General features: G+C 39.8%; 7 protein-coding genes, 2 long non-coding RNA genes and 3 other non-coding genes across 16 annotated transcripts; 7 read left to right on the top strand and 5 right to left on the bottom strand.

Moving 5' to 3' along the window:
* Positions 1–5852: 5852 nt before the first annotated feature.
* On the top strand, positions 5853–48676 carry Katnbl1 (katanin regulatory subunit B1 like 1). Of its 2 annotated transcripts, XM_063250331.1 has the most exons (11): positions 5877–6027; positions 26483–26795; positions 34298–34428; positions 34926–34966; positions 36679–36958; positions 38499–38617; positions 39677–39727; positions 39817–39906; positions 40692–40781; positions 41661–41754; positions 44959–48676. In XM_063250331.1, the coding sequence occupies exons 3-11, from the start codon at positions 34312–34314 to the stop codon at positions 44989–44991; spliced, it is 915 nt and encodes a 304-aa protein (XP_063106401.1). In that variant the 5' UTR covers positions 5877–6027; positions 26483–26795; positions 34298–34311; the 3' UTR covers positions 44992–48676. The 2 variants fall into 2 exon arrangements, with proteins under 2 accessions (XP_003475705.1, XP_063106401.1); XM_003475657.5 differs by lacking the exon at positions 26483–26795 and having other exon boundaries at positions 5853–6027.
* Positions 48677–83995: 35319 nt separating this feature from the next.
* Positions 83996–88703, bottom strand: LOC106028839 (uncharacterized). Its single transcript, XR_010048030.1, has 2 exons — positions 85427–88703; positions 83996–84593 (listed from the first exon to the last, which is right to left on the bottom strand). It is a non-coding gene; the product is annotated as an uncharacterized LOC106028839 (long non-coding RNA).
* Positions 88704–88821: 118 nt separating this feature from the next.
* Positions 88822–109993, top strand: Emc7 (ER membrane protein complex subunit 7). Of its 2 annotated transcripts, XM_003475658.5 has the most exons (5): positions 88829–89106; positions 94257–94376; positions 105667–105805; positions 107609–107689; positions 109526–109993. In XM_003475658.5, exons 1-5 carry the CDS (start codon positions 88874–88876, stop codon positions 109676–109678), a joined length of 726 nt encoding a protein of 241 aa, XP_003475706.1. In that variant the 5' UTR covers positions 88829–88873; the 3' UTR covers positions 109679–109993. The 2 variants fall into 2 exon arrangements, with proteins under 2 accessions (XP_063106400.1, XP_003475706.1); XM_063250330.1 differs by lacking the exon at positions 94257–94376 and having other exon boundaries at positions 88822–89106.
* Positions 109994–123903: 13910 nt separating this feature from the next.
* Chrm5 (cholinergic receptor muscarinic 5) lies at positions 123904–202156 on the bottom strand. 2 transcript variants are annotated; one of them, XM_023567369.2, is made up of 2 exons: positions 201269–202156; positions 123904–128585 (listed from the first exon to the last, which is right to left on the bottom strand). In XM_023567369.2, the coding sequence occupies exon 2, from the start codon at positions 128505–128507 to the stop codon at positions 126915–126917; it is 1593 nt and encodes a 530-aa protein (XP_023423137.1). In that variant the 5' UTR covers positions 128508–128585; positions 201269–202156; the 3' UTR covers positions 123904–126914.
* On the top strand, positions 138954–347328 carry Aven (apoptosis and caspase activation inhibitor). 2 transcript variants are annotated; one of them, XM_063250327.1, is made up of 6 exons: positions 138954–139630; positions 173982–174159; positions 330937–331007; positions 344003–344098; positions 345837–346197; positions 347042–347328. In XM_063250327.1, the coding sequence occupies exons 1-6, from the start codon at positions 139367–139369 to the stop codon at positions 347155–347157; spliced, it is 1086 nt and encodes a 361-aa protein (XP_063106397.1). In that variant the 5' UTR covers positions 138954–139366; the 3' UTR covers positions 347158–347328. The 2 variants fall into 2 exon arrangements, with proteins under 2 accessions (XP_063106397.1, XP_063106398.1); XM_063250328.1 differs by lacking the exons at positions 138954–139630; positions 173982–174159 and adding an exon at positions 183971–184043.
* On the top strand, positions 150776–150901 carry LOC111758503 (small nucleolar RNA SNORA11). Its single transcript, XR_002792688.1, has one exon. It is a non-coding gene; the product is annotated as a small nucleolar RNA SNORA11 (small nucleolar RNA).
* Positions 164075–166429, bottom strand: LOC100730290 (endoplasmic reticulum chaperone BiP-like). Its single transcript, XM_063250326.1, is given in 4 exon segments — positions 164075–165146; positions 165148–165852; positions 165854–165879; positions 165881–166429. Coding segments are annotated over 4 exon segments (1947 nt in total). The 5' UTR covers positions 166388–166429; the 3' UTR covers positions 164075–164437.
* LOC134476416 (uncharacterized) lies at positions 305947–310189 on the bottom strand. Its single transcript, XR_010048028.1, has 2 exons — positions 309645–310189; positions 305947–306915 (listed from the first exon to the last, which is right to left on the bottom strand). It is a non-coding gene; the product is annotated as an uncharacterized LOC134476416 (long non-coding RNA).
* LOC111758551 (small nucleolar RNA SNORA2/SNORA34 family) lies at positions 336709–336845 on the top strand. Its single transcript, XR_002792724.1, has one exon. It is a non-coding gene; the product is annotated as a small nucleolar RNA SNORA2/SNORA34 family (small nucleolar RNA).
* A 400-nt stretch (positions 347329–347728) lies between the features above and the next one.
* Ryr3 (ryanodine receptor 3) lies at positions 347729–904604 on the bottom strand. The gene is given in 106 exon segments (XM_063250329.1): positions 347729–348689; positions 349623–349674; positions 352519–352619; positions 352977–353041; positions 353948–354104; positions 355890–356024; positions 357420–357566; positions 357888–357948; positions 358347–358474; positions 358939–358981; positions 363299–363429; positions 367193–367393; positions 368750–368836; positions 369815–369986; positions 370628–370686; positions 372508–373835; positions 374483–374564; positions 376289–376393; positions 379067–379195; positions 380865–380953; positions 381347–381427; positions 381859–381876; positions 382131–382204; positions 384354–384430; positions 386103–386182; positions 386333–386432; positions 386809–386862; positions 387778–387829; positions 388579–388685; positions 390210–390306; positions 393368–393480; positions 394369–394500; positions 396104–396163; positions 396482–396652; positions 399206–399220; positions 403818–403910; positions 407063–407150; positions 417350–417590; positions 420207–420527; positions 424111–424241; positions 439846–439927; positions 441228–441466; positions 443786–443846; positions 444243–444292; positions 447984–448105; positions 449027–449094; positions 449553–449668; positions 451927–452050; positions 452175–452250; positions 453383–453445; positions 453641–453787; positions 454776–454865; positions 458537–458615; positions 460627–460790; positions 461880–462020; positions 463887–463977; positions 466208–466428; positions 468711–468880; positions 470826–470946; positions 472783–472891; positions 474014–474194; positions 490190–490325; positions 495821–495924; positions 497012–497141; positions 498589–498703; positions 500220–500493; positions 523982–524119; positions 524884–524986; positions 528448–528648; positions 530462–531257; positions 533212–533438; positions 533824–533910; positions 540094–540259; positions 543010–543173; positions 544938–544974; positions 546455–546630; positions 548195–548403; positions 555778–555915; positions 555918–555952; positions 556497–556528; positions 556530–556702; positions 557681–557828; positions 559158–559317; positions 560987–561070; positions 562239–562342; positions 563717–563821; positions 569528–569744; positions 581531–581723; positions 592127–592368; positions 593695–593828; positions 600603–600721; positions 602028–602123; positions 607603–607738; positions 609604–609772; positions 631787–631908; positions 635270–635443; positions 644808–644964; positions 647009–647083; positions 650535–650628; positions 653395–653494; positions 654371–654483; positions 660125–660203; positions 662359–662433; positions 694540–694647; positions 730732–730851; positions 904409–904604. Coding segments are annotated over 106 exon segments (14604 nt in total). The 5' UTR covers positions 904460–904604; the 3' UTR covers positions 347729–348593.
* On the top strand, positions 639606–639734 carry LOC111758500 (small nucleolar RNA SNORA33). The gene has a single exon (XR_002792686.1). It is a non-coding gene; the product is annotated as a small nucleolar RNA SNORA33 (small nucleolar RNA).
* LOC100725140 (transmembrane and coiled-coil domain-containing protein 5B-like) lies at positions 904458–973874 on the top strand. The gene is made up of 11 exons (XM_063249728.1): positions 904458–904524; positions 904686–904868; positions 967633–967766; positions 968008–968058; positions 968701–968769; positions 969860–969916; positions 970486–970545; positions 971039–971103; positions 972160–972223; positions 972459–972502; positions 973407–973874. Exons 1-11 carry the CDS (start codon positions 904458–904460, stop codon positions 973603–973605), a joined length of 993 nt encoding a protein of 330 aa, XP_063105798.1. The 3' UTR covers positions 973606–973874.
* Positions 973875–1000494: the final 26620 nt, after the last annotated feature.

Here is a 1000494-nt window from a genome sequence, read left to right as displayed (position 1 = left end):
GTAAAGCACTGTCTTTTAACCTCAGACTTTTGAAGAAGGATTGTTCTGAAGTAAATGTCTGAGTTCCCCCAGAACTCATATGTTGAAACCCTAATCTCCTGTGTGATGGAATTTAGTGATGGGGCCTTTGGAATTAATTACACTGGGATGCAGTCATGCATGTGGAGTGCTCATGATAGCACTAGTGCTCTTTTAATAGGAGATATCGAAGAACTCTCTGCCTGTCCCCTACCTCACCCTACCTACCACGTGAAAACACAGCAAGAAAGCATCTCTCAAAGCTCCAAAGAGAGCCTGAATCAGCAAACCAAACTACCAATCCTTCGATCTTGGACTTTCCTCCTCCAGAAATAAGTAAATGCAGAAGTAAATTTCTCTTATTTAAGCCACTCAGTATTTTGCTATGACAGCCCAAGCAGACTCATAAGGGATGAAATGGGAGTCAAAAAGAGTTAAAGGGGGAACAATAGATACTCTAATATGGGAAAGATGGGGCCAGGAAGTTAGCTTAGCAGCATAAGCACCTGCCTGGGAAGCACAAGGTTGTGAGCTCGATCCCCAGTACAAAAAAAAAAAAAAATAGAGAGAGAAAGAAGAAGTCACTACTTACACATGTAGATGAATGTTGAATTGTTGGGCTGGAGATATTGCTCAGGGACACAAGCACTTGCCTGGCAAGCGCAAGGTCCTGAGTTTCATTCCAGTCTCCCCCCCACCCAAAAAGAGTTGGGATTGTTTAAACTGCTTATTGCATAAATAAGTGCATACCAAATACTGCACATTACATTGTTTTTTCACTTAGCCTACTGTGGATGTCTTCTATATCTGTCATATAGATACGATCTCTGTTATTCTTTTTCAAGGCTAAATAGTCTATTCGACATTAGCCCACAACTGATGGGCATTTAGCTTGTACCCATTTTTCACTGTTGTGGAAAGTTGCTGTGAATATCCTTAGGTACGTATCAACAGAGTTCTGTGGGGAAGTCATACAATCAGGGTAACATACCACAAAACTGATGCAGTTTAAGACATTGAGAGGTCCAAAGTAGGCCCTTTGAAATGCAATCAGTCATTTATACGTCCTTGGATTTACTTTAGTAAACTTTTAAGTTTTCAGTTCACCTTCTCCCCAGCTGTTGAAGTATGGCAGAGACCTGCAGATGTATCAGAAATAAACTGCTTTCACAACAGAATCCCCAATAATTCAACACACCTCTACCACTTCCATCCCCACCCCAGAAAAATTCAAATAAAATTGCTGCTACAGCCACCAAGCAGTGCATCAGTATTGCGATAGTGTTTAAAACCAATCATGGATCTTGTAAACCAGGAGCAAGATTCGCTCATTTCCCCTGTTCTTGCCTTATCTGAAACTGCATTACTTCCTTCCACAGACCGCACAGGAAGCTGGGGATTGACTTCGCCAAAATCAGCTGCCTGGCATTTTCCTAAGATGCTGAGGCTGGATAGTGGAGGGACGGACAATGTGTGGTTAGGTCTGCTAAAGCGTTATCCTTTAGTAGACCCAGCATCATCTGAGTTGCGCATCGTGCAAATGGCAAATGCTGCAGTAAATGCAGTGGTTCCCTGAACCTCTGGTCCGAGCGCTCACACCTGTGGTTCCTGTCCGCAACTCTCCCATCTTTCCCTTAGCCACTGTGCACTCTGGTGACATCAGTCCTTTCAGTATCTGACTTAAGCATCACTCTCCTGACCACTGGTCTCTTTTGTCCCCCTCGTTGCCTCTGAACACTGCCACTTGATAATTCTGGGTCTTTACTACCTGCCAGATACCCACACATAATTTCAGTCTTTGTCTGTACCCTCCAAAGCTCTCTTAACGTCACTTAGATCAGATGATCCATGATCATGAGGCTTACTCTCCACTTCCCCGCCTTGTCTGAAACACCAGGTCACATAATCGTGTCCAGCTTGTCAGACCAGCTCCTGATGATCAATCACTAGATGACTTTCTGAATGAGTTCCTGTTCTCAAGGGATCCCAGCACCCTGACACACTGTCCTGGAGTGAATCTGCTTTGGAGAGTGGGCGTAAAGCTAGCAGGCTCATTCAGCTGCCTGTTTGCTCAGGAGGAAAAGAGGAGGCTTAGGCTCCCTTGGCGACTGTTCTGTGTGAAGGTCCCTGGTACACACACTTTGTACATAGGCACTCATTTAGAGATTTTAAATATATGTTAGGGCTACATCTTAAAAATATTTGTATATGTTTATGATACATAAAAAATATTCATCCTGGGCAACTGGCACATATCACACTTTGATCCTTTACACCTCCCCATTTCTCCCTCCTGTCTCTCACAATCCACACATCCCCTTCCTATCTCCACAGCATCTTTCTCCCTCTTTTGTATCGTCTTTCTTTTATTCTGCTCTTGAAATTATTTATACTTTGGATTTCTCTTACAAGAGTAGCCATGTGATATTTAATCCTCTGGCTCTGATTTATTTCACTTAGCATTATGGACTCAAAGTCCATCTGTTTTCCTACAAATGACTCAAATTTATCCTTCATTATGGCTGAGCAGTAATCCATTGTTATATATATATATACCATAAGTGAGGTTGCACTTTTTTAATAAGAAAAATCAAATTTTAGCCAGGCATGGTGGTGTATGCCTGTAATTTTAGCATTTGGGAGGCTGAGACAGGAGGACTGCCATTAACTGCAAGGCCAGCCTGAACTCAAGGCCATCCTAAACTACATAGTGAGATCTTATCTCAAAAAACAATTAAACCTTAAAGTATCAGTGGATTTTTCCTTGCTAAAGTGGTAATATATATATTTTTTCAAAACAAGATGATAGGAATTTAACAATGGTTGTTATATTGCATACTATTATCTTCAGAAGAGTTGTGCAGGTTAATAGATACAGGAATAAAACAAAACAATAAAACACTGGATTTCAAAAACAAGACAGAAGGAAATTTCCCACAGTTGCTACAATGCATATTGTTATCCTCCAAAGAGATGCTCAGACTATCAGCTTTAGGTCTGCAAAGTCAATCAAACAATACAAACATTAAAAAAGTTATTTCTTTTTACTTTAGTTGCTATCATTTCTGCCTCATTTCCTCTGAGTCAGCCTGTTACTTGGCGAGGGTGGTGACAGAGGGGCACTGTTCTTCTTGTCCCCCAGCCTGTGCACCAGCTGGCTCACAGGAAGGTGTAGATTTGGCTTCTTGATTCTCCTCCTGGCCTGCATGGCTTGGTAATAGTTTTATGTATTTCAAAATTAGTAATACAGAGGTAGCTTGCTTTTTTTATGTTAAAGTACCTTTTAAATTATCCTTATTATCTTAAATTATCTTTTGGTACTAGGAATCAAGCTCATGACCTTATGCTTGCCAGGCAGGTACAATGTCACTGAGTTATTTCCCTGGCCTCTTTTATGTTAAATTATGAGATCTGAGAAGCCTGGCTCCACTCATCACACCAGTAGTGAATCTCAGAACCTGAGTCTGGAAAAGAAGCTTTCTGAGATTCTGTGTGCTAACATGCTCCAGAAATGAAAACTTTTGAGGTTCCTTCCTGACCTGCAGGCAACCGGAAGCCATGATTTAGCTGAGAGTCTTCTATGTCGACACACTGGATACCCTAAGTCCTGGGACTCCGTTACTTGCCTTACTATATCACCCATCCTCCTTTGTAATAAGGACCATGGCTTGCTATTTTTACTGTCTTGTTCCGATGAGAGCCCAGCATTGTTTTTCATAATAGTGGGAAATCAATAAAATCCTGTTCCTGACAATGAAGAATAGCTTAAGAGAAAGTGATTTCATTGTATAAACTTTTATTTTCTTTAAAATAACACAGCTACATAATGGAGGTCATACTCGGGAAACAGTCTTTGCTGTACAGCCCTGGGAGCCAGGGCTGCACCCACTTTGCTCACTTCCCCAGCTGGAGCTGCTATGTGACCCCACATGTAGGCAGTGTCTGCTCATGCTTGCTGCAGTTTAAGAAGCTCCCAAAGGCACCGCTCACACAAAATATCCTAAAAATTTCCCCACGGCCCTAAAGTGCTGCCTTAATTTTCACTATTAATTAATTTTTTGGATTAATTAGGGATCCTGTTACTATACTCACCTAATGACAGGTTGGCTCTGATTAGTTTGTCTGGCAGATACTCCATTTGATTGAACTTCCACAGCACTTAAGAAATGCTTTTAATAACTTTATAGCTGTAATGTGTGGGAATGACTTCTTCTGTTTCTTCAAGACATGGTAAACTATTTTCAGCTGTCTCCAACACCTGGAAAAATATCTGCCTGGACTTGGTGGAGGATGGGTCCTCAAACTGTGTCCCTGGTACATAGGGGCTGTCGAAAATACTGTTGAAGTGAAGCAACCACTTAGGCAAGCCCCAGGGAGTTCTGAAAGGACCTAAAAAAAGGGCCACTAATACATAGTCTGTCATCGAGGAAGTTTTTGGTCAAAGACCTTTATCAGGGACCCAGCCAAGAGCCCTACCTGCCTGTGTTAAGGGTACAGCAAGAAGATAGAATAAAAAACAGAGACAAATTACTAATAAGTGACAAGTGACTGGGAAGTCATCTCCAAATAGGCTAAAAGAGTGACACTCCTAGACAGCTACAGTGATGGGCGGGGGTAGTGAAAGATTCAAAGGCGGCAGAAGACTCATAGGTTGATGATTCAATGGGCAGGTATTATCCTGGAATGACAAGAAGGCAGAGATGATCTTGTGTTAAGAAGGATTTGCCCTGGAGTGCTTTTTTCTAAATTTAGTGGAAAGTTTATTTAATTTCTTAATTTTAGTCTTAGTGGGAGGAAGAGGATGGCTCATTCCTAAAGAGTCAAGGGGAATCTCAACTGGGTGATACTGATAATCCCAAGCCTCCATTTTATCCCTTAGGGAAGTATGCAAAATTAGCCATTGTGAATTTGTGATCCACAACAGGTCTTGTTTGATCAACTTCTGCAAACAGGGAGATAAACTTGCTTCTGTTACAGTTTGTTCAACCATAACCAGTGACTTACATAAAAGCTGAGTAGGCTCTGGCTCCCACAAAATGAAGAGAACTGTCTTCAGTAGTTGTATCAGGAACAACGCAATAGTCATCTAATCTCAATACTCTAGTGTTCCCATCCCAAAGAGACTGAATGCAGTTCCTGAGAACAGATCCTGCATCATATGCATTTCTTGTGTTCTTAAAAAGAGTCTAACCTGGGGGGTTGGGGATTTAGCTCAGCGGCATAAGTTCCTGCCTTGCAAGCAGGCAGTCGTGAGTTCGATCCCCGGTACCCATAAAAATGGGGAAAAGACCAAAAAAAAAAAGAGGCTAACCTGGTACACAATAGAAACTAAACAGCTAATGACTGATGACAGCTAATGACTGATGATGCAGTACTTAGCACACGCCACGTGCTCCACTAAGCATTTTATATGTACTACTTCATTTAATACCCACAACTACACCAAGAGGCAGATGTACGATTCCATTTTATAGATGGGGAAATTAGAGCTCACAGGAATTCTTGTGACTTGCCCAACGTCACAGAGTTTCAGAATCCACGCTTTAACGTATTATGCCCAAGTGCATTAAAATGGAGTGAATGAATAGATCTCCTCCAGCACCATATTTTTGCATTAGACTGTTTAGCTGATACACCGTGGCACAGGCTCCTATTTGACAAGATTTTTCCTTCTACATACACAACTCACCCTCACTTCCTTACTGGTGTTACTCGAGGCGCAGCAGTTAACTGCTGGGCGGCCCTTGGCCAGCAGAGGGCTCTGTGACCACACTCTCTCTTCCTCCCCCCGCCTCCGTGCTACGCAACCCGTGAGAGGGAGATGCGGAGCCTGCGTAGGGCGGGGCCTGCAGGACGCCGGGGACGCTATCCCGGCGGGCTGCGCGCGCCGCTGTGTTTGAATGGCTCTGAGTGCAGTCAGGCCCGGGAGCAGAGGGACGCTCTAGGCTGCCGGGTGCGGCTGGTCAGCGCCCGGGCTGGGCTGAGGCGGCGCGGTACAATGAGGCGCCGGTAAGTGACGGCGAGGCGGAACAGGCCCTTGCCTGCCGCTGCTTCGGCGGGCAGGGCTCCCGCGGCCAGGCCGGCGCCGCCCTGGGCCACCTGCAGGCCCCGCGCCGGCCCGTCCCGTTGCCTGCCCGGCCGACTGCGGGCTTCCAGGCTGCGGGCTGCTGGCGGCGGCCCGGGCCGGGTCTGGGGCCCAGCGTCCGGGCGGGGAGGGCGAGGAGGGCGGGGACCGAACCGGCTGTCACTGCGCTCTCCGGCCCGGAGTCGGCGTCTCTGCCCAGGGGACGAGCGCCGGAGATGGGCTGGCAGGGACGGGTTTCCCGAAGGCCGCCGGGCCGGCCCGTCCCGGCTCTTCCTATTTCCCGACGGGTCCTGGGCTCTCTGACAGATGAGCTTTTGTTTCGCCGGACAAAAACTTGACATAACTGCCTAAGAATTGTTTATTGCAACTTAAAAGCCCTCATTGTCCCGAAGGGTTGTCTGTAATACACCTACGCTCTTAAATGAGATATTCGGAGATCACAGAGTTGATTCGTTTCCTTTTTGCTTATAAAGTTGCTTGAAAACAGAGGTGTGTCATTTCCTTTACAAATTTGAAGAAATAAAATGGAAGGCAAATTCTGTAATAATTACCAGGTTAGCGCTTGCAAAAAATCTGAGGACCGAGGCTACCTAATAGCTTAAATTTGTGTAAAAGAATCATCCGACTTTTTTTAAAAGCTAGTTTCAGACTTGAATCAGAATTGGGGCTTTTGCTTCACTATCTACTGGTATAATAATGAGTAATGTTTTGTTTTCTTTTTTATGGTCATAAATTTGGGGTTTTTTTAACTTACAGAAAATTCTCCAAGTTCATATTGCCAATGGTAGGACTGTTGAATCTGAATAGATATGATAATGAGATAATTATTCTTAACTTTATTGTAGTTCCTGTGCAGTATTGTTTTAAGAGCTTTCCTTTTGCAGATAGTGTTGCCCAGAGGAAACGGAGGCATGGGGAAGTGAGGCAAACTTGTACAAGGTTATGCGAGTAATAAGTTGGGAACCCAAGAGGCCGCTCAGTTTTAACTTCTACTTTGTTACCTCTCTTACATGTAGTTCTTAGCTTTCATTTCACCTCTGGAAATATGTGAGTGTGCTTTTGCTTACATATAAATTCATACACCCTTCAATTGAGTTCTTTGCCCATGTTGATTGTACTTGTATTGTGGGGGAAATCTATTGAATATTTTAAGATAAATGAAGTTTATAAGATTCTTTGTGTATGATGTTCATAATTTTAATTCTTTTGTATCATTTCCTGTCACGGTAGGAACAGTCATTAACCTATGTATTTAAAATATATAAGTATGTGATTATACCTTAACGTTTTCTTTTTTAAAATTTGTATCTGGAATGAATATATTTAGCTACAGCTTCAGACGGGAAATGTAGTTCAAAAGCAAAATCATAGGAAATCACCAGTTTATACTTATTGATGGCAGAACTTTTAAACTTTGGTCATTAGTTATGAAAGTTTTGATTGCCTCTATGTCCAGTACAGTACTAGTTAGACCCAATTGGCTCTACAAAAGAAATGTAGGCAAATCTTGGGAAGGTTTAGTTTGGGATATGAGATTAACCACCGAAAATGTATGTGACATTGCATAATTAATACAGTTAATATATGCTGAACTAAGTAATGTTTCTGCAAACAGCCAACAAAAGATTTATGAAGGACATTGAATAGGTAGATGGAGAATTTTAGTGAGAAAGCTGTTAAAAGAGTTGGAATTAAGAATAAAAATAATGTTCCTTGGGAACAGCAAATCTGGCCTGTTTTGAAAGCTCCAGTTGAGTAAGACCATGTGAGGCAAGGCTGAGGAGTGCTGGATAAGATCCATGTGTTAGCTCTGAGTAGAAAGCAAGATATGGTTTTGGAACTTTTAAAACTTTAAGTCAGTGCTTCTCAATTGAGAGCATTAGTCCCCTGAAGGGGACATTTGGCAGTGTCTCACGGGGAGTACAGGGGTGCTCCTGGCAATCTCCTGGGGAAGAGTGAAACCACTGAAATATGTTGGAATGCTTATGATAATTTTTATTTTATGGATGTAAACTGAAATAGACACATATTGAGATGTTAAGAGTTCTGTGTCTGTCATCTTACACTTTCCCTAAAACTCATACTATTCTTTTAAATTTTTTACATTTATTTTTTATGCTAAACTTATTTTCCCAAAAGGTTTAATTGTTTGCCTTTTAAAATAGTAATATTTAGATTTGTTAGTTATGAATCTACATAAGAATGGGAGGGCTAGTGTGATTTTTTTTTTTTAATGTACCCATTGCTACAATTTTACAAACAAGGTGAATGTAACTTACTCTTTTTTCAGGGGAGTACAAATTACCTTTAAAATAATGCTTGACTAGTAACAGAATGTGTCATAACATATACTCATCAATGTTTTATCAATATTAGACTTGATTGCTATTCTTTGACTCCTCCAAGGTTAATTTAATTGCTGTTGTGACAGTATTATAAAGCACAGCCTGAAGGGCCATGGAACCATATTTAGGTCACAAGGACTGCATCCTTATGCAGGAATAGGTTGGTGGTTATATATGATAAGGTTAGATCGCAGCTGTCTTGCTGGCTCTTTCCAGTATATATATTTTCTTCCTCTGTGTTGTGATATAGCAAGAAAGCCAGGTGTGGTTCTTTGATCTTCCCAGTTTCCAAAACTTTAAGGAATAACTTTCTTTGTAAATTACCCAGTAACTAATATTCTGTAATTGCAGTGGAAAATGGGCTAAGATATCGATTATATGAGTTTCATTTGGTGCTTTGTGGAAAATATTTTTAGGAAAGCTTTAAAAAAACCACCTTGAGTCTATTACAAATTTTAAAAATCAGATAGAATAAATTTGACTTTTATTTACCACTTTCAGATATTGTACTAAAAATTTCTTGCTCATCTCGCCAAAGTATTTTCTCACTAACAACTTTGATATCCATGAGCCTAGGAAAAGTTACTATTAAATTTACCGTCTTGTTTTTGAGGCCTGATGAATGTAGAGATAGGCTGAAGAGTGTTCTGAAAGGTCTCCCTAGTTGATTCCCTTTCCTTGTGACCACCTCTTCTCTTCAGTTTTCTGTGCCTGAAATTCATTTTGTCTGAAATAGGACACCTAGAAAACTGCCGCACACGAATGAGTCAGGAGATGTCCACTTAGCAGCCCCTCTTCTGCCTGGTGTGTTAAAGACTCTCTAGACTTTGTCTGACAATGGGAAAATCTCTGTTACTCAAGTCATAGCTTTGAAGCCTGACTCTTCTACCAGTAACTGAGTATGCTTGGGCAGCTGACCTGCATTTTCTTGGGTGAGGTGCTTAATCTCATCTGTAAATTGATTTTGTCTCCAGGGTTCTTTCCAACTCTGAGAACCTGAAATTCTCAAGGAGAGATTGCTGGTGAGGGATATATTGCTCTTTCACATTTAGTGTGAATTAATTGCAGATGCTTTCTTCTAAAGGCATTTATAAAAGCTATTCCAGTGTTGTAGGACTGGGGAAGAAATCAGAATGGAATGTAAATGTACTGGAATAGAATCAGGAGGACAGGGAGGGACTTTGTTTTGTCTAGGGATGTTTCCCCAGTGCCTAAATGGTAATTAACCCATGATACGCATTTAATATTTGCTATGTGAATGGATAAATGGGTTGTTTTTGGGTTAAGACAAGTTTGCTGAAGTAGTGCACAAACACTCTTAAGTACCTGGAAAGAATTGAGAATGTAAGCCATAGTACAACCTAGGCCTGTGTTATAAAAATATTAATCTTGTAGTGAAGTATTCATCGTTCACTTGGTTCCCTTTCAAAACTATTAAGCAATTTCTGCCCTGTCTGCTTGTCCCAATCACAGAGTGCAGTTTTGTCCGTCACCAGATATTAGTGCCTATTTGGCATTTCTTTTTTTTTTTTTTTTTTTTTTTTATCGGTACCAGGGATCAAACTCACGACTGCCTGCTTGCAATGCTTATGCCCCTGAGCTAAATCCCCAGCCCCTTCTGTTTGGTATTTCAATTTGCCTTTTATTCATATATACAGAAATCTATGTTCTGCCCATTCCTTATACTGCTTAATATTGTCATTAACAGTTTATTAGTGTACTTGATTATATGGATTATAATTTGGCCTTTCCTCCATGGAAGATTCATGGCACAATAGTTGAAAACTAGCACTCTTGGCCTTTCTGTTTCAGCCATGCCAGCTTCACAACTGGTATATAAATAATTGCCAAGGGTAGCTTTTCATTGTATGATTCCTGTACATAGCTGCTCATAGTCTATTTTGCCTGCAGATAAAGTTCAGATTCCTGACCCAGTATCAGGGACTTCCACATTTAATCCAGTCTGCTTTTCTGGTCTGTTCCCCAACAGTGACTTGTACTAATAATTATTAATTACTGAATAATTGATGCAGAAAATAAGGAAACAAAAAGTAGTGAGTGAAGGGGATTAAAGAAAAAAACAGCTGTTATATACTTGTACCTACTCCACAAGATGAATGTAAACTTTGTAAACTACAAATCTGTACTAATAAAATTAAAATAAAAAAAAGAACAGTGAGAAAGTATGTTTCCAGTTGAAGAGAGGCTGGTGGACTAATTCTTGAGAAGCATTTGTAGTGTGGCATTCATTATTTGAGTGAATTATCAGTTCACTAAAAAATAGCATTATGGACATGAGTCCTTTAAACTTCGTAAAAACTTTTTTTAACTCCTTGTTAACGAATCTGTGTGGAAACTAAATAATCAGAAGGAAATTAAACGTGTATTTAGTGGCATGCATTTATATTTATTTAAATAACTACCTAATGGGACTAAATCATTTTGTGCTCACAACATTGTTTGAATGGTTTATCAGTCCGGATGGACTACCTTATTTTGCAGTAACAAATAACCCCCAAATCTCAGTGACTAAAAGTAACAAAGATTCATTTCTGCTACCTTCATGTTGCAAAGCAGTTGTCTGGGAGGGAGCTCTTTGTTGTCCTTGTACAGGAATGGAGCCTTCACCTTCTGCCCTGTTACCCTAATAGAGGTAAGATGGTGAGAGTTAAACAGATAGACTATTAAAGACTTTTGTTTGTAGTTCATTGGCCAAATCAAGTCAGGTGACCATGCCTAACTTTAAGATGATCTGTAAATATAAACCTATCACGTCTGAAAAGATAACGCAAATATCATGGCACAGTTTTAATGTTTTGCTATACTTGGTAACCCACATTACCATTTTTAACTAGTTTTGAGTTCTCTTAGTATTCTTTCCTGGCTAACAGTTATCTCCTGTGGTTGACAGTGCTTAACTGTGTTCTGAGTACCTGAGTTGGTTACCCTTTTACAGCAGCCACCTCTGCATCCACACTCCCACCAACTTTTGACCAAATGTACCTAAGAAAAAAGTGTCATATTTAAGGAAATCATTTCCTTTACTTTGAATCTGCTTGCTAATAAATTATAGGTTTGTTTTATTTATTTATTTATTTTGTCTTTTTGAGACAGGGTCTTGCTGTGCAGTTCAGGCTGACCTTGAACGCACTTTGTAGCCCAGACTCTGGTCATTTGCAACAGTCCTGCCTCAGCTTCCAGTTTCCTGAGTGTTGGGATTATGGGCATGTTCCTCCATACCTAGCTATAGATTTCAAACAATTTTTATTTAGTATAAATTCTACTTCCTCTGAGTCATTGATCGGCTCAGTCCAACATATGTTTTGAATACTCTTTACTTTTGTAAGTAAACATTTAGTGAACTCATTATTAAAGAGTCACTGGGCAAGTTTTATTGCATTAGAAGCTATTACCCTCTCTAAGTAACTTTGCTTTAAACCTCTGTCTTCTGTTTAATGGTTTAATCTAAACAACCATATTCCCCCTAAATTTTTAGATAAATTCTCAGGGACATTAACTATGTTTAACATACTGTATTATTATTGCTTATTTGTCTCTTCCTACTGTCAGTATTGGGAAGATATTAGAGCATTTCATGTAGGGCTGGGGATTTAGCTCAGTGGCATAAGTGGCTGCTTAGCAAGTTTGAGGTCTTGAGTTCAATCCCTGGTATCAAAAAAGAGGGAGGGGCTTTTGGCGACTGCGGACACGGAAAGATCCAGCCATGCCAAGGATGTCCCTTCTCCTTGTCTAAAGCGTGTTTTGAGCTGTTTCTCCTCACTCCAAATCCCTCAATAAAATGATTTGGACCCCCCCCCCCAAAAAAAAGAGAGAGAGAGAGGGAGGGAGGGAGGGAGAGAGAATTTCATAACAGGAAAGCTTAGGAAATTTGAGAGTATGAGCAGGAATATGTAGGAAACTACTAATGGCTATGACATAGCTGTATATAACACCAGTTTTTCTTTTACTTTAGAGCAGTTGCTGTTTTGAATTTTAAAGTTTTCTAGGTATTTTGTATTTTATATCATTAAGAATTTTATTATTTACTGTAACAGAATCTACAAATCTAACAACTCACTATAGTTTATTAATACAATGAATTGTGTCAACCAACTTCATTAATGATCTTTGTGTACCACTGAATAATGGCTAACATTTACAGGATATTAAACCATTTTCCAGATGTAGCAAGTGAATTATTTAATCTTCATAGCAGTACTATACATATAGGTTAAACTGGGCATGGTGGCACACGCCTGTAATTCCAGCACTTCCCAGGAGGCCGAGGCAGGAGAATCATTTCAAGTTTGAAGCCAGCCCGAAGTGCATAGCAAGACCCCTCTCAAAAAAAAAAAAAAGGTTAAGTCACTACACTAAAGTCACTTAACTAATGTATGATTACAATAGCAATGAGTGCAATCAAACTCAGTGAATTTGACTGAGATTTGGGTATGTCATTGCTACTATGTAACGTTGGAAGTGGGAAATATTGAGATGTTAAAAACAGAATTTCAGCCTGGGTCTATTGAACCTAATCTTTAAGATACACCAGCCTTTGAGGTAGTGTTTAGAAATTGGACAACACTAAATGAGTCTTTAGTTTTTTAGCTGCATCTGTAATTCCAGCACTCAGGAGACTGAAGCAGGGCAATCAAGGAAAATTTAAGGCCAGCCTGGGCTACATAGTGAACTTAAAGCCAACCTGAACTACAAAGTATGAACCTATCTCAAAAAAAGCCAAAAAAATTTTTTGACCAGTTTGTAAGTTTTGGTATCTACTAAATAGTGAGCCTGAAACTTTCCAGAAGGCTAAGACGGCAGGAGGAGCCTGACAGCTTGTATAAATTAAGCTCTTAACTCCCATAAGCCTCCTGTTGAGAACACTCACACATACACCATTGCATACAAAGGGCATCAGACACCACCACCCTGGTCTGCATAGCCAGACACACACAGCCTTAGTAGGCACGGTTGAAATAATACATGTTCCAGAAGTTTTGAGAAATGTTTCTGGAGCATCCAGGACTGAAGAGTGGATGGATTTCCTGGAGGGAAAAGAGTGGAGCCAGGCATGGTGGTGCTGACCTATAAGCCCAGCTTTCTGGAAGGTTGGGCAGGAGGAGCACAAGTTTGAGCATAGCCAGAGCAATTTAATGATTTAGGAAGGCATTGTCTCAAAATTTTAAAAAATTGTAAAATACTGAAGATTTAGTTCAGTGCAAAGGCCCTGTGCTCAATCCCCAGTATTTAAAAAAGGAATGTGGGGCCAGGGAGGACATATTTTCTTGGTTTTGTCAAGCAGGTACCTAGTGCTCATGGACTCATGTGAAAAACCATAGATGACACTGGCCTAGCCCTCACCTCCCCTTTTTTTGAGGTATACTGGAGAATGAACCCAGAACCTTTAACTCTGGGCTGTATACCCAGCCCTTATTTTTTTTTGAGATAGGGTCTTGCTAAGTTGCCCAGGCTAAGTTCCTTTTCAGTCCTCCTGCCTCAGCTTCCTAGATGCTGAAATTGCAGGTATGTACCACTGTGCTTGCAGCTAAATTTATTTTAATCAGGTTTGCGAGGTATTATTTCTCTGAGTTTTGACATGCACACAGTTTGTGTAATCACCTCCAAGATCAAGGTACAGAACATGTCCATTTATCTGAAGAGTTTCCTCTTATGCCTTTGTAATTAACCTGTCCCTGCCTCTAGACCCAGACAACCATTGCTATTTTTCATACTTACATTTTTGATGTTTTAGAATGCTTCAAAAGAGAAGTTGTTTAACCTAAAGCCTTTTGAGTCTGGCTTCTTTCTTCTTTCGCTTAGCATAACATACTTGAGATTTGTTCACGTTGTTGTATCTGTAGTTTGTTTCTTTTATTGCTGATAACTTTAATAGAAAAACAGAAAATTGATTTAGGAAAACAGACATTTTAACTGAGGTGAGGTGACCACATGTCTTGATTTCTTGGGACAAACCTGGTTTGTGCCTATTGTCCCAGCATAATTTTTAATAGCACTTCTTTTATCCTCAGAAATGTTCTGGTTTAAATGATAAATTTAGTCTAAATTGAGAGCATAACAAGATGTGGCCATCGTTGACTTGCTTGTTCAGTTTGCTTTCCAGAATTCTACAGTCATATATATTTATAGTTTTATGTGAATGTCATGAGAAGTAATAACTGTAATAACATATATAATGTCATTTTGATTTTTCAGCACAGTATTCACATTTTGCATTTGAGAAAACACTGAGAATAGAATAAATGACTGACCCACTTTGACTTTCTATTATCTCGATTTGAAGCCCTGTATTACTCTCACCATCTTGTTTTTGACTGAGGTTCCTCTATTCTGTTTTGCTGGATAGTATCAGGTTTGAAAGTTTAGGCATCAGCTGAGAAGATAATGAGATTCATTATAACGCCCATTCTCGTTGACTTTTATCTACTTTTGAAGACCTACAATGTCTCCAATGTTTTGGTTTTGTTGGTTTTGTTCTTTACTGTTTTGTTCAATTGTATTATAACTAATGATATAGGCAATTCTATTAGAGATAGCGGGAGGCATTATGGTAACCATTGTTGACCATCTTGTATTATGTTTTTACATTATCTATTATTTCCACCCTTTTGACTTGACCGATTCTGTTCTGTTATGTCACATTTGGTTTTACTCTCTTCCAAAAAAGCAATAAGAACTGTGGAAGCAATGAAACCCAAACTGTGTAATAGTCATTGTACAAAAGAGAGGAAAAGAAAGTGCTCAAACTATATAACTGCATGTATATTTAAGTGTATAAGATAGAAAATGATATCACAGAGTTTTATTGGATCATTGAACAGAACTGTTTGCAGTATCATTGTTGGAATGTCCACTCCACAAGCTTTAATTTTGTGACTTGAACAATTATTTCTAAGATGGCAATATGTAATCCATTAACTAGTGATTTCCTACTGTTCATTTTTTTTTCTGTAAATCTGTATAACTTGTACCCTTTCACTGTTTTTTTTCCTCCTTAAATAAAATTAAAAAAAAAAAGAATAAATGACTGCCAAAAATCATGAATTACACATTCGAGTTGTCTGTGCAGCTTCTTTCTATAGTCAGTACTCAATCTGTCATGTTAATTAGAAGGCAGCATGGCGAATTGGTTCAGAATGTAGGTAATGAAAACAAAATGCCTGGAATTCAACCCTGAATCTTACCACTCTGTGGTGGTTGTTGTTGACCTCAGGGTCAGTTAATCTCTTTATGCTTGCTTTGTTTTCTTCACCTGAAAAAAGGAGAAGAGTATGCCTGATACTTGATAAATTTTTGATGAAGGTTATTATTTTAACAGTAATGTTATTATTTAACTCTGTTGCTGTGAGGCCCCTCCCCCAATAAAGCCTCTCAGCCTATCAAAACAAAAAACCAGCTAGGGCTATTTTGTATGCTCTCCCTTCTGATATTTAAAAGACAAATTGCCAGGCATCGTGGTAGATGCCTGTAATCCCAGCACATAGGAGGCTCACACAGGAAGATCACTATGAGTTCAAAGCCAATCTGCACTACATAGTAAGATTCCCATCTCAAAAAAAAAAAAAATTGCTTTTAGGACTCAGGAGAGAAGTCAGTAGTAGAACTCTTTGCCTAGCTTGTACAAAGTCCTAGGTTTAATCCTTAGGCATTGCCAAAATAATAATAGTTTTAGCCTTCATAATAGTTTTAGCCTTCAATAGTATGGTACCCAGTTATGAAGGTCTTCAATGTTTAGTTTAGTTTTGGTATAGTAGATCAATTCCAAAAACTATGGTGGGCAAGTTTGGGAATTGTAGAGTTAAATAAAATTATGTTGCATTTCTTAGTGCCTTTTTCAGTGTATTTAATTTCCAAGAAATAGTTTAACTTGCATCATACAATTATTTGAGTAAAGCATTCATTAAAATGTATGTGTATTCTGTAAACAATTGAGGAATTTTGTAGTACATAAATATTGTAAGCTGATGGATGATTTATAGGGATCAGGTGACTATACCTCAGAAAAATCAAATAATTCCTACAGTAATATAGGCTTGAGGTAATGGAGCTGTAGTTCTGACAGTGGAAAAAGAAAGATCAGAGTGGATATATGAAATGCTCTAAAGGAAGATTTAGGAAGACTTGGTGAAGAAAAAAGAAAGAAGAAGAAGACCTGGTGATTTGTCTGAAGAAGGAAGGGGGAATGAAATAACTCGCAGGCTTCATCCGAGAGGATTTTGATGTCAGCGATCTCAAATGAAGTAGTTAGGAAAGGGGACTGGTTGATGTTGAAGAAAATTGAGCAGGTGGTTTTGGACTGGTAACAAGGATCTAGCAGTGGCAGACCAGAAAGCCAAATACAATGATGTTAGGGAAGAGCCTGGGTCTAAAGAAGTAGCTGAAGATGTGAGAGCATATTTCTTCAGTTTTGAATGTGCAGAGTAGAGTTGCTAAGGGAAACAGGATTGGGAATGGTAACGAGAGTCAGCATTGCTGTGAGTGAACAGTCCAGGAAGAGCAGTTAGGTCAGGAGGGAGCTCACTGGTCGGAGAGGCCTAACTGCCCTTGAATGTCATCAGCAGTGCTATAAAGGCTCCCATGTAGTGTTAAATTACATTGTATGTGCAGCTTTTTCAGATTAGAAGACAAAGTAAAAGCAAGATTGTCAAGGGTTAAAGACAAATTGGAAGCTAAAAAGCACTTATTGTAGAAATTTGGCAGGGAAGGAAAATAGAAAGAGTATAGGATGTGATAGAGGAAACCTGAGTGTGTTTGAAAGCAGATGGGAAGGAATCAGTTCAAAGGGAGAAATAAATGCAAGATAAAACAAAATGCTTGAGAGCAAAATCTAAATTGAAGTGAGAAAGCTAGAATTAAAGTTGTCCTAATTTAGAAAAAGTCAAAATAAGTTGTTCTTATGAAGCATTATCTCTATATGCCACCATTTCCATCTTTTTTTTTTACTTTTTTGTTATAAGGGAGTCATATCCTTAAGCTACTTTATAAAATAATGATCTCATTAAGTTAAAGTGTTTATATCTTCAGACTATAAAGGTAATTCATTTTCATGGTAGAAAATATGGAGGGCCCTGTAAATGACTGAAAAAAATCACCCATAATTCCACCAGCAGTACATAATTACAGTTAATATTTTGTTAGATTTTTAAATTTCTAAATTAGATTTATTTTAATAGATACATAAAAGTATAAAAATATACCTATTAATATTGACATTTTGCTACATATAAACATTGTGTAATGTTGAAGCTGGGTTAAACATATATGTCTCGTCGGGCATTTATGTTTTCTTTTTGGGAAGAAAACCATTCAAAATTCTTTCATTTAACTATTGAGATATATAGTATATAATTGTGGGTAGGTGTTTTTTTGGTTTTGGTTTTGGTTTTTTTAGTCTTTTTGAGATGGAGTCTTGCTGTGCAGTTCAGGCTGACCTTAAACTTATTTTGTAGGTCAGGCTGTCTTGAATTCACAGTGACCCTCCTGCATCAGCCTCCCAAGTGCTGGGATTACAGGCGTGTGTCACCACATCCAATTTGTAATATATGCTTGTTAAATATAGATATCCTGCTGTGCAGTGACACACCAGAATTTCTTACTCATCCCTAACTCAGTACCCACTGATGAACCTTTTGCTACTCCTCTGTAGCTAGCCTCTGTTACCTACCATTCTACTCTCAATTTTTATGAGATCAGTTTTTTAGATTCCACATATGAAGGATGCCATGTAATACTTTTCTTTCTGTGCGTGGCTTATTTTATATACTGATCTCTAGGTCCATCCATGTTATCACAAATACAGAATTTCATTTTTATGGCTGCCTAGTATTCCAATATGTATATGTACCACTTATCCATCAGCTAATAGATGCAAGTTGTTTCTATTTCTTAGCTATTATTGAATGATAAATGCAGGACTACAGATATCTCTTTCATATAATAATTTCATTTTCTTTATATACCCAGTAGTGGGGATAACTGAATCATATGGTAGTTCTATTTTTAATTTTTTGAAAAATCTCTATACTGTTTTCCATAGCAGCTATACTAATTTACCTTCCCATTAGTTTATGGTCTTCAGTTGTCATTTTATCAGATATTTGGCTTGAATACGCTTTTTAAAGTTTGGTTATTCAGGACTGAAATGTTGAACAGTTGAAAATGAATGGATTTAGTTAATGAAGACAAAGACTTGGCAGAATGGCACAGGTTGTGTGTTAGGCTGTGGCACTAACTGGCTAAATGTCATTGTAAATGAGTTACCTGAGCTCCCCAGGTTAAATTTAAAAATTAGCTGAAGCTTTAAGTTTGAAAACCTCTTTATTTCTTACTTGTATATTTTATTATTATAGTAGTGATTTTTTTATTGTTTTCATCTTTAAGGCCCTTAAGAGATAGCCATGTACACCCTCTGTGATAAGGAGTGACTGGTGGTGACTTGAGAATGAGTTTTCATAGACAACCATGTTGCTTTTCAAGAAGAAATTGCCTAATGAAATCGCAAGATTAAATACAGTGTAGTTAGCTACCATTTACTGTAGAAAGTTAATGTAAAAGGAAAGTTTAAGTTAAATGATCTTGTGATATAACTCAAGACAGAAGTCTAAACATGTTTCATTCCTGTATGATGACTTTTTTATGCTGTTATGAGTAGGTAGGAAATGTCGGAACACTTACAGCTCTTTAAGTTCTTGAGTTGGCAAGGATTGGATTGGAATAAAGCCTTATTAGTCACGCAGTAGAAAATGGCTACTATATAAAAAGAAAATGCCTTTCCAGATCCTTCTCTCAGGGAAATACCCATACAGTGCTATCCTCAAGAAAATGTACACAATATCTCATGTTTGGAATATTTATAAGTAAGTATATTGATTCCCTTCTCAGTCTCCTAGTTCTTGTTTTTATTCTCTTAGGATCTTATTTCTTATGTTCTTTATTCATTAAAAGATTATCTTTTCCAGTATCTATAATCACTGTCTTCAACTCCTTTTTAATAACATTTCAAATTATTCTTCTTGTAAATTATCAAATAGAATTTCAAGGTACATTAAGCTTTATTTTTTCTTTTTATTTTATTGGTAACTTTTTATATATACATAATGATAACATTCATCACAGGGAATTTGTACCTATACACAGTATGTCTTGATCTTCCATCTGCCCATTCCCTTGCCCTCCCTTAGACCCCTCTTCCCCTGTTTATATACAAAAGTTTTGTTTCCATTTTGTCCTTAGGTTCTTTTTTTCTTGTCTCTTCTTTCTTTTCCCTCTTCCCCTTTCTTATTCCCCTTCTCATTTTCTTCCCATTTCCTAGTATCTTTTTTTCTTTTTGAGACAGAGTCTCGCTGTGTAGTTCATGCTGGCTTTGAGCTCACTTTATAGCCTAGGCTGGTCTCGAACTCGCAACAAGCCTCCTGCCTCAGCCTCCCAAGTACTAGGATTATAGGTGTGAGCCACCATACCTGACTCCCAGTATCTATTGTACACTTTGGTCCTTATTTATATTTTTGGTTTCTCATGCCAGAGAAACATGGTATTTATTTATTTATATTTTATTTTTGTCTTTTTTGAGACAGGGTCTTGCTATGCAATTCAGGCTGGCCGTGAGCTCACTTTGTAGCCCAGACTGGTCTCAAATTTGTAACAATCCTTCTGCCTCAGCCTCCCAAGTGCTGGGATTACAGATGTGTGCCACCACACCTGAATAACAATATGGTATTTAAACATGCATTACTGATTCATTTTATTTAAGAATGTAATCTCACGGTACATCCATTAACCCAGAAATGTCTCAGGATTATCCTTTCTGGCAGAATAGTACTCCATTGCATAAAAAAAAATCTTTATTCATTCATCAGTTGATGGGCTGTTTCCAAGATTTAGATGTTAAAAACTGTGCTCCTTACAGATATGGGTAGGCATATATCACTGTGGTAGGATGCTTTTAATTCTTTGGGGAAGATAGCAAGAAAGGGAATAGCTAGGTTGAATAGAAACTCCGATTTTAGTTTTTAAGAACTCTATACTGATTTCCACAGTGGTTACACAGTCTACACTTTCACCAGTAATGGGGAAGGTTTCCTTTTTCTCATCGTCCCCATCAGCATTTGTTACTGGTTGATTTGTTGGTAGCAATCATTCGTTCTGGAGTGAGAAGAAATCTCAGTGCTTTAATTTGCATATTGACTGACCAGATATGTTGAACATTTTTTCATATATTTATGGTTTCTACTTCTTAATCTGAGAAGTGTCTGTTCATTTCCAATGCCCATTTTTGGACTGGGTCTTTAACCTGGGAGAGAGTCTGACTTTTTAAAGTTGTTTAGGTAGGTATTAGGTATTGTAGGTATTAGTTTTTGTCTGAGGAGTAGCTGTCAGAATTTTTTCCCACACTGTGGGTTGTATCTTCACTCTTGTAGTTTCTTTTAAGATGTGATCCCACTGTTGATTCTTTATGATAGTTTTGTGTGGTTCATAAAGTCTTTGCCTACACACCAGTGTCTTTTAAGAGTTCTACCTAGTCTATCTTCTGGTAGATTTAGTGTTTTTGTCTTAATATTTAGATTTTTGACCCACTTTTATTTTGGTTTAGCACATGATGAAAGATAATTGGTCTAATTTTAATCTTCAGCATGTGGAAAGCGAGTTTTTCTAGTACCAAATTATTAAAAAGACTATCCTTCCGGTGAATGTTTGGTCCCTTTGTCAAAGATAAGATGGCTGAATGTTTTGGAGTTGTTTCTGTATTCTCTAATCTGTTTCACTGAACCTCAGATCCCCCCTCCCCCCCAGTACTATGCTGTTTTTGTCCTAGTAGTTTTGTAGAATAATTTCAAGTGAGGAATTTTGCCTGTCTTGCCTTTGTTGCTAAGAATTGCTTTTACTATTCTAGGTTCCTTCTGGCTCCATATGAATTTTAGGATTGTTTTCTCTAATTTTATAAGATATACTGTTGGAATTTTGATTAGAATTGTATTAAATCAGTGTAATAATTTTGGATGTTTGGCCATTTTCACTATTTTGGTTCTGCTTACCAAGAACAAAGGATATCTTTCTATTTTCTGATGTTCACTATGATATCCTTTTTTAGAGTACTGTTGTTTTCAATATGAAGGTCTTTTACTTCCTTCCTTAGATTGATTCCTAAAATTTCATTTTTTTTTATGCTATTAGAAAAGCTATGGTTTCCTTAATTAAGAGCTTTAGTTTCAGTAACACTGTTAAGTGCTCTTGGGGGGAAAGAATAATTCTTTATTATTGCCCAAGACAGATACTACCAAATTCTTATGTATAAGAATAAAATAGAACTTGTAGTACAGCAGAGTTTTATCATTACAATTTTGATAACTTCCTTTTTAAAAACATTGTTGAAGCACAGTATACATGCCATAAAATTTATAATTTATGCTGGGCATGATGGTAAATGCCTGTAATCCTAGCACTTAGGAGGCTGAGGTAGGAGGATCGTTGTGAGTTTTGAGGCTAGTCTGGGCTACAAACTGAGCTCAAGGCCAGCCTGAACTGCATAGTGAGACCTTGTCTCAAAAAAAAAGAAAATTCACAATTTATGGACTATGTGAATATATAGACTTGTATAATCATCTTCAGTATAATTTTAGAACATTTTCTCCACCCCACAAGAAAACACTGTATAAACAGGCACTTATTCTCACCCCAATCTGTGGCAAACACTAATCTACTGTCTATAAATTTCACCTTTATAACATTTCGTATCAGTGGAATCATGTGATAATGTATAGTCTTTTGTGTCTGGCATCTTTGACTTACCATGATTTTAATACATCTTCTAGATTTATCAGTACTTAGTTATTTCTGTTATTGTGTAGTGAGTGTTCCTTACTGTATATCTCATTTTATCTGTTCACCAGTTGATGGACATGTAGGGTATTTATACTTTTTTCATTGTTCTGAATGGTGTTGTGAAAACTTGCGTGCAAGTCTTTGTATGAACATGTTTTCTTTTCTTTTGCATAAATATATAGAAATGGAATTGCTAGTAATATGACAAATTTATATTCAACATTTTTTGGTCATTTTCCTTTTTATTGGTACCAGGGATCGAACTCACGACTGCCTGCTTGCAAGGCAGGTGCTTATGCCCCTGAGCTAAATCCCCAGCCCCTATATTCAACATTTTTAAAAACTGCCAAACTTTTCCAGAGTTAGCTGTACCATTTTACACCTCCATAGCAATATATGAGTGTTCTAATTTCTCTGCATCATTCTCAACACTTTTGTCTGTCTTTTACAGTATAGCCATTCTCGTTGTGAAGTAGTATTTTATATGGTTTTTAATTTTATTTTATTTTGGTTTTTTTGGTACTGGGGCTCGAACTCATGACCTTGAGCTTGCCAGGCAGGTGCTGTACCATGGAGCTATATCCTCAGCCCCTTTTATTTGGTTTTGACTTGGATTTTTCTAATAATTAATGATAATGATGTCATTCATAAAAAGTCACATTGTTGTCCTGCAAACTGGGGCCATGTGCAGGCTGCTGAAGGGATAGTCAGATGCCAGCCTTTTCTTGCCAGTCAGTGCCATTCACAGACTGCAGGGGAAGAGAACACGAAGTCAACAAGAAGCAAGCCCTCCTTGAGAATCAGCACCTTGCACAGGCCATTGTGGGGACAGCCAGATGTCAGCCCCTTCTGGTGTGCAGGCTGAGAAAGGAGAAGAGCCAAAACACAGACACACACACACACATACACACACACACACACACCCTCTGCCATAAGCCACCAGCTGATCTAGAGAAACACTGGCTGTGATGGTGGCTATTGAGGTGCCATACAATTTAAGGCTTGCAGTGTTTAGTGTTTCACTGACTTTGTAGGTCAAAAGCCAGTGGGTCTGATCATCTATTCAGAGATTGGCAATAGACAATTTAGCACCTATTGGGGGATCTCCTGAGGGTGGTGGCCACTGTTGATTCCCTTTTATCTTGCTTTGAAGTTCTGTATCATTTTTTTGTTTAGTTGGGTTGGGTTTTGTTCTGTTTTGTTTCATTTGATTTTATTGTATCCGATGGCATGCACAGGTATTTCAAAGATAACAAGATATATTATGGTAGCCATTTTGGATTTGCTGTTATTTTACTCTGAAGGCCTGTATTGCAGTCATTGTTTTGTTTTTATTGGTTGTATTCTGTTCTGTTTTGTCTGATTTTTTACTATGTCTGATGGTATCCATAGCTATTTTGAAGACAGCAGGAGGCATTATGGTAACCATTGTTGATTTCATATTGGTTTGAAGTCCTGTGTCACTTACACTGTTTTGTTTTGATTGGCTTTGCTCTGTTTGGTTTTGCTCGGTTTTATTCTCTTTAAAAATTAAAAAACTTTAAAAAGTTACATTCTTTAGAAAATTGATATAGCCGTGAAGAAAGTTTTTCCTATATGAAAGGCAAACAGACTTATCAGTAAGTAATTAAATATTATCTTTTAGAGGGAAATATGTTCGGTAGACTTAAAAGTTGGGCATGGTACCAGCCTGTAGCACATCACAGATGAATGAAGGAGGATCATGAGTTCAAGGCCATCCTAATCTGTGTAACAAGAACTTGTCTCCAAAACAAAACAAAAAATGTATAGTATTTATGTACACGTGCACATGCATGTATGTATCCATTCATTTTCTCTGCTATAATATAATAAAATATTTGAGGCTAGTAATTATAAAAAAAGGAGATCTATTTAACTCACAGTTCTAGAAGATGAAAGTCCAAGATTGGGTGGCCCCTTTGGTTCAGCCTCTGATGAGGGTCTTGTAGCGGTTTCACAGTGACAGGTAGCTTCACAGTGGCTGAAGCAAATGTACAAGAGTCACATGGCATGACAAAACCAGAGGAATTTAAGGACCAGATTTCCTCTTTTTCTAGCAACTCATTCTCATGAGAAGTAACTCACTGTATGAGGTCAACATTAATCCCTTTTGAGGATAGTGTCCCCATGGCCTAATTACCTTATACAAGGATTTCCACCCCCTCAACAATGCTGCACAAAAGACCAAGCTTCCAGCACATGAACCTTTGGTAGATATATCCAAATCATATAAGTGTGTGTATGTCTGTGTAAAATAAGCAGAATTGATCTATGGATAAAGGATTCGAGTAGTCTAGTAGTTTATACCTAAAAACGGTAAAATGTATCTCAACTAATAATTGTTTATGCATAGTATGGAATGGATTTTTTATTAGTTCACCCAACAAATATGTAATATTTAGTAGGCTTTGTATTTTGTATCTTTTTAAATATGTAGAATTCAAAACTGGATAATACTGCCATTTTAAAGAATACTATATTAGGGGCTGGGGATTTAGCTCAGCGGCATAAGTGCCTGCCTTGCAAGCAGGCAGTCATGAGTTCGATCCCCAATACCTATAAAAAGGAAAATGACAAAAAAAAAAAAAAAAGAATACTATATTAATTGTAATAGGGTTGTTAACTTCAGTTTCAAACTAATATGCCTTTGTTTATTATCTTTATTTTAAAATAATATTGTCTATATCTTACTCTTTCAAATCGACTGAGTTCACATCTGGATCAACAGCCAAGGCTGGGTGTTTTCACAGGCTCTTGGCTGGGACGTGTGTTCCTTCCTATGGTCCGTTGTCCTCCAGTACACTAGCCACATGTATCTAGAGGTCCAAGAGAGGAAATGGATAGTGTAAGGCTCTTGAAGTCTAGACTTGGAACTAACTGACATAGTGTCACTTCTGTCACATTTTATTGGCCAAATCAGTGCCTGTCCAGATTCCGATTGTAAGAAACATACTTCACTTTCACTGTTGTTTTTGAGACAGTCTTGCCATGTAGATCAGAATGGCCTTGTACTCACTGTGTAGCCCAGGTTGGCCTCATAGTGATCTTACCTCAGACTCTTCAGTGCTGGGACTCCAAGGAACCACCAGGCCTGGCTGAAATTCCACTGCTCAACAGAAGGAGCTATAAGCTTACATTGCCAGGAGATATGGACACAAGAGATCATTTATCAGAAATTTTGAGTCAGAGATGTACACTTTGTGTTTCTCTTGGCTTTTTGTCTAGGACTTCTTGCTTCAGGTTTTCTCAAGCTGTCAGTAAAGACAGTTTCTCTAGGATTTCATCCACAGAGGGCCTCCCAGAGGGCTCATAGGTCCGGCACTCATCAATGACCTGCAGCTGGGGAGAGCAGTCTTTACCCAGTAACTCCTCCCAGCTGGTAGAGCTTCTTAGAAATACAGCTTTCAAATGTGATCTTCCCAGTGGCGGTTTCCCAGAGAATGACTCCAAAGCTGCATATTTCTAGCTATAATGTACTATTCACAAAGCAAATTTGCCAGCTTCTGAGGTGAAAGGTATGTTGTAGATTTGACTGTTTTATTCCCCTTAGTTTTCTTACTGGTGAAAGTCTGTTTCTCTTAAATCCTGTAAGCTTCACTCTGAGATAGCCTCCAGTGACCAGGAAGCTGGGGCTCCTGAGTTCTGTGAAGGTGCAGGATTCTGAAACGGTGTAGCCTATACAAGCCTTTGACTGCTCCCAACACCAGGAAGACACACAAAAAACACAGTCTGAGGGCCTTTTCCTTGTCCAACACTTCCTCAGGGTACTGTACTCACAGTACACTGCGACCATGGAAAAGTGAGGGGAACTCCCTGTTACAACAATGCAGATCCCAAATTTAGGTAGGAGATTGTTGGAGGAATCAGATTTTGTCATGGCACTGATGTTGTGGAAATGCTGTCTCACTAATTCAATGCTTTTGACCTGGAACTGATTGAACACTTCTATGTCCTCTGGACACATGTGATACTGTCCTTTATAGTTTGTTGAATTTGCTCTGACTCAGTAGGGTCTTTGGGAACACCAAAACTCTTTCTCTTTAATCTTGATTTGTGCCTGGGCTGTCTCCCAAGTGGGTTTTGGCAGGTACTGCTTCATAGATAGCATCCTTGATTTCTTTCAAGTCCACTTCTAACCACCTTAACTTCTATGTTTTTATATAATGGTTGCCCACAGAGTGAGATGTGGAAAATGCAAAAGACCTGTGTCTCTGCACTGGAGATTCAAAAGGATCCAGTCGAAGGCCTAGCACTCATCAGTGACCTGCAGCTGGGGAGGTCCCTGTGTAGTGTCCCTTAGTGAGTCTGTGGCAAGAGGCAGAAGTGTCTGCAACAGGAGGCTGAAGAGTGTGCTGGAAGACAGGAGAAGACATCCAAGCTGATGGTGAAATTGGAGTCCTCTAAAGAAATGGAAGCAGGCCTTCCGTCTTTGTTTCTCTTTTATTCCATTCAGGCAGCAAGCCTATTGGTTGCTGTTACTCACACCCAGGGTGAGTCTTTTGTCTTAGTAAGTCCCTTCAGCCATACCCAGAACCCAATTTAATTGGACATTTCTTACTCAAGTTTTACACAATCAATTAACTATCCCTATCTGGAAGGACTAAACTAGAATTCCAGGTAGCATATCAAAGAGAGAATGGATGCGTTGTACACCTGCAGTCCCAGCATTGTAGTGGGTTGAAGCAGGAGACTCCCATGTCAGTCCAGCTTTGTGACTCAGCAAGACCTTGAAGGTGGAGGTTCCTGCCAGAATTTTAGATTTTGCTGTATTTGCACAGTTACCTCTGCTTGAACTCTGAACCCTGACACATACTTAGTTTTTTAAAAATTGAGTGTAGAAGGGGCTGGGGATTTAGCTCAGCGGCATAAGTGCCTGCCTTGCAAGCAGGCAGTCGTGAGTTTGATCCCTGGTACTGATAAAAATGAAAAAGACAAAAAAAAAAAAAAAAATTGAGTGTAGAAAATTCTCTGTTTATATTTTTCTAAAGTATTTAGCTTGAATGGGTATTTAATTTTGTCAAATGATTTTTTTTGCATGAAGCCATACAATCATGTAGTTTTTATTTATTAATAATAGCATATTTTCAAGTGTGTAGAATCACAGTTGCATCCTTGGAATACATCCTACTTCGTCATGGTATATGATCATGGTTGGTCCTTTTTTGTATTGACTTTCATTTGCTAATATTTGAGGAGTTTCTTGATTTTTTTTTTTTTAAAAAAAATTTTTTTTTTTTGAGTCGGGATTTCACTCAGTAGTCCAGGCTGATGTTTATATTAGTGGCAGTCCTCCTGCCTCAGCCTCTGGATGTGTACCACTGTGCCCAGCTGATTTATATCTTTGATAATACTCTCTAGTTTTATCTCTTTCATGTGTTTTTTATCAGGATAATATTAACTTTATAAGAAAACCTGGGAAATCTTCCCTGCTCTTCTATTTTCTTTCCCTCCCTTTCTTTTTTTCCCTCCTCCTTTCTTTCCTTCATTCCTTTTTTTCTTTTTTTTGAAGACAGGATCTCACCATGTTCAGCCAGGCCTTGAACTCACAGCTATCCTCCTTCCTCAGCCTCCCAAGTGCTGGAACTACAAGACATGTGCCACCCCACCCAGTAAATGTTTGATGTAATTCTCCACAGAAATTATGTCAGCTTGGAGATTTCTGTTAGGTGGTTTTAAAAGTATAAATGCAGGGCTTGGGATTAGTGGACTAGCAATGCCTATCCCTGGATTCATTCTCTAGCATTGAAAATTTAAAATTAAATAAAATCCACTTCCTCAATAGTTTTAGGACTATTTAAATAATCTGGATTTAGTTGTTTGTGGTGGATTTTAGAGCAATTAGCCCACTTCCTTTAGCTTGCTAAACTTAGATTTGTATAGGAGTTGTATTACCTTCTCAGTGCCTACAGGGTCTGTAGTGATATCTCTTGTGCATTCCTCATGCCAGGAATTTGTATTTTCTCATTTTTCTTGGTCAGTTTCCCTGGAGCTTGGTCAATCTTTTTATCTTTCAATGAACTGGCTTTTTGTTTTGTTGATACTTTTCTGCTGTTCTTCAGTTTCCTTGATTTCTGTTCTCATTTCCTTCCTTCTGCTTTTGATTTACTTTGCTCTTCTTTTTTATGAGTTACTTTCTTATCACTGGAACAAAATAATTGGCATCCACAATTTAAAGGAGAAGTATTCTTGGTTCAGTTCTTTGTATGCTGGTTGCAAGGCAGAAGCAGCATAGTGAAAGGGCCTAGCAGAAGAGAGATGTTTACCTTATCATAGCAAATGAAAGCAGAGAGAGAGGGGAGAGAGAGAGAGAGAGAGAGAGAGAGAGAGAGAGAGAGAGAGAGAGAGAGAGAAGGGCCTGAGTAAGATACACCCTCCCAAGGGCCCCCCCCATCACCTCCAACTGGGTTGCGCTGTCTGATAACTCATTCAGCTGTGAACATATCAGTGGATTAATCAGCTGATGAGTATAGCACCCCTATGATTTGATCGTCTTTTGAAAGCCCCACCTCTGAACGTATGAGACTTTTGGGGGACCTTTTGAATCTTAAATCGCAACATTTTTTTCTGGGTTCTTGAGCTGAGAGCCTGGCCTGTTAAGAATTACCCTCTTTTCTAATACATACATTTTAGTGTTGTCAGTTTTCTCAATGTTTTATCTGTGTTCCACAGAAATAAATATGTCATGATTTGTTTTATAGCCCAGGATATACCCTATCTTGTTACACATTCTGTGGTATTTCAAAGTCATATGTACTCTGTTGTTGAGGGGAGTGTTCTTCCTATAAACAGTGATTTAATCTTACCGATAGATATGATGATATGACATTCTCTAACCTTGCTGAATTTCTTTTGGGTTGTCATGTCAGTTTTTGTGAAAGTAATAGTTATGTCTCCATGTATTGTGAATATTTTTATTCTTTTTTAAGACAGGGTTTTTCTCTGTAATTCAGGCTGGCCTTGAACTTACTGCAGTCTTTCTGCCTCTGCCTTCTGAGTGCTGGGATTACAGGCATGTACTGCCATGCCTGGCTCTAATTTTTCTTTTAGTCGTGTCTGGTTTTGTGTTATTTCTTGTGTTACTTGGTGCAAATACTTCCTCTATATGTATTCTTGTTTTGGGGTGGGTTTTTTTGGTTTCATTTTTTTGAGGTAGGGTCTCTCTGTAATCCAGCCTGGCCTTGAACTCACTAAATAGTTCAGGTGATTCTCCTGTCTCAGCCACCTGAGCGCTGAAATTACAGGTGTGTACCACCATACCTCGCATAAATATATTTTCGAGTCGTCATAAACTGTGCATCAGTCATCAAAAATAATTTAGAAAACTTGAGAATGAAAGTCCATTGCATTTACTTATATTTTCACTTAACCATTTTCTTTGTGTCTCAAATATTCTAAAATACTTTAGTTTATAATTTTTGTGTGTCATTGTTGGACTAAACGGGTTTCTGCTTTCCATTGTTTCAGAGTAGGTCTGGTGACAAAGAATATTAATTTTCTTTTATTTGAGAATGTCTTGGTTTTCCCTTCATTCCTAAGGACTTATTTTCGCTGCACATAGGATTATGGGTCAGCAACTTTTTTTTTCCCTTTAAATTTTAGTGCTTGAAAAATGTGCCACATTTTTCTCTCTCCTGTTGTCTCTGTCTCTGCTCTAATGAGCACCAGGTGTTCATTATAAATCAGTTTCATTTTTGAACTGCTGCTGTGTAGAATGGCTGCTGTCTACTGGTGCACAGCTTGTTTTGAGCCCTTTCTTTATAGCCACCCATTTCTCCTTTTGGAGCTCCAGTTCTTACCTGACTATGTTTTCCCTTCTTTTAGTGGCATACTGGGAAGAAATTTTTTTGAACTTCAAATTTCTGCCTATATTCTTATCCTGTCCTTACTTCTGATTGTTAATTTGACTAGATAAAAATTTTAAGTTGACTTTTTTTTGTATTTTTTTGTTTTTTTGTAGTTTTGGCAAGGCCTTGAACTCATTAGGGATCCTCCTGCCTCAGCCTACAAGTGCTAGGATTACAAGTATGTTGTACCATGTCTGGCAAGTTGACTGAGAATTTGAAGGGATTGCACTGTATATTTATCATTTGTGTAAGACCAGATTTAAATGTTAGGATTTATTGTCTGTTTTATTTATATAGTCTCTTCTCTTTTTCTAGTGCTCTGAAATTTGACAATAATATGCCTTGTAGATCTGTTTTTATCCATTATGTGGCCAGTAGTATATTCCTTTCATCTGGAAATTCGTGTCCTTCAACTGTGTATGATTTTCTTGAATTTTGTCTTGAACATCCCCCCCTTTTTTTTATGTATTTTCAAAATCCTTGTATATGAATGTTGGTCCATCTAAGCCAGTCTTCTGATTTTTTTCCTTTTATTCTGAGCAATATACTCAAGTTTCTCTTACAACTTACTTTTTTAAAAAAATCTTAGTTATAGTCTTTTTTTTCTTCTTCTTATTGTATTTTGGTACCAGGGATTGAAATCATGACCTTGTGCTCGCCAGGCAGGCACTTACATTGTTGACCTATTCTTAATTTCCAACAATTTTGGAGGGTCTCATTTCTGTGTTATAGTTTGATTTTCTCTCTTGAGTTTTTTTAAAAACTCAGATTTATCAAGATATAATTTAGATACAATGGAAATTCATTCCTCTTCAGTGTTTAGTTCTAGAAGTTTTGGCAGGTAACCACCACAATTAAGACAGGATAGTTCTTTGGGAATTTTGACCACAATACTGTCAATATTTTAGGGTTGGGGTGCATGTGTGTGTGTGCAGTGGTGATGGTCGTTTCTTCAGTGGAGATGGTCAGAGTTACAAAAAGCGCTCTGAAAAGAGTATTTAGGAAAAGGGCTAAGATATAGCTCAGTGGCATAGCGCCTGCCTGGCAAGCACAAGGTCCTGAGTTCAATCCCTGGTGCCAGGGTGGAAAAAAGCACAGGAAAAAAGGTTTTTCCTAGAATGTATGATCCTGGTTGAAAGCCTTTGTAAGTGGTAGAAAAAAGGTAAGAGAAACTCAAAATTTGGCATGTAAACTTTTACTTGGTCCCCATTTTAGAATATATTTCTCACATCCTTATTTATACCTAGTGATTCTCAATCCAAAGGACTCTAATTTACGTTTTCCACTGGAGTAGGGAAGATAGGAAAGGAAAAATTTTTTGGCAGTGGGGTTTGAACTTGCGATCTTGTGCTTGAGAAAGGAGGGTTTTTTTTTTTTTTGGTCTTTTTGAGATAGGGTTTCTCTATGCAATTCAGGCTGGCTTTGAGCTCACTTTGTAGTCCAGGCTGGTCTCAAACTCACAGCAGTCCTCCTGCCTCAGCCTCCCAAGTGCTGGGATTACAAGCATGAGCCACCATGCTCGGCAAGAAAAGGAGATCTTAACTGTATTTTAAATGGGTAGTCAGTAACTTTTTTTTGTTGTTGTTGTTGTCTTTTTCCTTTTTATCGGTACCGGGGATCAAACTCACGACTGTCTGCTTGCAAGGCAGGCCCTTATGCCACTGAGCTAAATCCCCAGCCCCAGTAACTTGTTTTTTAAGATCATTTTTTTCTTTGCTTCTTTAGTATTACTAAAGAAGTGTTCCTATGCCTTTTGAGGATTCTGTTTATCTTTCCTCATTACTGTTTTAGGGCTTGAGTTTCTCAGATCCATTAAGTCGGTTACTACTTTTGCTTTGCAATTTCTAAAATGTTACTATCATCTCCTCTTTATCTGAATGGATTTTATGCCTCTAGGAACCCTTTACTATCATTTTAATGGACTTTGAGGGAAGGATAGTAGTAACTGTGCATGTTCAGCCCGTCATCTTTAGGTGAAAACTGTTTTTTTCCTTCAGTGCTTACATGTGGCGTTGTGGACAAGACCCTTTATGATCTACCTTCTGCCTATTCTCCAGCCTCATTTCTTACTCTACTGCAGCTGGCTTGTAGCCTAAACTCCAGCCACGTGTATCTACCTAAGAGATTTCCAAACTGTGTTGCTGCTGCTGCACATACAGTTTGTTCTTTAAGACTCCGTTAAGCCTTGTTGGTTGTTTGGGTGTCTCTTGGTCAGGGTGCTTATGGTGTTATTGAAATTATCTGTTTACCTTTAAGAACTTGTCCTACAGGACTTTTAACCTGGGAGGTGGAAGGGCTGCCCATGAGTTAACTGCAGGAATCTTAAAATTCTCTAAAATTATTTGCATAGTTTTACATATGTGTATTTTTGGGGAATGTGGAATATGCATCAGAAATACCAGTAAAGATTTTTTTAAAAATGCAGTTGCTTTGAGTTCTAACTCACAGATCTACTGAGTAGTTTCTAAACTTGGGTCTCATTAAAATGCATTTTCAAACTTCCTAAATGGTTCTTTAGAATAGGATCTCTGAATATCATCTACATTAACTCCAGGGCCTCATATATAACAGGTACTTTAATTAATTAATTAATTTACTTATCTTTTTGAGACAGGGTGTCACTGTGCAGTTCAGGCTGGCCTTGAGTTCATTTTGTAGTCGAGGCTGGTCTGAAACTTGCAGTGATCCTCCTGCCTCAGCCTCCTGAGTGCTGGGATTATAGGCATGTCCCACCACACCTGGCTTAGCAGATACTTTTTAATGTATAAGGAAAGAATGCGGGAGGACTCCATCACCTAAAATAACTTAGCTCTGTGAAACCAGAGTACAAGGTGAGAAGTGACCGATTTCCTCTGTGTATAATAGAATGTCACAGCATCTATTTCTACCAGTATTTCTGCCTTTGGATATTACTAAGGAAAGGGAGAGAATAGATTCTCTGCCCCCCAAAAGAAGAGGACAGCTTTGTACAGCTAGCTATAAAAACAAAAGAAAAATTTAAAGATCAGGTTTAAGGTTAGTCAGATGTATATAGTCTGGTTGAGGGTGGTGGCTCACGCCTATAATCCCAGCACTTGATTGTTGGGAGTTCAAGACCAGCCTGGGCTACAAGGTGAGCTCAAGGCCAGCCTGAATTACATAGAGAGACCCTGTTTCCAAAAGGAAAAAAAAAAAAAAGGATGTATATAGTCTGCTTTTGCTTTTTTTTTTTCTTTAGCTGAAGCATGTTCCAAAACTTTTAGGCTTGTGTACTACTCTGGACCTGGTTTCTGATTTTATTAAAATGGCTGATAATGTGGAAAACATGGGATATAATATATCAACTTTGGCAAAAACATACAATAATATTGTAACTGTTGTGATCAAAGAACAAGAACATAATTTCCTATGGTACTCTGCCTCATGCTTAACAGTTTTTATGATGTGTAAAATACAACTGTATTGTCTGTTTTACTTGTAAGTCTCTGTTGGGGACCACAAATTCACTATAACTAATTTTCCATACTTCCCTAAGGGATAAAATGGAGGTTTGAGATTATTGGTATCACCCATTTGAGATTTCCCATTGATTCTTGAGAGATGAGCCATCCTCTCCCACCTACTTAGACTAAAACTAAGACCATTAAGATTTTTAAAAAACACGCCAAGGCAAGATCCTTCTTACCATAAGATCGACTCTGCCTCTTGTCATCCCAGGATTATTCTTCCCATTGAGTCACTGATTTCACCAACTTCAAATCTTTTGCTACACTCGTCTATCACTGTGTAGATACCCAATAAATAGTGGCTGTCTTGGAGTTAACATTCCAAGACTCTCTTGGCCCATCTGGAGACGTCAACTTTCCAGTCACATGTCATGTATTACTAAATTTGTCTCTGCTTTTTCATTTTATCCTCTCACTGTACCCTTAACAATGACAATTGGGGCTCTTGGCCAGGTCACTGATGAGTCTCTTTTATACAGAGTGGAGCTTTTGATACGTGTTTATGTATGCGTTAAAGAAATAACATTTTGGGGGGCTGGGGATGTAGCTTAGCGGCATAAGCACCTGCCTTGTGAACAGGCGATCGTGAGTTCGATCCCTGGTACCGGTAAAAAAAAAAAAAAGAAGTAACATTTTTGTATTTTCCACTTACTCTTTTTTTAGGTAGTTAAGAGATTATGGCATCTGAAAACCACAATGTTAAAAAACGGAACTTTTGTAATAATATTGAGGATCATTCCATTGATCTTCCCAGAAAAAGGATTTCTAATTTCACTAATAAGAACATGAAGGAGGTAAGTTTATGGTTCCTAGGAGATAGATGAGATCATTGAAACTTTTGTTTTGTTTTGCTTAATCCTTTAAAATTAAATATAATTAATGAAGTGTAATCATTATACAGTTGAAGCTCTAAAGCAATTTTGGCAAGTATACTGTTCTGACGTGCTGTAATTTGAGTGGTTTAAAATGAAGCTCAGAGGTGTTTTTTTAATCACCATTGCAAGGTTCATTAGCACTGATATGATTTCTCTTAAACCACATTAATGCTTAGGCTCACTTATTAAAAACCCTGTATATGTGACTAATGGTGTGAAGAATAAGGAGATGGATATGTTGCTTTGCCAAACATGCCTACATATAATGTGCCTAGTGCCTAGATCATACCAGTAGGGTAGAGAAAGTGTCATTTGAAAACGTACTTGTTAGGTTTTAAATTTATGGACATCAATCATAAAGTTTCCATAACTCTTTAATGAACTTAATACTACAACTGTTTACTTTCATTATTTAGGTTAAGAGATCTCCAAAACAGTTGGCTGCTTACATAAACAGGTAAGACTTTCTTCTCTCCTGCAAGTGTTGTACAGTAGTTTTCCAGAAATAATATGACATTTGGTATCATAAGAGACAAATTCAGAAGCAGAAAGGAGAAACCACATGTCTTCTGTTAAACCAAGTATTAGGATTTACAAAAATTAAGATTAAATTAAAAATTTTTTATTGTTAAGGAAAATGCTTTTTAGGTGGTAGAAAATGATGTGTTAGTATGTATGTTAGTGTACTTTCATCACTGTGACAGAATATATAAGAAAAACAACAGGAAAAACAAAACATTTTCATGGTTTGAGAGATTTCAGTTCATTCTCCCTGGCCTCTTGCTTTTGGGCCCGTGGGCCTGTGATGAGGCACTGCATCATGGTAGAGAGCATCAGAAGAAGGGAACTGGTGAGCTCATGGCTGCTGTGAAGAGAGAAAAGAAGGTGGAGCTAGAGACGGGAGCTGTTTTAATTTCCCTCAGCTGGCCCCACTACCCAGAATAGTGCCACTGACTGACTGACAGTTAGCCAGCCTCTTATGCATGGCCTTCTTAGGACATTTCAGGTCCATATTATGACATTTTATGAATCTATTATTTTTAAAATTAATTAACCAGCATTTTAAAATTTCCACTGCTTTAGTTTCTGATACAGAAATATCAATAAATATTACCCATAAAAAATTCTGAGTTCTCAAAATTTTGAAGAATGTAAAGAAAGCATCCTAACACCAAAACATTTGAAAATCTCTATATTCTATGAGATTTGTTTTGTTCTCTCCCACTTAAAATTAAAAATACTTCAGCATAATCATAATAAACCTTAAAATAGTCAAGCTTGCAGTTTGTTACTTTGTTTTTTTAAAAAAGCCTCAGAATTTTAATTTTCTTATTTTCATGGTAGCCTTTTTTGGCGGGGAAGGTATTAGGATTCAAATTCACGACCTCACACTTAGCAGGCAAGTGCTTGAGGTGCTGAGCTAAATCCCTGGCCCTATGGTATTTACATGTGTGTCCAATTTACTTAAGAATATTGTCTCAAGGTGCATCCATTTACCCAGAAATGTCTCAAGTTTCTCCTTCTTTATGACTGAGTAGTACTCCATTATATTAAAAAACACATCTTCTTTATCTGTTTATTGCTGATAGACATTTGGGTTGTTTCCAAGATTTAGCTATTATAAACTGTATTACCATAAACACAGGTGTGTATATATCACTGTGGCAGGATACTTTTAATTGTTTTGGGAAGATACCAAGAAGGAATAGCTGGGTGAAATGGAACCTCTAGTTTTGGTTTTTGAAGAATCTTCACATTTAATTTCCACAGTGGTTGCACCAGGGTACACTCTCACTAACAAGCATGGTATGGATTCTTCCCACTATACCCCCCTCATCCCCACCAGCATTTGTTTTTGTTTTTACTTTTTTTTTTTTTTGGTACCGGGGATCAAACTCACAACCTAGCGCTTCCCAGGCAGGTGTTTGTGCCGCTGAGCTAAACCCTGGCTCCACCAGCATTTATTATTGGTCGATTTCTTGATGATGACCACTTTGTAGAGTGAGATGGAATCTCAGCGATATTTTAATTTGCATCTCAAGAGTTAACATTTATTATTCTACTTCTAATTTCAGTAGATTACAATCACAAAATGTGGCTTGTTAAATCTGTTTAAAAACAAATGTTTTCTCTTTTTTTTTCACTTAAGAAAATAAATTCTTTTTACAGAACAGTTGGACAAGCTGTGAAAAGCCCAGGTATACTACACAAAGTGATCAATCGCAGAAAGAAAGTTCATCATCCCTTTCCAAATCCTTGTTACAGAAAAAAAGAGTCCCCTAGAAGTGGGGGCTGTGACATGGCAAATAAAGAAAATGAACTGGCTTGTGCAGGCCACCTCCCTGAAAAATTACACCATGATAGTCGAACATATGTGGTTAACTCTAGTGACTCTAGTTCTTCACAGACAGAAAGCCCGTCATCAAAATATAGTGGTTTTTTCTCTGAGGTAAGTTATTTTAAGTCATTTTTAGCTTATTTATTTCTGTTATGCTATTACTCTTTTCTTTGCCTTAGTGTACCTGAATCATCACCCATTGAATACACTTACTTGAATGATAATAACTTCTTGAAACAGAAGCAAATTTGAGCCAGTACTTTATCTCCTTTCTCTTAAGTTAGCAATATCTTAAGACGAAATGAAATGCTTTACAGGCTGCTATAAACACCAACAATGACAGTTCCGCCGTTAGAGATTTAAATGAAGTTTTGGAAAGGGAGAAATCTCACCTACAATGAGGATCCCTGAAGGCATTTTCCAGGAAAACCCACTAGCTGCTCTAAAACTGATCTTAACAAAAGTATTTGTACAAATGCATATGTTTATATACATACATCAGGATGTTTACTGACACACAGTATTAATAATGACCAGAATCAATCCAAACAAGGTTTATAAAGACTAGCGTTTATGCTTTGGTTTTTTTAAAATGAGGTTGATCTGTTTTGACTTTGAAAATTGTTTATATGACCTAGGTAAAAAAGCAGTTTTTTGTTTTTTTTTTAATGTGTGGAAAATTTTAAATTTTTCTGAGTATTAGTATATACTTGTTTTTCTAGATTTTTTTTTCTTAATGTGATACTGAGGGATCAAACTCACAACCCCATGCTTACCAGGCAGGCACTTGAGCTGCTGAACTAAACCCCTGCCCTAGAAAATGGTTTGGAAAGAAAAATACAAGTCTGTTAACTTAATTACATCTAGAGAGAGATATTGAATATTTTTGAGGGCCAGTAGAGTATGTTCCCTTTTTATATAGTCACACCTTGGTGCTCAAATGCTTTGAAATTCTTCAGATTTGATATTCAGTGCATTTTGACTTGAAAATGCTTGTGCTTGTCATTTTTTTGTGCTTTTATGCTTTTTTATGCTTGTGCTTGTCATTTTTTTGGTACTTAACTCAAAAAGTAGAATTTGTCAGTGATGATTTTCTCCTGGCTTACTCCCCTTTCTAGCCAAAGTAATTTGATTGGTACTCATCATTTTTATATTTGTGCCTCCTAGAACCAATTAACAGTGAATACTGAGATACCATATTCAGTGAGTACTGAGATACCATAAAACTTTGTTTTAACTTTCATACAACTGAAGTATATTATTTTATATAAAAAAGATACACGTAAATAACACAATAACACTTGTCACAGAGATGAGTTTTGTGATACATTTCTCATGCGATTCAATTGGTAATGATTAGCCTGTATGTTTATCTTTTCCTTTTATCCATATTTACAGATTTAATGCTAGGTGTGTGGGTCAGCTAAAAATAATTATTGGGATTTTTAAAAATTGTAGCAGGAAAGAAAAAAAGTCATAAATTTATTCAATCATTTGTTGATTATGTTCAGCTGCAAAGCTTCTTTTGAAAGCCAATATAAGAAATTACCTTTGCATAATTTAAAACTATGTCAAATTATTTTCATTGAAAAGAATAATTTCATATCATGTTGCATTGTGCTTTTTATCAGATTAGTTTATTGCCTTTCAGGTTTCTCAGGACCATGAAACAATGGCCCAAGTTTTGTTCAGCAGGAATTTGAGATTGAATGTAGCTTTAACTTTCTGGAGAAAGAGAAGTATAAGTGAACTTGTAGCTTATTTGGTGAGGTAAGAGTGGGCCTTTTATGTACTCTATTCAATAAAGTAATTTTCAATGTGATAGTAAAAGTGCTTCTTCTATGTTTTTAGTGGCTAAAAATTTAACTTCCTTTGTTTAGCTTCCATAGAGACAACAGTGTGGTTTAAATTACATTCCTCACCAATGTAAAAGTAACCAGCATGCAGGAACCATCTGTTTATCAGATTGAGCAAAGCTGTTACTTTTTCTGATTATTTTTCTTTTCTATAACTATTAGCTTGTTTTGAAGCTCCATATTTCTCTCATTGTTTTGTTTTGACTGATTTGATTCTATTTTGTTTTGTTTGATTGTATCGTGTTTGATGGTATAGGCAGCTACTTTGAAGATAACAAGATGCATTATGGGTACCCACTGTGGTTTTACTATTATTTGTTTAGAAGTCCTGTACTGCTTCAGAAAATAAAAAAATAAAAAATAAATGATGTCATGAGGGAAAATTTAACCTTTTAAAATAAAAATCCCCCTTTTGCATGGAAACTTTAAAGCATTGCTTTCCTCGTTATATTTGAGTCTCTCCCCCCTACCTTAGTGAGCCCTTCCTTGTTTACATTACTTAAAACAGTGCTCCATAATTCTTCAGTCCTTATCTTCCTTTGTTGTGTTCTGTATAGTATTTATCATTTTCAGCCTACTCTGTATATCTAACTTGTTTATTGTCTGTTTCCTAACTACCTCCACCTCCTGTACTCACAGTAGAATGCAAGTCTTGTTCTTTACTGTATTCGCAGCACCTGATTTATCATAGTCACTGAAATAACTTAGTAAATAACGAATTTCTCAAAAACAAGGGCTCAAGGCTGGGGATACAGCTCAGTAGCACAAGTACCTACCTGGCAGATGTGAGGCCATGAATTTGATCCCAGTACCAAAAAAAAAAAAAAAGCAAGGACTCAATGCAGAAGCCCTTGGCTCAATCCCTAGTCCTGAGAAGAGGGAGGAAACAAGAAGGAAAAGGAAAGGAGGGACAGAAAGACAGGCAGGTAATGAACCAGCAGTCTAAGGTATATGATTTTTCTTGTACCCACAGAATAGAAGACCTTGGAGTTGTGGTAGATTGCCTTCCTGTGCTCACCAATAGGTAAAGACAATATTGCTCACAAAAAAAGAAAGTTTAAATTAAAACAAATTGTGTCTGTTTATATTTTTATAACTTAATGTTTCTTTTAGTTTACAGGAAGAAAAACAGTATATCTCACTTGGCTGCTGTGTAGATTTATTGCCTCTAGTAAAGTCGTTACTTAAAAGCAAATTTGAAGAGTAAGTTCTAATTTAAATTTCAACTCATTTTTCTCCTTCAGAATTTTGATTTTGTGCTTTGTACATACATATATACTAGATCGGGCTCCATGAGATACACATTTAATGGGCCTATTGTATGATTAGGAAAAGAAGATGAAATTACTAAAGAATAATTACAAAAATATTTATAAGCAAGTACATAAAGTACAGTTTGTGAAATAACTCATGAAACTAGTAAATGTATTTCAGAGAAAAATCTATGTATGTATGTATGTATGTATGTATGTGGGAGGTTTTTTTGTTTTATTTTGTTTTTAAAAGAATGACCAATGAAAAAAAAGAATAGGGTCAATCCAAACAAAAGGATGAACATGGTACATGACTTAAAAACAGAACACAAGATCAGCAATGGCTACCATAATGCCTCTTGTTATCTTCAAAAGAATTGCATATACCATCAAGCATAATAAAATCAAACAACATAGTACAAAATAAAACCAATAAAAACACAACAAGGGAAACAGTATAGGACTTCAAAAAAACGTAATAGTAAAATTACATTGGGTATCATAATGCATCTTACTGTCTTCAGAGTATCTGCCTGTATCATCAGATATGATACAATCAAACAAAATAAAATCAGTCAAAACAAAACAATGAAAGCAGTACAGGGCTTCCAATCAAGCTAATAAAAAATGGTTACCATAATGTGGGAATTTTTTTTTTTTTGGTGGGGAGGATCAGTTTTGTAAAAGGCTTCTTAGAGGATGACACTTGCACTTTGTAACAAAATGTCATTTCAGATATGTAATAGTTGGTTTAAATTGGCTTCAAGCAGTAATAAAAAGGTGGTGGTCAGAGCTCTCATCCAAAACAGAAATTATAAATGATACGTAAGTATACCTTCTAAGGTAAATTCATACTGAAATTTCTTTAGAAAAGCAGCTAAAAGGGATAATTTTATTCTATGATCATCAATGTGTAATATTTAGGATGTTCATTTTCTGAGAAATATTGTTTTGATACTGTTCATTTGTGAAAATCATATAGAAGTTGAATTTAAGAGCCTAGTACCCCCTTGTAAGTCGTCTTCTTGTAGAGCAATACCCTTCATTTTAATAAAAGATCACATAGTAGTTACTTCTATGTCTATTGTATGAATAAGGGAGAAGGAAAGAAATGCTCTTTGTGGGGGCTGGGGATTTAGCTCAGCTGCATAAGTGCCTGCCTTGTAAGCAGGCAGTTATGAGTTCGATCTCTGGTACCAATAAAAACGAAAAAGACAAAAAAAAAAAAAAAAAAAAAGAAATGCTCTTTGTGAAATAAGAAACGAAGGCATCCTGCAGCACCCTTTGGCTATCTGGATGTTAATCTGAGGGCCAGTGCTATCATAATTGTAAAAACTATACTGAGTAGGTTTGAAATGCTTATTTTATCACATGAGCCATATTTTCATGAAGTCACAAAGAAAGTATCTCTCAAGAATGTCTTTAAAGTCTGTAATTTTTTCTTAGCTCTCAGAATTTTCCACTTCATAGCTAAGAAGAGGTTGTGAAAATGCCTAGCTTTCTTATCTGCTTTGGCCACTGAATAACCTTGAGTTTCTGTGATTGATATGTACCCTTTTAAACACTTGCTAGACTTTAAATAGTATGTGGTTCTCTTCTGATAAAACTTGGGAAAATTTAAAACTGTTTTCATTAAGTGTATTTATTACCAAAGTCCATATTCTACTATTTGTTTTCTCATTTTTTGTCTTTTTTTTTCCCTAGAAATATCCAGATTTTAAAACAACAATTAAGTAGATTATGGGAGCAGGCAAACCATCTTACTTTGGTTCCAGGATATACTGGTAACATAGCTAAGGTAATCTATATTTAAGCTTGAAAGTTACGCATTGAAAATTAGATATAATAATGTATATTTATAAATAAATGTTTCATATCTCTAGGCAAACTAATAGTATTCTAATAAGTTCTAAAAGCAGGCAGGCGTGGTAGCACACACCTGTAATACCAGCACTTTGGGAAGTTGAAGCAGGAGGATCTCAGGTTCAAGCCCAGCCTGCACCACTTAGCGAGACCTTTCCTCAAAAAAAGGGTTCAGTGCCCCAGTACAAGACAAAGGCTAAAGGCAGTTTCATTTTTGAGACTGCTTAGTCTCCTGGTTGTGAATATGGATGTGATCTACGCAGGAAACAGGGATTAGTTGTTGAATGCGTTTCGCATACAGTTACAGAAATGTGATGAGAGTAATGACCTAGTTCCAGTCAGAGAAAAATATTTGAAATAAAAGTACAGATGACGACTGATAGAATTTTCGGCGTGGCTAAAAAGATAAGAAATATGAAATAAAAGTGGCCTTTATTTTAAGAATGCTGAGAGAGACCCCATGACCTCCGGGGTCTGGCATTCTCTCTGCCCGACTCATCGTGTGGGGGCATACATATAGTTTAGGTTTGGGGTGGAGCCTAAGGGGCATTACTGATGCACAGGTAGCCCATTGGAATTCATTTCGTGCCACAGGTAAATTGCTTAGGGGCGGGGAAGATGACCTCAAGATAGAGCCTCTTGGTTCTGCCTCCCAGCCTCCCACTGCTGCAGCTTCCCATCCAGGGCAAAATCCTTTCAACATCCTTTCTGACAGCATCAGAAAAGGCAGTGACACTCAGGAATCAAGAAATGAATACAATCAAATGGTTTTGGAATATTAATGTTTACTTTGATTTTGCTAATATTAAGCTTCTTGAAAAAGAATTATTTGAATCACAGAATAAATTTAATGTTGCCCTTGATTGGTTTGTCTCTTAAAAGGTACAATGCTGGTTTGGATTGTAATCCAGACAACATTTGTAGTTACAATTCGTAGTTACAATTGCAGAAAAAATTAACTGTTGCCTTGTAGTGTTGCATGCCTGTAATTCCAGCACTTGGGAGACTGATGAGGGAAGATCACTGAGAGTTGAGGGGTGTCCTAGACCACACAGCAAGACCCTGTCTCAAAAGACAAAAAAAAAATTAAGAAGTATTTTCAATCTGGGGATGCAGTTCAGTGGTATAGCACCTGCTAGCAAGTCCAAGGCTCTAGGTTCAGTTCCCAGTGCCAACAAATTAAAAAACAAACCTTTCCTCCAAAAAGCCAGATGTGTACACGCCTGTAATCCAAGCACTGGGAGGGAGGAGGTTCACCACAAGTTCAAGGATGTCCACGGTACATAGTGAGTTCAAGGCCAGCCTGAACCACATAATGAAACCCTGTTTCAAAAAATTAATAAAAAAATATTTCCATTGCATTACTGGGCTTAAATGTTAGCTTAAGTGAACATTAGTCATTAGCCAAGAATAGGAAAATGTTCTTTGGTTTAAGAAAAAATATTTTGACAAATGGGATTTATATTACGGATTTACAAAATTTTTATTAGTTACCTTCCAAAAAAGAAAATGCCATCAAGCAAGATGTTATCACTCTGTGATTTTATTCTATAGAATTCTTAATGAAGTCTCATAAACATGAATTTACTGGAAGTTTTTGTTTCATTTTTTTTTTAAAAGAGCAGAATATTTATTGAGAAAACTTCTGTCTGAGAGACGGAAGGGGTACTGAGTGGGTTGCTGAGGACTCTGCCTCTTCTAGGGATTTTTATACAGCAGAACCGCAAGGCAAGGCAGGTACATAGTGGGAAAAAATGGGAACTTGCAAGGTGGGCATGAGGTGGGACAGAACTATGGTCAACCAGTAAGATTACAAGTGTAATTGCTCAGGTTCAATTGATTAAATCGAGATCAAATCAGAAAGTGAGTCATGAATACAGAACTGGGTCTTTGAGGGGGTGGTTAGTGGCTTTTTCTGACTTCCACTGGGGAATCTGATAACTATTTAGCATATCAATCCCTGATGTTTATACTTAGGGCAGGGGTGCATTTGTTTTTCCTTTTGTCTTGAGGTCTGGCCCACAGCGGGAGGTATCTTTCCACGTGGTTGCAAAGCATCTAGTTTCTGCACTGGCTTCTTTGAACGCCTGGCCCTATCTGACTGCCTGTAAAATTCTATCTAATTTAGCTGCCTATAGCATCCCCTCCATTCTGAAGAGGTACCCTGAACTGCTGTGAGGTATAATGGGCAATGACCGATCAGTCTTTTTAGGCTAAAAGGGGTCATGGTTTCTGATCAGCAGTCAGTTACTCTATAGAGGGTCTGTCTAAAAACCCTTGATAGACACTAGGCGTTTGCATCTTTAAGACTGCATTCCGTGATCTCAGTGGAAGACCTCCAAACGATATAGCGAAAGAAACTCCCAACCTACTAGATGTCCAGTATGAGTTTGTGTTCAGTAAAATCAAAGAATGAATTTTAGAAACATCAGAAGTTAAGAGCAGAATATTTATTGAGAGAAAGAAAGCTTCTGTCAGAGAGAGAAAGCAACAGAGACAGAAGGGATTCTGAGTGGCTTGCCCTGTTTCAGTGTTTTAAGTATGCATAAAATATTAGCATTAGAGGGAGAGGTCTCGTTCTGAATATAAACTGAGAAGTAATTGTTTTCTTGGAAATACGTTTTCATGAAAAAAAGAAATGTTTTAAATTTTTATAAAAGAGAAGCTTTATTGCAAATAGGACTTTATTATTGAAGACTGTTGAGTGATTAAAAGTTCAGTGTGAAGTTTCCTAAGCCTATAATAAAACCTGTTATAAAATTAAACCCTCAGTTAAATGTTAGTGTTTGAGAGTAGAAACTGGAAAGAGTCTTTCATTAAGTTAGCCTTGAATTTATATAGCATTGGTAAGACTGCTGTGTATTCTAAGGAGATCAGAATCATTTGAGCACAGAAACCAAAATATTCACTCATTTAGCTTACATTTTTAAGTATGTGTAAGGTATCAGGCCCTGTGCTAAACAAAAGCAGATTAAAAGAGGTTGAGTAAGATTAAAAGAGGTTGCTTGTCTTCTACCTTAAGGTGACAAAGGGAATCTAAGGCAAATCAAGCAACAAAAAATGCAAAATAAAATGGATTGTGTGTGTGTATATTTATCATATTGGCTAATGAAATTTTTTTTTTGCTTTATATTCTAAGGATGTAGATGCTTATTTATTGCAGTTGCATTGAGAGATTTCCTCTACTGAAGAACATTTGGTTATTTAAAAACATACGTGGACTGTATGATTTCCAGCTCTGAACTGTGGAAGAAATCAAAGCCACCCTTTTCTTTTAAAAATCCACAAAATGAAACCACTAATAAAACCCTAACAATCTACTTCACATTGAAGTGGAAAATATCCAGAAGGAGCAGCTTCAACTTCAATGAGGTGAAAGTGCACTATGAAGATCATTCACTGCGGGGCTTATGGTTATTTAGTAACATTGTTTAAGAACTACTGGATCTTAATGCAATCCTACATTAAAATATAATTTATACTATGTGAAAAAATAAGACAGGACTTACTGCTGGGAACCACAGAGACCAATCATGGATTGTGTGTGTGTGTGTTTTATAAAAAAAAAAGAAAGAAAGAAAGAAAAACACCTAAATGTGTGCAGCTATTTTCCTATGTTGAAGAGACTTTCAAAGTTTAAAATATCATAGTAAATAATCGATATTAAAATTTTTGTGCACACTAAGATACTGTGTATAAAAAAATGCCTTAATTATTAATAAGCCAATGTGTTATGATACCAGTATCATCTTGCTTTTAAAAAGTTAAAACCAACAATGTTTCTGGCATGATACAGTTGTGGAATTAAATCAGGGGTTTACATTCATGTGGAATGTTTTTGTTAAAACATATTCCACACCATTTTTGATATGTGAGAATATTGTTAATATCTCTGATTTTTTTTTGCCAGAATTTTCATGTAATGTATGTATGTGATATTGCTGTATAAAGAAAAAGGTGAATATGTATTTGTATGAATGTTTAACTGGAAATATCCATGGAGTTGGGTAATTTATATTCACTTTTTACTGTGTATAGCTCTTAAGATTTTTCATTTCTGTGTCATTTAAACTTTGAGTAAATTCACTAAATATTTCTATTTTTTGCTTTTTTACTTCTGATTTTTATATGAATTCTAATCCTTTTTCACTGCATATGTTTTTAAAGAGTTACAGTGCTTTAGAATTGTTTACAGCTAATGCTGACCTTGTATTTTAAATTCTAACACTAAGCATTGCTACCTCCTCCAGTGGTTAGTATGAAATGCCAGCTGACAATGTATGATTATTTTGATGTCTTTTTTAAAAATGCCATTGTAATGTGTCTTTTTAAAAATACTATTTGTAATATCAGTGATCCCAATTCTGTAAAGTCTTAATTAATAGCTCTAAATCTTGCCTGTCTTGAAAGTGATTGGAATTTAATACCATTACTGGTAGTTCATGCATCATCTTATTTTTAATAAACTTGTGACAGGCATCTAAGGGAAGATAAAATGAAATTCCCACACAGTATTCCTAAAGAATACAAATCTTTAGTATTTATGTGGTTAGTAACTACTGATATGGATCTCCAGCATCTTTCTTCCTGTAAAAATATTATCTTTAACTCAATTCTATTTTCGCATAGCTATAGCTATATATTCCTCACAGAATCAATTATAGTAATCAGTTATTAAGTCTTTAGAGTATTTTGGATTGCTACACTAGTAATTCAAGAGGTGAGGTATTTAAGAAATCATTTCTCAATATATGGGAATTTGAAACATAAACCCACGCCAACTCTGTGAAATCTTAGGATGATGAAATACAGCCTTTTGTTGTTCCTATTCTTTTAATTAGCACCTTATTTAACATTTTCCATGAGTTCGCTTGGTTGGAGTATGGTGCTAATAACACTGAGGACAGCAGTAGGGTGCCTAGAAGTTCACTAACTCTGCATGCACAAAGTGGTTTCATGACTACAGATAGCGCCTGCCCCAGGTATCCATGGTGTGTATGGTTTATCATAAACCATTATCCTCAAATGGAAAGATAAGCAAAATGGTTGTATAGTTACATAGTCTTTTGATATTTAAGAATATATATACAAAATAAACCTGAGATACTGTATAATTTTTAGTTTCACAGTATTAATACTGGGTCATATCACTGGCTAAATAGTATCTATAAAAATCAAATTTCAATAAACATAATTAAAAAATACAATTACAAATGAAATAAAATAAGAAAAAAATATTGTCCTTTTAACACTAAGGGTTTTTTTTTTTTTTGCCTAAATTTAAGTTTGTTGAAGGCAAGTAAAATAATACTCCATTTTATATATTCAGCTATCTAAGGAAGTAGTCTTTAGCTCACAAAGATTATTCAGAAGGTTATTCACAAAGATTACTCACTCCAAATTTTTTTTCTTGGTCTTTGCAGTTTTCTGTAGTACCTACCTCTCTCAGTTACAGAATTGTGATGAGCATAGGTGATTTTAAGATTCCTGGAAAAAAGTTATTAAGTAAATAAGCATTGGTAAATATTTCTGTTGCTATTAAGTGCTTATGCTACTGCATTTTAATTAGAGCATTCTTGATATCTAAAAGAAAAAGCCAAAGCAAGTGTTTACAAAATGTTCAGACTTTTTTTTTTTTTTTTTTTGTATTGACCTAGTTTGGGACAATTGCTATTTGTAGTTCATTTCTTTCATAATAGTAAGCAGTATATAGAACAGAGGAACTGTTGAAGGTAGCCTTTTTAGCTTTTTTATCTTAAGTTTTCTATACTTGACTTTGCTAACTTTGCAGCTATATGGACAGAGTTTATTGAGGTAATAACAGGGTTATAATCAGATAATTTGCATTTACTAGGAGTAACAAGTGGATTTTGTATAATGATTATGAGCAGAATAATGGTTAAGAGTTGGGAAGCAAGAATTAGGTGACTTAAATTTTTCACAATAATCTCAAAGATAATTGGCACTAATTATTTACATGAATCCTGAGATACGAGGATTTGGATATAAGTATCCGTGTTCACTTTGGGGAGTCAAAAATATCAGAGCTAAACTAATGGTTTCAGGGAATTATATCCCAGTGCCTCTAAAGCATACTTGGTACATGTTATTTATGTGAGTTTAATGCTATATTTTCGACCTTTGAAACAGTTATTTTCTCACTTAGATCATTTCTGTATTTTTCAATGTTTTTATAAGCAATGAGTAATTAATTGGAGTGATGATTATTAGCTATTGAATGCTGATAAAGGAAACCATTTAAGAGCTTAGTTCAATTAGTCAAGGAGTCTGAAAAAGCAAGTCTGCAATAATTCATTTTATTTCCACTTCCTGTTTAAGAGGGAAATTATGTCAGTTGCTTTTGTTGGTTTAAAAAAAAAAACCACAGTTACCACTTGGAGCAATCTTTTGGATATACTTGCTTCTTATCTTTGATTTTTATTTTCTGATTACCTCAGAAATAATGTTGCATATTGGTAATTATTTATTCCTATTTTCTTTCTCCTTTAATTTCTTTTTTTTTCTCCTTTAATTTCTAACCTTGAAAATTGTCCATACATATTGCAATACACTGTTCCTCTTCATTTATAATTCTGTAACAAGAGTAAAGAAAAACTCACTCCTAAACACTGTAAATTTCTAATTTGTAATATAACTTTATGAGTAATAGAACCAACTATAACAATAAAAGTAAGTACATATTATATATTTACTATTCTGAATACATTTTTCAATGCTGTACCTAACAATATTTGAAATACTATAGTCATAATTTTCTCTGGATCAAATTATTGATTTATCAGTATCTTCTAAAATCAATGCTCAATAAAAATTAAGTACAACTACAAATATAATAATATATACCATGGTATTTTTCTTTACAGACTAAATAGTTGTAAAACAAAAGCTTTTTACTAGTAATTCCATACAAGGATAACACCACAGCTGCTAGTGAATTTTTCTTAGCAAAATTTGTTATATATTATTCCTTTAACATTTATGTATTTATTTATTTATTTATATTGGTGCCAGGGGTCAAACTCAAGACCTCCCACTTGTGAGGCAAGCGCTTATGCCACTGAGCTAAATCCCCAGCCTTCCATTAATATTTAGAGTTATTAATCTCTGAATTTAGTATTGGTGGAGGTTTTTTGTTTGTTCTTTTCTTTCTTTTTTCATTTAAACCAGATGATGATTATTACTATTTTAATATTTTAGACCTGGCTAAGACTATGTGATGCTAGATTTCAAAAAAACCTCATCTGATCCTTATTGCTCCTCAAAGGCCCCATTTCCAAATGCTGTTAACTATGAATTTGAAGACTGTTTCAAACACAAACTTTGGCAGTCTCTTGATACCTCCCCATTGACCAGATTGAGCTTGTGTCAATGTGTGGGATCATTAAAATGATTTGAACACTCCACAAATCCAACAATCATTTCCTTCATCATCAGGTCTCAGCTTGACAGGGTCACTGAGAAATCTCTGTAGCGCCTCTGTTACAAGGCCTTGCCAATCACGCTCCAGAGCTGTTCCTACCCTACTTAGCTGCATTTGGTACTCTACCTGCTTATTTGCTCTCGGGCTGTTCTCACTATCTCTCTGTACCTAGCGCACAGTGGCAATGCTATGAATATTGAATCAAGATAGAATTAAGAGTTGGCTGTAAGATTCAGCCTTTTCTAAAATAAATACAAGATATCCTTACTCTTAAAATATTTTCTAGAGTTTAACAAGGTGCTTGTGTGTGTATTTATGTGTCTTTTTGAGACAGAGACTCACTATGCTGCTCAGGGTTGCCTTGAACTCACAGTCTCACAGTGATCCTCCTGCCTCGGGCTCTAAATACTGGTATTCCAGGCATGTGGTCACCGGGCCTGGCAAGGTGCTTTTAATTGAATGGTTTTCTCTCAACCTGAATAGTGTTCATTAGATTCTGTGTTTTTTGTTTTGACTTTTGGTCTTTTTGAGACAGCGTTTCATATGCAGTTCAGGCTGACCTTGAGCTTACTTTGTAGTCCAGACTGATCTCCAACTTGTAGTGATTCCTCCTGCCTCAACCTCCCAAGTGCTGGAATGTGGCATGTGCCACCATACCTGGAAAGATTCTGTGTTCTTAATTAAAAAGTAATCATTGCATTCTGCTGTTGAAGAAATGCAAATTGTGCTAGTAATGGATAAAAATTAATGGTGGAACATAGGAACTGAGGTAGATAAATATACATATGTGTATCTGAATATTATCTTGTGCTTTCATAAGCACATTACTACAGTCAGCTGTAAAGATTATTTATCTCCCCCCAATTGAACCCAGTCTCATGCGTGCTGGACAAGCCTTGTGCTGTTGAACTACGTCCCCACCCCTTTTTGAAGTTTTATTTTGAGACGGGATTTCACTAAGTTTCCCAGGCTAATCTCAAATTTGTAATCGCTTGACTTAGCCTCCTGTGCAGCTAAGGATGAAAGGCATGTACTGCCATAACCAGCAGGAAATCATTTTCTTGAGCACTGAATACAAAATTCTGATGAGGTTAGAAAAAGATTATCACAGTTAAACATTATCAGGTATACCCTTATGTGGAGTAAGGAACTAGATGATGTGATTCTTGCAAATAAGTACACTGCTAACTCAGCATTTTAATGTTTTACACCACTACCTAGGTGACATTTCTCAGCTTTTATCAAACTCTTAAAAGTTGCTTTGTAGCCATGTGTGGTGGCACATTCCTATAATCTTGGGAGGCTAAGGCAAGTGAATTGTTGCAAGTTCGCTTGCAACTTGCAACAAGGTTCAAGTTCAAAACCAGACTGGGCTGCAAAGTGAGCACAAGGCAGTGAGACCCTGTCTCAAAAAGAAAAAAAAAAGTTTGTATTAGCTTCAACGAAGCATTTTAAAATTTTGTTTTAAAGAACAATAATGTTCTCCATGTTATTTATATATTTTTATTAAGCCAATTAATAGCAAAACATCAAAATAAAATTGTTAGTACCTTATTAATTTTTAAAAATTAAAATATTTTGGGCCAGGGAGAGTTAGCTCAGCAGCACAAGTGCCTGCCTAGCAAGCATGAGATTGTGAGATTGAGCCCTGGTACCAAAAAAAGTGGCTTTTTTTTTTTTTGGATTTGTCATTTATTGGGCTTGTATGTATGTATTTACTTATTTATTTATTGTCTTTGAGACAGGGTTTCACTATGCAGTTCAGATGCCTTGAACTCACTGATAGCCGAGGCTGGCCTTGAACTCATGACAGGCTTCCTGCTCAGTCTTCTGAATGCTGGGATTACAGGAGAGTGCTGGGCCCCTTTATGGACTTTTTAAAGTAAAGATATAATTAATTTGTTAAAGGTAACTAAATGCATGCAACTATAGCAGTTGAAACAAAATATACCTTAATGTTAGGATTTTGATAGTAATGATTTAGGTATTTGCTGGTTTAATCTAATAAGTGTTTCTGCTTTGTCAGACTCCATATAGTTAATGAGTCTAATGACTTCATTCTAAAAAATCTTTGAAATATGAAAGGTCAGAAGTTCACTTTAAAAGTTTCTGATGAGCTAAGCATGGTGGTGCATGCCTATAGTCCCAGCACTCAGAACACTGAGGCAGGAGGATCACTGTGAGGCCAAACTGGGAATACAAAGTGAGCTCAAGGCCAGCCTGAACCATATAATGAAACCCTGCCTCAAAAAGACCAAAAAAAAAAAAAAAAAAAAGTTTCTGATAGCTTTCTATATAATAATTAGAAATTACATTTTAATAAAATTATAGTTTTCTGTAAATTTCATTAGGTTTTTCAGTACATTTGAAATTAAAATGAAATGTGATTGTAGTAACTAACATGTTTACTCTTCATGTAGCTAATATTTTAGAATAGTGATATACCATATATTTTCCTCAGATTTGCTTGGACAGATAGAGTCTTGTTGTTTGAACTAAATGGAAGTGGCATGACTATCTTTTTCTATATTTTTTAGGTAATAAAACCTAATAATTTCTTTAAAATATGATTTTTTTTTTTTTTTGGTACTGGGAATCGAACTCGTGACCTTGCACTTGCCAGGCAGGTATTTGTGCTGCTGAGCTAAACCCCTGGCCCTACAATACAATTTAAAATATTTTTTAACAAATATATAGTAACTAGTTTTGTGTTAAATTACATGAAACTTTGTGCTTTTCTTTAAATGTTAATGCAGCTGTTGACTACTATGTGTGAGAACTGCATTATATCTTTGAAATCAGATACTTTAATTAGAAGATATTTATAAAAACACACAGCTTCCAAGATCTCCCTGTAGCAGCTGGCACCTCCCAGCTGTCATGTGAGTTTCCAGCCTGCTACTTTTATCTCTTAATCTTCTTTGTTCCATCTTTCAAGAAAAAAGCAACAGCTGATCATATAGTAAGAAAAGCTTGCAAAAGTACATTCCTGTTGCAGTGATCTGAGTAACTTGTAACTGAAGGTTTAAAAATATATGTACACAGCCATTATAAGCCAAATGCTAAAGATACCAAAGAAACATTTGGTTCAACATTCATTAATTAAGTTGCAATGGCTATAGCTTCACTGTACAATAATTAAGTTGCAAGTAAGAAGAACAAACCCTCAAAATTCAAATTCAATCCTTGAAATATTTTTTTTCATGTTAGACTAAAATTCCTTTCCGCCTGTAAAATGATTATACAACCCTCTAAAGTCATAATTCCAATTACCTAAAACTCATTGAAAAATTCAGAAGATGGCTTTACACCCCCAATAAATGTTCACAGGTAGGATTAAAAGTGTATTTGAACTTGTCTGTGTTGCACGCCATTGTTTCTGAATATTGCTCTACACACAGGCACTTAACTGTGCGATGACCTAATGGGTAATGAGATGCCCTCTACTTGTAGTGAGGCCACCTCTAATCAGACATTACTTGCTGTGTGTTGATGTTAGACCCCAAGGTTAGGTGGCGTCTGCCCTCAAAGTGTTGTTCTGAAGTGTTAAATATGTTGTAGTTCTAAAACCATACTTTTGGAAGAGAATTTGGAAACTAGTTCTTACTTAACTATGCTTTTATAGGACACAGATCTAAGTAATTGCACACTCAAGTGTAAAAGATATAATAGTACATATTTTAAAGTCAGTTTTTGCACTACATGACTAGCTGCAGGAGGAAGCTGTTCTAGTGTCAGTAGGTCCATAAAACTGTTATAATCAATTCAAGTGATAATTGGGTTTAACAGGGAGTGTTTTGTTTTGAGGCAAGGTCTCACCAAGTAGCCCAGGCTGACCTTGAACTTGCAGTAGTCCTCCTGCTTTAGCCTCTGCAGTGGTGGGATTACAAGCATGCACCCCTATGCCCAGCTAAAGTACAATTTTGAAAGACATTTTATCTTAGGTTCTTTATTCTCTAAATACTGTGATGTGTAAGGACAGCTGCTGAGCAGGTTTTCTTTCTGCTGACCCAGAAGAATTCTGATGATACAATTTTTTTTTCTTGGTATTGGGGATTGAACTCAGGATCTCACGCTTGCTAGGCAGGCTCTTATGCCACTGAGCTAAATCAGCAGCCCCCTGAGGATACCATTTTCTTTTTTTTTTAATTTTATTTAAGGAGAAAAAAAAAAAGGGTACAAGTTATACAGAATTTCAGAAAAAGTAAACAGTAGGAAATCACCAGTTAATTACATATTGTCATCTTAGAAATAATTGTTGAAGTTATAAAATTAAAGCATATAGTGGGGACTTTCAAACAGTGAGACTGCAAACAGTTTTGTTCAATGATCCAACAAAACTCAGTAATATGGTTATCTATCTTATACACTTAAATATATATGCAGTTATATCTTTTAGAGAACTTTCTTTTCCTTTCTTTTGTACAATGACAATTACACATTTTGGGTTTTATTACTCCCACAGTTATTACTACTTTTTTTTTTTTTTTTAAAGAAAGTAAAACCAAATTGACATACCAGGACAGAGTCAGTCAAATCAAAAGGATGGACATAATACATATTGTAAAAACAAAATACAAGGTGATCAACAATGGTTACCATAATGCCTCTTGTTATCTTAAAAAGGATTGTCTATATCATCAGTTATAATAAAATTGTACAAAACAGTAAAGAATAAGGCCAATAAAACCAAAACATTGGAGACATTAGAGGACTTCAAAAGAAGATAATAGTCAACCAGAATGGGCGTCGTAATGAATCTTATTGTCTTCATAGTTGTTGTCTATACTTTCAAACTTGGTACTATCAAGCATAACAGAATAGAGGAAAATCAGTCAAAACAAGATGGGGAGAGCAATACAGAGTTTCAAATCAAGTTAATAGGAAAACAAAGTGGGTTACTATAATATATCCTGCTATTTTTAATTTATTTTTCCCTTAAAAGGATAAAGATGAAAAAGTAGATAATAAAAGGGAGATTGAGATAAAAAAAAAAAAGAGGGCATAACAACAAAACAGCATGGGTCAAAACATAGCCATTTAAGCAAAATAGAGTTTCACCACAAGATAATCTCGACATAGTAGTAGTTACCATAGTGTCTCTTCCCTTAAGATCTTTGGGTATAACTTCGTATACTGCAGCATCAAACATATCAAGACAATATAAAACCGTTCAAGAGAATGACAGTATTACAGGGTATTTAGAGTCAACTAACAGAAAATGAACAATGGTTTCGGTATAATCTCCTTGTCTATAAAAGTTTTGGTTTATATTATCACATATAATAAAATCCAATAAGATACAACACGTTAAAACTGATGGAGACAGAAGAACAAAAGCTTGATGGGACTTCAAAACAAGATGATATTAAATCAGCACTACCTATTATGATGTCTTGTTTTCTCCAAAATGGCTGTTCCTACCATCCAACCTTCTCTGCCTCATTTCTGTTGAGCTCTTTTTCTGTCATTAGTTGTCAGTTTGTCCTCTTCATTTCGCTTTCTGCTCCATTCATTGTGGCTGCTCTGCCACTGTTTCTGGAATCTTGGTATTTTTCATTTTTAGAATATCCTGCAGTAATCTCTGTAGAGTTGAATTGGTGGTTGCAAATTCCCCTAGTTCCTCTTTATCCTGGAAGCACCTTGTTTTTCCATCAATTTCTAGGGACAGTTGTGCAGGATATATCAATCTTGGCTGGAGGTTATTATCTTTCAAAGCTTGAATTATTTCCCCCCGTGCTCTTCGTGATTTGATGGTTTGTGCCGAGAAGTCTGCTGTAATTCTGATGGATGTTCCCTTGTAAGTGATCTGTTTCTTGTCTCTGACGGCTTTTAATATTCTGTTCTTATATTGGATTTCTGGAATTTTGATTATTATATGCCTGGGTGTAGCTCTGTTTGGGTTGTAGGTGGCTGGGGTCCTGTATGCCTCATACTTCTGAGTATCTTTATCTTTTGCTAAATTAGGGAAATTCTCCTGGATTATTTCTGTGAATAGCTTTTGTAGTCCATTTGTTTGAGTCCCTACTTCTTCTTTTATGTTCTTAATTCTTAAATTATAGATCCTCTTATCATCTTCTAGTCTTTGTATTATTGCTGTTTGTTTTCTTGTTATTTTTAAGAAGTTTTTCATTTCGGGCTCCCACATTACAAATCTGTCCTCTAGTTCAGGTAATCTATCCTTAGTTTCTTTCAAGCTGTTATGCTAGCTTTCAATAGAGTTTTTAGTTTCCTGGTAATCTCTTTGAACCTGCTTCACATATTCTATGTTTTCTCTATTTTCTCCATCAAACAATTCTCCCCTTTTTTTCTGTCCCATTCCACCATCTGTTTTTTCTTGGGCGGTGCTTAGCATTTCTCTAACTATTCTACTTATTTCTTGCTTTATTTCATTAAATACTTCATTTTTGAACTCATCTATGAGGCTCCGGAGATACCACTTTATGTCTGTAGGTGCCGTGTCGGATATTGCATGTTTTCTGTCTTCATTCTCTTTTGCATTTCCCTTTCCTGGATCAGTGTTCTCAGGATTGGGGACTGAGGACCCTTTCTTGTTGCTCCCTCTTCCCATACTTTTTGTTCCTTCCATACAAGTGTCCGTAGGAGGCCCAGTTTTTTTTTTTTTTTTCTCTTTGTCTGTTACAGTTTGTTTGAATTCGCTGGCTAGGTGTTCCCGCCCACTGCAGTGTACTAGGGAGATAGACCTGGGCAGCCTCTGCTGGGCCCGCCCCTCCAGGCCAACCTACTGAATGCTTCAATGCTAGGGTGCACCACCAGGCGCAGGGACCTGATTTGGGCTAGCCTACTGGATCTTAGTCCGCGGCGTCACCAGGGTAAGTGCTCCCCACCACTCCCACTTGAGAGGGGAATATGCGACTAAAGTCACTGCAGGGCCCTGTTCGGGCTAGTCTGCTCATTCCCAGAATGTCCTCTGTTGGAGCCTCCTAGCCTATGAAAGGGTCCCCATTTCTCTCTCTCACCGCAGGTTGGTGCAGGGCTCCCCGCCAGTCCCACTCTCAACGCCGACGTTTGGTTCACTGATTCCAGCTCTCAGAGCTTTCACGCGTCTCTCTCCCTGCCGTGCGGATTGGGACGTAGTAGCAGCAGCAGGAAATTCAAATCACGGCTTCCAGTGATGTGGGATGCAGCTTCTGCACTGAGATTTTATCTGTTCCTGTTATAGCATCAGGATTGCATTTCCAGTTGGTTTCTCTCAGCTTAGTTCATTCCTGGGTCGGCAGGGTACATCTCCCCTCAAGTAGGACTCCTCACACGGCACCGCTCCTGGATTCTAAGCTGGTAATCTCAGAGAGCCTCCGTGGCTGCTGTTATTTGTCCACCATGTTCTCCCTGAAGAGGATGATACCATTTTCAGACCATCTTTTTTCTTCTTTGAGTTAAAAAATTTAAAATTATCAAATTTCCTATTCTTTGGTTGTTACATGGTTAGTTACATATGAAATAATGACTATATTGTTTAGCCATTGATACCTTTTAAGCTAGGGTTAAATATTCTATTAAAGAAGCTAATACAGATTTTTGCTAAAAGTAAACTTCCATTATGATACTTTATTCTTTCACATACCGTATAAAATCCTCATTCCTGTTTAGTTTAGTTTAGTTTTTTTTAGACAAGGTCTCACCATGTAGTTCTGGCCTGCCTGAACTTACTACATGGTTCAGGCTGGCCTCAAACTCTCAGCCTTCATCCTGCCTCAGCTTCCCAAGTACTGGAATTACAAGCATGTGCCACCATGCCCAGCAATTCCTATTTAAACAGTTATGATACAGCCTCCAGTATATGTACCTTAAATTATACTAAGTGGCTGCTTGGTAAATTCCTAGTATTGGTTTCCACTTTTTCTTTTCTAAATTATTGCAGCCCCAGTAGTATTTTTTTTTTTTTTTTTTTTTTTTTTTGGGCACCAGGAATCAAACTCATGGCCTCACATTTGCCAGGCAGGTCCTTATGCCACCAAGCTAGATTCCCAGCCCCAGCAGTATTCTTTGTAAAGTGGTGATTTGACCTCTTAGGGGGAATTCATATTTCAATTATAAATTGCATGCAAAATAAAAACTAGAGCTCCTTTGGATACATGATATCTTTTATGGAAAAATATATGTAAATTATATTAAAATGTCTTTTTTTTTTTTTTTTTTTTGGCCTTTTTGAGATAGAGTCTCAATATGCAGTTTGGGTTGGCCTTGAGCTCAGTTTGTAGCCCAGGCTGGTCTCGAACTCACAGTGATCCTCCTCCCTCAGCCTCCCTAGTGCTGGGACTCAGGTGTGTGCCACCACACCCAGCTAGTCTTTGTCTTTAAATGCATGTCAACTCCTCAAGAAATACCATTACTTGGTGACATTGGCATTTCCCAGTGGGTATGCAGTGACCACTGAGTGTGTTCTTAACACAAAGGTGTGTGCCAAATAACCTTCTTAATATGGTTAGCCTAGAAGAAATAAATTCCCTGAACTGTCTGAAGTGCAGTTATTACACTGTTAGCTCCAGACAAGTTGTGTATGTCCTGGACGATTTGAATTTTGTCCTTTCTTTTCTGTTCCTTTTCCACTTTAGTTCTGGAGATTCAACTAGGACCCCACACATATTCTGCTGCTGAGCTACATGTCCAGGCCTAACTTCTTCCTTTTAAGGATTCAGAAAGAAGTGTTCCTTCCTTATAAGTGCAGAGTCATGCAAGGATATTATCGGCAAAGAGCAGTGGGCTAGGATCAGGGAACACTTAGAACTGAAGAACAGACTATCAGGTGAAGTGGGTTTAATTTGTTTGGACTGTCAGAAATGAGTCTTACTTCAGCTCAACATCCCAAAATAATAATTAGCTCTTGTCCCTGGCAAGTCCTCCATGTAATGTACAACCTTTGCCTCGGTACAACAGTGGAAGATTATCCTGATAAAACTATGCCAAATGTGGCTTGACATATTTAGTCAACATTTCATATTGACTGAATGTTTTTATATTCCTGAAGACTGGGCCAGAAGCCAAACTAAATCCTTATTCCTTAATAGGCTTAAACTCCTTCTTTATACCCTGATGTGTCCCTTTTTTGTATACTTAAGATACTGGAGAGCTCAGTAAATATATAATAATAGTTAATTGTAAGCTCTGCTCTGAATTCCTTTATGGAAACATTGCAACACTTTATTTGGATGAGTATTCAATAAATGCTCTGCCTTCTAACCAGATTTGCTGAGTCACTTGATTGTGTGCCATTTAGCACTCTGAAAACGCTTAAACATTATTTGAGTGAAGCACCATTATTTGTGTGAAACTAATTGTGTCCTCATAGCACATTTTTTACTCCTGCATTCAGATCTGAACTTTCACTCAGGAGTTCACCCATCATTTTGTATCCACTTATCCAAGCAGCTTGTCTAAGTCAGGCCTCTACAGTAATTAAGTCATTTACCTCTGCCTCCTTTATTTTTTTTTCCAGAGTTGTCTGTGCATGATTGCATTTATGTTACTACATTGCATTTTTCTAATTATATGGCTTCTTGATAATGAATGTGCATGTGTTATTACTGCAGATCAAAGACAATACTAAAGACCACAAACAATTCACCTTTTTTAGAAAGAAGACCCTTATAATTGAGACCCTTAAAAGAAAAAGCTCTGTCACAAAATAGCTAACACTACTGGGCATGCATGCCTATAATCCCAGCACTCAGGAGGCTGAGGTAGGAGGATCGTAGCAAGTTCAAGACCTGCCTGGGCTACAAAGTGAGCTTAAGACCAGCCTGAAATATATAGCGAGACCCTGGCTCAAAAATACCCCAAAATAAATAAATAAATAAATAAATGCAGGCTAGCTAACACTGAATACTAACTGTGCCAGTTAGTAATCTGAGCACTTTCTTTGTATAAACCGTTCCTCCTCACAGCATCCATACGTGATTGTACCTGTGAGAAGGTGGGAGAATGGAGAATTTAACTTATTTGTCCAAGGCTCCACAGTTAAGTGACAGAACAGCGGTGGCCTGACTCCACCATCTGTTCTTCATTGTTAAACTAGTCCTCATTCAGATTAGTAAGAAAAAGGGAGGAAGGGAAAGTGGAGTAGGGTAGTTGTGACAAAATTTCACTTTTGAATACGATAAGTGATTACGGTCATCCTGACATATGTACATTTTTGGGATTCTTCCGAGAATCTTTTGTTCTCCTAGAAAGTATCTAATTTTTTGGTTTTGTTTTATATGAAACATTAGATCTTAGTTGCCCAACTGGGCTCAGACTGGGATTCTTTCTGTCTCAACCTCCCAGAGTGATGGGATCACAGGCATCTGCCACCCTGCCAGCCTAGCACTAACTCCTATGTAGATACTTTTATCCGTGTCTGCAAAGTCCTGTTTGATAGAGATCTAAAATATATCTTACATGCTCATGCCTGTTATAAAAATCCTTTTAACCATGTATCTTTGCTACAACAGTACTGATAGGATTATTTCCAAAAGATGAAAAGTATTTCCAAAAGATAAGAAGTATAAAATAAAAAGAGGCCTTTATTCTGAGAACATGGGAGAGAGATGACTGGCACCCCTGCCACTGAAGTTCGGCGATCTCTCTCGCGGACATCAGGCGTCAGGCGTGGGGGGATATAAGTAGCCTAAGCTTAGGGCAATGCCCTAAGGCCATTAGATTTCACTGACACACGTTTGGTGTCAGGGGCAGATTCCGAAGGGTAGGGGGATATAGAGTTACAGGTAAATCTCTAGGGGCGGGCGAGACAGGAGCTCCCTGATTCTAGCTGAGGTCTTTTCTGGCTACAGTATGCCCTCTGGGCCAAAACCCTTTCATATCCTGTCTTATGATTATTATGAAAAGAGTTGAAGATTTCTCTCTTAACTATTTCCTGCTGGCAGGGGGCTTTGTACTGGAGCCTAGGGGAGTCGACGGGATGATGGTTGATGCCCAGGTAGATGCTGATGCCAGGTGTTTTAGCCAGGACAACTTCACTGGTGAATGCACATATGTCAGACTGGAAAAACAAAGAGACATGAGGTTATGAGGAGACATGGCACTGTCACATTTAAGGACCCAGGTGAGTAGAGGGAAAGGTGCCTTTGATTTAGACATGTTATTTTATCAGGATGACGTTGAGGTAGGATCATTATCACAGTGAGGTAGAATTCTGAAAAATAAGTGTGAGGTTAGAAGGAGTGAAATTAAGAGAGGTGATTACTCCCCCATCTGAAAGCATAAAACTTAGGAGGGTAGGCGTGTAAAACTTGTCTCCAGTCCAGGAGTTGAACTGGAAAAAATAGGGGGAGTAGGGGAGGTGGTGGCTGTACCAGTATAGGGAAGGTAAGGGCTTAGGCTTTCAGGGATGTCACATTTAACCAGACAGCTGAGGGTAGAAAAAACCACAACAGTTATCACATAGAACATTATGAAGATGATCTTACACATGATGTGGGAGTTTCTAGGAAAGACTGTCAAGAGTCCTGCTGTAAAATGATCATTAATAGAATGTAAGACATTAGGAACCAAATTGGATAACAAAACATGACTTAGCCTGTTAACTGTGGCTGTGAGGCCTTCGTGAAACGGAGACGGGTGGGCAACAGAAGATGAGATGACCACTCAGAATGATCAGATTTAGGCCTGGGAGGGCACCTCTTAGCGTGAGTGATGTGAAACCAGGATGAAGTCCAGCAACTTTAACCGCTGTAGGGGTAGCCAAGTAGACCAGGTAAGGGCCACTCCACCTCGGTTGTAGTCCTGTGGATTTAGAACATTTGAAATAAATTAGATCTCCTGGGGATATGGGAGGATCTGGTTTGGCCTTTCCAGAGGGTTATGGAAGGCAGAGATCAGCATGTTGTCGCAACAGGTGTCGGAGGAAGGAGAGGACTGGGACATAGTCAGCCAGGGGAGGGAGATTTTGGGGAACAGGAAGATTGTGGAGTAAAAATGGTCTGCCATACATAAGTTCAAAAGGACTTAAGAAAGTAGGAGCCCGGGGAAGTGCCCTGAGCTTGGCTAAGGCTAAGGGCAAAAGTTGAGGCCAAGGTTGGTGTAGTTCTAAAGTGAGTTTTGTAAGGTGTGTCTTTATGAGGCCATTTGCCTTTTCTACTTTTCCTGAGGATTGTGGATGGTATGGGATGTGTAGGTGCCAGGTGATGTGTAAGCTGGAGGATACCTATTGAGTGATCTGAGAAATAAAGGTAGGACCATTATCTGACTGAATACTCTGAGGTAGACCAAACCGCGGAATGATTTCTTGTAATATGATTTTGGTAACTACATCAGCAGTTTCCCTGGTTGTGGGAAAGGCTTCTATCCATCCTGAAAAGGTACAAACAAAGGTGAGAAGATATTTGAGAGTCTTGTGGCAGGGCATGTGTGTAAAATCTATCTGCCAGTCCTGACCAGGGGTGTGTCCCCGAAACTGATGGGTAGGAAAGGAAGGGGGTGTCATGTGTCCCTGAGGAGAGGTCCTGGCACAGAGATCACAGGTGTGAGTAATCTTAAGAATGATAGCTTTTAGAGAAGGGTGTGTGACTATTGGGGCTAAGAGTTTGTATAGGGCCTCTGATCCTATATGAAAACAGTTGTGTAAGTCAGTGATGATGTCTAAGGCCTGTTGATGTGGGAGAACAAGTTTAGATCCTTGAAAAATCCATCCCTGAGTGTGTAACCTGGTTTATGAAGTAACTATAACTGCTCTGGTGAATAATTGGCTGAGGTAGACTGTTTGGGACTAACGGGAGAAGATGAGAAGGGCAGGGCCCTTGTGCAGCTAGCTTGGCTTATGAATCTGCAAAGGCATTGCCTTGAGCAGTAGGATCTGTAGAGTTTTGGTGTCCTCTACAATGAATAACTTCTGCCTGCTTTGGAAGTTGGGCTGCCTCTAGAAGTTTAAGGATAAGGGGAGCATTAATGATGGGGGTTCCCCGTTCTTGCCAAATAGAGGCATGAGAGTGTAAAGTGCTAAATGTATACTTTGAGTTGGTGTATATATTTATAATCTTGTCTGTTGCTAGTGTAAGAGCCCTTGTAAGGGCAATAAGTTCTGCCCTCTGGGAAGAGGTCCCAGGTGGCAGTGGATTTGTCTCTATAACTTTTGACTGGTTAACTATTGCGTATCCTGCCTTTTTTTGGTTGTCTGTATTTGTTGAACTGCCATCTATGAACCATGTGTCAAAGGCCAAAGAGAGAGGTGTGCTACTGATGTGAGGGAAAGGGGTGGGAGTCATCTGTAAAAACTCAATACAGTCATGGTGAGGATGGCCCTCTGAGGTGGGAAGTAAGGTGGCTATATTAAGAGGACCACTAGTTGCAATAGAGATGTAAGGGTCTTGAGAGAGAGCTAAGTGTACCTGTTGAAGGCAAGAAAGGGTCATTAGGGCAGGGAGCACCTTATGGGAGATAAGGTCACGTAGGTGATGAGGTGAGTGCACTATAATAGATTGTCCTAATGTAAACTTTTTAGCTTCCTTGTCAGGAGGGCTGCAGCTGCAAGAGCTTGGAGACAAGGAGCCCATCCTTTTACTGTGTGATCTAACTGTTTTGACAAGTAAGCTATTGCTTGAAAAGAATGTCCCTTTTTGTGTCCTAGTACACCTATAGTATTGTGGCCCTGAGAAGTAGTGTATAGGATGAAAGGTTGGGTGGGATCAGGAAGGGTAAGAGCTGCAGCTTTTAGGAGAGCCCCTTTTAATTTTTGAAAGGAGGCATGTATGGGCCTAGTAGGGTCCAGGGCTTCTGATAAGAGACCCTTAGCAGCCTTGTAGAAGGGTTGAGCTAGGGCTGCAAAGTTAGGAATCCAGAGATGAAAGAAATTAGCTAGACCTAGGAAAGATGTAACCTACTGTTTAGTCGTGGGCACCTGGAGATCATGAAGAATTGCCTTACGATCTGAGGTGATGGAGGAGTGGTGGGGGTGAGAGCAAGACTGAGGTATTTGACTTTTGGGGAGGCTATCTGGGCTTTAGCAGGAGAGACCCTGTATCCACGACTAGCAAGTAAATTAAGAAGACTGGCTGAGTGGCGTATGGCTAACATATGGAATGGAGAACATAATAGGAGGTCGTCTATGTATTGAAGAAGAACACTAGGTTTGAGATCAAGTTTTGTGAGGTCAGTAGTGAGAGCCTGACCAACGAAGTGGGGACTGGGGCTGGGGATTTAGCTCAGCAGCATAAGCGCCTGCCTTGCAAGCAGGCAGTCATGAGCTCGATCCCTGGTACCAATAAAAAGGGGGAAAAAAAAAAGAAGTGGGGACCATCTCTGAACCCTTGGGGGAGCACTGTCCAAGTAAGTTGTTGAGACCTGAGAGTGTCTGGGTCAGTCCATGTAAACGCAAAGAGGTTTTGACAATCAGGGTGTAGGGGGATAGTAAAGAAGGCATCTTTAAGATCTATAACTGTAAAGTGAGTGGTGGAGGGAGGGATATGAGAGAGCATGGTATAAGAATTTGGCACCACTGGGTGAGTGGGGGTAACAGCACTGTTAATTACCCTAAGGTTCTATACCAGGCAATAAGACCCATCAGGCTTGAGTACCGGGAGAATGGGAGTATTGTGGGGTGAATGGGTAGGTTTAAAAAAACCATTGTCTAAAAGCCGTTTAATTATGGGTTTAAGTCCCCTTAAATGTTGGGGAGCTATGGGGTATTAGGGAACACAGGGAAAAATTGAGGGATCCTTGAGACGTATTAAAACAGGCATGGCATATGTGGCCAGAGTGGGATTGGTTGTGTCCCAAACCATGGTGTCAGCCAGAGAAGGAGGAATAGAGGGGAATGGCTTTGCGATGCATTGTGAGGCTGCTTGGAGGATTAGGGCTGTGGGGAGAGAGAAAGTGAAGGAAAAATTAAGCTTTTGAAGAAGGTCTCTACCTAAAAGGGGTGTGGGACATGTTGAGATTACTAGGAAGCTATGAATAAAGAAAAGAGTCTGGAATCTACATAGGATAGACCCAGTCTACAAAGGTTGATTCGGCTGGCCATCAACGCCCACAACAGAAATCAAGGACTTACTACAGGGTCCTGAAAATTCAGGAAGTACAATATAAGTGGCCCCCGTATCCACAAGCAGAGATATTATTTTGCCTGAGATCTCAGAGAGACTCAGGGCTCTGACAAGATTACCAGAGTGGGGGCTGTGAGCCTCAAGCCCCATCAATCTTCCGCAGCAAGTCCGAGCAGGTCAGTCACCGACGAATCTGGCATTAACGATGTCTCCTGTGAGGGCGAGGGATTAGAGGATGGCCTAGCCGCTCACTGGCGTTTAGGACAGTTGCTCTTCCAATGCCCTTTAACGTTGCAGTATGGACAGGGCCCAAGAGGAATGCCAGTGTTAGGGCAGTTTTTTGCCCAATGTCCTTGTTTGCTGCATTTGAAGCACGGTCCGGGTGGGACTCGGGCAGCCACACCTTGTGGATTTTTGTCTTGGGAGCTCCGAGTGCCACTGCTAAGAGGTCAGACTGATATTTAGCAAACTTTAATTTTTGGGCTTGCTTCTCTTTATGAATCTTATCTCTATTGTTGAAGATACGGAAGGCTAATTTAAGTAGATCCCCTTGTAGAGTTTGAGGGCCATGTTCAACCTTTTGTAATTTTGCACAAATATCAGGAGCAGACTATGAAATAAAATGAGAGTTAACAACTGTTGGTGTCGCTCCCGTCCGGCAGGAAAAACACACGACAGATTCTGACGGTGTGCAACCTTGTCTTTATTTGTCTCCGCGTGGGCCCCGCGAGGCCTCTGCTCTGCCACCAGCCCTTTCTTGCCGGTGGACTTTCTCTATCTCTCTCTGTGCTTCTCTCTCGTGGCGGGAGAGGCATTTACTTTTATAGGGTAACAGTGGCCAATCAGTTCAAAGCGCGCGATGCGGGCTGATTGGCTAACATCAGTTGTTGCTAGGCAGACTATCTTACAGAGCGGGTTGTTTAAGTCGCCAGGGCAATCAGGGGGCAGGAAGCAGGCGCCAACTTGGCTCACTCGATGGGAGGGGTAACTTAGCTCAGGCTTTGCTCTTTTCTACAGGCCTCACGTCCGCCAAGTAAAGCGACGGGTGTCGGCCGCGGCTCCCAACAAACAACAATCATCCCTTCATGAGAGTCTGGGGTTACATTAGTATATTTAATTAAGGTTTCCCGAAGCTGATTTAAAAACACAGCCGGGTTTTCGTTAGCCTCCTGGACCTGTTCTAAAAGCTTGTTATAGTTAGTATGTTTGTGAGCAATCTTGTTAAGGCCCACAATCAGACACTCAATCATCTTATGTAATTTTTTTGAACCTTGTACATTCTGATAGTTCCAGTCAGGATCTTGGTCTGGCACAGCTACAGGCCCAGGGTCATTTTCAGTGGTGTTTGCCCTATGCCTGCGGTCAGTTTCTTCTCGAGCTGCCTGCCACAGCTGATTTTGCTCTTGCGAGCTAAGGGTGGTATTTAAAATCACATAAACATCTTTAAAATGTAAATCATAACAATTAGTAATAAATTCAAATTGCCTGATATAATTCTGTGGGTCAACAGAGAAGCTACCTAGTTTATGGGTAATCTGAGACAGATCAGAAAGGGAAAATGGCACATGTATATTAACAAGTCCCTCAGGGCCAGCTTGCTCCCAAAGTGGAGAAGAATATGGAGGAGAGTGCCATTGGGCAGCTATTTGCCCGGTAGGCGCGTGTGAGCAATTATCTGTAGCGCGGCTATAGATCGGCTGCCGCTCACCCTGGGATGAGGAAACACAGGCAGATGACATCTCACCGTGTGCCTAGTAGCAAGAGGATTGTTGGCGGCAACCGTCATGTGGACCGCAACAAGGTGGCTGCTGCTGTTCACAAGAGGAGCCACAAGGGGGTGCCCATTGACCGCAGGACCTGAACGAACATGGCAGTGCCCTGTCGCCATGTGACCCGCCAGAACATGGTGGCGTTCCATTGCCACAGCAACCCCCTGGACATGGTGGTGCCCTGTCACGTAGTGGAGGGCTGCCACATGGCAACTGTTCCCAGCACAAGCTGGAAAAATCACACTGCTTGCTGGAAGGGCACAACGAACGCGATCTAGTGTGGTGGGCGGGTGGCGAGAAAGTGTTAGAGGGCAGAGCAGAGCTGTTGGGAGAGGCCTATATCACGGAAGGCAGAGGGAGAGAGGATCGCGCAGTGAGAGGTAATTTCGGTGCAGAGGGACCAGGGGTGGGGGTGGGGGAATGGCAGTGGGGAGTGAGATAAGGATGAGGAATCAATTTTGGGATATGTGGGGGGCTGTGGGGACCAAGAAGAAAAAATCGGAGGGACATCTTCACACATATCCTGGGGACAGGGTGAAACAGATTGGGTCGTGATGGAGCTAGCCAAGAGTATTTGCGTGGGATTACAGGACTTAATGAGAGAGGGGCGTGTTCTCAGAACTAGGAATGCCTCTATGTATGGCAGCTCTATCACCCTGTCACTGCCTCGGCAAAAATTATACAGTGTTTGGAGGATGGAGACATCAAAATGTTCTTTCCCTGGGCCAACGCTTGCCGAGGAGTGGGTACGTGGGCCAAACTTCCTGGCAGTCAAAAGTTAATAGTTTAGTTTTTATGGTACTTTTAATTTTTAGAGTACATAAATTGGAAATTAAGCATTGTAGAAGTGTTTTTTAGGAGTTAGGAAATATGTTTCCCATGACTGCTTCAGGCAAGAAAAAAACCGTGGTCTAGAGAATAAGCCGTCACTGATTCTCTGGCACCACACGGCGGGGCTAAGGTTCCAAAAACTCATATATTCTAGTCGTCACTGAGAAATTTACAAGTGGAGTTTGTGTGAGGTCAGTAGCAGTTTTGCCGGTGAAAGCGCGAGGCTTGTAAGGGAAGCGAGGGATTTTTCAGTGTGGGTGGTCCAAAAATCTCTGCTTTGGGCTATCAGAACCCAAAGAACATGAAAGATTTTAGCGGGGACACAGGCTAGCCCAGAAAAAAACCCTGCTCAGGGCTGTCCTAAGGACGTGAAAATGCCAGAGACCCACGCAAACGGGGGAGAACAGTCCACTGGGGCCTGGCCCAGTGCCACGAGTTTCCTGGAGCGTGCTCACCTGAAATCAATCTGTTTGGTGGTGCGTGGAGGTGGCTGGTGGAAAGTGAAATGCATCTCAGGAGAAGAAAAAGTGCAGAATTAAGCCAGGATATTATCCAGTTCGTGACTCGGCTGGGGACTCAACTTGGTGTGTGTCCCAGGAGTCAGTCGCCTGCCAATCGAGTCACGGCACCAAATGATAGGATTATTTCCAAAGGATGAAAAGTATTTCCAAAAGATGTGAAGTATTAAACAAAAAGAGGCCTTTATTCTGAGAACACGGAGAGAGATGACTGGCACCCCGGCCGCTGAAGTCCAGCGATCTCTCTCGCGGACACGTGGCGTGGGGGGATATAAGTAGCCTAAGTTTAGGGGAGTAAAACATCTGTAAAACAGTAAACTGGTCTCAGTATTGGAGGAAAAACAGTACTTTGTAAACTCAAAAAGAATGAATTCAAACTGGGAAGAGTGCAGAAGGAGAAGATCCACAGAACTGAAGGAGAAGATCCCAAAACTGAAGGTGTTTGTTGGGGAAATGGAGCACCAGCAAAATACTAGTGTGCCTGCAGGGTGGCAGTATGAAGCAGAAGGCACACGGAAAGGTGATGGGCAAAGAAAATGGGCCACAAGGTAAATGTTTTCCTGAGATTTGACATTAGTATTCCAAGTCTTTAGATTTAACTTTCAGTAATTGAAAGCAAGTAAATTCATGCAGATTTGTATTGCATAAAAACTTATTATGCAACTTATTATAGTGTGGAAGAGAAAGTGCAGGGTACTCAGTGGCAACAGGACACTCAGTTAAAATGGTATGGGTTTTGGGGGCATGATGGCATATGCCTGTAGTCCCAGCACTCTGGAAGGCTGAGTGAGACCAGCACAAGTGTGAGCCTGGCCTGGGCACTTTGTCACTTAGCAAGACCCTATCTCAAAAAAGTTTTGGAAGTGCTCAGGATGTAGTGCAGGGAAAAGGATCAGAGTTTATCCCCAATATCACTGTCATTCCAAAGGTAAAAAGACTATAATGGGGGAAGGTGGCTCAGTGAATTCCCTAGGTTGTTCACTGAAAAGAGTGGGGATTTAGCTCAGCGGCATAAATCCTTGCAAGTGTGCAGTCGTGAGTTCAATCCCTGGAAGAAAGAAAAAGACAAAAAAAAAAAAAAAAAAAAAAAAGGAGTCAGCCTGTGGGTTGAGTCTTTACACCACCATAAAAAGTGAAGATGACCAAGGCTATTAACGGTGACCACCTAAACCAAATCAGAGGCAACAGAGTAAGGCAAGACAGAGACTGAAGGTGGACATGGTGGGAGCAAGTGAGTGCCTGGGGTTCTAGTTTCCTATTTTCATGCCAATAAAGTTGCAGGATACAAGATCAATGCACAAAATTGGTTGTATGTAGCCTATACAATAATAAAAAGATGACTATTTTTTAATGGCATCAAGAGGAATAAAGTCCCTAGAATAAACAACAGAAGTATAAAATATCCTTTGAAAAGTGACATATTTTCAAAAGAAACTGAAAAAGTCATAAATAGATGCTCTATGTTCAGTAGCTTTGAGCACTTAAGATGGTAGTAGTCTCCAAACTGATCTTCAAATTCAGTGTAATCGGGGCTGGGGATTTAGCTCAGCGGCATAAGCACCTGCCTTGCAAGCAGGCAGTCGTGAGTTCGATCCCTGGTACTGATAAAAACGAAAAAGACAAAAAAAACCAAAAAACAAATTCAATGTAATCCCTATCAGAATCCCTGCTGACTTTGTAGAAATTGATAAATGCTAAAATTCATACATTATATAATTTCGAGTATATGTAAGCCTCAGTCAAACTCATGTGTTAAAGGCTTTCCTCCCCAAGATGATGCTATTCTGATGTGGTGGGAACATTAAGAGATTGGGCCTAATGAGACAGCAGTCTTTGTGTCATTGGAGGTACAACCTTGAGGCAGACTACAGGATCCCTGTTTCTTTCACTCGCTGACTCATGATAAAGTGAGTGATCTTGCTCTGCCATGTACTCTACCATGATGGGCTGCTTCACCGTGGGCCCATAGCAATGACTGGGGCTAAACAATCATAAACTGGAACTCCTGAAGTGGTTAGTCAGAATAAACCCTTTTTCTTTATAGGCTGATCTTCTCAGGTATTTTGTTATAGTGATGAAAATTGACTCGCACAATATGGAAATACCAAGGAACTGGAAGAGCCAAAACACTGTTTTGTTTTTGTTTATTGTGTCAAAACAATCTTGAAAAAATAACAAAGCAGGAGAACTTGCACTTCTTGATTTCACAACTCACTATAAAACTACAATTAAGACAATGTTGTAGCTAAAATTAGGAACAGGATAAGGATGCCCATCGTTGCCACTCTTGTTCCAATGTAGTTCTGGAAACATTAGCCAGACCAATCAGACAAGAGAAAGAAATAAAAGGAATATGGTTAGGAAAAGAAGTTGTTAAATTATTATTTGTGGGTGACATGATACTCTACATAAAAGACCCCAAAAACTACCAAAAGACCCCTAGATTCGATAAGCAAATTCAGTAGCATAGCAGGATACAAAATCAACACTTAAAAATCAATACACAAATAAACTGACTGAGAGAAATGAGGGAAGAAACACTTCACAATTGCCCAAGAAAAATTAAATATTTAGGGGTCAATCTAACCAAGGAAGTGAAAGACTTATACATTGTAAGTTATAGTCCTCTGAAAAACATTGAAGAGGATATAAAAAAATGGAAAGATATACCCTGTTCCTGCATAGGCAGAACCAATAAGTGAAAATGGCCATAATTCCAAAACTGTTGTACAGATTTAATATAATCCTGATCAAAATACAGTAGCATATGTCACAGAACTAGAGAAAACAATCCTAAAATTCACATGGAACTAGAAGAGACCTAGAACAGCAAAAGCAGCTCTAGACAATGAGACCAAGGCAGGAGACATCACAACTCCCAGTTTGAAGTTATACTACAGAGCTACTGTGGAAAACAAAAACAAACAAAAAAACCTAGTTTATAGTACTGGCAGACCACAGACCCAATGATAAAAGGGTACAGCAGCCACCCCAAGGACCTTTAACTACCTTATTTTTGCCAGAATGTCAAACATCTTCACTGGAAGAAAGATCACCTCTTTAATAAATGTTGCTAGAAAAAGTGACTTTTAATGTGCCAAAGATTAAACCTAAACCCATATGTCTCACAAGCACTAAAATAAAAATGGGTTAAAATCTAACTATAAAACCAGAAACAATATGCTAAAAGATAGAACAGGCAAAACTCTGTGAGACATAACTGTGGGCAAAAACGTTATGAACAAAGCCCCAGTTGCAAGAAAATATTACAAAGAAGCACGTGGGATCCCATCAAATTAAAGAGCTTTCACACAGCAGAAGAAACTAGTGTGTGAAGAGGCATTCCAGTGTAGAAACGCATTTTTAGCAGCTACTCATTAGACAAAGGTTTAACATATAAGTAATTCAAAAAAACCCCCTAAATTTAAAGATCCAGAATGAAAAATGGGTATCTGAAATGAATAGGCATTCCTCAGATGAAGAAGCACAAACAAATAAATACATTTAAAAATGTTCCACATCACTGGTCATTCAAGAAATGCGAATTCAAACAACACCGAGATTCCATCTACAAAAAGAATGACTATCATCAAGAAATCCACCAGTAACAAATGCTAGAGATGCTGCAGGGGAAAAGGAACCCTTCTCCATTGTTAGTGGGAATATAAATTGGTACAACCACTATGGAAATTAGTATACAGATACGTCAAAAAGCTAGAGGTTCCATTTGATCAAGCTATCCCCATTTTGGGTGTTTTCCCAAGAGTTAAAAGTATCATACCCCAGTGATATATGCTTACCATGTTTGTAGGAGCACAATTTATAGTAACTAAATCTGAAACAGTCCATATGCCTTTCAAATGATAAATAGATAACGTGAATGTCATATTTATATACCACTGAGTACTATTTTACCATACAGAAGGATAAACAAGTCATGTTTAGGTAAATGGATGCACCTCAAGATCATGATCTTAATAAATGTGAAATAAGATATATGAGTCCAAATATTGCACTTTTTCTCTTGTGTGAGAAACCCAAAGGACTGCAAATTTGAAGCCACTCTTGGGCAAATTAATGAGACCCTGTCTCAAAATAAAAATTTTAAAAGGGTTGGTGATGTAGCTCAGTGGTAGAGCACCCTTTGGGCTCAATCTCCGGCATCACAAAAACAAATCAACCAACCAACCAGAAAACTCACAATGAGATTTCACTTAAGATTCACCAGCATGGCCATAATCAAAGCACTGGCAAAAATATAGAGAATTGTAATCCTCGTATATTGCTAGTGGGAATGTAAAATACTGCAGTCACTTTAAAACACAGTCTTACAGTTTCTCAAATAGTTACCATGGGATTTAACAATTCCATTCCCAATATGCATCCAAGAGAATATTACAAATAAAAACATACCCACACAAAAAGTTGTACATGAATATCCATAACAAGGGAAATCCTTTGGATTGATTTGATTTAGAATTTATCCCTATACTGTACTGTTTTATGTTTCAACATGAAAGTTTGGGAAAGTATGGATTCTGAATTAATCAATTTTTAAACGTATTGCTGCAAATAGATTGTTATACACATAAATATGAAGATTTAAAACTATTGTACACATTTGAAAAAAAATTTTTTTAAAGTGAAAATAAATGTTATAAATGAAGGGGAAGGATGTGTTCATGTTTTTTTCCCTATGTTTTTCTTTTTGGTGGGTACAGCAATACCAAATTCATTCAATAACTCTAAGGCCACAGTAGATAGGATTCCTATACCATTGCCTTTTAATCAGAATAACTTTATTACTGATGTAGAGACACTGCTATGTGCCTCTTATTTTGTAGGGAGCTGGGGATGGCTGGGCCTCCTCAGAGAAATGCAAAGCAGTTAAATTACTGGAGTCTACAGTCCAAACCACAGAGCCTGAGCCCTTCCATCCTGGACCAGAACGCACTCAGATTTAATGACCTCTGTTTACTGCTGCTGGTGACCTAACTGGAATTCCTGACATCTTAAGATAGCGTTAGTAAATTTGGAAAATATTATTTTGATGATAAAACTTTATGAACTGGTTTCACAAACTATCTTTGAGGCAATAATTGAAAAGAATTACTGTTTGTAATAGACAACTGGAGACATTTTTCCAGTGTGAAAGATAATCACATCTCAGGATAAAAATTATGACTTCCTAGCCCCTGCAGTTCTTAGCTGTGCATCCTCTCCAGCCTCATCTAGACACACACATTGGTACCGGAGTACTCTTCAGTCAGTTCATCTGACCCACCTAAAATTTTGTTCCCAGTCTTCAAACTTACTGTTCCCTCTGCTGAGAATATTTATTTCTTCTCAAGTTCTGCTTTTTTTTTTTTACTTCAGTTATCCTCTTACTTCGTCCCAAAATAACACTCCCTTAAAGTTTTGAATCAGCTTATTCTTCCCTTCCAATTTTTGTGTTGCGTACTCCTGTTTGTGCTATGAGGGTACCTTTCACCTCCCTTATCATGCTGCAGTGTAATTAGCTGCATTAAATTTATATTCATCTTAGCAGCCACTTAAATACAATCAGGCTTTGTCTAACTCATCACAGTATCTCTGGTTTATATCTCTGTGCAGCCTAAATAAGAAATGTTCAATATGCAATTGTTGAATAAATGAATAAACAAAAGAAACTGTATACTAAGCCAGAATTTGCAGACAAGAACCAGGTACCTGTTCCTACCAATCTTTTATCCTCCTTGGCTGTAACCATAAACAAGCACCTGTTTTTCTCTTAAGAAGAGATTCATTGAGTAACACAGCTTCTATAACAGGACCCTGCCATGCTGTCAATGAACTTATCTACAAACCCTCGTTATTCTCACTGGGATTCATTACCTTCTTCATGGATCACTGATTGTAGGACTGTATATTTTGTTGCAGAGTTAATGTAAGATACTTGTTTAATATGGGCGTATAGCACAGTACATTTTTTAATTTCATTGTTTGGTAGATGTGTGCTGATAATTGTAATGACATCAGGAGATTTCTGCCAGTAGATCTGGCATGTAAGTCATTGTTCCCACCATACTGTTTGCTCCCTGACCAGTGTGAAGAGGTACAGGAGTAGGAGCACACTGATTCCCTCGTCAGCACTGTCCACCTCTGTTCAGGGACTTTACTGATTTCTGCTCTCACTTCCTTTTTCTCTTACTTATTTGAAGCCATCAAGTATTTGGGAAATGAAAGTTTGGTCTTATAGAGAAAGTTTAGGGACCTTTGAGAAACACAGTTGATCTGGGATAGAAGAATTTCTGTGCAGGAAATTTATTTGACACGGCCTGCTTTGTTTTTGATACTGGCGATTGAATGCAGGGCCTTGTGCATGCTAGACAAGCACTCTATCATTGAGTACATTTATAGCCCTTTTTAAATTCTTTATTTTAAGGCAGGGTCTCGTTAAACTGTCCAGGATAACCTCAGTTTTACAATCCTCCTGTCTCAGTCTCCTGAGGAGGCAGATTCCAGGTGTGGACCACGATTCTTGGCTGGAGATTGTCTGACAAATTGTACACGTTCAGTTTAATCTGTTGGATTATGGCTAAATGAACTGAAAAGTGTTGATTACTGTTATCACTTTCCTTGTGTCTGCTAGTAAGACACATTCCCTCACCACTGTAATACTAATTTTTCATTACTATTTTAGAAAAGTATTCTGGTTTTGAGAAACAAATTTGGCCTGGGTTATAAAATCCGTTCAACTTTCCAAGTCTTGAATTTCCATATGTTGTAACTGCTATGTAGCCTATAATATGACACAAGTGATGGTCTCAAGCCATTATTTTTTTTCTGTAAAATGATCTCCCTATATGATTATAGGAGAGTTTATTTCTGAATAAGTGATAGAAACAAATGAAGGCTGGAAGAGCCTAGATAAAAGTGCTTACTTGAAATTAGATAAAACACTTGATTGTAACGTGCATAATGGAAATACTTGTATGTTTTACTCACTCCTGGAATAAAGCTCATTAGATCAATCTTATTTCTAAGCCTGCACTAAACATAGCAAAGTCAGGCTAAAATTGTCCAGCAACTAGTTACCATGGTAACAACAGTGTTTCCATTTATTGTTTTCCATATGCCTGTAGCTGTGCCAACTGCCTCATTTCCACTGTCTCGCTGAACCCTCATAACAACTCTAGGATATAAGTAAACACTTGACTTCCTTTTCCACATGAGGAAACTGAGACTTAGCAATGTGAAGACACTCAGCCAAAATCCCACTGTACATCCAGGATTCAAACCCAAGTTAGACTCCCAAAATCCTGTGTGCATGCTTTTAACCCTACACAGTTTGAAATGCTGAGTCACACTGGACATACACTTGTGAGTATCTTGATGTGTGGACATACAATTTCTACTTTTTTTTTTTTTTTGGTAATGGGGCTCAAACTCAGCACCTTGTCCTTGCCAGGCAGGCACTTTTGCTACTAAGCTAAACCCCTGACCCTACAATTTCTACTTCTGGGAAGTTTCTGATGACTAATAGCTACCCTGAAAGTGGGATGCTGAAAAATAGCAGCTCAAGCACTTGCCTGGTAAGCGTAAGTTTGTGAGTTCAATCCCCAGTACCCAAAACAAAACAAAAAGAGTCAGCTTTTATGCTTCATTTTCTATGTTTAAGTGGACTAGTTATTATTATTTAATGTAAATGCTACTACTTTCCTTAAACAGGTCACGATCTGGCAGCATGAGGCACATCCGAGAGGAGCTTGTAACCAAGGAGGTGCCCAGGGCTCCGTCCCAAACCCATGAGTCAGAGACCCATGAGTCAGAGTATCTTTGGGGCAGGACCTGGAACCTGGTGTTCCATAGGCTCCCCATGTGATTCTCTCTCTCTCTCTCTCTCTCTCACACACACACACACACACACACACACACACACACACACACACAGACACTTGTCTAAAAATCACTGAGATCTGAGAATGATAACCTTTTAAAAATTTTTTAAGAATGATAATTCTCAGAGTTGCAGATTTCTTAGAGCCTCACAGGAAGTTTGGGTCCAGATAAATTATAACTCATAAATTCCAAATCACCATCCTGTCCACATTTATAGTACAATTGTCAGTTTTGAAACCTGTAGTATGATCTATTGTAATAGAACTGCTCGGCGTCTGGTTTTCCTTTCCTGTTGAAGGTTATGTGTAAATGATAATAGTGGATACTCTGTTGTTTCATATGTGTTTAGCCTTTTTCACTTGGTATGTGAGAGATGATGACTGCTTTTCCTATAGCCACTATTAATAAAATCTCAAACAGTTGAAAACAACAGTTGTTCAGATTCTAAATACAGAATCACAAAATCTCGAGATTAAAATGACCTTGTATAGCCATATATCACTTCAGTTCTCTTTCACAGCATCTCCGCCAAGTGGTGTTGGGTGTCCTCTTCTTGGTTAATAGGTTGCATTCCCCCGGGAGCAGTTTATTCTCTTTAATTTTGAAAGTTCTTCCTTATAAGGAGAGATCCATTTCTCTAGAACTCCCACAGATGAGCCCTTTTTCTTTCTTTCTTTGTTTTTTTGTTTCTTTGTTTGTTTGTTTGTTTGTTTCTTTCTTTCTTTCTTTCTTCTTTCTTTGTTTCTTTCCTTTTTTTTTTTTTTTGAGACAGCATCTCACTATACAGTTCAGGCTGGTCTCAAACTCACAGCAATTCTCAGGTGTGAGCTACCATGTCCAGTTTGAGTCCTTTTTTTCTAATCTCCTTATAATAATCTCTTACACAAATCAGTTAAAACTTTTGCTCAAGAAAATGTCTCTCTGCCAGGCATGGTGGCTCAAGTATGTCTTCCCAGCTACTCAGGAGGCTGAGGTAGGAGGGCTGGAAATTTGAGGCTAGCCTGGGCAGTTTAGTGAGATCGTGTCTCAAAATAAAAGAGCTGAGGATGTAGCACACCACTTCATTAAATCCCCAGTAAAACACACACACACACACACACACACACACACAAAGGAAAAAAGAGAAGAATGGAGAAAAGAAGGAAACGGAGGGAAGAAGGGAAAGAGAAAGAATGAACTTGATTGCTGTTTTCTGGAAGCTGAGAAGATGCCTCAGTTTGATATGAGCGGTGCTTATCGGGGACTATGTTTTCTATACAATCATACATATAATTATAGAACTTAATGCATGATTAAAGAACTATGAACTAAATTCATGATTCATATTCTTCTTTATAAATTTTAGCAACACAATATAAAGAAATGTGTTTTGGAATATTGAAATACTGACAGCCAAGTGACAGAAAAAGGAATGTGATCTTCTATTTGGTTAAAGTATTCTAGATTTTTTTTTCTTTTGCAGCATAGAGGATTGAACTCACGGCCTTGTGCTTACCAGGCAGGTATTTATGCCACTGAGCTAAGTCCCTGGCTCTTCTTTTTTTTTTTTTGATATAAGATCTTGCTATGTAGCACAGGCTGACCTTAAACTCGGCAATCTTCCTGCCTCAGTCTCCTAAGTGCTAGGATTAGAAACATGCACCACCACAGCCTGCTTCTAAGTGCTTTATTTATATTGATATCATTAAGATGATATAATGTTAACTTTAGCAACCACATTTAAGATGTAAACAACTGTTATTGCTGTGAGATGTTTAGAGCCTTCTAGAAACCTTATGGTTATGTCAAGTTTTAGTGGTTCATTTACTTTTTGAAAACAAAAAGGGAAAGAACATTTTTGCCCCCATTAATCAAGTGATTCTGTTTCTAACTGTTTTCTAGGGGCACATACTTTCTTTTAACTAACCTTTCCCACAGACAAACCTTGATGTAGAACCCAAAATAAAGTAAAGGTATCATTGAATAGTAGCCCAGCAGAGTTCCACCAAGGTTAACCTTCAAAGCCCGAGATCCAATAAAGTACATGCAGATAGGATGATTGGGTTAGTATTTGGAAGAGGCATTTTTCTGGTAAATTTTCATTGCTGTAGGTATCTTTCAGTGGAAAGTCCAAATATTAGAGAAAAATCCAGGCAAGTGTCAGTTGCTACTGAGACCATTTAGATAGACCAACCAGGGTAAGTCTGTAATACACTAATTACAGATGGGAATATCATATAGTAGTATACAGGAGAATTTGATGTTGAGTTACAATTTAAAGTCACACTCAATCATAAATTCAGAAGATAGTCCTTCCTCCAGTACCCTTTTCCCTGGGGCAGAATGAAAACCAGCAGCCTCTCCTTTTTCCCTTATGCTTTTAGAATGTTGTCCTATCAGGAATCTTGTTTTCTGAAATTATTATAGTAACTTCTTTCTGCCACTCTCAGCCAACCTATACAAGGAATTTTTCTGCCACTCCTTATCAGGGAACTGGTCAGTATCCCCAACTGCCTGGAGGAGGGAAACGGTGAAAGGATGAAATAAAAAATAGACAAATCTAGTAATGCATGATAGGGACCTGGGCCATCAGTGCCTCAGGACTGGGCAGGTGCCAAGACACTCCACACCAGCCACTGTGTGTTGGGTGTACACAGTGTCGGAGAGCTAGCAGAAGATTCAAGGTTGGCGGAAGATTCAGAGGTTGCTGACTCAGTGGGCAAGTATAATCCTGAGGAGACGCACGAAGGACTTTACCCTGCAGCGTTCTTTTTAATTGTTGTAGTAGAGTTAACAGGAAGTCTCAAAAGGGTGATACCAGCCAGTGATTTAGGTAGGCGGCATAAGCGCCTGCCTAACAAGTGGAAGGTCATGAGTTTGATTCCTGTAACCAAAAAAAAAAAAAAAAAAAAAAAAAAAGGTGTGATACCATAATCCCAAATCTCCATTCATCCCTTAGGGAAGTGTGCAAAATTGACTGTTGTGAATTTGTGGATCCCAACAACCCCTTTCTGCTGCTGGTTCTACTTAGTCTCCTACCATCATTGATGATATCTTCAATATTCAAATTAATTCGAAGACGAGAAACATGTAAGTCTTGATTCTATAAGAAGATTTTGAACTTACTATACATATAGTAAATAAGAAACGGCCTTATTAGCAATACAGAACTGAATAACTTACATTTAAACTGCAACACTATTTGTTTTAAATTCTTATTTGGAAAATTATAGGCAATAATATATTGAATTAAAGTTTCTAGGGTTAACACTGTTCAAATTAGTAGAAGGGATCTTTTTAAACATTAAAACAATTTTTGTCTTTTTGAGACAAGATTTCACTATGCAGTTTAGGCTGGCCTTGAAATCACTTTGTAGTATAAGCTGGCTTCAAACTCACAGCAATCCTCCTGCCTCAGCCTACAGAGTACTGAGGTTACAGGCATACACCACCATGCCCTAGGTAAAGTATATCAACACTATTTTATAAATAAAAAGCAAGATTAGCTATTGAAAAGTATGACTAACTCAGAACAGCATTGCGATTCACTGTTTCAGACAGCATCCTAAGATCTGTAGGAATTCTAACCATCTGCCTCTGCCCTTTAATTGTGGGAGCAGCAATCTTCCAACTATTGTATGGCTGCCAGTCTTACTTGTGGGATTTTGAATCAGTGTTTGGTATGCCAAGGCCAACTCATCTATTAAGACAGTGAGTACAGTACCCAGGCCCATTATATTTTTATAGGCCCACAAAAACACTGAGTAAAACTCAAATCAAGGGAAGAAGGAGATGCAGCTTCTGCATATATGCACCTGTGTGGGCAGAGGGCCACTGAGTTATAAGGCCTGGCAGGTAAAGCGGATGACACAGGGACTGTGCAGCACGCTGGGGATGTCTGTGTAAAGCTGGGGCTCAGCTACCGCACTGTCGGTCTCAGGTTCTATGACTGGGCTCAGAGGTACTCCACTCACTGAGGTCCTGAACTGCAGGACTCCGGATCCGTGCAAGCAGTACGAGCCTCAAAGCACAAAAGACAGCAGCATAACATAACTGTGGCTTATCAGTCACTGTTCTTCACATACAGTAACTAATAATATTTAAATTATTAGCTGGACAAAGCACTTTAGCTGGAATATTCCAAGGAATTTAGTATTTTGTATTATTTTTCGTATCAGAGACAATTATTTCCTCTTCATGTTTTAAAGTTAGAGTAATTTCACACTTCCCCAATTTATTTTACTTTTATTTTTCACAGTTTGGTGAAAGAGATGAGAACTTAGAGTCACATGAAGAAAAGTAAAATATTTGTATTGTAATTGTTTTTTTTTTGCAGACATTGAGGCAAGTTAGGATGTTTTTTGTCTTCTCTCTGAGGAAGGGGGGGTGTCATGGTTTATGTTGTGTCCCCCAGGCCTCATGAGTTTGCATCGTTCATTTGTGATGGTTCATTATATAGTGCTTGGATTGATGGTGTCAGTGCTCCACCCACATAGGGGTGGAGCCAGGATGTGATGTAATGGCAGGAAGAAGGTGTGTCTCTTTGCTGGTTCAAGCTTGCGGTGGATGGCTGCCATGAACTGCGGTCCAGCCATGCCCGCCTGCCTTGGAGCCAACTGAGTGTGGACTGAAACCTCCAAAAACTGTAAGAAATAAACCTTTCCTTTCCCAACTTGAGCATCAGGTATTTTGTCTCAGCGACGATCATAAAGTAACTAAGACAGGGGGTGACACATTGTATTACAGAGGACTTCTATAGGAAACTTCAGAAATTCATACCCAAGGACTTGTGGATGATCAATATGTTAAAATATTAAGATAATTTGACTACAGTTTACTGGAATGAAAAAAATCACCCAGTCTACATGAAGTGAATCAGATTTGAAAACCCAAATGGGTTAAAAAAAATCACTTAAAAGAATGGCAGGGTGGCTGGGGATTTAGCTCAGCGGCATAAGCGCCTGCCTTGGAAGCAGGCAGTCGTGAGTTCGATCTCTGGTACCGATGAAAAGGAAAAAGACAAAGAAAAGAAAAGAAATGGCAGGATATTTGGGGATTAACAGCTAAAGTTTCCCAAACATTTTATTAGTGTTACTCTCTTTTAAAAATAAACTTACATATAAAAGAGAAGTAGCTAGAGCTGTGATTCTTTTTTTTTTTTTTTTTTTTTTTTTGTCTTTTTCAGTTTTTATCAGTACCAGGGATCAAACTCACAACCACCTGCTTCAAGGCAGGCGCTTATGCCGCTGAGCTAAACCCCCAGCCCCTAGAGCTGTGATTCTCATTTCTTGGTTGTCATACTTTATAACCTGCCATCCCTTCTGTTTAATAGATAGCCAGTGTGTTAGAATGGGGTGATTAGCGTGGTGACACCACGAGATGCTGACAAGTGGAAGAGCAAGATGAGGGCCAGACTGGAATTACCCCTGAAGAGGTCACTGTAAGTGATCTAAAGATTCAGACAGGAGGACTATTGTTTTCCAGCTGATTGAAATTTTAAGAGTTTGAAATAAAATCTGTTGTACATTTTTAGTCATTTTAGCTTGTTCTTTTATTTCAAAAAAAGTTTTATATTGTTCTAATTAGAAAACTTTTGCAAAAAAATCAGAACCTTAACACTTACAAAATGAAGAAATGTTACCTATGAACTCCAGAGTTAACTTCTGTTGGTATAATCCAATAGTAACACAGATTCTTAAGGCATGGGTTTTGTGTGTGTTCTTATCCTTGTTCACCCCCTTGTGGCCATGATGCAAAGAAGCTAAGATGCAGCCTACAATCAAGGACAAAAGAGAAAAGTGAAGACCTTGATTGATAAACTGACCACTTCTCACTTTAACACTGTTCTCGATAATCAAGCTAAGTAAGTCGCTGGAAATCTGTGTGTCAGGGTCTTTGTAAGAAACTGAGAGAACACTTGGAAGGTGTTACTGTAAATGATCCCAGTTGAAAAAGGTGTCCTGCTGATACTGCCCACTGGTTAAGCCTAATTGGAAGCTAGAAGGGAAAGGACTGAGTTTTTGCAGTCCTTAGATGGCCAGTCTTCCAGGTACAAAGCAAGGTGATGAATGCAAAGTATATCTGGCTGGATAAGCATAATTAGTTTTTACAAGACCCCAGTCCAAGGGCATTATAGACTAGGCCTCTTATCTAATGTGGAGTTGGGTATCTGTGCAAATCCCGTGGCCTGCCTGCAAAACAGCAGAGATAACACAGAACATTTCTTGTCCTTTTTTACTCCATCTAATGCTTGAAGAGGCATAAACATAGCATTTGAGGGATTTAAGATTTTGGATACTTTGGTACAATTAACAGTGGATAAGAGAAGAAAGGGAGGCAGACATGGATACACAGAGAACCCACTTCATGTTTGCAGCTGGCCTTCTTTCACCCTTTGGCTACAAAAGAAGCCAACCCTCTGGCTCCTGGCTGCAGTATCAGGGTCAACAGTAACCCATTAGTCAAACTGAATATGGGTCTGAGATACTGGAAAAGAAAGCTCACCAAAAATATATATAAAGAAAAAAACTGGAATGAAGTTATTTTTATTTTAGTATAATTTTTTTACCACCTTAGAAAAGTAAATTTTTATTTCATGGTTTAGAATAAGTAATGCTTATTGTTGTCCTAATTGGGTGATAAACAAGACTGAAACTGTTTCAGGGCTCACTTCAACATGTCCTTGAATGAAAATATTGAGCAGAGTCTTGTGTTTTCAAATCGGCAGTTTGAAGCTTGTATCTCTGGCTGAACAAGTGGGTTTTCAGTTGCTTTCCACTAATCCTACAACATAACAGGTTCAACTTGCTGGATGGCAAAGGATGGGTAAGTCCAGAGGGAAGGTCTTCTATAGTGGGTCAGCCATTACACACAGATGAAGATGCCAGAGAACAGGTCAGCGATGTTACATGACTTTGCTAGGGCTGACATAGGAAAACATCATAGATTTGGTTGCTTAAACAATGAAGATTCATTTTCTCTCTGTTCTGGAAGGTGAGTCCTAAGTGAAGGTGATGTCAGGATTGATTTCTACTGAGGCCTTTCTTTATTTGCAGATGGCCTTTTCTCTGTATATGTACATTCTCTTTTTATACAGAAACCAGTCTGTTATGACTTGTGTCTAGATGTACCCCAAAGCCCGAGTTCTCATGTGTGGGACTTTTGGGAATTGGCTGGACCTAGGGTTGTGATACTGGATTAAGGTGTGTGAAACTGGGATTAAAGGTGGTGTGGATAATCAAAACCCATCTGGGTATGGGTGCACTCATCAATAGGGTTGTAGCCTGGAAGGACATAAAGAAGGCAGGCTTACCACTTTGATGGCTTCTGCTTGTCATATCAGGAACTGTTTCTCCTGTGATACCCCTCTGCCTTGCCACCCTGCCTTAGAGCTGTCTGACTACAGACAGAAACCTCTACAGACTGTCAACTAAACAAATTGGTGGATGTCAGGTATTTTGTCCCAGCAACAAGAAAGTAACTAAGACATAATCCTATTGAGTAAGTGCCTCACCCTTATGATCACATTTAAATTTAACCAATTTCTGTAAAGACCCAAAGGGCTTGAAGCTCAAAACTTGCCACAAATTGCCCCCATGATACACATGGAACTACAGGATTTACTATTTGCCCTGATGGTTTGGTCCCAATCCTTTGTATCCTCCTGTTTGTAACTTTTAGAATAAATGTTTATTTCATGCCACTGAATATTGTAAGTGTTTAACTTTTCATTTGTACAGGGGCTTGCAGCTAAAAGTTTGTCTTTCATTTCAGAGGAAACTTGGGACTTGGACTTTTCAGCAATGCAAAAACTGTTGGGACTTTGGCAACTTTCACTCATGGACTAAATGCCTTTTATGTAACAGTATGTGCATGAATCTTTGGGCAGCCAGGGGTGGAATTTGTGTCTGGATGTCCCAAGCCTCATGTGGCTGAACCTGATGTGGGGTGGGTACCTTGCATACAACCTAAGGGAAGGACAATGGCTGGCTCCCCTCCTTTGTCCTTTTATCTCTTTACTCTTTTTGTGTTTTTGGTATCTACTGCAGCCACCATGAATGGTTGCCTTCCTGCACGCCATCCTGCCTTCGAGCCAGGTGAGTATGGATTGACACCTCCACAAACACTAAGTTAAACAAGCCTTTGCTTCCTTCATTTTGGGCATCAGGTATTTTGTCTCAGCAACAAGAATAACCAAGACAAGAGGCACTCTACCATGGAGATATATTTCCCTCATCTTTTTTTTTTTTAAATTTGAGACAAAGTCTTGCTAAGTTGCTCAAGGTGGCCTCAAACTTGCCATCCTTGTCTTGGCCTCCCCAGTAGCTGGAATTATAGGTATGTACCACAGGAATCAGATAATCACCTACTTTTTATTTTGGGTTATTACCATAAAGACAGACTATTTTTCCCAGCTTATGTTTATTTGTTTTTTGTTTTTGGACAGAGTTCAGCCTGGCCTTGAATTTATGGCAATCTTCCTGCCTCAGCATCCTGAATGCTGGAATTACAGGTGTAAGCCACCATACTTGACCATTATTATGTTTTCTATTAATGATTTTATAACTGTTAGAAAAAATATGAAAAGGGATTATGAAAATTGGACAGCAGAAATGAAAATGCAAAGAAGTACAGAAAACATATTTATATCAGAAAGATATAATTTCCCTAATGGTAGAGTTCCTCCAGATCAGTAAGAGCATCAATTCAATAGAAAACAGCCAAAAATGCAAATTACACAAGTACCAAAAAGGAAACTAAATGACTCTTAAAAACGTTTTTTAAATTTATTATTACTAGCACATTTGCATTCCTTGTATAGATTTAATGCATGTATATAACACATCTTAATTCTTTTTACTTCCCCCTCCCTCTCCCTCCATCTCTTGGTGACACATTATTCTACCTCACTTATAATAAGAAAAACAAACATCAAAACTGAGACACTATTTGTATCCTACACACTTGACAAAGGTAACATGTGACGGCCACTGTTGTTGGTAAGGATATGGATGGTAAAGACATCGATGGTGAGATCAAAAGTTGAAGCAACTTCTATAGAAGCAGACTCTGCAACAGCTGTCAGTCACACAGGCACATACTCAGATCCAGCAACTCTAATTATTATTTTAGTAGTTTTAATTATACCACATACAGTAGTCCTCCCTTATCTGTAGGTTCACTTTTCAGGATTTTGATTATCTGTGGTCAACTGTGGCCCAAAAATTGTTACCTAGAAAATTGCAGAAATAACTCATAATTGAGAACTGTGTGCTACTTTCTGTACCATGATGAAATCTTGTGTTGTCCTGCTCCATCCTTTGGGGACATGAGCCATCTCTTTGTCCAGGATATCAACCCTGTATAAAATACCTGTGCATTAGTCATCTAATGGCCCTCTTGGTTCTCAGACCTATTTTTGCAGTATTGCCATGCTGATGTTCAAAGAACCCTTATTGTATTTACTCATGGCTTCAAAGAACAAAAATAATGATGCTGGCAATTCAGATACACAAGAAAACCTATAAAGTGCTTTCTTTAAGGGTCATCATTAGTACAACATAATATTAAGAGGGAAGAAAAGAGAAGATACATTCAAATAACTATTATAATATAGTTATGAATATTGTTCTAGTTTATATGGTCATTGTTAATTTTTTTGAGGAAAGGTTTTAGTTCACAAGTTATTATTATTTTCTTGTCTATTTTGAGACGAGGTCTCGCTATGCAGTTCAGGCTGGCCTTGAGCTCACTTTGTAGCCCAGGCTGGTCTTGAACTCATAAGGATCCTCCCACCTCAGCCTCCTGAGTGCTGGGATTACAGGCGTGAGCCACCACACCCAGCTAGTTCACATGTTATTAATCTCTTGCTGTGGTTAATTTATATACTTTTTGCGGGGCAGGGCATTTAGCTCAGCAGCATAAGCGCCTGCCTTGCAAGTGTGTGGTCATGAGTTTGATCCTTGGTATCGATAAAAAAGAAAGACAAAAAAATGTATATACTTTTTTATAGGTATATATATGTAAACATATTTGGGTTCAGTGGTATCTGTGGCTACAGGCATTCACTTGGAAAACATTCTCATGAGGAAGAGGGTAATACTGTATACATAGCTATGGAAATCACATGGAAAAAACTGCTTTCAGGAAGCAATCTTTATGTACCTAATCAAGAATCAGTACATCTACATACTGTGACACTCTGAAGAAATATGAAGAAGCTCTTTATGTACTGATTGAAGATGGTTCCCAAGTTCTATTAAGTAAAAAGGACAGAGCAAGAGTTCCATTTGTTATATGCATATAAAAGATAGGGAAATACATATATATGTGTGTACAACATAATACATATGTACTTGTATATAATCCTGTCTTACTTTTCTCATTGCTTAGACAAAATATGTACCTGTATATATGTACCTGTCTCATTGCTTAGACATATATGTACCTGTATATAATCCTGTCTTACTTTTCTCATTGCTTAAACAAAACACCTAGCACCTAGCACCCAAAGTTAAACGGGGCAGTGCGGGGAGGCTTATTTGGCTCAGTTTGTGGAGGTTTCAGTCCATAATTGGCTGGCTCCAAGGCAGGGTGGCTTGCAAAGGGCCATCACAGAGAAGAGTTCATGGCACCCATAAGACAGCAAAAGCAAGCAAGCAAGGGGGAGACAAGATTCTTTCTGTCCCTTACACTTTACACAGGCTACCTGCCCTAGTCCTAGCCAGAATTATGGCAAACCAATCAATGGACTGATTTACTAATCATGTACTCTTAATCCCCACATCACACACTCTGGATTTGTCCACCTCTGAAAAAACCCTATGAGCACACTAGGCTTTGGGAGGACATCTAGATACAAACTGTAACTAATGATATTGTGCATTACTCTATAACATGTTAACATGCATATATTTTAAACAATGTTTCAATTCAAATTATAGAATGTTAATTTACATATTAATATTATGCCACATACATATGTATTTTTGCCTCTTTGTGCAATTGGTAATATATTTTAATGTATGAATTTTCTTATAGATTATTAACTGTCTGGGCGAACATTCAGGAAAATGTTAACACTAATTGCCTCCTGAGGACTGGGTGATTGTGCAGAAGTCTTTTCACCAAACTTGTACCTTTTGAATATTGTATCATGTGTCAAAGTCCTTCAGGAAAAAGAGTACCAGGAGCACACCTGTGTCACACAGGTCATATCTCTGGATTGGCTATTTTATTTTTTATTTTTCCAAATCCATTTTATTTCAAGGAGAAAGTCTGGGTATTTTAGCAATCTGTAAAGGGTTATGAGGAAAAAGCAGGGCTGGGGAAGTCATTAGTAAGAAAGCATTAATGACTAAAAAGAAAAAGGTTTTAGTCTGAGAATAAGGAGAGGAATTCTGGCAGGAAATATAATCTACCAGGTCATATCCCCAGCAGCCCACCTCTTCCAGCCAGGCCCACCTTCCACAACCACTGCCTGGGAATGCAGGAGGCTCTTGAAGACATCCCATATCTAAACTATAACAAAAAATAAAGAATTCAAGAGTCAAAAATAAAAAGTAATCTATAACAATACCCACACAGGTGTGGTGTTGCCTTTGGAAAAATATTGTTTCTAATGGTCTTTCCACTGGCCTTCTATTAGGTACACCGCATACCACTAATAATAGGGGTTGATATTTAGTTTCTCAGTCCCGATTTTTACTTTCTAACCCTTGAGTGTATTACCTGCTTAAAAGCTACACAGATTTTAAAACAAGCAAGATGAAAATAAACCTTTTTCCAAAGACTTCCCAATCCTAGATTATCGTTTCCTTGCAAATAAAGGATTTATCTGGCAAACAAAAAGTCACTTTTGTTCTTCTAAGCAGCCCTGTTCCTTCCAAAACTCAACTGTGAAGAAGCAATCATTTTCAAAAAAACAAGAGAAAGTGCCCTAGCATAGCAATTGCTGATGCCACAAGTGTAGAGGTGGCCCCAGTATCTGTGTTCTTGCCCTGTACGTGGGTCTTGTACTGTACCTCCAGAAGCTCTAAGAGTGCATAGGGCAAAAGCATGCATTGCCCTCAATAATCTTTGATGGGTATGGGAGGGAGAAAGAGCAATATTTCGGGCTAACAAAAACTTTGAGCAAGTCATTTCCCTTCCAATCAAGAAACTGAAAGGACTGGAGCAGCTGATCTGCTCTCTGAAGTGTTAGGTATAGCTTCAGCGATCAACACTGGTTGTTATGCTTATTAAAAAGCACTCATAGCAGGATAAAGGCTGCAAAATAAAAGGAAGAATCATGATGAAAACAACATTAAGCTTTAAAATGGAGTTGGTAAGTCATTAGATAGCAAGACTTAAATAATAAATACTTTTGGGGGTGGTCAACTATGGACTGAAAACATGAGCCAAAATAAACCTCTTCCTTTAAGTTGCCTGAGTTGTGTATTCTGTCTCAGTGATGAAAAAGTGATGAAGTCACGGGTACCTTCACCCCTTCACTGCAGGCTCTTGCACGAAGATAAATGATCTTATACCTGAGACTCATGATACTTTCAAGAAGTTACAAGATTTAGGGGCTGGGGATTTAGCTCAGCGGCAGAAGTGTCTGCCTTGCAAGCAGGCAGTCGTGAGTTCGAACCCCAGTACCCATAAAAACGAAAAAGACAAAAAAAAAAAAAAAGTTGCAAGATTCTAGTTTTATGTACGTTTTTTACTATGTACATGCATCCTTTTCTTTACCTTCCATTGGTTACACACCTACACATCATACAGCACCTATTCTTTTTCAAATTTAATAGTTTTTTACAAAGGCATTTTACTGCTTTTCCATTTAAACTCCCAGTGCATTTTCTGAAACACCAATTTAGAGCTAACGGACCCTGTCTCCCTAATTGCAATTCCGAAGGCCCGACTTTTTACTTCTGCAGTTGATGAGTTTGTGCAGATTGATAACGTAGTCAGTTGTCTATCACCAAAGGCACCCCTGGTAGGCAGTATGTATTTTTCCAGCTACTTTCTATGCAGAGACCGCATCTCATAAACGAAAGCCTTGTCAACTCTTGGGGAGTCACTCGAAGTCCGCTCCTCCCTTCCAGGGTATTCACTATGCACTACATCCCCAGCCTCCTCTCTGTTATGCATTTTGAAACAGGGTCTCCCTAAGTTACTAAGTTGCCGAGGCTGGAATCGAAATCTCTTATCTTTCTGCCTCAGCTTCCCAGAAGCGCTGGGGTCACAGCAGTTCCCCCACGACACCGGGCTAGGGAAGTCTTTAAAGTCTTTTCTGGACCTGTTTTCTCATGAAGCCGAGTCTCCTTTTGCAGACACTACTTCTGACCCTCACCCCTCGCGGCCTTACCGCCCTTTACTCCTGCACAAGGTCTCCGACCTCTGCCGCTACCACCAGAACAACACCGCTTTCACTCACTCTCCTCTCCTCTTTCCAATCCAGAACTCCGGGAAGTTTGGGGCGGTACTTCCGCCTCACTTCCGCCTCGTTGATCGATTGGTCTGGGTTGATTGGACTCCACAGCTCGCTCCCTGGATTGGGCGCACTGATGACGACATTGGCAGCCGCCGGCGGCAGCGGCAGCTGGGAGAGGGAGGGCTTCCGGGGCTACGGTACTGACTGGTGTGAGCTGCTGTCATGGCGGGCGCTCTGTGGGGCTTCTTTGCCGTCCTGCTGCTGCTGCTATCAGGGGATGCCCAGAGCTCGGAGGTGCCCGGGGCTGCTGCTGAGGGATCGGGAGGGAGTGGGGTCGGCCTGGGAGATCGTTTCAAGATTGAGGGGCGTGCGGTTGTTCCAGGGGTGAAGCCTCAGGACTGGATCTCCGCGGCCCGAGTGCTTGTAGACGGAGAAGAGCACGTCGGCTTTCTTAAGTGAGCATCCTCAGGGCAGCAGGAAAGCGGTTGGGATGGAGGTCGGAGCGAGTTGCAGTAAGAGGGCTGAGTGTCACAAGGGTCAGCGTCGCTGGCGCAGGTGCTGCTAAAGGTCTGCACTGGAAGAACTTGGGAGCTGTTGGACCTTTCTCCTTCGCCGCCGAAGTCTTAGAAATGAGGATGACAGACGCTTGCCCCAAGGCCCAAGTCCTGGGTTCAATTATTTCAACACTATATTGGCCCTTCTATGGCGCCGACCACTCTTGGGCCCTTGGGACAAGTTGACTTTTGTCTCTTGCTGCATTTTTTTCCTTTGCAACCCGTGTGGTTTCTTTAGAATCCTGACGTCTTTTTTGCCTTCAGTTGAGTCCTTTGGTAACTTCGTGTTGTGTGGAAAGATGCTAAACATGTGGGAATTCTCAAAGCCCAAAGGACTTTCAGTGATGACAGAGACCGGGAGGCTAGTATTACTGTTTCTAAAATTAACTTGCCTAAAGTCCCTAATCAAAGCACTTGGTTTTTTTTTTTTTTGTCCTGGGGTTGGGATTATTGTTCTTTTTACACTTGAATTCATCTAGGGATTTGCATAATCACACATGTCACTTATGTGAACCTGTAGTCTACATTGGTTACGTTTTTTGTTTCTAGCTATTACTAGAAATGGGATTTCTGTCTATTTTAAAAGAAGGGATGTCAGCCCTCCAGGCAGCAGCTTGCTTTTCATATGTCTAGGCACAAGTGTGAAGTTTTAAATTTTTCCACCACTGCTTGGAAAGTGAAATAGTGAAAGATTAGGAAAGGACAATTTAGGGGGCTGGGGATTTAGCTCAGCGGCATAAGCACCTGCCTTGCAAGCAGGCGGTCGTGAGTTCGATCCCCGGTACCGGTAAAAAGAAGAAAAAAAAAGTGTTAAAAAAAAAAAAAAAGGAAAGGAGAATTTGGTTTTGGTTGGTTTGCACACCAGCAAGTGATGTAGACCACTTAACTGTGAATATTTAATTTTGGTATCCATATTTGTACAGATCAGCCAAGTACCCTCCTGAGCAGTTCAACCTCAGGTTAATAAAATCAACAAATTTACCACTGGTATTTTCAGGATGTTTGGCATTAATAATCTGGCACTGGAACAGTCTTTAGAGTTTACCTTAATTATAGATGTTTTAATGATGAAACTTAATTAAGCTTTGGAAAACTAGCCCTAATTGTCCATTTGACTTCTCTGCTGCAGTATGCAGTTCTGAAAAGCTTTTTTTGTCTTTTTGAGACAGGTTCTCATTACACACTTCAGGCTAGCCTTGAGCTCACTTTGTAGCCCAGGCTGCTCTTGAACTCGCAAGGATCTTTCTGCCTTAGCCTCTTGAGTGCTAGGATTATAGGCATGAGCCACCATGCCTGATTTGAAAAGCATTTTTTAATTTTTTATTTAATTTTTTATTTTTTTGTTACCAGGGATAGAATTCACGATGTCGCTATTGCCAGGCAGATGCTTACTCTGCTGAGCTAAATCCCCGGCCCTAATTTCTTTTTTTGAGATAGGAGCCTGTGGTTCAGGCTGGTTTTAAACTTGCTTTGTACCCAGGCTGGCCTAGAAGTCGCAGTGATCCTCTTGCTTCAGCCTGCCAACTGCTGGCAATACAGGCCTTCGCCACCACACACAGCTAAAAAGTATTTATTTGGTACCAGGGAATGAACTCAGGACCTCATGCTTGACAGTTAGGCGCTTTAAAAAGCATTTATTAGCCAGATGTGGTGGCTCACGCCTGTAATCCCAGCACTCAGGAGGCTGAGGCAGGAGAATCGTTGCAAGTTCGAGACCAGCCTGGGCTACAAAGTGAGCTCAAGGCCAGCCTGCATAGTGAGACCCTGTCTCAAAAAGACAAAAAAAAAAAGCATTTATTTTTAATGTAAAATAATGTATTAGTAATATGTTTATTAAAGAAAATAAGAAACTTTGTTTTTGAAAGTTATAACATGGCAACAGTGCTTCTTAATATTCTGTACCTTTTTGGGGATTTTATAAGACACATTTGACCTGTTCTTTTTTTTTTTTTTTTTTTTTGTATAGGGACTGAACTCACAACCTTACACTTGCCAGGCAGGCACATACACCACTGAGCTAAATTTCTGGCATTTGACTTGTACTTAATACTAAAACACACAGTGCTTTATATCCTGTCCTTTTCACTTAATATCTGTTTTTAATATAATTGATGGTCTTAGTACACTGCTACCCTATATGCAGAAAAGTTGATTGAGAATTAATAGTTTATGATGACAGTTTTGTTGGAAGAGGGATATATAATTTGACTTGTAGCTGTTTTGAATAACACACAATTTTGACTTACATTTATGCTTTTTTGGCTATTGAAGATGAAGGGATACGGCACTGAAGACTATTCATGCCACTTCGTACCATCATCACTGTGTATATAAGCCATAGTTTATTTAACGACTCCAGTTGCTTTTTCTTTTTGAGTAACACTCGCAGACTTCCAAACTACGTTTCAAACCATGCAGGAAGTGTAGTACCCGTGAGTGTAGGCCAGGAGCATAGCAGGGACACAGGATAGGTGGATGACAGAGAACCAAAAGGAAGAAGTAATCACGTACTGTTGAGTAGTGAGGTGGGAAGGGCATTGTACAAGCAGCTGGTAGAAGCTGGGGTGCTATCAAAGAAGACTCCCCAGCGAGAAGTCTGCACCAGCCCTGCTGTCACATGCAGAGCCTTCTCCTTCTGGATCATGAGCTCCTTTTCTTTTTTCTTTTGCAGTAAGTCCTCAATTTTTGAATTTGAAATTGTTTGCAGGTTTTTTTTTTTTTTTGACATAGGGATATATACTATAATTATATACTACATTTTTGGGGAAATTTTTATAATGGAAAATCTCAGATATATACAAAAGTATGAGTCCTTGCATACTCACCACAATCTGCTGTTTCACTTCTTATGTCTCTGAAGCTCATGTACTTTTTTTTCTGGAATAAGCATACATAGTTTCACTTGTAAAAGCATTTATTATATATCTCTAAAAGATAAGGACTTAAACAAAAACCATATTGCTATTACAGATTCTGCAAAATAAATAATCCCTTAGGTACCCTAATATACCTAGTCCATTTTTATGTTTCTCCAGTTATATAAAAAGGGATTTTATATATTTGTTCTTTCAAATCAAGATCTAGTAGAACCTCCACAGTGAAGAATACCTTTTTGTTGTTTGTTTGTTTTGGTTATTTTTGGGCCAGGGTTTTGCTACCTAGTTCAGGCTGACCTTGAACTGACTAGCCAAGGTTGGCCTTGAACTCATGGCAGTCTTCCTGTCTCAGCCTCCTGAGTGCTGGGATTATTGGTATGTGTCACCTGATTGACTGGAGTACATCTTAAAGCTAAGTTTTAAAAACATTATAAAAAACTTGTCTCTTTAAGTAAAATGTTTACTTTAGAATAAAATGCATATTTGCTTTTTCTTTAATTAGACCTGTGCAGTTATCTGCTTGGTTTTTTTTTCTTTTTTTTTCCTGGATCTAGTCTTTTTTTTTTTGGTGCCAGAGATCGAACTTGTGACCTCGAGCTTGCCAGGCAGGCCCTTACACTGCTGAGTTAAATCCCCAGACCCCCCCCCCTCCTTTTTTTTATACTGAAGATTGCACTAAGTTATGTCCTCCCTCCTTTTTTAATTTTTAATTTTTTCATTGTGAGATAGGATTTCACTAAGTCACTAAACTGTCCAGGTTGGGCTCAAAGTTGTATTCCTCCTGCTTCGGCCCCTTAGTGTGTTGGGATTACAGGCCTCCTCTATGCCAGGCTGAGGAAAATGTTTTGAAATTGGCTCAGTGGGTTCCCATCAGTAAGCAGATACAGCATTGAAATACTTCAAAGAGAGATGAATGCAAGCGCTGTCATGGTGTAGGTTGTGCAGTGCCTTGGGAGCTTACAACCCCGTGACTGTTGCCATCTCTAAGCATCAGGGAAGAGGGACCTGCAGGTTTCTGGAAACCCGAAGGGAGAGAAAGGCTGCCTTTAGAGGAGCTGTTGCCTGAACACAGCCAGTCAGAGGCGCCCACTCAGTGAGAAAGCTGAGGCGAAAACATGCTCGGCTTGTTTGCTTCCTTCTTGTGTTCTGTGGAGTTAAGGTTGGGAGTGGGTCAGAAGGAAGATGGAAGATGTCCCTCCCTGGAGTGCGTTAACTTGATGAACATGTACATTGTGATTCTGTTTTAGTTTAATGTGTTCTTTAAGAAGGAACACTCTTTCTTTTTACCTTTTGGTGACTATTGTGGATGTAATAAGGAAATGAATTGTTTTTTTTTTGTTGTTGTTGATTTTGTTTTTGTTTTTTTTGAGTCAAACTCAGGCCCGTGTGCTTGCCAGGTTGGCGCTTGTGCCACTGAGCTATATCCCCAACCCCAATGAATTATTTCTTTAACTGTCAAAGATCCTAAAGCTGTAAGCAAAATTATTTTAACGTTACTATGATAGTGGGGATTTTCTGACATAGTTGATGCTTTTCAAAGCATTTGTTACCCTGAGACAGACTTTTCCTTTGGAATAGCTGTTTCTCATTTTCCAAAGACATTGATTTTTACCTGCTAAATTATATCAGTTCTTAATAGGTAGATTTTCTAAATTCTTCAGGTTTACCCTGATTGATGTGTTTTGAAATTTTGTTTTAGTTTTTTTTTCTTGAAATAAAATGGATTTTAAAAATTAAGTTCATCAGGTTTAGAAGAAATCAATAAGGAAGAAAAGATGGTTTTAAATACATAAATATTTTGTACTTGTACACATCCCCCAAAAAAGTAACTAAAGTAAATGTAACTGTCTCTAATAAGTGGAATAAATACTATGTAAATCCTTTTATTGTTTGTAAAGAAGAAAAAATCCAGCAAAACATAAAATAGAATCCTCCTCCCCCCATCCCTGATATTGAGGATTGAATCCAGAACTACTCACTGAGCTACATTCCCAGCTCTCAATCCTTTTTAAATTTTGAAATAAGGTCTCACTGAGTTGCTCAAGTTGCCCAGTTGGTTTTAATGTCATGGGGATGGGGTTGCTTTAAGAATTAACAGAGGGTTTAAACCTAAGGGAAGACCACAGTGTTGATCAGAGTGACTAAGGCACTTTTCTCCCCTCCCTGCCTCCCCAGGACAGACGGGAGTTTTGTGGTTCATGATATACCTTCTGGATCTTACGTAGTAGAAGTTATTTCTCCAGCTTACAAGTTTGATCCCGTCCGAGTAGATATTACTTCAAAAGGAAAAATGAGGTGAGGGCATCTTACTTAACTTTTACTGAAAGCAAAACTCTTGAATATTTCACTGTATATTCCTTTTAAAACTTACAGTTAAGGTTAAAATGTTTTCTTATTTGAATTGCAATTACACCTTAAACTATTTAAAATGTCCTGGTTATTTTAATATGAACATTGATAACATCATGAAATTGAATTTCTTCCTGTTCTGGCTTAAAATTTATTTTAAAGCTCTTGTATGATTATATAAAGAAAGGTAAGATTACTATAGGAACAAAAGCACTGTGAAAGTTACAATAGAAATGTGATTTTTAATTAATTAATTAGTTAACATTTATTTTTGTCTTTTTGAGACAAGGTCTCACTATGCCGTTCAGGCTGCCCCTGAACTCACTTTGTAGCCCAGGCTGGCCTCTAACTCACAATGATCCTCCTGCCTCAGCCTCTCAAGTGCTGGGATTACAGGCTTGCGCCACCACACCCGACAGAAATATGATTCTTAAAGGTGGAAATAATTTAACTTTTCAAGTTGAAAACAGTCATCATCCATTTTTCATTTTAGTATTTTGATAATACCTTATTATTTACGTGATACTACTTTGATCTAGACAGTTCCATAGTTCTTTCTGGCATGCTTAATATGGAATGGAAATTTAATATTTCTAGAGAGAGCTATAGGTTACATTGTGGAGTTTATTTCAAAGTGAGGATCATGATAAAGGGAAATGATGAAAGCAACAGTACTTGAGGTTAGCAGAGAAGGAAAGTATGGCAGTTTTTCCTATCATTCTAGCCAACTGTTTCTGTGTTAATATTTAAATCTTTGATTTTTTTTGACATATATGATCCATTTAATTTAGTGCATGGGGAAACATATGAGTCTAATTTCAATCTTCTGCGTGTGGATAGGGAGTTTTCCCAGAACTGTTTGTTAAAGAGGCCCCTTTTCCTCCAGTATGTTTTTGGGCACTTTGTCAAAGATCAGGTGGTTTAATGTGCTTGAAGTTGTTTCTGCAACTTCTGTTCTGTTCCACTGAGCCATATGTCTGGTTTTCTGGTTTTTTTGGTTTTTTTTTTTTCCTTTTTTTTTTGGTTAGTATTATGTTGTTTTTATCAATATAGTTTTGGTAGCATAATTTAAAATCTGTGATTATGATGCTTCTTACCTTGTTCTTTTTTGGGGGTGGGACTGGGCTGAAAAGTTTTCTTTTTTGTTTGTTTTTTGAGACAGGGTCTCACTGTGTAATTCAGGCTGGCCTTGAACTCACTATGTAGCCCAGGCTGGCCTCAAACTCATGTTGATCCTCCTGCCTCAGTTGCCCAAATGCTAGATTTACAGGTGTGTACTACTACACCCAGCCAAGATAGGTAAAAATTCTTGAAGACATGGGTGTAAGCAAGGAGTTTATAAACAAAACCCTGAGAAAGAATATCAAGGATCATATCAAAATCAAAAGCTTCTGTGCAGCAAAGGAAACAACCGAGTGAAGAGACCATCTACTGAATGAGAAAGAATTTCTTCCTGCTATTCTTTAGAGAATATTTAGGATTTATGAAGAAATCAAAAAAATTAAACCTCATAAAGTATCTAAAAATGGGTAATTTAAATGAACAGACACTTCTCAGAAGAAATGCAAATGGCCAGTAAATACATGAAAAATTGTTCAGCGTGCTATTTTTATCGCTGTCGTTTTGTAGTATAACTTCAGATTGGAGACTGACATGCACCTTGCCTTGCCTTTGTTGCCCAGAATTACTTTTGCTGTTGTGGGTCTCTTCTGGTTCCATATATATGTTAGGATTGTTTTCTGTGAAGTATGCTGTTGTTAATTGATTGGGATTGTATTATATCTGTGTACAGTTTTAGAAGTATGGCCGTTTTCACTTATTGGTTCCTTCTACCCAAGAACAGGAGAATATCCTTCCATTTTCTTACATCCTCTTCCATCTCCTTTTTCAGAGTATTATAGTTTTCAGTGTAGAGGTCTTTCACTTTGTTAGATTGATTTCTAAGTATTTCCTTTTTCTTGATGCTATTGTAAAAGGTGTTGTTTCCCTAGTTTCTCTGTTATTTGTATAAAAGAATGCTACTGATTTTTGAGTGTTGACTTTGGAGTTTTTGGGGTCTTTTGGTAACATATCATGTCATCAGCAAATAATGATAATTTAATTTATTTCCTATCCATACTCATTTTATTTATTTCTCTTGTCCAGTTGGTCTGGCTACTGTTTGCAGAGCTATATTGAACAGAAGTGATAGTGGACATCCTTGTTTTGTTCCTGATTTTAGAGTGAAAGCTTTCATTTTTTGACCAGTTAATATGAAGTTGGTTGTTAGTCATACATAACTTTTATCAGCTTGAGATAAAGACTTTCTGTTCCAATTTTCTGTATTTTTTTTAATGAATGGGTGTTTGACTTTGTCAGATGTTTTTCTGCATCTACTTGGATATATGTGCTTTTTGTCCTTGGTTCTGTTAGTGGAGTATATTACATTTATTGATTTGTATATATTAAACCACCACTGCATCCCTAGGGTGAATCCTACTTGGTTATGGTGTATAATCTTCTTGATGATCTGCTGCATTCCGTTTGCCAGTATCTTATTGAGGATTTTTTATATCTGTACTCATTTAGGGAGATTGACCTATAGTTCTCTTTTTTAGTTGGATCCTTCCCTGGTTTTGGTATCAGGGTAATACTTACTTACAGGAATGAGTTTGTGAATACTGCTTCCCTTTCATTAATGAGAATGAGGAGTAGGGCATTAGATTTTCTTTAAATTTCTTGTGTCTCTCAGCAGTGAATCCATCAAGATCTGGACTTTTCTTTGTTGGTAGTTTTTAAATTACTTCTTCAGTTTTATTGACTGTTACTGGATTGTGTAGCGTTTTTATATGTGTTTGATTTAGCTTTGGTAACTCATACATATCTGGAAACCTGTCCGTTTCACCTTTTCCATCTGGGGCGGGTTCTGGTACTTTTCAAACCCACAGAAGTTTAAACTGATCCTGGCCTCTGGTAGTGGAGCTGGGGCCTGTCTTTCCACCTGCAGACTCTGGATGTTTCTTGCTGGCCTGACCATGCCTCCCTGACCCTGAATTTCTCCCACAGTTGTCTGCCCGAGCGATCACTGTGGTGTTTCAGCACTGGCAGCCCTGAGATGAAACACCTGCCTGCTGCTCAGCTGGCCCTCCCTAGAATGGTGTCCCAGGGACTCTCTCCAGGGGACGCAGCAGTTGCTTGGACTGAGACACTCACTGGCTGCTGTAGCGCACAGCATCCACTGCTCTGTTCCACTGGTGCTGTTCTCCCTGGAGGTCTCTTGAGTCACTGCCCACACTGTGCCCGTGCAGATTCCATCTCTCTGTAAATCCCCAGATGAGGGGCAGGGAGAAGGCAGAGTGCCCCCTCTTTTCCCTACGTGGGACTCTGTCTCTGCACTTACCCTGGGGGCTCCAGTTTTCCCTTCAGATCCGTCCCATGTCTTGGGGATCCTCCTCCTTCCTTTTCTGCCCCAAACTGTTATTTTCGGTGTCTGGATTCCAGATCTGCCATTTTCATTCCTAGTTGCACTGATGTTTGTTTCCTTTTTTGTAAGTTGGATAAGGGTTTGCCTATGTTGTTTATTCTTTGAAAGAACCAGTTCTTTTATTCACTGATGCTTTGTACCTTAAGTCTCAATTTCATTAATTTCTGCACAGATCTCTACGATTTCTTTCCTATGGTAGGTTTGTGTTTGGACTGTTGTTGGTTTTCTGAGACCCTGAGGTGGGTCATTAGGTTGTTTATCTGAGCTTGTTATATTTTTCTAATGTGAGCATTGACTGCAGTAAAATTTCTTCGGGCTGGCGATTTAGCTCAGCAGCATAAGCACCTGCCTTGCAAGCAGGCAGTCGTGAGTTCGATCCCCTGTACCGATAAAAAGTTAAAAAGAAAAAAAATTTCTTCTTAGGATAGTTTGCTGTTTCATAGGTTCTAGTATGTTGTATTGGTGTTATCATTTGATTGTATAAATTGTTTAATTTCTTCCTTTATTTCTTTTGTGACTCATTGAGTGTTCAGGAATGTGTTCTTTAACATTTATGTGTCTGTGCAAGTTCTGTGGTTTCTTTTGTGGTTGATTTCTAGTTTATGTACTATGATTTGATATTGCAGTGTTTTTACATTTAATCTGGTTTTATAGACCAGTATGCGGTCTATTTTGGAGAATGTTCTGTGTCCTGCTGAGAACAATGTAGTAGGGTAGGACATTGTAGCTATGTAGTAGTCAGTCCATTTGTTCAAAGATATGGTTCAGTTGTGATATTTCTGACTTCATTTTTGGTTTGTTGATGAAAGTTGCGTATTGAGGACACCACCGTGCTTGTGTTTGTGTTTACTTGACTTTTTATGTCCTGTAGTGTTTTTTTTATGAAGTTGAGTATGCTGGGTTTGGTACAAATACATTTATAAAATGTTATCTCTTCATGTTAAAGTGTTTCTTTAACTAATATGTAGTGGCCCTCTTTGCCTCTTCTGTTTAGTTTTATGTTAATGTTGACTTTGAGAATAAAATTGCTACTTTTTCTAGCTTTTGGGGTTCTGGTACTTGGACTATTGTTTTCCATTTTTTGATTTTTTAGTTTATAAATTTGTTTTGACTTAGATGACTTTCTTGCTTGCAACATATTGGCTTCTTTTGGTAGTCTACCAGTCTATGTCTTTCATTTAAGGAGTTGAGGCCATTTACATTAAGAATTATAACCAAAAGGTATTGTGTTGGTCCTGTAGTCACAATTTTTTTTCTGTCTTTTTAAATTTTTCCTCGTACAGGGGATCGGACTCACAACCTCTTGCTTCCCAAGGAGGCACTTATGCTACTGAGCTAAACCCCCTGCCTCTTTTTTTCTGTTCTTGACTGCTTTCTCTTTCCCTTTTTGTTTAATTACTCACATGGTTTGTTGTGTTCATTCCATTCAACATTTTGGTTTTGTTGGCTTGGCTGTCTCTGTCTAGGATATTCTTGAGTGGTTTTTTTGGAGTGCTGGTTTGGTGTTCATGAACTTTTCAAGATGAACTGCATGTGTGTGTTGTCTTTGTTCCTCCATCAACTTTTTTTGGTGGGAGGTACTAGGGACTGAACTCACAACCTTACGCTTGCCATGCAGGCGCTTATGCCACTGAGCTAAATCCCCGGCCCCTCCATCAACTTGTTTTTTTTTTTTTTTGGTCTTTTTTGGTTTTTATTGGTACCAGGGATCGAACTCATGACTGCCTACTTGCAAGGCAGGCACTTATGCTGCTGAGCTAAATCCCCAGCCCCCACTCCATCAACTTTTAAAGATAATTTTGCAGGAGATATTGGCTTGGGTTGCAAGTTGTTTTCTTACTTTTTTTTTTTTTTTTAACATCAGGAATCAAACTCAGGGCCTCGTGCTGGCCAGGCAGGCACTATGCTGCTGCTGAGCTACATCCTGGCCCTGGAAGTTGTGTTCTTTAGGGCTTAAAGCATTTCAAGGTCTCCTGGATTTTAAAATTCATGTTTGAAATGCGTGGTGTGTGTGCCATTGTTGCCACAATTGACGTGTTTTGAAATTTTTTTAGTTTTTTTTCCTTGAAATAAAGTGGATTTGGAAAGAAAATAAAATTTGTGTTGAAAAGTGTGACTCTAATGGGTTTATCTTTATAAGTGATTCATTACTTTTCTCTAGCAGATTTTAAGAATCTGTGTTTGGGATTCTAGGACTTTGACCATGATGTGTCATGGTGAGCTTCTTTTTTTATTGGAGTTACTGGCATTCTGTGAGGCTTACTTACCTGTATGTTGAACTTGAACCCTTTTTTTCGATGATTTCTGTAAACAGGTTTTTTTTTTCCCATGTGTGCTATCTTGTAAGTTTTCTCCTACCTCCAATTAGCCTTAGGTTAGTCCTCTCAGTGTCACGCAGTGGTGGTTGGATGGGTTTCCTTGCTCTGTATTGTTTTTAAGATTTTCTCTGAGTGTGGTAGCATTTTGTGCTTCATTACTGAAACTTATCTTCACATTTGTCATTTCCACAGTGTATGAATTCAATAGAATCTTATCTCTAGGATTTCTTTTCAGGGCATCTGTTTTTTCAGTGAATTTGTCATTCATATCTTGAACAGATTTGGTCAGCGCTTACACTTTATTTGACTCTTCTATAATCACATCTGTCACTTTGTTTACTAGTTTTGCATTTCCTGTTATGTCATTTTTGAGCTTGTTTGTTTGTTTTCCTTCTTCACTATAATCATTTCATAGAGCTCAGTTATCTGGTATTGATTTTGTTTCCATAGGTGCCCACTTGATGTGCTTTGGGAGACTTGGTATTCTTTGGAGGCATGCTGTTGTTTTTGCATGTTTTTGGGTGTGTGTGTGGTATGGTTGTGTTGCAGAAATTCCAAGAGACTGGAGAGGCCAATGGATTGAATCAGGAGGATTGTATTAGGTGCACTGGCCCAGCCAGTGTAATAATGTTGGAAACCAGGAATGAGCCCTAACCAAAAGGAAAGGTCTCCGTTTATACAGTTAGTGGCACAAAGTAGGTAGAGGTGCAGAAGTGAGGCAAAGGTCTTCAGTGAGCCCTGACAGTCTTATCTTAACTATGAAACACTGGAGATGTCAGGATGTGGTGAAGCTTGTTACAGCCCCTGTTTGTTAGTTTTATTGGTGATGCTGCACAGTCTAGCTCCTCTAAAAGAGGAGATTCCCCTGAGATTGCTGCTTGAAGTGTCTGTCTTATCGGTGAGGCAGCCCAGGGCCACATTCCTGAGGGAGGGGTTGCCTGCAGAGTTGCTTTTCTGGAGCTGGAAGCTTTTTGCAGAGGCTAGTTTCTCTCAGTTCTGCTTTAGCTAGAGGTCAGGTAGAATGAAAGGTATATGTTGGTGGTATGGTCTCTTTAGTTAGCTTCAACCTATTCAGTTTTATTGGGTTCAGCCCTATTGCCATGTTGTTAGAAAAGCATTTCTACTGATTGAATACTTTCACCCTCTTATCAGTGCTCCTTATAGTCTTTTACCAGTGATGGTGAACCTTTTTGAACTTTCAGTGATACAAACAGCCCACTGTGGCACGCGTGCCACAGGTTCTGCACCGCTGGTCTGCACTATACTGTTTGTGCGAGTGAGTCTACAGTATTGAGGAAGGGGAAAAAGAGGGCTGTAAATCAGTAGGAGAAGGAGGTCAGAGAAGTATTAATATGTTAAAAAATGGGGTAGAGGGACTGGGGATTTAGCTCCGTGGCATAAGCACCTGCCTTGCAAGTGTGTGGTCATGAGTTCGATCCCTGGTGCTGGTAAAAAAAAAAGACAAAAAACAAAACAAAACCAAAAAAAAAAAGGTAGACTCTGTTGGAGGTATTTTATAGATGGAGTAAAGGGTAACATTGAGGGGTTTAAGAGAATGTTTGTAGGGGCGGGGAGAGTGAGGTTCATATATTTATGATTAGTTTTTTGAATACTCTAAGCATAATTCTGTTAAGGGTTACCCTGATATGCCCATGAATAATACTATTCAAGTTAAAGTACTGTTCTAGTTATATATATCTATATCTATATCTATATATATATCTATATCTATATATATACACACACACATACACAGAGGCATCTGCTGTATATATGTTGCGTGGTAAGTGGAGAAGGAAAGGAAGACAGGAGATAGATAAAATAAGGAAGAGCAAAGAATGAAATAGAGATGAAAGAAGTTTAAAAGGAATCTGGCGTGGTGGCTCACGCCTGTAATCCTAGGCGTGGGGCGCCGAGGCAGGAGGATCATTGCTAGTTCAAGACCAGCTGGGGCTACAAAGTGAGCTCAAGGCCAGCCTGAACTGCATAGAGAGACCCTGTCTCAAAAAAAGAAAATAAAATGAAGGTTAAAAGGAAAAACTGAGAGCAATGTAAAGGAGAAAACTTAGGGAAAAAACTTATATAGAAGCAAGAATTGAAAAAACAAAAAAAGAGGAGTAGAGAAAACCCAAAACAGACACACAAGCAGGAAAACAGAAGCCCTACAGCCAGAGTGCACACAGTCCCTTCCACCTGTGGTTGTCCTCTGCTTGCAGGCACGTCTGCTTTCCTCCCTGGTACCCTCCCCCTTGCCTGCCAGCCAGGAGTGGTGAGGGCGTCAGTTTTTCTGAACCCACTGCTACAGGCTGTGCTTTGAACATAGCTAACTGCAGTCCTTTGTTTTCTGTCCCAAGATCAGTCACCTTAATCTGGGAAGAGGAATTTGGGAAGAAGTTCTCTTGACACATGGCTTCATCACCCCATTGCAGTGACCTATTAGTCTTGTTGCTGGCCAAATCCCGTGCTCATCTCAGTATTGTCCCTCCCCAGGCTGTGTGCCCAGTATACTGCCAAGTTCTCTGGCCCACTCAACCCCTTCTTTTTTCCTACACTCAGATCCCAACCTGCTGCTGACTGAATTCTGCTTTCTAGGCTGCAGAGGTAGACAGAGTCCATGGACTTGGCTGAGGGTCTCCTTGTCCCTTGTGAGATGGTGGGCATGGGTTAGGGTTTCCCATGCAGACTTGGCTATCTTTCCAGGCTTTGCAGAGACAATAGGAAAGTGCCCACTGTGGACCAACTGTTTAGTCTCTCTTCCTCCCTGAGTCTCTGAGGAGGCGATATGTGGGCCCGCACACCAGGGCTGAGCACAGCCTTTAGTTCATGGCATTCAGCCTCTCCCTGGCTAGGTCAGGGGCAGTGGCAGTGGATAGGATGCCACTGCGATGCAGTGCTCCCTGGCTTTGGGAGGATGGTGTGGAGGAAGGACAGCCTGTTTCTGTGCTACTGTCTCTCTTTTCTTCTTTATGGTTAGTGGTTTCCCCGGGGATCTGCAGTTTATTCCCGGGGTTTTCTCTTCCAGATGGAAGGGAGGGTATGTGGGGAGTCCACCCCAGGAATTTGGCTCTACCTTGCTGCTGGCTCCTCCCCTCAGGCTGTTAGGACCACTCCTAAAATGGTAAGCTCTCTAGGTGAACCTGGTGCAGCGGGGAGGCACCTCTTCCCCTTTTCAAGGTCCTAGATATTGGTTTAATCTAGAGGATCTGGCTTTCAGATTGATTTTCCATTTCTGGGTGTCAGTCCCTGCCCCATTTCAGAGAGCCTGTATTTCTAGTGACTTTCCTGAGTAGCTCCAAGGTACCTCTTTCTTTAATTAGCCATGTTGGAATCTTATTTTAAAAATTAGGGATAGGACAGAGTAGTGAACAGTTCAGGATTCATATAAGGTTTTTTTTTTTTTTTTTTTTGATAATGCTGGGGATCAAATCTAGAGCCTAGGGATGCCAGGCAAGTGCTCTACCATTGAGCTGTATCCCCAGCTCTAAGCTCCTAATATTTTAACTGATACTTTGTAAATATGCTTGGTAAATTAGCCTCAAGTGTATATGAAAATTCCACTTGTGTAGTTTGAATAGAAAATCTTAGACATATTGGATAAAATATGACCAACATTTGTTTTTAAATGTATAGATGTGGGGCCGGGGATTTAGCTCCGTGGCATAAGCGCCTGCCTGGCAAGCATGAGGTCATGAGTTTGATCCCTGGTACCACAAAAACAAAAACAAAAAACCACTAACAAATAAATGTATAGATGCTCTTGGTATGGAGACAAACAGCTGTCCTTGCTACTTAGGTCTCTGAGGCAGGGGGATTACCAGTTTGAGGCCAATCTGGGTAACAAGTAAGACCTTGTCTCAAAACAAAACATTTTAAAAAGACTGGGGATACAGCACCTGCCTAGCACACATAAGGCCCTGGGGCTCAATGCCCAGTACTGGGGGGAAAACAACCTTGCCCCGAAGTAAGGAAAGTTTGTAGGAGGTAAATTCCCTAGTTGGGGATTTTGATAGTCCCTAATTGGAAGACTTAAATTTTATTAGCAGTGTACAGGCAGGAAGCAAACCTTGATTAGAATTAAATCTTTGGTGGTTTTTTTTTTTTTTTTGTTACTGGTGATCGAACTCAGGACCGTGTGCTTGTAAGGCAGGCGCTTATGCCATTGAGCTAAATTCCCCAGCCAAGAATTAAATAAGGCTCTGCCTTTTGAGCCTTAGTACTAAAATCCAGAAGGCCAGACTCCCAATCTGATGTTGGCTGTTAGGGAAAAATCTTTCACATGAAAAGTGATAGTACAAAATCCAGAAACTTCCAAGCTGAGCAGTTTATAAGATGGTCTCTGGTTATGACCTCTGGATTTCTAGCAGAGACAAATACATAAGCTCTCTGGAATGAAATATTGCAGTATCTATTTACTTAAGTAGATGAAGTCTACTTACTTAAAAAATACCCAAAGGGGAAAAATAGGTACAATGAGTCAGCAAAGAATCAGATCTCCTAGAAGTTAAGATTAAACCTATAGGCTATAGACTATAAAATAGTTTAAAGAGTATAGGGCTTAGAGAAGTAAGACTTACTGCTGTGAAAAATGATACACCAAGGGGCTGGGGATTTAGCTCAGCGGCATAAGCGCCTGCCTTGCAAGCAGGCAGTCGTGAGTTCGATCCCTGGTACCGATAAAAAATGAAAAAGACAAAAAAAAAAAAAAAAAAAAAAGAAAAATGATACACCAAAATAAGCAACAAATATTTGAAAAGACAATAAGCCAGAACTAAATGAACACAGACATTGTAATACAAAACACATTGGATATGTTAAGCAGCTTAACAAAAGTTTGATGAAGTGGAAGGTAGATCAGAAAAAATTGCCTAGAATATATAACTCCCTCTGTAGGTTTATTTGGATAATGTAAGCAGGAGACACAGTTTGCACAAGTAAGTGGATTGTGTGTGAACCTGAATGAGGATTTGGTTTTATTGGCACATTTTCTGAAGATGAGGTGTTATCTACCAGTGCACAATTGTAGGGATTTCTTGAATCATATAGTTTCTTAAAAGTTGGGTATCCAATATCATAGGTCTTTAGGCATCAAAAAAAATCTAGCAGTTTTGTATGTATGTAATAAATTTGTTACTAAATATAAGCAAAGAATTATAGAACTAAAAGAATTGTAAATGAACTTTTCATATAAATAGAACTTAAGGAATTTATCTAACCCCATAGGTACAGGTAGCGATAGTCACAGCTAGAAGATTCCAAGTCTGATGTTCTTTTTCAACACATTTTAAACATGCAGATAAAGCTACTTTGATCAGATTTTTAAGATCAAAGTTTAGATGCCAAAGCATTTTTGAAAACACAAAAGATAAATGTAAGGCACCACTAATATATTATGTGGAGTTATATTTGACTGTATTTGTAACAGATTTATTAACATTTTTTCATCTTTCTTTATCAGAGCAAGATATGTGAATTACATCAAAACATCCGAAGTAGTGAGACTGCCCTATCCTCTCCACATGAAATCCTCAGGCCCACCTTCTTACTTCATTAAGAGGGAGTCCTGGGGCTGGACGGACTTCCTGATGAACCCAATGGTGTGTGTTAAATTAAGACAGAGCATCGCCTAATCCCTCATTTGTGTTCAGGCTGTTAAAGACTTCAAACCCCTGTGAAATGGAAAGCTGGGCTCAGACTTTTGGAGGAAAGGATTATTGTGCAAAACCTGTGAATTTCAGGAATGCTGTGGCTTTGGGATGAAAACCATACAGTGATAATGGCACTGGAGATTTGACATTGAAATACACAACAGCAGTTGAGTTAATTCTTATGGTAAAGGGGCCAGGAATTTAGCTCAGAGGTACACACTCTTGCCTGGCAGTGTGAGGTCCTGAGTTTGATCCGTGGCACAAAAAAAAAAACTTACGGCGTGGTACAAAAAAAAAACTTACGGTAAAATGTTTTAAAATGTAAATAGAATGAAAGAATGTAGTAAGTCACATACAGAATTATCCTATCCTATCTTATGTTTTAGTCCACTGATAAACATACATTTATTTATTTATTTTTTGAGACAGGGTCTTGCTATACAGTTTAGATGGGCCTTAAACTCACTTTGTAGCTCAGACTGGTCTCAAACTTGCAATATCCTCCTGCCTCAGACTTCCCAAGTGCTGGGATTATAGGCCTCAGCCACCACGCCTGGCTGTACCGTTATTTATTAACTAGTCCCTGTTGATGATATAAATAAAGTTTTCTTTCTACTTTCTTAGTATGTGTAATGAGCAGAGAAATTATTCTGTGGTAAATTAAGTAGTCGGTATTATCAAAAAGTGACATGATTCTAATAATAAAAGGAGTAGGACATATTTATTAGAAGCAAGTTAATCTTCTTTGAAAGTTGAATTCTTCCTTTTTCTTTGTTTGTTTTTTGCACGGGGTCTTGCTATTTAGTTCAGGCTGCGCTTGGACTCTGAGCAGTCCTCCTGCCTCACAGTGCTGGCATTATATTCATGTGCCATTATACCTGGCTTGAAAGTTGAATTATTATTTTTAAAACGTCTAATAAGTTTTTTTATGTGGGGGGATCCTGGGAATCAAACCCACAAGGGCTTTACCACTGGGCTACAGCCATTGCCCTTGTTATTTTTTTATTTTGAGATAGATCTCAATAAGTTGCCCAGGCAAGACACGAACTTTGAATCCTCCTGCTTCAGCTTCCTGAAGTGCTGGGATTACAACTATGCACCACTGTGCCTGCTTACAATTCTCTTAAGTTTTAGCTGGTTGTAGTGGCACCCAGCTGTCATGACAACATTTGGATGTCCAAGCCAGGAAGACTGCCATAAGCTCAAAACCAATCTCGGCTACATAATGAGAACCTGTCTCAAAAACCAAAACAAACAGAAAGCATTGTCTAGGATTTGATCATATTCCTTGCTGATAGATATTTAGATGACAGATATGTAGGGGACTGTGCAGGGGGTTGTGCATCCTAAACTGGTTGTCTAGTACTGTACGCAGGTTCTAGGGAATGTGTGTTAATGAGAGGTGTCTTCTCTTGGGTCCACATGGTCATTTGGAAAGAGCAGCTCAGCTGGCCATTGCAAGCTATTTGTGTTAAATACAACCGTAAATTGTACAGAGATAGGTGGGGAGCATGAATAAGAAATGAGATGCCAGGAAAGCCCAGCACACTTGGGTTAGCCTCTCTCACTCTGTCGTGCTCCACAACAGCTAGCCAGATGGCAGCTTGCTGCCATCAGAACCAGCTCAGAACTGAGGTGACTGCTGCAAGTTCTGTGTGCACATTTGAGATTTTAATTTCACTGTTATGTGCAGTTTTTGTTTTATAAACTATAAAATAGAGGGAAAGATTTCTGATTTTTTTTCTTATACAGGTTATGATGATGGTTCTTCCATTATTGATATTTGTGCTTCTGCCCAAAGTGGTTAACACAAGTGATCCTGACATGAGACGGGTAAGATGATTGCCCAACTGAGGGCTTTTGATCCATATTCTGGTGACTGATCTTTTCCATTGTGGCTGGATGGCTTGTTTTTTCACCTCAACGAGTTCCAAACAAAATTCATTAAGGGCTGTGTTATGTTCCTGCATTTAATTACTTGTTCCCACTGGACAAAGTAAACTCATCTGGTTTTGGCTGGGAAAGGGCTGTGTCTTTGTGTAGCTGTAACATTCTACTTAGTCATAGGCTCTTTGTATGCCTCATTTGTTAAGTAGTTGAAATACATAACCCTGGTATATCTAATTAAAGTGTTTTGCAAATTATTGTTCCTTTAATGTAACTACTTAATAAAATCTTCTTCAGAATACATACTCTGTTTATGTGTTCAGACACAAATTCAGGTAGACCAAGAGAGGATAAATAGAATAGTAGCAGTCGAACTCTTACACATCTGATTCTACAAAGGAAAAGGAGCTTCAAGTTTAGTGATACCACTTTGTCTCTTTGAATATTGGCATCTATACAAAAACATTTTTTAAAAATCCATTGTCCATTCTTGTATCTAGCAAATATCTGTTTGAAGACAGTGTCCTCTACTACTTTCAGTATTTTGATGTATTGTTGTCTTACTCATTCCTGGCTCCATGCTGGACACTGGGATACAAAAATGAATTATAGGGGTCCAGGGAGGTAGCTCAGTAGCATAGTTGATGCCTGGTAAGTGCAGTGTCCTGAGTTCATTATTTCCTGGTACAAAAGAGAAAAAAAAAAAAAAAATCACAGGCTGTCTCAAGCTCATAAGCTAGTTAAATATAAGATGTAGAATTGATTCACAAAATACTCCCTTGCATCAGGGGATTTTTTTTTTCTTCTTCGTTTTTAATGGAAAAAATAAAAAATAAAATGAATAAAAATGTTTTTGCTGTGTATCCTAGGCAGACCTCAAACTCATGGTGCTTCAGCCTCCTGCTTCAGCCTCTGAAGTGCTAGGATTACAGGTGTAAGCCACTATGCCTGGCCTGCCTTTTCATTTCTGAACTAAAATAAAATTTAAGCATTTTTAGAAAGTCACATAAAATTTAAATGAAACAGGCATTATACTAATGTTGCATTAATATTGAGAATTGCTTTATAATTATTAGTTTAGTAAGAAGGAAAAACACTCAGAAGTGCTAAGTCCTTGTCCACTTGTGCCTTTGACTTGTTTGTAACACTTGCATTGCTTACTTTAGATGCTGTTACTTAGTCACCCAAGTCATGGAGTACTTAAGGATTTACAACAGAAACTTAGGAATCAAGTCTTGCAAATACCGAAGTATCTTCCAAGCCGTTCTGATACTTTGATGTATTTAGTTAAAGGTTGATTTTCTGATTGTATGCATCTAAAGAAACATGACCTTAAAAAATACACATTAAGATAGTAAGAAAGCATAATAATCAGAAAACAAGATAAAATAGAAAGTCCTTTATTAAAATATAAGCTTAAACAAGTAAAATATAAGCTAAAACAGACACTAGGTCAGCATTTATTAGATTTTTGCTAAGGATGTATATTTATACGATTTTTGCTTAGTGATGTAAAGGAGCTGTGGAACATGGTTACTAATGATGTTTGTAATTGATTTATTTATTTATTTTGAGGTAGAACTCAAACCCAGAACCTCACACATGCTAGCTCCACACTGACCCCACCACCAGCTCCAATCAAACAATTCTGAGGATGACATTTTGTCATTACTCAGAATCACAGAGTATTCTGTTCCTTTTCTTCCTTAGTGAGAAGTGTTACGGTTAAGGGACTGGGAGGGTTCTGGTGCCTTTCACACCTTGTGCTTTTTCTCTCTGCAGGAGATGGAGCAGTCAATGAACATGCTGAATTCCAACCATGAATTGCCTGATGTTTCTGAGTTTATGACAAGACTCTTCTCTTCAAAATCATCTGGCAAATCTAGCAGTGGCAGCAGTAAAACAGGCAAAAGTGGGGCTGGCAAGAGAAGGTAGTCAGGCATTTCACCTCTGGCATTTGCACAAACGTGGCAACACTGGGTGGCATCCAAGTCCTGAGGAAAAGCTATGTGAAGTAACTACTGTAAACTTGAGTCATCCTGAAGCTGATCTCTTACAACTGTTGTATATGTTAACTTTTTAACACATTTTGTACTTGGTACATAAGAAAACCCGGGTTTCAACCTTTGTCTGTATGAGGTCAATATTGATGTCACTGAATTAATTACAGTGTCCTATAGAAAATGACATAAATTATATGAAGTACTATACATTATGTATATTAAAAGAAGTCTTAATCCAGAGATCAAATTATCGTGTCATTTTTTAACTTTTTTTAGAGGAAAAACGCAAAACAAAAAAATGATAGAAATAATGCAGAATTTGAAAAAAATAATAAAAAGTCACTAGTTGATTAATTACATATTGTTATTTTAGAAGTAGTTGTTCAGGTTACAAAATCAAAGCATAAAAGGTAGACAATCTGAGAAAACAATGACAGTATAAACCATTCTGTTTGATGAACTAAGAAAAACTTAAACATACATACAGTTATGTCTCTTAGAGTACTTTATTTCCCTTTCATTATTACAATACCTATTATACATTTTGGGTCTTATTACTCGTTCAGTTTTTTATTATTTTTGTACTAGACAATACGATATTTGTAAGTGTGAGTCTGATTTATTTCACTTATGAGGATAATCTCATGTTGCCTCCATTTACCTATAAAAGCCTCAAGACCAAAAAAAAAAAAAAAAGCCTCAAGGCCATCCTTTTCTATAATTGAGTAATATTCCATTGTATAAAAATGTATCTTTTTTATCCATTCTGTGGTTGATGGGCATTTCGGTTGTTTCCAAAATTTAGCTATTACAAGTTGCACTGCCATAAACATGGGTGCACATATATCACTGTGATGTGACCTTTTCAGTTTTTCTGGGAAAATACCCAAGAAAGGAATAGCTGGATTGAATGGAACTTCCAGTCCTAGTTTTTTGAGGAATCTCTATACTGATTTCTGCAGTGACTGCACCACTCTGTACTCCCAGTCTACACCAATAGTGGAGAAGCGTTCCTTTTTCCCTGCAGCCTTGCCAACATCTGTCATCAGTTGGTTTCTTTTTTTTTTTTTTTTTGTCTTTTTCCTTTTTATTGGTACCAGGGATTGAACTCACAACTGCCTGCTTGCAAGGCAGGTGCTTATGCCGCTGAGCTAAATCCCCAGCCCCTCAGTTGGTTTCTTAATGGCAGCCATTCTTTTCAGAGTAAGATGAAATCTCAATGCTGTTTTAATTTGCATTTCTCCAATAACTGGTGATGGTGAACATTTCCTCATGTATTCATTTGCCATTTGTATATCTTCATCTGAGAACTGTCAGTTCATCTCAGATGCCCATTTTTGGAGAGGGTCTTTGAGTTTGGGGGGCTTGATGGTTTTTAATTCTTTTTTATGTTCTGGATATAAGCCCTTTGAGGGACTGCTGGCTAAAATTCTTTCCCATTCTATGGGTTTTCTTTTCACCTTGTTGGTGATTTCTTTTGAAGTGCAAAAACTTTTTAGTAATATGAGATACCAGTTGTTGATGCTTTGAAGTACCTCCCATGCAGTTTGCATTTTGTTCATGAATTCTTTGCCTACCCCTATTTCTCCAGGATTTCTACCTACCTTTCCTTCCAGTACATTTATTGTTTCTGTTTTAATATTTTGGTCTTTGACCTATTTTGACTTTAGTATGTGGTAATACACATGGGTCTAGTGTCAGTCTTCAGCATGTGGAGAGCCAATTTTTCCAACACCATTTATTAAAGAGGCTATTCTTTTTTTTTTTTTTTTTGTCTTCCTTTTTATCGGTTCCGGGGATCGAACTCATGACTGCCTGCTTCAAGGCAGGCGCTTATGCCGCTGAGCTAAATCCCCAGCCCCCCAGAGGCTATCCTTCCAGCGAACGTGTTTAGCCTCTTTGTCAAATGTAAGGTGGCTGAGTGTCTTTGTAGTTGTGTTTGCATCTTGTATTCTCTTCCATTGATTCTCAGGTCTATTTCTTTGCCAGAATCATGCTGATTTTATCACTGTAGCTTTGTAGTATATTTTCAAGTCAGGAATTGAGATGCTTCCTACCTTGCCTTTGTTGTCCAGAGTTGCCTTTGCTATTGTAGGTTTCTTCTGTTTCCGAATGAATTTTAGGAAGGTTTTCTTTAAATCTGTAAAGTATGTTAATGGTGTTTTGATTGGGATTGCGTTAAATCTGTATAACAGTTTTAGGAGTATGGCCATTTTCACAATGTTGGTTCTTTCTAACCAAGACGGAGGAATATCCTTCCATTTTCTAATATCCTCTTCAGTCTGCTTTTTTTAGAGTAGTATAATTTTCAGCATATAAGTCTTTTACATTCTTGGTTAGGTTGATTGCTAAGTATTTCATTTTTTTAGATGCTGTTGTGAAAGGCGATATATCCATAATTTCTCTCTCATGGAGTTTTTTGTTTGTGTACTTGATTTTTGAGTGTTGACTTTGTATCTAGCTATGCTGCTGAATTTGTTTATTAACTCTAGTAGTCTTTTAATGAAGTTTTTTGAGTCTTCTATGTAGAATATCATGTCATCGGCAAATAATGATAATTTAACTTCTTCCTTTCCTATCTTAATTCCTTTTATTTCTCTTGTCTGATTGCTCTGGCTAATATTTCCAGAACTATATTGAATATGAATTGTGATAGTGGACATCGTTTGTCTTGTTCCTGATTTTAGAGTGAAAGGTTTCAGTTCTTATCCATGTAGTATAATGTTGGCTGTTGGTTTGTCATAGATGATCTCTATTCCAATTTTCTGTAGGGTTTTTATCATGAACAGGTGTTGAACTTTATCAAAAGCTTTTTCTGTGTCTGTTGGGTTGATCATGTGATTTTTGTCTTTGGCTGTATTGATGTATATTACATTTATTGATTTGCATATGTTAAACCATCCCTGCATTCCAGAGAGAAATCTCACTTGGTCGTGATAGATAGTCTTCTTGATGATTTGCTATATTCTGTTTGCCAGTATTTTATTGAAAATCTTTGCATCCGTGTTCATTAGTGAGATTGGCCTGTAGTTCTCCTTTTTGGTTGGGTCTTTCTCTGGTTTTGGTATCAGTGTAATACTTGCCTCCAAGAATGAGTTAGGGAAGATTGCTTCCCTTTGAATTTCATTGAAGAGTTTGAGGAGTATTGGCATTGAGTCTTTAAATTTCTTGTAGAAGTCAGCCATGAATACATCTGGACTTTTTTTATGGTATGTTTTTAACCACATTTTCAATTTCAATAGCTAATATTGGGTGATTCAAAATTGTTGTATTTTCTTGATTGAGCTTTGATAGTTCATATGTTTCTAGAAATCTGTCCTTTTTTTCTGTGTTTTCCACTCTATGTGAGTAAAGATTTCTAAAGTAGGTATTTATTTATGATCTTTGGAATTTCCATGGGATCTGTAGTAATTTCTCTTTTCAGTGCTTATTGTGTGAATTTTAGTTTTCTCTTGCTTTTTTTTGGTAAGGTTGGCTAGAGATTTATCAATTTTGTTTATTCTGTCAAAAAACCAGCTCTTTGATTTGTTAATTCTTTGTATTTTTTTTAGTCTCTTCTTAGTCTCTGTTAGTCTCTTTCTTAGCATTTTTTAGTCTCAGTTGCATTAATTTCTGCTCTAATTTTTATAATTTCCTCTCTTCTATGAGCTTTGTGTTTCACTTGCTCTTCTTTTTCTAGAAACTTGAGATGTAAAGGGCTGGGGATTTAGCTCAGCGACATAAGCGCCTGCCTTGCAAGCAGGCAGTCGTGAGTTCGATCCCTGGTACCGATAAAAATGAAAAAGACAAAATAAAAAAAAATGAGATGTAGCATTAGGTTGTTTATTTGTGCTCATTCTGTTTTCTTTATGTGACAATTCATTGCTATGTATTCCCCTGTTAGGACCACTTTCATTGTGTCCCACAAGTTTTGGTATGTCTATATCTGCATTTTCACTGAACTGTAGGTGTTGCTTAATTTCTTCTGTAATTTCACCTGTTAACAGCTATTACTATTCTGCTTTTATGCTGTATGTCTGGGATCTTAATTATTATATGTCTGGGTGTAGATTTATGTTGGTTATGACTATTTGACATTGTATATGCCTCACTTATCTGCATATCAGATTTTTTCCCCATATTTGGGAAATTTTCTGTGGTTACTTCTGTGAATAGTTTATGAATATCATTTGTGTTGACTCCTGTATCTTCATTGATGCCTATTAGTCTTACATTGTTTCTCTTGGCATCATCTTGAAGCTATTGATTGTCATTTCATGCTGCTTTGTTATTTTTAAAAGTTCTATCCTCCCATGATCACTAGCTGTGATCCTGTCCTCAAGGTCCAAAATTCTATCCTCAGCTTCATTTAAATCATTTTGCCACCTTTCAATTGAATTTTTATTTCTTAGATATCTCTTTGAATTTGTTTCATGCATTCTGCTTGTTTTCTATATTGCTCATTCAAGGTTTCAATCAGTTTCCCATGCTCCTGGTTTTTTTTTTGAAATCTATATCTTCTCTAGCTGTGCTGAGCAGCTCCTTTATTGTCAATTTTGTCTTTAGGAGAGAAACTATTTCTAATTTGATTTCTTCTATAGCCTCATGGGTTTTTTCTTTATTTCACTTGCTATCTTTTCAGAGATTTCAGGTATATGACTTTTAATTTTTTTTTTTTTTTTTTTTTTTTTTGCCTTTTTCCTTTATATTGGTACCGGGATCAAACTCATGACTGCCTGCTTACAAGGCAGGCGCTAATGCCGCTGAGCTAAATCTCCAGCCCAGGTATATGACTTTTAAAGTACTCTGGTTCAGTGTCTCCTGTACTTGTTCCAGATGGACTAGATGTTTAAGATGGCATTTTGCCTTTTTGTTTTATCATTTTCACCTTTCAAGCTAATATTTGGTCTTTCAATCCCACTAGTCTTAACTGTCGGTAGTGCATATCTTAGGTTCCTCCTGTGTAGTTGATGTCTGTCTAGTTGCTGGGTACCACAATGAAGAGGTGGGCCAGTCCCCTGAGAATTCCTCCTGCGGGGCCTATTAGGAGAGCCCTATATTCTTCCTAGACTGACTAGCCTAGGCATATTGATGTAAGTCAAGCCTTAGTATCTGCCCTTACTATGTCTTAGGTTCTTCCAGGCCACGAGATTTACCTGTCTATAGTGTTTGTCTCAGCTGGGACCCTACTGTGTCACTGGGTGTCTCATAAGCCTCTTTGATTTCCTCCAGGTTGAGGAAGTCCTTATTGGCCTTCTCCTCAACCCACCTGATGTTCTCTGTATGAAGGAAGGACTCACCCCCACTCTTGCCAGGCTCACCAAGGTACTAGAGCTGGAGGGGACTTTGCTACTGCTCCTGTTTACCCACTGAAGTCCTCTTATTTTAGGGGCAAACTCACCACACTGATGGAAGCCTGCTGAGGTCCTGTGTTTGGATGAGGGGTTACTGAGTCTCCCACCAACAAAGCAGTTAATCTACTTCAGTCCAAGGTTCTGGGGCAGCCGAAGATCCACAGCAATACTATATCCAGGAAGTGGGGGGCGGGGGGTCTCCTGAGAGTAGGAGGGCAGGCACAGAGTGGCCGCCTTCCGAGGTGGAGAGGGTGGGAGGGTATCTTGTCATTTTTTTACATGTTTCTTTTTCCCTGACAGTTCTCATCTATCTTTCATTATCTGAAGCTTTTTTTTTTTTTTTATCGGTACCGGGGATCAAACTTACGACTGCCTGCTTGCAAGGCAGGCGCTTATGCTGCTGAGCTAAATCCCCAGCCCCCAGAACTATCTTATTTCTTCATTAATTTTGAAAGATAGTTTTTCAGGGTACATCAATTTGGGCTGGAAGTTGTTTTCTTTAAGAACTTGAAATACTTCAAGCTCTTCTTGACTTGATGGTTTGTGTTGAAAAGTTTGTCATGGTTCTTACAGGTTTTCCTTTTTAAATGATCTGTTTTTTTTTTTTTTTTCTCTTTTTTTTTTTTTTCTCTAACAACCTTTCATGTCAGAGCACCTATTTCTGCTTTTTTTAAAATCAGTACTGGAGATTGAACTCACAACTATGGGCGTGCAAAACGTGCTCATGCTGCTGAGCTAAATCCTCGGCCCCTTCTCTAACAACTTTTAATATTCTGCTGTTGTGATGAATTTCTGAGATCTTGATTATTATATGTCTGGGTGTAGATTTATTTTGGTTATGGCTAGGTGGAGTTCTATATCCCTCACTTACCTGAATGTCAGGTCCTTTTCTGCTTAGGTGATTCTCTGCTCTTGCTTCTTTAAATCATCTCTTTGTCATTTGTGTTGACTCCTGCTTTTTTTTTTTTTGCTGACATTCCTTCTTTTCTTTTTCCTGTCTTCAGTATCTGAGATCATGTTCTTGCACTGGCCTAATCTGCTTCAAATGCTTTCAGTGGAATTTTTATTCTCCTGGATGTCTGTCTACTTGAATATGCTTTTTGGATTTCACTTCTTTCCTATATTGATTAAGCTTCCATAATTTTCTTAAGCTTGTTTATTTTTAGTCTGTGTCTGCTTTGGCATCACTAAACATGGTCTTTATTTTGGACACCATCTCTGTAGTTACCTGAGCGGTTATCTATCTCTGAGTTCATTTTTTCCAGAGCCTCATTCGGTTGCTTTGTTGGTTTCACTGCAGAGAGGCCTGGTGAGGGGCTTTCAGATTGTCCTACCCCATTGCCTGGATTTGCCTTTGGTTAACTGGATGTCTGGGGCTGCATTTTTATTAAATGTCTTGTCATTTTGTTTTATTTTCTTTTTTTAGTTTGATTCCTGGAAGGATGCTTGTAAATTGCCTATGTGGATTGCTTTATTGCTAGTGTTTAGGACCCTTAGGTGATGACTACTTCTCTGAGATATCTTCCATGTGTAACCAGTTTTTGGCTTTTGAGTCTGTTGGAAGATCTTAGTTCTTCAGTTTGTTGGAAATGAGAAGTTGTTGCTTGTTTGACCCAGTCTCTGATTCTTTGGCACTGTGCCACAGTATTTTTTTTGTCACAGTATTTTCTGTGACCTTTAGTCAATCTCAGTCATAGAATACCAGGACCAACAACTGTTTAGAACAATTATGCAAAAAAAAGAACAGTTATGTCAACTTGGCTATAGTGGTACCAACAGCATCAAACAGCCTAGAAAGTGACAAACTAAGCTAACTCCTAATTTGCCATTTTAACCATATGAAATAGATTTGTGGTTATATAACAAAATCTTAAACAAATCAGCAAAGTTATATGAGTACATGAGTCCTTAATATGTCAACTTTGCCCTTGGGGTTTAACATTTAAAATAGATTAAGTAGAAAATAGAGGATTGGGGGGGGGCGGGAGGGGGAGGAGGAGGAGGAGTAAGAGTGGAGGACAGGGGGATCATGCCAACTTTGAGAAACTGGTGCAGATGACTGAAGGAAAAGGAGTAATGGAAGAGATGAAAGGAAGAGCAGAACAGAACCACAACCACTAAGAGGCTTAGTCTGTGTTCACACCCATATAAAGACAAGATCAAGGGGCTGGGGATTTAGCTCAGCGGCATAAGCGCCTGCCTTGTAAGCAGGCAGTCATGAGTTCGATCCCCGGTACCAATAAAAAAAAAGAAAAAGACAAAAAAAAAAAAAGACAGGATCGAACAATGAAGGAAAAAGAAAGAAAAAGAAAATGTCCACTTCCAGGGTTCTCTTTGATTATAGTAGTCAACCTGTGGAAACAGAGTCCCAATTCATGCAGATCTATCCCAGCAAGCCAGCACTAGCTTTTTAGAGGGGTAGCTACCATCCAAGAATTGGGCATCTGAGCCCAATTGGGAGCTGCTAGGTGGAGTCGACTGCAGTTCTGGGTTCTGTGCTTAGCCAGCCCGTTTCCAAGACGGCTTCTGTCTAATCACTCTCTCCTGTGAAAGGACCAGGTCCTCTGCACTCACTGTCAGCCAGTGCAGTCCTTGAAATCTGCTGCTCCCTCCACTGCTGCCTTTCTCTGCAGAGGCTTCCGGAGTCACCAGCCATCACTGTCACTGTGTGTCCACAGGCTTGAACCACTCCCCGTATGCAGCGAGTCCTGTCTCAGGAAAAAGGTGCTGCCAGCTACCTTCTTCTTCATTAAAATTTCTCTCTCCACTCACTCCGTGAGTTTCAATTTGTGCTTCAGAGTTTTCCTGGGCCCAGTGGAGCCACTGTCTTCCTCACAGTGCTGTATTCTAGTATCTAGATGGTGACCCTCAGTGAGGCTGTTTTCTCTGCTGCTTACCTCTCTGCCATCTTGGTCTCTCTCCTCTGATATGTTGGAGTCTTTACTCCCAGGACCTCAGAATGTGACATTATTTGGAAATAGGGTCTAGAGAGGTAATAGAGATGAAATTTAGGTGTGCCCCAATGCTGTTCTTATAAAAGAGGAAAATTTGGACACAGAAATAAACATGCATGGAAAGAAGGCAATGTGAGAGATGGCCAAAAACCACAGAACACTGGAGGTCACCAGTGGCGGGAGAGCGGCCTCTCATGGAGCCTTCCTGATGCTTGGTCCACGGCTCTGCTGACATCCCAGTTTGAGACTTCTGGCCTCCAGAACAGTGAGACAGTAAGTTTTTGTTCTCAGGTCCTTCGTTCGTGGAATTGTGTTATCATGGGTCTAGGAAACTATAATACAGTTATTTTTAAAAGAAGATTTTATAAGTATCTAAAAAAATGTTCTTGTGGATAGTAATTTCTTATTCTCAAAAAGTCCTGAGGACAATACTCCTTGTAAACTAAGCTGCACTGAGTTCATCTAATAGATGGAAGGTAGATACAATTTCTAATTTACATTTAGTTTCGGAGAGGAGCTCTCCACGTTACTTGAAGGTGTATGATGTTTTTTACCTTGAAGAGTTTGCAAGATATTATCTGTGTGAGGATTGCCAAAGGGCACTGGGCAGCTCTGTGAATTTTAAAAAAATGTGTATTTATACATAGAAAAGAAGACTACAAGGATAGATGCTAAGATATTTGGTAGTATCTCTGGTGGAAATACAGGTAATTTTTTGATATTTGCACATTTGTTTTACAAGCAAATATATATTATCGGAGGCTGGGGATTTAGCTCAGTGGCATAAGCACCTGCCTTGCAAGTGTGTGGGTCATGAGTTCGATCCCTGGTACCGATAAAAAAGGAAAAAGACATATATATATATATATATATATATATATATATATATATGACTACATTATTATAAAATATATTTTAGTGAATAAACCTAGTATCCCATGGTAATCATTTTTGTTTGTTGAAGCAGGGTATTGTGGGCACAAACTTCTGGGCTAAAGTAATACCCCTGCCTCAGCCTTCAGAGTGGGGCTGGAACCATAGGTGCATGGTAGTACTAGTAGCCTTTGTTGTTGATGTTAAAGACTTTATTTTTTCCTGACTTTTCTAAACAGATAGGACAATGGTCCTTTCAAAAAACTGGTTAAATCTGTGTTACTTTTTCCCTGCCATGACTGTTAATCATGACATGTAAATTTGAATGAATTAAAAAATACCTAGCAGTTGGGTGTGGTCGTGCAGACCCATAATCCCAGTGCTTAGGAGGTTGAGGCAGGAGGATTGCTGAGAGTTCAAGGCCATCCTGGACTACAGAGTAAAACCCTGTCTCAAAAAAACAACAAAACAAAAAAAGCCTAGCAGATTAGTAAAGCACAACTTTGGGTGTGTCTGTGGATGACTGATATGTAGGCCAGCAAATTTGTGTGGGGGAGGGAAGACTCTCCCAAGATGTGGCTGGCCGCAGTCGTAGGCCCATAGCCTAGCTGGAATTCAGAGGGAAAGAAGGAAGCACCCCCATTTTGGAAGACCTCCGGTTTTCACCATTTGGACATTAGTCTCCAGTCTTCTACTGCAGACTCTGGTGATTCTGCAGTGAGCTTCCAGGTCTTCCACCCCAGACTGGTGCTATGTGCTTGGTCTCTTCTGCTTTGTGGCTCCCATCTTCTCAGGCTGAGCAGCTACTGGATCCTCCAGCTTCGCAGCACACAGATGACCATTGTGGATTCTTTGCTTCAGGTCTAACAGGCAGCCACAGGACTCTTCCACCTCTGCTCTTGTAAGTACACCTAATACATTCCCTTGCATAATTATATATGTATATATTCAAAGTCAATTCTGTTCCACTGCAGCGCACTAGTGGAACGGAATTGCCATCTTCTGACCTATGCTGTTTTCTTCTGTGCTCTACTGTATGGATCTGAAGGAGAATGGGGCTGTAGTTAGCAGTGCATGATTAATAACACCATAGATTTTTATTGAAAGTAACTGGACTATGAGTCACTTTTAGATACACAGGAGACTATCAAAGCAAACACCACTCCCCAGCTTGTGATATTGGGGGTGTTAGTTGTGTGTAGGACATTCTTTGTTGAAGGTAAGGGTCCCCATTCCTTTACTAGGATGCCAACACAAATGCATCTATTCAAGAAAACCTCCAGAAAATCCCTGCCAACAACTAGTAAAAGGACACTTTTTGGGAAACTGCTCTAATTGAGAGCATAAGGGCATCCTTGGGGTTCCTGGGGTAAAGGGCTTCCTCAGAAGAACACATAAAATTCCTCATTAGTATAGTGGTGAGAAAAAAAAAAAAAGAAGAACACATAAAGTAAGAAATTAGGAATTTTTGGCAGATAGCTTGGCATAAGCACACTGACACAGACAATGTGAATGGCAGTTAAATGCAATGGTTAGAACGAGGGCTTAGCTTTCTCTGCCTAATGACAGATCATAGATAAATTCAAGGTTGCACCCACCCATGTACATTAATTCATGAGTCATGAGGGGAGATGAGGGACAGAGCAGTCCCTTGGAGAATAGTGCTGATTGTGCCCTCCCTGAATTCCATATGAACACAAAACAGAGTCAGTCTTTTGCCTGTTACCACTTAATGTCTCCAGAGTGGTTCACCTTGTTCTACTTGATGTTTTTACAGTTCTCAGTAACAGTACATGCTGCAAGAAGAGACTGTGCCTTCTTTTCTAGGGCCCATGTCTTTAGCTTGATGGAAAGCTCCAGCCTGTAATAGCCAACAAGAGCTCACTTTGTAGAGGTGCTCATGGGTACATAGCTCTGTAGGCTGACAGTCAGCGAGACGGGTACTTGGGAAGTGCATGTCACTGTGTAAGAGCCAACTCTTCATCATACTGGTTGGGAAATCCATAGCTACTCTCTGTAATTTAAAAACAACTAGATAAATGTTTGTGAGTTGTTTTTTGTTTTTGTCTTTTTGAGACAGGGTTTCACTATGCAGTTCAGGCTGACCTTGAACTCATGTGCATTATATTTTATAATACAGATGTAAATACCTAAAAAAAAAACCTCAAAAAGAATTTGTTAGAAAAGAAACAAGGGAAAAACTGAGACTGAAGACAATGGGAAGGTAGGAAATCGATGAGAGAAATAAATGACTTCTTTGAGTTTATCTTTTTGTATAGTTTTGACTTTTACAAGCACATTAATATTGTTCTTACTAAAAAGTAATTATGGAGGAAAACTCTTAAGATTCAATATGAAAAGAAACATACAGAAGTGATTACTGAAAGGTTTTGGCCCAGACAGGGCACTGTAGCCAGGAAAGCCACAACCGGAAGCAGGAAGCCCCATCTTGCCCTGCCCCTAGGAAGTTACCTGTGACGCCATCTTCCCGCCCCTGGGAATTTACATATGGCGCCAAACCTAGGACCAATGGGCTACCTGTGTATCCGTAATGCCCGCCTTAGGTTCCACCCCAAACCGAGGCTATTTACAGGCCCCTACGCCACGAGTCCGACGGAGAGATGGCCGGACGCCAGCGGTGGGGGTACCGGTCATCTCTCTCCTTGTTCTCAGAATAAAGGCCGCTTTTTAGTTTATATTTCTCATCTTTTGTTAATATTTTTCATCTTTTGGAAATAACTCTATCAATTACCAATGAACAGAATAACTACACCGAAGGAAAAAAAGAATTAACAAAAGCAGCTGTTGAACACTCATCTGATTTCAGCTCGTTAGTCTAAAATGAAAGAAGTGTAAACAAATCCTGGAATGCTGAGGGCGACTGACGATGATGCCACCAATAGCTGACAGAATATCACATGCCTCTCGTTGAGATGCCCTGAGGACACAGTGCCCTATTTGGAATATTCTTGCCCCAAACAAAAGAAACAGAATCTAATGAGCTGGCCCAACCCCAAACTGATGGGATTTTTTTAAAGAATAGAATTGTAGGGTGTGGCTCGGCAGTAGAGCACTTACCTACCACATGCAAAGTCAGAGGTTCCATTCCAACACTGAAAAAACTTCAACAGTTGGTATTCATTAAAAATTGACCATGTTTATGAGCAGCTATTTTGAAGAAAATGAGACATTATGGTAGCCATTGCTGATTTCCTGTCATCTTGCTTTGAAGTCCTATCGAGCTTTTGTTCTTCTGTTTTGATTGGTTCTGTTGTGTTTTATTTGATTTTATTATGTGCGATGGTGTGGACAACTTTTTTGAGAAAAATGAGATATTACTGTAGCCATTGTTCATTTTCTGTGTTCTGGCTTTGGAACCCTGTAATGCTTCCATTCTTTTGAATGGTTTTATGCTATCTTGTTATGTTTGCTGTTATTGTGTGTGAAGGTATGGCCAACTATTTCAAAGAAAACAAGAGACATTATGGTAGACAACAGGACTGTTGATTCCTGTTGTCTTGTGAAGTTCTGTGTTGCTTACATTGTTCTGTTCTGATTTGCTTTGGGTTTTTTTTGTTGTTGTTGTTCTCTTTAAAATAAAAAACATTTTTTAAAAAACTGACCACGTTATTAAAGACAAACTGAATCTCTTCAGATTAATGGGTTTAAACATAACCTGCCAGCCAAATGCAATATCTAATCTAATCCCAGATTAGATCCTAAACTGGAAAAGAAGTTCTTCTAATGAACATTATTTGAAAGTCTAGTAAAATTAGACTATGAGCAAGCCATGGTGGTGCAGGTCTATAATTCCAGCACCTTGGGAGGCTGAGGCAGGAAGATCACAAGCTTGAGCCCAGCCCAGGCAGTTTAACAGTTTAGTGAAACCCTTTCTCAAAATAAAAAAATGAAAAACAGCTGGGGATGTAGCATAGTGGGAAAGCCTGAGTTCAACCTGCAACACCCAAAAATAAATAAATGAATAAAAATTATAAAAAATAGATAAGGAAACTGAGTATGGCCTATAAAATACATAATATAATATTGTAATAATATCAAATTTCTTAATTTTTATATTTATATTGTGATTATGTAGTATAACTTGTTCTTAAGAAGTATACACTGAAATATTTAGAGGTTAAGAAAAACCATGTCTGTCACTTAACTCTCAAATGACTAAGAAAAAAGTGTAAAATTTGTGAGCACACACATGCACACACAGTATACACAAATGTGGCAAAATGTTAATAAGTGCATAGTACGGTGAAGGTTATGAGTTATTTGCACAATTCTCTTTTTTGAAAGTTCAAAATTATTTTTAAAAAGTTTGTTTTTTTAAAAAAAAAATGTAGGGGCTTGGGATATAGTTCAGTAGTATAGCACCTGCCTGGCAAACGCAAAGTTGTGAGTTTGATCCCAGTACCAATAAATAAATAATTCATGAATGTTCTCTTGTTGGGCATGGTGGTGCAAGGCTATATTCCCAATCCTTCAGAAAGCTGAGGCAGAGGATCATTGTGAGTTTGAGGTCAGCTTGGGATACATAGTGAGTTTAAGGCCAGCCTGAACTACATAGCAAGACCCTACCTCAAATAACTAATAAAAATTTGCTCTAGCTCCTTCCCCTACACGCTTATTTCCCTTTTCCTGCTTATTCTCAGCCTAGAGTTTTTATCGGTGGAGAGTTTATGTAACCTGGAACTTTACTGGTGAAGTGAGTGACAGAATGAAATGACAGAAGAGGGACAGGACTTTCCTTTTGGTCTAGTCACTGCCTGATAAAGCCTGCGGCTCCAGATTTGTCACACCTCCTCTAAAGAAAGGGGAGTAGTTTAGTCCCCTCCAGTCATCACTCTTGGTCACTGGTAACTGGAAGGAAAGGCAGAATAATAAAAGGTAGCAAGAGAGAAGTGCATCCATATTGCATATCCCTTTCTCAAAAAAGGCCAGGCTGTGCAAAGGTGCCTGAGACTCTAGTGTAAATGGATCTGATGTGATAGCCTGAGATGAGACCTTTATTTAAGTGCTTCGCTTTGGACCGCTGCATGGTTACATTTCTTTAATATCCAGAATAATGCTAGTACAATACAAATTCTTTGCTGTAATACCAATATTTACAAGTAGACAAGCGGGTATTCCAATGCAGAGGTTTAGGTTCAGCTCTCACAATTACAAAGAGGTGATATCAGCCTCATCCTAACAGACATTCACTCAGAGGAGAACTGACAAAACACTTTGCATAACCAAAGGCTGGGGGTATTGACAAAATGCTTCGTGTAACCAAAAATTATTCAGAAAATAAAGATTCCATGACAAGCCATTAAATGCACAGCCATTGTTAGCAGCATGACAGCATCCACTAGGAAATAAGCCACAGCTGTACATAGTGACCACTGGCAGCGCCTGGGAGACGGGGAGCACAGGAGGCCTAAGACCTGAAGTCAGCTTCGCCCCACACACCACTCCCTCATCTCTGTAGTTTACAGTTTCATTCTGTTTATTCCGAGGCTCCCACTCAAGACCCTACTGTAGAAAAGTCTCGTTTTCCCTAGTGCTTTGGGATATTTGTTTGCCCATGTCAAGGGCGTTGGATAGTCCACAAAACTGCCTGCCTTCCCAAGGCAGTGATAAAAAGGAACACAGTTCCATTTGTTAATTTCACAAACGATGAAGGGAAGCTGCAGAGTGTGAAGTGTGCCTCAGCAGCTTCCCATCCCCATTCTAGATGTGTGGATTCTTTTGTCTGAAAGGGAAAATCTCTTTACTGTGAGCGATGAGTGGCCAACATTACAGTGAGATTCTCGCGGAGGGATTTTCATTGTCAGGAGCCACGCCCAGCTGAGTCCACTGTTCACTTAGAGCTGGTGGAGCAGGTCTGCCCATGAGCTCTCACCTGGGTGATACCACACAGGCTGGAGCGCCTCTCTGTCTTGGCAGGTGTCAACTTGCCCTTCCCAAAGGTGCAGCAGCTGCGGTGCATCCTACAGGGTTCACCCCAATGTGGGTCTCTATCGGGCTGGAAGAGAGGTTGAAGGTTGAGCTTCTGACAGGAGTGTCCATCTTTCAACCCCTCAGCTTGTACCATTTCACAGCATCAATTTTTTGCACCTTGGTTTATTTCAGAATCATCAAAGAGGCATCTCCAGCCTGGAATGGTGGCACACACTTATAATCGCAGCACTCAGGAGACCAAAGCAGGAGGATCACTGTGAGGCCAACCCGTGCTACAAAGGGAGTTTAAGGCCAGGCTGAACTGCATAGTGAAACCCTGTCTAAAAAAAAAAAAAAAAAAAAAAAAGCATCTTGGATTTGGTTTATTTATATATACTCAAATACTCAAAAGATTTTATAATCCCAGTGTCCTAACATATATTGATAACTTTTAATTGGATGCATTATCATGAGTTAAATTTTCTTTTTAAAGAGGGAGGGTGTCTTGGTTACTTTTTGCCTAAAATGAAGGAAGGAAAGGTTTATTTAGTTCACAATTTGTGGAGGTTTCAGTCCATACCTGGCTGGCTCCAAGGCAGGATGGCTCTTGGCAGAGTGCAACAGTTCATGGCAGTGGCAGACACCAAAAGCAGCAAGAGCAGAAAGGGAGGAGTGTGGAGAGAAGACACTGTCCCTTATATTGTACGTAGGCCACATCCACTTGGATGTAGCTTCATCCTCATCACCCCAGGACTGGGCCATGCATCATTCACAAATTCCAGAAGCCTGCCCCCATGAGTGCATGAAGCTTTGGGGGGACATCCAGACATACACCACACCAGAGGGGATTTTTTGTTCATTTGGTTTTGTGGTACTGGGCGCTGGACGTGGGAGGGAACAGTGCTCACCACTCAGCTCCCTCCCTGGCTGAAGTGCTAAAGACCACAGCCCTCAATGGTGCTTTCCTGGGCTGCTCTTCTTTTTGACTGAATTCGGACAGAAATGAAAAAGTCAGTCATTTAAGTTCTTTGAAGAACCTATTTTAAAAAGACAGAAATCCTTTCTCTTCTGTTTGCCTCAGGCAGTACTTCTGCCGCAGGGAGTGCAGCGACCTGCTTGCGCAGGTGTGAACTGGGGGTTTGGAAGAGAGAAACTGAGGACTTTCAAAAGGGCGCCTAAAGAAATTCAAAAGTCTGGACTGAAACTAAATTTGTTCTTCACATTTTGCCTCAGGTTTGGTTTGTGAAGAGATTAAAAAGCAGGCTATTCAACAAGGTCAGAGATCTTTACCAGCGGAGGGCGGTTACACAGCGAGGCCTCCTGAAAGCAGCGTACAAAAGGGCTTCAAAAGAGCATGATGTAGACCGCACGCAGTGTGTTTCGTTAGAAGGGGGGAAATTCCCACTGGTGAAAACAAAAATAACTGACTGTGGGGACTCGGTCATCTTTATCAGCAGAAAAAGCCCTGTTGGAGGACGGAGTGTGGTCCAGGGTCCTGGGAGGAGGGATGGTTCTGTGGAGATCCACATGGTTTTCCTGGGTGCGGGAATCAGCACAAATATAAATGAAAAGAGTGAGGGCTTCACTTAGACTAGGGACAGGGGACATACAGCCCACATAGTAGCTCCATGATGGACACTCATCAATCAGGGAAGAAGGGTATTCTTAGAAGCTAGTTAAATATCACTCTTGCTAATGGGTGATACTGATGTAGATTTTTCCTGGTTCTCACTGGTACCAGTCAACAGAAAAACCCTAGGCCTGGCTTCCACCGGGCAAGATTTCCACCCAGTCCCTGCGGTTCCCCACAGAAGGTCTGACAAAAGTCTCCTAAGTTATGTTGCACTCTAACAAGTGTGCGTCTGATGAGGGCTGGGAGTCAGACTCCAAGGTCACTGGGTGGCCTTCACCATAGATGGGAATCGTTAGACAGGGCAGCACTTATTGCAGACGTGAATTCTTCCTTTTGGCAGCAGACCTTGAGCCCCTACAACACTTCAGGGCCTAAAAAGTACAGATGATGTTTTAAAACAGGCAAACTAGACATAGCCAATTTTCTTGGAAGGTCCTTAACTCCTCAGGGCAGCTTGCTGTTGGCCTGCCAGTACTTCTCCTCCACCTTCTTCTTCCATCGGCAGAGAAGCAGCATCTTAAAGGTCTTCCTGAAGGTTCTGTTGCAGAGGGCGTAGCAGATGGGGTTGACTGTACTGTTGACATAGCACAGCCAGTAGCCCAAGTGCCACAGGGTGACGGGGATACACGTGTCACAGAAGGTGGAAACCAGAACCATGATGTTATAGGGCGTCCACGTGAGGATGAAGGCCAGCAGAATGGCACTCAGGGTCTGGGCTGCTTTCCTCTCTTTGACAAGGACCATTCGCTTCCGTTTGGTCATTTGGTGGCTGAGGTTGGGCTCGAGGCCTTTCGAGGGAGTGCCCTTGGACACTGGGAAGGAGCAGGGCATGATTTTCACTTTGCGACAGCCGTTATTGGTTTCCTGGGTCCCGTCAGCTTTAACTACCAGTCGGAACTTATAGGCCACACATTTTTGACTCTTGAGTCTGTGAGCAGCAGCTGGAGACAGGAAGTATTTTGGGATGTCGTAGTCAGTTTTTTCCCTTTGAGCTTTGACAGCCTTCTCCTTGGCCTCCTTAGCACTGAGTTCTTCCCTCGGACTTTCCTTGGCCTGACTGTTGTAGACCGCTTGGAAGACAGGGTCAGCGGGGGGCTGGGCCTCATCCTCAGGGACGGGGTATCTGCTGCCAGTGGCCAGTTGCCCTACTTTGGCCCAGTGGGCGCTGTGGCCGGTGGCTTGGGATGGCGTCCCTGACGTGGAGGTGCTCTTGCGGGAGGAGGACCAGGAGGCCTGGCTCCTTTCCCTCTGCACCAAGGTGGGGTGAGGACAGCTGAAGCAGGACCTTAGCAGAGCCCTGGGAGCTGGCCTTCTCTTCGCAGCCTCAGCCACGGAGTCAGAGCCCTGGAGCTCAGCCAGATCTTTGGTTCGCTTCTCTGTTTCCCGGTAGATTCGGCAATAAAGAATAGTCATGACAGACACAGGGACATAGAAGGCAGCAATGGCTGTGCCGAAAGTGATGGTGGGCTCAGAGAGGAACTGGATCTGACACTCGTCTGGGGGCACTGTCCGCTTCCCAACCAGGTACTGCCAGCAGAGGATTGCGGGTGCCCAGAGGATGAAGGAGACCAACCAGGCCAAGCCAATCAGGATGCCTGCCCTCTTTGGAGTCCGCTTGGCCCTATATGTAAGCGGTCTGGTGATGGAGAAGTAACGGTCAAAACTGATCACCAGGAGGTTCATGACAGATGCATTGCTGGCCACGTAGTCCAGAGCAAGCCAGAGGTCGCAAGCCAGACTCCCAAGAGCCCAGCGGCCCATGAGGATGTAGGTAGTGTAGAGGTTCATGGAGAAGACCCCAATGATGAGATCCGCACAGGCTAGGCTGAGCAGGTAATAATTGTTAACTGTCTTGAGCTGACTGTTGACTTTGAAGGAGATCATGACCAGAACATTGCCCACGATGGTGATCAGGCTGACCACTGCAGACACAGCTGCAATGGTGACGACCTCCCACACCTGATGGTATTCCAAAGGCTGGTGATTTCCTGGGGTGCCATTGACAGTGGTTGCATTGGGGTACGCTTCCCCTTCCATCCTGGTGTAAGAACTACATTAAAAGTTAAGTCTGAGGTTGCAGTTCTCTGTTCTTCCTCACCTCTTCTTGGCCAGTATCTGAAAGAGAGGGAAACATTAAGCCCATTTACCTGCATGCGTTTCTTTTGCATACACTCTTTACATCTAACAGAATATTAAATGTGGCCACACATGTAGTTAGAAAAAGATGCAGAAATCTCTAAACCTTTGATGACATTTTAATAACAGCATTTACCTTTTTGCGCAACTGCTGCCCTCTTGTGGTGACTTTGCATCAGTTTCTGACGATAATCCCTCTATTTGCAGGCCACTTGCAATGTTATGGAGCAGTGTTAAGTTACAGTGCATTTCTTTCCCCTGATGATTATAGAGTGTGTGTCTTTCATAAAAGTTCAATCAGTATCAAAATGTAAATTTAGAAAACAGGAGTCTTTGCTAATTCCATCCTGCTGTTAGGTAATAAATGCATCCGTTGAGTGTGTATTTGGCACATTAAAAGTAACTAATAACTATTTATCTTGGTTTTCAGAGAATTTGATGATATGTAACAAACAGCATTTTAATTACAAAATTCCAGCACATTGTCACGATGAGTGTGAAGCATCTTTTTAATGACCCTGAAAGCATGTCGTGTGGGCAGTACCAGCTCTGCTGACCAGTCAGCCTAAGTAGGAATGGACAAAAGGATGACAAACTTTTGAAGGGCTATCAATTTGCTCTGCTTTGTTTTGTATTTCATTGTAATTCTGGAAGTTGAAGTGATGATATTGCCTTATACCAGAAGCCAAATTTTCCCAGCTTTCTGATCTTGCACCCTTTTTGCATCCCAAGTGGATGGAGTCCAATTTACCTATGAATTTTCCTTTTTGTCAGTCTCTTTACAGCTCACTGTTACCACTCTAGTTCCATGCCACATCTCCCTAGGACTTCACAGTGTTATTAGCATCCTGCAAGCCATGGGAGCAAATCCCAAGTGCACCAGGTCAGTAGGCAGAGACTTTCCAGTGCCTGGAACGGTCAAAGTTACTCTGTCTTAGAATTCTGTTGGCACTGCCAATGCAGATTGCTTCCCAGTTATCACAGCTAAGCTGTCAGTGCAAGAAAGATCCTGTAGAAGTCCCCTCCTCGTTTCCTCCTTCCTTGCTTCCCCCCGTACTGACCTACTGAGTGTTTGTTATGTGGCGGGCACCAATGGTGGGGGTGCTGTAGCAGAGGAGGTGGACTGCCCCGGGACCCTGCTTGGGAGATAAAGGGTGGGAGGAAGGCGGGGGCCCAGGTGAGGAACTCAGTGCAGTGGGGTAGGGAGGCACTCCTGGGAAAAGAGCTAAGTCTCGCTGGGACTTGAAGAATGAACAGGCATCAGGTGGACAAAAGGTGAGTGCGCATGAGGGTGAGAGTGAAAGAGGTCAGACCCAAGGGGAAGAGCTGTTAGTAAAGCAAAGCAAAAGAGGAAGAAACACTGTGTGGAGTGGAGCGAGACACGGACGGGAACCTGCAGGGGGAGCTGTGACCTGGGGAAGCTGAGGAGGCAAGGCTGGAGATGGGATGCCTTGGGCAGCGAGGCAGCGGCCTAGGAGAGCTGTGGGAGCCATTTCCATTTCCAGTTCCTCATCTACTCTGAAGGTAACCCCCAAATCTGGATGGTAGGGAATGTTAGTCTGCAGAAATATAGTAAAGTGATCTGGCTGCTTGCTGCATTTTCTTGTCAGATCTTCAAAGAAGAAATGGTGTTTTGGAAGGATTTAGTTTTTCTAATTAATTTTGGGAACTTTGGATATGTGCATACTGTTGTGATTACATACATCTAACTGGGGTACTTCTCCTCTTTCGTCTGTTTCCTCATATGAAAAAATAAGAAAATCAGACCAAGGAATCCCAGATACCTTTATTTTCATGAATTGGTATTGTAGACATTAGTATAAAAATGTAATGGTTCATTTTGGGTGTCAACTTATGCAGGCTGCAGTACCCAGTTGTTCGGCTGAAGTAATCCAGCATTGCTGTGAAGGTACTTTTTAGGAATGTTCACCACTGAAATGAGCAGACTGAAAAAGCAGGTTGGTTATTCCCCAGAGTACGGGAGGGCTTTACCCAAGCCTGTGAAAGCCTCATGGGAGAAGACAGGCTCCCCCAGGAGAGGCAGGGGTTTTATCTCTAGACTGCCTTAGCACTGAAGATGACAACAGCAACTGTTGCTGGGGTTTGCAGTCTGGCTTCTGGTTTGCCAGAGCTCCCTGACACATGAGCCGATTCCTTAAAATCTTCCTTTTCTATTGAAGTCAACACGTTACAATGGAATGTACTTAGTCATATTTATAACAGTGCGGGTCACAATAGCTAAATTATGAAAACAGTTTAGATGCTCATCAACAGATGGATTAAAATTGTAGAATGTATACACAATGAAGCACTGTTCAGTCATAAAGGCTAAGTTTTAGTCATGTGTAGGAAAATGGATGGATTTGAAACTATAAGGTTAACAGAAATAAATCAGCAACAAAAGCTTAAATATTGCATGGTTTCTTTTATATGAAAAATCCAAAATGTAAGTAAATTAAAGAGCAGAATAAAGGGGAGTGGATAGGAAATGGGGAGCTAGGACATGTTGAAGAAGGACATCTAAAGAAGGGAGGGAGGAAAGTGAGGAAAGAGGATTTGAAAATGACCTAGAGACTGGTTGTGGTGGCTCATGCCTATAATCCCAGCACTCCGGAGGCTGAGGCAGGAGGATTGCTGCGAGTTTGAGGCCAGCCTGGGCTACAAAGTGAAATCCTGTCGCAAAAAGACAAAAAACAAAACAAAAATGACCAAGATCTGTATGTATACTGGTCATTTGGGGGCTATATCTAGCTTTGGGATATACACATATATATCGAAAAACTAATGCAATTATGTATTGCAAACATATGTTAATAAATTTTAAAAAGAGAACAATGTTTTCCCTCTCTGTGTGTCATAAATGGAGTGAATATTTTGTAGGGAAATTACCAAATCATATTTCAACGTCAGTTCAAGGGTAGGGTTTAATTTTATAATGAAGTGTTGGCCTATAGGTTAGTGGATCTCCTCAAGCATTGCTCATTAAAGCCACAAGGGAGCTTTTGAAAAGTTTTAATATCTGAGCTGCACCCAGGCCTGTGAACTCAGAACCCATGTGGGAGAAATCTGGGTGCCATTTCACTTTCAGATTCCTCAGGTGATTCTCCTGTGTATTCAGAATGGAAAACCTGTGACACTCAGCTCCCTGCTGCCCAAGGCCAAGTTAATACCGGGAACTTCCTGCAAGCTTGTAGGTGTGACTAGAACCAGTGTTTCTCAAAATGCAACGTCCACACAATGCAGACTAGTTAAACTGCAGAAAGGTGTGGCTTGAAATTCCACATTTCTAAAATGTTCAGTACTCTCACTGCTGCTAATGTTTTTCTTTTTGAGGCAGTGTTCTGTTATGTATAATTCAGGCCAGCTTCAAACTCTCTATGCAGCTCAGGTTGGCCTTGAACTCAAGGTAATCCTCTTGCCTCAGCCTCCTGAGTGCTGGGATTACAGGTGTGTAAATTGGATTGCACGTTCACTATGCTGGGCTAAACCACACTTTTACACTGTGAACTTCCAGAAAAAGGCTTACCAACATGCTGTTAAATTGGAATTTCCCAATCAAAGCGCAAGTAACATCTGGCTCCTTCTCTGCCTTCCAAAGTCATTTGAGTTTTTAAAAATTTCTCTCCTTGAGGCTGGGCATATAGCTCACTGACACAAGTGCCTGCCTGGCAAGCATGAAGTCAAGAGTTTGTTTCTTGGTGTAAATAAATAAATAAATAAATAAATATTTTAAAAGAATTTTAAAATTCTCTACTGTTGAGAGCTAATGAAACTTTCCAACTTATTGCTATTCTTTTTGCTTTTTTATGCATTTTTGGGGGTGGGGTGGGAATGATTTTTTTCCCTGATTTCTAGACTTCTGTGAGTGAACAGATCTTTCCACAGACAAATCATCTGGGACATGAGGCTGACCCTAGGGCTGAAGGAGTGATTTCTTTATTTGGATCAGTTCAGTGTGCAAACTGAGTTTCAAGCATGACAGTGTCTTGAATCATTAGCAAATTTTCATTTTTTGCATAAAGTATTGTGTTTCTGGGGACACAGTCCTTATTTTGGTGGGGACACAGAAACATAAGTGATGTCAGGGTATGGAATCCTTCTGAGCTCTGACTTGGTTACTTTCTCATGTTGTGCTAAAAAAAGCTAAAATGAAAGGTTAAAAAGATTGTTATTAGCACAGAGAGCCTTGTCATTCTGTGCTATGCTTATCACCTTAGTAACCATATACCTGGAGCACCAACCACCTAGTTATACGGTAACTGAGGCATTGCCATACTGTTCTGTATGTATCATCACCTTCGTAACCTGTTTGCTGTTGTCAACCTTTGTTCCTTTTGTGAGAGACAAATGTTCCTTGAATTAGCAGACCAAGGGCTGTAAATTAAGGGGGGAAAAAAGGGCTAACTGCCAGCTGCAAAATGTCTCTGACCCCAAGCAAAGGGGAACAAAGGCCTTCCCCATTCTTGCTCTTGTCATGTCAGCGGTTTAATTGCTATAAAAGTATGTCAAAATTCTAACCCAGCTGCACAACTTTGCAAACTCCATCTGCACTGTGTCGCTGGTGCCAGCTAAAATAAAAGTGCTCTTTTTCTTTTAAAAAGATGTCTTGCTCTGTTTTCTTGAATAACATCTTGAGGCCTTGTTTTTGGGGTACAACACCTCACATATTACAAGTTTTCACTCTTCCCCACTAATGAGAAGATGTTTATTACTAGGGTGATGGCTTTAGCACAGTACAAAAAACATCCCTGGTTTATTATTCCCATCCCTGAACAGAAGAATCCCAGGGTAACAAAAGCCTCCATGTCCTCAGCCTTGTCAGTTTGTGTCCTTGTTCTTTGTTGTCAGTAAATTATAAATGAAGCAAAACGACATCAAAATAAAAAGCGTAACACTATGTGCCAAATATATTTTTCCTTGTTGAGTATCCTTGAATTCTGAGGCTTTGCATAAAGTGGAATTTGACCTTGCTTTTCTGAATTCCTTTTTCTCTAAGCTTCTTGCCTGAACCTGTCCTTGCTGCAGTTCTCTGTTTCTATAGCAACCACAGCAGAACTTTGGTTTCTCTTTAATAGTGTCAACATGCCACGGATACTGAGGCATCATCATAACCAGCTCATGTTGCTATGGTGAAGAATATTGATAAACTCTATTCCTCTCTTCCTTTTCAAGGGCAAATCAAGAACAAGCAGGCTTAAAATCTATGTAACAACAACAGGTTAGAAGTTAGAAAGATCTCTCAGTGGAGTAATGTATGAAGTTATACATTCACCTTTTTTGATGACTATTTGTGTGAGTGTGTGGTGCTAGAGATTGAACCCAGAGCCTTGCGCATGCAACATAAGAGCTCCATCACTGAGCCACATTCCCAGACCTTGGTGACTATTTTAAAATAGCACATATCTAAACTCGTTTGATTGCTAGAGTAGAAATGCTACCCAAAGGTATATGGTGATTAAGAGACGATTTCTTAGCCCCAAGTGGTACCACATACCTGTACTCCTAGCTTTCTGGAATTTTGAAGCAGGATTGCAAGTTCCCATTCCGCCTGGGTGACTTAGCAAGCCCCTGTCTCAAAATAAAATATGAAAAGCTGGAGATGGAACTGTGTGTGAAGGCCTTGGGTTCTACACACACACACACACACACACACACACACACACACACACGATTCTTCAGTGTCTCCAAAGTGATAACAGGGTTTAATGTGAGCAGGGTTCTAATGTGACATGCTTTTAAAACATCCTGCATTCACCAGTGTTCTAGAGAGAGCTTATGGAAGAGACAGTAGTCCTGCAACTGAAGGAGTTCATCTTTTAGTTCTCAGAAAATGCAGAAATAAAGTTGAGCCTTTAAGATCTAATTTATGTGACAAAGGTCTATTACTGAGGACATTAAACACGTGAGGTTGCTTTTTTACATGCAGGCATACCCTGGGGCCATTCAGTATATGTCCTGCATCCCTCAGTACTTTGGGGGGTTTAAGAGGATCCTTTCCACTGGGAACAGTTTTATTTTTTCAGAATATTGGGCAAATGTTATCATTTTCTACCTGTGCCATGATGTGAAAAAGTCTAGGAAGCACTGCCACAAGTAGATTTACGGGATAGTCTAAAAGCCCAGAAGTCCCTGACTATTATCCAAGCAGTCCCAGCAGAGTTTAGGGCGAGGATTATATATTACCCTTTGGATTCCCAAGAATAGCATGTTGCTCTGAAAGCAATAAAAATAAAAAGGTCTGGAGAAGAAGAAGAAGTGGTTAACTGTAACAGTTATGGTTGATAAGTTTAGGACTGAGGCCAGATCACTGGATTTAGCTACATGGAGAACATAGTGAATCTTTATCAGTTTGGTGAGATAGTGCACACAAAAGCCTTGTGAAGTAGATGACTGAGAGGAGAAGTATAAACAGTACTACAGAATACTTCTGTAGAAATGGAGCAGAAGCTGCACGTGGAATGCTGCATGTTTTTATGCTATGGCAATGAGTTGGGAATGTTAACTTGATTGACTTTGGGATTTGACCAAAGGTGCTGGAGCACACGTCCATCCAAAGGGTGGAGCACACATTTGGGTAGCCTGGGTCACTGAGGTATGAGGTTGGGGTCAATATCTCACCCTTCGCCCCTTCTTCTCTGGCACTCTTCTCAGCCACCATGAACCAAGCAGCTTTGCTGTACCGCACCCTTCTACCATGATGTTTCTGCACTGGAGCAGCTGACCATGGACTGAATCCTGTGAAGTCTTAAGCCAAACCGAACTGCTCCTTCTTTAAGTTGTAGGTGTTGAGTATTGTGTTCCAGTAATGGAGACTCTAATATAAAATTGTCCTAGGAGTGAAACTGTTGCCATGACCCTCACCAGGATGCCCCAAAGTCCTTGGAACTGGTCTGTGGGAAGAGTTTGGAAAAGTTTGGAGATGCAGGCTTGAGAAGCCCTAAAATGTTGTAAGCAGAACTTGATAGGTGAGTCCGTCCAGAGCTCAAAGAACTATAATGCTAATAGGAATGCTAAGAGTAAAGACCAACCTTAAAAGATTTCATCGGGAGTAAGGACTCCATTGGCAGTTGGACTAGAGCTATGTATGTTATACTCTGGCAAAAAAATTTGTCTACATTCTGTCCATGTCCTGAGATTTTTCCAGGGTCTGAGATGAAAGGCAATGGACTTATCTGGCAGAGTAAATTTGAAGAGAACCTAACGTTTGGTCCTTAGTATGGGTACTTCTGGCTGCTTTCAACCAGGTTTATAGTGAGAACTGGAGGCAAATGGCAGAGCAGAAAAACATAAATTTTGGCTCAAAAGGAAATAAAGTTGAGGCCAAAAGATGTACGGTTACTGAAAAGAGTAACAGCTTTAAAAAGAAACCAAGTGCCAGGGATTTAGCTCAGTGGCACAAGCTCCTGCCTGGTAAGTACAAGGTCCTAAGTTTGATCCTTAGTACAAAAAAAAAAACCCCTCAAAAACAAACAAACAAACAAACAAACACCCAATTACTTCATATTAGAATATAAGAAGGAAGATGTTTTGAGGGGATCTCAGGAATCAGAAAGACATCATCTATCATAGACTCAAGGGTGCCAAAGTATAAACTTTTCATTGGAGAGGATAGGTCCTAGTCCCTACTGTTTTGTAGTTTCCTGGAATTCACTTTTTTGTGCTCAGCCATCTGAACACTAAGAAGCTACCGCAGCCATGATCCAAGGGGGTCTGGCTGTTGCTTCTGCTGGCAACAGACCCTTCCATTATACATGTAATGTTGGTTTTGCTGGCAGGTAGAATGCAAGAATTGTGGAATCTGAAAGGCTTCCATTGCAGATTTCAAAGAAATGCCTGGGAAGTCAGGAAACTGCCTCCTGAGCAGGCAGTGAGTGAAGCTGTGGGAATGATGCCAAAGGTACAGTCGACACCTTAGGATGCTGGGGTTGCTAGGCACATAGACAGTCAACTGAGCAAATCTGCAGGCTGTGAGTGGTGTCAGCCTGAGGGGGGAGATTGTGTGGACTGCAACTGACAAGGCCTTAGCAGTGGGGCCTATGGCACTCACATTTCACCACTACGTTCTCTTGATGCCGTTAAGGGAGTTATAGGACTTGCTGTTTGCCCTGGTGGATTTTGCTATTCTCTATCCTCCTATTCCCCGCTTTTAGAATGGGAATGTCATTCTGCCATTGTACCTTGGGGTTTTATAACTTGTTTTTATTTTTTACAGAGTCTCACAGGTAGGAGTTTGCTTTGAGTTTCAGGCTTTGATTCAGACATCTGAAAAGTACTGGAATTGTTGAGACTTTGAGGGAAGGGGCTGTCGTGTTGCCAGCTGTACAGAGGATAGCTGTATGATGTAAAGTGAAATTATTAAGTTGCTGCTGTCTTTATTTGGAGGTTAGGTATGGTTTAAGCAGGTTCATGTGGGTATAAAGTTGACAAAGGATAGGAAGTGGCAACTAGGGTATAGTGACAACTTTATTGGCTTTGGGATCCACTCAGAATTGGGGGAACACATTTTGGGGATGTCTAGGTGGGTCACGGAGACCTGGCCTGAGGTGTAAATCAAGCTCTTGGCCCTTTCTCTCTGGCACTGTTCCCTTGGTCTGCTTCCCAGCATCATAAGCTAAGTCCCTTTTGCCATGATGTTTATGCTGTGCAGTCAGCTGACTTGAATCTTCTCAAATAGTGAGCCAAGGTAAACCTCTCCTCCTTTACATTGTGGGGGTCTGGTATTTTCTGTCCCAGCAATAGGAAAGCTAATATATATGCTAATGTGAACCAGCCATCAAAAGGTAAAAACTGGAGTGTAAGGAGAGAGTGCAGAAAGTTGCTGGTGAGATGGACCCAGGCAGGTGAGCAGGGATAAAAAATAGTTGCAATAGGAGAAATGTTAGCCTTGTGCTGGAGCCAGGACCCTACTGTAGTAACTGGAAGGAGGCAGTGGGTTAGTGCAGACACAGGTATGCCGAGAGTTGCTGTAATGGTAGAAAAGTTTTTCTGATTACTTCTATTTCTCTATGAAATAAAAATGGTCAACAGCTCAGAGTAGCAGGGATTATTTTAGTGGTTTCCTACTGTCTCTGCTTAGAATTTTAATCTTCCTCTACGGAATGATTCCCTGAGTGTAGTGGTAAAGGGTGTAGACTTTGAGGCCAGACTTTCCAGTCTCCAATTATTCATTATTCATTAACTGTGTGATCTTAAGTCGTTTAGTGTCTACTTAGATGCCTGATCTCTAAACAGGGATAACACTACCTTTCAGAGCTGCTGTGAGGTTCAGGTGAAAGAAGGTATGAGACATATGAAAAGTGCTTAGGGATGAATCTGGTGCATCTGAAGTGTTCAGCCAGCCTGAGGGAGAGATTGTGTGGACTGCAACCGTCTAAAAAATGTTTTACTTGGTCTGGGGATTTAGCTTAGCGGCATAAGTGCCTGCCTTGCAATCGCGTGGTCGTGAGTTTGATCCCCCATAAAAAAGTTCTATTTAGTTGTCAATCCTTTCTGGGATTCCCAGTCTAGAAAGGCCACCCCAGCCCCTCTTTACCAACCAGGTCAACTCTCACACAGCCATCAGGCTTTGGTTCATGCAACCTTGGGTGTACTTCACTGGGTCTTGACCTTGAAGCCCTCACTGAACTCAGCACACTGTACTCTATAAATATTTGTTTATAGGATTATCTTCCTGTGGAGTGAGCCACTTCAGGACAGACTTTCATTCAAGACATAGCACTATCCCTGCCCGTGAAAACAGAAGCAATGAACACTTACTAACTACATAAGGATATAAGAAAGGGCCAGAAGGGACTGGGAAGAATAACCTCTTTTGCTAGACTTTTAGCTCCTGCTTTCATTATTTTCACGCTGTAAGACATTTAAAGTGGCTCCCAAATTATGTGTGCAGCTGTTTTGCTTCCTTTCTTGGAGCCATTCCAAGGTAGAACGCCAGGCCCATCACTATTTAGTCTTTAGGCAGGCGATGTAACTCTCTATGACCTTCACCTCCTTTGCAAAGTAAGACTAACAGCATCTGTTATCAGCATGCGGAGAGAAGTGCTCCTGTGCTTAGCGTGAGCTACAGCAGCTTCTATCAGACTAGTCTGCTCCCACTATACACAGTCTGCACCCAGCACTTGGTTCCTATATCCCTACCTCCTCCAGAGGCTGGCTTCAGTTTCCAATGCAACTTACATGCGCATTCCTGACAAGTAGGTGATTAACCAGAAGAAAAATAACTCATTGGAAGTCTCAACACAGTTAACCCGCGTCAACATTTTGGTATAAATTTGTATAACCCTTTTCTGATTCAAACACGTTTGACATTTTTCTAAACATAAACTCGTAGCTGGACACAGTGGCACAGGTCTGTCATCCCAGCTACTCCAGAGACAGGAGGATCACGAGGTAATGGTCAGGCTGGGAGTGTAGAGACCCTTCTCGAGGTGAGGAGGGTGTGGGACTTAGCTCAGAGGGTTACACTGCGCCTGGGTTCCACCTCCAGTACTGCAGAGGAAAAAACACAAACAAAAGCCCAGGCTGCACGACAGCGCTTTTACTTTACGCCGCCTGCCGCCCCCCATGCCCAGGCCCTAATCGGCCGGCCCAGCCGCTTTCGGCTCCCGCGGCCCAGGCCCTCGGCCCGCCGCCACCGCGCGCCCGCGCCGCCCCGCCCCGCCCGCACCTCGCCGCCCCGGCCGGTCGCTCCCGGCTCCTGCGCCACCGCTTCCGGTGGGCCCGGGCGTCTCCCGCGAGCGCTGCACGGCCGGCGGCGCCAGATGCAGGCGGAGCGAGGAGCTCGGGGCGGCCACGGGCGGAGGCCCGGGCGCGGGCGGCCCGGTGGGGATCGAGACCGCGACCGCGACCGGGCCGGCGCCGCCGCGGCGGTGGCGAGAGGCGGCGGCGGGGACGTAGCCGGCCGCCGAGGTCGCGGCCGTGGCTTCCGCGGCCACCGCGGAGGCCGGGGAGGAGGAGGAGGAGGAAGAGGCCCGCGAGGCGGCCGCAGGGAGCCGGGGCGCCGCGACGCCTGGTCCAGCTCGCCGGTAAGCGCGGCGGAGGCGGCGGGGCGCGAGCGCGGGGCTGGGGCCGGCCGGGCGCCTGCGCGGCGGGGCGGGGCGGGCGGCGCGGGCGCGCGCGAGGAGGGCACGTGGCGGCCGCGGCGCGGCTCGGTGTCGGGGCTGCGCGGCCCGGCAGGAGCCTCCGCGACCGGGCCAGGCCGGGCCGGTGCCCCAGGCGCCCGGTGTCGTCGGCAGGAAGCGGGGCCTGGCCCCGGCGCGCGGCCTGGCGCACAGCGGTCTCCGTGCACCCTGCGGCCGGGGAGGGGACCCGCGGACCGGCCGGTCCATCCCCTGTGCACGCTGAGTTCTCTTGGAGCGGGCGTGAAATCAGGGGCGCTGGCGCGTGTCTCTGTACTGAATTTTCAGGGTGTAAATGCGTCAGTAGTCAGGCTTGAGGTTTAATATAATCGGTCTTTTTCACACAGTCGGAAAGTTTTTACAGACATGAGTGCTGGGAATGATACACACAGGCTGAACTCTACCAGCAAAGGTAGTCAGTGTTTTTTATGAGCGTATCTGTTGCAATTGTAACATTGAGTGCAAAATTTATATTTTGAATTTTCATGCACCTAGATTAAAAAAAATTTGAGACAATGTCTTGTTATAATTGACCCCTCCCTGCCTCCATGCTGGAAATCAAAGGCCTCAATAGCTTTGGTCTGAACAATTTTTATAAAGGTATTAGCAGTGTATTAAAGCAGGTATTAAAAAGCAGATTGTTTTCACTTAGGAGTGGGCTTTATTAAAGGATGCTGAAAAAAATACAAATTTTGGTGTGTTTGTTTATCCTGATGCTGATGCTAGGTTGTGGTTGTAATTTGGTCTATTTTGTCACCCTAAATTGTTGAAAAGACAGTTTCTGTGAAACTTCCAAGGGATGCTGTTTCTCTTCATCTGTTTCACATCACGGGGATGTGCGAAAGCCTGAAAACTTAAAAATATGGACATTAATAGAATACATTCCCTGTTAAAAAATTAATTCTACTTTTGGTTCCTCTTGCTATTGAGTGAATATGAAATATGTCTAATCCATATTTTTTCTCCTTTTTTCCTTCCTTCCTTGTCCTCTTCTCTTCCTTCTCTTTTTTTTTCTTCTTCGTTGGTCTTGCGCTGGTCTTGAATGTGCGGCAGTCGTCCTGATTGCTGGAATTACAGGTGTGTGCCACCAGGGCCAGCTGATTCTGATAGTTTGAGTATACCAATTCAAACTATGTTGAGGACTAGTAGACATGCTAATATTAACCTAAATGAAGCGTAATTGATTGGAATGACAAAATTGTTATATAAAATTTCATTTTTAAATTACCAGTTCTATGATTCTTCTATTTTTATACTTAGCTGTATACCAACTTACTAACAATGAGACTTTATTAATGAATGTGTTTTATGATTCAAGCATGTGGCCACCTTATCCAGATATCAATAATCCCTCACATGAAAGGATCATTAACAGTTGTAATTTGGAAACATTAAAAATATTCAGCTAGTATTCACTCTCATAGTAAGTTTCATCGATGTAGTAGATTGAGAATTTATATTTCTATTGTGAGTTTAGAGTTCAAATTTTAGTGAGCAGAATTCCTAATATTGAAGGCTAGAATATTTTGCCATCAATTTTTCCTATTATTACAAGGCTGATAATAAAATCTTTGTTTAATACTTGGTCTGATTAAAGACTAGTTTTAAGTGTCAAAGCTTAATCACTATTATAACTATACAAATTTAGTCAGGTGAGGTAGTGTACACCTCTAATTCCAGCACTCAGGAGGCTGAGGCAGGAGGATCACCTGAAAACTATATTAGTGAATTCAGGGCCAGCATGAACTACATAGCAAGTCCCTGTCTCAAAAATACAAAACAAAAACAAATCAACAACAGAAAGTGGCTGTGAATGTAGTTTAGTGAGAAGGTCTTGGGTTTTAATCCTAAACCCTGCTGAAGTTGTTACAATTATCCTGGTGGTTTAACTTGATGAAAACAACTACAGTAGTAGTATTGTAAAGCTTGGCTTCTTGTTTTCTCTTACTGGTGTTTACTTCGCAACTCGTTTTATGGCTCCTTCCTCTTCTATTCATTGATTTCTTTTTTTTTTGGTATCTGGGATCGAACTCACAACTTCGTGCTTGCAAGGCAGGCACCTATGCTGCTGAGCTAAATCCCGGGCCCTCTATTCAATGATTTCATGGAAAAAGTCTAAGCTTTAATACAACTTACCCCCCTTTTTCCTAGTGGGCAGCCAAGGTATCATTGAAGTAAGAGGTGCCGAACACGTTTTTTTGGTACCGGGGATTGAACTCATGACCTTGCACTTGCCAGGCAGGCACTTATGCTGCTGAGCTATATCCCCAGCCCAGCACATGTTATTTTAACAGCACATATTTTGCCTACATTGGAAGGAAAAATGAGACAGACAAGCTGATTTTTCGTTTTTTACAACACAGAAGTAAACTTCAAGCCGAGAGTTTCTAGACAAGAGCTGGGGTCAGAGGTGAGAGGAGGACTCAGGTTTGAGCTTGGCTGTCTTTGGCATGTGGGGGAGTGGTAACGATTGGGGTGAGGGGTGGCCTTGATGCCCAAAGATGAGTGTGCAGAGTGAGATCTCCAAGGGCTTAGAGATGAAAGTTGAAAAATTCCAAACAGACAGCAATTATTATGTCAAAGAAGTACATAATACAAATTTATAGACAAATGACTAGACTATAACCTCCCAACACCTACTAACGAACTGATTTTTGCTTGTCACCCTTTTTATTTATCTAGTGTTTTCTTTTTCTTTGAGAAGGAAGTATAACATGGTAGTAATAATGTTTGTCTTGCAGTGAAATAAGTAGGCTAGACTCTTACCTTCAAGCTTCCAGTTGTCAGTTGTAGAAACACAGAAGAGTTACTAAAGCGTTTTTTTTTTTTTTTGTCTTTTTCATTTTTATCGGTACCAGGGATCGAACTCACGACCGCCTGCTTGCAAGGCAGGTGCTTATGCCGCTGAGCTAAATCCCCAGCCCCTATACTAAAGCGTTTTGAACCTTAAAGGTGATTGTTTGTTTACAGTTTTGCACAGATTGAAATTAGTTGCCCACAGTAAGGAGTAGCTGTCATTTTTAATTGAGACCGAATCTTGCCAGTGTTGTTCAGGCTGGTCTTGAACTCTCTAGGTAGCCCAGGCTGCCTCAGGTGTGCAGTGATCCTCCTGCCTGTGCCCTCCCAGGCTGAGGTTGTGGGCTTGTGCTGCCGTCCCTGGCTAAAAAGCAGCAAAGCAGTTCTTATAGTTACCTTGTTATTCTACTGATTTTCCCATGCTAGGCCTTCTCCTCTCAGATGTGTTAGATGCAAAATTGGGCTGGAGATTTAGCTCAGCGGCATAAGTGCCTGCCTTGCAAGTGTGTGGTTGTGAGTTCAATTCCTGGTACAAAAAAAAAAAAAAACAAAAAAAAAAAAACCAGAGCTGGGGATTTATCTCAGTGGCATAAGTGCCTGCCTGGCAAGGTTGTGTGTTCGATCTCCAGTATCGCAAAAAAAAAAAAAAAAAATTACTTGAGTATTCTTATTTAAAGTTTCCTTAAATGCCTTGGTTCAGTAAGTCTCTCAGCCTCTGTGGAGAGATTTCCTGTGTGTGTGTTGGGGTGAGCTCCCAGAGCTCTGGTACCGTATTTACTTTAGTCTTTACTGCATTCCTGCATAGAGCTTCAGTGGCAGCCAGAAGTAAAAGTTTATAGTTTTCTTAGATCTTTCTGAGCATGACCATAGCCTTACACATTTGAATAGCCTTTTAGTTTCTAAGAATATGTCAAAATTTTATTTGAATGTCTTGTTTCCCAGTTTTTCCTTTTTGGGGGCTCAATTTGTGCCCCATTTGGTATCGCTGTTTTAGGCCCCTGTGATTATATACCTTTGTTGCTGATTGCTTTTTTTTTTTTTTTTTATAATTTTTTTTTTTTTTTGTCTTTTTCATTTTTACCGGTACCAGGGATCGAACTCACGACCTCCTGCTTGCAAGGCAGGTGCTTATGCCGCTGAGCTAAATCCCCAGCCCCGCTGATTGCTTTTTTAAAAAAAGAATTAAAAAAAAACCCCAATGAAAATGATACAGAATTTCAAAAGTAAGATGATAGGAAATTAACAATGGGTATTATATTGCATATTGTTGGCTTCAAAATATTTGCTCAGATTACCAGATACAGGCATGCAAATCTGATTAAACAATATAAGCATTAACTGTTGCTTTCAATTAACTAACAGAATGAGTAGTAATTATCTTAGCTATCTTTGTGTGTATGTGTGTGTCTCTATATATTTATAAATACAAATTTTTCTCCCTTCTTTTCTCCTTTCCCTCATCCCAGTTGTTCCTTCCTTTTGAGCAGTTTCTTTCTCTTTGACAATATCTGTTGTACTTTTTGGATCTTATTTACTCTTTTAGTTTCTTACATTAGGGAGACTATGATTTATTTCACTTATGCATATGGTCTCCAGTTGCATCCATTTACTTATAAAAGCCTCGGGTTTATATTTATAGCTGAGTAGTACTCCACTGGATAAAAATACCACATCTTTTTTATTCATTCCTCAGTTAGGCTCCCTGGTAATAGGACTGTTTGCACAGAGTGAGCTCTGTGTCTGGTGGAATAAAAACAAAACTTGAGCTTTTCACAGAGCTGCAGAAAGGTCAAACAGTGACAGCCTTCTGGGGACTGGCTTTTGGCAAGCTTTTCTGCTCTCCTAAGTGTTACAAGGCTGCTGGTTTTCAAAGCTGCTGCAGAGCCAGGTAGGTGGGAAGGGGCTGGGGAAAATGGAGTCTCCTGCTGGGACTCCGCAGTTCTGCCTGTGCAAGTGCTCATTGGGCTGTTACAGCCTGTGCTTGCTTTGCACTTCTAGAAGTACTGACCGTGCCAGTTTTGTCAGCATTGCCTTCAGGCAGGGTGATTTTCACAGGTCTTCATTCTGTCTTTGTGGCAGTACTTCTGTTCTGTTTTGAAGCAGCCGTCACCATTCTTGGCATCTCTAATAGTTAGAGACTTATCCACTCATTTGAGACAAAACTTATCAGACCCTAATATTATTCTGTTTGAGCCAGAGTTCTAGTCTGTGGAGCCACAGTTTTTGGATTAGGCCATATCACACAGAATGAGGACCTGGCCAAGAGCCCCGATGGTCTGTGTTAAAGGGTATGGGGAGAGGAAGAAATAAGAAAAGTATACAAAGTTACTAATGCATGATGATGCTGGGAAGTCAGTGTCTCCAGATGGGCTAAGAGAGTGGCTCTCCAAGACGGGCACAGTTTGTTGGGTGTATACAATGATAGGCGGGCTAGTGAAAGATCCAAATTTGGCAGAAGAGTCAGAGGCCTGTGACTCTGAGGGCAGGTACACTCTTGGGGTGACTTGAGGGCGGAGTTGGTCATATGCTAAGAAGGATCTTGCCTTGGAGTGCTTTTTAGACTTAGTGGTTTTACTTTTAGTCTTAGTGAGTAAGAGAGAGGGTGGCTCATCCCTCACGAGTCAATGGGAAATCTCAAATGGGTGATAATGATCATCCCACACCTCCATGTTATCCCTTAGGGAAGTATGGGAAATTAGCCATTATAAATTTGTGGTCCCCAACACATCCCCCTTTTTGTTTTTGTAATTGCAGCAGTTGAACAACATACAGGATAACATAAGATTCTGGGGAAACTGTTTAACAATATGGGAAAAATTTCCCCCTGAAATTGTCAATTTGATCCTGTGTGGTTAGACTATATCAAGAAGGCAAAACCTGGTAATGTAGTTAATCAACTGAACTGGGACAGTGTGCCATTTCATAGGACTGTTTTCATCATTTCTCTGAAGATTTTGGCAGTCTGTCAGACTCTAGATGCATACATATATCTCGTCATTTTCACATCAATACTACATCCTTTTTTACTTAAGGTCTTTTCACTTTTGTGAGGAAAAAACATCAAAAACGTGATTATTTCTGGATAATGATATTAAAGGTAATGTAGCTTATGTATATTTTTTACTACATCCTGCATGATGTCTGCTTATATATGATTATATATACACCGTCTCATTATCAGATTTCGTCAGTTCCAAAACTCATCTCAATTGGGCCCTCTCAACTTGCCTCCTCTTGCTATCACAATTAATGTTTCTTTTTTCAAAATGATATCTAAAGTTATAAGTTGTATTTTGAGTTTAAAAATTTCATCTGTTCTGGTGTTAACAGCAAAATAACAATGCTAACATTACTTTGAATATCATTATCCAAAATAATCACGTTTTTGATGTTTTTTCCTCACAAAAGTGAAAAGACCTTAAGTAAAAAAGGATGTAGTATTGATGTGACAATGACGAGATATATATATATATATATATATATATATATATATATATATATATGCATCTAGAGCTCTGACATAAGAACACATGCCAAACTGTTAATCTGTGGAGGGGGAAAAATACAGGGGTTACATGGAATCTTCTTTTTGTCTTTATTCAGTTTTTAAAAATCTTTGTATTATCAGATGGAGGAGTTTCTTCAGTGAGACTGTGATTATAAAGTGTGGGAAGGCAGGAGGATTACTGCTGGGAGGTGGGGCTCTGGGGAGCCAGGCAGGCCCGAGGAGCAGACCCTGGCCGGCTTCCTGGGGGGATGGTGATGGACAGACTGAGTGCTGGACAGACTGAGCGCTGGACTCCTTTCCTGCTCTTGCTCTCTGTACAAATACAAACTGTCTTTTGTCTCCCTGAGTCTTTTTTTTTTTTTTTCCCCTTTTCTTTTTTAGAAGTACCAGGGATCGAACTCACGACTGCCTGCTTGCAAGGCAGGCGCTTATGCCACTGAGCTAAATCCCCAGCCCCTCTCCCTGAGTCTTTAGGATTAAGTGGTGGACGTGGTGATGCTCTTTTAGTCCTAACCACTTTGGTGTGTAATTTCTAAAGGCAAGGACCTTCCCATAACTATAGCACCGTTATGAAAACCAGGAAATCGACCTTGTGACAATACTGTTAGCTAACGTGATAGAGATTTCATCAGGTGTCTTGATGCTGGTTATGAGGCTCTGGATCTTGAGGCAGTGACATGCAGATGCAGGACAGTTAGGGATTATTCACTGTGGCAGTTACCATGGTACCCTAACCAATCTATTTCTCTTCTGCTACTGCCTGAGTTTTCAGTCCTCTGCTTTTTGCTTGTTTTTCTGTTCAGCTTGGTTTTCTACACTTCTTTCAATCTTAGGAGCTAACTGAAATTCTTCTAGTAAAAATCCCTTCTCCGCTTAAACAGGCCAGAATTGATTTCTGTAGTCTGTGGCTAAATTTTGGTACATTTCCCTCCATGTTTTTTATATTTTAAATTCTTACCTTCAGAGGCTCAGCTCAGATGCCACCTCCCTTTGCAAAGCTTCTAGTTTTCCTCAGCAATTTTGTGCTTTGTAAATATATCATTTATTTTCATTTTATTGTAATTACTTGTGTGTTTCCTTTGTTGATTGTAAGCTTCTTGAAAGCCTGTACTTGATACAGTACTGCTGCTTGGTTCAAGAAATGCTAAGTGAGTGATAGCATTTCAAAGGCGGTTTAGAAGTGGGGCAAGCTAGAGAAAACGTGTGTTTTAGCAGTATTATTTTGGGAGTACAGGTACAGGAACCCTGTATATTTTATCAGCCTTCATCGTACTATTTGAAGTAAGCTTTGGTGGTTGATTGACTCGGTAACTAAAAAAAAATTTATCTCCCAAAGTTCAGATTTATCTAAGAGCTCTAAATTGTCTTGGGTTTACTATTTTCCTCACTCTAAGACTTAATAGTCATAAATCTCAAAAAATCTTAACTTTTAATAGACTTACTTAATAGACTTAACAGACTTTCCAATTTAATGGAAACAACAGATTTTTAAAACTCCTTAGAATAAAACAAATTATAACGTCTAGAGGTCTTATATTGGCTGAATCCCCTCTTACTACTTTGTCCTCTTTTTACTCAGTTTTGAACTGATTTTATATATCTGTAAGCTCTGGCCTTACTTTGTGCTTTGGATTCCTTTGCCATTTTTGAAGTCAGTAAAGTCTTTTTAATTATCTAAGTACATAATTCTGTATTAAAGTTTGAAATGTAGAAATTTTACTGTTTTTTTGTTTTTCTTAAGTTTTCTAAATAGTTTATTAAATTTTGACTGGAACTTATTTTTTAGTGTGTGTGTGTTTCTATCTATAATGGAGTTACGTAAATACTTTTCTTGTTTCTAAGGCAGAGAATTAAAACACACCAGCATTTTATTAGTGTTCTGTATGGCTGTAACATTAGGTCAGTACTAAGTTTCTTCTTGTATTTCAGTGTTATTGTCAATAAGTTTTTTCTTTTGCCAAGTAGAAATTGTAGGTTCTTTGTTTCAGAGAGACGATGGAAAGTTAAGTTAGCTTGTTTAAAATATTTACACATTTATGTTAATTTCTTCAAGATAGACTTTCTTATGGAGGAAAAACCTTCTGACCATGCTTTTTAAAACTTCAGGGAGGGGAGGCAAGGATATACTCAGCGGCATAAGTGCCTGCCTGGCAAGCATAAGGTACTGAGTTTGATCCCCAGTACAAACAAAACAAAACAAAACAAAACAAAACAAAACAAAACAAAACAAAACAAAAAAACGGGTGGGGCATGGTGGCAACAACTGTCGACTCAGTACAATCCACGCCATGTTGGAACTGAGGACGCAGTGAAAACAAATGACCATTGTGCCTCTCTGCTTAGCAATAGTGGACCTACTGCTACATAGCCTAGAGTCAAATATCCCACTTCCCCTATCCTCCTTCTCCTCCCCTCCCCGTTCATTAGCAAGTGGGAACCAGAAATCTGAGCATCTCCTGGGAGCTTGACCATAGCAAATAAGGGGGACTTCCTTCTACCATTTCTTTGAAGGCAAATATTTTTATTACTGTTATGTTCTTTTCTTATTAGTGGTACTGCTCTATTCAATATTCTGTTTTGATAAGTTCTATAGTGTTCTATATTTCATCTCATTTTGATATACGGGATTGAAAGAACAACTATTATAAAGATAACAAAATATACTGTGATACCTATTACTGTTATCCCGGTAACCTGCTGTGAAGTTTTGTACCAATTTCACTGTATGATCTTAGTTGGCTTTATTCTGACTTATTCTGTTGTATACTTTCAAAATAAAAATTAAAAAAAAAAAACAAAAAACAACTGTCGACTCAGTACTCTCACAGGCTGAGGCGGGAGGATTGCAACTTTGAGCCCACTCTGGGCAACTTGGTGACACCCTGGCCTGCAAAAAACACCACCATCACTAGTGATCATATGCAATATATGCTGACCTTATTCTTCTGCTCTCTTGATGAGAATTCCAAAATCCATAAGTGAAACAGGCTGACATCAAAATTTAGCTTGTGACCCACTTATTCTATAGCTGGCGTTTATCTCACAGATCTGTCTGAACAAGTTAGCAGAGAGTATGTGATTGTCCATTGCAACATTCTTTACCATACGGAAAGCCTGGAAACTGGAATACTGAGCAGTGGTTGTAGAATGGGACAGTTACGGGAAGTGTCCAATCCAGAGGAGAAGTTACTTCAGAAGAGTTATTCTAGTGTCACTCCAGTTCCATGGAGAGACTCGCATACTGCTGGGTAGCCAAGACTGTGAGGTAAAACAGTTTTCTTGACAGATGAGGGACTTTTTCTTTTTTTCTTTCCATCTCTGTGAAGTATTTGACTTGAATTTTGTTGCTATAAGCAGGCATTACGCTCACGATTAAAGAGAAATAAGTGAAACTAATTGAAACCAAGTGCTGCTTCAGAGTAGACCCTTGAAAGTTATCCTCATATTTAAGTGATTATCAGAACCTACTTGTGAAGGAGGTGAGAGGTGTTAAATGGAGTTTGTAGGTGAAGAAATAATAGTTGGGTGGATTTAGGGCCTTTTAAGGATACAACTCAACAGTTAGGGTGGGGTTGATATTTGAACATGAGGTTTCTAATTTTTAGTGTGAGATTTAGTTTATCATTAATGAGTGATTAAAGTGACTAATCATAATTTTTCCTTCCTACAACTATTATGAACTACTTTTCATGCTTTCTCATTAAGAATATATATCGTTTCTAATATATAGCAACATGGGCTGTACTGAATTTTAGTTCACCCTTTAGATCTGTTGATTTAAGCTTTTCTGGTTTATTCAACATGGATTTTTTTGCCTTTGGAGATGGTAAAAAGTGCAGTAAAAGGCAGATATGCACATTTAAGGTTTCTACCAAATAACTTAGCAATCAAAGTTGCTGCTGAGGACCCTGAAGTCCAGGGATGTGACTTCACTGTATCATTCCACTCCCAGAGACGTTACAACCTGCCTTCCCTTCTCAGCGCTCCGTAAGCATCCAGGTTGCTAAGCTGCTGTGACACGTGACATTTGCCTTCCTTTCTCAATTTCTTTTTTCCTTCTAAATTCAGAACATTTTTAGCAGACAATTGTAAATTCATTATCTCTTTCAATACTAATATGAAAAATGCTTAAGTGACCACTCAGTTTTAGAAGTTTAGAAATACAAATACTGTTAGACTTTCAGAGTGTTTTTTTAAAAAAATATTTATTTATTTATTTAGAGGCAGGGTTTTGATAGAGTGGTTTACAATAATTAAAGGTACTCTGTGGTGGTTTTTTCTTTTCTTTTTTTGCATTAGAATCAGTGTACTGGGAGTGTACATTCTGAAAGTGAAGGTTTCTTAAAAGTGACTCAAATGGTAATAATGCTTCATTTCTCTTCAAGTTCTGACTGAAAGATTTAAAAAATCAATTAATTTTTTTTAGGACCTTGCTATGTAGTTTTGGCTGGCCTTGAACTCACTATGTAGCCTAGGCTGGCCTCAAACTCCTGGTGATCTTCCTGCCTGAGCCTTCTGTGCTGAATTACAGGCAGGCAGTACTATGCTGGCTCTTTTCGCCTTCTTCTTTTTTTTGAGACAGTGTTGCTGTACAGTTAAGGCTGACCATGAACTCTCTATGTAGCCTTGCAGTGATACTCTTGCTTCAGCTTCCTGAGAACTGGGATTACAGGCATGTGCCACCATACCCAGCTCAAGATTTCGTTTTTAAAGAAATGAGTATTAGCGTTAAAAGCATCTGTGTAAGTTGGGTGTGCTCAGAGCTGGGGCCTGAAGAATGGCTCTTCGGTTTAAAACACTCCCAATAGGAACCTGAGGTCACTGTGAAGAGGGCATAAAATGTGTGTCCTACTATCAACAGACACCTTACAGACAGCAGGCCAGGCTGGGGTGTGGGGAGGTGGTGTATGCCTGCAGTGCCAATGTTCTGGGCACTGAGGCTGGAGGATTGCAAGTTCAAGTGCAGACTGGGCCACTGTGTGACTTAATGAGACACTATCTCAAAATTAAAAACAAATTATGTATATATGTGTACGTCGGGGCATGTAGATCAGTATGAAAACCCTTACATTCAATGCCCAGTTCTGCAAATAAAACAATGCAAAGTGAACCAAACCAAACCAAACCAAACGAAACCTGATATCCCAGCACTCAGTGGGCTGAGGTAGGAGCATTTTGAGATTGAGGCTAGCCTGGGCAATTTGTAAATTCAGGGCTGGCCTGCACTATACAACAAGACTTTGTCTAGAAACAAAACCAAAACCAAACCAGGGACAAGAAAATTGTATAATTTGGCATAATCAGACAAAGCACTATTGTCTTTGTGTCAAACGAAGGACGAATCAGGTGTATTAATTCCCAAGCCCTTTTCTAACTACAAAACAAAAGAAAATTTTAGGCCACGGTCCCAGAGTGTGGCTTACTGTTACAGGACCTGCTAAGCAGAAGCTGTGGTTCGATTCCCTTACCATGAAAAATAAAATGAAAAAGAAATTCAGACCACCCTTGGATGTTATCTCCTTTATCGAACCTGTGTTCTGTGATGAACCAGCAACCAGAGCAATTTTAGCTGTGAACAGCAGGTGGGGCAAGTAGCCCAGCATTTTCCGGGTGGGGAAATACTCATTTCATACTTCAGTTGTTGACTGAACAACCTGTTTTCCTGGAGGAGCCATCCAGAGAATGAGATTGCTTCTTAACCTCTTAAACCTGGGCCCTCTTAAAAAAGAGGGCTTTTCTTATGGTCAATAAGAAACATATTCACTTTACTCCTTAAAATATTCACATATCTAAGCGCTTTTAACCCGTTGCCCAAATATCTGAGCTGAATAAGGTCGATCATGTCTAAGTTCAGCCTACAGCTGGGCCATTGTTATAGAATTATGGGTTATTTTAAGCTCTGGGCATATAGCATTCACTTTTGTTCAGATTTAAAATCTGAAATCTAGGGGCTGGGGATTTAGCTCAGCGGCATAAGCACCTGCCTTGCAAGAATGTGGTTGTCAGTTCAATCCCTGGTACCGACAAAAAAAAAAAAAAAAAAAAAAATCTGAAATCTACATAATACTTATTCTTGTCATCAGACCCATTTCTCTCATAAGAGTAACTATACTGCTATGATGAACTTAGTTGAAGAGATAAGCATGTCTAACAGGTACTTTCTATTTATTTTTATCTTTCTGAGACAGGGTTTTGCTATATAGTTTAGGCAGGCCTTGAACTCACTTTGTAGCCCAGGCTGGCCTTGAACTTGTAGCAATCCTCCTGCCTCAGCCTCCCGAGTGCTGGGATTACAAGCATATGCCACCATGTCTGAGATGCTAGGATAGAGTTCTTATAATCCTGCACCTAGTTCCTCCCATTGTTAGCATCTCACATTTGTGTGTCACACTTGTTGCAATTACTGAACCCACTGGCACATTATTATTAATTAAGTCACCTTTTGTTCAGATTTCCTTAGATTCTACCTAATGTTTTTCTGTCCAGATTCCTGTCCAGGGAACCACACTACATTTAGTTGTCACGTCTCCTCAGGTTCTTCTTGGGCTGTGACCTTGTTTCAGCTTTCCTTAGTTTTGCTACCTGGGTAGCTTTGAGGAGCACTAATCTGGTATGCTGCAGGCTGACGCCCCTCCATCTGCATCAACATTGTTCCTCACAGCTGATATGAACCCTGGTCAGCTGACTGAAGCGTTTACCGGGTTTCTCCACCGTCCCCCTTCCATGCTGCAGTCTGCACGACACCCTCCTGTAGTGTGTTTACATAAACTATTTAAAATTCTTCTGTGTGGGAGATTTGTCTGCCTCATTGGTTTATTGACTTAGTCACTTAGGTTAGCATGCACTCATGAATATTTATTTTGTACAGTGTACTATAATCCAATACTATTTTACTTTCTTGGCCAAGTCATTCCTGCTTTGGCCATTGGAAGGACACTTTCAGTTGGCCCTGTGTTCCTTTGACATAGTGGTCACTCAGTGTGTGTCTATGAGGGGCAGGAGGAGAGAGAATAAAAATGAGATGGGCAGATTCTTCGTAATCATTGAAGGAGGCTGTGGGTATCTGGGATTCATTGCAGCGTGTTTGGTGACTTTTTTATAATGCAGATACTAGCTCAGGCTCAGCTCCCAATAAAACACACAAAGGCTAAACACTGATAGGGAAGGAATAAATAACTTAGCATCTAGGAGTATTATTTATAAAATTATAAAATGTAAGTAATATTATTTTGGAGATGGATTAAAGCTGCTCTAAATTTATAATTTGGCTTTGTGTTGATTTCTCCTCAAATAGGGCCAAGAATGAAGTAGATCTGAGCACTAGATTTTGTTCTGAATTTGAAGGCAGGGTTTTAAAAAATCTTTTAATTTATTCTGTGCCGAACATACAAACCACAGCTTTAGATCTAGTGCTGAATGATCACTTGTGCAATGCGTGTCTCTCATTTTACATCTTATTATACTGAGGCAACCTTAACACACGTGTGGTTTTAATTCCTTACACAGCTATTTGTCACGCAGCAAGGTGCAGCACAGAATGTTTCCTTTGAGAAACTACACCGGCAGTGTTTACTAAATGGCTGTGTATAGAACTAACTTGCAGAGTAATATTAAACATTTCTCATAAAACATGTAGCACATGTACACTAACAAATGGGAAATGTAACTTGAATATGAGATAAAATATTACTCTATGCTTTAAAACTCTGAGTAACTTTAAAAGCACACAATACAAGGTGCTTTAATTCTAGATTCTGTAATAGTATGCTATTCTGTTAGTTGCCTAAGAATTTATAAACTTTGAGGAATACTCACTGGCTTGAAAAGTCAATTCCAAGAATTAATTTTTTTTTGTACTGGGGATGAACTCATGAGTTTGCACTTACCAGGCTTGAACTGCTGAGCTAAAATCACCTCCAATATAAAAGCACTTAGTCTATCAGGCAACATCTACTCAACTGATTATATGATATATAAAATATATCTTTTAAGAAAAACTGACTTTAAAAAGGATTGCATCATTGATATATAATAAGTTCGAAGTTTGTTACTAGTAAGAGCAAAAATGTACTGCTTTAATATCTTTCAACCTGTTTCAGGATGCCAGATTTTATGAATTCATTATTTTATGCATTCTAAACTTTCAGCAAAATATTTTGAAATGGTTTGGAAACCTAATAAATCTAAAGAGATGGTTTAGTGTGTCTGTGAAGTGGCGAACACACATTTATTTCCACTATGAATATCCATTAAAAGAGTTCTATATGTAATTTGATGTAAATACTTATATCCTCATTTAAACGTACTATACAAATATTTAGTGTTTTGGGCATTAAAAACCTGAATACTGCCACCATACAGGCACTTTTTACAAAAAGTTTGAGTCAAAATGAAGAGAGTTCTTTCAGTTGGGATCAAGGATGAGAAAGATGGCCAGATCAAACCTCTCATTTTTCATGTCTCCATAGTTTTGCCTTCTTATCACAGAATACAGTTGAGAGCCAGGCGCAGTGTCATATGCCGTTCCCAGCTACTCTGGAAGCAGAAACAGGAAGGAGGATTCCTTGAGACTAGGATCCTGGGCAGCATAGTGAGACCCTGTTTCTTAAAAAAAAACCCCAAAGTCTAAAATTCAAATTCCTTACCATGCCCTGTGGGATCCCTTAAAAAAAAAAAACAAAACAAAAAACAAAGACTAAAGTTCAATTTCTTTACTATGCTCTGTGGGATCCCTTGTGGCCTGTTTACTTCTGGGAGTTCATTTCCTTGCTGTTTGCTCCTGGTTAATACAGCCTTAAGACAGACTGGAGTTCTGATTCTTGAATGTGGTAGAGTGCTGCTTGTGAGGGTTGCAGAACTTGCTCCCTGATCAATTTGCTTTTCCGTCTTCAGACCCTTGCACAGCATGTTCCCATGTTCCATGTGATTCTCTGCGTAACCATCACGTCCTTAGGGCTGGGAATGTAGCTCAGCACCATAAGTGCCTGCCTGGCAAGCACAAGGTTGTGAGTTCAATCCCCAGTACCCCCAAAACAAACCAAAACCATCATGTCCTTACAGATTTCTTCAGCAGGGTGGCCCCCACTGTCTCCATTTTGTTACCTTCTTTATTTTGATGGCATTAATCACCACCTGAAGTTATTGTGTCTTGTGTGCTTACACCAACACTGTATATTTGTTCATGTATTCCTTGTTTGACTTCCCGAGGAAGTGCAAGCCCTTTGGGGGTCAGGAGTCTGGTTAACTGCTCTTTCCCTTCCTGAGATAGTAAAGGCTCTCAGCGGTTACTATGTGATGGAGTCACAATTTCATTGTTAAGCACAGGGCCACTTCCAATGTTCCCGCTGGATTTCTGGGGCAGGTTTTATGCTTTTCTTATTTTCAGTGAAGGAGGAGAGGTTCGGCTGTGCCCTTGTTATCTGAGTGCTTGTTTGAATATATTTTTCTATTTTACCACTAGTGAAAGGAGCCAGCATGAGTATAAACAACTTTGCCAAAGACATTGCCATAAGAATTTCAGATACGGGGTTTCTCTGATGCCCTCAGCAGCCTGCACGGCAGAGCAGGTCATCTTTTTTTTGGGACCGCGTCTTGCTCTGTAGTTCATGCTGGTCTTGAACTCGCTGTGTGTCCCAGGCTGTGTATCCTCAACTCACGATGACCCTGCGATGTCAGCCTCCCCAGTGCTAGGGTTACAGGGTGCACCCCACACCGGGCTGGAATGGGCCTTGGCGGCAGTGACCTTACCGAGCACAGCTGTTTCCAGCTGACCCTGCCTGTGGCATCTGGTTGAGAGAAGGGCCTCGAGGGAGAGAAGCCCCCGGGCGGGCGACGCCGTGGAGGGGGACAGACTGGCGGCCAGCGCCCATCCATCGTGCCCGCGACTGAAGCCTGCGGACCAGTTACTTGAGGGTCACAGGCGGGCAGGAAAGCGGGCAGGCTGGCAGGGCTGGCGGCCGCGTGGTAGTCAGGCCTGGTCTCCTCTCCGGCCCGGGGCGGAGCGGGGCTGCCAGCAGAGCTGTCGCCGCAGCCTGGAGGCGGCTGAGGTCCAGGAGAGCCCAGCTGTCCGTCCAGAAGGCCGCCGAGATGCGAGCGGGAGGGTGTGGGTGTGGAGAGACCCCCTGGGCTCATCCCGGGAGCTCTCGGGGTGGGGTTAGTCCAGAGTCCAGAGGGGCAGAAAGCCTCATCCGAGCCTCATCCTCAGTGAGGGCCTCTGAGCCAGCCCCCACTGCCCCAATGAGGGCAAGTAGGACGGCCGAGGAAGTCCGGTCTTTGGGACAGGCTTGCAGAGCCCTGGAGAGGGAAAGCTGCAGGGACCATCCACCGCATTCTGTGAGTGGACAGGTCCAAGACTCAGGCTCACTTTGAGCTTCTGGGCGGGAGACCCAAAGCAGTCACAGGAGCCCCCAGAATTAATGTTGGGACCCTTATATGCAAAACTTGCTGTTTGGACCTAACCAGGTCCGTGGCTTGATAGAATGGACAGTAATCTCAAGACTGTGGAGGAAGTGGTCCAGTATTTTATCTAATTTGGAATGAGCATTCTCTGAGAATAACTGTTTACATGTACTAGTAAACTACTGTATTTTTAGCTGTTCAGAACTGTCTTTAATAAGACCCAGAATCTAAGCAAGTTAATATCAGAATAGTATTTAAAATCATCACAATACACCAGGGAAATGTAACCAGTTTTCAGGCCAAAGACAATCAATTCCAACTGCAAGATGACCCAGATATTAGAATTATCAGTTATTTTAAAGCACCTATTATACTGTGCTACATGACCTAAACTGTTTTATTTATTGGGTCTTTTTCATTTTTATTGGTACCAGGGATCGAACTCACAACTGCCTGCTTGCAAAGCAGGCGCTTATGCCGTTGAGCTAAATCCCCAGCCCCCCTAAACTGTTTTAGAATGAATAGAAGAATAAATCTTCTTTTAGAAAAGAATGTAGGAGAAAATATTTATGACCTTGGGTTAGGTGAAGTTTTTTAGATATGGAAGTAGATATGGAACTTATTCTATTAGCTATATCCCTGTCCCTTTTTATTTTTTGAGACAGTGTCTTGCTAAATTGCCCAGGCTGGGCTTGAACTTGTGATCCTCATGCTTCAGTCTCCCTGAGTGCTGGGATCACAGGTATGCACTATCATTCCTATTCACAAAAGAAAAGACAAATTTGACTTGGTATTTAAACACAGATGGAGTATTATTCTGCCACAAAGAAGGATAAACTTGCCACAAAGAAGGATAAAATGTAGGCACCTCAAGATCATAATGTTTGGTGAAATAAATCAGACTCACAAGCTTAAATATCCCATGGTTTCTCTTATATGAAAAACCTCAAGTCTAAATAAAGAGCAAAATGAAAGATGGTTAAGAGGAAACAGGTAGACAGGACTTTGCAAAAGCTAAGGGGACTAGTGGATGGTGGGGGGAGGGAGGTCAAAGGTTATAAAAGAATTAAGATGTGTTTTATATATATACCATCTACTCAGGATGAATGTAATTATTATGTGCTACAATCGTGTACTAATAAAATAAAAATTAAAATTCTCTATGATGAATGTAATCATCTAAAATGTACTAAAATAAAATCTGATTAAAAATATTTGAAGAAAAAACCCTGACAATATTAAATCCTTGGGGCCAGGGATATAGTTTAGTGGCACAGTGCCTGTCTGGCAAGTGTGAGGTCATGGGTTTGATCCCTGTTGGTCCCCGCCCCCCCAAAAACCCCTTACAGTTGCTTGTCAGGTTAAACATAAACTACTCAAGGTATGTACATACCTAAAGAAAAACTTACATGTGTGTTAATAATGGCTTTTCTCATCATTGCCAAAAGCCAGAGACACAGAGATGGTTTAACTGGTAAATGGATGCACATATAATGGAATAAACCTTAGCAATAACATGGGCAAAGAACATGGGCAAATCTCAGATGGACTCTACTGAGAGAAGAGTTTCAAAGGCTGCTCCTTGTATGATTTTATTTATGTGACATTCTGGAAAAAAAGTGACAGTTTGGCCATGGTTGGAGAGGAGAGGCAAGGTTAATCGCAAAGGGGTGGCTGGTGGAAGTTTGTGGGTGAAGGCACTGTTCTGTGCTTTGATTGCAGTGATGACTGAAATAATTTATCTGAACTCAGAACTTTGTGTTTTACTGTTGTATAAATACAAATTGTTGGGAGCCTTCTGGTTGTCATTTTTATCGGATTCTAAATGGGAAATAGTTCTAGAAGACTGCTGCTTTTCTTACGAACAGTCTTAGCACTTGGGTGGAAGTCATCAGCCACTGAGGGGAGACAGAGGAGGGTGCACTTTGGCAGGCAGGTAAACCTGTAGTGCTTCAGTTGGGTGCTGCAGCTAAGTTCCTGGGTGTGGCTAGCTTTTGAAAGTGGCCACTCTGGTTGGACTAGAATCTCACTACTTTCCCTCTCTCCTTCTGTTTCATTCTTTGCAATAATCTTTTTATTTTTTGAGACAGTAATTTGCTAAATTGCACAGGCTGGGCTTGAGCTTGGGATCCTTCTGCTTCAGCCTCCCAGAGTGCTGGACTCACAGACATGCACTGTCATTCCAGGCTCTTCCTGATTTTGAGTGGCTTCAGGGTCACCAGATATAAGATGAGGAACAATCACAATCAGTCACAATCATCTGTCTCCAATTATAATGTGTCTCCCTATCCCTCTTTAATACACTAAATCCTGTGGCTAATGATTGGGCACTTGTCTTGGGGATTGTGTAGAAGGAAGGAAAGTTTATTTTGCTAGTGATTGTGGCATTTTTGGGGGGGAGATATTCTGTTTTCCACAAGCTTTTCCTGTTCTTTCATTCTCTAGGGTTACCACTGTGATGACTCATTTAGAGCTATCTTTGTATCATACTCCAGATGTTTTCTTCTCTTCTCCATGCCAAAATTTTGATAACAGTGTTTTGCTTTACATTTCAAGTCACTCCAATCTAGTCATTATTGTCTCTCTAGCAGTCTCGGTGGAGTGCATTTTGGAGTCAGATGAGCTTTGTTTGGTATGTACATTACAGTACGATGCATTTTTTATTCTGCCTAACTTAGAGCTTGTAACCTGACAGGAGTTTGCCTTTTCCAATCCATTCCAAATGAAATTTAGGTTACGGTTTTATTTATTTATTTATTTTTGTAGTACTGGGGATCAAACACATGACCTTGTGCTTGCCAGGCAGGCACTTATGCCACTGAGCTAAAACCCCAGCCCTAGGTTACAGTTTTAAATCCACAGACTTTCTTGTGAGAGGACAACATTACTAGAATTTGATTGTACATTTTCCCCCCCAAAGAGTAGACACTTAAGTAGAGAGCTAGAGAAGGTGGAATTAAATGTTACTTTAAATTTCTATGAAGCGGAGATAGATAACCTCATATGTATGCAAAAGGTAAGACACATATTATGTTGGTACAGCTAACTCCAAGGGAATCTTGGAAACACACAGATATTCATGCTTACAGTTCCCACAGCCCAGCTTCAAGGTCCTTAGCTTGCCTGCCCTACCATATAATCTTGATCCTGGGATTTGCATTTTGTCCTTATGGATCAGAAGCTTTGAGAAAATCCACCTTTCTCTAATGCAAGGTAAAAGCTTTCTCCCTTCCTCAGGCGTCTTTGCTGCCCTTTCTTTTAATTAAAAAATTTTCCTTCCTAATGTTGGAAGAGCTTCCTAAAGGTCACACTTGAAAAGAGCTGCAGAAGGGAAATATAGATTATAGTATTCTGTCCTGATGTGGGGGAAATGCTCTCTTGAATCACTGTGAAAAGTACATTTTCTTTTTTATTCTGATTGAAATAGGTATGAGAAGAAAGGAGTTTTTGCTAATATGTACCCATTATGTTATTCAGCTAATGGCTGGGGAACTAGAGTAAACAGTTCTTCAGGAAGACTTGCTAGCCAAATCCTTTCAAATATCACACATGTGCGGCAAAAGTAGGTTTCAGGTTTAGTGCATGCACTTGTCTTCATTGCAGACAGTGCTGTCTCACTCTGTTTACAAAATACTTGTGGCAGGAATGACAATAAATTTTACAGTAGTTGCCATTTGATTCCTATTGCCTTGCAGGGGAACCACTGACAAGAATATTGTGATTGACACTTTCTTTTCATGTTGATGTCGTGTGTAAATGTTCACAAAGATGAGGGAAAGATCCTACTATAAAATAAACTTGGCTAGCCCACAAAAGAGAAAAGATACATGTTTTTGATATGGGCAGAAAAATGACAGACTCCAAAAATTAAAAAGGACGCACTTTACTAGCTGAGCTCAGTGGAAACACTGTCCCAGCAAGCAGCCAGGGAAGTGTGCACCGAGCCAGGGGCTACAGGGAGGTATAAAGTAGCAAGCCACAAGGGGAGGGTTCAGGGTCTCCATAAAAGGTAATTTGGAAAAAAAAAAAAAAAAAAAAGTAATTTGGTTTAGTTTTACAGGAACCAGGGAGGCAGGAGGGGGTTACATGGTGAGTGAGTATGTTCCAAGATTGTAACTTAACTGGCAATTCCACAAGCTTCACAGAAAGAGAACAAGTTATAAAGGAACATTCAGTAATAAGTACAGCACATTTTGGGGTTCTGAGCTTATAACCGTTTTATACATGCTCTCTGTTGGGGGAAGAAATGTAAAGGAGAAATTCAGAGAAGGGGTTTTAACTGCTGGAATGCCAGAGATGGTGGAAGCATGGATGGTGTGTAATTATTTTCCAGATGTTGGCTGGAATCTGCACAGAGGAGGACTTTTCAAATGATTCATCTATGGACTCATCCCGTTGTGTTTGATCAGGGTGTATATATGGGCTGTCCTCATATAAAGCAGGCACTTAAAAGAAAGAGAATTCTGGTAGGCCCCTTTTTTTATGTGAAGTGGCAGATCTAACACCTTTTCCTGGTTAGGGCATGAGTTTGGGCCTTGTTTTGTGTAGGTGCCCCTTCTCCACCAGTTTATTAGCAGCTGATTGCCTTTTGTTTGCTCTGAGTTGTTTTTTTGAATCTTGCTGTAAGTGATTTCCTATCAAGCCATTATCTCATCCCATGGCCCTGCTGTTTCCAGTGGTTAAAATAAGTTTCAGTAGGATTTTGTTCACTTGTGTGGTTGACAGGTTTTGGAGTGGGTGTTTGAACTGTTTGGAATACATTTCACCTATAAGCACATACTTGATTGTTGTAAGGTCTTGCTTATCTTCCAGGGCTTTAGTGAAATGAATAAGATAATTGAGTGAGGAAGCTTTGAAGGATGTCTTTCTTTCAGTAGGAAAGTTGTTTCACATATAGAAGATAGTTCTTGGCTTGGAATTTTTCTCAGTGGCAGAGCTCTTGTCTAGCATGCATGAGGCTCTGGTTATTTGAGTCCGTGTGTGTGTGTGTGTGTGTGTGTGTGTGTGTGTGTATGTGTGTGTTTTGATTCTTAGATCCATAGTCTGTGGCTTGTACTTCTTTCCTGCCAATTAAATAATTTCATTATTTTTCTCCATTGATAATTGTGGGTTTGGAGCAGAACCTCCACAAAGATGTTAGACTTAAGATATCTTATGCAGAGAATTATTTTATTTTTACCATAATTTATCCCAGTAAAGAGACACATTTGTAAAAATCTTGGATATATTTTTAAGAGATTTTCATTCTGGCTGGGCATGATGGTGCACACATAATCCCAGCACTCGGGAAGCTGATACCCAGGGGGATCACCTCAAGTTTGAGGCCAGCGTGGACTGCAAAGTGAGACCCTGTGTAAAAAAAAGAAACAAAACTCTTTCTGGTTTTAAGCCCTTAAGCAAGGCTTCCCTGAACCTCATTCTTCGCCTCTGAAGCCTAGCTGGGGTGGGAGGCCCTAGCCTACTGTGGCTCTGTGGCCAGGCAGTTGGGCTGACCTGTCCATTGTGGAGAGTTGTTAACCACGGCAGCAGCTCCCCAGCCTGGAACCTGATACCTTTCTGTACAAGAACAAGTGGAGCCTGGCACCTGATACCAGTCTCACACAAGCTCAAGCCCAGCCCTGTACCGACGCTCATCTCCCAACACGAGATGAGTGGGTTTTTGATGGGGCAGCCTGGATCTACGGTCAGAAGACACAAGAGATGGCCGCCGCTGACCTTGCTGCTGCTGCCCTCTTGTTTTTGCAGGGACCCTTCTCTCTTCTCCTTGAGCACTGCGCTTGCACTTTTTATTGCCCTAAAATGTGAGCATTCACATTCACTAATTCTGACCAATTCTTTGTGAGGGACAGTGCGAATTTGAAAGCACTGTGAGACTGGGGCGTCAGCCAGAGCAAGGATGCCCTTGGGGAAGTGGTAATTTCCATATTGCCTCCCTGGATTTATATTGTGAAGCAAAAAAAGTCATCAGCAAGAATGTCTATTATAAAAGTAGAAAAGGGTGTTACAGCCTGTCCAATTTACGAACATTTGAGTTGCAAACTTTCTGGTCTGCTGTATCAGATTCACTGATGTGTTGTGTAAGGCTCATTTTGTCAGTTTACAGTGACTTTTTTGTTTGTTTGTTTGTACTAGGGATTGAATTTAGGAGCTAAATCCTCGGCCCCAGTTTGCCAGTTTACAGATGAACCCAACTGTCTCTGAACAGAACTCATTTGTAAGTTGGGGATTTACTGTAATAATAAGACCTTTAAGGCATTTATGAAATCAAGAATCTATTGAACTTGTTGTCTGCATTAGATAAAGGACAGTAACATACAGAAGAACTGTGATAAGACACTAGTGCTTGTTCATAACTTTTGCTAGAAGAAATAGAAGTTACTTATTTTGGTCCTTAGTTTCTTAGAGAATTGATAGCTACATGGCAACAGGACATTATATGAGAAATCTTAAGTGGCAGACCTTTCTCAGGAACAGATAAGGAGAAAGTTCACAGTGGAAATGGCTTACCTTTATTAGAACAAGGCGAGATCTTCATTGTGTGCAGACAGCATGTGTGGGTGCTTTACTTTGGTTCACTCTACCAGAGAATTGAGCCACCTCAATCACCCAGACTGAGTGGGTGATTGAGGGGGATTGAGTGAATGCAGGTGAGAAGATTTGGGTGAATATCTTATTATAAGTAGGAAATTTAGAGGCAGTGTTTTTGAACTCAGTGCTAAGAAACCTGTCATTTTTTTTTTTTTTTAAATGAAGGGTTTCACTGTGTTGCCAAGGATAACTTTGAATTCCCGGCTACACAGTCCTGCCTCAGCCTCTCCAATATCTTGGGGCTATAGTTCAGAAACAGCCTAGTTTAGAAACCTTTTGTCTTTTACAAAGGTTTACCTTATGTCTTTATTACATACCCATGTCATATGTCCAGAGATGGATTTAGCCAATACAGTTTCACAGGCTTGATGGAAAAGCTTGTGGACTGGATCAAAAACATCCTTTAGAAATACTTTACAGAAGATACAGGTTTTTGTAGCTCAGATAGTATTGCTGAGATGCTTTGTGAAAGGGAAAAGGGAAACTTGGGAGCCAAGACACTGCCTTTGCTCAGAGTGGAGAGGCAGGCAGGGGACAGCGGACAGCAGGAGATAAACAGATGCCATCAGAGGCCGCCTCCCTGGCTAGTGCTATTCTAGAGGTTTACTGTGTACTGCATATTTAAAATTTGTTTTGTTGATCTGATGGTGCTGTGCACGTCATTATGATAAAGAACCTAGGAAATACATTCCTTCTCAGCCACATAATGGTTACTGTTCACATCAGAGGGACTCTTGTTTGATAGACAACAAAAAGTGAGGTGCTGGGAATGGAGAAGAGGGGTGTACTGTCTCCATTTCTTGACTAACAGTCCTTACTCTTTTATGTCTCTCATTTTTATCTACTACTGAGACAGAGTAGCCCCTATAAGAAGGTAGAACTAGGAGAGGAGTGAGTAACTGCTGTGAATGTCTGTGTACAGCAGCTTCTCAAGGCCAGGTGACCTTGGCCTTGGTTCTAAGATTGTCTTTCCTGCTTGTCCTGTGCTGATGTTTCTGAGCAAGATGAGCCTTTATAACCGTTCTTTTTTAGATTTAGCCTGTAAAGGTTGAGGGTGGACTTTTAGGGGGGGAATCTTTTTTTTTAAATAACAAACATTTATTGGTGTCATTTATGGTTAAAAAAAGTTCCTACAACAGATGTACACGACCCAAATGTTAAATAGAACATTTCTGAGGTGAACACACACCCTTGACCCAACTTTTTTTACCCAGTTTTTTTTAGAATGGCCAATTTGTCCCCTCTTCCCCCCAAGACATGTGAGCAGCTGCTAATAAAAAGCAGGAAACAGCCACTTGGGCTGTAGCATCTTCAACTCCACTCCAAGGGGAAGATTCCAATTACATTCGAGACTTAAGTTCTCTCAATTTTCTCCTAATGAAAGTTCCAGTATTTACAATATTACAACGCTAGCAGATCAGTGTCTACAACTCCTCTTCTGCTGTATCCTCTTCACCAGTCGGGAGAGGGCCTGCACTTCCATAGAGCTTACTGATAATTGGCTGAACAATTTCTTCTAATTCCTTTTTCTTTCCTTTGAAGGCTTCAATGTCAGCATCTTGGTTCTTGGTAGCTTTCCAGCATTCAATCTTGTCCTTTATGGCTTTTTCTGTAGTCTCCTTGTCTTTTGAGGAAAGTTTGCCTCCCAGCTTTTCTTTATCTCCAATCTGGTACTTTAGAGAGTGAGCATAGTTTTCCAGCTCATTCCAAGAGTCGATGTGCTCCTTGAGCTTCTTGTCCTCCTCAGCAAACTTCTCAGCATCATTGAGCATCCTTTTGATCTCTTCCGGTGTTAGGTGATTTTGATCATTGGTGTTTGTGATCTTATTTTTGTTCCCTGTACCCTTGTCTTCAGCTGTCACATGAAGAATGCCATTCACATCTGTCTCAAAAGTGACTTCTATCTGGGAGACCCCATGGGGAGCAGGAGGAATTCCAGTAAGGTCAAACATACCCAGGAGGTGGTTGTCTTTTGTCAGAGGTTGCTTATCTTCATAGACTTTGATTGTAATAGTTGGTTGATTATCAGAAGCTGTGGAAAAGATTTGAGACTTCTTGGTAGGGACTACAGTGTTTCTTGGAATCAGTTTGGTCATGACACCTCCCACAGTTTCAATGCCAAGTGTAAAGACGTACATTAAGCAGTACCAGGTCTCCTGTATCTTGATCACTGGAGAGTACACCTACCTGGACAGCAGCACCATAGGCTACAGCCTCATCTGGGTTTATGCCACCAGATGGCTCCTTGCCATTGAAGAACTCTTTAACCAGTTGCTGGATCTTGGGAATTCGAGTGGAGCCACCAACAAGAACAATCTCATCAATATCAGACTTCTTCAAGTCAGAGTCTTCCAACAGTTTCTGGACAGGCTTCATGGTTGAGCGGAACGGTCCATGTTCTTCAAGTTTGGCCTGCGTCAGAGTCTCAGAAAAGTCTTCTTCATAGAAAGATTCAATTTCAGTTCCTGCTGGATGCTAAGAAGACAGGGCCCTCTTGGCCTTTTCTACCCCATGCCAGAGATTCTGCACAGCTCTGTTTTCCGTCCTCACATCTTTGCCAGTCTTCTTTTTGTACAGCTGGATGAAGTGTTCCATGACACGCTGGCCAAAGTCCTCTCCACTCAGGTGAGTATCTCCATTAGTGGCCACGACTTTGAAGACACCATTGTCGATGGTGAGAAGAGCTATATTGAAGGCTCCACCACATAGGTCAAATACCAGGATGTTCTTCTCTCCCTCCCTCTCATCCAGGCCATAAGCGATGGCAGCTGCTGTCGGCTCATTGATGATCCTCATAACGTTGCGTTTAGCACTTGTTCCAGCATCTTTGGTTGCTTGCATCATTAAAGTAGGCAGGTACAGTAAAAGACTGCATGAGTAACCTTCTTTCCCAAATACGCCTCCACACTTTCTTTCATTTTAGTGAGAACCATGGCAGAAATTTCTTCTGGAGCAAATGTCTTGGTTTGCCCACCTCCAGTGTCAACTTGAATGTATGGTTTAGTTTTCTTTTCAACCACCTTGAAAGGCAAGGGCTTGATGTCTTGCTGCATGGAGGGGTCGTTCCAAGTGTGCCCGATGAGCCGCTTGGTGTTGAAGACAGTGTCCTCGGGGTTGGAGATGAGTTGGTTTTTGGCTGTATCACTGGTCAGCTGCCCCCCTTCGGGGGTGAAGGCCACATCCGATGGCATGATGTGGTTGCCCTGATGGTTGGCAATGATCTCCACGCGGCCATTCTTGAACTCCCTGACGCAGGAATAGGTGGCCCCCAGGTCGATGCCAAACACTGTGCCCATATCCTCCTTCTTGTCCTCCTCCTTGGCCCATTCCATGCCAAGCAGCAGGAGCACTGCAGCCACTAGACACAGCTTCATCTCAGCGGTGCTGTCTGCCAGTCCATCAGCAGGAGTCGCAGACAGTCCAGCAACAGGCTGCAGAAACGGGGTGCAGAGTGGTCACTGATTGCTCCCAATGGTGCACACCCAACTGAAGATTCCTGTGTTGTCTCCACCAGTGATCAGTGGGAAGTCTTTTTGAGACTAGGTTTCAGGTTGGCCTTGAACTCACTTTGTAGCCCAGGCTGGCCTCAAACTCACGAGGATTCTTCTGCTTCAGCCTCCTGAGTGCTGGAATTACAGGCATGCACCACCACGCCTGGCTATGGGGTATAATTTTTAAATTCTTTATGAAATTGTATTGTAATAAAACATTTTTGCAAACTTGGTGGAACTTACAAAATGATTCTATTCTCTTGTTTTTAGAGGTATAAGGCTTACTTATTTATTTTTTAGAGGTATAAGTTTTATTTATTTATTTTTGGTACTGGGAATCAAACTTAGGATCTTGTGCTTGCAAAGCAGGTGCTTGTGCCACTGAGCTATATCCCATGGTCCATAAAGAGCATTATTAGCATTTTGGAAGTATATACTCAGGGCTGGGGGAATATAGCTCAGTGGCACAGCGTCTGTCTGGCAAAGTGTGTGTATATATATATATATATATTTTGAATTTATTTATTCCAGGAGAATAGAGAGAGGTGTGGGCCAGAAAGGGAGAGAGATGCGTACCTTATGGTCTGGAGCTGATGATAATATATGAGCTTACTCTTACTATCTTTTTCCTTGTAATAACATTTTGGTGTGGGGTTTGATTAGGATCCTCTGGTGTTGCTCGTCTTCATGTGAAATCAGTTTGCTTATCTTTTAGAAGGTGGTCCCCAGGTTTTAGAAGGGAGATGCTGTGTAGTACCTTTCACAGCTATGGCTCTGAAGCCCCTTCTTTTGTTCTGAGGTGTATAAAAATTGGGACTCTACCTCTCCAGACAGATGAACTCCTCGCTTCATAGTTGACCTTTCTTTTTCCTTTGTCTGTATTATTTGTGTTCTGCTTCTGGGTGGGGTTTTGGTCGGTTCTTTCCTTTTCAGTCCAGAGGACCCAGGCAGTCCCTTGAGCTCCTCTGTGAGCTCCTGAGAGGTCCCTGACTGGTGGAGTGAGACCCGCTCCCTGCACTGCCATGCACTGCGGAGACGCCCCTGTGTGTACCAGGAGCTCAGCCTGCCAGCCGCCCACTGTCTCCCTTGGCGTCTCACCAATGGTGGCAGCAGCCTTGCAGGTATTGAGACAGGTGTGAAGAACATTATCTCCTCAGATCCTGTGGCTGCTTTCTCTAGATGTTTGATTTTGCCACCCTAACTTGCTTTCATGATTTTTATGGGAGGATACAGGGAGGCTAAAAACCATTGCTGCTGTCTTTCTCGAAGCCTCAGACATGTTTTTCAAATTTCTGACTTGCCCGCTGTTGGCCTTCCTGGGTTTGTCTTGACCAGCTATCATACCTTGGTCCGCTGCTGGGGCAGCCAGGGGTCCTTCTGTCTGCCTTGACTGTGGAACTGCCTTCCAGCAGGCGCTGTGGTCCCTTCCTCCCCTACACCAACCCCACCCAGGAGTTGTCCCCGTCCTTCCTTGCCTCAGCCTGAGACGCCTTCCTCTCGTTTCTCTCTGGCTCACAGAACTGGTCCCAACGATGTCCCCCATCCTCTTCCCTCTTGTGGATGGTACTTTTGATATTCTTGTAATGTGAATGTCTTATAGTGGCACGTATCATGTTACACATGAGTTCTTAAGCCTGGGGATCATGTCTGTCTTGATGGTCATCCCAGAGCCTGAGTCCGTGCCAGCATTCAGTAACTACTCAAGAAATGCTTGTTGACTGACTGTTGACAGTTATGTAGTGCAAAGAGCAAATGGAAAGGTAAGGGCCATTTAAGAGTTTTAATTAAAGAAAGATGTCTTGAACTATCATGATTGTATTTTACTTTTTAAGTTAAAAGGGAGAAGAACTGGTCAAGTCCTTAGTATACTGAGTCTGTTGTGAGGAATTTAAGAAACTCAGAACCAGTAATGCTAATGATTAACAAACAAGAAGGTGGTGGAGGAGCAGCATAATTTGGAGGGGTGCACATCCCCAGCTCACTACCTTGTGAAGTTTTATCTTTTAAAGAATCAGAGAGAAGAATGGGAAGTAGGCATATCCCGTTTCTTCCTGACCAGCGAGCCCGTTCGCAGTCACTTCGTTGTCTAGTGTTGTGCCACTCACCTCCTGTGTGCTGGCTGGCAGGTCTATTTCTGGGTGCTGCAGACCCAGCAGTACAGTTATATGCGAATTGTTCTATGAAGTTGCTTTTAAGTCTGTTCAGGGAAGAGAGCAGAAGGGGTGCATCCTTTACAGGTATATAATACCTTTACTGGTGCCTTTTTTCCCCCATGTGGATTAGAATGACTGTTCAGAGTTACTTTTGTTCCCCAGCCTAAAGAATTTAGATTAGTGTGTTTCTTAAGACACATTAAGTTTTCTTAGTTTCTGTTTATCTCTGAATGCATTTTGCTTTTTGAAAGTTTTTCTGGATATCGGGTTCTGGTTAACAGTTTTCTCTTCAAGCACTTTGAATGTTACCTGCTGTTGTTTCTGCTGAGGAGTTAGCCCCTCACCTTGTGTGGTTGCCTTGGGATGAGGACTCATTTTCTCTTGATACTTTCATGATTTTCTCTTTGGCTTTCAGCATTTTTATTATGAATCTGTAGATTGCTGAGTGTTTATACTACTTGGAGTTCATTGAGCTTCTGGGATGTATAGTTTTCCGCTATTTTTCACCAACTTTTCTCCTCCTGTTGTGGGATGAATTGTGTCCTTCAGAAGCTGTGATATGTGGAAGCTGTGATATATGTGGAAGCGCTAACCTCCGTTATCTATGAGAGTGGCCTTCAGAAATAGGTTCTTTGGCAGTGTTCAAGGTAAAGTGAAGTCATACATGGTTAAGATGGACCCTAATCCAGTGTGATTGGTGTTCTCATGAGAGAAGAACAAGAGGGGTTCCTGTGTGCCCATGCGGCCACCTTCCTGTGCCTGAGCGAGGGCTTTGTGAAGACAGGTGGAGGTGACAGTGGTGTCTGTAAGCCAAAAAATGCCAAGAATTGCCTCGGTTGCCAAGAACCAGGTCAAATTCATGGAACACGTTCTCCCCAGAACTTTGACAAGGAAGCAGCCTTGCTGAGACCTGGATTCCAGACTTCTAGCCTCCATAAATATAAGGGAATATTTCTCTTGTTTTCAGCTGCCTAGTTTGGGTTCTTTGTTACTGAAGCCCCCCAAAACAAATACTAAACAGATTTTGGTACCAGATTGATGGGCACTACTGTGACAAACACCTTAAAGTGTGAAATGGCACTGGGATTGTTTAGTGGACAGCGGCTGGAAGAACGGAGGCACATGCTAACAGTAGCCCGGATTGCCTTGAAGGGACAGTTGGCGGTTTTGGGAGGTTGCCACATGGAAATGAGGAATGTGGTAATGGCTACTAAGGGGAAGATAAGCTTGTTAGAAAGTGGAGAAACTTGGTTGAATTATGTCTTAATATGTTTTGTGTGTGTGTATGTGTAAAGGATTATTGGTTTTGGTTTTGAGAGCGAAATAGAGTCGATATGTTATTTTTGGAATATGGATTATTTACTCATCATTTTTTGCTGTTTTCTTGAATATCTAATAATTTTAATGCTGTTACTTGAAGTGAATTAAGTAGTAAGACACAAAAATTCTGTACTCTGCTAGCTGTGCTGATAAATAGATAAGGAAGGAGGTTGTAATTACTGATTATAGTGACATTTTAAGATATTTATGAGTTTAATGAGTTTGAGTCTCATTTACCTAACTGAATGTAGCCTGTAGTTCCTTATGGTGATACAGTGTTCTGTTTAGCAGGGTAGTAGAGAAGCTTTTTATTTTTTGGAACATGGGTTAGAAATTTGTTAACATGGGCTGGACATGGTGGTACTTTGCTGTAATCCCAGCACTTGTAGACTGAGGCAGGAGGATTGCTTTTGTTTTGGTACCAGGAATTGAACTTGGGACCTTGCTTTTTCCAGGCAGATGCTGTGCCACTGAGCTATAGCCCCAGCCCAAGCTGCCATGTTTTTTGTCCTAGCTTTTTCTCCCTGAGAGTCTTAGATTATTGTCAGGTTTGAGTAGTCATTTGTGGAATAACTTTTTCCATGTCCATTCTGTAGGGAGGGTGAAGTCAAATTGACCGTTGGCTGTTAGGAGACCTTCTGAAGCATCAAACTACTTTTCTAGTTGAGAATCTCAACTTGTTCTAAGTATGAGGTGGGTGGTGTGTGTGTGTGTGTGTGTATGGGTGGTCATGGGGCATAGAATGACTCGGTAGTAGTTTGATCAAATAATATATCTTAGATTGTTACTCTGTTGGTAACCTATGCCTTATTACTTTATGAACCTTGCAACCCGTGACCAGAATTTTGTCCTGGAATGTTACAGGAAAATTACTCTACTGGTTTAGAACTGATGTTAACATAAAATGGTGCTTTATTTTCACATTGATTGAATCAGTCTTTTCTCATTTGCTCTGTCTGTTCTGTCTGTCTCTTGAGGCTTTGACTATTTTTTCTTTTTGTCCTGGATCTGTCCACAGTGAGCCTTTGTGGAAGTGAAACCTCTGGAGTTTTTAAGGCACACTGTACTCTACACCATGTCTTCTAAACTTTATTCTTACTACTCTCTTGTGATGCTGGCTTAATGACTTCCTTGTTTCTACTTGTGTTTGTATTGAGGTAGGAGCGATGGGTTCTTGCTTGGTGATTCTTCCAATTTGGGGTTAGTGAGTTACTCATCTGTGCGTGACCAACCTATTATATGCACTTAGCAAGTATTAATGATTGTATTGGTGAGGCCATTTATTCTCTCTAGATCCCCTGCCTGCCATTTTAGTGCTTATTTTAGTGCACTAATAGTTCCTCAGGTGTTTCAGATCATAATCATCTTTTGGCTCAAATGATTATTTTGCCCAGGTTTACATTTTTGCCATGTGTTACAGCTATGTTGAAAGGTTTTGGACTGAATGAAGAAGGCTCTCTGAACTTTATTTACCCAGTGGGATGACAAAAGAATATTGAATTTTCCAGACCAAACCCTACTAGTATTTTTAGCACTAATTGTTTCCCCTAATTTTCCACCAATTGCAAATCTGTACCTTTACAATGTTCCTAGTAATTTGTATAGCAGATCTCCTTTAATCACATACCTTTAATCTGCGAGTATCTTTTGGTTCTCAGAAATAGCAGGAATGATGGAAACCTCTAGGTTTCAGGCAGTTTTATAATCCCTAGGTTATCATGTAGGTTGCCAAAACAAGACAAGGAGGGTTATGATGAATATTTCGATGCTGAAAGTGATCTTGAAAGAGCCATTAGTCCATGGTTTCACAAAAGCTTGTAGAATTTGAGTGAGGCTTATTGACTAATGTTAAATTTGTTGGGTGAATGGTTGATGGGAAATGAAATCTGCAGTGAAACAAAATAGTAACAAATAGACGAATTCTTAGATGGGAGGAGAAGACATATCTGTTCACTGGTGGGTCAGCTACATGGGTCCATCCATTTATGCATTACCTGATGTGACACAGTGTAAGTTTCAGAGTACTATCTATGATATATTTTAGCCAAAAAATATTAAATTGGATTCAATTGGGTATCTCAGTTTTTTAGAGATTAGTTTATAGCTAGTATTAGACTTTAAAAAAATACTGTAAAATACCATGAAGAAAGGAGACAAATGAAGTTGGACTCTGTTCTCTTCCTGACTGCTTTGTCAACAGATCAGCATTATAGAGATATGGATTGGGGCCAGGGATTTGGCTCAGTGGTATAAGTGCCTGCCTAGCAAGTGTGAGGTTGTGAGTTTGATCCCTGGTACAAAAACAAAAACAAAAACAAAAACAAAAACAAAAACAAAAACAAAGAGGATTGTGCTAGATTCAAGGGGATTTATAATGAGTTCAAGGGGATTTAAGGAACCATCAACTAGTTTAGTGTGTAATCTTAGATCAGGTACTCATTTGGAAAAATAGCCCATTAAGGAAAGTTTTTGAGGGTTTAGAAATAGTTTGGGTATTATATGAAGTGAAATTTATCGAAATGGAGAGGTGGAGAATATTGATTTTTTAAAAAAATGTACAAGTCTAGTTTTGCATGCTTGTAATCCCAGCACTTGGGAGACTGAGGCAGGAGTATTGCCCAGAGTTCAGGATCAGCCTGGGATACAAAGTGAGTTCAAGGCCAGCCTGAACTACGTGGCAAGACCTTGTCTCAAAACAACAACAAAGTCACCCAATGGGACAGTAATGCATGTACCTCCAGTGGTTCAAGCTGATGAGAGTGTGTTCATGTTGTATCATGAAAACTTTCAAGCATGCCAGAGTATATAAAAGAACAGTACAGTGTAATGAACTTCTTTATAGCCATCATCCAGCTTCAGTAATGATCAGTTGTGCAGTTTCTTTCTACCTACTGTTCCTCTCCACTTGCTTTTTGAAGCACAGCCTTTATGTCCTTTTTTGGGGTGTATGTGTGTATGTTCACTGGGGGATCGGACCCATGGGCTGTCTCATGCATGCTAGGCACATCCACTGAGCTACATTCCAGGTACCCAGCCCTTTTTTATTTTGGTGCTTACTCATAAGTTGCCCAGGCTATCTCAAGCCTCTGTGCTAGCTGGGATTATGGGCACGTGCCATCACACCTGGCCCAAGTGTCATTTCTTTCCATCAGTTGTTTAATGTTTGCATTTTATAGGTAAGAACACATGTGGAAATCATGATGCCAGTATCATATCAAACAAAATAAACTGTGTACCTTTAATATAATCAGGTAGTCATTGCTCATATTTCCCTAGTTATCTCAGTGTGATTATTTTCTCCAGTTACAGTGTTTGAATTGGGTTTCAAAATATTTTCTGCACGTTCCAGACATGGAAGCTAGGGCCTTTTGTAGTCCTGTACATTTGCACAAGGAATGGTGCTGCATCCCTCGCCCATTAAGCTGTTTCCATCTATGGATTTCTCTCTTCTCCCCTGCCATTTTTCCCTTTTCAGTTTATTTGTTGTTGAATCTAGGATTTTTATCTTTTCACAGTCTGCATTTTTCTACGTGCTCTCTTAATCTCTCTCTTATAATGTCCAAGACCGTAACATTTCTAGTATCCATCTGCTTAAAGCTTATAAAGCGTGTTTGTAAAACGTGTAAAATTTATAAATTGAAAGGGTTGATTTTCATTCTAAAGTCCTTTGAATTTAATACTCTTACAACCTTGATTATTTTGGCAAGACAAAACAGTTATTTGAAATAGTAAACACAGGGAAGGATTTACAGAGGTCAGGTGCATGAATGTTCAGGCGGGCACTTGTCAATTTTGTTTTCAATGCTCACTGAAAAATTTACCCTAAAAGAAGACGCTGATATAATGGGATTCTTTGGAAATATTTAATATCCAAAGACAGTGTAGTTTACAGATTTATTCTTCATTGTGAGACCTGTGTATTGGTTTTGTTTTCTTTTCCCAAGAAGGCTACCAAGATCAAGATTTCTACTGCCTGCTTATTGATTTGTCTCTAATGATTACAGGTTGAAGATGACAGTGATACAGAAATCCAAAGAGAAGAGAATGATGAACAGGGAAATTATTCTAAAAGAAAAATCATCTCTAACTGGGATCGATACCAAGATACTGAAAAAGAGGCCAATAATGAGAGTGGAGAATCACAGAGAGGGACAGATTTCAGCGTCCTCCTGAGCTCTGCAGGTATGAATTCCACCTGTGTTCTTACTGCCTAGTGTTGTGAAATGTGCTCAGACCTTTTATTTTACTTTCAAAATTGAATTTTTATAACTAGCACTTCATTCTTTGGGTTTTAAATTCAAGTAAAGGATGGTGTTTCTAATGGTTTACAAGGAGAAAACATTTCTTTCTTTCTTTTTTTTTTTTTTTTTGTGATACTGAGGATTGATTCACAACCTTGTGCTTGCCAGGCAGGCCTTAATGCTGCTGAGCTAAATTCCCAGCCTGGGAAATATTTCTTGAAGTAAATGGGTTTCCATGTCCTGATGTAGGATGACTAAAGTCTCTTGAGGTGGATAACAAATTTTTTGTAAATGGGAGATGCTGAACCTTGTCATTCTAAATTTGCTGGTCTTAGAAACGTAAGAAACATTTCCTTTGCTTTTACAGGAGTCAACATTTATGTTTAATGAAGCTTTATAAAATTCCCAGAATTCCCCATCCGTGGATATGCATGCATTAGAGCTGTGTGCACCCAAACCCCCGAACTCTGTGTTTTTGCTTTCCGATAGTTTGCTCAATCAGTAATATAACCCAGTCCTTCTTGACTGGCAGTTTCCAAAGATCAACTCCATTTTAGGTGACGTGAAGCTAGAGTAGTAACAGGAAGTAGGGGAGGAGGACTAGGATGCAGATAGGTGCTACAAGGGTGAGGCATAACAATTCGAAGGCTAAATGAGGATGGACTAGTGGTTGACAGGGTGAACATGGGAGGGCGGGATGTGGGTGTGGTTACAGCGGGCAGCATGCTGAATCCTGGTACCGGTGGTACTGGTACTATTCAGGTCTTGACTCTCTCAGCAGATACATGGGCCTACAAGACTGATAAAAATGTGCAGAACTTAATATACAAATGCACACAAATGAGTATAAATAACACTGGAGCAGTCTGAGTGAGTTTGGGTTCTGTCAGTGTCACTGTCCTGGTCGTGATATTATACTGTAGCACTGGGGAAGACTGGGCAAAATGTTTAAGTGACTTCTATTGTTCCCTTACAGTGAGAATTACCTGGATATAGATATCAAGGTTAAAAGGATGAATATGTGGGAAATAGAGAAATAAAATGAAAATAATTCAGTTGTTTGTTTTGAATTCTCTCTTTCTCACAACTTTTATGTTGCTACTGAGTTCTGTATTTCCTGGTTTTCATATTCCTGTATTTTTGATTGCCTGCGCTGGACTTGAAAATCAAAATGTGATGCACTCACTTCCAACTTGGTTGAATGAACTTTCTGGAGTTGGAAATAAGTGGGAGACTCCTAAACTGCAAGTGAAAAAAAGCACAGTCAGTCTGTTCTCATTGGTAGGTGGTACACACAGCATATACATAGATGCACAGATGGCATTCAACTCACGGACTGTCCAAGGACTGAACACTGTAAAATTTCACTGGTCAAATGAGCACTTCGCTCATATTACCTGCATTTTGACCAGTTATGGGTTTATAAGTACTTCATTGAAGGTGGAAGGAAGGTGAAAGAGATAAAATGTGACTTTGTTTCAATTCTTAACAGTTGTTTGGCTAAAAGACACAGGAGGAAAAAATGAAAGTAATGCAGTGAAATTATTATGTGCACTACATGTGTCCCTAATGCAGTCAGTTGAGTAGCTGGTATTTGGAGAGTATTTGGCAATAAAAGGTACATTGTTTGAAGTCAGTTAAAAATTCTAGTCTAATCCGTCAGCATGTTCCATTGGCTATGATTTTGATTATTTACTTTAGCATTTTAAAAATGCAGTTTAAAATGTGTACTCCGCCATTGTCTTCTGGTTTCTTCCCAGTTGGTGTGTTTATCTGTGATTAACTTCTTGGAAAACTACACTAGTTATTTCTATTGCTGTGTCCTTACATTTCTTTTCTACTCTGCTGCTGATTTATCAGTTTCTTCTCACTGTAGCAGAATCCTGAGAAGAGCTGCTGTGCTATCTGATGTGTGGCAGTGTCACTTTATTGGTTTCTTTAGAGAGGTAGAGTTCATTCTGTCATCACAATAATGTATTAAGGGTCCTGTAGACAGGCAGAGGATATTCTTTAGAATAACTTTTATTATACCATCCTTACTTGTATAAATAAATACACAACAAGTGTATACATCCTAAACTTTTTTAGGTATGCCAAGTCAATCTCCAAACTTGAGATGAACTAGAGTTCCTAGTGTTTCCATTCCTACCACAAAATGCGAACTGTTAAGCTTTTCAAATTGTGATCAGTTGATTGAATAATACATAGTTGTGGCTTACTCAACAAACATTAAGTACTTAGTATTTCTGGATCCTGTCTTAGAAGCTGGGGTTGTAACAGTGAGCAGAACAGACAAAACTGCCTGCTTTGTGGAGTAGATATTTTAGAAGTTGGAGACAATAAAGAAAAGTATATAAAAAGGTAAATGCTGATAATGGTTTAGTATGGAAATACAGTGAATAGAGGCTGTCACAGTTTTATAAGACAGTACCCAGAGAAGGTCTTAATCTACCAGGTAATATCTGAGTAAGAACCTGAGGCAGATGAGGGAGGAAGCATCGAGGACATCTGCAGGAAGAAGGATTCGTCAGAGGCAGCAGGTACAGAAGCTGTCAGATTGTGTGTGGGGAACAGCAGGCTCAGCCAGCATGGTAGAAACAGGGTGCACAGTACGCAAGAAGGTCAGACAGCATCATGTGAGACCACATCACGTGGAGATGTGGAGATGGTGCTTTTACACAGAATGGAATGAGAAGCAACTGTGGGTTTTTTTTTAAAAATAGGACCACCCTGCTGTTTTAGAATGACTGGAAGACAGGCAAAATGTGTGCCTGTGGAGGGGACAGGTAGACCATTTAGGAGGCTATTGAGATAATCTAGACAAGCAGTGACAGTGTCTGGGGCCAGGATGGTAGCAGGGGACATGAAACAGATAGGTTCTGGGTCTATGTTGAAGGAAGAATACAGAGAGCTTGGAATGGGGGGATAAGGGGAAAGATATGTGAAGGTGAGGCCAGGTGTTTGCCCTGGCAGCCAAATGGGTGTTGCCATTAACTGAGATGGGTAAATGGTGGAAAGTATTCAGTGTTGTGTGTGTTAAGACTGAGATGCTAGTTAGACATCTGCATCAGAGTTCCTGTGGAAGTACACAGCCCCTCAATACAGTTAGAAGGAGTTCTGAAAGAAACCAGGTCCTCAGGTCGGGGTAGGATATCAGGGAAGGAAAGACACTGGTATTCTGCAGCTAGCAGAAGAGACTCGTATTGAGTTTGCCTTAGTCACCTTTTGGTTAGGGGATGTGGCCAGTGAAGACAGTCTCACAATAGGTCACAAGCTAAGCTATCTGGCTTTATGGTCTATTTCTCGTCCAGTCTTCTGCTAATGCTTCTATCAGCCTGCCCTGCTGGAAGCCCGGAGACAAGGGAAACATGTTGCTGTAATAAATACAGGTTAACTTCCTAGGAAAGAGCAGGGAGGGGGTAAATCTGAAGAGACCCGGTGCAACATCCAGTTAGACAAAGAATAGGCTGTTGGGTAAAGACTCAGGGTCCGTGACTGAGGTTAAGGCCGAAAATAGGCATTTGACTGATACCAGCCTGAAGTGGATAACTGAAGTCCATGAGAAGGGCAACCAAGAGAATTACGAGTGTCCCTTAGCTGAAATGTTGGGATCGCAAGTATTTTGGATTGTGGAATATTTGCGTATGTGTAATGATGTTGGTTATTAGACTCAAATCTAAAAATGAAATTCATTTGTTTCCTGTCAATCTTACATTCATAGCCTGAAAGTAATTTTATACACTGTTGTAGTGCACCGGCGCTTTGCTGTGACCCATCACATGCCATTTGTGGTGAAGCTGGGGAAATGATAAGAAGTTGGCAAAGGAAACTGAGCAGGAATGATGGAAGGAGACATAGTGTAGTGTCCGTAAGTGGCTGAGGAGGAGAGATGGTCCTCAAATACAGCTGATGACAGCCAAGAATTGGCCGTTGAGTTTAACATGATTTTACTGCTTATCTTCACAGGTGCAGTTTTGTTGATGTGATGGGCATTTTTGAGTATGAGAGGAGTGACATTTGAGATAGCAAGTAAAAGCTTGTCATTTTAAGGGGCTTTGTTGTCAAGAAAGAGCATACATTATAGGCTGGTGGGAGAAACAGTTTAAGACGTATTTTAAAGACTGGAGAAATAACCACATCTCTCCTCAGTGATCTAGAAAAGAGGAGGGGACGATAATGTAGGGAGTGTGCCAGGTACCAGGTCTCTATTCTTCAGTGGATGGGGGGACAGGCTCTGCTGCACAGGGGGAAGAACTGCTCATTGCTAGTGGCGTGGCAGTTTCGCCACAGTCGTCGTAGGAACAGCAGGCTGTGGACATGGGTAGTGGCCGGTGGGTAGGTGTGGTGGGGGCTTGAGAAAGTTCTCTTCTAATTCTGTTTTCTTAGTGAAATAGAAAGCTGTGCGTGAGGGCCAAGGGAGATATTGGAAGTTGGGGAGAGAGCAGAAGGTAAGAAGTGGTGGTCCTGGGCGTGGAAGAGTGAATGGAGGAGGAAAATAGGGTTTGGCTGTTGGGTGGTAACAGGAGCCCAGCCCACCTGAGACTGGTGATGATGAAGTCAAGATGACAACTGGTGTATCCTGCCATTCGTGTTCTGCTGTGTGGTGCAGGGAGAGATGGGCGGGAGAGGAGGATTTAGTCAGGGCTGAACTTGAGCTGAGAAAGTGCAGTGAAGGGAGAGGAGGGAAAGATTAGAATGACTGACCCTGGATAAGAGGGAGGTGAAGGGAGGACGGGTGAAGGACTGCAAAGAGGCGCTCATCCATGCACGGGGAGCCTTGTGCGAGAGAGGGGTGCTTCTTCTCCTCGCGGAGGATGAGTTGGAGAGGGAGGCAGGGGTGGTTTTAGACTGCAGGGCCTGAGTGTGAGCTTTGCTGGGGGCAAGGGTTAGAGATGCTCATAATGATACAGTTAAGTGTAAAGGAATCCGTGACGGCGCTGAGGTAGCTTGGAGGACCTGGTCACTGTAGATTTTAACTTGAGTTTCCTGAGTTGCTGCCGAGGTTGAACGTCTTTGTATTTGCTGTTGTTGTTTTCTTTTCTGAACTGCTTGCTCACATTCTTTGATCGTTTGACTCATTTATTGATCTGTTGATTTAAAAAAATATTTATTTTCTGATCTGTCTTTAATGTTGGTGTTTGCAAATATCTTCTTCCAGTTTGAAGTACACTTCTACTTTTATAGTATTTTTCAGAGCACATTTGAATTTTTTTTTCCTGAACAGTAACTGGGGCTTGAACTCAGAAACTTCACGCTGAGCTACACCCCCAATCCCTTTTAATTTTTGACATAGGATATCACTAGGTTTGTAAGTTGCCAGGTTTGAATTTGTAGTCTTATTGCCATGGTGCTCTAAAGTGTTAGATTATAACTTTTAAATTTTAATGGAGTTGAATTTATTTTCTAACTTAGAGTTTATGCCTTGTGACATCCATCTTTCCTCTAAGATTATAAAGATGTTCTCATAATTTTATTCCAAAGGTTCAAATTTTGCTTTGTTTTCTAAATGTTAAGGTATAGGTAGAGTAGCATAGTTTCTCTTCTTTATATTTTCATCTTCTAATGAGTGTATAATCTTTTGTTTCTTTTTCTGCTTTTTCAAATTAGTATATAATTTGAGTACTAAAATACCTGTAGTTAGACATAGACTGTCTACTTTTGAAATTATGATTTTAATATTAGACCTCTAAGTTTGGCCTCTGATTGGTCTTTCTTTGGGCAATATGGTTTAACATAAGGAGCACAGGCTTCTAAAGCCAAACAGATCTGGATTTGAATTCTGCTGTCATGTTTTGGTCAAACATGAGGCAATACTGTAGGGAAGCAAGAACAGAAGTACCAGTACTTGATTTGAGGCTACCAGCTGGTTTACCGTTGATTTTAATTCTTTATCTGGAAGGTGAAACCTAGATTTGGTATTTATCTGAAAACTGTTGTTGGTAGCAACTTAGTTAATTTGTATTCAATAAAATCAGGGTCTAATCTCATTTTTCCTTGACTACTACATTTGAATAGCATTAGCTGTCAACAGAATTCGCATGTTGCAATTTTTCTAAAGAAAAGAGAGTTCTTGGTCTAATCACTGAGTCTGTTGATTGTCAGTGTTGTCCCAAGTCTCTAAGTACTTAAAAACTGGAGGTCTTAGGTTGACAAATGTGTTTCCCCTTTTCTTCACTGTTGTTATTCCCGCTTGTGACTGCTCACTCTTTTCCCTCATCTCGGTGTCTGCAATGTGCCCTGACTGATGCTCCTTGTTGTCACTATGAGTAACAGATTTAGTTTTTAAGATGAAGACTGTATGCTTTCGACTATTCTGTATATGTTGTTTTTTCTTCCAGAGTTAGCTGGGTTGTGGTTCCATCTCTGTTTCAGTTCTCAAATGCTGTTTTGAAGTTTGAAGACAAGATCTTTTGCTAGGAGTACACTTAATTTATTGTGTGGTCTGTAAATAGGATTTCAAGTGTAACAGTAAATTTCTTCTTTTTTCTTTTTTGATGATTTGAGACAAGGTCTCACTCACTATACAGTTCAGGTTGACCTCAGATACTTTTAATCTTCCTACCTCAGCCTCCCAAGTGCTGGGGTTACAGATGTGTACCTCCACACTTGGCTGTAACGGTAAATTTCGAAGACTGATCATTAAGGATCATATTTCTATGTCTTCCAATGAGTGTTTCTGTATATTGACATATTCATTTTGTGAGGTAGCTTGCAATTTTTCAGTAATACAGAGAATCCAATACTCTGACCTGACTATTGGTGAATCTCTAAAGAAATTCTAGCACATGTTTATCAGTGTTCAGAATAGCCCTAAGTAGAACCAACTCGAAAATGCATCAGTAGATGCGATGAATTTCCAAGTAACTGGATGGATCTCTCAAACATACTACTCAATGAAAGAAACAATATATACCCACAGAATATCTTGGTAGGGTTCCACTTAGAAAAAGTTCAAACACAGGAAAGATGTAAGCTGTGTCATTTAACAATGCTTATTTAAATGCTAAAAATGGAAAGCAAGGAAGTGATTATCACAAAGCAGGAGAACCCTAGTGTGGGTGGGGGGTGGTTAATGAGTGTGTGTGAGGGATTTAGTGGTGGTAGGGGCAGGGACTTCTGTGATATTGGCAGCAATCTATAACTTGTTCAATAATTAGTCTTTAAATTCTTCATATGGATTATACATTCACAATTTTACAGATCTTTCTATAAGACATTTCTTTGTAGCACTCATTAGCTTGAGCCATGCAGGTACCATGCTTTGAATGTCTAGCATGAGGCATTGGCATCTTCATTGTTATTTATGGAGGCTGTGGGGAGAGGAATAGTTTGAAATCATACTCTTTCTGGAGGGTTGGGATTTTTAAAGACTCTGAAACAGACAGTTATACCCTCAGCTTTTCTTTTGTGAACAGTAGTCTCACAATTCTAAGGTATATCTCAGGAGTTTTGAGACTCTCACTTGCAGGCATAAATTCTGAGTGTTATGTTTTAATGTCATCTTTGAGCAATTTTTTTCTGCCCTGACTTTATTGCCTCCTAAAGAGGGGCTCACTGAATTCATGTTGTGCATGTTGTCTGTATATTACAGATAGCCAGAGTTAGGAAAATGTTTGCAGTGCGATGGGAGTACTGAAGGTAAAATACTTAAGATAAAAATGGGGGAAAATCTGTGTGAATCTGTAAGTTCTGTTTGTTTTTAAGTGGAACAAGCAGACGTGAAGTTCAGACTGGTTTGTTCAAAAGAGTTGTGTGTATATTTTCAGTTCAAGCTATCCTCCTTAGTGCATTTTTATGAAAAGTTAATGGTAAAGGGGGATTTTAATTGTAATAGTATTTGATTTTTTTCTCCTTCTGTGTCCTTCTGCCAGTTTCTCCTGAAAAGGAGAAACAAGGGTATCACTCCTGAATATTCTTTAATCTTGAGTTAGTTTTTTCCATGAGCACAAGACAGTTTTATTTGTTATATATTTTGCATGAATACAGTCTCACTTTACAATGATGGTTCTTAAAGTGAGGGAACCTTCCACTGGATGTATGGATCATCTGAAATAAGTGAACCACAGAATATACATTTAACAAAATTTAAATTTGAATAACCAAACAAATTCATCTATCAAAACAGTCATAGCTGAAGACTGAAGTGGGTCAAATTTGATGTATGCTTTCAAAACCTCAGATAAGAGCAGCTGAATAAAAGGATTTGTTTGCCAGTCTGCAGGTCTCCAGCACCTGTTGTGGTTTCCCCCGGCTTTGAGGCAGGTTCTTGGTCTCCTGCTGGTCCAGCAGCCTCGTTTTTGTTGTGCTCGTCACTGTCAACTTTCATCTTCTTACCCTGAATCCGTGTTTGTCCCTATGCAGATGCAGCCTGGGTAGCTTTATTTTCCTTCCCTTTTCTTTTAAATCTATGACCTTTGCTTCCTATTTGTTTAGGGATTTTTGATTTCCTGTGAGTTTCTTCAGTGCTTGGTTTTCTACCTCTCTTATACTTCCCAGGTCTCTGCTCATTACTTGCGAGCTACATTAAAGGACTGTTTGGCTTTATTTAGTGTTGCTGTAACTTTTTTCTTAAGTAGAGTTATTTCCACTTTGGTTCCTGTAATAATAAGGTCTGTGCATTTTATTTCCCCATGACTTTGGAACTGACGTGTGGCTCTTTTCTGCAAGTCTGGTCATCTAACAGTTTCGGCACCTAACAGTTTCGGCAGCTGTCCTGTTGAGAGTTTTCATTTCAGTCCTCTCCTGCTCTCCCTCTCCATTTGCAGTAGTGAGTGCTGAGCCCAGGGCATTCACATTTGAGGCGCTTCTCCAGCCCTTTTTATTTTTGACCCAGGATTTCCCTGAATCACTAAATTGCCCAGGCTGAGCTCAAACCTGTGATTCTCCTGCCCCAACCTCCCAGAGTGATAGATTATAGGCCTCGGCCACATTCAGGTCTGTAACACTTCTGTTTTTCTTCTTGCTGGTGGTTAGGTTTGTGATTTTTTTTTTGAGATAGCGTTTAGCTTTTAATTTTGCTTTCACTTTATTTTCCTTTCTTCATTCTTTTTTTTTTTTTTCCGCAAAGTAATCTTCCTTGAAGAGTATTAAGTATGTGTCTTATAATCAGGGACCCGGGCCAGAACTGTTTACAGCCTGGTTAGCAGATTCAGTACTGTCAAATGCTGTGTATTGATTCCTTACATGCTTTGTTTAATGTCTTTCACATTTGAATATTTGACCTTTATGTTCTAAAATTTTTATGTCACCAAGGCTTGTATTACCATTTCATACAATGGATCTGTGTTTATATCATTTTTAATATTCATCAGCTGACAGACATTTTATAGTCAGAGGTTTGTATGGAGATCTTGTTTTTATCTTTATCGTATGAGTTCTGCCTTTGATTTGCTCAGTAGTACTACTGTTTAATATTAAAGTATGTTCTGTAATTTAACCTGTTAATTTTTTTATTATTATCTCTAAAAGTAGCCCAGCTTTCATCTAGTTTGATATGTTTGTCCAAAGATTTGTCCCTTTGCAAACTAAAGTCACCACAATAGTATGTGATTGATGATCCATTTTGATCTGCTGAGCAGCCACTCTTGGAATGTTTTGCTTTTGTGCTCTTTCTCTTCCCAACCCTTGAGTGGTGGTGGTGGTTGTGTGTGTGGGGTCCCAAGGGTCGCTAGCAGTGATGGCACTCTTCAAGTTCATTTTAAGGACCGAATGTTTATCTAGATAATTAGCTATTTTAAATTATTCGTACTGCGTATAAGAGAACATTAATGAATCTTTTTGTGTTCAACTTGTGTTTCAGATGCTCTTCGGCTGATAATGTCAAATGTAAGTGCTGTGTTTTCAGAGTGTCTAGCCTGTCCCCTCAGTGCTGTCCTCTCCTCGCTGCCTGGCTATCTGTCTCACAGACTCCCACTTCACTTTTCAACCTTTACCGTAATTTTAGAGCAATTGGGCAGGAGAGCAAGTAAATGCTTAGGTCAGTGCCATACTGAAATGGAAATCGACAATTTCTCTTGCTTAAAAAGGGAAAAAGTCTTTATGATAAAGTCTTTAATGAAGACTAGTATAAAATCTCATAATACAAAAAATGTGAAATACTTGAATTCAGGCCAGGGATGTAGCTTACTAGCACAGCACCTGCCTGGCAAGTGCAAGGTCATAGGTTTGATTCCTGGTACCAAAACAAAACAAAACAAAACAAGAAAGATTTGGATTCAGAGGTTCTGAAAGGGCAACTATGATTTTAGGAATGTGAGACAAGGTCATCAATCTCCGCCAGTAAACTGAAGTTTAGAGGTGAAGGTCAAATAAAAGGAGCCCCTAGCTTTGCAGTTGGTTCCCCCTTGGTATTCATGAGAATCTGTGTGTGGCATATATGCAAAAGTTCGTTTCATTGTTTACACTTGTTCTGCAGCTTAGCTTAGAAGAGTGCTTTATGATAGGTTAAGAAGCCTACTTTGGGTTGGAGGCAGAAAAGGGCAGGCCTAGCCCTGAGCTAGAGGGGGTAGTGTGCCAGGAAGCTCTTAGTCCTAGCGTTTAGGGTGAGCCTTCTGAGGAGCTTTGCCTGGTTTCCCGGGGCGCTGGCCTATGTGTGGGCCAGCCGTTGTCCTCCTGTCTAGGAAGTGTTTTATGGTGTGCATGTCCCAGCCAGCTGTTGGTTACCACTGAAAGCTCTAAAAGGTTCTCATCACTGCTTTAGAAATATAGATATGGGGCTATGTGGGGGCAAGACCCAGGGCACACATCCAACAGCACCTGGTCCAGGATTTCTCTGGGGCAGGGCAATTTCTAGGCAGCTAGGGTGTGATGCCACTCATTTAGGGTAGCTCTGGCATGCAGAACTGGCTTTGAATCTTTAGGTAGTCTTGAGACTCTTGTGCTTATTCACCAACTGATGAAAGAAGTAGTCCTGTTTTCTGGGGCCACGCTGTTGCAGTTCAAGTAGAAGTGGAGAGGGAGGGGCTGGGGATTTAGCTCAGTGGCATAAGCGCCTGCCTTGCAAGCAGGCAGTCGTGAGTTCAATCCCCGGTACCGATAAAAAGGAAAAAGACCAAAAAAAAAAAAAAGAAGTGGAGAGGGAGAGACCCCAGACACAGGTTGACTGCACAGGCAGCAGAGACCTCACATAATGCTGGTGGAGCTCAGCTTAGGGTTGGTTGGAAATAAAGTGATGAACACATGCACAAGTAGGAGCATGTGTGGCATTGGCTGGTCTAACTGAAGGGGCAGAAGCAGGATGGTCACAGAGGTTCTGCCAGCGAGGAGGTAGAAGGGGGTTCAGAGGTTGGGAGTGGGGACATCCTGGGGTCTGCAGGTCTGTCTGTTCCATCCAAACTCTGTTGAATCAAGGGATTCCCTGATGGATGTCCATTCTTTTGGGTAAAAAAAAAAAACCCGAAAAACAAAAAACAAAACAATTCGCAAACTATTATTATTGTGTCAAACAAAAAAGACTTCAAATGTACCTGAGTAACATACTCAAAGGAAGAAACTGTGTGTAAGGCACGACTTGAATGCGTCTAGTGGCATGTCAGACCTGAAATGGAACGCAAACAATACCTTTTGATGATTTGCTGTGAGAATACTGCAAAGGTCCTTGAATTCTCAGTGGCTTAAGAACAGAATTAGTACAAATAAAATGGCAATACATACTATTTAGTTTAGTGACAGAGTATATATTGTATATCTCTAAAAGGATAGTGAGGATGTCAACATACCGGTTTTCATAATCTCTTGGAAAGTTAGAACTGTACCTTACTTGTCTACTTGACCCTTATGAAATGGCCTCAAATGCTGTATCCTTGGGCCAGGGATTTAGCTCAGTGGCACAAGTGCCTGCTTAGCAAGCATGAGGTCATGAATTCGAACCTTGGTACCAAAACAAAAACAAACAAAAACCCCAAAAAACTGTATCCTAGGTCTTGCATGTGTAGAGAAATATACAATCTTCAATAATGATAAAGCCAGTCTTTTAAAATCATAGTTTTAGAAACTGTTTTCTTCATCTATTATGTTGGCTAAGTAGATGATTAATATGATTTTAGTATTTACCTTTAAAATTCTGTACAGAGCCTCCTGCCTTTTGTTTTTGTAATCTTTATGAACATTTACAGTGAAATGAGATTATGGATAATCTTGGATAACTTAATAGTTCTAAATTTGTCATGATGAATTTCTGTTTCCATGGTGGGAATACTATGTGAGTCACATCTGAGAGAAGTGATCAGGCACCTGGCTCTCTGGCATGCTGCTGTTCAGAGAATTGTGGAAACATTCAGATTGAGGGAGAGAAGAATCCTTACAGATACTCATTCATTGAACATTCTTGAGCTTTGGTTATTGGACAATTCCTAGAAATTAAGAAAATGAAGCTTAAAGAGGTTAAGTGAATGTGTACATGATTGCAAGACTGGGAACAGTAAGTTCTAATAGAGTTTCTGGCTCATAGTCAGTGAGGAAATGTTTAAGGAGCAGGATGTACTGTGCATCATGCCAGGTGCACAGGGTACAGCAGTGCCTACAGCATGTTCCCTGCCTGCTGGAGAGCTGATCTGCTGTGAGTCCTGTATTGAGCAAAAACGTGCATGAAGAACACCAGGCTCTGGCTGCTCTTTGTCCGGGTTGTTTCTCACTGTTGTGTTTCAAGCCAGCAGCCAAGAGGGATGGTGGTGTGATAGCTCTGCCAGACAAAGATCAACTTGCTTCCCTTCCCTTTAAGAGCAGTGAGTCAAGTCTGTGCTCACTGTTTCATTTTCTGTGACGTTACCCACAGCATGTACAGTATCCCCAGCGAACTCACCGAGTTATCCCTTTGGGCATGAGGGGCCGTCAGGCACCACTGCAAATGAACACCAAGTGTTCACTACTGCTTTTGCCATGAATGTGAAATTCTTTGTCTCTGCTCCAAGTCAGTCATGTTTTCTGCAGCATCCATGAGACAGTACAGCTAATTTATGATTTCATGGATGAAGAAAATCCCAGACCCAGCATGATTCTTAGATATAAACTCTTGTGAGGTGATGCAGGTGATGAAGCCAACACAGTTCCATGTGGCAGGTGCAGAGTGTTGGGGGACACCTGAGGCCAGGCCTGCAGTTCTACTCGTAAAAGTCAGAGGCTTTTCTGAGTCCACTGCTTGTGAACTAATGATCCTAGACTGTGTCTATTGGGGGTGGAGCTTTTTAGCTTAAGTTTATGGTAAAGTATTTAGTTCATGGTTCATAACTCCAGTGGCTGGTTGCTGAATGAATTATTTGTGGCTATCATGTACTGAATCAAAAGTCCATGTAAACTAGTACTGCGGTGTGCACCTAGAGGCTCAGCTGCTTGGGAGGTCGAGATTGCTTGAGGCCAGTTTAGTGAAACCCTCTAGAAAAATGAACAAATGCAAAGGTCTATACATTTGCTACTAAAGTTCATCTTTTTTTAAAAACCTTAAGTTTCAGGAAGATGGTCTTCAATGAGAAGCAGCTCATGTAGCCTAGCACGAATCTTTTCAAAGAGGCAAGAAAGTGATGGGGTTTGTAGAACTGTATTGGAGGTAGATTAATACCAAGGCTCAATTACTTATTTTGAACCTTTTTCTTTTTGAATACTTTTTAGATTTTTTTCAGTAGGGTTGCAAAGATAGTACTGAGAGTTTCCATGTATCAATGTTTTATGTAACCATATCACACTTAGGACAACTAAGAAATTAAGTTTGGCACACTACAGACTTCATTTGAATTTCTCCCTCTTTTTTCCGTTGATGTGCTTTTTGTCTTCCACCTCAAATTACCCCTTTTGATCTCACCTTTTTAGTGTCCTCTAATTTGTGAGTTTCTTGGTTCTTTCCGAACTTGATTCTGTTGAAGTACAGTAGTCGGTTATATCCTAGAATGTCCCTCAATTTAGGATATTCTGATGCTTTCTCATGATTAAGTTGGTTCTGGATTTTTGAGGAGAATATCACCATGAAGATGACCCTTCTCGGTTGGACCATATCAGTGAATTTATGGTATTTTCACGACTTACTGATGGTGTTAACTTTGATCACCTAGTTAATACAGTATTTGTCATTGTAAGGTTTCTGCCTTTTCTCTTTCTATTCTTTGTTCATTAGCAATGAATCAGTAAAGTCCCATTCACACTCAAGGAGACAGAAATGAAGCTTCATTTACTAAAGGACTAATGTAGGACGTTTGTAGTGTACGTTAACAGTAAGAAAATACTCAGGGTAAAATATTTTGAGGCTGTGCAGGTGTTCTTTTTTTCTTTATGATTGAGGGAAGCCAGTTCTTTTGGAATGAGGTCAAGAATTCTAGGCAAGAGATCATGGCTATAAGGACTAAATATTTGATCTTTTCATTTATGCCTTTTTTTGGTACTGGGGATTGAACTCATGACCTTGCACTTGCCAGGCAGGCACTTGTGTCACTGAGCTAAATCCCCGGCTCTATTTATGCTTTATTGTAGAACTATTTAGGTTATAAATGGTACTATTTTTACATCGCTTACTCTTCTGTCAATTTTTTTGAAGAAGTCTTCACATTAAGTGAATGAAATTATGCTATCATGCCCGTAATTATACCTCTTGGGAGGCTGAGGCAGGAGAATTGTCATGGTTCAAGGCCAGCCTGAACTACAGTAAGGTCCTGTCTCAAAAAAAGAAAAAACATAAAGCAATAATGAATTGGACTTTTTCCTTTTTAATCAGTTTTATTAGTTGTAAGAAACTTATTGGGTTATTGTACTAAGTAAGTATGCACAAATGATGTATGGTTAAATATGTTTCAAGTGATTTCTGTTTACATGTGTAAAATCTGCTGCCTGAAAAATCCTGCCTTAGTGTTGTCTCTCTCATGCTGGAGGTATTCATGACGTCTGTGCAGTTAGGAAGTGCACTTTTCAACAGTGTGAGCCAGTAGGAATTGATGGGTGAGAAATGGGCAGCTTCCAGGATTCCAGCCGCCAACCCACCACGTGCCCACCCCTTTGGTTGATCTCCCTGGGGAGCTGGAATGATTCTAGGATGGCCATTGTTGCTTCAGGGCTATGTCCAAATGAATTGGTTCAGAGAGATACTAAGGTTAGTATGCTTTAGATTCATAAGGGGAGAACATTGTGACATTCTGGTGTCATAACCATTTATTTCTTACTACCATTCTCAGAAACTCTGTAATCTAAATTGACTTTTCTTTATACATTTGAATTAGTAATAAAAAGTAGGAGTGGTAGTGTTTGTCTTAGTGCTAGGTGTGGGTAAAGATTTGTAGCAGTTTCTGAAATTTATAAAGTATTTTTTAGAAAATCAAAATTTGGGACTGGGGTTTTAGCTCAATGGCATAAGTGGCTGTCTGGCAAGTGCAAGGTTATGAGTTTGATGCCCAGTAAAAAAAAAAAAAAAAAAAAAAAATCAAAATTAGGCAGTGGTGTGGTAATAGCTGTCAGGCAAACTGAATTTGACCATTGCCTTGTTAACCATGTATTGTTTTGTTTCAGGATACATTTGTTGTTTGTTTGCTTGTTGTCAGAACTGTTTCCATTTATTCCCTTGTTTTTTTGCAGGGCACAGCATTTCTCATTTTTAGGCTCCTTATAGTAGAGTTTGGGTGGGGCAGGCATTGGGGTTAATAGGACAGAGGCGATCTCACAGGGAAGGCCGAATTGTGTGAACACTTTGGGGCTGATCTCAGAGTTAGGCTGACAAATAACTACCTCTGTTTGCAGGGAAGAAGACAGAAGAGGTGTAGGTGAAAACAAGTGTGTTTCATGGCTGGGTTATTCATGTAATCCTGCAGGAATATATTATATTAGAGCATTTGGTAGATGAGGTAATTAGGTCAAGCAGGTTGTTTGGTCACACAACTAATGTGTGATAGAATGTCAATATGAATTCGTCTCAGTGCGATTTCAGAACTGACCATTATTCTTTATATTGCACAGCTGCTTTTTGCGGAGGGCATACAGTTGTCTGTACAGTGAAAGGATCTCTTGAAATATAGAAAGTGAGTCCTTTTGTTGTTTGGGACATTTTTTTCTAGATTTTAGTATCTGCTGAAAGTCTTTTGGCTATTTTTACATGGTTGCTGCTATTATTATTCTTATTATTCTTAAAGACATGAGCTTGCTTTATACTTCAGGCTGGCTTTGAACTTACTGTGTAGCCCAAGTTGGCCTCGAATTCATGGCAGTCTCCTGCTTCAGCCTCCTGAGTGCAGGTATTAATGGTGTGCTCTTCTAATCTAATAGTTTGTGGCTATTTCTGAAAAATTGGAAATGTTTTTTGGTTTGATGTCTTTTGATCTGGTCATCACAATGGAACATTTTTCTTATTACTTGCTGCTTGTTTCATTTAAACTGAAAAGTCTGGGAAATGAAATAATGGATTTATTTCAACTATCTGACTTGTTATAACAGAGGTACTCAGGAGCTCTATCATGGAAATGAGGTTTTCTTGACTGCTGATAATTATTAACTCAAGCAAAAAGATAATTATGTGTTATAAGCTGTGTATGCTGCAAGTTAAATGAAATTCATGTTTCATTTTTTAAGGAAAATTGATAAGGCCCCATTGTTCTTAATGTTTTTTGTATTTTCTTAATTAGGGATCTTCCCTGTACCATGTTGAGAGAAAATCGAGAGGAATTGCTTCCAAGGCTGTGGGAGCCTGGAAAAATTTGGCATTGTATATTATACATAAACTCAGTATGGGCACAGCAGATTTTCCACCTCGTGATTGCTGCTTTTAAAACAAAAAATGTATTTATGAAGAATTTCTGAATCTTAGGTTGGAATCCTTTTGACTGGAGATTCTAGTGGTCCCAATTTTTTTTTTTATTTTAAAGTTAGGCTAGTTAAACTATAAGAGAACTGTGTTTTTCCCATTATATTTTGAAGTCAGATTGGTATTATGAGCTAATAATTTTCCTAAGAAATTAAGGGAAATGTAAATGGGATTTGGGAACTGGTAAGCCTTGCATCGCTACTTAGAGTGGAAAGTAATTTTGGGCTTTCTGTATATACCTAATGAAAAATGGGCCAAATTGAAGGGGAACTATATCATTAGATCTAGCCTTTCTTTTCCTAGTACTCTTTTCTTTCCTATTTGGATATATGAGTACTATTTCAAGGTTTTATGTACTCATCAATGCTTTGTGTTCTTGGGTACCGCTCTCAGGAAGCAGCTCCTGTACTGAATATTCCTAGTTTGTGCTCACTTTGGGTACAGCTGGCAGCCCACAACTGGAGCAGTCAGGGGAAGCGTTGCCAGGGAGGCAGTACACTGGGCGCATGCGCGAGCGCAACTGTGCGTGGACATCTTCCCACAAGCGAAGCAGGGATTCCATGAAACCATCTTAGAGCTCTCTGTCTCGGTGATGTCAAGTGACAGCATTCTAGTGCCTGGTTCTAGAAGGGTTTGCTGCTAACAAAAGGCATTGAATCCAGTCTGTGTGGGAGTGTGCCTGTCTTGTTAGGTATACAGTATAACTTCTAAATGAAAACTTGCTGTGTTGATGTAACTTGAAAACAGTGTATCTTTAGCTGCCTGTGTCTGATTTCCTTCTTCCTCATCTCTGCCCTGCCTTGGTGCTATGAGCCATACTAGGTTACTATGAGATTATTTGGAAAAGCAGCACTGACTGAACCAAGGTATTTTCAATCTTTTCCTATTATCCTTATGCTTTTGTTTTCCTTTGAAATCCAAAGTCATAGTGAAAAACTGAGTTGATATTTGTTTGGAAACCCAGAGAATGGAGAATCAAAAAATACCATCACATATTGAGTTTATGGCTAGAACAAGGTAGGGTTTTCTTGAATGGTTTCTTCTAATATCGATCTTCAGTCTCTTGCATTACTCCTGGTAGTCTAATGATCAGCAATTGATAAAGAGAAGAAAAATGTACAGCCACACATGTTTGTTTTGAATTTTTTTTTTTTTTTTTTTTTTTTTTTTTGAGACAAGATCTGGCTATGAACTCACTTCTGTAGCCCAGGATGGCCTCGAAGTCATGGCAATTCTCGCCTCAGCCTCCTGAGGGCGGGCTACAAGTGCGCACCACCATACTGGACATGTTTGCTTTTTCTCTTGGTCACTGGAGACACCTGTTGCTTCTTTGCAGGTGCTGTTTAAGATTTATGAGGGTGTCAACCTGCTCTGCGTTGAGTGAGATTGCTGTGTTTTGAATTCTTGGTGGTGTTTTCCTCATTCATTAGGACATCACAGTATGTTCTCCTTGGAAAGTCTTGGATATCATTTGATCTGTATTTTCACTTTTCAGATGGAGAAGCTGAAGCTAAACATGTAGGTTACTTGTAGCTTAACGTAAGGCCATATAGGTACTTGAATGACTCAAATAAGAATATTTTCTATAGGTTCATAGCACAGTCTCTAAATCAAGCAGTAGACACCCATTTGGATTTCAGTGATTTTTCTTTTTAGATTTAATATTTGGGTTGTTCTTGGGTACATGGATCTTCTAAATAGGTCTGCACCAGATGAGGAAGCCTAGAGTGCCGTGTACCAGCAGATACTGTCTCTTGTTTTGGTTTATCTTGTTCTGCTACCCTTGCTCCTTACTCTTGCTTGTCACAGGAAGGTATCTTTTTGTGTTCATTTTTCATGTTTGTTCTTGTTAGGACTTGGAACTTCAGGATAAAAGTAAGCATTCTGTATGACTTACTACTGACATTTGTGATTTATACATCTTTCTAATATTCTAGTATCCATGGGAATACGAAAAACAGGCTGAATTTTGCTTTTCTCAAACTCCTTAGGGATCATTTGTACAATACAATTTTCATTTTTACTGTGTAATGTAATTTTCCTTCCTAAAAATCTCCTGAGGAGCCCTTCCTTGTCTGCGGTAGGTTTGCCATAGTCTGAACCATCACATGTTCAGAGGGTACTTAGGAAATGCTGGTAAACAAGTACCCCCTTGTTCAGATGGTCAGTCTGTGTGGGGTCCTTGGCTGAAGAGAGGTTTTCTTCTGTATTTTGATCTGTTTCTGGGCTCATTAATTTTAGTTCTACATGGGGATAGTGAATCTAAGTCCTTTAAAACTTAGATTTGGCTGCTTTAACAGGGAGGATTAACTTGCTCCAAGAAACTTCTGTGTAAGAGTCCATGATTTCCCACTTGTGGTAACAGACAAAGAATTTTGAGGTGCAAAATTTCACAGACATAAGTATATGGTCTTAATGAGAACAAATATGTGCATTGACCATCTTGTCATTCTGGGCGTTCTGGAAAGAGAAGGAATGTATGTGGCTTGTGGACAGTAGGCCGGTGGGCTGGAGTGTAGCAGCTTGAGTCGGGGGATGCTGTCAGAGCCTCCTAAGAAGACTGTGTGAATGCACAAAACTAGAATTTGGTGGGATGTGTGCAGTGTTTCATGTGCTTGTGAATTAGGGATAAAGGAGAGTAGGTGGAGGTGATGAGACCAGGAGGGTTGTTTGAATCTGTCTCATCTTCTCATGATCTTGCTGTGGTAGCGATGTGTGAGGAAAAGTCCGTCCTTGGGGGAGGGTGCTGGAGCCAGTTCTGCATAGGTGTCCTGAAGACTGCTCCTGTCAGCTGTGTGGAGTGTGGCAGCAGTAGTTGTGCCCTCTGTTTGCGTTGTTTCTAAAAAGGGCAGTGGGTGGATTTTCTGTTATTACAGTGAGGAGACAGAGCTACCTTGCTAGCTCTTTGGTACCAACTTGAGCCAAAAAAGATTTTCTTGTACAAGGTATTAGTTTATGTTGTTGTGACCATGAGTTTAGCTCTCTCACTGCCTCTAGGAACCTAATCATTGTTGGGAGCTGGTTTCTTACTCAAAAGTCCCTGTAATATTAATTTTACACCTATCCAGGATCACTGCACCACAGAGGCAGGAGACAGTACGGAAACAGAAAGTAACTTGTCATTCTGTTGTTCAAGATGCCTCTGAAACTGGCAAGACAATGGAATGCGTTTATTTAAAAAAATTCTGAGTCTTGGTCTTGGTACCTGTATTTATTTAAAATATTGGTAATGAAAAAAGTTGCACAGTTATGGCTACCAAAGGTCCTTCTGATCCTTAAAAATTACAGCAGAGTATAAATATAAATTATAGCCTGCTAGCAATATACTAGTAGAATAAAGTATGTCATCTACTGAGTTTTTCTTTTTCCCTCTATGGGCTTTAAAAATTTATGGAAAGGGCTTTAAAAAAATTCTGATGTGCTGGGCCTGCATTTGTGGTTCTGGCATTCTGCAGGCTGAGGGAGGAGGATTGCAAGTCTGAACCCAGCCTGGGCACCGTATCTCAAAATAAAGGAGTGGGGATAAAGCTCAGTGCAAAGGCCCTGGGTTCAGTCTTCAGTCCTAGGAAAAAGATCTGATGCAGTAGAGTGTGCTGACTAAGGCAGGCGCAGGAGGCTGAGGCAGGAGGACCACAGACTTGAGGCCAGGCTAAGTTACATAACTAGACTCTGTGTCAGACAAAAAACAATTCTAATGCAAGAATGGCAAAATCTGATACTTGTTAAGGCTAAAGATGGATGTTGGTTTTCTGTTCAAAATAGTACATAATAAAATAAATGCAGTCTCAAAAACTTCAAAAAAAGACATTTTCACTTAAGAGATTGACTTCAAAATAGGAATCATTCGAGTTTTTGGAGTAATAGTTAAGAGAATCCTTATTGGGTAGGACAGTGCTGGAGTGTACTGGTTTTATCCAATTTGCCACAATATAGTAATTGAAGCATGTCTTTTCTTGTGTTTTTGAATGGATCACATTTCCTCTTTTAGAACTGGCATTATCCATGTACTCTGTTGTAACAGTCAGTGATGCTTGAGCTCTGATTCACTCTAAGTCATAACATACTGCAGGGTGTGTGGCTCTGGAACCAGCTGAAGAGAATTAAAATGTGGGACACAATTCTGTTAAGTGGAGAAATAATAAAAAGGGGTCCTGCCTGTTGGTATTTTCAACAATTAAATTCTGTTGATTTCTTCACATTATATTTGAGTCCTATTATGACACATTGTTTTATTTCTGTGTCTCATGTCTTGATTACAGATCATACAATTTTCTGAGATTTCATTCATTTTGGTTATTTGTAGTATATTGTGACCCAAATTATAGATGTTTAACCCTTTAAAAATGTAACTGGTGATATATTTGAACCTTAGGTCTTAGTGAAGCAACAGAGTAATGATGAGATATGCCACCTGTCTGCTCAGTGCTGTTTGCAGCCTGTGCTGTTGGACTAGAAAGTACTGCCTGCTATGACTTACACTGAGCACTTTAGAGCAGTGTTTGGTGGGGAGTGTGTGCAATGAGAAGGCAAGAATACCTCTGTACCTGTACCTGGCAGAAGAGTCACCACAGATAAATGGTAGTCAGCATCCAGAAAAGGAAGAAGGAAGTCTAGGAGGTGTCCAGAGATCACAGGGGAAATGGGGCCGAGGCTGAGAAGGGGCCTGCGGCTGCTGGCTGTCTTCACCTGGCCAGGGAAGGTCTGCTTTTCTGTGCTTTTATACCTTGACATTTAAACTAAGACCTTGTTTGAAGGAATGTCACATTCCAACAGGATGTCAGAGCTCAAAAGGTTTGAACTGTGCACACCAGCAGTCTGCGCAGTCCAGGACCGGGGCTCATCAGTTGGTCCCAGCTCACATTCATCCGGGTGGACTCTGGAGCAGTGCCAGCCTTCTGAAACATTGAATTTACTTAATTTCTACCCTAGAGAACAAGGAACAGTTTATGTTTTTGCCCTTGTCTCTACTTTTGAACAGATCACCGTAGTTGGCATAAATTTAACTAATAAGGCTTGAAGATCATGGGTGGTAATGTGATTCTCAGACTTTGAGGGGATATATTTTATTTTAAAAAAGGAAAAAAATCTGGACATGGTGGCTCACGCCTGTAATCCCAGCATTCGGGAGGCTGAGGCAGTATTGTTGTGAGTTTGAGACCAACCTAGGCTACAAAGTGAGTTCAAGGCCAGCCTGAATTGCCTATCGAGACTCTGTCTCAAAAAACAAAACAAAACGCCACACAAAATTTCAAAACAAGATAATAGAAGAGTAGCAATAGTTAATACATTGTGTATTGTTATCTTCAGAGTAGTTAGTCAGAGTACAAGATGTAGGCATGAGATATTATCCAAACAGTATTACTACAAACTTTTCTTGTCAATGAACTAAAAGAAACTAGCAGTATCTTTACATCTTGTGTGTGTGTATATATATATATATATATATATATATATATATATATATATATATTTTCCCCCTTTCCCCTGCCCCCCCCCCCCCATTATAGTTCAAAAGGAGATTTGACTTAGATACTGGCAAAGGTTCTAGCGGGGAGAAGGGACAGGGAGAAATAATGTGTCACTTTCCCGACTCTCATCTTTCACTAGAAAGCTCCTCAATTTCTTTCGCAAAGTATCCAAATTCTCCTGTAATCACTTTTTAATAGGAAGACCAATTTGAATCCTACTGGACATGGCACGGCAAATGAGATTTTCATATATCAACTACAGCAAAAACATAAGGGATAAATTTGCTGTCCTGTGTTTGCACAACTCAAAATACAGTGCCCTTAACAGGGGCAGTCTGTTAGTGCACTAACAGCTGTTAGTGCAGTATGACTGCTCCAGGCCCCCACTTTGAGACCTTCCTGTGGTTGACCTACTTGCCCATTAGCCACTGAAGTGAAACTGAGGTATATGCTAGGATCAGTGTTCTTTTGCCTGTTGAATTGTACTTGAGAATGTATTTTAGGATACATTTTCATATTCATTTAATACACCCTAGATGAGTTCTGACTTACCTTTATATTTTATTTGATTTATATTATGGTAGCTAAACTGATTTATATTGGGGAAGCTGAGCAGTTTTGGTTCTCGAAGAGGACGATATTCCCTGCTATATCTGTCTGTCTGTGTGTCTGTGGTGTATCTTTCTTTCCTTTTCTCCTCCTTCCCTTTTTTCTTCCTCCCTTCATTCCGTCTTTTTGAGGCAAGGTCTTGCTGTGTAGTTCGGACCGGCCTTGAACTCACTGTGTAGCCCAGGTTGGTCTTGTCCTTGCAATGACCCTCTTGCCTCAGCCTCCCGAGTGCTGGGATTATAGTTGTTTGCCACCTTGCCCGGCCCTGCTGAATTTCTGTATGATAACTAAATAGGAACACTCACATACTTTGACAGAAATGTGACACTACATGATAAAGCTATACGAAGTGTTTTCTCATTGGCCCTGATTCTTGGGTAATTTTGCTGGTATTTCCAGCACCATGTGAACAATGGAGGATGCTGACGTCTTTCAACAACTGCTAAGTAATACAGTGGTTATAATTAACTAGTACATAGGAGTGGATAAGTGCTTTGAGCAATCCGACATACTATCATCTCAAGCAAATTGTATAACTATAGATAATGAAATTCCAGCTTGGCTTATAATTATGTTTGGTGGTGGTGGTATTTTGTATATATAATATTTACATATGCTCTGGGTCTAAAAGACTGTCATAGATGACTGGTATTTTGAACTGGAGTAATTGCAGTAGTGTAAGGGTAAACTGCATCTGTGTCCAAAAGGATTGGTGGATCTGCTTTGTCCTTTGTCTATAGACAGAAGGTATAGAAAGAAGATGATAAAAAGGAAAAATCATCAGTATGTGTGTATGTGTTTGTAAGAGGAGTTTTCATTTCTGTTTCCTTTGTTGAATCTTAAATACTAAGTAAGTATTTTTTGTAAATTTTTGTGAAAATTTACAGAGCATGCTTTTGCTAATTAATATTCTTTTATGAATTTATGATTCCTTAGAGTGTTAACAGCTTCCTCCTAGCCCTCATATTACAGTGCTTATGTGTCACATACTAATTAATCCTGTTACGGAGTCACTTTGTAATCTATACTTGAGAGTCTCTTTCTTGCTGAGAGACATTGTCACTCCCATTTGGGGTGTAGTTGTCATTTTTCTCAATTTCCTTACTGTCACCATTTTTACTGTATTTGAATCAAGGTGGCATTTTGTACCTGTTCTTTGGTTCTCTAGCTTTCTGTTCCGTTATTGTCTGCTGAGTGATATTTTCTTAGTTCCATTTTATCCTCATCTGGGAATTTAACATGTTTATTTTTTTTCAAATTATTAATGAAATGAACTGTGAGCTTATACCTTTATCTTTAAAAGGTGATACTGTACAAGCGGCAAATGCAGTACGGGCATCCTTCACTAAATCAGCTGCTGTCATGCATCTCAGTGTCTGTGCTGGGCTCTGGGTGAAACGATAGTGCTCACGCCTCCTCTGCAGCCAGTTCCCTGCAGCCAGGATGCTGTCATCTGTTTGATACCAGAGCCCCTTTCCCAGACACACACTGTGATGTCACAACCAAAGGTGATTCTCTCCCAGCAGGGAGAAACCGGAGAGGTGAATCTTCACGATGAGAACTATGTCCTTATTCAAATTTGGTCACTTAATAAAGAAAATTAACCATAATAAGCAACAGTTATACTGGCTATGTAAAATATCCTGTTGAATTAGGCTTAAAGCACTTTATCACTATACTGGAATGAAAAATTCTTTCAAAAAATTTAAATATTTGAAAGTTGTGACTACATAAATGTAAATAAATACCCACTTAAGGTGACTGACACTACATGTTTTAAATACATTGTTAATACACAAGAATGAATTTTAGGTAGAATTCTCTAATTCTAAAATTTTAATGCTTATTTCAGATGGAATGACTTTTTAAAGATTGCTTTGTCAACAAAGATGCTAAGTGGACATGCTCTATGTTGACCTATGTATCTATTTTTATTTTCTTATAGTTTAAATAAAAAATTTAACGTTTTTGGATGATTTCAAGTGACCAAAATTTAAGGGTATGTGGTAATAATTTCATTAGAAGGATATAGTTACCAAAACATTGCTATGAAGGAAATCAATGCATAATCATATTACTTTTATAGTATAATACTTTCATATGATATATGAGAATCCATTCTAAATCATAGAAATAATTAATCATTGAAAGGTTTCCCAAGAACTTTCAGAGTCTTATTAAATCAACAGATGCGGGGGGGGGGAACTACCGTAAGTAAACCATATCTTTAGATCCTGGCATAAAATGCTCTCTCAGTTTACCCACAAGTTGCTGAAGTGAAAGGAATTTTCAGCTTTTTAGCACATTGATAAATAATGTGTTAACTGCTAGCTACTGTGTTTCTTTTTTCACCAAAATGAAGAACATGTAGATTATTCCAAATTACTCTGAGATATTTTTTGAAAACTGTTGTTGAAACAGTAATAGTCATTTTTCAGAATGGATTATTAGTAGAGAAAAGGCTTAATTTTGACAGGAAAGAAAAGGAAGGCTGAAGCAGCAGGTCTCAGGTGGGGTGGGATGGTGTCCCTTTGGTTGTCACTGGAGGAGCTGGGGAAGCAGAGGCCTCAGGGAGTGCAGCAGGACTCTGTTTACAGACGGGGCAGTAACAGCCAGAGGACTGCAGCAGTGCTATACGATGTTCCCTTTAATTCTGGTTACTAGAACCAACTGGAACACAATGTTGTACATCTCCTTTTGGCTGAAGTTGAATAAAATATCTCTAATTATGATTTGAGATATCAGTTGGTAATTTTTGCTTTGATTATATGCATATTTTTAGAATACGTATATGGCTAAAACATCACAATAAGGAGGAACACATGAAAGAACTGTTAAAGGTTCAAATAAGTCTCAGAGGTAAGAGAAATTAACAGTTATGGTTGGTACATAAATGAAATACCTTTGAAATCTCTAAATTTCTTTTTTCTCTGAAACAAATTGGTGTAATATGTAGCCACTATTTGTACTTAAATTACTGCTTTCTTGTTGTAGTAGAGAATGACAGGTGAATTTCTGTAATGACTTCTGAGGCAAAGGGTTTATGGTATTTAAGGTTACTTATAGACTGCCTTGAAAAGAGTGAAGGGATCCTGTATTTCATTGTTTTAACTAAAATTTGAAAAAAGGAAAGCATTCAGTGAAATGGAAGAAAAGAATCAGAAATATGACTTTTTAGGACAACTTGAAATAATCTTGATAATTTTCCTTGTATGGAAGATCTCTGTAATTAGGTGTGACTCTTTGTTTTCTTCTTTCTAAGATAATGGAAACGTGATTATTTATTGTTGGCTTCTTTATGAACACTATAATACGAACCTCACTTTTTCAACTTTTATAAATTATTGCATTTTATGTAGGGAATTAAGACCACTGGGTAAAGGAGGTCTGGCCCTCCACCCTTTCCCCCCCATCTTCTTTCTTTTTTGTCTTATCTCCTCCCCGCCTTTTCTTATGTGACTTTCTCTCAGGAAGGCACACTATGAAGTGATTTCTAGGGAATTTCTAAAAGGCACTGTATCCTTTAAAATCGTTTGATGTTTTCCCTAGTTCTTTCATTGTACAGTTTGAGCTATTGATCTGTATCAGAACTTTTGAGGTCTAATATACCACATACCTCTCGTTGTGTTGTTAAATCAGAAAAGGATCGTTATTTTATGTTAAAAAATAAGCCCAGTATCTTGAGGGTAAATTAGTGCTGGTAGTGTTAGTTTACTAGAGACTTTTCCCCTAAGTGTGAATGAGAGTGACATCATGGCTTTTTTTTCCTCTAAAAATAAAAATCAGCCCTTGAACTTGGTTCTTTTACATTAACCATCATGTTAAAAGTGCTCATTAATTTTCCTTTGTTTTATCAAGTGCCCTGGGAAACGAAGTTCTTTTGAATACTTGCTAAAAAGCATCTGTGAGTGGCGCTCTCAGGCACCATGTCTGTCTCCCTGCATTTTTTTGGATTGGGATTTAAAAACATGAAGATGATGATGGGATTAATGCAGTGCAAGCTGAATAGGGTTTTGGGATGCTTTATATCTCACTCATGAGTGATTTGTTTATGCAATAGAAATAAGTATTTACTTCAGAAGACTTAAATCTTCATACAGTTTAAGGAAGAAACACATGAAATTCACATCTTCTGGCTCATTCATAGCAACAGCAGATTTAATTTCAGTAGTCAGGTCATAAATTAGTGTTGCAAAATTAAATCTTACCTGGCAGTGGCTGCTTTGAAGCTCAGTAAGTTGAACTCTGGCTGGAAACGGGCAGCTTCGATCCCTGAAATGCCTCCTCTAGTCTCCTTTGGTGTTCGCTTCTACCAGTGCATCTCATTTCTTGCAGGGTGTCTGTCTCTAGTCCTGATAACCCCATAGCATTAGCTAGGACAACACGTGACAGATGAAGACTCCATTTGGATAGGATTATAGAAATCGAGGGCTGAATTTTCCTTTATCGGATAACAGCAGTTGATCTGACCACAGTATTTAGAACTTATTAAAAATTCATTGAATGTTTCAGCAAAGAGAAATCCTGGTTGTTTCTATAGATGTTTTACCCTCTGGAAAAGTTATGCTTGTCCATATTTCAGAATAACACATGCTCCCAAATTATGCTGCTTTAAAATTCTTACCTGAACCACAAGCATAGATGTTCTTGTGCACCCTCTTGATTCCCTTGGTTGTCTCTTTACCAACTTTTCAGTCCATGAGTTTCCTTTCTGCAGAAGGCGAAGGGATTTCTTTTGTCCTCCTTGTGCTCCGGTGACACATAGTTCTAGTGCACTGGTGTTTGAACAGGGAGGGAAAAATCCAAAAGGAAGTGCGGCTGCATCGTATCTCTGGACAGGGAGTGCACTTGGCATGAAAGAAGAGCTGATAGGAGCTGTTCAGATCAGAGAGCAAAAACTGATGCCATGATGCTTTCATACATGATAAACCCATTAATTATGTCTCCTGATGGACAGCAGTACACCCTGAAAGGAGGAGAGAAGAGAGCAGCAGATGATCGTGCTCGGCAATAGGTGCTCTCTGAGCAGCTTGTCACTGAGAAGTGAATCCAGGCACAGCTGCAGCTTGCGAGTGTGATCAGGTAGCATGGGCAAGAGTGGTTCTGACAGACAGTTAAGTGACGTATTTTGGGAGGAAAAAAGAGAGCTTAGCACAGAGGTAGCTGGAAATAAGGTTCCAAAATGCTTTTGAAAATACTCATTTTTTTCCTTGCAGGTCTTTTTGGCTGGAAGCTGGCATTTTGTTTTCCTCATCTTTTTGTGTATTATTTGCAGAAATTTTACCGAGTTTTCTCACCATAGTTTTCCCTAAAGAAGGAAAATGATTTTTAAAAAGTCTGAGATGGAAAGGCTATACTGTGAGTTTTAAAATTTGAGAGAAAGCCCTTAAAAAAAAAAACAAGAAAAGAAAACTACACCTGTTTTTGTATATCTTTTGGGAAAATGCATTTTGTTACTTTGGAATGAAGCATTATGAGTCATACTTTGGTATAAAATTTTAACAGGGTCTTCGTTGCAATTTTCCCTTAGTTGGTGTTCTGATTTGTGTAAAAATTGTAGATCTAAAATGTCAATTTCATAATTTTTGGTTTGAGTTTTAAGAACTGGCACAGATATAAAGCCTAGGCACAAAGCCACAGCTGAGGACTGTGTTCCCATTTCTATGAAGAGCTGTAAAATGCCCCTTCCCAAGGGGCTCTTAGCTCAGACTACAGCCGTGCTTGCAGGGAATGCTCTCCCGAGGTGCTCATGCCTGGCTGTGTCTCCTGTCATATGTCATGCTATGGCACTGATGCCTGGAAACTTCAGGTAGTATTTTTTATGTGTTCTCAAATTATGCCTTGTCACAATCTTGCTAAACAAGAAACATAATGTGTTTATTACTCACACATATGCCAGTCAAGTATTGAAAGCTCAGTAAATTGCCTATGATACTATGTGTAGAGAAATGCTAAAAGGTGATCCAGGCTTCTTGTCTTTTTGAAGTTCCTCTAATTTTTCTGCCTAATCATTTATAATGTTGACATCCGGAGTGTATTGGTAAATGTGCAACTTCTGCTGAGAACTTCATGTGGTTGGTGAAAGAGCAGTGACAAGGGAAATAGAGTTATAGATTGTGAGTGTGTTCTGGGTGTAAGTCTCAATCTAGTTTAAACCATTATCTCCCAGTGGTCTGGCTACAAAAGGAGTCAGTAGCAAAACATTGATTCAGTTGATGACCTAGACAGTTCATCTTTTTCAGACCAAAAGAAGTGCACCTCAGCACTGTAACTACTGTGCGTGCGCTGAGACAGTCCTCTTGGGATTCTTAACGTTGATTGATCCTGTTTACTGAAAGCCGTGGTTACGTATTTCCTCTCTGTGGGACTGAGTTTTGCTTAGAAGCAAAGAGTTGCTTGTGTAAACAGTGTGCTCAGTGATCTTATTGGTTTTGTAGATATTTGAGTGAATGATCTCCCTCCTAAATTTGAGAATAAGGAGAGAGAATGTGAAGGAAATGAAGTTTTATGTTCTCTTTGGCACATAATGAAGCACATTTTTCTTTTTTGTGTCTAAATTTTCATCTTCCAGTTTTTGTAGTTTATTCTCTTATTTAGTGTCAGCTTTCCCTTTTATACCGTGAAGTTGGCCAAACAGCTTCAACACTTTCCTAGGTTTTGTATGTTTTTAAATAGCTTCAAATATAACATTAAAAATGATACCCTTCCATACAAGGGATTTTCTTGGTGGAACCTTTGGTCTATACCTACAAGAATGTGCACAACTGTATTTGGGTCTGTAAAATTGTAACTTTTTATAATGAAAAAAATCCCTCTGTTCTCTGCTTCTTGTTAGATGAACAGGAATTAGAGTTTAATGATTTCTTTAGTGATAACTACTTTTTAAAAGAGATTTAAACTGTTCATAATCTGAATTGAGCATGATAGCCTTTCAGTTAATAAACAGAAAAATTGTATTTAAGAGCAGTATAGAGTCATGTAAGCTTCTAAAATAAATACTGCTTCTTATTCTTGTTAAGGACATCGGGTCTTTTTTTTTTGGCTTACTCACATCATGCTAGGTAATTTTTAGCACATTAATTGCAGTAACATTTATTGATTCTTTACTACTGACAACCCTCTGTGCTCTCTTCTTTGGGTGTACTGTACAATACATTTGCTTTTAACAGCTCTGAGGCAGAGATACTTACTTTATAAAGAAAGAAAAGAAGTGCCTAGAGTTGTAACTTGCTCAGTTAGTAAATGCTGAACTGTGGTGGGAATCCCAGCATGGCAGTTCCAGGGACCAGTTCTGTACCTTACTGAGACTAAATATTATTTTATTTAAATACAGGGCTCCCAATATAGTTTTGAAAAAGTGGGTCTTCTGGAGCAAAATCAGCATCCTACCAAAATGATACTCAGAGTTTCTGTGAGATTTCAGATGGCCTACACATGACTGTAGAGTTGACTATCTTTGAGAGGTTCCAGTGAACCTGTCACAGAGGGAATGTTTGCTCCCTGTCTTCCATGTGTTAAGTTTTATAAAGGAGTTTTTTTCTTTAGTTTCTCAAAGTGTACTTTTTATTATCATAGTCTTCAATTAACAATGCTTTAAATGTCCATCATTATATTTATGTTACTTTTAAATGAAATTATTAAATGAAACTTTTTGTAGGTATCACATTCAGGTAAGTTAATTAAAATTTTATATTTTAATTCAGACTTTGAGATGAACTTTCACTTTATTTTCTGCCACGGCATTGCCCGTCTTTCTGATGTGGGCCTTGATCTGTATAGCCTCTAGGTTTTCAGACTTCTAGTGAACTGCAGAGGGCCACTAGAGGTCTCCAGACCACAATGCAGTTTTATGCTCATACCCTGGTAAATGGACGACTGATTTCCAGAGGAGATTGCTTCCTAATATTTCTCATTAAAGGTTTTTCAATGTTCCTGTGTTCCAAGTTCAAAACTATGTTTTGTCCTAAGTGTAGACCGAAAAATAAGTGAAGGTCTCTGTCCCTAAGAATCCCATGTTGAGTGAGGACGGTGCTGCTTTTCTTTTTTCTTTTTGAGACAGGCCTCACTGTGTGGTTCACGGGGCCTTCAGCTTGCTGTGTAGCCCAGCCTGACCTCAAACGCACAGCAGTCCTCCTTCTCAGCCTCCTGAGTACTGGGATTGTAGATGTGAGCCGCCATGCCTGGCTCGAGGGAGACAGGTTACAGGATGGTGTGCTGGGCCCACCCACATCACATGCTCGCAGACTAGGATCCTTGGACTTCTAGGTTTCCTGGAGCTCCCCTGGTATATCTGTAGCTCTTTAACTATAGCAAGATCGCTCCGTTTTGCCCGGAGCCCCGGCACTGTATCCTTCGTGGTCTAGCAGGAGACTGTTCTTGGTGACACATAGATTATTTGGATGATCTCTGGTTTTTGTTTAATGATGACTTTTCTCAGCAGTGATAGGCATCTAATCTAACAAAAAAGTCATCTTTTTTAGAACCTTGTATTTCCATTTTTCTTTTATTCTAGAGAATTTTTTTCTTTTAAAATCAGGAGTCTATGTTTCATTTGCATCTCTTGTCTGGTAGGGGTATTTATTGAAAAGTGTCTCAGGTAGTGTGTGTTTAGGTATATTCTGAGTGTTCGTGGAAAGCACTGAGCCCCGTGTCTGGCTTGTGGAGGGCCAGGGCTCAACAGGTGTCAGCAGTTGTTGTTATAGAACTTGACTTAATGTTACTTCTGGATGGGACTGCAGACAGAATTTTGTGTAACTACTCATTTATTTATTTAGTTTTATTTTAAAGAGAAAAACAAGAAAAACAATAATACAAAATTTCAAAACAGGATAGGACAATAGCAATGGTTAATACATTGTGTATTGTTATCTTCAAACTACAAGATATAGGCTTGAAAACTTGATCAAGCAACATAGACACAAACCTTTCTTTTCAATGAACTAATAGAAATTAGTGATATAATTATCTTAAAAAACACTGTCGTGAGTGTATGTAATTTTTCCTTTTCCCTTCTTTTTTCCTTTCCATCCCTTTCCCTCTTTCCTTTTGAATAGTTTTTCCCATTTCACAATATCTGTTGTACATTTTGAATCTTATTTACTGCTTCAGTTTCTTATACAAAGACAGTATGATGTTTATACATGTGGGTCTGATTTATTTCACTTATAATATGGTCTTGAATTGTGTCCATTTACCTATAAAAGTCTCTTTTTCTTTATGGCTGAGTGACAGTATTTTCGGTGTGATTAAAGAGAGAGAATATAAAGTAAAAATGGCCTTTATTCTAAGGATGTGGAGAGAAACTCCATGACCGCCGGGGCTTGGCTTTCTCTGCTGGACACGTGTTATGGGGTGGTACCTAAATGGGGCATTGCTGATACACAAGCAGCCTGATACTGGATTTCTTTTCGCGCCACAGGTCAATTGCCTAGGGGTGGAGAAAATGACCTCAAGGTAAACGTCCCTTGGTCCCAGCCTCTCACTGCTGTAGTGTCCTATCTAGGGCAAGATCCTTTCACTGAATACTATTCTATTATATATATATAAAAAAATCACATCTTTTTTATCCATTCCTCAGTTGATGGGCATTTGAGTTGTGTCCAAGATTTATCTGTTACAAATTGTGCTGCTATATACATGGGTGCTCATATATAGCGGTGGTGTGATGTTTTTAAGGGAAAGGAAATAGCCAGGTTGAATAGGACCTCTAATCCTAGTTTTTAAGGAATCTGTACACTGATTGCACACTCCTACCGAGAGTGGAGGATTCCTTTTTCCCCAGATCCCCTCCAGCATTTGTTATTGGTTAATTTCTTGATAATAGCCATTCTTTCCAGGTTGAGGTGGAATTTCAGTGCTGTTTTAATTTGCATCTCTTGAATGACCGATGATGTTGAACATTTTGTCATATGTTTATTTGTCATTTGTATTTCTTCATCTGAGAACTGTGTATTCCTCTCAGATGCCCATCTTTGGACTGGGTCTTTGAATTTTGGGGAGACTGATTTTTTTCAACATTTTATATGTTGTAGATTTAAGTTGTTTGTCTGAGGGTCGGTTGACTAAATTTCTTCCTACTCTATGGGTTTGCTTTTCACTTTGTTGATGATTTTTTTCGATGTACAAAAGCTTTTTAATAAAATGAGATCCCAGTTGATGATTCTTTGAAGTTTTTCCCATGCAAGTTTGGGTTTTGTTAACAAAGTCTCTGCATATACCTATGTCTTCAAGATTTTTACCTACTTTCCCTTTCAGCATATTTAGTGTTTCTGCTTTAGTATTTAGATCTTTGGTGCGTTTTGACTTCATTACATGGTGATAGACTTGGGTCTAGTTTCAGTCTTTGGCGTATGGAAATCAGTTTTTTCACCACCATTTATTAAAGAGACTAACTTTCTTCTGGTGAACATTTGGCTCCTTTGTTGAAGATAAGGTGGCTGAGTGTGTTTGTAGTTGTGGCTGTAACTTCTAATCTGTTCCACTGATTTCAGGTCTGTGTTTTTGCTAGTACCATGCTGATTTTATCATAGTAGCTTTGTAGTATACTTTCAAGTCAGGGATTTTGATGCCTCCTGCCTTGTGTTTGTTGCCCAGAATTGTGTTTGCTATTCTAGGTCTCTTCTGTTTCCAAATGAATTGTAGGAATGTTTTTTCTAATTTTGTGAGTTATGCTAATGGAATTTTGATTGGGCATTAAATATGTATAACAATTTTGGGAGTGTGGTCATTTTAATATGTTCTTCCTATCCATGAGCTAGGAATATCTTTTCATTTTCTGATATCTTCTTTAATCTCCTTTTTCAGAGCACTGTAGTTTTCAATGTATAGGATTCTTACAGCCTTTGTTAGATTGATTCATAAGTATTTCGTTTTTTGGGGGATGCTATTATAAAGACTGTGGTTTCCTTAGTTCGTTTCTCAGTGAGTTTGTTCATGTACAGGAATATTACTGATCTTTTGAGTGTTGACTTTGTATCCAGCCACACTACTGAATTTCATTATTAAACCTAGAAGTCTTTTGGTAGAGTTTTTGGAGTCTTCTATGTGGAGCAAGATGTCATCTGCAAATGATGATAATTTAACTTTTTTTTCTATCCTTATTTTTATTTCTCTCTCATCTAATTGCTCTGACTGTTTCCAGAACTATATATGCCTAAGTAAATTCAAAAGAGCTCAGAGTATTCCATTCATATTAACTGACCATTTCCACATTCTTGTTTAATTGTAGATATTGTTTAATTTATTCCTTAATTTTATTTGTGATCCATTGGTTGTTTAGGAGGATGTTATTCAATAGCTATGTGGTTATGGAGTATTTGCAATTTCTTTTGCTATTATTTTGCAATTTCATTGCTCTATGGTCAGTTAATATGAATGGAATACTTTCAGCTCTTGAATTTACTTAGGCATATTCTGTGGGCTAGTTTTTGGTATATTTTAGAGAATGCCCTATGTACATCTGAGAAAAATGTGTATTCTGATGATGTTGAGTGGGACACTCTGAAAACATCTAAGTCCATGTGTTCACAGATTTAGTTCAGTTCTGATATATTTTTGCTGATTTTTTTTTTTGGTTGATCTATCTTTGTGATACTGGGATATTAAGGCTTAAACAATAAAAGCAATAAAGCAATTATAGTTTTTTTATTGCTTATTTGATTTTTCATGTCTAGGAATAATTGTCTTATGTAAGTAGGTATTCCTGTGTTTGGTGCATATATTTTTTTGATTGTTACTTCTTCCACTTGAATTTTTTTTACCTAATGAGTATGTAGTGACCTTCTTTATCTCTTTTGGTCATTCTTGGTTTGAAGTCCACATTGTCTGCAAGCAGAAAGCTCCCCCTGCTTTTTTCTAGGGTTCTAGTTTTCATAGAATATTGTTTTCTGTCCATTGACTTTCAGTCTATGAATTTCTTTTGAGTTGTATGCAGCGTATTGCTGGATCTTATTTCTTGATCCATCCTGCCATTCTTTCCTTTTGATTGGTGAATTGAGGCCATTTACATTGATGACTATAACTGATTTGTATCGGCTTATCTTTGCCATGTTATTTTCCTGCCATTGGTTTCCTGTTTTCCTCCTTTATGTAATTGCTTTCTCTGCTTGATGGTTTGTTTGTTTCTTTCTTGGAATTGTCATTTTTATCTCTGTTTACAATATCTTTCAGTACTTTTAGTAAGGTTGGTTTGGTGGTCATGAATTTCTTCAATTGTTCTTTGTCATGGAAGTATCTTATTTCTTTTTTTTTTTTTTTTGTCTTTTTCGTTTTTATTGGTACCAGAGATCGAACTCACGACTGCCTGCTTACAAGGCAGGTGCTTATGTCGCTGAGCTAAATCCCCAGCCCCGAAAGTATCTTATTTCTCCATTAATTTTGTTTTGTTTTTTAATTTTAAAGAGGGTAAAACAAAACAGAACAAAGCAGACCAGAAGAAAACAATGTAAGTGGCACAGATTTCAAAGCCAGACAGCAGGAGATCCACAGTGACTACCGTAACATCTCCTGTTTTCTTCTAAATAGTTGTCTATATGTTCACATATAGTGAATTCATACAAAGTAAAATAATATAAAACTGATCAGAGTAGTGTAATGAAGGCATTACAGGCCTTCAAAACCAGACAATAGGAAAATCAACAATGGCTGCCATAATGTCTCTTGTTCTCTTTAAAATAGCTACCATATCTTCATGTATGTTGAAATTAAATAATGCAAAACAGAATAAAACTACTCTGAACCAAGAATAAAAGCATTACTGGATTTCACAACATGATGATACAGAATCATTAGTGGATACCATCATGTCTCTTTTTGTTCAACATAGCTGTACATTTCATCACACATAATATAATTGATTCTCATAAACTGTTTAGGAGAAGTTCTAGGCATTATAAGCCTCTACATGTATACCTATCATTTCTGTATTAAAGGGAAAAACAAAACAAAACAAAACAAATTACTAGAAAAACAAGATACAAAAAAGACAAATAAGTAACAATAGCAAAGAGCCCAAAACAAGGAACATAACTGAGGTTGTTATGTTATATAGTGATCTTCAGAAGAATTCCTCAGCTCACCGGACACAAACATGCAAAGTTGTTCCAGTCCTATGAATTTTAACTGTTTTGTTCGAAGAACTTATGGAATTTGTAGCACAATCATCTTAGCCATCTAAGTGTGTTTATACAAATTTAGATATTTCTCCTTTTCCCTCCTTTTTTCATTTTCCTCTTTTTCCCTGAGATATTATTTGTTTCCCTTTAGAACAGATTCCTACCTTTTTACTGTATTTATAGAGGATTTTGAATCTTATGTGCTCTTATGGTTTCTTATACTAGGGAGACAATATGGTATTTTCACATGTGAGTTTGATTTGAGTATGGTCTCAAGTTGCATCTCTTTATTTATAAATATGTCAGTGTGATCATTCTTTAGCTGAGCAGTACTTTATTGTATAAAAATATCACATCTTTTTTATTCGTTCCTCAGTTGATAGGCATTTAGGTTGTTTCCAAGATCTAGCTATTACAAATTGTGCTGCTATAAACATGGATGCACATCACAGTTTTCAGTTCTTCTGGGAATATGTTCAGAAGTAGAATAGCTGGTTCGCATGGGACATCCAATCCCAGCTTTTGAGGAACCTCTAGACTGACCTCCACATGGTTGCATCAGTCTGCACTACCACCAACAGTGCAGAAGACTTGCTTTCTCCCTGCAGCCTCTCCAGCATTTGTTGTCGATAGTTTTCTTTATCCTGATTATTCTTTCAGGAGTGAGATGGAATCTCAAGTGTGGTTTTAATTTGCATTTCTCTAATGACCAATGATGATGAACATTTTTTCATGTATTTATTTGCCACTTGTATATTTTTATCTGAGAACTGTGGATTCATTTCAGACGCACATTTTTGGATTGGGTCTTTGAATTTTTGGGGTCTGATTTTTAAAAAATTCTTTATATATTCTAGACAGAATTGTCTGAATTGTCCCTTTGTCTGAGGGACAGTTGACTAAGATTTTTTTCAGAATTCGTGGGTTTTCTTTTTACTCGGTTTCTCCATTACTTTTGAAAGATAGTTTTTCAGGGTATGTAGGTCTGGGTTGGAAGTTGTTTTCTTTCAGGACTTGAAATACTTTAAGCTCTTCTTGACTTGAAGGTTTGGCTGAGAAGTCTGCTGTGATTCTTATGGGCTTTTTTGTATAGGTAATCAGTTTCTTTTTTCTAATAGCTTTTGATGTTCTGTTCTTGTGCTGAATTTTTGGAATCTTGATTATTATATGTCCCAGTGTAATTTTATTTTGGTCATGGCTATTTGGAGTTCTTGTGCTTCATTTATTTGTATGTCAAAATCTTTATCTGCACTTGGGAAGTTTTCTTTTATTATTCCTGTGAAGTTTTTAAAATTAATTTTAATGGCATTTACATTGTCTCCAGCCTTCTCACTGACAGCAGTCAATCTTATATTGTTGTTTTTTGCTTTATCTTGTAGCTGTTGGGGTGATTTTTTTTTAATGGTTTCTTGCTGTTTTAGATATCTTGCTTTTCATGATCACTAGCTGAAATTCTGTCTTCAGGATCTGTAGTTCTGTCCTCTCCTTCATTCAGCATGTTGTATATACTTTTAATGGAGGTTTTTTTCTTATTTGGTTCCAGAGATTGAACTCACGACCTTGCACATACCATGCATGTGCTTGTGCCACTGAGCTAAATCCTCGGTCTCAGTGGAGGTTTTAATCTCTTGGATTTCTGTTTGGATCTGTTTCATGGATTCTATTTCTTTCCTCTGTTGGGCATTTTTTGTTTCTATTATTTTTCTAAGCTCATCTGCTCCTTTATCTTCCCTAGTATCTTTGATTTTAAGCATCATTTCTCTTTTTACCTGAGATTATTTTCTCTAGCTTTTTCAACTTGTTTTTTCACTTTTGTTTCTACCATTTCAGAAAGTTCCAGTGTCTGATTTCCAATTTCATCTCTCTCACTGAATGCTGGGCTCGTCCTGGGTGGGCTGGGGTCTGAGGCTGCATTTAACTTCTGCATCTTGTCATTTTCTATTTTCTCCTTTTTTTCCCCCTATGTTGGTGTTTGCTGATTTCTTATCATAGTTAACTTTATAACTAGGAGATGTCTGTTCTTCAGGAGTGTCCTCTAGATGTAGATGGCTCTTTATAGCTATCTGAAGAACCTACTGTCCCACTTTGTAAAGGATGGAAGGTTACTGTTTGGCTCAGTAATCCTTTGGTACTGGGTTGTGGTGTTGATTACGTTTCCACACGATCACAGTGCTACCACACAGGAGAGAGAAACCTGGATAAAGTAGTATAGTTAGAAAGGATGTAATTTCAAGTACAGGTCACTTACAAACTCAGGTAACCATTAACCTGCTACCCCTGACTACAGGAACAAACTGTAAAGTCATATAACAAAATCAAACATATACCATGTAATCATATGCAGTGATTTTACCTTGTGCAGTGTGTGGAGCTAGGGGTTAAGGTTGGAAGGGGACGGATAAAGTGATGATTGAAGTCAAATATAGTAACGTCTAGACTGGAGGTCAAAGGATGATCACCTGAGTTTTGGAAAACAAAGACACAAGAGAGAAACAATGAAATAGAATATGAAGGAGTAATCAGAAAGAGAAGAGACAATGTTTACTTGCTTGAAAGTTTAAATTCAAGAAGTTGTTGAGGAAAAAGAGAAAGAGAATCATAGAAAAAAATCAAAAGAGGAAGGTAAGAAACCCAAAAAGTGAAAAAAGATGAAAGAACGAGGGGAACAGAAAATAAAAGAAGAAAGAAAGAGGAAAAAAGGAGACCTGAGAAGGAGAGGAGGGAAAAAAAATAAAGCCCTGAATTAAAAATAACCACAATATACAAAACAAAGTAAGTCAACATTCAACCAGACAGCTAAGAGATAGCCAATCAAACAAACATGAGAGAATAAAAGTAGCAAAACAGGTCTGGGAAGATGGCGGAACAGTAAGCAGCAGAGTTAATAGCCTCTCTGAGAGAAACAGTCCAGATGCTGGAATATAACATTCTGGGGAAGACAAGAAGGAAAGAAGTGGGCCCCCTCAACCCAGGAAGAAGCTGAAATGAGAATTGAGAATAAAGAAAGAAAAACTTAAACAGAAGAAGGCAGTAGCTGGTAGCACTTTCACTGGAGCCGGAACCACCATGCCAAAAGTGCTGTTGGAACCTGGAGATGCATGGGCACAATGAAGCTGGTGGTTAGTAAGACCGAAGGCCTTGGTGGGGAGACGTGGGGTGGAAATGAGCAGCAGACTAGAGAACTGCACTGGCTGGCAGTGAGTGTGCGGGACTCAGTTCTCCCATGGAGGTGGGCAATTGGTAGGGCACCATTATGGAGTTGGGCAGGATAAGCCTGGAGACAGAACTGCAGCTGGCTTCGTTCAGGCACTCTTAGCTCAGAGCAGACTGGTGGAAATTGCTTGGACTGAGTCCCACCCCTCTGCGCAGTCCAGTAGCCACCGCCAAGGTTTCCCTAAAACTATCCCTAACCAACTCCACTTGCCCGGCACACACTAACCAGATGAAGACTCCCTGTGATTAACCAGCTCAGAAGGGAGGGGCCAGCCTGCCCTGGCCCTGCTTATATTCCAATAACCACCAGCAGACTGGAAAAAGCAGCAAGCAGCAGAAATACCTAGCCAACACACTTCAGAGTAATTACAACCAATAGAGGAAGTTCTGGGGACCCCACTCTGTGCTTGTCCAGAAGAAACCAGAAACATGACAAGAGGAAGAAGCAAAAGGCAGTCTCTGGCCTCCAACCCAAGTAGTACTGGTCCAGGAGATGTAAACACAGAAGAGATAGGGAGTTGCACACTTGCAGTTTTTGAAGCAACAACAGCTGAAATAAAGACTCCATGAAGCTATAAAAGAACCTAGTACAGAAATACTATTACAGGTAAAAGAAGATATGAGAAACATAATAAAAGAATTGCTAAGCATGTCTAAAGAAGACACAGATGAAAGAATAGAGAAGCATAGAAAAAGGAGGGAAACCTTTAATGAAGAATATAAAAAAATTTAGAATACATGAAACAGATTCAAAGAGATTACCAGGACATTAAAAACTCCATTGAAAGCTGTCAAAACTGCTTGAAGGAAAAACTAAAGACAGACTATCAAACCTTGAAGACAGGTATGCAGCTTGTGATCATGAAAGGAAAGATCTCTTAAAAATCACAAGGAACCAGGAAGTAACAATACGGAGGCTAGAAGATGACAAGAGGATCTATAACTTAAGAATAAAAAATGTGAGTGAAGAAGCAAGGGTAAACACAAATGAGATACAAAAGCTATTTACAGAAATAATTAAAGAGAACTTTCCAACATAAGAAAAGGAAATGATATCCAGATAAATGAGGCATACAGAACTCCAGCCAGCTATAACCAAAATAGATCTATACCCAGACATACAATAATCAAGATCCCAGAAATTTCAACACAAGAACAGAATATTAAAAGCTGTCAGAAAAAAACCCCAGATCACCTATAAAGGAAAAACCCATCAAAATCACAGCAGACTCCTCGACACAAATCATTAAATCAAGTAGAGCTTGGAGTGAAGTATTCCAAGTCCTGAAAGAAAATAACCTCCAATCCAGATTGATGTATCCTGCAAAAGTATCTCTCAAAATTAATGGAGAAACAAGATACTTCCATGACAAAGAGGAACTGGGGGAGTTCATGACCATCAAACTAACCCTATAAAAAATACTGAAGGACATTATAGAGAGACAGAAAGAAAAAAGACCATGGTTTCAGGAACAGTGGCAGAGGGTGCTCACTGAACAGGGCAGACAGTGGAATGAAGGGAAAAAAGTAAACAACCATTGGTAGAAAAATAGCATGGCAGAGATGAGGCAGAGGAGGTTGGCCATAATCGCTAACATGGTTAGCCTCAATACACTAATAAAAAGAAACACAGAGTGGATCAGGAGATAGGGTCCATCAGTATGCTCTATATAAGAAATATAATTAACCTGAAAGAAGGTTTATAGACTGAAAGTCAAAGATGAGAAAACAATGCTCTGTGTGACAGGGAACCAGATAAAAGTGGAGGTAGCTTGCCCATCAGCTGCAGATTGGCTAGAAAGCCATAACACTTTTATACAATGGAAAACTTACTCAGCTATAAAGAAAGAAAACTTTGAGGCTTTTGTAGGTAAATGGATACAACTTGAGATCATGCTCGGGGGTAAAAAGGTTCAGAATCACTTAGGTGAATAGTGGGCTGCCTCCGTAATCTAAAAGCTAAAGTAGTTAGTGGGATGCAAAATGTACAATGTACCCTGTGAAAGTGAAAAGGGAGGAATTGTCTAAAAAGGGAAGGCTATTGTTAATCTATTATCATGATTTGAAACCCATATTGTTTTCATCATTCTGTTTAGTTTGGTTTTATTCTGTTTCAGTTTGTCTTCTTGTATTAGATTTGATGGCATGGACAGCTATTCCAAAGATAGCAGGATATACTGTGGTAACAATTTTTGATTTCCTATTAACTTGATTTGAAGCCCTGTATTGCTTTCACTGTCTTGGTTTGACAGATTTTACTCTATTCTCTTTTGTTTGACAGTATCAAGTCTGAGGGTATAGGTAACTACTTTGAAGACAGTAAGATTCACTATGATACCCATTCTGGTTTGACTATTATCTTCTTTTGAAGTCCTGTAATGTCTCCAATGTTTCATTTTTATTGGTTTTGTTCTGTACTGTTTTGTTCAATTTTATTATACCTGATAATATGGGCAATTGTTTGAAGATAGCAAGAGGCATTATGGTAACCATTGTTGGTCACCTTGTATTTTGTTTTTAAGTCATGTACTATGTTCATAATTTTTTTTTTATTTAAGGAGAAAATGGAAAAAAAAAACAGAAAAAGGGTACAAGTAATATAAAATTTAAAAAATAAACAGTAAGAAATCAATAGTTAATAGATTACATATTCTCATCTTAGAAATAGTTGTTCAAGTTACAAAATTGAAGCACATAAAGTGGACTTTCAAACAGTGAGAGTGCAAACAGTTTTGTTCAATGATCCAAAAAACACTCAGTAATATGGTTATCTGTCTTATACACCTAAACATATATGCAGTTATGACCTTTAGAGCACTTTCTTTTCTTTTTTTTTGTAGAATGACTTTTACACATTTTGGGTTTTATTACTCCCACAGTTCTTATTACTTTTTTTGAAGAGAGTAAAACCAAATGCGACATATCAGAACAGAGTCAGTCAAATCAAAAGGATGGACATAATAGATAATGTAAAAAACAAAATATAAGGTGATCAACAATGGTTACCATACTGCCTCTTGCTATTTTAAGAAGAATTGGCAGTTATAATAAAATTGATCTAAACAGGAAAGAATAAAACCAAAGCATTGGAGACATTACAGGATTTTAAAAGAAAATAATAGTCAACCGGAATGGGCGTCATAATGATTCTTATTGTCTTCACAGTTATGCCTATACTTTTGATCTTGGTACTATCAAGCAAAGCAGAATAGGGGAAAATCAGTCAAAACAAGATGATGAGGGCAATACAGGATTTCAAATCAAGTTAATAGGAAATCAAAGTAGGTTACTATAATGTATCTTGCTATTTTTTATTTATTTTTCCCTTAATTAAAAAAATAAAAAGAAAAAAGTAAATAATTAAAAAAAGGGGGGATTGAGATAAAAGAGGGCATAACAACAGAACAGTGCAGGTCAAATCATAACCATTTAAGCAAAACAGTGTTTCACCACAAGATATCCTGACATAAAAATAGTTACCATAGTGTCTCTTTCCTTGAAATCTTTGAGTATAGCTTCTTATACTGTAGCACCAAACATATCAAGACACTATAAAACCATTCAAGAGAATGACATTATTACAGGGTATTTAGAACCAACTGACAGAAAATGAACAATGGTTTTTATATAAACTCCTTGTCTATAAAAGTTTTTGCTTATATTATCATGTATAATAAAATCCAATAAGATACAACCTTTTAAGACCAATGGAGACTGAAGAATACAAGTTTGATGGGACTTCAAAACAAGATGATACTAAATCAGCACTAGCTATTATGATGTCTTGTTTTCTCCAAAATTGCTGTTCCTACCTTCCAGTCTTCTCTGCCTCATTTCTGTTGAGCTCTTTTTCTGTCATTTGTTGTCAGTTTGTCATTCTTCATTTCGTTTTCTGCTCCATTCATTGTGGCCTCTATGTCACTATTTCTGGAATCTTGGTATTTTCTTTTTTTAGACTATCCTGTAGTATTCTCTGTAGAGTTGAATTAGTGGTTGCAAATTCCCCTAGTTCCTCTTTATCTTGGCAGCACCTTGTTTTTCCATCAATTTCTAGGGACAGTTGTGCAGGATATATCAATCTTGGCTGGAGGTTATTATCTTTCAAAGCTTGAATTATTTTCCCCCACACTGTTCGTGATTTGATGGTTTGTGCCGAGAAGTCTGCTGTAATTCTGATGGGTGTTCCCTTGTAAGTGATCTGTTTCTTGTCTCTGATGGCTTTTAATATTCTGTTCTTATATTGGATTTCTGGAATTTTGATTATTATATGCCTGGGTGTAGCTCTGTTTGGGTTATAAGTGGCTGGTGTCCTGTATGCCTCATATATCTGAGATCTTTACCTTTTGCCAAATTAGAGAAATTCTCTTGGATTATTTCTGTGAATAGCTTTTGTAGTCCATTTGTTTGTGTCCCCACTTCTTCTCTTATGTTCTTAATTCTTAAGTTATAGATCCTCTTATCATCTTCTCGTTTTTGTATTGTTGCTGTTTGTTTTTTTGTTATTTTAAGAAGTTTTTCATTTCATGCTCCCATATTATAAATCTGCCCTCAAGTTCAAATAATCTATCCTTAGTTTCTTTTAAGCTGTTATGCCAGTTTTTGATAGAGTTTTTAGTTTCCTGGTAATCTCTTTGAACCTGCTTCATGTATTCTATGTTTTTTCTATCTTCTCCATCAAACAATTCTCCCCTTTTTTTCTGTTCTTCTATTCCACCATCTGTTTTTTCTTGGGCAGTGCTTAGCATTTCTCTAACTATTCTGCTTATGTCTTGCTTCAGGTCATTAATAACTTCATTCCTGAGCTTGTCTGTGAAGCTCTGGAGATAGCGCTTTATATCTGTTGGTGCCGTGTCTGCTATTGCGTGTTTCTCAGGATTGGGGGCTAAGGACCCTTTCTTGTTGCACCCTCTTCCCATATTCTTTGTTCCTTATATATAAGCATGTATAGGAGGCCCGGCTTCCTTCCCTGTCGGCCACAGTCTGTTTGAATTTCACCAGCTAGGTGTTCCCGCCTACCACATCGCATCAGGGAGTCACAGACCTGGGCAGTCTTGCTGGGCCTGCCCCTCCAGGTCAACCTACCAAAGGCTTCACCGCTAGGGTGCACCTCCAGGCGCTGGGACCTGAGTTGGGCTAGCCTATTGGGTCTCAGCCAGCGGCATCTCACAAGCCAGGCACTCCCCACCAATCCCGCTTGAGAGGGGGATATGTGACTGAAGTCACTGCAGCTTCTCATTCCGGGAAGTCTGCCCAGTCCGAGTATGTCCTCTGCTGAAGCCTCCTTCTCTACATAAAGGTCCCGATTCGCTCACTCACCGCAGGTTGATGTAGGGCACCCGGCCAGTCCTGCTCCCAACTCCTTTCAACGCTTCCCACTCTCCTAGCTTTCGTGCCTCTCTCCCTGCTGTGCCTACTGGGATGCAACAGCGGCTGTAGGTAATTCAAATCACAGTTTCCAGTGGCGCAGGTCCAGCTTCCGTGCTGAGACCTTATCTGTGCCTACTGTCTCACCAGGATTGCGTTTCCAGACGGTTTATCTTAATTTAGTTCGTTCCCGGGTCAGGAAAGCATATCCCCCCTTGCCTGGGACTTCCTGCCCGGCACCATTCCTAGATTTCAAGTGCAGTTTCTCCGAGAGCCTCAGAGGCTGCTGCTAATCTATCCACCATGTTCTTCCGGAATCCCCATAATTTTGTTTTGACTGACTCTATTTTGTTTTGTCACATTTGGTTTTATTCTCTTCAAAATAAAAAAAGTAATAAAAACTGTGGGAGTAATAAAACCCAAAATGTGTAATTGTTATTGTAAAAAAGAGGAAAAGAAAGTGCTCTAAAGGATATAACTGCATGTATGTTTAACTGTGTAAGATAGAAAACCATATTACTAAGTTTTTGTTGGATTGTTGAACAGAACTGTTTGCAGTCTTACTGTCTGAATGTTCACTTTGTATGCTTTAATTTTTTTTTTTGTCTTTTTCATTTTTATCGGTACCAGGGATCAAACTCACAACTGCCTGCTTGCAAGGCAGGCGCTTATGCCGCTGAGCTAAATCCCCAGCACCCCCCCTTTTAATGCTTTAATTTTTTAACCTGAACGACTATGTCTAAAATGACAATATGTAATCTATCAATTATTTATTACTATTTATTTTTTTGAAATTCTGTATTACTTCTACCCTTTTTTCTGTTTTGCTTTTTTTTTTTTCTCTCTTTAAATAAAATAAAAGTGGTGCTTCAGTTCTGTGGTAGTGTTCATACTAAATTCAGAAATGCACTGGATATGGAGCTCATCTTGGCCTCTGAATGTGGAGCCTGGGACTGGTCTTCTGTTAGCAGAGTTCTCCAGTGCCCAACTGATGGCTTCTCACTGCTGCTTCAAACGTGTCCATGTTGCTGGTCTCTCTGATTATTCTGCCCTCCAAAGGCATATGTACGTTCAGGGCCCAGCTGTCCTGGATCTCAGGGGAGTTTTCTGGTTGGCCCATCTGCCAAAGGCATGTGCCTACCTACCCATTTTATTTTATGTTTTTGTCTTTTGAAATAGGGTTTCACTATGCAGGTCAGGCTGGCCTTGAGCTCACTTTGTAGCCCAGGCTGGTCTTGAGCTTGCAATCATCCTCCTGCCTCAGCCTCCCAAGTACTGAGATTACAGATGTGCACCACCATGCCCAGCATTAGCCACCCATTTTAAGCATTACATTTTAATATTCTTTCTGTCACAGACTGTATAGTTGCTTGGAGTGTTTTGTTTGTTTTTGTTTTGAGATAAGTTCTCACTATTTGTCCAGGCTGGCCTTGAACTCATTGTGTAGCCTAGGCTGGCCTCAGATTTGTGATACTCTTCTGCCTCAGCCTCCTGAGTCCTGGAATTACAGGCATGTTCCACCATGTCTAACTGCGAGTTGTTTTCTTTAGTGCTATCTCTTCCATATTAGGTGGACTAAAATTTTGGCATAGTCATGGTCACCTTAATGATTATACCATTGTATAAACATTTCATGTGGATAAATATTTTGAACTCAATAGCAGTTGTCAATTTCAAAAGAATTTAGGGAAACTTCGGAAAATGATAAGGCAATCAGCGATGATATTACAGCCTGTCTTAGTGTATTATCTGTAACAGAAGTTCTGTAGGGAATTCTGAAAATTATAGACTTAGTGACTGCACAGAAGCCCTATTTTTAAGGCTGTATGTATATCGAGTGGAATAGCCTTCAGCCATAAAAAATGATGAAATTGTAATCATTTGCTTCAATATGGGTAGAACAGAAGAGCATTATACTAAGTGAAATAAACCAGGCATTAGAAGTTAAGTGCTCATACAGCTGGGTTCAGTGGGGCAGGCCTCTAATCCCAGCTCTATGGGAGACTGAGGCAGGCGATTATAAATTTAAGGACAGCCTGCGTAACTTAGTGAGAGCCTGTCTCTTAATACAGATTAATGGTAGAGTGCTAGTGTGACATGTGCAAGGCCCTGGGACTGATCCAGAATACTATACATATGTGTACACACACATATACACAGTACCGCATGAATTCACGTGTGGTGTATGAAAAAATTGATTTCATAGAAACCGAGTGTAAAATGGTTTTTGGCAGAGGCTGGGGAGAATGGAGGGGGACTGGGCAGGGACAGGGAAATGTGGGGTCACTGGATACTTGTAGTTGGATAAGAGCAAGGATCTCTGCTGTGCTGTTGCACAGTAGGGTAATTTACGAACAATAATTATGTTTCAAAAAGCTAGCAGAAAGGATTGTAAAGGTTTTGCCATAAAGAAGTGTTATATATTTGAAGAGATAAAGGTTACTCAAACATATGTAACATGTATATGTGTCAGACATTATGTGGGCCCCACTAATATATACATTTTTATGTACCAGTTAAAAGAATAAATAATAGCTTTTTGATGTCATATAGAAGTTAAGTAGTTAGCCTGTTCTATGCTCTTGACTCTCGTTTAGTGATATGTAGCTAATGATAGTAGTTGTCACATTACTTTTGAGTGTAAATACTCTGAACACCAGGAGGGACTGAGGTATATAAATAAAGTGGAATAGTTTCTCTTTCTGTCTGTCTGTCTCTGTCTCTGTTTCTTTCTGTCTCTCTCTCTCACACACACAGACACAGACACACATATGAAGTGTGGAATTCTTGACTACTTAGGTGAATATTCAAGGAAAAAAAGCATGGTTTCAGAAATAACTGTATGGATATTAGAAATAACCGTTATATTTTAAACTAAAAGATATTTCAGCAAAATTAATACTTTGTGGTCCATTTAAAAACGTAATAAATATGTAAACATCCTGGGAACCTTTACTAGTCACTTGTCTGAGCCAATGAGAGAACTGTAGGAGAGACATCAGCTCTTAGAAATAGCACTGAGGATTCTCTAAGAGCAGGAACACTTTTCATTTTATACGTACATGAATTATTTGAAAGACAAAAGTAAAAGGAAAGCTTTAATAAGTGATATATACATAAAGACATTAGGGGTAACGCCTATAAAGCCCTTGGGGATTCATGAATAATCTCAGTCATAATTACATAATAATGTGCCGTAGAATAAAGGAAGCATTATAGAATGTTTTCAAGCAAGGGAATCCTGTGCTAATGGTTTTTAAGAACCTTCACTGCATCTCCCAACAGAGGGCCTAACGCTGTGTTCTCCACCTAATCGTCTCACACACTTCTAAGCTACATCTATTCTAATTTTCTATAGAGTTTTTATCATGAATAGGTGTTGGCTTTTGTCAAATGCCTTTTCTGTTTCTATTGAGATGATAATGTGGTTTTTGTTAGTTTGTTAATATGGTGTATTACATTTATTGATTTGCATGTGTTGAACCATCCCTGCATTCCTGAGATGAATCCCACTTAGTCATGGTGTGTAATCTTCTTGATGACATGTTGCATTCCGTTGCCAGTATCTTATTGAGCATATTTGTACCTACTTTCATGATAGTGATTGGCCTGTAGTTCTTTTTGGTTGGATCCTTGTCTGGTTTTGGTATCAGGGTAATGCTAGCTTCTAGGAATGAATTTGGGAGTATTGTTTTCTTTTTGATTTCATGAAAGAGTTTGAGGTGTAATAGAATTAGATCTTCTCCAAATTTCTTGTAGAATTCAGCAGTGATTCTATCAGGGTTTTCTTTGGTGGTAGGTTTTTAATTCTTTAATTTCATTGATTGACATTGGTTATTTAGAATCTTGTATCTCTTCTTGATTCAGCTTTGGTAATTCATGTATATTTAGGAATCTGTCCTTTAATTCTGTTTCCCATTTTATTTGTATATAGGTTCTTGAAGTAGGTATGGAAGATCCTTGGAATTTCTGTAGGATCTGTTGTGATCTTGCCCTTTTCATTCCTAAGTGCATGAACTTGAGTCTTTCCTTTTTTTGATAAGTTTGGCTAAAGGTTTGTCAATTTTATTTAACCTTTCAAGGAAACAACTCTTCAATTCATTGATTATTTATATTTTCATATAAACTTTGTGCTTGACTCTTTTTCTCAAAGCTTGAGGTCCAAAATTAGGTTCTTTATTTGAGCTCACTCTAGTTTTCAGACATGGCATTCACTGCTATAAATTTCCCTCATAGGACTACTTTCATTGTGTCCTATAAATTCTGCAAATGGTATTATTGTTTAATTGTAGAAACTATCTATTTTTTAAAAAATTTCACCAGTCATTCATTAGTTGTTTAGGAAGGTATTATTTAATTTCACATGGTCATGATTCTTGTGGTTTATTTTGCCATTGATTTCCAGTTTCCTTGCACTGTGATCTGATAATATGCATGTGATCATTTCATTTCCTTTGCATTTATTTAACTATGTTCTATGAATTAGTATGTGATTTATTTTGGAGAATGTCCCATGTGCTGCTAAGAATATGTATTCTGATGTTGCTGGGTAGAATACTCTGTAGACATCTAAGTCCATTTGTTCCAAGTTTTGGTTCAGTTGTGATATTTCTCTGTTGATTTTTCTGTCTAGTTAATTTGTGACAGAGAGGTATTGAGGTCCCTCATTACAATTGTATTCGTGCTTGCCTGATTTTTTTCATGTCCACTAACATTTGTTTTATATATTTGAATATATTGGCATTTGGTGCATATGTATTTATGATTGTTATCTCTTCATCTTGGATTGTTCCTTAACAAGCGTGGAGTGACCTTCTTTATCTCTTGGCTTGAAATTCACTTGTCTACAAACAGAATAGCTACCCCTGCTTTTTTCCAGGTGCCTGTCACATGAAGTATTATTTTTCATCCTTTGACTTTTAGTCTGCATTTATTTTTATTTTTTTAATTTTTTTTTTTTTATCGGTACCAGGGATTGAACTCACAACGGTATGCTTGCAAGGCAGGTGCTTATGCCGCTGAGCTAAATCCCCAGCCCCTTGTGCATTTATTTTTGAATTAAATGTGTTTCTTGGATGCAGCATTTTGTTAAATCTTGTTTCCTGACTCATTCTGCCACTTTTTCTTTTGCTTAATAATTGATAATAATTATTTGATAATAATAATTTGCTTAATAATTCATATCTCACATGTATTGATTTACCTTGTCATGTTATTTTCCTGTTGTTGATTCTTTCTCTTTCGTCTTTTTAATTGTATGCTTTGCCCAGTGGATTCATTCCACTGGGGCTCATGAAGTTGTAGTCTTTATTATCTCTTTCTAGAATGTCCTTGTGAACATTTTGGAGTGCTTGTTTATTGGTTATGAATTTCTTCAGGTGTTCTTGGTTGTGGAAGTATCTTATTTTTCCATCAATTTAGAAAGAGAGTTTTTCAAGGCATTCCAATCTGTTTTGAAGTTTATTTTGTTTTAGGAGTTGAAATATTTCACTCCAAGCTTTCCTTGATTTAAGGGTTTATGTTGAGAAGTTTGCTGTGATTCTGATTGGTTTTACTTATAGCTGATTTTTCTTTAAGAGCTTTTAATGTTTTCTTCTTGTGTTGAATTTCTGGAATCTTGACTGTGCCATGGTATAGAATTTTTTTTTCTTCAATCATGGCTAATTGGAGTTCCATATGCCTCATGTATCTATGTGAAATTCTTTTTTCCATGCCAGGCATATTTTCTGCCATTATTTCTGTGAACAGGTTTTGTTTTTTTTAAATATCATTTGTGCTATCTTCTGCTTTTTCATTGGCTCCTGTCAACTTACGATATTCTTCTTTGTATCATCAAACAGCTTGTTGGAGTAGTTTTTTATGGTCTTTTGCTATTTTTAAGAAATGTTTCATGATTGCTAATTGCAAACTTGTCTTGAAGATCTGATAATCTATCCTCAGACTGGCTGATTTTGCTGTGTATATTTCAGAATTTTTAATCTCCGGGATGTCTATTCAGATCTGTTTCATGGATTCCATTTCTTTTCTATGTTGGGCATTTACGATTTTCATCATTTTCCTAAGCCTTTCTATTTTTATCTGTATCTATTCTAGATTCACTAACTATATCCTTTAGTGTGGTCGTTGTCTCTTTAGTTATCTGAGAAATTTCTAATTTGACTTTTTTCCTTGAGCCTCATTCATCTGCTTTGTTACTTCTGCTGTTAACACTTCAGAGAGTCCAGGTGGGTGGTGTTTGAGTTTTTTCATCTCATTACCCCCTTGGGTTGCCTTTGGTGAGCTGAAAGTCTGGGGCTGTGTCTGTCTTGATTCCTGTGTTTTTCATTTTTTTTTAAGTTTAATTACTGTGTTGATTCTTGTAAATTGCTTATGGTAGGTAGCTTTATTGCTAGTAATGAGAACCCTTAGGAAATGATTACTTCTCAGAGATATCTTATAGGTGTTGTTGGCTTTTGACTTTTGAGTCTGTTGCTAGATCCTCCCTCTTCAATTTACTGAGCATGAAAAGTTGCTGCCTGTCTAGCCCCTGGTTCTTTGGCACCGGCCTATAATATTATGACCCTCTAGGAATCTTAGATTTGCCCTACAAGGTAGAACAATTTACTAGAACAACTGGGTCACTGTCTTAGTTACTTTTTACTCGTAGCTGAGACAAAATACCTGAAGCCCAAGTTGGGAAAGGAAAGGTTTATTTCTTACAGTTTTTGGAGGTTTCAGTCCACACTCAGTTGGCTCCAAGACAGGCGGGCATGGCTGAGCTGCAGTTCACAGCGGCTACAAACAGTAACTGGCAAAGAGCAAGACACACCTTCTTCTTGCCATTACATCACATCCTGGCTCCACCCCTTTGTGGGTGGAGCACTGACACCATCAATCCAAGCACTAGACAGTGAACGAATAACAAATGCACAATTCAAACTCATGAGGCCTGGGGGACACAGACATAAACCATGACATTCCACCCCTGGCCCCCAGGACTCATGTACATCCTTTATACAAAAGACATTTAGTCCACCTCCAAGAGTTGCCAAAGTCCTAACAGCTTCAGCATTGCTGAAAAGTCCAAGTCCAAAGTCTCCTCCAAGATCTATGGCAAACTCTTAACTGTAACCCCCTGTACAAATGAAACAAGATTAAACATTTCTGACATGCAAAGGCACAAGATAAACGTTACCATTCCAAAAGTTACAAACAGGGGAATTATAAAGCATTGGAAACAAAGCAAGTCCAACATCCAGCAGGACAAACGTTAAGTCTTAGAGTTCCATGCTCAGCATCTGAAACAGTCTGGTTGCAAGCTCCAAAAGGCTTGGGTAATTCCACCCCCAGGGCACTTCCAGTGATTTCAACTCCTGCAGCTTTTCTCTTAAATCTTCTCTGCTCGCTTTTGCAGCTTCCCTTGGATCATCCACATTCCTGGCTTTTCCAAACTTTTGGGGTCTCCACTGCACCTTTGGCTTCACACTTACCTCTTCATAAATTGCCCTCTCAGGGGCACACTGGTTGGCCTCCCAGGCCCTTTGCAATCGAGGTGGAACCGTCTTACCCTCAGAATTTGTGCATTTTTCTTGCACCTAAAATCAGCACCTTGTGGATGCCCCCAAGGTTTGCTGCTAGCTGAAGCAGTAGCCAGGCTTTTCTCTCTCTTGGCTGTAGGGGTCAGTGGCCTGGATCGCAGGGCTCTGTTTACCTAATTGTGAGAAAAAGCTTCTCTACGTTGCTGCCATTCTGGAACCTCATGTGGCCACTGTCGCCATTCTGGAACATGGTGCTCTGCAGCTTTTCCCTCTGAGCAAATTTTTTCACCTTTGCTGTGAGGCTGCACAGGGTGGGGACCCGACTCCTGGGATGCCCGGGGGCCATCTTTTTTATCTCTCTGTTTCTCCTCAAGAATCAAAATTTCAACTCTTTCTTTACAATCCACAGCCTTCCTGGAATTTTCCTTTGGGCCAAACTCATAGCATTGTACATTATCCTGCTGGGCTCTTTGCTCTCCATTTGAAACATAAAGCTGGCTGAAAGCCCCCAACGATAGCCATGCCACAGCCTTAATGTTTGATTGCTTTTTAATTTCTTTTTCAAGATTAATCAGTCCATTGCCCTTTGTCTCAGTCTTAGGCAAACTCTCTGGGCAGGAGCAAAATGCAGACAAACTTTCTGCCAAGCCATAACACATCATGTGGAGTCCAACGACCAATGCAGAAACCTCCCAAGCCTGGTCTTTACCATCTGGCTTTCTATCAGCCTTCTGGTCTCTTGAGCTCTGACCAGAATCTCCTCTACAGAACAGCCTAAACTGCTCCAGCTCTATGCATCCAGGCGACATGTCTGAACCTTTCCACACTCCACCCACAAGCCATTTCCAAAGCCTCTTGAAAAACATGGCTAGGTATAGTCACAGCAAATGACCCCACTCTCGGTACCAAATTCTGTCTTAGTTACTTTTTACTCGTCGCTGAGACAAAATACCTGAAAGCCCAAGTTGGGAAAGGAAAGGTTTATTTCTTACAGCTTTTGGAGGTTTCAGTCCACACTCAGTTGGCTCCAAGACAGGCAAGCATGGCTGGGCTGCAGTTCACGGCAGCTACAAACAGAAACTGGCAAAGAGCAAGACACACCTTCTTCCTGCCGTTACATCACATCCTGGCTCCACCCCTTTGTGGGTGGAGCACTGACACCATCAATCCAAGCACTAGACAATGAACGAATAACAAATGAACAATTCAAACTCATGAGGCCTGGGGGACACAGACATAAACCATGACAGTCACGTTGGTGAAAGTAGTATAATCAGTAATAACAGTATCATCAAGCACAGCCTAGAGAATGACAAACTGGTTACTATTAATTTGACATTTCTAACTGTATGAACAAATTTCTAGTTATATAGAAAAATCTAAAACCAGAAAGTTCCGTAGTGTATGTGTCCCTTTAATATGGCAGTTTTACCCTCGGGAGAAAATTTAAAAGGAGCTGGGAAAAATACAGAGAAATAAATTAGAAGGAAATGTGAAGGCCCAAGGAAGACAAGCTTTGGGAAACTGATGAAAAAGATGGGAAACAAGGAAGAAACAGAAGCAAGTACAGAATAAAACATCAAAAAAAAAAAAATCCCTGGAAACAGTGTGCGCATGCATGAAACCAAGAGGAAACAATCAAGAAAAAGAATAAAGCAAAGAAAGGAAGAAAAGGAAAAAAAAAGTCCACTTCATGGTGGACTGTCTGCCTGCTGTCACTGGTAGACAGAGGGGGGACTAGAGCCCAGATCTGTGTTGATTGATCCCGGTGTGGTGGGTAGAAGATAATCCTAGGGAAACTGTCCTCTCAGCTCCACTGAAGCTCAGGCTGCTCTTTGTTTCCGGCTGTGAGGCTGGGGCACAAGCTGTTCACCTCACAACACTCTGGGTGCCTTTCCTGACCCTGGGTGTCTGCCACAGCTGTGCCTCACCCTGATGACAGCAGCCACTAGATGGAGCCAGCCTGCAGCTGCCCTGAGTTCTGAATTCAGTTGTTCCCCTTCCACAGTGGCCACCAGCCAAGCGCCCCCTCCCAGAGATGCTCAAACCAGACTGGAATCATTCGCCAGCCGCTGCAGTCTGCAGCCTCCCTGCTTGGTCTCACTGGTGTGTCTCCCTGTGGAGGCCTCTCGTGTCACCAGTAGTCACTGTGCTTTTGCAATTTGGAGTTGCTGCTTCCACATTGCAAGCCTGGGCTCAGGGAGAAAGCGCTGCTTGGCACTGACACTTTGCATTGAGCTCCCTGTCTTTGCTGTCTCTGTGGGCTCCAGTTCTCCCTTCAGATCCTTCCGGGGTCCCAGGAACCCGTTTCCCTCCTCTTTCTCTTCCCCACATTGCTCTATTACAGCAGCTGGCTCTAAATCTCGGAGAGGCCGTTTCTCTGTAGCTATCTATCACTCTTTCATCTTTCTGGAGGCTCTTACCTAATGACAGCTTCTAACCTCACTTTTTTCCTTGTCTCCACCATTTTCATGTAGCTCATACTAATCATATGTTCCCTCCTTGCAGATATTCCAAGAAGGTAGGAAAGGAATGATAAATCAATCCCCTAGTATGCAATGCTAGGAGAGAAAATATGCTAGGCCCTAGGCCTTGTCTAAACCTGATCGAGAATCATTTCTTTAACATATTTTGTGAGTGACTTTTCAGGTACCTTTTTCCTTAAAATGTTTTTTCACAGACAAGATTTTTAAAAATTGTGTCTGGACCATAGGCAGGAAGGACACTTCAGATAGACATGATTGGGCACCTCATTCTCTAGATTAGAATGCTAAGTTTCTGAGAGGTTGGCCTTCACCCAGATGTTACATTTCATTCATAGGTTTGTGGAACCCCCAAAATTAGAATCTCGTTCTTATGAGACATACCATTTACTTCTGTTTCTTTCTTAACATGATCCTTATGCATAATAACAAATATGTTTTATAGAGATATACTTGTTAAGCTAAAAGAGTCATTTCTGTGGAGCAATTTCATATTTATAATATGATTTAAGATGTCCTCAACTGAACAGTACCTGATAGCACCTGATACACCTGGCATTGCTCTAGCCAGGGGATATATGAAGGTGACTAGGGACGTACTGTGTCCCTAATGCTGATAATGGAGCAGAGGTGACAGACATTTAAAGGAACAATATTATAGTTAGTGCAGCAGGCACCTGGGCATCTCTGAAATGTGTGGCAAGGTGGGCCTGTGCAAGGGTAAGAGCTAGTTTGACCTGGGGAAGCCAGAAGTCAAAAGCAAGATGAGCCATGCTTAAGGTGGTGCAAACCTTCATTTTTGACTCAAACCCATTTTGTTTTTATTTACACTAAATGGATAGTTCCAAGGTTTTTTCTAAACATTTTTTAATATTTTAATGTTTTTAATGGAAGTGGCAACAAGACCCGACACACACAGATTCTCCCTTTCTCTTAACCCAAGTGTTGCAGTTGCCATAACAACCTGGTTTGGGTGCTGTGTCTGCTGCTGCGGTTGAGATTGTGTCAGCAGATCCATTATAAGCTGCAGTTTGCAGAGTTTTAAAATTCAACATCACATTCACAGACATGACTTAAAAAATTTCATCTACCTGTTGATGTATTTTTTTCCCCATGTAGTTGGGTATCCAAAGTCCCTCTTCCACACACATGTGTGTTGAAAAGTTCATACATTTGATATCTAGGATTATGCTTTTGTTAATTTCTGAATGTTTTATTGCTAAAGAAACCTCTGATTCTAAACAAGGTCCCTATTATAATGAGGAAATTGAAGCTTTGAAGATGTATTAAATGACTGACCTAAGGGCAAATCATTCAACAGAAATTTAGTAGGTAAGACACTAGAGCACTGATGTTGGAATTTAGCAGAATTCTTTGCCTAGTGATCTCTTTAATCTTTGGTTAAGTCTTACACTGGCATACTTTTTTTTTTTTGGGTACCAGAGATCAAACTCAAGATCTTGCGATTTCCAGGCAGGCACTGTGCTGCTGAGCTGTGTCCCTGGCATGCTTTTAATTTGTTTGAATATATGCTTCTGTATTTGATGTATATCTGTATTCTGTATTTGGTGTATATGTGGGCTTAATGTGTGTGTATAGTGGTGTCACACACAGTGTCGCTGAAATGTTTTTGTCTGTTAGCCATCACATTAAGCTTCTCCAGGAAGAACACTGTCTTAATCACGGTAGCTTCTCCAGTATTTGCCGAGAGACCATTTCTACTGCTTCTTGCTCTCATTCCACTTTCCCTGGCTTTTCACCTTCTTTGTTGCATATTCCTTGTTCTTGGGCATGGTGACCGTTATTAGTGGGTCGCTGATTAGTATGCTTGACTCAGCACTCTCAACTTAAAGCATGAGGAGAAAAAAGAGGAGCATGGAGGGGGAAAAGGAGGGTGTCCCAGGCTGGGGGCACACAGAAAATGCCTCTGAGGCTCTGGTTAAGGCCCATGGAGAGCCCTGGTAGTGAGCGGGTTTGGAGGTAGTAAGGTGTAACTGTACTGAACTGCCTGCCAAGGAACTTGATCTTTATGTAGTAGGTAACAAGGTGCTATAGGAAGGTCACAAGCAAGAGAGTGATATTTAGAGACTCCCTGTGACTATTAAGTGTTCAGGTCCTTCAAGACAGCAATCTGCATGAAAGAAGAGCAGTTTAGATAGCTGAGCATTTACTTAGTTGTAGGAAAATGTAATCACGGTGGGGAGGCTTTCATTCTCCTTGTGAAAGAAGTAATAAAAACAATAGTTAGGGTTCCACTGGCAGGGAGGTGTGTTGGGGTTAGCATATTAGGAAAACCTTGACTCTACCAGTGTCAGTGCAGTCTGAGAGTAAGGGACTGGATATGAAGGGCCAAAGGGTTTTGGTGCCCACTAGGGAGAGAAGACTTTATACTCTATCTGGAAGGGAGTCATGAGGTTTAAAAAAAGAAGCAAAAGAATCAGGCATGGTGACATGTGCCTATTGCTTCAGAACTCAGAATTGGAGGTAGGAGGATGGCCTGTTTGTCTCAGAAGTAAAAAGAACTGGGTTCTAGATGCGAGCTCCCTAGGTTCAATGGCCAGAAAAAGCAGAAAGGGTGTGAGCAGGGAGGGCAGCAAAAGACCCTGAATTGACCTGTGACATGGAGAAGCAGCTGTGGCAATTTACAAAAGGAATATTGGAGGTGGAGTGATGGAGTCTGTGATTTAGACTAGGTTAAAAAAAAAAACAAAACAAGCATCTGTTGAACTGAAGAAGTGGGGTAAGTAAGGTTAGATGTGGAGAGAAAGGGTTAACGAGGAGAGGTGCTTCCGGAGTAAGTATGCTAGGGGTCTAGAACAAAGGAGGGAGGGTTTGGAGGAGGACATGTTTTTACTCAAGTTTTGGGTATATTATTTTACCATTTACCAAGGTAAGGAAACAGGTGGAAAAGACAGATTTGGCTTAAAGATAATATTTAAAACTTATATCCAGATTGTTAGAAACTGAGGTGTTAATTTCTGCATGAAATGCTCAGATCTAAAGCAAATAGTCCGATAAGCTTTAACAGTTTGGATACACCTGTGTAATCACCTCTACAGACAAGCTATAGAATAGCGGTTCTCAGTCTTGAGCATGTGCCACATATACTTGGGTGGCACAGATGGCTGTGCCCACTGCCAGATTTCAGATCGAGTGAATCTAGGGTACAGACTGATAATTTTCATATCTAGCAGTGTGCAGCTGCTGCTCATTCAGGGGCCACATTCTGAAAACTGATATAAAATGTCACCAGCATTCTAGAAAGGCTTCCTTCTCCCCTTTACTCCATCCCCAGGCAGCCTCGATTCTGACTTCTGTCATAGTTAGTTTGCCTATACCTGGGTTGCATACAAATCAAATTACACAATATTCATTTGTGTATTTTCTTTTATAATACAGTGATTTTGAAATTCACCTGTGTTATTGCATATGTTTTTATTCCTTATTGCTGACCAATGTTCTTTCATATAACCATAGCACAGTGTTTATATCTGTACTCTAGACAGACATTTGTTTTAGTTGCATTTATCAAACAGAATACAAGTTCCTGAGAACATTTATGTACAAGTGTTTACGTGCAGTACTTTCATTTCTCTTGGATAAACAGGAGTAGAATTGCTCAATTTTATAATTGATGCTTAATTTTGTAATTGTCAGGTCATTTTCCATGGTGGTTATGAATATTTAAATTGTGATTCAGTTTTCATTGACTCTAGTAAGGCTCCTCCATGTGGACTAAACTGAAGGACTTTTGCCAGAAAAGGAAGGGCTGTGGTGTGTTGGGAAGCCAGGCAAAATTGTTCTTAGAAATCCTAAGGGAACCGAAATCTGTACTTAGGGCTTAGGCTGAAATAAATGTAGCTCATTATTTATTCAGAGGATATTTACTAAGTGCTCAGTGTACTACACGTGGTTCCCAGTATTGCTCTTGCAGAGGTCATAAGTAACACAAATTCTTATAATTTAGGGAAGCAGAAGACAGTGCCTTAAATTTAAATGCTCTTAATTCTAGTTTATCTGAATGGCATTTGCTAGAAATTCTGAGCATCACAGGATCAAGGCATAAGAAAGAAAACACAAATGCAAAAAACCTTCCAGAGCATTTCAGATCACTGGGAGAAAAGATGGATTTTTAAGTAAAATAATATTTGTCCAAGTTGTCATCTGGGGGAAAAAAGTGGGATTCAAACCTTATACTGTACAGTAAGTCTGTGTCAAAAAGTTTGATGTGAATACAAATGAACCCAAAGCTGGGTGTGTTTGTGCAAACCTGTAATCACAGCTGCTGGGGAGGCTGAGGCAAGTTTGTGGTCAGTCTGGGCGATATGGTGAGCCTCATCTCAAGAAATATAAAGGGCTGGAGATGTAGCTCAGCATTCCTGGGTTTTAATCCCCAGTACCCCCCCCCCCCAAGTATTAGAATAAATCACAGATGAACTTTTTTCTAATAGCAGGATAGGGAATATACTTTTATTTCTAAGTTTTTTTTACTTTATGGAAAAAAGGTAAAACAAAATTTGGTAACAGAGTAAGAGTAACTAGTACATTATATGTTGTTTAGTTGCTCAGAGTACAAGATATAGGCATAAAAATTCCTGCAGTAGATATTAGCACAAACCTTTAGGAAGGGTGCTTTTAAATATGATCCAGAATCTAGAAATTATAAAAGACTTAAATTTGGTTGTATAAAAATTAAGAATTTCTACATAGAAAACTTGTCATAACTAGAGCCAAAAACCAAGTGTGTGCTGGGTAGATGGATGAGGTGAGAAATGTAGTTTATACCAAGACTGATTCGTAACCTAGATAATTAGCTTTAGTTTTATTTAAAAAATGGGCAACCATTGTTCGTTTTCTGTTAACTGGTTCTAAATACCCTGTAATTTCTTCATTCTCTTGAATAGCTTCAGACTGATTTGATCTGCTTGATGCTATAGTATATGAAGTTATACTCAAATAATTCAAGGAAGGAGGCACTATGGTGACTACTATGTTAGATTATCTGGGGGGTGAAACACAATGATGCTTAAATTGTTCGGTTTTGACCTGTGTTGTTCTAATACAATGTCCTTTTACTTTAATCCCACCCTTTTAAAAAATTAATCTATTTTTTTCTTACATTTTTTTTTCAATTAAGGAAAAACTAAATTAAAAAATAGCGGGATATATTATAGTACCTTTTTTGTTTTCCTATTAACCTGATATGATCCCCAGTATTGCTCTCCCCATCTTGTTCTGTCAGATTTTACTATATTCTATTTTGTTTGATAGTATCAAGTTTGAGGGTATAGGCAACCACTTTTTTTTTTTTTGGTCTTTTTCATTTTTATCGGTACCAGGGATCGAACTCATGACTGCCTGCTTGCAAGGCAGGTGCTTATGCCGCTGAGCTAAATCCCCAGCCCCTAGGCAACCACTTTGAAGGCAATAAGATTCACTAAGATGCCCATTATGGTTTGATTATCTTCTTTTGAAGTCCTGTAAGGTCTCCAGTGTAGGTTTTATTGGTCTTGTTCTGTACTGTTTTGATCAATTCTATTATACCTGACGATATAGGCAACTTTTTAAAAAAATAGGAAGAGGCACAATGGTAACCATTTTAGATCACGTGATATTTTATTTTTACATCATGTACTAGGCCAATCCTTTTGTTCTAACCGACTCTGTTTTGTTTAGCCACGTTAGATTTTACTCTCTCCAAAAAAAATAATAAGAATTGTGGGAGTAAAAAAAACCCAAAAAGTATAATTGTTATTAAAAAGAGAGGAAAGGAAGGTGGTCTAAGGGATATAATTGCATGTATGTTTGAGTGTGTAGGATGGAAATCCATATTACTGAACTTTTGTTGGATCATTGATCGGCACTGTCTGCAATCTCATTATATGAATGTTCACTTTACATGCTTTAATTTTATAATTTGGACAACTATTTTTTTTTTTTTTTATTTAAGAGGAAAAAGAGAAAAACACAAAACAAACCAAAGCGGCGTAAGGGTACACGCAATACAGAACTACAAAACAAAACAAAACAAAACAAAACAAAACAAAACAAAACAAAACAAAACAAAAAAACATAACAGTAAGAAATTACCTGCTAGTAGATTACACATTATTTTCTCGAAAATAGTTCCTCAAATCACAGTATCAAAGAACACAAGGTGGACATTCAAACAGGGAGACTGCAAACAGCTGTGTTCAATGTTCCAAAAACATTGATAAAGTCAGCTATTTAACACCCCCAAACACTCTTGCTGTTATATCCGTTAGAGCTCTTTTTCTTTTTTCTTTTTTTTTTCCCCTCTCTTTTTTACAACAAAATTTACACATCTTGGATTTCATTACTCCTTAGTGCTTATTACTTTCTTTGGGGGGGGGAAGAAGACAGTCAAATATGGCAAAACAAAGCTGTCAGTCAATACCAAGGATAGACATAGCACATGGTGTAGAACAGAGTACATGTTTATCAACAATGGTTATCAACGTTGTCCCTTGTTTCCTTAAAAAGAATTGTCTATCTTATTAGATATTATAAAGTTGGACAAAACAGTAGAGAACAAGACCAATAAAACTTAGGCGTTGTAAACATTACAGGACTTCCAAAGAAGACAATAGTCAAACCAGAATGGGTATCTTAGTGAATCTTATTGTCTTCAAAGTAGTTGCCTATGTCTTCAAACTTGATACTATCATATAGAATGGAACAGAGTCTAATCAGTCAAAACAAGATCGTGGGAGTACTACAGGACTTCAAAACAAGTTAATAGGAAATCAAAAAGAGTTACTATTTATATATCCTAATTTTTTTGAATTTTTTCTTTAATTAAGACAAACATAAGAAATGACTAAATAATTTTTTTTTGAAACAATAAGGGGGAGATTGAGATAAAACAGGATATAACAATATAACAATAGAGGTCACAGCATGACTGTTTCAACAACCTAGTACTTCACCACCTTATAACCTGACTTAATAGTAGTTACCATAGTGTCTTTTTCCTTGAAATATTTGGGTAAAACTTCATATACTCTAGCTTCAAATATTTTCATATCAAGAAGCCCAGAATAAAGCCTTTCTAATTAATGAGTGAAAACTTTATAAGGCTTCAAGGCCACCTAATGGGGAATCATGATTACCACATATTTTTATATATTTGAATCATTATTTACATTAGGGAAACTATTCGGTATTCACACATGCGAGATTGATTTATTTCACTAATGAGTATGGTCTCAAGCTGCGCCCATTTATTGATAAATATCTCAATGTGATCCTTCTTTATAGCTGAATAATACTCCATTGTATAGAAATACCACAACTTTTTTATCCATTCCTCAGTTGATGGGCACTTGGGTTGTTTCCAAGATCTGGCGATTACAAATTGTGCTGCTATAAACATAGGTGCACATATATCACTGTGGTATGATGCTTTCAGTTCTTCTGGGAATATGCCTAGAAGTGGAATAGCTGGAATAAATGGGATTTCCAGTCCCAACTTTTTGAGAAATCTCCAGACAGATCTCCCCAAAGGCTGTACCAGTCTACACTCCCACCAGCAGTGCAGGAGAGTTCCTTTTTCCCCACAGCCTCTCCAGCATTTGTTGTCGGTTTTCTTGATCCTCGCCATTCTTTCAGGAGTGAGATGGTATCTCAGTGTGGTTTTAATTTGCATTTCTCTAATGACCAATGATGATGAGCATTTTTTCATGTATTTATTTGCCATTTGCATTTCTTCATCTGAGAATTGCATATTCATCTCAGATGCCCATTTTTGGATTGGATCTTTGAATTTCGGAGGTCTGAGTTTCTTTAATTCTTTATATGTTTTAGACAAGAGGCCCTTGTCCGAGAGAGAGTTCACTAAAATCTTTTCCCAGTTTGTGGGTTTTCTTTTCACTATGCTGGAGATTTCTTTTGACATGCAGAAACTTTTTAATAAGAAGTGGTCCCAGTTATTGATTCTGGGAAGTATTTCCCGTGCGGTTTTAGTCCTGTTCATGAATTCTTTACCTACTCCTATGTCTCCAAGGTTTCTACCTATTTTGTCTTCCAATAGATTTAGTGTTTCTGTTTTAATATTCAGATCTTTGACCCATTTAGATTTTAATTTAGTACATGGTGATAGACATGGGTCTAGCTTTAGTTTTCGGCAAATGGAGAGCCAGTTTTTCCAGCACCATTTATTAAAGAGACTGTCGTTCTTCCAGTGAACCTGCTTGGCTCCTTTATCAAAAATAAGGTGGTTGAGTGTGTTCGTAGTTGTGGTTGTATCTTCTAATCTATTCCACTGATCTTCAGCTCTGTTTTGATTCCAATACCATGTTGATTTTACTACTGTTGCTTTGTAGTATAACTTCAAGTCAGGGATTGTGATGCCTCCTGCTTTGTCTTTGCTGCTTAGAATTGCCTTTGCGATTCTAGGTCTCTTCTGGTTCCAGATGAAATTTAGGAGTGATTTCTCTAGATCTATAAGGTATGTTGATGGTATTTCTATTGGGATTGCATTGAATCTGTGTAACAGTTTTGGGAGAATGGCCATTTTCACAATGTTTGTTCTTCCTATCCATGAGCAAGGGATGTCTTTCCATTTTCTGAGATCATCTTCAATTTCCTTTTTCAGTGTATTATAATTTTCACTGTATAAGTCTTTCACTTCTTTCGTAAGAGTAATTCCTAAATATTTCATTTTTTTGCTTGCTAATGTGAATAGTCCAGTTTCTCTTATTTCCCTCTCTGTAATTTTGTTGTTCATGTATAGGAATGCTATTGATTTCTGAGTATTGATTTTGTATCCAGCCACATTGGACAACTATTTCAAAGATGACAATATGTAACCTATTAACTAGTGATATCTTACTGTATTTTTTCCTTGAAATTCTGTATTATTTGTACCCTTTTACTGCTTTGTTTTTTAAAATTTTATTTCCTTTTTTTTTCCTCTTTAAATAAAAAAAAAATGGGCAAAAGCTATGATCAGACTATTCACGAAGTGTGAAATGCATTGGCTCTTAAACTTGTTAAAAAGGTGGTTGGCCCATTTGTAAGAGAACTGCAAATTACATCTAAGTATGTATTTCCAGCTACCAGACTGAAAGATCAGAGTGCTTGGTGACAGGCTGAGTTGGCAAGGGTAGGATGTGTGGTGGGGACAGAAAGGGGGTTTCGGGTTGAGGGAGGAGTGGCAGGTAAGAGCCAAGGAAGCTGAAATCAGGGCAGCCTTCAGGGCAGGGCAGGCAGGGCAGGCAGGGCAGGTAGGGTGCCGTGTTGACAGTGGAGGAGCAACAGCTGGCAAAACAGTGTCAAGGGAGAAGCAGGGAAAGGTAATGATCCAAAACAAGAGTAAAGTACGAGTCACCTGGGGCAGACGGCCTACAGGTGCCAGCAGTCATTTGATACTGCGCAGAGCCACCATGGAAGGTTACTTCACTCCCAGCATTTTCTGCTTCAGAAAGCATTAAAATACAATTTTAAATCAAATGAAAGTTTAGTGCATATTTAATAAAAGTGTAATTTAAAGTTATATTTTCACTTTTGTGAAGTACATCTCTACTGGCTTTATTGCTTACTGCTGTGGTTAGCTCTCTTACAGAGAGTTGTATTGCCGAGTGTTCCTAGAAACCAGTGACCAGACATCCTTCTGTCTTCCTTTGCTTACAAAGAAATAAACAGCACAATTTGTTGAAGAGAGACGACTATTAGTGGTTAGTTTGGAAAGGCAAGCAGTATGTGTAACTTCGCATGCTCTTTTATTTTTTGTTTCAATCCCTCCACCCTCCTATATTTCTTATCCTCCTTTATTACTTCTGCTTAATTGTTCACTTTGCTCTCAGAGCTGTAAATGTAATAATGTTCGTTAAAATGAAGTCATTATCCTTTTCTGACTAGTTTAATGTTGGATGCAGAAGGTTAGATCAGATAAACTGCTTAAGATACATTTTGCTGTGGGACATTATCATTTTCTGCAGTGTTCTGTGGTTTTAAATATTGCATATTGTGGATTATGGCATCAGAGTCATCTATCTCAGGGCCAAATAGGGCAGCAAATATTTAATGAGATTCTTGTCTGCCTACATTCCTAACAAAGAATGTAATTATATGCGCAAATCAAAACAATTAACTTCATTTACATTTTCCTTCCCATAATTTGGTTGCGCTCTAGATTAAAAAAAAAGTGCCTAAGTGTATTTTAGTAGTCCCTTCGAGTCACTAAGGCAAAAGTGTAAGCACAAAGGTGTACCTAGTACAGTATCTTGAATACTGACCAGAATAGATTCTCTAGTGTTTTCTCACAGGTAGGACTGTAGATTCTGTACAAAATAATAATACAGATAAAAGTACGGCACTATGGCTGAGGAACGAGCATTCTCTGTGGTATCTAAAAAGCAGACCTATGTTGTGTCAGATTCTGTATAGGCAGTCGCTGTCTAAGGTGCTTTGAACCACGTGGCACTTTGCTGCCGCCCTTTTCAGTGTCAGATGAGAACATGGCGACGCTTGATGGCTCAGGCATCATTTTTTAAAAGAATCGAGTTTGTGGGATTAGATACAGAGAGAAACATTTTGTTTTTTAATACTAATACTGTGACACATAGGAATCTGTGTCCTTGAATTATTTTTTTTTTCCTCTGTAGCCTCTGATGAGACAAGAGTCGTATCAGAATTGGTCCATGTAGAGGCATCTTATCAGACATTTAAATAATATTAGTTGACAGATTCTCATCTGCATTTTTTCCCTTAGTTGGAAAGTTTCATTTCCATATCTAGCTCAGCTATGTTGGAAAATTGGTAAAAATGTGGCATTATTAAAAAAAGTGAATGCCTGTTTAATCTCCATTTTACCCTTTATGCTGTTTTGGGAGTTTTTAAAAAAAAGTTATCTTAATACTCTTGTCATTTCTGCAATTTTTGTATATTTTCAAAAAACTGAAATGGCAGTGAATAACCCTTAGTTTTACATTTCCTTCCAGTTAGTGATTATAATGCAATTAAAGACAAGCATCTGTCTAGGTAGGCAAAGTAGGACAGACTTAGGAGTCCCCTTCTATGAGCTGAAACAATAATAGTTCCAGGGTATGTTACTGTTTTCTCTGGGGCTTTGCCCATTTCCACTCCTTCCATCTGTACCTCTGAAACCTACGGTGATTTCTCTGCCTTTTTGTTTTGTTTTGTACTGGGGATCAAACTCAGGGCCTTGCACTTGCCAGTCAAGTGCTTATGCCACTGAGCTAAATCCTCAGCGTGACTTCTCTCCTTAATTAAAACATTTCACATTAACAGGCAAGGTTTCACTATGTTTCCCTGGGCTGGTCCCTAGCTTAGGGCTCAAGTGCTTTTCCTGCCTCAGCCTCCTAAGCAACTGAGAGTAGAACTTCACATCACTTGTTCCCTGTATGTTTCTTCCTTTTTTGATAGAGAACATTGACTTATTTTATTAATTGAGAATTTATTATTCCCATCCCCATTTGTAAGCTGCTGTTAGCTACATATCCATATTTTTAAAAGACTTATTTCTAAAGCTGAGCTAGGGAGAGAGATTTGCTTTTTTATTTTTATTTTTTATTTTAAAGAGGATAAAACCAAGGAAAATGAAATAATAAAACCAATCAAAAATAAGCCAGTATAAGTGATATAGGATTTCAAAGCCATATGAAATCAACAATAGTTACCTTAATGCCTTTTGTTGCCTTCAAAATGGCTGCAGATACTTTCGGACACAGTAAAAATTAAACAGAACAGAATAGAAACGAAACAAAAGCAAAACAATGAATACAATAAAGGATTTCAAAACAAGCCACAAGTAAATCCAAAATGGCTACCATACTGTGTCTTGTTGTCTTTCAAATAGCTGCTCCTGCCATCACATTTAACATAATCCAACGCAACAAAAGAGAATAAAACCCAACCCAACAAAGCAATGAAGATGATATGGTTTCCGGCCAGGGTCTCTCCTCCAGGCAGTCCAGAAATGGCACTGACTGTGGAGAGAGGCTTGGATATGGCTGTCCCCATTCCTGCAGCAGCCAGCGAGTGGCCCTGCTTGCTTTCCAGGCCGCACTGCCTCCTGCTGAGGCCCCTGGTTCTCTCCTCCCGCAGGAGAACTTTGCCTTGGAAATAGTCTTTTGTTACTGCAGCTCTGTGAACCTTGGGTGCCGTAGAGATCCTGCCATCAGAATTGAGAGGATTTCTGAGTTCTAGAACTTTGTGTACTTAGAGAAGGTGAACTGTGTGTGATAGGTGTTTGGGAAAGGAATGTGTGGCTTTGGTCATACCCAGCTTTGTATGTGGAGTTAAGACCAATTTCTCTAAGGAATAGAGTGTCCATCTTGGTTAGGATCCCTCCCCATGCCCTTCTCCTCCCCTTTCCCTCCATGATTTTTTTTTCTTTTACTTTATCAAACTTTTTTCCTATACTAGTATGGTCTTCATCAAATAATGTCTTCTCATGTATATATTTGAAAATACAAACAATTCCTATCAATCTTGGTTACTGACTGATCATCATTCATTGTGGAATGACGTGGGAACATCTATTGAACAGCATTGTGTTGCAGCATTGTGCTGGTATCTGGGGGACAACAGTGAGGATGCAAAGAGGAAAATGGGGCTCCCACCTGGGAGCCCCTTTCCAGGCTTCTGGGATGGGAGGGTTTGTAGGTAGGTAACTGACACTCACAGTGTCACACAGGATGTGTGTGAGGACAAAGAGGATGTAAATGTTGTCTTCAGGACATCTGTGCAGAGAGCTTCTCCTACAGAGTGTGTTCGCATTGGAGCAAGCCTGAGACAGGAGGATCACAAGCCCATGCCCAGCCTGGGCAACTTAGTGACTTAGTTAAGACCCTGGCTAAAAAGAAAGGAAAGGATGAGCAGGGCAGGTGGCCTGGGAGGGAGAGCAGGAAACAGGGGACACTGAGAAGATCCAGGGCCTTTTACTGAGATACATCACTAGCCTTTAAGAAACTTTAAAAATGGGGAGATGGGGAGAACGTGGCAGATAGATAACAGCAGCTACGGAGACTGTCTGAGATAGCCAGCTTAGAATCCAGGAATGGTGTGGTGTGGGGAGTCCTAAGCAGAGGGAGATATACCCTGCTGACCCAGGAACGAACTAAGCTGAGAGAAACCAACTGGAAATGCAAACCCGGTGCTATGACTGGAACAGATAAAGTCTCTGCGCTGAAGCTGCAACCTGCGCCTCTGGAAACCACGATTTGAATTCCTGCCACCGCCACTGCATCTGAATCCACACAGCAGGGATAGAGATGCGAAAGCTCTGAGAGTGGGAATCGGCAAGCCGAATTGAGAGCAGAACTGGCAGGGAGCCCTGCATCGACCTGTGGTGAGTGAGAGGAACGGGGACCCTTCCATAGAGTAGGAGGCTCCAACAGAGGACATTCTGGGCCGGGCAGACTAGCCGGAACAGGATGCTGCAGTGACTTCAGTTGTATATTCCCCTCTCAAGTGGGACTGGTAGGGAGCGCCTGACCTGGGTGACGCCATGGACTAAGACCCAGTAGGCTAGCCCAAACCAGGTCCCTGCGCCTGGTGGTGCACCCTAGCAGTGAAGCCTTCAGTAGGTTGACCTGGAGGGGCGGGCCCAACATACGCTGCCCGGGTCTATGTCTCCCTAGTACACTGCAGTGGACGGGAACATCTAGCCGCTGCGATTCAAACAAACTGTAACCGACAAAGAAAGAAACTGGGCCTCCTATATACGCCTGTATGGAAGGAACAAAAAATATGAGAAGAGGAGGCAACAAGAAAGGGTCCTCAATCCCCAATCCTGAGAACACTGATCCAGGAAGGTAAATGCAAAGGAGAATGAGGACAGAAAACATGCAATATCAGACACGGCACCAATAGACATAAAGTGACATCTCTGGAGCCTCACGGATGAGTTCAAAAGTGAAGTATTTAACCAAGTAAAGCAAGATATAAGTAGAATAGTTAAAGAAATGCTAAGCACCTCCCAGGAAAAAACAGATGGTGGAATAGAAAAACAGAAAAAAAGGGGAGAATTGTTTGATGGAGAAAATAGAGAAAACATAGAATACATGAAGCAGGTTCAAAGAGATTACCAGGAAACTAAAAACTCTATTGAAAGCTGGCATAACAGCTTGAAAGAAACTAAGGATAGATTATCTGAACTCGAGGTCAGATTTGTAATGTAGGAGCATGAAAGGAAAAACTTCTTAAAAATAAGGAAACAAACAGAAATAATACAAAGGCTAGAAGATGATAAGAGGATCTATAACTTAAGAATGAAGAATGTAAAGGAAGAAGCAGGGACACAAACAAATGAACTATAAAGGCTACTCACAGAAATAATCTAGGAGAATTTCCTTAATTTAAGAAAAGGTAAAGATACTCAGATGTATGAGGCATACAAGACCCCAGCCACCTACAACCCAAATAGAACCAAACCCAGGCATATAATAATCAAAATTCCAGAAATCCAATGTAAGAACAGAATATTAAAAGTCGTCAGAGACAAGAAGCAGATCACTTAGAAGGAAACACTCATCAGAATTACAGCAGGCTTCTCGGCACAAACCATCAAATCATGAAGAGTGTGGGGTGAAATAATTCAAGCTTTGAAAGACAGTAATCTCCAGCCAAGATTGATATATCTTGCACAACTGTCCCTAGAAATTAATGGAGAAACAAGGTGCTTCCAGGATAAAGAGGAACTAGGGGAATTTGCAACCACCAATTCAACTCTACAGAGAATACTGCAGGACATTCTAAAAGACAAAAATAACAAGATTCCAAAACAGTAGCAGAGAGACCACAATGAATGGAGCAGAAAGCGAAATGAGGAAGACAAACTGACAACTAATGACAGAAAAAGAGCTCAACAGAAATGAGGCAGAGAAGGTTGGATATAATTTCTAATATAGATGGCCTAGATACACTAACTTAAGGGAAAAAATAGAGAATAGCAGGCAGACTGGATCAAGAGATAGAGTTCACTGAGAGGCTCTTTATAGGAAATATAATTAGCATGAAGAAGGTTATATGGACCAAAATCAAACATGAGAAAGTGGAACTCGATGTGATATGGAGTCAGAGAGTAATAGGGGTAACTAGACCAGTATATATGGATAGGTTGAACAGACAGGCTTTAAGAAATGAAGAAATATAACTAGAAATACAGCCCAGGAGTGAGAAAGTTCAGAAACACTTAGGTAAATAGCAGGTTGCCCCCCAGTATAAAACTCTTGAGTGTTGGGGAGACCCAAAAATACACAGTTCATTCTGGGGGAGTAAAAGGAATTAGTCCTCAAAAAAAAAAAAAAAAAAAAAAAAAAAAAAGCAGAAGGTATAGCTAATAGTGTGTCAGGAATTTAAACCCCTATTACTCGCACCACTCTGCTTGGTTGGAACTCGTTCTGTCCTAGTTTGTATACAAGCATTGGATCTGAGGCTGTCCATAGCATAGGGGACATCTTTAATTCCCTATTAACTCAATCAGTATCCATGTGTGACTTATACTAATATCATGACTGATCTTACTTAAATCTGACTTGTTTGACTGCTACTTATTATTGACAGATTTTATTCAAAACCTGTAAGGTTGATGGCAACAAGTTGAGGAGTACAGACAACTATACTGAAAATGACAGTGATTCACCACGATATCCTTTCTGATTTGATTACTACCTGTTTTTGTAGTTCTACACTATAAAGTTGTATTTTTGTTAACCCTGTTATGTACTGATATGTTCAGTTATACTTTATCTGATGATATAGCCAATTCTGTTGATGATAACAAGAAACAGCACAGTGACTATGGTAGAACTCCTTATACAGCAGATTTATATGTCTTTTTAGTTTTATGTGTCTATAGGAAAAAGTTTAGTTCTCTCCTGCTTTGTTATGTTTTTCTTTCTAACATAGGATAGAAATACATGTTAAGACTCAAGCTTATGTAAAACCTATAAACAGGTTACGAGCACTGATCTGATGACACATGATGAAATGAACAAAAACTTTGAAAGAAAGAAAGTGGCACTGCAGTACCCACTCCTGATTCCGGAGTGTTATGATGTGAAATCCAGCAATATTATTAATCTTGTTCAGAAGGATTTTAATCTAATATACTGTGTTAGGTCTCAATATAAATGAAGATATGGATAAATGCGTACATGTCTAAGTGTATAGAATTGATAGCCATAATACTTAGTTTTTGTTGGATAGTAGAACAGAACTGTTTGCAGTCTCCCTGGTTGAAATCCTATTTATATGTTCCACTTGTGTACCTTGAACAACTATTCATAGGGGGACAATATATATATATATATATATATATATCAGCTAGTGATTTATTACTGTTTATTTTTTTCTTTGAATGTATGTACTATTTCTGCCTGTTTTCTATTTTGTTTTGTCTTTCTTTAAATAAAAAAAAAAAAAACTTTAAAAATGTTTTGGGACGAGTTCTTTGAGTTTCCTAGGCTATGCTCTGATTTGGGATTGTCCTTCCTGTCCCAGAGAGCTGGGATTCTAGGCATTGCCCCCATGCCCGGCCTATGCAATGACTTTGGAAAGGTTTTGGTCTGCAGGTGGGATGCCATACAGACTCTTTGGGATCTGGCCTTGGCTGAGGTCTCCTGCTTTTCTCACAAGTTCACCCCTAGTTTAATGATAGCAAACTATTTGACTTTCTGAGCTTCCTTCAAGGATCTCTGTATCCTCTCTCTTTATTGGTGGTGCTGGGGATGGAACCTAGGGCCTCATGCATGTTTGGTAGACACTGTACCATTGAGCTATATTCTAGTCCTTTAAAAACTTTTATTTTAAAACAAAGTCTCAATAAATTGCCTAGGCTAGTCTTGAATTTGTGATCCTCCTACCTCAGCCTCTTAAATAACTGGAGTTATAGGCATATGACCCCACACTTGGCTGGTCTCTGCCCTCTGACTTGTTTTATGCGTTTTTCCCCTTAATCAGCTTCTACCTTTTCCGTTAGAGTCTTCATCAACCCTCATTTCTGTTCTAAGAGTTTCCCCGTTGCCCCAGAGAAGTTAGTTGGTTTTTCCCTGTGTTGTCTCTCTGCCTTAGACCCACGTTGTTGCGGGATATAACTTGCTCAGAGCCGGCCTCCTTTACAACTCCTGAGCTCTCCAGGGGAAGTAGGAATGGTGCTCAACTTGAAAGTCCTGGAATGTGTCAGGATACTTAGCACAACAGTCCAATAAATCTGTTGAAATGAGTTCAGTAGAATTGTCATATTTAAGCTTTGAATAGTCATGATTAAAAAAATTTTTTTAAAATTACAGTAGCACATATTAAGTATACAAAATAATGGATTTTACTGTGACCCTTTTCATACATGTGTATAGTGTACTTTGGTTGTATCCAACCTCCTGCTACCTTTCTCTTCCCACTCCTGTCCACTTTCCTTTTCCTAATAGTCCCTGTTTTATTTTCATGTGGTCTTTTTCTTCCCCTCCCCTCCCCTTACTCCCTCTCCCCTTTTCGTCTCCCCTCTCCTTCCTCCCTTTTCTTCCTTCATTTCTGCTTTTCTGGTCATATGGTTGTTGTATATTTTAGTCTTTTAAGCAGCCTCAATACTGATTTCCTTAGTGGTTGTGCTAATGTACATTCTCATCAATGGTGTTTAAGGGTCTCACACCCTGTATCCTTGCCAGCATTGTTGTTTTGTTGGTAATTGCCATTCTGACTAGAGTTAGATAGAATCTCAGTGCAGTTTAGATTTGCATTTCCCTGAGCAAAAGCAATTTTTTTTTCTGTTTTGTTTTGTTTTGTTTTGTTTTTGGCATTAGTTTTTTAAGGCACATTCTTGAGTTCTAAGACTACTATCAGAGTCACTCTAAATGATGTGGTAGTAGCTTTTTTGTTTACGTTTTTAGTTACAGTGAACTCTCAAGTGTTGGCCAACCACACATATGAATAACTTGAGTTGTGGCTGGAATTTTAGTTTTAACTTAAGATCACAGTCTTTTTTTTTTTTAATTTTATTTAAGGAGAAAAAACAGAAAACGGGTATAGTAATACAAAATTTAAAAAATAAACAGTAAGAAATCACTAGGTTTTTTTGTCTTTTTCCTTTTTATCGGTACCGGGGATCGAACTCGCGACTTACCTGTTTGCAAGGCAGGTGCTTATGCCGCTGAGCTAAATCCCCAGCCCCGAAATCACTAGTTAATAGATTATATATTCTCATCTTAGAAATAGTTGTTCAAATTACAAAATTAAAGCATATAAAGTGAACTTTCAAACAGTGAGACTGCAAACAGTTTTGTTCAGTGATCCAACAAAACTCAGTAATATGGTTATCTATCTTATACACTTAAACATATATGCAGTTATAACCTTTAGAGCACTTTCTTTTCTTTTGTACAATGTCAATTACACATTTTGGGTTTTATTACTCCCACAGTTCTTATTACTTTTTTTTGAAGAGAATAAAACCAAATGCGACATATCAGAACAGAGTCAGTCAAATCAAAAGGATGGACATAATAAATAATGTAAAAACAAAATACAAGGTGATCAACAATGGTTACCATACTGCCTCTTGCTATCTTAAGAAGAATTGCCTATATCATCAGTTATAATAAAATTGAACAAAACCAGTAAAGAATAAAACCAAAACATTGGAGACATTACAGGACTTTAAAAGAAGATAATAGTCAATCGGAATGGGCATCATAATGAATCTTATTGTCTTCACAGTTGTTGCCTATACTTTTGAACTTGGTACTATCAAGGAAAGCAGAATAGGGGAAAATCAGTCAAAACAAGATGGTGAGGGCAATACAGGGTTTCAAATCAAGTTAATAGGAAATCAAAGTAGGTTACTATAATGTATCCTGCTATTTTTTATTTATTTATTTTTCCCTTAATTAAAAAGATAAAAATAAAAAAGTAAATAATTAAAAAAAGGAGATTGAGATAAAAGAGGGCATAACAACAAAACAGCACAGGTCAAAACATAACCATTTAAGCAAAATAGTGTTTTACCACAAGATATCCTGACATAAAAGTGGTTACCATAGTGTCTCTTTCCTTGAAATCTTTGAGTATAACTTCATATACTATAGCACCAAACATATCCAGACAATGTAAAACCATTCAAGAGAATGACATTATTACAGGATATTTAAGATCACAGTCTTTGAGTTATGACCTGAATGTCAGCTGCTTGTGCAGTTGTAAACAAAGACTTACAATGTCAGAAAACCCATGTTGTAAGGGTACATAAATGTCAGTCTGAGCCAAGATGTGTGTGTTTGTGGATGTGACTGTGCTTTATATAATTGTTGTAATTACTGCTATTAAAATGGCCCCACAAAAGCTAGATAAGAAGCAAAAGAAGGAAAAGAAGGTAAAGAAACCAATCACAATTGAAAAGAAGGAGATTGTGGAAAAATATGAGAGTAGTGCTCTCAAACTAATCTTGTCAATTTGTACAGCGTCTCAAAATCCACTGTCTCAACAATGTTATAGGGGAAAGATTTGTATAAGGAAGCTAATGTCGCTAACGGTGTTACTCAGAAAGTCACGATCAGCAGTGTTAGATGAGGTAGAAAGGCTGTTACTAGTGTGATAAATGAAAGGCAGATGGCAGGTTATAGCTTGAGTCGGTAATTTATGAAAAAGCTAGGTTTATAAATACAGATCTCATGAAGGAGAATCCATTCATCAGTGATAATGGTGAAGGATTTTGTGCCAATAAGGGCTGGTTTCACAATTTTAATGCAAGAACTGGGATTTGTAGTGTAACTAGGCGAAGTAGCCAGTGCTAGGTGAAGTAGCCAGTGCTGGTAAAAGGGCTGCTGAAAATTGTACATGCCACTTGGAAATGATGACATAAAAAAATGGCTTTTGCTTTCATCACGTTTTCAACTGTGATGAAACTGTCCAGGAGAAACATACATCACTCAAGAAAAGAAGAAAATGCCGGACCACAAGCCTGTGAAAATAGGCTCACCTTACTGCTATGTGCCAATGGAAGTGATGACCTCCAGATAAAGCCTCTCTTGGTTTATCACTGAGACCCCTAGAGGGTTTAGAAAACATCAAGTCATGAAGAATGGGCTAGGGGCCATGTGGAGATCTCACGCAAAGCCTGGGTAGCAACAGTTCTTTTTCTTGAGTGGATCAGGGAAGCTTTCTGTCCTACTGTTAAGATCTAGAGGACAAAGGTTTCAAGACGCTCCTGCTCACCCAGGAGATTTGAAGGAAGAATTGGCTGAGGAATTTCTGTGGCTTTTCGGTGAGTTCCTCCCACCTGATACAACTTCTGTGCTGCAGCCTGTGGACCAACAGGTTATAGCTAACTTTAAGATGCTGTACACCAAAGAACTATTCCAGAAATGCTTCCAGATGGTTTCAGATACAGATTTAATCCTTAAAGAGTTCTGGAAGGAACATTATAATGTCCTTTCCTTTATGAGATTAGGAAATTCTGGGCTTCTGTCTCTCAAAGGGCACTGACATCTGCGTGGAAGATAGTGTGGCCTAGAACTGCTTAATGACAGTGTCATGCCACCTGTAGAACAGTGATAAAAGGCAGACTACCTGCAACTAGTGTTTTAGTTCTGAAAAGTTTGAAACCGGTGAGCAGGAAGCAGATCTTAGTCGGCTACACATATTCCCAGGGAGACAAAGGAGACCAGAGAGCCACATTCCTGATGTATGCACGCACGGAAGGGGACTCTCCTTCCACACAGTAATCACCTTCCTGTCATCCTCCTTGCCAGCCAAAGAGGTCAACCTGAATGGCAAGACCAGTATAAACTTGTTATTTGTGGTAAAGTAGGCACATTTACAACTTTCTGGTGAATACACTAGAAAAATTATTGGTGTTTCTGGTAAATTATGCACATTATATAACCATTTTTTATTTTGAAAAGGTTAGCTAAGGGGTGCTTTGGGGAGATTTGTTGGATATTCCCATTATTTCTTTTTCTTTTTGGTACTGGGAATCAACTTAGGACCTCGCGCTTGCCAGGCAGGTGCTGTGCCACTGAGCTATGTCCCTGGCCCTTTCCATTGGTTTTTAGGGGGAAAAATAGTCCTGGCTTACAACCAACTTTACTTATAATCAGCCCTTGTGATCTGAGTTTGTAAGGCAAGGGTCCATGTACTTTATTTAGATATTTAAATATCTGTGTATTCAGATCTTTGCTAAAGGGTACTGAAAGTATCAGAAAGTATCATTATTTTCTTGTTCTGTTTCTGCATTAATTTTGAAAACATTGGTGTCTTTTGACACTTAGGTATTTAAAGATTACTCTTAGGGTCTGAAGATGTAGCTCAGTGATAGAGCCTTTTCACACCTTGTGAAAGACTCAGGATTTAATTCCTAGTTCTGACCTAAACAAATAAATAAAATTTATTTTAAAATATAAAAAGTCATAGTGCAATCTGAATCCCTGTATCAGTTGAGCAGCTAGGACATCTGATAAGGCAGGAAAACGTCTGGTATTCTAATGAGTATATTGAATGTTTTTAGAGATAGCCTGTGATCTTGTATGTTCTCTAATGGGTGTGTTTTTACTTAGTTTTAATGAATTTCTTTGTCATTCTTGAAAATTAAAACCTTGAATATAGTGTAATTGTTATTTTCTACTTATAAAATCCCATTTGCTGGAGTGTTTTTCATCTATCACAGATATAGCATAACTATCATTTTTTATTTTAAGTAATTGTTTTTGAGAGTCTTACGTGATTATACCTCTTGGTTATTTAATTACAAAGCCCCTGAATACATCTATGTGTTACAGTACAAGTATTTCTGTTTTCCTTGTCTTTCATCCTCTTCTGATTTTGGCTTTTCTGTGTCATGGGATGGATTTTACCCCTCAGGAAACAAAGGATCAAGAGTACTCAGCTCTTTGGCCCTTCCCTTCCACCTGTTGGGAATACTCAGCATTTTTGCCTGTATCTACCACTGAGACCAGTAAGTCAGGATGCCAGTGGTTTAGCAAACTGGATGGGAAATGAGATTGGAGGGCAGGTGCGGTGACCCATGCAGCTCTTGAGGTTCTTGGGATGAGAGGATGAGAAAATAAAGAAAATAGAGAAGACACAAAGTTGAGATCAGGTGAAGCTGGGAGAGAGGAGCTGCTCAACCAGTGCAGCACGTTTATTTATACATTCAAGAAGAGGATTTATATATTCAATCTTACTGCCAGGCAACTTGTTTGCCTGGCTGGTCTGGGCCTCTGCCTTCTTGGTGGAGAATAGCTTGTTTATGGCTCTCTGTGTTTTGAGCCTAGCTTTAGCCCCACACATGTGATCAATCTCCAGGCTCTCCCTGCAGGCAGGGGTCACACTGAAGTTCTCACCCTTTATTTTCCTATTTTCAGTATTCACGTCATCTGCAGCTGTGCCCAGGATTTGGTTCCTGAGTACTGAGTTCCTCTACTTGCATGTTTATAAGTCAAGGAAAGTTTGAAAGTACTTATAACCAGCTCCTCCCACACCAATCAAAATTCAAATTAGAAACTCTGAGTAACAGTAAGGTGTGAGTTTTGTGAAACTCTCTGGTTGAGTCTAGTGTGCACATAGATCAGTGACCAGGTTGCTGTTCTGTGCTTCTGTGACCTGGCTCCATCCATGGCTCAGACATCCTCCTATCCCCGCCCCTGTGTCCCACAGCCCCTATCTCCACTGAGGACATGTCTGTCCTTGATTTGGAATGCTCTTCCCTTGGGATACACTTGCTTTTTTCTCCTTGCTTTTGTACCCTGCTCCTCTGCACCAGTCTCTGTGTCTGAGCCATCAGAGACCTCCTGCTTGTGGCTGTTGGTCGTCTTGGAGATTTGGGGGCATATAGGACTAAACCTGGCCCCCACACATTGCTCAAGGGCATGTGTTAAATGTTCTGGAGTATTTTTCTCTTGCAGTTGGGCAGATTAGAAGGATGGGCTGTCTGTGTGTTCTGAGAGATGCCCATGTCTCCTGTTGGTAAACTTTTCTTCTGGGCTTATCTTCTAAGGCTCACATGCTAGAACTCCTAGGTCGGTTGCCTTCCTAACTTAACCTTCGTTAATTCCTCCAGATTTCTTCCTTGGGATTTACTGAATACCAAAGATGTCCCTGACACTATAAAAATGAAACACAGTTTCTGCTTTGGAATAGTGATTGGTTAGCAAGTAGTGAATCAGGATGAAAAGGATCCAGAGTGCTTTGTTTTGTGTTTGCTTTTTGAGACAGAGTCTCAGTATGCAGGCTGGCCTTGAATTCCTAACAATCCTCCCACCTCAGCCTCCTGAGTGTAGGGATTCCAGGCATGGACCACCATGCCTGGCTGAGTTCTTTTTATTATTCTTACAGTATTTCTGTAAGTTTGAAATTATTTAAACATAAAATTTTTCTAAGGATGTGTCCTGCAGGGGCTGAATTATAGAGCCTCCCATTAACAGGCCTGAGATCCAAAGACTTTGTGAACTGTTGAGGAATTTTCAGGGAGTGCCATGGTAAGCTTTGAAATTTAGAAAGATTAAGTCTGAGTATCAACTAGGGTGGTTCTGAGGCAGGCTGAGACTAGAAGGCAGACCAGGTACTAAGAGGCTTTTACAATAATCCCAAAGTGATAAAGGCCTAAGACTAGAATGCGGATGGAGAAAAGCAGCTTTCCCTGCAATGCCTGTTTTATCAGATTCCTGGGAGGTAAAGCTGTTCCTGTGGCAGCACTGGCCCTTATTTAGGACAGTGAGCATGTTCTTGTAGACTATCCCGTGTTGTTTCATCCAGAGAAAGAGTCCTGGGATTTATGACAAATTTCATACTGCAGAATACAAAAGGACCCACCAGACCCACTGGAAGGAAGCATGTATCGTTACAGCTGTGTGCCAGGGCTCCAGACACTGGTCAGAATGGTCTAATGGATAAGATGCTGGACTCTGTAATAACAGTCTCTTTATTTTGTGTATATTTCTTTCATCAGACAGCTGTGTTCCCTGTGGTTGCTATGGAGAGTCCCCCTGATGTGACAGGCTAATGTGTGCCATGAAGATTCTCTGTGTATCTGCTTTATTGGACATTTCTATCATGCCGATTTAGCTTTCTCTTCTTACATGAGAATTTTTGATTTATTGGAGGTTTGAAAAGTTTACATTGATTTCTATTTGACTTGCAAATATTTTTCTTTTTGTTTATCTGTATGGAAACTTTGTCCAGAGGAATTTGAGACCAAAGAAATCTTACCCCCAACAATTTAGCAGGTAATTAAAGAGACATCCAGAATTGTTTGTTTACCGCACACGTAATCAGTTGTCAGCACCAAGCTAGGTTTCTGTGATCTTTCTAGGGGCGGGATCATAACCCTAATTAGTCTGTGTCCTCCTTATTTACCACAGTGTGGTTGCTTGATAAATGTTCACTGAATTGAGCAGTGGAGTGAACTTTGTTCTGTGAGCCATATTCAGTCCTGTGTAGAGTTTTTAGTTAAGATCATTCAGTAAGTTCTTGTTTTGTGTTAAATTCCAGTCCTCTAGTAATATTAATGTAATTTGTAACATATGGAGTAAATAAAACATTTATTAAAGCCATTGTTAAAAATCCACACAATTTGATTGGGTGTGGTGGCATACACCTGTAATCTCAGCATTCGAAGGTTGAGGCAGGAGGATTGCTGTGAGTTTGAGGCCAGCCTGGGCTACAAAGTGAGTTCAAGACCAACCTGAACTAAATAGTGAAACCTTATTTCAAAAAGATCAAAAACAAATAAAAAACCCCCCATAAAAACACAACAACAAACTGCATACAACATAAAAGTTGCCATTGTAACTTCTGTTTTTTTTTTTTTTTTCTGAATAACGTTTGTTGATGAGGAGATTCCCCCCTCCCCACAGAATGCTCTTCGTACTTTATTTATTGGTCTTGGTACTTTATTCCTTTTTAATTTTTTGTTAAATTTATTCTTTAAAATTTTTTTTTTGTTATTTTCAAGGTAGTAAATACAACAGAACAAGACAGAACAAAGCCAATTGAGACTGTACAGTGAAATTGGTATAAAACGTCACAGCAGGTTACTGGGATAACAGTAATAGGTACCATAGTATATCTCGTTATCTTCAGAATAGTCGTTCCTTCACACACCATCCTGAGCTCCGGGAGAGTTTAAGATCATCTTTAAGATCATTGCTCCCAGTGGTCAAGGACACACCCAGCTTCTAGCCACACTAGACTGGGCTCTGCAGGTTTTGGGCCTGCCTGGGCCACGCTCAGTAACCTTTCAATCTGAGGACTGGGCTGCCAGAGGAGGTGAGTTCCTGCACATTGGCGGGGGTCCTGAGAGAGTTTAAAATCATCACTCTCACTGGTCAAGAACCCGCTCAGCTTCCAGTCACACTAGACTAGCCTTGGGAGGTTTGGTGGCTCGACTAGATTACACCCAGCGACCTTCTTCAACCAGGGGGGTTGAGGGCATACGAAGTAAGTTCCAGTGCATTGGTCCTTACCCAAGGAGAGCTCTGGATCGTCATCCACAGTGGTTAGGTGCCTGGAACACTGAAGGTGGCACGGGAGGGCCTGAGGGCCTGACTGGACAACACTCAGCAACTTCTATTCAGTCCCAGGAGCCAAGGGCAAAAGAGACGATTTCCAACGCACCCAGGGGAACCTTAGAAAACACTTGAAACATGGAAATATAGGAAAATGACAAAATGAAAGACCAAAATTCAACCTCAAACCTCCAGCCCATCCCAAAAAAGCCTAAGAGCCATGTACGTAGAAGGAAATACATGCCATACACCTGAAATACCTGAAATAATAGCAACTGAAATAAGAAGCAACTATGGGAAGCTTTAAAGGAATTCAAATTAGAAATAATCTCTCAGGTAAAAGAAGAAATGATAAAAGTAATGAAAGAGATGCTGAACACATCTAAAGAAGACACAGTTAAAAAATTAGAGGAACAAAACAAAAAGATAGAATCCCTGGATGAACAATACAAGAAACAAACAGAATACATGAAGCAGATTCAAAGAGAGATATAGGAAATCAAAAATTCCATTGAAAGTTGTCAAAACTGCCTCAACAAAAATGAAGATAGAATATCAGACCTCGAAAACAAGATTGCAGCTAGTGAACAGGAAAGGAAAGATCTTTTAAAAATAACAAGCAATCAGGAAATAGCAATACAACAGCTGCAAGATGATGCAAAGAAAAACAACATAAGATTGATAGGGATAAATGAAAAAGAAGGGGACAACACAAACGATATCAAGAGGCTATTTATAGAAGTAATAGCTGAAAACTTCCCAAACATGAGAGTGGAAACTGACATTAAGATTAGTGAAGCATATAGAACTCTAAATAACCATAACCAAAATAAAACTATACCCAGACATGTAATAATCACCATCCCAGAAATCCAACATAAGAATAGAATATTAAAAGCTGTAGAGAGAAAAGACCGATCACCTATAAAGGAAAACCTATCAGAATCATAGCAGACTTCTCAGCACAAATAATGAAGTCAAGAAGAGCGTGGAGTAAAGTATTTCAGATCTTAAAGGAAAATGATTTTCAACCTAGGCTGATGTACCCTGCAAAACTGTCCTTCAAAATGGATGGAGAAATAAGAAACTTCCATGACAAAGAATAGTTGAAGAACTTCATGATCACTAAGTCAATCCTGCAAAGAATATTGAAAGACAGTTTAGATACACATAGGAGAAAACCACTAAGCAAGGCAGACAATTAAACAGAATGGAAAGATAAAGATGCAACAGCAGAAACATAGCATGTCAACAATAAACCAATATATAACAGTTATAACCATTAATGTAAATGGTCTCAATTCACCAATTAAAAGAAACAAACTGGCAGAATGAATCAAGAAACAACATCCAACCATATGCTGTCTACAAAGAACCCATCTAACCCAAAGGAAACTCACAGACTGAAAGTCAAAGGATGGAAAACAATACTTCATGCAACAGGAACTGAAAGAAAAGTGGGGTACCTATTCTGTTTGCAGACAATGTGAACTTCACACCAAGAATGATCCTAAGAGGTAAAGAAGGTCACTACATACTGGTTAGGGGAAAACTTAAAGAGGAAGAGATAACAATCTTAAATATATATGCACCAAATTCCAGAGTACCCAGTTATACAAAGCTAATATTAATAGAAATGAAAAACCAAATTAGCAATAATACAATTATAACAGGAGACCTTAACACACCATTGACACTAAGGGACAGATCAACCAGGCAGAAAATCAGCAAAGAAATAGTAGAACTGAATCACACCTGTGAACAAATGGAATTGATAGCCATATATAGAGTGTTCCATCCAACAACATCAGAATATAAATTCTTTTTTTTTTTTTTTTTGAGACAGGGTCTCGCTGTGCAGTTCAGGCTGGCCTTGAGCTTACTTTGTAGCCTAGGCTGGTCTCTAACTTGCAAGGATCCTCCTGCGTCAACCTCACCAGTGCTGGGTTTACAGGCGTGAGTCATCACACCCGGCTGAATATACACTCTTATCAGCAGCACGTGGAACATTCTCTAAAATATCAGCCAGGTATGACTGCACATATGTGTGATCCCAGCACTCAGGATGCTGAGGCAGGAGGCTTTCTGTGAGTTTAAGGCCAGCCTAGTCTACATAGTGAGTTCAAGACAAGCCTGAACTACACAATGAGACCCTGTCTCAAAAAACCAAAAAAGAAAAAATAAAATACCTGAGATGGAGAGACTTAAAAGTAAAGAGATTTGGCCAGGGATATAGCTCCGAGGCACTGTGCCTGTCTGACAAGTACAAAATCATGAGTTTGACTCCTGGTCCTAAACAAACCAAACCCAAGAAACAAACGAACAAACAAAAAAGTGAAGAGGTATCTTTGGTTCATGATTCTGATGGCTGGAGGGTGGAGAAGCGAAAGGGTGGCCAGCTGCCTGTACTCGGGGAGGGCCTGCTTCAAAGTAACTTGCTGGCAAGAAGTGACCGCTCTGCTGGACTGCCTTAATCCGTTCGTCAGCTGGAGACTGCTTGACCTAAAACCGGATGCTAAGTGCCACTGCTACAAGTTTGTTCCTCTCAACATGGAACATCACGGCCAACCCGACACAGACCTTTGTGGGAGAGCAAACCTTGCTTAAACCACCATGCAGGGTGTATTTCAAAACTTGTTTCTGGTTTCTTTGTGTGTGTTTTTGTATCTGCTGGTAATTTTTCTCAAGTTGTACTTCAATAACTTATGGCTAAAAAAATTCTTTTTTTTTTTTTGAGTCAGGCTCTTACTCTGTAATTCAGGCTGGCCTCAAACTCATGGCGATTCTCTTGCCTCAGCCTCCTGAGGGCTGGAATTATAGGTGTGTACTACCATGCCAGGAAGTTTTATTTTTAAGTAAATTGTGCAGCTGCCAAAGCAAAAACCAAAAGAATCAAATAAGAATGGATGTATGAAGCATTGTGATAGCGATTCCCATACTTGGGCAGGATTTGGGCAGCTATGGATTTCTGTAACGCTTGACCATGTCCTTTAGTTGGTGGCTTAGTTCTGTGTGCTAGGCAAGAGGAAGCCTTCAGTTTGTTTAGCTTTGAACAGTTGGGTGTTGGGAAATTAGTACTGAAACATTAGTAGATGATTTCTTGGCAGAAAATGTCAGAAGCAAAAAGCAAAATCACCACCAAAATACAAGGCAGTTTCAGTTTGGCTATGTGTGAATTAAATCTCTTCACATTTTGAGTAAATGCATTTAAGCTTCCAAAGTGAGTTTTTGGAGTACTTTTTTTTTGATCTATAACTATGCTTATTACAACTCTATAAATATTGTTTGCTGAATATGTTCTATAGTACTATGTAGTAAAATCTAAATACTTTGCCAAGTTCTCTGTAACTGTTTTATTTCATTGGTACATTTCAGATATAGGTAATAGCATTCATCACTGGGAGTTTGTGTCTGGACCTGATATGTCTCTTGTTGCTTTTTCTCCCATTCCTCTCCCACCTCAGCCCTTCTTTCCTTCCTTATTGACAAAAGCTTTGTGTCCATCTTTTCCTTGTTCTTTTTTTCTTGTCTGTTCCTTCCTTTCCTTCTTCCCCCTCTCTCGTTCCCCTTCCCATTTAAACATTTTTCCCCCATTTTTCTACATCCATTATGCACTTTGGTCCTTATGTACACTTTGGGTTTGGAGTACTAGTTTTATAAGATGCTAATGGATATTCTGTGAAAAAAAGACTTACAGTCATATAGGTCAAGGAACCTTGGATTAGGCAGCGTCAGATGTCTTAACTCTAAGACTTCTCAGTTAATTTTTGGACATTGGTTGTGGCTTGATTAGGGCTAGACTAGCGTGTAATATTTCTTAGACATTTGTGGAATTTTATTTTCTTTTTTTCTTGGAGTGTCTTGTAGGTTTAATGCTCTGTAACCAAACTGTGGAACAGTAGATGTGGAATTATTAGAGCCAGTGTTTTACTGGAGGTCCCAGGAGGTGTGTATGGGTCCAAGGAGGTTGAATCTCCTAAAGTCAGTCCAAGAGGTAAGGCTCTCTCAGGCTTTGGACATTTTATCTGGATTTATGGGTGGCTGCTGTACCCCAGTTTTGAAGATGTGATAAATTTTATGTTGGTGACAGAGTAGTCAGAAAAGCTCTCCTGCCCAATAGTAACTAGTAACACTGTCCTGTGTGCACACTTCAGAACATAGGAATGAGCAGAAAGATTGATCTGTGAGGAATAACAAATTCTTGTAGAAATACTTAGTATTACTTAATTTTGAAAAAAATTAAGTGCTTTTGCGGGGTTTCAAGGTTGTTGAAAGGAAATGGATGTTGATTTATATTACATATTCAGTTCAGATGGTTATTTCTAGCTGACAGTCCCACTTTTTCCCTATAGTGCAAATAGGTATCTTAGTTTGGGCTGTTTTTTTTTTTTTTTTTTTGGTACCTGGGATCGAACTCATGACCTCTTGTTTGCCAGACAGGTGCTTTCACCACTGAGCTAAATCCCTAGCCCTTAGTTTGGGCTGTTTTAACAAACTACCTTAAAGTGAGTGGCTTAGGTGACAAACATTTGTATCTCCCAGCTCTGGAGATTTGGGAATTTCAAAAAGAAAGTCTTAGCAGATTCCACCTGAGTGAGAGATTCTTCCTGGGTCTTTGCTGAGGCAGGCTGTCTCAGGGCTTGTGAGGACCCAGTCTCATAAGCTCATCTCATCCTCACCCAACCCCAAGTCTCACTTTCCGATGCCATCACAGGAGAGGGGAGGATTTTGTCTGTAACAGAGGGTGTATAGCATTTTAGAATTTTAAGGACTTTTAGTAAGCATTTGATCCTATTTTTAAGGATGAAAAAATTAAAAGCTAGGATGTTTTGTAATTTGTTTAATTTACAACCATTTTATGGCAGGAGTTAGTTTAGAATCTAGGCCTTCTGATTCCTTATTTTTCCACTGAATTTTGTAACTTTCTTGTGTGGCAATGAGGTATCTCTTTCTATATACCTATAAATATATAAAATGTTGCTTTTTTCACATTTATTGGTGTAAGAGATTTTGTCTTTAGCATATTTTATTCAGTTTTATGCATTATACCATAAATAACAGTTGATACTGATTTCTAACCTCTGCTCCTGTCTCCTAAAATGGTGTTATTTTACACTCAGGCAATTTTAAAAAAATTCTATTTTACAGAGAACAAAACAAAACAAAAAAAATCAGAATAGAACAATGCAAGCAACACAGGACTTCAAAACAAGATAACAAGAAATCAACAATGGCTACTGCAGTGTCTCTCATTTTCTTCAAAATAGCTGTCCATACCATCACATACAATAAAATCAAACAAAACAAAACCAATCAAAACAAAAAGAATGAGAGCATTGCATGACTTCAAAACAAAACAACAGAATGTCAACAATGGTTGACATGTCTGTTTTCTTCAAAATAGCTGTCCATACTTTCATACACAGTAAAGTCAAACAAAACAAAATAGAATAAAAGCAATCAAAACAAAAGAATGAAAGTATTATAGGACTTCAAAACAAGATAATAGGAAACCAGCCATAGTTACCATAATACATGCCATTATTTGTAAAATAGCTGCCCATACCATCAGACACAGCAAAATCTAACAAAACAACAAAACCAAGCCTAACAAAATTATGAAAATGATACAAGAATTCAAGACAAGACAATAAGAAATTAGCAGTGGTTCCTACCTTCCCGTCTTAGGAATTTCCTCCCCTATCACTTTCATAGTATTTGCTGTGCTTTTTGGATTCCACTAACTCCTTCAGTTTTTTATGCTAGGGAGATAACTAGGTGTTTATCCATATGCGTTCAAACCATTTCACCCATGAACATGATTTCCAGTTGCATCCATTTACCTACAAGAACCTTGAGATTATCCTACTTTATAGCTGGGAAACTTTCCAATGTATGAAAATATCACGTCTTTCTTATCAATTTCATGTTTGTTGGGCAAGTTGCACTTGTTTTTTTCTGGTCTCTTGTCACGTGGAATAATGATTTTCTCTGCTTTAATTTTCAGTCTATGAATTTCCTTTTGAGTTAGATGTGTTTCTTATACAAGGTACATTGGTGGATCTTGTTTCTTGATCCAATCTCTGTGTGTTTTTTTTTATGGGTGAATTGAGGCCATCTACATTAATAGTCACAATCAGCATGCATTGGTTTATCTCTGCCCTGCCATCCTCCTGCTTTTGGCTCCCCACTTTCCCCCTTCATTCAGTTGCTTGCCTTGTTTGGTGATTTTTCTCTGCTGCTGTTCCTGAAACTGTGGTCATCTTTATCTCTCTGTAGAATATCCTTTAGCACTGTCTGTAGGATTGGTTTGGTGGTCATGAATTCCTTCAGTTGTTCTTTATTATGAAAGTATCTTATTTTTCCATCAATTTTGGAAGATATTTTTGCAGGGTATATTGGTCTCGGTTGGAAGTTGTTTTCTTTCACGATTTGAAACACTTCACTCCAAACTCTTCTTGACTTGATGGTTTGTGTTGAGAAGTCTGCGATGGTTCTGATTGGTTTTCCTTTATATGTGATCTGTCTCTTTTCTCTAACAGCTTTTAATATTCTGTTTTGTGCTGAATTTCTGGGATCTTGATCATTATATGTCTGGCTGTAGATTTACTTTGGTTATGGCTAGATGGAGTCTTGTATGCCTCACTTATTAACTGCATGCCAGATCCATTTCCCATGTTTGGGAAGTTTTCTGCTATTACTTTTGTAAATAGCCTTTTATTTCATGTGTGTTGACCCCTGCTTCTTCACTGATACCTATCTTTGTGTTGTCTTGTAGCTGTTGAATTGTTATTTCTTGGTTCCTTGTCTTTCAAGAGATTTTTCCTTCATTATTGCTGGCTCCGACCCTGTCTTCAAGGTCTGAAAGTTTACCTTTAGTCTCTTTCAAGTGGTTTTGCCAGCTCTCGATTGACTTTTTAATTTCTTGGATATCTCTTTGAATCTATTTCTTGCATTGTAATTCTTTCCTATGTTGTTCATTCAAGTTTTCCATCATTTTGCTATGCTCTTCTTTTTTATCTATATCTTCTTTAGATATGCTCAGCAAATACTGCATTATGTTTGTGATTCGTTCTTTTCCCTCAGACATTATTTCTGATCTGAATACTTTTACAATCTCATGAAGTTGTTTCTTTACTTTAGTTGCTATCCTCTCGGAGATTTCAAGTATTTGACTTCCATTTTCTTCCATGATGTTATCTTCCAGACTTGTTCTGTGTGGGCTGGAGGTCTGAGGTTGCTTTTTGTTCCTTTGTCTTGACATTGTCTGGGTTCTTCCCAACAAGCTGGTTTTGGGGTGCCAGGTACTTCCCACATTGGCTGCCCCTCCGTGGTGTAGGGTGATTGGTTGGGCATCTGGGTTTCTGTGACACAGGTCCCCAGGGAGGTAGCAGGGTCTGGGGTGGGCTTCTCTAGACCTGTGCAGCTTCCCTTATGGCCATGGTAGTAGGGCTGCTGATTTCCTCCAATGACAGCAGACACACAGAGGTGTGTTTTTCTGATTTTCCCAGTGAGTGCTGGCTGCTGAAAGGAAGCAAGGGTGCCCAATAGTGGCCTGCAGGTACATGGGGCTTATAGGCTATCTCCCTCCCTATGCTGGCTGCCCACAGAAAGCAAGCCTTCTGATCACTCAGCCAATTTTAATTATAATTATTAAAATTTGACTCAATGCTGATGACCACATTGTAAATTCAGTTTACTTTTCATAGACACGAGGAAGGAAGAGTGAAAGCTTCCTGAGATTGTGAGGGGGAGCAATGGTGCCATTAAAGTTGTGGGAATTGTATTTGTTGGAGGACTTGTTGAAGCTCATATGTGTGGTTAGACGTCTAATGTTTAAGTTGTAACTGTTGTTTATTCTGATTATATAGTTGATACATGTGTGATTACATGTGTGATTTAAAGATACTGATGTGTTTTTTATGTATGATGTCTTATTAGACATTCCTGAGAGATTAGGTTGGCATACTTTGCAAGGAGTTCAGATTTGTAGTTTTCAGTGTATTCACAACCCCTTTTACGTTTTGGTTGGTTATATGTGTGCAGGTACTTTCTTCCAAGCAGTGGCTTGGTTTTTACTTTGTTACAATGTCTTTTGATGAACACAAGCTTTATATTTTATATAGTCATTAAATTTACTGTATTAGCCATTCTCTTTGTTGTTTTAGACCTGTTGCTTCAAGAAATCCTGTGGATGGGCTGAGAGTGTGTAGCTCAGTGGTAGAGTAAGGGCTTAGCATGCATAGAGGCTGTGGGGTTTTTTGTTTTGTTTTGTTTTGTTTTTTTGAGATGGAGTCTCGCTGTGCCATTCAGGCTGGCCTTGAGCTCACTTTGTAGCCCTGGTCTTGAACTCACAATGATCCTCCTGCCTTAGCCTCCCGAGTGCTGCGATTACAGGCATGTGCCACCATGCCCGACAGGGCTATGGTTTTTGACCTTAGGACTATAAAGAGATCCTGCTGGATTCCAGGATATTATGAATATAAATTCTTTCATTTGCATACATTTATTTTCATATTTGGCATAAAACTGTAATAAACTTGGAATTCCTTTTCTTCTCTTCCTTTTCTTTGCCTTCCTCCCTAGGTTCTTTTTAGGATGCTATAGACTGAATAGTTTAAACAACAGAAATTTATTTCTTAAATTTTGGAGATCGGAAGTCCAAGGATGAGGTGCCAGCATGGTCAGTGTCTGGTGAAGGCTCTTTTATGGATTGTAGATGACTGCCTTCTTGCTGTGTCATCCGAAGGCAGAGGGAGGAAGTTCCCTAATGTTTCTTCTTAGTGGATATTCATCCATCTTAAAGGCCTTGACTTTATGACTTCATCTAAACCTATTGTTTGGATTATGGGTACAAATATGAATTTTGGGATGGGGGATACTATTAAGTACATAGTAGGTTTTAATTTAATTTTTAAAAAATGTTATGGTTTATATTTAGATGTCCCCCCAAAGTCTTATATGCTCATAAGTGGGGCTTTAAGGAAGTGACTGGGCTCATGGGGCATGATACTCATCAGTAGATTACTCCACTGATAAATTCATAGCTAAATGTGATGCTCATCATTGGATTAGTGCCCTGATGAGTTTATTGCTAAATATACTGGAGGTGAAGCCTGATTGGAGAAGGAGGGATGCTGGGGTTTGGCCTTCTTCCCTTCTTCCTCCCTTGATCTCCCTTGGACCAGCCATGCCACGAGCTGTTTCTCCTCTGCTGTGCTCCCCTGCCTTGGAACAACCAACCATGAGCTGAAACCTCTACAAATCTTTCTTCTTTAAGTTGAGGTATTAGCACATCATTATTAATTGAATCATCCGTATTTCCTCACTTATTTGAATATTTTTATCCTACCCTTTTTCTCTGTATACAGAAAAAAAATAGATTGATGACTTGTCAATGAACAAATAAAGCCTTCTGCGTGACAGAACTTGTGTTCTTTTCACTAAGTTATTTCCTTTTTGAGAAGCTGTAACCAGAATACCAGGTGAATACATTACATTCAGGTTGTTTCTGAGGATATTGATTTCACAGTGCGCAGTTCAGCACAGTCCTCACGTACTTAGTCTCCTTCCTTAGTGAGGACCTCCAGTGTGCATGGAGAGGGCCTCTGGAGGGAGCCAGCTGACACTGTGTTGCTCAGAATGCTGGGTCATGGTTATTCTGAGCCAGATCAATATGAAGCCAGCAGAGCAGACTGGGAATAAATGAGAGCAGCACTACACATACCTCTCTTCTCTTTCTTTGGATATAAAAAAATATGACTTAGACTCTGGCTTCTAGAGATTTTTTAAATCATGTCTTATTTCATTAGGTATTTGTGCTAAGCAATAGATGAACCAGCTAAAGAATGGAGAAATTTCACAAAGAAATTTCCTCTTCCAAAGAAAATTTAATGTGCCATCAGATTTGACATAATCAAATAAAACCCAACCCAACAAAACAATGGAAATGATATAGGACCTCAAAACAAGACCAAAGGGAATCAGCAATAGCTACAACCCTCAGAAGGAGATTCCCTGCTATGTACCACATTGCGTACCGCTATCCTCTGGAACCATGGTCAGACCACTGTCCCTAGATCTGCAATGTTTGTGGAGCACCAAAGCACCCCAGGCATCCATTGCATTTAACCTCCATAGCTATCATCACAGCCTGTGTTTCTCTGGATAAGCTGGTGGATTACGAGTGTGTGAGGGGTGGGGGCCTTGGGTTGGGGGTTGGTATTTCTTGTTTGTCAGCCCATGTGCTGGACCGGGCTGGGGCCTGGCTGTTCCCAATCTGGCGGTAGCCTACGCATGGTACTGGTTCCCAGACTGTGTTTGCTTGCTGGTATGGCCTTGTTCTCTCTACCCTTGGTCCACGAATGGTGCTGACTCATGGGGTGAGGCTGGGGTCTGTCTGTTCTCGGTCTGGCAGCAGCTCCGCTTGTGGCACTGGTCTCCAGATGGGGTTTGCTTGCTGATGCAGCTTTGTTTTCTCTACCCCGGTCTGCAAATAACCATTTAACAGTAATTGTAAGTACCTCATTTCAGCACAATAGAAATAAATAGGAAAAGAGCTATCTCAAAATATTTATGCCTATGATAAAAATCAAAGGAACTTTACATTTAAAAAGGATTCTGTTACTGAAGAACCACGTGGCAGATGACACAAAATAGTACAGTCCTTTCCAATCACCTTTCCTGTTCACCACCACACCTTTTCGTATGACCTTTCCATTACTCAAGTGAAAAATTCCTCTGTCTCCTCCTCCTTTAAAAGGGATCAAGAGAAATCAAACATCAAACTCAAAGTTGATTTCACCATACACCTCAAATATGCTTGCCTGAGAACAGAGAAACTCAACATTTGTATATAGTATCCCTTAACACAAAACAGAAACGTTAAACATCAGAAAGGGTGTCTTCATGGATTGTGTACATTGGTTGAATAAGAATTACTGTATTTGAGAAGGCACATATCTGTGATTTAAGGCTTAAATGATATTATTACATATGGAAGTCAAGGAAAGTGCTCCAGAAATACACTCTGTCAAAGTGGAATTTACCCAAAAACTGGCTCTCTAAGTTCAGATTTCTGCTATAGAAACCATTGAGAATTTCCATTCTCAAGACTATGTGTTTAAAAAACAAAACAAAACAAATATTCTTAGGTAGATTTCATTATAAGTCAAAAGAAAAAATTGCAGACATAATGGTCCAGTGACTTTGGGTGATATAAATTCATAAGCTTAAAAGCCTCATAAAATAACAGTGTAATTCCTGTGTCTTAAAAAAATCTGAACAAAATTATAATGGTACAGATTCATTTTTAAAAAGATATCTGCCACAACCCCATGAGTCAATCAATGGTTCATTATCACAGCCCTTTGTGTGAATGCTGCAGAACCCAGATAATTTACTCTGCAAAGGTTTTTCTCTTTAAAATACATAAAAGTGACTCATAAAGATGTTTAACATTTTCATATATAAAAATCTGATGTTAATACAAATCACATAACCCTTCCTTTAGAAAAGTTATAACTGACCCTCATTTCTAGTACTCAGAAACCCTTAAATTTTTATCATCAGTGCAAATCCATATTAGATTTCTGTTTTCAAACAATAGAAATAGCCATCAGCACTCACAGTATAAAAGAATTTCTCAAAAAGGAAATTTATTGTGTTAAAATTATAGAAGTAATGTTTACATTAAAAAACCCACTTTCTCATCAGATCTAACAGTTCATTTGTTAAGGTACAAAAAAGGGAAAAATTAAAGCTGTTTGTGGCTGAGTCACTACAATGGCTGTCACCCTGCACTGCTTCCTGCAGCCCCATTTAATTCTTATTAGGTTTGTTTGGAAATATAACAATATAGCTTTGTTTCTTTTCCGGGTGAGACTTTACTATTCTTCAAGCCAAGATGAGAAATCCCCTCCAGAGGTTTTCAGTTTGATGTGGAACTGTTTAAGGGTCTGTTCAAGCTGCTTCTGATTCCCAGGAAAGTAGGTAGCAATGGCTTTGTGGAAAAGGACCAGCTGACTGTACAATACTTTACTCTTATTTTTTTCTAGAAATTTCAATTTGATGGGAACATCAGTGTGCATTTTATCGTATTTTTCTTATATACTTGGAACAGATGTTGTGACTACTCAATTTTTTGGCAAAGTGCTGGAATCATGTGGTCCAAGATTCAGTTCTTCCAGATCAGTGTGATGTAATTTGTCAAGTACTCTTGTGTGTGCTCAGACTCCATTTTCTCACAAGTTCCAGCTTTTCCATTCTATGATTTCTAATTTCATCTGGTAGAATAACTGGTCCACTTTTTGTGCTCTCTGACCCCTTGATGTGCTTCTATGAAATGTAATCTGAGTCTCTCAGAGACAAAGTCCAGATAGTAAAGAACACTTCAAGTCCCTATTAAAGGTATGTTCCTGAGCATCATTAGCTTCTCCATTATTCATCGCTGGAATTTCTGCTGCTGAAATTTTGGGAGTCTCCTGACTATGGGGACCTCTGATTGCAGGCAACCTGCCAGCTCTCAAGTCGAGCATTATCCCTGCCGGTGCTCTCTGGGGTCGATCCAACCTGGGAAAATGGAACTCCACCACTTGAGTAATCCACACTGGTGCCTGCAGGTGCTCTAAGGCTTTTGACTTAGAAATCCTTCAGTATGTTGATCCAGAACTGTGTTTTCTTCATTCATGACCTGACTGGTCTCTTCCTTGTTGTTTTCTGAACAGCTCAGGTTTTTCCTTTTTCAGCTGATCAAGGAGCTGTTCTCCTGGTTCAGTTCTCACCAGTGCTGACGGGTATAAATACTGTTTCCTCTGTGGTGTTATACTATCTGTTGGGATACCCAGTTTAAGATTCTGTTACAGAAAGCGGTAAGCTTAGTCAAACCCAGGTTTGAAGTTTCATTAAGTTCTAGGCTTTGTGCTAAGAAATTTTCTTCACTAGTTTTTATGTGGCTAAGAAAAATATGCTGGTTTTCATTTTCTTCTGTCTCAGTTACTTTTCTTGTTGCTGAGACAAAATACCTGACATCCAAAATTAAAGGAGGAGAAGTTTAGTTAGCTCACAGTTTGTAGAGGTTTCAGTCCATAATTGGTAGGCTATAAGGAAGGGTGGCACAGCAGAAGGGCAACTGTTCATGGCAGCAGAAGACAGCAAAACCAATGAGAGAGAAGGGGAGAGCAAGCCTCTTTCCATCCCTTATATTGTAAGCAGGCACCCCTCTTCCCCAGAGTGGGTGTAGCACTCTTACCCTTAATCCCAGCATTGGACCATCAATCAGTCACAAGCTCTAGATTCAGCCACCTCCAAAAAGCTGGCCCACCTGAGTGCATGAGGCTTTGGGAGGAATTCAGCTACCATCCATAACGTGTCCATTTAATTTTTCAGTGATTTTTAACTTTGAAGCCTCCTAGTTTCTGTTTATACTTTGTACGGGCTCATCAGTTCTGACCTCAGCCCTTTGGAATGGTTCCTTTTATTCCTGTTTTCAAATGAGGGAATTTTGGGTTAGTGGCGTTATGTAAGTTGAGCAAGGCACACTGAAGAACCACAGAGCACCCCTGTGACCACCCTTACAGACTCGGAGTCTAATGATTATTATTATTACTGACCCTCATGTAGTTGTGGTGTACCCTGGCCTGCAGTGAGACAAGTTTTTATTAACTGTATAGGCCCTCGCATATCCATCAGCCTAAAGAAGAAATTGGAAAAATAATTGTTTTGTAGAGGTAGCATTTGAACCATTGGCTTTCAGACTAGCTGAATAGGGTCCAAGTAAGAATTATGGTTTCAATTGCTACTTCTTCCTCATATATACTAAAAACAAAAGATTGATGAAATAATTTTCTTCAGTATTTTTCTTGTATCCTGTTATTTCAATACACTGATACTACGTTGATTTTAGTAAACTATTACCATGTTAAAACCTGTAATTTAAATATAACTTGAATTTAGAGAGCATTTATGATTTTTTAAAAAATTTTATTTAAAAGGAAAAAGAGAAAAACACAAAACAAAACAAAGCGGTGTAAGGGTACACGTAATACAGAACTACAAAAAAAAAAAAAAAACAGTAAGAAATCACCAGTTAATAGATTACATATTATCATCTTAGAAATAGTTGTTCAAAGAGCATTTATGATTTTTCTTCACCATTGTGTTTTATTCATATTGCAGCTTAACTTACTTTCCTAAGTTATCTTTCCAAAAATATACACATAGTAATATCAACGTACAAGATTGTCCTGGGAACTGTGTCTGTGTTCCTGGTTTTTCCTAAGTTTAAGTGCATCTGCAGAACTGACATGATTACTGTATGACTTCATATGATGTGTGTTCACAGGAAGAAGTAGAGAACCCCAAACTATTTTGTTGATTTGGAGATGGTAATATGATCCTGTCAAATTTGGCATGTGTTAAGTGTTATGTTACAAAAAGGACCAAAAATTCTCACAACTTACTGTATTCATCAGATCTCACTCACTTCCATTAGTAGTTGTAACTTGTTTCTGCCATCTGATGCTACTTTAGTGTTTGCATCTTGACTTCATAAGATACTTTAAATTCTCTAATTTTTCATGCTAGGAATCTGTTTGAACTAACCCTGTGGGATTCTGGATAATACTTAATTACGATTACCATCATGGAAGTCAGTGTCTTCTTAGAATCAGGCCTTCCCAAGTGAGTTTGGAGGCTGATATTTTACTCTGAAAGTTTTATTCTTTCTGCGATCCCAGTCTGTCTCCTGTCAGGAGGACCCATTCCCACTCATATCGTCTCTTGTCTCTTTCTCTTTCTCTCTCACCCACAAGTAGGATGGGCTGTTTTCTCTGTTGCAGTTCAGCTGCACCTCCAGCCATGAGAGTCTTTTTGTTCTGTTGGATCTTATGTTTTGCTCATTGTGTGAATTATAAAAAATAGCTCTTTATTAAGAAAAAACAGATGAAATAAGATGATTTAAAATTACTTGGTTTTGCTGTAACACTTTTGATGAATTTAAGAAGAATTTTAAAAAAATTTAAGGTTTTTATTACAAAATGATAAAAAGATTTTAAAAGATCATTTAACTTGAACTTTTATGCCCTAGCTGAAATATGTGCAAAATAAACTTGGATAAATGATCCTATAAATGGACTTAAATCTTTAAATTGCAATTGACAGTCAGCTTTCTTAAATAGGGGTAATGTTCAGATGACAGATAATTTCTTCATTGTTAGCATCATGCCTGTCATTGGTAATCATTCTGAAAGAAGAAAGAAAACCACCTACAGGGAATTGTAAATTCTATTTTTTCCCCCTTAGGAGTAGGAGGTATATGCAAATAATACATAGGCTCTGCTCAGAAAAAGAAAGGATGTTTAAAAATTATGGTTACTTAGCAATAACCCCTTTGAATTCTTTTTTCTTCTTTTCCTAAAATTGCAATACTTTTTTTCTTTTGTCACATTCTTTTGTTTTTTAAAGGAAATTTTGAAAAAGTTTGTTTTGCTTTGTGTTTTTGAGACAAGGGCTTGCTATGCAGTTTAGGCTGGCCTTGAACTCATATGTAGCCTAGGCTGGTCTCAAACTCACACCAGTCCTCCTCCTGCCTCAGCTTCCCAAGTGCTCAGATTATAGATGTGTGCTACCATGCCTGACTTTTAATGTTTTGAGACTGTGTCTCACCATGCAGTCCCAGCTGCCTCAAACTCCTGATCCTTTTGCCTCAGCTTCCCCAGTTCTGGGATTACAGGCATGCATCATTTTATCATGCTTTCTCTTAAATTACAACAGATTATTTTTTGTTCTGAATATCATGTTTAATGGCTAATTTTCGGATTTGCAGTAGCTCTTCCACAGCTTTATTCAGTAAGAAAGTACGTACTGTGTAGGTTATTTCACCTGAAATGAAGAGGGGCTATTTAACCTCCAGTTTTCAAGAAGAGTTTTTATTTTAAAGAGGATAAAACAGAATAAAACCAATCAAAACAAACCAGTGTAAGTGATCTAGGACTTCAAAACATTACAAAATCAGCAATAGTTACCATAATGCTTTTTATTATCTTCAGTATAGCTCCAGATAACTTTGGACATAGTAAAAATCAAACAGAACAGATAGAATAGAAATGATAGAAACAAAATAATGAATGCAATAAAGGATTTCAAAACAAGCCAATAGTAAATCCAAAATTGTTATCATACTATATCTTGCTATCTTTGAAATAGCTGCTCCTGCCATTGGATTTAACATAATCAAACAAAACAAAAGTAAGTAAAACTCAACCCAGCAAAACAATGGAAATGAATAGGACTTCAAAACAAGAGCATAGGGAATCAACAGTGCCTAAAACCCTCAGAAGGAGAATCCTCCTAGATGTCACACTGTGTACCACTATCCTCTGAATCTGTGATCAGATCACTGGCCCTAGACCTGCAATGTTAGTGAAACACCAACGCACCCCAGGCATCCAATGCATTTCACCTCCATAGCTATCACTGCAGCCTGTGTTTCTCTGGATAAGCTGGTCACTTATGGGGGGTGTTAGGGGGGCTGGTACTTCTTGTTTTACCAGCCCGCTTGCTGGGGTCTGGCTGTTCACAATCTGGTGGCAGACCATGCATGGAGCTGGTTCCCAGACTGGGCTTGCTTGCTGGTGTGGCCTTGTTCTCTCTACCACTGGTCCAAGAATGGTACTGACTCACAGGAAGAGGGTGGGGTCTGGCTGTTCCCAGTCTGATGGTGGCCGTGCATGGCGCTGGTTCCCAGATTGGGCTTGCTTCCTCTATAGATTATAGTTTTACACATACTTTATTCATGTTTATGCTCTTTTGTAGTTAGTCTGTATGTTAGGGCCTGATTTTTTTTTTAACTTGGCTTTAATTCTACTTGAAATTAGTATTTAGTTAGTAAACCCTCTTAGAGGGATTACTGAAGTAGTTTTTGTTACAGTGGGCTCCTGGAATAAATGCATTACTTCTTGTCTTGGGTGACTGAATGTCAAGATGGTGTTATGAATAAAATCTAAAAATCTGAACTTTGGGACATAATTCTACTCATACTAAAAGATTAGGAAATTATAGGCAAAGGGCAGAGGAAGATGGTAGATGGTAAAATGCTTGGAAAGTATGATAATTTTTTTCTACTATTTTGAAGATTTACCGTGTGGTGTGAGAACACTTTCCTAATCTATACACTTGGATACTGGTGTCTGAAGCAGAAGACTGGTTTGCAGTACTTGGAAAGAAAGCACTATTGGATTTTTTTTTAGTATCAGTTATGCCATTTATAGTTGAGCATATGTATATTTTATTAGGGTATCATATACTTTTTGTTCATTCTCCTAGTAGTTTAATATCTTATGTACTTATTTGTTCTGAATTAATTTCCTTGCTTAGATATGTGAAGATTAAGCTGATCTGCCTCACTGTGTTTAGGGACACTGCATTTCCCATTTATCACCTGCTGCTAATCTTTAGCAGTAAAATTAAATTGACATTTGTTAAAGGATGTTTTGATCTATCTTTGAAAAGGGTAGTAAAGAGTAATTAGTTACAGTAATATTTCATTTTGTGCACAAATTTAGGTTGCTCGCTGAAACATTTTAATTTTGTGACTGTGGTAGAGAATTTTTGCTTTAGTTTCATGGTAAGTTTAAACAGGTGAAAGTCTATATCCTTGAAGCATAAGTGAGCTTAGCAGCCTGGAGAACTGGCCTTGTTTTGGGGCGCTCATGAGGATGGCATCAGCACCTGCTCTACAGTGTGTCTTGTATTTTTTGTGGACTCAAAGGTCAGCCCAGTCCTGTCAGCTGAAATACCTTTTATAGCTATGAATTATGGGCACCTTGCTCGAAATTTTGATTCATTGTGTGGTGTTAGCACATTGGCATTATGACTTGAGACTTCCTGGGTGCACTAGGGTTAGCATTCTTAGTCACTGACAGTCCATTTAAAGGTTAAGGACAAGGTGGAGGCAAGGAGGTCAGTGATGTGTGTAGAACGCAGAATGTGTTCAAAGAGCAAACTAATAGAGGAACCAAAGAGCTAAACCACGCACACCTTGTATACTAACTGTAACTCATTATTCTAGCTCAGGCACCCATATTTTCAGCTCCTTAGTTCTAAGACCTTGCCAAAAGTGTGTTTTCAATAAGCAGGGAGTGGGGGATGCTGCTCTCGTGAACTTTGTAATAATCTTGATTCTGTTCCATGTCATTGTCATTTTGAGTTTTCTGAGGCCACTACAATCAGATTGTTACTACCAAAGTGAGGTGCGCCTCTCTAGATTAGCACATCTTGGGTCGTACCTTTCAGGAGTTACTATCACTAAATTCCATATCAGGGAAGGAGAGAAAGGGAGTTTGCTTTACTGATTACTGTTTTGCTCCTTGGCTATGCCCTTTGAAGACCCTTCTAGATATACTGTTGGGCCTGTGGAAAGGATGTATCACTTTCAGGTTCACATAGTATCTGGTCAGCATGGCATACTGTCCCCGACCTGGCCTTTCCTTACACTAAGTTAGCACAGTGGGCAGTGGGAATACTCCTGAGCACTTACAGAAGCCACTTAAATACAACCCCATTGAAACTCCTCTTATTCAGATCTTCCAGAGTGCCAGGGTCATGTCGAAACTGCTTCAGAAAAGGGCATATGTGAAGTTGGAGCACAGAGGAAGAATGCTGCTACAGATTGCATTTAAAATCTTTGGCAAAATCTCACCCCAAAAGAATGACTATCATCAAGAAAATAAATGGATAACAAATGCTGGAGGGGCTGTGAGGAAAAAGAACCCTACTCCACTCTTGGTGGGAGTGTAGACTGGTGCAACCATTGTGGAAATCAGTGTGGAGATCCCTTTAAAAACTAGGATTAGAGGTCCCATTTGAATCAGCTAGTCCCATTCTGAGTATTTTCTAGACATAATTAAAAGCATCATACCACAGCAATGTATGTGCACCCATGTTCATGGCAGCACAATTTGTAACAACTAAATATTGGAAACAACCCAGGTGCCCATCACCTGAGTAGATAAGAAAAGATATGTGTTTTTTTTTTTAAATATAATGGAGTACTGCCTAGCCATAAAGAAAGATAAACTTGAGACTTTGATAGGTAAATGGATGCAACTTGAGACCACACTCACAAGTAAAATTAATCAGCTCGATATGTAAAACATCATATTGTTTCACTAGTGTGAAAAAAATTGAACAAGTAAATAGGATGAAAATGTATAATAGATATTGTGAATTGGGAAGAGGCTATTCCAAAGAAAAGACAAACTGATGGGGGAAAGGAAGAAAGGGAAAAGGAAAAAATATATGTATACACAAGATGGTTAAGATACACAGCTAACTTCCTTTAGTTCCTGGAAAAGAAGGTTTTATGCTAATATTATTTGCACAAGATGTCATGCCTAGCTCCTGAGATCTGGCCATGGTGGAACTTGGGCAGCTTATTCATCTGCCCTCTTGGTAAGCACCCCTGGTGCAGGCCAGGAGGAGAACCAGCGCTCCTGTGCTGAGAATCACACACCCTCACCCGCTCTGCCCCATAGCAATATGGGGATTTCCTTTTATCTTCTGTTTGAAGGCAAAGGTTGTTTTCACTGTTTTGTTATGTTTGTTTTGCTCTATTCAATACTCTTTCAGTTGGTTTTAAAGTGTTCTGTTTTTGGTTTGATTTCGCTATACCTAATTGATGGGGCAACTATTGTGAAGATGAATGAGATATACTATAGTACCTATTACTATATATAGTATCTGCCTGTGAAGTTCTGTACCAATTTCACTGCATTGTCTCAATTGGCTTTGTTTTGTCTCATTCTGTTGTATTTTTACTACTTTCAAAATAAAATTACAAAAATATATGATGCCTATATCTTATTCTCTGAACAACTTTAAAGACAGTACACAATGAATCAATTATTATAATGGCCCAACTAATCTGTTATGAAACTTGGTTTCATTGTTATGGTTGTCTTTTATTTTTTTTCTTTAAAATAAAATCTTTTGCAAACTCTGCAAAAGCATATGACCATATGACTATATTGCTAGGACCTCCCAAGGCCTTGGAATGGGCCTGTGCAAGTGGGGAACTGTGAAGTTTGTTTTGTTAGTTTTGTGTGAAATGCTTCGAGTCAGGCTTTGTCTTCTACTGTAGAAGGTGGATCAGAGTGTCATGTCAGAGTTTGGTTAGGAGCAACACTTTTGTGTTTGTATTTTGAGACAGGGTTTTGCTACATCCTGTAGGCTGGCTTGGAGCTCACTATGTAGCCCTAAACTTGTAATCTTGCCTCAGCCTTCCAAGTTCTAGGTTTATAGGTGTGTACTGCCATGTCCAGACAGGAGCAGCACTTTTAAAGTGTCATATGTATAGTGAGCATTGGAGAATTCACTGAAAATGAATCACTGTCTTTATTTATGATAATGGAAGAGTTTTAGTTAGCGCTTTCCATATGCCAGGCATACTAGTCCTTAGGACAGCCCTAGGAATTAGGCCATTGTTTTCATTTTAAAGAGGAGTCTGTAGCACAGAGACGTTGAATAACCTGTCTTAGTCAGTAAGTAGCAGAGCTGGGATTGAAGCTCAGGCAAAAATAGTCTGTATCCCCAAGCCTGCTTCCCTGCCCCTCACTTATGATGGAGCCGCCACAGCCCCAACCTGCTGCATGATACTGGGGAGTGGCCTTTGCTTTTTCCTGCTTTAGGGAAGCCGTGACAGAGTATAAGATTCATAGCAGGAAAGCTATGATAGAGAAAGAAATTAAAGAAATGATAGAGTTCCTGAGAAATACATGTGCAGACTGGTGAGCCAAGTAAGAGGGTTGTAACTAATTAATTGTACTGTGTTGTCTAGATTCCAAGAAATACTCCTCACATTTTAAAAGACAATACATGCTTTACAGATATGTATATAAAGATGATGTAATAGTGTCTTCCCCCTTTGTATCTGAAAAGCTGTGTTGGAACTGATTGTGCATATTAAAATATCTTGGAAAAACAGCACATGGAGATTTGCTGCAAGAATAATATTGTCTATTCATTTACTGAGAAGGAATAATTATGAGGAAAAGTATAGATATGATAAACCATGAATAATTCATAGAACAGAGCCCTAAAAGAGATGGCAAATTTTAGTCTTTCAAGGTATGTACATAAAATATAGTTGAATTTTTTCATCTCATATAAGTTTGGGGTTGACTTCTAAATATGATTTGGAATTCTTTTTCTCACTAAAAGAAATGTAGGCTATGTTAACCTTACTGTGGTATACTGTTGGATAAAAATCTCAGAAATCATATATGTCATTATTAGTTAAAAATATTTGGTTCTAACCCTTGCTTATTGGCAGAAAGTACTTGTAAATACCTCACACAGTTAGCAGCCATTAACCATGTGTCATCTTAAAGCGCTGCCTGGTGACTCTCCAGGCTTGCATGGCTGCAGCGCTGCTGCACTGCAGTAACTGGTGTGCAGGGGAAGAATAGTGAGCATCTCTTCTGTCCCACCCATTTCTCCAAGTGAAGTTTCCTCTCCAAAGCCTTCAACCAAGTGGTTCCCTCTTTGGTTGTCAGTTATGCCTTTGTCTTATTGGAAGTGGGTGAACAGTCCTGGTTTTCTGTTAAGTGAACAGGTAACTATCAGAAGAAATTTTTCTGCATCCATGGCTAACACTCACTATCTCTGGGACTTTACAAGAATGTTAGGTTAGGCTGGGCATGGTGGTGCATGCTTGTAATCCCAGCACTCAGAGGGGTGAGGTAGGATTCCTGGGAGTTGGAGGCCAGCTTGAGCTACAATAGTGAGTTCCACACTAGCCTGAACTACAAAATGAGATAGATCCTTGTCTCAAAAAAAAAAAAAAAAAAAAAAAAAAAAAAAAAAAAGTGTTACGTTATGAGACTAGTGGTACTTTTTCCTATAACTATTTTGAAGTGTCATAGGGAAGAAGATACAGGGGAAAAGAGGGAGGTTCACAGAAAAAGAATTTGTACTTTATTTTTGATGCAAATATTTATTAAAGCAGAAATTTATGACATAGGAATATCTAAAGCAAAAGGAATGCTAAAACCACATTTAACTAAGTTGTATAATTTATATTATAAACATTCATAGTATTAAGACATAGATAAGTCTCACATTCTATATGGTTCAGAATAGAAACCATATTTTCTCATTTATTACCAGTGTCTATCTCCAAATAATACCAATAATTATCCATGATAAAAAAAGAGATAGTCTACAAGAGAAGCAGGAATGTGTTCTGAATCCTTGTATCGATATAACTTTAATATATCAAAAGCTTTGAAAAATTATGTGAACATATTAGATAAAATAGTATAAGACAAAGCATTTAAAATGCTAGCATGCATAATTTGAGGTATGATTAATGTAAGTGAGTATATATGAATAACTGAGTCTTGAGTGATTCTCAAGAAATCTGCCATGTTTGCCAACTGGGTTCTGTTATGCAGGTACAGCACTGTTGTAGTCAGGGTTCACAAAGGAAACAATTTAATACAGGACACAATTTATAGACTTATTTCATAATATTCATTTAAGGAGTCAAACACAAAAAGTGCAGGAAATCTGTCTACATACTGAAGACCCCAAAGGATTCAGCTGAGGACCTGGATCCCATGGCCATGTCCTGCACGAGTCCAGCTGAAGATCTAGAGCCCATGACAATGTCTCATGCAAATCTGTTTGATGGATCTGTGCTGGGAATGCCCAGTGGAAGCTAGAAAGCCTGTGCCAGAGGGAGAAGGATCTGCAATGGAACCACGAAGCAATGCTCAGAATAAGGACCAAGGCTTCCCCAAAAAGTACCATAGCCATCCTCAGTGACAGTGAGGTCCCAGCTCCTCTGATGATGAGGACCGCTGAGTTCATATCAGGGAGCATGGCAAGCTCCTCTAGGAGATTGAACAGCACACCATCTTCCCCTCTGGAGCCAGGAAGTGATGCTTAAAGTAAGGATCAGAGCTCCCCCAAATTAACTACAGCCCTTCTTAGTGATGGCAAGGTCCTGAGCTCCTGAGCTCCTTTGACAATGTGAACAGCTAAATTCATATCAGGAAAGAATCTTAACAAGCTCCTCCTGAAGAACCAATGGCATCAGGAGAACCAGGAATACCACTTCTTCCTTTCCGGTTCTCCTTTTTATAGTGTTGACAACAACTCTCAGGTCGTTCACCCACACCCAGAACCATGCTGATTCAGTTCAGCAGGGTGTTACAAGTTGACCACCAGCTGTCCATCCACCAAAGGCACATTTCCACCACAGTGTGGAGCTCACTGGTCCCCACGGCTTAGAGTGGTTATTATTGTGAAAGGCTCTCTTACTGTACCCAGTAATCACAGGTGTCTAGGATCTTGCAAGTGACCTTTCCTTCTTATCTTGTGGATCTGGCATCTAACTGCATTTCCTCACCTGGGTTCCTTTTAACTCTGGAGCCTTCATGCCCACCTGAATTTTTACTCTGACTCCCCTTTCACACCTTTTTGGAGTCCTTGTCTTGCATCTTCTCTCTCCTCTGTTTGCATTCTCCTTGAAGCCTTAGCTGTACCATTTCTTTAGCTGATTGCTTGCATTAGCATTGTGAATTCTACTTCTATGAATGCAGTGTGTCATACATATGTACCTGGAAAATGTATTCTATACTTGTTCTATTTTCTAGTACATTCAGTAAAAATAGTAAATGGAAATGGAGATATTGTCTGTGGTGGTGGCATACTACATCTTGAAGGCCACATCTGGCTCTTGCTAGCTTTTGTAAATAATGTCTTATTAGAACCCAGTCAGCCCAGTTTATTTACTTATTGCCAGTGGGAGTGATAAGTGTGGAAGGAAACAGACATGTGGATAATGGAGTTCGTATTCACTTAGATTAGTGGATTGTTAAAGAGTATGGACTCAGCTTATTAAATGTAATTGTCATTTTGAAGGCGTTAAAGTATTTAATAATAAAAACTAAAATTCAGAGCATGGTAAAGGTAAGAAAAGAGAATGGTGCTATTAGATCAATTAATTCAATGAGATTCTTCTGATTAGTTTTTTTCAGAAACAGATTTTAACACATTCGTGATGGGGCCAAAATTCACATGTGTCATTGCCAGGTGGTTTGAACCAGCAGTGGTACATGGGTGAGTATCCCATCTGGTGGCTTGTACCATTGGTGGTACAAACTGTTCTAATCACTTTTATTGGCCTTTTTACTAATAAAAGTAATATATGGATTAAGATGGTTAAAATAAAACATTCCCCATCAAACTAACAAATACAAAGATGGCTTTTCTTATTGATAATGTATAGAATTAGTGCCATCATGTTCTTAATGACTACATAAATTGATAGAGCCTTTCAAGAAAGCATGTTAGCGGTGTGTTTCCAGACAAAAGTTTTTAAAAATTTTTTTATGTATTTATAGGATATAGCATGACATACTAATCCATGTATGCAATGTGCTATCTGTGCTTCCTTCTTATGACTGTGTGGAGCCTTCAGACGTACAGAGGATCAGATAAAGATTAATTACCATCCCATTTATAGTGGAAAATTGGTAACTATCTAAATTTTTATCAGCATTAGATTGATTAAAATGTATATAATAAGAATATTAAAGAGCCATTAAATTTGTGTCTTGGAAGAATATTGGGTGATACTGGACCATATTGTGATTTAATATTAAGGTTAAATAAAGTACCTAGAATCTGTATAATTTATATAAAATGATAAGCACAGAACTTGGCTGTGTGAAAATAAAATTAGTTTCTCTCTCAGGATGGTTGAATAATGGATAATTTTAAGTTTCTAAATGTAATTATCTGTCCTATAGTGTGAGCCCATCCATTATTGGGAAGTCCAATGGCCCAGTCAATGTTAACAAAGGTTCAGCCTATCCCAAAATAGATGCTCAATGAAATTTTTAAAATGTGAGATTAACATCTAGGAGGTTTAACCCAATTACTTGGCTTTTCCCTGTTTTCTAATAAATATGGGACTCTTAATGTAGAAAATGTCACTTAACAAGGCAGGGGCTATGCCTTAGTGGTAGAGCACTTGCCTAGCATGCGCAAGGTTCTGCGTTCAAGCCCAGTACAGGAAAATCCATTTGAAAACACAACTAAAATTCATGAAATTCAACTGGGGAAATTATGATCACAATAAGTAGTTGAGCTGTTTAGTATTTTGTAGCATTGTAATGCTTCTTACAAAACATTATCAAGAGAAAATATAGTTTAGTTACTGAAAATTGAAAAATGAAGCAATATAATTTAAAACTATTGAACGCTTGAGTACCTTTCCTGACTTACCACTGTTCTAGAGATCAAAGTTGAACCAGATACGTGCCCTTGCTGTCTAGAGCAGTGGTCTTCAAGCTTTTTGGCACAGGGACCAGTTTCATAGAAGATAGGTTTTTTTCTGTGGATCAGGTAGTGGTGGTAAGGGGATAGTTTTAGGATAACTAAAACACGTTACATTTTTTGTATATTCTACTTTATTATTTTCTGTTGTAATATATAGTGAAATAATCATAAAACTTACCATAATGCAGCGCTAGTGGGAGCTCTGAGCTTCTTTTCCTACAAGTAGGATGTCCCATCTGGGATGATAGGAGACAGTGACACCTGAAGTGTGTTTCTTATGTCTAGCTCACTCCATAGTCTCATTTTAGTGGTTGTCATTGTGGAAAATGACACAAAGACAGGGTGGTTCACAAAGATAGGGTGTTGTAAACAGAAGCAGAGTTTTCAATGCTTTTGTTGCAATCTCAGTATGTTATACTTTGCCCTTAATCCAGAAACTATGGAGATTGAAGTTGTCTCAAATAGATTTCTGAGGCCATTGCCATTTGCAATCTCAAGGAGCTGATTTTCTAATATGAACAAAATTAATTCACCTGGCTTATTTCAAATGGGTCACAGATCCATTTCTTCCAATGTGGAGGTCTTTTGTGATTGAGTAAGGCTCAGGTTTTGTGTGAAAGATGAGATAGGTAGTCATGCACCACTAGGCAAATCATTTTAGGCCTTGCTTGAAATGTGAAAATCCTGATACTTACTCATCTCCCCCATAATTCCATTTTGGCTTTGAATGCAGCCATATTAACTATTAACTTGAACAAGGTGTCTTTCTTCCCTAAAGTGACAGGTTGAATTCATTGAGGAGGTTGAATATGTCACAGGAGTGAACATGTTTTGTAACCCATTCTGTGCCAGTGAAATGTGCTACTTTTGGTGACTGTAGTGACTTTTATATCTCAAAAGCTCTGGCCACCAGTCTGCCTTTAGAAAGCCATTTTACTTTTGTGTATAAGAGAAGGCATGTGTGCTTTGTGTCCATCTCCTCACAGAGCTGCGTGAACAGACATGAGTTAAGGGCACATATTTTAATCACATTCTGCAGGACATAGTCAAATTCAGGTGACATTTTTCAGCTAGCCAGTGTTTTCTGTGGATGACAAATGAGCAGATCAATCATGAATATAGGGTTTCCTGGCCACTATAGAATAAAGGGCTGCTAGTGAAGATAAACACATGGATTTTGATATCCAAGGTTGATCCTAGAACCAGTTTCCCAGGGAGAGCAACTTGCTCTGTGAACCTGTCCTAATCTCTTATTCCTTCCTTACCCGACTCCCACCACAGAGATAATCACGTGTGCTTATCTCCGCTTGTTTGTTTGTTTCTTTTTGAGACTGGGTCTCACTATGCAGTTCAGGCCGGCCTTGGGTTCACAGTTTGTAGCCCAAGCTGTTCTCATACTTGCAGTGATCCTCCTGCCTCAGCCTCCCAAGTGCTGGGATTACAAGAGTGCACCATCATGCCCAGCTATATTTTCATTTTTAATTGACACAGCAGTTGTGCATACTTCAATAGTGTGACATTTCAGTATTTGTGTACCATGATCAGATCAGGGTCCATCACTTGAAATGTTCAATTAATTGTTGTCTACTTTAGTTATCCTACTATGCTACAGGACATGAGAAGGCATTCTTTTCATCCAGCTGCATCTCTGTAGCTGTTAAACTCTTCTATCCTCCTCCTACCTACATTCTTCTCAGGCTGTGGTGTGGGTGTTGCTGTTTTTAATAAGCCCATTAAATGATTCCAATATACACCAAAATTGCATGACTACTGTTTGAGAAATACCCATTGTGCCAAAGGTTAGAATTACCTTGTGTTGCCTTTGCTGTACATGTAGCATTGTTACCTACTGTTTCTAGACATTACTTGAAGTAGATTTAAGATTTATTTTCCTTTTTTATTTTTAAAATTTACATTAGCATGATACTACTTTGGATCTCTTTATGAAAAGTGCAGACAAGAAGATAGGGTATTTCATGTGCTTGATAATGAGAAGTCAACAGCATTAACCTCTCTTTACAAGGTAGATTAATTTTCTCCACAGTGAGGAAATTGTTTATTCAAAACCAATAATTTTAGGAGAAAAAAGCTTAATTATAAAATGCAGTTGTAGTTGAAGACTGAGAAGATATAAAATGCTGTTTTTCTTTAAGCAATCATAATGAGCTGGGCGTGGTAGTGCATATCTATAATCGCAGCTACTTCAGAGACTGAGAAGGATTGCCAGTTTGCAGCCAGCTTGGCCAATTTAGCAAGACTCTTGTCTCAATTTAAAAATACAAAAAGGCCTGGGAGTGTAACTCAGAAGTAGAGTGTTTGTCTAGCATGCACAAGGCGTAGGGTTCAATCCCTGGTACTGCAAAAAACAAAAAGGCAACATCCAAGTCTGCTTTCTAAGTTGTTCAAAACACACGGTTTGGTAAAGGGTCGCTAGGTTTGTAGTATCAGTTTGATTTTAACAGTATAAGGCAGAAAATGAATGCATTTAAATCTTACGATCATTGAAAAGAATCTTCATACAATTGTTAGAAGTTGATTAATTTTTTCCTTGCCCTGCCAGTAGCATTTGCCTTGCTTTTTATAGATATATGTAAGAATCTACTTTTACGTTGGAAAGTTTAAATGACACACTTTTTTTGTTTTTGTTGTATAGTTTTACTATAAAACACAAGTACAGGAAATGACAGAACAAATAGCCTAAGAAAGGCAGATGTTCTTGTAATCACAGCCTGGATCAAGAAATACAACTTTTTCTGAAAGTTTTCTTGCCTTTTCAATTTTATTAGTATAGTTTTGCAGTCCATAATTACTTTCTCTGTGGGAGACTGGCACATATATATGATATACCTTAATTCTTTTTTCTTGCTTCTCCCTTTTTCTCAGTCTCTTGGTGTCGCCTTCATGTTTGCAAAAGATCTGTCTCCCTATTTCCAATTATCTTTTCTTTGAAATTTAAGAGGTATTATTATTATTATTACACATTTAGCATATTTATCATAGGGAATTTGTACCAAACATAATATGTCTTAATTCCTTTTTTCCCCATTTCCTTCTCCTCCCTTCAACCCTTCATCTCCCCATTTACAAAAGCTTTGTTTCTATTTTTTCCCTTCCACTCTTTTTACAATCCTGTTTTCCTTCCTTCCCTTCCGTCCCCTCTCCTTTGTTCCCCTTCCCATCTAAACATATTCTTCATACTTGCTCACATTCATCCTCTCTTTGGCTCCTTAAACAATACAATATTTAAATTTGTGTGTCTGATTTGTTTTACATAACATTATGGTCTCAAGGTGCATCCATTTACTTAAAAATGACTCAAGTTTATGGGTCATTCTTTATGGCAGAGCAGTGCTCCCTTGTGTAAAAATGCCACATTTTCTTTATCCACTTGTCTGTTGATGAGCTGACAGACTATTTCCAAGATTTAGCTATCATGATATTGATGTGATATATCACTATGATATGATGCTTTTAAGTCTTTTGGGAAGAGACCTAGAAGTGGATTAGCTGGTTTATATACAACCTCTAGTTTTAATGTTTTGATGGATTTCCATGTTGGTTCTACCAATTTATACTCCCACCAACAATAGAGAAGGACTACTTCTCCCACAACTTCTCCAGCATTTGTTATTCACTGATTTCTTGATGATAGCCATTCTTTTTTGGAGATGGAATCTCAGTGTTTTAATTTGCATAACTGGTGATGTTAGTGTTTTTCATTTATGCACTGTTTGTATTTCATCTGAGAACTGTATTTTTATTCCTAATTGGATGGATTTCGGTCTTACCTTTCCTTCTTTTGACTAGGTTGGCTAAAGGATTATGAGTTTGATCTTTGAAAGAAGCAATTCTTTGATTAATTGATTATTTTCTTAGTCTCAGTTGCATTAAGTTCTGCTCTCATCATTACAGTTTCCTTCCTTGTATGAACTTTAGGTTTAACTTACTCTTTTTTGTTTTTCTAGAAGCTTGAGGTTCACCATTAGGTTACTGATTTGAGCTTGGTCTGTTTTTTTGATGTGGAAATTTCCCTAGGGACTGTTTTCATTGCATCCTGTAATTCCAGTATGTCATATGAGACTTTTGTTTAACTGTAGAAACTATTTAATTTCTTCTCTAATTATTTTCCAGTTCAGTTAAATACAGGATGACCAAAAATTGCATTTTTTGGCTAATTTTTGTAAGATAACAAAAAAGTATTAAAATGACAATTTTATCAAATTATTCAATACAAAAATTGACTGGTTAAAATGACACCTGCATGAGCAGTGCTCAGGATAGTCAGTACGTGTCCAGATCTGAGGTGATTAATCCCAGCGGGTGAGCTGTAGCTTTACAGTGGGGTAGCAGATAATCCCAACAGTACTGACTATCCCAGGCACTGCTCAGGCAGGTGTCATTTTAACCAGTTGATTCTTGTATTGCATAATTTGAAAAAAATTGTCATTTTTATACTTCCTATTTTTTTGTCATCTGTTGATGGACATGTAGGCTGAGTCCAAGATTTAGCTTTATGAGTTGTGCTGTAGGAGTGGATATGCATGCACTACTGTAATATGATGTCCTTAACTCTTGGTTAGAAGGAGAATAGCTGGGCCAAATGGGAGCTCCACATATTGATTTCCATAATGGTTGTATTGTTTACATCCCCACCAACAATGCAGGAAGGGTTCCTTTTCCGCTGCGGTCTCACCGGCAGTTGGTATTTGATTTCTTGATGAAAGTCATTCTTTCTAAAGTAAGATGGAATCCTAGTGTTGTTTTCAGTTGTGCTTTTCTAATGGCCAGAGATGCTGACATTTTTTCATGTGTTTATTGCCCATTTGTACTTTGAGAAGTGTCTTCATTTCATTTGCTTACTTTTTATGTTTTTTTCTTTTTGTGGTATCAGGAGTCAAATTTGGGGCTTTGTACTTACTAGACAGGAACTGAACTACTGAGCATTATCTTTGGCCCCCTTGCTCATTTTTTGATTGGGTCTTTTATTCTGGGAGCTTTGATTTTTTGAGTTCTTTATATTTATATTTTGAGTTCTTTATATTTAATTCTTTGAGTTCTAGATATTAGACCTCATGTGTTGTGTCTTCATTCATTCTGTTGGGTTTTGTTTTCCTCTGCAGAAACTTTAATTTGCTGTGATCCCACTTGTTGATTCTTGATGTTATTTCTTGTGCAGCTGGGATTCTGTTTAGAAAGTTCTTGCCTACACTGACATACTCAAGAGTTTTACCTATTGGATGTGAGGGCAATCTGTCTGTGACATGTGTCACCCCACTGATGGCCAGGGTTGCTTTGGCTGATCTGGGTGGGGAGGTGGGTATTCCCTTCCTCCCTCACTGTTCTGTGTGCGTCCCTCCCAAAGCTACACACTCTTTCAAAGAGGACGACACTCCCGATAGAGAAGGACCATGTCCTTGATCAAGAGTGTATGAGCAGCTGTGCTCCCCTACTAGAACCTCCAAATAAGCTCTCAAGAGTTTTGCCTATTTTATTTTCCAGCAGATTGTTTCTATTTTTAACATTTAGGTCTTTTGGTTTTAGTTTAGTATGTGGTGAGATATCTGGGTCTAGAGTCAGTCTTCTGCATGTGGACAGCCAGTTTTCCAAGCACTGTTTCCTAAAGAGGCTACTTTCCTCATGAGTTGCTCAGAATTGCTTTTGATATTGTAGGCCTTTTCTGGTTCCAAAAGAATCTTTTGCTAAATGGTTCTATATGAATTTGAGGATATTTTCCCTAGTTCCATGAAGAATGCTGGTGGTATTTTGATTGGGATTGCTTTAACTACTTAAGGATTTACTTGAAGTATCACTTGGACAGTCTGTTTATATACTGATTATCCTGTTTATATACTGATTACATTTAAACCAATGTAATGGTTGATACATTGTGTCTTGAGAGGTTTAGAAGTTTAAGCAACTCAGCAGGTGACTAGGGGCCTCACTTTGTAAACATCCTCATCCTGGGCAAGATGAGAACAGGAGGGTGCTACACCAGCCCTAGGTTGGGGGTTTGCCTGCTTATAATGGAAGAAAAGAGGCTTGGTCTCCTCTTTTGCTGTCTTCTGCTGCTTTGAAGGGTTGCCCCTGTACCATGCCACCCTGCCTTGGAGTCAACTGATTATGGATTGAAACTTCCACAATCTCTGAGCTAAATAAATCTTTCCTTCCTTAATTTTGGGTGTTGGATATTTTATCTCAGCAATGAGAGAAAAGTAACCAAGACAGCCAGGAAATTCTTGTATTGAAAAAATTTGATAAAATTGTCATTTTTATATTCCATATTACCATATAAGAACATATTACCATATTCCTTATTACCATATAAGAACTAATGACAAAATATGCAAGTTTTGGTCCTACTGTATTTAAATAATTGGACTGGTAGTCTGTATATCAATTTTGGAAGTATGACCATTTTGACTATATTGGTTCTGCCTGGACAAGGGGTATTTTTCCATATTCTGATGTTCTCTTCATGAATTTCTTGAGGTGTTCTTTGTCATGGAAATACTTTATTTCTCTAGTAATTTTGGAAGAAAAATTTGTAAGATATTTAAGTGCGTTTGGGGGTTGTTATCTTTTAGATCTTGAAAAGTTGACTTCCATCTCTCCTGATCTCTAAGGTTTGTGTTGAGAAGTCTGCTGATATTCCAACAGGTTTTATAATTGAGTATTCCTTTTCTCTAGTAGTTTTTAATAATTGGTCTTTCTATTATACTTCTGAGATTTTGGCTAGGATGTGTTGTGGAGAAGTTCTTTCCTGATGTGGCTATTTGAGGTTCTCTGTTCCTCATTTATCTTTGTGCTAGGTTCTTTTCTCCTAAGAAATGCAACTTTGGACCCCTGAAGTCTGCGTATGTTGCATCCCAATCCAGGTCCATTCACTTTCCCTGTTAGCAACCACTGTCCTGATTTTGTGATCATTGTTGCATTTTTATAAATTGTTTTATTATCAAACATGGCTATAACCACTGTAACTTAACTCATTTTTAGAAAAAATTGGTCTATTTAAAAATCTTTAATTCATAACAGCAGTGTTTAATAATGAGAGTCATAATTTAAAATTTTTTAATAGTAATATAAAATTTGAAAGGAAAAAGTGAAGTTAATATTTTTAGTGTATTTTATTTAACTGATTGTATCTAAAGTACTATGTACCATATAAACAATAGCAAATTTCAGATATTTTACATTATTTTTGTGTAATATGTTTGAAATCTGGTAGGTATTTTATGGTCATAGCACATTTCAAGTTACCTTGAATTTGCCTCTATGGAAGTCACCTGTCTCTAGCTCCTGTATTCTTTTGACCTGCTACATGTATTTTTAAAAAAATTTTATTTAAAGAAAGACTAAGCAAAACAGAAAATAGGTAGAAATAATACATACGTTCAGAGAAAAAAATAAACAGTAAGAAATCACTAGTTGATATTTACATATTGTCGTTCTACAAATAGTTGTTCAAGGTACAAGAGTAGAATATGTAAAGTGGGAATTCAAACAGCGAGACTGCAAACAGTTCTGTTCAACTGTCCAACAAAAACTTAGCAACATGGTTGGCAATACTATACACTTAAACATACATGCAGTTATCCATATCTTCATTTATGTTTAGATTAAACAAACTAGAGCAGGTTAAAATCATTCTGAACAAAGAATAATAGTATTGCTGGATTTCACATCATGACACTCTGTGATCAACACTGAGTACTGTAGTGCCTTTTTAAAAAAATTTAATTTAAAGAAAGACTAAACAAAACAGAAAACAGGTAGAAATAATACATAATTTCAAAGAAAAAATAAACAGTAAGAAATCACTAGTTGATGGTTACAGATTGTCTTCTTACAAATAGTTATTCAAGATACTAAAGTGGAGCTTATAAATTGGGGATTCAAACAGTGAGATTGCAACCAGTTCTGTTCAGCTGTCCAACAAAAACTTAGAAATATAGTTATCAATCCTATACACTTAAACATACATGCAGTTATCCATCTCTTCAATTATGTTGAGATTGAATAAACCCAAGCAGGCTAATATCACTCTGAACAAAGAATAATACTATTGCTGGGTGTCACATTATGACACTCCAGGATCAGCACTGGGTATTTTAGTGTCTCTTTTTTCTTCAAAGTATCTGTTCATTTCATCATGTGTCTTTACATGGTATTTTGAAAACTCATGTTGTTCCTGCCTCATTCCAAGTATGTTATTGGCCATTTCTCGGAGGAGCCCTGGCTCCTAGGTACAAATATATTTCTTTCTTTCTTTCTTTCTTTTTTTTTTTTTTTTGTCTTTTTCATTTTTTATCGGTACCAGGGATCGAACTCACGACTGCCTGCTTGCAAGGCAGGTGCTTATGCCGCTGAGCTAAATCCCCCGCCCACAAATATATTTCTTATTTTTGAAGGAAGTGAGATTTAATTTAGTTTCTAAGTAAAATGACTTTAAAAATTAAGATATGAACCAGGCATAGCCTTCTAGCTTTTGTTTAAATGTGAATGTGGCTATGGTGTTTAAATGAAAGCATTTTTACATGATACAGTTTTTCAGAATTCTTTTTTCTATCATGTAGCAATAGAGCCATTCTGCAAGTGTTGATTTTTACTGAGGAAGGTTTATGGATTTTGTCACTGACCTATAGTGTTTTCTTTTTGCCAATGGATGGGAATATGGTGCACATGAGTATTATACGTCACCAGGCTGGTTATGATGATTGATTTGTTCTATTAGCAGCAGAAAGACAAGCTTGTTCCTGAAAGGAGAATATGCTAGAGTGAAGATTAGAATAGTCTAGCATTTCAAAGAATCAGACATTAACTCATGTTGATGGAAATCTCTTCTTGGTGATATTGTATATTATATTTTTTCAATATAAAATCTTTTATATTTAGCAAAGATTGTCTTAACATTATATAGATACTAACTTGGCAAAGAATCTCATTTAGATGCCCATATTTAAATACATTTTCTACGAATGTTTTGCATAACTGTGATCATTTCATACTCATTCCTCTTATAACATTTCTCCATGTTTAAAGAAAAACTCTCCATAAACCTAATTTTAATGACTATTGTTCCATAACTGATTTGTTTAAAAAATTAAGCAGATACTACCATAGGGCATAGCATGCCTTCTGAGATGGTCTGTTGTCTTTGAAAATGGTGAACAGGAAATCCTGTAGGGAGCACTAATGTTCATGCCAGTTCTAAAGGACATATGTGTTCTATCACTTAATAATTGATGGTATTAAATCTTATTTTACAGAGGAGACAAGAGATTATTTAACTTTACTGGGTTATAGAGCTAATTAATCATAGAGTTCTAAATATATCTCTTTGATTTCCATTACCTTAATTCTGCTTCCAAAGAGCCCCAGATGAGTAACCCACTACAGATACTAGGTAGGTGACACAAATCTCTCTTGATTCCTGGGTTCCCTCCCCTCATCAAGTCCAATTACTAGGAGATCAAACATAAATTTGTGAACTGACTTGGATTTCCTCTCTTTTCTCATCGCACGTTTTTCTGTCTCTGAAAGTTCTTGAGTGCATCAAGCTCACACCACCTTCTGTGTGTGGAAGTGTGTAAGCTAGTTGTCAGCCTCGAAGTGATAGGAAGTTTGCAAAGATGATTCTTAATTGCTATTCCAATTTCCTGTTTAATTTATAACAAAATAAATTTTTGTGTTTATATTGCCAACCAGATATCTATACAATTACTTTTTAATGTTTTACTGATATATTAATTTAGTTTTATAGTTCTGTGTTATTACCCATTGTGTTTAGCTTTTTCACGATCTTAGTTCAGAAATTCCTACTCCTCTTGCCCTAACAACGCCTATATTTCAAACATAACTTGTCCTTTTAACAAAAGGTTAGTTCTCAATTTGGTCTCGCTGTACTGAATGAGACGTGTACCTCTTTTTCTAGGCTTTGTATCTCAGCTAGTCACCTTGAAAGGAAGGTATGCCGAGACATGTGAAAAGGCAACCTGGGAAATGTTATCATTTAAAAACTTCTCCTTAACCCAAAAAGAAAACACAAAGCCAAACCCAGATGGTCTTGGTTTTATTTGTGTGATGTGAGTGTCTTCCTTGTTCCTTAACGTGTGTTCTGCAGGCCTCACTGGGTCACTGGCGTCTGGCCCAGGGCTGGTTTTCATACTAGTGGTGAGGAGAAAAGATGGGGTGCTGGGATGCTGGAGTTTTTCCTAAGAGGTGGGGGACGTTTATTCTGCTTTCATTACTGTACTGTATTGGGGTCCTAGTCTAAGGGGTTGGGTTCCTGCAGGTTAGCTGTAGAAACTGTCCTCATGGTTTAGCCTCCTCCCTCACTTACTATAACTTCTCTTCCAAAGAGCTCTAAACACTTAGTAAGGCTTTTTGGATCTTTGTTTTCTAAAATGCCGTCTGTACCATGTTATGCGTGGAGCAGTGGTGAGCGGTGAGTTGAAGTGGTAGCCAGTCAGCAGTGGCTGCAGCACGGTGTGCTGCGTGCTCCTTGGCTAGCGCTGCCCGTAGTGCTGCTTCAGCTGCACCCACTTCTTTCCAGGTCTGCCCTGGAAAGGGAACTGCCTCAGCCCATCTGGAGAACGTCTGTTATTTACCCTCACCGGAGCGTCCCGTTAGACGATCTTCTCCTGGCATAGTTAGTAAGATCTTAATTAATGAGTTGGACATTTTATGAGGTGCATTGTCTCTGTAATTTTGAAGCCCTAGCAGACATTTCTTCTTGTGCTCTGGGACACTGAAAGATGTGTATGTCTGTATGTAGGTGTCCATCTGTCTATCTGCTTCAGCTGTGGGTCACCTAAGTACCTACAGATCCCAACACAACTCTCCTTCGGTCCCAGGTTTTTCTACCCACTTCTCTGCCTTTGTTCCTAGTGCTCTTACTGCACTAGAACAATGCTTTGCAAATATTGGCTATATAGTAAAAACAGTTGCTTTGTATTTTTTTTTCTCTATTTTGCTTTGTTGCTAATGATTTCTAAACATTTTATAGTTTTTAGGCAAAGCTCATAGACACCTCACAGGTTCCTTCCTTGTCTATTTTTTTTAACACTTTCTGTTGCTCCCCACTGATAGATTTCGGAAAAATTAATGAAATGTGTTCTTTATGCAGATGCCAAGGGAACCTAGAAAAAACAGGCTCATTTTTAGCAGACTTTGCTTACTAATAAATAGATATTTTTAACGCTTAAAATATTCTCTAAGTGCTAATTGTGATGTTTATAATTGAACTAATAGATTATCGTAAGTCTGGCCATTATAACATTGTTTTGATTTTAAGCACTTGAATGAGATACTCAGGTGGTTTTAATTGTGGCTTTGTGTGGGGAGGAATGTAACTGATGTATCTAACCAGGATTTTAAAATTTCTCATGCTGAATTAGTAATTCTGAGCAATGGACAGTGCTGTGTTTTGGAAAGCCTCACCTTTAGTGTATTACAGTTTTATTCCTTACAGTAAACACTGTTGTTAACTGGAAGAGAAGTGTCCCGTTTTCTTGTTCATACCTTGAGCTAGTAATGTGCATATTTATGTGTTGCAGATAGCCCATCAGTAGAATATAAACTCACTTTACAACTGTGAATGGGCAAATAAGTTATTCACCTGAGAGCACTTACATTTTTTGCTTTTCCTTCTGTTTATCTGTGTCTTTTCTATCATTTAACAGGCTATTACTTGATTTTTCTCCCTCATTTCTTTAAGGTAGCCAAAAAATGCCTGCTTTGTACTTGGGTATGGAAGTAAACATGTTGTTTTTGTTCTATGCCTGTCTAAGAAACCTAGGGTTCTTTAAAACTTCGCACTGCAGTAACAAGGCTTAAGGAAGAAACCAGAGCAGGATCCAGCCCCTCAGAGCTTGCACAGCCCCATCACCAGCAAACCCAAACACACACCCACTGATCAAACCAAAAACTAGTATTTGGGGAGATAATCGGAGAGACAGTTTGGGCGGGCAGCTTAGAGGTTTGAAGACAACTGCAGGGAATGTTAGAAGTGTACTAGACACTACAAATCATTTCCAAAGAAGCTTTATTTTTTAAAAAATATTTTATTTAAAAGGAAAAAGAGAAAAAAAAGCAGAATAAAACAAAACAGTGTAAGGGTACAAGTCAAACATATCAAGACTGTGTAACACCATTCAAGTGGATGAAAGCATTAGAGTATTTAGAACCAGCTAACAGAAAAAATGATCAATGGTTTCTATATTATCTCTTTGCCTATAACAATTTTTGTTTATACTACCACATACGATAAAATCCAGCAAGTTACAACGTGATAAAATCAATGGAGACAGAAGAGCCATAGTTTAGGGCGGCTTTAAGACAAGATGGTATTAAATCAGCACTAGCTATTATTATGTCTTATTTTCTTCAAAGTAGCTGTTCATTGCATCACAGGCCATAATATCAAACAGCCCAGAATAAAGCCATTCCAATTAATGAGTGAAAATTTCATAAGGCTTCAAGGCCACATAATGGGGAATCATGGTTATCACGTGCTTTTATATATTTGAATCATTTCCTACACTAGGGAAACTATTCGGTGTTCACAGATGCGATTTTGATTTAGTTCACTTGTGAGTATGGTTTCAAGCTGCACCCATTTATTGATAAATACCTCAATATGATCCTTCTTTATAGCTGAGTAGTACTCCATTGTATAGAAATACCACAGCTTTTTTATCCATTCCTCAGTTGATGGACATTTGGGTTGTTTCCAAGATCTGGCAATTACAAATTGTGCTGCTACAAACATAGGTGCACATATATCACTGTGGTATGATGAAAGCAAATTTTTTTTTTTTTTTGTCTTTTTGAGACAGGGTTTCGCTATGCAGTTCAGGCTGGCCTTGAGCTCATGTTGTAGCCCAGGCTGGTCTCGAACTCGCAGTGATCCTGCTGCCTCAGCCTCCTGAGTGCTGGGATTACAGGCATGAGCCACCACGCCCAGCCAAAGCAGCTTTAGAATGCAGCAAAAATCACATGTGGAAAACTGGTCACATCCTTTATGCCTGCAATTCTGTCCCCCTGAACCTGTGTGACTGCTGTCATCATTGCTGGCTTATCTTTTGTCTTATGGTAGCCTTCTGTGTGGACTAAGCCCCAGACTTCCTGTGGTTTTGACTATTAAATGAATTGTCTTTTGAAACATTGATTTGTACACAGTAACAAAGGTGGCAACAACAAAAATACCTGTTGACAGATACATGGATAAACAAATGTAGTACATACAAAGGAATGTTACTCAGTTATTGTTTGAGTCTAGAAAATCAGTTTGAGAACATAAGATTTTGGAAGTGAATGTTGTTGGTGGTTGCACAATGATATGTACACTTCAAATGATTAAAATTATAAATGTTATGTACATTTTACCACAGTTTTAGGAAATGTATTGAAAGAGACACAGAAACAAACAGAGACACACCTAAATTCATTGGCTTTCCAATGTCAGTAGTGGGACAGGAGTTTAAGACTGTATGTTGTTCAAATAATGGTCCATACCCTTTTCCACCAGACTACTAATGAGCAGAAAGATAATTATGATTTGGAAGGCCTGTCCATATAGCAGCATCTGAACTGCCTCTGATACAGCATGACAATATTCCAAATACCACCAGGAAATGTTTACAGAATTCCTTGGTTATTTTTTGCTGTCAGCTACTAGTCACTGATTTCCTGGGCTTTTCATTGCTGCATTGAGTTCAAATGACAGAAACGGAGGCTGTCCCCTTTCTGTCTTTCCTCTTTGCTGTCATTAAGTACTCCATGAACTTTAAGGGCCATGTTGGAGGTGTGTCTGGGGTATTGCTTGAAAACTGCATTGAGCTTCTAAGTGAGGCACTGCTTCTTAAAGAACATTGGCTTCTTCTCTGTTTTTCACACATTTGAAAAAGTACAAGTCTTGTCATCAAGAAGGAAGGAAGTATAACCTTACTTATGGTGAACTTGTTGCAAAGTCCTTATAACTTATCAGGTAGTTGCCCTGGAATCGTGGATTTCATGTGGCTTTCTGCCTTCCGTTCCCCTCAGCTCTCTTTTCTGCCAATTGTAGACAAGTTAAAATTCAGTGTGTATAGATCAGAGAGCAGAGGTTTTTTCCCTAAAGTCCTAATAATCCTCAAAAGAACGGAGCACTACAAACAGCACTGCTGTACAGTCCTGAATCATGGCCTTCGAGACTGAAGGCAGGTAGATATGCAGCAAAGCTTTACGCATAAAGACAAAATCAAAATGCTGGTTAATTTTATTATATTTCATAATCTTGGAGTAAAGACATTTCTGAATACCATACAAAATATATCAGGAGAGAAGTGTAAAGCATCTATATAGCTAAAATTAAAATAAAAAGATAAAGACAATGTAAGAAATAGTTTGCACATAACAGATAAGAGGCTGTTTTAGATAACTCATGAATTATGAGTAGAACACGTATAAATAGAATATTTTGTGAGGGGCCTCATTTAGGATATTGTGTTTAAGGTTTGAAAACATTCAAAGTAGAATTTCATTTGATTGAGAAATTCTGCTTGTTAGTACAGTATATTGAAAGCAGAGATTTTAACTGCTGCTTCTGCACCCAGCTTATGAGCAGTGTTATTCACAGAAGCCCAAAGGTTGGAGCAAACCAAGTCTTCTGGGTAGATAAATGGATAAACACCATATAGCATAGATATACAGTGGAGTATCATTCAGTCTTTACAAGGTTGAGTCTCACATTTTTATGTCTGTAATACAAGGTGGCTAACTCAGGTAATCTAAAACTTCTTTATCTCTCATGTCCATGTTCTGTGTAACCCGTGAGCACAAAGGGCTCCATCTCCCTTTGAGGTGGCTTCCAGTTCCTTTTCAGCTTGGGCCTCATATACCAACCTCACATGTGCAAAGAGTCGAGGGAAACTTGGGCTTATTGTTAGATAATTGAGCAGCTTTAAACTTGATTTTTGTGTTAGTGCAGTATAGTATTAATGAAGTTAAATTCAACAACCTAATGTATGGCTTCCAGATCTATGGATAGCAATTCACATTTAGGAGATGCTGAGAAAATCTAGAAACACAAGAAAGACACTGTATTTGAGATTCAGGAAAGGTGGTGTGTGTTTTAGTTTGGATCTAAAACTGTCCCCACAGCCTCCTGTGCTGGAAGTTGATTGGATCAAGGGGGTGCTGTGCTGGCAGGTTCCTGGGGAATGACCTGGACAATATGCTCCTGCCTCCTCTCTCTGCTTCCTGGCCTCCGTGATGTGAGCAACTTCCCTCTTCTGCAGGTCCTTCTATCATGCGGTCAGGTTCTGGGCCAGGAGTTTTGTGTCTGAGTAGTTTTCCTCTTAGAAATAACCCTATAGAATGAGTGTTACCCTCATGTTTTTCTAATGAGAAAATTTTAAGGCCGAGAGAATTTAATTAACATCCCTCGTGTTTCATAGCAAGTGAGCAGTGGATAGCAGTTCAGATTCTGTTCTTTCTGCTCTTAAAGCTCTTTTTTTGATGATGCCTAATTTATTTTGAAACAAATATAATTGTTTTCTCTGAACTGGCTTTATATGACTGAAAATAATCAACCTCCATTATAAACAGACATATTATGTACACATACTTAGTTAATAATATTCACTTGTAACAATGTATATTCATATGTTTGTAAATATCTTTTATGTATACTATGCTGTTTTTTAGGCTTTTAGATTTAATGAAGATCTATACAATCTAAAGCATTAATATTATGTATATTCTCTTTGAATATGCCTTTTTACCTGGGATCTCATATGCTTTGGGAGAACTTATAGTTAATTGTATAATACCCAAAGTGTGTTAAATTAGTCTAAGTAGACCACGATGCTGTATTGGTCATTATCTTAGTTGCAAGCAGCGGAAACTGACTTTGTCAAATTTAAGCTGAGGAGAAATTTATTAAAAGTGTGTTGGGTGTCCTGGGGAGGCTGTCCTGGGGAGGCCAGAGAGCCAGGCTGGGGCCTCCAGTTACAGTGCAGAGCTGAAGAGTGCGGGCTTGCTGCTGTTGCTTCTGCTGTGCTGTTCATGAACACTGCAGAGCCATCTGCACTAGGGCCGGCTAAGGCCCTGTCCTGGAAACTGTCTGCAGCTGCTTCTACCTAATGCCGAGAGTGGGTTCTCTTGGCTCCTCCTTCTCAGCACTAGTTTTTGTCTCCACTACTAGGGATGCATGTTTATGATCAGCATGGCCTCATGTATGTACACAGGTACATTGAAAGAAGAGAGACATTGAAAACAAGTGTCTGTGTTTTCTGCTTGATGATAGAAAGACTCTGTTCCATTAGGCACAAGACTAAGAATTAGGAAATGGATTCAGATCCTAGGGGCCCAAAGGATGATAAATGTCTCGAGTAGGTAATGATTGCTCTTGTAGGTGGAAAATGGAAGCAAATTGATCAACTGTAGGAGAGACTGCTAAAGATAAACATGATTAAAGCAGAAATTGGTATAATTAAGCTATAAACTTTAGTCATAAGTATTCTTTATGGATAATGTAAATTAGGTTGCTTTGTTGATTTCTTTTTTAGCAAGTTTGTTATTTGTGTGTGTATACTTATTTTTGTATTTTATCATGAAACTTTTTTTTACCAGAATATCACATAAGTTTATTTCAAATATAAAAGCAATGCTAAAATTGAAAAGGTTAATTTTTAACTGCACCAAGTAAATTTAATCATTTAAGTATTTTTTAAAGTTTTTCCCTCCAAAAACTGAGGGAGCTTTTCTTTTCCAGAGCCACAAACTGATTTTTCAATAGTTCTTTTTTTGAAGGACTTTTCAATTAATGAGAAAACTGCTTTGGAGATTTTAGAATTGTCTTCCTCAAATGAAATCTAATTTGGACAAATTATGTGTCTCATAGATTTCATAACAGATTCTCTTTTTTTAGACCTAATTGTAATTTATCATATAGCATAATTTTAACCTGTTTGCCACACAGTAAAATCCACTGTCTTGAAAAGTATGATGGATATAGCCTATGATCATTTAGTTAGTAAGGTTACTGATTGATCACAAAGATTGTTTTACCATTTGTCAAAATAACTAGTCTAACACTGGATGTTAGTCTTTATTGACTCAAAGACAAATGAACTATTAGTGCCCAGTTTCTGTCTCTTCCACATCTTCCTGTCTGTAAGTGGATGGGATTATTTAGGATGAGCTTGGTAGAGGGCAGTTCAACCTTTCCAAACAGTAAGAATTTAGATTAAGTCATTGAGTAGCATAGAAAAAGAAACTATAATGACAGGAAACCTGTACACTCCATTCAAACTTAACTGTTTTTCTTCTGCCTTTAAATAACATACATAATTATGAGGCAGCTATTTGGTTTTCAGTAACCACATTTAGGAATGCATTCATAGATTGGTTAGACAGTCCAATTGAAAGTTATAGAACCAGTGTCATGCCAGAAAATTCATTATATATCAAAATCTGTTTTGAATCTGGAAGTTTACAGAAAGGCTGAATTCTTCATGCTAATTATGTGTTCAGTAACTCGAGCACTCTTCTCTTGGCAAGAGGAAGCTGAAACTTATCCATGAATGTAAAAATGCTTAATGTTAAACATTTATTCTAAGCTTGGATTTAGATTAAGAAACTGAAACCAAAGTAACGAGCATGATCTTTTTACATTTTCACTAAGATTAGACAGACTCATTCGTCAACCATCTTTCTTTAAAAATTTTTTCTTGGCAGCACTTGGCAGCACTGCTGAATTGGATTTTACTTTGTACTTTCACATTTCCAAATGAAAGCTTAAGGTTACAAAGTGTGTACATTCTGTAAGGTAATTTCCTCATGTGACTTATTTGGAGATGAGATTTTTACATATGAGAATAAATATTACAAATCAAACTTTCTGTTAAAGTCACATGACAGAAAACTGAACCTTTGCAGACTGCTTTCGGTTTCTTAAACCACTAGCACTGACAATCTAAAAAATTGCAAATGTCAGAGATTGGACAGTGAGAGGAAAACATGAATATTTCAGATGTTTCATCTGATAAAAACTTACCAAGCTGTTAGAACCACCACTTGCCAGATCTAGCATGGACCACACCTGACATAGAGGAGATCACAGTGACATTTGTACTATTAACACTGTGCTATTACCTTTCCAAGAATAGAAGCAACTTGTTTCAATAATTCCTCTTATTCCCAAATCTTTAAACTCAATATTTTATGCACAGAGCATAAGCAAATTCAGGTTATTCTCCAACAGTTAAGTAGAATAGCTATGTAATTCTCAAAAATACTGTCTAGATATTTTTCCTATATAATTGCTCACTCATTGGCAACATTTTAAATAGCCTGTATTAGTTGACATTAAATGGATTTATTGTGCCACAAGTTCATTTAAGCTTTCTTTTAGGTATTTTAAAATGTATGCAAGAGAAAACCACCTGCTTCAGGTTTTTAAAGGATATCAACTTTTTTTTTTTTTGTCTTTTTGAGATAGGATCCCACTATGTAGCTGAGGCTGTCCTTGCATACATTTTGTAGCTCATGCTGGCCTCAAACTCAAAGTGATGGCCTGCTTCAGCTTCCTGAGTGCTGGGATTACAGTGTGTGCTACCATGCCCAGCCTTCAACTCCAGTTTGAAGGTAGTTTAACTGTGATATTGCTGGGGTTACTGAAGAACAATGACAAGAGAAAAAAATAACTCTCAGTGAACTTTAGGTTAGTTAGAGCTATTACGTCTAATTGGGATATTAAAACAAATTTAATCTCACCAGCTCACACTAATTGTTAATGCCTCTAGTAGTGGCAGGAAAAGCAAAACTGCTGGCACCCAGTCCACTCATTAACAGAACAGTGTAACGCAAATCCTCAGACGGCGGCTTAATATACCTATCAAGCTACCTTACCCATCAACAGGAAAAGAAAAGTCAATTGCTTTAAGAACCTAAACAAGCTTAGTATTGCTTACTAGGATGACAGTGGTCCAGCTTCTGAGAGAGTGCTCAGGTCTAAAGGAGGAGGGAAGGCCATGTTTAGGGTAAGCATGCCAAGGATAGTCTTTCAAAACCCAAAGTACTGCAAATTCATCAACCTTGCTGTGAATCAGAGAAAAGATATCACTGCTGCTGCTTTTTATCTTTTGAAATAAACAATATGTGTAGGCTCTGCCCTTCAATGGGAAAGCAGGACATTAAAAAAAAAAAGCTAAGAAATTTGAAATCATCTGATGCCCCAAATATTTGGGTTATGAAGAATCTTAACTATGGATCTGAACATCTTCCTTCAATCTGACCATTTATTTCTGTCTCAAAAAAGGACAGAAATAAATCAGTACAAACATGATTATTTCTAAAAGTTGTTGAAATTATTAAAGCTTTTAAAGGAAAGCGCGCGGGGGGGGGGCGGAATAATAACAGGAGGAAGAGCTTAACAAAGAGGGCAGAGGATTAATGGATGTCTCTTTTTATTTGGTGACTAGTAAGTGCCAGAAAGTTCATTTGTAATTTATTTGTTTGTTTGTTTTTGTACTGGGAATCGAATGCAAGACCTTGTGCTTGCAGGCAGCTGCTGTGCCACCGAGCTTGTTTTTTAGTTGTCTGGTCTTTTGCACATCCACAACTAACCAGATGCACATGAGCACCGGCAGGCTCTACTCCCATGTAGTAGTTCTTTGTCTCAGTAATCTCAAAGTCAAATTTCCTGCAGAAGTTAATTGCTGGCTCCTTGTTGATCTGGACAATCAGATAGTGTTCAAAAGTACCATCTTTTTCACATATGTTTAAGATGTGATTTGACATTTTAGTTCCAATTCTTAGCCTTCAGTAAGGTATAACACATCCTAGTGTCTTGATGTACAGGCTTTTCTGATTCTGTGGATGATCTATCCTGCAGCATACTGCACCTCTAATAATGTCATTGAAATAGGCAAGTTTTGCTAGCTCGCCAACCTTCAGCACATCCTTGTAAAACTTGTCATTATAGCTTACTGGAAAGATGCCCTGGCTTACCCCTGCAGCTGTTTGATACTGTGTGTTGTTACATGTCCAGTCTTTTAATCTTCCCTGCCTGCTGGGGCCATTGTTACCACCACTCTCAACACCACAGTTCTCACAGCTCTGTGCTCTCCATGCTCCAAACTAACATAATTCCTATCAAAATTGGAATTCTTTTTTTTTTTTTTTGTACTAGGAATTGAACTCAGGACCTTGTACTTACCAGGCATGTGCTTATGCCACTGAGCTATATCCCTGGCCCTTCAAAATTTGAATTCTGAAATTCATATAAAACCAGGAAAAAATGCTTAAGTAGCCAAATAACAGTATTGAAAGCAATACTGAAAAAGAAACATTTGGAGCTTCACAATTCTCAATTTAAATTATATTTCAGAGCTATAATAATAAAACACTGATACATAAAAAGAGAAACATAAGTCAGTCAAATAGTATAGTGTCCAGAAGTAAATGTACATAATTTTCAACAAAGAGCACCAAGAAGATGCAGTAGGATGAGGGGAAAAGGATAGTTTTAAGTAGTTCTAGGAAAACTGGATTTCTCCACGCAAAAGCACGAATGGGATTCTTATCTTACATTGTACACAAAAAATCAACTCAAAGTAAATAAAAGTCTTGGAGTCATAAAACTCTCAAAAAAGCACATATTGGTAAAGAGTTCTGACATTGGCCTTGGCTGTGTGTGTGTGTGTGTGTGAAACTAAAAGCTCGGGGAACAAAAGCAAAAATAAATAAATAGATGAAGTTGCTTCAAATTAAAAACTTCTGTGTAGCAAAGAAGCGGTCAACAAAATGTAAAAGCAGGCTACAGATTAGGAAAATACATTTGTAAACCACAGATCTGATAGCGGTTAATGCTCAGAATTTATATTTACAACTCAATGACAACAAAATTGTTTTTTAAAAATGGGCAAAGGCCTTGAACAGATGTTTCTCCAAAAAAGACATAAAAATGGGCAAGGAAATACAAACTGTAACCATTATGAGATGTCAGTTCATACGTTAGAATGGTATTATCAAAAAGATGAGAGACAAAAAATGTTGGCTAAGGTGTGGTGAAAAAGGAGCCTTAGAATGTACAATATTGGTGGAGGTGAAGATTGTTACAGCCATTATGAGGAACTGTTTGGAGGTTCCTAAAGAAATTAGAAATAGAACCGGGCGTGGTGGTGCATGCCTGTAATCCCAGCACTTGGGAGGCTGAGGCAGGAGAATTTCTGTGAGTTCAAGGCCAGCCTGAACTGCAGAATGTGACCCTGCTTCACACAAAACAAAAAACCAAAATAAAGCAAAGAGATTAGAAATGGAATTGCCATATGACCCAGCAATCCTTGTTTTAGATATTTTAGATACTACCTGGACTTTTCAAAAACCACCATTCTAATCTCAGTTTTTATGAGATCAACTTTTTTTAGTTTCCATGTATGAGATTCCTTCAGAACAATATTTTAAGTGAAAGAAACTAGATATAAAGAAGTATATATCTCACATAATTACAAGAATATGCCCATGAAAATAGGTAAAGCTCACAAAATCAGAGCTGTATTTTATCTTGGGTGACATTGGAAGCTTTTGAGTGTTCTAAGGATCAGTTTCTTGATCTAGGTGCTGGGTTTGTGTAGTTATGGTATATTAGTTTTAATATATATATTTCAATAAAAATGAGAAGGAAGTGGAAAAAAGAAAAATCCTGTCATTTTTCACAGCATGGAAAGAACTTGAGGACAGTGTGTTAAGGGAAATGAACCAGGTATAGAGAGAAAAATATTGCGTGATCTCACTTAAATGTGTAGTTTAAATTTTTCTGAAAAGATCAAATATGTATGGGGAACAAAATAGTGTTACTAGAGGCAAGAGGAATTGAGATGTAGATCAAAGCACACAAAATATGAAAGAGATCAAATGTACAACAGGAGGACTGCAGTTAATAAAATTGTATAAGGAGTTTTTGTTAGGTAGATTTAGCTGCTTTTAGGAATACACAAAACCTGTGTGAGATGATGGGTATGTTCGCCTGCTTCACTGTGGCAGCAGTTTTTTTAGTCTACATCCTGTGTCAGTGATGGCGAACCTTCAGAGCTCTCAGTGATGACGGGTAACTGGCTGTGGCCCCTGTGCCACGGGTTTACACCATTGCCCTACAGTATCATGTTGTAAACCTCAAATACACGTGATAAAATTGATTTTTAAAAATCTGCAAAAACAATTTGAGCTTTAGGATAGTAAGGGTATGTCTTGTGCTGAACAGCTAAGTAAAGTGCCGCTTCTGCACATGCTGCAGTCTAAATGCTGGGAGCCGCCCCAGCCCCGAGGCTGAAGTCCTGACCCCAAGGTGGCGGTCTCAGGAGGGAGGGCTCTTTGGGAGGTGACCAGATCAGGAGGCCCGATCCCCGCAGTGGGGTTCATGCCTTTATAAACGAGGCTCAAGGAGCTGGTTTGTTTGTTCCTTTCACCACACAGGTGAACCTGCTCTGCGAACCAGGAAACGGGCTCGCATCAGAGAGTAAATTTGCCAGTGCTTTCATTTGCAGACTTTATGGCCATTTCTGTCAGAATGTCAATTTTTTATAAGCTGCCCCGTGTATGGTGCTTTGTTTTAGCAAATAAAGTGGACTAAAACACCATACAAATCGTATTATCAATTGATGAAGTGCAAGAACTCAGTGCAACGTGGATGGACCTTGAAAACGTTGTGCCAAGTGATAGGAGCCAGTCACAAAAGACCCACACATATTTTATTATTCCATTTATGTGAAAATTCCAGAAGAAGCATATTTATAGAGACAAAAATAAATTGATGATGTTGTAAGGATTGGAAAGTGTAGGTGACAAGTGAACAATGGCTGCTAATAGGACCCAGGCTTCCTTTTGGGGCGATAAGGATATTCCAGGATTGTGCCCATGGTAGCAGAACCTGTAAAGGTACTACAGACTTTGAAAGACACATGAATTGATGACTTGTGTGATAAGTAAACCGCATCCTGTTATTGTTATAACTTAATGGTGAGATGTAACTTAGCAGAGGGTGTGTATGTAGCGTGTGCAAATGCCCTCAGTTCAGATCCTACACACTAAACAAAAGCAAAACCAAAAGAACCGAACACTCTCAAGCCAGTAAACTAAAAACATTAGAGAGACAATGGCAAGAAAGGGATAAAATACTAAGTAGGTTAGCCGGACATTGTATTTGCTTTTGAAACATAGAGGGACACTGCTCAGGCTGGCTGTTAGTACCACTTTGTTCTTTCTCCAGTCTGGAAATTGCTGTGGGAAATTCAGTGAGAGTCTCGTGGTAACTGCTGAGAGAAAAAAATGACAAGCTAGTCATTAGTGATTAATAGTTGACTGACTGTTAGCATTTGTCAAATTAAATAGGTAGGACTTAAAAATATAATTTGGTGCTGGGTGTATTGGTTCACAGCTGTAATTCCAGCGCTTGGGAGGCTGAGGCAAGAGGATCGTTGTGAGTTCAAGGCCAGCCTGGACTGCATAGTGAGAAACCTGTCTCAGAAAGACAAAAAAAAAAAAAAAAAATTAAACTTGTTACCTCAAGCTAAATGTCAAATTTTAAACCTCAAAAGTTGTTATGATGTGGTCAAAAAGAAATGTGGCACCGGTGTGGTATTGTGCTTGACCTATGTGGTTGTGCAGTCAGACTTTTTGTATTTAAAAATTTTGTTTTTTTAAAAACTCTATCCAATTTTTTTTTTTTTTTTTTTTTTTTTTGTCTTTTTCATTTTTTATCGGTACCGGGGATCGAACTCACGACCGCCTGCTTGCAAGGCAGGTGCTTATGCCGCTGAGCTAAACCCCCAGCCCCTCTATCCAATTTTTTTACACTAAATAGAATGACTGTTATCTCAGATAACTGAAAACATTTCAGTGTAGTATAGCTTTGTGAGAAATGTGACCTTCTAGATTCCAAAGGGTTTCAAGGACTCATTTCCATAGGAACAATTATAATTACAAGTCATAGAAAAGAGCTTAGAGGAAAAATAGTGGGGAAATGTCATTCTTTATATACATGTAAGATGCTCGGACAAGAATGCATGCTGTAGCTGTGGCCTTGGCATTCTCCCGTGGGTTCAGCACAAATGCTGTCTTTGGATTCTCTGTTCTCTGTCCTTATTTGCACAGGACTTTGCACTTGTAATAGACAACAACCCAACTATGATCGAAGGATCTTTAGCCTTTAATCTAAAAGAATGAGTGGTTGCATACTTTTGGAACACTTTTGCGGAGAGGAATTATGTAGGCGAATAGTTTCTTTGAAAGTAAGTTTTACTAACTTTTGAATGCCAGCTTAGAAGTTAATAGAAAAGGCTTTCACTGAAGCAGATAAATATACTTTTGAATTAGTGTTGCATTTTCAAGAGGGAACTTTTCAGCAGATGAATGGAACAGATTAAACACAAGGACAGAGTCTAGGGGGCTCCCCAGGGGTTTCTTGTTCTTGCAGCCCGTGTAGCTGGCTCTATATCTGGTGCAGTGAGGCCCACACAGTTGGTCACCAGTAACTTCTGTGTGGCTGATATGCACAGTCCCCTCTTACTATAGGGGCAAGGGTGAGGAAAGGGATCCATTTCTTTTTTTATTTAAAGAAAGAAATAAAAAATAATTTTAAAAGATTGAAGTAGGAAAAAAGAGAAAAAAGTAGAATACAGAATTGAAAAAAAATAACATCATAAAATTGCTAGTTGATAGAGTACATATTGTCATCTTAACAATAGTTAAAGTTACAAAATCAAAGCATAAAAAGTGGCTAGATACTCAAACATTGACACTCAAACAGCGCACTCTTCTATTCAATGATCTAACAGAAATTTAGTAATATGGCCATCTATCTTACACACTATACAGACCGTTATATCCTTTAAAGCACTTGCCTTCCCTTTCACTTTTACAATATCTATTATTCTTTTGGATCGCATTATTCTGTCAGTTCTTATTATTTTTTTACACTCGAGAGATGATGTGATATTTACTAATGTGAGTCTTGTTTATTTCACTAATGAGGATATTCTCAAGTTGCCTCCATTTACCTATAAAGGCCTCAAGACCATCATTTTTTATAGTTGAATAGTATTCCAAAATATAAAAATACCACATGTTTTTCATCCACTCTGCGGTTGATGGTCATTTTGGGGGTTTCCAAGATTTAGCTATCACGAATTATGCTGCTATGAACATGGGTGCGCATACATTACTGTGACATGACCTTTTTAATTTTTCTGGGAAAATACCCAGGAGGGAAATAGCCAGATTAAATGGAACTTCCAATCCTAGTTTTTTGAGGAATCGCCATACTGATTTCCACAGTGGTTGCACCAGTCTGCACTCCCACCAACAGTGGAGAAGGGTTCCTTTTCCCCCACATCCTTACCAACATTTGTTATCAGTTGTTTTCTTGATGAGAGCCATTCTTTTGGAGTGAGATGAAATCTCGGTGCTGTTTTAATTTGCATTTCTCGAATGACCAGTGATGGTGAACATTTCTTTATATATTTATTTGCCATTTGTATTTCTTCATCTGAGAACTGTGTGTTCTTCTCCGATGCCCGTTTTTGGAGGGTCTTTGAATGTGAAGGACTTGATGTTTTTCAGTTCTTTATATGTTCTGGATATAAGTCCTTTGTCTGAGGGGTTGCTGGCTATAATTCTTTCCCATTCTGTGGGTTGTCTTTTCACCTTGTTGGTGATTTCTTTTGAAGTGCAAAAACTTTTTAGTAATATGAGCTCCCAGTTGTTGATGCTTTGAAGTACTTCCCATGCAGTTTGCATTTTGTTCATGAATTCTTTGCCTACCCCTATGTCTCCAGGATTTCTACCTACCTTTCCTTCCAGTCGATTTATTGTTTCTGTTTTAATATTTTGGTCTTTGACCTATTTTGACTTTAGTAGGTGGTAATACACATGGGTCTAGTGTCAGTCTTCAGCATGTGGAGAGCCAATTTTTCCAACACCATTTATTAAAGAGGCTGTCCTTCTTCCAGCAAACGTGTTTAGCCCCTTTGTCAAATGTAAGGTGGCTGAGTGTCTTTGTAGTTGTGTTTGCATCTTGTATTCTCTTCCATTGATTCTCAGGTCTATTTCTTTGCCAGTATCATACTGATTTTATCACTGTAGCTTTGTAGTATATTTTCAAGTCAGGGATTGAGATGCTTCCTACCTTGCCTTTGTTGTCCAGAGTTGCCTTTGCTATTCTAGGTTTCTTCTGTTTCCAAATGAATTTTAGGAATGTTTTCTTTAGATCTGTAAAGTATGTTAATGGTGTCTTGATCCGGCCTGCAGATCAACAAGTTCGGAACTCCTGGAGGGGAAACGGGGATTAAATAAAAGACATAGGGGAGACAAAAAGAGACGAAGGCAAGTTGATGTTAACCCAATCAAGCCTCCGGTTTATTGAGAAAATAATCACACCTTTTATAGGCTAAGGGCGGGAGCTGGGACAGGAAGAGGTTAAACAGATGAATACAACAGGGTTACCATCACATCCGGATAAGTGACGTAAGCAGAAGAGGATTATGGTTAATGTAGGCAGACACAGCGCCCATAGGAGAGAGAGAGAGAGACATATAGGCAGCAATGCCTGTCACTCGGCTCCCTACATCTCCTCCCTTTTTATATTATTTAATTAAGAGTATGGCAGGCCCTGTGAGGACAGCGTCTGTCTTAGGTCAAGGACCTCATTGCATGAACCCAACCAGGCCTTACCCGTCATGGGCTTGCAGAACAGCAACTGGTCCTGTGCCTGTCTTAGGCGGCCGTTGGAATTAACATGCATGTCCTAGTTGCCCGTCTCTGACTGCCTGTCCATTGCCCCAGGGCAGTCAGGCCGCATCATCATATGGGCCACTCGTGGGAATTCCTTCCCTGTAGGTTTGTTGATCTGCCAACTCCAGCTGATGATAGTGTACCTGAATGGGCTTTGCCATAAATGCATCTATCCGGTTAATAATGAACATCATAATCCTCTGAAAAATACAAGACTCACAGAAATGAGAAACAATAGGTCAGCTAGGGGACCCAAAAGGGGGACTAGGTAAGGGAAAAACTCCCCCCCCCAAAATCAAGGAGAAGGGGTTGACAGTCATTTGTTGGTGTCTCTGTATGAAGTCATTCTCCTGTGTCTTGGAGCATGCCTTGTATAACACTGGATGCAGTCTATTTGGCTGGCGTATGTTCCTCCAGACCGAGAAGAGCCTCTTCCGCAGTCATGGGGTTCTGTGCATGGCTGTCAGCAGTTGTAGTCTGTTTGGCAGGGGTCAAAATCCACCATGGGTGTGGTGTGGCTCAAGAAGGCTGGTTAAGCAGCATAAGGCTCCAGGGAGATGTGTCACCTGTAAGAGAACACAGGGGATTGTGCCTCAGGAAATAACATTATTCCTGGGCGTTACATGGGGTCTTTGAAGAACTGTCTACTTGCTTTACGAGGCGTTCAGGTAGCCATCTAGCTTCTCTATCTTGTTGAGAGTAAACATACACTGAGCCTCGTCCCCAGATAAGGACTGGATCAGGGCCATTCCACACATTGGTTAGTGGATCTCTCCATAAAACAGATGCAAACTGTGTTTGAGTCTGAGTATGCCAAAACCGAGATGCTGCGGAGCAGCCTGAAGCATCCAGGGTCAGAAAATTTAAAATAAAAAGAGCATGTGAAAGGACATTTCTAGGGGACCCCCGGGTGGGGTACCATGTCTCCCTTTTTATTTTATCTATGGTGAATTTAAGAGAACGATGCGCACGTTCAACAATGCCTTGTCCCTGAGGATTATAAGGTATACCTGTAGTGTGGAGGATATTAAGGCTTTTACAAAATTGAGCAAAGGAGGTACTGGTATAGCCAGGGCCATTATCGGTCTTGAGCTGTTGAGGACATCCCAGAACTGAGAAGGCTGACAGCATATGGGCTATAATGTGTTTAGCAGCTTCTCCAGTCTGGAGAGTGGCAAAAATGAAGCCACTATAAGTGTCAATAATGACATGTACATATTTTAGATTGCTAAACTCATTGAAATGGGTAACATCCATTTGCCATAAGGCGTTAGGAATTAAACCTCTAGGGTTGACTCCTAGGTGTTGAACAGGTGAGTGGATAGCACAAGATGGGCAATTTTTTACAATTTGTCTGGCTTGCTCACGGGTAATTTTGTAGAGAAGGCGGAGGGTGTGAGCATTGAGGTGATGTAGCTGGTGGGCTTGTTGGGCCTCAGACACCTTGGAGTCCTGAGCCATAAAAACCTGTGCTCGTACAGCAACATCAGCCAAATGATTTCCTTGGGCAAGAGGCCCTGGGAGGTTGGAATGAGCTCGCAGATGACCGATAAAGAACTTATGACTGCGAAGCCGTATGAAGCATTGTAATTGTTTGAACAGATTTGCAGCTGGGGAAGCATGACATATAGTAGCAACAGTCTCTAATAATGGAACAGACTGAGCAAGGTAAGCACTGTCAGTATACAAATTAAATGGTTGGTCAGAGTAAGCAGCAAAAGCTGCAAGAATAGCTTCTAACTCTGCTAATTGTGCAGAGGAAGTATCTGCCTGGAGGGTAGAAACATTGTCTTGAGATACATAAGCAGCCCTTCCGGAGGATGAGCCATCAGTGAATAAAACCAGGGCACCCGGAAGGGGTTGTGAAGCTGTGACTTTAGGGAATATAAATGAGTGACGATTAGCAAAGTCAACTAGCTTATTTGGAGGGTAATGATTGTCAGTAGTCCCTGAATAGGAAGCTAAGGCAATAGGCCACACTTCAGTACTCTGAAGTAGCCAATCTATTTGGTCTTTTGTAAAAGGTTGAATGATAATATCTGGTTCTTTGCCAAAGTAACATTTTCCCAGCTTTCTACCCTGGATTATTAGGTCTGAGACAGCTTGGAAATAAGGCAAAAGTGTTCTTTTTGGAGAGACTGGTAAATGGACCCACATGAGGGGAGCTTGTTGCCAGAACACTGCTGTAGGGCAAAGCTTTGTATTAAAAATGAGAAACTGTAAAGGCTCATTGTAGTCCATAAAGGAAACAGTTTGTTGAGCAATAGCCTCTTCTACTTTACTGAGTGCTCTCCTGGCATCAGGTGTAAGCTCTCAGGGGGAAGTTGGATCTATGTCTCCCCGAAGCAGCGCATAAAGGGGCTGTAAATCATGTTTAGTTAGTTTTAAAAATGGTATGAGCCAATTAATATCTCCCAATAGTTTTTGGAAGTCATGAAGTGTAAAGGAATAGAGAAAAGCAATCTTTAAGATCTATGACAATTTTAAAAAATCCTAAAGGAATGGCACTGAGGGGAGGCCAGGCTGTAGAGGCCCCTTTAAGACCATTGTCTTATTTATCGCCCTAAGGTCTTGTAGCAGCCTCCACTTTCCTGACCTTTTCCGGATAACAAAGATAGGTGTGTTCCAAGGGGAATTACTAGGAACAATGTGGCCTGCATCTAACTGGTCCTGCACCAGCTGCCTTGCGGCTGCAAGCTTTTCAGAGTTAAGGTTGTTTCTAAAGGCTTATATGAATCCCCAATTTGCCATGGAGGCACAGGGAGTAGCGGGCTGCCATCCTGGGACCTGCTGATCATGTCAACAGGTGGAAGTGGTGGCAGATCACCATGTATGAGGACCTCTAACAGGCCATCATTCTCTGCATCTGAGAAATCAGAGGCTTCAGATTTTTCTGAGGATGGTTTTGAGGTAGATTTAATGGAGTTGCGCAAGGCAGCCTCACCCAGTGCAACTGTCTCCTCAACCTGAGGGTCTGCATGCCTCTGGGCAAGCAGCTCAGAAATTAAATTCCAATATGTAAAGGTGGTCACAGGAACCTTTTCTGGACCGAAAACTCTATAATAATCTTTTAAAACATCTCTTACTGTATTCCACCTCTTGGTATCTATAGAACCCTCTAGGGGGAACCAAGGGCAAACCTTATGAATAAACTGAAAATACTGTAATAATTCTTGTTTTTCAACCCTTATCTCTCTTGTCTTTAATGCCTTTATAAGGCCTCCGACGAACACTTCGTGTTCGCTCAATACTTGACCCATGTCGGGAAAGGGAAATGGGGTTGCCGTTCACTCACCGTGACTCGGGCAGGACGTCGGGTAGTCGTCTGCGCAGGTCTCGGCACTTGGATTTAATGTCCTGTTGCTTTAAGCTTTAATCCTTGATTCAGTTTACTCATTCCTCGGCCGAGGTCTCTGGTTCAATTTGCTTTCACTTTCGGTTTAAGCCGGCTGTCTCTCGAACGGCTCCCTCGTTAACTTCTCCGTGCCAGGAGCTCCCACGCTGAGCGCCACTTGATCCGGCCTGCAGATCAACAAGTTCGGAACTCCTGGAGGGGAAACGGGGATTAAATAAAAGACATAGGGGAGACAAAAAGAGACGAAGGCAAGTTGATGTTAACCCAATCAAGCCTCCGGTTTATTGAGAAAATAATCACACCTTTTATAGGCTAAGGGCGGGAGCTGGGACAGGAAGAGGTTAAACAGATGAATACAACAGGGTTACCATCACATCCGGATAAGTGACGTAAGCAGAAGAGGATTATGGTTAATGTAGGCAGACACAGTGCCCATAGGAGAGAGAGAGAGAGACATCTAGGCAGCAATGCCTGTCACTCGGCTCCCTACAGTGTTTTGATTGGGATTGCATTAAATCTGTGTAACAGTTTTAGGAGTATGGCCATTTTCACAATGTTGGTTCTTTCTAACCAAGACCAAGGAATATCCTTCCATTTTCTAATATCCTCTTCAGTCTCCTTTTTTAGAGTAGTATAATTTTCAGCATATAGGTCTTTTACATTCTTGGTTAGGTTGGTTGCTAAGTATTTCATTTTTTTAGATGCTGTTGTAAAAGGCGATATGTCCATAATTTCTTTCTCATGGAGTTTTTTGTTTGTGTACAGGAATGCTATTGATTTTTGAGTATTGACTTTGTATCCAGCTACACTGCTGAGTTTATTAGCTCTAGTATTCTTTAATGGAGTTTTTGGGGGTCTTCTGTGTAGAGTATGTCATCTGCAAATAATGATAATTTAACTTCTTTTCCTATTATTATTCCTTTTATTTCTCTCTTTTGTCGATTGCTCTGGTTAATATTTCCAGAACTATATTGAATAGGAGTGGTGATAGTGGACATCCTTGTCTTGTTCCTGATTTTAGAGTGAAGGCTTTCAGTTTTTGTCCATTTAGTATAATGTTGGCTGTTGGATTGTCATAGATGGCGTTTATGAGATTGAGGTACATACCGTCTATTTCGAATTTCTGTGTAAGCTTTTTATCATGAAAAGGTGTTGGACTTTATCAAAAGCTTTTTCTGCATCTATTGAGATGATCATGTGATTTTTATTTTTGCCTCTCTTGATGTGGTATATTACATTTATTGACTTGTATATGTTGAACCATCCTGCATTCCTGGAATAAATCTCACTTGGTTGTGGTGTATAATCTTCTTGATGACTTGCTGCATTCTATTTGCCAGTATTTTATTGAGAATCTTCAATGTTCATTAATGAGATTGGTCTATAGTTCTTCTTTTTGGTTGAGTCTTTCTCTGATTTTGATATCAGAGTGATACTTGCTTCCAAGAAAAATTAGGAAGGACTGCTTCTCTTTCAATTGCATTGAAGAGTTTTTTAAAGAGTATTGGTGTTAACTCTTCTCTAAATTTCTTATAGAATTCAGCAGTGAATCCATCCGGACCTGGGCTTTTCTTTGTTTCTAAGTTAATCACGTTTTTGATTTCAATGGCTGATATTGGGCTATTCAAAATTGTTAAATATTCTTGATTGAGCTTTGATAGTTCATATGTTCCTAGAAATTTGTCCATTTCCTCTGCGTTTTCCACTCTATGTGAGTAGAGATTTTCAAAACAGGTGTTCATGATCTTTTGAATTTTCATGGGATCTGTGGTAGTATCCTTCTTTTCATTCCTTATTGCATGGATTTGAGTTTTTTCTTTCTTTTTCTTGATAAGGTTGGCCTGGAGTATCAATTTTGTTTATTCTCTCAAAAAACTAGCTGTTTGATTCATTAATTCTTTGTATTTTTTTTGTTTCAATTGCATTAATTTCTGCTCTAATCCTTACAGTTTCCTTTTTTCTGTGAGCTTTGGGTTTGACTTACTCTTCCTTTTCTAGAAGCTTGAGATGTGGCATTGGGTTATTTATTTGTGCTCATTCTGTTTTCTTGATGTGACTATTTATCGCTATAGATTTTCCTTTTAGGACTGCTTTGTGTCCCATAGGTTACGGTATGTTGTATCTGCATTTTCATTGTATTGTAGGTATTGTTTTATTTCTTCTTTAATTTCAACTGTAACCCACTGGTTATTCAGAAGATTGTTATTTAATTTTCATGTATTTATGCTGGTTATGCAGTTTTGCCATTGATTTCCAATTTTAGTGTGCTATAATGAGATATTATGCATGGGATAATTTTGCTCCCTTTGCATTTAGTTAAGAATGCTTTACGGGTTAATATATGGTCTATTTTGGAGAATGTCCCATGTGCAGCTGAGAAGAATGCATATTCTGATGTGGTTGGGTGGAACACTCTGTAAACATCCATTAAGTCCATTCACTCACAGGTATGATTCAATTCTGTTGTTTCTTTGCTGACTTCTTGTCTAACTGATCTATCACTTTGTGACAGTAGGGCATTAAGGTCACCTATTACAATTGTGTTCTTGTGTATTTGTTTTTTCATGTCCATAAGTATTTATCTTATATAGTTGGGTGCGCCTATATTTGGTGCATATATATTTATAATTGTTAGTTCTTCCTCTTGTAGTTTTCCATTTACAGGTATGTAGTCGCCTTCTTTATCTCTTTTAATCCTTTTAGGTTTGACGTTCACTTTGTCTGCAAAGAGAATAGCTACCCTTGCTTTTTTCTGGGTTCCTGTTCCATGGAATACTGTTTTCCATCCTTTGACTTTTAATCTATGAGTTTCTTTTTGAGTCAGATGTGTTTCTTGTGTACAGCATTCTGTGGGATCCTGTTTCTTGCTCCATTCTGTCAACCTGTTTATTTTGATAGGTGAGTTGACCCATTTACATTTATGGATATCACTGATATGTACTGGCTTTACTTTGCCATGTTGTATTCCTATTGCTGGTTTCCTGCTTTTCTCCCTTGTTTTATTTCTTGAGGGACCCATTTTTTGTAACTACTATTTTCTCAGAGGTCCCCCAAACATCTGCTGAATTAAGTAAAAACTCTTTATAGACATTTGACTACCTGATCCTCACTTACCTTCTACTATGTCACACTGAAGAGCTGATGCTTTCACCAAATGAGACCCCTTCTCTGGTTCTTGTTCACCCTTTTTTGTGTCCATCCTATAATATTGTGATGTATTTCACTCCTTACTTTTTTTTTTATTTTAAAGAGAAACCTAACAAAACAAAGTAAAGCCAATCAAAACAAAGCAGTGAAAGTGATGCAAAATTTCGAAGCAGGACAATAGAATATCAAAAATGGCTACCGTAATATATTTTGTTATCTTCACAATGGTTATCCATTCCATCAGATACAGTAAAACTGAACAAAGCCAAAACAGAACATTGAATAAAACTGAACAACAAATTGGAACAAAGCAAAACAGAACAATATTGGATTTCAAAAGCAAAACAGAAGGAAATCTCCTGTATTTTGCTATATTGCATACTGTTATCCTCCTAATAGATGCTCAGACTACTGGCCTTAGGCCTGCAAAGTCAAGAAAACAACACAAGCAGTTAGGTTTGTTTTTGGTACCTCGGTTGCTATCAACTCAGCCTGTCCTCTGAACCAGCCAGTTACTTATTGGGGGAGAGGGGGAGTTCTTGATTCTCAGCCTGTGTGCCAGTTGGTTCACAGGGAGGATGAACTGGCTTCTCTCTTCCTGGGTCCCACATGGTTTGCACAGCTCATCAGAAGGGCAAACTAGCTTCTTGAAGTGCTCCTCCAGACCCAGCATGGCTTTTGCTGATTCACAGGAGAAGCCATCTGGCTTCTCTTTTCCTGGGCCCTGCATGGTTTGCCTCCCGCCCCCATCCCTTACTTGAAATATCTTATTCTCCTTCATTTCTTTTGAACCCAGTAATATTCATCTCTTCAGGAAAATTTCAGATACAATTTTTGAACTACTATGAAGTCATCTCTTGATTCTTGCAGAGTTTCTGATCTATCCGCTTTATATGTCTTTTTGTAATATTTATTATATTTTCGCCTTGTTTCACAGCTATTTGTGTGTGCAGTGGGTTAAATAGTTTCTTCTCAATAGACATGTTGAAACTCTAGTTTCCAGTTTTCATAAATGTGAAGTTTTTTGAAGTATGGTCTGTAGAGATGTTACAAAATTAAAACGAGCCCTACAGGGTAAGATGGGCTTCACTGCAGTAACTAGAGTCCTTCAAAGAAGAGGGAATTTTGTACTGAGAGACAGAGACATGGGTAAGGAGGCCATTTGCCCATAGAAGCAGAGCTAAAAGTAATTCTGCCAAAAACCATGGGATGTCAAGAATTTGGGGCAATGCCAGATGCTAAAAACATTCACACATGCGGTCTCAACTTGGAGCCTTCAGATAAAGTACGAAGCCTGAAGTCCTGGTGTTGCTGGGGCCATACTCTCTCTCAAGGCTCTAGGAAGACTGTCCTCACTTTGGATTTCCAGTCTCCAGAACCATGAGAGTTAGTGTATTGTTTTTAGCTACTTAATTTTTGGTACTTTTTCAAGGCAGCCCTGGGACAGTGGTGGTGAAAGAATGACATGTGTCCGCAGCAGGCACGTAGAACACTGTCTGTTAGTGTGAGAGCCAAGTTACCTCAGCAGCTGAGCATTGGATCACAGCTGTTTTTCTAAATTAAAATCTCAGTTTTCAGGTTTAATTGTAGTGTTGGGATTTGGAAATAAATAATTCTCTTTTGGGTTGCAATTTGGGCACTTGGCCTCTGAAAGTTTTGCCATCACTGTCCTAAGATATGTGGAAACCTAATATTTACTTTTCCCCTGACATGATACTGTAAATTGATTCAGAGTTTGAACTGTGTTTCTCTCATCACTCTCTTCTGTTTTTTTATTTAAAGTGAAAAAAAACCAGAAAAAAAGGGTAGAAATAATACAGAATTTCAGAAAAAATAAACAGTAAGAAATCAGTAGTTGATGTTACATATTGTCATCTTAGAAACAGTAGTTCAAGTTACAAAATTAAAGCATGCAAAGTGACATTCAAATAATGACACTGCAAACAGTTCTGCTCAATGATGGAACAAAACTTAGTAATATGGTTATCAGTCCTACACACTTGTTTTTTAGCTTAAAGAGGGTACGATGAAACATGTCAAAACAGAACAAAACATTTCATAAGGTAACAATTTAAAGAAATACAGATTTCATAGCAAGTCCACTGGAGATCTTCACTGTCTATCTTATTGTCTCTAGTTTTCTTCCAAAATAGTTGTCCCCATCTTCACATACATTGAATATATACTGAACATTATAGAACTAATCAAATCATTACAGGATGATGAAGACTTTTTAGGTCTTTAAGACCTGATTTTGGAGAAGTCAATAATGACTACCGTAATGTCTCTAATTCTCTTCAAAGTAGCTGTCTTTATCTTTACATATACTGAAACTGAACATAAGAGACTAGACTAATATCACTCTGAACAGTGAATAATAGAATTGCTAGATTTTATATCATAATGCTACAGAATTAGCATTGGGTTTCTTAGTGTCTCTTCTTCAGAGTATCTGTTCATTACATCATGTGTTGTATAATCTGCTTCTGTAAATAGTTTAGAAATTCTTCCCATGTATGAATCTCTATGTGTATATCTATCCTCTCTGTATTTTAGGGAACAACAGATCAAAACAAACAACAAAACAAATTCCTAGAAAAACTTGAAATGAAAAAGACGTACAAGACCACAATATTAGGTGATCTACAGTAGTTACTATGCTTTCTCTTCTTTTCAGTAGAATTGTCCACATCATCAGGCATTGTATAGTTAAGCATAGCATTACATAGCTATTTTTTTATTTTTTTAAAATTTTATTTAAGGAGAAAAAGAAAAACAGAAAAAGGGTACAAGTTATACAAAATTTCAGAAAAAATAAACAGTAGGAAATCACTAGTTAATAGATTACATATTATCATCTTAGAAATAGTTGTTCAAGTTACAAAATTAAAACATATAAAGTGGACATTCAAACAATGAGACTGCAAACAGTTCTGTTCAATGATCCAACAAAACTCAGTAATATGGTTATCTATCTTTTTTTTGTTGTTGATTTTTTTTTTTTTGGCTTTTTCGTTTTTAATGGTACCAGGGATCGAACTCACAACTGCCTGCTTGCAAGGCAGGTGCTTATGCTGCTGAGCTAAATCCCCAGCTCCGGTTATCTGTCTTATACATTTAAATATATATGCAGTTATATCCTTTAGAGCACTTCTGTTCCTCTCTTTTGTACAATGACTATTACACATTTTGGGTTTTATTACTCCCACAGTTCTTATTACTTTTTTTGAAGAGAATAATACCAAATGTGACATAACAAAACAAAGTCAGTCAAATCAAAAGGATGGACATAATACGTACTGTAAAAACAAAATACAAGGTGATGAACAGTGGTTACCATACTGCCTCTTGTTATCTTAAAAAGAATTGCCTATGTCATCAGTTATAATAAAATTGAACAAAACAGTAAAGAACAAAACCAATAAAACCAAAACATTGGAGACATTACGGGACTTCAAAAGAAGATAATAGTCAAACCAGAATGGGCATCCTAATGAATCTTATTGTCTTCACAGTTGTTGCCTATACTCTTGGAACTTGGTAGTATCAAGCAAACCAGGATAGAGGAAAATCAGTCAAAACAAGATGGTGAGAGCAATACAGGGTTTCAAATCAAGTTAATAGGAAATCAAAGTGGGTTACTATAATATATCTTGCTTTTTAAAATTTTTTCCCTTAATTAAAAAGATAAAAATAAAAAAGTAATAAAAAAAGGAGATTGAGATAAAAGAGGACATAACAACAAAACAGTACAGATCAAAACACAACCATTTAAGCAAAATAGTGTTTCACCACCAGATATCCCAACATAAAAGTAGTTACCATAGTGTCTTTTTCCTTGAAATCTTTGAGTATAACTTCGTGTACTGTAGCATCAAACATATCGAGACAATGTAAAACCATTCAAGAGAATGATAGTATTGCAGGGTACTTAAAACCAACTAACAGAAAATGAATGATGGTTTCTGTATGATCTCCTTGTCTATAAAAGTTTTTGTTTATATTATCACATATAATAAAATCCAATAAGATACAACATGTTAAGACTGATGGAGACAGAAGAACAAAAGCTTGATGGGACTTCAAAACAAGATATTAAATCAGCACTAGCTATTATGATGTCTTGTTTTCTCCAAAATAGCTGTTCCTACCATTCAACTTTCTCTGCCTCATTTCTCTTGAGCTCTTTTTCTGTCATTAGTTGTCAGTTTGTCTTGTTCATTTTGCTTTCTGCTCTATTCATTTTGGCTTCTCTGCCACTGTTTCTGGAATCTTGGTAATTTTCTTTTTAAAGAATGTCCTGCAGTATTCTTTGTAGAGTTGAATTGGTGATTGCAAATTCCCCTAGTTCCTCTTTATCCTGGAAGCACCTTGTTTTTCCATCAATTTCTAGGCACAGTTGTGCAGGATATATCAATCTTGGCTGGAAGTTATTATCTTTCAAAGCTTGAATTATTTCCCCCCACGCTCTTTGTGATTTAATGGTTTGTGTCGAGAAGTCTGCTGTAATTCTGATGGGTGTGTTCCCTTGTAAGTGATCTGTTTCTTGTCTCTGATGGCTTTTAATATTCTGTTCTTATATTGGATTTCTGGAATTTTGATTATTATATGCCTGGGTGTAGCTCTGTTTGGGTTGTAGGTGGCTGGGGTCCTTTATGCCTCATACATCTGAGTATCTTTACCTTTTGCTAAATTAGGGAAATTCTCCAGGATTATTTCTGTGAGTAGCCTCTGTAGTTCATTTGTTTGTGTCCCTACTTCTTCTTTTATGTTCTTAATTCTTAAGTTATAGATCCTCTTATCATCTTCTAGCCTTTGTATTATTGCTGTTTGTTTTCTTGTTATTTTTGAGAAGTTTTTCATTTCGTGCTCCCACATTACAAATCTGTCCTCCAGTTCAGATAATCTATCCTTAGTTTCTTTCAAGCTGTCATGCCAGCTTTCAATAGAGTTTTTAGTTTCCTGGTAATCTCTTTGAACCTGCTTCATGTATTCTATGTTTTCTCTATTTTCTCCATCAAACAATTCTCCCTTATTTTCTGTTCTTCCAATCTACCATCTGTTTTTCCTTGGGTGGTGCTTAGCATTTCTCTAGGTATTCTACTTGTATCTTGCTTTAGATTGTTAAATACTTCATTTTTGGACTCATCTATGAGGCTCCTGAGATATCAGTTTATGTCTATTGGTGCTATGTCTGATATTGCATGTTTTTGTCCTCATTCTCCTTTGCATTCACCTTTCCTGGATCAGTGTTCTCAGGATTGGGGCCTGAAGATCCCTTCTTGTCACTCCTTCTTCCCATACTTTTTGTTCCTTCCATATAAGCGTATATAGGAGGCCCAGTTTTTTTTCTTTGTCGGTTACAGTTTGTTTGAATTGTGCTGGCTAGGTGTTCCTGCCCACTGCATTGTACTAGGGAGACACAGACCTGGGCAGCCTCTGCTGGGCCCGCCCCTCCAGGTCAACCTACTGAAGGCTTCACTGCTAGGGTGTACCACCAGGTGCTGGGACTTGGTTTGGGCTAGCCTACTAGGTCTCTGAGGCGTCACCCAGGCCAAATGTTCCCCACCAATCCCGCTTGAGAAGGGAATATGTGACTAAAGTTACTGCAGCATCCTGTTTTGGCTAGTCTGCCTGGTTCCAGAATGTCTTCTGTTTGAGCCTCCTAGTCTATGGAAGGTCCCCATTCCTCTCACTCACCGCAGGTCAATGCAGGGCTCCCTGCCAGTCCCGCTCTCAACTCCGTTCACGGATTCCCACTCTCAGAAGTTTCGGCTCTGTCCCTGCTTTGCCGATTCAGACCCAGCAGTGGCAGCAGGAAATTCAAAACGCGGTTTCCAGTGGCGCAGGTTCCAGCTTCAGAGCTGAGATTTTATCTGTTCTGGTTATAGCACCCAGATTACATTTCCAGTTTGTTTCTCTCAGCTTAGTTCATTCCTGAGTCAGCAGGGTATACGTCCCCTTGCTTAGGGCTCCTCACCCCACACCATTCCTGAATTCTAAGCTGGCTAACTAGAGAGCCTCCATAGCTGCTGTTATCTACCCGCCATGTTCTCCCAGAAGTTGATTCTACATAGCTATTTTTATAAAAACTCAACTTTGAAGACATTTGTAGGACTTGAAAGCAGTTAATAATCAAAACCGGAGTGGGTATCTTTTATATCTTCTCATCTTCAGAGTAGTTGTGTCTACTCTTAGACTTGATACTATCAAACATACTAAATTTGAATGAAATCAGTCGAGGCAAAATAGTGGTCTAACAAACCAGCTTCAAATAAGATCAATCATAGTAAGACAATGTAAGTAATACAGGGTTTCAGTTTAAGTTAATAGGAAATTAAGGATAGTTACCGTGGTATAACCTGTTATTTTTGGGTTAGCTGTCTGTGCCCTCAAATCTCATATAAGTAGACTGACTAGAACAAAATATAATCAAACTAAACAGAGTGATAAGACTACTGTGGCTTTTAAATTCTGATACACTGTTAGCAATGTCCTCTGCCTTCCTTTTTGAGGCAGTTCCTCACCTTTCCCCTTCTCAGGATGCTTTGTATATTTTGGGCCCCACTAGCTTCTTTAATTTTTATACTAGGGGATCAACCTGTTATCTATCTGAATGTTGCTGAACCTTTTTACCCCTGAGCTTAATTTTGAGCTAACAAACCTGTACTCCTTTACTTACTAAAGCCACAAGGTTTTCCCTCCTTCCAGCTGTGTAGTTCTATGCTGCACAAAAGTGTCATAATTTTCCAACCTATCTGTGGCTGCTGGATGAGTTGTCCCTATTTCTGTCTGGTTTCCTATCACATATAGCATTGTTTTCTCTTCTTTGACTCTCAGTTTATTAACCCTCTTTCAGGTTGAGTGTGTTTCCTATTCAGAGCCTCTCAATGGATCCTGCTTCCTAATCTATTCTGTCTGGGTTTCTTTTTTGTTAGTGTTTCAAGGCTAACTATATTAAAGATTGTAGCTTACCATCTCTGCCTCATCTCTGCTATTCTGTTCTTCTGCTACTAATTGTCCACTTTACTCCTTCATTACACTGTCTGCCCCATTCATTGAAGTCTCTCAGCCACTATTGCTGGAATCTTGGTATTTTTTCCTCTCTCTCTCTGGAGTGTCCTTTAGTATTTTTTGTAGGGTTGGGTTGGTAGTCATGAACTCCCACAGTTCCTCCTTGTCTTGGATATACCTTGTTTCTCCATTAATTTTGAGAGAGAATTTTTCTGGGTACATCAGTCTTGATTGGAAGTTATTTTCTTTCAGGGCTGGGACTATTTCCCCTCAGGCTCTTCTTGATTTGAAAGTTTGTGTTGATAAATCTGTCGTTATTTTGATGACTTGTCCTTTGTAGGTGATCTGCTTCTTTTCTCTGCCTGCTTTTAATATTCTGTTCTTGTGGTGCATTTCTGGAATCTTGATTATTATATGTCTGGGTGTAGATCTGTTTTGCTTGAAAGTGGCTGGAGTTCTGTGTGCCTCTTTTATCTGGATATCATTTCTTTTTCTTATGCTTAGAAAGTTTTCCTTAATTATATCTGTAAATAGTCTTTGTAGTTCATTTGTGGTTATTTCTGCTTCTTCGTTCACATTTTTTATTCTTAAATTATAAATCATCTTTTTGTCTTCTAGCCTTTGAATTGTTTCTTCCTGATTCCTTGTTATTTTTAAGAGACCTTTTCTTTCATGATCACACATCATAAATCTCTCTTAACGTTTCAAAAGGCTAAGTTTAGTGTCTGTCAAGGCATTTTGCCCGCTTTCCATGGAGTTTTTAGTTTAGTAGTAATCTTTGAATGTTTCATATATTCTAGATTTTGTTTATATTCTTCATCAAAGGTTTCTCTTCCTTTTCTGAGTTCCTCCATTCTTCCATCTGTATTCTCTTGGGAGGGGCTTATGATGTTTAATTAATGTTTTTATATCTTGCATCACTTGATTCAGAAGTAGAGATTTAAATTCATCTATGAGGTCACAAAGGTATTTCTTTATGGCTGCTGATGCTGTGTCTAATATTGCATAATAACTGCACTGGTTCTCTTCTGTATTTACCTCTCCTGGGCTTATTTTCCCAGGGTCAGCAGCTGGAGAGTTTTTTTTTGTTGTTGTTTCTATCTCTTGTCATGTTTCTGGTTTCTTTCAGACAGGTGTCCTCCAACCAGCAACAGCAGCCTTGGGACCCAATCCCCAGCACTCACCGGGAATCTATGTAGTTTTTCTTCTTGACTCCACTCCATGGTGTGCTGCTTCCTCCTGCCAAGGGCTCAGGACTCAATAATTCCCATTATTAGCGGCCATGGCTTCAGCTTGACCTTGAATCACCTGACTCCATGGTGTTCCCCGTACAGTGCAGTACAGGTCTCAGTTAGCACGCAGCACTCCAGCCCTCCACTCGTGTTTTTCCTTCCTCTGCAGAGGTAGATTCTAGGTTGATATGGTTTTTCCATGTCTAGATGAGCATCCTTCCTCTTCAGAAAATTGCATGGGGCCTGGTTTAGGCACCCAGACACATGTTCCTCTCCGTGGCCTCCTCCAGCAGGGGCCCTGACACCCAATTTCCAGTACTGACGGAGAGCCAATAAAGCTCTCCCCCTTGGCACCACTCTGGACCGCGCCATATCTTCCCCTCAAGGGCCGGGGACTCATCGATTCCTGTTATCGGCAGCTGCAACTCCAGGGCCGGCCCAGCACAGTGTGGAATGGGTCTCCTCACTTTCTTCTCATCATTGATTGATTCATTCAGGTGTTGCTTAAAAAAAAGTTCATGGTTATTGAAGTATAATTTATGTTGAGTAAAACTTTGTTGGCATGCAGTTTTTGCAAATGTATAGTTTGTGACTGCTACCACAATCAAGACAGTATTTTCATCCACCCAGCAAGTTCTCTGCATACCTTTGCAGGCTTTTCCTAGCAACTATGGATTTGTGAGTTTGTTCACTTTCAGGATGTCACGTAAATGAAATCATATAGTATATGCCTTGCTTCTTTCACATTGCTTAATATATTTAACATTCATCTGTGTTGGCGCCTGTCAGTGGTGGTCCCTTTCTCTCTCCCATCAAGTTTTTTTTTTTTTGATTTTATGGTGTCCTTGTGATTTTGCTAATAGATTGATGTGTAGCTCCCTTGTGTTAGCAGTTTTCTCCTGTGTTTTAGCTTTTATGATTTTCCTGGATTCTTAGTTCCGTCTCATTTGTGGGGTTCTGCTGGATTCTGTCTTGTTCTTCCATATTTACACTACAGGAAAAATATTCTTTAGCTAATAAACTGGAGCAGTCCTTAGCTATCTGATGTGTGGTATTTTAAAAGCCATCATTTCCCATGTTTTGTCAGACTTACGGTGAGTATTGTTTGAGGTAGGAAGATAAGTTTCATTCCTGTTACTCTTATCCTGGATTCAAGTAGGAATTGCTAGCTTATTTAAAATCACCAGAGTATAACAGAAGAAAGTTTACATAAGGGACCAGTGAGATTACATTTGCATTTTTAAAAGATCATTTGGAATATAATATAGGTACTGAATTCTGCTTAACAGAAGTTGCTGGAGAACTAAGGACGATGTGTCGGTGGAAAAAAGTCACTTAGGCTATAACTACAAGAGTTCAATGAAGAATTAATGTTAAGGAATGCCAGAAAATCATCAATATGAATTGGAAACTGTGAGATATGAAAAAAATAACAAGAAAAAAAAACTCTAGTAGGTTAAGCTTTAAAAAAAAGAAAATTTATCAAAATCCAGGTCTAATTTTTAGAAGCTATTGTTATCTGACAAATAAAAGTAAGCTAGTTTTGAAATCATGTAAGCTTTCCACCAAAGGCAGGACCCCAAAACCTGAGGGTGGCTGGGAAAGAGCTGACAATGGAGGAAAGCAGAAGAAATGCTTTGAAGAAAGGAGTATTCTGGGATCCTACTGTGCTATAGAAATAGAGCATCCAAAATGTGGCTTAAAGTTTAATATTCAGACATCACTTTTTAATCCCAGATTACACACAAGAATTCCTTTCTAAGGAAATCCAAGTTAGGAAAAGGTTATTTGGAAAAATGGAGAGCTTTATAAACAAATAATTAAACATTATTAAGAATTATATTGCTTTAATAAAGCTTATGTTTCTCAGTATGCATAATAACAAAATGTATGCTTTGCTGAACTCACATAGGAAAGTTACTAATTTCAAGAAATAAGTGAAATTAACTATCTTTCTTCCTTTAGTAAACATTTAAGAAATAGAATGTAAATTCTATGAGAGCATGGACTTTACCTAACATTCTGATCTCTAGCTTTTGGTTTCTTACATAGTGGTCAATTAATGCATATATGTGTAAAAGTGAATGAACACATGGTAAGTAGAATTGGAAATAAATGAATAGAACAAAACGCAAAAATAGTGCCAATGTATATTTTAATCTTTCAACCCAGCAATTGCAGTTTGGGGAATGCATAGCAAGAATAAGAAATGCCCAAGTCTTAGCTTAATATTTACATGTAGATCTTGGAGATCAGTTTAGCAGGGAAGAGGAAAAATGTGCATTTGACAGATTTGTTTTTGTTGTTATTTTTAAGACAGAAAGACACAAATCTTTTTATCTTATGTATATTCAGTTTGTTACGCCTTTAGATTTTTGGAATTAGCTGTCAGTGCTTTCAGTTCTCTTTCACCAATAGGCAGCAAGATCTTGATTAATCAGCAGCAAGATCATGATTCAGGTGTCTCCAGTGTTCTGAACCACTGTGCAGAACAAATTCCTGTCGGAGATTTGATAAGTTTCCATAGCTGCTTCCTCATTCTCCATTACTAGGAGATGCTCACGAGCTATTTAAAATTCCTGGTACCAGAATTGTTTCTTCCCATTCCTTTCTATGTGAGCAACTTCAAGGAGGACCTTAGTATCATCAGTGGAAAACTGACCATCCCACCTTGTACCCACTTTGATTTGTTGCACATTCGATATGAACCAGCAGCAGCTGATGAGTTCCACGGTAGACAGTTAGGAACCTGTAAAGCACATGCCCTTTCCTGTTGTTTTCCTAATCCTTTCCATGGACTTAATCTTAATCTTAATATTTTTAATAGTGAGATCAGGTCTTTTTCAGGAAGGATAAAATACAGAAAGAACAAATGTGAGTTTCTAAAGAATTTATATTAGGTCATTAAGCATTACAAACAGTAATTCAAAACTTGGCAGTGCTCAGGAAAATACTGCTTTCTGATATAAGCAAGACTGATGTTTGCATAAATCTTTTCATATATGTAAAATTTCCCTAAAACATATTTATATAACTTACTTGAAATATTTGCAAACCATGTTTTTTGTAAATATTTTAGGACTTTCCTCCCTTTTAACTATGATGTGTATAGCTTACCAGGTTATAATTGGTACTGTTCACTGAGCCAGTGGTAATTATTAGAATAGTTACACTTTAAAATTCATTTGTAGTCTCTTTTCTCATTTCTCTGTTTTTGAGAACAGCTTAACAATCATTCCAGTTAAAGATCTTTACAGTCTTCCCTTCCTTTCCAATTGTTTTTGAGGTCCCTGCTTTACTAGAAAGTTCTGATTACAAACATAATTTCGTATTTTATCTTTCTAAATTACATATTTGGCAAACTTTATGAAAATGTCCCCCGCCCCCCAATTCTCTGTCCCTTAGTCTTTGGGGCAAAAATAACTATTTGTGTTGATTTTTTGGTTTAGGCTCACATTTGTTCTTTCTTTCTTTCTTGCATGCACAAATGCACACATTATTCATACATTAAACATGCCGTTACCTATGTCTTATTCTGTGTCAACTACTGCACTAATCTCAGGAGCATGTGATGAAAACTGAAGTGAGTATAAAGGACAGAATTCATCCTGGGTTAGTGTGAAGCTAGGTGTGGGGTCCCCACCAAGGTCAGATCATTACACACTGTAGTCACGGCAAGCTACTGAACAAATAACCAGCATTGCCCCTTTACCCTTGAGTATAAAAAAACAATTCTTAGTGTCAAGGAGCAAAAACCAAGACACCACAAACAGTGCACAGATATCACCATAGTATGACCAGCTTGGTGAGAGGAACTTGCTTTGACACCCTGTGGCAAATTGGCTTTATGTGAACTTTGTTATTACGGAACTGGATTGGGCTTCTTTGCTGTGCCCCTGCCCTATTGGTGGAAACCACGTTTGATTGACTCCTCCCCCCAACTGTACATAATATTTTCCATGTATTCTCATATTTTGGGACAAGGAACCATAACTGCTTTGTTAGTTTTAAAGGACATGGCCTGATGAAGTTTATAAAAATACATTGTGAACATATTTTGAGAGAAAGCCTAAACAAAAAAAACATTTTTAAAGATTCAAATTACTCTATATATCATTTGCCCATTTGAATCACTGCTTAGTAGACTAGTGTTTTTCAACATCAAAAATAAAATATTTAATGGGATGAGGAAGCTAGTTGGATACTGATTTTTACCCCCTACAGAAATACATTTTACACTCAGTAGGTTGAATGGGAGAGGAAAGAGGCAGAAAAGTCAGTAACTTATGTTTCATATTAGTATGTGACACAGAATTCGGGGAACAATATGGACTTTTTAGTATAATATTATTTTGATGTTTTCATATAAAGTCACAGTGCATACATGAGCAAATGCAAAACAAAATAGCCTTTTAAGCCAACAACAAGGAAAACCATAAAATATAGTTATCTGGTCTTTGTTTCAGACCTAATCCTAAAATTTTAGGACTCCAGTGCCCATCTAAGATTGGTCTTTATATTCTCTTTCTTACCCTTTTCAGATTGTGTACTCTCATCTTGGAATTCAGTGGCACAATTTGTACTTCTGAAAATGATCTGAGAAATTTTACAATTTCTAGATTGTCTACAATTGTATAGGGTTACAGAATAATCAATTATTTTGGGAAAGACAGCAAAATTCTAAATTCCAGAATGTCAGCATCATTCTTTTATCATAAATTCTGGAACCCTCCTTATGGTCTGTGAGTACATTTGGTTTTTTCCAAGAAGCAGTCTTCTAGGGGTTTTGGGAAGATAGGCACATCCTGCTATGTAGAGCTCAATGTGAATATTGGATGCTCAGGGGCTTTTTGGGTCCCACAGCTGGTGAGAAAACTAACTGTATTATTACTGTTGAACAGGATAAAAGATCTTTATTATCTCTCTTATCCTTTTACTTCAACCTGACTTTTAAAATAATCATTGTAGTGGCTTGTATGGTCTTCCTCATAAATATGGCATTAGATGTTGCTTCGTTTTAGACTCAACCTCTATTTTTAAAGACTCCTCTCTGGACTCTTGAATTTGGGAGTGGTGAGGATTTTTATGTGCTATAGCTCATGTTGGATCTACCCTGGATTGATCTGGTCAGCCAATACTGCTTTTTCATAGATGACAAAAGGGAACTTAAAAGAGAGAAATACTGTGGTAGCATCCAGTGTGGTGACTGTTTGGGCAACTTCTGTGTTAACTTGGTCGCCTCTAAAGTTGATTGGACTTTTCACACACTAGTGTTCTGGTTAAGCGTGTAGTCTGAAGATTGTAGGGCAAAGGAAGGTCATTATGATAACAGCCAGAAAAATAGAGCTTAACATGAAATAGGCATTCACGACTAGTGATACATCCTTTTTGCTTTCTAGAGGTGGTTTCCTAAAGAGGAACTGCAGGGATCTGTATTGATTTTATGACTAAAAGGTCAAGCAGACAGGAAGGATATGTCAAAAGAATTATCACTACCAAATTATAGGAACTGGTTATTAGTCATAGACAGATTTTTCATATTTCGCAGTTATTCTTCCTGCACACCTGATTTGTGTCGTCCAAACAGTCTTTACAGGTCCCTTTCTACAAACATAGAGATTGTTCTATTTAATGTCTCTTGTACACCCGCCAGAGGCTTTATGTTTCTGTTACGTACTTTTTTGACTGAAAGCTTATTTTGCTGATGGGTCTGAAGGGGTAAGCATAACACTAGAAGCAGTGTTGTTTGTGACTAGATGGTGTGTATTTTGAAAGCATGTTGGTAACTGAAATTCTAGCAAGTCTAGTGTCCACTTTGCCTCTAGCCATAGGACATGGGTTAGATGACTTTGAGTATTTAGGCAGAGTAAGATCCCTGACTGCTATAAATACAGTGACAGGTTTGGCGTGTCTCTTTAGTTTACCAATGCTGTCATTATCAGAATAAAGTTCTGTTTAAAAAATACTGGTTTTAAAAGTACCACAATATATAGGCACTATCTAAGAAACCTCTAAAATGAATAATTCTTTATTGTTTAGCTTAGATATTCATATATCATATATGTATTGACAATTCAACATATGAAATATTAGAGTACCAAACATGAAATATTGGGTATTTGTTTTTGTTCTGGGGAACTCAAGGAATCCTAGTGGAAGTAATGGAGATAGCTTTATTAATAAGAAGTAACGAACATAACCAAGTACAGTAATAAATGCTAGGAGCCAGGAGAGCTTGGTGTCCAGCCCTGAGCATGGCACTTCCAACAAATGGTAGAATCTTAAAGGAATGGAGAGACCCTGGACACACATGATTGGCAAACTGAACCAAGAAGACATTAAAACTCTGAAAAATCCAGTAACAGGCAATGAAATGGAAACAGTAATTTAAAAAAACCTACCAACTAAGAAAAGCCCAAGTCCAGACCAATTTACTGTTAAATTATACAAGAACTTCAAAGGATGATCTAGAATCAATAATCCTCCAATCTCTTTAATGAAATTGAAAGGGAAGGAATACTCTCAAAATCAATCCTGGAAGCTATTAATCCAGAACCAGATAAGGATCCAAACAAGAGACAGAACTGTAGGCCATTCTCTTTAATGAATATAGATGTGGAAATCCTCAGCAAGATACTGGTAAGCAATACAACCAATCATCAAAAAGATCATACATCATGACCAAGTAGGCTTCACCACAGGGATGCAAGGATGGCTCAACATATGTAAATTCATAAACTTAACACCTCACAAACAGAAGCAGGGCCAAGAATCGTATGATCATCTCAATAAATGTACAGAATGCCTTTGGCAAAATCCAGCACCTATTTGTGATTTTAAAAAAACACTGAAGAAAATAAATATGGAAACTCTTATCTCAATCTGATAAAAGCTGTGACCGGTATTAAATGGGGAAATATATTAAAAAGGAGGGGTCATATCTTTGTCTTGTTCCTGATTTAGAGGGAAAGCTTTCAGTTTTTGTCTGTTTAATATGATCTTGGCTGATGGTTTGTCACAGGTGATTTTTATCAGATTAGGTAAAGAACATCTATTCTGATTTTCTGTAGGGTTTTTATCCTGCATTAGTATAGTCTGTCAAAAGCCTTTTCTGCATCTATTGAGATGATCATGTGATCTTTGTCTTGGCTCTGTTGATGATGGTGTATTGCATTTATTTATCTTGCAGACGTTGAGCCATCCGTGCATTCCTAGGATGAAGCCTACTTGCTCACAGTGTATTATCTCCTTGATGATTTGCTGAATTCTGTTTGCCAGTATCTTATTGAGTATTTTTGCGTTCGTTAGGGAGACTGGCCTGTCGTTTTCCTTTCTGGTTGGGTTCTGCTCTGGTTTTGGAATCACAGTAATAATAACTGCCTTCAGAAATGATTTTGGAAGTATTGCTTCCCTTTCAGTTTCCTTAAATAATTTCAGTATTAGTGGCATTAGTTCTCTAAATTTCTTGTAGAATTCAACAGCATATCTGTCAAGGCCTGGGCTTTTCTTTGTTGGTATATATTTGACTACATTTTCAATTTCTTTGGCTGATATCAATTATTTAGAATTTTTATATTTTCATGATTTAGTTTGATTGGCAATTTGATTGTGTCTAGGAATCTGTACATGTCTTCTGTGTTTTTCATCTTATTAGAATATAGATTTCTGTAGGATCTGTTGTGATTTTCCTCTTTTGATTCCTACTTGCTTGAATTTGTGTTCTTTCCTCTTTTTGATGATGTTGGCTAATGGTTTATCAATTTTATTCTTTCAAAGAACTAACTTTCAACATTGATTCTTTGTATTGTTTTCTTAGCCTCCGCTGTATTAATTTCTGCTCTTATATTTTCCTCTCTAGTATGAGCTTTGGATTTGATTTGTTCTTTTTTTCTAGAAATCGAGGTTCAACATTAGGTTATTTAAGCTTGTTCTATTTTCCTAAAGTGAGAGTTTATTGCTATAAATAGCTAGATTTTTATAAGGGAACTGGTTTTTTAAAATATAAATTGGAACAGTGCCACCTTTCTGAATCCTTTTTCACTGATCCTTTTGAGTTTTCCAGGCACATGAATATATTTTTTAAATTACTTTGTTTTTGTTTCCCTTTTCCAGTATGATACCATTTAGTTCATTCTCTTCTGTAATTGCACTGGTTGCTCTTTTGAAGAAAGTTAGACTGTAGTAGTATTAATTTATCCTCCTGGCTTTCATTTATTTGAAAATAGAAGAAAATTGATGTGTTTTTTTAAATTAAAAACAACTGTCTATTCTTTATTTTTTACCAGCTTCTTCTTGTTTTGCTTTTTCACCATTAATTTTGTAAAACAATTGACAGCTTTTTACAAATTCATTCTTTACTTAGTTATAGAAATATTTAACACTTCATCTTTTTCTCTGAGAAGGGCTTTACTGGTATCTTATGGGTATACTTGTATTAATTACTCTTTTCTATAATCTAATTCTACAACTTGTTTTCTTCTGAAAACTCATGTGGGAGAACATTTTCAAATTTCTAAATTTTTTGGAAATTAATTTCTTTTCATGTGCTATTGCCAGGTTTATGTGACTACTACATTTAAAGTGTATTGAAATTTTGGTGGTCTATTTACAATAGTCCTTTAAAAAATTAGTGTTGCACAGGTAATTTCACATACAATCATGATACATACATGCACACACACTTACAAGACCGTACTTATTAGTTAGAGCCTTTGTATTGTGGATTCTGTTGGATGAAACAACTTGTTAGTGGCTAAGAATAGTGATTTTTACTCTTTTTCCTTGGTTCTTTTTCTTTGCCTTTGGTATTGAGATACGTTAATGTTGTGATATGTGTACTTTGGACATCGTGGAGTAAGTGGTCAGTTTTAATTTCAGCTTTGTTCATCTCTTGAGTTCTGAGTCTCCCCTCCTTGTTGCTAATTAAATAAATTCTGGGTTGGATCACTTGGGGAGGAATCATAGAAGAAACAAGTGAGCCTATATTTGAGTCTTGAAATATACATAAGTAGAACCGGCAAGTCTTCCAGACACCAGGAGCGAAAAAAAAAAAAAAAGAAAAAAGAAAAAGAAAGAAAGAAAAAGAGTGGGGCAGCATATGAGACATAAGTGGAATGTGAAGAGTCTGACTTTATAACAGAAAGCCTGAAAAAATAGAAAGTAAGTGAGGGTAAAGGAAGTAGGACTAAATTATAGAGGATTTTAAAAGCAAGGCAGGACTGTTTACCATGCAAGCAATCAGATATGCACACATTCACAAAGTAAGTGTAGGACAGAGGGTTATGTATATTGAGCTTGTGTGTTCATATTTCCTTATTCTAAGATGTTAGATTAATGCACTGTGATTTACCTTATGTTCCTACAGGCACTCTTTGGGCCGTATTTTGTATATGACATTCCATCCACATGATTTTTGGAATGAGAGTGGAAGTTGGTGGCTTCTCAGATAGTTTGCCCATTATGTTGTGAATCTGTCTAGTATTGCTTTCTACTCACCCCCATTCTTCCTTTTTCTGCCTTGTCTACTCCCTAAGTTGCTTTGCAAACATTGAACAGAAGAGAGAAATCTGCTGGATGTGGGTAGGTGACCACATCTGCAGGCCTGACTGTTGACTTATTCCCCCAGTGAACAGTGAGTGCAGTTGCCAATTGTGTTTTCACGTGACCGCCATGCACAGATGTGTTTAAAAGCTGGGGGGTCAGGCCCTGGCAGAGTTGTATCCCTGAATCTGGGAAGGTTAGATCTGCAGAAATGGTACTTACGCTGTGAGAGTGAAGGTTGGAGACACTGAGATTTTCCTTGAATTTTGCATAAAGTTGTATTTTTTTTCTATTCCTAGGGGACTCCTTTTCACAATTCCGGTTTGCAGAGGAGAAAGAGTGGGATGGTGAAGTTTCATGTTCCAAACAGGTGAGACAAGTTTGTCTTGAATGTGGATTGAGTCCTCACAAGACTGAGGGACCCATTATTTTTGAGACAGAGTTGGCAAATGGAAAAGAATTGTAAGTTATCTAGTGTCTTCCCAGTTACCTAAACTGTCAGAAAAATTTCATGGAGCTGAAATGATGTAGGTGCTTCAAGCGTGAGGTCAGCCTTCTTCCTGCCATCTGTAAGAATTACTCATAGGCTGAGTTGTAAGGCAGAAAGTACAGTTATGATTTTGACAGTAGATTATTTTGCTGCTTTTTTTGGTCAATATGTGACAATTCCCTTTAGAGCTAAAAATTAACATTTCTCCTATACTGTGCCCTAATTCTTACAGTTCTAACTAACTCTTTTGTATCATTAGGAGAATAAGTGTAGAAAATAGCAACAAATATTACAGAAGTCCTTCAGTGACCCCATAAACTCCAAACGCTTTTATTTGCTGTATGTGTGTTTGTCCAGTAGTTTCTTCCCAAGGGTTCTGATTTTTTCTCAAACAGGAATTCACAGATTCTTTCCGTATAAGTGATAATGGATACCCACCTCCTTTAAAAATGCACAGAATTACTGGTACCTGAAGTACAGCTTAGGATTTTGTATAGTTTAGTTGAAAGTAGACAAACCGAGCTTGCTGAAGAATACAGTGAAAGCTAAACCATTCATATATCATTGTTTTCTAGTCCATACTGGATAGCAGGGACTATTTCAGATTATCTTCAGCGTTTCATGTGGTTCTTGATTTCATCATCAAAACATGAGGTGTTTGTTATTTACTAGGTAGTTATTAGATGCAGCTTCCCTGAGTCTGTGGCTGGCCCATATTAGATGTTCAGCAATATTTACACAATACATAAAAAAGCAGCATTAAATAAGCGCTGTGACAAATGGATCAACATAATACTGTTAGGGACAGCTCCTTTGGACAGAGAGTGATTAAGAACAGTACTGTGGGGAAAAGATCATTAGAATGGGCCTTGGTGGGTGGATGTGGTTCTGGGATGCAGCTTCTGTCTCCCTGAGAGCAGTGAGGAGGGAGGGAAAACTAGACTGTGTCCAGTCTTGGAGTGTGGTCAGCGTGTAGTTTTGCCCAGAAGAGAAGGCTTCAGGAGCAGTTGTGGGCCGGTTGGTACTAATTCATTGTCTTTAGGGGTTCCTTAGTGTGTGGGTTAAGAAATGCAGACCTAAGTGTGAATCCTAGTTCTATGACATGATATGTACTGCTAATGCTCATCTGTAACTTGCAGTTGTAGTGAGAATTAAATTAGTCAGGCCCCTTTAGTGCAGCTTCTGACAGTTTTGAAACACCAAAATAAGTTCTTATTACTAGCATTATTTAATAAACTTTGTTTAGCAAGAACATGAAGATGGTGAGATTTAACTTTAGGAGTACTGTGAAGACTGAACAGATGAGAGGCTGGAGGGAGGTAAACCAATTAGGAGACATTACACTGAGCAACGAGGTGAGAGTGGAAGAGCAGAAGATGTTAGACTGCAGTCACTGACCAGCTGTGACACGGGAGACAAAGATTTGTGATGGTGCTAGTTTTTCTAGTTTGAGCAACTGAGCAGTGATGCCAGCAAACAGTAGAAAAGAAGAGTATAAAAAAGTTTTGACCATTTTGAATTGGAGATGTTGGCAGGGTCCTTCTAAAACTGAATTAATCATTTCCGCATCAAGACAATTTGTAGTTTTACTAGTTTTGTTCCTTTTTGCTTACTTGAGAGAAAAAGATGTGAATATCTATATGGTTTGGTTTTTAGTTTATTATAACGTGTTTCTAGTGGTTGTTGAATGCCTTCCTACACATGGGGCCAATGTGCCCAATGATAGAAGACAATAAGGAGGGGGTAGAAATATGTTTTGCCTTTGCAGTTTAAAGAAAACAGGAATTTCATAGTGAGACACATTGGGAATTCTCACTGGAACCTTCAAGGAGAGGAACACAGTGTGTTACAGCTTCAACTGGCATTCATTTCCCTGGGGCTGACTTGCAGGGTGAAGGGGCAGCACCTGGCAGTCAGGGTGTTCCACATGAGTCATGCCTGGCCCATTACCTAGGGAGCCCTTGCTTGGTACAAGCGTGGTCCATTCACATTTTTGCTTTGCCCAGTGTGTGGGGATCATGTGAGGAAGAAATAGGTGAAAAGAGAATTCATGAAAAAGTAATTTTAGTATTTTTTAATCACCTGAATTTTTTAAATCTACTTTAATTTTGTGTTGATGTACTGCTTTATTTGTTCAGTAAAGCCTCCATATTGGGTGATGTACAGTGGTTGCCAGGTACCCCACTTTTAAAGGCATGGACCACACCTCCACCAGAGTCTAATTCTGTGAGTGAAGTCTGAGAATCTGTTATCTTTAAAGGCTCCCTAGGCTAGGTTCTTCCATTTTTCGGTGCATACATGATCCCTGAGCTCCAAATGCATCTAGGCAGTAAATGCTACAGAGTCTGCTGGAAGTGTCTGTTACTTTATTTTTCAAGTGAGGTCTACAGCAGCTCTTTTCTCTGAAGAATGTACTTTTTACATAAGACTAAGACCCATAGTCGAAGGGTCTTGACTGGAAAAGAACCTTTAGGGCTATAGGTTCCCACCATCTGCACCAGGCTCCATGAACACTGCCAGGGGAAGAATGGGGTGCAGAGACACTACTCTAATGGCAAGGGTGCTCCTGTGGCCCAGTCTCGGTCACAGATGAGGAGGCATTAGGATGTACCCTCTTCTCTTTGTGCCTTCCCTCACAAGATCTTCTGGGTGTATTGTTCTCTTGTTAGTGGCCAGGCCACTGCCAGGGATTTTCAGGGTCAGCCAGGTGGATATGGGGGCTGGGCCCCTAGGCAAAAATAACTGTGTACTGTAAATACGTTTTGTTTTGCTGTAGGAAAATATTTGACACCTGTAGAGTGAAAGAAGGAAAGTTTGCTTTGGCTCATGGTGTCAGAGGGTTCAGTCAATCCTTGACTGGCTCCAAGGCAGAGATGGCATGGCAGATAAAGCTTTTTAACCAGAGGCAGCCAGAGAGCAGTGGGAGAAAGGAGAATAGCATATCCTTACAGGTCGTGCCTCCAGGGAGCCTCCTCTTTTTACCAGTCATACCACCTGTAGTTAGGAATTTACTGATGAGTCTACCAGTGAGTCTAGCAACCCCCAATAATGCTTCAGAAACCCCCCTTTAGAACACTTTTGGGGATGTTTTAGGTCTAAACCATAGCATCCCACTCTGGGTCTCTAAAAGGTTCATGTTTATTATACAGTGTAAAATGTATTTAATTGATCTCTAAAAGTGACCAAAGTTTTGAACATTCCAGTTTTGAACCAGAGTTTGAGGTTTTACAGGGCTGTGTACTCCTGTAAAAATAAAAATGAAAGTCAAAATTTTAATATACAATAGCACAAGGTAAATACTTACTTTACAAGGGACAAATGGGGACATGGAAAAGAATGAGAACAAAGCAAGACTGAACATTAAATCCTGTAACTTTGTGTCTAAAGCTCAGGCAAGTTGTGGTGAGATTTGAATTCTGAAGTGCTTGGGCAGCCTTGCCTCTGTGGCCTTGTCAGTTCCAGCCCATGCGGCCACTGTGTGAGGCAGGCTTTCTTTATTGTCCATAGCTGTTTGGCGGATGGTTAATATTTTTGCCATCTTGGGCGGGGAAGTGGGGGTTCTCTGGTGTACCTTTAGATTTATTTTTATGGCTTTATGCATTGCCTTTTTAGAGGAATATTGTTTGGCCTCCCAGGACTTTTTTTTTTCTTTGAAATCTGTGTAAAGCTTTTGGGAAAAAATGGCAGCGTGATAGGAAACTGGATAGAGGCCTCTGTACGGGAAAACAGCTCAGATGCTAGAACTTGACAACATGGAGAGGGCTGGATGATTGGAGAATGATTTTTATTAAGCCAGTAGGAAACCAAAAGGAAAAATACAAATAGGAAAAGCCCAGGTGGAGGGCTGAAGCCTGACATGCTCACTGAGACCTGTTCTGTGCTGTGCTGGGTGCACCCTGAGTTGGACGATCCAGAGTTGCGCTGAAGCCGCAGCTGCCAATAATGGGAGTGGATGAGTCCCGGGCCCTTGACAGGAGGACGCAGCGCAGTGTGAAGTAGAGCCAAGATGGAGAGCTTTATTGGCTCTCGGTGAGTACTGGAATTTAGGTCCTGGGGCCCTGCAGGGCAGCTGGAAGCACCTGGCCACACCAGAGGAGGCCATGGAGAGGACCATGCACCTGGGTGCCTAAGCCAGGCCCCATGCAGTTTTCTGAAAAAGGCAGGAGGCTGATTTAGACGCAGAAAAACTACATCAAGCTAAAATATACCTCTGCGAAGGAAGGAAAAACATGAGTGGAGGGCTGGAAACCTACGTGCTCACTGAGACCAGGCTGTGCTGTACTGGGAGCACCATGGAGTCAGGTGATTCAAGGTTGAGCTGAAGCCACGGCCACTGATAACAGGAATTGTTGAGTTCCGAGCCCTTGGTGGGAAGATGTGGTGCAGCGTGGACTGGAGCCAAGATGGAGAACTGCATTGATTCCTGGTGAGTGCTGTGGATTGGGTCCCGAGGCTGCTGTCCCTGGCTGGAGGATATCTTGGAGTTGGGCAGAGCCTGGCTGCGCAGTGGTGTCAGTCAGCCGTACCTAGCGCAGAGAGGACTGGTGGGCTCTGCTGGGGCTGAGCTATGCCTCTGGTTGGGACCCAGTCACCAGGGACAAAAAGGTTACAACCCTGTGATATCTACAAGGTACAATCTAAGTCCCTGAAGGAAATTGCAGGTCGACTGGCTCAGAGGCTCGAGGCTAGCCTGCACTGTCCCTGCATCCCTGTGTCCCTGCATGTACCTCAGATAACAGCAAATTGGGGAGGACAGCAAAACCCCAGTCAACATGCTTCGGGAAGAACCTAAGCAATATGGAGAGGGCCAGAGATCCTCAGGACACACCTGTCTGAGAGAATCCAGAAACATGACAAGAGATAGAAATAAAAAAAAACCTCCAGCCACTGACCCTGGGAAAATAAGCCCAGGAAAGGTAAATACAGAAGAGAACCAGTGCAGTAATCATACAATATAGACACAGCACCAGCAGACATAAATACCTTTGTGACCCCATAGATGAATTTAAATCTGTACTTCTAAGCCAAGTGATGCAAGATATAAAAAGATTAATTAAAGAAATCATAAGCCCCTCCCAAGAGAATACAGATGGAAGAATGGAGGAACTCAGAAAAGGAAAAGAAACCTTTGATGAAGAATATAAATAAAATCTAGAATACATGAAACAGATGCAAAGAGATTACCAGGAAACTAAAAACTCCATGAAAAGCAGGCAAAATGCCTTGTCAGAAACTAAAGTTAGCCTTTTGAAACTTTAAGAGAGATTTATGATGTGTGACTGTGAAAGAAAAGATCTCTTAAAAATAACAAGGAACCAGGAAGAAACAATTCAAAGGCTAGAAGAGGACAAGAGGCTTTATAACTTAAGAATAAAAAATGTGAGCAAAGTAGCAGGAGTAACTACAAATGAACTACAAAGACTAATCACAGATATAATTAAGGAAAACTTCCTAAGCATAGGAAAAAGAAATGATATCCAGATAAATGAGGCATACAGAACTCCAGCCACCTACAACCAAAACAGATCTACACCCAGACATATTATATTATTCCAGAAATCCACCATAAGAACAGAATATTCTGGCCCTGAATTAAATCCAGCAGCTTCCTGATGCTGTTGGTTTCAAGCAGGAGCCTAAAGAGATGTCTTTCTATGGTCTGTTGGCCATTTCAGGACTTGGGCAGTGAAATGGTCAATTCATTAGAAAGAAACATCTTGAAGCAACCCCTCCCCCACTGGTGAGCCGCTGTGAGTGTGGCAGGCTCAGGCAGCCCAGGACAGGAGCCACCAGTGTTTAGTGGGACTTGAGCCATGCTGGATTGTGGAGCGCTGAGAAAGCAAGTAACCCCTCCACCCCCTAGTGAGCAGCTGTGAGCATGGCAGGCTTTGGTGGCCCAGGCCGGGAGCCTCTGGTGTGAACTGGGACCCATGCCATGCTGGGACATGGAGCCCGGGAAACCAAGGAACTCCTCACCACTTGTCTGTTTTGTTGTGTTGAGCTTCAGTATATATAAAGGTGTGGACAGCTATTTTGAAGAGAATGGCAGACTCTATGACAGCCATTAGTGACTTCCCTATTGTTGTTTTTGAGGACCGTCTTCATTCAGTTCAGATCAGTTTTATACTATGTTGTTTTGTATGAATTCTCTGTATGTAAAGACATGGATAACTGTTTGGAAGAAAACATGAGACAGTATGATGGACAGTGAAGATCTCAGGTTGTCTAGCTTTGAAATTTATATCTCTTAATTCCTTTTTTATGTCCTATTTTGTTGTTTTGTTGTGTTTAATTTTACCCCCTTTAAAATAAAATTTAAAAAAAAGAACAGAATGTTAAAAGCAGCCAGAGAAAAGAAGCAGATCACCTACAAAGGACAAATGATCAAAATAAAGACAGATTTATCAACACAAACTCTCAAATCGAGAAGAAATAGTCTAAGCCCTGAAAGAAAGTAACCTCTGACCAAGACTGATGTATCCAGAAAAACTCTTGCTCAAAATTAATGGAGAAATAAGATATTTCCAAGACGAGGAGGAACTGTGGGAGTTCATGGCTACCAACCTAACCTTACAAAAAATACTGAAGGGTATTCCAGAGAGAAAGAGGAAAAAATACCAAGATTCCAACAACAGTGGTAGAGGCCTCAATGAATGGGGCAGACATTGGAATGAAGGAGTAAAGTGGACAAATAATAGCAGAAGACTAGAATAGCAGAGATGAGGCAGAGATGGTAAGCTACAATCTTTAATTTAGATAGCCTTGATACACTAACAAAAAAGAAACACAGGCAGAGTAGATTAGGAGGCAGGATCCATCAAGATGCTCTGAATAGAAAATACACTCAACCTGAAAGAGGGTTAATATATTGAGAGTCAAAGATGAGAAAACAATGCTATATGTGATAGGAAACCAGAGAGAAATAGGGACAACTTGTCCAGCAGTCCATAGATTGGAAAGTTATGATACTTTTGTGCAGTGTAGAACTACACAGCTGGAAGGAAGGAAAACCTTGTGGCTTTAGTAAGTAGAGGAGTACAGCTCAAGATTAAGCTCAGGGGTAAAAAGGTTCAGCAACACTCAGATAGATAACAGGTTGATCCCCTAGTCTAAAAACTAAAGGAGCTAATGGGACCCAAAATATACAAAGCATTTTGAGAAGGGGAAAGGTGAAGAATTGCCTCAGAAAGGAAGGCAGAGGACATTGTATCAGGATTTAAAAGCCACAGTAGTCTTATCGCTCTGTTTAGTTTGATTATATTTTGTTCTGGTCTGTCTACTCATATGAGATTTGAGGGCACAAACAACTAACCCAAAATAGCAGGTTATACCACAGTAACTATCCTTAATTTCCTATTAACTTAAACTGAAACCCTGTATTACTTACATTGTCTTTCTATGACTGATCTTATTTGAAGCTGGTTTGTTAGACCACTATTTTTCTTTGACTGATTTTATTCGAATTTGGTATGCTTGATAGTGTCAAGTCTAGGAGTAGAGACAACTACTCTGAAGATGACAAGATGTAAAAGATATCCATTCTGGTTTTGATTATTAACTGCTTTCAAGTCCTACAATGTCTTCAAAGTTGAGTTTTTATAAAAATAGCTATGTAATGCTAGGCTTAACTATAAAATGCCTGATGATGTGGACAATTCTATTGAAAATAACAAGAGAAAGCATAGTAACTACTATAGATCACCTAATATTGTGGTCTTATATATCTTTTTCCTTTCATGTTTTTCTAGGAATTTGTTTTGTTGTCTTGTTTTGATCTGTTTTTCTCTAAAATACAGAAGGGATAGATATACATGTAGAGATTCATACATGGGAAGAATTTCTAAATTATTTATGGGAACAGATTATATAGTACACAATGTAATGACCAGATACTCTGAAGAAGAGACACTAAGATACCCAGTGCTAATTCTGTAGCACTATGATATAAAATCTAGCAATACTATTATTCACTGTTCAGAGTGATATTAGTCTAGTCTCTTATGTTCAATTTTGGCATACGTAAAGATAAAGACAGCTACTATGAAGAGAATGAGAGACATTATGGTAGCCATTATTGACTTCCCCAGAATTAGGTCTTGAAGACCTAAAAAGCCTTCATCATCCTGTAATGATTTGATTAGTTCTGTATGTGAAGATGGGGACATCTATTTGGAAGAAAACTAGAGACAATAAGATAGATAGTGAAGATCTCCAGTGGACTTGCTATGAAGTCTGCGTTTCTTTAAATTGTTACCTTATGAAATGTTTTGTTCTATTTTGACATGTTTCATCTTACTCTCTTTAAGCTAAAAAACAAGTGTGTATGACTGATAATCATATTACTAAGTTTTTGTTGGATCATTGGACAGAACTGCTTGTAGTGTCATTATTTGAATGTCACTTTGTATGCTTTAACTTTGTAACTTGAGCAACTATTTCTAAGATGACAATATGTAACTTATCAACTAGTGATTTCTTACTGTTTTTTTTTGAAATTCTGTATTATTTCTACCTCTTTTTTTCTGTTGTTTTTTTTTATCTCTTTAAATTAAAAAAAAAAATCTGTGTGAAAGCCTCCACGATCCCATGACTCTTGTGTGCTCCACGTCAGCAGAACTAGTACCACACGGATGATGCTTAAGCAGTAGTCAGGCTCCCTTGGACTAAGGCTGCAGTTATCCCTAGTGCCTCGATGACTGAATTTGGAGACACACTTTTCTAGTGGCTTTGTATGAGCAAAGTACCTTTCTTTTAAGCAGTCTTTTAATGGAGTTTTACACCCTTGAACCTATGATGAGTGTAGTCTGACTAACTTTTGAGATTCCCCCTAAGACATTTTTATTTGACTTTTTTTTTTTTTTAATTGGTACCGGGGATCGAACTCACGACTGCCTGCTTTCAAGGCAGGTGCTTATGCCGCTGAGCTAAACCCCCATCCCCCTCATTTGACTTTTTAAACTGACTGTATTTTTTTGGTAGCCATATTTTTCTTGGCCTCAACTTTATATGGTGGTTTCCCCCCTGCCATTTGGGGTAGCTTTTTTTCCCAAGGTGCAAAATTCTTACTGCTTTTGACGCTGTATTTTGTACTCATTTTCATTGTAGATCTGGGTAAAAATAGCCACTACTGTCCATGTCACATTCTAAATGTTGGGCTGTCTTGAAATTTTTTTCTGTCAGGATTAATTTGTCTGCCACCTTTAGACTTTGTCTCCTATAAAGTTTTAGGACATGGATAAAAGAGACAAATTACTTCTCAAAATGAAACATGGATTGCTTCTAGTTCCGTTTTTAATAGAGTCCTAGTTTTAACTGAAACCTCATGAGCCTGGCTTTTACAGTTTGCATTTTGGTTTTTTGATTTTGAAAGAGAATCATCAGTAAAGCTCTGCTTGTGGCATCTTAGGGCTTTTTAAGCCTACAGTTCCAAACCTTTTAAAACTTTTTCTGCATACCAGTTTTAAAGGCATTTGAACCACATGATGAGGTACAGTTGTAAGTATCATAGTCCTGGTACCAATCTTGCATTAGTCACTTTTCTGTCACTGGAACAAAATGTATAGTACCTTTAAAGAAGGAGAAATTTACTTTGGCTCACAATTTAGATGGCTTTGGTCCATGGTTGGCTTGAAGGCAGGGGATGGTATGGCAGAAGGGCATGGTGGAGGAAAACTGTTTAACCTATAGCAGCCAAGAAGCAGAGAAAAAAATAGATAATCTGGGGACAAGAAAACAGCCTTTTAGGTTACGCCCCTAGTGATCTGCCTCTAAGCAGGCCCCACCTCCTAGTAGTACACTGAGCTGTGAGCTCATTGGTGGGTTGGTGCACCACTGAGTATAGTACTCCTGTGATTCAGTTAACTTTCAAAAGCTTCACCTCTGAACAAGAAACGGGGTGGGGAGGAGTGCATTTTAGATCTAAACCATAACAATAATTTTATTTTTATTGTTTTTTAAAATTGGTATTTATTTTTAATCAGATTTTATTGGTGCATTTTAGATATACATAATGATCACATTCATCATAGAGAATTTGTACCTGTTTATGATATAACTTGATATTTTCCTATTACGGTTGTTTTAAGGCATATAACAAAAACCAGTTTATGGTGGTTATTCCAATTAAACCAATTTTTAAAATTACATGTTAGTATTACAAATCAATTCATGGCAGCTTACTTTATATCCACGGTCTTGAGCTTTAGCTGTTATGGGATAGATTAGTGATAAACTATAGATGGTCTTAGCAATATTTGGTGGGTTGTGGCCCCAGAATTCCAGCAAGGAGACAGGAGAAACCCTGTGATTTGAAGTGTCTTGAAGGCACTGTGGGGGTGGTATGGTCACTGGGGAGTTTGGCCTGTTGCTGTGAAGCACTGTTCTTCACTCCTTGGTTTTTTGCGCCCTTGATGAAAGAATTCAGTCAAGACACATAAATGGTCATGTGGGCTATAGATTGAATCTGCAGTAAGCCTCTTTCTGTCCCTCATGTTTTATTCAGGCTGTCTACCCTTAGAGCAAACAGTACTCACACCCTTAGTCCTAGCATTATACCATGAATCAGTCACACACTGTAGATCCAGCCCCTCTGGAAAAGCCCCACCTCTTACCACATGAGGTTTAGGGGGACATCTAGATAATAAGCCATAACAAATGCCTTTGATGAGAAGGTGGCCAGTGACATCTATGTTGAGTGCAAGTTTGGATGTCTGTTTACGCACAGGAAACAATGGTGGTTTATGGTGCTTATCAATAGGTTTCTTAAAGCTTGCTTTCCAATTGCCAGATGTCTGCCTTGTTCTTGTCAGAGGGCCTGTATTCTCTCAATGGCCCTTACTTATGTTGGAAACTTAGAACTTCTTGTGTATGAATTTCTTTCCTAACAAAATCAGGTCTCAGCCCAAGCATTTCCTTTTGTGATACCCATGGGCTATACCCAAGAATGCAATATGCCTTATTATAGAAGTAGAAGCCCTGTGGTTTTTTTTTTGCAAAACTTAATAAGTGATTCTTAATATGTTGTACGTTGAGGTGTTTATTTCTTTAGCTGGAAAAGCATGCTGTTTTGGGCCTCTGTCAGGTCTGCTAAAGTCTGTAACAGTATGAAGTTGCATGGGCACTGGGTGAAGGAGGGAATTAGCAGCGTGGGGGAAGACATCCCAGTGGGGGACTATAGCCACCGGGGATTGGCCCATAAACACAGTCAGGGGACTCCCTGGTTCCCTGTTCAGTCATACCAACTTGCTTGTTCACAGGGTACCATGTTATCATGTTGCGTATGATGGAAAAGAGGTCAGAGGAAATTTGGATGTTTGTAGCTGAAACTTAACATGTCACAAAAGTCCCCATTGGTTTATAGAAGGGTTTCTACATATTGTGACTTTGCAGGCATGTTGCTATGGGCAGTGTGGGGTTTCCAGTTTGTTATATGGCAGCTTCCCCATGGGTTAAGTATTTAGGATCCCAGCATTCCATTGTGTCAGGAGGGATTTTCCAGCCTTGCAAACAGAGACTTGCCCATGTTGGTTTTGGTCACAGGACTTGCTGTGGTGAATGCAGGATAAAAGAATAGGCTGGTCATGTCTGGACTGCCTTTTGTTCTTAACAGGGCTTAATTATTTTTCATTCTGTTCCTTAAGTAAACTACTTTTTAAACTTAAATTTCCTTTTCTAAGGTAGAGAGTCTCATTTGGCACTGCCAAGGTTGCTTACCTAAGAGTTGTCTCGGGACAACTGAAAATGGGCAATGAGAAGCCAGATTACTTGTTTTGATTCTCCTGTGATTGGTGGCTACTGTGGGTCTGGATTTAGGGGCAGGGCTTTGCTGAAGCTTACCAGCAATGTGTCAGCATCTCTTGTCAGTGTAAACTCATTGACTTGAGACATTCTTACAGTACAAATTAAACTAGGTGACCCTGGGTTTTCCTCAACTTGAAGTTAGGGACTATAGGATAAGACATGGTGCTAACTGGACCTTTGACAGAGTGGCCAGCCACAGGTGATGGATGATGTATGCCTTTCTGTGCGATCATTGTGATCACCTTTTAGGTTTTCGCTTCTCTTTGGTGCCCAGGACCCCCTTACAGGTAGCTGTTAGGGACCAGGAGATTATCTGGAATGTGTTCTCACACAGTCAATTAGAGAGGTCAGTCCATCAATACCACTTTCCTTTATGAGTAAGAAAGGAGTTAAAAGAAGCTTTTAGTGATGGCACCATACAGAGTGCTGGTGGCTAGAGAGGAAAGTCCATTCTCTGCTTCCTGATTGAAAGAGGCTTAATTTGTACAGCTCCTTCAGGAATCCTTTGAGCCCCATCTCACTGTCTGACCTGCTCTTTCCTCCTCCTCCCAGGGCCATCGATCTGAACATAAGGGAGGTGTCCAGTTAAACTTCATGAAATGTTTAGTTTTCTTTCAGCTTTCCAGTAATTGCAAAAGCTTCCACAGTTTGTAGCTTCCTGTGACATCTTGATGTCAAGGTGCTCACTGCTCTGCTAGTGTGAGTTGGAGCTTCTAGAAGGTTGTTCTGGTTTTGATTTTTTGGGGGTGGTGGTGCTAGGGATTACTGGGATTGAACCAAGGTGTTTGTACTGAGCTGTATTCTGGCCCTACTTTTTGTTTTAATTTTAAGGCAGAGTCTCATTAAGTTACCAATTTGCCCAGGCTGTGGTCAAGCCTGCCCTCCTCCAGCCTCAGCTTCCTAGAGTGCTCAGATTACAGAGTGAAATTGCTGTCCTCCAAGTGTGATTTATGATCCCATTTAGTCCCAGCCAAAATGAATGTTAGTAAATAGTGTACAGTTTTTTTTTTATTTTCAAAAGATCATACTTAATCATCACCTGCTATTTTCTTTCTTTTAAAAACACATGGATTTAGAACTCAGCACTTTATGTGGATAGTATGTCACTGGTCCAAGCTCTTCAAGAACTGCCTCTCTCACTCCGACTCAATGTGGCTGCTGAGTTGATCCAGGTAAAAACCCCCAAAGGTACCTATCAACTACTTTGTGTTGCAACCCAAGAATTAGAGGGAAGACACCCCTCTGTAGGATGTCTCAAAAAAAAAGGAATGTCTGTTTCCTAAACTGAAGGTTTTATATTAAGAAATCATCTTGCAAAGTTTGAAGGTTTCTTTTTAAAGTCACTTTTATGTTTTACATTTGAAACATTTTAAAAGATCAAGTGTAATGAAAGTGAATCAAATGTTTAGTCTCTCATTCTACTCAAAATAGGGCAGGCTCTATGTCAGGCACTAGGAACACAGTGGTGAGCAGACGGGGGGTTCCTGCCTTCCTGGAATGTGATTAGCCAGGGTGGATGTTAGTTAAGTTACTAGTGGTAGTCATCGTGTGTATACCAACTTTAGCAGGTCCTGTGAAGTACAGTGCGCTCTGAGAGGGTGTGGTAGTGAGCCTGATATGCTGGGGAATGACTGGGCACAGCTTTCCCCCAGAGGTGACTGAGGAGCTGCAGACCTCCGCTTAAGAACATGTAAGCTGAAATTTGAAGGAGAGGCATCAGTCAGGTCCGCTTTAACAAGGACAGTGATGACAGCCCACATTCTGGCAGCAGAACAGGGGGCTGGAAATGTGCATGACTGCCTGAGAGGGGACAGAGAAGGGGCCCAGCGTGGGACTGGCGTGGGGCCAGGTGAGCAGCAGACAAGTGGATTTACCAAGAGGGATTTCAGAGGTGATATTAACAGGATTAGAAATGGAGAAAATAACAGGAAGACTCTCGCCTCTCTCACCATGCCCTGGAGGAATTTTCTCAGTCTGCTTACATGATAGAATCAGCTAGGAAGCGCAAAATGAAACAAAGCAGCCAGACACCCCAGGTTAAAGGACGCTAGGACTAGAAGAGGGCCATGTCCCATCTTCGTCCTGGGCAGTGCTCAGTGCTGGACATTTAGTCGTTTGTGTATATAGGGCCAAGTGACAAGGGATCAGTTCCCTGTAGAGGCTGAACCTCATTCTAGCCCTGCAGCCTTCTCTTCCAAGCGGGATTCTGGTCTTTAGATTGCAGCCCGGGAAGTGTTTTAACTTTCTTTAGAGTGTAACACAGCTGTGGAGAAGTACACACTCGCATATTTACCACCATGTACTCAGCACCCCAGAAGGCACTGCTCACACCCTCTCTGGGTCCCCGTCTGTCTGAAAGACAGCCATTGTCCTGGCTTCCAATACTATAAGTTTGCCTTTTTTTCCCAAACAAATCAAATAGTATGTTTTTTTTCCTTGTCTGGCACATTTTATTCAAATAATGTTGCTGAGAGTCATTACTTACTTCTTGGGGAATTTTTCTGCTCCTTTTATGTTAACACATTTAAATATAATGAACTGGCCTGCATTCCTAGTTACTTCTTGGTGACTTTTACAGATGTCTATGTTATTACAGATTGAAATACACATTCAAATAGACCTATGTATGGTTAGCCTTCACTCCAGTGCTAGGAAGACATGGGCCCGTGGATTCCAACTCTGAGCCAGCTAGCAGAAGCTGAGGAGGAAAAGTGACACAGGCCTATGTGGTCCTGAGTTCCCTCTTTGCCTCTGAGTTCAGGAAGGCTGCTACGCCAGGGTCCCGCTGGCAGACATTCTGGGAAGTCTGAATGGAGTTTCCCTCATGCAAAGTTGGATGGCCTGTGTTTCCATCTAAGCCAATATGGTAAGACTCGAACTTTTAACGTGACTGTTGTACTTCTCTTTCAGAGTGTGGTTCCTTTAGAGCTTCCTCAGGTGAAACCAAAGAGAAAGGATGATGGCAAGGGACTAGGAATGCAGTTAAAGGGGCCCCTGGCGCCTGGAGGAAGGGGCCCCATTTCGGAGCTGAGATCTTCCACTTCTGGGTGCCCTGGGTCCCTGGGCAAAGACAGCCCAAGACCTGCCCCTTCAGGGGCTTCTCAGAAACCGAATTCTCTGCTGCAGTCAGCAGCAGACCATTTGGAAGAAGAACTGGATCTGCTGCTTAATTTAGATGCATCTGTAAAAGAGGGAGACGACATCTTACCAGAAGAGATGTCTCAGGACCTGAAATCTGAGAAAGATGGACAGGTGGCGCAAGAGGAACAAGGTATGGCTTTCCACTGTTCCCATGCATTTTCTCCATTCGGGTGTTTTTGTAGAAGTCTGCCTCCACCTCCTTGATAGGCACCCCTCGCTGTCTGACATGGATCCATCGTTGTTATCCCTGGCATCTGTTTCTGTGCTCACTGCCCCCCTGCCCCGTCCGCTGACTTCCTCACTGCTCCCCCCTCCCCCACTGACCTTCCTCACCGCATCCCTCAGCCCCCTTTGTGACGCCATCCCTCTCACTGGATACACGCAGCTTCCAAGGTGCTACCTGGCTGACTGCAGTTTTAAGCCTGAAGCTGCCAATTGGACTTCTGCTGTAGAAAGACATTTAGCTCATTGTAGCCCTCAGCTCTTCAGCAGCAGACCTTTTAATTGACTGTCTGAACAGTGTTGTAAACCAATTCTTCCTACTTGTTTCTTGCTATTTTGATCTGATTTGAAACAAAAGAACAACTCTAATTTGTGTTGTGTTTGGTGAGATGGCGATGAGGTCTAAGGCCACTGCTATGTCCACAAACTCACCTGAAAAGCATCAGTGATCTTACAAAAATGCTACAATATGAAAAAGAATGCTGAGCTATTGGTCTGTAAAAAATAAAAAACTAGGGAAAAGTGACATTCAACTTCAGAATAAATAGGAGACCAAATCTCTACCCCATTAATTAATGTGTCTTGCTGTGACTGTATCATCCTTAGGGGAGTAACAAAAACCAGAATGTGCCTGTTGTTACCGGGAAGGTAATAACCAGGGCTGAATTATATTGTGGAACCAACGCTGGGGAAGGTTCAGCCCTCGATGTTGGTATTAATGTCGGTTGTTAACACTGCTTTTATTTCCCTAGCTCCCACAAAGCCGTCTGTGACTGAAGAAAAGAAGGCAGAATCTGAGCAACCAAGTACATCTAAAAGTGTTACCGAGGAAGAGCTGGAAGACTGGTTGGACAGCATGATTTCCTAAAGACAACAACGCCCGAGCAAACTTGGGTTGCCTGCGCCGTGCAGGTGGGCGTCGGGCTGTCCTTAGGGCCAGCTGCTGTACCGGCATGCCCCCAGCTGGTGTGCTGCATCGTGCTCTCAGCATCAGCCTGCCTGTCTGACAGCATCTAGAATAATACCTGTACAAAACCTGTTTGGGGCCTGTTGTGTTTGCTTTCTGGCTTAATAACCTGATAGATTTCCTGAAGGCAGGTGTCACCATGACATTTCCCTCCTCCTTCCTCTTGATGTTTACAGCATAGCAGGAGCTTCCTACTGTAAGAACACATGCAGGCGGGGTGGGGATGTAGCTCAGCAGCACAAGCACCTGCCTGGCAAGCGTGAGGTCAGGAGTTCAATCACTGGTACCCAAAGTGGGGGAGAAATATGCAAGCAACAAGGCTCGCATTTGACCAAATTAAGATTCTCTGGCCTAGATTTCTGGTTTCCTCATGTGAAACCTTAGGCTGCTGTCTCATGTCCTTTTCCCCAGCAGTCACTGAGGCTGCAGAATCACTCAGAAGAGGCACATTATAAAAGACCAAACCACAGACTGGTATGTACTACTTTTTATTGCCGTGGGCACTTCATTTTATTTGAGAAATTCACCTAAAACATAGCAGCTCCACTACTTACAAGGGACCCTAAAGCATTATTCAATTTTGGCATAAGATTGAGATTTTTCTGAATTTTCAGTACAGTACTTTTCTAATAACAGCAATTGGCAAGCTGTTACTGAAAAAATTATGAATAACCTTCAAGTGCAGTTTCAGAAAGTAAGACTGAACACAACTATTTAATGGAACTGTCCTTCTGGAGCACAAACATAAAAAACTTGCATAGCTATATCTAAAGAGGTTTTAAGGCACTTAATCAATGTTTCAGTGTCAACAAAGTATTGGTTTGTTTTCTATTTCATTAACTGCTTAAAGCTTTTCAAGCTGATTCTGGTTACAGTCACTAGCAAGTACCATGGGAAAAAATTAGGCTGCAGTTAACATGATTTTATGTAGTTCAGACCATGAGCCACTAGTGAAAGACTGTTGTATGACATTCAGATGTTTAAAATTTTAGGTCTTAGACATTCAAGACTTTTCTGGCCCTTTCATCAGTGCTGCCATTGCAACAGATTAGTTACATTAGAGCTGAAAAACTTTGAAGGCATTCAAGCAGAGATTCCTCCCCATCTCCCCCTTTTCTCCGTTGTTCACGTCTTGATGGGTCGTCACCCACACTATATGTCCATTAGGCACAAAAAGCCAAATCAACTTCCAAGTCTCACAAAAGTAACAAATTTCTTCGTGTAGAGAAGACATTTAGAAAGTGTCACTTATCAAATATGTTGCAGAGCTGTAAAAGGAGGGTTTTATTTCACCGAAAGCTGACGATCCAGGATCGTGGCACATCCTTTGTTCAGATTTAGCCAAGCTGGTCTTCATATTGCTTACGAAAGCAGTCCCCAGCTGGAAAGAAATCCCAGCACCTTTCTTGGTACATCTTCCACACATAAGATTCCTGAAATGATGTGAACAGAGGGCACTTTTTACACCACCGTAAGTGCAAACCAAGTTGGGCTTCCCATAGGACAGTGCACAAGAAGACACACGAGGACAGCAGGCACACTCGTTTTTGCTCTCTTCCTGGTCCCCTCATTTTGGGAATGAGAATTCTCATCTTCCTCACAGTGCTGTCAGAGAGGAGGAAGATCCACCCTTTGTGTTCCGCCCTCCCTCTTGCCAAAGCCTGATTGGGGGACCACACGAGAATGGATGTTGAGAGGATGCCTTGTGCTGGCTTGGAGAGCTACAGTGAGACACAGGGACTCCTTGCCTCCCCCTTGACTCAGTGCTGGAGTTGAGAAGGTTTCCTACAGATCCTGGGTTGAAGAACTGCTACTTTCCTTCATTGTCTCTGCCTGTGTGTTTCTTTTTCATTCCTCGTCACAGGCTCTTTGACACATCTCCTCACTCATCCTCTCTCGCACACCTCCACATGCCTGTCCATACCCACACACAAAGTCGCTGTGTGCCTCACGCTGTCTCTCACACCGTCTCACTCTCATTTTCCTGCTCTTTACACAGCCACCCACTCCACTTCTTGCTGTCTTCTGGTAATGTTCTTCCCACTCCAGCTATTCTCCTCTGAAGCAATAACCACAGGAGCTTGGAAAATAATCAGTGTATGGTGGGAAGGTGAGGACTTTGGAATACCAGTGATGGCGAACCTTTTCTGGCTTTCAGTGATACAAACAGCCACTACAGCATGCATGCCATAGGTTCGCCACCTCTGGAACAGAGCAGGGTCGCCTTGGAATCACAGGTGATGGAAGAAGCATGCAGGACCCTAATAGGTGGGAGTCATTAGGTCGCTATTTATGCACTAAGACTTCAGGATGCGAAGATGTACTCCAAGTGTGTGGTATTGAATTAAAGTAGTTTTATTTCTCACCTGACCCGTGTGCTCTGTTTCATCTTTGTTAATCAGATACATTAGAAAAAACCTGGAACAAAGGAAAAAGCCATACGGAGAAAATATTAGACATTTTAATAAGAAACCTAAGTTCATTTTGAATTTAGTTGAACTGGGCACAAGGTTAAAAAATTATGCCTTAAAAACAGGAAGTGTGGCAAAGTCTTGTGAGGTGAGATTCTTCTTATCACAAACCTTGAGCTGATACTAGGCTGGCAAGGTAGTGTTTTATCCACCATTTTATTAAAAATCGTATTAAAATGATAGCCCAACCTTTCTAAAAATTAATAAGCCAATTTATCATCTCCTAAAAATGGAGGCTTAAAATCACATGTGTACCTCAAGGATATCAGTCATGAACAATGGAGAAAGGAGTTCACCTTATTAAATGCTTTGCATTCTTACAGAAGTATTTTTTTAAAGCTTTTAGACAAGTGCAAAATGCTAGAGTAGTTTTACTTTCTCTAACCATGGTTTGTCTGTAACACAGTTTCTCGCAGGGCTAAGCTCTAGACTCACATTACATGGACAGTACATAGTCTCAGACAGTTTTCAAAGATCCTGTTAGAAAAGTGAGCTATCTCGGGATAGTGCTGTGTGTGTGTATATTTCAGATCCTGGCCCACAGAAACAGCTCCTAAAATGCTGGTTTTCTCCTGTTTTCTCTATCATGACTAAGAAAAGGTAGGGTCAGTATTCTTTATAATATTTGAGACCCAGGTCAGTAGGACATTATTCCCTCCCTAACAGATTTATTTAACTAAAGCAGCATTTCCTATGAGGCAGACACAGAAAATAGACCACAAAATGCTACAAGGAGTCATGGAAAGGAGTCTCAACTTAGATGACTAAGGCCCTTCCTCCTCTGTAATCCTCTGGTGCTGACACAAGGCTGTGTGTACACTTACTGGCATGTACACTTTATTACCTGCACTAAAATGTGAATTCTCTTCCTGAGAATGAAGTGACTAACAGGATATGAGGGTGTTCAAATTCTGTTTTTTAAAACCTATCTTTCCTACTACTTTTTGATAATGCTATTTGATACAAAGGCTGTTGCTGTGCTATCCTAAAGACAGGTTAGGGCTTTCTAAATAATACAGTGTAGTGGGGTGGGGAAGATCAGTTGGGAGCAGAGCATTTTTTTCCTCCTGAAAATGATCAGTTACAGAATCCGAAATACATAATCTGTGATGTCATACATCCTCTTAAGTTGTTTCATAGGAATCAATCCATGGCACGTAAGCTCCAATACCTTGTTCTTGAGCAAATGCTTTACCTTAGGAGTACAGTACAGTGGACCCTTGAGTTAGAATTGGCCTCCTTGTAAACAACTTGAGTTACAATTGGAACTTTGGGTCTAACTTAACGATGAGAGTCGCGTTACAACTCGAATGCCAGCTGCTAATGCAGTTGTAAATAAAGACTCACGATGCCAAAACATACGTTAGTGTACATGTGTCTGTCAGTCCAGATGCACATGCTCAGATACGTGATTTTGGTCAGTGCTTTATATAACATTTTGATTACTACTATCAAAATGGTCCCAGAAAAGCCAGAAAAGAAGCTTAGGAAGGGGAGATAGAATAAGCACTCATAGTGGAAAAGAACAGTGTTAAAAGAAACAGACCACCTTGGACCAGTTTTTAGCTCTGAAAAGGTTGCATCCTAGTGAGCTAAAAGCAGGACCTAGTGGGCTGTAAACTCTCCCAAGCAGAGAAAGGACACCTTAGAGCCAGATTCTGAAGTTGTAAGGAAGGGGACTCCCTTTCTAAGCAGTCCCCTTTCATTTCATCCTCTCTCCCTGTAAGCCAGAGACATCAGCATGAATGGTGAGCACATAGGGAATTGTTTCTGGTAAACAGCACATTTTGTACTCTTCAGTGAATACACTAGGAAAATTACTGATTTTTCTGTTAACTTATGCACATCATACAACTTTATTATGAAAAGGTTGCAGAGTGCTTTGGGAGGTTCAGAACATGTTATGGGTATTTCCATTATTTCTTTTGGTGCTTGAAATCAAACTCAGGACCTTGAGTTGCTTGTGCCTCTGAGCTCTATCCCTGGCCCTCCATTATTTATTATGGGAAAAAGTTTTGAGTTAACAACCAGCCCTCATCAAAGAAGTGAGTTCATAAGTCAAGGGCCCACTGTACTCACTTCTGCTTGCCACTGCTGCCAGGTATTTCTCTAGATCGGTGGTAGCAGACCTATGGTATGTTGCTGTTTGCATCATTGAAAGCTCTAAAAGATTCACCACCAGTGTTCTAGACTTGAAATAATGCAGGGTAGAGCATTCACACACCAAAATAGCCCACTCTTACAGAGTTTGTTTATCCACGGGAGCTGTGCACAGATGTGATGGCCTGAAAATTAGCCACAGAAGTTGGCCGTGTACGAGTCACTGGCCTCTTGATATGACCAAGTCTTGTGACAGGATGGGGAGGGAACTCATGGCAAAATGGGAAGCAAAATAGAGATGGAGCCCAGGTGGCTTTCAGGTTTCGCAGATGGGGAAAAAGAAGTGGGCAATAGCTGGAAGTAAAAATGGACTTTCTTGAGGATTAGATAAAGCATGTTTGTGTCAACAAGACAACTTGAGATGAGAAAGACGTGGCCAGGGGTGTGTGTCCCTGAGAAGAGATGGTCCAGGCACGGCTGAGAGGCGCCCAGCTGGGAGGGAGAACAGCTTGTGATGCACATCTGACCGAGGCTCCTAACGACACCTGGGGGTTCCTAATCACTGCTACTTTATCCAGAGAAAAGGGAAGAGATGGCATCAACAGAGATGGAGCCATGGGACATAATTTTTTTTTTTAAATTCTTAACAGTTTCCCTGCCCGCATCATCTCGGGTAACCAAGAATACTCACAAGTAGTTGGCCAAGTTGTGCTCTTGCAGTGTGTGTGTTTCAAAACCATGAGGGGTTGTGTCGAAGTAGTCATTGCCAATGCCACAGATGAAGCATTTAGTCTACAGAAAATAACAGGAGTATTTCAGAAAAGGTAACAGTCTATGTTGAACTGGGGAATAATGAAGTTCTCTGAAGGGCTCTTGGCTATTAGTTGTTGACTGCACGGAGCCTCCTACCTCACTCCTGGTTACCTGAGCAGTGGGCTCCCTTCTGTCTTGGCTTGGGGGTGGTGGGGCGAGGGCAGCAGCAGGGGGCACAGCTGGTAGATGGGCACAGAGCAGGGGGAGGACAGGCATGGCAAAGGAGCGCCGCTTGTAGTTTTGCCTAGGGGCAACTAATTAACCACACCTATTGCTGAAAAAAATCTCTTTCTGCTATCAGGATGTAAAAGGAGGGCAGAGTTACTGGACAATTACCTCCATATCTTCTCGCACTTGTTCCTGCTGGTCTCTCAGCTCTCCAAAAGCATCAATAATAAGACCTAGAATTTTAAATACAGACTGTATTTTAAACATACTCTGTGTAGGGGGCCCGGGGATAGGAGAGATGAGGTAGAAGAAGGCACTTCATTTTGTCCAGAAAGTGAGTTACAAACTGAACTATTTAAAGCCAAATTAGGAAAAATATCCTGCTTTTCAAAAGCTGTATCTTGACTGCTTCTTATTTTTCCACTTGCGTGCTGTTTCTGGTTCCTCCTCAGAATCCTGTCCTCTCCACCATTCTTTCGTTCTTCTGTTTTGCTCAACAGTATGCTTTCAGACTTCACAGTGGGCTCTTCCTGGTCTCCTGACCCCAGGGTCCTCCTGTCACTGCTTCTAGCTAATAACGGCTGCGTATGGTGCAGGTTCCCCAGCTCAGCCTGACTCAAACCCACCTCGTCATCTTCCTTTCACCAGTTCTGAGAAGCTGCTGACTAAGATATCAGTACCCCTTCCTGTCCCCCCAAAAGATGATAAAATACGACATTTGCATAGTTTCTCTCTCTGCTTCCTCCTCATTTTACTGCCTGGGAGGACAAAGACTGTGCAAGATGAGCCACAGGACCTTGCTAGGAAGGCGAAGTGTGGGTGATTCACATAGAGAACAGGAAGAAGGAAGTCCTTGGTGTGGATTCTTAAGTTTCTTGTATCAATGCCTTGGCATATCTTTGGCTTTTTTTTTTGGTACCAGGAATGGACCTCACAACCTCGCACTTGCCAGCCAGGTGCTGTACTGCTGAACTATATCCCTGACCTTGGCTTTTTATGTATAGCCACGGCCTCATATATAGTATGCTCAGTAAATGCTAAATTAACAAGTAAATGAATTTACAAATCAGGTCATTGATACAGAAGAAAAGTCCTGATTAAACCTTATTCATACTTAGACAATTGACAACCAACCGTACCTTGAATGATGGCCAGAAGGATGACAATGACAAAGAAGAAAAAGGTGATGTCAAAGACAATGCGGTACATTTCATAGGGGTCACCAGCAGGGTCTTCAATCTCGTCGCCAATGCCGCCTCCCGCTCTCACTCCCACGTACATATGGAAAAGGTAACACTAGGAGAAGAACAGTGGCGATTCAGGTCGAAGAGAGTTGAGTTTGTTTCCAGCGAGATGGCCCTGTCATTCATAAGATGAGGTCAGATGGTGACAGCCCTCGACAAGCAGCAGGGGACTCCTCAGTCAGGCTGGTTTTCATGCTGCTGTCACTGTTCCCCTGCTAGGTTTGGTGTTCACAACAGTGGAAAGATTGTTATACTTAAGTGTATTTTGGTCCATTTTTTTAAAAAGATCGTTTTGAACTATTTGATACAACAGGATTCATTTAAGGTGCATAAGTTGAAAGACTTTTAAGGGTTGGTGAGTATGGCTTATACTAGATTAGTTTCAGGGGTGTCAGTGTAGTTCTTTAGCTGTGCTATAAACTCTTATAAAATGTTCCAACTGCTTCTTCATACCCTATAAAACTAGAGGGGCAGGATTTCTGCAGCATCTTAGACAGAAATTGAATACCTTTAATCTGTATTTTAAAATGCTCTAAAATGTAAAATTCTTTTGAGAGCTGACTACAACCACAAATGGAAAATCCCACACTTGACCTAGTGTGATGGGTTGCAGTCATCAAAATATACTGTATAAACTTACCTTCAGACTATGTGCATAAGATGTATGTGAAACACAAATTTCACAGGCTTGGGTTCCACCCCCAAGACACCTCATTAACTATATGTAAATATTGCAAAATCAAAAGAAAAAATCAAGCCAGGTGTGGTGGTGCACATATAATGTCCCAGCACTAGGGAGGCTGAGACAGGAGGATCAGTGTGAGTTCGAGACTAGCCTGGACTATAAAGTGAGCTCAAGGCCAGCCTGAACTGCATAGGGAGACTCTGTCAGAAAAAAAAAAAATCCAGACATTTTTGATTCCAAGCATTTTGGATAAGGGTCCTATGTTAGACTTTCTGCCGCATATTTGATCCAATGTAGGCAACTGGGCACTGGCTCACTGGAGGGCACCCTCATCTCCCCATCTAACTGCATGGGTTAGACTCAGCAGGAAAGGGTGTTTGCTTGAAAGACAAAGGAAGAGCCTATGGAGCCTGAAGCTAGGTGTGAGTCATATGCGCGCCCTGCAACCTAGTACTGCTGTCTTGTAGGTGTTTGTCCCAAGGAGGAATAAGGAAAGCACAGTCAGTGTCCTTTTTGTATAGAGGCATGCTCACATGGAGCAGTTTGCTGCCACCTGTCCCAGACACCACACACACACACACACACACACACACACACACACACACACAGAGTTTTCCTAAAATCACGTCACAATAAATTTTAGCAATGCTACTGCAGCAGTGCTGGGTCACCCTGAGCTGTTCTTGATCTCCAGTTGGAGCCTTGCCTGCTGGGACCTCCCCTAAAGTGACCCTGTAGTCAGATCCTTTAACTTTGGTGGTGCTTTGAAAGAATCTACTGGCTGGATAAAATCAAGTACTTTATTCATGGACATTATTGTCATTTTTTAAAGAAGAGAGTAAGTTTTCTTCCAGGAAATCTAGATGTGGGTCATTCACAAGGGCATCTCTTATCCCAGGTAAAGTGAGCTGAATGATGACCCCACTGCAGTGTGCTTCCCTCTCCAGGAGGCTTCGACCCCACAAAGGAAACCTATTTCTATCAGCCCTCTTGCCTGTACACTTTCCCCTTTGGACAAGCCATCTTTTGCTCCAGCCTCTATGTGACTGTAACTAAGGGTTCTGGCACATAGTTTTCCAAGCCTACATCTATGGCTCATCTCTCCTGGGGAGGCAGAGTGACATGGTGGCCTCGTAGTATAGGGACTCTCACCGTCATCATGTCATCACACTTCATGTCGGGATCATCGTCGTCTTCACTTTTGTTGTAGAACTTGCGGAAGAAGTTGAAAGCCACCACCGTGTAGAGGTAAACCACCACCGCCAGGAGACCCACAGTCAGAACCAGCTGGGGGAGGGGAGAAGCGAAGAGGAAAGGGAAGGAAGTAGGGTCTCCATTGTGGAGGCTCATGAATGACTTGAAACAGAGGGACTGGGAGGCCCACGAAGAGTGAAGGGAGGTGGGCAGGGTGGTGATGGAGGCTGTCACACAGTGGGCAGACAGGGACAGATACTGGTTGAACAAAGTAATGATGGAGTGTTGGGCTGAATCGTGTTCTCTCCAGTGCATATGCTGAACCCCTAAGGCCACGCCTCAGGAATAAGATGGTGTTTGGAGGCACAGCCTTTAAAGAAATGATTAAGTTAGAAATGGACTGGGTCTGAATCTGACTTCACTAGCATCCTTTTAAGAAAAGACTGGGACACCAGATGCATGCGCACAGAGGAACAGTTGTGTAAAAAGGTCTCCACCAGAGGGCAGCTGTTCACAAATCAAGGAGAGAGGCCTTGAAGGTAAGCTAACTGTCAGTACCTTGATACTAGATGCCCTGCCTGCAGGAGGAAACATAAACTTCCATCCCATGGGTGACAGTTTGTTATGACAGCCCAGCAGAGTAACCGTGGCTTGGATATCTGTAAACTACAAAAATACTCAAGGATTGAGGAATGAGGATGTAATGAGAAGATCGTGTTGTTTTTACAGAGCTAGCAGTTCTCAGGGATGCACAACACAGCTCCCACTCTAATGCATGAGTCCAATCTCTGCCACTGAGTTGCATGATCTTAAATAAAATGCTTAGCTTCTCTGAGCCTGAGTTCTATTACCTGTCAAGTGAGTATAACATCAATCTCACAAGGTGGTCATGAGACTGTCATAGCATCTAAGACATGGCATATTTTAATTTCCTCCTTTTCTTCCTCTCCTACAACTAAGTCTCATATATAAAGAACTGTACTTTGGAGGAATGAAATGCTAAGCAGTTTGAATTAGTAGACAAGAAGAAGCCATTAGTGGACTTTAGTATTGCTATATCCAGTAATTTATTTTATATTTTTATTTTACAAACTAAATATTAAAGTATGTGTTTTAACTCATTGTTTAAGGACACGTGACAAAAGTATTTGGAGAGTGTTCTAATTATACATGGCTACTTTGTAACTTTCAGGGAGTATATCAGAGCTGCAGAGACAGATCTAATGAAGGTCTCCAAATCGATTTGGAGATGCCCATCACTTTGTGCATCATCTATCTGCTCCCCTGATTTGATTTTAGTGTTAATAGTCTCTAAGCCAAGCTCTTATGACTCTTACATGACAACTACAGTTATATTTTTAATTGTCTAACATTTTACACAACAATTACTGTTCATTCAAGTGTCTGGCCAAAAGGCACATTATGCACTATTCCTTCCTGTCATAGTCTACCTGTTGTCATATTTCCAAATTGGTAGAAATCCGGTACCTGTTTGCCATTGTGAGTTACAGATGACAGAATCGTCCTCAAGGTCTTGAAGCCCATTGCGATATCCAACAAATGAGCAGCAAAGAAGAAGTTGTTGTAGTGGCCCAGGATCGACATGGTTGTATACCAGGCGAGGTAGAGAAAGGACTAGAAATGGAAAATGAATCAACAACTTCTCAAGCATTTGTGCAGCATGATGTGCTCATTAAGCCACCCTCCTCCATTTCCAGGAACAAAGTGAGAACAAAGGGATGTGAGTGCTGACCAGCTACGAGCATCCGAGGGCTGCCAGGAGAAGCCCACCAGCCTCACACTGCTGCACAAGGGAGAAGTGTGCCTCAGCACCCTAAGGCTCTTGGTCTCTGAAAAGCAGTCCCTGGAGCTTTCTGGGCTTTCCCCTGGCTTGTTTCCCTGTAGAATCAGTCCACTTATACCTCTGAATTTTGCTTTTCCAAGTGAGACACTTACGTTGTCAGTGAAAACAACTCCCAGCTTCCAGATATGGTATTTCATGTCGATGGAACTCAGCCTAAAGGGGAGCAAATAATTTCATAACTTATAAATGTCAAGATTTAGTTAAGTGTTTAATAAGGGGGAAATCAAGCTTTTTTTCTTCTCAGGTTTAATAAGCCAAATACAGCTGTGAACTTTATCAAGTAATATGGGTTCCCCAGAGACAAAGACAAAGAACCACACATCCTGAAATCTTAATTAGTCTCTCTCTTCTAGCTCTACTGGGTATGAAAATACCTTACTGGTCTTGAAGTTTTGAAAAGCCATTGTTTCCCAGTGTTAGAAGCTAGATGAATAATTGCCTGTGGCAGGCCTGGCCATGGCTGCAATCTCCTCCTCTAGCATACCTGAGAGGAATGGGAAGACCAAGGACCCACTCTAGCCACTTTGAATCAAAACTCCTAAATGCTGTACCATGACACCAGAGAAGCAGCCTCTGCTTTGATCTCTTCCACTGGGCTAAAGTCAAGGGCATTTTTGTCCAAACCCAGGAGTTCAGCAATGCGCTCTGCTCCGTAGAGATCTCCATACTTGTTGATCACCTAAAGTGGAGAGATGACAGGGTGAACTGGGCCACACGTCATTATCCACATTCTTTTGGCTCTGTGACCTTCTAAACTTTGCTATCCATTAGGCTTTTCCAAAGGATTGAAGAAGATAGGATTCAAAATGGAACAGGAAAAGAGAAAAAAATAATCCCCAGTGAAAAGTGAAGTGGTAAAGGCAAGGAAGTGGGTACTGCTTTGTAAGATGGCATCATTTTGGAGGGGAGAAAAATCCTAATGTGTAGAGAAGCAGCACTGTGTTAAGCTGCTGGAGGCAGACTGAGAATGCAGTCAGAAATCTACAGACTGTCATGTGCTGCCACTTCTGTGACTTCCTTTTCTCAGGATAGTAAGTTAGAGCTAATACCCTGTTTGTGCATATCTGCATGTGGAATACTTGATAATGAGTATGTATTGAGTTCATTTGGGATCACTGTGCTCACCCCACTGACAAGGCATACCTTTCTCTTCACAAACTTGTCCCAGTAGTTATTGGGAAAGGATCTGAAACGAAGATGAAAAAGGCAGGTCCTTAATTCTTAAAACATCAAGGCAAGCACATCAAGAAATTTTCTAGATTGAACGTCTGAACCTGTGATTTTTTTTTTTTTTTTTTTGGGTTTCTGTCCTGCTCACTGAAGAATTCAAGATGTGATTGAAGTTCAGAGTCATCACAGATTGACTGATGTATGGTTTTACTACTTTGTCTTGGCTTCTGAAACATTTGGAAGCCACTCTTCATTTTTTATTTCAACGTTGTGATTAAGGACCAGAAATTCAAAGGACAGAGTAGCCCAAAGCAGCTACTGCACATGTTTGTCATTTTTTGAAAGGTGCCAGCTTGCATCGCCTACCTGTCATCCTGCACACCCAGCTCCTGGGTGCAACTGTGTTTACAACCCTGTTTACACGACTCTGTGCCTGGCAGCCTTCCTGTACCACTGCATCTGCCGTGGTCCAGTTATATGCTTCTTTATCCTTTTCCTCATCACAGCTCAGCTGAAACTAAGCCTAGATTTACAGTTCCATTCAGTGAGCAGTGTCCCTCCGGTATCCAGGGAGATATTGGAGATACAGGATGCGATAAAGTGTATATGTAAGGTCACTAATTTTATGGTTTCCCAACTTGGAGTTACATTAGTTATTTTACATATGGTTTGTCTTAACATGAATGCTTTTCTCTTTTTTCATTCCCACTAAATTCTGTGACGAGTGCTTTCTTCCGGGAGTTACAGCCCTGTTTTCTCTGGAAGTGGTTTCTTGTTCAGTCCTCCTCCCTAGTATCCCCAGGGAGACGGCTTTCCTCTGCCTGTAGCCCATCCCAGCTTCACTGCAAATAATTTCTTAGTGTTAAAAGGGAGAAAGAATTGTCACCTGCAGATGTGTTGGCAAAACCTCTTTAAAATACATCAATTCTATCTAGAATGGCTGGATCTCACCTGGGAGGCTTGTGTGCTAGGCTTGATTACAGCCAAAACTCTGGCCCTTAGTGTGGGCATTCTTAACTTTCCTTTATTCAGGCTATTGTTTCAGGATCTGAAATATAACAGTCTCCTATTCTAGAGAGATCTGCTGGAGAAGAGGAGGTGGGGGACTTCTTAATAGGCTATGACTTTGAGTGAAGGCCTCCTCGCCTATAACAGGGTTTTAGTTTCTAAAAAGAAAAACACAACAAAACAAATATATATACATATACATATATATGTGGACTCATTAAAATAGTTTCTTTTAATAATCTAACAATTAAAATTTTAAAAAATGCTGATGTTACCGAATAAATTGCTAATAGGATTATTTCTGGAAGATAAAAATAATTGTTTTTTACTTTCTTCTCTGTACACTCTCTGCTGCTTGAGTTTTTCTTATGTATTGCATTTAGAATCTAATAAAAAACAAGCAGAGACCAAGCCATGCTTCCTCTGCCACACTGATATCTCTTTCCTCTAAAATTCATTATGGGATGATTTGTAACATACTCAGCTTTGTTCACAGTTTGTCCCTAGTAGAAGATTCTACAAGTGATGCTGAGGGCAGAGACTTTGAAAGTTGTGACCTTACTGTGCTCTGAGCATTTTCAATTTCTTATCACCTCACTAGGATCAGAAGCTCCTTGAAGGTAGAACATATGTTTTCATCTGGCAATATTCCTTAAAATATGGTGTAGAGAATAGGTGTTTAGGAATAAAATGCATAAATAAAGAATATATTTACATATAAATATTCAGAAAAAAATTGTAAGATGCTCAATCTCTTTAATCAGGGAAGTAAAATTTTCTGACAATAGCAAGTGCTGACAATCAAGGAAAGAAATAGAAACTTTCAGTAATGTACTTTTAGGATGTATTATATTGGAAAAATATTTTATATATTCTACTCTTCAGCAAATGCCTCTCCTGGTCTACTCTAGAGAAACTCTTTGACTTCTGTACTAGATATAGGGATGTTTACAAAGGACTTTTTTTAATACTCAGAAACTAGAAACCATTGAAATGTCCACTTTCATGAAAAGGTAAATATATGTTAATATATGAACACATTAAAACATGCTACAGTTCTAAAAATGAGCAAACTATAGGAATATGCATTAATATAAGGTGAGACTCAAACTTAAAGCCTAACAAAAGATTCAAGTGACAATATAATTCACACAGCATTACAATCCCAGTTGTATATAGCTCAAAATAGTTAGAATGAAGGGTTATATTTAGAGATAAATAAGTGGTAAAACTATAATTTAAAGCAGGAGAATGAATATCACAAATATCACTAACTCATTGAGAATTAATATGAATATTAGAAAATACATTGGCTGGTGTATGAAGGATGATCAAGGAGGATAGCTTTCAAATTTTTAGCACTATTCTATTTTTTAATCTTTGTAGTTTATTTTTAAAAATGCATATGTACATTTTGCATGTGGTTGTATATGTGTAAGAAAATAAAAATAAGAAATTAGCATAAACAGTAGGAATTAAAAAACATCTTAAGAGGGTTAGTTCTAAGCTATACAGCACAACGGGCCAGTGACAGTCTATAATTAATTACACATTTCAAAATAGCTGGAGGAGAGAGTTTGAAGGCTCCTAAAACTAGAAATGATAATGTTTGAGGAGATGGAAATGTTAATTACCTTGATTTGATCGTTAGACACTGTGTACATATATTGAATTATAATACTGAATTCCACAACTAAATATAAATATGTGCCAATTAAAATTATATTTAATTAAAAATAGTTCTTCCTGATATAAAAATAATTGAAAAAAATCAAGTTACAAAGTACTCCATGTACTATGATGCCATTAGTGTACAAAAAATTAAAGATTAGACTGTAGAAATTTTAAATCCACTACTCATTCTATGTATGCATTTCCCTATTTGGGGAGATTTAAGCTACTTGAAATAAAAAGTATTAGCAAATATTCTTATTGGGACATTTTAATACATTTGTTTCATTATCTCCTTAGAATAAATTTCTGGAAAATGAGCTGCATTTTTACTGGGATTTTTTAGGCCACACCACCACATGTTACTGATAACTACAGAAAGCTTCCTGAAGAATTAAATTATTTCATAGTGTCAAAACTTCCCCAATGTAATGGCAAACTATAAAAAACAATGTTTAGTTGTTTCCTTGTTTCTCACGTGTAACCAGCAGGGATTTACACCAGGGGCCGACTTTGGATCTGCACTGCTCACAGTTTTGATGTCCCTAAGAAAAAGGCCTTTCCTTTTTAGAGACTGCTAAAGAAACTTTCGCAGCCGTCTCTCAGTTTATTTGGTCATCTTTGGATAAGAAGCAGTTTCTTTCTGCTGAGTCTAGGGAGTTGTTTATAAATGTGTACATCTTGATTGGCATGGCTGAGTTTCCGTGCAGTCAACCTTAATTTACATAGTTAATCCCATTACTTTCACCACAATAATTCACCTTCTACCTCTCATTTTTATTACCATGATGTTCTGGTATTAGAGAACATTGTTAATAGTGATGGCCATTTTTCAAACAGTTAAAGGAAAGACAGTGCATAACTGTAAAAAAACACACACAGTTATCTATTTTATGGTGCTGGGGCTCAAACCCAGGGCTTGCTAGTTAAGTGCTCTGCCACTGAACTATACTCCTAGCTCATGAGTAACCGCTTGATGTGCACTGTGTGCCAGGCATGTGACATACATTCATTATTCCTCGAGTTATGTCCACAGGTTCCAGGCTTGATTTCCTCGCCCAAGGCAACAAACAGTCCCCTGAGCAGTCCCCCTCGGCTGACTTGGTGCCTTGCCTGTCTGCTTCAGGAATCGGTGCTGTTTCCCTGACAGCACCACATGCACACTAGCAAAGACGGTTCCCCCACATCCCTTAATATCTCTAACCCAAGCCATCCTCTCTTAACTGCCCCTTCATGCTCTTTTGGGAGGAGGTCTGTCACCATCTGACTGTTTATTTAAGGAGAAGCCTTCGGTGATGGTCACAGAAATGCCACTGCATTGGGGGAGAAGCAGCTCTGTGGGATCTCTAAACCTCTAGGCCAGTTAAGTCCTGGAAACACTGTATGACACAAAGAGGGGAATCTAGTTTAAATTATGTTCTACAGGACATTATATATTAATTAAATATGCTTAGTCCCTCCTGATGACATCCTATCCTTCATTCAGTCCACAGAGATACATATAAGAATTTGAAGGGCGATAGGCACATTTTTGAATGAGAAAAAGTAAAAAGTCCTGAAAATCTAAGGAAAGCTTATGTTAATCAGTCTACAAGGCCAGGGAAGAGTTATTCTACTTATAAAAGAAACTCCTTTGGGATGGAGGGACACTTACGGTGTGTTAATGACTAAGCGGTCCCACTGCCCCTTGATGTCGTCCTCAGATGGCTGCTCAGTGATGTACAGGCCATCAAACTCCAGCTTCCTGGCAATTTCTTTCTCCCTTTTGAACACCACCAAAGGGACCTAGGAGTGGGAAGACGTAAGGTTTTATGGTTAAAGCACCTGCTGCCAGGCATTTGTCCCAAATTCACCTTCCAACTTCAGAGTAGGAATCTCCTTATACTGAGATTTTGGGGTGCCTAGTTGTGGGATCAAGGCCAAATAAATCTCCTTTCACTCCTTTGGCTAATATTCCTTCAAGAGCTGATCTCATGTGAGTCCCCTTTAAGGCTTCAGCCCAGTAGCTGATACTTATACAAGCTGGACTTTTGAGAAAGCCTTGTGTAGACATGTGCCAGGGTGAATGGTTAGGTTTCCTAACACTCCTAGGCTTGGAATGGAACAAAGACTTAGAAAGCACACTTGTTATGGTTTTGATCTAAAGTGTCCCCGCAAAGACCCATGTTTGAAGAGGGGCCTGGCTGGAGGGAGTGGGTCACCAGGGGTGTGACTGGAAGGGGTTATTTTTGTGCCTGGCTCCTCCCTTCTCTCTGTTTCCTGGCTACCATGTGGGACTGAGCAGTTTTCCTTTAACATTCCCTTTTGCTATGCTGTTTCTGATTTGGGGTCCATTGAGCATGGACTGCATCCTCTGAAAATTCTGAGCCAAAATAAACATCAAATTGTGGGTGCTGGGTATTGTGTTCAGCAATAGGAAAGTGACTGATGCAATATTCTCCTCCCCTTCCTCCCTCCCCTAGAGTACAGAGTGCACCCATAGGAACATGTTGAGATGGTCTAACTCTCTTCTAAGACTAGGGACATATTCAGCTGATGGTTTCATGAAGCACTCACTGTCTGAGAGAATATGAGGATTCAGAAGACTCTATATACTGCCTTTTGGTTGAAGTTTTTTTTTCTGTAAAGAGCTTCTGCCAGGCAGTAGCAGACCTATCTGGTATGACTGTGACTCCCTTACACAGAGAGCTAACTTATCGGTGTGGGATACATTCCAAGACCTTCAAGGAATGCCTGAAACCACAGATAGGACAAAGCCTTTCATACACTGTCTGTTCCTATATGTAAAAACACAAATCTGATGTCTTTCTCCTCTTAACTAAGCATCTATCATACAGTGCAACCATTACTTTGGCAGTGTGAAGTGTAACAGCAAAGTAAGCACACATTTCTTTACCTTTCTTCACAGTTTCATCGACAGAAGATTTATTCTATAGATCTTAGCAACCTTAGCATAGGATTTTTCTTTTCTTATTAAGAACTGCTACCTTTTTACTTAAAGGAAGACCATTATGGCATCATTTGAGCAAATCCAAATAGCTAGCATCACCACTCTTGCTCTTTGGGAGCATCATTAAATAAAATAAGGGTTACTTGGATTGCTCTGTGATATTTTGAAATTCAGCCTGATAACTGCGACGGTTTCTAAGTGACTGACAGGGAAGTGGTATATGCAGTGGGAACACACTGGGTAAGGGGTGATGACCCATACTCCACGTGGGACAGATGTGATGATGTGGTGCTATGCTAGTTCTATGCATCGCCTAGATTGGACAGATAGAATAGTGTAACTCATCATGCTGCTCAGAGTGGCATGCAATTTAAAACTTACTTTGTTTCATTTATGTAATTTTCAATGTGATATTTTTGGACTGCAGTTGACTAAAGGTACCTGAAACCATGGGAAGTGAAGCCATGAATAAGGAGGGACTGTCATAATTTTAACTATAATTTTAGATCACAAATGCTAACATGGCTCTAAAAACCTACCACCAAAGGGGAACCCAGAAATGTATAGGAAAGTAATTTACTCGCTTCAACTAAGCACATATGTACTTCAACAGGGGGCAGAATAGGTCAGGGATACTGTCCAAATCCCAGGGAAAAGTCAGGATAGCCAGAGCTTCTCTAGCCAGAAAAGTTTAATTCAGACAGAGGCCCAACTTCTCACTCCCAGAGAACTTAATCTCCAAACTGTGTTTTAATAATTCTTTCTCAAAATTCATTATATACATTTATCCCACATAGCTATTTTATTTTTGAAACAAAGCTACAAAATATGGGCAATGATCTGTAAAGAGTTATCTTTTGTCCCTTTTTTCATTAAGGTCACAAATTACACTGGAGACATAAAAGACTAAAGGGAGTGGCAAAGGCCAATCATGGGTATTGAGAACTGTGAGGAACCAATGATTGCTCTTACCCAGTGGATGATGTGGCAGAGAAAACAAAGCCAAAGCCACTCTGACTAACGTCTGCTCTTTTAAACAATGGCCACACCAAGATTTAGATTAATCCTGATCTCTGGGACTTTTAAGTGTTCCCCTTCAGTCTTCTTGGAATTTGTATGCCCCAGGAGAATTTTCACAGTTTTATCCACTATATAACATTATTTTGGGTCATCTCTAGTCTGTATGTAGATGTATCCAGTAAGCTGAGCTCTAGGATTGTGAGCCAAGGATTAGTAGCTAGCATGCTGGGGTGAACTATGGACACATATGAATTTGTTTAGCCCCTAGAACTTCAGGCATTGTTATTATGCTACTCATTTTTACAGAGGAGGAGATACAGGGCTTGGGAGTTTATCATACTGGTTCTATAATCCTTGCTTTTCTAATTTCAACAGTCCTTAGTATGACTGGGGTAAACAGTCTCTTCGATAGGGTAGCTGGACTTCCTAGTGACACTGCAGTCTACTAGGGGAAGAAATGGCCACAAGGATAAGAATAAGTTTTCCAGACTCTTCTCGGGAAGAAAGTGGCTTGAAGTCAAGGAGACTTGTTACTTAAGAAAAGTAAGGGAAAAATGTAATAAAAATAAGTCATGAGAAAAATATGGTATACGGAAATAAAAATGGAATTAAAACATCAGACATTGAACTTGGGAAGACTGACACACCAGTAGCAGTGCCCTTGGTGCTCCTGTGCTCCTGTAGCCACCCATCAACACTGGCTCTGAGCTGGCCACTAACAGCTCTGCTGCTGTTAGCAACAGAATGTAGTAGGAACCACACTAACACGGGGGCTAATTCTGGGCCCCAGAAGGGATAGAGCTACTCGTGTGCCCTTTTTGGAACCCTAAGCAATCCATGCAGGACTTCCAGCCAATCTATAGGAGAGAGCACAAGGACAGGCCATGCGAAGAGGGGATAACCTGCGTCTACATGGAGAGGAAAGAGATATTCCAGCTATGCCAAGTGAACCCAGCCTGCCCATTCCCTGATAGAGATGCCAGGCACAGGAAGGTGCCCCTGTGGCCACTCCCCCTGAGCTGAGCTCCCAGACAGTTGCTCACAGTGCTTTCTCAGGGAGCAGAGGAACTGCCCGAATGCCGCAGTCAGTGAGGGTCCTCAAGATAAGATGATTGCTCTTTGAAAAACCACTAGGTCTGTGGTGACTTATTATGCAGTGCTAGGACATTGAAACCACTGTTTTACACCAATGAAGTTTTTTCTCTTACATGAATGGATAGAATCTAATAAAATGGCATACTCATAAAAATTCCAGAAAGATCAGGAGAGCCTATACTAGTCTGTGACGTAGCCCAGTGATCCTAAATGGTACGAAACAATGAGGTATCTGAAATGGGACTCCTAGAACAATATTTCTCAAATTTGGATAAGCAAAATCCTGGTAAATTCTGACTGGTTTTGATTTAAAAGCCAGGGTGGGGCTCAGATTCTCCAACTGGAGCATCTAGGTGACTGCAATATTAATGCTTCACAAAATTTACTGTATCAGCAAAGTGTTGGAGAATAAAAGTTTATCTGGGGTTAAAATAGGACACTTCCTCCTCCAGGAGGCAAAACCCAGTATGCCTGGCAGCTCACCTTCAGGCAGTAATAGCCTATGACACAGACGAATGAGATGATGGTATGGACAACAGCCAGGGCCCGCAGTGTCGGTGCCATGTACCCGGTGCTCTCCTGTAGGACAAAGAACACCATCGCTTCTTCCTCTTCTTCATCATTAAATGAATTCCATAGGTTTGCAGCATCCTCAGTCTCTTCTTCTAGAGGTTCTTCAGTGACCTGGCCCAAGACACATGCTCACTTAGCAACCTCAGAAGTAGCCTCCGCATTGGGCTCTTATCACATATTTTATATCGTGCAAAAAGTACTGGCTCAACACTATTTGCTGAATAAATGAGGCTTTCAGTGTAACTTATGAATAGGAATCCCCTAGTATCTGTAATAACTGTAAAAAAAATTAAGTCAATTGATTTTACTTTCTTTTCAATCTACCTCTTGGAAAGAAAGCAAAACATTAAAATTAGGGGCCTTTTACTATACCTACCATGACCTCAGTGCCCTAAGAGGTAATCTATGAAATGTGGCCTGAGAAGAGGCTGAACTAACATGGATGTGCACAAGCACACATGTGCACACACACTTAGCATTTCCCTTTCTTCCTGAGATTCCATTTACATCCCTGGCTTCCACTGCCATTTGGACAGGTGTAACTCTCACATCTACTCATGTGGGGCTTTTGTCCTGCAGCTTTCGGCTGCCTGTTGGCTGTCTCTGCCTGGAGGATGATCTGGAGCCATCCCAACCTCAGTATTTTTGCAGGCAAGCTATTCACCTTGCTATAGACTTCCATGTTTCCTTTATGGGCAATAGAAAGTCATTAGTTTGGCAAGTGGAAGGTTAGTGTAGATGAAACAGTGCTTCATAAAAATCAGGTTGGTGCTTTGAAATAGGAAAGAGAGAGGCAAGAGACAGAAAAGCTAGTTATAGACTATGTCAAGAACCTGAGGAAGGAGGAAACTGTGTGTGTGACATAAAAGATCAAAATGAAATATGTATACATACCCATTTTCCAGGTTAAATGTAATTGTTACAAAACATATACTAACAAAAACTCATAAAAGAAATTAAAAAAGAAGCTAGAACCATTCTTTAATAAGCAGTTATTACATGCTTATGACATGCAAGACCTACTCACCAATGCTCAAAATTTTTATTTATCTTGACCAGCACCTCTCTTCCCAGTATCCATTAATTCTTCCTTCATGATGGTTCTAACATATGACCCAACTCCAATGGCCCCAATTATCTTATTCCCCAAGGAAATAACTGTATTTAATATTTTGAAATACCCCTTAGTTACCAAAGTAAGTACTACAGAGTGGGTCCTCAGTAAATATTTAAAGATTCAATTAAATAGCGACTAAATAAGCTTCAATTCCTCAGTGTTGCCCTAACTCGCTTCCCTTCTCAGCCGTATCTCCACTTGCCCATTGCTAAAGATTATATACTTTTTAGAAGCCAATGTTTTATGAAACATTTCTTCAGATAATAGAATTTTTGCTGTAATTGAGTGTTAAATTCTCTTATTCTATTTTCTCTCATGTGTTTAGTATGCAACCCCCAAAGAAGTATCACCTTATAAAAAAGCAGGATGAAGTTGATAGCGAAGGCTACAAACAGAGCAAGGAACCTCAGGTTGTAGAAATTTCTGGCCAGATAATGCTGAAAAGACAAGGGCAGGCAGAAGTAGCTTTGAGAGGTGCAGAACTTCCCTGTCTCCCAAGGGATCTGCTCTGGTTAGAAGTTTACACATGTAATTACCATGTTTGTAGTGCAATCTTCCATTTCTTAATGAAGGTATGAATTATTTGGGGGACCCATATATTCTGAGCCTCAGGGGACCCAATGCCTACATGTGCTACCAGCGGAGGATCACCCGCTATGCGGGTGCTATGTGTACGTGTTTTCATGATCACTTCATATAGGAAGTAGTCTGTTCAGAAATGATAAATAATCTAGGCTCACAGAATACCCAACATCCCTGCTTCCCGCCCTACCCCCACAGCCAAGCCATGGCTACAGTCCTCGTGCCTTTGGACCTCCTTCATCCCTTTCTTGGGGGCACAGTTCCCACTTCCACAGCCATATTCCTGGGAAAAATCAGCATGAGGCCTGTAAGAGCAGGAGCGTTGAAAGTTCCAGGCTTTTTGTAGAGGGAGACTTTGCTTACTGTGCCAAGAAAGGTGGAGTCCTGGCTATTGGCAACCGTATCCCAGTGGTCAGTTTATCAGAGATAAAATAGTACCAGCTCAGCTGAGGTCGAGAACTAGTTGGGAACCAAACCTAACATAGGAAACTTCTTTTTGTTGCCCAGAGGATTAAACTAGTTTTGAACTTTTGGACAAGCCCCCACACAGCAAATGTGAACAGCTCCCTAGAAAGAGATTCCTACTGCAGGGGAAAAAGGGCACAGGACACCTTGATTCTGTCATGGGGCAGAGGCCTGGAGGGCTGTGGCTTTTCCCAGGTAAACCTCCTTTTCTTCTCCTCTAAAACAGGAGGAGGGAGAAGAAGGAAAGAGCAGGAGCGGGAAAGGGGAGGAAGCATAGCTAACCTAATGGTAAGACACCAGTGGCTGACTTTCTGAGGTCAGTTTGGCCAATAGCTGCACCAGGAAGAGGCCAAGGCTGCAGCACTTACCAGTAACTTGGTCTGATAGATTTCTAGCCCTTTAAAGAAATTGGCCATGAAGGCTTCAGGTTTCTCAACCTTCTGACCACGCCGTCGCTTCTTTCTCTTCGTCACTTCTGCCCACAGGTACTCTGCTTGCTCTTCCTCTTTGGCTCTGTCCCCCTTTTCTCCGTCTTCCATGCTGTAGGGATGAGAAATCCACTCAGCAGGGGAGGAGAGAGGAAGGTTTGGCCCAGAAAGAGAGGCTAAACGTTAGAGAGAAATTTGGATTTAGAGAGGTGACAGGTGGAATTGTTGCTCAAATGTGGAGTCCTCAGGGCTTTGTCAACCCACAGTGGCTGGACATCAAATTTATATTCTACAGGAAGTGACCATTCTCTTCTCAAATTAGGCTGCATAATATATTTTCATAAAAGTTTTTCTTTCTTTTTCGAGTTTTCTTAGCAGTTAGCAATAGTTCTGACTCTTCTAAGTTTATGGCAGGAATTAAATGAGATACTTATAAAAGAGCCAAGCACAGGCATGGAAGATAACAGGTATTTAATAAATAGAAGGTATTATGAAGTTGGTAAGCTAGGTATTTTTGATAATTTATTTGTTCAAACAATGAGACTCTTGATCCATCACTGGAGTTATAAAGTTAGAAATAGCACGTATGTATTATAGAGCTGAGGTGAAAACAAATGTGCCTAGGATTTGCATAGTTTATTGCTTGCATTGACAGAAGTCAGGTTTTCTATTTACCCCAGCAATAGAATAGCAGGTGCTACTGAGAACTGTCAGCCCCAGCAATCAGCATCGTCCATGCTACCAAGAACTTACTCAGCCTTCTCAGATTCTGCTTTTCCTCCCACTTCATGTGCCACCTTCATCTCTGCTGCCTAGGTAAAAGCGACAATTAGTTAAGGTTTCCTCTAGGGAGGGAGCTCATCATGAGCCATGTCATTGCCATATTCTTCTTGGTTTCAAGCAACAGGACTTTTTCCTCCTTGTGTTTCAGCTTCTCTCGGAATCACAGAATGTACATCTCCTGCTATGGCTTAAGCTTCTCTGGAAAGATGTCAAGACAGACATTTCAGGCTTTCATAGATGTCACTTGTCCCGCTATTACTCAGTCAGGAAACCTGTGCTTGAACCTCATAAGAGCCCTGTAGTAGCAATGCTATCACCCCAAGGGATAAGAGAGATATGATTCAGAACAAAACCAAGTCCAGAGCAGAGCCCACATCCACCCGACATGCTGTCTGCTTTCCCTTCATCTTCCTGCCCTCACCCTGATCTCCCTAATGATGATCATCATCCTTGGAATAAAGCCAGATTCCTCCCCAAAGCCTCCACACCCTACATGATTCTGGCCTTTTCATCCTCATTTTGTACTGCCTCTTTTATTGTTTCCTATATCTAAGTGCTCAGCCCTTTCTTCTCCTGAGCACTGCAGGCCCTTTTGTGTGTTGGGGTCTTTGCACCAGCCATCGGCTTTGCCTAGAGTAGGTCCTCCCTAGCTGTCCATGTGCTTGTCATCCTTTAGCACCTGGCTCAGGTGACTTACTGTCAGAAGCCTCCTAATATCCTATTTATAGTAGGAGCAACATTCACCCTATTAACTTGTTCATTTACTTTACCATTCATGTTAAATGGTAATTATTTATTTGTTGCTTTCTCTAGTAGAGTTTAAGTTTCATAAGAACAAAAATGTTGTCTTTTCTATTAACCAAGATATTCTTATATTGTAGGACACAGCTGGGTACATGGACTCCCTAAATGAATCTCTATTAGGTATCAAATTGTTTTGAGTTGTAGGCTCCATCAAGGAGCAAAGCAGAATGAATGAATGAAGTACTAAGAGCATCTGTGGTCTGATACTTTCTTCCCTGGCTCTCCACACTGGGTAAGCGTTCTCACCTACACATTTCCATTTCTCCTTTTAAGCAGACTTTATGCTTACATTGACTTGTCCATGTCTGTTTTCCTCATTAAACTATAAGGACAAATGTTTCTCAACTGACCACTGTACTCTCAGAGTCTAAAACATTTCACAAATAATAAATAATAATGGATGACTAAATACAAGTAATCATTGACTAAATACAAGTCTCACGCTCCACACTTCTCTATTCTCTTGGCTTCAGGAATGAAACTGTTTTTAGATATTGCAAGAGGAGGGACATCTAGAACCTCCCATGGCCAATGGGCTTGGAACAACCGCTATCTCATTCATTTGGATCTGAAGTCCTGCATAAATAGTAAGAGCATCACAAGGATGAAAATATTCCAGGCATGATTAATCTCACCAGGAAGCTATGCCAAAGCATAGGACATCACGTGGACCTTTGAGTACACTTGTAGAAGTGTGTCTCATAAGAAAGCACTCCTCTTACATTATAGCTTGTGTTCTATGCTCTTGATTCACTGAATAAATCTGATGACAGGACAAAATCCTGAAGGAAGGGGAAGGTCTCAAATCTCTTGTTTGAATTCTACAATGCAAAACTGGAAGACCACTAATTAACTAAACACTGAAATATCCAGCTAATTTTGATACCCTCAGATATACAAAAATTGTAAGATTGGGGAGTAATCATGGTAGAGCCACTGTGTGATGCAGGGTTGGCTCCGAGGCAAACCGTGTCTGTATTAATTACAAGCTAAAGTGACAAATCTTTTTCTGGTGATGAAGAAAGATAGAAACAAGGCATGCTTACCTGTGCTTTCCTTTTCTTTTGCACAGTACTCTCTAACGTAGGGGGCTCATCCTTGCTGATGATTTCAGAGAGGTCGCCCAAACCCACTTCAGGCCCGTGCTTTGAGCCCCCTTCTTTCTTTGGATGGAGTCCAAACAGGTCTGACATGATGTCCGGGTCTCCCTTCTCATCTCTCACGCAGTGCACTAGCTCAGCGGTGAGATCTGGCTCACCCACATCCACCCTCTCAGCCTCCATGGCATCGTCGTGGATTCCAAACTGGGTTGGATCTGGCATGTCACCCAGGATCTTGGTCACTCTGATGTTTTTTGCCCCTTCTACAAGTCCCCCTCCGAATACTGTACTCCAGAGGACCTGAAAGATTCCTCCCAATATGGTAAAGCACATCTGGAACAGCCCCACGAAAACCATCCAATAAAAGGAGAAGAACACCTTCACCAGCTCCCTCGCGCTCATCTTCTTCACATTCCGGCACTGCCTCCTGAGGTTTCTCAGGGTTGCCTTCCTCAGAAGGCTGGAAACATTTCTCTTCACCGAGACACAGGCCAGGGCAAATGCAGAGGCGGGCTCGAGCGGCTTGTCTTCCTCCTTCTCACCCTCCACTTCTAACACACATGGAGAATCGTTTTCTTCTTCCTCCTCTTCTGGTCTGTCAGCTGAATCAGATTCAGAGATCTGAGATGCCAGCTGCATCTCAAAGATCGTGTCCTCACAGAAGTTCACAAAGAGCTCCATCTTCTCTTGCTCTCCACCTTCGTTGACAACATCGAAAATGAACTGCCGCTTAGATTCCTTCACTTGAGGCTTCTCCCATTGAGTGCGACTGGATTCACTGATCTCAAAATAAACACGCTCGATTTTCTTGGCACCACCCATGATCTCAATTCGTCCTAGGTATGGTTCAAAGTAATTCAGCACACTCTCTGCGGGGTCCAAGAGACACTTTAGGCGAGAATCGTTAGGCATGTGCTCAGAAAGATTTGTCAATAACACTGCCACATTAAACCCTATGTCTTTGGCAGGCTCATGGAACCGGTTCACAAAATCAATGTAATTAAACATGTCATTTTCATCCGCTTCTGCGCATGATAGGAGAAAATCAATCTCCGACTGCGTGTACTGCTTTTGCCCTTCCATGGCCTTCTGGAATTCTTTTTTGGAGATGATCCCTTTACCATCTGGGTCATATTCCTTGAACGTGTCTGAGCTGGTTAAGTCTTTAAGTTTCAAGAACATGTCAAAGAATTTCAAGATCATCTCTACATTAGTAGATGATTCTACCAGTGTGTCAACCATTTGCTTGCCAATAGTTCCATTTACCACATTCCCTGTGAGGCAGGTTCAAAAAGACATACCAACATATAAATAAACCCAAACCAATGGGTAACTGGTCAAGTAGCTAGCTTAAGAAGACTTCTGTGCCAAATTAGTCAGTTCTTTTCTGACCATGGTGATTTGGAAGTGGGCAGGAGGGAGCAGCAAACCATAAAGACTACACTACTGGGAGCCAAGGGAGAAGAAACTGGGAAGATAGAGATGGCCACCCTGTGGCCTTTTATTCTGGCCTGGAGCCTGGGAAGTGGTATTACTATTAGATTATTTGGAACATATTGGGATTTGTGGTGTCCCTCTTATCCCCTTAGACCTAGGAAAGGTGCCCAATGGCTGGCATACACACGGGCAGCCAGATGTATTGAAAAGCAATGGGGAGAGGAGGAGAATAGGGAAGAGCAAAGCTTGGAGGTTTTCCCCAGTTCATTCTGGCTTTCCTACTGATATAAAATGAGTTGGTTTCAGGCTCTGTCCGTCAGACCATGTGCCCCTCACTCATTTTGTTCTTTCTGAAAATTTGGCATTCTAACCAATAGCACATGGCATCAATGACCTTCCAGAAGGATCATCTGCATGATTAGTAAGGTTAGTGCTTAGACCAAGTACAGTTGTGTGAATGCCTAGTTATACCAAACAGCCCAACCTTCCAGGAGGGACAGAAGCATCACCACCATGTCCTGAAGGAGATCCAAGAGTTCCTTCAGCAGCTCGATCTGACTGGAATCCTAGAACAGAAACAGGAGATACCCCTGAGCTATCTGATCCCTCGGCAAAGTACGGGGCAGTGAGCAAGAAGAGCCTGCTCTGGAAAAGTTAGATGAAGGCTGCGTCAAGGTCAAGAATGCGCTCCCTTCTCATTGTGACCAAGGGTGTCTGAGCCTCCAGCTCTGGAGGTTTGCTGTAGCAGGACTCAACCAACAGAACTTTACCTTTGTCCTTTGAATGCATAATGTGGTAGATATGCCAATCGTCCAAAGCTACTGAACAGCCTGATCCACCAGACAGCTGTTAGATGTTCTCTAGTAGTTTATTTTGTCGTTTTCTACAGTGGAGATTACTGATGACATTCATTTGTCATAATTAATACAGGTATGAAGTTTATAGTTAACAGGTTGGTTCTCCTTTCTCTCTGAACTAGATTATGCTGATTCTTTCGAGGGGTGTTCTAGGAGCCATTAGTTCCTTAAAATGACATATAATTGAGGCTATTCCTCCAGGTGGCTTGGATACCAGTCTGTTTTAGAGTACTGCTATGTTAGCTCTGTGCTTTATACCTATGACACAGAAGGAAATGATCCTCAGAGGATTAATCTGAGGGTGAAATTCAAATTAGGAAATGATTTTGGAAAACTGATCTGATGGTAAGATTTAAACAGTATTTTCTGGGTTTCACTTCTTTTATATATGTCTCTTTCTTTTTAAATAAAGACATAACTCTTTGCCTAGCCCTTCAAATTTTTTGAAGAAATTTCTCCCATATGGTGTGCACATGTATGTGGGTGTGTATGTGCAGTACCTACACAGGAAGTGGCACAGAAGCAGAGAATATTAGAGCTGAGAAGGGACCTCAGAGATCATCCATTCTAACTCTGAATATTTAATGAAAGCAAAAACCAGAAATGGGAAGTGATTTGCACAAGTCACTGGTGAGAAGGTAGCAGGGCCAGCGCTCCTGTCTTTAGGAGCCTCAGTAGCACAGTGTCCTTGTCAACAAACAAGTGAGCATATAATGCCAAATTACTAGACCTCCCAAGAACTCTCTCCTCCCGTAAGGCCAGAGTCAAAAGGGGAAAAATGAAAGGGTTAAACAGCACATTCCAGAACAGAAGAGGCAGATGTGACAGCCTTGAAAAGTTTAGATACACATTATTTAAATTAATGCTGCAAATGTTATTCTAATCAGCCTGAAACACATCCTAAAGTTCTCCCTCATGTGTTGCCATGGAGAGAGGTGATCACTACTACATATGCTACATTTATTTGTTCATAATAAATGCTCTGAGTGACTCCGATTCATCTTGCCAGAGAGATGGGGAGTGAGGAGAGGCAGAGATGAGAGGGTGGAGGAAGCAAAGGTGGGAAAGAAAGTATATGCGGAGGACAAAGACATGCAACATTTGACCAATCAGAAAGGACGGACATAGTGTCAAACACTGACACAACAGTGACAAGAAAGGTTAGCACCATACGAAGCAAGTGTTGAGGTGATTTCAAAGAGAGGAGGTCAGTGGGACACAAGGAAGGAAGCTGCGTTCATGCACATGCCTCTCTGGGAACCCCCTTGAAGGCATTCAACCCACTACGGCCCTCAGCTTCAAAAGTGACATCTAATCTGCATGGTTTTTTCCTGCCTTAGATCAAGCAGCCACATCCACAAGGGAAAAACCAAGGGCTGAAGACCTCTGAGCATCTCATCCCAACAGAATGTGTGGGAAACAGGTCACAGTACCTGAGAGAGTTTCATCTGCATGTTAGCAAATACATGGAGGAAGCCGACCACTGCGTCCCACAGCCTGCTGTGAGCCAGGCTCTGCTGGTTCCCAATGCAAGGGCCCTATGGAGAGAAGGACATCCTGATTTTCATCAGCATCGCAGAGCATGCTGAAAGCTGTTGCAGTAACGGCAACTGATGCCTACTTATCCGAGCAGGTAGCACTTTCCAAAAGTCACTTTTCAAAAGTGTTTCAGAGCTCAATGTTTTCACAAGTTATTACTTCTTCCCCCTTTCTGATCATAGGATCTATGTCTATGGGAAAAACCACTAAGGCTCTAGCAATGTTCAGTGGTTTTGTTTTAGCTTCCCAAAGCATCTTTTAAATAAAATCCTACACTGATGAACAATGTTTAAAATAGTTACATGGGGTTCTGTGGGCACAGTTTGAAAACCAGGCTCTAGTCCATCTACTATTTTCAAGCAAAAATACATACAATGCCATGACCATGTGACCATTTAGTTACATTAAACATGCATATTGGTAATGGCTTAGTGTTTAATCACTTCTAGGTTTTTATTATCATTTACCCAACTTCAGAAATAATCTCATGTCTTAGATGTAGTTTCTGAATTCAGATATAGAGGGATGATTTAATTATGTTTGCATTTAGCGTGATATTAACCTTCCTACTTCTGCAGATCTTCACCAAAGCAGCACTGTTTCTTAATTCTTCCTTAGAGCCATTTTTTCATATCCTTTTACTAATCTTGACGCATTCTTCAATGAGAAGGTTCTGATAAAGAACAGAGATGCTACCTCAAGTTCTGGAAGAGTCTTGGCAGGTTTCCCAAGCAAGCAGTGTACAGAAGAAACACTGCCTGCATCTTCAACACATAAACTTGTTTAAAAATCACTGTCAATGTACATGCAGTTTCTGATACCTAGAAACTACTATATTCTTTTAGAACAAAACTGGCTGTTGAAAACAGTCATAAAACATGAGGTTCTTCTTTTGGATTAAGTGCTCCAGGGACAACTTCTGAAAATAAGGATGGCTTTTGCCCAGATCAAATCAGATACAAGTCAAATATATCTAATGGTCTCCTCAGTATTTCGAATTCTGTGGAGCTTTAGAGATAGGTATAGAACTTGATGAGCCTAGGATTCTCTCTTCCTGTCTTTTCAGTATTTGTGTGAGACAAGGGTTACTCTTCCCCTTAAATCCTCCTTTTAAAGTTGGTTTAGTTTAATGAGCAATATATCCTGAGTGAACTAATTAGCTCATCATGTAGATATTTATCTGATAAAAATCTAATGTTTTTCATAGAACAGATTTCAGTACAATCAAATAGCTCATAAAAAGAGCCACTATAACTCCCAGTCTCTTGGCTTAAGAATGTTTCTAGAGGAAGAATTAAAGGTGCACAAGAACCTGTATAAGGCATTCCCCATTTCTTTCTTGTCTCAGCGAGACTGATAAATTGGTGACACTATTTCTCATGAGACTGCACAATTCTGTCTCTGCAGCTTTTCTCAAAGCTGGGATATCCTGGGATATCCTTCCTTCTCCCCACCCATCCACATCCCACACAGACTTGTAAACACTGAGCTCAGTGGCTATATGGACCTCCTCATCCTTCAAACTCACAGTTACAGTTCCTAACCATAGTGTGTGATTATTTCAAACCATGTGTGATCATCATATCAAATAGTTTTCATTGTGCATATGAATTTTCTTATCTTTTTTTAAATGACAGTGGCCAATTAATTAAACTTTTTTTTTCATGAACCAGAGGATATGGCACAAATTAAGTGATCTTTTAGTGAATAAATGAATGAAAATTTTATTCATAAGTCTTCTGGTTCTGATATTATGAAGAAGAGGTATTAATTTTGTTAAAATCTTATGTCACAGAGGGCTATGACATGACTGCTGATTTTATAACAAATTATGCCTGAAAACATACTCTTTTCCTTTTCATAGTAGATAGACCACTGCAGGAAATAAATAAATTTTAAGAATAGAGAAAGACCACTCAAAGATCTAGATGTTCAACTTGAAATTCACTTGTAGATTTGGCCGCCACTGCACATAGTTCATGTGCTTCTGAAATTACTTCCCATAGAGTTAATTTCTAAAATAATTGGTAGGAGCTCATGGATTTTGTTTTTAATCTCTTCTTGAGGTGTACCACTTATCCCTTCATTTCACCATTTTATCAATAATTTTCTAGTTCACTCTCCATGCTTATTAAAACCAGATATTTAGTTGGCACAGTGGAGCACATCTGTCGGTAATTCCAGTACTTGGGAGGCTGAGGCAGAAAGATTACCACAAGTTTGAGGTCAGAATGGGCTACATTGTGAGTTTAAGGCCAACCTGGACTACATAATGAGGCCCTATTTAAAAAAAATAAATAAAGCAACTAAAATTTAAAATAAAATAGAATCGGATATTGATGGGTAAGTATGCTAGACATGAAGAATTTTAAGTTGAATAAAAAATTTCTGTTCATGAAAGGTTTTCAGTCCAGGAGGGAAAGCAAGATATAACTATACAAATGCAAATCAAGTGTGACAACACCAGAGTAGGTGCCACCAGGGGATCACAAACTACAGGTCCTCAGAAAGTGCAGGTCCTATTGATAAATATCTCTAGATAAGAAGTACTGTCAGCAATAGGGCGGCATGCACAGTCCACTGTGTGCATCCAGATATCCTGAAGGGACTATAAAAATGGGATCAATAAAAGCAACCTCTTTGTTTTCTAATCTGTACTCACTAGCACATACCTGGATATACTCCGTAAGAGAATTAAAAATCTGCTTGGTGACTGCTAGAGCTTTAGAAAAATTGTGCTGTCCAGATTCATCGATGATGTCCTTCCCCGAATAGTACCAGTAGAAATCACTGATTGATTCCTAAAAGCAAACAAGGAGAGTTTAGTGTTTCTCAGACTTCAGTTGGTGAAGCTTGACTCCATGAGCATGAAGAGAATCCTCCAGCTCAATCAGTGCCTTGCTCTGAGGGGAGCCAGGGCCTCTGTGAAGAAGGACGGAAATATCTGAGTCCTTGCATCTTTCAAGCACAAATACTTCTTAGGGAAGCATGCAGGAGAGAGGACAGCACCCGGCAGCCAGGAGACCATCACACAGGATGATTTATCCAACATGAATAAATATAGTGAAGGTAATGATTATCATGCAGATAACCATTACAGCAGCAGCCTGACAGCTAACATCTGAAGTGATGTGAGCATTTGTTGTGAGCATGTTACACCTATCAAACCTCTCCATCTTACTGTGCCTCTGCCAGGCAGAGTCTACCCACTTTATAGATGAGGAAAGTAGAACACAGGGAAGGTACACAGATCAGCCCTGGTTCCTTGTAAGTGGCAAAATCAGGATGAGGACTCAGCTAAGAGAAGAAAAAAACCATTTTTTACATTGTAGATTTTTTCAATATACTTTGGATTTTTATTCAAATAATTCAGCCAAGTACTTTCCAACACTAATAATTTGAAAACTCATTCTTCTTTTCTTTTTTTTTTTTTTTTGTACTAGAGGTTGAACCCAGCATCTTCACACTGAGTACATCTCCAACTCTTTTTAAAAGCTGTAAAATTTTGAGACGGGATCTCACTAGTCTCTAAGCTGCCCAGGCTGGGCTTGAATTTGTGATCCTCCTGCCTTGGTCTCCAGGAGTTCTGGGATTAGAGTCATGCAATGCACCTTTGTTACTTTGCATAATTTTTTTCTATGAAAATTTCTGTCCTTATTTACAGTTGTTTATAGCTCTTGAGTACTAGAGCTAATTTTCACTGATAAAACTAAAGTAAATCAGCATTTTATAACAGATAATCAGGCGTTTAACCCTTTTCTCCCACTTTAATTTTTTTTTAAATTTTCAGTACTAACGGTTGGTCCCAGGGCATTTTCACTGAGCTATCACTCCAGCCCTTTTAAAAAGATTTTGTGTTCAGACAGGCCCTCCTTCACGGTCCAGGCTGGGCTTGAACTTTCAATCCTCCTGCCTCAGCTTCTCAGAGTGCCGGAATTACAGGTGGTGTCACCACAGCCGGCTGCCCCTCATTAGTCTTTAAATACAGTTTTTAGGCATGAAGAGAACTTGTAATGTATGGACAGTGACTATTAATGTTCTTCTTACTGGGCCTTGATTGTACAGATAGCCCGTTTATGCGGCTTCAATGTAGGATTTTTTTCAACTTTTCTGTGGTGTGAAAGTGGCAGGCATCCAGCAGAAACTGTACTCAGAATGTGAATTTTGGTTTTCTTCTGGATTAACATGTGGAATGACATCTTGTCCTGATGCTGGGCAGGGCCACAAGCCACGGCTCCCAACCAGCCAGGAAACACGAAGGAAACAACTGCCCCTCTATGGTGTGTTCTATTTGCTAAGCTGCGGTGCTGAGCAGGCTAAATCACTGCCAGCTTACCATGAGCTTCTCAAGACATGAGCTCACGGTAAGCAGAGCAGCACCTGTGTCCCAGGCCTCCTCGACCTGGTGGCACTGTCTGTACCTTCTGGAAGCACAACTGTGCACGGCTTTTCTCAAGGTCTCCTCCTCACCTGCAGACGCAGCAGGTAGTCCACGGTGCTGATGATGATGTTCACGGTGGTGGTGTTGCCCATCTGAGTCCGAAGGAAGTTCTGGAAGTCTGCGAATAACAGTGCTGGGTCAGGGCCTGTCCTTGTCACCCCTCTCAGCCGAGGGCAGGAGAGGAACGCTGTGCAGTGTCTTATAAAGACACCACATTTGAGGCCCGTCAGTCTTGCAGGTCAGAGATCTGTTCTGAGCCCTCTCAGCCTGGAGACACTTGAAACAGGACTTAATAAGACGAAAGGACTGAGGATTCTGGAAACAGTTTAGCCTTGGAGGCACTAAATAGTATTAGCCATGAAGTTGTTTTATGTAGAGCTTCTTATGGAAGAAAGAATTAACAGACGTCCTTGGGTTAGCAACCTATTTCGTCAAGTGGAACACGCTGAACTGAATTCTAGTCTTCCATTCAAATGTTATTTTCTCTTGACAAAGCAATAGTTCCACTCACCGCTGTTATGTCCTTCACAAAGTAACTGTAGGAATCTGAAGAGATCTCGTGTGAACTCGTCATTCTGGAGTACTTTTTCACCTTGAAAAACATAACATACTGGTGAGCATTTGTTTGGCTTCTCAACAGGGAACACCTTCTAATTCAAACGACTGCAAAAGTGATAAAGGAGGTGTGCCACAACAGGTTGGGAAAAAGAACTTTGGACAAATCATGATCAATCCAATTAATGTGGAGCCGAGAGTGCAGAGCATAGGATTCAGCAAAGGTGCCTTGTTTATTCTCAAGGCTCATTTGTAATGAGAACGGCTAGGGTAAAGGCAGAACGTGGCTCACGGTCCATAACCCATGCTCTACAGATGGAATACACCTCTGTAATTAAGCATCAAACAACTGTGTTAGACTCGACATGCGACCACAAAACCGAAGCCAGGCGTGTGCTGAGGTAATTAAGTTAGATCTCTTAGAACTCACACACGGCGTAGGAACTTGGGCCAGAAACACAAACTTACCACGTTCTCGAACAATGACTGGCAATAAGAGAAAAATAGAAGAGAACAAAGTAAGAAAGCCATGAACTGTCAGTAAACTGTCTTGAGGTAAAATTTGCTCTACAAACACACCCAGCCTGCATACTGGCTTTATCAAAGCAACTGATGGAAGTCTTTTGCTCAAATGGAGCGAAGCTTGACAGATTCCCAGGCGGTAAGTGAGGACTCTAACCAGGAAGAGTTAAGATTGAAATCAGGAAGACAATGGCCTGGGGAGCCCATCAGTTACTCACGTGTTCCTTCTTCAGTGACCATCCCCAAGCCTTCGGCTTTGTTCTGCCTCTCAAATGCGTTCAAATCAAGGACACTTTTAACAGACAGATGAAAACAAGGCTCAGGCTATTGAACACTGGGAAAATGGATTTCGAACGCCAATGTCTCTACTGACTAACGGTATCTTGTCTCTGTATTATTGTAAATGATGGTTCAAAGTCTAACAGTTCCTTTTTTTTTTTTGCGGCAGGCAGTCTTGTTAAGAAAGTTATAAACTTCCTGATTTCAGAGGCTGCATTCTTTCAACGTTTCATTATCGTTCAGGAGTCAATAGAAGCCAAGATTTCTACATATAACTTTGCTAGCTTTCTAAAGGCAGAGATGTCCCACCGTGTTCCTCAACTTGTGACAAGTTAGCCGGCTTGATTTTGTCCCTACTTTCCCATCCTTCCCAGTTACAGCTACAGCCAAATTTTATTTAAGCAAGGAAGCCCTCTTCACAATGACAGCACTGCATGATCACGTTATTTTCAAGTAGGGATCTTTCTATTCTACCAACACAACCTAAGTCTTTTCCATTATAGACGCTCTTTATAGAACCAAGGTCTTATAAGAATATACCTCTGAGGGAACCTTACAGCTGCATCTATTAAGACCGCAAAACGTGACCTTCCTGGAACCACTAGGCAAAGGAAGTGACTGTCAGCCTAGAAAGATACTGGCATCGCTTTCTCTTTTATCACGTACGTTCTGCAATGTACATGCATTTTACACAGAAAGCAGTGATATTTCTATTGCTGTCTCTGTTGCTTTGTTCCTGGATTCTGCTATAAAAAGGGCCACTCAACAACACAGTACTAATCTTCTTATCCTGGTTTTGCTATCAGGGGAGGGAAACATGGGAAAGACCTCTGGATTTAGTTGCTTTGAAGCAGTTTTGAGTCTGAACCACATATCTGCTCCTTACTTCATCCCCAAACACCCATGCTGAATGTTTCAATTTCTTTACTGCTTAATATTTTACAAACATGTATTCTTTTTCTAATCATCAAAACCCATTAAGATAGCTGAAAACTTCTGTTACAAGTCCTTCTGTTACAAGTTAGCATCGAAGGACATGTCACCTGTCCCTCCACACCATTGTTATTAGCAAATTTAGCAATATTAAGTACTACAGAATTCTTGAAGAGCTCTTAGAAATTTCGTGGAGAATTTGATGAGCAATGTGGAACTAAATTGCCTTGATTTTTGCCATCTGTGAGTCCACACGTACTACTTTACCCTTTGTGAGTTAGGACTGGCAATATTACATTTTCTTTTCCTGAGAGAGATACTAAACTAATAGATTGCTGGGGAAAAAATATAGACATGAGAATAAGGGATCACATTGCATGCTCCTTATTAGCCAAGGGTGCAATATTTAGCCTATCAAATAAGGTTAGCAAAATTATGAACTTTGGTAAAATAAAGGAAGTTCATTTCGAAATTTTCAAATGGAAAACATAATGTTCCATTTTAAATCACATTACTTGGAGGAAAATGAGCTAACTTATTACAACTTTGATTTTTTTTAGAATGCGTTGCAGACTGTTCAAAATAAACCTGCATTTTAGAGAGTAAGGTGGTACTTCAGAGAGTAAAACTGCTATGTCATTTCTGAAATGAGCAAATATGGTGACCTTACAACTTTGGGTTACATGTTATTTAGTTGTCAGAAGGTTCAGCCATGAGGGGTGCCTTACAGAATTTAGTAATATAAACTGACAGCTCAATGCTTTGTTTTCAGGCTATGTCAAAATGTTCCCATGTCAGGATAAATCACTGTCAAAACGGATGTGTCAAAATACGTACCCACTAACCACGTATTCAAGCTGAAAGAATCATTAACGTTAGAGATGAAAGGATCTGCTGAAACTATAGCCATGAGTCATAGCGAGGAGTTTCTCCTCTTTTCCATTCTTTTTTGGTGTGACACTTATGGGCACACACGTTGGAGAAGAAACTAGATACTGTCTGTAGGTAGTGGAGATTATGTATTTCCTTCTGACTGTAATCCTGTTTGGATGTAACCCAGAAGTATAGAGGAACAATACCTGCCCTCTTGGCTTTCTAGAGTAGGTGACTCCTGAGGTCTCTCTCAATAATTCCACATAAGCCAGTAATTTTGTATATCCTCTTCTGCTTCCCTTTCTATTGAGTAGTGAAGAGTTTTCAAAAATGCTGAATGATTGCCTCATATTTACCTGCAAGACTGCATAAGACCAGAAAGGCTTTGAAAGAATCCAGCATCTTTTTTTTCCTTTAAGTAATCTAGCATTTTCTGCAAGAGAGACACATTTAAGACTATAAAAACTATGCCACACATGCTGATCCTCCTTATCCTCTGGTATAAAAGGCAAATCCCCAGCCATACATCCCGTGCTTAAGTGTTAGAATCACCCATGGACTTAAAAATCCAAACAAAAACATTACACGTATCTGAGCCATACTCTACTTATAGAATCAGAATCTCTTGGGGGCAGATCATGTTTATTTCATGAAGTCTCACTGGTATTTCTAAAGTAGAATAAACCTTTCACATTCATATCTAGTGCTTAGAGTCTCTTCTACTTGGGGACAGACCATGTCTAAGACCATGACAGAGTGATGCTTAATGTCACTGATGCAGAGGTCTGAAGTGCTCGCAGTACGAATCTGACAGACAGGAGCATGGATTTTACCAGTGATGGATCTAGTTGGAAGGTAAGTATTTCTTTCACAAGCATTTCTGGTTTTTGTGTTCTCTGCTTTTTTGGGAAAGAAAAAATTTTGTGTGATATAATATTTTTTTAATAAAAAAAATTCTGCAGGATAGTCAACTAATAGGTGCTGGTAGAAAGCCATAGAAAATGACTAAGAAAAAAGTTTGTTTCAGGTGAGCTAAAGGCTGGGGAAAATGACATGCAATATTGTAGTTATAACTCTGAAGACTCTCCAAGCACCTGGAATGTAACATCAGGAACAGTGAAGGTCTGTTTGACCCACCCCTTTTCTGTGCACACAGATTCTTTTTCTTCTTTTTGTTGTATTTGATACATAATATTTACATTCGTGCTGGGGGGTCCTGGTACAGATATATATCATTTCCTAATCATTTTTAACCCCATAAATCCCCTCGTTGGTCTTTCCCCCATCTTGGAGAAGTGTCTTGGAGACCATACTGTTAAATGAAATAAATCACAGGTAGTTACAAATTGCATGGCTCCTCTTATATAAGAAACCCAAAATATAAACAAACACAAAGTAAAATAGGTGTTTTCAGCCATAGCCCAGCGTTCCCAGGAGACGCTGGTACATCTCTGTCTTTGGCAGCCAGATCTGATTCAGACAATGAAACGAGACTGAGGAACGATCCACGCGCAGGTGCCCCACTCCGTGCTGCCTCACGTGGCTGCGTTCAATACTCAACTAGAATGAAAGCTGAGTGGCGGCAGAGGTTTTTATTTTTATGATCTGCTGCTACATTTCAGCGCTTACAGTGGAGCCTGGCATGACCAGCAGTCAGGGAAGAATTGAATGAAATGAATGAAAAAGGCCTAATGAATGTGTAGTGTTATCAACCCCTCCTCCCCAAGTTAGGGATGGGCTCTTGCCCACAGTAAGGCGACTAATAAGTGAAGGGGCTGAAATAAATACCTAATGCTTACCAAACTTCTGCTAGAATGAGTATATATATATATATATATATATATATATATATATTCTTTCATAAAATCATCTTATAAAACAAATCATTCTCTTTTTTAACCCTATAAAATCTCTTTGCTAAGGGCACATTTGTCAGTGAACCCCCAGGCTTGGTTTTATGTGTTCCCAACTACGGAGGACAGACAGCAGCAGTGATTCTGGGAGGCCCCTCTCTGCAGTGGTCAACACCTCTTCTCTGCAGCCTGACAGCTGTCAAATGGGAGCCCTCCAGGAACTCTGCACAGCTCCCCCTGAGGCCCTATTACCTGTTGCACCCCAGTGTTGCCTCCATTCAGAATGGCGATCCCCAGCTTCAGAGTCTCCACCACCATGGGGCTCATCTCACCTGTCGGGGTGAAGATGAGCTTGAATCACCAAGGTAACAGGTAGCAAATCGCGCCTACTGGGCTTTATCAGGACTTGTTAATAATGCCTATGCCATGTGTGATATCTCTGTGGTAGTCACACTGGCCCACGCAGATGTGAGGAACATCACCTTTGCTGGCACTTATCATCTGCAGGACCATCTCTGCGGCGCCACGCTCGTGCAGCCGAGCCTGCTGATACAAGGTTTTCTGCTTCTCCATCTCTTTTTCCTGGGGAGAAAAATCACAGGAAAAGATCTGTTCTCTACTCCTTCAAATATCTCACGTCCACCTGTATGCTCCTTCTCCTGTACCTGTTCCCTTTAAAGGAATTCACTGGGGTAAACTGAGAATCTTTAGCTGTTCCTGAAAGGCTGTATAAGTAATATCAAATAAAGCAAATCTTTGAAGTTTATTTATGGCTACTACCCAGCTTTCCAAAAAGTCTGCTCCTAATTCACTCATACTTTGGTGCTGAAATCCACTCTCTGTACTTCCTGGTAGGTAACACAGACACTTTCCCTTTGGTGAAGATTGGCATCCATGGCTGTAAACCCAGCCTGTTGTCTTGGGTGGCTGGCCCTGTTTATAAACTGTGCAAACTTACTTCAAATGTCTTTTCCTTGTCCTCCTCTTCTTCATCCTCAGCACTCTGACAGCTCTGGATTCCATGGAGCAGAGAAAGGAGGAGAGAGATCATAAAATTAAAAGTGAGTACATCTGACTAACAAAACCCTGTTGTACTTTTCAAGGACGGGGACGGACTGTAATTCTCAGCCTCCAAGGGACCTGGCCACTTCATAAAACCAGGAACACATTGATTACTACAGGGCCACATGCTGCTTCAAATGCCATCTTTGCAGTCATTAAAAGGTTCAGAAATGAGAAGTGGGAATGCTGAGTCACACACTCACTGTGGCCTTGGCTGGCTTACCCAGAGACCTGAACTCTCTTCTAGGGAAGCTTTGGTGCCTGTGGGCAACTGGAATCCAAGGATCTATTCCCTTTTAAAGCCACAGTTCCAGGCCATGGCAAAAAGAATGTGACACATAGGATTTGAATCCAAAAGTTCTGCCTTTCCCTTGTGTTCTCATGACACATTTGAACAAAGGACTACGTGCTCTGGGGCCCTGAACACACCGCCTTCCTACTTGGCACCAAAGTCTTCCCTTTGAGAAGAAGCAATTTTCTTATCTTCCAGGTATACCAGAGTTCACCACCCTTCTAGGCGGCATCCCTCTGATCATTGCCTCTTCCAGAACACTGGAATCTCCCTCTGGTTTCGTTCGCTTGTAGATGGGTTTTAACTATGTCCCGAACACTGACTAAAGTGCCAAAAGTAGTCTACATGGACCCCATTTAGCTGGCTTTAGAACCCAGCTACCAGAACCTTTGCTGAGGAGAATTCAAGCTTCCTTAGTAATTTACGGAAGTTACTCCGACAGCACATGGATATACAGTGCCTAGAACCTATGGCGTGAGCAAGCCCAGTCCTTTCCTTCACTTCAGTCTCCATCTGCCTAACAAGGTCTAAGGAAAGACAGACCAAAGTAATGTGCAGAAAATCCTGGTGTACCTTGGCCATCATGCTGGAGTAGGAGGTATATAAAGGGTCGTCTTCCAGTTTGCTGGAAAGAATAAAGGAAATATTTAGCAGGTTACCTTTGGACCCCACAGAAAAGACTAAGAATCATAAAAATTCAAATTATATGAATTTGTGAAGTTCTTAGAACATTCCCACTCCGCTTCCTAGAAAGCACTCTGAAAACTCCGAATCTTCATTTAGGATATATTTACAGTTTTGGGGTGTTTTGTCTTCAGATTCAGTGTCTGGCATTAAATCAAGGGGGGGGGTGTAGCTTGATGGAAGCGTCTCTAGATGTTTCTTTTTTATTAACACATGTTTGTGACATATAGTGGATATGTTCATCATGGGGAAGTGGATAACACATGTCATACCTTACTCTTTCTTATGTTCTCTTCCCTTCTACCTCCTGTCTCCTCCATCTCTAGGTCCCCTCCCCATCTTCATGACCCCTACCTCTCTGTTTCCTGCCATCTCTCTTATATTTTGTTCATTCTCTAAATTATTAACAACTTCGGGTTTCTTATATAAAAGGAACTATGTGACATTTAAATCCTGTATCTGATCTATTTCACTTAGTATTCTGGTCTCAACATGTATACATTTTTTTCTACAAATGACACAAATTTATCCTTTATGACTGAGGAGAATTCAGTAAAGTCTTGGTGGACAATTCTGAGGGCAGCTCAGATCCAACATCCTTTCCACTTAGTGCTGCCTACATGAGGAGGGTGTAGGGTTGACAGTCATGGCTGGTGCCTGGGACAAAGTGGGCCCCCTGGTGACGCTGACCTCCTCTCCGTGAGCGCGTTGCGACTAAAATGCAGAATGATCTGATGAAGTGGGTCAGGCTGCTTTTCCATCTCCTCCTCCTCCTCCTCTTCCACCTTGGGAGATTTCTACACAAACAACACAGACAAGTCTCAGGCGTGGGTTTCAGCACGTGCCAAGCAACCACACGTGAACAGAGAGAAGGCAAAGCGCAAGGCACAGAGGGCATTGGACTGAAGCAGAAGAAAGGAGCTGCGATACCACGTATTTCTTCTTGGAGGATGCAAGGTGGGGTACACATACGTCTATATATTTTTTCCAGCCAATCAAAGAAACATTCCAATTTTAGGTTAAATGAAATAAAAGAAAAAGCACAAGGCTGACCGTAGGGAAAGTGCTACAGATCCCAATCAGCAGAACTCTCATGCAAGCTCTGGGCATCCAATTTCAGGAGGGAAATGCTGCAGTTACCTGAGGGACAGTCTCTCTGAGCAACACCTGAAATTTATCTTGGAGACTGGGATGAAGACAGGGTTGGGAAAGCACCACAAAGCTCTGGGGCCAGTTTGGGTTTAAGAGGATTCTAGATTCAACACAGCAAAACATGTCTCTTTCTTAACCTCAGACTCTATTCTAAAATTCTCATTGTTTCTCAAGCTTCTACTCAAGAGCTGCAGGCCTTGTGCTTCTCTTTTCAAGTCTTTTCTCCATCTCCTTTTATAGACAGGGGAATAAGGCAATGGTGAGTTTTCTAGTGGTCACAGACTCAGCATGATGGACCAAATTTGGTAAATTGGTGGGAACCGCATGCGTGGTGTGAAATGGTTCAGAAGAAGCAGACAGCTGACATGATGTCAGCTTCACACTGACTAAGAAAGTGGAATCCAAGGGAGTGTCTTTCTTACAGGAACAGAAAACAAGAATAAAGGACATAAACACAAACAGAAGGAAAATGGTGGAGAAAGGCTGAAAAGAACAAGAAGGAAAAGAAATCAAGGTGATGTAGAAACAAATGTGGAAAAGAGTGAATACGAGAAACAGTGCAAGACTAAGTGAAAGAGGAAAAAATAAATGGGAAAAGTAAGGAGAAGAGAAAAGAGCCATGGAGTGGCTACAAAAGAGGCAGGTTTCTTTTTTTGTAAACCAGGATGAGGCTGTGTGGTACCTCTGCGGCACACTTCCCCCTCTGTGTGTCGCTTTAAGCTATTTCAGAGCATGAAGGCTGCTAATGAGAAGGCACACAAAATTTTCTAAAGGACCAACACAGACAATCAGGAAGGTGTTTAGATGTGTTTCCTCAAAGCAGAGCTCCACATTAGGAATGTGGACTTCGGTCTGAGGTGGCCTCCTGCAACCAATGGTGCTCAAAACTTAGCGGGAATTCCCCACCACACGGCTACACATCTCAAGAAGTGTTAGTTGCCAAGGACGATGAGGGTGAGGGTGAAGTTAGTGTTAGCACCTCCAAGTGAAAATTCATCCTCTGGCTCTAATGACCATTAGCCTGGTCTCCCCTGAGAATTTACAGTTAGTTCCTTCCAAATTTATAGCAGCTCTTTGTGAATGTTCATTTGTTATAACACACACACGCCTGAATACAAAAGTCAAATTCATTCATACCCAAGTCTGCTTCCCGTTGGGTCAGTACTTACAGCCAAATCCTGCACTAGTTTCTCTTCAAAGGAATACGCCTCTGTTTCTATCCAGAATCTCTGATAGCCATGGAGGAAGAGGTTAATAGAGCGGTGCCTGAGCGGAAGGGGTGAGAGGGAGGTCAAGAGGGGTCCATGGACTCACTGTTTTAGTTTTGGTGGTTAACAGTTAGTAAGCAGGACGGACTTTTGTACAATTTTGGTCTTCTGATTGGTCAGGGTAGCCAGCAGCACACCATAAACATTTGTTTCAAAGAACCCTATAATCAGCTCCCAAATATCTGTGCGCCTTCTGAAAGTAACCATGGTTAGAATGAGATGTGGCAGTGACTGTAATCTTAATTTGGTCTCCCCTCTAGGGAGGAAGAAGGAATCAGTTTAAGTGAGAGTCCACAAGTATTTGCTTCAGATGGTGATTTAGTCATTCCCATAGGCTGGCCACTTGCCCAGATAATCCAATGTAATCCACCATAATGGTGAGCGGTTTAGTCTCCGCTGTACTGAGAACATTTCCTTCTGTAAGGAACCACACCAGCAAGGAGCTCTGACTTTTCTTTAGGAAGGTGGAACATGGGTCTCTGCTTCATGAGCACATCTTCTAGGTACCTCAGGGCCTCTGACTCTGGCTCTGGTGTCTGGGAACCCTGAGGAATATGCATATGGCATTGCCTACCAGCCAGGATGGACTTTTGGGAATATTTACAAGCCACTGAACATTAGCCCAGTGTTTGTCAAATGTGAGGGGAGTGGGAAGGAAGGATGGAGAGAAAGAAAGAAAAAGATCAAGACTAGAATTATTAAAATGTGGTCATAGTTTTGGTAAAATATAGCCTTTGCTGTTTTTCTTTAAAAATCTGACCAATCAGAGTCCTTTTAAAATTGTACAAATTTGTGTTTTCATGGTAACATTAAATCATGGTTAAGAAGATAGGAATGTGCAGAAAATGAGCAGTCTCTCCACAGGTTACATTACCATTAAAATGGGTATAAGCCTGTCATACTGAGTTTTTTCATTAACCTTTTCCAGCCAAACCCGTTGAAAGGTGCTCAGGAAGAAATTGTTAATTTTGTGTCTGGAGAAAAGCATACAGGTTTTCTTTTAAAAACTAACACCAGAGAAACAGTTTCTGCATAATATAATAAATATTTTTAGTTTTTTAATTTGGGAGACTACACACAGTTCATGTCATTGCAAGGTGGGGAAGCAGCTATTTCTATCTGAGATGTATTCAGCCTCTTAGTTGCTGTGTTATGAAGCCTACTTAGAATCCTCCATGCTAAAGTGAAAGCCCAGAACACCTGGGTTAGGCAAGGCCATGTTTTCCTGAAGACATAGTGAATTCTTGGATTTATTCTTACACCTGAAGGAACAGCTCAGTTATGACAGTATAATGTTAACATTTTCAATAGACTTAGAAAAATTGCTTTTTTTGGAGACAAGTGAGTTCTGCTTCACTAGCCTGCCCCTGGAGACCTGTATTTGGAGTCAAGCTCTTCTGAAATCCACATTTGAAAAGTATATGATTTCTAATGTTTCATTACTTCTGGATAGCAAACAAAATTTCTCCATATATTTTAAAATTTTTTACAGGGATATGAATTTCACTTTTCTACCAGAACTTCAGCAGCTTTCATGTCTATTATTGTTTAACTTAATTTGTCAGCTTTGTACTCATGAACTCTACTTGATTTAGTGATGTCTTGTTCCCTTTTAAAGATATTAATCTGTTTTAAGAAAGTGCTGTCCCAGCAGGTGTATCTCAGTTACCATGATTCTCCACCATCTTTGAAGCCCCTCACCAGGAAAGCTCAGCTGTGTCCAGATAGGGTTATAGGCCATTCTGGGTAAATGATGGCCAAGATTCACACTTTGATGAAAACAAAGGCCATACATAGGTTTTTCTCTTATCTCATTTTCCAAAGAAACACACTTATTTATATGGGATTCAGGATAAGCTTGTTTCAAGTCAATTTATTTTCTCTAACCAGATAAAGCTATTCCCAGTGATCTGGAGATTGAAACAGAGGTTGCTATTTAATCACCAGTATTGCTTTCTGATCACAGGCCTGATCACTGTAATCAGTCTGAGAATGAGGGTGTTATAGCACCACAGATGCCCTGTCAGTCTTAGTGGTTGATGCTGGGCCACTCTGTCACTGACACTGCTATGATACCGATCCTAAGTGTCTCCCAAAGGCTATAAGTTTAAGGCTTGATCACCAACCAGTGGCAAAACCGGAAGGTGGTGGAAACTTGAGGAAGTGAGACTAGCAGAAAGACGTGAGGTTGTGTGGGGTGCACCCTTGAAGGTGGCCCTGGGGCCCTGGGCCCTCCTCGTCTCTGGCTCTCTTTTCACTGCCTTGGTACTATGAGGTAAGCATCTGTGCTGTGCACACAGTCCCTGCTGTGATCTTTGGCCTGGCCTCAGGCCCAAAGCAATGGGGCCAAGCAATTCTGGACTGAAACTTCAGAAACCATGAATTAAATAAACATTTCTTCCTTTTAAATTGATGCATCTCAAGCATCTCGTCACGGTGACAGAAAGCTGACATTCTTCCATATGTTGACACAGGATGTTTCATACACTTTCCAGAAAAATCTTCACAACCTGTTTTCTTCAAAGTGTGGACTAAAATACTGAGATAAAAGCACTGCCACTGACTGGCCTCTTGGAGGGCATCCTAGACCTTCTTCATCTTGTTGATAAGTATACTGCACTACTGGATTTGCAAGTTACATTTCTCTACCGGATGGTGTCGAATGCCAGAACAGAGAAATGTTGCTTGACCTGTCAATGGAATTTGGAGTAAGACATTTTAGAAAGCCTCTCCTTTTTTAAAGAAGCCTTTCTATCCTCTTAAAGAATCCTACCTTGGCACACAGAGAGTCTCCATGCTCTTCCTTGGCTGACTCTACGGTACACACCGTAGGCTGAACAGGCATGGCACTCTGGGGAAGTTCACCTGGTCTCAGTTTTTCATTCCTTGACTGTGTCACAGGCATGTATACTCTGAGGGGATAATAGCTCCAGGGCTAAGGAGTCTAATTTTAGTCCTTGGCGTGATGAGTGTAAGGGCCATAGAGAGCACAGCTGTGAAAAGATTCCTTCATTCTCATCACTGGCTCACACGGCAGAAGAAAATGACCAAATCCATACCTGGGCAGGTTGTAGAGCGGTGCCATCCTGAAACAGGCCACCACTGCCCGTTTCCGTTGCTTGGACAGTAGTTTGTGCCAGACGGCCTTCTTGGATCTCAGAGGCTGTTCCACCTGAGAAGAAATCATACTCATAGGTTCACCCTAGGCCACTCTGAGTGACAGAAGATAGCCCAAACTTGTGAACCCTGAAGAATCAGCACAGTGTACTCAGTATTAGAGGATGCCATTTGTGAAAGCCTTCAATTGTCTTTCTTTTCCCAAAAGCAATCAGTCAATCACTGCTGAACAGCAGCTTTGCTATGGGAGGGTACTTAAGACATGTGAGCTAATGGCAAGAGTTTTTAAAATTAATTTATCATTTTATTACTGCAGTGGTATCCCAGTTCATGAACTAAATTTGTTTGATGATTTTGGAGGAGATGACTGTGTTTGTGTCTGTGTGGGGAAGGTGGTTGCTGCTGTGTTTGTCACCCAATGTGGAGTTTGTGAATAGAAGCAAAACTTTATGGAGCACTTTTGTTTGAGAACCACCTTGTTTGCACACAGAAGTGTTTGTGAACTAAGGTATTACTGTGTTTGTTTATCATACATAATGACCACATTCAGAGGAATTCGTACCTGTACATAATATACCTTCATTTTTTTCTCATTTCCTTTTCCTCTGTCAGCCCTTCTTCCCCTCTGCATTTACAGAAGTGCTGTCTCCATTTTCCCCCTTCAATTCCCTTTTAAAATTCCTTTGTCTTTCCTCCCCTCTCTCCCTCCCTTGTTCCTCTTTTCACTGATATTAGGAAGCAGGAAGAACTTGTTTAAAAGAATGTTTAAAACAGCAGGAGGGGGAAGAATTGAGGGGCCTGCTATGACCTGGGAGTGATGTGGGGTGACCTCTGCCTCCTGTCCTCTGTCCTGCAAAGGCATCTGTAACTGACGGCTGACAATTTTGCGTTTATTTTCCAGGGCAGTCTTTCCGTTTCACTCCTCTGAGCAGACACCCTTTACCTGCTCCAGGTGGAAGACGGCTGCTGAGATTCTCTGCACACGCTCCACCGTCCTCTCGGGAGTAGCGGGCTCTTCGTTCCTCAGAACGTCCTTATAGAGGTTCAGCTGCCATTTTACAGCTGGGTCATCGGACTGGGAAGTGAAACACACCCATAAAATAAGCGATTTCTGATATCTCTTATGCTGAAAAAGCCTTTGACTCCCACAAGGGTTCCACGGTAATCACGAGTCTCTCTTGCCTCTCCCTCATCTTCTCCAGCACTTGTGTCATATTTTCTCTAGCTTTATCTCTCTGTGCTGCATTTTGGATAATTTCCTTAAAGCAAATTTTCAGTTTATAAATTGTCTTTTTAGTAATGTCTATCTTATTGCTTTAACTCATGTATTGATTTTAAAATTTCAGTGACTGTAATTGCTATGAGTTTTTTGTTTGTTTGTTTCAAACCTATCTCCCACTCTCCTTTTTGAAAAATGTGCTACTATTGCTTCATGGGTTCTATTGCTTTATGCTTCCTTTGTCTTTAAATATTTTAACTATATTTATTTTATATAGTTCTTCATTGCATGAATTATTCTTCTGTATTTCTTAACTCTCTGATTGTGGCACATTTCCCTAACTTGATTATTTTCAAATATATTTTTATTTGTTCTCATTAATTTGACAAATACTCGGATTCAATACAGTATTTTCATATGTGACATATTATGATTGTATTAATACCTCTATTATATTTCATTATGTCCTTCCCCCATTCCCTTCCTCTTGTCCAGTAACAGTTTCCTTCCTACTTTCTATGAGTTTATTTTCAAGAGTAGTTTTATTAATTGGCATCTTAGCCGATATTTTATTTAGGAAGCAGAGATGCTTCAAGTGCTTTCATGGTTGCTCTGCAGGAGACCCATGAGTTCCACTGGTTCCCTGCTAATCTTAGGTAAGTTTCCCATGCTGTGTTTATGCAGGTCCCACAACCCTCTTTCAGGTCATTAAACACTCCAGCCTCTATGGTGTATATGTAGCCTGGAGCACTCTGGGAGTTCTCCAAATAGCAATGACTTCTCTTAATTACTAGGGTTTAGGGCCAGGGATTTAGCTCAGAGGTATAAGTGCCTGCCTGCAAGTGCAAGGTCATGAGTGATCCTCAGTACCACACACACACAAATATTACTAAGATTTAGAATGTTGTTTTTCCTAGTCCTTGGGATTTCTTGTTATTGCCTTTACTCCCCATTCATATATGTTTGGGGTGGAGAGGTAAGCCATTTTTGGGTTGATTTAGTTCTCCATTTTAGGGCACAATGTATGTGAGGAAAGAGTTGTTCAGATTCACAGGACTGAAGAAATCACAAATAACCCTTAAAATAAAAATTCTATCTCTTTTTTGAATATTTCAACTCAGATACAAAATTATTTTGTTTCAAGATCTCTCTCAAGCGGGAGGTGCTGAAAGCATCCCCAGGTGTGTGGGTCACACTTAGTGCGACGCATAGTACTTTTGAGACACAGTGCTTCCCTCTCCTCCCCACGGTGTGACATTCATGTGGCAGGAAGACCTGCTTTACTGCACACCTCTTGCAAAAGCAAAGAGCACAAACTGAAGGTGGAAAGCTAGTTCTCCCAGTTCCACACTGTTTTTAGGACATACTTAAAACCACAAGTACATTAAGTAGAGGGTGGGCCCCTGAGTGGGAAGGAGAGGCAGCCTGTGTGATTCTCCCGGTCTTCCCGCAGTATCACCTTCTCTTGCAAATGCAAGTTATTCCGCAGATGTTCCTTGACCTCTTCATCTGTATCCCTCTGTGGAAAGAGATGTTAAACTTTATTCCTAGACATCAGGGTGAAAATACAAAGTAGGATACAGATATGTGTGAACAGCCAATGAAATTTTTCTGGGCTATTAGAACAAAAGAGTAAAAATTTCATAGGCTGTGTCCAACTACTGAGTCCTCATCAGTTGTGATAATGAAGGTGTGTTGCCTCTGTGCCCCTAGGTACCTGCTCACTTACTCCAGCCCCACTGCACTCCAGGAGGAGGAGGATCAGCCCTTCCAAGGCCAAGTGGCCACCATAATGTCACCTTGCTGCAACCCCAGCCCAATCAGTCAGGCAGCTTACACAGCTGTATCGTGATTTTGCAAGGGAGATCAGCTCCTGGTCTCCCGGGGTGCACATATTCAGACCAATGGGCAGCATTTTCTTGAGTGCAGCCACGATGAGAGAGGTCTGGATAGAATACAAGTCTCCCCTCCGCTTTGTCTTCTTCCGTTCTTGGTCCTGTCCTCCAGACTAGGAGATGATGTAGAAATAAAGAGAAGGGTCAGTGACTGTCTGAAGAAGACTGTCTCATCTCAGAGGCAACCTGCCTCCTGGTGGCCCTGCCAGTTCAGGGTTGGCCTTACTACATTTCAAAGACAGCAAAAAGACTATTGAGCATTGGCAAACCAAATGGCCCTAAAAGACCAGCCCTAGCCCTAAGCCTTTTCTTTTGCACATGCACACAGAACCACGTAACTGGACACATACCACAGACACTACAGTCTTTGCTCACTCGCTTCTGGACCAGGTGAACAAAGAAGTGGGTGTTCTGTAAAAAGAACAATTTGATAACTGATGAAATGACTCCAGGAAATAACTGAGGACCCTTACAGGAGAATCAGGAAGAATGTGAAAAGCATCAACCACAGTGCAGTTGGTCTGAAGCTAGTGTTTGGAGCACTGGAACCCCATTTAGACTCCCCACCACAGGGCTATGCAACTTCTCCAAAAAAGGACATTATAGAGAAGGGATGCCTTGGGATAAGGATGGGAGAATGTTAGAAGAGGAATTGCACATATAAAATGAATTCCTCAAGTCCATGGGAGTTTGCACCTATTGGTCATAGTTCTTGTCCCTTCCTGAGAAAGTTCATTCAGTGAAGCCAGAGGCATGAGAGACATATTCAGCACATGGCGCTATGGACATGGGCAGCCCATGGCAACAACCAAGACTCCCAGGACCCACAACACATGTGATTGGGTTCAAGGAAACAGGGTGCTGCGGTGACCCAATTTTTGTGACATATTTTCAGAAAGGGCAGTGCTAGCCATGTGTCATCTGCTTGCTGGACTCCACTTCAGCTGAATGAACACCTTTTGGGAGTTGGGAGGGCTAGGTGGCCAGAAATCAGTCAGAGACTATGCCGGAAAGAGCTGGTGGTCACCAGAACTTTTCTTTATGGCAATATCTGAAGCAAAAAGGTGGCAGCTCTTTGGTTAACAGGTCTCGGAGTAGGAGAGGTAACTGGTACTTAAGACTGGGGGCTAAAAGACTGTGTCAGAATTTACTTAGTAACCTTCAGGTAGTTATATTTCAGAAATCATAAAAAATCTCTTGACTTGAAAAACCTAGGCTGGCTAAACACAGCCAGGCAATTTGCAGGGACTCCCCGCCCGCCCCCCCGCCCCAATGCTCCAAAAGACCAGATCAGCCCCAGGGAAGCAGTGGAAGGAACAGTGAAAAATATGCATGGAGACAGAAACAAAGCTAAGGAAAGGAGGATTCCTGTGTTCTGGGGCATAGTGGGTGCTGAAGACTGGTGTGTACCAAGACTGCAGTTTCTGCCATTTACGGAGAACTTGCTAGGTTCCTTCTCTATTCCACCATCAAAGGTCAAATGTAATAGAGTGTCTAAATCTCAGATTCACTTAGAGCTGATTACCCTTGAAATTGTTCCGATCATCCTTTAAGGAAAGAATGCGGTTATATATATAGATAAACTATATGGTATCATGTAACTATAAAACATAAAATGTAAATGGGGATATAAGGTATATAATGAAGTAAGTATGCTAAAAAGTAATTATGGATTTGATTACATAATTTATTTCCTGATCACTATCTATTTGATTTGGCCAATTGTATATTCTAGTCAGAATTGCTACATATATGATTTCAATGACCCTGAAATATTAGCAAGTCAGTTTTATAAATGAAAACATGCTGCCCATGGAAGATACATAATTTTCCCAAAGTCATACAACACGTAAGCATCAAGATGTAAGTCTGTCTTGAGAAGACTCCATTTTTCTTTTTGTAACTAAGAATTGCACGTGCCCTGACCCCAACATATCTCCAGCACATACTGAAGGGTAGAGTGATTAAACAGCCATGGTGAACTTTTTAGAGTTCTCAATGATACAAACAGGCCACTGCAGCATACAAGTTTCTCCACCACTGGTTTAGGACAATAGCAGTGTATACACATTAATGAATGCAAAGAAAGGAACTTCCACATAGTATGTTTTAAGGACAATCGGAAAACTGTCCCAGTTCTATTCAAAACAGTTTGTACACAAACTTGGTGTTATCTACTGATTTCAAACCCTTGAGTTCAGACCTTGGAAGACTTTCTTTGCCTCAGGGAACCCTTGAACAAAGAGACAGAATGCATACCATGTGAAAGGGCTAGGGTCACCAACGAAAAAATAGAATTATGACTGGGGTACCACCACAGAAGAGGTGGTCTCCCAGGCTCTCAAGCCCTGTCAATCATCTCTCTCTCTCTGTGAGCATGGTGGCTGCCAAACTAACAGAGAAGACAGCTGGGGAAGGGAGCAGAGACAGCAAGGAGACCTCGGTTAGGGCGAGGCTTGGCTGGCTTCCCCGGCTTCCCCATTCCAAGGGTAGCAGGCCTACATTCACTCTGATAGGCAGTTGTCTTCCCTGAAGCAGGCCTGGGGACCTCCAGGTGGGTAAATCCATTCTGTACCACCCCCATGATGATCACAGTGCAGAACGGGCCAGAGCCTGGCACCTCTACTACTAGGACAGAAAAGACACGTCATGCATTTGACCTGTACCTTTACTTGCATGGCCTGTGTGGAAAGACAAAAGAAGAGAAACAAGTAGAAGAGTCAGTCAGTAAAAGCAGGAGTCCAAGGCACATGGTACCACATGTTATTCCTATCTTCTCAGTCCCAGTTCATCAGTCAACACAATAGAAGCTGTTCTTGGAGCCAATGTACACAGAATGAAGAGCAAGGAGGTTAGAATGGAGGTTAATGTGGTCATAAAGACTTACACCCAGACTAAGCAATTTACCCTTGCTGGGAGGTCATTCAGCTCAAAGATCAGCTTTCCAGAGTGTGTGGTCCTCAGATCCAAGCCAGGGTGGCCTTCAGATTTGGCACACATACAACTCTGGAGATGTAAAGCTTTTCCCCTTCCCCCTTCCTTCTGTTCACTATGGCAGGCAAGAGACAATCCACAATGCAAACCAAGGTCCCTGTTGTTCTTCCTTTCACCCACCATATTATTGACTCCAGCAAATCTGTGGCCATAAAAAGGAGAACTGAGTCAAGGAAAAATGCTTGTGTTTCTGCTCAAAAGACTGCTTTAAAAACAGTACTCTAAGAATATCTAAAGAGGGTCAGGATCATCCCCCAACCTGAAGGGTAGAGCATCCTCCTTCTTAGACTGTAACCTTTAAAAGTGTCTCAGGTCAAAGGTTCCTACATCTAATGGATTCTACTTTTATTCTTTTTTTTCACATATTTCTAAGATTAGTTGACTCATTGAAATTCTCTAATTTCAATACTTTCAAAGTAATTTTATTTCCCACACTTAGATCGTAAACTATCAGCAGAAATTTGTAATCACACAGATGATATTATGTGTGGACCTTAAGGGAAAAAAATTAGGCCTTTCCGAGATAAGAGAGTCTGCTGAAGACACATCACTTGGTGATATTCTGCACCAAGACAGCGCAGGGAGTTTGCATCGGCTCTAACAAAGGCAAACTGCACCATGGTAAGTCTTTACCTCACTGTGAGGATAAGTGAAGACTAGTGAACTCAACAGGAGGTATTAGAGGAAAAGGAGAATTTCTGGAAATTGGGGAGAGAAAGAGAGACAAATAGAGATAGAGATAGAGATAGAGATAGAGATAGAGATAGAGATAGAGATAGAGAGACAGACAGAAAAACAGAGACAGAGACAGAGACAGAGAGAGAGAGAGAGAGAGAGAGAGAGAATAGGGAGGGGGAGGAAGAAAGGAAGGAAGGTCACTAGAGAGTGGGAGGGGAGCAAGAGAATGTGCCAGAAAGCAAGCACACAGAACGAGACCAGAAGAGGTGAAGGAGGAGATGAGAGATGGAGAGAGAGAAAATATGAGAACAGTAAGCGAGGATGCTGGAGCAAGAAGGAAGCTCACATAACTGACTGCCCTGATTGAAAACTGATTGAAAAATTAAAAGAAATCTTCTAAAATAATCCCTATCCCTTTTCAATCCACTGTAATCATGCTTGGAAGAGGGGCGGGGTTAGCTTTAGACACAAGGTACCCACATTCCTGCTTTAACTTTTAAAAAATTTTGTTTTAAAGTTTTAAATCTTGGTCATGGAACTGGCATTTCTTGTGCTAAACACATTCTAACTTACCATTCCCCTCTAAGGACGCTGTTGCCATTTTTCCAGAAAACAACACAAGTTTAAAAATAAAACAAAAACAAAACACTTGCTCAGCTTAGTTACATTTGGCTTACCCTATTTGCAAACTGGTGTCATATAAACAAAATATACAATGAGCTCTGAAAACATCATTTGTATGAGCTGCTTCCCAAAATGACGTATCTGTCAAGTAAGCTTCAGTTAGTCAAGTATGAGAGTATGGCCTGGTGTGTATTTTCTCCACTTCCTGTCTACTTGCACTGGCATATGTAGGTGTGTGTGGCACGCGGCATTCATGTATGTGATCCCACCAAGGCTGCCAGATGCTGATTTCATTTATACAACACCAGAATTCAGGTAGGAGCAGAGATAAAAGCAAGCAAAGGAGATAGGTGCCCATTCAGACCAGGGGGCAGAGAGAACGTCTAATCCAGGGAATCAAAGGCAATTGAGATTCCACTGATGATACAGAAGAATACCTACCCTCTCCCCAGCTCCTCAGTACATATCTCCACATCTAAAGAAATCCCAGAAGTGGCTCTGAGTTGCTGCTTATTGAAGGCATAGTATCTCTCTGTTTTAAATAATGCACTATATTTATCAAACATTATTGTGTCCTAGAGATACTGCTGAAAGCTGACTTTTGCCCTGAATGTCTTGGTGGAGTTAGGAAAATCTATAGTAAGCTTAACACTACTGTACAGATTGGTAAGTTGGCAGCCGAAGAATTAAGTTAAGGATGCAACTGAGATCAGAAGCCGGACCAAGGGTAGAACTTAGCTTCCTTTTTTACTTTCAATTTACTTTCTACTACACTCTGTTTCAACTGATATATTTGGGTGCTTGTCACCCTGGGGAGTAAGGCAAATACTATTTAAGATCTACGGACAGAGTCTCTTAGTCCAGTTACACTATAGCTTTGACCCTCTCTTATTTGGCTCAGAAATAATGGGTGCATGATGTCAATGGAAATGAAATAAGTTTGCTCTTGCATTTTTCCAGCAGAGAAAATGCCTAGATTTAGAACCATCCTCTGATAAAACAAATATCCCAATTCCTCGCTCAGTGATGAGAGCAAACAGAAGCAGGTTAGTTTATTAGTAGGTGAATTCTGAAGTGTCATTTTCTGTCACCTCATCTTTCTCCAAATGTAAACCAAGGGCCCTGAGTATCCATTAATCATCAGGGTGTTGAGATGTCTTTGTCATTTGCTCCCTGGAAATCCACATCCTTCTATTAGTGTCATTTCCTTGCTGCCATTGTTGCCTGTCATCAGAGATCCTAGCTGGTTCAGTCCTCAGCCAGCAGGTCTACACTGCCTGAAGAAAGCATGGAATTTGCCTGGGGTTTATTGATTTTCTGTGGGAAGACAGGATTAAAGGAGAGCACATGCTGGCTGTAACAGCCTGCAGAGCCAACCTCACACAAGTTACATATTTTGGGGAGCTGGACTCCAAGAAATCCTATCTGATCTGAACAGCAGATATATTTACCAAAACATGAATGGTAAAATGAATTTTTGGAAAATCAAATTAAATTATCGAAAGCACAAAAGGATCCATGAAAAGTTTTTTTTGCAGTTCAGATTCCTCTTGAATGTAATTTCTGTTTTGTATGTGCACAATTTTGTTAGCCTGACTCTATTAAATGGTGCATATACTGAAAGTGAATACTAGTGTATGCTTGAGTGGATTCTAAACTCCAACAGTTGATTTCTGGATGCTGGAAGAAGTGCTGGGGTCAACATAGCTAAAACATAGAAGAAACAAAGTTTAGAATGATTGCAGACAACCATGCTGGCTTAAAACCTGGTGGAGCACTAGTTGCTGGCCTTCATTTTTGATGTCTCACCTGCCCTTCGGCTGCAGTTATATAAACATGGCCTTTCATCCCAAAAGGCTATGTCAAGGTCTTTGCTACAAACTGATGATTCCCTTCTTTGCAGCACTGAACCTTATTTCTGAAGGTCCCCATGCACACGCCACCTTCACATTCCTCAAAGGTGGCACTGTCCTGCCAATGAGAGAGACGTATATCTCAAGTATGACATATACAACCCATCCTCTCTGAGGCCCAGTTCTTGGGGAAACAGGGTCAAGGGCAAGCCACAACAGCTGATAACAAGACATCACATTAAAGGGGGCTTTGCTTTTGCGCGTGCACCAGAAGAACTGTGTCTGGGAAGTCTCTCCAATCTAAACAATGCAGCCCTGACTCAGGAAGAGCCAGGAAACCAGTTGCTCCTTCACAGACCCCAGCTGTTCTCCTCCCTAGGTTTTTTACCCCCCAGACAGATGTCTGGTACGCCCTCTTCCAAACCTTTCCTGCAGGGAGATGGACAAATGCTTGGCTTTCTGAGTGGAAAATAAATGGAAGGCATTAAAAGGTTAGCACATCTGCAAAAAAAATTAGGCATTTGATGTTCTGAACAGGAGGAAAACAAGCAAAATATAGGAGCATTTGCTATTGAAATCTTCGAAGCAAGCTAATTTCTTTCTTGATAATTGAAAGGTGGCTCTAAGTATGTGTATTTCTTTTTCATTTTTATATTTTGTGGCACAAGGTATTGAATCTAGAGTCTTTGCACTGAGTTATATTCCCAGTTCTTTTTGATTTTTGAGAAAGGGTCTTGTGAAGTTGAGCTTCAAACTTGGGATCATCCTGCCTCTGCTTCCCAGAGTTCTGGAATTACAGGCAGCCACCATAGCACCCAGCTACATCCATCAAATGAAGTTTTCTTTTTTTAAATGAAGTTTGTTTTAGAGGCCTCTTGAATGCCTTAGGTAAATTTTGAGTCTTAAACTCTTTGACACATGAGCAGTTATTAATTCATAAAACATGATGACCATGCTTATTTAAGAGCCGTTTCTTCTAGTTCATTCTCTAAGAAACAACAGGAGAGACTGTTGCTAACGGAATTTGATCTAAATGAGGTAGAGTTCTAATCCCCCCAAAACCTGGATAGATCCTAGGCATGGCTAAGGTCAGGTCAAGAGTCTTCAGAACTGATTTGTAAGGACTTACTTTTGACATCTTGCTTTTGCTGTCTCCAGTTAAAAATGCCAAATTGTTAATTTCGTTTTGAATCACAAAATTTTGCTCTTCTCTCTTGAAGTTCTAAATGAAGGAAATAAAAAGTAATCATTACAAGAAAGTCTTTTAAGCTTTCATAAAATCTAGAGCTCAAAAGTGTTCTTATGACGGACTTCTGGGAGAACATGGCAGACAGATAGCAGTAGCTTCGGAGGCTCTCTGAGAAACCACACTTAAAATCAAGGAATGGTGCCGGGCGAGAAATCCTAAGCAAGGGGAGATATACTTTGCCGACCCAGGAATGAACTAAGCTAAGAAGAAACCAACTGGAAACCCCATCCTGGTGATATAACAGGGACAGATAAGGTCTCAGTGTGGAAGCTGGACCCCGTACCAACTGGAAGCTGTGATTTGAATTTCCTGCAGCCACTACTACGTCCCAATCAGCACGGCAAGGAGAGAGGCACGAAAGCTCTGAGAGTGGAAAGTGGTGAATGGAGTTGAGAATGGGACTGGCCGGGAGCCTTGCATCGACTTGCGGTGAGTGAGCAGATTGGGGACCCTTCCATTAGAGTTGGAGGCTTCAGCAAAGGACATATTGGGACCGGGAAGACTAGCCGGAACAGGTTGTTGCAGTGACTTCAGTCACATATTCCCCTCTCAAGTGGGATTGGTGGGCAGTTCCTGGCCTGGGTGACGCCGCTGACTAAGACCCAGTAGGCTAGCCCAAACCAGATCCCAGCACCTGGAGGTGCACCCTAGCAGTGAAGCCTTCCGGCGCAATTCAAACAAACTGCAACCGACAAAGAAAGAAACTGGGCCTCTTATATTTGCTTGTATAAAAGGAACAAAAAACGTGGGAAGAGGGAGCAACAAAAAAGGGTCCTCGACCCCCAATCCTGAGAAACACGCAATATCAGACACGGCACCAATAGACATAAAGCGCTATCTCCAGAGCCTCATAGACGAGTTCAGGAATGAAGTTATTAATGACCTGAAGCAAGATATAAATAGAATAGTTAGAGAAATGCTAAACACTGCCCAAGAAAAAACAGATGGTAGAATGGAAGAACAGAAAAAAAGGGGAGAATTGTTTGATGGAGAAAATAGAGAAGACATAGAACACGTGAAACAGGTTCAAAGAGATTATCAGGAAACTAAAAACTCTATCGAAAACTGGCATAACAGCTTGAAAGAAACTAAGGATAGATTATCTGAACTGGAGGGCAGATTTGTAATATGGGAGCATGAAATGAAAAACTTCTTAAAAATACCAAAAATCAAACAGCAACAATACAAAGGCTAGAAGATAATAAGAGGATCTATAACTTAAGAATTAAGAACATAAAAGAAGAAGTAGGGACACAAACAAAAGGACTACAAAAGCTATTCACAGAAACAATCCAAGAGAATTTCCCTAATTTAGCAAATGGTAAAGATACTCAGATGTATGAGGCATACAGGACCCCAGCCATCTACAACCCAAACAGAGCTACACCCAGGCATATAATAATCAAAATTCTAGAAATGCAATATAAGAACAGAATATTAAAAGCCTTCAGAGACAAGAAACAGATCACTTACAAGGGAACACACCCATCAGAATTACAGCAGACTTCTCGGCACAAACCATCAAATCACAAAGAGCGTGGGGAGAAATAATTCAAGCTTTGAAAGATAATAACCTCCAGCCAAGATTGATATATCCTGCACAACTGTGCCTAGAAATTGATGGAAAAACAAGGTGCTTCCAGGATAAAGAGGAACTAGGGGAATTTGCAACCACCAATTCAACTTTACAGAGAATACTGCAGGATATTCTAAAAAAGGAAAATACCAAGATTCCAGAAATAGTGGCAGGGAGGCCACAATGAATGGAGCAGAAAGCAAAATGAAGAAGACAAACTGACAACAAATGACAGAAAAAGAGCTCAACAGAAATGAGGCAGAGAAGGTTGAATAGTAGGAACAGCTATTTTGGAGAAAACAAGACATCATAATAGCTAGTGCTGATTTAGTATCATTTTGTTTTGAAGTCCCATCAAACTTGTATTCTGTCTCCATCGGTCTTAAAAGGTTGTATCTTATTGGATTTTATTATATATGATAATGTAAGTAAAAACTTTTATAGACAAGGAGGTTATACAGAAACCATTGTTCATTTTCTGTTAATTGGTTCTAAATACCCTGTAATAATGTCATTCTCTTGAATGGTTTTATAGTGTCTTGATATGTTTGGTGCTACAGTATATGAAGTTATACTCAAAGATTTCAAGGAAAGAGACACTATGGTAACTATTTTTATGTCAGGATATCTTGTGGTGAAACACTATTCTGCTTAAATGGTTATGCTTTGACCTGCGCTGTCCTGTTGTTATGCCCTCTTTTATCTCAATCCCCCCCCCTTTTAAAAAATTATTTACTTTTTTCCTTTTTATCTTATTAATTAAGGGCAAAATAAATAAAAAATAGCAGGATACATTATAGTAACCTACTTTGATTTCCTATTAACTTGATTTGAAATCCTGTACTGCCCTCACCATCTTGTTTTGACTGATTTTCCCCTATTCTGCTTTGCTTGATAGTACCACGTTCGAAAGTATAGGCAAAACTGTGAAGACAATAGGATTCATTATGATGCCCATTCCGGTTGTCTATTATCTTCTTTTAAAGTCCTGTAATGTCTCCAATGCTCTGGTTTTATTCTTTACTGTTTTGTTCAATTTTATTATAACTGGCAATTCTTCTTAAAAATAGCAAGAGGCAGTATGGTAACCATTGTTGATCACCTTGTATTTTGTTTTTACATTATCTATTATGTCCATCCTTTTGATTTGACTGACTCTGATATGTTGCATTTGGTTTTACTCTCTTCAAAAAAAGTAATAAGAACTGTGGGAGTAATAAAACCCAAAATGTGTAATTGTCTTTGTACAAAAGAAAAGAAAAGAAAGTGCTCTAAAGGTTATAACTGCATATATGTTTAAGTGTATAAGATAGATAACCATATTACTGAGTTTTTTGGATCACTGAACAAAACTGTTTGCACTCTCACTGTTTGAAAGTCCACTTTATAGGCTTCAATTTTGTAACTTGAACAACTATTTCTAAGATGAGAATATATAATCTATTAACTAGTGATTTCTTACTGTCTATTTTTTTAAATTTTGTATTACTTGTACCCTTTTTCTGTTTTTTTCTTTTTCTCCTTAAATTTAAAAAAAAAGTGTTCTTACATGAGATTTACACCACAGGATGAAGACCTCTGCCACCATGCGAAACAGCTGGTCAGAATCATCATCTGGACTTTTGAGCCAGTTAGATCTGGGTTGAGAATAAACAAACAGGTGCATTAAATTCAAAAAATTCAAAATATTTATACCCTAAAAAGTATACCAACATACCTTTATTTTAAAAATCCCTGATTTCCCTTAGAAAGGCATCTAGGGACACTCATTGTCAATATTTTTCTTATACATGTACATAGTATATAATTGGGGTAGATGTTTTTGAAGAACCTACAATAATCTTTTTTTATAACTAAAGGATTCAAAGACTATCTTAGCAAATAAATGTCACAAGTCAACATTTTAGAACTGTCACATGTAGATTTTCTTTCTTCTTGAAACAGATGGTTAAAGTTAAGCTGTAAGTTTGGGTATATCGGGCTAGTGAGACTAGGACAGCTTTGTTTACTATGACATCTAGTCTTGTTCTTGATACTCTGTCACTGTCAAACTTCTGAAATTCTGAGCACTATTAACAGGTCAAATCCAACCTTTTTTTTCAAAACCAGTTTTATGAAATAAATACATAGAACTGTATGTTTACACTGTTATTTGAAGTATATGAGCAGAGAACACAAATCTCCTATGACCTTGAAAACATTTTGGAAATTCCCTATAAGTAGGAACTTAAAATTAAAGCTAGGCTAAGAAATTTCACTACAGTAATAAGAAGTTTAAACCGAGTAGAACTTGTGATAGTGCTTATTCTCCCTAAGGTGACGTGTGACAGTGGAGAAGGCCCTGACACCTTCCAACAGGTACTTTCCGTCCATGTAAACACCTTGCAGGCAACCTGGGCTACTTCAGGCACCCCGTAGTCTTTTGGAGAGATGTCTGCTTTAGCTGTGGCAGGTATTAAGGGTGGAAACTACTCTGCAGCCACCTCATCAAGGTCCCCCATGGGTCCCTCAGCTACCCAAGAGCATGTACAGAGTCTGACACTGTGCATGGGCAAGCAGCTTTTTTATTTTCTTTATAAACCAGTTTCCTCTACCCTTGACAGGTTCAGCCTATGCACTGCTCCTCCTTATGCTACAGCACAAGTCCTAATGAAACCCTCTAGATCTTCTAGACAGCATTGTCTTGCCTATGTGTGATTTCTGTCATGCACAGAGCATGTTGGACTGCTATACTAGGTGCTGGTGACACCAAAGGCCACCGATGTGAAAGCTGCCAACAGCCAGAGCTGGTAACACTAAGAGTGGCCAGTAGCAGGGAATGCCAGACAGTAACAAGAATAGCCAGCTGCTACCTTTTCCCATGGCCAGAAGAGCTCCTGAGTCCAAGGAGGGTAACTAACACCAAAAGAAGTAACAACTAGCGTTCAGAGCCCAGGGATGTTAGCAGAGCTATACTTTACCACTATACAAATGGAGCAGACATCCCCAGCTGATTGGTAATGTCTTGCAAGCTGGTTCAGGGACCTTCCCTTAAGTGGACTGAGAAGAGGGGAGCAGCAGCAGCTCAAGAGCCAGTGCATATTTGACTTTCATCATAGAGCCAAAACTCACTCTAGCGGGTGACAATCTCACCCCTAAGCATCTTACACATATGAAATAAATTCTATTACGAAGGAGCTGGGTGCCTTGCCATTTTCAAATATCTGCATAGAGTAACTAAAAAGAACATTGTTCTTCAACACCAAATTCTTGGCTTTTTCTTTTTTCCCCAGTAAGCAACTCTTTAGCTTTCCAAACACCAACTGCATGTCCTACAAAAAACCAAACTAGCACAGGTTAAAGATTCCACTGGTTAAAGATTCACTCCCACAAAGCTGTCCTTGTTTGAAATACCATTTGCAAGTGTCTGGTTGTGTGACCTGTGCTTTTCACCAACTGGCTGTAAATGAAAGGTTTGGATGGCTCCCCCATTGGGGTCAGTATTTGCCAAAAAACAGCTCACAGAATTTAGGAAACCACCGTACTTACTATGATTAGCTTTTTATAAAGTAAAGGCTACAACTTAGGAACAACCAAATGGAAGAGATGCACAGGGTAAGGTGTGGAGGAGGGGCACAAAGCTTTCTAAGCAAGTGTGCCACCTCCTTCCTGGAAGGCAGGGGGCAGAGAGCAGTGGGCAGGGAGCGGGGATGAAATTTCCAGCCATCTAATCACAGAGTTGATTTCTCTGGCAACCAACCTACATCCTCTAAGAGTTACTCCATTAGCATAAATGCAAATATGACTCTTTATGATGAATAATACAAGATACTTAAACAGAAAATTCCAAGGGTTTTAGGAGCTCTTTGCTGAGAACTAAAGGTGAAGGCCAAACACATATTTCTTGTTACATCACAATACCACAATAAATTGTCTATTGTCTTCCTTAGGTTAAAGACACATTTTCACAAGTGATCTGAAAAACCTGAAGCTTCTTGTTCCATGCAGGATAATGGCTATCAAAAGCCAGTTCCTTTTGCCCTAGGATATCAGATTGAATTTCCGTAGACAGTCCGTACTTCCGGCCCACTCAAGGAAAGGACCAGGTTAGGGAAGAAATGTAGACCTAAGAGGCCAAAGAGGATGCTCAGACTCTCTTTCAACTCTTAAATTCTTTACTGCCCAGGGATAGTCTTACCTAATCTATTTTGTTTTCCAATTCAACCAGACTTTGCTTTATGTGGTATACACTACGGGTTGGCTACACAATATTCATTCTCCATTTTTTTCAGAGTAAAAAATCCCATTTTGTTAAGTGTTGCATCCTTCCCTGAAAGGTCATGATACCCAGCCTTCCCTGAGCTATCGTCATGTAACTATGCCTCTTCAATGAGACAAATGTGGAGGTTGTTGGATTGGCCTTTTGGAAAACTCTATCAGATAATAGAAGGTGTCTTTTTGCTTTTTCTTGTTGTTTCCTTATTGTCTAAATGGAATGATGACATGATGGCTGGAAAGCTGGCATATTATACCATAAATAATTTTGTAGATGAAGTCAAAGCTAAGGATGTGAAGACAAAGGTGTGACGGTCTCTACCGAGGAGCAACAATATTGGCTCTGATTTTTTATGTGTGAGATCAGTCTGCTCATCTAGTTTTAGCACTTCACTCCATTACTAGCAGCCAAAGGCAATTCGAACTTGAATACGAGTTTCATAATGCTCTTTGATTTCCTCCACATTGATTTTTTGAAAGTGCTTTTTTAGATCAAGTGTCTAGTTTTATCGGAACTGCCAGCGGCTCATTCCTTGGTGTTTGGGTTTAAATAAGCTTTGCATGTTTGCACTATGCCTTGAGTGGGAAAGGACAAGGTTCACATCCTGCCCCACCAAGGAACAGTACAGCCACAGGCAGTGTCAGTGGCAGCAAGAGCACCAAAAAGAAATCTGTGTGAAGTAACTTTTCCCAGTGGGAAAAGGAAAAGCATTTTGTCCTTTTTGCCTTTGTGTGTATCTTTGTCACTTTCTTGTCACTGGGACAAAATATCCACCTCCCACAATGTAAAAGGGGGAGAGGTTTATTTGGCTCACATTTTCAGTCCACGGTTGTTAGGTTTGGATGCAGACACAGCACAGGTGGAAGCACCCAGGGAAGAGGAAAGCTGGTCTCATCACGGTGGTCAGGACACAGAGGCTAGGATTGAGCTGTGCCTTTCCAGATCAAGCCTCAAGGGATCTGCTCCAGCCAGCCCCACCTCCTAACAGAGCTCAATCAGTTACTGAGCTCATTGGTGGTGGATGAACCCACGAATGAGTACTGAGCACGGCAGTCCAATACCCAGTCCCCTTTTGTACACATAAGAATTCTGGGAGCTGTTTCAGATCTAAACCATAACAGTGTGGAAATGTAATTGGGGCTAAACGAATTTTGCTTTGGCTACTCTTCCTCTTCTAAGAAGCAAGTCTTTACTTTTACCTTTAATAAAATTCTTTCTTCAAGTCTGGAAGGGAGAGTGTGAAGGAACGACTAGTTAAATGTTTTCTCCCAGGCGCACAAATTCTCCGCACCTCTCCCCCTCCCTCAAGCCAGACCAAGATGCTGTGTGGAGGAGTACGGAAGATCCTGCCCCATTTCTATCCCTCAGGCCAGGCTGCCTCCAGTTGCAGTCTATGTTGATAGACTGAGGCCTTTTGATCCCTTTGCAGACAGTAGGCTGCCTGTGAGTCTCTTTGGTCATCTGCACTATCTGCTGTGAAAGGCAGTGAGAAAATGTAATGCCTTCGGTGGGGAAGAAGCTTAGCTTTAGAGGTTCCAGCCCAGGAACACCCGATACACAGATGATGATAGAAGCAACCCAGGTGGGCATATTGACAAAGAAAGTAGGAACCGTTAAGAATAGAATTTCAGGTTACTCTTACATTTTCAAACTGCCAAGTTTTGAAAGAAAATGAAGTCACATTCCTATGTTCACAGTCAATTTGAGCAGAAGTTAAGAGCTTTTCACAATTTTATCCTAAAACTTCTTTTCATACAAGCTGCTGTCTGAGATCATCACCATACAGGATTCACTCTGATTCCCTCCATAGTTTGGGAAATGGGTCTTTACCCCAGATCAGACTGTGGAGAGTTCATTTCTCTGTTTTAAGTGATTTTGATTCCCAGAAAGGAAGTTAGATAGCTGCTGCTCTGATAGATACTGTTTAATCCATTTTGATTCAGTTTCCTGCAGGAGGAGGTAGACAGTCAATCTGCCACTCTTTCTGCTCATAGGGGCCAACTTCAACTGGACACTGACTGATGGAAGCTGGTCTTCAGAAGGCTGTTCTAGTTACCAAAGAAACCTTAAATCCATTGGTCAGGGCTGAAACTAGAAAGATTGAACAGGATGAGAAAAACAAGGGAGGAAAGGACAGGGGCTGTCTTCCATATGTAAAGAGCTGCCACAAGAAAGATTACTTTTGTGTGGTTCTGGAGAGCAATGAGTAGGAGGGTTACAGATTTGAGCTCATCATGGTGTGAACTATTTAAAACTATAATGGGATTAATGTTTTTGGTTGGATCATTGAACACAACTGTTTGCAGTCTCACTGTTTGAATGTCCAATTTGTATGCTTTGATCCTGTGACTTGAGCAACCATCTCTAAGATGATAATGTATAATCTATTAACTGGTGATTTCTTACTGTTTTTTTTTTGTAGTTCTGTATGACTTGTACCGTTACACTGTTTTGTTTTATCTCTTTTTCCTTTTAAATAAAATAAAATAAAATAAAATAAAACTAAAATGGGACTACATGCAGAACAAGGCTGTCTTTGTCATTGTCTGTCTTCCATGATCATGGGGACAAGGAGAACCAGGAAAGCCTCTGCTAGGAAAAAGGAAGGGGCAGTTAGCCATCCATTTGAAGGTAAGATGGGGTGACTACGATCTCCCTGCCAATGCCACAATCCCATCATTCCACGCTAGCTCATTCTTTTGGCTAAAGAAAGGACTCCAAGAAGACACTCAGAAATGCTGGAAAGATGTTTTTCTAAACAGGGCTTATGTGACTTCATGCTCAGGGAATAACAGGTTGAAAAGTGGGGATGAATGAATTAATGATGATCTCAAAGACTCTCTGGCATTGCCATTTTCAGCAGCTGTCAAACCCTGTGTAAGTGAAATACCCTCTGTCTTCAGTCTTGCTCATCAATAGTCACAAATGCAATTAAAGAGCTATTCCAGGAGCGATCTTTCTCTACTTTTATTTTCGTTTGCACCTCAAATGCCGACAAATTCCTTCTTTAAACTGCTAACATAATTATGTTGTCGGAAGTGACTAAATGATGCTTTTTACTTTCATGGAATTGAGTACAATTTGCTGAAGATAAAGAAACTTTTATTCTTAATTATGAGTGTGTGTGTGTGTGTGTGTGTGTGTGTGTGTGTATATATATATATATATGGCAAGGAATAAGTGTATAAACTGTTTACCTTAAAATGCCAAATATAAGCAATCTTGATGAAATTATTTTAAATAATTTAAAAGATGCTTAATTATTTTAAATAATTTAAATAGATGCTAAAATGAGAATAGCCAGAACTGTCACTGGGTCATGGCAAAATGGGCTACAACTCCAAATATTCCTCCAAATATTCCTGCATCCCTTTAATATCTATAATGAATATTTTGAAATTAAAAACATTCTCAAATGTCTATTTTAGGCCCTTAAATTTTATCACAGTGTGGAAATGCATATATATATATTCTCGCTCTGGATACAGAGCTCCTAAACTGACAGTCTCTTGAGTAATAGTAACACTTTCTTGTTTTTTATAATGAGCCCATTTCACTGCATCTGGGTGTATGCTAATGATGACCCTTGGTTGAAAGGCTAGGTAACTTCAAGAGTGGGCTGAGCACCAGAAAGATGAGAATCTTTTGGTTCTACGTGGTATTGGATTAGAAGCTTGGAACTCTCACCTTACTCCTTACCTCTGGGGACAGTCACCAACAGTCAATGGTATAATAATCATATCTACACAATGAACTTACACAAAGTCTCTTGAAAGATGAGGTCTGAGGATGTAGCTCAGTGGTAGTGCACCTGACCAGCGTAAGTGTGGTCTGTGTTCTGTGTCTGGCATTGTAAAACCCAAGCCAACAACAAAACCTCTTGAATAATGAGATGCAGAGCTTCCAGCATGATAGACACACTGACGTGCTGGGTGGACTGTGCACATAGGGTGGGGGAGGCATCTCTGTGTCCCCTGCACTCGCATATTTCCTTATGCTGCTTGTACATTTGGAGTTCTTGAGTTCTTTCTATAAGAAAGAACTTTCTTTCTATAAAAAAGAACTCAAGAACTCCAAATGTACAATAATCATAACTAAAAATAACTAAATAATCATAACTAACCAATAATCATAACTAAAATGCTTTCCTGACTCCTATGACTCATCTTGAAGAGGGTGTCATGAGCATCTCTGCATTTGTCATGGCTCAGCAAGTGTCAGTAGCTTAGGATTGAGCTTCAAGCTGGGGGGTCTGCACTAATATAGGGTAACTAGTGTCAGAATTAACATAAGTTTAGGATACACCATTGGTATTGAAATGGAGAACCAGTGTGGAAAAAATAAGATATATTCAGTTATGGAGGAAAACAAACACCAAAACCTATGTGGAGAATAAGGGGTTTTTTTCCCCCTAATTCATATTCTAAGATTGAATGGAAATAGCTGTGCTCATCCTGTAAACATCCTTTATGATTTTATAGACTTTTAGTACTAAAGCCTTTATCATTTCTCAGATAATTATTTAACTGTTTATTACGGTTGATTATGGTTTAGATCTAAAGTGCCCTCCCAATGTCCCATGTGTTTAGAAGATGACTGGGTCATGGGAGTAACCTGCTGTTAGAAGGCTGAGCCTCGGTGGAGTGGTCACTGGGTATGTGACCCAGAAGGGAGGGTTTTGTCTCTGATTTCTCCCTCTGCTTCCTAGATACCATGCTTCTCATTCTGCTTCCTAGATACCATGGGTGAACGACCTTTTCCTCCTCTATGCCGCTCTACCATCCTATTTCTGCCTTGGAGCCAGCTGACTGGACTAAAACTGTGAGCTACCATAAACCTCTCTTCTTTAAAGACATGATTGAAAAAAAAAAAAAGTCATGATTGCTGGCCATTTGTCCCAGTGACAAGAAAATGACTAAGACATGGCTGAATTAAACTTCAACAACAAATGAACATATTGGGCTTGGCCAAAATGAATTATACAGACAATTCATGACGCTACATAAATTCACTTAATTTTAACATTTGAGCCTTTCAACTTTTGAAGTTCTATGGCCCAGGAGGGTCTGCTGGTGAACCGGGACATGCAACTATGTCCAGACAGGGTATGAACAGAACCTCAGGGAAGTGACTGACAGGAGAAAGGAGAGGTGCACGGAGCCCGTGTGAAGGGCTGAAGAGCAAGAGGGGGGACTTGGGCTAACCATTCTGAAGCACTGAAGTTGGGGAACAGGCTTGAGGGAAGGGAGAGCAACTTGGGTAAGCTCATTACACCGTGTTCTTTGCCACCTCTTCTTCCTGACCGATGCCCATGTGTTAGAACAGAGACAGACACCACGAGGTGTCTCAGTGCCAAATCTCCACTCCTCAGGCTGTACCAGCTGCCCACTAATCTCAGCCACTCTTCACCGTCCGAGTAACTTTTGTCTCATGAGTATCTCCCCAACATATTACCAGTCTCGGTCTTAGTGATTTCAGCGTATGTGTTCATGATTTTCCCGACACCATAGCTTTTAAGGTCACTGTTGTTTTTCTCCATCTGCCTTGGTATAAAAATCACATGGTCATTGTCAATAACTGTGATCTCCCTCAATCTTATAATATTCAATTCATGTATCTCACTCTTTGACCACCATCCCCTATCTGTATTGTGGCACTACTTAGACCAACAATCTTTTGGTCTGTTGCCTGTCCATGGACATTAGCCCTTATCTCCTCATTGCCCTTAGCATCTTGCTTAAGTTGCATGGTTATTAATGTAGAATAGTGATTAATAGAGGTGGGGAAGGGTTGAGAGGAGGAAGATGGATAAAGGGAGGCTGGATTTAATCAGTGTATTCTTTATATGTGTGTTGAAATATAGAACTGAACTCAATATGTATAATTAGTGCAAGAAAAAAGGAAATAAAAATATTACACAGTCAATCTTTATAACTATTCTATTACACCTCAACTCCCTAACCCATTTGTGTTGTACTCACTTTGCAAAATTCCCTGGTCAAAATCACCCTCTTCCTACTCTGTTCTTATACATGGCAGCTGAATATGGCTGGAGAAAAGACAACCCGTGGATGGGTCTCATTTTAAATTCATGGCACAGGACTCAAGCAGGGCTCTAAAGATAAAACACACTGCATTTCCTTATTCCATCTACTCTTCCATTCTCACTGGCAACTGCCTCATACCTTCCCATGTATCTTCTCTCCCAGGTAAGAAAATAGAAGCAATCAGAAAAAGACTTACAGATCACCCTTCCTTTCTGTCTCAATACAGGTATGTATTTATACCCACAATCTTCTCCAACACAACTGCTGAAAACCTCATTCTTCTACTTGTTCAGTCCCAAACTCCTAGAACTGTCTTGATTTTCCTTTTTCTGTCATTCCCAATCTGGAAGGCTTTACCTTCAAAATAGAATCACAATCTGACAACATCTGTTAACCTTTAATGCTATCACCATGGCTTTTGCCACTATCAACACTTTTTAAAAAAATGATGGTAAAATAATATAACATAAAATTTACCACTACTAACATTTAGTACTTTCACACTGTTGTACAACTGCTCTCAGTTTCCAGTTTCAGAAGATTTTTATCACTCCACTCCTCAATCCCATTAAGCAGTCATTTCTCCTTTGTCCCTCCTCCCTCCAGCACAGGCACAGCTAACATTGCTTCCTGTCTCTATGGATCACCACTGCCTCATAAACAGAGACACTGTGAATTTCTCAGCTGGACTTTTTGCTTCTGCATCCACACTCACCCTTACTAACATTTCTCGAGTGAGTTGGGCCAGGGCACAGATATACTTTACCCTCCACTGGTTTGTCTCACTCACAGTAAAGCCAGAGTCCTCACGGTGGCCTCCAAGTCCTCGGGTTCCTTACCCCCTTTTCCTTTCCTGGATCCCCTACTACTGTCCTGTCCCTTATTCTATTCTGGCATCCTTATGACTCCCTTGAGCATCTCAAAGACATCCCCTCCTTAGGACTTACCCCACCAGGTCACTCTTCCTGTGACATCGTTGCCCCAGACCTTTGGGCTCCCAATTCTACTTCTCCCAGGTCTTTGCTCAGATGTTACTTTCTCAGTAACACCCTCGTTACAAAAGCATGACCCTATCCTACCTCAGCGCTGCTAATTCCCCTTACCCTCTTCTATATGATTTACTCACATGTTCCGCTAATCCCAGAAGAAAAGCTCCTCAGGTCAGAGAGCTAATCTATCCTGCCCGTTCCTGTTCTCCAACGGTGCCTGACACACAGTCAAGCCATGTCCCTTGCATAAATGTGAGAATGAACAACAGAAGGCAGAAGCAGGTCACCACTACCCTCATCTGACCAGCTTTCTCTGTCTCATGGCAGCCTACGATCTTGACTGCCACAGTCACATGGAATCACTGGCCAGAGAAAGCACTGTCCATATAGGTCCTGTCCCGAAGACTAATGGAGGACTGGTAGTGACAACTGTAACTTCCCTTCATCTCACCATTCCTATAGTCCAGCACAACCTTTCCATTCATTTCTGTTGCCCAAATTTGCCTTGGGCAGGGGCTGGTGGGTTTGCTGAGGTCTCCCTGTACCTGTTGTTGTCCACATAGCGGATGAGCATAGGGTAGAAGGCATAGAGATCTCTGCAGAGCACTGCGAACTCATCCAGGATGAGCAGCTCTGCCTCCTGGGTGTCCCCCTTGCCGTCGGCTTTCAGTTGCTCCTCCTCCTGCACCGTCTTGACGGCCTTCTTTTTCAGCTTCTCCAGAGTGGGGATGAAGTGGCTTCGCAGCAGGTCGGGTCTGGCTTTGCTGATGATTGGCTGGGCGAACACTGCATTTGCAGACAAAGGGTTTCCCCTCAGTTATGTCTCACAGCTAGGTTTGGGCCCTGTAGCTCCATGTGATGTCCCTAGAGGAAGCCTCTCATTCCCTGGAGCCAGTACCACATTGGACCACAGCAGGTGCTCAGTCCATGTTTCCTGTTGAGGTGACAGACAGGCCAGCACCCTGTTCAGACCTGCCACACTGCACCCCGTAAATATGCAGTTATCATGTGCCACTTAATGAAATCAGTGTTAGTGTATATGCGTGCACACGCGCGTGCACACACACACACACGTTCTGGTTAGTTTATGGAACAATTTGGTAAACATGCAACAATCCCATCATAGTTCTCAGTCTTCAACAAGCAAGACCTGCCAGGCCACTGCTTCTGGGCTCCTGTGGTAATGCTGATCTCAGCTAAAATTAACAGAGAGAGGCTGAGGGGTCTCCATAAGGTGAAAAGCAGAAACAAGTGATCAGTGGGGCTACAGTGTTTGCCTTTCTCAAAGAGAAAGATGAAACATGTATGTCTTCCATTCTTCTTTTTTATGTCCTATTGATCAGGCAGTGATCACATTATTATGAAACAGACCAATGTGGTAGGATATTTTGAAGGTAAAATTAAGAGGAATTAGAAGAAAAAAGTGAACTAAATTGAATCATAGTCAAGCATGGTGGTACACACCATATAATCCCAGTACTCTGAGGCTAAGACCTAGCAACTTAGCTAGGTCTGGAAATGCAGCACAGGGTGAAGGACCTGGACCCTCCCCAGTACCACTCGCTCATCCCTGCCCCTACCCCATTCCACCAAGAGAAAGAAGTCACGAAGCACTGAGAGCGAACACTTTAATACATCTTGTGTATTTCCAAATTTCTACAGATTTGGGCATTTTGACTGGAAACAGCCTACATTCCAGCAACTTTTCTTTATAATTTTCCCCTTCTTTTCACTTTTTTTTTAAATAGGAAGTTTTAGAAAGAGGTTGAAGAAGCTTTCTAAGAGATGCGTTACCTGAGTTGCGATTGGTTGGCCCTCACTGAGCTGCAGTCAGAATGTCTGTGCCTGATAAAGGTGGTCTGAGCTTAGATGACTATTTAAAATTGGCTTAGTAGAGTCCCAGAAATTAAGTGGTCCAACTGAGTGAGACCCAGATTTGCCTCTAGAATAAGAGGCACAGCTGTATTTCAGTGCTGCTCATGGTGACAGGTCTCCTTTGCAGAGACAGGAGCTGGGTTTGACTCTCTGCTTTCTCTTGATTCACCTACACAGTGGATCTCCTCCAAAGGGCTGCCTTATGGTAACAATGTTATTTAAAGCTAATGGATAGGAAGGGACATTCTTCTAGCCCCTCTTCTGCCCACAAAGGCCCACATTACCTTGCAGCCACCAGAACCAAAGATATGTACAATTTTGGTTTTAATTCCTTCCTAATGAAAGAGGTAAAAGTCTTTTTCCTTGGTTGTACAGAAGCATTCATTTGTCCAGGAAGGTAATTACCTAATGTTGGGCTAACAACTACCTTTAGCTGTGTTATTTCATGGTCCGGGAGAGACTATGGAGGAAGCTGCTGCTAGCGAGCTTCACTAGTTAAATTGAAGGTGTGTGAAACACAGTAACTTTCCTTTAGATCTGTCTCCTTTGGCTCCTGTTTGACATAGAAGGTTTCAACTAATACTTGTCCTCATCCCTTTCCCCTCTTGTTACCTTCCCCCTCTCTGTTTTTCTGTACTGGGGACTGAACCCCCGGGCCTTGCACATGATAGCCGTGTGCTCTATCACTGAGACACAGCCCCTGTCCTTTTAAAATATTTATTATTATTATTTTGGTACATCGGATCGAACTTACGACCTTGCGCTTCCCAGGCAGGTGCTGTGCTGCTGACCTACATCCCCAGCCCTAAAATGTTTAGTTTTTGAGACTAGATCTCTCTAAGATGCTCAGACTGGCCTTGAAGCTGCGACCCTCCTGCCTCGGGTGGGATTATACACATGTTCCACCATGTTTGGAAACTCATGGCTTTTTGGTAGTGAGAAGTAGGTTCTTTTCCAAAGCTTGCCCTTTTTTGAGGTTGCTTCAGGAACAGAAGAATGGCTAACAGGATCCATTAAAAGTGTGATGCATGCAGGGAGTTATCGAGGGACAAAAAAAAACATGAATGAAAACCCCAATAAACAAATCACTGCTACTGTGAGCCCACATTAGTTTCAAAATGCATAAAGTGAAATGCAAATTCAGAGTGACATTAAGGGACTTCAGTGCAGTCCAGATGGGAATGAGTTTTGCACACGTGGAAAGTGCACAGGAATGATGATTACTAGGAGGGGAAGGGGCTCTTATGAACCCAAATCAAATTAAGCAATGACCACTCTAATGGAGGGAAGTGGATCGAAGTCTTCCTGGAAATGCTAGGGGGCGGGGTTGGCAGGGAAGTGGGGCAAGAGCACTGGCTTCAGAACCTCTTCAGGGGAGAGGTCACTTCCAGTTACTACATGTCACAAGCAATTGGAGGTTTGAAGATAGAACAGAGCTTGCAGGAAAGCATCATGGGATTAACAAGGGATGAAAAGAATCTGGCTGCTCAGCCTGGGACAGGACCTGGGGAGAAAAGGCTCCAGTACCTGCAATCCGCTTCATCCAGGAGGCCTCATCAATGCCTAGGTTGTTGTTGATTATTTTCAAGATGTTGCCCAGGATGAGGCTGAGGTGTTCAGAGGTGACCTGAGTGCAGCAGGGCCCGGTGCTGGGAGGCAGGTTCTCCGGCCCTCGCTCCCACCAGTAGGACAGGTAGTTGCAGAGCATGGGCAAGATCACCTCGATGACGTGGGGCATCTCTGTGTACCGGGCCCCAGACTCGGCCAGCTCATTGATCTCCTTCATGAGGATGTCCAGATGGGGGATATCAGGACACATCTTCTCTACCGTGTCTGGCATCCCTAGAACTGACCAAGAGGCACAGGGAGAAGAATGGCACAATGGGAGACCTCCTCTCCCTCTGCCCCACCCTTCCTTTGGACTTCAGATGTGTACAAATTTCCGCCCCAGAGCCTCAGAGGAGGATCTTGGTTGCGGAGAAGCACTGGTCTTCTGGTAGTTTGTGCAGACTGAAGATGCCAGAGGCTGTGTATATTCCTAGGTGTCAGACTGAGTCTTACATGTCACAAACAAAATATACCCTCGGAGTACACAGGTAAAGTGGAGAAGTCAATCTCTCTACCCAGAGGCTGGAGGCTACGTACACAGAACAATGGAACTGAATAATTATGTGCTGTCTGATTTTGAATGAGAGGACTCAGGTGTATGTGTATGTTTAAATGTCACATGGACAGTATGTATTGTCATAGACACTATTTTTTTCTGCCTAAGACAAACACAGATTTGCTTGAGATTGGTACACAGGAGTCATTATATTGACCTTTATATGTGCAGTAATTGGTCCTTGAGTGGAATAAACATTTGGGATTCAGAAGGTGTTCTGTACTTCAAATGCCACATATTAACCCATAGAATGAACCTTGCTGAGTTGGCTGCCTGAAAAGCAGTCTCAGCAGCATCTGGTTAGAATGAGACACAGGGAATCATTCAAAAACACTGTCCTCTCATCAGCTAGAATACATCAGTGGTTCTCAGTTGGGATCCTGTCACCACCAGCAGCAGCAGCAGCATCACATAAACAACATTGGCAAACTTACAGTATGTGTGCCACAGTGAGCTGTTAAAAGTTTGCCATCCTGAATCCTAGAAATTTGTTTCTCAGGACTTACTCCAAGTCTAATGAACTAGAAACTCAGTAACGTGTTAAATAGCTGACTATATTAATGTTTTTGGATCATTGAACACAGCTGTTTGCAGTCTCTCTGTTTGAATGTCTACTTTGTATTCTTTGATACTGTGATGTGAGCAACTATTTCCAAGATGATAATATGTAATCTATTAATAGGTGATTTCTTACTGTTATTTTTTTTTATAGTTCTGTATTATGTGTAACCTTACACCACTTTGTTTTGTTTTGTGTTTTTCTCTTTTTCCTCTTAAATAAAATAAAAAAAAAAAAGAAACTCAGTAACAGGGCTCAGCAATATTTAACAAAACTTGTCAGTGATTCTGACGTGCATTAGCATTTAAGAACCACTGAGTTAGATTCTAAAGTTCTGTAGCTCTTTTCTCAAGAAGACAGCACCAGAGAGCATCACCTCTTTGCAGTACAGGCAGATGGTTTACACTGAAGGAAATGAACCTCTTTTCCCTGTGGTTGATTATTCTGATTGGGCATGTTAGGAAAGTACACTGGTTGGTGGTAGGATGATTTCATCGATTCCATATTCTGATTAATGCACATAACCAAGGATTTAATCTAGTTTCAACTCACTGGTGGCCCATAACCGTATTAAACCTTTTCTCGGCAATCTTAATTTATAGATGAGTCAGATGATGCTCCAGGGTTTTTGCAGGGCATTGGAAATAAAAATACGAGTAACTGCTGGCAAAGCACAGAGTCGATTAACAAAGATGTCCAGCTGCCTGAAGGTTTGTTAAGCCAGATCATATAGTTCTAAAACATAACACCACTTGTCACCCTCTCCCTCCTTCCCCTGTATTCCTCAGGCTATGCGCTCTGTAATGAATGGAGCTTACCTACTTAAGGCCCACTAAGCCTTCAGTCTCCTCCTGGGAAGCCTGGTTATAACAGCACACATATTCAAGCTTATACCACTTTTCAGGATGCATGCACATGGTCAGCATTCTTTGCTTATTAAATCAATATAAAAATGGGGCTCAGAGAACCTGGATACTGAGTCCCACAGGGTGTTCCTGACGAATAAGGGGCTGTGTCATCTCTAATCACAATCTAACCTCTATTCCTCCTTCAGAATATGCAACGATTGATACTTCCTTATTTATGAATGTGTCTTATTAAATCAAATTCAGAGGTACATGGAATATGAAATAAGAAGAAACTTTTTGTTTTCAAATAACCTTTAGAATAGCTCTGTGGCACAAGCGTCTGCCTGGCAAGTGTGAGGTCGTGAATTTGATCACTGGTGCAAAAAAACAAAAAACAAAACAAAACAAAAACCAAAAAGCAAAAAACAGAAGAACAACCCTTAGGAAAGAGTGCAAGAGCAGAGAGGCATTTCTCTCACTGCCTCCCCAGGCGAGTTCTTTGTCACCTCTTCATGTTGCCTTCAAGAGATGAGAAGCTGTGCAGGTTTCTCCCTCTCCAGAGGCGGGAAGAGGATGTGGCTGAGGCTGAGGGGGTGGAGAAAAGTTAGCCACCACATTTCACATGGAACTTTGGAAAGCTGAGCCATCTTGGCAACGCTTCTCTCTTGGTCCCTCTGAGAACACTAGTTTCCTGTTTTCTAGCTCAGAAGGAATTTCATCAGCATCCCTATCTAAATTGTCCTGGCAATCATTTCTGGGGGCAATGTTCTCCCTCTGTGGGAAGCAGCATGCTGCAAGTGAGAAAAATGGGCTGGCACTCTTCATTAGCAGATGAAAACACCAGCAGTGACAAAAAGTGTGGAAGGAATCTTTTTGTCTTGAAGTCTTCTCCCTTAGGACTCGTGACAGTCTGAATAAGGGGACTTGAAATAAATAGAATTGCAAAAATGTCCAGCCATCTACTGGTCTGTTGTCTCCTGAGTAGGACAAATGTTAGTTTAAAATGGCTGACTATGGTGATTTTTTTCTTAGTATTCATGAGTCCACCAATTTACTAATTTTTGATCAACATTCCATCAAGTCATTGTAATTACTTCTAATTGGGGCCTAAGTTTTATTAAATTAGACTCCTACTGAAGATTTTCTATTCAATTCCATTGCCCTTAAATGGGATTAGGGTAATTTAGAGATGAGGATTTTCTTTTCCACCATTCACAAACAGGCTTACAACGTGTCTTGTAGTACTACTGTTTATTGGTGTATATTCCAGTAAAACCTTACAAAAATAGGCTGGGGCCATATTTGCCCTGTGCTATAGTTTGTCAAACCCTATTCCAACTTAGTGTGATAATGTTCTTGTTAAGAAATTTTCTTTCTTATTTAATTTCAGTTCCTTTTGGTGTTTTTCTGTCTGTTCTCTCATAAAGAAAAGAATATGGTCTGAGTCATTAGAAGCCAGCCTCTCCCTACATACTACAATTAGGTTATTCCTGTGGACACTCTTCTTCTGATGACACTCTGGAGAGGGGCTGAGAAAAAGGATTCCCATTTTCAGGTGCAGAAGAGAAACTGAGACCAGGGCAGACAAGAGACCCCAGAAAAATAGGCTGGAAGGGGGTTAGAAGTCAACTATTGCTGCCTCCTCATTTTACCGGTGAGGGAACCAAGCCTAATGAGAACAAAATCTTGTATGTGCTCATTTTTCCAAGTGGAAGACGTGATCTACAAACCTGGGCCTCCTGGCCCCTCTTGTGTAGAACAACAGAGCTGCAGGGGAGCTTCTCTGTGCCTGCGTCACCTTCATGGCCAACTGTCCCCCAGCACGTGGAATGGGCAGGTGAGCTCTCTGAGAATACTTACTAGATCTCTCCCTGGAGGTTTTGGTGTTGAAGACTGAGAGAGGATTATAGCGGTTAAGGGTGGGCTCCAGGAATGCCACTGGTATGGCAGCTGCCAGTGAAGCCAGACATTCTCCAAGGGCAGGGCGTTGCCTGGAAGCAAAGAAATTCATTTAGAGGTGGTGCCGCTCACATGCTGGCCCCATATACTGGTGGGCCAGGGCCTCTTCCCAGAATGTCTCAGCTCACTCACTATATCTTAAGTCACTGGACATCCTCAGGTTCACTAAAGCTGCATGCACTTTTCCTCCCCCTCAACTTTCTCCTGACATGAGTCGTTTACAATGCTTGTGGTCCTTGGGACCTTGATCTTAATTGGTGAGACTGACTGAATACATTGTGTAGCTTTGTCCTTTTCTCCCAGGGCATATGAGAGCAAATTCTACTGGTATCCAGCTTGAATCTGGTTCATCCTGTTCTCCAAAGACATTAAAACTTTCTGTACAATTTCTCTGTGCCCATTCTCTGCTATGGATGGAACCTGTAAGCACTAGTGGGAATAGTAGAAAATAGACCAAAGCACCCATAAAACACAGACACAAAATAAATGACTTGCTTTACAGTAGAAATAACAGGTCCTAAAGCACTGTGTGAGATTTAAAGGAGCAGCCACTAATACATTTACTCCTCTTTCACAGATGATACAGCCTGTACAGTATACAAAGCTCTGGTTTTTAGGTCTTTCTGAGAATTAAGCCAACAAACAAAACCAACCTGGATTCCAGGTTAAGATTCTAAGTTCTCTATCTTAGGAACCTGTCTTTGCAGAGTAACCAACCATAGTGAGGGGAACAAGCTGCAGGCTAGGTAAGCAGCCTGGACTAAGAGAATACTTCTGTTTCTCAGATCTGGGGTTGGCTGAGATTGGCTTTGAGGAGTAGTCATCTACTACCCGGAAGACAATCCAGTAACAGTGAGTGCTGACTCAAGGGGTCCTCATGGGGCTGACATCTGCTGGTTATTCATGAATGAGAAACTAGAATCACCTGTCCCCGTCCATTACCATGTTTGACAGCTGTACTCATTGGCATTCAATCACAGACAGATTAGATACCTGTCCTGTGAGTAACTCATGTGATACCGGGTCTCAAATACAGGGATTTTTTTGGGGGGGGGGTAAAAGAAATCAATCACGTGAATCCCTTTTTAAACCAGGATACCAAGATAGTAAGTGAAAATACAGACAAAAAGTCTCTAATTTTTATGATTTCGATCTTACATGTTTCCCCAGAAGTTCATACATTAAAGTCACGGCCACTAATGTGAGGCGCCATTAGGAAGAGGTGGCACTTTTAAGAGGTGGAGTCAGTGGAGGGAGAGTGTGCCTTGAAGATGAGGCCTTGGCCTCTTTCTCTGTCTCTGCTTCCCAGCTGCCATGAGGAAGTAGTTTCCTGTGCCATATGCCCTGCCAGAATGACATGCCAGTGCCATGGCCATGGACTGAAGTCTCTGAAACCATGAGCCAGAATAACCCTTTTCTCCGTCTATGTTGTTTGATTTGGGTGTTTTTTCACAGTGACAGAAAGCTGATGAGCACAATGATAGAGAGTCAGATGGGGTTTCAGTGTTCAAGGCCTGCTCATACCTCTGTGCTTTTCTATGACTTATCACTTCAAATGGAGCACTGGTGACATCTACTATCTTAGTCCCTTGTAGCTGAGCGATGTTTGTTATAGGACCAGCATGGAGACAACTGTCAGCTGGGGAAGGTGCCTTGTGCCCTGGTAGCCAAGAGTCAGTGCTTACCCTACCACTACAGTCTGGGGAAACATAAAGACTCTCAACAGTAAGTCAATTTCCACCAAGACCTGTACCCAAGACTCTGTGAATTACACTTCACTGCGATAAGAGCAAACCGTTGGCAACACCTAAAAGCCAGAATTTCAAAGCATACGTTTTCTGAAAGCAGATAACAAGCATTTACTTTGGTGGGAATTAGGGAAGCTGTTTCTTTTCACTGAGGAGTAAGCCACATAGTCCTAACCTTAACCTCATCCTCCAGGTAAGTAAAATCCTCTTCCATCAAATGCAGAGCAAAGGTCACACTGTGTTCTACACAGAACACAGAAACGGTGTGATTAAAGGGATCCACATTTTTTGGTATGATAACCATAAGGATTAGCTTTAACCTGTAACTTTATTAAACAGAGAAACAGACTCGAGTTGAATTTTAAAAAATATGATCTGAACTGATCTTGAACAAAATAAGCAGATAAGATAATCTGGAGTAGAATCAGAATCTGCAGTGCCTGGAGGGTTCATGAAACTGCTTGAGATGCAAGACTAACCAGCTGGATGGGAGGCAGAGGGCAGCTGAGTTGACAGAAAGTGGTGTATTCCTTGGAAAGCCTGTCCAAGCTTCATTCAAGTTACTAAATTTATGTAAAATGTGATCTTCTAAATTGCTTTACAGGAGAATTAATATAGGTGGCTTTGTTCTTCATCTTCTTACACTTGACTTTCAGAGAAACAGCCAACAGATTCACTGGCCATGTAGCATCTGATCAGATTACTTTAAAATCAGTCCCCAGCAGGCACAGTGGGTGAACACATCCTCAGTTGGGTCACTCCCTCCTAGCTGATGGTACAGTCTAGTCCTTTCCAAGAATGTTTGATTATTAAAGTCCAAATATCTATGTCAGACCAACAGGCAGAGACACACCCCTGGACCAAACAAATCCTGCTGTGCCTTGTGTATTAACACTACCTGGGGGCCCGCTGGTAGTGCACGTGTGGTGAAGGGGAGGGAAGGGGGCTGCAGGCTGCTGAGACCCTGGCTCACCTCGCAGTAGGCCTGGTGTGCGCCTGACTATGCTGCTTTTATCCTCATTCCCTTCCCTGGTTCTTCTCTATTTTCCTTCTTTTTGCGAAGCACAAGGCCGAGGGCGTGCCTTTAATTTCAGACCTGGATAGCCAATACCTCAGAGACCACAGGCCAGCAAAGGCCTCCATATATCAGACACAAGGACCGTAAGGGACTGTGATTTCTGGATAACAAATTCCCTATTTATACCAACCACAGAGGCCAACGAGGAGAAATAGTGTTTTTTCTCTTCAGTATTTTCTTTAGAAAGGGAAAATAAAGGGATAAATTTTGATGGATAAAGAAATACCACAGGGAGAACATTGATGAAAAAAATCTAAGGGAAAATAGGATCTCCAGTTGCTTCATCCGTCTCTTTCTTTCTCTTCCTCGTCCACCAAAATTAAATGCACAGTCTTGTGAAAAAGGTTTTCTGGAGGCTGGAGGTTTAGCTCAGCGGCATAAGCACCTGCCTTGCAAGCAGGCAGTCGTGAGTTCGATCCCCGGTACCGATAAAAAGGAAAAAGGCAAAAAAAACAAAAAAACAAAAAACAAAACAAAAAAAAAAAACAAAAAAAAAAAAAAAAAAAAGAAAAAGGTTTTCTGGAACGTCAGTCAGCTACAAAGGCAAGGCTTCGGGACAGAAGACAGTCTGTAAGCCTCGCTGCTCCAGTGCTGCCCTGACAGGGGCATGGCCCTGTCCTCTCTGATATTAATTACTGACAAATCTGAGTCTCACCAGCTCAACGGGACATTTTCTAGTCCAGAGCACACGATGATGCTAATTAGCTGTTTGGCCAAGAAAGATAACAACAGCTCTAATGGCCCAGTTGCTAAAACTTTTCTGCAAAATTAAAGCCCAGAAGTCTGTCACTTAATTCTCCCGAGTGTGAAATACCAGAGTGGGTGGTCTTGGCCTCCATGCCTAAGAAGGGAATGAGTTAGGCGCTTGTTAATATGATGCTCGTCTGGTTCCTCAGAGGGCAGTGTGGGGTCAGCCAGACTTCTAGGCAGGCAGGGGCTACAGGGCGACCCTGCAGCAACCAGATCTATTCAGTGTATCACTGATAGGGAAACTGGTTTTCTTTAGTTCTTATTATCTAGTTCAGCATTTTTCACATCAAAGATGCTTGATCAGTGGTGATAGACTGAAGAGGTTTCAGTTTGTATTTCAGTATTTACTTCTTTCTAATTTATCAACTAGTAGGTTTTCCTGATCAATTTCTCAATTTTATTTCCATAGATCTCAATGGAAAAGGATCTCTCAAATGTCTACTGTCAGGAACACTGGCAAAGAAAGTCATCGCAGTAATAACACTAGCACCTTAGACACACACAGTGCTTTACAACTTTGAAAGTTTTACTGTGGTATCCCTCCCCCACACGTTGGGGCAGGAACTTTTTACAATGCAGTGATAGCAACCTCTGTGTACACATGTGTAGTTCTGATGTAACTCCGTAACATAAACCACACCCAAGCAGAGTGCAGAATGTTCAAGTAACTAGACTGTAAAATGTTAGTGTGTGCCCATTCAAGGGAAACAAAGACATGGCATCTACGCCATGCTCCACTCTCAGCCTTTGGATAAGAATCTGCCAAGTCAGTAACGGCAGGAAGAAAGCTCCTTCCTGGGAGAAAGGCCTTGGTAGCACAACTGTCTGTATTCAGAGGATTCTAAAGATGGTAAGTAACATGCGACAGAGAAGTAGAAAATATAGTGGGGTATGGATGATGTGATCCTAGATATCGGTATTAGTAACCTTAGAGGTTCATGGAACATTACAATGGCTCATCAGAGATGATTGGTCAAAGCGGAGCATTAAAAATCGTGGATCAGCAAACCAGAGATCTGGAATCGAGATACCTGGAAAACGACTCGTGAAGAGAACAAAAGAAGTAGATCTCCAGGAACTGGGAGGGAGCTGGCAGGAAAAACAGATACTACAGAGAAGCCTGAGGAACACAGCACAGGCAGCAAAAAGAATGAAGCAGTTGGAAAAGGAATCTTGGCTCTCAGGGAGGGGACCTGTCTTTGCTAACACCAGCTAAACCCGAGACGTGACAGTCACAGGCAGAAATAATGGACCAGGCTGTCAGACCCAGATCTATGAGAAGCCCAGTGGTTACTGTGAACTGCAAGATAGTGCAGGGTTTTACGGTGAAGGTGAATCCTTCCCTGTGGCAGGCTGGTATTGGAGAACAAAAATGCAGTGTGGCACTTACCGTATTCAAGATTGTTTAACTAGGGGCCATTTGGGGAAAGAGTTGTTTTGAATTGAGTTACAGAATAACTGCACTTCAGGGTTTTGCTGTTACCCTACCACAGTGACCAGGTTGGAGAGGCTCTGGGGCCTACATGCATCCCAGAACTCACTGGTCTGTTTGCTTTCCCCACCCACCAATGGGATCAGGGGATGCCAGGCTTGGATGGTTGCCACAGACTGCGAGGCCTCTGGAGGAGGGAGCATGCGTCAGGAGGCCGCAGGCTGTTACAGCCAGGCAGAGAAGGCCGTGAGTGGGCAGGCCCAGGAGGACATGGAAAACGGGAGTGAGTGCTGTGATCGGAGTGTAGGATGGACACCACCAGTCAACCACAGCCAGCATACAGGCAGGGGCAGGGTTAAGGATTCACACGCAAAACGGAAGCACGGAAACAAAACAGGACTGAGCAGTGACTGCGGTACCAAACCCTGGGAAGGAAGTGTTCATTCACAAGGATGGAGGAAATGTTTAGATTGATTCCCTTTTTTACTTCATTAGTTTTTGGGGGGCTTTGAGGTTTTTTTCTTCTCTTTTATTTTTGCCTGGTTTTCTCGTCTTTTCTCATTTGTTCTTTTTCTGTTACCTTTAACTAATTCTATAAATTTTCATTTACCCCTTAGTAGCATCCTTTATCTCACTTTTCTCTTCCTTCTTTATTTTTCAAGCTTTATTTCTTTCATTCTTCTGTTCTCTACTCTCTCATTTTAGTAGCTTTATTATAAGCTTTTATAATAATCTTGAGGTATTTAATCAACTCTATGCTATAACTGTTGAGTTTCATTGTTAATGGTGGCATAGTTGTTGAATTTATTAGATATTAACTGTATTTCAGTATGTGGTTTATTTTAATCTCTTTTCTATGGTTAAGGATGGTACAGTGATAGCTTTTATTGGTTTTTATGGTATTTTAATATCCAGTTGTCTTTGATTCTGTTATCAGTGCTTTTAATTGGCTTTTATTGTTGTCAATATCTGCTTTGTCTTTGTACCATAACAATACTGAAGTTCATTTTTGAAGAATGAGGCACTGGGCCAATCACTCTGTAACCTTTCCCTCCCAAATTAATGGAGGTGCTTGGACCTTGGCACAGAGGAAAGGCCTATATTAAGCCACACCCAGAGTGCACCACCAAAAAGCAAACACTAACTATACTGTTCTCCATAATAGCAACAAAGTCTTTCCATGTAATCAACTCATGAATCTCAGCATTCATATACACACATGTGCACAAAGACACACAGACAGACAGACAGACAGACAGACACACACACACACACACACACACGAGGACAAGTAACAAAATGCTTCCCGAAACCTCCAATTCCTCCAGAGCTGATCAATGGGGCATTGATGGTGTGAAAGTCAAAAGTTGAATGCAGAATTATACAAAATGATAAAGAGACAAATAGCAGATCAATAAAGCATTTAGCATACTCAAAGATGATATAACTAAAGGACAATAAACAAAATGATCAATGAGTTTATAGAAAACACTAATAAAAAGGTTGTTTTAAACTAAACAACATAATACAAAATGTAAATGACCAGTTTAGAAAAAAAAAAACCAAAAAAAAAACCAGTCCAAAGTGGGTGTGGTGGCTCACGCCTGTAATCACAGCACTCAGAAACTCAGAAGGCTGAGGCAGGAGGATTGTTGTGAGTTCGAGACCAGCCTGGGCTACAAAGTGAGCTCAAGGCCAGCCTGAACTGCATAAAGAGACCTTGTCTCAAAAAAACAAAAAAACAAAAAAACAAAACAGCTTATAAAAGTTACCAAATAGAAATCTGAGTGATTAGAAATTCTATTACAAATATGGGCAGCATAAATGACTAATGTGAGGACACAGTGCCAGAATAAGAAGACAGGGCTGACACAAGTGACTATATGCTAGAGAACACAGAAAATTGACCTGACAGTTGTTAGACGATGCAATGAAAACTAACTTCAGATTAATTGGAATGCGGACAATAAAATCAGAGGACAGCATAAATGACATAAAAGATGCGTTCACATAAATAATAATGGAAAATGTCCCAAAAAGGGAGAAATTTTCAACATACAGTCAAATGAAGCAGAAAAAATCTCAAATAGCCATGCAGAAAAGAAGTTCTCCATGATACAACATAGTCAAAACCCCAGAAATCCAACACAAGGACAGACTCTTAAGAGTTATTAGTGAAAAGCGCCATCACTTATAAAGGCAAATTCATTAGGATTCCAATAGATTTCTCAATACAAATCTTAAAAGTCAGGATAGTTTGAAGTGAAGTGTTTCAAGCTCTAAAAGAAAACAGCTTCCAACCCAGACTGCTATATCTTGCAAAATTATCTTCCAAAATTGGTGGAGAAATAAGGTCTTTCCAAGACAAAGAATACCCAAGAAATTCATGACTACTCAACCAATATTCCAAAAAATTCTCAAAGATACTCTAGAAAGGGCCAGTGAAGATGGTAATGCCAAAAAACCTAACAGAATGAACATATCAGGCAGGGTGGGCAGTTAAGCAGAAGAGAGGAAATAGAATCAGCAAGAGGAAAAATGACAAGAATAAATCTAGGGCTGGGGATTTAGCTCAGTGGCACAAGTGATGAGGTTGTGAGTTCAATCCCCAGTACCACAAAAAAAAAAAAAAAAAAAAAAGAATAAATCTATACCTTTCAGTAAGAACTCTCAGTGTATACAATCTAAATTCCCCAGTCAAAAGACAGATTCACAGATTGGATCAAAAAGTAAAATCAAATGGTATGCTGTATACAAGGAACACATCTGACTAGAATTGAACCATGCTTTTGAACAAATGAACTTAACAGATATCTTCAGAGTGTTTGACCAAACAATAACAGAATATACATTCTTTTTAGTAGCACATGAAACTTTCTCCAAAATAATGTAATATATCACATAAAGAGAACTATAAAAGTCACGTGTTCATTTCAGTAAATGTAAAAGAGCCTTCCACGAAATCCAGCTGCCATCCATGATTAAAAAACTCTGAAGAAATTATATGATCTCAAACTGCTAAAAGCCATATATAACAAACTTATCTAAAACTGCTAAAAGCCAGTTACGAAAAACCTACTGCCAATGTCATATTAGATAGAGAGATGCTGACAACTCTTTTTCTAAAATCAGAAACAAGACAAAGATGCCCACAATCACTGCTGGCTCAACATAGTACTCAAAAATATTAGTATTAGCCAAAGCAAACAGGTAAGAGAAAGAAAGATACATATAAGAAAGGAAGAAGTCAGATCATCATTATTTGCAGAAGACATGATCATCTATATGGAAGACCCAAACAATTCTACCAAAACACTTCTAGAATTAATAAATTCAGCAAAATATAAGGATACAAAATCACTACACACAGAATTCAATAGTGTTCCTCTATACTAACAATGAACTCACTGAAAGAAATTAGGAAAGGTCTGGGGGTTTAGCTCAGTAGCATAAATGCCTGCCTGGCAAGCACAAGGTCATGAGATTGATCCCTGGTTTAAAAAAAAAGAAATTAGGAAAAATACCCTTCACAATAGCATCATGAAAAATTAGGAATTCATAGGAATTCATCTAACAAGGAAGGGGAAGGACTGTACAACAAAAATTTCATTATTCATAAAAGATTGAAGAGGAACTCATAAAATGGAAAGATGTTTCTGGATAGACAGAGCCCATATTGGCAAAATGGTCACTTCTCTAAATGACACTTCTCCAATTTAATCATCAACAGCATTTTCTCAGACAACTAGAGAAAACAATTCTAAAATTAATAGGGAACCAGAAAAGGTACAGAAGAGCAAAGCAGGAGATATCAAAATTCTAGTTTTCAACTTATATTACAAAGCTACAGTCACAAAAACAGTATCACACTGGCACAAAACAGACACGTGGACCAATGGAACAGAATAAAGGATACAGAAACAATCCTGGGTACATGAAGCCATCTGAAGAACAAAAATTATACACTGGAGAAAAGATAGTCTCTTTAGTAAATAAGTTACAAAAACTGACTACATACATGCAGAAGATTGAAGCTACATCCATATCTCATCATATGATAAAAAAAGCAAATAAAAGTGGATTAAAGATCTAATCATTAAAATAGAAGCAATCTGCTGGAACATGAAACAGGTAAAAACTTTTAAAGTCACTGGCAAGGAATTTCTGAACAGAATATCAATTGCACAAGAAATAACACCAAGAATCACTAAGGATTATGTTAAATCAAAAGACTTTTGCACAGAAAAGAAAAAAATCAACAGAGTGAAAAGAAAACCTACATAATGAGAATTTTTTTTGCCAACAATTACTTGGACAGAGGACCAATATCTATAATACATAAAGAATGAAAACAATTAGATGTGCTCTAATAAAAACCTCAATGAAAAAGTGACCAACTGAAATGTTTAGACACTTTGCAGAATTATACATGGCCAATAAAAATGTTCAGTCTCTTCAGCCATTAGAGAAATGAAAATGCAAACAACCCTGGGATTTCATATTACTCCAGAAAAATGGCTTTCATCAAGAAATCAAATAATAATGAATGCTGAGGAGGCTGCAAAGAAAAATAAAGGATTGTAAACTAGTGCAACCACTATGAAAATCATCATGAAGATTCTTCAGAAAACTAAAACTAGAACTTCTGTTTAAGCAAGCTATTCTTCCCCCAGGTCTCTCTTGAAAGAGTTAAAGACTTCATATTAGAGTGTTACATATGTTCCCAGGTTTAATATAGCACAATTCACAATAGTTAGATCTTGGAAGTGATGTAAATGTTCATCAAAGGATGAAAAGATTTTTTAGAATGTGCTATTTATGCACAATTGAGTACTACCCTACTATAAAGAAGTATAAATCTGAGTCATCTGTAGGAAAATGGATACACTTTGAGACCATGTTAAGTAAAATAAATCAGAAACACAAACTGATATAGCATATGGTTTTTCTTATATGAGAAACCCCAAGTATAAATACATTAAAGAGCAAAATAAAAGTCAGGTAATAAGAAACAAGGAGATAGATCTTTTGCAAATGGGAAGAGGCCAGGAGATCGAGGGAGAGGTGGGGCAGGAGGCAAAGGAGACATTAAAGGAATTATGATGTGTTATGCACATGTACCAACTTCTCACAATGAATGTAATTAGTACATACTGAAAACATGTACTAATACAAGTTAAAATAAATTTTATAATTGGTCAAAGGGAGGCAGGCACAATGTAAGGAACAAATATCTTTAAGAAGTAAAAAACAACACATAGTTTTCTTACAATAAAACAGATTAAATGATTAAGAAAATCAACTGAAATGTAGTTTTCTCAATGAATTCCTATGAAATACTCCCTAAATTAATCAAAGAAACTCCATGTTAAAGAATGCAAGTATCCTGCATGATTAAATATGCAAAAGCCTTTAACTTTCCCAGGAATTTTGTATATGAAAATCTCATTAATCAATGACATTCTCAGTACTGTGAGTAAAATTGTCAGTAAAAACATTTGAAAAGAAATGTTTCTACTCTGTTTCAGTACTTTTCTCCCTCACAGTCTAGAATGTGTCTAGAATCTTCTTAATCACAAACTACATCCTGGGTATAATTATAACAAATATTTGTGATTCCTTTACAGGAAGGTTCAGTAAAAGGTGGTAGGGAAATTGTACTTTCTTCCCTCAACCTCACAAGAAAAGAGGGTGAAGAAATCTCCATCTTTACTTCAACCGGATTATGTGTGATCATATGGACTGAATCAAGCATGGATACAGAAGTGGAGCCATGCTTACATGGACTGAATCAAGCATGGATACAGAAGTGGAGCCTACTGTGTAGGCTTAGAAGAATGTGAAAGGGTCTCTGGAGGTCATAAGGGAGATTTGAGGGGCTAAAAGGTAAGTATTTGCTTGAAACAATGAGCATAAGAGGCTGGGTGTCATGGTGCACACCTGTGATTCCAGCACTGAGGAGTCTGAGGCCAGCGTGGGCTACAACGTAGGCTCAAAGCTAGCCTGAACTGCATGCTGGAAGCCTGTCTCTAAAAGACAAAACAAGCTGAGCATAGTGGCACACACCTGTAATTCAGCACTTGAGAGGTTGAGGCAGGAAGACATAGCGAGTTCAAGGCCAGCCTTGATGGCATAGCAAGATGGTGAGAGAGAGAGAGAGAGAGAGAGAGAGAGAGAGAGAGAGAGAGAGAGAGAGATTGAGAGAGAGAACAAAACATAACAGTGAGGATGAGGACTCAGGGTACGAGCAGGCCATGAGTCCTAGCAGACAACATGTGCATAGGGCTAGCTTCTATGCTACAGAGTGGCAGATTGGGTAGAGAAGGGAAGACATACCATTTGTCACTCCTGTGATGTAGATTTCTACCCTGGAGAAACCACAGGATATGTACCAGCGTGGAAGAGTAAGAAATAACTTGTGTTATAGCTATCGACCTATGTTCTCTAAGCAGAGGATAAACATACATTAAACCACTAAGCAAAACTCCTACCACTGTGAGTTGTACCAAGAGTTACACCCACCTGTCTTGCAGGACAGCTGTTTACTTCTGTTGGGAGAGAACATGAAACACCGAGCATAGATGCATTGCTAAGGCTACAGATACCGCTGAGGAAGTGAGAAAAGAGTCAGTTCTGAGTCAGATTCTCAGATTGGAAGCTGTTCTTTCTTTCCAGTTCAACTGCCTTCACTTATTCATTCAGACTGTCTGTCTGTCTCATATCTCCATCCTCGAGTATTATCAGTGGAACTAACAACCACAAAATAGATGAAAAGCACAGGTTAGAAAAATAATTATCCAGGAAAAGTGCATAACAAAATGTTTTCTATATGCATCTAGAAAATAAGCAAAGAGAATCAGTAATATGAGAAGTTTGAGAAAAAAAATCATTCAAATGCAAGACAGAAAAGAACAACTAGCCAAAAGTTACTACAGAGTGACTAAGAGATTTAGGGGATTAAGGAAAAGACTGACACATAATTGCTTTTCTGAACAAGAGAGAAGAAAAAACTTCTCCCCTCCTCCCAAAAACCCCACAGCTGTGGTAAAGTTTGGATTTGAAACATCTTGCAAAGGTCTGTATGTTAAAGGTGTGGTACCCAGCTATTGGGAATTCGTGGGATCTTTAAGAGGCGGGGAGCTTTTAGGTTATTGGGTGTGTGCTGTTGCGTGGGGATTTGGGGAAATAGGTCTCTTCTTCTCCCTCTCCCTCTCCATTTCCCAGTCAGTACGAGGTAAGCCCCTTCCTCCACCTCATTCTTCCCACCATGATGTCCTACCTCACCACAGATTCTAATGCAGTCAGGCCAAGTGCGCCCACAGACTGAAACCTACAAAACTGAGCCAAAACAAACCTTTCCTAGTTTTAGGCTAATTGTCTCAGATATTTTATTACTGCAACAAAAAGCAGACTAACACAAACTGTATAATAAAATGAAAATTTTCTGAATAAAGGAAGATTGAACTCTGAGTAGCAGCAGGACATAAGAAGTTCTGAACAGAAGCAGAGGTGGCTGGTACAGAATAATCAGCCCCGGGATATATCATAGTATAGTCAACAAGCTTCGAGACTAAAGCAGTTCCTCTCCTCCCACTGCAAAGTCATGTGTAGTGTAATAAATCCTGTGGTCCAGAGAGTGCACCTTGTCAAACTACAAAGATACATTGGGGGAGAGAAAATGGTAAGTCAAGGATTTTATACCATGGATATTATACATACATAAAAGTCAAAGGATGATATTCCGAAATATCCCAGGATTTAAAAGTATCTAAGAGCTTCTGTAGAAATAACTACTGAATGATGACTCCAGCCAAATGATAAAAGAAAATAAATAGGATCAGGAAAGTTTTGGTTCAAAAGTATGGGTGATGTGTGGAACCATTTAAATATAAATTAAAATCAATGCCTCAGGGAACACTGGTTCTAGAATAGAATGTAAGTGTTATAATGAATTTTATAAAAAAATGCAAGGACAGGAGGTGGCTAGGTTTACCAGTATAACGAAATAATTCATCATTTTAAGTATGGAATTAAAGCATATTGGATTTAAATGTTAATTTTTAAAACTATGATGTTACAATAAATTCAGTTTTTGGCTTTATCTAATAGGACAAAGTTGCAAAACTGTCTGGATATAAGCTCACATGTGTAAAAATACACATACGTAGCAAACACCTAAACAGGTATACATCAAACTGCTGCTGGTGGCTTCTTTTGGGAACTGGATACAGGTAGGGGGTGATCTGGGATGAGGAAAATGCTAGTTTTAACTATGTATTTCTGTATAGCTTTATTTCATTTTTTGTTTGTTTTGACTAAACTTGTTTCTCAGAATTAAAAAAAGAAATGAAAACCATTAACAGTGGTAGAAACACAAGTTTAGGGCTTTAGTTCTCCAATTCTTTAGTTGTTTAGTCCACTGACAAAAACATTGGGGGCAGCCTGGACCGAGGGCTTCTCCAAGCATTAACTTCTGCCAGTAAAGGAGAAAACATAAACACTAATATTTATAGTGCAGGACACACACAATAAACTTTCAGTGAACACATAAATAAAATATGCAAGGTTATATGAGGAGCAGTCTTTTTGTGCTCTGACATTTCAGAGATGATCTTGACTTTTTTTTCTAAGAGAAGGATGTCTAAGATTTAGATAAAATTGTATAGAGAATACACACACTTATGGGTGAATACACACCCAGAATACTCTGAGAGAATAAAAAACATACTGAAAAATGTTTACAAATAATCAATGGAAGACATGAACTCAAAAAACCTTCCCTCAGTGAAATTTTGTATTAATTGAAAAAAAGGAATTTGCCTGTTAAATTGGTACAAAATATGTTTAAAACTTTTGTCTGCCTATGACAAAATTATTCATATTCTGTATAAAACTAGGGAAAACTAAGCAATTGCAAGGACTTAAAACAGTAATCAAAATATAGTTACTTTTTTCAACTAATTTCTTGAACTTTGGAAGCTAGTTACAATTGTGATTATTATGAACCAAAGACATTTCTTCAACAATTTTTACCACAGGATTTTAATTCAACTGGTTTAGTTCTTAGAGGAAAGAAATGCAAGTCTTTTTTTTTTCAGTTTGCTAAAAAATTGCAATTTGAATTTCTGTAAGTTTTGTCATCAAATGGCCCTTTACCATTTGCTTGATGAAAGCATCATAAATAGAGTTAGTGAGATAGAAGAAATAAAAAGATAGATAGAAAGTAGACAAGGAAATCATAACCAAAAATAGTTCTTTAAAGAAGACTACGAACTCTGGGCCTCACTCAAAGTTACGCAAGGTCCATTTATCAATTTTGCTTTGGTTGAAGTTAGGGTCCTCTCCTACCCGACTCATCACACTAAAATTACTCAAGAACAACAGAAGTCCATAAATTGACTCAATTGAGAAAGTAAAGAGCAAGAACTTGATGCTGAGATAAAGAAGCAGGTTCAGAAATCCAAAGATTCTTTAAATTAGCTATTCAAGACCAACCAACCAACCAATCAACCAAAAGCCACAAATGCCCATGCCTGCAGAATGCACTGGTAGCCTTCTAGGGGTGAGCTCCCTTATCTTAGGGTTTTGACCCCTTCAAGAGCAGCATAATTGTTCCCTGTCCCAGGAAATAATGAATCTCATTTCTCTGAGCATCCATACTCTACCCTTGAGTGCATGCTAAAATTTCTGCCTATTAAACTCTTCTCATGTCTCTTACTGGCATCCTGAAAACATTCTTTTGTGTGTGTGTGTGTGATGGGAATTGGCGAACCTACAAACTTATTCTACAAGAGGGTGGGCTAAATTCCATAGTTCAGACTCAGGGACCTCCTCAGCTCTAGCCCACTGACAGTAATGCATGACAAGTAGGTACCAAGGGATGCTGAGGTCGAGTAATTTAAACTACAGGTTGAATTTCTTCAAACATGCTTGTTTGAAAGGGCAAATGAAGAAAATAAAACCTTCCAATGATAACACTAAGTCTAGAGCTTGGCTAGCACTGTTTTTATCCTTCTAATCTCTCCCTGGATTTAAATAGAACACCACAACACAGGGCACTTGATGCTGAAAATGAGGGGTCATCAAGGTCTCCACTGCAAGAGGCAGATTAGAGAGCCAAAACTGAAACCCTAAAACCTCTGAAAATAAGCTTTTCAGACTTGAGATTATTGCATAGTATTCGTGCACTCATTTAAACCATAGCTAATCTGACAGCCACGAGCGGCAAAGGACCAGGGTGTATCACACTGAAAGTCATCAGACATGAAAGCGACTGCCTCCTGTCCCTTGGGTACCTCAGCAAGCTCTAACCACGGCATCTGGAAGCAATTTGGAAGCTGTGATTATGAAGAGATTGGCAAATCTTCAACATTTTTTTGGTTACCAGCATATGAACTAACTTGGCTATATGCATTTACCAGCTCTGTTCACAAAAGCCACCAGTCTGAAAAGCTTCTTTCCGCTTCTTCATATTGCCATGAACGTTTTATAACCTGCCTCACAAGCAGTGCTCCAGATCAGCTATCGTTTTGGTTTTGCAGAACTGAAAAGATGTTAGTGGTTTTTTTTTTTTTTTTAAAGTAGGTAACCTTTTCTCAGCCTGTGTTAACTTTTTATTCACTAATTACCTCTCAACATAGATGTTTTTTCCTGTCCCAAGGGAGTAAAGGCTGCACAGTATGTGGTAGCAGGAGATCTGCACGTCACCCACTGAAACGAAGAAGAGACGCTGTTACCACACACCAGTCCAGGTTCCTTTTGCACACAGAAAGGTCTGTGAAGAGGAAAAACATACAGGCACCAGCCAAGAGCAGAATCTTCCCCTGACCTCGCTCTCCTTTCTACTCCCCTCTTGCCTTTTTCTCCTCCCTCTTCTTTGTAGCCCCTTTTTCCCAGGTCCTAGTTTGCTATGGTAGCTGCTGAACTACATACAAGGGAAAATACTGATAGCAAAACACCCATCATCCAGCCATTTCAGTGGCAGTATCAGGTTTTTAATGTGGACCACAGTGCTTCACTGGGCAAGGCATCATTTGACCAAAGAAGTCTTTCTTGATAGGGTTTTCTCTTCGAGGGACACATTGTAGTCAAATTTTATCAAGTGCAGTATTTTCTTCCTTTGGAAGGAAGAACACAGAAAACCTGAAGTTCCCATGAGCCTTCTGCTGATTTCCTAGAGAAATATGTACAACAACCGTACGTTCTTCAGAGGTAGAACAACATTCCTCAAATTCGCCTGGGTGTTCTGCAAAAGGCAGTTCAACTGTACCATGATTTTATCATGCTCCCGAGGGAAGCACACATTCTGCTTAGGAACTTGTAAGCAATTAATCTGCAGGCTGTAGGTCCCTAACCATTTAAAGCTCATACCAAGGTGAGGACTGTTTTAACACAATAAAGCCAAATTAATGTTTTAATTTTCAATCAAGGAATTGTTTCCATGTCAGAAAACTTATACCAGCAAGTGTAACTGCTTTTCAGCTGTTCAGGGATGTCAGTAACATAGCCTTAGCAATTGCCAACTGGCAAATTAAATCACATACCAACATTTGAAGTGCAAAACTGAAGCTTGGTGATAGAACATCTGTGTGGCAGGAGGGGCTGGGGCTGCATGTGGGGCTAAAGGCAAACTAGAGTAAAACCAATTGTCTTTAGTCTTCCTTTGAAGCCGCAGATAAAGAAATTCTAGCATTTTCCTTCGCTCCTGGTACTAGTGAATAAATTAAGGCTTCTTAACAGGAAAATTGGTGTCTGAAAAACCCAGGGAGCAAATGTACATCTCATGTTGTCTTGCCCAGATAACCTTATCAACATGAAGAGAATGTGTAGGAGCTGAGAGATATGCTAGTGGATGGGAAGTTCTGGTTGGGAATAGAAGTGGAAATAGATCAAATATTATACAAATAATCATGTCCCTACTTTGACCTCCAGAGCAACAGAAGTGAATAGGTCCCATACTTCCTGTCTGTGACACAAACAGCAGTGTAGGACAAACAGCAGAAGGACTCACGGAGCAGATCCACCCCAAACTGATGCTGAGCCACATGTTCAAAGATGGATGTCAGGATGGGGAGCAGAGCCACTGTGGTATAATTGATATTCTGGGAAACCCCTCTGATCTGTGTTCTGGAGTGGGTAAACTTCCCAAGCTTCAGGTTTTCCGAAGTCTTCTCTAAGTCTTCTGCAGCATTTTCAAAGAATCCTCGCAACCCAGCCTTCACCAGCTCTGAGCCTGACTTCATGACTGTCCTGCAAACAAACAGTGCTCAGAAGCAGAAGCATAATCTGCACTGCTGGTGATGTGCAGTGCAACTGGGGTAGGCTTTAATACTCAGTCCCCGACAACATTAAGTCAGGAAGAATGGAGAGAATGTGGTCACTTAGAGAGAGACCTGGACCACACAGCCCCAGGAGCTTGGCAACTGGACGGTGCACTTATCTGAGGGATGATTCCTTGCTCAACTCATCAAAACATGGAGAGAACAATGCTACCACCTGCTAGCTATACAAGGTCACAGCTGGTGTCTGTGAATACCTAAGAGAAAGGGGTAAGAGAAAGCTTTTCTTGCAGCAATTATGATAAACACAAATGGAAACATGATCACTTCTAATTCAAAACCTGAGAGAGAGGAGAGAGTAAGGGAATAAACTGACTGCAGCTTAGACTGCTTTTCCATGTGTGGAGTGGTCCTAGATTGGATGAGGAGAAACAAAAGAGATAAATAGTTGTTTTAAAACAAACAACTTTAAAAAATAGCTTAATTAGGCTGGGGGACGGGGAAGGATGCTGAAAGGTGCCCTGTGAGAATGGAGATTAGGTATGAGTATCTGAATCCATCCTTCAAAACTTATTTTGAAAAATTTAGGATTGGAACAAAAATCTACAAGTGATCTACAGTTTTCCATGTTTCTGCATCTTACTCAGAAGGTCGGATACTTTTTATCTATCCTTGGTAATCTTCCAACTAGTTAGGACAACAAAAGCAAGGGAAACAGCCGGTGAAGCTTGCTCCTGTTTTGTAAGCACTAGGGGCTCTCTTCCTAACTTTGTGGTCAGAGGTTTTAGCAGGAATTATATTTAAAGACTACTTTTAGAAAAAATAACTTGGGCCCCTTCTAAGCCTTTCTGCATGTTTCCTGGAGTAATAAAGTCCTCATCCCAATTGTAAGGGTCTTTGGTTGCTTGGGATGACTCAGTCCTGTGGTGGTGAGCCTGTGGCACGCACGCTGAAGCAGGTATGCTGATCTCTCTTTGCTGGCATACATGCCAAGTTGCCCCAGAAACCAAGCATCAGATACTCACCTTTAATTGCAGTGTTCGCACTTTGCAATAAGTAAGTGAGTTTTGGGTTGCAGTTTGGGCACTCAGTCTCTGAAAGGTTCACCATCACTGACTCGGTCTATCTTTATGTCAACACAGCATGTTTGTATTTCTCAAAAACCATAACGAGCCCGTTGATTAACCTTATACCCTTTCAGAAAATATCCTGTCTTAGGTTGGTGGCTCTTTTATGTATTGGGGATCAGAGCTCATCTCCCAATATTTTGGGAGAGATGTTTTGAAAAGAACATTTCTTAATGAGAGTGTTAGAGGTGTCTGTCAATACATATGGAAGTTTCTCAAAAAACTAAGAACAGATTTACCATGTGACCCAGTTATAGCACTCTTTGATACACATTCAAAGGAATCAAAATCAGCACATAATAGGGATATCTGAATAGCTATGTTTAATGCAGCACTATTCACCATAGCTAAGATATGGAAAACTAGCCCTGTGGCCAGGAGAAGGGATAAAAACAAACAAACAAAAAAAAACTGTGCACATATACAATAGAGTATCACTCAGCCGTAAAAAGAACAAATCATGTCATTTGCAGGCAAATGGATGGAGCCAGAGATCATGATGCTAAGTGAAATAAATCAAGCGTCTCATGTTTTCCCTAAACACGATGGCTCTCTAACATGGCATGATGGACTCTAAAATGATGCAAGTGATGCATGAAGTGAAAGGGAGACAGTTACTAGACAAGAGGAAGAAAGTCAAGGGGAGGGAGGAGAGGAGGACAGTGGGGGTGGCTAAGATCGAAGTATGTGCATGCATAAAAATACACTGAAACCACACATTTTGTTAAATTCATAGGAATTAGTGACACATAATTTATATACTGTATATTTCTATGTGTAAAAGAAAGCTGCCTATAAATTCTTTTCACCACTTCCTTTAAAATCTTATCATTTGTGCTACTGTTATCAGAATTTGCATCTGATTATAAGACTTCCTTCCCTGTTCACCTTCCCCGTGCCCCTGACCTTTTGACACCAGCTCTCCCTGTATCACCTTCCTGGGCATACTGAATCCAGAGTGATAACTGCTCCTCTCTCTCAGGGAAGGTAAGAGTGGGTTACATGCTTAACCCTTAGTATTCAGTATTTGCCTCAATTGCTGTTCTACATCATGGGGATGAGAAAGATACAGTGCTAACTCCTAGGGTCAATTCATCTTTGCCCCAAGGAGGGGGTCAGAGAGGGCGTCTGGAGAAGCTATACAAGTGAACTGGCAGACTTACCTTGTGTCAAGGGTCTGAGCTAAGATGTGAAGACAGCTCACCATTGTAGCAGAATCACTCCCTAGAATAAAAAATATCACCTGTGACTCCCCAAGCCACTCAGCCTGTCTCCCGAGCAAGGTCTTCTCAGTATGCATAAGCCATAGCCCAGCGTAATTAATTACCACACACAGTGCCAGGCCTGTGTTCAGAGGCATTTATCTCCAGCCTGACACAGCCCCTACCTCATGATGGATGTCAGAGGCAAAGCTTAAAACATTCATTGGTGTGGAAAATTTAAGCTGTTAGCAGGGTAGAGAGGTCATTTATCATGCTTCAGACCAATTTTCTATGGTGAATTTAGGTGACACCTTAGTCTCAAGGCTCAAGTCCTTTGAAGGGGGCACAAATATGGCAAAATACAGGTTCAGGATCACTCTAGGAAGGAGTGCAGCCTTTAGCAACATTTCTCACTTACCGAAGAGGGAAATCCTGTGTCTAACAAGAGCAGCAAGTTTGCAGAACAGGCTGAAGCAGAAAATAACACAATTCAGCAAGTCTCAGAGAGTCAAAGACTAACTCTAGCCCTCCTCCCAATCTCCACACTGTAAGTCACGGAGCACAGATTGGCACCCCAGGACGATGCACTGTGTTCTCCTTGAAGAGTCCTTTGGACCATGCTCAGGAGAATATGTGGTTCAGACAGTTACTGGAGTGTCACCAACGGTAACTCGTAGGCAGCTCTGAGCTCACTGAAAACAACCCCTCTGCAGTGGTTACAGCATTTTTCAGTGAGCCTGAGAAAACTATCCTCTACTATAGACACCACATGTTTAAATATTTATTTGCTTGACATTCAAGAATAAATGAGGATTCTGAAAGAAAGCATGACTTTTCCAAGTTGCAATGGACTGCAAACCATTTTGCAACCAGCTATCTTCAGTTAGGATATGAGCAGCATATTGAGACTGGAAAAATGTTAATGGTTAGGGTAGGCAGTGCAATTGTGTTAAACAAAATTTTTTTTTAAGAAATGTATTTTCACTATTATCTCTTATTAGTCTATGGGCCTGATTGGGTTGCTTTCCGATTTGTTCCTTGGAAACTTGGGACCCTAAGATGCTTTTGGGTTTGTGATCCTTCTCTATGATTTTACTCTTATTTCTCACCATAAAACCACTTGAAGGCGGCACACTAGCTTATTGCTTGACTTTCCACAGTGCCTGAGAGAAGGCCTTGTGCAGTTGGGAATGAATCCTGTAAATGTTTCTGTACACGCTGCTGAGGGACCCCATCTGGGGCACTGTGGCCATTATGTCATCTGTGCTGCCAGTGCTCTCAGAGGGCAGTGTATGGGCTCAGTGTACGGGCAGACAAGAACTTCACAAACCTTTCAGGAAGCAGTGGAATGGAAAGTGAGAAGGCAGGGAAAACAAGAACAAAAACCACCTGTACAGCCATCGGGTTCCACCAGGAGACTGAGCTGAAGTTGAAGCCAGTCTCTTCATCACAACTGGCATAAGACCCCTTGCCTCAAACAGGTCAGAAGTCTTCTACAGGACACTCAAATGGAGGCAAACCCCAAGTGTTGATAGGGATGAAATTTGTTTACCTTTTCATGGTGCTTTGGGTTTTTCTGGGCTGTCTACTGAAAAATTACAGTCAAAGTCTCCCGTGGTTAATTATTATTATTATTATTTTTTTTTGCAGTGGAAATAAGTGGGAACCCCTGGCCTAGGGCATCAAGAGGACTCATAACAACTTAACAAAAATTTAGCAACCAGCTGTCATGGAATTAAATATGTGCTGCTCTTTATTTGATGTATATTCATGAAGCTGGAGGAGGGAGAACAAAGAGCACTCAAGACTATGACCTGTGTTGTTGATGCTCTGGGTTCTGTGTTCTGCCTTGAATAACCGGGCTTTCTCAAGGAAAGCCCTTTGCTTTCCAGCCTTGATATAGTGCTCATGTGCTGACTAAAGCTGTATCAACTTTCTTATCTATAATAAATGCCTCTCCTGGTTTTCTGAATAAACTCAGTTCTGATTCAGAGTGGATGGACATGTACTCTGTGTAAAGTTTTACAGAAGCTTTTCTAACTGAAGCAGATGATTTGGTTATTTGATTCCAGTGCTGACACGGTTCTTCTCACTGTCAGAAGAGCTTTCTCAGGTATGCCAAGGCCAGGAGCTACAGTTTCCTGAGGCTCCTGCTTGTCCCCTGTGGCACATCTGAGTTAAGTAGAAGCCTGCGTGTGGCCATAGCTACAAGGAGTCAAGATTCCCTGGCACCTGTAGGTTTCCAAGATGAATAAATAACAGAATTCTAAGAGAGACAGACTGGGATCCCAAGCTGAATGGCATCAGAGGCAAAAGAGGTGTGGCAAGCATAAAACAGGTGAGAAGAGCCTGCCAATGCAAACACATCCCGTGCAAACAGCTCTGCCTGGGAGGATAGCAAGCACACTGATGAATCTCGTTGCTATTTGCAAGGCTGATGAGCTTCAGGTTGTATTCCAGCCATGACAAATGATGCGCAGTTGAACAAATGTTACATTTCCATGAATTAACAGTCTAAGAGAAATAGACGAAGGGAACAAAGACCCCTGCCCTGGGCTGGATTATCTGATCAAATCACCTTGCCCTCCTTTCCCTACCTTCTTACAGAACACACACTGGCATCTAAAAATGTTAGATTGCTGGTCAGTACACGATTCTAAGGGTATTATAACTTGATAATATAGGGTTTCTCTTACCTTAAGTGAGAATAAGTAACTATGGTAAGGAATAAATAGCACGTCACACGGACAGAGAGGACAATGTTTTTATTCTTGTCCTCACTTAGCTTTATTACTTTCAACACTGGAATGAACCTGATTGAACCAGTTTCATCATTTGCAAAATGAAAATTAGAACATGCAAGTCGTAGTTTGAAGGTAAAATGTGAGGTTTCACACATGGGTAGTATCTCTTGCATTTGAAAATTAAGCTCAGTGCCTAGGCATACTGTTTAGTAAATGTTAGCCAAATATTAAATTTGCATATCTCTCCCAAAATGGTGAGGCTGAATGGTTGTTGTATGCTTGGGAGAGTGTTTTTAGACTTTCATTTCAGTCTTAATGCTTTGTTATTTAGCAATATCTTCCACGGATCCAGCACGAAGGGAAGCACCTCTCAACTTGATCATGAAGTTTCCCAGCTGCTCTTTTCCCTGGGAAGGTGTGCACACATTATGCCTTGAGCAATGAATGCAGAACATGATTTTTTTTTCTTGGTACTGGGGATTGAACTCATGATCTTACACTTGCCAGGTAAGCACTTAGGCCGCTGAGCAATATCCCTGGCCTGAAGATGATATTTTTGAAGAAAACATTCTTTTGTTAGAAACTTCAATTGATTTATGTTGTTGTACATTTCAAATCTCAGGTCCTCTATGCTAGGTCTTGTAAAATCGATCATTTTGAAAAATTTTAATCTTAAAACTTGATAAGAATGAAGTGATAGCAGAGTCTGCCCATTTCATCTCATTGTGCATTCACTTTTCCCAGGCTTCAGAATGATCTCTGCCATCTTCTGAATATTATTCAGAATGCAGGTTGACTTGAGTATGCAAATCTTTCCCTTTCTACTGATACCCACAACAGTGTGCTTCTCTTAGCTGCTGAAATTATACAGGTAGGTCTGAACACAATTTCTTTCAAAATCAAGATGATAACCAAACTTCTGAGTGACCAATCATCAGGTTACGCTTTATTTCTTTTGAGAGCTGCCATTCAGTCCCCAGATACCTGGTGTCGTAAATAAACCCTGTCAAGCACTGTGACGGCACTATTTTGGTTACATGTTCTGCAAAAGTCTCTTTGTTACAGGCTTTGTCTCCAGAGTGTGGCTGGGAGGTGGTGAAACTTTTAGGAGGTTGGGTGTAGTGGGAGGCGGTTGGGCCAAGGGAGCGTGCCCTTGCAGGGGATGCTAGCACTGCAGTGCTCCCTTCTTTCTCCTCTGCCTCCTGTCCAAGAGGTAAGCAGTTTGCTCCCTGTCACTGCCATCCAACTCTTCCCCTAGAGGTCCACAGCAATGAGTCTTACACCAGAAATTCCAGAACTGTGACTCAAAAAACTTGTTCTCTCACATATTGGTTATCTCAGGTCTGATTATTGTGCTGATTATCTCAGTAACTGATAGCTAATGCACTGAGCTTCTCTCTGTGTTGTAGACTCACCTGGCCACCATTTCTTTCTCCTTATGGGAGGCATAACCGCTGCTACTGAGGGGCTTCAGAGGAGATGATAGAAAGTAGAGGCGGTGATTGGTGAAGTACTGGTCAACTAGTGGGAGGAGAACCTGAAAAACCCACCATATATCAACTTTTAGGAAGCTGCCCCAAATCCTGCTATGGTACCTGCTAAAGAGTTCACTCCAAGTTAGCAAAGTTCCTCTCAGCACTGGCTCTATAATTTACAGGAAAGTCTGTTTTTTGAATGCCAGTTTTTATTATAATTTTTTTCTACTATGCTTTAAACCAGAGGCCCTGGGGATATCTGAAAGGACAGCACTACCGTCTCAAGGTCCTCTGAGATCTGAGAAAGTATTTGCAGGGGAGGTTGAGGGGACACCTGCAAGCAGATGTGACTTTTTAAGTCTGGCATTGACAAGTACACTCCATGTGTAGCCTAGCACTGCTACATTCAAGTGTCTGTGTTTCTCAGAGCAAGGCTACTCCAGACCTTCTAAGGCATTAGTCCTTTGAGCAAGATTGTATGGAAGAAAAGACTCACTTGTACCCACATCCATTCTCTCTCTTTTCCTTTTAGCAATAGAACTGCCTGGGTTTTTGGGTGGGCAGAGGGCCACACAAATAAATGCACTATGCAGTCTCCATTTCAGGTAGATGAAGCTAAAATAACTATGTTCTAGCAACTGTGGTAAAGTTTTAGCAAAGCTGCAGGTCCCCAACCCTTCTTCTCTTTTTCCTCTATATGGAGCACAGGTAAGCTTGCTGGAGAACACTGACATGCACTACACCTCTGGAGGTGGGAGAGAAAAGGAGGAAGGAGCTGGGTCTTTGGATGATGGAATAGAACCAAGATGCCAGTCTCCTTGGAAGGACCCACGTGAGATCTCTCATACAACAGAGAAATGCACAACTGCCTTACTAAAGCCATCAGAGTGTTAGACGTCTTTGCGGGGTCAGTTTAACTCATACTCTAAGTAGTAGAAACCCTAAGAAGACGTTCATTAGGTTAAATGCAGAAAATCACTTACTTTGGCAAAGAATTTGATCTCTTGGTCATGTGGAGACTTCTCAGTTTTCCCACTGCTGACAATGGCTTCTACAAAGACACAGGTAACACAAGGTTGGTCAGAGTTAGAAAACAGAACAAAAATCACAGCACTTTAGAAACAGTAACTTTTCTGCAGGCCATATCTGATTTCATGAAATATATTTTACAGATGTGCAGGTTGGTCATTTCCTGTGTTAATTCTCTCAGATGTTCCACTGTCTTCTCTATCAATGAGGAGCAGCTTCAGAGAGGCTGAGTCCATAGTCACACAGTGAAGCAATGGGAAAATTATAGGGTAAGTTGTATTAACAAATGGCTGATCAAGTCCAATAGAAAGTCAAAGGCTAAACTGACTTTTTGTAAGCGGAGGAAAAAGTCTCAGCCACTGTCCCCACTACCCCTTGCAAAATAATGTCTGCAAAAATTACAAATAGCTTTAGCATGAAGATCATTCTTTGATAAAGGAATATCAAATTCTTTTAAAAATATTTCTTAGTGATACTTACCCAAGTGAGCAATGAATTCTTGAGCAGAATCAACATATTTCAGGATCTTCTTCAAAAATTTGTAGGCAAACCTCTTTTCCATGGAGGAGGCATCCAGCTCCATACCCTTCATACCTCTAAGTTGGAAATGGGGGACCCCAGGAAGTAACAGAGATAATCACGTGACTCTGGTGCATCATACCTCCTACCCCATTTATGGTCATTTTGGCTTAATGACATGACTTGGTATGTGACTGATTTCCCTTGGCATGGGAAACTGCTCTCTAAGCATGCAATATCTATATCACTGCTGGATAGATTTTTCAGGAAGAACTTTGTCATTCTTGTAACAAACACTGAGCTAAGGGTAAATCAGAGAAGAAAACATAAATCACTATTTCCCTGGTACTTAGTCACACGCTAGTTATCATCAGAGATGAACCCAATATACCTTATGTGGATGGCAGATGTCAGTAAGCTACATGAACAAAAGTAAAGACAACAGCAGGATGAAAAGGCCGGGGAGTAGATGAGTGAAGGTACACAGACTGGTGTTAAGAGCATGTTAAGGATTGGTTCACTGGGAAACTGACATTGCAATAAAGACTTAAAGGATGTGAGCCATATGGACGTCTGGGAAAGAGCTTTCCAGGCCCAGGGAGCAGGTAGTGCAAAGTTCCTGCAAAGCATGTGAGGGGTGTGGGAGGACCGTGGCATAAAAGCCAGTATGGGCGAAGTGCAAGTGTGAAGTGGTCAGAGTGGTGTGGGGCAGACAGTGGGACCAATCATTTCAAGCCCAGCAGGCCTTCTGCAGAATGTGCTTTTTCATCGATGGAGATGAAAAACTGAATCGAGGAGTGACATGATGGGACTTATTATAACAGAATCATTCTGGTTGCTATGTTTTAAGACTGACCATGTCAGGGCCGCAGGAAGGTCAGGGAGCATAGGTGGTTGCCACAGTAACGATGGTGATGGCTTGAAGGGAATGAGAACTAGTCAAGTTCTAGGCCTATCTGAAAGGTAGAACTGCTAAGATTTCCTGAAGGATTGGATGTAGGTTGGGAGAAGAGGAGTGAAGGGTTTGGCTTAAAGGTTTGGCAAATGAAGATGGGTTGTTATCAAGAGATAGGAAGTTAAACCAGGGGAACCTGCGCGTGGGGAAGGGCCTCCTCGGGTCTCCTCAGTGATGGACGAACCTCACTCGACCATTTGCACATCTAGGTCCTCCCATGGGACCTGGCAATGCTAAATAACTGTTCCGGAAAAGCTTGCTGAATTCAATTATCTTCCTTCTTTATTCCCCTGCTTCCTTGACTTTCTTTATAGTTTCAGAAAGGAGAAGTTTTCATCTTTGTGAGCAAGGTATTTATCCGCAAATCACACTGCACATTCATCTTGGCGTTAAGAAAAGGATTAGGTTGACCATGGGAGCCTTTCATGAATGCTTCCCTGGAGGCTGTCTCCTGCTGTCTGACCTTTTCTGCTAGACAACATGGCAAATAAGTTGTATACTTTTTTATATGAGATACAATAGAAATATTTGTATAGCTATTTATTTATTTATTTGTTGACATTCACTGGCAAGAATTTTATGAAGAAAAAAAAAAAAAAACCCTGGAAGCAGAAACAGCAGCTTTTTCATCAAACATTTCAGGAGGAATGGCCATATCAGAATAAGAACTTGCTTGTTTTTTGTTCTGTAAAGGAATCAGCAAGTATGAGACACGGCAGCGCCTATCCTTAATATTTGGCCAGTAAGAAAACTCACCCTGTCTGTAAGACTCAAGGAGTCAAGGTTATTTTAATATGAAACATTTATCTATATAATTTTGATTTAAAGATTTTGAAATAAAATGTCTTAGGAAATTACCATATATACAATCTTCCCAATGGATCTGTAACTTCATGAGAATTTTTTTTGTGCAAAGACTGTTTCTGTCAGTTATATTTGTTATTGTTTTATAATTTAATAAAATAAAAACACTTTCAACTGAAAATTTCCAGATAGATTTTGAGCTAGATTTGAGTGAGACCGCTATCTAAGACAAGGAAGAAGAAATAAAAGAAAAATGTTTAGCAAAGCATATTTACATTGTTTTGTAGGTGTCTCAAATTGTCACTGACCTGTAAAGAAGCCCAAATTCCAAAGCTTTGAGGATTCATTATGGATGTGGTTTGTAATTTAAACTGCTTGATTAATATACAAAGAGGTGCTGGCCAGTAGCACAATATTTATTAATGCAAGCATGCATTCATTATAACTTTCTTCAAGAGTCAGCTACAATCCTGACTGGGATGGGTTTTGTAAGTGGGTGACTAAGCAGCTGGAAAAGGAGAGACCACCCTGGGCCCCCACTCCTGTCCCACTAACAACATTTTAAAGATGACTCACCTAGAAACTATAATGCCATTCACTTGGAGGAATTTAAACAGGTCTTGTGCCTTCTCTCGGTCCCTGAATTTTTCCTTTGCAGTCAAGGTATCATATGGTACCAAAAGAGGGTGACTGCCACCACCTGGAGTCATTAGGTGATAGATGACAACACAATCGGCTCTTTGCACTTCTGGGAGAAGACAATTCCCACCCCATGCCCACCCCTCTGCTCATCCTCCTCCAGGGAGTCTGTAAACCAGGCTCACCTTTGCTCTCGAGTTCCAGCTTCTTCTTTTTGGCCCAGATATTGTGGTAGTTCTCAGCCACTACCTCCACCATTCCCTGTGCCCCACCGAGGAGATGCAAGTTAAAGAGAAAGCAAGCAAGCAAAACAGCTTCCTATCTGCCAGGCTGTTTCAGGCAGCCCTGGGAAAAGGAGCACCACCAAATGCTAACAACAGACTGTCGAAGGTCTCCCATCATTAACCAGCCTGTGCCTGTGCACCTCATTAGCTTTATAGCTTCCCATACACACAGCAAACAAGTTCTAATTCTGTCCTTCCCTGTAACTTATTATCTCGGCAGTTTAATGCATTCACGAGAGAGATACATTTCCAGCTGAAGCTGTGTGCTAGGGGCTTTCCATCTATCACAGAGGTTCAGGATCATACTCCTGACCTGAGATGGGATGGTAGCGGTGGGACCTTGAGGGCAAATGGAAATCAAGAATCCCTAAAGACCTTTAACTTAGCAAACTAAAAATAACCACATTCTGGTGGAAACTGCCATATACGAATAAGATTTCTCAAATTTCCTAAAGCTCATATGGCAGTGACCTCGGGTGTGTACTTTGGAAAGAAAGTTTCTCTGAGGTCCAGTGGGGTTGGTCTGATGGCCTCCCAGAGGAGTAAGTGCCCCAGACTAGAGAGGCCAAGCCATCAATGCCTGCAGGAGGGGAGGAATAGGAGAAATCATCTCAGGGCTTCCAGTTTTACTATCTTGGTTTTTAAATCTCTGGGTCTTGCAATGATAGCTTGTCTACCACATTATGGGGGAACTGATGTCATCCACTGTGGGATATGCAAGAGCTTATAGTTGAGGGGACTTACAAGGACCAAGAGAGCACCTCTCTCCAGGGGCCAAATTTCACAGTTTTTTTTCTAGTTATTTATTTATTTCTGAGTTTAAACATAGTACTTCTCTGATTTTGTTCCTTTCACAGTTACCCCCTGCTACAGAAGAAGCATACAGCCCCCTTACTGGGTGACTGGTTAGGTCTGGTAAGGCTGAGGCTTTCCCTGGGCTTCTGCACAGTACCGCCCTCTCCAGGTTTGATATCCTGGTAGTGACCTGCGTGCTGCGGACATCCTCTCCCCTCCCTCCTCTTCTCTTTAACTCTTGGTGAGGTAACATGCTCCTCACTCAAAGGGTTGTAGAAAGCAAGTTATGTTGTTCTGCAAGTACCAACACTGACCTGGAGCTCCCTGGAGAGTACAACATTCGAGAGGTCCAGGGGAGCAGGGCTGTAGCTGTTGCCCTAGGAGAGTACAGTCGAGTCATTTCATTTGCCATTTTCTGTTTTTATTCCTATCTGCACCCCGATTTCAGCTGTATCTCTCCAAATACCCAAGGCTCATGGTAGCTGGTCCCCCACAGCACCCCATGGAAAGCCCTCCTGGATTCTCTGTGCATGTGATGCAGCCATATTGGCTTCTGTGCACAGCCGTCATACCTGGCTGGTCTGGGACACACTGCGAAGTTTCTCATTTTCTCGTTGTTGAACCAAAGCTTCTCCCTCCTTGGTCCTCTCCACAGTCCAGCCCACGGCCAGCATGGTTTTCAGAGACTCTCTGGCAGGCCAACGATAAATTTCTTTCTCCTGGAAGAAAATTGGCACAGGAGAGCTTTGTAGAACGCGTCCCATATTCTGAATGGCCTATTTCTTTGTGGAAGTTGGAGCTGACAGTGGACAGGATGCTAGTTAGATCTGGTTAGATCTAGTTAGATCTAGTTAGATCCAGCCTTCTTTCACAAATTCAAAATGCCAGCTGCAGTATCTCGCCTGCAATACTCAATTGGTGTCTGCTGTTCGGCACAAAGATCCCAGGCCTGCAGTCTTTTTGCTCTCAGAGGAATGTCCCACCACTGCTGATAACATTATCCCCATTTTGTAGAGAGGAGCAAGAATAAGACAGTGACCCCTTGTGTTTTAATATCTATATGAAGGAGGCATTGTTAAAATACCCCTGCACAAAGGTCTTCTTTCATCTTGGGAAATAGAATTCCTTACATTGAACATTTTCTTTTGATCTATACACAACTGCACAAGTATAATCTTTAAGAAAAGACATATATGATATTCCTTACATGTGATACTAGGCCTAAAGCGTACACAGGACCTTGCCTGCAAGCCAGCAATGCAAAGCTGAGAAGAATCAAACTACTTAATTTTTAAAATGCAACAGACTTATTTATGTTTCCATGGGGACTTTTTACTCTCTGTACCTCCAATGTGTTGGCAATCATCCTTATCTGAGTTTTCCCCAGTAATCCCCTGCTCCATCTCCTCATTTTGCCCCAACAAACGAATGAACTCCAGGAGAATTACAGGTGTGTTTTGGTCCAAGGCCGAATAGTGCTACTGCTTTTACCAGGAGTTCTCAGAGCCAAAGAGTAGACTACAGGGCTGTGTTCCTGGAGACTGCAGCAGTGACTGCTGGCAATCTCAGGAGCAGTGTCCTCAGTCCTACGAAGTCTCTAAGGAACAGGAAGGGGACTGCCCTGAACTCCTCCAAGCACCTGGTACAATTCCCCAGGATGGAGCCAGCATGGCCACATCACCGTTACCATGGGCTGCCTCCTCTTACCTTTTCTGTTAGTGTCTTGAAAGGCCTTATCAGTGGGTGGGTCTTCACATTTTCATCCAGGGAAATTCCATATTTCCATCCATTCTGACTCTGTAGGAATGTTCTCAATTCAAATATCCTTGGTGTTCAAAGAACCCAAATTCCCACTTCTACTTCATGAGTGGAGTAATGGATCATGACAGAGCTTGGAAATTTCCCCTTGAGAATGTCTGATGGTTTCTTTAATGCTGTCAGGCCCTCTACACCCTGCATTCTGACCCCTGCTTCTCTATTGCTTCTTGTTTCAGGTGCTGTCCTTCCTGTTTTCTCACTTGTGTTTCAGGGCCACTTAAAATCTAAGGATGTTTCAAAAGATTCTGAAAACAGTATGCCTTGGGTCAGTGTGTCACACTCAGAGAAGACACAGGACAGGGCAGAACGGCATGTGGGGTGTGCACATACTGCCCTATGCACAGTGGGCTGCTGGGCTTGTATTCTTGTCCACTTGTCCCAGAGCAGAACTGAAGCAATGCTTGCTTCCCAGAGGCACAGAAGTTTAAGAATTTTAAAAGTTACCAAGAAGATACTGGTTGGGTGACTCTATAGCATGTGCAATGGATCCTACACACTGTGTGTGCAAAGATAGGAGTCCCAGATCTCTGGAACCTCACAGCTCACAGACTCCTGGTTGCTTTTTTTCTCTAACTCTGCTACTCATTTGTTAAGTGAGCATATTTTCCAAGTTTCTGTCTCCTTTTCCTTCTCAGGAGACACCCAACTCCTGATGTAGGCCCACAGTTTCAGTTCAGTTATTGACAAACATCAAATCAGTATTTCTAGACCAGAGCTCTGTCCTCATTTCCAGACTTAATTCAACTCTGCTTAGAGATCCTACAGGAACCTCCTAATGTGTTGAAAAAGAACCTGGCAGTTCTTGATGATCTTAATCCCCTCTGGTTTCTGCCTCCTAGGAACTGACATATTTTGATTAAGAAGATTACTTTTAAATAAACTAACTTCAATTACACATCCAACAGTGTTTTTTCTGAAGAAAGCTATTTCACCAGTGGGCATGCTTATGTTAGGGTCACATGGTCCTTATATAATTGTGAATCTCATTTCTAGGAGGTAAGATTGAAAGCTCTCTTGGGTAACTTTTTAATCTTTTTTTTACATAAAAGAAAGGGCTCTGACAGATGATTTTAAGCTATGATAGATGAAAATAAGGTTGAAATCAGTGAGAAAATGGGAATGGAAAGCTCTTAAACACATGACAGGCAGGATGTCCACGGAATCACTGCCAGCCATCTCATGCATACCATGGTATGGTCTTTCCAAAGTTCCTGCTGCCGTGTAAGAAGATGACTGGCTTTCTGTGCCCCACAGAACTGTGTCCTACTCTAGACTTATGGATTTTTTGGGTTGATTCTCCAAGAAAAATAAAGCTGTCCTTTATTTCTTTCCACTAAAAAAAACATGGTCTTGTTTTTCCAGACTCCGTGTTGTTCTTCCTCAGCCCCATTCCGTGTTCTTGCTCCATGAACTTTGTTCCCTTAAGCCACCAAACTCTCTCTTGCCCTTCTAGGTCTGTCCCTGCTGACCCCATAAAGCCTTTGGTGGTCTTGCTTCCCAACAACTTTTGCTCATTCCTTTGCACGTACTGTAGATATCACCAGCTCCGGAAAGTGTCCCTGCTGCCCAGGGATGGATTAGGGGCTCCTCTGTGTCCTAGCCCTGTGCTCATTCATGACTTTCCCAGCACTGAACACCGATCCTGCTGTGGCTGGTTTGCTTTGTTTTTTGCATAAGACAGTGAGGCTCTTGAGGGCAAGGAAAATAGTCTTTCCTTCATTCAGTAATGATGCCTGCTTGGCAATGGTGAGCAAACATATAGCCTTGCTCTTGTGAAGCTTAAAGTTTAGTGTCAAAAAGCTGACAACTGGGACAAATGCCTAACCATCTGTAGTAAAATACTATGAAGGAAAAGAGTAAAAGGGTTCATATCTGAGAAATCTGGGGAAGTACCATTTCAGGAATAAAGGCTTGGGTTGGTGTTTGCAGGACGAGATGAGCTAGTGAGTGGCATAAACCCCTGCTCAGACAGTGGAGGGTTTCAAGCACATGTTGGGGAGGGGTACAGGGGATGAGGGGATGTGGCTGGAGTGCAGAGTGTGAGGAGTGAGATGATATCAGAGGTCAGATTAAGCAGTGCCTATAAGGTCATTTTAAGGAATCTGACTTTTGTTAAGAAGTGTTAGAAGCTGTTAAGGGATTTTATAAGGAGAATACACTGAACAAGAGCAGCAGTAGAAAGGTGACCAACTTTGCATATTGAAGCTATGGCTCTTTATAGTGATCTGAGGGACAGAGGAGACAGTGCACGTGACACTAGTCAAGAGGTTATCACAAAGCTCAGCACAAAAGATGATGGTGGCTTGCGCTGACATCAAGGCACGGTGATGGAAAAATCCACACAAATTCCAGAGAGACACAGGAGGTCAACTCTACACAGTTCAGTGACAGATTAGCTACTGTGGGGGTACACAGAGACAGCTATCTTCTTAATTACTGGGTTAGCCAGGGCCACAGGTAAAAAGAGCCTTAGAACACCCAGAAGCTAGAGGGAGGGTCAGGAAACTATGGCCCTTGACTACCAACTTGGCTACCTCTTTTCTCATTGCTGAAGTTTTATGGGAACATAGACCTCCTTTTTTGTTTATATTTTGTCTATGGCTATTTTTGTGTTACAAGAATGAAAATGAACGGTTGTCACAGAGACTATCTGGCCTTTTACAAAAAAGCTTTGCCAGTCTCTACTCTAGAATCACAAGGTATTAGCTATTCTATAGTTCAGTGATTATTGTTACCTTTGGCCCCCACAAGGAACTCATGAGAGGAGCACGGCTAAACTCAGATCCACACAGAGACAGAACTAGGGGCTCACAGTGTCCGCTGGCTATGGGCATGCGGTGGGAAGATGGTTTTCTGTGAACTTGCTGGGGAGACAGGTCTGTACTTACAAGCTGTGAGCTGCAGCTTAACAAGGACCCCAATCTTTCCCTGGCTGCCCACAGAAATCCTGGGTGTCTCTGGCCATCTTCCCACTTTGCCTACCAGCATTAGAGAGCTGACGAAGCAATTAAACTTAGTGAGAAGCCTGACTTTGTGTGGTGAGGAATTTTAAACACCAGATGGACATGCTTACTAATAAGGGAGTGTCTGGAAATTTTAGAGGTGCCTATCATAGGGAGATGCTTTCTGAGTCCTTCCTGTTAAAAAAATTAGCTTCTTAGCAAATTTTAATTTCATTTCCTTTTTATTATCTTTTTTTATCGGTACCGGGGATCGAACTCATGACCTCCTGCTTGCAAAGCAGGTGCTTACGCCGCTGAGCTAAATTCCCAGCCCTCATTTCCCTTTTTTTCAATGCTATATTTAAAGGAAAAAAAGCCTCTCCATCCTCACTAAGCATTTATATTAAACACACTTGAGTGCAAACTTGAGCCTAAACTCAAGGAAACACAATGTTAAAAAACAAGTTATCATTTTCAGCATTGATCGTTTTCTTGAGAAATACAAAAGCAGTACCAGCAGCTGCAAGCCGCCTATTTCTCCAACCTCCACCAACCCCAGGGAAACTGCTGCTCAGAAATAATGAATGCTCTTGGCATGGCGAGTCTGTCACTTAGACAAATTGGGCAGATTTCCAGAATTGGACCCCTTAATGTTCCTGGGCTAGATTTTTTCCCCCTGACAATTGTCAACTGGACGATAATCCTTACCTTGTCACAGGCCCATTTATCATGTGAATGCTCAGCATACTTGGTGACAATGTATTCCAATTTTTCAGGCAAGGAAAAACTGCAAAACAAGAGAAAAAATTACAACTTCTCCAAACATGGCCAAGTTTTGGTCAGATGTGGTAAAAGATGAGTAGAACTAGCAATCAGCTGTCACAAGTTGGATTCAATCCACCAGCTAACCGTGAGCTGAAGCCACCCGAGACATAGTGACATTGCTGAGCAGGAGTAGCATTCACAGGATTATGTCACAGACACACACCTGTCCCTAATCACAGGCTGTCTTCATAGAGCCTCCACTGCACAGGTGGTCTTCTCCAGCTGCTCTGGCTTTTGCTGGATCCTAAAGAACCATACTGGTTCCATGCCCAGATCAGTGCAGTTTAGAAAATGAGAATTCTTTCATCCAAAGAAACTGGACTGTCATCGTAGGACTCTAACTGGGGAGTGGCCAACATGGATAGCTAGAGGGGAGAAAACAGCGCTTGTCTACCACTGAGGATTCAGTGACTCACTACTACTAGTTTTGGAAGCACAGCAGTCATCTATCACTCCTGGTTGTCCAGCAACACTCATGCCTTCTAATGGTGACACAGCCTCAACTTCCTTCTGCAATGCATGGTCTTCCGGTATCACGTGCAGCGCTATGTGAATACTCAGCAAAGGCAGGCCAGTGAACAGGCAAATCAGACTCACTCTCCTCGGAATTTGAACCTTAAGTTGGGTGAGGGACAAGGGCAATAAATTCTTCAAGGTCATGATTCATCTATAGGGATGCCCGAGGATCACCCATTTTCTCACTGTGCTTTGGTGAGAGCTGTCTGGTCAGCCTTTCACTAGGTTTTCAGAATGACTATGTCTTGGCAATAAGGAAAAGGTCCCCATTTTTTTTTAGGTCAGCCAGACTCAGTCTCTATTCCGCACATCATTCAAAGATTTATACTATGTCAAAGATATATGTCAAGGAATCAGAACTCTCAAAGTAAGCACACAACTGCCAGAGTATGATGTGTTTCTTATAATGTTTATAAAAATATCCAAAGTGTTATGTCATTTACTTTAGCATCCTTGGAAACACTTATTTTTATAGGGCAAAATTCTCTAACCCTATACCTGTCTTCTTTTTCACTTAGGTAGAATTTGGTCATACCTTTTACTACTCCCTTAGAGCTGTTTCAATTCTGTTTCTCATCATTCCCCCAGTAGGGCTCTGTTCAATGGACTGTTAACTCACGGACAAACTTCACACATTATCAAAGCTGACCCCTGCTGGGAAGGGGTCAGGGTCTCATCTGAGAATTGGCGCCAAACACAACCAAGGGGCTTCTAGAGGAGCAGTCTTACTCTCCCTGCACCTGCAGCAGGGTGGAGCTCTTTCAAATGCCCCTGAAGATGAAGACGTTACCTCCCATGACTCAGGAGGAACTGCCACAAACCAAAACTAAGCACCTTTTCGTCCCAGAGTAAACACACCTCCAGAGTCTAATGGACTTCAGCGAGAAATTCTGGGTCACCATAGGGAGAAACTAAAAGGCGTTATCATAGGATTACTCCAGAGTTCTGGCATCCCTCAACATGACAAAGAGCAGGTTCAGCCTGTCAAATAAGGACTACGACTCTTGGGCCATCATGTTCAAGGCCATGCCAGAGCTCAGCCGAATGTCAGTTATGGAAGTGATTTTTATGTGTATGCTATTAGAACTGTAAAGGTCTCATTCACAAAGAGCAAAGATTCTGTGAAAAAAACCTCATTAATAAATGAATTGCATCATTAGTCAGGGTGATTCTTTCAACGCCTTAGGCAACACTTAGTTAATGGTACATCTATCTCATATAAGACACCAACACCACCCCCCCCCAAAAAAAGCGCAATGCCTAACTAATGCGGTGTAAAATCAGATATGGGGGGATTGAATCTTGGGCCGATGTGCCTCACAGAGTCAAGGGACATGACAAACAGTGTTAGCAGGAGGGAAAGAGAGGAAGTTTAAATTTCTTGTTATATCCTGAAAGAAAGAACATGGGGTACTGGGTAAAGCATAGGACCCGCTTAGAGATTATTCTGGACTCACTTCATCGTGTTGATGGGTTTGGGGTCAAAGTTTCCATCTGCATCCACAGAGACCTGTTTCTCCAGTGTGCCTGTGATTCTGGTATCTAAATAATCTGGTGGCAAGGCCCCAGCGATAGCACTGAGGCAAGGCAAGGCCATTCGGAATAGATCTGGGTCGTACCTCTGAAAGGGAAAATAATATACTTCCTTAATAAAGAAACTGGATTCACTCATTGATTAGCTGGAAATGAAGACATAGTATATGCATTTGTCCAGGCTGGTCAAAATAGGAAATCTGCAACCCCTTGAATACTCTGTGGTGGAAACTGAGGCATTCTTGTAGGATGAGATGACCATCTGTGAAACCCTCTAGGTTTAAACCCACATCTCTCAAATAGTTAATGCCAAGTATATATTAAGGGTCAGTAAGGGTTAACAGAAAGGTCTATATAAATTTTTCTCCCATGGGTGATTATAGAAACTGACCCACACTAGCAGACGTGGGTCACAGGTAGATGTCACAGGCATTCTGCTCAGCATCACATACATTCTCTCCTGAACCTGGCCATGAATGTATTTCTAACACCTAACACAGATTTAGAACGTTTCTGGTCTGCTTATAGTAAACCAAAAGAATCCAGAAGTAAAGAAAATTTAAGTACAGGTGAACAAGATATGCAGATGCTCTGGACTTCTCTCAGAAAAGAAGATCCACTCATTTTCTATCATTAAATCTGGTGACCTGATGAATTGAAATATATTGGACAGCAGAGTCTGAGAATCAGAGCCCTGTTTCTATCAGGTTGTCCTGCAAGGTTTGGAGGTCGAGGCTCTGAGTTCCCCCTCAACCTCTTCTTTAAATGAAGCACCTCCATAGACTGGCTTCAAGTCTCCTTCATCTCCCTTTGGCTACAGCCGACCAGATGTCAGGACTTGAGAGAAGACTGGCTAACAGGAGTCATGCCAAGTCTGAGGGAAAGAATAGGGAGGTAAGTCACCAAGACTGGAAGCAATACTGCTGTCATTTCCTCTGGGGCTAGCTCTCTCTTGCATTAGCTTTGCGAGTCTGGTAAGTTATTCTACTCTAAGACCTGTAAAGTAAGGATTGATGGTGGCTCCTTTTTAGACAGTTGGGGTAAGGATTAATGTAATACACGTGTGAAGTACTTAGCCCAGTTTCTAGCATATGGCAAAGCTTCATAGATGCTAATCATTGTTGTGGTCTGGGGTCACTGAGGTTCTTCCTTTTTGTTCAGGAAGCACCGTAATTACCTTATGGGAGAGGGAGTCAAAAATTCCCCAGAAGAGCTTCTCTGTGAGGTGCAACTCCTCCTCCACGGCCAACCCATAGCTCCCCCATCCTGAAGGCAGACAGTAATACTTCCAGCACTGCTCATAGTGATTCGTCAGAAGCTGGGAGATTTGCAGCAGGATTGCACCAGTGGGGTAGGACACAGGAATCCACAGGCATCAAAAACATGCAGGGCAGAATAAAACAGGATTTGGAGATCATGAGAATGAAATCGACATCGTAAACAGCTGTGTTGTCTGCAAAGCGACCTTTTGGGGCTCCCTCAGAGGGGTTTGCTCTCCAGCCTAATGAGGTCTAGCTTGAGCTGCCTGTTCCTGATTAATTCTCAAGTCTCCCAACGGGCCTCTAGTAGTGGCTAGAAGACAGAGAAGAGCTGTTTCCACTGCAAATGAGAAACTGCTACCCTCTGAAAGTAGTCATTGTGTGTTGTTTTAACCAGTTGGCTGTGAGAATTTCTTCTAAGACATTTGCTTGATTCTGGAAGGTTCTGAGGGACTGATTTGAGAAGGGTATGTTGGGTGGCAAGCTGTGGGTCTGGAGATTTTCGCTACATTGATTATATTCCTCAAGGTTTCCTGGCCTCTCTCTAGTCTTCTGGTGTTATAGCAGTTTCACATCTGGCCAGTAGAGGGAAGAAACACTGAAGTAATGCTCTGTTCCCAACTGGTGGGATCCACGTTCTCTAAGAAAGTTTCCATTGATGAGAGATGTTAAAGCAAATTTATTGAGTGGCAGCAACGATCCCTCCTAGAAGCCAGCATCTTGCTGGCAGCAGAAGCCTATAGAAGGAACAAAACCATGCAAACTGTGATTCTCAGCTAAAGTACCTTTCGAGATTAAAACTGGGACTGTTGGGGGCTGGGGGTTTAGCTCAGCGGCATAAGCGCCTGCCTTGCAAGCAGGCGGTCCTGAGTTCTATCCCTGGTACCGATAAAAATGAAAAAGACAAAACAAAACAAAACAAACAAACAAACAAAAAACCTGGGACTGTTATGGTGAGAGAGAAGAAATAGGTTGCTGAGGACTATGGACCCGCCGATGGTCACACAGCCCGCCTTCGTCCTGGCTAGACACAGGATTGAATGATAGACTTACTGGAAGTTCTGTTATTCCAACAAAATGCTTTCTAAATCTCTGCATGAACTATTTCTGAGTAGAAAACATTCTATTAAGGTCACTAGACAGGATTTTCAGGACATTTTTGGGTATGCGAGTATGATAAAGCCTCAGAGTAAAAGAAAATAAAAATAAAAACAAACATTGCCCATCTGGTGGACCGCTGACTCTGCCACTGCTTGGATAGATGTTCCTGGTGCTATGATAAAATATTTATGAATTATGGGGCAACCAGGAATGAGTAAATAAAAAAATAGAGTCCTGTGCTCTTTTCCTTAATAAAGAAAGAAAAAAATGGAATGTAAAAAGGATTTTTACAAAGCAAAAAAGAAAAACACAAAACAATATAGGAATGAGACATTTTATCCTCTTTGAATGATAAATCACAGGGCTTTCAAAGATTTTCTGATACTTTTAGTTTTTTTTATATGCCCTCATAGGTAGTGCAGGCTGGCCTCAAATTCATGGTGATCCTTCTGCCTCAGTCTCCCCAGTGCAGGGATTACAGATATATACCACCACACCCAACTGGGACCAAAAAATCTTCTGAAAACCTAATTAAGTGAGAAAGGTGCAAAATCCACTTTCTCCCCCTCACCAACTTCTGCTAATAAATTAGTAGCCAATGAAAAGCAACGAGCAAACATTACAGCATTGAGTGAATGTAACACATCTCTCTTGAAACTGAACCTTCAAGAATGGTTTTGATTTTGTAGATTGCATCAAGCTGTCAATTTAAAGGAGTAGAGCTCATTTAGTCTGATTTTTGCTCCCCAAATTGTGAAGACACGTCAGACAGAGCACACTGCCTGTGTCAGGGACTGTGTTCCTGTGAGGAGAGCGAGGTTTACCTTCAGAGGCATTTTGCAGTATTCGTTGAGTAGTGGTACATCAAAAACCAGACGTCGCAGGAGTTGTTGTAACATAGAAGGCCTCAAGTGACTGCCGTGTGCATTAAGAAAAAGAACAAAAGGAAAAAATAATAAATAAATGATACAGAGCAGAGGAAGGAAGAATGCAAGACTAACGCTATATTAGGGCTAACTGCTCCAAATAATTAGCTCCTAGATACAAGGTCATGGATGATGGTTTGTAAAATACTTTCAAAAGTGAGTGTAGTTAAAATTCAGAAAGGACTTTCTGCTGATGAGTTGGGATGCCTAAGGTTAAATTCCAATCAACATTTACGGCAGATGTTCTAAACTCCATACATGCTTACAATACATTTTGTGATTATTTGCAAAGGATACTACAGAAAGAAGGTGTGGCTAATTATACAGCCATCTTAAGGATGAACAGTCCTGAATTCTGCAAGAGGAGCTGGGGCTGTCAAACATATTGGTGGAGTCTGAGGCCATCTACTGGTATGGAGTTTGATGTGACCCTTAAAGCTTTTCAGGGTACAACCTGGTTCAGAAAACTCCGCTTTTAGAATTAATTCTTTGGATTATGGCTTTGTTCTCACAATAATTAATAAAAGAATACTTGACTAAATTACAGACATCATGGCTGTTGTATTTGGTGCAGCTCAATTCTGGAATAAAGGAGGAGAGAGAAGCAACATTCATTAGCTTGTGTTTTTAGGGTGCCACATCTTTTTAAAGCCTCATGGAGCCTACAGATTCTCTCCAGAGAAAAGTGCACACACCCCTCCACTCACACGATGTTCTATGTAAGTTTAGCTTTTGAAGCCCTGGATTTCCTCCACAGATGCCTAGGACATCATGGAGCAAGGTAATAACTCCAACATTAAGGAATGATGCTAGTGAGCAAATCCTACATCTATAACAATGAAGATGGATATTGATGAAGATGAGAAACAAAGCTCATCTGTTTCACAGCTTTTCCCAGAGTGGCCTTGGGATAAAAAGCCCTGGGTTGAGTTAAGATGCCTCATAATTTGTCCCACGTAGCCTGACTCCTGAATCTAGTGATTATGATACAAAATCATTCAGTGCCTCACATTTCTGTTCAGATATTTAGCAGATATCACCTAAGACTAATTTCAATAAAATCACAGAGTGCAAAAATCTGTACTCTAATGATTCCTGACTTATTAAAAATAGATAACACAAAGTCCAGGTAAGCATCAGTTTGTCTGTTGTATCTACAGAACAGCTGTGAAGGTGTGTGCCAGGCCAGAAATATACAGGCTTACGGGCTATATATTAAGTTTCAACATAAACTTCTAATTTCCTCAAAGTCTGATTTCTTTGAAAATATTTACAGGTCAGATCCACATGATTTTGGACTGGGAAATAGCTCTCGTAGGGAAGCGGGGCTCCCTGGTTTGTATCGCTGCTAAGAAACCACTGAGTCTGTGTCTAACGAAGGTAGAACATCACAGTCTGCAGCTGTTCCTGAAGCAGTTACCAGTGAGTACAGAACTGATGTGGATAGCGAGGGCTGCCTGTGGGTAAACTGCCACAGTGAGGAAGAAATGGAAAGGCCCATATAATAAATAAGCAATGGGGTCATTAGCCAAGGAGAAAACATATTTCCTTGTAATTCCTAGAGGTGTCAGTGTGTCTACAAGCTTTATCTCCCTTGCAAGACCAAAAATTATCTAGTTAACTTAATTCTCTATCGGTTATTCTAGTAATCCTGAAATGAATAAAACAGCCAGAGTACAGGCTCTGATTTTGGAAAGGGATCTGCAGCCTCTGGGGTTAGAAGATGCAAAATCAGCAGACACAGGTTCATTTTTAATAAAGTACCTTGCACGTAGGAACCACTATTACATTTGAAATGTATGAGATTGACCTTTTAAACAATTTTTTAAAACCTCATTTTTTGGGCAGTTTTATACTCAGAAAAAAAATTGAGAGGAAGGTATAGAGAGTGTTCTCTTGTGGAGAACGAATGAATGTGCTCTGGCTTTATCTTGGGCACTAAACAATTATCTCATAATCGAGAGTACGTTTGAAGCATAGTCCCTTCCCCTGTTCTGTCATTTCTCACTGCTAAAGCCTGATCTCACCCCGCCCCATTCCATAGGAAGAGTTTGTGCCAAAACGATACCACGCGTCTCTGAAGAAGAGGTGTTTGGAGAGGACTGATGGGTGTGGAAGGACTGGCAGCGTCCTCAGACTGCATCAGTAGTGTAGATTATACGATTAACTACACGTGGCATGGATGCGTGCATGGAACTCAAAGACAGACGGGTACTCACTTGCAAATGGCCAGCAGACATTCCTCTATGGTATCCCTCTGTGCTTTGGTGAGGGACCGCCCCTTGGAGAGCCTGTAAATGGTCTGCAGCGTGGAATCAATCAGGGAGGTGCAGTGCTCCGTCCCGGCAAACAGTGGGGCGCACCTCGTAAGCAGCGGGAGCACCGCAGAGCATATATACCTGTTGAGCGCCAGTGCAGCCTCTGTGGTGCTGAGGGACACCTAGGGGAGGGAATCATGAGGTTTATTAACCTCTCAGAGAGTGGTCAGACTGCCCCGTGTCTGAATTCCCAAGCTGGAGCTCGAGAAGCCTAACACGGTTCAGGCTGGTTTATGTTTCAGAGCAACAGTATGAACAACTTCCCACTTGGTCGGCAGGCCTTTTTTCTTTTGCATTTTAAGTAACATTTTAAAAATGTAAAGGAAAAAATAAAAACCATAAAAAAGTAAAGAGTGAAAGCTGGCTGAATCCCAAATGATCCTACAAACATGCTTCCCACAAAGGCAAACTGTAAACCATTACTAAACTCAGGCCACGCTCAATTTAACCTTACACCCTTGATGCTTGCAAGACCAGCTGCTGGGCTGTAACAGTTATTATTCCAGTTTTAGCTCTCATTTCTCAACTTCTGGAGACTGAAGATTATTAAGTGTTTACAGGTTAAGTAGTTTTCCAAATACACCGGTTTGGTGATAGCTTTACAATGAGAAAGTAGAGCTGTGCCCTCATCTGGTAATTTATAAATATTTGAGCAGTTCACTGCCTGATGAATGTCTTGCGGGTGGATGCTTCTCAGTAAAAGAAACCTAACTCCACATGGGACAAGTCTAAAAGGAATAGAACTCAATGGCCTTTTCTAAAACTATGCCCTAAATCTTGTTCACAATGCTCTCTTTTGTTTATTTTGATGGACAGACTGAATTCAAGGGAAGACCCGTTTAGTGACACTAAATATAGCCAGAGCATGATTAGCTACCGTCTTGAAAACTGTGGAACTTCAAAAAAGATCTTGAGAACCACGGAGATAAAATATTATCATTATTTCCTGTGATTACCACAGCCATTGTATCTGTAACACATTTTCTACAACTTGTGATTTGAAAAGCTGTTTTCTTTGAACTGTACACATTTCTGGGTGCTCCTATTAATTATCAAGTTTGTCTTCTGGACACTTTGTTAATCATTCTGAAAGAAATAGCTCATGTTTTACATTTATCACTTTCATAGACAATGTTGCTAAAACAAGGAAAGCAGAACTTTGATTCTAGTGGCCTGAAAGTTTGTAGATGAGAATGCCTGAATATCTGCATGCTGGGGAACTGAATAGAAAATCTTTTTGTTGCAGATGGTGCTTGGACAAGCATGTGATTGAATGCCAGATGCTGAAATAGCACTTGCTATTTATTTGATCTGTAAAAAATTAAATGCCTGAAGAGGAAACTTGGAGACATCCCATAAATTAAAAATATTATTTTTTAGATCAAGTAATTTTTGTAGAAAAGTTCCTAACAAAAGCAGTGGTAGGTGCATTGTTTTAAAAATCCAGACGGATCATGTGCCCCTCATACTCTGGTAATTTGTGGATGCACTGTTTCTCACCTACATGCCACAGAAAGGTCTCCATTTCTGAGTAGAGAATCCAATAGGGCTGGGGGTCAGACTGGTTTCTATTTCTGGGTAACTCTTTTGGTGGAATCCATCTCAGTTAAGGTCCAGCTGCTGACCAACCCCACGGGCTCACACTTCAGAGGCTGGACACCAGGTATACCCTCTGATAAACTTTTTAACCAAAATCCTGAGCTGCAAGGACATTTTTGAGATCTAAGGAGATCTCGCTTGCCTTTACCTCTCAGGCTCAGAACTTTTGGCACACTATTTTTCTGCACAGCCCTAATATGTGGCAGATGTCTTTTTTAACTCCTGGAATCTCCTGTCTTGATCCCTGTTGATGTTGGATTACTGTATTTTCCCTCAACCTCAATGTCCACTGGACTCTTGGACTGAACTTTGTCATGCCCCTGGGTTCACACCTGACCTTTCTGATGCTCAGTGCATGAACCCCAGAGATGAACCCGCAACGCTGACAGTCATCAATTTTCAGAAGCAACACAGCCCAGTGTTCACCGGACATCTGGTGATATCTGGATTGGTTTTGGTTTGGGCGGGGGGAGTAGGACATTAGATATCCAGATATCTAGATATCTAGTGGGTAGAGGCCAGGGATGCTGCGAAACATTCTGCAATGAGCAGGAATCTTCTCTCTGCAAACATTAGCAAGACTTAAAAACTGTGATTGAAGGAGCCAGGTTGAATATTGGAAGTCAGATATCCTGTACTTATATGGCAATTTCTGTTCATGACAAATATCTTCCATTTCTTGGTGACACTGCTTTTTCCACTGTTAAAATATAGTCAGTGAGTATGTAGAAAAGATTTGATTTTAAAGTCCAGACTACTAATTTTACAACGTGGGGAGAGAACTTTTTTCCACTTAGGTACTTACTGTATCTAGAGAGGCAGAGGCTCTCAAATCAGGCAAAAACCCAACCTCCAGTAAATGGAGCAGAAAAGTTTGATCTTTAATGCCATAAACGCGGTCCAAGAACAGTACCATGGGTGCCTTGTGGTCAGGGCAAAAGTTGGCTGCCATGTTGGGCTCGCTGACTGACCCATCTGAAAGGCAGAAAAGGTTTTTCCTTTTTATTACCTCCACAATCTTAAAATGCAACACACCAAACTTTGCCTGTTTGTTCTAATAAGCAATAGGAATTCCGAAGACAACGGTGTTCTGCTGAAGTCAGCTTATTCTGGGTTCAGGAGCCAACTGCCAAAATTCCAGGAATGCTGTCAGTCAGTTATTAAATGTATCCCTTATTCAAAAATTTAACTTCACAATTTGAATGAGTTACACTTAAAAAGGTGACAAATACTTATCACTCATCACTTCCTACGACACTTTCTGTACACTCTATTGAGGTTCTCTCCACTGCATTTCTATGTAAGAACACACTGTGATGCTGTGCTATACACAGTCTCATTTCAACTCCACGTTCAGTGGTGTAACATTGGTAGCTTCGGCCATGATGAAAATATTTACATCACAGAAACAGGCAAGTGCTGAGAATTCAGGCTGGATTTATTACTTTGTTAACGGAAGACAGAAGTAAGTGGTAAGATATTAAAGAAGAAGGCTTGCATTGAATATTATTCCTGCCTTCTGAAACCAATACATCATAAAGAGCATAAAAAACACTTGCTGTGTTTGGAAGCAATGATCTGATTTAGGAGGTGCTTACATTAGATCAGCACTGGGGAGTCCTATGTTCCACAGTGGGCTGTTTGCATCACTAAAAGCGCTAAAAAGTTTGCTACTGCTGTTATCAGACCATGCAAAAATTCTAAACTTATTTTAATAAACAGGTTCAAAATGAAGTTTTTTTTTCTTTTTTGAAACAAGAGTTTTGCTACATAGTGCAAGCTGGCCTTGAACTTGCTTATGTGGCCCAGGCTGGACTTGAATTCATGGTGCTCTTCCTGTCTCAGTTGCCCCAGTGCTGGGATTCCCGGCATGCACGACCATGCCAGCACGAAGTGGGGAATCCCATGGAGAAAATAAGAACAGTTTGGAGAAAAAAGGATTTTGAAAGAGCGTTTAAAATCTTCTCCCTCCCGTTTTGTTTGCTCTAAAAATTTAGAAAAGAGAGCCCTCAAATGACCAAGTGCAGTGATATAATATGTAAATACTGTAACTAGAAAGGTGTGGGACCTTATAAAGCATGGCAGGGATGAAAGGAACAGCAGCTGGCATCTCCCTCACTAACCACGAGAGGGCACTAGAGCTGAGTGGTGGAGGCTGATGTGATCGCTCAACCTCGCTTGGAGTTTGGAACACCAAGGAACATATTTTTGTGGGAGATGCATGAGTGTTTTGTGCTTAAAAAATCCATCAAATATTCAGAAAATATTGAGTTCAACATCTTTTTAGGTTATTACTAGTTTTCTCGAGGAAATTATAATTTTACTATGCTTTATGAGGTTATAAAAATGCAGTGCATCCCCAAACCTATTTGACCCCAAACCTCTTATTAATAAATGTACAAAAATATTTCATTGAATATCAGTTGGGGGAAACACTGCAACAGACAGAGTCACTCCATCTTTCTAATTCTTCCATCTGCCCAGAGAGCAGGTAGAATAACTTGGAGAAACAATACTGTACTTTGGGGAGAGTTTTTCAAAGATGACTGTCAAATGTCACATGTACCTTCCATGAACCTCAGCTGCGAGGTTTTGGACTGTGGCAGATACAGTCTGCCTGACTGTTACCCAAGCTGCCACTACCATGATACCGGCAGAGGCAAAAGAAGAAGAAAGACCACAGTGAGATGTTTCATTTTCCCCATTCTGTCCACTGCTGCACAGGGTTAGATGGAGAAGGCACGTGTCCCTGTTTAGTCATTCTGGCACAGGTATGATACAGATGAGAGGGAAGCCGGCTAGAATATAGAGGAGAAAGCTACTCATCATTGGAGAAAGAGAAAGATTTTCCCTGGGCAGCCTGCCCTACAAGTGGGCACTCAGGGGTGCCATCTTGGGGGGTCTGAGGGAGCTTTCCTACCTTTATTGAGGCAGGGCAGTTTCAGTGGGATGCTGATGATCCCAACCAGGTCCTCCGTGGGGACCAGGGAGCGCAAGATGGACCGGATGCGGATGGCTTCCCCTTTTCCCGTCTGGATAAGCTGTAATGCAGGATTGCAGAAAGGGATTAGATAGATGATGTCCTACACCTCCACTCCACCCCATCTCCAATCCTCTGGCAAGAAAGTGGTGCTCTTTCAGGGCAGAGGTCCACCTCTGTATTCCTCTAGCTGCCAGAGACACCTGTGCCCAGAGAAAGACAGAAGCTTTCTCTTTGTTTTCCAGAAGGTCTTTACTGAGGGAATAACTGTGGAGGGGCTGTTTCATTTCATTGCTGTGGTTGAAACAGCCATCAGTTAAAGGACCAAGCAGAAAATACACTGCCTGTGGATGGTTTTCTTTCTCAGTGTGACTGCACCACTGGGAGTGCTCATGGTTGTGGTGACAAAAGTGTTGACAATGTGACCACAGTGCCAGATTCCAGAATTCTAGTAAATGTAGAAATGGCTTAGGATTTTCAGTTTCCTGAGAATTTGACAAATGCTGGCTGGCAACAGGGGTGTCAAGAATGAGGCAGAACCTGAGCCTGTAGGTGGAGGCACCCTGGGGCGAATAACCGGGTCTGTGCAGACCCTCATGTGCCGAGCAGCATGTACGTGGTGCACCACATCTTCCCACAGGTGTGCTCTCTGCAGTGCAGATGGGGGCCCTCTGCTGGGTCTGAGCTGCCAGGGATTCAGTCTATGCCACGTGGACTGGTGACGTCCTGGACTATGGTGCTGGGAGGCACCAGAGAAAGGAGAACCCTATGTGTCCACACTGGCTGCACCTCCTTTTTCTGTGAGTGCATGGGCAGCTGTCAGTGAGGACGGCATCTTCCTTTCTCTCCTACTGCTGACACAGTAGGGGTCACAGAGAGGCGTGAGAGTGCATGAGTTTGTGTGTGCATGTGTGTGTGCATGTAAAGTGTCGGGGACAGAGTGGCAAGCAGGCAGGAGCCCCTTCCCTTGTGAACCCTGTGACTTAGCCATCCCACATTGCCTTTCTGAGAATAAGCCAGGAAGTGCAGAGAGCTGATCAGAACTGCAGTAGGAACACATGGTGGTCTCTGACTCTACTTCTCCCAAGCCTGCTGCTCACCCTGCTGCTTCCCTGACTGTTTCTAGGAGACACTGGAGTGGAAAGCCAGGTCCAAGGGGACGGGCTGGTTTACTACCCTAAGAAACAGAATCCTAAGAATTCCATGCAGCCCCCTTTCCTAAGATTTAGATTTTCTTTGCACATGAACAGCAATTATTTCCTCTCTCACTTATGATACAAGGCTTTATACAAAACAAGGCAACTTCTAAGCCCTCAGCAGGGATGAAAATGAGAGGGAATGAACACACTTTTTAGGCAAAACTGGAAGCCCGAGATGGTGCCCCATGAAACAGGATCAGTCATTCCTGTGCATCTATGAAAACTTCATTTTTCAGGAAACTGATTAGACATGAACCTGGTGAGAGGCTGCTTTCTTGGATCTGAACACCACAGTCATCAAGACAAGGGGATTTTCCACATTAGAGTATCCTCATGATGCTCGTGGAGTCTATGAGGTCACTCAGGATGGCCTCGAATGAGATGCAAATTGGTCACATTGTGACCCAACTGAAGGACATAAAACATAATCTTGGGAAGTGATGGAAATTAAGTGTGTCGAGTGTATGTCCAACTAATACTAACTAATGCCACAGAGAAACCCCACGTATAATCACCCCAGCAGAAGTCCTTCCTTGGAAAGCTGCCCCACTGGGTATTATGCTTCGATGTTATATAACCAAGAGAAAGGCATGCTAGCAAACGCCAGGCACAGAGGAAGAAAACTGTGTTCAGGACACTGACAGTGTTTCTTGGCTCAGGTTTCTCAAAAGATGCCCTCTGGGAACTCTATCACTTACATGCATTTCAGGAGCACAGCGGCCCAGGAGATCTATCAGGGCAGAATAAAACGACATAATTGCGTTGCCCATATACACAATCTCTTCTTCCTCTTCACGGTCTTCTGTGCTGCAGAGAGAGAATGAACACAAGCAGGTGTGAGATTAGCAGGCTCGCCATGTTATTAGAGAACTGGGGCTCAAGATAGAAACACTGTTCTCCTTGAGCATCACACCAGCATTTCCTGGGAATCTCTCCTTTCAGCAGGCAATGAGGTGGTTTTATTCATCAAACTCAAAGGATTCAAGTATTTGTTTTGACATCTCCAGAATCCTATGAACTGTAATGCATGAGTGTGGACACTTCTTACTGTCTTCCCTCTCTGAGTCTGTGTGGAAACCACAGTGGGCAAGGAGTTGAGAGGGCTACGTCTGTGCCCGGCTGTGCTGCCAATAGGCTGTAACCATGGGTCTCAGTTTTTTCTCATGTTACGTGAGGAAGTTGGAACAGTGTACGCTTTGGGTCTATTGAGTCGCCTACCATAACTGAAGACAAAGAAAAAGCCAATAGCCTTCAAAGCTACCTGTTCTGGGTAGTTCACATTCTGTAGATTCTAATCTAGAGGACGGGATAAAGGGTACTAATCACAAGGTGTGACAAGGGGGCACGCAGGTAACAAGACAGTCAGATCATCTACAAACTATGTCTCTAACTTTTAAATACCAAGATTATTAAAGCCATGACTTTTTGGAATCCACAATTCTTTTTTTCTCTATTAAGGAATCAAACCCCAACATTTTCCTGAGAACTTTTAGAAGAGAAAGTGGAGAACATTACTTGTTTTAAAAGTGAGGTGCAGGATGAGACACTACAGATTAATGATCTGGAGATGACAAGGACTGTACCCTTGCTCTGGTCTTTTAGCCTCCAGATGGCCTCCTCCAGAGATACAGAGTGGCGATGCCTTGGGAAACTGCCATAGAGGCCAAGAGGGTTCAGTGCCCTGTACCCTGGTACCCGGGCTGAGTGGAGCAAGGGAATGAAGAAGGCAAAGACACTGTCACTCAGATTTCCTGAAGAGCAAAGACACTACTGTGCTTGGCAAAGTGATTTTAAATATTTAATAACCATAAAAATTCTATGCTTTTACTACTGGGGGAAGTTATTGATACCTCCTTACCAGCCACATACTGACACTATCCAGAAACTCACCAAGTACATCCATCCTAGAAGGCAACTCCTTGCACTTACACTGCTCTCTTATATCCCTGAGAAGGGAGGTCGAGAGCTGGGTTCTCCGAGATCTTGATGGCTCCTTGCATGGCTGCCAACAGGCCATTTCCTCCTTCACCCCGCAGGGCGGGGCCAAAGCACTCGGGGCGTCTGATGAGCAGCTTGACCACAACACTAGCATTTTCTTCCACACTCTCACCTGAGGAGAGGAGGAAAGAGACACTGTTTCCTTCTCACTGGAAAGGATGACCCAAGAAGTCACTCCCATTGATGAGTGGGCAGAAGAGTTGCCTGTGCTTAAGGGTTATGAGGAAATACCAATGGAAGAAAGGTGATCTCTGACGAATTAAACCAGCATCTGTTTATTATACGGTAAAATATTATGGAATAGAGTTTTACTCTTCCTCTCAGGCTTCTGGTGGATAATATGCTACTGAGTCTGCTATGGATGACTGATTCATGCACAGGTGGCTTAGAGAATGTAAGAACTTTATCTTTATCAATGCAACAAGGAGGTACTAATTTGCTTTCTCTCTTGAAAAGAAATAATGTGATAGATTAGGTTGATGTACTTGGCTAACACCTGGGAAACACCATGCTAGCGTGGGATTCAGTGACTGTCACTGGGTCTAATAAATCCCCTAGAACAGTGATGTGAACCTATCACAGACTGAGTACCCCAACTGCAACCCAAAATCCACTGACATATTACAGAATGCCAACACTGCAGTTAAAGCTGAGCACTGAGGTTTTAGTTTAGGAAAATCATTCCTACACTTGGTGTCTGTACCAACAGAGAGAGCTCTGCTGATTGGTACATGCCATCGGTTCACCATCACTGCTCTAGAACCACCAGAGCCGTGCATATGGACTAAACTCATTTCTGAAATCTTTCATCCAGATGAGGAGTCTCGTGGGTAAAGTTCTATTGGTTATTCCTACAGTAGCTCTGAGGGAACATAAAAATTGGGGAACTGTATCCTGTACTCTCGTGGGATGAATCAGACAGCTAAGACAGGGCTGTGATTTCCTGACGCTGTGATTAAGTAGTGGAAACACTTACAGAGAGAAGCCATTGCTTCTCAGATCCAACACTTACATTCCAAAGCAGTTCCATAGCATACTCAAACTTCATAAAATATGTTTTTTTCTTGAGTAAAATTCCAATTTTTGTCTGAGAATTTGATCCCTGAGACAAGTCTCACAGGAAAGACTTTTTGATATTGTATATTAAATGAAGCCTGAAGAAATAAGGCATTTCTTGAAGGACTGAGTGTGCATTGTGATAAGCTGTTTTATTATTTATCCTGTGTAAAAAGTACCTCAAATCTTAGCTGGCTAAACCTGTAAGTATTTATTATCTCACAGTTTCTGTAGATGAGGAATTTGGGAGACCAGACTCGGTGGTCTTGTCTTGGGATCTCCCCTTTGACCACAGTCACAGGGCTGGCCTGGGTTGTAGTCTTCTGAAGGCTTATCTGGGCCTGTAGTGTCAGGTTCCCAGTTCACTTGCATGGCTGCTGGTAGAGGCCTCAGCTGCTTGCTGAAGGTTGGATGCAGGCCATGGTTCCGTACCAGACTGACCTTTTTGTAGGGCTGCTTGAATATTCTCCCATCATGGCAGCTGGCTTTCCACAAAGCAAGGAATCCAGAAGAGAGTAAGGCAGAGACTGTGATGCCTTTAATAACCTGGAATCCCATTACTAACTATTCTTCCACGCACTACTCTTTAGAAGTGATTCACTAAGTCTAGCCTGTACTTAGAGGGAGAATTGTTAGGCTCCATCTTTTTGGAGGGAGGAGTATCAAATAACTTGCAAATGCATTTTACAAACACCCTACATGTTTAAATTCTGGTTAATAAAAATGTTCAAGAATCAACTTAGAAATGTTGTGATTAGAATATGAGAATGGGAATCCCCCAAACTTGACTTTTTGCCCAGCTTTTTAGCAAATCCCTGTGTGAATAGACACACTTCTCCCTCCCACTGGTCTCACTGGTCCTGCTGAGATATTCACGACTTTCATTTTTGGAGGGAATGTGTTAGTCTAATTCACATGATGAGATTCCTCCCACCATGTCCAGCTGAATGCAGGAGCTGAGCTTGCTTGAAATTAACCTAGGCTCATCTTTCTTGTGAACTCATACTTGAATATACCTGATGTTTCTCCCAGACCTGAAGAGGTGGTCTTAGCTGTCATGTCTTAAGAACTTGGCTTGCCGACATCCTGTTTACCACCCAACCTTCTGTACTTCAGCTTACATTTAAGACCATAAACACGTATCACTGTATGTTCTGGAGTTATGCAACTTGGCCCAGAAAAGTTTTTATTAAACTGAATTTCAATAGGTCATCAGACTCAGCTCTTGGAGACTGAGGCAAGAGGATCTCTGTGAGTTCAAGGCCAGCCAGGGCTACATTGTGAGCTCAAGGCCAGTCTGAACTACACTACAAGAACTTGTCTCAAAAAATAGCTCATTAGTACGCATTCACTGTTTCATAGCTCAATACTTCAAGAAGAGTCACATTTTTGGAAAAAACTTTGTCTTCAAGTGTCATCCAATGTACGATATCAGCAAGAAGTAGTTTGTATTAAATCAGAACCAGTAAGAAAAGAATCCTCAGGATATGTTGTAAGAGTAAAACTATCACAATAGTGGTATGGTGGAAAGAATAAACTATTTCTGAAAGACAGAAGCCAAGGAAATTTTAGTGACGCTGGGCAATCTGTTAGAGAGCTTAGACAATGTGACAAGGTGAAGTGATGCTCCTGTTGTGTTGATACAGTTCACTCACAGGGAGGACACCTCAATAAAAGTACCAAGATAATTAACACAGTCAACAACAGAGACTCCCTGCTAGATGTAATAATGAAGTGAACATTTGAAAAAATTAGGAGTCAAAGATGGAGTAAAAATCCGACTCTCTTCATTAAACTCTTGTAAACACCTACTCTGATTCTTTCAGGTACCCAGTGGGTGTGTACATGGGCAGTCACTTTTCATCACCATGCTGAATTCAACTAGACTCTTCCCATAGTGATCAGCAAGATGGAGCTGGATGGTGTTTGAAGCCAGAAGGTGTAACAGACATTGAAAAATCAGGTAAGTTTGCCACTGAAGATCATTTGTCCAATTAGCCATATTTTATCTGAGTCTCAAGTCTTCAAAGTTCAGGTAATGGCTCCCACAAGTAGCCTGGGAAGCCCCTCCATGCTGACTTGCACTTGGACATCTAAGGGGTGTAAAGAGCACACCCTGCAACAGCAAGAAACTCAAGTACAACACTGATGCTAACCATATAGAGGACCAAAACAAAAATTTTTTAAAAAAACTTCACAAGATCAGACAGACACCATGATTAGAACAGGAAGAATATTCTCTTTCTAATGACCTGTAGCTCAACAAGCCTGCTCACCAGCCAAATGTGCTCTAGCAAAGCTGAATACTGACCTTGAGGGCATCAAGAGAGACAGAGAGAGAGAGAGAGAGAAAGAGAGAGAGGCAGACAGACAGACAGACAAGAGAGAGAGAAGAGAGAGAGACAGAGAGACAGAGACAGAAAGAGACAGAGAGAGACAGAAACAGAGAGACAGAGACAGAGAGAGGGAGGGAGAGGGAGAGGGAGAGGGAGACAGAGAGAGAAAAAGACTGGAGGTAAACCAGCTTTGCCCAAGGGCTTACAGTGATGCTTTGGCTTGGATTCTAAAATGAATAATGAGATTAATAGCAGTGTAAATGCTCACGGCTCCTTTTTTCGAAGATTCATAGGACTGTGTTCATATTATTATTGTCTTGCCAACATTCCTAAGCATTTGGATGGAAATGGTAATGACTTTCCCCATTTTACATGGCTAAACTAATCATATCCACCACAGGGATAATTAACAGAAATGGTGATTTTTACCATCACTTTTTCTTATCTCTGTGCTTGAGCTACAGTTTCCGTTTTGAAGTTCCTTTGCTGGGAACGTTCCCTTGAACCTAAGTAATTCGACTTCATCATCAGAACAGCAAAAACATCGGAGCCCTAGAAATCTGTTCTTAAATGCCCTGGATTCTTTCTTTCGTCTGTTGCTTTTTTTTCTCTAGGCTACAATTTCATAATAGGACCTTATGTCTGAATCATCTAATGCTGAGTACTTAACATATAAGTGACATGTAATAGGCATTAAAAGATATTTGTGGAATGAACAGAATTCACCGAGACTCAAGTAGGGACTGGAAATGATGCAGGAAAGATCCGCCAGTGTGTTCCTAGAGCAACTGTCTGTGCCATTTCCCCAGACTTTAAATAGTCCTAAAGAAAAGAAGAGATCCCTGGTGAAGTATTAGTGCAGAGGAAGAATGCAGGAGGCCCAGCATAGATGAGGCTAGAGATGCTCTTGTCTAGTTAATTTAGAACAGTGCTGGCGACTCTTTCAGAGTTTTCAGTGATAACCAGCAGTCTGCTGTGGCATGTGTCTGTGTCATAGGCTTGCCTCCCCTGACTCAGCACAATAATGCAGAGGTGATGGCCAGGACCCAAACTCACTATTTTTGTAAATGTCAACTTTTGTTATGCAGGAGTCTTGTATGAATCAAATCATTACAAGTAGTGAGGACACGGTATCTTCTTCTGAGGGCCTTTAAAGCAGCCTGGGAAGGGAAGAAGTGAGAAGCCTCCGTAAACCAGTGTGATAGTGCACAGAATGAATCAGGGGTTGTTTGTCCATTTGTTAATTAATTTTCCCATTCATTGAGTCTGTTACATTCTAGTCCCTGATCTAGAAACACTAGGCAAACAGTAGACAAGGTGGTGACCTCAGGGTGAGACAGTCAGAATAGAACTATTATAGATCTGTAGAAGTGCTTCCCAACTACCTTGAAGATACACATGACATTATTGCTTACCTTCCAATGCCAGTGAAGTTTTGATGTTATATATTATGAAGCAGAGGTACCCTAACCCTGAACATGAGTGAGAGGAGAAAGAGGGAGTTCAGTTATCACGCCAGTGCAGTAGTGGCCCCAATGGAAGATGACAACAGCTTGGAGTGGGATGTGGCCAGTGGAAATGGAGAGGAGCAGATACATTTCAGAAATCTTATAAACACTGTACCAATAGAATTCATGGATGGATTTGATATGAAGATAAGCAGAAACATTGAATAAAAGAAGCCACCTAAGCTTTGTTTGAATACTGAAAAGTTGGCAGTCCTAGTTAAAGAGGCAGTGAATCCTTGGGGAAAAAATTTGGAATGCTAAGTAAGAATTATTCATCAGTTGTAGAATACTTGAGATGCCTTTTAGACCTCAAGTGAGCATATACAACTCCAGGGCTCAGGGAAGATGACAAAGCAGAGATTCTTTACTTAGGCATCATGAACTTATACGTAGACTATAAAGCCAAGGGAATGAAGGAAATCACTCACGGTGGGTTGGCACAGTAGCCTAAGCATTTTTAAGACCAGCATTGAAATATAGAATCATGCCCAGGTTTTGCCCGTGTGTCTACAGTTTGTGTCCACATAGATTTTTCAAAATAAAAATTGAAATAAAATTTGAATAAGATGGAAACGTACAGGTAGAAATGAAGTGTCTCTGATACAATAGCACCCACCTCTTATTAATGGATATTCTGAGTTATGAAATGAACTTGTGATGAGTACCAGGCATATAATATTACCATTTGGTGTAAATAATGTTGGTGATTGGTGTTTGTTTTTTATTTTGGCTTATTTATAGTTTTCTTTATACATCAGCTTCATATATTACTCTTATCAATAAAATAATCTACGAAGCCCATAAAGTGCAGATTCTAGGCCTTTAGGTCCAAGGCTAAAAGGCTTGGTTGGCATCATTGCCACAGGGGACTGGAGGAGAACTGCAGAGGCAGTGTGCTTGGTGAAAAAGCAGCAGAATCAAACTTACTTTCACCCCAGTCAGATTTTCTGATTTTTGTATTCCGGGGATTGACTTCCATTAGCATATTGGTTAGAAAATTTTCTTCTCTATTATGTATCTTATTTTGACTATGCACTTATTTTTGGGCTTCGATGATGTTTTATTTTGAGTTTTCACAAATTGAGTCCTATTTCCTTGTCTTTTTCTCTGTGGGAGCTATAGCTGTCTCCATGTACCTCTTTCCCTTCCAGGAGCTCCAGTGGGAATATGAGTAAGGTGGCTGGAGAGACTGCACACACCATGTAACCAGCAGGAAAGTGGAACACAGATGGTAAGTGCCCAAGTCCCATGAGATGCACTTCAAATGTAATTTCTGTTCTACCTTCTTCTACCTTAGACTGAAGTTCCTCATCAGTACAACACTGGGCTGTCCAGAATTGTCTGTTAAACTCTTTAAAACGATTCAGCATTGTTACTTTCTGAAGCAGTTATGAAAGTCCTCTTTTAAGAATGTTTTTAGTGGCACTGCTGGGACCGGCTCCATAATCCGAATTGACTCACAAATGTTTACCTTTGGTCATTGTGGCTTTGAGGAAGGGCCAGAAGTCAAATGCTGTCAGATATGGTGAAAAAGTAGAAGACACACTGCAGTGGTTTTTAATGAGCCCATCTTTTCATTGGATGGCACTAGATAGCAGCATTCACCATATTCTTTTTATCACACTTCGTAAAGACTCTTAAAAGAGGACTCCAAAGATGACTCTGGAAGGTGGTGACAGTGATGGGATATTTTGAGGGAGATTTATGACAATATATCTTTCAGTGTAATTTTAATTTAAACATTCTATGTAAATCTGTTATATCTCACATGGGTAGAAATGAACTGGGTGATTCTGAAACATGCACACATTAGATGCCCTTCACTAATGCCCCTTTGTACTCTTCACTCTAACTGATGAAGTGTGTTCTCCCTGTGCAACTCTAAGCTATGTGCATTTCCTTTTTTAAGATGTCATTCAACACCGTCTTTCCTGCTATGCAAGCCCGCACTAGCTTTACCAGATTTGAATAACCGTCATTGTTCTTGGCATGCCAAAGGTCACATGCATCATTATGCAGGCAGAGGTGATCAGTCATCGAGTGCTTAGTAATTACACCAGGCATGTCCCTGACAAATCTACTTGGGTTTGCTGTTTCCTGTTTTGAGTTGCAAGTGTCTTCAGAACAGAACTTTAAAGCAGAGCTTGTCACTTGTCAGCATCCCTTATGTGCTCTTCACATGAAGACTCAGTGAAAGATCCCCAAACAATGGCCATGGTTAATTTGCCTGGGAAAGCATTGCAGCAGAGCTGGGAGATACTGTGTTCTATACACGTAAGTTTATAGCCTGGGGAAGACATCTCTAAAACACTCTTCATTTTAAGAAAGCGCAGGGTAATGTTTGCCTCTTTGAGGACTAGTAGAAAATATTTGTTTCTCTGAACCTCCATTAGGAAGGGATTAATTGTAGGCTAAAAGACACATTTGTGTTTAGCCTGGCTACTGACTTTGTCATTGGTGCATAAGTGAGAGCTTTTTGACAGCCAAAGGCTTTTCAGCGGGCCAATAAAAATAAAGTAGAGAAAATGATATGTTTTAAGAAGTTGTTTTAAAGATAAATCTTAAGAATATTTAACAAAAACATTAGGAGATACTAGCAAAATAATATTAGAAAAAATTTGCTAATTCTATTATTTTGATATAGCAAAAACTTTTGATTTAAGTTTTAAAATGTTTTTAAAAAGTAGCACTGAAAAATAAGTGTGCCACAATTTTTGACAAGCTCAAAGGAGAAAGTGCTATTTCTCTTTGTGCATCATAGAGACTGTTAGGAAGGTCCTGACTCCAACTCGTTTGGCTCAAATCCTGACTTCATTTCCTCCTACCTTTATGACTCTGGGCAAGATATTTAATTTTTCTAGCTTCAGGATCTGTCTGTAAAAAGAGAGAGACAACTCTGCTTACCTAACATGGTGTGGACATTTGTGTCCCTGCAATTTGTATGTTGAATTCCTAACACCCAAAGTGATGGTGTTTAGAGATAGGGCCTTTGGGTGACAGGACATGAGAGTGGAGCCCTCATGAATGGGATTAATGTCCTTATAAAAGAAGCCCAGATGTCTGGGGAGATGGCAAAGTGGCGAGCAGCAGAAAATCAGTCTCTCCAAGATTTGGGGTCCAGATGCTGGAGTATAGCAATTTGGGGAACAGAAAGAGAAGAAAGGTGGATCCCTGGGGCCCAGGAAACATCTTTAGGGAGAACTGGTGCTGATAGAAGGAGTAATGAGAGGCACTTCAATGTAGAAGAGGGAGGTGGCAAACAGTGTTTTTTTCCCTCACCTCCTGGTTCATAGTGTGAGAGAGGCAGCTCGAACCTACAGAGACACAGTGAACACAGGAGACTCCAGAGTCCTCACAGAGAAATGCACCCGTAGAATGCAGCAGTGGATGTTGTGGGCTACAGTGGCTAGTGAGTGACTCCAGTCAAACGTCCCCAGAAGAGGGCATTTGGCCAGACACCATTTTGGGAAAGGGCCAGCTGAACCTGGGACTCAGGGTTTGCTTCACCTCAGTCTCCCAGTGTTTGGTTGAGTGTAGCCTTGGGAGACTTCAAGGTCAAATTGAAGCCAGCAAGTGCTGTGGGATGAACAGTTTTGATCAGCCTCACAACCAGAAACCAGAATCAGCCTGAACATCATGGAATCGAAAGTGAAGGCTTGCAGGGATTATCCACCACCCCACCCTAATTCTGCCGCAGGCTTGCTGGGATCCTTCAACACAGATCTGGGCTCAGTCTGCTTCTTTGTCTACTAATGACAGCAGAGACACACCCTAAAGTGGACACTTTTTCTTTTGATTGTTTGTTCCTGCTTTTTCATTAGTACGAACATTGTTTTTAGTTTTTTGTTTGTTTGTTTTGCTCTGGTTTTTGTTTTTTCCCTCTTATCTTGTTTACTAGTTTCCAAAGCGTGGGTAATTCTTTTTTGTTCTGAGCCTTGCTTCTAATTTGTTTCTCTTCCATTTCTCTATTTTATCCCCACTCTTTCCCTCTTAAATTTTTCCCCTGAGGGTAAAGTCACTATTGTGAGGATATTTACTATACATAATTTTCTGGTTTGTTTTAGAGTTTTGTTGTGTAATTATAAGATCTTATTCCTATGGTTAAAAGTGACAAGTTAAGTTACTACAGTTTGTCATTTTCCCGGCTGTATCTGATTCTATTGTAATTACTAATTATACTACTTTCAGCAAGATGACACAGTTGTTGTGATTGGTTGTTATTCCTTGTATGACAATACTGAGATTATCTGATGGTCATAAAAAATACCATAGTCCAGTACCAAAGAAATAAGTGCTTGGCCAAATAGTGGCAGCTTCTCAACCCTAATAAGTTGAAGAGGTATGACACCGAGAGAGACTCAAGGCCAAAGTAAGTGACACCTAGAAGACATCTGAAAAGTATTCATTTTCTAAGGTCTTTACACTTGTAATAAAGCTACCTACCATAAGCAAATTTAAAGCATCAACACAGAAAACAAATTTTTAATCAATGGAAAATGAGAAGACACAGAAGCAAGATGGAACTCCAGATCTCCCAGCTAGCCAAGGCAAATCCAGGGGACAGTGAGGTAGAAGGATCAAACATCACCTATCTAAACTTTCTGAAATGGTAGCAATAAAAGTCACAAAGCAGATGAATGAGGTTCTAGAAAAAACTGAATCAGAAATAATTTCTCACTAAAGATATGATGACCATAATTAAGGACATGGCTAGTGAATCTAGAGTACATACAGATAAAAAGTGCTTATTAGGAAAATGATGGAAACCATGAATGCCTCACATAGGAAAGAAATGGATTCCACGAAACAGATTCAAACAGATATCCATAAGACTCAACGCTCTATTGAAAGTATATGCAGCAGGATAAATCAATGTGAGGACAGTATATCATAGCTAGAAAACAGGTTTGCTATTAATGATAAAAAACTTCTTAAAGATAGCGAGAGACTACAAAAAATCAATCCAACAGTTGCTAGACAATGCAAAGAAGAATACTGTAAGATTTATCAGAATCAATAAAATTCAGAAGGCAGTACAAGGGACATAAAATAAAAAACTCTGTTCACTGTAGTAATGGCAGAAAACTTCTGAAGTATGGAATCAGAATTTGACACACAGATAAGTGAGGCATACACATGACAATTAGCCATGATCAAAAAATATCCAACAAGCCATACAATAGTCAAGATTCCAGAAATTCAACACAATAACAGAATATTAAAAGCTGTTAGAGAAAAGAAACAAGTCACCTATAAAGGAAAGCCCATAAGAATCACAGGAGACTTCTCAACACAAAGCCCTAAGTCAAAGAGAACTTGGAATGAAATATTCCAAGCCGTAAAAGAAAATCACCTTCAATTCAGATTGAGAGATTCTGCAAAATAATCTTTCAAAATTGATGGAGAAATAAGATACTTCCATGATGAAGAATGCCTGTAGAAATTCATGACCATCGAACCAGCACTCCAAAAAATTCTGAAGGATATTCTAGAGTGACAATGGAGGCAAGAATTTCATGAGCAAACCAAATTTATTAAACAAAGGGGATATAAAGAAGTAGGATTTATTTCAGGGATGTAAGGATGGAATAAGAAGAGACCTAGAATAGCAAAAGCAATTTTGGCAACAAAGGCAAGGCATAGGCATTATAATTCCTAACTTGAAATTATACTCTATGCTACCATGATAAAAAAAAACAGACCTGAGGATCAAAGGGGACAGAATAAAAGTTGCAGCAATAACTTTAAACAATTCAGCCAACTGATCTTTCACAAAGAGGCCAAATATCTTCACTGGAAGAAAGATAGCCTCTTTAGTAAATGGTGATGTGACAACTGGCTTTCCACATGCCAAAGATCTGAATCTTTCACCATGCACTAAACTAAAACTGAAATGGATCCAACATATAAATATTGAAATAGAAACACTAAATCTGATGGAAGTCAGAATAGGTTGAACTTTTGAAGACATAGATATAGGCAAAAACTTTATGAAAAAAATCACAAAAAAATAACATGGATCTCATCTTATTAAAAAACTTTTTGTACAGCAAAAGAAAAAACCAACAGAGTGAAAAGAAAACCCACAGTGTGGGATAAAACTTTTGCTAGCTGTTCCTTAGATGAAGAACTAACATCTAGAATATACAAAAACTCAAAAAAAAAATCAGGTCCTCTCACCGATTTGAAGACCCACTCCAAAATGGGCATCTCAAATGAATAGATGCTTCCCAGATGAAGTAAAAACAGGAAACAAGTGTATGAAACAAATGTTCAACATCACTGGCAATTCAAGAGATGCAAATTCAAAGGTGAGATTTCATCTCACTCGAGGAAGAATTGTGTTTATCCAGAAATCAACCAATAACAAATGCTGGCGGGATTGTGAGGGATAAAAGAGCACTTCTTCACTGTTGGTGTGGGCATAAATTGGTACAATCAATGTGGAAATCAGTTCTTCAAAAAACTAAGAGATTCTTCAATGTGGAAATCAGTTCTTCAAAAAACTAAGAGATTCTTCAAAAAACTAAGACTAGACTTTCCATTTGACCCAGCTATTCCCATTCTTGGTATCATCCTGAATGAATTAAAAGGATCATAATTAATATCTATAGCAGCACAATTTATAATAGCTAAATCTTGGTAACTGCTCAAATACATAGCAGTGATGAATGTATAAAGATGTGGTTTTATATACAATGAAGTTCTTCATCTACTATGAAGAGGAATAAACTTGAAATATTTCTAGGTAAATAAATGCACTTTGAGACCATCCTTTTAAGTGAAATAAATTGGACACCCATGTTTGAATATCATATATATTCCTCTTTTTTGAGAACCTGAAAGGGTAAATAAGGATCAAAATGGTTGGCAAATACTAGGAAGTAGGAAGAAAATATTCAAATAGGGGCTGGGGATTTTGCTCAGTGGCAGAAGTGCCTGCCTGGCAAGCGTGAGGTCATGAGTTTGATCCCCAGTACTGAAAAAAAAAAAAAAAAACTCAAATGGGAAGGGAAACAATGTGGGAGTGTTTGAAAGTAAATAAAGGGAGAATAGAAGAAAAAAAATGAAAACAAAACTTTGTAAATAGGGGGATAAGAGAGAGGGGAACTGAATGGAGAAAAAAGAACAATCTGGATATGCTATATAAAGGTGCAAATTCCCTATGATGAATATGATCATTATGTAAATCAAAAGTGTACCAATAAAATAATTAAAGAATGTGATGGAAGAATGGAGAAAAGAAAAAAGGGAGAAGGAAAAAACATATATACACATAAGATAGTGAAGATAGTTACACAGCTAATATCTCTTAGTTCATTGTAAAGAAAAGTTTGTGCTAATATTGTCTGGACAATATTTTATGTCGGCATCTTGTACTCTAAACAACTATCATGAATATAAGAATATGCAACACATTAATTATTGTTACTCTGCTATTAGCCTGTTTTGAAACTGTTTTATTGTTATTTTTATTTTTTCCTCTTTAAAATGAAAAAAAGATAAAAGAGGCCCAGAGTGCTACCTCTTATTAGTACTATGGAAGGGCACAGAAACAGGCAAGCTCACCCAGTGCTTTGATCTTCAATTTCTCAATCTCTAAAACGGAGAATCTATTTTTTCTGTTTATGGCAGTCAGTCAATGGCATTTTCTGATAGCAGACTAAGATACCATGCCACTGGATTGCTGTATAATTTAAGTAAATTAATATATGTAAATGTGCTTGAACAGTTCCTGGCACATGGTAAATGCTTATTGTCAGCTGCCATTATTCTCACTACCATCCTTACAAAAAATTATCACTATTCCCCCATCACTCATTACCACCTATAACCCATTAGCACATCTACCATTATTAACCACTGCTGCCCTTGATGACTCCAATCCCACTATGACTAATACCCATCTGTCATATTTAACTATAATTATATCTATCATTTAGTACCCACTATCACAACACTCATGACCACTCACCACTACCTACCACAAACACATTCACTATCCATCATCACTTACCACCACCATTATCCACCATCACCCCAGGGAACATCTCATCAACTGCTACCAGTAGCTAACACTGCCCACTGTCATTCACTATCACCCACCATGGACACCCTCTTCACCTGCCATGATGTGCTTAGCAGCTTCATCTTTCACCAGTGAGCGAGGAGCTGTTCTGCTGAGCAGAGGCCATGAAAATAGCCAGAATATCTTAATTATCTTCCGGACACAGGATGTATGCAGAGCTTCTTTAAGATACCAAGAATCTATTTATTAGAGTCTCCCCATTTCAAAAGCTCTAACGCTTATAAAGATTGTCTAACATAACTGCAGGCATATGTCTCTAGCTCTAAATTTTCCATGGGTTATTTAAGCCTTACAGCCATTCTTCCAGGTATATATTATTAATGTTATTGATTTACATATAAAAATGAAACAAAGCTCAGAAAATATTATTAACTTTCTTACATGAAAGCCAATTTTGAACGCAAGATACTTCACTTTCCAGCTGAAACTCCTAAATCACGTGATTAAGCCACACTGTCTTTCTCTGTAGGTAATCAAAAATACTTTTTGCTACTCTGCTTTATCTTCTTCATGTTCTTCTCTGTGACAATCTATAAGCAACCATTTCAGCTACAAAAGGTCTGAACATCTATTCAGTTTCCATCTGTTGACTGATCTCTACCTTAGTAACCACATTAGAGGCATCTCTGGATATTGTACCTTGTAAAAGCAATATGACTTGCTGCAAACAAAGCTAACTGTAATTCATTCCAAGCTATGTTACTTTTCTTGTTGAGACAAGATACCCAACACTTAAGGTGAAAGAAGGAAAGGTTTATTTAGTTTACATTTTGTAGAGGTTCCAGTCCATAATCAACTGACTCTAAGGCAGAGTGATAGGGCAGAGGGGCAACTGTTCATGGCAGCTAATGATATCAAAAGCAACAAGAGAAGAGGGACAAGACTCTTTCTGTCTTTTATGTTGTACACAGGCTACACAAACTAAGGCAGATGTAGCACTCATACCCTTAATCCCAGCATTGCATTATGAATCAATCACACACTCTAGATTTAGCTACCTCCAAAGGCTATGGAGGAACATCCAGACACAGACCATAACACAAGTCACTTTCTCCTTATTATATACTTATTTCTTTTTTTCTTATCCTCAACTGTGAATGTGAGCTAGAATGTGAACTTTGCTTCTTTTTTTCGTCAACTTACCCAGGCTCAGTCATCTCATCATGGCTCCTGTGGTCCTATAAATTCTGCCTCTGTAATTTCATTCAAATGTATGTCCTCTGGTCCTTTGTACCATTACCATTATAATTCATCCCAACCTAAGCACAGAGGAACCTTTTTTGTACTCCTCAGTCCCCCTCTTGTTATAAAGTCTTCCCAGTACTCTCCACACCAGATCAGCACTAACCTCAGCTTCAGGTGTATGTCCTCCTGATTATAGTCATCTACCAAACTTTTCAACTTCTTTTACTGCTGCCATCCAAATAACCACCTGATAGACTGACAAATCACTGTTTCCTGGGACAGCACAATCTAGCTATCAGATCACTGACCTTGCTGTATAAGTGTGTCACCTCTCTGGAAACGACTCTTCAAAGCTTATCTGTGACATACCTCCTCCGTGGAGCCTTTCCTGATCTTTATAGGATGTGAGTTTCCCTTTTTTCCTCCCTGCCTTATTTTACTCACTTAAAAAAGGAAAAATGGTGATTTCTTTCTGTGCATATTTCTTTGACAGACAATACATTTTTTGAAAGCAGCAGCCAACATTCTCCGTCAAAACACAAAAATGACCTTTATATTTTAGAGATAAAATAAACTTTAAGTTAAAATGGATGTTCCCATTAATGGGCTAATTTGTTAGTTTGCTGTATTATAAAATTGTACTATAGGGAATGTGTCTCATAAAAGACAAAATAACTTGAAAATAGTGGAGGTAGACTAACATTTTAGCCTAAAGTTTAGTTCAACAAGATTGTGCCCAGCCAACAAAAGTAAGTGGGTACTTATGTGCATTTTCATTGAAATTTAGATGATCCAGGTAGGACCATACCTAGACTCTTTTATCTTCAAACCTATGTCAACTTACAAAGCTACTGACCGTCCTTGACTGTGAAGGTGGACAAGAGGAATAAATCTCATTCTGCTTTGATCTGGTTTGCCGGTTACACAGTCTATTTACAAAAGAACTATGAATTCTTCAAATTCATTCCACACACAAAATATCCTCTGTTTACAGCTATAATAATTTTGTCTTAATTCTGGAATATGATTATTTGAGTAGGAAGTGAAACGAACCATTAAAGGACACTCTGAAACTGGCTTGAGAGAAGAAAATGGAGTTTAGCAAAACTGATAAATGTACAGGCGGCTACAATAAAAAAGGCACAGAAAAAAAGCAAAAAAGAGTTATATATGTATTTTATATATATATACATATACATATATATACAGCTTACTCTCCTGTTTCATACTAGAGAGGGTAATATTTGAATGATTTCTGTTCTCTTGAATTTTCCCTTGTCCTCACTGGATAATAGACCTTAAAATGACTGTGTTTGCCTGGGACTCACCCAGGGAACTTCTTAATCAACTCTTTTTTTAAAGGGAATAAAAAAAATACAGAATTTCAAAAACAATAGGAAATTAACACTAGTTAATATATTACATATTGTTAGCTTAAAACTAGTTGTTTGGATTGTAAGATTTAGGCATGAAAAATGATCAAACAATCAAATGATGAAAACTGAAACTATTCTTTTTGATGAACTAACAGAAATTAGTAATCTAGTTATCTAGCTCATATATATATGGGAATACTTTCTTACCAAGATAGACATGATCCTATGTCTATCAAGAATTTGTTGTAATCCTGACTCACTCATATTTGTATTACAGTTATGATCCTTCTCTCTTTTTTCAGGTTGGGATTCTAAGATAATAAATTCAATTGTACTGATTAAGTGAGCTCTAAAGGGATTGTAGCTAATATAAGATCATGTCAGTTATTTAAAGTCTAAGAATTTATCTCAGCATAGTCACATACCATTATTATATTTCCATGACCTTTTCTTCTATTACCCACTGATGGGAAACAATGAAATAATTCATTTTTCCTTGCATGTATCCATGAGTATGCCATCCTGGACATTAAAGGCATGGAAAATGTGGGACTCACTGTTCACAAAGACGGCAAACCTCAGGAAGGACAGGTAGCGCTCCCCTTCAATGGGATTCCAGCCAACGTCTGGGTATCCTTTGGCCAGAAGCATAGGGCAGCTCTGTAGGCCACAGCCTGCCAAGTAGGTCACCACCTGCCAAGAACAGTACAAATGTCCATACAGACCCATTAGGACGGCCACTATACAACAAATAGAGAAAGAGCAAAGTGCTAGTGTGGACATGGACAAGCTGGAAGCTTGGGCACAGTTAACGGGAATGTAAAATGGTGCAGCCACTGTGGAAAGCAATATGGTGGATCCTCAAAAAATAAAAATGGAATTGCTAAGTATTTCAGTAATTCCATTTCTGGGGATACACTCCAAAGATGAAAAGCAGAGTTTCAGAGACTTGCTACAAATATGCTGCCATATTAATAGCAGCATTAGTTACAATACCTAAAATGTGCAAGCATCCTGAGTGTCTGTCAATGGGAGAATGGGTAAGTAAAATGTGGTACATACATAAAATTAAATACTATTCAGGCTTTAAAAGGAAATTCTGACATATATTACACCATGGGTGCACCTTGAAGACATATCCTAAGTAAAATAAACCAGTCATAAAAAAGACAGATACTATATGATTCTACTTTTATGAGGTAATTAAGAGTAGTCATATTCATAAAGACAGAAAGTAAAATGAAGTTTCCAGGGGTTCAGACAATTTTATAAGGTGGAAAGGATTTTGGAGTTTTACAAAATGCAAAGTGCTATGAGGATGGATGGTGACATGGTTGCATGATATTATAAAAACGTTTAGTAGCACTGAATTGTACACTTAAAATGACCAAGATGGTAGATTTTGTGTTGTGCATTTTATCACTAGAACTGTAACAAACTGTTGATAGGCATCTTGATAGACATCTCTGTAAAAAGTGGTTCCCTTATTCTACGTAATATTCAATACATTGTTGTGGGAAAACTATAGAATTTTGATAGAGCAGAAATTTATTTATTTTAGAAAAAATAAACCACACATACATTTGTTTTTTTTTTGTCTTTTTCGGTACCAGGGATCGAACTCACGACTGCCTGCTTGCAAGGCAGGCGCTTACGCTGCTGAGCTAAATCCCCAGCCCTGCCATACATACATTTTTAAGGCAAGAAAACACCCAAAATTTTAACACAACAGCTACAAAGACATACTTCTGGGAAATACAGGGCTTTCACTCCTCTGAAGGTAGGGAAAGCCTAAGACTTCTAATAAAATTAATTCAGTAGATCTGTAATCAGAACCTCCAAATCATTTTTGTTACCAACTAATCAACAAAATTGATTTTTATTGTTATGTAGGAGTAACCTGACAGTTTCCAGGCTTTTCTGGCTCAGGAAACGGGTTAAAAATCAGCCTCAGCAGGGTACATACATGGGAGCATAATGGTGAGGAGAAGAACCCTTTATGGGACCGAGACTGGCCCTGCTCATTCGGTGACACCATCGTGAGGCCAAGGTGTTAGGAGGCTGACTGAGTGAGGGCTTGTGTTATCAGGGTCCTCACTCTGCTTTGCATTAGTAAGACCTGTCCAAAGTCCAAAGTCCAAAGTCAAGGTGTTTAGGCTGGGTGGCTGAAAAATAAGCCAGTTATAAAGGGAAATTGATAGTCTTCTTTTTGCTTCCAGGTTACCAGATATTGTTACAAGACCCCAGCCTCAGATCCCATAAGGATTTTAGATTCTCCCTACTTTTCACAGGAGTTAAGCAAAAACACTTGCAAAATACCTTTGTTAAAAAGTAAGTGATATTTGGATTTGTATACAGACAGAAGAGAAGAATTCACTGTATTCAAAACTCTCCCAAATTAGGAAAGGTGTCTTTTTTTTTCTTTTTTTGGTGCTAGGGACCAAATCCAGGGCCTCATGCATACTGGGAATTGCTCTACCCTGAGCCACATCCCTTTGGTAGCTCTGTCTCTTTTATTTCTTAATCCCAAGGGTCTTGCACACAGAAGGTGCTCAGTAAGTTTAAGTGAGTGACATATTTGCTGATGTCAAACACTGTTATTTCACAGGAAAAATAAACAAAGGAAAAATTCAATAAGAATCTATCATCACACATCTTCCTTCATAAACCAGTAAAGGACACTATTCTGCTTAAAGCTCAGATTTGCATATGTCATAAAAATGTCAGGGAAATGTCAGGAGGAGCCACGATTAGGTAGAATTTTTCATGGTTCCAAGTACAGAGAATTTCACTGGGCAGGAAAATAAATGTGCACATGTGTGTTGTGTCTGGAATAGGGTGGCTGTTCAATCCTAACAGTCGTAATTTCTCCTTTGATCAATAGAGGGAAGAACTCTAGAATCTACCAATTCTTTGCATATTAACCTGGATTTCCCAACACCAGAACAAGTAAGTTGTGTGGTACTGCGCTGAGCCAGCTCCACCCTTGCAAAGTCATGCCCCTTTCCAGATGTCCCTGCCAGCCCTGCCTGTCCCACTCTTTGCTTGCTTGCCTCCACTCACCATGAATTTACACCCTCCAACTGAGGCTCAGCATCTTCATTTCAGAAGATGAACTGAGGCTGAGTACTGGTTCTGCCTTGTCGTAGGGACCCATTAGCTGCTTTTCACAAAACACTGAGTTTTTCCTTGTCATTTCAAAGCAAGAATAATACAATTTGACTGTAGTCTGTTCCCCAAGAAGCAGAGATTATGTGAAGACATAGCATTAGCATTTAGGAAACAGCTGTCACGCCAGAAGCCACTCTAGTGTGTGTCTCAGTCCTGAGTTGTGTGTCAGGGCCAGGTGGTGCCCCTTCAGCGCTGGCCTATGGGGTCTAGAGGGGCAACTTCTAAAATTTCCCTCTTGTAATATCACTGACTACTCTCGCAGCCCTTTAGAGTTAACCTTTAGTTACACTGCACTGGGATTTGGCAGAACTTTAAACAGAGGCTTACTTCATTTTGCCTTTGTTTGATAAAATCATACTTTACAAGCTCAATAAATAAAATTTCCCCTCATTTCAACTTTTAACTTAATGGTTTATTAGAGACTCAATTAGCTTCAACAGTAATGTTTACTTGATCTGACAAAATAAATGCTTTACCTACATTGTGTCTCCCTATTACCATTTTAAAAATATGTCTTTAATATTACAAAAAAGACTAAAAAAGCAAAATAAAATGGCCGGCTCAAAGACAAAAACCCTCTTTTACGTACTGAATTATGTCCTCTTCAATTTATATCCTATGCACTAATTCCTAGTACTTCATTTCCAGTGCTCCTTTGAGATGAGGCCTTTATAGAGGTGATTACGTGAAGCTGATGAGGGGCGTCCTTACAGGAAGAGGAAGCTTGGGTACACAAAGACACCCCAGAGAGGCTTACACACAAAGACCGGTGAGGACCCAGAAATCAGCACCCTCTGCAAGCCAAGAAAGGAGGCTTCAGAAGACACTGAACCTTCTTAATCTTCAATTTCCTTATCTTGGATTTCCAGTTTCTGGAACTGTGAGAAAATAAATTTCTGGTGTGTAAGTCACCTGGTATGTAGAGCTTTTTACAGCTTCATAAATGTAGGCAATTTTTTGCTTCAAAATGGGGGTCTCAGTAATTACTAGTTAAATGCATTTCTGACAAAATTTACTATCTCAAAAACTTCAACTGGGGGGGGGGATTGTTTCATCTTACAGATCTGACAAGCTCTGCAGTGTGGCCAGGGGTTCTCTGCCAGGTGAGCCCAACAGGATGCTCCTGAGTGGGACCGCGTTGCCTGTGTGTCTGTCTCAGCTAGATGAGGCAGCCCACTATGGGAATTGTTTAGTCAAGAGACTTTGACTTCTCCCTCTTCTGTCTCCTCAGCTTATCTTCTCTATGCTGCCTCACAGACACGATTCAGAAGGAAGAAAACAAACTATATAAAGTTCTCTCTTAGCTCCTCATACACATTTTCTGTAACTTTCTCATCTCTCTCTGGCTTCTCCTCCTCCTGTGTTTTTGTGGGTGCACCTTCCTGTGATTCGCTTGTGTGCTCTGGTCTTCAAGATTCTCACCTAGCTGCTTCCCTTCTTGCCCCAGCTTGGCCGCCTGAGTGATCCCATCTGCACCCAGAGCCTCCACCACCATGGAGTCAACTTCCCCCTTGACACTGCCAGTTTAGCCTTCCAACATGATGCAACCAAAAGACAGCCCATCCACCTGCCTCAACTCTGCTCCAGAGAAAAAATGAGCCACCCCAGTAACTGAGTCCCTAGAGAAAAAAATGAGCCAGCCCAGTAACTGATTAATGGTTTCTGTTTGTCCTCTTGGAGGCCCTGTGAATTCAAATGCTTCCCACAATCACTGGGTCAATATGAACTGAAGCCAGCAGCGTCCTGTGCTTCTCATACTGCAGATAACTCTTAGTTCTTCTTGATGGAAGTCTTCTCTTTCAGTAACTTTTTCTTACTGAGGCTAGGTGTGTCCTCTAAAGCACAAATTATATTGTTGCTCATCTGCCTGAAGCCCTCTGACAGTCTCCATTGCCCTTGGCTCTCTAGTGTGGTCCTACAGTATAATGGGCATGTGTATGCCCCCTGCAGCTAAGCTCGTTCTATTATGGACTCTGTCACTCACTCCCTGACACTGAGCATGTCACCTACTGCCTGTGACTCTATTTCCTTGCCCATAACTAGGGGCAATAAAAATAAAAAAGTGACTCATTCTGACAGTCACAGGAGTCAACCCACGGGACACATTCAGTGCAGCCTGGTATGCAGTGGTTCTTCTAGGTGAGTGTGAACTTCTCTTATTAATAAAGTCAACTCCCTACCACTCCTTCTCCTTTCCCACCATTCTCTCAGGCATCATGTGCTTTGGTCAAACTCAGTTTTCTGGTTCTTCACTATGCAGCAGTCTCCTTGCTGAGCCCAAACATTTTTGGTCCTTTCCCAGAAATATGCAACCTCACCTCGTCTACATCATCACTTCTTCTGAGTGGTCTTCCTGAACACCTTCCTGAACACAGTGTTAGGTGTCTTTCTTTTTCCTGCTCCCCCATGCACGACGGATAGGGCCTGGATGGCCTTTGACTTGTACAGCTTCCCTTCCCCTGTCCCAGCTTGTGCTCCTCCGCACTTAGAAAGTGCATTGGTAATCCTGCCAGCCACCTAGATAAGGAAATGCCTCTCTGGGAAGGATGGGGAGGGACAGATGGATCTGCCCCCAGTTACCACCACCATGAGAAGCTCTATTCATCACCCTGAGAGAAGGCAGCTCAGTTTGTCTCATTCATTCATGGCAAGGATATTGATTATACAATTTCTTTCAGGTCTTTTCTTTCATAAGAGACATTATGAATGACATGATCAAGAACTTTATTAGGAGCCACAGAGATCTGGTGATGTTTGTGCAGCCTAGCGAGGCTGGAACTCCACATAAAGAGAACCCTGGTATCCACACACTCACTTCTATGCACTGGCTAACCTTGCCTCCAGGAGATCCTTTGGTCCTCATGATCTTACTGCTGACAATGAGTCGCATTCTATCACATTTTTGCTGAGAGCCCACCAAGATGAAGATGAAAACTCAGAATCTGGCCTGCTTTTTCCCTGGTCAGCCACACTGCAGGCAGACGAGAATAGCACATTGCCTCCCCAAGGCTGGTTACCTTCTCAAGGTCGGGTTCTTCTAGTCCCAGTGCTAATTCGTTGTTGTCCATGACAGAGGAGGCAGCCACGTCCAATGGGGTGGACCCCCTCATCGATGGGGAGGCTAGAGGAGGAGAGAAGGAACAGAAGCCACAGAGAAAAAAGCCACACCGGTCCGAACTGGGATTGATGTGCACAAGAGTGGTCAGGAGAGGGCAGCAAATCCACTGCAACTGGGTCCACACAGCAGTCCTCCAATTTGCTATCCGTGCTCCCTACACTCGTAACTGATTGTGAATGTGGATTAATAGGAAATCAGTCCACAAGGTGAGCTGTAAATATGTATTGCCAAGAGCCCAACAAAATTTGGGGACTCTTTCATCTGATGATTCACTCAAGAGATTAATTTTTCTCCAACAGGTAAATCCAAAATAGCTTCAAATAGTCCTATTTTATATAGTTACCTTAGGTCATTGATGCAGCCTTTGAGTTTTTTTTAAATAAGTTTAATTTGGCTCATAGGCTAGAAGCAAGAAGTATTTTGGGTGGAATTTCACAAAAACATTGGTTACATTTGATCAATAAAAAAGAGATTTTGGATTTCAAGAGCATGTACTTGTGTATTCTACAGATTCATTGCTTTTCATCTGGAACAGCAAAAGATTCATTGCTTTTCATCTGGAACAGCAAGAGAGACGGGTTAAGCTGCTTTCTTCCTGGTGCTGATGGATTCACTCAGTTTATCTCTAGTTGCTATTGGCCAGGTTGCCTTGCAGCTAAGGAATGCAGTTGCTGGTTGGATGACGGGACAGGTATGAACTTTGGAGCCATCCTGCCAAGAGGGACCAGATCAATGATGCTGGCCTTACTTGCTGTGTACCCTGGTCAGCTGTCCTGGGAGAAATATGTCTCCGGAATGCATCACCTAACCCAGTCAGCATTTCATAAACCACAGGCCACTCATCCCAAAGGAGAGGAGAGAAAACTGTATGACTAGGCCAATACAATCTGTCACTGATGTGATGAGCAACATCTCTATTTGGGCTGGAGAGTAAAGACATGTTTTTATGCACTGATATTTAAAACAGGCAGCATTTTTTTAAAATTTAAAAATGCAATAAGCACACAGGTGGATTCTTTTTCTTTAGCTCTTAAACGATCAGTAGGGGGCATGTAACCCCTGAGTCACATGGAAATTATAACATACATACCTAGGCCCACACTGCTGTTCTCTAGCAGGTAACTCAGATGCTCAAACATCGCCTTCTGATTTTGCCGGCTAATTCGACAGAAATAACAAAGGAAGCGGCAACAGCTAGCAACCATCTTTGGGAAAGCAATCTGCCGAGAGAAAGAGGAGGTGTCAGAGAAGAGGATGTACAGACTTCTGAAAAGTCTGATCTTAGAGTCTTAGGTGGAACTCTTGCAAACTATAAAGTTTGGAAAATGGATTTTCTCCTCACCTCCTGTTTTCTGCAGGATTTATTCACAGGACGGACAGAGAGTGGAAGACATTTAAGAAAAGGCTTCCAAAAATGCTGACAGCTAGCTATAGCTCTTAAAATATTTTTTCTTCAAAGGAAAACAGACATCACTCATGAATCCCAGTGTGCATGTGTCATCCTATATTAGGGTATCACATGAAATCATATGACCTTGTGTCAAACTACTGTTATTCTTAGCAAGGATAGGAGCAGACAGAACTTGGATGGGAAATATCAGAGAGATGGGTGAACACAGAAAATGAGGCCCATCAGTATATTAAAACCAGGGTTTCCTGGGTCATGCCTGGCCTCTGCAGCCTGAGGGCCATCAGGATGTCTCTGTGAGCACCCCCATTACTCTGTCCTTCATAGTTACTCCCCTGTGGGACCCTATAGCACTCATGAGTGCAGGTGTATGATTCACTATGGGAATATCATCCTATATTAGTATTGATTATGCTTGATTTTTCTACTTAGCAAAAAAATTAGCATCTCTAGCCTAGGCCATGTCTTATTTTTTCAGCCAATAATGTTCAATAAAGTGTGTCAGTGTTAACTTTACCCAGGATCCTAGAAAAACCTTGATTTTCCTCTTTAGAATCATAGCGGATGCCCTAAGAAATATGATTCTGAAACCTATTGTCATCTGCTTGCTAAAGGATACAGACATGTGCTCAGGGATATTCCTTCAAGAGACCAGAGGAAGCCAGTGAAAAGGAATGAGAGCTGGTGAAAGTGCACGGGAATAACTCATTCCTAAGCTGTGGCATGTTGGAATTTCTAACATCTAACCAGCTAGCCATCTAACTCCAGTGCCTCAGACAAGTTGAGATAAATGCCTAGCTGTGTTCTGTGCACATTCCTTTCCCCTTGCCAATGGACACAACCCCCGTCTTTATGGGGGAGCTAGTAAGAAAACCTGGTTATGTCAGTGGGTTGGCTGACCGAGGAAACGTGAACATTCTTGAGGAACACTGCTACGGTCACTATTGAGATTTTGTTCTGTAGAATAGTATGTTCCTGACCAGTGCAAAGCATACTGGGTTCCTAAGTAGAATCCTGAGTTCTTCCCTCTAGGAAAGAGCAGGGTTGCAGGATACAGGAAGTAAAATCAGTAGCTGAACAGAAAAGAGAGATAAGTGGGCTTTCAGAATCAGAGCTCTGACATACCTGGACTTCACTCAACAACACTGTCCTTTCCTTGTGAAAAAGGACAATGGACACCAAACCTAAGGTTCTGACCAAGTCACTTTATGTGCCTCCCCCAGAGTCAAGTTCTGGCCAAGTCCTCTTTATAGTCTTACCTGTGATTTTTCTGTACCCAGCACGTTCACCATCACCTCCATCACTGTCTCATGCATGCCCAGAACTCTCATGAGGTTGGGGTGCTGGTAAAACACCTTGTTGTTCATGATGTCCCTAGGATAACAGACAGAGACTTTAGTACCCACTATAAAAATTCAAAGATGAGAACATACAAACACTTTGGGGAGGAAGTAATGTAAAAGTGGAAACTAAGAAGTTAATAAGAAGGCGTTAAGTCAGTTGGAATACATGTGGACTACCTTTTTAGCTCATAGGAATATACCTATGCTCCTTTACCCCTAACTACTTGTTTTCTCTTTTTTAAATGTTAATAACGTTTAAACAGTTGCCTTTTAGTTTACTTGTAATGTTTTTTTTTTTTTTCTTTTTTTATCAGTACCGGGGATCGAACTCATGACTGTCTGCTTGCAAGGCAGGCGCTTATGCTGCTGAGCTAAATCCCTAGCCCCTACTTGTAATGTTTTTTGAGCTGGTCCAAATCACTGGTTTGTTCTTCCTCCATTTACTAAGGTTTTTTTTTTTTTTTTTTTTACTTCTCCTTTTGTCCTTATAGTGATGTCTCTCTGTACTTCTATTCTTAATGACAGAGCTGTGTTCTTTTACTTAAAGCATTTTTATATTTGGTACCATGAAGATTGTAGACACCCGTATTACAATGCCGAAGATGTTAACATATAAGAACAGTTAGGTCTTTGGGTCATTCAGTATACATTCACATAATGAAGCTGCAGACACAGATTTTAAGACTTAAGAACCTCCTGTTAAATGGCCAGGTCACCTTTCCTGGGCAGTCATCTTCGCTGAGGGGCTGAACAGACACCACCTGCAACCACCAGGTTTTACTGTTGCCGTTTTACTGCACAGGCTTGAGTGGGATTTATTCTGAATTTTTTTCCTGTAAAAGTGTTTTCATTTCTAAGATTTCTCTTTAGAAACTAGGTGGAGAATGTACATATCCAAACCCCCTTTCATGCTTCAGGGTCTTCAAAATACCTTTCCTGAGGCTTGGCGAGGCTCCTGTGGATTTTTGGCTTAAGGGCAGTAAGGATGAAATATTGCTTTTGATTTTAGTTGTGTAGATTTGTGGACTGGTAAGTGAACCTTTTTAGGTCTTGATTTTTTCATCCACAGAATGGAGTTCTGTACCTCAAGATTAAAGAAAATATTTCTGATGTCTAAAATGCTATGCATTGTTTTGATTACATAGTTTCTAAGACAGAGCCAGATATCACACAGACTAACAAAAATTATTCTATAAGAAAAAAGAAAGAATATATGAAGAAAGGACTAGGAAGCAATTTTTCAGAGAGAACTCCCAGAAGATAGCTGGTCAAATCTCAAATAGTCAATTGCTTCTGCCATGGTTTGCATATCCTATTCCTTTCTCTAGATTTTTTCATGGCCTCTCTTGGGCTCTCTTCATAAGACTCAAAATAATGCCTCTCTTTTCCAAGACTTCTCCACATTCCTTTGGGCAATACTCTCTAATCATGAGTAAGCTGGTGCCTCAGCTTACAAATACTCCTTTGGTGGTAAGATTTCTCACAAGAGGGGATTGCAGGCTCAGTCTTCTACTGGAAGCTTTCTGCGTCTCCTATGAAGGACCTACCCCAGCCCATTGATCATGAGCAGCTCCTCTTCCTTGCCCATCCTGACACTGAGCAGCGACCGGATCTGGCCCAGGGCAGCCAGCAGGTTAATGGTGTCGCTCACAGAGGCCTGGCTGATGGTGTAGGTCTTCCGCAACGCCTGCAGGAGCTCCCCAATGCTGTCATACTGCCTCCGGAGCAAGTTGAACATCATGCGGACCAGCTCTGCATCCTGGATCTGGTCTTCCTGGGCCCAGTGGATCATTGTCTGTGACACCAGTTCCTTCAGTGTTGCTGAAAAGAGAAAAGGTGGGACTGTTGATGTGGCTGTCATGACTCAGAACTGGGTGTCACAAACATATCATAGTCCACTATCAAACACATCACAAGGTGAATAGGGTTAAAAAATTCTTGAGGGGGGTGTGACATGCACAGAAGCAGAACACGTCATCGAAAGATGGATACGACAGCCACACTACTCAACATGAATATTCCTAGTATAATTTGAGAGTGCTTAGATTTCTATTTTGATTAAACAATGTTTGAATTGACGTTGGAAAGAGAATAATAAATAAGACTGTCTCTGCCTTTAGGGAGTTCACAAGTCAGTTCTTTACATTTTTACTTGATAATAAAATTTTATCTTTATTCTATAATACAGTAAAATAAATACTGCAATGCAGGTACTTGTAAGTGCCATGAAGCAGAGTAGGGAGTGATTGATTTCTGGTGGGTGAATGAATGAAAGAAAAACATTGACTGTGCTTCCTTAAGAGTACAAATTAACCACTGGAATTTCTCACCACAGGTAGTAACGCCAAGTATTTTAGAAATATCACTGATTAAAGAAAGCCATTGGCTCAAGGATTACAAAAGATTTTTTAACTGACTTGAACATAAAAATACATTAGGAGATGGATAGAAGTGTATTACAGAGCTCTCTGTCAAGTGTGAAAGCTTGGATTTGACATCTGACCATCACTTGTGCGATTGATTTCTTTGCCTGGATCTTTGACAGAAGTTAGCTACTTTAGTAAGCACAGAGAGAAAGAAAGTATTCTGACTTTGAATTCAGAAGTTACCTGGGTTCATACTGGCTACAATGAAACATGGCGAGCTACACAAGAAAGGATCACAGAAGCGAGACTCAAAACAGCTATGGGACCTTCAGAGACTGCATTAAAAGGCTCTGAGCATTGCTGCCTGGCCTTGGAGTGGGAAGATGATTCAAGGAGAGGCACATCTGAGCAGGAGAACACAGTGGAAGGGAACCCTGCTGGAACAGCTGGGAAGGCAGTGCTCACCCCACCATGCCACACACACTTCCAGAATGTGCAATGACAGGGGCAGGAAGTGCTGCTCTCAAAGCACGACTGTGTTCAGGTCTGGAGCTATCACCTTCCTGAAAAGGAGGAATGGTGCTGTCAGCTTCATTCAGACCAGTGATTAAACTAGTGATAAGGGGCCAATTACATTGCTGAGTCCATCAGTAAAAGAACCAGGGAAAAACCCTCAGACTGGTGCTTGTGCCAAGGTTTCTACTCTACATTACTATATATGGCAGATGTCTGCTCTACATAGTCTTGGCTCATTATAAGGATATAAAAATAGAACTCAGTCACTAACGCTCTGGAAGAGATTGACATGTAAAGGATTCATTTAGCTTACTGCTGTGTCTATCAACTCTGTGAGTGTTGGAGGATCAGAAGGGACACATAAGTTGAAAAGCTAAAAAAAAAAAAAAAAAAAAAGATACCCAAGTCAGCTAGAGGCACAGTAAGATGTTCCTAGGAGATCTCTCTAGGCAGGGACTGCTGACTAGTACGTAGGTAATATCTGTACCCTCTGGGGGTGAAGTAAACCCGGTTCCTCTCAGCAAACTTGTTCTTTCAGATATAAAAGTTCTTATTTCTCCAAATTAATACAATAAGAATAAAAATGAGATGGTAGCCACACATTCCAGTACTCCAAGCAAGCTTTACTAGCCCTGTAAATACAAGTTCCCTTAAAAGTTAGGTTTTCACCAAGAATGACCAAATCTTCCACAGAGCTAATACACCTCACTGCAATCACTAGAACTTGGGAGAACCCGTGATTATTAATCATTTCCAGGACCACTGTCTCTTCAGCAGGGAATTTTGTGAAGTCACAATGAAATTAAATATTAGCCTTCCCTTAGCCTAGTTTTCAGATTAATCCAGGATTTGAGTGAACTCTTAGCTTTGCACAAACTCAGAAATCCAAGCCAAAATCTGTGGCCTAAAGGGATGGGTTCTGTACAGAAAACCCCTGACTGGATGGAAGGCAAATGCCAAGACGCCTTTTAGCTGAAGTGCAGAGCAAGACCTGCGATCCCCACATCGGTTCCCCAGTTCTTTGTCCATGCTAGCCTTGGTGGTGAGAAGGAGATAAAGGGCTAAACAATACACCTTTGTGGCCAAACTCATGATTGGCTAAAAATAAAATGGAGCCCCCAGGGTTTGGCAGAAAAGGAGAAAGCATCTCTGATGCACAGGCGGGTGTAACTCAGTGAAAAGCAGCACATTTAATACCATTCATGTTGGACAGTTTTAACTGTGAGAAAGCAAGGTCTGGTGAGGGAAACAATAGCAACAAGAAGAAAGAAAACTACAGGGGAAAGAAAGAACATTCTTAAGATCCCTGAAAAGCACAGCATATTGTGCGGTCTGACATATGCTAGAGACAGCAAACACAAGCAAACCTGGGCTGAATCAATGAATTGTAGTCTAAATACTTTGGGATTGAAAACAAGCCAGCCAGCCAGCCAGTCCACCTGCCATCCATCCATCCTTCCATCCATCCGTTCATCCAGAGATGTTGGGGACTAAATCCAGAGAACCACAGATGCTAGGCAAATACTCGACCACTGAGTTATATTCCTAGACCATAAATGGAGCTCTATACCCCTGCTCTTGGAAATGCTTTAGATTTTACTTAGTGTCCATGTACTGGTAGCACAGTAGCCAAAATATACTAGGGTTGAGAGATTAAAGAGAGTATGTTTCTTTGGAATGTGTTAGGCTCTCCATGTATCTGTATGTTGAGAATTAATTAATACAGGTAACAATGTATGGCATGTATTGTAGGCTTAAAATGAAAGTTAACTATAGATACCAATAGTTATAAAAGTATAATCTACACACTCAGGAGGCTCATGGTTCTTTAGGTAGTTTGCAAGGTCAAGTTGTATCTTCATAATAATCTGAAGATGTTATGTGCCTTTCTCACTGTGCTGAATTTTCTTGGATGGCACAAAAGCAATGGCTGATAAGACTGCTGTGCCTTAGTGTGAACCAAGGTAGCAGCACTCAACTGTGTCCTTTGCTGCCACATTTTTGGAAAGATGCTCAGCTTCAAATAGGGAAGCCCTGAGTAAAGCAGTGAAAAATATTAATAATAAACTTTTGAGCTTGCAATTGTTAGAGTATGCTCGGATGGCCCCCACTTAAGCCTCATGTAATCACAGATGGGGCTGAGTCTGGCGCTCGTGATTGGTTTGTTGTCTGGCACTGGGATTGGTGGTGTGAGTGCTACACTCACCAGGGGTGGAGCTGGGATACAGGGTAAGGGTGGGGGTGGCGTGGGGTGGGGGAAGACGTGGCTTCTCTCTCTTCCTAGTAGGTGCTTGCTGTTTTGCAGCAGATGAATGGCTGCCCCCCCAGCCATGGCATCCCACCTTGCAACCAGCTGAGTATGGATTGAAACCTTCAAGAACTGCAAGAAATAAATCTTTCCTCCCCTAATTTTGGGTGTCAGGTATTTTGTCTCAGCAATGAGAAAAAGTAACCAAAACAGTAACTTTTAAATGTCCTGTGTGACAGAACAGCGAGTATGCATAAGGTACCTCAGCTGCCTATCAACACACAGGGGCTTTTCCTTAGAAAAAACACTACTGTGACTGAGTTGTGAGCTAAACTAGCCTCTTGTTTCATGGAATGCAATTTTTTACTAAAAGCATGCCAAGCTGTGATGAATCAGACTCATGTAACTACCATTTCCTCATAATGGAAAAACAGCCCCAAGTCTTTTATTGCATATGACAGTATTTATTGCCAATAATGAGATTTGAGCTTTCCAATAAAACCTAAAATTTTGGAATTTATTTGCTACTGTGAGCATTGATAGCTTAACAGAAAGACTCTTCTGATTAAATTGTTACTATTAAGAGGTCTAACTGAAATATTTTGTAATGAAATGTGTCAACATTTAGAGCCTCTGCATAATCATTGAACTAATAATTTTCCAATGATCAATGCATGTTTGCAACTGCAATATGCAACATGTAGATAAAAGAGCCAATCAATATGTAAAGTCATGGGTTTTTATGTAACAAACATTTCTTTAATACAATTTTAGATTCTCCATTCCAACCAACTTTTGAGAATCCATTACTTACTCGATTTTAATATAGCAGAAAGCATAGCTGCTGTTGCATTAGATAGGCTAAGAAAGTCCTCCTCATCCATCACTATGGATTTTAAGGCCAAGTTTCTTTCTATTCTTTGACCAAATATAAACATTGTTGCCTTCTATTTAGTCAGACACTGAAGAGATATATAAAAATGTAAAACAATATCACTATTCCAGTTTGGGTGAAAATTCAGTTGTTTCTCATAAAAGTACCTTGTTTAAATGGATCAACAAAAATTCACAGTGCATCATTTTAAATTTCTAATTTGGTAAACACTGGTGGATATAACTATACAAATTAAAGCTTTTGGGGTTCTTCAGTGAATTTTAAGAGTGAAAAGAGACAAAACACTGAGAGCCACTGATCTATACACAAGGTCCATGCTAAGATGAGGTCTTGACTGGCAAGCAAAGCTTTCCCTCCTGCTAAGGTGAGCCTTTCCACTAAGTGTGTGATACTAATCAAGTCACCGAGACCTGAACCCAGAAGGTACAGTTAGAAAGCTGACTGTGTTTGTCTCTGGATGTGAGGTGGATTAAAAGGAAGTGTAAGAAGGGTAAGGTGTCTCACACTGAGAAATAGAGTGAGGATTAAAGAGTCAATTTAAAAACTGAATTCTGGTAGTCAAGGGCTCTGGCCACTATTCCTTTGGCACTGAAGGGCTCTCTGCTAGCCTGCAGGGTTCCAAGTGGTTCCCTCTTGTTTAATTTGGGCTCAAGATCACTGTCATAAGAGAATTGAGGCAGTGAGCATTTTATTGAGGTGACTTGGCCCCCTCTAGCCTGCATTGAGCCAGCACAGGACCCACTGAGAACACCATGGCTGCAGGTGGAGAGGGAAGTCCGTAATCCTTTGCTCCTGATAGCAGCTGACTTTTCAGCAATGACTTTGCCCTCATTAATACTGGGAAGGAGGGCTGTCATCTCAGAGGGCTTTGCCCTAGAGTCAATATGTGTCTACGATTGAGGACACATTTCATCTAAAAGTTCCTCCCTGTCTTCAGCAGAACATTGAGATACCTCCTGTGGTGTCACTGCTAAATTAGCTTTTTAATCAAATGGTGTTTTCTGGGTATCTGTTAAATGCCCAAGGTTGAGTTAAGCACTCTCCATGAAGCTATTTCAAACACAATTATTACCCGAAGCAGCCTACTTGGGGAAACTAAATAATACATGTGAGACTATTAATGAGATATAGAGTGTAGAATAATGAAAACAATTATGTTGTCTAAGGCATTCAGGAAACAGGCAATTTATAAGAAAGTACAACTTCTACTGTAATACATGCATTCAATAGAAGAGGAACAGGATTTTCATTTTTTACTTTTATTCCAAAGACCTCTTCATCTGAAGTTCCTCCTATTTCTTTATTTTATTGAAAAAGGTAAAACAGGATTTCATAACAAAATTATAGCAGAACAACAGTAGTTAATACATTGCATAATGTCATCTTCAAAGTAGTTACTCAGAGTATGAGATATGGACATAAAAATGCTCCAACTGATATTAGCACAAACCTTCCTTTTCAATGAACTAAAAGACATTCATAGTACAGCTACTTTGCATTTTTCTCCCCTTTCCCTTCTGTTTCTAAAGTAGGCCCCCTTAGGTAGAGGCCAAAGGAGCTGGAAGACGCGGCTGTCTCCCTAGAGGTCTTCCAAGGGACACAGGCACTGCGCACATGGAAATGGATTGCTCTTTTCTGTGGTTATGTGGGAATGCTACCCTCCCTCCAGACATGATTCACACAGGTACTTTCTATACTGAGCTTTTTTTCTATTCTTGTATACTGAGCTTTTTTTTTTTCTTGTATCCATGGGGAATGTTGACAATAGATGACAGCATTTTCAAATGGAAAAGGAGATCATTTCTTGCAAAATATGTCCATCTCTTTTGTAACCAGAGAGACAAATACATTAAACATAGCTACAGATACACATTGACTTCATGTCTCTTACTTTGCCAAGTTCATCTTTGGAAATGCTTCTCTTTAATAACTGAAAGTCCACTTTATTGTTGATAAGAAACAGGACACAGTTAGGTAGCCTTGCTAGAGGCAAGGTAAAGATTAGGTGGAGAGGTTAAATCTACCACTTGCCAGGACATATGGTACTGTCTTTCTGTCACACACAGGTGTCATATTATGTCAGTCACGGACTTCCACATATTAGTCAAAATGCATCTGCAAAATTGTTCCAATTCTCAGATTTTCATTCTCAGACCGAGTGGAGCTTTAAGAGAACCCTGTTAAGTACTATAGATAGGTCGTGCCATTAGATTTTCAGAAAGCTGTAATGTTCACTTGAAAAGAGGGGAAATAAAAATATGCAGTAAGTACTTGTTTTGTGATGAAAAACTAAGCAAATTCTCCAACAAAACGTTTCAGGGAAGCTAATCATGTATGTGAGGTTTCCTTGATGATTATAAATGACTTCATTTATGAGGTTATTATTAGCATTCTCACTCTATTTTCACAATTAGTGTAATTAGAAGTAGTCATATTTAGGCAATTATATCAAATATATGATCTATTAGCCACATTTGAAATGATTATTCACGCTAACTCAGAATGGAAATTATTTCTAAGGCTCTGTATTGTTTAGGAAGACTTGATGAGTGAGGGACACTTTAAAAAGAAAACTAGCTACTCCACTACCCGAGCTTTGGATTCATGAGATATTCTGAACAATAACAAAACATTGGGGTCTTTCCATTAGACGTAGCTTTAGGACATCAATTTGGGAGCCCAAGTGTTACTTCTTGTGCAGGTGCTTAATTCTTATTTATCAGTTTTATAATTTGACCTCTGACTGTAGGCCCTAAGTCTGCCATGTGTGAGCACTAGAGGAAAATACAGTCACCTACAGTAGTTGCTATCACTGTCTTTTAACTGGTCAAGTTACTAGCTTTCCAATGCCAACTATACTAAAAGGATCATTTACTCTCATGGTGCAGACTTACATTTTTAAACAGCAGGGGTCCAAAAAGAATTCCTTTTTCTCTCCTTTAAATGTATTCCACAAGCCAAACGGCCACCACATAATGAAGTACATGTTTATCATAAAAAGTACCTATTGCCCACTAGCAAAACACATCCCTGCAGTTTACAGATCCCACATTTATATTCGTGTTTATTTCTGCAAGTGCCCTTAAATCTGGGTTATTTTGGAAGAAAAAGTCTTCCAATTACACTGACAAGAGAAAGCAAACAAAATTGCACTGTACTTATGTTAAACTCAGAAGGTAATTTATAATGCTCATGGTACAATGGGAAAAGAAAAATATGTGTATCTAAATCATGTTCACTTATTTGTAAATTCTAGGTGATTAAAAAGTCAGCTTGCAGTGTGCTATAAATGTGCTGGAGGCATGAACAAGTGGTGGATCATTTCTTGTGTAAAGAACAAATAAATGTATTTTGACCTCTGCTTTATTCCTTCTTGTAATACAGAACAATGGCCCTGAAGAGTTGGAGTCCTAATTCTCAGAATGTATATTATCTTACATGGGAAGAGGGATTATAAAGGTGTAATTAAGTAAAGGATCTTGAGATGAGATTATCCAGGGTTATCAATGGGACTCAATGTAGTCACAGAATCCTTGTAGGAGGAATGAAGAACATCAGATTCAGTGGTCAGAGTGGTACCATCAAGAACAGGCCACTCACTAGCCAAGCAACCAGGAGTACTCTAAAAGCTGGAAAGGGCAAAAATGGACTGCTCCCTCATGAATCCAGAATGACAACCCTGCTCACTCACTGTAGACTTGTGACCTCCTAAAGATAGTAAATTACAAGGCAGTAGATACAAGATATTTACTGTACCAGGGCCTTTGTGTTAATTTGTTGCAGCAGTAATTAGGAAGTTCATATACTCCGACTGGTAGAAAGTTCTCGGTGGAAAGTATGTGACTTTTTGCTGAAACTAACACTCTGATATGACTGCTGATACAACTGGATTCTGCCTCCTAGTGGCCTGGAGGTTAGGTCAAGGCATATTCGACATTAATCACAGCAAACAACTGCTGTAGAGAGACGCTGGACCATTAGTGATCACATACAATGCCATCCCCAGTTCCTTAACAGAGCTTGCTTTGCCTCTTGTCTCTGAACAGCAAAGGCTATCATCAGCTATATCTCAAAATGAAATGTTGAACGAAGCAAAGATGAAGACGACGCCCTCACCCACATATGGAGAGCAATACTGACCACATGCCCAGCACTCGTGGTCCCTTCTTCCTTCACAACACCCTAGTTTGGTGCAGGGCTCCTCTCCCTCAGGGTCATGGTCTTCAGGGACTGACTACATTTCAAAGGTGGGCTTTGTTGATTTCGGGGTCAACCAAGACATTCTATTTTCTAGGTCACCCTAACTAATGAGTGCATGGGTTGGCCTGTCACTAACTTCTTCAATCAACAGTGATCTCAGGATTCCCGTCTGGCAGACCAGACAAGGGAGACATTCTCACAGTTCTCTTGGACACTGTTACGCGTGGATATGAGGCCCAGAAATGCAGCTACTCTCGTGCCGCCAGCCCAAGGGCAAACTGGGCACACGGAACAAGGAGACTGGGAAGAGAGTGAGCACGGCCATGGGATCAACTCTTTCCAGCGGCTGGATCCATCGTGAACCTCACTGTAGGTCAGCTACTAAAGCCCATTCTTGGCTACTCTGCATGGTTTTCTGTTGCTTGTTTGCTGAAAGCATCAATGATAAATGTGGACATGAAATTCTTGTGATGTTTACTTTTGTATATTCACTGCAGAGCACTAGTTTACTGAATTCTCATATTCCCTTCACTTATCCAGTGAGGTAGAAACTATTATCTATTGTTAGAGGAAAACTGAAAAATATAGAGGTTAAGACACTTGCCTAACATTGCAATTAGTACACAGCGATCTAAGTTTCAAATGTATCTTCAAATACTCTAAACCACATACTTTACCATCTTAGAGCTGCTTACGTTCATAAAATGCAGAAAAGTAGTTATTTTATGCTTTAAATTTATACTATGCATACTGTCTAGACGCTTTTAATAAACTATGAAACGGTTTCAGAAATAAAACCCTGAAGAATCATAAAGCTTTAATTCTTCTCTCATGCTTAGCTACTCAGACTACTCACTTTCCCAGAGACTCAATTTTTTACCAATAAAGTGAAATTAGCCTATAAAATTCCTCTTGAAAGAGTGAACGTAAGTGTGGCGTAGTAACAAATACTGAGCAGGGTACAAGAGCACTTTCTTTTAACTCTGGTTGTGTGACCTTGGACAAGTAATTGTATGTGGCTATTTACTTTTCTGAAGCCATGTTTCTTGTATTTTAATATTCTAAGATTCTGTGGTTGCAGGCATAGTTCAGTGGTAAAGCATTTGCCTAGCATATATAAGGCCTAGCATGGGTTTAATCTCCAGCACTGAAAAAAAAAAGTTAAGATTCTATGACTCTCTGAGTTCTTAAAAGAGTTGAACCAAGTTGTCCAAGTAACAAATGAAAGCATACATTTTCATTGTGTTGAACTGATAAGCACCAAACATTTTAATACTGCATTTTAATGCCGTATTTTTACATTACTTGGCTTGTTTTTCCTAAGAGTAAACTGTCATATTTAAGAAATGAAATGAAATCTCAAAATTCCACTGGCTCCTTATTGCAGTGAGTGAGAGGCTATTATCCAAGCATCACCACACTACTGATCATTTATGTGGAAGAGATGAGCTTGGAAACCTGATGGCCTTTGTCACGACCATCTTGCTCGATGGTGGAGGTAGGAAATATCCTTTATCAAGGTCATGTGTACAATAACACCCTGCAGATTTAGTGGGCAAATTTATCAGGGAAGCTCTTATACCTTTCGTGCTCCGTACCCTAGTGCTTCCTCCAGGCCAAAATTACAAAGGGGCCAAAATCTATTTGCAGAGAAGGTCAGGGAAGCAGTTAAAGCCTTTGATTCGAAGGAGACTTTTGGAAAGATCATCAAAGCTAATTTCTCTACGGTTCTCCAGTGCCTCTTTGGCCCTGCAGTAGGGACCAATCTGCCTCATTTCATTGGAAGAAAAACACTGTAGTGATCATTGAGGACAAACTCACAAGCATCTGTAAAATAAAATGAAACGCTTGTCAGTACAACCTGGACCAATGTTTTTCAGCTCCGTTTACCATGTTTCACTGGCGACTGGGCCTTCAGAGGTGTGATGCCATGAGGCTGGCCCCAAGCTGTGCCAGGACTTGCAGATCACATCCTGCTCTTTGCTCAAGTTTTGGACACATGTCCGCTGGTTTCTTCTGTATTTGCTTCCCTAGCTAAGGGAGCAGCCGTTTAAAACAGCTTGTAGAAATATCCTACTTTTTGCTACAATAACAGTAGCCAATCTTTACAAATAGCTTCCCGTATGAGGATTAAAAAGATAGATGCCCCAGAGTGTTGTGGTTTAGATCTAAAACATTCTCCAAAATTCTTGTGTGTGTGTGGAAGGTGATTGGATCACAGGGTGTTACACTCATCCATGGATTCATCACTGATAAGTTCAGTAGCTGAATGTGCTGTTGGGAGGTGAGGCCTGCTTGGAGGTGGTCATGGGGGTGTCGCCTGGAAGGGTGCATTCTTATCCATGGCTCCTCCTTTCTCTCTCTGCTTTTTGGCCACCGCAGTGTAAACACTTTCCCTTCGCTGTGCCTCTCTGCCATGTTGTTTCTTCCTTGGAGCCAGCTGAGCATGGACTGAAACTGTGAGCCAAAACAAGCCTCTCTTCCTTGCCGTTGTGGGCGTCAGGTATCCTGTCTCAGAGGTGGAAAAGTGGCTGAGATGCTCCAGAACCGACTTCCCTCACAGCACGGTCCTTAATGCAGCATCATAATTCTCACTTCATTCTTTACTTAAGCAAAGAAACACTTCAATTTAATGAAAATATTTTGTAAATAAGTGTTCTGCTGAGGTGCAATTGAAAGCAGGACAGGAAAAAGTGCAGGAGATACAGCATCTCTTGACTGTCCATTATGTGTCATGGAGCCTTGAAACTAGCCTGGTTTTCAGGTCAAATCATTAATTTGCATAACAATAGTGAGGTAGTTACGAGCACAGGGCTTTGAGACCGAGTCCATGACCTCTGCTGTGGTCTCAGTTTTCTTATCCTTAAATGGGCATTGGGTTGATGTAAACATTAAATTAGTGAATGCATGTGCAGTGCTTAAAAGTGTGCCTGGCACATAGTGAGGAACTAACTTTGACTATTTTTGGCTATTGGGATATTTGTTGACTGCCTTTATTTCTGGCACTGTATTAATTAGTGAAATCTGCTCTAGCAAAATAATCTGTGTGCATACAGTTTTGTGGTAGTTTTGTATTTCTGTTAAATTTGTTTCATCATTTCCTTCCTTTACCTGGGCTAGGGCCTATCTCTGTAAGGTATGGGGCGGGGGATACAAATATGCAAGCAGAGCTGCACCCCAAGACTGTTTTCCTAGCTTGAGGACACTTCCTAGTCTTTAGAGGCAATCAGCAAAGCCTCACTTGAGTGCTTGTAGCAGAATTCAGTGAGTCTCGCTCCACAGTTACCCTGGTTTCATCCATCATAAGATAATCCTGTTCTTTACAAAATCAGTGAACCAGCCCCTCAGAATCACTGTTGTACATCCAGGCAGGTGGATGACTGATGATGATGACAATGACGATGATGATGGGAAAAAGAACACAGAGAGACAGAGGATGCTCACTGATGTGTAAGCAGAAAGACAGATGAAGAGAAGACAGGCGGAGATGAAACCAGGGGGCCCAGGGACCAGAAGCCTTTGTGTCTTTATCCTGCTGGAAAGCAATCAAATGGCTTTTAGTTGGGTTTCTATGTCTTTTATGGAGAGCAAACTGATGATGCAGGTGCCATGAGCCATGTATCCTTCATATCTGTGCTTCTTGCCCTGTCCTCTAACCTATTTGGGCTCTGCCCCAGCTTTCTCACACAGATCCTGCAAACAGCATGGGCCCTGCTGCTTTGAATCACAAAGCGTGATTCAAATTTTGGCCAGTTTCTTATCTGCTGCCAAGAACTTGTCCAAAGTACTATGCTTCTCTTAGGTTTAGCTGCCCGTGTGTATAAAGGGAATCTAGAGGTGACTACCCATGGTTTCTTGGGAGGATAAAGTCAGAAGAGGTGATAGAGAATGCCTAGCAGAATACCTGATATGGGGGAAGTGGTCCATAAACCTAAGTGTCTCAGTCCTGAGAATCAAACTCTTCTCCATCTCTAAAGCACAGGCTGCCAAAAGAGTGGGCCCATCATTGAATAAACAGACTTCAGAACACCTGCTATGCTTCTCTTCCTGTGAGGTGTCTGACTGGGAGCCAATGCCGTGAGTTATGGGCCTAGCTTTGTCATCCATGAGAAGGGCAAGTTGCTTAATGCCTTGAGTCTCCATTCCTCCACCTGGAGGCTGGAACTAGTGATACCTGTTTTGCCTACTATGCAGTTATCAGGGCAAATGAAACTGCACGAAGAATCTTTTTATCTCTATAGAAATAAATAAAAATAAGACTTTGCTCCCTACCCAGGCCTCCATAGTTCGTTAGTGCAATCACTATGTCTTAGGAATCCACAAAGGTTCTCTTTCATGCCCTCACTTTCTTCACATGTTTAACTGGCTGTGAAAAAGTGCTACCCCTGCCTTTATGACGGATCTGACATCTTGCTTCCACTTCTTGTTGCCACTATCTCTGTTAGTTTTCTATTACTGTGGTGACAAATTATCACAGATGTCCTGTCCTACAAGACCACCAATTTACTATCCTATCATTCTGTAAAACAGGATCTGTCCTGTTTACAGGCTAAAGTCACGGTGTGGCAGTGTGAATTCCTTTCAGAAGATTCTGAGGGACAATCTACTCCTCACTTTCCTGCCTTTTAGATGCTGCGCACATTCCTTGGCTCACAGCCCCTTCCTCCGGTAAATGTGCACCATATTCTTCTGTCTTGCACCTCCCTCCCTCTCCCCCGTTATCTTCCTTTACTTTCAAGGTGGTTACTTGGGTCCTGTCCAATAATCCGGGAAATTTCCACATTGTAAGATTTCCACATTATAATAGCAACCTCAATTCCATCTGCAACCTAAGTTTTCCCTCTTTACCACATTAGCCAGCACAGTCAAAGGTTCTAGGAATTAGGATGTGGACACAGTTAGAGGTCACACACCTTTGTTCATGTCAGTATCTTTCACCTGGTGTGCTGCTGACCTCCCTGCCTTCCTGCTGCAGGCAATGGCTGGCAAAGCTTCTAAAGGACTAAGTTCTTTTTTTTTTTTTTAATTTTATTTAAAGAAAGACTAAGCAAAACAGAAAATGGGTAGAAGTAATACATATGTTCAAAGAAAAAATAAACAGTAAGAAATCACTAGTTAATGTTTACATACTGTCCTTTTACAAATAGTTGTTCAAGATACAAAAGTGGAACATATAAAGTGGGAATTAAAACAGTGAGACTGCAAACAGTTCTGTTCAACTATCCAACAAAAACTTAGTAATATGGTTGTCAATCCTATACACTTAAACATACATGCAGTTATCCATATCTTCATTTATGTTGAGATTAAACAAACTAAAGCAGGCTAAAATCATTCTGAATAAAGAATAATAGTATTGCTGGATTTCACATCATGACACTATGGGATCAGCTTGGTACTGTAGTGTCTTTCTTTAAATTTTAATTTAAGGAAAGACTAAACAAAACAGAAAACAGGTAGAAATAATACATACTTTCAAAGAAAAAAATAAACAATATGAAATAACTAGTTGATGATTACAGATTGTCCTCTTACAAATAGTTATTCAAGATACTAAGGTGGAGCATGTAAAGTGGGGATTCAAACAGTGAGACTGCAACCAGTTCTGTTCAACTATCTAACAAAAACTTAGAAATATAGTTATCAATCCTATACAATTAAACATCCATGCAGTTATCCATATCTTCAATTATGTTGAGATTGAACAAACCCAAGCAGGCTAATATCACTCTGAACAAAGAATAATACTATTGCTGGGTGTCACATTATGACACTCCAGGATCAGCACGGCGTAGTTTAGTGTCTCTTTTCCTTCAAAGTATCTGTTCATTTCATCATGTGTCATAAGATCAGTTCTCGTAAACTGTTATAGATTCTACACATGCATGAGTCTTAACATGTATTTCTATCCTTTCTACATTAGAGGGAGAAACAAAACAAAGCAAGACAAAACAAAACATATTCCTATAAACACATGAAATGACAAAGACATTTAAGACCATTGTACAAAGAGTTCTACCATAGTTCCTGTGTTGTCTCTTGTTATATTCAATAAAATTGGCTATATCATCAGACATAGTATAATTGAATATATCAGTGCATAACAGTATTAATAAAAACAGAACTTTGTATACAGTATAAAACTTCAAAAGCAGGTAGTTATCAAACCAGCATATGTATCGTAGAGTCTTGTCATCTTCAGTGTAGTTGTCTATACTCTCAGACTTGATACTATCAATCATATCAGCTTTGAATAAAATCTGTCAGTACCAAACAGCAATAAAAAAACCATATTTAACTAAGATCAGTCATGATAAAACAGTATAAGTCATACAGGGCCTCAGATTAAAATAATAGGAAATTAAAGGTGATTACTGTGCTATATCCTGATGTTTTTGGGATAGCTCTCTGTGCTCTCAAATCTCATGTAAGTAGACAAACTGGGACAGAATAAAATCTATCAAAAAAGGAGAATAAAATCTATCTAAGCAGAGTGGTGTGAGTAATGTGGGTTTTAAATCCTGATACACTATTAACAATATCTTCTGCCATCTTTTTTAAGACTCTCCCTCCCCTTTCACTTCCCAGGGTACACTGTGCATTTTTGGGTCTGACCAAGACCTTTGGTTTTAAATTGGGGGAGGGGCAACCTGCTATTTACCTAAGTGGTTCTGGACCTTCTCCCTCCTGGACTTGATCTCTAATTGTATTTCTTTACCTATTAAAGTCTGTCTTTCCAACATACCCATAAATGCTAGTCTAGTTGCCCCTATTACTCTCTGGTTCTCTGTCACATAGAGCATTATTTTCTCATATTTAATTTTCAGCCCATGTACTCTTTTTCATGTTAATTATATTTCCTAAAAATAGCATCTTGGTGGACCTGGCCTCCTGATCTACTCCACATGTGGTTCTTTTTTTTAAATTTAATGTATCAAAGTCTTCTATATTGGAGATTATAACCAATAATCTGCCTCATTTCTGTTATGCTCTTTGTTTGCCATCAGTTGTCTGCTTATCTTCTTCATTCTGTTTTCTGCTCCATTCATTGAGGCTTCCCTGCCACCTTTCCCGGAATCCTAATACTTTTCTCTCTCTAGAATGCCCTGCAGTATCCTCTGTAGAGTTGGATTGGTGGTTGAGAATTTCCCAAGTTCCTCTTTGTCTTGGAAGTATCTTATTTCTCCATTAATTTCTAGAGACAGTTTAGCAGGATATATCAATCTGGGCTGGAGGTTATTTTCTTTCAGGGCTTGGAATATTTCACTCCAGGCTCTTCTTGACTTGATGGTTTGTGTCGAGAAGTCTGCTGTTATTCTGATGGGCCTTCCTTTATAGGTTATCTGTTTCTTGTCTCTAACAGCTTTTAATATTCTGTTTATATTGAATTTCAGGGATCTTGATTTGTTTTGGTTGTAGGTGGCTGGAGTTCTGTATGCCTCATACATCAGAATATCATTTCCTTTTCCTATGTTTGGGAAGTTTTCCTTATTTCTGTGAATAGCCTTTGTAGTTCTTTTGTTTTTACCCCTTGCTTCTTCATTCACATTCTTTATTCTCAAGTTCTAGATCCTCTTGTTGTCTTCTAGCCTTTGTATTGTTACAGCTTGTTTGCTTGTTATTTTAAAAAAAGGTTTTCCTTTCATAATCACACATTGCAAAACTGTCCTTCAGTTTGGATAATCTATCCTTAGTTTCTTTTAAGCAGATTTGCCATCTTTCCATAGAATTTTTAATTTCCTGGTAATCTCTTTGAATCTGCTTCATGTATTCTATATTTTGTTTATATTCTTTCTCAAATGGTTCTCTCCTTTGTTTGAGTTCCTCCCTCTTCCATATGTGTCTGCTTGGGGGGTACTTAATATCTGTTTTATTAATCTTCTTATATCTTGCTTTACTTGGCTAAATATTTCACTTTTGAACTCATCTATGAGGTCCTGAAGATATCTGTTTATGTCCACTGGTGCCATGTCTGATACTGCACGTTTGCTGTTCTCATTCTCCTTTGTATTTACCTGTCCTGGGTCAATGTTCTCGGGGTTGGGACCTGGGGACTTTTTGTTGCTGCTTCCTCTTCCCATCTTTTTTGTTTCTTGCAGGAGGCCTCAGTTTCTTTCTTTGTTGGTTACAATTCTTTTGAAGCACACTGGCTAGGTGACCCTTCTCACTGCAGTGTATTAGTGAGTTGCAGACAGGGGCAGTGTATGCTGGCCTCTCCCCTCCAGATCAGTCAAGCTGCTGAGGCTTTCACTGTACTACTGTGTGCTGCCTCTCTTCCAGGTCAGCCAAACTTCTGAGGCGTCACTGCGTTAGTGTGGTTAGTGTGCACCGCCGCTGTAGGGAATTGATTTCGGATAACTTATCGGGTCTCAGCCAGGTCATATGACCCAGGCCTCTTTCACTCCACCAATCCCATTTGGGAAGGGAACAACTGACTGAAATCACTGCTGCCCCTTGTACTTGCCAGTCCTGCCTGGTCCCTGAATGTCATCTGCTGGAGCCCCCTTTCTGTGGAATGGCTTCACTTCCATCACTCACCACAGGTCGATGCAGGCTCCCCGCCAGCTCAGCTCTCCGTTTGGCTGGCCAACCCCCAACCTCAGTGTGACTGCACCAAAGTGGTGGGACCTCAGATGACTCAACAAGTTGCCTGCTGCTGAGGGAGCACTGAACCTTTATCTGTTTGAATAGTAACACTGGGACTGTATGTTTGATTGGTTCTTCTCTCCTTATTTTCTTCTTGCAATAAGAGAATTCATCTCCCTCTGTTAGGGACTCCCCACTCTGTATTTTGTTGACTTCTAAGTTGACTATCTCAGGGAACCTCTGTAGCCAGCTGTTATGTATCCACCCTCTTTGCTCTGACTCCCAGGACTAAGTTCTTAAAAGATTGTTTTGCGAAAACAGATTTCACTCATACCTAACACAGTACCTAACACAGTTGGCAACTGACAAATATTTTAATAGCCTGAAATAATTTAACTTAAGCATTCAGTATATGTAGAAATACTTTGAAGAACATCACACATATTTATTTAATGCTTATGTCAACAAATGACATCAGAATTTATGCCATGTCCATTTTATGCATGACAAAACTGAGGTACAATGAAGTTGTCATGTGCTGAGTCCTGAATATATGTGACAGAGCAAAGATTTAGAACCAGGAAGCCTAACTCCAAAACACTGTGCTTGTAGCTGCCTCACTATTATTGTATACATTAATGGTATCTCTAAGAACCCTTTTTGGTCATCGCACAGAGGAATCTGAATTCTGTGAAGTAGGTGATTTAACATGAGAATTGGGCTCAGGTTGACATGGGTTTGAATTTTCATGCCACCACAGGTTCAATTTTTGGAAAGTTACTTAATCTGCCTTTGCTTCAATTTATTTAATTGTAAAAAAAATACAATTGTCTACTTCATATTGTTCTTGTGTGAGAATTGAATGAAGTACTATTTACAGAAGTCCATAAGACAATGCCCAGGGCAACGTGGTACTATGTAAATATTAACACTTCCTTCCAAGGGATTTGCAAGGCCAACTATTATTACACAGGTCTGGGAAGCCTGTAATTGGCTGCCACCTTATATCTGCAGGCAGCAGCCACCTTAACCTTCTCTAGGAGTTAAGTACCCATTTGATAGTTAAACTTCTCTCCTTGCTTAGCCTATTTTTCCTTAGGTCACAGGTCCCTGTGGTTTAGCCCATTCAGGGATTATGCTAATCTGTCCACTTTATGAGCCCCTGCATGGGAGATTTGAGTTACCCTATAACCCCTGGTCTTGCCACTGTTGCTAAATTACCCACTGACGTCTCAGAACCCAACTCCCTCCTCCCCCAATACCCTATATATTCATTACTCTTCCTTTGAATAAACAAGACTTGATCAGAGCACTGTCTTGTCTCTTCTCATCCCCACTCCCCCTCTAGCGTCTACATTGACCGTGGGCCAGGACACACAGGTACAACAAACAGCAAAAATAACACAAGAAAGTCTAACTTGTGGGAAGTGTACTGTGGTAACCATCTTGCTTGTCCATCATGTGCCACCCTATCCATCTCAGAATTCAGCCAACCTCAACTTGTTGTCAGTATTTCATTACAATGTGAACTTTTCTGCCTCATGATCTTTGTATAGCAGCTTTTGTCAATAAAAATGACTTTTTTTAACCTATCCATTTATACTTTTTTTTGAGATAAGGTCTTGCTGTGTTACTCAGGATGGACTTGAACTTGGGATCTTCCTTCCTCATGCCCCAAGTAACTTGAGTCTGCAGTCATGAGCCATCATGCCTGACTTCCATTCACAGTTTTTATGGATACTTTTCCAACCTCTTCAACCTCTCCTCTGGCACCTACTGAATACTGTGTGTGCTATTACCATAGCACATTCAATCTCATCGTTATATTGAGTTGCTCGTCTACACCCAATTTCTCCTTTTCCTGTGTGTGTGTAGGTCCTCATTTCTCCATCAGTGTAAGCCTCAAGCTACTAACATACAGTTGTAAGTCAGACAGAGTTGTGTCAATGAGTCGACAGAAACAAGACATAGTCCCTCTACTAAAAATCAGTTGAGCAAACAACTGGTGTATTAAAACCTCACATGAGGAGAAAAGTCAGATATCCCTATTAGAAATTACATGCTGTGCTTGAGTGGGTAGAAAAAAAATAAAATTGAAAGAAAGGCTTCATGAAGGAGGTCTCTGTGTGTGTCTTGGGAAGGGTTGTTTGGAGAGAATGTAGAGATTAGAAATACATGCTGAGTTCCACAGACCTACTCACTACCAAGTTATCTTACTTTGCCTGCTGTCTTAGTTACTTTTTACTTGTTGTTGAGACAAAATACCTGACGCCCGAAGTTAGGGAAGGAAAGGTTTATTTCTTACAGTTCTTGGGGATTTCAGTCCATACTCAGTTGGTTCCAAGCAGCGTAGCATGGAGGGACAGCCATTCAGGGGCCTGTAAACAGCAAAAATGAAAGCAAAAGAGAAACACCCACCTTCTTCCACCATTACACTGACTCCACCCCTGGGTGGGTGAAACACTCACACCACCAATCCGAGCGCTGGACAATGAACCAATCACAAATGCTAGATTTAGTCATCTCCATGACTCAATGAGGCTTTGGGGAGAGATTTAAATAAGCCACAACCCCTGCATTTGCATCAGGGAACCAGAACTTACTTTCAGTGGTAAACAATACACACCTGTCTCCTCCTCCGAGTACACACATGCTGCAGCAATTGACTGGGAAACAATTTTGGCTTAAAACTCTTAGACCATTCAGGGACAGGTAGACAGCTAGACAAGTAGCAGCTCTGAGCCTTGATGGGCTCAAGATTACCTCTGGAGTCATCTTTGGTTCTGGTCTTCATCAATAAAGTGACCAGGCAAATAGGTGCTACTCAAGGTTAACTTAGCTCTGTGAAAGGTAGTTCTCTTGTAAATGGCACAGGCCAAAGACAGAAGAGAGATGTTCATTTCCTTTAGACTCAACCATGCTCACCTACAACCCAATTCTTAACCAATATACCCATAGCTGGGTCATCACAAGGGAATAGCGACCAGATGTCAGTAAGGAGCTTCCTTCTCCTCTCCTCACACTACTTCAGAGAATAATTCCTTTGGGACATTTCTTCACAGCGAGCACCTCTTGTGGGGAAAGGATTTCATTTACCAAGATTTAGTTGTAAACTTTGATAGGTGACTTTCATACTGTTAATTTTAGAATTTAGGAGAAATAGTGGGTTGATCTCTTCTAGAAGAATAACTCAACTGCTGTATATTTAAGGAAACCCTGCATAAACTGCAGTGTACATTCAAAAAGCACTGGCCTAGACTCAACAGGCAAAGTATTTCATAGGGAATTTATTGGACTGAGATATAAAAAAAGGTGACTTAATATGGTGGGCTGCTACTGTAAGATTTTTACTTCTTCATTATTGTATGGTGCTTTTATAATATTATAAAGCTTTCATTGACAACATGTCACATCTCTTCAACAGTGAACCACCTAGCAGAATTCTGATGAGGCTTAAAGCACTGTTGTACCCCATTTCTTAGAAAAATTGAGGTATCTGTCATGGAGATCAACTGCTTATAGAGGAGAAAATATAGGTTGGACCCATTACCACTTTCATTGACTACTGAGTCAAAATATTGGGCTTGAGACCAGAGATATAGCTCAGCAGTACAAGTGCCTACCTGGCAAGTGCAAGGTCCTGAGTTTGATTCCTGGTACAAAAAAATCTTAGGCTCGGATAAATTTTAAATGTTATAGCTCTGAGTTCTGTTCCAAGTATCTTCATAAGCAATGAGTCACTGTAGTGATTTATCTCACAGATGTCATAAGCAAGATAAGAAGATAGAGATGTTTAAAACCATTCTGTGAGTATTAGTGTTGGGGATCATGATATATATGTTCTTATGGTCTTTAGCAAGCTCAGTGGCACAGAGGAAGAGCATGTCACAGAGGAAAGAGTCAGAAAATCCCAGTTTGAGCCACAGCTTTACTTGCTTCTAGTTACCTTGACTATTAGTACCCTTTGATTTTTCTCAGTCCTATTTCCCTCAACTACACTATGAAGAAATAAAGACAATTATCCTCTGTTAGTTAAATGATACATATAGAGGTATTTGTTAAATTGTCAATTCATTGTAGAATGATGTATCATTATAGAACATAATTTTAAATGGAGCAAATTTGACACCCATATCTAAGTATCACATGTATTTCTTTTGTGTGAGAAACCCTAAGGGTAAATAAGGTCCAAAATTGTAGTTAGATATTGGAAAGTAGAAAGAAAATATTCAATGGGAAGAAGAACAAGGGAAGGGTAAGGAGGAAGGAGAAGAAGGAATAAGGCTCAAAAAGAAAAGAAAATAAGAATGAATGGAAGGAAAACAATAGGAGCAAAGTTTTGTAAATGAGGAGAAGAAGGATTGAAGGAGAAGGAAGGGAAGGGGAGAAAAGAATTAAGATATATATGTGTACAGGTACAAATTTCCTTTGATGAATGTATTCAATAAATATGTAAAAAATGCACCAATAAAATTAATTTAGAAAGAGGGTCATATCAGTTCAGTCACCATTTTTTTTTTCAAATGCAAGGGTAAGAGAAATCAGAAGCAGTAACACAGAAAAATTTACCAATAATTCACAAGAAATTTAGATCCTTTTTTGCAACACCCTATATGCTTGAAAACATTGTTTCCATCTGATCAAATTGGAAATATTTTGGGGGTGAGGATGAAACCATTCTTAGTAATTTATCTTAAATGTAGTAATTTATCTTAAAATGTCAGCCTTAAGTGAGGGCACTGATGTCTCTGTAACATTCAGTAGTGACTCCATATATTGATAGCTAGACGTCTTTGGCCACCTTGACCAATTCTTCTATCTCTGGGATTCTAGGACAGATCACTCACAGGCATGAACCTCCCACGTTCTGTTTAAAATTTTTTTATTAGAACATGTTTGTGTAAATAGTGATTATATTCATCAGAGCTTCTTATAAATTCCACTGGTGGTAGGGAGGTGGCATAGGGTGAAATCAACAGTCCCATCTGGGTTGATATCTGCAGTGTGCACACACTACCAAAACAGATGGGACACGGTCTATTTGCCCAAGGCTGAGGTGCAGGGTGGAAGGCTGCAATCCTTGGTGCCAAACGACTTGAGATCTGAGAGTTCAAGGGGGAAGGTGGTGAGTGACTGTGTCTCAGTGACTCTGTTCACCAACCATGAAATGGTCACTTGGTGGCACCTTGGGATTGACATGTCTTAGAAAGACAGAAAGGAGCATCACTTTAAGGACAGATCTCAGCAGGTGATAGAGGAGTGATGTGGGTCAGTCTAATTATTTCCAGTTTTGCTTTGGCAGTCATCACAAAGGGAGTCTCAACTCCTTAGAGTTGGCCTTAGATTTCTGTTGGCATATCCTCAGCAGAAGATCCATTCTTTCCAAGGTGACTGATAGACTGATAAAGGGTTGCTAGTGCCAAATTCCCTATGGACTCATCTAGAGGCTTCAACACTCTGCTGATAAATAAGGAGGTTTGTTCCCGGAGATATTTTGACACAGATGAAAGATCAGTATGAAGGGCAATAAGATGTATGAACCCTCAAAGTAGTGTTTTTGGACAAACCGATCATATCTTGACAGTCTATTGCTGTAGTCTCTGATGTGAAAGTGTATTCAAAGATGGATGGGAACAGGGAACAAGATAAAAGGTAACTATATTAAACCTGGGAAATTCCTTCTTTAGACAAATGATAAATCTTCTGAATCAGTAGTAAAGAGCAGAATGATTATATATAATATTCAGACAATCTTCCTCTTGAAATGTTAATGGTTTAGAGTCAGTCAACTGCCCTATAGGACAAATTACAATCTTGTTTCAACATGGGTTAAAATGGTAGGAGTTATCTGTAGTAACTGAAGAAATGAAGAAAATGAATTTAGACAAAACCGGAAATGGTGGAAAAATAGCCATTAAAGTCTTCCAGGATGCTTCAATTTAGATATCATAGTCAACAAACAAAACTGCCTCCTATTTCCATTACCAACTCTATTTTCATATTATTTTATTCTCTTATTAGGGCAACTCTCCATGATACGGAACCACAGACAGAAGTGACAAGAAAATGACAATGGTTAAAAGAAGAAGGCTGTATAAACATGAAACAAAGGACAGATTAGGGACCTGGCACATGTCTGACATTATAGGGTAGCCTAGAAAACACAGTGAGATCCACTCCCCAAAACAAAACAAAACAAAACAAAACAAATGAAAACAAAACCCAGAGGTCTATTTGCAGGCATTTCTGGTGGATGAAGTGAACACCAAGCAATTGATTCCCTAAGTTTCAGAAGTGTTGAGTTAGTCTCTTCAGAGGAAAGGTAAAGGTCTTAAAACATAGTCACAATTACCATCCATAGCAACATAATACCCAGACAGTTCTTTGGAAGTTAGTGGTCCAAGTTTCTCTCACAGTTTTTATTAGCTGGTCAATTACCTTTGTTGTGTAGGAGAGTCCAGAGTTGAGAATCCTGTGATTGAAAGTCAGGTCACTTACCAGGGCATCTCTCCTCTTCCTCTGCTGGTTGCTCCTTCTCTGGCTTGGATGGAGCTTTGATTTTGTGCACCAAGGCACACAGCTTTCCTGTCCAGGAGGTGTCCTCCTCCTCCTCCTTCTCTTCCTCCAAAGGAACCCCTAGCAATTCACAGACAGAGTAAAACCCAAACAGTACACAAAACTTCCTGGGGTTAGGAGAAAAAAAGTCTGCTTTCTATTTTTCTGAAAATCTCTAAAAAAACTACAGGCAGCCCTTCCATTGAATATTTAACTACATCATGCCTTTGGGGGCAGTTTTTATTTTAAAGAAAACATGATTTCCTGTGTATCAGTAATTATAATCCTTGAACTTTGTTTTCTTTCTATTCAAAAAGGGTTCTAGAATACCTAGAGTTTAACATTGTGCTACCTTAAATGTAAATCTCAGCTACTTCTCATGTATTACTCAATCCACAAGGTATACATATATATATATCATCAGATATAAGCCAGCAGCTATAGATCACAGTGGGGTTACTGTCTTGGAATCCATAAGGACAGAAGTCACTCTTCCGTCTCCATAAACTCTGTAAGACCTAACATGTGGTAGGCGAAAGTTTCCACCAAATCACTTTAAATAGACTGGGTGTACAGAAAGATCACCTCTTTTCCTTCCTTCTCCAGGGACCTGTCCCCTCTGTCTCCACCAAGCTTCTTCTATGTAGAAGGAATTTCAGCCACATTTTCTTCCAGGCTTATTTCCCACATCTTCTCTGACTCTTAGGGTAGAGTCACATCTCAAACAATGATTGGAGCACTGTAATGTCCAGTGCAAGGATCACTTCCCAAACCCTTCCACTGTCTTCCCAAAGGAGGAATAGGGAACAGACTCTGTGGCCCACGCTTATCTCTTAACAGCTCACCGCAGTGAAGGAGCAGGTCCTCATGGAAGTCGTACAGCTCCTCTCGGATCTCCTCTGGGCAGGGGCAGTTCTCTCCCAGTTGAAAGTTGAGAAGCATGTTGATCTTTGAGGGCAAAAGAAGAATGGCTTCTTGGTTCTCAATGGCAGTCAAGGGAATGCAATTTGTGTCTTAGACCTACGCCTAACATTCTTTGCAAAATTTTATTTAACTAGCTTTTTAGAGAAAAGTGGCCTATATTTAAAAATAGCTTTCACATTTTTTATTTTTTCAAGTTATTAATTATGCAAAATGTGGAGAATATCAAAGAAGAAAATTTGCTATGATCCCATCAGCCAAAGATAACCACTGTTAGTATTGTAGTTAGTATCTTCCATACCTTCTGTTTATCCACATACATTAGGAACACACTCTAGTTATATTTTTTTTTAAACCTGCATTTTTCTATTTGTTTTACCTTGACCATTTTCTTGACCTGATTTTTAATTGGTGTGTTACATTTTATTCTAAGGATAATGATTTATATATTATCAATTCTGTCATATATTAATTATTTACATTTTGTGTCCTTATAGCTAAGTTTTTTCTGAACTTCCTTTCCTATAATTTTTGATCATATAGCTGATCATTTTCTTGAGATAAAGAAAATGAGCAAAATGACTACAGCAACAGGTTTCTACATTTTAGTGAAAGTTAAACTGCTATTTATTTCTCACCCAGCTTCCTAGATGTCAGAATTCTTTCTACAAAGGCCAACGACCCTACGTTGGTGACCACCTGGAGGGACTTCAGAAGTTAAGTAGAGGCAATCTTGTCCCTTTTGTTTTTTCAACTATAATCCAACACCCTTTTGCTTTTTCAGCTGTGATAATCCCTCTGTTAAAATCTTCAATCTCTTATTAAACTATGAGTTCTACTTAATATTACTAGGAAGAATCTTGTTCAAAGCTTCTACTGCAATCATTTTTCAGAAGTGGGTAGAGGTTTTGTAGTAAAATAATATCTCTAAAATAGGTTGGCAAGTCATTTTTGTGATTTTCTCAGGTTGTTAAATGATGATAATTAAATCGATAACATATAAGTTGTTTTTTAGGTAAATGTAAGATACTAAAATCTGGGGGCCAGGGTTTGGCTCAGTGGCACAAGCGCCTGCCTGGCAAGCATGGGGTCATAAGTTTGGTCTCCAATACAAAAAAAAAAAAATTGATTTCACAGTCACAGAGCTAATTTCTTTGCTGATAGGTCTTTCCTTTGGTGAAATACTCCAAAAGCAGCAGCCTCCCTGCCTGCAGGGTATCAAAGTGAAGGACAGAGAGATGAACTGAGCAGAACTTTCTGCTATAGCTACCATCTTTTAATGAAGCCCTTTGGAAGTGAAGCTAGCTGACTACGGATGGGAAAATATATGGGGAAAGAGGAGACAGGGGGCAGAGGGCAAGGAAGAGGTACTAAAAATGAATCAGATATGGTATGCATATGAACCAATTCCCCCAAATGAATGTGATTATGTATAGCAAATATATACTACTAATAAAATGTTTTCTTAAAAATTTACACTGAAAAACTCAAATTTTCAGACATACTATTTCATAAGTGATTCTGCATTGTTGACCTTTGAAACTGGTCTAAATTTTCCATGTCTTTCAAAATGTGAAATGCTTTCTTACACTGAGAACTGTATGGATTGGCTCCCTCTAGAAGCAAATCCTCTGGGAGGGGTGGCAGATGGGGCAGCTGAGTGTCCTTTCTTTCATTTTATTCTTAGACCAGCAGTATCAGCATTACCAGAAAACTTGCTAAAAATGCAAATTCCCGATCTTCACTTTAGACTGTTAAATTAGGGACTTTGTTTTATTAATTAAGCTCTTCAAGTGATTAGACTCAAGAATCAACAGTCTAATACACTAGGGAAGAGCTTGAGTCATGGACTGCCATAACTTCCATAGTGGTGTGTCAGAGGATGGATAGATACCTAAGAGAGGAGGTGACAGGGACCTGAAGAGGGTAGAGAACAGGTCTGGAAGCAGAATGGGGTCCTGTGGGGAGCTAGCCCCTGAGTACAGGGTTGGATGTGTAACCCTGGCACTGGCTGGGATAAAGAGATGCCAGAAAAATGTGTGGACTCCACTCACTGGCCTCTGACCAAAGGTCACCCAGCAAGCCATGAAGCAGATGCCAATACTTTGAACATTATATTTATAGTAGTGCAGGTAGTACATACAGGGAGCTTATACTATGGCAGGCATCATTGTAAGTAATCTAAATAAATTATCTCATGAGTCCTCACAAGAGCCCTGGGAGGGAGATTTAGACATAACCTATATATTGAACTGAAAAAACAGGACACAGAGAAGTCATGTGTTCAAGACCACAAGGCAAGGGAAGACTGGGGTCTGAGGTCAATACTGGGATGCAATCGCCCTGTTATTCCCCTTCTCATGATTCCTAAACCTATGAAAGAGCCAGCATTTGCCTCGTAACATGAGAAACATCCATGCCTGTTGCCAGCCTAAAAGCAGATTGTTGCATCTGTAAAATCTTCAAGAATAATTCTCGGGAGTGACTGGGGAAATGGCATAGCAATCTGTTCCAATAAATTTAAAGGATCTTTTCATTTTGCATCCAGGAGAGGGTAATGAGCTTTGCCTTCTCTTTAGCAAGGCCAGTATCATTCAAGTGCATCTTTTAAAAGCCCCATATATGGTTCATTTTTAAGCCAGTATAAATACATATGTTCTATAAAATAGGTTAGGAAAGTAATTGGATAAAAAAAATCTTGTTTCAGAGACAAAACTAACTTCTTTATTGAAATATCTACCTTTTCGTTTGACACTTCAAGAGCAGAGGCCAGCCAGCCTGCAGGGCATAAGAGCACTGCTGAGAAGTAGGATGCATGGAAGTTATTCTTCTTAAAGATGTGTCTCCCTCATCTGGAAGTTTCTCACCAGAATTTTGACTATTCTCAAAGAACCCTTCTCACCTGGGTAAGGCTAGCTATAGGTGGAGTGATGCAAAGAATTAATACAACACACTGAAAAGCATACTTCATTGGTTGAGTCCCACTCTCCAGATTACATGGGCCGGCATGGCTTTGTTAGAGAGCCATGGCTAATGGGTGAGTGGACTGGACACACTGCATGAGGAGGACTATGTACCAACTCTTACATCAGGGCCTCCTGACCATATTTTGTGGGTCTTTCATAGGGAGGTGGTGACTTCTGGGAGGGATGGCAGAAATTCTTCGGAGTGTGGAGTCTTTCTGAGGTGATAGGTGGGCTGGTTTTTAAGCTCACTCAAGAAGGTGTAGGTATGACAAGGGAAGGGGAGGAGAAAGCCTTGTCCTATGTGTGGCTTAGCAAGGGTTCTTCTCCTAACCAAGATAACTGGTACATACTTCTCTGTTCTCATCTCCACAGGCAAGGGCTGTCTCCTTGTGCCATGATGGGTCTTACAGTCTTCTCAGCTCTTGCTGCTGCCCTAGACACCACGAAGATAACATGGGCCTGCTCTGTGGGTTTTAAGTACTTCCATGAAAACAGGAAGGCAGAATGGGAAGGGGCTCTCACCTGCTCCTGTGGGGGTGAGCGGAACTCCCTGGTCTTCCGGGCAGTGAGGGCTGCAGACATGTTCAGAGCCTGCATGAGCTCATTGTAGCGGAACTTCTGATTTGCCTGCAGCTTGGAGACATAAATGTCACCAAATGCCACGATGGCCTCCACTCGGTGCTGCAGCTCACAGTCACACAGATAGCTGAGGAGCTCACACATCTGCAAAAACGTATGTATGTATACATGCTACTTAGTATCACTTTATGCATACTGGTGAACCTTCCAGTGACCCCATTTTAAAGATTATGATACCAACACTTACACAACTGAAAAAATTTGTCTGCTGTCACATGGTAAGTAACCACAAAGCTATCACTTGAATCCGAGTCAGCCTGAACTCAGATACCAGCTATTCACCATTAGGCCAGGGGAATAAGACAGAAAGGGCTCCCCAGAGCAAAGTCTATCTGTTTGCAGAGAGAAAGAACAGTGTTTCCAAGAAACATTTTCAATGAGCTGAGGACAGCTGCCTGCCTTTCTGATGCCGTCCAGTCCTGGAGGATGGAAAACTGGGACGTCTCCTGTCCTCTTGGCTTTCACAGTTGTCACTGATCTGCACTCTTTGTGATTAGTTCTTTGGTAGTATCACTAATACTATTATTATTATTAACACTGCAAAAAGAACTTTAAAACTTTTAAAGTTGCTATTTTAAAAGATACTAAAACTGGGTGTCAGATAACTATGAGAAGTTGTGGGGAATAAAACACCTCGGGGAGTTTTCCATTCAGGCTGTTTTCCAATTATGTGCTTCACTTAATGACAGGAATACACCCTTAGAAGTCCATCAGAGTGAGCTTCCTGGGAGCATAACAGTGTTTTCACATAAACTAACGTGGTCCACCACCATCTAGGGTCCACTGTTCCCCGAAATGTCATTATGGAGCATGTGCCTGTGCCTCAAAATGGAACTTACTTTAAAAACTCCTGATCACAGATACTGTTTTCCAGTCGTCATGGATGCAAAAAGAACTTCATTTGCCAATCAAGGGACTTATGCTAAATGAAAGTCTTGGCCCTACATCAGAGTAGTAGGGTATTTATATGTTTCAATAAAGTACCTAGGGCACGTATGTATAAAAATTTTTATTTCTCTACTGTATTCAATGTTTCAATTAACTGACCACCCACAAATCTTATCTCATTAGGTAAGAGAGCTTTACTGTAGATTACTTCCCCAAATTTTATGATAAAATTTATTTCATATTCTACTGCATGAAATATATTTTAATATTTTATATCATCCACATTTTACAAATAATAAAGCTAAGGGTCTAGCTGGTTGTTAATCTGGCCGGTTCACAGAGCCAGTAAGCAGCCAGGGGGGCAGAGTCTGAATCCCAGGATTCCTATGAATGGTTGACCGAGGTACTGGGATAGATCTTCTATTCATCTTTCTCTTTTCCCTGTGCCCATTTTAAAAACTGTCCTTGGCCTATCACTGAGATTAGCTGATTTCTGGGAAAACTGTGTTTTCAGTAGTATTGAACATTCCTGCATCGTGCTGAGGATGCCTCCAAAAGTATGGCTGTCCTCTGTAGCTCGAGTGGCAGTTACACCAATGCTGGGCTAACAGGGCTGTGTCAGTGTGGCTGCGTGAAGGTGGCACCTGATGAGAGCAGATGGGAGTACATTTGCCATACAAGGCAGTGCCTTGGATTCCTCCACAGTCAAAGGCGTCTCCTTCTTTCTAGACACATGGCTTATAAGTAGGCCTTGGAGCACTAAAGGTTAAGAAATAGGGACAGACCTATCACTGGAGAGCATTTCAGAAGCATATGTCTTATTGCAAAGGGTTGCTCTCTTTGGCTAGGGGAACATTCCATGTCAGAAACGAGCATCAGCCATGAGCGCTCCTCCTGTGCTCTTTCAGCTGCAGTCAGGAGCCGTGCCCATAGCCCCTCTTGGCTACTCGGTGTGCCCTTCTTGCTTCTGGCCCTTTCCCAGGGAATGAGCTTTCCTGCTAGGAGTTACCTGCAGCTTGACAGACTCAGGTAGTCGGGTCTGCAGCAAGCCTTTGACCGGAGCCTCCTTGCTGGCTTTTTCCCCAGCCTCCACTGCCTTTTCCTCCACTTGGGTCACTTCCTCCTTCTCTGCTCCCTCTTCTGTCTCCCCTCCATGCTCCCCAAACACAGAGGGATCAATCAGGAGCAGGATCTGGCGAACGTCATCATCATCAAAAACGCCTATGACCAGCAGGGTTCCAATGAGCTTCAGTACAGGCACGAACTGGAACTCGATGGATCCCCCAACAGGGTCTCGGATGTGGGCCCCACTACAGTGCACTGCTTCAGTCAGCATGCTCAGTGCCTTCGTCTTGAGAATCTCCAAGGGGATCTCAGGGCTCTGTTTCTGGTGCTCCTCACTGGTCACGACGAAGCACGGGGTAGAGAACCTGAAGCCTGGCTTCAGACACGTTCTCAGACCCACTCCAGGCAGCCCATGCCTTTTGGACTCATCTGGGTATAAGCAGATATTCCTGGTGGTGCTGTTGATGGGGATGATGTACTCATTCTTCATCATCAGCTTCCTCTCCTTAGCATTGGCTAAGTGGATGCTGATGAGCAGGTCAAAGAAACCAGACCGCAGGAGGCCTGGGAGATACTTGTTGTCAATGGCATAGAAGAGCTGAGAGAGATCCACGTGGCTGCACAGAGCATAGGCAACGCGACTGTTTCCCAGGGCACACACGGCGCTGTACAGCCTCAGTGTGTGATAGTGGAATCGCATCAGGTCTTCCTGCTCACAGAGCTCCAGGATGTCCACACATCTGAGGATGCACAAGCAGTGAATCACAAAATAGGAGGAGAAGGCACCAGAATCCAGCCTAGCCTTGTTTTCTGCATCCCCAGGATTTCAACCTGCCTAGCAAAACCAGAAGGGGTAAAAAGATGCGGGAATCTCTGCCACACTCTCTTTAATGGGTCATCACTCTCGCCTCTGCTCCACTTTCTAGCTCCTGATAATCTACCACATCTAACTACAGGGCTGTCAAAAGCTTAGAAACTTAAAATTTACTGGCTTACTAAATCCGAAAGCTCTTTCAATTACAAAAATTCCAAAGCTCCCCAAAAGAAAAACATTTAGAGCAGGTGACTTGGTCTTATGTGTAAGTCAAGTGAATCCTCCATTTTCCTGATGCTCATAAGACATAGCCGAGGCTTCTGTCAGTCTACCACCAATATCATCTGTGTCATCCTGACTGTCACTGGGGAAAAAACCTACCACACTTTTTTCCTCCAGAAGTGGTTTGATGATTCTATTTCCAAACACAGTATTTCTCATCAGGTTTTAAAAGCTTTTACAAAAAGTATTATTCTACTACTTTTACTCTTGTTTTTGTTTTTGGTAACATTTACTTTTACATATGACCAGCATGGATAAATATGTAGAATTAGATTTTATATAAAACTTGTCCATTATGCATACAGCACTAGCATACAACTGCATATGCAGCAATGGTTATAATCTGAGGTCTCTTTTGTATATGATCATTTTGTCCTTGAACCCTTTTTTACTTCTTTCTCTCTGGCCTTCCAGCCAGTGGACAAAAAAAAAAAAAAAAAAAGCATATGTAATGCTTAGAGATGGCCAAATCCAAACTTCAATTACAGAGTGCAAGCTTTTCCATGAACTTCAACACAAAGTGTACAAAATGTGCTAACTTTACTAATAACTGTGTTATACACTGGCAATCTCCAATACTTAGGGGCTAAGTATTGTAAAATTTGGACTTCTTTGCTCATTATATATACCATGTATACACAAGAGCAAAACCCACAATACGTGCAGAAAAATGATGTCTGAAAATGTTCAACATATGAACACCACTTAATTCAGAGAAGCTAGAAAATCCTGCTTCCTTCTTCCTTCCAGACTGAGAGGTTTATTTGCCTGTGTGTGGCTTGCTTGTTAGTGTGGGTGCCAGGCTCAGGCTTTGAGGTCTGCATAGACTCTTCCCCTTAGTCCTCATTCTGGACCTGGTGACCTGCCCTTCCCTGCACTTGCTTGCCCTACTGCCCTTGGTCTGAGGGGAGATTTAAGTGGCAGCTGTGGGGTGGCACACACTGGCTCTTTCCACATCATTCTACTCTTTAGTAAAGAACTCAAGGAATAAGCATATCCACAATAATAAAATTTAGTTAATCTTCATTATGTCCAGAAACTGTACCAGATTTTCTCTATACAATCTCATTTTATCTTCTCCCAGCAACACCTCGGGAGGGCCTTTCTTACAGTGTGGCAGAGGACAGGTTTGGAGGAGAGAGGTTTGGAGGGCAGTTTACCCACCGGCATGCAGTCACAAAGTGTTGGTGCTGGGATTGAACCCAGGCTATCATATAAGATCCCTCTTAACTAAGGGACACCAGGAGCCTGATTCCTGGTTCTGTTAGTTAAGCCAGGCATGTCTCACTGTTTCTCTCTTTATCACCTATAATGTATATTTCAGGGTCACTAAGTTTTCAATGAAGTGTTTCTTGATCTCAAGCCCTAGGAGCTACAATGAAGGCCTCACAGCAGGCGCATCATGGAGTATCCCCTGAAGTTTCTAAGTAACAGAAATGAGAAAGGGGAAGAATGGACACTGAAATGCTGGGGAAATCAACAATCATCTTGGGACTGAGCAGGGTCCAATGAGATGCGCCCAGCTCTCTTCTGGGCTTGCCCGGCTCCACCTCCCTGCCTCCCTCACCTTCCCCTTCCTCTGCGGGTCTGGGCAGTACCTGTTCTCCTCTGGGATGTGCAGCGCCATCATTTGCAGGGGCTCCAGGCACTGGACTGCCCAGCCGTGGCGCTCGCTTACCCGCTCTATCTCCACCTTCAGGAAGCTGTTGGGCATGCGGCTCCAGAGCACCGGCTGGATGGTTTGGACGTCCAGCCGAGGAGGACACTGGGGGACTGGGTTTTTCTCCTCACTCTTAAATATGGCCGCAGACAAAGGCATTGCATTCTGGGACAAGGTGAAAAAGCATTTGAGAAGAAAACAGATGTGCAAATACATACAGTCCAGGTGGTGGGATCATGCACCTGGCCCATGATTATCAATATGATTATCATAAACTAAAGGGAGACATATTAATGGCCTTGCTAGCATTAGGGCCTTGCACAATGGGTTTTATGAGGATTGGTTTTTTCCAGCACCTATCAGAGGTTGGGGGAGGAGAAAAGGAGAACACATGATTTGTTATCTGAATTTCACAGGAACCTGTACAGACTGGGGGAAAAGACAGAGAGACGGTGAGAAGTGAGAGATTTCCCTGTCTTCTGAGACCCGAAATTCACCCCTCAATGGTCAGTGCTACCTTTTCTTGTTAGATGAGGGGACAGGTAGGTACCTTTAGCTTCCCAAGTTCAAACTGAAACAGAGAAGTGCTTGTAGGCTGCAAGAAGACAGCTGGAAACACTTTGGTGTTGGGTTCCACCTGGGAAGCAAAACAAATTGAGACATTTTCCCAGAGCAATAAAATCACAGTTTGTTAAGCTGTGGGGTATTTTAGTCAATACTCTCATTTTACTCTGAGCCACAAGAGGACAGCTAGCTGGCTGCTCAGAAATGTGGTCTTTCAATGTGCTCCCAACTTTAAACACTCTCTATTTGGACTAAACAATCAAATATCCTTCCGCTTCCTTTCTCAGTAGCTACAACCTGCAGCAGCGGGACAGTCCAAGGTTAAGAGCTACTCACTTGTCACCAGAGGCAAGGCCTGTTGCTGACTGCTCAACAGCGTGATGTGCTCAGTATTCCCAGCAGAGACACCTGGCAACTGGAAACACCATCACTTACCAGGCCTGCCCAGAGGAGATGATGACTCGGCCAGGGACACTCAAGGGCAGGGTTCTTAACCTCGGTACTCCTGACATTTTGGGCCAGGTGACTTTTTATTGAGAGACCTGACCCATCATCACCCTCTCCTTAATACCTGTTTGTAGCACTTCTCTACCCTCCCACAGTCGTGACAACCAATATGGTCTCCTGACACTGCCACTTGCCCAGTTGGGGAAGAAGCATTCCCAGTTGAGGACTGCTGCTCCACATCACAACCCAGGAGCTGTTTCACTGTAATAACGTGGAACGCTTTCTGCAGAGCGCATCCATCCCTCAACCCTCTGAGTTCCTTGGTGCTTTTCTTCACTCTTTTCTCCTTTCAGTTTTAGCTTTTATGTTAAAGGGCTTGATAGTCACTCATTTTCTTTTAGCTTCATCTAAGATGATGCACGTGGGTTTACTGATGGCATCAGGGCTGCTATCATTTGCTCACTTGTTGCTGTAGGAGAAAACTCACAGCAGATCAATTCTATGTGTTTCTAATATCAGGGAGGACCATGAAGATATGAATTCTACTCTCATATTGAGATTTTATTTCTACACCTGAAGCCTTTTGCTTTTAAGCAAATAAAGACACTGAGAAATTCCCGCTGTTCTCCTTGCCTACAAATGGCAGATGTGTTGAACAAATGTTAACAGGACTTAATTGTACAATCTCCAGTAGAATCTGTTTGTTTCTAGCACATAAATGTGGTAAAAGTGTGAGGATAATCACTTCCAAGATTAAGTTATGTTGTATAACAGTGCACATCAGCAAAGCGGGGAGAGCTCCAGCTGGCTGTAGAGATATAAGCTGGCCGTAGAAAGCAGGCCCACAAGAGGGTCACATACAAAAGAATTCCAAAGGGACTCAAAATGGACTCCAGCTGTGGCCAGCATGAAAATGGGATCCCAGTTCTACAAATGCAGGCACCTGGATTCTGCAAACAGCCACATGGAAGAGGACTCTGAACATTGCAGCCTGGCTGACAGCTGGACTGTATCCTTGCATGACCCAAGCAGAGGACTAAGCTAAATTGTAAAAGGCCACGGAAACTATAAGTCAATAAGTGCATGTTATTTTAAGCCACTAAGTCTGTGATCATTTTTAATGTGGCAATGGAAAGTGCATCCACTGGGTATGAAAGCAGTGAGTATTTGGTACAGGCTCCATCTAAATAATGATCTTCTTCAATATATTTAGAAATAAGATTGATGAAATCAAATGTTGTTGCTGTGACATTACAAGATTTTACATAGTTTCATGCTATCATTTGTTCATGACAAAATAGGTTAGAGTCATTAAACTGAGGTTTAATGACTTCGGCTTGGAAGTATCATTTTTGTTACAGGATGATAGACTAACACTTCAGGTGCTCTTGCTTGGTTTATAACTCATATTTCAGTACTTCTAGGTGGAATGAAGAGATAGATGCCTATAAAGCCAAAGTATAAAGGTGAATTTCTAAAACTCTGTGTCTGCAATAAGCCTAGTGAAGGACACTGACCAAATGGTTTAGTATCAATTATGTATCTGCTTTTGGCAGGCCCTGAGTTTACAGTAGTCAAGGATCTAAATAGGAAACTGTCATATGATGCTCTTCTGGGTTGTCTCTGGGCTGGCCTCTAGATTTTTCAAATACCCAAAGTGTAATATTCAGAATAACTTTGTACCCTCAAGTCATTATAACCTTCAGAGCTCTGGTGGCTGACAAGACTTCATCTGGACCAGAAGGTAACCCATGAATCTGTGCTAATGAGGCAAGAGAAATGAACTCACTAGAAGGCTTTTTATGCTGACCTGAATCACACCAACTTAGCAGCTATCGGCTAAATGAATAGAATCTTCTCAGGCTCTTTAGCATTGGTTCCTGAAAACTTCCTAAACTTCTCAGCCAAATCCCTGAAGGACGTTTGAAAGCATGTAGGATGTCCTGGATAAACTTATTTCTAACATACAAAGCACACATCTACCACAAGGAACAGTGCAATTTCTCTTCAGTAACAAAAATAAGAAAATATGAATGTAGACTCAGGAGGGTGAACATGAGGATAAAACCAATACAATATTGCTGGTATAGGACACACAATTCTAGAAGTTTCTCAGGATCACTGGGGTTTCTTGTGCGTGATGTTATGTTACTTGGCCAAAGAGGTACTGCTGATGTGAATAAAGCTATTAAATAGTGAATTTAAGGCGGAAAATGGCCTGGCTTGTAAGGACACAGGACCTCAGAACATGAGAGACACAGGCAATAGCTGGGTACTGCCAACACCTCCAACAAGCTCAGAAATAGATTCTTCCCAGAGCCCACAAGGAAGAGGAGCCTGGAACAGCCTACCAGACACCTTGATTTTGGCCTTATGAGAACCTGAGGGCTCAGGCAAGACTGCAGAACTGTGAAATAATAAGCACAGGTTGTTTTAAGCTGCTAATTTTATGGCAACTTATCAGACAGCAATAAAAAAGTGCATACAAGTGGTTTCCCAGCCAAGTCAGTTTGTCCAACAACAGATCCTAGCAAGCGCTCACTAGGGGCCAGGTGCTGCTTGAGACACAGTGAACAGCTTCTACCTGCGGGACTGCACCTACTGGGGTAGGGGTGTCCATTCTGATGGAAGGAGCAGCGAGCCTGGACTCAGAGCTGCCACCACACTTCATATAGTCTTGTCCTTTCATAGTTAAGTCTCCTTTTATCACCAGCTGATCTGTTTTGTCCTTGTGTTAACAGACATTCTGTATCTAATCATGCATGAAGGTCAGGGTACAGGACCTGGGCAGATTCAAAAGCTACACTGTCGTGTAAATATGAATCTTCCGGCTGATTCTGTCCTCTGTCAGGGGTGGGAGCTGGCACGGCAATCACTGGGGAGTATTTCTTGAACATACATTCTAGTTCTCATTTCTCCACTGATTGCATTAGGTGGGACAGAAAAAGCTTTCCAAATTGCATAGCACTATTTAATGGGGAGGTCTAGAAACACTGTTTGAGAGAATTCTCATTATTTTGTGACTTTTCCTTTCTGAATTGAAAGCCAGTGTGTAAATATTGCTAGCCAGCTCCTCTTGAGATAATTGAAAAATCAAAATGACTACAGCTGCAGAATAACAAAGATCTGACTGCCGGGGACAGACATATGGCAGAACATGGTACTATCTTGCTGGCTGTGGAAGGGGCTGGCCGGGTGTGGCTTTCCTGAGGCTCTGAATGGAGCCTGATCCTCTGCTACTCCTCATAGCACTGCTTTGAGCAGGCAGCAAAACCGGAGCCACTGGGCAGAGTGAGCAGTATTTATGTGCATGTAGTAAAGAAGGTCAGTCGAGGAGAAGTGCTGACACTCAGCTCAGCGAGGACAACTGTCCAGCCTAATGTCACCCAGGAACCACTGTGATAAGATGGAATGAAGCTGTCCCAATGTCACTTCTCAACATCCTTGGTTGTTCCTTGAGGCAGATGAGCCATTGCTGCTTGTAAATGCCATCTTTTTATTGTTGTTTTTAATTCATTAATATTTGTGGACCTCTGAAATCTAACTCGCTTTAAAAGTGATTAGAAACTCTCAGTTTTCTGCAGCTGAGGGAGGACCCTTGAGTTCAACTCATTTCAAAAGTTAATGGGAGAAAGCTAATGGATTCTGAAGGATGATGGCAATGTATATAAGACACTTTCTCAGAGGATTTGGAGCTGGGAGAGGTAGAACTATGCAAACCACTAGAATCCCTGCTTCCTCAAAGCTTGGCTTCACAAATGCCTCTTTCTGGAAATGGCTGGTTGGCCCCAGCTTGCCAAGAGTCGATTCAATTGTTTCCCACAGGATTTCAGGTACAGAGAGAGTTGTGCAATGTAGGAGACACTGCCGAGATAAGGTAGCTGCCTTTGTGCCAGTGTGCTGCCCTTGACCCCCAGCAAGAGTTTGGTCTATCCTTTCTCAGTCAATGAACCTTTCAGGTTTGGGATGCTGCTCTGACTGTTCTCTATCTGATCCAATCTCTCCAACCACAGACCAGATAGCTGGGAGCTAAGAAGCTTTTTAGTCCAGAGGCTATGGTCTAGGGCTGACTGAGAAAACAGGGCTTTCATCCATTGTGTAATAACCATGGTGACCCTGGAAGACTGCTGACTTCACTTTCTTAAATACCGCATGTCACTGTCCTGCTCAGAAGCCTTCGGTAGCTCCCTACTTTCTATCTAAACTTACTTTTTTTTTTTTTGTCTTTTTCTTTTTTATAGGTACTGGGGATCGAACTCACGACTGCCTGCTTGCAAGGCAGGTACTTATGCCTCTGAGCTAAATCCCCAGCCCCCTAAACTTACTTTTCCAAATGAATTTCTCACCACTAATCATAAAAGCTTCAAGTCACTCTGTCCAGTGATCCTCAGACACACCGTATTGTTCCCTACCTCTGTGATGCTTCTTGTGACATTTTTTCAATCAAGGCCATGCCTCTCTCTATTCCACAGTCAAGATTTCTCCTTAATGAATGTTCTCAATGGGTTCCTGAATGTTCTCAATGGGTGAAATCTTTTTCCCTTGTGTGATACTTTCTGTCCACACTACATGTGACTTTTTGTTCTGTCCTTGGAATGGTGAAAATGTTTAACATATAAATTTAATTTCACAACCTAGAATTTTCCATGATATATTCTGTAGAACTCTAGGTTCATAGAATATTTACTATTATTTTAACAAAATCTTTTTCTTGGTGAAATAACTTTAGGAATGCTTGTTTAAACAGATTTCTTTCTGAAGTATGTCTCTAAGTTTCTATTGTGCTGACATTCACAGCAAAACTTCAAGAGAAGGATTTTCCCAGGCGTATTTGGCCATCAAGAATGAAGAAATCAGGATTTCAGGATTAATCACATGTAAACTTATATTTGTATACCTGAGGGGCTTCCTGAGTATTTCCTTGGAGTTCACAGTTCATGAAACAGGGAAACACATTATTTGCATAAATACATTTTCAGAAGAATCAGATAAGGCAGTATTCCTAAACTTTCTGCCACAGGCATTGGTTTTGTGGAAGACAATTTTTCCCATGAACAGGGATGGTAGTGGTACTTTTGGGATGATTAAAATCCATTACATTTTCTGTGCACTTTATTTTTATTAGTATTACATTGTATACTTTATTTCTATTATTATTACATGAGATTTTCATAAGGAGTGCATACCTAGATCCCTCATACATACAGTTCACAGTAGGGTACCACTCCTATGAGAATCTAAGGGTGCTGTTGATCTGACAGCAGGTGGAGCTCAGGCAGTGATGTGAGCAATGGGGAGCAGCTGTGAATACATACAAAGCTTTGCATTTTCCCACAGCTCACCTCCTGCTATGCAGACTGGTTCCTAACAGGTTGTAAACCATCACCTCTGAAAGTATCCAAAGGAAATATGAGTAACCTTTTTGCAAAGGGAATACATAGCAACTTAATAGTTTCTATAGGCTTCAATTTCTTAAAGTGAAAAGTATTTCTGTTTACCTCTTAAATTTTACCTTTTGTATAGTATAGGTAACATAAAGATGGCAGAGAAATGCTTAAAAAATAAATTTTGAGGGCTCATCAACGAAGAAAAGCCTTTTATTCCTCTAGAAAGATAGTCAGCATAACTGGTCAACCAACAAAGTCAGTTTGCTTTTATTTATTTGTTATCCTTAGTCCCTCATGTACCACATGACTTTATCAACTAAGAACATTGTGGTAGATATGAGGGATACTGACAAGAGCAAGGAACACAGGCATAAGTGGCAGGCCTTAGACACCATTGTCTCTACCCCAGCAGCTGTCCCTACCTGGTAGCAGGTTCCAAGTTCTTTCCCATTAGCTGAGAAGGACAACATGCCCATTGCCAGATCCACAAGGCAGCCGATCTCCAGGTCCACGTTGCTTCGACTTGATCTTTGAGAACTAGCCACAATGTCTCCACCCCACACCATGTAGCAGTTGCTGCGTTTCACACTAGGGGCCAGAAAGGTACGGAAGAGAAGGCACAGAATCTGTACTGGGTGGTTTGTATTCAAGCCTCGAGAATGAAATGCCCACCAAACTTCTCTATGAACCTTTCTGACCAGCCCCAGTTAATTTTTCTTAAATCAATTTGTTTGGGTTCATCTTAATTTACTTGGGCATAAGCTACTCTGTTTAGGATGTGGCTATAAAGCAGGCTTTCTCCTACAAAAAAAATGTTCAGATAACTTTCCTCACTCACCTTTGTGAAACAGATGAGAAAGGTAGTAGTGGGAAATTAAGGTACAGAGAGGGGGACTGTTTACCTTGGGCAAAGTTATAAAGGGATTAGGTATAAGAAGCAGACACACAAATCTGATGTCAGCATCTCGGTCTTGTATTTAGGGCAAAGCTACACAACATATGAGAAATGGTTTATATTTCTTAGGATGGCAGGCCTGGGACCAGGGATGCTGTCTCTTATGCCCTCCCACTACCCACACCTGTCTTACCTTGACTTTACAGTTCTTTGGAAGTCAGCTTCCTCCATTCCTGTATAAGTAACAACTTAGGTACCTTTATTTCCAACCATCTACCAATTCCTAGAATACTGAACTCCATTATAGACCTTTACACTTAAAAGCAAACTATAATATCCAAAAAGCCTTTACGTCTCCAATGTCTGATTCCTTAGCTGTTGGTTTCATGCCTTTGGTGAGCTTTAGAGAAGAGGCTCAGTGGCCAAGGTAGTCCTCAGCTCTCAGAGTGGGCTGTGATAAGAGACAGCCAACTCTATTTCCTAAGCCCATCCTTGGGTTGAACATCAGAGGGACCCTGCCCCTTGATGAAACACGATGTGACTTCCCTCAGATTGAAGGAGAGAGATGTCATGGGGGGTTCCCGCTGAGGTCCTTAGCTGTGGGCAGAGTTTGTAGCTCCATGTGACGAACAGATCCAGGTTCTTTACTTCTCTGGACGGGGTCTAATTGTTTGGATTAGGATTTGTCAAGGGTTCATCCAGCTCTAGAAGTCTATCACTTTCCCATGAGCATAGAATCCCTTTTGCAAATAAACGTTTGTACACGTCTCCTTTCCTCTGGGGCACTGATGTGGTTTTTTTCAGTACTCAGGCAGAGGCAAGTGCAAACTGCCTCTTCCAAAGAGTTACAGCCATCATTAGATTTCCATAAAGGCAAGCAACAGCCATATTACTACTACTTCTCAGTGTTTAAATTACTAAATAGATCAATGATGCACATAGAATTCAATTAATAATACATTGTGGCTATAGGGATGTGAAGTGGCAGGCTTTGGGTGTATTTTTAAAAGCCCAAATTAAAAATGCGCTGAAATATCAGAAAATCGATCCTGTGTTTATTGCTTATTATGTAGGACAAAGAACTAGGAATTACTGAGCACACTACTATACATTGGGTCTTGCTCTAGGTGTCAGTATGTTAGATATTTAGACAGTAACTGTGGTCAGTGAGGCTCAGATACAGCAAGCATTTGTCTTGTGTGGCAGAGCCAGAAAATAGAAGCAATAACCTGAAAGGTGATAAATATTTCTGGCTTTTTTCCTTGCTCAGAAACAAAACTTGAATTGGCTGATTGTTTTCACAGACTTTCCAGCTCACACTGTACTTTATCACACTTGTTTTGATTTTCATAACATGATGAACGTCAGTAATGGCAGTGGTAATAATGGTACTTAGTGTTTGAAGTGAGGCACTGTCTTTAGAATTTTTTGCATGAATCACTCATTTACCCCTCACAACATTTTACGGGATCAGAAATATTATTCTCATTTTCTAGACGAGGCAATAAAGAGCCAAGGAGATTAAATGATCTGAGGCCACACTTCTGGTAAGAATTGGGACAGAGTTATAAATCTAGCGAGGACATCTGTTGTTTTCAGGGCCTGTGTCCTTAACCACTTGCCAGCACAGGTCCTGCAGAATGGTGACTATTGCTTTGCCTCTGGCCATGAGCCTCTGATGAATCAGTACTAATTAAAGAACAAAGGTACAAAATACTCCTGACCTTGTAGGGTGAAAGGCCAGCTTGAGAAGCAATTATTACATCTTCACATGCAGCTGTACAGGAAAGGATGCTCTTGTACCCCATGTAAGTGGGAGATGTATATTTTTGCATACAGTGCCTTGGGCCACATCTGGCTAAGATGGCTCAGGAGCCACATCTGGCTAAGCAGTAACAGTGGAGTTCTGGGAGGATACAAAGTTTGCCTAAAGCATGTCTTCCCTATGTGCTACATTTTCCTTATTTTTTTATGCTTTTAGCAATTAAAAACTCTTGGGATGAGATGATCTGAGTGTGTCAGTGGCTGTCTGATGTGGTGCATCTTTTTATTTCTTCTGAACTGACTGTTCTCAAAAATACAGTTTTGCTGTTTTGTTCTGATGAGAAACCTGAGGCTAGCCTGAAAACCATGGGAAAAAACTGAAAGAAATCTCAGATCCAGTTGTCCATTCCCATCTTCCATCCCTGCACCATGATTTATAAGTGTGATGAAATTATCCTTAATTTTCACTAACATTCCTCATAGTAAGACACCCCTCCAACTCCCCAGCCCTTGTTTTAGGGTACTCAAAAATTGTGAGACCAAATTTCAGCCTTTCCTTCTAAGTGAGGTTGAGAGGCTTTCTTCTTTGTTTGGAGGGGAATGGGAAGACTGTGAGGGATAAGGAGGAGATAGCAAGGAGCCTGATGGCTGATCCTGCCTCCTGGGCACCCCCTCTTACCTTTCATGGACCCGACCTCTCTCGTCCCCGAGGGTGACAGTCACTGTACAGTTTTTATTCAGGTCAAACTTTTTACTGTACAAGTGATAGTCTGGAGTCACCCATCCAACCCAGACGCAGGAGGGGTCCTGTCCTGCGAAGATGCGGATGGCATAGTAGCATTGCTGTGGAGAGACCACAGAGCACAGATGAGAGTGAGTGGCTCCCGGCGGGGAGGGGACTCGAGAGGCAGAGAACATGCAGCAGCCTGACAGCCCCATCTTAAGAAGAAGCATGCGCTATTGAAGAGGTGAGGTGTACTCTTAGCCTGCAGGGATGGTGAGACAGAGACTCTGGCTTTCTAATTTTCCCCTTTCCTGCTTTGCTTTAAAACCCAGTACAGTAAACATTTTACCACCTTGTTGGCAGGAAGATGCTGGAGATGAGAGTAGGCGATGCTGTTGATGTAACTCATGGTGACCTCCAGAATGGTGCGCAAAGGGCCCTAACCACTCCCAGGTACCAGGCAGACCTGGGCTGGAAGCAGGGCAGGCAGTCCCTATCCTCAGAGGGACAAGAGTAGCTCCTGCTACTCTACACTTCCACAGACAGGGCCAGTTTTTGTTGTTGATGAAAAAAGAGGCTGCAAGCTGAGCTGGGTGGCACATGCTTTAACCCCAGGAGTCTGACAGGTTAAGGCAGGAGGATCACAAGTTTGAGCCAATCCTGGGTACTTCAGTGAGACCCTGTCTCAAAATTAAATGCCTGGGGCCAGAGCTCAGTGCAAGGCCCTGGTTTCAATCTCAGTATTGTCTATAAAAAAGATGTTGTGAGAGAAAAGTTCAGGGTGTAGCTAAACCCACTTGGCAAGGCTGTCTCACTCACCCACAGGCAGGTTGAGAGGGACAGTGGTTCTGGTGAGGAAGGCCACATGGCTTGCGAGGTGCATCACTATGTCACAGTAGTAGCTACTGTGGTGAGGCAGGGACTGCTTCATCATTTTCTTTATACCACTGAGTACATTTATTCTTAATGAAGTAAGTCCTATTTGGAGTCTGTCAAATTTTCTTGGCTGGCAGTAACAAAAGGTCAGCCAGACAAAATCTACGCTTGAGTTTTGGCACTGTAATTTCTCCTGTGAACTTGGACAAGTCATTTGTCTTCACTCTGCATAACATGGTGCACACTATCACCCATTTCACAGGCTACAGATTACTTTTCAAGTGCAATAAGTGGAGACTACATGGGAAGGTGAAGCAATGTACCCAACACAGAATCCAGCCATCGTGAGTGACCTGCTGCAGCAGGTCCTACTCCTAATGACGCTTCACCTGTGCACTCAGGACTACAGGCTGACTTCACAGAAGGGGAGCCATGCATCTCCCCCATACACATGCTTTTCCTTTCCTTCTTCTCTATTCTTTTCTCCCCAAATGGTAAACGAGAGTTAGAGAAAGGAAGAAATTAGGAAATATTGGTTTCTGACCAGCGTCTAGCTATGGGAAAGGGACCACAAGTAGCTTCGGCCTTCTGGGAGAGTTTCCTGTCTTTTCTGCTCATTTAAATGCCATCAGCATTATTTCTGGCACCCCAGGGGCACATGAGGGAGAAAACCAGGAAGCTCACACAGAAGAGCAAACACAAGGATTAATCTGAGACCTCCTTGAACTGATGCTTTGAGTCAGAAAGTCAGTGTTGGGTCCCTGGTAGCATACATATATGAAACACAGAGAGATGCCCAGTTAGGCCCAGGTAGAGCTTCTGCTTGGCACTGGATAAGTCTCTCTCTTCCTTGCACTTGAGAAATACCATAGGTGCATTCCAAAGCATCAAGATGAATATTAAAAGATAGAGTATCTGGCAATTAGAGAGGATTTTGCTATATGGGGCATATTCTAGGCACAGCAAAGAATCAGATGATCACAACCCTAATGAGCATATTTACTTACTGTTGTTGTAGGAGAGAGTATTTCTTGCATCTGTTTCCTGGAGGGAAGATAATCCATGTTTTACTTTATGCAGTTGTATAGAGAATTCTGTACTTCTTCTTTTAATTTAAGTTTATTGGTACAATTTAGGTATACATAATGACTACATTCATTATAGGGAATTTGTATGGGTACATAATGTATCTTGATTCCTCTTTGTTTTTCCCATTCCCGTCCCCTCTTCAAACTCCCTCCCCTCCCCATTCACAAAGCTTTTCTCATTTTTTTCTTTCCTTTCCTTCCTTCTTCCCTCCCTCTCATTTCCCTTTTCCTTTTGGAGAGTTTTTTTTTCTTCTTCACAATATTTATTGTACATTTACGTTCTTATTTACATTTTTAGTTTCTCATACTAGAGAGATAATGTGGTATTTATACATGTGTATCCAACTTATTTCACTTATGATTATGGCCTCAGGCTCCATCCAGTTAGATATAAATGTCTCAATTTTATCTTTCTTTATGGCTGAGTAGTATTTCATCATATAAAAACGACATCTTTTTTATTCATTCATTAGTTGATGGGCATTTGTGAAAATTAGTGTGGAAATTCCTCAAAAAACTAAGATTAGTGGTCCCATTTGATCCAGCTATTCCTCTTCTGGGTCTCTTCCCAGAAGAATTAAAAGAAAAAACACCACAGCCATATATGTGTACCCATGTTTATAATGGCACAGTTTGTAGTTGCTAAATCTTGGAGGCAACCCAAGAACCCCACACTTTTGACAAGCACTTGATATACCTTTAATGATCAAGGCAAATTTAGGCAACTGGTTGCTTTATGTGCACAAGTGATTGCAGTTGGCCTTGGGAATTGCCAGGTAGGGCTGTGACTTCTAACTTTGTCCCTTAGCACAGAGGGTAAGTTAGAGCTGGAGATGAGGATGGGGAAGCTGTAATAACATCAGTAGAGACATCTTTGCATGGTTTATTCTGTTCTCTCAAATAGCTGTGCTTGTTTAAAGTTTAGTAGATAGTGAAATACTATAAGAGACCTGAACAAGATAGCTCCAGATGGCAGACATAGATCAATGAATAAAAACAGACATCAAAGGAAAGATAACAAATAATGTATTACTTATTGGGAAGGAAGAAGTCACATTACTCAAGAATGGTGGAACTGCAGGAATGGACATTGTCCACAGGATGGAAAAAAGGCAGTTTGTGCCTCCAAAAATGTATGTCCCTTTCATTTCTAAAATAGGAGGTGGGAGCAAGCGGACTGGTACCCAGACAGCTCTAGAAGTGGATACACTTCTGCATGCGACTCTGGTTAGCTTTCCTGGTCCCTTTAATTGTGCAGGACACACAACTTTCTACGTACCTGTGTGCCCACAAGACACGTAATTCTTTACCTGACTAAAGCAGAGAGAACCCCACATGCTGAGTTTTTCTTGTGCCAAGGAGGAGTAAAAAGTGAGCAGAAGCCAATGTTAGAGCAAATGCGATGTGCAGCTGAGAGCCACAGGCCTCACCCTCACCTTTTCTGGAAAGCATCGCTGTCCAGACAGGGACTGTGGCTGAAGGAGGAGTAGCACTCAACAGGCATGCTCAGACGGCAGTAGATCATGTTGGCATTGCTGTTCTGGGTACCAAACGTCTTGTGGGTCACCTTGAGGCATGGAGGGCTGTCCATGGTGCCATCGATCCTTGCGACCTGGAAACACCATGAGTCCTCACCTTGACATACCAAAAGGCCTGCTGTGACCTTGGTCCTCCTCCTCTTGCTGACAAGAATAATACACAGCAGGGTGTTCTACACACTGTAAACACTGGTCTGATGAACACCAAACCATGGTTCTCATCATCACTGAGGCTCTATCTGATAAAAAGGAGCATACTTGTTGCTGGCTAGGGAAATTAAGGATTAAGACACAACCACAGGGTTCTCTGCAAGGTCAAGTGTGGAGAACAAAAGCCAGAGAGAGGGCAGTATGTGGGTGATGTGGCATGGTGTCTATAAAAACTTACCTTGTACGCCAAAGGGTACGTGGCTAAAAGGAAAACCTTTCCAGTGATTTCTCTTGTCACTGGGTATAAGAACAACTAAAGGAGAGGGCAGCAGAAATTCTGAAGCTCAAGTACAGACACCCACGCTTCTGCAGAGGGCATCCTCTGCTATGCAGTCCACTCATTCTGCCTGAGAGCTGAAGCTCTCACAGCCTGCCTCAAATCCTGCTGGCAACTCACAGTCCTGGGAACTGCGGCTGGCAGGGTGGGGAGGAAATGTGTGCTGGGGAGAGAGGCAGAAGTGAACTGAGACAATAGAAATAACTTTTAAAACATAAACTGAGCCTCTGCTCTCTAGGGAACAACTCTCACTCTGAGTTCACAGTGCGCTTCTGTAATTGAGTATGCTTTGTATATTTTTGTAAATGGAGGCATCTAGGTCTATCAGTTTGTCAAAGATGTTCCAAGACTTCCCAAAGCTTAAGAGCCACCATTCAAAGGTAACAGCTGGAGAAGAACCAGAGAAACAATGGCCTGTGTTATTTAACACTGTGAAGGGCAGCTCAGGGCAAGAGCCATTGCTTCCTGAATCCAGAAGGGGGTGAGTTAAGGGAACATGAGAGTTGGGTTAAAGCACGGCACAGAGTTGGGCACAGGAACACAGCAAGAAGCTGGTCTGCCTGCCTTTCCATCAGCATTTTCCTCCCCACACTCACCACAAGAAACCAGTGGTGGGCATGAGCAAAGCAGAGGTAAACAGATGTAAAATCAGAACCCAAATTATGTTCTTTATAATTTTCGGCTACTCCACCTCCCCTAAAAAAGTAGGAGTACCATAATCAACTATCATACCTGAATTTCAGTGTTGGAAATGGCACCACAGAAATTAAACAAGGCCTAAAGGGTACTAAGTTATGAGCATCTAGGAACACGTTATGTTCAGGACATACAACCTTCAGTACAGATATTGGGCTTTTCAAACAAAACAATGCTTAAAATATAGAGATACCGTGATTCTACAATAATATCAGTGTTAGGATGTCCGGAGAAAATCCAGGCTCTCAAAGGCTTGAGACCCAATCTGCAAGGTCTCTTGTAAGATTCCACCACGCTGTCCTCATTAAAGTGCCTGCAACTATGGCTTTGAGAGCCAGGGGCAGGTACTGGATGGCTGCAGGAAAGGCACGTAGGTGACAACCTGCCTGCCGACAGAAGGATCACAGGGAGCTCAGTGCCTGCCCTGCCATGGCACCCACAGTGTTTACCGTTACCTCTATGTGTGGATGATCCTCCGGCACATTGACGAATGTCGGCAGGCGCTTGCTGAACCACATGGCAACATCTCGGTTCATGTTGACGGCAAAAGGCTCAAAGCCCTCTTGGAGGCCACACATGGTATAAAACTTGAAGGTACTGGCATCTGTCCCAAGATTCATGCGGCCAATTTGAGACAGCCCCAGGCAGCAGATGGGCACAAACCCTGCAGAATAGGAGATGCCTGCTTCAGCCCACAGCTACCATCCTGGTGTTTCCTTAAGGGCTATTAGTCCCAGCAAGAAAGATGGGACTAAGTTTTTGTCTTTTTCCTGGCATATAAAACCAGCAAAAGGAAGCCATCTGAAGACTACCACTGTCCTTGGTAGATGAGAAAGAAAAGCAAGTTTTGTTCAAACTGATTTGGAGAAAACACTCATCCTTTTCAGATTATTCTTAGTATGCAAATAAATATCAACTAGAAGAGTTAAACCTGTAAGAGAAAAAAGTGGAATTCTTTCTTGATGCTTTATTTAAAAATTGATCTTAGGCCCTCTGAAATGTTAAATACTACCCAAATCAAAACAATATAACAAACTTAAGGCATGATTTAGCAGATTTTGCCACAAAAACATGTAACTATGTGAGATAATGGATATGTTAATTTTTATAGTATTTTTTTATGTCTCATGACATGATATCATATACCATAAATATATAGTAGAGTTTAGTTTTAAAAAAGATTTTTGCAAATTGCTTAAATTTTTCAGGTTTTAGCATCCTTGACAATGAGATAAGAGTTCCAAAGGTATTTCACATTCAGAGCCTGGAATGCTAGCACTATAATTCTGCTGGTTTATGTCCTCCCATCTTCCTGGCTCACTGTCTTCACCTTCACAGGGAAGCAAAATTTCAATCAAAGGCTAAAGAAAACTCCTGTCTCCTTTCCTAAAGCTGCTATCATCTCTCTTAGCTCATGTCAATACCCTGATCCCATTTAAAAATCACCACTCAGCACAGTCCAAAGCAGTTGAAATTGTTTGGCATTTTTGCTTGTGGGCTATTTATAAATCATAATTGTGGACCAACAAATCAGCAAAGCAGCGAAAGCACCAATTATCCTGGATTTGGGAGGACACAGGCGATAAATGGCTGGAGGACAGCTGGGCTGCACAAGGGAACAATTCTTAGGCCACTGGCAGAAGCAGAAGTTGGACGCCACAAAGGAAGCTAGCATCATTCTGGGACAGAGTGCTTCTGTCAGGGGGAATTTAAAGGTTACTCACAGGAATGATTCCATTCAACAGTGAGGACATTCATCCACAGACACCAAGGCCAAAACACACTCTTCCTAGTGGGAGTACTCCTGCACTATTATCTAAGCCATGAAGTTCCGCACGTAAATAATACGTATTTAGAGAGTAAATCTCTCCTGAGCTAGTTAGTTTTATAAATTGTGGACTTAGGACACATGTCTAATACCATTTCTAAATAAGAGAGAATCCTAATATAATGACAGTGACTTCTGTACAAAGAACTTCCTTCGGGAACAACTGGACTAGACCACTAGCTTTGCCCCTCCAGAGAGATGAACTGGTCCATTGATCAGGCCCATTCACACTGCATTCTAAAAGGTGATGCCTTTGGACTTTCTGTGCCAGCGCCTGTGATAGATTAGGCTGTCACCTGTCTATAAGCAGAGATTTTTATAAGTAATATGACTATTGTATAGAATAAAGATCTAATTAATGTTAGCAAAATTCCTTGGGTCCTCATTGGAACAAAGTGCCATATGACAAGATGTGAAAGAAGAAATTCTTTCATTCACAAGCAGCTTAGAGAAATGGTATAAGAAAGGAAACAAAAAGTGTTATGGGCTGTGTCTAGATGTCTTTCCCAAAGCCTCGTGTGGCCACAGGTGGGGCTTTTCAGAAGTGGATGGATCTAGAGTGTATAATGCTGGAATTAAGCATGTGATGCTGGTGTGTAATCAGAAAATTAGTTCCCTGATTGTTTTGGCATCGTTCTGGGAGTAGCTGATAGGGAAGCACTCCCTCGACAGAATGTAAGACAGAAAAAGTGCTGTCTTTTCACTGCTTGGTGCTTGGTGCTTGGCTGCTTTTCTACCTTAGCCTGCCATGAACTGCTTTTGCTCTGCAGTGCCCCTGTGTCAGGCCACCCTGCCTTGGAGCCAGCTACCTAAGAACTGAAACCTCTATAAACTGTGAGACAATTACAATCTTTCTTCCTTTAGCTTTGGGGATCAGGTATTTTGTCTCAGCAATGAGAAAAATAACTAAAAAAGAATAAAATTTCCCTTGTAAACTATCCCTACTTCTAAGACAGTATTTTGATCATTCTGCTAAGGAACACCATGATTCTAGTAGTTTTATCTTGGAGCTACCATCATGAAACTGTCCAGTCTTGCCATGAACAGACTGCAGATTGTCTTAAGAAAATATCTGTCCTTTTTGCTTTTCCATGAACCCAAAAGGTAGGATAAGAGAACAGCAGGTATAAAAGCCTGAGTGGAAAACAGCAACAAGAACTAGCCTTAGGACATCTAAATAACTTCCTAGTGCACACCCATTGACAATGCAAGGGGAGAAAAATAATATTTGTGTGAAGAAACTTGGGCCCCTCATCATTACTAAGTGTTGGTAGAAGGGACACATTTTCCTGACGATAAAATTGAAGATTTGAAGAGTTAACAGACTCGATCCTGGTCATGAGGAGCAAGTGACAAAAAAGGATGAGTCCCAGGTCAGCTGCCAGACATCGCGCAAGAGAGAAAGGGACGTTAGAGGGGATAAACGCCTCAGATTTAAACAACAGCTTTGTCTCAGGGCAGAGGACTGTACTCATCACAGAGCTAAGTGCTGTCCCTGTGGGGCAGGAGCCATCTCTGCAGAGAGCTGAACACAGTAGGGAACAGCCAGGGATTCAAGGGCAACGGGAGGCAAGAACGTTGGTGATCTCCTGGGCGTTATGTGGGTGCAGCTCTGGGAAGCAAGAGAAGGACGGCTAAATCCAAGGTTACAGCCAGAAAAGAGAAACACTATCCGAAAGGCACAGGAAAGATGACTTTCCACAAGGCACAACGTGTTCTTCTGGGAAGATTTGATAACTGGATACACTTAGTCAGTTCTCTTCCCCTGGCCAAGAGGCTCCAGCTACTGATCTCCCTACTTCTTTACTCAAGGTATTCATATTTCAGGGAACTTCATAACTTCACATGATAGATCACAGGGGCTATAATGACATAATAAGCCACTAATAAGTGTGATTACGCTAATATCTTTGAAGAGGTTTGAGAAGAAAATGTGCAAACGGCATTATCTTGAGGCAAGACATGTACAAAATTCTCCCCCTTAGGAAAGGAAGAGCACATGTGTTTAAGTTTTGCAGAGTTTGTCAGGTTCTGCTAAACTCGGTGTCATAAACCCTCCTGGTTTTGTGATTAGAAGGGGCAAGGCAGGGTTGCACCCTTTTTGTAATCCAGGAGCCTGGAAAGAAAGGGGTGGCCTAGAAATCCGAATGACAGGTATACTTTCATTCTGTTTCAAACTGAAGAAGGCATGAAGGGGAATCATTCATAGCAGGAAAGACACCCAGGTCTTAGAGAAGTGGTTGGACAATTCGTGAGGTGTTTTTCAGAGTCCTGAAATGGTAGCATGTGTTTTATTCCTTTTCATTTCCTAAGCCTCAATCAAATGGAGTTCAAAGATACTTCCATAGTGGCCAGAGCCTGGTGGGAAACACAGTAAACCAGGGGCCAGGCTGTCTTGCCACAGGCACTTTCTGACGTGTACCCTCAATTTGGAGAGAGATGCGTGGGGCCCTTTGGCACCTGTGTGTGTGTGTGTGTGTGTGTGTGTGTGTGTGTGTGTGTGTGTGCACGCACACGCATACACAGATAGATGGCTGGTGGCAGATACACTTCGTGTAAATACTCCTCATTTTCTGCCTTCTGAAGAGCTTCCAACAGAGCTGGGGGAGCTGTTAAACTGGACTGGCTGGACCAGAGCAGCTGTAACTGAGGAGAGGTCCCCTGCCAGTATCAAAGCTGGAGTGGGAGAAAGCCTCCCCCAAATGTTACCACTCAGAGGTCAGCAGGCTGTTGAGGATCATATCGCCTTTCCTCTAAATGGAGGAAAAGAGAAGGCTGTTAGAAAAGCTTTCATTTTGGAAGGTCTTAAACTTTGAGACACCTTCGGGTGACAACACAGAGAGCTGTGATGGTCCAGGCCAGGGACCAAGGCAAATCAACATGATTAAAAAAATATCTAAGGACACATATACAAGGATATTATCTAGGATGCAGAAGAAGATGGAGATGACAACTTACAAAACAACCCAGGGAGTAAAACAGCCACATTCGTAAAGTCTGTCTCCCTCTTTCCCCCCAAGGGCCAAAGACTTCCTGCTGAGATAATGGCCTGAAACAAGGCTGACAAGATGGTGACCAGAAGAGCACAAGTATAAATGGCATTATGCCGTATGGGTGAGTTACAATGCGTAAAATGTTTATTGACATTTCTAACAAACTCAAGGCAAGAACTGTTGTTTCTGCTTTTTGCAGGGAGCAGGAGATAATATGTGGTTAGTCTAGGCCTCTGGGCTATTGCCATCACAGAATGGCACAGCAACCTCCTTTCAGTTGTCCTTCGCCAACTCCTGAGCTATCAGAGAATCAAACGACCCTTCCAACTACTTTGTCTCTGTGTTACTAAATTGTGATGCAGTGCTATGGTATAATGTGTGAACATCCTGTAGTACAATGCTATTTTGGGATAGTTTCCTAATAATAGAATTTGTTATTCTGAAGGTCAAATCATGTTTCTATATACACAAGGACTGCAAGGCATCTCTTTCTATCATGGATGATCCCTGAAAACAGAGCTCCCCAAAATCAGCTCTCTGCTCAAATCCTGTCATAGTCCCTGTTTCCCGAAGAGTGAAAACTAAGGGTGTTTATCTCTGAGTAGGCAAGTTTCTTTGATTTTAAAAAAGCAAAACAGAAAAAAGGATAGAAATAATACAGAATTTTAAGAAAAACAGTGAGAAATCAACACTAGTTAATATATTGCATATTGCTGCCTTAGAAGTAGTTGTTCAGGTTACAAGATCTAGGCATAAAAAATAACCAAACAATCAATGACAACACAAATGTGTGCAAGACACGTAACTACACTACTTACTAATCTCTGTTAGTTCATCAAAAAGGCAACAGTCCTGATTAAGACGACTGAGACTTGGTATTTGAGATTCCTGACTGTATCAGTGATGGTGAAGTTTTTAGAGATTTCAACAACAGCTGGCTGGGCGTGTGTGCCATAGGTTTGCCACCGCCGGCCTCTGTTGTGTCTACCTCTCTGGCTCTATCATGCACTCATTCTAAACCCAAACCTACCATCTTTTTGCTGTGCCACTTTCTCTTGAATTTCCCTGATGTCACGCCATTGGCATCATTTCATGGAAACACACTTTTCAGACGCAGACATTCTGTATCTTTAATTTAACAATCAAGTCAAATGCTATTCTTATAGTAATTCTGCCTTAGTCATTTGCCATTTATAATTCTCTGGCTTCTCTTACTGATTAGTCACCTTTTCATACTTTCATCTTATTTATTCTAAAACTACAAAACTAGCCTCTTAACCCTGCTCCTCCTTGCATGAGCACATGCTTTAGAACACTGCTCCTCAGATTAAAGGTGCACATGAATCAGGGGAGTCTCTTCTCAGGATGCAGATTCTGGTTTTTTTTGTTTTTGTTTTTTTGGTACCAGGGATTGAACTCATGACTTTGTGCTTGCCAGCAGACACTTACACCACTGAGCTAAATCCCCAGCGCAGATTCTGATTCTAGTCTGCTGCAGGGCCATACGCTGCATTTCTTACAAAGCACTACACTTTTGAGCATCAAGGTTTTGGACCTTATAAAGTTCTCATCACTCTGCACAGCATATGCGATTTTGATTTACTCTTTATAACTGAAGACTAATAGATGTATGATCTTGTTTGGTTCATACAACAGTAAAGCCAGAAAAAAGTATTGAGACTTTCTACACCAAGATGACTTTCCTTGGGGAGGAGCCGGATCTTCTAGTTCTTCATTAGTCTCTGGCTTCAAGAGCCAGGGCTGCATACGGTGGAAGCGGCTGCTAGTTGCCCACACTGCTCTGATGTCCTCCTCCAGCTCTCTCTCATTTACCTCTGACCAGCACAGAAGCTGATCCTTATGCTGGCAAACTCTTCCAATCTCTTCAAAGAGAATTTTACTTAAACTTTAATTTTCAATTTCTGCAGAAGGCATAAAAATTTGACCCCACCTGGTTTTAATAATTCTGTCTCTTTAGGAAAATGAGTTGCAGCTTTCCCTTTTCCCCATATCTTTGGTACTTATAAAAATCATTGAAGCTCCTAGATGGTGCATTTATATATGCACACTGCAGACAACAGGTGGGTGTAAACACTGCATAAGCCATTTATAAAACTAAAAGCATTACAAATAAACAACATTTCTATCATGTATATACAGTTCCATGTATATATGTTCACTTGCCTATGAAGAAGTTACATATTTTTAGCTTTTTAGACAGGGGCTGCTTATTTCTGTAAGGACTCAGGAATTCAGAGTTAAAGGATCTCTAATCATTTCCAGAGGGGGAAATGAGACCAAAGAGGTTAAAGTCAACTAAGATGTCCCAGGGGAAAAGGCAGAATGATAGTCCTGGACCCCTGCCGGGCGGGGGGCAACAACTCCTCCTGCACTAGGCAGACAATGTGCCCACAACAGGTATTCAGCCATCATCACTGAACCTTATGTCTTGGGAGAACTTGGAATTTACTGCATCTGTCCTCCACTGTGGTGGAGATGATGAGAGGAAAACCTAGGCAGGCAAACAGAGGTACCCTGGAGTTTAGGGCTGACAGGAACATGTGTGCTGACGTGTTGTCCAGTGCCCTTTCCCCTACCTGCCAACAATCTTGTGTTCTTCTTGGGTATCATACAGACAGAAGAAATGAGCTTTAGCTGCTTTTTCATTCAGCTGGAAGCACTGGTCTGAGTTTAGACTATGCATGGTCATTTGGTTCCACAGCATTGTGGAATTTCAAAATAAATTATATTTCATCCAAGGGAACAGTTAGGTCTAATTTTATATTTCAGGTATTCTCATCAAAGTATCAAGCTCAAGGACACACACACTTCAGACTGGCAATTTAAAGCAGAGTAAAAGGCTAATTCTTTAATTTACTGATTTGCTCTACTGCCAAGGACATTAGTCCTTATATGATTTGCATTTCCTTTATAATACTGGGAAACTTGGGAAGCCTAAAGATGACAAGGTGCAGGGCAGGGAACTAGAGGAGAGCTTCTTGGTTAATTTTGGAAGCTGAGAATTTATTTTTATGCTATGTACACTAGCTATCACTATTATTGACTCATCAAAAATGTTAACTATAAGGTCTAGTCTTGGGCATTTGTGTTTCAAATTTGCAAAGGACAGTGTACCCTGAATACGGATGCGCTCAGCTTTCCCTGGGGCTCTCTTCAAACCCATGGAGTTGGAATGCAGGCAGGATGGCAGATTTACCATTCTCAATCTCATAGTCAGCGAAGGCAAGTTCAGAGCCTTTGTTGGTGATCAGCAGCTCCCCATTCAGTGTGAAGATCATTGAGGCATCATCCAGGTTAATCATGCATCCGACCACATCGCCTGGCTGCCAGGTTCTCCCAAAATACCCACTCCCTTGATGCCAGCGCTGGCCCTACAAAACAAGATGCCAGGGCTTAGAGAACTGGAGGCTCTGTAGGCCCTGAAAGTGGAGAGAGAACATTATACATTATCAACTGGCAGGGGCACATGCCTTCTACAAGGACTCACCTCTTTCCCATGGATAAACTTACAGGGAAGAGGTCTGTCTTACAGGTGGATCCAACCAAGAGACACAGGCCGAGCAGGATAGCCTGAGTCTTCAGATTCTCAGTCAGCTATCATAACCAACTAGATTTTCTCTAAGACAAGTTGGTAAGTTTCCCTGGCTACATAGAGATCAATGAATTGCCTGTGGAATGGGTTTGGATAGAGGAATAGATAGAGAGATGTTTACCCAAGGACTTGGGTCTATATAACACAAAGGATTTGGGTCTACAGTTCTTTCCTCTACCAGAGCAACTTGAAGTTTACTTAATGTCTATTACCTAATGACTGTGGTCACTTGTTTTGAAGCCTGAGATCCAGGCTTCCAACCTCTGGGAAATGTATGCAGAGGGCACACTTGGAATGAAGATGAGTGAGCACTATACACTTACCCTGCTGCCTTCAAACACAAAGGCCTGGTCATCAGCCCCCAGCTCAATGTCCGGCCGGCAGCCTGGCCTGGCCCAGCCAACTCGCATGTCTCCTCCAGTCACTGCTTCAAACTCGAAATACCACTTTCCAGATCTCACTGCGTAAGACCGCTCTACCCGGAAAAACCGAATCTTGTCTACACTGACTTTCTCTACAGTTGGATCCGCTGTTATGAGCAGGAAGGTGAGTTGAAGGTGGAGTGGGGAAGAAAAAACACAGACTTTTAATAATTAGGTAGCATTCTCTAAAAGATCTTAATGATAACAACAAAGATGGTCATACGTCTCCCACCACCCAATGAGCAATAACTTGGTAGTAGATACTTCAGGGGTTTTATGTCACAACAGTCTTACGGGATTGGGATGGAAAAGGCTCAGAAAGGTTAAATCACTTATTCAAAGTCCATAAATTGAGTTTAAAAGATCTTAAACCAGGTCTCATTCTAAAGCTTTCCCATGAAAAACTTACATTGCACCTGTGGCCTAGTATCCTTCTTGAGGTAAGGGACAACATGTTTATGGGATGCCATGTTTATTGATTATAACCTGGTGATGTTTTTCAAGTTATGTATACTATAGTATATGACTTTAGCTATAAAATTCAGCATATTGCTTATTATTGCCTGCATCCATTTAAGTGGTCCTTGGTTATGGTACTTGATTTTGAAAGATCTTTGGATATGTACTCAGGCAAAATATTACTAAAGATTTAAATTGTTATCCAGTGGCCATTGGTAGTCAATTATGGATAGAGGGTTAACAAACTGGTGATTTTAATCAATCTCAGAATTAAACTTGGGCCGTGATTACCTGATCCAAAAGTAAGCCAGTGTTTCCATTCAAGGAGTATAAAGGAAATAAAGATGACTTGGTTTTATAGCCAGCTATCCTGAAAAACTAAGCCTCCCTAGAAGATAATGAGTTTGCAGTGGCACTGGGTCACAGACATACTCACCGCAGAAACACGTGCAAATGGGCCCTGCTTTATAGCACGTGTGGCCCCTTTCCTCTTTAAAACACATACATTTTTAAAAAGTACCATCTCTAAATGCACAAGTTAGACCTATTTAAAATTAGCATTTCACAAGAATAGGGTCTCTTTAGTAAATTGGGGCCACAGAGAGTGAGCCCTCTTGGCTCATTACCAAGCTCTTGGTCTGATGGCTCAATGTTGTACCCATAACCGACAAACGTCCGGATGGCCTCACGCAGGCTGTCCCTGTTTGACTTCTTTGTACGCTCATCCAGCAATGCATATGGCACCAGACGGGGATTTCTTTTGTTCTTCAAGTCCTATGTAAAGCCCAAGGAGAAAGGTGCCAAGAAAACATATTTCAATTTTACAAGTAGCTCGTCCTACTCACATGTTCCTGGCTGCTTCCTGCTCTTCCCTGAGTGCCTTCATAGTTAGTAATGTATGTGTTTACTGTTCCTCTTCAGAATGAGAAGAGTATAAAGGAAAAAATTTTTACTAATGCTCAAAGCTGGCATTAAGAAAGACATACATTTTAATTGTCAGAATGCAAATGAAAAGTGTCATGAAACTGGTTAGAAGCATCCCTTCCCAAGGCAAGGCAGATGGGATTTCCATAACTATTCTCTCATGGAAACTCACACCACCACTTAAACAATGAGCGCCTCTTCCATACAACAGTCCCTTAAGAAGTCTTCACAGAGAAAGATCAGAAAAGGTAGCAGAGCCAGAATAGGTCTGTTTCACTGAAAAAGGCACACATCTGAAGTAGTCCTTCTCAGTTCCTTTAAAGAAGGCACAACTGCAGAAGAAATCACCTGACCCTCTATGCATGATGTGCTGTTTGAATCACCCTCCGTGGTTTCCACACCTGCACTCTTCTTGGCTTCCAAATACATGCTGGTTTAGAGGATCAGATATGAAGCAACACATGCCCACATAGCCACCCCTGAAACTTTCCTGGTACTACTTCCACCACTGATGATAACTAAGTGGAGGGAAGTCTTTTAAGGAAAAGAGGTATATCAGAAGCTTGGGACTGACTCTTGGCTCCAATCTCTGCCTGATTCCTTGCCTTTGCTTGGCTGCCAGGTTGCTTTCTGTGAAGCCAAGAGCTAGGCCTAGGAATTCTAGGCTTGATAGACTGAAGTAAGGGAGCACAGACTTGTGGGCAGTATGGTTTGCTCCCCACCTAGGTCAGTTTTCCCATCTTTTCTCCATGACAGGAGATATGTGGGATCATTCTGCAAAACCTGCTGATATATGACATTAATTTGTGTGAACCTGCTATTGACCTTGGAGAGTGACATGAAAGCTCGACTCTCTATAATGTGCCACATCAGAGAATGAACTAAGATGCAGCTGGTGGATGCATACACAGAGAGGTACAGATTGCGAGTGAACCCAAAGGGAAAGGTAAACATCCATTTCTACAAAACTGGATTCATGCCCAGAGTCTCTGTCACTGTGACCATGACCAATTCCATTCAGCTCATGATTCTATAAATAATAAAAGCACTGCAGAGTGAGGGATAGAGTGCAAGGGCAACTTTTATCTTTCAAAATAACACCCTCCAAAGCAAAATGGCATTTTGATGGATGATCACATTTCCTAACTTTTCCAGCATGTCTGGTCCAGTACCTCTTACCTGCTGAATGCCATAGGTCCATCCTTGTTTTATTCTGTCTTTTGCCCAAACATTGTGTGCATTTTCTGCCAGCTTGTCCACTAAAATTTCTTGAGGCGGTAACAGTTTCACATCAGACAAATCCAAAGGGGCTGGCTTATAGCCATTGGTCATCATGTAGCTACAAGTACATGCAAAGGGATACATGCATTTTAACAGATCTGTGTGATGTTCAAGGTCACATAGTCCTCTGTATAACTAAGGCCACTGTCAGAATTTCCTGTCCTTGGTGGTGGACAGTTAAACTCTATTTCAAGCCCACAGAGGAATCTTCTAATCCACCATTGATCTGGCCAGTGTATTGTACAGATTTCACACATGCTTGGTAAGTGCTTTACCATGAGCTAAAACTCCAGGCCCAATGGAATAGACTTTGAGGGAAACTGTTGGAGAAAACAGATGATCATTACAGCTCCATCTTTATTTCTAAGAGAACTACATATACACCCTATGAATGACAGGCACATTCCCATTTTATGCCATTATTGGTAGTACCTTCATCCTACTGCAAAAACACAAAATGTTAAAACCATATCAGTGAAAACTAGACCTCGAGTCATTTTTTTTTAAAGTCAGCAAAGAAAGGTCACTCAGTCTTAAAAAGCTGAAGCTTTACTTTAGAGGTTGAAACAAAAACCATGACAACACAGAATTTGTGAGCGTGAAGTGACCATAGTGCTAGTTAACTGTCCAGTTCGGAGTCACAGTCCCAGATGTCTGTCACCTGACGGGTACTGTAAGGATGTGAAAGAGCTTAGTATGAGTCCAAGCAGATGGGCCATATACATGGAGAAGGCAGGACCACACCGTGAAGTGACTCTAGGGTGCAGCTGATAGCAGCCATGTGGGAAGGCGAGTCCAGAGATGTCTATAGCCTCAGGGCAACTGTCACCCAGACCTTGGCCAGAACTGAATGTGACAGTCCAGGAATCAGTCTATTCAGCAGTCTGAGCACCATGAAAGACAGGGTGTACTGTAGGCAGAAGATAGTGTTCTGCACCTGCCTTCTCAGAATGCCTGCTCCTGGGTGACATCCGCACATACTCGCCATCTCCCAAATCCACTCTCCTTCGCAACAAAAGTTGTGTGTAAGAGTGGAGATTGGCAACTGGGAACTTAAGAGGAAAGACAGAGAAGATAAACATTTGATTTCATGAAGGCTGACACTGTCTTGGTTCCAAAGTAACTATGACTCTGTGTGTGTGTGTGTGTGTGTGTGTGTGTGTGAGTACATGTGTACACTCAAGCTTGGCACACACAAGAGTGAGGGAGGAGGGAGCTGGAGGAGGCCCCAGCGGGCAACTGTCAGAATGTGGGAGAATGCGTGATTCTGTCTGAGTACAGGGGGCGGGAAGAATGGAGATGTAGGGGGCCGAATGAAATCTTGGCAGAGAAATCTATTTCCGCAAAAGATTTATAAGGTTGGTCCAATGCCAGAGGAGTGAATTGTTATGTCTATGAACCATTTTCACGGTTCTTTGCCAACTGAATACCAAATACAACCAAGCACAACACACCCATCTGAGGTCTCCACACCCTCTAGCTCAAAACTAACAATGATAGTGTTAGGTCTAGACAGAAGGAACACAAAGGAGAGAGATGTTGAAATATTTCCCTTTCAGCCGGCTCTGTCTGAGGGCTTCATTGCTGTGTATGTAAATGGAGACCTCCTCAGCTGGTGCCAACATATATTTAGGCTACCACTTGGCTTTCAACAGGGGCCTCCCACTCTCTCAGCTTAGACACTCAAGGTGAAGCATGATGCTTTGAGCTATTAAAATGGTACCTACTTTTTGGGCAGTTTGACCTTCTTGAGGTCCTCCTCAGCAGCTGGGTTAACATGAGCGATGTGGCAGCCCAGAGCCAGGAGAGTTCTGTGACATAACAGAGGAAGAAGACTAGTGTCAACTGTAAGAAAAAGGACAAGAGCCCTAACCTGCAGATGAGCTGATAAACATGGGCAACAGCCATCCACTCACACCAGGGCTTGGCAACTGTTTTAGTAAAGGACCAGAAAGTGCATGTTTTAGACCTTGTAAGCCTTATGTCTTTGTCACAACTACTCAACTCTGCCATTATAGAGCCCAAACACCATAATATCTGTGGCTACAGACAGCATACCCATCAACCAATGAGCTTGGCTTTGTTACAATAAAATTTATTTATAGAAACAGGTAACTGCTCTGACTGTCTCACAGCCGAAAGTTGCCAGCTTGTGACTGGATGATAGCAAGCACAAGAACACAAAAGAGAATTTTCTTAATTATTCCTCTTGGGAACATTTGCCAGTTTATAAATTCACTTTGAAGTATATTTGGCTTCTAACTTCATAGAGCAGACAGGATCTAATTTCAAATCCACAGGTCAGCAAATATCTCTTGTGTATTGTCCATTTAGTGCCTTAAGCTGGGCTTGACACCATGATATACAAAGCTCGCCCCTCAAGGAGCACCCGTGTAACTGAAGATGTCACCTTGGTGAGCCTGGGAGACAGCACCTTTCACACACGGTTACATCAACAGATGCTTGAATGCTCTGCATCGTCAGAGAACAGGAAATTGCCAAGACAGGACAGGTAACAAACACAAAAGGAATTCAAGGAAAGACTCCAACTTGGAAGAGTAAGATCTGACTCTTACAGAGTTGGGGTCATAGGGCTGCTTTAAAATGGAATTGTAGTGAATCAGACCATACTTCCGGTTGGCTTTAGTAATGGCTTATCTTTTTTGTTACTTGATTTAATGTGAATTTCAAGTGGCTTTTGGTCTTCTGATTCTGTTTTTTACATCTCTTACACTTTTCCCTGTCCCTAGAAAACAGCAAATGGGCTCGACAGAAATATGTATGCTAAATATCAATGGTACCCTTGTAATATATTCACTTTACTAGATCCTCTCATGACATGAATAGTCATCATCCCCTCTAATTTATCAGCATGTGTCCTGTTTTCAGGCAAGAGCGAAGTATCTTTGCAGTTTAGTTATAATGCATTAAACCATCCACTCACTGTTTAGTCCAACTTCATTTCAATTAAACACTCACTTTAAGGTTTCAGTTGACATCTGCAGGTTATAATTCTTCTCAGTTTCAGGGAGCTTTGAAAACTCGACGAGGCAGGGGTGTTGTCTTTTATTGTCATCTCGTATCTAGGTGACAAGATAACAAAGACTATAAATGAAGTTTTGACAGCTGGTATTGCACTGGAAAACAGCAATGAACACACTTTGAAAGATGGCCTGGGCAACACATATCAGGTAAGACAAAGGTAGCAACTTGCTGATGGGTGGACAGATGATCTCTCAAGGAACTGCTGCACAGTCCCTGAGTCACCAACGGCTTCTGCTCTGCAGCTGTAATCAGACCAGACATCTGCACTTAGAACACACTTCCCAGGGAAGCGGCTCTACACATGGTAGCCATGCTTCCACCGAAGTCATTATGATGTTACTTAAGGGCTGCATTCTTCATTACGTAAGGGACCACAGAAGCCTACCCAGAGTCCAATAGAAAGGAAAAATTGGCCACAGATGTGAACAGTATTTGTAACTTCAAATTTTCTAGTTAGCCACATTAGAAAAGCAAAAAGAAATAGGTGATACTAACAATGTATTTTATTTTACCATACATATGCAAATTACTATCTTAGTAATCAATATAAGAAAACTTAGCAGACATTCTATATTATGATTTCACATTAAATGTGTGAAGTCCAGAGTGTATTTTCCAGGTACAGCAAATCTCAATCCAGACTAGCAACTTTTCAAGGCTCAGGAGCCACATGTAGCTTGGGGCTATTGTCCTGAACAGGGTGGAGCCAAACATGGACTCATTCATTCATTCATTCATTCGTTCGTTCATCATTCATTCGAGTAAATGAACTCCATGATGGGCACTGAACCAGACATTAGGAGTTTACTGACGAGCACAGACAGTATTGGGCTCATAAACAGGACAGTTTAACAGGGACAGAAGCAGAATGAAATATCCATAGAAGTACATGTAAAATTCCAGTTGTGCTTGTGCCGAGTTCTCTGAAGGAGTGCTCTGTGCTTTTACACAAGCACAGAGCAGAGAGGTGGTCATATAGAAAGAAAATCTTTTATGGTAGCTATATTCACACATAAGTGTTAGAGTGCAGGGACATTTTTAGTAACTAAGTGGGGTATGTATCCTTTGAGAGAGTCAGGGTCACAGGAAGATTGAGAACTCACCTGTCCTTCTGCCTTCAGACATGACCTTATACTTACCACAGAACAAAGTCAATTTACATTCCATTTAAAAACACTTTCTAGTGAAAGACATTCCTACTCTGGGTATCCATTAATCTTAGTGATACATCTGAAAGCCACAGGTCCCTGACTGCAGATAAATAACAGGGTGCTGCCGACCGGAGGAAAAGGCAGGCAGGTGGCAGGGGAAGGGCTCGTGAAGCTCCCATGCCTGTCCAAGTGACTGGAGCACCCTTCCCAGTGACAAGGAAACCCAACCCGCGGCCTTGGGCTGGTCACTGAACCACACACCTTGCCAAAAGTCCAGCCGAGCTCTATTTTATTCATTCCCCAAAGCTCATGGATGTTCTCAGCCAATCTGTCTCGGATCTTCTCTAGGTGAGGTGGCAAAACAACCTAAAAGAAAAAAAAAATAGCAAGCAAAAAGTCAAAACTAGAAGGATTTGTTACACTGAGCTCCATCACAGACTCTGTAGAGGTCAGATGTCCCACTGGAGTCCTCTGGCGTGTCACCGAGCAGGACCTGCTTCCTGCCACATTCTGCCAGTCCTATGCCTCTCTGCTCCTGGTGCCTCTGTGATCACACCTTCTTGCAGACGTCTGTGTTGCATGTGATTTACATGTGGGTGCCCCCCTTACTTTCTCACTCTGTCGTCTCGCCTTGAAAGACCTCCACCCCTCGGTGGTCGGTCACTCTAAGTCAGTGCACTCTGCCCATGGTCTCCTCCAAGTTCAGATCCACATTTTCATCAAAGTGACCTCAGTAAGTACTGAAAGCTGGAATCATCAACCTTCCTTCAAAATACTTCTCTCTTCTTGATTTTATTTTTCATTTTGCTAAATGGTCTATTACTTTCTTAAGCCTGGAAACTAGGAGGAAGCCTAGTTTCTTTCTCCCTCATTGACATTACCTTCTCTTTCAATCTGTCATGACATCTATGATGCTTATTCCTGAGTCTTTCTGAAGGATCTCCTCTGCTATATCGCATTATTTTCTCCCTGGACCATTGCAAAAGTCTTCTAATTGCTCTTCCCAACTCCCCACCAATCTATTCTCCTCTGTGACCAGATAGACAAGTGCACTACAACAAAAACAAGAAATCAATAAAAAGATCGCATTAAAACACTGCTCCGGTGTGTTTTCCCAAAGTGCTCCATAGCACTCCTAAGAAAAGACTAGATGTATCAACCAGTTATATAATGTTCCTTTTTCACTGAGGTCTCCACTAACTCATGCTTTCCAAATGTCTGAAACTTTCCTCAAAGACCACACTGTTCTGCAGTTCTGCCCCCTTACATGTGAACTTTGAGCTTACTGGTACTTTGCACACATGTTTAGTACACGCTAGCACGTATTTGCATTCCATAATGATTACATTCCTGGTGGGTAGTTGGTACATGTACATAACACATTGATTCTTTTTTCATCCCTTTCCCCATTTCTACCCCTTAAAATGTTTATCTTTCTACTTCTTATCTTTTATGTTTCTTTATTTGTATTTTGGATTTCTTACATCAGAGAAATGTCTGTAACATTAAGGCTTCTGTGTCTGATTCATTTTACTTAACATTATGGTCTCCAGGTGTATCCATTTTCCTACAAATGGTTCAGGCTTATCTTTCTTTATGGCAGAGTAGTACTCCAATGTGTTTAAAAACTGCATTTTCTTTATCCATTTATCTGTTGGTGGGCTTATAGGCTGCTTTCAAGAGTTAGCTACCATAAGTTGTGCTGCTATAAACATGGGTAAGCATGCATCACTATAATACAATGTCTTTAACTCTTTTGAGAAAGCATCTAGAAGGGGAAGATCTGGGTCAAGTGGATTTTCTCATTTTGAGAAATCCTCATACTGATTCCCATTGTGGTTGTGTTAGTTTATATTCCCAGGAGTAATGCAGAAGAGCTTCTTTCCCCTACAGCCTTGCCAAAATTGGTTACTATTTGATTTCTTGATGATTGGCATTTTTTTTGGTATAAAATACAATCTCAGTGTTGTTCTAATGACTCATGAACAATTTTTCATGTATTTGTTGGCTATTTGTACTTTTTCTGAGAAGTAGCTACTCATTTTAGTTGTCATTTCTGATTGGGCATTTTATTTGAGGGGCTTTAATTTTTTTGAATTCTTTACATATTCCGGATTATTAATTGTTTGAGGGATAACTAGCAATTTTCCCCCAGTCTGCAGGTTTGTTCATTACTATGTTGGTTATTTCCTTTGTTGTGCAGAAACCGTAGTTTGATGTTATTCCATTTATTGAGTTTTGGTATTATTCCAGTGAAGTTACATTCAGAAGGTCCTTGCCTACAACTATGTCTTTCATAGTGTTTCTGTTTTAATATTTAGATCTTTGACCCACTGTTATTTGAGTTTCATACATGGTGAGAGATATGGGTCTAGATTCAATCTTCTGCATGTGGGTGCTGAGTTTTCCCAGAACCATTTGTTAAAGAGGCTACCTTTCCTCCAGTGTGTTTTTGGCTCCTTTGGCAAACAGGTGGGGTTATTTCTGCACCCTATATTCTGATTTATTGATCTACACATCTGTTTTTGTATGTATCATACTTTTTTATTGCTGTAGCTTTGTAATATAATTTTAGATTTGGGATTGTGATACTTCCTGGTTTAGCTCTTGTTCCCAGGATTGTTTTTGCTATTCTGCATTTCTTTTGAGTCTTCAACCATTTGTCCTTCTGAATTTAGCTCCAGTGTCATTGCTTTTGTGAAGCCTCCCTGATAACCTCTAGAGAGAATCCCTCTGTGTTTTCCTGCAACTTTATTCCTATCATTTATAGAGATGATAAACTGAAGGTCCACTTTCTTTTCTGTTTTCTTTAATTTGCTATTGTTACTATTATTTCCATGTTTATTGGCTGACAGTCCCTAAGAAATGGGACATTTTGTATAAAAATTGAGATTTCTCATTTCTTTTGGTGCTTGGTGGATGGCTAACACTGGACCCGCACTTGCTTGGTAGCTATCAGGTAAAGCCAGGCACCAGTTGTCATTTCAGGGGGACCCTGCATCCTCTTCCTTTTCATCTGCGCATCATCCACCTGGCCTTTGAACTCTCACCTTCACTACAATGAGCACTGATGTTTCATTGTTAAAAGTTCTGCTCTTAAACTAACCCTAGTTTGCGTGGGTTAGAGTGATGCGCACAGAGAAAACACTGTCTTGCAAAAAACAAAAAAACCAAATAAACAAAAAAGTACCAACTCAGTAAAGTCTAAAAATCAAAGGGAAAATGTCTACGTGTTATAATTACTATTTGCCTTTTAATTAAAAGTTTTTTAAAAAAAATTCAACTTAATCTAATTATAGAAATTCAAAGTAAGTGGCATGATATTTGCATAAGGAGCACAAAGGGAAAAATATTAGCAAACAAGTTATAACTGTTAAATTTTCTTACTAATTAAGGTTACCTGTTTAAACTAAAAGCACCATAGTTGATGACATACTGAAGGTGAATTACATGTCACAGGAACACTTCAGTGAAAGAGAAAAATGGAGCTGACTACTGTGGAAAGAGGCCACCACAAATAACCCCTAATCATAAATTCAGGGACCTCAAGGGCAAACGCCTACTACAAAATAACACTGGCTGGCTCATTGCTTCCTGGCTGTCTCCAGTCCCCAGGGAAAGGTGCTGTGAGTTGGGTGCTCCTTCTGGTGCTCAGCAAGGAAGAAGGTGGCATCCAAGCAGAACTCTAGTGAAGCCAGGCATTAAGTGCTCTAGTTAACAGTACTTAGCCTGCAGAAAAGGGTTAATGTGCCCAGGTAGGCTTGACACTGTGCCTTATATTGAACTTCTCCTTTGACAGTAATTTCAAAGAATGGTAGGTTCTAAAAAATTACAAGGTCTTATTGAAGGGAACAAATTGTTCCGTTCCCACAAGAACTCTATGAATTGATTAGTCTGCCACATGTCCATCATTACAAGGTCCATATGCATTCAGCTCTGAGCCTCGATGTCAAAGTTATTCTGGACTGTGGGTATATCTCTGTTGTTTGATGACCAAATCTTCAATGCTGTATGTTCAGATAATTCTTTTTATTTTGGGATCAAGCCCTCTTCTCTCCCCTCATCAAAAATTTTTCTCACTCTTTTGAACTTTTTCTGGGTCACCTTCCTCCAGGAAGCCTTGTCTGAGTATCACACACATTTCTGATGACCCAGTAGGCGAAGGCCACCCACTGGGGACCCAGTGCATGCTCGTTTTTCCCCAAACGGGCACAGCAGCCCTGGGCCCACAGGGAAGCTACTCTGGTTCTCGGCCTTCAGGTTTCTTGTCTTCAAATATGCTATAGTGGCATGAGGATTATCCTGAGGTTCAGACATTTGGAAAACAAATGAGGTAGGAAAGAGCATTTTGAAAATTCCCACTATCTGCTTAAAAGAAGAGCGTCTCAAAAGATTTCAATGGTTCCTTCCAGGAAACAGACTCTTGTTACCAAGAAATATCAGCACCATACCCAAGCACTGTCACACATGATCACATCTCCCATCTGATCTTCTAAAGGCCCACACAACTTTTCTTAAGGTCAGCTACTTTCTCAGAAGTGTTTGTATCCTCCTCACTTTCCCTTGTCAGATGGTACGCGAGCTTCAAATACTTACCTCCTCCTTGAGTCCTGTATCTCTGTAAACTCTGTATGAGATGATTGAAATCTGTTTTTCTCTTGTTAATGTGTCAAACTGAGTTTAATTCACGAGCATACAGTTACAGAACATGGGACAGTAAAAGACAAGTTTTTTTCTTTGCAATATCTAGAGAACACAGGAACATGACTATCCAAATCCTAGGACCAGCTCTTGGTCACGAACGTCTCCCAGATCCCTACCGACCCTTTTCTCTGCATTTAAGGAGCTCCAGGAGGCTCTAAACCAGGAAGAGAAATGCTTCAGTTCCTGTATCACAGGGACTCAGTATCACTAACCATATGAATATATACACAAGATTGCATGTAACAGGATTGATGAGAGGGGGAAGAAGGGAAGGGAAAGAGGATGTAAAAAGGTTTAAGATGCATGATGTACATGTACCAAATACCCATGATGGCTGTAAACATTTTATGTCAGAAACATGAACTAAAAAGTAACAATAATAATGAACATGGGGAAAGAGGGTCTAGAGACTAAAGGAGAGAGTGAGGAGGGGAGAGGAAGGTGAATTAAAATAATTGAGAAGTGTTAAGTACCTATATCTACTCCCTAAAATAAATGTAAACTTCATGTATTATGGAAGATGCATGCTAGAGATACTCTACGGGGTAAAGGAGCTATTATTTCTATAAGTCATTAACCCCACGTGACTTAGAGTGAGCTCCTATTGCATGCGTTTTCTATAACACTTTAGAATAGAGAAATGCTGAGTGCTACTGCATGTATCTTGTCATAAGTATGTGAATGTGTCTCTCGCAAAATACACACCCTGGAAGGGGAAAGACACTGGCTATTTATCAGCACCTTTTATCTCACACCTTCTATACTATTTCATTTCTTTTACTTTTATTTTCCAGCTTGCCTCCTGTGCTGTTCTCCTCCTCCAATTGTTCTGCTATGAGAAGATCTTCATTGCCCCCTAGCTCTGCTGTTTCTACTCCCAGGCCCTTATTTTTCTCATCACTATTCCAGTGCCCTTGGAGGCCCCTTCACGTTGCAGCTTAGCAAAGGTCTTGACTGAATCCATCTGCTCTACACAGACTCCTAGAAATACTCTGGCCTCAAGGACATCTTTAGCACTGACTTGTGCATGTTGTTCATTTTGCATCTATTACATTTGGCCTTTCCAGCAGAATACATTTGCTTCTGTATCTTCAATTTGATTGTGAATTTTCAGAGAATAATAGAACATCTCTGCCTGCTTTTCATAGAGTACAGCACACTGCATGTAGCAGGTGCTCAATATGTTCATTGAGAAGTCCTCAAAAAACTGAGTCTCTACATATGGAACAACACGGAGAATATTTGTTCACATTCACAAATCTATAGAATGTATAGTAAGCATGGTTCAAACACAACATGGTAAAAATAAGGATTTAACTTTCCTATTTCATCCATGGTGGTTGCCTCTCATTGGCAATCTGAACCTACCTGACTGGTGTCAATGGGGCACGGGATAAAAGAAGCTTGGGAAAGGAACTGTGTGGTACCCAGCAGGTCTCTCACGCCATCAGAATCACGTTTGTATTCCTTGACAGGCTCCAATCGCATCTTCTCTTTTGGAAGTAAGGCTTCATAGCAAGGGGCATAGCCAGAGGGAGGCAGGAACTTAAATTCTCCATGGCGTCCACCCATAAGGAAACGTACTCTGTCATTTGAAGAAAGCAAGAATAGAGAGATCAAAAAAACATCCTAGTCTAGGTAAAAGAAAAAAATTGAAAATCAGTTCCCCTTGATCACAAAATCATTTCTTTGGGATGTTATTAAATTCGAGTTTATCTCAGCAAGTATTTTAAAGTTTGTCAGAAGCAGTGGAGAGCTAACTGTGTGTGTATGGTGTGACCTTCCATTGACTGTACTGCGTATGTTTTAACTTTTGTATTTGTACATAAAATCACTAGGTTTTAAAACCAAAACTAATGTTGGGTCAGGGATAGAGCTCAGCAGCACTGTGCCAGCCCAGCAAACATGAGATCCTGTTTGATTCTCATATATATATATATGTGTGTGTGTGTGTGTGTATGTATATGTATGTATGTATTTTTTTCCTCATGGTATAAATTCAATATGCTCTTTTTTTTTTTTTGACTTTTTCATTTTTATCGGTACCAGGGATCGAACTCACGACCGCCTGCTTGCAAGGTAGGTGCTTATGCCGCTGAGCTAAATCCCCAGCCCCTTCAATATGATCTTTAAAGAGAATAATGTCCTCATCATTTCTTTCAATATTATAGTCATACCCATAGTAATTACATACCAGAATAATTCAGAGAAAATCATATATGCATCAATTAAACTGAATGTAATACAACTATCTAGAGAAAACACAAAATACTTATCTTTAATATTAGGCAAAATATTAAGTGTTAACCACAAATGGCATATGATATTTAATAAGATACATTGGAGGGCCTCTAGGTCCACAAAATAGCTATAGGAGGGGACTTCACGTGGCAGGTGCAGGGGTAGATGGGCAAGCATTTGCTTGCTAGGATGCCAGTGGCTGGCTCAGGGGCAGCACCTCTGCTGGGACTCAGGCCTGGTCCCCTGGCCCACCCTGTACCTCTCCTGGGACTTCTCGAGAAAAGGGAAAGGGCTCTCAGTGGCTCACAGTACTGACAGGCAGGCGCTAACTGCCAGCACACAGAAATATTTCAGGATTTTAGTTCAGCCTAGCAAATATGCTAAAGAATTTCACCTCCACATGCACAGGGTAGTTAGCATTACACCTCGGGATGAGGCATAAGGAGCAGGGCTGTCTATGAGCCATGGCAAGAAGTTACGACTTTTTCCCAGGTGGGAATCTGCTCATGAGCTTTAAGATGAGAATATAAGATTCTTTCAGCAGCCCTAGGTTGGTAGGTGTGGGGTATCATGAGGAATCCTTGGAAGTTGTTACAGCGAGATGAGTGTGACCAAGGAGATCAAGGTGACCGTAGCAGCCAGATCTCAGTTTTGTTTAGAATTAGGGTTGTTGGAATTAGGGTTGTTAGGTGATGCTGAAGAATGGGGTGTAGATGCAGTGGTGGTGGTAGGTGATGTATGTGGAGGAAGTTATTATTTAGCAAAGCTCTCACAGTGGAAGACTTTTCAAAAGATCTAATTTCCTTAAATGAGAACACTCTGTTAAGGCAGGCTTGTAGAAATCTTAGTGCTGGCTGCATAATTAAGATGTGGGAAATAGCTTAATTATGAAACAAGAAAATAAAAACTGCTCCAAGTGAAAAGTGTTTTCTTTTTTCCTAATAGGAACAAATACTTTATCTCAAACATCCTTGAATAAAATGCTACTTTAAAATTAATCATAGAAATCACCCAAAACCTCCCACTTTCCCATTTTAAAAAGTCCTAAAAGACGACAATATAGATTCAGAACCACAATTGCCCCTTGTGATTGCACCTACATTAAGTGCATGGTCTATGTGTATTAAGCATATGAACAAATGACATTAAAATGAAATTGAATCATTAGCCTGCAGTGTTACTAACTTAGTAAAGCTTTAGGAAATAATGATTAAACCTGGAAATTATTTGTTGAGCACTTGCCAATTCAATTGCACCGTAACAGATTGTGTTACTGGCATAGGATAAAAATTGGACCTTTTCAAAGAATTAGTGTGGGAAGTTTTCTACCTTTTGCTTCTCATTAAGCATCCTCCCTGTGAGAAGCTGAATGCCTGGGAGCTTATACAGCAAGTATGTTCTGTTACCCACTAGCGTATGGGTTCTAAGAGCATATAAATGGTCTCATAAAAGGACCTCAGATGGACATCATTATTCATGAGCTTTCTTACCAGTTCTGTTTCAAAATTTCTCTAACATTTTAAAATGGAGTGAAGTTTCACATATCGTTTAAAGAGAATAATGTTGTCTCTTTTTATATTTACTTCTTAAAAATGGAGTGGTAATTTGGTTATAAATCTTATCTTCTCTAATGACCACAAAAACTGTAAAATGAAAAATTAATGTAGACAGAAATCCATGTTTACTGCTTACTGAAGCGCCCTTCTTGTCATTACACTGTGCTTCACTGGGTGGAAGACAAGATTTTGGACTGCTTCAGAAGTCCTGCCAGGCAAGGGCGCTCGAACCCAGCAGGTGGGACCGAATGGGAGCTGCCCCACCCTCCACAACTTCCTCCATCCGTGGCTCCATTCCTCATGGAAGCGAGGACCTGGCCCGAGCCCCTGAGGGGATCTGACAATCAACTGCCAGTACTGGGGGTCCCCATCAGTACCCTGGGACCCTGGGATTATCCAGACTGAGAAATAAAATGTTAAGTTTGAAGGAATAATGAAAAGAAGGAAATAAATGCCTGCAAATCACTTTTTAATTATTGGAGTATGGCATTATGTGGGCTCTCAGTTTTAGCAGGGCCAAAGGCAGACTTAAAAATCCACAGTTTAGAGGATTCCCAATATGTTCATGTTATAAAGAGAGGTGCTGGGTCATCTGCAGAGGACATATCAACAAAGGAGAGCAGAGCAGAGCAGAACAAAACAGCCTTCCAAAGACGTTTTCTAGCCTTGATCCACAGTTTCCTCTAGAATGAAGAAGGAAAGGATTCCCTGGGGAGACCCAATCTGGAGAAAAAGAGGGGTGCCGGCTTCCACCAGAAGTCAGCTGATAAGGGCCACAAGGAGATATGACACGCAGAAGTCCCCGGAACTCGGTGAGGGACCTATTTACCTGGCAGCAAAACAGAAAGGCCAAGAAAAGCTCCACGGTAGAGAAATCCAGGGTGACAGCAGGAACCGGTTGAATGAAGGAGACTGATGCCAGCCACCTAGAGGCTCGGGTAAATGACTGGGGAGAGGGGATACACATGGAGGGAGACGTGGGGTCAGTGGAGGAAGCAGCCAGCAGCAGTGGCAGGGCTGTACAGTAAGGTCGATGGTAGTAGCTCCCCTCTAAGACTAAGAACACCTCACAAGGGCCCCCAAAACAGAAAGCCACAGCAATTGTAATAGCCACGCAAAGGTCCAATGCTACACGGCTACCGGCCCACCTTCACAGGGTGTGCCCATTCCCACTCAGGTCTCCCTGGCTCCACTCTAGAGGGGTGCAGCACATGAGCTGGGTACAGGGCAGATCCACAGGAGGAGATGGTAAACTTCACACCGCAGGGCTGCATTGGGTGAAAGCTCAAACTTCATTTAGTTACAGCTCTGAATCTTATTATCAAATGGATGGAACTTTGAAATTACTGACAAGATTGTTTTGTTCCTAACAGGAGCAATAAAAGCTATAGAACCCACCCAAAAACTCACTGAGGGTCAGAAGCCCAGGGCATCAATTTACCAATGAGGTGAGGGTTCTTATGCTAGATGCAGGTACAGATTATCAATCAGCAAAGTGCAGCTCTGCTAGCCACACTGGGCCTTGAGTGCCGATGGCTCTCAGCTGTTAGTGTTACAGCTCTGATCCTACCAGGCAGCGTCAGTGGTTGACACGGATAGGTGCTGGCTGCCACAACTCTGCTAGTTGGTCTCTGCTGCTTATCTTCATTGACTGCTGGTCTCTGGAGCTCTTTAGAGCCAATAACCCAAGAGTATATTGCTCTTTTTAAAGCAACCCTTCTATCCATATTACTCAGGCTAGGAATTCCAGATAGACTTACAGGACCTCCTAAGCCCACACTACCCAAGAAATAAACTATGATTAGATTTACAAGACAACTGGAGCTAGGCTTTATTTGAGCACTCCTGTGTTGTAGCACAGGGAAAGCTGGTCAGTGTGACCCATTGCAGAAGGGAGAGAGGGGTGCTGCTTACACAGCAGCTGCAGGTCTGCGTTGGGTCCAAATTCAAGCCTTCGGATTTAGTCCAAAGTTGATCTAAATTCAAGCCTTCTTATTTGAGCCTACTAATTGGTCCAACACTAACACTACTACTTAGCACAAATTCAAGCCCGCTGTGTATGGTCAGCGTAGATACTTGCCACAGTGAGCGCAGCAGGGCATCTGGTTTAGCTGCAGCCACCTTGGCTTCAGCTCCTCAAGACATCAGGCTATTTGACTGACATTTGTCACATCTCTGTGAAAAATATCGGTGCCAAAAACAGGGAATGTTCGCAAGGGCTAGCTGTGTCCATCACAGCTTCCCAGGGTTTGGAGATGTGAGGTATATTAATAATGGGCCCAGATCCAACCCGCCTGAGAGTGAACATTTCCCCACCACTTTTTCAGAGCAGTGGCAGAAGCTTGGAGAAGGGGTGTGGAAGGAAGAGCAAGGGGCCCCACAGCAGACAGCCAGGTTACATCTCCCGTCAAGGTGGCCTAGAGATTGGCTGTGAAGTAATCTGAAAGTGTTGGGAGGACACAGCGGCAAGGTGTCCCGGTTGATGCTCTGGGGACTGAAGGAGAGGGACGGGGGAAGAGGGGTAGGGGTTATGACAGCTGAAGGCTGAACCATGCCCCAGTCAGGCTTTTATAGGAAATGGGAGATGTAGGCGCTTTTGGACAGTCTCACAAAGAGAAAAGGTAGCCATACCTGTCTTTCTCCAGTAAATCCTGTAGTTGGTACTTACTGTTTATTCTAAAAACCTTTTGCTCCATTCACAAATGAAACTGTATAACTGGAATGTAAATTTCTCTCTTCTGTGTGTTTTCTTTCTTGCTGCTTGGGTTCTACAGAATCATCCTGCTCTCTCCAAATGTTAAATTCAAAATAAAAATCAATTTAAGAGTCCAGGTTAGAATCAGTTGGTGGATTTGTCTTTGAGATATGGTCTTACTACGTGGTCCAGGCTGGTGTCTGCCTCTCAATCCTCCTGCCTCAGTCTCCTGAGGGTCGAAGATTTCAGGTGTGTACTACCACACCTGCCTTAAATCTAGTGTTCTCAGATTCCCTCCCCCTGTATTAATGGACTTTAACACTTCATTACTCAACTTCATCTCTTCCACTAAACACTATATCATCTTGGGGCTACAACTCAGAGGATCTATTTTAGGAAGGTGAGTTTTTTCTTCCTAAGGTGTTTACAGTAAGCGGTGATGTCCTCAGATTCCTTTGCTTCAGAAATGAGCAATTACTTCAATAAATACTCCTAGGATCAGAGAAATTGTGGGACATAGAGAATATTTTTATTTAGCTGACTAATTTTGGAAACACAGGGCAAGTTACACTGAAAAACCTCTGTGAGCATCTTGAGTGTTCTTTTGGTATTTGTGTATCTTTGCTTGTTAATTTGCAGAAGAGATGAGAATAATTATTACAAATACCCAAATTTGAAAGACTGGCCCATAAATTTAAAAATACAATAAAAACAAAGACAGATTTTCTGTGCTCAAAATGGGTGACTAGTTTTCTTTTCATTGGTCTACAATATTGTTCACAACTTCCTAGCAAACCTGGAGTCACTTTAGTTTTATTAATCATCTCATTATTTTTATCTACTATCAAATCCTTCCTAGAGGGCTAGAATAGCATTCTAAAGAAGAGGAGAATAGACATTATGGCTAAGAGAAGAAGAATTACCAAGTTTTGCTAACCTGAATTTAACTAGTAAGTCAAGATTCACAATGGCCACTTATTCCATTTCACTGAAACTGGAGAAAAATCTAAGTTATGGACATTCTTGCATTGACATTTCTTTCTGGCTAGGATTTGAAGAAAGCCCAGAACAATTCAGTACTCATCACATTCTCCGCAGAAGTATACTTATCTCAGTAATTATTTCCACACATTGACCATAGTAAGCTGGAAACAGCCAAGCTGTTGGTTACCTGAATCTTAGCCAAGTCTGGTATGGAAAGCAATGAAAACAGACAGCAACCACACATACCAAATGATTTTAGATATTGCTGTTTTATAAATCAGAAACGGCTATTAACAGGGTTACGGAAAATGATTAAGTAGATCTATAGGCAGCCGTATATTCTACTATAGTAAATAATTCATCAATTTTTTTGTAAAACAAAAAATAGCATCCAGTTGCCAGTATACACTACAGTTTTTGAATAATGTTGTCTGTGTGATTCATGCTCTAATTCCATTTACAGAAGGGGCTGGGTGAGATCACTTTTTCATAAGAGCTTCCCGGTATCTATAGAACTGAACCTTTCAGTAGAATCCAAGGTCGATGTGCCTTATAGTCAAATCTGTTTTATACTGAATAGGGCTGTTAGTTTAGGGCCCTCTGCACTAGCACATTAGTAATGCTGCCTAGAGATAGGCCATATAGAGAATAAATGACCAAAGCATGTCCATAATAGTTAGAAAAGAGAATGCCTATTGATTTGTGGATTTTGTTAGTAAGTACTCATGCTGCCTTTGATATCACTGTGGGTAAATCTAATTGAAAATGATTTTTCCTCTTCATGTGTCTCTGCTGTTCATTGACTGCTAGCAGGGATGTCCTAATCGGGTATTATTAACAACACAACTTGTGATGATAAAAATAATTATTAAAAATTCAGGACTGTAACTTCATTAAGGACCATTAAACAGAAGGAAATGGGACTGGAAAAAATCTAATTTAGAAGCCATGCAAAAGTTTAAGGTGAATATGAGAAACAATTCCAAATGCTTCTGTGATGGGGAAACAGGAATCTCCCTCTGGTTTGGCAGTCTTGTACCTCACTGGGAGAGATGCCATAAACCCAGCAAGTGTTCTACAGTGTTCAGTGAAACAATAACTTTGAAAAAAATTTTATTAATAAATGCACTTTGTTTCAGTAAATATTTTAATTAACCTAGGATTAATATTCTCATTTTCCTTTCTAGCTCTTTGTGTAACTGAACTAAAGGAGTGCAGAAAACTGCTGGGTTCAGTTACTTTACCAGCTGATGTAAGAAAAAGTGCTGGTTTATTGATCCCATTTGTTTATTAGTGAAAATAAGTCAGTTGTTAATTTTCCAGTACAGGATTATCACCAGTCAGATGAAGGACGTCTCGTAAAGGACGAGATGCATTTCAGGAATATGTGTTTCCTAACTATGTGTGGACTGTGCCTCTGCCTTTCTTTGAACCATATCATATTTTGAGACCCAGAGACGGGAATGTTTTGCAGATGATAGTTTCCTGGGCAGACGACTGAAGTGACATTAAGCCCCCTGGCGTGGCTCCATAGCAAGACAACTATAAGCAGTGAGTGGCTGGATAAAGTTGCTGACTCTTTGAGTAAACACATCTAGACCCCTCCAATTTTTAAGTTCTTGTAGTAGTTATGCCTTTTAATTGGTTAGGTATCTATTTTATTTATTTTATTTCCTTATTTTACAACTTTGCTTCTGTTACCTGTGCACTTGGAAGGTTGCTGACCTAGACGTGAGAAACTAGGAATGTCTTACACACACGGATTCTAGTCAGTTCCTGCATCTTTTCCTGCAATCTAAAGTTCTTTATCAAGAGAAGATTAAGGAAAAGGTCTCATCCAAAATAATTACAACACAAAAATCCTATTTCATTGTCTCAAGGGAGAGCGAAAGGTTGACCTGATGGTTAAGAATTATTATGTAACCTGCAAGGCTGATGTACTGTTGTTGAAACTCAAAATATGCAGGAAAGTCCACTAGCCAGCAGCTGATTGAATTAAGAGCCTTTCTGCAAAGATCTGGATCCCTGTAGGTACTATTCTAAAATAAGCTGCTTGGGAAATAAGTGTATGGGTCTAGATGTGATATGTATATGTACCAACCCTCCATGATTAACTTCTTTACCATGTATTGTAAAAACCACTGTACTAATAAAAATTCCCACTAGGAAAAAAATAAATAATAAGTTAAAATCAGTGAGGAGAAGCTGAGCATGGTGGCTCATGCCTGTGATGTCAGCTCTCGGGAGGCTAAGTCAGGAGGATGCTGTGAGTTTGAGGCCAGCTTGGGCTACACAGTTGCATTCAGGGGTAGCCTGAGCTATGGAGAGACCCTGTCTCAAACAAACAAACAAACAAACAAACAAACAAACCTACCAAGAACAGTGAGGAGGAAGTAATTAAACAAAACAAAAACGAGGTCGTCAGTATTGTTAGGCACATGGAGTCCTACACACTGACCAATTAGGGCGACCTTGTTTCTCAGAGAAGTCTCTGAGCGAAGGTCAGTGGCTTCAACACTGCCGCACTGTTCTGCTCTTTCTCTTTATTCTCAGGGAACAGATTATGGAAAATGGGTAAGGGGACTTATAGTGGGGTGCTTGATAGCCAGAGGAGCTTGAGGAGCTTGTCCTCAGCCCCTTTTTCTGTGCTTATGGAGGATCTGTTTTTCAACAACACTTGATGTTTTCTACATGCTCATTATGACCCTATGTTCAACCACACTTAACACTTCCATGACAGGGCCATACATGCACGACTGTCCCGTCAGGCGGTCTGTGCCATCCAGGGGGACTGTCCATCCTGCTCCGTGGGACAGCTATGATGTAGCTCAGTAGCAGTGGATCAAATGGAAGGTGGCTGAAGCCAGTGGGAACGTGTTAGACAGATGGGGAGGGAACATAGTCAGCAGAGAGCACCCAGGTGAAGAACTTAAACTCTTTAGAAGGCTGTATCTGAAGCTCATGTAAGATTCTTTGCCTGGAATCTATGAGTAGATTTCAAATCTTATTAAGTCTTCATTATAGTTGTTTTCTATTTGTCACAAGAATCTCAAACAATATTAATGATATTTCAGTATTACAAAACCTGTTTACATATTTATACACACACACATCTCAAATTCCAAACGTTATTATTTACAAAAGATAATTTTTATTCCTAGATAGTTTGATTGAAGAAGAGCCAAAATTTGACCCTGCTTTGGAGAAGACATGAATGTGTCTAGTTTACTAATCCACGTGAGGTGCAAAGGCCTCTGGCAGTGGCTCTACTCTGACAGCTGTATTGCCTGGATTCCTGGGACTCTGAGACGGTTTTTCTCTGGTCCCAGCTTTAAAGTCCTGTCTCCACAACTCTCCCCTCCTTCCACAGCCTGCCCAGCAGCTCCCAGGAATATCAGTACAATTCTAATCGTGATGACTCCAATGTCCTGTTTACTCAGTTACCATCTCTGTAAACTACAGTGGTGAAAAATGGCTAAGACTCTTGAGGAAGAATTATTGTTGAGTCTGCCATACAGTCATTAAAATGCAAAATAATGGCTGAAGTAATTAAAGACACATTCAACCTGCATAATGAGAGAGGGGAGAGCAATGACTAATAATTAGTAATAGTATACAGAAAAGCAGCAAGCATAATACAAGCCAAACTCAATGTAAAACATTTAAATACATATCAAAAAAAGACAGTATGGTTGATTATCTTTTGGTGATACTATTATAGTTTCTCTGTATTTTCTTTGACTTAAATTACTTTTGTGGAAGAGAAAAAGAGAACAACTAAAGGAAAGAAGGTAAGCAACAAACCAGAATATCTGAAATCAATAGAAAATAGTACAACAGCCTCAATTTATAAAAATTATCCAAAATTAGTACTTGAAAGGCCAAAACTAGAAAATTAGCAAAAATATTTATTGTTAATATTGGGTTAAAATCTACTTAAGAAAAATTAGTATTAAATGCTTTATTATATTGATAATTAAAGAAATAGAAATTCAAATTCTAAGGAACAATTTTCTCAAATTGGGGTGATTAAAAATAACCAATAACAGTAAGAGTCAATGAAGATTCAGTTGGCCATGCCTCTGTGTTGCTTTGTATATTACTATAGGTCAAATTTTTTATCTGAAATTTTTGGAGATGTGTTTCAGTCTCTGGAATTCCACAGGATTTAATAAAGGAAGAAGATACATGCAGCATATGCCTATGTGAAGCAGAACCTCCAAATGGGAGGGGCAGGGCCCACGATTACAAAAAACCAGTATTTCTGTAGTTATGCATGCATTTTACAAAGAGTAGAATAAATAAAAGAAGGAGGAGAGTCCCATTTTTGTTGATGATAATTTTTCCACAAAAAGAGATCAGTTTAGATTTGCTACAAAATGAATTTATGAACTATTCTGTGGCTTTTAGAGTCTCTTAGATTTTGAAATTGTTGACAAGAAACTCTAAATTGTTCATAAGGTTTCCCTGAGAATCAATCTAACCATGTAGCTACACTCTCATACACTTAAAAGTTCACAGTTTATTTTTCTTTCTTCTAGGAGAATAAAATAGAAATACAGGAAACTAGTTATATACCAGGAAATTCATAGTGCTGATAGTTTATAACAATACAAATAGAATTGTCATGAAAATACAATATCAAAGCAATGTGATATAATGACTATATTAAGTACAGATTGTTATGCGACCATAAGATAATTTTGAGGCTATATAAAATAAAAGACTCCTTATTTTTTGTTAAGTGGAAAAAAGACAGATATAAAACTTCATATTCAATGTGATTGCAATTTAAAAAGTATACATCTATTTGTAGAAAAAAAGACTTGAAGAAAATACATCAAACTATTAATAGAGATTAGAGCTAAGCATTGGGATCAGAGGTGATTTTTATGCATTATTTATGTCTTTCAAGGTTTTTATATGATGTGATGTATAGAAGACCACATGGAGGGTTCTCCTTAAATATAGAGCAATTACCTCCACATTAGCAGACCTGGCCTTATCTCTATGCACTGATATATGCAGAGCTGGCTAAGCTATTTCCTTTTCCCTTTAGTTGACTCTAAGAAATGTAAACAGGGCTGGCTGCATAATCTGTAAAACCAAGCAACAGCCCTGTTTGCTCAACCTCAGTGTGTCCTGCAAATGGCTGAGCACAGTGGGATGCCACAGCCAATGCTTCAGGACCATCAATAGGGTGAATCTCAAGATAAGAAGCTATGACTTCTCAGGACAAAAATAAGTTTACACATCAAAACTAAAGCACCAACACCCTAGCTCAATGCTACCGCAGTTGTGTTATGCAGATTGGTCTTGCTGCAGATCCTTCTCAGCATGTTGTAGAGGTGCTTTCTGATCTCCTAGTAAGCTTAGTTCACAATACTTAGATAATTCCCACCATTTTCAGTCACTCATCCTTAGTCACACCCCTCTTCACGAACTAATCACATTAGTTCGTGATTAGGCCCTGAGTTGCGGGCTTTGTTTGGTGAACTCTCATCTGGACTGCCCTTAACTGTAAATACAGCACAGTGCCTTTATTCTTGCCATGGGTTACACTGGAAGTGGTAGATTAAAATTAACTCATCAGAATTCCAATAACGTTTCCAATAACGTTACAAATACAAATTTCCCAAACTGTAATAAAGATGAAAAATGGGCCTCAATGGTGATGTTGTATGATTTTTAACCCTTTTCACAGAACTTATCTTACTATTTAGCTGAGAACATAACCTAAACCTTGTAAGAGGTCTCCGTTGATGCTTTCCATCCTTACACCACCCCTTCCTTGGGCAATCTGCAGCCCAAGAGGATATTACTGGCTTGTCAGGCTATGGGGGTAACAGGGACGTGGGTCACAACTACTTCCAGAAAATCACAGCCTTAACTTACTTGACACCTGCTGAAAAGCTCATCACAGGGAAGAAGAGGCCGTCGGTGTTGAAGTTCTCAAACATGCCTTGCACAGGCTGCCCATTGATGCGGAAAGAGATGCTAGGAACGCCCAGGTCCAGACAGCAGCTCACCACATCATCTGATCGCAGCAGGTGCTGGTTGATGGAGGCCACAGCCCTGGGTATCCTGCCTGGCGAGCAAAGAACAGGGAGAAGGCTGTGACTACAGGGACACACAGAGGTCATCCTGGGAAGTCCGGCATGCAATTGTGCTTGCTTTTCCTGCACGAGGTGAGCAATGAGGAGTGGATTTCTAGGCTGGCGAGTGGACAAGACACCATGTGCAAGATAAGTCTGAGGAAGCTCTCTGAAGCTGCCACGGGAAAGAACGCAAGCACTGACTATGTGCTTGGACTCCGGTCTGGTGTCAAAAGTACTGAGCAGAATGTGCAGGTCCTCAGAGGCAGGTAGGCTGTGCGTGTGTGTGTGTGTGTGTGTGTGTGTGTGTGTGTGTGTGTGTGTCTTAGGTTCTCAAAGACTTTTTTACTTCTTCCTCAGAAAGATCCAGCCGCTCTAGTGTTGATAGAAAGACCAGTGAAGAGAAGGATGACAAGGTTATCTAGCCAATGAAATGTGCACCGCACTTTCTTGTTTGTTTTAAAAACTTTATTGTTTCAGATAAACAGAGAAATACATTGTCAGTTTTACTCTGAGTTAGTGACTTTAAAACTTTTTTGTGTGTCACATAGAGGACTTATTTCCTAATCTATACTGGAAATTATAAAAGCAAATGATCATACCCATTTCACTCATCTGCCTATCAGGCTTATGTTTCTATTGGAAAGAGAGCATTAGAGAGGCAGAAATTAGGTATTACAATGGGATTTCAGGTGAAAAATAATAAGAAGCTGTCTTATTTCTTGAAGTCATATATAAAAAAGGAAAAATATTAATTCCATAATGCTTCCAGTAAATCAAAATCAATCTCTCTCTCTCTCTCTCTCTCTCTCTCTCTCTCTCTCTCTCTCTCTCACACACACACACACACACACACACACATTTTTTCCAAAGTAGAATATGGTAGGTTTTGTAGCTTGCCTTTAGTAGTGACCATATCACAAACATTTTGTTTTATAGTAGAATATACATTTAAAACTGGATTTTAGTGGTTTCATTATATGCAACAAAAAGATAAGTTTTGAAAAATCTATTCGTGATGGGTCTATGAGTTATTTACAAGTTTTGTACAAATTTCTGCTTGGTAATACTTCTAATCTCAATTTAAAATTAATGTTTTCAGTAGATATTGCTATTGTAATAATAGATTCCAAGTGGTAGATTTTAAAACAGTGAAGCTACCATACCATACCATAATAATAAAAACTGGGCGTCCCCTTCTAATCATTTTGGGTGACTGACAAAGCTGTACTGTGTTCCCTTCTCAACCTCCCATGATTGTAATGCTTCTGTAGTGTGTGCCAGATGCTCACGCCTGAGGCTGGGTACCAAAATCAGAGTACCCAGTTCTTGCCATTAAGAAGTGCATAGTCTGGTGGAAAATGGACAATCAAATTTTAAAAAGTCACTACAGAGTACGATAAATATAGAAATGAAGGTATACAGAAAGGTGCTAATTCTGTCTAGGAATACAGGATAGGTAGATATTTAGAGAACAAAAGGCCAGTTGGATCCATGAGGGAAAAAAGAACAAAGTGGCACAGGACATATTTGCAGAACGGCCAGTCTGTGAAGGATGGACAGTGGCGCAGGGAGATAAGGGAGACAGGCTTTACTTCTTGCATGCTAGAAGCACCAGAGCACACAGTGTTGGAGGCATACCGACCAATCAGTCTGGCGTGGACATAAACTCTGTTTTTGTAACCTTAGTACCTTGCACCACTACTGAGAATGAGGACTGATTTCCTCACCAACAGGCCCACAGTAAAAATCACTTAAAGGCAAAACAAAATGGAGCCAAACTTGCAGAATGTGAAATCTGACATCTTTCTAATTTCCTTCTTTGAAGAGACTGAGTTTCCATGTTTCTTATATGGAGTTTTGATATCCCAAGTCCAAGAATGCTTTCTTCATTTATTCAAGTCTATTATGAAGGGAACGTATGATATTAAAGCTAAGCAAAACTTGATGTTTTTCTCAGTCTTAAAAAGTTCTGATTTTCCCATTAAAAGTAATTCTTATTGCATAAAATTTTCATATTTTTCATTAAGTTAAGTTCTAGAAAATATTGCCATAATCATTTGAATAAATCCTAACAGACCTGTGAAATAACTGAAATGCTAGCTTGCATGGTTACCTTTGAACATATCCATATCCTTGATAGATAAAATTGCCGATCATAAAGCCTTTTACCTTTCAGAAGAATGACATTAATCATGGCAAAACTGCCAGCGTTGAACTGTGATTCCATCATCCTTTCTCCATTCCCCTTCAGAATCCTCTAGTTTCTACGCAGCCCCTAATGATTAGGACCCCACTTACTTGCTGGCTGTCCTTTATCCACACCAGTGATTCCCTGGCTGGGTTCTGAGCTTTATTTAGTTTTAACACACCTCAACTGTCAAGTGTCTTTTAGAGGAAGAGTGGAGAATGACACTGTCTTCTACTTCCCTTGTTTTATGAGGCTTGGACTCCCAAATGAAGTTTCCTTTGGACCACTCTCTAAAATGATTTATAGGCAAAATGAAGTCACAGACGGAGCCTGTGTTTCAAGTACAAACAGTGGAGAATACCGAGTTGGAACCAATACTGCCTGACACGAAAAAGAGACTGCTAATTCATCCCTGGATCTGACGCTTATACTTAGCAAACATGCTGAGCAAAGCAATGGAGAATTATTTGAATAAAGCCCATTTCAAAGGATATTTGTGTTGTAAAAGGTCATCTGATGAGGTCCATCTGGTCTTTAAATGTAATCAACTTGGAGCTTAAAACTGGAAAATGAAGCAGTTTGGGGATTATTTTTCACAGTATCCAAGGCTCTAAATAATTTGGAAGGGTTCTGCCACCAATATTTAATAAGATGCAGATGCTTTCAATTGCCCTGTAGTGGAATGGTATGGGGGTGAGGGATGGAAGAAGCCTGTGAGTTACACAGGAGTGAGTTTAACCTCAACTTGATACTGGTAGGTGAACTTGAACCTGTGATTCTTTTAGGCTTCAGTTTTCCCATCTGTAAAATGGGCATAATCATGCCCACAATGAACTTGTGAAGACAGCTTGTTTGTGGGGATGATTATTACTCCTTTGATGTTGATGAAACATGACAACGTCCTTTGAAAACTCATAATTCAGGACAGTGAGGTGGTTTGGAGGAATTTCTGGAACAAGTCTTTTGGGCCTTGAGTTCTGGCTCTGTCCCTAACTGTGTGATTTTGAGCAATCACCTTACATTTATATACTCTAGTTTCCTTATCTGTCCAGAGGGGATAAGAATAATGTTTATCTTATAGCATCGCTGTGTTCTGAATGAATTCCTCTATCCAGAGTCATTAGAATAGGGTTCGTCACATAACCCAAAGCAAATGCTATTTTTGTTTTTATTAACTCCAAGTCAGAATTGCTAGGCTAAGAGAAGGGAAGCTTGTCAGAACAAAGTAGAGTTATTATCTTTCTTAAGATTTGGAGGAATAAAACATGGAAAACTGTTGGACTGAGAGTTAAATCTAAATAGTGATTTAAAATTTACTCCCTTTATTGAATGACAGTGGTAAAAACTATACTCTCATTGATGTTGAATATCTCTGATCTTTTCAGAGTGACCATCAGAAATGTGATCCTGTACAACGAAAAGAAGACACGTGAGAAAAACTTCCTGACACAGGAAGTTATAGCAGCCTCAATTATTTTTTAAGGAACTCTGAATAACCTTACAGATCATAAACTGGGAGAGGCTGAGAACTTGCATCATCTCTGTCAGGCTGAAGAAGAAATATCCCCTGGTTTAAAGTCTCAAGTTAATCTGAAGGGCCCCCAAAGCTTGGAAAAGCCATTCCAGGCCTGATGCTACAGTTTACATCTTAAGATCTCCCCGAAGTCTGTGTGTTAAAGACTTGGTGCTCAGTGTGGCCGAAATGGGGGGTGGTGGTACCTTTAAGAGGTGGGGCCTGTTGTGAGGTTAGCTCACTGGGGGCGTGCCCTTGCAGGGGATTGTGGGAGCCTGGTCTTTTCTTCTCTCCCACTTTTCTTTACTGGAGATGAGCTGAGCAGCTTTTCCTCTGACAGATGCTCTCACCATGAGGTACTGCCTTGCCACAGCCAAGGTAACAGGGTCCATCAATCAGACTAAAGCTTCTAAATCTCTGAGCCAAACTAAACCTCTTTATAAGTTGATTAGCTCAGATATTTTCTTATAGCTGACTAACACATCTAGCATTTTAAAATAAAGGAAAAAGCCACTGATATGCTGTATATCTTCAAGTTGACCCAAGGATATATGACTGTGGGATTTAATCTCACTTGCTGAGTAACACAGCCAACTGGAAAACCGTGAGGCTCAGCATTTCCATAGCCCCGGGCACTGCAGAGTCTGGCATTAAAACATACACACATTTAGGAACTGGAAAAGAGAAGAGATGAAAACATAAAATACTATTTTACAACTATTCCTTGGATTGCTACACAGCACTGGTGTGGGAAGGTCCAAGTTTGTGGCTGGATTTGACCAGTGAAACAATAGCCAGGGTCTCCCTTTAATAGAATTCCTCACATTTTACTGCAGACTTAGACTATCTTGCTCAGTCAGTTGTCTTGTTAAATTAAGAAACACACAGTTCTATTTATTTGTTCATTTCCATATCACTTATTTCTTGGAAAGAAGCATTCCTTTGCTTCTTCTAATTCTGCAGGGAAAAAGTGGTTAAAAGGGAAGGAGAGGTATGGCTCCTTCTGTGATACTGTCCTAATGCCAGCAGCAGACTACAGCCTGCTCTGAGCTGAATTCACTCCAGCTGCGGTCCTGAAGGCCACAGGGGCCCAGGTCAGAAGGGAAATGTGATGCGTTTCCCAAAAGAATCGTTCCTCCCAAGCAAAGTCAAAGGACCAAGCTGCCCTATTACCCTCTTAGGAGGTACGAAGAGGGTTCATTTCCATAGCTATGATGGAAAGTGACTTCACAGGCTGCCATGGCTCAAATGAAAGAAAAATGTTAAGGATGTTTACCTGCCTATAGAGAAAAGGTCATTGATACTTTCAGGATGTCAATTAAAACTTCTTTTGTCATTTAGCTTGGGACTTGGGGCTTGGATTCTTTTTTTTTTTTAAATTTTATTTAAAGAAAGACTAAATAAAACAGAAAATAGGTAGAAATAATACATACGTTCAGAGAAAAAAATAAACAGTAAGAAATCACTAGTTGGTGTTTACATATTGTCGTTTTACAAATAGTTGTTCGAGATACAAAAATGGAACTTGTAAAGTGGGAATTCAAACAGCAAGACTGCAAACAGTTCTGTTCAACTGTCCAACAAAAACTTAGTATCACTGTTGTCAATCCTATACACTTAAACATATATGCAGTTATCCATATCTTCATTTATGTTTAGATTAAACAAACTAAAGCAGGTTAAAATCATTCTGAACAAAGAATAATAGTATTGCTAGATTTCATATCATGACACTCTGTGATCAGCACTAGGTCCTATAGTGTCTTTTTTAAAAATTTAAAGAAAGACTAAACAAAACAGAAAACAGGTAGAAATAATACACACTTTCAAAGAAAAAATAAACAATAAGAAATAAATAGTTGATGATTATAGATTTTCTTACAAATAGTTATTCAAAGTACTAAAGTAGAGCATATAAAGTGCAGATTCAAACAGTGAGACTGCAACCAGTTCTGTTCAACTATCCAACAAAAACTTAGAAATATGGTTATCAATCATATACACTTAAACATCCATGCAGTTATCCATATCTTCAATTATGTTGAGACTGAACAAACCCAAGCAGGCTAATATCACTCTGAACAAAGAATAATACTATTGCTGGGTGTCACATTATGACACTCCAGGATCAGCACGGGGTATTTCAGTGTCTCTTTTCCTTCAAAGTATCTGTTCATGTCATCATGTGTCAAAGATCAGTTCTCATAAACTGTTTATAGATTCTATACATGCAGGAGTCTTAACATGTATTTCTATCCTTTCTATATTAGAGGGAGAAATAAAACAAAGCAAGACAAAATAAAACATTCCTAAAAACACATGAAATGAAAAAAACATATAAAACCATTGTACAGAGTTCTACCATGGTTCCTATATTGTCTCTTGTTATTTCCAATAGAATTGGCTATATCATCAGACGTAGTATAATTGAATATATCAGTACATAATAGTATTAATAAAAATACAACATTGTGTATAGTATAGAACTTCAAAAACCAGCAGTTATCAAACCAGAATGTGTATCATAGAGTCTTGTCATCTTCAGTGTAGTTACCTATACTCTCAGACTTGATAGTATCAATCACATCAGTTTTGAATAAAATCTTCTCTACCTCATTTCTCTTATGCCCCTTTTTTGCCATCAGTTGTCTGCTTATCTTTATTCTGTTTTCTGCTCCATTCATTGAGGCCTCTCTGCCACTGTTCCTGGAATTCTAGTACTTTTCTCTCTCTCTAGAATGCCCTGCAGTATTCTCTGTAGAGCTGGATGATGGTTGCGAATTTCCTCTTTGTCTTGGAAGCATCTTGTTTCTCCATTAATTTCTAGAGACAGTTTAGCAGGGTATATCAACCTGGGATGGAGGTTATTTTCTTTCAGGGTTTAGAATATTTTGCTCCAGGCTTTTCTTGACTTGATGGTTTGTGTTAAGAAATTTGCCGTTATTCTGATGGGCCTTCCTTTATAGGTTATCTGTTTCTTGTTTCTAACAGCTTTTAATATTCTATTCTTATATTGAATTTCTGGGATCTTGATTATTATATGCCTGGGTGTAGCTCTGTTTTGGTTGTAGGTGGCTGGAGTTCTGTATGCCTCATATATCAGAATATCATTTCCTTTTCCTATGTTTGGGAAATTTCCTTAATTATTTCTGTCCATAGCCTTTGTAGTTCCTTTGTTTGTACCCCTGCTTCTTCATTCACATTCTTTATTCTCAAGTTATAGATCCTCTTGTCGTCTTCTAGCCTTTGTATTGTTACTGCTTGTTTCCGTGTTATTTTTAAAAAGTTTTCCTTTTCATAATCCCACATTGCAAAACTGACCTCTCCAGTTTGAATAATCTATCCTTAGTTTCTTTCAAGCTGATTTGCCATCTTTCCATAGAGTTTTTAATTTCCTGGTAATCTCTTTGAATCTGCTTCATGTATTCTATATTTTGTTTATATTCTTTCTCAAATGGTTCTCTCCTTTGTTTGAGTTCCTCCCTTCTTCCATATGTGTCTGCTTGGGGGGTACTTAGTATCTGTTTTATTAATCTTCTTATATCTTGCTTTACTTGGCTAAATATTTCACTTTTGAACTCATCTATGAGATCCTGAAGATATCTCTTTATGTCCACTGGTGCCATGTCTGATATTGCATGTTTGCTGTTCTCATTCTCCTTTGTATTTACCTGTTCTGGGTCAATGTTCTCAGGGTTGGGGCCTGGGGACTTTTGTTGTTGCTTCCTCTTCCCATCTTTTTTGCTTCTTCCAGGAGGCCTCAGTTTCTTTCTTTGTTGGTTACAATTCTTCTAAAGCACGCTGGCTAGATGACCCCTTCCACTCGTGAGTTGCAGACAGGGACAGCATATACTCGCCCCTCCCTCTGGGTCAGTCAAGCTGCTGTGCCCTGCACTGTTATTACTTTCCACCACCTCCCTTTTGGATCAGTCAAACTTCTGGGGCTTCCCTGGGTTGGTGTGGTTAGTGTGCACCACCGCTGTAGGGACTTGATTTTGGATAACCTATTGGGTCTCAGCCAGGTCACATGACCCAGGCCTATGTCACTCCACCAATCCCATTTGGGAAGGGAACAACTGGCTGAAGTCACGGCTGCCCCTTGTACTTGCCAGTCCTGCCCAGTCTCAGAATGTCGTCCACCAGGAGCCCCACTTCCTGTGGAATTGCTCCACTCCCATCACTCACCACAGGTCAATGTGGGCTCCCCACCAGCTCAGCTCTCCATTCAGCTAGCTGACCCCTGACCTCAGTGTGACTGTGCTTCCAGTGAGCTGAAACGGCGGGACCTCAGATGGTCGGCAAGTGGCCCACTGTGGCGGGAGCACTGAACCTTTAGCTGTTCCAATAATAGCACTCCCGGGACTTGGATTCTTTATCCCACTGGGTATCACTAATGCAGTGTGAAGTACCCAGGGTTTGGGGCTTTGCAGTTAAAATGTACTTCACAGACAATAAGGGCTGGAAAATCACATTACCGGGTATATCTAATATGTATCACAGTCATATTCCTTATTTCATTTAAGCTTTATTACACATTTGTGGATAACATAGACACATATATTTTTACTCATATTTTTATTTTTTGAGGTGAGATCTCACTATGTTGCCTAGCTTGATCTCAAACTCCTGGGTTTAATTGACATCCTGTCTTAGACTCTGGAGTAGCTGAGGCTACAGGTGCATATAATGTCTGGGTATATTTTCATTTTTTTCTGAAAAAACTGAGTCTCCGGAGGTTGAGCAATTTGACCAATATCAAAAAATCAGAAAGTGGCAGACTGAGGATTCAAACCCATGCAGAGCCATAAAGTGACACTGGTTTTTTTCTTGATTCCACTAACAAAATGTTAGGAACATTGCAATTGTTTCCAACTACTGCTACCTCTGTTCTAATTCCAAAGTATATTAAAGACCAATTCAAGTCAGTGGCTTAATTTATGCACAGAAATAACTTTAAAGTTAATGGACCTGGGCATTTGACTCTCAAGGAAAAGAAGAAAAATTGTTATAACCAATTTCTAATATTTCTTCCTAATTGCCTTCCATTCTTTCCTATTGCAAGTCGTAGTGTCATTTCCATTCCATTTCCTCATCAGACAATTACCCTTTCATCAGGTAGTCTGAAATTCATTGCTGTCCTGATGGCAGTCATTATGGGAATCTGTTTTTTTCCAGCTGGACCACATGCTGACATATTTACCTGCAGTGCCGTCTGCAAGATATATGCTTCTTGTGTGTTGGCTGGAGAAGTCAAAGAGTTGCCCAGATATAAGGAAATTTTGGGCTTTCATGAGAAGGAAAGGTATAAATCTAGACTCTGTTTTCTCCACATCTTACCAGATGCTGGAGGATGATGTCTCTGAATGCATCTCTATGCCATTATATCAGTGAGTTTGGGTAGTGTTCAGAGTCACAGTTGAAAAGCAGAAATACCAGCCCTCTTCCCCTTCCTCCAACTGCAAAATGTCATTGCTAGTGCTGGTCAGGTTGGAAGTGGAGCAGTGGCCTTCAGAGGAGACAGGGCAGGAGGGATAGGGGCCAGAGTGGAGCCATGCTATACTTTCAGAATGATATGCAGTTAGGATGCTCAGGTCCTGAAATCAGCAGACAGTAACTCTTTAGTGATCACCAAGAATGAGTTTTCTGCCTTCTGAGTCACTGATGTATTCTTTTCCCAAATGTCTACAAATGGATCCAGGGACTCAGTAAGTACCTGAGACACTGCTATAGAAAAAGTCTAACTGTCTTCCTCTGAGAATGATTATTCCCTCTTTGAAACAGAGACCACTTTGATTCATATTTCCTTAATCATCGCACATGCAGAGTACTCTTCAAGTATTGCCTGGGTGCTAGAAAACATACCTGGGTTATGGTGATGAGATGGCTGGAGCTGGGGAGTCATGGGGAGGTGATGTGGAAATGATTTTCCTAAGTCAAGCATATTTGTTCTGTCACAGATTTAACGCCACCATGCTTAACAACTGCTGATGTATACAGGTACATGAGGTCCTGTTTCCTAATTCACTTGCTCAGAGACAGTTCTGAGAACTGTATGGTACCTAGTAACCTAAGCTGACAGTTTCTATGATATAGCCACAGACTCAATAGCTCATGACAAGTCCATGAGAACCAAGAAGGGGAAATCCAGCTGTCCTGAATAACCAGGATGGAAGGCCAGCCTTCCTCTTCTGCCTAACCTCCATTCTCGCTCTGCTTTTATCTGTATCATGCTGTCCCTGGGAATGCAGAACACAGAGAGATGTGTTCATTCATTCTGTCTCCCAAATGATACAAGGTAAATATACAGATAAATAAGTTTAGTATATTCCTTAAAGTTTTAAAATCTTTAAACTGAATATTACGATTGTGAAAACAATCCCAATTGAAAACAAAGACCAGCTGCAAGAAACTTGTCATCAGGGCTGGAGGTGACATAAAACTGCTGACATCAGGCACTTAGGTGTTAGCTAAAAGCTAAAAGATGAAGGAACACATGATGAGCTACATCGTTCTCACAAAAGAAAACACAGTGTATAGATTTGTCTTTGGAAGATGAAATCTTCCTTCACACTGGGCTTCAGGAAGAACGTGTATTCTATCCAAGACTTGGCAGCCTGTATCATTTCAACTGAAAGTGGCAACTTCAGCTTAAAGTAAGAGAGGCAGGGCTGATGCCCTTGCAAGGTACTCACCTGACCAGAGATGAAGCCCGTCGAACCCGTAGGAATACAGGTCGTCACCAACACCATTGCCTCCCCATCCTTCTCCTCCTCCTGGGTAAGGTGCATAGCCTGAGGAGGAGGCCCAGCCCACCCGCAGGTGTGTGGGCTCTGCTGTCAGGAAGGGGTCCACTTGGTCGATAATTAGCTCATAGTACCATTTCTTGTACTGGGCTGAGCCTTCAGCAACTCCCAGGAAGATGTTTGGTCGAATACTGTGAATTAAAAATGGGACATGTAGGATCTTCAGATGCTCAACATTTGAAAAAGCAACCTGAACTAGACCCAAAGAAGCACTGGCCCGATTAGACCTGGAGAAAGAGAAATTTCTTGTTCTTGTTATTGCTCAAGAGTAGGACACAGTTTTCAACATTTGGTCAAATTCTTAATGGAAGGTGTCAGGACAACTTTAATTCCATTATAAAACACAAAGGATTTTTCTGTAAATGTTTCTTTCAAGGTAATACAGTTATTGAGCAGCGACAATGGGTGACAATGCTCAAAATGTTGTATAAAGTTGTATGATTACAAACCTTTGTGTCTCTCTGTAGGTGAAAGAAATTACTTACTGGACTTCCATCTTCCGGCAAATTGGTTTTAAGCATCCTCATTTTCAAAACAGTAGCTTTGTCCTCTATGCCTTATTAACACTAACAGCATCTTAAAAGCACTAAAAAGTCACTATTAAGCAACTTGTTAAAGCAAGAGGCTTTAATATGCTCAGTAAAGTGGCTAAAAGCTTGGGACAGATCACTTACAAAAAGTATGCAGTTCACTGCCCAGTACATAAAGGCAAGTCAGTCCTTCGTTTCGTGAACCTACCGATCCTTAGTTTTACTTGGAGTCAATTCTCAGCGATGTGCTCCTCCTGGGCTGGGATTTTGGGTCATCTGGGATGGATAAAGACAAACCAGCTGTGCTAAGGAGGAGGTGGTCTGCATGGTGGCTCAGGTCTGCAGCCCATGCTGTGCTCAGATGGAAGTTCCTCCCTCGCGCTTGTGGGGTAGGGTGCAGGCTCAGGTGGAAAGTGAGAACCTAAGGCCTGCTCACTCCAGGCCCCGTACGTGTACATGATTCACATCTACAGGAAGGTCATCTGGCAGGGTCTTATCCTGCCCTCACAGACAGCAGCCATATGTCTGAGGTCATGTGTCAGAGGACACAAGTACCCAGCACTCACCTGGGACATCCATTCTATTAAGGAATCTTAAAAGGCATTTGCATATCAAAATAAATATACTATGAAGAAGGTACAAGATGTGTGCTTGTTTAAAGTAAAGCACGGAAAGTCACTTAAGTTTGCCTCTTCAGCCGCTAGGTAGTACAAATCCTTCATCTTCAGCAACTTCAAGGCAACACCTTGAGAAACTGCTCTGTGGATGGAGTACAAAACCCTAGTGATAAAATATGCATATTTGCCTGATCTTTTCTTACAGGATTGCACCTCCATGGAAGCTGTAGTTCTGATCAGTTCTATGTTTACTGCCAGGAGACAAGATAAACAGAATCATGCTTGGCATCTGGACTGATGGTGGCCTTACCTGGTCACATCATTAATTAGCCGTGTCTGCAGGAGCAGGTTTCTCCGGGGCAGTAAGTTGTCACAGATCAGGTTTTGGTTGGCTCTTACTGCAACCCCATTGCAAAGACAGAGTGAGCACAGGACATCCAGAACCTAGAGCAGGAGACAGTCATCAAATATCAGGACCACCAGGAGGACACAGAGAGCAGGATGGATCTATCGGCACCGCAAGGGAAGGAAGCCAGAGGCGTGAAGTGTTGGGGCTGGCAATAGGTGGAGAACCAGCTCAGAGAAAGGGGGCCTCTGCCCCTTCTCCAGAATAAATGAGCAAAGCCCAGAGCATGCTGCCTCCTCAGGAGAGTGGGTTCAGCTTCTTTCTAGATGTCCTGCCCTGGTCTTCTGTCCTGTACCTCCCAAACCACATGCCACTTGTGGTCCCATTCTGACAGTGGGTAAGAGCCTGAACTACAAAGCCCTGTCAAGGTCACAACTAGGGTATGATCAAAGATACAAAATTCAGATCCCACTCGCTGAGTCATGTAATGTAGAAAGAGGCATAAAGGACCCTCCAGAGGCCTCAAACTGAAGCTTCAGGCTCTTCCCAGCTTTGAATCCTTCCCACAGTTTTGCACTGAGAGCTCAGATAGTTCTCAATGAAAAACCACTTAATACTTAAATCTTTGATCTAATGTGATTTTTCTATACAATGGAGTACTACTCAGTCATAAAGAAGGATAAACTTGAAACATTTCTAGACAAATGGAGGCACCTTGAGACCATACTCTTAAGTGAAATAAATCAGATTCACATGTAAATATTACATTGTTTCTCTGATGTGAGAAACTAAAAGTGTAAATGAGGACCAAAATGTATATCACATATTGTGAAATTGGAAGAGATTGTTCAAAAGGAAAGAGGAATTAGGGAGGGGAAAGGGAGAAAGGAAAAGAAAAAGGAAGAAAAGGAGAATAAAATGGAAACAAAGCTTTTGTAAATAAGGAGGTGAAAAGAGGTTGAAGGTAGGGGAAGGGAATGAAAAAAAGGAGGAATCAAAATATGTCATGTACAGGTACAAATTCCCTACGATGGATGTGATATATATATATCTAAATTGCTTTTTTAAAAGCTTAAAAAAGGAGAGAAGTCACTTAGACTGTCATTGAGTGAAGTTCTTTGTGGAAGCAGGCTTGGGAACTTCAGCTGCAAGCTCAGATTCTGGTTTTTGGGTCTCCTACTGTGATATCAGCAATGCTTCTTAGGATAACCTTAAATTCCTAGAAATTAGCATTCAGAATATTTCACATGCCATCTTCATTCCACCTGGAAGGATCGCAGACCTGCAAGAGTCCAGGAGGTCCGTGAATCTGACAGATCATGGTGGCGCTGCTCCTGCTCTTGATTCCAGCTGCCTGTGAAGCTAGAGTGGACCCTGCCTCTTCCTCCTGTGGGCTTCTGCTCTTATGCTCTATCTCACTGGGCCCTGTACTCTTTTATTCAGACTCTGTATTCGGAGTATGGCAGAGCAAACTGCTGGGTCAGGCACGGTCCTTCCCTCTCCCTCACAGCAGGCTGTGCAAACAGCAGCTGAGGAACCAGCCGCGGAGTGGCAGGCTGCACTGGCAGGGAGGTGTGCAACCACGTCAGCCGCCAAAGTGGCCACTAAGACTCGGTGCTTAGTGCAGCTGGATCACTTCAGTTTGTTAATAGAATTTGCGTCCTTAACTCTCACAAATCTATTTTCCACCTGTCTCCTTGAATGTCAATTTTGTTCTGATAAATACAAAGCACGTTTATGGAACAAGGAGAAAAGAATGCCAAAGGCAGTTTTATAGAGGACCTTCACTCCACAAAAAACATCAACTTGGGAAACTGAAATCCAAATGATAACTTCTCATTCTAAGAACCATTGATGAACGTGAAATTAAATGCTTTTCATCCAGCCGATCACAGACTTTCATCTGTTTTGCCTTGGAGTGATGCCTGCAGGAATCTAGCTGTTACAGCCAGGGGAAAAGCAAGCTTAATGCACACACAGTAGAAACAACAAAGAGAGAAACAGGCTCTTTGAAAAGCTCCCAGCCTAACAGCAATGCCTCACCGATAAATAAATGATGTCACAAAAAAGAGCAGGGGTATTGATTAGCTTTTAGAAGGCATTTCTTAGTGTAAAACTGGACAGGGACAGACTTGCTTTTCTTTGAACAGAAAAGGGAGTGTAGCCTACTTTACCACAGAGGCACAGGCATTGTGCCTAGAGGTATCCATACTTTCTGAGGGCAGCATCTCCCAGGCCTCTGGAAAGCTTGGCTGATGAGGCAAGTGCTGCTGAGTGCTTGCCAGACCTGTTTCCTTCTCATCCAGAGCCCAAGATGAGGCTGCATGTCCCAGGCTCCCTTGCAAGCCTGTGGGGCTGAGTTCTGACTCATGGGAAGTGGCTGGATCTGGTGTCCCAGAAATGCTCATGTAGAGCCCTTTGTGTATGTGCTCTCTCCTGTGCTCCAACAAAGGGTTTTGCGGGGTTTGGTAGCACATGCCTACAATCACAGCACTCTGACAAGCTGAGGCAGAAGGACTGCAAGTTTAAACTTCAAGTTGACATGGGCAATTTAGTGACTTGGTGAGACACTGTCACAAAATAAGTAATCAAAAAAATGTAAATGGGCTGGGAATGTAGCTCAGGGCAAAGGCCTGGTTTCATCCCTAGTACTACTAAAACAATAAGAACTACAACAAAGATTCATGCCTACGGGCTCCTGTAACAGTGATGGTGAACCTTTCAGAGCTTTTAATGATACTAACAGCCTGCTATGGCACTGTGCATAGGTGTCACTGCTATAGACCAACAGGGCTGGCATCTCTTTGAACCTGCTAGCAATACAGATGCTCAGAACCCCATCTTTACCAAATCAGAGCCTTCCTGTGAGCAGAAACTCAAGCTCTATAGGTGATTCCCCAGCTCATCATGGACTGTGAAGCTCTGTGCATAGAGGACATGTATCTTTAAAGGAGGAAGAAGAATGCAGTCCTGCCACTGACTGGCCTCAGACTGAGACAAGCAAAATACATCTCTGCACGAAGTCACTGAGCAGCTGAGGCTGTCCTCTGGAAGCAGGCTTCCTGATCAGCACCCTTCCCTGGAGCTCACTGGCTCCTGGTTGTTACTGCTTTCATTACCGAAGCCACAGTTCCTTGGACAGCTTTCCTTTTGCTTTGCTCTCTCTAGCCTCTACCCTAAACTCTGGAGTAGCTGGGACTTCTACTTTAAAGACCAGAAGGACATGATGAATATGAATGTAAACAGTGTTGGGCTGTTGCTTTTTGTCATTAACTTTTGTTTGTGAAAAGTAGTTGTTACAAAAAATGCAAACTCAGTTTTTATATCAAAGTTTTTATATCAAGTCCAATATTTTAAAAACCAAGTGCTTTACACCTCTGGAGAACAGATTTCCTTCTCCCTTTGAATGAGAACTGAGTGGCTGGGTGCTTCTGGTCTTGCCATGGCTTCCAGGAGACTCAACTGGTTTTATGCAGCTGTGTGGGCGCCAACACTCTGAGTTTGTTTATATTCTGTCCTCCTTTAACCTAAGTTATACCTGAGACTCTGCTTTACACTTTTTGAGACCCAACGCCATTATTATTTTACATACAGTTTTCTCACAGGTAGCTCCAAATCTTTATGGAACAAAGAAGATAATAAAAATTATTTTGTCTGTGGTAACTTTGACCAGATTTGGAGTAAGGTCAGTCGTGGGCAAGTAGATGGGTATATTTTATTAATAAAAGCTTACTCTACATAAAACCACGGGTTGATTCCTGTAGGCTTTAGCAATTATTCTTTCCACCAAACAATATCAGTGTAAGGCACTTATTCTGTGGCACGAGGTCTGCATCCCTCAATTCGAGGTGAGACTGGAGTGGGTTCTGGCTTTGCTCATGTATTCCTTTTACTCATTCATTAAACCTGTAGCAGACATATATGATCACCGCACTGAGAAACATTCAAGTTTGTCACCCTGAGCGTTACAAAAATCACGCTACTATGAAAGAACTTCCACAGGTGTGAGAAACATACGTGTGAAAATTCCTAGCATGAAAGGCAGCTTGGAATACCATTAAAACACAGAACACATTATTTAAGGCTAGAGGAGAAGGCAATTTTAACTGGGATCAGAAAAAGCTTCATGGAGACAGTGGCATTTGAACTAAGTCTGGAAGGGCAGATGAAATTCCAGTTTAGCTTTTAATTGACCAGAGAAGAATTTTGATGGGACCTGGAGAAGTGGTAAAGGGTCGGAAAAGATGGGCACCAGTCAAGTCACTGAGAGGTCAAAGGGCAGAGGGCACTCAGGAAACAGAGTGGGCCCTGCAGCCTATTCCTGTCCCCTTCTCTCCAAACGCTGTGTTCTTCCTCTGCAGCCTTTTGAACTCAAATTTGATTACACTTCAGATGGACTGTGATGCTTTGCATTTCTGTGACAGGCTGGCAACTTAAGTATTTTAGAGAGGAAGGAGAGGCACAATAATGGCCAGGCACATATAATTTTGATTCTAAATGTGATTGGAGGTGCATGGGACAGAAAGGGATTCTTAAACCCACAAGATGCACAAATTTTTTAAAAGCATGATTTAACTCTAAAGACTATCTTGGATGACAGAGGCCCTTAAACTTCAGTCTGAGAAACAGTAACGCAACATATGAAAATGCCTTCTAACTGTGGATTTTCCACTGCCAAGAGTTTTGTATGGAGATAATTATAAAAATAAAAACAGAGGACTGAACATGCTCTGTTAGAATATTTAAATTTTGAAGAATATGGTCATAGACATCCGCTTGAGAAACACTGGAAAGAACCTTAAACTTTTGGTCCTAGACAGTCATTGTTGAGCTGTGTGACCCTTGGAAAATTGCTTGACATCTCAGGGACTAGTCCTGGCCTTTTTTCTGCCTTTGTGGGTAAAAATAACAATGATGCTACTTCAGAGAGTATAACAAGGCTGAAATGAAAGCACATGATCACTGGGCCTGGTTCCCAGCATTAGTTAAGTATAAAATAAATGTTAGTTCTCATCATCATTATTGTTGTTCAGAGGATTTTTGAGGTTTCCATGATTCTAGAAATCTGCATATTTTGAGTCGCTGTCTTAATGGAAAAATAAGAGAAGGGATAAGAAACTTCTGAAAACTCACTACTGGAGTAAACATCAAACTGAACAGCAAGACATTTGCTGGCATTTTCCAACATGACAGACACTGTGTTATGATGGAGGTTTAGCCTACATTTAGCATGTTCTTCATGAAACTACTATAAAGACACTGCTGATGACTTGAGCCTGGGTTTGGAAATAAAAGTGATCAAACTGAATAATCTCTGCAGAAGGATCTGAGTTCATGGCAAAGTACCTTTGTCCAAAAACTCATCAAAAGATAAAAAGGAGACATTATCATATACTGAGATCACATGGCTCACTGTGACAACATTGTCAGAAGCTCTCAAGCACTGCCTTGGCTCTTGGGAGGCTGGTATACCAGGTAACTCATCAGATCAGGGGCTGATTTCTAGCAAACTACACTGGTTTTCTAGTTCTCTGTTTTCTCAATTGTGGGATGCACAGAGCTGTGGTCAACTTGCCCCTAACTGACAGCACAGAGTGCGTCGTGGCCTTTGGCGGAAAGAAGTCATAAGACAGATGATTATTTATGAAGTATATCATGTGGTATCATCATCCAGAAGCCCTTGGGGCAAGAACATGGGAACCACTTTCCTCCTCTTACATTGATACGTGGATCATGGCTCATGCCATGTGTTCCTCATGAGCTTTCTGGTAATTCTTACTATGCTTTTCAGACAGGAAGGAGTATGTTGGAATGTGGAAAATCTGTAATGAGGCTGGAGCTTTATGCCTGAGTTTGATTTATCACACGTGAGAAAGCAGTTACAGACCCCACATATTTCTTTCTGCTCTTTGCCAAGCAATTTCACAGATACTGAGAACCACGGGTTTTCTGCTCCCCAAGGATGTGAATCATGCAGTCAATACTGCCGGGGCTCATTCTCCAGGAATCAGTGAGACATGTCTCAAATATTTGGTTCCCCCAAATGATGGCAAGAAAGAAAACCAGGGTTCGTGCTGCACTCTCTAGTCTGCATAGGCACAACTGGTTATGCCACTGCACTAGAAATATCCTTCTCAGCTGGCCCACTAATCATTTAGCACACTAGCCCCCACATATGGCATATGTGAGAGGGATCAAGAGAAAACTCACCGTATTTTTAATGGACTTTGCCTCATAGGTCTTTGTGTCTTAGAGATTTAATTTTTAAAAAATAGATAATTACAATTATAAAGGACCTCAAAGATCAATATAGCATTCCACCATGAAAAGGGGGCAAAGTTTTCATTTTACAGATGAAATAACTGAAGCCCAAAGTCACAAAGTTGTTTTATATCAAGAAGAGGACTCAGCATCTTTGGTTTTTTAATTTGGTTTGAGTCGTTAAATCTGATTTCATTTAATAACCAGCTGAGTTACTACTTTAAATCTAAGGTCTGTATATCTTAGTTATGTAACTTGACATTGGAGGTTTTCCTAGCAATCTCTACGTTTTAGGGTGGGGAGCTTCTTGTGCTACCAGCCTTGAACATGGCCCAGCAGAGGGCCATGGGCTGTTTTAAGTGAGCTATGTTTTAAGAGTCAGTGCTGATGGGCAGGGTCTAGGAAGCTGTAGGATACTAATGAGGTCACCCACATTCAAGTGGCTGGCTGGCTTGGAGGGTGCTTGGAGGAAAGGGAGCTCTTTTCAAGGTTCTTATCAAAGTTCAGAAAGACTGTCAGCATGCTCTTAGGAACCCACAACGTGATGAAGCACACAGGAGGGAAAAGTGGGTAAAAGCAATCATGTCTTGTGTTCTTTTTACCAAACTCACCTTGTGATTCCGTCCATGTTTATCCAGCAGAGAGATGATGGACTTGATGTGACCTTCTGCTATCAGGTTTAAGGCTTCTGGACTTTCAATCAAGATACAGTGCAAAACCTCTAAGATACCTACATGAACACCACAAAAGTCATTTGGACATTAGGTCAACTGTGGAACTGACCATAATTTAGAACTCTCATAGTGAAAAGATCATCTTGAGGGAGAGAATATCATCAGTTATTTGAATCTATGAAATATTCCCAGCCAGAAGAGATGCAGTCATCTTGGGTGATTTCCCAAGGGCCAAGCATCTGTAATACACTGGTGAGCTCAAGTCAGCACTAACCTCATCTCCCTCTTCCCAGACAAACACATGATCTTTGTATTCAAAATACAAGAAACAGTTGTAAAATGGAATTTTTGATTTGGTCAAACCAAGTAATACTTCATTTAAATGTCTATATTATAATATAGATGCTTTACTAAAATTCTAAAGGTCATTCAAGCAATTTATTAAATATTCTGGATTTATTCTCAGAATAAGAATTTTTCTAGGAACCACCTCAGAATTGATTGTTATTTTAGGTGCACTAGTGTATCACGCAAAGAATAAGGGGTTTTGACCCTTTCTCTTGGTGCTTTATGGTCTTCTATATGGAGTAAAAGCCTAAGGGAGACTAAGTGGCCTGATGTCCACAAATGTAAGGTCACAGTGAAGCATAAAGGAAGTAGCTAACAGTTTTATTAGGAAAATTTCTCATTTCTTTTTTCTCTCAATGTTTTCATAACTTATCCTGAAATAGAATCTAACTCATGATAGGAGATGCTGAAGAGAAGCAAGGTTTAGGAACACGGTGACTGGCCCTTGGAGGGGCCCTTCCTTGGCTGGTGTGTTAGAGCAGGACACCTGCAGGCCATGAGAAAACCATCCAACCTCTCCGCTTGGGGGTGGGGGGGAGGTACACTTGCCAGGTGCAAGTGTCCTGTTAGAAACTGAGTGCGGACAGCCATGACGGCTGGCTTCTCGGAGGGCCTCAAGCAGGGCTAGAGGTATGACACAAGGGTGATTCTGGGGATGGTGAAGATTATTTTACCTTATTTCATGGTAACCCTTCAATTCTGCTTCTAACCAAAGTATGACAGCATTGAAAGGAGGTTTAGAAACCCAGAGGATAGGAGTAAATGGATTTGGGGGACAAAGATCTTTAGGTGACAGCTGCCTGGGGTGACTAAAAGACCTAGAGAGTGAAGAAGTATTACCCCCAAAAAGGAAGGACTGCAGAAATCTGGGTTAAATAAAGCCAAATGGTTGTCAGGGTGTTTTAGGGATTGACTCTTTTTGTTGAAACAATTACTTGAGTATTTGGCTTTGTTTTCAGTTTTACAGAAAAAAAAATTCAGCTTCTCCACTAAAAGGTTTCTGTAAATACGTACCTGAGGAAGATTCTAGCCTGTCCAATTTACTGATTAACCAGTCAAGGTTATTGGAGAATTGTGCGCAGTTGTTTCTGTTTCCACGAATGAGAGCAGCTGCAAACAAGGAAAGAGGATCGCGAAGGTTAAAGGGCATAACGATGCACATAAGCCCTGAGCTGTTGATTACATCATCTGCTTAGCAAATACAGGGAATGGAACATTGAGATTACTATGCTTAGCCCTTTGATATGATTTGATTTCTATATTAAGAAGAGTAAAATCTAACATTTGCTAACTCAATGAGCGGTCCCAGAGAATCTGCTATGTCCTGAGACATTTCCTGCATTGCAGGAAACAGAACAATGAAGCAGAAGAGGCAGATTCTCTGCTCTCATCAAATAAGGGTTAGACAACATAGACACATAGATTAATTACTTTAGGTAATGATAAGCAGGGATTTAATACTTGGTTGGTTACTGACTTTGGAACTCAACCTCCTAAAACATTTTCTTAAATCTAGCCAGACACTTGCTACCTTTCATGCTAAAAGAAAGCATTTCAGTGAATAGGTAAACTAATAGATAAATACTAACAACATCTACGGGTAAAATATCTGAAATCATAGTGGTCCTCAAAGCATGGGCCCTGGACCAGGAAATCACATCACTAAGAACTTATTGGGAATGCTAGGCCTCAGAACTCCTCTAGATCTACTGAGTTGGAAACTCTCAAGATGGAGCCTAACATTGTCACTTTAACCAGCTCTCCAGATGATTTCTATGCCTGTTTATCCTTGAAAACCACTGGTAGGTGATACTGCGCAGAGAGGAAAAGAGTGTGTTACGATTAGAGTATGAATCTAGACTACCTAACCTTTCCTGCATAGGACCAAATTAGTAGATGGCAATCTGGAATAATTCCAGGGAGATGGATAAACTCAGGTGAGTTGGCTTCACATGGTTGGTTTGTTGGGCTTAGGACTTCATTAAAGCTGAAAAGTGATAAATTTAGGATAAGGAAAGTCCTCCTCCAGAGCATCTGCTCTTGATCTTTAGAGTCCGTGAGGATGACATTCAGTTTGATCTCCTATGCTGTGTTTCATGTAGAAGTAAGCAGCTTTAGTAAGCAGGACAAGTACACGAATTCTAGTCAGGCTCTGGGGCCTCGAGCCATAGTGCCATCACTAAGTAGATAGGCAGTCTTGAGCATCTCTAATCAGCTTCCTTGTCAGTAAAATACAGATAATAGCAATAACTACCCTCAAAGCATTTCTCTAAGAATCAAAAAGATATTTCACAGATGGCACACAAAGATCAACAAATGTTAGCCACTATTCTTACAACTACCAAGTTTAAATCACACCCTTGCAAAGTACTAGAGTGTGAAGAGACCTTAGGAATCACAGCACAGTGATGATTCCACCAATCTGACCACAACATGAAGAACAGGTCCAGGCTGATCTTTCTGGGCTTTCTTCAGGCTTCCTGGAATGTCTAAGGCCTTTGCTCAGTGGGATACACACCTCAGAGCCAAAACCTACAGTGCTGCATTGTCATCCCAGCCAGTGTCTGAAGGGCTCCTGGGGCCACCTTCTTGCCTATGCTGATGTCTTCCTGCCCGCTCTCCACAACTGGCCGGTGGGATAGAGCCTCTCTAGCAGGTACCAAAGCATCACCACACTGGGCTTGGGAGGCACAAAGGTAGGTGCTAGGACATCTTAGGAGCCATCTTTTCCATTCCACCAAAATGAAATAAGTAACAGGTCAAAGCAGTGGGAGCCAGGATTGACTAACATGTAAACAAGTGAAAGAGCACAGAATTTAAAAGAGCTGTTTAAGTGTGCGAGATAGATAACCATACTACTAAGTTTTTGTTAGTTCATCAAACGGAATGGTTTGTGCTGTCATTGTTTGACTGTCTGTTTATCTTTTATGCTTTGATTTTGTAACTTGAACAACTACTTCTAAGGTAACAATATGTAATTTATCAACTAATGATTTCTTACTGTTATTTTTTTGAGTTTCTGTATTATGTCTACTCTTTTTTTCTGTTTTGCTTTTTTCCTTTAAATTAAAAAAATAAAAGTAACAATCCTCAAAGTACAGGTTGCAAAGTTTAGAAATGAAATACACTATAAATGTGTTCTATCTAGCCTTAGTTCCTCATTTTAAACATATAGAACTGAGGTTTGAAAAAAAATGGTGGCTTGCTAGGAAGCTGGATAGAGAACCTCCAGCTGCTAGAATTTGACAACATGGAGAGGGCCAGACAATTGGGGAATGATTTTTATTAACCCAGGAGGAAACCAAAGGGAAAAATAAAATTAGGAAGAGGAAGGAAAAGCATGGGTGGAGGGCTGAAGCCCAACAGGCTCACTGAGACTGTTCTGCTCTGTGCTGGGCACACCCTAGAGTCGGGTGTTCCAAAGTTGTGCTGAAGCCCCAGCTGTGGATAACGGGAGTCCATGAGTCCTGGGGCCTTGACGGGAGGACATGGCACAGTGTGGAGTAGAGCCAAGGTGGAGAGCTTTATTGGCTCTCGGTGAGTACTGGAAATTGGGTCCTGGGACCCTGTGGAGCAGCTAGAGCTGCATGGCCACGCCAGAGGAGGCCGCGGAGAGGACCATGCACCTGGGCACCAAAGCTGGATGCTGCACAGTTTTCTGAAGAGGCAGGATGCTGATCCAGACATAGAAAAACCACATCAAGCTAGAATTTACCTCTACGGAGGAAGAAAAAACACAAGTGGAAGGCTGGAGCCCTACGCACTAACTGAGACTGGTCCGCACTGTGCTGGGAGTGCTGGGAGTGGTGATTCAAGGTCGAGCTGAAGCCACAGCCACCAATAACAGGAATTGTTAAGTCCCGAGCCCTTGGCAGGAGGACGTGGCACAGCATGGACTGGAGCCAAGATGGAGAACTGCATTGATTCTTGGTGAGTGCTGAGGATTGGGTCCTGTGGCTGCTGTCACTAGCTGGAGGACATCTTGGAGTTGAGCAGAGCCTGGCACCATGGCGGTGTCAGTCGGCTGCCCCTGGGGACTGGTGGAATCTTCTGGGGCTAGCTACGCCTCTGGTTGGAACCCAGTAGCCAGGGACAAAACTGTCATGACTCTGTGACATCCACAAGGTACAGCCTAAGTTGCTAAAGGAATTTGCAGGTCAACTGGCTCAGAAGGTCGAGCTAGCCTACACCGTCCCTGAGCCCCTGCGTGTACTCAGATAACAGCAAATTGGGGAAGACAGCAAAACCCCAGTTAGCACGCTTCAGAAAGACCCTAAGCAACATGGAGAAGGCCAGAGACTCCCAGGACACACCTGTCTGAAAGAAACCAGAAACATGACAAGAGATAGAAATAAAAAAAAAAAAAAACCTCCAGCCACTGACCCTGGGAAAATAAGCCCAGGAGAGGTAAATACAGAAGAGAACCAGTGCAATAATCATGCAATATTAGACACAGCATCAGCGGACATAAAGAAATACCTTCGTGACCTCATAGACGAATTTAAAACTGTACTTCTGATCCAAGTGAGGCAAGATATAAAAAGATTAATTAAAGAAATGATAAGCCCCTCCCAAGAGAATACAGATGGAAGAATGGAGGAACTCAGAAAAAGAAGAGAAATCTTTGATGAAGAATATAAACAAAATCTAGAATACATAAAACAGATACAAAGAAATTACCAGGAAACTAAAAACTCCATTGAAAGTTGGCAAAATGCCTTGACAGAAACTAAAGTTTCTGTCATAGAACTACACAGCTGGAAGAAAGGAAAACTTTGTGACTTTAGCAAGTAAAGAAGTACAGCTCAAGATCAAGCTCAGGGGTAAAAAAGTTCAGCAACACTCAGATAGATAATACATTGGCCCCCTAATCTAAAAACTAAAGGAACTAGTGGGACCCAAAATATATAAAGTACCCTGAGAAAGGGAAAGGGGAGGTATTGTCTAAAAAAGGAAGGCGGAGGACATTGTTAATAGTGTATCAGGATTTAAAAGTCACAGTAGTCTTATTGTTCTGTTTAGTTTGATTATATTTTGTTCTGGTCTGTCTACTCATATTAGATTTGAGGGCACAGACAGCTAGCCCCAAAATAGCAGGTTATACCATGGTAACTATCCTTAATTTCCTATTAACTTAAACTTAAACCCTGTATTACTTACATTGTCTTATTATGACTGATCTTATTTGAAGCTGGTTTGTTAGACCACTGTTTTGCCTTGACTGATTTTATTCGAATTTGGTATGCTTGATAGTATCAAGTCTAAGAGTAGAGGCAACTACTCTGAAGATGACAAGATGTAAAAGATATCCATTCCAGTTTTGATTATGAACTGCTTTCAAGTCCTACAATGTCTTCAAAGTAGTGTTTTTATAAAAATAGCTATGTAATGCTACGCTTAACTATATAATGCTGGATGATGTGGACAAATCTATTGAAAATAACAAGAGAAAGTGTAAATAACTACTGTAGATCACCTAATATCGTGGTCTTATATGTCTTTTTTCATTTCATGTTTTTCTAGGAATTTGTTTTGTTGTCTTGTTTTGATCTGTTTTTTCCTATAATACAGAAAGGATAGATATACATGTAGATATTCACACATGGGAAGAATTTCTAAACTATTTACGGGAACAGATTATATAATGCATGCTGTAATGAACAGATACTCTGAAGAAGAAGAAACACTAAGAAACCCAATGCTAATTCTGTAGCATTATGATATAAAATCTAGCAATACTATTATTCAGGGTTCAGAGTGATATTAGTCTAGTCTCTGATGTTCAATTTCAGCATATGTAAAGATAAAGACAGCTACTATATAAAGAATGAGAGACATTATGGTAGCCATTATTAACTTCCCCAAAATCAGGTCTTGAAGACCTAAAAACCTTCATCATCCTGTAATGATTTGGTTAGTTCTATAATGTTCAGTATCTTGGGGGTATATTCAATGTGTGTGAAGATGGGGACAACTATTTGGAAGAAAACTAGAGACAATAAGATAGACAGTGAAGATCTCCAGTGGACTTGCTTTGAAATCTGTATTTCTTTAAACTGTTTCCTTATGAACTATTTTGTTCTGTTTTGACATGTTTAACCTTAACATCTAAGATAAAAAACAAGTGTGTAGGACTGATAACCATATTACTAAGTTTTTGTTGGATCATTGAGCAGAACTGTTTGCAGTGTCATTATTTGAATGTCACTTTGCATGCTTTAATTTTGTAACTTGAACAACTATTTCTAAGATGACAATATGTAACTTATCAACTAGTGATTTCTTACTGTTTATTTTTCTGAAATTCTGTATTATTTCTATCCTTTTTTTTTTTTTCTTTTTAAATAATAATAAAAAAAAAGAACCGCTGTTCAGAGAAGCTGAGGGTTGAGGTTTCACAGGTAGTTTTGGCTTCTCTGACTTTGGAAGGTACAAGAAGCTGCTCGCTAACAGTGACTGGCTGTTTTAGAATCAAATGGTTCAAAAAACAGTTTCTGAGAAAATGGCTCCATGGCAATGGTGGACTCTCCTGTGCCAACCCTGAAGAGCCCTGGGGCCTCCCCAGGAAAGGCGCTGCCTGCATACTCACCCAGCAGCTTGTACAGGAGGTTCAGAATTTCTTTCCAGGCCATTCCACTCTCTTCCCTGGCAATCCCTGTCAAGTGGGCTACACTGTTGTAGATATTCAAGCGATCAATGCAGTTTAACACAAGAGCCAACATGCCCTGAGGAGAGTGGAGGAAAAAGTAAACATTCTTGGAGAAGAAACACCCCACCTCCTGTTTCCTTGTCCCCTCCCGATCAGTCTCCTTGTAAAGTTGATAATGCTTATATGCAAATAGGCTTCACTGGGTCAGCTGAATATTTTTTTTCCTCTAGAAACAAAATGTGCATCTTTATTCCTCAGATACCTAAATAGCATCCATTCAGATAGTGAGTCAGCAGCCCCTTGTGATGGTTTGGCCCCATGTGTTGTGTTTCATTTACTCCAAGGACATATTGAAGAAGAGGAAGCATGAACGCATCTCACCAAAGCTTGCTCTGTGCCTGGTGGGAAGTGACTCTGAATCACTCAGAAGCAGCTCTGGATATAGTACCTATTTTTCTCTTAAATCTCAAATAAGCTCAAGACATTCCATTCAGATGCATATGACAACTACATGTGCTCCTTCCTGCCACCTCTCCTCACCAAAAGGTGGGATTTAGAGAAAATAAAACCAAAGAGCATTTTCAACTACTTTTCCACCTAATCTATAGTACTGTTGCACCTAGTAAAAACATCTGTGCCTAGCCACTCTTAAAGAGCAGCAGAGAGAGGGTAAACATAATCTCAATAGCATAAAGGTACATAGATTATCTCTACACTCAATTCCACTCATATCAAAGGCCTGAACCAGGATAGCTGTGTGTCCCACACCACTAACTTTGAAAATGATTAGCCCTGTCTGCAGGATATGGAGGGCCACAGAAGTCAGCCACCACCTATTACCACCAGATCCTCATGTCCATGTGTGGAGAGTGAAAGAGTTGCTGGCCCAGACCGGACACTGTAACCAGGAAAGGCTGCAGCTAAGTTAGAAAACTCCTGCCTCCCCCCGCCCCCTATAGACTTGACTGTAACCCTATACCCCTTCCCTAGGAACCTGCTTTCTGGCACTAAACGTGTGCCCACCGGTGCATCTCTAATGGCCTTAGGGCACTGCCCTAAGCTTAGGCTATTTAGATTCCCCCACACCACGTGTCCGAGAGAGAGATCGCCAGAGAGAGAGATCGCCAGAAAGAGAGATCGCCAGATTCCAGCGGCCAGTCTCCTCTCCCTGGAATAACCACGGCCCTGGGTGCAGTGGAGAGGCTGCGCCCGGGGCCGGCGGGGGGGCCTCTCCCTGCATTCCCGAAATAAAGCCACCGCTGCCCACTACTTTCACGGCTGTCCACTCTACTCCTTCCACGGACCTCGGACCTCCACCTCTACCTCCACCTCTCTTCTCTCTCCTCTCCCCCTTCTCTCAGACCTAACAGAGAGGGCGTATGACTTATCTAAGGTTACACAGTCAGGAAGAGAGCCAGAATGAGGGTCTGGGTCTCATAAGCACCCATAGGGTGTTTCTGCCATGGCCAGGGCCCTCCCCACTGACTCAGATGCTCAGGTTGTAACATCAGACCATGGAACATCTCACTCTTTTTAGCCAGTTTTTTAGACATTTCTGATGTAGAATCTAGGCAATTGCATTTTTTAAAGTAGGTTTCCTAGGTAACTCCGATAGCACTCAAAATTTGGGCTCTCTGCCTATGCCACACTGCAACAGCTGAGATGTTTTGCAAATGGATTTTATGTTCACACGTAGCATTGAAAGTTAAGACTTAACTGGTTAGGATGTGTCAGCCATCGCTAATGTAACCAGGCACGGTGAAAGGGAAGGCCAGCTCCCAGGAAATCCTTGCCTTTCCAGCTGTTTCATATTCTCCTTTGTCTCCACTGTGTTCATAAACGTGTACATATGGAGAACAAGCTAAATTGCATAGTACTCAATGGGATACTTCAGCTCTGGAATCACACAGAGACTGTAACTTTTGCATGTTTTGGACTTACCTCTTCCTTGAAAAGATTCTGCCGGTTTTTGAGGGAGCGCAGCTTGTTCTGCTTGTCTTCATGCTTCATCTCTTCCTCCGGAGGCTGGAAGTAGGCGATCAAGTCCTGTAAGGTCTGCAGGACTTCTTCTGTCGGCAGAGCGATGGGGGCAGCTGTGCGATTGTTTCCACTAAAAACAATGAGATGACAGCACAATGAGATGACAGGACTCAGGCAAGGGCTGGCAGGTCTGGTCCCTAAAGGGCCACTCTGGAAACAGTGAACTGCCCCCTGGGGACAGTCCCTGTAGCAACCACTGCAAAATGAAATGTGCCTACCAACAGAGCAATGGAAGAGAATATTCGATTTTAAAGCTATTCTGTAAACAAAGGGAAATGCCTCCTTTTAGCATATTTCTTTTCAAGTAACATAACTTAACCTGTTAAAATGGGTGTAATACTTCAGCACTCAGCATCAAACAGGTCTTAATGTGTAGTGATGATTTTTATGTAATGGGGATGATTATTAAGATTGTGACTTCTGTGTGATCCTCTCCCATTTATCCTTCATTATTTGCCATATTTTCTCTTTAAAAACACCTTAAAATAAGCTTATTAACCTGTATTTCTTTAAAACTTTGATAGTTTCTTCTTGGAATAGAACCACAATGCTGGAAGGATTTCTGTCACTGGTTCTCTCTGTATATCTCTACCTTCTGTGTCTCTCCCTGTGTCTGATAAATTCACATGTTTTTCTCTTCATGTTTTCATGTATCCTGTACATGCCTGCTTTTATCACTACACATATGCATGTCTTCTTTGCAGACCATAGCTGTTTCTCTTCCTTCCTGTCCTCTCCCTGAATTCCCTTCCTCCGCAGATTTCCCCTTTCTCAGGGTCCCTCATCCTTCCCTCGGACCCCATGGCTGCCGGTCTTGGTTTCTGGGGTCTTCCACCCCATTTAACCTGCTCTTCTCCCTCCCCACTCTCGTGCTGCTCTTGTCCTCAATGTGTATGCCTGTCTCAGATTTTAAATTCCTCAGAACTATTTTGTAATTAAGTCATTTCAACACAGAGAAGCCACCCCATCACCCTGTAACAAAATGCGCCTTCATTTTGAGATTCCCTGAGGGGCATACCCATGAGCCTCACAGAGGGCAAAGGGAAGGTAGGGGAAGAGAAAAGGGACCCAGTCCCTGAGGAATCATATTATTAGAGCTCAAGTGACTGAGAATTGGCTGAACATGCAAGTGACATCAGAGCTCCTTGCTTCTTTCTAATGACTTTCTTTTGCATTTATAATGCATTTGACTAGCTAAGTGCTGTTATATATTAATCTGGACACATGCTAAGAAAGTATTGTTTCTAGGCCTAAAGCAAAGAGTTGACAAGCTCTGAAAACATTAAGGGTGCAAAGTGATGAAAGTTTCAGTTTTGGGTTGAGGAGCCAAGTGCCTTACAGGAGCTGAAACGCCAGTGCCCTGTGAGCTCATTCCAGCCTGGAAGATGCCGATTGTCAGTGTGCACAGCTCCTGGTGAGACCTGCATGTGGCAGGTTCTTGGTAAAGTGCCTGCAGATGACCTCCTGGGATGTTACTGCTCACAAAGTGAGTGAGGGAAGAGAGGGTCAGAATGACACCAGACATAGGGGACTGGATAGAAAGCTCATCCCAGTATGGCTCCCTATTTCTAGGCTCAGTGAAGGCAGAGATACATTTTCCTCAAGATTTTGACTGAGTTCTAGGGCTTATTTGTTTTGTTCTCTAAATATTGGATTTACTAAAGACACTTAAGCCTATTAAGAATAATTTCTTATGTGAGAGGAAATAATGAAAACAGCAGGTTTATAGGCATTTTTGTAGCTTAGTGAAATCTCAAGATTTTAGTTCTGTTACTGCCATTAACCATGTATTTTGACTGCTTTTAACCCTCTTATGCTTCAGTTTTACATCTGGGAAACAGGAATGGCATACTCTTATTATTAGCAGGGTCCTCTCAATGGGCTCTCAATACTGAACACTTAATTTTACCCCTAGAGGAAACATCACTGTGACAGTCCTCCTCGGGACTGGCGCACAGGCCCTGCTCCTTTAAAGAACAGCAAAGGCCTTTTGCATGTCAATTAGGACAGTGACAAAAATGGGCATGCCCTCTTCATGGCCTTCAGTGCTCACATTCTAATCTAAAGCCCCAGAGATCAAAGGCACAGGGACAGGGACAAGGACAAGTGACACCTCAAAACAGAACTGCAGTTGGCATAGGTCTCACCCCAGCCCTCCTCAGCTCCCGGAGTCTGCTGTCCCACTGTATCCTTAGATCTCTGGCAATGAATTCTTCTTCCAAGCTCTGAGAGATTAGGTGATTCTGAATATTTATTTATCATGATCTTACTGTGATTATTTAGACCTTGTTTCCTTTCTGATATTAAATGTGAGGGCAGCTGACAGTACCATTTCTCTAACCAAGGTTTTGGCCACTCTTTAACTGATCACATTGTTCATTCCTCTACTGGATGGTTCCCAAAGGATGATGTGCAAATATGAAGGAATGTTAACTTTTAGAGTGCTTTCCCTATTCTTCTAATCTAGTTTTCTCCCCCAGGAGGCCGCTTCCCCTCGTGGTTTCCATTTATATGCAGCATGTACCTGTTGGTTTCTCAAAAGAAACAAGACAAGAGAATCTACTCCCAAATTATTTTTCCTTCCTTCATTTCCCAGCTCTTTAAAACACAACGTGAGGACTGTTGCAGCTCTGATACCTGTAGAACTGATTTTTTAATTAGTCATTCTTTCTTCTAAGACATCCGATGGCTGGAAGAGTTAAGAATTGTCCCATTGTGGGTAGGATTCCAAAATAGCTGTGGAAGTAATTCAGTAAATAATCTCACATACAGCTAGGATACAATTGGACAAAACAGTCAAACTATTTCAAGAGCCTGGAAACTGACCAAGGGCATACAACAAATCAAGAAATGTTCACTTAAAAAAAAAAGCTTGATGAACCTTGGTAAGGATAGTGTAAGTCTGTGATATTTCAGTCTGAGAATATTTCCATCTCCTCTTCAAGCAAACTGCATGACAAAAGAGTTCTGAAAGGGTGGAGTGGGAGGCCACATGGAAGGCCACATACGTGTTCAGGAATGACTACAAAGGGTCCTTACCATTTATTCATTTCTAACTGAATATGAGACCCCAGGCAAGTAGAAAGTAAACTCAAGATGGAACCATGAATTGCCTACACTTTAAATGTGGTATCCAGTGCCAACACAGGTCCACCAGCAAATGTTTGGAGGCTACCTTATGAGAAACACTCAGGCTGAGAAAAACTGATACCAGACAGTAACTAGGATCCACATAAAAAATAAGGAGCCCCAGTAAAGGGGATTTTGTAGGTAAATTTTAAAAAGAAAGGTTAAATATATAGTTTTCCTCCTTTGTTTTAATGGATTCAAAAATAATTTTATAGAAAAATTATAAAACTGTGCTGTTGAACTTATATGAAGACATACATGGCTGTATTATAATAAAGAAAGAAAAAGAGAATAGACCAATATTGAACCTAAGTTGCTTTACACCATTTGTTAAATTAGGATTAATTTGAAGTAGATTATTTCAAATTAAATACATATTGAATGCCTAGAGCTGTGATTAAGAAAAAGGTAGCAAATAAATCACCCAAAGTAATTAAAATGGTACATCAGAAAAAAAATTTTTTTTTTTTGTCTTTTTCCTTTTTATCGGTACCAGGGATCGAACTCACGACTGCCTGCTTGCAAGGCAGGCGCTTATGTTGCTGAGCTAAATCCCCAGCCCCAGAAAATATTTTTTAACTCAGAAGCAGCAATAAAAAATGCACAGAGAAATGATAACAATCTGATACGTACTAAACAAAACAAAACAAAACAAAACAAAACATCCCTACAGCAAAACAGTTGATATAAATCCAACCATTTGAAAAGACTAAATTTAAATGGATTAAACATACTAACCAAATGGAAAGATTGTCATACTATATTTTTTTTAAAAGACTCAGTATAAGACACACACTTTCAAAGACACAAGTTCAAATTGTACCATGCAAACAGTAGCCATAATCTACATGTGCTAGTGGAGGATAATTCTACAAAGTGGATTAAAAAATTCATAGAGAAAAAGGGAGACAGTTTAGAATTATGGAAGTCAGTTTTTCAAGAGGCGTCTGTTACTATTATAAACATACAAGCATCCAACAACCACGTCCAAAATATGTGAAATTAAAAGTTGTGAGAGAATTGAAGGGGAAGACACAGTTCAGCAATAGAAACATCAGCTCCCTATTCTCAATTGTTAAAGTAATAAATCACATTAACAAAGGGCAAAACCAAGTGACTTGCTCAACAAAGAAAGTCATTTGACAACTACACCACTCAATCAAGATAAAATCTCTCACCAAACTGGAAGCAGAAGGGAACTTTGTCAACTGTTAACAGTTAACATTATAGTTAAAGATGAAAACCTGAATGGTTTCCCCCTAAAATCACAAGCAAGACAATGTCTATTTACAACACATTCCACATGCTATGCATGTTCTAACCAGTGCAATTATGTAATTAGAACAAATAAAAGAAATCCCTATTGGGAGGACAAAACAAAAACACAAAACTATTCACATATGGAGTGATCTTGCACATAGAAAACTCTAAAGAATCAGAACCAAATTAAAGCAAAAGGTTCCCACTAGAATTAATAAAAAATTTCAATGAGATAATAGGATAAAGATCAATATTTTGAAAAGCTCAATTTCTACATAGCAGTATCTCAATAGACTAGTAATAAATAAGGATGAAATAAAAAATAGTTTGATTTGTACTAGCACCATAAAGAATCAAAAATATAGAAAGAAATTTCACAAATGGAATACATGGCATATTAAAAATATAATAGCTTGCTGAGAAGAATTACAGAAAAATAGGGAAGTCATTTCATGTTTGTGAATTAGAAGATATAATATTACTAAAAACAAGTCTTCCAAAACTGATTTAATGCAATATTTATGAAGATTCCACAAACATTTTATGACAGAAATGAACAAATTTACCCTCAAATTTATACAAAAATCCCCTAAAAGACCTAGAAGAATAAATACAATTTTTGAAAAGAAGCATGAAATTGGAGGACTTACTCTACAAGAATTCAACACTTACTCTAAAGTGACATAAATCAAGGAAGTGCTATTTTGGAATACTGAAAGCAAAAAGATTAATGAAACAGTTAATATTACATAAATAAACTACATTTATGGTCATCTGTCTTTTGACAAAGATGCCAAAACAATGTAGTGGTAAAAGGGAATTTTTCAGCAAATTGTGCAGAGGAAATTTGATCACATGTAAAAGGCCATTTGAAGCTCTTATATCACACCAGTTTATCTACACTTTAGATAGATAAGTGTCACCCAGAAGTCCACAGGTTAAAGCCATGGTGCCTAGATATATGGCACTCCCAGGCGGTGATGGACCCTTTAAGGGGTGGAGCCTAGTGAGAGGTCTTTAGGTAATTAGGTGCTCACTCTTGGAGAGGACTATGGCACTCTAGCCCCATATTTTCTCACCTTCTTTCTCTCCCTTTTTGTGTCTGTCTGTCTCTGTTTGCCTCTGTCTCTCTCTGCTTTGCATGAGGTGAGTAGTTTTGCTCTGGCCTGCTCTACTGTGATGATGTGCTATCTTTGCATAGGTAGAAAGTAAGGGGAGTTAATTAGTAATGAACTACAAAAGGTTTAGAGCTAGAACATTTAAAACCATGAGCCAAAATTACCCTTCTCTCTTTGTAAGTTGATCATCATAAGAATTTGTTACAATGACAGTTGACTAAAGCAGAAAATTGATACTGAGCAGTGGGATCTTTGCTGTTAACTATATACCTTACAGTGTAGAAAAGCCTTTGAAATTGGTTTGTAGGCAGAATCAGAAAAGTTTGGAGAAGTAGGCTAGAAAAAACCTCATGTGCTGTAAGAAGTGTTTAATGGACAGTCCTTATGAGGGCTCAAAGATAAGAACACTAATAGACAATATTAAATGTAGACAATAAAGGCTATACTGACAAATTTTCAGACAGAAATATGGAATATTCACCATTGTTAGACTGTGGCAAAGAATTTGGATGCATTTTTTCCATGTCTTAATATTTCATGAGGCTAAACAAACACAATGGATTAATATACCTGAGGAAGGAAATTTCGAAGAAAGTAATCAGGGAGAAACATGTGTATTACTATCAATTTTAACCAAATTGATAGTGAGAACTGAGAGAAAAAAGGAGTAGAAAGGTTTGAAAAATATCTACATGACCAGTAAAAGGATATGCAAGACTCTAAACACAGTAAATCAAGGATTTTGCAAGGGGACCCGAGGAAAAATAATTTGGACATATCAGGAATTGGCAAGCCCATAGCCATCACATCTCATTGTGAAATGCCAATTTGTTTCCAAGACTTTCCAGGGCACAGTTACTTCAAGAGTCCCAGGTGCCCTGCTCCCTCAAGACTGCCAAGGGAATTGCCACTTTGGGATCTATTTCTGGTGTTCAGCCTACAAAGCACACAGAATCTGCTGCAGCAAGTCAGTCCAGGTATAGCTTGCAGTGGCAGCGGACCTTGGTGTTATCCACCTGATATTGGTTTTAAAGGCATGGAAAATCGAAGAGTTACTGGATCATGGCGTATTCCACTATCTCAAAGTGAAGCCTGGGAAATTAGGTAATGTGTCCAGAATCAGAGTTCCTGCAGAAATCCTTGGATACAGTAATGTATGGTATTATGAGGGTACAGCTGAAGGGGCCCTAGAGACCTCAGGAAAACAGAGGTCCTAGTGTTGCAGGCAGCTGAGTTAGTTAGAAATATTATAGGCAGTGAGACAGGGCTGGGTCCTCCAAGGAGTCAATGCAGAAGCCCAGACACTTTGCAACTGTGGGGGAGACAGACACCTCCTCCTATGGGCCAGGCCTTCAGATAAAAGATCAAACAAATGCATCCATATCCTAAGGACTGACATTCTAAATAGTTCCCTATCACCCTGAGGAAGTCTGGAGTCACCACTCCATACCCCTAAGGAAGAGTCACAGCTCTCTAAAAATGCCCACTTTCTATGTAACTCACTTCCTCATTTGTCCTCAATCTAATCAGTTTTATCTGAACCATTAATCTTATTGGCTAACTATAGTTATGTCTCACTTTATGCCCATCTGCCTTGTGAGTTCCCAGTTTTCCCTCACCTTGAATCTGTCTCGCCCCATGATTTTGCTCTATAAAAGTCCCTGGAAAAGACAGAGTCCTTGGCAACCTGCTTGGGACCCCTTCTTGTCCCTCTCTCAGACAGAAGCTTTCTTTCTTTCAATAAATATATTCTACTCTAAACTCCATTGTTCCTAAAATTCATTCTTCGATTTTAGAGAACATGAACTAGTGGACATAGTAGGTTGGGAGTTCCATTCCCCTACATGACTAGCAAAGTGCAATATTCATCAAGAAAAGCTATAGCAGTGACCAGAGCTAGCTTGAAATGGTGTCTATGTGGACTGCAATCAGCAATGCAATAGGGGCAGGCTTCCCAGGTCCTTGGGCACCTAGATTCTAGCACGTGTGTGCCCTGAATACAACACACTGGGTTGCAGGATTTAATGTTTACCTTGATGGGGTTTGGTTCTGCTTTGTTTCGATCTCTCATTCCTGTCCCTTTTAAAATAGGAGAGTTTACCTTGTACCTAACTTACCGCTGTATCCAAAAAGTATGTAACTTGGCTTTTGGGGTGGTTTTGGATATTCTTTGTTTTATTTTTGGCTCTTGATTTTTATAGGGGCTTATAGATACGAGTTTGGCTAGAACAGTGGTGGTAGACCTATGGCATATGTGTTACAGTGGGCTGTTTGTATTATTGAAAGTTCTAAAAGGTTCACCATCACTGGGGTAGAGCCTCAGAGTTGAGATTGGATTTGAAATTTTGAACCAAACTGGAATACTTAAAGACTCTGGAAACAACTCTTGGGGATGAAATAAATGGATTTTGTATTGTGAGGTGAACGAACCCTCTTGACCACTAAGGGTGGAATACTATGGTTTGGATAAGTATCATCCAAAAGTCCATATGCTTAAGGCTTAGTTCCAAGCCTGTGGCACTCTTGGGGGGCAGTGAAAAGTATTAGAAAATGGAGTCTAGTAAGAGATCTTTAGGTCATTTGGAGCATGAAATCGAAGGGGGTTTTGGAAGTGTGGTTTCCTCTTTGCTCCTTTTTCTTTGTTTCCTGACCATACAGTGAATGATTATACTTTGCAGCACATAACCATCATGATGCATAGCTCAGCTATAGGCCCCAAAACAATTCGACCAATTGATCATGGGGTAAAGTCTTTAAAATCAATCTTTTCCAAATTGCTTATCTCAGGTATTTGTTATAGAGATGAAAAACACAATACACAAAAATTGACTGAAAATGGTAATAAACAAAATACAAGATTCTGCACTCTGGCCACAGTTACTCAATAACTTTAAGCCATATCTGTGTTTTGCTTCCTGTTGGTACAGGATAACGTAAGTGCCAAACAACTGATTTACCTGATCGTGGATAAGGCCAGTGTCTGGAGAGAGAAGGTAAACCCAGACAGCAAATCAGGGCTAAATTATCCTAGCTGGTGGCACCAGCACAAAGAAAAGGCCACAACTATTGTAAACTACAAAAACAACACACAATTTTACTCCAAAGATGATTGTGTCGTGACAGGCTAGAGTTGGAGAAGAAACCCAGTGAGTACTTGCCGTATTGTCAAAGAGTTTTTAATCAGGGGCCATTTTGTGAAGGGGTTAATTGATGAAGAGTGAACCACAGAACAACTGCAGAAGGACTCCGGTTCAGAGTTTCCTGTGTTAATTTTCACATTGACTGGGTGACAGAACCACAAGGGACAGTGTTGCCGTAGACTCCTGAAAAGTTTAAGGTCAAGTTTAGAAGGACACAAGCCTACTTACCCTCCATAATGGGAAACCAGGCCTGTTAAGTTCGGCTTTCAGAGGTGGCTGGATCTGTAATTGTGGACATTAACTCCAGCAGTCTAAATGGACACCCACGGCCTATATTCAGTCACGACCAGGGGTGTGATTGCTTTCCTCATCTAGCAACCCGAGCAGGGACATACTTGGGCTGTGACAGTTGCCATAGTCTGGGTGCATGGACAGAGGGGCCTCTGGGGCAGAGAGACCTGTATCTTATAAAGCGACCATATATAAAACTGGAGAGAGAGAATTTTAACTCACTGGATCCTGGAAAGACACCATTTATTCAAAAATACAGAGGAATTGCTTTTTGTTCCTTTTTTAGAATTCATTTATTGGTTTTTCTGGGGCCAGGGGTAATTCTTTTTCATTTTTGTTTTATCTTTTCCTAGTTTTGCTTTTTCCTTCATTTAGTTGTATTTTCTTGTTTTTTTCTGTTACTTTTTCAAATACTATCAAATTTTTTTCAACACTAGCTAATATACTGCAAATTATCGTAGAAGTAGTTGTTCAGGTTGCAAGATCTAGCATAAAAATGATCAAATGATCAAACAATGACAGCACAAAAGGAAAGAACAACTGGGATATGGGAAAGGAAAAGAGGAAGAGAGGAAAAGACTGTATGTATGCAGCCATATGCATATACCTGTATGTATGTATATGTATGCAAGAAGTAGCTAACCATACTACTAATCTCTGTTAGATTATCTACTTTTTCCTCCTCAAAAGATACTGTTTCACTCTTCTCTCCTCCATCTCATGTTCTATTATTTTTCAAATTTAATTTTTTTCATTCTCCAGTTTCCCAAGTCCTCTGCCTTTGTTAGTACAGTGATACCTTGACTGTCAAATTCAGTTTGTCCCAAATTCATGTTCAAATGCTGAAAAGTTTGAGAACGGAATGTATCTTTCCCATAAGAAATAATGGAAAACCAAATAATTGTTTCGAGGCCCAAAAATTACACCTATAAAATCACCTTCATTTTAACAAATTTCACAATGATTTCTTTAATGCTGTTGTGGTTCTCAGAGTTGTCCTTTTAGTTTTACTGCTGGAATCACTAAATTTCTTTGGTACCATGGTTACGATTTTTTATTCAAGTACAGCACACAAAGATGGCACAGTGACAAATGCTTTAATACACTAAGACAAGCGCTATATGTTGTCGGGTATTTAGATAGAAGTGATATTTAGATGGAAGCTTCATCTTCTTGTGTCTGCAGCGAGATATGATGTATGACTCATTCTTGGCATGTACAAGGTTTTCCAAGTCAGATTTTCAGTTAGACTGTCAAGCAATGTTATAAATTTCAAGTAGATTTTTTTAATGTTACTGTTCAAATAGTGCAAAGTTTGGGCTTGGAGCCACTTGATGATCAAGGTATCAGTATATAACTGTTAAGCTTTATGAGATTTTAGTTAATTCTACACTAGCTTTACTGTTGATACTGTACCACTGCCAATGTAGATATAGTTGTTGCATTTGATAGATAATTACTGTACGTGAATATATGGTTAATCTTGGTCTTCACACTGTAATTACAGATCTTTTTGTATATTATTGGCTCTTAGGGCACATCAGCATCCAATTTGTCTTTGGCACTATTATTGCTGCTGACTTTACTGATATTGTAAAGTTTACATAGTTGTTGTTATCCACTGGTATCTTTGTATGCCAATACCTGGATTGCATCTTGATCATTAAAATACTGTGGTCCATTCTTGGAAAACGGGGTCCTGTACCAAATACACTGCAGCATTCCCTCCCAAATAAAGGAGGTGGTTGGATCTTGGGACAGAGGCAAAGGCCTACTGTTAGATATATCCTGAGTGCATCACCAAAAAGCAGACTTTAACAAAAGAGGATTCCATAATAGCAAAAACCTCTTCATTATAATCAACCTACAAACCTCAATACAAAGACACCACTACCACTGTCAACACACACACACACACACACACACACACACACACACAGTTCTACTGAAACATGAGAAAACAAGGCAACAAAATGCCTCCAAAACTTCCAATTCCCTCAAAGCTAATCAGGGGGGCATCAAGTGTAAGGAAGTAAAAACCACACAATCAAATTATTTGAAAGACTAACAAGAGATAAATTCATCAGATGCTCAGCAAGATGAAAAAGATTAAAACTAAACAGGTAACAAATTTAATAACATCATCAGTGAATTTATGGAAAATACTAATTAAAGACTAGCTGATCTAAAAAAAGTAAAAATTATAAACTCCCAGGTTAGCTAAGAACTAGAGTCCATAAAAAGGTAGCAAACAGACATTTGAAAGAGTAGAAATTCTCTTGAAAGTATCTGCTGCAGAAGTGACAAATGTGGAGACAGTGTCAGAACTAGAAATCCGGTTACTGTCAGAGATTGATGACACAGGAATACTTTAAAAACTTTAAGGTAATGTGATGAATGAATCCAGCAGCTGTTAGAACATGAAAAGACTAAAATTAATTGGAATTACTGAAAAATCAGAAATCAGCAAATAGTATTAAACAATCTGTTTACAGAAATAGTAGTAGAAAACTTTCCAAATATGGAGAAAGAATTTAACATACAGATAAATGAGGAATACAGAACTACAATTAGTACAAATAACCACAAAAAACCATGGCAGGAAATGAACCTCTTCCTGATATATCATAGTTAAAGTTCCAAAAGTCCAACACAAGAACAGACTTCTAAAATCTGTTAGAGAAAAGCAATAAATCACTTATAAAGGTAAACCCTTTAGAATTATGGCAGACTCTGCAATGCATATATTTAAATGCATACATTTAAGCCCTCAAAAAAAAAAAAAAACAAACTTTCAACCTAACTTCTATATCTTGCAAAAATGTCTTTGAAAGTTGATGGAAAAATAAGGTATTTCCATGACAAATTTCACTTCAAAAAATTTATAATCACTGAAGCAGCATCTCCCCCAACATATTTTCAAGGATATCCTCAAAAGTGACAGAGTAGCTACCAATGCCAAATGTCTAACAGAATGACAACATCATGCAAGATGAGCAGTTAAATAGGAGGGAAAAAGGGGGAGTCAGTAACAGGGAAACAATGCAATGACAAAAATAAGTCAATGTCTTTCTATAATAATTTTCAACGTTAATGGTGTCAATTACCTAACCAAAAGGCGTGGCTTGGAAGAATAGATTAAGAAAGAAAATCCACTGCTATATACAAGAAACCCAAGACCAAGGACCCATGTCAACACAATCAGAAATGAGAATGGTGAAACCACAGTGGATGATACTGAAATCCAGAAGATTATTCGCAACTGCTTAAAAAATCTGTACTCCAAAATGGAGATTCATAGATACATATACATATGCACTTCCATAATTGAACCAAGAAGACATAAAAACTGTGAGTAACCCAAACCATGCATAAAAATGAGACAGTAATAAAAACATTCTATCAACTACAAAAAGCCCAGAACCCAATAGATTTACTGCTAACTTCTAAAAGAACTTTAGAGAAGATCTAATGCCAATACTCGGCAAACTATCAGTGAAATTAAAAGGGAAGGATTTCTCTCAAAGTTATTTTTAGAAACCAACCCTGATTCCAAAATCAGATAAGAATTTAATAAAAAAGAGAAATACAGGACAATTTCTTTAATGAACACAGATGCAAAAATCCCAACAAGACACTGCCAAACAGAATGCAACAAATCATCAAAATCATACATCATGACCAAATAGGATTCATCCCAGGGATGCAAGGATAGTTCAATATATGCAAATCAGAAAATGTCAAACACCATAAGTAAGCACAAACATCATACAAACATATCAAATGATGCAAAAAAGCCTTTGACAAAACATAATATCAGTCCATGATAAAATTCAATCTGATAAATGCCATTTATGACAAAGTCACTGACAATACAGTATCAAATGGTAAAACGTTGAAAGCTTTTTCTCTAAAATCAGGAAGTCCAAGGCTATAACTTCTGTTCAATAAAATACTTGAAACATCAGCCAGAACAATCAAGTAAGAGAAATAAATGAGTCCCAATCTGAAAGTGGCCAAATGAAATCAATAGACACTTCTCAGAAGAAGTACAAATGGCCAATAAAGACATGAAAAAATATTCAATGTTTCTGGTCATTAGGGAAATTAAAACAACACTGTATTCCATCTTACTCTGGAGAGAATGATGATCATCAAGAAATCAGATACTAACAAATGCTGGCAAGGTTGCAGGTAAAAAGGAACTCTTCTGTATTGTTGGTGGTAGTATAAGCCAATGAAAACACTGTGAAAATCAGTACTGAGATTCCTCAGAAAACCGAAGGTAGGAATTCCATTTGACCCAGCTATTTCCCTTCTAGTCATTTCCCCAGAAGAGTTAGAGACATCATATTACAGTGGTATATGCTTGTGTATGTTTATAGCAGTACAATTTACAATAGCTAAGTCTTGGAAGCAGCCTACATGTCCATTAGCAGATAAAAAAATTAAAAAAATGTATTTATCCACAATGGAGTGCTATTTTGTCATAAAGAAGAATAGACTTGAATTATTTGTAGAAAAATGGATGCTCCTTGAGATCAAAATGTTAAGCAAAACAAATCAGACACATACAAGCTTAAATATTACATAGTTTCTCTTATGCTAGAAAGGTAAAATATAAAGTACAAAATAAAAGATAGATAATAGGATATAGGGAGTTAGCTCTTTTGTAAATGTAAGCAAGAGCTGGAGGGAGGAGAGAGGAATAGGGGAATGGAATGAAAAAAAGAATCGAGATGTGTTATGTGCTTGTTCTGATGAGGAATGTAATCATTTTGTACTGTAAACATGCACTAATAAGAAGTAAAAATTGCAGAAAAGAACTGATCTTACAAAAAGTAAGAAATACAAATGGTCAGTAAGAATTTGAAAAGATGTTCAATATCATCCTTCATTCCAGACATACAAATATATCAATTAAACCAATAGGATATCAATTCATAATGCTATAGTGACTAAAATTTACCAAAAAACAAATGTGAGGAAAAGAGAACTTCATACATTTCTAAGTGGAATATAAAATTCTATATCCATTTATGAAGACAGCCTTCAGTTTCATAAAAAGTTAGACATGTCCGTCAATAGGTGAATACATAGAGATGGTGTTTACATCCAATGAAATACTATTCACCTTTAAAAAGGAAAGATTATGACACATGCTCATCATGGTTTAGATCTAAAGTGTCCCCCAGAAGTATCAAGTGTTCCGTGTGTATACTACACTCATCACAGATTTCACTCATTGATGAGTGCATAGCTGAATGTCTTTTAAGCAGGTGGGGCCTGGTCAGAGGAGGATTACTGACTTAGTCACTTTATTGTTGCTGTGACACAATACCTAGCATCTACAATTTACAGGATAGACATTTTGACTCATGCATTTTTAGAAGCACAGTCCACAATTGCCAGGCTCCAGGGCACAAGGGAACGGCCTGCTCTAGAAAAATTCTGCTCACCTTATGGCAGCTAGGAAGTGTACAGCAAGGGAGGAACCAGGAAGGGAGACAACCCTGTCAGGTCACACACTTAGTGATCCACCTCTTATGATGGGACACTTGCTCCTAACAGCAAGTCAGCTATACCACCAGCAAGATGCCATCACTTCCTAAACTCTGACGCATGAGTACAAAGGTGCTGTGCTGTTGTTGGTCATGTAGATACAAGCCACAACAATCACTGTGAGCACAGCCTGGAAGGACGTATTCTTGACTCTGGCTTCCCCTTCTATGCTAGTTTCCTGGTTGCCAGGGGTGACCAGCTTTCCTCCTTTCTTCCATCCCAGTTTTACCTCGGCACCAATCAGTCATAGATTGAATATTCTTAAAAACCTGTGAGCCAAAGTAAGTCTCTTCTTCTTTAAGTTGTTGGTGTTGGATATTTTGTCTCAGTGACAGGAAAGTGACTAATGCACTTTGGTACTATGAAAGGGGCCATTGCTGTTACTATTGATGGCCATATGGCTTAGAAGCCTTTGGGACTGCTCTGTGACATGAGTTTGGACAAATCTGGAGAGACTGGTTAGAGATGGCTTAGAAGAATATCGTAAGCCAAACTTGACAGGTGATATTTGGTTTTACAAGCATGTAGAATGCTAATAGAAAAGCAGACAGTAAAGTCAGGCTCAAAAAGTGTCAGATAGTAACTGGACTAGAAGCTATGTGTCTTTCATTCTATCAAACAAATGTGTCATCATTTCCCCTATGTCCTGAGGCTTTGCAAGTCACTGAGACAAAGGATCATGGGCTAATTTATCTGGTGGAGGAAATTTCAAGGCACACTAATATTTAGACTATGACATGAGCACTTCTGGCCACTTTTAGACATACCTTTAGTGGAAATAAGGAGTAAATAACTGAGCTAAAAGATACAAAAGGTTTCTGGTTCTTCCAGAAAGGACTACCTGTAAAGTCGGGATAATGAGATATAGCTACACTGAAAAGAAGCCAAGTACTTTGCATCAGGAAAATAGAAAAGCTAACTTGAAGGTATTTCAGGAATCAGCAAAATCACAGCCGTCACAGGTTCAAAAGTATGAAAGTGTAAACCTTTCATCTGAGAAGAGAGCCCCCAGTCTCCTGCTGGAGAAGGGTGGTATTTTAGATACCTTTCTTGTTGCTGAAACAAAATACCCATCACTCACAAGTTAAAAGAAGAAAGGTTTATTTTGGCTCACAATTTGTGGTGGTTTCAGTTTATAATTGGCTAGTCCTAAGGCAGGATGTCAGAGAAGCATCACAGAGTATAACAGTCCATGGCAGGGCAGGAAGAAAACAGCAAGGCGTGTTGCTTTCTTTCTGTTCCTTTATATCCCAGTCAGGTTACAAGCCTAATGACTGGTGCCACCCACACCCAGGGTGGGACTTTCCTCTTCAGTAAATCTGTTCAGCCACACTCAGAACCTGGCTAACCCAACTAGAAGACTAACCCAGACATCACACATCCTTAATACCTATTCAGTCACTTTAAATCCAGCCACCTCTGAAAAGCTCCATCTTCGAGAACTTTGGAGGGGGACATCTAGATACGAACTACAACAGGATTTCCTAGGGAATTGTTTTCTAGGATTATTCACCACGTTCAGCCATCCAGGCCCTCAGAGGCCGTGGTATCACCAGCAGTGTGGCTACTGCTGAAGCTGAAGGTAAAAATCTTAGTATCACCCATATGGCACTGGTTTTACAGGCATGCATAGTGTAAGGGTTATGGTGCAATGGAGACTTCTACCCAGGTTTCAAATGAAGGCCGAGACAGCCAATCAGGAAGCCCCTGTGAGGACACTGTACCAAGCCAGAAGCATGAAGTCAGGGATGGAGTGGAAATGCCAGGAGGTTGGAGATCCCAGCAATGTGCAATCTCCTGAGAAAAACTCTGGAAAGTAAGCAGAGCCAGAAAGGCGTATGGTCTGTCACTGGCAATACCATAAAGGCAGGGACGCCTTAGGCCTTTGGAGCTCACATCTTGCCATGTTTCCAAGTGCTGGACATGGAGCTACAGGGTTTATTATTTGCCCTAATGGTTTCTGGTGTTGCTTTGGTCTGATTCTTTTCTATGCCCCATGCCTACCTTTTTGAATGGGAATGTTTACTCTATGTCATTATATGTAGGAAGTGTGGAACTTTTTGGTTTGAACTTAGGCTGTCTTGAATCTTAGAGGATACTTTGTACTTAGGATTTTCAGCAATGCTGAACTGTTAAGAATTTGGTGACTCTTAGAGATGAACTAAATGCTATTTGTACAATGAGACAGGTACAAGCTTTCTGGTAGGCAGGGGCAGAATGTTATGGTTTAGACCTAAAGTGTCTAAAATTTCATGGGGATGCTATAATCATCAGCGGTTTCATCCATTGATGAATTCAGTAGCTGAATGTACTGTTAGGAGTTAGAGCATCCTCAGAGGTTCACAGAAACATGACTTGGAAAGGTGTACTCTTATTCCTGGTTTTGCCCTTATCTCTCTGCTTCCTGGCTGTTGCAAGGGGAGCAGTGTTCCCCCATCTTGCCATGTCACCATGACGGTCATGCCTTAGAGCCAGCCAACCACGGAGTGAACTCACTAAAAGCATAAACCAAATTAAACTTGTCCTTTAAATGGTGGGTGTCAGGAATTCTGTCCTAGACTGAAAATCTTACTAATGCAATTATACAAAATAGATAAAATACTGAAGACTATTTTTTCTAATTAAAGAAGCCTGACATACGTGGCTTTGGTACCCTAGCACAATGAAATTCAGAGATAGAAAGTAGAAGTTACTAAAGGCTACAGGAGAGAAAGAATAGGAATTTTTGTTTAAAGCGTACAGTTTTAAGTTTGGTAACTCTGGAGGTAGATAATGATGATCATTATACAGCAATTTTAATATACTTAATGCTACTGGACTGTACACATAAAAATGGCTAAAATTATGAACATAACACTATGCACATTTTAACATTACCAAAGTATATTTAAAAGTAAAACATTGTATAATCAGTCAGCAGTTCCATTCTTAGGCATTTGCTCAAGAGAAAGGAAAGCACAGCTCTGAAAATTTAAAATATTGATGGAAGCATTAGTTCATAAGAACTATAAATGGAACAAGAAATTGCTCAACTTACAAGCAAAATGTGCTGTGTTTATTTCTACATAAATCTGTCTCTCCACACACATATATCTCACACACACAGAGGCTTCACATACATATGTAAATACCGTCAGTGATGAAAAAGGGGTTATGCAGTATGGGCAGACCTTATGAATATACTGCTAAGTAAAGGGAAAATTTTATGTAACTTGATGTTTTAAATTTCAAAAGAAAGCAAAACCTAGGTTAGTGGTTTCCTAGGCCTGGGGTTACCAAGCAATGGCTAAAATTTATATTTTGGAGAAGATGGGAGTATTCTAAAACTTAGCTGTGATGATGGTTGTATGGTACTGTAAACATTATAACAAACCATACACTTAAAAGGATAAGTTTTATGTCATGTAAAACTGCTTGGAGCCATCCAACTATGGATCGAATCTTCTAAATCTGTGAACAAGAAATTTAAGAGTTAGGTCCACCTCCTGATCTGGTGGAGAAAATTTCAAGACAGCCCAACATCAGGCTATGGCATGGGTACTACTGACTGCTTTAAGCCAGATGTATTAGCGAGAAATGAAACAAAAAGCAGATCAGAAGTATCTGAATCCTTAAATTTTGGCTGGAAAGGATCTTCTTGTAAAAGTTGAAGCCAAAGGAAGTGTGGCTGCTGAGCAGACTAGCATCATTGAAAAGAAATCAAGTACTTTGTACAGGCTCAAGAACAAAGATACTTCAAAAGCATCTCAGGAATCAGCAAAACCTCACTTATCACATGCTCAAAGGAAGACAAATGTAAACTTTTCACTTGAAAAGACAGGTACTGAGGACCCTGCTTGAGAAGGGCTTCCTAGTGAACTGGCTTCCTGGGATTTATTTTACCATGATAAGCCATCCAGACAGTCAAAGTCTGCTACAATCGTAGCCTAAGGGTGCCTGGCTACTGTCCACACTAGCAACAGACCTCGGTCTCATGATACTAATTTTATAGGCCTACAGACACCAACAAGGCCAGGCAATATATCCCTGATAGAAGCTGTGAAATGAAACTCAAAATACAGCCTCCCCTGGAAGTTGGAGATGCCAGTGACAAGGGATATCTTCAGAAGAAAGATACAGATAACAGGCAAAGCCAGGCCAAGAGAAGCCACGGGGCTATCACGGGCAAGGCCACAAGGCGGGGACACCCAAGCCTTTTGGAGCTCTTTATCACCACCAAGCGTCTCAGATATTGGATATGGAGTTATAGATGTTTGCCCTACTGGGTTTTGGTCTTGTTTCATTCTTTTCTGTCTCCCTATTTCTTCCTTTTGTAATAGAAATGTTAATCCTGTAGCATTATATTAGAGGATTACCTTGCTTCTTAAATTTTAAAATGGTTCACAAGGAAGAGTTTTTATTGTCTTTGAGACTTTTGGGAAAGAATTACTGCATTTTTGGTTGTACACAGAATAGCTGTATCTTTTTAAGTATAATTATGAGCTTGTCATTGTCTTTATTCAGAGATTAAGTATGGCCTAAGGAGATATGTGTGAGCATCAGATTGATGAAGGGCAGAATGTGATGTTAGTTTAACTGTCAACCTGATTGATTGGCTTGGATGGGGGGGTTAGTAAAGCACACTTCTGGGTGTGTTTGGGTGGGCAGAGGTGTGACCTTGAGAACTGTGTCTGATCCCTGGCGTCTTCCTCTCGAGTTATTCCCTGCTGTGCTTCCTAGCCACCAAGAATGTAGCAGGTTCTGCCATGCCTTTCCTGACTTGGGGCCAGCTGACATGGACTGAAACCAGGACCAAAAATAAACCTCTCTTAAGTTGTACATATCAGGAATTTGGTCCCAGTGATGAAAAGCTGACCAATATAATGGTCCAATAGTATTTTATGGTTATGTACATTTTATTCTTTCATTAATGAGCTGATAAACATGTGGATTGTTTCTACATTTTCACCATTATAAAGAGTGCTGCTGTAAATATTTGTGTATGAATTGTTGTGAGAACATGCTTTTATTTCTGTTATGCAATATACCTAGAGGTAAAATTGATAGGTCACATGCTGACTGTATGTTTAACCATTTGAGGAACCTGCTGACTATGCTAAAAACGACTGCCAATATTTTACTCTCCCATCATTGATGTATGAGGGTTTCAGTTATTCCACAGTCTCTCGCACACTTGTTATAAATAACCATTCTGATTACAGTGATCCAAGTAAGCATAAAGTAATATCTCATTATGGGGTTGGTTGGTATTTTTCTGACTGATACCGAGCATCATTCAATGTGCTTATTTGTCATTCTTGTGTCTTCCGTGGTGATAGGTCTATTTAGATTCTTTATTCACTTTTAAATTGTCTCATTTGCCTTTTTTATTGCTGAGTATAAAAGTTCTTTATCTTGGACATAAATTTATTATCAGATGTGTGATTTGCAAGTACTTCCTTCCACTATACAGGTGGTCTTCACTTCATAGTGTCCCTTATAGCATGAAATTTTTTGTTTGGGAAAGTCCAATCTATTTATTTAGCTGATTTTTGCCTCCGATATATTTTAAGAAACCACAGCCTAATCCAAGACCATGAATATTTATACCTGTACCTTTTTCTACATATTTTATAGTTTCAATTGTTACATTCAGATCTTTGATGCGTTTTGTGAATGTGTGAGTTGAAGTTCACAGACTTTTATGAAAGATTAAGGGCAAGGGTTGAGGAACTGGGGACCTAATGAATAAAGCTGTATCTCTTAAGGGTAATGATTTTGGCATTAGTTGAGGCTACATGGATAGCTCAGGTATTGCATGCAGCTATTTTTTTTTTTCTGCTGATATAAAACCATTTATTTCTGTAGTCTTTCTTTAAGAAAAGGAGCAGGTTGTGGAATTAATGAGACATGGAAAACAGGATGCATTTTGCTCAGAGATCACGGGACACCACTGCAAAGCCAAAAGTAAACAAAGGATTATGGACTTGCAGGTCTCAGTTCCTTCACTTGGCAGAAATGTCTCTTTATTATTCTCCTTTCTGCAATTTATAGTAACAAAATCTCTGAGTTACCCTGAGTACACAGCTGGCTGGCTAGAGAAATATTTCTCAGCCTCCCTCAAACTAGACGTGTTTACATGACTATGCTTTAGCCAAAGGCACCAAGATAAAATTTACCTACTTTTGAATTACACTCTTTATAAAGCGAACTGCTTGCAGTTCACCCTCAGCTCTCCTCTTTGCAGGATGGAGAGTGGTCACACTGTCGCTTGCAAGCTCATTTTGGGCATGTAGGTGAAGAAAGTACACCAGGACAGTGGTTCTCAACTGGGAATAAATATAAGAATCGCCTACAGAGCTTTAGAGCTTTAATCAGTCTCCAGAATTTATGTCTCCCCTCCTGAGATTCTGATGCAACTGGACTGCAATCCAGACATCAGGGTGTTAAAAGCTGCCCGGATGAACCTGATATGGTGCCAAGGTTAAGATCTTTATACCACGGCAATGATTCCTTTTTCTTAATTTCTTTTTTATGGTACTGGGGATTGGACCCAGAGCCTCTGAGCTGAGCTACAGCCCCAGCCCTTAACATTTTTTATTTTGAGAACAGGACTTGCTACATAGCCCAGCCTGAAGGTAGACTTGCGTTCCTTCTGCCTCAGCCATTTAGAATCAGGACAGTGGTTTCTTCAACTTCTGTGTGCATCAGCATCACCTGGAGGGCCTAGAAAAATATGATTTGCTAGATCTTATTCCCAGGGAGTCTGATTCAGTGCTAGGAGGAGAAACCTGAGAATTTGCATTTTTAACAAGTTTGCAGATGCTGCTGCTGTGCTGGTCTAGCAATGTACTTTCAGAACCTGTAAAAGATGTCGAACCAGCAAGATAGACACAAACTGAGCCCTTGGTTGCTTTCCAAAAACCACCTGTCCATTCTGCATTCTTACCTAAAAGAGAAGCGAAAATTTATTCTGAGCTGCAAGGGCAGCTTAGCCCTGTCCTAACCCACATTCCTCAGATTCAGTGTTTTAAATATTCTATTTCATGCAAATTCACACGCATAATCTACACATTTCTTGCCTTTGGAGTATTTCCTACAATAGAAGAATGGCTGGGAATACTGCACTGTTGCCACTAGAATCGGCTCCTTCCAGTAATTGGTGCAAACAGTCCGAGTTCTGTTTTGGCAGGGATTCAAGCAGCCAGTTCAGTTACTTCTCCCACTTCAGCCCAGCCACAGTTGGGCAGCCCAAGGCTTTCACTGCTAATCTGCTTTGATCCACACAGTTCTGAGTGATGTAGAAACCTTTCTAAATAGATGGGAGTTCTCCTCTCTCCTTCCCTCTGTACACACTAATACAAAAGGGGAAAAATATTCCAATTCTTTTCATTTTATTTTCATGCAAAATTTAGCCCTTCATCACAGTGATCCTGAGAACAAATGAGACTTGGCCATTACATTTTAGGCTCAAGCTGTCTTTGGTAAGACTCTTTGTAGGTATCGGTTATTTCCTGAAAACACTCCAGTATCACAAGGAGGTAGGTGGGCAGGGTTAGAAGGCTGCAGAATAAATTCTGCCAGAAAAGGAAGGAGCTTGTGTACCTGACAAACCGGCTGAATAAGGCTGTCGTGTTCCTGATGATCCGAGCAGCCTGGGACTCCTCGCGCTGGCATCTCTGCAGTGTTAATCCATCATCCATGTGGCCTTCCTGGTGGAGAATGACCTACCCAAGGACGAGGGAGGCAGGGCCAGGTTACACATGACTCCGTAACCAGGCAGTCAACAGTTTCTGTAGTGTTTTCTTCTCATTTCCTTTCCCAACCAAGCTCCTTTGGGTCCATTTTCAAAACAAGACATTAGCAAAATTATTTCACTCACATGCCTTATTACTGATGCATGAATCATTCCTGAGACATGGTGCTTTTGATGAAAGTAAAATTTTATGTGCCAAAATGGCATGAGTTACAATAAATTCCTTGGGCCTAGATGGCCAATTTGAAGTGCTGAAAATACACTGTATAGTATATTTTGAACACAAACCCTTACCACTGGAGATTAGAAAAGTCACTTTGGTCAGAGCTTTTTCCTCTAGAGATAATTTGGGAGGGAACAAAGATAATTTAAAGCAAAGCTCTCTCCTAGGATCAGGCTTATATTTCTCTACTGAAAGGCAGCTACACTGGGTTAGATAACTGTCGGACTGGGAATAGCAGCTCAGGATGGTGGCTTGCTTCTCATGGAGGCTGAAGAGGAAATTTCAAAGTATGGCCTTCAATATCAACCAACTTAGGCTTAGTCCCATTATGCCACTTGTCGGCTGTGTGATTTTTAAGAAAACATTTAACCTCTCATTGCTTAGTTTTGCCATTCACAAATAGAAGGTTAGAAGGTTGTTTTGAGGCTTAGATGATTAACATAGAAAACATTTGGCATAACCTGCCCCAGCCTCCTGAGTGCTGGGATAAGAGGTGTGGACCACCATACCCAACCTTAGTTTTATTCTTTTGAGTGTATGTCCTGATACGATGAATTTACCCAGAAAGTAGAATACAGGCTTACAGACATCTGTGTTCATTGGGAAAGGCATTCCAGCCATCTCCATAAAGCTGCTTAACCATTAGCAAAGGATGTCTTTGCACTGAACTCACCAGCTCTTAGGGAACCTTCCAGAACTTCCAATAACCAGCGAACAGTGCTGCACTTTGCCTTACTAATACACTGGCTGTGTGTGTACTTTCCCTACAGACCAATTTCTTAGGGTTTGATTGCTCAGGTAATATGTAAACCAGCCAGCCAAACAAGAAAGTAATGAAAACTAGAGGAAACACAGTTGTCAGAATACTGTTTTTATGCCGTTCTCAGGTCTTCTTTTCTCACAGAGGCCCCAAAAATTCAATGTGGGAACCACAAAGGGGGGCAATTCCTTTCAAATTAGCTACCACCATCAGCTTTGCTACTGTGTGTGTTCTCCCTTGGCTTTTCCAGGTTTCTGATTTGTTCATTTCATAGAATGCTCAACACAGACACGGACATTCTTTATATTTTCAGAGGGATTTTTTTTTGCCTTATTCTAATGAAATGGAGCAGTGTGTCCCTACCAAACAAGGGCCAAGTATTAGATCATCATAGACAGAGTTTCTCCCCAAGTCACAGGCATGTTTTAGCAGTTATGTGGCTCTAACGACAGGGGCAGGCATAATAAATCAGCAATACAGCCTGGGATCTCTCCCCATGGACAGTGCTTGGAAAATCCCCTCTCACCAAGAGTCACAGCCAAGATCCTCAAACTCCACTCTCTTTAAATGTTATCATCATCTAGTGGAGCTGAAAAATTACAGAGGCTGCTGGTGATAATATTCTCTGGAGTCTCTGCTAGCCAGGTAAGAGGATGAGTTTCAGCATCTTTACTCAGCTTGCCCTGATTCCAAGGATGTCGTCCTCAGTCCTAGGCTGCACCCCTTTAGGACTCAGCTGAAGACCTTCTGTGTTTTCCAGGCCTGTCCTAACTTGGGAGTCCCTGGGTCCCAGCAACAGTGTCCTGGTGCTGCTACACTCTCAGCACTTCTGCTGGGCTCGTCACTGCCCTTGCTGCAGCCTCCTGTTTGCTGTCTTGAATTCACACCTCCCACCCATGGTCGAATGGATCCTCGAGAAAACTGCACGGAGAATTTGAGGCCGATGTTTCTAGAGTTCTCTCCACTTACGAAATATTGGTTCTGTAAATCCTTAGACCTAAAATAACCCTCCAGCGTAGTGGAGCTAACGCAAGGCCCCGTTATTCTGTTGGAGAAATTAGTCAATGTTTGGGGAGAAAAAACAAAGGCGAAGTGTGTTCACCTTAGTGTGATAACATTCTGCATGTGATCATCAGTAATCGTACTCTGAGTGTCTTGCTAACTGGAAGCTGCAGCCAGTTTCCTTGTTTTTGTATTTCAGCCAGCCTTTGAAGCTGTTTTCAGAAGAAAGGCTGAGATCATGCAAGCTATTTATGTGGCCTCTTATTTATTCTGTTTTTTAATATCCTTTTGACAACCTTATTCTTTTTTAAATTGGAATGTTTTCTGGTAAATCTGTGTTAAGCTCCATACGTCAACATTTCCCTGGTCTTTCCCTCTTCGTCCCTTCTTTCTCCCTCCCTCTCTCCTTACCCAGGGCCTTCACACCGAGTTACATCTCCAGCCCTTCTCCGTCACTAAGTTGCCCAGGCTGGCCTCAAATCCTTCTGTCTCAGCCTCTCAGAATGCAGGGATCACAGGTGTGCACCACTATGCCTGACTGTGTGCTTTACTTTGCACAAAGTTAAGATACTGCATTGTGCTATTTCCAGTACCCTTTCTCACAACACCCAGCAATCTTGAGAAATCTGTCATTACCACACTAGGCCGACACATCCAAACTACACTATAGCAATGTGGCCTAGAACCTTATTTTGGGACTTGACTGTTGAAATCTGTGGTTTGAAGTGGTATTCCATGAAAAAAAAAGTACCACTCGCTTGGCATTCATTCTCTGGCTCCTATCAAAGAAATGCTATTACGGCAACTGACTTTCTGGTAAAAAGACGCCTCATATATCCAGGAAGGCTTCCTGTGGCAGCATCCAGTGGCATCTCTGAGGATACGGAATCGTTTCACAGCTTTTTTTTTCCCTGCACATTAGTTTCCGAGGCTTTGTTAATATGCAATCTGCATTTTCTCTATAGAGGTTCTATTCAGTTTCCATATTGTTAAAAGTGTGTAATAACTCCATTATCCTCAAATGGAGGGAGCAATGATGTGGGTAATCCCAAAACAGGGACACTGCTAAAAATCATTGAGATCAGATTTTGGAATAAACTAAACTAAACAAATCCCACTCCCTCCTCACAGATTTGCATATACGGAACGGTTTTGTTTTCTTATTATTGAATTATATTACTGAGTTAGACTGTGGGGCTGGCCTGGAGAGACCATGTACAACTGTCTCAGAGTCACTGGGACAGCAGGAAATAAATCATGTCCGTCTGATGCTCAGCATCACTTCCACTGTTTAGATGCTCCCAACCCAGTGCAAAACAACTGTAGGCCGGGTCTCTGACCCTTCACCTTTCTTTTCAGAGGTCCCAGGCGGGATGTTTTGGCATCTTGTGCTTTGTAGGTGACCCAGAGCCCACTGGCTACATGCTGGACAAAGCAGACCGAGTCTCCATACTTGATTTCTGGAACCCCCATGCCTTCCATATCTCGCTTGTGACTCGAATCCAATTTCTCCTTGATTTCCTATTTCGTATGAAAAAGAAACAAACATAAGCATGCCTGATTACACAGAAACTCAATATACAAGGCACATCATTTGTGCAGAATTTGTAAGCCAGAAAAGTGATTACCAAAATAATTATGATCTGCCCATCCAAGCCAGGATTTTATAAAGGCTTGTTTCTTTTTCTGCTGTTAGCTGTAACATCAGTGCATTTCAAGTTTTGGCTACTTGAATGATTACCTAAAACCACGGAAAATTAGGCAATTGGTAGTTTCTTGCTTCTGTTCTATGTTATTTAATTCTTTATTATATTTTCTACTTTGTGCATCTTGACTTACGTAAGTCAAGTAAATAACCTTTTCTGGTCAATTAACTTATTTTAAGCAATTGGTATCTTCCAAAATTTTAGTGATTATCTTGCATAAATGTCCCAATTCAGGACTTCACACATATCTGTTAACATCTTATCTATCCACTGCTCTATCAGTCTATCAAACATTTATCTGTCTTTCCATCCATTCAAAAGAGAGCCGACGGGGTGGTACTGTGTCTAGGCTGACGCAGTAGCTCTTAGGGACACTCCGGTTGTGAGACTCAGTCAACGGATTTCATTTGTCAGATGCTACTATTTCACCAATTATCCATTTAACACTATGGAAAAGGGACTCACCTCGCCTTAGGTAACCACTGGGTGACAACCGGAAGCACCTGCCGGGGAGCACGTCATGAGGGAGGGCCCTTCGGTGTGGTATCTTTCCCCCTCCTCTTCAATCAGGGTCTCTGTGTCTCTGTTCTGAATGGCTCCACCTTATTTCCATTTTTTATCTATACTTTGTGTTAAATCACTAATCTGTAAAAGCCATTACCTAGGCAGCATTTTGAATATTTTACAGAATAAAAAATGTGTCACACTGTTCCCTCTTCTTGCAATGTTTCTCTCATTTTAATGATGGAACAACAGCGGCTCATGTATTAAGCACTTACTATGCTCCATGCAGTGTTCTAAGCTCTTTTCATATACAGATATTAATAACAAAACCTCCAGTGCAGCTACAAATACTGTCCCAGTTCTACTGCCAAGAAAATGAATAAACTTATTTGCCCAGCATCACTCAAGGAAGTAATGCCAGGATCTAAATCAAGAGGTCCAGTTTCAGGGTCTGTGATTTTTCTACTAGTATAAACTTCTACACATCTTTCAAAACCCTGTACACATGACACTTTCTCTGTGAAAACAGAGTTAAATTTGTCTTCCTACATTTTCTCAGGAAAATCCATTCTTTGTATTGAACATTTAGCACATCAGAGTGTACATGGGTTGTTTACATGCCACTGTTTTTGGATGGGTCAAATTTTGAAAGAATCAGTTCGATTACTTTTAGATTCTTAATACGGAGAACTCAAATCTCTCTCTATATATATGTATATATTTAATATTTTCTTTCACATGTATTTGTTTTACATTTCAGCTCATTTCTTCTTCAGACTTTCATAAAAGCAAAATTAGTTATTTCACACACAATTAGTGATTTAAGGGGCCATTTTGAGCAGTATTAACTTTGTAAGAAAAATATTTGTTTTAAATACATGAGCTGAAAGAGTGACTAGACTTTTAAATATGAGTTTTTGTTTCTCAGAATGAACATATCCAAAGGGAGAGATTTAGGACTTCGTGTACACGTTGACTGTCAAGAGCACATCTACTGTACAAAACAATGGATACTTGATTTCATCTCAGAAATATGCACAGTTCCAGAGACACCTAGGACTTAGAAGATGCTCAGAATTTTATCTTTAGACTGTTTTTAAACCTCAGCCCATGCAGTGAAATAAAAAGAAAATGCACTACATGTGTTAAATACAAAGAATCACCTTACCTCTCTCTTTAAATTTTTTTTGTCTTTTTTCTGACGGAGTTTCACTATAGGGTTCAGGGTAGCCTTGAACTCACTTTGCAGTCCAGGCTGGCCTCACATTCGCAGCAACCCTCCTGCCTCAGCCTCCAGTGCTGGGATTACAGGCGCGCATCACCACACCCAGTTTACCTTATCCCTAGTAGCGCCTGGCACACTCCTAAACTAGCAGGGAATACGGTTACTTCATCTATTTTCTCCCGTTTATTTACTTACGATTTTCCCCAAAGGATATAAATGCTAGAGTGGCTTAAATAAATGAGTCATGGTTCTGAATGGAACTGAGTGTCTCTCTGTGTCTGTGGTTTTATAAATCAACACTATTTTCTAAAGTTCTGTGGTAGACACCAAAGCAATCATTTCTAATTTAAAAGGAAATTAGCAACAACAAAAACTAAGAAGCGAGGCAAAATCAACATTAACAACAACCCAATTCTGCGTGACAATCATGATAAACCAGTGAGGAAACAAAAGAGGTTAGAGACGCAGAAGCCTGTCAAAGGCAGACAGATGCTGCTGGTTTCCTTCCGACTTGAGCTAAGTGAAAGCTCCTCTCAGCTTCCACTAGAGTCTGACCCCTCAGGAGCCACCTTCTTGCGGAAACCCTGCACAGATGTGACTTTCTCTGTGAAAGTAGAGTTAAATTTCTCTTGCTACATTTCCCCGAACTCCCTTTCAACAACTTCCAACTTTCTGTAAACTGAAACTCTCTAAGTTCTTATATGTGTTTTAATCAAATTGGACTATGCATACTTTATTACGTTTCACTGTTGAACATAGATGCACAGGGTTTCCGATAAAAATGCTATTTCCCAGTGGCACACATCTGTAATCCCACATCCTAGGAGGCAGGACAATCAAAAGTTTGAGTCCAGCCTGGGCTACTTAGTGATGCAGCAAAACCTTGCCTTAAAATAAATACAAAAGTGCTAGGGGTGTAGCTCAGTATCAAGGTCCTGGGGTCAATTCCCAGTCCTGGAAAAAGAATAGACTGATTTCCGCTGACTGACTGATCTGGTGCTGCCCTCTGTGGTTCTGTGTGGTACAGTGTGTGCCCTCCTTCTGGGAACTGTGAGTAAAGAGTTCTCCCTTCAATGCCAGTCACTTCCTGAGTAATAATAAAACATACTTCTCAAAACACATAAGAAACCTTTGCCATCACCCTTGCCAAAAGAAAGACTCCTGAAGAGCAGAAGTAGAATTTGCCTTTGTGTTTCGCATAGTGCTCTGCTGGAAATAGGCTGCAAATCATCGTGTTTATTTGATTGCTTTGCAGGCGCTGAATCTGTATATCAGTTAATCTGCACCGGTATTGCCTATGTCAGAGGATGAGCTGCCTCTGAGAAGGCCTGTGTCACATGGTCTAATACGTATGAAAGGATAATAATCATATCTTGGCCTCCACCGATGGCTTATTAAGGAAATGCTCATGAGCTCATCATAACCATCATCTCAGCATTTGGCGTCGGTGACCAAGTTGCTACTCTTAGGGTTGATTTAGAGTTTCTTAAAGGACAAATGGGAACAAATGCTGGTATTATCCTGTGCCTAGCTTGAGTCAAGCATTGTGATAACTTTAAAATGACAATATCATATCCATAAATTTACCAGTGGCCCAAAACTGACACATATTATCCACAGTATTCTGCAAACATTTTCCCTAAACTTCTCAATGGATCTACTCTTTTTATTATTTTACTTTATAGATGATAAAATTGAAGATTTAGCAACTAGCTCAAACTAGACAGCCAGCAAATAGTGAAATAATTCAAAATCAGCCTATTTATATTTTAATAGAATTTAAAAAAAATTTATTTTAAAGAGAATAAAACAAAAGAGGGCAGGACAAAACAGATCAGAACAGAACAATGTAAGCAACACAGCACTTCACAACAATACAACTGGATATTAACAGTAGCTACCATGATGTCTCTTTCTTTGAAATAGTTGAGCATACCTTCACATACAATAGTATCAAACATAACAAAATAGTATAAAACCATTCAAGAGAATGAAAGCATTACAGGGCATTCAGAACCAAATAACAGAAAATGAAGACTGGCTACTATAATATCTCATTTACATTAACAGAATTATATAAATGATTATTATATCATTAGTGCAGTTAAATAATTAACTGTGTCAGTGTTTTAGCTGTTTAGAAGCCATAGTGAAGCAAAAGTTAAACATGTATTCAAGTCATGAAGAAATAGCTCTGAGTCCGCTAACACTTTACGAGTTGGACACACTGGTCAGTAATTGCAAGGAGAGGCCAGCCACTGAATCTGTTTATCTGCATGTGTTTCTGCAGAAATTGAGAGGACTCTGGTAACAATATCGCCACTATTACAAGCCTTGCAGACATCAGTCATTAAGGTCCCTGCAAATAGCTACACATTTGATGATGGAAAGCACTTTTATAAGACACTAAAACATGGTAACAACCAGTGCTAAGAACTAGGGAGGCTGGTGGGCGCAGGTGCTTAATGATATTGAAGAACAAGTCCCACCCCACTAAGTATGAGCTAGGAGCTCCTCTTTCACAGAAAATCACCCTACTCACATTATTTAGAACTCAGCCATCTCTTGCCATGTTTCTTTTTAGTCCTCCGGTTAGTCCTTACATGATGTTAGGCTAATTATTTTAATAGGCAGAGCCTTCAAGAAAAGTTGTAGCTAGTGCATTCCTCGGGTGTTTTTTGAGAAACCTTGAAGAATTGCATTTAGGTTCATTTTCGTATAACTTTCTCATCTGGAATCTGTTTCCCTCCTGAACAAACCCAGAACCATGGTTCACATAGCGTCACCGTCTGCAGGGAGCTGGGAGAGCAGAGTCACCAGCCCCGTTAGGCAAGGTACATGCTGCAACAGATCTCCTGGGATTCGTCTCCATACCTGGCAGCTAATTCCTATAACACCATCTCGAGGGCACAGGAAAGGCAGGTGGAGGAGTCACGCCTAACCAAAGCATAGCACATGTAGCGATCTGACAAATGTCTCCTAAATTAAATGTAATGTTTTTGTCACAGAGGAAAAATTTTCTCTAGCAGGGAACAGTGATAACTCTATGCCCTTATGCAATGAAATAGGCAAAAATTTGAGATTCTAGCTCAATCATTTCAAGACTTATGATATGGTCATTTAAAGTGGATTTTCAAAGCACTTTTAGAGTGGCTATAAAATAAATGGCTATGTGTAAGGCAGCCTGCTTTAACATTTATTAATTCACCCTGTCCTGAAAGGAATTCAGTGCTGTAAACTGACATTGAGACATGACATCTAAATAGCACTGCCATGCCACGGTAAATATTAAACCACATTATCTGACAATCCTTAGGGAATGGGCTTGCAATGTTAAGACCATGGAAAAATGATGTGAAATCAAATTCATAGAAATTTGACTTAGATATCCAACATAAAATGAGTCTTGTTCATTGAATGTATGGGATTATTATAGCAAAATGATTATATAGGAATGACAGAACATTTCTATAAAGATGATGAAGGTTGACATGAAATGGATTTCACTCCATATTCCGGTGGATAGTTACACATTTATGTATTCTTTAAGTAAGGAATTTTTAAGCTTAATAAATGGTAAATAATGGGCAGGGTACTGGAATGAAGAAAAATAACTGGGCATAGTGGCACATGACCGTCATCCCAGAACTCTGAGAGCCTGAGGGGTGGGAAGATCACAAGTTCAAACTCAGCCTGGGAAACTTAGAAACTTAGTGAGATTTTGTTTCAAAATAAAACAATGAATGGCTGGGGAGGTAGCTCAATGCAAAGGTCCTGCATTCAACCCTCAGTATAGAAATGAATGAATGCGTGCAGAGGTGGGGTGGGGTATGTGTGGTCCTTTTTAATTCAGGGTTCCTGCTTGATGGGTAATAACTGCAATGGAAGCAAGAACAAGGTTCTCTTCTCTGAGTGGCACTTGACATTTGTCAGGACATGTGAGAAGGAGCTCACACATCAGTGCTGGAGTCCTGAGAGGTTAAGACACATTATGGGAACAGGTGTGCTGGTGAGAAAACACAGTTCAGATACTGAGAAATACCGAGTGTGCTGGTTCTCAAGGCAACCTCAAGCAAGTGATGAGAAACACATGGAAGTGCAGGCTGGGGTCAGATAGGGAAGAATCTTTCATATGGGACTTCAAGAAAGTGCAAATAGATTAAAAACTACGTTCCAGATCTCACGAAGAACAATTGGGGATTGAGCCAGATTTAGGCAAGTCTGAAGCCATGTGGTGGGTTGGAGTGGGTCTCCTCTCACACCAGTTTGAGAAAAGATTTAGGTGCTATATTTTACAGGCAATGATATCTCTCAGACCAGGGTCATCCTGCTAAAGAGGGGGATGAGAGGCTTTGACCAGGACCACATTCTGGCCATTACTCTGCATGGTTCACATAGCTTCCTCAAACACCCAAAGTCTGATTCCATCTGAGCCAAGCCCGGGCTGACACTTGCAGCTGGTGCTTGCATGTGGCCACCTTTCGGCAGGGCTCAGCCACATCCCTTCTCATTATACACATGATCCCCAGGGACACCTGCCACTACCCTTGTAAGGGCAGGTGTGTGAGGATCTACATGTGCATTTGCAGCTGTCAATGGCCCTCAATTTAGTAGTCACAGCTGCCACAGGCGAATGCAAGTCAACAGAGAATGCAGCAAGATGGAAAGCCCATTGCAAATGCTTCATGCTTTAGCATCCTCTAAAACATGTGACTGCCACCAAAAAGTGCTCCTCGCAGGAACGGTCTTCTGCTTACATGCCTTTCTACCATACCAAGTGAATAGATGAACACACCACTTCCTCCCCAACCCCATTCACGTAGGACACAGTTTACTTTCTCTCTCAGCCTTTCCACAGAGTGACCCCAACTCCCTACCACCATTTATATTCTGAAACGATGTCTTTGGTTATGTCACCTAACCCCTTAAGAGGCAGGAGCAGCAAGATGACTCAATGCCCTTACACTGTTGAAAAACGGGCCTTGAACTTCTGTCTATTGCGGGTCTTCTCTATCTCCCAGGGAGGCGAAGCACAGCAGTGTGCAGCTAGCAAAGATCACACTGCAGTTAGCAAAGTAAGAGGCCAGTGCATTGCCACGTTCTCTCCCCACAACTGTTTGGATTATGTGTGGCAGAGCTGTGGGCTTCCACATGGTCTTTCTTCCTTGCCTGATCTAAAATGTCAAATGCTCCACTCACAAAACAGTCCAAGGACGCTCCAACCTCCTGTATGAACAAAGCCATAGATAACCTGTCACAGAGCCTAGGCAATTTTAGTTTTGATTCCTTTCAAATGGAAATGAAAGAAATTGAGTTGAGTGCTACTGCACTGAGTTATTTAAAACTGGTAGCACACTGACTTCAATGAAATGTAAATACATTGCCAAATGCACAGGACAGCATGACAGGGTGACTCATGGGTGACTTTCACCTCTACCTCGGCTGTGCCAATCGTCTCCATGGTACTGCAATAGCTTTCCACCCTCAGCTGCTTGCCTGTATATGAATGCAAATAGAGGGACTTTTTGGGCTTTCTGAGGATAAAATGTACACAGAAGCCAAGCATGGTATGAAGTACAAGGAGTTTACAAGGACCCCAGGGTGCTCTGAGCTTTTCTGGCTTCTCTGCAGACCAAGGCACAGTGCTGAGCCATGCTCGCCAGGAACAGCCAAGAAAGGAATGAGATGGAAGGCTTCCCTAGGAACAGGACCCTGCCGGCTCCATGGGAGGCTGCCCAGTTCCTCTGCTATAAGAGACGTGGTAAGACCCTGGATTATAGTTCTCTCCCAGCCCCTCTCAAGTGGGCTGGGAAAAAGGGGTTGAGCATGCAGGTAAGGAAAAGGACAAACGTGCAGTCTCCCCAGCAGGCACTAACTGTCATCAGCCATGCGGAGGCATTTCTCACTTTCTGTCTCCTCTTGTCTGCCTCATTTGTTCCTGCCTCCTACTCTGTGTCCCAATTGTCCTTAGAGGAGAATGAGACCTGGCCTGTCTCTCGTGTTACACTGTTGCTTTTTTTTCCCCTTTGATTCTTTGAACATGTTGTATTACCATAAACCACTTCCTGGAGATCAAAATGACTTTGCTAGACATAAATTTGAATTTAAGATCCCTCTTGTCCTGGAAATCTAAAAAAAACCCCCAAGTATTGATGGTAACATGAAGAGATCTTCTCAGAACACTAGAGTGAGGTCAACTAGGCAACTTGTTATTGGGTGATGAGGGGACAGAAGGTGGCATCTGAGGGGAGTTCTGGAGGATAAAAAAAACCTCTAATTTTAAAAAAATATTTAAAGGATAGGGGTTAGAAAAGCTGGATTCTAAAGTAGGGAAGTTCTGGGGCAAAACACCTCCTATGTGCCAGAGATGTTCTTGGCCAAACAAGACCAGAAGGACATAAGAAGAAGGAGAAAAAGATGAAGCCCTAGTTTCAGAGAAAGGCAGGGCAGGGAGACTGCCCTCTCCTGATGCACTAGGACTCAGCATTGCCCTAAAGAAAAAGCAGCTGTCAGCTTCACACCTCTTCCTGCACAAACAGAGTCATCAATAACCCTTACTGAAACTGTGTGGGAACACAAGTCACATCTATTTCTGGGAAGGAGCAGAGGAATGAAGTCAGGAATGGAACTCCTACTGGAGATGGCGAATTGTCCTCTCAGAAGTGAAAACTCTGCATACATCTGGGGACTTTTGTATGCTTGGATGCTCTTTCTAGAACAATCACCAGGTGGAAGAAAAGTCAGCTGTCCAGCACAAGTTAGCACAGTATGCAGTCCTCGCTGTCCACTATGTCCAGCTCTGACTGACACAGAAGCAAAACTGGGCTGAAAGTCTAAGTTAGACTTTGGACAAAGTGGTGGTTTACAGACACATCAAATGGCAGAGCTTTTCACATGGGGTCACCTGGACACCACGGGATCTAATGTCAATGAAAACTGGACGGACAGCACAAAGCTAAGAGATGTGAACAGCGGGGGCAGCAAAAGGGGAAAAAAGGATGAAGAAGACACCAGTAACTCTGAATATTGTAAATAATGAAAGACAATATATCCAGCATTACGCAGTCTCTGCATCTACCTGAAGTAATTTTCTAAATTTAAATACATGTAGTTCTTATATCCCCATTGCTTTACAGGAGTGAAGCATAAAACTCACAAGTACTGTAAACAACTCAGACAGTACTAAACAGTGACAATATATTCCATCAGTCTCTGCGCAACAATATCTACTCCGGTGATCCCTGTGTTTTCCAGGGCTTTCCAGTCTTACCCAAGACTTTGTCCTTCACTGAAGGTATCTTTGCTTCCAAGAACTCAATTGAAAAGATAATACGAGAGGTCTAAATACCAGTCTTTGTTTCAGACCACCCCTTTGCTATCATAGTTCTCCCCGGAGGTTTCACAGCTTTCACTTCTAGAATGGGGTCAAAGGCCACTCATCACACCTTACCTTTGATGCTCGAAAAGAGAAGGCTGTGGACTTGGTGTCTGACTTTCCCCGGTCTTGCAGCAGAAGGCCTTGGTCCTCCGTCAAAGCTAGGTAGTGGCCTGTGGTAAGATGTCGGAGTCGGAAAGCTTGGCCCCATCTGATGTTACTGCCACTCCAGCTGGGAGAGAGATGCAGACAAAAAGCAAAACAAACAAACACAAAAGACAGAAAAACAAGTCCTTTTCAATGTTCGCCATGTGCTGTCTTACACACACCCGCAGATGTGAACCAGTCCCTCGACTTGGCCTAGGACTTGGCCTTGTCTGTGTAGGGCTCAGTAAGGTGCTCTCTTTTGATCCTTTTGAAAGATTCAACAAACATCATGAACCTGAGGCTATGACAATCGTGTACTATAATTGGAATTCCCAAGTTTCTGATTTTTCCTTTACTCTGCTAAAACATCTTGATACAAATAATCACAAAATGGACAGGAAGATTATCTTGTTTATTTGTCTATTTTTTGAGACAGGGTCTCACTGCCTAGTCTGGATTGGCCCTAGAATTCTCATGGCTCAGCCTCTTGAGTGCTGTGATTACAGCCACGCATTATCATGCCCAGCAGGAAGACTGCCTTTTAAGGAAAACTCATTTTTTGGTGGTGGTGGGGAAGTGCATAATTCCCAAATGTCTTATCTAAACAGAAACATTTTATTACTGCAAAGAGTCCTATTTTCAAGAGAAATACCAAAAATGACCTGTGCAGTTTATCTTCCCCAGGGAAAGGCAAGTAATAAGCAAGTGTGATAAGTAAGCAAATATTGTGTTATGTGAGGAGATAAAACCTATGAAAAAAATAAAAGAGGATAAGAAGATCAAGATAAGAGAATCTCATGTTGAATATTAATATTTTCAAGGTCCCCACCAAAAAGTTAGCATTACACAAAAGTTATAGCATATATTATCCACAGAATAACCAGTATCTCAAAATTTATCTTTTAATTTAGAAGAGTCTAAAAGATATTTGCATCAAATTCTAACATTACCACTTTGAGGCATCAATGAATCCAACTCATGTTGACTAAAGGCTTTAATTCTTTACATTAAGGTCTCTGGGGCAATGAGCTAACAATCATAACTAGAACTATATGTATATACCCATTCTGACTTAAAAAGTCCACCAAGCAGAAACAAGGTTTAATATCCCGAGAAAAAGGTTTAACATCATTTTAATTTTAACAAGATCAGGTTGAGAATATAAATACCCCAATCCAGTTAACAAATGGGTGCTCCTTATAAACAGTATTCATTTCATACTCTAAATATATATAGCTTTTGTCAATTACACCAAAACCAGCATTATTTAAATCAGCAGTCTCCAAATAATGTTTCAGTTAAAAAAATTTAAATGAGGTGATCTATGTGTGGAGGTGTGCAGGTGTAATAAATGAAGTTCTAATATTTTCCACTCATCTCTGGTGGATTATCTCAAAGACCCTCACAGGAGCATAAACCCCTCATGAAAAAGACCTTGAACATGTGTTCAGGGAGGCACTGAACTGAATGCTAAAGAGAAAGGCAGAGATGAAAAACCAGACAGTGGTACTAAACCTTTCTCATCCCAAGCAGGTAAGCTTTGGCATAACTTCCCCATGCACTCAGCAAAATAAAGGTGCTGTACATAGCTGGGCAATCCTTCAGTAGTTTGAAGTTTAAGCAACATGTTACTTAAGCTTTTGTGAGATATTCTTCTAGTCAGCTTCCTGTCCCTTCCACCTAGAAATATTACCATCTCTGAAAAGTTCTGATAAATGCCACTTTTAATAGGTGCACTTGCAAATTAGTTTTACTTCTCTTAGTCAATGCCATCATGTTACTTATCTGTCTCTGTCACTTAAAGCTAACTTTGCATTGCAGCCAACATATCTATTGAGAAGAAGGTGAAAGCTATTTGGGATCCAGAAAATTTGACTTAAAAAGACAAAAAAACAAAAGAAATTCGATAGCTTCCAGTGGCCACGTATGAGTCTTGCTTTTATTCCTCAGGCACTGAAGGTACAGCTGAGCCATTAGCCTCAGAGTCAAAGCAGTCCTCTCGGAAATCATGCACCAAGGACTTGTGAGAGTTTGTCAAGAGATGGAGAGCAAATGAAATATTTAGGAGAGTGGATTATCCTGGAAGAGCAAGCCATCGGGAAAAAAGCAACACATGGGCCTTCCATTACCTTATCCGAAGGGGTTCCACTCTCCACAGGGACCTGGCTCTCCTCCCGGCTCCCCCGGCTTCATAGAATACTCTCCTGTGGGTAGAGTTGGAAATCAGCACTAGGTGACGGACAGCTCCCTGCACAGCGGGCAAAGATCGGCCTCGCTGACCTCAGAAGTCAAACAAATCAGACTCACAGGAAAGCCCAGTTCCAGTGGGTCAAAATAGTCTAGTCACACACACGCCATGACACCAACACAGAATGCTCCAAGTATTTCAGGTTTAGCTCCTTGATGTGCTTTGTGTCTTTTGTCAATGCTTCATACTTTTGAAACACATCTGCAGATTAGTGTGATTCACTACCATTGTTTCTGTAAGCTGGGGACACAGCTGTATGCATGGTCGGTTATTGCAGTGCTCGTGGTTTTATTATTGAACTGCTGTCTTTTCTCTTGCATTAAGAGTTATCCTTTACTGCATTTATAAATATTTTTAAAATTTTCTAATAGCTTTATATTTGCAAAAACTGCAAAGATAGTCCTCACAGTCCTTTAAAGTCTTGATAAGTTTTCCCTGAGGTCATTTATCTTGTACTATTCACATCATATTTGTCAAAACTGAGAAAACAACTTTGGGATGTCATTACTAGCTAAACTCAAGATGTTATTTATATTTCACCTAAATTTGTCTCTTAATTTTTTCCCACTCCAGAAACACATTTAGGATGGCATACTGCATTTAATTGTCATGTCTATTCTATGTCCTCTAATCTGTTATAGTTTTCAGCCTTTCCTTGTTTTATGTAACTGAAAGTTTTTAGAATTATTGGTTGGATATTTAATAAAATGTTACTCAAGTTGGGTTTGCCTCACATTCTTCTAGTGATTAGCAAAGCCTGTTTTTAAATCTGTGTACTGGGGCGCAGCCAATACATACCTCAGTGTCTACTGAAGTGGACTTTCATAGTTTAGGGACATATCTCAAAAACAATAGTCCACATTAACTGGATTCCTGAATCTAGCCCCTTTTTATAATTTGAGACTTTTGATCAAGATGGATCATTTAACTGTGTTTCAATTCACTAGTTTAAAATCCTATCTCCACCAGAAAGTATTTGTTTATATCACTACTGAGTCACTCAAGCCCCAGGATAAATGGGATCCAGATTTTGGAAACAATAAGTAAACATTAGAGGTAAATAGGAACTGTATTTTCCCCTTCAGAGTAGTCCTGTGAATTGGTTCAAAATAAGAGATAAGATCTGAATTTGGATCTGTTATATGTGTGATTTGGGGAAGGCTCTCTTCAACTTCCCATGCCTCAGCTTTCTCATCTGTAAAATGGATTCAATAAAGGCACTTACATACTAGAATGATTGTAAAGGCTCAATGTGTTTTTTAAAAGTAATTAGGGCCAGGGACATTGCTCAGTGGCACAGCGCCTGTCTGACAAGTGCAAAGTCAAGAGTTCGATTCCCAGTACAGATAAATAAATAAGTGTAACTAATGTGTAGAAGTATGTTCCTGGATGTACAAACTACTACAAATTATAGATTTATCCAGATTTTATATGAAAATGACATTTATGTGAAAATGACAGAAAAACACATTAGTGGCACAAAAATATAATGAAAATTATGTTAAGAGTGCTTACTTCTAGAAGGTGGCATTATAGAGCACACTTCTAAATGTGTTTCTGAATGCACATGTAATCAGGAAGTACTTAGTCATTATGAAGACAGAAAATCCTTTAAATCTGTAGAGTTCTGACACCCCAGCCATTTCTGTGTCTGGCCCAGGATGAAAATGATTCTACAATGACTGGGCCACTTGGAGGCATCTGCTGAGATTTTCCTGGTGCTTCTCCCCTATCAGGGCAGGACAGAAAGAGGCCTCAGGTGGAGGTGAACTAGTTCAGCCCAGGTCAAAGCAAGGCTGCGTGCTGCTGGCCCAGAGGACCCTTTCCCCCTCACATCTGAAGGAGTCTTACACCTTCATTCTTCCTTCCTGGGACATTTTCACAGTTTGATCTATTTAATCTCACAAGGTGACTAAGGTCAAAATGATTTGTTCCTGTTCCTTAAAATAATCCGAGGCGAGGAGCAGAGTGGGAGGGAAGCTGAGGTGCTTTTGAAGGCTTGGCTGACAGATCAGCCTTAGCTTCAGTAGGTGAAGTGATTACACCAGGGTGTTTGACAAGGCGGAGGCACAGGCAAGGATCAGAGCTCAGAATGTGAGCACGCCGATTTCGAGTTTCCATTCAGGGACAGCCTGTCTATCAAGCCTGGCCGCTTGCATGATGCAGAGGGAATAAAAACAGTGTCCTCTGGAAAGTGGACCTCCTGCTATGTTCTCCATTGCTGGTTCCCTCATCCGTTCCATAATGTCAGTGTTTCCAATGATCCTGTCCAGTTCGGAGGATTTTTTTCTGACACTGGAAGACAACGAAGAGGCTTTTCATTCACCTCCAGCTGATGTGAAACAGTCAGGTTCCAATGGGCCCAAACATAGCTATTTACCCACCTCAGTCATAACTCCTGCTTGATTACTTAAAAATAAAACTCTGCTATTTCTTTTTAGTTTCATTTTCTAAAACACAAATGAGAGCCTCAGGCATCCTAAGCATGGGCCGGCCCCTTTCTCTTATCTCAGTGATGGCACCTGCACCCTCCTGTGAGCCTACTTGGGAACTTCTGTCTGCTCCACTCACTCTGCTCCTCTACACAAAAGCTCATGTTACCTTTCCTGTCAAGCAGGAGCTTGCTGAATTCCTTAAAAAGAAGCCCACCAAATGACGAGCTTCCCCAAACTGCGCGGTTGCTGTCCAGGCTGTTCCTAAAGTGCTTTTAATTTTAATGACAGGGATGTGTGTGTGTGTGTGTGTGTGTGTGTGTGTGTGTGTGTGTGTGTCCCCGGCAGGGCCCTCTTACTGTTGCCCTTTGCTCCTATCAGACATCCACATTTGGCTTCTTCAGTGCTCGCTGGTAATAAACTAAGTCAGCAAACTTCACCTCAATTACTTGGGACTAGCAATGGGAAGAAAAATGATTTGCCTTGAAGAACCTGCTCAAAAATTTATGAAGATTCCCTACCCCATTAGCCTGATTTCCATTAATACAATAGGTGCTTCAGCCTGGTGAATGCTACTCAAAACTTACAGTCAGGAGCAAACCAAAGAAATGGGCTTGTGAGGCATTACAGACTTTCTGGGCGTTCTGCCCCTCCCGTGTGTTTGTCTCTCTCTGTCTCACACACACACACACACACACACACACACACACATACATACACACACTCTCCCTCTCCTTCTTCCTGTCTCCCTAGAAGGAGGGGCAGAGGGAAAGAGAGAAGGAAAAACCCTCACAAACAAATGTTACTGGCCTTCTTTTCCTGTTTTATGTGCTGGAACTCAAGGTTGAAGCAATGTTTTTCAATTGGTCAAAACCTACAGAATTAATCTGTGGTCAAAATTGCACAAATATTTGCAAACTAGTATGAGTTTGTCTTGGTGAGATAGCTGGGAGACAGATGAAGCAATTGGCCTACCTGTGCTGGGGATCATTCTGGTCTGTGGATGGTATTGTCAAACACTCATCATGACCATGAAAAAGACGTACCACATGCCCACCGAGTAGATATCCTACAAAAAAATTATATTCTACCATGAATTAATGGGGAGTTTAAAGATCACATCATACTATAAAATGTGCACCATATTATAAAATGTGTAACTGGTCTGGGCCAGTACAGGAAATGTGAAGAGGGAGACATTTGGGGAATTATGAATTCCATGAGCTCAGGCATTAGGCAGAAAACAAAGTTAAAATGAGTTTAACCCTGAAAGTTAAATAGACAAGCTTGCAGAGGTGAGCAAGTCCAACATCAAAAGGTAAGGTGAAAATAGTGTGTCAACTGGTACCATTTTCTTTAAAAAAAAAAAAAAAAAGGATAATTAAATTACTGTTAGGAAAATAAAGAGTTTCTAATTGCTTAGTATGTAAGTATATCCACCACCACATTTCCAGGGAAGTTCCTATACCTCACTACAGTGATATAATCTATACTCTGTGATAAAAATCTAAATTGAATTACAGTCATGAGAGAGAAAAAAGGGGCTGGGAAAGTTGGTAGCAAACTGTTCCTCAGAGCTGTCTTGAGAGAGCTAGCTTTCAAATGCATCTCACAAATGCAGATCACATCTGCACGGTATTCTGACAACACGAAAGCAGAGGCAGAATTACTCTCCAGCAGCTCTAACTGGACAAGCATAGAGGCTGCTTTCAAGAAGCGCTAGGCTCTCAGAATAGAGCAATCTTTATAATCACGGAGTCTCGATTTTGAAAAGAAACAATGAATATCAAGGACATGATGACCTATTACTGCTCAAATAAATTCTGAGCCTTAATTTCAAAAACACTGTAGCTGCAAAGAGGACCAGTCTGAATTTGCTTTACACAAAGAAATGAGATTTATTATTCCTCTATATTAAAAAAATTCTGCTGACTACTGTGCTCTCAGGAGGCATGGATTTAATATGTTTAATTTCTCTATCAGGATTTTTAAAAAATCACATAATTAGATCACTTAAACTATTTGGGGTGCTGAGTTAAAACAGTAATAATAAGAAGTCATGTCAGAGGGAAAAGGGTTTTATTAGTGAATCTTGGGCAGTAACAGTCAGATATTCCTTCTCCCTCTTTCTCCTCCCATACGCTTTTGTCAGGTACGCAAGGAAGGACATAATTAAACTTCTCCCAAACATTTCCCCCTAATTTTCTATCTTCTTTTGCTAATGTATTTAGATACATATTTTTGCTTTAAAATAATTCACGAGATACTGTGGGAAAATTCTCAGGAACCAATTTATTTAGAAAATTAAATCCTTCAGCCTCCGGTTCCTGAACCAACCAACAGTCTTCCTCTTGGGATGGTCCCCATGCTGAGCCCCTCATGTACGGTTAGCAGCCTTTTCACCTGGGATGTCCTCCTCACACAGAGAAAGCTGCCAAGTTCTGGTGCATGGGGACTATTTGGGATGAAATAGAGGCCACAGTCAGTGAAGAAGCATCACGATGAGGATGCCAAGGTCCCTGAAAGCAGAAGCAGGTCTCTCACCAGAGAATGCTGAGAGGGAATTTGCTACAGCCAGAGATGACTCAAGGGAAGAGCTGCTCAACCTACATCACCACAAGGACATTCAACACTTCCATGAGGTCCTTTTGATGTGATTTGCAAACACTGCTTAATTAATCTCCACAAGTCCTCTGCTGGGAACAAGAGATAATTTTATCCTACAGTGAAAATGAAAAGTTTCCTGTGGAGAGTGAGGCAAAACTTTCTAGGAAAAATTTAAATTCGGAGCTTCTTAATCCTGATGTGGGGAAGACGGAGACTCCAGTTCAGGTTGGTGGGTTAACTGAGACGTCTCCGAAGGCCGACTACATTACGCTGTATTACAGCTTTCCATGAAGGGCTGAAAGAATTAAAGGCTTGGCATTCCCAGCTGTTCACTTTACTCAGGATGCCTTCTGAAAGTGAAACAGCACCTTGCCAACTCTTACTTTTCCCTTTATTTTCAAACATCAGAGCACAGAAGGGCATCGCTCAGTTTGAAACAACTGGACTCGGGGAAAAAAATAGGGTTCAAGCCTATTTTTATATTTGATATGACTATTTTTAAAAATTCTGGCTTTGCTTTAAAGTGCTAGAATGGAGTGTAACAATGCATAGGTCACTGACATTTTATTATTCTGCTCGGTTGTGGTGTTGTCTATGAGCAAGACAAGGCCAGTCTGTTTATTACACAACCTGCAAGGTCCACTGACTGCCTGGTTGCAAGAAACAGGGCATGAGCACCAAGGTGGAAGATATTATTTCCGAGGAAAAAATACAATGCAGGGAAAATTTCACTTACTATTTTTAAATGGTCTTTCATAAAGACAAGAAAAAGTAAATGACTAAATACACTTTCATTATAGAGGAAATTCTTCAGTGTGGAGAGAGGCCTACGGAAAATACAAAAATGGTAAACTATCTCTTCTAAGATGGAGTGCTGAGGTCTATGCACTTGTAACTATAAATAACAATGAAAGAGAGAGAGAGACAGAGAGACAGACAGACTGATGGACTTAGAGAAAGAGAAAGTGCATACCCAAATTCTGAATTCATCTGATGCTAAACAATGGGCTCTAAATGATTAAAAAGCGTCAGGAATATTCATGTACCTGCAGGTTTCAGGGCAGAAAATAATCCATGCTGACATCAGAGAAAAACTTAGGCAAACTAAAATCATGCAACCTGCATACCAAGATACTCAAGTGGGAGCTGAGAAATACAGAAAATGTCAATTTATGCAGCACAAGAGAGACTGGCTGGCTCCGGGCTGACTGCATACAAAAGAGCCCACCTTCTTCGATGCTGCTTCCCGAGCACGTAGGGTGTACATTCCAGAGGGTTTGCATGAAGGAGGCATCCACTTGTATGTTCCCATTGGATATCGAGAGATGCTGCAGCAGAAACAAAAGAAACATCCTTTAAATCACCAGCTCAGTCCCAACACAGCAGTTCGCCTACAATTTCAAGAATTGAATTCAACAGTCTTTCTGCCGCCTGGCTCTACATAGCCGATGGGAGATTCTCCACCCGATCTAGAAGCAGCTTCAAAGTGGGACATTTTATTCTGGTAAGAGGAAGTATTCAGCTACAGAGGTGGCAGACAAATGTTGACTTTATCCCTCAAGTGGATCCCTGGTTCAATAGCAATTCATAAAATTTTTAATCTTTGTAGGATAAAGAAAACTCACAAATGGAAAAAACTACTACAGCATTTGTACAAACCAAAGTAAACCCCGCAGCCAAGTTTGACTCTGTGGGAAACTACTGTAAAGCATAAAAATTTATCTTTGACATTTCTCATATGCTCTCAGTGTTTTCTGCCTTGTACACAACCTCGCCTATAAGATACTGCCTGTTTTCCCAACCTCTGCACCACCCATGCACTAACGTGTCAAATTCTCCTACTTTCTCCAACAAAAGTTTATTATTCTGTATTCCATTCTCTATGGATTGTTCTCCACTGGGAAAAGGCCAAACTGTGATAAATTCATAGTAATGTCAGCTAATGCATAAACAGTGCCTAGGGTATTTCCGCAGAATTTGCTGGATCCAGCGCCACAACCCAAATGAGTAACTAACAAGTTCCAGGGTCCACTATCACCTAGGCAGGGAAGAGACTGTAACCATCTTCCAAGTATACTGTGCAAAGGTGTCTGATTCTGGCTGACCTGTTGGGGGTCAGTTCTCCTGCCCAACCTGTGGGGGCCACCTATTTGTAGGAGGAAAAGTTTCAAAAACAAAAGGCACCTGTGTTAGAAGATACTTACAAGGTATCTCTCAGAGGACACACTGACGAGGATAAGGTCATCGCCGATGCGCACCTTCTCCCCCTCAGATCTCTGTTTGGAAGCAGGATGTATGGTCCACCAGCAGGCTTCTCCTACACAAAGGCTTCCTGTGTTAGTCACTGTTTCCTGGAAGGCAGTGTCCCTGATTTTGTTCTTCATTTTGTTTTTCCTGATGACAACACTTCAAACACACACACATTTTCCCCTGCTCTTTTGCTTCAAATTTCAATTTCTCTTTACCTATCACCAGCTCAGCTGGCCTCATGTATGTTCCTGAATTCAACTACCATTTTCATTTTCCCTAAAGACAAAAAGATGGGGTCCAGGCAGGAGTATTGAAGTCAGAGGTTATAAAACCTTTTGAGTACTTTTAATGCATATAGAAAAATGCTTTCTTTACATTCCTTGTCAAATCCTTAGGAACTGATTTTACTAGTATACTGAACTCTTACACTTTTTATCTTTGCTCCTTTATGCCCTTTATGAAATAACACTAAAACTAAAATAAATATTAAAATACTTCACGAACTATTAAAGGGATTTACAGCATTTATCTATTTACGTACTGGGACTTAACCTAGTGATTTACACAGTTCTACCCTTCAGATACATATCCAGACCTTTATTAAAATGTTGAGATGGAGTCTTGCTAAGTTGCCCAAGCTGGCTTCAAGTTTTGATCCTCCTGCTTCAGCCTCCAGAATGAGATTCTAGGCATTTGTCGTGGCATCTAGGAAAGGGGGTTTTTAAGGGCCTAAATGAATAAGGACTAGGACAACAAGTAAGATATTCTTAGCAAGGAAGAGAAATTTACATTTTGGAAAACAAAACTCATAGATGCTTTTAGTCCAAGAGAAAACAAAATCAAACTTCTTGAGTAAGAAAATGAAGTCACCAATGAAGCCAATCTCTACAGATTCTTTAGAAAGATCTCTGAGACTGGAGGTGAAAAAAGTGGGAGAAGATGGACTGCAAACAGGAGGGCTAGATGAAAGCTTAGAAGACAATGAGCCTCAGATCCCCTCCCTTTCTTCTGCAGACAGATGCTTCTTCCTCCACGCTGCAGTAGAATGCTAATTCGCAGAACAGCAGATCGCTGAGTCTGGTCTTAGAAACACCAGGCACTGTCAAATAATGAAGTAAAGAATCCTACTGAGAACAGAACAAATGGTTTACACTTGATTACTAACACCCAGCTCCTCTCCCTCTGTTTCCACCTCAGTTTCTCAATTCCCATTCCCCAAAATAAAAGATAGTTTGTATGGAGGGTCACCTGTGAAATGCACAGGTTCCTGTCAGATTACCTTAAATTGAGGCTTAGCAGATGCCAGGCCATTACCAGCTTCTAGTCAGCTTCTACTGACTCAATATGAGCGAAAGTCAAGGGTCTCCTGAAATCCAGGGTACGTCTCTAACAAGGACCAGAACAGAGCCAAAAAGAGGGGTAAAGAAATTAGAGAAAACAAAGAATTCAGAGAAAAAATAACTTTAAAAAAGTTACACTTGATAATTTCAGAGAGGAAAGAGAAAAAGCTACATTCATGAAATAGGTGTGAAAGTATCTCTGAATTATTCCTTCAGAGGAAAAAATACGTGAGTCTGTAAAAAAATCCATAAACAAAAAGATTATTGGGTAAGTTTCAAAATTCTTCCAGAAAGAACACAAATATAGTAGAAGTAGGAGCAAAATAGAGAATTAGAAAACTAATCCAGAGGAATTTCAGAAAGCAAGACCAGAGAAAATTAGCAGAAATTATCATTAAAATTACTCCAATACTAAAACACAAGCATTTCCAGGTTGAAGGCCCTATAGAGCTTCCAGTACGGTGAAGAACAAGGACCTGCCCCAGTTTGTCCAAGCGAAACTTCAGAACGTAAAAGAATCCTCAAAGACACATATTATGGAATTTCAAACTCTAGGGTGAAAAGGATATGAGGAGTTTTCAGAAAGAAAAACAGTTACACAGAAAGCATCAGGGAGCAGACCATCATCTCCTGAGAGAAAGAATTCCGAGGCAGAATTAAGCTAAGCCATGAATTACTGTGAGCCAGAATCCAGAAACTTTCGTACAATCATTTCCTTCCCAGATGCTTCTTTCCCAAAAGTTACCAAGTGGTGTGCTTCAACAAGATGAAGCCCTGAACTTAAAAGGGAAACAAAATAAGCAAACACAATAGCCATGATTCCAGTAAGCAGGAAATCTAGGAGAGAGCAAAAGGGATTCCCTGCAGGACGGTGGGCATTTGGAACATGAAAATGACAGAACAGTTCATACGATTAAATCTAATCAAAAGAGACTTTCAGCCCTATGGGAATATTTAGAAATGATTGTGTCACAGAAAACTAAACCAACAAGGACATTTTTAACAACTGAAAACCAAAGAGTAAAACTGACCATAGTATATTACATGATTTATTTGTAAATAAAATTTAGAGTTACACCAGTGTAAATGTTAATTATTGAGGGGCAGTTATCTAAAAATAGATGTAAATACATTGAAAGTGTGGAAAGAGATGACAGAAAAGTCTGAAATGAATGCAAGAACTGAATTTTTAATCAGGACAGTAACAGATAATACCTAATATAAAAGAATACCAAAGCAGCAATATATGCATTTCATTCATAAATAATGGGAAACGGTATCAGGAAAGCTGAAAGTAGATACCCCAGAGAGGCAGGAAACCACAGCAGGGAGTATAGTAGGCAGGAGAGTAATACAGCTTCAGGGTACTATTTATCTCATTAAATTATGTGTATTATTCTCATTAAATTTAAAATTATGTAACAAAGGAAGCTGACCTCTGCATTTGAAGAACAATGGTGTGTATTCCTTATGAACTCTGTGGCCCACCCAGGGGTATCTGGTGGGAAGAGGGTCCTAAAAAAGCCCATGTGGATTTTCTTGCCCTCGCCTGTGTCCTGTGGTCCAGAGGGGGCGCTGTTCCCTGAATTAACAGTATGGTCCAGTTACAGGCCCCAAAATCTAGCACAATTATTAGCGTGTGATTTTTACAAGTTGCTTTCCCTCTAAGTCTACATTCTAAAGTTTTTCTAATTGTCAAAAACAGGAGTCATCTTGGTCACCACACTCCTTAAAACTCTCCACTGGCCTTACAGGACAACAGGAAGAAAAAAGCAACCAAAATCAAAGGTGAAATAATCATCAGCTCTGTTAGGGCTGAGAATTATTATCCCATGTGCAGGAGAAATAACCCTCCAGAGCTGTTTAACAAACCTCTCCTCTCACCTCCTCCCGCACATTCAACTCAGCTCATGAGTAACTGACTTGTTCACAAATATGAAGAATTTTCTTTGCCAAAAGTACATTCGTGGAATTGTCTGTCCAGGACAGATGGTCTTACGTTGGATTCTGCTATGTCCCCTTGCTGTAAGAAGACACTCAGTTAACAGGGAGCCTTATCTGAGCTGTGTGTGAGATCTAGCTCACCCTATTTAAGGAGAATATGAAATGGGTTAAGGCCAAGAAAGGTGAAATAAAATAATAATTTTTAGGCCACAGGTTTTTCATGAAGACTCAGTCAGACCTTTTCTACTTGACCGTGCCACAGACAGCTTCTTATCAGCCAGCGTCAACGTGAGCTGCTAACGTGGTTTCCCGGTTTGTCAGCTGAATTCATACCAAGTCAGAATTCAGGAATTTGGAAAAAATCACTGAAAAGAGTAATAGTCTCTGCTGCTATTTCCCTCTCCTTATTTATTGGAGGTTCTAACACTTGAATAAAATAGATTCCCTGAACACTTGACTAGAAAGTGGTATTTCTCAATTTTCTTTCAACTTTCCGAAAGTATAAAGTCATTTCACTGATATAAATAGATTGATCACACACGTATGACTTTTCTGATTACATGCTTAAAGACTGACAGGTGCTTTATATAGAGAGGCCAGCTTACATTCGGAGACTGTGACATTTCACTTATTTGGTAATTTTCAGCAAAGGTGACAACACCTTAGAGGAAATTTTATTTTAAGAAAAACACTTTAGCTGAAAACAAAGAAACTTCAGATCAAATTAGGTGTAATCTTATTTTGGAAAAATAACTCACAGTGGGAAAAGGCAGGCCCAGTCATCTGCTTTGTGTGAAGATAAGAACAGGAATTATAGACAGTCTCTGCTTGGGCGCCCCTAGGATTCTACCATGCAAGGTACAGAAAGGTGCTCTGGCTAGCAGCTGGATTTCTTTTCTAGATCACCTACAAAATCAAGCGATTTGATCCTTTCCTTATAAACTGACCTAACTTTAGAATAAGAACATAGACTTTTGTCCGTTAGATGTGCAACATTGAAGCTCCCTTCTTATCTGGGGGAAAATGACCTGGTATTAAAGGCTGCGTTCAAATTAGTCTTTTCTGGAGCATGCCCCAGGCCATTTGTCTAGCTTCTCTTTCCCTTGCTGGCCAATTCCAAGTCTGGGACTCCAGTTTTGGTGTAGATTCTACCCAATATCCTTCCAGTAAATTCCTAATTCATTTGAGTTAACCTGAATCTGTTTGTTTGCAGCCAAGAAGCCTGACTGAGGATTAGGACCAACCTCCAGAGCAGAGATTTCATACGCAATGCCCTTGCTAGATTCTCATGAGTGCTTTCAGTGGTAGGGAAGATGTTACATCCTCATGTAACATCTCATGTGGTTACTTGCAGATTGACAGAGTGTGTCCCTTCAGTGAGGTGAAATATTCCTTCTTTCAACTTCTATGCAATGCTCTGTTGGTCTTTGGAATAACCCATAGGGTGCTGATACCTTCTTTGATGCTGCAACTTACTGAACATGTTATCTCAGTCCTCTGTTCTGGTTTCCAGTGAGAACATACATCCCTGGTCACCACACTTCTTAAGACCCATCTCTTGACTGTCATTACCTCTTAAATACACACACACACACACACACACACACACACACACACACACACAGAGCCAGTGGTTCTCAAAGTATAAGACATACCATTGGTAATATATGACAAATGACACTGAATCATATGGTGTCAATTTTATATTTTGACTAATATTATGCTAATTCTATCACAGAAGATTTTAAGCTGATATAACTAACACTTTTTTAAACATTTACTTACATCTTCTCAATTATCTAATAATATGCTTTTGTCCCCATAGAGTTTACTCATACGGTGAGCACTACCGGTTCTATATATACAGGAAGGACATAAGCTTTGTTTGTGAAAGTTTAGGCACAGAAATAAAAAATTAAGAAAAAACATGAAATAAATGATATTAAAAGGAATATGACAGAATGGCAAAAATGGTGGATGTCGTGGCCTAGTATTTGGAATAATCTTTAGAACATCCTGTTCACTGCAGTGTAAGTAGGGTCTTTAGTTTGGACACTGCACTGCATTACTGGTCTCTTGTTATGCTACCTTTCTTTCATAGCAGTTATTTAGTATCATTGATTCTCATCAAGAATGATCTATTTTCAGTACACCAAATGCTAAAAAAATAGTTTTTCTTTGAGACGCTAGCAGTTGTGGTTAAAACATCACATTCCCCTTCACTTTTAGTTCTCATGTTTCCATATCCACATTTCTATGCATTTCACACATTCTTTATATAGTTCTTCATTCTGTAAAATTTTACCAAACCTCTTTCTTGACCTGCTTGGCCTGAAATCCCCAATGGGTAACATATTGAGTGTTCTTCTCAAAATTTCTAGTACAGGGGTCCAGCGGGCAGGAGCTCTGGGAATGCTGACTTACCTGTGGCATGTTCCCGGAGACCTACATCAAAGGCAAGTTTATCTGTCTGGGATCTTGACGTGGTCAAACATGTTAGATACTGTAAACAAAAGCAGATCCTAGTGAAGTCACCCTCTTCCACCAGGCTTGGATTCCCCACACTGGTCAGCTTCCCATTAATTTCAACAATGCACTAGTGGGAAAGGGACTCACTTATCCTGCTCATTAGAAAATTAATTGGTACAAGCTTTTGGAAAACATATGGCAGAATAAATTTAAAACTTTATTGGATGACCTAGTGATTTAATTTACAGGACTGTACATTATAGAAATAAATTTAAAATGCTAAAGATGCCTTAGTTCGAAGGTCCTCTGCAACACTGTTAAACTGGGGACAATTATAAATGCAACATAAATGACAAACAATAATAGAAAGTAAACATTGGCATTTCCAATGTATGGAATATTATATTATTATTTATTAAGTGTATGTAACAGCATGGAATTCTGTTTATCATCCATTGAGTTAATAGGTCATATACAAAATAGTACATTTGCATAGTTTACATGTGCATGAAATTAAATGCCTAGCAACCAATCTAAAAAGAATTATACTAGAATGATAAACAATAGTTGTATTTGGGGTGGGGCAGAGGAGGTGGGAAACCACAGTTGATTTTATTTTTTGTTTTTAAAATGCTTTTTCTCTGATGATAAAACAAAAAGTGGTTTTAAAGCAGCTTAATAGAGGAACGCACCCCCGCACACTCCCTGCCTCTCTCATGGACCAGCCAGTGGAATGTCGGAGCTGAAGGCGGGGCCTTCTGGGGAACACGCTGTTTGAGCTGTACTTCTGGTTCTCTGCAGGAAGCTGGGAAATCATGGAAAGTTACACTGCACTGCCTGTATTCCCAGTGCAGCTCTTAAAAGGCACGGACCAGTGCAGAGTTTTGCTAACGGGAATTTTATGAAGAGAAGTAAAAATAATGGTACACAATAGGACTCTTCCTCCTTGTCTACCAGCATCTACCCGAGTTTTCCAAGCCACGAGAAGGGCACCTTTAGGAGCTTTACTTATTTTAGTTAGGTAGAAAAAGGGAGACATGAGAGTTTTATTGCCTTATGGACAAGAAATAGATTTTGAAAGATAAATAATCACCTCACAGTTCCAGAGACTGGCAATGTGTGCCCACTCTCTGAAAGTCCCAATCTCCTACTCAAAGACAGTTGGCCATTTTTTTGTTCCCTGTCTTTTACCAGGAAGGAATAAAACATATAAGTGTTCATGCTGAAAGGTCAGCTTCTTACCAGTACTTGGAAAAAATGCTGCAATAAATTAATTATTTAGGAGGCAGCTGCTGATCCTGCTGGTAATCTAATAGTTCAGGTTTTTGAGATGAACTTTACATGATGTTGTGGGTATGAATGCGTGAAAATAAAGCCTTGAAGGAATGTATCAGGTTCCCATGTGGGCTACGTCTTCCTAAACTGCTACCAAATGAGGATAATATACTTAGGAACTGAGGGTAAATCTTCTTGGAGTTGGCACACATACTTGATTGAGATCATTAATATTTTTGTTAATATTCTCTGTAGAAGATCTTTAATATATGCTTTTTACAAGTTATATTTGTTAAAACTTTGCAATGTATTCAAGTTACACTGAGTTATCACCATTCTGGTTCCTTAGGCTGTAAATTCCTAATTAGTTATGGCCTGATCATCTTTCTGTCACTGCGTTATCCCTCATCTTCCTTCTGACTCCATATTAACACAATACCTTCAAATTCTCCCAGTTGAAGGCCTTGGACATCATTTCATTTCATTTCATTTAGCTACATAAAGGAGAAAACATGTGGCAAAAATTCCATTTGGCTGCTTCTCCTTCTATGCTGGTTATCCTTGTATACCATTGAAAGCATTTATTCTAGGGTTCATTTGACCCATCATGAACTGAATAAAAATTTATTGAGCATCTGGTATGTCTAAGAACTGTGCCTGGTGGGATTAGACTTAGTGAAGTTGAATAAAATGACATGATCTTTTCCCTAACTAGAGTTGATCCATACCACACATTAGGCAAATAGAGACATATTATTGAAAATGAAGGCACATGATAGGAAGGCCATGCTAGGACAGTCATGAGCCATAAATATTTACATCCTAAATCACTCCTAGTGCTAATGTGGAGTTGCTATTTCCTGGACCGCTCCCCCCTTTATCTCTTGCCCCTCCTTGATTAAAGTCATGCTTACCATTCCACTGAAAGAGTGCCGCAGGAGAATTGCATGGCCATATAACAAGGTCCTGTGGCCACCCCCTTGTGCTGCCTGTGGGAATGAGGAAAAGGATCAGTGGGTACCAGCTGTGGCTTCTTGAACTCCAAAGCAGCACAGAGATTCTGGGAGACAGACTCTGAGATAAAGACTCATTGCAAAGCCTCCAAGGAAATCATTCCAGCAGCGAGCGAGGGTCTGGCCGATGGGCAGGAGACTCGTGACCACAGCCATGCAATAGCCTTGGCAGAGGACATGGAGGCCACACCTCAGAACTGACCCTGCCGTAAGTCAGCAGGAACCCAGTGCTGTTCAACCAGAGAAGCATGTCAATGACACAGGTGTCACTTACCTTTGTTTGAAACTTCTCAGAAGCATTCAGAGTGAGAGAGAGAAATAAGCATGATGAAACTACAGCCCAGCAACAGGAGGGCAGCTTGGTAAGCAGCTGTGCACGCACATCCTGCCTCCTGTGTCTCGGGTCTTTCCCCTTCCACCCCTCCCTGACCTGGCTCCTCCTATGCTGTCTCTCTAACAAAGGATGGCTTTGCAATCTGGGACTCTGGCAGGTTCTCAGTGGGGAGACCGCCTGCTGTCTCCTCACCTGGCCTGAAGCTGTACTTTGGCCATTGCTTCTGTGGCTGCCCAAATGGCTAATGTGAGATGCAGGAGGGGGAGATGGCCACACACTGCTGTGCTGAGTGGTCTACATGAGAGCAAACTATAGTTTATTCCATCCATAAGTGAGAGGTAGAATGGAAACACCGAATCCTGCATAAAATTTTAGAATTTTTGGCATCAGACTATCCACTCTATTACCTAAATCTCTCGCCACCACACTAACCTGTCCCCACACTGTCAAAAAATCGTGATCACACAGCCATGCTTTGCCCCACCCACCAAACTTGCACAAAAGGGAACCCAAAGCCTGAGATAATATTTACTGAGAACTTCTAATGCTGTTCTTCTGCTGCCAGCACCCTTTATTGAGAAAAGTGGTCCTACGTGGACAGGGCTGACTGAGCCTCTGTCCTGCCCCGGGGCTCCCCTCCAACCGCAGGGAGACCACAGTCGAAGAGAAGCCCGGTGGCAGGAGGAAGGCAGAGGTCTGGATAATACAGCCTTGAGTAATTTCACTCAGACTCTATTTGAATTAAAGAGAACCACTCCATCAAAGAGATGATTTTTCATGTCACACAATGAGCCTAAAGAAGAGGAAGAAAGATAAGTGTGGTATCATGTTCCAAAAAAGCTGATAACTGAATATAAATGCGGCTGTACTCCTTCTTACTGCTTTGGAGATATTTAAGCACTCTCCAGACTTCGGTAGCATGTAGGAATTACAGTGCTCTTCACAATATTTCCAAAATTTGTGAAATCATTTGCACGAACTTCAGTTTCTATATTTACAAATGTGTCAACACCTTACATTAAAATTAAACACACTAAATAATTTTCACATCTTGTCAGTCTAACTAAAACTGTCCCTAAACATTTATATTCTCGCAAGTTAACCAGCAGCTCCCAAAGGCTCATTTTGTGGGCACATACGCCCAAGCTGGGCTATGTCTCAAGCAGAATGACTGACTAACTTACATCTTGTGTGTTAACTGTGGGTCTCACCTTCTTCCAGCTCCTCTGAATCCCTATCAGCTCTGGAATCCTTCAAAGTCAAAAGTCCAGAGATACCAAGCCCAGAAAGCAGCCCTAAAGAGCCTGACCTCCTCTACTTCTCTGACACTTTAAGAAACATCTCTCAATCCTCATGGCCCTCATTACAGGGCAGAAAAACAGTGGCATGTAAGGATCCCACTAAGATATATTGGGAAGGCAGAAGCCAGGAGACTTCCCATTCCAAATGGTCCCTTCTGTAATGTGGTAGCCCTTGGATTCTGGCGAATGTCAGAATCACACAACCCCTACTCCATGTGTGCCATCCCCTAAGCCAGGAGTGTGGCCTGTGAATCTGCATTTCCAACAAGTGCTAGGCCACACTGATGCTGCGGGTCCAGGGACATTCTAAGAACCATTTTTTAAGGGAATGGTTGGTTGCACTTTGGAATGGCAGAGGGATTTTCTGGGCAGAGCCCTTGGCAGTTCTCATCATGGGGTTGTGACACACCATACGCCACCAAATCACAGCAATTCTCGAGGTAGAGATGACTTCCTCAAGTTTGTATGTGAGGAACATGGGACTCAGGGAGGACGGGTGTCACATCTCATCACAGCGGATGTAGGGTAGGGCGCTGCGGACTTAGAGTCAGATTCTGAGCTTGTTCAGCTCTTTATACCCCCACTTGGCTGCTGTGTGTAAAGCAGGGACACAAGACAACAGTAAGAAGAGGGGGCGAACAGACTTTTCAGTGCCTTCCTAGAGCTGGTACAGCTCGAGCCTAATGGTGTTGAACCTTATAATAGGCACAGAACTGTGCTGTCATACACATGAATCCTCTCATTCTCTCTTAATTAACACTACAAAATGACTATGGTAGGGATCCCATTGTAAAGCTGTGCAAACTGAGGCTTAAAGCAATTAAGCAACTTGTTCAAAATCTAAACACAGAGTTGGGCCTTAACAAAGACAAGGGTATTTAATCACATGTCATACTATCTCTTTTTCTGTAGCTGGGTGGAGGATATAAGTCAAGTTACAAATAGAAACATCATGCCGTTAAAAATGGTGAAGCAGAGTTCTGGGCTAGACTAGGAAAGACAGGAGGATGCTTTAAGGACAGCTTTATTGTGACAGCAGATTAGCCACAGGCTGTGACTGCTGATGCTGAGAGAGAGGAAGCTACAGGGCCCAAGACCAGGGAATGGAAGCGGCAATACACTTAGGGACCTGCAGTTGTTCCCAGTGCCTGGGCTGGAGAATGGGACACCTAGAGACTAGCAGGCTAAGACTGAAAAGCCCAGGGGGTGGACTCTGCCCCCAGCTCACAGGCCCCGAGGGTACGTTCTTGGAAAGACTTCCCCTTCATGATCAAAACTGTGCTTTAGGAACTCTGACTGCGCAATGGTGGCTGAATGGAGGGATCAGGCCTTGGGGTTAGAAAGGACAGTTCTGTCACTCAGTTCCACAGCATTAGGAGGGGTGCGTAGAGCAAATCCCTCAGGGGCATCCTTGACTCCCTTTTAATTCTCACATTCTAACCCTAACCCTAACCCTTTTAATTCTCACATTCCATAGTCAGTCAACAGCTACTTTGGTGCCACCTTCAAAATACTGCATCCAATTACTCAGCAACCTGCTGCTGCCCGGCTGGTCCATTCTGCAGCTCCGTGTCTTGCCTGGACTATGAGTGGTGTCCTAACTAAGCTCCTCCTCTGTCTTGTTCTCCTACTGTGTGGGAGCCACCACAAGCAGAGCCATTCCTTTTGGTACTGGGACTCGAACTCAGGACCTCATGTTTGCCAGGCAGGTGTTGGGCCGCTGAACCATATCCCCGACCCCAGAGTCATTCTTTCAAAACTGTAAATCACAGCATGGGCCTCTGTTCTCAACCCTCTCCCACCCCAGAGGCTTCCAATCCCAGTTACAGGTGCAAAGTCCTTGCTGGACCTCTAAGATCCTGCATCAGGAATTGGAAAATTTTATCTGTAAGATATCAAATAGCAAAGTTTCTTAGGCTTTGTGGATGACATATGACATGTGTCGTATCCTGCCCTCTTATTAAAAGCAAATTTCTTGAGATTGAAAAACCATTCTTGGCCTAGACAGTTGTTTTGACTTGGCCAGCTGAGTGTTGTTTTTGAACTCTGCTGCACATGAGTCCTCATGCCTCTCTGCACTCACCCTCCAGTAGCATGCTCCCCATGAGTCCCACTGCTCCAGTCACACTGGCCAGCTTTACTTTTCAGATAAGCATGCTTCTGCCTCAGGACCTTTGTAAAGGCTGGGATGCTCTTCCTCCACTGTTCTCAAAGCTAATTTTCCCTTTTACTCATTTCTGTGGTGAAGCAGCCTTAGAAAAATTTCTGATCATCCTTTTCAAAATCACTTTATCACATTTTCATTATTATTTCTAATGGCCTTCTTATTAATGGACATGAAATCATGTGTTGCTTCTGAATCTGTGTTTACCCTGCTTCCCTTAAGCACAGCCCCATGAGTCCTGGGTCTTTGTATGCCATTTGTTATACTATGTCATTTTTATCAGAACCAAACACATGGAAGTTATGCCTCAAATAAATGAACATAGCTCCATTTTGCAGTTGGAAACAACAGGTAAGTCAAAAATGAGAGAATTTAAGAAACTTTCCAGAACTGGCTTATAAGCGGAGAGTTTGGGTTTGAACTTGGGGCTAAAAACAAGTTCTGCAAAGTGCTTGCCCCATTTCATATTCACTGTGGACTAATGCTTCAAAAAAGGTATGATATGATACATGGAAGACTGGAGACATCTATTCATTAAGAGGGGTCTAGACCTTCACACTGGGAAGCTTTATCAGAATGGCAGTCTTGTCTCTGCCACAAATGTCCTTGGCTGTCATCACTAACAGAAGGAAAATATTTGGTACCACTTTACAGGATGAGGGTGGGTCAGGGAAAAGTCCCTGATGCCATGTCCAGAGGAGAAAAAAATGCTCCCTGGATCATTAATTCAATCATTTCACTTGTAGTTTCAAAATTAATTTCCATCACTGACATTTCTTTTTGTAGTTCCCAGGGGACTCTGCCTCCCAGTAAGGTAAACCAGATATTGTAACTAAGGAGAGGGTGGACTCACCATCTATCCAGCACATACAAATGTCTCAAGACCGCTAGATCTCCAAGCCATCATGTTTTATAATCTGGAACCCTAAATTCTACTTTGGGATCCTGGGTCCTTTGAAGTTCAATTAGTAGATTAATGCCCTAGGAAGACTTCTTGAAAAGTCTAACATAACCCCCCACTCAGCTTTGTTGCCATGTCCCTGGGAACTCTTACAGCATGTGAAGTCACTTTCTCGATATACAAATAATGTTTTAAAACTCTCTTCACCTCATGTCATCAAAGTATGAAAGAGCTCTTTCTAGAAGATCACAGAACACCTCTTAAATATGATAGAGTCCTTATGTTAACTAAGGGCTTTGCACTTCTTTTTATATAAGTGACAATGAAAAAAATGCTATTGCTTTTCTATCTAAAAACAGTAATACTTAACATTAGAAATAAATGAAGGCAAGTATCCCAAAAAGTTCAGTAAGAAATCATCATGAAAAATTCTACTAAAGATCACTACAAAATACTAAATTTTTAAAAATTTACTTGGGTGAGTGGAACATTTAGAGTGAAATAAAAAACACTGTCTAAAATTTGATTGATAAAATAAAATGAAAATGTGTGCTTTGTTACAGAATGAAACTACTAGTTTTTGTAAATGCTATTCTCTTAAATTTATAGATGTATTGGAATTTAATTAGAATTCTAATATATTTTGGAATTCAATAAAATTGCTATTATATTTATCTGGAAATGTGTAACAAGAAATTTTTATTCTGAAAAGGAATTGAATTTTAGGAGATACCATGAAGCAAAATTCATTTACTCACTCTGGCATGAATTGGAAAAGAATAAGGCAGTACAATATAAGTGGTACATAAACAGAGAGGACTGTGTGAAAATACAGAACATAATGAAGCAGATTTTAAACAATAGAAAGGCAGGATTATTAAGCACGTGTCTCTGTGCTTATGTAGATTGCCAATTAGAAAAGCATTCAGGAAGAGACAAAGGAAACATCTGAAGATAAGAACATAGATTCTGGATGGGTAACGGAGCTGAATATTTTATTTTAAAATTAAATTGTAGACTAGCATGTGATAAAATAGTCTACATCCTTTATAGACATCATTCCTACCCATGCTTTGAAGTAACAGATATGTTCAAAGGAAATAAAAGGCAAATATTATTATATCCAAATGCCTGGACATCAGAATAATAGAAAAGCAGCATTTAATAGATTGTAGAAAATTTGTATCACTATGACAAAAGGGTTAATAGTTCATAGGAAAGGCAGAAATAGGCAAAGGATATGAATGAATGATTCATATCAGGTTAAAATGAAAACATGGAAGAAATTTTATCTCTTTTAGCAATGAAAAGAATGATAATTAAAGGAACTTGGATATATCATTTTACAGCTACAGAGTTTGCAAAAGTGGAGAATAAATGCTGTCAGAGTTGCATTTCAGCTGATAACACTGAAAGGTGGCACTGGGTACAACCTTTTCATAAGGTGATATGACAATATATAAAACCTCCTTTGTACTGATTCTTCTTCTGAGAATAATGCAAGAGATGCAAAAATGTTCCCATGCAATTGTGATAAAAACATTATAAATGTTTGCAACAAAATAAAAAACCTAGGAAAAACCTAAATATACACAGAAAATGCTACCTAGTAAATCCTGATAAATTCTTCCGGATGTTACACCCTGAAGCCATTAAAGGAGGCATTTACAGAGGCTATGTGTAATCAGAAAAGTGTTTATGATATGCCACTGTGGAAAAAAAGCAGACTACAAAATGCCTGAACGATTATATGTGTATACACAAGAATGAGAAGGAAACCTATAAAAATGAAATAACCACTTGGCTGGTTACAGAACCATTGGCCTTTATCCTTCTCTACAGTTGTCATTAATGCTACTACATCCTCATTTCAATAAAAAGTGTAGTTGTGTGCGCATGCACACGTGTGTGTGTGTGTGTGTGTGTGTGTGTGTGTGTGTTGAGGAAGATGTTGCACGTGTTGAAAGAAATGGAGCACCAAAAAGTATTTTGTCTGCACATTAAATCTTTGTGGTGGTTAATTTGCCAGCATCCTTGCTTGGTACCTGAGGCTGCAGGCCTGAAAGGCACATCAGGATACATTTGTAGCCTGCTGACTTTTAGATGCTGGCTCCTGAGGGTAGTCTGACCCATGTCACATGCACCCCCAGAGAGGCAGCTGGTACTCAGAGCAGCTCTGCACCCCTCCTCACAGTTCCCTTATGCTCAGCTCCAGACTCCACGGGAAAAGTCTCTTGCCACAGCGATTCATCCTTCCTTGAGGCCCAAATCCTGGCTGCTGTGACTGCTGCATTGACCCCTCACTTTTGATCATGGTTTCCTCACCCAGTTGGCAGATACCAGGACCAGTTTTCCCTGGGCCTCAGACCAGAGGACCACCTGCTTCTCATTGAATGCCTAAGACTTCACTCAACGAGCTACTTTTTAAAGGAGGGGAGGATAGACAGAGCTGAACATTATCTCTCTAGCTCAGATGACAACAAAGCAACTCAAGGTCATTTTTCAAACAGTTCTTGGATTGTAACTACCTGGTAACAGGAACCATTATTTCTTCTGTAATTGTAAAAGAAGGAGTCTGTCTGTAGTACACTGGAATCAGAAAGCATAGTTGAGAGAGAGCAGGGCCACATGCGCACATTAGTATGGCTCGTGATTAAAACAGGAATAGCACAATGGATGACAAGAATTCCATAGGTTCATTATGGGCTCTGCAATCCCCTGAAATAAGGTGAGACGCCAAAAAGCCCAAAGCAGGATGCTTAACCTACCCCCTCATCACATTTTTTTTCTTTTTGATCAGATACCCTGTCTCTCAAGTAAAGTAATTGTCTGGGTTGGAAAGAGAGCCAATTTCTCTGCTGAGTCTCTCTTCTGTCAACAGCAATAGGGCATCTTTCTTTCAATTGGTCCCCTTGATTTTCTTGTTCTAATAGGTTGGCTAATAGGATTCTAAAACTAACAGTGAGAGGTGTCAGAGCCACTGACTATGGAAAGCTTTGTGCTGAAACCCCAAGGGAGCGCCCCTTGAAGAAATCCTTCAAGTGACAGACAACTCAACCAGGCCAGCCCGGCCCCTACACACTTGAAAGAGGGCTGTTGCATTCTTGGAATCTTCTCTGAACCTCTTAGAATACTACTGTTAAAGACCAAAATCATGAAACAGTTTTTTTTTTTTTTTTTGTCCTGGGGATCAAGCTTACGAGGTCACGCTTGCCAGGCAGGCACTTGGGCCATTAAACTAAATCCCCAGCCCATGAAACAGTATTTTAATGAAGTTCAGGAAAGAGGAGAAGATGTAGCATCTGGTAGCCCTCCTCCCCAAATTCAGTGGTCCCAGTTCTCTTACTGAGGCATCAGTTACCTTCCTGAAAAAGAGAGGTCCAATGTCAGAGGTTATAAAGTACAACAGGACACCTGTCCCCGCCCCCATCCTGAGGCAAGGGCCGCTTACGGGGCAGAAGGATGCATGGAAGTCCCTGCTCCAACTGATGCTGCGCTTGTAGGGTAAGGGCAGAAAGACAAGCGGATTCAGCGAGCCCCACTTCCCACAATGCTGCATGGTCCCCTCTCTCCTCATGCACATCACAGGACAGCAGACACTCAGAACAACGCACATAGAGGCTTTTCTTCTGTCTCTACTTTTTAAAGTATGTACTCTTTGCCTCTAAATGGAGAAAGTACATGGAAACCTAACAACCCATCCTGACCCCTGCATGCCAAATTTACCATCCCTGCAGTTTATAATTTAGGAAACCCAGTCAACCTTCTCTGTGGGAAGTACCTGGAAGGATTGATCTTGGGTGAGAAGCCTATGCTGTCCCTTTCTGTTTGCATCAGCAATCTCACAGCCATGTGGAAGCATTTTAGGACAACAGGAGGTAGGCCAGAGACTGATTTAGGAGCCCACAAATTCTGGGCTGGAGGAAGTATTAGCAGCAGGAGCTCCCCGACAGCAAGCCAGGGAGTCTGCCAGGAAAAGGCCTACCTGGATTCTGCTCCACACAGGCTTGACCCACGTGGGAAGGAGAGTCTGAGGTGGCTCAGGTGAGCTGGGGACTGCAAAGGAGCCCTGTGGTTACTCAGGGCTGGCACTTAAATCCCTTGAGAAGGAGGCCTAGGCTGCTGTGGACCTCAGCCTTGATTGCACTGCTAAATACAGCTCTGCTTTTTAAAATGTATTTTAAAGAGATAAATACAGCCAGGAAAGTGCATGCCTGGCAAGCAAGAGATTGTGAGTTCAATCCCTGGTATGAGAGAGAGAGAGAGAGAGAGAGAGAGAGAGAGAGAGAGAGAGAGAGACAGAGAGAGAGAGACAGAGAGAGAGAGACAGAAAGAGAGAGAGAGAGAGAGAGAGAGAGAGAGAGAGAGAGAGAGAGAGAGAGAGACATAGAAGGAGAGAGGGACAAAGAGAAAGAGAAATACAACTCTTTCAAGGTTGGCCTAGCTATGGTAAAAGTGTACCCTCAATGTTAACGCAAGAGCCTGGGTTTAATCCCCAGAATCAAGCAAAGAAATGAAAAACAATAACAATAATAATGAAAAAACTCAACAAAAATGTTTTTGACCTATAAGGCTCTAGATAATCTGTGTGGTTATATTCCTACCCTCTGTCTCAATGCATTGTGGGTAGGGAAAAATTAAATGATCCTATGAGGTTCCCACTGAGCTGGGGATTTTGCAACACTGCTTTGGAATCAGAAGGATGAGCATTCTCCATGGAGAGGAAGCAAGCAGCTATTAGGGTGCCTAGACAGTAGACTTGGATTCAAGGGGATGCACATTGTCTTCTCTTTGGACTGCAGGGAAACTAGAGAGCCAAAATGGCAGCCCTGGCATATATTTCTGATATGGAACCTTTTAAAAGATAAAATCAACCCAACGTATTTGTCAGGGCATCAGTGATATTTAGACTGATGACAAGCCTACTTTGGAAAGAGGTAAGACTGTAATTTTTCTCTCTGAATTAATTTTCCCCCGTTTCTTCATTGCTAACAGATTTCTAAGAATCAGAATTGCCAAGTTCATTCTTTACATAATAGGACCCTCTGAGACAAATCTGTTTTGAGGTTATTGCTGTTTTTTTTTTTTTTTTTTTTTTTTTTTTTTTTTTGAGCCAGTCATTCTCTTCCTTTGTTCATTCGATCTCTGATGACATGGGGGAGGTCAGTGCCACATAGATGAAAGACCAAGAACTCTGGCCAATTATTTCTTTTCACCAAAAGTAGTGTATAATGAATGTTTTCTAGAGTTTAATGTTTGAAAGGTCAGATTACCTTGACATAAAAAATTGAACACTGTCTCTCACCTCGTTCTTTCTGTACAATATAATCATTTTGTTTATCCAGGTGATTTAAAGATAACCAAACAGGAGTAAGTTTTAATCATAAACTGCATGGTGAGTTCTGTGTACAAACACCTTTACACATGTGGGCTAGAACACTTAAGGTGGAATTGATTACAGTTTGCTGTCTTACCTTTCTTCTTTTCTTCCTGTCTTCTGAACTTAAGTCTATTGCTTTATTTTTCCACTTCAATGTCCTGTATCAACCAGTCTCTCTCCATTTTCTTCATCCATCTGGCCCTAGTGTACTGGTCCTAACTATGATCTTATTTTATGGAGACTGACGCATCTTTTTTCTTTATATCTATATAATAAACTTGGGGCCAAGTTTATTTTCTTAAGGGAAAGGTAAAGCTTGATTTCTTTTGCAGCATATGTCATGGCCTTGAATAAAGAATCTGATTCTCAAGGGCTCTGACTTGTAGGTGGAAAGGAGGACGGGCATACCTGACACTTTAGACCTCGCTCTGGACCAAATGCGGTTCTTAGGGAAATGGCATGATTAAACAACCCACAGATTCATTCCAGAGAAATGGTCCTCAGTCCCATCTATATGCCAGAATCACTAGTTGAGCCTTAAATATGAAAATAAAACAATAAGAAATACAAAAGGCTGCACATTTTCCTAAAATTCTGATTTGGAAGCTCTCTGCTCTCTGGATAATTCTGATATACAGTCACATCAGACCCTGTGCCTCAGAAGTCAGTATGAAGCTTGTGGTCGGCAAGAACTTCTCTGCTCTCAGTACCTTGTGATTCACCTTGTGATTCACCTTTCTCTTCAGATTTCTCCAGAATTCCACAGAAGCAAAGAACAAACATGACTCATTGCCCCTTCCCTTGAGAACTTTATGACTGATGATGTCCCACCCGCTCACTCTGCCACTTTTCTCTTAATTCTGTTGCCATACATGGGACAGATGGAAAGACACAAATCCTTACCTTAAAGTCTGTGTATAGAAAGGACTTTAGACAGCTCAGATTGGACAGAGGATGGTTCTGAGGCCCAGCATTGTTACCCTTGATCTACCCAGCCTCACAGCACTGCAGGTGTGCTGGACTCTCCCTCAACCACCCCACACATCTGGACCTCCCTCCACCCAGCTGTGTGCTACAGGGGTGAGAAGAGATAGGTTTAATGGTGAAGAATAGAGCATATTAGGGGAAAGGAACTGGCCCCATTTCTCCTCTTAATGCTCAGTTACCTCCACCTTGAATCCGTCACCTCTAATCTTACATTCTCACTGTAGTTTCTATTTCTTGCAGGTCTCTGGCCCTGCAGGTGCACGCTGGCCTTCTGCATGCTTATTTACACCGTTCCACTTTTCTCTCTGTGTCTGCAGGCTTCATATGTCTCAGAACTGTTCTGAATCACCTAACACCTGGGCCATGCTTTCCCATGGCTGTTTTCAAAAGCCCACTCTTCAGAGGCCTGGCATAGGTCCCAGTGTCCTCCCACCAACCAGCTCTTCTGTCAGATGGAAAAATTAATGGAAAAAATTTTAATGTCATCTCTGCTGATCTGTGAATGGAAGTGGGAACTCAAATAGAGCAAGTGTCACCTGATCTATTTTCTCCCCATTGTGCAGAGAGCAAATTTATCACAGTGACTTTGGGAGGACAACCTACTGGCCTGACAGCAACACCCAACTTCTCCCAAGCCACAAGAGACCATGGCAAGTTTCATAGCAAGGCAAGAGTGCATATTAAAATAACACCTAGAGAATTCCAATGTGAGTGCAAGAGGCTAATTCAAAATCACCAAGCACAGTTCACAACTTTTAAGGAAAAATCCACAAAAGTCTAATAAAACTAAAGCTCAGTTGCAGTCATGTTTACCTTCTTCAATAGATGGGAAAAAATGAGTCAATCATTCTCAGTGGGCTTTGTGGTTACCATAAAGGCAATATAAGCTCATAAAGGCAGACAAGCTCATTGCAGCAGATGGGTCTCAGCTCTTTCCACTGGGAGGGATCACTACTAACTGGAAATGATCTTCAGGGATCTGAAGAAGCAAACACATCATCTAAGCAAGGCACTTTGTGATGGCACTCAGTGAGGACAGCTGGAAGGACAGACTGACCTGAATCAGGTCAGGGTGTACAAATATGGTCATGGCATCACTGCCCACTAACCAGTATGTGTCCACAGCCTGGACACATACTGGAAAAAAATCTTGACACTCCAGAAACTGTGCCATGAAACCAGAACTTGGAAAGGACACACAGTAGGCATTGTATAAGTGCTTTTTAAAGTAAATATATGGAGGAAGGACAGCATAGTACAGTATAATTATGGATCACAGGAATTCTGTTAGCTCAGAGAAACAAAAACAGTTTAATAAGCTTTCATATTTAAAGTAGGAAGGGATAAAGGGAGGTTGGAAGTATGTTTAGAGGCTTCTCCTGTCACTAAGGTGATTTAAATAGCCTCCTTTCTGCTATCCTACAAGTTTATCACCAGTTTCAGGTAAGGTGGGTTTTGCCTGAGATCATTGATGGAAGAGGCAATGAGATACACATCCCTTAGGCCAGTCTGGTCTGCAATGTCATTCTCTTTGAGATGGAACCAGGGATGTTAAAGAGTTGTCTGACAGAGAGGTTAAGAAAGACATCTTATTGCATATAAGATGTCAGTGGTAGTGCAAAAACAAAACAAAAAAGCATGTTCTCCCTTGGTTTAAGCAGTAAGAGTCTGAATATTCAAGAGAAAATGATTCTAGAACATATTTCAAGAAATACGTGAGTCTTGAGATAGTACTTAAGCAGGAGAGGGATGATACACTATAAAATTGTCACTAGCATGCCTGCATGTGATGTTTACTGTCAACTTGATGGGTGTTGGACCTACGTAGGGGCCTGGTAAACCACATTCTGTATGTCCAGATTGGCCATGGCACATGAATTTGGGCACTGTGTATGGTCTCTGAGCTCTTCCTCTTCAGCACTGTCTGTCTGTTTGGTTTTCCGACTGCCACGAATTGAGTGACTTTGACTTAACGCAACCTTCCATCAGGATGTTCCTACCATGGAGCCAGCTTACTGTGGACTGAATTCTAGGAAACTGTGGGCCAAATAAACTTCTCTCCCTTTAAGTAGTGGATACTAATTTGTCAGAGCAATGGGAAAGCTAATATAACGTGTCAGTTTCCAATGTTATGATACAGCAGTGATTCTTCATTCAAATTATGGTAGACCTATACTGAATATGTTTTGCAGTCCTTAGGTTATAAGACAAGAATATGAATTAGAAAAGACAGCATAGTACAATATAGTTATGGATCTAGAAGAGAGGATTTAGAAGACAGGAGAACACAGGAAAAATCTGTTTAGCTCTTGACACTGATTTTGTTGACATGATGACCCGGGTGTTTATTATTGTTTTCGCTTATTAAAAACCTGGTCAGTAAAACTGCAGGAACTCCATCTGGCATAGAACAAGGTATATGTTCTTGCAGAATATAAACTGGTTGGTCTGAAGCCAGCTGAGTCTAGCTTCAGGAAGGTTTGCAAACACTAGGAAAAGCATATATTTGACTCAGTATTCTTCTTAGGAGCCCACTGAGATTTGCAAGAGAAAAGTGGATTTGGCCTGAGTCTTTCCCAGATCAAGCTTGTGCATATAAAGCAGATCTTACATGGAAGTCTTTTTTGCTTTGGAGGGATTCTCTCTCTCTCTCTCTCTCTCTCTCTCTATATATATATATATATATATATATATATATATATATGTGTGTGTGTGTGTGTGTGTGTGGATCCTCTAGGGGTGGGTGTATGTACCTCAGTCTTGAGTTAGAATTTGCAGATAAAGCAGCTCATTGAATGAAACATGGGGGAATATGAAATACAGAAATCTCTGATTGTTTTGGCACATTTTATAAGATAAAGCAACTGGGACATTGCTCTTCAGAAGAGACTGAAGAAACTGATATTTTTAAAACATAGGTCAGTACAAGAAACCAAATAAGAGAACTTTTTTCTCCTGTTAGAATTACATTTTAGTAACAGAGAGCCACAAATAAAATAAAAAGGATGGACATAAATAGATCTCTTTTATATTGGGGAATCTGCTTGGAAACACTATCTTTTCAAACATTGAGTACTCTCTGTTATGCATAAGAAAGAAAAAATATCAAGGCAAGAGCATTAAAATAAAGTTAATATGTTTAGAAAACAGTGCATGTCAATGAATTCATAATTATGCATCAAGAGGCAAATTGGGAAAAGGGATGGGAAACTAAAGAATGTTTAAATCCCTACAAGCACAAAAATTAGATAAAACAAGAAACCAGTTGGTATTGGATTTGTTAGGACCAGGGATTTAGCACTGTGAATCTACCAGTTCCTGTTGCCCTGGGAAGTTTAATGTGATAAAAATGAATAAAAATTGAATAAAAAAATATCAGAGTTAGAGGTAAGGCACACAGTCTAGGTACTTCCTTGGAGAGGGAGAGATACTGAGGTTGTCACAAGGGATTTGTGCCACCAGAAAACACAGGCTAGAAGAGAAGGAACTGGATTTCTAGGTAACTTAGATCATATTTTGGGGGCTAATTTTATGTTTTAGTGAAAAACATCTGAGTTGCATATAACACAAATAGCCTCAAGTTTCTGTACTAACTCCTTCAATAGTCAAATACTGCAACTAAACCCTGATGTGTCTCTTTAAATATGAAAAGTTTTATGCAGTTAGTTTACAAAAACATATCTATTCAGTCTGTAGTTGACATTTACTATACATTAGTCAAAAGCTGGAGCTAAAATCAGATTTCTATTTATACAGATTCAGCATTGTTAACAGTATGGACAAATGATCACATGCAAGCAATAAAATTTCTTTAAAAATTTAAAGCAATATGAAAAAGCAGGCCTAGGTATTCAGCAGAACATTTTGGCTTACAACAGTAGTTCAAACTTCCTAGCTGATTGAAGGAAAACAGATTCTAATAATTCAAAATAAGATTGTTTCTATCACTTGGTTCAGGGTGTTTGAGTTTCGGAATCATTTCTAAGGCTTGTTTGTGTCTCTAATACATACAACGTGATGAATGTCACTGCTGTTGGGCCATATTTCCTATATGAAAATGATGCTACTTGACAAATAAGTCAGAATTCACAAAGTCCATGGCTCTTCAGGAAGCTGCCTTCTCCAGAGTCCCATTAACCAATCAACTAGCTTAGCCAGAATGCCTCAGGGCAGCTGCTGACCAGATTCCTGTGTGTGGGGAAGAGCTTCATTTGAAAGTTGCCCTGGGTCCCAGAAAGCCTACTCTGGCAATCTTAGAGGGAAGCGTCCGCGACAGGTCCTTGAATATTGCCAACACTGAGAGGAACCCAGGGACGCTGTTCCCCACTGATCTGGACTGAAATCAGCTACTAAATCATGGGTTATATCCTCCCTGCTTCACCTGCTCTGTGCACCGTGTGGTTGCCCTGAAGGAAAACGTACTCAGAAATAGCAGCTGCTGGTTCTCCTGGTGAGCAGGTCAGCTATCTCAGCCCAGAGAACTGTGACTCTTGGTCTTTCTGTTACTCCCAGGTTCTCAGCATGTTTCAGTTTTCAACTGGCCTGCGTAGGATGCTAGAAATGAACATGGCAGGGGCTGGGGATTTAGCTCAGCGGCATAAGCACCTGCCTTGCAAGCAGGCGGTCATGAGTTCGATCCCCGGTACCGATAAAAAGAGAAAAAAAAATGAATATGGCATCAAGGTCCCCACAAAATCGATAACCCTGAGAAGAGTATGCTGTCTTATTAAACAGTTGCCTTCTACTTGTCCTAGTGCTGGAATCCACAGGTTACACTGGTGTAGAAAAACATGTTAGGGTCCATTTTAAGGCAGAGAGATTATGAATTTGAGACACGATATTGTATCAGATCATTATTTCAAAAATTTTTGGAATTTTAAAATTAGAACAAGATTTGCAGACAATCCGTTTACCAAGGTACATGGAAAAATTCCCATGCCAGAGAGGTGGGGGCAACATCAGGTAAGCTGCCAGGGAGGTGACACATGGAAGCACCATCCACAGACTATGGGGGAAACACCTTATTCTCTCTGTGGTTGAGTTCTGAACTGGAAACGAGACAGCAGCTTTTAGTATTAGAGAATCAGCACAATCGCTCACCCTCTGAATGACTGGTAAAAAATGCTTCAGTAATTATCAGTTATCTCTACCCACTGAAAAAATACAGAGATTTCTGCACCTTAGCGGTAATCTTGAAAACTTTTTAAAAAAAAATTGTTAGTACATTTTAGATACAATGACAATATTCATCATAGAGAATTTGTACCTGTACACAGCGCATTTTCCTGCTTTTTCCCCATTTCCTTCCCTTCCCTCCAATCCCTCCTCCCCTCATTTATAGATTTGTTTTTTTGCTTCTAGTCTCTTTTTCCCTTACTTCTTCTTTCCTTTCCCTTTACCCCTTCCCTTGCTCACTTACAATTTGAACATTTTTTCCCATTTCTAAATATTAATTATACATTTTGATTCTTATTTATACTTGCAGTTTCTTACACCTGAGAAGCAATGCTGCACTTAAACGTGTGTCTGATTAATTTCTCTGAGGAGTATGTTCTCAAGAGGCACCCATTTACCTAACAATGCCTCAAGTTTATCCTTCTTTATAGCACAGCAGTACTCCATTGTTTAAATACTATATCATCTTTCTCCATTCACAAGTTATAGACATTCAGGCTATTTCCACGGTTTAGCTATTACAACCTGCTTCTTCTGCCAGATGTGTGGGCACACACACCAGGATACATGAGTCTCTCCTTCAGGTCTTTCTCATACAAGTTGTACTTAGCAGCAAGGTAGCTGAGGATGGTTCTGGTTGTGTCAACACCAACCCATCAATTTTAACCGGAGGCATTTGGCCAAAAACCAAACCCATCTGTGGCCAGAGCAAAGGGAGGGTGAGACACATTTTAGTGGTTGCAACAAGTTTGTGGGATATGCTACTTCTAATTTCACTGAGTGAATTTTAATTTTCACCAGAATAACAAGTTACAGGACTATGAAATTGAGAAAATACTGCCAGGTAAAATTTGAGACTTGTTTTATTCATTTGTGCATTTTTGCATACTAGTTAATTTTTTTTAAAAAGTTCCATGTTTAAAAAAATGTGTTACTATAAACAGGGGGTGCACAGCTTTCTGTGATACAGTGCTTTTAATTCTTTCAGGAAGATAAGAAGAAGGGGAATAACTGGGTCAAATTGAACCTCTAGTTTTAGTTTTTGGAGGAATTTCCATAGTGGCTTCCACAGGGGTTATACCAGTCTGCATTCCCGCCAGCAGTGGAGAAGGGTAACCCCACAGCCTTGCCAGCATTAGTTACTGGTTGATTTCCTGATGGTAGCCATTCTTCCTGGGGTGAGATGGAATCTCAGTGTTGTTTTAATTTGCATCTCTCAAGTGACCAGCGAGGCTGAACATTTTTTCATATATTTGCCATTTCTACTTCTCCACCTGAGAAGTGTCTATTCATCTCAGAGGGCCATTTCTGGATTGGGTCTTTAAATTTGGAGGAGGAGGAGGTCTAATTTTTTGAGGAACAGCTGGCAAAAAATTCTTCCCACACAATAGGTTGTCTCTTCACTCTGTTGGTGGTTTCTTTGGTTGTGCAAAAACTTTTAAATAAAATGAGATTCCAGTAGTTGAGTCTTTGGGACAGTTCCTGTGCAAATGGGATTTTCTTTATAAAGTCTTTTCCTATACCTATGTCTTCAAGAGTTCTACCTATTCTATCTCCCAGCAGATTTAGTATTTTTGTTTTAATATTTGGATCTTTGATCTATTTTAATTTTAGTTTAGTGCACAGTGAAAGATCTGGGCCTAGTTTTACTCTTTCCCTTGTGGAAAGCCAGTGTTTTTAGAACCATTTATTAAAGAGGCTATCTTTCTTCCAGTAAAGAAGTCTGGTCTCTTTGTCAAAGAGAAGGTGGATGAGTGTGTGAGTTATTTCTGCTCCACTGGTCCTCAGGCCTGTTTCTGTGCCAGGAATGTGCTGGTTTGTTCGCTTGTCTTTAATCACAGTACCTTTGCAGTATTACTTCAAGTCAGGATTGTGATGCCTCCTGCCTTGCCTTTGTTGCCCAGAATTCCTTTTGATACTCTAGGTTTCTTCTGGTTCCAAATGAATGTTAGGACTGTTTTTTTTTTTCTAATTTGATGAGGTACATTACAGGTATTTTGATCAGGATTGCACTAAGTATGTATGACAATTTTAGAAGTATGGCCATTCTCACTATGTTGGTTCTTTCTACCTAAAAACAAGGAATATCTTTCCATTTCCTGATGTCCTCTTTGATCCTTTTCGTGATACTATAGTTTTAATTTTTAATTTTATTTTAAAGAGAAAAAAACAATAAAAACAATGAAATCAAATTTCAAAACAAAATAACATGAGAGTAACAACCATTAATACAATGTGTGTTATCTTCAAAGCAGTTGCTCAGAGTGCAAATATAGGTATACAATTGACCAAACAATACAAGAACAAACCTTTCTTTTTAATGAACTAAAATTAGCAGTATAGTTAATCTTAAGTTTCATATATATATTTTTTCTTTTCCCTCTCTTCTTTTATCCTTTCTCCCATCCAACTTTCCCTTTTCTTTTGAACAGTTTCTTCCCATTTCACAATATACATTGTGCATCTTGCATCTTATTTACTTTCAGTTTTTCAAACTAATGAGATAATATGATGATCACACATGGAAGTCTGATTTATTTCACTTATAAGTCTCAACTTGTATCCATTTATCTATAAAGGTCTTAATCCTTCTTTATGAATGAGTAGTATTCTATTGTATAAACATACTACATCTTTTTTATGCATTCCTTGCTTAATAGGCATATAGGTTATTTCCAAGACTTAGTTATTACCAGTTGTGCTGTTATAATAAACATGGGTGCACATATATTGCTATTGTATCATGTTTTAAATTATTCCGGGAAAATGCCCAGAGAGGGAATAGCTGGGTTGAATGGGACCTTCATTCCTAGTTTTTTGAGGAATTTCCACACTGGCTTCCCCAGTGCTTGCACCAGTCTGCATTCCTGCCAGCAGTGGAGCAGGGTTCTTTTCCCCACAGCCCTGCCCTGTAGTCACTCTTTCTCGGATGAGGTAGAATCTCAGGGCTGTTTTAATTTGCATTTGAATAACCAGTAATGTTGAAATTTTTTCATATATTTACTTTCCATTTGTATTTCTTCATCTGAGAGGTACTTATTCATCTCAAATACCCAATTTTGGATTGGGTCTTTGAATTTGTGAGGAGGACATGATTTTTTTGAATTCTTTAACATTCTAGTTCAAAGTCCTTTGTCTGAAGGACATTTGGCTAGAAGTTTTTCCTATTTTGTGGGTTGTCTTTGCACTCTGTTGATTTCTTTTGATGTGCAAACACTTTCTAATAAGATTAGATCTGAGTCGCTGATTGTTTGGAGTGCTTCCTTTGCAGTTTGTGTTTTGTTCATCAACTCTTTGCCCACCCCTATGTCTTTAAGAGTTTTACATTCCTTGCCTTCCAGTATATTTAGTGTTTTTAAAATGGATTTACATATATGAACCATTTTGACTTTAGTGCATGGTGATACACATGCATTAATTTTAGTCTTCAGAATAAGGAAATCCAATTTTCCAGCACCATTTATTAAAGAGGCTATCTTTTCTTCCAGTGAACATGTTTGACACCTTTGTCAAAGATAAGATAGCTGAGTATGCTTGTTTCTGTGTGCAGCTTTTGTTTTGTTCTGTTTTATTTTTGCAAGTATCATGCTGATTTTATCACAGTAGCTTTGTAGTATAATTTCAAGTTGTGACGCTCCCTGCCTTGCTTTTGTTGACGAAGATTGCCTTTGCTACCCTAGATCTCTTATGTTTGCAAATGAATTTGAGGAATATTCACTCTAGGTATGTGGGATAGGAAGAACCAACATTGTGAAAATGGCCGTATTTCCAAAATTATTATACAGATTTAATGCAATCCTGATCAAAATGCCTTTGGCATGCCTCACAGGTTTGTGTTGAGAAGTCAGCCATTATTCTAATGGGCTTTCATTGATAGGTGATTTGTTTCCTTTTTTCTAACAGCTTTTAATGTTCTGTTTTTGGAATGAATTTCTGGGATCCTGATTATTGTATGTCTGAGTATAGATTTATTTTGGTTATGGCTGTTTGGAGTTCTATGTGCTTCACTTATGTGTATATTAGATTCTGTTTCCATTCTTGGGAATTTTCTGCTATTACTTTACAAATAGTTTTTTTTTTAAATGTCATTTGCATTGAGTACTGCTTTTTCATTGACACCTATCTGTCTTATATTGTTTTTCTTTTCATGGGGCTGTTGAATTGTTACTTCATGGTCCCTTGTTATTTTTAAGAGATCTTTCTTTTCATGATCACTAGCCATGCTTTTATCTTCAGGGTCTGAAAGTCTAATTTCAGTTTCATCCAAGCAGTTTTGCTGGCTTTCAGTGGAATTTTTAATTTCCTGAATCTCTCTTTAAATGTTTCATGTGTTCTATTTCTCTCCTATATTCTTCATTCAAGGTTTGTATCATTTTCCTACACTTCTGTGGTTTTTATCTATCTTCTTCAGCTATGCTGAGCAATCCCTTCATTAATGTTGTCTTTGTTTTTACCTGAAGGATTATTTCTGATCTGATTTATTCTATAGCCTCATCAATTTGTTTCTTTAATTCACTTGCTATCTTTTCAGAAAATTCAGGTGTTTGTCTTCTAATGTGTTCTATGTTGATGTCTCCTATATTTGTTCCAGATAGGCTGTGGGTTCTGAGATTGCATTTTGCTTTTTGTCTTGTCAATTTTACTTCTTGGTTCATATTTTGGTCTTTTCACTCCTGCTACTCTTGTCTGTGCATCATGTGTGTCTCAGTCATGGTCCTACTGCGTGTTTGTTGCTCACCCAGTTGCCAGGTTCTACAGTGCAGGAGAAGGCCCAGTCACCCATATTCCTCCTGCAGGACCAGTTGGGTTAGTACTGGATTCTTCCTGGATTGACTAGCCTAGGAGTATTGATGAGAGTAAACTTTTAATTGTATCGTTACTGTAGCTTCAGACTTTACCAGGCTGCCATACTACCTGTCTATGGTATGCCCCCTAGCTGGAGCCCTCCTGTGTCAGTGTGGATCTCCCAGGCCCACCCGGGTTTCCTCCAAGTCAAAGGAAGCTTCACCAGTGCTCTTCTGGACCCATCTGGAGTCTTCTATGTGGAGAGAGGATTCATCCACACTCTTATCTGCCAAGATCCTCTGGGTGGGGGAAGGTGTTGCTGAGGCTCCCACAAACCTGCCAAGGTACTGAGGATCTCCAGCACTATTTACTAAAACAGTTACCTTTCTTCCGGTGAATGTTTGACTCTTTGTTAAAAATAAGGTGGCCGAGTGTATAGTTGCACTTGCATCTTTTACTCTGTTCCACACTGATCCTCAGATTTGTTTTTTGCCAGTACCATATTGATTTCATCACAAGAGCTTTGTAATGTAATTTAAAGTCAGGAATTGTGGTGCTCCCCAACTTGCCTTTCCCACAATTGCTTGTAATATTCTAGGCCAATTCTATTTCCAAATGAATGTTAGGAATGTTTTCTCTATTTCTGTGAGGTATACTAATGGTATTTTGATTGGAATTGCATTAAATCTTGAGCACTGTAGTTTTCAATGTAAAGATCTTTTACTTCCTTCATCATCCCGTTTGACTCAATGGGAATTTGAATTCTTTGGATGCTATTGTAAAAGGCACTGTTTCTCTAATTTCTTTCCTTGTGAGTTTTTAATTTGTATCCATAAATATTATTGATTTTTAAGTGTTGACCGAAATTGTTAAAAGCAAGCCATAACTTTAGAAAAAAAAACCTCCAGAGATACATAGAAAAAGAATAATACATTAAACTTAACTTTCTGTTATCTCCTCAAAGATATGAAAACAGGAAACACAGAAAAAATTCCACCATGAATTTCCAAGCTGGCCCTACCCTACCCATGGGAGTGAACCAAAGAGAAGCATCTTCTAAAATAAATTCCCAAAGTCTGTTCTGCCTAAGAAACCTCAGTGGCACTGGTTTCATTCACACAAAATATCTCTCGGTCACCTCCTCTGGAATCAACTGCATCTGGGATCTTCTGTTCATGCCCTTCACTTTCTCAAAGAAGATGTACAAGAGAAGAATTGGTGAGGAGCACCTAGCCCTTGGTGGCTGGTCATTAATGAGGTGGGAGCAAGTGACTGTTGTTTATCTAGTGCAGGCTCTCTTGATAACACAAGCAAGGGATGCACTAGCATCTGTGAACTCACAGCACCTCTCCCCTCCTATTCACATCCATCATAAAGAAAGACGTGGATATCAGCAACCAGAAATGGCATCAACTATCCAGCTTCCACAATGAAAAATCTTTTAAATAAAACTCCTGTCTGGTTATGAACCCAAGTACTCAGAACATGCAATCTGCGATCTATGTACAAGAAAAGGCTAAAAGTTTTACAAGTTCAAGAACCATTTCAATGTTAACAACAGTGGCAAACCTAATAAATGGAGTGAGGGAATTAAAGTAACAAAAGCTGTCATCCACACTATCACAATAATTTCTAAAAATAATCCATTTTATAAATATGATACTGTAACAGCACTAAAAAGGACACAATCAGAACACTTTCTATAAATGTAACCTAATGAATCAGTTTTCTTCATTTTTTGATGAAGTCCTCCATCCTGGGAAGACATAATGCTTAATGGTGCTAATTTAGTTCATAGTCTACACTTTGTAAATGGAGGCAGCAAGGCCTGGAGTGCAGCTGTATCAAGGCCAGGAGAACGGTTCTGGCTACTGGGGTCTTGTGTACTATTGTGGAAGGATGGCCACTTTCACTATGCTAATTTTTCCTACCTAAGAACAAGGTCATTCCAAATCAACATTTCACGGTGCTCCTTCCCTGTCTTGCCCCTCAGTACTAGCTGAAGGATGAGCCACAGGACAAGGCATCAGGTAAAACAAGTATCTGCCTTTAGCTTTTCTTGCACACTGAAGGTGAACTTTCTAGTCCTCTGCAGAGCAGGAGTCATGCCTACACCATAAATATCCTAAACCTTCCTGTCCTTGTTCCTTTATTTCCATCAATTCCACTTCAGATCCTTATATTCTGAATCGAGAGAGTGGTGATTATTGGGTGGGGAGGTTGCTGGTTACAGTGTTTTTACTCAATGAGGATTAAAACGACAGTTGAGATCAAGGATTTTCTGGTGCCAATCTTTCTTTTATATGGTGTCGAAATTGGTGCTTCTATTAATCTTTCATGAAATGGAAATAAGTTAGAGTTTTCTTTAGTTCATTTAATTCTCCCTAGAAATATATAATTTAAACTCTGGTAGCTATTAAAAGTGAATTACATGATCAAAGAAAAAGTCTAATAAATAAACTGAAGGGTCTTTATTCTCCTAGGAGCTTTTGAATTCCAAATATATTTCACTGGTAATAAGTAAGCAAGTTTCTTAAAAATAAAAGATTTCTTTTAAATTTAAGTATTTTATAATTTAAGATAAAAATATGTTCCTAAGAATTCAGCTGAAATCTGAAGCCATATCTGCTCTTGCCCCCCAACCAGTTAATTTTTCTAAGCAATATCTATTATCAAAACATTCACCCTCAAAAATATATAACTATTTTCCTATATATTATGTACTGGAGAAATTTTAGAGACCCAGACTGTTCCTCATCCCTCTCAGGACCTTAATAAAGCTAACAAAACATTTTGCAACTGAAATATAGAAAACAAAACAAACGAAAACACATTTAGTCCACCATGGGGAAGACAGTGAGGTTAAGATTATGGCAGCTGCTGTGACAAAACTATTCTAACAGCATTTCAGGGTCCACGAGAAGAATGAAAAGGACCCAGGGTTTGTGTAACATTAGCTCATCTGCAAAACCACATCAGGCTCACACGGGCTGACTGGTCTTAAACATGAGGCGCCAACTTGAGGGTAAGGCAGATCCACCAAAGGAAAGGCAATTACATGAAAGTTGCAGCATGATATTCAAGAAGTGGAAGGTTTGGGAGGGTCTGGGGCTTTAAAAATTCATCCTATGGGTTCCTGCATCTGAAAATGCTTCCATAGGGATATGAAGAAATGTAAAAAGCTAGTTAACCTTAATGGCTATTCTTAATTTTTGATATTAACATTTGATTGTTCTGGTGTCTCACTCTGTGGATATTTCATGAGGAATAAGAAAGTATCAAACTAGCTTTTTCCATTTTATTATGAATTCCAGCCTTAGGGAGAGAGAGAGAGACGGCGAGCTGGAGTTGCATAATAGCACCAAAAAGGGCTGAAGCGTCGAGAAGCTTGGGTGAAGGCAAAGCTGCACACTCTGTCCTCTCACGAAGGTGATGTCAAGGGCCACAGGACATCGATACCAAACCAGGAGGAGAAGAAGAGAAGCTTTGAAAACAAGTGCCAATGTCTTGAAGGAAAAAACAAAACAAAACAAGTCCACGGGCAAGCCATTCTCCTGACTGCAGAGCAGTGGTGACACAAGCTGCCTGGCAACATACTTCTCAGTGTGCAGCCACCTCTGATTCTGAAGAATCGGAGTGTGAGGCGCAGGAGTGGTGTTTTGTTTTAATTGCGTAGGCAGAGAGAATGGAAACGGCCCGGATGCTCACAAGTGAAAGGCCAAGTTCTTCACAAATACTGCTGGGGTCAGTTGTCCATGCAAAGTACACACATATTAAAGTAGTAACATACCCATTCCGAGAGGTCACTGAGCTAGCAAAATCAAAACAGAACAGTAAGTAGGTATTTTAGTGTATGTAAGTAGGCCTTGCTTAAAGCTTTCAATTCATTTGAGGAATCTACTGATGCTTACTACAGAAAAAAGAAACACTGACAATAAAAGGGGTGGATTTCCTATCTGGAGAATATTTTTTCTTAGCTAGAATTGGATAGTGGCATAAACTGCAAAAGTTTGTTTTCATTTTCTTAGCAAAGTGCTGAAATCATCAAGAAATTAGAAGTAAGTAATGTGCTGCAACTTAAATCTCACTGCAGCACATTTTTGTAATTATATTTTTGTACTAGGAAATCCACTCACAGCAATTTAGGATCTCTCTTTCTTAGAAATAATGTAATCAAGCAGTTGATCGATCAATTGATCAGATTTTTCTAATATCAAAGAGGCACTTTTTTATTCACCATGAAGAAAGTTCAAGACGGCATATGTTAATTAAAAACCACGTCGTCAAAGGGCTAGTCCAAAAAATGATATATGAGTTAATTGCACACATTTTCATAAACATCACAAAGCATTAATATTCATTAAGTTAGCTTTAAATCATGGTGTAATTTGAGAAAGAACAGTAAACATGGGAAAACAAAGGGGCACGAGAAAAGATACGTTTAATAAAAATTTGGTCTAGGAAAAAAATGATGAAACTTGAGTTTATAATAACATTCAGCTTCTCAAATAATAGCTGGTTTTTAAAGGAAGGAATACCTTTCCCCTCTACACGATACTGTGGTTTACAGGACATCAGGCCTCAGAAAATTAAAATTATACATGACCAACACAATGTTTTAGCATTGCTATCCTACATGGACTTTGGAAAATTCTCTTTGTTCATACCAAACCAAAGACATATTAATTCTACTTAATTGTATGAGAGCCATGGTCTCAAGCGCCATGACTAATATAAGCAGGTTAACATTTCCACAGCTACCTGGAGGAGGGGCTGCACCATGGGAAACATGAGGGGAAATAAAGGGATGATCTTATCTCATTCTAACGTTAGAGTACGACCCTCACAGACTGGGAGAAAGGACTTTTGGATCAAACCAAAACCCAGCATCTGTAAAAGATTTTTTTGGAGTTATGCTTCCTGTTGGTGGCAGTGTTGAGATCAAACCTAAACCTTCAAGATCTATCTCTGAGACAAGGTGCCTCCCATGAGTAAATCTGCAAGGTGAACTCTGACACAGGGTAAATTTTACAGAAAGGGTTTTGACAAGCTTTAGCACACTACAATTTTATCAAAAGAGATTTGTTTGTTCTTCTGTGAATGTAAAAATGTTTTTTTAGTAGGTTTGACTAGCCACCCCTACCAAGAAAATGTGGGGGGAGCATCATTTCAAAGCCAGAATACTGCTTTTCCTCCCTTTCAAAGACATAACAAGGTCATGTCAAGCATATTATGAATTTAATGACAGGTATCCTGCACTTACCAAGTGGGTGGGGGCCAAGGAAATGTTCCCAGATTAACAAATCAAAAAGCATTGTACTTTGTGAGTGGCAGGGTCCCTGAGCAAGGACACCAAGGCAGTTCTTCAACAGTTTGAGGCAGTCACATTTTACCAACCAATGGAAATATAGACATTTAACATCTAGCATGGACACTCAGGTACATCCCAGTTATCTTATAGAGTTTCAATGATATATAGGCAAGACCTAGGACTCACATTCCTGTATGGAGCATAAGTGGCTTTGTACTTTGTCTCCAAAGGAACACTCATGAATCATTCTAAACCTGTAATGAATGTCTACTATTAGAGTTGACCACTTAATGATTTCTCTTTATAAATTTAATATTTAAAAAATCATTTATGAGGACAAGGTTTAGAATTATTTACATAGTTCTTCATCAGTCTGATCCTTTTCCAAGGATGCACATACCCGAGTAAATTATCATTCAGCATTTTTTTCTGACAATTATAAGAGGAAGACCTCAGACTCACTAGTTTACTTTGTTGTCTTCTTGTAGAAATTCTTGTGTAAACTCACGGACCCCGGAAGAAGGAGGCAAAGATTCAATTAACCTTCTTTATTCTAGGTGAGTTTGCACAAGATCTCTACGGCTGAGCATAGCCAGAGTCAAGACTTTAAATGATTTGTTCTCTTTTGACATGTTCATCACCCATTTGTGTCAGGGATGATGCCTTTTTAAAATGAGATTGCTATCTGTTACTAAATTTTCTGTGACTTTACTAAATGGATAGACCTCTGAACTTAACTGCAAGATAAGAACATGCTGTCAAGTCAGGGGTATCTTGGTTCATGAACGCTTTTGTTTGCAAACAATTTGGTTGGCAAACAGAAGCATTCAGAAAAATTTTATTTTTATTTGCAAACTCTGTATTGAGTGGTGAACACCACCCCTGCAGTATTTCCCACACAAACACAAACAGGACCATCTTTTCAAAATCATAGAACAATTTAAATTCATTTGTGTTGTAACATGGACTTTAAGGTCCTTTATATGAATAAAGAATAAAGTGTATTAATACTTCATTGACCACCTACAAGTGCCAGTGATGCCAGGAAACAACCCCTAGCCTTCCAGCAGACACATCATTCCAGGAAGCAGTAGAAAACCTACATAAGCATCTCTGAAGCTATTGTACTGTGTGTAGCATTTCCCACTTTAAGGAAAAGAACAAAAGAAAGAAGTTAGAAGCTCATTTTAGAGTTATTAGTATTATTCAAGTAACATGGGAGAAAGAAGGATCTCTCAGTGGAAAGATTCTCCAGAAACAGTATCTTTTCAGGTTACATTTTTCCAACTAAGGTTAGAAAGTGGAGTGTGTATAGCACTATATCAGGTGTCTTAGCATCTAAAGTGAAGTATGATCTTATATTTTCAGGATACGGATAAAGCATACCACTCATATTTCAGACATAGCATTAGTTCATTTTATATGTATATTTCATCTCTAGTTTAAGTTTTTAAGGGTTTTACATTGATGAAATCAACTTCTGAGATAACTGGAACTCTTTAAAAAAGTGCAGTGGGTAACTATGCTAAACAAGATGTTTGATTTTTAGAAGCATGTATGTTCATGTGAAAACCTATTTGGAGTTACATAGCCTTAGGTTTCACACACACCTGATCATATAGCATGGGACCATCCTTTCTTTGAGGCAATTTGAATAGTTCTGAGGGATTTATGACAGGACAAAGTGGGCCAGAGAGAAGTGAAGTATTAGTATTTCTTTCCATACCCACAGGCAGGTGTGGACTCTGATCTCTCTTAATTCTCATACAACCCTCTGGGGTAGGTTGCTTTTTAAAAAATGTGGAAAGTAAGGTACAGTGAAGAGAGATAACTTGTCCCTGAGGTCATGTAATTCACTACAGGCTGGCCTGAAAACACATCTTCCTGACTTCAAAGACAGTTTTTCTCACCGTAAATGCCGGTCACTCTAAATTTAGACTTATTTCTACAGAATGATGGAGATTATGAGCTTAGAGCAGTGACGGTGAACCTTTTAGAGACGAGTGCCCAAACTGTAACCCAAAATGCACTTACTTATTCCAAAGTGCCAACAGTGCAATAAACCTTAAAACTGAGGAGTTTTAGTTTAGGAAAAAAAACCCGCAAAATAAACAACTTATACATTAACATCTTTTGTCATAAAAGAAAATCAAATATCATGTATGTCCGGTTCACCACCACTGGCTTAGAGGAACCGGTGACCTGTGCTTTGGTGCCATATTGTGCTGAAGATTCACAGATTTATATACCATAGATCCATCCAACAGAAAATGTGAAAACAATTTTATGTTTTAATGCAAGGATTCTACTTCAAACTCCAGCCATAAAACTGGCCACAGTGCCAAGCATCTATCCCTTGGTTATCTCCTCCAGAATTAAATTAGATAGGATTAGACCAGGGGTAAAGTGATCCAAGAATGAGCTTAGCTAGTGTAGGCTCCGAGAAACACCAAGCCCTCCGTGCCTCCAGGTCCTCCTCCTCACTATTCTCCCTTTCAAAATAAAGCTGGCTCCCATGTCCTGCTGGCTGCCTCTACGAAACTTTGATTATAAAAAATTCTATGCTGTTAAATTTGGCTGGGTACCTTTGTTTTCTTTGTTAGCCATAGAAATTGCTGCAGCGTTTTAAATCCTTGCAGGAAGACTTCTGTACATTCATCATGTGAATGAACAAACAGCAGAAATCATTTTTAAAAAATGTCCACTTGTATACGGCAGTGAACATACCCACCACACAAGGACTAATTTACGAGTGGAAGGGAAAAATTACACACTTCAAAGCATCCTGCTTGGTGGCAGTCATGATCATTAGTGAAAGTAATACTTATTTAAAAGCAGTAAATGGCTATTTCCAAACAGAATGGAATGTCATGCAAGAGGCATCATCCCACTCACACATCCCCATGCTCTCCAGAGAATCGTTAGTCTGTTTTCTTAACTCATTTCCTTATTTTTCCTCTCTTCTTTTTCTTCTCTGCTGAATATTACCTTCTACAATTAAGTATTAACAGTAAATGTGCACAGTAGTCATTTCAGAAAAGCAAAACAGTCAGATTCAAAAGATGCTATTAAAGCAGTATTTCTCCTACCCATGACAGAAAGCCCAAATGGAACTGTGAGAGGGTGGCACCAGAGTTCTAGTGCCTGGAGCTTCTGTCCAGGTACTATTTTGTGGTGCCCCCAGTGAACAGTAAAATAGTAATTTTGAGAGTACCATATCCTTCAGTGATCTTTCTCTTCTCAAGTCTCTTCCTTTTATTGCAAAGATCTCTAGGAAATAATGAATGTGTCAAGGCGGAAAATAATTATTGAATATCTTTTAGCTTTGGTAAAATAGCATAAAAGGGCAATATAAGGCATAGGAAATTTGAGTTTGATTCCACATGGTGATTTTAACCAATGGATATTTAACAAATATGTCATGGATCATATATTTTCAGTGTAATATTTCAAAAAGAGTAAATTCCTCCAATAAGCTTAAGTGTATTGGTGTCTGAGGGTTGTCAATTATTGAAGATCCTTATGTAATTATATTGAGTCAACGTCTTCAAAAACATGGACATTGGTTAAGGTAGGGCTTACTCATATGTTCTAAAACTAAGAGTTTATTTGGAATAAGGTGGTCTTCTCATTCTATTTAGAAAATAAGTTGTTACTTTTTAAAGACAAGCCAAGTTAAGATAATTATTTTAAGTTATTGCCAAGAAGGGAAAACAACTTTTGAGTTTTTTTAAATGTGTAGGACTCTTGGAACCACTCAAGCTAAATGATAAAAAAAGAGTTGTTTTTCAAAATACATGTTTTGAACAAAATAGGATAAGACAATACTCAAGGATAATTCTCCAGCTGGCACAATGTGTCTTACTTTTGTCAATTTCTGTGCTGGGGCCGTAAATAAGCAGAGTCTAGTAGATCTTATTTGACACTGAAAGTGGTGAAATTGAAAATCAACCAGGTTTCCCTCATCAAGCATTTCTGTATATTATGAGTTCTGGAAAAATGTGTAAATAATTAAAAAATTGTTTCACTAAAACGCAAATGTTTGAGAGTGCATAGAAAAGGGGCATTGCTGAGAGCAATGCAAGGGAATGGGAAGTGAGCCTACACTGAAGTGACTGTTAATAAAAATCTCCATTGGTGTTAAACTCTAAAGGAAAAGAAAAGCCATTCTCAGGCAAGTGACTAAGGCATACTATTCTAAATCAAAACAGTGATAATCTATGAATCTTAGGTATTTAGAACCTTGAGATTTAGTCAAACAGGATAATTGTATAAGTGAGAATACCCTGGCTCCAAGAGACGAGAAGACTGCTTAAATCACATTAAGAGCTGGAAAATAACCAAAATATAAAATACTGACTCTATTGACCTTGAGATCTTTATCTCTTTTATCACAAAGAGATACTTCTGTATTGTGTGAGTTCATGCAAGTTAAGTGAGAGTAAACTGTGCTAGCTGGTAACTGCACATAGTTCCTACCCACAGGCAGCGTACTCTCCCAAACAGAAGGCAAATGCAACTGGCAATTACAGTGCAGAATAAGAGTCCTGATAGAAAAAGCACTTAGCTTGCCCACACAACAGATTTACAGGGTCAGTGAAAGCTTTTCAGATGATCTAATATCTAAACCTATCCTCTTTATCAAAGGATAAGGAGGGATTAACCAAGGGAAGAGAGGGGAGGAAGAAGGCTGTTCCATGTGGAGGAAATAGCTGACAAACAGGATAACAGGGAAAAAAGAACTGGCAAGCCAAAGGAATTCAGTGTGGCTGGGAGACAGAGTGCATGGTGAAATGTGTTGAGAGGTATACAGGGCTCACCAAATCCTGAGAGGAATTTGGAGTTGACCTCAAGGTTATGGGGGGGGGCAAAGGATTTTATAACAGGGATGCTACCAATCGGATCTGCATGTTGGAAAGAACATTATAACTGCTTAGTAGGGTACAGTTACAGAAGGGATCAAAGCACTTTGCGGGCTGTTCTGATATCCCAGAAGATAGATGGTCTCATCTGGATGGAGTATGAGAGAGTGCACAGAGTGGAGAGGAGAGGTTTGGTTCGGGATATTCAGGCAGTAGAATTAAAAGTATTTGATGATAAATATATAGATAAAAACAAATGTGGGTCATTAGGGAATGAACAATCAAAAATGAAACTGAAACGTGTGGCAAAAGTCTTGCTTGGGGGAGTTTCTAAAATGGTGTGGAGCACCGTCCCTCAGTAAAACACTTTTACTGAGAACAGAGATTCATGGGAGCTGTGTGTTTGCTCACCATCAGTGAAATCACTGAATTCTGGGTCCAGGGTAAAGACCGAATTCTACAGATAATCTTTCATGGTGTTGTAACTTGGTTGTGTTCCTTTAGAACAGGCATAAATCCCAACTGAGATTTTCCCAGGACAAAAGAAGCTGCCTCAGGACACCTTCAGCCCCAAACCCTTCCCAGCCTCTGCTTAGCTTGGTGGATCATGGGTAGATGAGCAGGATAAGCTCCATGCCCTAAGCTCTGATCAGGAAGTATTAGTGATGTGCTCTTTCATCTTTTGGGAGAAGCTAGTCAGGCCAAAGGCAGCAGGATTAGTGCTGAATAAGAGGAACCTAAATTTGGAGAAAGATTTACTGTCTCCATATGGATTTTTCCAAAGGACCAAGGGTTTCTAGTTCCCAAGTATAAGGATGAATCACGTACTTTTGGGCTGTGGTGTATCCCAAACCCAACCCAGGACATAATTCAGGTACTCACCCCTTCGCCACCATTTTCACCTGTGTTGGCAAGCATTTCCTGCAGGGCTCTGACAGACAGAGACTGTTCCAGCACAAAATTGCAGATGCACAGATCTGGAGGAATATACTGTGGAAATAAAACCATAGTGAGGACACCTACCCATATCAGCAGGGATCAGTCACAATAACATCTTAAAGACAAAGAACCTGTGAATCAAATGACAGCAGGATGAATGGACTGAAATGTAAAAAGGTGACTTTCTTTTATTCAAGTTAAGTTGTATTTTAAGATGGATTCCAAAGGATGAGAAGTAGAACAGTGGCCGAGAATTCAGGATCCACTTGAACGAAGGCTGTTGGTGCAGACCGGAGAAGAATGCCCACAGCCCTGCTGAGAGGGGACAGGAAGAAAAGCCTATTCACAAGTAGGTCTGAGTGGGCCACAGGAAGACAGCCACCCACCGGGCTCTCATCCACGTCATCTGTGAGAGGGCAGTGGACATGAGGAATGTGGTTCCAGCCTACAGCGGCTGACACAGGGCATGTACTTCTTTTTAAAGAATCATAGTATAAAAACAGTCAGTAGAGAAGTTTCAGCGTTGTATATCTCCGAAGAAAGAACTATCCCCCACAAAAAACTTTCTAATTTGTTAGAGGCAATTGAGAGTGACAGCTTGTCATCATGCCTTTCCTCCCTGTTCTGGGGCATTCTCCACAATGGTTAGAAGAGAGCTTTTCTAGTACTAACTAGTAATAGTTAAGCACAGTGAGCCCATATTCTGTGCCAGACAGTGTTCTAAATGCTTTTTGGTTAAGTCTTCCAACCACCCCAAAAGACAAGAAGTCTTAATTTCCTAGTTTATAGTCAAGAAAAGTAAGGCACAGAGAATTTAGGTCACTTGCCTAAGTGTTACATTTGGCTGAGTCAGATTTACACCCAGGCAGACTATCTACTAAGTTCACACACTTAACCCTACCCTGTCCCTACTCCTGACAAAAATTAGACTTTTCCCTCCACAGTTAGAACAAATAATTAAATGTTATACTTATGGAGTATTTCATCTTAAGAAAGATGTAAAAACCCAGAAAACAAAGCCATTGCTCCTCAGGACCTTACAATTCAGTTTCATGATATTCTGCCTTCCTTGGGGATAACAAGAAGGATAACAGGATTGAGGAATGGAGGACAGAAGCACTGACAGTTAATCCTGACACTACGGCAGGCAGGCAGGCAAAGCTCTGTCCGCAGAGCTCTGATTTAAAAGCTAAAACCAGTCTGCTACTGAGACTCAGATAACTTTTCTAACAAGCATTTTCATTTGAAAATAAAGATTATGGACTGGCCATCTCTCAGTTCTTTAGTGCTGCTCAGTACTGCGGTCTTCATCTCCTCCCATTGCCAGTATCCTTAAAATGACAGCATACATGCTGGATCTCTTTACAATTTTCCTTTATTAAAAATTTAAGGCTAGGAATTAAAGCATTAATCCAGGATTGGGCACTCTAAACCTAATGGCCCGTGGGTCATTAGATTACTGGCTATGGGTAACTCCCATTTTCAAATACTTTTCCTATGATGTACTTTTCTACTAAGAAGATGAGGGAGTAGTTTTGTGTTCTAATACTTTTCTCATCAAGGTCTGTTTGATCAGGGACCCTAAGAATCTCATCTTCCTAGAATTCTGGCATTATAGGAATTTCTCTAGCTGTCTTTACTGAAACAATTTAACCTAAGAGAAACTGCACCACAAGGAGGATCACACTCTTTGTTTTTGGTTTGTTTTCAAAGTCTGTTCCCACAGCAGGTAATCATCTTATTTGTACAAGACTTGGAGATGACAGATGGTGATGCAGGCCACAGCCACACATCCAGGTAGTGTGTTCAGAGCACATACAGCATCATTGCAAGTAGTATGCGATTATGATTAAGCATTTCCCCAAAGAATTCATACCACAAACACAACATCCAGCTTTCAGTCGCCTAAAATATGATTCCATCTCAGGAGATTTTAGAGACTTAAAAATCGTCTTAGCCTACCTGTATTTCATGTCCCCAGAACAGGAGGAAGAAAGGCCAGGGTTTGATCAATTCACCTTCCTTGACTTCATTAGAGCGTGTAACTGGGAGATTTTCTGTTCAGAAATACCTGCATTTACTGTTCATACATTATAAGGTTCTTTTGAGCTAATCAATTGAAAGATCCCGACTCCTGTGACTAGTTTTATAATCAAACTATTTAAGTACACTTACTTTAATACAGAAACCTTCACAGCTCTATGTGGTAGAAAAAATGCCCATATCTGACACTGTGATTTTAAATCAGCTTTCTTGCCTGCTTGTGTCTGGTTTGTTTAGACAAGTGTTGGGAGTGCTCCTGGTCTCTGCAGTCAACTATCCATTCTGATGGAGGACCACTGATAGGTAAAAGGGACAATTGTCTATCTGTCTATTCCCTCTAGGCATTAAAAGCCTCAAGGTAGTTAAGATTTCATTGCTGGAATGAATAAGTAACTATACTAGGAGGACAGCGTGCCAGGGAAAGAAGCATTTCAAATGTGGGCACCACGTTGGCACAGGCTTCCAGTTTTCTTAAAATTTAGTTTTTGCTTGTGGTTCCCTTCTGGATGCTTTCTCCTTGGGAATATGGTCATGCCTTACTGATAGCACACAAACCAGCATGTAGTCAGTAGCAAAGGGGGATCAGGGCAACAGGAATATGTGGAGAAAAACAAAGTACAGCTAGCAACTCGTGACATGAATGGAGCCCAGAGCCACTTGACCTGCTGTGCCAGCTGCCATCCTTAATTAAACTCCAAGCTTGCCTGATCTCCCACCTCCACACTCTTGAGGAATGAGCAAAGGCCACTCTTCCATTCCAGCTCATTTGTTTGCAGGCTGGAGAGCTCCATGGGAGGCCAATTCACTGTCCCTGTGCTGGGGAGTCTGAGCCTCAGTCACTCTGCCTGGCAGGCATGGGGCTTGTGTTTGATGATACTCAGCATGGATTAAGAGGCTCTGTAACATCTGTTCTGAAACAGCTCCTCATCATTCTCTCCAGCACTGTCCTTAGCCTTGAGAAGTATTGTGTTTCAAGGTGTCCTACAGAAAACCTTGGAATACCAGGGCCACCAGTAAGCCAGGAACCAGAATTCATTTATCCCCACTCTATGGGGAGTAGGGAAAAGAAGGCCTGTATGTCCTTCAGGCTCCATAAACTTACATCATAAGGCACGCAAGATCATGGGAATCTGATATCCCTGTTACTGGAGTCACTCTTAGTGTTTATTTATCTAGCACTCATGGTAAGCACCTGACCCCACACTAGCTGGTGTAAGCCAAAACTTTCAAGAAAACAAAGTAGGAGTTAGTTACAAGAAGAAGGATTGACACCTCGCTATTACACTGGTCACCACAGTCTATTTTAACCTACATACTTCACCCCCATTCTTTTGATCAAAGTTTAATAAAGCCAAAAGCTTACACCAGTGGCTTTACTGTTGGTTTCATTAATGTGCCTTCTCAGATATATACTCAGTCACCTCCTTTATGAATAACTTGAGTTAAGTGTCTCATAAGGTCTGGGAGGAAGGCAAGTCTAACCTAACACTGAACAGTACTGGAAACCAAAGTTGATGCAGTGAAGCCTGTCTGCTTCACAAGGTTGTGGGTTCCTTGAAAAATCTATGCTTTCCTTTTTTGGGTATCACCAGTACCTAAAACAGTGCATGCTCCACTTGCATCTTTTTGAAGTCTCTCTATCCTCTTGGACCATCCAAGCACACATCACAGAAAAATTGTACCAAGCCTTCCTGTTAAGACCCTTCCCAACTCTCCTGCTTATTATTCAAGAAGTTTTCTTGTCTCATTATCATGAGCCTTTTCCAGTTAGCTGCTCATTCATCTGGTTATACATAGCCATGCCTCAGGAATAAACTGTTTAAGAGTATTGGGGGCTGTGGATTTAGCTCAGCGGCATAAGCGCCTGCCTTGAAAGCAGTCATGAGTTCGATCCCTGGTACCGATAAAAAGGAAAAAGACAAAAATAAAATAAAATAAAATAAAAATAAAAAATAAAAAAGTATCCATGCCTCTGACAACAATTTTGGTCTACTCTGCAGTACTAGTTGAAGTCAAATCTTTCAGTGACTTACTAGCTGAATAACATTAGGCAGGTGACTTGGTCTTTTCTGTGCCTCAGTTTCTGTACTTGTGAAACAAAGATATAATAGCATCTATTTCTCAGACTAAATTAACTTTTTATGATTAATGACCTTAAAATAGAATCTATCATATTATAAACAGTTAATGTCAGATAATATTAAGTAACAATGTAATCAAAATATCAGCTTTTCACTTAAATACCCACTTATCTGTATCTCATAGTTTTGAAGCTCCCATTTTGTACAAGGATAAGACAAAATTCCTCCCCATCAGCACTGTGTGGTCTAGTGGAAGCTCTAGGAAGCAAACGGAAAATTTCCAAAGCATGACACAAAAAACCCAGAGGCAAGTCAGAAAGCAGAGTCGGAGATGGCTACAGTGGAAGAAGGACGCAGCACGGAGGAGAGGAGGGAGGAGGAGGTGACTATGTGAAGAAAGATGGGGAAGGGAGGAAGCCTCGGGATGTGAGAAGTGAGGCAGAGAGAGGCACGAGGCATTGGCCTGGGAAAGCCCTCGAGTCTTTTGGTCAAGGAGGATTTGGACATTATCTTCACAGTGATAGGGTGACATTAAAGAAAATTTGGCAGGAGGTGATGCGGTCAAATTTACCCTTTGAAATATCATTCCAGGTCCAGAAGATGCAAGGCTCGATCCAGGCGGAAGGACAAACCAGGTGGGGATTGCGGTGGGCTGGATAAGAGGGGATGACGGTCTGGCTAAAAGTAATGGTGGCAGGGATGAAGATCTGGGAATGGATTTTATTTTTTGTTTTTGAGACAAGGTCTCTCAAAATATCTCAGGCTGGCCTTGAACTGTGTAGCCCAGCCAAGCCTCAAACTCATGGTGAATCTCCTGCCTCAGACTCCTGAGTGCTAGGATTAACAGGTGTGTATCACCATCCCCAATTTAGGAATGCAATTTAAAAATCTTTAGAAGTAAGGAGAAATAAGACCTGGTGATTATTTGGAAATTGGAGGTAATAAAGAAAGAGTAAAAAATGATCATTTTCTATTCCTTGAGGCAGAGTACAAAAAATATGGGACTCACTTAGACCAAGTCAGGAAGAATGGCAGAAGACCCCATAACCAGCAATCGCACTTTGCAAACTACTCACTGGAATGTCCCACTGGAGTCCAAAGAAAAGCAGTGAGAGAATGGAGAGCCCTCTGTGACAAAGTGTAGGCATCCCACAGAGGTCAGCTCCTCTGGACAGAGGAGGAGTGGGTGCCTGACACGTATCCTCCAATAAAGGAGACTCCCTAGAGTCCACCCGATTAATCTCACTTCCTCTTCCACGTTCATCCCACAATCTGGAAGCACTTAGCCATTTACTACTGAAAAGTCCACTGTGAGAAACAGAAACAAAGTAAACATGGTTTTTAATCCTTCAAGGAATAGGGATTTTAACTTATTTGAAAAGATATGTCCTATATATGAGATTTTATAGAACAGGTATGACTATACTCAATGCAAAGTGAAGAGGTCTGGAACGTAAGATCTTATGGACCCCTCTCAGGGATGTTATGTTTAGGAAATGTCACCCGAGCATGGCTTACAGGAATGTCTATTCTGTCTCCTCTCTGCTTCTGTCTCCCTCCATCCTTGGTCCTAGGGATGGTGGAACCCAAGATCTTCACACTGAGCTACATCTTTAGCCTTTTTTTGAGAGAGGATTTATTCTTATCTATGTGAACAGTTTTAAAGTGTTCAACAGTATCAAAAATTTTCATACTGTTCAACAGTATCAAAAATTTAAGTTTTTAAAATGAATGATAAAGATAGGAGACATTATTTATTTTCCTGTGTTGTATGTATTCTTTCCTTCTGATTAAAACTCCATTGTTAAGGCAGGACCTGGACGTTATGGCTTTACAGAGACTCTGTCCCTGTTTCTCCAACTCCCCACAAAAAGGGTGAGCTGTATTAGGGTACTATGAATAAGAAAAGGAGTGAGCAAAAAAACCTCGAGTGGGAAGAATTCCTGCTTGCCAATTCTTCCCCATGTATATCCTATTCCATTTCTAGGACCAAGTAGTTAGTTGAATGCTATCAATGTTGCATTATGCTAGTATCGTACCGATGCTAGTGTCATAGCACACATTACATGTGGCTTCACTTTTCTTGATTTCAGTTACTTGTGGTCAACTGCAGTCTCCAAATGTTAAGTGGAAATTTCAGAAATAATTCATAACCTGTAAATAATTTTATTATAGTATATTATTTTTTTTCTTTCTTTTTTTTTTTTATTTAAGAGGAAAAAGAGAAAAACACAAAACAAACCAAAGCGGCATAAGGGTACACGCAATACAGAACTACAAAACAAAACAAAACAAAACAAAACAAAAAACCATAACAGTAAGAAATTACCTGCTAGTAGATTACACACTATTTTCTTGAAAATAGTTCCTCAAATCACAGTATCAAAGAACACAAGGTGGACATTCAAACAGTGAGACTGCAAACAGCTGTGTTCAATGTTCCAAAAACATTGATAAAGTCAGCTATTTAACACCCCCAAACACACTTGCTGTTATATCCGTTAGAGCTCTTTTTCTTTTTTTTTTCCCTCTCTTTTTTTACAACAAAATTTACACATCTTGGATTTTATTACTCCTTAGTGCTTATTACTTTCTTTGGGGGGGGAAGAATACAGTCAAATATGGCAAAACAAAGCTGTCAGTCAATACCAAGGATAGACATAGCACATGGTGTAGAACAGAGTACAAGTTTATCAACAATGGTTATCAACGTTGTCCCTTGTTTCCTTAAAAAGAATTGTCTATCTTATTAGATATTATAAAGTTGGACAAAACAGTAGAGAACAAGACCAATAAAACTTAGGCATTGTAAACATTACAGGACTTCCAAAGAAGACAATAGTCAAACCAGAATGGGTATCTTAGTGAATCTTATTGTCTTCAAAGTAGTTGCCTATGTCTTCAAACTTGATACTATCATATAGAATGGAACAGAGTCTAATCAGTCAAAACAAGATCGTGGGAGTACTACAGGACTTCAAAACAAGTTAATAGGAAATCGAAAAGAGTTACTATTTATATATCCTAATTTTTTTGAATTTTTTCTTTAATTAAGACAAACATAAGAAATGACTAAATAATTTTTTTTTGAAACAATAAGGGGGAGATTGAGATAAAACAGGACATAACAATATAACAATAGAGGTCACAGCATGACTGTTTCAATAACCTAGTACTTCACCACCTTATAACCTGACTTAATACTAGTTACCATAGTGTCTTTTTCCTTGAAATATTTGGGTAAAACTTCATATACTCTAGCTTCAAATATTTTCATATCAAGAAGCCCAGAATAAAGCCTTTCTAATTAATGAGTGAAAACTTTATAAGGCTTCAAGGCCACCTAATGGGGAATCATGATTACCACATATTTTTATATATTTGAATCATTACTTACATTAGGGAAACTATTCGGTATTCACACATGCGAGATTGATTTATTTCACTTATGAGTATGGTCTCAAGCTGTGCCCATTTATTGATAAATATCTCAATGTGATCCTTCTTTATAGCTGAATAATACTCCATTGTATAGAAATACCACAACTTTTTTATCCATTCCTCAGTTGATGGGCACTTGGGTTGTTTCCAAGATCTGGCGATTACAAATTGTGCTGCTATAAACATAGGTGCACATATATCCCTGTGGTATGATGCTTTCAGTTCTTCTGGGAATATGCCTAGAAGTGGAATAGCTGGAATAAATGGGATTTCCAGTCCCAACTTTTTGAGAAATCTCCAGACAGATCTCCACAAAGGCTGTACCAGTCTACACTCCCACCAGCAGTGCAGGAAAGTTCCTTTTTCCCCACAGCCTCTCCAGCATTTGTTGTCGGTTTTCTTGATCCTGGCCATTCTTTCAGGAGTGAGATGGTATCTCAGTGTGGTTTTAATTTGCATTTCTCTAATGACCAATGATGATGAGCATTTTTTAATGTATTTATTTGCCATTTGCATTTCTTCATCTGAGAATTGCATATTCATCTCAGATGCCCATTTTTGGATTGGATCTTTGAATTTCGGAGGTCTGAGTTTCTTTAATTCTTTGTATGTTTTAGACAAGAGGCCCTTGTCTGAGAGAGAGTTCACTAAAATCTTTTCCCAGTTTGTGGGTTTTCTTTTCACTATGCTGGAGATTTCTTTTGACATGCAGAAACTTTTTAATAAGAAGTGGTCCCAGTTATTGATTCTGGGAAGTATTTCCTGTGCGTTTTTAGTCCTGTTCATGAATTCTTTACCTACTCCTATGTCTCCAAGGTTTCTACCTATTTTGTCTTCCAATAGATTTAGTGTTTCTGTTTTAATATTCAGATCTTTGACCCATTTAGATTTTAATTTAGTACATGGTGATAGACATGGGTCTAGCTTTAGTTTTTGGCAAATGGAGAGCCAGTTTTTCCAGCACCATTTATTAAAGAGACTGTCGTTCTTCCAGTGAACCTGCTTGGCTCCTTTATCAAAAATAAGGTGGTTGAGTGTGTTCGTAGTTGTGGTTGTATCTTCTAATCTATTCCACTGATCTTCAGCTCTGTTTTGATTCCAATACCATGTTGATTTTACTACTGTTGCTTTGTAGTATAACTTCAAGTCAGGGATTGTGATGCCTCCTGCTTTGTCTTTGCTGCTTAGAATTGCCTTTGCGATTCTAGGTCTCTTCTGGTTCCAGATGAAATTTAGGAGTGATTTCTCTAGATCTATAAGGTATGTTGATGGTATTTCTATTGGGATTGCATTGAATCTGTATAACAGTTTTGGGAGAATGGCCATTTTCACAATGTTTGTTCTTCCTATCCATGAGCAAGGGATGTCTTTCCATTTTCTGAGATCATCTTCAATTTCCTTTTTCAGTGTATTATAATTTTCACTGTATAAGTCTTTCACTTCTTTCGTAAGAGTAATTCCTAAATATTTCATTTTTTTGCTTGCTAATGTGAATAGTCCAGTTTCTCTTATTTCCCTCTCTGTAATTTTGTTGTTCGTGTATAGGAATGCTATTGATTTCTGAGTATTGATTTTGTATCCAGCCACAGTACTGAATTTATTTATTGTATCTAAGAGTATTTCAATGGAGTTTAGGGGGTCTTCTATGTAGAGTATCATGTCATCTGCAAACAATGATAATTTAACTTCTTCTTTTCCTATCTTTACCCCTTTTATTTCTCTTTCTTGCCTAATTGCTCTGGCTAGTACTTCCAGTACTATATTAAATAGGAGTGGTGATAAAGGACATCCTTGTCTTGTACCCGATTTTAAAGTAAAGGCTTTCAATTTTTGGCCATTTAGTATGATGCTGGCTGTTGGTTTGTCATAAATGGCCTTTATTATATTGAGGTAAAGACCATTTATTCCAATTTTCTGTAAAGTTCTTATCATGAATAAGTGTTGGACCTTATCGAAGGCTTTTTCTGCATCTATAGAGATGATCATGTGATTCTTATTTTTGGCTTTATTGATATGGTGGATTACATTTATTGATTTGCGTATGTTGAACCATCCTTGCATTCCTGGGATGAATCCCACCTGGTCATGGTGTATAATCTTCTTGATGATTTGCTGGATCCTATTTGCCAATATTTTATTGAGGATTTTTGCATCTGTGTTCATTAGGGAGATCGGTCTATAGTTCTCTTTTATAGTTGGGTCTTTCTCAGGTTTTGGTACTAGAGTAATATTTGCTTCCAGGAATGACTTAGGAAGGATTGCTTCCCTTTCAATTTCATTGAATAGTTTGAGGAGTGTCGGCATTAGGTCTTCTTTATATTTCTTGTAGAATTCTGCAGTGAATCCATCTGGGCCTGGGCTCTTCTTGGTGGGCAAGGACCCAATTACATTCTCAATTTCATTAGCAGAGATTGGGTTATTCAACAGTTTTATATCCTCTTGATCTAGCTTTGGTACTTCATATGCTTCTAAGAATCTGTCTATTTCTTCTGTGTTATCAAACTTTTGAGAGTAGAGGTTTTCGAAATAGGTGTTGATGATCCTCTGTATTTCTATTGGGTCTGTAGTGATTTCTCCTTTTTCATTTCTTATTGCATGAATTTGAGCTTTTTCTTTTCTTTTTTTAATAAGGTTGGCTAGGGGCTTATCGATTTTATTTATTCTTTCAAAGAACCAACTCTTTGATTCGTTGATTCTTTGGATTGTTTTCTTAGTCTCTATTGTATTGATTTCTGCTCTGATTTTTATAATTTCCTCTCTTCTTTTGGCTTTGGGCTTGACTTTCTCTTCTTTTTCTAGCTGTTTGAGGTGTAGCATCAAGTTATTTATTTGTATTCGTTCTGTTTTCCTGATGTGGGAACTCAGTGCAATAAATTTTCCTCTCAGAACGGCTTTCATTGCATCCCACAGATTCCGGTAAGTTGTATCTGCATTTTCATTTTCTTTTAGGTATTGTTTAATTTCTTCTTTAATTTTTTCTGTGACCCACTGATTACTCAAGAGTGTGTTATTTAGTTTCCATGTGTTTGCGGAATTTTTTGCAGTATCCTTTGTCATTAATTTCTAATTTCAGAGCGCTATGATCCGATAATATGCAAGGGATGATTTCAACTCTTTTGCATTTGCTTAAATATGTTCTGTGAGCTAATATATGGTCTATTTTAGAAAATGATCCATGTACTGCTGAGAAGAATGTGTATTCTGATGTTGTTGGGTGGAACATTCTGTATATGTCTATCAAACCCATTTGTTCACAGGTGTGATTCAGTTCTGTTATTTCTTTGCTCATTTTCTGTCTGGTTGATCTGTCCCTTGGTGTCAGTGGTGTATTAAGGTCTCCTGTTACAATTGTGTTCCTGATAATTTGAGTTTTCATTTCTGTTAATAATTGTTTTATATAACTGGGTGCTCTGGAGTTTGGTGCGTATATATTTAAGATAGTTATCTCTTCCTCTTGGAGTTTTCCCCTTACGAGTATGTAGTGACCTTCTTTGTCCTTTATGGTCATTGTTGGTTTAAAGTTCACGTTGTCTGCAAACAGAATGGCTACTCCTGCCTTTTTTTGGATTCCTGCTGCATGAAGAATTGTTTTCCATCCTTTGACTTTCAGTCTGTGAGTATCTTTCTGGGTTAGATGGGTTTCCTGTAAACAGCATATGGTTGGATTTTGTTTCTTGATCCATTCTGCTAGTCTGTTTCTTTTGATTGGTGCATTGAGACCATTTACATGAATGGTTATTACTGTTAAATGCTGGTTAATTGTAGGAATGTTATCTCTCTGCTGTTGCATCTTTATCTTTCGGTTCTGTTTAATTATTTGCATTGTTTAGTGGTTTTTTCCTTTGTGTATCTAAACTGTCTTTCAATATTTTTTGCAGGGTTGGTTTGGTGTTCATGAAGTTCTTCAGCTGTTCTTTGTCATGGAAGTATCGTATTGCACCATCTATTTTGAATGATAGTTTTGCAGGATATATCAGTCTTGGTTGGAAATCATTTTGCTTTAGGATCTGGAATACTTCACTCCATGCTCTTCTTGACTTTATCGTTTGTGCTGAGAAGTCTGCTGTGATTCTGATAGGTTTTCCTTTATAAGTGATTTGTCTTTTCTCTCTGACAGCTTTTAATAATCTATTCTTGTGTTGGATTTCTGGGATGGTGACTATTATATGTCTGGGTGTAGTTTTATTTTGGTTATGACTGTTTGGAGTTCTATATGCTTCACTGATCCTGATGTCAGTTTCTGATCTCATGCTTGGGAAATTTTCAGCTATTACTTCTCTAAATATCCTCCTGACATCCTTCATGTTGTCTCCCTCTCTTTCATTAATCCCTATCATTCTTATGTTATTCTTCTTTGCATCGTCTTGCAGTTGTTGAATTGTTGTTTCCTGGTTCCTTGTTATTTTCAAAAGATCTTTCCTTTCCTGTTCACTAGCTGCAATCCTGTCTTCAAGGTCTGAAATTCTATCTTCACTTTCATTAAGGCGGTTTTTACAACTTTCCGTGGAGTTTTTTATTTCCTGTATATCTCTGTGCATCTGCATTATGTATTCTGTTTGTTTCTTATATTGCTCGTCTAGGGATTCTATCTTCTTGTTTAGTTCCTCCAATTTTTTATCTGTGTTTTCTTTAGATATATTTAGAATCTCTTTCATTTCTTTTATCATTTCTTCTTTTATCTGGGAGATTATTTCGAGTTTGAATTTCTTTAAAGCTTCCTGGAGTTGCTTGTCAATTTCAGTGGCTATTGTGTCCGATATATGAGGTGGATGGGATATATTTTCTTCTATATACATCGCTCCTAGGGTTTCTTGAGATGGGCTGGAGGTTTGAGGTTGTAATTTGGTCTTTCGTTTTGTCATTTTCCTATATTTCTGTGTTTCAAGTGTTATTTGAAAGCTTCCTCAGGATCTGTTGAAAATCCCCTTCTATGTTTGGAGCTACTGGGACTCTGGCGCCACGCTACTCCAAGCCATTAGGCCTACAGAACCAGTGGCCCTCCTCTGCCTGCTCAGAACTCCGCAGTTCCAGACAAGCTGGGCCTCAGGGACACTGTGCGCCCACCTGCCCCTTGGAAGCTCCACAGTTCTTCAATCGCAGCTGGGTTAGGGTACTCACCACAGGCCGCAGTGCTTCAGGAACCTGTGGACCCTCCCTGGTTGCAGAGATATCCACAGTCCTCCAGACACGCAGAGAGGCCGGTGAGGGCACCCCAGATCTGCCCAGCTCCTCCTCTGCAGACCTATGGCCAGGCACGGCAGCTAAACAGGCTGGGCTAGGATGGTAGTGTGGGCCAGCCCACCTATCGGGAGCTCAGCAGGTCTCCAAATGAAGCCGGGAATGGGGAGGCTGATGTGGAAGCCTCAAACCCACCTCTCTCCTTCACTGCACCTGGAAGCCTGAGGGAACTCCAGCAGTCTGGGCGCAGAAATCCAGAGTCCTCCAGACACGCAGAGAGGCCAGTGAGGGCACCCCAGATCTGCCCAGCTCCTCCTCTGCAGACCTGTGGCCAGGCGCGGCAGCTAAACAGGCTGGGCTAGGATGGTAGTGTGGGCCAGCCCACCTATCGGGAGCTCAGCAGGTCTCCAAATGAAGCCGGGAATGGGGAGGCTGATGTGGAAGCCTCAAACCCACCTCTCTCCTTCACTGCACCTGGAAGCCTGAGGGAACTCCAGCAGTCTGGGCACAGAAATCCAGAGTCCTCCAGACACGCAGAGAGGCCAGTGAGGGCACCCCAGATCTGCCCAGCTCCTCCTCTGCAGACCTGTGGCCAGGCGCGGCAGCTAAACAGGCTGGGCTAGGATGGTAGTGTGGGCCAGCCCACCTATCGGGAGCTCAGCAGGTCTCCAAATGAAGCCGGGAATGGGGAGGCTGATGTGGAAGCCTCAAACCCACCTCTCTCCTTCACTGCACCTGGAAGCCTGAGGGAACTCCAGCAGTCTGGGCGCAGAAATCCAGAGTCCTCCAGACACGCAGAGAGGCCAGTGAGGGCACCCCAGATCTGCCCAGCTCCTCCTCTGCAGACCTGTGGCCAGGCGCGGCAGCTAAACAGGCTGGGCTAGGATGGTAGTGTGGGCCAGCCCACCTATCGGGAGCTCAGCAGGTCTCCAAATGAAGCCGGGAATGGGGAGGCTGATGTGGAAGCCTCAAACCCACCTCTCTCCTTCACTGCACCTGGAAGCCTGAGGGAACTCCAGCAGTCTGGGCGCAGAAATCCAGAGTCCTCCAGACATGCAGAGAGGCCAGTGAGGGCACCACAGATCTGCCCTGCTCCTCCTCTGCAGACCTGTGGCCAGGCACGGCAGCTAAACAGGCTGGGCTAGGCTGGTAGTGTGGGCCAGCCCACCTATCGGGAGCTCAGCAGGTCTCCAAATGAAGCCGGGAATGGGGAGGCTGATGTGGAAGCCTCAAACCCACCTCTCTCCTTCACTGCACCTGGAAGCCTGAGGGAACTCCAGCAGTCTGGGCGCAGAAATCCAGAGTCCTCCAGACACGCAGAGAGGCCAGTGAGGGCACCCCAGATCTGCCCAGCTCCGTCTCTGCAGACCTATCTATAGTATGTTATTACAATTGTTCTAATTTAATATTAGCTATTGTTAGTCTCACTATGTCTAATTTATAAATTAAACTTTATCATAGGTATTTATGTATAGAAACATATAATATACAGAGAGTTCTATACTATCCAATTCAGGTTTTAGATATTCACTAGAGGTGTTAGAATTTATTTCCAGAAGATGAGGGGAGACAACTGCATATGCTGATAAATTGATATGGATTATCTCTGCTCTCATGGGTTCATGCTTACAAACTAAAAATATGTCCAGTGTCAATGAGGAGTGAATGTGAGAATGGATATCAGATCTAAGGAGGCTGATCTGGGACTAGGAGAAGCAGCGCTCACATTCTTGGACCCAGTTAAGGAGAGTCGAGGCAGCCACTGAGGATTTTGGGCAAGAGATGTTATGACGGCACCCTAATGGAGACAGGTAAGAGTTAGTCAGGCACTAGGAGAAGCCATGCTTTCCTCTGGATTCCATGCAAACAGAGGCTGGAGCAGTAAATAAATTAAAAACTTTACCAGAATTTTGAAATATTTTACTTTCTATCTTTGTTTTACTTGTTTTACTTCTCCATATTGAACAATTTTTTAAACAGTTCTGCTATAGTTGGTCGGATTACAATAAACTAAGGAATTAATTTTGATCTACAAGTGAACGATAATACTAATGAAAGCAAGGTGCCTTCTGTATCATCACTGGCATGACTCTAGATTTTAAATTGGGTAGACAAAGAACATTTCTTTCTACAGGGGCTAGAAATAATCTGCAGTGGCTTGGCTTCCACATGCTTTATGTTTAATCTATTCTATCACTCTGTGTTAAACAGGACTAATAACCACACTCCTGAGATGGTTCAGTATAGACCTCCTCAAAGACGTAAATGAGAATGCTTCCATGGGCAGAGGCCAGAAATCTACTCTCTCCACTGAAAAAATGTCTCAGGTCACCCAGGATTTAGAGAGCGCAACATGGAATTGGAGGAAGCCAACACTTCCTGGGATGGCATCCGGCTCTCCAGAAGGGACTATGTCGTCTTATTTCATGAGCTTTGAGTACTTCACAGACATTATCTCATTTACCTACCACAGACACGAGCTCATTATGAACTTCCAATCAATTACTGATGATGCATAATTATTTGTATTGTCTTTATATTTCAAATGCAAAATTCAGTCCAATCAAACCAGATTTTATTTAAGTGTTTACACAGTTAAATGCTATGTAAATCTATCTTCGTCACCTCTAGAAAGTAACTGATGGTTTACAATAAAAGTTTTAGAGTCAGTGTTTAAATTCTTAGCTGTTTTCCAGTCTCTGGATTCCTACCAAAACAGTTAAATGGTTTTATAACAACATTAGAAGTGGTTCAATGGAGATAAAACAAATCTGATAAAACTTATATGGACAAGTAAAGAAACAGGAATAGAATTCATCTGTATGTACCTTTTAAGTGCCTCTATTTACCAGTCTATGTACTTATACTAAATATTTTAAGTGTCATTATCCTTAAGCCTCATCTCAGTCTTTCAGGGAAGAGACTAGAGTCCTTTCAAATATGAAACTGAGACTCAAAAAGGTTGAAACATCTTTCCATAATCATACTTGTGGGAAGAACATTCAGATTTTTTAAAAATAAAATTCATTTAATTAATTGTACAAACTTAATAGGGTACAGAGCACTAATTTGATATGTGAGCACAGTATATAATGATGAAGTTCAAACTGACAACAGTACTAACTCCCTGAACTTAAAAGTTTTTACTAAAATGCAATAATTGTACTGATTTATGGGTACATGTGACATTGCAATACACATATACAATAGGTAACGATCAGATTAGATTAATGTTTCTGTTTCTTTATCATTGTTTTTAGAGCCTTTGTTATGACTTACATTTAGACTCTCCTAACACGTTCTGTGGGTACAGGTGATTTTGGGAGGTGAGTGGATCCTGGGTGAGTGGTCCTGGATTATGAGGGTGTGACACTGGATTGCCCCACTGCTTAGTGTAGCACAGTTCTGGTGTGAATGATGGATTAACTGAAGGGGAAGACCCCCCTGGGTATGGCTATCACCAATAAACAGGTTTGTACCCTAGATGGGGAAAAGAGGACAGAAGAAGGCCTGCTGCTTTCTGCCTGCCATGCCATGAAGGTTTCTCCTCTGCCATGGCCCACTGCCATGCTGCCCTCTCTTAAAACCAGCTGACAATGGACTGAAACTTCTACAAACTGTCAGCCAGAATACACCTTTTCTCCTTTTTTTTTTTGGTCTGTTTTTTGAGACAGATTTTCACTATGTAGTTCAGGCAGGCCTTGAACTCACTTTGTAGCCCAGGCTGGCCTCTAACTCACAGTGATCTTCCTGTCTCAGCCTCCCGAGTGCTGGCATTATAGACATGCACCGCTGTGCCTGGCTCAGTCTCTTCTCTTTTAACATCTGGGTGTCATACATTTTGTTCTAGCAACAAAACAGTGACCGAGACACCTTTGAGCTCCTCTCAGTTATTTATAAAGCATTTAAGAGATTATTGTGGACTGTCAGCCCTCTACTTTTCTGTGAGAATATATAAACTTTGATTTTCACACTCAGCTTTCTAACTCATTCTGCATCATTATCCCTGAGTTTCCATCCTTATGCCAAATTTTCAGGATTTTAATCCCATTAGGTTGCTTCTCTCCCAACTCTTATTTCCATATGAAATTAAAGACTTCATGTTGGATTCTTGACAGTCTCAGAAGGAGTTCTCTGCTTTATATTTTAAGCTTTTTTGTTTGTTTATGTTTCGAGCACATAATAATCAGATTCATCATGGGATGTTGGGACATGCACACAGTATATCTTAAATCTTTTTTTGTTCCCTTTTCCTCTCTATCTTATCCCCTTGATCCCATGTCTTGGTCCCTTTCTCTTTTTACAAAAGATCTATAGCACTGTTTTCTATTATTTATCTTTTATCTTGTTCTTTAATTTATACTCTGAATTTCTCATATAAAAGAAACTATACAATATTTAAGCTTGTATGTCTGAAGGTCACTGAGAATGTAAATATCCTAGAAAGTTACTGGGCTATCTAGATTCCTAGCAGGTAAGATGGTTTCTGTCTCTATGCAGTTGTAACTGAGACCCGTTAACCATGAGAGTTTTCTCTTTCAAAAGGCAGTTCAGCTCTGGGTATGATGGGACACATGCACTAGATTTTAACCATGAGTGTATCCTAAGTTTTAACATTTTGAGAGAAGAAAGTTTTCCTATTGTGTTAAGAACTATTGTCATGGAATAAGACTAAAATGTGTGAAACTTTACTTACGTTATTTTTTTGAAAAAAATATTTTACTATGGCAATGGAAAGACAATCTTTGAAAAAAAAAATAGAAACTATTCAAAGCAGTTGATCTCTAAGTTTTTGGTTGACCACTGGTGACCAAAGCTGCAATGTAAAACAATAAAATACATGAAATTTAAACTTCCAACTAGAAAGATTATTTTGGGGCAGAGAAGCAGGAAGACGTCAAAGTGAAGTAAAGAAGACCTCTCCTGAGGCAGAGGAGTCACCCACAATGATGCAAGGCTGTCAGCATGAAGATGGTCTCCAGGTGAGCTGCCGAGGATGACTGGCAGCACAATGTGAGCTAGGAATTAGAAGCCCTGCCAGCTGGGCAAAGCCACTGCAGTGTATAAATGCCACGCTGTCCCCAGGCTTGCTCCAACACAACACACAAGAGGGAGCATTCAGGAGGAAAAGGTTGGGATAAGTGAGTCATACACAGAGCAGAGGGGGAAGGTTAGCAGTTCCAGAAAAGTATTGATTCTTTAAAAATTACAAGAAAAATTTGTGCCAGGGAGCTAAGTAAATATAAGAGAACAGTGCTTTCTGAAGTCTTTCTTATATGAGGGAGGCACCTCTGCCACCTAGAAGCAAAAAATCTGAATTGCAGGACAAATATTCATTGATGTACGTCTTGCTAAGAAATGCCAACCTAACGTGATAAAGAGGTTTAAAATCACCATAACAACCATTTCTTTGCTCATCTCTCAAATCCCCAGACATACTAGCTGTTTAACTGACACTGACTGACAGATCCATTAAAGTCTAGCCTCTCCCATGAAGAATGGTTAGTAATTCAAGCCAGGGCAACACTTACAGTATCAGTTACTCTGGACAATATTTAGAGAATTGTCATAAAAGCAAGCTAACACAATTATTAGTTTGTTCTGGAAATGTTAATTCATAAACATAGAGGGCCATGAGTCTCCTGGGTATGACTGCTAAAATATCAGAGAGAAGAGGCCAGGTGATTGAAATAGGAGATCTCTGACCCCTATGTGAAGATACTGAGAATAATTGGCCCAAATAATTCTGGCGCCTGACGGTAGTAGTTTTCACTGTTCATCTTCCCTTAAATTATTCATCAAAATATAAGAATTTTTAAAATAATTAACTTCATAATTTGAGATTCATATGATTTCTACTTTTTATGATCTTGCCTGATAGAACCCTCATTAACGTATCGCTGAGGTAGCTGGGATTCCTATATTTCAGAAAGCATCAGTTGTTTCTGGCACAGTAAAGAGTTATGTTACCACGAGCCTGACAGAAATTAGTGCTACAGAGCTTGTGCTCTTTAAAATAAGGAAGAGGGGCAGCCAAAGAGTCAGAGACAAAACTTTGGGCAGCTGGCTTGCAAACTGCCTGGTGGGAAAAACATAAGTGACGGGCTGGATGGTTGATTTGGTTTCTGATTAAGCCAAATTTTTCTCTGCCTGGCAGAACATGATCAGCATGTTAAATAACTGGGGTGCCAATAGATGGAAACTTGGAACCCTGGCACCGGGAAAACAAGCTGTGCTGATGAGGAGCATTAATACTGACTGCTGATGGATGGAGGTACCTGAAACTCCGGCTTTTATGGCCCTAAAAATAGATGTCCATAACCATAACTTAATGGGCAGCATAAAAACTACAGTAAGTTTGCCAGATGCTTAGTGGAAACCAAGGATCCCAGTGATTCTAGTTTTCCCTGAGCATTGTAATGAGAAACTGTAAAGACAGTATTTGAAGACTTGCACATCTGAAAAATAGCAGAGATCTGGAGAAAGGAAGGGCAGAATGGTGAAGAGGAGAATCCACCACAGTCTTCAGTAAAAAGGTTAGGGGTTTGAGCATCCATGTAGGGAGAAAGGCAGCAGGAATGATGGAGGAATTCTAGGATGAAAGCACAGAAACATGGAGGGGAGAGTAAAACCTGAGAGGAGAGAAAAACATCTAGTTTCAAGATAATGCAGTGAGTGGAGAGGAGAGAAAAGCTTAGTTTCAAGTTAATGTTCATGTTTTAATCTGAAGCTTGGTTTTCTTCAGTTATACTGGAAGACACCCAGATGAACATCACGTCTGCACTTCACTCCCTTCTGGGTGTCGATGTGGTTGTTACAGAACATGGGAACCACAGTGAAGCTTCTCTCAGGTATCAAGGCAGGGTACTCAGCAGTAGCAGGAGGGGCAGATGAGTGTCTCTCCGCCTTTTCATTGCATAGCAGGGAGGGAAAGCACAAGAAAACCATTCCATGACCCGTGAGAGGGAGGAGGAACTGCTAGCCTGGAGCAGAAGGCTGACACAGGACAGAGACACTGAGTGTTCACAGACAGTGCTGTCCCATGTTGCTTCTGTCATTGGTATAACGCCTTTGGGAGCACCCAGCATGCCAGCTCTTGTCTGGACTGCAGTCCTGGCGCCGTGCGCCTCCTTGTTCAGGATGGGACTTAGACACAAGGCTCAGGGCAGTTAGTAAGGATGACAGCCTGGCTTCTGAATGTTGCACATTTCTCCCCCAGTGTTTCCTTCCCACTTGAAACTGAATTCAAGTTCCAATGTAGACACACAGCTTTTTGTTTTTTGTCTTCTACATGGTAATTTTTTTCTTGATTTGAATTTTGAAAAATTGACAGTCAAATGCGGAAAGGGGTATGGAAAGCCAATAATCAGAAATCTAGCCATGCTATAATTTCTCAAAAGGGGGGCTACGGGCCAACTGCATAAAGATCACGTAGGAGTTTATTTTTTTAAGGTAAGGGACTTCTGACTCCATTTGGAATGGCAATGGAAACTGATGGACACACCAGTCATCTGAGGAACCCTGGTCTTCTGAATGAGCTTCAGTTAAGTTACACAGATGCAGCCAGGCTTATTATCTTTAAAGACATAGCATTCATGACATAATTTACCTGGAAAACTGAGTAGTGAGTACAACTATCGCATTCAATTTTCAACTTGAAAAGTGACCAGAAGAGTTTGTAAAAATTTTCTCAAGAATGTCAAAAAGTTCTCATCTTTCTTGGCTATATTTCTAAAAAAGAACTAAGACTATTGAGCTGTTGACTAGAGGTTTTATTGAATAATATTAAGCCTTTTTTGTTCACTTACTCTCACAGCTTGTATTAAATTCCCAAAACTCTCTTAAATACAAGAAGTTAAATTATTTGAACCTAGATGCCACAGCTTATTAGAGTAATAATTTAAATTTCAAGTCAGAAGTGACTGCTCCTGGGACTGAAGAGGTGGGGGAGAAAAAGCAATTATTCCACCCCCTGCACTCTTAGGCAGAACTGCAGCCGAGCCACCCCCAAAGAAATGAGATTCTGTACTGTTTTGAAGTAGAAACATCTTAGGCTCCATTTTGAAGAGCTAAAATAGGGCTCGAGGCAAAAATCCTGGATGAAAGTACTCCAAAAAGAAAAGATCATTAGGTCAAGAGTTTCTTAATTTTGTCAACCACTCTTTAGCTATAAAACAGATGTTGGACAGAGGCTTACAAAAACGTCTTGTCCCAATTGTTTTCATCCTCTAAAGCCTTTAGAAAAAGCTTAATTAAGTTGAAGAGAAATGGAAGAAAAATGATATGAAATATCTCCGTAGTGAAAGCAGCTAAATTCTGGGATGGCTAAGTTAGGAACACTCTGTAATCATTCCATGAAACAATTCAGATGAAGAAAACCAAATGAATTTTCTAGAATGTTTTGAATTATTTAAGTTGCCCATTTTTTATGTGCCATGAAATTAAGAACAAGACATTATTTATGAATTATTTTAAAATATCTCTATTCATATTAGTTAGCTTGTGGTATTACTTAAAACGAAGGAAATTTTAAGGACTAGAAAAGATAAATGAAGTTATCAACTTAAATTTATGGATATCGTAACTTTTGCAGCAATTTTAAACATTTCCTTTACTAACTACTTCTCATGTGACAGCCTCTTAGGCCTGAGAGGTTTTGTCTGCATAATGTCACAGGCCTTTACAGACTCTGGAAAGAGGGCAAAGCTAGATCTCTTGAATCAATATCTAATATTCTTTGCTAACAGAAATTGTTGATTTGTGAATTATGATATGAACATTGTTTTAGATACTTCCTTGTAGCTATGACAAATACCCAACACTTGCAATTTAAAGGAGGAGTCATTTATTTTAGTTCACAGCTTGTAGATATTTCAGTCCATAGTCAGCTGGTTCCAAGTGAAGCATAGCAGAGGGATATGGCAGATGAGACTTGCTTATAGCTTGGCAGTGAAGCAGAGAATATGATCAAGGAGGAGGGGAGGAGAAAGACCCTCCTCTGTCACCACCCTAGTGATCCATCAGGCTTCTCTACCCAAATCACATCTACCTATAAAGGCATCTGTGGACAGGTCCGCTGATGAGTGTCACGCACTCATGACCAATGCCACCCCAAAGCCCCACCTATGAGTATGTGAGACTTTGGGGCTGGGGGACAGCTAGGTACAAAATACCACAGTGAACACAATTTCAAAAGATCACACAACAAGTCAGAACCATGACTTAAATTTATTCCCATGTTTTGAAATACCCTTGAAGAGTAAAAATGATGGATGCAATATGGCTTGGGTTCTTATCAATCAGATTCAAACACACAGGCAGCACTGCACATCACGTTTCTGTGTAAAAGCAGCAACTCAGAAAGAGGTATTCTAAACAAAAGACAAATCTTTGTGATCTAATTAGTAAGTTCATGAATCGGTAGAGGAAGAAAAAATACAGCTAATCAAAGCCAAAATAGCAGGGCTCAGAGCTGGAGAGCAAAGCAGGCAGCACTGCAGAGGTGCTGGGTGTGAATAATACTCACTCATGGTTCACCTGGAGCCATTTGCCTGCTGTGAACAAGCAACAGACAAATGAACAGCAGGGCTACGGTGCTACTTTTCACACCGAACAAGTTCTTTGTGAAGATTTCCCACCACTAAGGTACAGATTGCTTTTAAATAAAAAGGGGGCTGGTGTTGCCTCTAGCAGATAAGATATCATGGCAGTATTAATAACCCAAGTAGGAAGAGGACAAGACAGATGGGGAGTGACCTCACCGTTAAAAGGCTGGGCTGTTATTTTTCGTTTTAAACCACGGATCTAGCAAATGACAAATGCATTAATAAACTTCACATGGGTAGCATCTGACTTCTCTGCTATTTCTTTGCCTGTGTGTTTTCCTGTCCCCTTCTTCACTGTTAGAAATAGAGTATGAGACTCAATGTGGATGTAGAAATAGAAGGAAAACTTCTTGAAACAAAGCAGTGTAGCTTCCAGTTGGGAAGAACTGGAACGTGGAGCTGTGTTTCCTGAATCTGACCTTGGCTGGGAGTGTATTTTGGTCTTCTGAGTTGATGAATCCATGCGTGGATGTGTATGAAATGAGCCTTTTTGTTCTGCCTGCACATGACAGTCACAGCCCCTGACCCCATGTGAATGATTATTCAATGAAGAGAAACTGCTCATGCAGAGGTCTGGCCTGGGGTCAGCCCACTTTTTGAGTGCAGAGTTGTACTCCATACTCTTCACCTATCCTACTGTGAGACAGCAGTACTCAAACACGTGCGTGGAAGGTAAGAAAAAAGAGTCTGGGTCCTACAGAATGACCATCTTGTCTGCCTCTCCTGTTTCCCATTGCATGCTCATATTCTCCAGAGGCTGAAAGACTAAGCCCACAAGGAATTAGCTATTGAGATAACCGCTAACATCTAAATCCTATGCCATATCACTTTTTATCTTCTGTATTCTTGTTTTCTTAATGCTTTCACCTTTCAGTCTTGACCCAGTCTCTTGATTTTTCTCAGTCTTCCAGAACATCTACTATCTCATAAATGTGTACCATCATCCGCCAATACTCTTCCCATACTCTGACCTTAAATAAGATCTGTCTTTTCCCACAGGTCAGCCCACCTACAGGACACACAATCTTTCATATTGCACATGTTTTAGGCTTAGGAGGCTGGGTCCATACCCTTTTTTTCCTGGCACTGCTTCCAGATCATGAGTCTTCCATGAAATAGTACCTCTTCCTTTAAGCCTTGCACACTGCCATCCTACCCCCCAACCCCTTCTTTTGCTGTTGCCTTTTCTTCCTTCACCGAAATTTTTTGCTTCTCTTTATTCCTGCTCCTGATGACTTGAAAATTCACACTGGTGTGGTTTTTTTGTTTGGTTTTGTTTTTGAAGCGCTAGGAATCATGCTTACAGTTTCATGCACACTAGGCAAGTACTCTATCACTAGGTCACATCTCCAGCCTTACTGTGGGTTTAATTGTGTCTATCACGAAGGTATCTTGAAGTCCAAAGCCTTTCCTGTTATGCATAATATGATCTTATACTTGGATATATAGTGTCTCATTGAATGTAATCAAATTAAGATGAAATCATTAGGATCATTTCTAAGACAATGATTTTTTTATAGGGAGCAGAGACGCTCTGTAAAAGACAGATAGACACACACAGACACAGGCATACACACACACACACACACACACACACACACACACACAGAAAGACTAGGGAAACTTGCAGAGATCAGAGTTATAAAGAGTGATGATAATACATAGCTAATATTTAAATTAAAAATTTTATTACAGAGAAAAATATATTGCCACTAATTCCTTTCAAAATACTCCCCCTCACTTTAAACATACTTAACCCATCATTCCTGCCACTTTCTGAAACAGTTCTGGAAGTCCTCTTTCACAAGTGTCCTTAGTTGTGCTATCTTGATACAAAAACTATTAAAATGAAGCATTCATCTTACTTTCCACCGTATCTCCTATATTTCCACAAACCAAGGAGCACGTGGAGATGCTAGACTCTGGCAAAAGGGTCTTTCCTTAGGAGCTTTGAAGAGAACATAGCCCTGCAAACATCTTTATCTCAGACTTCTAGTCCTCAGACCTGGGAGAGAATAAATGCGTGGTTTAAGCCACTTATAAGCTGTAGCTTGTCACAATAGCCCCAAGCCAGTAATGCATAAGTGAGTACCTCATTGTCTTATATTATGGTCTGTAAATTATTTTCCTTCTGCTTCATCAGTCATTTCCTCTGGTCAATTTTAGCTGTCTGCTCTCACAGTCATAAACCTGCAATCTGTTTTCACCAAACTGCTCTACTCTGAAACCTATGATTGAGATGGTTGCTATCTAATGTCTTCTCATCTTCCAATTGTTTGCTGACTTACTCAGCTTCTCTCATTAATACTTGAGTCTCTTTTTTAGCCTGATCTTTGGTTTCTTCTCACTCAACTGAGATGCTAAGATTCCAAAGTCAAATCTAAACTCTCTTGCGTTTATCACACTTGCCTGGCCATACTTTGATTTTGACTGAATTTGACTGTTCACTCTCTTCACATCTCTATCTGGGAAGAAAATGACAGCAGACAGAAAACTGGCAGCCCTAAAAATTCCAAGTACCAACCTCAGTTGGCCTTCAATGCTGGGCCTTTGCATTACTGAGCAAGTTTACAACTCTTTCTAAAGAATTCACTCACCAAAAACATTATGCACACAATCTTCAGATGGACGTCTACCCCTGTTTTCATTCCTTCTACTGAGTGGGATGTGTTCTTCACTTATTTGAAGATCAATTTCTCATTTGTTTGCTTAGCCCCAACCCTTTCCATCACATCAACAACTGCACACTGAGTCATCTCTCCTCTTCCTTGCATCTCCATTCTCTTTGGCTGGTATAACTGCCCATCAACATCAAACATATTAGAGTCTTTTCTCTAAAAGTCCATGCATCCTGAGACTCTATTCACCTAGTATCTCTTTCAGGGAAGTTTGAACTGATTGTTTTCTTACTTTATTCTTACTCTTCACAGTTTTTGAATCAGTTGTCTCCAAAATCCCACTGAAGAGCACCCACCAAGATCTCCAACAGCCTCCATGTGGTTGCATAGTCCATCCTCAAATGACTTGATCCCCAGGAGGAATTCCACACTGCTATGATTTTCTTGACAGTTTTCTTCTGATTTCTGTGGCTTTTATAATATCATACATGCAAGTTTTCCTTTCATTCCTCATGATATTCCTTCTTATTCTCTGTGGTATGTTTCTCTTTTATGCAACTTTTAAATATCAATAATTTCTACATTTTTTTCTTACTCCATGCTTTCCCACTCACTCCTACAGCTTGATTTACTGCCTTCAATTAATAACTCCTAATGTCTCCAACCCAATGTCTTTTCTGAACTCCTGATCCATGTGTATCCAGGCACGCATTCAAACTTCCTCTTAGATTCTTTGTGTACCTCCTAATTCAGCATGCCTAAAATACAGTTCATAGGCTTCATCACCACCCTTGGTTCTACTTTCTTATTTCTTCAATATACCACTGTTTGATACATGAAGCTAAGGCTTTTAACTCTGGTCATTCTTGACTTATCCCACCTTGATCTCTTTGTTACACTATGGATTCCATAAACCACACATGAATTCAGATTAATAATTTTCTAGGAATCTCATTTTCACATGAGGAGCCAACACAGTTTACACAAGTTTATGTTTTCTCCCAATAAACTTCTACTTGTATTCAGATTCTATCCTGGCTCCTGCAGAGTTTTTGGTCTTATTCTTATCTTTTCTGTTGCATTTGTCATAGCTATACTCAATTTAATGCTGCTACCTATTAGTTCTCTCTCTTTTGCAACCTTATTTCTTATTTTTCTAGAACTTATATTCTCACTTCCTAGAAACATGCTTTTGTTGCCATTGTGGAAAGTCCTTCATTATTGCCTAGCTTTAGCAGCAACAACTATTCTCTCTTCTTCTTTTTAGCACCCCTTTGAAGAGCTCTGAATATTCACTGATGAGGGCCTTGATTTCAGGTCATATTGGAGACATACATGGCAGAATTATTTTTTTGACAATGATAATAGTATATTCTGGATAAATATTAAAAACAAACTCTCTAAAAGTGATGAGAGTGATGTAAAGCTGGAGGAACTACGACTCTACAAATGGTATGTCACAGGTGATATCCATATTTAAATAAGTTTTCCTCTGAGGATATTATGTTTTTGATAGGTTCCAGGGTATATAGATATCAAGAAAAATGCTGCCATGAAGTCAGAGGACTGGGTCTGAGGATGTAAGAACGTCTGGACATTAAAGAGGTAAATTTTAGAAAAAAGGAAACTGCCATAATATGCAAATCCAAGATCTATGCACAGACTGTTATCAAGATTTTGACTGATTCTTGAGCTGTACAGGGGACCATATCAGTATCCAATGGAAAACACCAGCTAGGATGCTAAAAATACACAAAGACTGCAGTAGTTACTCAGTTCTAAAGTGTCTAAATTTGGTGTCCAAGTCTTGTTATATGGTGGGATTTAGGAAATTCTGCAGACTTTACATTAGTATACCAAAGGGTTATAAGCCCAGAATGAGAATTATACTCCAGAGCTAAGAAAAAACTAAAATGGACCAGAGCAGTATGATCAAAGAGTCAGTATCTTAACTACCTAAAATAAGGGGGTATATAACACCAATGAGTGTAATTAAAAAATGTGATCTACAATGCTTAGTATACTTTAAAAAAATCAACAAAAAGAAATAGATAAATGTGACTCATAACTAAAAAAAAAAAAAAAAAAAGTCATTGGAAGCAGATCTACACCCAGTCCAGATGTTGGGATAGTCCATAGGAAATATTGACACTGAAATAGAAGTAGAAAAATAGTGCAAGAAAAAGTCACAGTGACCTGTGAAATAATATAAAACAATCTGACATGTAAGTACTTACAGTTCCAAAAGGAGAGAATAAAGGGGCAGATAACATATTTCAAGAAATAATGGCCTCCAAATTCCAAACTTGATGAAATACAACAACTGAGAGAATCATGAAATTCAGCAAAACCCAGGCAGGATAAATTTAAAGAAAATTACCCAGAAAAATATCATTCAAACTGCTGAAAATCAAAGATAAAACAACATGTTGTAACATTCCAGAGAAAAAGACTTACTACATTTAGAGAAGTGATTATAAGAATGACAGCTAACTTTTCATCAGAAACAATGGAGATCAGAAGATAATGAAAAGACCATTTTTAAAGTGCTAAAAGAAAAAAAAAGAGTCAAACCAAGAATTTATATCTTGAGAAAATATTCTTCAAAAATGGGGACAAAATAAAGATTTTTAGGAAACAAATGCTAGGAATTTGTCTATAGACAGAGCTGTACTACAAGCAAGGATATTTTTCATACTGAAAGTGCTACCAAATGAAATCTAGTGGAAGAACAAAAAGTGCAGAAAATGGTAAATATGTTCATGTTTTTGAAGACTATTATTTCTACCTTTTATTATTCTTTAATTGACTCTCTATAATAAAATAAGGGTGTATTGCACATTTTATTACATGTACATATAAAAGGGTATTTTATAATGTGATGTAATATTAAATGAAATGTTAAGACAAATGGTAGCATATTAATCTTATGATGTCTCAATAAATTTAGTATTAATATATTTATACAAGTTTTTATTTTCCTGAAGTATACATTTTTGGGGACTTTGTGTATTTCTCCTAAAGGAACCACTCAAAATAATACAAAGAGGTGGAGCTAACTCAGCAATAAAGGACATAAAAGAGAATACTTTAAGACAAAGCATAATTTTTCCTAAAGAAGACAGAAAAAGAGAATCAGAGGAGCAAAGTCTAGCAGGGACAAAAGAAAATAGATCACTACAATAAATGTAAAACAGACCAAACATTCTAATTAAATAGCAGAGATTATAAAACAGGGTCAGGGCCCCATCTACCTACCGTGTATGCTATTTATAAGGGATATATTTTAAATACAAAAATTTAAATGCATAAACAGTGAAAACAACATAATGGGGACAACGGGCATCACACGAACAGCAAGCATAAGGGAGCTAATGGTTACACCAACATTGGTCAAGATCTGCTTAAGACTGAGGATAAATAGGATCATCTGATGATGACAAAAGTGTTAAGAAAAAAATACTCCTAAATAAATATGTACCTAACAACAGACTATTAGAATACATAAAACAGAACTTTAGGTAGGCAGACAAATCTTTAATTGTAGTTTTTAACATCTCCCTATCAGTAATTGAGAAAACAAACAGGCATAAGTGAATAAGGATATGGAAAATTTGAACACTGCTACTAACCATCTCATCATTCATAAAGCACTACATCCAACAACTGCAGGACACAGATTTTTTTCTAGTGTACACAGAACATTCAACAGGAAGGGCCATATGGCAGGCTGTAAAGTAAGTTTCAACAAAATGCAAAAGATTGAAGTGACACAAAGTATATTTTTTGGCTGTATCAGAATTAAATTGGATGTTTTTGTCTTGTGGTCTTCTACGTAGAATATCATGTCATCTGTAAATAATGATAATTAACCTTCTTTCTCTCCTAATTTATTTTTTTCCTCTAGTACAATTAGTCTGGCTAATACTCCCAGAACTATACTGACTAGGAGGGCTGATAGTGGACATCCAAGGAGGAAAAAATGGATATGAAGCTTCTGTAAATAAGGAGGGGAAGAGGTGTTGGAAGGGGAGGAGAACCGGGAAAAAAAAAGAATCAAGATTTATCATGTACAGGTACAAAGTCCTTATGGTGAATGTGATCATTATGTACATCTAAAATGTACCAATAATTTTAATTAAAGGTTAAATAATTAAATGGGAAGTCAGGAACAAAACCTATATCTCACTGGTTTGTTTTACTTTTTAAAACCACCTACACATTGTTTAACACTTGTACCCTAACTTTCCCTATCTGACTCTCCTTAATATTTTACTTTTAAAAGTCACAAATGCTGAACACACCTATAATCCCAGCATTCTGGGAGGCTGAGGCAAGAGGATCAAAAATTTCAGCTCAACCTGAGCAATTTAGTGACTTAGTGAGACCATATCCATATCTCATAATAAAAAAGGGCTGGGAATGTAGCTCAGTGCAAAAGTCCTGGGTTTAATCTTAAGTACCAAAAAGTTACAAATGTCACCCTGATCCTCATAAGTAAGCTTTCAAAGTATTTTGTTAGCTTAACTAATTCAGTACATGGGTAATCTAACAGTACATGGGTAACCTAAGAGTGAATCAACACTTCTTCAGGACTTCATGTGTGTCTGACCCTGTGATAGGAATAATAAACTCTACTGTTGCTCTTAATAACACTTTGGATGCATGAACCATTGTTGCAAAGCAATTTACAATTGTTAAACCATGACACTGACTCTTCATAATAATCTCATGAGGTTTTTGGTATGATGGCTAACGTGGATTAACAAATTGATTGGTTTGGGAGCTGCTCAGGGGGTTAGGAAATCCCACGTCTGCGCATGTCTGGGTGGATTAAGGAGGAGTGACCTTGGGCTCTACATCTGGCCCTTACCCCTTTGACCTATTCCCCTGCTCTGCTCCCCAGTCATTATGAACTGAGCAGCTTTACTCCCCTACACCATTTTATCTTTCCAGCTCCTGTCCTGGAACCAGCTGATCACTGACTGATCCCCCGAAACACTGAACCAAATTAAACCTCTCCTTCTTTAAACTGCAGGCATCAGATATGTGTCCTGGTAATGGGAAAACTGACTAATACAGATGAGTACAGTTTTGTTTTGTTTTGTTCTCAGTATTGAGACTGTTGCAAAGCTGAAAACTGGAGGCGGAGAGAAGTAAAGTCATTTGCTAATGGTCACACAGCTATTAATCAGTAAGCCGAATTGCCATCCACGGCTGTCTGACTCTAGGATCATGTGTATGAACCCCACACTACATAGAACCATGCAGAGACCTTGACTCCACGCTCTCAGACTGGTGGAAGGCAGTGGACACGTACACAATCCTGACACAGAACTGTGCTCCCCTCCACTTTCACCAAGTGACTCTGCCTTGAATCCCGACAGAGACACTTAGTAATCAGCGCAGTCCTCCCTTATAAACTCTCTTTGAAGAAAATACAGGACAGTCTCATTTACACTGTAAAATTAGCTGTAAAAAATTCAACACTGCTTCATGTGCCTGCTTACAGAATTTGCATTTTAATAGTTCCTCTTCCACTTCGCAAAATGCGTATTTCCAGTTTCCAATTTTGGAATGTCAGAGAGTTATAGGACAGATGTAGGAAGGTTGTAGGAGGGGTGTGGAGGTGTGCTCCGGCACTCCTAAAGTCTCACCTCAATAAGTAATATGCCTTCTTTACCCTTAAGTAACTCAAATCCATGATACTCTTTCTGAGTAATATAATTTTTAATTAATTGCTAACATTTATCTAAGTTTAGAATGAATATTCTTCAGGAAGTCATTTAACTGTTTAAATTATTTTTACCTTTCTTTTCTGTGAAGAAAATATTTTCTTCATAGGATTATAAAGTTTAAGCAGTAGGCATCATTACAATATCTGGAATATAGTACAAGAAGCAAGATAAATGCTTCAAGAAAATCAAAATGTCAACTTTCAAGTCTCTTCATATTACATGACAAGAAACTTTTTGGAAATAAATAATTTAGCCTTTAAAATAAGTATTATACTACTTATCCTTTGATAAGATCTCAGGCCCATAGAGAATACAATTGCTAAAATAGAATTCAAAAGTTCAAAGAAGAGAATATAGCCTCAGGCTGAGGCTCTGATTTTGCAAATTTGCACAGACTTAAAGTTTTAAAAATAAACATTAAGTCTTATTCTGAGCTAAACACTAAAAAAAAAACCAAAACAAAATAATGTTATGTTTAGCTGAGAACTGCAACTTAATTTATGTCATCTACATAATGATGTTTGCACAATAGCTAATATTTAACACTGGGTTTTAACATTCTATACAACTTCTAGAAACTGTAGTGGATGATTTTCATTTTCAAAACACAGATTAAAATAACAGGGATAAAAGTCCCCCTGGAAGTTTTCAATGCAAAACTGGAGTCCACAATTGACTTTTTCAGTTTGAATTAGCCATGATCAGTAAGACAAAGTGTTCCCCAAAAGGGAGTAGAACTTTATTCTTAGACATCTATAGCCCACAGATGTTAGCTACTCTGGTGACTTCTATGGGGCAGTAGGATAGATGATTTCATCACATCTATTCAGTTTCCTCACCATTTTTAGCTTTTTAAAAGGTCACATAACTGTTCCATTTTTTAAAAAAGATCTGTTATTAAAACACATGCAAGATGATTTTTGGAGAAGTATTGGTGGTGCCGGCCACAGTCATTGAAAAATTGTCATCAGTGAAGATTACTGTGGGATAAGGGTGATGCAATTTTTTCTCCTTCTGCATGAGAATTTGACCCTCAGTCAACTGTCTGGGTTTGTTCCTAGAGCAATCTGTGAAAATTGGAATGTTAATTGTGTTATGGGAGAGTACTGCTTTGGATGAAATCGATACCCAACAGGCAGACTACACCTGAGCTGGAAGATGATCAATACCTTGTGGTATTGTGACTTTCTGAGGATAATGATTCTTGTTTGTAGCTGGGGCGGTCCTTTGTGGGTCCCCCAAAAGCCTATGAAGTTGTTAGGGAATATATTGGTTCCTGTAGTACAGGAGTTTTTTCAACAATGGTGACTCTCACTCCTGCCTGTTGAATATTTCCTATAAAATAAGATGACTTTTAATTCCTGAACCTGTGCTTATTTGAAAGGGAAGCTGAATATCAGTATTTCTATTACTCAATATCGGCACGTCTAAGAAATTCAGGGAAGAACACAGTGGTGGTGACCCTATGGCACACGTGGCTCAGCAGGCATGCAGGGTGTGAGCCAAGTCATCACAGTGAGCCGAGTTGTCCCAACATCTGAGTATTTAGGTTTAATTGCACTGCTTCCATTTTGCAGAAAAATAAGGGATTTTAGGCTGCAGTTTGGGTAGTCAGTATCTAAAATGTTCACCATCACTGATATACTGGAATCAAAGTCACAAACGTTCTACCAAGTGCAACATGGTCTCCATGTCCACACCAATAGCTATGTTTGTACATTTGCTCCTTCCTAATCCTTGTTTTCATAGGACATCCCTTTTTGGAATGGCTATGCTAGGAATATCTTTTTTATACGTTATCTCAACTCTTTTTTTCTGAGGTTTTTCGGTTCTCTAGAGTTCATCTCAGCTTTAACTCTTTGAGTTTCAAGGAGCTTGAAATACCCTTGACTAGAAAGGCCCCAGGTCACTGGCTGGTTCTGTAGGTGGCTGATATAAACTACGCTTGGCAGGAAAATACCTTTTCACCTCACTCTAGGACTTTTTGTTAGGTTCCAGGAACCTAAAAATGGCACCACTGGCTGTAAATTTGGTGGTAGAGAATTAGAAGAATTATTTAGTGAGAAAGGAGAAAAGAGGCAGCTAGAAGAGAGATGTGCACAGTTTGCTGACTGCAGGAAAGAATGGTCCTCCCAGAAAATGGGTTTATTAATAGGGGACTGCCAGGAATGCTGACAGAAAATTCTGAATATCTGCTCTTTTCTATCCATTAATTTGCCCCTGTTTCTCTGTGACAGTCTTTATGATTCACTTTCCTAAAATTGCAAACAAAGGAGACACATGCTTATACGATACTGGCAATGTCCACTGCAACGGCTGGTGGATCCTCTTGGACTTAATGTCCGTGTTCCTGACACAATCAACTCTACTCCTGAATATTTGTTCCAGGGAACTAAAATAAACAAGCAAAACCACATGCATGATTTTTTAAACATCCATGAAGTCTACAAGGCAATGTGCAGCTAGATAAAACCTTAAAGAAAAAAAGTATAATGTCTGAATGAGTACAACTTTGGACAAAGGTTGGTAAGATTATGTATGATATATCTTTTTAAAAGTCTATTCAGCCTGTTATCATATTTAAATATAGAATGAAATATTAAAATAATTATTTATCTAAGTGGGCGTTATGAAAGATATTTTCTCATCCCTAACACATTTCAAGTAAGATGACTTACAATGTTGATACTTGGGGAATATAAACATTTTTAGGTTGCAATATGTAGGTTTTTTTTAACCTGGGTTTCAGAGTAACATTTATAGAACCATATAATTTTATAATTAAATGAATATTTAATCCAAGATTTTCATTTTAAAGTTCAAGATTTTATAAGTTTGGAAGATGATCCATAATCTTTCTGTCTTTCACATAAGCCAGAATTGTAAGTCGAAAGAGAGATCAGTATTATACTTAGTATTATCGTATCTATTATTAAATGTGCTACATTAGGTTCAGCACTAAGTGATTTATGTGTGTCATTTCTCATTTTCACAATTCCCCAGAATTACAGTTATCCTTATTTTATAGATCAACAAAGTCTTTCAACTGAGATTAAATCCTGATAGCCAATGGCCACACAGAGTTTATAATGTGCTAGGCAATTTGCATGCACAAGCACTTTACATATATTAACTCATTTAACCCTGAGAACAACATTCTAAAGGGGATAACAATTACATATCCATCAAAGAGATGAGAAAACTAACTCTGCAAGGTGAGATACCTAGCCCAAGACCTTGGCTTTGCAAACAGTGGTGGAGACAGGATTCAAACTCTATCTCTAGAGACTCTCCTGTGAGTTACATGACCCCCCTTGATGCATGACTCATTGGTATTATCTGGTTTTTAATTCTGGTGAGTATTCTTTCCATTAAACCATATTATAACTGCTTTGGCAGATGACAAAACTGAAAATAAGTTTGCGTGATCATCCTTGGCCATTTGACTAGCTAATGGTTGAGAATTACTCTCTTCACTTCTAATCTAACAATCCTCCTATTATCTCAGACTGCTGGGAATGAAAAGAGTAATATCTAGTTAAGAATAAAAGCAAATCATAAAAGGCCTCAAGTAAATTAAGTCTAAGACTTTTTTTAAAAAAAAAGTTAAAAATCTTTCTTGGCTCTCTTCCTGCCATATATTTTAATGGGACTCTGTACTGGCTGATTCCTGTTTTCAGAAATCAGTGACCACTTAGGTTGGGGAAGCAGCAATGTGAAGGAGAAGACTTCTGGGAGACATGGCCATCTGTCTAAACCTTTGGTGTTCTAGGAGCCAGACTGCATGTGTGTCTGTGTTTTTTTTTTTAACTGTTTTTTATTAGTACTGGGATCGAATTCACGACTGCCTGCTTGCAAGGCAGGAGCTTATGCCGCTGAGCTAAATCCCCAGTCCCCTGTGTTTTTATATGGAAAATGACATGCTAACAGGTGAGAAAAATCATTTTTCTGATTTTTTTAAAAAAGAGTTTATTGGGAAAACTTGAGCTTGGAGAATGAGAAGGCTAGTTGTGTGTTCATTTTGGTAGTTCACAGTATACTTATTTAATCAAAGTTTTGTAGATAAAATTAACACCTATAGTAGGCAGACTTTAAAGTTATTTTTGATAACTTGGCTACACTTCATCCAATCCATCAAAGAACATAGGAATAACAACTGAAATTTCCTAGCAAAGAAATTTTGCCTCCATGTTTTCAGCAGCTTTAACTCCTGCTTGCATTTCTAGCTGATATGACCCATAGATTACAGACTTGCCAGTCCACACAATTACATGAACTTATTTCTTAAAATAAAGCTATCTCTATCTATCTACCTACTTGCCTACTGTTATGGCTTATGTCTAAATGTCCCCCCAAAGCCTCATGTGATCATAGGTAGGGTTTTTCTTAGGGGTGGATGGACCTAGAGTATGTGGTGCTGGGATTAAGAGTGATTACTAAATCAGTCACTGATTGGTCTGGCAGAAAGAAGCTGCTAAAGTCTCTTGGACTTTCTGCTTGCTGCCTTCTGCCTGGCCTGTTTTGCTTGGACTATTTCCCTTCTGCAATGCACCTCTGCCATGTCATGCTGCCTTGGAGCCAGGCACCTATAAACAAAAAGCTCTACAAATTGTGAGACAAATAAATATTTTTTCCTTTAACTTTGGGTGTCAGGTATTTTGTCTCAGCAATGAGAAAAGTAACTAAAATATTTACTCATCCATCCATCCATCCATCCATCCGCCCACTTACCTATCCACCTATCCAGCCACTGGTCCATCAATCCATCCATCCATTCACCCATTAATCTATTCTACTGGCCCTCTTTCTCTGGAGAACCATGGCTGAGATATGGGCCTTCCCAGTATGTATTTTATTATAAGAATGCTAAGCACACAAATCTACTTGACAGACAAATCATAAAAACCAGATATGGCCCAGAAATGGAAAAATAGAAGTTTGGGTACATGACATTAGATGCTACCACCTAGACATGACATTATTTGCTGTCACCTAGGCAGGGACCAGATCCCTTGGATCCCAGAAGACTGTCAATTAACAACATTACCCCAGTCAAAACTGAAAGGGGTATGCTTGACGGGCAACACAGGCTCAAGCAGCCATAGGTTTCTGTAGCAATATGATGACAAGTTGGAGTAAAGAACATGCACTAAGATTTCTGGAAATTGCTAACAACAAAGGCAGCGGTATGGGAGTCAGTGCTGATGGTGCACTGCAGCCTGGACAGGAGCACTGACACCCAGAACATCTCTACTTCTTCACCTCAATACATCCTGGGAAGGGTTAGGGTGTAAGTCTGACCTGCTTTCCATTTCAAAAGCAAATGACTGCTTTCAAATTTCTTCCTCATCACCATGTCCCGGCAGCTCCTTCCCCTAACTGACTATGTGAGAGGCACCAAGCAAGGTATCAGGCAGGTAATCATCCTTACCTTTGCTTCTGAGGTGGGTTCCAAGAAGCACAGGCGATTCCCAAGTCCCTCGGCTGCCAGGCAGAACTTCCTTTGTTCCTTATGAACGTTGGCAATGCACTGCAGAACCACTTCATCTTCCTGCCAGGAGAGACACACAGAGTGAGTGGTGAGGGGCTGCCTCCCTGGCCAGCCAGACCCCAACCACCCTAATGTCTGAATCAATCATGCTGTCAGTCTCCAAAGACAGGTGCACACCTTTTAAAAAATTTTGATTAGGAAAAGATAATTTTTATTCACTCAGCATCACTGGTAATCATCAAAACCCAAATCCACTCTGGGGTGAATTTAGTCAAAGCTAGCACAAGTTGAGCATCTCTAGTCTGAAACTCTAAAATGATCCAAAAACCAAAACTGAGTTTTGACAGGATACCACAAGTAAAAAATTTCATACCTAACCTCACATGATGAGGTGCAATCAAAGCACAGGTGCGTTAAAATACTGTGTAAAACTACTTTCAGGCTATTGTATATAAGGTGCACAAGAAAAATAATTTTTGTGTTTAGACTTAGGTTCCTATCTTCAAGGTATGTCACTATGTTAATAAAAACATTCCATTACCTGAAAAAAAATCTGAAATCAAAAGTACTTGCACTCCCGTGTATTTGGCTGGATTAAGGATGCTTAACCAATTTCAGAGGAGACATACTTCATACATGTACATCATGGGCTTCACTTATGAGATATAAAAAAGGCATGTAATGTTATAGATGAACAAACAATTTCAACACCTGAGTGAATAAGGAAACATCACAGCAAGCTTTCCAAATAATAAAGCAACAGGATGTGATTGAGAAGGAAAGAGAACATGGGAAAGGTCTGAGTAAGTGGGGTTAGTGGAGGGCAAGCCAGGTTAGGTTGTGTACAGAGGCCGTAGACATGTGTTATGGAGGAAGGCAATGTAGGAACTGAGAAGTACCTTCACCAGAGACAACAGATAAAAGTTATGGAAAGTCACAGAAAATGAGTTCAGACCCATGGCAAAAGAAGACTGGAAGAAGCCTTGAAGACAGAGATGGGAAGACATTTAAGCTCAAGCAGGAAATCTCCCTCCTAAGGAGCATCCATCAAAACAGCTCTCCTAAGACTTCAGAAGCTTTATTTTGGCAGCTTCCTCTTGATGCTTGGAAAGGAAGCAGCCCTCCTGTCTGCTAATATGCACACTTCCTGCACAGCCCTCCTGGAGGTTGGAAGGAAAACATTCTCCTCACAATTATTTCCAGCCCTGTTCCACCCATCTGTCAGTCTACAGCCTCTATCACTGCACTGTTTGCCATTGGATTTCAAACATTAAAAGGATTAATGAGCAATTATGCATAGAAGAAACTGAAAAGGAGAGCTGGCTGGAGCTTCCTGGTTAGCATTAGTACATCTATTTCTCTGTCTTGTCCTCAAGTCCCATAAGATCTGGGTTTATCTGGAAGTGTTGGAAAAGCAAACTAAGTAAAAATGGTGTTTTATAATCTGTGTTTATGATGTGATTTCCTTAAACTCTACCTGTGATCTGTCTGTCAATGAAGAAGTAAAATTCCCACCTCGTGGGAGTATGAACAGATGCCCACAGTGATGTGCAATGGTGTCTAAAAATAGGTGAGGGGCAACAGGGAAATCTGAAAAGACAGACATCACAGATGCATTAAAAGAATAGTGGAGGGGGGATAAAGAATGCCACAGTTTTACTACAGTTCTGAAATGTCACTGTTCATTATCAAATTGAGACAGTAGTAAATTCACGAGCCTCTGCTTATAGTGAAGTCAGAGTTTAGGTTCTTCATTTTAACAGAAATGGAAGAAAACTCTAGGATGTCACTGCTTCCAAAATGTGGGCTCAAAAAAAATGACATATTGGCCCAAGGTGGTGACTCCCAAGATCCCGTGTCAGTTGGGGTTCTGGAGCCTCCTACGAGGCACTAACAATAGGAGAGGATTCTTGGTTGTCACAAAGACTGAGAGCTGACGCTTGCACTGAGAAGCAGGGGTCTCAGAAATTAAATGATCTGTAACATAACAGACAGTTCTCAAAATGTACACTTTTTTTCGTCAAAACTACCAAGAATACCCTGTGTTGAGAAATATTGAAGTGTTTCCTAACTATACATAATTCATTTGTAAACACAAAGAAACATCAAGAAGAATCCAGAGCTAGTCATTTGGGAAAAACAGAAGTGTGATTATGCATCAAGTTTTCCATAAACCAGTGAAATCATGCACTGTGGCAGTTTTCCCTTGACTGTGCACCTTGAAGGGTCTCTTTCCACAATCTCATTTCCTATTTCTGTTTGGTCCAAAGATACCTGACCTGCCCCAGCATGATCTCACATCAGGTATCTGTTAATCTACAACTTTCCTGTCCAATAATCCTTGTAACACAGGCTGCCAACAAACCAATACCATGAATGAACTTGCCTTAATTTGATAACCATTTTCTGAGTAAGAGCCCTGAATCGGCATGTTTCTATGTTAATAGTCTGGGTGACACACAGGAGTGTGTGAGACTCCGGGTCAAAGTAATGCTTCTCCAAACACTTTTGACTTTTTGCGCGTTTGTTTAGAAGCTTAAATTTAATGCTGACTGAGCTGCAGACACCACCTGATGTGGTAATCTGCACACACCTTTGCTCCCTACAAAAACTGTTGTCTCTGTGAACCTTAAACAGACAAACGTTTGGAGTTTTCAAGTGTCTGACATTGAAATCTTTGCACTCAATCCCATTTGGAGTCATAGGTAAAACTTTCAGGAAAAACACAGAGACAAGGACTTTGTGAGCAGAACCCCAACTGCACAAGAAATTACACCATGAATCAATGAATGGGATCACATCAAATTAAGAAGCTTCTGTGCCACAAAGGAAAACACCAACAGAATGCAGAGACAACCTACAGAATGGAGAAAAATGTTGCCGGCTACTCAGACAGCAGACTGGTATCTAGAACAAGCAAAGAACTCAAAAAAATTAGATTCCCCAAAATAAAACACCCAACCAAAAAATAGGCAAATGAAATGAACAGACACTTGTCAGAAGTACAAATGACCAAAAAATACATGAAAAAATGTTCAACATTGCTGGCAGCTGGAGAGTGCCAATTAAAACAGCAGATTTCATTTAACTCCAGAAAGAATGGCTATCACCAAGAAATTGATTAATAACACAACTAGTGAGGCTTGTAGGGGGAAACAAACCCTACTATACTACTGCTGAGAATGTAAACTGGTACAACCACTGTGGAAATCATTGTGGACATTCCTAAAAATACGCTTAAAAATAGCAATTCCATTTTTATACCAGATATTTTCCCTTCTAGGTATCTTCTCAAAAGAGTTGGAGGCATCATATTATAGTGATGCATACATTCTTATGTTGATAGCAGCACAATTAATACTATTTAAATCTTGGAAGCTGCCTATAAATCCATCATAAGATGAATGGATTTTTTAAAATGTGGTATTTTTAAAAAATGTGGTATTTATATGCAATGGATTACTCTGCCACAAAGAAGGATAAACTTGTATCATTTGTAGAAAAATGAATGCACCTTGATACTGTGATGCTAAGTGAAACACGTTAGACACACAAGCATAACTATTGCCCAGTTTCTATTACATGTGAAGCTAGAAGAATAAATAAAGAGCAAAATAAAAGGTAGATTATAGAAAATAGGAAGACAGTGCTTTCTCAAATGGGAAAGGGACCAAAGGATGGAGAGAGGGAGAAGGGCGATGACGGGTGATGGAATGAAAAAAGAATTAGACGTGTTACAGACATGTACCAACTCTCCATAGGGAACGCAATTGTTAATACAGAAAATATGTTAATAAAAACTGAAAAAAAGATGAATGCATAAATGAAATGAAGTAGGTATAAAAAATGGACCACTACTATGCCATAAATGATGTTTGAGTCTTTTTTAGGAAAATAAATACACCTTAGACAATAAGGTTAAGTGAAATAAATCAAACACATAAATTCATGTAGTTTATCTCATATGAGAGACCCAAAATATCACTAATTTAAAAAGCAAAATAAAAGACATCTAACAGGAAACAGAGAGATCTTTTGTAAATGGGAAAGGGAGGCAGGAGGGGAAGGGAAGTACAAAGAATTTAGATGTGTTATAACATGTTCCCATTCCTAACATATATTATAAACACATAATAAAAATTAAAATTAAAGTTTCAAGAATATGAGTATTTCAGCCCATCTCATTACCTCTGCCATTGCAGAACACAAACCTCTCATGCTATCAGCCTTTCTTAACTTAGTCATTTGGGTACTGACTCCCACTGTCCCTTCCCACAGGTCTCTCTTACTGTTTCGTATTGTCCTAGATCACATCTGGGGATTGTCCACAGATACCATTTTCAAGGAAGCCCCTCTAATTGGAGGTTATGAATTCTACATCTTGCCTCTAGCTCTTCAGAAGCTTCTATTCTTCTCACACACCCTAGTGACAGATTGAGAAGACTGCTCTTTTACCCATGGGCTAAACTTTTTCCATCTTGGAGTGACAATCACCCTCTATGTCTTTTGTAACCTGTCAATATTCTAGTTGCTTCTCTCATTAATTATCCTGCTGTTAAATGACAATGAGGAGATCCAACACAAATTTTTGGGTGAATCTGATGTACATTTATGGACTATATTCCAATGATAGCCCTGAAAGGACACTGTAGATATGCTAGGTTTTAAAAGGCAAGTTCCATTAAAAGTATAATACTGAAGTAACACTCTGAAAAATGGCGGCTCAACAGTTTTTTCCCACTTTGCCGTATCAAAGTAATTTTAAGGTTTACACAAACTGTCCAAAACGAACATTTGGACCTAATTACTCTGCCTTAGTAACACACTATCATGGAGTTTCCTTGCCATGACTTTCGAATGATATCATCTCTAAAGTTCCAAAGTAAACTATCTCACTCTGTGAGCCTGATCACCTCTTGCCTTCATTAGACTTGCTCAGCTTTGTCTAGACTTCTAGTCTAGAGAAGGTACCCTCATTCTCTTTATTTCTTCTGCTTCAGGAAGAAGACTGGTTCAAGTCTTGACACAGAAAATATCTCTGGGCTTTTGTGCCATTATAAATTTACAGTCTGCTGGTAAGTTCTATTCAGCTTGTTTCAACTTTGATTTCACTCGAAGACCACAAAAATTTCCTTTTTTCTTTGGAGGAATCACAGAAGACATCAGACAATACCAAAGAAGGACATTTCTCGTCTGTAAGAAACAGAGAAACACAAGAGAAGAAATGCTAAGCTGGGGCTGGTAAACAGTATTGGCAGGGAAGCAAAAGACAACTTTTCAGACTCAGCCCCCATCCTTAAGGATTTATATCCCTATGAGATAGTATGCTTAGGATTCCAGAAAAGTGTCCTGCTCTTTATTCAATAAGTCAAAAGGTATCTGCCTGGATTTTAAAGTCCCCTCACCACCTCTGCCACACAACCCTGCTTATATCTGGGATCTACTTGATATCTTTAGTGTTGGCTCTTCCTTCTCATTGCTTTACTGTCTTTCAAATAAGTCATGCCCGGGCCCCTCAAAACGTTCCTCATGAGACCCCTCCACTCTCATGTTTGACTCTGTATTTTTCTAGCGCTCTTCCTTTACTAATGGTTCCTTCCCATATCCATTTTCTCCTGCCATCCCCAAAGATGGGGCATTCCAAGGTTTGTCTTTGCCACTTTCTCTTGGCATTCTTCAGGGTTTCTAGCCTTACATCTGAGGAGTTATTATGCAATCTGTGCCTCCAACCTCAGGGCTTCTAGGTGTTCCAAACTCCTACCTATTTCTAAACATATCCCTTTCTGGGTCAACAATTCAAACCAACAATTCAAACCATGTCCTAGTGTACTAAAAGGCTTCCTTCTCGTTCTACCCTTTTTATGTATATTAATGGCATTTCTGACTTCTGTGCAAAGCAGGTTTGGATCCCTGTCTCTGAGTTTCTGTCCTAGCACAGATGAGCTATGGGAAGGAGAGCCTAGAGACAAGGTGATTCTGACACTCTTCCTCAGGTCTGCTGGCAAGCATGGCTCTAACTTTACTACTGTCCTGCTGAAAACCCTCAATAGCTTTCTCTACACTGTCCACAAAACAAATACAAACTTCTTAAGTGAGCATCTGAGAACTTCTACATACCTATCCTATTTTCCTAACTTCTTTCCTATAGAACTCTGTGGGTGTTATGTTTTGTATCTAGAGTCCCCCCCAAGCCTCATGGGGTAATAGGGTTTTTTTTTCAGAGCTGGCTGAATCTAGTGTGTGATTAATTTCTTGTGCAATGCTGGGATCAAGAGTGTTGGGATTAAGGGTGGGTGATTGTTGGATCAGTCCACTGATTGGACTGGCACTGCCCTCATCCTGAGAGACTGGATAAAATATAAGGGACAGAAAGAGGCTTGTCTGGCTCTCGTTCCTTGCTCGCTTTTGCTGTCTTCTGCTGCCATGAACTGTTGCCTCTCTGTCATGTGCCCCTCCCCTGCCTTGGAATCAGCCATTTATGGACTGAAACCTCTACAAACTGTGAGCTAAATAAACCTTTCCCCTCTAACTTTGGGTGTCGGGTATTTTGTCTCAGCAATGAGAGAAAAGTAACTAAGGCAGTGGGTTTCTCTGCCTCCCTGCCCTTCCTCATATTATCTCTAATAATAAAGCTGCCCTGATTTGCCCAATATTCTTACATTATCTATCCTTCCAAGCCTAGCTCAAACCTCACATTTTTATATCAAAGACAAGTAATCTTCCCACTTCTGAACTTCCACAGAAATATTACTGTGATTCTTGTGTTATGGTTGTTTATATGTATGCTTTACCCCTAACAATGATGTATGTTTATAAATAGCTAGCATGCACTGATCCCAGAATATGTAACTGGCATTGTGCTTTATGTACAACACCCACTTAAACCTTCAACTCCATTTCACAAATGAGGCAACCCTGAATAAAGCAATTAAATAACCTAACCTAAACTCTTGACAAGATTGACAAGAGGTGACAAGAGGTGAGGCCTGACATCCAATCCAAGCAATCTCTATCCAGCTCTTCCTACCATATTCCCAGCTGACCTTGTACTCCCTAAAGGTACCTCTTTTATGTTTGTTTGTACTACTAACATGATGACCAAAGTGTATCATAAACCTACTAGTAATTTATTCAATGGTTATGTTTTTACCTTAAAACTTTAACTAATTATAAACTTCATATGAACAGAAAGTGTTTGCTTCTTTATCCAAACTTGGGACAAAATGTACTTAGAAAAAACTGGGTGACTAGAATATGAAAGTGCATTAAAAGATGAGATTTCCCTACTCTTACCTCTACAACAGTGTCCATTTTAGAAAGGATCACAGTATCAGAATGAAGTAATAAAATAAAGGGTACAGGTGTTAACACAATAAAAAGATCACGAGACTTGGCAGTCTATTTCAAATGTGCTTGCTTCTATTTAATTATTATTATTGATTATACACTCATTCAATTTCTATACCACATAATATATTGAAATTTCCCCTCGTTTAGTTTAACTTTCAAACCACAACACAACCACTTTAAAAACAAAGAAATCAAAGCCCAGAAGATTTATGAAATTTTAATAACAGTGAACATTTAATGAATAGTCATTACATGTTATCGTGTTACAGCATCTCAGTTCGATTCTTATACCACCCTAGAATGTAGTGGGTGCTAACATGTTATCTATTTCATAGATACAAGGCTGAGGCACAGACAGGTGATGTGACTTTCCCAGTGTCACTCAGCTCACCAGTGATGGAGTCAGACCTTTAACCTAGGAGTGTCTGAATTCAGTCTTCTTTCTTTTAACCAAGGTACCAAACTGGATCTCTTATTCCAGGAGAATGACCTTTGCAGTAGATCTGAATCATGTCCACTTGTCTCTAAGACCCACAGTAATGATGTTGATAAAAATAATTTCCAGCCCTCTCATGTGGTCAAACATTGAAAAGTAACCAAATCCAAAAGCACAATGCCAGAGAAAAGAGCCAGAATTCTAAAAAAGAAAAAAAAAACCCAAAAAGTTAAAAATATTTCTCTATGACCAATGAACACAGCACCAGGAGGGTCAGCCCAACACTGCACTAAAAGGGCAAAAATGATTAAAATCCAAGATGTATCGTATGTCAGCATCCCTCCAAGCTATGTGGTCCACATATGCCAGCTATTCCTGTCAGAGATTTAGCTGTGGTGGTGTTGAGTGATTGTCCCTGAACAGGAATATACCACTTTTGGTTCTCCTTGCTTGGGTTTCTCATTGTCCCAGGTCATCTCTGGCAAAGAAGCCTATTTCACTGGTGAAAGAACTTTAAAATTGAGAGTGAAATGAGCCTGTTTATTCTGTCTCCAAGGCCACTTTCTGATACCCTAACAGTCCCAGGCACTGGCCTTCTCTGAGCTGGCAGTGGGACACTTTGTCTCTCCTTTTCTCTCCGGGTCATGAGTGAAGAACATTCTAGGACAAAACAAAATGGCTGACTGCTCTATTTAAGGTAGATCAGCAGGCAGTTGATGACAGCCCTATAGTTAGATCTGTGCATCACCAAAGCTGAGAAGCTCGTGATCAGGGAATATGTGGACAGAGGGCAGGCCAGCAGATTCCATGATCCACATTTAAGGACAATCATTACTGCAGGCGAAAATCCATAACCATTTATGGCTTTAAAAGGGAAAATGCATCCCACCACTCATCCCAAATATCAGGCATTATTTTAGGGAACTGATAATAGTTAAAAGCTAAATATATGCAAACACATGAGTGTAACTTCATTCTAAGGCTTCACCTAAAAGTATCTCTTAAATGAGAAATAAGTGGGCTTTTTGGAATGATGGGACCATACAGAGATTATTTATCTGCACTACCTGCACCCTGGGATTATTGTGCGCTGGAGGCTTTCTTTGCCATGAATTCTCTCTGCCTGACACAGGACAAGAATTTCATAGGAAAGCACAAACGCAGTATCACACATTCTAAAAACTAATCATATTAACACAAATGTTTATTTATTAACATTACACAATAAAGATCCCTCTTGAAGAATCCAGGATAGCATGCTTCCACAGCATTTGAACATCCTATGAGATGTTCAAATATTCTTAATCCCACTTTCTAAGTAATGAACTAAATGTTGTTGACTGAGGAAGAAGAATAACTCGTCCAATGACCTGTTCCCCGAGGATGAGACAGCTTTTACAGTTTCTCCAGTGACTACATTGGCAAGACTTTGCTGTTGCTATTGTCTGTTTTGATTTTAATTTGTTTAATCCTTTGGTACACGTTTATTATTTTGGAATCTGTCAGAAGTTAGGGATGGCTACAGATCGTTGCAAAAATTATAACAAACTGGAAATGTCAGGAGATCAGGAGACAGTGGACAGAGGTTTTTTTTTCTTTTCTTTTTAAAAAACATTTCCACCCATGACTTGTAGAATAGTCTTCCTTCCTCTTTTCCTTCCCTTCCCTGACTTTCATCTCCCTCCCTCCCTTCCTGTTTCTTCTATTTACTATCCGCTTCTCAGTGCCATGGGCCTATTTCTTCTCATTTTCCTCTTTCTAATGCTGTAATAGTGGTCCCCAACTATTGCACAGAGTTTTCTTTTTCCCCTCTACACTCCCCTGGGTGATTCCAGGACTTTCAGCACTGTGTAGAGAAGGGAAGGGAAGGGAAGGGGAAGAAAATCTAAACTATGCCACACACAGGTACCAACTGCCTACAATGAATATAAACATGTAAAAATGCCACAAACATGAGCTAAGCATGACAACAGCAAGAATAAAAATGGGGAAAGGGTATTTAGAGAGGGAAGGAAGGAGGGTGAGTGGGACACTAAAAGAGAAATAAACTGTGTTATGTACATGTACGCATTATCCACGTGATGAATGTAAGCTTTATGTACTGAAAACATGTACTAACAAAATTACAATTAAAAATAGCCCCATGTATCTTAACACATTCCTGCTGGGTTGAACCTCTGGTGCTACATGTTCCCTAAGGCTGCTTGTACCGCCTGATGGGACAGTCATGCATTTACCATAGGCGGCTTGGAGCCAGGAATTATAGTACCATCAGGAATGTGTTAACACACATCTGTTCCACAGGGCTGAATCTCTCCTCTGAATTCCGGACTTTATCCCCAACTGCACAGTTAAAACCTCCACCTGGATGTCTTTCAAGCATCTCAAGCTTAACCTGTCCAAAATCCAACTGCTGATCATTTTCCTTGGGGATATTCCTTCATCAACTTCTCTATCTCAGGACATGGCAATTCTATGCTTTAGATTGCTCAAGTAAAAAACAAAGAATACAAAGAAATGAAAAAATAAAAGAAAAATCTTGGAGGCATATTGATTCTTTTCTTTCTTACTTTGTATTCATATATCAGCAAATCCTGCCACTTCCACTTTTAACACGCACCCTATTTGTGCCTTCAGGTATCCTCGGGCTCAGGCCATCATCTCTAGTCACAATTATTATAATCTCCTCCCCACTTGCTTCACAGTCACCTACATAGAGCAGTCACAGAGAGTCTTTAAAGTCTGAGCTCTTACCCAGACATGGTGGCACAAGTCTGTAATCCTAGCAATCTGACAACTCGAGGCAGGAGGATCATAAGTTCCAGCTCAGCTCAGGTAACTTAGTGACTTAGCAAGTCCCTGTCTCAACAGTGTAGAGAATTTAAAGAAATTCAATATAGCTTGGTGTGAAAAGCCCGGGTTTAATCCTCTGTACAGCATAACAGATGAACTGACAAAAACCGCACAAAACTCTAATGTCCTATCATTCAACCACACAAAGTTCTCCAGTAGTCTTCCATGTTCCTTAGGAAAAAGGAACAGTTTTTATTGCAGTTTTCAGGTCCTAAAAATGTGTCCAACTTGAAATGTAAGTCAAAACCACACTAAGATTCCAGTGCATACCAGTTAGAATGGCTATTATCTAAAAGACAAGAGGTAATGAGTGTTGGTGAGAAAAGTGGAAAAAAGAGAAACTTGGGATCACTCCCTGGGTGGGAATGAAATGTACTTCCACCATTCTGGAAAACGGGGGGGGGGGGGGGGGCTCCTCCCTGCCTCTACCAAAAGAATGGAATGTTCTAGCGATTTTCCTTTTGAGTGTATATTCAGAGGAAATGGAATTGGTATGCTACATAGACATATATACTGCTCTGTTCCTGCAGCATTATTCACAATAGGCAAGATATGAAATTCATCAAAATATCTGTTGGCAGATGAATGGAAAAAGAATCTCTTTCCTCTCCTAACCCCATCACATTCAAATTCATTCTCATTTTCTCTCTCATCACCCATCCTAGAAAAGGAATGTCATGTCATTTACAGCAACACAGATGAACCCAGAGGACACTATGTTAAGTAAAATAAGCCAGACAGAAAGACCATATTGCATGATCTCACATATGTGTGGAGTCTAAAATAGCAAAACTTAGTAACACAGTGGTAGCTGCCAGAGGATGGGATGGGTGGGATGGGGAGAGCGTGGTAAAGGATAAAGACATTCCAGTTACACAGATATATACATTCTGAAGATCTAAGGTACAACAAGCTGATTATAATTAACAATCATGTATACCTGAAATTTGTCCAGAGAGCAAACCTTACATGTGCTCATCACACAAATATCTGTGACAATGAAAATGTTTGCCAATCTGATTGTGATGATCATTTAACAATGCGCATACTTATCAAAGCATCAATTTGTGTATTTTAAAGACTTTCCTATGATCTTTTTTGTATCACTCTTACTCACTCAGTTTCAACCCTTCTTTGGAGTTCAAATTTTTGAAGTGTGATCCTCCCTCAGTCCCTCTGTACTTGGTGGTCCCTCTAACCAGATGTTTTTCTCCCAGATACTTGCTAGTTCCTTACCTCACTTTGGCATTCTGCTCAAATGTTACTTGCCAGAAAAATCTCTGACTACCCAATAAAACATGATAACCCTATTCCCAAGCTGTATTTTCTATTTTATTGAGTCTGTCTTCCAACTAGCCTTTACTGTCTAAAATATGTTTGAAAACATTTAAAAGATTTCCTTATCTCTGTGCATCCTAATCTTGGCGGATACTCCTTTATTCAGTCTCAGGGACCTTCCTGCTCCAGCAGGAGGAAGTACTGTTCTGTTTTTCTTTTATACCTTTTCTCCTTGACAGGAAGGGATAGATTGGAGTTTGACCGCAAAATCTGCTCAACCTCCTCTCAGTTTAGTTCCTTTGAAACCTGCAGAAGATAAACATCAAAGGGGGAACATCTTCCCTAAATTGATTAGGGAGACATATAACCATCAGGGCTTACATATGCAATTAATTCCATTTCAGTTAGAACCTGCGAGTATGCAACACGGCACCACATAGTGACCTATGACACGTCTCCCTAGAAGTAGTTGTCACCTTATTAAAATGTTTCATTACCATAGGATAGAAAAATAATGATCTAGTTGGTAGCCAGGGGATTTCAGGATCCACAGGAGACTTTTCTATAAAACTGTAACCAAGACACTTGGAATATTTCTCTCTCATCATATCAGAACACAGTAGGTGAGGGACCAACTCAAGCGCACAGACTCCTTCCTTTGGTTTCTTTCTGCATTAGGTATGTCAGCGCAGGATAAAATGAGTAAGAGAAACCTAGAGAACGGCAGCAAGTCACAGTGTTCAAGATCTAACCTCAGAGGCAGCAAGGGTTGATGGAAAAGTTATAGCAGAAAAACTTTAGCAACTGAATCTAATATTGGTCTGAACCTTATTATTAAAAAAAGGTATGAACAGGATTCTTTAATCTCACAGGTTCATACCATAAATGCAGCATATCATAAATGCTGGATGAACTCTAAGCAATGTGACCCTGGGAGCAGAAAAGCACCCAAATTATTATATTGGGGTGCTACCAAGGGACCATGATGAATTGTGCTATGTATGTCTAATCATAAACATAGCATTTGTATGTTATTAGATATGCTCCTTTTAGGCCAGGTTCCTTGCCTTTTATCATTGGCCCTGGAATCCTGGACTCCTAGGTGGAGATTAATGCCTTGCTTGGGCCGTGCATTTCATCTGGGAACCCACCTACTTTTTGCCAGATTTTCTAGAGATTCTTTAGCTCCAAGGGACGGACCATAGAATAATCACTTTTGTTTCTTGGAAGAAACTAAATTTTTGAGGTTATTTATACTTGCAGTGCCTCAGAAAAGGCATTTGCTGGAAATTTCTCTTTTAACATTTATGAAAAAGTAAACAAAGCTAAAATACAAAAAAAAAAAAAAAAAAAAGGTCTGAATATGCAGTATGCAGTCATTCCAAACAATTTCCATATAAAATCTAATAACTCAGGAACACTGTGACTTTTTTCAAAAAGGTTGCTGGATGAAGTTAGTAGGCTTTAATGGAATTCATGGGCTGACACTCAGATGGGTACAACTTTGAAAATAGGTAACATACAGGCAAAAGAAATGTTATCATAATTTAATGGTCTATAAAGTACCATGAACTGTCCTGTCCAGGATTGGTTTCTCAAAATAAATTATCAATTCCTTCCAGCTTTATTCTATTCTAAGTCGTTATTTATCCAAGAAATGTATCTGTATCCTTGTATCCTGCTACAGTCTTGTGATCAAGGATAAGGACAAGGTAAAAAGGCCTACCCTCCTTGGTCTCATTCTAAGGAGATGAATATCTCTTTTCTCATTTCCCAGATGTTTTTAAGAGAAAGGACCACAACTTGCCCCTATCCACATTTTGTATTCCTAATATCTATCCTGTGGAAAAACATGTCACAAGTGTTCAATGAATGAAAATAATGGTTAAGAGAAATAGTGGATGGAATGCTGGTCAAATCCAGGTGAAAAGCTGTCAATTAAAAGATTCTAAAAGGGAATCAAAATTAGGTATTGTCTGGGATTATAACTCACCTCATGAAGAGACAAAAGACCACCTCGCCAAGCCAAAGCCTGCTTCTGTAGACAGGAAGTCTTGCCTTACTGCCCTGAGGCAAGACCCTGTGGTTAGTTCCCGGCTTCTAATCTGGGGCTAAAGTAGGAGGGCACTCACTGTAGTGTCTTCCTGTGGTGAAGACTGCAGGACAGTGAGGCTCTTCCTAACATGAATCACTGAATACACAGCATTCACTGAATATGTGGTAACGGGGGACCAGCAGAGATTCGAACTTAACAAGACTCCTCCCAGCACTGGCTGAAATACTTCATACTGCATCAACGCCTAACAATTACCTTCAAGATAGTTCTCCTTATGTCTACTCTACAAGTTTAAGGTAGTTAGGCTTGGGCTCAGAAAAATGGCATCCCAGAGCGAGATGATTGTTTTTTCTTTTTTGTTCATTCATCATTCATTGACTGATTAAATATTCATGGAGGACCCATTACACACCATGTACTGCTTGGTCCTGAGAATACAAAAGTTCTTCAAAGCTAGTAAGTGGTCATTTAAATTCAGTTCTGTGTGACTCCAGAATCCCAGATTGTCCCCCACCGTACGAAGGCTTTTTTGTGATGCAAGCATTTCAGTCGCTCACATAATCCACAGTCACAGTTCATGTGTGGTTATGTTTCACTTTCTCCCCTTACGAAGGGGTGGGGAGGGAAGCCAGCAGATATTTGTTAAAAGATGCTACTTTCTCGTTTTTATTTTGAGACAGGATATTGCTAACCTTCCCTTCCTAGACAATCTTTCTGCCTCTTGTCCCTAAGTAGCTGGGATTATAGTGTGTACCACTGCACCCATAACGCTTCCTTTTCATAAATAATATATGAACAACCAATTGTTTCTCAACCTGTGCCAAATGAAAATACAAGCTGAAGGCCCAGAGGAATTTGCAAGTGCTTTCTCATTTGTGTAAAGTCATAACAACAACTGTTGGGAGCCGCAGCCCCGAGCCCGGTCGCCTCACTTGGCGGACGTGAGGCCTGTAGTAAAGAGTAAAGCCTGAGGTAGATTACCCCTCCCATCGAGCACGTTAGTTTCCTGCTTACTGCGTAAGCAACCCGCTCAACAATATAGTCTGCCTGGCAACTGATGATGTTAGCCAATCAGCTTGCCTTGCTTACTTTAACATGATTGGACGCTGTATCCGTATATATACTGGTGCCACCCCTGGGGGGGAAGAAGAAGCCCGGAAGTAGAAGCCCAGAAGGAGCCGCGGGGAGCGGACCAAAGGAGGCTTCGGCTGGGAGCGATCCCAGGGCAGGCTGTACGGAGAAGGAAAATAAAAGAAAAGGTTGTCCACTGCCAGGCTTTGTCGTGTGTCCTTCCTGCCGGCCGGGAGCGACATCGACATTTGGAGGCCCGCACGGGGACTGATCACCCCCGAGACGTGACAGCGGACAACGCTCCAGTACAGAGCTGCGAGACAGGTGAGTTGGGGATAAGCCTGGGCTCTGGGTGGCGCGCACCTACAGGGCTTTTAGACTCCCCTCAGGCTCACGCGTAAGTGGCGGATTCCTTGGGCCTCACGCGGTGAGTAACATATTAAAAGATGGGAAACATGCTAGGTAGCAACACTAAGAGCGAGGGTGGTTGTGGAGAAAGCTCTCAAGAGCTTACAAAAGTACGCAGGGTATTTGAGCAGGCCCAGTCGGGGAGCTCCCGAGAGGGGCCCGTCAAGGGGAACAAAGATGCTAAGGAGAAGGACGGGGCTCTAGCCTCGGAGTCGTCTGACTCCGAGGACGAGGGAAAGTTGAATGGCAAGGAGGCCAAAGAGACCAGCTGTCAGGAGCCTAAGTCGCTCGATAAGGAGTCGCAGGGTTCTTTCCCAGCGTTGCGCCGTGAATTGCGCTCCGCTCAACTTGGTCTGCGGAGGAGTAGAGAGCTCCTGAGCGCTCCCCGGCGCGAGAGGGAGGTGAAGCCTTCCGCCCCACCTTGGGGGCTGTTCCCGGAAGCGATCCCTCGCCACGAGGCGGCCGCCCGGGAGCTCCCTTCCTCTTCGCCAGAACAGGAAGTGATGCACGGGCCCCCATTTTCCGCCCAATCACGGCCGCCGTCTTATGCTCCGCCGCCGGCGGGTCGGTATTTTTACAGGCGGCTTTGGCAGGGGGGACTTTGTCTCATGAGGTACATCCACCACCTGGGATAGATAGTGGCCCCTACGGGATATTTCCTGTACAAGTAGCTATGGGCCAGGGACGTAATGCATGGGAGCCTTTTGAGATAAAGCAGATTAGAGAACTTAAAAATGCAGTTACAACCTTTGGGCCGACTGCGCCTTACACCATTGCCATGCTGGAGAACCTGTCTTCTGGGCCCCTCACCCCCGCGGACTGGATTCAGCTGGCAAAGGCGTGTCTGCCCTCGGGTAGTTACCTGGATTGGCGAGCCTGGTACGCAGAGTTCTCTGCAGAGCAGGCTGAGAGAAACGCCAGTCGGGGAAACCGGGGGTGGAACAAGGAAATGCTTATGGGAGAAGGTCGGCACGCTGATGATCAGACTCAGTTCCCCGGCGCTGTCTATGAACAAATCAACGCCATAGGGCTCCGCGCCTGAAAGCAGGTAAGTGGTGCCGGAACAGCCTCCTTGTGTCTTTCAAAAATAATTCAGGGTACCACAGAGCCATTTGTTGACTTTGTGGCCCGAATGCAAGATGCTGCCGATAAGATATTTTCTGATCCGGGAGTGGCTCGACCGCTGGTAAGGCAGCTGATTTTTGAGCAATGTACAAAGGAGTGCAAGGCAGCGATAGCTCCTCATAAGAACAAGGACCTCAACGCCTGGATTAGGATATGTAGAGAGATAGGGGGGCCGCTCTCCAACTCGGGAGTGGCTGCTCTCCTGGCCGCGGCTGTACAGCAGAGGGGACCTCGCGGGTTAGAAGGGGAATGTAAGGCTAAAGGGTGTTTTGCCTGCGGGGAGCCAGGACACATTAAACGTCATTGCCCAAACAATACAGATGCTAGGCCTCGCCCTAGGAATGAAGAACCATATGTTTGTGGGCGATGCAAGAGGGGATCACACAAAGCTGAGGAGTGTAGGTCGGTCTTTGATGCTCAGGGCAACCGTATTTGTGGACGAGATGCTAGAGGGCCAAAAAACGGCCAGAGGGGGCCCCCTTCACAGGCGGGCCCCCGCCCCAGAGACAGGACAGCTCAGGATGGCAGCCTTCAACAAGGGCCACCCCTGGGTCAGCAGGTGTGGACCTCAGTGTCGCCTCCAGACTTATATTAGTGCCTGATATGGGTGTTCAAGTGGTTGAAACCACCTTTAAGGGACCGTTACCCGAAAATTCCGTGGGTCTGGTGATCGGGAGATCCTCCACGGCCCTTCGGGGTCTCATAGTAGTCCCGGGGGTCATAGACTCAGACTACACAGGACACATTAAAATTATGGTTCAATCTCTTGTGGGTACTATGGTAATCAATAAAGGAGACAAGATAGCGCAGCTCTTGCTGCTCCCCAGTCTCCACAAGAGATTCCCCTCAAAGCAGAAAATTAGAGAAAGTCAAGGTTTCGGTTCCTCAGGGGAAGTCTTCGAGGGACTCCATATAATACTTGATAAAAGGCCCATGCTCTCACTTAAGGTCAATGGCAAGAATATAACAGGGCTCCTAGACACAGGAGCTGACCGTTCCATTATCTCTAGAAAGGATTGGCCCTCCAACTGGCCCACCAACACTGCAGATAACACGCTGCAGGGCCTGGGGATGGTGTCAGCTCCTCAGGTTAGTGCTTCAACCCTGCTCTGGTGCGATGAGGAGGGTCATCAGGGCCATTTCCAACCATTTGTGTTGCAGTTGCCAGTGTCTCTATGGGGAAGGGACATCCTCACTCAGATGGATGTCACGCTTACGTCAAACTGCTCCCCCCAGGCTAAGAATATACTCAGGAACCAGGGATATACCCCCGGCAAAGGCTTGGGCAATGCCCTACAGGGTCGGACATCCCCAATACCAGTAGAGAACAAAAAAGGTAGGCAAGGGCTGGGTTTTTCTTAGGGACCGCTGAAGAAGCTCTCCTACCCACTTCGATCAAAATCACCTGGAGGTCAAATGATCCGGTTTGGGTACCTCAGTGGCCCCTGCCTAAGGAGAAGCTATTAGCCTTGTCAGAAATAGTCGGTACACAACTTAGATTAGGACACATTAAGCCGTCAACCTCCCCATGGAACACCCCCATTTTTATAATTAAGAAAAAGTCTGGCAAATGGAGGCTGCTCCATGATCTAAGGGCGGTCAACGCGCAGATGCAGTCCCTGGGGGCGGTCCAGAGGGGGCTGCCAGCTCTCTCAGCCATCCCTCAGTCCTGGCCAGTTTATGTTATAGATCTTAGAGACTGTTTCTTCTCAATCCCCCTGCATCCAGAGGACACTCATAGGTTCGCCTTTACTTTACCCACCATTAACCAAGAAAGCCCTGATCTCAGATACGAGTGGATAACGCTGCCCCAAGGTATGGCCAACAGTCCCACTATGTGTCAGATTTACCTTGATTCCCTACTGGCCCCCCTACGGAAATCCTTTCCCAAGATAAGATGTGTGCATTACATGGACGACCTTTTGCTCAGCGGCAGGGACCCAGACATGCTAAATAATATGCTCGGCCAGTTGGTCGAGGCCCTGAGACAAGCTAATCTGCATGTTGCCCCCGACAAGATTCAGGGAGGAGAAATGGTGACCTACTTAGGCGCAAGAATCTCCCCTATGCTAGTCTCTCCGCAGAAGGTCACCATTAGGACGGATGGCGTTAGGACCCTAAATGACATGCAAAAGCTATTGGGAGACATTAATTGGATTAGGCCATATTTACATATACCAAATTCAGATCTCAAACCCCTGTTCGACCTTCTGAAGGGAGACCCAGATATAGCCTCCCACAGGAGGCTCACTCCTGAGGCAAGAGCTGCCTTACAGAGAGTGGAAAAAGCCTTAGGTGGGGCTACCTTACACAGAATTGAACCAGGGCGACCCTTTGATGTCTGTTTGCTACAGACTAGTCTACAGCCCACAGCGGTGATTTGGCAGAAAGGACCATTACTGTGGATACACCCTAAGGTCTCACCTGCAAAAGTCATAGAGCATTACCCGGAGGCAGTCGCTTCATTGGCCCTTGAGGCGCATGATAGAGCTGTCCAACATTTTGGCTCAGGACCACAAGCCATCCGAGTACCCTATACCGCCAGCCAGATCAAGACCCTGGCTGCCTGCATAGATACATGGGCCATTCTGAGATGTGTTTTCCATGGGGATATAAACAATCAATACCCTAAAGACCCTATCTTGTCATTTGTCACTCAGCACCCTATAATTTTTCCAAAGGTTACTGCCTCTGAGCCATTAGTCCCAGCAACTACAATATACACAGATGGCTCCAAGACAGGGATAGGCGCCTATGTGATCCTAGGCAAGCCCCCGGTTACCATACAATTTGAACCTGATCAGCCTCAGGTGGTGGAACTGCAGATCGTTAAAATGATTCTTGAACGGTTCTCAGAAGCCATTAATATTGTCTCCGATTCTAGGTATGTGGTCAATGCTATGCAAGTGCTTGAGACTGCCGGTTTAATTAGATCCACTTCCACAGTGGCTGGGCTGTTCCTGTCTATCCAGACATTGCTTCAGAACAGACACCATAAGGTCTTCACCACCCACATAAGAGCACATACATCCCTGCCGGGGCCCATGACACAGGGGAATGCAGCTGCTGATACTGCCACTCGCCCGTTATGGATTTTTACCTTACTAACACCAATCGAGCGAGCCCGTGCCTTCCATGATAAGTTTCATGTCAATGCCAGGACACTAGCAAACCATTTCCATGTTTCCAGAGCAGATGCACGAGATATCGTGCGACTATGTGGCTCCTGTGCCACATACAAACCTGCCATACCGATGGGAGTAAACCCTCGAGGTTTGATCCCTGGTGATGTTTGGCAGATGGACATCACACATATACAGGAGTTTGGGACTCTTAAATATGTTCATGTTTCCACAGACACCTGTTCTCACGTCATATTCGCAACAGCAGAAACAGGTGAAAAAGTGTCTAATGTGATCAATCATTGCCTGGCGGCTTGGGCCGCATGGGGCAAACCAAAAATATTAAAAACTGATAATGGACCAGCCTATATAGGCAAAGCCTTCAATGAGTTCTGCAAAATGATGGAGGTTCAATTAAAACATGGTATCCCATACAATCCCCAAGGTCAAGGAATCATTGAGAGGGCTCATAGAAGCCTCAAAGAAATTTTACAAAAACAAAAAGGGGGAGTAGGCCAAGGCCTGGCCCCAAAGGCGCGATTATCCATGGCACTATTCACACACAATTTTTTAAATTTAAATAATGATAATTGCTCCCCAGCCGTGGAGCACTGCAACCCTTCCCCCAACCATAAAGGGTGGGTGAAGTGGAAAGATGCCCTGACAGGACAATGGATGGGCCCGGATCCAGTGGTCAGCTGGAACCGAGGCGCGGTTTGTGTTTTCCCACAGGAATCGGGACGAGAACCACTGTGGGTACCGGAGAGACTGACACGGGCGACAAAGCCCTCGACTGAAGATCAGACCTGCCCTACCGGAGATCCATCACAGACCGACCAACAAGATGAATAGAAATAGCGGTAGCCCAAAATGGACAAGAAGATCCTCAGGCATATGCATGGCTCGCTCGCCTAGCCTACGACCGAGTCTAGGGGTGGTGAGCTTCCCACACTCCTCCTCTAAAAAATTATGACATAGCTGGGTAGGAGAGTCAATGACGGGTAAGAGCGTACTCCCCCGGTGCGACTCAACCTAAGCCAGGCCCTACCCCATCCTGCACGTAAGCCGCTGGACTGTTAGATGCTGCCCAGGTCTAAATTTCTCTCCGAGGGGATTTCTTTACGGAGAGGAAATGAGTGCAAGCTTGTGTGCATCCAGGTTCCGTCCAGTTTGTGCCTGGCCCTAGAAAAAGGACGAGGGCCTCAGGGCCTTGGCAGACCATGGGACGGCCGACCAGGGTTTAAGCCAAGGACCTACGGTGGGCCTACGCATAGGGCATAAGCCTCTGCACCCAGTCCAGAAAGGGCTACGATGCGCACATTCATAAAAAATAAAAAAGGGGGAGATGTTGGGAGCCGCAGCCCCGAGCCCGGTCGCCTCACTTGGCGGACGTGAGGCCTGTAGTAAAGAGTAAAGCCTGAGGTAGATTACCCCTCCCATCGAGCACGTTAGTTTCCTGCTTACCGCGTAAGCAACCCGCTCAACAATATAGTCTGCCTGGCAACTGATGATGTTAGCCAATCAGCTTGCCTTGCTTACTTTAACATGATTGGACGCTGTATCCGTATATATACTGGTGCCACCCCTGGGGGGGAAGAAGAAGCCCGGAAGTAGAAGCCCAGAAGGAGCCGCGGGGAGCGGACCAAAGGAGGCTTCGGCTGGGAGCGATCCCAGGGCAGGCTGTACGGAGAAGGAAAATAAAAGAAAAGGTTGTCCACTGCCAGGCTTTGTCGTGTGTCCTTCCTGCCGGCCGGGAGCGACATCGACAAACAACAAAATAAAGATGATCTGAAAGAAGAAGAGGAACTGTTGGGGACTGGAAAAGAACCCCAAGGGAGGAGGAAGAGAATAGAAATGCAGCCAGATATAAATGCATGTGTATCACTGTGAACCCTCTTTAATTTTTATAATTAATGCATAAATAACTTTAATTTTACAAATATGGACTGCCTGCATGTGACGATGCACACCTGTAATCCCAGTATTCAGGACAATCACTGTGATTCTGAGACAAACCTGGGCTACAAAGTGGGTTCAAGGTCAGACTGAACTACATAGTGAGATCCTGTCTTAAAATTTTTTTCTCTTCTGGAGCACATCCTTATGAATAGGCTTACAAAGTGAAGTTGCCTTACAAAATGAGAATTGTTGGCTTGACAGAAATCTAATGAAAACCCAACAAATTTCTAAGCACATGAGATACTCACTGCATTTAAGCATAATTATTTGGTTTCTTTGTAGCAGCAACTAGAATTGGCTCCATATCCTTAGGATGTAATACTATGTTGTTCTTATAATCTTGCCTAACTCTGAGTTCTTACTTGCAACAATTTCAATCTCAGCCACGACTGAAGAAGTTTTCCCTTCCCTGATGCTGTATATCAATCCCAGGAGACTTACAGTACATGGGTTTAGAGCAAAGAAGATGGCCCTCAGTCCTTAAAGATTGCTGTCAAGGTGCCCATGGTCCAAATCTATATGGTTTATGTGATGACCGGTATGCACTAGTTCATTATCTTCCTTAGCCACAGACACTGTGATCCCCAGGTTTTGTGGTTTCAAATTCAATGTGCAGGTTTCCAGTATCCTGGCTTCCACTGGCTCTACCAATTCCTGAGAATTTGTGACAAGGCTATAAGTTTCTGCCTTTTATGAAGCTCTGCCAAACTCTCACTCTGGTCTCCAAAAAGCATGGCTTTCCCAGGATTAGTACTTGGTTTCACCCTGACCAAGACTCCAGGTCACCCCTTCTAGATCCAGTCAAATTTTTTGCTCTGAGGCTCTTTAGGAAATAATGGTCTTATCTTTACCTCAGTGGAAAGAAGCTCTAGATCACTAAGAGATACCCTGCTTATACTGGGGAGGAAGGGACATGTGATAACTCATTTTATTCTATATTATTTTTACTGGATTTTTTTTACTTTGATGAGCCTATAGGAAAAAGAATAAACTTGATTCTTCCATAGAGCACTGATGCTCAAGCCCATATGAACATGAGAATTGTGTGCAGCCCCTAATGGGGGCCCTAGCCCAGTGCAGGGGAATAGGATCTTTGTAGAAGGGTGCTGGGTCCAGGAAACTATGTATTCTGCAGGTGGATGATGCACAGTGAGGGCAGAGGACTGCTCCCTAGACTCAGAAGTGATGGCTGGGGTAGAGAAGCCTGGCAGGTACATGGACTCATAGCAGGAAATGAATGAGCTCTGGATATAAGAAAATAGTCAGGAAAACAATCAAGTTTGGGGCCCTCATTTTCTTTCAGTCAATGCTCTGATCCTGGGCTGTTCCTGAGCCTCAACGTAGCAATCACCAATGGTTACTGTTTACACATACTTTATTAGATGTGTCCCTCTGAAACAGAGTTTCATTCCTTTTTCCCCTTAATTCAGTGCCTTCATTGTGGTAGTGCCTCGTGGTGCTTCTTTACTGGACACACAGAGTACAGAAGTAGATGATATGACAGACTTGAGTGAATCACCATGAAGAGCTAATAATGCTGGAACATCTCATCGGAACCAGGAAACTGTGTTTGACTGAAAAATTTAAAGCAGAAAACCTGCTGTATCAGTCAGAGTTCTCCAGAGGTATGGAAACAATGGAAAATACACAGAACAACAGACAGACAGACAGACACACACACAGACACACACACACATAGACACACACATGCATGCACTCATACAAAGAACTTTATTTCAAGAATCGGTTTGTGCTTTTAAGGAAGCCAAAACATTCCCATGATACGCCACTTACAAGCTATCAAACAAGGACAGCTCATGGTCTTAAATCTTGGAGTCTAAAATCTCGGTGTCTAAAGTCCTGAGAACCAGGAGTTATGATGTCCAAGGGCAAGAGAAGACAGCTAATCCACTGCCAAGGAGCAAGGGAAGGAAATTTTTCCCTTGTTCTATAGAGCCCTCCATGAAATAGATGATGTTTACCACGCTGGTGAGGTTGGATTTTCTTTACTCAGTCAACTGATTCTAATACTTCCATACAGAGCAGTCCTAAAAATCCAGAAATGAGATATGGAAAAGGACTTCCTGAAAGTGAAGGCTAAACATAACTATAAATTATCAATACTGATTTATGTGTTATCCTTCAGGGATTTGCATATGAATTTCTTCCACATTTGCCTAATGATTTTTTTTTTAGGACCAACATTCAGAAAACAGAAATCTTGAGCTCCTTTCAAGCTGATAAACAAAATCAACCATCACACTAGCCAACCAGTCAGCTGATGCCAATGTACACAGTTCTGTGTATGCCACAAAGCTTGTTGATTTTTCTCTTTTCCTCAGTCTATTCTCAAACTGCTCTGTAACAAATATGAATGACTTTCTGATAACTGCAAAGGAGAGTAAGTAAAACTATTTTTGATGAATAACATCCTTTCTATTCCCAAAAGAAACTGAAGAGCTGTAGAGAGGAATGTCTGAGTCATAAAATGCATGACAACTGTTCACAGTTGCACAATGCTAGATCTTCTATGAGAATCAAGGTCTCTTTCTTCTCACAACACATTTTCTTTTCAGTGGCAGGAGTTAGAATATCAGAAATTTTAGTCTTCTAAAATGTGCAGAAAATGGATGGATAGCATTATACAATATTAAAGAACATCTGTAACATGTAAGTGTTTCATGCAATGTTTTGAAATCATATTTCATCTACAGGTAACTCTATGTGTGCAACACACACACAAAATGCTAATCATTATGCAGTATTTATGGGGCAAGGAATTGGGATCTTTTCTTTCTATAATTTCAGGTCATAAATCTTTGAGTCGGTTTGGAATTAAGAATCAATATCCATTCATCTTAGATAAAGCATCTCAATGATAAGAATGGTTTCTCATTTATCACACAGAGGCAACTCTATGATTGGTGCTCTGATAAATTCTCATTCAGCATTGACTCACTGAAACACCTCATGGTAGAAGACTCCACCAGAACAACTCCAAACAATACTTATCGCTACTACTCATCCAACATTCCTAGAAGACACTCAGGACTTTACTTCCCAAATTTTGTTTGTATCATGTTCTTTTATGTAAATATACAGTACATCCAAACCAAGATAAGAGGAGGTAAAATGGTCTATATGGAATTATAAATGATTCACAGGCCAAGCACATCAGTAATCATTGAATTTAAACACCTCTGGAGTTCAAAAAAGAAGTTCAAACTTCTCTCTGTAAAGAAAAAAATTCATATGCAAAGCACCAAAGGATAATACATAAAAACCAATTGAAAGATACAACAGTACCTTGCATGCTTTTTTTTCTCGATTAAAAACTTCTGCCATATCCTTGCCTGCTCTGCCTACAAACAATCTGGGTACACTAACCAGTCAAACCCTTTAGCATTCTGCAAGATCAGTTCTTTAGATTTTATGATATTTATCATGGTGAATTCCAAGCAGAAAGGAAATTTACAATTCTTCCACCAGACAAACTGATATATTGAAGATAGTAACAATATGTTATCCACTGAGGTCAGAATGAGGCAATATAGTCCTAAAATGTAACACAAGAGATTGAAATGAGATATGAGAAAGGTCCTCCTGAAAGTGAGGGTTAAACACAACTATAAATTACCAAGATTGGATTACAGTTATTTACACATAGAATACAGAACTGTCTTCTCTGGATATTTAAGGATCTTGTGCAGCCTTGACTCACTGAAACACCTCATGGTATGTTGCAGGAATACACTCTATGGAAACAGTCACTGTAAAAGGTTAGATTTGGTCAATTTATACAATTTTAGAGTGTTGGTTGTGCAATAAAAAACTCGAGTTCTATAAATGCATAACAATGTGTAAACCTGAGTGTGCTATGTTTAGTGTGGCATCAAGGGCAAATAAGTATGCAACAAAATAATGTTGCTCCTCTTTGTTTAATAAAGTAGACATTTTACCCAATTTTTTTTTCCCTAAGACTAACGTCCAGGGACCACTAATGCTGAGCTCTGTCCCTATGACACTATGACAAAGACTCATTTGTTTAATAAATATCAACATTATTATCCCTGTTCCTGAAGCCAACTGATTTCACTTTAGATTATCAATAACTTCCAACCTGACTTACCCAGGGGAAACTTTTTAATCTTATCTTACTCAGATTTCTATATGTGACAACAAATTCTGAATCTCTTCAATTGTCTGTAAAATGACTCTTTCTTTTGTCTCCTAGGGGAATATACTCCCTCCCAGTGGGCATCCCATCTTCTCTCTCATTCAGCTTCTCACATCTTCAGGTTGGGGTTCCTCAAGCTCTGTCCTCAGCCTCTTCTCATACTATTGACCAGGTGACTGTCCATCAAATTCACTGGTTTCAAGTCCAGCCTCTTTTGGATTCCTATGCCTTTACTACACAAATATCTCTATGTTAGAATGAAGGCTAACTCCATTTGAGGGTCCCTGGACCACTGCAAGTAAGTTCGCACAAGTCTTATGTTATCACACTTTCTTTTCCAGATATGTCCCCTTACATTTTGTGGGGAAAAAAATCCCTAAAAGTCATCCATAGCTCCTCTTTTTTATACATTCAATTACACATTCCTTTGTTTCTCTTCCTTTCCTTACTTCTACCACTCATGCCTTAGTGTAGGACCCCTGCATGAGCGTCCTCTCTACACTGAGCCTACTTTTTCTCTTTTCCACCAACCCTCCATGTTTCCAACACACTAATAGCTGCAGAGAAAAATCTTATCAGCTCCCCCCACCACTCAAAACTCTTCAGTGGTTTCCTTATAACTTTTAGATTTTAAGGGTGAATTTCAAGTCCTTTCTGATCATCTTGTCCCAATCCCCTTTTCCATAGCCTCAGTGCCTACTCTCTATCACCAACCCTCATACAAATGCCGAGGCTTCAGCTATAAGAAGCTATATGCTGAAGTTCCATGTGCTCATCTCTGAACCTTTGTTGTTCTGGCCTACAGTGTCTACCTTTATCACACTCCTTATTTTATAAGACTGTCATACACATGACCTCCTCTGGGAAGGTCCACCACTGGGTTTTTGCAGTACTCCAATGAAGACCTGTGTGTTAGCTGGCTTTCTGTTACTGTAACAAGTTATTTGAATAGATTATCTAGCTCACAAAGAGGAAAGACTTATTGTGGCTCATGGTTTCAGGGGTTTAGTGTATGCTTTGTAGGCTCATTGCTTTTGGGTCTGTGGTAAGTCAATACAGCATGCAGAAGCACATGGCAGAGGGAACCTGATTACCTCGTGGTGGCTGGAAAACAAAGAGAGCCAAATGGAGAGGCCCAAGAACTCTTCGAGGGTACACATCCAATGTCTAACTTCCTTACTCAAAACCCCATATCCTGAAGACTATCTCCTTCCAAAAGAACCACAGGCTGAGGACTAAGCTTTCAGCCCATAGACCTTTGTGGATCTTCCTCCAAACCACAGCACTCAGGCACTGCATTTGTTAACTGGCACATAACTATTATTCCACTTGTCTTCTTTTATCTCCTAACTGGAAGATCCTTGAAGGTAGCAACTATGCCTGATCCACCTTCATGTGCAGGACAAGGCTGAGCACAGAGGATATGACCAATCAGTGCACAATGCAATGAATGACTGAAAACTACAGTGAGTTTTCCAACATAAAAATTTATTACAGTAAAGATGTACTGTGAGTAACCCCCCTCAAAATTCTCCCCTTACCTTGAAACATACAATGAGATACATCATTCTTGTTACTTTGGAAAGTGATTTTAGAAGTCCTCTTTCATAAATATCTTTATAAAGTGTGATCAAAAATATGAAGAATGCTTTTATGTTCAAATCACTTCAGAGGGGATGATGCACAGTGCCCAACAAATATATGAAAAACTTTTCAACATCTGGGCACTGAAGAAATGCAAATGAAAACACTAAGATTCCATCTTACTCCAGACAGGATGACAAGTATTAAGCAATTAAAAGTAAAAATGCTGGTGAGGCTGTAATGAAAAAGGACTTCTTCTACATTGTTGGTGGGAAGGTAAACTAGTACAACCATAATGGAAATCAGTATGAAGATTTCTCGAGAACTAAAATGAGAAATTCCATGACTCAGAAATTCTCCTGCAAGGTATCTTCCCCAAAGAGCTAAAGATGTCATACTACAGTGATACATACATCCTGATGTTTATAGCAGCACAATTCATAATAGCTAAATCCTGGAGCAGCCTATATACCTATCAACAGATGACTGGTAAAGAAAATGTGGTATCTACACAAAATGGAATATCATTACTCAGCTATAAAGAAGGACAAGTTTGAGATATTTTTAGGAATATGTACCTGGAAAATATAATGGTGAGTGAAATAAACCAGACACACAATTTAAGTACTGTATGGTATTTCTCATTTGACTATGGCAAGATGCAACCAAAGAGATTAATAAAAGGTGGACAGAAGGAAATGAGGCTGGACCTCTTTCAAATTGGGAAGGGGTCTAAGAGAGTAAGGGTGAGGAGAGAGGAGGAGGGAAGGGGAAGTAAGCAGAATAAAGGTATGCCACGTGTGGGACCCTAATGGTCTCAGGGAGTGTCCATCATACATTATAAATATGAGCTAAAATTAATAATGTCAATAAGAATGAAGATGGTAAGGAGAATTAGAGGGGGAAGGAGGGAAGAGAAAGGGAAGAGGATTAAAAAGCAAGCTATATTATTTTGTATGTGACTGCTCTCCAAAGATGGTTGTGAACAGCACACACTACAAACATGTCCCAATAAAAATGTGAAAAAATGGTGAATACCGCCGTCAAGTGCCATCCAACAGAAAAGCAGGCTCATAAAAGCATTACCATGGATCTTCATTCAACTTACTCATTGATTGTAGCACCATGGCCATCAAAGGCAAATGTTTTAAATCACTCAGAACACCAAGGTAGCCAGCCATACAAGCCCAATAAAAACACTCACAAAAGTAGACTTCCAAACAGCCTCAGAAAGTGGCACGAATATTGGATAAGTGTGAGCAAAGTGAGAGGGATTAATGGCAATGTGCCTTTTACAGTAAAGCATTTTTTACTTAAGCACACTGTAATTTTTTATCATACTTCATAAATTGATGATTGAGGATAGCTAGGCAGAGACTTAAGTCTGAACTTAGTTTATTACACTAAATTAGTCGCAGGTTAGTTTAGAGTTTTAATTTTTAATCTAGGCCAATGGTGCAGAAAATAAGTGGAAAGAAAAGGCCAATATTACATGCAATGGAATAATAAGCTAATTTAAATAGTTTTACCCAAACTATAAATAATCTAAAGAGCAAAATAAAAGATAGACAATAGAAACAGTAAATAGATGTTTTGCAGATGGCAAGCAGACCAGGGGATGGAGGGAGAAGACTTGGCAGAGGGGCACAGGTGAAGAAAAGTGAATTAAGAGGTGGAATGTACGCGTATCGGTTCCCCACAGTGAACGTAATCACTAGGTACTGTTTACAGGCACTAATAAAAATTTTAAAATGTAGTAACAAAGAAGCCATGAAAGATGGTCTTACGGCAAGGATCTTAACTGGTTTTTCAGGCCAGTTACTTTGGTTTGAGGATTTTCTACAACATTGTACTAACTTCTTTTTTAGCTTTCAAGCCTGATCAGCAGGAGCCATATTTTCCACAGTCCAACATTTGTGCAGTATGTAGTCAAGGGCTGCCCTTGTGAAACCCTGGAGAACAGGCTGTGAGGGTGTCTTCCTGCCTTGAGCAGAATTTTCACCATGTCTGTTCAGATTTTAGTTATGGCCAATTTTAAAAGATAATTTTATACTCTAAGCCTCTTTCTGATAAGAACTCAGCAAGCCCTGATTTGAAATAAGCCAATTATTTACTCTCAGTGGGTCCTAAGAAAGTACACAATTAAAAAACCTGAGTATCTCTCACTTACTGCTCCTCTCCCATCAGGTCTGCTTAGTCTGGGCTCCTTTATAAGTTAACTACATGTTTTCCCCTCTGAAGCAAATATTATTTTAGAAGGAATATCCTCATTTCTTCTGATTGAAAAATCATAAACTAAAGCCTGCATGTTGACTGTTACAGAATCACAAGGATAACATAGTATCACCTGTTCATTTCCCAATATGGTGGGGTTTGTGGTATAACATTACGGTCAACATTTGCATATAGATACACATTCTTAGGGAGACTAAATTACAACTATTTATACTACAGCAGTTGGTCCTTTGTGCATTAAACCTACAGAAGTGTTGCAAATCCTGCTTTACATTTCTACTTTTTTATGGGCAAACAAATCAATATATAGAACTTTTTCAGCCAGGCAATCATTGAAGCAGACGTTGTCTCTCTCTGCCTTGTACGATGATACACATTTTATGGAAAGCTTGCTCTAGGATGGGAACACAGTAATGTGTTGCTTCACAACAGAGAGATATTCTGAGAAATATATCCTTAGACAATTTCATCATTGTAAAGCCATCAGAATGTTTAAAAACCTATATGGCATAGCCCACTACATACCTAGGCTGTGTTATACTACTTACAGCTCACACAGCATGTTATAATAGTGAGCATTATAAACAAGGGTAAACAATGACATTTGTGTATATAAACATAGAAAAGTAAGATATGGCATAATATCTGCTTCAGTGATTGCCTGGGTGAGAATGTCCAATATATTGATTACTTGTCCACAAAAAAGCAGAAATATGAATTAGGATCCGTGGCAATTTTGTTGTTTTGATGAGGAAAGGGCTGTTGTGTATAAAAACAGTGGTCCTTCTATTCCTTGAAGGATATTGTGCAGAACTAGCACTTTCTCGGGGTTAGTCAGCGAGTTATTGAGTGACTATGAAAGCCAGCATACTTCTGCACACGCTATAGATTTGTAAAACTCTGTATATTTGTTACCCAAGATTTATAGAGAACTATTTTCATTTCTTCAATAATAAATTAACATTAGTTTACTATAACTTTTTTGTAATGTTGAACTTTTGGGCTCATTTATAGCAAAACACAAGCACATTGTACAGATGTACAAAATGAGTTTCTTTATATCTTTTTCTATAAACTTTTCTATGTGTTCTGGTGCTGAGGATTGAATCACATTTTTAATTTTTATTTTCCACTTTTGGAACTTTTGTTGTGGCTGTTAAAAACTAAGACACAGGGACACTGTGATAGTTGACTGGGTCAACTTGAGTAAATAATGCCCAAGTACACCGGCTCAGCATGTTCCGGATGTGGAGACTCGTGCTAGGGAGGATTACCACCGAAAGGAATAAATGGGAAATGGAGGAGGGAGGATGAGCTTGTCTTCTTCGGAGGAGTTCCAGTCTTTGCTTTTCCCTTGGATGTCACCTTCCGACGTCCAGCACAAACTCCTTTGCTTCCAGTCCTTCTCTTCAGCCTTCCATCCAGAGCCTCTGGCCTCTTGATACAGACTTGAAGTGGACCCTACGCTGAGCTCCAGGGGGCATGTGGACCCTTTGAAGCCCCAGTGCAGAGAGAGAACTCTTGTACTCTTCAACATCTGACCCTTAGGCAGCCATTGTAAGTCAACCCTGTAAATGCTTGTATATTTGTATATCTTGCATTATATCTGTTCTTTAGTAAGCACTGATTGGTGTACACACACATTAATCTAGACCCACAGATGGTCAGGAACATAGATGTCACTGTCTCTCTTCCACACCTTGTTTCTAGGCCTTCCGTGGCGACAGATGCAGGGGCCGTCCCTCCCAGGCGATCGATGCTTTCTTCTAGAACAGCCAAAGACCCTGCCTGAGGTTGTTTGAACTTTTTGGGGATGTAAATAGAACTACACATCCTGAAATAATAGGAGTGTAACAAATACATTCCAGTAACGGTCAATTGCTATTGAGGTGTGTGGACTGTAGACACCTCTACACGCATCACTGGCCCCACCACAATCATGTGAGCAATGTGTGGAGCTATGTGGCAAAGACCCTCAATCACGTGGCACTGGAGTCTACATCAGCTTCATTATGGTCTTTTGGGGTCACTGCTATGTATAGGATCTGCCTGACTCGAAGGCCATCAAGCAGTGTGTGACTTATAAAGCCTCCAGCAGCTGCAATGTTAAAGCTGGAAAAAAGCTTATGCAATCAGCTACATTAGGACTGGACCAGAGGTAAAGGGACATTAATACATAAAAAGAACCTGAGTATAGATTATGGCTCATTCTTCCTATAAATTTTGCTCTAAAATAGCACTTAATCATCTACATTTTCTTAAACTCCAGTTGACAAGTGAATGATTAATATAGGACTGAGTTTATTTAGAACCTGGGATATAACTGGTTGCTTTTCTCACTTCATTGGCAGCAAGTCTCTTTGAAATCGGAGCGATGAGGGGGAACCACAGAGCTACTGGCCCTGCTGCTATGGAGATTTCCCTGGGAGCAGTTAGACATTCAGAGAGCTGAAGCCACCACTGGCACTAACGCAAAGCTGTAGGTTTTTATGTAATTAGGGCGAAAGCATTACAACGTTTTTAAAGCCTGTCTTGTGCACTGGTTGATTTTCATAAAACCCATTACAGCAGAATGGTGAGGGGCAGCAGGCTCTGAACTCAGGCTGCCTGAGTTGAAATCTTACCTCGGAATCCAGCTGTAAGACTTGTTACAAATTTCATTAACCTCTCACCTCAACTTTCTTAGGTTATGAAATGGAGTCAAAACAGTACCTTCTCCACATATGAGGAAAATTTATCGCAGTAAAACCCACAGTGCCATTAATTTGTCTCAAAGTACGCCTCTCACTTTGAACACATTTATCCCACCATTCCTGCTGCTTTCTAAAGCAGTTCTGGGAGTCTTCTTGCATGAGTGTCTTTAGGAGGTACAGTAAGAAATATGGTGAGTGCTGCTGCCAAGTGCTATCCAACAGAAAGGCAGACTTGTAAAAGCATTGTTGTGTGTCCTCTTCACCTTGTTCACTGAGATCTGGCGCTACGTGACTTATATCTTTGCCCCAAAGTCAAAATGATCATGAAAGGTAAATGTTTCCAATTGATTCCAAACACTGAAGCCAGGACAATACAACTAAAGACATTCATGAAGGAGGATTTCCGGAACTGCTGGGATAAGCATGTTGGGAGAAAAGACAAGTATTTTAAGAAGGTTAATGGCAATGTATCTTTCACAGCAGTAATTTTTAGAAATTTATATATGCACAGTACTTATCAATCACACTTTGTATTATTTGAGGATTGAAAGAGTTAATAAGCATAAAGCCTCTTGCCAAACAGTATGTGCATATAACAAGTAGATTTTGGTATTTTGTTACTATGACTATTATGTTTAAGAAGTCCTTTAAAAATTACCATCATTTAATGGCTTATATTTCCTTAGAACAATAGAACAAATTGTCCGAGCTTCACAGAATATTATTGATGTTTCCAAAATTGTAACCATGGTTTAGAAGAAAATATGAGACTGACTTTTTTTCTGGTTGCTTTTCTGATACCTAGAGTGCTTCTGAAAATCTAGACAACATCAATTACCCTTAACAGATTCTTCACTGAAGCAACAATATCAGTTCTGCTTGAGGGAGCTGAAAGTTAAAGGGAAAATGTCTCATTTCTGTCTGCAGTGAACTGTCAGCTCTCTGGGTGACCACCAGACTAAATTCCCAAGTGGCAAACATTCCCTCTTCATCCCCTACTTGTACCTCACAGTCAAGTTTACACAGCCAGAAAGGTAAGATTTTCCCATCTTTCGGTATCAATTTTAACTCTGAGAAAGGCCACCAAACGTATGCTGGCCCACGAAATTTCTCTCCAAATCAAATTGCATTTGATTTCTGTAGCAGTCCATTTTCTGTCCTTCACTCAGACTTTCAATGCCTTAGACAGTTTCATTAAGTCAGTGGTGGTGATTTAATAGAAAAAGCACCAAAATGGAATTTCAAAGACCCCAGTTTAAGTACTGATTAAATTTCTTACTGACTAGTTAGCTTTGAGCAAGTCCCTTACTTCAATGTGCCTTATATACAAACTGAAGTTAATAATCCCTGTGTCAAATATTATTTTGAAAAGTAGCATAACATGCATGGAGATGCATTCTGTAAGCTATCAGGCATAACGGGATCATAGCAAATATTAATTCCAATTCCTATCTTTTATGTCTTAGTCTCTCAATCTTCATGGGACCTCATCTTTATTGCCAAGTTACCCCCAAAGTCCTCTTTGGACTCGATCTCTGATCTCTAGAGCTTCGAGGCTCGGTGTCATTTGGTACAGTGCTGCAAGTGTCACAGATGCATTAATAATTCCGGTGTTAATATAACCTGTTTGTCTGCCCAGTAACAAGATTGTGGAGGCCATCTGTCCCCCACTTTTTTAAAATGACCTCCTCTTCCTAACAATCCTGACAACCTGTGGCAAAGCTACACAGCCAGAAGTCCCTCTTGTCCACTGTTTATATGGGTGAGGAGGCTCCACCAGGAGAGGTACTATCCTGAAAAATATATGGGAAAGGCAAGGAAGTTCCAGTCTGAATACTGGTGATGACAGTCACTACTCTCTGCTGGGGCAACAGAGAAGGAAGCCACTATTTAGGGGATATGCACCACTTCTGTGCCAGGGGCATTGTAAGAAAAGGTTCAGAGTATGTCTCATTTACTCAAAGTGACACAGTGGTGGAGATGAAATGGGAATCCAGGTCTGCTGGGATGGATTTGTCTCTGATGACACTGGGTGGTTTGAGGTGCCATGAAGAGTTTCTGGTAAGGATTCTAGAGAATCTTATTTCTGCTTCCTTCAGTGATCATAACAAGTCTCAAAGGGGATAGGTGTACTCTCTGTGACTTGTAAGCCAGAAAGTCACCACTTGTGCCTCCAGCCTGGGAGTTATGAAAGGTTTGGGATGGGAGGCACTACACTGCACTCTTCCTGGGAGAAGGCCTTCTTTTCCTTGCCTCTGTCCCTCACTGCCTTCCCTTTGGTGGCACTTGCACAAAAACTACAGGTGACCAAAACCCATTTACTTGTCATGAAGTTAAGGCAAAGATTTGGTATATCAGTAAAAATAAAGATTGTGCAAGGTCTGGAGTTTGGATAAAGGCTATATAGTCCATAAGCTGCCATTATAGTTAAAAACAAAACAAAACAAAATGAAAAAAAAAAAACCTAAACACTAAACTAAAACTAAAATTTCATTTTCCTCTAAATCAGATCTAAAGAACAAGGAGTGCTAGAATTCTGCCAAGGAACACACAGCGCCACGCTGCCCCAGCCCTCAAGGCTCTGCAAACCACTGTGCAGAGACATCTGACTTAGGGAGCCTGAGAGAGGGCAGGAGGCAGGAGAGCCTTTGCAGCATGCAAAGCTACAGTGAGCAGGGCGGGGCTTGGCGCCATCTGGTCCCTCCCTCATCTGCTTCCTAGTCTTAGGAGTCAACTATGTGTCACAAACTCTTGATCACATCCTTGTTTTCCAAAAAAAGTACAGCCAACAGACCTAAGAATGATTCATTTACCAGAGTGTTTTCTTGGACTAGAGGGCACTGTGGAGGCCCAGATTCCTGGTGGGATGCCCGAGCCCAAGGCTCTGCAGTGTGGGGCTGTGCTGGCTGAATGATGCCCCTGGCGCTCTTGTTGTGAGTGGTGCCCCTGCTGCAGCACAGAGGACCGGCTCACCACTGCTGGCTCCTCTCTCTGCAGGTCTCAGGCTGCAGTGCCAGCAGGTGCAGGGGATAGTGGGGTTCAGAAAAGACTTATAACGCAGTTTTCTCTCTAGTGGGAAGGAAGGAGCTTGCCCTAAGCAAAGCTTCAGAGCTTGCTTTTCTTTTGGGTACTCTCCTGCCTCATCTGGACCTAAGTCCATACTCTCAATTGGCTTTGGTTCCTCACCTCCTTACTTCTCCAGGATTTCAGCTCTTTGAGTTTTTTTCTGACCGAGTACCTGCCTTTCATTCCAGTATGAGCAACCTGTCTTTGAAATAAAGAGACTCATGCTCCAAAATAACTGACCTCCTCCTACACACCTTGTCAAAAATTCCATTCTCTTGATGTTATCATAGAAAGCAATCTGATGAAACTTTAGGGAACAGTCAGAACTCTTCCAGCATGGCATCTGTATTATTTTTATATGCAGTATGGGTCTGCACATGGCAGTGCTACATTTAAAATGTATCACTTAGAAAATAAACATGTATCTGTAATGTATTCAGTTCCCTCTCCCAAGTTTCACCATGTTGTTAAAGAGAGAAGAGCCCTTAAAAAGGGCTGCAGTGGCTCCTGCTTTGGGAATTCACATATTGTGAATGATGCAATGATGCAATGCCACTTCCAAGAGCAGGTCACCAGCAGACTTTGACTTTCATGCAGTATGTCCCCCTTCCATGCAGCTGTCTCCCTTGTCTATATGGCCAGCTGCCCTACTGAGGGGGCTCATGTTGTCAAGAATGGAGCTCTCTGGGTAACAGCCAGGGAGGACTGGCTCCAATAGTCAGATGAGTGATCTTCCCACAGTTGACCACTGAGAGGACCACAGGCTGTGCTGACACTGTGACGCAGCACTGGGAGGACACCTTACCCTGACGACTTGGTTAAATTATACCCAGATTCCTGAGCCACAGAAGCCAAGGCATAATCAATGTCTGGTGTTCATGCAAGGTCCTGTGCAATACAGCAACAGACCACAAATGACCCTTTCCATCAGAAGACCTGAGTCCTGAGACAGGACTCATCACAGATGCTCAAACACTTCTCTCCCATTCAGGGGAAGGCAAAGATAATTAATTGGTCACCACATCCCTTCTCAACACTCCGAGAGCCAAGGCAAACCTATTTGTCTTAGAAGCTGACTGTGAGAAAGGAGCAATTTCAGGTTTTCCTCAGGAGCCCAACTCACTGCAATAGGAAAAATACAAAAGGAATTGACTTTTGAATAAAACCCTAGCAGCAAAAGGTCTCTAATTCTACTGTCTGTAAAACTCCTGTCCAGGTTTATTTTATGCACACTTGCTTATTTCATTTGTACTCAGCTTCCATTGCATCTTGTTTTCATGATTTTATCTGTGCTCCTTTCTTCACAAATACCTGTTTCTCTAATAAGTCTACAATTGTCATCAGGGTGTGTTTGTTTGTTTGTTTTTTAGACATGGTCTCACCTATAATTTAGGCTGGACTTACATTCACTATGTAGCCCAGGATGACCTTGAATTCACAGCAATCCTCCTGCCTCACCTTGCCAAGTGCCAGTATTACAGGCAGGCACCCACCATCCCTGGCACCATCAGAGTGTTTTACAATTGACAGGGAGACAGCAATAAAAGACTGGTTTCTTTAGCTCTTCCAACTTTCTGTTCTCATGCAACAAGTGCGTATCTGGAAGTGACATTTGTCTTCCATGACTGCATTTTGCTCTTCCTCCTTTCCTCGATGGAATCATGTCCACTTGGAGTAAGAGCAGAAACATGTAAGTTGACTAAAATTTGTGCACTGAATCATCAGAAAGCAAAGATGTCACTGTCTTAGTCACTCATATGGACAATCTGTAATTGTTGGGGAAAAAAGAATGTCACAGCCTAGAAATCTCACTTCTACCCAGTGGTAGACTGGGTTGTCTCAGAGTGAAAAGCACAGGCAGAACATCCCTAATCCAAAAATCCAAAGTGAGAAATGCTCCAAAATCCAGCACTTTTGAACACAATCATGACACCATGAGCAGAAAATTCCACATCTGACTTCATGCGATGGGTCATAGTCAAAACACGGACACACGACACACAGATGATTAGTATGTGCAAGAACAAAACCCTCCTAACCCTTTGGCTGTGACGTTCTTTTTTCCCTCAACAATTACAGATTGTCCGTATGAGTGACTTAAGACAGTGACATCTTTGCTTTCTGATGATTCAGCGCACAAATTTTAGTCAACTTACGTGTTTCTGCTCTTACTCCAAGTGGACATGATTCTGTCTAGGAAAGGAGGAAGAGCAAAATGCAGTCATGGAAGACAAATTTCACTTCCAGACAAAGTGTTAGGCCAGGAAACAACTTCCAACTCTGTTGAACTCAGCATCCAGGCAGTCCTGTGCCTCTCTGAGAGTGGCTGCCCCGCTTCAGAGACTCCTCAGAGGAAGACTCAGCTAACTCTAGGCACTGGGAAAGAGGGCAAAGCAGGACAGGTGGGCAACAGGAACTTGAAGCTGGATTAGTGTGAGACATGGCCTCCACAAAGAATTAGCTTTGCTCATTTCTTGCACTGTAAAAGACATGTGAGTTGAAAGTCTAGTGTAAAATGTTTTATATGTATTAAATTAGTAATTTAAAAATAAACTCCCATTAATATCCCAGCTCTGAAAAAAACATCCCAACTCTGCTAAATTTTTGGTGACCTTCAAAAGATTCCTTAATTCACTGAGTCTTCATTTCTATGTCTGCAAAATTAGAGTTTAGAGAGACTCACACACTATGTACCATTGAATGGTACTGATTATGATTATCATCTATCAAAAATAAATGATCAGCTACAGTTGAGATCTAAGACTTTGAATGGTGCATGGCAATAGAAATTTTTGTGACAGTGGAAATGGTCAATAATCTGTGATAAGAGTATAAGACTTAGTTATTAAGTACTAAACAAAAGATTACCTGTATTGACATTATGTGAAACGTAAACTGTCTCTATCTATATGTATTTTACTTCCTCATTTCCTAAGCATTCATTCTATGATGAATTAAATACTAGAATGCAAAGTTAAACATAGCCTTTGACCTTATTCTTCATTCTAAACAGGGTTAGAGATGCAAGTAAATAATTGTGAGGCAGGGTAATCACCTGCAGTTTTTGGAGTCTGATCAAAAAGTTTTCACAAAAGAGAAGAAAACTAAGTGAAGTTATAAGGGCTTGTGTTGTACTTGTTTTCTGCAAAGTACGTAAGGGATTGAAGAGCAAAGACTGCTAATGGTACTGAAACTTTGCTAAACTTCTTTTGCTGGAAGGAAGACTGTTGGTTGTTGGCTTCTACATTGTAGTGACACTTTTTGTACAGCAAGAGCTAAATAAGATAGAGGCTGTTAGGGGTTAAATTCTCATCGCCAAAATTCATTGTGTTGAAGTTCTAACACCCATTGTCTCAAAATTAACTGTAATTGGCTTTTTAAAAGTAATTACAACAAAATGCAATTATGACTCAATATGACTAGGGTTGTTGTACAAAGAAGGAGACAGAGACATACAGAAGAAAAACCAGATGGAGATACAGGGGAGACAGCCAGCTGCGGGGAGAGGAGTCAGAAGAAAGCCACCTTGCTGACACCTCGATTTTGGACTTCAGCCTCCTGAATTTTAAGAAGACACATTTCTGCTGTTAAAGCCACCTGGTCTAGGGTACAGTACCTTGTTATGCAGCCCCAACCACAAAACCCCACAAAACCTAAGTGGATTTTCAGGCCATCTTGTATCCATCTATAGAGAGGCTGACATTTATTTTAAAACTTCCTCATCTATCTGGGAAGAAAGTCTCAGTTATTTTAAGTCTTGAGTTTAAAAAGAAAACCTTTTACCCCAATCTCTTGCCCTGTCCTTATGAGGAGAACACTAATTTGAGCAAGAAAATCAAGGCCACCAGGAGTTGCCAAGGCCAACAGTAATGAAAAGAACTGTCTCCAGGCTGTGGAAGTTTCTGCTTCAATTCTAGAACTTCCCAATGCAGAGAGTAAATTAAACAGGGATGGGAATACACTAAAAAAATTGCTTCCACTATCTTCACAGCCCTAGTCCAATCAGGACAGTCACACCGGAACCACTCTTGAGAGGTCACAGAAAGACAAAGGGAAGCCAGTCTGTACCATTTCCTATCAAGGGGTCTCAGGGTCCTAGCACATTTGGGATCTTTTTTTAATTTTAAAAAGCAAAACAGGAAAAAAAGGATAGAAATGATACAGAATTTCAAAAAAGTAGGATATTAACACTAGTTAATATATTGCACATTGTTATCTCAGAACTAGTTGTTCAAGTTATAAAATTTATATATAAAAGGGATCGATCAAATGATGACAGAACGAACTACTGTTTTTGATAAACTCAGATTAATAGCATAATTATCTATCTAGTGTACATATAAATAAACTTATATATGTTTACCAACATACATATAAATCTTTGCCTATTTTACTTTTTTCCTTTCTCCTATCCCAGTGCTTCTGTTTTGATTACTTTCTTTCCCTTTCATTATTATATTTATTGTACATTTTGCATCTTATTATTCTTTCAGTTTTTATTGTTATTTACATTAGCGAGACAATATTTACAAATGTGACTGATTTATTTCATTATGTGTATAATCTCGCTGCTTCCATTTACCTATAAAAGCCTCAAGATCATTTTTTATAGATGAGTAATATTCCATTGTATAAAAATACCACATCTTTTTCATTCATTCTGCAGTTGATGGGCAGTTTGGTTCTTTCCAAGCTTTAGCTATTACAAATACGCTGCTATAAACATAGGAGCACAAATATTCCTGTGACATGACATTTTTCAATTTTTGTGGGAAAATACCCAGGAGGGCAATAGTTGGATTGAATAGGACTTCTGATCTCAAGACTGATTTCAACAACAGTGATTTCTCCAGAATCTCAATACTGATTTCTCCAACAGTGGAGAAGTGTTCCTTTTTCCCCACATCCCTGCCCACATTTGTTATTGGTTGATTTCTTGATGGCAGCTGTTCTTTCTGGAGTGAGATGGAATCTCAGTGCTGTTTTAACTTGCATTTCTTGAATGACCAGTGATAGTGAACATTTCCTCATGTATTTATTTGCCATTTGTATTTCTTCATCTCAGAAGTGTGTATTAATCCCAGATGCTCAATTTTGGCATGGATATTTGAATTTGGCAAGTGGGGGGCTCAATTTATTTTTCAGTTCTTTGTATGTTCTAGATATAAGTCCTTTGCATGAGGGATTGCTGGCTAAAATTCTTTCCCATTCTGTGAGTTTTCTTTTTACTTTGTTGCTGATTCTTTTGAAGTGCAAAAACTTTTTAATAAGATGAGATCCTAGTTGTTGATTCTTTGAGTACTTCCTGGGCAGTTGTAGTTTGTTCATGAACTTTTTGCCTACTTGTATGCCTTCAAGATTTCTACCTACCTTGTCTTCTAGAAGATTTAGTGTTTATATTTTAATATTTAGATCTTTAATCCATTTTGATTCTAGATTAGTGCATGGTGATTGACATGGTTCTAGTTTCAGTCTTTGGCATGTAGAAAACCAGTTTTTCCAGCACCACTTACTAAAGAGACTATTTTTCTTTCAGTGAACATGTTTAGCCCCTTTGTCAAATATAAGGTGGCTAAATGTCTTTGTAGTTGTCTTCTCATCTGTTCCATTGATCCTCAGGTCTATTTATTTGCCAGTACCATTGTATCACTGTAGCTTTGTAGTATAACTTCAGTCCGGCCTTGCTTTTATTGCCCAGGATTACCTTTGCTATTTTAGGTTTCTTCTATTTCCAAATTTAACTTTAGGGACATTTTGTCTAGATCTGTAAGGTATGTTAATGGTATTTTGATTGGGATTGCATTAAATCTGTACAACAGCTTTGGCAGTTTGGCCATTTTTACAATATTGGTTCTTCCTAACCAAGAGCAAGGGATATCTCTTCATTTGCTGATATCCTCTTTACTCTCTTTTCTTCGAGTACTGTAGTTTTCAATGTATAGGTCTTTTACATCCTTTGTTAGCTTGATTCCCAAGTAGTTGACTGTTTTAGACGTTATTGTGAAAAGTGTTTTTTCCATAATTTCTCTCTCGGTGAGTATATTGCTTGTGTACAGGAATGCTATCGATGTTTGAGTACTGACTTTGTATCCTGCTACACAGCCAAATTGGCTTATTAACTCTAGTAGTCTTTTGATGAAGTTTTTGGGATCTTTTATGTAGCGTATCATGTTGTCTGCAAATAGTCATAATTTAACATCCTGACTTTCCTATCCTTATTCCTTTTCTGTTTCTTGTCTAATTGCTCTGGCTAATGATTTCAGAATTATATTGAACAGGAGTTGTGATAGTGGACACCTTTGTCTTGTTCCTGATTTCAGAGTGAAAGGTTTCAGTTTTTGCCCATTTAGTGAAATGTTGGCTGTTGGTTTTTCATAGATAGCTTTTATCAGATTGAGGTAGATACCATCTATTCCAATTTTCGGTAGGGCTTTTATTATGAACAAATGTTGGACTTTATAAAAAGTTTTTTCTGTGTCTACTGAGATGATCCTGTGATTTTTGTTTTTGGCTCTGTTGATATGGAGCATTACATTTATTGATTTGCACATGTCAAACCATCCCTGCATTCCTGGGCTAAGTCCCCCTTGGTCATGATGTATAATCTTTTTGATGATTTGCTGCATTTTATTTGCCAGTATTTTAGTGAGAATTTTTGCACCAATGTTCATTAGGGAGATTGGCCTATAGTTCTCCTTTTTGGTTGGGTCTTTCTCAGATTTTGGTATCAGAGTAATAATACTCACCTCCAGTAATGGGTTAGGAAGAATTGCTTCCCTTTCAATTTCATTAGAGTTTGAGGAGTATTGGTGTTAAATTTTCTTTAAATTTCTTATAGAATTCAGCTGTAAATCCACCAGGACCTGAGCTTTTCTTTGTTAGTAAGTCTTTAAGCAAAGTTTCAATTCAGTAGCTGATACTGCATTATTCAAAATTGTTATATCTTCTTGATTTAGCTTTGGTAATTCATGTTTCTAGAAATATGTCCATTTCCTGTTTTCCATCTTGTATGAATAAAGATTTTCAAAGTAGGTATTCATAATCTTCTGCATTTCCATGGGATCTGTGTAATTTCCCCTTTTCATTCCTTATTGCATGAATTTAGTTTTTTCCTTCTTTTTCTTGAGAAGGTTGGTTAGAGGTTTATCAACTTTGTTTATTCTCTCAAAAAATCAGCTCTTTGATTCATTAATTCTTTGTATTTCTTCAGTTTCAACTGCATTAATTTCTGCTCTGATCTTTATAATCTCCTCTCTTCAATGGGTTTTGGACTTGATTTTCTCTTTTTCTAGAAGTTTGAGGTGTAACATTGTTTTTTATTTGTGCTCGTTCTGTTTTCCTGATGTGACAGTTTATGACTGTGTGTTTCCCTCTTAGGATTGCTTTCATTGTGTCCCATAGGTTTCAGTATATTCTATCTGCTTTTCATTGAATTGTGGGTATTGTTTAATTTCTTTTTTAATTTCACCTGTAACCTATCGGTTGTTCAAGAGGTTGCTATTTAATTTTCATGTGTTTATGTAGGTTTTATAGTTTCTTTTGCTGTTAATTTCCAATTCAGTGCACTATGGTCAGATAATATGCATAGGATATTATTTGCATTTACTTAAGAGTGTTCCATGGAATAATATATGGTCTATTTTAGAGAATTCCCCCTGTGCAGCTGAGAAGAATGTGTATTTTGATGTGGCTGGGTGGAACACTGTGTAAATGTCTACTAAGTCCTTTTGTTCACAGGTTCAATTCAGGTCTGTTATTTCTTTGTCAATTTTTTGTCTAGTTGATCTCTCTTTGTGACAATGGGGTATTTAGGACCCCTATTATAATTGTGTTATTTTTGTACTGGGTTTTTCAGTTTTTATTAGTATTTTTCTTATATAGTATTTTACATTTTAATACTATAAATAAATACTTTTAATACTTTTAAATACTATATTTTCTTATATAGTATTTTTCTTTTTATACTGGGTTTTTCAGTTTTTATTAGTATTTTTCTTATATAGTTGAGTACCCCTATATTTGGTACTTATATATTTATGATTGGGAGTTCTTCATCTTGAATTAGTATCCTAACAAGTAGGTAGTGACTTTTTAAATATCTTTTGACCATTTTTGGTTTAAAATTTACATTGTATGCAAACAGAATAACTACCCCTGTTTTTTTCTGGGTTCCTGTTGCATGGAATATTTTTTTCCATCATTTGACTTTTAGTCTATGAGTTTTCCTTTGAGTCATATGTGTTTCCTGTATACAACATATTGTTGGATCCTCTTTCTTAATTCATTCTGTAAACCTATTTCTTTTGTTTAGTGAATTGAGACCATTTACACTGATGGATATAATTGGTATGTACTGGAACAACTTTGTTATGTTATTTTCCTGTTGTTGGTTTCCTGTTTGTCCCACTTGTTGAACTGTTTGTCCTGTTTTGTGGTTTCTTTCTGTTGTTGTTCTGGGAATTGTAATTTTTTATCTCTAGCATGTCTTTCAGTACTTTTTCTAGGGTTGGCTTGATGGACATGAATTTCTTCAGTTGTTCTTTGTCATGGAAATATCTTATTTCTCCATTACTTTTCAAGGAAAGTTTTGCAGGGTGCATCAATCTGGGTTGAAAATTATTTTCTTTAAGGACATGAAACACTCCAAGCTTGTCTTGATTTGAGGGTTTGTGCTGAGAAGTCTGCCGTGATTCTAATAGGCTTTCTTTGATAGATGAGTTGTGTCTTTTCTCTAACAGATTTTAGAATTATTTTTTTATGCTGAATTTCTGGGCCCTTAATTACTGTGTGTCTGAGTGCAGGCTTATTTTAGTTATGACGGTATGGCATTCTGTATGCCTCATTTATCTGTATATCTGATTCTGGTCCCATCTTTAGGAAATTTTCTGCCATTACTTTTGCAAATAGTTTACTGATGTCATTTCTGTTGACTTCTGCATCTTCATTGATGCCTATTAGTCTTATATTGTTTCTCTCTGCATCATTTGAAGCTGTTGAATTGTCCTTTAATGCTGTCTTATTATTTTTAAAAGCTCCTTCCTTTCATGATTGCTAACTGCAATCTTGTCCTCAAATTCTATCCTCAACTTCATTCAAACAGTTTAACTGGCTTTCAGTAGAATTTTTTTATCCCCTGGATATCTCTTTGAATCTCTTTCCTGCATTCTTCTTCTTTTCTGTTTGTTCATTCAAGGTTTCCCTCATCTTCCCATGATCCTGTTCTTTTTATCTATATCTTCTCTAGCTATTCTGAGCAACTCTTTTATTAAGGTTGTCCTTTCTTTATGTGAGAGATTATTTCTAATGTGACTTCCTCTATAGTCTCATGGATTTCTTTTTTTATTTCACTTGCTATCTTTTCAGAGACTTCAGGTGTAGGACTTTTAAAGTCCTCTATTTCAATGTCTCCTGTACTTGCTCCTGATGGACTAGATGTTTGAGATTGCATTTTGCTTTTTCATTTTGTCATTTTCATCTTTTGCATTAATATTTGGTCTTTTCCCCACTAGTCTCAACTGTCTGTCTAGCCTAGAAATATTGATGTAAGTCAACCGTTAGATCCTATTGTTACTGAGGCTTCAGGCTTTTCTAGGCTGCCAGATCTACCTGGCAATAGTGTGTACCTCAGCTGGGCCCTGCATCACTGCATCACTGCATCACTGCATCACTGGGTGATTTTAGGCCCTTCACGTTGGGGGAGGCCTTGTCAGCACTCTCCTCGACCCACCTGGTATTCTGTGTATGGAAGGAGAACTCACCCACACTCTTGCCAGACTTGCCAAGGTCCTGCAGCTGGGGAGGAGTTCACTGATGCTCCTGTTTACTCATTGAGGTCCTCTATTTGAGGGTGAAACTCACCACACTGTTGCAAGCTCTCTGAGGTACTTTGTATGGGTGAAGGATTGTGGAGGCTTCTCACTAGCCCACCAAGCAGGTAGTGTAAGTGTTGCTTTTTGTCCAGGGGCTGCTGTGACCCTTTGGGTGGGGGGAAGGTGACCAATCATACTGCCAAACCCTAGGTCCTTGGATGGAGGAGGAGGGGTGAGGTCCCCACCTTTAGGATCTTAAGGTTCATCTTTTTGTACAATATGAAGTGTTTTTTTAATTATTTATAACAACACAAAATTGTATAACTTAAGGTTTACTAAACATAGTACCTACCATGTTTCAGCTATATTCCTAAAGGGGATCTAGATGATGAAATATAAAGCTTTTTTTCTGATGCCTAATAAACATTTCAATATGAATACATCAATAATAGATATAATTTTCTCTCCCATCTTTCTCATCTTGCAAAACACTACCACTCATACAGTTTTTTGAGCCTCAAGACTAAGATTTTAAGATTCAGTCTCCTTCCCCAAATCTCCAGCACCAGCACTGTGTTATGTACACAGTTAGTGCTCAGGAAATGGCCATTAAACCCATGCAACCACCAGTTAGTGAGTGTGGCTGCATCACATGTTACGACACTTCAATTTTTCCATTGTGCTGAGGATGAGGAGTGAGTTTTGCAAAACAAGAAATAGTCTGAACCTTTGTATTTTTTTAGAAAACAAATCAAAATGCAAATCAGCTCAATTTGAGGAGCTTCTAGGAAAACTTGCTGTTCCAACAAACTTCCAGAGTAGAATAATTAGTTTCCCACACCTATCTATACTGAGTGTGTGATGGCCTGCTGATCCTATCATTGAGCATGTGTCCCATTAGCAACCCATTAAATAAAGCAAAATCCCACTAAACTGTCATTACTGTGGATCCCGACTTAGTTTTCTGGAATAAAAATTTAATTTCTAAAAGATGCTAACCACAAAGTCCTCAAATTCATTTCAGGCACACGGAGCACCTTGCAATTATCACTGCAGTATACCCTACAGGCTGTGAGGTAACTTGATTTCATGTGATGGCCACCTCCTGCAGTCACTGAGGTAGGTTGGAATGGAACCGATTTTTAAGCAGTCTTACAGAGAAGCTCAGAAGAGTTCTCAAACACAGAAGCTGAAATCTCCCATGATAGTAGGAGCTAGGATGACAGCAGAAAAGAAGGAATTATAAGAAAAAAGTCATAGAGCATGCTAGTTCTGTGTGCAAGAGGGTAAATTCCAAAGAATGAGCAAGGTGAGCATCTTTATTTTGTATCCAGTCCATCACTTCCAGACTCTGGAGTCTAATGTCTTTCAAAACAAAAGATTTGACAACTTGACAATTACTACTCTGTACAAATGCCAAAAGGCCACGTTCTTTAACATCTTAGGTAAATAATGTGTTTTGTATGGTATTGTCACATTATTAAGGCAGTGTTTTCTAATTCCTCTAGGGAAAATGGGCTAATCTCTTTTTAAATGGATTATAAACATTTGCTTATTAAATAGCCTATGTTAAATATAATTTATATACTGTCTATAATTTAGGCTCACTGTAATCAATTTACATAATTATGTTGTGCCCTTAATGCAGCTGGTGGCCTATCTTAACAGCTCCAGGATACATTGCCCTTATAATTTTTCTGACTTGAAGAGTTTGGTTCTATTTTTAGCTGTCAACAAGAAACATTTTGCTTCTGTTTGGGCAGTTTGTAATTCACTCCTTTCTCCTTTTGCTCCTTTGCTTCTACTGTACTGAGGTCTGGAAATCCTAATTATCAGAACAATTAGAGCATCCTAACATGAGAGCAAATACACTTTGACAATGTCCCTTTTTGATGAATACATGGATTGTTTTTGGCTTTGTGACATCGATTTTGGCTGTTTGGTGGCCTTTACTTATTATTTGATTATCAGACATGTTTTAAATGTTCACAGATACTGCATAAGTGACCTCCAGATAAATAAAATACTGCTGTGGTGGGAATTTTTGTCTACAACTTATTTGGTTGAGAAAGAGATACAAATAAACAAACAAAATGCAGCATTTCCAGGCCATGAGCAATTTGCTGATAGTAAAGGGGTCATAACCTGCAGCATGAATTGTCTTGGCTATCAGCATCAGCATTATTGAATGTCACTACTTTACAGACTTACCGTCCTCCTTAATTACTGGCAGAAGCATCATGGAAAACCATATTGAAACTCTCAAAGGTAATGCTTCTTTGAAACTTTTTAACTTTAGAACCCCAGAAAGAGGTATCCAATACTTTTAAAATTTTAAACTACCTAATTAATAACAAACTAAACCAAAATTGCTTAAAGGTAAATAATATAAAAATTTCTAATGCAGTTCCCAGAGAATATAAAAATGATCTAGTGTGAAACAGTGTCACTAATTTGTGTTAGAAATTCCCAATGCTTGGCTGAATACTGCTCTCACAATCATCTTTTAGCTATATTTCCTTGCAAGGGCAGGAAACTAAAAAGTAGAGTAACAGATTAGCTTTATTGTTATAGTCAACTTTCAAATCCAAATGGAAGAACAGATCAAAAAAAAATTTTTTTGTCTTTTTGAGACAGGGTCTCGCAGGCTGGCCTTGAGCTCACTTTATAGCCTATGCTGGTCTCGAACTCACAATGATCCTCCTGCCTCAGCCTCCCAAGTGCTGGGATTGTAGGCCTGAGCCATCATGCCTAGCTTGAGAGATCAAAATTTGCCTTGAGTTGGTCAGAACACACTGAAGTCACTCACTGATACCTCTTTGATATCATCCCACAGATAATAGCCCATGACCAGTTAAGGAGTATAAACATCAAATTTGGAAATTCTTATGGGTAATCCAAAAATCAATAATTGAAAATTCATTTGCAGAATGATATTCCAATGGTATGTCCCAAAATTAATTTCTTTCTGTACTATTTATGTATCTTATTTTCAGTTTGTCTCTTCTCTCTGACATGATACTTCAGTTGCCAGTAAATGATTCTCTATGGAATTCAACCTAGAGATATAAGAACCAATATTCTTCCTGCTACTCACAACTCTTTTTTAATTACCTTCAATTAATTGGTAAGTTATTGATACACTGTCACTGTTTCCTATTTTAGTACTTCTTATAGTTAACTTCCTGGATCACCTATATCAGACTTACCTAGTTAAAGAACCAGGTTTTGGGGCTCTGTTGTTTCAAAACACAACATCTAGTGACAGAGTCTGGAATTGAGGAATTTTGAAGAAACCCAAAAGATACACAGAAATGCTGTGTTAGAGAATTATCTGCCTCATGCAACTTTTGACTACCAGTGTTGACATTTTAGAGTGGATAATCGTTTGTTACTTGGACTGCTTTAGGCAGGGCATCATGTTTAGTAGTGGCATGGGTCACTGCCCACTAGATACTAACAGCACCACCAACACTTCAGCTGTAACAACCAAAAATACCTCTAGCCATTGAGGACTATGGTGATACTTCAGGCAAGCGTGAGGATCCAGTCCTTCCCTATGTGCTGCCTTGGACAAATGGCTTCCATTAGCGCCTGTGCACCACGTGTCTTACTTGTTATTGCCGTCTAACAGTTCACATGAGGATGAGTTCAATTTGTTAAATGAAGAAGTATAATGTGAGAATTTATGGGGAATCTGTTTAGATCTACTTATTGTTAGATGTTCTAACAATAAACCAGAACAGGTGAGTTTTAAGCCAAGACCTAAAAGACCTGACTATTATGCTTGGTGATTTGAATTATGCTCTAGAAAAACTTATCATGTTGTAATAAGTGGTTTCAAAAATGAATGCATTCTTTTTTTTTTTTTTTTTTTTTTTTTTTGCCTTTTTCCTTTTTATCGGTACCAGGGATTGAACTCATGACTGCCTGCTTGCAATGAATGCATTCTTATAAAACTATAACATAAAAAACCACAATTTGTTTTTCTTAAAGGAAAATGTTCATATGCTTATGGATGAAAAGGACTAATGATAATATTACTATAGCTGCCATTTTTTTCTCCATAGACTCTTTGCCAGCCAATGAGTGGCTCACTTGAATACTTTTAGTTTCCTTAGTAATCTCATGCAATTAATACTATTGTTATTCATATTTATAAAGAAAGTAGAGTTTCTATGAGATTGAATAGCTTGTCCATGCTTGGCCAACTATTTTATGATGGACACAGTCTTAAATATTTTGAACTAAGATTAGAAATAGGGTCTATTTAGTAACTCCTTTTGTGAAATTAAAACCACATAGGAGAATATGAGAAAAGACAAAGACTTATTTTACTTATAAGCATAAATTTTCAAAAAGGGCAAACAATCTTACAGAGTGTGAAGATAATATTGTATCATAATATAATTGAGCATAGTCCAAGAATTTTAAGATTACTGAAATATCAGATAACATATTCATGTACTCATATCAATGAGTCAAACTAGAAAAAGCTTGATGATCTTAACAGATGCATAAAAGCATCTGAATACTCATAAAAATAAAAAAATAAAAAATTTAGTGAACTCAGATTTCAAGGGAATTTACTTGAGCTGTACTTAACTATGAAGTATTGGAAATAGCCACTTTGAAAATTGAAACAAGCCAGGTACATACTTGTAACCCCAGCACTCTGAAAGACTGAGCCAGGATGATTGCAAGTTTGAGTCCAGCTGGATAATTTAGTGACTTAATGAGACCCTGTCTTGTAATTTTAAAAAGGACAGGAGGGTAGGGATGTGTATATTTTAACTTCAAGGAGGTTACACATTTATATACCCTACTCCAATGGCTGTGAACCTTTTAGAGCTGTCAGTGATACAAACACCTCATTGCAGCATGCAAGCCATAGGTTCACCACCACTCCCCTCGACTAATTTCTAGTCTCTGTTAATCCAGGGTGACACATGACAGACAGTTCTATGTAATAACAGTTTCACACAAGTCCAGAGAAAAAATTCTCCTTTCTGAAAAATTAAAATCCAGAGCCAAGCCTAGATCAGATCTTTTCTCTTAATATTCTACCCTTTTTCCTGATTTTAACAAAGATGTAAGGTCTAGTGATACACCAGTCATCTTGTAACCACTAAGAAAATGTTAAGGATTGTAAAGATGCAGTGTGAAAGGAGCTGGGGTCCTTGATGTTGAAATGCTGTGCCAATCTAATTACCTTTCCCCAGACTATAGGCTACTCACAGATTACTTATTACATGAGACAGACTCCATGTTTGTTTAGTAGGCCACTGTAGTAACATCCTTCTTATCAAACTGAATTTTATCATACATGCTATCACACACACCCACCCACCCACCCACACACACACACACACACACACACACACATCTTGGTGTTGACAGAGGTGAAATTATGAGACTACTGGTTAGCACATAGGTAAACAATAAAGCTGGATCCTACACTTCATGATCAATTCTGGTGGATTAAATGTTAAATGTAAAAACCTCAAATTTCAGAAGAAAATCAAAACAATTTTTGATATTGCTACAGATAAAATCATTTAAATAAGAAAAATTTACATTTTAACAGAAAGGTTATTATATCTAGTTACAGTTAAATTATAATTTCATTAAGACAGATAACTTAAAAAAGAAACCATAAATTAGGAGTTCTCTGTAATTTCTAATCAACAAGGCAACCCTTACAATGCCCAAAAGCCCCTGTGAATTATTGAGAAAAGAGAATGTGTCAATATAAAAATGGGGGAAAAAAGATATGATCAGGTAATTCAAAGAAAAAGGAGTTGTATGAAAAAATGTGTTAAGGTCCTGAATCTCAATAGTAATGAAAAAGACATATGATAACACTGCTTTATTCCATCAGATTTGCAAAAAATAAAAAAGTCTAGCATTTCCAGAACCAAGGATACTGAACAGTACGGCAAGGAGGGCTCAAACACTGATGGTGGGACCACCAGCTCAGAAATACCACTTTGGAATGCAACTTGCTGGTAAATGATATTGATGAAGATGCATGTAGCTCATTTTGCCTAGAACTATAAACTCCACAGAAATTCTTACAAGAATATTTACAATAATTATAATATGAAATAACACACAAATACACATACACACAAAACTCCAAATTGTCCACTGATGGAACAAATGACAAACATAAACACTAAAATACCAGGGAACCATTGAAAATAATTGATGATCATCAACATCAATGAAGCATACGGTTGAGTTATCAAACAAATTCTAGAATATATGTCTGTATAAAAATTTTAAAAAAGAAAAAATCAAACAATATTTATTACTGTTTAGAGAAATACCTCTATAACAAAGCCTAGGGAGAAGCAAGACAGTGATAAGTTTTGATTACAGTTGTTGAGGAGGGAAAGATGCAATCCAAGAGGAACAGACAGTCACCAACAAGCCCTTTTTGCATCAGCTGAATATTGTGTATACATATTCATTTAATCTTTATATTTTGTACCTTATATGTATTATATACTTTATATTGTGAAATACATTTATTTCATAAAATGTCCAAGACTTTTGCACATTTTATGTCAAATTATTTTCCAACATGTTGCCATGGCATTGGCCAATGTTTCATATTTTAAGGAGATAGTTTTAGGCATAGAGAAACATGGGGAGGAATAAATGCATTCAGCTGAGTTCTGTATCTGTATAATTTGAAATATTTAATCTTACAAATGACTAGAGCATTTGCATCTGCTATAAACTATGAGCACTAGAAGCATCACTACATGGGAACAGATTTGTGGAGCAAACTTCTGAAGCTGTGACTGGCAAATGGTCAGCAAATAGGTGAATTCTGCTGTGACAAAATACATTTATTTTTACCAAAGAAATAATTAACATTCTACTGGCTGCTTGATGGGCTTTCTCTCAGACACAAATTAGAAAAGAAGCCTGGATGATATCACAAAGTATATGAAAACACTAACCCAATGTGCTATTATCTAGAAAAATGGTCAACAAAACAATACTACATCAGAAAGGTATAAAATATTATGCCAGGACACTGGAGAATGAGAGTGCTATGTACTCAGAATGCTGTGTGCAGTTCAAATAGTTGCACTTGAGGAAGAAGGTAATGAGCTGGAGAGCACAAAAAGATTAAGTGTTGGGAAAACTGGCCATCCGTATGCAGAAGAATGAATATAAATCCATATCTATCATCATGTACTCAGCTAAATCAAAATAGGCCAAAGAACTAAATGTTAAAACAGAAATGACCTGCTGGAAGATAAAGTAGGTTAAAGTCTTGAAGACATAGTCATAGGCAAGGACAATCTGAACAGAACCCTAGTTGTACAGGAAATACTACAGAGAATCAACAAATTGAATCATATCAAATTAAAAGGTTTCTGCACAGAAACAACAGAGTAAAAAGAACACTTACAGAATGGGGAAAAATTTTGCCAGTTGTTCCTCAAAGGACTAATATACAGAATAAATAAAGAACTCAAGTTAAATGCTCCCAAATAAAAGACCCAATAAAAAATGGGCAAACGAAATGAACAGACTAACCAACCATAACCAAAATAAATCTACATCCAGACATATAATAATCAACATTCTACAAATTCTGTACAAGAACACAATATCAAAAGTTGTTAGAGAAAAGAAACAGATCACCTATAACACAAAGCCCGTCAGAATCATGGCAGATTTTCAACACAAACTCTGAAATCAAGAAGAGCTGGGAGTGAAGTGTTACAGGTCCTAAAAGGAAATAACTTTCAACCCAGGTTGATGTACCTGCAAATCTATCTTGCAGAATTAATGGAGAAATAAGATATAGCCATGACAAAGAACAACTGAAGAAATTCATAATCACCAAACCAATTCTATACAGGGTATGAAAAGATATTCATTCAAGAATAATCACAATTCAAAGAATAATGACAGAAAGAAATCACCAAGCAGGTAAAGCAATTAAACAGAAGGGGAAAGTATGTAAACAATAACAGGAAAATACATGAAAAAGTTAAACTAAGACATCTGAGTTATAACCATTTGTGTTAGTGACCTTAATTTACCAGTCAAAAGAAACAGACTGGCAGAATGGATCTCAAGACACAATTCAACAATACGCTTTATACAAGAAATGTATTTAACTCCAGAGGAAATTCATAGGCTGAAAGTCAAAGTATGGAAAATAATACTCCATGCAACAGGAACTCAGAAAAAGGTAGGAGTAGTATTCTATTTAAAGATAATGTGAACTTCAAACCAAGAATGATCAAAAGAGATAAAGAAGGTCAATACATACTTGTTAGGGGAAAAATTCAAGACAAAGAGATGACAATCATAAATATATATGCACCAAATATGGGAGCACCCAAATATAAAAGACAAATATTTATAGACATGAAAAATCAAATAAGCAATAATGCAGTTGTAATGGAGGAACTTAATACTCCATTGACACAAAAAGGTAGATCAACCAAACAGAAATTTAGCAAGAAATAACAGAATTGAACCAAATGTATGAAAAAAATTAATTTAATAAATGTTTACAGAGTGTTCCACCCAACAGCGTAAGAATACACATTGTTCTCAGCTGCACATGGAACATTGTCTAAACCATATACTCATGGTCTCTAGACCATATACTATTCATTAGAACATGTTTAAGCGATACAAAAGAACTGAAATTATCCCATGCATACTATCTGACCATAGTGCACTGAAATTGAAAATTAATGGCAAAAGAAACTGAAAAAATTACCTAAACAAATGGAAATTAAATAGCACCCTCCTGAACAACCAATGGGTCACAGATGAAATTAAAGAAGAAATTAATATCTACAATCAAATGAAAATGTAAATACAACACACCAGAACCTGCAGGATGCAATAAAAGCAGTCCTGAGATGGAAATATACAGAGCATTGAATTCGCACTTTAGGAAAACAGACTAAGCATATATAAACAACCTAATATTGTGCCTCAGTCTTCTAGAAAAAGAAGAGCGAGTCAAGATCAAAGCTCAAAAAAAGGAGGAAATGATAAAGATCAGAGTAGAAATTAACACAAGTGAGACTAAGAAAATACAAATACTAGTGAATCAATGAGTTGGTTCTTTGAAAGAATAAACAAAATATGTAAATCCCTAGCTGACCACATCAAAAAAAGGAAATAAAAATTCAAATTCATGCAATGTGGAATGAAAAGGGTAAAATCGCTACAGATCCTGTGGAAATTCAGAAGATCATCAATACAGTCTTCAAAAAATCTTTACACTTAAAGGATCTAAAACACAGAAGAAATAAGCAGATTCCTGAAGTGCCAAAGCTGAATCAAAAAGATATAAAAATTTTGCTGATGGATTCACAGCTGAATTCTACAAGAATTTTGGAGGAGATTTAATATAAATACTCCTCAAATTCTTTAATGAAATTACAAAGGAAGCAAATCTCCTTAGCTCATTCCTGGAGACAGGGTATTCTAATACCAAAACCAGAGATACACCCAACCAAAAAGGAGAACTACAAGACAATTTCCCTAATGAACATAGATGCAAAAATCCTCAATAAAATACTAGCAAACAGAATGCAATCAGTCATCAAGAAGATTATACATCATGACCACATGAGATTCATGCTAGGTATGTAGAGATGGCTCAATACATACAAATCAATAAACATAATACACCATATCAACAGACCCAAAGACTAAAAACACATGATCATCTCAATAAATGTAGAAAAAGCTTTTGATATAGTCCAGAATTCATTCATGATAAAAACCCTAGAGAAAACTGGAATAGATGGTTTTTATCTCATTCTGATAAAAGCCATCTATAACAAACCAACAGCCAACATTGTACTAAATGGACAAAAACTGAAAGCTTTCACCCTAAAATCAGGAACAAGACAAGGATGTGCACTATTAGCACTCCTGTTCAACATAGTTCTGGAAACATTAGCCAGAGCAATTAGACAAGAGAGAAATAAAAAGAATAAGGACAGGAAGGCAATAAGTTAAATTATATTCATTACAGATGACCTGATACTTTACACAGCAGACTCCAAAGTCTCCATCAAAAGATATCTGGAATTAATAAGCAAATTCAGTAGTGTAGCTGGATACAAAGTCAACACTCAAAAATCAGTAACATTCCTGCACACAAACAACAAACTCACTGAGAGAGAAATCAGGGGGAAAACACCATTTATTATAACCATCAAAAAAAATGAAATACTTAGGAATAGTCTAACAAAGGAAGTAAAAGCTCTGTACTCTCAAAATTACAGTACTCTGAAAAAGATTAAAGAGGATATCAGAAAATGGAAAAATAGCCCTTGCTCTTGGGTGGAAAGAACCAACATTGTAAAAATGACCATTCTCCCAAAATTTTTATACAAATTTAAGGCAATCCTGATCAAAACACCATTAGCATACCTCAAAGATTTAGAGAAAAGATTCCTAAAATAAATTTGGAAACAGAATGACCTAGAATGACAAAGGCAATCCTAGGCAACAAACGCAAGGCAGGAGACATCACATCCCTGACTTGAAATTATAGAAAACTACTATGATAAAGTCAGCATAGTAGTGGCAATACAAACAAAAAATAGACATAAGGATCAATAGAATGGAACAGAAGATGCAGATACAACTACAAAAACACCCAGCCACCTTGTCTTTGACAAAGGGGATAAACATGCTCACTGGAAGAGAGCTAGCCTCTTTAATAAATGGTGCTGGAAAAACTGGCTTTCCACATCCTGAAGACTAAGACTAGACCTATATGTAACACCATGCATTAAATTAAAGTAAAAATGGATCAAGGACCTAAATATTAAGAAATAAAAACACTAAATCTACTTGAAGAGAAAGTAGATAGAAACCTTGAAGCCACAGGGGTAGGCAGAGAGTTCATGAATAAAACCCAAACTGAACAGGAAGTCCTTCAAAGAATCATTAAGTGGGATCTCATCTTATTAAAAAAATTTGCACATCAAAAGAAAGTACCAATGGAGTGAAAAGAAAACCCATAAAATGTGAAAAAAATTTAACCTACTGTCCCTCAGACAAAGGACTTTTATATAGAACATATAAAGAATTGAAAAAACTCAAGCCCCCAAATCCAAAGACTTAATCCAAAAATGGGCATCTGAAATGAATACACACTTCTTAGATGAAGAAATATAAATGGCAAAGAAATACATGAAAAAATGCTCAATATCATTAGCCATTAGAGAAATGCAAATTAAAACAGCACTGAGATTTCATCTCACCCCAGAAAGAATGGTTATCATCAAGAAATCAACCTATAACAAATGCTTATGGGGTTGTGGGGGAAAAGAAAGAACCTTCTCCATTGTTGGTGGGAGTACAGACTAATGCAACCACCTTGGAAATCAGTGTGGAGATTCTTCAAAAAACTAGGAGAGGAGAGGGTCCATTCAACCCAGCTATTCCCTTGTCTGGGTATCTTCCCAGAAGAACTGAAAACATCATACCACAGTGATGTATGTGCACTCATGTTTGAAGAAGCATAATTTGTAATAGCTAAATCTTGGAAACAACCAACATGCCTATCAACCAAGAGATGGATAAAACAGTTGTGGCATTTTAAACAAGGGAGTACTACTCAACTATAAAGAAGGATTAAACTCAAGGCTTTTATTAGGTAAATGGATGCAACTAGAGACCATACTCATAAGTGAAGTAAATCAGACTCACATATGTAAATATCATTTTGTCTCCGTAGTTTAAGAAACTGAAAGCGTAAATAAGATCCAAAATGTATAATATATAGAATGAAAAGGAAAGAAACTGCTCAAAAGGAAAGAACAACTTGGATTAGGGAAAAGACAAAAGAAGAAAGTAAAAATTATATATATGAATGATAGCTAAGGTAATCATACTACTAATATATATGACTGATAGCTAAGTTAATTATATTACTAAACTATTCATTGAAAAGGAAAGTTAATGATTATATTGTGTGATCAACTTTGCACACCTATAGCTTGTAATCTGAGCAACTACTTTGAAAATAACAGTACACAATATATTAACCACTATTAATTTTCTGTTATCTTGCTTTGTAATTCTGTGCCATTGTTTTTTTTTCTTAAAATTAAAAACTAAGGTGAGAGGTTTAGCTCAGCAGCATAAGCACTGGCCTGGCAAGTGCAAGGTCGTGAGTTTGATCCCCGGTACCAATAATAATAATAATAATAATAAACAATGAAATGTGTTATTTACACACAATGGAGTACTACTCTGCCACAGAAAGACAAATTTGTGTCATTTTTAGAAAAATGGATGCACCTTGATATTGCAATGTTACGTGAAATATATCAGATATATAAGCTTAGTTATCACATGGCTTCTGTTATTTGAGAATCCCCAAATATAAATAAAGAGAAAAATAAAAGACAATAGGAGAAAGGGAAATATATCTTTTTCAAATGGAAAAGGGATCATGAAACAGGTGGAAGGGAAAAGAGAATGAAAAAAAGAATTTAAAATATGTTATGCAATGTACTTACAGCATGCAAAGAATGCAAACATTGTGTCCTACAAACATATATAGTGACAAAAACCAGAGCAAGGGGTTAAGAAATGATTAACAGTCCAAGGCTGTAACTCCTGAAATCACTGTTAAGTATGAAGGTTTGCCTATAAGGAAGAGCAACTGGAAAGGAAATATAAATGAAATGTATCGATTCATCTAAAGGTATAAATGAGGTATACCTGATCTCTGAGGGCGGATGTCAGAAGTTCAGGAAGGAACTTCTTAATAAAAATTTGAAATGCACTAACAGCTGAAGTGTTTTCTCACCCATCATCATAGTTTTAAAATACTAAAATAATTTTTCTTGAGCATGATCATGTGAAACTCTTTACTCCAAATTATGCTACAATAATCAATGTGTAAAATTTTATAATTTATTACTTTCATTAATACTTGTGCATTTATTTAATTACACATCTGTCTCCTCTAATGCCCTTTAACCTCTTTAGGGGTATCATTTCCCATTTTCTCTTTTTCATTTTTTCTGTCCTGTTTGGGACACAATACATCTTTAGTAAATAAAATAATAAATGACTAGCTTTAGAGGCAAAACCAAAGATGCATTATTGTTCCAATGGAACAAAGTGTTCTAAGACACATGTCTAACATTTGATGTAAACATCTTTAAAACATATTGATCATGTGTGACAACACAATGAATTCCCTATGGGAAACAGCAAGAGTAACACCATGAAATTCCCAGGTTCAACCCCAGGTAGCAGTTTTCTATTCAGTACACATTAACAAAAAAAATATATGTCAGTTAAAGAACATAAAATACATCTCTATACAGCAGATATCAGTGATTTAGAGTCCAATTTTATTTTCTTATAAAGTTTTTGCATGAATCAAAGAATAATGAAAAAAGGTCATATAGATTTCAGGCAATGGACACACTCATTGATCAATAAACTAATTTGAAGCAGACAACACAATGGGTATTATTTCTAGCATTGTAAAACTAGATTAATTTCGGTCAAAGAGTTGAGCTCTATTGATTTTTTTCTATCCTCATGTCACATAAACCAGACATTGCAAAACAAATTAATTCTATGTGGAATTACTGAGACTAGAAGGTGCTTCAGATGTAATGGGATACAAATGGTTTCTGTAGTTAAAATTTGCTCAAGACTAGTGCTATTATTACTGGAAATGTGATTTGAGTCAAGCATTGCTGCAGTGCTAAGGGAAGGAAAAGTTTTGCCACAGCGACTTTCCTCCAGCAGATGAAGAAGCCACAGGATGAAGCTGGCAGGCTAAACACAGGTGTGCTGTTTTGGAAACACATTTATATGGTGCGATAATGTCTCTATGCTTCCCAGATGCCAAGCTGTTCTTCTTTCTAACTAAATGCAAACACTTGATTTTCTTCCTGATGCCCAAGTCATGTTTTTACAGCAGCACCTTTGATTTTTATGATTTTTAAAAAATTTTATTTAAAGAGAAAAACAAACAAAAAAACAGAAAAAGGGCACAATACAGAATTTCAGCAAAATGAACAGTAAGAAATCACTAGTTAATAGATTACATATTTTCATCTCAGAAATAGTTGTTCAAGTTACAAAATTAAAGCATACAAAGCGGATATTCAAACAGTGAGACTGCAAACAGTTCTGTTCGATGATCCAACAAAAACTCAGTAATATGGTTTTCTATCTTATACACTTAAATATACATGCAGTTATATCCTTTAGAGCACTTTCTTTTCCTCTTTTTTTTTTAACAATAACAATTACACATTTTTGGTTTTATTACTCCCACAGTTCTTATTACTTTTTTAAGATAATAAAACCAAATGTGACATAACAAAACAGAGTCAGTCAAATCAAAAGGATGGACATAGTACATGATGTAAAAACAGAATACAAGGTAATCAACAATGGTTACCCTAATGCTTCTTGCTATGTTACAAAGAATTGCCTATATTATCAGTTATAATAAAATTGAACAAAACAGTACAGAACAAAACCAATAAAACTGAAACATTGGAGTTATTACAGGACTTCAAAAGAAGATAGTAGTCAAACTAGAATGGGCATCATAGTCTTCAAAATCTTATTGTCTTCAAAGCAGTTGCCTATACCCTCAAATTTGATACTATCAAGCAAAACAGAACAGAGTAAAATCAGTCAAAACAAGATGGTGAGAGAAATACAGGGCTTAAAATCAAGTTAGTAGGAAGTCAAAGTGGTTACTATAATATATCCTGCTATTTTTTTAAATTTATTTTCCCTTAATTAAAAAGATAAAAATAAATAAATAAATAATAGAAAAGGAGATTAAGATAAAAGAGGACATAACAACACAACAGCACAGGTCAGAACATAACAATTTAAGTAACATAATGTTTCACCATAATATATCCCGACATAACAATAGTTACCATAATGTCTCTTTCCTTGGAATATTTGAGTATAACTTCATATACTGTAGCATCAAACATATCAAGACAGTGTGAAACCATTCAAGTGAATGACAGTATTGCAGGGTATTTAGAACCAGCTAACAGAAAATGAAAAATGGTTTATATATTATCTCCTTATCTATAAAAGTTTTTGTTTGTACTATCACATATAATAAAATCCAACAAGATAAAACATGTTAAGACCAATGGAGATAGAAGAACAAAAGCTTGATGGTATTAGAACAAGAACAAAAGCAAGATGATATTAAACCAGCACTAGCTATTATGATGTCTTGTTTTCTTCAAAATCACAGACAATAAAATCAAACAACCCAGAATAAAACCATTCCAATTAATGAATGAAAACATTATAAGGCTTCAAAGCAATATAATGGGGATTCATGATTACCACATACTTTTATGTATTGTTATCATTTCTTACACTAGGGAAACTATTTGGTATTTATACATGTGGGCTTGATTTATTTCACTTATGAGTATGGTCTCAAGCTGTGTCCATTTATTTATATATATCTCAATGTGATCATTCTTTATAGCTGAGTAGTACTCCATTGTATCTTGGAAACAACCTAAGTGTCCATCAATTGAAGAATGGATAAAAAAAGTTGTGGTATTTTTATACAATGGATTTTTATGATCTTCTGAGCTCCCATTTGACACTCATCTTGGCTTTCTCTAAAAAATTCTTCAACCATGAAGAGGCAATGAACTTAGTCTCACTGGAAGATGCATAAATAATATATGGCAGACATCTGTGAATGTAACAAGTGCCAGAATTTTACAAGTAGCCAAGTCTGCAGGAAAACTAAGGTAAGTAATGAGAGTGAGCACAACTCAGTGGTGGAGCCATGGAAGTAATTCCGTCTCCTGTGTATCTAGCTGTCTGTTAACATGTCAATAAATTACTTGATACAAAAAACCTTCTGTGGCCTCCAAAACTACCCAGGCCCACTGCAGACAATAGCACAATGCTCTTATTTTAATCTTAAACATTAAGCTAGAGCAGTAGAACATGGGCACATAATTTCATTTGAGCAGATTTCAGATAATGCAAAATCCTCAATAATCATCCTCCGTCCCTGACCCTTCTTCTTCCTCCACAGGGAAAAATTAGGTTTTTCTCCTTACAGATACTACATGCATGTAGTGCAATTATACATATGTATATCCATGTCATCACAGAAAATTAGATGATATTTCATAAATATACACATATATATATTTTGAGGGGGTACTTAATGCGTGCTTGAGGTGCCCAGGTATTGAGCTGGGTACAGATTTTAGCTCATTTCTATAACCACATCATATCAGCTTCCCATAGCCTTGAGAAGACCTGTGTGCTGGTTGGCAGTGGGTACTCTTGTGCTGACTTCCTATTAAATATAGTGAGGTAGAAACGCTGGGTTGGAAGGAAACTTCCATTGTTTCTTCAAGTGGTGGCGCCAGTTTACAACTCCACCAGCATGGTGTGAGAGTCTCACTAAACCTGTTTGGCTCCCTTTTTCTATTGCCAACATAGTTAGGCCAGTTCACTATGACCCACTGGTTTTTGGACCTCTGAGTCTAGGCATTCCGTTAGACTTACCTTCCCTAGCACAGGGTTAAGGCCAGTAGACCTAAAAAAAGGTGGAAAACACAATTAAGACTGTCTTCTGAGGTCTTCAGCTGCTGAAGCTGAGTAGTAGTCACATCCTTCAAAACACAGAGTGTGCACTTCTTCCTCCCTAGGCTTGCTGATACTGGCTGGGAACCACACTCCTTCAGTTCTCAGTCCTTTCTCATCTTAGACCAGCCCCTAGCATGCCAGCCGCAGCCCCTGCTCCAGCTAAAGGCAAACAGGAAAACTGAAGCGATATCTTTTCCCCATTGCTGCTATTCCTAATGCCTAAGAAACACTAATAATGAACTATCTTTTGAAAAGAAATCTTGTTTTATGTCATACAATATTTAACAGACCTCTGCCTATCCAAAAGTCAATTGGAAGAGCTACCCAGTCACTTTGAATGGCTTCCTAAATTATTCATTGGATTTTTTTTCTGGTTTTCTTTTACATGTTGAAGAAGTTCTCAGTAAGTCTAAGTAAAATACGCAATGGAAGAAGTCTTTAAAATTGTATTTTGAAGTGGAGGGATATAGAGTAGTGGTGGTTTAGAAGCAGAGTTCTAAGGGATGCTTTCCCTCTTGAAAGGGTTTCATAAAAGCACAATGAAAACATCAGAGCATCAATGCAATGTTTTAACCAGTAAATTAGAGCATCATGAAATGCAAAAATCTGATCATTAGTGTCTATCTTTCTGATACCCAGAAGAAGAAAGGAGAATCCTGCAACACTATGCACCTGTGGTTTATTATTTCAAAGTCTCAAACCTTAGAAGAGACTAGCTTTGTTGTTATAAGGAAAGTAGTTGAAATGAAAAATTCTTTTAGAGTTATGTGACAAAACTTAGAGACTTCCATACTTTTTCTAATTCGTTAGGCTGAAAAGATGTTTCTTTCCTTCCATGTAAATTTCCACGCCAGCTCATAATAACTGAGAAGTAAAGTGATAAGTCCTCTGAGGAGCTGGGGACATAACTCTTAAAGATTCTCAAGACACAGAGATATCAGCCTACTTGGCTTCTACAGTATGCTTCATTGGTCATTCTTAAAAAGTGCTAGAGAAAAGAAAGAAACAAGGAGAAGCAAAGGAAAAGCTCCCATGGTCTCGCCCCACCAAGCCCAAGTCACTGAGCACGTCACCACTAGAGCACCAGTTCTGTGGAGATGCTGCTCTTAGGATTCTGGGGGATTAGCAGTGAAGCATCTCAGCAGTTTAAGAAAACAGACATCACAGGATACTCAAACCATACTTGAGTACTTTTCTTGGTGGGTGGTGTCATCTCAGGAACAATATTTGAAAAATTTTATGACAAAACTTAATGTGATATATCTTATAGAACTGTATTACCAACTTTGATTTCTTTTTTATCAAAATGTTTCTTCTAAACTACAACTATGATTACCATTGATTATGACTTTTTAAAAGTGAAGTAGGAGAAAAACTTCGATTTACTTGAGTCTGACAATGTGAATGATAGAAAATAATAGGCAAAGAAGTAATCATAGAATTAGAAAACACTTGAGAAGTTTTCTTGTTTATTTTCTTCTTCAAAGAAGAAAGGGGAAAAAACTCTGAATAAATTTAGCTCATTTTGGCTCTCACACAAGGCCTTTAATTGGCCTGAATTGCATACAGACAATCCAGAAACATGGGCTTGAGTTTTTTGTTTGTTTATTTGTTTTGGTTTGTTTACTTAACAAGAGAGTTTTGTTTCTAAAAGATATTTGGGTGAGGAGTGTTAAAATCTTCAAAATATAAATCTCAATATCCCACACAAAAATAATTTTCATGAAGGGAAATTAAGAGAAAAAAATAAACCTTTCTTTGTGCACAGCTTGTGAAACTTTAGGTAACACCTCTCATTATTAATAATGTTATTATAACAAGTGTTCACATGTTCAGTAGTATGTCACTGGATATGGAATCAGTGCATTAACTCATGAGAGAGAGAGACAGAGAGAAAGAAACAGAGACAGTGCTAGAGAAAGAGACAGAAAAAATGATCGTTATTAACTATATAAGGGGTAAATTATAGGTTGATCTTGAAATTCTGCATTATTCAAAAGTATCAGAGTAGTCTTATACTACTATAAGCCAAAGCCAAAGATACAACACTTTCTCCCAAGGAGCTTACTGTACAGAGATAATCGAAAACACATGGCAGCACATTGCACTTGATGACTGGGATGGACAAGGACGAGCAGCTGAAGTCACACAGAGATCTCCATGACTAGGAGAAGATAGTTTTCAGAAATGCTTCACTGAGGTAGGCTTTCCTACATGAGCTTTCCAGTCTGCTCAGCACCTACCCTCTGGCTATCTTTTTGGATCAGAGCCTCCTATTCTTGAATGTCTGTCCAATAGGAATGGAAGAAAGGTGTGTAGACATCACACTCTTTTAATGTCCAGTTCCAGTGCTATGTTTTGAAAAGTCAGTCTGAGCCTGCTCCTCCACTGTCTGTGGCTTTCACCATGATGCCACTGATGGGTGACTGCTCCTGCCTGGACATGGGAGGGGAGCTTTGTACAGATACATAAATATTCAGTTTGGAAAGAACCACAAATAAACTTTCAGTGATGTGATACAATGCAACATCCACTTCCAAAAAATAAAATTAAGGAGTTTTAAGAAGTTGTCATCATGCTAGTCATAAATCTGCACTGAAGAAAACATCTATTACACAAAATACAGCTGAGAGCAGAATTCTCCATTACTAATCTCTGATCATCACAGTTGGATCTTTTTTGACCCATTAATCACAATTACCTTAATGGCATTCACTCTGTAAAGTGATACTGGGACCAATCCTAAGGAAAAGCAAAACACTAAATTTTGACCCTACAATATTACTATGATGCACGTGTATAGACTCACATACCACACAGTCACATCCTAGATCAGTGACCTGCTGCATAAATTATTCTGGATCTTTGTATCTATGTGAGATACAAAGTGGCTGATAACTAAATGTCTGTTTCTCCTTGACCTCGATTCACATGCTGACACTTAGCTTAGGTCATGAGGTAGATCTCTCATGAAAGTGCCCATAGAAGTGGATGAGGACAATAGCGCACTCTTTCCACACGTGGGGTCACGACTAGAAGTCCTTGAAGTCAGTCGTTGACAGTCTAGAACAGAATGAGAACTTGGCCAGGCTTAAACCCTCATCTCAGACTTCTGATTGGTGGAACTATGAGAAAGAAACTTCTGCTGCTCCTGAATCACCCAATCTGTAGTATTTTTGTTATGGTACCTTTAACTAAGACACAGAAACTAATTGCTGGCTCAGGGTGCAAGGAAAGAAATGAAGCCAGAGACTCTTAGAACTTTTTCAGTACTGCCCTAACTGGCTGGTAGTCTCTTAATTTCATAAGCCTCAGTTACACCCCCATTAAATACAGAGGGCAATAATATCTTTATATATTATATAAATATACTAGCATTTAATAAGCCATATCCCTCTTGTGGAGTTTTTGTACTTACTAAGTTGCCTTTAATATGAAAAAAAATCTTGGTACATTAAGAATGGCAACACTTTATCTCAAAGATAAAAAAAATTTTTAAAAACAACTAAAAACATGAACAATACCTGTAGTCTGCATCTTTCAAACTCAGGAACAAAGGCCCAGTCTGAATTCCAGTGGTGCCTCTAACCTCATTTCAAATCTGGTACCAACACAAAACCACAGCATGCATGCTATATTTGGTACATTTTTCTTCTAAAACAAAAAAAAATTTAGATAAGTAATTTTAAAGTATTGAAATTAAGATATTTTAAAGAGCTAATTCAATGGCTGTTATTTTTGTTTTGTCATAATTATTGGGAAGTTTAGAACAAAATTTTAGTTCTATTTTTAAAAGAAAGTTTAGCACATGTTTTTTCTATAATTTTGCTCTGCATACTTCTGTTCTCATGATTATCTTTTCAAAAGAATTCCATATAATTTGTGGCTTTAATTAAGATCTTTGATCTTAAAATAAGATCAGAGTCAGTGAGGTAGGTTATGAACAGTGAAAAAATATATTGATACATTTTCTTGGAAGATAAAAAGACAAAATTCTGAGTCTCAATCTAGACCTCAGAAGTGATGTCAGAAAATAGACTATACTAGATGACATGGCATTGTTTTGCTGAATTTTCATTTCTGAATTACTACCTAATGTAATATGCCATCTGACTTCCTTGCAAAAAGCATGATTTCTCTTGTATCTCTAGCTTCAGATTTCACTGAAAATTCAGTAGCTGACACAGGAATACAAGTGGCTTCATATGTCAAACAAGAAGGCTGAACTATTTTGGAAATACAATGCGGAGAGTCTATCCAGACTCCTACCTAACCATGTTAAGCTAGAGAACAAGAATTTGGACTGGTTTCTAGAAATGACTTGTAGAGACAAAGTAATCCTCATAATTATATGTTCATGGGGCCCTATAATGTGCATCACATAAATATAGAAGTTAAGATAGATAAAACAGAAGCGTTCATAAGAACATCCAAGTGACAATAGGCAATCACTGTAGATGAGCCATGATCGTCTGCATGCCAGGTGGGACTTCACAGGGGAGAAGTCTTGTGGACTTGAGAGTCAAAGACAAGCTCCTCAGTGGAAGCACAGTTAGTAGGGAAGAGCACGCACTGAGCCGTGGTCACACACCGGCCTCATTGGTGGATGGTACAGGAGGCCTATGGCGGCAGATGAAGCTGGCAGCCTCGTTGGCAAGGGGCCTCATATGGATGGTCAGACTGTCTGAACCCTGTTTTAAGACAGCAGAACTTTGAAATGATTCAAGCAGAGATGGCCCATAATCAAATCTTCAGAAATAGAAGGCAGCATAACAAGACTCCAGTTAATGAAAAGTGAACAGGGTCTGTGTGCCAAGCAGTGCAGTAAGGATGTGACAAGCCTTGTTATCACAATAGCCGTTTCAGGCAGACACCATTTTGCATTTTACAGGTAAGGAAACGGGTTCAGTGAAGTTAAATGACTTGTCCAAGGTGTCAGTCATAGCAGAGCTGGGACCGAAACCTAGGTCTGATTCTGATGTCTGTGGTCTCAATCACAGGACTCTGGCCTTCAACACCAAGGATCAGCAAGGAGACTGGATCACACACATGAAGGGCAGCCAGCAGGCTCCTCTGCTGGTCCAGCCTGGGGAGCTGCCTCGCCAGGTCTACTGACATGGCCAAGAGCTACAGGTTAGCAAGGTGATCCTGAGGGCACTGAAAGTGTGTCAGAACAAAAGATTTTCATATTCAAAAACACTTTAAAGAATGCTTACCTTGGAAAGATGATAATCAAATATTATTTTCCATGGCAAAAGAAACAGAAATGCTAGGCAGCCTCATAAACAAAAATTTTTTCAAAGCCTGCTGTTATTAGAAGCCATTTTGTATATCTTGAAACCATTATGCTTTAACCCACAGCAGTATTCTCCCTCGCACCCACTAGGATAGCTTTAGTCTTTGAAAATGAGAAAAGAGCTGTTATCGAGGGTGTGGAACAATTAGAACCCTTATACACTCACGGCAGGAATGTAAAATGTTGCTGCTACTGTATAAAGCAGTTTACAGTTCCTGAAAAACCAGGATTATCAATTACCCACCAAGTCTACTCCCAGGTATACATGGAAAAAAACTGAAAACAGGGACTCAAAAACATATGTAGACTCATGTTCATGGAAACAACTCTAATGCCTGCTAATAGATGAGAATACAGCATACATACAGAGTGGATTATGGTTCAGCTGTAAAAATAAGTAAGAAGCATGTCACTAAGTGAAAGAAGTCAGATACAAAGGTCAAATATTATAAGAATATAACTACTGTATATGAAATACTTAAATAGATACAGAAAGTAGATTAGAGGTCACCAGAGGCTGGGAGGTGGGGGATGAGGAGTTATTGCTTAATGGTTATAAAAGGATCTAGACCTAGATATCTTTGAATATGTTATTTGAAATAATTCACTGGCTTTCTACCACTTACAGGCACACACAGGTAATCTTCGAGCTTATACAAGGCCTTTCCTACTCTGTTCCCTATTTATCTCCTCAAGCCCAAGCTTACCTGCTGCACGGCCCCCATTTCTCTATTTTATGCTTCCACAATTCTGACGAGTCTTGGAATGCGCTGGTTCCCTCAGACCCCTTGGCCTCCTAGAATGGGTTCACTCTCTCATTGCCAGTTTTTATCGTCCAGCAAATGCTTACCCAAGCCATCATCAAATTCACTTCCACAAACCCTTCCCCAGACTTCTGAAGCTCTTTTTATCCACGGCCCATGACCTTGATTTATCCCTCTGTAACGGTAATTACAATATTTCAATTGCCACCTGCAAGTTTGTACTCTACCAGACTGTTTGTATTGAGAACAGGAATTACGCCATTTCATTTTTGTTATAAATAAATAAATGGGCAAGAGAATCCGTCTGAAACTCAGCTGTGGAGCAAAGGCCCTAACCAATCAGATTCCGAAGTGCAAGCACTCATTAACACTTCCTTGATGCCTTCCAAATTTTAGTAAAAACAGCAGTTATCAGGTAAAACACAAATTAACTAAAGTCAGAAAAGTTGGGAAAGTTTTACTAACACCTGTGAGATCATTTGCACAATTTGGAACATGAGGATGTTTTCTGAAAAGGCAGATGAGATGCAGTTTATCACTTGTGTGCTCCATATCAAATAGAACTGGTTAAGTCCAAAGAAAAACAGAAGTTGCATTACAATGAAAGAAAACAAAATGTTAAGGCAACGGGTAAACTGTGAGGGAACTTCAAATGAGTAATCTGACTACTCTTTTCTAAATAGGTCTATGTCTAAGCAACAGATCATCCACATTCTGTTTTGGCTAAGTTAAACCTATCATCCATTTTTTTTTCTCCATTCCTAAAACAGCTGATAACTACATTCTTTTGAAGTGCTGTCTAAGAGATAGAACTAATATGAATGGGATTTTCTAATTGCCAGAAACACAGATTTATAAATTAAAATTATCGAACTGACATTTTCATTGATAAATTCAGGTGAGTTTGGTGAGTGTGAATGAGCCCTATATAAGTCCATTCATAGCGTGCATTTAGTCTTTTGTGGCTGAGACCTGTAAAGTGAGGAAGAAGGCCTTTTAGGGCCTGCAGGCTGCCTCGTGGCTAGCATTGGGTTGTTAGCAGTCCCTAGATTTCCCTTTCCATCAATTAGCTAAATTCTCCACTAGTCATACTTATACACTATTTCCCTTTGAAAACTCATTTCTTGTCTCCAACAGCCTGCTTAAAAGCAAACCTCTGATCACTTAAAAGTCTGAATCTATTTAATTCTCTTGGCCTGAGTAGAGAGTAAGCATGTGGAGGATGTCTTCTGCGAAATTCTACCTCATCTGTGCTAGACTCTGGTCCTGCTAACAAGACCCTGTTTAAACCAGCATGCAGGGATCTCTACACAGCAGAGAATTAGATGTGCGTGTCCTAATCCCATTCTTCTGTCTCTTCAGAGCTGCTTCTTAACAAACTAAGGGGAAACCTGATCTGTTTGTTATGCCTTTGTGTGTGCTTGAGTTCTCGCCCAGTACTTGAAAGTTTGGTTTGTTTTGTGTTTTTCTCTTTTTCCTGTTAAATAAAAAAAAAAAAAAGAAAGTGACTGTTGATCTGGGTCTGATCTCATGGTGACACTGCTTGGCACACAGCAGGCCACTTGTTGGCCTTCAGGACACTCCAAAAGTTTCTGCCATGCCTCAGTCCCTGGGGCCTGGCTGGGAAGTTTATCAGGGCCTCACACTTACCTTGCTCATTTTAGAAAGACACAGCTCAGTCTAGTCCTGAACATGCAGAGACACAGATGGCCCATGAATGCGCTTCAGAAGCCCCATTTGTAAGCCTTCATCATGGGCTTTCCTCTCACACCCTACATCACAGTAGATGCCCCAGAAAGTAAAGACAGGGAGCTCCATGCAGGTCCTGACTCCCAGACTCAACTCCTGTGCAAGTCTGGATGGTCCACCCTGTGTTCCCAGGTATTTGCCCCTCTCTTTTGTTAGTATACGATGTGATACCTAATATATCCCTTTGTTGTAGGAAACTGGAACACACAAACACCTTTCTCTTCAATCTTTTTACTTCCCCTTCCTGTTCCCTTCCCTATTCTGAGTCCCAATCCTAGACCTACTTCCTGTCTTCACAGAGTCTATCTCCCTATTTCCTATTATCTGTCTTTAATTTTGGTCTTTAAATTATTTATACCTGGAGTTTCTCATAAAGTAGAAATCATGTGATATTTTTGCTCCTGGTTTTAGTATATGTATATAAATTTGCATATTTGAAAAGCTGACCAAAAACAGCTCTACTAAGTATAGATCCTTATAGATATGAGGTCCACAGACTTGGACTTTACTAATTATTTGAGCAACTACTTTGAAAATAAGAATATGTGACATATTAACCATTGTTAACTCCTTGTTAGCTTGTTTTGAAATTCTGTGTGTTTTTTATTGTTTTTAAGAAAATAAGATGGACTCATGAGCCTGGACTTGCTCTGCAGATCCCTGCTCTTACTATTAACTGCACTCAAGTTCCCCTGCATCCCTCCCTCTTTAACTTATCCATTTAAACTCCCAGGGGAGAGCTGGAAAATTGAAGTTGAAAGGAGAGAGCAGCTCAGCAGGGTCCCAGAGAGATGGAAGGCTGAGGCCAAGCACACAGAAGCTATCAAGGAAAAATACTTTTGACCTAAGTCAAAAGATTTTTAAATTGCCATTTTTTCGAGAATAGGTTCTAGCTATTCTGTGGTTAAATAAAAATTTTTTAAAAGATAATTCTGTTCACTCAGGAGTGATGTGAAAAATGATGGCAATTCCAAGTTTTGGTCACCTTTGAGTCCTTTTACGCTGTGGTTGCTTGGCAGTCATTGTACCAAGGAAAACACTTTTCATAGTCTTGTGTTTTTGAAATGAGATGTCCTTCTCTTGTTGGTCTGTTGTTTTTAATTTAATTTATTGAATTATGATATAAACCTCCAGGTTCTTGCAAATCTGAGAAAGGTCTGATTACTGAAGGATGAAGAGAAAAATCACATGAGAGTGGAAACCAGCTTACAACATCCCTGTTGTCTCCTCCCCCTCTCCCACATTAACCTTCCCTTTCCCTAACTAGGGCGTTTGATTACTGAGGCTCTCTTTTGGTTATAGGACAGAGTTACTGAAATGTAATTCATGTACCATCCAAATGTACAGTTTACTGGGTTCTGGTAAGTTCATAGACTTGTACAACTTTTACGTCCATTTTTTAAACAATCTCATCACTCCCAAAAGCAATGTCTAATCCCACCAGCAGTGACTCCCAACTACGTTCTGACTCCTTAGATTTCTCTTTCCATCACTGCAAGGATTTGCCTGTTCCGTCCACTTCACAGAAGCAAATCACACATTGCTTCTCCTTTTCAGTCTCCTCCACATGCTCCTCTTCCTAGGCTTCTCTCCTGGGCCCCTCTGTTCTTTCACTCTTTACAGTGCTTCTCAGGCTTTGACTCCCGTGAAGAAGACTCAGGGCTTCACCTCCAGCCTAGATTCCTACCTGGGCTTCTGATTCACACATCTGTCACCTCCTGGGTATTTTCTCCTGAATGCCTTACAGACAATTACAGATGCCACTACAAGCTCACTCATCCCTACACCTCAAAGCCTCCTGTCCTCCTCTGCTCCTCTAGTGTTCCTTATCTCACCATTCGTCTGGGTTCCAGAACCAGAAACCCAGATTTCATTCTTGAATGCTTCCTTCTTTGTATTTTTCTGTACATCCAATGATCATAAAACCACATAAATCTCTCCCTGACAAGCCTGACTACTTCCATCTCTAGGCCTTGGTTTTTAAACTCATTACATTGATCTCTGTGCCTTCAGTATATCTCTCTCAAACCTGGCAATAAGTAGGCCAGACTTGATGACGACAAATGCAACTTTGATCGATGAACCCCTTTTCATGAAGCCTTTCTAAACACTTGCTGCCAACGATGTTCAGGGATACGTGGCTTACGTGCCACTTAGTCCAAGTCTCCTTGTCCACTCCTTTAAGTACAAAAATTCAGCTTGCTTTTAGTTTCTCCTCTCACTCACTCTTAGCTTCGGAATTTGGTGAAGATAGGATGGACAGCAAGCAAAACTCTTCCTCTTGACCTCTGTGAAGGGTAATTGACCTTTTGGTTTGGCCCACTGGTTCATGGCTCAAGCATCCTTCTCATGGCCATTTCCGCCATTTAGCAAGTTATTGCTACCCACTGGGTGTGTTCTCAAGGTGCCATTTGCTAAAATCCCAGTATTTTTATATATCCAGAACTATCTGTTCTGTGCTCCTATCTCCCATCGACTGTGAGCTTTATGAGGGCAGGGACCATGTCTGTTGCTCACTGTGAAGTCTCCATCTCTGGCACACAACCTGGCACAAGGCAGATGTTCAAAAACGCTCACAGAATGACAGTTTACCATTGCAACATATAGGTAAAAAACATGGGGAAATTCTACTTTACCAATAGTAGGTACTAATTCAGAATATTTTTAAAAATGTCTTCTATCTGGTGTATTTCACTATGAAGCCTTACCAGAATCAATTTTCTTACTTATAAGGAAAACAAGAAGAAACTCGAACATCAGTTCAATTTTTCCCCAACAGCTTTTGAGATTTAATTTCTCCTTTTCTTTCTAAAGGGGAAGAAAATAACATGTTGGAAATGCAGAGTCCTGATTCTAATGTTCCATCTGTCCCTGACCCACTGTGCTGAAACTAACTTCTTTGTTCCTTAACTTGTTCATCTACAAAATGAGGTTACTACACCCTATCTCAGGATATAATGAAAAATAGGTACGAAACCGAGATGTGAAGCAACCTCCACCCCAAACAGAATGGCCTAAAAAATAATTCAACAGATTCACTGTGTTCTATGTCCATACAAAAGTTTAACCAAATTTAAATATCAGTAGAAGCACCATTACAAACAGTATGGAGTTTTTGGGAGGAGTTATATAGAGTCCTCTGCCTAAGACCCCCAAAGCTACCTGCTAAATACCCGACATCCTGATATTCTGCTTCTCTGCCTTGGTTTGCTGCAGATAGGGAAGAAACCAAGTAGCTTTTCATTTTTAGCTCTGCTAGATAAGGAACACATCCACTTCTCCTCTTGCACCTCCATGCAATTCAAATGTGTAAAAACAAGGCCTAATTCTCCAAGGAGAAAGTGTGATTATGTTAACACATTAAGGATTGCTATGGAAAGTCACCTATTGTCTGATAAATTCATAATTATAGGTTGCATCTCCGTTCTCTTAGATGGGCCATCACAGTCTCTTCCTTTTTAATTCTGCTGGTGGAGAGGAACTCTAAATCATTTAGGAGACCAGCTGTGTTGTACTTCAGTTGCAAAATACAAAAGTTCTGAAGTGCGCTTGGCATATATTCTGAGTTGAAACATACGCTGCTTATGCAGGCAAAATGTCCCAGTCCTACAGATGCCTGGAGAAGTTACATGGGGATTTAATCCATATGTGGTGCACCACCACCGGCACCCTCGTGGATGAGTACATACTGTGTCACTCTTTCCTTCTGTTTCACATCTTGTAAATGGGCACCCATTCAACTTACAACCACACAGCCAGAGAATTTTAGAATTAAAGGAGAATTAAAAGCAATCTTAACCAATGTCTACTTTTATAGATAAAGACAATGAAACCCACATATTGTGAAAATTTTCTGATCATATGGTCATACAAAGGTACTATTTGTGCCCTGAGTCTGATAGAGCCCTTCTGTAGAAAGACATTTTTCTTATATCTTTTCCAACTAAAGCCCAAAAGAAAGCACATAGGTTAAAAGTAAATAAATGATGAATTAATGGAACTTGGCTGGAAGGAAGGACAGGAGCCAAACGTTTAGTTTAGAGACCACAGCATCCAAAGTCCCATTGATTGCTTCCAGGCACAGAGCCCACCTCCAGCAGCCAACCCAACCTTCCAGCTCTTTCCAGGAAAGTCAACACATAATTAAATAATACACCTACTGAACCGAACATATCCAAATATGATTACTTCAATGTAAAGGTATTCTTGACAGAATTTATTTTTTATATTAGGTCTTTGAAATCCGCTCTTCCTGTATATTTAACTCACATCTCACACTAGCTTGGCTGTGTGTGGCAAGTGGTTTCTATACTGCAAGGTTATTATTCCAAAATGGATGCATATATGTAAGGAGGTGCCAGCAGATGATACAGAAATTACCAGGACACAGACACCACTGGTAGATTAGTGGTAAGCCACAGAAATTTAGTGGTAAGCCACAAAAATTGACTCCTAAAGCTTCTAGGTGCCACTCGAGCATGACATATCCTATTACTATTTCTGAATCAGGATTCAATATCACCTACATGTGAAAACAGCAAGCTTTCTAGGTCTAAGGGCCAGAATTTACATATAAACTTGTAATTATTATAAATATATAAATATATGTAATTATTATAAATATATATATATATATATATATATATATTAAACCAGATACTCATAGAGACCACCAAAACCTACATACTTTGGAAAGACAAAAATCCTTTTTTTCCGCCTTTGTCCCCAAGACCTTAGTTACATGGAAGCAGCCCATAATGCAGCTTTCTAATCCTAGCTCACCATAACAGTGCCCAAACTGCAAAATCCCAAAAATCAGTGTTTTGGGGAAATGGTCACTAGTTTGTCCCTTTTTTGTAACGTTCCCTTTAACATAATTTTGTAATTTTGTCATATAGTACTTTTGACTCAATAAAACTCTGTATAACTTTATAGTATAATTTATTGTTATTTAATGTACAGTTGGAGGGGAATCTGGAACTTCTGAAGTATGACTAGAGATTCAGTCATTACACAATTTCATACACAATTTAATTCTACATTAATATACTAACATCTACCTTAAATGAACATGAGAAGTGTTTAAATAACACTAAGTCCAAAAACACTTCCACAGTGCCTCGGCCTGGTAGTTGGAATTCTCTTTGCTTATTTTGCAGAAATAGCCAAGAAGAGCCCTTCCAGGTATAGATATGTAAACTCCCATGGAGAAGGGGAGAGAATGCTCCAGAGCCCAGGAAAGGCTGGGAGGCCTGAGCAAGGAGGCAAGACCGCTGTACAGCTTGAGGTCTTAGTCGACAAGGAGGCTGACTCAAGGCATCTGACCTGCTTCCTGATTTCGTATGGGGCTGGGACTGCAAGGCCTAGATCAGAGGTCTGCAGACCCGTACTTCTTTTCATTAGTAAAACATCATTATGACATTGCCAACCACTCTCCTCCCAGCCCCACAGGAAGACAAATTCTGGGAATGCTGAGGTGGCCCAGGATCTTGGCAGCCATGAGAGGGCTGCAGAATCATTTAAGTCAGCAAGAAGAGTCACTGGGCAATACAAATGTTTTTACCAGGTATCCTGGGAAATACAGTTGCCACCCATTTCTTAAAGGGCGTAATAAGACCCCCCTTCGAGGAGGACAAATGCCAAAGTTCAAGGGTTTGCAAGAGCATCACATTATTTTTGTCTTTAAATTAGAAAAGTTATTTTATCTTTTAAATGCTACCCTCAGTATGACAAAATTACAATGATCGGGATGATGTATTTGATTTTACGGCCCAGAGACAGGTAGACCCACCCTTAAAAAAGAATACAGAAATAGAAAGATGAAGACAGAGGACTATTTTCTTTAACAGTCTCAACCCCAGCTGCCTTTCCCCAGGAAGACTCGCTCTCCTCCTCTTTTCCTGACACAAATACATACAAACTTGATTTTCTCTATCTGAAAAGCAAATCTGTTTGCAAACAGGAAGCTACAGAAGTGGGAGGGTGTGAAAGAGGCACATAGGAAGATGGCTCTGGAGATTCCACAGTGGAGAAGCAGCTTGATTTAGCCATACACAACGTTTCAGAGAGGTACAATCAAACCAGTCTGTCTATAGAGGTACAGGAAAACACCCAACTCTTATCCTTCTGAGCCCTAGTGACTAACTCCAGGCCACAGATGGAAGCCATAGAGCTTTCATCTTCTTTTCTCAGAGGGCATAGAGAGCTCTTCAAGCATGATCTGAGTGGCTGCAAAGTGAACTCTACTGGTGACCAACAAATTATTTGACGGAAAGCCACATGTGACTATCTGCTGTCAGTACAAAGGCCTTAAATAGAGCTGGGGTTTCCACTGTCGGCTTGATGCCCTTGGGAGAATGGCATCAAAGCCCAAATCCAGTTCAGGAACATACCTCTAGCACTTGAGAGAGGTCACTAGCAAGTCAGTACCCAGGGCAACCGTTGGCCTTTCTTAATCTCCTCTCAAAATAGTTATTAAACTGAATTGCTGCATTCCTCTGACTCCAACTACTGCATCTACAAGCCCATAGTTGTAGCTGAGGAAGAAGTCTATTTCATTTCAGTGATCATACTTATTATCTCTATTTTCCTAAAGAATTATTCTAAGTCACTGAGAAGCTATTCATCACATAGTATGGTGAACAGCAACAACAGGTGCTGACATACATGAGATGAAACTGGATACTGGATTACATTCACGGTAATACGAGATTTCTGGACGGACAACTGTGACAAATTCTTTCTTGGGGATTAATCTGGCCAAAAATGTCTTCATGGAGCTTCAGAAAACATTCATGGACCAAATAGGTGAGACGTTTGCAGAGTGTGACATGTTAGCTTTTCCCCTAGTCTTGAGGCAATGAGCCATTTCTGTTGACCTGGACAAAAGAATCCCAAACAGAAATGTCGTTTTTCTAATGAAGATATGACTTCTCAGAAAATTTGAAACATCAGAGCCCTTGTGACAAGAAAGAGAGTAACTTCCAATATGCTTTATTCCAATCTCTGATCAAGCTGAAGATAAAAAAGTTTTACCTTCTATGTGAACAACAGAAAGAAAATTACAAGGCACTATGTATGAGACAATACTTTTCAAGGTCCTGAGCACCAGGCAGTGGGGGATAATGACTCTCTGCATGGTAGACTTCCCAGCTATGGAATAAGGAGGAGCTCCCCAGGGGAAGAGAGTTAAAAACAGAGCTGAAAGTCTGGGGAGGATACGAGAGAAGACAGAGGAGGGTGGGGAGAGATGCACAGAGACAGAAGCAAGACGGCACCTCCAGAGCAAGGCAGCCCAGCCTGTATTTTTAAGAAGATTGTTGTTACCTACGCCATTGGCCAAGCCAACAGGATAAAGTTCATGGTCACTGTCTTCCCATCAATACTTTCAAACAGGAAGTCTAGGGAGGAGCAATCAAAGCATGAGTCCCTCCTGCACTAAAAAAGTGGTTTTTAAGATTTTGATATATTTTTTCATCACACACACCCGCACACCGAGACTGGATTTCATTGAGCCTTCCTTTGACAGATTTGTGAGCAGCACTTCTCTACTCATACATCACTCTAACTAGACGACTATAAATCTTAAAGATCTATTTCTCCATTCCATAGAAGCATATTTTGAGGCCCAGATCAGGAAAATTACAAGTATATATTTTCTTCTGCCTTCTTGGGTTGACCAAAAAATGGAAGATGAATGCAATATTCCAGACATATTTATATTTTAAAAATCTGTTATTTGCCTAAAATTCACATGTACCTGGGTGACCATTTTTTCCTTGAATTGTGCAACCCTATTCTCAATGCTTTACTGAAGAACACTACTAGGTTTAACTCTTTTGACTGAGAAGGAGAAGCAAGAAACATATAGACACCTGGAGCTGCTCAGATGAAAATTATGCATCACTGATGGTTCACCTGGAGGGTGGTGGCCCCGCCAGGAACAAATGCCTTTCTCCAGGTCTCATGTTCCTCTCTTCTACAGATGCCTCCATTTTCTCTTTATTCACTCTTAATGAAGCTTCCACTTGGCTATGATGAAGCTATTCTAATAAAGACAGAAAAATCAAAGCTATGCAACTCTCAGGTTTCAGGTTTTGGTACCTGAATAAAATGAGCTTATGGGATGCCCTGCCACCCTGCTATCCGTCTTCCTTGGAGGACAAGCTAACATGCTTGCAGTGGTCTCCGAGGCTCTCAGTCAGCTGGCTCCCACTACCTCATCTCTGATCCCCTAGCACGCCAAGCATGACCCATCTCAGGCTCGTGCCTCTCCTAGTCCTGCGGTCTGGAATTCTGTCTGCAGGCAGCTCTGTGGCTCCCTTTACCTCACCACATCTCTGGCCAGTCAGGCTACTCCCTTTCCACGCTAACCTTTCCCTTCTACCCTGGTTCCTTCCTTCCTGACTTACTGGCACTTCTAGTACCATTTGCATTTTTCTAACCTCTCCAAAATCCATGTTGACTCTTATTCCCCACTGTGATAGTTTTGAGAGGTGGGGCTTTCCAGGAGATGATTAAATCATGAGTGCCAGAGGGAGCTAGGTTAAACTCCTCTTGCACCTCTATCTCTTTCTGCATGTAGAGACACAGCATTCCTTCCTCTGGAGGACAGGGCAACAAGGCTCCATCTTAAAAGTGGAGAGCAAGTCTTCACTAGATACAAATCCTGATCTAGGACTTCCCAGCCTCCAGAATTATGAAAAATGAGCTGTTATTTATAAGTTACCCAGTTTGTGATATTTTGGTATAGCAGCATAAATGGAGTACGATATCCTCTTTCCTGTAATAGAATAAACACTCAGGGCAGGGACTCTGTTTTGTTCATCAGTGCATCCTCTGAAACTAGAGCGGAACCTGGCTTGTATTCGGAACTCAATAAGCACTTGTTAAAGGGATCAATAAACTGGCCTGAGGCAGCTGTCTGCCACGATTTGTCCTTGACTGATTGCTAACTCTCAGCTGTGTCCAAACTGATTCGACAGAACTCAAGGCTAGAGATGGTGCCTTGAAACCAAGTGGGTGGCTGCCTATGCTGTATTATTTGAGGATTTTTCTGGGCAGAGCCCACTAACTCCCAAATAAAGATTGTCTTCCCTTTGTTCCATGGTGGTCTCTATTCCTTGGTTCTCAAACCCTATCTTTGACAAGATCCCTAGATAAATGTTTATGAAATCTCATGGGTCAGCACTTTCACTAGGGATGGGTTATGGATAGAAACTTTGTACAAGGAAATTGAAGTTAAAGCTAGGGGAAAAGGCAGTGACAGGATTCCTAAGAGGGGAGCAGTAACACAGAGAATATCAAGGGTGCTAGCCAACTGCTATCAATTGGCCCTTTTCTTGGGACTCTTTCCTCCCTAATCACCTATCTATTCAGAGGAGGTAACAATGAGAGAGAGCATTTCCTTGGCATCAAATGGGGCTGTTATTCCTGTGTATGCATAACAAAGTTCAGAAGGTATTCACTGAACCACTGTGATTCCTTTCCCATTCTACTTCCCTGATGATACAGGGTAGCCTTTTGTAGCCACAGTGTGAGTAGGTAACTCAGGCTGAACACGCATGAAATAATGCATCCTTTTAGGGACACTGCACATGGCGTAAGCATAGCCAGACAGCCCTTTTCAGGAATCAGTGTGAGTGCTAGGAGAGAGAGGTCACACTTTTTACTCCATGATAAACAAGTGGAAGGCACCCATGGGTCGCTTTATATCACACACAAAACCTACTTGGAAATGAGACAGAGGACAGCAGAGCTAAGCAAAGGAAGCTAAAAAGAGTCCTGATGACACTGTCTCAGTCCTTAGATTAATCAGGTCTGAAGCCAGCACCACCACTTGGACGATCCAATTACATTAGCAAAGGAGATTTCCCTTTTGCAATTCATCTGAGTTGGATTTCTGACACTGTCCACTGAATGAGCCTTGGTTAATTACAGACAGGGCTTATTTGCGTGTAACAGTGAAGCACCAGTCTACCAAGCAAGTTGACTACAGTTGTTTGCTCTGTATCAGAAAAAGTATTTATTGAACACATACTATCTGTAGGGTAAAACAACACATCAAAATAATTGTTCGACTCTATTCTACTTTGAAAACGAAGATGAAACTTCTCATCTTCCCAAAATCTTAGATAGCAACCTTACACCTTGGCCACATAACTCAGGTTAAGTAAAGGACAAGCGAAAATCCCTGGAGAATGGACACAGACAGTTTATAAGGTCACCACTGACCCAGTTAAAATCCAAGTCACATACTTAACAAAGTGTATCAGAGACTAGTTCAGAGGTCAGTGTATGATTCCAGAACTTTGGCCTTCAAGAATCAAAACCAGCCAAGGCTAACATCTCAGATCACTAAACCAGTTCCCACAGGAAGATACTCACCTAAAACCAAAGTTTTATGTTTGATTAAAAAAAAAAAATGGCATCACTTCTGATTCAGAGAACACTTTGTGTATTTCCAGGATTTCCATAAACATTAACTCACCAAAGCTTTCCCAGCACGTTGGGAGTATTTATGATTCCTATTTTCCAAATGTCAACCATGGCTTTCTCAGGTTGTCCTATGCCCAAGGTCCACACGTGGTCAGTAGCAGAACCAGTACTTAACCTTGAGTCAATTGACTTGAGATTTCACGCTCTTTTCATTATACTTTTAGTTATTCTCAGAAAATAGCCCTGAAGATACCTGCTATAGGCAAAAGCAGATTTTAAAAATACTAATTATTAGGGCTGCAAGTTTAGCTCAGTGGCGTAAATGCCTGTCCGGCAAGCGTGAGGTTGTAAGTTCAATCCCTGAACCAATAAATAAATAATTAAAAAGTAAAAACACTGATGTGTATTTATTAAAAATTCTACCTAGAAAAAAACAAAAAATTAGTTTAAGCCCTCAAATAGCATGCTAATTCTTTTCAGCACTATTTACACTTTTATCAAGAACTTTATCCATATTCTATTTGCATTAAGACTTTGTCTTTGGAATAGCCAATATATACACCACTGTTTCCCTTGAATTATCATGTTTTGAAATTTTATTTCTTTTCTCTTTAAAATAAAAAAAATGTTCTGTTCTGATTTGCTTTGTTCTGTTTTGTTTTATTCTCTTTAAAATAGTAAAGTAAAATAAAGATTTTTGTCTTTGAGGTTAATGCTTTGCTATTATTTTTATCATAAACCTTAACCACATATTATTTACATTAGTGTTTTATCATGATAGTCAGTGGGTCTCAGTTGAGAATTTGCTTGACTTGCACCTTTTTAGCCGTAACTTAAGCCTAAAGTGAAACCCAGTAATATATACTCACTCTCCATTTAAAATTATAAATGGGGGGGCTGGGGATTTAGCTCAGCGGCATAAGGGCCTGCCTTGCAAGCAGGCAGTCGTGAGTTCGATCCCCGGTACCGATAAAAAGGAAAAAGACAAAAAAAAAAAAAAAAAAAAAAAAAAAAAAAAAAAAAAAAAAATTATAAATGGGGACAACCTGAACTTTCACAGCAAGTAAAGTTGATTGCAGGTCACAGCCATGTCTGTCTGTATAACCTTGGCTATGACAGTTTATACCCTGAGTCCGATTTTTTAACTGGTAGGAAAGGATATTTACTACTTAGGGTCATTGTAAAGATTAAATGAGCATGAGAATATGTAAATGTCCAATAAAACTGAATTTCTTTCTCTCTAAAGATCATCAGTATGTTTCATCATTTATGGTCACAAGTAAAAGATAAAATAAATTACTGCACAAGCAATATTTTGATTTTTACATCCTGTCATCAGTTTTACAATAAAAGGCACCATTCCAGGGACAGAGATTTAGCTCAGAGGCATAAGCGCCCACCTGGCAAGCCTGAGGTTGTGAGTTTGATCCTCAGTACCACAAATTAGTAAGTAAATAAAGACACAGCACCATTCCACCTGTGAGCTGACCATAAGTTTACTAACACAGCCACATTTGGGAGGGAGAAGCAAAAACATTTCTGAAAAAACCGTAATGTGACTATTACAAACAAGGAAACAGACATACAAAATAACACTTTATCTTTGAGTTGACAAGATATCCCATATGCTTTTTGGCAATTGCATTTTTTTTATGACTCCACTAAACTTATGACTGCTGGCTTTCATCTGGAAACAATCCAAAATACATTTAAAGGACAAAATCAGCCCAACACAAATAAGAGTATTTTTTTTTTTTACTTTTATTAGTACATGTTTGTAAGTAGTGGCGATTACAGTCATTGCAGGGGATTGCTACGTGTATATAATACATTTCCTGTGTTTTTCATTCCCTCCACATCCTTATTATCTTGCCAGCATCGGATTCAATTATTTATAAGATCTTATAAAGCTAACTACCATGTACTGTATATAGATTTAACATAAGACTAACAGGCCAAAAAACTTATGAAGATATTTCGAAGGAATTAGAGTGATTTGACTGTACACAAGTTCTTAACCACTTAACTGTGTTTGTCAGGCACATAGAAATACTAGAATATAATTATTAGCTAGAAAGCCACTGGGAGACAAAACTATAAAAAATAATAAAAATCTGAAAATAGTAAGATCTAAAATATACAATAGATACTGTAACAATGAAAGGGAAAGAAAGGAAAAGATTATATGTATGTTGGTAAACATATAAATTTATGTATGTATATGTACACTAGATAGATAACTATACTACTGACCTCTGTTAGTTTATCAAAATGAACAGTTTGTGCTGTCACTGACTGATCACTTTTGTATCTAGTCTTGTAACTGGAACAACTAGTCCTGAGATAACAATGTGCAATGTACTTACTAGTGTTACTTTTTTGAAATTTTGTATCATTTCTATCTTTTTTTTCTGTTTTGCTTTTTAAAATAAAAATATTCAAAGATTTTTATTATATATCAATACATCGATATTTAATAAGTCAGATATATGTTGCTGGGAAAAGGTACTATTGATATTTAAAAGGCATTTCAAATCATCTCTGATGATTAAAAAATCTTATATCCACAAACCTAAAAAAAATCAGCATTTCTTAATATAGTATGAAGTTAGTATCATGAATTTAAGTATGTATCTTATTGTTTAGAGTCTAGCTCTGTTCATCATCACAAAACCCAACTATTTTGTTAAGATATTAGCTCAGAGTTTTAAAAGAAAAAGAATTATTACACACAGGTTTAATTTGCTACCTGTACAGGGTTAGAAAGCAAATACCAACATAGTTAGTGAAGGCACATTAAAGCTTGTCCATTAGTTTCTGAGTTTCAAACCTCTTTATAAAGTCCTGGCTCAGAAATGAACTCTTCAAGATTCTTCATATCCAAGTCAGCAGTCCCAGCCCCTCATTCATTTCATACTGTCTTGTAATAAAGATGCAAACTAAATAAAATACCAAAATAAAATGCTCATTTAAGTAATTGTATTTCTAGGCATCTGATAGCAGACTTGTCACTCAAGCCTGAGGCAGAGAGGCCAGCACCACCCACCCACATCCATCCATGGTAAGATCACTGCCTGCCCACTTGATCTCTGCAGCTGACACCATAGTCAACCTAATAAGTCCCGGTGCTATCAGACATGTGAGTTCATAACAACAAACAGCACTAAGCCCTTCTGAGACTTGACCAAACACAAATCTGATACTGCAGCAGCAAGTCTTCAAGAGCTTGAGGAGGAGTCCCTGGGGCAACTCTTACTGACATGTTCTTAGTCTGTGCAGGACTGAGGCTAAATGGGTCATCTTCGAAGTGGTGGCTTCGGTCCAGCAAAGCTGTTTCCTATATAAAGTTCAAACTAGCATTAACACAAAACATCAGCAGCCTTCCCTGTCTCCAGTGCAAATCAGCTCTTAAGTCGTGGCTGAAGTAAAGCTAACAAAGAAAGAATATTTTCTAAAGCAAATAGTGAATCCATATGACGTGAGTGACAGACACACCAAGTACCTCTCTCGTGCTTTTCACATATTTGACAAAACTGTTTTATTAAATCCACATCTGCATTTTAAATATTTTCGGAGTAAAAACCAAGCTGGAAGACTCAAGTTCTGCTGTTGCCATACTATCCACAGATCTTCCCGATTTAACAGAAACTGTTAGTCTCCCTGTTCTACGAGGAATTCTACTTTGAATCAACCATAAAACTCAAGCATGACTTTTATAGAATTATATATTTTTTCCTATGTGTTATGTTTACATGGTATAGAAGTACCTGTAAGCAAGAACATATTATTATTATATAACCTTTAAACTCATTTCTATTTCCTTTCCTCAAAATCAACTTATTCCTAAATGCTGTACTTTTAAGGGTTTTTTTTTTTTTTTTGTCTTTTTCATTTTTATCGGTACCAGGGATTGACCTCACGACCGCACACTTGCAAGGCAGGTGCTTATGCCACTGAGCTAAATCCCCAGCCCCAAATGCTGTACTTTTAACTTAAATATGGTACTTTAAGCAGAACAGTTTTGTATATGCTTTCCTTCTGCCACTTCTCCCATACAAGTATCATGAAAAGAAACTAATCTTTCTTTCTTAGAGTACATGGCCCGGATCAAGGGCTTTGTATATTAGCTTTGTGCATTACTGAAATTAATATGCAGGCACTAAGAAAATTTGGAAAACTCAAAGAAAGGGACACTAGTCCACCTGTAGTCCCCAAAAGAGAAATAATCATTAACATTTTAGTTGGTACACTTTAAATTATTTACATAGAAATACATCCAAGAGAGAGGGGAGAAAAGTCAGATAAATTGCTGTCAGATATAAGATTTTTCATACATTTAATGAAAAATTTGGTAGATGCACTGTTAATACTGTAATATGCACCCTTACTTCAAAAATGTTAAATAGTAAAAAAGTTGTTCTCGTCTTTAAAAAATAACATGTCACTTTCCCACATGGCATCAAAATGAATATAGTTTTGTAATATATTTTCTCAGGAAAAATACAATGAAAATTTTTCCACTACTGCATCATTTTATTGGCTACACAGTATTTGTTAGGGAAGGGAGACATGCTGAATACAATGTCTGAAAGATCCAGTGCAGTGTTTTACCAGGTGTCTTAAATTCACGTAGTAGATAGTGTACTGCTGCACTTGTGATAACACATAACTGAAAATAAGAAACACATCATGCATCCTAAGGCAACTGAAAGAAAAATTAATAACTTTTGAATGAGTTTTGAGAAGTTAAAAAGTACCATGAGAGTAATGTAACACTGCCATCATGTGAAGGAAGATACCCATTAATTTCTTGGTTCTCTTCTTTCAAGATGATTGCTCCAAACAACACACCAGAAAAAAATGCTAAGTGAGGGGGGCATTTCACATGGGCAGATAACAAGGGCATTAGCTCATATTTGGCTCAAAGTTGCTAATATCTTTAATATGTTCTGGTAAGCAGAAACCATCTGCTCCACAAACAACAGTTGTTGCAGGGTAACCAGATCACCAAAATGGATTCTGGCTTTGATATGGTTTACCATACCAGTCTAGATTTACCTACCTAGACTACTTGATTATAATGGGCTCTATGATTCAACCAAACAGTAACTCAAAGATCACAGGTGAAATCAAATTGTATAAGTAAAGATGAGAATAGAAGACAGCTGTAATTACAGTACTTTTGGAGGGTGAGGCCAGAAAATCCCAAGTTCAAGCCCTGCCTAGGCAAGTTAGTGACTTAGTGAGACCCTGTCTCAGAATGTCATAAATGAAAAGTATATGTAAAGATTCACAGAATATTTTTGAGATTTCTGGAATAACTTTAATATATGGAATTATAAATTGCAGAAAAAAGAAATAATAGTTATAATACCTTTAGGAATTCTGCACCTTGCTTTAGAAGCCATTATATTTTTTTAAAGATCAAAACACAAGCATCTTATTGTTATAGTCTAGATCAAGAATGCCCTAAAGGCCTCCTGGACTCATAGGTCGGGCTTTTGGAAGGTGACTGAGTCGTGGAGTTGATAGAGCTGACTTGGTTTCAGGAGACGGCTCTGCAGGAGCCTCCCTGGTTAGAGATATTTCACTAGAAGCATGATGTGGAATGGCTTCTCTCTCTCACTAGCTCCTTCCTCCTTCACTCTGCTTCCTGGCTGCCATGATGTGAGGAGCTTTCCTCTAAGGCAGCCTCTCCTGCCATGCTGTTATTGTTGTGAAGCTGCCAACCACGGATTGAAACTTCTTAAAACTGTGGGCCTAACTGTATCTCTCCTCCTTTAGGTTATGAATACTGGGTGTTTGTTTCAGTGATGAAGTAACTAAAACACATTTTGGTACCAAGAACGAGGCTGTTGCTGTGAATACACCTGACCATGTAACTAAGAAGCCTCTGGAAGTGGTTTGCAGGAGGCTTCTGGAAAGGTTTGACGATGTTGGCAAGAAAAGCCCTAGAATGCTCTCAGCTATGCTTGATGGGGGATTCTGGTCAGAGTTCAGAAGACCAGAATGCTGATAGAAATGCAGATAGTAAAGACCAGGTTCAGGAGGTTTCTGTTGGCAAAAGAGCTCCACAGGCATTTGAACACAAGACCATCTGTATTATGTTCTGGTAGAAAATTTGTCTTCATTTTGCTCATGTCCTAAGGCTTTACAGGAGATTCAGATTAGAATAATTAATCTTGCAGAAGAAATTTCAGGACAGCTCAATGTTCAGACTGTAGTAAGAGTACTTTTGACACTTTTTAGATGGTTCTACAGTGAAAATCAGGTGTAAAAAGCCCATTTGAAGTTTCCAGTCCCCACAAAAAATAAGCACCTATAGAGTTCTGGCAGAGGAGACTTTGATTGCTGAAAAGTCTGCTGCAATCAACTGTCTTCATCAATACATTTGGAAGGAAGAGAGATCACAAAAATGTTTTATAAAGTATGTGGTAGAAAGATTTCTATTTATTTGTCTTCCATTTCTTTGTCTTGGTGGTAGGGTGAATCATTGCATTTATTTTTCAAATCAGGACGCATCTGAAAGGAAAAAATATACTATTGATAATTATACCATGGCAGCAGCATAGAGCAGGAGGGTCCATGGTCAAGTTTATCCACAGGGTAAGAAGTCAGGATAGACTTTTCCTTGGAAGAAGTGATGAGAAAGTGAAGGAAGGTTGGCCCATGACTTTAGTAAGCTGAGTTGTAACAGTGCATACACTTTCCTGTTAGTCCTACTTCAATTTTAGAAGTTTACTGAAGGGGACTTAGGGTCTGACTTTGGTACACACATTGGCTTAGAGTGTGATAAAAATACGAATATTTAAATTTTAAAAATTTATTATAATAAAAGACGCATCGCTATTAATCTCCCTCAAAGTATTCTCATCATTCTTGCCACTTTTTAAAGCAGCTCTGGAAGTCTTCTTTTGTGATTATTTTTGGTTGCACAGTCATAGCTGCCTCAGTGTCCTGACCGCAAAGTGTTCATTGCCATCTTGAATTTGAGGAAGACCTAGAAGTTGCATGGTGCTAGATTCAGTTAAAAAGATGGATGAGGACACACCGTAATGCTTTTATGATACTGCCTTTCTGTTAAATAACACTGATCACGGTTCATACAGACACTCAGGAAAAGGCGCTCCTAGAACTGCTTCAGAACATGGCAAGGGTGATGGGAAGTGTGTTCCAAGTGAGGAGGAGCATTTTGAAGGGAGGTAACAGCAATGTATCTTTTACTGTAATAAAATTTTAAAAGTTTAATAGCTTACCATTTATTTAGATCGTATTTCATACATATCTTTATATCAGCTATGCCTATTATAACTGTAAGTACATGTAAATCTTTAGGTTTATTTTGTATGAGGTACTCTGCCACTGGACCTCTGCCTGGGAGGTTGATAAGCATAGGTAGAGCTCGTGGCCCATGAACAATTCAGCACTCATTTTTCAGTTCAGGGGAAATAGCTTGGCAACAGCATAGAACTGAATAGCACTGTAACCACTGTCTGTGAATTGGCTAGCAAGGAAATACAAATTAGGCCATGTAAGTCTCACCTCTGTTTAGCTCCACTTCACACCTTAGGAAGGGCAGATGCTTACAGATGATGCTGGTTGCCATCTAGATGCAAGGGATTCCAAAGTCTGTTCTCTATCGCAGTGTGCTTTCTTTTCATGGTTCCTGGTCCTCAGAAATCTTCGCCCCTCTACAAGCCCATGACCCTGGATTTATATCTCATGTTACAGTATATGGAAACTAGTCCTCCAAAAGCAGAAACTATCCGTACAAGCCAGTAGGCCTATTCTTAGCACACGTCACAGTTCTGATCTGCATTTGGGTGCCCCAGCTATCAGAGATATCTTATTTATCTTACTGCTGTCTAGTGACTCGCTCTCCTCATTGCCAGGCAGAGCTTGGTTGTCGGGGTCCCAGTGGTGCCTTTCATTCTTTACCCCTTCAGATTCTGGCCACTACCTAACTAAAGCCTCAGAGGCTCTTAACCACACAGCCTCCCTTCTGCAGGGAGCACCACTAGGAGCATCACCTAGGAGAGATAAGCAGGAGAAAATCCCTCTCCAAAAACAAACTCAGGGAAAATCCATGCACAAATGAAATTCTTATTTTTTATACAATGAAGTTATCATAGATCTATTTACCATTTGAGTATATTCTATTGGTATGGTGTGTTTTAGTGCTACCAAAATTATAGTGATCTAATTTTTAACCCATGGAACTCATCCCTCACAAATTAACTTTCTGCTCTCAGAGCTCACTACTTATGGCATTGGCGTAAAAATACTAAGTCAGAAATACCCCTTACGGCTTACTATATCTAAGTGTAGTGTGCACTGTGGATCAATAGTTACCTTGAGTGTTTAATAATAAAAAATCTGCCAACCTGGCTTTGCTTAGACACTATCTTATCTACAGAGCTCTGAAAAATCTTTCAAAAAGCCACTCAATGATTTTAATAAACGTTATTTTACTACTTTAAACTTGTGTGGAGTCATTCTTTCAGGGAGCCCAAAGTTGAGCATTTTGTTTTTTATTTTTGTCTTTTTTTTAAAGATGAGAGTTTCAAAATATTTCCCAGACTGGCCTTGAACACATGATTCTCATGCCTTAGACTTGGTTTTACAGGGCGAATTTTATCTTGACGGGTCAGTAGGAAAAAGAGTTGAAATATTTTATTATACACTGTTGATCTTGCATTTAGCACACCAAAGTTTTTTTTAACAAAAGAGTTGAATTGTTATACACTATAGATCTTGCATTTAGCACACCAAACTTTTTTAAACAAAATTTACATGTATGTTTCCTTTTCTGAGATAATTTTCCTGCAGACATTATTCTGTCTTATTAAAGAAGCATTAACAAAATGTATCTGGCTTAGTTTCTTCAGCAAGGAAACAGAAGTTGGTTTGTGTTATTTGGCCATGTAAGCTGCTAAATCCACAAAAGGGATGTAAGGAGTAAAGAGTCCAACTTTTTTTATGTGTGACACAGGATATCTGTAGGTGAAAGATAAAAATCTCCTGAGGTCTCCAGACCTAGTTCACGTGCTACCTGTCTGTGACTAACATTGGGAACAGATACCTCACAATACTAATTATAGGGCTAAGAATCACAGGAAGAGCAGGGAAAGGGATTTGGGGAATGGAGACACAAAAGCATGGAAAGAAGCTGCTTATAAGAAAGGGTCAGAAATAGCATTCCCAGATTCTGTTTAATGCATAGAAGTTTCTGTAATGGAGTTTTAATGATATGAAATTTATTGTCAATATTTAAAATCCAGAGATTTCATAAAATATTGTGCATTTATACTTTATCTTAAAACATTTTAGCCTCAGACTCCTTTTGGGAACAACTGGCTGAAGCTGAGTCCCAGATGTTCTCTGTAGATGAGCTCCTGCTCCCCACTTTGCCAAAGCCCCCAGTATTCCCATGTCTTCTTACACCAGCCTGCTTTAATTTTGTGTTAGCTTCCTTGCTATGTGACCCCCTGTGCTTGAGATCTCTGATCTAAAGAGAGGAGCTAAAAAGATTAGGAGCTGAAGACAGTGTGTTTATTCCCACTGCTTCACTGAAGAGTGGATAAAGTGGTGGGCAGAGGCCAGACAACCATTCAAGTGAGACTCAGGATTGTTATTGTTGGCACAAGTGGGAGGTAATAATCAGCATGTCAGCCATGAAAGCAGAGGGGCTAGAATGGGCTCTACTCCTCGCCTACACAGACTGAATATATTTCATGGCTCTTAATCTAAAGAAGTGCAGTTCTAAAAATGTACTTACTGTAGGCCTCGTAGATGTGCCTCTCTGGGCTACAGTAAGTACAACTTTCCTAATAACACCAAGGGCCCTGGAAGTGAATGTGACACCTCTTCGGAGAACACCTGCATCTGTACAGGCACCATAGAAAAGCCACCAGGATGAATCTGAAATGTCCGTGCCTTTGAGTGACAGCACAGTGGGTGGAGTCCCTAATCATTCAGGGATCCAGAAGTTCAAAACAGGACAGATAAGAGCTCATTTCCAGTACCAAAATAAATCACTCAGTTAACCAGAGCAGATGTAGGCGTGCTCCTGAGTGAACCTGGTCCACATTTATCACCTCGCAGAGCAGCGCGATATGATTTCCAGGATGTATGAAAAACATGGGATCTGGCTTTACGGAAAGGACTTAGCAGAGTCTCTGCTTATGGTGCGGAGGGCCATCGGTCACTGGTCTGGCCAGATTCTAAGACTGTCTCCAATTTTATGCTCTGCCTGTGTTGCTTGTTTGCCTGCCAGTCATCTGAGAGCCCAGCCTGACATTCAGAAAGGCCAGTGTCAAACTACAGTACTTCCAAGCCAGCGTGACGCAGCAAATGGTGGAGCAAAAGGACCCCGGTGGCTCCATTTTCAAGTTTTGCTTTTTAAGAAACTATTGGAACATGCCAGCACTCCAGGAGTTAAGGGCACAAAGAACAGAACACAAACAACATTTGTGCTTTAGAAGTAGCCTCCACAATCCGTTCATTGCTTGAGCTTAGGTCTCTGGTGAGATCGCACCTTACCGTACTCATGGCAATGAGGGTAGACCTCAAAACTGCCCATCATTTTTGTTGAGCATAATTTCTTTTCCCTCTAAACCCTTAGAACAGCACGCCTTATTTTCAATGTCTGTGGGTCTCAGACTTTGGAGAGATTGTAGGGTCCCAATGCCAAAGTTACATCCCACACCATATCTGAGACTGGGACCCGGTACTAGCATTTTTTAACAATTTCTGTTGACTGGTATTACTATGTATCTCTCTGGTTTTCCCTACTTTGAAATTCCAATTATTTTTTCATTCATCTCTTAGAATTGGCTTTCAAATTCAATTCTCCTCCTTCATATTATGGCCCTAACTTGTGGCTATAATATCTGGAAATTAGTTAGACCTGTGAAAAACAGAATTGGTGAATGTTGGGTTGGGTAAAAGCCCAAGAGATTCACCAATGAGCTTTTCTATACAGAATTACATCAGAATCAAGGTACTTCACAGCTCCAGCCAAGAATCTCATAGAATGGAGTTAAGAATGCTTCCACTAAAATTATAGTTCTTTTCACAAGCTAACACCTCAAAGAGATACTGAGGATAAAATGAGTTCAGCAGCCAAAGTGACAGCTTGTGACTAAACATGATGAAAAAACAAGGTTTCTTTAACCCCTCTCCTACACCTAGATGAGAAAAAACCAAAGGTACATAGTCTGGGCCAAGCTAAACAACACAGAAAGTTTGAAAGTAAAATGTACATTATTTTTCTCTCTCAAATCATGACCCAGGTGACTGCAAGCTCTGATTTTCTGAATCACCCATCTTGTTTTGGCCTTTGCAGAAAATATTTTAAGCAATGTTGAACTCCGTGGAAAAGCTGTGTACCTTATAATTATTTCCTTTCTTTTGCACAGTCTCAGCCTATTGTAGGAGTGGCACCATGCCAGCACAAAGGTCTCTTTTATTCTCAGTAAGGGCTGTTGCCATCAAGTGTCCAAAATGTCGCCTTCCACATTTCTCAATATTGCGAGGGCAATAACACTCCACTAAGTTCCCAAGGTCACAAGAGGATGGATGGGTAACCTGTGTCACACAGAACTGTGCACAGAACGCAGACTGCAACCAGATACATCTGAGTTTGACCTGCTGATGACTAGATGAGTGACCTTGGGAAAATTTCTTGGTTTCTTTCTGCCTCCATCTCCTCTTTTTAAAGAGAAATATAGCATATATTTTGTAGGCTGCATGACGTGTTATGTGAGAACACTTCACATTGTGTCTGGCGGCAGCCTTTCTCACTAGCTGCTTCTTTTCTATCCCAGTAGTAGATTGGGAAAGCCAACAGAAGGTGCCATGTTATAGAGATCCAAAATGGCAAGTCCGTCTGCTTGAGAATTCAAGTTTATTTTGTTTACTTATTTTGGTACTGGGGATCGAACTCATGACCTTGTACTTACCAGGCAAGCGCTTGTGCCACTGAACTAAATCCCCAGCCCCTAGAGAATTCAAGTTTAGTAACCTGCATCAGCGTCTAATGAGGCCCTGAGAACTAACTAATCTGGGAATGCATCAAGCCAAAAACCCATAATGGAGAGCTGCTGATCCCGAGATCCAACAACAATCGCCCACCAGTTCTGGTTTTTTCTTACCTTGCTTCTCAACCAAGGAGCTCACATGGGCTCTGCCATAACAAACATCCCTACCTACCAACAGTGCAACTTTCCTACTGCCTTCACCCATGTTTTAATACGTTGTTTTTTCCTTCTTCTTCCAGGAAGCGGCATCATGTTACATTTTCACAGGATTCTGTGCACGGTTCCTGTGGCCTGCATAACAACTTTGCCACAGAAACACAGCCATACCCTGAAGGAATACAGGCATGAACAATGCTCACTTGGTTTTCATACTGATGCTCTGAAAACAACAAACAATTATGGGACAGTGCTTGATGGTTTTTTTCTATCCTGGGATGTTGCAGTTTATTATTTAAATCACTGCTGCTCTTATGTAAAGTCTACCTGTTTTCAGCCTCCTAGTAGAATTGTTTCCCGAAAAATGTTTAAGCAATTATAAAAGGACAGGTTCAACACGAATGCTGCTGTCAATAACCCTTTGATAGAGCTGATTCCCTGTGACAGAGTCGAGGTTTGTGACCAGCCATTCCTTCTGGGCTTCTTTGCAAATTTCCCAGCTCTGTAGCCACTAAGAGATTTTTTACTGCCACCATCCTATATCTGCAGTGTGTTAAGGTCTCTTGAAACTCAGCATCTCTGTACACATCCTAAAATACACTGAGCAATAATGCCAAGTGCACATATACATAGGAGATTTTAGTTTCTTTCTTGTTTTTCAACATATGGAATAGTTACATAAAAATTCTCCTTACTTCAATTCTGTTTTGCTGTGTTCAGGACCATGGAAGTACCCCATGCATACCCTTTCAACCCTAGTCCAGCAGCTGCTGACAACTTCCTTGGTAAGTATTTTCTCTTCTCTGCCACAGAAGCCTGCTAAGCCCTCACGTGAAATAGGCTGGAACCATCGGGAGTTGATAACCAATGAGTAGCCTTCAACCAAAATAGAAGAGAATTAGTGACTTAATTCCCAATTCCTAGCACCTCACTTAGAACAACTTTGGAGCCTGTTACTCACTGTCTCTGAGAGGCCCTGAGCAGGACCAAGTCCCAGGTACCCACAGAAGTGACCTGTTATTTAGGTTCTTAAGGTTTGCTTCCTTTACCTATCTTGCTTCCTCGTTTTCCTGCTAGTGCTTGGTCATCCTCCAGATGACCTATTTGTATTTCAACCTTATGTTGTGGTGTTCAACGTAGGACTTGACAAACACTGCGAGATCAAAGAGCTCTCTACAATTTTTTTGCCCATGCAAGTGTATTTTTTTTAATGACTCACAGCATGTCAGGTCCTGTGCTGGTTTGTAGGGTACCAGTGGTTATTATTAAGACATGTACCATGCTTTTCTCCTTAAGTGGGAAAAAAGAGACATCGGGCAAGGAAGCATCTAAGTAATGGGTGCTGTGAAAGTGAGAATAAAGAAATCTACCCCATCTGCAAAAGAGATTTCTCTTAGGAAGCAGCTTTGGGCCACAGGATAAAGGACGAGCAGGTATAATAAACGTAAAGAGCAGGTGGAACAATGTCCCTCGCAGAGGAATCAGTGTGTTTAAAACCCTTAAGTTCTAGGCAGATTGTTTTGTAGAGAGAACAAATGTGGCAGAAGTATTACTAAAAGATCCTACATCTCCTCCAATCCCTTAACAATTATCAACTGGGCAGAAGACCTTCAAGAAACTGAAAGGACTATGCACTTTCAGTTGAGAGTTGAAAATCCCAACATTATTATATGCACTTAATTATTATTATTCTATGTATCTATTTAATTCTATTATTTGGTCCAATCATCAAGTAATTCATTATTTTTAAACTCCTCTGAAAGATATGAAATTTTGAAGTTGTTCAGAAATAAAATTATGTGGTAGCATGGAGAGAGCAACCTCAGTGGAGGCACGCCCATCAAGATGGCTGGAATCTAGGAGTTTCTTTAAAAATGAAAAAAGATGCTTAAGACTCAAAAATTTGCTCTTGTGGGGAAGAGAAGGGGGAGGTATGTGACAGAAGAGATGTGATTTATCTATGATTCAGGAGTCCCGAATGTCACATCCACCTTAGAATTCAGTCAGTACATAGTTCTACTCAGAGTTAGAAGTGATTGCACCGTAAGTTGAATCTTAAAGGGTGGGACACAGGCAGAGAAATCAACACCAGCCTCCTTATTCTAGGTCTCTTCTGTGCAGTGTGCACTTCAGCAAGTTCCTCTCCAGCAATCACAAACGCAGTGCTGTGTGTGATGTTTCTACCTGTCCAGTGGAGAATTGGTGCCCAGGGTTTTTACTGGGTTATGGTCAGTACAGGTACCTTCTTCCTAGTAAGCATCACTCTTCTAGACTTGCCCAAAGAATCAGGGATTCAGCATACAGAATGGTGTTTGTGCAGACTCTCTAGGTTCAGTGGACTGCCCTACCTCTTTAAGAATGAGTTAACCACCAAGTTCCCAGACAGCAATCAATGACCAATCTACAGATAGCAAACTCAGCCTATGGTCATACTTTTAGGGACACCTACCAATCCATGAATGACAGCTTGTGAAAGCAAATAAGCCAAACTTTCCCCTACTTTCAGCATTTAAGATCAACAGATAAATACAAGCAATTTAGAACAAAATCCTACAGTAATTCTTCTCTTCCGCAGGAGCTTGGTCCTGAATGGTGTGGAAACAAAGGAGGGACTGCGGACAGCTCAGTAGCACAGCACCTGCCTGGCAAGCGCAAGGTCCTGATTTTGATTCCCATTACAAGTAGAAACAGAAAACAGCTCAAGGGAAGCTGATGCACAGGTATTAGAACCTACCTATCTAAGGCTGACCTAAAAGAACAGATTAACCAAAAAGCTCATTTTAGCAGCCTTACACAGAATGAATGGGCTATTCTTAATGATTGCTTTCATTTATGAAAAGCACATTAAAAACTGAGACTTCATCTCTTCTGTCTCCTACCAGTGAGACTGCTTGAAATGAAAGTACAAATTTCCAGCAATGAAGCCAACTCATCCAGTGACATAAAACCCATTATCCACAAACATAAACAATATTTTCAGGAATAATTTACATATCCAAAATGAGAATTGGAACTGATCAGCATAGCTTAAATAAATAGCCCTCTTCATTGTAACTGTTTTATAGTCAAAGTGACCTTTCTTATTGCCAAGGTAGGATATTTATAGGGTGTCATTTTCTCATGTAATTCACTTTCACGTTACATTTCATAAATATTACCCAAAGATAAAACAGCTGTATATAATAACCCACAAGTGTACCCTTGAAAAAGCAATACAAAAATACTAAAATTTTGCAGAGAAAATAATTTACAATTTCATACAAAATACCCACTTTATCTGAATGTTAACTGCTAGTCTCTGTCCCCATGCATGCATATTTCAGAAGTTATGATCATATTGTGCATAATTATTCATATATTTAGCATATGAATTCTTCTGAATTTCTCTACAGACATCTTAATTATCATTTCACTCCATTATTGGCTGTACTGGATTAGTTTTACTTTACGCCTATTAAGTAAACTCTTGATTTTTAGTCAAAACAACGTATACTTATGTTAAAAGTTAAAAGTCAGGAAATGACAGAGTGCAAAGTCACAGTCCTCTGCCTTGCCACACACCAGCTCTTGTCACTCCTCAGGAGCAACCACTTTTGTTTCATGTTCCTACTCATTACCTTCATTCCACTAAATCACATTTATTACTTCTTAATGTGATGATTTCAGATGTTGTCTGCTGACAGCCCTTACATGTTGGTTTTCCTCGTAACCTGGAACCACACTAACCTCTTCCTCCATCTCCAGTGGGGTTTACAATCTGCACTCTGCGAGAAGGGAGTGTTGTGCTCTTACCCTCCCCTTCATGTTCATTCCCCAACTTTAATTCTTTTGTTCTCATGGTTTTAGGACACAAAGAATGATGTCATTCATTTGCTTTTCTAGAGTCATTTGTGTTCTTCAAGCTTTGTCTCATTCCCTTCCTCTGATAATATATCTGGAACCGAGAGTGTCTGTATAATGATGTTTCTCAACTGTCATTCACTCCTAGAACCAAATGGCCTAGTGTAGTTATATTTTCTTTCCGTGCAGCTTTTATTTCTTTCCCTGGAATTTCTAGTTGCCTTTGTTTTCCTGCATGCATTAGCTTTATTGCTTTTTATAGTACCTAAAGAATCCAGGGTAATAATGTATCTGGGATCTCTTTCCCCCACTGAGTCCGACTCTGGTAACTCTCTTTGAAACCAACCAACTTTCTTTCTCAGCCATGCCTGGCAGTAAAACCCAGCTGCCATTCTGAGATCTTCCTTCCTTGTTCTTCGTTTTTTTTTTTTTTTCTTTTTTTTTTTTTTTATAGGTACCAGGGATCGAACTCACGACTGCCTGCTTTCAAGGCAGGCGCTTATGCCGCTGAGTTAAATCTCCAGCCCCCTTCCTTCCTTGTTCTGTTAGATGGAAATTATTTCCAGGATTCTACTTTTCCCTGTTCTATTTTCCACTTCCTAGAATTTATCTGGAAATCTCTGTACTCTATCCTTGCTTTTCCCTGATTCTTTTGCTGGGCAAAGAAAAATAAATTAAAAATAATTTTCACACAAAATCTTGAAATTTTACTCTATTAATATGTTAACTCCCTTGTTTTCATGATTTTTTTGTTTTGTTTTGTCTTTTTCTTTTTTATCGGTACTGGCGATTGAACTCATGACCACACACTTGTAAGATAGGACCTTATGCCACTGAGCTAAATCCCCAGCCCCTGTTTTCATGATTCTTACTCCTTTAGTAAATGCCATTTTTTTGCTGATTTTGTATAATTGCTTATCTCCTCAGCAAACTCATAAAACTTTCCATTTACTGCATGACTTTCAAAAATAGTATGTTTTCCCTGTATATTAAAATATTTTTATTTTTAATTAACTCATAGTAATTCTATGTATTTATGAAGCACAGTGCAACATTTTAATATGTAACATAACATGAAATGTGTAGGCCAAACTTCTTTATTTGTACTAGACAGTAAATCTTTTCAATCTTTTTCCTTCGGTTTTGGCAAATTAAAATATTTCTTTAATTTTCTTTTGTAATGTTTTTTCCTCTGGAATGTATGAACATGCCATATTTATCTATTAATCAACTGATGAACACTTGAGTTTCTTCAACCATTGGTGATTGTGAGTAATGCTAAGGACATACATGTGTAGTTATCTCTTTGAGAGTCTGCCTTCAATTTTGGGGGTATATATCCAGAAGTGAAACTGCTAAATTATACGCTAATTATGTTTTTAAGTTTTTGAGAAACTTCTATACTTTGTTCCATAGACATTGTGCTTTCTTCTGGTTCTCCTATACTTATTATCTATGGCTTATTTTTTCTCTCATTTTCCATCACTGTATTAGTCTATTCCATTTCATAACAGATTGCTGCAGCATTATCTTGTACCCATATTTTTTTTATTTAAACAATCGCATTTTGCATATTTTGTTCTTTGTTCTTTTTTTAGAACCTCTCATTTTATGAAGTACACAACTACTCAAATCTTGTCTGAGACTCAGAGAAAAAGGAATTTTGTCTCATATTCCCTGATTTATTTTATCTCTTATGATGTCATCTTTCTGTTCATTTCAAATTTATTTTTCTTTCATTTTTCAGTTTTAAAAAAATACATATAGTGATCTTTAGTTCTTCATATTTAAGAATCAAGCAACAAAAAGCTGAGGGACCCTTCTTAATCACTAGGATGGCTATCAACAACTAAATAATAAACATTGGTGAGAATATGGAGAACTTGTATCCTTCTGGTAGAAATGTCAGTGGGGATGTAAAATGGTACAGTTTCCATGCAACAAAGTACAGAAGTTTCTCAAAAACTTAAACATATAATTAGCATGTAATTTAGAAATTCCATTTTTAGATATATAACCCCCAAATTGAAGGTAGAATCTCAAAGATATATCTACACACATATGCTCATAGAAGCACTACTCACAATAGCCAAAAGGTTGAAGAAACTCAAGTGTTCATCAGATAGTGTGGGATGTTCATCCAATGGGAATTATTCAACCTTAAGAAGAACATCTTGACACATGCTATAACATGAATGAGTCCTGAGGCATTATGCCAAGCGAAATAAAATACAAAAAGACAAATACTGTATTTTTCCACTATGCACCAAACCTGGAGTCAAATTCACAGAGACCAAAAGCTGAATGGTGGTCACCAGCAATGGAGCAGAGGGGACAGGGGGACTGCTGTTGAATGAATGGAGCTGCAGATTTGCAAGATGGAAAAGTTCCACAGACCAGCTACACAGCAACGTGAATATAGTCTACAGTACAGAGCATCAGGTATGATTGTGGTGATGAGAAAGAAAAAGAGAAGCCGTTGGGAGCTGAAGGAGACAATCCAGGACCTCCTAAACATTACCTTCTCTGCAGCTCAGTCCCTGCTGGAACCATCTAATTTGATTTGCATGTGCCAGCTGACAGCAGGGTTTTGAATTCTGGATGGAGATAATAATCAATAGTAGCATTGTTCGTTTATATACACATTTTTCCAAGATATGGCCTTGCTGACACTTCACAAGTTATTCTGTATATGGAAATGGTCTACACTATGATAAAACTGTTACATCAAATAATGAAAATTCAGTGAGTTAGAGAAGCTGATCAGAATGCAGGCATTGTAATTCCTAATGCAAGTCACCTTATAAGAGAGTAAGTAAACAGGAAGGGTGTTGTGACCAAGAATTTCAGGTTATGTGAATAAAATAATACCAATTCAAGACAAATTGATTCAGAAGTTAAAAGAAGAGGCAGTGTTTTCCTAAGCTCTTAGTCCTTTAAATCCATAAATTCTATTTTTATGAAGTATTGTTTCTACTTCGCAAGAGCAAACATTTAGCAAAAAGAGGGCAATGGTGTCAGCATATTCCGTGAGGAGCCTTAAAATCAGACAAGGTGTTCCTGCCCTGAATAGGAGTAATGTAGAACATGAGTATCTGGCTGTGTCAATAGACTTAAAATTCACAAATTTACCTATCTTCCTACATTAAAAATAGTGTGAACACTATTTTTAATGTAGGAAGATAGATAAACAATTTTAGCTTTGAAACTTCCTCCTCTACATATAAAGCAGAAGAGGCAGACACCAAAAGAAAGCTTAATCATACTGCTCACCTGCTCATCTCATCGGGCACCTAAAAAAACAGTTGAGCTTAAGTGTCCTGGAACTTGGGCTAAAAAAGAATATTTCTATTGTCACTGCTGTTTGCAAAGAGAATATATTTCTCCTCCTTCTACCAGGAAACAACAGTGAAAAATTAGCATTAAGCAGAAAGGGAGAGCACCTGGATCTAATTCAATTCTGCCAAGAGGCCCAGAAGCAATCAATAAACACTTATTAACTAATGATGCACATCTTGCTTCTGAGAGTGAAATGGTGACTTGCACAAACCTAGAAAATAAACAAGCCTCAGTGTAGAATAGAGATGAAAAATTAGAGTGCGTAGGAAAAGCTGTGATGAGCCTCTGGTTTTATCTTGGATTTCCCAGGAAACTATTCAGTTTTTTTCTTTCCATACTTTTTTGGGACCATCTGAATTGTGGAAGGGAAAAACACCAATGCTAATGCATTACAACCATATTTTACTCAGTTATCCTTCACTTGTAAATGCTTACAATATAATCTTGAATATTCCATGCTACCTCCAATCACCCTTAAAAAAACATTCCTCAAAAGAAGTAAAATCAAATTGGGGTGGTGGGCAGGAGGGTTTGTGAGGTGTTTGTAACCCCCACTATTTGCTTTCTTTTCTCTGCCTTTTTTTCCTTTTGAAACCCCCTAAACCCTAGTCTTGACAATTTTGCTTTATGGCCTATAGATTATAGTTTAGATACCTAGTTAGTGGTTAGAACCCAAACAGCAAGTGAACTTTGGCCAAACTCCCCAAATGCTGCCTCCTCCTCTCCCTTATTTGGGCATACAAACTATGGCTAGGGAAACAGGTTTATCTCAAAGCACCAAACTGCCTGGTGCCCACATTCTGAGTGTCAATTAGCCAGAAGTGTAAGAAGGTCTTGTAACATTCCAAAGCAATGATAATTCTGCAAAAAATTGGTATCCATGGAAACTCTCTGACCTTGTGAACTCATACAGGGGTATACTACAGAAGGGAACAAAGGAATTGATGCCAGCCAGCCAGTAGCCAGGAGTTTCAATGGCAAAAGCTGACCGACCACTGCAGGGTGAAATAACCTCACTTGACTCTGAAAGCTCAGTGTCCCGTAGGTAAATTTCCTGAGCACACTATAACAGGCTGGGGAGGCATTGCTTGGAGAATACTAAGACTTTAATTAGACAAGGTTAATAAGTTTAGGGAATCTACCGTATAGCACAGGGATTAGGGGCATTAACACTGTGCTGTATTACTGAAGCTTTAAAAGAGTTTATGTTAAATATTCTTGTTACAAAAATGATAAATATTGTATGGAAAACAAGGGACACATTACATAGCTTGATTCAGTCATTCTACCTCATGTATATATTTCAAAACATCATATTAATATATATATATATTTATATTTATATTTATATATAAATATATAAAGATATATGATCTAGCCATTAAAAATGTAAAAAAAAAACAAGTAGATGTGAAGCTCTCAATTCTTGTCCACAAAACTAAATCAAAATCAAAGGAACCAAAGAATTAGATATTTTAGACAAAATCCTGATGACTCCCGCCTGCATTATTTGGTGTAACCCTTTAACCAATGGCTCCCCAGCCCACCTACCCACCCTCACTGGCCTCTTCCTTTAAATCTGCCTCTCATGGGCCTAGAGAAATGTAGGTGATCTAGGTCACGAGTTTCTCTGAAGGCTGTTTAATAAAGCAGGAGCATCTAAGGTTTCTTTCCTCAGCCTGGGTTCAAGAAGTCTGTGGCAAGATTCCAAAGGGAGACCTAGATTTGAGATACAGGGACAAATCTTATTTCCCTCATCAAATTGGGACAGAACACACAGGACAAACCACTGCTTTGGTTTTTCCATCTCCGCGGTCACACTACCAACAGTGGTGGTGGAGAACCTGTGGCATGCAGGGCTGCAGTGCAAAGCCGTATGAAGGAGTGGGTTCTTCCAAACTAAAACCTACTCAGGTGTAACTGTACTGTTGGCACTTTGTGATAGATAAGTGGATTTTGGGTTACAGTTTGGACACTCAGTCTCTAAAAGTTTTGCTTTCATGGATCTAGGGACTAAAGTGGACTTTGCAGTTTGAAAGGCAAGTTAGACACTGTGGGTTCCATGCAAATCCTGGGTGTTGCTATCATGTGGGTATGAAACTCACAAGGAAATTCTTGGAAGTCATCAACATGAATCATTGGTCCTCTTAATCAAAGAGTACTAATTTCTTACCTGTGACACAGCCCAAAACTTACTTCCTGTTTCCTTTCCCCTCTTGCCCTGTACTGACAGCCACATCAGGTGACCAGATGCCACAAAAATGTGAACAAGACAGTCCAGCACAGTGCCCTCCCACATGCATGTCCTGGACTCTGCTGTGATCTCAGTCCACTCTCCCATCCCCACTTAATCTCCATCTCCAACGGCAACCTGGTCTCCCTGCCTCCTCACAGCTTCCCAGTGGTCTTCTGAAACGAGATTACATTATTTCCTTATTTAAAACCTTTCAAGAGCATCAAGTGGTCCTAGGGCACAAAATCCGTTCATTTTTTAAACAGATTTTCTCACTCAAGGTAATACAGATATGAGTTTAAACTTGTAAATATTACCTAATCATAGATTGTGACTTTTATTTTATGAAATGTACACTTTTACTTAACCCACACCCCACCAGGGATCCTCTCAATAGCACCACAGATTTTACGTGTGTTATATAAACATAATACATATAGATAGATAACATCTTATAGGAATACTTTTCATTTAAACTAATGTTGATTATGTCATGTGAACAAATAGATTTATTTCACTCTTTTGTACAGTATTCTAGTGGAAGTATAAAACATCATTTATCATGTGGAGATTTGCATTGCTTTTTTGTCCTTTACTATATGAAAGGAAACTATCCAGAATCAAGTTTAAATCACTGAGGTCGGAAGACCCTTCCCTGAGATCTGGCTACAGTCTTAACATTTTGCTTCATCGCCTCCACATTCTGCTGCGTGGGTTTCCCACAGTAGGCTTCCTGAAGCTCCTCATTGTCTTTTTCGATGACCTCTGTCCTTTGTTGGCCACTGTATTATTTTCTGTGCATTTGTGTGTGTGTGTGTGTGTGTGTGTGTGTGTGTGTGTGTGTGTGTGTGATACAGGAAATCAGGGTCTTAAAATGGAGCTATACCAAACACTTCACAAATACAACCCGACTGCACAGGAACCATAACAAAGAATCAACAACTGGGATCTCATCTTATTAAAAAACTCTTGCATAGCAATAGAATCCATCAACACAGTGAAAAGACAACCCAAAATGTGGGAAAAATGTTTCTTAGCTGAGTGTTTATAGTAGGTAAAGGGTTAGTAATCCTCATCAATAAAGTAGGTAAAGGATAGTAATCCTCAGAGGATTACTATCAAGAACATATAAAGAACTCAAAAAATCAGACTTCTCAAATTGAAAGACACAATCCAAAAGTGGGCATCTGAGATGAATACACACTTCTCAGATGAAGAAATACAAACAGCAAATAAATATGTGAAAAAAAATGTTCAACATCACTGGACAGTTGAGAGATGCAAATTAAAACACCACTGAGATTCCACCTCACCCTGGAAAGAACGGCTATTATCAAGAAATCAAAGAATAACAAATACTGGAGTGGCTGTGGGAAAAAGGTACCCTTCTCCACTGCTAGTGGGAGTGTAGACTGGTGCAATCATTATGGAAATCATTGTGAAGATTCCTCAGAAAACTAGGAGTAGATGTTCCATTTGACCCGGCTACTCCTCTTCTGAGCATCTTCCTGGAAGAATTAAAAACATGGTACCAGTAATATATATGCACTCATGTTTATAGCAGCACAATTTGTAATAGCTAGATCTTGGCAACAACCTAAATACCCATCAAATGAAAATCAAATTCTACTCCCATTTTGATATCCGTTTACTGAACCCTCTTCATTTCTGTGCTATTTCTAAGTGTAGCTTAAGTGTACATGTACTCTGCATAGGTGCCAAAGGAATCTCTTTCATATGCTGCAGAAGTCCCTGGCCTCACAGCACTTCTACTCCAGGGCCCTGACGCTGATTCTTGGCATAGACCTCACTGCCCTGTTCCTGCTTCCTTGTGCATAACAAATGGGCCTTTGGCACTTTTTATAACCCTTATCTCTCCAATATTTTTAGATCTGGAAATGTTGGTAGAATCATATGACAGCAAGGTGAGGAACATAGACGCCACCATCCAGGCAACAGGAAGCCTCCGTTGATCTGCTGGGAATACCTGCACAGCAGAGCTTTAGGAAGACACATATGATAGATTCCTGGCAGAAGAGAGAAAATTGAGCCTTGGAAACTATTTAGACTATGCTGGTCTGTATGATGCGGTGATGGTTTTGGCATACCTCCTAAGAATCAAAATCACGGGTAATTAGCAGGTGTGATAAACTATAAATAAACTACTTTGAAAAACTGATCTTACTAAATATCTGGTCACTATGGCTTCATTGCCATAATACTGACCAAGATAGGCAGAACTAAGGAGAGATTTGCAACCTAAAGATATTTGTGTGTCTCCGTATAAGCCTGGGCTTAAGTGTGCATGGCTTTCATGGGCTCCAAAGGAGTCTCCTATAAGGTAGAAGAATGTCACATAGTCGACACCCATGCCAGCTCTTACCCAGTGTATGGCCTGCCATGTAAGTATGACTGGCTGCACTGTGGAAGAAGAATGCGGCCATGTAATGTGAGTGGTCTCCCCTGCATTCTGGTATTAAGTACACCTGGTGGAATTTGCTATCTTTAGCCTTCTCCCTTGAAAATTCTAGAGTACTTATCACCCTAGTAGCTAATTGCTCAGCCATCTCTAGTTCAGCCTTCCCATGGCTAAAAGAACTTTAGAAGTCATTCAAAGATAAATGTCTCCTGCCAAAAAGTGCCTTAAAATAGAAGGCTGTACAGGTTTCCTGGAGTGGGTAATAAGCACTTACTTTACTGGTTCATGCCCAGTCCCATGTGCTACCCCCAGGAACAGGTCTCTGCTCAGCCCCCTTTGCTAAGTCTGGAGCATTAAGAGCCATTTGCAGAACATCCTCAGGGAGGAAAGTCACTACTATAAAGATCCAGAGCAGTGTTCAGTGATTCCATCTCAGTTCCATTTCTCTTGAGTTATGAATCTTCATTAGATTTCAGTTCGGTAAAAAAATATATATATACTGAAAGTGATGAAATCTTAGGTGTCATGGCAGTTCAAAGTCAAGGAGACTTGGCTGAAAGAACAATGACTCCTCCCTCCACTCCCAAAAAATCTTTTCTCGACAGTAATTAGCTGTAATACTCACTTTCAGTGTCTGTATTGTCTCCTATCATGATCCTCCATTTCCTCTTGTAGAGTGTAAAGAGGAAAGGCTATATGATTATCACCAGTGGCCAAGTGTCACTTTTATTCTTTCTGAATATCCTAACCCCCTCACTTTTTCCAACCAGAAGATATGAGAATTGTCTGCTTTCCACCCATTTTATATGAGTGTGGCGGCATTGACATCAGAAGGGTTGACATCTGTAGTTTGTTAATAGTAACTTAGAAGAAAAGAGAGCCCTTTTAGGAACATAGACAAGTTTTGCACTAGGATTAAATGTAGTATTGGAGTATATCTGCAGTCTTCTTTCTGTCTTATTGCAAGTGAAACAAACACCTAAGCTGCATAAATCACTTTTCCATCACTAAGAAAAAATACTCAACTGGCTTTTGATTTTAGTGGATTCAGTCCACAGTTAACTGGCTCCAAGACAGAAACAACAGGACAGAAGAGAATGATTGAGGACAGATGCTCACTCAGTGGTAGCCAGGAAGTGGAAAGAGAGGGAGGAAAGAGTGTGGAGTTAGTGACCAGAATGTACCCTTGGGGCTGGGGATTTAGCTCAGCGGCATAAACGCCTGCCTTGCAAGCAGGCAGTCGTGAGTTCGATCCCCGGTACCGATAAAAAGGAAAAAAAAAAAAAAAAAAAAAAGAATGTACCCTTTCAGGTCACACCCTCAGTGATGTGCCTCTTCTGGCCAGGTGTTAGTTACTAACTGCACATTGAGCTATGAACTCATCACCGGATTAACTTACTCATGAGCACAGAGTTCCCATAACACAGTTATTTTCCAAAAGCTACATTTCTAAAACACGGTATTCTTAGGGCACACTTCAAATCCAAACCACAACACAGGCCCAAACACCCTTCTCATTTATTCCATAAAGAAACATTAAGTTTCCCTCCTCTTTTGCTTCTTGTTTAAACACTGGGGGTTTTGTTGGCTGGCATCATAAAACAACCTATCACCAAGCACGTTTCTGTCCTGTTAAAGATGAAGAGAATGAAAAAGCCTTAAAATACGTGCAATCCTGGTTGCTTGACTGGAGACTTCTGTGGGAGGCAGCTGCATATGAACTTGGATCCTTGCAGACTTCCAGGAAGCCATGCTGCCAAGTTTAAACTGGTGTGAGACTCAGAGACAGGCAGAGGGATAATGAGCTGTGCAGGTGTCGATGTTCTGGTCCCTCAGGACCTGTGGAAGGGATTCCCATGGAGCAGGACGAAGCTGGGCTGGACTTGATTCCGCTGCTCTGACTTCTTTCAAGAAACCCTTTACCTACTATAAATGTAGTAACATCTACTATTAGATGTTTATGTTAAGGGCTATATGTACTTTAATTCCTTAAATTTTCATAGAAACTCTTTAAGATAAATGTTATTTTCCATTACATTGCATGGATAAGAATCTGTGGCATCATGAAGCATATGTGTCATGCTCATAAGTGGCAGGGATGGCTTGAACATAGAGGCACCCAGCTCTAGGGCTCATACATTTAACACTATGGCTAAAAATCTTCCCACCTAAAAGTTAGCAAACTCTAACTCCAGTCCCATTTCTTCTTTGGGTTACCTATGGCAGGCAAAGACTTATGTTTCCCTAAGACTGCATTTCCCAGCCTTTCTGACCATTAGCTTAAATCTTGTGACTGGGAACTAGAGAGTTAATTATGAGTGGAAATGAAATGATCATGTTAAGGCTGGAGGTACCAATGTCCTCCTCCTTCACCTTCCTCAGACATGGGCCATGGAAGGCATGACAGAGATCCAACACAGAAGCAACCAGTCACTGCTTGGAGAAGAGCTGCCCAGGAGAGCCATGTGTATCATATCAGGCAGTCACGTGAGCAGGAAATCAACTTCTATTAGGTTAAGTCCCTGTTGTTTCAGGGTTGGCTTGTAATTATGGCATAGGCTAGCCCACGCGAAGCACAGACCTTTCAATTAATCTCAAGTTTTAAATATGAATCCCATTACCAGCTACATCTGACTAATTGAACCTGCAGCCCACAGCCTCCTGTCTTTGCTTCTCTACACTGCAAATTATCTTCCTAATCACAAAGGGTTACACTGTGCCTTACAGCTTCTGTTCAAAGCTGCCTCCTGTAAGGATAAATAGATCAATGAAACAGAATAGAGTCCAAAAATAGGTCCACACATATGTGGGCAATGGATCTGCAACAAAGGCTCAAGGAATTCAATAGGAGAGGAGAGTCTTTTCAACAATTGGTGTTGCAATAATTGAAAATTTGTATGTAAAAATCTTTTTGAATTTCAGCTGCTTCTTATACAAAAATAAATTTGAGATGAAACACAGAGACATAAATGTGAACCATAAACTTCAAGATGAAAACATAGTCGGAAACCTGATCTTGAAATAGAACATTTCTTAGACAGATGTAGTGAGTGCTGTGATAAACCACAAAATACCCTCATTTCCTCAACTATGGGTGTTGGATGCTCTGTTCACCGCAGAGTTTCTCTCAGATGTTTCCCTCCACAAAAGAGACCTTGCTCACCCACGGCAGCCCTTGTTTAATGACCGATTAAATTAAAGATACAGAAACCTGCCTCTTTGCTTTAATTTGGAAAAGTTTTGAAGGTCATCCCATGTAGATAAAACATGCACCCACAAAGACTTATTCAATAGTCACAAACTAGAAATCCAAATGGACATCCCAAAGTGGATAAAAATCATACAAAGGATATTAATAACAAGAAAGAACACACTACTCACATACCCAATATCATGAATGATCTTAAAAGCATTCATCTGAATGAAAGAAGTCAGAAACATAAAGGTCCCTACATGATTCCATTTGTATGCAGCATCAGAACAGATAGAACTATGGTGTTAGAAGCAGAATGTGGCCCTCTCTGCAATGGGAGAGAGGAATTAGCCTGAGAAAGGGTAAGAAAGCGTGTTCTAACTTGACAGAAACATTCTATATCCCAATTGCCAAGGTGGTTGCACAGGTGTATAAAACTTGTCAACACTCATCAAACTGTACCCTGAGAAGATGTGTCAATTTTATTATGTGAAAATTATACCTCAATAAAAAATGTTTGCTGGATGTGGTGGTGCATACCTATCATTCGAGCATCCTGGGAGGCAGGAGGATTGCAAGCTCAAGCCCTCCACGAGCAACTTAGTGACCTACAAAGACTGCATCTCAAAATAAAATATAAATAACTCAAATAAAGTTGGCTGAGGAGATAGCTCAGTGTGAAGACAGGCTCGACAACCAGTGCTGCAAAGAAAAGAAAAAGAAACATGGGTCGGGGTCTCTGTCAATGTCATTGTAGTGAGTGTTAGGAATGGCTCATAATGTGACTGCCATGCTGGAGTCCAGAGTCTGGAAACATATCTATGTGATCTCATAGGGAGCTACTCCCCTGTCATTCTCCTCCTACCTTATTTAGCTGATATCTCTCTGCCTCCCTGGCTCTGTCTGTCTGCTGTGTCTCTCTCATTTTAATGTTCTTTGAGGTCTATGGCCACTTCCTCCCCAAAATCTCCATCATCCAGTCCACTGGTTCCAGATAAGCAAACTCATTATTTTGCCAGGTAAAGCATCACACTGTCTCCTGCCTCACATTAGTGAAGACTTGGTAATAAGAGCAGCTACAGCAGTAACCATTTCTTGATGCTCACCTTGCCTTAAACAGTGTCTTAAACGCTATACTTTTTATGTAACTTAGAATCTTTGGGGGGGAATTATTAAATTAGTTATTAGCTGTATCTTATAGGAGTGAAACTGAGACTTAGAGATATTTTGCAAATTTTCCAATTATGAAGCAATCAGCAAAAAACCTGAACCCCATCTATCCCTGAGTGTTGGATGCTTTCTAATAGACTTTGCTTTAACAATACATTTCATAAAATCTCTCTCATTCAAATAAGAAAGAAACTGTAGTATTAATAATGCAGTCTAACACAGTGGTCATAATAAATACCACAGGTCATTCAGATAAGTAACAGCATGTTTTGATTGAATGCAAGGGACATGAATTTGTCAGATATGATTCCCCTGATTAAAGCCCACCCAGGACCCTGGCCAGGAAACAGCCAGGCACAGTTGTTGAATTACCTAGAGGGCTCTATAAGATTTTTTTTAAATGTTCCAAACACATGCTGCAATTATATTTGTTTGTTGAATGTTTGATACAATTTACTTCATCTGCTCTCAATTATAGCATTATTATTCAGAGCACAAATTTGCTGTCAATGTTTTACCCCAGTGAGATTCAATTTAGGCCACCAAGTACAACTTCAAACTGTCTCAAAGGGGTATGTGTGATCCATGGCCCTGGGGAATCTTTTTTTATATGCTATTAAGCTGTGGATGGTTTCCACTTCCCTTTGCTAGGGACTATTGACAGCAGAGAAACAATAGGTGAGGCGTGTGTGCTCACGCGTGTGTGCATGCACGTGTACATGTACGTGTATACACACACATCCAAGAGAGCATCAGGCACAGTGCATAGGGTGCCATGGAGGTTCCTGGCTAAGTGAGGGACCAAATGAGGACGCAGTTACACATCAGTCAAGATGAGGAGGCGGCCACATTCATACTCAGTCATGGAGATGCTGAGGAGCGGGGCTCTGAGAGCCACTTTGTTTTTTTTAAATTTGTTGATACTCTTCCTCCTTTTTAGTTGCCCTTTTAAATGTTTCACTACTGTTAGCTGCTTTGCTAGTGATTTCACAGGGAAATCAAAAGATAGCAAATTCTATCTAGTCAGTTGTGTTTTCCAACAACATTCCTACTTCAAGCATTGAAGAGGAAAAGTGGTCTAAACCATTTGGTAAAATAACGTTTCTTTTCCATAGTTTTCTGTACATTTCAGTTACTCATAGCTCCTGGTCTCTTGTTCGCTGTTCCTACCACAACACATTAAACTTGCTTTTACCTTTCATTTTATGCATCTTGTACTTTTATAAAATACTGGAATATTGGCAGCTCCTGGGGAAAAGGCATGAGTCAGATCTTACAAGCTTAGCTTTCAGAGCTGAAGACAGATGCTGCTCAGGACCAAAGCCCTTGCTACAAAAGAGTTGGTTTGCTTACTCCCTGAGATATGCATCATGCGTTATAGGTTGTCAGCACTCTTAACTAGTTGGTTTCAGCCTCACATGCCATTAGAGCTGGTTACAAACGAAGTCATGAGGAGCCTTCAGGACACACCCTGCTCATGGGTGAAGGGACCCATGGCTGCTGATACACCGCTCAGTGCTCCCTGGGGTAGCTCGCCCTGTCCTGAGCACACTGCACCTGCTTTGCCTCCTTCCACTCCATGGCATCAGCTGCATTTGCACATAGCTACAGTAACTGGGAGACAAACCAGACAGTGTGCTGCTGTCTCTTTCTCGTTACTGTTTGCTACTTCTCACAGCCCTCAGTTTAATCATTTTGAAGCTATTTGTGGGTATCGAATTTAACTGTCGTAGGTCTGCAGCAGAACAAAGCATTGTGGTGCATTGTGCTAGGATTATATGCAATTTAAAATACATCTAAACATAAAAATCAAGTCAATTCCTGAAAACTTCTCCTGGACAAATAAACAGCAACCCAGTATCTCAACTGCCACAGAAGTTAAAGTTGCTGGTGTCAAATATCTAAAAACTGCCTAGAAATACACAGTGAAATTTTGCTTGGTGATATCTCACCAACAGCTGATATTCTTCCCAAACACGGGTTGATCATCTACTGTGTCTTGCTCTTTGCATACATTACTTCACTTAAATCTTGGAACCATCTTTTGCAGTAGTTTCAGTCCATTTTGCAGACATAGAAATCTGGTTCAAAGTAGTTAAAAACTCTTTGAAACTGTGCTGTCTAGTAGGTTAATTAGGCATACATGTATCATATCATCTGGCTCTTTGCTGGCATTTATAAAGAGACGGTAGAAAAAAGAAAGTAGAAATAAGTAGGGACTATAAGAATTTCATTGTGAAGAAACAGTCCTAAAACAAAGGCTGTTTTTAAGGTTCCCTGGTCACCTGGTCACGGGCAGCCTTTTGTAGGTGCTTGTTGGTGATTCAAGAATGAACAGGAAGCAGATCCCTTAAACAGTGTGATCCAACATCCCTGGACAACTAATTGAATTGATTGCTCAGCAAATTCAGTGAACTGATCACTCAGTAAATTCAGTGATAGGGAAAACAGGAATGAGACACAGGAGAAGTGTAAGTGTTCCTGTGTAGCAAGAATGCAGACAGGGTAGCAGAGTGGACCTGGACAGTAAGTGCAAAGGTGTCTATTGTCATGCACCAAAATGCTACTCACAGATCAGAGTAGTCAGGAAGATTGATGAGGAGTTGGAACATGAGAGGAGTTTAAGGGGTTAACGCTCATGAACCACAGGGTGACAGTATCAAAGCCTGAGTTCCTTTAAAGTGGAAATAGCACTAATGTCCTCTTCTCAGCACCGCTGTGAAAGTGCATGGAAACACTTTCATACTAGCAGCTCACACAGTGCCTACTCATGGTCAGCACCTAGCTAGCATAAGGAAGCTGTGGCTGAAGCCCTCCAGGCATCAGAATTTTGGCTGAAATGCTAAATCAACGTGGGTGATGCTGAGGAGTGTTTCAGGAGAGCCAGCCATCACTACGGGCTATCTCAGCTCCCCTCCCCAAACTGCATCTGACAGAAGGCCTTGGACTCCTAGGCAGCCATCCAGAACTCAGGCTACAATTATTCTGGCCAGCAAGGCATTGGAGTTACTACGTTTCTAGCCGTGAAAAAATCAGTGATTGGTTCCCAGTAAAAAAGACAGGACTCCTCCTACTAGATATTGGTTTATCTCAAGCTCTCTTGTTCCCTGATGAATCTGCAGGGAGGCAACCCCAGTTGCAGAAGATGCTCCAGACTTGAGGCTGACATGCTGCAATGCCACTTTCCAGCTGAGCAACCTCTGTCCCAAGCTGTTTACCTCCCCCTGTTCCCTCATTCATAAACATGGAGATAAACTTTGTGGAGATGGAAAAGGAATCTGGAAAGGAGGGGAAGGGAGAGGAGAAGAGGGGAAGAAGGGGGAGTAAAAAAGATCTAAATGTGCTATACATATATATTTCCCCACCATGAATATAAAATTTACTATTCATTGCAAACATATGCTAATAAATTTTTATTTATATACTTCCTATAAATAGTGATTACAAGGTTTATATGAGATTATGTATATGAATGCTTTTGCTAAGTAAATGCAAATAAATATGAAATAAATGTAATTATCTGTGCTGGGACCATGTGTTCATTTAACAGATATGTACTGAACCCTTTCTTTTTGGGGGTGTACCAAGGATCAAACTCATGACCTCATGCTTGCCAGGCAGGCACTTATGTCACTGACCTAAATCCGCAGCCCAGCTGAGCCCTTCTCTATGCTACGAACTGTTCTTGAATTTTAGGATCAAGGAGAGGACAAAGCAGACCACAATTCCTTCCTCAGTGCTGCATTCATTGTAGGGTAAGTACAAGATGTGATTGAAAGATACTCTTGACTGTTTAAGCTTTGAACAATTACAGTAAAAGACATCTGGTCCTTCATCTCCTGCAAAGTACCCCACACTTATCTCATCTTTATTGTCATTTGCTGAAAAAGTTCTTTCTGTGTCTTTAGTTCCACTGTTGTGGCTGCTTTGATGCCCTGAATCAATTCAAGAAGTTTGCATTTTATGGTTGCTTTGGCTTTGAGGAAGTAGTGGAAGCCACACGATGCCAGGCCTGGTGAATAAAGTGGCTAAGGACGCACCACGTGTTTGCAAACCTGCCTTTCTGTTGGATGGTTCTTGGCAGCAGCGTTCATCGTATTTTTGATCGTACCTCATTAAAAACACAGAAGAGGACTTCCAGGACTGCTTCAGAAAGTGACAAGAATAATGGAATAAGTGTATTGAATTAGAGAGGAGTATTCTGAGGGAGATTAGTGGTGATGTGTTTTTTACTGTGATTTTTAAACATTCACCATATATTCTGTTCACCCCTCGGACCCTGCTAGAATGTAAGTGATAAAGATTGTGGCACGGCGCCCGTCTCTAGCAGACACTGTTGTTGCTGGGAGTTACCTTCATCTCCAGTGTTTTACACCTGTCTTGTCTGCTTGCCTCCGGTTTCTTTGAACCCGACTTTGCTTTGATGCATACTTTGGTTCTAGTTCTCCTTCTGGTTTAGCCAGATGCCTTACTTGACTTTCTCCATCCTGGCTCCCAGCCTTGCTTATCTTGCAGCAAAGCTGCCAGCATCCTGGCATGATACCTGCCATAAAATGCCTCACTGTAAAATGAAAATCTGGGCGCATATAACTGTCCAATAATTTTATTTAGTGTCTAGCCTGCAACAGTGATTACCTATGTGAAGGATGAGAACCACGGCCAAGAACAGAGAGTCAGCACTCTTACCCCAGATGTTCCTACCCTGTGTACAGCACCACTTGCCAGCTGCCTTTCTCAGAACATCTGGCCCTAAGTTCTGGATGTCAGAGCTTCAAACCAATAGGAATACCAAAGGAATGACTGTGGCTGTTTTTCTGACATCATAATTACAGATCCTGAAGTAACTTAGGGATCAGGTAAAATGGAGCTGGGCGCCCCAGGTGGAAATCATGTCAGAGGGCACAAGGCAAAAGGCTCTGCCTACTCAAATCTGCTCAGATGGAAACAATAGCCTTTTTGGGAAAATACCTCACTCATGGTTGTTATAGCAGCAGGAAAAAGAAAAAAATCTTCAGTTCTAAAACACACTTCCAAATCAAACCGATGTGGTTGCCATGGTACCAAGGATCCTACATGAGGAAGAAAGATGTATTTTCAAACACTTGTGAGTAGCACAGAAACATTCAAATAAGTCAGTATGGTGGCTGAAAGTGTCGTAAGCCCCTGGCATTCAAGGGAACAAGCATACCCTGGCAAGCATGTTCTAGGGGTCTTATTATATAAGGCATAGAGTGGATGCCGGCATGAATAAGATAATGTCCGTGCTCTAAGCCTTACAGCCCAAGGGTTCATAATCAAGTCTGGAAGAAAAACATTTTGCAAAAAGAACTGAAGCAGAAGGTTAGAATATGGTAGCTACCGAAGCAAAGGTACAAATATCTGTTCATTTATTTATTCATTCACTCAAAAACTACCACTGCTAAGGGTGCTATGGATTCAGCACTAAGAAAAACAGGCAGCCCTTTTCTGAAGTCTAGGGCAGTGAGAGGCCTGAATCAGTGATAAATTAGGAAAATGATGGTGAAAAACAGAAACATAGGTGGTAGGCAGGCGGGCAGATGGATTACCAACCAATATTTGCCATGAAGACAAAAGGCAGGATTCTGTAGTAAAAAGTACTTCCTGAGCACAGGGTTGAGCAGCATTCTAGCTGGAAAGCGGACTGTAGGCTTCATCGGTCAGCAGCATATGAGGAGGCAAGGATGCTAAATAGGAAATGGAGCAGACATCTAATGACTAGAACCTGAGCAAAGGCACCGAAACAGAAATGTGCCAGGCTGCCTGCGAATGACTGAATGGCCGAGTTTAGCTGGAATGTGAGTGTCAGGAAGTAGGTAAGAAGATGTGTGCTGGGACAGCAGAACACAGTGGGTAGGACTTGGTCCTCGAGTCTGCCTGCTACTTCCTAGGTGTGTGACTTTCAGCAAATGGTCATTCAGCTTCCTTCTCTGAAAACTGGTGGATTCTAGAGTTATTATAAAGAATAAATGACACTGTACAATTCAGATGTGTTCAGTAGCATCTGGTTTGTGGCATTCCAGCTCCAGGTGATGAAGCTTTCCTAACAGCACATGTGTAAAGTCTTCTTTATATAGTTTCGGGCAGTGTCCCTGATGCTGACCAAAAGGCCACATGATTTTGAGGTGAGTTGAGGTGAAATCTGTAAGACCATGCCTTCTTCCCTTCCAGAACTTCCTGTCAGTTTGAACCTCAAGGCTTGATTTTATATTTCAGGAAACTAGACTTTCCAGAAACCCACAGAAGTTTCTTCAATTGCTCTCCCTGAAAACAGGGGATTAGATATTGCATAGACAGCCTGCCAGGAGGTTCTCTGTGTGGATCAGAAAGCAAACTACTCACTGGATTTCTGCTGGGAGGAACATGCCATGCACAGAATGGTGTAATCATTTGATTCAGAACACAGCTACTGAATCAAACCTACCAGCCTGAAACTATGAGGCTCATGCATCCATCTCATCACCTTCCTGAAATCTCAGCATAAAGAAACACAAGAAGACCCCAAATACAAAGACAACATTAGATATGGGCCACAAAGATCACTGTGGGGGCTGCTGGAAGCTCAATTCTGCTGTCCACCTTAGCCACAAACCCTGCTGACTCTTAGAACAGAAAATTAGGGATCCAGGTCTTAGTATAGTAAAGCACTCCAATGGAGAAGCAAACTCTTCTAGGGCTGCAAATCAGGCTTTGACCCAGAACCCAATCCAATCTTAGGGATTTTGATGAGTGGAGGCAATTCAAACTCAGTAAGGGTTTGTTTGTTCTTACTGAGTCCTTAAGGCTTTTTGTCATTTACTTTTGTGAATTGGTGGCTAGGCTGGTTGCTGTAAAAAGGATGATTAGACTGTACAAGGAAAGATAAAGAGCTTTTGCAAGTTATTAATAGGTGACGAATCTGTATACTGTAGTTCACTTGAAGCCCTCTCTCCTTCTCCCACCCTATACTGCTAGAGATCCCTCATAGAAAATATCTGTCCCATGACCAAGATAAGGAAAACTGCTGACTTAAAATACTACTTATTATAGAAAAGGCAACAACTGGGTTGTCTCTCTGGGTCTTGATTTTCACATCTGGAGAGTGGGGAGCCTGGACTAGAAGCTCCAGGGTTCCATGTGAAACCTAGACATTGTGAACTAAGGGAAACCTATTGTTACCCAATCAACCAACACTGCTACTGCAGTTACTTCAGGGATTTGGATTCAGGTTACAAATATCATCATCATCCTATACTTATGTATAAAAAGGACTTAGTTGGTTTGCTCTGTTTTTAAGTAGTATAATTTAAGAACTTTTTTCTTGTTAACCAGCAAACCTGGTACTCAACCAATAACTATGCTCACTAAAAATGGTCCTCACTTTATGAAAGCCTTTATGAGACCCAGTCTCTCTTACTTTCCACCCCACTGTATGTGTGAGTATTATTATGGCTGGGAATGCTGTGTTTTGTATAAAATGTCCCATTTTCATATATTTTCATTAACTCAGCCTGACTTTCCCATCATTTAAACCAGTTGTATCAAAAATTCTAAAGACTTAAAAAAAGAACTAGGAAAAGACTATCCAAGAGAAAAGGACAAGAATAGAGAGAGAGTGAAAAAGGAAGAGTTACAAAAGGTGAAATTCAGAGGAAATAGAGTCAAGCTCTTCATATGTTTTCTGGGTTTATTTTCTTTGTACTTTCTGAACTTTTTGAGAAATATAGTGAGACAAAATTTAACATCTGACAATAAATTGCATGTGTTTGGTCTTGATGACATAGGTATCCCACCCTTTGGGTACCGAAAATACAGAAATAAAAATAAGACTTTCTTACCTTTAATAGTTACACAGTTTAATATTAAGCCAGTGACGATGCTATTAGCGGTATTTACATAAGTGAATGAATAAAATGTTTTACTCCCAGGGCTATATTAGTCATGCTGATATCAGATGCATCCAATGACATCAAGACATCACTGTATCCCTCCAGAGATGAGGTAACTTGCATCTTCCTGTAATACTGAATTTTCCAGTTTAGCTTTTTAAAGTAAAATAATTTCCTTTTGTTGGGTTTAAAAATACCTCACTTCCTCACATCAATTGGTTTTACTGTTCCCTGCTTGCTATAGCAAGTTTCCATGGGAAGCTAATGCAGGATATTTTCATATAATTTCAATAGTTAAAACCATAGGCTCATGGGTTCCTTCTAGCACATGGTCCTGAGACTTTTCAGCATCCCTGTCATTTTCCTATCAAGCCTCTCCTCCAATGCATCCTTGTCTTATTTCAGAGTGGTCTAGGTTTACATCCATTCTTCAGCAGACACACCATCCTTGTGACTCACTGACTTTGCTGTCAATTGAAAATCTCCTCAGTTTTGTTCACATGCAGCACTGCCCCCTGGATCTTTTAGTTCTTAGAAACTAAGTACAGTAGCCCATATGTATTTCTATCTAAATCATCTCCTTAGACCAGGACCATCATTTGTAACTGTCAAGATCCTGTGTCTTATGCTGGCATTTATTGTATTAGCTACTCCTAAAAGCTTTATGCCATCCTCAAACTGATAAGTATGTCTTCTTTTATTGTACCTCTATCACTGACAAAACTACAGAACAGAAAAACCCAAGATGAGAACAAGTGACACATGACCATGAAGTGAATTATCTATGATTACAAATAATAGAAAATCCAACTGAAATTCTCAAGTTTCATAAAACATTTGTCCATCACGTAGAATATATGAAGCTTGTAAGTGTTGCAGAAACAATACGCAGCAAACCAAAAACTCTTCCCCCATGCAATTTGCATTCTACTTAATAAGAAGTGATAAATATCCTTTCACTATAAGCATTAGCAAGTGAGTTTAATCCTAGTATCATTCAGTTTCTATTTTTCAGTTTGAGTCATGACACTTTCAGGAGAGACCATGTCAAGTACCTTATGAATTGCAGATGTATACATAAGATGCTACTTCAGTTTTCTAGCTCAATAATACTGACAAATTAAGAAAAATTAACTACTCTGATACAACCTATTGAGTAAGTTGTACACTCTATTGATTTGGAAAAAATTGTACTAACATATACAATTGAATGAATTTGAGGATACAGATTCATACAACAGCATCATCATCAAGGCCACAGACATATTAGCTCCCAAAGTTTCCTTCTTCCTCCTTTGATATAAACTTAATATAAAGTAAAAACTTATTACTTCATGGGAAGACCATTTACAATAATATCTACCCTCTTAGGAAATTGTTAGTACACAGCACAGCACCGTTAGCCGCAGGCACTGGATTTCTCCAGACACTGGAAAAATCACAACTTAGGAAAGATAAGGAGGATGGAGGTGGATCACTAGAACCCAGGAAAGATCTGAAGGGAAAGTTGCAACCCACAGAGAAAGTGAAGAGAGGGACCCTAATCCAGGAAACGGAGGGGCAATTCATACCTTCTCTTTAGCTCAAGTCTCACAGCTCATAACTCACAGTGTGTCCTCCTCAAAACTGATGAGCAAGTGTGAGAGGGGAGGATCGAATCTGCAGAGACAAGAAGGGCAGGAGACTCCAGAGCCGCTGTGTAGAAACACATCAGTGGAACGCAATGGATGCTGTGTGCTGCAACATCCGGAGAGTGACTCCAGTCCAAGAGTCTGCCAGGCCCCTGCAAGGGCATCTGACCAACTGCCACACAGGGAGGGCCAGCTACACCTGGGACTTAGAGTAGTTGTGGGTTCATCTCACCTCACAGCTCCCAGCGCTGAAATGCCTCAGTGACTGGGTGAGGGATAACTGCAGTGGAAATTCAGAATCAGGGAGCTAAGGTCAGGCTGGCAAGAGGTATCCATAGTGTTTAAGTTTGAGTAACTCAGATCTCAACCCCACAGCAAGAGGCCAGGGTCAGCCTGAACTGCTGTGGAGCTGAAGGCACCAGCATTGGCACCAGCCCTATTCCTACTTGAGGCTTGCTGGGGTTAGCCCACATGCCGACCTAATGCTACTGCAGGCTCAGTAAGATCATCAGCACGGCCTGGGTTCAGTCTGCCTCCTTCACCTACCAGCGACAGCAGAGGCTGTTCAAAATTGAACACTACCACAAAATTTCAGACCTCAGAAAACAACTATAGCCTTGAAATCAAAGAAAAATATTTTTTTGTTTGATTTTTAGTGGGTTTTTTTCTCTTGATAGTTTTTGTTTATGTATGAACACTGTTATTTTTTGTTTTGTTTTGTTCTTGTTTTGCCCTCCTTTCTTTCCCTCCTGTTTTGTTTATCCGTTTTCTGAAGTTTGAGTAATCATATTTGTCCTCCAGCTTTGCATCTCATCACTTTCTCTTCTTCTATTTGTCTATTTTTTTCTTAGCTCTTTTCAATTTTTTCTCTGAGGGTAAAAAAAAAAAACAAACCACTCTATTGAATGGATATTTATTGTACATAATTTTCTGAATTGTTTTAGATTTTGTTATTTAACTATAGATCTTATACCTAAGATTAAAAAAGTGTCAAATTAATAGTTATCACAGTTCATTTTCTACACTGTTCTCAGTGCCACTGGTATTCTGATTATACTACTGTATCCTAGGTGACACGGTTATTGTGATCAATTGTTCTTTCCATGTATGTCAGTACTGAGATTGTGTAAGGATCATAAACAATACCACAGCCAGTACCAAAGAACTGAGTGCTAGGCCAAACCAGCAGCAACCTCTCATCCCTAATAAGTTGAAAAGGCAGGATCAAAAGGTAAAACCCAGCTACTTTTTAAAAAATATTTTTATTTCAAAAAGAATAAAACAAAAGAGAACAGAACAAAGCAAATCAGAACAGAACAATGCAAGCAACACAGCACTTCACAACAAGACAACTGGACATCAACAGTACCTACCATAATGCCTCTTTCTTTGAAATAGTTGAGCGTACCTTCACACACAATAATATCAACCATAACAAAATAGTATAGAACAATTCAAAAAGAACAAAAGCATTATAAGACTTCAAAACCAAATAACAGGAAATGAACAATGACTACTATAATATCTCATTTTTCCTCAAAAATTTTGTCTATACGATTACACATAATAAATCAAATAAACCACAACAGGATAAAACCAATCAATACAGGAGAACAAAAGTATGGTAGGACTTCAAAGCAAGATGATATTAAATCAGTAATGGCTGCCATAATGTTTAGTTTTCTTCAAAATAGCTGATCATACCATCACACATAATAAAATTAAACCAATGAATGAAAGCATTATAAGTCTTCAAAGCAATATAATAGGAAACCAAGATTACTATAATATATCCCATTATATTCATAGCTGCCTCTACCATCTGACAGCATCAAATCTAACAAAATAAGATAAAACAAAGCCAAACCTAACAAAATTGTGGAAACAATGCAAGAGATCAAGGTAAGACAATAAGAAATTGACATAAGTTTCTATCTTTCCCTCCCAGGTGTTTCCTACCCTTTGCTCTTACACTAATTATTTTGATTTTCGAGCCCATTAACTCCTTCTGTTTCTTGGTTCACGTGTATGAGTTCGAGCTGTTTCAGCAATGAACATGATCTCCAGTTGCATCTATTTATCTACAGGAGCCTTGAGAATATTCTACTTTATAGCTGGATAGCTTCCTCCTACATGAAGGATCATAAACAATACACAGCCAGTACCAAAGACCTGAGTGGTAGGCATATCTTTCTTATCCATCCTACAGTTGATGGACAAGTTACTCTTGCTTTTATTTATTTATCTTTTTTTGGTCTCCTGTCACACGGAACAATTGTTTTCTCTCCTTTGATTTTCAGTCTATGAATTTCTTTTCCAGTTAGATGTGTTTCTCGTATATAGTATATCAATGGATCTTGTTTCTTGATCCACTCTCTGTGTTTGTTTTTATTGCTGACCTTAGGCCATCTACAATAATGGTTACAACTAACCCAGCTACTTCTAAAAAACATCTCTGAAAAGTAGTCATTATTTCCTAAAGAGTCTCCATACTAGCAATAAAGTTACTTACCATAAGCAATTTATAAACATCAATGCAGAAAACAAATAAAAAATATATAATTAGAAAATACAGAAGCAAGATGCCACCCAGAGTTCCAGCCTGCCTAAGACAAATTCAAAGGGCACTAAGAAATCAAAAGCCACGTTTTCAAATAGCAGCAGCAAAAGTAACAAAGCAAATGAATGAGGTTCTAGAAAAACCAATCAGATAATTAAAGAGAAGATGACCATACTGAAGAACATAGAGAATCTAAAGCAGATACAGATTTAAAAAAAAAAAAAAGAGGAGCTTAAGTAAGTGATAGAAATCATTAATGCTCAATGCAGGAAAGAACAGGATTCCAAAAACCAGATTCAAATAGATATCCAGGAGATTAAAAATTATATTGAAAGTATACACAGAAGAATTGATCAATTTGAAGATAGAATATCAGATCTAGAAGACAGGTTAGTGGTTAGCAATTATCAAATGAAAGACTTCGTAAAAATAGCAAGAGACCTTAAAAAATCAACCCAATAGCTGCTAGATGATGCAAAAAAGGTAAAATTAATGAAAAATCAGAAACTAGTACAAAGAACACCAAAAGCCTGTTCACAAAAGTAATAATAGAAAACTAGGTAAAGCTCTTGAAGATACAGGTATACGGAAGGACTTAATGGACAAAATCCCAATTGCATAGGAAATATTACAAAGAGTCAACAACTGGCATCACATCAAATTAAAAAACTTCTGCGCAGCAAAATAAACCACCAACAGAGTAAAGAGAATTCTCAAAGAATAGGAAGAAATTTTTACCAGCTAGTCTTCAAAGAACTAATATCTAGAATATATATTTTAAAAAACAGACTTCCTCACCAAATTTAAAGATCCAATTTCAAAAACAAAAAGCCACTGAGATTCCATCTCACTCCTGAAAGAATGTCTGTCCTCAAACCATTAACTGATGAGAAATGCTGCCAAGTCTGTGATGAAAAAGAACATAGAGTATATGTTCTTGTTGATGGGAGTATAAATTGGTACAAAACCAATGTGGAAATCAAGATTGAGATTCCTCAAAAAACTAAAACCAGAGGTTTCATTTGACCCAGCCATTCTCCTTCTAGTTACTGTATGGAAAGCCAACTCTGCAATTCAGTGCTGGAAACTGTCACAGACAAAATGCAACAAGAACCTGTGAAATACACAAAGGCTGAAATATAAGTGAAGTGTTCTGTATGCACAAATAGTAACATTAAAAATGTATTTATTATGACACTTCCTAGCTGAGCTGGAAACACTCACAGGTCTACTGTACTTAGCACAGATTTCTCACGGTGCTTGGAGGAAGTTAAAGACTTATGGAAAAGTGAAGGGTCAAAACATGGCATTAAAATTTATGCCTTTGCAGAAGCAAAGATTTATTATTTAAATTTAGACATTATCATAGAACTCAGCCATCAGTTCATTATTTGTATAACAATAAACCAAATGATATTGTAAACAGACTTGTATAATACAATCTTTGAATTTTAGGAAAATATAACATTGGCCTCCTTTATGACAAAGAAATCAAACTTGTACACTGATGTCAAGATTTCACCATGATGGAAATATCGATAATGAGACCTCAACAAAATGGAAGCTTGAGATGGGAACTTCAAAAATAAACCCGAACAAAGAGTGTGTAATATTGATGAATTATTCAGCAACTACGTGTCACTTAAAACATGAAGTATTGGTCAATGAGTTTAATGGTCGTGTTTTGCGTGATTGTAAACACGAGTGGCATAAACAGTTTCATAGTTTACAAGAAAATAACAAGTGCAAAATATCTTATTGACATCTTGTTTCCCTGTTTAGTGCATGGTGTGCAATATGGTAGGAAGCTCCTGACAAAACAGGAAGAGCAGAGAGGTGACAAGCTGCCGCACAGGAAAGGAAAGCTAAGCACAACAGTGTCAATGTGAAGCATGTGCATGTGACATGTGACTGTCAACGTGAAGACTAGTTTGGGTGTGACAGTTGAAGTAAAGTTTGTTTTTGTGGTAGAATTCTATCAGTATTTTCACTGTAGTTCATAGAGGAATTTATTTCTGTTGTTACATTTTAGGTTTGGTAAGAAAATACACAGCTGACATGAAAATGATAATATATATTCTAAATGCACAATACAAATTAAGAATTTAATAATTTTTGTTATTGATACTTTATGTTCCTGTTAACTACACATTGTGTCATATAAGATTCTCAAAACAAGATGAGCAAGATGTCAAGTCTGTCCTAGGAAGACCAGGAAAGCAAAAGACTTGCTGTCAGTGTATGCAATGTGTGTGCATGGAATATGCTGTTGTCATGTGTAAAGATTATTATTATTGGTATTTTCATTATAGCTCACATAGGAATTATTTCTGATGTTCTTTTTCGGACTTTGTACACCAAAACCCAGTCAATGTTGAAAATTTAGATGCTTTTTTAATAAACAACATTAAAAACTCAACACATTTTTGTCATTTTTCCTATTAAATACAGTTTTAATATAATAAAGCTCATAAAATTAAGAATAAACATAGGTCTGACAGACCTACAATCATGCTCCTTGATGACAAAATTAGTCTTATGCTCCAAGGGTTACATATTGCATTGTTTCTCTTATGTGAGAAACCCAAAGGATAAATAAGGACCAAAATGAATGATTGATTTTGTGAAGAAAATATTCAAATGTGAAGAGGAACAAAGGAAGGGAGAGTTGGGAAAGGAAAGAAATAGGGATTAAAAAATAAAAGGAGAATGGAAGGAAAATGATGGAAATAAAGTTTTATAGAGGGAGAAGAGAATGACTGAAGGGAAGGTAATGGGGAAAAATAAATTAAGATATATTATGTGCAGGTACAAATTCCCTATGATGAATGTTATGATTATATATGTCAAAAGTGTAACAATAACTTTAATTTTAAAAATCCTATACCAGAGTCCTGCCTGAGATTGTTATGGAACTCACTTTGTAGGGATCTATGCAATCCTCTTAGTTTACTTTAAGTCTAGAAACCCTGTGTGCTCACCTCTACCCTCACGCATTCTTCCTCAGCAGGGGAACATCTCTATCCCAGTTTTGGTGGTCTTACTGAGGGCTTCATGGTCCCGCGGGATGCAGTTCATCGAGGCTAGGCGTCATGGGCTCTCAATTCTCTGGGATTAACTAATGTCCATTCACTAAGCCTCAGGGCAAAGGCTGGCCCAGAGAGGGGTGTTATCCAAATAAATGTTCTTTTTCTGCCACTTTCTGCATCAGCCTAACAAAAATGACACTTAATGTTACTTTTCCTTTCCATCAGCATCATCAGCTTCTGGACACTGTCCTTACACATTGCTGCTGCTCTGTGACAGTCTTCTTAACCTGCAACCATTTTTGGTATGTCTCTTCCTTGCCTCTGATCTCTTGGGGAAAATCTCTGAGTGCTCATAATAATGAAATGGTAGATGATATCAGCAAGGAAGACAGGAAAACGTATTTTTAAGTAGATATTCTCAAACATCTTCTTGTTTTCCTTTCTGAAATCATTCACAGGTGGCAGAGCTAATTTCTGAGACTTCTGCAACATAATTCTGATAGATTTACATGCCACAGAATCACACTTCTTGTCCTTCTCTGAAATTTCTGAGCCTGCCAAACCCACAGCTAAGATCCTTCTATCTCATGTTGTTTAATTTTGATCTGGAGAACAACAGAATGAATCACTCTTTGTAAGATTCCTTTTTTATCTAGTGTATCAATCAGTGTGTTCCTTGTTAGGTAGAATTTTGTCCTTCCTGTCACTTCTTCAATATCCTAGGAAAAAAGCATAACCGGTTTTTTAAAGAATCAAAATCTCTCAACCCACTGCCTGGTACTGTGCTTATTAAGAGAATGAGTATACCTACAGCAGACCCATATATTTGAAGTCTACCACTGTTATCCTAACTTGTATTTCTGTCAGCCTTGTGCCCAGGAGTTTGTGAGCTCATGACAAAAATCATGATATTTACATATCATGGGAAGGAATATATGGAACAGATGGACCTTGCAAAGGATTACTCATAAGGTATACATGCATGGCAAAAGTTTTGCTTACTCACTTATTTTAAGGAAATTGTAAAAACCCTTTTTTCCATACAAAGCTCAGACAATAAGGACAGTGGATATGTTCAGGCTGGGAAAAATTAGTGTCACTGAGAAATATGGGTTAGTTAAGCATTATCAACAGAAGTATATGAGCTACACATATAAATTTTCTGGTAGCCATGTTTAAAAGAGTAGAAAGGAACAGGTGAAACATTTTAATAACATTTTATTTAATCCAATGATCAATACAGAAAGTTGTTAACGTGATATCTATTTTTGTATTGAATTCTTGGAAGCTGTTTTATATTTCACACTTACGATATACCTTAGCTCAGATGCTAAATTTTAATTACATGTACTTGGATCTACATTTAGATTTCAACATACTCAAAACTGAAAAAGTTGACACATATATCCAGGTTGTGCCAAACATAGTTTAGAAGATTTTGATAGCTGGACTCTGTATCAGTGTTTCAATTTAAATTAATTAAAATTAAATAAACTTTAATCACATTTCAAATGCTTGATAGCCACATGCAGCTGCTGCCTCCCACATTGGACAGAGCAGGCTAGAAACAAGTAAGCTCTGAGTTTGAGAACTATTTTTCAACAGAATTTGTAGCACTCAACAAATGATATTCACGTGTATATTAATGTCCTATGACTGAGAATGAACAACTTGATAAAAGTATATATTCAATAATTCCTTTAAAATAATTTCATTTTATTCACCACAATATCTATACACACTTCAATATAAGGTGACACAAACATCATAGCCAGTACACAAGTGGACTTAAAAACCCACATAGTAATTCCACCCTAGGACTTGGTTGCCCCAAGTTAGAACCCACTAGCCAAGGGCTCATTCCTCTGTGCAAACCAATCATTAGCACTCAACACCAGTTAACGTAGAAGTCTCATAAGCCAACATCAATCTTTAGTATACTCGCAAAAAACAGATGCAAATGTTAGCATTCCAACAATGAAACAGAGAGGCAAGATGCTTTAACACACTCACAACATGGCTGCAATTCATGCTTCACTATCAGTGGTATATGCATAACTGTTCCATCAGGTGACATGGGACAATCCCATCAGGTGGCACAAGCTGCCTGATTTAACAGTCATGCCTGTCCATACCACCAGTGATACCAGCTGCCCTATCGGACAGTCATGCGTGCGTCACTGGTAGTTTAAATTGGTAGGAACATGTTAACTGGGTGGAGGAAGCTGAATCAAAAGGCTGCATTTGTAGCATAAGTCACACTTGTTACATAAACATCTACAAGAAGTGAAGCAAGGTACAAAAGGAGAACACTAACTACACAAACTGTTTGTTTTCTCACTTTGTTTAAGGCTCTGTTGTGGCACCTTGGCAGTATTATGCATTTGTTTGTTCACAATGAACATACATGAAGATGCCACCCTTTGTAGGCCCCTGGGTGGGGAAGGAGCAGTTGGGACAGGGTGAGTATTCCAGGAAGCATGTAATTCGCAGCCACATCCTAAAGCTTCTGCTCTCATTCTCTGGGGAGGGGAAAATACTCGGCACAATTAATTCTATCACAAGGGAGATGATGATACATACTATAAAGGAAGTGCAGGCAAATGATAGAGAGAATGCCTTGATTCTCCAGGAAGAAAATCCAAATACTGTCTAAGAGGACTGGAGAAACTTTAGGAGAGGGAGGCTTTTGTCCTTTGTCCTGAGCACTGGAAAATGGTCGTGGTTTATGAAACCTCAGAGAAAAGCTCTCTAAGCATGCAGTATACTCTAAGAAGAGCCATGGAAAATCCTGGAAGGGAAGAGGGAACAATTCAGCTCACTGCAAACACTGCACGGGTAAAAGAGAAAGCTGAGCTGACAAGGAATCTCAGGGCAGCCATAGCTGCCAAGCTATTAGCTGAAATCTACTAAATAGAACATTGGGAGCCACTAGAGGCATCTGAACAGAGTTTAAACATATGTGCATGTTTAGACAAATGTTCTCATTTATACTCATGAAATGATGATGATGACACAATAACAACAGTGAAAATTAACATGAAAGTGGTTACTGCATGCCAGGCCCTCTTCTCAGAGCTGTACATGCATCAAATCATTCAAGTCTCCCAACAACCCTATGGAGAGAGGAAAGCTTCAGTCTATTTATTTGGGAACACAGTGAGGCAAAAAAGAATAAAACAATACCAAAACATTAAAGGCAATAACACAAGCCACCATGGAATTCTTATTTATAAGAACTATGAGCATTCAATACCAAAAAATAAGAGAAAAACACCAAGAGGCAAGAATGGTGCATTGTAAAAAAACACATTCACTTGCAAGATTCACCTCTGGTGGTATACTGTGAAACTGGTTCTGAAGAGGGCTGGGCCCCGGAATGCAGGCATTTCAGTGGGCGTCTAGTCAGCTACCTTCACACACTCCTGCTGAGCTCTGCTCAGAGAGAATCCCTAGCTTACTAAATTCATGCTATTCCTAAGCAGTCCCTGACATCAAGCATCAGAATTATCGAGGGATTGCTAAACTGCAGGTTACGAGGCCACTACATCACTGAGAGAAGGTCAGGGAATGTGTTTTTAAAATGCCTTCAAGTTATTTCTCATGCATTAAGGGTTGTGTACCTATGGCTCATACATCAGCCAATCTGTTCCTACTCTAGACCTAGAGAACAACCCAGATCTAAAGCCTCTTCAAGGCTGGGGAGTGTTAATGTCAATAAGAAGAAATTTTTCCTTTTTACTTAGCACATATCTTAATATTTATGATGTTGCCTGAGGCCAAGGCAACTGCCATCCCTGCAGTCTCTTTTACCTTTCTTTCTCCTATTCCGGAGAAAGTATAATGCTAACGTGCCTGAAACTCAGCCTTTCTTGCTGTCTGTGTGGTCTACGCTAGCAATACAAAATATTTACTGTCACCATGTTACTCCTATACTGGTAAAATGGAGAAAGCCTTGCATGGAAAGCTGTTTGTTTTGTTTTAAATGAAGAAATAACAAGAACAATGATAAGAATTTCAAAGCATAATAGGAGATTAATAATGGTTTTGCATATTGTTATCTTCAGAGTAGTTGCTCAAATTACAAGATATAGACATGAGAAATTGATCAGGTGATGAAAACAAAAACCACTCTTTTTAATGAACAGAGATTAGTAGTAGAATTATCTATTTTTTCTTTCCATAGCAAGTTTCATAAGAACCACATTAGTGTATTTTGTTCACCATCCTTCCAATTAGGCTGCCGTTTGCTGAGAGAGTCCACCCTCACCAAATAGGAGAAGTGAGGTCAGGTTCCCCTTTCTCACCAGTCCAGAAGAATTATAGTAGTAGATTTACCCCAGCCAGCTGACAATCTGTATCCAGGGCCTGAACAATGCAGGCTCTGCTAGGTTGCAGGCTGAGAAGCCTTCAGCTGGAAGGGAACTTATTGCATACTCTTTGGGAGTTGTGCAAGAAATATATTCCTCTGTGCAACTGCTCTTGCTCTGTGCTCAGAGGAGACATCTATGGGAGAGGAGTGGGAGAGAAAAGAGGGAGAAGGGAGTCCATAGGGTAGTGGGTAGGTGACCTCTGCTGAGCCACTGGGCTACTGACTCATCTCTGAAAGCAGAAGGCTGGCCACTCTGTGGCAGGCGCCAAACCCCTTGAATGCCTGGAGTTAGACAAATGAAATTACCTTCAGTGAAAGAACCAGACTCGTGCATTTGTGGCTAAACCTTCTAGATGAACCTAGTCACACATCGCTTTTTGCCTGTATATTCTTAGCAATTGTCCACTGGTAAATTTTATTCACAATATATATGTACATATTAAGCCACTGCTGCATATTTACTGAAGAGAAATTATAACATGTGTCCCCAGAAAATCTTTTACATAAATGTTCATAATAGCTTTATGCGACAGCTAAAGACAAGAAACAATACAAACACCCTTTGGTCAGTGAACTGGTACTCCTCACAGTGGAATGCAACACAGCAATAAAATGGAACAAAACATGACATATACGACAATGTACACAAATACCCCGAAAATTATGCTGAGCAAAAGAAGTCAAGCGCAAAAGAGAGTCCATACTATAGTTTATACTGTTGACTCATAGGGAATTCTTAGAAAGACAAACCCAATGGATAGTGATAGGGATCTGATTAGTTGCTTGGGATTAGAAGGTGTGGTTAACAGCGGTGGACTGTAAAGGACTGTAAAACAGTGTGGAACTGTTCTGTCTCATAATTGTAACAGTGATCACACAGGCTTTGGTTTACTAAGGTTGGTGTGATTTTCTGTGTTTAAATGTTATCTCAATAAAATTTATTTCCGTACAGCATTACCATGTGCCAGATACTATTCTTGGTGCTAGGACACAGTAATGCACAAAACACGACCAGGACTTTACATTCCAAAGGGCAAAGACAATTAATGCATAAAATAGACTTAATTCATAGTAACAAGAACTATTAAGGAAAATAAAACATGTAGAGAAACGAGAGGATAAGAGAAGTAAATTTTAGACAGTAGGTCAGGAAAAGCCTCGTAAGAGCTCATATTTGAGCAAGAAGCACAGTGAAGTAAGGAAAAGACAGAATGTGTAAAAGGATATCTGGGGGAAGACCATCACAGTCTCTGGGAACAGGAAGCACTGAGGTCCTGGGGGGAAATTACATTTGTTGTGCTTGAGCAGCAGTGAGGAAATTCACTAGAAGAAACCAAATGAGTAAATGCAAGAATGAGAAACTAAAGGCCCCACACGGCAAGGGGCTCTTAAGACCAGGCAAGGAATTCAGAATTTAAATTCTAGATAGTAGAAAGTGAATAAAGGCTTTCATTGGGCGTGTTGTTGATTGTTTTATCTTTTTTAAAGAGAAGGAAAATAGTTTTGTATGATCTAAGTTTTTCTAAAAGCATCATGTTGTTTACTGTGGAGAAGAAATGGAAGGGGTTGCAATAGTTGAACTGGATTGTCAACCTGATTCCTGAGAGATGGGTAGAAGACCTTTCTGAGTATGTCCCTATGGATTCATAAAAGCATCATTGTGAGGTCTGCATCTGCCCCTTCTCTGCTGCTGTTTCCCTGCTATGCTTGTGGCATCATGACCTCGATGACTTTGCTCAGTTCTGCTCTTCCAACATGATGTTTCTTTGGAGCTAGCCAAACATTGATTAGTTCAACAAAATATCCCCTAGAACCATGAGGCAAACTAAACTTCTCCTTTTTATGTCTCAGGTGTTGGGTACCACATGTCAACAACAGGAAAGTTAGCCAACATAGAAAACGTAACAGAGAAATGGAGTCATTGCTGTGACTATATCTGACTGGGTGATTCTGGAGCCTTTGGAAATAGACTGTGGGAAGAATTTAGAAAAGTTTGAAGAATTAGGTTAAAGAAAAAGCTAGAAAGCTATATGCAGAGCCTAATAGGTGATTCTGATTAGAGCACAGAAGACCAGAATGCTGAGAGAAAGGCCAGGTTCAGAAGGATTCTTTGCACATAGCCATCCTGGCAGTCAGGGTCCAAAACAGCCATGATCCAAGAGGGTCCAGCTCCTGCTCTCACTGACAGCAGAGCCTGGAATAATCCACATTATGCTCATTTAACTGGCATTTTGGGAGATTCCCACCAGATAGTATGGGAAAACTGGCAGGTCAGACAAGAAAGTGGAGATAAGAGGGCATGGAACTAATGGAATAAACCAATGGTACAGTAAAGACCCCAGGAATTCAGATACCAGAAACTTAAAACATCTCCTGGGAAAACTGAAGGAGGTTAGTGAGGCAGCCAAAGAAGACTACATGGGCTATAAGGCCACAGGGTGGGTCTGCCCAAGCCTCTTAGGAATGCACATTTCACAGTCAAGTACCCTGCATGCTGGACATGAAACTACAGACTTTTTTTTATTTTAAAGAGACTCAAACCTAACAAAATAATACAGAATAAAGCCAATCAAAACAAAACAGTGAATGTGGTAAAGAACTTTGAAACAGGATAATAGGAAATCAACCAAGGTTACCATAAAGCCTCTTGGTGTCTTCAAAATAGTTGTTCATACCATCAGACATAGTAAAATCAAATAAAACAGAATAAAACCAATCAAAACAGAACACTGAATAAAACAAAACAATAAATTGAAACAAAACAAAACAGTGAGAACATTGGATTTCAAAAACATGACAGAAGGAAATTACCCATATTACTATATTGCATATTATTATCCTCCTAACAGATGCTCAGACTACCAGCTTTAGACCTGCAAAGTCAATCAAACAATATGAGCATTTAGTTGTTTCTGCACGTCAGTAGCTATCAACTTGGCCTGTCCTCTGAATCAGCTGGTTGTTAATGGGGTGTGGGTTGGGGGTTGTTCTTGATTCTCAGCCTGAGTGCTGAGCACCAGTTGGCTCACAGGAAGGGCAAATTGGCTTTATCTCTTCCTGGGCCCCGAATGGTTTGTGCAGGAAGGGTGAACTGGCTTGTCTCTCTTCCTGGTCCTCACATGGTTTGTGAAACTATAGAATTTAATGTTTGTTCTTCTGGGTTTCAGTAGTGCTTTGTTCCTATTCTTTTCTATACCTTTATTTTGTCCTCTTAGGTTGGGAAAGTTTACTCTGTATAGTACAGTCTGTGTACTGCCTTGAGTTTAGAAAGGACTTGGACTTGGACTTTTTACAATGCTGGGCCTGTTGAGACTTTGGGGAAGGAGGTACTGTGTTTCAGTTGTACATGTGATGATTGCATCATTAGGCAGGATTACAATCTTGTGTTTTTTGGGAGATTAAGTGTAACTTAAGGAGATGTGTGGTATCAAACTGACTAATTATGGAATGTGACAATTAAGCTTGACTGCCAACTTGACTGGCCGAGGTACTCCTTGGTGGGACTAGCCACACCTCTGGCTATGACTGGATGTGTCATTAGAGAGGTGCCCTTGAGGTCTGTATCTAGTTCCTAGTCTCCCTTCTGACACTGCCCCCCTATTCTGCTTCCTGGTTGCCATGACATTCTTCTGCCATGATTTCTGCCTCACTCTAATTACCCTGAAATCCTGAGCCAAAATAAACCTATCTTTTAGATTGTGTGTGTCAGGTAGTGCATCCCAGAGACAGGAAATCTGACTAGTACATAGTTAAAAGATAAAAGCAGTCGCTATCAGACTAGTACAGCTTCCTGGCCAGAAATGACAGTGCCTACAACGTGTGTGGCAGCCAGATGGCACAAGAGGAGTACCGAGTACCTGTCCTAGAGGGGAGCTTCAAGGTAAAAGTGAAAAGCACTTAGAATATTCTAAACAACTCAAGGAATGCTTAGAATAATACTTAGAACATTCTCAAGAAAACAGAGTGGACTCCTAGTTAGAATAGTGCCTGGCACGTAGCTCAGCCCTGTAAGCTAAGGATGATTGCATCCTTGTCTGATGAAAGAACACTCAACACCCCTTTGGTCAAAGATGAGGTTCAGTCTTTTGAAAAAGAAAAAAAGCATGGTAAGTGGCCGCGTTGTAACAAATTTACTGCTAAATGCTAAGTACTATGAGAAAAACTTTATCAGACTGAAAACTGAAACAACATAAACAAGTTAAAACAGTTCCTGTTTCCGCCACTTATTTCAACAGGTGTTAAAGAAGGCGAAGTGCAATGTTTTGTGAATATCAGATGGTGAACAAAGCACCCCAGGGGTGCTGTGGTCCTGGGCTGAAGCAACAAGCCATCCGGTTTCTACAGCCGTGGTCATAGCAGCTCGTCAACTGAGGGTTTGATTTGCCGAGACAGCACAGAATTTGTTGCATTTCAACCTTGTCTAAATTCCTCTCTTTACAGGTCAGCTAGATATGTCAGACAAATTCCAAGGAAACCTAATAGAGGTTGGGAGAATTTGTCAGTTGAGAACAGCCGGTTTCCCCTGTTGCTGGAGCTTAGGATGACAGCTGGGTACAGCATTCCTACGGGTAATCAGTGCAAGGACTGAGCCTAAGCCCCAACAAGCACCCTCTGGGATGTCTGCAAGCTCACTCCTGATACAAACAAGTACATGAAGGTGTCATCATTTTTTCCATTTTATCAAGGGGTAACACGCAGCTTAGAGCACTTATGTGAGCTGCCAATGGGCACTCAGAAAGAATCTGAATCAACTCTATTCAAAAACCCTTTCTGTGTCTCTATCCTCTCAGCAGAGCAGGAGTTAATTAGAAGTGAAAAGGGGTCCTTGATGAAGGGCTGTAAGATAAAGACAGTGCGTTTTGCCCCTGGCAATTTCAAGTGTCAGCTGACTATGTTGATATAAAAAGAACTTTGACTGGATCTTCATTACAGCGATCTGGCCCAATGCAAGCTTGCCACTGATGTGAGATGACCATTACCTTAAAGTTCCTGGCTAATGCTGTATCTCAGTGTGGCACACAGCCTAAACTTCACAGGGCCCTGGGTTTCAATCCTGGCTCTGAGAAAGAAACAAAAGGGCCAAAACTTGAAAATAAGATCAGGTGGAGGTGGGTATGTTAGCATGTATGTTTGTTTTTAAAAGTCATTAAAAGTTAATGGAAGGCCAGGTGATTTACTCACAGGTTTTAGCTTTTATAGTGTATTTATAGGTTATTGCTCATTTTTTAAAAAAAGCATTGTAACATAAAAGACAAAAATGCAGAAAGTTGGGAAATATGGATGAGTTGAATTACCCTGGAAGATGAGATGCTGATTTTAAAAACTGGAAGGTTTTTGAATATTAGAGAAGTTTTAAGGTGGAGAAGTGTCTTGATAGATGAAGGCAAGCACAATGGCCTGCTTGTCACTAAGAGATGTAAGTGGCACTCAGGTCACACCCTCTCCTGTGGGGCCTCACAATTTTTCTTGTTCAATGTGGTTATTAGGTTTTCAAAAGAAGGCAAGTTTCTTTAAAAAAAAAAAAAAAAAAAAAAAAAAAAAACACATTACTTTTGTTTTTGTTTGGTTGAGCAAATTCTTTTTTTTTTTTTTCCTTTTTATCGGTACCAGGAGCAAATTATTTCTTGATCCACTTAAGAACAGCACTGAAATTATTTTAAAGAAATTCAATAATGTGTAAATAATTCGGGGCTGATAGACAGCAGGACAGGGCCATTTTTCAAATTTTTGAGATTTCTGTTGCTGCAAACAGCACCCATGTTTGGTCCCAGCCATACTGTGAGAGGAAAGAAAGCGGCAGCAAACCAGCAGTTGAGGCAGGGAGAGCAGATTAGCGATGGAACTCTTCCTAGGGACACATCCAGGAGTCAGAATACGTCACCACTATAAAGAGCCACTTTTCCAGAGAAGCGCCCAGGTTAGATCATGGAATATGGAGAAGTACTGTTCAACTCTGGCTCCAGTATCCTATAACTATCTCTAATATACTGAATGCTTACTATTTGCCCTGCTAGAGGAAAGTTAAAAGCAAACAAACTCTCATCTTAACCTGCTGAGCACACCCTTAGGACTTGGAAGACATCTGGACTTTCCTGATGTTAGAGCCTTGCAGGTATTAATCAAGGAGTACCTGGCCCTACAGCCAGAGACTGGGAGGACCACTGGCCCTTCTGCTCCCTCTCCTGGTTGGTACATTCTCTTGATCTAAACCTATGACCTAGCCTTTATGCTGCCTCTTGTTCCTGTCAGGAGCCTCTTATCAGGGACTGCCTTGATGTTGATTTCTAGTCTTAGGATCCTCCTGCATCCATGTTTTGTGGTCAGCCTCACCTGATCTCAGCCCTCAGCCCAGGCCCCTTCACCCAGATGCCTATGAAGATAGTTCTACTAGTGCTGCTGAGGGATAGAATCACAAATGCTGGTGTTTATGACTGCAGAAAAAGCATGCATTGCTATTATAAATTTCACTTTTAAACTGAGTTTCCTTTCTGTCAAGATTGAGTTAGATAATCTAGCACCAGATGATACCTTTAATGACAGATTAGGTTTACAGTGTTGATATTTTCACCATTTAGGCAGTTCAATTTCAGTGGATTATTTTACATAATAAAATTTAAGAAGTCATCCGTTTATCAGATCTTAACAAAAAGAGATCTCAGATCTGCTAATAAGAAGCTTCCCAACCCCATGCTGCCAAAAAATATACCATATATATATATATTTCTTATATAATGATTCCAACTAACGACTCCTTACATAAACTTATAACATCAATTTTATAGATTATTTTAATTAATCATAACTCACTGTAACCATCAATAATTCTAGTTATCATTCTATAGTTAACAGTGTTTCCTATTTGATAGCATAACCATGATACATACTGAAGTTACTGAATCCAGGAGACTATAAATTTAATAGTTTATTTGGTTATATTCTTTCAAATGCTTAAAATTAACTGATTTCTCCTGTTCGCTACATAGTTCTGGGAAGTCTATTTAGCTCATTTTTGCTTCTGCTTCTGTTTGTCATCTTTATCTCTAAGTAGCTCACCTGTGACAATTCAAGCTCACTTGTCATTTCCAGGGCCTCTGTCTCTGGCTCTGTTGAGTATCAAGTACCCTACATGTCCAGATAACCAACCCTGACTAATAAAAAAAAAAACAGATGAAAAATTCTATTTGGTTCCATCTGTCTAAATGCTTAGCTTGCATGGGTTTCCTCTCTACCCACTAATTCATTATATAAACTTATTTTTAATAATACCTACCATATACTAGATGCTTACTATGTGCCAGAGAAATAACAATAAATCATCTACAGATGATAGAATGCAGGAAAAAATACTTAAATAGTAGGAATTATGATTAACTTTTTTTAATAGTTAATGTATGCTTGACTTCATTTTAGGAACTCTGTCTCATTTAATGCTCAAAATAATTATATGATGTTTATATAATCATTCTTATTTTACTGAGAAAACCAAGATTCACAAAGATCAGGCAACTTAATCTTTTTCTAAACATAATTTATTTGATATAATTATCTCTATTTGAGTTGCTACATAGATCCACAAAGAAAGGTTCACAAACTCAAATTTGGATTTCTAAACGCACCTCTGTAGTATAGATTATAAACAGGGGATGGTTTTGAGTAAGTACTTCCCCATCTAGCTTTTTTACTTGATTATAACATTAACAATAATACCAAAAACAACTAAAATTGTGATAGCACAGTACAAAGCACATCTGCATACTTTGCTGCAATTATGTGACAATTCTGTGACATACCAATGATAGTAATTATACTTTAAGAGAAGGGATCACAGATTTAGTTAAAATCATACAGATTGCCAGAAGTATCTAGCAATAAGGAGTGATAAAACTAACACATACTTTCTCACTCTGAATTCTAGGCTCTTTTAAATAAATGATGTTGTCTCACTTAAATTTATACAATTTCATTATATGAATGAGTACAAATCTGTACATATAGGCCTGTCTCTCAAATTCAAGTTTAACTATAATTAAACTTAGTTGGCATGTTCTTCTCAACACCCTCACTGAAAGACTTCTTTCACAGCATCAACCAGAGACTTCTACATGAAGAAGGCACTTAATTTTGAATAAATAACTGAAGAATCACAATGCAAAAAAAGAGAAAAAGTCCGATATCTAAGCTGAGTGTTATATCAGTGACCAGGACAGAGTGGAGACCAGGGGTACACAAAGCTCTCTTCCTCTCTACTTACAATGATTAAGGATGAGAGGCAACCACTTCCCTCTGGCATTTCAAGTGACAAAAGACCTCCTGAAGCCAACTACAGTAGAAGTAATATTTGCTGGGAGGGTTAGACATTTGGGATGTCTTGTGACTATAATAAAGCTTTTAAGACTACATGAAAAATGCATCAGGAAAAACAGCCTGAAGATTCAGATCAAGTCTTTAATTGTCTTACGGTATTCACAGTAGTTGCGAACATCTCTAATATTTATAAGTATTGTGAGCTTTCACAAATGCCTTAACATTTTCAACCTGTTTCTCTATGTGTTCCATGGGGATGGTAATAGATGCCTTCTAGGGTGGTAGACAGACCACTGAGTGCTCTATGATGCCCCATGAGTAGTAGTATTATAGACACACAGCATAATCTCCTAGCCATTACACAATGACTGCAAGTCAAAAATTCTTCCACTTAAATAGTGAACACACAATCTTCTCTAATCCAAAGCTTCACCCGGAAAATGAAGCAGCTGGAGGCTGGGGATTTAGCTCAGCGGCATAAGCGCCTTCCTTGCAAGCAGGCAGTCGTGAGTTCGATCCCTGGTACCGATAAAAATGAAAAAGAACAAAAAAAAAAAAAAAAAAAAGAAGCAGCTGAAGATGGGATCTTGGTGGCCAGGACACATGACAAGTGGTGCTGAAAGATAATTTTACACCTGTCCTATCAGAGATGGGCCAACAGAGAACAACTCCTGACTTGTGAACTTCTAAAGAAATTGGGAAAGTTTAATATGGTCAGCTTGCAGATCAGCTTTGATAAACCATTTCCTGAAAGCAAGACCTCCTACCTTTATAAAGAGCATATGTGAGAGTTACTGAAAGTGCACTCCCTGCCTCTATTCCCAGACAATTTCTCACTGTGCAGGGAGAGCTGATTAGATCCACGCCAGAGCAGGTGTGCAGAGGAGCTCATATTCCTGGGTAAGAGCTGCACTCTGAAGAGCTACTTGACACTTAACAATTTCTCATTTTGTAAAGATGCTCTCATTTATAGGATTTTGAAAAGACTCTTAGTATTTCCCTATGGGGAGGTTCAAGGCTTCAAATGTAGCATTAGTCAAAATGTTTGCCCTCATAACATGCAGCCTGAAAAAGAAAAGCAAATATGAGGCAACATAAAATATCAGAAGGGAGGAGAGATAGATCAAGAGAGAAACACAGTCAAGAATACTAATAAATGGGCATCTTACTAGGATTTTCTTGGCAGCTGATATGGAGAGACTAAAGGCATCTTTAAGGCATTTTCATCAATCCTACTCGTATCTGAGAAGGAGGGATGTTAAACATTTATGTTGGTTAGTGACAATGCATAACCATTACATTTTGCATAGGATTTCTTTGGCCGTCGAACTCAAGCCATTATGCCAAACAGGAACAAAAATGAAGTCAGGAGGTCACATCAAACTTCCATTTGATTCTGAGAAGCATGGAGATGGATGAATCTTCAGAGACCTTTCTGAAGGGAATTGCCACAAGATTTCTGTTTCTCAAACTGTAAAATTAGAATTTCCCTTACTAATAAAGAACTCTATCAGTCATGTTACTCTTATAGTAAATGCCTCATTCTGAAATGTCTGTCATGATTCTACCAGTGAGAAAATGTCAAGTTCACCATGTGATCTTCTGTTGGGACTAGGGGTTGCAAATTACCATAGGAGCAAATCCAGAAACAATGAGGTTTAAAGCTAGAAATGGCTTCCACGATGCGAGACTCCTACACCTGCAGGATGTGTGACTCTAACACCTCCCTAAGCTAATCACTCAGCTCAGGACTTTCTGGGATGTATCACTTTCAGTAAAAAAGCTGGGAAAGTATTGCATGAACCAGGATAGCTCGTGGTCACATCCGGCACTCTAGTTTAACCCACCGGCAAGTCTGGTCAGCTGGATCTCTCCAAACACTTCTGACCTGATGCCTTCTCTCAAACTCCAGTGTCACCACTTGATCTAAAGTACTTCATGTCTTTGCCTATCATTCCTTAGTTTATTTCCCTAATTCCACTCCTCATTTCCCTAAAATCCTTCTGTATACACTATCAAGGATAATCTTTTGAAAAGCAGAAACCAAATCACACCAATATCCTCCTCAAAATCCTCCAGTTGCTTCTCTTGGCAAATAGAATAACATCGAAATATCTTACTAAAGCAAAAATCGTACTTGGCTATGTATTACTACTTTTCCCTAGCTGACTGTTCTCATTGAAATTCAAGCTAAATATATTTTAAAAGCAATCATACCTCAGAGAAGAGGAATGAAGAAATAACACTAGATTTGCTGCTCTAAGCCTTTTTATTTGATCTAATAGATATCAGAAGAAGACATCTCCATTTAGTGAGGCATTTTCGAAAACAGTTCCTATTAGGTCCAGGGTGGACTTTAAAGCCTACCATAAACACAATATACCAACAGAGAGCAAACAGTTCTGTTAAGTCCTGTGTCAAATGAAACATTTGGACTTGCTTGAACCTATTTGCTAGACATTGTTCAGTTAAACCTCTGATGATACTCTAAGTGACCACCTGGAGTGAATGAAGTAGGATTAGGCTTTTAAGTCACTTGAAGCTCAGCGAGAAATACAGGCAAGTAATCAAATATTTTGACACTAAAGCTTTTGTTTATTTGATGCGTTATTAACGTAAGAGTATCAAATCCAAAATAACACAGAGAAATACTACCATGGTTCTAAAGCCATGCAGCCAGGAATGAACAGAGGCAAAACTAAGTGTGAAATCTCCAAGATTTCCTTGGCCTGACCTCCACTAGGTTATGGTAGATTGGGTCGCCAGCAGTGAGAATCTGGATTATCAAGCTAGAAAGGGACAGCACTGGGGATATAGCTCACAGTCCACCTCGTTTGGCCAGTTAGAAGTCCTGGGTTGGATTTCCAGTACCCCTTCAGACAATGTCAAGGATGAAAAGGCAAGCCACAGAATGCAGAGGAGATTTGAAAAACCTGTCTCTAATAACAGACTTGTATATAAGGATCTCTATATAAGGATCCTATAAAGAACTAAATATATAAAAAGAACTCATAAATCTCAATAATAAGAAATAAGTCAATTTTAAATGGGCAGAAGATCTGAATAGTTACCTCACTATCTATCTATCTATCTATCTATCTATCTATCTATTTACACATACACATTGGAGAAAAGCATATAAGTGGGCAGCATCATTTATTACTAAGGAATTGCAAATTAAAGCAACAATAAGACACTGCTACATATCTATTTAGGATGGTCAAAGCAGAAAACTGACAAAGTGCTAGCAAAGCTGTTGGAATTTTCTCTCATTACTTATAGAAATGCAAAAGGGTACACCCACTTTGGAAGACAGTTTGGCAGTTTTTTTAAAACAGAATGTACTCTTCCCATACAATCCTGCATTCACGCTTCTGGGTATTTACCAACTGAGCTAAAACCTCAGGTCTACAAAAGAGACCACATTAGTGCCATTTATAGCAACTTTAGTCATAATTGCCAAATATTGGATGCAATTAAAATGTTCTTCAATAAGTAAAAGGATAAATGAACTACGATACATGCATTCAGTCTATAATCTAGAGAAAACATGATATATGAAGCCACAAAAAGATACTCAGGAAAAAAATAAAAGATACACAGGAACTTTAAGTAGACACTGGTAAGTAAAAGAAGCCAGTTTGAAAAAGCCACCTACCATATGATTCCAACTATATACTGGAAAAGGCAGAGCTGTAGACACAGTGAAAATGTCAGTGGTTTACCAGAGTTCAGGAAGAGGAGGAAAGGGACAGAATGCAGCAAAATTAGGGGGTGATGAAAGTATTCTCCAGGACACTGCATCTGTCAAAACTCACTGAACTTTGCAGCAAAAAGAAGGTAATCTTAACATATGCAAATCTGTAAGAAACACTTAAAATGTCAGGTGACCTTAGGAAACAAGGCAATGACAAGGGACTGTATTTATTACAAATGCCTTACCAAATTCACTGAAAAAAGTGGGGAAAAGTATAAGGAATGTTAGAAGAGCATGAAGTCAGACTAGAGGACAAAGGAATGGTACACAGATTCTACATCCACATTGCTTAAACTGTTTCCTCTGGAGCTCACTTTGGCAGCACATATACTGAAAGTTGCTTCCCACAGGGGTATGAGTTAGCAATTCTGATATTGCTGTCTGTGTGTACACGGGGACTAAATCAGAAAGTGCATAGTGGATGGTAGATGATGGGAAGCAAGCTTCTCACTGTGAGGGCAGAATTAAGAGATAAGCAAGGGAAGAAGGCCAGATTTGTAAGAGTTGGAAGATGTCAGTAAGAACCTACATTTAACATATAATCTGTTACATACAAAACTACTTTAAAAGATGTGTGTACATACTAGACTTGATACAAACATGTACCTTTCATTGCTTGGACACTTGAAGGAGCTAAAATAAACAAAACCTTAGCAGTAACAAGCATACCTAGTGCCTAGAACTTGGCCTCTAATACCATTCTCCAACAAAGGGATCTACAAACTGGACACAGTGGTGTATCCCCATAAGATTGCAAGCCTGAATTCAGCCTGGACAACCTAGCAAGAACCTGTCTCAAAATTTAAAAGAATTTTAAAAATGGACTGGGGGATGCACATGAGTGTGAGAGCCCTAGTACCATGAAAAAGAAAGAAGAGGGGCTGGGGATTTAGCTCAGCGGCATAAGCGCCTGCCTTGCAAGCAGGCAGTCGTGAGTTCGATCCCTGGTACCGATAAAAAGGAAAAAGACAAAAAAAAAAAAAAGAAAGAAGAGAGACAGAGAGAGAGAGAGAGAGAGAGAGAGAGAGAAAGAGAGAGAGAGACAGACAGACAGACACAGACAGATGGACAGACAGACAGAAGGGGGAAAAGAGGGGAGGGAAGATAAGAAATCGTGGATGTAGGACTGAAGTAGGAAATATACAAGTTAAATGTGAAACATCTTCTAGGGCCAGAAATTAAGGAAACGTTAGAAAAAATTTTATTTAATTGATGGGGTTATATCAGAGGGGCCTAGTAAAAAAAGCTCCCAATGTCTAAAATTGGAAAGAAGGGATCAACAAAATAAAGTGATATTATATTAGCACCCAGAGTAAAAATCGAACATCCACAATTTCATACTGACGTAAACAAACAGGGAGAAGAGACAAATCTTCTTGGCAGAAGACGTCCAAGTAAGTTACACAAGTATCCCACTCATCAGTCAGTGACGTGAAACTCCTCACTTGGCAAGAGACTTTGCTCCAAGACTTTAGGGGAAAAGGACAGTAAGTTTTCGGTGGAGAAATCTGACACACACTGTGCCAGCCAGGTGACCATGGTCAGCATCCACAGTCACCAACCTGCTGGGACAACGGACCCTTCCTAAGATGTGATAGCAATAGCACTGGGCCTCTGTGATCTTCCTTTCAAACACGCACAACCCCGGCTGAATCATGAGAAGAACATCAGACACAGGCCAGGATGGGTACACCTGCAGGGCGCCTGCTCCGTACTCACACTGTCACCAACAACAAAAGCAAAGTGAGTGTGAAAATCTGTCTCAGGCCAGAGGACTCCAGAAAACATGAGAACCAAATGTATCACAGGTTCCCGGATGAACAGAAAAAAAGATGTAAGTTAAAAACTAAGGAAATTGAGTAAGCTTTGGTCATTAGCTGATAACTATGGATTCATATTGGTTTCTAAAACAGATGTAGCTTACTAATGTACGATATTACCGACCGGGAAAACTGCAGTAGGAAAGGAATAATAATAGGAACTCTATCCTGTCTGCTGATTTTCTTTTAGTAAATCTAAAAAGGTTCTAAAAAATAAAGCCTATTAGTAACAAGCATCAACAATAGGAATTTGCATTCGAATGTGCTTTAGGGCCTTCACAAATAAAACAAACACAGTAATGCTGACGGCCTCTCTGGGGGACTCACAAAGAAAGGTGTGAAAACCTTAGCCACTAAAGTGTCTTCTGATGGCAGCAGGGTTTCTCACTGCAAATGCCCCAGCACAGGAGGTGAAGTCATGGAGAGTTGCAGTGTCTCCTCGTGAGTGTATCTGGGGTCACTGGAATCACTTGTGATTCCATGGGCTCCCCATTTTCAGTACAATTCTCATTTGGGGATTCAGTAAGAAATAAGGATAAGATTTTCCTCCATTAATTCCCATAGCACTGCTTGGAAGTCACTGACAGCACATAAGAACAATAGATGGCGATTTCTGTACAGAGAGCACTGTGACACTTTCCTTTGGTTTGAGACATTTTTATGGCCAACTCCCTCTCAGCTATGTCTCTCTCACCCCAAAATATACATGTACTTTAAAATATTAGTTTTATAACTCTAGATAGTCTAAGAATCTTATGTGCCCTTCATTTTATAAAAACAAATCGCAATCAGAAGTTGGTATAGCATTGTTTTAGAGATAGAAAAAATGTAAGTAGTCATTTAAAACTATAATATATTCATTCAATAGAATGCTATATGCCTGTTAAAAACATAAAAATACAACTGACTCATGAACAGCAGAGGTTAGAGTGCTGACCTCCTAGAAAAAAACATTCACATATAATTTTTGATCCTGCCAAAATTTAACTATTAATAGCCCACTATTGACTACAGGCCTTACCAATAACAAACTCAGTTAATACATATTTTGCTTATTATATGTCTTAGATACAGTGAAAAATACACAAGAACCATGAGAGATCACCTTAATGTGTTTTGCAACTTAGCACAGAAAGGAACTAAGTATGCCTGCAGAGACAATCAGCATTAAAGTCTTAAGCAGATTCAACAGCAGAGCATTCAATAGCAGAGCAACAGGAGGTGACCACGAAATAATCACACTGGTATGGTACATACCACAGTAAATGTAGGCAGTTTTAATACTCCAACTTTATCTTTCTCTCTCTGTTGCAGATGATGCCATTTGTGTGTATACATTTTAATCTTTTATAATAGGTGAGTATATATTTTATGGTAGTAAATGATAAAATAATTATAATATGCATACATAATATATCTAATTTTTAGGGTTTTCTTCAATATTTCTAGGCTATGCAGTTCTATTGCAAGTTCCTTCAAATTATTACAAACTTCCAAAAAGTGTCTGCATGTAAATGGACTCACATATCTCAAACCAAAGTTGTTCTAAGGACAACTATTTCAAATTTAATTAAGTTAAACAAAATGAAGCTGCTAAGTGTAACCTAACTAGATTTTGATTAAGAAATGACTTATGTTAGTATATACAGAGGAAATGTAGAGAAATGCACAGGAAACTACAAGGGTTTCAAAAGATAATGGGCTTTATTTTCCTGTAGGGAATTCTGCAATGTTAGAACTTTTACAAACAGAACATGTTAAGTTTGTAATTAAACATACTTTCAACATTAAGAACTGTCATTTTTTCCTTGTCTGTCTTGTGGTCTGATGCAATGTGGGGCTGATAAGTCAGAGGGGAGCTGGATTCCTTCCTTTTCAGCTCTGGGGAAGACAGCCTGGGACAGTGAATGAAGGGCAGCACAGAATCTGAGACCCATTCCAAGTCCTACGATTAAGGCAGAAAACCTGATCCCTACCTTGTGCAGAATCTATGCCTGAAACTGTGTCATGACAAAATTACAGATGTGTTTCCAAGAACCACAGGCTTTAGTGTTGTAAAGAACCTTAGAGACAAGCTCCTGTACTCACTGCACAAATGTTCTGGTCTCTACTGACTCTCTGCCTGCTGGGTTTTCAGCAAATGGCTGGGCACAGGGACCATAGCACCTCACAACTCATCACTTATATTCTCAATTTTTTCACATTAAAAAGATGCAATGGCTGCTTAAAGTTACAGAATAATTGTTCAATGACCGCCTATGTAGTCACTTTTACTGCTATGCCAACCACTACGCCTGGTGCACAATGACTACCAATACATATTTATTGAATGCATAAGTCGACAGTTGAGAGTAAGTATGGTTATACTCAGCTCTATTTGCCTTCTGCATGAGTTTGCAATATAGATTTCAGCACATCTTTCACATGGTATTTCATATTAACCTTATACAAGAAAGAAAAAGCAGTGGTTTAGAAGCCAGGAAGCCTAAATTCTTATTCTAGCTGTGTTATTTATCAGCTGTGTGAACTTGAGGAAGACATTTCACATCTCTGAACTCCTCTTTCCTACCTGAAACGTGGGAGAATCAGCAAGTCAGATTTCACTAATAACACTCTGAAGCATCAGACTTCTGCCATCTTTTATGAGCAATTTTGCCTACGTCCAGGATTCTTCAATCATACATATTTTATATTATCTTGCTAGTTTTGATCTCATAATTTTTTATACTGAATCACTTCCCCTGCTGCTACCACTTGAGCTTCATAGTGGCTGGAGAGGCAATAACCATTTTTTATGAATAGGAAGTGGATCTTGGTTGTCTAAAAAAACCACCTTCGAAACATCTGTACCACTATAATCATCAAGAGTTTTAAAACAAGAATCAGTCTTTCAAATTAGATTCACCAACTGAGAAATGAGAAATCTTGTGAATGTGGTAGACAAAAAAAAAAAAAAAAAAAAAAAAAAAACACCTTCTGAGAAAATAAACATATTTTTTTCTGTATGGTATGAACTGGTTAATACCATAACTTCTTCTGGAAAAAACAAATAGTATTTGGTAAGAATTAGTATATAAAATGGGAAAAGAGAAGAGAAAATGTTACTAGGAAACATTTTTCAGTATGGATATGTCATCCTAATTTTAGTCTTAAATTGGCATGTGTCTAATACTGGGAAATATTCTAAGGAAGAAATCAATTGTTATTCAGTTCAGTGTTACCAAAGCACATCTGTTCAACCCCTAAATAGTTAAGGAGTAGTTGAAAGCTCCTTAATTCATTTAGCAGCGAAGTCTCTTCATTCTCGGTTCAGGTTTATATGGATAAACTGAAACTTCACCTTCCAAAGGGACAATAAGTTTTCATTCTTTTGGCTTATAAAACAAGTATCCACTCATTACACTGCAATAATATTGCTTTGTAAAAAGCAACAATAAAAATGCTAACAAATGGTGTATGCTCTGATTTTAAGCTTACAACAGCATTTCAAGGCTTCTCTGGCAGAGAATTTTATGAATCTTAAAAGCAAATTGCTGGAAACTGCCATATTTTGAAATCTTCCTAACATTTTTCCATTCCACTAAAGATTATTCCAAAGCCAGAAGGTGTCAGAAATTACTACTGTATAGAAAAATGCAAACGTCCAAGACCTCTTTCTGACTCACTGAGAAGGCAAGATGTTTATTACTGGGCTAGATAATCAGATATCGAAGTAAAAGCCTGCTTCTACTCCTGGGATGGGACATCGCTCACTGTTCTTAATGCATCTCAGAAATGAAATCAAAACAATGAAAAGTGAGGCTGACAATAAGCAGGAAACTATCTGAAAATACCAAGATGTGCAGACAAGAAATCATGCTAAGGAACAGAAATGTTTTTTCCACAGATAACAACAATCTCTTTTTCTGTGACAGTGAAAAATAGGCAAGGGTGATCATAAATCACTCTGAAGATGAAAAGGGCAAAAAAATTCAAAGGTAGAAAAGTGAGAGCATCTGAGAAGTCAAACTGGGGGAAGAGGAGGCACAAAATAGTGACAAAATAACCCAAAATAAATTCTCTTGTGTGATTCAGCAGGAGGTGGCATAAAGAAGACAGTTCAGAAAGAAACACAAAGGAAGGTGTTTGTTAGACTATAAAAGAGATGGAGAATAAAAGATGAAGGTTTTGTAACTTTGCACTTGACAATGAAGGGCAGGCTAGGGAAATAGGGAGCAAAGAACTAACTTCTTGCTTTTAAAGAACTCCGAACTTTCCGAAGACCTTCAGGACAGATGCTCTTCACCAAGTCCATATCAGTGCTGTTAAATGCTGTGCTCCTAGAAAGGGGCACCCCATGCACCAATTCAATGGCTGCTTTTCTTTTTTTAAACGATGGGTAGGTAGAAAGGTATTCACATCGTGTCCCCAAATTCCAATTTCTATAATCAAAAACAGCACTATTGTGGATGTTCATTTCTGTTTTAACAAACTAGAATAAGACAGAGTACTATAAATAAGTAACTCTGTGATTGTTTTTTAAAGTCTTGTATCTCTGGTCCTACAGAATTCCATGGTATCAAGGCCCATTTTCACATATCGTATTTTGTTCTCTAGATCTAGGAGGCAGAATATGAACAAAATGGTGCAATAAGTCCGCATAAATGCTCCTGCTTTTGAAAATTTTTTGAGGTTATGTCTTAGACTATAAGAGTAATGTGAACCAGAAATCTGAGGCATAGATTCAGATAGCTGGAACAATTATTTTCAAAAAAATTAAAATCATGCCATTTAGAAGAGAAGAATCTTATTTCTGGCTTTGAAAATCGAAGGAAGAGAAAAGGATTCCAGAAAGAGAAAGTAGGACAAATTGGTTTTTAATGATCTAAAAAAGATCATTGGGTAATGTTGTACACACATCTTTCAGATGTGCCTGAAAATGAGTTTTTAATCTACTGCAGCTTACAGAAACCCTACCTAATAGTATATTTTCCATACTTAGTCAATGCACATCCATTCATTAAGCAGATATGTAAAGGAAAATTATCATCAAGAGTTGTGATCTTAGTACCAGGCACTAAATCTCAGATCAGCTGAGAATGAACACATTTCAACTTTCAATAGGCATGGGTTTCTTTTGTAAGTATGACATCTGCCAATTTGTACTTTATCCCCAGTTCGTAGAACTTAAGTTTCAAAGCAATGCAACAAACTTCGAGCTTTGTAACCCTCCCGCAAGGGAAATTTGCAGATGGTGGGGGCCAGAAGTCAGTGCAGCCTCCCAGCAGGAGTGCTCACATAGCATATGCTCCTTCCAAACACTGACGTGTACACCCCACTACAGCTGCGGGGGCAGAACCTGCTGCTTCTGCCGGAAAACAGAGCTCTGGCCACCCCCTCACACAAAGGTGCTTTTACTTCCCCTGGGGAATCATTCATTCATCCATGAAGGAGATGGAGCACAGGACTAGTGAACGTGATATCCCAAATCTAGTGCCAGCCCTCCCACTACTTTGCTGTGTGGTTTTCAGTGGATCATACTTGAATTTCAATTTCCATTTCTGAAAAAGTGTAATTCTGGTTTACAATCTATCTGTGCTCTAACATTTTAAAAAACTTTTGCTGAGAAAAGGTAGTAACAGTCAAGATAAGGCTTCTGTTCACCTGCTCAGGCTGTGGACACCAACGTGAGGGAACAACAGATCATCATAGGAGTCCTCTTTCATGACTGGTGTTTGTCAACAGGGGTCCCACAAGAGCAGTAAGCTTAAATATCTTCTGAAATATTTATTCTCTGTCATGATGATGAACAAATTTCCCTCCCATGCATCTGGATGGTACGAGTTCATCTATAGGAAAATTGAGAAGTCACTCAGATCACTTTTCTTTTTGAAGAGAATAAAATCAAATGAAATAAAACAGAATACAGTCAATCAAAACAATGAACATGGTACATGACTTCAAAGATAGATAAAAGGAAATCAACGATAGCTACCATAATATCTTTTGTTACATCAGGCATAATAAAATCAAACAAAATAGTACAGAATAAAGCCAATAAAAACAAAACAATGGAAGCAACACAGGAATTCAAAACAAGATAATAGTAAAACAACAGTGCTTACCATAATGCCTCTTGTTGTCGTCAAAGTAATTACTTATACCATCAGTTATAACACAATCAAACAAAACAAAATAGAATACAATCAATCAAAACAAAACAACGAAAAAATACAGGGCTTAAAACAAGATCATAGGAAATCAATAATTGCTACCATAGTATATTTTGTTATCTTTGAAATAGCTGTCCATGCCATCAGATATAATAAAGTTAGACAAAACAAAACATAATAAAATCAAATTAAACAGAATAATGAAAACAATATGGGTTTCAAATCAGGATAACAGATTAACAATCCATTGCCTTCCCTTTTTGGACACTTCGTCCCCTTGCACTTTTACCATGTGTACTGTTGTGCATTTTGGATCCCACTAACTTCTTTAGGGAGACAGCACAATATTCACTCATGTGACTCAACCATTTTACCCATGAGCACGATCTCAAGTTGTATCCATTTACCTACAAGAGCTCAAGTTTATCTCTCCTCAAGTTTATCTCTCTTTATAGCTGAGCAGATTTCCATTGTATAAAAATGCCATATCTTCCTTATTTGTTCTGCAGTTGATGGGCAAGCTACCTCTATTTTTTTTCTTGTTTCCTGTCACACAGAGCATTGTTTTCTCTCCTTTGATTTTCAATCTATGAGTTTTCTTTCAAGTTAAAAGTGCTTCTTGCATAAAGCACATTGATGGACCATATCTCCTGATCCACTCTGTCTGTGTTTCTTTTTATGGGTGAATTGAGGCCATCTGTGTTAGTGATTATGACCAACATGCACTGCCTCATCTCTGCTATGCTATTTTCCTGCCATTGGCTGCCTATTTTTTCCCTCCATTCAACTGTCTGCCCCTCTTGGTGAGCCCCGTCTGCCACTGTTCCTGGAACCTTGGTCTTTTCTCCCTCTCTCTCTTTGTAGGGTTGGTTTGGTGGTCATGAATTCCTTCAGTTGTTCTTTGTCATGGAAGTATCTTGGTTTTCCATTACTTTTGAAAGATAGTTTTTCAGAGTACATCAATCTGGGTTGGGAGTTGTTTTCTTTCAGCACTTAGAATAGTTCACTCCAAGCTCTTCTTGACTAAATGGTTTGTGTTAAGAGGTATGTTGTGATTCTGATGGGTTTTCCTTTATAGGTGATCTGATCTTTTCTCTAACTGCTTTTAAAATTTTGTTCTTGTGTTGAATTTCTGGGATCTTGATTATTATATGTCTGGTTATGGCTAGCTGCAGTGCTATAATGCCTCACTTATCTAAATGTCACTTCCTTTTCCCATGCCTGGGAAGTTTCTGATATTATTTCTGTAATAGACTTTATGCTATTTGTGTTGACCCTGCTTTTTCACTCACACCTATTATTCTTAAGTTATGTTTCTTTGAGTTGTCTTGCAGGTGGTGAATTATTATTTCCTGGTTCCTTATTATTTTTAAGAGATCTTTCCTTTCATGATTACAAGCTGCAAACTTGTCTTTGCAGTTTGAAATTCTATCTTCAGTTTCTTTCAAGTGTTTTTGCCAGATTTCAATAGAGTTTTGATTTCCTAGATATCTCTTTGAATTTGTTTTGTGGGTTCTAAATCTTTTTTATGTTGTTCATTCAAAGTTTCCCTCATTTTCCTATGCTGCTCTTATTTTTTATCTATGCCTTCTTTAGAGGTGATTAGCAATTCTTTTATTATGTTTTTCATTTCTTCTTTTACCTGAGATAGTACTTCTGTTCTAATTTCTTTTATAGCTTCATGAAGTTGTTTCTTTACTTCAGTTGCCATCATTTCAGAAATTTCAGGTGTGTGACTCTCTGTGGACCTCTTCTGTGTTTACATCTCCTGGACTTGCTCTGCTTGGGTTGAAGGCCAGAGATTGCCTTTTGTTTCTTTGTCTTGATATTTTCCTGGGTTATTCTAGACAAGTGAGCAGTGGGGTCCCATGCACTTTCCACATTGGCTACAATTTCTCAGAATCGAGACTGGCTCTCCCAGCCAGTGCTGGTTACTGGTATCTAATGGTGGCCACTGGGTGGGCTGGTGTAGGGATGTCTGCTTTTCCCACCTGTGCTGGCTCTCTGATGAATACTGGGGTGCATGCAGGGATGAGGCTGGCCACCACCTCCAGACCGAGCTGGTTACCTGTAGAGAACCTCCATGATGGCCTCTCAAATGCACACAGGGACAGGGCTCAGTCCAAGCAATTTCTACTGGTCTGCGCCCAGCTAGGAGCTGCTGGAGGAATCTGGCAGCAGTTCTGGTTCTGGGCTTATCCAACCCAACCCCAAAATGGCTCCCAGCCACTTGATCTCTCCCACAGGAGGACCTAGTCCTCTGTACTCACTGCCAGCCAGTGCAGTCCTCTCCATCTTTTGTTCCCTCCACTGCTGTCTCTCTCTGCAGAGGCCACCAGGCTCACCAGCCACCACTGTCACCATGACCATGCATCCCCAAGTTCCAACAGCACAAGTTCCTCTTGCCCAGTGGGTCCTGCTTCCGGTGAAGGTGCCGCCAGCTACTGCCTTCTTCTTCATTTAATTTTTTCTTTTTACTTTTACTGTGGGCTTCAATTCTCAGTTTAGATTCTTCCTGGGTCAAGGGGACCCACTTCCTTCCTTCTCGTCTTCCCCACGATGCTCTATTCCAGTGTCTGGACTGTGTCTCTCAGAGAAGTTGTTTACTCTGCCACTTACTGTTCCGCCACCTTCCCAGAAGCCCATTCAGATCATTTTTCAGGCCATATTTCACATAAGGAACCCCATTGAGAAAGGATACAGCATGCTACTTCTAATAGAATCATCACAGAACAACTAAGCTGGAAGAATCACATGGGACATTTTATTCTAGTGGTTCTCAAAACGTAGTTTGAGAAGATAGTACTTGGAAACATGTTCCAAAGCAAAGTCTCACCCCAGTCGACTAAGTCAGAAACTCTGGGGATGGGACTTAGCAACAAGTGTATTACGAGCTGTGTAGATGACTCTGATGCATCTTAAATCTGGAAAAACAACATTCTAGTCCTTTCTACTTCAGTTGACAAATACAGGAATATAGTAGAGGCCTAAGATCTGACCTCTAGTGTATGTTTAAGTGATGCTTAGTATGCAGGTATTAGAAATTGTGAGATAATTGAGAAAACAATACGACTACATTTGGAGACAGGGCCTATAACATAGCTAAGGGCAAATGAGGTGATAGGATGTGCTTTAAATGCAATAGGCATGGTACTTTCACTGAAAAAAAGAAAGAAAAGAAAGAAAGAAAGAAAGGAAGGAAGGAAGGAAGGAAGGAAGGAAGGAAGAAAGAAAGAAAGAAAGAAAGAGAAAGAAAGGAAGAAAGGAAGGAAGGAGAGGAAGAGGAGAAGCAGCAGCTGCCAGTGTGGTACTACATGCCTGAAATCTCAGTACTTTGGGAGGCTAAGGCAGGAGGGCTGCAAAGTCCAGTCCCCTCTAGACAACTTAGGGACATCCCAGCTCAAAACAAAAGATAAAAGAGAGGAGACTTGAGTTGTAACTCAATGGAAAGGCCCTGGGTCCAATGCTCAGTACTGTAACTAAACAGACAGGAAGAGGCACTGGTTTCTTTTCTTTTTTTTTTTTTTTTTTAATTTTATTTAAAAGGATAAAGAGAAAAAACAAAACAAAACAAAGCAGTGTAAGGGTACAAGTAATACAGAACTACAAAAAAAAAAAAAAAAAAAAAAAAAAAAAACAGTAAGCAATCACCGGTTAATAGATTACACATTATCATCTTAGAGATAGTTGCTCAAATCACAGTATCAAAGCATACAAAGTGGACACTCAAACAGTGAGACTGCAAACAGTTGTGTTCAATGATCCAACCAAAAACATAGGCACTGGTTTCATGCGTCCAGTTTGGCAGTGGCCAGGTGTCCTTTGTATAGTCTAACTCTGCTAAAGTGCCTCAGAAACTCCTGAAGCTCAATCCATCATCTTTTTTTGTACTCTGTTGGGCCATAAAAATCCCTTCTGGTGCTCTGTCACTCACACAAAGGTATTTTTCCAGTCATGCCAGCTAAACCCCTTGTCATCTGAGATCACCTTTGAATTTCTGATGCCTCATCTTCCACATGCACCTTATCCACCCAGGCAGCACTAATCTTATTTTCTCTGTATCTATCCTTGCTGCTAAACATCTGATGATATTTTATTGCCTCCTGAAAAGACTACACCTGAAGTTTTATAATTGGTCCCTGATCATTGGTCCTATTTTTTCAATGTCCTCTCTAAATATGGGGAGATGTCATCCTTCCAAAGTAAAAATCACAGACAAAATTCTTGCTCCTCTCTGCTTTTCCTGGCTGGTCTTAGGCCATGTCTATATCCCCCCACCAAGACTGGTTCCAGCCCAGAAACCTCCACATCTTGGGATCTGAATGAATAGCAGTTTTAACTCCTGCTGGAAAGCCCATTTGTTTCTGTGTGTGTGTGTGTGTGTGTGTGTGTGTGTGTGTGTGTGTGTGTTTGTGTGTGTGAATCATTATACACGATACTCAAGGGGGAATACAAGGTTTCCTACCACAGGTATTAGGAAGCCCTGGAACTATTCACCACCCCTATCATGTGCCAGGATAGGAGTTGTCTTTACTCTGTAATTCTTCAGTCTTTGTTACCTTGAGAATTGTTTCCCATGTACATGTACCCATACGAAAGATATTGTTTAGTTAGTAGGAAAAAAATGTTTGCATTTTTCAAGGACTTCTTTGACAAGATTATGCATGTGAGATTTGCTCACATGGTTGCATTAGCAACTATAGTTAATGCATTTCACTTCTCACAAGAAAAAAAACAAAAGAAAGATGGATATAGATATAGATATAGATATAGATACACACACACAAGGTACCTAGTTTGTCGGTTTTATGCTGATGGGCATGTGTATTCTTCCCAGCTGCTGTGTATGGGGACCACACATGGACACGTCCCTGCTGCACAGATGAAGCTGCTCTGCTAGAAGAACTGCTGGCCACAGGATATGAGCATTTTGACTTCACCATGTTGCGAGGTAATGCCAGATTGCTTTCCAAAAGTGGCTTTCACACTTGATAGTCATGATGTATTAAATTTTTCATCCATTGAGAAATTTAGGCTGATAATATTTTGTTTAGAATTTCTACACATAAGTTCAAAAGCAAACCTGAGCATAAAATTTCTCAGATAATCTTGGACAAATTTTGGTGGAAAGGGCATACTAGCCTATATGTTAACTTAGAAGTTTTTCTTCTCATACCCTTTTATAAGGTTTTGCAGAGGGTAATGACACAAGCCTGTAATCTGAGCCTTCAGAAGGCTGAGACATGCATATTGGTAAATTTAAAGCCAGCCTACCCAACAAAATTATCTCAGTCAGTCAACCAATTGACTGATCAATCAGTAGAGCTGCTTTTTTTCTTTCTTTTTCTTGAATTTCTGATTTCTGTTTGAGACATAGTTTCACTCTGTAGTTCAGGATGGCCTTGAACTCATGTGATCCTTCTGTCTCAGCCTTCTGAGTAGTGGGATGACACTCATGTGCCACCATATCCAATAAACCAATAGATTTGTAAGACCGGAACTATCAGTTGATTTTTTAATTACTGTAGAACTTGTCTATAAAATTACCTAAGCCTTTTGTTTTTGGAGGAAATATTTTCTTCTTCCAAATAATAACAATATATTGTTCACTTTAATAGTTTATGAAAGCATTCCAAGTTTTTGAGACAATTTGATAATTTATATTCTGGGAATCTGATCCAACATCTTAGTTTTCAAAATTATTGACCTATTATGGTCCATACTATTCTCGCTTTAGAACTGGGAATATGGCTCAGCGTCGCAGCATCTGCCTGGCAAGCACAGGGTTCTAAGTTCGATTTCCGGTACCCCTCCCCCAAAATCCAATTTTGCTCTTTTAGTCTTCTTTACTCCTCATATTGTTCTGCATACCTCTTCTTTTTTTGTACCAGTCTTTCTCAGAATTCTAGAAGCTTTAGGAAAAGCATCTGTGTGGCGACGCTTCTGGGAATTCTTAGGTTCCCCTGGGGCCTTTCCTCCTCTTTCCTGCCTGGAGCCGCTGCTCTCCACCAGTGCCTGTGCTCAGACCTGCAGGAAAGGGCACAGCACTGAGCCCACGCGCTTGCTGGCGTCTTCCTGCTGTCCCTTGTAGCTCAGGGTTATAGCCTTGGGCTTTGCATCCCAAATAAATGGAACAGAAACTTAATCTTTACATAAGGTTCTGTTTTCAGAGAATCAAAATGCAAAAATAGTTTTTAAAATAGTTGATGTTTGGTTTGTTTTATGAATTTTTTTTGCATTGATGCTCTTTGTCTTTATTATTCCTTTCCTGTTCTTTTCTTTAGGTTTATTCTGGTATTTGGTATTTTTTTTCCTGATACTTTTTAAAATTCTTAAATTTCTTCATCATCTGATTTCTTAAATTAGCTGATTTTATTCTCTTTTTCTAATATCAACTTTTAAGTCACAAGTTGGTAAACCAATAGCCATAGTCCCAACTGGCCAGCTGCTTTGGTGAATAAAGTTTCACAGGAACCCAGCACACCCATTCATTTTCTTATTGTCCAAGGCCATTGGGCTATATAACAGCTTGAACTTTAATACATATAAGTTTAGCTGTCTAATATACAAGTTTTTGTTCTAGGCATTCTGAGATCAAGTTTGTTGTTGTTGTTTGTTTGTTTTGGTATTTTTTGAGGCAGGGTTTCACTGTGTAGTTCAGGCTGGCCTTGGGCTCACTTTGTAGCCTACGCTGGCCTTGAACTCCCAGCGATTCTCTTGCCTCAGCCTTCCAAGTGCTAGGATTACAGGCATGCACCACCATGCCCAGCTCAAGATAAGTATTTTGTGTATATCTAGTATAACTTCTTTGATGCATTAAAATTATTTAGGGCTAATAGAAAGTGTTTTTTTTTTAAGTTTCATAAAAAAGTTTCTTAAAGTTCTCTTTTTAGTAACTGGTTTCTAAACTAAATTGCTCTGTAATTAAAAAGTTTTATTTGTATAATATTGATTTTCTAAAACTTAGAAATTTTACTTCTGGCATAGTATATGATATAACTTTTTACATGTCCTCCTGTTGGATATAGTATCTTAACTGTGCCTTTCAATACTGTTATGTCCTTACTGACTGCTTGATCAATAATAAATTATTGAGAAAAATATCAAAATCGCCCACTAAAGAGATTTATCAGTTTCTTCTGTAGTGACCATTTTTGCTTTGTCTTCAGATATATACACTTAAAACTTTTATAACTTCCTGGTGAACTGAACCTCTTAGGAAGTAAAGCAATGTTCCCATCCATTTCCAATAATATCTTTGTTCAAAGTTTTTGTTCATGCATTCACTTGGAAAATCTCTGGGTTTAATTACGGGGCAAATTTATTAAGATTATTGTCATTACTACCTGTGTCTGAATAGTCTGACCATTTGGTGTATTACTTCCCATTTCTTTTTTTCCATTTCTTTTATTTTTTTAAATTTTATTTAAAGAGAAAAAACAAAGCAGAAAAAGGGTACAAGTAATACAGAATTTCAAAAAACTACAGTAAGAAATCACTAGTTAATAGATTACATACTGTCATCTTAGAAATAGTTGTTCAAGTTACAAAATTAAAGCATACAAAGTGGACATTCAAACAGTGAGACTGCAAACAGTTGTGTTCAATGATCCAACAAAAAGTTAGTAATATGGTTTTCTATCTTACACACTTAGATATACATGCACTTATATCCTTTAGAGCACTTTCTTTTCTTCTCTTTTTTACAATAACAATTACACTTTTGAGGTTTTATTACTCCCACAGTTCTTATTACTTTTTTTTAAGAAAATAAAACCAAATGTGACAAAACAAAACAGAGTCAGTCAAATCAAAAGGATGGACATAGTACATGATGTAAAAACAGAATACAAGGTGATCAACAATGGTTACCATAGTGCTTCTTGCTATCTTAAAAAGAATTAGATGGATTAATGTTACACCCACTGTACTGTTCTCCTTTACTTAATACTGTACACCTTCTCCCTTCCTTCCCTCTCCTCACTTCCCCTTCCCTTCCTTCCCTCCTTTCTTCCCTTCCACTGGCCCTCTCTTTCCTCCTTCTTATAGGCTCCTCTACAAGTTTCAATTTGCACATTTAACTGAAAGTTTAAATGTAATGTCTTTACTTTTCCATAACAATGAAAATGCTTAAGAATTCTTTGTTCTCAGATACCTCCTTCTTAGCTATTCACATGTAACTGTTGTCCATATTTTGGGTACCTACTGATTTTTTTCAAACCCACAAAGTATGCATATGTTTAGTGTTTCATATAGACACTTAACTTTTTTTAAACAATTTCTTTTTTGTTGTAGCTGTTCCTTGAGGCGTCATTTCTGTCGTTTCTGAAATACATTCTAGTTAAGTTCTGTTAGTAGCAAATTTCTCAGATTTGTCTCATCATGACACTGTTTTCATGTAGTCTTCATTCTTGAAAGATAATTTCATCAAATAGCTTATTTTCAGCACTATAGATATATGATAGCGTGTATACACACACATACCACAGACATAAACAATCACAGCAGAATGACTAGAGGCACTGTCATTACCAAGTAAAACAAGGAATTTAAGAGTTTATTTCCAACTAAAAGCAACTAATTTGATACCAAAAATTACTTAATTAAACCAGACTATGCTTCAGTACACTCTTCCAAAAAGTGGAATTAACTAGTAATCTACCTGATAGGAACATTAGCAAATTAAACAGCTGTAATATAAGAGGTGAAATAAATGTAAAGATGGACTCTTTTGCCTTAATTATGTGAATATATTCTAAAGACGCTTAGGCATCAAGAACATTTTTAATTACTATATGAAAGAGAATGAACCAATTTTTGAAGTTTATTCTTCCAAAAAGTGCAAAGTATGTATGTCGAGAAAAAAGTAAAGTCTAATTATTAAAAACCATACAATAGAATGAAGAGGCTCCACTCTGAAGCTGATCATTAAAGCAGATTCTCACAATGCTTCTCATGGTGAAATTCTGTCAGTCAAGCACAGTGCTTCTGCAGAAAGCAGCTACCTGGAACAGAGGCAGAGCTCTGCCCTTATAAAGCCTGCGCTGTAGAGATGAATAAGAAATACACAAAGTTTGCAGAACTAACGGGAGATATAAGACTAAAATTCACAAACTAAATGAGTGATTTCTTAAAAAGAGAGAACTCTGTGAAGATCAACATTTTATTGCTTCTAAGTCCAAAGTTTAATTCTGTGCCACTGTATCCATAAGACTGAGCAGGGTGATTATGGACAATTTCAGGAGCAGTGTGGCTCTGAGCAGCCACTCCTACTGCAGCTACCACCTATGTCACTCTCCTGCTACCATGCCTGTAATTCCAGTTATATCAAATAATTATTCCAGTTATTATCATTCAGCTATATAAATTAAAGCGATAGTGATAGTTCAATTTAATTCCTATAACTACTAGCAAGGTACCAAACAGAATTATGAGTGAAGGCACACTGACTGGGCATGCTGTGGGGACACAGTGAGTGGGAATCTTTAGGGAATAGGGTGGAGGGCTCCGGGGAGGACCAGCTGGGGAGAAGAACTCCAGCTTGGTGGGGAAGAAGGTACACTTGGAAGAGGAAAGCTGGGTAGCACAGAAAGGGAATTTTGAGAATAGCTCTAAATAGGCCACTTCATAAAGAGACACACAGGACAGAGAAAATTTTCTTTTAGTTTGCTTTAGTACCAGTTTTGTTAGTAAACTGAAAGCATAAAGAAGGAAAATGGGTAAATTTGCTTGGTGAGTTGAAGACAATGGGCCTCACGACAGAATGCACCTCCATTATGTTAGGACAAAGAAAATGTAACCTGCTTAGAATATAGCAAAGTTTAAATGAATCGCAATTACTGTTATGTTTTTTAAAAAACAAAATGAAAATGTACCTTGAAAACTGAATCGAACAAGTATCCCCATCTTGACCAAAATTAATCATACAATTATCTCCTTCCCTTTTGCAAAAGACTCATACATAAGACTGCCCTTTAGGACCTTCGTGGTTTTATATTCTCAGTCTGGACTGATCCCTTTTACCTCCTGCACTCTCTCCTGATTTACCAATTATTGCCTTTCTGGCTCCCAGTTTCTTGCTCCACTTCCTGGATTCTGTTGCCTCTCGCCTTCATGGCACTATGTTTTACAGTAGCTAGGTCTTCATACAACACAGGCTGGGGTCTCCCACTACCTTGTATGCTGTTTACCTTTAGCACAGGCTAATCCTGTGGACTGGCATGAAATAGGAAATAGACTATTATTTGTCAAATTGTAAGAGTATAAAAGGTAGTAATGGAAAAAGCTTAGGATGTTGAGAAATACTAAGAAACAGAGAACAAGAATTCCCTGATGTAGCTTGCATTCCTAACACATAGCAAGTCACAGTACTTGTGAGGCAAATGCACCAACGTAGAACAAGGCACACCCCACAACAAGTGCATGTGATGCAACCATTCTTTCAGGACTATCACTTTTCTTCTGCCCCCTCAATTCTTTACTGACTGAACACAGCTGTGAACTTTAAAATCCTCCGCAGATCATCAGTTTGAGACAAGTATATTCTTTGGATAATTGGACCTCAGTTTAGAATTACATACCAGTTCTTAGCACATGTAAAATGAATTTTTGAAAAACTGACCTGCCCATGAGGCTGATGCATCCTCTGGCAACCCGCAGGACACAGTTCACAGACCAGACTTCATGGCCAACTACAGAAGGTCAGTAACAGAGAGCAACCACAGCTACTTGGATATCAGGCATCCTTCAGGGGAGCCCTCCTGGCATACAGTCTGATTTCAGGTCCAAACTTTACCTGATATTTACTAATTTACTTACTAATAGTTCCAGAAGATTGAAAAGAGAAATAAGGAATGAGAAAAAAGAGAAGCAGCTCTTCTCAAATAAGGAAACAGAAAAAAGGTGGAGGCAGAGGGAACAAGTAGAAAAGTGAGCAAGGGATGAAAAGAAAAGTTAATGAATAGGATGAGAAGGTAGAGGAGAAAACAGGCACTATCACCACCCCAGGCAGAGATGAATAAAGGCCCGGTCTGGCTTATTAAAAGTTGTAAAGAGATTCAGATATTTGAACATCAATACTAGAACTACAAACCAAAGCCCAGGATAACAATTACACCTCTGAATGGCTGGAAAGGAAGGTTACAGATCAGTCTCACTAAGACACATGAAATATGTGTACTTATAATTGGGTATACGCAATATTCCCAGAGCTACAGTGAAGTTCTTGATGGAAGCAAGGAGAGCACTGACTTCCATGACCTTACTGGGGTTAATGATGGAGTCCTGGCTCAGCTGCAAAAGCAGCACAGGACCTTTAGCCTGAAGCAAAGAACCTGAGTAGGGCTAACTAAAGCTTAGGTGAAAGGAAGAAGCCATAAGGCAGGCCTGCTTCATTAGTTAGATCAACAAAGCAATAACACCAAGCCCATAAGAGGCTGGACAAAGCTCTCCACAAGGTTAAGGTGCTGGCTGGTGAAACCGAGGCATCATCCTGTAACAGAGGGGCCAGTGATGTTACATGGATAAGTAGCAGGTGTCATTTAGCAGGAACACAGGTATCGGACTTCAAATACATTTATGTTCTTGCCACTTCCTCCATTTTTTTTATTATGTTATTTGACTTGTTTATGTTGGTACATGCATTAGGCTGCGTTGGCCACTGGAGATAAATCAGGAAAAAAAAAAGACCAAAACAAAACAACTAAATTTGCTGACTTAATCTGAGACACACACCCTTTCAAAATTTTTTGGATGAATGATAAGTTTATATTGTCTGAGACCAGAATCTGTGATTTCTAAATGTGGAGTCTCTTTTTATAAGGCCATAAGAACATACAATTGGGGTCAGGGTCTAGAGTAATACTAGCTGACTATCTAGCCTAATGTTGAAGTTTGGCAGAAATAATGCCAGAAAAAAGTCATTGAAGTAATCACTGAGTCATTATGTGGCCAAATATGAGCACTGATAGGAAATGTAAGAAATACAGCTAAGTTAAAAAAAAAAAAAGGTCTTGCACTCAAGGAGAAATGTGGTCTGGTGGAAAAAAAAGATTATGTAACGTGAAACAAAATTTGCATGTTACCGTCATTTACTAGATTAGTTCAGAAAGCAATAATTAACAATTACTCTGAAGTCATGTCTTTTACTAAAGTTTTAGTAACACTTAAAGCAATCTAAATGTACTGATTTGAATTCTGATTCTCTATTTTCCTCACCATTAGATGACAATGGTAGATTCAAAGGGCACAGCCAGGGCAGCAACAGCTGCAGTGCAGGCTGGAAAAGGGGCTGTGTCTCACCAGCACCTGTGTGCCCCTGCCCTCTGCTCATCTGGGAGGGGGGAGCCATGGAAGTTTAACAGTTTGAGTACCAGTGACGCTGCTGTTGCTTAGCTCTCCACACCCCCAGTCCTCAGTACGGCGTCAGTAGGGCTGCACACCTCCAGTACAAACCAGTTTCTATGTTCACATGTTCCTGAAGTGCCTACTTCATTTTTTGTCACTTTACACCACTTGGTCTTAATCAGGGTGAATCGCTGTCAGGATCTACTGGACAGTTCTCACCACATGCAGAAAAATTCAGATGCAACATGAGACTTCTCTCCCTTTACCCACAGGCAGGGGCAGTTCTGCATCGGGGGAGGCTCATTTTTTCAAGCAACATAAGATCTCTGAAGTCCAGTTTACAGTTGCAATTGTTCAAATGATCAAATTTATCCTTAAAGGGCCAAAGAAATTCTTAAATCATCTGATATACAATAATCAGTTGAAGAAATACAAAAATTTCATATATAATCTATATCTATATTGTATACTTTATCAAAATCATGCAGAAGTAAATTATATAAGCAAATGCTTGTAATTTTTTTTTTACCTAACTGTATTTGGTACCTAAAGAGTCAAGGCTAGATAATTTTGACTTGCTTCGCCAATAGTTTTCCAGTCATATATTTCAACACAGTTTTTCATGTATCACCTTGAGAGTTCATAGACTGCACTGCATACTTGTCCTGTCTAGGTGTTCGTGGTAATCCTGACCCAAAAGCCATTTTTAACACCCTTGGCAATCCCGCAACACCACATAGGATCCCCCTCTTTTCAAATTTCCATCTCTTTTTCCATCTCTGACTCCCTAGACAAATTATTTCTTCTAAGGTGCAAAACTTCTACATTTGATTAACATACTTTGTTCTGTTTTATTATAGTTCTTTAGGTGTCTAACTCTCAGACTACATGTAAAGATCCACAAGCATGGTACTGTGTTTTGCTCACCTTTAAATATTTTCTAAACATGAATGTTACACAATAAGCAGTCAACAATACTCGGGTGGGTTTACAGGTGGATGAATGGAGAATAGTAACTCAAGTTTTCTTCCACAAAAATTAACAGATTTGATGACCAGAGATCTCTACCTAGCTATGTTAGCCTTATGGTTCTTTAGAAAGATACTAGCTTTGACTTAACTCAATAAACACCAAAAAAAAAAAAAAAAAAAAAAGAAAGAAAAGAAAAAGAAAAAACAAAAATTTTCAGTATTTTCAATGATATATTATACCTAATCGCTGTGTTAGAAAAGGGCTCGTACTCAGTCTCCTTTACTTTAAAGCCCCAATAAGTCTACTTTTAAATTTTCATTTAGTTTGTGCAGTTAAGTCTAAGTTGGAAACCCCTTCGGCTTTGTGATTTATTTGTCTTCTTATGTGTACACTGGAGGCCTCAGCAGGATGTGAACATGAGTGGCATGCTCTCAGCTCAGTCAGAGACCAGAGCAAAGCCTGGGGATAAGTCCAAGCATTTGCCATCACCTAGCAAACAGCTGGGAGCTAGGCACAGGTTGCACAGTTCATTAAAAGCGTGACTTGGAACCACGGCCTTCATACATTCAAAAAATCCAACCAGAACAGAGGCACATCCACAGATTTTCATTTGGCTATAGCTTCCAGGGTGCAAGTGGGAAAGTTATTTAGATTTTGTTCCCAATTAACTGAGTTAGAAATGTTAGTAAATCAACAATTTAAGTACATCTTTTACTGCTACTCACCCCCTGCTACCAATAGTTCCCATATCCCTGAGGAGCAGTTGTGTCAGGAGCCAGGTAGCTTACAGAAGTGTAGGCTAAGCATGGGTGCTGGGTGTAGGAGACAACACCAGTGACTCCTCTTGAATGCAGAACAATTGCTGCAACTTTGATTATATCGAGACTTACTTCTTTATACTAATACATAAAGAGCTGGCTATGGTATTTCCTTCTTTCTTCCATTGGCTCTAAGCATTGCAAATAAGGCTAGCAGAGGTGCTGGCATGTAATTTCTAAAGTCATCAGACAGTCTTCCGTTTCCTCACTTTGTCCCCAGTTACTGGGAAGCAGGAGCTACCACTAAAATACGCATGCATCACAACATGCACAGTAGCACAGAAGAGAAATACGCACAGAAGAGGTGAGACACTGGGCTCATTACAGCTCTGTAAGCATAAGGAGTTCTTAATATCCTCGCTTTATGGGCAAACCACCAAGGAAGGTCTCAGAGTAAAGCAAATAAATCTAGAATTCACACGGCCGTCATAAACCCTTAACCACTCTCTTATCAGAGACTACATGTGGCTGGGGACTTAGCTCAGTGGTGCAACACCTGCCTGGTAAGCATGAGGTCCTGAGTTCCATTTCTGGTACTTCCCCATCTCCCATCCCCCAAGAAAGACTGCATGTGACAGGGGTATTGATAATGTGACAGGGTATTGATAATGATGATAATGGTGAAAATGACAATGTCAAAATTATAATGTGATGCCAAAGAAACCATTAAATTTAAGGTTGATAAGAGATCAGAGACAGCCGATGAAAAAATTAACGTTCTAGGCAGGCAAAATTTGTACCGATTATAGTCATTCATGTGAATTGTATGCAATCATGCATAATTATGAGCCAGCACAATAATACTTATATATAAAAATAAATATCAAAATACTTTTTATGTAAAACTTATTAGAGTACTAAGTTCTGTATATACTAAGCCAGATACCACTTTCACACAAGTTCTAATCTGCATATCACAGTCTGTTTTCTGTTTCTTTGATAGAATATCACACATGGGGTCAATTATAAGCAATAGACACTTATGTGCCATCTCTGGAGGTTAGAAGTCCAGGACATAGCGTGAGCCTCTAGTGAGGGACTTCATGGTGTGTTACAACATGGCAGATGGACAAGTGAACATAAGAGAGACAGAGAGTGCACAAACTCAGATGTCTCTCCCTGTTCTCATAAAGCCACTGACCCCACCATCACAATCTCATCTAAGTCAAGGTCCTGCCTCCAAATGCCACCGACATACGAATTTAGGGATGAAGCTTCCAATATGTGAGCTTTTGGGAGACACATGGATGTTCAAACAACAGCAAAGTAAATGGAAATTTTATAATAAATAAAACATCTCTCTGAGAACATCCTTAAATACTAGACTTTATTAGATATTAGGAGGAAAATGGCGTGAAACTGAAATAAAGCCTTGCTGTGCAGAACCTTGGGATCTGTCCATTTCATCCTGGCCACCCCCTGTGAATCATTTATGACATTCATCACTCTACAGATTAGAAAACTGAGGCTATAAGAGGTGAAATGCCTCACCCTATAATTTACTTTTCTATTTACATCTTAAAAAGTAAAACTTACTGATAATTAGTGAAACACTTAAATCCAGCACCAACAGAAAACTTCTCCATTCATTAAGGAAATAAAAGCCCACACACGTTCCATCATTTGGAGAAACCTTGCTTTAACTTCTTAAATTAAATTTCCGATCTACTTACCCTAATGAAGCTTTCAGCTTTGTGAATGGAATAAGGGAAGGGCTAATTAGGGTTATTTAACCTAATAAAAAGCAAGATAATCATCAACTTGCCATGTCCCCAGACTTTCTGAACACCTGTCACTCATTGGGAGTATTTTAATAGGTAAAGTCTGTCAGCCAGGGAAGGGCAAATTCAAATGCGGATGAATACATTACATTATCCAGTTTGGTGCTGTGGACAGCAGAGGAGGAAAAGATGAGAGGAAGTCTGATAGAGAGGAGGGCGGAGGAGTCAGAGGCTTGGATCACTGCCCCCACAGGGTCCCTGGGGGTGCTGGGGACAGTGTAGTGTGCAGCAAAAATAAAGCTTAACTGGAGTTTCCTTCTTTGCATTGTTAGACAAGAGAAAAAATCTGAGAAGCTGAAGAGCTAGATCTTTACTACGGGATGACCTTGTTTTGATGGAAATACAGTGAATTTCCAGAAAGCAAATTTCTACACTTAAAATATAGGTTGGGAGGAGGGGAAATCTCTCCAAACAAAATGATGAAGTTTTTGTGGCAGAAGTCTCTCCAAAAAACGTTGCTCATTCCTTGGCAAGGTTAATTAAAACTGCTTGGGGGAGGGGTCATCTGGCTTTTGCATCAAAAGGCTTTGCAAAGTGGACCTTCTGAGGATGACCTGCCAGTCTGTAGACTCCTGAGGCCCCATCCACTGCAGGCTCATTTCCATTCATAAGGCTGCTTCTGTTTATGGCTAAGCAGAATGTCAGGAGCCCAGACTATAGAATAACCACAGGGGATCATCGCTCTGTACTTCCTAAATACAAAATGTGTGTGCAATGACACTGGAATAGCTAGTGTGCATAATGTCAATGTTTATAATATTTTGTTGAGAGAATAATAGATAATATTTATTGAGGATTTGCTACCTGTTGGGCACTGTTCCAAGCTGCTTATATGGATTAACTCATTTAATCCTTGCAGCAATCCTTCTAGACAGGCATTATTATCCCCCTCATTGACCACATGAGGAAACAGGTACAGAAGTAAACCCCCCTCAAGGTCATATATTTTAACAAGAAACAACAATTTTTGCCACAAAACCCCAGAAACTTTGTTATAAATTATTCTAAATGACTGATATCCTTGCTAATTCAAAAGAAGATGGAGCCTCTTCTTAATCCTGAGCTATTGGGGCCACCTAGCATTAAGAAATCTTGTTCAGCTGTGTACCTCCAAGAACATGCTCAGGGGCAGACAGAGGATAACCGTTGGTCAAAGAATGTTGAATGGATTCCCTGCTTAAAGTTTCATGATATCTATAGCTATATGACAATTTTAAAGGTGTTTACAGATAAAAAAAACATCTGAATTTCATTTTGATGAGATTGCCTATTTTTTTATTAAGCCTATTAATCTGCCTGCCTGTCAATCTCTCTCTTATGCACTGTGATAAATGTATATTGTCTCTTATGTTGGCATTTTCATCTGAGGACCTTGATATACACTGTGAGCCCGATCCTACCCATAAAAATATTCATGCATTCTAGGGAGTGCATTCCATTCATTCAAACGGATTCTGAGAATCCAGGCACAGCTGCAAACTGGCAGGCAGCTCAGAATCCTGCGGCAGATGTGTCTCGCTTGACTGGTACTGTTAAGAATTTTTTAAACGTGCAGATCAGGCAGGTCTACCATTCTCTGCAAACAAAGCTTGAGTCACATATTTAGCTACCTGCTGCCAAAAGGGTTTAATTTTGTATTTTTTCCAATCTATAGGTGCCTAATGATTTGCAATGGACCAAATTTAGGGTTCTCATATTTCTGGTATTTAAAATGTATGGCTCATGCGTTAGGTTGTTAGGAATCTTTTCAGCTAATCAGGCAACTATTATTTCAAGTTATTCCTTCCATACATGCATATCTAATTATCCTGAGCGAGACTTGGTGTCTTTTCAAGGCATCCCTGAGATAGAATCATCATTAGTATGTCATAATTTATAAAAGATAAACTCAAACCCAGGAATAGACAATCCTATAGATATTTACCATCAGAAATGCTACAGAATTTACAGGAAATACTTTAGCTCTGACTTTGTCTGACTTGTGTGTTTGCTGTCACAGTTTTCATCCTAAAATGTCTCTCACAAAGAGATGAGATTTGTTCAAAGCTTCACTACAGTTTATTCTTGATTTTTCTCTAGGCAACTTTGACCAACAGGAATGACCTGGAGGTGACTCACTGACACATCTCAGAACAGCCATGTGTCCTGGGTAATGGACATGAGGGGCTCACACTCCTCAGGACCAGCTGCCCTATTTCAATCTGACCTCTTGGGTTCCTCTTCTGGTTCAATGTGGCATTGTAGCCAACTGGATCCTTCCTTGTGGCCTGCTGTTATTAACAGCCTGGATCTAGTCCATGACCTGGGGCACAGCAGTTCCAATCACTCCTTACTCTGGGGACATTTATGTGCCACTGACAGAGAACTTTCCATTTCTTCCTGTAATCCCACTCACTGACTCTCTGCTTAGGCCCATTAGAGAACTCACCTGTGAAATTGTCAAAAAGGTAATTCCTGGCCATGTCACTGATGGAGTGCAATGCCAGTGCCTTCAGAAGAGCTTTCCTGCTGCTCTGTGGGGCGATAATCAGCCCTTCACTACATTCTATTTGGATTTCCACATGGAGTTGGTTTCAGGGACTCTGAGCATTTGTTTGGGAAACCACAACAGTTAGGATAGCTGATAATGGAGTTTTGTCACTCAAACACTGCTACTTCAGGCAAGGGGAAGCTTAGTTCTTACTTTGAGGCAGAGTCACCCTACCCTAGAAACTAAGACGTTCTTTTACTTAGTGTTTTCACTGATCCTGAATTACCTAAAATGAAACACGTTTTAGCACCAGCCCTGTACGCAGAGAGTGTACTTTTGAATGCCTGAGGAGGCTGGTCACTTCCTCCTAGGAGAGGGGTGGTGAACCTATAGCATGTGTGCTAATTTCCTTTTAAGATAAAATATGTTAATGTATGAGTTGTTTTTTCTAAATTAAAACTTCAGTGTTCAGGTTTAATTGCAGTGTTGGTGCTTTGTGATAAATCAGTGGGTTGTGAATTGCAGTTTGCTAAAAATTTGCTTTCACTGTCCTAAGCAATCCAAGGGTACTTTCCCCCTTCTTCCTGGCACAAATTAAGACGGAGTCCCTGTCCTCCCCTGCTCCACTGCCCAAATTACTGCTCCTTGATGCGTCTGATCCTGCACAGGCTTTCCCAAGCACCAGTGCAGTGTGCGCCCAACACTGTCCCTCTCAGAGAGGCTCCCAAGTACTCCCATCTTTCTCCATTCCAATTCTTAGAGGAACTGACTGCACTCGGCATTAATGATGCTAATCATTAATGGTGTCTGCTACACTAATAATTTTGCAGGTCAGTTTTTGACAGAATCTCTTGAGTGATGCCCCACCCCAAAGGCAAACCAAAGAGAAAGATATCCTTCTGTCCATAGGTCATGTGGACACAGACAACTGAGTCTCATTCCTACATTTTCCTTACAGCTAGGATACCTCACTTATCATGCTAGCTGGTTCCTATAGCATAAAACTACTCATCAACTGATCTCAATAGAAAAACTGTTGATGCCTCATAATATTTCCCACAAGGAGCCGCAGTTCTGACTCCAGAGCTCTCTCGTGTCATCTTTGCACTCTAAAGTAAGCAGCTGCAAGCAACTGTCTCCTCATAAGGAAGGGTTCTGGTGAACCCAATATCTAAATCTTATTGTAATCTGATTTTAGGATAAGATGCTTCCTTTTTTTCTTCTTTAGTACTGAAGGTAACAAGAAGATCACCCCAAACAGACCAGTCTACATAGGGACTAGAAGATCTTAAGTCAGTGGAGAGTTCCCTGTCCAGGAAGATGGAAGATGAAAAGCGTTGGCACTGGTGGCTCAGCAAAGATGACCCACCGCAATACACACAGAACAAACCCCCAGCACGGGACTACTGTGTCAGCAGCCAGTATGCTGTGGGGTGGAGATAAAGTGTCTGAGAAGAGGAGATGCAGTCCCTGTGTTTGGGGATACTGCATCATCAGTCTCAGAGCAGATCTAAACTCTGTTTTCTAACAATCAGGAATGAGAAATGACATAAGGAAGGGAGAAAAAAATCTTGGCACCTCACGAGACTCGTCCGTGTAGCAGATCCAGGTGCCAGTACTTTTTCTTCCCTCTCTCGGACTGAAGAGGTGCTATGATGGCAAAACTCACTGAACCAAAGGAGACTGCAGTGGCTTGGAAATGTCTTTGTCCCTAAAATACCCAAACCAGACATTGGCTGAGAAGATACCAGCCTGAGCCTAGAAGACCCAATGTGGCTCCCTAAGGACACCCAGTGCCCTGCAGCCTCAGCAGTGGTCTGGTCCCCACCACAGCAGTATCTGCTTTGTGCTGGTGCAGCCAAAGGAAGTTTTCTGAGGTCCCCTGCTCCCCAAGCAGATGCCACAAAGCAATAGCGGAAACCCTGGGAGGAAAAGCCACACTGGTTTTATGGAAAAGCCCCAGTGATCCAAGAGAAAAGAAGAGGCTCATAAAACAGAGTAGTGGGGGAATGGGAGGGATAACTTTGAAAGGAAGAGCTACAGGATCAGTAAGGGGTGGTCCTCTGGGAAACAGAACCTTTGGTAATTTTCTGAGCAGCAAAAATAAGTCTGAATGCTGTTTGATGATTAAAGTCCTGGGAGCTACCTGGCTGTCAGAAGGTCTCATGCAAGCTGACTTGCTTTCTTACACCCTCTAATCAAATGCCTCAAGAAAACTGGAGCTCATGTTAATCAACTGTTTTCCCCAATATAGTGGGGTGAGATCTATGCTGAAGATGGTCCAGCGTCTCTAGGATGGAGGCAGAGGTGATATTAGAAAGAGGGGCCACTGCAGTAGTTTCTCAACAAGAGCCATTCACAAGCAGGGTCAGTGTCCTAGCACTGAACAGACACAATGGCAATACTCTCCAAAACACATCTTCCCTCATACAGGGTATTTTTGGAATACTGCTTCCTTTTGTGGCACTTCTGTTAAGGAAAGTTCTCCGTAAAGAAGGGGAAACAAAAGTCTCAATTTTCTGGAGTGATTCATTCAAGGTCACAGTGAGCTACTGCTAGAAATAAGAATAGCTCTAAATTCTTTTTATTATTATTATTATTATTACAATGTTCCATTGCTACTGGATAAAACTTGCTTTAAGAGTAGCTTTAAGGATAGAGCTAATATTGAAGGGTTTATAGCAGTGTAGAATTGAGGGAAATGCACTATAATGTTGCATTCTTAAGACACAGGACCTCCTTGTCTAACATAAGCAATTGGTAACGATTATTCAGAAGATGCCAAGTCAATCAGAAAACAATGGAGTCAGTGGCTCCTAAATTAAAAACTCTTTAGTAATTCAATGAAAAGTCAAACTATGAAAAAGTCTTTTTCAGGAAGGAGCAAAAATAATCACAAAACAAGCAAAAACACAAATAAATACAGCTAGATATAAAACCTATTTAAATACAAATCCTTCCAAAATAATCAACAGAGTATCTTGTTCTCCAGATAAATTCTTCCCGTTCTTTTCAACATTCCCTCTCTCAAATCAGCCCTGAAGAGCTGGAGAGATATGCTTGTTTTTCCTCTGAAACAATATTAGAAAAGGAATTAAAAATTGTTTAAAAACACCACACTTGACTTAATTGTCTCCATCTTTGCATACTCATTTTAGTATGAAAGATCTTTAGCACACAAACATCAGTCTCACCTCCTCCAACTGCAGATTTAGTCTGTGATCTAAGCCCCTTCGTAATGGGCCATCCTGTCCCAAAATATTTAAAGGCTTAAAGCCCTCATCACTTCACTTCTGGGTGCTTAGTCCCTAAAAACCTGTCGGGAAACCTGGCCATGGGTAAATTGAGCCTTTGGCAGTGATCAGAACCTCCAACCCTAGGTGCTGATGTAGCCTTTCTGATTCTAATTAATTCTTTTGGAAAAGTTCCCAGTTTCCTTTTCACATCCACTGGGGGCCGGCCTTTCCCTGTGAAAGACAGGAGTGAGTGTGCAGCTCCACTGATAACATCTAGAATCAGATTAGCTCTGAGAAGCCAAAGAGTAAGAGATTGAGAAGGATCAAACTCTCAAGTGACCCAGAGTTTCATCATTTGAACCATCAAGCACGATTCACCAGGAGAGCCCCTGCCCAGCCTGAGCCCTGGGTGCCCGGGGTGAGGGTGGGGGCTCCATTCCTACCCCTGGCACTTGACCAGTGAGCCTGCAACCATGTCATTCTTGTCCACCTCCTGCCCCTGAGCTCCTAGTGGAGCTGTCACATAAATGGCCCCACTGGAAGAGAACGGGCAGCAATCTATAAACCACCAGGAAAACATTTACTGTCACCCTGAGCTCCAGAGCTCAAGTTAATGCCACAACTCAAGTTCAGGAATCTAAGGCACCTCACAGGGAAGAGTTTGGGGTTTTCTTTCAATCCAAGTAAGGGTTCTCATTCCTGAACAGCTGCAAAGATCTTTCACTGTCTGCAACCCATCTTTCACTGAAATCAATGGAAACAAATGTCTACCTGACTCTGAGTTGTTTTAATTATCTTTATAGTGGAGAAGGGATTGGAAAAACAATTGTGATAGGTTGAGAACCAGAAGCGAAGGACTGGAGCTGTGTTTTGCTTTTTAAATGGATACTAGGGAGAAAGTGGGCGAGAAAGCGTCTTGTTGGCACCCTCAAAGCATGCTGGGGTGCCAGCCACTGCGCCTTCTGTCTGAAGACAGGATAACTGTCACTCTTCTCACCACAAAGTCTTGCTTCGGGATTGGTGGCTGGCAGGTTTATCTGCTTCAGAGCCACGTCAGTGAGGCCGACTATGTCAGCAAGAGAAACTGGAAAGGAGGCTGACGCCACTGCCAAAAGCAGGGGTGGGAATATTCTAGTGTTAGAGACAATGACTATCATATCCATCAGTCAGTTTGACTCTCCAGTCGGTATCTGTGATTTTCAGAAAGCCAGAGGGGTCCTTAGTTTTAGAACACCTTTTCTACCAAATCAAGATGAAAACCACCACCTAGAAGGGGTCCATAGAACAGCACACACATCTGTCGTATTTGATACAATGCTTCTGGCCCATTTCATGCTCTGGATAATTCTAATTGTTTTCATTTGGGCACTATTATAATACACAATGACACCATAATCACCAAAAATTTGATTAGGAACCATGACTTAATGCTGTTCCGTGGTCTGTGTTTTTAAAAATAGATTTAAAAGCTTCTGCTCTCTGACATAGCAATTCTCTAAATTTCATAGTTGCAAACATGTAATTCCATTCCATTGTCAAATAGCCACGTTCTGATCCAGGACAATGTTAAGGTGATGAGACAACTTATGATTTACACGTGGCTAAAATGCTTCAGAAAATGCTGTTTATGGAAAAGAAATGTTACAGCAAAGGTGAGCTCAATGTGGGATGCCTTCTCTCACCCACGCAAGTCACATGTGAGAAACCCACCGCTAGTATAGCTCACAGTTCCTGACTCCTCTGCAAGTAGAGATGCACTGTAATCCCAACTTTTAGGTGAAGAGTACAAGTATGTGACAGCTAAGGTTGTCTAATTCATAGATGAAGAAGGAGAATTAAGCTTAGAAATCTGCAGCTCCTATCTCAGTATTTTCTTACAGATATATCCTCTGGAATAATGCTGTCTGGCTCCAGTGGGAGTTTTTTGTTTGTTTGTTTGTTTGTTTTAACAGTATGTAACAATTACCAATAACTCGCTGGGCAACCATGGCTAAGATATTGTATATCTGTTTTTTCTCCTATTTTCTTCCCAGTAAGCTAAACAAGAAGAAGTTAATCTGCCTCACAGCGTAAAGACTTGGCTTTAAAAACAAACAAATGAACAAACAAAACCACTTTGGGAGATTAAAAGGAGGAAAAAAGGTCATAAATGGCACGTTTGGAATTCACCCTCATGAATACTTTATTTAGCTTTCCCTAAGCCATGCAGATCCACAGCACCGAGCAACAATAATTTTTCAACTAGTCTTTAGCCTCCAGGAGAGGCCCTAGAAGGGCTATTAAAGAAGTTCACCTGCCCTGATCTCTGGAGCAGAAAGCCAGTCATCCAAAGTTCTACAATAAACTTTGGCTACAGGTAGACCTAAAACGTTATGGTGCCCTCCGGAAAGTCAAGGAAGATGGCCACAGATCCAGGAGAAACACAAAAGGGAAATCTCACGGAAACTACTGTGTTCCTAGGCTTCAACTTCCTGGGTCATCTACTCAAAACGGACACTGAGCCTGAAGGAAATTTCTTCAATCGTTGGTGCCTAGAGGTTAGCACTAAGCAGAAGAAATCACTGGTTAAGAAGAACACAAAACAGGGAACCTCTGAGCGATTGCTGTCAAATACTGAGCCACTTGTTGGAAAGCAAGCTGGCGTCCACAGGGTTCTGGAAGAAAGAGGTAGCTTTAGAATGCAAAGGTTATAAGGAGCTGCAAGTGTGGGGCCATCTTGTATGCAGTGTTAGAAATGCGAATGGGGACAAGACCAGACCCAGAAGAAAGGGATGAATCCTCTGACTTCTCAGTAGTATTCCAAATCTCCCTAGTAAGTCTCAAATCCCTGCCTTAACAAAGGAACCACGTTTGGAAGGAAAAACTGAAGGGTATCAGAAAGAAGCACTTCAACAAGCGGACAGCACATTCCAAATGACGGCCAAGCCCTAACCTGTGATCTTCCGTGACCAGATCAAAAGGGAAGGGGTGCACAGAGGAGAGAGGGAAAAATGATTTCAAACTCCTGAGAGCTAGACAGCTCCTGTAAAATTACCCAGCATAAAGCAATCTGCAGTTCACACATCCACTATCTCACCCCAAAAGCGATGGTTATATTTTCTCCGTTTTTCATAAGAGGAAACTGAGGCAAGATTATGTGACTTGCTCAAGGTCACACGGCTGGAATCTGCTCCAGGACACATTATAATGGCCCCCCACCCCTCCCAGTGGTCATCTACACTGAAAGGCTTCACATTAGCTCCCAGGGGACAAGACTGAGGCAGCTGCAACCCTCCCGGCTCCCCTGTCTAGGGCGGGGCATCACCCTCCGTGCCAGGAAGGGGACCTGAGTGACGCGTAGTCACAGACGGGGTTTCCCATCCTGCGGGACTCTTGGAACGGTGAGCAGAGCAAAGCTTTAACGCACCGGACAGTCAATCCACACGGCCCCATCGGCCGTTTTTGGCTAGTGGTTTACAGAGTGAGGGGATGCGCTGGGAGAATTCCCTTCCCAGAAATCCCAGACTGGGACCCAGCGCCTGCGCCCGCTTCCCCACCTGGCTCCCTACTCTGGTCCCCTGCCCTGCGGGGGCGCCTCCGAGGAACAAGGGGACTGGGTTGAAGTGGCAAGTGATGAAGGGACAACTGTGAGGCACTTCTGCTATTCTGGGTCAAGGCAACCACAAGCAACGCCAGCCTGAAGTTTGGGCACCCGAGGTTTCAGATCAAGTAGCAAGTTGGCTGGAAAGCGGGCAGTGCGGGCTAGGGGCGTCTCGGTCAGGGGTGATGGAGAAGACAGAAGGCACAGGGAAGGGAAGGGAAGCGCCCCTCTCACGCAGCCCCTCGCTGCCCGGCGGCTTGCAGCCGGTCAGCCCTGCACCGCGAGTGCGGAGAGACCTGACACCGGCACGGCGGCGCGGCGCAGCCCCCCGCGGCTCCGCGCTCCTCCCCACCTGCCCGCCGCCTCGCCCCCGCCGCGGGACTCACGGTCCGCAGGAACTGGATCTCGTCCTCGCCGCCGTCGCCTCCTTCGGCCATGGCTCCCGGGGCGTCGGCGGTGTTCCAGCCTCCAGCGCCGCTGCTGCCCCCGGCAGCCGCGCACCGTGCGCCGACTGATGCTGCGCTCTTTGTCCCCCGCCTCCGCCCCCGCCTCCTCCTTCTCCTCCTCCTCTTCTTCCTCTGCTGGCTCCTGGCTCAGCCTCGGGAGCGCCGAGCTAATCCCCGACCATATAGGGAGCTGGGCTAACACCCCACTGCACTGCAGAGCGCCAGCGCCAGGCAGCCAGGCAGGCAGCCCGCCCACCCTCCCCGCTCACCAGCCAGGCGCGCGGCTGCCGCGGACTCCTGAGAGCGCAGCGCACCAGGGACCCCGGACAGCGCTGGGCCTCCCGCTCCGCACCGCACCGCACACCCTGCGGAGGCGCGCGCCCTGCGGCGACGCCACGATGTCCCCTATTGTCCCCTACACCGCTCTGACTCAGAAACAAAGGCCAGTTGCTTATGCTCTGTGAGCCCAGACTAGGCACCAACACTCGTTTTGCCCGCTTGGCGTGTGAATATGAGAGACAGAGACAGGGTTTTTGTTTTGTTTTGTTTTGTTTTGTTTTGTTTTGTTTTGTTTTGGGGGGATTGTTTTTTTGTGGAGGGGAAGGTGGATTCTGATACTCTGTTGCCCTGTTCAAACCCCCAGCCCTGGAAGGGTGCACTGAGTGCACCTGAGTTTTCCGGTTCCGAGCAGAGAACTGGGCTGTGAGAGGGCTGTTCATGCCCAGGGAAGTTTGTAACTCCCTGTGTAACCCTTTCTGCATTTGGAGAGAAACCCTATGGGGCTTCAAAGATCCCATGAGTACACTCTGCCAACAGCTTCCAATGTGCAAGGTTGAAGTTCTATGCCCTGCTCTCCCTGAGAACTTCTGGAGGGCCCCCACTCTGTCCTCAATTTGCAAGTATAGTGGCATCATAACACTTCCTTCCTTCTCACCACACCCTGAACTTTACTCTGCAGCTCAGAGTGCCAGCCCTGTGGACTCTAGAAAGTAAGAATAGTTCACCTTTCCAGGTCCCAAAAGGTCCCTTCCAGCTCTAGGTATGTTCTAGGGTTTGGAGACTGTCAAATGGGTCCTCGTGAGGCTAAGGGTGCAGGGTGCCCTCTTCTGTCTGCTGGTTAGGAAGCTCTCTGCAAGAGAAATGTTCAAAGCAAGGAGTTCCAGGAAGGGGTGTCCACAGGATGATGGTGGCTGAAGACAGTGAAGCCCTCAACCATTGCCACAGTCTTGTAGACACAGAGCATGGCAAAGCAATTGGGCCTGCCCTGTCCTGTCCGCTGCAGAGACTTGTTGACCAGATGCAGTGGCCCCGATACCAAGCTTCTGCCACGCACACCAGCCAAGCTCTGTATCAGAGGCTAATCTTCTAGCACAAGGTCAAGTGGGGTTTCAATGGGACTACCTGGATCTAATACCAGAAAGAAAAGGTAACAAATGACAGCCATTGACTTCACTGCCACTGCTGTCTTGTTCTTGCGGGCTTGTAAGACACATCTTCTCTTTCTAGAGCAGTACTTTTGTACTTTTTTTTCTTCTTTCTTTTTAATCTAAAGTTAATGTTAAACTTCCACATTCATCCATTGTTGTGTCCAATTCATTGAACAGGACAAAAAGAGCTTGAGAAGTATAGCTGGTCACTATACCAGCCAGTAACATTTCCTTGTGGATGACCAGTATCTTTTAATTCTGCCTTAACACTTCTTTCCAAGTTGCAATACATATTTTCTGCTGGACATCAAAAATACTAAGAAAAATATATATTCTTATTTGTACCCTAAATGCTTTCTTCTAAAACAGTGATGGTGAACCGTTTAGAGCTTTCAGTGATACAAAAAACCTTCTGTGGCCATAGGGTCAGCACCACTGTTCTAGAAGATGCACCTTGAACCGTGTGCCTCTTATAAACCTGTGTGAAACACGTCAAGCCATTGCAGCTCTGCACGTGTTGGAAGACACTTGTCATGCTCGCTGCTATTCCCACTGTTGCTCTTCTTGCCCCACCACTGAGGGTAGGACCACATTTTGAAAGGAGAAGCACAGCCTCACAGGTTTCTAACCTCCTGGGGAAAGCTGTCAGACATAATTAGAACTCCAGTGAAGCATCCACAAAGCAGTACAGTACCCTTGGGATTCTTGAATTGTTCAAAGCGAGCTATGAAAGCCGGAAGTAGTTGACTGTTGGGTCACTGGGCAACCACTATCAATAGCTCCTGAAAAGCCTGTAGTAACACGCTTAAGCCTGTGAAGCGAAACTGGAAATGTTACATGTTTGTCTTCTCAGCATGTCTATACCTTTTAGCTACCTACTTTTGAAAGGCCCGATGAAGCTGTAGCATGATTATTGACATAAAAGTTATCTTATTAAAGAAGTACTCTTAAAGTATCGGTACTGAGGATTATCCCACATAAATGATCATTTTAAACATGTTCTAACCATTAAGATTAATGTAGTTTTAAAACGCTAGTGAAAACTATTCACGGCCATATGATTAAGTATCTCATTTGCTACATTTTATTGTTCATCATGGTCTGTTGCCCAAGTGGAGTTCATGAGGCCAGGGTTGTGGATTCAATTCTAGGAGGGCCAGTTGACTTCATTCTGTTTGCTAGCCAAAGACCCTGGCCCCTCCACTCTGGTCAAGGGGAGGCCATCTTAACTTCGATGATTAGCTAAGACAGACCATGCTTAGGGACACAGAAGCTAAAGAGATCACATTTGATAAAGTTACTCTTTGCCCATATTATAGGAGATACACTAAACTCTACCTAACATGAAAGCTATCTTCAATATCTATCTCATCCTCATCTCCTAATTATAGCAGCCATCATTTGCTGAAAATGCATTATCTGGTCAATTGCACTCATGACTCAGGTCTGCCTTGACTCAGGTCCTGTCTATGAAAAGCATAAAGGGCAGTGATGAAAGAACTGTGGATTTGAGGGAGCTGACTCCGCTGGCTACCATCACTGTTAATATTTCATCCTATACATAAGTACTGCCCATATATTGACTGAAGATTTATTTTTCCATTAGCAAAGAGGAAAAAATTGCTTTTATATGCTTTTCGTGCAGGTGTTTAAATTGTGAAGCTTCTTTTTGCAGGGCAGGAAGATCTTGTCACCAAGGCCCACAAACAGAAATTTCAAGAGTACACCTGCTTTTGATTTGTTGCCGATAGGAGAGGTGAAACACATTTTACAGAAGTCTTTTTTTATGTTTAGAAATGATTATCATTTATTTTTAAGACTCTTACAATAAGCTACTAAGTTGTTTAGCACCTTTGGTCCAAAGACTCGGAAGCCATCTGAAAAACCTTGACCCAAATTCCTCTTGTCATTAGAAAAGATACAGTTTGGTACTAGGGATTTAGCTCAGTGGCATAAGCACCTGCCTTGCAAGCAGGCGGTCGTGAGTTCAATCCCTGGTACCGATAAAAAGTTAAAAAAAAAGTACAGCTATGTACAAAATATTTATCTTTTTCTGGTAATACCTGGTATCTCAAAATGCCACACATCTCACAATTGCAGAACCCAGGCGAAGTTACCCGAACTCCCTGAAGCTGAACATATGGAAATCTCCCTCACACCTCCTCTTCCTGCTTTGTCACCCCTTCTGCCTTCTCTCCATCCTCCTTTCCTCCTCCTCCTCCCCCTTTCTGCCCACCCAATCCTTTTCTGATGCCTTAAATTTATAAGATCAAGCTAATGTGTCACTCTGGTGAAAGCCCTTAGCGCTAAACCACTCAGAGGGTGCTTTGTTCCAGGGCGGGTTGGGCAGCCATGAGTATGGAACAGCAGGGGTAGAGTCAAGCTGAGCTGAGCGCACCTGCAGGACCTGGATGGCGACTTCCTTGTGTAAGCCATTCATTAAGCAATTTATCTATCGCCAAAGAGTCTCCAGCTGGACCGGGGTGTTAAAGCAAATAGGTTAAACTACCAGAAGTATCCTAAGTAGCTCATTTGCATTTGCTTCTAGGTCAGCCTCTGTTTGACCATGAGTTTACACTCTGCTTAATGTGTAGTATATTATGTTTGACATCAACAAGATCAGGATGTGAGTCCTGGGTAAAACTATACCTTTTAAGTATCCTAAAGCCCTAAACAAATGGTTTAAATTTTCAGTGACTGTTTCAGGTTCTGAAAAATGGGGATGAAAATACCTACTTCTCAGGGTTATTTTAAGGATTAAATGACTTTGTGATTTAAAAATGCTTAACACGCTGTCTTGTAAAAGTGCCTGGAATAAAACCCCAAGATACCTCTCAGGGATCTGTCCCTATCTCCCTCTGTGCATTGGTTTTCACTGGCTGCCCTTGGGGTCTGTCTGTGTTGCTGCTTCTAGACTCCATCTCCTTTGACTTTTTCATGAGGCCTTTGCTCCCAAAGAAATGACACCGTGTCTCTGACTTCAGGAAACCGTTTCCTGCCCAAGAAGCACAATGTCCTGGGTACAGCGTATGTGTTGAAAGTGTGAACACCAATACCAGTTTCCCTTGTTTGTTTCTAGGGAGTTTTGCTCTGAGCTGTGTTATGCCTGCATTTTTAATGAGGGATGTATTCTGTTGCTATGGCATATTGAAATTTATGACTTCCCCTGGCAGGTGGAGTCGTCAGCACCCAACCCCCTCAAGTGTTTCCATGGGTTTCCTGATACTGAAATCTAGTGGTATATGAAATGGTACTTAACCAGGTAAGTCTCACTTGTACTACACTCGATACCTCTGATTTCTAATTTCTCCATTTTAATTCTTCCTGCAGCTCAGTGGCACAGATTTATTGAAGCTGCTGCCAGCACCAATTGGCTCTGACTCGCTGCAGTTTTAATGGTTCATGCTGGAGTCAGTGGCTACACAGTGGAAAAGAGAGTAGTACAGTTTTATGTCATTTATTTCTGGTGCCAGCGTATTTCATTAGGTACAAATGTAGGTAAGTGACTTTGATTCTTATCCTAGGGTAGTGATTCTACAGCTGACCCCTTAAGGTGTCATCCTTCTGAGGGAATCTCATTCCCAATGTCTTAAGCTAGTGAAATTTCCTTTAAAATAACTCAAAGAATTTAACACAGCAAGTCTTCCAACTCTGCTTGACCAGGCCACATAATTTTCTGTTGGTATTCAGCATTCCAGTGTTTTGGGATGCAAACTAAGCTTTGAAATTTCCTTCTGGATATGTCACTATTACTTCCAACATGCACAGTATCACATTCCTGGATTCAAGGGATTCTGAGACCTGCAGGGCTGCTGGATGATTCTGTTGCTCTCAGTTGATGTCAAATAAAACTCAGAGATTTAAAACTCTACCCATTATGTACATATGAAACACGATCAGACAGTTTGTGAATGTTTAGGTCTTTAAAAAAATTATTACAGCAAAAGGCAAATAGCCATTAATTTCTGTTAAAATACTCCCCCTTGATTCAAACAGTGATCACATCCTTCTCTTTTTAGTGGTGAAATGGTGTATTTAGAATTAGCCAGCCAGACTCAGTTTAGATGATCCCAATTTTGCCAGTAGCATCCAAAGCAACGTGATGAGGAGCCACTTGAACAAACACCTTTGTCTTTCCATCACGTCTGATCGGGGTATTGACCTCAGCCACATCAGTGACACAGAGCTTCTTCACAGCTTGTTTGATCTGGTGCCTGTTGACCTTGACACCCACAATCAACATGAGTGTATCTCACGAAGAACCTTGATGATGGCATACTGCTCAAGCTTATGTCTCCTGGGCTGGTCTTCTGTGGGTATTCAGGCTGACTCCAGAGCTGGAGTGTCCTGGGCCAGCAGTAGGTGGGTGATACACTGACCTTTTTGTGACCTTTTCAACACTGTAGAATCACTACCCTAGGATAAGAATCAAAGCCACCTACCTACATTTTTACCTAAAAAAGTTCAAAAACTTTTTTATTTGGTGAAATCCTCTTTTGTGTTTTCATTGCACAGTTGTGGGTGACTTAATATCCTGAAATGGTTCAAAACACTTACTTTTCACCATGATTTTGACTTTAGAGAGGAGTCAAAATTCATACAGTGCACATCTGGTGAACCAGGAAGATAAGAACGTACTATATTGTCTTTATTTGACAGAAATTGCCGTAAACTTTTGGTTAATGAGGGATGATCAAAAATGGTGAACATTTAAACTTCAAAAATTTATTAAGGATACATTATTATTAATTTTCCTCAAAATATTACTGACTTTCTTTGAATAAACTTATCCCATTTTTCTTGGCAATGTGCCTTTCAAGTTTTTAAGTTTAAATATTCACTTTATTTTTCAGTTGCCTCTTAACATAATCTAGAATTTAGGAGACAATAAACATTCTAATGTAGTAGATCCATAAACCAGTAAAAATATAGAGGAAAAAATCAGCTGTATCATGAAGTTGCCAACTTTTTATGTTACTAAGCACACTAAAGGTCCAACTGCTGATGGTTATTACCACTGTATAAGAGACAAACTATTGATGGATGTAGTGACACGCACCTGTACTCCCAGTAATCTGCTGAGGCAGGATGATTCCAAGTTTAAGTGTGGTCTGGGCAATTTAGTGACTTAGTAAGACCCTATTCAAAAGTAAAAAACAAAAAGGTTTGATGATGTAGCTCAGTGTGAAAACCCTAGGCCCAATCCCTAGTATTCTAGAAAAAGAAAAAGACAAGCTATTGTAACATAAAACAATACAAATGACAAATCTTAGAATTCAAAATAAACAAATGAAACTGAAGATAATTTATTGCCTCTCTTCTCTGTCTCCCACTCTCCCTGTTCTTTCTTTCCTCCTTCCTTTGCTACAAAGGGGATGAAAACATCATCAGAGACCAGCACTGACTGGGAATCACTAGTAAAAGTTAATCCCCTCATATTAAAATGAGGAAACTCAGTCCCCCACCGTACCCGCCTAGTGAATCGTGAACTGTGTTGATGAAAGCTGGGACTGCAGCACAGACCTCTGAGCTCCTTGTTTAATATTTATTTTCACTGTCTACTTTGCAATTCAAGATAATAATGGAGAAGTACAGTAAGATCTGGGGTGCATCCTTAAGCATCAAATAGGATTATCTTACCTTGTATAAAGTTGTAATGTTAAATGAATCTGTTACGGTTTAATTCTTTAAAAATGAATAACACATGTAGAAATTTGCTTGACTGAAGAGCATGGATTCCCTGGGGGATTATGTAGCATTGTTTGGAACCGACAGCAATGATGACAAACTAAAGAACAAATAAAGGCAAAGCAGAGTTTAGGTCAATTTTTAAAATTCCTTTCTTAAATACTTCCTGTCCATTAGAAGAATGTATTCAAAAGACTGGGAGATTGGTAGACTCCGTCTGTTGGGGTGACTGTTACTAGGCACTCAGGTTCGTACAATCATGTTAGTTTGCTCAGCCCTGAAGAAACCAAATGAGGCCAGTTATTTTTGGTAAAAAGGAAAAATTATTTTTTGAAAAAAAATAGCCCAGAGAAGATGGAGGGCTTCCAATCATCATGTTAAGTGTGTAAGAGTCCTGGAAGCACAAATGGTCATTCCCAGGTCCATCCTTTAACCTTCTCCATTCTCTGGATGCTCCATCTTTATCTTCTCCTATGATTTTAGCCACTACTGTGTTTATGCACAGATCTCACTGCCAGTTCTTTCAGATTCCAAATGCGTTTTTCTAACAGCGTGATGGACACCACCACATGGTGTACACTATTGGTTCTTCAAACGCAACCTGGCTAAACAGAATTTACTCTACCTTTCCCACAGGAACTAGTTTGTCCTCCTAGCAGCCCTATCTCCATGACTGATATTACCATCCTTGGAGAACAGTGACCAGAACCAACGCTGTATCTACTCTGTGACACTGGCAAGAAAACCAGCAAAATTAGCAAGTTTCATTCAGTCAGCCTAGCAGGACACACTAATTTTCCCTCTTTCACTATAAGGGCTGTAGTCTCATGATGGCGTCTGGTGTGTAAGAAAGAGAACTAGAACTTCTAATAAACAGTTGCCTTCAAATGACAGGCCACAGTCATCCATATTTAAAACACTTAAAAGCAGAAAAGATTCAGTTAATGAGAACAAAGAATTTACTAAGGGTTCTTTACTAAAGGAAGCTCTGATACTTATCCATTGGGCGCAATATCTGCATGGGTCAGCAGATTTCAAAGTCTCTTAATGTTGGAATGCTGTCGTTTGGATCTTGGCACCAAATCTTAATAGCTTGATGAACTTGAGTTAGATGCCTACCCTTAAATTACTCAATGAAAATGAAATTTTCGAAAATATTAAGAGATTGAAGAAGTGAAAAAGGTTGTCTTTAAAGCTTTTAGCATAGTGACTTGTAAGTGGCATATGTTTATTTAATGTCTGGTTTTTCTAAAGTAAACCTTGGACACACGGATTTGGGAGCTGATCCTGAGAAGAACAAGAAAAATGGGGACTGAGACAGGGAAGAAAAGAGAAAGAGGAAGTAAGTTATCAAACTAACTACAAGTGTGAGTAGCAGGGCTAAATCTACCTGGGAGACTCTGGGAGCTAGTGAGAAACATGCATCTCAGAGTGACCCCAAAAGGGCAAGACAGCTAGGCTATTCATATATTAACTCTGTGAAAGCGAAAGTTGCTCCCATGGGCATTAATTCTTTGGCACCTTTAGCTATTCCAGCTGCTAGCAAAGCCCACAGGCAATTGGAAATCAGGACAGCAAGCATCCTGTAACAGTAAGGTCCTCAGAGACGAGGTGCTCAATAAATGTGGTATGGTCATCATCACTGCTGAAGTCCAAGGGCAAAACAGATGCAAGTGGCCTAATCTGGCTGAAATGGGAATGATGAGCCATAATGTTGCACTGGGAAACCAGTTATCCCATTTCAGGTTATATGCCTGAGTCTCCTAAACCGCATGATACAATGGTAGGGATCTACAGAAAATTTTGTGGATCACAGCTCATCACATCTATTACTAGAGTGCTTTGAAGAAGTTAAAAGTCTACCCTCTCGAGAACTGCCATTTAATTTGCTAACTGTCCAGTGCGTGGAGCAGAAATTGTTAGAAATATGAGATTGAGTACCATAGACTAGAGTTTGCAGAATGCCTTCCACTGAGCAACTATAGGATTGCCTTCAGAATGACAGAACAGTGCCAGAGGAAAATATTTAGGGGGCAACAATATATTGATTATGGCTCCAAACCTCCTGTGATTCCTGATCCAGATGCTGGTTAATCCTTTTGAAGGTCTGGGGGCTATAATTTAGTATAATTCCTTGGTTATGCTGAAATTTGCCAAGTGTGGCAAATTTATTGCAGTGTGGCCAGTCATCTAAAATTATTGCTCCTAGAAGCAGACACCTACCCTCACTTCCTGTATTAAACCCTACCTCTCACATCATAATAAGCATCAGAGCAAAATGGAAATGCAAAAGTTAACACATTTTCCCTTTAGAGATAAACCACTTCTTCAAACTTGCTCAGCTTTCACAGGCATAACCACCCTTTCACTGCTCTCTTCACCCCAGAGCAATGAGTAGAACATGCAGATGCTTGCTCCAGGATGTGAGGGCCCATTTTCCTTTCCATTGGAAGAGAGAGCAGATGTCTAGGAGAAATAAAGTAAGCCTGGAGATGTCTGTTGCTTCACTGCGTTCCCTCTCTCTTCTGTTCCTTGTTATAAAAGAGCCTGACACACCAGGGCACCAGGAGGTGGGAATTTGTGACATCGATGGAGTTTGGGTAAAGGCATTGAGTAAAGCCTTTCTTCTTCATCATGCCTTTCAGGTTTGCTTGGAAAATTAAAAACCAGTGACCAAATGGACCTAAGAAGCTGGTAATAATAATAGCTGTAAGACTCCCTGTGAGAAAGATATTTTGCAAATGAGGACATTGAGAGTGAAAGTTAAAGAACGGCAAAGTTTCTTAGCTAAACTGTACTTGAATATTAATTGTTTATCTGGTAGTGAATCCAGATAAAATCACTATACTATGATGTATCCTGTTCAAGGAAATAGAAGAGTTCTTGTGATTGTTTTAAACTTGGATCATCAATTTTGATCCTTCGGGTTGCTCCGAAACATGTGTATTCATAGGTTATTTGGTTTTCCTCATTATCAGCACAGCAATGGGGATTATTTCTCAGCTATGTGTCTCCAAGCAGCTGTGGGAAAATTATAAACGAATTGGAGAGGGATAGGATAGAACCCACTTAAATGAGAGCCACCTTGCCTTGATCAACAGATGGTGCATTCAATGTCATTCTCGGATCTCTGGGAGAATTTCTTGAGTACTAAGTTCAGCCCCATTTCTGCAAAATTGCAAGTCTTCTTCAGCTAGTACTTAACATTCCATCTGTTAACTTTTGGCTTTTTTAAAGTCAAAAACACTCATTACTTGAAACTTTCTTTCATTGTAACAGATGTGTTAAATATACCATCATTCATTCATTCAGTCCTAGTAAGACACCTTTGAAAAAAAAGAGATTGCAAGCACTATCCTTGATCTGTAACTAAAAAAAGAGAGACAACAAATAATGACATATTTATTTGGTCTTTCCATTTGTGGACATCCCCTCCCCTCCCAACATACACACAAACACATGCACACACACACACACACACACACACACACACATCCAGTCCTATAGGAATTCTCAGAGATAAAGGTGCTTCAGGATTCTGGAGTAGGTCACAGGCAGTGCAGATGCAGCCTTGATTTGGTGTCCCATTTAAGGGATATTTTACTAATCTCTGAGCAAGAGGTCCTTTCTACTTACTTTCTTTAGCAAGCGACTTCATGAGCAGGCACTGAAAATCCTTGAGTAAAGTCAATACATGATGAAAAGAATCAAATAGGAAAAGATCTTTTGGAAATCTTTTTAACTTTTTTTATTTTAAAGAGAATAAAACCAAGCAAAATAAAACAGATCAAAGCCAATCAAAACAAACCAGCATGACACAGGACTTCAAAAAAAAAAATAAAATAAAATAAAACAGAATAAAACCCAACCCAAAAAAACTATAAAAATGATACAGGACTTCAAAACAAGACAGTAAGAAATTAACAATGGCTACCACCTTCAGGAAGAGATCCTCCATAGATGCTACACTGTGTATTGTTATCTTCTGAATAGACAATCAGATCATCAGCTTTAGACCTGCAAAGTCAGTGAAACACTAAATGCCACAAGCATTAAATGGTGTTTTATTTCAATAGCTCTTACTGCAGCCTGTGTTTCTCTGGATCATCTGGTCACTTATGATGATGGGAATGGGTGTTGTCTCTTCTTGTTTCCCAGCCCACACACCGAAAGGGGTTGACATCTAACTGTCCCCCCAGAAGCCTCTGCATGGCACTGATTTGCAGGGAGGGCTTGCTTCTTGGTGACTTCTTGTTCTCTTCCCCCACAGTCTGTGGATGGTGCTGACTCACCGGAAAAAGCTGGCATCTGGCTGTCTCTCCAGCAACCTGTGCATGGCACCAATTCACAAGTGGAAATCTTTTTGATTATTCTGGGTTCAGTGAGACACAAGCTCTCAGGGACCATCTGTATATGAAGAGGATATTCCATTTCAAGACTAAATTTCATGAAACTAATATGAACTTAGAAAGTTAATGTTGAATCTGAGGCTGGCCATGTAAGGGCTGGCACTTATTCTTCATGCCCAGAAGAAACATCATACCATCTCTTTAAACATATTTGTGACCTTTCCCTGAATTTCAATGATGTAGGAATGATGATGTAGGATGATGATGTGAGCACATTTACTGTGTGTTCACTGGTGCCAGACACTGCTCTGGGGTTTTATCTATATGAAAACTTTTAATTTTATAGTAGTACTATGACACCTTTATTATTAGTATTGTCTTCTTCTTAAAAATGGGTCAATGATTTGCTAACTTGCTCACCACCCTGAGTTCTATGCCACATGGGCCTTTCTGTGGGGCGGCTTACAACAGAGCTGTTTGCTTCACTAGAGCAAGTGAGAAAATCCAGAAAGACAGAGACAGAGATAGCTAGCAAGATGGAAATCACAATATTCTATAATCTAACCTCAGAAGTGACTTTGTCACTGTGCCATATTATACCCATTTGAAGCCAATTAGTGGGCACAGTTGACATTAAAGGGGAGAAGATCACACAAAGAACTCGAGTATCAGGACGTAGAGCTCCCAGAGGACCATTTGAAAGGTTCTCTCCCACACAGACTGCAGAACCCAAGAGGGAAGAAAGTCACACATTTTTCCTACAACAAATTTAAAAGAACCAAACTTATCTCAATGAAGAGTGCAGGGATTGTATAGTGGTCACCTAGAGACCGGCTCCAGTTAGAATTTTGTTACTACATGTGAGGTCCCTTGAGCCTCAAGAGTTGTATTTGCCAGTTTGGCAAACCTCAGATAGTTTTAACTATGAGGAAAATAAAATGTTGTGAACAATGCTTATTTGTCTTATTCCTTAAACTTAATGACAAGAACAGTTTGGCTCAGAACCAGTCACCTCTTTTTCCTCTCTTCTGCCCCTTGTAACCATCCCACTAGAATTCCACATTTCTCTCTGTGGCATTTTTTTCCCTTTCATTCTGTGTCTCTTCTCCATCCCCTTCACCAGATTTACTTCCTGTCTTCTGTATCTTCCTTTTTTTTTTTTTTTTTTAGTCCCTAGGTTTGAAAAACATTTTTACTTTATAAAAATGCTTAGGAAAAAAGAAGTTAGTCAAGCAAATTCACAGTGTAGTTTTATATGTCAGCTCACTCAGACTATAGCTCCCAGGGACTCAATGAAATGGTAATGAAGTGCTGTGTAAGCATTTCAGAGTTGATCAAGTTGATCAAGTTGATCAAGTTGATCAAGCCTGACCCAATCAGCTGGAGCTGAGGTTTCTGTGCAAGAGAAGCTTTGCTTATAGACTGCTGTATCACCTTCTCTCCAAGAGTCTTCAGCTTACCCTTCCCATGGTCAGCCTGCCCTGTAGACTTAGGACCTGCCTAGCCCCATAGATGTGTAAGTCAAATCAGTGCAATAAAGCTGTGTGTGTGCACGCGTGTGCATGTTTGTGCATACATAGAGACAAAACTTACTGGCTCTGTGCCTCTGGTAGAATCCTGAATGGCACAGTAAATAGGAATAGCCAGTGCTGGTGTTACTGATTTGTATAGTGGTTTGGACATGGAAGTGATTTTTACTTTAAGAATTCAATAACACAGAGAAATGACTTCAGAATTTCTTACATACTGTTTTTGTCCAGATGAGTATTCCAGGTAGTCTTCAAATTACATCACACTATTTACTTTCATCAGAATTAATTCTTGGTAATATCTTCTTCAGGCTTTTTACTGCCACTGTATGCCATCCACATCTGTTTATTCCATTTGCCACCCTCTCATAAAAACTACAGACTAATACATTACTCTGCTGTTTTGTTTTATTCATATTTATTTCTTAGCTAAGTCTTTCACATTTATGTCACTTAATGTGGTTTATGTAAAGGGTGGTCAATATAATTACATTTAAATTGAGTATTCAATGTCTTCATGCAAAGATAATACTAATAATCAAATTCATGCAACTGAAAGGAAGCAGAGATGTTTTCATGCTTCTTGAATTCCAGCACTCAGGTAGCTGCCTAATTGGTCATTCATGGGGAGACTGTCTTTCAGTATCTGTACCAAAATGTGATCAAAGATATTAAAATATGCAAGCTGCCAGTGACCAAACCCCAAATGAAGGTTACCAGTCTCCAACAGCATTTGGAGACCTCATAAGATCTCCAAAATACTTTCAGGAAGTCTGGTAGGTCTTCTTTTACTAGCTGGATACCTGTCTGAAATGTGTTTTTTTTTTTTTTCATTTACTTAATCAAAACAACATACCACAACACATTACAAATGAAGAACAGGTCTGAGAATTGTGTGATATTTTATTAAGTCACCCATTAAGAGAGTTGAAACAAAAAATGATGCCTTTTTTTCTCATGAATTTTGGGTACTAATGCAGTCATTTTCAAGTAAAAATGTTAGATGCAATGAGTTACTATGTTATTTTAAACTAATTAATTTTAAAATCTTTTAATTTCTAATATGTTAATATTATGTGTAATCCACATATACAAAATCTCTGTGTTCTCAATAGCACTTAAAGAATCATAAGACAAAAATCTTGTTGAAAAACCACTGCTGCCCATTACTGATTATGTTCTTACTGGAACAGGAGGTAAACTCTGTCCCTCGGAGTGACAGGCTGGCCCCAGAAATTAGACACAATTTTGAGTGGACATAAAACCTCAAGTGCTGTCCTTTTTACTAATGGCTCAATTCAGAGGTCATCTTTCATGTTCCTTCTTTATCTTCTACTGAGCTCAGCAGGGCCTCCAGCATATGCTACCTACTCGACAAATATTTATTGATCAAGATCCATTGATCTCCAGTTGTACAAGATGTATTAATTAAGAATCCATTGTAAAACTCAAGCAGCTTGATGTTTATCTCAAACCCAAGCAGTTTTGGGAACCTCACATCCCGTACAACTAACTGCTGTGTGAATCCAATGTTGGGTGCGGTGGGTACACACAGGGGAAAGGTCCTTTCTCCACTCAAGAACCTGGCCTCTCAAGCCTAGAGCCCTGCCATGGTTCATGGAGTCACAAAATCCAACAGATAGGGCAGTTTTTCTTTGGTTAGAGAGACTGATAGGCTATTGCACCTGTTTTTGCAGCCCAGGATCTTAGATGAACTATAGATTTGCTTGGTAATAGAGAAGGCATACTCTTTATATATATGTTCTCTTTTAGTGCGTGACGTCGCCTAAAGTATGGTTGCAAATGCTGACTCAACAACACTCATCTCACAGTTTAGTAGCTGTGAGAAGTTGAGCAAATGTCTTACACTTTGCTTGGTTCAGTTTCTCCATCTGTAAAATGAGAACATTAATATTACCACCTGAACTGTTTGTGCTGAAAATTATAGTAAAGTATGCCAAGTACTTAGCACAAATGCCTGGCACAGTGAAAGACCTGAAAAATGTTAATTGCTAATGCTATTATAGATCAAATCCTTTTCGGTATCATGCAGAAAAGAGGAACCAGAAAATAGACTTTCTGTTCTTATTTGGTAGTTAATATTTAATATGCTAAGTACTAGAGAGACCAATTGTTTGACACCATCCTTAATAAGAATGAGGACAGAGAACCAACAATGACAAGTCTTTTCTTGCTTCTGTTTTATTCTCATCAAAAGACTAAGGAAATGAGAAGGCACAGGAGAAGAACCACTCGTCTACTGCAGAAAGTATGCGCCGGGGATTTAGCTCAGTGGCTCAAGTGCTTGCCTGGTAAGCACAGGGTCATGAGTTCCATCCCAGTATGAAAAAAAAAAAAGTTTCTGCTTTGACTTCCTGTACATGAGTGTGTTTACCCTCCTCTGTATGTGTGTGTGTGTGTGTGTGTGTGTGTGCACTTGTGTGTGCAGGCGTCTATGCGACAATTCCTTTATACCAACAAGATCCTGCTTGTGTTTGAACAGGAGCTTCTCTTGTTAGCACAGAAAAGACTCAGCACTGACCTAGTAGTGTTATTTGTTTGCTGTGAGTCCTGGGCTGCCAGAAAATTCTTGGGACAGATTAGGTTTTCAAGTCTGCAACTAGAAAATGATGCTCCTCGAAGCCCACACATCTGCCCTGTGACATAGAACATGAAACTCAGCACAGAGTGCAATGGCTGCCTGCTCTGCTTCCCAGGGAAGTCTGCCTTTGTAAGACAGTCCTGGTGATGAATGTTGTTGTTAAGTGACAAGTGAGGCCCTGTGGACAACAGCCATCTAACCTCAGACTCCCCGCCTTGCAGCCCCTACAAGCTTCTCTGCTCAGAAACTGCCTTCAGTAGAGAGGGGAGGGTGACCTGGCTAGTGACCGGCTGCACTTGAGACACAAAGGGCTGGTTTCAGTTAGGGATAAGCTGTCCTGAGGTGGTCTTGGGGACTGCTTTCCTTTTCTCCTGCAGAAAGACTAAAATGCAGCATGGATTCAGACTGAATGGCTGGTGCTGGGATATGGTTGAGTTTAAAACCAAAGTAAGCAAGAAAACTGCAACTCCTTGGTGACAAAGATGGAGAGCCCTACTTGACACTAAAGAGCCAAACTAACAGGGGATATTGGGTCAGAGATGTCAAAAATGAAACCAATAGCTGATTGGTGCTTGCACCACTGAGCTGAATCCCCAGCCCCTATTATTCTTATTTTAGAAAAGGGCAACAAAATAACAAGGTTGGAAAGTAGAAAGTTCATGTAGCATCCAGAAAGAAACTGAAAAAATATACATTGCTTCATTAGAAGAATGAAAGGAAAAACCAAAAAACGAAAGGACAGCAAGCTGCTGCCCCTATTCCCTTACTACTTAAGGCAAAAGAGAATGGACCAAGCTTCTGGGTGGAATCAGGAATTTCTGTTAGACCTATTGTTATAATAGTGGGAAGTTGGGAAGTTATCAGTCAGATGCCTTTAGGAGAACTTGCTGAGTATTAAGAGCGGCTCAGGGCTACCTTTCAATTTTAAGAAATGAATTTTCAAATATTGTGATGATTTACTATCTATCTAATGTTTTAACAAATAAATGACCTTACACAGCAATAGGCAATAGCAGCTGTTTAAAATAAGACAAGGCAAGCCATAATGTATCAAAGCTTCTAGTAAATATGTGCTTAATGAACGGAATCGATGTTTCAGAAACAGGGAACTAGGAATAGTAAGACCCAGAGTACTGTGGACATGTGCGTGCTTATTTTAAAGTTCCATGTAAAGGTTCTGGTTTGTACCACCCTGCCAGCAGAAGCCTTTAGGGTTCCTCCAGCGTCTGACTCACCCTTCCTTGGAGTCACGCAGCTGCTGATGAGGCTGGGCCGCCCTCTGGAGGCCGGTAGCTGGGATAGTGCAGGGAGAAGACGGTGCTCTGGCCTGGGATCCCTGCTTTAAGTAAACCTTCTGACAGTTTCATGTAACAGAAAGTCACAACTTTCACAGAATGAAAGCCATGCTTACAGATCCTGTTCTGTTTCTTGTAAAGAACCCAGAAAGCAGTTGGGATCTTGAAGAACCTCAGTAAAGTTTATTTATACTCTTCTGTCAAAAAAGATGTCATTAACAGGAATTCTGCGCTATGGAGATTGACAGCATGTTTAATAAATAAGCTTTCATTACTGATGGCAAATAAAACACTCTGGTTTATAAAGAGATTATCTCAGCCAGGAAAATCTTCATTAATCTACGCTAGCTGGCCCTGAAATGTGAAGAACACCAACAATCATTCAATATTTCCTAGAAGTAAGAAAAAATTGAACAATGGGATTTTGATACTCATCCAAGAAACAGGTTTATTCAGTGGGCAGGATTCTAGGCCTGATACTGTCACTGTCTTGCTTTGTGCTGTCCGGTATTCTTAAACACCCTGATAACCTTGAACTAAATTTCCTATTTTTTCCCCTTTAACTACTTCCAATGCTACTTGGAACTCGAAGTGTCTCAGCTAATAAATACTCTCCAGAAGACTGCAATCAAAAGAGAGCCAATGAACATATACACGCATATTATAAAGTTAATAAACATACAAGTGTGAAGATAGAAGCCCTGGGCAGTAGGACTGAAGGGACCATCAAAGCTGACATGTTATTCTACGTGCACAGCTCTCAGAATAGAACCAATGTTCAGTCTCAAACTCAGGTTTTAAAAATGTGATAACACTGGGTTTGGTTGGGAACCCCCTTAGCTCTGCACTGTGTAACTGCAGCAGTAAATAGGGTGAATAGGGTCGCATTGGAGACCAGGACAGATAACTCGGTGAACTGAAATGGAAAACTCAAATTAGTTTAACTGAGAGAATAACCTCTTGCTTTGAGCCCTGATATATGTATTCATATGCTGTTCCTGCTATTTATAATTAGTAGCAAAGTACAGTTTTTTATTTATTATATTGAATTTAGGTATTGTAACTGAAACCATATTATTCAGTTAATGTATTCTAACGCATGCCACCAAAAGGTTTTATGACCCTATAAAAATTTCTCAGACATAATATGGCATAGTAAAAAAATTAGTCTCTTGCATAAAAAAGACATCTAAGTCAAACGTCTGCTATAAAACTCCATAATTTAAAGAAAAAGTCAAATTTTTAATAGAAGAATTTCAGACAGGAGCAATGATCTTTGACAAAGTACTCTCAAAGTATGTTTTGTCTAATATTTTTTGTTTTCATGTCTTTTAATTCACATATTAACCATTTCATCTAATACAACAGGCTATTGTATCATTTGGTTAATGTTCACTTTTTAAAGAGATAAAATTTGAGAGATTTTTTCAGATCACTGAAAAACTTTTAGAATAGCAGAAGTCTGCATGATTTTTGTTTAACTTACCCATTCATCTATCCATCTATTCATTTATGCATCAAATACCGATGGAGCAAATTTGGATATTGTGTATGCACAATAGCAAAGGTCAGTTAGTCACATCTGTGTTTCATTCAGTTTTCCTGTTGCTGACACCTGCAAGGTAGAGGAGGAAGGCATCATTTTGGTTCACAGTTTAGTGGGTGCAGTGCACAGGTGGCTGGCTCCAAGGCAGAAATGGCATTGTACAAGGGCCTGGCAAAGGAGCTGCCCATGTTATGTTAGCCTGGAAACAGAGAGAGACTAGGGGGGCCTGGACCTAGAACCTGCACTTCGAGGTCATGTCCTAGTCACCTGCTCCTTTCAGCCTGGCCCCATCTCTGAATTTGACACTTTAGGAGAACACTTTAGATCTAATCCATAACAAATCCTGTGTGTAAGGAGTTTGCGATTCAGTAGGACCAATGTGACAACTATACATATGAATATAGAAAACATCCTGAAATTCATATTACAGAAGTTCATAGGATTGGAATTTCAGAAGCTTAAGGTATGCTAGAAATTGTGCAGTTTAATTTCTCATATAGCACAAATACCTTAATATCTGATATCCTGAGACTTAGGATTCTTAAAATATATGTGGATATATCTTACCTTTCCTCATTCTTGAGAAAACAAATACCCAACATCCAAACTTAAAATAGGAAAGATTTATTTGGTTCGCAGTTTGAAGAAGTTTCTGTCCATAGCTGGCTGGCTCCAGGACAGGGTGGCACAGGAGAGGGGCATCGCAGAGGAGAGATAGATAGCTCATGCAGGCAGAAGACAGCAAAAGTAAACAGCCAGGTGAGAGCGCATGAGCTCTCGTTCTGTCCCTGGTATTTTATGCAGGCTGGAAGCACTCATACCTAGCCAGAACTATGCCAGACCAATAAGTGGGCCGATTTAGTAATCACATGCCCTGGATTTCAGCGCCACACACTCTAGATCCAGCTACCTCTGAACAGCACCAACTTCATGACTGCATGAGGTTTTGAGGAGACATCTACACACAAGCCATTATAGGATATAGCATTTATATAACATGAATATACAAATTATATTTAGATATATAAATTATATAACCATATACACACTACATATTTTATATATGTGTACATTGATGGATTGTCTGAAACCTGTGAAAATAGTCCATTTTGCATCTGAATAGTTCTTACAGGAAATTTCTACCCATATTAAGCAAAAAATCTTTAGTTAGAAAACTGCTATTCCTAAAACCTGTTTTTCAAGACAGGCTTTCTTTTATCATACCTATATATCCTAAGTCATCTCCTTTCCAGAAGAAGACCTGAAAAATCTTTCTGCATTCTGGTTTGTCTCGTTTGTACTGTACTTCAGTGGGATGCCCTGATTGGACTGCTTGTTTGGAATGAAATAGGAACATTTCTTTAATCTCATACTTGTTATAATTCTACTAATGAATTTAATAAATGCATTTGTCTTCACAGCCACTATGATCCATGGATGGCTTCTCTTTACCTGAAGTTAGCTTCTCTTTAGCTGAAGCTCAGATTTTACGACTACAGCCTTTGTGCTGGCTGGAAGATATGGTGGATGGGAGAACACTAGCTAAGGAAATGCCTCTTGAATTACTGAGTCTCAAGAACAGAATCAGGGCTGGTTAACAGAAGAGTGGATGAGTCTGAGTCTCACCCAGCTTGGAGACCCTGGTAGGCTCAAGGCAAGGTAAAGTTACAAACTTGGTATCTAAAGAATAAATTAAGATAAAAATTAAGTTTTAAAAGTAAAACAGTTTCAGCAAGGGACAGGTAAGGATAAAAACCACCTTCCAGAGGTAGAATTTAGAAAGATAACTTGAAGCATTTTAGGTGTTCTAGTGGTGAGCCCTAGACAAGGAGGTGTGAAGGAGATCAAATTTGTTCAGATTTTCAGACACTTAATCAGCATTTACTATTTGCCATAGTCTGGCTAAGCATTAGATACAAAAGATGAAGAAAACCTAGACCCAGTACTTAGAATTCTCACAATCTTTTTGGAAGATGGAAGCAGCCCATCTACTTTCTCTATCATATAAACATACAAGGAAGATGATCACATGGGTTTACAGAGGGGGAACAGAGAGCGTAGGCTGTACTGTCCGGTAAAGCTCCGAGGAGGGACTGGCTTAGTAATAAAGGACGAAGAGGGGTCAGGCACACATCAGAGCAGAGAATGATTTTCTAGATGAGGAAAAAAAGTAAAGCCAGAGGATTAAAACCCAGTGTGGTGTCCATAGGAGCTTCTTTCAGTCTGGTACTGCTGGAAAGTTGATTGTAAGTTGCTAGAATAAATTAAATTATTTCCCCTTCATTATGCTGGAGAAGTTAGGTCTGGAACCAATACATGCATTGATTTTAATATTTGTATGTCCATTTCACAGTAGGCTAGAAGTATACTCAAAGTATTAGAGGACTATATTCTCTATTCTTCTAAATGGCAAAGCATCTGAACATTAGATGAACATCTCTTCACTAATTTCCTTCTTGTCTTTAATCTGAATAAAACTGAACAGTGAAAAGCCCAAAGCCCTTTAGCATTCTTCAGTGATCTCCTGATAAATTGACATTGATCCAGCAATCCACAGCCCACACATATGGTTGTTTAATTAGCTAGCACTTTGCAGTAATGAGAGGTAGTTTGGCTACTTATGGTGAGGAATGCAAGTTTAGGATAACTTGGAAAGGGTTCAGATGTAAAAGTACACCCGCCAAAAGGGAGGGCAGGCATCAGAAGACAGATAAATGTATCAGGGCTGAGGCGAGCCCTGTGCAATAGGTAGCAGTCAGTATCTCCTAATTATGGCCACGGACAACAAGCAAGGAGCCAACTGAGGGAAGAAGAGAAAAAGTTATATACCATACGTTTATTGCAAATGATGAGTGGGGAAGAATTATATGGGATACAGGAGCAGATCTTTGGAAATCCAGAGGGATATTCAGCATCAAGAAACCAACGCATAATCTGGTAGATTCCAGTAATTACTCAAACTCACGGTCAGCACTCCATTTCTCAGGGGAGGAAGTAGTAAGTTCCAACTATGATCCTGAAAGTAAAAGAGAACCAACAAGGCAAAAAACATTAAGTCCACTGTGGCATGAGGAACAATAAAAACTAAATGTGGTTCCTGAAAGTTAAGCATCACTTGGGCACTGGGTTTTAGGAACAACCGAGCAGGGTGCAAATGCCACACTGAGTCATAGCTGGACTGACCGTAAGTGTGGCCTGGGATAAACCGCCTGATAGATGGTCTCTTTCAACTGGAGACAGGACAAGGCTGAAGCTGTTAGGAGGGAGGTCAGTGGCTCCTGGTGCTGGTAAAGGGGGCTCCAGAGGTTAAGAACTGGTCTATCCTTAGTAACAAGCAGCTCACGTTTCTGTGGAGGGTTGGGCCTGCAGGGCGTGGTCACAAGCGGAGATGCCTTTCTTTGTTACTTACCTGAGCTTCAGCTTTGCGACCCTATCACAAGAGAGGATGAGATTGTTCAATGCCACTTACTCTAATTATGGGAATCTGGCTATTAATGATTACTACTCTCCTTTTTATTCTTAGGCTGGTACGTCATAATGCATTCTATGTCAATCAAACATTAAATAAAACCAAGACGGGTCAGTAAAGAGAAAGAATCAGTCTGTGTCTGGGGAAAAATTGTGAGTAATGTTAGGCGGATTGGTAATCACTCTGAAGAATGAAGAGTGCCACTTGGTGGAATGAGAATGGCGAGAGACTCAGTAGGAGAGGGCACCAAGCAGAGTCAGAGATGACCGGACCTGCAGTCCAGTCTAGCGGGGCCATGAAAAGTTAAAGAGCAGAACAGAAGGCGGATGAACAGCAGTAGGCAGAAGTTCTAATATTGCCTCAAATTATCTATTTCAAAACATTTTTCAAAAACATTTTAATACATATTCTAATTTGTTTCATTTATACTAGTTTCTTTTTATTTATAGTTTTGCCCTTTATTGGTTTGTTTCTTTTTTGTAAGAGAGATTTTTTTTTTTTTTTTTTTTTTTTTTTTAGTTTAAGTAACCTTTGGCAATTCTTTTAAGATCATGGTACACAGTGTATTAACTATTATTCTTTAATTATTTTCTTATGAAAATTGTCTTATTTTCATAGAAGTGGAGTTAGTTTTTAACATTTTTAAAATTAATTTCTACTTGTGTTACATTAAAATGAAAAAAGAAGTTAGTCTGGAGAGAGGGATAAGATCAGAGGTTAAGCCCAGAACTTCACTGGGGACCATAAACTGCAGCTGAAGTCACTGCATTCCCTCGCCAGAACAGAGCTTAGGAGCGTGTGACATTAATCACGAGAAAGCATCAGATAAAGCCCAAATCAGGAGCACTCTGAAAATAACTGCCCTATGTTCCTTAAAGTATGAATGAAAATGCTTAAGAAATGTTTAGTTCTGAAAGACTGAGAAACTATTTTGAAGTGAATTAAATATACATGACAGCTCAGTGCAACATGACTTGAAATTTTTTTTAGCTATAAGTGTATTCTTGGAATCACTGGCAAAATCTGCATAAGGCTTTAGATTAGAAAATATGGATGCACTGTGATTATATGTGATGATAACACTCTTGTTTGAGGGAAATGTGTGCTGAACCATTTACGAGTAAGAGGTGGCATGTTTCTAACTGTACAATTGTTCAGAAATAGAAGATGTACACACACGTACATGTGTGTGCATATATGAGAGATGCACACGTGCACACGTGTGAATGAATAACAGAATGAAAAAGCAACTGTGATAAAATGCTAATAAAGGGCCATCTGGGTGTATGCGTTCTACATGTCACTGCATTTTTCTCAAAACTTCTATAAATCTAAAATTACATCAAAATAGAAGTTAAAAAGGAACAACCACATAATGCAGTGATGAAATGTGGTGTAGTGACTAGGCAGGAGGCTCCCAGTTATCCAGGTGAAGAGTAATAAGTGCGCAGCATAGCAAAAATAGACAAGACAAGGAAGAAAGGATCGTGACACAAGCAAACCCACCTGTTCTTCATGACTCACAAGAGATCATACAAGGGCTCAGATGACTTGGAATTGTCATGGTAGAGGGCTCAAGAGACTGGTATCACTTACATACTTAGGAACATTTATTTTATGATCCTGGTGAAGTGTTGCAAAATACAAACTATAAATTTAGGAAAGAAGTGTAACGGAATAATGTGATCTAAAACTAGAGTCACCGAACACTTAATAGATAAGTTGAACAATTTTTGTAGTTAGAGCATCTATTAAATTTAATTGTGGTCCAACCGGTAAAATTTTATTTGTGCAACCAGCCAAAAAAAGAACTGCATCAACATCGATCTCCAGTTAAGATGAGAAGAGTACTGAATGCCAAAAAGTACAAAAATAAGCTCCATCACTATGAGTTGAGATTTGGTAAAGTTCAGGTGCTGTACTGGGCTGACCATCGCTCCCAGAGGCACAGTGCATTCCTTAGTCCTGGTATCCTATATCTTTATCTGATCATTCATGTGATTGGGCACCCCAATAAAAAAGGTCTCTGTCAGTCAGAACTTTTTGATACTTTCTTGTGTTCATTTTGCTACCTACCCTCTTTTTCCAACGAATTTCTTCCTGTATTAACCATCATGTAAGATATAGTTTATTTGGTTCCAATTCTTGCTTTCTCCTCTTGTTCACAAGTCATTAACTCCATTCCTTGTGGGGTGGAAACGCCAGGTGCAAGCTCTGAGCAGAACCACCACCCTTTTTTGCTCCCTTATTGTCCTTCTGTCCCTTGCCAGGAGAACCATACATCCTGGCGAATTTCTGTTCCTTAGCTCGGTCTATGTGGGTCTAAACATTGGACCCAGTCTAGATAAGCCTAGCACAGTTCAGTCAAGCGAAATAGAGCCCCAACTAACCTAAGAGATACATGAAAAAGTAACAAATGTTTATTGTTTGTAACCACTGAGTTTGGGGGTGCTTTGTTCCACAGCATTATTCCCCCCAAACAATAAGTATTTATTTCTTGTCTGTTTTGTTTTTAATTGTTCATTCAGGCTTTGGATATGATCATTGTGAAGTTTTATTCTGTTCTTTTAGACTCTGTGACTTTCCCTGTAAGTTATCCTTATTTCACAGATGGTATGGTGCCTGGTCACCCCGTTTGCATCTCTGTCACACAATATCTTAGTATTTCTATTCTTAGTATTTCATGGGCCCTTTCTGCAGCTTTCTGAACACAAACGGCTCCCTATGTGGAACTCAGTTATTTCGTCAATTTTCAACATAGCTGAACAGAAGGATAAGGATTAAGAATAATGAAAATCAAAAATACTTCCAAAGTCTATGCCCACGAGCAGGAATGTATTATTCAGAGAAGCATTTCTTCCTCAAATGTGATATGCCTTTATGTTATACACATTCTTGACAAACATGGCTCTATGGTTTCCAGGCCCGCCTCAGGGACATGCACATCAGTGAGATGGGACAACCAACTTCAGGCAGGAAGAAAGGAGATAAAAATCCATTAAAATAGGTCATGAAAGAAAACAAAAGGCCCAGTGCTGTGTCACATCTATAGTATTGTAGATCAAAGTAGTTCCTTTAAAATCAGCATTTAGTGATCTGAATATAATTATTTTATTTTTAAAAACCTCTCAAATTAGTGGTGTCTAAGTGGTAATAATATAGAGTTGACCTTAGGAATGCTAGTAGTAAAGCATATCAGAAAAGATAACTGTCCTCAGTCGCTCATCTACCACATAACAAGCATCCTTTAGCACTGAATTTCAGTGGGCAGGGAAAGGAGCAGACTGTAAAAACGCCAAAGCAGTACTCCGGTTTCATTAAGTAAAGGAAACTGCTAGCATCACCTTTTGCGAGATTGCATGTGTCACTTCCTGTGTTGTATTAAATCCTTCCATGCCTCCAACCCTTGCTATCTTCTCATTTTTACTCTTAACTTTCGCTCTCATTCTCTGGTATGTTTCCTTGATTGTATCCCCTCCTAACATGGGCATCAAGTGTCCTCCCTGCTGCTGTTCCAGTACCATCTCTCCACTCTGGTTATGGCCAGTCATATCTGCTGTACTTTCCTGGTCAGGTGACGACATCATCACTGTACTGCAGCTCTCTGAAGCTGTCATTCTAGCGCCTCACTGGTCCCTTCATGCCTGGCCACTAACCAACTCCCAATATGCATCCACTCCATGAACAGTGTTCCCACACAGGTGGCTATCCATATCAGATACTTTGCACTGCAACCATGAAAACAATATGAAAATATTTTGACAGAGCTATGTTGCATCAGATGATTGGCAGCTCTATGGTGGGGTCAAAGTTTAGAACAAATTTTGGTAAGCAGGTGAGCAGTTGCACTCTATTCTGGGGCACAGACTTCACCTGGGGCTAGTGTTGCCTTTTTCACTTCTGCCACCTGACGGTCATAGGAAGATGCTGTTGTCTCTATCGTGGTGCTTCCCTTTTAGTGCTAGAAGCGGCATAATGGTGCTAGAGAGGAAGAAAGAAAGGCGAAAGTGATGAGTTTGTTGGAAAGTGGCCCTGCATGTACACAGACTATGCAATGATCCCAGGGAGAATAGGAAACTATGTTAGACCTCGTAGCTCCTCCAAAGGAAGGCTTGCAAAAAAGGACTTCTCTTTCAGCTTTCTACTAAAAGGCTTTTTATGAAGAATCAAAATGGAGTATTGACAGCAGGTCAGTGATTTTATTTTAGTATAAAAGCTCAGAAAACTTAAGATGATAAAGAGTCAGATAGAACTCCAGGTTTTTTATGCATTATTTTTATAAATTTTATTTTTATTTTATTTTAAGGACAGTAAAATCCAACAGAACAAAGCCAATCAAAACAAAGCAGCAAAATTGGTACAGAACTTCAAAGCAGGACGCTAGAGAAACAACAATAGCTACCGTAATATAGGTTGTTATCTTCACAGTAGTTGTCCATTCCATCAGATATAGCAAAATCAAACCAAAAACAAAACAGAATAAAACCAATCAAAAAACAATTCTGAATAAAGCAAAATAGTGAGAACAATATTGGATTTCAAAGACAAGGTAGAAGGAAATCCTTTATATTTACTACATTGCGTAGTGTCATCCTCCCAAGAGATGCTCAGACTGATGGCCCCAGGCCTGCAAAATCAACCAAACAATACAAGCATTTAGTTGCTTTACTTAATTTAGTTGCTACCAACTCAGCCTGTCCTCCCAACAAGCAGGTTGTTTATGGATGGGGGGCTGATTCTCAACCTGTGCACTGGTAGGCTCACAAGCCGTGCTGATTTTTCTCTTTCTAAAAGCTACATGGCTTGCACAGATTACCAGAAACTTTGGCTAGTTGGTTTCTTGTTGGATCCTTCCAGTCCCAGCATGACTGATACCTCCAGATTTTTTTCCAACTAATTAGTAACAATCACCCAGACCTATGACCAACTAACACAGGTAATCATATTTGCCTGGGTCATTATTCATTCATATTTAAGCAAGAGAGGTGAACTGAGAGGTTTTCTCAAGGTCCCATCAGTTCCCTATAACACAGTATGTACATTGTAAAGGTTAATAGTTATTTTTTTAAAAATCAAAACCTGTAAGTTGTGGAAAAATAATGAAATGAGAAAATGTTCATGATATAGTTTTAAGTGAAAAACTGATAGACAAAATGGTGTTGCATTTATTATTTCAAAGAAAAAAACTTACAAAAACCAACAAGTAAACAATCAAAAAGCAACAACAAAAGCAAAATAAGAATAACAACAAAACAATGGCACTATAGGATTTCAAACCAAGATGACAGGAATTTAACAATGGTTCTTTTGCATATCGTTATTTTCAAAGTAGTTGCTCTCAGTACCAGATATAGACATGTAAGATTAATCAAACAATGTAATTTCCCTTTGAGCAGTTTCTTTCCCTTTTATCATATTTATTATAATTTGGATCTTATTTAATCTTTTCGTTTCTTCCACGAGCTAGACAATGTGATGTTTATACATACAAGTCTGATTTATTTCGCTTATGAGTATGGTTTCTAGTTGCATCCATTTACCTATAAGGCTTCAAGTTTATCATTCTTAATGACTGAGTAGTATTACATTGTATAAAAAGACCACATTTTTTTTAGCCATTACTCAGTTGATGGGCATTTGAGTTGTTTTCAAGATCTATTACAAATTGTACAGTTATAAACATGGATGCACTTATATCATTGTGTATGCTGTTTTCAATTCTTATGGGAGAATACACAAAAGGGGAATAGCTGGGTAGAATTATACCTCTAATCCTAGTTTTTTGAGGAATCTCCACACTTTTTTCACAGTGGTTGTACCAGTCTACACTCCCAGCAGTGGAGAAGTGTTAATTTTTCCCCACAGCACTACAAGAATTTATTATTGGTTAATTTCTTGAAGTTAGCCATTCTTTCTGGAGTGAGATGATGTTCAGTGTTGTTTTAATTTGCATTTCTCAAATGACCAATGATGTTGAACATTTTTTCATTAATTTGCTTGCCATTTGTATTTCTTCATCTAAGAAGTATGTATTCATCTCAGATGCCAATTTTTGGACTGAGTCTTTAAATTTGGGAGTCCTGAATTTTTTGAATTCTCTATATGTTCTAGATAGAAGTTTTTTGTCTGAGGGGCAGTTGGCAAAAATCTTTTCCCAATCAATGGATTTTCCTCTTCATTCTGTTGGTGATTTCTTTTTATGTGTAAAAACTTCTTAATAAGATGAGATCCCAGTTGTTGAATCTTTGAAGGACTTCATGTGCAGTTTGGTTTTTGTTCATGAACTCTTTGCCTACCCCAGTGTCCTCAAGATTTCTACCTACTTTGTCTTCCAGTAGGTTTAGTGTTTCTGTCTTAATATTTAGATCTTTGATCCATTTTGACTATACTTTAGTGCATGGTGATAGACATGGTTCTAATTTAAATCTTTGGCATGTAGAAACCCAGTTTTTCCAACACCACTTATTAAAGAGGCTATTTTTCTTCCTGCGAACATGTTTGACCCTTTTTCAAAGATAAAATGGCTGTTTGTAGTTGTGTTTAGATCTTCTATTCTGTTCCATTGACCCTCAGGTCTGTGGGGTTTTTTTTGCCGGTGCCATATTGATTTTATTATAGTATCTTTGTAGTATAATTTCATGTCTGGAATTGTGGTGCCTCCTGCCTTGTTTTTGTTGCCCAGAATTGCCTTTTCTATTCTAGGTCTTATGGTTCTATATGCATTTTAGGAATGTTTTCTCTAGGTCTGTGAGGTATGCTAATGGTATTTCAATCAGGATTGCATTAAATCTTTATAATAGCTTTGCAAATATGGTCATTTTCACAATGTTGGTTCTCACTATACATAAGCAAGGGATATATTTCCATTTTTCTCTTCAATTTCTTTTTTCAAACTATGTAATTTTCAATGTATAAATATTTTACTTCCTTTGTTAGATTGATTCCTAAGTATTTCATATTTTTGATGTAGTTGTAAAGGGTGTGATTTCCCTAATTTCTTTCTCAGTGAGTTAGTTGTTTGTGTATAGGAATACTATTGACTTCTGATTATTGATTTGTACCTAGCTACATTGTTGAATTTGTTTATTAGGTCTAGAAGTCCATTAGTGGAGTTTCTGTGGTCTTCTATATACAATATCATATCATCTGCAAATAATGATAATTCAATTTCTTTCTTTCTTAACTTTATTTTTTTTTTACTTCTCTCTCTTTTCTAATTGCTCTGGTTAATGTTTCCAAAACTATATTGAAAGGGAGTGGTGATGGTGGGCAACCTTGTCTTGTTCCTGATTTTAGAGTGAAAGCTTTTAGTTTTTGATCATTTGGGCTGTTGGTTGGTAATAGATGGCTTTTATTAGATTAAGATAAACACTATCCATTCTGATTTTCTTCAGGGTTTTTATCATTAATTAGTAGTGGATTTTGTCAAAAGCTTTTTCTGCATCTGCTGAGATGATCATTTGATTTTTGTCTTTCACTCTGTTAATACAGTGTGTTACATTTATTGATTTATGTATATTGAACCATCCCTGAATTCCCGGGATGATTCCACTTGGTCATGGTATATAATCTTGATGATTTGCTGCATTCTATTCGATAGTATTTTATTGAGGATTTTTACATCTATGTTCTTTAGAGATTGGCCTATAAATTTTTTGGTTGAGTCTTTGTCTAGTTTTTTGTACGGACAATATCTGCCTCCCAGAATGAATTAGGGAGAATTGTTTCCCTTTTAATTTCATTAAATAGTTTGGGGAGTTTTGGAATTAAACTATCTCTAAATTTCCTATAGAATTCAGCTGTGAATCCATGAGAACCTGGGCTTTTTCATTAGTAAGTTTTAAAATTTTTTATTTTTAAGAGAATAAAACCAAACAAAAAAGAAAACAGAGTACAGACAATCAAAATAAAACAGCAAAAGTGATATAGGACTTCAAGATGAAATAAAAGGAATCAAAAACAGCTTTTATAATTCCTCTTGTTATCTTCAAAATAGCTGTCCATGCATCAGACATATTAGAGTCAAACCATATGAAACAGAAGAAAACCAATCAAAACAAAAACAGCAACAGTGATACTGGATTTCAAAACAAGATAATAGGAAATCAACAATAGCTACCATAATATGTCTTGTTACCTTCAAAATAGCTGCCCATGCCATCAGATATAATGATTTCAAACCAAACAAAACAGATTAAGACCAATAAAAAGATACACTTCTTGACAACAAAATAATAGGGAATTGACAATGACTACTGCCTTCACTTTTTAGATTTTTCCTCCTCTTTCACCTTCACAATATCTATTGTACATTTTGGATTCCACTAACTCCTTCAGTTTTTCATACTCAGGAGACAACATTATGTTCACCTATGTGATTCCAAATCATTTCACTTAAGAGCATGATCAAAAGCTGCACCCATTTACCTTCAAGTGTCCTTCTTTAGAGCTGAGTACCTTTCCATTGTATAAAAATACCATATCTTTCTTATCCATTCCATGGTTGATGAGCCAGGAAGGTATCCCTGTTTTATTTTTCTGGTTCCCTGTCACCTGGAGCATTGTTTTTTTTCCTTTTACTTTCAATCTATGAATTTCCTTTTGAGTTAATATGTTTCTTGTATAACGTATATGGATGGATCTTGTTTCTTTATTCATTCTGCTTGTGTTTCTTTTTATTGGTGAATCAAGGGCATTTACATTAATGGTTATGGCCAGCATGCCCTGGTTCACCTTTGCCATGCTTGTTCCTCATGTTGTCTCCCTACTTTTCTCCTCCATTCAATTGTCTGCCCTGCTCAATGATCCCACTCTGCTTCTGTTTCTGGGTCTGTGATCATTTTTATCTTCTTTCTAGAATATGCTTCATTACTTTTTGTAGGGTAGGTTTGGTGGTTATGAATTCCTTCAGTTGTTCTTTGTCATGGAAGCATCTTATTTCTCCTTTTGAAAGACAGTTTTTTAGGGTACATCAATCTGGGTTGGAAGTCATTTTCTTTCAGAACTTGAAATACTTCACTCCAAGCTCTTCTTGACTTGATGGTTTGAATTGTGAAGTCTGTTGTGATTCTGATGGGTTTTCCTTTTTAGATGATCTGTCTCTTCTCTCTAACAGCCTTTAATATGCTGTTCTTGTGCTGCATTTCTGGATAGAATGCTCTTGATTCACCAATAAAAACATTATTATATGTCTAGGCGTAGGTTTATTTTGGTTATGGAGTACTGTATATAGAGTACTGTATGCCTCCCTTATCTATGTGTCTGGTCCTTTTCTCATGATTAGAAAGTTCTCAGCTATTCTGTAAATAATCTCTTTGTATCATTTGTGTTGACTCAGGAGTCAGGCTTTTTTTGCCAACACCTATAATTATGAAATTACTTTTCTTTGTGTTGCCTTGCAGCCATTGAATTGTTATTTCCTGGTTTCTTGTTATTTTTAAGAGAGCTTTCCTTTCACAATCAGTACCTGTGATCTTGTCTTCATTTTCTTTCCTTTTCTTGATAAAGTTGGCTAGAGGGTCATCACTTCTATCTGTTCTTTTTTTTCTTTCTTTCTTTCATTTTTTCTTTCTTTCTTTCTTTTTTTTTTTTTTTTTTTTTTTTTTTTTTTTTGGTGGTACTGGGGATCAAACTTATGACCTCACACTTGCCAGGCAGGCAGTTATACCACTGAGCTAAACCTTCAGCCCTTGTTTATCCTTTCAAAGAACCAATTTTTCAATTCATTAATTCTTTGTATTGTTTTCTTAGTCTTAATTGCATTAATTTCTGCTCTGATCTCTATAATTTCCTCCCTTCTTCAGGCTTTGGGCTTGACTTGTTCTTCTTTGCCAGTATATTATTTCTCTTTTGATTTTGAAAGTTAGTTTTTCAGAGTACATCCATCTGGGGTTGGAAGTTGTTTTCCTTCAGTACTTGAAATACTTCACACTATGCACTTCTTGACTTGATGGTTTGTGATGAGAAGTCTGCCATGGTTCTGAAAGGCTTTCCTTTATAGGTGATCTGTTTCTTTTCCTAGTGGCTTTTAATATTATGCTCTTATGCTGTATTTCTGGAATCTTGATTATTATATGTTGAGGTGTAGATTTATTTTGGTTGTGACTAATGGAGTTTTATATGCCTCACATATCTGTGGGTCAGGTTGTTTTTCCTATGTTTGTGAATTTTTCTGCTATTGCTTCTGCAAATATTCTTTTTATGTCATTTGTGTTGTCTCCTTTTTCATTGACACATATCAAGATTATATTGTTTTTCTTTGCATCCTCTTGAAGTTGTTGAATTGTTATTTCCTGATTTGTTGTTATTTTTAATAGATCTTTACTTTTGCAATCACTAGCTGTCATCCTATCTTCAAGGTTTGGAAGTCTATACTCAGTTTCTTTCTTTCTTTTGCCAGCTTTCAATGGAATTTTGGATTTCCTGGATATCTCCTCAAATCTGTTTCATGTATTGTAATTGTATTCTGGTACTGTTCATTCAAGGTTTCCATCACTTTCATACCCTTCTCCTATTTTTATCTATATCTTCTATGGATATACTCACCAGTTCTTTCATTATGTTTATAAGTTCTGTTTTTACTTGAGAGATTATTTCTGCTCTGATTTTATCGATTCCTAGAATTTTTTCTTTACTTCTGTTGCTATCATTTCAGAAATTTCAGATAAATACTTTCCAGTTTAATCTATGTCTGTTTCCTGTGCTTGATCTGTATAGGCTGTAAATTTGAGATTGCATTTTCTTCTTTCATTTTTGTACTTGCCTGTGTTCCTCTGAATTAGCTGTATGCCAAGTCTTATTTGTTTTCTGTGCTAGAGGCCCATCCAGCAATGGGCCTCACTGAAGGTTTCTGGTGGCTATGGGTCTCTGGGTGCCGACTCCTAGTCTCGGTGGATCTCAGAGATATTTCCCAGATGTGGGAAGATTGCTGGACACAGTGTCCCAGTCCCTGTGAGCCTCACCTGTGGTTCTCAGGTATAGCCAGGTCACTGGTTGAGGTTTCCCAGTCAGTCCCCATGGTCCTCACCAAAGGTTCTTGGATGACTCTGGATTGCTGGGCATAGACTCCCAGTCCCTGTGTGCCTCAGAGATGGTTCCTGGGTATGGTAGGGTTGCTGGGTGCAGACTTCCAGGCCACTCAGTCCTCACCAAGGGTTTCCAAATGACTTCAGGATACTAGCGAGCAGACTCACAGTCCCTGTGGGCCTTACTAAGGGTTCCTGTGGGTCACTGGACATAGACTTCCAATCTCCACAGACCTGAGTGAGGGTTCTCAGATGACTGTGGATTTTTTGGCATGGACTCCTGGTCCCCATAGACCTCAGAGATGGGTTCCCAGGTTCGGGTGAGTCACTGGGGTCAGACTCCCAGACTCTGCAGGCCTGAGTGTTCCTGCATGACTGCAGATCACTGGGCACAGACTTCTGGTCCCCATAGGCTTCTGAGATGGTTCCAGGTGTGGGGTTATTCTATTTTTGATTTCTTCGTTAGAGAAACTTCGTAGATAGTGATAATTATTAGAATAAGGCAAAGCAGACTACTGGCAGTGGTAGCATTGGAGTTACTGCTATTTTATAGTTGATGCATTTTGTATTATAAAACTTTTAAGTACAGGTTTTCCATTTTTAACAGAAAGAATATATTTTGTGATTGTTTTCATTCAATCATTAAATATAAGAATGATCCAATCCCTTCCATAATTTATAGTATTTTTGCACAACTTAAGCACTCTCTTGAATACTTTATCCCATTGCTAGATTATTTATAATACTGAATATGACATAAATGTTATAGAAAGAGTTGTTATAATGTGTTCTTTCAGAAACAATGACAAGGAAAGAAAAAGATTATATACGTTCAATACAGACACAATTTTTCCCCACACACTTTTGTATGAGTTTGTTTTAATGTGAAGGTACAGAGTTACAAAGAAGGAAGGCCATTTGTATGTTCTAACATATTAATATTTCATACGTATTAAATGGAATCAAAATGATAGTTAGCTATTGAAGACTATATTGGAACTTATAAACTATGTTGGAGCTATAGTTAGAAAGTGAGCTATAGCTTGTGCAAATAAAATGCAAGTCATTTTCTGTTCTACTCTAAATTATCAAAATATACTCTCAGTGAAAATTTGAGGCCAGTCCCTCTATGTTGATGCTCATGAGTTACACACGCTATTGATAGGGGGTTTTCTCCTCTCCTATCCTGAGAGCTGATCTCTGTGGTCCTCATTTCAACACAGAATCTACTTCTTCCCAGCCTTTTAACCCCCTGTCCTTGTAAATATTTAAGAAATAGTGTAACATTTTGATCTATTACCAACTTTAGTCAAATTAGTAAGGAAAAATTGAAGCCTGTAACTCAATTGGGTAAGGACAATTGAAATCTGGAGGCAGCAACTTTGTAATACAAATTCTGATAAGGATAAAGAGGCATAGTAAGTTTAAAAACAAAAGTATGTGAGATATCAAGTCTCATACCAAGAATATATACATATAGATGCAGATACAGATATCTACTGCCTGAGTTCCAAGAGTTCAGAGCTCCTATCTTCAGGATCTACAGCTCCTCTTCCCTCAACCTGGCATGACACACTTTAACATGAAGAATGGTTGGGGCACTAACAGCTTGAAAGCTTCAGAGCATTTGGGAAGACACTTAACAAATGTATCCTCAAGACCAAGAAGAAACCAATCACCCACTGCCAAAGCAGGATAAATGGCAAATAAGTACTAGCATTTGTTGTTGATACCATGATGCCAATTGTAGCAGAGAGTATTAGTTCAATTTCATCTTTGTGGTTCCATTACTCTTGTCAACACTTGGCTAGGATTAGGTGATGACAAAATTTTGCTAATGACTAGGGAGAAGTTGACTGAGAGCTTTTGGAAAACCCAGGAAGAAATGGTCTCCTTTCCTTAGGACGTTATATCTGCATGTGGCTTTTAGGTCTGCTGTAGCCTGAGAGCTGAGACAGAAAAAATGATAAGGGACTAATAAGGTAGAACAAAATCAGGGCCTTAGTAAAATCACTAAGCCATTGTAGCTACGCACTTGAACACTTGAACTTCTGGGATGGAAGACGGTATGGTTCTGATTGTTCTAGCCCTTGTGAGTTGGTAAGAGGAAGAGGTATAGAGGAATCATTCACTGTGGAAGGAGAATGTTTACAGGGTGTAACTTGAAATGGAGAGGTGAGAAATCTGAGCCCATGAACAGGGACTGGGGTGAATTAGTGCACTAGGTCCACTCAGTCCTTTGTTTCCCTAAGTACAGTTTGAAATTGAAGACCACTTGAAAAAAAATGTCTTTGGGGTTTCCTGTGTTTAGTCAGCCAAAATAGCAGGCTTCCAAAAACCTAGACTATATACCCAAACATACTAAGCAGATGTCATTTTTTTATAAGCCTCCACTCAAAGTACTACAGAAATTTGCTGATTAGCTTGCTAATTAAAGTTTCTGTCTCCTAGGGTTAAAACAATCTCCTTTTGGTTAAGTAATCATATTATTTAGTTTCCTTTGGGGACTGGTATAAATTGTACATTTTGGATGACTCTGTCACTAGGTAAATTCCCAGCCTCCAAAGTGTTGATCTACCTTCTTTTCCCCTCTAAGAGATGTATCAGGCTTACCATGTTCTGGCAGTGGGTGTGCCCTGGGGGCTTCCTAGTCTTTGCTATAGTATAGTTAGTCTGCCCTGCACCCTTCACTGGTTATTGCTGTGGTATGGCTGATCCCATATGACCTGCCCATGTCATGCTCTATGAGTCCTAGAGGCTGGGTCCCAGGACCCTAGATCTTCATGGAAATAGCTCTCATGGGAGCATTGTCATCCTGCCTGGCTCTCCTGGCACTTCATAGCTCGTCAGCAGGGCATATGGGTTTCTCTGCAGGTAAAATAAGGCCGATCAGCTTCCTTTGCTCCATCATCCTGATGTCATGTTGGTCCTGGAGCCAAGAAAATGCCAAACTGCCCAGAAGCCCTGTACCTCCTCCAGACTTCTCCTTGGGAAGCCTCTGTGGGTCCCAGGATTACAGATGCCTGTATACCGAGCTCAATGTTCTCATTCACTCAAGGTTTGTGCTTTAGGAAGGGGCAAAATAAAGACATTGGTCCCTGTAACTTTCCTTAAATCTGAAGGTACTGACAAATTCAGATTTCTTACCACTCTGTCTTCTTCACACAGTGTTACCCAAACCTAAGACTCCAGGGTCAAGTGCACATGGCACTGAGAGAGAATTCTGCAATGCAGAAATCTCATCTATATCTCTAAAAGCTTGTCTTTTAAGTCTTTGGAATTTATTAAATTTGTTAGGTAAAAATCTCCAAAAGGAAGTGGCTGCTTTGTGTAGTATTTATTTCCTTTGTATGGTACAGTAAGTCTTAAAGTTGCCTGAGAGACCATGGAGTGTTAGACTCTGTTAGACTGTCCATTGATTTAGATAATAAATGAATGATCATGCATCGTATACATATAGTATGTGTATCTATCCTTCTACTTCTTTTTCAATTAACCATACTACAAAAATAGGGTCAGAGAAGACTTGAAAAGAAGGAATGAGTAGAGACCTTTGGGTTTATCCCTTCAGCTGCAGCAAGACAAGATAGACTGCCTATTGTCTCCTATCTTCTGCAGTCCTGTTAGAAAGATTTGAAGTACAGATTAGCTGAGCTTTTGATCAGCTATGAATCTGTCTTGAATGATCAGATCAATGGTCTGCATTGGTTTTTCAGGTCTCTACTATTTCACTGTTACTTTAAGAAATTAAAATGCTGCAAGATAATGTTTAAATGCTAGTTAAATAAAATCTGTAACCTTGTCTCATTAAACTTTCCCATTCTCTGACGTAGTTTCAATAAAATATTTGATCTTCTGTAGCAATCTCAGTAATAGGCTACAAGTGCTAACTAAAATTTAGATCCACTTCTCAGCACCAGATAAGAAATAGAATCTGTGTATTACCCAGAACGCATTAGGGCTGATGCATTAGCCAGTATGAAATAGGATTTTTGAATGAGATAACTTTGAAAGTAGGTTGTTCTCATCTGGAATAGGAGGGAAAAGAAAATCTATCATCTGAAAAGTCAAAGCTAGAAAGCTAATATATTAATTTCTAATGAAGAAAATGTCGCTATCAGGAGGATGAATGCTGTGTTCAGTGCGTACACCTCTTCCCGCAGACAATTTTCCTGGGATGCTGAATCATTACCAGAACGTTGCTTATTGGGCATGGCATCACAGCAAAAGGAGCTGGATGTTCCTAACACACATTTCTGTTGGGATGATGCATTCCATCCCTCTCTAGGGACACAGTGCTTCTACACCTGGGCTGGAGCACTTTCTATATGAGGCTCTTTGTAGGCAAATTGCAGGCATAGAAATCTCTGAATCTAACTTTTCTTTTTCATTTGTATGAAAATAAATGTTTTAACACATTTTCTATCTTCATTCGTGACAGAAAACTCAGGCAAAAAAAATCTACTAAGGCCGGGGATTTAGTTCAGTGGTGTAAGTGCCTGCCTGGCAAGCATGAGGTCATGAGTTCGATCCTGGGCACAAAAAAGAAAAAGAAAAATATGCTAAATGAGCCAGACCCTCTGAGAGACAGGCGCTATCAATACCCTGGGAATTCTTCCACTCGTCTGTTTTCATCAGTTGTTATTTTTGCTCTTTTCTGAATTCAGCCACCCCATCACCCTTGTTGGATCCCTATCCCCAAACAAGGATGGCCTCCAGCTCTGTGTGAGGAATTGAGGACAGGACAAAAGAGGTATACAAAGCTCACAGTTCAGACCCACTGAGAGGCAGAATGCAGATTTTCTAAGTATGACAGCAGTAGTGTGAGCAATGTGCCCCACAAGAACACAATGGTAAATACTCTGGGAAGTTGCTTTGTGTTTCATTATAGCTGAATTTCTATCCTGTGTTTATGAATTTGAATAGTCAGAATTGTTAAAATGTTGACCCTATCAAAAGCAATCTACAAATGCCATGCAATACCTATCGAAATTCTGGAGACAATTTTCACAACAAAACAACCCTAAAATTTGTATGAAACTACAAAAAAATGCCAGATAACCAAAATAAGAAGAACCAATCTGGAAGTGTCACATGTCCTGGTTTTAAGATGTATTACAAAACTATAATAATCAAAACAGTGTAGGTACTAGCATTAAAGCAAATACATAGGCCAATGAGACAGAATAGAAACCTTAGAAGGAAACTCATGCCTGTGCAGTCCAATGATCTTCAATAATGCACTAAGAAAGTGGGCAGAGGATAATTTCTTCAAAAAATAGTATTAAGAAAACTGGGTATACAAATACAAAAGGATGCATTTTGACTCTTTTCTTAAACTATGTAAAACAAGAATTCAAAATGAATTCACAACTTAAACATTAGACTTGAAATAGTAAAACTCCTACAAGAAAACAAAAGTTCCTGTAATATTGGTTTTGACAATTATTTCTTAGGTATGACATCAAAAGGAGGGCCAACTAAAGCAAAAATACAAATCAAACTCATCTTCACAGAAAAGACAAAGCAAAATGAAAAGACAACTAACAGAATTGGAAAAATATTTGTCGAACCATGTACGTAATAAAGTGTTAATATAAAAAAACTCATAAGGATCACTTATAACTCAGTAGCAAATAAAAAATAACCCAACTTAATCACACCTTTAAAATTTCCTCATGAATTGTTTTCTACTTGGAAAAACACGATCCATCACATGAAAGTAAAGATGACAATTATTACTGATATTTATTGAGCATTTACACTGTTTCAGTCATTGTTGGAATATTTCTTGCATGCTTATTTTATTCTAACTAGCTTTTGATACAGTGGAGATGCAGAGGTAAAGGAAATACCAAAATAAGTCCTGATTTTATGAAACTTCATTTCTCATGTGGGGTTAAACAGTTAAGCATGGCAGATAAGGAATCTAAAAGACTAAGCCCTTTCCTAAAGAATGAGAGTAGCTATTTCTTCCTTCTTTTTTAAATTAATGAACAAACTATCTTTTTAATGCTTCAAGCTAACTTCCAAAAGGAAAAGGTGAATATATTTTTAATGTCAACATTAATAATGTCAGCAATGAGAAGAAACATAAAAAGTATAGTTTAAAAAATTTTCATGAAGTATAAAGCAATTAAAAGTAAAATAATTTTTAAACATCATGTATAAAAATAGGTTTGATTTTATTTAGTTGATGTGAATGACAAGGACAAAAGAATACTGCACACCTCAGAGAAAGTCACATTTTACGGCCCTGAGAGTGAACTTCAAAGACCAGAAAGTGGCAATTTTCATCATTTTAAAGAGAACTGGGATATTTAGTATTGTGGCTTTTAGACTTGGTCAAGTTTACATGAACTAATTCTCTAACTCAAACTTGGGAAATGATTTCTGGGTATAACTTGATTTACCAATTAATAAAACACTTTCTTCATTCTCACCATTCATTATTTTTCTTTGGTTTCAGTGTTGCAACTTTACTCTGTTGTGTTAATAAACACGATGACAACTACCAATTGTGTTGGCATTCAGTCTGGCATTCAGTCTCAAATAGTGCATTTAAATCAGAAATATTTATAACCATATATATTTGCTATTGTTAATTAAAATACTTTTCTACCACCTTTCCCATTTCAAGTAGCAATTATGATTTGGCAAATATCTTTATCAGAAAAAAAGACACCTATTCCTGCAATTTTTTTGGAGGAACACATGAGGAAAGATAGCAAGCACCTCATGGCTTAGAGCAACTCCACAACCAGCTTCAGCAGAGGAATTTGGGTGACTGCCCCACCCCTTACACTACAAGACCAGGTCACTGGGGCGGCACCAGCCACACAGTAGGACTCCAACTAAGTTGCACACAGTGGACAGGCCAGACTAGCGAGATGGAAAAGTCTGAAATACAAGCCAACAGGTGGAAGTTAAGTGAACTTAACTTTATTTACAAAACTCCTGTTTTGTGTCTCTAGAGTCAAAATGAGCTGAGAAAAGAAAATTAGAGGGGATACATACTTCAGGAGTATAGAGAACACATAAATTATGCTTATTTTTGAAAATTGTGTAGGAAAAACTGCTTACTCAGTAAAGTCATTCTGAATAACAAATTTTTATTTCATTTGCAACTTCTGGTAAATTAAATTGATTCAGAGATTATAATACTAGAGATGTTAGTTTTAAATTGTACAATTAATCTAAGAATTATGAATGACTGAACTCACATGGTTGAATAAAAACAATAGTTTATCATTTTAGATACTTATCTATCAAAATGATAGATTGATACAGTGATAGATATGAGTAAACAAAAATGTCCTATTGTGAAGTTGAGGATTAACTTCCAATCTGTGTTACAGTAAATGAGTGCATTATTTCTTCTCTGTTCTTGGGTCCTTTATATTCACTCAAATTCCATTGAGCCCCTTTTTGAATCTCCATTTTACTCCAAATTTAATTCTGGTTTGAACTCAAGTAGCTGCCTTCCTTTGCCAAAGCACTTAACTGCTAATTTCAGTGAATTCTGTTCTTTTGTTGTTCTTGGTGGTGCTGGTGGCGGCATCATTGTTGTTTTGTTTTGTAAATGTACATGTCCAGATGTTGTGAATAGAGTCACTATTAATTTACTTCTTACATTTGCTTTGTTAAATATGCAAAATACCTGCCAATGTATGCACATTTCTGAGAAAAAGTTTTTTACTTGCATATGGCTCGTATTTACCTTTTATTTTGAATGCTTCTGAAGATATTAGAGAAAAAGTAACTCACACACTGCATTTGGACTGAAAAACAATTCTACTACACCTATATTATAGGTGTCACAATTCTTCTTTGATCTTTTGATCTCTAGACATCCTCATATTGTTTTGGCATCATTGAAATTCTAAAGGTCTGTGTTCTAGTAAGGAGTTAGATGCTTAAAATGGAGACTTACCCCAAATGCTGGAAGATTAAAGAAGATAGGATAATTAACTAACATTATAGAGGTTGTGAGATTTCTGGAAAGCTTTACAGGGAAGTTAAGACATAATAAGCTAAATCTGGAAAAAAGACTACAAGACTACTAAGAAAAGAAATGTAGAAAGACCCTGGAGGAGAACAGAGGAGGTAAATGGTCACTGCATCTTACCTAGGAATTATTTTTAAGCAATTTATAATCTTGTTTGTCCCAGATTCTACTACCAAACTGGAAGGATAGACCTGGAAATTCATGAGCAATTAAATAATCTTCAGCATCAGCTTTACCCATCTATTTTACGAGTTGTTCCAATGGCACTGATCCAAATGGTGAAGGTGCTGACAGCAATGCCTTGACTTCCTTTTTCTTCTTCCCTCATTCCAAGACAAACTTCCTGTCTCCAGCCCGCCACGTGCGAAAGTAATACCCAATCTGATGTTAATATGACTTCCCCATCTGGTCCCGGACTCCTGCCCTAACCAGATCTAATAAAAATCCGCAGGCTCCTTTGTTCCAGCAGAGAGTGCTCGCCTCTCTTTGGCAGCCTTCCCCAGCCCTCATCCAGGCTTCTTTTGCTCTTCTCTCTTTTCTTTGCCTCTCTATTGCATCACTAAATGAAATCACTTTTCATTCCACAAAGATCAAATCTCCCAAAAGCTATTAAACCCCTGTTTTGTTTCAAAACGTATTTTTTGGCACCCTCGTTCTCTTGGGTCATTTGCCTTCATTTTCCAAGACAATAATTCTTTAGTTCAAAAGGTCCAATATAAAACCTTAATAACAAATCATAGCTGGAAATACTCTTTCCAGGAGTAATATTGTTTTAACAGGTTGATCTTAAGTACAAAAAAAGTTTTTATTTCTTAGTGATAAATCATTATTTGGGAAATTTTAGTCATTTTGATAGATGATGGGGATATATTTTAATATAAAAATTTTAATGTATATTAAAACTAATATTAGTAAAAATTAATATTATCACACTAAAGAGAAATAGGTGAAATATTATCCCTTTCCAATGTAATCAGACATTAACACAATTTGCGAATTGTTTCTTAACCAAAATAATCATTATCCTATATTCCTTTACAGTCAACATCTTTCTTTTCTTTCCAATCCATGATGATGGGTTTTCACTGGAAGACTGAATATTCTTTTTTGAGTCTTAGTTTATTTTTAAATAGGAATAGCATTTTATAAAGTGCAGAGAATAATATTTACTAATTTAGCTGAACAAGATTGCATTAAGAGAGTATTCTTTTATAATGAAGCTTAGCAAATGACAATTTACCTAGCTTCTTCACCTCTTTGAAAAGCCTTTCATCACTATTCAGGTTTTGCCTCTAGTAAGTGAAAATAGAAAGGGAGATACATTAATTAAATTCTGTAATAAGATTCTGTAGCTATGGGCTGTAAACTCCAGGGAAACCATAAGTCCCTAATTACAGCTTATCAATTGCAATTAACTCTTGAAACTATTCCCTAGATGCACTTGAGAAAGGGGAAAAGTTGGTAATAAATTTTAGAGAAGATTGAGAGCTCTTTCCATGAGTCTTAGGGGACCATTATCAACCTATGGGAGCAATCTTAACTCACACTTGGGAAATGTATTGTATACTAGCTCTTGTTTTACTAGAAAGCCCCGGGGCTTGGGGCTTTTTGTGCAGTTGGGTTGGCATTGGAAATTATGGCTGAGATTACCTTTGTTAGGTTTCAGTCTATAGTGTAGAGGTTCCTACTGAGAGTTGTTCATTTTCAAGGCTCAGTTTTAATAAGCTGGAATTAAACTCCTAAGGTGAGGCAAAGTGGCCATAAGACTGTCACTATAAACTAGATAAGAAAGGAAAATGAGTCATGTTAAGTGTCAAGGACGAGAGAAGAGTGCAGGAGGTAGGAGGGCTAACCAGCCAAGTTTTTCAAGCCAGTCCTTTGAGCCTGGGATGTCAGACTTTGAAAACTAGAGCTTTTCACATATGACTTTTGTGTGTTGTGTCCAGAGCTGTAAAGAGCCTATTCCTACTGATCAGTTGCCTTCATCTGTAGAATCCTTGATACTTACTGTTGAGGACCTTAGGTGAAAACATTGTGAGCATCTTGCTTCTGATTTCTTGACTCTTCCCTTCTTGGCATTTGTGCAGTACACTTCATTCTGGTTATCTACAACTGTGTGATAAGAAACCACATCTAAAACTTAAGAGGTTGAAAATAATAGCAATCACTGGTTTTGTTTGATTTCCTCTCATATGTCCTCAAATTGGGCAGAGCTCAATGGAACAGTCACTCTCTTTTCCACAAAATGTTGGCTGGGACTCTTTAAGTAGGGCTAGAAGACCCACGTTCAAGATTTGTCACATGACTAGGGTGTTCATGCTGAGTGTCTTAAGGAACTCAGCCAGCCCTAAAGCTGGTGTTTTATTTCTGCAACATGGGCTAATTGTCCACAAAGTATGAGTTACAAGAGAACCAGACTAAAGCTGATGGCTGTTGTCTTACTTACTTTTTACTAGTCGCTGAGACAAAATATCTGATGACCAAAGTTGGGAGGGGAAAGGTATCTTACAGTTTTTGGGGTCCATACTCAGTTGGCTCCAAGACAGGGTGGCATGCCAGGGCCACAGTTCATGGCAGCTGCAAACAGCAAGGCAGAAACCAGCAAAAGAGAGTGAGACAAGCCTTCTTCCTGCCATTACATAGTGTGCTGGCTCCACCCCTATGTGGGTGTAGCACTGACACCATCAATCCAAACTCTGGACAATGAACCAATCACAAACGCACAGTGCAAATTCATGAGGCCTGGGGGCCACAGACATAGGTCTGTGACAGCTGAACCATGACAGCTGTCTCTAGCCTAGTTTTGTTGGTTGCTCAGTACCAATCACACTGTACAGTGATACTTTGGTTGTTGAACTCAATTCCTTCCAAATCTGTGTTTGAACATCACAAAGTTTGAGGACAGAACATACTTCTCCTATAAGAAATAATGAAAAACAAAGTAATTGCTTCGGAGGCCCAAAAATTACACTTATAAATTCATTTTTCCAGGACTTTAACACATTTTGCAATGATTTTTTTTTTCTTTAACTCTGTCATGGCTTTCAGTTTTCCCTTTATCTTTGTTGCTGATATCACCACCTTTCTTTGGAGCCATGGTTATGAGATTTTATGCAAATAAAGTGCAAAATAAACACCATGATGAACATTTTAATACACTAAGATAAGCACTATATGCTGTCTGTGCGAGACAGGTGCTTAGACTGAAGTGTCAACTCTTTGTGCGCACAGCAAGGTGCAACACGTGACTTATTCTTGGCCCTTAAATGTTTTTCAAGTTGGGTTTTTGGTTTGACTTTCAAGCCAAGTTACAAATGCTGAGTAGCTATTTTTCAGATGTTGCTGTTTAAGAGGTGGAAAATTCAAACTTGCAGCTGTTGGACAATAGAATATCACTGTATTTTATTTATGGAAACAGAAGTTTGGTCCAATTCAAAGAGGAAGAGACTTGGTAAATGGAGTGGAAGCTTCTAGGAGGAATTAGGATTGTGGGCATTTTTGGAAAATTTAACTCGCCACCAAGAGAACCCCTGAGCATAAAGCATCTGACGCTCTGTGTTCTACCCAATGTGCAGACTCCTGGCCCCTCCAGAGTAGACCTGTTTCCTTCATGGCACCTCTGAATATTTCACTGAAATCCTTTTTTTATATGCCAACTTTCTGCTGAAAACTTAATGTCTGCTTTGCTGTTTTTCAATTAATTTTGAACTAATTTGCAGAATACAGTTTTCTCTTCTCTAAAATTAAATCACATGGAATAATTTCACAGGTCCCTTGAGCATTAAGACTCTTCTCTCTGTCTGTCTCATTCTTTGTTTTAAGATTGAAAGATTATATGTAGGCTATTTATTAGGCACTATGAGGAATATTTTCTGCAACAACTGGCTTGTATTTTTCAAAAACATAAATGTCATGAAAGACAAAAGAAGGCAGAATAACGGTCTCATATAAAAAGAGGACTAATAACATACGATATCTACATGCCATGTGTGACCCCAGATAGAGGAAAAATACTATAAACGGCATCATTGGCACAATTGGCAAAATTCAAATACAATACTATAAAACAATTGACATTATGCAAATATGTGTTTAATTCAAATGAATTATTTTGTATATATTTGAATTGCAATATTTAGTGTAGATGATTGACAGCATGATAATCATAAAACTCAAAGTATATTCCAAATAAATGGGCCTCTGCCAGTCAGCATGATTAGGTTTGGCAAAAAGAAAGTGTTTAATCTGATATTCTTGCCAAATTCTTGAACAACATTTGGTGACTCCAGCAGAAATGAATGTTAGTGATTCCCTGCCTGCATCTGGCTTCCTTTCCCCCACCCCTGCAGGCAGGACAGAAAGATCCCTTGGCCACTGCTGTGGCAGTGACTGCTCATAACACGGCTCCGCATCATCATTTTGGATGGGGCTTTGCATGACTTGGGTCTTCCATCGGCTTTCTCCTCCGTGTGCCTGGCTTTAGGGTGGGCAGCTCCCTTCCTTTCAACTGACAGCTCCTTCTCTCTGGGGAGCCTTATCTGCGGGCTGCACACTAATGGGTAACTCCTGTGAGTGCCAGATCCTCCCTGTCCTGTTTCTATAGCATGAGAATGGGGTTTAATTAAAGAGGTGAGATTCAGTCTTTGTGTCTTCCCCACCCCCACCCCACCACAGCCACTCTGAACTTCAACCCTCACAAGTATTAAATGGACCTTAAATAAGAAGTAGGTTTTTTCTACTTCCTTACTGACCAGAGCAACTTTTGTGCTCTTTTTGTCCTGCGTATCTTACTGGCTCATCCCTTGACTTCCAAGCAGATTCACCCATTAGGCCCCCTTTAGTTTCCTTCCTGAAGTTTCCTTTTCTTACTCTTCCCTTTATCTAAGTTCTCCATTATGAGACTTAATTTGGTTTCTTTAGCCCTTCTCTTGTTCCTTGGGCTATTTTCCTGCTCATTTCTGATTCTGCTCTGGAATCCACAGTATGGAAACTGTTCTGGTACTGACCAAATGGTAGTGGGAAAGAGTGAAAAAATGAACTACCACATACAAGATTCAATTTTCTGAATAGGAAGAGGAAAAGAAACAAGAAACACTTATATTGTAACAGAAACACACACACACACACACACACACACACACACACACACACACCTGGCAATATACTTCAGTTTCTTAGTTGCCCAGGAAATAGTTCCTGTTCCAGTTCCAGTTGCTTCTGCCTCCTAGAAACAGCTTGTCACTGTGAAGCACAGGTGGTCACTGTGATGTACACTGTATAAAACAGTCCCCAACTGACAAGCCATTCTGCCTCTGTACTTCTGTTTGCTTATTCCATAAAAGCCCTAGACCACCAGAGATCAGGGCCTGCTATTCTGGGAATGATCCCAATCAGAGCCCATTGATGTAAGTAAATTTGCCTCTAAATCCTGGGTGTCATTTTGGTGTTTCTGCTTGCTGTTGCATCATGTCAACTTTTCTGTTTAGCTCTCTTCAAAATAGGTAATAATGAAATACCATCTAGAAGGCATCAATGAATGTTTCTACCATAGTCAAGGTCCACAAAGGACATATTTCTCTTCTGTGCATCAAATTAGATCTACCTGAGTCCAGCTAGTGCAGTTAGAATGATGGGACAAAAGAAATCACTCCCCTCCACCCATTTGAGTCCAGCAGCACCCTAAGGCCATTGCTCCTGCCACTGTCCTGAGAGAGGTGGTAAAGAACAAAACCCCAGGAAATCGTTGATGCTCTAGGGCAAGAGCACATACCCTTCAGATCTCCTGGGCTGACAGTCACCATTATCTTACTTGAGCTTTATTATGTTACCAAAACTGTGTACTATATCTCATACATATAATAAGACCCTAGTAAATTATGGGATAGCCATGTGTGTTGAAAGGCCCTGAGATGACTCAGCCCCCTGTCAATCATTCCTGTCAACCTTACATAAAAACCTAGTGGGACGCACCTAGGCTGAGATGCACATCTGTAAATTCCAAAAGCTGTGCAGTGCTTTTCACTTTCCTGTTAGCACTGCACCACTTTCCTGTTAGTGCCATACTTTTTTGTTGGCATGGACTTGCCCTGAGCTCATCTTCCGTGATCTTCAGTAAATATTGCTGTTTTTAACTTTCCATTTAACTATGCACTTGCAATTCTTTGTTCATTGCATGGAAGATTCTGGAATCTATCTGAAGGATCCATCTGTAGTAACACAACTTTACAAAGTCCATGAGATGCCAAATACATTTTTATAGCTTCTTCTTGTGTTATCTGTTCCTTCTTTTATTTACCAGAATCCTGAATTTTTATCATATAAGAAAATGAGAGAGGAGAAATAACCATTTATCCTGCACCACATCAACATTATACCTGACCGGACTTCTATGAGAACTGAGAAGCAGTTTACCTAACCCATATCGTCCATGCCAGGGCCATTCCAGGGTCATGAGAGGCTCACTGCCACTCCAGAGACCATGGCTTTTAGTGCCCAGCCTCCACTGGCACTCTTGGTCTCTTGTAGGCCACCTACAGAGCCTTCAAACCAGGAGTTAAACACCCTTAGAAGTCAGGCTATTTGTATAAATGACTGACTTGGATGAGGACCAGCAAGGAGTGATGGGATCTATGCTGAGTGAACATTCCACTGAAATGTAGGGTCAGTGTCATCAGAATTGATTTTTTAGGGAACTTAGAATTCATTATTTTCCTGTTTCTACATGATATCTCCTGTTTTTAAGATGCCATGAAACTAAAATCATTAGTACATGTGAGCCAAACATAAAATGTTTATGGTCAAATTTTACACCATCCCCTCACCAGCAGTTTGCAAACTCAGTCCTAGAACTAAGTCCTCTTTGTGGAAATGGGTCACTTCTTATAGTTCTTTCAGGTGTAAACTATGACCGTCCCGTCACCTACTACCCAGTAGGGATAGAGGAAACTGATTCCAGAAACTCAAATGCCAAGTACCTTTCTTTTGGAGTAGAAGAGAACATTGCTATCTTAATTGTTTAATTGTATGTTTTAATGTGAAATAGAGTACAAATGTAGTAAAAAAATGTGTAAGAAATAATTATCAACCAACATGTGTTCACAGTTAAGAAGGCAAAATATGTTCCAGAAGTGTTCTCTACTCTATTCTGATCTCATTCTCTCTCTCTCCTCCAGAATATTAAACATTATGAATTTTATGGTAATTATTCTCTTGCTTCTCTTTACATGTTTATAACCTACACATATATCTTAGAACACATTATTTATATTTATGTACTCTGTGTATTTTGAATTAGAATACATGCATTCTGTGATCTGATCCTTCTTGATCCACATGATTAAGAGATCCATGTACATTCTTGGGTAAAATTGTGAGGAGCTTCTTCTGCTGTATATCATAACTTATTTATCCATTCTAGTTCTTGTGGATGTTTAGGTTGCTTTAAGAACCTTGCTATTATTAACAAATTTGTGTAAAAAGCATTGTATATTCCCTTCTTGAGTACAAGTACAAGAATAATTTGTAGGCCATGATAAATTATAAGGTTGCTGGCTTTCAGGATAGGTACATGTTTTACTTTATCATTTGTAATTTTTGAAAGTATTTTGCTGAAGTGGTTGCTTTCTCTGACTTGTTTTGCATGACTACTATTTCAATTTACATACCATATATAGTATGTATATTTTCTTATTGATTCACATAAATTATTACTTAACATTATTCCCAGTGTTTCATTTTTTCCCCACTAATTACCTGCTAAAGTTCTTTAGCACATTCAGTTATAGGCAGCACTACAGAGAATAGATCAGATTTTGGAGTTTTCATGAACTGTAAGTTACCATATTTCATTTTGAATGATCCTAGTGTTTTAATAATAATTTGGGGACCCTTATAGAATAGATTTCTACCAGATACTAAGAATACAAGAAAACTATTTTATCATTATGGGTTAGAAGAATTTTTTCTTTTTTGTATGAAGCCAGTTATTATGTTTCTATCATGGCAATATAACCTTTGACTACAAGTATTGCAGTTCAACTGTTCCCTTGTGAAAAAATCTTAATGACATTGGAAATTTGTGTTACATTCTATAGGTTTTGATTGACAAATCAGTCTTAATATTATGAAATGTGCAAAATGACAAGATCTCTTTTAAATCTCAAGGAATTTACTGTTTTCACACATTTGCATGTGAAGCAGGGACTACATGGTCTCTAAAAACACAAAATAAACCTACATTTATCTTCTCCAAGATATACAATCTCATAGTTCAAAACTAATTTTTGTTAGTTAGAAAATAGAGTTAATTCTTGATACAATAACAATTTGTCTTATCATGATGTGATGTTTCTACAAAACTAAAATATCATGCCAAATAGAACCCTTGTGGCTTATAGATTTTGAACAAAAAGGTTAAAACTGCATTCTGCAGTCATATAAGTTAACATAGACCTCCACTTTAGCCTAAATATAGGAACAAAACATGAGTTCTCAGTAAAATAAGCTGTTGAAAATAAAAGTGCCAGGGCTGGGGATTTAGTTCAGCAGCACGAGTACCTGCCTGGCAAGGCCATACGTTCAATCCTCAGTACCAAAAGAGAAAGAAAATAAAAGGTCAGAACTTAAAACAGTAAGTAGGAGCCTTTCATTCTGTTCCTCTGGGCTATGGAAGCTTAGAGTCTCCCTGATCATTATTCAAAATGAACTTTGAGTGAAGAGAAGTCATGTAAATCCAAAAGGGTGATAATTTTAAACCTTATCCAAAGGATATAGGTATCAGAAGGTCACTGATGTCTCTCTGCAGATACCCGTCTTGCTATTTTCTCCAATGACATGAGTGTAGTTAAATAGGAAGAAAGTAAACATTTGGCTATGCATTCAGAGCAAGTGGCTTGCATTCATGAATTATCTACTGTGTAGAGATAAACCAAGGAAAGGGGTCTCATGATCCTTACTCTTGAAAGTTAGTATCTATGAGTACCAACTACAAAATAGATTGTATGCTGTTAAGAGATCTAAATAGACTTCACTAGTAAGTTATACATGTGTATCAGATAAGGGCTACTATAGTTTGAGAATCCAGTAAATTACATTTAATTGCATTATGTCTCCTCTAGCTATACAATAAAAAAATCTATTTTAACAATATTTTCTAGAAGATATATAAACTAAATGCTACAATGCTATTGGATCTTACCAAATTGTCCAAATCCAGACAACTGATTTTTGCAAAAGTGAAGAAAAATCATTCAGTGGAAGAAAGTTTTCTCAACAAATGATGCTGGAGCAAGTGAATACTCATCAGGAAGAAACAAAAAAAAAATAAGTTAACATAAGATTGATACCTTCCAAAAAAATCAAACTTTGATCATGCAAATGTAAAAGGAAAAACTACAAAGCATTTAAAAGAAAATGTTAGACAAAATGTTAAGGACCAAAGGTGTGAAACCAAAAGCATGATCAATAAAAGAAAAAATATATAAACCAGGTAAGAAAAGTTTAGAAGTTTGTTTTGTGAAAACTCTGGTAAGATGATGAAAGGACAAATGAGGAGACAATAGTGAAAATCACATGCCTGACAAAGGATTCGTATTTAGAATATATAAAGAATGCATTGAGCTGGTCATGATAACTCACTCCTATAATCTCAACACTATCTAAGGGGGCTTAGACAGGAGGATTGCAAGTTCAAGCCCAGCCTGGTCAACTTAGTGATTTGGAGTGGTAAAAGAGAGAGATTCATCTCATGATGGTGGGTAAGGAGAAGTGAGGAGAGAGTTGGGGAGGGGAGGGAAGAAAGAGACTTGAGTCTTAGGACACCTTACAAGGGCATTCTTAGCATCTTTAACTTTCTGAAGTCTCCATGCCAGCTTGAGTTCAACTCTTACAATTGTTCCACTCTGGACATTTTAGTGACTTAGAAAGACCTCGTATTAAAATTTAAAATAGGGATGGAGATATAACCTAGTGCAAAGGCTCTGGGCTCACTTCCTAGTACTGTACAAGATACAGAAGAACACACACACACACACATGCACACACATACTTCATTAAGACCCACAGTTAATTTAAAAAATACAGTTATAAAATAGGCAAAAGAATGAAGAGATTCTCACAGGAAAGAGTATACAGATGGCAAATAAGCACATAAAAACATGTTTAATTACCATTGTTAATCTATCCAACTGAAAATTAAAACTAAAATGTATAATTACTGCAAAACTACTAGCATAGCAAAAATAACAATACCAAATGCCAGAAATGATGGCAAACAGAATTTCTTACATATTTACTTACTGATAGAAATATAAGATGGTATATGGTTTGTGTCTAGATGTTCCCCCAAAGCCTCAAGAAGTCATATGGGTGGGGTTTTTTCAGATGCAGTTGGATCTAGAGTCTGTGACACTGGAATTGATTCATGGCCCAGTGCTAGGATCAAGGACACTAGGAATAAGAATGTGAGTGTTACTCAGACCAAGTAGTCTAAAGAAGATAAAAGGAATAAAAGTAACTGTTGTTGTCCCTAGTTTACTTGGTTTTATTTTCTTCTCCTGGCCATGAACTGTTCTGTGCAGTGCCTCTCTGCCAAGCTACCTTGCCTTGGAGACAGTCAATTATAGACTGAAGCCTTTATAAACTGTGCGCTAAACAAACCTATCCACTTTTAATTTTGAGTGTCAATTATTTTGTCTCAGAAATGAGAGAAAGTAACCAACTATAGCAAGTCTGGAAGTAATTTGACTATCTTTAAAAAGTAAACATGTATATATGAGATAACCCAGCAACCACACTCCTGGAAATCTATCTCAGAGAAATGAAAATCAATGGCTATACAAAATCTTATATACAATGGAATAGGTGAAAATCCTTCAGCAAGTGAATGTTTAACTGAATCATGGAATAGTCCTAACACACAACACTACTCAGAAATAAAAATGAAGTATTGTTGTACTAAACAATTTAAATTGAGCCTTAAGGGTTGAAAAAAGCCAGTCTGTAAAGATCATTTATCACGTTTCCATTTATGTGACATTCCTAAAAAGGTAGAGTTATAGATATGGAAAACAGATTATGATTTGCCAGAGGTTAGGATTAGTACAGGAGAAAGTGAGTGGGCTGTAAGAGCTAAAAGGGGTCCTAATGTACCTCCCAAGGGTGTCCTTAGCATTTTTAACTTCCTTAGGTCTCCATTTCAGTTTGAGGTCCACTCTCATGGATTCATGTACTCTGGCAAAGACTCTGATCCTGACGCATCCTTGAGAGCCTTCGAGACTTTCCTTTGGAATCTTTTGGAAGCCTTTATGATTCCTACCACAATGACCCTCTTAGCATCCCACGTGCCTACAAAATCAGCGCCACATGGATGCCATTAAGGTCTGTTGCCAGCAGGTTTGTTGTAGGAGGGTTTGTATAGCTTCTGAGTCCCTGGACAGCTGAGCATGGCAAGATGATGCTGAGGAAGCAATGCTTTAAGCAGCTCTGTGCAAGCAGGGCACCCAGGGTTCTTTACTTAAAGCAAAATCTTTCAAGCTTGTTTATATTTATAGTCTTGAGCTTCTAAGAGGAGGGATTTTCAAATTTGTGAGATACCCTAAAGACATCACTGTTATCATACCAGAACAAAGCACTTGAATTTTTTTTAATGGCAATAATCTCTTCACCAATCGCATCTTTGGCCACACCTTTATACATACTACCTTTCTGAACAAACTCAAATTTTTCAAAACTTCCCACTTGGCTCTTGTTTCCTTTTCTCACTCTAAACTTGACTAAATGCAGTCAGAAATATCCTGTATGCTGTGCTACCTTAAAATTTCCTCCACCATGTTAGTAAGTCTAACACACTTAAACTCAACTTCACACAAAGTCTTGGGACATGGACAAAATGTACACAAATTCTTTGCAAGAAGGTGACATGAGTGGCCTTTAATTCAACTCCCAGTGGTCCTCCTTTCACTCTGAAGCCTCATCAGCACAGGCTTTATTATTCAAAATGCTATCACAGTCTGATCCCCCAAGTTCACACCAAAATTACCAAAGAAGCTGTGCTTACGGCATTCTGAAGTCTCCCAGCCTGCTCCTCCACATGGGCTCCGGAAACCATCATTTGAACCACAGAGCCAGTTGTCACAGCAACAACTTTTGTACCAATTTTTTGTGAGTCATTTTTCCATCACTATGATAAAGTAACAGAAATAAAGGAGGAAAGAGTTATTTTGGATCACAGTTTCACAAGTTTCAGTCTACAGTCACTCTAGTGTTTCTGGACTCCTAAGGCAGAACATCATGGATATGAAGGAAGAGAGCTGTTTACCCAAGACAACTGGAAAGGAGAGAAAGAGAGAGAGGCCAGGGTCCCCATATCCTTCAAGGATATGTAAGTGACTTACTTTTCCCAACTATGCCTCATTTTCTAAAGCTTCCACCACCCCCTAATAATGCCACCACCTGGGGACCAGGGCTTTGTTACACAAGCCATTGAGGATATTACAAATTTGAACTATACTATGGGATCTCTTAATAGTATTCTTGCAATTTATTATTTGAAAATAAAAAGGAGCCTATCATATTGAAGCATCCTCCAGATGAAGATGACAAATGATTAAAAATACTAAGGGAGGGGCTGGGGATATAGCTCAGCAGCAAGTGCAAGGTCATGAGTTCACTTCCTGTTACCAAAAAAATAAATACATACAGACTGGGGAGAGCAACAGTCCTTAGCCAGCATGCTTCAGAGAAAATATAATCCATACAGGAAGTGCCGGAGACCCCCCACTATCCACTTGTCTGGAAAATACCAGAAGCATGACAAGAGAAAAAAACAAAAGGAAGTCTCCAACCTCCAACCCAAGCAGTACCAGCCCAGGAGAGGTAAACACAGAAGAGATCATGGGTTTCACACCTGCAGTTTCTGAAGAAACATCATCTGACATAAAGAAATATCTTCATGAAATTATAAAAGAACTTAAAACAGAAATACTAATACAAGTAAAAGAACATATAAGAAAAATAATAAAAGAAATGCTAAGCATCTCTCAAGAAGACATAGATGGAAGAATGGAGGAGCATAGAAAAAGGAGGGAAATATTGATGAAAAGTATAAAAAATCTAGAATACATGAAACAGACTCAAAGAGATTACCAGGAAATTAAAAATTCCATTGAAAGCTGGCAAACTGCTTGAAAGAAACTAAAGATAGTCTTTCAAACCTTGAAGGCATATTTGCAACTTGTGATTGCAAAAGGAAAGATCTCCTAAAAATGACAAGGAATCAGGAAGTAACAATACAAAGGCTAGAAGTTGACAAGAGGATCTATAACTTAAGAATAAAAAATGTGAGTGAAGAAGCAAGGGTAAACACAAATGAAATATAAAAGTTATTTACAGAGATAATTAAAGAAAACTTCCCAAGCATAGGAAAAGGAAATGATATTCAGGTAAATGAGGCATACAGAACTCCAGCCAGCTATACCTAAAATAGATCTACATCCAGAAATATAATAATCAAGATTGCAGAACTTCAACACAAGGACAGAATATTAAAAACTGTCCAAGAAAAGAAACAGATCACTTATAAAGGAAAACCCATCAGAATCATGGTAGATTTCTCGACACAAACCATCAAATCAAGAAGATCTTACAGAGAAGTATTCCAAGCCCTGAAAGAAAACAACCTCCAACTCAGATTGATGTATCCTGAAAAACTATCTCTCAAAATTAATGGAGAAACAAGATGCTTCCATCACAAAGAGGAACTGGGGAGTTCATGACCACTAATTCAACCCTACAAAAATACTGAAGAACATTATAAAGAGAGAGAAAAAAGACCATGGCTTCAAGAACAGCAGCAAAGGGGGCTCATTGAATGGCGCAGACAGTGGAATGAAGAGAAAAAGCAGACAACAGAAAAATAGCATGGCAGAGATGAGGCAGAGAAGGTTGGCCATAATCGCTAACATGGATGGCCTCAAAACACTAATAAAAAGAAACATAGGCAAAGTGGATCAGGAGATACAGTCCATCAAGATGCTCTATGCAAGAAATATAATTAACCTGAAAGAGGGTTTATGGACTGAAAGTCAAAGATGAGAAAATAATACTGTATGTGATAGGGAACTGGAAAAAAGTGGGGGTAGCTTGCCCATCAGCTGCAGATTGGTTGGAAAGACGTAACACTTTTACACAATAGAGAACTACTCAGCTATTAGGAAGGAAAACCTTGAGGCTCTTGTAGGTACAATTGAGTACCTACAATTTGAGATCAAGCTCAGGGATAAAAAGGTTCAGAACCACTTAAATAAGTGTTGCCTCCCTAATCTAAAAAATAATAGTGGATACAAAATGTACAATGCACCATGTGAAAATGAAAGGGGAGGAATTGTCTAAAAAGGGAAGGCAGAGAACATTGTTAATCTTGCATCATGATTCGAAACTCATATTGTTTTCATTGCTCTGTTTAGTTTGGTTGTATTTGCTGCCTGTTTGTCTACTTATACTAAATTTGATGGCATGGACAGTTATCCCAAACATAGCAGGATATACTATAGTAGCCACTTTTAATTTCCTATTAACTTAATCTGAAACCCTGTATTGCTTTCACTGTCTTGTCTTGACTGATTTTATTTGAATCTGTTTTGTTTGATAGTATCAAGTCTGAGGGTATAGGCAACTACTTTGAAGATAATAAGATTCACTATGATACCCATTCTGGTTTGACTATTACCTTCTTTTGAAGTCCTATAATGTCTCCAATGTTTTGTTTTTATTGATTTTGTTACATACTGCTATGTTCAATTTTACTGTGCCTGATGATATGGATAATTCTATTGAAGAGACATCATGGTAACCACTGTAGATCATCTTGCATTTTGGGTTTAAGTCATGTACTATGTCCATCCTTTTGTTTTGACTGACCCCATTTTGTTTTTTCTCATTTGGTTTTATTCTCTTCAAAATAACTAAATACATAAATAAATAGAAAATAAAAATAAAAATACTAAAGAACCCAGCATACTAAATCCTTAGTGGATTGCAAATTCTTACATGATAACTGAGAAATGCTATTGATTTTAGTCCACTTAGAATATGTATATATATATATATATATATATATGTTTTCCTAATGTAAAAAATGATTCAAATATATAAATGTGGTAATCATGATTTCCCATTATGTGGCTTTGAAGCCTTATAAAGTTTTCATTTATTAATTGGAATGGCTTTATTCTGGGCTGCTTGATATTATGGCCTGTGATGAAAGGAACAGCTATTTTGAAGAAAACAAGTCATCATAATAGCTAGTACTGATTTACTATCATCTTGTTTTGAAGCCTCACCAAACTATGGCTCTTCTCTCTCCATTGGTTTTATCATGATGTATCTTGCTGGATTTTATTATATGTGATAGTATAAACAAAACTTGTTATAGGTAAAGAGATAATATAGAAACCATTGTTCATTTTGTTAGCTGGTTCTAAATACCCTATAATGCTTTCATCCACTTGAATGGTTTTACACTGACTTGATATGTTTGATGCGATAGTATATGAAGTTATATTCAAATATTTCAAGGAAAAAGACACTATGGTAACTACTATTAAGTCGGGTTATTTGGTGGTGAAGCACTAGGTTGCTGAAACTATCATGTTTTGACCTGCATTATGTTGATATGTCCTTTTTTATCTCAATCTCTCCCTTATTCATTAAAAAATTATTTATTATTTTTAATGATTTTTTAATTAATGGGAAAAAACAAAAAAATTAGCAGATCTGGTTTGACTATTATCTTCTTTTGAAGTCCTGTAATGTTTACAAGGTTTAGGTTTTATTGGTCTTGTTTTCTACTGTTTTGTTCAACTTTATAATACCTAATGCGATAGACAATTCTCTTTAAGGAAGCAAGAGGCATTATGGTAACCATTGTTGATAACCTTGTACTCTGTTTTTACATCATGGGCTATGTCTATCCTTGGTTTTGACTGACAGCTTTGTTTTGCCATATTTGACTTTATTCTCTTCCAAAAAAAAAGTAATAAGAACTATGGAATAATAAAACCCAAAATGTGTAAATTTTGTTGTAAAAAAGAGAGGGAAAAAAAGTGCTCTAAAGGATACAACTGCAAGTGTGTTTAGGGGTGTTAAATAGATGACCATATTAATGTTTTTGGTTGGATCATTGAACACAACTGTTTGCAGTCTCACTGTTTGAATGTCCACTTTGTATGCTTTGATCCTGTGACGTGAGCAACTATCTCTAAGGTGATAATGTGTAATCTATTAACTGGTGATTTCTTATTGTTTTTTTTTTTTTTTTGTAGTTCTGTATTACTTGTACCCTTACACTGTTTTGTTTTGTTTTGTTTTTTCCCTTTTTCCTTTTAAATAAAAAGAATATATGTATGTAATATAAAATTACTTATGTACTTATCTCTATCCAGAGTGTAAATTTTTAATTAAATAATTTTACCAAATTTCCATGTCTAGCAATAAAATATCCCCATTTTTCTCCCTCTGTCAACTACTGAGTAAATTTGTTTACTAGTCTTCAAAATCAAAAGTCATGCAACACAGGATGGTTAGTAAAGATGAACCCTGGAATAGTTTCCTAAGATGAGGGATGATGAGGAGCTGTTAATAAAGCTGAGCTAATTTGGTTTTTTTAATAATAGTTGTAATTATTAATATCATTTGTGGAGCATTTATTTTGTGTCAGCTGTTCTATGTCCTTTTTCAATATTACAATGATTTTGTGAAGTAGATACATATTAATTTCACCACATAAATGAGAAAATCAAGCCTCAGGAGAATTAAATAAGTTTTTTAACTCCTTGCATCTAAGAAGATTTACTGGTCATATATATATATATATATATATATATATATATATATATATATATTTATATATGTATATAAGATTTATATATATATAAGATTTATATATATATAAGATTTACTGGTCATATATATATATATATATATATTTACTGGTCATATATATATATATATGTGTGTGTAATATAGATATACATATACATATATATGTAATTATATATATATATATATATATTTTTTTTTTTGCTGCTAGGATACAATACCTAACATACATCACTGAAAGGAAAAGAAGATTAATTGGACTCATGGTTTCAGAGGTTTCTGCCCATGATCAGTCCATGACTTCAAGGCAGGAACATCAGGGCAGAGGAGTACAGTGGATAGAAGTTTCTCAGTTTGTGGTGGCCGGGGAGAAGCGTGAAGAAGCATGAAGAAGCAGTACCAGAAAGCAAGGGTTAAGGGCCAGATATAACTCTGCAGAACATGCCTCCATGACTTACCCAGACCCACACAGAAATACACTTTATTAATTCCCTTGGTGGCTTTCAAGGCCACCACGTTGACATTCAGCCTAAGTGTCTTAGAAGTAGTAAAGCCAGTATTCAAAGTGATTTTGGTCTGATTCCCAAGCCAATTCTCTTATCTGTTGCTTTCAACCACATTCTTCCTTCTCATATGCATATGTATCATCTATTCCTATATCTATGTCTATATTTATATCAAATAAGGGGTTCAAATGTGACTTTGAGATTCTTAGCATCAAAGGAAACAGGAAAATATGATCACTTGTAATGGGTATAAACTAAAAGTGTTCATTATGGAAAGTTTCATAGACTATGAGTTTAGGTGATGTCTTTAAGGAAAAAAAAAAGAAGCAGTGTGATGAGAAAAATATGTTAAGCCATCAATCATTCTCAACCAGAGGCATCTACTTCTCTGGGATATTTAACAGAGGCTTTCAAATTGCACCCCTGAAGGGGTACACAACCTTCTGTTGAGAATTCTGCCATAGTGCACTGTTGCTAATGATACTATGCTAATGCATGTGTACAGATGAGAATGTCTCAGGTGTGTTGGAAGGCAAAATGGCCTACTGTAAATAATGGGAGACATATGGATCATTTATGCATGCATGTATTCTGAAAAGATTCAACATATGTGTTATTGCTTGTGTCTGGATGCTCCCCCAAAGCCTCATTCAGTCATGGGGGTGGAAATGGTTTCAAAGACAGCAAAATCCAGACTTTGTGATTGATTGTGGTCCAATGCTGGGATTATCGGCATGAGGACTACACTCACCTTAGAGCAGGTAGTCTGCATACAATATAAGGGACACAGAGAGTCTTCACTCCCTCTCTTCCCATGGGTGCTTTTGCTGTCTTCTGCTGCCATTAACAGTCGATCCCCTGTCATATGCCACCTTGCCTTGGAGCCAGCCAATTATGGACTGAAACCTCTACAAACTGTGAGCTAAATAAACCCTTTCTCCTTTAACTTTGGGTGTTGGATATTTTGTCTCAGCAGTGAGAAATAAGTAACTAAAATGTGTCATGTGCAAATGTTAGATGAGGCAGAAAATGAACTGTGTTGGAGAAAATGGGTGAGAATTAGATGATATTGCATACCAGGCATTGTGTTAACTTTACACTAATTATTAGATTTAATAAAAATCAAAACTTTGCAAAGTAGTAGTAGCACTTTTCACAGCTCAGGAGATGAGCTAACAGAGATTAAATAACTTACTCAAGGTAACACCAAATACTGTTGTAGGATTTAAGAGACATGAGAGACCAAATGGGAAACAGGAGGATTTTAATTGTACAGCAGCTCAGCTGAAAAATCTAAAATGGCTGAGCAAAGGACAAAGTACAGGCTCCAGCTTTCATACCCTTGGTCAAAGGGCTTGGTCTCCTGCACAGAACTTGTGGGCAAGCAGGAGGAGAACAAAGGCAGAAAAGCTGTGACAGCTTTGTATTTTGGTGGCCCTGCTTGGAAATAACAGGATGTTACAGGAACAGGAGGCTATAAAATTTCATTTACAGGGACAAAAGTTGCTGTTTAACTACAAAGTTCTAGGACATAAAGAAATCCATATGTGTTCTCTATCTAACCCACTTTAGTTCCAAATTGAATTCTATGTAAACAGTGCCCCTGGAGCACAAGTAAGGAGGAAAATAAAAATAACTTTGATTAAAATACACTCTAAAGGAGCTTATGGACTAAGCATGGAATGGAAACAAGATTAAAAACAATGGAAAGTGCCCAGAGGTCAGAGGGATTCGTTTTACTAGACTTAGAACTTAGAACTTAGTTTTTAAGAAGTTACAAAAGCATCAATGTTTGAGCTGAGTTGAAAAGAATGGATAAGACTGACACATATTCCTGCAAGGGAGAGACATTCCTGAAGAAGGTTATGTCTTCTATCAGAGCCCCAGATTACTATAATTTATCTGGAAAAGATTTGACTTAAATCATGGAAGGAGTTAACTATAAGGGTCAGAAAAATTTGAAGTTCAAGCACACATCGCTATGGATTTCTCTCCAATTCTGTGTCCTGCCTCATCCACTTAGCACAGAAAAAGAATCCAGGAATGATTAGAAGAATGATAGTGATATGTGCAATTCCATCAACTGCTCCGGAAATTTAAGGCATCAAAAAATGATGGGGAATTGTGAAGGAGTGGACAGCAGAACTGGGCCTTTGAGCCTAACACGCCTGTTTCCTTCTTCCTTCTCCCCTACTCATAATCTTTTCACTGTGGCAAAACCATATCCTTCCTTCTTAGTGACTTGGCAGTGCCAGCTGATGAAAAATAGAGGAGCTTTTATTTTTGCAAGTCTGATCATCCAAAGTGGTCGAAATGAGGGTTCTTGCATAGATTCATGGTTTGGACCTGGAAGCAGAAATGTATGATGATGTCATACAGAGATCATGGGTGAGAAACAAGAGTAGTCACAATTTCTGGTAGGCCTAGAGGTTTGAGAGAATGAAATGTAGGTCCACTCTGGGGCTTACTCTTCTAATTTTTCTCCCAAGTTTTCTTAAAAGCTTGGGTTAAAGATAAACTCTCAATAAGTTTGTCAATAAACATACATAAGTGCATCAAAACTTTACCCAGCAAAATATACACAAGAAAGGGAAAGCTTTTCAGAAGAGGTTAAACTTTACCCAGAAGTGGCTGCTGCTCATTGCTGCTTCAGAAGACATCTAAACTACTGTAAGCTTCTGCACTCTGCTCCCACTCTGGTAAAGGGATTATGAGGTATTGTTGCCACCTCACCCATCCATACCCACTATGACACTCTGCCACCCAGCCAGATATAGAAGGTGGCACTGCGTGTGAGGTACTCAGTCAGCAAGGCAGTTCTGAAACTTCTGACTTTAAAGTGGGAATCTCTGGTGGGGGTAGAAGAAGAAAGCTCAGTGGAGAAAGGCCAGGTGAGTCCTGAGAGCACCATTCCAATCCCTTGGGTGTAAGGAGAGGAGAAAGCAGGAGAGGCAATGTGATGGAGCAAGATGGTGGGCGAAGGACCGGCAAAGGGAATTAAAGTGAGAAGGTTTCAATTGCAAACTAAAGGAGATAAGACTGCATGTGAAAAGAGTTGTGATATTTTCTTTTTTTAAACTGAGTTTTGAACAATAAGAGTTGGTGCGATGGTTAGGAGAGGTCAACTTGAGAACTCAGTGTTTGTTTGTGGCTTCCTGTCAGTAGTAGTGTTCAGTTTGATGCTCTTGCCACAGGTTCAGGACCAACTCAGCCTGTTATATCCAGAGTTTAAAGGAAAATGGCAGGGTAACAAACTAGTAGAAACCAGACAGCAGTTTTTGGTACCTCTCACTCTTCTAGGTTTTTTTCCCTGTTTCCTTGAAGGTTTGGATTAGCAATAAACTCTTACTAAGTTTGTCAAAAATTACACATGGGTACTTTAACACTTTACTCAACAGGTCAAATGCATACAAAGAAGAGAAAGGTAGCCAAAGGATAAATGTTTTTTTAAAATAGCTTTCCATGCTTTGATCGTATTCACTTATGAGACGTTACATTAAACTAGTATCTACTTTAGTGGTATTTAGTTTTTGCAGAGCATTGTAATTAATCCTGGTGAGAGTGTCAAAGGTTTTGATTTCTTCGTGGCTCGTCTAAATACAGAGTCTAATGTTTGCCTTTCCCTTTCTAGACAAAGTACTATGTTAGGTGATATGGAAGAAGTGGAACAAACCCCGCTGGGTGATACGTGAGTAATGAGGACAATAAGGGACCTCAGTAGAGGAACTAGTATACTAAGGCAGTCTCCAGAATCCACTCGGAAGAGAGATTTCAGTTGTGCAGGATGTGGAACATCATCATCTCTCACTTGGAAAAACTTCCTAGGAAGAAATAACTTTGACTTCTGTTCTCTGTGCTCCATGAGACTATAATGGGGTTTCCAGGGATAGTCAATGTCTCACACAGCAAACTGGTTTTTGTGAGGAAAAGATGCATTCTTCCCTTGCCTTATAATCAGGCTGGGCTCCTTCCTGCCTGAGTTAGAAGAAATTCTTTTCCCTCTTTAAATAATTTATACATATTGCTTAGATTCCACAAACCCCATACAAATTTTTTTAAAAATAATAACTATTCGTGAGAAAATAGTTTTGCTTCATGTAAGAGTTGTACTTGAGTGAATTTTACTTGAAATATTCAAAATTACAATGTGAGGGCTGGAGGATGCAGCTGACTGGTAGAATGTTTGCCTGGAATGTATGCAGTCCTGGATTCACTCTCTAGCACCACAAAAATAAATTTTTTTAAAAAAATCTGATTTGACTCTAGGAGTTTACCTTGTATAAAACCATTCAACACAGAAATTTGTTATTAAAAATAAAGTCCATCTGGTTAGGCTTGTTTATAACAGGAGAAGAATTGAAGTAATAAAACTCTTCTTGGGATCTTCTATTTTTCTGTCCTGGCTTTAGTAATGCTGATTTTTCCTATAGGTTAATGATAGAAATAGCAAATTTGGAAGCCACAAAACAGAACCTCAACCGCCTGAACTTAGATCTTGAAAAGGATTTGCAGACACTGGATGAGGCAAATGAGGCTCTCCTTAGAAAAATTCAAGAGAAAGAAAAAACTATCCAAAGGTCGGGGTTTGAAACTGGGATGGGCAGGGCTTCTCCTCACCTATCAGCCCTCACCCTGGCACAGAGAAGAGGCGGGAGGGAGGTCTGTTTCCCTGATGGCAAATCTCAACCTGTTCCGTAGATCCTGAAACACAAACAAAAGCGTGCTTTACTTTCCACATTAGGCTCACCTTTGGGCAATCACTGTGCTCCCTGAAATGTTGGCAGGAGCTTTTGAAGTGAGGAAGTGAGGGCCCTGGCAGCTGCCTCAGAGCTAAGCCACACCTGAGTGACTCTATTTTGCAGTCTGGAAAGAGATCTCACCCTGTCAACAGAAAGAGATGAAGAGAAGGAGGAGTTGAAACAGATCATATCTGAGAAGGAGGAAGCCCTGAAGGACCTGGAAGCAGAGACAGAAAAGCTGGTAAGGACGTCTCCAAAGGCCTGTCCTCCTGTAGCAATCAGAGCTGCTTTGGAGAGTTCTCGGAGGGTGAAGTGCTTACTCCACACTGGGCTGAGGCCCAAATCTGTCTCAGGTTCCGGGTGGGATCCCAGTGCACTTTTCACACGTGATCGCCTTGTCCTCAGAGGTTATTTTACCGGGCTAGTGAGGGCAGGTATGAGAGCAAACCACCTTTGTGCCCTTTACTTCCTTTTTCCCACAGGAAAAAAAAAATACAATCCTCAACAAGAATGTGGGGGAGCTTCAGGAGAAGGTAAGAGGAGCCCGCAGTTTGGGAGTTCCAGGTTGTCTTGGTTAATTTGCTTCACAACAGAAAGTGTGGTGGAGTGGGCTGGGAGTGTAGGAGAGGGTTCTGTGCACACTTGCAGTGAGGAAATGTATTACATACAATAAAGAAAGTGCTGTTTTCCACACCTCCACGTCTACCTTGAAACGGGTCATTTCTTAGAAATCCCATGATGCTCTAGGCAGAAAGAGGACAGATAGACAATGAGAAAACTCTGTGTGCTCTGTCTCCCATTGCCCTTTGAACCTTCAAACAAATAGTGACTAAGAGCAGCGTTGGTCCTCTGAGAGTTATAGGCTGTAGTGACAGGGCTAAAGGACCAGAGAGACACGGTTTGTCCCTCCTTCCCCAGTCACTCTGCTCCATTCTCTGTTCACTTTTGTCATTGTCTTCTCCATCTGCTTTGGCCCCCAAGAGCTATGCAAACAGAAAGGGGCATCCAGCTGGAGTGGGGCCAGGCAGCTTCCACAGGGCTGAGGAAACGCTTTTCCATTGAGCTTGTCTCAGGACCTGAACCAAAAACTGTCCTTCTGAATCCTAAACTCTGGGTTTTGGTGTGTACTGTGTGTATCTTACAAAGTCCATCGTTTGGGGAACAATTTTTTTCAGATTTCAAGGGGATTTAAGAATGCTGGCCCTAATAAAGAAGCCCTGAAGCAGAATTTGGCAGAACTGAAGGTGAGCAGAACAGTAAACCTAGGGAATTTCTGCAAGATGCAAGGATTCTAAATGCTAGGAAAAAGTGCTTTCAAGGGTTCTCCTAGGCATAGTGCTGCCCACGTCTGCATGGTTATCGGAGGTAAGCTGATGCTCTTTGTTCCCACCACCTAACCTGATGGCACAGGAGACCTTTGTGATATCACCAGTAACAGAGGTGAATGCAATGCCGTGGAGAAAAGTGGAGAAAATCACTCAAGAGGCCTTGTCATCCACAGTTAGTGAAACATATGTTCTTGAATGTTCACTGGGGTCTTCCATCAAGAAGTTTATAATAGAAACAAGGACACACAAATACAGACATTGAAGTAGAAAGAAAATACTAACCTCCAAATTGTGTGTGTGCTTGAACTCAACTGATTTTCCAAGCCTTGATTCACAGGCCAAGTTAAGTTGTATTTTTAAACCTGATTTTATTATTATTATGTGTTTTTTTTTTTACCACAAAGCAAACCAATTACAAACATGAATTTTTGACCTAGTATGTTAAAATGGCACATAGTAGATGCCCAGTGATTAATTGTTGAATGAATAAATTGAACTCACAAAAGAGGGCAAAAACTCTCCTGGAAAGCTCTTGGCCGATTTATGTGGCAAATGTGGTAATTTGGCCACGCGGCCACATAAGAACTCCACTGTCCTGAGTTTTGCTCTAGAAAAAGAGCAGCAATGTTTGCTTTGCTCCCTCTGTAATTCAGATGGCCTATATACCCCACGGCGTATATGGGGGTACGAGTCCAGGGAGCTTTTATCAGCTCATCCACAGGATGGGAGTAAGACGCAAGTCTGCCTGGAGACTAAGCCTACTCAGGTTTAAATGTCAGCCCTGCCTCTGTGTGATCTAAGGCAGCTGTGCACTTCTCTATGCCTTCGTTTCCTCGTCGGAAACCCAGAAGTGATAATCGTGGCCACCCTGGGTTTTTGTATGGTCTCCACACATGGAAGTCTTTACTGCCAGGCTCGCTGTTGGTCTGGGGAGGATGACTCTGTCACATTTGTCTCCCACGGAAGCATGCTGTTAACTTCTTGCTGTCGTTCACTGTCTCCACAGGTGAAGCTACAACAGTCCACAGAGTCCTGTGCACAGCAGGAAAAGGAAATGGCCAAGGTAGAGCACGGCTCTTCCACTAGGGGAGCCCGGGGTGTAAAAGGAAGGAAACCTCAAAACAAGGGCAGGGCGGGGGAGCAAAAACTGCTGGCGAATGACTCACTGATTCTCACGCAGGTGAAGAAAGCTTTATTAAAGGTACTGGTCTTATCATCTCTGTTGCCGTTCTCTAGCTCCACAAACCATTGCTGAACCCCAAACTTTACTGAATGCATAACGTCCCCACCCCCCGGTATGTGGTGCATAGACAACCTGGGCAAACCATTCCCTTTGCTCACAGACCCTGTGAGTGAGTGATGATGTCACTTCTTTGTGAAGTGGTTGTTGCTAGGTAACTAGCCAAATGTCCTCTTTGCCAGGTAGGTTTCCAAGGAGCTGTCTAGCTTTGGTTCTTTTTTATTTTTCTTTTTGAGACAGGGTCTTGTCATGTAGTTTAGGCTGGCCTTGAACTCACTTTGTAGCCCAGGCTGGCCTCGAACTCCCAGTAATCCCCCTGCCTTAGCCTCCCAAATGCTGGAAGGTTTGGTTCTGATTTAACACATGACATTTGTTAATTTTTTTTTTCCTAGGTGAAGAATGACTACCAATTCATTCAACAGCGTTGTGAGGACCAGGCCCACTGCATAAAGGTAGAGTTGGGGCAGAATTTCCCCAAAACATAAGATCCTTGGCTTCTCCTCAGGCTTTGCCTCTAAGGAGAATGCTTTTGTACACCAGCAGTGGCAACAAAAATGATGTTATTCTGTGCCAGGAACTGTGCTAAGCACTTGTCATACAGTACGTTTCTCAGTCAGTTTTCCCAGTAATGCTAAGACTAGAGCTTTTGGCAAGTCAGGGAGGTTACGATTGTTATGATGGAAAGGACACTGAGCTTTGGAGCTGGGTAACGCGCTTAAGGGAGCACAGTGGAGTCAGAGCTGGGGTGTCAGTAAGGAGAACTCAAGAGTTTTTGTGCATATAGAGCAATCACAAGAGTCAACTTTTGATGTTAATTCCTTCTTACCTTGTGCACACTTTGGCGTGTACTGTTTAGAATATTTGGAGAGTGTTAAACACAGTGTTTTTTTGTCTATGACAAAAATATAAATATTCTTTTAATGATGTCTTTACCCACATGGAAAGATGTACCAGGAAGCTCTGAGGCGGCTGGAAGAAGAAAAGGAAGTACTGATGCTTAACAAAGAAATGTAAGTGGGAAGCAGCAGCCTCTCGTTGGTCTTAATTTACTCCTTTGCCGCCTCAGCAAACTGTTGCTGGCATTTGCTTTATGGACTCTAGTGACGAATTACCTTGGGGAAAGGAGGTAAATGAAAAGGGGTTCACCTTTTTGTGCTTTTCTTTGCTTGAGCTTTGCACCTTTTGGCTGCTGACTATGTTCTCCAGTGTATTCAAATAGCTGCTGGGTGTTTTTGTCTTGTGGTTTGACACAAGCTCTTCCCTCTAAGGAATAACCAGAAATCTCCTGTCACTTAACCTTTGATGGTTATTAAAAGAAATTCTCCAAAATAAATAAATATATATATAAATAAATATATATTTTTTTAAAAAGAAATTTTCATAAAAACTCTTGACTTAGCTTTTGTTGGATTTGAATCATAGCATAAAAAACACCAAACTGTAACCCACAAAACAGAACAAATCAACAGCAACCAGAAGACATTAGAGAGAGAATAAAAATAGGAAGAATGGCAGCAGGTTATAACCCCCCGTTTTTATAGCTTCTAATCTGAGACCAAACTTCGTATGCAAGAGGCAGCTAAAACACCAAGAGGAATTATATCGTCTTTCTGGGGGGGAAAAAAAAGCCCAAAACAGAGGATGTAATTCAGAGCAGCCAAAGATGCTGGAAAGAAAGTAGAAAGCCAGACATGAGGAGTTCCGAATTATGTATCTGAAGTCTGCCCACATCTCCGGTTGACCTCCAAACAAGATGTGCATAAGAAAATGGGACAACCGCCTAGTTGAGAATGTGTGGCCTGAAAAACATATGAGCTGCCACCCAGAAACACTGTGGAGTTTGAACCCAGCACCAGGCTAACATTAGGCCTCATCTTCATAGCTTATCTTTCACTTGAAAATAGATCCTATTTTCCTTGTTTCTGTAAATTGTAGATGTTGAGTTCCATAAATATTATCAAGAATGCAGGAAATTAATAATATGTGTTGCAAGACTTAGACAATACCTTTTTATCAACTCTTCAGATGTTGTTATATAATTCTTGGCTCTGGTCTTTTTCATCCAGAGCCAAAGCCCAGAAGAATTATTCCCAAGTAGTGAAGCGTGGGTCTGTTCTGGTGGAAACCATGGTGAGTCTTATCTATCCAAAATGTAGGTCTCCTCTACACCTTCTTCTCTCCTTCTTTTTAATATTTCTATAATTAAGAAATAATGAGATTCAGTGTTTTACTGCAAGACAGTGTTTTACGGGCCAAGGCAAGATTCATACCTGGGTGGTATGATCTCTGCTCACCGCCACCCTGTCATTCTCCCTCTCTGTGAGCACCTGAACAGCTACAGCTTTGGTTTTATTACTTCCCATAGGAGAAGACTATAACTAAGAACCAGAGGAAGATCTCACTTTTTAGGTAAGCAGCAGAATCTTGGTTTTGACTTAGTCCAAGCTACATTTACCCTGCAGGTGACCTAATGAGTAAGTTATACCCCAACACAGAAAACACCAGATTGCTTCTCCCTTAACATAAAGTTACATTACTAGAGTTGTAATATTGTAAGTAGCTGGGGTGTTTAGCATGGAAACTGCATTTTGCACTTCAATTTTTCATTTTTATCCTTATGATCTTTGATAGAGCCTCTGTCATACTCTCCTTGACAGAGTATAAGATGCATTAATTTTCTTGGTTCTTCTACTGCAGGCTGAGAAATTATTAAAAAAAAGACACTTCAATTTTCTGTGTGTTTTGTTTTTAAATTTTTGAAATGAGACTAACTCTAAAGTCCATGATATAATACTTTACACAAAATTTCCACTTATGATATTTCTATAAAGATAAACAGTTAAGCTGTTAATAGAGTAGATTTTCTTTGTCTTAGATGCTCATAAAACATACACACTTCATTGTAGTCTATTTCAGCATGGGATGTCTAGCAAAGCCCAACCACTGTCATTTTGATGTTAAAGTAACATAAGGCCAAATCTTCAAGTTCTAAACCTGCTTGCTACAGAAGACCTAATGGTGATGAGGCTCCCAAGTGACAATTATGAGCCTTTTCTAATAAACTACAAAGGTCCAGTAATCCATCATCTTTTGTTCCTCCAACTCTTCTCCATGGGTATCTATTCTGTTGCAGAAAGATTCTTTTTCTGTGTCAATCTGCCCTTATCCTCTGTACCCCATAGCCCATTTTCCTGCATCAGTTTTGTCTGAAGTAACCAGTTCTCCAGCCTTTCATGACTATGAGGTCCAGCCCTTACTGCTTGATCATGGGCTTTCCCTTCTCCTCATGCTAACAATGAATGTCTCTCTGCAGACTTTGCCGGTGGTGGTTCTTTATGCTCCTGATCTTTGTTGAGCTGCTGGGTTACCTGTTATTCCACCTGCATTACATAAACCCAGACCTGATTGTGGAGACCCTGCCCCTGCTGATGAGCAGGAGGAACCTGAAGAGGCTGAGAGACTTCTTATCTCCGCTGCTCACTCTCGAGGCAGACTGCCTCCTTCCGCACTAGTCTGGGTGACTAGCAAGGGGCTGTGGCCGTTTCCTTGCATAGGGCTGTGTGCCAGGAAGGAATTAGGAGCCTGTGACGTAAGTGCTGCTAATTCACATCTGATCTTTTCTTTGTTTTTTTCTTCATTCTCCTTTTGGAGTGTTTCTCTTTTCAATAAACAGTATGTTTGAGCAGAGTATAACGTGTTGGTCTGTGAATCCTAGAGTATTACTGTGTATCCGGGTTCTACCCTGTGCTGTTGAGCCAAGATAATAAAACATCCCCTAGGATTTCCACTCCGTGCTTTATTTTTTTTTTTTTAAGGAAAAAAAATCCATCTGGTCATTTGTAAGATCCTTCAGTCCCTTTGGAGTGTGCATGAGGTAGACTGAATTAAGGAACTACTAAGGCAGAGACAAAGTTTGTGCTCTTTCACTGTTTAGCAGCATTATCTCCCTCTTTAAATTTTATATTATGTCTAATGAGAGTAGGATGTGCTGAGAAACTGACTGTTCTCATGCCCACATGAAGTCACTCATTCTTAAATTACCCCTAAATCAACTGTGAACAAGAAAACTGTAAAATCATAAAGTGCTTCAGATCTGAGTCCCTAACTTGTTAGGGGGGAGCAAGCAATGCAGGAGGAGATGAGAAGCAGGATGTGGGCAGGTGAAGCCCAGCTGTCTTCACAGCTGCTCTCCTCCACTCTCTCTACTGCCCCGCCTCCTGTCAAATGGCAGTGGCAGTACACTCCTGCAAGAGCACAAACCCTGCAGCTGACCACAGAGGGATTTAGATTTCCTGCTTCCTGAACCACCCCTCAACCACACCACCTCGCCCCTGTCCCTGCAAAAACTGTCTTCTGTGAAACCAGTCCCTGGTACCAGAAAGGTTGGGGACTCCTATTTAGATATAGCCAAACACCTTGTTATCATTCGAATCCCAATTCAAATGTCCTTGTTCTTGTAAGCTCCTCTGCTCCGTCCTGACTGGATACAGCCTTCTCCCAAATGCTTCTAGTGCCTTCTCTAGACTTTGTATCTGCTACAGCCTGTGCAACCAGCAGGGTCCCGGGAGGGGGTGACTGCAGATTAAGAAAAATCTACACACACACATACTAAAAGGAATACTAGGATCGGGTGGGACCTGATAATACTGATGGAGAGGCAGCGACGACAACCTAGCACAGTCTTTGTCTTTATACATAGTAAAAGGTGGGGAAGCACGCAACCAAGGCCAAAGTGCAAGGTCTCATTCTCAGAGCTCTCTTCACTGTGGTTAGCAGGGAAGAACACCAAGGCCAGACATCTCCCAGATGGCTTTGCTCTTAACGCCAAGTGCTGGTTTACATGGCTGGGCTCTGGGGCTCCCTGTTCTCAGGGCTGGCTTTGCTCCAGCCCTGAATAAGTGGCTGGTCTGCAGCTCAGCCACTCCCCATATCTATCCTGTCCTCTTTTACCTTACAGTACCATTGCTATGTGCCTTGACTTTGGGACTGATTTATGTGTCATATCACATAGTACCTTAGCATGTTATTTTTCGTAAAGTAAGATTTAGTAAAATAGTGAATAACTCTTTCGATAATTTGAATGTTTTTTCCAGAGCATCTGGAAGGTGACAATTGAAACCATTAGCCTAGACCCTGTATAGTGAGAGCTCACACTTTTGCAGGACAGCTGGCAGAATGCTGGCAGAATGAAGGAGATAGATGTGGCACAAAATACAGGTCATCTGGGCATGTCTGTCTCCATGGTTACAGAAGCTAAAGTAGAGGCACTTTCTTGGGCAGTTCCTTTCTCCCAGACTTTCCTCATGTTTTGCTTTCAAGTGACCTTTTTTTGGTAGGGACCATTCTAGATACAGTTTTTAACTGAATTTCCCTTGAACAACATCAGAGTGAAAGAGATACCACATGTTTACTTTGGCTGCAGACATAGCTTTGTGCTAGATTTTCCTTCTGGGGTCTAAGGAGGAAGAAAATAAATAATTCAGAACAAAGCTCCCACACAATAAAAACAAAATCAACACTACCCTCTTGTGGCCAAATGAAAGCTCTTTGCCTGTCAGCAGGTTTCACCAAAGGAGTGGTTAGCGGTTTGAATTAAGAAAGAGGGATTAGGCATCAGTCCTGGGAAATTCTCTGTCCACCTGCTAACAGTTCCAATCAGCCTTCATTTTTTCATTCATTCATTCAACAAATATTTGCTGAGCATCTTACTTGGGCTAGACAGTATTCTCAGGCTGGGTTTACAGCAATAAGTAAAACAGACAAAACTGTGTCTACACTGTGGTTAGAGGCAGAAAATAACGGAATCTACAAATACCTGGTGCTGTTAAGTGGTATAAGGAAGTCAGGTGGCAGAAAGGAGCGAGTGCTGAGAAGGAGCAGGTGCTGTGCTCCTGGACGAGGTGGCATCCTAAAAGAAGGCTTTAGTGTGTGGAAGGAGGCGCATAGATGCCAAGGAGAGCCGGTGTGACAGAGGAAGAGAGCAAGCACACAGCCCTGAGTTTGGAAGGTGTCTGGTACCTTGAATTCCTTTGTGATATTCTGTTTACAACTCATTAGAAAACATCTCTGATTGGCATCCTGAGTGGAATTCCGCACAGGCCCCTGACTGATACATCCTATTCACTGCCCAGAGTATCCTATGTAGAAGGGTTTCAGCTCAAGGGACTCCAGGGCTGTCAGTGAAGGTGAAGGGAATGGCTGTTGTGTATTCACAGAGGACCCTCTGATCCAGCCCATGTGCTCTCACATATCCATCCCGAATTCAAGGAATTCCTACACCCCCCCCCCCACACACACACTCAGCCTTCCCACAGACATGACCCTCCATCCCAATGTTCAAGACTGGCTATAAAATGCAGCTGGAGAAAATATGGACTAGGTGTCCCTCTTTCATACTCAGCTCTCCAAGGAGGAATTTGAAACCTTGAAATTGTGTGGCAAATCCATTTTGCCAAATCACAGGTGCCTTTGCTAGCCCCAGACAACCTACCTTCAACTGAGAAACTGGCTCCAAAAGGAGAGCAGTCCTGAGACTTAGAAGCAGAAAAGGCATCACACTGCTCAAAATGAGCAGCACTGAACTAGATAAATGACTTCCAGAGCCCCACCACACTAAAAATATGCATTTCTGAAATGTGTTAATCAAGGAATGCAAAACACTTAGCACAAGGGACAGGTATTGGACATTCAACCAATACTGTCTTTCTTTCTCTTAGATAAGTTTGCTTTCACCTAATTAGTCTTAGTTCTGTCTTACAAACTGACATAGAAAAATGACCCTCCTTCACAGTTTGGTCACTATAACTGAACTGCCCTACAAAACGAACATTTCCCAGTCTATTGCATTCACCCGACATGGTTTCCAGATCATGTATTATTTATCCTTCCCAGAACACCAATGAGCTGAACACAACACTACAGATGACGTCTGCCTGAAAAAAGAGTCCAAAGCCCGTGCTCTGTTTATTCTGAATGCTTTGCAGTTATTAATGCTTGTAAGATTTCATTAGTCATTTTGGTTGCTGCTGTGTCATATAAAGATGCAGTATTGGAGTCTGCCAAGTTATCAAATCTTTGAACATGGATTTTTCTTAATCCACATCTCCTCTGTTTTGTATTTACAAATTTTTTAATGATAAATGCAGAATTTTTTCCATTGCTCTCTTAATATGTCGTTGGTTTCAGTGTTTCGTCTTACTGTTTCAGTCTTTTGCAATTCTGATTCTGTAAAGGAAGGAACTATCTTAAGTGAAGGCCAAGTCACGTGGTAGCTGCTAACTGTGGAATCTGGATGCAGAAGGGTTGTGATAATTAAGCCTTCCTGGGGGGCTGGCACTGCTCATCCCCAGGGAAACAGCTGCCAGTTCTTGCAGTAGTCTAAAGCAGAAGGTCTTTTGGCCCGGAGCATGTATTCAATTAAGTTGATTAGGCTTTCTATCCTCTCCCCTATCTTAAAACTTAATTACCTGCCAACTATTTTAGACTACACTTTTATCAGTGCTGAAGATCAGTTTCTCTGATAGAGAAGGATACTGTGAAATGAGACTCTTACCTATCAACACTGTGTCCTCTGCTCTGGGGAGTGGCCTATCTCTTTCATTTCTCCTTGTTCCAAATACATTAAAAACTGTACTCACAGTCAGGTGTGGTGGTGCACACCTGTAATCCCAGTACTTGGGAATCGGAAGCAGGAGGATTGCTGTGAATTTGATGTCAAGCCTGGAATACATAGTGAACTAAAGGCCAGCCTGAGCTACATAGCAAGACCCCATCTCCAAGAAATAAAACCAAGAAATAAAAAACAAACAAATATAAGCCCATATATAGTCTTGAAAAAGCACTGAACAAGGGAGTCTACTGTGGGCTCTCAGGCCTAGTTTTTTTGTTATTTATCTGATTTTAAGGTACATGCCCTCCGAGGGCCTAAAGATTTCTGCATTGGGGCTGGAGGTTTAGCTCAGCGGCATAAGCGCCTGCCTTGGAAGCAGGCAGTCGTGAGTTCGATCCCCAATACCTATAAAAAGGAAAAAGACAAAAAAAAAAAAAAAAAAAAAAGATTTCTGCATCATTTCTAAACTTTCATACTGACATTCTTTGATTCAATGAACTAGTGCACTCAAAAAAAAAATCAGAAATTCTCCACGCCCCCTGGGTTTCAGCCTGCCCAGCATTCTTGGCCCTTTCCGGGCCTCTCCTGCAGAGGATCTTCTTGAAGTCTGGGCCGTTTTGTGTAAAACTTTTCCTTCTGGCAAGTTTCATCAGGTGATGTTTCTGTAATTCTTATCTTCTTCAGAAGATTAGTGTTAAGAATGGGTTAAGAAGTTCAGTTTACAGATCTAATTTGCAAGAGTTTATTGAGTGCCTACTCTGTACCAGACACTGCGGGATGTGGATAAATAAGAGCGGTTAGAAAACTGGCAGTTACTGTGACTGTGTTGTCTAAAGCCTCTCAATTTTGTGCTGGATCCCAGTCCTTAACATCAAGGTTGGAGGTTACTCTGAAGCATTTCAGAACCGGTATAAATTCTGACTTAACTGGGACTCAGGACTATTATTGATTTATTGATCACCTAGTGTATTTCAGAACCAGTATTAGACAGTCCCATGTGCTCTCCATTTCATAGTTTTCTGAACTGCTTGAGATTGTCTAGCTAGTAAGTAGCAGATTCAGAGCTCATGGGTCACCTCTAGATTTACCCTAAATGTTTGCCTTTCATGTTCAAAAGTGTTAAAACTTCTTTAACATCATCTTCAAATCCAGTATTACCTACAATTAGCAGAATAATTGAGTCAATAATTGCCCATTACTTTTTCACTTTTATTTTCCTCCTTCTTCATTTATATTAGTGCAGACACCCACCATTATCCCATTCATTGTCTTACATTTTACTTCAAAGCCCGATTACTACTCCAGCTTGATGATTCACATTAAAATCTTATGAACAATCCTAACGTGGTAGTACATATCTGTAATATCATCATTTTTGGAGACTGAGGCAGAAGGATTGCAAGTTCAAGACTAGCCTGATCCAGTTAGCAACTCAATAAAATCTCATTTGAAAACAAAAGTGTCCTGGAGATGTACAGTGCAAAGTCCCTGGGTTCAATTCTTAGTATTGCAAAAATAAAATATTTATACGTCTTGGATACATTGTTTACTGTGGTATCACAAATCAATATGGTTATAAGTGGAAGAGCTGAGTTTTTCTGGAGGTGAGGTAGGACTTTAGGGGCAAGGCAAACCAGGAAAACAACTCTGAAGAGCCTTTCAGTCATGGAGACCTGGGCACGCACACGGAAGAGTCCAGCATGACTATGCAATTCCCAAACCTTGTGCACAGGACCAATCAGAAAAGTGCCATTTTTGATTCTTCATTCACATCTGGTATAAAACTAAGAAGGCCAGCTGAGTTTCTGACAGGACAACTGTTCCAAAAGCCTGGTTTCCACAGGGAAAAGCAATCTGGGAATCTCGTGTTCAAGTCTTCACAGCTACTGTGAGTCCATTCAGCTCACTCTCACTTTGCAGAGCATATTTCTTTTTTTTACCTTCAAAAAAAATGTAAATCCATGCTATCTTTTCTGTGTGTCTCATACATTTCTATGTTCAAGACACCAAGAACTTGGAAAGAATCTTTTCAGCAACAGGATGATTTCAAGGAAATACTAAGGCTATTTGTCACCAGAAGGTGGGTGAGTGTTGAATCCAGGGTCAGACACAGAAGGTGAGCTAATCATTTGACAGATGACTCAAAAGCAGCTGTGCCTGAGCAGTGTAGGGTGTGGGGATATAATGGCCTTATTTCTTACTTTTTATTATGCCAGAAATATGTTACAATTTCTAGCACAAAATAATGGGACTTTGAAGAACCCTAACCCACTTCAAGGGTAACCTTATCCCAAGGGTTTCTCTCTTCAAGGATCAACTTGAAACTTTTGCCTGGATGTGGTTTAAGTTTGGAAAAACATCTGTTGCCACATTAGAGACAGGATGCCCCCACCACCACCAATTCATGTTTAAGTCATGAAGATTCTGAATCTGCTGGTACTTTAGTTTGGATTTCCCATCATCCAAATTGTGAGAAACAGATTTTCATATTTGCTTTTTAGCTGCTCAGCCTGTGGTACTTTGTAATAGTATCCCAAACAGACTAAGATGCTCCTTTAAATCAGGAGAACTGACCCTAGGTCATTGCCAAATCTAAATGGATGGAGGAGGGTGATCTTTTAGCCCCAACTGTGCTACCCGTGCTAATACTGTACAGGCTCTTCTCAATCTGGCTTATTTGACTTGTGGAGAGAGAACAGTGCTCTGAGCCCTACCTAGTCAGGGTGACACTGTTTTATAGTGGGTAACCATTTAGCTGACCTTGGGCCCCCACCACTTGCTGAGGCTGCGGGCCAGACTGCAGCAAAACTCAGAGATACCTCACTGTGACTTTATAGCTTTTCAGAAACCAGGGAATTCTCAATAAGGAGAGAATTGAGTGCCCATGACACTTAATTCTTCCCAGGGATTTGGGTTCTGGTTCTTAGCTTTTTGCTGGGTAACTTAGAGCCCTATACGAATAAGAGGATGGTAAATGGGAGGTAATGGGTTTGGGAGTGTAGCTGTCCATAAGCTTTTCACTATTCTGTTACGAATACCCAATAAACTCATTGATTTGCCAAGCTGGGCTTGTTTGAGTTATTTTTTGGTCTGTTGCTGCCATCCTAGTCCAGACATGTCTTCTATGTCTCCTTTGGAAAATTACAGAACAACTTAGCTGGTTTTTGATGTTTTTCCATGAAGTAGTATATACTAGAATTTCATTTATATTATATTAGAATTTTATATATAATATATATTTTATATAATATATATTATATTAGAATTTTGAGAGGACTGGATAATTACATTGTGTCTGTGTCACATTTTGTTTATTCAAATCTTTATTAATGGAATATGTAACTTTGCACTTACTATGTTGCTTATAGTTTTTCAGTGAAGAAATTCAACTTGGATTTTAATCATATTTTTCTGTAGGGTCATTAGAAGACTTACAAAGCAGGCATAAGGGCTCTCAAGAGGCTCATTTTAGTGAACCATACTTCTCAGAGCTTTTTATATAAATTGCAGCACTGTTTAAGATCTAGGAGCTCAAACTCTCTGCCACAGCTCAATAGATTTTAACAAATTAAAAGAAACTGTTGACAAATTATTTGGTACCAGGTCAAATATACAAGGAAGTTCTGTTGAGATGCTGAATTTTCATGAAAGAATTTACAACTATAAACCCACTGTTATATCATTACACTTATTAAGTGCTTCCTGCCTATAGTCGAGGGGTAAATATTCTGTTTCATTACTTTCTTCTAATCCTGTGGAGAGCAGACTAGGAATCTGAAAGCAAGATCATTTCCCTGCAATGTCTCTACTGCCCTCTATGGGCTAAATCCAGAACTGAGCTACTTGATCAAATAAAACGGCATGGTTCTCTTAATGACAGAGGGAAAGCTCTGAGAAAAGTGTCATAGCGTGATTTTGTTACTGTGAGAACATCATAGAGGGTAGTTTAAAAAAAAAAAAAGAAGTAGATGATGTAGCCTACTACATGCCTCAGCTATACGGTACAGTTTTTTGGTCCTAGGCTATAAACCTGCACAGTATAGTACTGTACTGAATACTGTAGGCCGCTGTAACACAAAGATAAGTATTTGTGTATCTAAACATAGAAAAATACAGTAGAAATACTATGCAAAAAGGTTTTTCCAGCTCCATTTTAATCTTATGGGCCACTGTCATGTAAAAGGTCCTCTCGTCACTGACCAGAAAACATCATTATGCAATTCAGATTATACACTGTATTTAAAGTATCAAAATTTGTTTTCACAGACCAGAAAGCAAGGGTGAATTTGGAATTCTGATTTAAAAATCTGTAACTGACACAGTAACTTCCAGGACAATATAATTCTGTTCAGCCCATAAAGCAGAAGGCTACCCCAATCCCGGTACTGAAAACAGAATGAAGGGAACTTGTTGAAAGTGAAGGACGAAAGGTTTACTAAAGGAATATTTATTTTCTGAAGACCACAGACTCATAACATATACAAGGGCTATTCTAATCCCTCAGTAAACAGTAAACTAGGCAGACATGATACCTGACCTCATGATTCAAAACAAAAATAATCAAAAGTTTTCAGAATGTGAAAAATGTGAGGTAGCTAACAATCTGGTTATGTCATAAGGAGTCAGCTGAGTTAGGTGGTATCTTAATTACTTTTTATTCATTGCTGAGACAAAATACCTGAAGCCCAAGTTGGGAAAGGAAAGGTTTATTTCTTACAGTTTTTGGAGGTTTCAGTCCACACTCAATTGGCTCCAAGGCAGGGGGCGTGGCTGGGCCGCCATTCATGGCAACTGCAAACAGCAAGCAGGAACCCGCAAAAGAGCAAGACACACCTTCTTCCTGCCATTACATCACATCCTGCCTCCACCCCTACGTGGGTGTAGCGCTGACACCATCAATCCAAGCCCTAGACAATGAACCATCACAAATGCACAATGCAAACTCATGAGGCCTGGGGGACACAGACGTAAACCTTGACATTCCACCCTGGCTCCCAGGACTCCTGTACATCCTTTATACAAAACACATTTAGTCCACCTCCAAGAGTTGCCAAAGTCCTAAGTTTCAGCATTGCTGAAAAGTCCAAGTCCCAAGTCTCCTCCAAGATCTATGGCAAACTCTTAACTGTAACCCCCTGTACTAATGAAACAATGTTAAACATTTCTGAAATGCAAAGGCACAAGATAAACACTACCATTCCAAAAGTTACAAGCAGAGGAATATAAAGCACTGGAAACAAAGAAAGTCCAACATACAGCAGGGCAAACATTAAGTCCTAGAGTTCCATGCTCAGCATCTGAAGCAAACTGGTTGCAAGCTCCAAAAGGCTTGGGTGATTCCACCCCGAGGGCACTTCTGGTGATTTCAACTCCCGCAGCTTCTTTCTTATGTCCTCTCTGCTTGCTTTTTGCAGCTTCCCTTGGATCATCCACATTCCTGGCTTTTCCAAACTTCCACTGCACCTTTGGCTTCACCTTTATATCTTCACAAATTGCCCTCTCAGGGGCACACTGCTTGGCCTGCCAGGCCCTTTGCAATCGAGGTGGAAGCCGTCTTACCCTCAGAATTCGTATATTTTCCTTGCACCTAAAATCAGCACCTTGTGGATGCCACCAAGGTCTGTTGCCAGCTAGAGCAGTAGCCAGGCTTTTCTCTCTCTTGGCTGTAGGGTTCAGTTGCCTGGATCTCAGGGCTCTGTTTACCTGATTGTGGGGAAAAGCTTCTCTATGTTGCCACCATTCTGGAACCTTATGTGGCCTCTGTTGCCATTCTGGAACCTGGTGCTCTGCAGCTTTCTCCCCTGAGCAAATTCTTTCACCTTTGCAGTAAGGCTGCAAAGGGTAGGGATCCCATTCCTGGGATGCCCTGGGACCATCTTTCTTATCTTTCTGTTCCTTCTCAGCAATCAAAATCCCAACTCTGTCTTTACAATCCACAGCCTTCCTGGCATTTTCCTTCTGGCCAAACTCACAGTATTGTAAATTATCCTGCTGGGCTTTTTGCTCTTGATTTGCAACATAAACCTGACTAAAAGCCCCCAGCAATAGCTATGCCACGGTCTCAATGTTCGATTGCTTTTTAATTTTTTTCAAGATTAATCAGTCCATTGCCCTTTGTCTCAGTCTCAGGCAAAGTCTCTGGGCATGAGCAACATGCAGACAAACTTTCTGCCAACCCATAACACACATCATGGGAAGTCCAACAACCAATGCAGTCCTTTATCCCATCAGAAACCTCCCAAGCTTAGTCTTTACCATCAGGCTTTCTATCACCCTTCTTTCTCCTGAGTTCTGACCAGAATCTCCTCTACAAAACAGCCTAAGCTGCTCCAGCTCTATGCATCTAGGCGACATGTCCGAACCTTTCCAAACTATGCCCACAAGCCATTTCCAAAGCCTCTCAAAAAACATGCTCATCTATAGTCACAGTGAACGACCCCACTCCTCGGCACCAAATTCTGTCTTATTTACTTTTTACTCGTTGCTGAGACAAAATACCTGAAGCCCAAGTTGGGAAAGGAAAGATTTATTTCTTACAGTTTTTGGAGGTTTCAGTCCACACTCAGTTGGCTCCAAGGCAGGCGGGCATGGCTGGGCCACAGTTCATGGCGACTGCAAACAGCAAGCAGGAACCCACGAAAGAGCAAGACACACCTTCTTCCTGCCATTACATTACATCCTGGCTCCACCCTTATGTGGGTGTACAAGCACTAGACAATGAACCATCACAAATGCACAATGCAAACTCATGAGGCCTGGGGGACACAGACATAAACCATGACAGGTAGGTTGGCCTAGGAAGGCCATTCTGATGGGGTGACATTTTAGCTTGAAACTAAAGCAGTGACGGCGAACCTTTCAGAAATGAGTGCCCAAATTGCAACCCAAAACTGACTTATTTATCACAAAGTGCCAACACTGCAATTAAACCTGAATAGTGAAGTTTTAGTTTAGAAAACACACCTCAAACATTAACATCTTTTGTCTTAAAAGAAAAACAAGGGCTGTAGATTTGTCACCACTGAACTAAATGGATGAGAAATAGACCAGTGAAGACTGAGGGGAAAGCACTGTAAGAAGAGAGGAGAGCAAGGAAAAAGGCACCGAGGCAGGACAGACAGGCTGTATGGGAATAGAAGTAGACTATGAAGAAAGAGGACTTGGAAACAGGTGGGGGGGGGGCAGCACAGTTCCTGTCAACAGCAAGAGTGAGTCAGGGCAGGCTCACATCTCTGCAGGTCCCGGTACCGAGGAAAGGAATAAAGAGCCCTAAGGCTCCATTGAAGAAAATGGCTTGGCTATTTGAATATAAGTGTCACTGAGATACACTTACATGGTCTAATATCTGTGTTCAGTGAGGCTGAGCCCAGTCCAGCTTCAGCAGATCTTCCCCCTGGGAACGCAGCTGGGCAACCTCATTGGGAAGCCCATTCTCCATCTAAAGGCAACTAGGGTGCACTTCTTTAATCCAGAACACAATAAACACCAACAGCTGGATTAATAAGATGAATTTCAAAAATCAGTTTTGGATGTAAAATGAATGGAAAGTTAATGCATTTGAATGTTAGGAATTTGGTTCTATCAGATAATAAAGATATGCAATTTTGTGAATTTGTGCCAAAATGTTTTACAATCCCACTGAAAGGATGTAAAAATCCAGTATGACATATAAAACATACCAATGGGTAAGGTCTGAGGTTTGATTTGATTTGATTCTGTTTATAGCCACGAAGGAGCCCTCTTTCCCTGATGCTGACCACAGGGTAACAGAATCCTGCCTGAGGGATATTGTCACTAAAGCTGTGCTCAAAGTACTACAACAGCCAGAGTCAGAGATTGGATTTCCAGCGCAGACACTGAAATGCTCAGGAACATACATCATGAACCTCTCCAGGCCACTTCCAACAGAAAGAGCCCCTTAGCAATGGGGGAGATTTCGGAGGTAGATTTTCTCTACAATTTAAGTGGCCCCTTTTCGTTGTGATGGGAATCTGAATTTTCATTGCTGCTTGGTCTTGGGTAATATTTATGCATCTATGGCAATGTTTCTTGCACCTTAGCTAACCTATAGGTTTTTGGTATGAGCCTTAGTTCAGTTCCTTTCTACTCTCACATTTAGTGTCTGTCTATGACACACAAATGAAAGAAGTCGTCAAATGTCTACAAAGAGTACAGATAAGGGAAGTCATATAGTGAAGTGATGCTCGACTCTTCCACCTTATATAAATGTATTTCTATAAAAGTTAAACAAAAGAATTGGATGTGCTTATATTTCCCCAGGATATATAAGTACATAATGAAAATAGTATCAAAAAATGAAGAACGTTATACCCAAACTGAAAGGCATTTTGCTTTTCTATTCCTTACGCGACAAATTACTGAATAAATGCTCTTTGAAGATCAAGGATTACGAGGAACTTACGGGCTCACTGGCTTCTTCAAACATTAATTTCTTGCACAATAAAATTTGGCATCTTGTGCTCATTTAAGAACAACAATTACATGGTTTGGAGTTCTCTTAGAAGTTAAGTAATGTCTATGTTAATAATCTAAAACTATTCGTTTCATCTGTGATTTTAGGTTCTCTGTTGTTTTTTAATTGCTGTGCGTGTTGCCTTCCCTTTTCTTATCATCAGAGATAAGAATTTAGGTTATTTATTAAAGTTTTGAAAAAGAATATGACTAAGACCATCTCGTAGAATATGTTTTGCTGGGGGCTTCAGGTATTTACAAGACACAAAACACAAGCCCATGTCGTGCCCTAGACTCCCTCCACCTGCCCGTTCACCCTGCTGTCTTCGGCACGGCAGCTTGACTTGTGCACTGCACAGATGGAGCGCCACTGCTTTGAGCTGAATGTGGTCAAGGTTAGGACTAAAAGCAGGTAAGAGGAAAGGAAGATAGTGGGTATTTATTCTTGAGGTTTTAACCTGCTAGGTTGTCTGGCATGTTAGCAGGTTGTATCCCTCAACTGGAAGGGACAACCAGCACTACTCCAGCAACAACCCAGCTTCACCCCTCCCACTCCAGATTAACTGTCTCTCCCACTCTCTTTGTGTGCTGAGAAGAAAGTGTTATGAGGAGATCTTAGTTGAATTCTGGCAGAGCATTTCCATGATATAATGGTTGGAAAGCTGAGTGTAGTAGAGAGTGGGCAGTGAGGAGACAAAACTTCATCTTGGCTGAGAGAAGGGGAGAAATGGGAAAAGAAATTCAAAGGGAGGAGGCTTGAGGGTAAGTTTTTGTTTTCATATTGGGAATTTAAGGTTGTTTATAGGCATGGAGGATTTGAATATAATTTGGTTGATGACAAGCAGGCAGAGACTGGATCAAAACCTTGGGGCAAAGGGAGTGTATTAGTTGTTTAGAGGAACAGACTCTTTCTCTCTCTCTCTCTCTCTCTCTCTCTCTCTCTCTCTCTCTCTCTTTCTCTCTCTCTCTATATATATATATTATATATTATATATTATATATTATATATTATATATATGTGTGTGTGTGCGTGTGTGTATCTTATAATATGTGTGACAACACTTACAGAATATATGCAGTATATATTCTATTATATATATACATATATATGAGAGATTTATTAAATAAGTTTACAGAATTAGAGGCAGAATAATTTACAGTGAATCTCTGGACATTAGAGAGTAACAGGATCTATTAGCTGCTCAGACCATGAAACTGGAAGCCACAGAAAAAGACAGACCAAGGAAGCCACAGCAACCCAATACTGAAGGCTTAGAAGCTCCGTGGAAAATCATTAGTAAGAGCTTTTGTTTTTTCTGGTCAGTGCCATCACCTTAACTGCAGATATCCTTTATGGTTGAGTGTTAAATTTGTGCTGGAATAAGGAGGGCTTGTATTTTGACAGTTCCAGTCCTGTGGCTTTAAGAGAGATCCTCCTTCAGGATAACTGTATACTCTTTATGCATATCTGGGGCTGGAAAATTGAGTCTTTGAGCTTTGAGTATTACTTCATCCAGAGACCCTGAGAGCAACTACCTACCCTTATATTTTTGCTTTCCAAAAATGTGCAGAAATATCATGTACAGAATCATTCACAAATGAAGAATTAGGAGTATCAAATGGGTCTAAGTTGCATATTCATTAAATAGTTCATACCATGGTCTATCACTATACTTTACATTATCACAGAGAGAGTATGGAAGATTTAAGTTTCATGATAGAAAGTCAAGTTCAGGAAACCCTAAACCAATAAGAGAAATTCACCCTTATAGTTCTTTTTCTCTAGAACTGCTGCTATGGTTTAGCTCTAAGCCCCTCCCCTTTCAGGCTCATGTTTTTCAAGGGTGATTGGATTAAGGAGATGCTATACTTATCAGTAGATTTATCTGTTGATGAGATCAGTAGCTGAATGTACCACTAGAGGTTGAAACCTGGTTGAAGGACTAATGAATACAGAAGAGTAAATTTCAAAGCAGCACAGTGTTTAGGCTGTAGCATGATTACTGGTGGCTTCTTTTATGAAGAGCTACAGTGAGAATCAGAAGGCTTCTAAGTGTATCAGAAAGGAAGTTCCTACAAAGTTCTGGCTAGGAGAGAATGGATGCTGAAAAGCTATTGTTAAAAAGAAACCAAGTATTTTGCATCAAGACAATAGGAAAGATGGTTTGAAGGCATTTCAGGAATCAGGAAGACTCCACCCATCAGAGACTCAAGGATAGAAAATTGTGATGCATTATTTTAAGAAAAGAGGCCCTGAGATGCTTGCTCAAGAACAACCACCTAGGAAATTAGTTTCCTGGAAGTCATTTTGCATGCTTTCCATTCAGCCATTCAGATGCTGCAGCAGCCATGATCCAAGAGGGCAGATGAAAGACCTTGGAAGCATCACATAGTGCTGATTTTACATGCATGCAGAATGCAAGAGTCATGGGGTTTGGGGGGCTTCCTCCCAGAGTTCAGAAGAAGGCCTAGAAGAGAATCCAAAGTTGCATGACAAGGTCACAGTCCCTGTCAGAAGTTCATGAGAGGACAGAATGTAAAGCTAAGATCAAACATGAAGGTGCAGTGGAGGAGATTCCAAGCTCTTGGAGATGCCAGGAACATGGATAATCTGCTGAAGAAAGCCATTGGATGAGTGAAGCCAGCCCAAGAGAGCGAGGCCATGTAGAGGTTCCCAAAAAGCCCAAAGAAACAGGGCTTCCCAAGCACTTTGGAGTTCACATCTCATCAAAACCTGCCCACAGTGCTGGATATGGAGCTACAAGATTTAATATTTGCCTCTGAAAGACCAGATTTGCTTGGTCCTATTTCTAGTTGCCCCTTTTGAAATGCAAATGTTTACTCTATATCATCATATGTTGTAAGTATTTGACTTTCTTTCTGATTTTTATAGGGGCTCACAGTAAAAACTTGCCTTGACTCTCAGAGGAGATTTTTGTTTTGGACTTTTCAGCAATGCTGGAACTGCTAAGACTTAGACAGCTCTTAGAAATTGGTTAAGTGTATTTTGAATAATGCAGTGGACATCAGTCTTTGGAACATCACCAGCAGAATGTTACAGTTTATATGTAAAATGTCCTGTAAAAGCTTCATGTATTTGGATAGTGTTTGGATCATTGGAGTGTTATACTCATCAGTGGTTACCTGTTGATAAGATAAGAGCTGAGTGTACTATTAGGAGGTGAGGCCTGGTTGGAGGTGCATCATTGCAGGCATGACATGGAAAAGTATATTCTTATTCTTGGCTCTCTCCTTCTCTTTTTGCTTCCTGATTGAATACATTTATCTCTGTCATGCCTCTCTGCCATCCTGCTTCTGCCTAGGAGCCAGCTGACTGTGGATAGAAATCATGAGCCAAAAGTAAGCCTCCTTTACATTATGGGTGTCGGGTATTTTATTTACTAGGTAGGCTTACAGGATCAGAGGTGGTAATGTCCACAATGGCTGTCTGCACACTGGTGAGTCAGAGGATCTTCTAGTAATTTGCTCATTCCAAGAAACTGGAAGCTGAAAAACAAGAGTGGGAAAGGATGGAACACCAGCCACTCCAGAACTAAGGCCTGGGAGCTCTGTGGAGAGCTTACTGGTATGAATCCAAATGCAGGGCTGAAGAAGCTGGAGCCTGATTTCCATAGACACTGGTGGTAACAACAGACACACTCACTCAAGCATAATAGAGTTTCTCAAATGGCCATTTCTTTCTTCTTCCTTTTCCTTCCACACAGACTATAAGCTTATTGAATGGTGCCACCCAAAATCACTTTAGGTTTTCTCCATCAGTTTGCTGGCCCACATGCCAGTAATCTCTGTACACTTCCACAGATGAAACCAAAAACTGTCTTTTACTATCTTCTAAACATTTCTGGAACAGTTCATATTTTTAGTTAAGCAGGTGGAGGATCTAACTGCTTAACTAAATCTACTTTTAAGGATCTACACGAAGTGTAATTTATTAAGTTATTTCTTGGAAGTTTTTAAACTCTCTATAAAATAAGGGAACCAAAAGGCTAGAGAAGAGTCTTTGAGGGAAGAGTGAAGTTTTAATATCTGAAGCAAATGGGAGAAAGAAGCTGCCCCAAAACAAGCAAAAAACAGTCATAAGTGTCACTGGAGCCTCAGCCGAGGCTTAAAACTGCGAATCACAGTGGCTTCCAGGCAGAGGAAGTGTTCTCAAAAGCACAGGTGTAGAGCAGTTTAACTTCTGCGGAAACATGAAATGGAAGGTGCTGATAAGAGAAGTGACGAAGAGGTGCAGCCTTAACAATAAACAAAAGTGTGATCAGTAGCATTTTGGTAATTTTAGAGAAGTAAAAGAATCTCGTGGGAGCTTTAAAACTTTGTCAAGTAGTATCTAGGCAGGGTCTGTAATTTTACTGCACTTAAAGACAAGTCAATTTAAAAGTTAACCTGCCACAGATTGCTTGCAGAAGACCTGAAATTTTGGGGACAGAAGAAAACTTAATTTTTATGGCAAAATCATTTGCCAAAGCTTTATGGTCATTTGTGCTGTTACATAAGTGTCTTAGTTACTTTCTTGTTGCTGGGACAAAATACCCAACACCCAAAGGTAAAGGAGGAAAGGTTTATTTTGGCTCACAGTTTATAGAGATTTCAGTGTACAGTTGGCTGGCACCATGGAAAAGTGACATGGCCAAGAAGTATGGCAGAAGAGAAACAGTCCATGGTGTGGCAGGCAGGAAGCAGCCAGCAGTGAGCCCTCTTTTTGTTTTTATTCCATTCTGGCTGCAAACCTTTTGTTGGTGGCACATATACCCAGAGTGGGCCTTCCTATAATCCACACCCAGATCTGTGCTAAACCAATCAGTGGATTGATTCAATTAGCATGTTTATAATCCAATATCACACAACTTCTACCTTCCAAAAGCCCTACCTTGAGTGCATGAGGCTTCGGGGGACATCTAGATATCAGCAATAATAATAAGTTCTAATGCACATGTTTGCACACACATTGGATTGAATTATAGGAGGGAACAGTTATCTCAAAGATATATATATACATATATATACATATATATACATATATATATACATATATATATATCTCCCTCAATATATAATAAGTATAGTAAGGATAAAAGCCAGGACTTTCTCCAGTGGGAGCTATCACCTTATTCTTCAAGTACTAGATGTGAACACAACCTCTAGAAATGGCCTGTCTAGAGGATAGGCATAACCTTGCATACTTGATATACACAGCAAAAAGAAGCAAGGTGCTTAGATAGTCTGCCCCATCTGTGATCAAACTGTCTGGCAGATACTTGGTCCTCAACAAAGGTTTACCATAACTGATGATCAGGTTAACATTCATTACTAAGTAAAATTACTAATTAAAATGTAAGGAATATAAATCAAGGAGTTAGCAGGGGATATAGCTCAGCAGCACAGGGTCTGCCTACCAAGGTCATGAGTTAAATTCCTATAAATAAATAAATAAATAAATAAATAAATAAATAAAGGAGTTAAAAATCTGTGGTCAGGGATATACATAGTATATATATAATATATGTGATAAAATATTTTCTAATAGGTTCCAGCAAAATTAGAACTGTGGAAAACCTGATTTATTTGGAGATGAAATGCATTAAATAAATGCATCTGGAAGTCTTTTAATAAATTTGTTCCAGAAAATTACTCTTGTTACTATCTTTTATGGTTTGGACAAAAAAGTGCTCTCTCAAGAGTCTCGTATGTTTAAAGCTGGGGCCTTTGAAAATGGTTGGATCATGTGGGCACTATACTCGTGAGTGGATTCATCCACTGATAAGTTTAGTAGCTGAATGTGCTGTTAGGAGTTTGGGCCTGGTTGGAAGTTGGTCACCAGGGGTATGACCTGGAAGGGTGTATTCTTGTCCCTGCCCTTCTTCTTTCTTTGCTACATGGTTTTCATGTGGTGAACAGCTGTCTGCTGACATGTTCTTCTACTGTGCTGTTTCTGATTTTGAAGCAGCCATCCATGGACTGAACCACTGAAACTGTGAACAAAGGAACCCTCTCCTCTATTAAACTGCATATGTCCCGTATTTTATCCCAGCAATGGGAAAGTGTCTCATAGAATATTTAGTATCCTGCATACATAAAAAATTAACATATAATATGACTTTACAAGGCTAAAAATTATAATCACATATTTGTAGACATAATGGATATGTATGAATTGTAAAGACAGAAATGTACTTGTGACTATGAAGGTTAATCTTACTATTTACCTAAAAATTGAAATGGACATGGCTGGATATAAACAACTAAGAAAAAATTACAGAATGCTTCCAAATTAAGGGAATGGACAGTATTTAAAAATTACAGAATGCTTCCAAATTAAGGGAATGGACAATATTTTCTTCAAGATCCTTCATGACCTAACTTGAAGGTAAAGACATACACAACACTTTTAAAGACAACCTCCAGCTGTTTCCTGTCTATTTTTCTCTATAACTTCAGAAGGATTCCAGGAATATTCTATAGTCCACTCTGATAAACTTATCTCTCTGTACTTCTTTCTGCCCTTTACTTTCCAATGTCAAAATCTTTAACAGATTGAGAAAGGCTTTCTAACCAGAGGGGAAAAGGCTGGCTTATAATTGAATATTCAATGAAACCATTATCCTGTATGTGCTCTGATATTAATCTTAATTGAGAGGCTATTTTCTCAGGCACTGTAGATGAGAACATCAGCTCTGCAGGGTACTGGGAAATGCCTTGGTTAACACAATAAGATTATTCCTCTTTCAGGTCTCCTTCATTCCAAACAAATATCCAGTGTCTAAACCCAAGCATGACTCATGCTGTTCAACCTACATTTACTCACGACTGCTTTTTAAAAATGCGCTATGTGTTGGGTATGTAACACAGCACCTGTATACCTTTAGCAAGTACTGTATCACTGAGCTAACCCCCATGACAAAAAACATTTTTACAAAACAGAACTAAGCACAATAACAAAAAAAGGATTGAGAGTAGGTCCACATGAATGGGTGGCACGGTGGCACAACTGCCCCTTGGATTATAATTCTGGTGAGCGGGCTTTTGCTAGAGTGATTTCTTTCTCAGTGAATCAGGTAGATTCACTTTAAATCTGGTGTGCGAAGGAATTGGGACAGCTGATTTCAATCAACTGGACCTGCTAGCTCACCTGGCACTGGTTGTTGGTGTGGTTAAATCCCACAAGCTTTAAAATTCAGAACTGCTTCACCAGGTTTTTCTCCAGCTGGATCCCAGGCTCCTGAGAACTGAGAGTCGAGATTCAGAATTATTCCTCATAGGTTACATTATAAAGAAGACAGAAGGAATGGAAGAGAGTGCGATTCTAATTTTATCAATAAAAGAAATCTTTGTTTCATGGTAAAAGTTCACATATGAGACTTTAAAATCTAACATATACACTATTATAGAGATTTGTTTTAAAAAGTTTCAACTCGCTATTAATTTACATAAATGTTACTGTTTATTTGGGGCATTTGAAAATATATAATCTCTACCCTAACTGCAGCATTTTTTTTAATTTTATGGAATAAAGTAAAACAAAATTCTGTAACGAAATAATTAAATAACGATAGTTAATACATTGAATATTGTTATCTTTAAAGTAAGCAGTGTACAAGATATGGGCTTATAAAATTTTCCAAATGATATTACTATAAACTTTTCAATGAACTAAGAGAAATTACTAGTATAACTATTTTGTATTTTGGTTTTTTCCTTTTCCCTTCCTTCCTTTCCTCTTTTCCTCATCCTAGTACTTTTTTCTTTTTGAATAATTTCTTCCCAGTTTGTAATATCTATTATAATATATTGTATTTTTTGAAGATTCTTTATTCTTTCACCCCAGGGAGACAATATGATGTTTAACACATGTGAGTCTGATTTATTTCACTTATGAGCATGGTCTCAAGTTGCATATGTTTACCTATAAAAGTCTCAAGTTTTTTTCCTTCTTTATATCTGAATAGTATTCCACTGTATAAAAGGACCACTTTTTTTATTCATTTCTCAGTTGATGGGCATTTTGGATTGCTTCTAAGACTTAGTTATTATGAATTATGTTGTTATAAACATGAGTGCACATATATTGCTGTCTATGACGTTTTAAATTCTTTTAGGAAGATACCCAGAAGGGGAATGATTGGGTTGAATGAGACTCCTAATTCTAGTTTTTAAAGGAATCTCCACACTGATTTCCACCGTGATTGCACCAGTCTGTACTCCCACAAAGAGTGAAGAAATATTCTTCTTTTCCCACAGCCCACTAGGTATTTGTTACTGGTTGAAGTCTTGAAAAAAGCCATGCTTTCTGGAGTTAGATGAATCTCAGTGTTACTTTATTTTGTATCTCTTGAATGACCAAAGATGTAAAATTTAACTTTTTTCATATATTTATTTGCCATTTGTATTCCTTTATCTGAGAAGTGTGTACTCATCTGAGATACTCATTTTTGGATTTTTTTTTTAATTTCCACCTACAGTATTTCTCCCCAAAGGATTATTCTTACCAACAGACACTCAGATGTCAAAAATCTTTTGCTAACTCCATTAATCTCTTTGGTTTTCCAAAGAGAAGGCAAATGTTTTATTGAAGAAGTAAATTATTGAGAGTAAAATCAAACATGGAGCTTCATCTCTTCATTTCCTGTTTTTCTAAATATAAATATATTTCATAAAGTCAATGTAAAATAATTAAAGTCTCTGTCCTTGTATTATAGTTTAAATGATCAATTTGAATTAATAGCAAGACTCCTACTCTACAGTATTGATATAAAAGTTACTAAAATAAAGCTTAAAAGTAAAGGACAGTCTAAGGATGAAGACCACCTTCTGATCTGCTCATCCCTTCCTCTCTTTTTATAAACTTGTGTGATATGGGTACCTGAGTCATGTGCTCTCTGGGAAGGAGGCAGTGGGTCTCTACTCCACCAAGGGAGCAACTAGATGGTTGAGTTGGAGATGAAAAAATTAGCTCTAGGCAATTTTTTTCCTAGCTGCTTAGCCCTCAGTCCCTTCCCTTCCCTTCTTCCTACCCCCCTTTCTTCCTTATTCATTGCTATTTGAGAGCTGATAGAACACAATGAATTGGAATTTTTAATTGACCATATTTAGTAAAACAGCTGTTCTTCCAATAGTGCAGGAGTAAACTCACTGTCTTTTCTCTGTAGAGAAAGCTTCCTGGCTTAAAGAGAACAACCTTAGAGTATTTAGAACCAGCTAACAGAAAAAATGATCAATGGTTTCAATATTATCTCTTTGCCTATAACAATTTTTGTTTATACTACCACATACGATAAAATCCAGCAAGTTACAACATGATAAAATCAATGGAGACAGAAGAGCCATAGTTTGGTGCGGCTTTAAGACAAGATGGTATAAAATCGGCACTAGCTATTATTATGTCTTATTTTCTTCAAAGTAGCTGTTCATTGCATCACCGGCCATGATATCAAACAGCCCAGAATAAAGCCATTCCAATTAATGAGTGAAAATTTTATAAGGCTTCAAGGCCATATAATGGGGAATCATGGTTATCGCATACTTTTATATATTTGATTCATTTCCTACACTAGGGAAACTATTCGGAGTTCACAGATGTGAGTTTGATTTAGTTCATGTATGAGTATGGTTTCAAGCTGCGCCCATTAGCTGGTTCTGTTAGCTGGTTCTAAATACTCTACAATGCTTTCATCCACTTGAATGGTGTTACACAGTCTTGATATGTTTGATGCGATAGCATATGAAGTTATATTCAAATATTTCAAAGAAAAAGACACTATGGTAACTACTATTAAGTCGGGTTATTTGGTGGTGAAGCACTAGGTTGCTGAAAGTGTCGTGCTTTAACCTGTGTCCTATGTTGTTATGCCCCCTTTTATCTCATCCTCTCCCTTATTCATTAAAAAATTATTTAATTTAAAAAAAATAATATCAACCAATAAAAAATGCTCCTGGATCTGTAGGGAAAAAGAAACCCTTTACAACTGTTGGTTAGAGAGTAGACTAGTACAAACACTGTGGAAATCAGTGTGGAGATTCCTCAAAAAATTAGGATTAGAGGTCCCATTCAACCCAGGTATTCCCCTTCTGTGTATCTTCCCAGAAGGATTGAAAAACATCACACCACAGTGACATATGTGCAACCATAGATTCAAAATATACAATAGTCACTGTGAAATGGGAGGAAACTGTTCAATAAAAAGAAGAAACTAAGATAGGGGAAAAGAGAAAGGATAGACGGGAAAAGAAAAAAATGCAAGTTAGTTATACCATTAGTGTCACTTAGTTCACTGAATAGGAAAGGTTGTGCTAATATTGATTGAAGAAATTTTTATGCCCATATTTTGTACTTGAGTGACTAAAGATAATGATGTGTAATTTATCAACAATTGTTACTTTTTTATATTTTGTTGTGAAAATTTGTTTTACCTTTTCTTCTTAATATTAACAAATAAAGTAAAAAAAAAAAAAAGAGAGAACAACCTTATGGTAAATGTGGGTGGAAGGAAAGAGTGGGCTCTTTTTAGATGTGCCTTGTCCTTGCTCCTGTTTCCCCTTGTCTGCAGGGAATCATAAATCCCAGCTCAGTAGGTTACACTGTCTTCTTTCTAGCTAGCAGCATTATTATACCTCCAGGCAGTAGATGTTTCTGTGTAAATGAGAAAAAAAAAAGCTGGTCAGATTGTCCTAAATATTGGTCTATTGTGAAATCCACTTTAAAAATCCAGTAAGTAGGAGTGAAGACTGTTGGTTATGAATTAATTGGATTATTTAAGTTGAAGCCAAAGTAGTAAGCACAATGCAGAAAACAGGAGCCTAGAAGGACCTCATGTGTGTTCTGGGCTCCAAGAAGAATTACCATCGAAGAGAAACATCCAAAGAACTTCAACTCAGTAGCATGTCAGCCCTTGTTTGGGGGCAGCTATACTGCGGTGGTCCAAACTCTGATCTTGGATATGGGAGACCCTTGCTCTAGTCTCTGTTCTATGGTTTTAATTTTAAAGTTTCCCTCTGGACATTAAAGAGTGAGTTACAAGGAGTAAATATTTACACATTTAGGTAAATGTTTACATTTTTAAAATATATTACAGAAAAGATATTAATCACATTCAAAATATTCTTCCTCTGTTCAAACACACATCCCATTGTTCCTACCATTTTCTGAAGCAATTCTGGGAGTTCACTTTGCTGTCTTTACAAGGTATGATTTAAAAAAATACAGTGAATGCCATTGCTGAGTGCTCTCCAAAGGAAAGATAAACTCTTAAAAGCATTATGGTTATGTCCTCAACTATTGTATTCACCACGCTGACTCAAAGAGTTTTGGGTCTTCTCCAAAGTGAAAATGAATAGCAAAGGTAAAGATTTTTAATCAGCTCAGGACATCAAGGCAGCCACATCAGTGCCCCTGAGGACACTCATGAAAGGAGACTTGTGGAATGTGTCGGAGAGTGTCAGGAATGACGGGTAACACGTGTTTGAAGAAAGGAGGAATATTTTGAAAATGGTAATGAGGCTATGTAAAGCTTTTTAAAAATTTAAACACATACTTGTTTTTTGATGATAACTTGTAAGATTAAATGATGTGGTTAATGTTAAAGGACTCGTGATTTTGTCTCTGAAGGACATTTGACAGCATCTGGCTTTTTGGAGTGAACAGCTACTGTACCCTCTGGCTTTGTAGCTTGCAGAAAGTCATTGTGAATGATCCTGGTTCTGATCCTGTGAGCTTATCTAATAAATCCCTCGTGTGATTACATACTATACACACACACACACACACACACACACACACACACACACACACATATACTCTACACAAGTACCATGATAAATGGTTACTCTTCTCTGTACAACATTTTACTCTGAAACTTTTCATATGTACAGAAAAAACCATACAGTGAACACCCACATCCTTTACACCTCATTAATAAAGAAAATACTAAAAAACACTTAACTTCTATGAAAAAATAAAACATAATTTCATAATGAAACACTTAAAGGACAAAAATAGCTAGTACACCGTGTATCATAATCTTAAATGAAGGGCCAAAATGTTACTCAGAGTACAACCCAAACAACCAAAGAGACTGGGAACATGAAGCATGTGCTCTTCCCGAGAGCTAGCCACTACCTACACTGGTTCAATCTAAGGTGCAGACAACAGAACATTTCTGAAACACTTCTGGTTGCCCATTTGGGGCTGCTATTTTAGCATCAATTTTTATCTGTGTGTTTTGTGTCTGCATGGACATACTAATGTATATATTTTAAATGTAGCCTTTATGCTTGAACTTACAAATTTTGGAGTCTGAAATGGTTAACCAGCAATATTACTGTACCACTGTGAGCAGGACTTATGCTTTATGATGCTATATGGGAACTGTCATAGGATAGCAGAGAAGTGGATGCAGGTGAGAAAGATTTAAGAACCACAATATCTTTTATGCCAGATTCAAATCAAGGATATATTCTTTCTGCCTAAAGCTGCAGAATTAACCCCTCCATGGACATAGTGATAATGCAGAATTCTAAATGGAGGGACACAATGAAGAAGAACTCAGCAGTGAGCGACCAGATAACAAAGTGAGCGATTTAAGGAAACCTGGAAGGCTGAAGCTCTGAAGGACCACACAATCAGACAATCTGTAATGTGGTAACGGGTGGTAAATATTTTGTTGGTCAAAGTTTTCATTATGTAGTAAATATGTACAATCACCTACCTACAGTATTTGCATGCACTGTGCCCCACAGAAAGTTAAGTGCTTTGCCACAATATAATTATTTTGGAAAAAGAAAAAAACAAATTATGATGTAGGCACAGATCAGGAAATTGAGATTTAGGGAGATGTTATGTCTCAAAAAGCACACGGTTAGGAAGAGACAGAACTAGACATCGAGGCTGGTCTATCTTATTTCAAACATATTGTCCTAATCACAAGTTTTACTATAAATCCTTGAAAACTTGTCAATATTACAAACAAGAGTCTTGGTAAGAAGATATAAGTAGGAGGAGCTACAAAATTTGTGAGATCATATGCAAAATAAAACTATAAGTTTCCTTTCCCAAAGATTATTAAGAATTTCAAGATAGCAACAACAGGGCATTATACAAATAGTAGATCTCTCTTGCACTTGGGACCCTGTGTGACTATACTGAGCAGACGCTCGGAAAGCTGGTCTTGCATGTGCCTTTGCAGTGTGGAACTGAGACTCACAGATCATCTACAGAATGTGAGCCAGTGAAAGAAGATAAACCCAGTGTAGACCACATGAGAAAACATGTGAGTGCTCCACCAACCTATTTAGTTGGTTGGAACTGTAAATTTATATAGGAAACACATTATGCTGCATTTGAATTTTCTGGCATATGGATTAGACAGTAAAGTATGAGATGAACTCAACACTTGGTAGGTTTTCAATCTCTCTGGACTTATTTTGTTATAAACCTTGCAAGTTAACTCCAGGGAAGTTGGAACAGATTCTCTAGACTGTCCTTGGTGACCACTGCTGTCAAGATTCTGGTGTCCCAGGGGGCGAAAATACATAAGCCTCCCTGTCTCAGTCCTCCCCACAGAAGTGACCTTCTGGAGATTTCAGTTCTAAAGGAAGCCACATGTGCTACATATGACTTACATAAACTCCCGCATCTGTGCACACCCTCAATCACAGTCATGATTTTTTGTATGTGCAAAAAGAACTTAAAGATAGATAAATGCAAAGGAAGTCTTTGTGTGCTAAGGAAACAGACAGCTTTTCCTGGGCAGAGTGGTAAAGCTGTTAAACTGGTGTTCAAATTCTGTCTGCTGGCTCATACCTTTGTTTACCTCTTTCTTCTCATTCCCCACAGCATGAAGCCGCTGCACAGGGTGGGTGGTTTGAGTTCCATGATTCCTTACTTCTTTCAGATTAACCCATTTCCTATCAAGACTAGACCTGCCTTTGATTTCCTTTTTAACAAGCCTGAGCAGACCCTCCTTTTCCCCTCAGCACTGCCCTATGGAAACGGCCATGAGAAAATGAATTCCATGAATTAATTTAAACTAAGGTTAATAGCTAATCGTAGTTTAATACATCACTCTCATACTTTAATGTTCTCATTCAGTGACGAATAGTGGGAACATGACATTGCTAGGCTGAAGTTTTCCAAGAGACCCTAACAGAGGGGCTATTCCAGCTGTCGTAACTTACACAAACAGTCCTGTAAATATTTCAGTGAGGGGGAAAAGATCTGCTTTCTGTGATGCAACTGAGAAAACAATGGGCAGTACATACTTAGTATCCATGAAAAGGAAGTTTCAAAGATATCATTTTTGCTTAT

The sequence above is a fragment of the Cavia porcellus genome, unplaced genomic scaffold (genome assembly GCF_034190915.1).
Source record: "Cavia porcellus strain 051 isolate PalLab524CR breed Dunkin Hartley unplaced genomic scaffold, mCavPor4.1 scaffold_6, whole genome shotgun sequence".
Lineage (NCBI taxonomy): Eukaryota > Metazoa > Chordata > Mammalia > Rodentia > Caviidae > Cavia > Cavia porcellus.
This window is presented reverse-complemented; position numbering and strand designations above follow the sequence as displayed.

Coding starts and splice junctions, on each gene's coding strand:
- Katnbl1 (XM_003475657.5), top strand. CDS start 34,312: ATGGCATCTGAAAACCACAATGTTAAAAAACGGAACTTTTGTAATAAT. Junction 34,429..34,925: donor CTAATAAGAACATGAAGGAG/GTAAGTTTATGG, acceptor TTCATTATTTAG/GTTAAGAGATCTCCAAAACA. Junction 38,618..39,676: donor CTTGTAGCTTATTTGGTGAG/GTAAGAGTGGGC, acceptor TTGTACCCACAG/AATAGAAGACCTTGGAGTTG.
- Emc7 (XM_003475658.5), top strand. CDS start 88,874: ATGGCGGGCGCTCTGTGGGGCTTCTTTGCCGTCCTGCTGCTGCTGCTA. Junction 89,107..94,256: donor GAGCACGTCGGCTTTCTTAA/GTGAGCATCCTC, acceptor CTGCCTCCCCAG/GACAGACGGGAGTTTTGTGG. Junction 107,690..109,525: donor GTGATCCTGACATGAGACGG/GTAAGATGATTG, acceptor TTCTCTCTGCAG/GAGATGGAGCAGTCAATGAA.
- Chrm5 (XM_023567369.2), bottom strand. CDS start 128,507: ATGGAAGGGGAAGCGTACCCCAATGCAACCACTGTCAATGGCACCCCA.
- Aven (XM_063250327.1), top strand. CDS start 139,367: ATGCAGGCGGAGCGAGGAGCTCGGGGCGGCCACGGGCGGAGGCCCGGG. Junction 139,631..173,981: donor ACGCCTGGTCCAGCTCGCCG/GTAAGCGCGGCG, acceptor TAATGATTACAG/GTTGAAGATGACAGTGATAC. Junction 346,198..347,041: donor GGTGGCGCAAGAGGAACAAG/GTATGGCTTTCC, acceptor TTATTTCCCTAG/CTCCCACAAAGCCGTCTGTG.
- LOC100725140 (XM_063249728.1), top strand. CDS start 904,458: ATGGCTCCCGGGGCGTCGGCGGTGTTCCAGCCTCCAGCGCCGCTGCTG. Junction 968,059..968,700: donor TGGGGGAGCTTCAGGAGAAG/GTAAGAGGAGCC, acceptor AATTTTTTTCAG/ATTTCAAGGGGATTTAAGAA. Junction 972,224..972,458: donor CTGTTCTGGTGGAAACCATG/GTGAGTCTTATC, acceptor TACTTCCCATAG/GAGAAGACTATAACTAAGAA.